The 1,138,905-nt window shown below is 53.1% G+C and overlaps 6 protein-coding genes, 7 long non-coding RNA genes, 2 other non-coding genes and 1 pseudogene across 49 annotated transcripts; 8 read left to right on the top strand and 8 right to left on the bottom strand.

Moving 5' to 3' along the window:
• Positions 1-10,544: 10,544 nt before the first annotated feature.
• On the bottom strand, positions 10,545-58,173 carry DYNC2I1 (dynein 2 intermediate chain 1). Of its 9 annotated transcripts, none has more exons than XR_009494316.1 (27): positions 58,084-58,167; positions 55,549-55,602; positions 54,938-55,109; positions 54,009-54,417; positions 51,711-51,802; positions 49,943-50,251; positions 49,076-49,131; positions 47,726-47,780; positions 43,243-43,308; positions 42,365-42,442; positions 41,581-41,800; positions 40,477-40,579; positions 39,377-39,506; positions 36,993-37,104; positions 28,868-28,956; positions 28,060-28,189; positions 26,294-26,466; positions 25,374-25,536; positions 22,856-22,969; positions 22,702-22,763; positions 22,286-22,337; positions 20,369-20,480; positions 19,014-19,113; positions 18,719-18,850; positions 15,320-15,543; positions 12,440-13,621; positions 10,545-11,434 (listed from the first exon to the last, which is right to left on the bottom strand). XR_009494316.1 is itself a non-coding variant. In XM_059886017.1 (26 exons), exons 2-26 carry the CDS (start codon positions 55,587-55,589, stop codon positions 13,447-13,449), a joined length of 3,369 nt encoding a protein of 1,122 aa, XP_059742000.1. In that variant the 5' UTR covers positions 55,590-55,602; positions 58,084-58,167; the 3' UTR covers positions 10,545-13,446. The 9 variants fall into 9 exon arrangements, 6 of the variants coding, with proteins under 6 accessions (XP_059742000.1, XP_059742001.1, XP_059742003.1 ...); XR_009494317.1 differs by having other exon boundaries at positions 10,545-11,410; XM_059886017.1 differs by having other exon boundaries at positions 10,545-13,621.
• A 238-nt stretch (positions 58,174-58,411) lies between these two features.
• Positions 58,412-60,712, top strand: LOC112446466 (uncharacterized). The gene is made up of 2 exons (XR_003034481.2): positions 58,412-58,777; positions 60,421-60,712. It is a non-coding gene; the product is annotated as an uncharacterized lncRNA (long non-coding RNA).
• Positions 60,713-71,376: 10,664 nt separating this feature from the next.
• On the bottom strand, positions 71,377-77,961 carry LOC132345163 (uncharacterized). Its single transcript, XR_009494315.1, has 2 exons — positions 77,161-77,961; positions 71,377-72,500 (listed from the first exon to the last, which is right to left on the bottom strand). It is a non-coding gene; the product is annotated as an uncharacterized lncRNA (long non-coding RNA).
• Positions 77,962-78,052: 91 nt separating this feature from the next.
• ESYT2 (extended synaptotagmin 2) lies at positions 78,053-156,136 on the top strand. 5 transcript variants are annotated; one of them, XM_059886013.1, is made up of 24 exons: positions 78,053-78,433; positions 109,235-109,276; positions 110,504-110,638; positions 112,907-112,983; positions 117,266-117,338; positions 117,557-117,646; positions 125,627-125,682; positions 129,386-129,506; positions 131,694-131,870; positions 132,849-132,931; positions 134,350-134,398; positions 135,443-135,532; positions 135,933-136,028; positions 137,466-137,567; positions 140,790-140,852; positions 144,440-144,514; positions 145,313-145,399; positions 147,140-147,289; positions 148,397-148,782; positions 149,704-149,802; positions 151,177-151,308; positions 152,566-152,671; positions 152,989-153,038; positions 153,130-156,136. In XM_059886013.1, the coding sequence occupies exons 1-24, from the start codon at positions 78,122-78,124 to the stop codon at positions 153,173-153,175; spliced, it is 2,697 nt and encodes an 898-aa protein (XP_059741996.1). In that variant the 5' UTR covers positions 78,053-78,121; the 3' UTR covers positions 153,176-156,136. The 5 variants fall into 5 exon arrangements, with proteins under 5 accessions (XP_059741996.1, XP_059741997.1, XP_024847072.1 ...); XM_059886014.1 differs by lacking the exon at positions 137,466-137,567; XM_024991304.2 differs by lacking the exon at positions 140,790-140,852.
• A 20,896-nt stretch (positions 156,137-177,032) lies between these two features.
• Positions 177,033-251,061, top strand: NCAPG2 (non-SMC condensin II complex subunit G2). Of its 3 annotated transcripts, none has more exons than NM_001192449.1 (28): positions 177,033-177,127; positions 179,756-179,875; positions 183,241-183,429; positions 183,922-184,036; positions 185,415-185,569; positions 186,927-187,061; positions 190,858-190,952; positions 192,173-192,242; positions 194,561-194,647; positions 197,284-197,379; positions 197,986-198,111; positions 212,373-212,552; positions 214,202-214,354; positions 217,949-218,171; positions 218,497-218,600; positions 224,491-224,664; positions 226,410-226,480; positions 227,328-227,481; positions 227,567-227,740; positions 228,403-228,519; positions 228,602-228,742; positions 229,148-229,247; positions 233,230-233,417; positions 234,305-234,445; positions 235,703-235,806; positions 239,652-239,752; positions 241,495-241,594; positions 250,657-251,060. In NM_001192449.1, exons 2-28 carry the CDS (start codon positions 179,798-179,800, stop codon positions 250,706-250,708), a joined length of 3,423 nt encoding a protein of 1,140 aa, NP_001179378.1. In that variant the 5' UTR covers positions 177,033-177,127; positions 179,756-179,797; the 3' UTR covers positions 250,709-251,060. The 3 variants fall into 3 exon arrangements, with proteins under 3 accessions (NP_001179378.1, XP_059741548.1, XP_024846433.1); XM_059885565.1 differs by having other exon boundaries at positions 177,095-178,286; positions 250,657-251,061; XM_024990665.2 differs by lacking the exon at positions 194,561-194,647 and having other exon boundaries at positions 177,095-177,127; positions 250,657-251,061.
• On the bottom strand, positions 245,911-246,029 carry LOC112446508 (uncharacterized; annotated as a pseudogene).
• A 4,716-nt stretch (positions 251,062-255,777) lies between the features above and the next one.
• PTPRN2 (protein tyrosine phosphatase receptor type N2) lies at positions 255,778-853,814 on the top strand. Of its 5 annotated transcripts, none has more exons than XM_010804706.4 (23): positions 255,778-255,968; positions 327,944-327,994; positions 402,202-402,315; positions 452,477-452,579; positions 459,721-459,883; positions 470,935-471,292; positions 487,516-487,731; positions 489,113-489,153; positions 490,229-490,578; positions 501,017-501,103; positions 504,353-504,432; positions 614,024-614,088; positions 744,785-744,997; positions 766,699-766,893; positions 793,662-793,809; positions 807,932-808,005; positions 816,943-817,020; positions 829,117-829,236; positions 830,225-830,391; positions 834,999-835,052; positions 837,572-837,636; positions 848,966-849,039; positions 852,111-853,814. In XM_010804706.4, exons 1-23 carry the CDS (start codon positions 255,860-255,862, stop codon positions 852,180-852,182), a joined length of 2,997 nt encoding a protein of 998 aa, XP_010803008.1. In that variant the 5' UTR covers positions 255,778-255,859; the 3' UTR covers positions 852,183-853,814. The 5 variants fall into 5 exon arrangements, with proteins under 5 accessions (XP_010803008.1, XP_059741991.1, XP_059741992.1 ...); XM_059886010.1 differs by lacking the exons at positions 255,778-255,968; positions 327,944-327,994 and adding exons at positions 381,657-382,024; positions 382,345-382,664; XM_059886008.1 differs by lacking the exons at positions 848,966-849,039; positions 852,111-853,814 and adding an exon at positions 840,403-845,960 and having other exon boundaries at positions 255,794-255,968.
• On the top strand, positions 256,642-293,240 carry LOC112446465 (uncharacterized). The gene is made up of 2 exons (XR_003034480.2): positions 256,642-256,729; positions 292,914-293,240. It is a non-coding gene; the product is annotated as an uncharacterized lncRNA (long non-coding RNA).
• Positions 393,133-397,032, top strand: LOC132345162 (uncharacterized). Its single transcript, XR_009494314.1, has 2 exons — positions 393,133-394,299; positions 394,823-397,032. It is a non-coding gene; the product is annotated as an uncharacterized lncRNA (long non-coding RNA).
• MIR153-2 (microRNA mir-153-2) lies at positions 832,193-832,279 on the top strand. Its single transcript, NR_031027.1, has one exon. It is a non-coding gene; the product is annotated as a microRNA mir-153-2 (primary transcript).
• Positions 853,815-864,154: 10,340 nt separating the features above from the next.
• On the bottom strand, positions 864,155-872,136 carry LOC104972306 (uncharacterized). 7 transcript variants are annotated; one of them, XR_009494311.1, is made up of 6 exons: positions 871,478-872,126; positions 870,279-871,336; positions 869,667-869,950; positions 867,363-869,328; positions 866,627-866,794; positions 864,155-866,240 (listed from the first exon to the last, which is right to left on the bottom strand). It is a non-coding gene; the product is annotated as an uncharacterized lncRNA (long non-coding RNA). The 7 variants fall into 7 exon arrangements; XR_806450.3 differs by having other exon boundaries at positions 864,155-868,817; positions 868,922-869,328; positions 871,478-872,134; XR_009494310.1 differs by having other exon boundaries at positions 866,627-869,328; positions 871,478-872,131.
• Positions 872,137-904,836: 32,700 nt separating this feature from the next.
• Positions 904,837-957,367, bottom strand: DNAJB6 (DnaJ heat shock protein family (Hsp40) member B6). Of its 5 annotated transcripts, XM_024990472.2 has the most exons (11): positions 957,232-957,367; positions 956,383-956,551; positions 938,012-938,102; positions 937,032-937,141; positions 935,360-935,419; positions 934,525-934,635; positions 925,739-925,870; positions 924,291-924,435; positions 923,824-923,894; positions 908,982-909,161; positions 904,837-905,875 (listed from the first exon to the last, which is right to left on the bottom strand). In XM_024990472.2, the coding sequence occupies exons 3-11, from the start codon at positions 938,074-938,076 to the stop codon at positions 905,793-905,795; spliced, it is 957 nt and encodes a 318-aa protein (XP_024846240.1). In that variant the 5' UTR covers positions 938,077-938,102; positions 956,383-956,551; positions 957,232-957,367; the 3' UTR covers positions 904,837-905,792. The 5 variants fall into 5 exon arrangements, with proteins under 5 accessions (XP_024846240.1, XP_024846239.1, XP_024846241.1 ...); XM_024990471.2 differs by lacking the exon at positions 956,383-956,551; XM_024990473.2 differs by lacking the exon at positions 956,383-956,551 and having other exon boundaries at positions 925,739-925,867.
• A 3,194-nt stretch (positions 957,368-960,561) lies between these two features.
• LOC107131328 (uncharacterized) lies at positions 960,562-982,443 on the bottom strand. Of its 3 annotated transcripts, none has more exons than XR_009494309.1 (4): positions 982,121-982,443; positions 978,321-978,575; positions 976,251-977,700; positions 960,562-976,046 (listed from the first exon to the last, which is right to left on the bottom strand). It is a non-coding gene; the product is annotated as an uncharacterized lncRNA (long non-coding RNA). The 3 variants fall into 3 exon arrangements; XR_806444.4 differs by having other exon boundaries at positions 960,562-976,465; positions 977,403-977,700; positions 982,121-982,442; XR_009494308.1 differs by having other exon boundaries at positions 960,562-977,700; positions 982,121-982,441.
• LOC112446505 (U6atac minor spliceosomal RNA) lies at positions 964,194-964,319 on the top strand. The gene has a single exon (XR_003034515.1). It is a non-coding gene; the product is annotated as a U6atac minor spliceosomal RNA (small nuclear RNA).
• A 4-nt stretch (positions 982,444-982,447) lies between the features above and the next one.
• LOC132345161 (uncharacterized) lies at positions 982,448-1,001,501 on the bottom strand. 4 transcript variants are annotated; one of them, XR_009494306.1, is made up of 5 exons: positions 993,179-1,001,501; positions 988,927-991,558; positions 985,757-988,145; positions 985,456-985,639; positions 982,448-983,977 (listed from the first exon to the last, which is right to left on the bottom strand). It is a non-coding gene; the product is annotated as an uncharacterized lncRNA (long non-coding RNA). The 4 variants fall into 4 exon arrangements; XR_009494307.1 differs by having other exon boundaries at positions 985,456-988,145; positions 988,927-990,972; positions 991,384-991,558; positions 993,179-1,001,500; XR_009494305.1 differs by having other exon boundaries at positions 982,450-983,977; positions 985,456-988,145; positions 988,927-989,028; positions 990,868-991,558; positions 993,179-1,001,492.
• Positions 1,001,502-1,004,952: 3,451 nt separating this feature from the next.
• UBE3C (ubiquitin protein ligase E3C) lies at positions 1,004,953-1,120,433 on the bottom strand. Of its 2 annotated transcripts, NM_001192188.3 has the most exons (23): positions 1,120,079-1,120,144; positions 1,096,537-1,096,590; positions 1,093,690-1,093,764; positions 1,093,055-1,093,201; positions 1,088,087-1,088,202; positions 1,082,930-1,083,087; positions 1,079,808-1,079,961; positions 1,079,164-1,079,384; positions 1,078,520-1,078,677; positions 1,074,959-1,075,146; positions 1,066,746-1,066,832; positions 1,062,310-1,062,467; positions 1,061,927-1,062,159; positions 1,051,757-1,051,861; positions 1,050,616-1,050,703; positions 1,050,225-1,050,322; positions 1,049,242-1,049,374; positions 1,038,990-1,039,237; positions 1,025,105-1,025,317; positions 1,018,503-1,018,691; positions 1,018,341-1,018,407; positions 1,012,629-1,012,759; positions 1,004,953-1,006,555 (listed from the first exon to the last, which is right to left on the bottom strand). In NM_001192188.3, the coding sequence occupies exons 1-23, from the start codon at positions 1,120,142-1,120,144 to the stop codon at positions 1,006,385-1,006,387; spliced, it is 3,258 nt and encodes a 1,085-aa protein (NP_001179117.2). In that variant the 3' UTR covers positions 1,004,953-1,006,384. The 2 variants fall into 2 exon arrangements, with proteins under 2 accessions (NP_001179117.2, XP_005205857.2); XM_005205800.3 differs by lacking the exons at positions 1,004,953-1,006,555; positions 1,012,629-1,012,759; positions 1,018,341-1,018,407; positions 1,018,503-1,018,691 and having other exon boundaries at positions 1,024,264-1,025,317; positions 1,050,225-1,050,319; positions 1,120,079-1,120,433.
• Between the last annotated feature and the right edge of the window lie 18,472 nt (positions 1,120,434-1,138,905).

Below are 1,138,905 nucleotides of genomic sequence, written 5' to 3'. Positions count from 1 at the left end.
ACAATTTCTAATCAATCTTTTAACTGCTCAAAGGAATCTGTATTTAGACGGTTTAGAACATCTCATGCCTCTCACGGTTGGGAGGCTCTGAGCAATCACATGTGGCCGGAAGAACTTATTCAGGCAGGCTGGAGGACTTCCAAAAGAGTTTGTAGGTTGAAACACTATCACACCCAGGAACTTTATTAACTGGAGCTGTAAGTTAACTCTTTTTTTCAGAGAGAGGTAGTGGGAGACAGTCCCCCGTAAAGTCAGAGGTGTAGGTGAGAGCACAAAGCAGAAAGTAGGCAGACTCTGGTTTTGGGGGTAGATGCTTGAGAATTTCCAGGGGGGACTCCTGAGGCTCGATCCCGCCTTTGCGTATGCCCAGCCTCCTTCCTCATGACCTTTGCCAGGGGCGGAGCTCCTGCTCCCGGCACCTGGGTTCCCTTACCCTCCTGCTCTCCCCCTGGGCGCCCCTTCCCAATAAAGTCTCTGACTTTGTCAGCACATGTGTCTCCTTGGGCAATTGATTTCTGAGTGTCAGACTAGAGTCCAGTTTCGGGCCCTGGAAAGGATCCCCCTTCCTGCAACGGGGAGGGATGGGGCAGGTCCTGTGGTTCAAGGACTTCTCCCTTGTTTCTTATTAACGGACCCTTCACACACGTGTCCCACATGCTGGCGTACATACAGCTACGTGTTGCTTCATTATTTATTCCTTGACTCCCTGCTGGAGACTCACCCTCCACAGTCCCTCTGGGGAAGTCCGCAGTCAACGAGCACTTTGTTTTAAGCCCAGTTTTTTCAAATGCACTGTATTCTGTTGACTCTTAGTAGCCATTGATTGAAAACATAATATGTTTGTGTACTAAGGAAGTACAAGAGAAGTAAGTGCTGTTAAGTAAACTACGCACCGTGGCTCTGCGTTATAAGACACTGTTGCTGTTGTCGTGTTGTTCAGGCACCAAGTTGTGTCCGGTTCTTTACCACCCTACAGCCTTCAGCAGCCCAGGCCTCCCCGTCCTTCACCATCTCCCAGAGTTTGCTCAAATCCCTTGTGACTCAGCTGGTAAAGAATCCGCCCACAATGCGGGAGACCTGGGTTCAATCCCTGGGTTGGGAAGATACACTGGAGAGGGGAAAGGCTACCTATTCCAGTATTCTGGCCTAGAGAATTCCAGGGACTATACAGTCCATGGGGTCACAAAGAGTCGGACGTGACTCAGCGACTTTCACTGTCTCGTGTCCAGGAGACATTGTGACTCTAAAAATGTTACGATGCTCTAATGACCATATAAGGGTCTGGTGACCTCTGTTCCCTCTCCAGGCACATTGGTTACCTGCTGCCAGCAGGCACACCCCCAAAAGTCAGTGGTGTGAACGGTCCTCTTATTTGCTCAGACTCCATAGCCTGCATTGTGGGCCGGGGTGGGGGGGAGTTCCCCGCCCACTCCAGGGCCCTTCTCTCAGCCACCAACACAGGCAGCCCATGAAGACCGTGCTCCCTGTGCGTCGCTGCGCTGCCTGGGGGAGGTGCACTCAGGGCCCTTCCCTGTGGTCTCAGGTCTCTGAGCCGTCAGATGATGGAGGCCTGGCCGTGCCATGAGAGCCAGAATGAAAGGCACCACGTCTGAAGGATGTCCGGGGCCACTAGAGGTCAGGGCCCTGGAGGGAGAGCAGCTTGAGGAGTCCCCAGACCTGAGTCCAGCTCCTCAGCCCCTTGGTCACCCCTGAACTGCACTGAACTCCCCTGGAGGAGTCCAAGCGCAGGGGAGGAGGGATCCTGGAGACTGAAGGGCTGAGTGGACGGCCTCTGCCCTGGACCCTGGAGCATAGTGCCTGAGTCTCTCCAGGCTCAAGGCTGGGCTGACTCCCCACTGAGATACTGGCAGAAACATGACTCACAGCCAAGAGCCAAGGGGAAACTGAAACAGATCCATCCTAACCGGCAGTGAAGTCAGCCCCCACGAGCTCAAGACCCTCCAGCACACAGCCCAGCCCTTCTGAGGGCATTGGGGGAAGCCAGCTCCAGGAGGTGTCCGTCACAAGGCCAGGGACACAAGCAGAAACAGGAACACTGACTCACAGCTAAAGGTCAGTCAATAGGAGGAGACCCACCAATGAGTCAGAGCCTAACCAGTAAAGGGGCGTTAGAATAGCTATGAAATACGTGTTAAAGAGTCTGCAGGTAAAGGATATACACAAGGAGCAGGAACTTTCAGAAGAGATTTAGAAACTTTTCTAGAAAGATATTCTAGACATGAAAAATATAGTATTTAAAGTAAAAAAAGTCATTGATTGAGATCAACATTAGATTAAACACATCAAACTAAAATATTTGTGAATTTGAGAACAGGTTAATGAAAAAAAAGATTTATTAAAAAGTGAAGAAAACCCAAATGACCTATGGACAATATCACATGGTTTACAGATGTGCAGTTAGAGTCCCAGAAAGAGACACAGCGAGAGAAGGGTGGTACATAAAAATTACTTAAAACAAGTGGTGAAAAAAAGGATGTTTAATGAAACTTGCTAAAGATGGTGAGGGTCTGCCCAGAGGAGCAAAACAGGACCCTCTTCAACGGACAGCTCCCCCTGCCCAGGAGGCCAGCAAAGGAGCCTTTAAAGGGCATCTTTATCTTAGACTTTCCCCCATTTCTGGGTCACTCTTTGCTATTCTGCTGCTGTGACAACACCCAAACTCTGGATTCCTTTTGTCTAATAAGCAGATCTCTCATGCACAACCCCGAGTCATGACACACCAGTGGATCCCCTCTCCCATTTTCCCACAGTAAGTCACTGTACTTGGCCATCACTTACCTGTGTTACTCACCTGCCACTCACTCATGCACACAGCTGTCCTTCAGAACTGACTCAGAACAAGGCTCACATGTATTCAGCTCTTACCCTGTGCCAGGAACTGTGCTAAATGCTCCACATGGAAGATGAATAAATTCATTAAACCTGCCGGCCCTCCATGCACGGGTGTCATCACAGCCTCTGTGCCAAGTGGAAGGAGCCCAACCAGGCCAGGAGGGGCCCCTGGTCTAAACACCGTCTAAATCCATCCTTCCTGCAACATCCAAGTGCTGGAGCAAGACAGAAAACAGGCCAAAGCATCCGTGCCCCTAACTCCCCCAGGCCTGCTTCCCTTTAGGAAGGTGACAGGAGCGGGTTGTGTGTCCAGTGGTGTCAGAAAGACAGAAACATGGGACGGGGTCAGGGGCCACTGCACGAGGTGTTCTGTGGGGAGTCGTGTGAGACGCCCCATCACAGAGGCACAACTGTGCACCCCGACCAGCAGCTGACCTTGGAGAAGAGGCTTGAGGAGCCCCTCGGGGCCTTCTAGGAACCTGCTCCCCCGGCTTCCTGTCTCTTTTCCATTCCTTCTGTGTTTCAGACTGTTTCTAAAACTCAAATAAATAAACAAAACTTCCAGGGTCTGAGAGTGTGAGGAAGGGCTCTGTGCCCACCCCTCCTGTGGTGAGTGGACCTGGGAGATGCCTCCCCTGGGGGACAAAGAGGGCCCCGTGGAAAGCAGTGAAGGGTCAGTGGCTGAAATCAGGAGGAAAGGTGGCTTCAGAGATCAACACGCCAGAGAGGCCACGGGGGACGAACTCGGGGCAAGTCGGTTCCAATAAACCCTCCCCCCCCCCTCCCCCCAGCTGCCGCCACCAAGCTCTTCCTCCCACATCCTGGTTTCTGCAGGCGACTGCTCCACCCAAGCCCCACTGGAGTCTCACGGGAACCTCTCTGTGAGGTGGTTGCTTCTCCATCCTTTACATAATAGGAGGGGCTGGATTAAAAGTAAAATAATCGCCCCTTACAGGGCTGAAGAAGGATTTGACTCCCAAACAAGTGTAAAGGAAGTTTGGAATAATATCCGCTCATAAATCCCGGATTACTTACATATAAATAAATGCACAATTAATTCAGAAGGAAAGAGGTTCTAATATTGATAGATAAAGAAAACTTCAGTCATCCAATTATTTATAACAGAACAGACGAGGTAGAAGGCCCTTTCAGAAGACATGGAAGCCGAGCCTGTGATGAGCCTGTGATGAGAGGAGGTTGTCCTATAACACTAAGAAGGAAAATGAGGAAGACCGGCTTCTGATAAACAGTCATTAATACAGCCGAGTGACCTCAGAGATCACTCTCCCAGAGAAACTCTCACTGTCACCCAGACTTTGGGGAATTCCCAGGATGGCCCCCTAAGAGCCCGTGGAGCAGAGACCAGCGCCTCTATAAATCCTGCAAGGGAGAGAGAATGCACTCCCACACTCGTTACTGCAAAACAGCGGGGAGAGGGGGCTGCCTAAGCGGAAAGAGGGCAGCAGGGACGCCCTTGAGCCTGACTCCCACGGTCAGCGGGAAAGGAGGCGTTTTCCCTCCCTGCGCCCCCTTCCCACCCTCAAAAGTGCTGGGCGGGAGGGTGAGGTCATCACAGATTCGACGCTGAGGACCCTGCAGTCAGTTTGGGACTGCTTTGCACCTAAATTGAGGCAATCTGGGCACAGAAGTTTCCGCCTGGCCTGAGGGGCTGGTGAACGGGATTTGGGGAAAAAGCCTGCTGATCAGGTTCGACCCTTTCCCGGAGGCACCCTCCTCTAACTTTTGCTTTTCCTCTGACGCCCTCTTCAGGGTGTTTGTGAAAAGTGCCCCGAATCTAAGGCCTCTGGGTGAGCCGTGCTCAATCTCTGGGCTATTGACACAAAGCTGGGGCAGCTGCCAGACCTGGGGTGACTGGGGAGACGTGCGCTGGCCGCCTCAGCCGGCCCGGAGCTGGGTCTCGGGGGACCAGGGCCACCCCAGGGGACAGACAGGTCCTAGCGGGAGCCTGCGTCACCTGTGTGGTTTGCCTCCGTGGGGCACCACTGTGGGTGAGCTTGCCGGAGCCCCTCCTTTAGGTTACAGGAAGGAAAGAGCCACCGTGTGTGTGCAGGTCCAGTGAGAGGCCCCTTGTGAGGCCCAGGGCTCCGTGCTCATTCCAGGAGAGGCCTGGGTTCCCGCCTTGCGGGACTGGTCAGTCACTGAGGGGCCCCCAGCCTCTGCCCAGGGCGGCCTGTGGTCCTGCGTGGGGAAGCCTGGCTGGACTTCCCTCGGGGGAAAGGGTTGAGCTCACCTTTCAGCAAGTCTCCCTCAAATCTCCGAGTGCCACCCAGCACTCTGCTTGTCCTGGAGCCACAGGACGCTGGTCTTGTGAGTCATCTAAGCAGTCACAAACACAGGCTTTCAGAGTCACAAGGAAGCTCGGCTCCTCTGCACTGCGTTCAGTGTCTCAGATTTCATACGGGGACAGTCGCTGAAGGCCAGGCCCACAGGACTCAGCAGGAAAGTCTCCGATGACCAGGACCAGCCCAGAGGAAGCGGGAGTAGTCCTCAGTGTGGCAAGAGCTGCCACACTTTACACACTTTATGTGTAAATGTTTGTATACTTACACATTTTATGGGTAAACATTTGTATGCTTACACATTTTATGGGTAAACATTTGTATGTTTGCACATCTTATGGGTAAACGTTTTCACAAGAAGCAAGGGGACCTGTGGGGCTGGAAGTGGTTCCTGAACAGGTTTTGGGGGCTGGCATTTGGGTATGTACATGTCACCCAGCCCAGATTATCCTGCACTTTCTGGGCAGGTTGACCAAGGAACTGATGGGAGCAGACAAGCCACATGGCTGTGTCTAGCAACACGGTGCTCTGAGTGGGTGTCCTGGCCTTGCTCTCCAGACACCAGCAGCCACTGGAGGCAGGAGCCAGATTCTGACCGGGGGTCCTGGAGCCCCGGTGAGCAGGGAAGAATGGCTGTCTCTGGGTCTCCAGTTGGCAAGGGGTGAGGTGATGCCACTGAGTTCTCAGATGACAGGCACAGACGTGCCCCTGAGCTGCGGTGCTTGCTGTGCGCTGATGTTTCCGGAATCAAGGTGCATCTCAGAACCAACACCAGAGGAAATGAAGCAGACGTGTGCTCACACTCCTAGCCCAGCCCTGTAGCCTGGTGGGCTACAGCTCCCTGCCTCTGTCATACCACACACCGCGAAACCATAACTTCAGTTTCAGTCCCTAATTATGACTTCAAATAGTTTCAAAACCTCTTCAGTCTGAAGCATTAAAATAAAAAGTTAGCGGGCATACCACTGACTGTGAGCTGATGGCCAAATAGCAGGGAAACCTGGAGCCCAGGTCTTCCCAGCCCACCATTCCCCTTCCCACCCCCTCATCTGCTCTGCGTACAAAGGCTGAGGAAGAAGATGGGACGTGTGCTTCTCTTGATGCTGAGAGCCTGATACTGGCTGGGCTGACGGTTTCAGGTAGGGCCGTGTCTCCCTGCACAGGGACAGGCCGTCCCTGACCTGCAGCAGGCACACTTCTGGCTTCCTCATGGGTACAGCACACTTCTGAATGTAAGTGGATTGTAGGGTGTGCCCTACCAGTACAGATGGCACAGATGCTCCTGTGAGAACTAAGGGAACATTGCCCTGCATCTGGACAGATTAGCCAGTTGTTAGTGGTTCTGTTTCTTGGCTGCAGACTGAAATCTTAGCAAAGGGCCAGCTGGCCTCCAAAGCACAGGATGGATCAGGGCAAACAGATTTGTGCAACCCACCAGAGCTTCTGAAAAACAGCTCAAAGGGCAGATAGTGCAGAGAACAGGCCATGGGTTTCTTTTGTACATGATAGGGTTGAGCATTACGGGATGGGTCATATTCTTGATTTTATTTAAGAATAATTATGCTTCATTAAGCCTTAAAGCTACCTCTAGATTATCTGATGCTCTATTTCTAATGAAAATAAGAGAAGTGCAATTTCAATATACCCCTTATGTGACTCATTTAAAAACCCAGACATTTGGAAACATCTTCAAATTTTACTTTGCATCCTCAAAGTTACCTCCTAAAATCACCCCAAAAAAACACACCAAGAAGAACTCAGTGTCCACTAGAATGGAGCCCTTGGTGCAGAATGTCCCACTAGAATGGAGCCTTTGGGTAGAATATCCCACTAGAATGGAGCCCTTGGGTAGAATGTCCCACTAGAATGGAGCCTGTTGGGTAGAATGTCCCACTAGAATGGAGCCCTTGAAGTAGAATGTCTCCCTAGACTGGAGCCCTTCAGTAGAATGTCCATTAGAATGGAGCCTTTGGGTAGAATATCCCACTAGAACAGAGTCTTTGGCTAGATCTCCCAGTAAAATGGAGTTTTTGGGTAGAATGTCCAAAAGAATGGAGCCCTTGAGTAGAATGTACCACTAGAATGGAGCCCTTGGATAGGATGTCCCATAAGAATGGAGCACTTGGAGCAGCATGTCCCACTAGAATGGAGCCCGTGGAGTAGCGTGTCCCACTAGAATGGAGCCCTTGGGTAGAGTGTCCCACTATAATGTAGCCCTGGGATAGAATGTCCCACTAGAATGGAGCTCTTGGGGTAGAATGTCCCACTAGAATGGAGCCCGTGGAGTAGCGTGTCCCACTATAATGGAGCCCTTGGGTAGAATGTCCCACTATAATGTAGCCCTGGGATAGAATGTCCCACTAGAATGGAGTCCTTGGAGTAGACTATCCCCCTTGAATGGAAGCCCTTGGAACAGAATGTCCCACTAGAATGGAGCCCGTGGGGTAAAATGTGCCACTAGATGGAGCTCTTGGGGTAGAAAATCACACTAGGAAGAGCCCTTGGGGTAGAATTCCCCACTAGAATGGAGCTCTTGGTGTAAAATGTCTCACTAGAATGGAGCCCTTGTGGTAGAATATCCCACAACAATGGATCCCTTGTGTAGAATGTCCCACTAGAATGGAGCCCTTGGGTACAATGTCCCACTAGAATGAGATTTTGGGGTAGAATGTCCCACTGGAATGAAGCCCTTGAGGTAGAATGTCCCACTAGAATGGAGTCCTTGGAGTAGACTATCCCCCTTGAATGGAAGCCCTTGGAACAGAATGTCCCACTAGAATGGAGCCTTTGGGGTAGAATATCCCACAACAGTGGATCCTTGTGTAGAATGTCCCACTAGAATGAAGCCCTTGGGGTAGAATGTCCCACTAGAATGAAGCCCCTGTGTTAGAATATCCCACTAAAATGGAGCTCTTGGTGAAGAATGTCCCACTATAATGGAGCCCTTGGGATAGAATGTCCCACTAGAATGGAGCTCTTGAAGTAGAATGTCCCATTAGAATGGAGTCCTTGGAGCAGAATGTCCCACTAAGATGGAGCCCTGGGAGCAGAATATCCCACTAGAATGGAGCCCATGGAGCAGAATGTCCCACTAGAACGGAGCCCTTGTAGTAGAGTGTCCCACTAGAATGGAGCCTTTGAGGTAGAATGTCCCACTAGAATGGAACCCTTGGGTAGAATGTCACACTAGAATGAGATTTTGGGGTAGAACGTCCCACTAGAATGGAGCCCTTCGAGAGAATGTCTCACTAGAAATGGAGCCCTTGGAGTAGAATGTCCACTAGAATGGTGATCTTGGAACAGAACATTCAGCTAGAATGGAGCCCTTGGTTAGAATGTACCACTAGAAGGAAGCCCTTTGGGTTAGACTGTCACACTAGAATGGAGCCCTTAGGTTAGAATATCCCACTACAATGGAGCCCTTTGGTAGAATGTCCCACTAGAATGGAAACTTTGCATTAGAATGCCCCACTAAAATGAAGCTCTTGGAGTAGAATGTCCCACTAGAATGAAGCCCTTGGGGTAGAATATCCCCCTAGAATGGTGCCCTTGGGGTTGATTGTCCCACTAGAATGGAGCCCTTGGGTTAGAATGTCCCACTAGAAGGAAGCCTTGGGGTAGAATATCCCACTAGAATTGAAGCCCTTGGATCAGAAAGTCCCAGTAGAATGGAGCCCTTTGGTAGAATGTCCCACTAGAATGGAATCCTCACGTAGAATGTCCCACTAGAATGGAGCCCTTGGGTAGAATGTCCCACTAGAATGGAGGCCTTTGTGCAGCAACACAGAGCTAGTAACCTAGTTGTTAGTTCTTGCAGAGCAGGGTGCGGGCCTAAAACGTGGCAGGAAGGCAGGCACTGTCTCTGGGTCTTGCAGGAAAGGTTGGCCAGGCTCGGCGCTACTGAGGAGGCTGACCCTCTCCATGGATAGACCAAACATGTCTTTAGGACAAGGAAGCATAGCAAGGGGCAGAATTTTCATCCTGACTGCGTATAAATATCTCATAAAAAAGACAATGGTACAGTCACATGCAAAAGAATGATACTGGGACCCTATCTACTTCACACTATGTACAAAAATTAGCCCAGAATGGATCAAAGAACCAAAGTTAGGAGCTAAAACTAGAATATGCTTAAAGAAGCATACAGTAAGTCTTTGCAATTTCTTGTTAGGCAAAGCCTCTTAGACGTAACACCAAAAGCAGGAGCAACAGAAGGAAACAAGTTGGGCATCATCAGGATTAGAAAATTGCGTTACAAAGTGAACCGTCGGGAAAGTGAAAAGACAACCAACAAAATTAGAGGGAGTATTTGTAAATCGTGTATTTGATAAGAGACATATCTAAAAATATGAAAAACACTAGTCAACAATTTCAAAGATAAATTGCCCAATTTAAAAATGGTGAAACAATCTGCATAAACTTTTCTGTGAAGGGCTGATATGTATGAACGGCTGAAAAGCACGTGAGAAAACGCTCAGCATCACTGGTCTTTCAGTTCAGTTCAGTCACGCAGTCGTGTCCGACTCTGTGACCCCACGAACTGCAGCACGCCAGGCCTCCCTGTCCATCACCAACTCCCACACTGAGACACCAATGCACACACGGGTTATAATCAGAACGTCAGATGGTGAGTGTTGGCAAGGATTCCACTCCAAGATGTGTACCCAAGTAAAATGAAAACACACAAAAACTAGTACACAAATACTCCCAGTAGCCAACAGCCCCAAACTGGAAACAATTCGAATGTCCAGATGATGAACAAAGAAAATGTGGTAGATCCATATAATTGAATAAAAAGAAATGGAGTACTGATACACGGAAGAATCTTGTGAACATCATCATGTAAGTGAAAGAATCCAGTCATAAAAGGCCACATATTATATGTGATTCCACTTGTATGAAATATCCAGAATGGACAAATCTAGAGAGACATGAAGTAGTTCAGTGTCCATCCTGGGCTGGTGGGACTAGGGACCATGGGGAGAGACTGCTATTGGACAACTGGGCACGAGATTTCTTTCTGCAGATACAGAAATGTTCTAAAGCTGGGTTTACTCACACACTGGGTTTACAGCACACTCACCATGTGCTGTGTTGGGTCTGTGGCACAGGGGATCTTCACTGTGGTGCACGGACTCTCTACTTGTGGAGGGTGGCCTCAGTAGCTCTGGGGCATGTGGGGTCTCAGTTCTCGGGTGGGGGATGCTACCCTCCTCCCCTGCACTGGAAGGTGGAGTTTTAACACTGGACCACCAGGCAAGTCCCAACCCTGTGGTTTTAATACCAAAGCCATTGAACTGCACACTGTAAATGGGTGAATTGTATGTGAATTGCATCTCAGTAAAGTTGCTTAAAAAGTGAGGGGAAAAAAGACACAGGAAAGAAATCCAGTAATATTGAAGGTATTTGCCTCTGGATGGTCCAAATACAATTACCTTTTTCTTACTTTAGTTTATTTGTAAATCTTTATTATTTTTTTAACTACAGAACAGTGTGAGATTATTTGTTGAAAAACTGGATATACATCTCCAGCTCTTGGTGAGTCCTTGATGTGTGATAGTTTATATCTTCATCCAAGTAAAACTGTGAGCAAGAACCAGTAATACTCTACTGTGTTGAGTCCAAGCTCACTCTGTTCACTGCACGACAGGCCCATGAATCCAACAGATGAGGTGTTGAGGCAGGGAGGAGACTTTAGTCAGGAAGCTGGGAGACCAACAGGATAGCAGGCTAGAGCCTCAAAATAACCATCTTATCGGGGTCTGGATGCCAGGTTCTTTTATAGATGAGAGAGAAAAGAGCAATGAGAAACTAAAGGCAAAAGGCAGAACAGAGAGGGAGATGCAGTGGGGAAGTAAAGTAAAGGGTCTCTCAGTTCAGTTCGGTTGCTCAGTCGTGTCTGACTCCTTGTGACCATAGACTGCAGCACGCCAGGCCTCCCTGTCCATCACCAGCTCCTGGAGTTTACTCAAACTCATGTCCATTGAGTCGATGATGCCATCCAACCATCTCATCCTCTGTTGTCCCCTTCTCTTCCTGCCTTCAATCTTTCCCAGCATCAGGGTTTTTTCAAATGAGTCAGTTCTTCGCATCAGGTGGCCAAAGGGTCTTTAGTCTTGCAAAACGTCTCCAAGGGAATGTCCAGCCTTTGGAAGGGGTCTGTTAACCTCTTCTATTCACAGGTGGGCAGGGATGAACTCTCTCTCCTTGAGCTGAACAAGGCACTTTAGTTTACAGTCGAACAGGGGGGCAGGGTCCTGCAGGCAAGCCATTGAGTATGACTGTAATAACAAAAACAAGCCAAAGAAACAGTTTCCAACATGGAGTCAGAATTGGCTTCCTCCTTGCAACAACTATGATACCACCATATTTAAGAGAATTCTTCTCTTCTAACCACTGTAAACAAATTAAAGAATCCTGACAGATTTAGAGCTTCAGCTCGGCCCTGCTCACACAGCCCTGAGGACCTGGCTCTGCTGGGAGGCGGCTGCTGACCCAGCGGGTGGAGCCACTCCAGGGCTTAGGGAGGTGCAAGGGGCGGTTCCACAAACATTTGCAAATGTTGGGTGTAGGGTGAGGGGCAGACACGGGGCTCAGAGCAGCTCTCCGCTCTGCTCTGCTCTGTCATTCCAGACCTGTCACTTCCTGGGTATTGACACCACACCACACAACACGCTGTTTCCCCAGACCGATCACACGGAAGGAGCAAAACCCTCAGCAGGCGCAGGCGACTGTCTAGAGGACAGAACCCAAACCCGCAGGCCAGGCCCTGGACCAGTCTTGTTTACTGTTTCCTATCTTGATTGCTTTTCCTCAAATCTCTTAAATGTAAAAAAGCAACACAAGATTACAAATAGCTAGATATTGAAGCCAAATTATGTTCAGGTACGTTAGTCCATTCAGGAAAAAAAGATGAATGGAGGGCTGAACACTTTCAAAGTGAAGTTTTCGCACTGAAGCAGTGATGCTGATAAAGTTCTTTCTGCATCAGATTCCTTCAGCGGCTCCTCCAGGAAACCCTCACGGAGCTGGGCTAAGCCAGACACTGGGGCTCTGACCACCAATGAGACAAGCATGCTCCCACTCCCTGGAGCTCATCCACAAGTGGGCAGAGACCCTGAGGCTGACACTTATGGAGCAGCCAGAGGGCAACGGAGGCTGACGCTCCAATACTGTGGCCACCTGATGCGAAGAGCCAACTCACTGGAAAAGACCCTGATGCCGGGAAAGATTGAAGGTGGGAGAAGAAGGGGACAACAGAGGATCAAATGGTTGGATAGCATTACCGACTCGATGGACCTGAGTTTGAGCACGCTCCAGGAGCTGGTGAAGGACAGGGAAACCTGGCATGCTGCAGTCCATGGGGTTGCAGAGAGTTAGAGACGACTGAGTGACTGAACAGCAGCAGGAGACTTCCAGAGGCAGGACCAGGGGAGGCCTTGGAGAGAAAGTGGCTCTGAGCTAGCCACAGCAAGGGCCACACCAGCAGATGCAGCAGGGCACAGGGCTCTAAGAGGACCATGGGCAGCTGAGGATTTACGAGGAACTCAGAGAACATCGGCCAGGGGGCCCTGGGAGCCTGTGTTCTCCGCCAGCTCCCGGTTCTGGGTTTAACCCTCCTGTCACTGGCACACAGCAGCAGCTGCTTGTGGTCCAGAGAGAACAAACCCCTCCCCACGCTGACCACTCACCTGTCGCCATGTCGGTGATACCGGGTGTGAGCAGAGACCATCAGCCCAGGGTTCTCCCGCCCCTAAACTGCTATGATAACTATATAGATAAGAGAACTTATACACTCATGTCATATTTACTCAAAGCTAATACACTAAAGTGTAAAGCAAACGTGCCGAAGCAGACATTCCAACGTCTCCCGTAGAAGCAGCCCAAGAAAGTCCAGGAGCACACAGTGGGAGGTCATTCCACTGGAATCAGGTCTTTAATTTAAACCAGTGAATATATCATTTTATGTAAGACTAAGAAAACTGTTCATTAAAATAAATTTTCATTTGGAGTGTTTAAAAATCTAATAATAAATTTTACAAAGCTGTTTTGAAAACAAGTAGAAATATCCTTGGAAAACAGTGTCTATATGGCTGTCTGTTGCCTTTGGAGTTTAGTATACACTAAAAGGTTTGCTGTTTCCATTCAAAAATAGTGATTTATTTATGGCATATTAAAGCAATAATTTTGAAAATTAATTCTGTACAGACACACGCTTTCTAGCTATACAAATGTACATGCATCTGATGTAAGCTTGGAGCCACCGCACAACTTCATCTCGGGGTCTCGCCACCTACAGGGCTTCCCGAAGCAGCAGCCGCAGCCTTTGCAGCTCGTCACTGGCCGGGGTTGCCCACTCCCGCCGCAGGTACTGGACGTCTATGCTGCCAGAGGCTCTGGCCAGCACCAGAGCCAGGAAGCTGCCACGGGTTTTCTCTGCTTCCCCCACAATGGTCATGGCCACCAACCTGAAATGAAGAAACACATGCTGTGTGATGCTGAGTCACCTGATTACCCACCTCCCCCAGGGGGAGCAGGAGGAACAGAAATGCTGAAAACACAGCGGGCAGCTCCCTGACATCAGTCTGGGGATGGTTTTCTGGATCTGACTCCAAAAGCAAACAGGTGGGATGACTAAGAGGGTAGAAGAAGCCAAAAACAAACAGGAAGGGCCACCTAGAGATGGAGAAGACATCTGCCAATCCTATGTCTGTTAAACAGTTAATATCTAAAATATATAAAGACTCATACAACTAAATAGCAAAAAAAAAACAAACCCACAAGTAATCCAATTACAAAGTGGGCAGAAGACCTCAACAGACATGTTTCTAAAAAAGACACACAGATGGCAGACATGTGAAAAGATGCTGAACATCAGTAATCAACAGGGAAATGCAAATAAAAACCACACTGAGATATCAACATCAGAATGGCCACCATCAAAAAGATACGAAATAACAAATGTTGGTGAGGACAGAGAGAGGGACGCCCTTGGTCACTGTAGATGGGAACGTAAATTGGTGAAGACACAATGAAAAACAGCATGGAGGCTTCTCAAGATTTAAAAATAGAACTAACATAGATCCAGCAATTCCACTCCTGGGTATTTATCCAAAGAAAATGAAGTCAGTATCTCAAAGAGGTGCACGTCGCCATCCCACGTGGGGATGGGGTTCCACGTCCCCACGTCCACTGCTGCACTGCTCACACCAGCCGGGCGTGGGAACAACCCGAGTGTTGGGGCAACCCCAGGGGCACAGGAGGGTTCATACTGGGAAAAGTCTCCCTCACGTGGGCCACAGCATCCTCAGCACCAACTCTAGGCCCCAAACCAACAAGGCGCAGCTGTGAGTCAGCGTGCAGCCACGGGAGGGGCCCGGCTCGCACGGCCTCCGTCAGCCACTGGTGACAGCATGGACGGACCGAGGCACCACTCGAAGTGACACCAGGCAGAGGACAGGTGCTGTGTGGCCTCACTCACACGTGAGCCCCCGTCGAAAACAAGCTCAGCTCACAGAGAACTGACTGGCGGCCAAACGAAGGGGTGGGGTCGGGCCAAACAGGTGAAGGCATACGAGTTCTAGTCATTAAACAGCAAGTCACGGGAAGCAGTGCACATGAAAAACGTACTTCATAACACTATTGCAAATCTGAACGTTGCTAAGAGAATAAACATTAAAAGTTCTCATCACAAGAAAAAAATTCTGGGACTATGTGAGGTGACAGATGTAATCCTTTGATAATATATGCAAATATCAAATCATTATACTGTACACTTGAAACTAGCATATTTTATATCAATTATACCTCAATATAAATGAAAAACAATAGATAATAATTCTTTAATCCTGAGACTATTTTGGGCTATTATGAAATGAACCCATTTTAAAGTGGCTTTTTCAGAACTTAAATATAAAAGTGATATTTAAATTTAAATATCTAAGTAAATATAAAGTTGGAGAAGGAAACAGCAGCCTACTCCAGAATTCTTGCCTGGAGAATCCCATAGACAGAGAAGCCTGGTGGGCTACAGTCCATGGGGTCGCAGAGTCAGACACGACTGAGAGATTAGCACAACCACCAGAGTAAAGTACGCTGGCCCTTTACATAAATCAGGATGGAAGACCAGCAGGGACGCGTCTGAAGAAGTCACTGTGGCGTCTCACCTGTCTGGACAGATGGGCTGCCTGGCCACAGGCCCCAGATCGCTCTCCAGGAGGTCCCACACGTACACACAGGATGTATCATCCTGCACCAGAAACACGGCCGGCCTCGTCAGGGACCACTGCAGGCCAGTGACGGCGCGGCCGCAGGTGCTGTGGTCCCACTGCAGGAGCGGGCACTCTGCCGTCAGCCGGTGCAGCCTGATGCTGCCGTCAGAACAGCCGGCCTGGGGGAGGCAGGGAAAGCGCATCACAGTTCTCTCTCGTTCACTCAAACCGAGCAGCCAAGGAAAATTCTCAGAACATTAGCTTTCACACTTACACAGCAAAAACATCTGGTTTATTCTTTTGTTTCCCCAAACATAAAATTGTAACATTCCATCTTGTTCTCACAAATTACAAAGGTGGGCATTTGGAGATCCTGACACACTCTGTACCTCCTCCCCTCCAAAGAGGGCTAATAATCAGTGAATTCAGTGAATATATAAATAGGTGTTTATTTTTGAACAAAGCTGAATATCATTGATTCAAACATAGGACATTAAGACTGGAAAGACTGACTTAAAAATAAAAACCCACATACATTTGTACCAATAATATGGTTTTATATTCCTTTTCAACTGAATTTCCCATAAAACAAAACTTAGCTGGTCTAGTAAAAGAATAAATTTTAGCCTACTAAAATTAACTCCTTTTTACTCAATATATTTAATTTTTCACATATTTAATTTTTCCAAAAAAGCAGAGGCAACAGACAGCAATCACAAAAGGTTCTGTGAGTCCCGAAATGGAGGAAGTAGACTTAGTACAGATAACAGGAACCGGGTTTGCACTGTGGGAGGGCGGGGGCCCCGAGGCCAGCCTGCACCTGGGGCGCGGGGTAAGAGGACACCGTGACAATGTCCTTACAACGACACTCTGACTGCCCAGCCTGCTATCCAGGTGTCCTTCTCCCAGCAGGAGCCAAGACTCCTTGGAGGAACGGCTGACCCCAAGGGTTCCTGTACCGGAAAGCAAGAGGCGCTCACAGACCCAGTGCCCTTGCCCCAGGGGCACCATGTGAGAGCAGAGTAAACAGAGGCAGTGACTCTGAACCCACTGAGGACACTGAAAAGCCCTGTGTCCACGTTAAGAAAGAAAAATACACAAAGAGGAAAGGAAGTTTTCCAACCAGGGAGGCTCACATGGAGTAAACAACAGGGTGACACAACCTCCCTGGGACAGAACTGCCCTGGGACAGAACCACTCTGGGGACAGAACCGCCCTGGGACAGAAGCACTCTGGGGACAGAACCGCCCTGGGGACAGAACCTCCCTGGGACAGAACCGCCCTGGGGACAGAACCTCCCTGGGACAGAACCGCCCTGGGGACAGAACCTCCCTGGGACAGAACCGCCCTGGGGACAGAACCTCCCTGGGACAGAACCGCCCTGGGGACAGAACCGCCCTGGGACAGAACCTCCCTGGGGACGGAACCGCCCTGGGGACAGAACCGCCCTGGGACAGAACCTCCCTGGGGACGGAACCGCCCTGGGACAGAACCGCCCTGGGGACAGAACCGCCCTGGGGACAGAACCGCCCTGGGGACAGAACCTCCTTGGGACAGAACTTCCCTGGGACAGAATCGCCCTGGGGACAGATCCGCCCTGGGGACAGAACCTCCTTGGGACAGAACTTCCCTGGGACAGATCCACCCTGGGACAGATCCGCCCTGGGGACAGATCTGCCCTGGGGACAGAACCGCCCTGGGGACAGAACCTCCCTGGGGACAGAACTGCCCTGGGACAGATCTGCCCTGGGGACAGAAACTCCCTGGGACAGATCTGCCCTGGGACAGAACCACCCTGGGGACAGATCCGCCCTGGGACAGATCCGCCCTGGGACAGATCCGCCCTGGGGACAGATCTGCCCTGGGGACAGAACCTCCCTGGGCACAGAACTGCCTGGGGACAGAACCTCCCTGGAGACAGATCCGCCCTGGGACAGATCCGCCCTGGGGACAGATCCACCCTGGGGACAGAACCTCCCTGGGACAGAACCTCCCTGGGGACGGAACCTCCCTGGGACAGAACCGCCCTGGGACAGAACCGCCCTGGGGACAGAACCGCCCTGGGGACAGAACCTCCTTGGGACAGAACTTCCCTGGGACAGAATCGCCCTGGGGACAGATCCGCCCTGGGGACAGAACCTCCTTGGGACAGAACTTCCCTGGGACAGAACCACCCTGGGAACAGAACATCCCTGGGGACAGAACCTCCCTGGGGACCGAACCGCCCTGGGGACAGAACTGCCCTGGGAACAGATCCACCCTGGGTACAGAACCTCCCTGGAGACAGATCCGCCCTGGGACAGATCCACCCTGGGACAGATCCGCCCTGGGGACAGATCTGCCCTGGGGACAGAACCGCCCTGGGGACAGAACCTCCCTGGGGACAGAACTGCCCTGGGACAGATCTGCCCTGGGGACAGAAACTCCCTGGGACAGATCTGCCCTGGGACAGAACCACCCTGGGGACAGAACCTCCCTGGAGACAGATCCGCCCTGGGACAGATCCACCCTGGGACAGATCCGCCCTGGGGACAGATCCACCCTGGGGACAGAACCTCCCTGGGGACAGAACAGCCCTGGGGAGAGAACCTCCCTGGGGACAGATCTGCCCTGGGGACAGAACCACCCTGGGGACAGAACCTCCCTGGGGACAGAACTGCCCTGGGACAGATCTGCCCTGGGGACAGAAACTCCCTGGGACAGATCTGCCCTGGGACAGAACCACCCTGGGGACAGAACCTCCCTGGGGACAGATCTGCCCTGGGAGCAGCAGGAGCTCAGTCCACACATCTCCCCGCCCGGCCCTGGCTGATCAGACTGGGAAAGAGGAGCCCACAGTCAGGACAAGGCCTGCCTCTAACCACGAGGAGACACCCCCAGCCTCAGGGTGTCAGGTACCCAGGCCCTCTATGAGGTGCTGAGCCTGTTCCCAGGTGAAGGCAGTGAGGATGAGACACAGTAGGTGGACAGAACTCCTGACTGGGGCCACAATCCCACTCACAAAGGACACTGGTGGGGCAGTCACGGGGCAGGCCTGACAGACTGACCTGTGACCACAGGAGATGAACACGCAGACCCTGGGGTGGAGCACCCTGGCCACACACAGGCCACTGCATGTGGAGTGCTCTGCGCCAGCCTTGTAACTTCTCTACAAACTTACATTAGGTCAGAATAAAAAGTGTAAAGAAGATCCACACAACAGTGCAGTGGAACAAACTGTACTGACCACGCAGATGAGTACTGACCATGCAGACGGGACTTCAGGAAGCCAGGAGGCAACGCATACAGACCCAAGTGCTGGAAACTTCAGCAGGTGCTGCCAAGACGTCAGTGCCTACAAACAGGTGTCCTTACCAGGAACACAGGCTCCTCAAATGGTGAGAAGTCAATCACGGTCACTTTCACAGGCCTCGGGCCCTGCTGCTGGGGCCGGAACAGCCTGGGAGACACTCTGACGTCCCGTCTGCTGCCGTGGCTGACGAGGCCCTGGATGCGGGGTGAGGGGGGGGTGGGAACCAGGCGGGGTGAGGCTTGTATTCTCGGAACTATTTAAACAACATTCTGATTAGAGCAAACAGGAAGCTAAGCTCCAATGAAGATACTTATTAAGCCACTGTAGTTATAGGAAAAGGTCTAGACGGTTACTCACCACGTCTGTGCCAACAACAAAGTGATTAGGGTCTGAAGGCAGAAATTTAACATTCAGTGTCTGCACGGACCCCCAGGATTCATAATCTTTATGAGAAAGGCTGGAAAAAAACAGCAAAGATTAATAGATGGGCAGTCTTGAAACCGTCAGGGCAGAGGTGCCACCAGCACCACCTGCCATCTGCCACTCGACGCATCTCCAGTTCAGTTTTCTAGGCTCCAGACGGTCCCTTCACCCGTCCCGTCGCTTGCTCGCTCACCTACACTCCGTGTGTGCCATCCATGGGGACAATGGGACAGGCCACCAGGACCCCTCAGCAGAGGCCCTGCAGCCCAGGGTTGCCCCCACCCCAGGGATGCTCACGTTCAGGGACTGATGGAGGGGGCTGAGGCTGGCACTGTGGCTCTGAGCTCCAGGGCTGGGCAGCTCCCTGTCCCCCTCCTACCAGATGCCAACCCTGTGGGCCACAGTGGCCAAGGGTCGCTGGTCTGCACTTAGGGGCCCCTAAGGGAAGAGGCAGCATGAAGCAGCTGACAGAGCACACTCCATGCGGCCCGTGTGTGGACGAGCTCTGAGTGGCTGTTTGCTGCATCCGGACAGGGGGTGTGTGTCCTGCAGGGGAGACCCAACATCAGCTCCAGGTGACACTTTCTTTAAAGCAGGTGAAGATCAATGCAATTCAAGGCTCAAAGTGACAAGGCCGTAACGGAAACGAGAACAGTCTCACAGAAATTCCATGAGGGCCTGGGATTGGAGTCTGCAGTTTATCAGGTGGGTTTTTGTAAATGTTAACAGATTCCTTGTTATACTGAAAGCAATGGCAGGTAATGTCTAACCACAAAGCATGTATGGAATCATTAACACAACCCAGGGGTGCTCCAACTGACAAACAGCAGGGAGGATAACATCAGGACTCTCCTGGTCAATTGCAGGCTGGGAGCCAGCCCAGCTGCAGTGACTGATGGGAAGAGACAGCTTTGGGAAGTAAGTTAACATGAGATACATAAATACACACAATATTCATATAGCCAGAAGGTTTTTACATCACAGGAAGTTATTTGAGTAAAAACAGAAAATTAATTTCTGAATAAAACTTTCATGTCAGTGTTTCTAGTTTCTGAACCTCATCTATTTAATTTCAGGGTTGTATTAAAACTGGATGAAAAACAGTCAAATAGTACCAATTCATAAGACAGAAAATATTTTAATTCAAGAAAAAATGTTAGCTGTAACACCTGGCAATTACATTTGTTACACTGACTCATTAATAGCAAACTAGTTAGCAAATAAACTAAGCAAAAATACAATGTGGGAAGCCAGGATTCTCTAGTGCCAGTCTGGCCATGATTTATTACCTAAGGCTGTTTCCTCCTGTGGGAAACAGGGCTTTGTGGGTACAGACCCACCTGTCACTCAGCTGGATCGCAGCACTGTGTACCAGTTTTATCCGTCCTCCAGGAATTAAACCTACAAAGTAATCAGGGATAAAGGCACCTCTTAGTACAAGTTACACCAAAACCCAAGCATTCTGGAATTCCTTTTCACCGTTTAAGGCCTGTGCAGGGAGGAACATCAAAGGCAGGGCGGTGAGCACTGTAGGGGAGGGCCCTGCAGATGCCTCAGATGAATTGGGAGCTGGCAGCTGAGGGCCTGGCGGGAAGAGGGCTGCTGGAATCAAAAAGCCTTTCCATTTTTAGATTTGATTTTAAAAGGGAAATATACTTCTAAAAGCAAAAGGTCAATATTCAACAATCTTCCAGTTCCCCACGGAAACCCTCCTCTGGAAATCTCCTCCCACAGGTCTGGGTTACCTGTGCTGGCGGGGATGTCCCTCAAGCCCCATCCCGCCCTGATGTCCCCCTCACGCAGCCCCGCTCACATGGCCCTGCTCACGGCCCAGGGAACAGAGTGGACTGGACGAGAGGTGGAAAAAATGGCCCCTTGGGAGTGAAAGGTTGTTGCTGAGTCATGAAAGACACCAGGATTCTTGGCCGCCAGAGATGAGGCTTGATCGCTCAGAGCTTCTGTGTGATAAAGATTTATTAAAGTATAAAAGGGACAGAGACAGCTTCTGACACAGACATCAGAAGGGGGCAGAAAGAGTGACCCCCACCAACCTGCTGGCCTTCAGCAGTATGTTATATTCCTATCAGCAGGCTGCTAAGTAGAGAAAGGAAATGTCTCAAAACTCAGAGTGGCACCAGGCCCCTCACCCACAGCATGCATTTTGAGATAACATTGGCGCCAGGTAAGTAGTCCCACGCCATAAAACCAGTGACATGAATCTTGAAGAAAGGCAGGTTTCCAAGCAAATACATAGTCTCCTTAAAACATAGCTTAGGAGAACATCTGCATGAGTAAAACATACTGGTTTGTCAAGTCAGTTCTGAGTCTCAGGCAGAACTGACTTGAAGAAAGACAGAGTCTAGGGTAAATACATAGACATTAACATAGCTTAAGACAAACATTTCCGTAAGAAAAATGCACCGGGTAGCTCAAAGTTTGAGGAAAGTTAAGTTCGGGTGGAACCAGGTGTCATTATGGCAACACAGAATTTTAACAGAAACCTCTTTTTAAATGTGTATAGGAAGGGGAAAAATATAACACTAGTTCCTCCTGCTACTTAAGAGAGAGATGAAAACGTCTGCCATCTGCAGCCTGTTTCCTCCGTCTGGAGACCCCTGGCCTCCCTGCCTGTTACCCTCTCAGGAGGGACCCCCGCAAGGCCCCGCAGCAGCACCAGGCTCCTAGCATGGGCCCTGCTTGCAGGAGACACCCCTCCTTCATTTCTAGAAGTCAGGGACAGTCAGAGTGGCTCTGGTCCTATTTTTTGGCCGGATCTATGGCAGCGTCTGCAGCCTGGTCACTAAACAATCAATCGGGGCTCTGAGAAGTGCAGGCTGGGGCTCCTCAGTGCCCGAGCCCTGGGCATCAGGACAGCAAACTGCCAGCCAATCCCCTCACCACCACCTAGGGGTGGGGCTGCGGTCTCAGAGACCTCGGGGGTCATACCAAGGGCTCCTCAGACACTGGAGTCACAGGGACGCCCTGGGGGATGAGAAGCAGATGCCACACAGGCACAAAGAGGACACGTGTCCTCCTGCAATAAGGGCGTCAGGCCTGTGCGACAGCCGGCAGGCTATAAAATACACGACTTAATCTCCATTTTCCAGGCAGCTAGTTACTGATTCTTCAAAGTGATTCTGGGTATCCCTAATCTTTATTGATTCTAGCAAACATTGACTAAAATTAGTTCTTTTATTTTTAGTTACCTAAATCACTTATTGAACCTGCAACATCCGCCTTCTGTAATTCAACCACCACCTGAAACAGACCATCAGAGACGAGGGTCAGCACACAGGATGACCGGGAAGCAGTCCAAGCAAAGCACAGCTCTGACCAGGAGAGCACGTCACACAACACGCTGAGGACACAGTCGCTCCAGAAGGAAGACTGACGTTTAAATGTTATAAATCCCTGACTTTGATCTTCTTCTTTCCACCCGTGACAGGCCCTGAAGCTGCCCCCTTCCATTCCTCGTTCCCTCGTGAGTTCCCTGCAAGCTGCCTTGTCCTGGTTCCCTGGCTGAGAGCTCGGCCACCTCTCGCATACACGTTGCCTCCTGCCCTTCCCCACCCCCGCACACATCACCTCCCGTCCCCCTCCACTGACCACGCGCCTGACTCACCCACACATTGAGAAGCCCGCTTTCATCCAAGGAAGCGATGTGGAAGGACAGGCCTGCCGTCTCTGGTGAGGGCACAAGTGGGTTAGGACTGGCTCGCAACCAGAAACCACGTCTCACCAGCGGAGCTCAGATTCACGGAGTGAAGGTCACGTACCTTCTTGAGTAGAAAAGGGTGAGAGCACACAGCTCTGCCTCTTGCAGACAGACCCTGTGACGGGCTCTATTGCCTGGAGGGGGCTGCAGTGGTTCACGGACGTCAGGACGCCGTCTGGGGGCAGAGCACAGGCAGTGTGTGCATGCGGTGAGTCACGGAGCACAGCTGCCCGTGCGGGGCACACGCGTGTCCCTAGGCGCCCAGCCACACGCATCACCGTGGAAGGGCACGTGCCATGGCTCTCAGCACGGCCGAGGAGCAGAGACCACAGACCACATCCACCTGGAGGAGGAGGCGAGCGGAGTCCCTCGAGCCCCGTGTCTGCACAGCTGCAGGTGCGAGGACAGACTGGGGGCCAAGGGCACTCTCCACAGGAGGAGGGGTCCCAGAGCCAGCGGAAACTGCTTCCCAGGTCAGGGCCCCAGGAGCCCTGCAGCTTCGGGAGGAGACGGAGGCTCGCAGCCAGACCAGAAGCACCTTCACAGCCCAACAGAACACAGCTCCTCTGGCCTGGCAAACCCACCTACAAAATGCCCCTAGCAGAGAAAGACAAACTGCACACAGCGCTACCACAGAAACAGATAGAAAACGCGGATGAAAGCATTTCAACCCACGAAGGTTCTTGCTCCAAAAACGAGCGTGAAACAGAAGGCCAAAATCCAGCACCCAAACGACATCACGTGTCACCAAAAAGCACTCGGAAATACATTTAACAAACAAAGAAAAACATTTGGAGTCAGAAACCTAGAACAAAAATGGATTTAAAAACATCAGAAAGAAAATAAGAGTTAGAAACTGAAGAAAAGACAAAGTGCTCTTGGGAATGGAGAATGACAGGCTTCAGACTCAATGAACTGGAGGCCCACTGAGGAGGGGTGTTCTCCAACTCAGTTACTAGAACTTTGAAGGTTTAGAGACAATGTTTAGATAGCAAAAAAAAAAAAAAAAATGAAAGAAGCCTTTTAATGAAATATTAAGTTTCAAATCCTAAGCGTTTCGGTGTCTTAAACATAGTGGTGAATTCAAAGGTTAATTAGTAATAGCAGCAGCAGTTAAAAAATATAAGTTCTTAAAAGATACCTTTTCCAATGGCATCAGATCCATAGTGAAGTGAAGTCACTCAGTTGTGTCTGATTCTTTGCAACCCTGTGGACTGTAGCCCACCAGGCTTCTCCATCCATGGGATTCTCCAGGCAAGAATACTGGAGTGGGTTGCCATTTCCTTCTCCAGGGGACCTTCCCGACCCAGGGATTGAACCCAGGTCCCCGCATTGTGGGCAGATGCTTTAACCTCTGAGCCACCAGGGAAGCCCTTATCAGATCCATAAGGTGCCTATAAACACACACGTTCTCAACAGTGGCAATTTCACCCCCAAAGGGGCAAAGATCAAGTTGCTGGGACACAAAAGAAACCTTGCCCTTTTACGCATAAAACACAGACAAACTCAGTACGTAAACAGGCGTGCAGTATATGCATGGAGTTCCCCAGAGCAGGGTCAGGAATGGAAAGTTGAGGGCTGGCCTCGTTGAGGGCTGGAGACAACCCAGACAAGTCTACACAGGATGGTACTGAGAACACAAGGACTCTTAAAGCACAGCAGTCAGAAGCAGCTTGTGTGCGGAAGGCCCGCACAGACACCCCGTTGAAGACAGACACCCGGCACCCTGCATCCTCAGGGACGCCTGCTGGAGCAGAGAGGCTGCCGGCCGGCAGTGAGGACCTGCGGCTGTGGTGCCTGAGGTGCAGACGCCCGTCCTGACTGCTGACAGAGGAAACTGACCAGAAGCAGCTGACCGCTGCTGGGCGGGTAAAGCCCCGCGGCACCCATGGGGGCCTGCCCAGTAGAGGAGTGACGTCCTGACTCCGCACACCTGCAGGCACTTGTGAGAGAAGGAAAGCAGACTCCAAGGTCTGAACACCACAGAGTCTGGACACCAGAGTCTCACCCTCACCATGGGAGAAGACAGAGACAAAACCTCGTGGGGACGGAGAGGGCGGGGGATGCAGTCAGCTGGGGCGGGGTAGTGGGGGAGAGTGCCATTCTGGGCAGGAACGTGAAAGTACTGGAGACGATCTGGGTGCTGGCCCCCTGCGTGGCCAGTGTGACCACGGATAAGCCTCCCATCTCCCTGAGCACCGGGAGGGACCCAGACGGGCCTGCGTGGGACACGTCCACACAACACGGGGAAAAAACCCCAGAACACAGTGCCTAGCAGGGGCGGGGGTGGGGGGTCACGCTTGTCCTTGTTTGAGGTTGTGGTTTCAGCTGTGATTGCAACCGTGGTTGGGCTTAGGTTGCAATCGGCTGTGGTTGTAACTGGGGTTGTGTCTGTGACCTGGAGCCCCAGAGCTGACAGGACAAGCACCCCACCACTGCCCAGAAAGATGCTGCTCCCTGGCTGGCACAGGCGTCTTGTGCCTTTAGGTCAGGGCGTCCTCTGGGGCCACCTGCATGGAGGACGCAAAGGGGCCTCACAGCTGCTCCAGGGACCCGCACCGGTGGGCCGCGTCACTGACCGGTGGAGAAGGTGGGGGTCCTGAACGTCCAGGAGCACCCGCTCAGCGTCACACGGAGATGGATCCTGGGGTCCTCCCTCAGGTCCCACACGACCACCGAGCCATGCACGGTCCCCGCAAACAGCAGGCAGGCTTTCACAGGGCTGAAGCAGCAGCACGTGACCTAGACAGCCGCACAGAGAGCAGGGCTGGGGGTGGGGGGCGGTCAGGAGCCAGGGCGAGTGGAGGGGGCGGGCTGGGAGGCGGGGCCGGGTGGGGGCGGGGCTAAGTGGGGGGGGCAGGGCCGGGTGGGCGGCGGGGCCGGGGAGCACTGGCCCCGTGGACTCTCCATCCAGACACAGCGCGGGTACCGCAGCAAGCGGCTGGCGCCTCTAAGGGTGCCCTCCTCGGGACACGGGGGTGGTGGCCGCAGGGTGTCTGGCACAGCGGAGCCGCCCGTCATTCATAGTAAGCTATTTTCAAGCCCACAGCACCAAGAAGCAGTGGAATGGAAATCAAATGGTTCTGAAGTCAAGAACCACAAGACCAGAAACAGCTCTCCCCCGCACCCGTGCGGTCACCACACCACAGCCCCACTCACCAGGGGCCAGGAAACACACGCGCTAAGGACTCAGAAAATCCCAGGCACTGGAAGAAACCTCTAAAGCACCCGTGACCCGACCAAGCAAGCTGGGAAGCTCGCTTCCACGACCCCAAGGACGCCAGGCTGGTGCTTCCACTAACCCACAGCGGGATGACGCCCACCCTCGGGGCCCTGGGGCCTATGGCCACGTGACCCCTCGGTCGACCTGGTCCTTCCTATAAAGAGCTCCTGCCCCTGTCACCCTGCACATGGCGGCCGGGATGGGAAACTGTGACCCTGGACTCCCCTCCCTGGGGCCCACCCTCTCAAGTCACACCCACGGCCCCCCAAGCTGTACCTTCGACTCACACACCAGGACCTTCTGGGGCTCCGAGGGCTGCCGGACATCCCACACGCAGAGCACGTATCTGTGCTCCAGCAGCGGCGCCGAGGCCTTCCCCGGCAGCCCGTGCACGGACACCACAGTGCGCCTCTGAGCCCGACACGCGTGCAGGCACGACACTCTCCGGTCTGAGGACAAGACAAGAAAAATGCTGCAGAACCCACGCTGCATTAACACACAGGACTACTCCAGTAGGTTTCAGCTTAGTGACGAAGACATGGTCTTTCAAAGATACGCCTGCCCGAAATCGGGGTTTTGACGAGTGGCCAAGCTCAACTCGAAAGCGTCCGGGTGGCCTCACTTGCAAGAAGCCACCCTCCCCCACAGGCGGCACAGCACGGCCCAGGACCCCACCATCCACCATCTACTCCCGCGGGCCGGGGGTGCGGAGGGGACCTGGGGGCGCAGGGGGCGGGGGTCATCACATCCGCCCCATCAGCTGCCCCTTTTCCCCCTGCAGCGGGCCCCAGCCGGCCTCCTCCCAACACCTGCCCTCGGACGCACCATCCAGTGCCCCCATTCGTCCTGTGACGCGCGCTTTCTGTCCGTCCACTGGGCTCCAAGGCCCGGGACCTGCCTGTGTGCCTAAGTATCTGCGGGGCCCACAGAAGGACAAGCGGGCGGCTGGTGCTGGACAGCCCGCTGACACTGAGAGGGCCCACTACTCCCTCCAAGCTCAGGTCCAGGATGGGACCCAGGCTCAGGTCAAGGGCACCTGTGTCCCAACTTCCCTCTTAACCTCAAAACTCACTTTACTAAAACAGACACAAGAAAAACCTCCGCTCTGCACACAGGTGGAACTAAGGGGCGAGTCCCGGACAACACACCTGCATCGTCCTTCTCTGAGGAAGTGTTCTGGGGGGTGTGGCCTCCCCACCCCTCCCCCACCACCACCCCCTTTCCCCACCTCCCACCCCCCACACCACGCCCCCACCAATCCCTGCCCCAGTCCAGGGCTCTTTGATCCCTCCTCAGCTGAGGAAAGCACCTCTTAAACTCCTGCTTCCTGGGGTGCAGAGGGAGGTGGGTTTGTGGGCTTCTGTGTTTTCAATGCTACAATCTATTGCTTTTCTAATAGGATAACACAACTTTAAAAAAAAAACATGCTCAAATAATACGTGCTTGTTAACTTCATGCCATTGGTGCTAATGGTCAGTGCAGAGGGCTGGACGTCAATCTGAATCTCCATAGAAACTTCTGGAACAAGTGGCAGCCACACACCAGGTCCCACTGGCCCAGAGGCGCCCTGGAATGCCGACAGCAGGGCCAAGCACTGCCCGCCCTCCTGCACTCAGACCAGGACCCTGGCCCCACCCAGGCCCTCAGCAGCCGGGAAGGCAGAGACTCACTGAAGAACTGAACACACAAAGTTTGTTCAGCTTATAGTCACAGGCAGCTACACACCGTATGTGAAGACACAGCTTTACTGGGGTAGCGTTTGTGCTGTGACCACGGATCAGCTCACATCTCACCACATGACTCCCACCTGGACTGCCTGTGGCTCCCACCACTCCTCTACCAAGAAACCAAAAGAAATTAAGAGATGCAGGACTGAAAACAAATGTTCCCTTAAATCACTGCATATCCCTCTTGTGAGGACAGTGACACACACGCTCGAGGCTACAGAAGCCAAACCTCTGCTCCGTTCAACAAACCCCTCCCAGGATGCATCCGTGAGGATCACCGTCTTGGGGTCCACGCCCACCCTGAGGGCCGCTTACCCTGCAGGAAGGGCAGGCTGGTGCCCAGCCGTGCACAGCTGTCGCTGAAAGGCAGGGTGCAGTCCTGCGCCTGGGATGCCCAGCCCGGCTCTGCGGCCGCCCGGTCCTCTTCAAGCAGAACTGCCATCACCTGCAGCAGACACGCGGGCAGGCCTCCATCAACACTCTCAGATGGGCTCATTCTCAAAGAAAAAGCAAAAACCGCAAAGCACTACCTAAATTCACCCATCCCTTAAGTTAACCAAGTCCCAGACTCATAGAAACGAACAGAAGGAAGTTATACTGTCCCTTCTGCACAGCAGTAGAGACTACCAAGTAAAGCCCCCCTCTGTAAACCCCAGAGCCACGATGTAACACCAATGCTGTTTTTCACAGTAGACATACAGGAGGGGGGATGGGGCCCTCCACCTCCTCTAGAAGAAACGGGGGCACAAACACGTCACCCACAGCAACACGGCCTGCCCGCTGGGCTGCAGTGAGGACCAGCCAAGTCCTGCCACTGCCTTTGTGGGTGGTGGGTCACACTCAGGACGACCACGGGGAGGGAAGGTGGTGGACACTGGGACCCTGAAGTACACAGGACCACGTGCGCCCTCTGACCTTTGTATGGACTTTGAAAATTCCCATAACCAGTCTTCAAAGTCACGAGTTTACTAGTTTTAAAAACCCTAGACCTGTGCTCGCCTTGCCGATTTAGTTATGTCTGTTCTTCTGTCTATATTTATTCTAAAATGCAAGCAATCAGTATTATTGTTCAGAATCCAAACAGCATGTGCAGCACTGGGGTCCCTGCCCCAATGGAGCGCACCTGGCAGGCCGCCCGCAGGAAGCCAGACAGACGGGGCGTGTCGACCTTCGGGACGATGGCAGTATCTCCGGGGCCGCTCCGCTCACTCCCTGAAAAACAGGTCACATCAACCCCTGCTGAGGGGATACTCACCAGGTGGGCGGGCTCCCAGTCAAGGCCGCACACCAGGAAGGGCGTGCCTGAGAACCAAGACCCCTAGAAGGAGAAGCCAGGTCATGTCTCTTTCTCCAGAGCTCAGCTCCTCCTCATTCCTCACAGGAAACTGTTCACAGAAAGTCTGTAAGCAGAGTCCTACACAAAGCATCATTTTACTGTGGATGTGTTACATTTAGGATCTTGGTTCATTCCCAAGGCAAACCATTCAATGTCACAGTAATCCAAGTCAATGCCCCATCCACCAATGCCACACTGACCAGTTCTATGACCTACAACACCTTCTAGAAACAACACCAAAAAAAAGATGTCCTTTTCATCATAGGGGACTGGAATGCAAAAGCAGGAAGTCAAGAGATACCCAGAATAACAGGTAACTTTGGCCTTGCAGTACAGAATGAAGCAGGGCAAAAACTAGTTCTGCCAAGTTCTGCCAAGAGAACACACTGGTCATAACAAACAGCCTCTTCCAACAACAAAAGAGAAGATTCTACACATGGACATCACCAGATGATCAATACTGAAATCAGATTATACTCTTTGCAGCCAAAGATGAAGAAGCTCTATTAACAAAGATAGAGAAGCTCTATACAGTCAGCAAACAAGACCTGGAACTAACTGTGGCTCAGATAATGAACTCCTTATTACAAAATTCAGACTTACATTGAAGTACGGAAAACCACTAGGCCATTCAGGTATGACCTAAATCAAATCCCATACGATTATACAGTGGAGGTGACAAATAGATTCAAGGGATTGGATCCAGTAGACAGAGTGTCTGAAGAACTATGGACAGAGGTTTTTAACGCTGTACAGGAGGCAGTGACCAAAACCACCCCAAAGAAAAAGAAATGCAAGAGGGGAAAATGGTTGTCTGAGGAGGCCTTACAAATAGTTGAGAAAAGAGAAGAAGCAAAAGGCAAACGAGAAAAGGAAAGATATACCCATTTGAATGCAGAGTTCCAGAGAATAGCAAAAATAGATAAGAAGGCCTTCTTGAGTGAACAATGCAAAGAAATAGAGGAAAACAATTCAGCACCACCAAACCAGCTCTTCAACAAATGCTAAAGGATCTTCTCTAGACAGGAAACACAGAAAAGGTTTATAAACTTGAACCCAAAACAACAAAGTAAATGGCAGTGGGATCATACTTATCAATAATTTCCTTAAATGTAAATGGGTTGAATGCCCCAAACAAAAGACAAAGACTGGCTGAATGGATACAAAAACAAGACCCCTACATATGTTGTCCACAAGAGACCCACGTCAAAACAAGGGACACATACAGACTGAAAGTGAAGGGCTGGAAAAAGATTTCACACAAATGGAGACCAAAAGAAAGCAGGAGTAGCAGTACTCGTATCAGACAAAACAGACTTTGAAATAAAGGCTGTGAAAAGAGACAAAGAAGGACACTACATAATGATCAAAGCATCAATCCAAGAAGAAGATATCACAATTATAAATATATATGCACCCAACATAGGAGCACTGCAATATGTAAGGCAAATGCTAACAAGTATGAAAGGGGAAATTAACAATAACACAATAATAGTGGGAGACTTTAATACCCCACTCACACCTATGGATAGATCAACTACACAGAAAATTAGCAAGGAAGCACAAGCTCTAAATGATACAATGGACCAGTTAGACCTAACTGATGTCTATAGGACATTTCACCCCAAAACAATGAATTTCACCTTTTTCTCAAGTGCACATGGAACATTCTCCAGGATAGATCACATCCTGGGCCATAAATCTAGCCTTAGTAAATTCAATAAAATTGAAATCATTTCAAGCATCTTTTCTGATCACAATGCAGTAAGATTAGATGTCAACTACAGGAAAAAAAACTATTAAAAATATAAACATATAGAGGCTAAACAACATGCTTCTGAATAAACAACAAATCCCAGAAGAAATAAAAAAAGAAATCAAAATATGCATAAAAATGAATGAAAACACAATAACCCAAAACCTATGGGATTCAGTAAAAGTAGTGCTAAAGGGAAGGTTCATAGCAATACAAGCTTACCTCAAGAAACAAGAGAAAAATCAAATAAATAACCTAACTTTACACCTAAAGCAACTAGAAAAAGAAGAAATGAAGAACCCCAGGGTTAGTAGAAGAAAAGAAATCTTAAAAATTAGGGCAGAAATAAATGAAAAAGAAACAACAGAGACCATAGCAAAAATCAACAAAGCTAAAAGCTGGTTCTTTGAGAAGATAAATAAAAGAGGCAAACCATTAGCCAGACTCATCAAGAAAAAAAGGGAGAAGAATCAAATCAACAAAATTAGAAATGAAAATGGAGAAATCACAACAGACAACACAGAAATACAAAGTCATAAGAGACACTATCAGCAACTATATGCCAATAAAATGGACAACTTGGAAGAAATGGACAAATTCTTAGAAAAGTATAACCTTCCAAAACTGAACCAGGAAGAAACAGAAAATCTTAATGGAAATCAAAACTGTAATCAAAAATCTTCCAAAAAACAAAAGCCCAGGACCAGATGGCTTCACAGGTGAATTCTACCAAAAATTTAGAGAAGAGCTAACACCTATCCTACTCAAACTCTTCCAGAAAATTGCAGAGGAAGGTAAACTTCCACACTCACTCCATGAGGCCACCATCACCCTAATACCAAAACCTGACAAAGATGCCACAAAAAAAGAAAACTACAGGCCAATATCACTGATGAACATAGATGCAAAAATCCGTAACAAAATTCTAGCAAACAGAATCCTACAACATACTAAAAAGATCATACATCATGACCAAGTGGGCTTTATCCCAGGGATGCAAGGATTCTTCAATATTCACAAATCAATCAATGTGATACACCACATTAACAAATTGAAAGATAAAAACCATATGATTATCTGAATAGATGCAGAGAAAGCCTTTGACAAAATTCAACATCCATTTATGATAAAAACCCTCCAGAAAGCAGGCATAGAAGGAACATACCTCAACATAATAAAAGCCATATATGACAAACCCACAGCAAACATTATCCTCAATGGTGAAAAATTGAAAGCATTTCCTTTAAAGTCAGGAACAAGACAAGGGTGCCCACTTTCACCATTACTATTCAACACAGTTTTGGAAGTTTTAGCCACAGCAATCAGTGAAGAAAAAGAAATAAAAGGAACCCAATTGGAAAAGAAGATGTAAAACTCTCACTATTTGCAGATGACATGATCCTCTACATAGAAAACCCTAAAGACACCACAAGAAAATTACTAAAGCTAATCAATGAATATAGTAAAGTGGCAAGATATAAAATTAACACGCAGAAATTCCTTGCATTCCTATCACTAACAATGAGAAAACAGAAAGAGAAATTAAGGAAACAATTCCATTCACCATTGCAACAAAAAGAATAAAATACTTAGGAATAAATATACCTAAAGAAACAAAAGACCTATATATAGAAAACTATAAAACACTGATGAAAGAAATCAAAGATGACACAAATAGATGGAGAAATATACCACATTCATGGATCGGAAGAATCAAAATAGCAAAAATGAGTATATGCCAAAGCAACCTATAGATTCAGTGCAATCCCTATCAAACTGCCAACGGTATTTTTCAGAGAACTAGAACAAATAATGTCACAATTTGTATGGAAATACAAAAAAACCTCGAATAGCCAAAGCAATCTTGAGAAAGAAGAATGAAACTGGAGGAATCAACCTGCTTGACCTCAGACAATACTACAAATCTACAGTCATCAAAACAGTATGGTACTGGCACAAAGATAGAAATATAGATCAATGGAACAATATAGAAAGCCCAGACATATATCCACGCACCTATTTCAGAGAAGGCAATGGCACCCCACTCCAGTACTCTTGCCTGGAAAATCCCACGGACCGAGGAGCCTGGTAGACTGCAGTCCATGGGGTCGCTGAGGGTCGGACACGACTGAGCGACTTCACTTTCACTTTTCACTTTCATGCATTGGAGAAGGAAATGGCAACCCACTCCAGTGTTCTTGCCTGGAGAATCCCAGGGACGGGGGAGCCTGGTGGGCTGCCGTCTATGGAATCGCAAAGAGTTGGACACGACTGAAGCAACTTAGCAGCAGCAGCAGCAGCAGCATGGACACTTTATCTTTGACAAAGGAGGCAAGGATATACAATGGAGAAAAAACAATCTCTTTAACAAGTGGTGCTGGGAAAACTGGTCAACCACTTATAAAAGAATGAAACTAGAACACTTTCTAACACCATACACAAAAATAAACTCAAAATGGATTAAAGATCTAAACGTAAGAACACAAACTATAAAACCCCTAGAGGAGAACATAGGCAAAACACTCTCCGACATACATCACAGCGAGATCCTCTATGACCCACCTCCCAGAGTAACGGAAATAAAAACAAAAATAAACAAATGGGACCTAATTAAAATTAAAAGCTTTTGCACAATGAAGAAAACTGTAAGCAAGGTGAAAAGACAGCCTTCAGAATGGGAGAAAATAATAGCAAATGAAGCAACTGACAAAGAATTAATCTCAAAAATATACAAGCAGCTCATGCAGCTCAATTGCAGAAAAATGAACGACCCAATCAAAAAATGGGCCAAAGAACTAAACAGACATTTCTCCAAAGAAGACATATAAATGGCTAACAAACACATGAAAAGATGCTCAACATCACTCATTATCAGAGAAATGCAAATCAAAACCACAATGAGGTAACCATCTCACACCAGTCAGAATGGCTACTATCAAAAAGTCTACAAACAATAAATGCTGGAGAGGGTGTGGAGAAAAGGGAGCCCTCTTACACTGTTGGTGGGAATGCAAACTAGTACAGCCACTATGGAGAACTGTGTGGAGATTCCTTTAAAAACTGGAAATAGAACTGCCTTATGACCCAGCAATCCCGATGCTGGGCATACACACCGAGGAAACAGAACTGAAAGAGACACGTGTACCCCAGTGTTCATTGCAGCTGTTTATAATAGCCAGGACATGGAAGCAACCTAGATGTCCATCAGCAGACGAATGGATAAGAAACCTGTGGTACATATACACAATGGAATGTTACTCAGCCATTAAAAAGAATGCATTTGAATCAGTTCTAAGGAGGTGGATGAAACTGAAGCCTATTACACAGAGTGAAGTAAGTCAGAAAGAAAAACACCAATATAGTATATTTACGCATATATATGGAATTTAGAAAGATGGTGACGATGACCCTATATGCGAGACAGCAAAAGAGACACAGATGTATAGAACAGTCTTTTGGACTCTGTGGGAGAAGGCAAGGGTGGGATGATTTGAGAGAATAGCATGAAACATGTATATTATTATATGTGAAACAGATCGCCAGTCCAGGTTCAATGTATGAGACAGGGTGCTTAGGGCTGGTGCACTGGGATGATCCTGAGGGATGGGATGAGGAGGGTGGAGGGAGGGGGGTTCAAGATTGGGACACATGTATACACATGGATGATTCATGTCAATGTATGGAAAAACCACTACAATATTGTAAAGTAATTAGCCTCCAATTTAAAAAAAAATTTTTAATAAAAAAATGATAAAACTTTTAAAATACTAAAAAAAAATCTTGGAAACATCTCAAATAAAAACAATAAATCTTATGGTGTAAGAATATATATAAAAAAAGATAGATTCCTCTCAGCCTTCCACCTATTAACATATATAAACTTTCCTTATTATGTAGCCTGTTTTTAAATTACTAGCATATTTTCCCTATGCAATAATTTTGTCATTTTCTACTTTTTTGACCAATAAACAGTTTTAAACCAAAATAAAAAAGAAATAGAGGAAAACAATAGAACGGGAAAGACCAGAGATCACTTCAAGAAAATTGGAGATACTCAAGGGAACATTTCACGCAAGGACGGGCATGATAAAAAACAGAAACAGTAAGGACCTAACAAAAGCAGAAGACAATAAGAAGAGATGGAATGAATACACAGAAAAGCTATACAAAAAAGCTATTAATGACCAGAAGAACCATGATGGTGTGATCACTCACCTAGAGCCAGACATCTGGGAGTGTGAAGTCAAGTGGGCTTTGGGAAGCATCACTACGAACAAAGCTAGTGGAAGTAACAGAATTGCAGCTGAAATAAAATCGTAAAAGATACTGCTGCTACAGTGCTACATTCAATATGCCGGCAAATCTGGAAAACTAAGCAGTGGCCACAGGACTGGAAAAGGTCAGTTTTCATTCCAATCCCTAAGAAAGGCAATGCAAGGAATGTTCAAACTGCTAGCAAGATTATGGTCAGAATTCTTCAAGCTAGGCTTCAGCAGTACGTGAACCGAGAACTTCCAGATGTACAAGCTGGATTTAGAAAAGGCAGAGGAACCAGAGATCATATTACAGACATTCACTGGATCAGAGAGAAAGCAAGGAAGTTCCAGAAAAACATGTTTCACTGACTACACTAAAGTCTTTGACTGTGTGGATCACAGCAAACTGTGGAAAATTCTTAAAGAGATGGGAATACCAGACCACTTTACCTGTCTCCTGAGAAACCTGTATACAGGACAAAAAGCAACAGTTAAAACCGGACATGGAACAACAGCCTGGGTACAAACTGGAAAAGGAGCACGTCAAGGCTGCATATTGTCACACTGCTTATTTAACTTACACACAGAGTACATCACGTGAAATGCCAGGCTGGATGAATCACAAACTGGAATAAAGATTGCTGGAGGAAATAACAATCTCAGATATGCAGATGATACCACTCTAATGGTAGAAAGTGAGGAGGAACAAAAGAGCCTCTTGATAAGTGTGAAAGAGGACAGTGAAAAAGCTGGCTTAAAACTCAATATTCAAAAAACTGAGATCATGACATCCAGGCAAATCACTTCGTGGCAAAGAGAAGGGGAACAGTGACAGATTTTATTTTTTGGGGCTCCAAAATCACTGTGGATGGTGACTTTAGTCATGAAAATAAAAGACACTTGCTCCTTGGTAGGAAAGCTATGACAACCTAGATAGTGTATTACAAAGCAAAGATATCACTTCGCTGACAAGGATCTGTATAGTCAAACCCATGGTTTTTCCAGTGGTCATGTATGGATGTGAGAGTTGGACCATAAAGAAGGCTAAGCACCAAAGAACTGAGGCTTCTGAATGGTGGTGTTGGAGAAGACTCTTGAGAGTCCCTTGGACTGCAAGGAGATCACACCAGTCAATCCTAAAGGAAATCAATCCTGAATATTCACTGGAAGGACTGATGCTGAAGCTGAAACTCCAATACTTTGGCCACCTGATGTGAAGAACTGACTCATTTGAAAAGACCCTGATGCTGACAAAGATTGAAGGTGGGAGAAGGGGACAACAGAGGATGAGATGGTTGGATGGCATCACCGACTCAACGGACATGGGTTTGAGCACACGCCAGGAGATAATGAAGGACAGGGAGGCCTGGCGTGCTGCAGTCCACAGGGTCACAAAGAGCTGGACGTGACTGAGCAACTGAACAGCAATGTTTAGGTTTGTTACTTCTTAGGATCAGGCTTCCCTGAGGAACGGGAGTGACAGAGGTCATTCCTCAGAGCAAACAATCATCCAGTAAAGTAACATTTAGCACGTAAGCAACTGATAAGAACCAGCGGGAGCAGAACTCGGCATCATCCAGGGCCTTCCACCTGTCTCGATGAGACACACCTGGAGAACGTACTTAGAGCAGAAAATTCTCTAAGAACGTGAGCCGCTGAAGAGCACGGAGTCTCTGAACAGCACCTCCGCAGGTGTGTCTGGAGTTGGGCTCTTTCCTCTGTTCAGGAACGAGTGTCACGAGCCCCGATCAGGGCCCAGACCAGGCCTCCAGGCCGGGGTGGCATCTGCCAACTCACTGGTATTTCCGTAGTCAGCTCACATGCAAGCACACACGAGAGCGAGGAAAGAACAAGAGAGGGGACGAACACAGCCACCAAGGCCGAGAGCAGAGGCCGTTACCCCCGGACACGGCGGTGCCTTCCCCCGGGTGCTGGGTCCACACTTCCCGCGTCTCTACTTCCTCGGTCTGGATGTCCCGGTCCACGCTGTCTTCATTACACTGAATGTAGGCCTGAGAAGGAAGGCAGGCTGAGTTAGCCATGGGTCTCCACCTCAGACCTGTTTCTCATCAGTGAAAAGAAAACAACTAAATTTTTTAAGTTAAGGATGACACTGTTCTTGCTTCCGTCAAAATTAAGTATCGTGGCATAAATAACAATCATGCAAAGACTACTTATGTCTTAAACGTTTGAAAAACATGGGCCTAAATTTCAAAAGTGTTCTCAAAAGTCACAGCAAACAGTTCAGCTACAGTTTGAAAATACTATGACCTAGAGACTTCCCTCACAGTTCAGAGGTTCCTTCCAGTGCAAGGGACATGGGTTCCATCCCTGGTCAAGGAGCTACGATCCCACCTGCCTCAGGACAACCAAGCCTGCACACTGCATCTGCTGGGCCCAACTACTGAGCCCAGGCGCCCTGGAGCCCGTGCACCACAACTAGAGAGGAGCCCACAGACCACAGCTAGGACCCGGTGCAGCCAAAAGCAAATAAATAAACAAAACCTTTACAAGTTTAAAAACTCTTATGACCCAGTCTGCCAATACCCTAGTCTCTAACAACACAGCAGCTCTGCAAAACCAGACACACATTTGTTTCAAAAAGGTACATGCTTCAGTTTTGATACTAACAGCTTTGCAAAATTGATGCTTTTGAACTGTGGTGTTGGAGAAGACTCTTGAGAGTCCCTTGGACAGCAAGGAGATCCTAAAGGAAATCAGTCCTGAATATTCATTAGAAGGACTGATGCTGAAGCTGAAGCTCCAATCCTTTGGCCACCTGATGTGAAGAACTGACTCATTGGAAAAGACCCTGATGCTGGGAAAGATTGAAGGCAGGAGGAGAAGGGGACAACAGAGGATGAGATGGTTGGATGGCATCACTGACTTGATGGACATGAGTTTGAGCAAACTTCAGGAGATGCTGAAAGACACGGAAGCCTGGGTGTGCTGCAATCCATGGGGTAACAAAGAGTCAGACACGACTGAGTGACTGAACAATAACAACAAAAAGGTTTGAGATGAGGAAAATAAGCAAAGAAGTTAAAGAGTCTACTCAAGGTCAGAGTGGGTCAGCTGCAAAGCCAGGGTTAATCTGTCAGCTTAAATGTCTGGCTGTGACCCTCTTCCTGTTAAAAGATTATTGACAGACACACCCAAGAGCATGTTGAGGGATGGCTCCACGGGGACAGGAGAGAAACACTGGAGGGACTGCTGACTTCAGGACCTCACCACCCTGGAAGGCCAGCCAGCTCACAGTCAGTGGCAGGAAGTGAGACGGGGAAGGGCAGAGTTGTGTGGGGCGGACCGAGCAACGCTGGGGTCAGAGGGCATGCAGGGATGATCACCTAGTTCACCTGGAAGACAGGCGGTGAACACAGAGAGACAGGCAGACAGATAAGGGACGAGGTGTGGACAGCATAGGCCAGGTAACGGAGAAAGCCAGGCAGATGACCAAGGGGCCTGCAAGGGGGTGCATGGGGAGATGAGGGGGTCCGGGGATGGGTAGGGGGCAACTGGTCAGGTGGGGGGTCCAGGGGCAGGTGGGGGAAGCCTGGTCAGGTGGGGGGGTCCAGGGGCAGGTGATGGAGGAGCCTGATAAGGTGAGGGGGATCCAGGGGCAGGTGGGAGGGGGCCTGGTCACATGAGCGGGTCCAGGGGCAGGTGATGGGGGAGACTGGTCAGGTGGGGGGTCCAGGGGCAGGTGGGGGGAGCCTGGTCAGGTGAGAGGGTACAGGGGCAGGTGATGGAGGAGCCTGATAAGGTGAGGGGGATGCAGGGGCAGGTGGGGGAAGCCTGGGCAGGTGGGGGGAGCCTGGGCAGGTGGGGGGGTCCAGGGGCAGGTGGGGGGGTCCAAGGGCATTTACCAGAGGGCCTGGCCAGGGCTGCCTTTTCCCAAGTAAGGGCAAGTAGAATGGAACAGGCAGGAGGGACCCTGAGGCGAGTCCAGAAGCTTGGGACCTCAGGGAGAGGTGGGCAGGGGGGCACTCCAGCCCAAATCTTGGAGCCTCTGCACCTAGGGTCACACATACAAGATGCTGCAGCCCCGTGAGGACGGGAGCAGGTGACCCCAGGTGACACCCGGTGACTTTCAATAAAGCCGCCCTTCCCAGGTTGCCCTCAGAGCCTGCGAGTGAGCCATGTCCGCGGCCAGGTGCCCCCAGAGCACAGGCTCCAGGTGATGAGAGTGCCCTGGCCACCCCCACTCTGATATCGGGAACGCATGTGTCACACCTCAGGTTGCCACCGCACTGGACGGGCCCCTGGCGGGCGCGCGGCACTGACCTGCTTGGTGTTCTTCTTCCCGAAGTTCCGGATGTACATGTCGTACTCGTTCACGGGCGGGAGGTCGAGGAGGGAGAAGGTGAAGGAGAAGTCCATGTCGATGAGCCGGAGCAACTTTGCGCTGCGCATCCTGGAGGGAAGAGCACAGACGTGAACTGGGGGCGGGGCGGGGGGGGTGGGGGGCAGGACAGAGGCTGGGGGCAGCAGGCCATCCACATTCAGTCACCACACTGGGACCCCCTGTGGACACCGAGGCTGCAGGGCCAAACCCCCACCTCCCACTGCTGTCGGTCCCCCCCCACCCCGCTCCGGAGGTGCTCCAGCGGGGTGAGCCCCCACCAACCTCACCCTGGCTCCCTCTGCTACAGAGGGCAGGTACTCTTGGGGGAGGTGGGGTGGGGGAAGGCTGCTTCCTGCCAGCACAGCTCTCTGGCTGACCAGATACTCTCCTAAGTCCACTGCGTCCAGGACTCCGACATCTATCCCCAGACTGCACTGGGCTCGGTACCACAGACGTGGGCTGAGAGTCTGTCCTTCGCTTTCACGAGCTTCTGGGTTCATAGCTGTCAAGCCCGGACTCTGACCCCGCTGATCCTGGCTCTTCACCCTCATCTCCACCCTTGCTGGGCTGACCCGGGCCTGCACAGGCGGCCTGCAGCCCACGGAGGACGCTGACACAGGGGCTCAGTGCCTGGGACACAGGACGGCTGGCCGACGTGAGGCTCCCTCGCTGAGACGAGGGGCGCCAGCTGCGAGAGCGCGGCCCACACGGCAGGAGGCAGGGGGCGTGGGCGGACCTGGCCCGCTGTCTGCTATAGCTCCCGCTGCCCGCCTCCAGCCTCCAGAGCGCCTGTGACACTGCCTGGCTGTGAAGGCGGGGCTCCCGGGGCCCCCAGAACTGACACAGATGCCGGGCCAAGCTCGCCTACGGCACTGCACTCCTGCACCAGGAGCACGAGCCGGGACCTGGGAACGCAGCACAAACATGACCACGGCCTGAGCACAGCACTGACAACAAAATAAACACTAATATTCACAGGTCCGTTGCAGGTAAGTACAGAAACTCCTAATTCCTTCTGCAATTTTTCCAGTACACCTACTTTTGCTTAAGGGCCTGAGTCCGATTCTTTTGACGGTGTGAAGCTGTGGCAAAATCCACGAAAATTCCACACAGTGGGGTTTTGGAAAGGGAGCTGTTTGCATCTGCACGTAAAAAAAAAAAAAAAGCTACTTTTGTGAAACTGAAATATTTCTTTCAAGCAAAAGAAATCAAGAGTAAACCAATTAGACACATATAAACCAATTATGTTCACTCAACTAATGACAAATGTCTTCTATGTGCACTTAGGAACCACTTCTGCTCATTTCACCTAAAACCTGCAACAAAGCAAAATTTCCTCCATCTGTGCCACACTACTTCCAGAAATACATAACACATATAAGCGGGGTCAGTCCTCCGCTCCCACCCCACGCTCTCCTGCCCGCTCCAAAACCCGTCTTCTCAGGTAAGGGAGTTGAGGTGTGAATACACAGAGCAGCTGGAAAACAGACAGAGGCTGGTGCATGCCGGACAAGCCACTCACTGCAGCAGAAGACAGAAGATGGGCGGACACGGGCGGGGCTTCGGCAGCTCACAGGGTGCAGGCTGGTCGGCCTGGTGGCGGCCGCGGCCGCCAGAAGCCCCCACAGGACAGACCGCTCCACCCGCTCCCTCTGCGGGGTCCACCTCCGTGGCCTCGGCCGCAGGGCCCCCGCGCTTCGCGTGCAGACAGACCCGCGTATTTCTCTATGCACTTATTCTCACTCTGTCTTCTCGTTCCCCTTGGACCCAGGCAAAGAGCGCACCGTGTCCTGTCAGAGGCCGTGAGAAGGTGCTGACCAAGCACCTCCTGTTTCTCCTGCTTCAGAACACCATCACTCGGGGCTGTCAGGAGCGTTCATGGAGAGCACTCTCCTGCCCTGACAAGTAACCTTCGCACACCCAGGTGCCAAGAGCTTTGGAGCAAAACACATTCCCAGTTTCATAGAGAAAGTCGCCAAGGCTGCCCCACCACGTGGTGCCGGCCTCCTGACGATGCAGTCACTTTGTCTGAAGAAACGCAGCCGGGGCCTTGGACGCCGACTGAGCTCAGGGCACGGGGCTGGCCCGCCCCGCCACAGCGCCCTCCCCAAGGAGGGCCTCAACCCGCACTCCCGTCACGTACCCGGGCCCGGCCCCCCAGCGCGCTCCGGGCAGCTGTGCTTCTCCAGAAGCTTCGAGGACAGCTCGCCGACCCGCTGGTTCTCCGCAAGGATGGCCTTCTGGATTTCCTGGATCTCCCTCCTCCTGGCCGGAGGCAGCTCCTCCGCCGCCTCTCCCTCTTTGGGCTCGTCCGCCCCGCAGTCGTCAGCCCCGTCAAAGACCTCGAAGTCGTCCTCATAGTCCTGCGCGCAGAGCAGACATGTTCGCAGGCAGAGCACGCACAGAGCAGACACGCGTGAGCACGCACAGAGCTGGGAGCACGCAGCCAGCAGGATACACAGACAGGGCCCCGTGTGCTTGGGCGCCCTGGAGCTCACAGGTTTCTGTGCAAACTGCTGTGCTTGTTCCTCCGCGTCCGCACACACCCTACAGAACTGTGCACTCTGAGAGCTCTGAATGAACAATAAAGTGCAAACGTACCTGTGCCGAGAATGGGCGCGTGAGCACACGGAGACCTGTGTACCCATGTGTACTTCATGTAGACACACACACACATGCACGCACATAATGCACACACATGTGCGCACACACACGTTTGACTGCAGTGCACTATCAACAGGCTAAATTGAAAATTTTAATTCCACCATACTGGTCAGCAATGATAGACATATGGCAAACTTTTTATAGGTACCAGATCTAAATCAAGTAGATAAGGAGTACTGAGAGCAGTAAGAGGAGATGAAAAAACAATTGTTCCTGGTTTGAGAACAAACTATCTTTAAGACAAGAAAATTTTAAATACCTACTTCAAAATCATCTTCAAAAATGGCTGTATACTCATCCGTTCCAGCATTTTCTAAATCAAGGTCTTCCTTTTCAATTTCCTACGGGCAGAAATCAAACATATAATTAAAATATTCAATCTCAGGTTGATTCTTGCAAATAGGCTGGAAAATACATGTTTTCTGAGATTCACTTCAGGTTGTTAATTTAGAAATTCAAATGTTTATAAAATTAACATAACCTAATCGCAACTCTTAAAGAAATACTCTGACTTATAAGTATGACCAGAAAGAGAAAACAGTTAACAATCATATCCTTTTTGAGAAAACTATAAATTCTGATGGCCAAAGAAAAAAGTGGGTCTCTGGTTACTGAACAAATAAACCAGAGACCCAGCATCGCAGGCTCACCACATCCCAACAATTTATTGCTCGGCAAACACACCATGAGCCCCCCAGCTACCCAGGGTGCCTGCCAGGGACAGGAGGGAGGAAGGGGACAGGAGAGTGTCTCTGGCTTGCTGGGCCTGAGCTCAGGGCCCCCCGCTCCGCCCCGGATTGGAAAGAACACCCCAGCACCACCAGCGGCTCCTGCAGGAGCTGGCTGCTCCTCCACCACTGGCTCGGCATTTATTTCTGCAAACTTTCTGCTCCCTGGACCGTTCCTCACTGACAACACCCGAATCGTGTCTTTGTGAGGTCTCTGTTTACTTTCTTGCATTCTCCCCAAAGCTACTGACTTTCAAGGCAGAGAAACGGCAAGAAGGCTGGGGGCGCGTCCAGTCCGAGTTCCTGGGAGCGTACACGGAGGGTGCAGGGCAAACGCACGGCAGCCCCTGCGACCCAGCGTCCTCAGGGCCCCAGGCAGACAGACAGCGCAGACGGACGCGTCCTCTCCTCACCATGGCCTCTTCATTTCCCTGCCTCTGCTCCAGCTTCCACATCGAGGGGCCCTCCTCGCGGCCATGCTGGGGGACAGAGCACAGCGGGTCAGCCGGAGGGCAGAGGCGAGGCCCACCCTCCTCCTGCGGGGACCAGGGGCTGGCGTGGAGTGGCACCGGCCGAGCAACGCCTCACAGGGAACTCTACCTCTCCGGGCCTCAGGGTCCTCCTCTGAGAAACGGAGAGACTGTGAGCCTTCCTCCAGGTGCCGGTGAGGCGGGGCACCTGGCTGTCCCACTGGGGCCATGGCCCCAGGGAGGCACGGCTCTCAGACACCACCGATGCAAAGGCGTGGGGATGGCATGGCGCCCCCAAGAGGAGGGGAACCCCTTTCCGCCTAAAAACTTAATCTGGCCAAGTGGGCTCTCCGTGTAAGTGCTGAGCAACCACACCAAGGTAACTCAGGGCTGATGCTATGAAACACGTGGCCAGTCATAAGCCAAACAGGCTGCCAGCTATCTTCAAGATCACTTCCGGGCTCTCTCAGGGGAAAAACACCTCTCATATTTTTCTCCCTTAGTGAAAAAAGAATGTAAAATGTCTAATTTTGTATATTGGCTACATGTTGAAAGACTATTTCAGAAATGTTGGATTATATGTTATTAAAATTAATTTTATGTTTCTTTTTTAAGGTGACCACCAAAAAAATTAAAATTACAAATGTGGCTCACATTGTAATTCTAGTGAACAGTGCTAACCCTTACCAAAAAAATTGAGAGACAGAAAGAAAGTATTAAAAACTGTATATTTTCATTCAATAATTCCAGTTTAAGAAACTTACTCATGAGCAGTAGGAGGGAGATCTGAATCATTACAGCTAGAGGGGCTTCCACAGAGTCAGGGCAAGCAGCACACGCTGCAGGTGTGAGCAAGACACAAAGAGCGCCAACCACCCGCCCCCAACACAGACGCCAGAACAGCAGAGTGAAAGGCTACACAGAAAAAAGACTACGTGGGAAGAATCACCTATAAGGCTCACTTTTTACTAAGGACTGGCTATACCTAGACAGGGGGAATCCAACCACTGCCCAGACTGAACACAACATGCTCACATCAACCAGCACAGCTGCCCCACCTGACTTATCTGAAAACACTGTGCTCCTGGGTGTGTGCGTGGAATACAGACCCAGAAAAACACGGCATCAGATGCTAAAGACACGGCTCTCATAGTCCACTGTTTCAGATAACTATCAGAGAAAGAAAAAGATCCTTCTTCCCGGGAAACAAAAGAAAGTAGGTTAAACCATTAGGCCATTTAGCTATGACCTAAATCAAATCCTTTATAATTATACAAATTATAAAGGTGACAAATAGATTCAAGGGACTAGATCAGATCTGGTAAACAGAAAGACTGAAGAACTATGGACGGAGGTTTATAACATGGTACAGGAGGTGTGACCAAAACCATCCCAAAGAAACGCAAGAAGGCAAAGTGGTTGTCTGAGGAGGCCTTACAAATAGCTGAGAAAAGAAGAGAAGCAAAAGGCAAAGGAGAAAGGGAAAGATACACCCAACTGAATGCACAGCTCCAGAGAACAGCTAGGAGAGATAAGAAAGCCTTCTTAAGTGACCAATGCAAAGAAATAGAGGAAAACAAAAGAACGGGAAAGACTAGAGATCTCTTTAAGAAAATTGGAGATACCAAGGGAACATTTCAAGCAAAGATGGGCACAATAAAGGACAAAAACGGTGTGGATCTAACTGAAGCAAAAGATATTAAGAAGAGGTGGCAGGAATACACAGATCTATACAGAAAAGCTCTTCATGACCCAGATAACCACGATGGTGTGATCACTCACCTAGAGCCAGACATCCTGGAATGCAAAGTCAAGTGGGCCTGAGGAAGCATTACTATGAACAAGCTAGTGGAGGTGATGGAATTCCAGTTGAGCTCTTTCAAATCCTGAAAGATGACGCTGTGACAGTGCTGCACTCAATACGCCAGCAAATCTGGGAAACTCAGCAGGGGCCACAGGACTGGAAAAGGTCAGTTTTCATTCCAATCCCAAAGAAAGGCAATGCCAAAGAATGTTCAAATTACGGTACAATTGCACTCATTTCACATGCCGGCAAGATTATGCTCAAAATCCTTCAAGCTAAGCTTCAGCAGTATGTGAACCAAGAACTTCCAGATGTACAAGCTGGATTTAAAAAGGCAGAGGAACCAGAGATAAAATTGCCAACATATACTAGATCATAGAAAAAGTAAGGGAATTCCAAAAAAAGTCTACTTTTGCTTCATTGACTACACTAAAGCCTTTGTGTGGATCACAACAAACTGTGGAAAATTCTTAATGAGATAGCAATACCAGATCACATTACCTGCCTCCTGAGAAACTTGTACGCAGGACAAAAGGCTACAGTTAGAACTGGACATGGAACTGGTTCCAAATTGAGCAAGGAGTACATCAAGGCTAGGTATTGTCACCCAACTTATTTAACATACATGCAGAGTACATCAGGTGAAATGCAGGGCTGCATGAAGCACAAGCTGGAATCAAGACTGCCAGGAGAAATATCAATAACCTCAGACATGTAGATGATACCACTTTAATGGCAGAGAGTGAAGAGGAACTAAAGCACCTCTTGATAAGTATGAAACATTTAAACATTCAAAAAATGAAGATAATGGCGTCCAGTTCCATCACTTCGCGGAAAGTGGAAGGGGGAAAAGTGGAAACAGTGTGGGATTTCATTTTCTTGGGCTCTGAGATCACTGCAGACAGTGACTGCAGCCACGAAATTAAAAGACGCTTGCTCCTTGGAAGAACAGCCGTGACAAACCTAGACAGTGTATTACAAAGCAGAGATATCACGCTGCTGACACAGGTCCGTCTAGTCAAGGCTATGGTTTTTCCAGTGGTCATGAATGGATGTGAGAGTTGGACTGTGAAGAAAGCTGAGCGCCGAAGAATTGATGCTTTTGAACTGTGGTGTTGGAGAAGACTCTTGAGAGTCCCTTGGATAGCAAACCAGTCCATCCCAAAGGAAATCAACCCTGATTACTGACTGTAAGGACTGGTGCTGAAGCTGAAGCTCCAATACTGCGGCCACCTGATGCCAAGAGCCGACTCACTGGAAAAGACCCTGATGCTGGGAAAGATCGAAGGCAGGAGGAGAAGGGGACGACAGAGCATGAGATGGCTGGATGGCATCACCGACTCAACTGACATGAGTTTAAGCAAGCTCTGGGAGTTGGTGATGGGTCAGGGAGGCCAGGGGTGCTGCAGTGCACGGGGTCTCAAAGAGTCAGACACAACTTAACTACTGAACAACAACAACAGGAGCCAAAACCTGCTTGCCACATTACCGATAACAGAACAAAACCTAGGAAATGGGAGGATAACAATTTTAACACCACAGTATACAATTCTAAAGATATTACATAATCATTATGAAGGTTCTTCTGGTGATAATGATGAAGATGGCATAAAAATGAAGCCTAGGATTGTGGTGTCTGAATGATACCATATCACTGACCTGTGCTTCTCACGTGTACACACGCATGCATAACCCAGAACGTAAAACAACTATTACACTTTATGACTTGCGTGTGCTTCTCATGTACACATACACACGAGTGCACACACTTAATCCAGGATATGAAGTAACTGTGAAATGAGTGAAGCCATGAGGGCATCAGTGTTAATAACAAACGCCTGATAGACTTTGCCAGTCACCCAAGCCTGCGCTGCTTTGTGGAAAGATTTTCAACACTAATGCAACTTTTTTACTAAGTCGGTCACTCAGTCGGTAAAGACTCTGCCTGCAATGCAGGAGATCTGAGTTGGATCCCTGGGTTGGGTAGATCTCCTGGAGAAGGAAATGCCTACCCACTCCAGGACTCTTGCCTGGAGAATTCTATGAATGGGGGAGCCTCGTGGGCTGTAGTCCACGGGGTTGCAAAGAGTAGGACACAACTGAGTGACAGTTGTATATACACACCCTCAGACTTCCTATTTCTTCTCGAGGCAACGTCACTAACGTCGATATTCCAGGAATTTCCCTTCTATCTAAATCGTCTAATCTGTTAGCAGGAAATGCTGTCAATCCTATTTGTGAAAATGGGAGCTGAAGTCCCAGTCTCTACTGACTTTTCTGTTTCTCCCTCTAATTCTGCCCGCCTCTACTTCTTGTATTCTGGATCTCTTCTGAGCAGCATGTTCATTTACACTTGTCATGTCTTCCTTGCAAGAGACCTGTCTTATTCCTGTGATGTGTTCTCGGGCCTCTGGTCCAGCCACCCAAGCTCTGGTACAACTGTTGTTTGGTGGCCACCGTGTCCATCTTTTCACTTTAATCCATTTGAGTCTTTTAATCTAAAATGTATCTCTTATGTGCCTCGTGGAATCACCACTCAAGTAAACCCATGAAAAAAGGCCTGCCAGGCTCTGCTCTCTGAGTCTCAGGACCACACCACAGAATCCCCAGGAAGGGTCTCACCTTCCTTCTTGAGTCTCTGTCCTTCCCGTTAGTCCTCACTAAGTTCTCTGAATGCCTAGAAAGCAAATATGATCAAGGTCAAATTAATTTTAAACAAAGACTTGAAAATTAAAGCATTTTCGTCTCAGTGAAGGCTGCTGTCAGCTTTTGATATGATTAAGAATGGCTACAGGTTGGCATATTTGCAAAGCATGCTTTATTAGGACTATTATTAGAACTTTATTAGAACTAAGGCCTCTTTAAAACTATTTTTTAAACTATAGGTTAAACCTTTTTAAACTATTTTTACTGTCTCAGCAGTAGTACAGGATAGGAAATATCTTCAGTAGAGAGAAGAAATTGTGTTTTAACAAATTTGTGTTTAGGTATAAACCCATATCCTTTAAGAGTTCTAGAAAATTCCTATAATTTTATTAGAGAATCCATCCGAAATGTTTTAGGTTTAATATAATATTTATATTTCCAAAAGATTTATCTTGAACTATGTTCTATTTTTATAGAACATATTTTGTATGTTTACTTTGGACCTAAAATTAAGGTTTTCAAAATTACAACCTGATTCTCAATATTTGGAACTTAACATTCATACCAATTCAACACAGTGTATGTTTAAAATCATACAGAACCAAGCAAAAGCTTCACTGCCTTTCTAGCAGATCTGCAATACAAAATCTAGGAATCTGCACCCCAGGCTTAAGCATAACCTTGTACAAACTTGTAAGATTTAGGGCAAGGTGTTTAACCTGAATCTCCCTAATCTGTGAAAAAGAATCACCAAATATCGCTGCTGTAAAGAATAAATTATAATCTGGAGCTCACATTCAAAAGGAGGATTTACAGGCAAACTATAACCTTAGCCTTCACAAAACCCACAAAATTGGCCTCATCCAAGCTTCACCAGTAAAGACAGGCTCTGAAAGGCCAGCCACCCCCAGGAAGGGCGGACGCAGCGGGTGCCTGACCTGCAGACATGGGGCAGCCGGTCTGCGGGGCACGTCTGTGCTCAGCGTCCAGGGGTCGTGAACCGGAAGCCCAGAGCCACTGCAGGTGCCCTCCCCCGCAGAGTGGAGACTCCCGGAGACCGGTGCCCGGGGAGGGCTGGCGTCCTGAGGCCACAGCAGCAAGTGTGTACAAGGCCAAGCAGGACTTACAACCCATAACAAGCTCCCAGCCCCTGGAGGACCCCGAAGACACAACTTGGAGGGTTCGTGTCTGGAGAACCTGAAGTCTAGCTGTAGTGTGCTCTCATCTCCTGGCCGTAATCAGGCCCAAGAGGAAAAGTCCATTTTGACGCTTTCTGGGAGAACTCAGCTATAAACACAGCCATCGCCGAAGGACACATTCACTCACCGGCTGCCCGTGCCGTCTCTCCTCAGACTTGTTCCTCGATGTCTGTGCTCCCCATCCTGTCAGGAAGTCCCACACCCGTTAATGAGTACAGCATAACGAATTCACCATTACTAGGCTCTGAAAAAGGGGTCACGGGCTCAAAATCTAACAACCGCATCTATGCTACAGGCACCTCTTAAAATGACTGTTTTTACCACCTGTCTTAGTAAATAAGGTGTTTGACGTAAGGGAGATGAATAAGGTACACTAAAAGGTGGTTATCCATCGTCTCAGTAATATTACCTAAGTAAAAGAAACTTATACTTACCAAGTCTACATAATTTTCAGAAAATCTGACTAGATCCTTACACTGTTTAAAACGATAAAACTTTCAAACATATGGAATATGGCTGTTTCACAAATCTGCACACCTATGGAAAAAATTTAAACGCTCTTCTCTTAAATTAAGTGAATTTTAAAAACAGAATGTAAATCAACACATGAAGGCAGGCTGTTTAAAGGAGAGCCATCTGTTGAGTGGGCACTGCCCGGAAGCACGTGGGAAAGGAGGGGCAGTAGGCTGTTCCCTGAGGAGGGCCTGGGCCAGAGGGGCTCCAGACCTGGGGGCCGGAGGGGAGGGGGAGTCAGGGGGAGAGAGCCAGAAAAAGCACAGAGCGGAAGGAAGCTTGGCGTGCAGGGCAATACACAGCAAGTAGCAAACGCCTAATAAAAGTTAGCATTATTCAGACACTGTCTCTGACCAATAAATTCTACCGACCTGTGTGTCCAATATTAGGTCACTTGTAAACAAATGAGGTTAGGACCATGACAGAATACCAGGCAGCTAGGGGAGGGGGGGAGGGGGGAGGGGGGGAGGAGGGGCGGTACCTTCGGCTCCCTCCTCCTGTGCTCCTCCCTGCGAGACCGCTCTTTCCTCTCCGCGTGGCCCCGCGGCCTCTCCTCGCCGGCGGGCAAGCCCTCTTTATGGCGCCTCTCTTTATGTCTCTCTTCCCCTTCCTTGTCGGAGAACGAACTGCCTTTTTCTTTTGAATTCTTCTCTCTCTTCTCCCTCGTGCTGCTCTTTTCCCGGTGCTTCTTTTCCCGGTCTGGTTCCTTCTGCTTCCTGTGTCGCCTTTCGCCCTCTTCTTTGTACAGCCAGTATTTGAGCGGGTTGTCCTTGCTGTCACCATACTGCAGCTGTGAATGTACCGGTGACAGACACGTAAGCGTGTGTAAGCGGCACGCGCCGTCACGTGTTCACACCCCGCAGAGGTGGGAGGCGCAGGCCTCCGGCGCGGCCGCCCTCCCAGATGCGCGTGACAGCCAAGGCAGGAGACGGCAGGGACGCCCCGCCAGCACGCACACTCACGCAGCCTGGCCCTCGCCCCCGTTCTTCCGCGGGGCGAACCCCCCTGACCCTGCTGCTGTCCCCTCCCCGGCTCCCCGCGTCCCGAGCACCCGGCCCGCCAGGCCCCCCGACAGCGCCGTGTGAGGCGTCCCGGGACAGCACACGGCGCCTCTCCTCCCAGCACGGGTCTGCCCCCACCCGCAGGGAGACCGCTCCTCACCCCTGGGTCCCTCAAGACCCCAGGGGTGCCCGGTGACCCCGGGGGCGGGCACCACAAGGCAGTGAGCGGCTGCAAACTAATATGGCGGATCGTGAGCGTTACCACGACGTCTTAATGGAACACAAACCATCCTTTCCCTTCACTCAGGGCCTCCTCCGTCTCTGCACCCTGAGGGTCCATCTCCACCACCCCTCTGGGGACAATCCCACTGCCCCATCCACTCTGCTCACAGCACTGACATATATAACTATCAGACAGTTCCCCTTCAAAAGCACCCAGACGAGTAGGCAGACATGCACAAGTAGTAACAAGTTAAAGGGCAACAGACCCTTGCACAGAACGTGTCTGAGTCGAATGAGCAGACATTACAAACTGGGATAATGCCCAGGCGCTGCTTAGGACGGGGGACTCACACCCGGACAATGGGAACAACTACGCTGGGTGTGAAGTGAGCAGGTGAGGCGGCACAATGTAATGCAGCAAGTCCACTTTCAGAAACTGATCATTAGGAAACACTTAGGAGTAAACGCAAGAAGTCTACACCTCGGATGTCCTCACAATAAAAAGATTTAGAATCAAAGTAAATATCCAAGGAAGCAGATGTGTCAAGAAAACTATGACGTGTCCATATGACTGAATAATGTATTATGCAGCCATTAAAATACTACAGACAGGTGTGATAGCTTAGAAAAAATGCTCAAAATGTATTCAGTTTAAGCGGCTATAAAACAGCAAAGATCCAACTTAAAACGAACTTTCTGTGTACATATCCAAACACATACATATATATGAATATATGGACATAAACCTACAGGACATATATACTTAAACATTACCAATGATTATCTCTAGGTGGGCACCCACCTTTAATTTTCTTCTTATTATTTATTTGTATTTTGTAAATTTTCCAGAATAGTCAATATTGACTCTGGGAATTGGAGAAACACATTTGCCTAAAGGATCTCAGTGCCTGACAAGAGTCTCAAGTCTTGGACTCTGTTTTACGCTCTTCACCAGAAAAGCTCCCACAGTGCCCGCCTGGGCGTCCTGGGCCCTGCAGCCGAGGCCCAGGGCCGAGCCCTGCATACCTTTCTCTCTCGGTACCTTCTCTCCCGATCCTCATCTCCTCGTTCAGAGTCTTCATCTCTCTGCTCCCTCTCTTCAATTCTTGCTTTACTTCCTACAAAAATAAAACATATTTTTAACATGCCCAAACTTTAACGTCCTGCAGCAGTCTCTACAGTACATGTCACACAGTATCACATATGTAAACATGTTCTTTAATTAAGAAACATTCTCCAATCTCAAGAATAGAAAGTTCTAGAATCTAAACTTAAAATGGAATAAAGAAGGAGAAAACCTGGAAAGTGTGTCAGAGGAGCCCCAGACAGGCACCAGCCCAAACACAGGCCTTCAGAGCTCCAGTCGCTGGCAGAGACTCAGGGAAGCAAAGTCCAGTCCAGCTGGGCAGGCATTCCCTCCCCACGCTCAGCCACGGGGAAAAGCCGCCTCGGACAAACTGGGGGACTGCCCCCTCCTGCCCCCAGGCCACCTGGAGCCCTGCCACCGAGGGCACACGAGTGCAGGAGGCCCTGTGATGCAGGGGGCAAGGACGGCCCACTCCACTGGCTCCGGGTGGAGGCTCTACCCTGTGATCTCTCCCTGCCATGGGGACCCAATACAACCACCTCAATCACCGGTGACGCCCACAGCCCAGTCCAGGATCGAAAAACCAGACTTTTGCTTTTGAATCTGCACAATACTTATTAGCCTTAAAACTACCAAAGCCCACATTTTTAAAGGTGAGGACAAAACTCAACATACAGAGACCACTGAAAACAAAGTTCATTCACCACAAAAGTATTCACCAAACCTGACCACTTTCTAAAAGTCTTGGACAAATGAGAACAGGGGCTTCCCTGGTGGCTCAGATGGGAAAGAATCTGCCTGCAACATGGGAGACCTGGGTTTGATTCCTGGGCTGGGAAGATCCCCTAGAGTAGGGCATGGCAACCCACTGGAGTATTCTTGCCTGGAGAACTCCATGGACAGAGAAGCCTGGCAGGCCACAGTCCACGCGGTCACAGTCAGACACGACTGAGCGACTAAGCATGCCCATAAGAGATCAAAACACACAGTGGGTCCCCTGGTGCGGGCCACAGGAGTGCAGAGAAGGGCTAGGCTCTGAGAGAGAGTGGTGATCAGGGTGGTTCCCAGGGTTTGTGATGTAAGGAAGGAAGGGAGGGAGGGTCTGGGGACCCAAGGGAGACATGGAGGAGACAAGGGAAGGGGTAAGAAAATGGCCAGGGGGAGGAGGAAGGCCCATCAGAGTCAGGTTGCACAGACTCTGCACAGACTCCTGAACAACCAGAGCAACGCTGCACTGAGAAAACAAGACCATGTAGCAACCAGAGCAACCGGAAAACAAAAAAGACTTCATTACTAAAAACATACCAAGAACATCAAAATGATAATCCTGAAAAGAGGCAATAGATGGTAAGGGAGTCATTGTTAAACTTGAGTAGAGATAGCCTACTTAACCTCACCCTGCCCAAACCTCGGGTCCTGGGGCCCAAGCCCCTACACAGGGCAACACATGACACCAGACCATGAACTGAGGTCCTGCTTCCATCACGATCACAGCCTGAGGACACTGGAGCCATGATACGCTCTTCTAACATATTCCTTTTTAGTTTATGTTGGCTAGTTTGAATTTTTATAGGAAGATACCATTTGTATAATAAAAAACAATGAAGATACTTAATTCCATTTGGGAAGAAAAAAGTACTTACCTCTACCTTTAGAATCTCTAGGAATTTGAAATATTTAAATATGGCTAAAATAAATCTGATACTTTTGAGGAATTCTTTTTATCAAAGAGCATTATTTTTTTATTTAAAACAGGGGCTGTGAATTATGGAGGGAATAAATCTAAAGTATATTTCAATAGTAAAACTCCAGCCAATAATTAAGCTGCTACTCTTTCTGTTCACTGCTGCTGCTGCTGCTGCTGCTAAGTTGCTTCAGTCGTGTCAGACTCTGTGCGACCCCATAGACGGCAGCCCACCAGGCTCCCCCGTCCCTGGGATTCTCCAGGCAAGAACACTGGAGTGGGTTGCCACTGCCTTCTCCAATGCGTGAAAGTGAAAAGGGAATGGGGAGTCGCTCAGTTGTGTTAGACTCTTCCCGACCCCATGGACTGCAGCCTACCAGGCTCCTCCGCCCTCGGGATTTTCCAGGCAAGAGGACTGGAGTGGATTGCCAAAAGAAAACAGTGCCAAGTGCGCACACAGGCGCACCGCAGGGGCTCTGACCCCACAGTCAGCCTTTAGAAAACCACACAGGAGAAGACCAGGGGGCGGGGTCGCCTCCAGGGACACACAGACCTGCCCGCCTGCGCTCCGGCCTGTCCTGGTCCCGGTTCCGGTCGCGGTCTCGGTCCCGGTCGCGGTCGCGGTCCCGGGCCAGCAGGTTGTGGTGCGCGGCCGTCTGCCTCAGCTCCTCGCGGCGCGCCCGGTGCTCCTGGTCCCTCTCACGCTCCTTCCCCCGGCCGTGCGGCCTCTCCGCGTCCAGCTCCCGGCGCCTCTCCTTCCGCCGGTCCCGCTCCCTGTCCCCGCGGGGATGCTCCCGCGCGGCGTGGCCGTCCCGCTCGGCGGCCCGCTCTCTGTGCTTGGCCTCGCGATCGGGGTCCCTGGATCGGTGCTCTTTGCCGTCTGCCAGGTCCGCTTCCGACTCTCGCAGTGGTTTCCGGTCTCTGTGCTGCTTCTCCTCCTTGGGACCAGAGGACTGAGCCGCCTACACGAGGGAAGAAGAGCGGGGGTCTGCACCCCGGGGTCACACCCACCGAAGGGCCCTAGGCAGCACTGGCTTAAACGGTCGTGGCTCCCTGCACGCCTGCAGTCAGCTCTGCAGCCCCTTGACCTGCCAGGTGCTCACCTCCAGGGACATCAGAGGGTGCCGGCCAGTCAAACCTGCATGGCCCCGTGAATCCGAAAGAAAGGAAGGGAGCTTGAGGCCGTGCCCGAAAGCCTCAGGACACTGGCCGCTGGGGTCCCCCTCAGAGAACAAGGACCATCGCCATAAACTCTCAGGAGGTGTTTTGTGTGTGTGACCTCGGAGATCCAACCAGTCCATTCTAAAGGAGATCAGTCCTGGGAGTTCATTGGAAGGAATGATGCTAAAGCTGAAGCTCCAGCACTTTGGCCACCTCATGCAAAGAGTTGACTCACTGGAAAAGACTCTGATGCTGGGAGGGATTGGGGGCAGGAGGAGAAGGGGACGACAGAGGATAAGATGGCTGGATGGCATCACCGACCTGATGGACATGAATTTGGGTGAACTCTGGGAGTTGGTGATGGACAGGGAGGCCTGGAATGCTGCAATTCATGGGGTTGCAGAGAGTCGGACACGACTGAGCGATTGAACTGACTGACTGACCTCGCAGCATCGAGATCTCAGTTTCCGACCAGCGATGGAACACATGCCCCCTGCAGTGGAAGCGTGGAGTCTTAACCGCTGGACCACCAGGAAGTCCCTTCTCAGGAGGTCTTGATTGCAACCCTTCAGCTCCCCACATATACATATACACACACAGACCACACACACACACACACAGACCACACACACACACCACACACACACACACACACACACACACACACAAGGCCCCAGTTATGAACCCCAACAGGAACCCCACTGGGGTTCTGGGATGCTGGGCTGAAATAGGCCAGAAAACTGCAGCCAGGACGGTTCCTGAGCAACTAACCACGTGGCTTTATCTCTGCGTCAAAACGCCTCTGAAATGAGCCACATGTAAGCAAAGCCATGCAGAGCTGAGAACCAGGTAACACTATCCAAGATTACCATCCAGGGTCCACACAGACCCAACCTCAAAATTTTTTTCCCCAAATCTTTAAAATATACTACCCAAAGGTGTTTTCGGAGGTCATCTGCTTTCCAAGTATCATCTTTGGTTCTTCTCTAAAAAGAAAAGTATAGAGTTAGAATTTAATTTTAGAGTTTAAAACATCTAATTTTTTATGCTCCAGTGAGCTGCTTTTTCATTAGACCATTTTAGTCAATGGCAATCCTTGATATGCCAGACATTATTGTCTGTCTGTAAGAATAAAAGATATCATAAACAGATTTTTTTTAAGTTACCCATAAACAATCACAGGCTACCCTGTATTCCTGCTGCTCCAAGGCTCAGGCCCAGTGCAGACACCCAGCCCCACCTCCCCAGGCAGACCCACAGTGGGCCCCTCAGTGGGAGGTTTGCTGGGCAGATGCCTCTTCAGGTGCTGACAGCAACAAGTCCACAACACAGGGCCCAGCTGTGAGCCCTGGGTGACGACAGATACGAGTCAAGGATGGTTTCCTATAGAGAACAAGATAAACCTATCCCAACTACATCATTTGCCTTTGAGAAACTCTGCCTTAAGAGCATAAATACAGGAGGACCTGGTGTGTTTCGAATTTAAAGCAAATGGAGTGCAAATAAAAAACAAAAACACATTCATGGACCAGCCACCAAAAATCATCCTGGTGATGTGTAAATGAAGAAAGCAGGGGGAAAATTCACAACAGCTCATAACACTCTAAGGAGAAATAAATGAAAAGCAACAAGGTCAAGAATCTGCCAGAGTACTAAGCAGAAAGGGCATCATTCTCTGCTCTCAGTGGAACACGCACTCTTTTCTGATAAATTGGTCGATTTTACAAAAGGAGTGCACAGTAAGACATGGTAAGGATGGTGAGCAACAGTTAGCATTGCTACAACCTGCAGCTGCTAAACTGTAAAACATTCTCTCTCAAGTTAACTGCTCTTAAGAGAGGCTTAACACATGCTCGTTTCCAAACAAATGGCCCAAAGCCGCCAGTGTGCTGCTGGTGGAGCAGGCAGTGGAGTCCAAGACCCCTACCCACGGAGGCATCCGCAGGAATGTGATCCAATGTGGGAAACCCACTGGATCAGGGCTCTTAATGGTTGTAATTATATTACGTACGCCAATAAAATTTAAAAAAAGAAAAAAAAGAACAAGGCAACAGATCAACAGGGACCCCAGGATTTTCTAGCTGCCTCTTACATCTTCACCAACAAAAACCTGGCTTCGGGCCTTACTTCATCCTGAAGCTTTTCTTCCTTTCCTTTTTAAATTTCTCCTTTAAATTCTTTAAACTGTAAAATGATACAGAGCTCCTCATGCCCATCACAACCCCAGGCATCACCCTACATAGGCTTGGCCACTGTGCTTCAGACCAGGAGCCCCTGCCTCCTGCCCTCTGCTCCGCCAGGGTCCCATCCTGTGAGGCAGATAAAGGCAAATAAATTAAAACTGAGGCTCCAGGTAGGGAGGCAGTGTTTTCCCCCTTGAGAGGAATAAATCGCAGCCTGAGGACAAAGGAAAACTCCAGAAGAAATGCCTAAACAGCAGAACCTCCAACCTCCTTACGCAAATGTAACTTATACAAACCAACCCGTGCTACTTACATATATTTAGGTATATACATGCCCACATGGCTCTTTGAGCAGCACGACTGCACTCTCTCCCTTGGTCCAAGCACACAACTTAGCTCTGCAGTGAACTCTGCGTGAACTCTGCTTATATGACAACTGACGACAAACAGATGTTATAATGAAGTGACCCCAGTTCAGGCAAACAAAAAGGGTAAGCACTGAGGATCCGGTCTCAGACACTACCCCACAGCACTGAGAAATTGAACTGTCTCTGAACAGCACCACACCCAAGATCACCACCAGCGATCAGAACAGCACCTAGCAGCTGCAAGGACCCCAAGCAAGCCCTGATCTCCTCCCAGCTCCAGTGACAATTCTTGACAAACAACTCAAGCAGCTAAAAGTAACATTGTAAATTCTTGCCTTTATAAGCCTCCCCCATTGTGCAACCGGGGAACACAGTTCAAGAGTTTGCATCTGTGTCTCCCAAGCTGCAGTCGTAACATACGCCAAATAAACACCTTTTAACCTCAATCAAGTCTCCTTTTCTACAATTTTGGTTAACACAACTTTTAAAACTTCCTATAAACAAATCAGAGAAAACAAGTGACAGAATAACTTATTAAAATGTAAAGAACCGGTGCAGAAGACGACAGAAGTCAGGAAGTTGATGCTCTAACTCCTAATCGATATTACTAACATTATAAAAGTGAATGACAGAAGACAAAAAAGGGGAGGCAAATGCGTGCAAAGGAAGTCCTCATCTTTTACGGGAATCCACAGGCAAGCAGAACGAGACAGCTCAGTTACTCGTTAGTTACTGAGCACTTTAACGTTTAGAACCTCATCCAGCCCTACTCGTACTGCCCCGATGTATCCGTTGGGAAGTAAGACACGTCGGTAGGTTTCCTAAGGTCCCACAGCGCGGCCCCGGGGCGCCTCCCGCCCCGAGGAGGAGGCGGCCCCGACGAACACGGGCTTGCCCGCTTGGCGTCCGCACCCACCTTCCCGGGCTCCATCGCTGCGCGCAGGCCCCGGAGGCCGCGTTGCCCTCCGGCCGGTCAGGCCAGAGAAGAGACGCTCGGCCTCCCGCGCCCCCAACCGGCGTCCCGCCTCCTAGCAACCTGCAGGCGGAGTAGCCGAGCACCGAGCGACCGCCGGCCCGGCCTGCCCCTCGGCCGCCCCCAGCGCGCCTGCGCTTCTCCTCCTCCTAGCAACTGGTAGACGGCGCCGCGGCGCGGCCTCTCCTAACGCGCTTGCGCCACCCTTCCTCCTAGCAACCGACAGCCTGGGCAGTAGAGCACCGAGCGACCGCCGGCCCGGCGTGCCCCGCGGCCGCCCCAGCGCGCCTGCGCCCTCCTATCTCCTAGCAACCGACTGGCAGGCCCGCGAAGCCCAGAGCTACTGCTGGGCCGGGATTCCCGTGGGGCCGAGGGGAAAAGGGTGCGGAGCAGGGCAGAGCGCGGCCGGAGCTCGGCCCGGCGGCTCTCTGGGCGGGGAAGCAGCCGGGCAGAACGGGAGCTGCTGCAGGGAAACGGGCAAACCGCCTTTTGAAGCGGAGCGGAACCCAGCCTCTGTCCGGGCGGGCGGCGGAGGGCGCTCTCCTTCCGCGGAGGCGCGCACTGCTCGAGTTCCTCTGCCCGTGGTTGCCGTTTGACTCCGTGCGGGATTGGTAGGAATCACGAAGTGTCTGAAAAAGTAATTGTTGAAAATTTCAACTTTTACACAAAACGGGAGAGAAGGGGACTGAGATATTAAGGCACTAGTCTGCATCTCACGTTTATAATATTTTATCACAACTATTTTAAGGTTAACACAAAAGCCAACCTTAAGCATGCAAGACTAGAGAGGGATGGGTCCTACTCCCGTGATGCGCATTGTAACTGACATTTAGCTCTGATTCTGCCGAGTGTTTCGCGTCAATTTAGCCTGCCAGTGTTACTTAGAAAAGATTTAACTTACCGGTAGAGAGAGAGAGAGGGCTCAAATCTTGTGCTAAGGAGCGCATCCGTGAGCGTGTTATTAGGGGGTCTGTACTTTTGATGTCTTTTTTCCTTTGCACACTGTTCATGGGGTTCTCAGGACGAGAATACTGGAGCGGTTTGCCATTCCCTCCTCCGGTGGACCGTGTCTTGTGTTGTTAGAACCTTTTACTATGGCCCATCCATCTTGGGTGGCCTTGCACAGCATGGCTTATAATTTCGTTGAATTGTCTAAGCCCCTTGCCCAGGACAAGGCTGTGGTCCATGAAGGGACCATAAAGAAGGCTGAACACCAAATAATTGATGTTTTTGAACTGTGGTGTCGGAGAAGACTCTTGAGGGTCCCTTGGACTTCAAGGAGATCAAACCAGTCAATCTTAAAGAAATCAACCCTGACTACATTGAAAGGACTGAAGCTGAAGCTCCAGTACTTTGGCCACCTGATGGGAAGAGCCAGCTCACTGGAAAAGACCCTGATGCTGGGAAAGATTGAAGGCAAAAGAAGAGTGTGGCAGAGGATGAGATGGCTGGATGGCAACACCGACTCCATGGACTTGAATTTGAGCGAACTCTGAGAGAGAGTGAGGGACAGGAAGGCCTGGTGTGCTCGTCTTTGGATTATAAAGAATTGGACGTGACTTAGCAACTGAACAACTTTTGATGTCATGGTTTTGCTGTAGATATGCAATTTTGCAGACGTTGTGTTTTGAGTCACAAACTGTTATGGTTTATGGATCTACTTCCCTCCAGATATAAAAGCCATTTTCTTGGCTGCTTGCCTCAGAGGAGTTAGTATCATCAGATCCAATCGGCCTTTTATATTTAATTCTTCTCTGGTTTTGAACTTTGCAGTACTACCTTTTTCATTTTCACTACAGCATTTAGGAAGAACCAAACAGGAAACAAGAATAGGAAAGGTAATTTCAGTGACAGCTATGATTTACTTAGGGACTGCTCCAAGGGAGGCAGCAAACTGAAATTTTTCCCTTGGTAATTCATTTAATTCTCCTACTGTTCCTGTGAGACAGGCATGTTACTGTTTTTCAGGGGATGAGCCTGAGGGCCAGAAAGATTAATTTAGTTGCCTGAGCTCAAAGCTAGGCTGGTGGATGATCTGACAGCAGTTAATTCTCTTAACCACTGGGTCAGTCTTTGTCAGCTGGGGAAACAGCTGATACTGGAAAGGCTTCAGCCTTGAGGATAAGGCGGTCAGCTACAGTGTTAGATGAAGTCATGGACACAGCAACTGCATGAATGCCCTGGGCCTGGCCCTGGAACTCCTCTCTCCCCTCCTGAGAGTAGCCATACACTCCTGTCAGGACCATTGTGTCTTAACTTCTCCGTCTTTTCCCTCTCCAGCCTGACCAATCCATCGTCCACTGCAGCCAGCAATCCAACAAGTGACACACTTCAACGCCCTGCTTCCGACTCCATCTGGCTCTCACCCACTTGCACTCTTTGTCACCAAGCAGACTGACTTAGGGTTCCCCAGATGCACCATATTCACAGGTCTTTGCAAGTGCTATCTCCCCTCTCTCACCGTCCCCACCATATGTGCCAAATAAATATCCATAGAGGAAGTTAAAACAGTTTTTCTCTCCTTGGACCTCTTAGAAGAATTCTTTTCTAAACAATTCATTTGCCAATCACATTTTATCTTGTGATAGTTCTTCTATCACTTTATTCACTAGATGACTCTCTAGTTTATTTGATGACGTGGGAACTCAATGCTGAAGACAGATGAATAAAACACTGCCTGGGAGACATCCCTGGTGGTCCAGAGGCTAAGACTGCACTCCCAGTGCAGGGGGCCTGGTTTCCCCCAGGGACCCAGACCCCACGTGGAACACCAAGATCAAAGATCCTGCACACCACCATTCAGACCTGGCGAACCAAGTAAATAAGTGTTTCTAAGAAACGCCGCCTGGACCTCCAGCTTCTCATAACTGCAAACAGTAATTAAACAACATGAAAGCGTAAGAGCGACTCATAAAAATGCAGTGACTGAGGAGGTGACAAAGTCTGCCTGCAGGAAAGGAACGAGTTTGGGAAGGGCCTCCTTTCAGGTGGACCCTGAAGCACAAACAACCTACAGGCAGAGACGCACAGAGAACATCTTAGGCAAGAACAAACGTGGGGCAAGTGCACAGGAAGGGAGGGAAGGGTCTGGAGGGTTTAGGAAATGTAATAACTTGTCTATAGCAGAGCTGCCCAATAGAAATATAATACGAGCCACAGAGTCATTATAAATTATCTAGTAGCCACATTTTACAAAGTGAAAAACAGATGAAATCAAATATAGTATTTAACCAAGTATATACCAATGTTATCATTTTGTCACAGAAAATATGTTTCAAATATTGTGTTGTTTTATACTTTTTTTATACTGTCTTTGAAGTCCAGAGTGTTTTTTATACTGACAGCACACCTCGGTTCAGACTGGCCCCTTTTCCTGGGCTCACAGCCCCAGGTGGCCAGTGGCTTTCACTCCGGGCAGTGCAGGTCTGGAGCATAGGGTGTGTGAGTGGGGGCAGGGGACATGCCATGGGTGGATGGCAGGAGATGAGACTGGGGGGGAGGGGAACAATTTGTCCAGGGCCTTGGAAGGTTTGATATAAAGATAAAGCATTAGATTAGGCAGTGATCAGTCCTTAACATGGGAAGAGAAAGCTGCAGCTGAAGACTGGGCCGGTGGAGAACTCCTGACACCCAGAAACTGGGTGGTAGCTTGGCGGCCTTCATACAGGCTGCTTCTCTGCCTGGATCTGCAACACCTCTGCTTCCCCCAGCGCCTCCTCTGCTCCATCTCTCTCTGATTCTTCTGCCTCAGTCCCCCATATCCTCGTCCCTGTAATTTAAAAATGTATGTTCTGGGCTCCTCTGGCAGCCCATTGGTTAAGGCTCAGAGCTTCAACTGTAGGGGGTATGGGAGCTAAGATCCTTCCTGCCACTCAGAGCAGCCAAAACATATATAAAAATAGGGATGTATGTTCACTCTGGCAGGTTGTGGTAAAAACAAAAAAATTTTTCCCACATTAATAACTTTGTTACAGAAGTCACATCACAATACTGTCACTGAGGTGTGTGAATGTGAAACTTGCCTGCAGTGTTAACTAAGGGCTGGTCAGAAGTCTGAGCTCAGGTCACCAGCAGGGTGTTTTACCACCTGCGTCGAAGCGGGATCACAGGGCACCTACTCTGCAGGGATCACGAGGGCTGAATGAGTAATTCTATAAAGTACTGAGCATCTGTACCTGCAAAGCTGAGCAGTCAATAAATGTAAGTTATTGACATTTTTATTATTGTTGCTCTTTTTTTTTTTGGTTCAATCTAGTTTATTTGACTGGAAATTTTGATTTCATTTTTTTTTTCCAACCTGGAAATTAATGAGAGAGGCAGCCTCACTGCAGGAAGGAAAGTTGTTGTTCAGTCGCCAAGTCAAGTCCAACCCTTTGCAATCCCGTGGACTGCAGCATGCCAGGAAGCAGAGTGGCCAGCAGCAAAAGTCAAACCCCACAGGCTGAGGATCAGGGCTGAGGCTATGCAAGGATTATCAGAGCAGTTTGGACATCCCTGACTGCTGTCTCCCAATTCACGTTTTGCACTCTGGGCTCTGTAAACTGCATCCTTCCACCTACTAATTCTTACCTACCTCTCTGAGCCCCGGAGACTTAGTGATGGCAGCACTTGTGTCTTGGACAAGAAAGAAGGCTTGTAGCCTTTCCATCCATCTTTGTCACTGTGTTGGACTTTTGTAATTGCAAGGTCAAATACCCTGGAGAATGAGCACCACGAGCATCATCGACTCAATGGACACTCAAACTCGATGGAGTTTGAGCAAGCTACGGGAGCTGGTGATGGACAGGGAAGCCTGGTGTGCTGCAGTCCATGGGATCACAAAGAGTCGGACATGACTGAGTGACTGAACTGAACTGAGGCTCTGTTATTGTTGTTTAGTTGCTAAGTCCTGTGATTCTTTTGCGACCCCATGGACTGTAGCCCGCCAGGCACCTCTGTCCATGGGATTTTCCAGGCAAAAATATTGGAGTGGGTTGCCATTTCCTTTTGCAGGGTACTATTGCTCTTACAGACTAGTGCTTAAACTATAAGCATTTAGAAATAAAAATGGGTGCAGTACCAAAATTATAGCCTTCCTTTGTAAATTCATAAATCATCTGCCACCATGGGAAACCAGGCTGCCATGCTGCTCAGTGGTTAAAGATCTGCCTGCCAATCCAGGAGACCCAGGTCCTATCCATTGTTTGGGAAGATCCCTGGAGAAGGAAATGGCAAACCACTCCAGCATTCTTGCCTGGACAAGCCCATGGAGAAAGGAGCCTGGCGGGCTGCAGTCCGAGGACTCACAGAGAGTTGGCACAACTGAACAGCAGCAACGATCTGAAACCATAATTGCAGCCCCTTTTGCAATTTCAGATGGCCCATCAGCACCCCTTTCTTCTCTCAGTCCACAAAGAGACCATAGTGGCAGAACCCTAAATGTACCCCAACTCCACAGTCCCTTCTCCTTGAGAATGTGATGGGATTTCACACCGAGGACTAGCTTACTAATCAGTTCAGTTCAGTTCAGTCGCTCAGTCGTGTCCGACTCTTTGCGACCCCATGACTTGCAGCACGCCAGGCCTCCCTGTCTAGCACCAACTCCCGGAGTTCACCCAGACTCACGTCCATCGCGTTAGTGATGCCATCCAGCCATCTCATCCTCTGTCGTCCCCTTCTCCTCCTGCCCCCAATCCCTCCCAGCATCAGAGTCTTTTCCAATGAGTCAACACTTCGCATGAGGTGGCCAAAGTACTGGAGTTTCAGCTTTAGCATTATTCCTTCCAAAGAAATCCCAGGGCTGATCTCCTTCAGAATGGACTGTTTGGATCTCCTTGCAGTCCAAGGGACTCTCAAGAGTCTTCTCCAACACCACAGATCAAAAGCATCAATTCTTCGGCGCTCAGCCTTCTTCACAGTCCAACTCTCACATCCATACATGGCCACAGGAAAAACCATAGCCTTGACTAGACGAACCTTTGTTGGCAAAGTAGTGTCTCTGCTTTTGAATATGCTATCTAGGTTGGTCATAACTTTTCTTCCAAGGAGTAAGCGTCTTTCAATTTCATGGCTGCAGTCACCATCTGCAGTGATTTTGGAGCCCCAAAAAATAAACTCTGACACTGTTTCCACTCTTTCCCCATCTATTTCCCATGAAATGATGGGACCATATGCCATGATCTTCGTTTTCTGAATGTTGAGCTTTAAGCCAACTTTTTCACTCTCCTCTTTCACTTTCATCAAGAGGCTTTTGAGTTCCTCTTCACTTTCTGCCATAAGGGTGGTGTCATCTGCATATCTGAAGTTATTGATATTTCTCCAGAAATCTTGATTCCAGCTGGTGTTCCTTCCAGTCCAGCGTTTCTCATGATGTACTCTGCATATAAGTTAAATAAGCAGGGTGACAATACACAGCCTTGATGTACTCCTTTTCCTATTTGGAACCAGGCTGTTGTTCCATGTCCAGTTCTAACTGTTGCTTCCTGACCTGCATACAAATTTCTCAAGAGGCAGGTCAGGTGGCCTGGTATTCCCATCTCTTTCAGAATTTTCCACAGTTTATTGTGATCCAAACAGTCAAAAGCTTGGGCATAGTCAATAAAGCAGAAATAGATGTTTTTCTGGAACTCTCTTGCTTTTTCCATGATCCAGCAGATGTTGGCAATTTGATCTCTGGTTCCTCTGCCTTTTCTAAAACCAGCTTGAACATTAGGAAGTTCACGGTTCACATATTGCTGAAGCCTGGCTTGGAGAATTTTGAGCATTAGTTTACTAGCATGTGAGATGAGTGCAATTGTGCAGTAGTTTGAGCATTCTTTGACATTGCCTTTCTTTGGGATTGGAATGAAAACTGACCTTTTCCATTCCTGTGGCCACTGCTGAGTTTTCCAAATTTGTTGGCATATTGAGTGCAGCACTTTCACAGCGTCATCTTTCAGGATTTGAAAGAGCTCAACTGGAATTCCATCACCTCCACTAGCTTTGTTCGTAGTGATGTTTTCTAAGGCCCACTTGACTTCACATTCCAGGATGTCTGGCTCTAGGTGAGTGATCACACCATCGTGATTAACTTGGTCATGAAGATCTTTTTTGTACAGTTCTTCTGTGTATTCTTGCCATCTCTTCTTAATATATTCTGCTTCTGTTAGGTCCATACCATTTCTGTCCTTTATCGAGCCCATCTTTGCATGAAATGTTCCCTTGGTATCTCTAATTTTCTTGAAGAAATCTCTAGTCTTTCCCATTCTGTTGTTTTCCTCTATTTCTTTGCATTGATCGCTGAAGAAGACTTTCTTGTCTCTTCTTGCTATTCTTTGGAACTCTGCATTCAGATGCTTATCTCTTTCCTTTGCTCCTTTGCTTTTCACTTCTCTTCTTTTCGCAGCTATTTGTAAGGCCTCCCCAGACAGCCATTTTGCTTTTTTGCATTTCTTTTCCACGGGGATGGTCTTGATCCCTGTCTCCTGTACAATGTCACGAACCTCAGTCTATAGTCCATCAGGCACTCTACCTATCAGATCTAGGCCCTTAAATCTATTTCTCACTTCCACTGTATAATCATAAGGGATTTGATTTAGGTCATACCTGTATGGCCTAGTGGTTTTCCCTACTTTCTTCAATTTAAGTCTGAATTTGGCAATAAGGAGTTCATGGTCTGAGCCACAGTCAGCTCCCGGTCTTGTTTTTGCTGACTGTATAGAGCTTCTCCATCTTTGGCTGCAAAGAATATAATCAATCTGATTTCAGTGTTGACCATCTGGTGATGTCCATGTGTAGAGTCTTCTCTTGTGTTGTTGGAAGAGGGTGTTTGTTATGATCAGTGCATTTTCTTGGCAAAACTCTATTAGTCTTTGCCCTGCTTCATTCCATATTCCAAGGCCAAATTTGCCTCTTACTCCAGGTGTTTCTTGACTTCCTACTTTTGCATTCCAGTCCCCTATAATGAAAAGGACATCTTTTTTGGGTGTTGGTTCTAAAAGGTCTTGTAGGTCTTCATAGAACCATTCAACTTCAGCTTCTTCAGCATTACTGGTTGGGGCATAGACTTGGATTACTGTGATATTGAATGGTTTGCCTTGGAAACGAACAGAGATCATTCTGTCGTTTTTGAGATTGCATCCAAGTACTGCATTTCGGACTCTTGTTGACCATGATGGCTACTCCATTTCTTCTGAGGGATTCCTGCCCGCAGTAGTAGATATAATGGTCATCTGAGTTAAATTCACCCAGTCCAGTCCATTTTAGTTTGCTGGTTCCTAGAATGTCGACGTTCACTCTTGCCATCTCTTGTTTGACCACTTCCAATTTGCCTTGATTCATGGACCTGACATTCCAGGTTCCTATGCGATATTGCTCTTTACAGCATCGGACCTTGCTTCTATCACCAGTCACATCCACAGCTGGGTAATGTTTTTGCTTTGGTCCATCCCTTCATTCTTTCTGGAGTTATTTCTCCACTTGATCTCCAGTAGCATACTGGGCACTTACTGACCTGGGGAGTTCCTCTTTAAGTATCCTATCATTTTGCCTTTTCGTACTGTTCGTGGGGTTCTCAAGGCAAGAATACTGAAGTGTTTTGCCACTCCCTTCTCCAGTGGACCACATTCTGTCAGATCTCTCCACCATGACCTGCCCATCTTGGGTTGCCCCATGGGCATGGCTTAGTTTCATTGAGTTAGACAAGGCTGTGGTCCTAGTGTGATTAGATTGACTAGTTTTCTGTGAGTATGGTTTCAGTGTGTCTGCCCTCTCTTACCTTGGACATGGGGAATCTCTTCACGGCTGCTCCAGCAAAATGCAGCCATTGCTCCTTACCTTGGACGAGGGTTATCTCCTCACCGCCTCCCGTCCTGACCTTCAACGTGGGATAGCTCCTCTAGGCCCTCCTGTGCCCACACAGCCACGGCTCCTTAATCAAGTAAGTCAAAAAGGAGATTGCCCTGAGTGGACATAACAGCAAAGGAGGTGACACTTCAGAGAGACACTTCTGCTGTCCTGAGAAGATAAAGTGAGCTGTGACAGGGGGAGGGGCAACATGGAGGGAGCCCAGGGAGAGCCCTGACTGTCAGCCCCACAAATCAGGACCTGCGTCCTAGAGCCTCAGTGAACTTGGAGAGGATCTCAGGTGAGGCCCTCCAAGAGGACTCAGCTAGCACTTCACTTGCCTTCCTGGACCTGAGCAGAGGGCCCAGAGAGGTCATGCAAGCACATCTTCATTACTGGTAAACACTGAAAGATGGCTGTGACTTGATACATGGCTTCAGTTGGGGGTTCTCAAGTGTACTGCCTAATTCAGACTTCCCCATGAACACCAGGGCTCCCCTCACAGGCACAGAGCTTCCTCAGGGCTCCTGAGGGTTGAGCTGTATTCGGTGGATAAGTTTCATCATGGAGACAAGCGTAAAGTATAGACAAGATTAACTCACTACAACAAAAGGCTTCTCAGAAGTGGAGACATACAAATCGGGTTTTGAAAGATGCATGGGAGTTTTGCATAAAGACAGAAGGAAAAAGTCCAGACACAGAGAACAGTGGTGCAGGTGCAAAGGCTTGGAGAGACAGACAACAGTGAGGTCTGGCGAGAGCAAGTGGGGAGCAATGTGACGGTGCAGGGAGCAGACCCTGGGTGAGGCGAGACACAGGTCAGACTGTGAAGAGCTCTGCTTGCTTGCAGAAGGTCTTTAACTTCACAGGAGAAGAAAAGGGAACAGTTTATAAGCAGGGGAGAGATTCAATCAAACTTGCACTTTAAATTGGCCATTTGATAGAAAAAGGGACTTTCAAAAATAATTTTTGAACTAACTTCAAATTTGGAGAAAACATTTGAACACAAAAGTCTCCACCACCAGATCCCCACTGTGAGCCTCAACAGCATGTGCTCCCCTCGCCTGACCCCATCTCTCATTTAGCAAGCATCTCTCTACACACACACACACACACACACACACACACACACACACACACACGCTTGTGCTTAGTCGCTTAGTCACGTCTGACTCTTTGCGACGCCATGGACTGTAGCCCAACAGGCTCCTCTGTCCATGGGGATTCTCCAGGCAAGAATACTGGAGTGGGTTGCCATGCCCTCCTCCAGGGGGTCTTCTCGACTCAGGGATAGAACCCAGGTCTCCCGCATTGCGGGGGGATTCTTTACCATCTGAGCCACAAGGGAAGCCCAAGAGTTCTGAAATGGATAGCCTATCCAATCTCCAGGGGAACTTCCAAACCCAGGAATCGAACCAGGGTCTCCTTAATTGCAGGCAGATTCTTTACCAGCTGGGCTACCAGCTGAGCTTACCTATTATTATTAGTCTTTTTCTGAGTTATCTAACAAAGGCTTTCAGATATGATTACTCATCACCCTGAAATACTCCAGTACCTATTTCCCCAAAATAAGGACAGCCTCTCCTCTACAGCACTCTCACTCAAGAAGTAAAGACTGAAACAACTCTATCTAATCCACAGACTGTCCCCAGGGTATTTCCTTTGTGGCCCAGATCCCACTCTGGAGCATACGCTGCAAGGAGTTGTGTCTCTTCAGTCTCCTGGGATCTGAGATAATTACAGTTTCTCAGTAGAAAAAAGGGCATCTGAACACCCCATCTGTCTGATGAGCTCCCAGGCCACACTTGGACCAAGCTTTCTGGCAGAAATGCCCCAGGCATGCTGCTCTGCTCCTCTCCACTTGTGGAGTCAGGACGCAAAATTCCACCCCGGCCCCCAACCCCAACTAGGTCACATCTGCCAGTTTTTCCCTTTGAGATTGAAGAGTACCTTGTGACAGGTATTAAGGCCTCCACCTACCATCCTTAGCCTACACTAATAACTGACTACAGCCCCATGATGCCTGCTAAATGGTGATGTTTTCCGTTTCCATCACTCCCAATTATTTATTTCTACATATTCAACACTCACTTGTCTACCTACGTTGGTATGGACTCATGGGTTCCTGTTTTACTCACTGGATGGTAATCTGTCAACATCATTCTTGACTTTGCTGCTCAAATTCAGTTCAGTTCAGTCACTCAGTCATGTCCAAGTCTTTGCGATGCCATGGACTGCAGCATGCCAGGCCTCCCTGTCCATCACCAACTCCCAGAGTTTATTCAAACTCATGTCCATCGAGTCAGGGATGACATCCAATCATCTCACCCTCTGTCAGCCCCTTCTCCTCCCGCCTTCAATCTTTCCCAGCATCAGGGTCTCTTCAAATGAGTCAGTTTCTCATATCAGGTGGCTAGCGTTTTGGAGTTTCAGCTTCAGCATCGGTGCTTGCAATGAACATTCAGTACTGATTTCCTTTAGGATGGACTGGTTGGATCTCCTTGCAATCCAAGGGACTCTCACGAGTCTTCTCCAACACCACTGTTCAAAAACATCAATTCTTCTGCACTCAGCTTTCTTTATAGTCCAACTCTCATATCCATATATGACTACTGGAAAAACCATAGCTTTGACTAGACAGGCCTTTGTTGGCCTTTGTCTCTGCTTTTTAATAAGCTATCTATGTTGGTCATAACTTTTCTTCCAAGGAGTAACCAACTTTTAATTTCATGACTGCAGTCACCATCTGCAGTGATTTTGAAGCCCCCAAAATAAAGTCTCTCACTGTCTCCACTGTTTCCCCGTCTGTTTGCTAAATTACCCAGATTTCGTCAGGGGCACCCTTCCCATTGCCTCCCATATGTCCTTTGACATCACTTGATTCTTTGATAATTTTCTTACTTTTTGGCACAACAAAGTATTTCAGGCTCAATGGAAGTACTTTCACTTCTTCAGCCCTGAAGTCAACTGTTTCTCAAAAGATCCCTAGTTCCTTTTACTGGAGAATGGTATTTACGAGCAAGATCTGGGAACTATGCATATGATCTGTACACTTACATCATACTCCCTCCAATGCCAATCCAACACCTCAGGGCTCTTTCCAGCCTCCCCTTTTTCCATGGTTATAAGATCTCCAACAGCAAGAAACCTGGCTTGCAATATCCAGTGTATGTGTCTCTTCGCCAGTATATCCAGGCTGACTAGTCACTAGTGCTAGGTCTACCACTGTCCCTTCTGTGCTGGGGAGCAGAGGCCTCTAGAGAGCTTTAAAAGAGAGAAAGGTTAAAGGGATATCAATCAGTTAAGACACTACTGTAATAATCTAGGTGAGCCAACGAGGACCAAGCTTTCTCTGATTCCTCTAGTTGCACAGCAAAGAGATCCACTTGGTAACTTGGTGACGTCACTCTTGGTGATGTGATTTTGTCACCATCTCAGAGACACAGGAATAGCAGTCTTCAATGGTTAGGGTAAAACGAGTCTGGATGGTAGAGTCAGCTAACAATTGTCGTCCGCTATCTGCCTCTACAAGGATGAGGTCACCGGCCACTGCAGTAGCTACCCTTCCACACCCCTGAAAGGAGATCAGGGCAGAGACCAGGAATGAGGGAGGCCCTCTGTGCTCTGGGAAAACTGGCAGAACAGGCTTTAGGCAGTTTGATATGTTCAGGAGAAGATTTTATGAGCTCAATTTCTTGCATCCCGTCATAGCTTAGAAAATCACTATAATCATTAACAAAGATGTCTGCCCTTGTGACCAGTAGCAACCTTCTGCCAAAATGTGTCCGATTTCATGCACCTCCTTCACCAAAATCACACATATACTACCCCCCCCCCCACCCCGACCCCGACAAGCTCTTTGGAACAGTTCCTCAGAACTATCTGACAGGCTGTCTTCTGAACTATGGTCCTCATTTTGCCCCAAATAAAACTTCACTCACAAGTCTCATTTTGTGTATTTATTCTGTCGACAGCATGAAAGGGAGGCCGACTGTGCCCCTCCTCTCTGCATGAAGCTAGTGTAGAGGTGCAGGGAATGAGCTAGGACACAAAGCTGGGAAAGGTTCATTAAAGCCCAGCCCCTCCACCAGAGGGGAATCTAAAACAAAGCAGAACGGATTGAACTTACAGAGAAGGCAGCACTTTGCTCTGAAACTAGACAGGATGAATGCAGAGGCTGAACTTCTAAAGTTCTGCACTGGAACACTCATGATCATGCTCGTCTTTCCTCTGAAAAATGTCTGCCCCGAAGATAAGGAAAGAGGCACCATGAAGAGGTTACAGGAGTCCAGGGTGTAGAGTAACATGCTATCAAAGACCTAAGAGCTGGGGTGTATTTGCCGACAGGCTCAGTGTAGAAGGAGATGGTTCCACCTTGCTGGGAAGGAGCCAGAATTTCAGTGGGGTCACAAAGGCAGCAGAGAGGCTGGAGACTGATTGGTGCACAGAGTATTTTATTAGATTGGTGCAAACATAATTTCAGTTTCAGGCCATGAATTTTAAATCATAACTAAGCTCAAACACATCTTTATTAATCAAAATAGGAACCATTATAATCAACACATCTTTCCCAATGAGAAATAAGTTTGCTTATTCTTCTAGCATAAAAATCCATGCTTTGGGATTCGACGAACTCTTGGAAAGCATTTCCTGCCTCTTCTGGTTGTGGAAGCATTTTCCCTGCAAAAAGTTGTCAAGATGCTTCAAGAAGTGGTAGTTGGTTGGCAAGAGTCAGGTGAATATGGCAGATGAGGCAGAACTTCGTAGCCCAATTCATTCAACTTTGGTTGGTTGTACATGTGGTTGGGCATTGTTGCAGAGAATTGGGCCCTTTCTGTTGACCGATGCCAGTGCTGCAGTTTTCAGTGCATCTCATCCATTTGTTGAGCATTCTTCTCAGGTGTAATGGTTTCATGGGGATTCACAAAGCTGTAGTGGATCAGAGGGGCAGCAGAGCACCAAACAGTGACCATGACCCTTTATTGGTGCAAGTTTGGCTTTGGAATATTGCATCAGTTCAGTTCAGTTCACTCAGTCGTGTCTAACTCTTTGCGACCCCAGGCCTCCTTGTCCATCACCAACTCCCGGAGTTCACCCAAACCCATGTCCATTGAGTCGGTGATGCCATCCAACCATCTCATCCTCTGTCATCCCCTTCTCCTCCTGCCCTCAATCTTTCCCAGCATCAGGGTCTTTTCAAATGAGTCAGCTCTCTGCATCAGGTGGCCAAAGTATTGGAGTTTCAGCTTCAACATCAGTCCCTCCAATGAACACCCAGGACTGATCTCCTTTAGGATGGACTGGTTGGATCTCTTTGCAATTCAAGGGACTCTCAAGAGTCTTCTCCAACACCACAGTTCAAAAGCAGCAATTTTTTGGCACACAGCTTTCTTTATAGTCCAACTCTCACATCCATACATGACCAATGGAAAAACCATAGCCTTGACTAGACAAACCTTTGTTCACAAAGTAATGTCTCTGCTTTTTAATGTGCTGTGGGTCAAGGTGGAGAGGTCTGACAGAATGTGGTCCACTGGAGAATAATATTGCATAGGAACCTGGAATGGTACGACCATGAATCAACGTAAATTGGAAGTGGTCAAACAGGAGATGGCAAGAGTGAACATTGAAATTTTAGGAATTAGTGGATCTAAAATAGACTGGAACGGGCAAATTTATTCAGATGATCATTATATCTACTACTGTGGGCAAGAATCCCTTAGAAGAAATGGAGTAGCTCTCAGTCAACAAAACCGTCTGAAATGCAGTAGTTGGGTGCAATCTCAAAAATGACAGAATGATTTCTGTTCATTTCCAAGGCAAATCATTCAGTATCACAGTAGTCCAAGACTATGCCCCGATTGCTGATGCTAAAGAAGCTGAAGTTGAAAAGCTCTATGAAGACCTACAAGACCTTCTAGAACTAACACCCAAAAAAGATATTCTTTTCATCATATGGGAATGGAATGCAAATGTGGAAGTCAAGAGATACCTGGAGTAGTGGGCAAGTTTGGCCTTGGAGTACAAAATGAAGTAGGGTAAAGGCTTAGAGAAGACACTGGTCATAGCAAACACCCTCTTCCAACAACACAAGAGACAACTCTACACATGGACATCACCAGATGGAAAATACCAAAATCTGATTATATTCTTTGCAGCTGAAGATGGAGAAGCTCTATACAGACTGAAAAAACAAGACCAGGAGCTGACTATGGCTCAGATCATGAACTCCTTATTGCCAAATTCAGGGCTTAAATTGAAGAAACTAGGGAAAACCACTACACCATCCAGGTATGACCTAAATCAAATCCCTTACAATTATACAGTGGAAGTGACAAACAGATTCAAGGGACTAGATCTGATAGCCAGAGTGCCTGAAGAACTATGGACGGAGGTTTGTGACAGAAGGCACTGCTCAAGACCATAATCAAGAAAAAGAAATGCAAAAAGGCAAAATGGTTGTCTGAGGAGGCCTTACAAACAGCTGAGAAGAGAGGCAAAAGGCAAAGGAGAAAAGGAAAAATATCCCCATCTGAATGCAGAGTTCCAAAGAATAGCAAGGAGAGATGAGAAACCCTTCCTAAGTGATCAATGCAAATAGAGGAAAACAATAGAACGGGAAAGACTAGAGATTTCTTCAAGTAATACACAACCTTGACAAACTCCTTTCCCAATTTGGAATCAGTCCATTGTCCCTCATCCAGTTCTAACTGTTCCTTCTTGACCTGTATACAGGTTTCTCACAAGGCAGGTAAGGTGGTCTGGTATTCCCATGTCTTTAAGAATTTTCCAGTTTGTTGTGATGCATGGTAAGGATAACAACAAATTTTCTCTTCAAGAAAATTAGAGACATGAAGGGAACATTTCATGCAAAAATGAGGACAATAAATGACAGAAATAGTATGGCCCTAACAAAAGCAGATGATATTAAGAAGAGGTGGCAAGAATACACAGAAGAACTCTACAAAAAAGATCTTCATGACAAAGATAACCACCATGGTATAATCACTCACCCTAGAGCCAGACATCCTGGAGTGTGAAGTCAAGTCGGCCTTAGGAAGCATTACTACGAACAAAGCTAGTGGAGGTGATGAAATTCCCATTGAGCTATCTCAAATCCTAAAAGATGATGCTGTGAAAGAGCTGCACTCAATATGCCAGCAAATTTGGAAAGTTCAGAAGTGGCCACAGGACTGGAAAAGGTCAGTTTTCATTCTAATCTCAAAGAAAGGCAGTGCCAAAGAAGGTACACCTTAGCGTGGATCACAACAAACTGCAGAAAATTCTTAAAGACATGGGAATACCAGACCACCTTACTTACCTCCTGAGAAACCTGTATACAGGTCAAGAAGCAGCAGTTAGAACTGGACATGGAACAATAGACTGGTTCCAAATCAGGAAAGGAGTACGTCAAGGCTGTATATTGTCACCCTGCTTATTTATCTTGTGTGCAGAGTACATCAAGAAAAATGCTGAGCTAGCTGAATTAGAAGCTGGAATCAGGAATGCCAAGAGAAATACCAATAACCTCAGATATGCAAATGACACCACCCTTAGGGCAGAAAGTGCAGAGAAACTAAAGAGCCTCTTGATGAAAGAGGAGAGTGAAAAAGCTGGCTTAAAACTCAGCATTCAAAAAGCTAAGATCATACCATCCGGTCCCAACACTAAATGGCAAGTAGATGAGGAAACAATGGAAACAGTGACAGATTTTATTTTCTTGGGCTCCAGAATCATTGCAGATGGTGACCGCAAACCATTAAGTAAAAAGATGCTTGCTCCTTGAATAAAACGTATGACAAACCTAGACAGCATATTAAAAAGCAGCGACGTTACTTTGTAACACAGGTTCGTATGGTCAAAGCTATGGTTTTTCCAGTAGTTATGTATGGATGTGAGAGTTGAACCAAAAAGAAGGCTGAGCACCAAGGAATTGATGCTTTTGAATTGTGCTGTTGGAGAAGACTCTTGAGAGTCCCTTGGAGAGCAAGGAGATCAAACCAATCAACCCTAAAGGAAATCAGTCCTGAATACTCATTGGAAGGACTGATGTGTAGTCCAATACTTTGGCTGCCTGTTTTGAAGAGTCGACTCATCAGAAAAGACTGATGCTGGGAAAGACTGAAGGCAGGAGGAGAAGGGGATGACAGAGGACGAGATGGTTGGATGGCATCATCGACTCAACAGACATGAGTTTGAGCAAGCTCCAGGAGATGGTGAAGGACAGGGAAGCCTGGTGTGCTGCAGTTCATGGGGTCACAAAGAGTCAGACACAACTGAGGGACTAAACAACAAGGCCGCCAAGTCAAAGTCTTTATCACAGGCATTCAGGATTTCTCATATGGATCATGTTCATCCAAATTTTTATCTATAGGATGTGCTGCTGCTGCTGCTGCTGCTGCTAAGTTGCTTCAGTCGTGTCCGACTCTGTGCGACCCCATAGATGGCAGCCCACCAGGCTCCGCCGTCCCTGGGATGCCATTTCCTTCTCCAATGCATGAAACTGAAAAGCGAAAGTGAAGTTGCTCAGTCGTGTCCGACTCCTAGCGACTGCATGGACTGCAGCCTTCCAGGCCCCTCTGTCCATGGGATTTTCCAGGCAAGAGTACTGGAGTGGGTTGCCATTGCCTTCTCTGATAGGATATGATTCTACAGCTTTTTAGAGGAAATACCACAAGACAGAAAGGCTCATGCTTCTTCCTAGGTTAACACAGCAATTACTTGTTTTGAGGTTGTAAATTGGCCTTGAGTGACAGGTGGCCTTCCAGCTTTAAGCTGCTGCCTAGCAAAAGGGATGAGACTCACCCTTTCACGTATCTGTAACTCACATGATGTAATTTGGGGAAGAGAAAGAAAAAAACACTCCTTCCCTTGCTTCTGGTTTAGTGTCCTTGCTTCATGTTGTGTGTTTAAGACCCTAGAGCAAAGTTATGAGATTATATATTTACGTATCTCTCCATAGCCACACACACACACACACACACTTATGTATACCTATTACATACAGACTCACAGATGAGGGGAGGGGGTATCCTTTATTCACTCAGGACCTGCTGTGACACGTACTGTGCTAGCCTGAAGAGATGATAATCAACATAATAAATATGGTTCCTGTCCTTACCAACTTAAAGCCTCAGTTCAGCTCAGTTCACTCAGTTGTGTCTGACTCTCTGTGACCCCATGGACTGCAGCACACCAGGCTTCCCTGTCCATCATCAACTCCCGGAGTTTATTCAAACTCATGTCCATTGAGTCGGTGATGCCATCCAATCACCTCATCCTCTCTCAGCCCCTTCTCCTCCCACCTTCAATCTTTCCCAGCATCAGTCTTTTCAAATGAGTCAGTTCTTCACATCAGGTGGTCAAAGTATAGGAGTTTCAGCTTCGGCATCAGTCCTTCCAATGAATATTCCTTTAGGATGTGGACTGGTTGGATCTCCTTGCTCTCCAAGGGACTCTCAAGAGTCTTCTCCAACACCACAGTTCAAAAGCATCGATTCCTTGGTGCTCATTCTTCTTTATGGTTCAACTCTCATATCCATACATAACTACTGGAAAAACCATAGCTTTGACCATACGAACCTGTGTTACAAAGTAATGTCGGGGCTTTTTAATATGCTGTCTAGGTTTGTCATACGTTTTATTCAAGGAGCAAGCATCTTTTAACTTCATGGTTTGCGGTCACCATCTGCAATGATTCTGGAGCCCAAGAAAACAAAATCTGTCACTGTTTCCATTGTTTCCTCATCTACTTGCCACTTAGTGTTGGGACCGGATGGTATGATCTTAGCTTTTTGAATGCTGAGTTTTAAGCCAGCTTTTTCACTCTCCTCTTTCATCAAGAGGCTCTTTAGTTTCTCTGCACTTTCTGCCCTAAGGGTGGTGTCATTTGCATATCTGAGATTATTGGTATTTCTCTTGGCATTCCTGATTCCAGCTTCTAATTCAGCCAGCCCAGCATTTTTCATGATGTACTCTGTACATAAGTTAAATAAGCAGGGTGACAATATACAGCCTTGACGTACTCCTTTCCTGATTTGGAACCAGTCTGTTGTTCCATGTCCAATAGGCTCTGTCCCTCCTAAAGGTGATCATTCAAGGCTGCCAGAAATTGAATTAAAATATCCTTCGAAACCACTTGATATGCTTTAAAAACTTACTTAGGCTGTCCTCTGCAACTGTTTGGCTTTAAGGAGACTAGAGTGCAAATATAATTACCCTGATTGAGTTTAAGGGGAAACAGAGCGATCAAGAGCGGTTTGTCCTGCTAGCGAAGGTATTCAGGAAACACGGGCGCTCGTCGGAAATCCGGCTGAGGGCGGCTGTCGGGTCCCCGCGATCCCGCGGGCGAGAAGAAGTCCCGCCTTCGCGCACAAAGCGGCCTATCCAAGCTCCCTCGTCTCCAGGGCCGCGGAGAGAATTCCGTCAGGAAATCGTCCGTCGGCTGTGGGCGGTCAGGACCCGCAAACTCAGGAGCGTGGGCTTCTCCTTCCGCAGTATCCCGGCGCGAAGCGCGGCCCAGGTGACTGGGAGAACGGAGCCCCTTCGGCGAACACGGAAGCCGGCTGGCTGATCGTTCCGCGCCGCAACTTTCACGCAAAACCCGCCCGCCACGCCTCAAGGGCGCCCCGCCCATCCGTGATGGCGTCACAAAGCACCGCCCACTCCGCTTCAGGCGCGCCGTCTCAAGCCTGTGAGGCGACACCCACGCCGAGCCCAGCTCCCCCCAGTGTCAGAGGCGCCCCGCCGGTCCGTGATGACGTCACAAAGCACCGCCCACCTCGCCTCAGGGGCGCTCTCTCAAGCCTGTGAGGCGACACCCACGCCGGGCCCGGCCCCCCCAGCGTCAGAGGCGCCCCGCCCACCCGCGCCAAGAAGCCACACACCAGCCAGCCCCGCCCAACCTCCCGCCACCGCGGCGCTGGCGGGCCTTGTGGGATGACGTCCCTCGCGGGCCGGGCCCACCCCGCGTTGGGCCGCACCCAGGCCTGGGGCCACACCCGGCTGCCGCAGTGGAACACCTCCGCTCCTCTCCGCCACCGCCACCGCCCTGCGCGCTGACGTCACACGGCGCCGCGGGCGGAAGCGCGGGCGGCTACGCCGTCCCCTCAGAGGGGCGCTGCAGCGCGGGCTGAGGCGCCTCGGCCGGGAACCGAGGGGAGCGGTACGCGGCGGGGCCATGAGCGGCTCCAGGGCTCCGGGCCCCGAGGTGGGCGCCTCCGGGGCAGAGCCCCCCGGCGCGGCGCTGAGCGTGGACGTGGCAGGGCTGCTGGCACAGCTGGCGCGCAGCTTCGCGCTGTTGTTGCCGGTGTACGCGCTGGGCTACCTGGGCCTGAGCTTCAGCTGGGTGCTGCTGGCGCTCGGGCTGCTCGTGTGGTGCCGCAGGAGCCGCGGCCTTAAGGCCACCCGCCTGTGCCGCGCGCTGGCGTTACTGGAGGACGAGGAGCGCGCCGTGCGCCTAGGGGTGCGCGCCTGCGACTTGCCGGCCTGGGTGAGTGGGCGCCGCGGACCCCGGCCCGCCCCCGGACCTGACCAGCCCTGCCGGCCTCCGCTGGTCAGGGTCAGGGGCCCCGGGCCCGCTCTGACCCCGCCTTCCCACTCGGTCTGGGAGGTCCTCGCCTACCTTTACTCTGGCTCAGGTCAGACCAGGGATGCCCGCCCGCCACGGTCCCGGCCCTGACCCCGCCTGCCCGCCCGGCCGGGAAAGCCCGTCGGGAGTCCCGACCCACCACTACCCGGCCCGGGTCGGGTCCCCACCCGCCCTGACCCCGCCTGCCCGCTGGGTCAGGGGTCTCCGCCCGCCACTACTCCGCCTGGTCGGGGTTCCCACCCGCCCCGTCAGGGGTTCCTGCGTGTCCTCGCCCCACCCGACCGGACCCCGCCCGAGTCAGGGTCCCTGCCCGCCGCGACCCGGGTCCTGGCGCTGGCCGCCCGCCCGGTCGGAAGTCCGGGCTCGTCCCCGCCCCTCCCGGGTCTGGGGTCCCCTCATTCCTCGACCCCTCCCACCTGGGGCGTTCTGAGCCCCGGGCGCTGGCGTCTGTCCGAGCCGGGTAAATCGGGGGTCGCCGCCGCTGTCGCCGGGCCCCCACCCCGGCCCGCAGACCCCGCGGGTGGGCGCCTTCCCCTCTCCGCGCGGGCGGGTCCCGAGCGCAGGTGAGGCGCGCCCCGCGCGCTCCTCCCGCGGCCACGTCGCCGGGCCTCCCCGCGCGGTGCCGCGACTCCCGCCGCTGGAATGTGAGCTCGGGGCGCCTGGTGCGCTCCGCGGGCCTGGACGCCGCTCGCTTCTCTGCTGCGGAGAAGGCGGCCAGCGGTGAGCGGGGAAGGGCGGTTTCCTCCTCCGCTGAGACGCCTCAGCCATTTCTCGGTTGTTTCTGACACAGTTGAGCAGTGGGGGGTCCGCCAAAAGGTCCTCTGATGTTACGATAATTGGAGGTTTGTTTTCACATCTTTGGAAGTAACGTTATGAGCTGAGTAGCTTTTATGTAGGGTAGACTTGAATCCGAGGTGAATTTTAGGTGGGTGGGGGCAGGAAGTTTTGGAAGAGTTGCACTAATGGAAAGAGTCCTGGTATTGATTATGTTTACACCCAGCAATTCTCATAATTTATTTATGCAATGTGGAAACCAATCGAGTTGGCTTCCTCGTGCTTTCTTAACCATAAGTTGGTGTCGCAGTTTCAGGCAACAGGAAATAGTGCTTATTTTAAGATAAATGATGCTCATGTTAGGCTTGATGTAAACTTCATGGGGAAATGGCCAGCCAGTGACTTTCAGAAGGGTCGTTTTCTGTTAGCGGAGAAAAGGACTTGGCGTGTGATCCCTGTTTCCAGTCATAAGACATTTGTCATGGAGTACATGACACAGGCAGACAGGTTGCAAAGCTGGAGTGCCCAGGGTCAGGAGGAACCTAACCTAGTGGCTACTACCTGTGAGGACAAATAGCAATTGTAGTAAGAATCTCACAGTCAGGGACTTTGGGAATTTAAAATTCTATCAATACATGGTGGATGTGTGCACAGTAGTATTTGGAAGAATCAGAATAAGTAGTGTGGTGTAGCTTTTCGCCAGTAGCAGCAAAGAGGAGTGACGTGTAGAAACCCAGGTGTGAAAAGCCAAGAACAGAGATGCACTTTTTGGAAAGGCAGAAGGACTTTAAAGTGGCATCTTGTGTCTTATGTTACACCAAATTAAATGATTACAGAAAGTAACCAAAAACAGTGAGTAGGAACATTAATGGCACCCCACTCCAGTACTCTTGCTTGGAAAATCCCATGGACGGAGGAGCCTGTTAGGCTGCAATCCATGGGGTCGCTAAGAGTCGGACACGACTGAGCGACTTCACTTTCACTTTTCACTTTCATGCATTGGAGAAGGCAATGGCAACCCACTCCAGTGTTCTTGCCTGGAGAATCCAAGGGACGGGGGAGCCTGGTGGGCTGCCGTCTATGGGGTCGCACAGAGTCGGACACAACTGAAGTGACTTAGCATAGCATAGCATAGCATAGCATAGCATAGGGACATTACCCAAACAGTAGACATAATCAGGGTCGAGAGTCACAGGAATTGGGGCTGTTGACATTCATAGATAGTTGGTTATGGAGCAGTTGGCTAACATCAGTGCTTGTGAAAGTTGTGAAATGCATGCTGTTTTAACAATAAATTAACAGGTATGTTTGTTACCATATTGAAGGACATGACAAATTGTTATTATTTTATTAACAGAAGAAAAGGGTGATTAGCCAAAGATTCCTTTCTTGGATTTTCCTCAGTGTGACTTAAACTGATGAACCTTGGTGTTCATCTCGTAAAGTATGGAATTTCTATTTTTCACACAGCTTTTCACTTGTTCATCAAATTTGTATTTGCGCTCACATTACATGTATATACACTTAAACACGCCTGTATTGCTTAGAAAACTGCTGTGAGAATTCACACAAAATTTGATTGTGATCATATCCAAGAAAAGCCTAGGAGTCTGAGGTTTGAGGAAGATGTTTTAATACCTTTTTTATTGTGATACCCATGTGTTATTTTCCTAATAAAGCCAGTAAATTACACTGCCTAGAAGTGGACCTGCTGTTCTGTTATAGCTAGGGAATAAATCAGCAATAGAAACCGTTCATATATAAGAAGAGTTAAGATTTCTGTATTAGTAGTTTGATTTTTACTGTACAAACTTAGGTTCTTCTGGTTGGTATTTTGCTTTGAACAAGATGTGTTTGTGCAGATTTCATAGTGGATCATTGACAGCTGTGATTCACAGCAGGGTAGAAGCAGAGGAAAACATGAAGTAATGTGGTACTCACTTCCTAGCTTCACTTTTGAATATGTTTACTCACAATTTTTCTTCTTTTTATTTAGTAAAGTAAAAATTTATGTTAGCTGATAAACAAATATGAATACTTTGAGAAAAGTGTATATACTATTTCAAATCAAGGCTATTAGGAGGATATGAAAAACGGCTCTCATTTAACATGTGACAATTCTGTAAGACTTTGATCTTACAGCTTTAATGAACCACAGTACTATTCATTTCTTTACTCTCTTTTTTCATCAACAGGGAAATCACCTGGTAAGTCTGAGTTGACAGATTGAGGACTGGCCTTTTTGTTGTCCCTGTGGTTGTCCCTTGTCAATTGAGCCCTGTAAAATTAGAGTATGGTTGAAGAAAATTCTTGAAGAGTTTTTCATAGAGATGCGTAAAGATGGTTTTCCACTACGATTTTTGTTTATTTGAAAAAGTAGAACTTGATGTGAAGTCTGCCCTTTTTCCGTTTTCACTGGTGCCAATTAATGTTGATTCTATGGCAGCAAATAATTAGAAACCCAAACCTGCTGTAAATGACTATTGGTCTTCTATGCTTCTTACACCTTGATGATTGAGATTTAAAGCACCGTCAGCTTATGTGTTCTGCTGTTTTTACTGTTATGCACTAGCTTTTCTTTAGGGAGAGCTTTCTTCCTGTGGTTCTTCTGGGAAGTTCAGGAGAATTTTAAGTCTAGCCAAAATTTATTATGTGTACAAAGTTTGGTCTTATGTAAAGGAACGGCAAATACTTTTATTCTCAGTGTTAATCATTGACTTATCCTATTAAAAAGTTTTGTGAAGACTCGTTAACAGACTTGTAACTACATCAGGTCCCAGAGTTTAGCTATTTTAAACTGCAGTTGCAACTTTAGACCCTAGACCAATTAAGTGCTTGGAGAAAATGTTGGAACCTCCTCAAAGCTATGAAAGAGATGTGGATACTCTTCGGGTTTCCTTTCTGCACCCGCTACTGCTGTAGTCACCGGCAGCTCACTGTTGTGCCAAGTGCTTCATGAAGTTAGAGCAGAAGGCCCCACGGTGCCGGACGTAAAGCAGTAAATACCTTTTCACATTCAGGATCTATGCATACATCAGGTTGTGTGCTCTGGGTTTTCTGCTTCAGGTGAATATATTAGCCTCACTTTATATTTCAAGACCGGAGAATGTAGAGCTAGGACTAAACTGTAAATAATTAAACAGATACAGGAATTGAAAATATATGTAATTATATTAAGTTATATTTAGTTAATATATGTTGTATTAAGTTATATTAAATATTTGTGTAAAATATAGATCTTGGTCCTGTGAAGAAACAATTATCAACAACTGACTAGTCACTTAGTGTTCTCCTTAGGCCTGGTGAACTTCTTACTATATTCTTTGTGAGTTTTCATGATTTCTATACTAGTTGCGACATTTAACCTTGAATGATATCACAGATGTTGAAAATAGATTAAAAACAACTGAATTGTAGACGTTAAATGAGTGAATTTTATGGTATGTGAATTACTTGTCAATAGTGCTATTGAAAAATATTATAGACATTAAATTTCTTTTAAAAATAAGTGAAACAGGTGATTAGTTATAGTACAGAGTAAGCCACACAAACCACCTTGCTTATGGAATTCCAACTAAAGCTGTTATACCTTTTTAAAATTATTGTTTCAATGTAAATTTGGAGTAATTTATAAAGAATATTTAATGAACGAGGAGGGCTTATGAATGAAAAAAGTAACTCCATAAATATTTTTACCTTAAACCTAATGTTACTTTCTACTTCCCTATGGTTCAGTGGTAAAGAATCCACCTGGTAAAGAATATAGGGATGTGGGTTTGATCCCTGGTTCTTGAAGATCCCCTGGAGAAGGAAATGGCAACCCACTCCAGTATTCTTGCCCACGGACAGAGAATCTGACACAACTTAGTGACTAAACAACAACAGATGTTACTTTAAGCATTGCTGCTACATTGGCTAAATGAACAAATAGAGATTTTACTTCAAAGATGTAAATATCCTAAATGTGTGTGTGTGTAGGGAGTTGTGTGTGAGTTATTCTAAACTCTTAACTTTAATTCAAGGTAATGATACGTAATTACAGTGTGTATTTGAGAAATCTAGCTGGTAAATTGGTTTGTTTTTTATAAGATATATTCTATCATAGGGCTTCCCTGGTGACTCAGACTGTAAGGAATTTGTCTGCAGTGCAGGAGACCCAGGTTTGATCCCTGGGTTGGGAAGATTCCCTGGGAAAGGAGATAGCAACCCACTGCAGTATTCTTGCCTGGGAAGTCCCATGGATGGAGGAGCCTGGCGGGGTACAGCCCATGGGATCGCAAAGAGTCAGACATGTCTGAGCAACTAACACTGACATTATCATAGCATGATTTTATTTTTTTAAGGCCCACTATTTTTTTTAAATTTTAATTAATTTATTTGTTTATTTGGGCCACCAGCATGTGGCATGCAGTATCTTCGTTTCTCTACCAGGGCTAGAACCTGTACTTCCTGGAGTGGAAGTGAGAAGTTTTTATATAGATGTAATTTTTTATATTTATGTAATTTATTGTTTGGCTGTGTTGGGTCTTCAGTATTGCATGGGCTTTTCTCCTGTGGCAGCAAGCGAGGACTACCCTCCAGTTGCGGTGCTCTGCCTTCTTATCGTGGTGGCTTCTCTTGCGGATCGTGTGTTCTAGGGCACTTGGGCTTTAGTAGTTGGCGGCGTGAGGGCTCAGTAGTTGTGGTTCGCGGGCTCTAGAGCACAGGCTCAATAGTTGGGGTACAGGGGCTTAGTTGCGCCACAGCATGTGGGATCTTCCTGGACCAGGGATCTAACCCCTGTGTCCTACATTGGCAGGTGGATTCTTCACTACTGAGCCGCCAGTGAAGTCCTGGAAATGTGGAGTCTTAACCATTGGACCACCAGGGAATTCTTCATAGCATGATTTTAGAATGAATGTACTGTTTGTAGACTCTTGAATTTTGTTATGTTTTGTTAATTTATTATCTTTTTTGGTTTCCATGCCAACACTGTCGGATTAATTTTCCTTCTTCGTTTAAAGATCTAAGGACCCACTACCTACAGTCGTGTTAGAGATCACCTTCCCTTCCTGTGTGTACTTACTCCAGGCAGCTACGAGGTGGGGTGTGATGGCTGAAGAGTGCCCTCATGGTCAGAAAGTGGTTTGTGGGGGAAGGTGTGCATATAGACACCCTAAAGGACAGAAGAATAAGTGGGAACAGCAAAATCAGGCGTGTCTCAGGGTGGAGGTGTCAAGTGTCAGAGCCCAGTAGGACAGCACAGTGGATCCCTGGGCTTTTCCTTGGTGGGGGTTCGGGCGGGGGAGGGTTGTAAGTAAGGTGGGAACTGTCATCCGGGCCCAGGGGTGAGGAGCGGAGGTGCTCAAACTGGGGACTGGGCCACCCGTCAGGCAGCACCCCCGTGTCTCAGGGGGGCTGGGCGATGTGTTCAGAACCAGGCTCGTGAGGTCAGAACACGGGAACCCTGCGCAGTGCGGGAGATCTCCTGCCCTGGCTCCGGAACACTTAGCGCCACGCTGCCGCTGGGTCGCTCAGCCTGGAGGGGCTGCTGGAGGTGCCCGCCCGCCTTCCCTCAAGCTCTACTCGCTTTCACTCCTAAGGACCTTATTGTGCTGTAAACACTGAGTCACCTTGTGTTCTTTTGGAACTGGGTGGGGCACAGTTCTTGTATAAATAGTGTCTGTAGTTGTCTTGCATGGCATTTTTCCATTTAACATGTTTAATTCACAAGTTTTCTCATGGTCTTTCTCCCTGTCAGTGGTTTTGCTTCATTTTTTCCCCTGCTTAACTGTTTTTTTTAAAAAAAAAGTCTTGTAAGTTTTTTTTAAAAGGAAACTATTCTATTTTGGTGAATTTTTCCTAGAGTAGATGATATTTTAAGTAACAAGCCTAGCTTAAGTGCAGGAATCAAAAATGAGCTTTTATTGATTCATCTGTTCACTGAGCCAGAATTTATTAAACCTTTGCTATGTTCCATGCACTGTGCTAGGTAATAAGTAAGACAAGGCCTTAAACTCAGAAGTTTATAGCTAATAATAACATAAATCCAGGAATAATCCTAATTTTAGTGTGCACTAGCAGTTTTTTCTTTTTTAAAAAATAAAAATAATACTCATTTTTCTTAAATCAAAAAAGTGTATTAAAACATTATTCATGTGGAAAAAGAAAGGCAAACCTTTATTAGATCTTTCAGTTGGTGAAATGATATGTTCATTTTTTTAAAAGAGTCTGCCTTTTAGAGCATTTTGTGCATTTAAGTAATAGCTCATCTCTTTAAAGGAGAAGGCAATGGCAACCCACTCCAGTACTCTTGCCTGGAAAATCCCATGGACAGAGGAGCCTGGTAGGCTACAGTCCCTGGGGTCCCGAAGAGTTGGACACGACTGAGCGACTTCACTTTCATGCATGGGAGAAGGAAATGGCAACCCACTCCAGTGTTCTCCAGAGCCTAGAGAATCCCAGGGATGGGGGAGCCTGGTGGGCTGCTATCTACGGTGTTGCACAGAGTCGGACACGACTGAAGCGACTTAGCAGCAGCAGCAGCATTTCTTTAAATCAGTGTATTGTAAAAGATTTTATTGATAAGGATTAAACCCTTTCTTCTAGGGTTTGTAGATATAGCTAGCTGTGCATATAACTTCAATGTTATGTTGTCCTGTCTATGCCTATTTTGGGAAAGGCAGTCTTGTGATCACTCATAGTGGATGCCTCTGAGACCCGTAGTTCAATCTCTGTGTCTATTAAGTGGATTACAGCAGGATGTGCAGAGGAGAACATCAGAGTGATGGCACTGTCAGCAGCGGTGACTCTGTTTTTTAAAGGACGTCGTCGTCGTACCTGGTGACTATACTTGAGAATTAGTGATAACCGCACAAATGGCAGATGTGGAAATACTAATATGAAAGTGTTTATTATTCTTTCTTTTTTTATTATTTCCAAAAATGTCATTGAAGTTGAGCTTGAAGTTCTTTTCTTTGTTCAGTCATGTAGTGAACTTTATCTTTCTACTTTCAATGAATATGTTGTCTTGTATGTCTTTTATTATGGCTGTGTGCTCAGTGGCTCAGTCATGTCTGACTCTTGGCAACCCCATGGACTAACTGTGGCTTGCCAGGTTCCTCTGTCCATGGATTTCCCAGGCAAGAATACTGAAGTGGGCTGCCCTTTCCTCCTCCAGGAGATCTTCCTGACCCAGGGATCAAACCTGTGTCTCTTGAGTCTCTTGCATTGGCAGGCAGATTCAGGGAAGCCCTTTATATTATGGCTAGACAAGTTTTAAAAACATGTTTTTCTGGTATGAGAATACATACTCATTGTAGAACATTTCAAGCTTTGCAGAAGAATAAAAGGAAAACAGTTACCTACTGTCCTCCTAACCAGTGGTAGCCATTATTAATGTTTTGGTGATTTTCTGAGTCTTTAGTATTGACATGATTGGAGGTCATGGGTGTATGTGTGTGTTGTATTTGCCTTCACTAAGCATTATGGTGTGAACATTACGTCATTATTCTTCAGAAACATGGCTGGTTTTTGCAGTAGTGTCTTGTTTATGGGAGTGCCATGCTTTATTTAAGTTGTCTCATGTACAGATTCCAAAAATGAGATTGTTAGTTACTGAAGGTTAAGAAAAGGTAAAACTAGAGTTTGAGATATTTAATTTTTTACCTTTTCACGTTACAAAAGATGGTTCGTGTGAGCCATTCATGTAATCTGTCCAGGATATATGAACTATTTTTGAACTCCTAAGAGTAGCATAGTAATTTTATAAGCAGAAGTCTAGCTTTAGAGGGCAGTGTTTGTTTTTGAATAGTGTGATGTTAAAATAAGCACAGTAGATTTATCCAGATCCCCTCTTATGTAAATAACCTTTAGAAGAAGAGAGTGCTCCCACGCAGTCACTCTTTGAAGGGCTTTTCTTCCTCTGTGCTGTGTTGGCAAGTGAGAGTTGGGTAAGCCAAGTCATTGCTTTTTGTAGCACGGTATAGGGATGGTTGTTTGGAAATGGCTGAGAGGGCTCACTGCATTGTCCTTGATCTTGTCTGAAAATAGCCAGCTGTGTGACTGGCGTCGTCAGTGTTACCTGGCAGTCCTTGGGCACTGAGTGTTGTGGGTCACCCTCAGGGACCTGTGTCACACGTGACGGTGTTGCCGCTGGGGCACACACTCGAGAAGCAGGCTTGGTCTGACCCACGTGGGTCCCTGTCTGAGGCCCACCCACTCCCAGCTCTGTGCTCTCTGACAGGTCAGCACTGCTTTCAGAACCTTAGTGCCCTTATCATTAGGTGGGCACTGACAGGAGCCTCGGCTTGTGTGTTGTGGTCTTGAGGCTGGAATAAGGAAGGCCCAGGGCTAAATGGCAACCCACTCCAGTGTTCCTGCCTGGAGAATCCCAGGGACGAGGGAGCCTGGTGGGCTGCCGTCTATGGGGTCGCACAGAGTCGGACACGACTGAAGCGACTTAGCAGCAGCGGCAGGGCTGGCAGGGCAGCTGGGGGTCCCTTAGGGTTAGGAATCCCGTGCTCATGCCTCCTTTTAACTGTCGGCTGTTAACCTCCCGCTTCCTGCTGCCTGAGGGCGTCTCTCACCTTGCCACTGCCTCCCCCACTTCAGCTGGAGCAGGCAGATGACAGAGCTTCTGTTAGTTTCTGTTTCACTGGGGTTGTTTGTTTTGTTGCTAGGAGTTTATCTACCATAATGCTTTGTTATGAGTTGCACTTGAAAATACTCCTTGTATTTTCTTTCTCTTTTGTCTCTGAACATCCTAAAGTAATATCCAAGGAGCCAGTGTTGTTACCCCTCATCCTCGCTGCCTCTTCCTTAAATTCTGTCCTGCTGCTGTTCAGTCCCTCAGTCGTGTCCAACTCTTTGTGACCCCATGAACGCTGCAGAATGCCAGGCTTCCCTGCCCTTCACCATCTCCTGGAGCTTGCTCAGACTCAGTCCACGGAGCTGCCTGTCCTCTGTCCCCGTGTCGTCCTCTGTCCCCGTCTCCTGCCTGAGGCTGTGGTTGCTCTTGCTCTGCTGTAGCAGCCGCCCTGACACAGCAGATGGCTGTGGCTCGTTCCATTAGGAGACTGTCACGCAAAACCTTTAAATTCATGTGCTCATTTCCTTCCTCTTGTGAGTAAGTGTTGGTTGGGGACTAAAGTGGGGGTTTGAAACTGTATATCAATAACCTCAGATACGCAGATGACACCACCCTAATGGCAGAAAGTGAAGAGGAACTTGGTGAAGATGAAAGAGGAGAGTGATAAAACTGGCTTAAAACTCAACATTCAAAAAACTAAGATCATGACATCTGGTCCTGTCAGTTAGTGGCGAATAGAGGGGGGGGGGGGGAATGAAGACAGTGACAGACTTTATTTTCTTGTGTTCCAAAATCACTATGGACAGTGACTGCAGCCATGAAATTAAAAGGCGCTTGCTGCTTGGAAGAGAAACTCTGACAAACCTAGACAGTGTATTGAAAAGCAAAGAGATGTCTTTGAGACCTTTGCTGACAAAGGTCCATCTAGTCAAAGCTATGGTTTTTCCAGTAGTCGTGTGTGGAGGTGAGAGTTTGACCATGAAGAAGGCTGAGTGCTGAAGAATTGATGCTTTTGAACTGTGGTGTTGGAGAACACTCTTGAGGGTCCCTTGGACAGCAAGGAGATCCAACCAGTCCATCCTAAAGGAAATCAGTCCTGAATATTCATTCATTGGAAGGCCTGACGCTGAAGCTGAAACTCCAATACTTTGGCCACCTGATGCGAAGAACTGACTTATTGTAAAAGACCCTGATGCTGGGAAAGATTGAAGGCAGGAGGAGAAGAAGATGACAGAGGATGGGATGGTTGGATGGCATCACTGACTCAATGAATGAGTTTGAGCAAGCTCCAGGAGATGGTGAAAGACAGGCAAGCCTGGCGTGTTGCAGTCCATGGGGTCGCAGAGTCGGACATGACTGAGCTGAACAACAACAACAAAATTTTGGGTCAACTATGATAGTTTAATTTAACTGATATTAGATGTAGAGTTGTTTCCTTCTGTTTCCATCCAGTGGGTTATGTTCTGGGTTTCTTAGAGTACGGTGGATCTGCAGAAGATAAACCCAGTGATGTGGAAAGACAACATCCTCCAGCTTGCTTTGTGCCGTAAATTCTACCCTGGAGTGCGTGTGAAATGCTGGGTTTTGAGTCTGCCACTCATGTTCTGAGGTACCAGCATCAGATGAAAGTTCCTCATCTGGGCGATGCTCTTCTTGTTTTCTCACAGAACTGCTTCATATCAATCATTCAGTTAAGTGTGCTTAGTCTTGTAATTGTGGATCAAGAGTTTTAAGACAGGGACTTTTTATGTCTGCTGTAGCATCTAACAGTTTGCAAGGAGTCTGCACAGAAAACCTAGTGAGTGGTTGAAACAGTGAACTACTAATTGCTTGTTTTACGAGGACTCTACACTCAATTATAAATTGTCGTGTAATGCCTATGATGCCAATATATGTATTTGAGGTGAGCTGCCTACTGAGATCATCAATTTATTTCATTTGTGCTATAAATACTTGCATGCATAGCAAGTGAACACAGAAGATCTATTAATGCTAAATTAATGTTTTTTCATATACATAGATTTTGAAATCTATTCGGAGCTGTTAGAAAGTGTTGATTTTACTTAGTAGCTTGAATCTGATTGTGGTTTTACACTGGGGAAGTGAAAGCATGAACACTGCTGTGTGTGTGAGGGACAGTCTTAGCAGGACTTACCTGAGGGCTGTTTCATCATGGATGGGCAAGAGGGGAAGGGAGCAGCCCCCTTAGCTTGCTCCCCGGACTGGGGCCACCAGAAGAAAGCTCTGCAAACTGGTGGCTTAAAACAGCACAGATTTATCATTTACAGTTCTGGGGGCCAAAAGTCTGGAAGCAGTTCCCAAGGGCTGAAACCAGGGGATTGACAGGCCCTTCCCAGCTTCTGGAGCTGCGCTCCTGGGTGCGTGGCTCCTCACCCTCACTGCCGGCAGCTGCTCCAGTCATCACATACTTTCTGTTTTCTGTCTGTGTCTGTTCTGCCTCTGCTCCCACCTGAGAGGACGTGTGTGATTGCATCACAGCCCACACAGGACGCAGGACAGCTCCTCAACTCAAGAGCTTATCAACTCATCACATCTGCTAAGTCCTTTTTTTTTTTTGTCTCGTAAGGAAACACGAGTCCTAAGGAGTGAAACGTGGCCATCTCCTGAAGAGCCACGAGCGCCCCTCCATCTTGGATACTCAGGAGGAGGGTAGCTGAGCACAGTGGCGGTGGCTCAGCTTTGTCTCATCTGCTCTGGAAGGCCTTTCCCTCCACTGGACCTCTGGGCTCAGATTCATGTTGTGTCTTGAGTTCAGTACTGTGACTATTCCCCTTCACTGCCGTTCTCCTGGTGCCTGAGAATTACGTGTGGCCTTGTGGGTGCAGGCGGGGGAGAGGAGCTGGGCTACAGTGTTTGCGTCGGGAGCTGAGGAGTGGAGCAGGGCCTCTCGCTGCTGGCATTTGGGCCAGATCTGAACGACGCCAGGAAAACACCGAAACATTTAAAGCAATGGCATGTCCCAATTTGAAAACTGGACGTGTAGCAAGATAAATCTGGCAGTGATGGCCAAGGAGACTGAGGGGACAGAGTGGGGACCGGCTCCGAGCCTGAGGAAGGAAGCAGCGCCTGGCCCTGACGGCTCACTGGAGGGAGGGATACAGGGCTGGGCTCGTGGAGGGAAGGCGGCTCCAGCTGAGCCCCTGGGGGAGGACGCCTGATGGCCTTCGCCAGTAACCATTCAGTAGGAACAGGAGTTTGGAGGCCTAGGGATAAGGCTGGGAGATGGTTAATCTTGTCTTATAAACGTTGAGTTTAAGAACCCTAAAGGAGTTCTTAGAGGAGTTGTCCAACAGCCGCCAGTGGCTGGTAAGGGAGACCTGGGAGCATAGCCGGATACCTCAGTTCACAGGCGATGGGTGCTTGAGATCATGCTTGAAGTGGAGAAATGGAGGAAGTGAGTGTAGACAGTGTAGAAAGACCAGAGCACCCAGGACAGGCCTTTGCTCCCCGGAGGAAATCAGGAGGTGGAAAATGAGGAAAGGGAATTCCCTGGCCATCCAGTCGTTGTGAGTCCATGCTTTCACTGCCATGGCCTGGGCTCAGGCCCTGGTCAGGGAACTAAGATAGCACAAGCCACACAGCATGGCCAAAAAAAAGGGGACATGGTCCATCCATTAGTGCTCACTGTGTGCAGCTTCTCTTCCAAGTTCTGCGTAGAGGAAGTCAGTAAGGCCCGCAGCGTGCCTGTTACCCTGTCCTAAGGGCGAGGGGACAGACCACACTGGCACGCACTTTGGGTCTGCGACAGACTTTGAACTGGGAAGTCTGTGAGTTCTCAGCCCTCTCTTGATGGTGGTGAGGAAGAAACTGGGGATTAGACATCATTTCATCTAGTCATTTACTAATGTGGGCAAGAATCCCTTAGAAGAAATGGAGTAGCCTTCATAGTCAACAAGAGAGTCAAAAATGCAGTACTTGGGTGCAGTCTCAAAAACAGCAGAATGATCATGGTTCATTTCCAAGACAAGCCACTCAGCATCACAGTGATCCAAGTCTGCGCCCCAACCACCGCTGCCAAAGAAGCTGAAATTGATCAGTTCTAAGACCTTCTAGAACTAACAACAAAAAAAGATGTCCTTTTCATCGTAGGGGATTGGAATGCAAAGTAGGAAGTCAAGAGATACCTGGAATAACAGGTTAAGTTTTGCCTTGGAGTACACAATGAACCAGGGCAAAGGTAACAAAGTTTTGTCAAGAGAACACACTGGTCAGAGCAAACACCGTTTTGCAGCAACACAAGATACGACTCTACATGTGGACATCACCAGATGGTCAATACCGAAATCAGCCTGTATTCTTTGCAGCCGAAGATGGAGAAGCTCTATACAGTCAGCAAGACTTGGCACTGACTGTGGCTCAGATCACGAACTCCTTATTGCCAAATTCAGGCTACGATTGAAGACAGTAGGGAAAACCACTAGACCTAAATCAAATCCCTTGGAGTGGGTGGTGACAGTGGAGGTGACAAATAGATTCAAGGGATTAGATCTGGCAGACAAGAGTGCCTGAAGAACCATGGACAGAGGTTCATAACATTGTATAGGAGTCAGTGACCAAAACCATCCTTTTACTGAGTCCAAGCTCACTCTGCTCAGTGCACGACAGGCCAGTGAATCTAAGAGACAAGGGGTTGAGGCAAGAAAGAGACTTTATTCAAGGAGCCTGCTGAAGAAGATGACAGGCTAGTGCCTCAAAATAACCATCTCATCGGGTCTGGATGCCAGGTTCTGTTACAGATCAGAGATGGGGAAGGTCAGTCAGTTAGTTCAGTTGCTCAGTCGTGTCTGACTCTTTGCGACCCCATGAATCACAGCACACCAGGCCTCCCTGTCCATCACCAACTCCTGGAGTTCACTCAAGCTCGTGTCCATCGAGTCGGTGATGCCTTTCAGCCGTCTCATCCTCTGTCATCCTCTTCTCCTCCTGTCCCCAATCCCTCCCAGCATCAGAGTCTTTTCCAGTGAGTCAACTCTTTGCATCAGGTGGCCAAAGTATTGGAATTTCAGCTTCAGCATCAGTCCTTCCAATGAACACCCAGGACTGATCTCCCTTAGGATGGACTGGTTGGATCTCCTTGCAGTCCAAGGGACTCTCAAGAGTCTTCTCCAACACCACAGTTGAAAAGCATCAATTCTTCGCCCTCAGCTTTCTTCACAGTCCAACTCTCACAACCATACATGACCACTGGAAAAACCATAGCCTTGACTAGATGGACCTTTATTGGCAAAGTAATGTCTCTGCTTTTTAATATGCTGTCTAGGTTGGTCATAACTTTCCTTCCAAGGCATTTTTTGTCTCTATAATTGTGACAGGACCTTCTTCCATTTCCACGTTTTTGTGTGGGATCATTTTCTTTCTACCTGAAAAGGTCACATTAATACTTACTTTAATGCAAGTTGGACAGCAACAGGTTTTCTCTACTTGGTTTACAGAAAAGTCAAGCAGATACAGTTCCCATATCCCCCTTGCAGGCAGTTTCTTGAGTTGGCATCTTGTATTAGTGTGCTACATTTGTTGCAGTTATTGAAACAGTGTGATACATGATTAAGTAAAGTCCCTGGGTTTACATGAGGAGGCTCTAGCTAGTCTTCCTTCCTCCCCATCCCTGACCTTCTTGGTGGCCACTTACCTTTTTACCGTTTCCAGTACCTCAGGGAGTTGGAATCATACAGTGTAGTGTTTTCAGGTTGGCTTCTGTCTCTCTTCGCAACATATGTTTTAAGATTTATTCTTATTTTTTCCTGGCATGATAGTTCATTTCTTTTATTCTTACTGCAGAAGGTTTCAAGTAACAAAATTATTCAGGGTCATTTAGTACCTTCATAGTGTTGTGCAGCCATCGCCTCTATCTGGTCCCCCAAGTTTTCATCACCCAAAAGAAAGCCTGTACTAGCAATCATGATGCATTTCACCCTCCCCGTGGTTGTGCCATCACATATGTTTCTGTCTTTCTAATTTTACCTTTTCTTAATGTTTCATATAGATGGAATCATACAATATGTGAACTTTTGTGTCTTTCACTTAGCGTAACATTTTTAAGATCTTGCTGCTGCTGCTGCTCAGTTGCTTCAGTCGTCTCCGACTCTGTGCGACCCCATAGACGGCAGCGCACGAGGCTCCCCCGTCCCTGGGATTCTCCAGGCAAGAACACTGGAGTGGGTTGCCATTGCCTTCTCCAATGCATGAAAGTGAAAAGTGAAAGGGAAGTCGCTGAGTCTTGTCTGACTCTTGGCGATCCCGTGGACTGCGGCCCACCAGGCTCCTCCGTCCATGGGATTTTCCAGGCAAGAGTACTGGAGTGGGGTGCCATTGCCTTCTCCGTTTTAAGATCTTACCCTATAGCATACCTCTTATTTTATGGCTGAATAACGTTCCGTTTTACAGGTATGCTCCGCTTTGTTTATCCTTTCATCCTTTGAAGAACTTTTTGGGTTGTTTCTGTCTTTTGGCTATTAAGAGTTGTGTTCTGAACATTGATGTTCACATTTTTGTTTGAATACTTGTGTTCAGTTTTGGAGGGTATATACCTAGAAGTGAAATTGATGAGTTTAACTTTTGGAGGAGCTGCTAAACTGCTTTCCATAATGGTGGGAATACTTTATAGACTCACCAGCAATGCAAAAAGGTTCTAATTCCTGCACCTGCCTGCAAACACATATTATTTTCTGTTTTTTTGATTGCAAGTCATCATAGAGTGTGTGAACTGGGATGTCACTGTGGATAATTCTGCATTCTCCAGTGACTAATGTCACCTTCCCACATGCACTTCCTCCCAGCTTCACAGGGTGAGATTGTCTCGTAGCGTGAAACGACCGTGGTGGGACAGTGTACCCTGGCAGTCGGCAGTCCTGGGAACTGGCTGTGAACCCGTGCTGGCTCTGCCACTGCCCCAAGCCATCTTCGTTCCCCTCCTCCGGAGATCTGCACCCCAACCGCTAAAGGCAGAGGGAACAGACGCCTTAGCCCAGCAGGTTTGAGTTGGCCTGAGGGCGGGTTGGTAGGGAGGAGTGCTCTCTGATCTGGACCCAACTGTGCTCCGGGTTCCGTACAGTGGAGGCTGTACCGGAGCCCGTAACAGAAGAGGACCTGCCCTGTTGACCGGGTCCCTTCCAGCCTCTCTCAGAGTCCAGGCTGTGCTTTCTCAGTGCAGGACACCTGCCAAAAGCTCTAGTTTGCTTTTTATAGACTAGCTTCTTGCCCTCGGTAGTTCAGGAATTTGGCAGATGCCTGAAGGGAAGCTTAGTTGGCCTCTCCTCCCAACCCCAACACCCTCCCCACCCAGGGTCTGGGCGCTCAGAGTGTCGCTCAGCTGACCTGAACTCCAGTTCCTGTCTCCCTGGTCTGGTGAGGTTTCTGTCAGCTCATCTGGCTTCTCAGCTGCATTCCTCCGGGTTTCTCAACCTCTGGTACCACAGCGCTGGGGGAGAGGCACCGCAGAGTGCCTCCTCACTGCCCTGCGCGCCTTCTGCCCTGTGTCCTCGTCCTTCGCGCCTTGAGTGCCCTGTGACCTCAGGTAGACATGCACTTGGGTCTCTTCTGGGTTTCTCATGTTCTCAGCAGATGGGCTGCTGCAAGGTGCTCTGATCATCATATCTGGAAGCCAGTGTTATTTTTAGGGAAAAAATAGATTTGAACTCTAGTATATTTCCATGTGAAAGTTGGAAGAACCGATAGTTTCTGTTGGGAGATAGGTTTAGAAGACAGAGGGCGGAGGTTGAGTTTTAGGTGTGTAATTTGTTTCAAAATATTTCTCTGGGTAAATATTTTAAATTTAGGTGGGTTTCATGGTTTTGGGGGTTTGTTGTAATTGTTGTTTTCAGGAAAATACTGCCCAAGGTGTGAGGTAAATTTTAAGCAGTGAGGCTTGACGTAAACAGCTGTAGAAAAACTCCAGTCAGGGCTTCACTTATTTTACCTGTGAAACGCCACCCAGCAGGTCTGGTAAACTCTTGGAAATACCTGTTTAGCTTGACCACTTAGTCGACTCATATCTTTATGAGTGGTGAGCACTGTTTCTTGGATTTTATGCTTTGTAGCTTCAGGACGAAGACAGCCTGAAAACACTGGGAGTGTTACAAATAGCAGAGAAAAGAGTTTTGAAAAATGGATTTTAGAACTTTTCACTAGAGCCCCTCCTGTGTAAGGAGGGGCCGGGAACCTGGCCCCTGGAACAGTTTGGCCCGGCACTGTCTCAGGGACCTCAGGACCCGGCCTGGTGCCAGAGTTGCATTGGAGGCCAGCCTCGGCGTGCCCGCCTGTGCTCCGTGGCTTCTGGCTAGCACCCGCTTTCTGGTACTCGGATTCTTCGCCTGCCGAGTAGGGAGGAAGCACAGTGGTTCACCTGTCAGGTTCCTGCACAGCCTTAGAGACAAAACAGGAAACGAGCCAGGAGTCGGGCCTTCAGGGAGGGGCAGCGGTGAGCAGGGCAGTGCAGACAAGGGGAGAGGCTGCTTTCAGGTGGGCAGCGGGCATTAGTGCGCTGAGGAGGAAGCTAGAGGGGGTGAGGGAAGGAGCAGCTGGCTGTCAGGAAGGACAAGCGTTTGTTGTTGTATACACTGTGGATCGTATGACAACGCAGTTTATCCTCCTAGTTTTATGGCCTCAGGAAGTACTTTGGTTCTGGTGTATAAACAGCTTTTAACTTCAGGAATCATCTGGGGGCCCCAGTGGTGTGACTGCTCTTCCTTCACCAGTGAGTGGACCAGGGTCCTTTAAGGCTGAAACATCACCAGTGTGTCCTCACTTGCTGGCTAATCTACTGACAGCTCTGAGTCAAGCTACTGGTTTGCCTTGGGACTCTGCAGTCACTTATTTGGTGGTGGTGTTATTTGGGGAAATATTGATCCACATGAGGACACAATACTACATGATCCATGGTCAGTTGGAACTGAGGATTCGGAGGACTGACTGTAAATTATATGCAGATTTTTGGCTGTGCAGAGGGTCAGCTCCTCTAACCCCTAAACTGTTCAGGAGTCAGCTATATATGGTTCAGATTTTTGTTACATTCACAAGATTGTGTCAGTTCAGTTCAGTTCAGTCACTCAGTCCTGTCCAACTCTTTGCGACCCCATGAATTGCAGCACACCAGGCCTCCCTGTCCATCACCAACTCCCAGACTTCACTCAAACTCACGTCCATCAAATCGGTGATGCCATCCAGCCATCTCATCCTCTGTCATCCCCTTTTCCTCTTGCCCCCAATCCCTCCCAGCATCAGAGTCTTTTCCAATGAGTCACCTCTTTGCATGAGGTGGCCAAAGTACTGGAGTTTCAACTTAAGCGTCATTCCTTCCAAAGAACACCCAGGACTGATCTCCTTTAGAATGGACTGGTTGGATCTCCTTGCAGTCCAAGGGACTCTCAAGAGTCTTCTCCAACAGCGCAGTTCAAAGCATCAATTCTTCGCCCTCAGCTTTCTTCACAGTCCACCTCTCACATCCATACATGACCACTGGAAAAACCATAGCCTTGACTAGACGGACCTTTATTGGCAAAGTAATGTCTCTGCTTTTTAATATGCTGTCTAGGTTGGTCATCGGAGAAGGCGATGGCACCCGACTCCAGTACTCTTGGCTAGAAAATCCCATGGACGGAGGAGCCTGGTAGGCTACAGTCCATGGGGTCACTAAGGGTCGGACGCGACTGAAATGACTTCACTTTCACTTTTCACTTTCATGCATTGGAGAAGGAAATGGCAGCCCACTCCAGTGTTCTTGCCTGGAGAATCCCAGGGACAGGGGAGCCTGGTTGGATGCCGTCTATGGGGTTGCACAGAGTCGGACACGACTGAAGTGACTTAGCAGCAGCAGCAGCAGGTTGGTCATAACTTTCCTTCCAAGGAGTAAGTGTCTTTTAATTCCATGGCTGCAATCACCATCTACAGTGATTTTGGAGCCCCCCAAAATAAAGTCTGTCACTGTTTCCACTGTTTCCCCATCTATTTTCTATGAAGTGATGGGACCAGATGCCATGATCTTCGTTTTCTGAATGTTGAGCTTTAAGCCAACTTTTTCAAATCTCCTCTTTCACTTTCATCAAGAGGCTTTTTAGTTCCTCTTCACTTTCTGCCATAAGGGTGGTGTCATCTGCATATGTGAGGTTATTGACATTTCTCCCGGCAATCTTGATTCCAGCTTGTGCTTCTTCCAGCCCAATGTTTCTCATGATGTACAGTGCGTATAAGTTAAATAAGTAGGGTGACAGTATACAGCTTTGATGTTCTCCTTTTCATTGTGTAACCATCATCAAAATCTAATTTTAGAATGTTTTTGTCCATAAGCACTGGCACTCACTCTCCACTCCCTCCGCCTTCCTTATGCCAGCCTCAGGCAACTGCTAGTCTCCCTTCTGTATCAAGGCTTCCCTTTTCTGGGTGTGCATGCCTGTGGAATCAGACACTGTGCAGTCCTTGTGGCTTGGACAACCCATGTGATAGATGATAGAGGTCTGTAGATAGGTGATAGAAAATGAGAGAGGTGATGTGATTGATAGATACAATGGTGATACGTTGATGATTGATAGATGCAATGCTGATGGGTTGATAGATAAACGGCGATAAACAGAGATACCCGTCCATTCCCTCTTGAGGTGATGTACTCTAGTTGTATAATATATAACCACTGGGGAAGTCTGGGTGAAGTGCACACAGGGGCTTTCTTCTGTAATATTGCTCTTTTGCAATATTTGTAATTATTTCAAAAGAAAAAAAATGAGAGTGATCTTATGATCTAGTTACTGGTTTCTATATAATTTGCATTTATAGTGAATAAACTAGTGGGTTTTTCTAGGAAAAATTGGACAGAGTTTGGGATTTGATCAAGAGATTATGAAAATTTTTGTAGTTTTTTTCCCCCTGAGATTCTTGTATGGAAAACAAAGAATGATAAGGTAAGCTATGGTATTTCTCCCTGGGTTATCACTGTAACACCAAAACTGAAGGGTTTCTTTTTAATTTTTGTTTTTAGTTATTTCTGTATTCCGTGGTCACAGTTAATTACAGACAAGCACTGAGGGATGTGCTGGAACGTTGGTCTCAAACATCCAATAAAGATAAATGATTATATTCAGGGAAAAGTCTCAGTGCTTTCAGGTGCTGGAGTCTCTGTTGTTTCTCTGTTGCATACAAATAGAGGAATGAAAGGAGAAAACAATAAGGTTTTAGGTTCATAAATTTCTCTGACTTCATTCTCATAACTTTTGAGATATTTGTGTCAGTGTGAGAGAATGAAATTAAGCTTTTAGAAATACCATATATTTCTTTACTGTAAATCAAAAGATTTATTCATGGCTTTTCTGAATTTGCATTTGAAAAAACAAAACCGAAACAAATACCTCTCCCCACAAAAAAACTCCCATACATTTTTCCAGTATAATTTCTCAGAGCTCTAAGATTTTGCTGCACTTATTACAATGGTAGTTTTCCCCCAGGATAATTGTGTAGATATCTACAGAAGTGAAATACTGCCGGAAGTCACTCTGTGTTAATGTTTAATTACATACAGAGTTGCTTTTTCTCCTTAGAAGAGTATTTAAAATTTTAATAAATATTGCATGGTACTAAGCTTATTCCTTGAAAATGAAAAATTTATAGTAAAATTTCAAACATAAGGTGACTTCTGATTCCGTGTAGATGTTTGGTATACCTGTCCGTTCTGTAATCTGTAAATTTAACCCCAGCATCACAACATCATAGTCTCATAGGTTCTTTCTTCCCTTCCTCCTTCCCTCCCTTCTTTCCCTTTTCCTTTCCTTTTCATTTTTATAACAGAACAAAGCTGGGTTGATTCCACTTAGTACAAAGAATGTGTCCAGTTAATTCAGCGCAATAATTACTTCTCTATCTTCTTGTCCATTCCAATCAAGATGTAAGCTTGTAAATTTGAATGGTAGCTTTCGATTTGAATTTAAAATAAAAAACAACCATATTGTCTTATGTGTTTAGCAAAGAAGATGAGAAGACATGTTTCCTGTTGTTGGACTCATTTTAATTTGTGAGATATGTCTCATGCCAAAACTTCAACTTTAAACCAAGCTTGTCAAGCAATTTCCTTGTGTAAGTTTTTTTTTTCTTTTTAGCATTTACGGAAAGAATATGTCAATGACTTTAGAATTTTATTAAAATATGCTTCAAGTCTTTGAAAAATATCACAGACATGCATCTATATGTAAGGCATTAAACCTCTTGGCATTAGTATTTTGATGAAGGGGGATGTCTGATTGTTCTCCTGGGTGGAAGTCATGATGCATCCCTGTTGGTTTTTTTTTTTTTGCTTTTGCTTGTTTTCTTGTATCCCTGTTTTGACCCAGCCATTGATTCTGAGTCCTGGCTTAAATCCCCTTAATCATTCTATGCATGCACTGAAATTTAAGCCCCCTTCAAAATTAAATGGATAGATAAATAGTGTGTCTAACACAGCAATGTATGAGATTATAGGAGCCTCACAGTGACATTCTCTTTAGTGAATTAGAAGTAAGTTTGTTCTCACATAATTTGGACAGCTTTCTTAATTATAGAAATCATGCTGGGATAGACCTAGCTTTGTTTTTCTTTTGGCCATGCCATGTGGCACACGAGATTTTAGTTACCTGACAGGGATTGAACCCATGGCCCCTGCAGCGGAAGCACAGAGTCCTAACCACTGGACCACTGAGAAATTCCCCAAGCCAAGCTTTTTAATTTTTATTTTACTGTTTCCTGATCTGCAAAAATAGGTAGTGGAAAGTAATCAAAGTCTACATAAAGCTGATCAAACCAACCAAGAAAATAGTAATTGTGGATGTTGAAAAATATTAATTGCTGTATTTACTGTGTGACTGTGGATTGATTGCCTACTTTTTTGTGCACTAGACATAGATGAACCAAGTTGTTTTTTTACCCTCCAAAGGAGTAATTTGGCCCTGCTGCTACCATTTGACAGAGATTCTGAGAGACATTCCTCCCCCACGTTTTTAGCCTTGAATACTTTATTCTTTATAGAAGTAGCTATTAGGAGAAAGTGTCCCGGTATTTAGAAAAAAATATCATTAAGATTTCTTGGCCCTATTTTTCCAATTTCCATGCACGCTGAATCTCTGGAGAAGATGGGAGGCAGCAGATTGAAACTGGGAATTGTGAGGCTTTAAAGACAGAGATGGTTTAATAACCCATGTGCGAAATGGATAAAGAAGTTTTAATATAAAAAAATTAGAGGCCATACATTTAGCTGATGCCACTTTGCGTTTGAGTCATTTTCTCCTAACATGCTCCCCAGCCAGTCTTGAGGATGCTCAGAGTCCCCCTCTGCGGTACTGGAAAGAGCTGGCATGGGCCTGCAAGATGCTGGTGCCGTTTAAACTTTGTTTAGACCCTCTTATTTGAAAGTTCTCTCCAGTGTCAGTATTTGTTAGTGTCTCTGATACTTTTTTCCCATCATAATTACATAGCATAAAGAGATTTTGAGGGACTTTCCTCCAGGCCACATACAGATGCTCCCAGGGCCCCGGTTCATCACAGCAGGCCAGTCACACGTGGTTTTCTGAAAGCACTGGTATAGAGACCTGTAGGTATCTGATTGACCCAGGGTCCACAGAGGGAGAACGGTTTCTGGCCTTCTCTTGGACTGGTGTCCATCTTTCTCCATCATTGACAGCATCTCCCAGATCCTGGCTTCTCCAGGCAGTCCTGGCTTGATTGGCCAGTTTACTGTTTGAAGTTTAATGACATTTCATTTCTAAATTGCTCATTTTATCCATTATCTTTTGTATTTTACTTAAAGATGTTAAATCAGTAATGCTTCCGGTGTAGTAGATAGGCCGTCTTTACTTGGATTTCCCAGACCTTGACTAATTCTTTTAGATGTTTAAATAAAGGAGTGAGTTACTTTCCACCGCAGTTTCAGTGCTAATGGTGCTCGCAGGCTTCATCGGGGTTCTCTGCAGCCCCAGGAGGCGCCCGCTGCACTGTGTGTGGTTGTCTTGGGCTGAACAGAGATGTCTGCACGAGTGCTGACCATCAGCAGGGTCTCCCAGAAGAGAGTCCTCTGTTTAGCTTCAGTTCCAAACATTACTTCATGTTCAGAAGTGGGGGAAATAGGATTTAAGTAGAAGATGTCAGCTGTGTGTAAATTGGTTCCATCCTTTATGCTTCAGGGAGGACTTACAGTCATGGGGTCTGGGCCTCTTCCCTCTAACTCACTTGTTCCCTTGGGACTTTGAACAGATTATCCGTGGAGAGACTGTGTTTCCATATCTGTTAGGTGGTGCATGGACTGCTGACAAGGTTGTTGTGAAGATTAAAAAAAGGCACTGTTTGCAGGGTTCTGGCATACAGTCAGCGTTGTGTCTTGGGTTTATTTTTCCTAAGCAAGCAGCTTTGATAATATCAACATCATATTAGAATCAAAAATATGCCTTTGTTCTTTTTGAAGAAAAGATTAAAGAGATTTCTTAGTTTCAACTCTTAAGTCAAAATTTCGGTGCTCCTACAATGGTTATTTCTAGTTTGTAAAGATACTATGAATAATAAATATGAAAACATGTTTCATAATTAGACGTATAGAGATTTGAGTGGATTTTCTTCTTCTTTGGATTTTTGAAAATGATTTACAACCAAATGACATGTGTTCATTATTCCTCTATGCTTTGGGGACACATTTTCTATTTTCCCTGTACATCTTTACCTCTCTCTCTGAGGTTTTTGCTACTTTAAATTGTTTTGTGGAACATAAACAAATGTCTGTGAGTATGTATTAGTGAGAAGCAGTAAACAGAATTAAAATGTGGTAACAGGTTTATTTTATTGCATTTTGAAATATTCTTTTTCTTTGGCACTTTGAAACAATCTCTTATAAATTAAAAACCACAGAATTGTTGAATGTCTTGGGATTCTCTACCAAGAGATGGCTTGATTTTCAAATTCTTCTTATATAAACTTTAGTGATGTAAGCCCGTTCTCTTCCCTTGAAAGCTTACTTGTGCAGATGGTTTCTCTGCCCTCTCCTCTGGTAGTTACAGGATAGAGTTCCTCAAATATTAATCTTATGTAATTTTTCTTCTGAAAACCCTCAGGTTGACCCGTTGCCAGTAGAACAAAATCCGTGCTCCTCTATGTGTGGCACAGAAGGCACATCGGGCTGGTCCTGACCTGATTTTCCAGCTTCAGCACCTACCATTCTTCCGTTGTCTTGGTCCAGCCAGAGTAAATTACATGCTCCATTTTTTTGCTTAGAATGTACTGTTTCTTTGCATGGCAGACCCCAGCTAATCTCATCAAACCCATGTCACATGCTATCTTCCTAAATCTCTCATGGACTCTTAGAGGCAGCATCAGGCCCTCCCCAGCCTGTACTGTCCTTCCCTCCTAGGCTGGTGGCCACACCTGTCCTTGCCAGTGTGAGCCTCCCAAGGACATGACCACACCCAGTTCTGCATTATGTCCCTGGCCCTGGGCACAGCGCCAGACCCAACTAACTGAAAAGTGACTTCTTCAACCTGTTTTTCTAAAAGAACAGCCTGTATATTTGCGGTAGATTAAGGAATAGCACAGTGATGAAAATGCAGTAACAGAATCAGAATTTACACCAGGTGAACTGTACTCTTTCCTGGTGCATGGTGGTGAGTAGCTGCTGCTAAGTCGCTTCAGTCATGTCTGACTCTGTGCGACCCCATAGATGGCAGCCCACGAGGCTCCCGTCCCTGGGATTCTCCAGGCAAGAACATTGGAGTGGGTTGCCATTGGTGGTGAGTAGAGAAGTTCTCTTATTAGGTGTAGGTGACTCAAGGGACTGGTGTGTTTTGCCTGAGGTGTGTGACAGGATACATAGGAGTTGATGGTTTGTTAGCAGGAATGGCTTGAGGAATATCAGTGAACTTGAAGAAATCACGTTATGTTAGAGAAAGCAGATATTATATTTTTGAATAGTTTTGCAGGAGTTATTGTATTTGGTCATTAAGATGTTTGTTTCAACGTAGTTATATTTTAGCTTTAAAACTTGAGGATTCAGAAAAAAAATTTTTTTCAAATCAGATTTAGAGTAGGTTACTTGTATTATAAGAAAATCTTGTTTCCAAGTATTCTTGCTGATATAATCAATATGTTCAAAATCAATTTTGTGAAAACTCTTGTTACACAGTTTGAGTTACTTATTATATAAAACACTACTTCCTGTGTTAGAAAATTCTTGGTTTTAATCTTAAGTTAGACTAATAACTGGAAAAGTAGTTTATGCTTCTTACACATAGTTCAAATGTATAGAAATAGAGGAAAAAGTAAAATCCTCACTCCGGTCCTTGTTACACTAGTTTGATGTGTGTTTTTGCAGTTTTTCTGTACACTCATAAGCATGTATAACGTATATAAAAGTATGTTTATATGTACACAGAGAAATATACCAGTGTTTTTAAGAATATGTGACCTCTATTTAGTACATTTTCATTAATTGGAAAGTTTGGCAGTACTTTATTACCAAACATAGTAATTTCTTGAAATGCTTTCACTGAAAGTAGAAGTTCATTGAATGATATTTGCACAGGTGAATTTGGTCCGCTGTACTGACTTGCTCCTTGGAAGAAAAACTGTGACAAACCTAGTTCAGTTCAGTTCAGTCGCTCAGTCGTGTCCGACTCTTTGAGACCCCATGAATTGCAGCACACAGGCCTCCCTGTCCATCACCAACTCCCAGAGTTCACCCAGACTCACGTCCATCGAGTTGGTGATGCCATCCAGCCAGCTCATCCTTTGTCGTCCCCTTCTCCTCCTGCCCCCAATCTCTCCCAGCATCAGAGTCTTTTCCAGTGAGTCAACTCTTCGCATGAGGTGGCCAAAGTACTGGAGTTTCAGTTTTAGCATCATTCTTTCCAAAGAAATCCCAGGGCTGATCTCCTTCAGAATGGACTGTTTGGATTTCCTTGCAGTCCAAGGGACTCTTCAAGAGTCTTCTCCAACACCACAGTTCAAAAGTATCAGTTCTTCGGCACTCAGCCTTCTTCACAGTCCAACTCTCACATCCATACATGACCACAGGAAAAACCATAGCCTTGACTAGACGGACCTTTGTTGGCAAAGTAATGTCTCTGCTTTTGAATATGCTATCTAGGTTGGTCATAACTTTCCTTCCAAGGAGTAAGCGTCTTTTAATTTCATGGCTGCAGTCACCATCTGCAGGGATTTTGGAGCCCCCAAAAATAAAGTATGACACTGTTTCCACTGTTTCCCTATCTATTTCCCACGAAGTGATGGGACTGGATGCCATGTGTATTAAAAAGCAGAGACATTTCTTTACTGACAAAGGTCCGTCTAGTCAAAGCTATGCTTTTTCCAGTAGTCATGTATGGATGTGAGAGTTGGACTATAAAGAAAGCTGAGTGCCGAAGAATTGATGGTTTTGAACTGTGGTGTTGGAGAAGACTTGAGAGTCTCTTGGACATCAAGGAGATCCAACCAGTCCATCCTAAAGGAGATCAATCCTGGGTGTTCATTGGAAGGACTGATGTTGAAGCTGAAACTCCAGTACTTTGGCCACCTGATGCGAAGAGCTGCTGAATGGAAAAGACCCTGATGCTGGGAAAGATTGAAGGCAGGAGGAGAAGGGGACAACAGAGGATGAGATGGTTGGATGGCATCACCAACTTGATAGACATGAGTTTGAGCAGGCTCCGGGAGTTGGTGATGGACAGGGAGGTGGTTCATGGGGTTGCAAAGAGTTGGACATGAATGAGCGACTGAACTGAACTGACTGGAAGACAGAGGGACCGACAAGGGCCCAGTTGGTAAATGAAGTCCCTCGTTTGGTCAGTGAAGGAGTTCTCTGACGCTGGGAAAGTAGAAAGGAGCCATGTAAGTGTCTTAAGGATTTGAAGAGTTGGACGGGGAGGCGGGAGCTGAGGATGTGCCCTGCCCCTGCTGGTGAACCTCAAGGCCTGTCTGTGCGGTGACTGTGGGACAGCTGTTCCCACAGGGAACAGGGCCGGGTGGGCGCGGACGGGGGAGCTCACTTCCACCTTGGGCCCTTCTCCTGTTCTCATCTCTCCTCTCTTGTCCCCTTCCTTGGGAACCATGTTTTTAAGTTTTTAAGTTAATTTTTATTTTAAAACTTTATTATATACACCTTCTCCCTCCACCCCACTCCCCTGAATGAATGGTAGCCAGTTGTAGCTGCTTTTCTCTGTATTTTCACTGAAAACAAATCTTGGGAGTTACTCCACAGAAGTATTCCAGCAGCTCTGGCAGCCCCCGCCCTGGACCACTCCTCCCTCCTGTAGCTGTGCAGCCCTCACGTGTGGGCACGTCTGTCCCACCCTGCCGCTCAGGGCAGTGGTGGCCGCTCCCGGCATGCCGCACATGCATCGTTCTCCTAGGCCAGATTCTGAGAAATGGGATTGCTGGTTCACAGGGTGGATGGATGCACATGGAATTTTGTCATTACTACTTCATCATTATTTCGTGTTCTTGGACACTAGCTCTTTGCCGTGGCAAGTGTGAATGTTAAGTAAAACCAGTCTTAAATTGCTCTGTTGTGAGTCTTGGGTGGAATACTAGGTCTGCTAATAGTGTTTTATTGTGAAGTGCTGTCTGGTTTTCTGAACTTCGCCATCAGCTGTTTCAGGATTTGTACAACCTCTGGAGCGTAGATTCTTGTTGTTCAGTTACTCAGTCATGTCTGACTCTGCGACCCCATGGACTGCAGCATGCCAGACTTTCCTGTCCTTCACCATCTCCTGGAGCTTGCTCAAACTCATGTCCATGGAGTCAGTAATGCCATCCAACCATCGCATCTTTTCCAGCCTCTTCTCCCGCCTTCAGTCTTTCCCAGTGTCAAGGTCTTTTCCAATGAGTCAGCTCTTTGCATCAGGTGGCCACAATATTGAAGCTTCAGCTTCAGCATCAGTCCTTCCAGTGAACACCCAGGACTGATCTCCTTTAGGATGGACTGGTTGGATCTCCTTGCAGTCCGAGGGACTCTTCAAGAGTCTTCTCCAACACCACGGTTTGAAAGCATCAGTTCTTCAGCGTTCAGCCTTTATGGTCCACCTCTAGATAAATCACCGTTAAACACACATTTTCTACTTCTGGCTACCACTCAGGATCTCGTACATTTTAAGACATGAAATCAGACTTGCAGGTTCTGCTCTTTAAGGGGGTGTGTTCTCGTGAGGGTTCAGCGTGCTCTACGAATGGTGATCTCCATGCACTTGCCACTTCCCTTCGTAGCAGAGTGGCCAAGAGCACAGGCAGACAATCTGGTTTTTCATCCTCATTGTGTCACTAGTAGCTGTCCTGTAAATTTGGGATAGTAATAGTCCCAATTTGTAGATTTGTTGTAAGAATTAACTCAGGGAATGTGTCTGACTAACTTAGCGCAGCACCTGCTACATACATAGCAGTTTATACTCAGTAAACGGTAGTTCAGTCCGGTGCTCAGTAGCTCAGCCATGTCCATCTCTTTGTGACCCCGTAGACTGTAGCCCACAAGGCTTCTATGTCCGTGGGATTCTCCAGGCAACAATCCTGGACTGGGTTGCCATGCCCTCCTCCAGGGGACCTTCCCGACCCGGGATCAAACCCCCAACTCTTGGATCACCTGCACTGGCAGGCAGATTCTTTACCACTAGCACCACTTGGGGAACCCAAATGGTAGTTACTCATATAATTTTATACAAGAATGGTTGGATGGCATCACTGACTCCATGGACATGAGTTTGAGCAAACCCTGGGAGATGGTGAAGGATAGGGAAGCCTGGATTTCTGCCGCAGCCTGTGGGGTCACAAAGAGTTGGACACGACTGAGCGACTAAACAACAACACACAAAAATAGTTTATAGTTTAGTCGTATTGTCCACCTTGATCTCCAGAAACCTAGTTCAGGGGAGATTTATGATATGTCTATCGGCCAGCCCTCAGCGTCTGCCTTTCCTCACTTTCTGCTCCTCCAAATCGTTCACCTGAAAGACCTTGAAGAGACCTTGCCCTCATCGCCCCCCAACCCCCGACCCCTCATGCCAGATCTAAATCTCTTGCAACCTAGTCTGGCTGGTCTGGAGAGCCCTCAGCTTTCTCCAGCACCGCAGCCTCCTGCCTCTGGGGGAACTGCAGTCCTTTCTGTGCTCCGGTTCCCCTCAGGTAGAAATGGCTCCTCTGCAGCGACGTGACCTCCAGACAGGAGCAGCATCGCCAGCATCCTTTCCTAAATCTCTGCTGCTTAAGCATCATCTTTCTCAACTCTTGAGCCTTTTCCTTAATTCTGGAAGGTTGCCATCTATTTGGTTTTGTTCCAGAATGGGTTCAAGCTAAAACTTAATTTAGAAAAATTTGTTGCAGGCATACCAGCCCACCCCTGGGATTCATGCAGATTAAGGGCTTCCCATCCTGCGGCATGAAGGGGCAAGTCTTAGGCATGTGGGCTCGAGGAAGGTGGAGCTGTGCGGCCGTGACAGACGTGGAGACAGTGGTCTCACCAGCCAGGACCTGGCTGTCCTGGTTTGTGCTCGGGGACCAAGGCTCAGAGGTGGAATTGGTCCTCAAGGAAGCATCTTCTTGGGCACGTACCCTAGAATAACGTTTCCTGAGCAGCTGCTCTCAGCCGGAGGCTGGGATGGGGCTTGGCTCTCGCTGGCCGCAGCGTGCATGTTACTGAGAGGAGTCGGTGTGGTCACGTTGGGCCCTGCCCTCCCCCTCCACCCCAGTCCCCAGGACAGAACTGCCGCGCTCCAGTCTGTGCTCCCGGCTGTCGTTGGGCCCCAGAGCAATTTTCAGAATGTTCGTGTGGCCATTGTGTTCTTATTCTTGGAAGGGAATGGGAGCATTTCTTAGACAACTCCCTGCTCAAAACTGCTTTAGCCTTTTTTCTGCAGGGATTGTTTTAATGACAAAAAGAGCACTTTCTCAGCTATTTCTAAGTAGGGTTGTTTTTTTTTTTTTCCCTACCTCTCCACTTATTTTCTCCAGTATACAGGCCCCATCATGGAGAACTGTAATTATAATCCTCGTTTGGGAGACTCTGTGGAGAGGGGCCAATTAAGGAACATTGTGTGCCGTCTCCTTTGGGCCAAAAGGGGAAGAGAAAGGTGGGCTTCTGAGGCTCTGAGCCTGGAGGCCTACGGAGGGTGGGGGTGCTAAGGGATGAGCTCGAGGTTTCGGGCTCTGTGGGTGCTCTTCAGGCCAGCGGGGAGGTGGGCAGGGGTTTCAGAGTGTCCTCACAACATGAGGGCCTGGGCCACACGCTTCTGTGGAAGGTTTCCCAGCACGGGGTGAAAGAGCCGCAGACATAGAGTAGATATACAGTAAGAATACTAACTGGCCTGTGTGACATTTTACTTAGAGTTGTCAGGAGTTGCTAAGTCGTGTGTATGTTTTTCTCTTAGGTTCATTTTCCAGACACTGAGAGAGCAGAATGGCTAAATAAGGTAAGAGAAGAGTACACGAAACACCAGATATCAGTGGGAATTAGAGGGTGAGATGCCACCTTTCCATATTTGGGGATTTGGATGTTGACAATATGTGAACTCATTTGGACTTAGCGGGTTGGCTTCTGCTCTCAAAATAACTGAGACGTTACTTTGCTTTTCTAAGCAGTGCAAACTGTGTCTTTGACATGGAAAGCTAATAATACTCTCATAGTTGGACATTTGGCCCTGTGTCTCCTCACTTTGATGATAGTCGTGAGTGAAAATTTTAGAACATTCTTATGAAGAGGGGGATAACTCCCAAGAAATCTAGCCTTTTTAAAAAGGTTATGTTTTTAAATCATTATACTTTGAAATACATCTCTTTTATCTCTGTATTTTATATATCCTTAGAATTGTAGTAAAAACTAATGTAGGTAATGATTACCCGTAACGTAATCACTGGAAGTTAGTCCGTCCTTAAAGAGAACTCATTAATGTTTGTTAAGAACAACACAGTTTTAGAAAGTTTTTAGCACTGAGTTGAAATTACAGGATTATCTGACTGTTTGTGCATACCAAGTTGCTTCAGTCATATCCAGCTCTTTGACCCCATTGATTATAACCCACCAGGCTCTTCTATCCACGGGATTCTCCAGGCAAGAATATTTGAGTGAGTCGCCATGCACTACTAAAGGGGATCTTCCCGACCCAAGGATCGAACCCTTGTCTCCTGTGGCTCCTGCATTGCAGGCAGATTGTTTACTGATGAGCCACTGGGGAAGCCCCTTTCTGACTTTTTAGTAATGATTAAATGTGCTGATATGCATAAACAAAATATTTAACTCAAATAACTAATTCCTGCAATATACAGGTTGGTTAATCAATAGTTTATTGTTATAATACATTTTTAAATTTTAGATGCTGTTTTTGCATAACAAAAAAGGACGCCCCCTGCTTTTGCCTTTCAAAAATTCTGGTAAACTGTACGAGCGTGATTTTTCATGATGGCTTAGATACTGTACTGTTTGTTTGACTGAGTGAAAGTCTCTCAGTCATGTCCAAGTCTTTGTGACCCCACAGACTATACAGTCCATGGAATTCTCCAGGCCAGAACACTGGAGTGGGGAGCCTTTCCCTTCTGCAGGGGATCTTCCCAACCCAGGGATTGGACCCAGGTCTCCCTCATTGCAGGTGGGTTCTTTACCAGCTGAGCCATGTTTAACCTGAACTCCTTCTCTTTTCCAGACTGTAAAACACATGTGGCCTTTTATTTGCCAGTTTATAGAGAAGTTGTTTCGAGAAACCATAGAGCCGGCCGTGCGGGGCGCACACACCCACCTCAGCACCTTCAGCTTCACGAGGGTGGACCTGGGGCAGCAGGTTTGTCTCCTCTCGGGCTTTCTTACCTGTGCACCACTGGAGAGAAGGCTAAGCCACTTCACATTGCTTTCTAGAGCGAGCTGTTTTCTGGAAGGCTGGCTGTGTGCACAGGCCCTCCCTGGGTCTCCTGTCTCGGGGTCTCTCCTCTGTCGGGACTCGCCTCCTTTGTGCGCGGGGCTGCCTCTGTCAGTCCAGGTCCACCTGCGGGCCCCTCAGCCGCACGTTCTCCCATCACAGTTACCTTTGTACTGTCCTGCAGGAGACAGGGTTTCTGTGGAAACTCACTAATGGTTGACACAAGCTGGAAGGAGCCCCCAGTCCCACCCCCATGTTTCAAAACAGCAACTCGGGGCTCCAGTGCTGGGCTCGTAGCACCGCTTTAGTGACACAGGGGAAGGGGAAGGTGGACTTTGTTCTTGGAATCGAGTCATATACAGAGGATGGTCACTGATTCCAACACTGCTGGAAGCCTCGGGACCACCATAACAGCAAGTTTCCTTTTTTATTTTTTTAAGTCAGTGTTCACAGTAACTAGCAACTGCTGAAGGTAGCATTTTTTCTATCGAGGCATAATTGACACATAATGTTTTATTAATTTCAAGGTAACATTGTTTTTATGCCTAATAAGAGTTCAGAGTTCAACAGTACTTTTTTTTAGTTTATTTTTTGGCCACACTGCGACCCTGCAGGACCCTAACTCGACAGCCAGGGGTCAGCGGCTGCAGAGCCCCACGAGCACCTTCCCCGTGCTGCGTCCTGTTGCGGATGCTCCAGGGGGCGGGGCAGAGGACCGTGACCCCAGCTGTGTCCCTGCCCCAGGCTCCCTCCCAGCCCACACTCCCAGGCGTCAGTCGCCTTTCCTTGTCGAGGTCCATCTGTGTGCAGAGACAGGCGTGTGTGTCCTGCCCAGCTGGGTCGTGCAGGCTGTGGCCCTCCTGGCTGAGTCTGCAGCGTGCTGCCGTTTTGGACGTGGTCCCTGTTCAGCTCACGGGGCCAGCGCAGGACTCCTGGGGGACACTGCCTCTCGCTTCCACTTCACCTCAGTCCCTTAAAGGGACCACGACAAGTGGGAATGCACAGTTAGAAACCGGAATGCCACATGAATGTGAAATGGGGGTTGCAAGGTTTTCTGTAAAGGGCGGGTGGTGAATAGCGTGCGTTTTGATGGTTACAGACGGTTTCAGAGGCGTGTCCTCCTCCTGCCCTGCCCCCTTCTTTTCCTTTAAAATAACACTCAGGCTGTGTCTTACAGTCAGGCACACTCATGTTCATGCAGATTTGGAATTCTTGCTCCAACTGAGTTTGTCTCAGAAAGAATTACATTCATGTTTGTGTGTGTACTTTCAACTTAATGCTGACAAAAGGTAGGAATGTTGAGAGTAGTGCAGGTTTGGTCAGAGAGCTCAGTGTCACAGGGTGCTTGGACTTCTCGTAGGAATAGAGGACCCAGGCGTCTGATGCAGGGACCGGAGGGGGCACGGGAGCCTGAGCGGAGACCCTGCGACCTGGGGTGGTGGCAGCGTGGGCCTGGAGTCTGCTCCTGCGGCCGACTGGGCAATCAGACTTCAGGACACCCTCACTGTCAGAGTGAGCGTGGGCACCCGGTGGTTCTTCAGCTTGAGTTTTTCATGTCCAGCTGTCATGTTTCGAACTTTCTTAGAAGGGGGTCTCAAATCAGTAAATTGGGAAAAGATTCTGAAATGATGTTGAAATATAAAATTTATTATTGTCTGCCTTTTCTTTTTATAGTCATTTGATTCTCACCTTATTGCCTGTATTATCTGTTGAAAATATAGTTAATCTTTTTGATTCACTCAAAAAGTTCCATTTTTATAAAAATATTAAAAAATAGAAAGTTATGACATAAAGATAAAATGAGAAGAACTTCTGTTTTAGACAGGGTATTAAGGGTGGACTAGAGGGAATGGGTCAGAGTCCCCTGGAGGAGGCAAGGACTGAGGGTCCTGGGGCGGCAGTGAAGCCGGGTCACGGCCCCGAGCGCCTGCTGAGCTAGGCAGCGCTCTATGGCCTGCTGGTCCCACATCCTGTGGGCCGCTCTCAGTCTGCAGGACCCTCCTGAGTGTCTTACAGACGAGGGTGCTCAGGGCCAGAGGCCCCCGGCGTCCTGGGGGTGAGACGACAGCATCATGAAGCAGAGTGTTCCCGCCTGGGCCTGGGACCCAGGCTCGTCTTCTCAGCTCTGCTGGGTCACAGAGTTTGGTGTTCTTTACCCTTCCTATGTTTTAAAGAAGCCAATTTTTGTTTCAGCCCCTCAGGATCAATGGTGTTAAGGTGTATACTGAGAATGTGGATAAAAGGCAGATTATTCTGGACCTTCAGATCAGGTAAGTTTGTGTGTCTGTCGTAGTTACTGGTGTGTGATGTCACTTAGCTGTGCCCATAAAGTAGAGAATAGAATGAGCACATATCTTACTGCTATTTGTTGGAATTGGACTAGCTTCTTGTTGAGGACCTAAACTTAGCTTTTCTGGTTTTAGTCCCTGATAGGAGAAGGCAATGGCAACCCATTCCAGTACTCTTGCCTGGAAAATCCCATGGACGGAGGAGCCTGGTAGGCTGCAGTCCATGGGGTCTCGAAGAGTCGGACACGACTGAGCGACTTCACTTTCACTTTTCACTTGCATACATTGGAGAAGGACATGGCAACCCACTCCATTGTTTTTGCCTGGAGAATCCCAGGGACGGGAGAGCCTGGTGGGCTGCCGTCTATGGGGTCGCACAGAGTCGGACACGATTGAAATGACTTAGCAGCAGCAGCTTAGATAACTGCCATTCGTAGAACATGTTAAAATAAAAGAAATTAAAGGCACTGCAAGAAAACTACAGGCCCATATCCCTTGTGAACATTGATGCCATAATCGTCAAGAAAATGCTCACAAACTGAATTCAGCAACATAGTGAAAGGATTATACACCATGAATAAGTGAGATTTATTTCCAGAATGTAAGGATGGTTCATCGTAAGTGATCAATGTAATACTCCACAGTATTAAGAGTGAAGGGGAAAACCACCTCATCATCTCAGTTGATGCAGAAAAAGCATTTGTTGAAATTCAACACTCTGATGATAAAAACACCTAGGGCACAGACAGAAACAGTGTTAGCTTGCTGGGCTTGTTTATTGCACTTGGAGCACTCGGCATGTGTCCCCAGCAAGCAGCATGCTCAGTGGTGAGAAACTGAGACGACTCCTCTGAGCTCGGGAGCTCTGCAAGGACCCCGTCACCACTGTTGTCCAGCATGGCACTGGAAGCTCTTCCAGAGCAACTAGGTGTGAAGAAAACAAAATGCAGACATTGTTGGAAAGGAAGCAGTAGTAAAGTAGAAGGATACAAAATCCGTGCAAAAAAATGTATAGTTGCATTCTATACATTAACAATAAACAAGTCCAGAAAGGAAGTTAAGAAAATTTCATTTACGGTAGAAACAAGAATAAAATACTTAGAAATTAACTGAAGCGGTGAAAGACTTGTACAATGAATACTACAAAACACTGATGTGAAAAATTAAAGACGACATGAATACATAGAGATACAGCTCATGTTTGTGGTTTGGAAGACTTAATATTGTTAAAAGCCAACACTCAAAGTTATCTATAGAATCAGTGCAATCAGATGTACGCATATAATCAAACATATAATAAAGGATTGAGATCCAGAATATATAAAGAACTGCTACAACTCAACAACAACAACAAAAAAACAATTAACGTGATTCAGAAAGGAGCAAGGGACTGGAATGGACGTTTCTCCAAAGCAGATAGACTAGTGTTCACAGGCGCGTGAGAGGGTGCAGACGCCACTGCTAACACCCGAGAGGCGGCGCCTCACACCCATCAGACAGCAGCTGTCAACCCAGAATGGTGGGTGAGAGTGTGCAGAGATGGGAGCCCCTGCACGTTGGTGGTGGGAATACAAAGGGCACGGTTGCTGTAGAAACAGTGGTGTCTCCTTAAAACAAGGAACAATGACTATATGACCCAGCACTTCCCCTTCTGGGTGTGTACCCAGAAGGGTGGAAAACAAAATCCCAGAGGGGTGATTGTATACTTCAGTTCATAGCAGCTTTGTTCACCACAGCTAAAACCTGGAAGCAACCCAGGTGTTCGCTGACTGTTGGATGGGTAAGAAGGCGTGTTGTGTGCATACAGGAGAGCATCGTTCAGGCTGTTCAGAGAAGGAGTGGCACAGTGCCACAGTGGGCAGTGTCCATCCAGCTACAGTGCGATGGGCAGACCTTGGGGACATCATGCTAAATGAAGCAGGACAGTCACAAAGAGATTGTGTGTGATTCCCGCTGTGGGAGACCTCTCGAGGAGCACACCCACAGAGACAGAGCAGGATGCAGGCTGCCGGTGACGGGGGGAGGATGTAAGTCACTGAGTGAGGGGCATAGAGTCTCAGTTTTGCAGGATGAAGAGAGTTCTGGAAATGATGGTGGTGGTGGTTGCACAGCAGTCTGAATGTGCTTAATGCCACGCCTTGCACTTCAGAATGAGTGAGATGGTAATGCTATGTATATTTTACCACGATAAAAAGTAATAGGGAAAAATTGATTAGGGGTCTGCCAACTGCCTTTCCTGGTGGTAGAGGGCTTCTCTGGCTCTTGTCTTTGTCCTTCAAGAACCTGCTTATGGCTTTGTGAGGCCCCTGCCCAGCTGTGTGCCAACTACTGACTGACATGGCTCAGCAGGGTTGGTTTTGTTTTGATTAAGGGTCATTTTTTTTATCGTGTCATCTTTGAGTTTCTAAAGTGTATTAATGTAGTAAATGAACAGAGTCCATACCAATTGCCTTTATTTTAGAAAGAAGCGTAGAGTGTTATGATGATGTAATATGGGAAAACTCTGCGTCTTCAACACATTTGGCACCACTGCAAATACTGCTGTCATGAGTGGAGTAAAAGACGTAGCCCCGTGTTTGTCTTGGGGTCAGCTGTACCTGGCAAGGCTGTCCACAGGCTGAGGGTGAGCTTCAGGGGGTGGGAACCCTGTTCTCTTATTCCATCACTGAGGGAGCCCTTGATACATGTTTGTTAAACAAACACTGAAATGAGTCTGTTACCTGATGCCATTTTGAAGACTGCAGTCTGGCTTTTGTGGTTTCAGCAGACATAGCAGCATATGCAAGTTATGCAGCTCAGACATTTATGTCTCTGAAGCAGTCTGCATTCTACTTTTTCCTATGTTCCAGACAAGAACCGTAACTAGATCACTGCCTGTAGAGTTGGGGAAGTAGTAATTGAGAGATAATAGAACATAAAATGATCACGTCTTAGGGTATGTGGAGAAAACTTGTCATTCGCCATCTGCCTCTACAAGGATGAGGTCACCCAGCCACTGTGGTCACTGCCCTTCCACACCCCTGAAAGGAGTTCAGAGCAGAGACCAGGAATGAGGCCCTCTGTGCTCTCAGAAGACTGGCAGAACTGACTTTCAAGCAGTTCGATATTTTCAAGAGAAGATTTTATGAGCCCAGTTTCTTTCATCTTCTCATAGCTAGAAAAACTCTACAATCATTAACGAAGACATCTGCTTCTTGTGACTGCTAGCAGCCTTCTACCAAAATGTGTCCTTGATCGCGTGCACCTTCTTCACCAAAAGAATCTATACACACACACACACAAAATGCTTCAGTTGTGTCTGACTCTGTGCGACCCCATAGACGGCAGCCCATCAGGCTCCCCCGTCCCTGGGACTCTCCAGGCAAGAACACTGGAGTGGGTTGCCATTTCCTTCTCCAATGCATGAAAGTGAAAAGTGAAAGGGAAGTCGCTCAGTCGTGTCCAACCCTCAGAGACCCCATGGACTGCAGCCTTCCTGGCTCCTCTGTTCATGGGATTTTCCAGGCAAGAGTACTGGAGTGGGGTGCCATTGCCAGTGACTTTTAAGGCAGGAATGTGACTGTTGGCAGACTTTCATCCCAGATGCCTTCTGTTGATATTTTGCTCATGTGCTTAGACACTGTCTGTTGTGATTATCAGATTCCTCCCGATGCTCCAGGGCAGGAGCAAGATGATCTGCTTCTAGAATCAAGGGTGGGCATCAAACCATTCAGGTTCCACAAAAATATTATGGGCCTGTCACGTTTTTATAAAGACAGGTGAAGCCTTCCATGCAGCGTCACACAGTGTTCATGGGTGTTCACATTAACGATTGAAGGGACAGTTGCTGAGTAAAACTGATGCCTCGAACAGGTGTAATGTCTCTGAGGGCCTGAGCACTGCTGGTTTCTCACGGTGGGGGAGCATGGGCACATTGTTTGTGATGAAATATGATCTAAGCTTTGTATATGTTTTAAACAGAGTTATTTATGAGACAAATGAAAACTATACTCCATCAAGAGACTGCTCCAGAAGCTGCCCTTTGAGAAGTGACATTTGTTCCAAGACCTCTGGCCAGGCAGCCGGCCTCGCCCTCCGTGTGGCCGTGCTGACTCTGGGGGCTGTGGCTGCCGCAGCCCAGGTGCTGGGACTCTGGCCCAGCTGGCCTGCAGGTTACAGCTTGCCTACAGTCCAGTTTTGGTGGCTTTACTAGCACTGTATTCAGATTCTGTAGCTTGGGTCTGTGATGATGAAGAGAATGTAATCAGAACTTTGTCTTTGCTAGTTTTGTAGGGAATTGTGAGATCGATCTGGAGATCAAGCGATATTTTTGTAGAGCTGGTGTGCAGAGTATACAGGTAAGGCTTTTTTAAGTTTCATTTTCTTATCAGATTCTCTGCGCTCTATTCAGAAAGAAAATTGTGAAGTTTTTATTAACTCAGAATTTCTTTGAAGTTAGAGAAGCCTGAAGTCATATGCTCAGGAATCACTGTCAGGATCTTGCACCCTCCTTTTGAGTCAGTAAGGGCCTGTGAAATTATTTCCATTAATGCTTTGTTTTCCCATTTAAATTTAGATTCATGGTACAATGCGGGTGATCCTGGAACCATTGATTGGAGACATGCCCTTAGTAGGAGCTTTGTCTATCTTCTTCCTTAGGAAGCCAGTAAGTCAAGGTTTATTTCATTCTCTTCTTCCCATTCACTGACAAGAATGTGTGTATACCAAAGAACAGAGTGAAGAAAAAGAGCTTATCTCACTTTATTCCCTTTGAGGCATGAATCCTGTATGTTTTCATCTCTTTATGCTTTAACATCTCTTGATAGACAACTTTTTCCTCATTATAAAACTAATACGTTTGGGAATTTGCTGGTGGTCCAGTGGTTGAGACTCAATACTTCCACTGCAGGGGGTGGGGATTCTATCCTGTTCAGGGAGCTAGATCCTGCACGCCGCACAGCCAAAAAGTAAAAATAACGTTATAATACGAATTTCCAAATGAAATGTTAGCACTCAGAAAAGCAGGATGTGGCTGTGAGAGGTTGAGAATCACTGGTACCTTTATATGGTGAATTACAGCCCCTAAGCACAATCTTCACAGAAAAGGGACTTTTTCGGTCACTTTCATCTGGAAAATATCAGAGCACAGTTCCCTGCCGTCTGCCAAGTCCTTCCCCACCACAGTGAAAAACAAAGATTTTGGGATTTTGACTGGATGATTTAGACATATGGAAATCTTTGAATGTGAAACTTTTGTACACTGTTTTGCTTGTTGATTTGTTTAGTTTTGGTAATGTGCTACTTGCTTTATAAAAAACAAAACTGCAAGTTTCTGAAATGCTGCCCTCGTGGAGCGCATGGATGGATGTGCTGCCCCATTTCAGGCTCAGTGATGGAAGCAGGCCTCCCAGCCTCACTTCCCACTCTCGGTTCCTCCTGTTCTTTGATCAGACTGCCGTCTCCCGCCACCGGTCTCCACAGGGGATGGCCCCAGGACTCCCACAACCACGGTCCACAGATGCTCAGGTTCCTTAGTAAATGGCAGTGTTTGCTCATAACCTCTGCACAGCCTCTTGCATCCTTTACATCATCTCCAGATCAGTAGTAACACCTAATACAGTGTAACTTCTGTGTAAATAGTTGAAATGTAAATGCTATGTAAATGGTTGCCTTAGTGCAGCAGATTCAAGTTTTGCTTTTTGGAACTTTCTGGAATATTTTTTCTTTCTGAACACTTTTGATCCATTATTGGTTAAATCTGAGGAGATGGAGCTGGGATCCTTGGACACTGAGGCCCAACTGTTTTTGATTTCTGTAAGCCTCAGTTTCCCCATCAGTAACATGGAGAGTACAATAATACCTCCGGTAAAAGATTAGATTTGACAACTAAATGTCAGTGGGTAAAAATACTCAGTATAGTACCTGGCATACAGAAGTCTTCAAGTATTTAAGAAATAAAATATTTTCCTATACGTAGGTTTAGCATTCTGGTGGGTCCTGACAGCAGAGGTCAAGGTTTGGTAAGTTTGGATGAAGGTTCTGGGAAAAGCCAGGGAGACCCACTGTCTGCCATTGGACATGTCCCAGAAATTGGTGGCCACCCACTCATGCTGACTTGACATTATTGGCATTGCCTCTGGGGTATGCTCTTGAGGGTGTTTCAGAATCCTTAGGTCACATTTAGGTTCATCTCAGGAGTGTGGATTAGACTAGACTGAATTGGGAGGCCTTTTCTAGAACTTCTCCAGGAGGTGGTCTGGGCTCACTCTGAATGTGTTTATCCGAGGGGTCCTCCCTGGTAGCAAAGCACATGTCTTCTGAGTCTGTGATCCGCAGATTGAGTTTCTTCATCTATAAAATGGAATTAATATCTTCCTTTAAGAGTGATTGTGAAAAGAAATTGAATCCATCTAGCTAGGACTCCAGTAATTGACGTTGTTATTGTTCAGTCGCTCAGCCGTGTCCGACTCTTTGTGACCCCATGGACTGCAGCACGCCAGGCCTCCCTGTCCATCACCAACTCCCAGAGTTTACTCAAACTCATGGCCATTGAGCTGGTGATGCCATCCAACCATCTCATTCTCTGCCGGCCGCTTCTCCTCCCGCCTTCAATCCTTCCCAGCATCAGGGTCTTTTCAGATGAGTCAGCTGTTCACATCAGGGGCTAAAGTACTGGAGCTTCAGCTTCAGCATCAGTCCTTCCAATGAATATTTAGGACTAATTTCCTTTAGGAGTGACTGGTTTGATCTTCTTGCAATCCAAGGGACTCTCAAGAGTCTTCTCCAACACCACAGTTCAAAAGCTTCGGCTCTCTGCCTTCTTTATGGTCCAACTCACATCCATTCGTGACCACTGGAAAAACCGTAGCTTTGACTAGATGGACCGTTGTCAGCAAAGTGATGTCTCAGTTTTTTAGTACGCTGTCTACATTTGTCATAGCTTTTCTTCCAAGGAGCAAGCAGTTGATGTACATTAAGCAAAGAAGGAGGATGAAGGGGGGACTTTAAAAACAGAATGAGCATGTCCTGCTGTCTCATGGAATCCACGCAGGGGCTGCAGCCGAGCATCAGGAACAGGATGACTGGTGCGTGGCCACTGTGGCTGCCGTCCTTTCTCAGGCCTGTTCTGCCTGCTTCGCTCTCTCTCCCCGAGACCATGGCCTCTGGTCCTCCAGGCCACAGGCCAGAGTACCAGCTGCCATGGTCCCGAGGAGGAGCCAGCCTCCCCTCTCCGTCTGTCCTGGCCTGCCCCCTTCCAGCTGCGCCAGGCACAGGTCCTTGGCCCTGAGACCAGGAGTGCGGAGGACACAGCGTTTGAAGAGGGTCCCGGAGGCTGATCCTGCCACCCTCTGTGGGAGGCAGCAGTGAGGTGATGAGGCAGAAACTGGCAGGGGGGTCCTTGGAGCCCACTGCGCTGAGGAGGGCCCAGAATGGGGCCACTGGGGAGTTTGAGGGTATTTATCCTGCCAGATGTTCTCTGAGTTTCTTGGAGCAGGGGTTGATATCCTGCCCTATTTTGGAGCTTCTTGCCACACCGCCAGGGTGCTGGTGCTCTCAGCGGCCCCTCCCCATGCCCTGGGAGGGCCTGACGCGCTCTCAGCACCCTGCACCTGTGTGGTGCAGAGGGAGTTCTGTCCTGGCCTCTGAGCAGCCGGCCTGTCTTTCTTTTTCTGTCTCTGGCTCTCATAGGGCTTGCTCTGGCTCTCCTGCCCAGGGTGGCTCTGTCACCTCAGCTGTCTGTGCATTCAGGAGTGACACTCTTCCCAGTTTGCTGCATCCCAAGTGGAAGCTGGAAGTCCCAGGGCTGTTAAAACATAAGAAAAACATTCTTGACCTTTATCACCAGCCCAGACCAGCAAATTCAAGAGCTCTGGGGAAGGGCGGAGCCACAGTATATCTGCAGCAAACTTCCTGTGTAGGAGGCTGGCGTGCAGTCCGCGCTGAAACGAGCAGTGTCTGTGGGTTCGGATTCTGTTGGGCCCACAGGCCCTCAGCGGGCACTCGGGAGGCATGGCTAAGGCTGCCCTTGCTCCTGTACTGCTCAGGCTGCTGGGGCTCCAGGTGCAGGGGGTCTCCGCCCCGCCCTGCCCCGCCCCTGCCCTCACTGCTGCTTCTCAGCCCTCAGAAAGAGGTAATTTCCTCTCCTTTGGGAACGCTTCCCACTGGCTCTTCAGTTTCCCAAAGGGAGATCCATCCAGACTGAGGGCTGATGGGGAGGGCACTAATTTTCTTTGCTTTTCCTCGATCTGCCCCTAGGGCTGGGTGGACTTTTCTCTCTCACATATCTGGACACCTGTTCAGTCACACACTCTCAGTCTCATCCTCAAACCCAGAGTCACTCACACTCCTCTCCCTCCACAGCCCTCCAGCTTGGCTCTTGTGTGCTCTGGCCTCCCTTGTGCTCAGGGACAGGCCAGCTCCCCCTTCAGGGCGTGCCTGGAGCCTTCCTTGCATTCGTATCTCTTCAAACTCAGCTGAGTCTGTCCTTCTGTGAATTCTTTCCCCATCCCCCTAGTATTATTCTTTTTCTCTGAACTCGGGTAGCATTCAGGTACATCTCATCGTTTTGACAAGTGTCCTGCAAGTAGGTGCTCTGTTACCCGAGCTTATAATCTAGTTTTAGTGCCTCGACGTGATCGCCCTTTGGGAGGGCCATTGAGAGTTTCTTTGACCTTCTGATTCAGCAGGATGCCCCAGGTTCATGTTAGCAGTTTTTGCCCCAGACCCAGAATCAGCCGTTTCTTCAGAGTCTCCTGTTCCCTTTAGTGGCAGATGCATCTAGAGATCGCCGTCATGGTCTAGGGCGTCCATGGGCTTCCCTCTTAGCTCAGTCGGTAAAGAATCTGCTTGCAAGACAGGAGACCTGGGTTTGCGTCCTGGGTTGGAAAGATCCCCTGGAGGAGGGCATGGCTACCCCCTCCAGTATTCTTGCCTGGAGAATCCCATGGACAGAGGAGCCTGGCAGGCTACAGTCTATGGTGTCGCAAGAGTTGGACACAATTTAGCAACTAAACCACCAGGGAGTGCTATGGAGGTTAGTTTCTCAGGACTTTATTAAAGTTGTTGCTTTTGCGTTTGGGTTTGTCCAAAGGAATCTTGACCCTTCAGTGCATACTTAGAGCTGCTTACTGCCCAGCTCTGTCACTCCGGTGTGTGTAAGTGACAGAGGCCATACAGTTTCGCTGAGCGTCTTCTGCGTGTAAAGCAGAAGTGGCTGCATTACGTGCAGGACCCACCTTGACAGGAGAAGCCGTGTTTTCATCAGTACTTCTTACCTGTCCACATCTGTTTAATGGAATCTCAGCCAACTATATAGAAATTATTCTAAGATAAATACCCACTAGCTGCTGCTGCTGCTGCTGCTAAGTTGCTTCAGTCGTGTCCGACTCTGTGTGACCCCATAGATGGCAGCCCACCAGGCTCCGCTGTCCCTGGGATTCTCCAGGCAAGAACACTGAAGTGGGCTGCCATTTCCTTCTCAAGTGCATGAAAGTGAAAAGTGAAAGTGAAGGTGCTCAGTCGTGTCCTACTCTTTGCGACCCCGTGGACTGCAGCCTACCAGGCTCCTCCATCCATGGGATTTTCCAGGCAAGAGTACTGGAGTGGGGTGCCATTGCCTTCTCTGAAATACCCACTAGAAAACTGAGCAAAAAAAAATACAAGAGTTGACTAAATGAATGGAACATATCCCACTAATATCAGGAAAAAAGTGAAAGTGAAAGTCACTTACTCGTGTCCAACTGTTTGCGACCCCATGGACTGTCCAGTCCAGGGAATGCTCCAGGCCAGAATACTGGAGTGGGTAGCTGGTCCCTTCTCCAAATATCAGGAAAATGCTGTTTGAAATAGTGATGGAGTAACCATTCTTTAACTGCCAAATAGACTGATTTTTAACATCTGTGTTTGGTGTGGCTGTAAAGAAAGTACATTTCATACAATTTTGATGGAAATGTAAATCGGTACAATATTAGAGCAATTAGGCAGTGACATGCCTTAGCAACTGAACAACAAGGTAGTGTATATCAGCATAAAAATGAACATGTATCTCTGACCAGAGCTTCAACTTTTTGAATGCTGGTCCCTGTAAGAACACGTGTGTAAAAAGATATTCACTGAACCATTTTGTTGTTGTTCTTCTTCAGTTGCTAAGTCATGTCTGACTCTTTGCAGCACATGAACTGCAGCACAGCAGGCTTCCCTGTCCTTCGCTATCTCCCTGAGCTTGCTCAAACTCATGTCCATTGAGTCAGTGATGCCATCCAGCCATCTCATCCTGTCACTCCCTTCTCCTCTTGCCCTCAAACTTTTCCAGCATCAGGATCTTTTTCAGTGAATCAGCTCTTCACATCAGGTGGCCGAAGTATCAGAGCTTCTGCTTCAGCATCAGTCCTTCCAATTAATATTCAGAGTTGATTTCCTTTAGGATGGACTAGTTGGATCTCCTTGCAGTCCAAGGGACTCTCAAGAGTCTTCTCCAACACCACAGTCCAAAAGCAGCAATTCTTTGGCCTTCAGCCTTCTTTATGATCCAACTCTCACATCCATACACGACTACTGAAAAAACCGTAGCTTTGTGTATACAGACCTTGTCAGCAAAGTGATGTCTCTGCTTTTTAATACGCTGGCTAGTTTTTTCATAGCTATTCTTCCAAGGAGCAAGTGTCTTTTAATTTCATGGCTGCAGTCACCATCCACATTGATTTTGGAGCCCAGGAAAATGAAATCTGGCCCTGTTTCCACTTTTTCCCCATCTATTTGCCATGAAGTGATGGGACCGGATGCCATGATCTTAGTTTTTGATTGTTGAATTTTAAGCCAGTTTTTTCACTCTCCTCTTTCATCTTCATCAAGAGGCTCCTTAGTTCCTCCTCACGTTCTGCCATTAAGGTGGTATCATCTGCATATCTGAGATTGTTGATATTTCTCCTTGCAATCTTGATTCTAGCTTGTGATTCATCCAGCCTGGCATTTCCCATGCTGTACTCTGCATATAAGTTAGATAAGCAGGGTGACAATATACAGCTTTGACATACTCCTATACAGGTTTCTCGCGAGGCAGGTCAGGTGGTCTGGTATTCCCATCTAAGAATATTCCACAGTTTGTTGTGATCCACACAGCCAAAGGCTTTAGCATAGTCAGTGAAACAGAAGTAGATGTTTTTTTAGAATTCCTTTGCTTTTTCTATGATCCAGCATATGTTGGCAATTTGATCTCTGGTTCCTCTCCCTTTTCTAAATCCAGCTTGTACATCTGGAAGTTCTCGGTTCATGTACTGCTGAAGCCTAGCTTGAAGGATTTTGAGCATAATCTTGCTAGCATGTGAAATGAATGCAGTTGTAGAGTAATTTGAACATTCTTTGGCATTGCCTTTCTTTGGGGTTGGAGTGACAACTGACCTTTTCGAGTCCTGTGGCCACTGCTGAGTTTTCCAAATTTGCTGGTATAATGAGTGTAGCACTTTAACAGCATCATCTTTTAGGATTTGAAATAGCTCAGCTGGAATTCCATCACCTCCAGTAGCTTTGTTCATAGTAATGCTTCCTAAGGCCCCCTCAGAATGTCTGGCTCTAGGTGAGTGATCACACCATCGTGGTTATCCGAGTCATTAAGAGCTGTTTGTGTAGTTCTTCTGTGTGCTCTTGCCACCTCTTCTTAATCTCTTCTGCTTCTGTTCGATCCTTGCCATTTTTGTCCTTTGTTGTGCCTGTCTTCGCATGAAATGTTCCCTTGGTATCTCCAATTTTATAAAGAGATCTCTAGTCTTTTCCTTTCTTTTGTTTCCCTCTAATTCTTTGCATTGTTCACTTAAGAGAACTTTCTTATCTCTCCTAGCTGTTCTCTGGAACTGTGCATTCAGTTGGGTATATCTTTCCCTTTCTCCTTTGCCTTTTGCTTCTCTTCTTTTCTCAGCTATTTGTAAGGCCTCCTCAGACAACCACTTTTACTTCTTGCGTTTCTTTTTCTTGGGGGTGGTTTTGGTCACACCTCCTGTACCATGTTATGAACCTCCGTCCATAGTTCTTCAGGCACTGTCTCTACCAGGTCTAGTCCCTTGAATCTATTTCTCACTTCCACTGTATAATCATAAGGGATTTGATTTATGTCATACCTGAATGGCCTAGTGGTTTTCCCTACTTTCTTCAGTTTGAGCCTGAATTTTGCAATAAGGAGTTCACGATCTGAGCCACAGTCAGCTCCCGGTCTTGTTTTTGCTGACAGTTTAGAGCTGCTCCATCTTTGGCTGCAAAGAATATAATCAGTCTGATTTTGGTATTGACCATCTGGTTATGTAGATGTGTAGAGTCATCTCTTGTGTTGTTGGAAGAGGGTATTTGCTATGACCATTACTTACAAAAAGGATAAACTGCAAATATTCTAAGTGCTCATCAATAGGAGGGTGGGTATATAAATAATTATGATTTTACTGGAGAAAATTATGATATCAAAAAACATAAGAACAGGCAAGCTATCAGTACCAATAAGGGACAACAGCTTTGATATTTTATAAAGTGAAAATCAAGGTATAGGACAGCATTATGTACTGAGTAGCCCATTTCATTTATAAAGAAAAGACTTGTATAATTTGATAATGATAATTAGAAGTAGTTTGCATACTTACTATATTTGCCGTTTTTTTAAAAACAGCTTTTAGAAATTAACTGGACAGGACTGACTAATCTTCTCGACATTCCTGGATTGAAGTAAGTACTCTGTCGTGCCCTGTGGCCAGCTTGCTGATGGCATGTGCGTTGGCGGCGTCATGAGACAGCCCAGCGGCTGAGCGCCGTCTCCCAGCCAGCGTCCGTGCCTTTCAGGCAGGGCGCTCAGGCTCCGGAACTCGAGTTGCATCTCAGGCTCTGGGTTGCAGCTGCACTCGAGCCCTGTTGGGGCTCATTGGAGCCATTTCATTTGTCATGAGGTGTCTTTCCAGTTTTGGTGTTTTAATATACCAGAAAAATAAAGAAAAGTTTAAAAAGTTTTTAAGCCCTTTCTGGCTACGTTGAAGCTGTGCTGCCCCATCCCTTCCTGCCTTCTCTGCCTTGATGCACTCCTCCTGGGCGGGGAGGAGTCAGCCCGGACATGCGGCTGCGGGGTGCGCTGGGAGTCTTTGCTCTTCCGTGTGCTCTAGTGTCTGAACCGTGAGGATTCCTTCCAGACGAGCTGTGAAGCCTTCGGGGCACGTCCCTCCTGTGAGGACGGTGAGGCTTCCTAGTCAGGCTGCAGGTCGTCTGTCCTCCAAGATGGAAGGCGACAGCGGCAGACTGTCAGTCAGCACCAAGCAGGAACCCGCTTCTTCTGGTCTTACCGTGCGTTTGAAGGTTAAAGTGCGTTTGAAGGTTAAAGCGAGTGAAGTGTTGGTTACAGGTGCATGTGTTCCTGGTGGACACTTTGTTAATCTGTGCTGTTCTTTTCCCTATTTTGCTTAGAAAATTGAATTATGAAAGCCTTGGTTCAGTCTGCTTTTTTTTCTATTCCTTTGTATTTATTATCTCCTTGAAGTGGCCATTAGAAAGAATTTTATTTTGTTTCATTATCAGGAAAAAATGACTTTAATAAGCTGAGGCATAGTTGTAATAATAAAACTTTTTTAGGTACTGTGATTTATTGGATATAGAAAAGTACCGTTATCTTTAAAAGATTCTTGGAAAGGACAGCTTTAAAAGAATTTTGTAAAAGGGTTGGTTAGCATTCTTGCTTTCAAGAACAAACCCAGCTCACTTGGTCTTCATTAAGCGAGAAAAGGTTTTGACAGACAGTCTGTTCTTCCATCCACCATGCAGGCGGGGAGTGCCTGCTCTGGGTGCTGGGTGTGGCCTGCGGCCCTGTCAGGTGGCCAGACGGGGCTGGACGCTAATGTCCACAGGACGCCTCCTGACCCCCGTTTTCTCTGTGTGGCTTTGTTGCCAGGCAGGCTCTTGCTGTGAAGTAGCAGCTTCTGGCTTCTATTCTGTGGCATGCTTAGCAACCTCAGGAGAAGATTCCAGCAAATGTCCCTCTAGTTCCAGCAAAAGTTTCAGAGTTGACCTCTGTTTGTCCGCCTTTCCTTGGACAAATTTTCCTGGTTCTGATGATCAGGTCTGGGTCTCATGCCCACCCTGAGAGGAGGCAGAGAGTGGCTTGAAAAAGTTGCAGTGAAGGACAGGAAGTCCCCCAAAGGAAGGACTCCCGGAGTTGGAGGAAAGGGTGCTGGTCAGTGGCCAAAGCAGCAAATCCCTGCTGTCCTTTAGTGCAGAAAAGAACGTGGATCCTGCTTGCCTCCCCGCAGCACCGCGACCCATGCTCGTCAGGCGTCTCCTCTGCAGGTCGCGCTGTGGCGCAGAGAGCCGGTGGGTGGCTCCTGGCCGTGAGCCCGCAGCTCTGGAGTCAGTCCCAAACCAGTGGAAAGGGAGAAACACACGTACACAAGGACACACAGATACACACGTGCAGATACAGCTTCGGTTCATTTCGTGGATTTATATGAAGACAGACTCAGTGTGGCATACCTTCTAGCTGTTATTCTATATGTAGATTTTTATACACATATAAAACATATTCTTACATATTAGGTATATATAGGATTGCATATATTGTTAAGAATATATATGCATATATATTAGAAATACAGGTGGAAACAGACACACACCATGCAAAAATGAGACCATGGTATAAAAGAAATATAGTAAAATACTCCTTTAAAATTACATATATTTATATATGACATCACTTATATATAATTATGTAAATTTCATGCGATAAAATATATGCATGTGTACTTAACGTAAAACTTGGGCCACTATTTTGTGAAGATTTTATCAGGTAACAGCTGTGGCAGACCTTATCTTGTAAAAGTAAATATTTAATAACTTTGAACCTAACACAATGAAATCTTGCCCCAAGCTTTACTAAATGAACGTCTGCCTGCTCCCTTCATTGACTGCAGAACAGAAGCCGAGGGGTGAGGAGGCGGCAGGATGCCCTGAGTCACTTCACGTCACCATGCGTGTTCGAGCTCCCCGCCACTGTTGCGTGAGGAGCCCTAACCCGAGTGTGAGGGGTGAAGGCTGTAGGTGATGCAGGGCCGGGTCAGGAAGACCGGGAGGGCGGAAGGCGTGAGGAAGCCGTGCTGTGTGCTGGGCCCTGCGGCGACTCGGGGGGTGTGCAGCCTGCTAGGGAGCCGTCGGTGGAGGTGCCATCTGGGCCTTCTGCTGGCGGCACAGGCGTCAGCGGGAGGTGAGGCGCAGCCCACCCCCAGGGCAGCGAGCAGGTCCTGAAGCACTTGCGTCAGCAGTGAGGGGCCTTCTGTCTCAGTAGATTTTTCGAAATAAACAGAACTCATGCTTCTGCAGGGAGATTGCCTGGACTGAGGGTGCTGGGTGCTAAGCTCTGAGGGACCCCTCCGTCGTCAGCTTGGTGAGCACCGATCCAGTGTCTGCCAGCTTACGCCCTCCGAGTCCCTCTGGAGTGTAGACGCTGGTTTACTGGCCTCTTCACAGAGCAGAGCTGTCTGGGGAGCGTGGTTCCCACGTTGAACTGAGAGGGCTGGCGCTGAGCCTCCACGCCTTGGTTGGCGTTTGGACCCCAGCCTGCAGTGAGGCTCGGTCATCTCTCAGGGCGCGATAGGACTGTCAGTGTGTCCCAGGGGATGTTCCAGCTGTGGTTGCTTTACATCTGCCATGTCCGTAATGCTGACATCTGAGAAGTACTGGCAAGAAGTAAGTTTCTTCTAGGACTCTGCTGTTCTGGCTAAAGGTGCTCTCGCACAGCTATGCGGTTCAGGTTCTGGGCCCTCAGGAGTGGTGTTGCAGAGACCCCTGACTCTCCACTCACACACATTTACAAGGAACAGACAAAAAGGATATTGAAAGTACATCAGTTTCTTTAGCCCCCACAACTCTATTCCTACTACTGAATTCTCTGTGCAGTGGTGTATACTGTTTCAAACTGATTACAGTATTCAGTACCTAATAAAGTGTAAAGAAGAATGAACTGTAAATTCTTGTACTTCATTAGGAGCTCCACATATATGACAAGAAAGATGAATTTAATGTAATAAATGTGAAATGAGTAAATGTTTGTTTTCATATTCTCTGCACTTTTATGTATGTTTGAAATATTTTATGTTAAAATAAGAAATTTAATTAAATGTATATTCAGTGTTAAATCAATGATAAAGTTATATGGAAACAAATGTATGAGTGTGATTTAGGACATTGAGAAATGTAGCCAGAAGATTACCTCATGTTCCCAGAATAAATCCCACATAATTGTCACCAGAGCAGCATGAACACTGTGTTAGGGGAACTAGCTCTGACCTGTTGGTGGGATATTGTATCATGTTTATGCCAAGTTCGCTGTTACGGGTGGTAACTAACATGAAATGTCTGATCATTGTTGTTTTTTTTTTAACCTCCCACCTAACAGTGGTTTATCAGATACTATCATTTTGGATATAATATCAAACTATCTGGTGCTTCCCAATCGAATCACGGTCCCTCTTGTCAGCGAAGTTCAAATAGCTCAGCTGCGATTTCCTGTACCAAAGGTAAGCATGTGTTCATTAACACTTAAAATAGACTGAAGGAACTTTTCACGTACATGGGTGCTGAGTCTTCTTGTATTTCTTCTAACAATGACCTTGCCATGTAGATCTTGATGCTGTAAAAGTGGTCTGTCCTGCTCGTCCTTAGGAGGTTGGCTAAGGGCCATTTGGCCTAAAGCTTTCGGAGACTTACGGGCAGTTCTTAAACCTCAGAGGTACTCACAGGAATTTAATTCTGCAGATGTCACTGCAAATTGTAAAGGACAGCTGTGACAACTTATTTACTGCCTCAGAAAGCACTTTCTGCTTGTGTGTAAGATGTACGTTTTAGCCTGAGCTGGGAACCTTGTGCCAGGCTCCTGCCAGGCGTGAGGAGCGGTCGTCTGTGGAGTCCTTCAGGGCGGACGTGCCGTGGGTATTAAGCCCCCTAGACGGAGTGAGTGGGCAGGGCTGGGCTGAGTCACGGCCTGGGGCTTGGCGGCAGCTTCACTCTGGGATCACATCCCTCAGAGTGTCTTCATCTGCAGGTTGGGGTGGTGCCTCACACAGGTGACCACACATCTTGGAGGCACCTTCATTTGAGTAAACTAAACAACCTCAGCCCGAGACCACGTGAGCCCGCCAGCCATGGTGTGGAATCCTGTCTGAGGCCCAGAGCACGTTCTCGGAGGGCTGCTCCTAATGGTTTGCGTCCCACCCGTGTGATCTCACTGACCGTGGGCTCCAGAGGTGGAGTAGGCAGCCTGTCACATGGTGTCTGGGCTCAGTTCAGAGTTTGTTTCATGAAGTAGAAGTAGCCAGCCTTTCCCCCTGTCTGTTACCCTTCTAGTAAGCTCGATCTTAGTAACAGTGCACAGACCAACAAACATTCATGAGCAGTCCTACTTTTTTCAAAGTAACAGTACCCCAGTCCTCACATCCCAGTTAGTCATATTGCTGGCACTCAGCAGGTGTGATGGGACACGGGTGAGGTGGGGATGTCTTTCTTCCTTCACTTAGCATCCTCAGCTCGGGGAACGCAGGCCTGCCTTCCAGTGAACACCCAGGACTGATCTCCTTTAGGATGGACTGGTTGGATCTCCTTGCAGTCCAAGGGACTCTCAAGAGTCTTCTCCAACACCACAGTTCAAAAGCATCAATTCTTTGGCACTCAGCTTTCTTAATAGGCCAACTCTCACATCCATACATGACCACTGGAAAAACCATAGCCTTGACTAGACAGACCTTTGTTGGCAAAGTAATGTCTCTGCTTTTGAATATGCTATCTAGGTTGGTCATAACTTTCCTTCCAAGGAGTAAGCGTCTTTTAATTTCATGGCTGCAGTCACCATCTGCAGTGATTTTGGAGCCCCCAAAAATAAAATCTGATACTGTTTCCACTGTTTCTCCATCTATTTCCCATGAAGTGATGGGACCAGATGCCATGATCTTCGTTTTCTGAATGTTGAGCTTTAAGCCAACTTTTTCACTCTCCTCTTTCACTTTCATCAAGAGGCTTTTCAGTTCCTCTTCACTTTCTGCCATAAGGGTGGTGTCATCTGCATATATTTATCTATAAAATATGTGTCATCCTATGCTGATTGGTTCATGAACAGTACCTGGTAACTTAAAGTGTTGATGGTATAGAACGCTACCCCCTCTAAAGATAACTTTACCACTTGTGTTTACCTTGGACACAGGTGAACACAAGGTAAAGGGTGGGTATTTTATCAATTAAGCAACATCTTAGGGAAAGAGAACCATGTTGTCTGTGAGTGTATGTATCTCAGAGTTTCAGTTTCCTATCCATAAAATAGGTTTAATGACAGTATTTCATAGGATTATTCTAAAAACGCAGCACAGTGATCGGTGGGTATGAAGGCCTTAGGAAGAGTCTACTGCATCCTGGGGTGCTGGTCTCCACTGCAGTTACCGCCCATGGGATCCCTACCAGGACACTGCACTGTTCCGGGCCCACGGGGCCCTGTGTCGCCTGCCTCGCTCCTGCCGTCGGCCCTGCCCAGCCGGGGCCCCTCCCAGGAGGGTCTCCGTCTCTGGCCTCTGGTCAGAGCCTTGGGCCCTGGTCTTGCACCCGAGGCGCTCGTGTTTGCCTTGTCTGCTCAGGGGACAGGCTCTGTCTTGTCCCCAAGCCAGCCTCTGCTCCAGGTGTGTGGGTGAACCGGTGAATAGTCTGCTCTGTCTTCTTTCCAGGGTGTCCTGAGGATACATTTTATTGAAGCTCAGGATCTTCAAGGAAAAGACACTTACCTTAAGGGACTTGTCAAGGGGAAGTCAGACCCCTACGGAGTGATTCGAGTTGGCAACCAGATCTTCCAAAGCAAAGTCATCAAGGAGAACCTCAGTCCGAAGTGGAACGAGGTGTATGAGGTGAGGGAGTGGCGAGTGCTTGGTTCGAGGTGAGAGGTGGGTGCCGTGAGCCCTTCCCTGGGTCCGCTCCCGCCCTTCCCCAGAGTCTACTCACGCCCTTCCCCGGGGTCTGCTCCCGCCCTTCCCCAGAGTCTGCTCCCGCCCTTCCCCAGGGTGCACTCACGCCCTTCCCCGGGGTCTGCTCCCACCCTTCCCCAGAGTCCGCTCCCGCCCTTCCTGGGGTCCGTGTGGTGGTGGTGTGCTTGTTCAGTGCGCAATTCTCTTTGCTTTGATTTTCAGTCTTTAAACGTGCTTCACCTTGTATCCCTGCCTCACACACAATTTTAAACCTTAATTACATTAAGCTATCTCAGTAAATAACTGGCCACTAACACACAGAGTACTCCACGATGAGGTTAGTTATGTACTGCTGTGTAAGTTTGCAGTTAGTGCATCTGGACATCTGTTCATGTCCCAGGCACAGCCACTCACGTGAGAGGACGCCCTCATGTCTTTACACGAGGGATCTGGCCTTTGGGCTCAGCACTGTAACCAGTGCCTTTTGGGTGCCATGGGGCTGCATGTGGTGCACTTGGCCAAGTTGCCTCCAGAGAGTGCCTCTCGGAGTGAACTGCTGCATCCCAGGGCATGCGGCTTGGAAAGAACTGGAAGAGGGTACACTTTTTACCCCACCAGCTTCTGGTCCTCCCTGCCCTGTCTGTTGCTGGACCTCCCAACTTCTGTGTGGTGGTGAGGGGCCAGCCCTGCCTGGGGCTGCTGCAGGAGTGGAGAGAGGTCCGAGCCCGTAGCCCCGATAAGTGGGAGCAAGCGCAGTGCCATATGCGAGGGGAGTTCCCAGGGGCTTCTGCCATCAACCATGTCTCAGGTCTGATAGTGGGGCCTGAGCGCGGAGCAGCTGCTGGCGCCGATGTCAGCTGCGGTTACAACTCAGAACAGACGCTCGTAAGGGTGAGACAGCCATGCACTGGTACCTTCCAGGCTCTGGTCTATGAACATCCCGGACAGGAATTGGAGATCGAGCTCTTTGACGAAGACCCAGACAAGGATGACTTCCTCGGAAGGTAAGTCCTCCGTGACCGAGGGTGTGGACTCTTCCTCTTTGATAGTCACTCTTAAACTTGTAACATCAGAGCAGGTTTATTACATGTTACATGTGTGTTAAAATAGCTTTTTGATGCTAGGTTTGTTTCACCTTAGACCTCTTAAAACATGTTTTTTGTTCCTAAAACAAGTTTTACATTTAAGTAAGAAAAGGAAAGCTAAGTTAAACAAAACTTGAAATTCACTTTCTTGGCTGTGCTGCTCCATTTAAGTGCTCAGCCACCAGCTGCGGCCCCGCACGCAGCCCAGCTCCCCAGCCTTGCACCCAGCAGGCCGCTGGGCTCCAGGCTCTAGAAACAGGTTTGTGAACTTCTGATTTGTTATTGGCCTATGGAGGTGGGGATAGATAGTAATTTACATTGTGCCTATATATTGGTAAAATAAATACTGACTTGTTTACTTAAATTGAACATGTACAGCTGAAAAAATATGAACTATCAAAAAACACACTTTAGCCTATATAACTGAATTTCTTGTGGCAAAAAAGATAGAAGGGTAAATGGTTTCATCAAGGATGGCCTGTGTGTTAGGCTGTGACCTCAGAATTCATTTGTGAGACCCTTTATCGAAGAACAACCAAAAGGTTGTACGCAAGGCAACGAACAGATGAGATTTGCAGTAACGCCTCTGTTAGATTCCGACGTCAGGGGCTGAGACCGGGGGCTGGCTGGGCCCCTGGCGTCTGTAGTGGAGCAGGGGACCCAGGGCCGTGCGGGGCAGCGCGCAGGGACAGAGAGGAGAGGCTGCAGAAGACAGGCGTGCGATCGTCCCGCCCTGCTCAGCTCTGGCTCCTGCCGCCTCACTCTTCCCAGCAGAGCAGGACTATTGAGGGAAGTGGGACGGGCTGTCGGGGTCGCCTTCGCGGCCCTAGAGGTGCCGGTCAGAGCTGAGGAATCAGGGCTAGAAAGGTGGTCAGCGCCTGATTCAGCGCACCGCTACGGAGTCCGATCCGGAGCAGCGGGTGTGGCTCAGAGAGAGGACGTCCCACCCACCCTGGTCGAATGCGTCTGCCCCGCACACCCTGGGCTCCCCTGTAGACCTGCCCGCCCCGCCCCGGAGCTCCCCTGTAGACTAGCACGCCCCAGGCTCACCTGTAGACATGCTCACATGCCCGGGGCGCCTCCAGACCACTCACTGCCTGTGGGGAGGACCAGCGTTCCCAGCCCTGACCTCAGCCGTGCCGCGCTGCGTGTTCCCTGCTCACTTCACACCCGGGTGGAAGCTTGAGGAAGCTTGGAGGATGAAGCTTGTTTCTTGATAAACTGTAGCATTCTGTTGCTTTTCTGGAGTACTTTTTCATAGAGTAATGCTTAAGTTTATTTCAGTTTTCAGAAGTGGTTTTCTGTGTTCTAAAGTTGTTGTATTGTTATTTCTATAGTCTTATGATTGATCTTATTGAAGTTGAAAAGGAGCGCCTTTTAGATGAAGTAAGTTTCCTTTGAGTATTGTTCTATTTCGTGAGTGTTGATGGAGAGTACCCACTGCCACCATCCCTGGTGGTCTGAGAACAGCCGCTCACAGACGTTGAGAACTTAGGCCTTCCAGTACCAGCGAAGTGAAAATAAATCAGCACCTGCCAGAAACAAAATCCTCAAGGATCCAAACACACACCCACTTTGTTTCAGGCAGTCATGGTCTGCTTTGGAGTCAGGGCAGAGTCTGGTAGAAGCTCCCAAGAATCGGGCCTTAAAAGGTAGTTGGGAGTCATAGCAGAGCAGCACAGTGCAGTTGATGAGACATTGTCCCAGGAAAGACACCCACAGACGCATCATGAACTGACAGCCACAGACGCTGCTTCAAGCAAGATGCTGCTATCAGAATAAAAAGGATAAGGAAGGAAGTTTGTGATGGCTGCTAAAAGATGGGTAAGACTTGGATAAGTAAGGCGCAGTTAAGCAAATCTCTGTTGAGAACTCTTCTCAGCTGCACACAGCACACCCTAGACAGGCGTCTGCAGTTTGTCCTGCCATCGCGTGTGCTGTGTGCTGCGTTGGGCCCACCAAACACGCCCTGCACTCGGACGTCTCTCCTAACGCCGAGTGTTTGAGCGCCGTCCTCAGTTAACAGCCTGATAGCTTTTAAGCTGAAACGAGTGTGAACCAATTATTGTTATACAGTCATAAGGAAAAGCACACTTGTTAGCATGTCTGATTCTGAAATTCAGTACTTGGGATCAACGTTATATTTTTTCTTGGCCCCTAAATTCTATGGATGTCCATACGTAGAATCCTGGTAGTGCTGGGTAGTACGAGAGGACGTTTGAGTCCTTGCATGTCAGACAGGGATGGCATTGGGAGTCAGTGAGTTAACACACAGAGCGGCCCCTGCTGTCAGTTTCTGGGGCCAGCAGCTCCTTCTCAGGCCTGGAGCTAAAAATGGCAGGACTCGGGCCTTCTGGGTTTGTAAAGACTGCTCAGCTCATGTGTCTGATCCAGGAGGGCTTTGGCTGACCGGTCTCACTTTCTCTGCAGTGGTTCACCCTGGACGAGGTGCCCAGAGGGAAGCTGCACTTGAAGCTGGAGTGGCTCACGCTCATGCCTGACGCGTCGAACCTTGAGCAGGTGCTGGAGGGGCCCCACGGCAGCCTGCAGTCCTGGGCACTAAGATTAGTGCCTGAAACTGCTGCTGCTCACTTACAAACTTGGAGCGGTAACGCGACTCTCATGCTGTGAGTCACCGCGGTGGCATCGGCACAGATTAGAGCCAGCGGGAGTTTGCAGGCATCTGCAGGCTCTCGGAGGTCTCAGGGCTCGTGCTTGGGTGCCCTGCAGGGACTGGGGGAGCCTCAGGTCACCTGAGCACTTTGATCTGAGTGGAACCTTGTCATGTTCATTCTCTGTACTGCGTGTATGGGATGCTTATTTCTCCATCTCCCTTGTTTTCTTGAGCAGTGTAGGCATAATTAGATAGAAACAGGAAGCTTGGAAACCCACCTGCTAAGGCTTTTCCCTTTCTCTGTAGGTGCTGACAGATATCAGAGCTGACAAAGACCAAGCCAATGACGGGCTGTCCTCCTCGCTGCTCATCTTGTACTTGGACTCGGCCCGGAACCTTCCGGTAGGTGCTGGTTTCTGGCAGGGGCTCCTGCTGGGTTTAGCCGTGTGCTCTGTCTGCGTTGCTGTGCTTTCCCTACCCTGCAGCCAGGAGGGCAGCGGTGGAGAGGGACACAGGTGCACTCCCTTCATGGATGTAGTGTTACGACTCCACCTTACTGGCTTACCCAGGGTGATCAGAACTAGCTGACGTGTTTTAGTACACAGGAAAAGAAGGACTTAGTAGTTAGGAAAGAAAATACCCTGTGGAGAAGTGCTAATTACTGAAATTCATGCCCGAAGATGAAAATCGAATCCCTTTGGCATCCCCCCGGCCGTGGCATGGCGGGGTGAGGGGCCACATGGGGGCAAGGATGCCCTGCACACAGCGTCCAGCCCCAGGCTCGCACCGAGGAGGACAGTCTCACAGGTGGCGGCAGCGCCTGGAGACGAGGCGGCGAGCCAGCCCTGCTGTGGCGCCCCTCCACGCTGAGGGCACTGGCTTGTCATCAGAGTTCACCGTTGCGACAGCATGTTTTAGAGCCCGTCTACCTGTTCAACAGATGGCCTGTCTGCTCCATTTCATCGTGTTGGAGGCCAGTTTTGTTAAAGACTGCTGTCTCCAGAGGCAGGGTGTTTCCTCCTGAGATGACGGGATGGTCAGTGCCCAGTCACCTGAGTGCCCCGTGTGTGCCCCCCGGGTGCATCCTTGTTGTGGGTGGGTGCCTAGGTGTCCCACCTGACCGTGGTCACACCACCCTGTCCCTTTACCTCATGAAATGCACACCCTAATTCTGTTCAGCACCTCTCCAGGGTTTAAATGGTACATTACTTGGGCTTTGCTTAAAAGCAAACTCGGTGTATTTTGTGCATCTGTTTTATTTAAAATTTTTAACAATTAAAATCTGATTGATAACCTGTTTTTTTCATTTTGCAAAGATGTTACCTGAACTGTGTTTATGAGTGTGTATAATTGTGCCCTTTCTTTCAGTGAAGATTTAATCTTTCTGCAGAATGACTTGTACGGTAGAACTTTTTGTTTTTAACCACAGTTTAAGTTTTAAAGTCTTTTATCATGCCTGATGGGAGTGAGTTTGTTGTATATTTTAGAACAGAGGAAAGTGGTGGTGAATTGGCTTCTCTTGAGAGCTGTGTGTTTTGTCACATTAAATTAAATTAAAATGGAATGATGTCACGTAAGCAAGGGACAGAAAGAAAAGTGAGCGTACTAACCTGCTATGGAAAGGGCACTTTGTGCATGAAGTGTGCTCTGGCCGTCAGAGACAGAGGACCCTGAGCAGACCCCCAGCCCGGGGCCTGCTGGGACGGGCGTGTGCGGCGCCCCCGCGTCTCCGTGCGGCTCTCTGACTCTGCCTGCTGCATCCTGGGTCAGTGCTTCCGTGCCTCCATTGACCACAATCCACCATTCTTTGCTTTCTCCTCCCATTTCCACTTTCCCAAGAGTATCTACGAGGGAAACTTTGGGTGTGGCTACTTAAAAGAGAGGCGAGCGTCGGGACTAGTGTTTTGTGAGAATACTGCCTCAGTCTGTAGAGCACTATTTGTGAGTTCTCCGTGTTCCTCCTTCTTGTGTTTGGTGGGGACTGCTAGAATGTGGACTGGAGACTAATGCCGTCTGTCAGTGCCGGAATGACGTGCATGCCTTCGGTTTCGCATGACTTCAGTTCCTGTGAGTGTTGCTTTCGTGCCTGCTTTGTGAGACGTAACTCTGCTTTAACTAACATTGGTGACTGCATCTGATACCGAGGTGGACCAGCCCGATGAGCCATGGAGGAGCCTTGGGCTCTGACACTGCTCCTGGCCCTGAAAATTAAAAAAAAAAAAAATCATCTGAGGAAACAGTGAAACCATAATGATTAAAATGGATTTTCTTATGGTTCATCTCAATGTGAGATGTAAATATTTCTTTGCAAGCTTTCAGAAATCTTCCTTAAATCTGCTTTCTCCTCCTGACCAGACACAAGGGGTATCAGAGCCTGGCTTTCCATAAAGTCCCCGAGGCCCCGGGAACAGTGGGTGAGACAGAAACTCACTGCTGCCTGAAGATGTGCCTTCTCCCCTGTGTACCCGGAGCTCCTGGGGGGAAGAAGTGTATGTTGACTTTGCGATTCGCTGCTTTTAAGGAGCTTCAGGAATTCCTGGGGTGGGTAGTTCCTGGCCTGTATCTGGGAAGTGGTTTTCATGCCTGTGTTTCCTGAGTCCGTGCTCTGGAGCTTGATTCCTGGCACCGTTCTGGTCCTTTTAGCAGAGTTATTTTCACTTGCTTCGGGCTCAGAGGAAGCCAATGGCTTAGTCCTTAGTCTAGAAACTAATTATTGATTTAATTCAATAACTAGTGAGATTCTTAAAGCTCATTTGTTTCATTTTCACTTGTTTTCATTTTTATTTCAGCATGCATACTCAGTTTATTCTTATTTTTAAAACTAAGGGGCGGGGAGCAAAACTTAAAGAAGCGGCATTTTGTCCCATTTGATGGATGAAGACAGTCAAGCCAAACAAGGGGCAGGTGGGTTGCTGTCTCCTGCAGCGCCCGCCCCCGAGCAGCTGTTGGGGGGTCAGGAGGAGGCAGTTGTGCCTCTGGCTGCTGCTTCTGGTCACTCCCAGGAGTGTCCCAGTGGGGCCTGTGCTGGAAGCTGCTGCCTGTGCCAGCCACGCTGGCTGTATAGTTACTGTTTTCTGTGACTGCTCCTTTTATAGGAAATGCTTCTGCCCTTGTGTCGGGATTTTTTTAATTGCTTTGTTACATATATCTAAGGTGTTGATTGATCCAAACTACCTTTCCTCCTGAGTTATCAAAACCACATACTCTGCTTGGATTCAAATATAGGTGTCACCAAAAAGTCCTGCAAAACGAATCTGGATAGATTGATCACTTCCCCCCTCTGGTTTTCAGTATGTTGTGGATCTGTCCCTTTGTCAGCTGTCCCCAAAGGCTGAGCCTGTTGCTATTTCCAGCGGAGGTTTTGGGCAGCTGCCAGCCCCACACTCTGGTACCTTCTGCTGCTCGAAACACTCCTCCTGTCCAGCCCCTCCTGTCCAGTCCCGTGAGTGTGCTCTCACCCCCGGTCCCGTCTGGAAACCTCAGCACACGGTCCTTGCTCCCTAGCTGGAAAGGGCCTCTTTATCCTGTGGCCTCAGCACTTGGACCTCCTCCTCTGGCCAGAGGAACAAGAGGGTGTTTTCTGACCCCCAGAGGCCTCTGTGACCACATGCATCTTCTGAGCACTTTCCAAGGGCTCTGCGTGCAGAGCTCATTGCGTCTCGGGCCAGCGGAATCGCTTTTTAGATGAGGTGCTGAGATTAGAGACCTCTAGGAAGGCGCAGAGCCAGGATGATCTGAACTCAGCCGTGTGACCCAGAGCCCAGTTTTCCACCTTCCTGTCTAGTCCATCCTCGTATAAAGTGAACTTGTTACCACTTCAGTAAGTCTGTGAGTTCATAGTGCTGTCTATGGAGTCCTCATCTGAGAGGAGTGCTGTTCGCACTGACGCCCCCTCCATCCGTAGAGATCCTGGCTGTGACGTGGAGCCCTTGGGCGAGGTGCTCCTCCACACTCTGTTAAAAGTAATTTCAGCTCTCGCTTGGAAACAGCGCAGGTGACTATTGGTGGTGAGTCGCCCCAGTGCCGGCAGTGCAGTGATGTCCAGAGGCTTCACGCTGGGCCCTCACCGAGCTCTGTCCACCTGCTCTGTCACACCCCTGGCCTGGGCAGCTTCCCACGCCCTCACATGGCTCCTCTTGCTCACTCAGCCCACACCAGAGCCTCTCTCCTTGCATCACGTCTGCTGGTGCACGCTGGAATAACACGCATGCAGCAAGGTCACGTCTGTAGAGAGGGAGCTAGCTGTAGGGAGGGTTCTCAATATCTACACTCAGCTCTCCTCAACCTCAGGAGTGCAGTTCCCAGCCCGGCCCAGCCCCGCCCCAAGGGCATCTGCTGGACTCAGTGTTCCAGGGTGCTCCATAAAGAATAACACTCAATTTGACGTTAATTCCAACTCGGGTGATAAAGTCTTTCATCTTAAATGTTAATCCTCAAAGGATCTTGCAAAACAACTCTTGACTTTTTGAGGGCAATAAAGTAATGAGTTTTTAAAATCAAAAAAAGTAGGACATAAAACCCGTAATAATAATAATAGAATAGTACAACTTTAAAGCGAGGGGGAGCTTTTGAGATGATCTGATCCGCTTCTGCATTGTATGCTTGTAGAAGAGTGGGGGATGAGGTAGATCAGGTCCCATCTTTGCTGTGATTTTTTTCATGAGAAGATAAAGTTCAGAAGGAAGAAAGGTAGCATTTGCTCTTCCAGGATATGATTGGCTTGAGAGCAGTTGGGACGTCTCTAGCCCATTGATTTGTACTTTAGATGAAACCTTCAGCTTAATTATGGTTGAAACTTTACGATTTTTTTCAAGGGACAGATCCTAGGGTTTGTTCAAGCTAAGGATAGCAAACAGAACCCTTTCCTCGGGTGTCATTTTTGGATTTTTCAAATCCCAAAGACAAGAGGGATGGGAGGAAAAGAACAGTGATGTAAAGGCTGATCTGCTTTGATATTTACAGATTAAAGGTTTAGTCTAAGAAAATCTTGGGCATAAAGAATACTTTTACAGCTAGTATTTACTGTTTCTTTGTGTAATTCTTGGTGGGTTTTGTTTAAAAATTTTTTTGTTCTCATAAGTTTTCATGTCATTAACCTTAACATAAACTCCTCATTGCATGTTTATTAACCCTTGGTATATTCATTTTCTTCTGACTTAAAAGAGTAACCCATTAGAATTTAACCCTGATGTCTTGAAGAAGGCTGCAATTCAGAAAGCTTTAAAGGTAAACTAATAGTTTTCCCTTCGAAAGTTGATGAAACGTATTGAAAGAGATGATGCTTTAACCCATATAGGTTTATTGACAGATTCTTCACAAAGTAATAGAGTCATAATTACTTGTTTAGTTGAAGAGAGGCTACTTTTATTGTTAAAGAATTTAGTAGTTAGAAGAATTTAGATCAACTTTGATGATAAATTTGTGAGATATCAATGTGGTAAATTAAATTAGACTTTTGTCCTGTTGGCCTTAGGCAGCAGTATCTAAGGTGCTTTTAAATCATCTGTACTTTAATTGGATGTGAGTTTGTGAAAATGGTGATAGAGAAGTTCTGTTTAAAATCATAACCAATTTTTAGACTATGATTAAAATGTGTGCCCAGTGCACCGTGACTTCCCATTAAAAAATCACCTCTTCCAATATGCTGCATCAGGGCCATCTCTGAGTCGGTGACCTGGGGCTTTTGGTGCTGCTCGTTTGGGTGACAGATCTTTCAAGAAGCTTTACATTTCATTAAATGAGGTATATTGAAAACTAAGCTCCACTTCTTAAAACGACATGAGCATGTATTTTCTGGCTAAATTAAAAAAATTTTTTTTTTTTTTTTTCTGATTTCTTTGAGGCCTTATTTTAAGCTTAAATATTTAGGGGAATGAGTGAGGAGTTCAGTGTAGTTCTTTTAATTCTATGCAAAGGAATCGACAGTGGGTTTTGATCAGTTTCATCCAGAAGAATCAGTTAAACTTCAAAAGAGGAAGACTAGCATTCTGCTCTGATACGGGATTTAGAAAGCCCGTAGCACACCCCACTAGGGAGGAGGGGTGGCTTTCCTGTGGAGTATTAGTTGGTTAGCAGGGTAGTTCCTCACCAGAACGCCGGGAGGGAACGTCTCCGCAGCCTTGGCTCACCGCTTCTTTGGTAAGGGAAGATTATTGACCCGCAGAGCGTGATGGCTAGAATAAAGGCTCTCCAGTTAGACTAGACTGTCTGGGCTTGAACCCCTGCACAGCCAGCGCTCACCAGTGGGCCCTGCAGCAGGCAGCAGAGGCCTCCCTGCTTTGTTCCTCAGTGGAGGTGATGTTCTCACCCCTGTGGGGGTGCTGAGTCTGTTACTGAGATCATGCATTTAAAATGCCCAGTGTAGCTAGCAGAATACGTGTATTTTTAATTGTTATTGTGTTATCTTATTTAAGCCTAACAACTCGGTTCTGGAAATGGTTTTACACCCATGAAAGCTGAGGTTCAAATAAATAAAATACACGTAGATCTTAGTAATCAAGTAGAGAAAAGCTAAGATTTAAATTCAAGACAGTCTGACTTTAAAAGTTCCTATTTTCATTATACCCTGTGTGTCTGTCTTGTGCTGAAGCATTTTGAATATTGCGTCCTGATAGAAGACTTAGTCACTGATTTAACCTTGTTTCATAGCATCCAGAATATCATCCATTTCAGGACAGTCAGCCCTTGGTATCCGCGGATTTTGTATCCACGAGTTCAGTCTAGGATCGAAAATACCTTGGAAAAATCTACAGAAAGCTCCAAATAGCAGCATTTACATTGTGTTCACAGCTATTTACATAGCATTTACACACTTTATTAGGTATTACATATAATCTGGAGATGACGTAAATTATACAGAGGATAATACTAGGTCGTTTTATAAGTGAAATTTGAGCATTGTTGGATTTGGCATCCTGACGGGGTCTTGGAACCAACCCCGCAGCAGATACCGAGGGATGACTGTACACCATTATTTTATATACGACTGAGAAATAAAGCATGGGCTTCCTTGCTGGCACAGTGGTAAAAACTCACTTGCCAACACAGGAGACTGTAGTTTGATTCCCTGGGTCAGGAAGATCCCCTGGAGAAGGAAATGGCAACCCATTCCAGTATTCCTGCCTGGAAAATCCCATGGACAGAGGAGCCTGGCAGGCTACAGTCCATGGGACTGCAAATGAGTCTGACACGACTTGGTAACTAAATAACAAAAACAACAAAGAAAGAAAATAAGGTGCCAGTTAAGGTTTGATAGCATTTATTTTACACTTACTGAAAGAATTTTAATAGTCAGGGTAAACATTTTTAGGATGCCATTCACACACACACATAAAAGGAAAATATAAGCAAAATTAATTGGGGAAGGCAGAGATAGCTACCACTCTGCTATAGTCTGCCCCAAAGCAGGCACTTAAAGTCATCCATTATAAATTTCATTTTGTTTTCAGAGATGTTAGAAAGTTTAGACAAGGGGCTGGGGGAATGTATTTAAATAGATAAGCTACAGTAAATAGGAATGAATGGCTACTTTTTCAGAGATTAATTAAATGTATAAAGTTAGCTTCTGTATCAGAGACGCAAAAGTAGCAGTAGCTTAAGTGAGACAGAAGTGTAGTTCCCTTGGATGCCCCCGAATGCTGACCTGTGGTTTGTGGTGCTCCATGCCTCCAGCCAGAAGGGGCGCACAACAGAGGCAAGACCCCTAGATCGTTCTGGGGCCACACCTACCACGAGGGAGACTCAGAAACAGAATCCGTGTCACCCAGGGTGTGTGCTCAGCCACAGCCCCCGGGCTCTCACGTTAAGGGAAGAAGGAGAAGTGGATTTAGGGGGAAATTAGTATTCTCCCGCAGTACTCTGTAGCCTTGGGTTTTTTTTTTAACAGTGTTTATTTCATTTTGCAGAATTAATTCACATCAAAAAGATGAACCAGAAACTAGATTATCACAGTAGGTTTGGGCTAGAAATATTTTATTCCAATAATCATAAATTTGACACCTCTGTCATTGCTGCAGTGTTGAGGATTGACTTTAAAATTATTTAACTTAAAAACATTTTGTGACTTTCTTCTAATTAATTTCCACTAACACAAATATTTAACTGCATCTTCTTGTGGGGCTAAGTTATAAATAAACCTCATATATGTTGCATTTTACTGTGTTTTCTTCTATCAGCTATCTGTACTAAAGTATGCTGCTTACCATTTTAACTTATTCCTAAATTTTTCTCATTGCATTTTATCTGCTTAAATGCAATTTAGATTGATGTCTATTCTTCCAGTCAAAATTACTTAGCAGCTGGTAAGCAAGATTTGATGATTGCTACATGTTCAAGCAGAAGATACTAAATTAAAAATGTAAAAACATGCCTCTGACACGTTAGTATTTTTAAGATTCCAACCAGAAAAACTGTTCTGAATCACAGGCTCTCACATTTGTCCTTCCTGTGCTTTTCTCTTTCCATTTGTTTCACTTTATTCAGTTTGTTACCTGAGTTTTCAGAGCTGGAATTAACATGAAAGATTTTCAGAAGATTCCATTTTTCCAGGGTTGCTTTCTTTAAACGTAAAAGACCTTAATGTTTTAAAATTGTTTGCAAATACAAGTTTCATTGATTTATGTAGATACAATTATGGCTTTGGGGTGTGCTTAGCAATTAATTGTTTTCCACTGAAACTGTGTCTAGATACTCCCTGTAGCTGAAGTATCAGAAATAAATAGAAATGACTGTTAAGATAAGCAGTGATTCCATTTCTAGTAATCCCCATTTCAAGGCATGTTTATTGATTTTATCTATTTTTTCTTTTTGGATAGTCTGGGAAGAAAATAAACAGCAATCCAAATCCTCTTGTCCAAATGTCAGTTGGTCACAAGGCCCAGGAGAGCAAGGTAAGGTGGTGACGCTCTGACTGGCCCCTGTGACCTAGCTGCCACAGGCACCCCTGGAGGAGGGGGAGGGGGCAGGTATTGAGACTGTTGACTTCCATGTCTTTGTTTTGTATTCTCAAATCAATCATTTGATAATGAGCTACTTAATTTGGAATAAAATATATTCACTTAAAAATAACATGAAAAAGACATGAATTTGTTAATTATGCTTTTGCTTGATTTCATGGGTAGATGACATGGGACAAATTTCTAAGTTTCCTTTGAATGCACTATTAATATTTTGTTTAAAAGACAACAGTGTGCTTAAAATTCAAGAAATGCGAATTGAATAGAAGACATTGCTGTTGCTATAACATGTGGTACTTTCAGGAAACATTTTGGGAATTCCTCCCTTTTTTTTGACTGCTAACCATTAATTTAAGAAACTTCTGACGAGCAGCACTCCACAGGCCAGGGGAGTAGGGGCTGTCCATGCAGATGACATGCTGTGGCGGGGCCGGGACCTGGGCTGGGAGCTGCTGGCAGTCATCCCCCTGCCACACGGCAGCTCACATAGTTGATGCCTAGCAGCACAGCCCAGCTGGAGAAGGGGTAGGCTACCCACTCCATTGTTCTTGCCTGAAGAATCCCCAAGGACAGAGGAGACTGGCAGGCTACAGTCCATGGGGTCGCAAAGAGTCAGACATGGCTAAGCACAGGACAGCCCAGAAAACAGGTGTCATCTCGGCTTCCATGCACGGTGCTGGAGCAGTTGTCTGCAGAAAACACGCTAGAGCTGATTCAGGACATTTTTTTCAGATTCGGTACAAAACCAACGAACCTGTGTGGGAGGAAAATTTCACCTTCTTCATTCACAACCCCAAGCGCCAGGAGCTCGAAGTGGAGGTAATTCATTTGCATGTTTACATAGATGTGTTTATATCTCCCCATCACACAGCACGCAGAGAACTGCCACCATGGGCCCACGAGACATGTTCCTGCGGTGAGTGTTAGCAGCAGGGCAGGAGGGGGTCGATTTTCATGCTCACCTTTGGCTGATTGTTCCTGGCGTCTAGAACTGCAGCTGGCGTGTGTATGTTGGCATCACCGTCAGCCTTGCTGTGCGTGCTTGCTCTGCAGCTTCTGTGCGGACGCCCCGGGCGCTGCTGTGTGCTGTCTGCTTCCAGTCAGGGCACTTCCCTTCCTCCCTTGCCTCACTGCCCGCCCAGCCTCGGCCTGAGTAGACACCTTTGCCTCCTTCAGGTCCTGAGGCACAGCCTTGATGTTTCCCTGTTGCTAAGTCTGATGTTGGAGGAAGTTTCTTTCTACTTCTGCTGGTTTGCTGTAGGTTTTTGTCATGAGTGGATACTGAATATTGTCAAAGACTTTTCTGTGGTGTTTGAGATGATCATGTGGTTTTTCCTTTTGAAATTCGTAAATATGGTGAAATGCAGTACTGATTTTCAAATCTTAAAATTTGTAAACCTCTATTGATTTTCAAGATTTAACATTAGAAAGCCTTGCAAGCAAACTTTTTTTGGGGAATAACCCCGCTTACTTGTGATGTAGTATCCTTTTTACATACTCAATTTGCTAAAATTGTATTAAGAATTTTTGCATCATAAATAAGAATAAAGGTGTGTTGTGCAACACAGACAAACAGAGCCATTATTTTGTAATAACTTTAATGGAGTCTAGTCTATAAAATTATTGAATCACTTTTGTACACCTAAAACTAATGTTATAAACTGTACTTCAATTTTAAGAAAATAATAAGACAGGATAATAATTTTAAAATATAATTTTTACACTACAACCCAGGGATTGAACCCGTGTCTCCTGCATTCCAGGCAGATTCTTTACCTACTGAGCCACCTGGGAAGCCCACTCATAAAATAATTTATAGTAACTGGACCTTGAATTTACAATAACTTTTAAAGTTCTGTAAACTTAGTTATTTCATTTAAAAATGCTTTTGTGTTTGCAGTTTAAAAAATGAGCAATGAGGCTTTTAGGTTTTCATGTGCAGTTAAATTATTTGATTATTTTTATATAGTCTGTGAAGCCATCAAAGTTCTTACTCTTTTTGTTTAAACAATCTGTAGCATGACAATCTAACAGGAATAATTCCTGTTGTAGAGGTAAAGCTGAAAGTTATTATTCAGTAGCCAGATATTGCCATGCCTTTAAAGCAGGTTATTGTAGATTTTGAATAGAAAGCTTAAAAGAAATTTAGAAATGTGTCCTCTCCATAAGTGTTTATGTTTCTCCAGTAGAAACTCGGCACAACACCAGGAATGTGTGTTGTCACCATTTTCACAGGATTTAAGACATTCCTTTCTAGTTTTCAGATTTGTGTGGACTGCTGCCTCTGGCTCAGGGTTCTTGTAGTGGATTCTTTGGACAAGACTTTCCATCTTTTATTTTCATTTTGCCTGTGAGGAGGAGATGGCCGGCCCTGTGACACGGATACCCTGTAGCACCACTGGATATGGTGCTGTGTTTCCCTGAGGAGCTCTCCTCCTGCCTCATTTATGGACACGTGACTGAGAAGGGGAAGGCGACGTGTGTTTTTGACACCCCAGGTTTGGGCCGCCTGCATTTCCTGTCCCCGTCTCCATGCTGAGCGCTCTGTGTGTTTGGCAGGTGAGAGATGAGCAGCACCAGTGTTCGCTGGGGAACCTCAGGATCCCTCTCAGCCAGCTGCTCGCCCGCGAGGACATGACCCTGAACCAGCGGTTCCAGCTCAGCAACTCAGGTCCCAACAGCTCTCTGAAGATGAAGCTCGCCCTCAGGGTACTGAGTGTCAGGAGTGGTTGGGGGAAGGGTCCTGGGTGGACACAGTCTCAGTGCCGGACGCAGGGCTGTGTAGCTCAGGGGAGCGATGACCAAGGCTTGTGCTCAGACGCCGATGGCAGCGGTGATCCCGGCTGTTGAGCAGGCCGGAGCCGTTCCTCACACTTTCAGATGAGTCCAGCCAGTCTTTTTTTTGATCCTTTGGTCCAGAAAGTATTGCTATCTGGATCAGTAAAGTTTTTTGCTATTGTTAAATTTTCAAAAGTCGTTCAGAAGGGAGAATTTAATAAAACTCTGCAAGATGGTAGAGATTACAGGAAAAATAAATTCTGTCCAAAAGAGACAATGATTCATTTTTAAGTACCTAAGGAAATGCTGAAAATAAAACTGGCAAACATATGGGAAAGTGCTAAAACTCTAATTTTTAAAATGCAAATTAAAACGAAGAACCAGCTTCTTAAAAAATTCAGTAGTCTGTGGAGGGTGTGGTAGAAACAATCTCTTTGGGCGTGGTCACAGCCTTTCCAGGTGGGACCACAGTGTCTCCAGTGGTAAATCATAGAGCTTTTTGTCTGGAAGCCCGACTCCTGGAGCCAGCATAGCCCTGGGGGTGTTGGCTGCAACTTTACTTGGGGAGAGGCTTCAGGCTGTCGAGATGACCCCCGATGCCAGGGGTTCACGTGTAGGCTGCTCGGGGGACGTGTGCACACGCAGAGCAGGTGTGGCAGGAGCTCGCAGGGTGGGGCTGCTTCCACATCGACTCTCAGAGTCCGGCAGCCTCTCCTTCCGTGATCACTGGTAAGACGGCGGGATAGGGGTCTGTGGAGGAGGAGTTTATGACCTGGGCTCTTCCTCCACAAAGCTGCCACCCTGTGCCAAGAGTGGCTGCTGGCAGAGGCCAGAGCGCGTTGTGCTGTTGAGTGGCCTGCACACTCCTGTTTTACACTTTCTTTGATGTGTGGTACGATAGCCAAATAGGTAGACTGCTTTGAATGTTTTGTGCCAGGTTTTGAAGAAACTTTGCAGATGCGGATCCCTAGAGCTGCTCACGTGTGCACCTGTGACCAGCATCAGCGGTTTTCATCCTGTGTCTGTTTTCACCCCGAGGTGCTCCACCTGGAGAAGCAGGAGAGGCCTCCAGACCACCAGCACTCGGCTCAAGTGAAACGGCCTTCTGTGTCCAAGGAAGGCAGGAAAGTCTCTGTCAGGCCTCAGATGTCTGCATCGCCGGGCTCGGGTGACGGTGGCACAGCCCCGTCCACACCAGTCGCCGGGGGCGATGAGAGGCCTGGTGTGGAGGAGCGAGGCTTGCCCGTGGAGGCCGGCCTGCAGGGCCCAAGGGACCTCGGCCGGAGCTCCTCCAGCCTCCAGGCGGGCCCCACCGGCTCCCCCAGCCACGTCTCCGTCAAGGAACCCACCCCAAGCATCGCCTCGGACATCTCGCTGCCCATTGCCACACAGGAGCTGCGGCAGAGGCTGCGGCAGCTTGAGAAGTAACTAGACGTGCCCTCGCTCTTGCGGAATCGGCGCGGGCCCCATGGGCTGCCGGGGGGGAACGCAGTCTTAACCAGACGGTTTCAGGCAGGGTGGCCCTTGTGCTCCCTGAGCCTCTGGCTTTCAGAGTAAACCTGCTGTTTTCTGGTGCCTAGTGTTTGGCTCACTTAAAGCTTAAGAACAGTGGGGTGACCCTCAGGCCAGGAAGGCAGTGTCTGAAGCGGGCCTGTTGGACCTTAGCTCGGGTCAGGGAAAGGCCTGGTGGCAGTGGGGCGTGTTTGTTGTTTGAGGACAGCCCTGCTCTTCCATGCTGGGTTCACACCTGCCACACCGCCCAGTGCTTTGTCTGGGGATGTTTGTATGGATTTCTCACTCACGCCCATTCGTCACAGGTGTGTCCATGGCTCCCTTAGATAAGGACAGAGTCTGTGGTTACCCAGAGCCTCAGATGTTAGCCTTTTCCTCTCGGTGGGGGGAGCTGCCATTTGAAACAGCTTCCTCTGCTGCCCTGCCGCGCTCAGTGTGAGGCGGGGGAGGTGGTGCAGAGAGAGCGCCCCTCTGTCCATGAGCTCCGTGCTTCAGCCTGAGACAGGCCAGGGCTGTGACCTCATCCCTGCGAGGCTGGGGCCGGGGGCTCCGAGAAAGGAGCACAGATTCGGGCAGTGCCCGGGTAGACAGAGCCTCAGGAAGACAGAGTTCATGTCTGTAAGGAGAGCCTCTGTCTTGATCTTACTTTGGGCCCCAGTTTTAGGAAGTGGGCTGTACTGAGCCCTTGAGTGGATGTGCACCCTGCTGGTCCATCTGTGCCCAGTTTGACAGGGTTCCCGTTCGTGGGTTTGCCTCCTCCTCATGTGAGGGAAGGAATGTGCTCGCAGCCTCTGAGCCGTCTGCACAGCTCACTCTCTGCTGTGTTTCCCTAGCGGAACCACCCTGGGACAGTCCCCCTTGGGGCAGATCCAGCTGACCATCCGGCACAGCTCGCAGAGGAACAAGCTGGTGGTGGTTGTGCACTCCTGCAGGTGAGCGTCCTTACAGAGCAGAGCAGGCAGGCGGGGCTCTGAGTGGGACTGTGATCCTGGTTTCCATGACATTTTCTGTTCACAGCCATTTTGTTTGCTTTTAATACTCCCTTAAACTGCCATGTTGTAGTCTATAAGACGTTCCCTGTTACTGAGCCTTTAGAACACAATAACGGGTGTATTTTTCTGTCTTTGAAGTGTCTTTGGGGATTCAGTTTCCAGAGTAGCTAACAGTTCAGGCAGGTCTGTGGGATCGTGACAGGAGCAGCTAACAGTTCAGAAGATGCAGGCAGATCTCTGGCATTGTGACAGGAGCAGCTGAAGTCTCTCAGGAGGAGCGTGCCAGGGCAGGGCGGTGTGTGCCCGCTCAGTGAGCGCAGCGGGAGGCAGCAGTGCCGATGCGGCTCGTGCTTGGTTGTCAGTGATGACGGTGCAGGGCTGACTGGCTATTTTTCTTTATGTGACTTGTCGGTCTCACTAGTAGCTCTGATGTAAATAGGTGATATAAAAATTTGGATGTTCTAAAAAAGTGTTGAAAACAGGGAAGGAAAATTAGTAACGTTTAGAAACATGATTATGTGAGCACGTAGGTCAGTTCAACACATGCTTGTTTACTGAGCACCTCCTGTGTTCCTGCTGCTGAGGTGCTTCCTCGGAGAGCTTCCAGAGCAGCAGGCTGGCCAGACGCCCCTCCTCTGGGCTTTCGGGCTCCTCGAGATGAGTGAGCAGGTGGAAGTGGCTGCAGGGACAGTTGAGCCTGGGACACCGTGGGTTTGAGCAGTGTGGCTACACCAACAGGAAGATTTTTTTTCAGTCCTAAATGTCACCACTCGACACCACTTGCCGTTGGCTGACTCCGTGGATACAGAACCACATAGGTCCTTAAAGATCAGCTGTAGTTCAATACTAGGTGTGTTTGGCCCAGTTGTTGGGACAAGAGCAGTGAGGAGGAGGTGGGCATGTGTCTGTGACGGAAGGGTTCAGGGGGACAGAGGGCGGAGGAGGGCATCCTCGGCCTGAGCAGAGGCCAGGGAGCGGTCCTGAGGACTGCGGCTGCACGGCCTCTGGGGCCTCCCAGGAGGCTGGCCGCGCCCCTCTCTCGGAGGGCCAGTGAAGCAGTGTGGAGGGTGATGCTGTGGTTTCCCTGTTGGCAGCAGAGCAGGGAGTCAGAGCGTCCCCCAGACTCTGGGCTGAGGAGACGGGGCCGAGGCCACCTCCGCGGCTGCTGGAAGCCCGTGAGCACAGGAGAGGACAGTCGCCTCCCTGAGTTCTTAGCGCCGGGATAAATGCAAAAGTCGGGGTAGGTTCTCGTGTGGTGCTCACTGGCATTTTTCTAGACCCTAACACCCAGTGTTCTCCGGTCTGTGTCACAAGAAATCTCATCGCCTTCTCTGAGGATGGCTCTGATCCCTACGTCCGCCTGTATTTGTTACCAGACAAGAGGAGGTCGGGAAGGAGGAAAACACACGTGTCGAAGAAGACACTGAACCCCGTGTTTGATCAGAGGTATGGTCCACGCTGTGGGGCGGACGGTCTACGCCGCCCTTTGAGGAAGGCCAGGTGGTGCCTATGGGGAGGCTGAGCGAAAAACACCCCCTGTGAGCAGTCGGGGGCTTGTTGATAGATATGAGTACCACATGGATCCTCAGACCACACCCCAGCAGCCTTGGCCTGCGCACATGTGGCTGGACCCCAGTCCTCATGGCTCAAACACCACCGACATCCGGGGAAATGACAAGTTGAATGATGTCGATGTCCACTGATTGATTCAGTTGACATTCCATTGCTGAAGGTACTAGTTGCTCACCATGCTTTCTGACCGGTGACTTCATCTAAACTGAGGCCAGAAACCAACGAGCAGGAGCTGGTCTTGGTCAGCCACAGCTACTACAAGTTTGGGGACTCACCTGCAAACCTGGGGGTCAGGCTGCTCACTCTGGGAAGACCAGCGCATCCACGTGTCCTGCGAAGCCTCCGACCTCGTCCTCTGCTTTGCCAGCCTGGCTGCTGGAGGCTTGTCCGGCAGCCTCTGGCCTCAGCCGCCAGGAGCTGCCTGCAGATGCCTCTTCTACGAGGCTGCTTTGAGGGTGCTGATCTTCCTTCATGCAGGGCTCTGAGCTCTCACCCCTTGGTCTGCAGGGGAGGGACTGGCCTGGACTGCCCAGGTGTCTCACACCACAGCCCAGGTTTTTCCCCAGGATTCAGGCACTGTGTCCACACCAGGGGGCCACAGGGTCAGCTTCGCACGTTTAGGGTTCCAATCTCCTGTTGTGTTTGGGAAATAATTGGTGGGGCAGGGGGGCGGAGCGGGAAACTGAGTCTTCCTGAAGGGCCAGGTCTAAACATCTAGCCAAAGAGATCACTTCTACAATAAAGAAACAAAGATCATGTTTGGAGTGGACTCAAACAGAAGGCAATGGCAACCCACTCTAGTACTCCTGCCTGGAAAATCCCATGGACAGAGGAGCCTGGGCTGCAGTCCATGGGGTCGCTACGAGTCGGACATGACTGAGCGACTTCACTTTCACTTTTCACTTTCATGCATTGGAGAAGGAAATGGCAACCCACTCCAGTGTTCTTGCCTGGAGAATCCCAGGGACGGGGGAGCCTGGTGGGCTGCTGTCTCTGGGGTCGCACAGAGTCGGACACGACTGAAGTGACTTAGCAGCAGCAGCAGCATAAACAGAAATGTCAGTTTTTAGTTATAATAAAACAGAGCAAAATTCTGGAGAAGTGTACGATGATCCTCTTTTTCTGCTTCAGCTTTGATTTTAGCGTCTCACTGCCAGACGTGCAGAGGAGAACCTTGGATGTGGCCGTGAAGAACAGCGGTGGCTTCCTGTCCAAAGACAAAGGGCTTCTTGGCAAAGTAGGTTTAAAAAGTTCTGCATGTTGTAAAAATTAAACACTTGACCCAAAGTGTGCATTTTGGACTGGATTTATGTGCATGGATAATCCACGTCAGCTAAGCTGCCGTGAGTGGTTTGTGAGTCAGTATTGATATGAATTATCTCCACTGACACTGCATGATAACCTGCCATCAAGGCCGTTGGCTACAGGAAGGGCCTCTTGGGTATAATCAACCATAGGTCATGGGTAGATCTTAAGGGCAGAAAAATTGAAAAGCGAGACACCCAAAGTGCAAGTTGCCAGAACCCACTTCTATAGGTGTTTTCTAACCCACAGGTGCTGGTTGGTCTAGCATCTGAAGAGCTCGCCAAAGGCTGGACCCAGTGGTGAGTGTCCCCCCGACAGACACGGAGCCCGTGAGTCCACTCAGGAGCATGGCCCCTGTGACCGCGTGTCTGCTGTCTTCCTATGTCTCAGGTACGACCTCACAGAAGACGGGACGAGGCCCCACGTGGTGACGTAGGCCGCCGCCAAGAAGCCCCCGCTGCACCTGCCCACCCTGCACCAACAACCCTCACACACACCCCCCGCAGACACACCCACGCTGCCCTGCACCGACACACCCTTCTCCCCCGGCCCCCGCAGACACACCCATGCTCTTTTTATAATTTCACGTACTTGGTTACTAGCCCCGTGACGGTTTTATAAAATGTTGATACTTTAGGCGTATTTGGCCAATATTAGCATTAAGTTTTGTATGTTTAAATTTCCTCTAGTATTTCAGCAGTTGTCACGGTGTGCGTAGCATAGCGGCCAGCTGTTGTGTGTGTAAAGCTACATGTCGGCTGTCTCCTAGGAAGCCGATGTATGGACCTGCTTATTATTGCCTTGTTTTGTATATCACTGAGGTGTACTATGCCGTATGAATAGACTATTTTTTATTATCTCTACATGCTGGTTTGAAATTCAGAGAAAATGGATCAAGGAAATATATATATTTTTTTCTTCTGAAACTTATTAAATTCTTATTACAAATAATCATTTTTGTCTTTGCAGGAAAAAGTTCTCAGTGACCTATTTTGTGGTGTTTCTTTTTAAAAAGAAAAGCTGAAAGATTAGTAAATGCTAGTATATTTCTGCTCATTATGAATGGTAAAAGAATGTATGCAAAATATTTACACTTTCATAAATATAAAGATGTATTATAAGGAGTCAGTTGTAGCGCTTATAAGGAAAAATGTATAGCTGAGCAATATAAAATATCACAAGAATTGTCACGGTTCACAGCGCACTAATCTGAAATTTCTCACATAAAATAGAACGTCTTAAGTTTATTTTTAGTTGCTTGTTATAACTTATTCATGAAACAGTACAGATACATAATCCTTTCCCTGAAATACAATACTTCAGTGTTAGCGGTTAGTCTGTTGTGGAATTTTCGGTGTTTTCTCAGCTGTAAAAGAAAGACTAACTCAGGTTGTCTCTGCAGAGGCTGTGAGACAGGTCGGGGTGAGCAGATAGGACATGATGTGGGAAGCCGCCACTGGCGCACGCGTGTTGGTGTGGTGTGCACGGGGCGGGGCTGGCTCACGCGTGTCGGTGTGACATGCATGGGGAGGAGCTGGCACACGTGTGTTGGTGTGACACGCACGGGGCAGAGCTGGTGCATGTGTGCCGGTGTGACGCGCACGGGGCGGAGCCGGCACCTCCACCGTGGGGACCCAGGGGTCTTGGCACGGCAGCCGCAGGCTGTCAGTAACTACTGGGTTTCCTCACCTCATGCCGTGACTGACCTCAGTGTTGGGATGTTGTTATACAACTTTTATTTCGGAGTATTTTTTCTTCTTAGATTAGGAAAAGCACGTTTTATATCCAAGTATATAAAGGTCCCAAGCCTCTTGGGAGGTGAGATTCCGTAGCCTGTGGCAGCTGTGCGTGCCCTAAACACGGTGCACGTGTGCAGAAAGCTTTAACTATTCTAAGCTGCGGGATGCAGATGACCCTGAGCCATGAGGACATCCTCCAGCCCTGTGTAAATACCGGGGGAAATGCGGCTCTGAGCTTAGCGACCTCACCGTTCATCCCGCGTGACTCCTGGACGCTCGCGGGGCCTGACTGCCCAAGTGCCTGTGGACGCTGCCTCTGCACTGCCTCTCCTGCCCTTGGGGCTCAGCTCTGGCCCTTCACACTCTGACCCCAGGGGGTGGTGGAGCCCGGAGCCTCGCAGCACGTTTCACGCAGCCGTGCAGACCCGGTGCCCTTGCAGCTTCCTGGGCCATAAAGCTTCTCCGAAGCCCCAGCAGAGACCAACTCCTCCGTCAGCGCGGGAGGCACTGCAAGCCTGATGACACACACAGGAAACGCCTAACTCTGGTGTTTTAGCAGCAGGAGGAAAACAGGTCATTACTAAATCCAGTGGCCTGCCCATGGTTTTAGATTTATTGGAGACTTTTTAAAAATTGGGTTTGTTGTGGGAATTCCCTGGCGGTCCAGTGCTAAGAACTGGATGCTTTCACTACCAGGGACCTGGATTTAACCCCTGGTCAGGAACTGAGATCCCACAAGCCATGAGGTACCTGCTGCTCCCCCAAAAAATCAGGTTTTTTGAAGGGCTTCTGGCATAATTTCTAAAAGAAGGGAAACACTCACTGAAATTTAGCACACCCATGATTTCTGCCAACATCCCCAGTATTTGGGTTTTGTAGCCATGCACTTCATCTGTTCAACATGTTCTGCTGCATGTGCTACATGGAATGCTTTACTTAAGCAATTAGGCAAAGTAAATGCCACGAAAGGTTCAAAACCCAAACAAAGCCAGTTAGCTGCACGATGCCCACCCTTTGTGTGGACGGTTGGGTCTGGACAGACCCAGCAGCCAGCGCCATTCTCTGTAAAGGGAAGGGATGACTCTTAGGCTGGGACTCTGCCTTTATGGCTGACGTGTGTTCAGAGGAAAGCTCTTGTGTCCAGTGGGGCAGCTGAGACTCGGCTTTAGGCCAGACCCTGGGCTCCGTGATCCTGGCGATGGACAGTCACTTCTCAGAACCTTCATCACCAGTTCTGACTAACTGCTTCATCTGGGAAAAGGGAACTTCAACTTTTCTACCTTGACCCAAACCAATGGAGGGAAAATTAACGTTGGTTAATTTGAATTGTTACCTTATTGCTTATCCTGTGCCTTAAAGTGTGAAGTGTGAGGCATTGCTTCAGGTTAGAACAGAAGACGCCTCACAGCAGAGTTCACCACAGTTTATTCCTCGTCAAGGGTCAGCCCTCCTCTGTCAGGAACTGTTGAAGCCAAATGCAAACACTGGTTGTTTGTACGCGGTTGTTGCTTTAACGCCATTCTAGCTGGACCACCCCCTGCAGATGTAACACAGCAGAGGGGTTTTTTTGTTTTTGTTTTTTATTGTAAAATGCCCTTTTTGCTCAACTAATTTTACATGACAGTGCATGTATTTATTCAATAAAACTTTTTGTGTTACCTCGCTTGTGATTTATTCTTCCTTTGTCTTTTGAAGTAAAATGTTTAGTGTGGAACCAGGCAATTTGAAAAGTGTGTGTAGTATAGCACTTGTATATGTTACTTGTGAATTCTTTTGTTTTCAGAACTGTATCAGATCACTGATATTACTCCTTGGAGTTTCCATCTTAATTTGATTCTTCTCTGCCTCTCTCAGACTCTGAGTTTTGAAAACAGCTCTTCTGAAAGATAATCATGAATAGAAAAAACAAGTCTTTAAAGCCAGAGCTCTGCGAAGTTGCTAAGAGGGTCTGGTCTGAACAGGAGGAGGGAAAGCCCTGGAGGCAGTGTCACTGAGTACAGGCCCACCTGCTCGCCTGGAGGGGCCGGTAAGCGCGCTGAGGCGAGGGGTGCGGCATCATCGACTGTACTCGGAGAGCTGGCGGACCTAGAGGGATGGCAGGCTCCTGTCTGAAAATAATCATCTGGACCAGGCCTGGATGCCAGGTTCTTTTATGTGTCAGACATGGTGGGAGGTGAGAAAACAAAGTAAAAAGACTTAACTTTTGCGAATGGCTCCTAGAGTGGCAAGCCTCAGGCGGGGGGATGTGCTAGTTTCATATTCTTACAGCCATTTCACAGGTCGCGTGAAAAAAGAATATTTCCTGCCGCATCAGTAAACAAGGATGGGCTAACAAGGGTTAGCAGTCTGTCATTTCAGACCCCAAATATGAATTCTGAGCAGGTACCACTCCCCACGCAAGAATCTCCAGAATGTCACAGTCATTCACAGGTGGGGGTGGGGGACAGGTTATCTTCCAGTTAGCTAAACAAAGTCACTTTAGCCCTGTTCCTGGCACACAGTTGATGAAAAGGTATCTGTTGAATAAATGATGTATAAACTGCAGTTCAGTCGCTCAGTCGTGTCTGACTCTTTGCAACCCATGAACCGCAGCATGCCAGGCCTCCCTGTCCATCACCAACTCCCGGAGTTTACCCAAACTCATGTCCATCGAGTCGGTGATGCCGTCCAGCCATCTCATCCTCTGTCGACCCCTTCTCCTGCCTTCAGTCTTTCCCAGCATCAGGGTCTTTTCAAATGAGTCAGCTCTTCGCATCAGGTGGCCAAAGTATTGGAGTTTCAGCTTCAGAATCAGTCCTTCCAAAGAACACCCAGGACTGATCTCCTTTAGGATGGACTGGTTGGATTTCCTTGCAATCCAAGGGACTCTCAAGAGTCTCCTCCAACACCACAGCTCAAAAGCATCAATTCTTCGGCGCTCAGCTTTCTTCACAGTCCAGCTCTCACATCCATACATGACCACTGGGAAAACCATAGCCTTGACTAGACGGACCTTTGTTAAACTTGGCAGACCTTAAGTAACAATAACATGAATTTGTCCTAACAAGTTTCCATTTAAAGAAAGAGAGACACCAATTGACAGTTCTTAGTTATGGCTAAAGAGAAAGATACTGATGAACACCCACCGTAAAGAATACTGTTGAGACAAAAGCCAATAGTATAATTGAGAAGTAATTGGACCAGGAAGTCTGTCTGTCTTTGTGTTAACCTGGAAACCCTGGGCAATACAACAAGGACAGAAACAGGTTATAAATTTTGTCTTGGGAAAGAAGGTCATTTTCAAATACGAGATTGTCAACATGAAAAACCTAAGCAAGTCATGAAAACTCTTGAACAAGTATTTCATAAAGGACCAGTTATAAAAACAAATTTCTGTGTCTTATCCAAGAATAGCTATTAGAAAGCAGCATGGAAAACATCCTACAGAGGCCTGGCGCCACACTGGCAGTGAGACCTGCAGCCGATCAGGAGGGGGCGCAGAACCCGTTCCCCAGAACCCGTCCCGGAGCACTGGCGCTCTGGGTCCTGGGGAGACCGTGTCGAAAACAGTTAGTGGTGGTTCTCTCATGCTGCAGCTCCCTGGGGTGGTGAGGCCAGTTGGGACTAACAGGAGACTGACCAAAAAATGTTAAAAAGGAAAACCTGGGAAATAGATGTCAAAGAGGGCTTGGGAAACCTCTCCCATCCCTGGGCGTCTAGGAAGGTGTACTCATGCACAGGCACGTGAGTGAGTCTTGGCCGATCACCTCCAGCTGTGCTGAGGCTCCGTCAGCGGGGGTGAGGGCTGAGCAGGACCACGTGATGGGGCACAACACCCCCCCCCCCCCCCCCCCCCCCCACACACACACCAGCTCTCACCAAGTACCAGGAAAGTGAGTCACTCGGTCGTGCCTCTGCGACCCCACGGGCTACACAGTCTATGGAATTCTCCAGGCCAGAACACTGGAGTGGGTAGCCGTTCCCTTCTCCAGGGAATCTTCCCAAGGTAGGGATTAAACCCAGGTCTCCTGCATTGCAGGCGGATTCTTTACCAGCTGAGCTATCAGGGAAGCCCAAGAATACTGGGAGAGGAGTCCAAAGTATTAAAGAAACCTCTGACTGGTCACTAGCTGACCAAATTGGGTAACTGAGTGGAGACTTCAGAGGCAGCATGTGACAGAGAATATGGCTTCTAGAGAATTTATCCAAGAAGTTACTAAGTGAAAAACATCTGAGTCAAGGCAAGTATGTTCAAAGAAAACTAGCCAAAGAATTCACATAAAGTAAAGAGTGATTTTCAGGGAAACAAATTATCGAAAGAATGAAGTAAGAATTCTGGAGTATAAAATACAGTACATGAAAGGTAAATGCCACTGAGGTTCAGTGATAGACTTGAGTTGAAAAGAGAGTCAGAAACTTGAAGCGGAGTCACAGACCATCTCCTCTCCTTTGAGCACAAAGAGCAGGCTGCAGCGTGAACAAGGCCACTCAGTGAAGCCCCAGAGGGGAGGGAGGAACGGGACCAGATGACGCGGAAACACACCGGGTTTGCTGGAAACATCACACAATAAAGCAGCTCAGCAGATCTCCCGCAGGAGAAAGTCAGAGGCCCCAGCAGGCGCGGCTCAGCCGTAAGGAGGGAAGGCAGGCTCAGGCGTCTTCCACAAGGAGGCGCTGAGGTCCTGCCAGTGGCTTACCGCAACCACTGAGGCCAGGACGCGGGTGACCGTGCCCAGCGCTGGAAGAGCCCGTCTCCAGCAAGACTCTCCTACGGAAGGAAGGGCGGCGTGTCCCCAGATTCTCTTCTCACCGTTACACCTGCCCTGCAAGGGCCACCCGAGGACGGACGTCTGCTTCCGGCCGTCCCCTTGGGACTCAGTCATCTGTTTCTACCGGGAGTGGCCGGGCCAAGAGCGGAGCCCCAGTCAGACCGGCCCGCGCGCCCCGCACGCGTCTCGCCCTCGGCTGAGCGGGCCCAGGGGGCCGGAGCGGCTGCAGCCGTGCCTGGCAAGCGAGCAGGACGCAGGGGCCGTGGGAAGGCGCCTGGCGAAGGCGCCTGGCGTGCGCGGGGGTGGGGGGCAGCCTCCGCGTCCCCAGCTCTGCGCCGCTGCAGGCCCCGAGCAGCGGCCCCACGGGCGCCATCTGCTGCCCGCGGCCTGCCTAGGCCTGTGGGCCGGGGCCTCTGAAGGCCACTCCCCACGGCACAAACAGGCCAGTTTGTAACTACTGCTTTCATTCATCGCGGCATAAGATAGAGATATGTGCAGAAGCCCTAATCGTTCTGCCCTGAAGTTTCCCAAACGGGCTGCCGTGTGCCCCACATGCGGTGACCAATAGCACCCAGGTGCCCCCCCCACCCAGGTGCCCTTCAGTTCCCCCCCCCCCACCCCACCCAGGTGCCCTTCAGGATACCTGGCCTGGCCCACAGGCCTTCCGCCAGCTCGCTGCACACCCTGGGCCGTATGCACCCCGGGCAGTGCCTGCCTTCTGAGGCCTGGTGGATTCTACTTGAAGTAACTGCACAGGAGGGCCCAGGGGCCAGGCTGGGCAGCACCATGGCAACCCCAGGAGGGTTTCCTGCTCCAGCCACAAGGACCCAGTCATGGGCTACACATCGCCGCACTCAGGCTCCAGGCTGGTCCCCGTCCCCAGTCCCAAACGGGACAGTCACACACAAGACACATCCTTTTCTAGAAGCTTCTCTAGAATCCGACAGTGTGGGGAAGGCTGATCTTCAGGTTCTGGGTCATTTCACTGCTACCAGCTTCAGGGCTGGATTTGTCCCCAAGGTGAAAGGCAAGCTGTTCATGGCAGTTTTCTAAATAAGTAAAAAAGTAAAGGCACAACCCTCTGTTCTTGTGCAAGCCCACCTCCATGTGATGGAGACGGGTTTTTCTGTCGGACTTTGCTTTCATTTTCACGCTAATATTTCATATCAAATAACCCAAGATTTCCTTTCACTTGTCTGCAATCTTGCAAGCTGCTTTAACTCAAGAAGCTGAGCTCTTTATTGGTGAACATGTTCAGTTCAGTTCAGTCGGTCAGTCGTGTCCGACTCTTTGTGACCCCATGAATCACAGCATGCCAGGCCTCCCTGTCCATCACCAACTCCCAGAGTTCACTCAGACTCACGTCCATCGAGTCAGTGATGCCATCCAGCCATCTCATCCTCTGTCGTCCCCTTCTCCTCCTGCCCCCAATCCCTCCCAGCATCAGGGTCTTTTCCAATGAGTCAACTCTTTGCATGAGGTGCCCAAAGTATTGGAGTTTCAGCTTCAAAATCAGTCCTTCCAAAGAACACCCAGGACTGATCTCCTTTAACTGGTTGGATCTCCTTGCAATCCAAGGGATTCTCAAGAGTATTCTCCAACACCACAGCTCAAAAGCATCAATTCTTCAGCGCTCAGCTTTCTTCACAGTCCAACTCTCACATCCATACGTGACTACTGGAAAAACCATAGCCTTGACCAGACGGACCTTTGTTGGCAAAGTAATATCTCTGCTTTTTAATATGCTGTCTGGGTTGGTCATAACTTTCCTTCCAGGGAGTAAGCGTCTTTTAATTTCATGGCTGCAATCACCATCTGCAGTGATTTTGGAGCCCCCCAAAATAAAGTCTGACACTGTTTCCACTGTTTCCCTGTCTATTTCCCATGAAGTAATGGGACCAGATGCCATGATCTTAGTTTTCTGAATGTTGAGCTTTAAGCCAACTTTTTCACTCTCCTCTTTCACCTTCATCAAGAGGCTTTTTAGTTCCTCTTCACTTTCTACCGTAAGGGTGGTGTCATCTGCGTATCTGAGGTTTTTGATATTTCTTCCGGCAATCTTGATTCCAGCTTGTGCTTCTTCGAGCCCAGCGTTTCTCATGATATACTCTGCATATAAGTTAAATAAGCAGGGTGACAACATACAGCCTTGACGTACTCCTTTTCCTATTTGGAACCAGGCTGTTGTTCCATGTCCAGTTCTAACTGTTGCTTCCTGACCTGCATACAGGTTTCTCAAGAGGCAGGTCAGGTGGTCTGGTATTCTCATCTCTTTCAGAATTTTCCACAGTTTATTGTGATCCACACAGTCAAAGGCTTTGGCATAGTCAAACACGTTAGCATAACTTAAATGAAACATAACACCAAGAGCTTCTTAGATCATTTTTTATGCAACAGTTTTTCCAAAACCTTGCCCGGATTGTCCCTCACGCCCCTCCAAGTGTGTGAGTGCCCCCAACATGAGGAACCAGGTCTACCTGTTCTTTATAAAGAGTGCAGAAATAGCTTTGGGGAAATTTGGTTGTATACACGTTACCCTTCTTTGAAAGTGTAAACCTCTGAAATATCTTGTTGACTTTTCCCAACTGCTTACGATGCTACCCATCGCTTGGTAAAGTTGAGTCGCAGTCCACTGCACACAAGCAGCATGCGAGGCCGCGAGGGGAGGCCTGTCTTCAGGAGCCAGGTGTGCACATGTGCCTGTGTCTGCATGCACGAGCACGTGGGAATCGCCAGTGCATGCACGAGTGGACGCGTGTGTGTTGTGCATGATGTTGACTATGTACACACCTGCCCTGTGTGTTTACATGTGTGTGCACGCAAGTGTATGGATATGTGCTTGTTGTGTTGTACATGTGTATGGTGTGTGCGTATGTATGCACTTTGTGTGCGTGTGTATAAGTATGCATGAGCATGTTTGGCTTTTCCAAGATGTTCTTCTCAAACCCAGGGTTTCAGTCTGGATCGCCTTGAGAGCAGAGCCTAAGGCAAGACCTGTGTACGTATGGTTGTTTGGTAATGTGGGGCTGAGAGCGAGACTTCCCTTCTCTTTTGGTCTCTGAAAAGATAAGTTCGCATGAGAGAGTGATCACCTGTTTCTTAACACTTTGGTGAAATTTGCCTATAAAAACTTCTGAGCCTGATGCCTTTCAGGAAGAATTGGATTGCCATTCATTTTAACATTTGGTATTAGTTTATTTTCAATTTCTCATCAAATCAGTTTTGCAGACTATCTACTTCATGCTTTCCAATTTTTTGGAAAACAATTTCTTATCAATCTCTATTATATTTGTAGTTGCAGCTCCTTTTAATTTCGCAACATTGTTTCTGTGTACCTTCTACTTTTTTCTTGATTAGAATTGTGAGAAATCCATATATCTTAGTAGTTTTGTGAAGAAGAAAAAAAGAAAGTGAAAGTGTTAGTCACTCAATTGTGTCTGACCCTTTGCAACCCCACGGACTGTAGCCTACCTACCCAGGCTCCTCGGTTCATGGGATTCTCCAGGCCAGGATACTGGAGTGGGTAGCATTCCTTTCTCCATGGGTCTTAGTGACCCAGGGATCGAGCCTGGGTCTCCTGCATTACAGATGGATTCTTTACCATCTGAGCCACCCAGGAAGCAGATTAGTTTTGTAAAGATATTATTTTATTATGTCAATTGTTTTCTTTATATTAAATTCTGCTCTTGCCTCCCTTCTGTCTACCTTGGTTTACAGAGTTGAACATCAAACTTATTTTCCATCCTTCTTTTAAGACAATTAAATTCATCTAATGCTAGAAGTTTTACCCTTCACACTGCTCTGCTTCCCCTCCCGATTTTGGCTAAGCACGTGCTTTCATCTAATCTAGATGTTTTATAACTTCCATTGAGATTTACTCTTTATTCCCGGAGTTACATAGAAGATGTTTTAACTTTCCAAGCATGCTCCCCCACCTTCTGGTGTTGGTTATGAAGTTAACTGCACTGATGTCAGAGAAGATCCTCTTCGTGAATCTGGCTTGTTGTGGTAAAGGGGCTTGGGTGACTCAGTGAAGCTATGAGCCATGCCATGCAGGCCACCCAAGACGGACGGGTCGTATGAAGAGTTCTGACAGAAACGTGCTCCACTGGAGGAGGGAACGGCAAACCACTCCAGCATTCTTGCCTTAAGAACCCCGTGAACAGCATGAAAAGACCAAAAGACGTAACACCAGAAGATAAGCCCCTCAGGTTGGAAGCTGTCCAATATGCTACTGAGGAAGAGTGGAAGGCAATTGCTAATAGCTCCAGAAAGAATGAACAGGCTGGGCCAAATCGGAAATGATGCCCAACTGTGGATGTGTCTGGTGGTGAAAGTACAGTCCGATGCTGTAAAGAACAATATCGCATAGGAACCTGGAATTGTAGGTCCATGAATCAAGGTAAATAGGACATGGTCAAGCAGAAGATGGCAAGAGTGAATGAACATCGACATCTTAGGAATCAGTGACCTAAGATAGACAGGAATGGGCAATTTTAATTGGGATGACCATCGTAACTACTGCTATGGGCAGTAAATAATCCTTAGAAGAAATGAAGCAGCCTTCATAGTCAACAAAAGAGTCTGAAATCCAGTACCTGGCCGCGGTCCCAAAAACGACAGAACGATCTTGGTTCATTTCCAACGCAAACCATTCAGCATCACAGAAACTCAAGTCTATGCCCCAACCACTAATACTGAAGAAGCTGAAGTTGACCAGTTCTATGAAGATCTATAAGACCTTCATAGAACTGACACCCAAAAAAGATGTCCTTTTCATCACAGGGGACTGGAATGCAAAAGAAGGAAGTCAAGAGATACCGGAAATAACAGACAAGTTTGGTCTTGGAATACAAAATATAACAGGGCAGAGGCTCACAGTTTTGTCAAGAGAACACACCAGTCATGGCAAACACCCATTTCCAGCGACACAAGAGACGACTCTACGCATGGACATCACCAGATGGTCAATACCAAAGTCAGATTGATGATATTCTTTGCAATCAGTGATGGAGAAACTCTATATAGTCAGCAGAAATAAGACCTGGAGCTGACTCTGACTCAGATTATCAGCTCCTTATTGCAAAATTCAAGCTTAAATTGAAGAAAGTGGGGAAAATCCCTAGACCGTTCACATACGAGCTAAATCAAATCCTTATGACTATACAATGGAGGTAACAAATATTTTCAGGGGATCAGATCTGGTAGACAGAGTGCTTGAGGAACTGTGGACAGAGGTTTGTAACATTGTACAGGGGGTGGTGACCAAAGCCATCCCAAAGAAAAACAAATTCAAGAAGGCAGAGTGGTTGTCTGAGGAGGCCTTACAAATAGCTGAGGAGGGAAGAGAAGCAAAAGGCAAAGGAGAAAAGGAAAGATATACCCATCTAAAGGCAGAGTTCCAAAGAATAGCAAGGAGAGATAAGAAGGCCTTCTTAAGTGAACAATGCAAAGAAATAGAAGAAAACAATACAATGGGAAAAACTAGAGATCTCTTCAAGAAAATTGGAGATATCAAAGGAACGTTTCATGTAAGGATGGGCACGATATAATAAACAGTATGGACATAACAGAAGTAGAAGAGATTAAGAAAAGATGGCAAGAATACACAGAAGAACTGTACGAAAAAGGTCTTAATGATCCAGATAACCATGATGGTGTGGTCACTCACCTAGATCCAGACAGCCTGGAGTGTGAAGTCAAGTGGCCCTTAGGAAGCATCAGTATGAACAAAGCTAGTGGAGGTGATGAAGTTCCAGCTGAGCTATTTAAATTCCTAAAAGATGATGCTATGAAAGTGCTGCACTCAATATGCCAGCAAATTTGGAAAAGTGAGCAGTGGCCACAGGAGTGGAAAAGGTCAGTTTTCATTCCAGTCCCAAAGAAAGGCAATGCCAAAGAATTTTCAGACTACTGGACAATTGTACTCATTTTACACGCTAGGAAGGAAATGCTCAAAATCCTTCAAGTCAGGTTTCAACAGTAGGTGAGCCAAGAACTTTCAGATGTACTAGCTAGATTTAGAAAAGACAGGGGAACCAAGGATCAAATTGCCAACATTTGTTGGATTTTAGAGAAAGCAAAGGAATTTCAGAAATACATCTACTTCTGCTTCATTGACTACACTAAAGCATTTGACTCTGTGGATCACAACAAACTGTGGGAAATTCTTGAAGAGATGGGAATACCAGGCCACCTGACCTGCCTCCTGAGAAACCTGTATGCGGCTCAAGAAGCAACGGTTAGAATCTTACATGAAACAACTGATTGGTTCACAATTTGGAAAGAAATACAACAAGGCTGTACATTGTCACCCTTTCTACTTAACGTATATGCAGATAACATGATGGGAAATGCCAGACTGGCTGAATCACAAGCTGGAGTCAAGATTGCCTGGGGAAATAGCAACAGTCTCAGGTATGCAGATGTTACCATTCTAATGGCAGAAAGTGAAGAGGAACTGAAGAGCATCTTGATGAGGGTGAAAAAGCTGGCTTGAAACTCAACGTTCAAAACCCTAAGATCATGGCATCTGGTCCCATCACTTCAAGGCAAGTAGGAGGGGAAAAAGTGGAAACAGTGACAGAGTTTATTTCTTGGGCTCCACAGTTACTGCAAATGGTCACTATAGCCATGAAATTAAAAGATTCTTGCTCCTTGGAAGAAAAGCTATGACAAACCTGGACAGCATATTCAAAAGCAGAGACATAACTTTGCCAACAAAGGTCCGTCTAGTCAAGGCTATGGTTTTTCCAGTGGTCATGTATGGATGTGAGAGTTGGACTGTGAAGAAAGCTGAGCGTCAAAGAATTGATGCTTTTGAACTGTGGTGTTGGAGAAGACTTTGGAGAGTCTCTTGGACTGCAAGGAGATCCAACCAGTCCATCCTAAAGGAGATCAGTCCTGGGTGTTCATTGGAAGGACTGATGCTGAAGCTGACACTCCAATACTTTGGCCACCTGATGCGGAGAGCTGACTCATTGGAAAAGACCCTGATGCTGGGAAAGATTGAAGGCAGGAGGAGAGGGGGACGACAGAGGATGAGATGGTTGGATGGCATCATTGACTCAGTGGACGTGAATCTGAGCAAACTCCGGGAGCTGGTGGAGGACGTACTGTGCTGCAGTCCATGGGTCACAAAGGGACGTGGCTTGGTGACTGAACGACTACAACATAGATGTCTCCACAACGTTGATGCTTCAGGGGGAGTCGAGCTCGTCCCCCATCCTTGTCTTTGCCTCCTGGCCCTTGGTCCAGAGCAGATCTTAAAGGAGATTCCGAGACCCACTCCTTGAGAGCTGGAATCTTGGGATAGCAGCTCCTGCGACCAAGTGAGAGGGGCCTTGATGTGGCTACTGGTCAGGGTCTGGGTCTGGGGCTGCTGCGCCAGAAGCACCAGTTTTTGAACCTTTCAGCTTCTTTTGCTGGGCAGGTGGGTCTGCCTGGCACTTGGCTGCAAGCAGAGAGCCCAGACCTGGCACTGGTCCTCCATGGGGCACGCCCAGCCCACTTGATGGCAGACAGAAGGGGAAGAAAGTGCAAAGAGTGACGGGTTTATTTTCTTGGCCTCCAAAATGGCTGCGGACGGTGACTGCAGCCGTGAAATTAAGACGCTCGCTCCTTGGAAGGAAAGCTGTGACCAACCTAGACAGCATATGAAAAAGGAGGCCCCACACTCCAGCTGTAGCTGCCTGTCCGCTGCTTGCAACCCGTGGCCCCAGGACCTCATTCTGCATTCCTGTTCCAATTTTGCTCCACGGGTGCAGCGATGCAGTTTTTGTTTTCTCCATTTATATCCTGTCTCCTGCAGCTGCTGGGGCCCAGGAGAAGTGAGCAGAGCACTGAAGTGAGCACTCACGTCACCCTGACCCAGAGTCCTCACGTCTGTGTCATCCTGAGACAGTCGGGCTGCTGATGACGGACACCTCCTCACCGTCAGGAGCCGTGGTCCCACCAGGTGGCGCTGTGGTCAGGGCGATACCTTGCGGCTTTCGAAGGTTCAGGAATGAGCTGCTGCTGCTAAGTCACTTCAGTCGTGTCCGACTCTGTGCGACCCCAGAGACGGCAGCCCACCAGGCTCCCCCGTCCCTGGGATTCTCCAGGCAAAAACACTGGAGTGGGTTGCCATTTCCTTCTCCAATGCCTGAAAGTGAAAAGTGAAAGTTAAGTTGTTCAGTTGTGTCCGACTCTTAGCGACCCCATGGGCTGCAGCCTACCAGGCTCCTCCGCCCATGGGATTTCCCAGGCAAGAGTACTGGAGTGAGGTGCCATCGCCTTCTCCGCAGGAAGGAGCTATTTCATTCATTTCTGCATGTGTTTTAGAGCCAGAAGGAGCCACTAATTGTGACAGCTCTGCCTTCCATTTTCCAAGTGAGGAGATAGGCTGTCAAAGAAAATGATTTGCCCAAGATCTTGTTAACTGCAAGAACCAGGTGCGTCCCACCAGCATGTTTTACAGCTGTCTCAGGATGGCAAACTTGCCTACCAAGGAATCTCCTTCTAAAGTAGAGATACTGCTCAATCTAAATACAACAAAATACTTCCAATGAAGTCACTCTTATGAGATTAGATGAGTTGATGGTCAGTTATTATTTTACTAAACTATCTCAATATCACAAAAACCTTTAAGCCATCTCTTGAATTTAATTATTTAGTAACAGCCAATAATTACAGTTTCCTTACTCTTTCACGAATGGACTTCTAGGAAAATACCCACCACATGTAAGATAAAGTTGATGGTGTAAAGTGATTTAACATGATAGACAGTTGATGTTAATTTGGACAAGACATGACTGTGTGCTGTAGGTACTCAACATGTATGTTCCTGGAAAAGGCTGTGAAAGGCAAGCCTCACTTACCTGCACACAGAACAGTGTTAGGGCTCTGCTCCTCACTAGGAGGTCCAGACCACATATCTCATAGACATTGCTGGCCCTGTGTGAATGACAGCAGGAAGGAGTCCCTGCAGGGACAGCTGTGCACAGGGGCCCCTTTCCTATCCTGGGAACCGCCACCTGCTCTGTCTGCTGCTCCATGCGAGGAGCAGACACAAAGGCTGCATTGCATTGAAAGGTTCAGAACAGACAGATCCACAGCGGTGCTGTGCCAGCTCCCGTTCCTGTCTTCCCAACAGGCTCCCCTGGGACCATGCGCACACAGGGCCCCCAAGAGACCCATTCCCACCTCCAGAGAGCCTGACCAGGTCGGTCTGAGGAGGCCCAAGCTGGGCCATAAAGACTCCCGGGTGATCCTCGTGTGTCTTGAGGTGAGAGCTCCTGTTGCTGAGTACGGCCGCCTTCTGAAAGCTTCCTGCACATCCCACTGCCTGTGAGCACTGCCCAGGAGTGTGGGCCCGGTAGAGGTTTCCACACCAGCTCTGCTTTCCCACTCCACTAACTCGATTTCAAATCCCTAGCTAGGTACGTCTGTGTTGGTACTCAGCCTGCTGAGATTTGTTTATAACAGCTTTATTAACATATAATCCATATGCTATAAAATTTAGCCTTTTAAAGTATACAATTCAGTGGTTTTTAGTATGTTCACAAGGCTGTGAACACATTACAGTCAATTCCAGATGGTTTTCATCACACGAAAGGCACCCTGCACCCATTAGCAGTCATTGTCAGCCTCTGCCATCTCCTAAGCTACCTTTGCCTGTGGATCTGCCTGTTGCGGACATTTCCTATTAGTGGAATCACACACGGTGTCTCTTTTGTGTCTGCTTCTCTCACTGGGCATCGTGTCTTCGGGCTCATCGACATTACAGCCTGAGTTAGAGCCCTGTTCCCTCTAAGGCTGAAGAGTATGCCACCGTGTGGGTGGGCCCACCTTGTTTGCCCACTTGTCTGTTGGTGGACGTTGGGTTGTGTCCAGTTTCATCGTGCTGGTGCTGTTTGAGAGGACGGTGATCATGACAGGGGTTGGAAGTCTGGCTTGGAAGGATTCAGACGGGGGCAGCATCCCCCAGGTGATGCTTGCTTACGGTGGGCTCAGCACTACAGGTTCTACGCTTGTGCCACTCAAATTTCCTCTTTCCCCATTTTTTCTGACTTCCCTGGTGGCTCAGATGGTAAAGTGTCTGCCTGCAATGTGGGAGACCTGAGTTCAATCCCTCCGTTGGGAAGATCTCCTGGAGAAGGAAATGGCAACCGACTCTGGTAGTCTTGCCTGGATAATCCCATGGACGGAGGAACCTGGTAGGCCATAGTCCATGGGGTCACAAAAAGTCAGACACGACTGAGCGACGTCACTTTCACTTTTCCATCTTTTCTGCCAGCAACTTCTGCCCATTAGGATCACCTGGGGATTCTGATACTAGTTAAACACATGAGTGCTCACTGGGCCTCCCTCCCATTGTCTGAGTTCATTGGTCTGCCCAGGTATAGGTTCATGTTCTCATTAGCAGCTCAGGAAATTCTAATCTGCAGCATGGCTAAAGGTGATTTGCTCTGGGCATATATCACATACTCCTCAGAGTTACCTACCCAAGAGACCCCCACCTAGCTCAGTGGGGCTCTCCTGGGAGGAGCTGCCTCGGCTCCAGGAGCCCTGAGGAAGATGAAGGCAGATCGCTCCCCTTTCCCATCTTGTTCCAAGGTCATTGTAGAAGGTTCAGTTCAGTTCAATTACTCAGTCGTGTCCGACTCTTTTCTACCCCATGGACTGCAACATGCCAGGCTACCCTATCCACCACCACCTCCTGGACCTTGCTCAAACTCATGTCCATCGAGTTGATGATGCCATCCAACCATCTCATCCTCTGTCATCCCCTTCTCCTCCTGCCTTCAATCTTTCCCAGCATCAGGGTGTTTTCTAACGTGTCAGTTCTTCCCATCAAGTGGCCAAAGTATTGGACCTTCAGCTTCAGCATCATTTCTTCCAATAAATATTCAGGACTGATTTTCTTTAATAAGAAAAGATCTCTTTGCAGTCCAAGGGACTCTCAAGAATTTTCTTCAACACCACAGCTGAAAAGTATCAACTCTTCGGTGCTCAGCTTTCTTTATGGTCCAACTCTCAACATCCATACATGACTACTGGAAAAACCATAGCTTTGACTACACAGACATTTGTCGGCAACTAATGTCTCTGCTTTTCAATATGCTGTCTAGGTTGGTCATAGCTTTTCTTCCAAGGAGTAAGCGTCTTAATTTCATGGCTGCAGTCACCATCTGCATTGATTTTGGAGCCCAAGAAAATAAAGTCTGTCACTGTTTCCATTGTTTCCCCATCTATTTGCCTTGAAGTGATGGGATCAGACGCCATGATCTTAGTTTTCTGAACGTTGAGTTTTAAGCCAGCTTTTTCACTCTCCTCTTTCACTTTCAAGAGGCTCTTTAGTTCCTCTTCACTTTCTGCCATAAGGGTGGTGTCATCTGCATATCTGAGGTTACTGATATTTCTTCCAGCCACCTTGATTCCAGCTTGTGCTTCATTCAGCCCAGCATTTTGCATGATGTACTCTGAATATAAGTTAAATAAGCAAGGTGACAATATACAGCTTATTGACATACTCCTTTCCCAATCTGTAAAAATTCTGTTGTTCCATGTCCGGTGCTAACTGTTGCTTCTTGACCTGCATACAGATTTCTCAGGAGGCAGGTCAGTTCAGTTCAGTCGCTCAGTCGTGTGCGACCCCATGAACTGCAGCACGCCAGACCTCCCTGTCCATTACCAACTCCTGGAGTTTACCCAGACTTATGTCCATTGAGTCGGTGATGCCATCTAACCATCTCATCCTCTGTCGTCCCCTTCTCCTCCTGCCTTCAGTCTTTCCCAACATCAGGGTCTTTTCAAATGAGTCAGCTCTTCGCATCAGGTGGCCAAAATATAGGAGTTTCAGCTTCAACTTCAGTCCTTCCAATGAACATCCAGGACTGATCTCCTTTAGGATGGACTGGTTGGATCTCCTTGCAGTCCAAGAGACTCTCAAGAGTCTTCTCCAACACCACAGTTCAAAAGCATCAATTCTTTGGCGCTCAGCTTTCTTTATAGTCCAACTCTCACATCCATACATGACCACTGGAAAAACCATAGCCTTGACTAGACGGACCTTTGCTGGCAAAGTAATGTCTTTGCTTTTTAAGTCGACAAAGTAATGTCTCTGCTTTTGAATATGCTATCTAGGTTGGTCATAACTTTCCTTCCAAGGAGGCAGGTCAGTGGTCTGGTATTCCCATCTCTTGAAGAATTCTCCACAGTTTGTTGTGATCCACACAGTCAAAGGCTTTAGTGTAGTCAATGAGGCAGAAGTAGATGTTTTTCTGGAATTCGCTTGCTTTTCTATGATCCAGCATATGTGGCAATTTGGTCTCTTGTTCCTCTGCCTTTTGTAAATCCAGCTTGAAAGTTCTCAGTTCATGTACTGTTGAAGCCTAGCTTGGAGAATTTTGAGCATTACTTTACAGCGTGACAGGAGTGCAATTGTACGGCAGTTTGAGCATTCTTTGGCATTGCCTTTCTTTGGGATTGGAATGAAAACTGACCTTTTCCAGTCCTATGGCCACTGCTGAGTTTTTCAAATTTGCTGGCATATTAAGTGCAGCACTTTCCCAGCATCATCTTTTAGGACTTGAAATAGCTTAGCTGGAATTTCACCACCTCCACTAGCTTTGTTTGTAGTGATGCTTCCTAAGACCCTCTTGACTTTGCACTCCAGGATGTCTGGCTCTAGGTGAATGATCACACCATCGTGATTATCTGGGTCATGAAGATCTTTTTTTGTATAGTTCTTCTGTGTATTCTTGCCACCTCTTCTTAACTTCTGCTTCTGTTGGGTCCATACCATTTCTGTCCTTTATTATGTCCATCTTTGCATGAAATGTTCCCTTGGTATCTCTAATTTTCTTGAAAAGATCTCTAATCTTTCCCATTCTACTGTTTTCCTCTATTTCTTTGCACTGATCACTGAGAAAGGCTCTCTTATCTCTCTTTGCTATTCTCTGGAACTCTACCTTCAGGTGCCCAAAGTATCGGAGTTTCAGCTTCAGCATCAGTCCTTCCAGTGAACATTCTGGACCAATTTCCTTTAGGATGGACTGGTTGGATCCCCTTAGAGTCCAAGAAACTCTCAAGAGTCTTCTCTAACACCACAGTTAAAAAGCATCAATTCTTTGGCACTCAGCTTTCTTTATAGTTCAACTCTCACATCCATACATGACTACTGGAAGAACCATAGGTTTGACTAGATGGACCTTTGTCAGCAAAGTAATGTCTCTGCTTTTTAATATGCTGTCTAGGTTGGTCATAGCTTTTCTTCCAAAGAGCAAGCGTCTTTTAATTTCATGGTTGCAGTCACCATCTGCAGTGATTTTGGAGCCCCAAGGATATAAAGTCTGTCACTGTTTCCATTGTTTCCCCATTTATTTACCATGAAGTGATGGGACCGGATGCCATGATCTTAGTTTTTTGAATGCTGAGTTTTAAGCTAACTTTTTCACTCTCCTCCATCACTTTACTCAAGAGGCTCTTCAGTTCCTCTTCGCTTTCTGCCACATGCGTGGGTGATGTCATCTACCTCTCTGAGGTTATTGATATTTATCTGAGGTTTGTTTCTAAACATGATTTTGCTCCTCTTACTGTCTTATTGGGGCTTCTCCTTTGCCCTTGACAGGGGTATCTTTTTTTGGTGGGATCCAATATTCTCCTGTCAATGGTTGTTCAGCGGTTAGTTTCAAGTTTGGAGTTCTCACAGGAGAAGATGAGCCCACATCCTTCTATTTCTGCCATCTTGAGAGGCAGATGTGTGTGCAGATTCCTTTGGGGACCATGTGGAAGAGTCTTATGTCTAGGAGTGGTGGCACCTGCAGAGGGGTCTTCACACCACCTGTCTTCACACCCCCCTCCTGGGTGTTGCCCTGAGATCCTCCAGTCTTGGGTGAAGTCCCCAGGCAGAGCAAGGGTGGCCCTTGAGCTTCCAGTGACTTCTGCTTTACCTTTCATTGTTGTTGAATCCACTCCATGCACGTTTCCCAAGTTCAGACTTTTACTGCAGAGAAGGTAGAGTATCAAACCACAAAAAGAAGGACAGGTTTCTGCAGGGCCTCCTCCCAGCCCTGTATGGCTCCAGAACCACCTGCTTTGATCACTTTCTGCCCCAGGGACTGAACACCCCCAACCTGGAGAGTGGACTGGGATGGAAAGAGGGAGGAAGTGGAGCAGGGTTCCGCGTGGGGCAGCGAGGCGGGTATGGGGTGTGTGGGACTTCTGGGTGTGTGTGGGTATGTGTGTGGGGTTGGGTATCTGGGTGTGGGGATGTGGAGTGTGTAGGGGTGTGTGTGCTGTGTGTGGGTGTGTGGTGTGTGGGGTTTGGGGGATATGGGGTGTGCATGTGTGTGTGAGGTGTGGGTTTGTGTGGGTTGTGTATGTGTGTGTGTATGTGTTGTGTGTGGGGGGGTGTGTAGGGTGTGTGGGTGTGTGTGGGGATGTGTGGGGCTTGGGGGCTGGGTATGTGGGTGTGGAGTGTATGGGTGTGTGTGGGGATGTGTGGGTTTAGGGGGTGGGGGTGGGTATGTGGGTGTGTGTGGAGGGGTGTGAGGTGTGTGGGTGTGTGTGGGGTATAGGGGCTGTGTGGGGGTGTGTGTGGGGATGTGAGGGGTGTGTAGGGTATGTGTGTGGGGGGTGTGTGTGTGTGTGGAGGTGTGTGTGACATGAGGGGTGTGTAGGTGTGGGGTGTCTGGGTGGGTGTGGGGGGTGTGTGAGGTGTGTGGGGTGTGAGGTGTGTGGATGTGGGGTATGTAGGGTGTATGTTGGTGTTTGGGGTGTGTGGGGATGTGGAGTATGTGGGTGTGGGTGTGGGGGAGTGTGTGATGTGTGTGCGGGTATTGTGTGGGGGTGTGTGGGTGTGAGGTGTGTGGGGGAGTGTGGGGTGTGTGGGTGTCGGGTATGTGGGGGTTGTGTGTGTGCGGTGTTGTGTGTGGGGTGAAGGATGTGAGGTGTGTGGGCGTGGGGGGTTATCTGTGTGTGTTGTGTGGATGTGTAGGGGAATGTGGGGTGTGTGTGGTGTGGGATGTGAGGTGTGTGGGGTTGTGTATGTGCGGGTGTGGGGGAGTGTGGGGTGTATAGGTGTGGAGTATGAGGTGTGTGTGGGTGTCAGGTTTGTGGGTGCCGGGTGTGTGGGGGTTGTGTGTGTGTGGGTGCGGGCATGGGTGGGGTATGTGTGGGGTGAGGTGTGTGAAGTCTGTGTGTGTGTGTGGTGTGTGGGGGGTGTGTGGGTGTGGGGGGTTGTGTGTGTGCGGGTGTGGGTGTGGGTGGGGTGTGTGTGGGGTGAGGGGTGTGAGGTCTGTGTGTGCGTGGGGTGTGTGGGTGTGGGGGTTGTGTGTGTGCGGGTGTTGTGTGGACATGTGGGGTGTGTGTGGTGTGAGGTGTGTGGGGGGGGTGTGGTGTGTGGGGGTTGTGTGGGTGTTGTGTGGGAGTGGGGGATGTGGGCGTGGGTGGGGTGTGGACATGTGGAGGCTGTGGGGGTGTGTGGCGTGTGTGGGCGTCGGGTGTTTGTGGGGATGTAGGGGAGTGTGGGGTATGTGGGGTGTGGGGGCAGCGGGGGAGCGGGGCCACCGGGAGCGCCCACAGCCCCAAGGTTACTGTGGTAGGAGGTGGGCGTGGCCGCCCGGCGGGTGAGGAGCAGGGTGACGGGGCGTGGCGTCCGGGGACTTCAGGGGCGGGGGCTGAGCGGAAGGCGGGGGCTGGGGCTGCTCCCGAGGAGAAGTGGGCGGGGCCGCGCAGACCCCTGGGGACCGCCCGGATGCCCCGGGCCTCCAGTGAGCTCCTCTGGCCTCGCTGTCACAAGCTTCTTGTCAGACCAGGACCACCCGCTACCTCCCCAGATGGCCAGTTAGTCCAGGGTCCGCTCCGGACGGTTCAGCCTGAGGAGTGGCAGCTGCAGGCCTGTCCTCACAGGCACAGTGAAAGGGCTTCAGACGTTGGGGTGGGTGCGAGAAGGGCTAGTCCAGGGCCTCGCGGGACAGGGCCTGGGGTTTGGGGTGCTGCTTTGTGTGGTGACTACTGGAACTGGGCAGGGGGCGCAGGAGGCTCAGAGCACCTACACCACAGATGAGCCCTCAAAGCAACACCCAAAGCCTCAGGACACAAAGGGTGGGCTCATGCTGGAGCCCTGGGGATGGTCCTCCTCCAGGTCTTGATTCCAGGTGGAGGACACGCCTGGGGTGAGTCCAGGGGGACTTTGTTCCTTTGTCCTGGTGATCTCAGTGGGCCCACGGCCAGAATCTTAGAGATACATTCTTTGTTCCTCAGCAGTTTGTGAACAGTTCCTTAGACGGTTCAATCTGATCTGGCTGAGGAATGGATGAGTGAAATCTGCAGATCCCCAAGGTGTGAGAAAAACATATAAAGCGAGCAAAAAAAGCTTTTATCTAAAAAACCTGTATTGGCAAAAGTGCCTTCAAATAGTAGCTGATATAATTAATAGTAATTCAATGTATCTGGGTTAAGGTTTTTCGGAAACTGAGAAAAATTATTTCAAGTGACTGGGTTCAAATTCTTTTGAAATTCAGATGGTTTCCAAGTCTTTGGTTCCAACGAAAATTGAAGGAAAGTCCAATCAAATTGTTAGCTGATACAAGTTAAATTAAAAGAAATTGATGATAGATCAATATCTGATTTTTGGCATTTAAGTAAAATATGTTCATTGCTAGTATGAACATATTTTAGTTAAATGCTATTGTATTTAGCTAGGAAAAGACTCTGATGCTGGGAGGGATTGGGGGCAGGAGGAGAAGGAGACGACAGAGGATGAGATGGCTGGATGGCATCACCAACTCGATGGACGTGAGTCTGAGTGAACTCCGGGAGTTGGCGATGGACAGGAAGGCCTGGCCTGCTGCAATTCATGGGGTCGCAAAGAGTCGGACACGACTGAGCGACTGAACTGAACTGAACATTGCTATCAATTGTTTTTTCATTTGTCTGCTTTTTTTTTTTAGTGTAAAGTTTTCTCAGTATTTACAGCAATAAACATAAATCAGAATATACAACTTATTAGAAAACAGTCTTAAACATAGTATTAAGAAGTGTGTTTCAACAAGTTTAATTTTATATGTAATATTTACGACATTTACAGTCAATTTATATATGACTTTGATATATTTGTACGCTTCCCTGGTGGCTCAGATGATAAAGAATCTGCCTACAATTCAGGAGACCCAGGTTCCATCCGTGGGTAGGGAAGACACCCTGGAGAAGGGATTGGCTACCCACTGCAGTATTCTTGCCTGAAGAATCCCACGGACAGAGGAGCCTGGCGGGCTACAGTCCATGGGGTCACAGAGAGTCGGACACGACTGAACCACTAACACTTTCACTTTCATTCTGATATATTTGTATCCCAATTAATATGTTTGTAAATCTAGAGAATTTTGATGACAAGATAGTAAGTATATGTGTCTACATTTATTTATAAATATATTTTGCTGGGCACATGGTCCATAGAAATTGCATGGCAGAAACAGATACTGCATTAAGGACACAATTATGTGGGAAACGTAGAGTTCACCCAGACCGGAGTTCAGCTGCTAGTGTTCAGACGTCACTGGATGCATATAAAGGGTGATGTCACAGTTTTATTCTGAGTCAGTCTTTATAATTATGTCAGAGGTTGTATCTGTTTCAATCACTTAAGCCACGACAAATTTTGATGTCAAGCTAAAAAATGTCACGATCCGAGCTCGCGTGGAGAGGCGCGGCCCGCGCAGCGGCTCTGGCGGCCTCGGAGGCGGGGCCTGAGGCGGGCGGGGCGGGGCGGGCGTGCGCCCTCCGGCGGCCTCGCCCACGCCCAGTTATCGCGAGAGCGGCGCGTGTGACGCGCGGGCGGGCGGGGTGCGTTGGGGGAGCCGGCGGGCGGTTTTGAATCTGGTCAGAACGCGGGAAACTGCGTGTCCCGGGGACAAGGTGAGCGCCGCGGGTTTGGCCGGCGGAAGGCTGGGGGCGGGGGACCGGGAGACGGGGGCTCGGTCCGCTCGGTTCCCTAACACCGCAGCCTCCGCGTGGGCCGCGATCTGAGCCCGCGGCCCGGCCGGGGCTCTGAGGCGGCCGGGAAGGCGGGCGCCGGGCCGGGAGCGCGCCACACTCCGCGCCTGTTCCCCCGGGACTGAGTTCAGAGGCCCCGCAGCCTGGGCTGGGCTGACCCCGGGCAGGATCGCCTGAGCCCCGGACCGGGGGCTGAGCCCAGGCAGGGTCCCCTGAGCCCAGGACCGGGGACTGACACCGGGCAGGGTCCCCTGAGCCCGGACCAGGGGCTGATCCCGGGCAGGGTCCCCTGAGCCCAGGACCGGGGACTGACACCGGGCAGGATCCCCTGAGCCCGGACCGGGGACTGATCCCGGGCAGGGTCCCCTGAGCCCAGGACCGGGGACTGACACCGGGCAGGGTCCCCTGAGCCCCGGACCGGGGGCTGATCCCGGGCAGGGTCCCCTGAGCCCAGGACCGGGGACTGACACCGGGCAGGGTCCCCTGAGCCCCGGACCGGGGGCTGATCCCGGGCAGGGTCCCCTGAGCCCAGGACCGGGGACTGACACCGGGCAGGGTCCCCTGAGCCCGGACCGGGGACTGACACCGGGCAGGGTCCCCTGAGCCCTGGACCAGAGACTGATCTCAGAGATCAGTTCTCTGAGCGCTTGTGCCCTGGGAAAACTGTCCTCAGGTGTCTCTCCTAGTTCTGAGATGAATGGTTGGCTCCAGGTGACAGGGGTTTTCTGCGGTAACAACGTGACAAAAGTCTCTTTTAAATACTCATCTTAGTACAGAGCACCCTGCCATTGGGATGGCAGTTGCCTGGCGAGGTGATCTCTCCTAGAAGGTAGCTCTGCTTGGAGGGGCGGGGCCTTATGCACACAGTAGTGGTCACTCTAGTGAAGTGGTCACTTCACTAGAGAGATTTAGTGAAGTTGGAAAATTAATTATCCTTAAAGAACTACAATCACCAGAGAGAAAATGGGGGCTATGGCAGTGAATCTGGTCGTCTATTGGATTACTGTGGGAATTACACTTGGAAATAGAGCAAACCAGAAAAGCTACCAGAATCACAAACAAGCAAGGTCCCCATTTTAAGGTAAAAGGTTCTGTGTGGTTGGCTGCACCTTTTTTGGAATACTGTTCATTTAAACTCTTGAACTCAAACTAGCCATAATCATGCATCAGGCTTAGTGCTGGTGACCCTCCTGCCTGCTTGGCAGGTCAGAAGTCATGCCTGTCTCTCGGCCATCTGAGTTGAGGGTTGAGGCGGCCATACTTTAGTGTTACCTATGTGGAGAAGTTATTTTCTGTTCTTGTTGTTTGATTTAAATGCTAAGATCTTGGGGTTCTGCATTTAAGATGACTCTGTCCTGGTAATTGTTGCCATTGGTACCAGTAATTTTCCATGTTGCTCTGCTTGTGACTGCAGGAGGTTTTCATTTATTTTTAAGGTAAGTGTCCTGCTACACCTATGTTCTTTGCAGTTGCTTCATGATCTCTTTCGAATCAGGCACTGCAAGCACTAGGCGGTGTAAATGGAAAATAGGATTTTTTCCGGGAGACACAATCCCTGAGCTCTGTCCCACGGGGCCAGGGAGGAGTGCACCTGATGCGCACACTAACAAGCTCCCAGGCGGCCCCGAGGCCACACATTGCCTGGCAAGGCCACCGGCAGGGTTTTCCTGGTGCAGGAATGCCCTTGAGGAAGGAGAGTCTTCAGGTGTTAGCAGCTCGGCCCAGTCTGTTCTTTGCTGAGCTGCCTCAGACCTGAAGGAGCATCTTGTGAAGGTCCTAGAAAGGGAGAGAGGTGAGCCTCCTAGAGCTGTTGGATTTCTCTGTCCTTAGTTGGTAACTTCATTAACAATCGATAAAAACATGATGTTTTGTTGATACTGTTCTCAGTGAAGAAAAGAAGGAAGTTATTTTTATTTATTTTTAATTATTTTTTATCGATATAGTTGATTCACAATGTTGTGTTAGTTTCTGCTGCACAGAATCAATTGTATACTTATCCACTCTCTTTTAGATTCTTTCTTTCCCATATATGTCATTACAGAGTGTTGAGTAGAGCCCCCAGTGCTGTAATTAGGCTCTTACTGCTGCTGCTGCTAAGTCGCTTCAGTCGTGTCCGACTCTGTGAGACCCCAGAGACAGCAGCCCACCAGGCTCCCCCGTCCCTGGGATTCTCCAGGCAAGAACACTGGAGTGGGTTGCCATTTCCTTCTCCAATGCAGGAAAGTGAAAAGTGAAAGTGAAGTCGCTCAGTCGTGTCCGACTCCTAGCGACCCCATGGACTGCAGCCTACCAGGCTCCTCCGTCCATAGGATTTTCCAGGCAAGAGTACTGGAGTGGGGTGCCATTGCCTTCTCCGAGGCTCTTACTAGTTACCTCTTTATATACAGTAGAGTGTATATGTCAATCCCTTTCCTCCTTGGTAACAAAGTTTTTTTTTTAGATGTTATAGCTTGTTTAGGTCAGAATATTGTTAGAAACTGTCTATCACAGGTAGTGTAGGGATTTCCTTGCAGTTTTGGATACTAACTATGATTGTGTTTTTTTTACTAGTGTTGCAGAATAAATGCCATATGAAAAACAGTTTGATCTGCTATGGAAAAACGTGAGACATTCATACAAGCAGTGTCTAAGGAGCTAATTGGAAAATTTTTGCAATTCATTCAACTTGATGTAAGTTTTATATTTAGCTTTATTGTGATTTTGACTGTTAATATATAGACGTTTTGCTAAAATCATTATATCCACAAGTGAAATATAATCATTTCAGTGAATCCGTACAGACCAAGGTGTATTTAAAGAAGTAAGGCAGAACTAAACACAATTAGATCTGCCGATGGGAGTGTTTCCCATTTGCTTTAAGAGGGTTGTTGTGAGCATGCTAAGTGGCGTAACACAAGATATTTCGAATCACCTACTTAAACGTTTATTGATCTCTTGTTCTGTGCGTGGCATTGTGAGGAAGACATCCTTTTTTGTCCTTAGGTTATTTACTGTGTTGTGGTGAATCCAGGTGTGTAAACACACCAGGGTAAGGGCTAAACTGGGGCAGAGGTGTGGAGGGACCCAGATTTAGACATGAAATGTTTCCCATCCTGATAAAAAGGCTGTGGAACCAAAGATCTAAAAAGTGAAATAAGTTAACCAGTCAGAGGGGTATGGAGAAGGACTGCGCTAACCAACAGGGTTAACTCTGAAGACTGGAGAAGTACCTTGTGTTTGAACTTAGAGATGTTTAGTGTAAAAACACCAGCTGAGGAAGAAGGAAAGAGGTGACATCGGGAATGAGACCTTGACCATTCTGAGGAATTGAGACTGTCCTGAGAGGAACAGGGACTTTTAAGCAGAGAGTGACCTGTGTGCAAAAGGGTGAAAGAGAGAGAAAGACAGAAAGAGAAGACTCACCTTTTGGGAATATTCCTTTGAACACAAAGAAAAGGACCTCATTCATTCAGCGAGGTCCTAAGTGGGAAGAGGGCAGGCTTGAGGGAGGAGATGGCTCACGTGGGATGTGCTGAGAGGCTCCAGGACGCATGTGTGAGAAGCGTGCAGGTGGATGTGGAGAGGCAGGCCTGGAGCCAGGAGCAGCTCGTCTGGAGGCAGGCTCGGGGGTGTCAGCTCCTGTGGGATGCGTTGGGTCATCCACGCAGTGTAGTAGGAGCAGGGCCTAGGACCGACTCTGGAGGACCCCAGCTTTAGGGCCCCGACTCTAAAATCTGTGACCTTGGGGCACATGACACATACCTCACTTGTTCTGATCATGCAGTGAAAGTCAAAGTAGTGACAGCTAAGAACTGGATGGAGATTGCGGGAGAGAATTCCAGACAAAAGTAGTGGGAAAGATGAAGAGCCCTGGACCACTCCGATGGGTCCCGCGGAGAGGAGGCTGCTGGGACTGGGATGGAGAGGTGGCTTTGCTCCGCTGTCCTGCCTTGCTAGTCTCTTTACTCCAGAGTGCCACGGCCCGCCCCCCGTGACTGACAGTCTGGAAGCGTGCAGGCAGCTGCTCTGAGGCTGCCCTTCCCCTGCCCTCATTTGCTCGTTTATGCATATGGAGGGGCTGCGTGTGTAAGTGGTGTCACGGCCTCCTTGGTGAGGCACATGGTGTCGATTTGTGTCATTGCTGGTGCGTTAGTATTCCCACTTTTGTAATTAACAAGTGATCTGTGGGTGGCACAGTGGTAAAAAAATCCACCTGCCAGTGCAGGAGACACAGGAGACATGGGCTTGATCCCTGGGTCGGGAAGATCCCCTGGAGGAGGAAATGACAACCCACTCCAGCATTCTTGCCTGGGAAATCCCATGGACAGAGGAGCCTGGTGGGCTGCTGTCTATGGAGTCCCAAACACTAAGCGACTGACCACGCACGCATGCTGTGGGGAAGTAAATTGAGACTAGGTAAATTCTTTTCTCCTCATCCAACTTCTGCCCTTTGGAAGAAAACGAAAAGATAAAATACCACTGTCTCCCACCAGACTGAAAATACTACTTGTTGGGGAGATGTGGAATATTTGAAAATTTCATCACTGCTGGGGATAGGGAAACTGCTACAACATTTAGAGTAGTAAATATATATTCAACTGATAGTGTTGAATGTATACAGACTCTTCAATTGACAATCCATTTTTTATTTAGTCCTTAAATAAGAGCCATGTAAAACAATGTTCTTTGCAGTGTTTTTCTGAAATACCCCAAACCCAGAAACAACTAAATAGTGATCAACAGAAGAATGGATAAATATATTTTGTTATGTTTATGCAATGGAAAACTCTACAAAAGTAAAAGCAAAACTATAATGGAAATGAAATGAAACTAAATGAACTGTAATGACATGCAGTGTATGGATGAGCGTCACTAAATAATGTTGAGCAAGAGAAGCAAGATATGAAAGAACAGAGACCTTGTGACCCAGTTCTCTACCAAGTGGAAAATAGACCTATTTACAGGACATGGTTTAGGGATGCAAATGGTGGTGAAGTTATCAAGAAAAGCAAGGCAGTAATTACCATAAATGCTAAAAAAACTGGGGAGGGGAGGGCGGCAGCCCTGGAGGGGTGGTGGAGACACGAGGCTTTATTTATTTACCTACAGTCACACTTAGTACACCTTTCCATATGTGTATTTCACAATACCTTTAAAATATATTGATAGTTGGGGTTTCTTGCCTGAATCAGTTATTACAATGATCACTACAAAATTGTGATTTTCCAATCCCAAATTGCTGCTGTATTTATTTATTGCTATTAATAGCATGCCAATGCCATTAGTTAATTATTGATAAGTTATTGGCTGTGTGTGCATGCTCAGTCACTTCAGTTGTGTCTGACTTTTTGTGATGCTGTGGACTACAGCCCGCCAATCTCCGCTGTCCATGGGATTCTCCAGGTGAGAATACTGGAGTGGGTTGTAATGCCCTCCTCCAGGAAATCTTCCTGACCCAGGGATCGAACCTATGTCGCCTGCATCTCCTGCACTGTAGGCGGATTCTTTACTGCTGAGCCATTGGGGAAGCCCAATTATTGGCTACTATTTATTATCAATATGGCCTCATTGGTTTTTATTTTATTCAAGGAGTTATAATCCCTTACTGTGGCTGTTGTGGTGCTCAGGTTGTACCAGATTGGATACAGGGACAAAGTCAGGGCCCAAGACTGGTTGGAGACCAGAAAACCTGCTTGCAGTCCTTTGCATGGCTGTATTATTACTGTTGTGGCTCTTACTGTTACTTGAGCTCTGGTGTCCACTTGTAACCAGATTTCAGGCCTGGAGACGGAGGACGTCTGGGTGGATTGATGTCAGGGGCAGTTTTGCTAAGGGGGTGAAGAGGAGTATACCAGGACTGACTAGGCATGGAGGCATCTGCTGCTTTCTGTCTGATCACTCCTGTTGCCCTTTTAGGACTGGATTTCAGACACTACAGCCTGACTCTCAAATTTCAAACTTAGTTATTAACACATAAACTTCTTTTGATGCCATTATAAAGAAGATAGAACTGTTTTCTTGTATTTGAAATGTAACAGTTGCTATTTATTTTGCAGAATGATACTTGTGACCCGTTCAACCTAAATGAGTTGATAGATGAATTATCAAGGAAGCAGAAAGAAGAACTGTGGCAAAGGCTCAAGAATTTGCTAGTGGACATGTTGTTGGAGAGCCCGGTGGAGGGGTGGCAGACAGCAGAAGCCCCCAGTGAGGACAGTGTGAGAGCGGAGCAGGATTCAAAAATGGTAACCCTCATCCTTCAAAGATAAATTTTCTTTTTCTTGTTAAAAAAGTAATTATTTATTGTATATAATTGAATTTTACATTGTTAAAATTAAAGTTAGAAGACGCGGGTACCAGAAGTCTATTTAATGTGGTTACACCTTTTTGAGCCTACCGTTATTTACCCAGGATTCAGGGCTGCTCTTTTCAAACTGCTGATCTGTGTCCAGCTTTAACTCACTGTTTATTTTATTTTTTAATACTTATTTATAAACTTAGTTGCAGTATCTGGGATATAGCCCCTGCCCAGGGATTGACCCTGGGCCCCCTGCACTGGGAGCCGGGGTCCCAGCCACTGGACCACCAGGGAAGCCCTAACTCGCTGTTTAGAAGAAGTGTCAAGTGTGGCTTTATTTTCATAAATTTAGTAAGTTTTACATTTAAAAGTAAATTTTAAGTTGATTTTTAACTTACTTGTGCTTTGATTTTTTTTTTTTTTTTTTTTTTACTTATAGCATAGAAACATAGAAATAATCCATGCAGTTACATCTGTGATTCTTGCTTCTGTGTCAGTCATAAATGAAAGAGAGAACTGTGAACCCTTACTGGAGTGTGCTGTTATATTAAATGGTAAGTTGACTTTGCAGTAACGTGGGGTGTGAATGAGTGCTGTGTCTGTGATACCAGTAAAAGGAAGCCCCCAGCAGTGGAGAAACAGGGCTCTTGTACTTCAGCTGGAAAAAACGAGCAAAGGAGCATTCCTTTAGGGGCTGTCCTGAGTAATTATTTCATTTGAGCCACATATAAGTGTTTCAGATGGTGAACATGTGCATTACTGGACGACAGGCTATATTTGAACCTTCAAGACCAATAAGAGCTGATAAGGGGAACCAGCCGTTGCAAGCTCCTCAGCTGGGGATTCACTGCCCAGCAGCTCAGGGGAGCCCAGTACCTGTGGCACTGCCTCTTTTTCTTTAATTGCGTCATGAATATGACCTGGGAAACAGTTGTTGACTCCTACTCGAATATTCCTAAGTTGGTACTCTAAATTTTAACTAAACTGTGAAGTGATAGTTATTAATTTAGTAGGAACACTAGTATGAATTTATGAGATGATCTGATCATATAATATTTGAATGAAATTATAGCTATAAAAGATGCAAAGGTAACTTTGTTGTTTTTTTTTTTAAAGAAAAATCTCACAGGTACCCTCACCTCCCACTGTGTGAATCTGATTAGTTCCCTAATCAGATTTTGTCATCAATTCTTACTGGCATTTTCATTTCACACATAAACCAGAGCCACTTGGCTTATGCATCTGTTTAGTATGCTCTTTTATTCAGAATTCTTGTGTGGAATTAATGTGTCTTACTAAGATTACCCCGGTCAGTATGAAAGGAGCTCCCAGATGCTTGTGGGTGTTACCACAGTTCATCCTCAGTCTCCAAACATGGTTTATAAAATTCCCCGTTAATTCAGGAATTTTACTTTAAAGGAATGGCTTTCAGATGTCTGGATTCCAATTACGAGCACAGTGTCAGCATTTTCATTTAGTTCTTGAGCTCTTTTGTTATTAACAGCACTACAGCTTTTCTATTCATTATAATAGTTGCTTTTACTATTTTTCACCAGTGAGCCAGAACTTGAGGCCAACAAGCTGAGGGGTAGCTGTGGGGTAACTGGTCACTCGGCCTGCCCTGGCTCAGCTGTTGAGTGTTGCCATGGGTGTCCCTGCACTCGGGTTTGGAGCCTCTCGTCGTTAGGAGTTTGGGCAATGGGACCTCTTGGTCTTCTAAAATTTCCTGTTCTGTTGGGTCTGCTTTTACAGCAGTGGTGGAACAGGTTTTAGTTAGCATTGTTTGTACGCTATAAATAATGTGTAGAAGTCTTGGTGAGTTAAACTGATGTCTGCTGGGCACACTTGTGAGTCACATGCTCTTCTGGGTTGGATCTGGACGAGCCCCGGTTCACTGCATGCACTCACTGTGCAGCGCCTACTCTGTTGCAGGAATTTTGTACGCGCTGCCAGAGGGTGAGCGAGCGCTGCAGGGCTCCATCCAGGACCTGTGCGTGAAGTGGTGGGAGAGAGGCCTGCCCGCCAAGGAGAACATGGGCAAGACCGCCTTCATCATGCTGCTGAGGAGGAGTCTCAGGACGAAGACAGTGCGTTCCCTGTCTAAAGCACACGCTGTGCTTTGCTGAGAAGTGCACGTGTTTACACCAGTTAGGAGTTACGTCTGCTTGTGCGAGGCCTGGCCCAGTGGCTCCCGGGCGGGGTTTTTCACTGGGTGATGCTCAGAGGTGGGCGGTCAAGGACGGACAGAGCTCCACGTGCGTGCATTGTGCATAGACTATCTCCCCGTCTTCCTCAGTGTGTGGCCTATGGAAAGCTGTCCCCTCGATGGGAACTGGTCCAGGGAGAACTGAGGGCGGCAGGGGGGAGGGTGTCAGGGAGAGCCTGCTGACCTGAGTGAGTGGGCAGGAGGGCGGCCGGGGCGGGGCTGTAGACTGCAGCCCAGGCCTGTAGAAGCTTTGGCAGGCCCACAGGAAGCATGGTGAGAACAGGATATAACGCATCCTTCAGTCTTTGGCATGCAACTCAGAGATCCAGAAAAAGAGCGGTTTTCTCCCCTGATCAAACAACAGCAGATACTTGTGTTCATCTTAGAAACCTGGGCAAATGAAGAAGAGGGAAAATGAAAGAAAAACAAAAATCATCAGTAATTCCACTGCCAAGGTGACCCTTGTCATTGAGGGATCTTTGGGGGTTTCTCTTTGCCCTCCTTCTACATCTTTGCTCACTTGTCACAGATTCCTCCAAGTGAAATTTGTAGGTCAGCGGGTTTGAACTTGGAGCTCTTGGTACACATTGCCAGCAGGTTTCTATGTACCTTGCAGCTGATCCTTTTCTTATCTCCTGTGGGACAGACTGTCCCAGGGTGGCCTCCAAGGAGCAGTCAATTTCACGACAGAAAAGAATCTTTTTGACTGCATCCTCAGCTCGCACTCTGACCATGGGAGTGATTGAAAACTCGTTGTTTGTGTCAGAATTTATCCATAAGCCATCCTTGGTTTGCCTTTTTAAAATCCATTTTCCCTGCCATTCTTGTTCACCTTTAAAATCAAACGTCTGTACCTGTGCCGTTTACCACAGTAGCCACCAGCCACACGGGCTGATTACATTTCCAGTTAAGAACGTTCAGGTCTGTTTCCTGGCGGCGCAGTCCTTCGGCAGTCGCTCCTAGCCTGGCGTGGCTCAGGCCCCGCACACTCAGCGCAGGCTCGCCTCCTCGTTGGTACATAAAACGGTGTGCAGTGCTGGCTGGCAGCATCTCTGCTTGCTTTTGCCTGAGTTTTAGGAAAATGTTCTCTGGAGCTTTGTTTGCAAATTTTAAAATGTTTTCTCTTGTCATTTTTTCTTTTTGATGACATAAAATAGTCTCATAGTTAATTTGAAATGTGGCCTTACCCATTATTAAAAAAGAAAAATTAGTTGATTTTCTTTTCCTGTCATCCCCAGGGTGCAGACATATGTCGGCTGTGGCGTATCCATCAGGCTTTATATTGCTTTGATTATCATTTGGAAGAAAGTAGAGAAATTAAAGACATGCTGCTTGAGTGCTTCATAAATGTCAATTACATCAAAAAAGAAGAGGCAAGTGGTTTTTCATCTTGGTGTGTTTGTGAACTGCTTTTTAAAAAATTAATTTGTTTCTGACTGCGCTGAGTCGTCTTTGCTGCATGCAGGGGCTGTTCTTCGTTGCAATGTGTGGGCTTCTCAGAGCTTCTCTTATTGTGACGCGTGGTCTAAGCATGTGGGGTTTTCCTGGACCAGGGAGCACATCCATGTTCCCTGCGTTGGCAGGCGGATTCTTGACCACTGGAGCGCCAGGAAAGTCCTGTGAACTGCTTTGTGATGGAAGTTTTTCCTGAGTTCGTGAGTTTGCTGTTTGCATCATGCTCAGTGTTTTAATAAAAGAGCCAGCTTAACTGTCCAAAACTATTATATTTGTTGCAATTCATATTTACTGCGTGACAGTGTTAAGCAAACATTTTACAAGTCATTGCGTATTTCATCATTAAAGGAGATGGGAACAGGTGGCTGTGTGAATCCTGGGGGAACCATGATTGCGTTTTAAATTAAAAATGACTAAAAATAAGGTTGAGAAGGCACTTCCCCATGGATCAGATCTGACCCTCTGCCCTAATTCCAGGTTAATTGGCATATAACTCAAAGCTATTATCGTAAGATTCTTGTTTTCTTTCATACCTATCCAGTAAATCCAAAGCGAGGTTCCTGGCCCAGTGCTCCACTGTCCACCAGTGGTCACTCCCACACTTGGCTACTGAGCACATGAAATATGGCCAATCCAGCTGTGGCCTTAAATGTAAAATATATGGGGATTTGAAACTTGATATGGAAAAAGAATGTTAAATATCACATTAATAATTTTTGTGTATTTATTACATATTTAAATGACACTTTGGATATATTAGATTACATAAATACATTAATAAAGTTAATTTGATCTTTTTTACTTTTATTAATGTGGCTATTAGAGAATTAAAATTACAGAGTGGCTTGCCTAGCTCTCTTGGACATGCTCATCTGTTATCTTTAGAGTTTTCTGTACTTGTTTTATTTTATTTATTTATTTTTCTAAGAAGCGCTGGGAACATGAGCCTCTTGATAATTTGTTGTAATTTGGGCAGTGTTTTAGATTTAAAAACGGTATTGTCTGTCTGTTGTGGCCCCCTGGGCCCCTCTCGCTGCTCGGCTCTCTGTGGCCGCAGCGGCGGGGCAGCTGTCCAGTGTCACTTGCAGGGCCGTTGCTGCGCTGGCATCTCTCACTGCAGAGCGTGGCTCCAGAGCACGGGCTCAGCACTTGTGGTGTGCAGGCTTGGTTGCCTCGTGGCGTGGGGTCTTCCTGGACCGGGGATCAAGCTTGTGTCTCCTGCCCTGGCAGTCGGATTCGTTACAACTGAGCCCCCAGGGAAGCCCCTCTAGTCTTTTTGTTCATTGTTTCGTCACTCAGTCATGTCTGACCCCTTGCGACCCCATGGACTACAGCACACCAGGCTTCCGTGTCCTTCATTGTCTTCCAGAGTTTGCTCAAACTTATGTCCATTGAGTCAGTGATACCATCTACCCATCTTATCTCATCCTCTGTCACCCCCTTCTCCTCCTGCCCTCAATCTTTCCCAGCATCAGGGTCTTTTCCCGTGAGTGGGCTGTTCACATCAGGTGGCCAAAGTATTGGAGCTTCAGCATCAGTCCTTCCAATGAATATTCAGGGTTATTCCTTTAAGATTGACTGGTAGTCTTTTTAGATTGACTGTATTTCCATGTTGGGATGCAAAGCATGTTGTTTTTAATATAGAATATAGCCCTGACTCTGACTGCTTGTGGCCTGGCAGACACGATTTGAGGCAAAAGGGGGCAGCAGTCACCCATCCCCAAAGGAGGTGGGGAGGACCTCCCAGAGGGGGAGGGCCCTGAGGAACTTGCTCAGGCCTCACAATCATGGCGGGGCAGGGCAGGGTTTGACCCCAGTGTGCCTTCTTCCCACGCACCCTCTCACTGGTGACACAGAAGGGCTGGACCTGACGGCGGCCCACACTGGCCAAAACCTTCAGCCCTGGGGGTCAGAAAGGCCGTGTTCAGACCCCTGGTGCCCACTGAACAGGTGGTAGGTCGCCTCGATCAAACACCGCTCAGTCCCAGTGTTCCTTCTGTGCTGTAGGGACAGCAGCCACCGTCTCCCAGGGTGCCCTTGGGGCACACTCAGCCTTTCACAGGGCCCTCGGTGCCCACGTGACAGGAGATACGCTGACTGCTGCTGCTGCTCTGATGTCGTCATTATTGGAGAGATGCTGGGCCTCTGCCCTGGGCATCCAGGGTAGTTGTGAAGTTTGGGAGAGTAAAGTATAGAGTGGATTCAGACACACTTTATATTGACTTACACATGTGTGTGTGTTAGTCGCTCAGTTGTGTCCAACTCTTTGCAACCCCATGGACTGTAGCCCACTGGGCTCCTCTGTCCATGGAATTATACATCAGATCAGATCAGTCACTCAGTCGTGTCCAGCCCTTTGCGACCCCATAAATCGCAGCACACCAGGCCTCCCTGTCCATCACCAACTCCCAGAGTTCACTCAGACTCACGTCCATCGAGTCAGTGATGCCATCCAGCCATCTCATCCTCTGTCATCCCCTTCTCCGCCTGCCCCCAATCCCTCCCAGCATCAGAGTCTTTTCCAATGAGTCAGCTCTTCGCATGAGGTGGCTAAAATACTGGAGTTTCAGCTTTAGCAGCATTCCTTCCAAAGAAATCCCAGGGCTGATCTCCTTCAGAATGGACTGGTTGGATCTCCTTGCAGTCCAAGGGACTCTCAAGAGTCTTCTCCAACAGCACAGTTCAAAAGCATCAATTCTTCGGCACTCAGCCTTCTTCACAGTCTTAACTCTCACAACCATACATGACCACTGGAAAAACCATAGCCTTGACTAGACGAGCCTTTGTTGGCAAAGTTATGTCTCTGCTTTTGAATATGCTATCTAGGTTGGTCATAACTTTCCTTCCAAGGAGTAAGGGTGTTTTAATTTCATGGCTGCAGTCACCATCTGCAGTGATTTTGGAGCCCCGAAAAATAAAGTCTGACACTGTTTCCACTGTTTCCCCATCTATTTCCCATGAAGTGATACATAGCAGTGGGTAAACTGCACTGTTTCACACAGACGCGCACACATATGTGAAATACAGGTGTAAATGGTCCAGATGGCTCACGTGGTGAGGAGTCTGCCTGCTAGTGCAAGAGATGTGGGTTCGATCCCTGGGATGGAAAGATCCCTTGGAGGAGGAAATGGCAGCCATTCCAGTATTTTCCCATGGGAAATCCCATGGACAGAGTAGCCTGGTGGGCTATGGTCTATGGAGTTGCAAAGACTTGGACATGATATAGCAAATGAGCACTTAGACATAAATATATGTGTGTGTGTTAAAAGTCTCTCTTTTTAAAATTTGTGTTCTCTTTTGAATTTAAGATAGCTGAACTAGTTTCCTGATCAGTTATTAATTTGTTCAGGTCAGTTTCCAGTCATTCTAGGTAAATGATAAACTTCTTCTGGACTCTACTGGCAACTTACTTCCAGTAAATACTTGTTAAAAAAGCTGCCTGTCAAAGCCTGATGGCCCTGCTGCTCGCACCAGTGTGCGGCCCCCACCTGCCGTGCTCCCAGCTTGGGCCCCCACCGCTCCGGCGTGCAGGCTCCACGTTAGAGCACGGGAGCCTCCTTCGTCGGGAGTAGCACCTCAGTACTGGTTGCTGCGCTTTCGGGAGTAGCACCTCAGTACTGGCTGCTGCACTTTCAAAGAGCTGTTTGTTGTTGGTTACTGGGGACTTTTTATTTGGTTGCAATTTTAACGTTACATCCTATTTTTAATTCATAGGGAAGAAGATTTCTTAGTTCTCTCTTCAATTGGAATATAAATTTCATTAAAATGATTCATGGGACCATTAAAAACCAGTTACAGGGATTACCAAAGTAAGTATTAAAAACAATTCATATTTTGTGCTTAGTCTGGTTTTGAAAGTTTCTATTGGACCTGACTTTGGTCAGGTCAACTTTTAGGGGCTTCCCTGGTAGCTCAGCTGGTAAAGAATCCGCCTGCTGTGCAGGAGACCTGGGTTCAATCCCTGGGTCGGGAAGATCCCCTGGAGAAAGGAGTGACTACCCACTCCAGTATTCTTGCCTGCAGAGTCCCATGGACAGAGGAGCCTGCTGGGCTATAGTCTATGGGATCACAGAGTGAGACACGACTGAGAGACTGACATGACAATGATGATGATTAGAAGCTTTAGAAATTATCTCTTATTATTTATTATGTACTGTTGTATTACTGAATAGTTATTTTCCTTGCTATAGGAAACCATTCTTCAGTAGTGACATTGAAATTAAGACTTTACTTTGTGGTAGTCGTTTACATAGATTATTCACCGGTTCGATCTCAGCCTCGGCCGTAGTAAAGTTCATGTGGCTAGCACGTCTGGTCCTTTGGGTCTGTGTGCACACTGCGATCTCCCTAGGGCGGAGCCGTGTGGGTGGTGGAGGAGCCCTTGAGGAGGGGCTCTCTACTGATTCCCCAGCCTCTGGGCCCTGGCAGCACTGGGAGCTATTTGCCGCATTCGAGGTCAAGTCCTTAACCTGCTCTGGAATTTTCAAATCCTCTATCCCATCAGGTGGCTGTGTGAGAACTGAGTTGGGACTCGATGCTGGATCTCTGATTGTTCACTGGAATGCTGCCTCCTCTCCCCTCATTTGCACAATATTTGGGTTGAATCAGCAGATTTTCCTCATTATGAGTCTAAGTCAACCCTGGTATTTTAGGATTCCCTGTACCTGAGCTAATTAGTCTAGAATGACTCCAAGTTAAAGTGTATTTATATTTAAACTTTTTGTGTTTATAGTTTTTATTAGAAATTTATCTTTAAAGTTTTTTACTTAAGAATTTGGTTCTGGGCGTACGTGTCATAGTTTCGCAGAAAGTAGTGAAGTTCTGGGGAAGCAGCGACTGAGAGGGAAGAAGCTGACGTTTCAGTCCTTCTCCAGACTGGTTTCTGCTTCCTGCTCCAGGCAGACAGCCTGTCTCTACTTCGCAGAGCACTAGTGTAAAACCGTGTCTTCTTCCCTGGGAGAGGAGACTGCCTGAAATGATACATGTGAAAATATAATTCTTCAAACTTGCATTAAATTTTTTTTTCCAGATCTTTGATGGTACACATTGCGGAAATTTATTTCAGAGCTTGGAAAAAGGCTTCAGGGAAAATACTGGAGGTATGTCCTTTCGTTTATGAAGTGTTAGCGCAGCCACAGTGGGGCCGTTTGAACCTTGTTTGTGCCCGTCAAGCCAAAGCTCACAGTGAGCGTCCACACGGCGGGGGCGGTGCCGTCCACACCGAGCCCGCCTCAGATGTCCCTCCCTCACCACGACGCGCAGTGTGAGTGGAACCGAGGCTTTTGCGCATTTTGGCAGCTCTGGACCTGCAGTGTCCGACCACGTATATCTGCCGGGCCTTTGAAACGTGGCCAGTCCAAGCTGAGATGGGCTGTAAATGTAAGGAACTCACCAGATTTGCAAGACAGTCTGGAAAAAGAAGAATATAAAGTATCTCATGGATTTTTAAAAAGAATATTGACTGATGTTGAAATGATAGTGTGTTGGATAATTGGGCTAAACAAAATATATTATTAAAGTAAATTTACTTTTTTTTTTTTCCTGTTTTTAGTGTGACCACTGGAAAGTTTAAAATTGCATTTGTGGTTGCTGTTGTATTTCTGTTGGCCAGTGCTCCTTGGGAGACTCAGGCCATCTCTTCAGCAACATAATTTGAGAATTTAAAGATGTTTGTTTGAATCAGGCTTATAACCTTTAATGACTATAACACGTACATACTGGCTGTGTAATTCACAATTAAACATTCATAGGCTCTTTTGGAAAAAAATCGAAAATGTCTGATATCCCTTACATTTTTCTCATACTAGGTTCTTAGATGTGTTTTTTTCCTTCTGAGAGTAAAATTTTTACTCTAAGTCATCAAGGGGTCTTTTCTCCTGGGAGAGCAGGCCCTGGAGCAGTGTCGGGGGCAGAGGGGAGGCTAACCACCCATGTTTATTTCTGTACATTCTCCTCTCTTGCCCAGCTTGTGCTTCAGTTACACACGCTGTCAGTTATCACTGATGTCTGCTTCTAGGAAACAAGAACTCACCTTTCCCGTTGCCCTGTAGACAACTTCTACAGTAGTTTCTCAGTGTATAGTTTTTTGGGGAAGTGGCAGAACCAGGATGTTCTTATGCATTTTTTGCATTGGTCTATACTCCATGAAACTTCACAGGAAGGAGTATTTGTTCCCCTTTTCTCTAGCAGTGATTTAAAAATAGGACTTTGTGATTTAAAGGTAATTGTTTAGGTCTGCACCAAATTAGTATCAGAAGTGTGTGCTTCTCAGTTTCACTCCCTTCCCTGTGTCCCTTCAAGTTTTTAAAGCAAACTCCAGATGTGGCACCTTACTCCTGTGCACTTCAGGATGCATCATCTCTAAAAGGTCCGTGCTTACTTTGTGACCCCTATGGGCCAATAGTCCACCAGGCTCCTCTGTCCATGGGATTCTCCAGGCAAGAGTACTGGAGTGGGTTGGCATTTCCTTCTCCAGGGGATCTTCCCGACCCAGGGAGTGAACCCGGGTCTTCTGCATTGTGGGCAGATTCTTTACCATCTGAGCCCCCAGGGAAGCCCCATACTAATATTTAAACATCTCTGCTTTGTTTTAATAATGTCTTCATTTTGAAGCCAGGATCCAACAGGTCTCCCAATGGCATTTGCTTGTTACGTCATTTAAAGCCTTCTTCTCTTTGAAAAAATCTCTGCCATTGACATGTTAGCAAACCTGGTCAGTTGTAGAATGCCCGTGTTCTGGTGGTTAGCTCTCAAGGGTCAACTTCTATGGCCCAGATGCCCGGCTGGTGGTGCCATGGACCTCCTGTGTGATCACAGGTCGGGCAGCCCGGTCCCCACGGGAGTCTCGTTGAGCCGAGGGGCGGCTTCAGGGGGGCATCCTCACTTAGTGGAGACGAGTAGATGTTAGTGGCGAGTCTCCCTCGATCCTTCCCTACTGCCGTGGAGTCCTGGGGACTGCCTGTTCCGCCTCTCACTGGGGTGCCTCCCAGACATCTGTTTCTGTCAGTTTGGAATCCTGGCCCCCACCTTAGCGGTACGGTGTGAGTTCTTGGGCGGGGGGTGAGGTAAGCTCTTGGAACAGATCCAGTTTTCTGAGATTATCAGATGAGTCAGGAGGGGTGCTCCTAGGCCCACCTTTGTCTCTGGGCCCTGTCTGGCTTGATCCAGGCTCGAGTGCCATGCAATTTGGTACAAATGTGGTATTTCTTCAAATAAGATAAAAGAAAAGTTCTCTCTGGTATGTGCGTTCTAAGAAGTGTAGACAAAGTGGAGAAGCCCTGATGACGGGACCCAGGCCTTTCCCCTCGTGAGCGGGAAGGTGAGCCAGTTAGACTGTCCCCTTGTGCCGAGGCTCCTCCCGCGCCTGCCCTGCTCTCTGCGGGGCGCACTCACCCGTGCTCCCCGCCGGCTGTTCCAGGCCATCGAGAACGACTGCATCCAGGACCTCATGCACCACGGCGTCCACCTTCCTCGGAGGTCTCCAGTGCACCCCAGGGTGCGCAAGGTGAGCACGCTCCTGCAGCACTTTTGAAAATTGTCTCAAATTTTTTGTTTTTAGAGAGTTGTTTTTGTGAAATTTTGTTAAGCTTCCACAGGCATCAGTTAAAGGAATTTTTCAGAATCTTGACATTTGGAATTCTGGGAGATCTACCTTGATGCCAAAGTTTTGATTAGGAAAGCAAACATCTGTTGTTAAGACATCGGAACTGTGTTCAGACAGCCTTTAACTATGTTCTTGGACATAACAATGTCTAGAACCATCACTTTCTCACTGCCACTACTGCTGCTTTCAAAGAAGAGACTGTTTGGGATTATTTTTATTGTTGACTTTCATATATTACATTTCCACTTTGTAGTCTGCAAACCGTATTGAATAAATGTTTTGATAGTTTCTCTTGATACAATTTTGTTTTTAAAACGTAGTCTCAGAATTCGGGTATGGTTTTATCCTCATGTTGTACATGATCTGACTGATCAAGTCTCTGCTGTTGGTGTGGCTGTTGTTCTGATGGAGTCTGATAAGCAGGGCTCCTGCAGGAGGACCTGGAGGCTCTGGTCGGCTGTGTGGGGCCGTGTCTACCCCGGGCGAGGCCCCTGTGCTCGCTGCTGGTTTGGGCAACTGTGTGTCAGGAAGCTAGGGGAATAAAGATGAGGTGCCTGCTACTGTTTGTGTAGTGGAGTCATTATTTGTAGGCGTAAACTATATTAAAAAACATTTCTTATTATTGATGATTTAGTTTGTATTATCCAAAGATAAAGACCCAGAGATGAAAATATATCCATGTGCCTTCCCCACCACCCGCCCCACCCAGCACACACGGTCCCTGGCACTTCGTAAGTGGTAGATAGTTTGGATCATTTACTTCACATGTATGATTTAATGTTCAGATTCTGCCTAACTGTAAGGAGTGGTATTTTATTAAATCATACATATTTGTGATGTGGTTACTTTACTGCTGCTACCAAATAACTGAAGACTTTTTCATACCTGATTTTCTGTTGTGGTAGTAAGAAATGAAGATGAGTACAGGTATCATTGTTTGTTAGATTTATGGCAAAATGCACAGCCAGAATGAAAGGCAGAATATTAGATTTCACTTCTCAAGTGAAATGTATTCTTGGACTCCAAGTCATTGTTCTTACTGCTTATAACATATCATAGCTTCTTGCTTGAATCCTTTTTTTGATAAATACCAAATTTACTTGATAAGTCATTTTATTGATATGTTGAAAGAAGCTTCAGAAAATACCTTAGAAGTCACTTGAAAGTAAGAAATCCCTATTGTAGATGAAGATCTTCTAAAATTAGATAGTAGTAATGGTTGCACAACTCTATGTATACTAAACCCCACTGAATTACACACTTCATGAGTGACTTATGGTTTATGAATTGTACCTCATATAGTTGTTTAAAAGCTCTCTGTGAAGCAAGTACCATTAATACCAAATTAACATTGCTCACAGAAAGCAAATGACAGACTGAAATCTCCTAAATGAAAAGTTCACAGCCAGAAGAAGGGAATCCCAGATTGCAGTGCTTTTGCTGCTGTTGCTCAGTCACTGAGTCACGTCTGACTCTGCAGCTCCATGGACTCCAGCTCTCTAGGCTTCTCAGTCCTTTACTATCTCCCGGAGTTTGCTCAAACTCATGTCTATTGAGTTGGCGATTTGTAGTTCTTTTAGGGCAAAGTTGGTTGACATTCACTTAAAGTCTATTGTTTTATAACCTAATTATAAAAAATTTCTATTTTTCACTAATATAACTTTGGCTGCAAGAGTTGTGAATTAAGGACAAAAGGCAACACTGATTGTTGTTGGGGACAAGAATCTGAAGAGTCGCAGGAAGGTCCTGGCTGGTTAAAGCAGTATGTTTTCTGATTGTCTGTGACTTCAGGGAGGGACCTGACATCCAGGTTTCTCCTGGGAAGGATCACTGGGCAGTGACACCCCTTTGAGATACAGTCGCCCCTGGAGTCTGCGGGCTCCAGTGCCTTCCTGAACACTTTTCATCATCTCTGGATCACTTATACCCAGTGCAGTGTAAGTGCTTGTAATAGGCTGTGAATCTGATGTGATTACTACATAAACAGTTGCCAGCAAGTGACAGTTTCAAGCTTTGCTTTGAACTTTTCTGGAATTTTTTCCCCTCAAATATTTTCTATCCACGCTTGGTGGAATCTGCAGATGCAGAGCCCATGGATGTGAAGGGCTGACTCTTCGCGCCATTCTGAATGCCTGAAAGAGGTTCTCAGAACAAGACAGTCGTAGCCAGTGCACTTTGAAGGCAGAATGCGCTGTAGGAACAATCAGGCTGCTCCTTTTCCATTTGACCCTGAAGATCAGAGGTGTGTCTTTTTATGAGGTTTTGGGGCTATTGGTAGAAGAGTAGAAGTTGGAACCCGAACCTTTGTACAGCCCAAGGCTGTAGGTCTCTCTTCCGCCGTCGGTGCCTTTGTGAGATCGCCGTGTTCCGAGCTGGCAGCATGGTTTCTTGTCGTGGTTCCTGATAGAAAGAACTGTGCGTCCAAGACTTGTGAATGCAGGGGCAGCCTGTGCTCCCTGTTTGCTCAAAGTGGGATCTTAAGTGCTCTTTTGAAAACACCAATATTACTGTTCTTTTCTTCTTTTCTTGGCTCATAGGTGCTGAGTTATTTTCACCATCAAAAGGAAGTTCGGCAGGGGGTGGAAGAGATGCTTTACAAGCTATACAAGCCCATCCTTTGGAGAGGATTAAAGGTATGCCTCTTAACTGTCCATGTTTAGGATGCTGAGTATGCTGTGGGGTTTAGCATCTTCTGATTCAGGCACTAAAAGTAAGACTTGAGGCTGGGCATGTGTGAGATTCTGAATGAATACTTTATGCTTTTACTAAAAGCATTTCTTAAGCTGGGAACCTGAATGGAGTCAGTGCTGGATGCACAGCTGGAAGCAGGGTCGTCATGCTCGGCAGGGGTGGTGTGTGCAGAGCTGGGCTGAGCCTTCCTGGCCCTTCGGGCCTCCTGCCGGTGACTGGGGACACAGTGACAGCACGTGAGGAGGGGTCAGACGAGCATGCGGGTCATTTTAACGCAGGTGACTCTGGTCTGGGGGCAGGACATGACTGATTCTTCCTGACACAGTGGACTTTGAGGTAGGGAAACGTCTCTGTCGACATGGAGCTGGGAGTTTGGCTTCATTTAAGGAAGGTCTCACAAGCTTGGTTAGTTTAAATGTTACGGTTGTCTTTAATATGTAAATAGGAACATGCCTGTGTTGAGACACTAGAAGCATTGCTTGAGGGCTTCTGCGCTGACGCCTTTGCCTGTCAGCTCTTTGATTCTGAAACTCCTCTCACCATTCCAGGCCAGAAACTCGGAAGTCCGGTCCAATGCTGCACTGCTGTTCGTTGAGGCGTTTCCGATTCGGCATCCAGGGTTTAACGCCATTGAGATGGACAGCGAGATTCAGAAACAGTTTGAAGAACTCTACGTATGTATTCATGTGGCTGGGCTCCCAGCCTGCAGCGGTCTGGGCCTGGATGTCCCTGGGGCTGCCCCGGGCGGCCTCCAGAGGGCAATCTTTCCAGATCCTGACGTTCTTCCAGGAACCCGGCCTCTCCCGGTGCCTTCTGTGGCAGCGAGGACTCGCAGGGTCTGTTTCCTCTTCCTCTCGGTCTCTTTTGGACCCTCTCGTCATTTATTGTGTGTAGTTTGAAGTGCCTTATGTGTTCCCCCAGCAGAGAGGCTGTGTCACAGTGGTCAGGACAGAGCCCGGGGCTGGTCCCTCTGTCTGATAGCTGTGTGCCTTGGGGCAAGGTGGGCACTGACTTTTCTGTCTTTATCTGTGTGGTGGGCGTGGTGGTAGCACCTGTGTAAGGTGGGGCAGTGTCGTGAACACACACGCAACTAGTTAGCTTTTAAGGCCAGTAATGCCTGTTGCGGTGGTTTTTTCCCAATGACTGATTTTCCTAGTGAGTCGTTAGGACATCAGGATGTGACATTTATTCCTAAGTGATAATCTCCAATCTTTCACCTGGTAGGACAGTGTGAGCCTCTGCTGATTTCTCTACAGCCCCTGCCATTTGCAGGGTCTCCTGACACAAGCTAAGAGAAACTATTTATTGTCCTAGTTAGTAGAATAACATTTTAGGACGGGATAGCACACACGCCGTGACAGTGACGGTTGCCCTTGGCTGTCCTAAAACACTCCCTTTGGTTTCTGTGTTTTCTGGCCCACTATAAACAAATATCAGACATGCAAAAAGTTGAAATAGTAGTATAATTAGTATCTCCTGCTTAACCTCTTCACATTTCCTCACCTGTGCATTCCCATCTCACCCCCGGATGCCACCCGCACATGCAGAGACACGCACCCCCTGAAGTGAACCGGCGTCAGTGTTTCACCAGGTGTGCCGCATCCACACGTGTGTTTATTTAAAAGCCCCTTTGGGGTTCGTGGTTAATTTTGTGGACAAATGTTGCTGGGCAAACCACAACTAGATTTTGGAAGGTTTTAGCCATAAGACCATGAAAAACTTACACTCTTTTTAGCTCAGGTGTCCAGTCGGTGAAGCACTTGTGTTTTTGCCTGAAGCGCTGAAGACTCTGCCCTTGAATGCAGAGGTGGAGGGTGTGCTGGACGTCTAGCACGACCCCCTTTACGTGGGATCTGCCGCAGGCGCTTGGCCCTGGCGATGGGCCTGACCGGCGATGAGGAGGGTACCATCCCAGCCCACGGATGGGGAGGCAGGTTGCATGGTGGTTTAGAGTGTGGAGTCAGGCAATTTGAATCCCAGTTCCCAGTTAATGTCTGATTTTTCTCAAATTAACCTCTTTCAACTCCTGTTTCTTCTTTAAAACTGGAGAAAATATTTTATCAGATTGTGATAAGTTTCCAATGAAAAACTGTATATAAAGCATTTAGTTCAGCCCCTAGCACTAAGGTGACAGTGGTTATAACTGTCCAAAACGACATCACAATCTGTAAAGTGATGTAACCGTCCCACAGAGTCCGCTCTAACATCAGTTCAGTTCAGTTGCTCAGCAGTATCTGACTCTTTCTGACCCCGTGGACTGCAGCACGCCGGGTTTTCCTGTCCATCACCAACTCCCAGACCTTAACATGGTGCCCCTGTATCACAGACAGTCTGTACTCAGCTTAATCATTGTGAGTTTTGTATTTGCTTTATTAACTATTTAAAAAACAAAAATTAATATTTCCTATTTTGTTTGAATTTAAGGAAGGAAAAACACTAAACGAATTTCAAGTCAATTAAATTTTTTTTCAGAACTATAAGTATTAAATTCTAAATAACTCTTTTAAGTTAAAAAAAAAAAACCTAGATTGTGGAGAACACTGATTTTACATTTTTTTCTTTCAGTTCAGTTCAGTTACTCAGTTGTGTCCAAATTTTACGACCCCATGGACTGCAGCACACCAGGCTACCCTGTCTGTCAACATGTCCCAGAGCTTGCTCAGGGTGGATGGCTGAGGTCAGTGGTCAACACCATTGAGTCAGTGATGCCATCAGCCATCTCATCCTCTGTCGTCCCCTTCTCCTGCCTTCAATCTTTCCCAGCATCAGGTTCTTTTCCATTAAGTCAGTTTTTCCCATGAGGTGGCCAAAGTATTGGAGCTTCAGCTTCAGAATCAGTCTTTCCAATGAATGTTCAGGACTGATTTCCTTTAGGATGGACTGGTTGGATCTCCTTGCAGTCCAAGGGACGCTCAAGAGTCTTCTCCAGCATCACAGTTCAAAAGCATCAGCTCTTCAGTGCTCAGCTTTCTTTATGGTCCAACTCTTACATCCATACATGACTACTGGAAAAACCATAGCTTTGACTACGTGGGCCTTTATCAGCAAAGTAATGTCTCTGTTTTTTAATATGCTGTCTAGGTTGATCATAGCTTTTCTTCCAAGGAGGAAGCACCTTTTTTTGACTTTCTTGGCTGCAGTCTCCATCTGCAGTGATGTTGGAGCCCAAGAAAATAAAGTCTGTCACTATTTCCCTTGTTCCCCATCCATGTGCCATTAAGTGATGGGATTGAATGCCATGATCTTAATTTCTTGAATGTTGAGTTTTAAGCCAGCTTTTTCACTCTCTTCTTTCACTTTTATCAAGAGACTCTTTAGTTCTTCACTTTCTGCCATAGGGTAGTATCATCTGCATACCTGAGGTTATTGATATTTCTCCCAGCAATCTAGATTCCAGCTTGTGCTTCAACCAGCCTGGCATTTCACATGACATACTCTGCATGTAAATTAAATAAACAGGGAGACAATATATAGCCTTGAAGTACTCCTTTCCCACTTTGGAACCAGTCTGTTATTCCATGTCTGGTTCTAACTGTTGCTTCTTTGCCTGCATACAGATTTCTCAGGAGGCAGGTAAGGTGGTCTGGTATTCCCATTCCTGAAGAATTTTCAACAGTTTGTTCTGATCCACAGAGTCAAAGGCTTTAGTGTTGTCAGTAAGGCAGAAGTAGATGTTTTTCTGGAATTTGCTTGCTTTTCTATGATCCAGCATATGTTGGCAATTTGGTCTCTTGTTCCTCTGCCTTTTCTAAATCCAGCTTGAACATCTATCTGGAAGTTCTCGGTTCATGTACTGTTGAAGCCTGGCTTGGAGAATTTTGAGCATTACTTTACAGCGTGTGACAGGAGTGCAATTGTACGGCAGTTTGAGCATTCTTTGGCATTGCCTTTCTTTGGGATTGGAATGAAAATATCATTTTCCAGTCCTGTGACCACTGCTGAGTTTTTCAAATTTGCTGGCATACTGAGTGCAGCACTTTCCCAGCATCATCTTTTAGGATTTGAAATAGCTCAACTGGAATTCTATCACCTCCACATGCTTTGTTGGTAGTGATGCTTCCTAAGGCCCACTTGACTTTGCACTTCAGGATGTCTGGTTCTAGGTGAGTGATCATACCATTGTGATTATCTGGGTCATGAAGATCTTTTTTTATAGAGTTCTTCTGTGTATTCTTGCAACATCTTCTTAATATCTTCTGTCCTTCATTGTGCTCATCTTTGCATTAAGTGTTCCCTTCGTATCTCTAATTTTCTTGAAGAGATCTCTATTCATTCCCATTCTATTGTTTTCCTCTATTTCTTTGCATTGTTCACTTAGGAAGGCTTTCTTATCTCTCCTTGCTATACTCTGGAACTCTACATTCAGATGGATATATGTTTCCTCTGCTCCTTCACCTTTTGCTTCTCTTCTTTTCTCAGCTATTTATAAGGCCTCCTCAGATAACCATTTTGCCTTTTTGCATTTCTTTTTCTTGGGGATGGTTTTGATCACAGCCTTTGTACAATGTCGCGAACCTCTGTCCATAGTTCTTCAGACACTCTATCAGATCGAATCCCTTGAATCTATTTGTCACTTCCACTGTAAAATCATAAGGGATTTGATTTAGGTCATACCTGAATGGTCTAGTGGTTTTTCCCTACTTTCTTCAATTTAAGTCTGAATTTGCAATAAGGAGTTCATGATCTGAGCCACAGGCAGCTCCAGGTCTTGTTTTTGCTGTCTGTATAGAGTTCTCCATCTTCCGCTGCAAAGAATATAATCAATGTGATTTTGGTATTGACTATCTGGTGATGTCCATGTGTAGAGTCATCTCTTATGTTGTTGGAAGAGGGTGTTTGCTATGACTAGTGCATTCTCTTGGCAAAACTCTGTTAGCCTTTGCCCTGCTTCATTTTGTACTCCAACACCAAACTTGCCTGTTATTCCAGGTATCTCTTGACTTCCTACTTTTGCATTCCAGTCACCTGTGATGAAAAGGACATCTTTTTTGGGTGTTAGTTCTAAAAGGTCTTGTAGGTCTTCATAGAACCATTCAACTTCAGCTCCTTCAGCATTAGTGGTTGGGATAGACTTGGATTACTGTGATATTGAATGTTTTGCCTTGGAAATGAACAGAGATCGTTCTGTCGATTTTGAGTCTGCACCCAAGTACTGCATTTCGGACTCTTTTGTCGACCATGATGGCTACTCCATTTCTTCTAAGGGATTCCTGCCCACAGTAGTAGATGTAATGCTCATCTGAGTTAAATTCACCCATTCCAGTCCATTTCAGTTCGCTGATTCCTAGAATGTGGACGTTCACTCTTGCCATCTCTTGTTTGACCACTTCCAATTTGCCTTGATTCATGGACCTGACATTCCAGGTTCCTATGCAATATTGCTCTTTACAGCATCAAACTTTATTCCATCACCAGTCACATCCACAACTGGGTGTTGGTTTTGCTTTGGCTCCATCCCTTCATTCTTTCTGGAGTTATTTCTCCACTGATCTCCAGTAGCATATTGGGCACCTACCGACCTGGGGAGTTCATCTTTCAGTGTTCTCTCTTTTTGCCTTTTCATACTGTTCATGGAGTTCTCAAGGCAGGAATGCTGAAGTGGTATGCCATTCTCTTCTCCAGTGGACCACGTTTTGTCAGAACTCTCCACCATAAGCTGTCCATCTTGGGTGGCCCTACCTGGCATGGCTCATAGTTTCATTGAGTTAGACAAGGCTGTGGTCCATGTGATCAGTTTGGTTAGTTTTCTGTGATTGTGTTTTTCGTTTTGTCTGCCCTTTAATGGATAAGAGTAAGAGGCTTGTGAAAGCTTCCTGATGGGAGGGACTGGCTGTGGGCAATTGGGTCTTACTCTGATGGGAGGGCCATGCTCAGTAAGTTGATGGGTGGGGCTGTGTTCCCTCCCTGTAGTTTGTCCTGATGCCAAAATATGGTAGGGGTAATGGTTCAGTTAGTTCAGTTCAGTCGCTCAGTCGTGTCCGACTCTTTGTGACCCCATGAATCGCAGCACGCCAGGCCTCCCTGTCCATCACCAACTCTCGGAGTTCACTCAGACTCATGTCCATCGAGTCAGTGATGCCATCCAGCCATCTCATCCTCTGTCGTCCCCTTCTCCTCCTGCCCCCAATCCCTCCCAGCATCAGTCTTTTCCAATGAGTCAGCTCTTCGCATGAGGTGGCCAAACTACTGGAGTTTCAGCTTTAGCAGCATTCCTTCCAAAGAAATCCCAGGACTGATCTCCTTCAGAATGGACTGGTTGGATTTCCTTGCAGCCCAAGGGACTCTCAAGAGTCTTCTCCAACGCCACAGTTCAAAAGCATCAATTCTTTGACTCTCAGCTTTCTTCACAGTCCAACTCTCACATCCATACATGACTACTGGAAAAACCATAGCCTCGACTAGACGGACCTTTGTTGGCAAAGTAGTGTCTCTGCTTTTGAATATGCTATCTAGGTTGGTCATAACTTTGTTCCAAGGAGTAAGCGTCTTTTAATTTCATGGCTGCAGTCACCACCTGCAGTGATTTTGGAGGCCCAAGAAATGAAGTCTGACACTGTGTCCACCGTTTCCCCATCTATTTGCCATGAAATGATGGGACCAGATGCCATGATCTTCATTTTCTGAATGTTGTACTTTAAGCCAACTTTTTCACTCTCCTCTTTCACTTTCATCAAGAGACTTTTTAGTTCCTCTTCACTTTCTGCCACAAGGCTGGAGTCATCTGCATATCTGAGGTTACTGATATTTCTCCCGGCAATCTTGATTCCAGCTTGTGCTTCTTCCAGCCCAGCGTTTCTCATGATGTACTCTGCATATAAGTTAAATAAGCAGGGTGACAACATACAGCCTTGACGTACTCCTTTTCCTATTTGGAACCAGTCTGTTGTTCCATGTCCAGTTCTAACCGTTGCTTCCTGACCTGCATATAGATTTCTCAAGAGGCAGATCAGGTGGTCTGGTATTCTCATCTCTTTCAGAATTTTCCAGAGTTTATTGTGATCCACACAGTCAAAAGCTTTGGCATAGTCAATAAAGCAGAAATAGATGTTTTTCTGAAACTCTCTTGCTTTTCCCATGATCCAACGGATGTTGGCAATTTGATCTCTGGTTCCTCTGCCTTTTCTAAAACCAGCTTGAACATCTGGAAGTTCACAGTTCACATATTGCTGAAGCCTGGCTTGGAGAATTTTGAGCATTACTTTACTAGCATGTGAGATGAGTACAATTGTGTGGTAGTTTGAGCATTCTTTGGCATTGCCTTTCTTTGGGATTGGATTGAAAACTGACCTTTTCCAGTCCTGTGGCCACTGCTGAGTTTTCCAAATTTGCTGGCATATTGAGTGCAGCACTTTCACAGCATCATCTTTCAGGATTTGAAAGAGCTCAACTGGAATTCCATCCCCTCCACTAGCTTTGTTCGTAGTGCTGCTTTCTAAGGCCCACTTGACTTCACATTCCAGGATGTCTGGCTCTAGGTCAGTGATCACACCATCATGATTATCTTGGTCGTGAAGATCTTTTTGGTACAGTTCTTCTGTGTATTCTTGCCACCTCTTCTTAATATCTTCTATTTCTGTTAGGTCCATACCATATCTGTCCTTTATCGAGCCCATCTTTGCATGAAATGTTCCCTCGGTATCTCTAATTTTCTTGACAAGATCTCTAGTCTTTCCCATTCTGTTGTTTTCCTCTATTTCTTTGCATTGATTGCTGAGGAAGGCTTTCTTATCTCTTTTTGCTATTCTTTGGAATTCTGCATTCAGATGCTTATCTCTTTCCTTTTCTCCTTTGCTTTTCGCTTCTCTTCTTTTCACAGCTATTTGTAAGGCCTCCCCAGACAGCCATTTTAATGGTGACCTCCTTCAGGAGGACTTACGCCAGCATGTCCTGGGGCTTCCAGGACTGTTGTGTTCAGTGCCCCTGTGGTGTTGGAAAAGACTCTTGAGAGTCCCTTGAACTGCAAGGAGATCAAACCAGCCAGTCCTAAAGAAAACCAGTCCTGAATATTTGTTGGAAGGACTGTTGCTGGAGCTGAAGCTCTAAAACTATGGCCACCTGATGGGCAGAACTGACTCATTGGAAAAGACCCCGATCCTGGGAAAGATCGAAGGCGGGAGGAAAAGGGGACGACAGAAGATGAGATGGATGGCATTCCCGGCTCAATGGACATGAGTTAATGCAAGCTCTGGGAGTTGGTGATGGACAGGGAAGCCTGGCGTGCTGCAGTCCATGAGGTTGCAAAGAGTCAGGAGTCAGACACGACTAAGTGACCCAACTGAACTGACCCTATGGCAGGCCACTGTTGACCCACGCCTCCGCTGGAGACTCCTGGACACTCACAGCCAAGTCTGGCTCCGTCTCTTGTGGGGTCACCGCTCCTTTCTCTGGGTCCTTGTGTGCACAGGGTTTTGTTTGTGCCCTCCAAGAGTCTGTTCCCCAGTCCTGCGGAAGTTCTGTAATCAAATCCCACTGGCTCTCAAAGTCAGATTCCCTGGGGGTTGTCCGTCCCTTTGCCTGATCCCCAGGGTGGGGAGTCTGTTGCGGCCCTGGGACTTTTGTAGCAGTGCAAGGACTTCTTTGATGCCATTGTTCTCCAGTCTGTGGGTCGCCCGCCCCCTGGCTCTGGTGGGGCTAGTGGCGACCTCCTGCATGTGGATTTGTGCCACACGCTGCGCCAGAGACACTGACTCCTCAGCAGACCACTGCAGACCCGTGCCTCTGCAAGAAACACTCAAACACTCAAAGGCAGGTCTGGCTTCATGGAAGCCCACAAATGCTGGAGTGGGTAGCGTATCCCTTCTTCAGTGGATCTTCCTGACCCAGGAATCAAACTGGGGTCTCCTGCATTGCAGGCAGATTCTTTACCAGCTGAGCTACCAGGGAAGTCCTCCGGTTTTTTCTTAGTGGAGACAGGTTTATGTTTTTCAAGTAGCAAAACTTGGTCAACAGTCTTATAGAAATGAGATGTCACTGTCAAAACAGATATTTTAAAGACCTTTTAAAATTAAAACTGCCAATAACAGAATCTTGTTTGGGATGAAAATGGATAGGGAGAGGCTTTTGTGTGAGCAGAGCATGCTGTGACGGCCTCAGATCCCTTTTGGGAGTGTAGTGAGCGCATCTGGGGAGGTGGTTGTGTACAGCAGCTGTGAGAGCTGAGTTGCCATGGGCCTTGCTTTGCTGTGGATGTCCTTGGGGAGGCAGGTGCCTCTGACTGAAGCCTAAAATGTCCTTTATTTTTCTGTGACAGTTTATAGTTCAGCCAGGTAGAAATTTTGTATTCAAAATCATTTTATTCCAGGACTGCCAAAATATTTTGTATGTTTTCTAGCATTGAGGTGCTTCTGAAATTTTAAGGATGATTTTCTTTATCTTTTGATTTTTTTTTCTTCCGCTATAACATGAAATTCAGTGTGTTGGTTGCATATTAGACAAAGGAAATTTTCTTAATAATCTTTTTCTTTTCTTCTTTCCAATGTCCATTTGTTCCTAACTCCTTTTAGGGAGCAGTGCAGTGTCATGGTTAAGTTAGTAACAGAGCTGGTTAAGAGCAGGAGTTGTTTCTGTGGAGGGCGAGACAATAGTGGTTTTAGGCTGTGGCCACGTGGTCCAGCCACTCACCCGCTGCTCGGCAGGAAGGCAGCCCAGTGGTTTATTCCAGTGAAACTGACCTACAGATATGGATCTGTGAATTCCATGTGATATTTACATGTTTCAGAATATTATTCATTTTTTCCAACTACTTGGAAGCAAAAAACCATTCTCATGTCCTGTGGGCCACACAGACACAGGCATGGGCCTCTCTGGCCTGTGGGTTGGTGGCGAGCTCATGACCCTCTGGGTCAGGGCCTGAGTAGGGGGTTTGGGGGATCCAGGAGGTGAGGGAGGGCTTGATGAAGATGACAGAGGAGGCCCCGTGCGTGCCTGTGGTCCCTGAAGGGCAGTGGGTCTCTGTGTGGAAACCGCGTGAAGTGCCTTGTCCTGGTGGTTGGCGAGTCCCTGATGTGGGCTGTGTGCCATAAGGTGATCATCTGGAATTAACGTTGAAGAATAATGTTGTAAGTAATCCATACAAAACAAAAGCTATAAAACTTGTGAGTTCCTTCTGTTCCTTTCTGTTTTTTATTTTGTCTCTCTTCCTTGCTTTTTGTTTTTCTCAAGTGACCTGTCGTCTTCACTTTCCATCCCTGTTGTGCAGAGAGTGTTGGCTGGAGGCGGCGGCCGGCTCGGGGTTTTGCTGGCGGTGTGGCGCTGTCCTCCGTGGGCGTCTTCCCTGCCTGCTGCGCTGGTCATGGCTTTGCGTCAGTGGGTGGGCTGGGCGCCGGCATACTCCCCGCGGCCTGGGCGTGGGCAGCAGGCGGGCCGGCCCCTGGGTTAGGCACGGAGGTGTCCTGTGCGTGTGCTCCGCTCTCTCTGCCTGTGCAGCTCGCAGGGCTTCTGCCTGCTCTCGGGTGTGCCTGGCCCCTCAGCATCTGTCTCAGCTCTTCCCAGTGGCTTGTGCACTCCCACGCTGCCAGTCCCCGCCCCAGCCCTCCCCGACAGTGTCTGCCAAGGCCTGGCCCCGGCTCGGCTGGTCTGAGCTCTGTGGGCACAGTGCTGCCCACTCCCCCCTCTGGGGGAGCGGAGCCCCCCGGTGTTTGCAGCACCGCCTGCTCTCGTCACCCGGGAGGAGAGCAGGAAGGAAGTGCTTACTCATCTGAGTTCAGCCTTCTTCTGGTCTAATTATGGAGTGAGGACTATTTTTGCTTTTAAACTCTGGATTGGAAAGTTCCGCACATAGCAGTAGAGGGCCTTGTGTGGGGGATCCCTGCGCCCTCAGACAGTCCTGGTAGTGCTGACCCGGCCCACTTGGCTCCTCCTCCCTGATTTTAAGCAGATCTAAGCCACAAAGTATTCCAACTCTTAATTACTTCAGTGAATGTGTTTGTTGCTCAGTAATGTCCAACTGTTTGCGACTGTAGTAGCTTCTGGTGAATGATGTCGATTCGTGATCTCCAAAGATTTAACTTTGTGAACAGGGAGCAGACTTGATCACTCGAGAGTGTTTGTGTAGCAGAATTGAGAGTGAAAAAGGGCAGAGAACGCTTCTGACACAAACCTTAGAAGGGGACAAAGTGCCCCCGACCCTGTGCTGGTCTAACAGAGGCCGCATATACTCTAACCAGACCCACTCCCATAGCTACATCTTAAATGAACAAGATTAGAATTGACAATAGAAAGCTCTTACCAGATCCACTCCCACAAGTCTTAAGATAACAAGATTCAGAAGGTTTTTGTTAAAAAGGAGAAGCATGTCCTCAAGCAAGATACATTGTTGTTATATAATCCTTAGTGTATAAGGTCCCATCACTTGATGGCAAATAGATGGGGAAACAATGGAAACAGTGGCAGACTTTATTTTCTTGGGCTCCAAAATCACTGCAGATATGAAAGTAAAAGACACTTGCTCCTTGGAAGAAAAGCTATGACCAACCTAGACAGCGTATGCAGAGACATTACTTTGCCAACAAAAGTCTGTCTAGTCAGAACTATGTTTTTTCCAGTGGTCATGTATGGATGTGAGAGTTGGACTATAAGAAAGCTGAGTGCCGAAGAATTGATGCTTTTGAACTGTGGTGTTAGAGAAGACTCTTGAGAGTCCCTTGAACTGCAAGGAGATCCAAGCAGTCCATCCTAAAGGAGATCAGTCCTGAATATTCACTGGAAGGACTGATGCTGAAGCTGAAACTCCAATACTTTGGCCACCTGATGTGAAGAACTGACTGATTGGAAAAGACCCTGATGCTGGGAAAGACTGAAGGCAGAAGGAGAAGGGGACGACACAGGATGAGATGGTTGGGTGGCATCACCGACTCAATGTACATGAATTTGAGCAAGCTCTGGGAGACAGTGAAGGACAGGGAAGCCTGGTATGCTGCAGTCCATGGGATCACAAAGAGTCAGACACAACTGAACGACTGAACTGACTGAATCCTTAGTACAGAGCTTAAGATGAATTGTTTTGTTGTGTGATCATTAGCTCTGGTCCTAAAGAAAGTGAGATGTTAGTTTTAGTCTTCTCTTAGGAGAAGGTGATGGCAACCCACTCCAGTACTCTTGCCTGGCAAATCCCATGGACAGAGGAGCCTGGTAGGCTGCAGTCCATGGGGTCGCTAAGTTGGACTCGACTGAGCAACTTCACTTTCACTTTTCACTTTCATGCATTGGAGAAGGAAATGGCAACCCACTCCAGTGTTCTTGCCTGGAGAATCCCAGGGATGGGGGAGTCTGGTGGGCTGCCATCTATGGCGTCTCACAGAGTCGGACACGACTGAAGCGACTTAGCAGCAGCAGTCTTACGTGACAGAGACAAAGCACAAAGACAAAAGTTTGTCCTTTTCTCCTCCTTGAGAGCCCCAGACCCCTTTCTCCTCCTGGAGGGCCCTGGACCCCTTCCTCCTTGAGGGCCCCGGATTCCTTATCAGCCTACCTAAGATTAGCTCTCTCGACCCCATGGACTGTAGCCCACTAGTCTCCTCTGTCCATGGGACTCTCCAGGCAAGAATACTGGAGTGGGTAGCCATTCCCTTCTCCAGGGGATCTTCCTAACTCAGGGACTGAACCCAGGCCTCCTACACTGCAGGCACATTCTTTACCATCTGAGCTACTTGGGAAGCCCCTTTACTTCAGTAGGTGTCCTTAAAAGACAGGGTCCCTCTTTTTTAAACATAATCCTACCATTGGCACAACTCAAGTAAGATGAATCGTGATTCTTTGATTTGATCAAATATTCAGTCATTGTTCTTCAGTGACGTTTCAGTGATCCTTTTTTTCCAGTTTTGTTTGAATCTGTGTCCGGGCGAGACCTACGTTGTGTGTTCATCTCTTGGGCAACCAGCTTCTGCTCCAGCAGGCACACCGTCTCCCTCTCTCTTTGTTTTTCTTCTTTTATGCTGGCTTCTGTTGTTGAGGAAGCACAGCGATTTTCTCGTTTCCCATAGAACCTGTCCTACTTGTCATTCGTATGTTCCTCTGCCCTTTAAATTTCCTGTAAGTTGGTTAAACATGCAGTAGGTTAGGGTCACGTGTCCTCTGTTAGGTGCTCAGGGAGATCCATGTATGTGGATCAGGGGTGTGTAACCTCCTGTCCCCACCTGTGTTGTCGGCCGCCCCTTGGCCCACTGCTTGGACAGTTGATCACAGTGGGCTCGCTGTATCCTGGGCTTAGTGTGTTATGGCGTTTTGGAAGTTCATGAGCGTGGCTAACACTCCGTTTCAAGGAATAACCAAAGTCCCTGTGTGTCCCTCTGTGTGGCAGGGTGGTGTTGGAGACCCTGCAGTCAGCAGTCACAGGCAGGGTTGGCAGGCAAGGAACCATGAGTGTCTAGATCAGTTCAGTTCAGTCACTCGGTTGTGTCCGACTGTCTGCCACCCCATGGACTGCAGCACGCCAGGCTTCCCAGTCCATCACCAAATCCTGGCCCTTGCTCAAACTCACGTCCATCAAGTTGGTGATGCTGTCCAACCACCTCATCCTCTGTTCTCCCCTTCTCCTCCTGCCTTCAATCTTTCCCAGCATCAGGGTCTTTTCCAGTGAATCAGTTCTTTGCATCAGGTGGCCACAGTATTGGAGCTTCAGCTTCAGCATCAGTCCTTCCAATGAATATTCAGGACTGATTTCCTTTAGGATGGACTGGTTGGATCTCCTTGCAGTCCAAGGGACTCTCAAAGAGTCTCCTCCGACACCACAGTTCAAAAGCATCAATTCTTTGGCGCTCAGCTTTTTTTATGGTCCAACTCTCACATCCATACATGACTACTTGAAAAACTATAGCTTTGACTAGATGGAACCTTGTTGGTAAAGTAATGTCTCTGCTTTTTAATATGCTGTCTAGGTTTGTCATAGCTTTTCTTCCAAGGAGCAAGCATCTTTTAATTTCATGGCTGCAGTCACCATCTGCCATGATTTTGGAGCCCAAGAAAATAAAGTCTGTCACTGTTTCCATTGTTTCCCCATCTATTCGCTGTGAAGTGATGGGACCAGATACCATGATCTTAGTTTTTGGATGTTGAGTTTTGAGCCAGCTTTTTCACTCTCCTGTTTCACTTTCACCTTCATCAAGAGGCTCTTTTGTTCCTTTTCACTTTCGGCCATAATGGTTGTGTCATTTATATATCTGAGTTTATTGATATTTCTCCTGCCAATCCTGATTCCAGCTTATGCTTCATCCAGCCCAGCGTTTCTCATGATGTACTCTGCATATAAGTTAAATAAGCAGGGTGACAATATATAGCCTTGATGTACTCCTGTCTAGATGGTTTCCTGTAAACACTCGACTACAGGAAGCACATGTGACTGGAGGTCCCCAGGTGTGTGTGTGTGACTGTGTGGGAACGACATTTGACTGGAGGTCCCCGAGTCTGTGTGTCTGACTGTGTGGGAACGACATGTGACTGGAGGTCACTGGGTCTGCATGTGTGACTGTGGGGAACGACACGTGACTGGAGGTCACCAGGTCTGCACGTGTGACTGTGCGGGAACGACACGTGACTGGAGGTCCCCGGGTCTATGTGTGTGACTGTGACTGTGTGGGAACAACACGTGACTGGAGGTCCCCGGGTCTGCATGTGTGACTGTGCAGGAACAACATTTGACTGGAGGTCCCCGGGTCTATGTGTGTGACTGTGACTGTGTGGGAACAACACGTGACTGGAGGTCCCCGGGTCTGCGTGTGTGACTGTGACTGTGCGGGAACGACACGTGACTGGAGGTCCCTGGGTCTGCGTGCGTGACTGTGCAGGAATGACGTGTGACTCCAGGTCCCCGGGTTTGCTTATTTGTGGACTTGAAATGGCTATTGGGTTGTGACTGCCGTTGTGCCCACGAGTAAAGCCAATGTGGAAAAAAGTGAACTAATTTAAGATAATTCAGCCTTGTTCTCTTTTGTACTTATAGAGCCTTTTAGAAGATCCTTACCCGATGGTCCGTTCTGCAGGGATCCTCGGTGTTTGTAAAATAACCTCCAAGTACTGGGAGATGATGCCTCCGACCATTCTTATTGACCTCCTCAAGAAGGTAACCGAGGAGCTAGCATTTGATTTGAGCTCCGCTGATGTGCGCTGTTCGGTCTTTAAGGTAAGCTTTTAAATTATAAAAGGAATACCTGTTTATTGTAGAATAGTTCTAAATTATAGAGAAAGAAGGAGAAGACAATGGCACCTCACTCCAGTACGCTTGCCTGGAAAATCCCATGGGCGGAGGAGCCTGTTAGGCTGCAGTCCATGGGGTCGATAAGAGTCGGGCACGACTGAGCGACTTCATTTTCACTTTTCAGTTTCATGCATTGGAGAAGGAAATGGCCACCCACTCCAGTGTTCTTGCCTGGAGAATCCCAGGGACAGAGGAGCCTAGTGGGCTGCCATCTATGGGGTCGCACGGAGTCGAACACGACTGAAGCAGCTCAGCAGCAGCAGCATAGAGAAAGAAAAATTTAAAAATCACCCCAGCCCTACTCCATAAGTATAGCATTATTCACATTTTTGTTGAATATCCAAAGTCACTTGTGAAGAAAACAGAATAAAAGTGTTACCCAAAATAGAAAAAGTCTACTTGAAATACTAGTTTGTCATGTATGTTAGTGGAGGGGGCATAGTGTTTTAGAACAGGACCTGCATGTATTTAAAATTTTTTACTGTTATTATATATCAGAATGAACTTTTTTGTGTACTGTATGTACTTTGCACAAGAACCAACAGGAACATCCCTTGTCCATCACCCATTTCAGCAGTTCCCAGGACACATCCACACTTGTTGCGTTATAGCTACTTCTCTCATCTCTCACACACAGTTACTTTGAAGCAAATCCAGGACATTTATCAGCTCATCTGTAATCATTTCAGTGTGATGTTTAAAATACATAGTCTTTTAGCGATGTCCTTGGTAGGTTCTCCTGGAGAAGGAAATAGCAACCCACTCCAGTACTCTTGCCTGGAAAATCCCATGGACAGAGGAGCCTGGCAGGCTACAGTCCATGGGGTCGCACAGAGTTGGACATGACTGAGTGACTTCACTTTCACTTTGGTAGGTCCTGTGCTTAAGACTTGGTGCTTTCACTGCAGGGGGTGCGGGTTTCATCCCGGGTCCGGGAAGTAAGATCCCACACGCTGTGCGAACAGCCAAAAAAATAAATAAAAAATAAGGTCTCTTAAAAATACGTATCTTTTTCCTAATAACTGGAAAGAGAGCGTGGTGCAGCGCGTCAGCTCTCCAGACTTGCGTGTCTGGTCTGAGCCCAGGCCGCTCTGTCCGATGCCCACCTAGGTGCGGGGACGGCCGTGGGGGCGCATGGGTCTGAGACGTGGGGGGTGCTGTGCCCCTGTTTCCGTGCAGGATCGAGTCAGGACATACAGGGGTGCAGTAGGCTGTGAGGAGGACTGGAAGGACTCGGACTCTGGCTTTGGGACCTCCCCACCAGAGCCTCCTGTTTCTTTCAATTCCAGTAAAACCCTTTAACGTTTAGCTCGGAAAGCTCTGAAGATTATTTCATAACTGCTTCAGTCTTGGTTGAATGAAGCAGTGGATGCATTGACTATCAAGCACTGAAACCAGATTAATGCATTCAGTGACTGCTTTTCTATGAAATTGTGTTGGCAAAAGTATTATTTTCTGTGGGTATATTTATTTTACTGATAATTTTAGTAAAGATAGAACTGAATTTTTCTTACCTGAACTTTTCCTTGTTTATGTTCCAATTTTGAACTGTTTGTCTTTCTTGTTTCTCGTAGTGTCTGCCGATAATTTTGGATAATAAATTAAGCCACCCGTTATTAGAACAGCTTCTGCCAGCATTAAAATACTGTCTCCATGACAATTCGGAGAAAGTGAGGGTGGCTTTTGTTGATATGCTGCTGAAAGTTAAGGCTGTGAGGGCTGCTAAGGTAAGGTGACTAGAGGTTTCTTATTTAGTACGTGAAATAAATAAGTTTATTTATTTTCATCAACAAAAGGACAAAGCAGTTCTAGCCCCACGAGCTTCTGTGACCACACTGTGAACTGCCTGAGGCCTGCGTCCTCACCGGTTGTGTCATAAAGTGTAATTGTTTCGTCAGCGTGTGCTTTCTGTTTAAAGACACTAATGTAAGCAGTCCCACCCTAAATTATAGTTTTACCATATACCTGAAAGTTGTTGTTGCAATATTTAAATGCTTGGCACACAGTAAGCACTTAAAATATTACTTGAACATATGGAATATAAGATCCTCATCCTCCAACATCTTACAGAAGGAAGCAAGGAGGTGTTGGTTGATTTGTGTGCATTTTGGTGTAAACCACTGACATGAGAGTGTTAAGTCTAATTCTGTTCAGCTTTTGGCCACCAATGTCACTTACGAGGTTGCTAACTGCATTATTATTGGTAACAGGGTTTTGTTTCCCTACACAAGAGTCCTCTGAAGTTTACTTTAGAGTAGTCTTCTGTCGAGGCTCGGGGTGGGAACAAGCTGACACTCTTGTCCATGTGGAATCAGTGCCCAGCCCTGGCGTGTGTTCATGCCGTGAAATGCTGCCGCGTGGCCATGGGGAGGGGCGCACTTGCGTGGAAAGACCACTAAGTTAGACAGAGGGAATGCAGGTGGGCTGTGGGGCGCCGCCAGCTCTGAGAACGGGGACACAGCTGTGTGTTCGCTCAGAGCCGCCTCGCACATCCCTGGAGGCAAACAGAAAGTGGACAGCAGTTTCTGTGGCCGGGGCGGGTACTAGAGGTCTGGAGACGGGCTGCGGGGAAGACTTGCCCCTCCTGAGCATGTACATTGGTTTATGCTTTTCAAATTTTGAACTGGATTTTTTTAATGAGAAAGGGATATTTTACGTGGCTTCCGTGGTCTCACTGCCTTGGTGTGTGGTCTGCTTCCGGACTGTGGCTGTCCATCCTTGGCCAGGCCACAGCCCGAGCTCCCTGCAGCTCTGCGGACGCCCTGGTGTGTGTGCCCTCCGGCTCTTCCTTCAGAGTTCCTGGTGGTCTGGGCCTTTGTATTTCTGTATGGAGTCTAGGATCAGCTTGTCAGTTCAACAGAAAGACTGGCTGCAGCGTTGACTGGATTGTTGTAACGGCCTGTTGAAAGTGTGGTTATGAGTCTGAAGCGGGAGTTGTGTAGTTTTGTTTGAAGTGCACATCCGTTTGCAAAGGACCACTGGGGACGGCTGGTGAGACGGCAGAGAGACCAGATGTCCTGAGACCTGTGGGTCTCCCCAGGAGAGCAGGGGAGGGGCCAGATAAGACCTGGACAATGTCTGTGACCAGAGAGTCTGGGATCTGGAGGAGGAGGAGGAGGAGGAGCAGAGGAGGAAGCGAAACGTTTAGTGAGACACTTCTTCTATCTTAATGCTTAGCTTGCCCAAGCAAGGTGGAGAGTGATTTAGCTATAAGATCTCGGAAGGTTTTGTTACGGGCACACAAGCCAGTTCTCTGAAAATCAAGATCACAGATGGACAGGCCGGTGGAGAGGCAGCTAGGAGGAGCGGGTGGGTGTCGCTCGCCCCTAGGTTGGAGCGCGCGCGCATGGGTGGCACGGGCAGGGCCCTGCTGTCAGCGTGCCGTCCTGGCCTCTGTGCACAGTGGGGGGCGTCCTGCCCTCAAGTCCCGGTGAGCTCTGGAGGGGCTGCCCCGGAGGGCCAGGCAGAGGCTCTGGGCACAGACACTGAAAGGTGGTGGATAATCCGCGCTGATTATACAGTCAGGTCCTGAGGCCCGGGGCCGTCAGCGCTTGGTTAATTAAGCTTCTGTTTATGCTTTCCATCCTCAGTGCTGGTGATTGCAAGTTGTTTACTGTTTGTTTTGAAATTCTGTAGTTTTTATACTGTATAGCTGAGATTTAGGCCAAATCAACAGTATACTAATATTTTTTTTTTAACAGTATACTAATATTGAGATATCTTTATTAAAAAACCAATTTGGGATTTCTTAATATGCAATTATTTTTAACTTTAGAAATGAAACACCGGTTAGCAGTTTTGTTTATGGTCTTGTCTGCTGTTAATGTCACCTGTGGGTAATATGTTTGGATAAAAATAAAACCTCAGGTAAGTGAAGAACCCTGAATTAATCCAAATTGTTCTGTTTTATTTCAGGAAAAGTAAATAAAAGAAAAATAGGTTAATGTGGGGCTTTTCTGGAAAGGCAGACTTGCAGGAAATGTTCACTGCATCGCCCACCTCTGGAGCCTTGGCATTCGGTGTTGGTGCCAATCACTTCTTTCCATTCAAGGTGGTCTGGTCTCCATGAGTGCTCAGGAACCAACCCTTTCAGTGTGAAGACCCTCTCTTTTTGGTGCTGTCCCTTGGTCAGGGTTTCCTGGGTATCTTGGTTGGTTTCAGCAACTTTGGATGAACTCTGGGGTCTTGAGGCTGAAGGGCCCTGCTCTCCCGAGCACCTGGCTTCCCTCTTTACATCTGGTGCTGTGCCAGCTGCTCTGGGTTGACAGTCTGCTGATGGTATGGCTGTCGGGCGGGTCCTGTCTTTCCTGCAGTAACTTTCAGAAATACCAGGCGTGTCTATGGAAGTGTCCCAGGGGCGTGTGGGCAGTGGTGTAGGGCTGATGCTCAGACGTTCCCGCCAGGGGAGTGTGTGCGTCTGAAAGTGCAAGGTCCTCGGACCTGCAGGGCGCACTGAGGTGTTGTGGGAGTGTGGAAGGCACTGGGCAGGCAGCTCACGGAAGCTGGTCCCCGGGAGGGGCCTTTGTGTTTATGGCTTGGAAACAACCTGAAGATACATGCTGATGAGAAGGATCCACCGAAAGTCCTGGAAAGGGGACTGTTGTGGGAGTCAGGTCCTTGAGAAACGTCCGTGTCGCTGTGCTGCTCCCGTTACACAGATGACAGGCTCTGACCCCCCATGACCACTTCCCATCGAAGTCTGTCTTAATGTCTGTTATTCTGTGGTGGTTCCCGTTGTTTTAAACTGCTTGTCAAGGAGTTTGGCCCTTTTCTATGGGTGGTTGGTGGACAACTTGGACGTTTCTGAGCTGAGGGCAGCAGGCAGTTCTATGTGCACGTGTGTGTGGCAGCTGGGGGTGGCAGAGGAGGCACGTGGCCACCCAGTCAGCACTCGGGAGATGGCAGGAGGGGTGCCCACCAGGGAGGCCTGTGTCTGAGGCGGGAGACCAGGTGCTCGCTTTAGCTTTCTGTGCCAAACCTGTTGCACATGTTTAAATCCACTTTTCACGTTAATGGCCCAAAAGTTGTGTTGTTTCAGGAAACTTTAAAATTATTAGGCTGATAATCATAACTCATTTGGGAGTCCACTTGCTGCCCTGATGGATTGTAATTAACACCGGCAGCCTCCTGCTTAGCTGCCATGCGTGTCAGTCTCCTTCAAATATGGGCTTGATTTCTCTGCAGAAGAGTCCCACGTCCTGGTGGAGTCATTTGAAATGAGTTTTCTTGAATATAAAAATTAGCTCCTTTTTGATTGTGATCTTGAAATTTTGCTTAAAATGTTCTCATGGTTTTCTTTTGCACATGTGCCACGTTCACAGTTTTGGAAAATATGCCCCATGGAGCACATTCTGGCCCGTCTGGAGTCAGACTCGCGGCCGGTGTGCCGGCGCCTGGTGGGGCTCATCTTCAACTCCTTCCTGCCGGTGAACCAGCCGGAGGCCGTGTGGTGCGAGCGCTGCGTGGCGCTGCTGCAGATGAACCACGCGGCCGCGCGCAGGTTCTACCAGCACGCGCACGAGCACACGGCGTGCACCAACATAGGTACGCGCGGCCCTGGGCCCGCCCCGCGCTGCGCCCCCACACCCTGCACCCCCTGCCCCTATGCCCCCAGGCCCCCGCACCCCACGGCCCCGTGCTCCCACACCCCCAGGCCCGGCCCTTCACCCCAGCGCCTCGTCCCGCTCCCCGCCAGCCCCGTGTTCGCCTCGTGCACAGCACAGCTTGGGACACGATTACAGGCAGTGTACACACACCAGTGCAGTTTTAATGAGGTCCCTTAACATAACGCTTTAATTATTTGGGGTTATAATTTCACTGTTAGAAAATTTTGTTAAAGAAACACGTTTGATTGTCTTACACGCTTTAGCAAAGCTGATCCACGTGATCCGCCATTGCCTGAACGCCTGCATCCGGAGGGCCCTGAGCGCCTGCAGGGAGGACGCGGAGGAGCCAGGGAAGGAGAATGCGAGCGTGAGTCCGGCACCTGCTGAGGGTGGGGCCGGGCGGGCAGTGCTTAGAGAGGGCGGGGTGGCAAGGCAGAGGCGCTGCTTCCACGAGCTGTTACCTTGGCAGTCTTTTATTTTTCATTTATTCCTTTAGTTCTGATACACCAACTAATTATTTTGGAGAATCATAAGTAATTTTTTGGAGCAACTTCCTGTGTATTCTTTGTAGTTCACTGTGGAGTCTGAGTAGGATCTAATACAAAGGAATTATTATTGGTGACACCCTTTCCCCAGTTTTCTTTACCTTAAGCGTCTGTGTTTTAATGAGATGGGGGTGGCACACCTGGATGGGCCTGTTGATCACCGTGTTTTACAGCTAGATGGTGGTGGGGCCCTAAGGATTTGTTCACTGCTCCTGCTCTAAGATCCTACTAGAAACATCATCGGGTTGAATTTCAGGATACAAGCTTCATTGAGAATAGTTTAAAATAATTTATCGAGGAGACTATGTAGCCGATACTTATTCAGAATCTGAAGTGATCAATTATATCATTAAAAAAGGAGCATTTAAGACTTAGATGCTTGTTACTTACAAACAGGATCCTAAGCTTATAAACAAACTGTCATGCTTATGTGCCTCTAAAGCAGGGTCCCCAGGCCAGACTGGCCTGTCTGTGGCGTGTAAGGAGCCAGGCTGCACAGCGGGCGTTCACAGATGCTCCCCATCGCTGGCAGTACCACCTGGGCGCCCACTCCTGCTGCTCATCAGTGGCACTAGACTCTTCGGAGTGTGAGCCCTATGGTGAACTGTGCCTGTGAGGGCTCCAGATTGCTCACCCCTCATGAGACTCTTAACGCCTGATGAGCTGGAGCTGAGGCAGTGATGCTAACGCTGGGGGACAGCTGCAAATACAGAGCGTCAATAGGTGAGGGGTTTGACTGCACAAGGGCCGCAGTGAGCAACTGCTTGCAGCCCCATATCAAAACCCTATCAAGTGAGTGGCAAGTGACAGTTAAGCTGCATCTGGTAGCAGGCTTTAAGTCAAAATCCCACACGTATTTTAGTCCATGCGTGGCCTGCTCATTGTTTTATTTACCACTTCTGTCCGTGCCTCTTTCTTATTGTGCCCAGTTTTGGTAAGCCCATAAGCTTACCCTAGCCAAAATGATCACAAGGCAAAATGTCACTGAGCTGCTGTGAAAATGGGGGAGACGCCATGGTGAGAGAGCAGAAGACTCTAACACTGCCGACAAAAAGAAGTGTGCATTGAAAAGAACACACCGAGTCCTACTTAAATTATGAGTTCACAGCAACAGGTGATTCACATTCTCCAAGCCTGCTTTGTAAAGTATGTGGCAACCAGCTATCCAGTGAAGCCAGGAAACCATCAAAACTGCTTCACCACGTGGAGACCAAGCACCCTGCGTTAAAAGACAAGCCAGTGTAGTTTTTCAAAAGGAAAAAACATGCACGTGAAGAACAGAGCAAGTACTGAAGGGCCACCACTTGATCAACTGCGTCTGCACCGAGAGTGTCATTCCTCCTGGCTAACTGCACTGCTAAACCGAAGGTGCCGTTTACTGTTGGGGACGAGTTGGTCTTGCCTGCTGCTGAGGACGTTTGTTGTGAACTTTTAGGAGACCCTGTAGTTCAAAAGGTGGCACGTGGTCCTCTTTTGGCTAGCACCGTAACTAGATGAATTGATGAAACAGAGGATAGTGAGGCACAGCTGTTGGACAGGATTGAATCACCGTGGATGCAGTCTGGCTTGATGAGCCTGCTGATGTTAGTGAGGCAGCAGTGCCTGGTGGTAACGTTTTCAGGAGGATGTGCACGAGGCGGTGTGCACTTTTGTTGCCAGCCAGCACCACAGCTGCAGAACTGTTCAAGTCTGCATGACTGCGTGCCAGGGAGACTGAACTGGGCATTTTGTGTCGGCATATACCGTGTTGCCGTGTACACGGATGGAGCAGCTGCCAAGACTGGGCGGCTTCTGGTTTCACTGCTCGGGTCAGAGAGGTCGCTTCTGAGTGTGTCTGTGCACGGTGTCATTCGTGGGGAAATGCTGGCCAGCTGAGAAGTGGCACCTGAGCTTCACGTTGCAGGGCGTGATTAAAGTTACCAGCCACATTTAAGTCCATGCCTTGAACGCACAGCTGTCTGCACAACTTTGTGAGGAAATGGATGCCGAGCGCACATGTCTTCTCTTACACACAGAAGTGAGATGGCTTTCGAAAGGTAGATTGCTGGCTAGGGTTTTTGAGTTACAAGAGCTGCTCCAGAGATTTCTTTTAGAAAAATAGTCATGGCTGGCAGCACATTTTAGTGACACAGAATGGGTTGCAAAACTTGCTTCCTTGTGTGACGTAGTCAGCCTGCTCCATGAACTCAATCGGTTGCTTCAGGTAGGATGACAGCTTGCTCCAGTCGGAAGGTAAAGTGGCTGTATTCAAAGGCAAATGAACTGTGAGGGCTGAGTGAGCACTGGGATTCTTGACATGTTTCAGACATAAGCAGAGGTTCTGAAAGAGACTGAGGAGGGCCATCCTTCTTGGTTCATGCACTGTTGAAGCCTCACTTGGAAAGTTTTGAGCATTACTTTGCTAGTGTGTGAGAGGAGTGCAATTGTACAGTAGATTGAAAATGTCCAGTCTACTCCATAATCCCATTTTGGTTGCTGTCACTGTGGAAAACCCTGCTTCATAAAGATAGGATGTTGGAAATGGAAGTGGGCCTTAGGAAGCATCACTTCGAACAAAACTACTGGAGGTGATGGAATTCCAGTTGAGCTATTTCAGTTCATAAAATATGATGCTGTGAAAGTGCTGCACTCAGTATGCCAGCAAATTTGTAAAACTCAGCAGTGGCCACAGGGCTGGATAAGGTCAGTTTTCGTTCCAATCCCAAAGAAAGGCAATGCCAAAGGATGTTCAAAGTACCGTACAGTTGTAGTCATCTCACACGCTAGCAAAGTAATGCTCAAAATTCTCCAGGCGAGGCTTCACCAGTACATGAACTTCCAGATGTTCAAGGTGGATTTAGAAAAGTCAGAGGAACCAGAGATCAAATTACCAACATTGTTGGGTCATAGAAAAAGCAAGAGAGTTCAAGAAAAACAGCTACTTCTGCTTTATTGACTACACCAAAGCTTTTGACTCTGTGGATCACAGCAAACTGTGGAAAATTTTTAAAGAGATGGGAATACCAGACCACCTGACCTGCCTCCTGAGAAATCTGTATCCAGGTCAAGAAGCAGAGTTAGAACCGAACACGAAACAACAGACTGCTTCCAAATTGGGAAAAGGAGTACATCAAGGCTGTATATTGTCACCCTGCTTATTTAACTAATATACAGAGTATATCATGTGAAATGCTGGGCTGGATGAAGCACAAGCTGGAATCAAGGTTGCTGAGAGAAATATCAATAACCTCAAATACACAGATAACACCACCCTATGGCAGAAAGCGAAGGAGAACTAAAGAGCCTCTTGATGAAAGTGAAAGAGGAGAGTGAAAAGCTGGCTTAAAACTCAACATTCAGAAAACTAAGATCATGGCGTCCAGTCCCATCACTTCATGGCAAATAGATGGTGAAACAATGGAAACAGTGGCAGACTTTATTTTCTTGGGCTCCAAAATCACTGCAGATGGTGACTGCAGTCATGAAATTAAAAGGTGCTTGCTCTTGGAAGCAAAGCTATGACCAACCTAGTTCAGTTCAGTTCAGTTCAGTCGCTCAGTCGTGTCCGATTCTTTGCGACCCCGTGAATTGGCAGCACGCCAGGCCTCCCCTGTCCATCACCAACTCCTGGAGTTCACTCAAACTCATGTCCATCAAGTTGGTGATGCCACCCAGCCATCTCATCCTCTGTCGTCCCCTTTTCCTCCTGCCCCCAATCCCTCCCAGCATCAGAGTCTTTTCCAATGAGTCAGACCAACCTAGACATCATATTAAAAAGCAGAAACATTACTTTGCCAGCAAAGGTCCATCTAAGTTAAAGCTGTCTATGGTTTTTCCAGTCGTCATGTATGGATGTGAGAGTTGGACCATAAAGAAAGCTGAGATACCATAAAGTGCTGAAAAACTAATGCTTTTGAACTGTGGTGTTGGAGAAAACTTTTGAGAGTCCCTTGGAGAGTAAGGAGATCCAGCTAGTCCCTCCTAAAGGAAATCAGTCCTGAATATTCATTGGAACGACTGATGCTGAAGATGAAACTCCAATCCTTTGACCACTTAATGTGAAGAACTGACTCATTGGAAAAGACCCTGATGCTGGGAAAGATTGAAGGCAGGAGGAGAAGGGGACAACAGAGGATGAGATGGTTGGATGGTTGGACTCGATGGCTATGAGTTTGAGCAAGCTTCGGGAGTTGGTGATGGACAGGGAGGCCTGGCATGCTGCAGTCCATGGGGTTGCAAAGAGTTGGACCCCACTGAGCGACTGAACTGAACTGAACTGATTATAACTGGTAGTAGAAAAGAAATACAAATTGGTATCTGGATGTTGTCATTCTAAGAACATACAATGGCTAAAAGCAAAACTTTCTGAGTTTATTCTTTTACTTTTTCCCATTGCTATCTACTAAAAATCTCTGCTTTAATGAAATCTTTGGAACTTAGCATATTTTTGTAAAGGAAAAGTGGTGCCTTTCTTGGGGACTTTAATGATAAGATTGCTATGTCTAATGTTAGAATGTAAAAACTAAAATCCACATTGAAATTTTGTTATTTTTGTCATTCACATAGTATTTTCTAACCCTTTAATAGTTTTACTGTTTTTAAATTTAGCCATAAGTCGTTCCAAGTTTTAAGAGCCTATTGAAAAACCTACCTTTGCATGGCAACTGTTCTTGTGTTTTCTGTACACCCTCTTTTGTTATTCAGTCACTCAGTCATGTCTGACTCTTTGTGACACCACGGACTGCAGCACGCCAGGCTTCCCTGTTCTTCACCATCTCCCAGAGCTTACTCAGACTCATTTGAGTCAGTGATGCCATCCAACCATCTCATCGTCTTCCACCCCCTTCTCTTCCTGCTTTCAATCTCTCCCAGCATCAGGAGGATCTTTTCCAGTGAGTCAGTTCTTCATATCAGGTGGCCAAAGTATTGGAGCTTCAGCTTCAGTATCAGTCCTTCCAATGAATATTCAGGACTGGTTTCCTTTAGGATTGACTGACTTGATCTCCTTGCAGTCCAAGGGACTCTCAAGAGTCTTCTCCAACACCACAGTTTGAAAGTGTCAGTTCTTCGGTGCTCAGCCTTCTTTGTAGTCCAACTCTCGCATCCTTATATGACTAGTGGGAAAACCGTGGCTTTAACTAGATGGACCTTTTTTGGCAAAGTAATGTCTCTGCTTTTTAATATCCTGACAAGGTTTGTCATAGCCTTTCTTCCAAGGAGCAATTTAATTTCACGGCTGACAAAGCATGGTCCACTGAAGAAGGGAGTAGCAATATTCTTGCCTTGAGAAGCCCGTGAATGGTAGTGAAAAGGCACCCTCTTTAGTTCAGTTCATTTGCTCCCTGTGTCTTTTCCCATTCCATTTGAGTAGCACAGAAATCCCAGCACTTGAAACGAATCATCCTTTGCACTTGGAGGTGGTGATGGGGTGTGGGCTTCCACCCCACAAACACGGAGGAGTCCCCAGAAGCCCTCAGGACACAGCGCTGCTGTTGTCCCCTGCCAGCCGGGCTTGGAAGGCGCGTGTAGGCCTGCGACTTGAAACCAAGCTGGAGCAGCCCTGGGTTGGGGACGGTGGACCCCTCAGACACCACACCGCACCCTTGGGGGTTCTGCCTGCCTGTCCTTTGCATTGCTGCCTCAGGGCTGGAATTCTGAGACGTGCTGTTAAAGACAGTGCTGTTCCCTTAGCAGTCGCGGTGCTTCGTTCTTTCACAGTGATTTTTGTCTTAGGCTCTGGACCAGACGCTGTCGGTGAGCGATGCCGCGTCTATGGCAGGGCTGCTGGAGACCGTGGTGATTCTCTGGAGGAGCATTCACAGGAGCCTGGAGAATAACAAGGAGGCCCGAGTGTACACCGTCGACAAGTTTGCTTCGGTGCTGCCGCAGTACATGCGAGTGTTCACGGTAAGACGGCCGCCAGGAGCAGCGGGGCAGCCCCCCTGCGCAGGGCTGAGCCAGCTGCCGCCGGGACCCGCGGCGCTCGCCCTGCATGGTGGGGCCGGGCAGCCTCCAGCCTCTGCCCCAGCGCGTGTCCAGGCGGCTCTGGTCTTCCGTTGCTAATGGCCTGCGACCCGGTTTTAGAATCTAGTTTGATGTGCTGGGAGTTGAGAGAGAGGAGGCTGAACATCCAGGACGCACCACGCCCGGGCGTGGGGCCTCGGGCGGCACCGGTGCGCGCCTGTCTCTGAGGCCTTCGAGTCGTGTCTGTGTTACTGGGGCAGACACACCGTGTGTGTATCTTCTGCTTAAGTGAAGGAGACCTCCTCTCTGAACAAAGGCCGTACTTCAGAACTAATGGAGATAAAACTGCTATGTAAAAGTCAGGTTTGTTTCCAATTACAAAGAAAGCGTGGCTTAAATATAGAACGGTCACAGGTCTTAGGAATCAGTCTTCTCTTGGGAAGGTTTACTTCTGGTTCTTCTACAACTGCTTGTGTGACCTTAGGCCTTTTAGCTTTTGCAGCTGTATTTCTGTGACTGTTAGGTCTCCACGCTCCATTCTGCCGCTGAAATGCCAACGTGACCTGTTTGTGAAGGTGAAGGGTGAAGGCTGCCCCATCACTGGGACGTTTACAGGCTCAGACAGTCACACTAGGCTGAGAAGTAGATAAAACGCGGAGGAGGTCGGGTCCTGGATGACAGGACAGAAGAACAGTGTGCCCTGGGAGTGTCTGTGGAAAGGCAGGCGGTTCATTAAGTGTTTTAATCCGGAGCGATCCTGACCAGAGAGCCTTTCTGCCTTCAGTCCATCCGAGAACCCTGTGGTCTTCCTGTCAGTGGGTAAACCGTCTGTGAGCCACGCTTAGAGCAGAATCGGGAGTAGCGATCAACTGTCTGTTGTGACATTAAGAAAACGTTTTGTGTATTGGGAGTTGAGGGTGAGGGTGGGTTCACTCTGCCTGAATGCAGATTATTTACAGAACTGTGAGTTTGCTCCTGTTTATATTTCAGGAAAATTGTTGTTTCTCTTCCTTTTAGGACCCATTTTCTCTGGTTGTGTCGCCATCTGAGGGTATTTCTTATTAGTGATCTGGGTGACATCTGGCCTGTCGGCCATATTACGGCGACAGGGACGGTTGTGGTGAGGTGGCTGCCATGTGCGAAGTGCCGCCGGGGGCCCGTGTGCTGTCCTCACAGGTCCCTGCCAGCCCCACCCGGAGAGCAGCCCTTCTCCCTGCTGGTCCCTGCTGGCTGGGTTGTGGGCTCTGCTGGGACCTGGGCTTGGCCAGGTAGCTCCGTTGCACTGCTCTGTCTTCCGAAGGTGTTCTGATTACTTTAAGAACTTTTCTGATTAGCTTCATTTTCTTGAGTTTTATACTGAGGACACACCAGGTACAGAGGATTGTTGTTTTTTTTCTTTCACAAGTCAGTGCCTTCACAGCAAGGACTTTCGTCTGTTCTGGCCACTGCTGTGTCCCCAGGGTCTCGTGGTACACAGTGGGTGTTTAATAAGTATTTGCACAAACGACACATCACAGAAAGTAGGGAAGCGTCCTGCGAAAGCCTGAGAAGACCCAGCACACCTGGCGCCTCGCAGGGGTCGGGTCCTGTGGTGTGCTGTTCCTCCCAGCGGCCCTGAGGTGGGTCCTGAGGGCGGGGCCCGTGGGCCGCAGCGCTCACGCCCCATCTCTGTCTTTTCCTGCCCCCAGGACGAGCGCTGCAGGGCCCCTCTGTGCGTGCTGGCGTCCCTGATGCCTGCCCCGGCCGTGCCCACCTTCAGGTGCCTGCTCCCCGCCCTCTGGTCTCCCCAGCGATGCCCGCGCGGCCTGCAGGCGGGAGGGCAGGGCAGCGGCTTCCAGGGCCCGGGGCGCTGAGCGCCGGGACTCGTCCAAATGCAGGTGGGGACGCGCAGTCTGAGTTGAGCTGCCGCGGAGCTGCAGCCACACGTGGCTCTGAGCGCCTGGGACGCGGGTTGAGCAGGGATGAGCTGCGAGCGTAGACTCCAGGTCTGGTGTGGGAAGAGGGCTGTGACGTGCTGCATCGTGGATTTCTACGGTGACTGCGTCTTAGTGTTGCGGGTGGGCTGGGCTGATGTATTACTGAAGTCAGTCTTCCTTTCTAGATAAGGTTACTAGAACCTTTAAAATGATACACTGGCCTGTTTTTGTGGCTCATGTTATATTTTATTGGGCAGTGTTGCTTTAGAGTGTTGATTATTAACTCAGTAAAGTTACTTATTTTTATTCATATGTATTTAAAAATAAATGTTTTGATGCTAAACAAATTATTTCCCCAAAATGAAGCATCTTTACAGTCTGACAGAGGCAGCACAGAAGCAAAGGACTAGGGTCTGTATGTGCCTGCAGGTGCCTGGCACCTCACGTTCAGGCTGCGCGGGCTTGGGTCCCCGACTCTGCCTGCAGAGTCACCGTGTGTCCTGGAACTTACCCCGCCAGTGACTGTGGAAAACGGTGCATTTTTCCTGCAGTGGAGGGTGTCTGCATGCTCCCATGATAGGAAGGGTTTGTGTCCCTCAGCTTTTAGCTTCTCCATTTTCCCCACCTTTTAGGAAAATGAGTAGTTGTTATCGAGATACAGACGTGATTGTGTATGTGTGGCCCTTTCAGCTGCGGTGTGATTTCCACACTGAGGAACCAGGAGGAGGGGACCGCCGACAGGACCTACTGCATCCTGCTCGACTGCCTCTGCTCCTGGGGCCACGTGGGGCACGTCCTGGAGCTCGTCTTCGACTGGCTGCCCGAGGAGCCGCCTCAGAGCAAGGTAGGGGTCTTCCTGCTGCGCTCCGCCGGGGGCGGCGTGCCAGGGCTCACGGCTCTCCTCCTGCCGGTCTCTCCCTGCCCCTCAGGGTAACTCAGCCTCCAAGCGGAAAGTACGGGTCCAGGACCCGTGTCCAGTCAAACCTGGGCTGGCGCTGGTCTTCGTGGAGTATTTGCTGACCCACCCCAAGAACCGCGAGTGCCTCCTCTCTGCACCCCAGAAGAAGCTGAACTGTCTTTTGAAAGCACTTGAAACATCCAAGGTAGTTTTGTAGAACAGACACAGGCTCCGTGGACGTTGACTGATGAAGTCAGAGCCGAGTTTTCCGTGTTGTAGTGTCGTTTTTCACCCGGGGGCGGGAGGGGACCGGGTGCACATTTCTGGGCCCGACTCTTTCTACCAGGTCTCTTCAGAGCTCAGTGTCCTGTCCTGCCTGGCTCCGCGGGTGAGCCTGCCTGCCGGAACTGGCTGTGGGCAGGAGGCTGCCCACCACCCAGGCCCCTCGCTCTCCTCCTCGCATGGCTGTGGGGGCTCCAGCCCCCCGAGTTTGGGGCGGGCCACCCCGGGCTCTTTGTGTGCAGTCCTGTGGGTTCATCCCCTTTCTCTGCGGCTGTCTCTGCAGGCCCGCCCTGGCTGCTGCTGCCCGATTCTATCGTGCCGGAGGCCCCCACGCACTAGCAGCGGGTGGGGCGGGCGGGGGTATGGGAGGCATGAGCCAGCAGAGCTCAGTCCTGGGCCCCGGGGGAAGCGCCCGTGAAGAGCTGTGGTTTTGCCACTCTGCGGGAGGCCTGGCGGAGGGAGGAGGCGCGGGCTTCTCAGGGCGCCCCACGGTGCTGTACCTGCCCGGCACTCCAGGCCACGGTGTCCTCGCCTCCCGTGCGGGCTGCTCGGCCAGAGCCCGGCCTGAGGAGTCCTGTTCTGCAGGGGAATCTGGAGTCCATTCTGCAGACGCCAGATGGCAGTCCTCCGCGCCTGAGTGAGGGCACCGCGCTGCGGGCCTTCAGCCTGTACTGTCGGCTGAGCATCCATCTTCAGCACAAGGTGTGTCTGTGGCTCGGGGTGGGGTGTGGGCTGAGTGGGCCCGGGGTTCCACGCTGACCTGTCTGCTCTTGTTTTTGGGCAGTTCTGCTCAGAAGGCAAAGTGTACCTGTCCACTTTGGAAGACACCGGGTCTTGGTTAGAAAGCAAAGTTTTATCTTTCATTCGCGATCAAGACGAAGAATACCTGAAGCTTCACAGGGTGGTTTATCAGCAGATTATCCAGGTTAGGAGTCTTGGGACATGGAAACCCTGCTCCATTGTGATGGGCTTCCGGGTCTCATTTCCAATCTGAACTGTGACTTCAGTCAGTAATGCTGCTTTCTTGAGTACCTACGCTAGCCTCTGAGTGTCCAGAGTTTATCTTTTGCAAAGCACAAACTGTGTAATTTTAATGCAATTTTACACAGTACAGGTAACAGGTGCTGTTTTTGGAATTACAGAACATGTGTTTCTAGATTTCCTATGGAAAGAAAAATGAGAATTGATGTGTCTTTATGGAAACCACTCTGTGAACACCTTCTCTGTGATTCACCTGGCAGCCCCTTAGGTATTAGGAGCTGTGCCAGCTGCGTGCGGCCCCTCTGGCCTCTGTGAGGAGGTCACAGCAGCGTGTCTGTCTCTCTTCCAGACCTACCTGACCGTGTGTAAGGATGTCATCATGGTTGGCCTTGGCGACTGCAAGTTTCAGACGCATCTTCTACAGTGGAGCCTTGGAATCATGCAAACAGGTACCTAGTTTGTTAAAGGACTAGTTAAGAGCGACTCACAGTAAGAAGCAGTGCCTCCCTCTGCGGGGCTCTCCCTTTTGAGTGACAGACATATAACAAACTACTCCTACTACTAAGTCACTCAGTCGTGTCCGACTCTGCGTGGCCCCACACACGGCAGCCAGCAGGCGCCCTGTCCCCGGGACTCTCCAGGCAAGAACACTGTTGCCGGGGACCAGCCCCGGCTGATCCAGGGTATTCGAAGGAGAGATGGCATAGGCGAGGATCAGGATACGATAGCTTCAATTAGATATTAATTAAAGATATAAAGAGTAATAGAATAAGGATAGCTCAGTAGGAAAATTCAGTGGAGAAAAGAGGCTGAGTAGCTTGGTTTACGCGGGAGACCAATAAAACTTCAAGACAAGAAGTTTGCACCACTTACGTAGGCCGCAGGCGTCCTTCCGTTCTCCCGAAGGAGAGGAGACACTGAGGCCTCCCCGGTCGGATCTTAGAAGCCCAGGCATAATTAGTAAGCATGGTGGGTTCCGCGCTCCAGATGGAGACTCAGCCAGAGTGGGAGAGAGAGCGACATGGGGAGACCAGTATTTCGAGAAACTGATCCCCATTCTTTATTTTCCATGGTCTACTTTTATACACTGAGATGTTATGCAAAAGTCACGCGGGGTCAGCAGTCCTGACTTTTATCAAAGTCAGGTGCTTCATACAAATGTATACAGAGGTCTTAGGGGTGTTACATCATCTTCTGGCCAGGGGGGCCTGCTGACAATTTACGACCCTCTCCTTGTGACAGCGGTCAGTCAATCAGGACACTTATTTCTCCAGGGCTGATTATTCTCAAAACAGACGCCACCCAAATAAAGTTACATCCCTACAGGGTGAGGGTGTAGTGGGTTTTAGTTAAGGAAAGAATTTACTTAGCCTAAGGTCTAACGTGATTAATATCAAAGGTTAATACTTATTCCTTCTATATATTCATTAATGTGTGTAAGGGCAGGGGATATGGAGCAACAAACATTGATTGGCTCAACAAATGAAAAACCCTTCACCAACGCAATTTCTAATTAGCCCACTATACTTATACTTATAGTTTTCTAACTTTTCTAAGGAACCTGTTTTTAGAGGGTTTAAAGCATCTCGTGCCTCTCACGGTTGGGAGGCTGTGAGCGATCACATGTGGCCGGACAAGCCTGTCAGGCAGGCTAGAGAAACTTCAGAGGAGTTTGTAGGTTAAAACACTCTTATCACGCCCAGGAATTATTAGTAACTGGAGCTCTAAGTTAACTCCTTCTCCAAAAGAGGTGGTGGGGGACAGCCCCCCGTAAAGTCAGAGGTGTAGGTGAGCACAAAGTAGTAAAGTAGGCAGGCTCTGGTTATGGGGGTAGACGCTCGAGGAGTTCCAGGGGGACTCCTGAGGCTCGATCCCGCCTTTGCGTATGTCGAGCCTCCTTCCTCATGACCTTTGCCATGGGCGGAGTACCTCACTCTGGCCCCCAACACACTGTGACCCCACAGACGGCAGCCCACCAGGCTCCCCGTCCCCGGATTCTCCAGGCAAGAACACTGGAGTGGGTTGCCATTTCCTTCTCCAATGCATGAGAGTGAAAAGTGAAAGTGAAGTCGCTCAGTCGTGTCCGACTCTGTGCGACCCCATAGACGGCAGCCCACCAGGCTCCCCGTCCCCGGATTCTCCAGGCAAGAACACTGGAATGGGTTGCCATTTCCTTCTCCAATGCATGAAAGTGAAAAGTGAAAGGGAAGTCGCTCGGTCGTGTCCGACTCTTAGTGACCCCATGGACTGCAGCCTACCAGGCTCCTCTGTCCATGGGATTTTCCAGGCAAGAGTACTGGAGTGGGCTGCCACTGCCTTCTCCGGTATGACAAACTGGTTTACATCAAAAAAGGAATTAACAGGCTGAGGCAGCCAGGAAGTTCATGGTACTTTTGGTACTGGCCTGACAAGTGCAGCATTTCTGGCGGGGTCTTAGGCTTCTCCTCTGGGGGCTGTGTGGTTGTGGACGACTGCGCTGCGTGGTCACCTGTCTGCTGCTCCCATCGGGTGTCCGTGGGCAGAGCTCACAAAAGAGTGCTCGCCGTCTGCCTGTGAGTCAGGAGTTGTTTAATGGCCCCCCACCCTGGGACCCCTGGGAGGTTGTTGTCACCCTGAGGATGGGGTGACAGTGTGGCCCTGGTGACTGACACCGTTGTGTCTACACCTGCCTTGGGGGAGGTGCCAGGTGGTACGTGCTGAGAGAGTGCCTGGGAAGTTGGCTGCCCTCAGGCCATCTGGGCTGAGGGTTATCTGGAGCCCCCCAGGATCGGGCAGGTTCTTGCAGCCCCTCGCCCAATGGCAGGAGGAGTGTGGGGCCCAGGCTGTCCCCTTGGCCTCAGGCCAGGCTCTGGCTGAGAGCCTGCTGCCGTGAGCCCTGCCCCGCGGCCTCCCCAGCCGCTGCCACGTAGGCACGCTCCACAGCTGGAGCTGTGCGTGCTCCTCTGAGAGCCGCAGAGGCTTGGGAAGGAGGGGTTCAAATGGCTCTAACTCAGACACTTGCTAGAAGAGACTGAAAATGGTATGACCATTGAGCAAATCCAACAGTAAGTTTGCATTAGTCTCCTGGGGTCTTGTGTGGTCTTGAGCATCATTGTGCAGACCTCAGACATGGCTTGGCCTCAGACCCCACAGCAGCTTCCTCCCTGTGCTGCTGTCCCTGGGGTGGTGGCTGGCCTGCACCCGAGCTGGGTGCCAGTTGCCTTGCTCTGCTGTCCTGATTATATGTTTCCTTATCTGTAACTAAGGGGCTTCAGTAGGATTAATACATTATTTGTTTAAAATACCCACAGGGGCTAAATATTAAATAGAAGAATTTTTTTTTGTTTTAAGATCTGACTTTTTGCTTTGTTTAATTCATTATAAGTCTCACTTTCATCTTAAATTTAGGGTCTTCCCTGGTGGTCCAGTGGCTGACTACTCCCTGCTGCCGGTGTAGGGAGCCCAGGTTCAGTCCCTGGTCAGGGAACTAGATACCACATGCCACAACGAAGACCAGCACAGCCAAATAAACAAACAAATACTCTAAAATAAATAAATCTAAGCCTAATTGTTGAAACATTAAAAATGATTTGCGTTTGGGTAACTCAATTTGTCATCTAGTAATTATTTCCCCTAAGGATTGAATCTGGGTTTCCCAGGTGGCACTGGTGGCAAAGAACCCGCCTGCCAGTGCCGGAGACGCGAGGGATGCGGGCTCGACCCCGGGTTTGGAAGACCCCCTGGAGGAGGGCATGGCGACCCACTCCAGGATTCTTGCCCAAAGAATCCCATGGACAAAGAAGCCTGTGGGCTGCACTTCAGGGGGTCACAAAGTCAGACACAACTGACGTGACTTAGCAGCACACAAGGATTGAATCTATTTTTAACACTTCTAAAATTCTAATTAGCTCCTTGGAAATTTTTATATCTCCGATGTAGGCGGATTTATTGCATAGAATTGTCTGTTCCCCTCAAGTATAAGGCCCTAAGCTTCTAAACTTACCTTGGACCAAGCTGAAATGATCTTTGTATTTAGATATTTTAATAATCAGCACTTCCCGGGAGAGAATCTGCTATGAGCTCATTCTTTTAGAGTTTTGTTGCAAACAGAAACAGGTCTTTGGTCATGAGGCTCTCAGGCCTTTCCTCTCAGACTCGCCGGCAGTGTTGCCGTCACGTGGGGAGCAGACACGCCCCGCACCAGGGGCCGCGGGAGCCGCGCTGTCCACACGAGCTGCGTCCGTCCGCGCTGTTTGTGAGGACAGTGGCTTTGTGTCTGATCAAAGGAGCCAGTTGTGTGGATGTCAGATTTTATATTAATCTGCTCAACTTGGTACTGGCTCACCAGAAACACTCCTCTAAGTTACCATGATATATGTGTTAAGTGAAAAATGTAATAATTTCAACTAAATTGTGTGATTAAACAACAGATTTTCCCAACTTTGTTTCCAGTGAAGGGATTCTTTTATGTTTCATTGCTTCTCGGCATTCTGAAAGAGATAACTGGAAGTTCCTTGACGTGGAAAACAGACTCGGAGGAAGAGGTCGCCGTGGTGTTTGACATGGTCCAGAAAGTATTTCAGCAGATGCTGGAGTGCATGGCGTGGAGCTTCAAGAAGCAGCCAGAAGAGGGTTTGCAGGTGTGGGCTTCTCCACCAGCAGGTTCAGAACTAGAGAGGCAGCGCCCAGCTGGCGGCCCAGGGCGTGGAGCCAGGCCTGCAGGCCCCGGAGCCCATGGGTGCTGTCGGCGTTGCGGGGAGGTGCCATGCAGCAGGAGGCGGCTGCCCAGTGCCCCTTTCCACTGGTGCTGCCCCCTCTCCCTGGGGAAGTGTGCTCTTGAGGGGAGGCTGGGGGGCCAGGAGCCCACCTCTGAGTGCTGGTCTGGGGACCGTGTTGGCAGTTCGGGTCAGCAGGCCATTGGCCCAAGAGCTCTTCTGCTCGGCCGGACAGAAGCAGAGAGCTACTTGCAGTAGCTTGTGAGTACTCAGCTGCTAGGAGCGCAGATTTAAAAAATGCTTCAGTGGGAGGATGTTTATGAGTTATTGAAACTTTCCATTTCATTCTGCCTTTAGCTTGTAGAGGGAATTGAAGGTCATTGGCCATATTTTCTGTTAGTTTGAAGAAGTCCTGTTTTTGATGAGTTGGTTCAGGTGTCTGTGATCTGTTCATGTAATTTGTGCCAGAATTTTTTTTTCTCACTATTGGCTGTGCAGCTTTGTTCAGAACACATGGCCTTATAGTGGGTGTCTTCCCTTAATGTCAGTGATATTTCTTCCTCTTTCGTTTTGAGAACTTTATTAATGTTGCTGATGCTCCTGTTCTCGGAGTTTTTCTCTGCTCTGGGGTAGAGTGTGTTCAAGTTACTGCCCAGGGCCTTCGGGCTGTGTGTCGTCTCCAGCACCAGAGAGGAGGGCGTGGGCAGCAGGGTCGTCAGGTGGGACGGGCCTCGGCCCCGCGGAGACCCGAGGAGGCTGCATCCCTGACGGTGACTGTTAAGGACTAACGGTGACTGATGTGTTTCTTGTAGCTCCTTTACTCTGTTCAGACTCCTCTGCATGAATTCATCAGCACCGTGCAGTCCTGGCATGTGGACAAGCCTGTTCACCGGGGCGTGTTCTCCACCCTGATCGCTGCGTCTGTGGTTGAGATAAGCCACTGGCTCCGGAAGGTGTGTTGTCCTGAAGCTGCTGTGTCTCGTTTTGGCTACTGAAGAGGCTGTTTTCTGCTGGCAGCACGTCTTTGTCTTTCTCTAGGTGTTTTTCAGAGCTCAGGTACCGCGGGAGGTCCGCTTCTTACATGGCTGCACCTCACGGTTCCACGGCTGGTTTGTGTTCACGGCCGTGCTCAGCGGTGAGCAGGGTGTGAGAGTGCCCTGGTGCTGTTTCTGGAGCAGCTCACATCTCTGACTGCCGTGCGATACATAAACCTTACTTTTTCTTTTAAGCACAGGAAGTTTGAATCTGTAATATCAGTTTAGACAGATAGTTTGCTCCTAGTCCATAAAGGACTGGTCAGTTCCTGGCAGGAGCCTGTTTCATATGATTAGCCTGCTTGGTTCAAGGCTGACATAATCAGGACGATAATTCAGCTCACAATAAAGCGTGCTCTGTCATGGCCTGGAGTCCTGATGCTAGTGTGTGAGGGCATGAGCAATGCCGCAAGACAGTAAATAGCAGTGTTTTCTCTCAGTATGGAAAGGAGAAATCTGACAGGAAATACCATCGAAATATATAAATGCAAACATATAATTGGTACAAATTTTGTATTATGAAATCACAAATATAAAAGACGTTGACAAAATTGTAGGACATTAACAGTTTCAGGCCCTCCTGAAAGCTTGAAGGGAGATCATTTTGGTTTAGGAGCGTGCTTCCTGGCCTACACACAGCCTACTAACTGGAGGCTACTCGGGCCTGTGAGGGGCACAGCTGACAGCTGAGGCCACCAGTGGCACTGTGGCCCATTCGTTTACATTTTTTCCCTATGGCTGCTTTGTGCTATGACAGCAGAATTGAGTAGTTGTGGCTGAGATCATTTTGCCAAAAAGTTTAAAATGTTTACTATTTAATATTTACTGTTTTACTGCTTTATAGAAAAAGTTTGAGTTGAGAAAACCTGATCTGGGCTAATAAGAATAACAATTAAATTTGCTTACTGTAGAAACACATTGTTGACAAAAGAAGATAATCAAAGAGTGTTTGACAGAGGGCTTGTCAAGTGACATGTGTCTTTTTTCTTCTATCCAATTGATTGACACCACTGCAAATCATGATTATGATAGCCATTGCAAAAGTTAACAAAAATAGTTATTTTGAGTTTCTGGAAAGCCTTTCTCAAGTTTGTAAGAAAGTTCAGAGAAGTATAAAATGAGTGATTAGCCCAGTCTCAGTCTTGATTCATGTTACTAACTTGACTTTTTTTTTAGGTTTCTGATACGGAAGAGCTTACCCCGCCAGAGGGTCTTTCAGCCCTTCCACCATTTTCAAGGTGTTTAATAGGAATAATAATAAAATCTCCAAATTTAGTCAGGTAATCCTTTTCTCTTTACTGTCTTCTTACTCCTGTGGCTGTAAGCTCTCAGTAACTTTAGCTTTGTTCCTTTTACTCTCAAGATATTAGCATTATACTTATACAAAGAGAAATTATAACTTTCTGAAAGAAACGTTCATCCACATAGTCTCTGGTTATGCTTATCGTAACTCCAGTTCATTTAGAGGGAAACATTTACAGCGTTACTGTGCACTGCAGCTTCTGACAGGGATGCTTGGTTAAGCGCCGTGTAGTTTTCCCGGGCACGTGCTCATCTCTCCACGTGGTGTCACCTGACCTGATGCCAGGTGTCTTGTGGCACATGCAGCACTGACGGGCCACACGAGGGCAAGTCCTGCAGATAGCTGGTACCTGTGGACCTTCAGTAGTGGATATGTTTGCTGCAGACTTAAAAAGCATCATTTCAACAGCTGTGAATTATCTTTCAATAGCACATTAAATCTTTCTTATGATATTATAAGTATGCAGAGGGCTTCATTCACTTGCCAGAACATCGCTGTTCTCTTTCTAGCAGCAGCATCTGATTTTAGTGTCTCACCTGTGTGATTTGTCATGCTTACAGTGAAGAGTGTGGAAAGACTTTAATCACTTTCCCATGTTACTGACACGTGGTATTTCCCATTCTCTGAAAACTGGCATTCATGGTGCTTGATGAATCTGACAGAATCTGGTCCACTGGAGAAGGGAATGGCAAACCACTTCAGTATTCTTGCCTTGAGAACCCCATGAACAGTATGAAAAGGCAAAATGATAGCATACTGAAAGAGGAACTCCCCGGTTGGTAGGTGCTCAATATGCTACTGGAGATCAGTGCAGAAATAACTCCAAAAAGAATGAAGGCATGGAGCCAAAGCAAAAACAATACACAGTTGTGGGTGCGACTGGTGATAGAAGCAAGGTCCGATGCTGTAAACAGGAATACTGCATAGGAAACTGGAATGTCAGGTCCATGAATCAAGGCAAATTGGAAGTGGTCAAACAGGAGACGGCAAGAGTGAACGTCGACATTCTAGGAATCAGCGAACTGAAATGGACTGGAATGGGTGAATTTAACTCAGATGACCATTATATCTACTACTGCAGGCAGGAATCCCTCAGAAGAAATGGAGTAGCCATCATAGTCAACAAAAGAGTCTGAAATGCAGTACTTGGATGCAATCTCAAAAACGACAGAATGATCTCTGTTCGTTTCCAAGGCAAACCATTCAATATCACAGTAATCCAAGCCTATGCCCCAACCAGTAATGCTGAAGAAGCTGAAGTTGAACGGTTCTATGAAGACCTACAAGACCTTTAAGAACTAACACCCAAAAAAGATGTCCTTGTCGTTATAGGGGACTGGAATGCAAAAGTAGGAAGTCAAGAAACACCTGGAGTAACAGGCAAATTTGGCCTTGGAGTACAGAATGAAGCAGGGCATAGGCTAATAGAGTTTTGCCAAGAGAATGCACTGGTCATAGCAAATACCCTCTTCCAACAACACAAGAGAAGACTCTACACATGGACATCACCAGATGGTCAACACCAAAATCAGATTGATTATAGTCTTTGCAGCCAAAGATGGAGAAGCTCTATACAGTCAACAAAAACAAGACCAGGAGCTGACTGTGGCTCAGATCCTGAACTCCTTATTGCCAAATTCAGACTTAAATTGAAGAAAGTAGGGAAAACCACTAGGCCATTCAGGTATGACCTAAATCACATCCCTTATGATTATACAGTGGAAGTGAGAAATAAGGGACTAGATCTGATAGAGTGCCTGATGAACTATGGATGGAGGTTCGTGACATTGTACAGGAGACAGGGATCAAGACCATCCCCATGGAAAAGAAATGCAAAAAAGCAAAATGGCTGTCTGGGGGAGGCCTTACAAATAGCTGTGAAAAGAAGAGAAGCGAAAAGCAAAGGAGAAAAGGAAAGAGATAAGCATCTGAATGCAGAGTTCCAAAGAATAGCGAGAAGAGATAAGAAAGCCTTCCTCAGCGATCAATGCAAAGAAATAGAGGACAACAACAGAATGGGAAAGACCAGAGATCTCTTCAAGAAAATTAGAGATACCGAGGGAACATTTCATGCAAAGATGGGCTCAATAAAGGACAGAAATGGTATGGACCTAACAGAAATAGAAGATATTAAGAAGACATGGCAAGAATACACAGAAGAACTGTACAAAAAAGATCTTCATGACCAAGATAATCATGATGGTGTGATCACTGACCTAGAGCCAAACATCCTGGAATGTGAAGTCAAGTGGGCCTTAGAAAGCATCACTATGAACAAAGCTACTGGAGGTGATGGAATTCCAGTTGAGCTATTTCAAATCCTGAAAGATGATGCTGTGAAAGTGCTGCACTCAATATGTCAGCAAATTTGGAAAACTCAGCAGTGGTCACAGAACTGGAAAAGGTCAGTTTTCACTCCAATCCCCAAAAAAGGCAATGCCAAAGAATGCCCAAACTACCGCACAATTGCACTCATTTCACACACTAGTAAAGTCATGTTCAAAATTCTCCAAGCCAAGCTTCAGCAATATGTGAACTGTAAACTTCCTGATGTTCAAGCTGGTTTTAGAAAAGGCAGAGGAACCAGAGATCAAATTGCCAACATCCGCTGGATCATCAAAAAAGCAAGAGAGTTCCAGAAAAACATCTATTTCTGCTTCATTGACTATGCCAAAGCCTTTGACTGTGTGGACCACAATAAACTCTGGAAAATTCTGAAAGAGATGGGAATACCAGGCCACCTGACCTGCCTCTTGAGAAACCTATATGCAGGTCAGGAAGCAACAGTTAGAACTGGACATGGAACAAGAGCCTGGTTACAAATAGGAAAAGGAGTATGTCAAGGCTGTATATTGTCACCCTGCTTATTTAACTTATATGCAGAGTACATCATGAGAAACGCTGGACTGGAAGGAACACCAGCTGGAATCAAGATTTTCGGGAGAAATATCAGTAACCTCAGATATGCAGATGACACCACCCTTATGGCAGAAAATGAAGAAGAACTAGAAAGCCTCTTGATGAAGGTGAAAGTGGAGAGTGAAAAAGTTAGTTTAAAGTTCAAGATTCAGAAAACTAAAGATCATGGCATCTGGTCCCATCATTTCATGGCAAATAGATGGGGAAACAGTGTCAGACTTTATTTTTGGGGGCTCCAAAATCACTGCAGATGGTGATTGCAGCCATGAAATTAAAACACCCTTACTCCTTGGAAGGAAAGTTATGACCAACCTAGATAGCATATTCAAAAGCAGAGACAGTACTTTGCCGACAGAGGTCCATCTACTCAAGGCTATGGGTTTTTCCAGTAGTCATGTATGGATGTGAGAGTTGGACTGTGAAGACAGCTGAGCGCCGAAGAATTGATGCCTTTGAACTGTGGTGTTGGAGAAGACTCTTGAGAGTCCCTTGGACTGCAAGGAGATCCAACCAGTCCCTTCTGAAGGAGATCAGCCCTGGGATTTCTTTGGAAGGAATGCTAAAGCTGAAACTCCAGTACTTTGGCCACCTCATGTGAAGAGTTGATTCATTAGAAAAGACTCTGATGCTAGGAGGGATTGAGGGCAGGAGGAGAAGGGGACAACAGAGGATGAGATGACTGGATGGCATCACTGACTCGATGGACATAAGTTTGAGTGAACTCTGGGAGTTGGTGATGGACAGGGAGGCCTGGCGTGCTGTGATTCATGGAGTCGCAAAGAGTCGGACACGACTGAGCGACTGAACTGAACTGAACTGATGAATCTTGGCTATTATTTGTTTTTCTATAAAGTATTAAGATATACTATAGAGTAATTGCAATTGTTTTTTACTTTTTTGCAGGTCATTTTTAGATGAATTGAAGGCATGTGTCATTTCTGAGGATATTGAAGGCATAGTATGTCTCACAGCTGTTGTGCACATTATTTTGGTAATTAATAAAGGTTGGTTGAGTCTCCTCTTGTATTGTTTGGGATACTGCTGAGTGTGTCTTACATAGATCCTCTTTAGAATGTTTGGGAACGAGTACCCTGCCAGTCAGGCTCCCAAGGCGCTTTCTCCCAGCTTTCCATGTCCCACACGTGTGCTGTCTGCCTGGGCGTCTGCTGTGCAGCTGCCCTGTACCAGCATGAATCACAGTACTTCCCTAACGCAGCTCCTGTCCACTCTTCCCAGGACCCATTATGTCTCCTTCTCTGTACCTCAGACCAAATTTCTGTTGATACATCATTTATTGCCTTTGCCGTGTATGTTTAAAAGTCAGAATCATTTTTGCCAATGATAGCGTGTTTTGGTATTAATATTTTAGGTATCTGTGTTTCGCTTTAACTGTGTGTACTCTGAGTATCCTAGCCAGTTGAAATACTATTGGAAAAATGATCAGAGATACCTCTGAGATACTTACCAAAGTGTAAAATAGAGTAATAACCCTGCAAGTGACTACGGTTGGGTTTCTATATTTTTTGACAAGTTTTAGTAACGTTGAAATTATTTTCTAGGTATTATGCATAGGGGGCTCTTTGCAAAACAAGTTATTCCTATAAGCATGAATGCATAGTATGGCTATAGATTCATGACAGGAATTTGTAGCTAGTGTGACCCCAGCCGGGAATCTGGAAAGACTTGCCTGAGGGCATGTCTACTGGGCGCCAATCGACAAGGTGAGGGATGTTCTCCACATAGAGGGTGTGAGGTGACTGAGCAGAGTCTGCACATGGGGGACGTTCTCTACGTGGAGGGTGTGAGGTGACTGAGCAGAGTCTGCGGGTGAGGGACGTTCTCCACGTGGAGGGTGTGAGGTGACAGGAGAATCTGTGCTTGAGGGACGTTCTCCACACGGAGGGTGTGAGGTGACTGAGCAGAGTCTGTGGGTGAGGGACGTTCTCCACACGGAGGGTGTGAGGTGACTGAGCAGAGTGTGCGGGTGAGGGACGTTCTCCACACGGAGGGTGTGAGGTGACTGAGCAGAGTCTGCAGGTGAAGGACGTTCTCCACGTGGAGCATGTGAGGTGACAGGAGAATCTGTGCTTGAGGGACGTTCTCCACACGGAGGGTGTCAGGTGACTGAGCAGAGTCTGCGGGTGAGGAACGTTCTCCACGTGGAGGGTGTGAGGTGACTGAGCAGAGTCTGCGGGTGAGGGACGTTCTCCACGTGGAGGGTGTGAGGTGACTGAGCAGAGTCTGCGGGTGAGGGACGTTCTCCACGTGGAGGGTGTGAGGTGACAGGAGAATCTGTGCTTGAGGGACATTCTCCACACGGAGGGTGTGAGGTGACTGAGCAGAGTCTGCGGGTGCAGGACGTTCTTCTCATGGATGTGTGAATGGAGATTGAGGAGTGAATGAGCACCTAGTACTTAATAAGTACTTAGACGTTAGCCAAGCAGGAGATGATTCTGAAATGTGTTAGTTTCATTACTGTTGAAGATGGTGATGATCAAGTCTGATGGCACGGGCAGCAGAATGGGATCATGCCTTTGAAAACTACCTCAGATGTGAGAAGTGTTTTTGTAATCCCTTACTGGATCTTCTAGCATCCCTTTAAAGGAATTATTTCTGTTCCACAGGTCAATGATGCACTAACTTAGGTGAGGATAGGAGGCTTTGTCTTAACTAAAATTGTACCTGCACTGAAAAAGTACGTGTACTTTTTGATTGGTTGTGTTCAAAATTTTTCTGTCTTTAACAGGTAAACATAAGACTTCAAAAGTGAAGGATGTTGCAGCTAGTATTGAGAGAAAACTAAAGACATTCATGGAAATTACTCTGGAGGAGGATAGCCTGGAAAGGTAAAGCAGCAGCTACACACCAGCTGTGATTGTCTGGACTCTCCCAGGTGCTCCTTCATATATATTAGGTCTCGCTTCCATTTCTGCTAGTTGCAAGCAGGTAGAGAACTGGGGATTGAAGGGACAGAAATGTTTCTATTGGCGAGACCCCTTGGGCATGTTTTAATTGCGTCCCCATTCTGTCTTTAAAAACAAAACCAAAACTGTTACTGGTGAGATTCTGCCCTGGAAAAGTGAGGGCGTACAACTCACTTTATATGACTTTAAATCTAAGCAGGTTATATTTGGTGGTTTGCTATATTTTTGAAACCATGGATATTCATAGGATATAATTATCTGTTTACAAGTATACATGATGGGAATGGGAAGATCGCTCCAGAGACTGAAGAAACATGCATTGTTTTCCACTTTCTGGGTGGCCAGTTGCTGCCACATGGACTACTAAGAATGTGTTCATTGCTCTGTTTTTCCCAAGTATTTCTGTTGCTATGTACAGTTTTTGACATGCTGTGCAATGTCCTGTGGACTCTTCTGAATTGTGTCTGACTCTCAGACCAGCCATAGAAGCAGTGCTTTCCTTCTGTTTTCTGAACACCGTATGGTTAGGTATTACAGGGCTTTGAACCAGGTAATTAGTTTTATATAAGCCTGGGAAATAAACCACTTTTCAGATCTACTTTCTCCTTAGAAGAAAGGCTTTCAAAATCCTAAATTGCTGACTTTTAACAAAGACAGTCTTTTCTTCTTGCCAATCTGTAGACCTGTCTTTACTTTTCTCACCTTACTGCATTAGCTAGGGCTTCCAGTACAATACTGAAAGGGACTGGTGAAAGGACCCACTTGTCTTATACAAGATTTTAGTGGGAACGCTTCCTGTTTCTCACCATTAAGCACAATGTTAGCTGTAGACGTTCTTTATCAAGTTGAGGATGTTCCCGACTACTCCCAATTTACAAATAGTTCTTATCATAGTGGGTGTTGGATCTTGTCAAAAACCTTTTCTGCATCTACTTACCAGATCATATCATTTTTCTTTTTGAGCCTGTTGATGTGATAGGTTACAGTAGTTGATTTCCAGATACTAACCCAGCTTTGCATACCTGGGATAAATCCCAGTCGGTCATGGTATGTAATTTTTTAATATACTGTTGAGTTTATGTTTTATTGAGTGTTTTTGCATCTGTGGGATTTCCCTGATAGCTCAGTTGGTAAAGAATCTGCCTGCAATGCAGGAGGCCCCAGTTCGATTTCTGGGTGGGGAAGATCCACTGGAGAAGGGATAGGCTACCCACTCCGGTATTCTTGGGCTTCCCTTGTGGGTCACTTGGTAAAGAATCCACCTGCAATGCGGGAGACCTGGGTTTGATCCTTGAGTTGGGATGATCTCCTGGAGAAGGGAAAGGCTACCCACTCCAGTATTCTGGCCTGGAGAATTCCATGGACTGTATAGTTTGTGGGGTTGCAAAGAGTCGGATATGACTGAGTGACTCTCATGAGGGAGATCATTTTGTATTTATCTTTCCTTGTAATGTTTTTGTCTGGCTTTGCTACTAGGGAAATGCTAGCCTCATAGAATGAGTTAGAAAGTATTCCTTCCCTTCTTTCTTCTGAAAGAGACTGTAAATAATTGGTAAACTTCTTCCTCAAACATTTGGCACAATTAATTCATCAGTGAATCCATCTGGGTCTGTTGCTTTGGAAGGTTATTAATCATTTATTCAATTTTTTGAGATCTTGGTCCCATTCCTGGGTCAAGAAGATCCACTGGAGAAGGGATTGGCTACCCACTCCAGTATTCTTGGGGTTCCCTGATGGCTCAGCTGGTAAAGAATCTGCCTGCAATGTGGGAGACCTGGGTTCAATCCCTGGGCTGGGAAGATCCCCTGGAAAAGGGAACGTCTACCCGCTCAAGTATGCTGGCCTGGAGAATTCCATGGACCGTACAGTCCATGGGGTCGCAAAGAATTGGACACGACTGAGTGACTTTCACTTGCTGTTCAGATTGTCTATTTTGTCTTGAAATAGTTTTGGCAGACTGTGTCTTTCAGGAATTTGGTCCATCTCATCTAGGTTGTCAACTTTGTGGGCATAGTATTCCTTAATTATCTTTTATAATGTCCATGGGATCTGTAGTCATGTCCCCTCTTTCATTTCTGATATTAGTAATTTGTATCCTCTTTTTTTTTCCAGTCTGACTAGAAGCTTGTTGGGCTTTCCTAGTGCCTCAGTGGTAGAGAATCTGCCTGCCAAGCAGGAGACCTGGGTTCCTTCCCTGGGTGGGGAAGATCCCCTGTCGAAGGGAATGGCAGTCCACTCTAGTATTCTTGCCTGGGAAATCCCATGGACAGAGGAGCCTGGTGGGCTTCAGACCACGGGGTCACAAAGGAGTCGGCACAACCTAGCCACTAAACAACAAAGAGGCTTATTGGTTTTATTGATCTTCAAAAGAACCAGATTTTAGTTTCTTTGATTTCGTCTATTGATTTCTTTTTTTAAATTTTTTTGCTTTCTGTCCTAATTTTTATTATTTTTTGTCTTTTACCTGCTTTGGATTTAATTTAGTCTTTTTTTTTTTTTTTCTGGCTTCCTAAGGTAGAAGCCTAATTACTGATTTTGGATGTTCTTTCTTTTCTAATATATTCAGTTGGTGCCTTAAATTATTATTACCCATTAAGCATTGCTTTTGCTGCATGGCACAAATTTCTGTGTTACATTTTCACTTAGTTAAAAATATTTTAAAATCTCTCTTGAAGTTTCCTCTTTGCCCATGTGCTCTTTAGAAGTGTATCATTTAATCTCTCAGTTCTCCAGTTGTGTTTCTGTAATGGATCTCTAGTTTAGTTCCACGTTATCTGAGAGAAGACACTGTGTGGCCTTCCGTGCTTTTCAATTCATTCCGGTGTGCTCCATGGCCTGATGCGTGGCCTGTCTCGGTGGGCGTCCCGTGGGAGCTTGAGAAGAGCGCGGTGTGCTCCATGGCCTGATGCGTGGCCTGTCTTGGTGGGCGTCCCGTGGGAGCTTGAGAAGAGCGCGGGTTTTACTGTTGGTGGGTGAAGGCGTGTCTGAATGGCAGTTATGCCCTGTTGGCGGTGTGAGTGCATCTCTGTCTTTACTGACATTCTGCTTGCTGGATCTGTCTGTCTGTTTTTGATAGAGGGGTTTTACTTTATGTATTTTGTTATCCTGATATTAGGAGCATGTGAATTTAGAACTACTATATCTTCTTGATGAATTGACCCTTTCACTTGTACGAGAGGTCCATCTTTTTCTCTAGCATGCTTTTCTCTAGCTATTTCTCATGCTTTTTCTCTAGCATGCTTTTCTCCATAGAATCCATTCTGTTAGCTATTAAGACGGCTCCCCAGCCTCGTCTGGTGAACATGTTCAGAGTGCTAGTGGTGTTTTAAGGAGGTAGAAACCCCACAGTGACAGGACAGCCTGAGCACCAAGTCGGGTTCCTGTCAGGGTGTCGGTGTGATGGGTTGGAGCTGGTGAGGGTTATAGTGAACGCTGAAGCATGGAGGAGCTATGCTCCCACTGGGGAGGACTTGCAGCCCGAGGCTGACCCTCACTCCCGGGAGGGAGAAGCCCTGAGGCCTCCTGGGGGCACGCTGCCCATCTGGTCCCTGGGAGCTCAGGGGGCTCGTGCACACAGCGGTGCTGAGAGCTGCTGGGCCAAGCGAGCCTCACTGCGCCCACGCGCTACCCCAGCCAGCAGGCACCGTGGAGGGCCCGGAGGGCCGGGGCTGCAGTGCCACCTCTGCGGTCCGGCCTCCCGGTGAAGGCAGGGCCTTGTGGGGAGCCCTCCAGTGGCCCTGCTGACCTGCTTGGTGCCATGCCTCGGTGACAGGCAGCCAGGCACTGGAGGAGGGGGCTGGAGTGTCCTTGGTCTTGCACCAAGCACACGCGTTGAGCTACATGCTTTATTCTGGAGACTGTTGACTGTTTCCTGTGCAGTTTAAGAAGGATCTTTGAGGGAGAAACCAGCAGACTCTAGGTTTTATGAACCTGTTTTATTTCTGCGTCTGTGGGGAAGAGGAATGTGAGCTTCTGATTTGGAGGAAACTGAAGAGTGTGTGTGTGTTTCTGAAAACACTGTCACCATTTACTTGCTCAGTCGTGTCTGACTCCTTTACGACCCCATGGACTGTAGCCCACCAGGCTCCTCTGTCCATGGGATTTCCCGGGCAAGAATTGGTTGTCGTTTCCTTCTCCAGGGGATCTTCCTGACTCAGGGTTCAAACCTGTGTCTCTTGCATTGACAGGCAGATTCTTTACCACTGAGCCGCCTGGGAAGTCAGGAGAGGGAGGCAAAAAGCCTACAGCACCCGGTATTCCCAGGTGATCCCCTATCCAAGTACCAACCAGGCCTGACCCTGCTTAGCTTCCGAGATCAGACAAGATCGGGCACGTTGCGGGTGGTATGGCTGTCGACAACTGGGCAGTGCAGATATTCAATAAGGCTGTGAGAATTACAAACCAGATAATGACAAGTAATTGTCATAGGACATAGTCATAACCTCAGAAATGTGAGCCTCTTACAGGATTTCTTTGTTAGAAATACCTTCTGTAAGGACAGGTTTTTGAATAATATGGTATGAACGGCTCTGCGGGACATTTGCACTTGCACAGGCATTCAAGGCTAGTACTTGGATTGTGTTATTAGTTAACGTTGACAGAAAAAAGGCCCTAGAAGTTCAGAACTTACTCTATGGAAAAGAAAAGAATATTCATAGAATTTAAAAACAGGCATGTAATATTTAGAGGGCTAATGGCTGAGCCCTTGACAAGAGTCATGAGTCAGTTGGAGTCAGTGACTAAACAACAAAATGTCATGTTTTGTTTATTCATTGTTTCTAGAACTACATGCAGTTTTCTCTGCTGAGCTGATACACAGATGGCAAGAAAGAATTCTTCCCTTTAAGGCGGAAATGTCCTAAAAAAGCAAATAGGTAGAGGCTGAAATACTGGCTTCCTTCTTAAATATTCAAGAAGCACACTGTAGAAAAACCAGTGTTTGAGGGAAAAGAAGAACCTAAAAACCAAAACATAAAGATCAATGTAATGGAAGATATGCAATTAAGATTTAAGACTATATTTTTAAATATTATTTATTTTTGTCAACATAGAGACGTTAAGGCAGGTTTGCCTTCAAGGCTCTAGGAGCCCTTTGGTCCAGTTAGAGCTTAAGGCAGTGGGGCGTTAATGGGGAAGTGAGTGCTTTCTAAGCAGACACACCAGCCGTCTCTGCAGGGGGGTCAGTGTTTTGTTGACTGGTCCGTTGGGTGCTGTCCTGTTGCACTTTCAGAGCCTCACCTGCCGGGAGAGCCAGGCGGGAGGGAGCAGACGCCTGTGCGCTGCTGTGCTGGCGGTTTCCGCGGGCTCCATGCTGCCCACTGCCTGCTGTCTCCACACCCCATGGCGTCCCGGGGCGCAGACACACGTGACGGCACGTGTGCAGTGGCGGAGAGTGAGAGAGACAGGCAGGCAGCCATCGGTGAGGCAGCAGGGCTGGGCCAGCCAGACACCGATAGGAGTCTTTAAAGAAAAGACCAGCTGCAGCCCAAACTAAAAGCCCTTCATTGGAAACACAGCTGATGAACCAGAGCCTCAGCTCCTCGGGGGTCCAAACGGCCTCCATGCAGGGCAACCCGGAGCAGGACAGACACCGCTGCAGAGGCGGGTCCTAGGGGAGGCAGCCGTGCAGCCACCGTGGGGAGAGAGTTTCATGGCTAAAGACACACGTACTTGTAAAGGTTCTTTTTTGCTGTTGTTTCTGTAACTAAGCTTTAGACGGGACTGGAGAAAAAAATGACCGTAACACAAGTCCACGTGCCCATGCACAGTGCGGCCGAGCCGTACCGAAGCGTCGGCGTGGAGGGCAGAGAAAGGATTACTGCGGGGCCACACAAGGAGGTGCGTGGCTCGTGCCTTAGAAACACCAGACTCCCCAAAACCTGTCAGCAAAGCCCTTTTCTAGGCAAGCTGAGGCGGGGTGTGGTTGGTTGTGGCAGCCTTCTTGGTGTCAGATCCTTTGTCCTTGAGGTCGGGTCATGGTCAGGTAACAAGGTTCCTGTAAATCTCCACCTCACGAATGTTCTTCTCTGTTCTGACAAGAAAAGGCATGGTCCCAGGACACACATGTCACCCTCTGAGGGCACAGTCCTGGCTGAGGAGCAGGGCTCAGCTGGCGGCTCTGTCAGGGCTGGGCCATCCCCAGACCCTGCTCAGCTCTCATCCCCGAGACAGCCAGGCACTCGGGACCCAACTGACACTCGACTCCTCAGGTGGCTGAAACGGGGGGCGATGGGGGGCAGTTCCTGCAGACTGCATCCATGCAGACCACTGCCGCTGTGAGGGTGCAGACACAGGCGTGGGGCGAGGCTCACCACTGCCCTGAGGTCTGGGCCACGGCCGGCGGGGGTCCTTGGCGAGGGCTCTGGAGCCCCAGATAACCTGCTGGTCCAAGGTGGGGTGAGCCGGGGCACCAGGGACAAGGCCGGGGCCCACCTCTTGCCTCGCTTGCCACCCAACAGCCACCATCGACAGCTGGTTGAATCGGCTCTAATAGTCACTCACGGACAGGTGGTGCCTTAAGGGAATCACCGTGGTGCCAACCCGTGGCTGAGCAGGACGGCTCACCATTGGTCATTGGCAGGTGATTGCTGTGGGCAGAGCCGCTGCGGCACTGCCCAGTGGCTGAGTGGGACCGCCAGTGGTGGCATGCCCACTTGCTGGGTGATGCGGGTGGTGACGGCACGCAGCAGTGACCATGTGCGAGGGCGGCGCTCTGCCACAACGTCACACCTGAGTCTGAACCAAATCCCTGAATTTTGAGACAAAAAAACGTCTTAAAAACTTTTATGTTGGCCTCTACGTGGCCCCTTGTGAAAACTGGGACACGTGAGTCTTACTCGAGATGTGGCCCTGCTGTGGAAACGCACAGGCTCCGCTGCTGGTGTGCAGGGGCCCTGAGCTGCGTCGGCGACGCTGTGTTGATTACAGGTCGACTTCCTTCGGTGTATGGAGTCAGGTAAAATACACTGCTGGCTGTTGGACAGCACAGGTCCTCACTGTGTGAGCCCACTTGTATGCAGGCAGCTCCAGGGGTAAACTTTTACTCTGGGACTACCCTGCCCTGGCTGGCTGAATCTGTGCATGTGGGAGCCGTGTTCTCAGAGAGCTAAGTTATATTCAGATTTTCCACTTCGCAGAGGGTTGGCATCCCAAACCCCTGTGTTGTTCACGGGCCACCTGTATTTCTCGAATTTCACCTGATTTCTCCTAATCTCTCTGAATGTGGCTACTAGAAAATGCCCAGTTACTCTGAGCCTGTCTTGATACTGTTCGAGGCAAGACTCGGGCAGGCCCGAGTGCCTGTGACAGCTCCAGGCTGAAGAGGGAATAAGCTGAGGCCATTTGGGGCCCAGACCGTGCCTCATCTCAGCAGGGAAGCAGAGGTTGGCTGGCCCACACCCTCTGAAGGAGCTCAGGGAAGGGAGAAGCAAGGTGAGGGGCTGACAAGCTGCCTCGCATCTATGAGCCCCCAGCATCACCGGGGACGGGGGTGCAGGGCTGGGAGGTGAGGGGTGTGCGGGTCGCGGGCGATAGAGGAAATGGTGCGTGTCATGGGCTGTTGGGGAAGTGGGGCTTGTCCACTGGTGCTCAGCGGGCCGCTGACTGGGTGTGGGAGGGGCGCCCAGGCCGCACCGCTCGCCTGAGCGTGTCAGCACCCTGAGCGGGGCCTCCTGGGGCCAGGGCGCGGCCTTGTGCCGGACGGAGGCAGCGCACCGGCGAGCGCGGGCCCTGTGAGGTGCTCTGCCTGTCCGTCTGTCCTGGGGTGAGCACGGGCCCTGTGAGGTGCTCTGTCTATCTGTCCTGTGGCAAGCGCGGGTGCTGTGAGGTGCTCCGTCTATCCTGGGGCGAGCACGGGCCCTGTGAGGGTGCTCTGTCTGCCTGTCCGTCTGTCCTGGGGCGAGCACGGGCCCTGTGAGGTGCTCTGTCTGCCTGTCCATCTGTCCTGGGGTGAGCACGGGCCCTGTGAGGGTGCTCTGTCTGTCTGTCTGTCCTGGGGCAAGTATGGGCCCTGTGAGGTGCTCTGTTTGCCTGTCCGTCTGTCCTGGGTTAAGCATGGACCCTGTGAGGGTGCTCTGTCTGTCCGTCTGTCCTGGGGCGAGCACGGGCCCTGTGAGGTGCTCTGTCTGCCTGTCCGTCTGTCCTGGGGTGAGCACGGGCCCTGTGAGGGTGCTCTGTCTGTCCTGGGGCGAGTATGGGCCCTGTGAGGGTGCTCTGTCCGTTTGTCTGTCCTGGGTTGAGCACGGGCCCTGTGAGGGTGCTCTGTCTGTCCTGGGGCGAGTATGGGCCCTGTGAGGGTGCTCTGTCCGTTTGTCTGTCCTGGGTTGAGCACGGGCCCTGTGAGGGTGCTCTGTCCGTCTGTCTGTCCTGGGGCGAGTATGGGCCCTGTGAGGGTGCTCTGTCCGTTTGTCTGTCCTGGGTTGAGCACAGGCCCTGTGAGGGTGCTCTGTCCGTCTGTCTGTCCTGGGTTGAGTGCGGGCCCTGTGAGGATGCTCTGTCTGTCCATCTGTCCTGGGGCGAGCACGGGCCCTGTGAGGGTGCTCTGTCTGTCTGTCTGTCCTGGGGCGAGTATGGACCCTGTGAGGTGCTCTGTCCTCCGTCTGTCCTGGGGCGAGCGTGGGCCCTGTGAGGTGCTCTGTCTTCCGTCTGTCCTGGGGCGAGCATGGGCCCTGTGAGGTGTTCTGTCTGTCTGTCCTGGGGCAAGCGCGGGCCCTGTGAGGGTGCTCTGTCTGTCTGTCTGTCCTGGGGCGAGTATGGACCCTGTGAGGTGCTGTGTCCTCTGTCTGTCCTGGGGCGAGCACGGGCCCTGTGAGGTGCTCCGTCTGTCCCGGCGCCTGGCCGCCCCGCGTCTGTGAGGCGGGTCTTACTCCGCCTGCTGCGGGGCCCTGGCCGCTCCCGTCCCCTTTGTGTGCTGCAGACTGTCGGGCACCCGCCTGGCGAACGTGAGGCCGCGTTTCCATCGCTGACTCTCTCTTTCTGTGTTTCAGGTTTCTCTACGAATCCTCATCAAGGACTTTGGGAGCACTTTTGAATTCATAACCAAGCCAATGTCTTGGTCATGTAAAAATAGAGAAAAAGGACTCTACAGAAAGTGAGATGACTGTATTTTTCTAGTTTTTTAACGTTAACAACCCACATAATAGAGAAGAGGCAGGGCTGCTTTGGGGTGGGTGTGAGTGGAGACCTCAAAGGTCTTGACATTTGTGTGGAGCGCCTGCACGAAGGATACGTTTCATTTAACAGGTCTAGGTGTCTCTGGTGCAGAACCCCCATTGCATGAAGAAAAGACAATTTTCTAGCAAGCCCGATTGTTGTAAAAATGACTTTCATGTATCATATTGCTTGCAGACTCTGAGTAATAAAGTGGTGGCAACACCTGTTTGTGTACTTGATTGATGAACACTAGTGCGTGTCTTCCCTCCAGGGACCAGGGCTGCGCTCTGGGCCGGGCCTGGCCCTCTGCCAGGGGCAGCGGTGAGACCCATGGCGGGGCCGGGTGCGTGTGGGGAGGAGGCCACCCCGGGGCCTGACGCAGCCGCCCCCTGCCCCCGGGCATGGACGAGGCCCTGAGGCTGTGCGCACGGCACATGGACCCAGTCATCCAGCCTGACTGCTGAGCCAAGAGCCGCCCTGGCTGCATCCCGCTGACTTCGTCTCTGCGCCCCCGTTACTGGGGTCTCCACGTTCAGATCCCGATAGCCCTGGCTCGGTCCAAGGCCAGCAGCCTGCATCCTGGGCGCTGCGTTGAACGCACGCACGTTCGCTCTCAGCCCCAGGAGGAAGGCGGGCAGTTCCGATGGCACAGGGCCTCTGCCCCTCCAAGAACGGCCTGTGCAGCGATGGCGCTGAGGGGAGGCCTCCCTGCGGGGCGTCTGCAGGCTGAGGCGGGCAGCTTGTCGCAGCTAACTCTGAACATGAGACCCTGAACACCTTTGCTGCTTAACTAAGCCATGGTTTATATTGATGAATGGCCTTTCTTTTCTTTTTCGCCCTTGATTTAGTTTCTAGAAGAGTCAAGCCTCATAAAGTGAACTGAGGAGTGTTCTGTCTTTATTCCTGGGAGAGTTTGTGCAAGATGAGAAGTAGTTCCTGGGATTTTTGTAGCACTGAACTCTAAAAGGGACCTTGGTGTTTGTTTTCTTAGTGGGAAGAGGTTAATTTGCTTTTTAATTCACATGTAAGCCTTCAGTCAGGTTTTCTTTTGTGTGAAACAATGTGTGAAGTAATGCAATTTGTGGAAAAATATAATTCAGTTTTTATTGGGTCAAAATAGTTCAGAAAATTCTGATGTAGGCATACGCCCTAGAGAAATTGCTATATGTGTGCATGGAAGACAGGGAGGGTCTCAGATAGGGAGCGTGAGGCTTCACGAGAGGAGCGGGTTTAACACTCACAACACTGAACACTGTTCACTCACGCACACATGTGACAACAGTATGTGGGTGAGCAGGATTTGAACGCTGAACACTACGCTCACGCGTGTGACCACAGTATGTGGGTGAGCAGGACGGGATGAAGACACTTCCTGCCAGTCCACCCCGCTCATTTCCTGCCCACCCACTCACAGAAGGCCTCCCACCCATCATCACACATGGAGTAAAGGCAGGTCCCTTCACTGGGGCTTCGTCTCTCCCAGCTGGAGGCCCTTCTTGCTGCATCCACCTCCGGGGCTCCAGAATCTTCTAAGTGCCCAGCCCTCTCGTGCTCACCCCGATTGCTCTGAGCTTTGGGGTGCAGGTCCTGTCTCCCACTCTGGGCTGTGCCCTGGAGCCGGCAGGACTCCGTGGGACAGAGCTGTCCCCTGGGCAGGATGAGAGCGCACTCGGGAGCAGGCAGTGGTGGCCCATCCTGAGCTGAGCTGGGCAGCCTCTGCAGCAGCAGGATGGGGAGTGCTCCCCCCGCCTCATGGGGCTCTAAGGGGGTCACGGGCTGGCAGCTGCGGGCCCGTTAGAGGCGTATCTCCTGGGGGTCTGGCAGCCCAACTTCTCTCCTGCTGGAACCAGGACCATCTGATGACTCACACTGGGTTCGCGGTTCAGACAGACCCGGGCTGTGTTTGTGCAATAAAGACCTGCCAGCTGGAAATGGCCAATGGCAGTTTGGACCGAATCAGTCAACAGTTCAAGTTCCATCACGGCTGACCAGAGTGGCGGCCAAACTAAGACAAGTAACTTGGGGTTGTCTGTCAGTCCTGTTTCAGGCGCCCACCAACACGTGGGTTGTCTGCTTCCTGGAAGCCCACCCCATAGCTGTTGCTTTGGAGACGGGTCCTGGCTGAGTAGCAACCCAGTGGGCATCCCAGCCTAGCATGCCGGGCACCTGCCGATGCAAGGGAAGACCCCGTCGGTGCTGCTGACCTGGCTGAGGGCCTGGGCTCCACGAAGGAGCCCGCCTCCCAGAGGCTCCCATGCTACCGTCCTGGTGGATCCCCCACAGCTGGGCCATGTTCTCCACACAGAGAACAAGAGGCCCAGCTCCCCATCCTGACAGCTTTCTGGAGCCAATAAGACATCATGGTTAGGCTGGTCGGCTCCGAGCAAGTCCAGAGCGCTGGCTGACGGGTTTCCCAGCCGTCTCCTCTGTCTCCACTCGGCAGTGCCAAGGCTGCAGGGCCAGGGTCTGAGCCCCCCTCGTGGGGGGAGTCCCCCTCTGCTTCCTCCTCGGGTGGGCAGAAGACCTGAAGGGACATGTGCCTCAGGGGCCTTGAAAATGTTGGGAGAGTCATTCCTTGACCTGTGACCGCAACTGTGTTCTTACTGTGCACCTTGGACCGGGTCATACACAGGCCCCGGCCGGTGTGTCAGCGGGAAAGGCACAAAGCGTGAGTGCACGTGGAAGACACCCACCCTGCCCAAGGGGCTCAGGAAGCAAGCACGCGTGTGGGTGTGTGCCGCACACACAGTGGACAGATCCGCGCGTGTGCACCGTTGACAGCACTGACGTGTGCTCACACACCATATCCTCGGCTGTACCCACACGCATCCGTGCTCCTGTGTGCACACTCGCCCCTACGTGTCAGGGCCCGGCACGGGCTTCCTCTCGTGACCACCTCCCCAGTGGCATCCCAGAAAGGGCTGTGCACAGCTGTGCCGCCCGCGGGAAGTCAGGCTGCCTGGGGGCCGGCCCTGTTTCCACGCGAGGTTTCCTTCCCCCCTCCTGCCTCAGGTCCCCTCCTGCCCCGGGAGCTTCCTCTGTCCTGCTCCCAGTGGAAGAGTGCAGCTGATGCCAGGTGAGGCAGGGCCTGGCACCGTCTGCCTCCTTAGATCCCCGCCGTCTGGCGGGTCCACGCCTCTGTCCGTGGGCTGTGACTGCAGCTTCCCTGCGGTCCCCCCTGTGGGTCCGGTCCCCACGCTCCATTTCGGGGGCCTTGCCCTCTGACTGTTGCTGGGACTGCCATTCCTGGAGCTTGGCACAGCTGACCCAGGCCAAGCCAGGGAGCCAAGGATGCCGGGGGCCGAGCGGGCAGGGTGTGAGGACAGTCAGCCACACGCACGCACAACACACCTCACTGAGTACACATGCAGACACGCATGCACACACCTCACTGCTGACACACACAGACACACGCATGCACACACCTTAGTACACACAGACATGCACACACCTCACTTCTGACATACACAGACACGCATGTACACACACACCTCGCTTCTGACACAGACACACACGTACGCACACACCTCACTTCTGACATACACACACGCACTCACCTCACTGCTGACACACACAGATACGCACACAGCCCATCTCTCTCTCACACAGATACACACACATACACGTACACACCTCACTTCTCTCTGACACACACACATATGCACTCACACAGCCCACCTCTCTCTCTCACACACACACACACACGCATGCATACAGCCCACCTCTCTCACACACACACACGTGCACGCACAAAGCCAACCTCTCTAACACACACATAGACACACATGCACAGCCCACCTCTCGCACATACACACACAAACATGCATGCACACAGCCCACCTCACACACACACATGCGTGCACACACCTCACTTCTCTCTGACACACACGTACACAGCCCACCTCTCTCTCTCTCACACACACACACACACGCATGCATACAGCCCACCTCTCTCACACACACACACACACATGCATGCACAAAGCCAACATCTCTAACAGAGACACACACGCATAGCCGACCTCTCTCACACACACACACGCATGCACACAGTCCACCTCTCTCACACACATGCATGCACACACCTCACTTCTGTCTGACACGCACACACACGTACACAGCCCACCTCTCTCACACAGACACACACACATACACACACCCTACCTCTCACACACACACTCACTTCTCTCTGACACACAGACACATACACACACACACAGCCCACCTCTGTCTCACACACACAGGCACACACTCACACAACTCACTTGTCTCTGCCACACAGACACAAACACACTCACGCACACACCTCACTTCTCTGTGACACACACACAGAGCCCCCATCCGCTGAAGGAACCCCCACACGCGGTGCCCAGGTCTTTAGAGAGAAAAAGTCTCCTGGGGAGGAACACACGGTCCCCAGCGCCCCCTCCGGACCCCGACAGCGGCCAGTGGCGGCAGGGTGCAGGGAGGAGGGAAGAGCCTCCGGAGACTCCACCTCGGGCCGGGTTCCTGCTGTGGAATCCCGACCTGGCGGACGGGCGCGGCTTCCGGGGCCGCGGGCCCGTCCCCGCTGACCCCCAGGTTAGGCTCCCATGGCCTCTCAGTCCCAGGCTGAGGACCCCCACAACCCCTACACGGCGCCCCTCCTCATGAACCCCGGCCCCCTTCCGGGCAGGCCCGCGCTGCCCGTGCTGCAGGCGCTCCGACTCAGGCCCCATCGTGGGGTATGAGGGGGACGGGGTCCCTGCAGGCCGGGAGACGCAGCGAGGAGGCGCAGGCGGCCCGGAGCTCGGAGCTCGTCTCAGGCACCCCTTCTCGAGCCAGGGTCCGGGAGCGCGGGCAGCTGGAGGGCCCGGGGCGGGGCGGGGCGGGGCCGGGCGTGTTGGGGCGGGACCAAGCATCGAGGGGCGGGACCAAGCATCGAGGGGCGGGGCCGGGCGTGCCGGGGGCGGGGCCGGCGGCGCTGTCCGGTGCTGAAGCCACGGCAGCGCCGGGAGCGCGGGGAGGAGCGGCCGCCATGGACTGAGTGCCGCCGACATGGGGCCGCCGCTCGCGCTCCTGCTGCTGCTGCTGCTGCCGCGCGCCCCGCCCGTCGCCCCCGCGCCCGCGCCCGCGCCCCGCACCCGGCCGCTCCCGGGGCTGCTCGGTGAGTGGGGTCGGGGTCGGGGTCGCGGTGGGGGAGGGGCGCCGTGTGGCTGAGGGGAGCGGGGAAGGGGCGCCTGACTGGGCGCGGGCGCGCTTCTGGGGGAGGGGTGGGGAGGGCTGGGGAAGAGGTGTGGGGGCGGGGGAGCGCCCAGCGAGCGGCGCGGGGTCGCGGGCGCAGCGGCGGGCGCGCGCTCTGCGGGGGCGCCCGCGCGTGTCCGCGCCGCGTGTCCCCCCCGCGCGGCCTCCCCCGCGCCTCGCGGTCGCGCGGGCGTCCCCCCGAGGGGAGTGGGGGGCAGCGGGGCGCGGGGAGGGCCAGGCCGCCGCCTCGCGGCCTGCGACGCGCGCCCGCCTTGCTGTTGAGGAGGGTCGGTAGAGGAGGGTCGGTTGAGGAGGGTCAGCTGAGGTGGGTCCGCGGGCGCCGGCCCCGGGCCCCTGAGGTGAGAGGAGCGCTTGTCGCGGGGCTGCGGGCAGAGCCGGCCCGGGCCTCGCCCCGCCGCCCCCCGGGCGCCGCCGTCCCAGAGACCGGGGACGGCCGACACAGGTGGGCACGGCCGCCGCAGGTCCCGGGCCCCCAGCGCCGCCCTGGCTTTCCTGGCGCACACGCAGCCCCGGCCTGCGGACAGCGAGCACGGGGAAGGCCAGCGCCACCCGGGAAGAGGTCCTCGCCCGCCCGGGGAGGTCCTGAGGGGAACAACGCGTCTGGTCCTCGCACCTGGCGTCCCCGTCGTCCAGCCACTTCCCCCGGAGCCACCGCGCGCCCAGGTGAGCCTGCCCCGCTGAGCCCCGCCCGGCAGGCTCGGCCCCCCCGCCCCCACTCTGCCTTGACCTCCAGGACCTTGCCTCAGAGCAGCCACAGAGGCCTGGCTGTGTGCTGGTCAGCCTTAGCTGGGCTGTGCTCCTTCCTTCATCTGGCCGGAACTGGCATGTCACCTCCTGTGAGAGCTGTTTGCTTAGCTCTCCCGACGCCGCCCTCCACACACACACGATCAGGGAGAACCAGGGTCAGCTGACACTGGCCACTCGGTGTTCCAGGGAGGGCAGTTTCCATGGGATGAAGGCGAGGTTGGTCCTCGACTATTCTGTTTCCATTGTAACTGCCCATTCATCGCAAGCTGAAAATCTCTACCACTTTCAGAAATGGTAGAGAAAGGAGGAAGGAGGGGGTGGCTCAGGGAGCGAGCAAAGGAAAACCCAAAGGCAGACATAAGTGAACAGAAGAGAATCGCTAAGCTGCCTGGGACAGCGCGGCCCGACACAGCAGTGGTGTTCTGGCTACCAGCAAAGTTGACTTGTATCATTAAGGAGAGCCTTATTCCCCCTCTGTTTTTGATGTGCTTCTAGGGAGCCTCCTGAATGCAGTCTTGGTGTGGGTCAACCTTAGGGGCCCAGACCTTTTTGAACTGTCTCAGGGACTCCAGCTGATTGGTGTAGCCTGCTGGATCCCGGAATGATTGGACATTACCATGGCGGGGTGCACGGATAGCCAGATGGAAGTGTCGTCTCCCTACTGGGGGACCCAGCCTGGGGCTGCATGTGGCCACGCCTACCCACATACACTCGCAACGTCCTGTGCACTCAGCCTTCTATCCCTGCGCCATCCTCACCCAGGGGATGCTGCTGTGTCCTCAAGGCTTACATGCACAGTCTGCAGATGGTGCAGGGGGGCCATGGTCACCCATGAAAGGCACATGCTGCCGTGTTTCTCTTTCTCAACTGTCTGGATCTTGTAAATAATGGTCACAGCAACTGCAGTGTTCCAAATAACGACAGACAAGGAAAGATGTACCCAGAGACCATAGATCTGGTCCCAGCCATGTCACTTATGCCTATTTATTTATTTAACTGTTAACACTCAACTTCAGGTTAAGGTCTATAGAACACATGGTTCAAGGCGATACACATTTTGCCTCCTCAGTTGAGTCCTAGAGTTGCAGGTTAGAATCAGGGGTCAAATGTCACCAAGACCCGAGGCCAGCTTTTTCTGCAGAGGATGCCTTGCCTTGAATTAGGGGACAGTGAAGGAGCTCTTGTTGAAACCCTGGATTGACAAAACTACCGCGTCCGAGTGTATGTTCACTGCTCTGAGCCACGTGCCACAGTCCACAGCAACTGTTGGCAGCATCTCAGTGACCGTGGACATCTCACCGCTCCCTTTCCTCAAGGGCGCCCTCTCCCCCTTAATGACGTTAGCCTCCTGACCTTCAGCACCTATTCTGCCCGTGTCTTTCTGGTGCAGAAGGCTCCCTTATGGCAGATGGTGGCCTGTTATTTATGACACGGTGATGAGAGGTGCGTGGGGCAGGAATAAGGCACCCTTCTCAAGGACCCGACTCAGCTCTGCTTGTGGCCAGAACACCATTGCTGTCAGGTAGTGCTGTCCTGGGCAGCTTAGCGATTCTCTTCTGTCTTCGGGTTTTCTTTCTTCCTCGCTCTGCCCTTCTCTGTGATTTTAGGACATCCTTTTGTTCGGGTGCTCAGTACTTTTTCCATTATGCTGCTGTGAACTTGAGCCTTTTGTCTTTAAATCATTCTTCAGTTATAGGGAGGCTAGTTTGTGAACCTGCTCTGGCAGCCCCCACATTTAAAGGCAGTCATACATATTAAAGATCTTCCTTTTTTGCTAAAGAAACACGCATTTCATTTGCTAAAGGACAGAATCCACCTTTTGTGCAAATTCAGCTTGGAGAATCCCAAGTTAGACCTACCTGGCTTTGAAGATGGGCGCCTGTTTCTTTTTCTCCTTTGTTTTTGCCTCTCGATTTGCCCACATGTATTTTTCATTCACCAGTGAGCCCACACAGGACTGAGGAGAGCGCTGCCAGGAGCAGTCGGCGTGCTTTGTCACCTAGATGGCATGATGTTTATTTTTAAATCAAAGTATTCTTCCTGCCACAAGAGCACAATCCATCCTTGCTTCTTGGGGTCCGGAGCTGTTGGTTTTGCCTCTTGTATGGTGGTGAGCAGCCTGCCCCTCCCCCGAGCGAGAGCCCCGCTGCCTGCTGCCTTCTCTCCAGCTGTGAGCCTTTTCTCTGCCGGTGGTTTCCTCCTCCTCCTGCTCTGGCCCTGCAGCCCCAGGTGCTGATTGGTGTCCCAGTGCGGCGGGACTGGGGCACAAGGAGAACCCCAGGCTTCCGGGAGAGAGAGGTACCGACAGTGGGCGCCCCCACAGGTGCAGGGGCTTTGGGTTGGGTGGTGGTGTGGCTGTCTCCCGTGTCCAGAGATGGCAGTTAAATGTATCAGGCTCAGGAGGAACGTGCAGGGAATGAACGCGGTTCTCAGATGGCTTCCTCTCTGTGCTAAGCTCAGCTGTGCATCTCGGCGTCTCGCATCTCTCCTTTTAAACGCTCATCTGGTTTCGCACCTGGTTACCAAGATCATCAGCTGTGTGTGTTCCGGGGAGGTGCGGGGGTGTGCTCAATTTGTCATAGTCCTCTTTCTCTTTTCCTCGGTGGTGGTGCTGGTCCCCACTGACAATTTCTGAATGCCGTGAAATGTGCAGGCTTAGCTGGAGCCCTGGCTTCCCCTGAAGAAGGGCAGCAGGGTGTCTACAGCTCAGGCAGGGTGCAGCCCCAGGCTCATTGTCCTGGAGCACGTGGTTTGATGAGTTCTGTGGCAATCATTGGTTCTTTTACATGATAATAATTTCTACATTCTGAGTTTATTTTGTTCTATGTTTTACATGTAGTACTACCTAACTTGCAAATGCAGTTATTCACCCCTTTCCTTAGGATTTTTGGAAGTTAGGAATATGGAGTGAGGTGGTGAAGTATGAAGAAATGGGGTCAGCTGAGCTGTTATTACACACGGTCTTATTAAGAAGGGTTTCCATTGCCACAACCTCTTTGAGCAATACCTTAGAATTTCAAGATTTTTAAATGAAAACATGTTTGTAATTGAATGGGACCCAAACTGAAAAGAACCCTCAGGCTTTGGGTGGCAGATATTTAAGATATGCCTGTGTATATGCAAATATTGCTAGTTGAAGGATGTTTTATGGGTAGAGAGGCGGAAAAAAGCTTAAGGAGTGGGCGAGGCTTTCATCTAGATGTGTGTCGGTAGATGCAGGCCTGGCGAGGCTCAGCTAGCTAGAACCTATCTTATCTCTTCTGACTAGATGTTCTGTTTCCTGAGAAAGCAAACAGTTGAATTCATGGCAGATAACCCTCTGTGCCATATAACAGCACCTGGCAGCTGTTTTCACATTAGTCTAAATTGACCTTCATAAATGTAGACCCAGCTGGAATTATTTTTCACATCTTGGTTGATAGGAGGCCAGAAAACCGGAGAAGCAGAAAACAGTCAATGCTCTTTGCAGCTGGCTGGAAACAGAGCTTGTAGGAGGACGAGGAAATTTTCTCTTTTAAAGACTCCTGCCTTCTCTAACAGCTTGGCCACAACCACTGTTTAAGTATCTAGGGCAGGAAGTGAAAAGAGGTGCGGTTCTCCTGGAAACATTTATGTTCACATATTAAGTAACATTTTTGTTTGTTAGTCAGCTTCCAAGCTGATAAGTGAGTGACTCCCACATTAGTCTAAGAAACTGGACGTTGGACTTGGAAGTGCTGACGTGTGAAACATCAGGGTCCATCTGTCTTTAAAATGGCCTTCACGTGAGGTGTGAAGAAAGGAGGAGAGCGTTGAGGGTTTTCAGAGATCGCTTGGTGTTGACTCTCCTGTGTGGGGGTGGATAAGGGAGCGTTTGGTTCACTTATTTTGCCAGAGTATCGGCTGTAATTCAGAAAACTCAAGGACGTGCCCTCTTAACGTCATGTGACTAGTAATGGTTCCCATGAGGGCAGTTCAAGAGTGTGATGGGCTGGAGGAAATGAGCTAATAGTTATAAAACAGATTGGGGTGATTTCTCTCTTTATTCAATTAAAAATGATCACACATGAAATCAAGTTTCTCTTTTGGTGTGTGTTCTGTGTACAGACTCCAGTGACAGGTGGCAGGACAGTCCTGTAACCCCAGCTCTGCCCCACGCGTTCCCCCAGCAGCCCCTGAGTGCCCTGTATGTGCCTACGTGCTGGCCCCAGAAGAGCCCTGGTGGACGCATGTTTCTGTCTGCGTTCCACAGGTGGGAAGCCTGAGGCCCAGAGCGGCTGAGGAGCACACTGTGGGACGCCCGCTGCTGGGGCTGGGTCCTGGGCTCTGGCCTCCTCCAGCGGCTAACCCAGGATGGGGTGGCGCCAGCCCCGAGTGTGCAGGTCCTGGCAGATGATCTGTATGCCCTCAGAGCCTGCCCCTCCAGTTCCCAAGAACAGGACGTCTGTAGGAGGGCGGTGATGTTCCAAACTGGAGTTTGTTCTGGCTGTCAGATTCAAGTATCTAGTTGGCCTTTCAGAGGGAATTTTGATGTTTAGAAACGGACGACTTGTTTTTGGACACCTAGCCTTCCCAAGATGGCAGGAGTGCAGTGCCACCATAGCATTCACAGATTCCTGTGTTCATGCCCTCTGCTCAGATGCCTCTCTGCTTCCATCAGATTTTTTGAATGTAGCAATACAAACACCAAAGAAGCTAGCTTTCACTTCAGACTCGTCATAGCAAATAGTCTAATTCAGAGTAAGGGAGGAAGGAAGGGTTACTTTCATAGGAAAAGGTAGAGTGGTTCCATCTAGCTTGACATTTATTTATTTATTTTTTTTTTTAGCTTGACATTTAGAGTAACAGACAGGTAAGGGAGGGTGCCTTCTGATCATTCCTTATTCTTGCCTGAGGAGGTGAAAGAATGAAGCTTCCCTTGTGTGATGTGGGCAGTCTTTGTCCCAGGTGATTCTCAAAGCCCGTTTTGCAGTCTCCTAATGTACAGTACAAAGGATGTGTTTGGAAGTTTGTTTGGGGGAAGGAATTTTCAGAAGAAAAACTGACCTGGTTTCCAAAGGGGAAAGGACTTTACATTAATGGCGCAAGTCAATTCTGACTCCAACAGTGAAATATAGTCAACTCATAAATGGACGGAGCAGCCCCTGAAGTTGGCCCTGGGAGGTTGATGCCTTTTCCATCTGGGGCTGTGGCTTTAATCCAGCTCAGAGCAGTAATTAACCTGAGGTGCGGCTGGAAGCCAGTTCAGCGATGTGTATGTTCTCTGAAGTAGCTGGTATTTTAGTGGCACCAGCTGAAGCAGACTGGTGAGAGGAAGCACAGTCTCTCCGTGGCAGGTGGGAATGGGGACGTGGGTGAAGAAGCAGCCTGAGCCGTGGTCCACCCGCCTTCCCGCCTCGAACTGTCTTCCATCCCGGAAAGGCACATTTGCTTTGTCAGTATTTCGGGTCTTCTTGAATCTCCTTTTCTGGTTTTGCCTGAAAATAGGCCAAGGTTCAGATCACCATACTTGCATCTGAGTTAAGTGCTGTCTGAACAAAACATGAGGAAGTACCAGGGTCAGTTCTGGGCGACCGGGGCCCACCCTTGTGACTGAGCGCACCCCTCGCCCTCCCCGCCCCTGCCTGGTAGCTGCCTCCCTGGGGTGTTCTGGTCCTTGATCCAGGACACGGTCAGCGTGGGGACCAGAGAGGATTCTAACAGCTTCCAAACACGTGTGGGGGCTGAGTGCATATGGGTCCAGGACACAGATCACGTGAGAAAGCTCATCATTTCGGGGTGGGGTGGGCATGTGGATAGACTAAGAAGCTGCCTCGTCTTTCTGTCTGCACTCACAGTGAGAGTCAGGAAAAATGGAGGGCTTCACCTGAATCTCTCTGAATTTATACCACGAGCAAAATGCCAGTTTGGGTGTGTGTGTTTGAGAGAATTTTATGAGATAGTGGGAGAATTCTTGACAAGGGCAGTCCTAGTTGTAACCCTACTTGTTTTTAGAAGCTGTAGTTTTCTCCAGCTTGGTGGCCTGGCACGGTGGAATACTGTTATTATTGAAAACAGTGTTACTTTGCTGAGTCCAAGTCTCAGCTGAATTGACTACTGAGGTTTTTTTTTTAAAAAATTAACATTTAAAATAGTAATATCAGAAATTCCCTGGTGGTCCAGTGGTTAGGATTCTGTACATTTGTTTCTAAGGGCCTGGGTTTGATCCCTGGTTGGGGAACTAAGATCCCACAAGCCACGTGGTACAGGCAAGAAAAAAAAAAAAAAGGTCAATATTATTTATGTTTTCTAATAAACATATTTAAAAAACTGTCACTAGTTCAACTAAGTAGAATGCAGGCCCGATTGTGTTGTAACAGTGAGAACAAGCAGTGGTGATAACACGTCTGTAGCTTATGCCATCCCTCAAAAGAGCATAAGGCCCCTGAGTAAAAGAAAGAGGGCTTAGATAATAGTCATACAGATTTTACACATTTGAGTGTAAAGTGTACTAAAAAGAGGTAGTACATTCCTTTTTCAAATGGTCAACACTTTCTTTTAAATAATATTTAACTATTTGACTGACATTTGACAAATTCAAAAATCAGAGCACCTTTGAGGGTATATTTGACATGTCTAGTTTGCACTGTTTCAAAAACACTCAAAGTGTCTATATTTTGGTCTTATCTCCAAAGTGTAAACAGTATTTGATGATAGAGACCAAAGCCCTCGCGTGTCTTGTGGAAGCACTGGAGGGGTCACACCAGCACTTGGCACCCACGCAGGGCTCCCGAGGCCACTGCTGTCCGCACCGCTCGCCTGGGCAGGTGTGAGGATGCCCCCATCCCGCTGGTGAAGATGGCCGTGATGGGGGGAGCAGGGTGCGGAGGCTCCCTGCCCCCAGGTCTGAGGACCACAGCATCTCTCTGCGGGACCTGGGCTCAGACCTTGATTTCCAACTGAGGGTGTGTGGGTCAGGTGCCAGGCCCACTCTGGGTCCGCTGGGCACTGCAGTCTGTCCCTCGGGCGTGTCTGTGTGGCTGCAGGAGGGAGCTAGTGAGCCTGGACGGTTGCCTGCCCCTTACCTACAGTTTGAGGGGTGATTCGTGCCCTGTGTTGGCAGGCCTGCCCCCACCCTAGGCTCTGGGTTCCTGCTGGGAGCCCCGCTGGGCTCTGGTCGGTGCCCCTTCCCTGTGGCGCACACCCGGAGTTCACCCCTCCTTCCCTGCAGCCTTCCTTGTGGAGAAGGGCTTCAGGCAGAGTGCGGGTGGGAGGGAGAGACGGCAGCGTCAGAAGCCGAGGCACCCATTCCTCGCAGCGCCAGAGGTGGGCTGGATGCCTCTCTGGCAGGGTGGCCTGGTGCCTGGCTGTGCATGGTCTGTCTCCCTGGAAGTGGCCGCTGCAGGCTGGGGTCTCCCATTGGCTTGTGTCTTGTTTGGGGCGAGCACTCCAAAGGGTGCATCAGGGGCAGATGCTGAAACCCCAGAGGTTGCTCTCCTACATGAGTTTGTCATTGCTGGGAGTTTAAGCAGAAGGAAGTATTTGACAATTTGAGTAAAGAAACCTTCTTTAAATGAAAAGAATATTTTTCAGAATAAAGATTAGATTCTCAGTCTGTTAAGAAGCAGTATCACTTACTTCCTGATATCTGTGATCATTTCTAATGGTTCTGTATTCCTAACATATCATAATGAACTTAAACTTTAATTTACCCTCATCATAGAGAATACTGGTGCATACACACAGATCTATAACCAGGCCATGTAGAGGATATTGCCAGTGTGCTGAAAACCATCGTGCGAAATTCATCAGACAACTACGTGTCTAGAGAAACAAACTGGTGTGGTATCAAAGGAGCAGCCTGGGAAGGGAGGCTCTATTAGTAGAGAATGCTGCACGTGGGTATGGGGTAAAGAGCGTCAGTGCGTCAGAGCTCAGCGGTGAGCTAGGTTCTGCTTAGTTACATCTGTTCTATCTGAGGAGAAGCAGTTCTCAAAGAGTATCTTGATTTAGCACTATCCTGAGAAGATAAAAACGCGCAATCTGTTAAAGGCAGAAACTTGGGTATTCATATACATATGCCTGCTCTTCTTCGCTTGTGTTCAGACATGCGTTTATTCACTGGGCTGCCTTGGGTCAGCCGTGGGCCCCCACTGCAGCAGGCCGGGCCCTCTGTTGCAGCGCGGATGCTCACTGCGCCTCCAGGCCCAGAGTTGCAGCACGTGGGCTTGTTAGTTGCTCCACACCACGGGGATCCCAGTTCCCGGACCAGGGATCGAACCCACGTCCCCTGCATTGCAAGGTGGGTTCTTAACCACAGGACCACCAGGGAAATCCTTCTGAAGATTCTGAGGGAGAGAAATACAGATGTGAAACTAATTTTAGTGTTCCAGGAGACTACATTATTGACATATTAGTAAGTTAACTAAGAAGTCAGTTGGTGATGTAAAAAAGTGATATATTCGATCTGAATTGATACTGTTGAAGGATATGTTGCATTTGTTTAATGATTAAATGTTTTCCTTAGGAACTCTGAAAGAACATCAGATATCCACAGTACATTTAAAGTCAAACACTAGGAAAAAAGAGTGATCCAGATTGTTAGAGGAGATCTTACAGGAAATAAGATGTTTCACAATGATTGTAGGAGATTGAATGTTTCAGTTCAGTCAGTTCAGTTCAGTCGCTCAGTCGTGTCCAACTCTTTGCAGCCCCATGAATCACAGCATGCCAGGCCTCCCTGTCCATCACCAACTCCTGGAGTTCACTCAGACTCACGTCCATTGAGTCAGTGATGCCATCCAGCCATCCCATCCTCTGTCATTCCCTTCTCCTCCTGCCCCCAATCCCTCCCAGTATCAGAGTCAACTCTTCGTATGAGGTGGCCAAAGTATCGGAATTCAGCTTTAGCATCAGTCCTTCCAAAGAAATCCCAAGGCTGATCTCCTTCAGAATGGACTGGTTGGACCTCCTTGCAGTCCAAGGGACTCTGAAGAGTCTTCTCCAACACCACAGTTCAAAAGCATCAATTCTTCGGCGCTCAGCTTTCTTCACAGTCTAACTCTCACATCCATACATGACCACTGGAAAAACCATAGCCTTGAGTAGACGGACCTTTGTTGGCAAAGTAATGTCTCTGCTTTTCAATATGCTGTCTAGGTTGACCATAACTTTTCTTACAAGGAGTAAGTGTCTTTTAATTTCATGGCTGCAGTCACCATCTGCAGTGATTTTGGAGCCCAAAAAAATAAAGTCTGACACTGTTTCCACTGTTTCCCCATCTATTTCCCATGAAGTGATGGGACCAGATGCCATGATCTTTGTTTTCTGAATGTTGAGCTTTAAGCCAGCTTTTTCACTCTCCACTTTCACTTTCATCAAGAGGATTGAATGGTTACTAACTCCCAAATCAAAGCCTTAACTTGAACGTTTCTATGTGGGTATGGGTATATGTGTTTCAAGTGCTGTAATAGTTCCTCCAGGATATCATAAGATGCCTCTTTGCTGTGTAAAATAAATGAATAATGGAGGAAGAGTATGTTCTCTGCAGACAAGATAGAGGGTTGCTTTAAGTGTCCCCTTGAGAAAGAGGTGTTGAGCTCCTTTACCAGCCCAGTGGTCCTCCACTGGGGTCTCGGCTGCCGTGGGGACATTTCCGGTTGTCTCAGCTCAGGTGGGAGGTGTGCTGCTAGGGTCTCCAGAGAAGGGGTTGGGATGTTGGACAGCCTACAGTGCACTGGGTGCCCCCACCTCAGAGGACTGGCCAGACCCCCTGAGGAGCCCTGCTGCAGGTGGGGCTTGGGAGGAGCTGCTGGCTGTGTGCTCACATGCGGGGGGAGAGGCGGGCTGATAGGGCGGCAGGACAGCTGTAACAGAAAGAAGCTTGCCTTCTCCCCACGGCCCTCCGGTTCTGGTGGGGTGACCATGGACCACCCTCGAATCTGAACTGTAACTGTTCTGTGAGAAACCTCACCTCGTGGACATGACCTGCACCACGTGTGTGTGCACGCATCAGTGTACATATGTGTGTCCACAGATTTGCAAATCACATATGCTTTACTGAACTAATGCTTATTATAAAACTAAACACAAATTTAGAAAGAATGAGATAACATTGTTGTTGTTCAGTCACTAAGCTGTGTCCAACTCTTTGTGACTGTATGGACTGCAGCACGTCCGGCTTCCCTGTCCATCACCATATCCTGGAGCTTGCTCAAACTCACGTCCATTGACTCGGTGATGCCATCCAACCATCTCATCCTCTGTCATCGTCATCTCCTCCTGCCTTCTATCTTCCCCAGCATCAGGGTCTTTTCTAATGAGTCAACTCTTTGCATCAGCTGGCCAAAGTACTGGAGCTTCAGCTTCAGCATCAGTCCTTCCAATGAATATTCAGAGTTGATTTCCTTTAGAATTGACTGGTTTGATCTCCTTGCAGTCTAAGGGACTCTCAAGAGTCTTCGCCAACACCACAGTTCAACAATATTAGTTTTCTGGCACTCGGCCTTCTTAATGGTCCAACTCTCACATCCGTACATGACTACTGGAAAAACCGTAGATTTGACTATATTAACCTGTGTTGTCAAAGTGACGTCTCTGATTTTTAATATGCTATCTAGGCTTGTCATAACTTTTCTTCCAAGGAGCAAGCATCTTTTAATTTAATGGCTGCAGTCACCATCTGAAGTGATTTTGGAGTCCAAGTAAAAAAGTCTGTCACTGTTCCCATTGTTTCCCCATCTATTTGCCATGAAGTGATGGGACCAGATGCCATGATCTTAGTTTTTTGAATGTTGAGTTTTGAGCCAGTTTTTTCACTGTCCTCTTTAACCTTCTTCTAAAGGTTCCTCTTCACTTTCTGCCATAAGGGTGGTGTCATCTGCATATCTGAAGTTATTGATATTTCTCCTGGTGATCTTGATTCCCACTTGTTCTTCATGCAGCCTGACATTTCACGTGATGTACTCTGCATATAAGTTAAATAAGCAGGGTAACAACATACAGGCTTGATGTACTCCTTTCCCAATTTGAACCAGTTCATTGTTCCATGTCTAGTTCTAACTTTTGCTTCTTGACCTAGATACAGGTTTCTCAGGAGGCAGGTAAGGTGGTCTGGTATTCCTTTATCTTTAAGAATTTCCCCCAGTAGTTTGTGATCCACACAGTCAAAGGCTTTAGCATACTCAATGAAGCAGAAGTAGATGTTTTTCTGGAACTCTCTTGCTTTTTCTATGATCTAGTGGATGTTGGCAATTTGATCTCTGGTTCCTTTGCCTTTTCTAAATCTACCTTGAACATCTGGAAGTTCTCGGTTCATGTACTGTTGAAGCCTGGCTTGGAGAATTTTGAGCATTACTTTACTAGCATGTGAGATGAGTACAATTGTACAGTAGTTTGAACATCCTTTGGCATTGCCTTTCTTTGGGATTGGAATGAAAACTGACCTTTTCCAGTCCTGTGGCCACTGCTGAGTTTTCCAAATTTGCTGGCATATTGAGTGTAGCACTTTCACAGCATCGTCTTTTAGGATTTGAAATAGCTCAGCTGAAATTCCATCAGCTCCCCTAGCTTTGTTTGTAGTGATGCTTCCTAAGGCCCGCTTGACTTCGCACTCCAAAATGTCTGGTTCTAGGTGAGTGATCACACCATTGTGCTTATCTGGGTCACTAAGATCTTTTCTATAGAGTTCTTCTGTTTATTCTTGCCACCTCTTCTTAATATCTTCTGCTTCTGTTAGGTCCATACCATTTCTGTCCTTTATTGTGCCCATCTTTGCATGAAATGTTCCCTTGGTATCTCTAATTTTCTTGAAGAGATCTCTAGTCTTTCCCATCCTATTGTTTTCCTCTATTTCTTTGCATTGATCACTGAGGAAGGCTTTCTTATCTCTCCTTGCTATTCTCTGGAACTCTGCATTCAGATGGATATATCTTTCCTTTTCTCCTATGCGTTTCGCTTCTCTTCTTTTTTCAGCTATCTGTAAGACCTCCTCAGACAACCATTTTTCCTTTTTGCATTTCTTTTCCTTGGAGATAGTTTTGGTCACTGCCTCTTGCACAGTGTCATGAACTTCCGTTCATAGTTCTTCGGGCACTCTGTCTATCAAATCTAATCCCTTGAATCTATTTGTCACTTCCACTGTATAATTGTAAGGGATTTGATTTGGGTCATCCCTGAATGGGGTGGTGTCACCCAGCAGTCTTGCCTCCAGCTTGTGGTTTATCCAGCCCAGCACCTCATATGATGTATCGGAATGATGTTCACTGCTTCCCAGGTGGTGGTAGTGGTAAAGAACCCTCTTGCCAATACAGGAGACATAAGAAATGTGGGTTCAGTCCTTGGGTTGGGATGATCCCCTGGAGGAGGGCATTGCAACCAGCTGCAATATTCTTGCCTGGAGAATCCCAAGGCAGAGGAGCCTGGCAGGCTATGGCCCATAGGGTCACGAAGAGTTGGCTATGACTGAAGCAATTTAGCACATACAGCACTCACTGCATATAAGTTAAATAAGCAGGGTGACAATATACGGCCTTGACGTACTCCCTTCCCAATTTTGAACCAGTCCGTTGTTCCATCTTCAGTTCTAACTGTTGCTTCTTGACCTGCATATAGATTTCTCAGGAGGCAAGTAAGGTGGTCTAGTAATTCTATATCTTTAAGATAACATTGCCAATGATTAATTATTGTTTTTGAAAGTAAAAAAACTTTTGTACTCATTAATATTAATATTGTTTCAGATGCTTAGTTTTTATGTATTTATTTTTTTGCTTAGTTTTTAAATGTTTTTTCAATCTCAGTGGTTTCAGGGTATAATTATCTACTGTATCGAGGCATAATATGCAGTTAGAACAATGTCTACTATTAATGATAATATATAGAAATCCATATTTGAAAAATTCTGAAGGATGATTTTTAATCTTGACTGCTTTCTTGTTGGGTCTGATTAAATTGCAATTCCTTTGACCTCGTGTCTGAATAGTTCCCACTAGGACAGGTATCAGCTCATGCCATTTTCTATGTTAGTGTCATCATTAACAGTCTATGATTTCTTTGCAAAAGTCCTTCAAATCTGACTCATTGTGTTTAGTTACAATTGGTTGTAACCCGCGTCACCGGGCACGCGTGAGCGACGGCACATCGAGAGGACTAGTTACAATTGGTTGTAACCCGCGTCACCGGGCACGCGTGAGCGACGGCACATCGAGAGGACTAGTTACAGTTGGTTGTAACCCGCGTCACCGGGCACGCATGAGCGACGGCACATCGAGGGGACTAGTTACAATTGGTTGTAACCCGCGTCACTGGGCACGCGTGAGCGACGGCACATCGAGGGCACCGGTGCAGGTGGGGGGAGGTCTACCCTTGCGCCTCCTTCACCTGGACTCAGGGCCCATTTGCCACAGACTGGTAAGGCTGCAGAGTGAGCCCTGACTTGGTGTAATGGTGAGTGGACAGAGGAGCCTGGCAGGCTACACTCCATGGGCTTGGAAAGAGTTGGATATGACTTAGCAACTAAACTAAACAGTATATGCACTCAGTTGTTTTTGCTGATAAATGGATGAGCCAAATGTAGACTTTCAGAGGTGGAAGATTCCCTGGTCCAGTTTCATCAATTTTTGTTAGTGTTAGTCTCTCAGTTGTGTCTGACTCTTTGCAACCCCATGGGCCTGCCAGGCTCCTTTGTCCATGAGATTCTTTAGACAGGAATACTGGGGTGGCTTGCCATGCCCTCCTCCAGGGTATCTTCCCAACCTGGGGATTGAACCCAGGTCTCCCTTATTGCAGGCAGATTCTTTACTGTCTGAATCACCAGGGAAGCCCAGTTTATAACTTCTAAGTGAGGAGATTGAGACATGAGGACGTGGTGATCACAAAGCCTCCCAGAGTGACCCAGAGAGACACTGAGGAGAGATACAGGGGTCCTCTTGGTCTGAAAGTCTCCAAGGAAGTTAATAAACATGGCCATGAAGTGTGGGCGGGCCTTGCTCAAGTTGACTCCGGATGCGGGCCCAGTTATTCTTCCAGAATCCTTCCAGTTATTCTGGATTTGGACTCTTTATTTTCAAAAGTGATAGTAAAGGATTATATTTTCCCACAAATATACATTGTCTTCTTTTGAACATTTCTTGACTATCTGAACATCTCTTCTGGCCTCATCAGCATCCAAAGCTGATGTTTTGTGTGTTTCTAGGAAGCAGAGTCCCTTTCTTGTTCCCTGCCTCGTTTCTCTGGCTTGGTATAAAATGTCAGTGAATTACAGAGGACTACTGATGATCAGATGATTAATTCCTATCAAGTATTTTTATAAAAGTGGGATGAGGGAAGAGAATATCTGATCTCAATCAGATTTTCTTGCTACTGTTCTTCATGCATCACTGTCTCCTCCAGAACACTTAATAAAATCTAGATTCTTGTTCTAAGAACATTTCAAAATGAGTGAATGGCTCGTCTTTACCTTAGAAAATGTCAGGAAGTGAGATTTACGTATTCACTTGGAATAAAATGTAAGCATTCAGAAAGTATACACTCTTATTTGGACCTTACTCTATTGGCACCTGCCAGTGGGCTGAGTGACCCATATCACGGTCTCATTTTCATTTAGAAACCATTTTTATGTCAGCTTAATCGCTTTCTACTAAATGACAAAATCTAAAGCTATTTCAATGCCAAAGATCCCAGAGGCAGTTCCGTTCCCATTAGTGGTGGACGGAGGCATTTGACTAACCCACTAGAACACGAGAGAGTCTGGACCAGGGTGGGAGATAGAAGAAGAATCAGAGTGAAGAGTTGGAGGGAATTCTAGGAGAAGGTAGATCAGAGCATCAGCCAGCTCTGGGGAGGGCTCCCCACTTCCCAGGCAGGGCTCCTGGTAGTGTCTCTGAGGTGCTGTTTGGGACCCGAGTGGGTTGTGGATGAGAAGTGGTTCAGGGGAGAGAGGACAGGCCTCGCAGGGTCAGAGACCAGCGTGAGCCGTCTCACCTTCTCCAGATAAGGTGTCGGGGGCTTTGCCTTTGCCTTCAGCCGGAAGCAGGAGCCAGGCTTCTCTGGGGAAGGTGACATCCCCAGAGATTACAGGGGGCTCCAAGTTCACGTCTGTGCCTAGGACACAGACAGCAATCCACCTGTGAATGGCACAGGTTTGAACTGCACAAATCCACTTACGCATCAGTGTTTTTCCATTAATACGTTACACTGCAGTCTGAGGGTTAAATCCATGGATAAAGAACCAGATACAGATATGGGACTGTAGCGTCCATGGATCTGGTGTCCATGGTGGGTCCTGGGACTAACCCCGTGTATACCAATGGAAAACTGTATGTCTTGAGGAAAATTCAGATATTTATCCTTCGTCAGGTTTCTCTAATATCATTATGAACAAAGTGTCAATTTTCCCTTGAGCTATACAATAGTCATATAATGCGCTGAGCACTTAGTGCCAGGCCCTGTACCAGCACTGGACATGCAAACACGTCAGTGTCCTTGCCCCCCCCGACCCTCCCTTGCCTCTGAGAACCTTCCTTGCCTGCAGAACCTTCCCTGCCCTCCAGAACTTTCCATGCCCTCCAGAACTTCCCCTGCCCTCCAGAACTTTCCATGACCTCCAGAACTGTCCTTGCTTTTGAGAACCTTCTAGAACTTTCCATGCCCTCCAGAACTTTCCATGCCCTCCAGAACTCTCCTTGCTTTTGAGAACTTTCCACAACTTTCCATGCCCTCTAGAACTTCTCATGATCTCCAGAACTTTCCATGACCTCCAGAACCTTCCCTGCCCTCCAGAACTTTCCCTGCCCTCTAGAACTTTCCGTGATCTCCAGAACTTTCCTTGCCTTTGAGAACCTTCTAGAACTTTCTATGACCTCCAGAACCTTCTTCCCTGCCCTCCAGAAGTTCACCAGGGCCCCTCTCCTGTGTATTCCTAGTGCTTGTCATACAATGAAATTTTCCCACGTGAGAACACCTTCCTGTGTAAGTACTGTGTTCTTCCTTCTGTGGATAGTTATTTTGTTGTGCTTCCTAATTCTTGCCAGGAAATCCAGGTAACACTTGTGAAGTTGACTTTTACCTTTTGGGACCCTGAAGGAATAGATGTTTCTCATTAGCTGTGCTGATGAACATAGGCTTTATTAAAAAATAATAGCATGCCAAAAGAAACAAAAATCCCAAACCTTGGAACAGGCAGAATAAAATAAATGAAATATGGCCCCAGTTTGAACTTGGAGACTCAGCAGGCAGAGCTTCAGGTCCAGCTTGAAAACACACTTTTGAAACGCTTCTGTGTGAATGTGATGGCCCTGGGGAAGCAGGCATTTGGGGAGGGAGGACTTGCCCCCCTACCTCCTCCTCCATAGCCTTAGTTATTTGTTGTTTGGGTCCTTTGGGGCTTGGCGTGGGGTAGCTGCTGGGCTGAGAGAAGAAAGCCCTTCTGTGAACCCCTAATTGATGAGCTGTCCCTAAAAAGATAGAAAGGTCACAGCTGTGCTGTGAATTGTTTCCTTAGGCACGGACCACCATTGGCCTTGATCTGGCGGTTTGTGGTGCTCCGTGTGTCAACCCTGAGTGGCTGAGACGGGGCCCACAGTCTGCAGGTGCCTTGCTGGCCGCTCCAGGGCCTGTGAGGGTGCTCTCTGTTTCTCTGCTCTGGGCTCTGTGTGGCTTGTGTTTGGAGTTGACCTTCGGCGGCTTCTCTGGCCTGTGTCCTAAATTAACAACTAGAAGAAACTGGAAGTGAGGTGTTTGTGGAAAGGATGCGAGAGTGAGGAGGAAGGACTCTTGCCTAGATTTACACACTTTGTGCTGCAGGCAGGGGCGTGAGCATGCAGACTGTGTGTGATGCTCGGCCAGTTGTGGCCTTCCAGGCCCATGGCCCAGGCTGTGAGTGGACAGCACCTGAGTCTTCGGTCGGTTTGTGGTCAGAGCTGCGAGACTGCTCTCTCTGGCAGCTCCAGTTTGGCTCAGAGCTCACATGTTCGTCGCCTCAGAGGCTCCTGTGTTTCTGTATTGGGGTTCCAGGGTTCGGGGCAGCACCCCTGTAGTAAGACCTGGCAGAGCTGTGCTGGGTCTTCGTTGTGTGGGCTTTTTCTAGCTGTGGTGAGTGGGAGCTGCTACTCATTGCAGTGCTGGGGCCTCTGCTTCTGGTGGCTTCTTGTCATGCATCGTGGGCTGCAGGCTCCAGGTTGTGGGGCGTGCGGGCCTCGGTGCTCTGCGCCTGTGGAGTCTTGCTGGATCAGGGCTCGAACCCATGTTTCCTGCATTGACGGGCAGATTCTCTACTACTGAGCCAAAAGGGAAGTCTTCTCTCTTTTTTTGATGCTTGTGATTTTTCTAAGACGTGATTGTGGTAGCAGCTGGTAGGGTTTTTTTTTCTTTAAGCATTTTAAATTGGAAATGTAAAGATTTGGCAACTTTGTATTGGTTCTCCCAATCTGAAAAAAAATGGTTACTCGTTTGTGGGATTAAAAAAATGCAGACTGCTATTTTAAGGAATGCTGCTGCTGGTAAGTCGCTTCAGTCGTCTCTGACTCTGTGCGACCCCATAGACGGCAGTCCACCAGGCTCCCCCGTCCCTGGGATTCTCCAGGCAAGAACACTGGAGTGGGTTGCCATTTCCTTCTCCAGTGCATGAAAGTGAAAAGTGAAAGTGAAGTCGCTCAGTCCTGTCTGACTCTTAGCGACCCCATGGACTGCAGCCTACCAGGCTCCTCCGCCCCTGGGATTTTCCAGGCAAGAGTACTGGAGTGGGGTGCCACTGCCTTCTCCGATTTTAAGGAATAGTTATGTTTTAAATTTCAGTTTTATTGTATACAGCTGACATACTGCACTGTGTAAGTTCGAGGTGTACAGCATTATGACTTGACTTCCATTGATCATGAAGTGATTACAGTAAGTTTAGTTAACATCCATCATATAGATAACAAAAAAAAAGGAAGCAAAGCTTTTCCCCTTGGGATGAGAGCTTTGAAGCTCTGCTCTCGGCGCCTTCCGAGGCACTGCGCGAAGCACCCCTGCACTGCTGATGCAGCGTTTCTGTGCGTGTGGCGGGTGGATGGTCTGCCCCCGGAAATTTTCTGGGTGTCTGAGGTAAGTATCACAGTGGGTGCCGCGTGTACATCAGACGTGTGACTGACAGCAATATTTGAAGACCTCCTTTCCCTGCAGATTCCCTTGTATGTCAGAAAAAGGAAATCTAGTCTAAAAGTTGTTGTTTTTCCTCCGAGACCAAGGACCCCAGAAGGAAGGATTTAATGCCTCTATCATGTCTGTGAGTAACAGAAAAAAAGGAAGAGGTTTCGTGATATTATGAGTGACTGAATTCTCTACTCTCTGGGGACCTCAGCTTCCCTGTCTGTCTAATAAGAAAGTTTAACTAGATGTATTCATAGGTATACAGTTTGTAAACACTTGTTCAGTTGCCCAGTTGTGTCCGACCATTTGTGCCCCAGATTGCAGCGCGCCAGGCCTCCCAGACCTCGCCATCTCCTGGAGTTTGCCCAAGTTCGTGTCTATTGCATCAGTAATGCCATCCAGCCGTCTCATCCTCTAACGCCCTCTTCTGCTCTCAGTTTTTCCCAGCATCAGGGACTTTTCCAACGAGTTGGCTCTTCACATCAGATGACCAAAATACTAGAGTTTCAGCTTGAGCATTCCAATGAGTATCAGGGTGATTCCCCTTAACACTGACTGCTCTGACCTCCTTGCTGTCAAGGGCTCTCAGGAGTCCTCTCCAGCACCACAGTTGAAGGCATCAATTCTTTGGAGCTCTGCCTTTACGGTCCAGCTCTCCCAACTGTACGTGACCACTGGGAAGACCATAGCCTTGACTAAACAGACCTTTGTTGGCAGAGTAATGTTTCTGCTTTTCAATACACCGTCTAGGTTTGTCGTAGCTTTCCTGCCAAGAAGCAGTTGTCTTCTGACTTCATACCACTGCGGTAATTTTGGAGCCCAAGAAGAGGAAATCTGTCACTACTTCCACCTTTTTCCCTCTACTTGCCATGAAGTAATGAGGCCGGATGCCATGATCTTAGTTTCTTTAATATTTAGTTTTAAACTGGCTCTTTCACTGTCCTTCTTCACCCTCAGCAAGAGGCTCTTTAGTTTCCCTTCACTTTCTGCCATTGGAATGGTATCGTCCACATATCTGAGGTCGTTGATGTTTCCCCTGCCTGTCTTGGTTCCTGCTTGAATGCATCCAGCCTGGCATTTCCCATGGCATGCTCAGCGTACAAACAGGATGACAGCAAGCAGCCCTGTCATACCCTTCTCAATCTTGAACCAATCAGTTGTTCTTTATGCAGTTTTAACTGTTGCTTCTTGACCTGCGTACAGGTTTCTCAGGAGACAGGTAAGAGGGTCTGGTATTCCCATCTCTTTAAGGGCTTTCCACAGTTTGTTATGATTCACAGTCAAAGGCTTTAATGTAGTTAGTAAAATAGAGGTAGAAAATTTTCTGGAATTCTCTTGCTTTCTCTATGATCCAGTGAATGCTGGCAATTTGGTCTCTGGTTCCTCTGCCTTTTCTAAACCCATGTGAACATCTGGAAGTTCTTGGTTTGCATAATGCCGAGCATGCAAGATTTTAAGCATGACCAAACTAGCATGGGAGATGGGTGCAATTGTCCAACGGTTAGAACATTCTTTAGTAGTACCCTTCTTGGGAATTGGGATGAGGATTAACCTTTTCCAGTCCTATAGCCACTTCTGGGTCTTCCAGATTTGCTGACATAGTGAATGCAACACCTTGACAGCTTCATCCTTTAGCGCTTTTGGTGTCTCTACTGGAATTCCATCACATCCACGAGCTTTATTAATAGCAGTGCTTCCTAAGGCCTACTTAACATCACAGTCCAGAATGTCTGGCTCTGGGTGGCTGACCACACCTTTGTAGTAATCCAGTTCATTAAGCTCTTTTTTGTACAGTGCTTCTGTGTATTCTTTCCATCTTTCCATTCTTGATCTCTTTAGCGTCTAATGGATCTCTACCATTTCTGTCCTTTATTATGCCCATCTTTGGGTGAAATGCTCCCTTGATATTTCCTCCCATTTTCCTGAAGAGGTCTCTAGTCTTTCCTCTTTTGCTGTTGTTTTTTTTCTTCTTCTAGTTTTATGCAGTGTTCACTGAAGAAGGCCTTCTTGTCTCTCCTTTTTATTCTCTGGAAATCTGCGTTTATTTGGATGTACTTTTCTCTTTCTCCCTTGCTTTTCACTTCTTTTCATTCTTCAGCTATTTTTCAGTTGAGTTCAGTTCAGTTGCTCAGTCGTGTCTGACTCTTTGTGACCCCATGAACCGCAGCACACCAGGCCTCCCTGTCCATCACCAACTCCTGGAGTCTATTCAAACTCATGTCCATGGAGTTGATGATGCCATCCAACCATCTCATCCTCTGTCATCCCCTTCTCCTGCCTTCAGTCTTTCCCAGCATCAGGATCTTTTCCAATGAGTCAGTTCTTTATATCAGGTGGCCAAAGTATTGGAGTTTCAGTTTCAGCATCAGTCCTTCCAGTGAACACCCAGGACTGATGTCCTTTAGGATGGACTGGTTGGATCTCCTTGCAGTCCAAGGGACTCTCAAGAGTCTTCTCCAACACCACAGTTCAAAAGCATCAATTCTTCGGCACTCAGCTTTCTTCACAGTGCAACTCTCACATCCATACATGACAACTGGAAAAACCATAGCTTTGACTAGACTGACCTTTGTTGGCCAAGTAATGTCTCTGCTTTTTAATATGCTGTCTAAGTTGGTCAACTGTTTTTAAGTCTCCTCAGATAACCACTTTGCCTTCTTGTTTTTCTTTTTCTTTGGGACGGTTTTGTTTGCTGCCTCCTGTACAATATTATAGACTTCCATCCGTGGTTCTTCAGGCATCCTGTTTACTAGATATAATCCCTTGAATCTATTCATTACCTCCAGTGCATATTCACAGGGGATTTGATTTAAGTCGTTGCTGGCTGGCCTAGTGGTTTTCCCTGCTTTCTTTAGTTTAAGCCTGAATTTTGCCATGAGAAGCTGATGAGCTGAGCCACAGTCAGCTCCAGGTCTTGTTTTTGCTGACTGTATACAGCTTTTCCATCTTTGGCTACAAAGAACGTAATCAATTTGATTTTGGTGTTGGCCATTCGGTGATGTCCATGTGTAAGCACCAGTTTTCATACATAAAGGAGTCACCTCCCTTTGCTCTGTGTCAGCTGGTGTAGCTGGCGGAATGCTGGTCATCTCTGCGCCTGGGACAACCTGCTATCCATCCTGCACCTTGGGGCTGGGCATGTCCCCTCGCTGAGAGTCCTTCATCTCTGCTCCTCCTCCCCGGGCACTCGCCGCAGGAGGTGCCTGCCTCCCCGTCTGTCCTGGACGCCTTCCTTCCTCCAGCATTTCCAACCTTTAATTAACTTGGACATTGGGTTGCCTGCTTTCAGGGGTGGGCCAGGCCACCCAGCACAGGTCAGGAACGTGTGTGTGTCAGATAACGAGTGAGCCTGGAGGTCTGGAGGGAGCCCACGGAGTCAGCCTTGACATTTTGCATCGCCATAATGAAAAGCCTTCCTAAAATACACGCTGCCTGGGTAATGTCTGATGGTTTCTGCTCGGAGGGTGGAAGTGCAATCGCAGGCAGCGCGGCCTCAGCCAGCCTGGTTGCCACAGTGACAGGACAGGCTATCGGAAGCACAGAGAAGCTGGGAAGCAACCCCACATGTATCCAGAGACGTGCAGCGGAAGCTGCGTTTCATTCGTTCAGCTGATGAAGGCCTTTCGGCCTCCATTACCGCTGGGTCACTTCCAGGGCTTTAGTCCTTGCTCACGGACCCGCCATGGACAGCGCTGTCGTCACCTGCAAGGACCTGGGAGCCATGCCCCACGCACCGTGAGGATGAAAATCCTTTTCTCCTCTGGAGACGTTCGAAGGGGGAGAGCCTGGGAGCTCAGAGAGGACCCCGATTGTGCCAGTCCAGGGCCCCCCACCTTTGAGGTCGCAAGCACAGGGACGTCAGCACCCTGGGTTGAACGTGGGCTGCCCTGTGGGTGAGCCCAGGCGCGGGCAGGGAGGCAGGCCCTGGGGTCGTGTGCGGGCCTGGAGGGCTCTGCAGTGGGTGCTGAGCCTCCGTCTGATGGGTTTGGTGCGCTGTGTTCAGGAGCTAACAGGACTTTTTCCCCCGCTGTGGTTGGGCTTCAGTGTCTTCAGACCAGTTTGTAATCTCGGGGAGAGGTTTTCAGGAGGAGGAGATGGCTCGGACAAAGCCCTCCTGGGGTGCTGCTGTGGCCGATGAGTGGGCTTGGGCTCAGATGAGGGAGGCAGGCCCCTCTGTGCCTCCCCCTGTGGTCCTGGAAGGCGGGCTTTGCACAAACGCTGCAGTCGGATTGTTCCTGTTGGTTGTGCGGAGTCATGACGCGGCAGAGCGAGTCTGCTCCGGGGGCTCCACCTGGACGCTTGGCTGAGGCTGGGTGAGTCGCATGTGCAGTTACGGGCCCTCACCATGCTGGGTTTCCCAGGGAAGCTGCACGCCTGTGGGCACAGCCACTTAATGCTGGGCTGGACGGAGCCTGGTGGGCCCTGGGTGGAGGTGACCGGCCGGTGGAGGTGGCTCCATCTCCTCCTCCAGGTGGGACTCTGTCTACTGCAAAGCTCCCCTTTCGGATAGCAGTACTGCTAAGGTGCTTATTTAGCTCTGTTTTGACTGACTGTGTCTTGTCACAAATACTGCCTGCATGAGCCGCATGTTTGCAGTTAAAAGGTAACTCTGCTGCAAGTACAGTCAGATCCCATTGCGTGGCCCCCAGGCAGCGTGGGGCACCTTCGCTCGTGGGACCCTAACGGGTTTTTTTTTTTTTTGACCCTAACGGTTTAGAAGGGGGAAGCCTCCTGCCTGTTTGGTCTGACCTCGCCTCTCTCCCTCCGTATGGCACGTCCTGGGGCTGCTGTCTGTCCCAGGGCCTGGACCTGGTCTCCGGTGGCTTCTCCCAGATGCAGACCCTGTGGAGAAGCAAGAGGTGGCATGAGGGACAGCGTGGCCCTCTGGCCACAGCACAGTTCTTCTCAGGCTCGCGTGTGCTTCTCTCTGCTCAGCAAGATGCTCACCCGTCCTCCTTTGTGTTCCGGCTGACTGAGGTCCCGGAGCCTGTTCTGGGGTGAGGGACTGGGCTGCTGGCTGGGCTGGGCCTCAGCTGCCCTGTAAGTAAACACGTGCAGGTGAAGGCAAAGCAGAATGGACCTAAACGGAGGTGGGGACACAGTTGGGGTAAGGGGATTGGGGAGGTGCCCCCAGGGCGTCCGTCGATGTGATGGGGCAGCCACTCCCTGGCTGGCTCTCTGCTCACGTGTCACCCTGGGCACGGGGGCTGCTCACGTTCTTGTTCGGTCTCCACGCCTCGCAGAACATGGGGTGACCCGCGGGGGTGTGAGGGCACCCCTGCCTCTTTACTCCTGGTGGGAGTGGGGTCGCCTCAGCTTTTGCACAGATCTTCACGTGCACAGATCTTCACTTGCACAGATCCTCATGTGCACAGATCCTCGCGTGCACAGATCTTTGCGGCTGCATTTTTCTGTTACAAAATGGTCCTGGGAACAACTTCCTTTTTGGAAGGACGTTGAATGCGTGCTGTATTCATACCACAGAATCTGCAGCTGTTGGAAAGAATGGGGTGGACTAGTCTTTGGTGGTGCAGTGAACGATCCTCGGAGGAAAGTTGGCCCCTGGAGAGCTTGCCGTGGGCCTGCGCCGCCCTGCCCTCTGTCCTTGCAGTCTGTTGTAATCCTTGCCACTGCCCTGTGCTGGGGGGCTCCTCTGACGGGTGTTCCGTAGATGCATTCAGGCTTCAGCTCTCAACTGAGCTAGTGAATGTCAGGTATGAAGAAGCACCCCACTCCAGGTTCTAAACATATATACGTGCTGCCTGTAAGTAGAAAAGACTGCTCATTAAAAGATGGGAATCTTTTCAAAATTCACTGGGGAATGGAATGAAGGGAGGTGAGGCGGGCCTGTGGAGCCCCGTGGGGTCTCGGGCCCCCTTCCCCTTTTCCTGCCAAGCTGGACCTGTTTCAGGCTGTGGGGCTCGCTGAAGGCTGCAGGCCCACGCTGACAAGGATGCCCAGATGCCAGAGGCAGGAGCGCACGTCCGGCGCTCCTATTCAAGCGGCCGGGCGCAGCTGAATGTGGCGTGATTAGCTCGTCTGGGAGAGGCGCTCATTGCCATCGAGTCGTGTTCCTGAGGTTTTGCAGCGCAGTTGTTTCTCCAGCCTGCACCAGCTGGGTGTCGGCACTGCCTCCCCCAGATTTCAAATTAGGGAACATCAGGCCAATTTGCACACTGCTGCATGAATGTGGATTGCATTCATTATGCTTCTGGTTCTTCCTGAGCATCCTGTGTCCATTACATTTGAATCCTTCCGGTGTCACACTTCAAGAAAAGGGCATTGGTGAGTAGTTAATGCTGGATGATCCATCAGTGATTCAGCCTTTTCCAAGAAGCCACTTCAGGAAACATCACCCCCCACCCCAAGACTTCAGCTGTGAGTCTGTGCTCCTGCCCCCGCCCCACCAGGACTTCAGCTGTGAGTTTGTGGTCTTCCCCCCAACCAGATTTCAGCTGTGGGTCTGTGGTCCTGCTCCCCCACCCCCCAAGACTTCAGCTGTGGGTCTGTGGTCCTGTCCCCCTCCGCAGACTTCAGCTGTGAGTCTGTGGTCCTACTCCCCGCCCCCCAAGACTTCAGCTGTGAGTCTGTGGTCCTGTCCCCCCTAGACTTCAGCTGTGAGTCTGTGGTCCTGCCCCCCACCTCCAGACTTCAGCTGTGAGTCTGTGGTCCTACCCCCCGCGCCCCAAGACTTCAGCTGTGGGTCTGTGGTCCTGTCCCCCCTAGACTTCAGCTGTGAGTCTGTGGTCCTGCCCCCCACCTCCAGACTTCAGCTGTGAGTCTGTGGTCCTACCCCCCGCCCCCCAAGACTTCAGCTGTGGGTCTGTGGTCCTGTCCCCCCTAGACTTCAGCTGTGAGTCTGTGGTGCTGCCCCCCACCTCCAGACTTCAGCTGTGAGTCTGTGGTCCTACCCCCCGCCCCCCAAGACTTCAGCTGTGAGTCTGTGGTCCTGTCCCCGCTAGACTTCAGCTGTGAGTCTGTGGTCCTGCCCCGTCCCTCCCTCCCCCAGACTTCAGCTGTGAGTCTGTGGTCCTGCCCCCCGCCCCCCAAGACTTCAGCTGTGAGTCTGTGGTCCTGTCCCTGCCCCCCAAGACTTCAGCTGTGAGTCTGTGGTCCTGTCCCCACCCCCCAAGACTTCAGCTGTGAGTCTGTGGTCCTGTCCCCGCCCCCCAAGACTTCAGCTGTGAGTCTGTGGTCCTGTCCCCGCCCCCCAAGACTTCAGCTGTGAGTCTGTGGTCCTGTCCCCGCCCCCCAAGACTTCAGCTGTGAGTCTGTGGTCCTGTCCCCGCCCCCCAAGACTTCAGCTGTGAGTCTGTGGTCCTGTCCCCGCCCCCCAAGACTTCAGCTGTGAGTCTGTGGTCCTGCCTCGTTGGCAGAGGTTATGGCTCTCATGTCGCTCCATCCCAGGTACTGTCCTTACTGCATGAGGCAGTGGATGGTCCGTGCATGAGGGTTTGGCCATGGCGGGCAGTTTCTCTGCAGCCAGGAGGACCACTGTCTGCCTCAGAGAACAATTGCTGTAGGACACACAGAACTGCCAGCATTTCTAAACCTGGACCCACTCACCGGATGCACAGCAGAGCAGTCTTGTGGCACAAGGTTGTGGTGAGGGGAAGTTCAGTGTTTACTGCAGGGCCAAGCATGGAGAGCGGGCAGCTCGGGCTCAAAAGACCCGAAGTCCCTGATGGCTCTCAGGGGAGGGGCTTTAAATACAAGGTGAGGGAGATGGTCCCAGGGTGTGTGATCAGCCTGTGCACACTCTCTGACTGTTATTGGTGAGGGAGAGGGTCCCAGGGTGTGTGATCAGCCTGTGCACACTTCTCTGACTGTTGGTGGTGAGGGAGAGGGTCCTGGGGTTGTGATCACCATGTGCACACACTATGACTGTTGGTGGTGAGGCAGAGGGTCCCAGGGTTGTCATCAGCCTGTGCACACTCTCTTGACTGTTGGTAGTGAGGGAGAGGGTCCCAGGGTCATGATCAGCCTGTGCACACTTCTCTGACTGTTGGTGGTGAGGGACAAGGTCCCAGGGTTTGTGATCAGCCTATGCACACTTCTCTGACTGTTGGTGGTGAGGGAGAGAGTCCCAGGGTTGTCATCAGCCTGTGCACACTTCTCTGTTGGTGGTGAGGTATCAGGGCGATATTTTGGGGACCTCAATCACCAGCGTCTGGTTCCAGCCGGCCCAGGCTCTGTGTGCTGGTATCAGCATTAGCTCCTTCCCCTGGTGGGCTTGCCATCTTTGCAGAATAGCTCCTATGGTTCAGGATATTATCTATGGCCTTTGAGGTCCTTGACTTTGTTATATGTCTCAACTCTTTACTGTTTTGTCTTTCTTGATTGTTTTTGTTTTTACATTTTCTCATTTTTCTGATTAAATTTGCTCTTTGCAACTTGGGGAAGACCTAGGAGGCTAAACCTTCTTTTAGAAACAAAAGGTTGGGGCATAAGGGGGCTCTGTCCCCAGGAAGGCCCTCCCAGCGTCCTGCTCGGTGTCACAGCCTCAGAGCGGGGAGATACTGCATGCCTTTGAAGGAGACAGTGCTCAGAGTGAGGAAGGCGTGTACATCTCTGGTTGGCACTAACCTGCTCCGTCCACAGAGCTGGCTTCTGTCACATCCTGGTGTGGCCCTGCGCCCCCTCACATGCTCCAGCCTGGATTCCTGCTGCAGGCCTTCCAGCCCCGAGGAAGAGGGGGTGGCGGCACACCAGAGGACAGGCTCTGTGAACTACTGAGCCGCTGGGGACTGAAGTGCCTCCTGCTCACCGTGTTGCTCAGCCGTCGTGGTCTCCCCCCAGCCTCCCGGGCCAGCTCCAGCACGTGCTGTCAGCCCTGAACGCCCGAGGGTGACGGGAAATGTCCCTCGAGCGCTGGCTCTGACTGTGGAAGGCAGAGGAGGCCCTCACACAGGCTCTGGGTGCGGCCGTGTGGGCTTGGTTCACTGGTCCCTTTTGGGTGAAGGTAGGTGGAGACAGGGCTCAAGCCCCTCTCCATCTCAGAAAACGGGGGCGGGGGTCAGGTGGTCTCAGGAGGACTCATGTCCGTTGGCCTCCGTGCTGGCTCCCATGGCCCCAGACCTATGCTCGCAGGTCTCACTGTTGAGGTGTCCAGAGACCTCCGTCTGTGCACAGCCTTCAGGTTGCTTTCCCATTGCCCACACTCACCCAGACCGTGGAGTCCCCGCTGAAGAATCCCGTGTGATCTCAGGAGTGGCACATTCGCCACAGGGACGCCTGCCTGGCAAGCAGCCTCTGTCTCCACAGAGATTCTCCACCTGAGAGGTGATGGAGTCACTGGGGGACGCCTCAGAATGCGGCTGCAGGTTTGGAGCCATGATTCCGCATTTCTAGGGCCGCACCTGGAGAGGAGGAGTTTGTGCTTGTCAGCTCTGTCCTAGGCGGGAGGAGCCACATCCTGCTTCTGGTGGCGTGTTGGGGGTTTCCTTGTCTGATGGTGGGGCGGGCGGCTGGACTGCACCCACAGTCTCTCGGGACTCCGTGCGGCGCCTGGTCCCGGGTGTGCAGAGGGCGCCCTGCTGTCCCCACTCACTGAGCTCCCAGAGCTCGGCCCCTATTTGTTACTCAGTAAATACCAGTTCCACTTTCCCCTGACGACAAACTAAAGGCAAGGCTGTGTGTTTCCCCTTACTGGGTCAGAACGTTTACTTATCATTCTGTCACCTCAGTAGAAATCATGTAATGTAAACATGAACATATGCCCCCTTCTTATATCCAGAATAGCTGAAAGCAGGGCTTCAGAGAGGTCCTTGACGTTCACACCAGTGTTATTCACCAGAGCCAGACTGGGGAAGTGAGCCAAGTACCCATCGAGGGATGAGTGGTCCTTCCACACGGTGGAATATTAGTCAGCCTTGATCTGAACTTAGAGGACATTATGCGCGGGGAAATGAGCCAGTCCCCCGGGGACAAGCGCTATGATTCACTTGTATGAGGCCCCTGGAGCCATCAGCCTTGTGGACAGAAAGCAGAATGGTGGGGCCAGGGACTGGGGTGGAGAGTTTGTGTTCCGTGGGGACAGAGTTTCAGATTTGTAAGATGGGAAAGCTGGAGAGGTCTGTTGCACAAAATGTGCAAATACTTAACACTTAAAAATGATCATGGTGGTAAATTTTGTGAAATGTGCTTTTTATCACATTGAAAATGTTAAAGTGGATAAATGGGAAGAGAAGAGCAGGGAGGATTCGGTTTTGAAGCGGCGTCCGCGCGTGGTGTCCTGTGGAGCCCTGCACCCCCAGGCCTGAGCCGCGGCCCTGTGCAGTGGCTGCCTGCGCCCCTCCCTGCCGTCCCGGGCTGGGGAGGCGGGGGGCCTGCTCTGACCGGGTCGCCGTGAGAAACTGCCCTCACCCCTTCACCGGGGCCACAGCCACCGCGTCACCCGCGCAGTGTGCTGAGGCTGTTTTCCTCCTCCGCGTGACAGAACAGCCATCTTCACGAACCTTCACGGGCGGTGACTGTGGGGCCCGAAGCCTGGGTGCCAGGCCGTCCGTGCAGCAGGCGCTCTCCTTGCTGCCGGGGCTCCCAGGAGTACTCCGGTCCTCTGCGTCTTCCTCCCAAGTTCCGTTCTCACCTACAAGACCGAGGCTTCTAGGCTTCCTCCTGGTGCCGACACACGGGGATGTTCCTGCCGGCTCTGCGGCGGCCGTCAGGGTGCAGGGCCGCCTCAGGGGGTTGGCAGACCGTGGGCAGCCTGGGCGGGCGCGTCGGGTGATAGCCCACCCCAGCCAGCGCCAAGCAGAGCAGCTCCACTTCTGCCCTGTGTGTCCTTGAAAGGACTCAACCTCCACTTTACAGACAGCAGGTGAGGGCTGGGGCCCAGGGACAAGCCCCCTTCCCAAAGCCCATGCCCAGGTGCGGGTCTCTGAGCAGTGTGTCTTCCTAATCAAACGCTCTTGGGTGCGAGGCACCGGCAGCAGGGATCTCAGCGTGGTTGCACAGCTCCGCCCCGAGGGCAGGTCCGCTGCAGGCCGGCACAGGCGCCAGCTGCGGTCGAGCACTTTCTAGGCAAGAGCAGCGTCCTGGGAGCAACCCCAGGGACGTCCCGGCTCCTGCAAGAGGCCACGCAGGCCCGAGAGGTAGGGCCGGCACGCCTTCTGGGGTCGGGTGGGGGGGTCAGGTCCACGGCTGCCAGAGGGGCCTCTGGGGGATCCCTGGGTGCAGAGGGGAGCGGGGGGAGGGGCCGTGTTTGCAACGTTAGGACGATGCTTCCTTCACCACTGTGGCCTGTGCACTTATGGGAACCCCGCAGCCGAGCTCCCTGTGGCTTTGGGGGCACGGTGGCAGGCCCCCTCGGGCCTGTACGGGGGCGTCCAGCAGGGCCGCTTTGTGGGGCTGGCGGGACGGAGCTGCCCGGCCCACCCCAGACCTGCGTTTGGCTCAGTGCTGCATCGTAACTGACACCAGGCCGTGTCTTGCGCCCTCTGGGCTCCTGCCCTGGACTCCAGCTCTGCCGGCCTCTGTGGGTCCACTGCCCTTGCATTATTCAAGGAGGAACTGGATCCACACAGGAAACCCCAGGGGAGGAGCACAGCGGTGGTTATCTCTGCCTTCTGAGGGCACACACAAGGCAAAATGAGGCTTGTAGTCAGGGACCACAGCTTTCCTGGGGGCTCGGTGAGCCTTTAGGTTTGTTCTGTAAACTGGTGCATGGAGCCCAGTGCAGCCCTGGCAAGTGTCCTCAAAGCACCATGGGCGGGGCGGGGCTGCGGGTGGTCTTAGGTTGGCAGCTGTGAAGGCACTCAGGGAATGCTGGCTGCCGCCGTGAACTCAGCGCTTCCAGGACTCTGCAGTAAAGGTCCTCCACTTCCAAGGGAAATAGGCTGTCTGACCTACCTGAAGACCATTCTGAGGGGGTTTGGGTCTTCCAGAAGAGGAAGCAAGAATAAAACAACTTGGAAAAAGTCAGCTCTCCCTGCAGAGAAGTCAGTGCCATGGGGTTGCTGGTGTGCGCTAAGCGGGACAGTGGACAGAGGTCTGCAGAGAGGAGTGCAGGCCAGAGGGCAGCTCTGTGAATCTCCGGCTGCTCAACAGCCTGCCCGTTGCACCTGCTCCATGGCCTCGCTCTGGGGGAAGGGGGCACTGGACGCAGCTGCCCTCCTGCCCAGCAGGTAGCCACTCAGCGTGCAAGCGCCCTGGGGAGACGTGTGACCTGTGACCACTGTGCACGCCCTGGGGAGAGAAGGTGTGACCCCTGACCACTGTGCACGCCCTGGCGAGGGAAGGTGTGAGCTGTAACCACTGAACTCCCTGGGGAGGGAAGGTGTGACCCCTGACCACTGTGCACTCCCTGGGGAGGGAAGGTGTGAGCTGTAACCACTGTGCACTCCCTGGGGAGGGAAGGTATGACCTCTGACCACTGTGCACACCCTGGAGAGGGAAGGTGTGAGCTGTAACCACTGAACTCCCTGGGGAAGGAAGGTGTAAGCTGTGACCACCGTGCACGCCCTGGTGAGGGAAGGTGTGAGCACTGTGCATGCCCTGGGGAGGGAATGTGTGACCCCTGACCACTGTACACACCCTGGGGAGAGAAGGTGTGACCTGTGACCACTGTGCACGCCCTGGCGAGGGAAAGTGTGAGCACTGTGCACGCCCTGGGGAGAGAAGGTGTGACCCATGACCACTGTGCACGCCTTGGGGAGAGAAGGTGTGAGCACTGTGCATGCCCTGTGGAGGGAAGGTGTGACCTGTGACCACCTGTCATGCACGTGCCCTGGGGAGGGCAGGTGTGACCTCTGACTTGATGGTTGCAGACACAGGCGCCCTTCTCAGCCCGTGCCCTCCTGGCTGCTGGCACAGGCAGCACCCGGTGGGGTGACAGCGGGGCTCCCATGGAAGGTCATGCTGGCCAGTCTCCTTCCTCCGCATTGGCCCTCTGATCACCTCAGACATATTTCACTTATTTCTCAGGGGACAGAGGCTGCTTCTGTCCAGCGAGCACGTGCTTTCAGAGAGTGACCTTGGAGAGCAGCCAGTGGACGCCTCCAGGCTGCATGCACGTTGCCAGCAGCGACTTGTGAACGGTCCAAAGCTGTGCTCAGAGACTGTGGCACAGGAACCCCCGTCTCCAGGGCGAGTGGGACTCTCAAGATGCTGGCACGTTCTCATCCATGGAGCTGAAGCTGAGTCCTCTGTGCCCCTGAGCCAGGAGAGTGTGTCCATGGCCGTGATTCCTGCTGCTTTCTTGCTTGCTCCCAGGACACAGCCCGACCCCAGACTCCTCACTTACTGTCACCATGCCCTGTTGGCATCTCAGAGTCCCCTAGAACGTGACACAGGCCGGACTGAGCCTCTGAGCGTGTTGCTGTCCAGTTTATTGAGGGCTCTCCCGGGGTGATGGTGAGGGGTCAGGCCTGGCTCTCCTGAGATATTCCTCCGAGAGTGAGAAGGTGACATGCCCCTTGTACGTCTGCATTTCTGCATCTCGGTTTCCTCAAGTGTAAAGTGGGCCCTGCAATCCCTGCCCCAAGGGTTGGGAGGAGTGACTGAAACGCAGTGGAGCACATCCAAGTTAGGAGGCGCTCAGTGGGCTGGACCATCACTGGCCTCTCCCTTGGCAGTGGCCAGCTGCTCGGGGCCAGACATTTTGGTAGAGGCCCAGCGTGCAGATGTTGCAGTGAAAATGTAAATGCTTTGCTAACAGACGTGACACGGTTATGTCTTAATAGTGAGGTGAGCTCTGAGCTTCCCGGCAGCCAAAGCAAAAACAAAAACTCATCAGACCCCACAGCTTATATTCACAGATCAAAGGAAGCATCGCAAAGGAGCTGTGCACCTTTGTTTCAGCAAAGGCCCCACCTGGGCACGGAATCACCTTTAGCTTCTCATGGGAGAGTTCAGAACTGGGCCCTGAGTGGGAGGCGTGTTTCCGGTTGGACAGGGGAGGACAGCGAGGGTGCCGGAGGCCAGGTCCAGCCTCACATCCTGCTCCTGCTTCTGGCGGAGCTTGCTGGCTCAGCGGGTGCGGAGTCTCCCTGGCGTGGTCTCCAGCTGTAATTGCTCCTCAGTTACATCTTGTAACATTTGGGAGTCTTGAAGGAAGAGGGGGCATGAAGCGATCCCGGGGGACAGCAGTTTAGAGCAGAGTGCCCGGTCACCTGCTGCTTGCCTGGGGGCCCTTGCTTCCCCTCCACGAGGTCTCTCCAGGGCCCGTGTTGCATCTGTGCGGCTCCAGTAGCTGGTGCAGGGCTCAGGAAGCAGCTCCGTGGTGCTGTTTTGAGAGGGCGCTAATTCGAGGCCCTGCAGATGTCTGTCTGGGCTGAAAGTGACTGTCTCTGTGCTGGGAAGGGAGCGGGAAGCGAAGGGACTGGCACGTGCGTGTCACTGGAGGGAGGCTGGAGGCTACGTAGGAACTAGAGGGCTTCCGGGCTTTGTGTGCCCTGACAGTTGTTCTAGAAGATAGGGAGGGCTCGATGGAACACTGACGTGGCCAAGCTGTGCCCCACCCGCCCCCTTTTGGGGGCAAGCTGTGCCCCCCTTCATTGGCTCCCTGGCATTGCCGTGGTGTTGCCAAGAGGCCGGAAGGGCTGGCACTGGAGCGATGTGCAGGCTCCACATGCTGCAGCCCCTTTGGAAGAATCCTCTTGCGGATGGCTGCGGTGAGACAAGGGCCAGGCAGGATGCGGGACGGTGGTGAGACTGTGATGGAGGGGATCGTGGGGTTGAGCGTCGAGCTGAAAGATAGGGGCTGGCGCTGCCCTTCCTCGTGGGCACCTTCCTGCTCCGCGCATCCTCGCCAGAGGGCAGGGACCACGCTCAACTGAGCGTGTGGTTCTTTGATGTTCCAGACCAGGCTGAGAAGTCAGTAAGAAACTAAGAAAAGTAAGGGAGCTGATGAAAAATCTAGAAAACAGATCCAGTTCAATTATTATAAAGAATGGAACTAAGGCCAGACAGACACATTTTTGCATCTGCTCTTCCTTAGGGCTCTTATTTGATGTGTGTGTGTGTATATATGCATGTTAGTAGTTAGCACGTCAATGGGTAGTTGAAGATGGATGCTTGTAATACAGCAGTGTCTGTGGTCACAAGTAGGTTAAACCAGTTTGCTGCATAAATCAATGTAACAAACCACAGTGTAGTGACCATCCTAAGTTCCGTGCAGGTGCCGTGCAGGGGTGAAGCCTGGCTCCTCCTTTGCCTTCTTTAGTCTCAGTTTCTCCATGTTGGCCCCTCTTCCTTCCAGCAGAGTCTCCTTTCGTAGCACTGCAGCCGTTTTCATTCTCAACCGTGGCAAGCGTTAGCGAGGATTTCGATTTTCTTCGACTCACTTGCTGAGCCTTAAAACACTACCTACTGTCCTACCTACTGTCCTTGGCAGAGTCACAGCCAGAGTCTGCAGAGCTCAGGGAATGGCAGCCCGGCGGCCGCAGAGTCAGGCTCATCTGGGCGGCAGCACGTTTCCTGGCTTGACGACGTGCTGTGTGCAAGCTCACCTGGCTCAGCCCATCGCCCATCTCTGTGGTGGTGACGCTCGGTTGCTCAGCATGATGGGAGGAGGGGGCACCTGACCCTGGGGTGCAGCAGGGCTGGGCGAATAACTGCTGCTTGTCTGGTGTTTTGACTTGAATTTTAAAAACAAGTTCCATTTGCCATGGGTTTCCCCTGTGGCTTAGCTGGTAAAGAATCTGTGCAATGCAGGAGACCTGGGTTTGATTCCTGGGTTGGGAAGATACCCTGGAGAAGGAAAAAGGCTGCCCACCCCAGTATTCTGGCCTGCAGAATCCCATGGACTGTGTAGTTGATGGGGTCACAGAGTCAGACACGACTGAGTGACTTTCACTCCATGCGCCGTGCTTCCTGGCAGATCACACCCGTGGTTCCCTGCCATTGCAGCCCTGATTCTTGGCACTTCAGGTGGCACATGGCGATGCAAAGTCCTCCGGAAGTCCCGGAGTGTCGCCCCGACATTTGCAACCAAATTTGCAATGACATTTGCAACCTCCATCTTCCAGAGGAGAGGCCAGTGGATGCAGGCTGGGAGGGCTGTGCACTCTGAGAGCAGGTTTGCTCGGGGGTTTGTGGCCGTACAGTCTCAAGCAGGCCTGGATTCCAGCCCCAGCCCTGCTGCTGGATGAGCAGCCTCTGATCATTCAACGTCTCAGAACCTCTGTGTCCTCATCTGCAAAATGGGAACTTCTGTCTCACAGGTTGTCGTGAGGATTAAATGAGGTCATTACGGACAGCACTCTGTGGATGGGACTCAAGAAGTACTTGATAAATGTGACATATTCTCACTAGACATCAGATGACCAGAACTGAAGGCATAACCCTGTAGACAGATGTGGGCACAGAATACTGTTTGGTTGATCCAAGTGGAAGGAAAAGCTGGTGAGATTTTGAGGGTGGACAAGGCTCCAGCGGTGGGGAGCTGTGTGAGCACCCCCAGGGGTGCAGAAAGGCCTGGGGCCATCTCCCGCAACCTGCCCCAGGTCTGCAGTGCTGGAGGAGGGCGGGAGCTGTGCTCGACGTCCCCAGGCATGGGGGAGGCCACCTCAGAGACCCCACTCCTCACCATTTCCGGGAGATGGGGGTCACACAGCCTGGCCCCCTCGCCCATGGGGCCCCCCGGCCTCCATGGCCTGTGTTGTAGACTCGGGTGGGGAGCCAGTGGCCTGTGCAGCCCCAGGAAAGTGACTCAACGCTGGAGTCTTCTGTTTGGGGCCGAGGGCAGTGACTTAGGTGTCAGAGGCCCTCTGTAGGGAGATGGCAGTGACCCTGGAGTGGACCCCGCAGCGTAAGGAGGCAGGAAACATAAACCCGGGCAGCGGGAGTGACGTGCGGCAACAGCCAGGGCCAAGCGCCTTCCTGACAGTGGGCACAGCACTGTGGGTGCAGCTCCATGCGGTGAGGTCTGGCGCGCCGGCTCCAGCGGATGCTGCACGGCCCAGAGCCCAGAGCCCAGGTCCGGAGCAGACGGTGCGGAGACGGCCCCTCAGAGGGCGGCGGAGCAGGCCCGCCCTGGCCAGCGCTGCAGGCGTGTTCTCTGCAGGCCTCTGGGCCCCTCCTCCGCCCAGCAGCGGCCCTTCGGACACCTTCTCCTCCCTGCCCAGAGGTGGGGGCCCAGTGCCCTCGGCTGTCAGGGTTTCCTCTGTGGACTCGCGTGGGGGCTGGGTCGGCCAGGTTCTGCGTTCCCACCTGCGGTGCTGAGCGGCTCAGGGTGACTTCTCACTGGAAATGAAACACCTCTTTTAAAGGAGCAGCCCCTAGGCTGTTTACAAGACAAGCACCTTGCCAATTTGGGGTAAATTTGTAAGTTAAATGCAGACAACCAATATTACTATTAGTTGTGGCTTAAAGCACAGAAAACGTGAATAAGATAAATAGTAAATCCACATCTCAGTATATTTGAATATAAATTTCAAAAGATTCTCAGGCTCATTTGAATTCATAGTCATATTTTTAGATGCAATTTGGAGAAATATTTCGTGGAAAAATGTGCCAGTTTTCTAGTTTGTTATCAGTGTAAATCTTTTCAGCATCTAACTGTGGAGAATTACAGCTAACACCCAGGAGCGTGGTTTTCCTTGGATTTGCTTTCGTTCCCTCCAGAGCTTTTGGAAGCTAATGGGCGATCACCCCCCTGGGTTTGGAAAGAGTGAGGGCGTGGGCTTGGGGGTGAGACCTCAGGGTGCAGGGCAGCCAGCCTGCCGCCCTCTGTCTCACCTCTAAGATGAGAGTGGGCGCCGAGTCTGCGTGACTGAATTTCCAGGTGAGAGGGTGGAGCGCTGGGCCTGGTGTCCACACGCGGCCTGTGTCCACGGACAACAGCAGCCGTCCCTCCCAGGCCCAGCCAGCCTCTCCCCGCACCCTTCTGCTTGGACCACGCAACACACGCTCCTTTCTGGAGCACAGCGTGCCAGCGGGTTCAGAGCCGCAGAGGGCCCAGCCCCACCTCTGCTGCCGGGGTAGGGCCCTGCTCCTGTCCACGCAGGGACCGCGAGACCCACCCCTGGGGCCCAGGCACCGCGGAGCTCAGGGGTCATCCCATCTCTTCCTGAAGCAGGTGTGTGAGCCGCGTTGGACGCCTGGGACACGCACGTCTTCTGGGAACTCGAGGTGTGCCCTGGCTGGTGTGGGCACGCGGGAACTCAGATGTGAGGCGTCCACTAGTGGGATTCCACAGATGCCTTCAGCACCAGAGCAGATGAGTGGCTCAGAGGGAAATCACGGAAAATAAAGGCCTATAAATGTGCTCATTAACGACGCGGCAAACAGAAGGAGAGCCTTGAAGACTGTTCCAGAGTGAGAGTCGGGGCCCAGCCGTGGCTGCTTGCTCTGTGACGCGTGAAAATAAAGCAGCCCACGGGGCTCCCTAAAAGCCTGACACCGATCCAGAGCCGCCTGTGCGTGGTGTTTAGTCACTGTCCAGAGCAGAGTTCCTCCAACCCCCAGGGGGAGCATGAAATTCCCTGGTGTTTTACTCACTGCAGCACTTGGAAAGCCAGCATTTTGCTTCCAGAACTAGAAGAAATAAATTATGAGCAAACCCAGTGTTTCTGTCCTCAGCTCTAAAGTGATGGCTTTCCGGCATTTTAAAAAGCAATTCTGCTGCTAGAATTTGAAACAACAAATTAAATTTATGAGGTTGAGGTGAAACTAGCAAATATAACAAGGAAACAAACATTCATAAATAAAAATGGAGAAGAGACAGTCATTTATTAAAGAGCTAAATAAGAAAGAAGCCGAGAGTGCTATCAAGCGAAACTGTTCGTATAAGGGTAACTTAGCCCAACATTCAGATTTTTATGCAAGAAATAAGAGTTTGGCAGAGGAGCCCAGGGCAGGCTGTTTGCTCTGCTGGCAGGATGTGGCGGGGTGTGCTTTTTCCCTCTGGGGTGCTCCCCTCTCCTGTCCACTTGAGTCCATCTGGGGTGCTCCCCTCTCCTATCCCCTCGAGCCCCTCTGGAGTGCTCCCCTCTCCTGTCCACTTGAGCCCCTCTGGGGTGCTCCCCTCTCCTGTCCCCTCGAGCCCCTCTCGGGTGCCCCCCTCTCCTGTCCCCTCGAGCCCCTCTGGGGTGCTCCCCTCTCCTATCCACTCAAGCCCTGGCTGGGGTGCGGTCCTGGTGACTCTGTTGCTGGCGGCCCCGGGTCCCCGGGCAGCGGGACCCTGGCAGGCGCTGAGAAGAGCAGGGATGTCTGGGGTCTCCGTCTCAGAGCCCTCCTAGTCGGCCCTGTCCTGGGCCTCAGGTCACTGCCCGCACAGCGTCTTCCTCCCCGGGTGCCAGCCTGGAGCTCCCACAGAGCCCTCCCCGCACCCCTGTACGTGGTCCCTCTGTTAAGCGCTCTCCCTGTGACCGTAACCTGGCTGGGCCCTCTGTCTTGGTCCCTCTGGACTCCTGCCGTAAGATAGCCGGGACTCGGCAGCTCACGCAGCAGACGTTTGTTCCTCGCGGCTCTGCAGGCTGGAAGTCCATGGCCAGGGTGCAGTGCTGCGGAGCCTTGTGTGCTGAGCGCTCTCCCCCCGGCCCGCAGACGGCTGCCTTCCTGCTGTGTCGTCGTGAGGTGGACAGAGAGGCAGGAAGCGCACCGCTCCCCCCACAAGGCCCTGCCCCGGGGACCCGCCCGCAGCGTCACCTTAGGGCCCAGGGTCTCAGCAAGAACTTGGGGAGGCAGCCATACCGCGCACAGCCGGGCCTCCTCACCGCCTCCCTGACTCAGAGGACGGCCTCTCCAGCCTCTCCCGAGTGCTGGCTCAGCCGTGGTGGAGCCGCACGCCCACCAGCCCAGCCCAGCCCAGCGGGTCTCTTATGTACCGGGCACAGAATTTAGGCGTCGCTCAGGCAGGCTCACTTACTTAGTTACTGCTTATTGTTTGTTTTTCTCGAAAGTGTCATCAACCCGTAAAGTCGTAAGCGTAAAATCTTCAGTTTCATTCGGCAAGGTGTCCCATCCCTATCTGGACCCTGGACGGGAGTGAAGATGCAGCCAACCTGAAAGAGCATTTCAGACCTTCCTGTTTTAATTTTCATGTTGTCAAATGTATTATTTTAATGGGTTGATGAATGACATTTGGGCACTGTGTCACCAACAACCACAATAAAAACTGATTGGGGACTGGACGGGGTGTACAGTTGCTTTAGGAGGTCTTCACCAAAATCTTTTTTTCCCTGTGCATCTTATCTAGGACTTGGCCTTTTAGATGATTCATTTGTGAAGTATTTTTCTGAACTAAAAATGATACACGCTCATGGTAGAAAATTTAGATATTCTATAAAGAATGAAGAGAAAACCGATACCACCAAGTACAGCCCCTGTATTAAGATTCGCTATACTTCTTTCCATCTTTTTTTAAATGAGTGGTTGAAAAAAAATTCATGGTTGTGGACATACTTGATGTACAATTAGTACCCTGTTTTTTGACTTTGCATTGTGTGAGCGAGTTACCGAGTAACTGAAAACCTCTTTATTACCTCCTTTTCAGTGGTTGCCTCATGAGCGTTTTCCTGTGTTTTGAATGAGGAACCACCTGAATGCTGTGAGAGGGAGTCGCCTATGCCATGATCTGGCCCCCAGGGAAGACCTAACGACCCCTCTGGCTTCTTCTCTGTCTCTTTTTTCAAATGTGCGTTTGACAGCAGTTCAGGCGCTGAAGGCAGGACTGCAGATGCAGCCATGTACAGGGAGAGCGAAGCCGGCACTGCCCACAGGCTCCCATCCCCCGGTGCCCACGGGGTGGGGACCATCCGGCTCTCATTGCACAGAAAGGAAGGCGGAGGCACGGGTACCAGAAACACTGCCCGAGCCTCTCAGCTGGAAGGGATGAGGTGGGGACTGAAGTCAGGTGCATCTGGCCGAAGCCCCTGGCTCCCCACTGCCCTGTGTTGCCAAGAGTATGGGAGACCAAAGCTGCTGTTTTCTTTGATGAGATTGTGGAAGGAACATAGATTGCCTTTTCTAGAGGGTAACTTGGAGAGTATACCCTTCCTCAGATTAGGTGAGAGCCCCAGCCCCCTGGAGACTTGGCCTTCCCGGCCTGGGACTCGTCGAGGTGGTCGTGCAGGACCCGTCTGAGGCTCCGGCCCTGGGCTGGTGTGTGGGGTGGGGCTTTGGGGCGGCTCCAGGTCCAGGCTGACGAGCCGCTTGCCGGCGCTGTCGCCTTCCGTGGCTGCCACGCAGGCGTGCCCAAGTCGCGCCCGTCTGCCTCAGTGGTGCAGAGAAGGGGAGCCGGGCGTGGCCCCCGTGGCCCAGCAGTGCATCTTGGTTAAGCTTCCTGGGAGGGCCACGTCCTGGGAGGGCCTCACTGTCTTCAGAGCCAAGGTCAGACACTGCTGCGATGGCAACAGTGAGTGACATCACTTAGCATCAGCCAGCACGGTGAGGGCCAGCTCGGCAGAGGCGGCTGTGCAGGGAGGCGCTGGGTGGCCAGCCTGAGCTGCGACTCCCTGGGCCTCTAGGGTGCCAGGAGCACTGGGGAGGCAGGACGGGCCAAGCCCCCTTTCAGAAGTCCAGTGGCGGGTCCGGGGTGCTCCGCGGAGCACAGTGCTGTCCCTGACCACAACCGGGGCTGGGACAGCTATGACCTCACACCAGGCACTGGGCACTTTGGCCGGGCTGGGCCAGGCTACAGCCTGCAGGCGTCTCTGGGTGAGGTGTCCCTCCAGCAAGGCCGCCGTCCAGACGGGCGAGGGCAGGCCGGTCCGCAGCCAGGGGGTGAGCATCACCGTGGGTGCTCACGCTCTGCTGTGTTTTCTCCACGCAGGGGTCTTGAGAGGGGGTCCCTGGGACGCTGTGGAGAGCCCACCAGGGCCCCTTGGAGGGCTTGGTCAGGCTTTGTGTGGGGAAAACAGCCCCTGCTCTAGCTGGGAGCGTTTGTGACCCATGGGTATTGGCTGGTTCCTCGTGCCTCAAAGCCTTGTGAACCTCGGTGCCCCTGTGTGTCTGCAGGGTGGGGAGCAGCTGGGCTGGGGTGAGCACATCCCTTCTTCTCTCTGCTTCTGTTGTTTGCAGTTTTAATGCAGAAAACCCCATTCTAAGAGCAACACAAGCATGATTTGTTATCGGTGGAAGAGCACGCAGACTGGCTCTTGGCGCCCGTGTTCCTGTGGACAGCTGGCCCGGGCACCTGGGCCCTCACCCCCGGCTGAGAGGACACGCAGCGGGCTTACACGGAGCTCAGGCTTCCAGGTGGCTCTGCAGGGGTGGGGCTGGCGTTGCTTGGCGGCCCGAGTGTGAGTGGGCGTGTGCTGTAGAAGGCTGGTGGGAGGTGTACGGCCAGACGGTCTCTCTCTCCTCTCTACCCAGGGGCTAGGCGCCAGAGCAGGGGGCCTGGGGTGGGTGTCTGAGCATCGTTTTCGTCCTTAAGTTATTTCTCCATGGGTGGTGTTTAACAGCTCTTTGGTTTTATTCTTTGCTGAACTCTCTGTAGGCTGTGCCCCTCTTGGCCAGGACAGGTCACTTTCACCTGCTCTTTCTAGGAGGCTGTCTGTGAAGCACGTGAGTCTGCTCACCCACTGCAGTGCCCCGGGCCTTGGTGAGAGCCATGGGCAGGCCCGTCACTGTTCCCGTGCCGAGCTTTGGCCTCGGTTCACGACCTGCGTCTGGACGGCCTCACGCCTGCTCCTGGCCCCCACGAGCATTCAGAGTGGTCACAGCCCGTGGGTGCGACGCAGCCACTGGCTGTGAGATGAGACTCAACGGGGTGACGTGGGGAAGGCTGGCATCCCTGGGCCGGGCGGCGGGCAGCCTGGGGCGGGCAGGACCCGGGGCTGCTGCCTTGCTTGCTCCCACCAGGGGCCCTGAGGGTCCGCGGGGCCCGCGCCGCCCTGTCCCCGGCCACGCCGCTGCCCGGCGTCTCTGGCTCGGGACAGCCCATTTTGGTTTCGTTTTAGTTTGTTGCTGGCCTTCTGGTGCTGACCAGCCTTCACGGGAGTTCCGTCAGTGGGCTTTGATCAGGCGGTAATGCTGACTTCTCTTTGAGGAAAAATAAGCTCTGTCTGCAACTCTAAAGTTGCTTGTAGGTTTTTCCTTGATTTTTTTCCTTTTTAAGTAAAAAAATATCCTGAAACATAGAAAGTTCTTCCCCTCCTGGGCTCTGCCTGTGTCACTCACGGAAGCAGCGGTGGTTAAGCCGGAGACGCGGGTGTGCCTGCGTGTGCAGCTTCCCCTCCGCCCGCACCGTGGGCGATTCCAGCCCCAGCCCGCGCACACACCCTCCGCACAGCGCTCGCACACATTCACACTCACAGCGTGCACACACTCACTGCACACGCGCCTGTGGCTGTGTCCCTGTCTTTCACTCCTAGTGGCCCACGGCGGCTCTGCGCCCCCTGCTCACACCTGTGTCTCACACCCCCCACACCACATGGCGCTCCTCACGGCCAGGAACCGTGCGAGTGGTCCTGAGGGCAGGCAGTTAGACGGGAGGGGTGAGGGCAGGGGATGAGCCGGAGCTGTGCCCGGAAGGCCCCCGGGACCCCCGAGTCCCCTCCCGGTCCGCGGCCTGCGCTCGCCCGGCTGGCCCCCTCAGGCCGTTGCATCGGCACTCAGGATAAAAATTTACTGGGACTTACTTCAGTTCGATTGTTTTTGGTTAAATATTGTTACATAGAGCGTGTTTCCCATTACTTTTTATTACACATATGTAGTACTTAAAGCGTATTTTGTAGTAAAAAGGCTTTGTGGGCTGGCCCGGCCACCAAACCACTGGTTCCAAGTTCCGAATATCTGACTTGACTTGACTGGGGAGTCTGTTCTGAGAGTGAAGCTCAGTATGTCTCTGTGTTCTGCTTCTGTCTTGGTTGTAACAGAAACCCAGGGCTGGAGTGTGAGCCAGGGGTGTGCATGCATGTGTGCACGAGTGTGCACATGTCTATGAAGGGGGTGGGGGAACGACAGAGCTCATTCCATGTTTCTGCTCAACTCCTTACCTGCCCCCTTGGTCCCCCCACGGCCCCATCTCCTCACACTGTTCCCCTGAGCACCCTGAGTGGGCAGAGGGGGTGAGTCGGAGGCCCCCCACGGCCCTGTCTCCTCACACTGTTCCCTGAGCACCCCGAGTGGGCAGAGGGGGTGAGTCAGGGGCCCCCACAGCCCCGTCTCCTCACACTGTTCCCTGAGCACCCCGAGTGGGCAGAGGGGTGAGTTGGGGGCCCCCATGTTCCCATCTCCTCACACTGTTCCCTGAGCACCCCGAGTGGGCAGAGGGGGTGAGTCAGGGGCCTCCCACGGCCCCGTCTCCTCACACTGTTCCCTGAGCACCCCAAGTGGGCAGAGGGGGTGAGTCGGGGGCCCCCCCACGGCCCTGATCCTCACACTGCCCGCTGTGCGGCTTCCCACTCTCCTTCCGACCGTCTGTTCTCTTTCATCCAAAATACACACAATCCTGACCTGGAGGACTCAGGTCGTTCCAGAGGACCGTTGTCCCTTAGGAGACGGGAATTTGCAGCTGTATCGAGTGCGGTCCTGGGAACATCCATGCCCACCCCAGCGTCTTCTGTCTGACCCGTCCGTGGAGTACCCATGCTGGGGCCGTGTCCGGGCCGGGCTTGCTCTGCTCGCCTGCTGTGGGTGGGCCAGGTGTGCACAGGGTGGGCTCCCCTGAGGCCCGTGTCCTCACAAGGTTCCCCTGTGTGTCTGTGTCCTAGTCTCGTGAGGACGCCGGTCACACGGGATCAGGACCTGCCCGTGACTCGTGGCTCTAACTTCACCACCTCTTCACAGCTCCCCATCTCCAAATGCACTCACACCCCAAGGTCCTGGGTCAGGACTTCCGTATGTGAATTTGGGGTGACCCAGCCCAGCCCGCTGCACCTACACACAGGTAACGAGGTCCGCAGTGCAGGATGATGGAGTCAGCTTTCTGAGCCCTGGCGGGCCCTCTGGAGGTGGAGAGCTGGGAGGCAGGGAGAGGTGAGGCCAGAGCCAGGGTTCACAGCCATTCCGCAGCAGGACAGGGATTCTTGTCCGGGGCCTGCAGGTGGGTTCAGGAGCATGGGTCTCACGGTTCACACCTGGGTGTCTCACAGGAAAGCCCTCTGGGTCCCGTGAGTGCTGCCCGGGTCCCCCAACCCCCCACACACAGCAGATCCTGGGCCCCTGGGCTGGCAGGGCAAGTCACGTCTCTGTGCCATGTGTCTGGGGCCCCTTTCAGAAGTTTCTGGAAGTTGTGACCCCCTCAGGGGCTCAAGGACACGCTCGTTTCTGCAGAATCCCGTGGCAGCTGGATGCCAAGGGCAGCCCTATGCATTTGCAGGGTGGTGGGTCCTGAGCGGGCTGGGTGGGGGCCTGCGGTTTACATGGGGGGCCTTGGGGGCTCCTGCTGCTCCAGGCACTGTGGCCATGGCTTTCGCACTGGAGGGCTGTGCCCTGGCATGAGCCCGGGTGTTGGGCTGGGCTCTTAGGGCACTGTGGCTCTGCCAGGCTCCCAGGAGGCCTTTGATGAGCCGTGGCCTCTCCCTCTCCAGACAGGGAGGCAGCAGCTAGCACTCGGGCCTGGCTGGAGCGGTCAGCTGGGGTCCTCCTGGGACAGCGTGGGGAGGAGGGCCAGCCTGCCTCCGGGGCACCTCAGGTGAATCCGTGCTCATGAGCAAGAGGAGCACTGAAATTCATGTCATATGTTTTAATTACACCAAATAATAATTAAGTGATTCACCTGTTACTCTCATGTCCCTGGGGACCTGTAGCTGAGGCTCCTCTCAGGAAGGACAGGGGACCGGGAAGCGTCACTTCCAGAGAACATCGGCGTGGGCCCAGGAAGCGGCCTGGAGGTGGCCCCCGGCTGCTTCTGCAGAGACGCCCCCACCCCCGGCCCAGTGGCTACAGAGCAGCACAGCTTGGCCTGGAGGAGGTTCAGCCTGCGTGTCTGAGATTCCTCTTCCTCTTTCTTTTCCAAACCCACAAGGGGCTCAGGGGCCAAGCACGCTGGGAGAGGGTGAGTGAGCTGAGGTCTAGAGTGGGAGCTTTCCTTCCGGTCCAGTGGGAAGAGGACCATCCCAGACCCCGGAATATCGTGCGCAAAAGCAGGGAGGCGGCAGATGCCCAGAGCTCAGGGAGGGGCCAGGACCCACAAAGGGCCCCATAGCTTTTACAGAAGAGACTGGCCCCTGTAGTCGGATGCAGTTCATCTGGTGTCGCAGGAAGTCCTAGTTCAGAGAATGGCTGGAAGGGAGGTGGCCTGAAGCCTAGGACTACTGAGAGGGCTGCTGAGGCGGGAGAAGGAGGGAGGAAAGGCACGTGGGGGCAGGCGGAAGCTTTGGGAGGCGCAGCCACGTGGGCGCATGGAGCCACTTAGGAAGAGGGCACGCACCGTAGGGTGACTGTCCGGAGAGGCTGGATTCCACACTGGGGCTCTCAGAAGAGCCTGGAAATGTATTCAGGACGCATTACTAAAGAAGGCCATCCACGTGGAGAGCGACCTAGGAAAGCGTGTAGAATGTAAGACGGGAGAGGGAACGTTGAAAGTGGTCGCCGTGGACATGTGATGTGAGGATGGGAACTGGCAGGGAGGCGAGGGGTGGCTGGAGAAACGGGGAGCCAGGAGGGTGGCTTTTGGCCGTCTGCTCAGCGTGTCCGGTGCCTGACGGAGGTTCCGGAAGGCGCGGGGGCCTGCCTGCAAGGGCCGTGGGCCCCTGGGGCAGCTGAACTGAGAGGGAGGGGATCCTCTTCACAAGACGCCGTGAGGGGCGAGATCGGCACGCGAGTGCTGCCCCCAACCACCGCTCACCCCTGCGGTCGGCTCTTCTGCTGCTTACACGTCCCGGCCGTCTTCAGTGTTCTATGCTTTGACGTTCATTGAAAGTCACTTGGGCAAGAAATAGTGTAAAGTGATGCCGGTGGCTTGTTTCCTTTGTGTTGCCTGCTCTTTCCTTCACTGGCTCCTCTGAGGTGTGTGACGAGAGCACACGGGTCCGGCTGGCCGCAGCGGGCGTCACTCAGACGCTTGGTTTCCTGAGAGGGGTCAGCCATGTGGTTACATCTGTGAGCTCTACTTTCAGTCCCTGTTTTCTTTTCTCTCTTTTTAAAGAGTACTGGAACAACTTTGAAAGGCAGTTTTCAGAGGGAAATATCTTTTGATCTTGAAATTCTACAGAAACTATCTCTCTTTTCTTTTTGATGGAACAGACTGGGGCAGATTCATCCTCCAATGTTTTCTTTTCATAAATATTTTCCAAATCTTTCATTAGCTCTGAGTAATGAAGAAGCAAACTCAGGAAGCTAGCTGCTTATACGTTGGTGGCTGCTGTGTTTGTGTATTGGTGGTGTGTGTGTGTTGGTGTGTGTGTATGTTGGTGTGTTTGTGTGTTCGTATGTGTGCATGTTGGTGATGTGTTTGCATGTTGGTATGTTTGTGTTTTGGTGGTGTGTGTCCATGTTGTGTGGTGGTGTGTGCATTGGTGTTGTGTTTGCATGTTGGTGTGTTTGTTTGTTGGTGGTATGTGTGTGTGTCTTGGTGTGTTTGTTGGTGGTGTGTTTATGTGTTGGTGTGTGTGTGTGTGGTGTGTATGCATGTTGGTGTGTTTGTATGTTGGTGATGTGTGTGTGTTGGTGGTGTGTGTGTGTGTTGGTGTGTGTGTGTGTGTTGGTGTGTATCTGTATTGGTGGTGTGTGTTGGTGGCGTGTGTTGCTGGTGTGTGTGTGTGTACATGTTGGTGGTGTGTGTGTGTTGGTGGTGTGTGTGTGTTGGTGGTGCGTGTGTGCGTGTTGGTGTGTATGTGTGTTGGTGGTGTGTGTTGGTGGGATGTGTGTGTGTGTGTGTGCATGTTGGGGTGTGTGTTGGGGGTGTGTGTGTGTTGGTGGGGTGTATGTGTTGGTGGTGTGTATGTGTGTGTATGTGTGCTGGTGTGTGTGTGTGTGTGTGTGTTGGTGTGTATGTGTGTTGGTGGCGTGTGTTGGTGTGTGTGTGTGTGTGCATGTTGGGGTGTGTGTTGGTGATGTGTATGTGTGTGTGTGTGTGTTGGTGGTGTGTGTGTGTGTTGGTGTGTATGTGTGGTGGTGTGTTTGCATGTTGGTGGGTGATATGTTTGGAAAGCGTGTCTGGTTCTTACCTGTTGCCTTGACCGTGCCCCGGGCACAGAGGAGGCGTGCTCATACGCAGTGTGAGCTCTTGCCGCGGAAACGATGACTCCTCTGCCAGGGGGAGCCATCTTCCTGGCCTGGACTGTGGGGTGTGTTATGTTCCTCGGGGACACCCGGAGCTCCAGCACACCCAGAGCTGAGACTGTCTCGTCTTGGCCACATGGGCTGAATGATTTCACTGGCTGTGAGCGTCGCCTCTGACTGGCTCCTGCCTGTCATCACGGGCTCGTCCCCACCAACTGTGCGCCTTCCCAGGTTGTTGGCGTGTGGACAAGAGGTCTTAGCCCAGAACCCCTGACATTCCTGGGTGTGATGAGGAAACCCTCGAAGACAAAGGCAAGGCTGAGGCCTGCTGAGTTGCCCTTCTTGGAATCAGTCTTGGATGGAGCGTCAGGAAGGTCCTGTGGTTACGCTTCTCAGTTTGGGATCTGCTTTGCTCAGCTCAGGATTTGTTGATACAGGGTGCTGGGCATTTTAAACATGAAGCAGACCTCTTGGTTTTCTTGTGGTGATGGGCTGAGCAAGTGAACAGTCAAAACCACTTTCAAGCTGTGAAGAAATCAAGACCCTGTCCTCAGCTTCTTTGATCCAATGAGTTATCGATCCAGTAACTGATAACCTGTAGACTTTTTCCTGCTACAAAGACAATAGTGTGTTTAAAAACACACATTCACGAAAGAGGAAGAAAATGAAATGGCAGCATATTCCTACGGCTCAATATAGAACGCCGCTACAGATTTCAGTGCAGCTTTTTATAGTCTTGGGATTTTTAGCAAGTTTTTCAGAACTTAATGTAGCATAAGCTTAAACTGAAGAAAGCAGGGAAGACCACTAGCCCATTCAGGTATGACCTAAATCAAATCCCTTATGATTATACAGTGGAAGTGAGAAATAGATTTAAGGGCCTAGATCTGATAGATGGAGTGCCTGATGAACTATGGACAGAGGTTCGTGACATTGGACAGGAGACAGGGATCAAGACCATCCCCATGGAAAAGAAATGCAAAAAAATAAAATGGCTGTCTGACGGGGCCTTACAAATAGCTGTGAAAAGAAGAGAAGGGAAAAGTGAAGGAGAAAAGGAAAGATATAAGCATCTGAATGCAGAGTTCCAAAGAATAGCAAGAAGAGATAAGAAAGCCTTCCTCAGCAATCAATGCAAGGAAATAGAGGAAAACAACAGAATGGGAAAGACTAGAGATTTCTTCAAGAAAATTAGAGATACCAAGGGAACATTTCATGCAAAGATGGGCTCGATACAGGACAGAAATGGTATGGACCTAACAGAAGCAGAAGATATTAAGAAGAGGTGGCAAGAATACACAGAAGAACTATACAAAAAAAGATCTTCGTGACCCAGATAATCACGATGGTGTGATCACTCACCTAGAGCCAGACATCCTGGAATGTGAAGTCAAGTGGGCCTTAGAAAGCATCACTACAAACAAAGCTAGTGGAGGTGATGGAATTCCAGTTGAGCTATTTCAAATCCTGAAAGATGATGCTATGAAAGTGCTGCACTCAATATGCCAGCAAATTTGGAAAACTCAGCAGTGGCCACAGGACTGGAAAAGGTCAGTTTTCATTCTAATCCCAAAGAAAGGCAATGCCAAAGAATGCTCAAACTACTGCACAATTGCACTCATCTCACACACTAGTAGAGTAATGCTCAAAATTCTCCAAGCCAGGCTTCAGCAATACATGAACTGTGAACTTCCAGATGTTCAAGCTGGTTTTAGAAAAGGCAGAGGGACCAGAGATCAAATTACCAGCATCTGCTGGATCATCAAAAAAGCAAGAGAGTTCCAGAAAAACATCTATTTCTGCTTTATTGACTATGCCAAAGCCTTTGACTGTGTGGATCACAATAAACTGTGGAAAATTCTAAAAGAGATGGGAATACCAGACCACCTGACCTGCCTCTTGAGAAATATAGGAGGTCAATGACCTATATTGACCTATAGGAGGTCAGGAAGCAACAGTTAGAACTGGACATGGAACAACAGACTGGTTCCAAATAGGAAAAGGAGTTCGTCAAGGCTGTATATTGTCACTCTGCTTATTTAACTTATATGCAGAGTACATCATGAGAAATGCTGAGCTGGAGGAAGCACAAGCTGGAATCAAGATTGCCAGGAGAAATATCAATAACCTCAGATATGCAGATGACACCACCCTTATGGCAGAAAGTGAAGAAGAACTAAAGAGCCTCTTGATGAAAGTGAAAGAGGAGAGTGAAAAAGTTGGCTTAAAGCTCAACATTCAGAAAACGAAGATCATGGCATCCGGTCCCATCACTTCATGGGAAATAGATGGGGAAACAGTGGAAGCAGTGTCAGACTTTATTTTTGGGGGCTCCAAAATCACTGCAGATGGTGACTGCAGCCATGAAATTAAAAGATGCTTACTCCTTGGAAGGAAACTTATGACCAACCTAGATAGCGTATTCACAAGCAGAGACATTACTTTGCCAACAAAGATCCGTTTAGTCAAGGCTATGGTTTTTCCAGTAGTCATGTATGGATGTGAGAGTTAGACTGTGAAGAAAGCTGAGTGCCGAAGAATTGATGCTTTTCAGCTGTGGTGTTGGAGAAGACTCTTGAGCATCCCTTGGACTGCAAGGAGATCCAACCAGTCCATTCTAAAGGAGATCGGTCCTGGGTATTCATTGGAAGGACTGATGCTGAAGCTGAAACTCCAGTACTTTGGCCACCTCATGTGAAGAGTTGACTCATTGGAAAAGACTCTGATGCTGAGAGGGATTGGGGGCAGGAGGAGAAGGGGACGACAGAGGATGAGATGGCTGAATGGTATCACTGACTCGATGGACGTGAGTCTGAGTGAACTCCGGGAGTTGGTGCTGGACAGGGAGGCCTGGCGTGCTGCGATTCATGGGGTCACTAAGAGTCGGACACGACTGAGCGACTGAACTGAACTGAACTGATGAATCTTGGCTATTATTTATGTACTTATTAATTTCTGGCTGTGTGGGTCTCTGTTACTGTGCTCGGGCCTTTTCTAGTTGCGGCAGGCAGGCTACGTGCTCGTGGTTTGCAGGCTCACGCTGCGGCTGCTCCTGCTGCAGATCAGGGGCTCTGGGCTCACAGCTTCAGTCGCTGCTGTGTGTGGGCCCACCAGCTGTGGTGCATGGGCTTAGTTTCCCCGAGCCACGTGGAATCAAATCCGACCAGGGAGCAAAGCTGTGTCCCCTGCGTTGGCAGGTGAATTCTTATCCGGTGGACCTCAGTGGACTTTAACAGGCCATGTAGAGTCAGCTGCGCACGATTTCACAATATACAGAGAAGTCTGAGCGCTCTAAAATTACTCCGTGCTTCACCTAGTCAGCCCTTTCTCCCTGGGCCCCTAGCAACCACTGATTTTTTTCCTGTCTCTGTAGTTTTGCCTTCTCCAGAGGCCCCAGACTGGCTTCTTTCACTTAGGATGATTTCTCTGTAAATGCTGCACTAACGACCCTGGTCTGCGCAGGGGCGCGGTGCGGGGCTCCTGCCCACATGCTCGTGCTGACGCTCTGGGGCCACAGGGATGCGATGCTTGAGCAGAAACGCTCAGGGGAATCCGTGTGTTCCCCGCAGGGCAGGGCTGCAGAAGTTTTCCCTTCTCTTCAGCAAGGCCTGTGGGCTGTCTGCTGGGGCACGTCCAGGGGACGAGGGTCCCCACCTGTCTGGTCTTTCACGCGGCTCCAAGGTGCGCACAGTCTAGAAGAACCGGAGGGAGAAACGGCTCTGTGGTCCGTGGGTCTCTCCTACTTCTGGCTGCTGCGTCAAAAATTGATGTAATCGCCACGTACGTGCCTCAGTGGTCGCCTGCGTCCAGTCGCTTCAGTGGAATCACAAAAGCAGCGCTGCTCTCTGTGGACACGGCAAGGCTGGGGACGCCAGCCCTGGGGGTGGGCCCCGCACGGTCTTGCCAGTCCAGACACGTCCGTTCTCCCCACTGCCTCTCTGTTGAGGGAGCGGGAGAAGGAGGAGAAGACGTGGAGGGGGGCAGGAGGGAGGCGGTTCCACGGCGATTTGCCCCTTGGAAGAGAGTGGAGAGTTGTAGCCTTCAGGAGGAAAGTTAACCTGGCATTTTTCCTGGCCCCGAGTCCCAGCCAACTCTTCTCAACCTTTTGATTCCAGAAAAAAAAAACCCTGAAAATCGTGCATCAGTTGCAGACGTTGCACTGGTGAGATGCTCTGCGAGCCCCAGATGGTCGCGCATCTGAGAGGCGAGGCTGTGGGAGGGGCCGTCAGATGGCAGAGCCCGGTTCTCAAGGTGCCGCCCTCAGCGTCTCTGGGGTCGAGCTCCCGCTCCGAGCCGTCTTCGTGCCCTTTCTGAAGGCCTTTCTCACTCACCTCCTGACCTCCTCGCAGCTGCCTCTCCTTCTCCTCTCTCCTCCTCAGTTTCCTAAGAACGTGGTTGCTTCTCCCACAGGGAATTCTAGTTTTTCGTCAAGTGGGAGAATTTCTGATGTCTGTGAACTGCTTTACAGTTACAATAGGAAAGAGAGAGCCTGGGTTAGAAGAGGGTGACAGTGAATGTGAAGAGGGGCAGAGCTTCCTTTTTGTGATGAAATCTTTGAAAAGATAAAATAGGCTTCTGCACTTGCGAGGATGAGAGAGGGGGTTGAGGGAGTGAGGTTTTCACCGGGTGAGAATTTGAGAAGTGGCTGCCTCGCATTCACACGTGCGGTTATTACTCGCTGCTGAACCTCTGCTGTGGGTTAAGTGGGCACCTGGGACGTCGAAGTTATTCTCTGTCTTGCGGCCACGAGGACCAAACAAGCGAGGCCAAGATGCAGGGTCATAACGCTGGGAGCATCAAGTGTTCCCTCTGAGAACCAGGCCCAGAGGGATGTCCCCAAGCGTTCACAAGACACGGTGCTTTTCCAGCCTGTCCTTGACACTGGGGACGGAGGCCCTGAAACATTCCCGGGGGGTCACCATCCCCGAAGCAAGGTTCGCAGCACGCTTCTCGCAGCAGCTTCTGGGGACAAGCGTCTGTATCTCACTCGTGTTTGTCTGTATTTTTTAATTTAAGGCCTGTAAAGGACCTCGAATGAACGCTTGCTGAGTGGAACTGCAATTTGAGAGGGCTGAGCTGCTCACAGCCCTCCGCGAGGCGTGGAGCACAGCGGTCGTCCCGTTGCCCCGGCTTCTCCCGTGCATACCTACGGGCAGAGTTGTTCTCCCGCCTGTGCCCAGCAGGGCCTCCGGACAGAGGCCAGGCTCAGCACCCTGTCCCCGCTGTGCAGTCCGTGAGCTCGTGCCTGGGGGATGCCGGTTGGCGGCTTGCCCTCTCCTAGAGCATGTTGTCAGCAGAACCCGTAACAGAGATGTCAGCAAGGCCGTGGAGACTGAAACGGGGTGGGAAGTCTCCAGAGTTGATTCCTCCTGATTCCGTGCGGGAACGTGCGCAGTTCTGGTCCTGCTCTCTGCGGTGACGCTCAACTTTGGTTCTGCGTCACCTCGACTTTTTTTGGCTGTGCCACGCAGCATGTGGGTTCTTCCCTGATGAGGGATCAAACCTGTGTCCCCTGCGATGGGAGCGTGCAGGCTTAACCACTGCACTTCCGGGGAAGCCCCATCTTGACCTGTTAACTCTGGTCGGTAGAAGGGGAAATGGCGAGGATGCCAGGTCCCTGACCTGAATCACAGCACGGACGCGCAGTTCCTGCGCCTCCCGTGGGGCAGAGTTTGGGGGCCCGTGGCTCGCTGACTGTGGTCTCCCCCTCCTCTGGAGGAAGAGTCCGCGGTCCTGCTCTCGGGGTCAAAGAGCTGCAGCAAGCGCAGAAGGCTCGTGTGGGCATTTGGGGCAGTTTTTTCACCACAGACACTGGTGGTTAGGCCGCTCTGGACATGGCCCTGCATCCAGGGCAGGACCTGGCTCGACCCTGCTGGTCTAAGACGTAGATATGGCTGGGACGGCCTGACCTGCTTATTACATCTGTGTAGGATTCCCAGCTGGGAGGGCTGCAGAGAGGATGGAATTGCATGGGTAGGCTCCAGATTCAGGCTGCGGCTTCAGCAAGACTGAGTTTCCATGAGAATGGGGGCAGAGTCGGTTCTTGGGGTCCAGAGGCCAGTGCTGGGAACAGTACAGGATGGGCTAGCTGGGTGGCTCAGCTGCGAATGTGAAAAGAAAAAGGATTGTGTGCTAAGTGAGCTTGGAGTCCATGGTGTCAGGGCCCCCGGAACGGCCCACGGGTTGCTGGGCAACGGCATCCAGGCTTGGGGGCATGGGGCTGCCCCGTGTGAGCTGTGCTGGGGACACAAGGCCGCTTGGCTGAGGCGAGGCCAGCTGGTGCCCCCTGCCACCCTGAGCAGCTCTCTGGGTTAGCTGCATCCCTGGGTGGGTCTTGGAGGTGTCTTGTCTTGGTTCCTGCCCGTCTTTTAAGCCTGATTTCTAACCTCCTTCTGGTCCTAGAGCAGCCTGCTTCCCTTTTAAGGGACTCAGCCACCTAAGTTTTCTGTAAATAATGGCATAGCTCAGTTAGTAAAGAATCCGCCTGCAATGCAGGAGACCTGAGTTCAATCCCTGGGTTGGGAAGATTCTCTGGAGAGGGATAGGCTACCCACTCCAGTACTCTTGGGCTTCCCTTGTGGCTCAGCTGGTAAAGAATCTGCCCACAATGCGGGAGACCTGGGTTGGATCCCTGGGTTGGGAAGATCCCCTGGAGAAGGGAAAGGCTACCCACTCCAGTATTCCAGCCTGGAGAATTCCACAGACTGTATAGTCTTGGGGTCGCAAAGTTGGACACGACTGAGCAACTTTCACACATTCAGGCCACAGCATCTGTCACAGGTGTGCTTAGCTGCTGTGGGGTGGCACGGCCACAGGAGGCGGGAGCAGGTGGGTGGGCTGGTCCCAAGAGCATCTGGCCTGCAGCGGCCTGTGGCCATGGCCTGCATGCCCCAGGGAGCCTGCAGCGCCCCTCTCGGACCCCGGGCGCTGACGGGTGCAGGCGACAGGACGGGCGGGTTGGAACCAGGGCCTGTGGCAGCCTGTTGCACAGTTGTCTTGTTTCAAGAGAGAAGCTTTGCTCTGCATGATGCTCAGAATCGCAAGGTCAGTAAAGGAAGTACCCAGCAGATAAAATCACACTCCGCAGAATAGAATGCTGAAATACTCGGAGCTGTCCCGACATGGGGCTCCACCTCATCACGGATGACGTCTGCTGGGCTGGCTCTGGCCTGGGCTGGGGGCCTTGTCCAGTGACGAGGCTTGTTTGGGAGGCTGTGGCTGCTCCAGCATGAGACCCTCTCTGTGGGCATCGTTTGGGTCGTCTCTTTCCAGCGCTCAGCTTTGCTGCCTCCTGAGACGCAGAGCAGGTGTGTGCTCGAGCCGCTCCTTTACGTTGTTGGGGCAAGAAAGCCAGCAGTGCCCGGCAGACCTGTTCTCCAGGACTCCTGCCTCCCAGACTTGGCAGGAGGGTTTGGAAGAGCCAGCGCCAGCCTCTTGGACGTCACTTGTGATAAGGAGGCACCTGTGTGGCGGGGCCGGGTTCCCGGCCGAGGGTGCTGTGCTCACGCCTGCAGTGGGCCCAGACATCTCGCGCGGGGCTGGGGGCACCACGTGTGGGCCTGAGCTGAGGGAGCGTCTGCTGGCCCCGCGGCAGGCACAGTGCTCAGATAGGCAGGCATTCGGCTGATTGCAGCATAGCCAGGAAAGGATTGGAGAGGAAGTTAACTAAACTGAAGAGAGGAGACAGGAAACACTTTCTCTCAGCTCGCAGCCCTGTCTGAACGAGGCCCTGCCACACCGTGGCCTGCGCCCTGCCCGCGTCTCAGCGAGCTGGACACTGCACGCTCGTCTCACTGCGACACCATCTTCAGTTGCTGTTCTTTGTTCCGCCGTGTCAGCTGGACCTGCGCTGGACAGCAGGCTGCAGGAGACGCAGGGCGGAAATGCAACGTCAGGAGCACGGAAGCCACCCCGCAGACACCCTTCCTCGACCCCAGCCCGTCCTCCTGGTGTGTCTGTCCCCAGCGTGGTGGCGTCCGTGTGGGAAGGACCTGCAGTGACAGCCGTGTCATCCGGGTTTCCGCGTTTGGCATGAAGACCACGCTCAGCGCCCCGTGTCCCTCCTGGACAAGCACTCATATGTAGCAAACTTTTTTTTTTTAGTGTTTAATTCTTTGACTGTCGGATCTCTGTTGCAGCTCGTAGGACCCTCACTGTGGCATGCAGGACCTTTTGTGGAGGCCCGAGGGCTCAGTTCCCCTGGGGCATGTGGGCTCTTACCTCCCCGACCTGGGATCAGACCTGTGTCCCCTGCATTGTAAGGCACATTCTTAACCACTCACCCATCAGGGAAATGCCAAACGTTCTTGCTTATCTCATCATTTAAAAACTGAATAAAAAAATTATCTGAAATAGACATCTGATGTTTTTGAGTTCATAGTGTGAGAATTCTAAACATCAGGCCATAGGATCGGTTCTTGCCTTTTTAATCCTGATTAAATTAAAATATATGTTTAAATATACATCTGTCTTAAAATTGAACTTAGTTCAGTTCAGTTCAGTCGCTCAGTCATGTCTGACTCTTTGCGACCCCACAAATCGCAGCACACCAGGCCTCCCTGTCCATAACCAACTCCCGGAGTTCACTCAGACTCACGTCCATCAAGTAGGTGATGCCATCCAGCCATCTCATCCTCTGTCATCCCCTCTCCTCCTGCCCCCAATCCCTCCCAGCATCAGAGTCTTTTCCAATGACTCAACTCTTCCCATGAGGTGGCCAAAGTACTGGAGTTTCAGCTTTAGCATCATTCCTTCCAAAGAACACCCAGGGCTGATCTCCTTCACAGTGGACTGGTTGGATCTCCTTGCAGTCCAAGAGACTCTCAAGAGTCTTCTCCAACACCACAGTCCAAAAGCATCAATTCTTCGGCGCTCAGACTTCTTCACCATCCAACTCTCACATCCATACATGACCACAGGAAAAACCATAGCCTTGACTAGACGGACCTTTGTTGGCAAAGTAATGTCTCTGCTTTTGAATATGCTGTCTAGGTTGGTCATAAGTTTCCTTCCAAGGAGTAAGCATCTTTTAATTTCATGGCTGCAGTCACCATCTGCAGTGATTTTGGAGCCCAAAAAAATAAAGTCTGACACTGTTTCCCCATCTATTTCCCATGAAGTGATGGGACCAGATGCCATGATCTTAGTTTTCTGAATGTTGAGTTTTAAGCCAACTTTTTCACTCTCCTCTTTCACCTTCTTCAAGAGGCTCTTTACTTCCTCTTCCCTTTCTGCCATAAGGGTGGTGTCATCTGCATATCTGACGTTATTGATATTTCTCCCGGCAATCTTGATTCCAGCTCGTGCTTCCTCCAGCCCAGCATTTCTCATGATGTACTCTGCATATAAGTTAAATAAGCAGGGTGACAACATACAGCTTTGATGTACTCCTTTTCCTATTTGGAACCAGTCTGTTGTTCCATGTCCAGTTCTAACTGTTGCTTCCTGACCTGCATATAGGTTTCTCAAGAGGCAGGTCAGGTGGTCTGGTATTCCCATCTCTTTCAGAATTTTCCACAGTTTATTGTGATCCACACAGTCAAAGTCTTTGGCATAGTCAATGAAGCAGAAATAGATGTTTTTCTGGAACTCTCTTGCTTTTTCGATGATCCAGAGGATGTTGGCAATTTGATCTCCAGTTCCTCTGCCTTTTCTAAAACTAGCTTGGACATCTGGAAGTTCACGGTTCACGTATTGCCGAAGCCTGGCTTGAACAATTTTAAGCATGACTTTACTAGCATTTGAGATGAGTGCAATTGTGTGGTAGTTTGAGCATTCTTTGGCATTGCCTTTCTTTGGGATTGGAATAAAAACTGACCTTTTCCAGTCCTGTGGCCCCTGCTGAGTTTTCTAAATTTGCTGGCATATTGAGTGCAGCACTTTCATAGCATCATCTTTCAGGATTTGAAATAGCTCAACTGGAATTCCATCACCTCCACTAGCTTTGTTCATAGTGATGCTTTCTAAGGCCCACTTGACTTCATATTCCAGGATGTCTGGCTCTAGGTGAGTGATCACACCATCATGATTATCTGGGTCACGAAGATCTTTTTTGTACAGTTCTTCTGTGTATTCTTGCCACCTCTTCTTAATATCTTCTGCTTCTGTTAGGTCCATACCATTTCTGTCCTGTATCGAGCCCATCTTTGCATGAAATGTTCCCTTGGTATCTCTAATTTTCTTGAAGAGATCTCTAGTCTTTCCCATTCTGCATAGGAACCTGGAATGTCAGGTCCATGAATCAAGGCAAATTGGAAGTGTTGTAACAAGAGATGGCAAGAGTGAACGTCAACATTCTAGGAATCAGCGAACTGAAATGGACTGGACTGGGTGAATTTAACTCAGATGACCATTATATCTACTACTGCGGGCAGGAATCCCTCAGAAGAAATGGAGTAGCCATCACGGTCAACAAAAGAGTTCGAAATGCAGTACTTGAATGCAATCTCAAAAACAACAGAATGATCTCTGTTCGTTTCCAAGGCAAACCATTCAATATCACAGTAATCCAAGTCTGCCCCAACCAGTAACACTGAAGAAGCTGAAGTTGAACGGTTCTATGAAGACCTACAAGACCTTTTAGAACTAACACCCAAAAAAGATGTCCTTTTCATTATAGGGGACTGGAATGCAAAAGTAGGAAGTTAAGAAACACCTGGAGTAACAGGCAAATTTGGCTTTGGAGTACAGAATGAACCAGGGCAAAGACTAATAGAGTTTTGCCAAGAAAATGCACTGGTCATAGCAAAACCCACTTCCAACAACACAAGAGAAGACTCTACACATGGACATCACCAGATGGTCAACACCGAAATCAGATTGATTATATTCTTTGCAGCCAAAAATGGAGAAGCTCTATACAGTCAACAAAAAACAAGACCAGGAGCTGACTGGGGCTCAGATCATGAACTCCTTATTGCCAAATTCAGACTTAAATTGAAGAAAGTAGGGAAAACCACTAGACCATTCAGGTATGACCTAAATCAAATCCCTTATGATTATACAGTGGAAGTGAGAAATAGATTTAAGAGACTAGATCTGATAGATAGAGTGCCTGATGAACTATGGACTGAGGTTCGTGACATTGTACAGGAGACAGGGATCAAGACCATCCCCATGGAAAAGAAATGCAAAAAAGCAAAATGGCTGTCTGGGGAGGCCTTACAAATAGCTGTGAAAAGAAGAGAAGTGAAAAGTGAAGGAGAAAAGGAAAGATATAAGCATCTGAATGCAGAGTTCCAAAGAACAGCAAGGAGAGATAAGAAAGCCTTCCTCAGCGATCAATGCAAAGAAATAGAGGAAAACAACAGAATGGGAAAATTGAACTTAAGATACTCATAAACAATAATTGATGCATGACTTTCCTTTCATAGCTCATACATGGTAATTTGAATAAGGCGTATCCCTTGGCGTATGGGAAAATACAGAATTTGGATCCAAAGAATACACCATAGTTTGTTACATTCACGCTATAATACAATTAACAGGATATTCATTGAAAGCATCCATCACCAGTGTATGTAGTATAGCTAGCTGATGGGAAGTTGCTGTGTGGTCCAGGGGGCTCAGTGGGTGCTCTGTGAGGAGCCTGGGGCTCTGGAAGGTGGGGCGGGGTGCGGGGGGCGGGAAGGGGGAGGGCGCGGGGGTAGGCGGGGCTTCAGGGGCGGGAACATGTAATGCCTGTGGCTGATTCATGTTGACGTAAGGCAGAGACCAGCACAATACTGTAAAGCCATTATTCTCGGATTCAAAATAGATAAAAGTATAGTAGGCTGATTCAAAATTTTAAATTAAAATCATTTCTACATGCGATGCCATTGCTTCTTGTTGGAAATGAAGAAACCTGGAATCCGCACCTGGCCTCTGGAGTCAGCGTGGCATTTTACCAGGACCCTGGATGATTCACAGGCTCTGAGGCTTGAGAACCGTGTGTTCTACCATGTGGTGATGGCAAAGTGAGATAGATTTCCTGAGGAGGGTCCCGGGGTTTCATACGACTGCGCGGGCCCGGTACGTGAGGAATCGCTGCATCACTGGCCTGGTCTTCCCTCTCTCTCTCGGAGCCGGAGCGCAGCAGCAGCACCCCGCAGCCCTGCGGGCCGGCCCTGCGCCTGCGTGACGTCCCACCCGCTGCGTCTGTCTCTAACAGCTGCTCTCCCCTCCACGCCGCTCCTTCACATGGAGCTGCTGCACTTGGCCTGGCTCATGACTGCGAGCCCGGGGTCTCTGGGTTCCAGTTATTCCTCCTAACGCAGCGGCTATTTGTACCCCCGGTATCTGACATTCAAGGCTCCTTCTTATTTTTTTTTCAAAGCTTTGCTTTACTTTTGTGTCTATGGAAACAAGCTTAGAAATGCTTTCTAAATCCAAAAGAATAATTCAGCAAATATTCATTTTTTGGAAGATACTGTTGCGTTTCAGAAAACCTGTCTGGGGACAGAAAGCTAGGAGAGACTCAGTACCACTCAGAAACCACCTCGTCCTGGTGAAGCGGGCGTGTGGGGCTGAGTTACTGCCCTAGGTGTGCTTTGCCCGCGGCGCAGCCGGCCACCCAGGTCTGCCACAGGAAGAGGCCCTCGAGGGAGGGCCTGGCCTGACCGCCTGGGAAGGGAAGGAGCTGGTGGACGGGTAGGGGGAGGGGGCGTGCAGGCCGTGGGAGCAGGTCTGCCTCGGCGGCTCCTCCCAGCCGTCGTGGGCGGCTGTCTCCCCTTCCCCTCGCTCTCCCCCTGGCCTCTGAAGCCTCCGTTCTGGCTTTGATCTGAGGTCTGGGTGCCCTCGCCGCCCAAGTGAGCACCATTTTCGGCTGTGCGCTCTGGGCTGCAGCTCTTTATCTCTTGCTTGTTTTCCAGAGTCTTGTTCCAAGAGAAGGGGGTTCTTACGTGGAAGTGGTTTTCTGCTCCTGCCTGGATACCCTGCCCTGAAACATGTTTTTGCTTTTGATCTGATGGAAACATCGAGAAGCAGCACAGTGGGTGCAGGGGCGCCTGTGTGGGGTCTGCGCCTGGGGTTGAGATGGGGAGAAGATGGGGCGGAGCCGGCCTTGCGCTTCCCCTTGGAATATTACGGATGAAGATGGCTTTCGAGAGGGCATCTCTTCAGCCTCACACCTTCTCTGCCGATGGAGTTCCTAGAAAAGGATGCAGGGCGATTCACAGAACTTCAGGGCTTCAAGCCCTTAGTGTTTCCACGAGAGACATTTCGAGAAAGTGGCGTTTAGGCTCTGGCATTGAAGGCACGTTGATAAGGGGAGGCTGCTACCCAGGGTGTGTGGATTCCTGAGGGTTAGCGGGCAGACACAGCATCGCTGCCAGGGTGTGGCCGTGTGCCAGGGGGCGTGGCTGTGTGCTGGGGATGTGGCCGTGCCCTGAGGGCGGGGCTGTGGGCAGGGGGCTGGGACTGTGTTGGAGCAGGATCACTGTGTCGGGGGCGTGGTCGTGTGCCCGGGGGCGTGGCCGTGCCCTGAGGGCGGGGCTGTGGACAGGGGGCGTGGCCATGCTGGGGGCGTGGTCGTGTGCCCGGGGGCGTGGCCGTGCCCTGAGGGCGGGGCTGTGGGCAGGGGGCTGGGACTGTGTTGGAGCAGGGTCACTGTGCCAGCGGCGTCTGCAAGTGAGGGACAGGCAAGTTTCTGTCCTGCCGTTTTAGAGTGTGTAGGCTGTCATGTGTGCCGCATTCCCCCGCCAGCGCCGCTACAGCTGTGGTGAAAACACCTCTTTAGACACTGTGACTGAGAGGGGTTGAGTGTCTGTCCTGAGAGGCCGGCGTTCGCGCTCACAGGACTGTGCCCCCCGTGTGAGCACCGGGGCTGCACCGGGTACCGCCCTCCACCTGGGGGCCGGGGGTAACTGCTCAGCGGAGAGGGCGGGCGCGTGAGTGCAGGTAGCTGCCACGGGCCTCAGGACGACAGGCCTGGGCCTGTGTCCAGGGGACAGCTCTCATCCCGCCCGGCTGACGGCCGCTTCCTGTTGCGAGCTTTGTTCTGCCGGGCTTGACAGGCATTCTACGAGGTGGGTTAGCGCTGGTCCACACGCTCCTGTGGTCCCTGCGGCCTGGGGCGGGACTGAGGCTGGACCTCCCCTGCAGCCGTGGAGGACGCGCCCACCACGCAGGCCCAGTGCATCTGCCTCTCCGCTCTCCAGGGTGGTCCCCCACCACGAGCCTGGCAGCCACGGAGAGAGAGGGGACCATCGGCGCCTGGCCCACCAGGCCCTGCCCTGGACCTCTGCCCTCAGCAAGGGCCCCTCACGCTGCCCAGTGGCTGGTCAGACACATGGGCGTCCAGCCTCCGGAGGAGGGTGGACAGTCATGGGGTGAGGGGGAATGTGCTACACTGAATGCCTCCTGCCGCTGTGTCGGTGCCCCAGCTCTGAATAAGGGGAGCGAATGGGCCGGCTGAGCCTCGGGCTGAGCGTAGACGCCTCAGGTCCAGGAGGGAGGCCTTGGAGAGTTCTTGTCCAGCTCCTTCATGAGCTGGGGAGCACTCCTCACAGCCAGCTCAGCTGGTTTACCCAGCGCCTATCCTGCCCCTGGGAAGGCCTGGACTGCCTGCCACCTGTGCAGGCATCATGAGGGCCCGGGGACCTGTGCCCAGCTCTGCTCCGACAGGCCCCAGAACCCATCCTGAGAGTCCCCCAGCCTGTGAACACGGGGCTGGGGGCGCCTGCCTGCTCCCCGCTGGGGTTCAGCTGCTCACAGTTTGGTTCAGGCATGAAGCATCGTATACAGAGGCCACACGTGTGTACAGCTTCTAGGCTGCTGCTGTTTTGATGTTTACAGGCAAGGAGTAGCTCCTGGAAAAGAAAAATGGCCCAGATGAGTGGAGAACAAGTGAAAGATTTGCCAGTCAACATCAACACCCAAACCTGAAAAACACCAACAAAACCCACAGCCCAAACAGCTGTCTGCCCACCGGCCAGGTCTCCGCGCCCTGGGCGGGCCTGCTCCTGGCTGGCTGCCTCTTGATCCCTGTGGTTCCCCAGTGTCCGCTGTCCGACGTGCCTCAGCCTGGCCTCCTGGTACCTGGTGCATTGGTGGGCTTTGCCGTGCCCTCCCTGGTCTGCAGGACTCTGATGGCCCCGAGTCCAGGCACACCAGCGGCTCTCCCCTCCTCCCTGCTGGATCAGGAGCTGCTCCCCAGGCGCTGGGCTGGGGGCAGAGCCACTGCAGGGGTGTCGCCATGGGGGTGCGGCAGAGGGCCCCCGAGGGTGTCAGTGCCCGCCCTCTGCGTCCCTCCCTCCGGCCCTCTGCACCCCCGGCTGGCTGGTCACCAGTGGAATAACGCGCAGACCGCTCTCCTCCCCTAGGTCTGCCCCCTGCACAGGGGAAAGAAGGGCCGCAGGGTGGGGGCGGCTTGAGGGGGGGTGGCCTGAGGAGCCCGGCTGAGGTCTGGACCTGCCTCCACCAGTGAAAGTCCCGTGGCCTTGCTTGCTCCAGGAGCTGTGGTGAGCACACACCCTCTTCCCCGGAAAGGCATGGGGTTGTGGGGAAGAGCATGTTTGGGACAGAGACAGACTGGGCTTCTGGACACGGGTGATTATTCCTTTTGAGTCCTGGTTTCCTCATCTGTGAAACGGGAGCAGCGCAGCGCAGTGTTGTCCTAGGACCGCCAGGTCGCGGCACTCGCCCGACACGGGGCTGGCTGCTCATCCGACGTGGGGCCGGGTCGCAGCGCTCATCGGACGGCAGCTGGGAACAAACTATACGGGGTATTGAGAGGGCTGCACAATATCATTCACCCAGGGGAAGGGACAGGCGATGGAGAAATGGAAGACGCACGTGTGAGGAGACGTTCTGGGGAGAACTGCTGCTGGGAAACCGCGACGTACTTGTTATCCGCACGCCCCACGTTGCCCTGTGCCAGGCGATGTCACTGCAGTTTTCTTTGGCTGCGATAGAAACCGTTCTTGGCTGAGGAGCGTGATCAGTTCTCAGCTTAACAAAACTGGGTGTGAATATCTTGCTTTCTGAGACTCTTCCTGTTGCCTTATAGATGATGCATTACCACTGCTCCCATTCTTGTTCTGTGTGAGAGGGAAACTGTTTTCCTTCTGGTGAGATGATTTGCTTTGCATTCATTTTTTTCTTACATTTTTCAGTCATAAAGCCTCTGTGTTATGTCAGTGTGTGTTTATGCCCATCTCGGCACTTTTAGAAGCCCTGGGGGAGGGGAGCGAGCTGTTTTGATTCAGGCTGGGTGAGAAGGCCAGGCCCGGAGGTGACAGGCTGGAGCAGAGGGGCTGGGGTTTGGGGGCTGGGCTTGGGGGCTCCCTTAGCAGGGCCCGCTGGGGTGGGGGCACTGCAGTGGAGAGGACAGGCCAGGGCAGGTGGGAGTGAGTCTCCAGCCAGCAGTGCGATGGGGTCCAGCTCACATGGACTGCTTCCATCACACACAGGACAAAACCCTTCCCAAATGCCTGTGGGAGTGAGGGGTGTGAGAGGCAGGGCGGCCCGCCTGGGAGAACAGGTGGATTGCAGCTCTGACGAGAGCGGGAGAAGGCACTGCAGGATGGTCATGAGACCCTGCTCAGAGCTCAGAGGGGGCGGAGGAAGATGTCACACTGAAGCTCAGTGTGTGTCGCGTGTGTGTGTGTCTGTTGTTTGTGAGTGTGTCTCCTGCATGCTCACGTGCATGTGCTCTGAAGCCAAGGGAAATCTGTGGATGTCAGGAGTCAGGGGACTGTGCTCACACTGCCTTCATGGACAGGGGGGAGTCAGAGGACTGTGCTCACACCGCCTTCATGGACAAGGGGTGTCAGAGGACTGTGCTTACACTGCCTACATGGACAGGGGTGGTCAGGGGACTGTGCTCACACTGCCTTCATGGACGGGGGGGTCAGGGGACTGTGCTCACACTGCCTTCAGGGACGGGGGGGTCAGGGGACTGTGCTCACACTGCCTTCAGGGACAGGGGGGGTCAGGGGACTGTGTTCACACCACCCAACCTTCTGGGACAGGGTGGCGCACGTCCTTACAGTGAGTCACCCTGGGCTTTCTTTCCAGATTTAACTCTGCTTTCAGAGTGACCCCTGGCCCCGAGGCCATCCTTGCACTTGACCTGAGGCTGCGGCTTCAGCAATGGTGAGTGGGGGTCGGGGGGTATGCGGACCTCGGCCAGGAGTGTGTCTGAAACAAGCTCTGGCAGACAAACCTCTCTTTTTCTCCTGGTGATTTATGGCTTATATTTAAAATGAAGTATGGTCTTTCTTAATTTTAGCACAAGTAGCAACACAAGTAAATTAGCGGTCAAATCAGCGAGTGTCCTGGCTGGGAGAGATGTGCTCTGGCTGTTGAGAACCAAGAAACTTCGAGGTCTCTGCCACGTGTCTTCTCCAGCCCCCGGGATGGACCAAGCCGGGTGAACGCTGAGCAGGTCTTTGTTGCGGGGCTGGTGATCAGGAGTGAATTGTGCGGCACGTGCTCTTCAGACCCCACCTGGCTGTCAGCAGGCGGCGAGCGGGCTGGGGAGTGAATAACGCATCTCCTGCTGCCTGTCCTGGCAGTGTCGCCGCCACTCGCAAGTGACTCGCTCAGTTCTCACCGTGAGCGAGCCTCTGGTCCCAGCGGGCGCCTGCCCTCGCCCCTGCACCCTGCCTTCCTTGAGGTCTTCTGTGGGCACAGGAAACGCACTGCCATCCTCCTAGGCAGTAACGGAGAGGGGCCGCCCCGAGGGCCCGGCAGCGGGCACGACGGCCTGAGCCCTGGGAACCTCCAAGGCCCTCGGCAGCGGCTCCTGGTGGTCAGCCGAGGCATTCTCCCTCTGGTCATTGAGCAGCCTGCGCTGTCGTTCAGTCGTTCAGTCGTTCAGTCGTGTCCGACTCTGCAACCCCCCGGACTGCAGCATGCCAGGCCTCACTGTCCATCACCAACTCCCAGATTTTGCTCAAATTCATGTCCATTGAGTTGGTGATGCCATCCAACCATCTCATCCCCTGTTTCCCCCTTCTCCTCCTGCCCTCAGTCTTGCCCAGCATGAGGGTCTTTTTCTAATGAGTCAGCTCTTTACATTAGGTGGCCAGAGGATTGGAGTTTCAGCCTCAACATCAGTCCTTCCAAAGAACATCCAGGACTGATCTCCTTTAGGATGGACTGGTTTGATCTCTTTGCAGTCCAAGGGACTCTTGAGTCTTCTCCAGCACCACAGTTCAAAAGCATCAACTCTTCAGCACTCAGCCTTATAGTCCAGCTCTCACATTCATATATGACTACTGGAAAAAAAATAGCTTTGACTCTATGGACCTTTGTTGGCAAAGTAATGTCTCTGCTTTTTAATATGCTCTCTTCCCTGGTGGCTCAAAGGTTAAAGGGTCTGCCTGCAATGCAGGAGACCTGGGTTCAATCCCTGGGTTGGGAAGATCCCCTGGAGAAGGAAATGGCAACCCACTCCAGTATTCTTGCCTGGAGAATCCCATGGACAGAGGAGCCTTGTGGGCTACAGTGCCCAGAGTCGCAAAGAGTCGGACACGACTGAGCTAGTTCACTCACTAGGTTGGTCATAGCCTTCCTTCCAAGTAGCAAGCGTCTTTTAATTTCATGGCAGCAGTCACCATCCACCGTGATTTTGGAGCCGAAGAAAAGAAAATCTGTCACTGTTTTGACTTTTCCCCCATCTATTTACCATGAAATGATGGGACTGGATGCCATGATCTTAGTTTTTTGAATGTTGAGTTTTAAGTTAGCTTTCTCACTCTCCTTTTTCGCGCTCTTCAAGGGCTCTTTAGTTCCTCTTCACTTTCTGCCTTTAGTGTGGTATCATCTGCATATCTGAGATTGTTGATATTGCTCCTGGCAATCTTGATTACAGCTTGTGATTCATCCAGCACAGGGTTTTGCATGATGTTCTCTGCATATAAGTTAAATAAAGCCGGGTGACAATATACAGCCTTGTCTTGCTGTGCTAAGTCACTTCAGTCCAACTCTTTGCGACACTTTGAGCGTAGCCCGCCAGGCTCCTCTGTCCATGGGACTCTCAAGGCAAGAATACTGGAGTGGGTTGCTGTGCCCTCCTCCAGAGGATCTTCCTGACCCAGTGATCAAACCCATGTCTCCTGTGGCTTCCACATTGTAGGCAGATTCTTTACTGCTGAGCCACTGGAGAAGCCCACAGCCTCATCATATTCCTTTGCCAGTTATGAACCAGTCCGTTGTTCCATGTCTGGTTCTAGCTGTTGCTTCTTGACCTGTATACAGGTTTCTCAGGAGGCAGGTGAGGTGGTCTGGTATTTGCATCTTTTTAAAAATTTCCCACTGTTTGTGGTGATCCGCATAGTCAAAGGGTTTAGCATATCAGTGAAGCAGGGTGGATGCTTTGTTGGAATTCCCTTGATTTTTATCTGATCCAACGGATGTTGGCAATTTGGTCTCCGGTTGCTCTGCCTTTTCTAAATCCAACTTGAACATCTGGAAGTTCACGGTTCATGTACTGTTAAAGCCTTGCTTGAGAATTTTCAGCATTACTTTGCTAGCATGTGAGATGAGTGCAATTGTGCAGTAGTTTGAACACTCTTTGACATTGCCTTTCTTTGGGATTGGAATAAAAACTGACCTTTTCCAGTCCTGTGGCCACTGCCGAGTTTTTCAAATTTGTTGGCATATTGAGTGCAGCACTTTCACAGCATCATCTTTTAGGATTTGAAAAGGCTCAACTGGAATTCCATCACCTTCACTAGCTTTGTTTGTAGTGATGATTCCTAAGGCCCACTTGACTTCACACTCCAGGATGTCTGGCTCTAGGTGAGTGATCACAGCGTCATGATTATCTGGGTCATTGGGACCTTTTTTATATCGTTCTCCTGTGTATTTTTGCCACGTCTTCTTAATATCTTCTACGTCTGTTAATTCTTGCCATTTCTGTCCTTTATTGAGCCCATCTTTGCATGAAATATTCCCTTGGTGCCGGGGACCAGCCCCGGCTGATCCAGGGTATTCGAAGCGGGGACGGCGTCGGCGAGGATCAGGAAACAATTGCTTAATTAAACGTTAATTAAGGATATAAAGAGTAATAGAATGAGGATAGCTCAGTGAGGAAATTCAGTGGAGAAAAGAGGCTGAAATAAGGATAGCTCAGTGAGGAAATTCAGTGGAGAAAAGAGGCTGAATAATTCAGCCAGAAGGTAAGAGAAAGAACGACATGGTGAGACCAAGTTTCGGTGAACAAGGCCCGCACTTTATTTTCCAAAGTAGTTTTTATACCTTAAGTTATGCATAGAGGATAATGGGGGAAGGGGTAGAGTCCTGCAGTAAGCCAGGCTTTCTTCCTGCAAACTTATCATATGCAAAAGTTTAGGTGATTTGCATCATCTTCTGGCCCGGAGGCCTTTTTCTCTAAAGGTGATTATTCTCAAGTCAGGCGCCAGCCTCCAAAAAGCATTAGATAAAGTTGCATTCCTACAGAGCAAAGGTGTGGTGGGCTATAACAAGAAAAAGAATTAACTCAAGGGTCCCAGGTTACAAACATTAAAGCTACTACTTACACCAATTATATTAATCAATACACTGCCAGGGACACAGCAGGTAAGGGATATGGAGACTTAGCAGCAAACATTGGCCCAACAAGTGAAAATCCCTTCACCAATACAATTTCTAATCAATCTTTAGACTGCTCAAAGGAATCCGTATTTAGACAGTTTAGAACATCTCATGCCTCTCACAGTTTGGAGGCTCTGAGCAATCACATGTGGCCGGAAAAACCTATTCAGGCAGGCTAGAGGACTTCCAAGGGAGTTTGTAGGTTGAAACACTGTCACACCCAGGAATTATTAACTGGAGCTATAAGCTAACTCTTTTTTCAGAGAGGTAGTGGGGGACAGCCCCCCGTAAAGTCAGAGGTGTAGGTGAAAGCACAAAGCAGAAAGTAGGCAGACTCTGGTTTTGGGGGTAGATTGCTCGAGAATTTCCAGGGAGACTCCTGAGGCTTGATCCCGCCTTTGCGTATGCCAAGCCTCCTTCCTCATGACCTTTGCCAGAGGCGGAGCTCGCTCCCCGCACCTTGGTATCTCTAATTTTCTTGAAAAGATCTCTAATCTTTCCCATTCTAATATTTTCTATTTCTTTGCATTGTTCACTTGAGAAGACTTTCTTATGTCTCCTTGATATTCTCTGGAACTCTGCATTCAGTTGAGTGTATGTTTCCTTTTCTCCTTTGCCTTTTGCTTCTCTTCTTTTCTCAGCTATTTGTAAGCCCTCCTCAGACCACCACTTTGCCTTCTTGCGTCTTTTTCCCTTTGTAATGGTTTTGGTTGCTGCTTCCTGCAGTGTGTTATGAACCTCTGCCCATACTTCCTCAGGCACCTGGTCTACCAGATCTCACCCCCAAGTCTCTTTGTCACCTCCACTGTATAATCAGGGATTTGATTCAGGTCATGCCAGAATGGCCTAGTGCTTTTCCCTACTTTTTCGATTTGAGTCTGAATTTTGCACTAAGGAGCTGATTATCTGAACCACAGTCAGCTCCCAGTCTTGTTATTACTGACCGGATAGAGCTTCTACATCTTGGGCTGCAAAGAATATAATCAATCTGATTTCGGTGTTGACCATCTGGTGATGTCCATGTGTAGAGTCGTCTCTTGTGTTGTTGGAAGAGGGTGTTTGCTATGACCAGTGCATTCTCCTTGCAAAGCCTTTGCCCTGCTTTATTTTGTATTCCAAGGCCAAACGTGTCTGTTATTCCAGGTATCTCTTGACTTCCTACTTTTGCCTTCCAGTCCCCTATGATGAAAAGGACATCTTTTTTGTTAGTTTTAGAAAATGTTGTAAGTCTTCATAAAACCAGTCCACTTCAGCTTCTTTGACATCAGTGATTGCGGCATAGACGTGGATTGCCATGATCTGAATGCTTTGCCTTGGAAACAAACAGAGATCATTCTGTTGTTTTTGAGATTACACCCAAATACTGTGTTTTGGACTCTTCTGTTGACTGTGCGGACCACTCCATTTCTTCTAAGGGATTCTTGCCCACAGTAGTAGATACAATTGTTATCTGAATTAAAATCGCCCATTTCCATTGATTTTAGTTCACTGATTCCTAAGATGTCCATGTTCACTCTTGTCATCTGCTGGACCGTGTCCGATTTAAATGACTCATGACCCTAACATTCCAGGTTCCTGTGCAATATTGTTCTTTATAGCATTGGGCTTTAACCACCAGCCAACTGAGCATCGTTTCTGCTTTGCGCCAGCCTCTTCATTCTTTCTAGAGCTATTTCTCTGCTCTCCCCACCAGTATTTTGCACACCTATTGACCTGAGGGGCTCACTTCTGGTGTCCTATCTTTTTGCCTTTTCATACTGTTCATGGGGTTCTGGAGGCAAGAACACTGGAGTGGTTTGCCATCCCCTCCTCCAGAGGACTGTGTTTTATCAGAAACTCTCCACCATGGCCCGTGTGTCCTGGGCGTCCCTACACAGCATGGCCACAACTTCATTGAGCTGCGCAAGGCCGTGATCCACGTGATCATTTTGGTTAGCTCTCTGACTGTGGCTTTCATTCTGGAGCCTGTGGGATTATAGTTCTTGCTTCTTCTGTCTGCCCTCTGATGGATGAGGATTAATAGCTTATGCACGTTCCCTGATGGGACGGTCTGGCTGTGGGGAAAACTCGATCTTGTTCTGGTTGGCAGGGCCGTGCTCAGTAAATCTTTATTCCACGTGTCTGCTGATTGGTGGGGCTATCCCTGTTAGTTGTTTGGCTCGAGGCAACCCAGTCCTGGAGTCCACAGCTCTGTGGTAGGGCTCAGTGGCAGCCTCCTAAAGGACTTATGTCAACACACACCTCCCAGGACTGATGCCGCCAGTGCCCGTGACCTGTGGCAGGCACCATTGACCTGTGCCTGCGCAGGGACCCGCACACTCGCAGGCGGGCCTGGCTCAGTCCCTTGCGGGGTCAGTGTTCCTCTCCCCTGGGTCCTGGTGTGCATTTGGTTTTGTTTGTACCCTCTGTTTCTCCCAGTCCTGTGCAAGTTCTGTAATCAAATGCCACTGTTCCTCCAAGTCAGATTCCCGGGGATCCCCAGTCCCTTGGCTGGATCCCCAGCTTGAGAAGTCTGCTGTGGGGTGTAGAGCATTTGCAACAGTTTGAGAACTTCCTTGATATTACTGTTCTTCAGTTTGTGGGTCACCCACACGGCGGGTATGGGATTTGACTTTTAACGTGATTGTGCCCCTCCTACCGTCTCTTTGAGGCTCCTCCGGTGTCCTTGGACGTGGGGTGGAGGTCAGCTACCCTGGCCTGATTTCACTGCTCACAGTGCCAAGACCAGAGGAGCTGGGGGACCTCCTCAAGGTCGCTACTTTGGGGGAAAGCAGAGCAGAGTCAGTCTCCCTAGGCTTCCCCATGCCTGGCTGTCTCTGGGCGGGTGGGGGTGTTCGCTGGCTTCCCCCCAGGTGTTATCCTCTCCTCCGCTTGGCTGGGCTCTGCGGGGAGAGCAGAGTGAGCAGGGAGCGGAGCTCTGAGAAGAGGGAGCAGGGCATGGGGGTCTGTGCACGGATGAGGGAGGCGGTGAAGGCGTGCGCTGAGACTGGACTGAGAAGGAATGCTGTTCTCACGAGGTTTGTTACTTCAGGAGGATGGAGCTCTGCTTGGAGCTGGGGCCCCGGGCAGCATCCGGCTCACGGCGCGTCTGTGCCTGGGGTCTCCCTCCGAGGGCTTCTCCTCTGGGGCAAAGGGGCTGTAAGAGCGGGTGTGTAAAGCTGTCACAGGGCGGGGGAGACTCCTTTATTCTTGTGAGTGTGGGCAGTTCCGCCCTCTGTGAGGCTCGTGCCCTTGGTCCTGGCACCGTGCTTGCCTCCTCTGCAGAGCTGGGCCTTCCTCAGGCCATGCCTGCCCAGGGGAATGAGCTCTCCAGCTGTGGGACTTCAGAGAGGTTCCCTGTGAGGAGCGCCCCCGGGTGAGTCTCCCGTAACTGGCAGCTCCCTTCCGCTTGTCCTCCTCTGCCGCTCTTCTACTGACTCTCGAGCATCTACCGTCGGCCGGACACAGGCAGCCACTCGGGCGACGGTGGAGGACAAGAAGCTACATTTCTGTGGGCCCTCACCTCGAGAGTCTCCGGTTCAGGGAGGTTTGCCCTCGGGTTGACATCACAACTCAGTGTGGAGAGTTCTGCCATGGACGCCTGCACCGAGGCAGCGGACCGGCCTAGTGAAGGGCGGCTCCCTGGGCGACTGTGGACTTGGGCCTCAGTGGCCGAGCAGGAGTGTCAGCTGGAGACACAGGAGCACAGGCTCGGTGCTCTTAAACGAACGTGTACGTTCCAGAACCGTCTGGCTTCAGCTGCTCCTGAGCACAGGCTCTGTGCTCTTAAACGAACGTGTACGTTCCGGAACCGTCTGGCTTCAGCTGCTCCTGCCGCAGCAGGTGTGGCTATGCCGGGGGCACCCTAAGCGGCGCTCTGAGTGTTGTTCCCGTTATTCACACCCTCCTGACTGGCCTCAGCAGGCCCCGGGGCTGCATTTCAGACGACCCTGGACGCGGGGCAGCAAGTCCCCCTCTGTGCGCTTCCCCTGCCCCGCTTGTGGGTGAGCGCTTTCCTCACCTCCCGTCTGGTCTCCTCACGGAGCACACGGGCCTCCGTCCATCTGCCTCTGCCGTCCGTGTGCCCTGGTGACACCTTGGTGCACGCCATGAGCATGAAGAACAGGGGCTTTGACAGAGGCCCAGAGATGCTGCCTGAGTGGTGTTGCGCTCAGAGCACGGTGGGCCTGGCCCCATGGGGAACTTGCCATGCAGGTGCCCCCAACGGGCTCACCACTGCCTCCCAGCAGGAGGGGGACGGCCCTCCTGGTGACAGAGGAACAGGATGACTGATCGTCCTCCCGGGGGGAGCCAGCCCTGCTTCATTCCCTCCCCCCGACCTGAGCCAGGGGCGTATGGCCTGGCTTCCAATGCCCAGCGTCCTCTCAGCGAAGCAGGCCCCCAGCGCCATGCGGCCCCCTGGACGCCAGGCCCAGTAGGGCCGTGGCCCACGGCGCACTGAGGCTCTGACTCTCTCTCCTCTGTTTTTCCTCCCAGGCTGCCTGTTTGAAGATGGCCTCTGCAGACCTGCTGAGACCTGTGTGAACGGTAAGTGCCAGCCCATGGTGACTCCAAGGCTGGCTTCACTACACGCAGGGGGGTCCTGGGTGGGCTCATGTTTGATTCTTCCGAGCGCGTGCAGACATTGGCCTCGGCACCTCAGGCACTGACGGGGGTCAGGCCAGAGCGCCCACCAGGCCCTCTGCACGCAGGGCCCCAGGCGTGCTGTGAGGCCCAGTGTGAGACGGGGTCGCCTCTCCCCAGCAGTGAGTGTTTGCAAGGTGGGCTCTGTCCCTGCCTGCCTCCAGCTGCATCCTCCCCGCCTGCGTGGGTGCCCCAGATGCACCCAGCTCTCTGTGCCAACCAGGGGCCTGCGGGCAGAGCCCATGAGTGGGATGTGCCCCTGGGACCCTTTGGTCCAGTGCAGCCTCTGCCCCACCACCTCCGAGCTGGCTTGTCTGCCAGGCCCCCAGGCACGCTGTCAAGGGCCTGAAGGCCAAGACCCAGGGGCAGTTAGGCCAGCGTCCTGGTGAGAAAGTCCCACTCGGAGCCCGTGGACGGGGGGCTGAGACAGCTGTGTGTGCGTCCTCACGGCGAACGTGCCCTGGGTACCACGCCGATGGGCTGGACGGCTCTGTTTTGTGTTCGTTCTTTGTGGGGAGAACTCTGCAGATTGTGGCGAGTACTGACCTGGGCTGGAGGCTGCAGCAGCTGTGTGAAGGGAGCCCACCCAGGTCGGGCCGTTGCACACTGGCCGACCTGAGCACCTCCTCACCACAGCTGCACGGGTGGGCCTCTCGCTGGGCCCCAGCACGGCTCCTCCTGCTTACACCTCGTGAAGCTTTTATCTGGAGGCAGCTTTTGAAAAAATAATTTATTAAAAAAAAAGCATCGTCTGCCCTGACTTGGTGAAGTTGGATTCTAAAAGAAACAGGTGTGTGTTTAGTGTGAGTGCAGGCTCGGGTGGATCGGCAGCGTGAACGCTGCAGCTCGGAGCCTCCCCTGTCCCCAGCGGGGAGCAGGCCCGCAGCTGCCACGGCTCCCGCGGGCCCTCCTTCCCCCGAGCCTCCACTTGCCTCCCTGGCATGGAGGGTGCTGACGTTATGTAACAGAGTAGCTCTGAGTTATGTGGAAACAGAAGGCAATTTAAGTGTAAACAGAAACACGTGGGCCTTGACTTATGGAGACAGCCGGTGTTCGATATTCCTCCGGTCCAGCTGAGGGCCCACTGTGGCCTGACCAAACGAGGGGACAGCAGCGAGCAGGGATGGAAGGTGCTGGCCCGGCTCGTGACCCCGGGCGAGGCTGCGGGGCTCAGCCTGGCCGGGGGTGTGGGGGGCATTAACAGACATTGAAGTCCCTTTGCATCCCTTCGTTTATTAAAGTGGTCCTGTGTTACTTTTACAATAAGACTCATCTAATAAAGATGTTGCAGCATCTGCTGAGCTGACTCTGAGAGGCAGGTCTGGCTCGGGCCTGCCGCCGTGGGTGCTGACTGAGTGGGCACAGCCCCCAGCTGCCGCCCAGAGCAGCCCTGGGGAGCCACGGACCCTGTTCTGGCCGCAGGGGGGAGCTTCTCGGCAGAAACGTGCTGGGTGTTTGAGGTGGGTGGGCAGAAGGACAGACTGCGTTCAGTTAGGGCTGGCACTGTGGGTGGTAACGGGGCGAGAACCTGGGCAGGGAACAGCTCCCCAAGTCCAGTGATGAACTGCAGGAGGCCCGGAGAGGAGGAGCAGAGGCTGGGGCTGGGAAGGGCCTCCAGGACAGCACCCGGCTCACGGAACGGCGTCTGTCCCACGGCAGCCGCTCACGGGGCTGGCAGGCAGGGCCTCCGAGCTGGGAGGAGCCTAGGTCAGCTCTCAGGGCAGCCCACCTTCTTCTCGAGCTGGCCTTTCTGGGGTCTCGAACACGCGGCCTCTGGTCCTCAGGGCACGGACCCCCAGGCTTGTAAACGACCGCTCTCCCTCCCTCCCTCTTCTTCTTTCCTTCTGAAGCTTTCTCGAAAGAAGCAGACCAAATCAGTAACTTTGTCGGAAGCTCTCGGAACACTTTTCTCCATGTTAATGTTTGGTGACCACAGGTGGAGTTTGCCAGCTGCTGCTGTGAGCTGCTGTGCACCCAGTATGTCTTGGCAAGTTTGATAAACGGGGCTATTCTGTTCTATTGCACTGGAAAGACAAAGAATAGGAAGGAGCTTTAATTTAACAACCTGGAGACTATGAAAAAGTACAGCCAGTCTGAAAAACAGATTAGGTCGGAGCAATAGAATTGATGTGGTCTGAATCATGGGCCTTGAACCGAGAGCCTGGCGAGGCCTTGTGGTCCGGACACCCCAGGCCGCAGGCGGAGGTTCCGGGCTCAGCGCTGGTGGCTGCTGGCTCTGGGAGGAGCAGCATGTGGAGGGGTGCTCGGTGTTCCCCACCACCAGCTCTGAAGGCTGACTTTGAAGCTTGATGGGGTTCCCATGGAATGGCTTCACAAAGCCCGCTTTGTGAGAGCCGTTCCCACCTTGTTTCAGGAAGGTCACGCTCCCGTTTTGGCCTCTGCTGTTGAGGTGATAAAAGCAGTGCTGAGAAATGGTCGGCTTCCCTGGATGATAATATCCTGACTGGGCTTCTAGACGCCAAGGAGGTAGAGTTGGTGATGAGTTGTCTGGATGCATCTCAGGCTCACGGCGCTTGGTTAGGGATGCTAAGGCTGTGGCCTTCCCAGCGCTGTTCTGTCAGCAGGATACAGAGGCCAGCCGGTGGGTCTGGCCCTCACCAGTGGACCCTCCTCACGGTCTGCTCCGGCGAGTCCGCCCTGCAGCAGCTCTTCAGGGTTAGGCTGCAGCCTTTGCGAGACGCTGGGGCATATCTGAGGAGACCCTGTGCTGGGAGACAACGGCTGGGGGCCAGCCCCCTCCTCCGCCCACCTCCCCACAAAGCGCTCGCTGACCTTACTGTGGAGACAGCAGATGAGACCAGTCATGTGCCCCCAGGACCGGGAGGAGGTGCAGGGTTTGAATATTCTGAAGTCTGTCAGTTCGGGGCAGCCCGGCTGCTGTCCTGATCCATGCTGCTCATGTCCTCTGAGAGGGGTTTTCCTTGAAAAGTTCCTGAATCATGGGAGAGAAGTTGTGTCCATCTGTCTGCAGTTTGCCCAGATGGAGGGGTGGCATCTGTAACCTGGGGGTGTTTTCAACTGTCCCTCGAGTCCACTTGTTTGCACCAGAGAAGCGACTCCTCTAAGGAAGCACATTCTCGAGCCGTGTCCTCGGCCTTTCAGGCTCATCTCCTCCCTTCCCTGTGTCCTGGGTCCTTGATGGTGCCCTGCTCTTTCTGCAGAGGAGGGGCTTGGGGAAGAGGCTGTGTCCCGGCCCAGGAAAGCATCAGGTGGACAAGTGCCTGGGGGCATGAGCCCTGAGTAGTGATGCGAGTGCTTTGGCCTCAGCCGCCCGGGCCCAGAGGGAGGGCTCGTCCCCGCCACTGGTCTGCAGACAGCCTGAGCTGGCCTGGGGCACTGAGTTGTGGGAATGTTTTCACAGCAGCCAGGCGTTTCCTCACGAGAAAGATCTAGCAGGGAGCGCACGGAAGGGCCTCACCTGTCTCGTCCCGGGACGCCGTGGGTCCACGGCTCTGCGGGCAGGACCTGGCTCCAGCCACAGCTGCCCAGAGGTGTGCGGCTGGGAGGCTTGTTCCCCTCCCAGATCCCAGTTAATCACAACTCAGGGGAATGAATGGGGATTAATTACTGAGTTAAACGGTGCGAAGCAGAGTTTAATTTGACATGTTAACAGGAAAAAAATGCCATTTCGAGCCTCACATGAATGACTGGAGATGAGTTGCAATTGATGCGGCTCCATTTGAGCGGCTGCCACGCACAGGAACACACACGTGTCCGCACGCGCACGCAGCTGGCGTGCCCGCAGGCGCCCTGGGCTCCGAGGGTCCCTTTGCTGCTGTCCCTCAGGCTCGGCTCCTGCAGGACCGGTCTTCTCACTCCTCGTTACCTGGCTACCCTTGCATCGCAGCTCAGGAGCCAGGAAGCTGCCCCGGGAAGTGCCCTGCTTTCCTCCGTCTCCGCCTCTGGGGTGGCTGTTGGGCCACCTTGCAGGAGGCAAGTTCTCGTTCCCCTCCCCTCAGCGGCTCCGGGCCCTGAATTCCCAGGGAGCCCCTGGGCCGCCTCTTCCTGCTCCTGGGCGGGCGTTTCTGGGGGACTAGAGATGCCCCTGTGTCGGAGGTTGATGACTCGCTTCTTTGCGTCTCATGGGTGGCTCCCAGCACGGCTGGTGTGACCCTCGTGTTCGGATCTGGTGTGTTTTGTCACCACAGTAACCAGTCCTGGAGGGGACCGGGGTGTTTTATTGTTCTGAGTAAACAAGAGAGGACACTCCCCTTGCGTAAAAGTGTAGCTCCAGACCTTGCTGTCTGTGGCCTTCCCTGGGGTCAGGGGCTAAGGAGGCAAGCTCCTGAGGGTCCACTCTGCATAGGGCGGGGGTGAGTGCCCTGATCCCAGACGCTCCAGCAGACTGCCGAGCAGCCTCACCTAGCCTGTGCTGCCGCCACTGCGGGACTCGGTCTGCCCCACAGAGTGCATCCGTGTGCTTCGGGTTTTGGGGTGCTGTCCGAGGTCCCTGCTGCGTCCCCTGCTCCCAGGGCACACAGGCGGCTGCAGCAGCCGCTCCCGGCTCTCCATCAGTGCTCGTCCCAGGGGGCAGTTAGACGGTCCCTCTGGGGCCTTCGCCTCCCCAGGCCTCTCGAGGAATTCCTTCCGCGGGACACGCCTTCTATCAGGACACGCCCCTGATGGGACACGCCCTCTATCAGGACACGCCTTCTGTCTGGACACGCCCCCTGTTGGGACACACCCTCCAGCCAAGCAGCCCATTCTTTCCCAGCGCCCACTGCCCCCCTGCCTACCCATCCCCCACCCGGGAGTCCCCCTCCCCACGGAAGAACGAGGGGAGATGGGAGGTGGCGTTGCCATTTCCCAGTGGAATGCCACCTCTGAGGGGAGCACCCTGTTGGGGTGCGTGTGTGTCTTAAGATGCTTTTGAAATGTTATTTCTTCCTTCTGCACCAGTTTCCAGACTGACTTACCAGTTAGCCCAATTAACTCTTCACGGTCTTTAATTATAAACACAGGAGAGGATAATGAACTGTCTAGCAGATGAAACCTGCTTGCACGTTTTCCATTGTATCCCAACCAGGACTGTTTAGGGCGTTCTGCGGGGAAAGTTAACTTGAGGCGCCAGTTATGGACAGCGTCTTCTGTGAGGCCCAGGGTCCTGGGTCCGCCCGTGATCTCAGCGCGTGACGGCTTCTTGGTGGATGTGCAGTCTGTGCGGACTCCCGAGGCGCTGTGGCTCCTTCCCTTGGGTCAGGGTTTGCCATGGTGATGTCCAGTGGGCCACACTGCTGGGCTCCGTGCAGGCGGGTGAGGGCATGAGAACCACCCCCCCCCATGCCCACCAGGGCTTCCTTTCTGGCCTGAGTCTCTGCTCATCGATCCTCTGGTTTCGGTTTTGGTCTTATAAGTACTAGGTCTTAGTGTCTACTTAAGAGCATCACCGACGTAAAGAAGAGAGCTGTTGGGCAGGTGCGTCGGGGGCCTGGGTGGAGCAAGTTAAGCCAAGTAGACTTTGTCAGGGCCAAGATGCTTCCCTGTTTGAGCTGTTTATTGAAGTGGTACCTGCCTTGCAGTTTTTTTTCTTTTCCTTTCAAATGCTTAAAAATGTGGTTTTTAAGATACTTATGGCAACCTGGTTTTTTCCTGCATTAATATTTAAAATAACATTTTTTCCCCCAGTTTGTCATTGTCAACTGTTAGATGGTTGGATAATCTGAGCTGTCTCTCAAAGCCAAAATTGGAGTTCTAATTAGCTCATTTCAAATGAATCTGGATTTTCTGAGGCTATGACCATGTCTTCCTTGAGAGCCTTGTGTCTGCATTTCTGTGCTTTAGGAAGCGTCCACTGCTCAGAGTGGGCATCCTTTCCTCTCCCAGCCCCTGCCCCATCCAGTTGCCATGGTGATTGTAGCATGTCGCGTTGGGTGCAGGACTGCGGTGTGGCCCCGTCTGCAGATGCGCCTTCTCCCCTGCTGAGTACAGATGACGTGGGCACGTGCCCTCTCTGCTCTGCGTGACGTCGGCCTGCCCCTCTTGGAGCTGTCCCAGGCGTGGGCTTCTGCTTACCCACCCTGCCCACACTCACACCCTGAAGCGGCTCCTTATGGAGACAGTTGCTTGTCGCTCTTGAGGACGGCTGTGGGTTTGCAGCAGGGAGGGTGTTAAAGTTTTAACATATTTTCATGGCTGCTCCTTCTCTGCTTGTAGGACCTTGAGCCTAGAATTGCCGCAATCTTGAGAGAAATGTGCTAAATCCTCCTTCAGTTTTGGTTCGTTTCGCCGGAGGTGTTGGAGGAACCTGGGAGCTGACACTGGGGCTCTTGATGTTTTTAGCCGTGACCAGAGGCTGGGTGAGCAGTGTGCACGGTGTGACCAGAGGCTGGGTGAGCAGTGTGCACGGTGTGACCAGAGGCTGGGTGAGCAGTGTGCACGGTGTGACCAGAGACTGGAATGCGCCCATAGTCATGCCACTGTGAAAAGCACAAAAGTCTGTATTTTTAAAGCAAAATTTTATACTAAACTTGAGTCCTAGAGATTATATGTTTGTATTTTTAAAAAGCTTTTATTTTTGGTCTATGGGTAACCGTGCGGGGCCTCGTTTCAGTGGTTCGGCCAGTGCTCTGTTGGTCAGTGGTCAGCAGCTAGCTCTGGGCGAGCTGTGTTGACTTGCAGTCAGTTTCTGTGGCCTAAGCTTGGCCACTGGGCTGATTTCCAGCCAGTGCGGCTCCACCCTGGGGCAGCTGGGGAAACGCCGTCAGGAGCCGTGGCCACCCCCGGGAGCGTCTGCCTGCCTGGGACACTGGATGCACAGGTTTCACAGGGCAGGTCTGCAGAGGGTCAGCTGGCGGCTGGGTAACAGCAGAGGTCTCTGCCGCCCCCGACTCAGGAGTGACCCCACAGTTGAGCCGGGTGGGGCTGTTTTGGAACGCGCCCTGAGCCTGGGAGGGGGCCTGAGTGGACCCACGCCCCATGTCTGTCCTGGACCTGAAACAGTGTTACTGGCACCGGTGTGCTTGCAGGAGGCTTTGTGCTTTTCTGAGTGTTTTACGCACAGACCTCCCTGGACTATCTCAGCATCCCTGAAAGAGTCTTTCCTCCTGAGAGAACTTCGTCCTCATTTAGTGGATGGCAGACCTGACCTCTTGAAGTTGGGTGAAGGGGTCAGAATCAAATCTAGAACCAGGGCCGACCCACCGTCCCCCAGCTGAGCTCAGTGTTTGCTTCTCACGACGGCACAGCGGGTGTTGGGGTCAGCATTGTGGGTTTGCCACTTAGGGATCTGCAGATGCTGCTGCGGCAAGGAAATGGCCATCTGTGGTGAGTGGGTGTTGCAGCGAGAATGACCGCGTTGCAAGCACCTTCACAAGGGCCTGGGGCCTGGCTGGAAGCACCAGCCGGGCGAGCTGCCAACTGGTGTCATCTTGTTCCCTGAAGGCAGATTCCGATGACGGAATGAGCTGGGAGCCCCACGCTCACCCAAACCCCAGAGAGATCCTGGGCCGGGGCACGCGTCACCCGGGTCTCGGTTGCTTCCGCTCTCATAAATATTAATCAGAGGAAACCGCCTGTGGAAGGGCCTCCCGTTTATTCATTTGGCTTGAAATCGGTTTTGTTAATGGGTTTAAACTTGTTCTCAGAATTGGAAGAAATCGCAGAGACTGGAAGCCAGGTGATACTGTGGGTGGGAGAGACCCTGTGGGCACAGCCTGTGGCCAGCCTGGGGCTTTGTCAGGAGGCCGGCTCCGTGCGGACCTCCCCCGTCCTCTAGGAAACGCTCAGTGGCTCCGTCATCTTCCAGGGAGGAGGCGCTTCCTCAGCTGCCCGCGGTGGGGTCCGACGGGGGCCAGTGTACTTTCCTGTTGTTTCTCCTTTTTGGAAAAAAGCATCAGCTCCGATTTTTGCTTAGAGTAGAACTGATCCCCTGGGAGTACTTGGAGAGAAAGAGGGGGAAGCATGATGGCCTGAAGGCCTCTTGGTGGTGGGGCCGGTCCACACAGACCCCAGGCTCCCCAGATCCGCATCCCCCCCCACTCCACCCTGCTGCTCTGGGTCCGTGGAAGTTAGGCCAGCTCAAGGTCAAGTGTCCAGGTTTTTAAACATTGTGATGCGGTGAAGAGATTGGAAGTAGTACAAGATTAATGGATGCATTAAAATAGCGATTACCCAGGCTGTGGTCCAGACGTGGACTGGCTTTATCAAGACTGATGACCAGGGTTTTATGTCCTGGAGCAGCCAGTCCAACAGAACGTGGGCAGTCTGGACACCCCGCGGGTCCAGGCCCCTTCCCACAGTGCTGCCCGGTCTTCAGGGAGTCCCTGGCTGCCCGGGTGGGCTCACCTGGGATGGAGCAGGCCCTTCCCACCCCCGCGCCTACTCTGCTCACCCAGCAGCAGGCACCCCACACCTTCCTACAGTTCTGTGTGATGTAAAAATCCATGGAGACTCATGCTTAGGGTTAGTGTCTGTACGTGACCCTCTCCCAGTGACGGGGGTCCTGAGCTTCCTCCCCGCCTGGTCATCAGCACCGGCCGTCACCTGGCCCTCCCCGGCCTGTGCCTCCTGCTCTGTTGCTGAGCCCTGTTCTGTTGGGGGTCTTGAGCTTCCTCCTGTAGTGATGGGGGTCCTGAGCTTCCTCCCCTCCTGGTCATTGGCACCAGCTGTCACCTGGCCCTCCCCGGCCCGCGCCTCCTGTTCTGATGCTGAGCCCTGGTCTGTCAGTGCATGGGCCATTTCCGGTGGTTTTCAGTGTTTGGCTGTGGTAGGAGGGCCCCTGGGAACACCCTGCATGGGCCTTTGGGGGCTTGCTGATGCCCTTCTGGAGGAGGAGGCGGGGCTTGTCTTGGGGTACCTACCTGGGAAGTTCCCTTGAGTCAGGTTACTGGAGATTCTGGTAAGATGCAGAAATGTAAGAAATAAAAGACAGATTATCCCACAGGCCACTAGGAAATCATGCAGTTGGGAAAACCCACCATAGGATTGCGTTTTGGACAGTCTTAGTTCTTCAGCAAAACAGAATAAATTGTATGTTCCCAGCTGTTGGAATAGAACACTGTGATCTTATTCGATTATAACCTGTGTCCAAATGGAATTCTTCCACGTCTACTTTACATTTTCCAGCATCAGACCTTGTTCCGATGGGAGGAAACCCCCCACGCCTTTGCTTACCACTGGCCAGGGCCTCTCCCTCACTTGCCCAGTGGACTGAACAAGTGCTCTGAAGGCAGTCTGATGGCTCGCAGGATGCAGCTGTTCTCATCTGCTTTGGGGAACAGAAACGCGCTCCAGCGTTGCCCAGAGCACTGAGGGTCCTGGGGACGGGGAGGGTGTCAGTTCACGCGCCCAAGCCCAGGTCGCCAGCCCCACCTCTGGTCTGACCGACTGGCCTCGGGGCCATCAGCCTCCACGTCACGTGTCTCCTTCTGCCCAGTGGCTGGGGTTGGGGGCCCGGGCTGCCGACGGCGGTGTCCGCAGGCTGGCCGGCTCTTCCCTGCCACAGACAGAGGTGCGTCAGCAGCTTGCATTTGGTTTCTCTACTCTTTAGAAGGAATCGCAAACAAAACAACTAGACCCAAACTTTGAAAACACTTTTTACTTTGTATAGGGGTGCAGCGACTGGGCACATGCGCAGGCAGCACGCGCCAACTGACAGCGTAGTGACAGCTTCAGCTGCACAGCGAAGGGGTCAGCCACAGACACACAGGCGCGCCTCTCCCGGGCCGCGCGCCAGTCCCGGGCCCCAGTCTTCACATTTTGCGTCTGTTCAGTGTGGATTGATGTTTTTATCTTCTTAATCTGAAGGCTGATGCCATTGATTGGTGTGTGTGTGTGCGTAAGGACTTAAGCGCACACACGGTTGTCCTGATTTCTGAGGCACAGACAGAATGGACTGAGAGTCAGGACACTCAGGGCCAGTCTAGGCTCTGCCGCCAGCCTTTCCTTGGCTTGCTATTTAAGTGAATTCTTCATGGAAGGAGCTTTCTCCTCCTTGGAAAGAGCCCGTTTCCTTACCTGTAAAATGAGGTTTGACTACGTCATGGTGTGTAGCTCCATCAGGAGTTGCCAACCATGGCTGTGCAGTGAGGCTTTTACACAACTGATGGCCAGGCATTGCCAGGGCTGGGGAGAGGGGATTGGCATCAGCTCTTCCTTTCCTGTTTTAAAACTCCCTGAAGCGGTTCTAGCGCACAGCATAGCTGAGAAGCACTGGGCCAGATGATTCCTAAGAAACCTTCCAACCCTGAAAATTCCTTGACATCTGCACTGAAATGCCAGCTGTGCTCTGTGCAACACAGCCATGTATGTGGAGGGCAGTTCAGTCTCCTCAGTATTACTTGTACGGTTTGCTCGAAAGAGCATCATTAGCATAGAAGATAGTTCTCTTGTGGACGTGCAAATCAGTGCACACGACGAGTCTGCCATTTAAGAAATTGCAGATTCCAACGCAAGACCGTCTTAGGTAAATAACCCTAGTCCAAGGAGTTGACAGTATTCTACACTTCGTTATTTAGGATATTTGCCCAAAACACAGAAGACTGTAAATAGCTGTAAGTACTATTAACACCTGCACAGTGTTTTATAATTTATGGGCGATTTTGTACACTTTATTTCACTTAGGCCTCAGTTGCACCGTAGACGGGCTGCTTGTCCGGCTCTTTGCTCAGGTAGAGACAGGATAGGGTGCCTGGCAGAGCAGGGATGTAAACAGTTGGCACGACTCAGTGTAACCCGACCCCCAACAACGCCAGACCTGGTGCGGGGCTGCCAGGTCTTTGGCAGTAGAGTTACCTACATTCTGGAGGCCGGTGACTCAAACGTGTGCTGTGGGAAGCGAGGGAGGGAGTGCCGTGCTGAGTGTGTGTCCTTCCTGTCGCTGCACGAAGCACCATCCAACAGAGACCCTCGGGGAGGGCAGGGACCGGGTCAGGGTCTGAAACATCGTCCAACAGAGAGACCCCAGGGGAGAGAGCAGGGCACCTGGGTCAGGGTCTGAAACATTGTCCAACGGAGAGAGCCCGGGGGAGAGGGCAGGGCACCTGGGTCAGCATCTGAAACATCATGCAACAGAGAGACCCCAGGGGAGAGGGCAGGGCGCCCGGGTCAGGGTCTGAAAGTAGGGCCCCAAGCGAGCAGCCTCAGTGTGACCTGGGAGCTCTACGCAGGAGCCTCGGGAGGTCAGAGGCCCTCTGCCCAATCCCCCTGGTGCCCACGTGCAGCACCTGTGGGCCAGCCCTCAGCGGGCATCTGCTGGAGACAACATACTCAGGGCCGTGTCTGGTGCATGGGATCTGTCACCAGTCTGGGCTCGCTGTGTGTGTGGCTTCCGGTCTGTCTGCCCCTAGAGCGTGAGCCGCACGGCGGGGCCTTGACTGTCCGGCTCATTGACGTTCCTGGGCATCTACGGCAGTGCCCGTGGCAGAGCTGGTCACGGCAGATGTCAGTTTATTTTGTGTTCATGGGACGTGGCGCTTTAAACTTTCCCTCAGTTAACTTTATCAAAGTGATGCATGTGCATGGTTTAAGCAGTCAGTTACATGAGGTTCTAATAGAGCCAGAACACTCTGCCGGCCTGCCCAGGCCGCCCATCCGCGCGCACCGCCTGGCGGTCTAGCCTGGTGACCACTGTGTATTCACGGTGTGCGCTTCCGCCCTGGTCACCGGGGTCGCTGGTCCTCCTCTTGCTCCTGTTGTAACAGAGCAGGACCCTGTGGGGCCTTCCCAGAACAGACTCTGCACCCTCGCCCCAGTCTTCTGTTTGCATTTTGTCTGTAGAAAAGCTTTGAAGAATAAATTTAATCAGAAAAGTCAGAAAATGCAGAAACAAAGAGAAACAGTCAAAATGAAATAATAATGTTGTTCAGTTGCTCAGTCGTATCTGACTTTTTGCAACCCCATAGACTACAGAACGCCAGGCTTCCCTGTCTTTCACTATCTCCCAGAGCTTGCTCAAACTCATGTCCATTGAGTCGGTGATGCCATCCAACCACTTCATCCTCTGTCGTCCCCTTCTCCTTTTGCCCTCAATCTTTCCCAGCATTAGGGTTTTTTCCAATAAGTCAGCTGTTCCCATCAGTTGGTAAGTATTGGAGTTTCAGCTTCAGCATCAGTCCTTCCAGTGAACACTCAGGAGTGATCTCCTTTAGGATGGACTGCTTGGATCTCCTTACAGTTCAAGGGACTCTCAAGAGTCTTCTCCAACACCACAGTTCAAAAGCATCAATTCTTCGGTGCTCAGCTTTCTTCACAGTCCAACTCTCACATCCATACATGACCACTGGAAAAACCACAGCCTTGACTAGACGGACCTTTGTTGGCAAAGTGATGTCTGGTTTTTCATAGGCTGTCTAGGTTTGTCATAGCTTTGTCATAGCTTTGATTTCCTTTAGGATTGACTACTTGGTCTCCTTGCAGTCCAAGGGACTCTCAAGAGTTTTTCCTAGCACCACAATTCGAAAGCATCCATTTTTCCATGCTCAGCCTTCCTTATGGTCCAACTCTCACATCCATACATATCTACTGGGAAAACCATACCTTTGACTATATGGACCTTTGTCAGCAAAGTGATGTCTGGTTTTTAATATGTTGTCTAGGTTGGTCATAGCTTTTCTTTCAAGGAGCAAGAGTCCTTTAATTTCCTGGTTGCAGTCACTGTTCGCAATGGTTTTAGAGCCCAAGAAAATAACGTCTGTCACTGTTTCCATTGTTTCCCCATCTATTTGCTATGAAGTGATGGTACCAGGTGCCATGATCTTGGGTTTTTGAATGTTGAATTTTTTGAACACTGAAATAGTAATAGTTTAGCTGCTAAAGAGTCAAGGAGCTTTAGTCTCCGTAAGGACTACAGGTAGTATTCTGAGCCATGTCCTTTGGGCTGATTTGTACATGCCAAAACCCCCACCGGGCGGAAGAAGTTAACTACATGATGAGCAGACTGCAGCCATGATGTAAGCTGGCAGTTTGGAGAACTGGCCTCAAGGAAACAGGAACAAACCAGCCCTGGACCTGGAGACCAACCGTACTTAAAACAAGATGATGCTGGTCAGACGACCACCAATTTCAAGACAACTGTCAGAGCTGCCTATTTCCCAGCTGAGGTGTTGGGGTGGCGAGAGGGTTCTCGGGAGCATGGGGTGCAGACAGGCTGCAGGTGGTCCAGTTAGGTGGGGAGGAGCCGCAGAACTGTCTCCCCTTGAGAAGGAGGGAGGCTCCTTTTTAGCTCTTTCCTGGTTCCTAGAGGGCTGTGGGTGGGGCTTCCCGACATTAGGCTAAGCACTGTCGCGCTCAGGCTGCGAGGGAGCCTCCAGTGGTGCTGTGCCCACTGCAGACTCCTGCCTCGGGGCTCCCCGCATCCAGAGCACCAGGCCAGGCTGGACACATGTGGGCTCCTTGCTCTGCTCCTGGTTTGTACCCAGCATGTGGTGGGAAGTGCCTGGGGTCTGACAGTCTGCGAAGTGTTTCTTGGGGTCCGAGGCAGGCAAGGGGCCTCATGCCCGCTTTGCCCGCTTCCCGAGTTCCAGACAGCAGAGGGTCCCCCAGCCCCACAGCCTGTCCCAGGGCTGGGTCTGAGTTACTCCTCCGGGGGTGGGCGGGGGGCAAGTACCGACCTCCATGGAGAAGGCCAGCTGCTGCGGGGCACCGCTCGTGGGCGCCCTGAGCATGACAGGGTGACGCTGCCTGCCCAGTGCGCTGAGAGGCGTGAGGTGCCCCGCTCTGGACTGCGAGTGTCCCGGGGAGACACACGGAGCTGAGCGCCCTCACATCCATGTGCTACTGCACCTATCTGGGTGTGGGGGACCCTGCATGGGGCACAGCGTCATCTGAGGTCTGAGCGCCTACCGCTCCTCACTGTCTTCCAAATGTCGTCATCGACAGGGAGGGCCACGTGGAAGAAGCCTGGGTGCTTGAGTGGAGATGAGATCCAATCAAACTATTAAAAATCTCCACAGATACTCCTTTGGGCAGAAGTAGGTAAAAAAAGCATACTGCAGATTAATAATTATTAAAAGTCATTCAAGAGTGATCTTTTTTCCTATTCAATTCTGTCCCAATTTTATCTGATTCCCTTAAGATCAAAGTTTTTAAACACTGTACTTTGCTTTTCTCATTTATTTCCTCTGTCCTGAGACAGGCTCCTCTCCAGTCGTGGGAAGCGGTGGTCAGTCTGTCCTGTGGGATAAGAGGCCTTGCTCCCTGGGCTCGAGCGGGCTGGGCGGGAGGCATGCTGAGCCCCAGTGGCCTGCGCGTGCTCCGTCATTCAGTCCTGTCCGATTCTTGGCAACCCCATGGACTGTAGCCCACCAGGCTCCTCTGTCCATGGGATTCTCCAGGCAAGGATACTGGGGTCGGTTGCTGTGCCCTCCTCCAGGGGTCTTCCTGACCCAGGGACCCAACCTGCTTTTCTTTAGTCTCCTGCATTGGCAAGGGGGCTCTTTACCACTAGTGCCGTGTGGGAAGCCCCGCGGCCTGAAGGCAGTGCGTCTTGTAAGCAAAAGGTGCTGACTGGCGTGGCCCGAAGTGCAGAGTTTTATGGAGGCTTTATTCTCCATTCTAAAAGCAGTTCATCATTAAAGAAAAGTTAGCACATGCAGGAGAGCAGGGAAAAGGTGAGCCCGTGGGCCAGTCACTGGAGACAGCTTCGTTTTGATCTCTTTTTTTATGTGTCCTTCTTGCAGCTGAACATGTTTTATGCGTTTATAAACATATCATTATTTTAATTCTCTTTTGAACTTATATAATACATATTTTCCTATCTAATTCACTCTCTTCTTAAATATAACCTTTAAAAGAATAATAGTTCGGGATCATAAAATTGTCAAGATCACAATCCCTCTTTCTTGCCTGAAAAATCCATTCGTTCTTTGTTCATTCAATAACTCATTTTGTGAAGAGACTTACGGTTGAGTGTCAGTGGCAGGGACTGGTTGGAGCTGGGGATTAGCACCCCCACCCAGGAAGGACGCAGGCGTGTGGGGAGGTAGACTGCTGAATCATGGTAATGGGTGATGCCCCACCCAGCGATGGCACCTCTAACCCCACCCACTGTGGGGAGGGGGTGGCCAAGGCCCGGAGATTTTCTACAGTCTGTAGAGAAGAACCACATGGACACGGTAGCCCTGTAACATGCACATGTTGAATTTAGAAATGAGCCGACGGGTCTAGTAGCAGTTGAGACATGGTGTAAGTGGGGGTGAGTGGCATAGGTCAGTAGACTGTATCAGGTGAGACGTGGTGTAAGTGGGGGCGAGTGGCATAGGTCAGTAGACTGTATCAGGTGAGACGTGGTGTAAGTGGGGGCGAGTGGCATAGGTCAGTAGACTGTATCAGGTGAGACGTGGTGTAGGTGGGGGTGAGTGGCATAGGTCAGTAGACTGTATCCAGGGACTTCCCTGGGGGCCCAGTGCTGAAGACTTCACTTTCCAGGGCAGGGCTTGCAGGTCTGGCCCCCGGTCAGGGAGCTCAGATCCCTCGAGCCTCAGGGCCAAACACCAAACGTGAAACAGAAGCGACAGTGTAACAAAGTCAATAAAGGCTTTAAAATGGTTCACATAAAAAAATCTTAAACAGAAGACACCATCCAGAGAGAAAAAAGGATGGAAAATACAAAGAGAGGGAGAGACCCATGAGCAGGGAGGGAGCTTACAGTCCCTCCTGAGTCCCTTACTGAGCCACAGTCCACAGGGGAGGGGACGGAGAAGGGGCAGAGCGTTTGAAGAGATGAAGACTAGCAGGTTTCCCAAACAGGGGAGAGACATCACGCAAAAGCTCAAGAAGTACCACGAATCCCAAGAACAGGCGTGCGTGCATGCACACACACACACACCCGGGAGCAGTATAGTGAAATTGTTGAAAATACAAATTTTAAAAAGCCATCACAGCCAGAGAAAACACGTATAACCTCAAAGGTTCTAAGAAGACCACGGGCAAGATGGCAGCAAGCCCCAGGTCTTCCCTCTTCCTGCACGCATGCCCTCTGCCAGGCAAGCCTGGGTCTCAGGGGGAGCTTCCGCCCCGCTGCCTGGTTCTGGCCTCGGCTACGACTTGCTTGACCATCAGACGAGGTCAGAAGGATGAGGTCCTGATGCTGCTGCCCTGACGTTGTTACAGCCAGACCCCCAGGAGGAGAGTCGCGGGAGCACAGCCCCGCAGCTGGCCCCCGCTCCCCGCAGACTCGTGCAGAATTGCATCGCTTGTTGTTTTCAGCCGTGGGTTTCAGGGGTGGTTTCTTATGCCACTGACAGCAGCTTCCGCGGAGTTGGAGGTGGCTAGAAAATAATGGAATGATGTCTTTAAAGAACTGAAAGAAAACAGCCACCAAAGTGAACGTCCATCCCAGAGAAAGGATCTTTCTAAACGGAAAGGGAAATTATGACATTTTCAGGCCATCAAAAAAACAAAATTTATTGCTAGTGCCCTGACTAGGAACAACCAGCAGAGGTCTTCAGGCAGAAAGCTTTGACCCCACACTGCACCTGTGGGAGACGGGCCTGGAGAGGATGGGAAGGCGTGCACACGCACACACACACACAGACACACATGCACATACACGTGTGCACACAGACACACATGCACACAGAGACACACACACAGACACAAATGCACACACATGTGTGCACACACACATGCACACAGAGACACACATAGACATGCATGCATGCACACACACAGACACACAGAGACAGACACACAGACACGCGTGCACGCACAGACACAGAGACAGACACACATACACGCACACACACACGTGCACACACACAGACACACATGCGCACACACAGAGACACATGCACACACATGTGTGCACACACACATGCACACAGACACACAGAAACACACAGACACACGTGCACACAGACACACAGAGACAGATACACACACATGCACACATGTGCACACACACATGCACACAGAGACACACACAGACATGCATGCACGCACACGCACAGACACACAGAGACAGACACACACATGCACACACACATGTGCACACAGACAGACACACATACGCGCACACACGCGTGCATGCACACACATGTGCACACACATGTGCACGCAGACACACGCACACAGACACACGTGCATGCACACACATGTGCACACACAGAGACACGCACACGCGCACACACACATGTGCATGTACATACAGACACACACGCACACATACAGACACACAGAGACACACAAAGACATGCATGCACACACACAGACATGTGCACGCACACACACACACGTGTGCACACAGAGACACACGTGCCCGCACACAGAGACACACACAGACACGCTTGCACGCACACAGACACACACACACATGCACATACAGATGTGTGCACACACACAGATGTGCACGCACACACACACACACACATGGCAAGACAGGACCTGCGCTCAGACTGCGTTTCCGGGCAGGAAGCTCCCACACTGTGGTGTATCAGTGCTCTCTGAGTTAACCTCAGTGTTTCAGTGAGCACAACAAAACATTCACAGAATTTCTTTTGAAACCTAGCAGGCTACTTTTAAAGTTCACACTGAGACATAATGGGAAGGTCGTGAAGCAGGGAGGCTGTGTGGGGGCCGCTGACTGCCCCGTGCCTGGTGCTCCGAGACGATGGGGTCCTTACACTCGAGCGGCTGCGACCACGAACAGACAGACGGATTGAAGTGAGGGGACAGAAAGCCCTGAAACAGCCCCCCGCGCTGCAAGCATTTAGCATATGCTAATGACGACATTTAAATCAGCGGGGAAAGATGCATTATTCAATAATGATTTGGGGACAACTGGCCAGACATTCGGAAAATATATAGCTGGATCCCTCCCAAACTTCTCACCCCAAAATAAAATCCAGATGGCTCAAAGACTTAAGAGTATAACGGGACTTCATAAACACTAAAAGAAAACTTAGGGGGAATTTTAATAATTTTGACAGAGAATTAAATTTTTAAAGCAAGACAGAAAACCCAATATCTAAGAAAATATAAAATGCCTTTGCTTTTAACTCCCTAGGCCTATGCCTGTGAAGTCCATGATGAATAGGCGTAAATATGTGTGTAAAGAATCAAATGTAAAATGAGCCTTTGAAACACTGGAATAGGAAACCACATGAATATCCTAATTACTCTTCAAATTATGATTTATCCTCAGGATGGAACTGTGTATGTGCAGATACAGAAAGATCTCAGGATATTTTGAATGAAAAAATGAATCTGTAGAACAGCTGGGATCCAGGTTAGAAAAAATGAAACTGGACCGAATTTCTTCATATAGATCAACTCCTATATGAGAACATACATTTTCATGACCTCAGAGTAGACAGAGATTTTTGAAATAGGACTTAAAAAGCACTAACCACAAAGTTGTTCAGTTGCTTAGTTGTGTCCATGAAGTAAAAGATTGGTAATTTCAGCTATCAAGAACATCGTTTAAAATCAAGAACGTCTCTTAATAAAGACAGTGCTAAGACAAGGGACAGGCGTGGGAGAAGGTGAACAATGTGCACCCAGGAAAGGCCTCATGACCAGTGACATAGAGACGCCCCATAAATCTTTAAGGAAAAGACAGACATCCAAGAAAAAATCGGTTAAACAGCTGCACAGGAATTTCTGAGGTGGAAGCACGAGTGACTGAAACGAGTAGGATGGTGTTCAGCCTCGTTACTGAAGCAGAGACGTGAGACGGGAGCCACGTGACACATGGCAGCCACTACTAGACGGGTGGGTACTGCAAGCCCGCCAGGTCCGGGTGCTGCTGAGAATGCAGAGCAGGAGCGTGTGGGCCGGTGGTGGAGTAAAGTCTGCCCGAGCCCAGCCGGCCGTGGACGGCAGCTGCAGTGCCCTGCGTGCCCAGGACACCCCCAAACGACTCTCACAAGTAGCCTTGTTCCTAAGCTTGCCAGTCAGGACATCCCCAAACGCACTTAAGTGGCAGAAGACACAAAATGAATATTTCATATGATGGGATTTATGTATTTTGTATGTTGTATGAATATTCTTCACATTTATGAGTATAAACTGAATATATCGTGCATCCCTTACGTTCACACAGTAGAGACATTCCATGCAGTGAAACGGAACAAACCACGATGACTCGGATCATGTATCAAGTCGAGTGAGAGAAGGAAGACTCACGGGAGTCCAGGCCACGTGAGTCCAGATCTGCGAGGGGAGGCTGGAGAACCGGAGCACACAGCGGCGGCCTGACGGCTGTGCCTGGCCCAGGGGCTTCTGGCTGGATTGTATTTCTTGACTGGGGCAGTGATTCTACGAACAGTTCTGTGTTATACTTGATAACTGTGTGTTATACTGTGAAGTTTTGTGCACACTTATCTGTGTTCATTACCTTTCACAAGAAGACTCAAAGAATGCAAGAATGAAGACTTATTGAGTTTAGCCAATGTGGTTCTATACAGTCGGCAAAAACAAGACCGGGAGCTGACTGTGGCTCAGATCATGAGCTCCTTATTACCAAATTCAGACTTAAATTGAAAAAAGTAGGGAAAACCACTAGACCATTCAGGTATGACCTAAATCAAATCCCTTATGATTATACAGTGGAAGTGAGAAATACATTTAAGGGCCTAGATATGATAGACAGAGTGCCTGATGCACTATGGAGTGAGGTTCATGACACTGTATAGGAGACAGGGATCAAGACCATCCCCATGGAAAAGAAATGCAAAAAAGCAAAATGGCTGTCTGGGGAGGCCTTACAAATAGCTGTGAAAAGAAGAGAAGTGAAAAGCAAGGGACAAAAGTAAAGATATAAGCATCTGAATGCAGAGTTCCAAAGAATAGCAAGAAGACATAAGAAAGCCTTCCTCAGCGATCAATACAAAGAAATAGAGGAAAACAACAGAATGGGAAAGACTGGAGATCTCTTCAAGAAAATTAGAGATACCAAGGGAACATTTCATGCAAAGATGGGCTCTATAAAGGACAGAAATGGTATGGACCTAACAGAAGCAGATGATATTAAGAAGAGGTGGCAAGAATACACAGAAGAATTGTACAAAAAAGAGCTTCACAATCAAGATAATCACGATGGTACGATCACTCACCTAGAGCCAGACATCCTGGAATGTGAAGTCAAGTGGGCCTTAGAAAGCATCACTACAAACAAAGCTAGTGGAGGTGATGGAATTCCAGTTGAGCTCTTTCAAATCCTGAAATATGATGCTGTGAAAGTGCTGCACTCAATATGCCAGCAAATTTGGAAAACTCAGCAGGGGCCACAGGACTGGAAAAGGTCAGTTTTCATTCCAGTCCCAAAGAAAGGCAATGCCAAAGAATGCTCAAACTACCACACAATTGCACTCATCTCACATGCTAGTAAAGTAATGCTCAAAATTGTCCAAGCCAAGCTTCAGCAATATGTGAACCATGAACTTCCAGATGTTCAAGCTGGTTTTAGAAAAGGCAGAGGAACCAGAGATCAAATTGCCAACATCCGCTGGATCATGGAAAGCATGAGAGTTCCAGAAAAACATCTACTTCTTAATTGACTATGCCAAAGCCTTTGACCGTGTGGATCACAATAAACTGTGGAAAATTCTGAAAGAGATGGGAATACCAGAGCACCTGACCTGCCTCTTGAGAAATTCGTATACAGGTCAGGAAGCAACAGTTAGAACTGGACATGGAACAACAGACTGGTTCCAAATAAGAAAAGGAGTACGTCAAGGCTGTATATTGTTACTCTGCTTATTTAACTTCCATGCAGAGTACATCATGAGAAACACTGGGCTGGAAGAAGCACAAGCTGGAATCAAGATTGCCAGGAGAAATATCAATAACCTCAGATATGCAGATGACACCACCCTTATGGCAGAAAGTGAAGAGGAACTAAAAAGCCTCTTGATGAAAGTGAAAGAGGAGAGTGAAAAGGTTGGCTTAAGGCTCAACATTTAGAAAACGAAGATCATGGCATCCGGTCCCATCACTTCATGGGAAATAGATGGGGAAACAGTGGAAACAGTGTCAGACTTTATTTTTCTGGGCTCCAAAATCACTGCAGATGGGGATTGCAGCCATGAAATTAAAAGACGCTTACTCCTTGGACGGAAAGTTATGACCAACCCAGATAGCATATTCAAAAGCAGAGACATTACTTTGCCAACAAAGGTCCATCTAGTCAAGGCTATGGTTTTTCCTGTGGTCATGTATGGATGTGAGAGTTGGACTGTGAAGAAAGCTGAGCGCCGAAGAATTGATGCTTTTGAACTGTGGTGTTGGAGAAGATTCTTGAGAGTCCCTTGGACTGCAAGGAGATCCAACCAGTCCATTATAAAGGAGATCAGCCCTGGGTGTTCTTTGGAAGGGATGATGCTAAGGCTGAAACTCCTGTACTTTGGCATCTCATGGGAAGAGTTGACTCCTTGGAAAAGACTCTGATGCTGGGAGGGACTGGGGGCAGGAGGAGAAGGGGACGACAGAGGATGAGATGGCTGGATGACATCACCGACTCGATGGATGCGAGTTTGAGTGAACTTCGGGAGTTGGTGATGGACAGGGAGGCCTGGCATGCTGTGATTCATGGGGTCACAAACAGTCGGACATGACTGAGCAACTGAACTGAACTGAACTGAACAGGAGGCAGTGAACAAGACCATCCCCAAGAAAAAGAAATGCAAAAGGCAAAATGGTTGTCTCAGGAGGCCTTACAAATAGCTGAGAAAAGAAGAGAAAGACAAAGGAGAAAATGAAAGATGTACTCATCCGAATGCAGAGTTCCAAAGAATAGCAAGAAGAGAAAGCCTTCCTCAGTGATCAATGCAAAGAAATAGAGGAAAACAACAGAGTGGGAAAGACTAGAGATCTCTTTGAGAAATTTAGAGATACCAAGGGAACATTTCATGCAAAGATGGGCACAATAAAGGACAGAAACAGTTTGAACCTAGAGAAGCAGAAGAAATTAAGAAGTGGCAAGAATACACAGAAGAACTATACAAAAAAGATCTTATTGACCTGGATAACCACAATGGTGTGATCACTCACCTAAAGCCAGACATCCTGGAGTGTGAAGAAAAGAGGGTCTTAGGAAGCATCACTACAAACAAAACTAGTGGAGGTGATGGAATTCCAGTTGAGCTATTTCAAATCCTAAAGATGATGCTGTGAAAGTGCTGCACTCAATATGCCAGGAAATTTGGAAAATTCAACAGTGGCCACAGGACAGGAAAAGGTCAGTTTTCATTCCAGTCCCAAAGAAAGGCAATGCCAAAGAATGCTCAAACTACCGCACAATTGCACTCATCTCACATGCTAGTAAAGTCATGCTCAAAATTCTCCAAGCCAGGCTTCAACAGTCCGTGAACTGAGAACTTTCTGATGTTCAAGCTGGATTTAGAAAAGGCAGAGGAACCAGAGATCAAATTGCCAACATCTGTTGGATAATGGAAAGAGAAAGCAAGAGAGTTCTAGAAAAACAGCTGCTTCTGCTTTATTTACTATGCCAAAGCCTTTCACTGTGTGGATCAGAACAAACTGGAAAATTCTTAGAGATGGGACTACCAGACCACCTGACCTGCCTCCTGAGAAATCTGTATGCAGGTCAGGAAGCAACAGTTAGAGCTGGACATGGAACAAGGGACTGGTTCCAAATTGGGAAAGGAGTATGTCAAGGCTGTAGATTGTCACCCTGCTTATTTAACTTATATGCAGAGTTCATTATGCGAAATGCTGGGCTGGATGAAACACAGGCTGGAATCAAGATTGCCGGGAGAAATATCAATAACCTCAGATATGCAGATAACACCACCCTTATAGCAGACAGTGAAAAAGAACTAAAGAGCCTCTTGATGAAAGTGAAAGAGGAGAGTGAAAAAGTTGGCTTAAAGCTCAACATTCAGAAAACTAAGATCATGGCATCTGGTCCCATCACTTCATGGCAAATAGATGGGAAAGAATGGAAACAGCAACAGACTTTATTTTATTTTCCTGGGTTCCAAAATCACTGCAGATGGTGACGGAAGCCATGAAATTAAAAGGCACTTGCTCCTTGGAAGAAAAGCTATGACCAACCTAGACAGCATATTAAAAAGCAGAGACATGACTTCGCTGACAAAGGCCCATCTATTCAAAACTATGCTTTTTCAATAGTCATGTATAGATGTGAGAGTTGGACTATAAAGAAAGCTGAGCACCAAAGAATTGATGCTTTTGAACTCTGCTGCTGGAGAAGACTTGAGAGTCCCTTGGACTGCAAGAAGATCCAACCAGTCAATCCTAAAGGAAATCAGTCCTGAATATTGATTGGAAGAACTGATGTTCAAGTTGAAGCTCCAATACTTTGGCTACCTGATGCAAAGAACTGACTCATGGAAAAAGACCCTGATGCTGGGAACAATTGAAGGTGGCAGGAAAAGGGGGTGACAGAGGATGAGATGGTTGGATGGCATCACAGACTCGATGGACATGAGTTTGGGTAAACTCCAGGAGTTTGTGATGGACAGGAAGGCCTGGCATGCTGTAGTCCATGGGGTCGCAAAGAGGTGGACAAGACTGAGCGACTGAACTGAACTGAACGTGGTTCTGTCCTTGTGTGTGGGAGAACATTCTATAGAGGATGCCAAGAATCTGCTGGCAGCTGGAGGTTGGGAGACTGGACTAGAAGACAATTTATATTCTATTGTAGATTCCTTTTTATTAATTTTTTAAACGAAAAAACATTCATTTTTAGACTTATACAGTGCATATGAAAACCCTTCAGCTTAAAAAGATTAAACAACATTCAGCTTTTTCAAGACCGTATCAGCTTTGTTCAGTGGAGTCCTGTGCTCTGTGTGTGGAAGGGAAGATGGTGCAGGGACCTGTGCCCGGCGGGCCTGCCCCTGGTGACCCTTCTGCTGCTCCAGGACTGCTGCTGCTGAGGTTGCCCATGAAGATTAAGGCAAGGTTTTGGCACATGTCCTGTAGGTAGTATTGTTGTTGAGTTGCTCAGTCATGTCTGACTCTTTTGAGACTCCATGGACTGCAGCCCACCAGGCTCCTCTGTCCATGGGATTCTCCAGGCAGGAATACTGGAGTGGGTTGCATTTCCTCCTCCAGGGGGTCTTCCCAACCCAGGGATTGAACCTGGGTCTCCTGCATTATCAGGGGCATTCTTTGGCACTGAGCCATGTGGGAAGCTTGTGAAGGCTGTACTGTACAGGTCTGATAATACTGCCCTGCAGACAAGTGTGTGCCCGATGTGGGCAAAGTCCCTGAGCCCCTGGCAGGAGGCCTTACCCACCGTGCGTCTCCTGTGCCCATTTCGGTTTCAGCGTCTCCTGAGCGGCTGCACCTACAGCTGTGACTCCTGCAGAGATCGGACTTGTCTGTCTTCCTGTGTTTTAGCCAAATGAAACCGTGTATTTAGAAACCCTCCTGGGCGTTCCCTGGTGGTCCAGTGGCTTAGACTCCTCCCTCCCAAGGCAGGGGGCCCGGGCTGGACCCCTGGGCAAGGAAATTAGATTCCACACGTGCAGCGAAGGATTGGAGAGCCCACTTCCCCCAACAAAGACCCGGCACAGCCAAAGATATCCATATGTATAAAACCCCTACTCCTTCAACGTGTTCAGTAGACAGTAATGAATATTTTTACAATTAAGAGATTGTATTGATACCTGTTTCCCTTCATGAGGAAGAAAAAATTAAGTTCAGGGACATGCTTGTGATTTAAAGTGGTAACAAATGAAGGATGGATTCATTCTCACCATGAATGTTCTTCAAGGGCTGCCTCCAAATTGACTGGGGATCAAATGATGAGTTAGCCTTTTAAAAAGTAACAAATTCTGGAAGTGCAGAATGTCATGGATGCGGGGTCCCCCATGGGGTGTCCCCCCGTGACCCACGCTCCACCCTGTGACTCCAGTGCAGTGGTGAGGACCAGGCCTGCAGGCTCCTCTCTCTGCTGCCTGCCTGGCTGCCAGCCCGCACCCATGTCACCACCAGGACTTGGGGCATCTGGGTGACCCCAGGAGGTGGCCGCGAGCATTTGAAAGCATGGTGAAGAGACAGACAGGCATCCTCCGTTCCTGCTCCATTCTTTAGCGCCTAAGTCACAGACAGCAAGAGACCCACATGCTGATCATATTAGCAGTTCCAGAGCCTACAGAAGGCCATAAAGAAAGCTGAGCACCAAAGAACTGATGCCTTCAAACTGTGCTGTTGGAGAAGACTCTTGAGAGTCCCTTGGACTGCAAGGAGCTCCAACCAGTCCATCCTAAAGGAAATCAGTCCTGAATATTCATTGGAAGGACTGATGCTGAAGCTGAAACTCCAGTACTTTGGCCACCTGATGTGAAGAACTGACTCATTAGAAAAGACTCTGATGCTGGGAAAGATTGAAGGCAGGAGGAGAAGGGGGAGACAGAGGATGAGATGGTTGGATGGCATCACCGACTCAATGGACATGAGTTTGAGCAAAGTCTGGGAGTTGGTGATGGACAGGGAAGCCTGGCATGCTGCAGTCCATGGGGTCGCAAAGAGTCAGACAGGACAGAGTGACTGAATAGCAATAACAAGAACAACGGAAGGCCAGGAAGGGTAGGTGCTCTGGAAGCGGGTGCAACGTGAATGAATCGGCTCAAGTTTTCCTCTCACGCCCCTGAAGTCTATTGCAAGTGGAACCACGAGGCTGGCTTTCTGGTGCCACTGTCTCTTCAACCCTCTAGAGAAAACTTGCTCAGGTGTGAACTGCCCTTTCGGGTGATTATGTGGACAACGCACCCCCTCCACCCCCACCCGAGTCTGACTACTGACAAATGTGTATCCAGTAGTCTGGATACACTCTCCCCAGAGCCCAGCTCCAGGACTCTCCATGGGGCATAACCACCCAAGGATGGCTCCCAGGGTGGGGCACCCTGTGCCTTCTGCGGCCTCCCAGCCTCCACCTAGATATGTGAGTGTGTTTAAGACCAGGGCATGTAGCAGCCAGCATCACTTCATCACACGGTGTCCTTCCTGTAGCAAGATGTGTGGGTCCAGTGCTGGGTGGGGGAGACGGGGAGAGGAGACTGGAGTCCTGGGGATCGGCCGCTCCCTCAGACCAGCAGCAGGCCCACCGGGTGAGCTCTTTCCTGGATGAGGTCAGGCCGGATCTTCCCCGCTGTGTGAGCAGCGACTCTGCCTAAAAAACGCTGAGTTTGTCCAGAGTGGCTTGCATGAAGCTGATGAACGGGCCTGCGGTGAGTGACTGGAAGGAGGGAGTGCAGGCACTGGCTGTGGTCTCCGTGGCGGCGCCGGGAGAGCGTCCATCTGTCTGTGCGTCTGGAGGGGTAGCCAGGGCGCGGGGTGTGCATGTGAGCTCGGTGTCTGCGCCCATTTCCTATCTCTATTAAAGCAAGGTTTGAGGTTGGACCTGGCTCTGCTGGATTCATTTTAATACCGATTATAATGTGATTTTGAGAAGCAAATACTTTAGGAATAAAAAGAGGTTTAGGATTGATATTTCTGTTTGAGGGAAAATCAGAAAGGGTTACTTGATTACAGAAATCAGTGAAAGGCCACAACCAGTTACGTGGCTGCTGAAAACAGCACGACTGGTTAACAGTTTCATTAAGATGCTGCAGCTGCAGCCCTCAGGCTGCTGAACGCAGGGGACAGAGCTTTCAGCTCCATCCTGGTCTCCTTTACCATGGAGCCAGTGATGTGGGTGACCTCAGGAAGGACCCAGCAAACGCCTAAGCGCTCAGCGCTTTCACCGCTACCACCTGAAACCCTCAGTTCAGTCCTGCTCGACGGGCGGGGCCCCTGCCAGCCTCTGTCAGTAGGTACCGGCTCTGTGTGTGCGTCCCTGCTTCACGACCGAGGCAGCCTCCCATCCCCAGGGCCAGGGAAGCTGGGGGCGGCTTTCTGTCCGAGGCACAGGTGGCAGCGGTCAGCAGGCGCGCTGACGTTTGTCCAGGGCGCGCAGCTGTCACGTGAGGCCCCGCGCAGCGGTCACACCTCCCGCGGGCCGGCTCTGGTCAGAGGAGGTCCCGTGCGGCGATCACACCTCCCGCGGGCCGGCTCGGGTCAGAGGAGGCCCCATGCGGCGATCACACCTCCCGCGGGGCCGGCTCGGGTCAGAGGAGGCCCCGTGCGGCGGTCAGACCTCCCGCGGGCCAGCTCGGGTCAGAGGAGGCCCTGCGCAGCGGTCACACCTCCCGCGGGCCGGCTCGGGTCAGAGGAGATCCCGTGCGGCGATCACACCTCCCGCGGGCCAGCTCGGGTCAGAGGAGGTCCCGTGCAGCGGTCAGACCTCCAAGGGGGCCGGCTCAGGTCAGAGGAGGTCCCGTGCGGTGGTCAGACCTCCAGGGGGGCCGGCTCGTGGAGAGGGGGGGCAACCGCAGCCTGGGTCTCTCTAGGGAAGGGACGGCTGGTTAAAGGGGCAGGAGAGGCCCAGCGCGTCCGGCAGAGCTGCTGTGAAGCTTGCCTGCAGGCCCCCTGCACGGCGTCCCTGGCCCTCGCGCCCAGGGCCTCTGCCAGGCAGGGATGGGGGAGCCCCTTCCGTAGACTGCTGTCTGGCCCTGTTACATCGTGCCTGTCCATGTCAGCCCAGCGTGCACACCCGCACCCCGCACGCGGCAGCCCTCTCCTTATTACTGCAGGCACCGTTACCTTTCTCCCTCATATTCTGTGAGAGAGCCTCACCCGGCTGGGAGTCTGAGGAGCTCTCCATGGTCCTGGCCGCAGTGATGGGGCAGGAGTGGTCACGTGACCCCACTACCCAATCGCGGTGAGCCATAGGACATCCTGCGAGTGCTCAGGTGGACAGACCATAAGTGTGAGCGTGCAGCCATCATAACCCAGAGGCGGGAGCCCGCAGGTGAGCCCCGAGCCAGGGGCAGAGGGGGGCGATGAGAGAGGGGCACAGGGTGGCCAGGCGTGCAGCTCCCAAGACCGGTGCTTTAGTCATGTGAACCGAGACAGTCCCTGATTTTAAGCCGGTTTCAGTTATATTTGCTCTGAATTGCAATGAAAATGTCTTAATTGATACCGAGATGGAAGTTTTAATTGCTTCTGATTTCTTCCAAATTTGTTCTGCTAACAAATTGTTGTTTTTCAGTCTCTCAGTCGTGTCTGACTCTTTGTGACCCTGTGGACTGCAGCACACCAGGCCTCCCTGTCCATCACCAACTCCCAGAGTTCACTCAAACTCATGTCCATGGAGTTGGTGATGCCATCCAACCATCTCATCCTCTGTCGTCCCCTTCTCCTCCCGCCTTCAATCTTTCCCAGCATCAGGGTCTTTTCCAATGAGTCAGCTCTTCACATCAGGAGCTAAAGTATTGGAGCTTCAGTATCAGTCCTTCCAATGAAGATTCAGGACTGATTTCCTTTGGGATTGACTCATTTGATCAATCCTAATTGATCAAATTGATCATGGTTTCCCATAATAGTTTTTTTTATTTCTTACTGTAAATTCCCATTGCTATAAAAAATAGCTGTCTTTATTGGAAATAATTCTGGAAGAAGTGACTGAATAAAATATAAATATACGGTGGAACTTCCTGAGCAGAGTCTGGGGTGAAGCTGTGATCAAAGTGTAACTCCCTGCCCGCTGTATCGTGTGTGCTGCTCGGCCCTGGGAACCCGCCACCGTCCACTCAGAGGACGTGTGCTGACCGGAAATGACCTTCCTATGCAGAAGGGGCACTAGTGCTGAGAACCCGCCCGTCAGTGCAGGAGACCCACGAGATGCAGGTTCGATCCCTGGGTTGGGAAGACCCCCTGGAGGAGGGCATGGCCACCCACTCCAGGATCCTTGCCTGGAGAATCCCATGGCCAGAGGAGCCCCGAGGGCTACAGTCCGTGGGGCCACAGAGAGTCAGACACAACTGAGCAGTCACAGCACACACACGTGCAGAAGAGAAGCATGGCAGAGTAGCTATGAACAGATGACCGGTGCTTTGTGCCTTAAAATGAAAAGAAATGAACACTTTCTAAGGACAAAAGCTTCCTGAGGCCCAGCGTTAAGTTTGTGCAAGTATTGCCTCCTCCACTGTGTGCAGACAGCCTGAATGGGAAGAGGAGGAGCTGCCCAGACACTGACCGCAGTCCCTCAGATTGCTGGGGTGGGGAGTGCTTTTGGTTTTCTTCTATACTTTTCTGTGTGGGAACAAACATTCTTTAAAAGGGCAGGCTCTGACAGGACTTTTAGAAAAGTCCCTGAAGGCTGTCAGCGCCCGCCTCCTTCTGAGCCGTAGGGAACAGCCGTGTTGGGTGCTCTGTGAATTACCCTGAACCCCGTATGCGCTCCCCATGTACGCTGCCTGTTGGGAAGATGACTTTCTCTCCTTCCAGCCTGAGCGCATGCTCAGTGCTGCGCTCCTCTCATAGGAGCCCAGGTTAGAGACGGGTTTGTTGGGTTTCATGACACCTTCTTTTAACACTTGGCTATAGGTTAAGAGAACCACTGTACTTTGGAGACTAAGCAGAATCTCAGGTCTGGGCGGAATGAGATATGAGGCATCAGCCTCTCTCCTGGCAGTGAATCAGGCAGCACTTCCAGTGTATCATTCCGGGCTCTTGGCTGCACGTTCCGTCGGATGGGAGCTGCCCTCCACAGCGCTTTCCCCGCTGCTTCCAGCAGCACGGCAGCATGCCCCCAACCCCCTCCTGGGCATGGTCTCTGCCTGCACCTGCTCTGTGTGGACCTGCACCCCCTCCCCCGTGTGTGCTTGGTCACCTATTCAGGTGAAGGTCCAGCCCACCTCCCATGAGCATCTCTGACCCAGGTTCACACTGACCAAGCCTGGCGCGTCTCCCCTGCCCCCCGCGTGCTTGTGCAAACCTGTGGGTCGATGCCTGTCTCACGATGTGCCATTGTAAGGACGTGTTTGCACATTTCTCTCCCTCCTCACCCCCGACCCTGCCCCAATTGCTGTATTATCGGGGTTTCCAGAGATGCAGAACCGACAGGGTGTGTGTGTGTATGTGTGTGTGTGTGTGTGCAGGGTTTATCTGCAGGGGTTGGCACCTGTGATCGTGGGGTGGGCCTGAGGTTGCAAACTCAGGCAGGAGGTGACGCCGCGGTCTTGGGCAGAGCTCCTTCTCCGAGGGGAGCCTCACTCTTTGCTCCTCAGGCCTTCAGGTGAGTGGCTGAGGCCGAGCCCGTGGAGGGCAGTGCCCTTTACCTACAGTCACCAATGACAGCCGGTAGTCCCACCACAGGGCACGTCACAGCCACGCGGGGACCCGTGTTTGTTTGAACAGCAGGGAGACCACCTGTCCATGCACAGAGCAGCGTGGAGCCCCTCTGGCGCCCAGCTCTTCCCTGACCGAACAGGCAGGTGCCCACCCTGCTCTGAGGACGGCTTCTGCTGGAGGCCTCCCCTGACGTCAGCCAAGCCGGAGGACATGTGCAGTCTGCTCCGTGTGTTCAGAAGGTGCTTACACTTGGCCAGAGGCCTGTGGAGAAAGGAGCCGGGAGGGTCACCACGTCCCTGCTCTTGTGAAGGGTCTGCCCCCGGGCACTGGGAGCCGAGTTCTCATCACAGACTCGGGCAGAACGTGCCCCCGCCTACCCCAGACCGCGTCCTTTACAGCCAAGCGGGGTCAGTGCAGCGGGGTTCACTCCTGCCTCCCTTCGGCTTCACTGAGCCCAGCAGAGAATGGCCCCCGTGAGGAGGTGGGCAGGGCCGCTCACCCTGCTGCCCAGGCCACAGGCTTCATGTGTGCGGGGACCCCTGTGGGGCGCGAGCTCTGCGGGCCACACGCGCGTGCGCGCCTCCCCCGGGAACGCGCTCGGCCCGCGGGCCACACGCGCGTGCGCGCCTCCCCCGGGAACGCGCTCGGCCCGCGGGCCACACGCGCGTGCGCGCCTCCCCCGGGAACGCGCTCGGCCAAAGGGCTGGCAGGGCTGCGCAGGGCTGGTCGGACACCGGACGCAGGCTCCACGCCCCCGCTGCCGTCTGCCGAAGGTCCCGTTGGCCCTGCTCCTCCGCCGGCTCTCTGCTTCCCTTTGTCTGCATCTGGAAGAGGAGGAACCGGTCAGGCCCGTCATAGGAGCCCGGGACGTCCTGGTCTCAGTGAAGACAGGCTGTATGGGGGCCACAGCTGGATGACCCGGCCGTGGGAGTGCAGGGAGGCCCCCAAGGACCGGGCTGCCTGATGCCGGCCGCCTGCGCTTTGCCGAGGCCCTGCCAGCCTGAAGCCCGGCCGAGGAGGGTGGCCGAGGCTCGCCTGCCTTCAGCCCTGGGCCTCTCACCTGAGTGTTTTCCCAAAGGCTCACTTCATCCGCCCGACGCCGCTCAGCCTGCCCTTTGTTACCTTAAAAATGGAGGGCTTTGAGACACGTTTTCACATGGTGGGTGCTCGCCTACGGTCTCTGCTCCTTGCTGCTTTGGGTGGATGAGCAGAACTGGAGCCTGCGGCCTCAGATTCGGGCGGGATCGTCCCCACCCGGGGGCGTGGCCTCGCTGACCTGTCCCATCTCCGTTGCTCGTCAGCCGGCTGATCTCTGGAGCCCAGTGCCCAGCCGTTAGCGTCACCCGGAGCGCAAGTCTCCGCCCGTCATGGCCTTTCACGGGGTGTCTGCTGCTTTGGGTGCAGCGGGAGGCCGTTTTTCTTCTTTTTTCTTATTTCCATCTTACCTTTGAGACGTGCTAGAGTGCGTGTGTGTCTGTGACTCGGGAACTGGTGGCACTGGGAGTGTGCCTGTTCACACCCGCATCCATATCTGTGTCTCAGGAAACGGGGGGTGCCCCCTGCATGTGCCCTGAGTCTCCCCGAGCCCAGGGGCCCCCATCTCCACTTCAGGGTTGTCTGTGCAGCCCCAGAGCCCACCTGGTCCTGGGCCCCTTCATGTTTAAATGTCGTGATTGGGTTTCTGTGGAACCCTAACCTCAGCCCTGCCAGCTCCATCACAGTTTCCGTCTTGGAGGTGGATTCAGTAACTTGTGAAATAGGGATTCCAGGAAATTTGCATTTTCATGACAGGTTTTTGTAGGTATTCTTTGAATGGTGGATTTTCCTGAAGTACCTGTGTGATGAAGCTCAACTGCTAACAACAAACCTCCGCTTCAACAGCAGCGTGGCCTCCATCTCAGCCTCTCTGGAGAGGCTGCACAGATCTTACAGTGCAGGAAAGAGATGTAGCTGTTTAGAGCGAAGACAAACTTTATTTTTTATCCCCAATAGTAATTCTTTATTCCCTCACAGCTACTGCTGAATATGTGACATAAATGTTTGATCACTACTTCTAAATGTAAAAGGTTTAAATTTCAGCTATAGCCCATTTATATCAAACAGACCATATGGCTCTCAAAGCCGCACGGAGCATACTGGAGAGAAAACCAGCGACTTGCTCCACATTCAGCTTCATTTTTCTTTCACTTTCATGGAAACCATAGACTGTTTCTGTGTTTCAGATCAAACATGTTGTTGAGCAAAGAGTACATTACCCAGCTGTCCTAAAAGTCATTACTCGTTGCTGTTCAGATTTAATCCAAGCCATCTGGTGTGCTTCTTTCTCTGCATTTATTTTTGAGGCACATCGTAGGAAAGCTGCTTCTCGACATATCTCACTTGGAAAAGTTACAAAAAGGAAAATATGTCAGAAACTTTAGGTATCGTTTTATCAATGCATTTTTGCATAAATAATTCAGCTATAGTCTAGTTAGGGTTCAAAACCTCAGTGCTATTACCTCAACTTAGAAATAAATTTGAAGACTCCAGAAAACAAACAAATCTTATATTTATGCTTCTAAATGGGGTGGGTCTCAATAACGTGCAACAGGTTAAGTTCTCCCTTTTAAATGTGGTTCTGTTGAAATTGCTGTCTTAGGACTTGAGAGTCCATGGGAGTTGGTGTGTAATGCCTAAGCTAGTGTATTTGTAATTGGTCCTGTACCTGGTAAACAGGCAGAACTGGACTATTTTTATTCTGAAGCCTGAAAAGAAGATCTGGGCCCAGGGGCTTCAGGAAGTGTAAGAGTCGTCTCTCCAGAAATGGGCTTGAGACACGACCGTGGTGAGACGGGGCCCAGGCTGCTTTCTGAAAAGCCTTAGAAACCACGGGGGGCGAGGGTGGGCTTCTCTGCCTGGCTCTGCTGGAACCTGGGGCGTCTTGTTCCCCCAGCTGCAGCCCCCGCTGTTTCCCCTCCGTGACTCACTGAAAAGGGCAGGGAGGACGGGACTCTGGCCACAGTGTCCATGTGGTGTTCCAGGTTTTAGAACAGGAAGCGGGCCAAGCGACAGAATAGGTTTTTCTGGAAGCCATTTGGTTTAGAGCGAAGACACTGCTTTCCCGATCCACATCCGTGACAGCCCCGTCTTTGCGGGAAGGAGAGCTCAGCAGTAACGCCTCCGTACATGGATGGTTGCGTCACGCTGACGACACCTCCTCTTCCCGGAAACGCCTCCTGAACTGGGAGCGGACGCCGGCCTTGCAGCTGTGCTGCTCTCCTTTGCCATGCAGGGGCTTGCGGGCCCCTCTCCTGGGGGTGGTCCTGGGCTGCATCCTGGGGAGGGCGGCCCGAGGGCTGTGCCCTGAAAGGAGGTGGGGAGGTCTGGGCTGCTGTGGGAGGCATGGTCCTGCTCCAAGCCCTTCCGGAGGCCTCAGTCGGCCTTGGCTCCTCTGGTGTCTGCCTCCGAGCCCCAGCCCAGGCTGTGGCTGTGGCATGCATCACGGGCCTGCTCTGAAAAGGAAGGTGGACAGTAGTTTGTTGGGAGAGAGGCAGCTCTCGATGTCCTCTGCTGTCTTACCAAGTGCAGGACCCCACCTAGCAGAAACCACTGCCGTGTGGCTTGTTCCCACTTGGGCTTGGCCGGGACGGGTGAAATCGTGTGCACAGAGCCTGACAGCCCCTGCCTCCCGAGTGGATGACGGAGGTGGGCTTCTGGCTCAGCGCTGGCGGCCTCCTCAGGCGCAGCTTCGGGACAGAGACCTCCACCTGCCTCTGCACTTAGAGGTGGGGAAGGACGGAATGCTGAGTGTCCCAAAACGGTGAAGCATACTTCCAGCAGCTTGGAGATCTGAACACACTGAAGTGTTCCTTCTCAGCAGCTGAGAGATCTGAGGATGTTGAAGCATATCTCTCAGCAGCTTGGAGATCTGAAGACATTGAAGCATCCTTCTCAGCAGCTTGGAGATCTGAAGACATTGAAGCATCCTTCTCAGCAGCTTGGAGATCTGAAGACGTTGAGCATACTTCTCAGCAGCTCGGAGATATCCTGGTGGTGAGCATTGGCACAGGAAGGGAACCTGGGCTTGTTAATCAGGCTCTTTACCCTCATTCGTTATTTTAATTCCAGCCGGCGGCGCACTGCTGACTGGCCTGCTGGCGTGAAGCGGAAGAGGAAGGTCTGCACAGATCGGTGTCAACACTAGAGGACTCATGATTGGGAAGCAAAGAGCCGACCCTCGTCTGACTTTCCATTTTAGCAGTGTTTTTGTGACGCTGTGCTCCCCAATGCACTTGAAGCAGACTCCCTGAGTCTACGCTGAGTAGCTAAGGCAGCAAAGTGACCCTGTTGTTCTGTGTGTAATGTCTGGCAAAACAGCCATTTCCTAAACAGGGACCTTCTTGGCCAAAAGGACATCGTGTTCAGAAAAGCCTCGCAGGCCCGTGCCGTCCTCCCAGAGTATTCTGGGGAGACGGAGGTGCTCGTGCGGCCAGCCACGAGCACGTCTCCTCTCAATGCTTGGCGTGCAGCTGTGTGCCGAACGAGGCATTTGAACACGGAGGGCGTTCACGGGGCCGGTGCCCGAGGCCCTCGCCCTGCGCAGGCGCAGGACCGGGCTGAGGCCTGGCCCAGCCACCCCCAGACTCTGTGAGCCTCAACCATCAGTGGGGAAATTGTGGTAATCCCAGGGCCTTTAAAATAGTTTCTAAAAAAATTTAAAAGTCTCTTAATGCTGGTTATGTGTGTACAAGTGGAAATGGAAACCCTGATGTTGATTTAGTGCCTGTAAACTAAGGCGCCAGACGCCCTGAGGGCGGGTCATCTAAGTCGGCCGGCAACGCCCACCCTCTCGGGCCACAGCCTGCGTGGAGCACCTTCCCTGTGCTCTGCGTGCTGTCCTCACAGCCTGCGGGGGGAGCACCTTCCCTGTGCTCCGCGTGCTGTCCTCACAGCCTGCGGGGGAGCACCTTCCCTGTGGCTCCGCGTGCCGTCCTCACAGCCTGCGGGGGAGCACCTTCCCTGTGGCTCCGCGTGCTGTCCTCACAGCCTGCGGGGAGCACCTTCCCTGTGCTCTGCGTGCTGTCCTCACAGCCTGCGGGGAGCACCTTCCCTGTGCTCTGCGTGCTGTCCTCACAGCCTGCGGGGGAGCACCTTCCCTGTGGCTCCGCGTGCCGTCCTCACAGCCTGCGGGAAGCACCTTCCCTGTGCTCTGCGTGCTGTCCTCACAGCCTGCGGGGGAGCACCTTCCCTGTGCTCCGCGTGCTGTCCTCCCTGTGCTCCGCGTGCTGTCCTCCCTGTGCCCCGCGTGCCGTCCTGCACCTTCTGCCTCTGGCCCAGCCGCCACCGTTCTTCCTCCGCACGTTCTGTGTCCAGAGTTCCCAGCACGTGTTTCTGCTGACATCACCTCCTCTGCTTCACCTCCTTCTTTGAAACCACATCCCTTGTTGACATGGTGAGTCGTCTTCACGGCCTTCCTGGGGCCGCGTGTCTAGAGTGTCTCGGGGGGTGGCCGTGTGCACGCTCCCCTGGTCAGCAGTCTGCCCCACCACTCAGGTTTCCCTGCGGCCTTCTCAGCTTTCCTGTCTGCTGCGCTCCCGTCCTCCAGGGTTTGCCTCTGTTCCGATGACTCGCTTCTGGGAGCTGTTCTGTGGTTTGTCCGGGCGTCGGCACGCACCCCGCTTCTCTGACGGGCCCTGGAGAGGAGCTGTGCGTGGCACCCAGCACCGTGAGATCTGCGGTAGACGCGGTGACTCGTGGGCGGAGGACTGGCAGCAGACTGTCCTTCGGGCACCGTGATCGTCACGGGAACCAGATGCGGATGTGTGCCCAGGGCTGCGCCATGTAACTAGCTGCCCGCCCGGGGTGGGCGGGGCTGGGCGGGGCTGGGCCGCCACCGTCATCACGGACAGCAGGGCCGGACCCAAAGACCTGAGTGGAACCTGACCCCAGGTCCTGCAACGCGCATAGATGCTGTCAGGGCGGCTCCGACATAGGGCCGGGTGGGGTGCCGACTGGTGGGGTCACTGCAGTCAGGTGTGGCCAGACGCAGGCCAGGCTCACTTGGGGGTGCCGCGGTGTGACCTCACGGATAGGGAGCAGGGATCGGGTGCAGGGGAGGCCCGGGGCAGCCCCGGGGCCCCGCCTCACAGCTGCACGGCTTCCGAGGGGAACACCCAGCCCCGCAATGCGCTCCCACAAAAGATGCCGGCAGCCGTGACTTCAGGAAGTGCTCTGGAGTCCGTCCTGGGGACTGAGTCTAGATATGTCATCCTGAGTCATGGACTCTTCCTTGAGAGACTTTCCGTTTATCACGCACCAGGCAGACCAAGGAGCCTTGAAGGGGGTCTTTGCTGACGGTCTCCTTGTGTGTGTGATGAGTCACTGCAGGAGGGCGGCCGGGGGTGGGGGAATCGGCAGACACCCTTCTGAGGGTGGTGCCACGGCGTCGGGTTTGGGGCTGTGGACTCCGTGCGGGGTGCTAACGCTCGTAGAGTCCCCGGGGCATCCGTGCAGGAGTCTGTGAGGCTGTCCGGCCCCCCAGTCCCAGCAGAGCCAGGCCCAGGCCTTGCATCCCCAGGGCCCAGGCGCCTGCGTGGTGCTGCCTGGGTGCAGAGTTTGGTGGGGCAGTGGGCAGGCCCAGGGACCGCGGGCCGGGAGGGGCCGGCCTCTGGCTGGCTCGAGCAGCTGGTGGAGGGGCCGCTTCGCCCAGTGCAGACGAGCGGTGTCCGAGCAGAGGCTGGAGAGGAGAGTGTGAGTCTGGAGACGAGAAGCCGCAGGTGCAGCCTGTGGCCTGCCCGTCAGTCAGGAAGGTGGGCACCTGGGCTGCTGTTACGGAGCCTTGTGCGGGAGCAGCCGGTTCCTGTCCCGTGCAGCGGGGGTGTCTTCCCTACCCCGGAGGGTGGGTAGCTCATACCACCTCCTTCCAGCTCCGCAGCCTGGCCGCTAGGGTAAGGGGGTTTGCAGAGCGTGGGGGCCCGCAGCCCGTGTCCACGGCCCCAGGCGTGAGTGGGGACGGGGGTTTGCAGAGCGTGGGGGCCCGCAGCCCGTGTCCACGGCCCCGGGCGTGAGTGGGGACGGGGGTTTGCAGAGTGTGGGGGCCCGCAGCCCGTGTCCACGGCCCCGGGCGTGAGTGGGGACGGGGGTTTGCAGAGCGTGGGGGCCCGCAGCCCGTGTCCACGGCCCCGGGCGTGAGTGGGGACGGTGAAGCATCAGCCATGTTGGTGTGGACCCCGAAGCGGCTGCGTCCGTGGGCTCGCTGCCTGGGAGCCGCCTCTGGTGGGTCTCTGGGTGGGTGGCTCTGATACGTTGCTCGCCACTGAGCCCGAGATGCCCACTGACCCCGAGCCGGAGACGCCCGCTCCCCGCCAAGCCTGAGGCACCCGCTCCCCCACTGAGCCCGAGACGCCCGCTCCCCCCCAAGCCCGAGACGCCCGCTCCCCCACTGAGCCTGAGGCGCCCAGTCCCTGCCTCCCCGTGCCCGAGGTGCCTGCTCCCCCCATGCCCATGGTGCCTGCTCCCCCACTACCGAGCCCGAGGCGCCCGCTCCCCCCTGTGCCCCCCCTCTCACAGATGGCTCGGGAGGATGTGGTGAGCTTCTGTCTGGGGGGCATCTTCCCTCCGGAGGGAAGCCTCTCAGCCGTGGCTGACACCCGCTGCCCCCCGGGCCGTCCTCGGGGCCCAGCGCCCCAGCTCTTGAGTCTGCCCTCAGCCGTCCCAGCTGCTACTCTGGTCAGCGCCCCGTCTCAGTCCCTGCTTCAGTGGACCCCCTCCTCTGGGTGGGCTGGGAGCCCGCCTCCCTCGGGGTGGGATGAGGGGTGACCACACCGGCCTGGGCGGCAGGGAGCTCTCCGGTCCAGTCTGCTGGACTCATGGGTCTCTGGCTCCCCCTGCCTGACTGGACCCGCCAGCAGGCCTGACCTCATTCAGGCTTGATGGGTCAGGAGTGGATGTCCCCATGTGCCGGATGCCCCCAGAGCCTGCCAGCCACACAGGAGGACCCCCAACCTTAGTGCCCCCCAGAGCCCGCACAGGAGGACCCCCGAGCTCTGTGTGGGGGGTTGTGACTCAGGCTCAGGGTCCGCAGGTGGTGCCTGGGCCGTGACTCGCCCCTGACCTGAGGTTTGCCTCCCCAGGGGCTTTCTCTGAGAAGACGGCCGTCACTGCGGGGCAGCTGGGAGCCGCCCGCTGTGCTGTCTGGGCTGGGCCCTGGATAGACGGCAGGAAGGGCCGGTCCTGGGCCCCACTGCCTGACAGCCTCGGGTTGGGAAGGTGGGTGGGAGGGGCGGGGTGGCCGACACAGGCCCGGTGGTGCTTGCTGAAGGGAGCGTCTGACGCATCCTATCTGTGCCTCCGCCTGGGTTCAGGCACCACGTAGACCGCACAGGAAACGTACACATACGGTAGAAATTGGATTTTTTCATGACTTCCTACAACTGGTTGCGAATCCAATACAGAGGGTTACTTTGCTCCTGAACTGAACCTGAGTTCAGATTTTGTTGTCGTGGGCCTTTAGCCTGCACACCTCTGTTAGGTTGGAATTGGAAGGCTGAGGCCTGCACTGTAGGTGAAGGAACTGGGGGGTCGTGGAGGGGAGGCGTGTGGGGCATCGGCTGGGCCCCCCTGTGCTTGCAGGATGGGGATGGGGTCCACCCAGGTCACAGGCAGAGCCCGAGGGGGCAGCTCCCGGCTGCCCAGGATCCACAGCCCTCCGGTGGGGAGGTCTCACCTTGGGGGATGTCCGCTTACCTTGGGTTGGGGGCTGCGACTCCAGGGAGCCCTGACTTACACGGGGGCTCCTGGCTGAGAACCCAAGTGGGCAACGTGAGCCTGGTGGTGGGGTCCCTGCCCCGTGGACTCCAGTGGATCCACTGGTGGCCACACATCCCAGCTGAACAGAAGATGCCTCGTGGGGAGGGGCCTCAGTGCTGAGGCCTCTGACGGCCTCCGCCACGCACAGTGGACTTGCCGCTCAGGGACCAGAGGGGCGCATGGGGCACTTCCCCACGCACGGTGGCCCCTTCCCGGGACAGACTGAGGGTGATGGTGCGGCTTCTGATGCCCGACAGGGACAGTGGGAAGCTGCCGGGTGCTGTGAGCCGGGGCTCCGCGCCCAGCGGGCAGACGAGCAGAGCGCTGCCTCGTGTGGGGCTGCCTCTGCCCACTGTCCACCAGCCTGGGAGAGAAACAGACGCTGCCACCAACGAAGCGGCGAGCTTCCTGACCCTGCACAGGAGACCTTATATGGGTGGACACTAGTGAGTGCCGAGCTCTCGGCTGAAGGCAGGACTCGGTCTCAGAGGTGCTGGGCGGCCGCAGCGCGGGCTTCGGGCACCTCTCCTGCTGGTGCCTCCTGAGGCTCAGCACAGGTCAGAGGTCTCCTGGTGCAGGTCTGCTGGGAAGTGCCGACAGATGCTCAGCCTGAGGCCGGGGGCGAGGGGGCAGGGAGCCAGTTCCTCCAAGGCAGTGGCTGAGCTGCATCCCTCCTCGTCTGGGGAGACTGAGGACGTGTGACCCTTGAGCCCCAGCCTGGAGGGGCTCTGAAGGACCCCTCGGCAAACTCAGCTAGTTTCTGCAGACACTGAGGACTGTGGCATGAAGTCTGCCCCCGACCCCCTGATGGCAGGACCAGCTGCCGGGATGCAGAACTTCCCGTGGCCCCATGAGCTGTGTGGGACGGTGTGGGGACCCTGGTGGGATGAGTCAGGTGGAAGGAGGAGCCGGGAGACCAGTGAGAAGCACTCGGGGCAGAGGCCCGGGGCTGCGCACACCCACCCGTGGGGTCGGAAGGTCCAGGCCCACGGGCACGCTCGAGGATGCAGGGGCTCGATCCCTGGGGCCTGCTGTGCGCCCGCCCAGTACCTTCTCCGTGGGAGGCTGAGCCCCAGGTGGGGACAGCATCTCGTCTGGAGAAGCCCGCCCCGAGGGGGAGACGGTGTCCCGAGACGCCCCACCCTGGCCTCCCCATGTTCCGTGTGCCTTCTTCTGGAAGGACCCAGTGGGTTCCAGGCCCAGCCTAAACCTAGGATGGCCTCATCTTGAGGTCCTCAGCCCTGCAGAGACCCCATTTCCAGGTGTGGTTGCATCCCAGGTGGGCGTGAATCTTGTGAGGACTCCAGCCATTGCAGGACCCTGTCCTCAAAGGGCTGAAGAGCCTCAGACATGTTTGCTGTCTCAGGCCCAGGAAACAGACGCTCGCAGAGTCTGGTCTCGCTCAAAGGTTTCAGCTGGTTTGGGACACCCTGGGAGCCTCTGCTGCCTGGTGCCCAGAGGGCCTCAGAGTCACTGGCTGTAGCAGGAAGGGGCACTGGCTGGGGCTGGAGGTCAGCTGAGAGAGTGCCCACTCCATGTCCTTCCTCCTGCAGAAGTTTGGGGTCAGCTGTGTAGCCTGGCAGGACAGCAGTGGACCCTGCCATCCTGACCATCGGCTCTCCTCCCAAGCTGCCGTGTGCCCATTGCCCCTGATGAGGCTGCCGCTCTGGGGAGGGGAGGGGCTGCAGAAAGAACGGGCCTTGGTGTGCATGTGCCTGGAGGTGGGCGTGTGCCCAGAGGTGGGTGTGTGCCAGGAGGTGGGTGTGTGCCCATTGCCCCTGATGAGGCTGCCGCTCTGGGGAGGGGAGGGGCTGCAGAAAGAACGGGCCCTGGTGTGCATGTGCCTGGAGGTGGGTGTGTGCCCAGAGGTGGGCGTGTGCCAGGAGGTGGGTGTGTGCCCAGAGGTGGGCGTGTGCCGGGAGGCGGGCGCTGTGGACGTGGGCTGCCTATTTCTTAAGCAGCTGCATGGGGCGTCCACTCTGGGAGGCATCAGCTTGCTCTCTGCTGCTGCTTCTCTGCGTGGGCGGTATCAGTGCCCGTGTCTGAGCTCCGCACCTTGGTCTTGGAAGGCTCCTCAGCTCCTGCAGGAAGTGTTGTGAATGTCGGCACTTTGCAAGAACGGCCCTCCCCAGCCTCAGCAGCTGAGGCTGGAGCCAGCCAGCAGCTCCATGCCCTCGGGACCTCCAGGGACACCCTTGCCATCGTCAGCCGCTCGGGGTTCGCTCCCCGAGCCTCCTCGGGGCCTGAGCCGCTGTCTGCCCCAGGCATGTCCCGCATGTGATGGTGGTCCACTCGCTGGTGGACGAGCCTGGGTCCCGAGGAGGAGGGCTCCCTGTCTGGTCAGCGTGCCAGCAGCGGCTGCAGCACAGAGGCCGAGGGGATGCGCTGACCAGCCTCGCCCTGTCCCCCCCACCAGCCCCTCCTCTTCAGAGGGGTGTGGCTGCCCGGCCGGCGGCTGAGTCTTGGTGGAGCCAGCTCAGAAGCAGAGCCCCACAGGTGGGGAGCAGGCAGGACCCCCCTGCAGACCTGTGACAGGCTCTATCCTGACCACCCACGGCGGGCAGGCCCGGGCCCCTCCTCAGACCTCACCACTATCCGGGTCGCAGTCTCTCCCTTATCACCATGTGGTCTGCTCGTCTCTTTAGAAGCCGGTGCAGCTCAAATGTCCAGGGCCTGGCTGCAGCCGCAGGGTGTCCGCCCAGCCCAGCGGCTGGGGGGTGGGTGGGAGAAAGGCCTGCTGTGTGCCTGTTCTCCGGCCCAGTGGGGTTCCTCCCTGTGGGGCTCCTCCCTGGTGGGGCTCCTCCCTGTGGGGCTCCCACCCTGTGGGGCTCCTCCTTGGTGGGACTCCTCCCTGGTGGGACTCCTCCCTGGTGGGGCTCCTCCCTGGTGGGGTTCCTGCCTGGTGGGGCTCCTCCCTGCTGGGAGTGGGTGTTGCCCGGGAGGAGGAGCATAGGGAGGGTGGGCAGGAGACACGTGGGCCAGACCCCAGGCCACCGTGCACATCTGGGGAGCTGAGAATGTCCCGAGGCTGGAATGTAAGCCCATGGTGGGTGCCGTCCACACCTGGAGACGCCGCTGGTTCATCTGTGAGCCAGGAGTCGTGCCTAAGAAGGGGTCACTCCTGAGTGCAACGAGCATTAGATGAGATCCTGCTTGTTGAGGAAGGCATGGGTGGTCAGCCTTTGATGCTTTTTTTTTTAATTAAAGAGGGTGAAGCAATTGCTCGAATGGGTGGCAAATGTGAGGGTTAACTTTACATCTTTTAAAGTAACATTCGCAGTAGCAGACAAGCGAACAAACACGAACACGACTGGAGACGTCCAGCGTCTGCGGTATTTTGCAGAGACTGGCTTGGCCTTCGATCAAAGTTGGAATTTTGATCCAACCTCTCGTCATCTCTGTGGTTCACAGTCACCACCGCAGTCAGACTGAGAGGGTGCATGAGTGTTTGAATGTGTTTCCACAAACTCAGGGGAGACACATATACCACGAAAGCACCTCTTCCCATGATTTGGGCTCTTCTGGGCCCTTTGCATTACCCATTTCATTAGTTTGCTCTCGACACACACAGTAATCAAGGCAACTTATGCAGAAATCAGTGGTGAGTGTTCCCTTTCTCCTAATTTTGCAACAGAAGACTGTCAGGCACTCCCTGTGAGGTGCTCCTGGGTGCTCCGCGTCTGTGTTTGCAGCTGCCCCAGAGGAGAGGCCTCCTGGCTGCGCCCGCGGGGCTGGCTCCCTCCTCTGCATCGTCTTGTTCAATTCTGGTTGAAAACGTCCCCTGAGCACAGAGCTACTCCAGTTTGGCTGTTAGACTGTGACCCTGGAACAGGTTTATTCAAATAAAAACGGTATAAAGGTGGGTTCTTGGTAATTTCTTCTTGTTTTGTGAACATCCTCCTCTGCCTCTGGTGGTGGTTTTCCGTCGCAGAGCAGGGGTGAAGCTGCGCTTGGCTCACGTGTGTGTTTAGGTTACAGAGTGAGACCGCCGCCCTGGGCTTCTGTCGGGGCGCCTCCACTGGCCTGAGACCGGGCAGCTGTGAGGACCGTGCGTGCGGCCCCGCAAGGGCGACGTGAGTCGGGGAGCACTGCTGTCGCCCCCGAAGTTTCCGGTTGGTCTGCTTTGTCTCAGCTGCGCGGCTTTCCCGGCCACGAGAGGGCTCCGCCTCAGGCCGGGGTGGTTCAATCTGGGTCTGGAGGTCTGTGTCTGAACTTCAACCTCGGCAGAGGGGACCCCCCCTCCAGGAGTTCTCACTCCAGGGCCCTCACTCACAGCCGCAGGGTGTGCACCTGTGGGGGTGTGTCCTGCGGGGCCAGCGGCTGAGCGTTTGCTGTGCGTGAGCCTCTGTGCGGTGGGTGCTTTGTCCGCCACATATTTATACCTTTCCACGTTGCACAGTCACGGGAGTGAAGTAATTTGCCTGAAGGCACTGGTCTGTCTGGTTCGGAACTTGGCTCCATTTGATGTCAGGCTAGAGAAACAAAACTAGCTGAAACACACACCTCACAGAGACCCCAGGGCAGGGGCGTCCAGAAGGTTCTCACGGAAGCCGAGTGTGGGAGGTGGCGGCTGCTCATTCAGCAGGATGGCGGGTGAGACTGGGCTTGTGACGCCGCGGCGGGACGGGAGCTGGGCGACGAGTCCAGGCTCCCGCAGGAGGCCATCAGGTGAGCGAGGCGTTCAGAGCGGGGTGCCAGCCTGGCCTCCATGGAGGCCGCCCTGGGGCCGCAGGGGGCATCCAGCCCTCAGGGTACCAGCCTCCCCCTGTCAGAGGCCGCTGTCCCGTTTCCACTTCAGTCGAACATCTCAGAGCCTTGGCATCTTCGGCCGGAGGACACGGCCTCCCCGCTTTGCTACTGGAAAGGGTTCCAGGCTCTCCAGGGTGAGGCCCCACAGAGGAGTTTCACTTTTTCAGGCATGGACAGAGTACAAACTAGGTGGAGTTCAGAAAAGTGAATTCTGCACATTCAGAAAATACTGGCACTGCACAGCTGGGCCAGTCACACTCTGCAGTGGGGAGAATTGTGCAGGTAAACCCTCGTCATTAGAGATCCCTGCAGTTTGTGGGTTGTTACCTGCCGATTCCCGCGGGTCACATGCCTGCAGCTCCTTTTGTGTCCCTGTTGAACAAGCACTGACCAAGCGTTTCCTCCAGAGGCCTGTGCTGGACAGGCCAGCTCTGCGGAGGTTTTCATTAGGACCTCAGGCTCAGGACCAAGCCGTGGTTCACAGTCAAAGCCTGCGAAACCTCCACGGCCACACCCGGCCTTGGCTCTGGCATCTAACACTTGATGCCCACCGCCCTCCTTGCCGAGCATTGGGCACCACATTTATAGTCACTAAAGCTGACGTTAAAACTTTGGGGGCGGGGCAGTGCATTCTGAGTAAGTAATTTTTATAGAATTAATTTTTCTTATTGTCACGGTGATGCCTTTTAACTTAGAAAGTTCAGAGGGCACAGGTGATCAGCAAGAAGGTCTGGGTCACTCCAGTGTTCTGTCCCTGCGTCTGTGTGTCCTGTCTTCCCTGTGGGAGGTGCCTGAGTGTTCCTAGAGATGAAGTCATAGTGTAATTAGTGCCTTTAAACCTGCCTTGAAAATTGGCTTCCCTCATAGCTCAGTTGGTAAAGAATCCGCCTGCAATGCAGGAGACCCTAGTTTGATCTCTAGCTTGGGAAGATCCCCTGGAGAAGGGATAGGCTACCCACTGCAGTATTCTGGCCTGGAGAATCCCATGGACTGTGTCGTCTGTGGGGTCGCAAAGAGTTGGACACGACTGAGCGACTTTCCCTGAGCACTGACCATTGAAAACGTTATTACCTTGATTGGGTGAACTTTTATATTAACCTAAGAGGTAAAGCAAATATCCACTTCCTCTCTTCCCACAGCTGTTGATTTTTCCAGTGTGTTATCCTATAACCAGCTTTCGAACTCTGGGGAATCCAGTGGAGTCAGATCGCAGGACTGGTGGGTGGGTCTCCTCTGAGCAGTGCTGGCCCGTCTGACCCCCGGCCTGCCGCGGCGCCCCCACCCAGCTGGTCCACGTAGGTGGACTCTTGGTGCCACATGGATCCCCCTCTGGAGTCGGGGCCTCACGTGCACTGTTTTTACTATTAGCCCCTGCTTCTCAAACCTGCTGCCCAGGGAACTGCCTGGCAGCCTGGGTTCGGCACCCAGGGCCTCGTCTAACCAGCCTGTACATCCTTACGAACATTCTTGGTGGATTCCCACGCCCAGTCAGGATGGAGGAGGACTGCTCTAGGTCACACCCCGTGATTATTTTTTTTAATTGCACACGAAAGGAAATCCCTGCTTTTGTGTCATTGGCTTGTTTAGCTAAGAGGCCCTTCGCTGGATTTCTGTGATTGGAGCCCTGTGAGCCCCAGTTCTAACATCTGAGCCTTTGCTGGGGCAGGTCTGTCCCGTTGCAGAGCTGAACATGCTCTGCCTCCTGTGGGCACATCGAGAAACGCACCGTGATAGCTTCCTGGGCGTCTTGCCCAAACTCCTGAGCCGTCTTACCAAGGACATCCATCCCGCGAGGTGGGGGTGTGTGGGGACAGAGGGCGGGAGGTCTCCGGGGTCCCCCAAGCTTGGGGGGAAGCGTGGGGCCAGGAGACACTGGAGACGCCCCTGCTGCGGTCCCGTCCCAGCTGAGCTGTGCCCGAGTTGCCTGTTGGTGCCCTAACCCTGGGCCCTGCAGAACGTGACTGACACTTGGAAGCAGGGTTGTGGCAAGTGTGACGTGTTGAGGCGAGTCCCTGGAGTGGCCGTCCTCCCGTGTGACAGGGTGTGTGAGAGGAGGGCTGGCCGTGTGAGGACAGGGGAGGAGACAGCCCAGGGCCGAGGCCCCTGGGGGCCGGCCTCCCGGAGTGAGGACCTGCGACTCTGCTCTCTGAGCCGCCTGGTCTGTGGACTTGGCTGGGGCCGCCCCCCTGCCTCCTTATCTGGGACTCGGGCCCGTCCTGTTCTGGGGTGTCATCTGGCTTCTCCAGGACACGTAAGCTGCCCCAGCGGCCTTCACGTCTCTGACTCTGGATGCGCGTGCATCTTTTCCTCTCGCTCAGCTCTCAGCCTTCCTGCCCCTGAAACCAAAAATCTCAACTTCCCATTTGTGCGCCAGATGGAAAAAAATGCTCATTTGGTCTTTGCCCAAAAGTAGCCTCTTTTTTTTCCCTGAAAGTCAGTTCAGCCTCTCTTGAGTGACAGGAACAGGGAGAGCCTGTGAACTTTTCTTGGGAGTAAAAATAATGTCTTGACAAGGTTGCCATATCCATTCTGGTTTGATGGGAGCTGGTTTTCAGTCCAACCTCAGAGTATTTTTAAACACATGCAGATAGAGTCACGTGCTTTGGGAGGAAGGGCAAGCAGCAGACGAGGCAGCTGACTGGCCCTGGAGTCTCCATGGCATGAGGTTTTGTGGCCTCGAGAAGACCGGGTGGGGAAGGCTGGCTCCTATCTCAAGAGACACCAGGACGAGCGGCTGCCACTGTGTCCTCAGTCACCCTCCGGTCTGTCCGGTAAAGGACTGAAGCCCCCACTGTGGGCGCTGGGGAGGGCCAGGGACGACCCCTGCAAGGCTGGGCCTTGGGAACTGCTCCGTCCCCGTGGCTGCTTCCTGTTTGGCGCAGGTTTCCAACTCTCTTCTGCTCAACTGCTGCAAACCCTGAAATTAGCCCAGGATGGGACATGACTGAGCGACTTCACTTTCACTTTTCACTTTCATGCATTGGAGAAGGAAATGGCAACCCACTCCAGTGTTCTTGCCTGGAGAATCCCAGGGACGGGGGAGCCTGGTGGGCTGCCGTCTATGGGGTCGCACAGAGTCGGACACAACTGAGGTGACTTAGCAGCAGCAGCAGTGCCGCCATCAAGAGGAGATGCGGTGGCCCATGGCACCCATGATAGAGCCCTTCCAGCTGCACGTGTCCAGGGGCCCGGGGTGCAGGCGGTGGTTGCGACAGCGTTCCAAGATCCCTGGAGCTGTCTTTCCATGTTGGATGGCGCCCTGTGCCAGTCCTGCACGTGTGAGGCATTTGGAGGGCTGAGGTGGACGGAAATGAAAGGACACAGTCACATAACCTCCCGGGAGGGCCAGTGGGGTGGAGGCCACGGCCCGGTGACCAGGTGGTGGAGGAGGGTCCGGTCCCTGCTTGTCTGATGGGAGAGGATGTGGAGGTGTAGACCTGCTCCCATGTGTGGAGTGGAGGGAGGAAGACGGGGACTCAGTGCCCGTCCGCACAGACAGCCTCCGGGTCGCTGGCCGGGCGTCGGGCAGAGGCCATCAGCTGGCTGTGCCTCGGGAGAGGCTTCAGGAGGGAAGCTTCTCTTCTGTTTTGCACAGGTTACCAGCTAACCTGACTTTGGCCCCAGGGCCTAAGGCGTGTTGTAGGGAACGGCGCTCATGGCAGCAGGCTTTTGGAAAGGGCGGCTGCGTGCTATCTCAGGAAGTACCCTGTGCTTTAATTACGTCTGCCATCACGAGAGGTGAAAATTTTGAGAATGTTCGTGGACCTGTTTGCAAAATGTCGATGCAAAGGCCCAAGTACAGGCAAGCTCAGGCACGCTGCTATTTCCTGGGAGCCCCTCGGTCGTGCCGAGGGAGCCGTGGTTCAGCCACAGTAGAGAGATCAGAGTCGTTACAGGACTGCCTGGGAGGTGCTAATGTGATGTCTCTCCACAGAAGACCCAGATAGAGGCTACTTAATCACATGCAGACTGTCTAGGGCAGTAACTCAGGTCTGGAATCTGCGGAGAGCAGCAAGTTCAACTGAGGGATGCGTTTCCCTGAGAAAGAAAAAAAGCTGGAGGACTCTGAGGAAGTGGTGAAGCAGGAAGCAGCCGAGCCCGTCTCCCGCCTGGACCAGCGCCGAGCTGGCAGAGCCTCCCGGACGGCACTGTCCCGTGAGGCTCACGACTTCCGGGAGAAGCCTGGACGAACGGCACAGTAGCAGTTACCTGCTCCCTGCCAGCTGCACGGCGGCCCCTGTGCGTGTTCCCAGGGCCGCCCGCAGGACTGCAGCAGGGAAGCTGGGGCGCGTCCTCCACATGCAGGGGCCCTGGGCGCTGCTCTGACCGCACAGGTGCCTGCATGGTTGCACCTCCTCCATTGTCACACGGCCCTCGCCCTTTGGCTGAAACGACTTCCAGAGCATTTAAAGGGCCAGCATCCTTTTATTCACCCCTTCGTTGTTCATTTCCCCCTTTTGGGAGCTAAATGTTAAAGACTAGGACATTAAAAACAACCACATATATGGGAAAATTCAGTGCAGTTCAGTTCAGTCGCTCAGTCATGTTTGACTGAGTTTGTGACCCCATGAATCGCAGCACGCAAGGCCTCCCTGTCCATCACCAACTCCCGGAGTTCACTCAGACTCACGTCCATCGAGTCAGTGATGCCATCCAGCCATCTCATCCTCTGTCGTCCCCTTCTCCTCCTGCCCCCAATTAATTTATTTTAATTGGAGTCTAATTACTTTACAATATTGTAGTGGTTTTTGCCATACAGTGACATGAATCAGCCATGGGTGAACATGTGTCCCCCAATTCTTTCATCCTCAAATACATCAAGGTGTTTGACTATACCTTTTACACGAGAATCTACTGTTGTCTGTTTTTATTTCTTTTCCACTGCTGAGCTGAGCCTTCATGGCCGCACGTGGGCTTTCTCTAGTTGCAGTGACCGGGGCTCCTCTCCACTGGCGGTGCGTGGGCCTCTCATTGCAGAGCTGGCTCTGGGCACGCAAGCTCCAGCCATAGCCCTCAGGCTTAGTTGCCCCGCAGCATGTGGGGTCTTCCTGGACCAGGGATCAGGCCTGCGTCCCCTGCACTTAGGGGGTCCTTACCACTGAGGCACCAGGGAAGCCGCACGGCTGGCTATGAAGCCTGCCCTTCTCCCCCTACTCACGACCTTCCAGCGGAGTGCCCGGCCCCAGGGACCCCCTGCTTTATGCCCAGGCTGCAGCCCCTCCCGTCGTTGCCTTAGCTCCGGTTGTGCGGTCCCACTGCCTGCGTTGCGGGTGCAGGGCAGGGAAGGAGCTCCTGGCTTGTCTGCTGCTCTGTGGCAGCTCTGAGGGACTTTTCTGGAAGAGCGCGGAGCAGCACAGTGAAACCACAGAGGAGGAGCCGAGTCCCAGGTCCCAGGTCCCAGGCCTCCTGCCACTGAGCAGGGAAGGGGCCTGCCCGCCCATCCTTGCTCCACGTTTCTGAACAACCGTCAGAGCCTCGGGCGTCTCAGCAACCCTGGGGCCCCTGCTGCACCCCCGTCCCCAGAGACAGTTTCCGGCCCTCCCGTTTTATTCCCCGTCTCTCAGCGATGCAAAGAGCGCCGTCACAGTGATGGGTCTGCAGGTCGGCAAGGGGCTGGAGGAGCACCCAGGCCAGGTTGGCGGAAAGCCAGGCTTCCTGCTTCCTCAGCTCTTCCCCACGAAGGGAGAAGACCCCAGATCCTTGGTACTTTTCACGGGATCCGGGGAGGGAAGGTGAGGGATGGGGTCGTTGGCCGGTGTTTGAGGCGCCCCCCAGAGCCAGACTGCCTGGACACCCACCCTGGCCGGCGCAGCTCAGGCCCTGCCTGTGTGCCGGGCGCTGTGGTGAGAAGCTCCGAGCTTCTGGTCGGGCCGCGGGGTTACGGACACAGGCGTCCCACCTGCACTCGTGGCCGGAGGGCCGGCCGCCGAGTCTCCTGCTCGCTCGTGGGTCTCAGTGCTGCCCACGGTTCAGGCCCGGGGTTCACGGGGGCCATTCCTCACTCTGGTCTTAACGGAAGCCAGAGGCTCTTTCTATGGGGTTTGCGGCGGGCTCTGCGGCATTGCGACGTCAAGATGGCTTGGGTTCCAGAGACGTGGACTTGAGTGATGGCAGAGCAGCCCCATTGATTTCTGTGGCTGCTGTTTTGTTGTGATATGAAGAGGCTTCTCTGTCAGGTTTCTGAGGGGCTGTATATCTGATAAAACACACGGCAAGACCGCGAGGCCTCTTTTCCCTCCGCAGCGCTTGGCCTCGGCTTTGCTGAGTGGCCGCCCCGGGCCCCGCCCCCGTGGGCACCACGAGCACGCGCATCACGCTCGCGGGCACGCGCCCCTCCGGGTTTCCGACGGCGTGGGCTGCGGTTTGCCTCCGAGGGCGCTCATTCGGTCTGCTTCGCGCGTCTGTACTCAAGTAGCTGCTGTGACTCTGCGGTTAGGCTTCTGATCTGTTTGTTTCTTGTTTCTTTTTGGTTGCAAACACCTCACGAGACCTCGAGGAGCAGCCCGAGCAGAGCCTCGGAGGGACGGCGACTGGTCCCAGTGGCAGGACCGGGCCCCCGGGGAGTCCAGGGCCAGCATCGGGAGTTCCGGATGTCTCTTCCTCCTCCCGGGAGCCCCAGCGAATCGCCAGGACGTGCGGGGCTGGGGTGGAGTGGTCCTGGCCCCCAGCTCCCCAGGGCCGGTCTGCTTCCGTCCAATCCGAGGCGGGGACACCAGGAACTGTTTCTCTGGGAGGGCGGGCGTGGTCCCGGGACGCGAGAGACCTGGGCACTGGCCCTCGCGTCCAGCCTGGCTGCCCCAGCCATGCTCCGGGGGCAGGTCCGCGGAGGCGTCCAGGCCCCCGTCAGCAGGATCGGTCAGATTGGGCTGTGCTGCCCACCTCCATGGAGGGCCCACGCCCCTGGCCAGCGGTGCAGGCGGCAGGTCCCCCAGAATCTTGCTGGGTTTGAGAATGATTCAGGGCAGGGGGATGAGCAGAAGTCCGAGCTCACGCGTGTTGGAAGAGTGGGGCAGGGGGCGCCTACAGCAGGAGGCTCTTCTGGGTCAGAGGACCATGGCCCCCAGCCTCAGGGCCAGGGCGCCCCTTCCTGGCCGGGGGCTGGAGCGCAAGGCGGGGGCAGCACCCCCTTTCTGTGCCCGCTTCCAGGGGACTTCTGGTTTCAGGCCATTCTGCATATTTGAAAGTGAAAGTTTACACAGTGCCGTTAGCGGGGAAGAACCTGCTGAGATGTAGGAGCCGCGAGAGGAACCGGTTTGATCCCTGGGTCAGGAAGATCCCCAGGAGAAGAAATAAAACCCACTACTTTAAGAAACTGCCCGCCAACACAGGAGACGTAAGAGATGTGCGTTTGAGCCCTGGGTTGGGAAGATCCCTTGGAGGAGGGCACAGCAACCCACTCCCGTGTTCTTGCCTGGAGAATCCCACGGACAGAGAAGCCTGGCAGGCCACAGTCCATGGGGTCCCAAAGAGTCGGACACGACTGAAGCAGCTGAGCACACATGAACACACCATTACCCTCACACGATATTTTTATTCTGTTTCAAATAGCTGCTGCTGCTTTTTTTTTTTTTTTTAGTAGAAATGTTCAAAAGTTATTTGATACTGAAAGTGAGAGAAATGGTCTTAGTGGGAAACAGTGTCTGCACTGGAAGTGGGGCCCTCGGTTCCATGACCCGTGGCCCTGAGCAGCATCCCCAGGCTGTCCCCAGAGCAGTCCGGGATCCGAATCCAGCCTCCTCTTCTGCCTGAGAACTGGGGCAGCTTGGTCACCGTGCAAGGAGGCTGGGGCCAGCCTGAGCGTGAAACACGCTTGGGAGGGGGTGGCCCACCCCCTTGCTCACCATGGACTTGCTGGACCCACCCGGGGAGCTTGAAACTGCCCTGTCCTGGGCCCTTCTGCAGGGGGTCTGGGTGGTCCTGTGAGCCCTGCCTTCGCCCTGTGAAAGCCGGTAGGGAGGAGCTGAATCCCCCTCTCCCTGCAGCCCTGGGAAGCAGCTCCTGCCTCGGGAGGGAGGGCGCTGACGGGCAGGTTCCCCTAGCCCGTGAGGCCCCGCAACGCCTCCTGTAGGCGGCTGTGCCCGGGATTCGGGGAAGGCCTCTTCTGGGCGCCATCTTGTGGCCTCTTTCTAGTATTGCAACCCTCTTTCCCAAGCCGGGCACCCGTGCTAAGCCACTCAGCCGTGTCCAACTGTGTGACCCCGGGGACTACAGCCTGCCAGGATCCTCTGTCGTGGGATTTTCCATGCAAGAATACTGGAGTGGGTTGCCATGCGCTCCTCCAGGAGATCTTCCTGACCCCGGGATTGAACCCGAGTCTCTTATATCTCCTGCATTGGCAGGTGGGTTCTTTCCCACTAGCACCACCTGACCAAGCCAGAATCCCACAGGTGGGTGGAATTAATTCCACGCTAGCGGCCTCCCTGGGGGCTCAGATGGTAAAGAATCCGCCCGCAGTGTGGGAGCCCTGGTGGCCGGGAAAGGTGGCAGGGGGCTGCAGGCAGGCGTCTGATGTGCCGTTAGGGGCGTCAGGCTGCCCCCAGGGTCCCAGCTGCATCCCCAGGTCTGTGCACCTGCCCGTGGGCTGCACTTGCTGCCGAAGCTCCCCCAGCGCCTTCCATCTGTCTGCTCGCTACAGTCTTTGTTGCCCCACCCCACTCCAGTCCTCTTGATTGGAAAATCCCATGGGCGGAGGAACCTGGTGGGCTGCAGTCCATGGGGTCTCGAAGAGTCGGACACGACTGAGTGACTTCATTTTCACTTTTCATTTTCATGCATTGGAGAAGGAAATGGCAACCCACTCCAGTGTTCTTGCCTGGAGAATCCCAGGGACAGGGAAGCGTGGTGGGCTGCCGTCTATGGGGTCGTACAGAGTCGGACATGACTGAAGCGACTTTGCCAGAGATTTAGAAGCCCTGACTTTTATTTTTCTTCCGCCAGAAGGGAAATTTCTCTGTCCGCTCACTTCACCTTGTCTTGCCTCCTCCCCTTGCTTTGGGGGCCCTGCGGTGGTGCTCAGCGGTGCCTGAGGGGGGGCGCAGGGGGCTCACGGGTCCTGAGCAGGGGGCTCAGGGGGCTCACGGGTCCTGAGCAGCTGTGCTCCCAGCCCAGCCTGTCCTGCAGGCAGCGGCCGCCACATCACCCCGCACACCAGCGCCTCTGCCTGCTGGACCCTCCTGCCCCCTGCACCGGGAAGATTCTGGAAGATTCTGGAATCCTGGGAGATTGCTCCAGGCCTTCTCTCACCTGCCCCTGCCTTTCTCTTGTGAATCCTGTGTCCCCGGGACTCCCTCACTTTACCACCCAGGCCCCGGGCACAGGCCACAGTGGTGTCTGACTGTGTTGAGTGGTAGGCGGGGGAGCAGGCAGGCTGTGGCGGGCACCTCATGCCTTTTCCGAGAAGCCGGTAAATGATATTCTGTTGTGAGGAGCTTCATTGCTGCGCGTTGCAATTACACTTCATAATTCCACCGTTTTCAGTGTTAGGTAATTAGGTTATAATGAACACCATTAGAGTAATTACACCGTTTGGAAGGCTCACCCAGTAAGCCATGAGAATTGCTTTGAAAAACAAGAAACTTTATCTGATGAAAATTACATTTGAAGAATTTCAATTCTAAGGTGCCAATTCACCAAAGTAAGAAATCCAGAGTGACGTTTACCCCAGCAGGCCCCAGACAGGGCCCTCGTGTTCTCTAGAGAAACGCTTCAGCCCCGGGTTTCGCCCTGTTTCCCGCCGCGCCGTCCCCGCGGGGCCGAGCGCAGACCTAGCCCGGTGCTCGTGCTCGGGGCTGGGTTCCCCCGGGCGCCCCGGTGGGTGTGTCCGAGAAGCCGGGCTGCCCCGCGGTCTCCCAGGTGGGAGTTGGGGCGCGCGCGCCGTTCTGAGTTTATAGCCAGTTAGGTGTCTCGAGTGCCTGCAGGGTTTTCGAAGTCGGGTGTTCGGGCTGAAAGCAGACCCGGTGAGGGAGGCGGGCATGGCTGCGGTCAGTCTTGTGCGCAGCCTCTGCCGCACGCCGGCCCTGCGCCCGCCTGCCCCTCGCTGCTTTCTAGGCAAAATCAGAGTACCCACGGCTCCTCTGGGTACAGGGGCCCATCTTTTCAGGGAGTCCTGGGGTGGAGAGAGGGAGGCAGTACTGTGGACGCTGCCTGGTGACCCCTCCCTCCTGGAGGACAGGGGCGTCCGCCCCACGTCAGGGAACAAAGGACGGTCAGAAAGGTGGACAGGCTGCCCACTGTGCCCTGATCACCGCCCCCCTCAACAAAGGAGTTACTTCCCAGTTGCACGCAGGGGCTGCATGGGGGCGACCTGGGCCCAAGACGAGGCCTGGGAACTTGGTGGGAGACACGTGTGGAGGCCAGCGTGCGGGTTCCTGCTGGAGGCGGTGGGCGGGCAGGGAGGGGTTGGTTGGGGGCGCGGCGGGGCTCAGGGCTCAGCCTGCGTCCTGCAGGAACCCTCCGTTTCCGCGTCATGGCCACGTGGTGGCGTCTGGTGTCTGGGTTGGCTTGCCCACAGGGCACGAGCACCCGGGCTGCCGGGTGGGCACTGGGGCAGCCCCAGCCCACGTAGGCTGCGCCCTGGGTCTCTGACCGGCTGGGGGTGTCCGTCCCTGACCCGGTCAGCAGTGAGGGTTCGATTCCTCCCTTTCTTATTTTAGGTTGAGTTATGTAGGTTCTTCACATGGGCCTGAGGCCCTCCTCACGTCGGGGCTGCACGTGGGGTCAGGGCCAGCGGCCAGTGAGTTGACCACAGTCACGCCTTTGTGATGGAACCTCCAGAAACCACATAAAGGACTATGACTCAGAGAGCTTTGGGCCGCAAGTGCGAGAGGGCTGGGAGCGGGGCGCCCCGAGGGTGCGGAGCTCTGCCCCTCGCACACCTGGTGCGTCTCCCTCCCCCGGTGGTTCCCGAGTTGTGTCCTTTACGATAAACTACTAACGTCCGTGAGCAGTGTTCCTGAGTCCATGGGTCGTGCGGGTGAGTTACCAGCCCTGTGGTGGCAGGGGTGGGGGTCAGAGGGAGTTGTGGGGACCCCGGTTTGCAGCTGGGACTAGGCTGGTGTCTGAAGCCGGGCAGCCTCGTGGGACAGAGCCGTGACCTGGGGGTCTGCCCTAACTCCAGTGTGAGTGTCAGACACGGGTTAAGTCCCAGGACATCTAGTCTGTGTCGAGTGTCGGGGGGCTGGGTGTTGGGGGGGCCTCAGGTTGTGCTTGCTGCCAGGAATGAAGACTTGGACTTGCTTGTGTGCGTTAAGTGCAGATTGCTCACCAGTGGACACGATCCTCACCTACTTGGTTTGGGAGAGTATGACAGACACGTGGGAGCTGCTTTCTCGGTGCCCGCGGGTCGACACCAACACCGGGGAGGAGGGCAGGGCCAGGGTGCAGGTGAGCATCCCGGAGGAACCCATTATTGGATTTTAGTACTAGACATTGTTGTACTAGATAAACACACTCATGAAACCGTAATGAAGTGTTAGCTGGCTGGGGGAAGTAGGAACTGCGGGTGAGGGGGCCCAGAACAGCACGTTGCGCGCGTCTGGTCTCCAGGCCGGCCTCCGGCTCTAGCGTTTGCGGGAGGGTAATGCCCCTGAAGCACATCCCCCTGAAGCAGATCCTACTGTGGAGACATGCCAGCAGCTGCACGTGTGGCTCCCACCACGTGAGGCTCAGCCCCCGGGCTGGACGGGCACCACCTCCCCTGGGCAGAAGGTGATGGTAAGTCCTGAGCCTGAGTGAGCATTTGCTCCAGGGCCCAGGCTGGATTGCATCTCAAGGACACATCTGAGCGGACTCTGGGCAGCAGACCCTGATGGTGTCTGAGGGGCCCCGGGTGGTCATCCCACCAGATGGGAAAGGATAAGCTGGAAGGAGGGGCTGCCCTGGGAACAGAGAGCCGTGCAGGCCCAGACTCCCTGGAGCAGGGCCCACCGCCCCACCCGGCAAGTGCAGGCAGAGCCGCTGTCCAGTCTGGGGACAGAGGCTCACGGTCCGCACCACTCAAAGCGCACTTGATTTTGGGAACAGGCTGTGACAGGAACAATTGATTCTGGTTTTCAGGAGACCGGCCTCAAGTTTCCTTCAGTTCAGAGGAGGTGTAACCCTGCGCCTGCCTGTCTTGGGCACGAGGACGAGGAAGGCGGGACAGGGTGAGAGGCCTCCTGGGGAGCGGGGGAACTCAGCGTCTCCCCAGCACGGCGGGGACCACTCTCGGTTTGGCCAGTGTGGCTGAATTAAAAAGAATGTTTTCCTAAACTTGGAATTTAAAGAGGAAGTGACTGGCATTCTAATCACTGAGAAAAATGATGGTACGGCCTCAATTACCTGATTTTCAGTTGACCAGGACATTGTATGTCTTGCCCAGGTGAATCTGGGTCTTTGAATTTGATTACCGCCGAACAGCTCTTGTTGGTTGTAACGCCACAAGAAATAAAAGCAGACGTCAATGCTACTGTGGTAGTTTTGTGTTAGCTTTTAAATCCCTTCAAAGCTGAACTTCCATCAGAGCACATTTTCATGACTGCAATTAAGAAAATTTCCCTGGGCCTGATGCTTTAATGATAATGGATGAAACAGAATTGGCTGGAGTTCCGGTCTCCTGAGCTGCTCCCAGGACCTCATATCAAAGCAACTTCTGGTACACGGGACTCAAAGAGTGGAGGCCTCTGAAGAGGGAGTTCAGGTTCTTGTCCACGTTGCCAGAAGGGATGAGTCATCTGCTCTTTATCAGCATCTTTATCAACGTCCCCAGGGCATTGGGACTGGGGATAGAAAGCTTGGAGGAGGTTCACCCACGCGGGAAGTTGAGTCCGGTGGGACTTTCCCGTGAGCTCTGCTCAGGCCTGCATGGCTTGTCCCCTGAGGACCGTCGCTTCAGGGCTGTGCCTCTGGGGCCTTGTGCATGCAGGCACACTCCAGAGTTGAATATCATCATTTTCCCTTAAATGAAATGTATTTTAAACCTACAGAGTTTGTGGTGATTTTGGACGAGGTGAAGGTTGTTCTCCTTGCCCAGGAGCCCTCGGGGGCTGACGGCCCCTCAGGGGTGGCCTCCGAGACCTGTGGGTGTGCTCCTCGGTCTCGGGGCAGAAACCTCGGCATGCCGGAGCCCCTCCACCCCGCAGACTACGGCGAGGGGGCGGCCTTGAGGCGGCACTGCTGCTGCTGCTTCCGGAGTAGCGGTCTCTGCTGCCCGTGGCCCCTGCAGCTGGGTCCCTTCCAGTGCCGTCTCCAGTGTGTGCGGCCGGAGGCCCTTACTGGTCCCCGGGGGCCTCGGGCCCTCTGAAGCCTCGGACTGCTCGCTGTGGAAGGCGTGATGGTGCAGACCCCAGTGGTCTTCCTCCTCCGCCTCCCACGCCGCCCTCGGGGCTGTCAGTGGACACAGGTGTGTCCAGCGAGGGTGGATGAGGAGGGCAGGAGGCGAGGCAGGCAGCTCCAGCGTTCACTGTGCAGGACCCTTGAGGCTGGTCAGTGCTGGGGACACAGGGTCCTGAGAGGGAGTCTTCAGAGCGCACTGTCTGCCATGGTCTCTTTCTTATCTGTAAGGGTGCTGCTGCTGCTCCTAAGTCGCTTCAGTCGTGTCCGACTCTGTGCAGCCCCATGTACTGCAACCTTCCAGGCTTCTCCGTCCATGGGATTTGCCAGGCAAGAGTACTGGAGTGGGTTGCCATTGCCTTCCCCCTGTAAGAGCACAGGCGTTCTCATTTTAAAACGTTCATTTCTCCCATAGTGTTCAAAGTCCTCGACGAAAAGGCACAGCACAAAGTAGGGAGCCTTTGCAGACGAGGGCTTCTGGCCAGGATGGTTCCTTCTGTGTGCTCAGACCTTCTGGATCGTAGTATTTCTCCTACGTCAAAGCACTGAAGAAGCGCTACCGCCCACGCTCATCAGTGCCTCTGCACGTTCCCGGCAGAGGGGACCCGGGCTGGGTGAGCCCTGTGCCCACCTCGGCCTGCCCTGCCGCCCAGGCCCCTCGCTGCCCCATCCCCAGGCTCAGGCTCTGACTCCCGACTGTCAATTCTGTCTTCCCTGCCACATAAGCGCCTTCTCTTGCCTTCTGTCTTGATGACTCTGTTTAGAGTGTTACCTTGACTTTTGAACTTCAAATTGCATTTCTGACACTCTGACAGGTTTAAAATCGTCTCTTGGATCTCCCGCAGGATAGTCAGTGTCTGCAAGTCTGTGTAATTAGGAAGAACTGGAGCACACGTTGGGCCCAGACTCCCTGTGTCGTCCTGGCAGCTCTGGAGGCCAGGAGTGGGCTTCGAAAGATGCTTGTATTTAAACCCCAGGGTGCTCAGGTTTCTGTTTTGTTGGTAGGAGTGTGTTATTTACATGGCTGCTGTGTCATAGCTTTTCTTCCAAGGAGCAAGCGCTTTTAATTCATGGCTGCAGTCACCATCCACACTGATTTTGGAGCCCAAGAAAATAAAATCTGTCAGGGTTTCCACTTTTTACCCATCTATTTGGCATGAAGTGATGGGACCAGTGGCCATGATCTTAGTTTTTTGAATATTGTTTTAAGCCAGCTTTTTCACTCTCCTCTTTTACTTTCATCAAGAGGCTCTTTAGTTCCTCTTCACTTTCTGCCAATAAAGTGGTATCATCTGCATATCTGAGGTTGTTGATATTTTCCCCAGCAATCTTGATTCCAGCTTGTGATTCACCCAGCCCAGTGTTTCTCATCATGTACTCTGCATATAAGTTAAATAAACCAGCAGCCTTGACGTGCTCCTTTCCCAGTTTTGAACCAGACAGTTGTTTCATGTCTGGTTCTAACTGTTGCTTCTTGACCTGCATATAGATTTCTCAGAGACAGGTACAATATTTCCATATCTTGAAGAATTTTCCACAGTTCATTTTGATCCACACAGCCAATGGCTTTTGTGTGTGTTACTCAGTCGTGTCCGACTCTTTGTAATCCTGTGGACTGTAGCCCTCTGTCCATGGGATTCTCCAGGCAAGAATACTGGAGTGGGTAGCCATTACCTCCTCCAGGGAATCTTCCCGACCCAGGGAATGAACCCAGTTCTCCTGCATTGCAGGTGGATTCTTTACCATCTGAGCCACCGGGGTGTAGGAATCAGAAGTAGATGTTTTTCTGGAATTCCCTTGCTTTTTTGTGTGATCCAATGGATGTTGGCAATTTGGTCTCTGGTTCCTCTGCCTTTTCTAAATCCAGCTGTTCATTTTTTCCATGACATTTCCTAAATGGTAATTCCTTGTTTATTTTTAATTAAAAAAAATTTCTTCCATGCTTATATGTAAATTCAGGAATTTTTCAACTGGTTTCTGAGTCAAATCTGGTATTTGTTTCCCAAGAAAATAACGATTTGCCCAGATTTTCATTAAGCATAGTTGTATATAGTGTATATTTTTAACTTTTGTCTTACAATGGGCTGCTTTACCAAGACTCTTTCATTTTAATAGTTCATTTGATTCTTTGTAATTCAAAGAAGTCAGATGTAAGGACTGTAATGTGGTTTTTGGGAAACGCTTCCATCTTCAGACTAGAGCTTTGGTCCTGGAAGCTTCCCTGGCCCATGCCTTGGTTCTGCTTCCTTCCCTCCTCCTTCTCCCCTCCCCTTCCTTCTCTGCGTGTCTGTCCTGACGCTGGCTCTCATTCTCAGTCTTGTCTGGGTGTCGTCTCCTCCACCACAGCTCCCAGCTCTGTGGTTTGCATGTTAACCAAGCTTTTCATGTTTCCAGGTCTGGCCTCCCTGTGGCCGCCTGGGTTCTCCGTGGGGATGGCTCTGTCCTATGAGTCTGTGGTCCAGACTCCATCATCACTCTTCCCTCTTTTTCTAATCAAACCTCCTGTTTTCTATGAGTCTTCACTCAGCTAGCTTTACATCTGGCCTGTTGTCCTGTTATCTCCTTTTCTGTAGTTGGCATTTCCCTAAATTTTACTGAGAACAAAAATCAGATGCTTTTTAGAGTGTATGGGTTTCTGATAGTAATTGTTAAAAGCACGTTTCTCGCACCAGCCACGCAGGTTTGCCTTTCATGTCACAGAAGCATTTTTCACCCTCACGCTCTTGTTTTGGTGTCTGATGTCGACTGTAGCTGTTCTTTATCCTCACGACGAGGAAGCATGTATTCAGGCTGATCCTGCCCAGGGCAGGACATGTGGGTGTCTTGGATCTCGGGGGAGAGTGGTGTCGTCATGGTTGGGCAGCACCCCCCAACCACGAATGCCCACCCTGGCCTGTTTCTTTCATGGCCTCGCCAGGCAGGGGCACCCTGCTCCTGCCCACTGGCTGCTGGCCGGGTGTTGAGGGCTTGGTCCTTGGACACTGGGTGGTAATGTAGCGCTCACAACCCACCTCCTCTTTCTTCACCTTTGTCCCACGCGTTTTTGTCCTAAAATCATCATTCTCACATGGACCCTGGGGCAGAGAAACCAGACCTGAGGTTCCCCACGGGCTCATCCCCACCTTCTGGGTGAACTTGCCTTTCCGAGCTGAGCCAGTTCCCCGACCCTTGTGTGAACCTGTTCAAGTCCGAGGGGAAGAGGACAGGTCTTTGCAGCTTTGGTGGGTTTGCACCGCTGCAGCAGGAGCACCCACCAGAAGCTGGGAGAGGGATGACTTCACCCTCCTCTCCGTGCACGTCCTTATTTATCTTCAAGGATTTTTTCCACCCGCAAACCTGGATGCAGAAATTAGTTATGTGGCAGCTGGTTCGGATCTGGGCGACCAGAGGTAAAGGGAAAAGCCTCGGAGCCGGCCGCCAGCCCAGTTGGGAGTGAAGATTGATTTAGCAGGAGCATTCCTTGAGCCAGGCCCCCAAACATGGCGAGAGACCTGCCCATAACCGTGTGGCCTCCCGTCCTTCAAACGGCATTGAGTGCCAGTCGCCAAGCCGCTGCTCTGGCTCTGGTGCGGTGGGGAACGCTGGAGGGGCCCCTGCTGTTCAGGTTGCCATGGCGACCTCTCATTACCGCAGACCTGTCGGGAGAGCGAGCACTCTCGGTGGTTCACGTGTGTCCTGCTGCGTCCTGTTTCGCTTGTGTTCATGTGCATGTGTGGTGCACACTGGCGCACACGCCAGGGCCCTGGATGGGCACAGGCTTCTGGCGCCGCCCGCCCCCACCCCTGCACACTTCAGTCTGCACCCCTGCCCTGGAGAGTAAATACCACGCGGCTTGTGGTTGGAGGAAGGAAGAGAAGTCCATGCACAAAAAACTGTGTAGACCCAAGCTATGGAAATTTATTCCTTTCATTTCTGTGAACCTTTTAAAAAATATAAACACTTTCTGTAGAAAATTAGGGCAGGCATGCAAAAACATCTCACATTTTGCAAATGGGTATTAATTTTCTATAGAATTAAAAGGACTTTTTCTTAACTAACTGAATATTCTCTATCCACTGAGCCCCTAAATATCTCATACAGTCATAATATGATAATTTAAATGTAATGGCTTGTTCTTGGGACCTCAGGAGTTTAGAAGATTGATCAAAAGTACCAGTCCTCACCCTGTTGCTTTTGCCACGACCTGGTGACACGCAGGGGCAAAGCTGGGCTTGAGTTGCTGACCCTCCCGCGGGTTAACTGCGAGCCTGGCTATGGCTGCACTGCCCTGCAGTCAGCAGGGGCCCCAAGACAGCAGGTGCCTGCGGGTGTTTGTCAAGGTCAGCTCTCTGCGGATGCCAGGCGCCTTAGAGGGTGCTGCCAATAGTTTATAACTTTTTGACAAAATTGTAATTCAAAAAGGGTGTGGCCCACTTACACGCTTCCAAGATTATTTAGTTTTGAAATGGACAAACCTGTCACACTCACCACATGCCAGCAGCCAGACTGTCAGCCCCCAGAGCCGTTGCCAGCCCTTTGGGCAGAGCCTCGCTTTGCTGTCGCTCGTGCCTCCTTCATTACCGGGCAAGAAAAAGTTTCTGTGTGTGTGCAAGTGTGTGTGTGTGTGTGTGTGTATGTATATGCGTGTGTGTATGTGTGAGTGTATGCGTGTATGTATATGTGTGTGTGGGTGTACATGTGTGTATGCATGTGTGAGTCTGTGTGTGAGTGAGTGTATATGTTTGTGTGTGTGAGTCTGTGTGTGCATGTGTGTCTGCGTGTGCTCTCTGTGCCAGCCTTCCTGTGGCCGTCTGGCTCCGCTGCCCGGCCGCACGGTGTTCTGACGTTTGGTGACGGCAGGTGGAGGCGTCCTCAGCTCTCCACTCTGGGGCTGGGTCTTGGTTGCATCAGAGGAAAGGTCAGGATCAGACAGTGCACAGGAAGGGCAACGACACCAGACAGCGAGGAGAGAGACCAGACGTGGGCGAGGGGAGCAGGGACCGAGGCCGGCATTCAGAGAGAAGTGAGGCTGACCGCAGGGGGATGGTCCGCAGGCCGCGCAAGCACCGGGAGCGCTCTGCACCTCCGCCCCTGGCACACCGTGCACCGCCGTCGAGACACCCGGAGGCCTGAGCCGCCCAGAGCCCCGGGTGACTGACCGTGGGCAGGGCGGGCCTGGGCGCTGCCTTCCCAAGGCCCGCGTGGGCTCATCCGTGGGGCCGCTGAGGACACAGGTCCTTCATGTCCACACCTCCGTGGGCCCCACCTGGAAGGTCAGCTGGTCGACTGCCCCGGCCGGCGCCGGCTGGCTGCAGAGCCTGTGCTCAGACCCCGTGGCTCCATGTGCAGCATCTCGAGAACCTGCTGTGTGTCCCCCGTGGTCTCTGAGGCTGAAAATTAAGCTCAGACTTGGTGAAGCCTCGGTCAGCGGTGCCCAGGGCGTGCTGGGTGTGGTGGGCGCTGGGGCCCAGGCCCCCGTCTGGGGGACTGTTAGTGAGGCCCTGCTTCTGCTTGTGCCCCAGCTCTCGGTTCCGAGAGGACACCCGTCTGTGAGTGCAGGGCCTGGTACTAAAGCTGTCAGAGAGGACAGTGGCTTCCTGCGGCCCTGAGCTAATGAGGCTGGCTGCACACCCCTCTCCTCAGGCACCTGGGCTCTTGCAGGGACTGCCATTCTTAATCTTATTTTAATTTTCAGATAAATTACTTTCATTATCCTCCCATTTACCGTACCACGTGTGCACCCCTGCCTATTAACGTCTGCCAGCTCCTCTGTGAGCTCGGTGTTCAGTGGCCGTGGCGGCAGTGCAGTCATGAAGGACCATGCGTATTGGTTTACAGGGATTATTATTTTTTACTCTTTGAGAAAACATCGTAGAGAGTTGCTAAAACTGGTACTTCTGCTGGACACCATGACGTGTGAGGACAGTGACTATTAGTGATTGTCGGGATGAGGCCCCTACATCTGGCTGGCTCTCCATCAGGTCCGTCCAGGGGCTGCCAGGGGCCAGACCGGTGGTCAGCCTCGCTGGATGTCTCTTTGCCATCAGGAAACCAAATGAAGTTGTTTTTCAAAATTTACGATTTAAACACGCACCCCCGCCCCCCGTCCCCGCCCCCCAGAAGCCACTTTTGTCCAAACTGAAACCATGGCAGCTCCGAGCTGCGTCCTGGGCTGCTGCACTGTTTTCTTGTCTCTATGAGGTCTTGGGTTTAGATGACAAGCCCCGACCCACACATGGACAGCTCTGGACCGTGGGTTCTGGCTCCTTGGCCTTGGGTCAGCGAGGCTACTTCCTCACCTCCAGGCAGCTCTCCAGCCGTCACTTCTTGCCATCTGGAATTCACAGCCTGGTGAGTCTGCAGGCCTGTCCGCATCACTCGTCTCCACGTGGAGAGCTTCTCTGTCCATCATCCCTCATTCTTTGGTCAAGTATTTATCACTCTTTAAGAATCATTGTGAAATACACATGGCATTAAGTTTACCAGGATTCCCTCTTAGTAAGACTGCATTTCCAGTGGTTCCAGGGAGGGGGGCATGTGTTCAGTTCTCTGGTTGGGGAGCTAAGATCCCACGTGCCATGCAGCGCGGCCAAAAGATTAAAAAAGAAAGCAGAATGTTTAGTGACAAAAATGAGATGCACAGCACAATACCATTAACATAGCAAGAACCCACGCATGTAAATAACACACGCCCTTGAAGCTTACATTTAACCTGGACGCACGGTTCTGTGGCTCTCAGCACGTTCGCACTGTCGTGCAGCCATCACCACCGTCACCTCCGGATGCTTCACCTTCCCAAACAGAGCCTTTCTCTTCATCACACGAGAGCCCCCACCCCAGCCGCCGGGACCCACATCTACATTCCGCGTGTGTGAGCCTGATCATTGTGGGTGCTTCTCAGATGGCATAGTGGTAAAGAATCCGCCTGCCAACGCAGGAGGTGCAGGAGACGAGGGGAATGAGTCTGTGCTAACTCCGGGAAGTAGTGGAGGGCAGAGGAGCCTGGCGTGCTGCAGGCTGTGGGGTCACAGAGAGCCAGACATGACCTAGCGACCGAGCCGCAGCAAGCTGCTGGCGGAAGAGGAGTCACGCAGTGCTCGTCCCTCTGCGTGGGGCTCATGCCAGTCAGCCTGACGACCTCAGGGTTCTTTCCTGTTGTAGCGGGGTCGAGGTGTCTGTCCTTCCTTTCTCCGGCTGGATCGTGGGCGGACATTTGGTTCACATGTTCAGCCATCAGTGGACCCTTGCGTGGCCTCCTGGCTGCTGTGCCCTCCTGGCTGCTGTGCCCATGCAGGTACAAATATCTCCCTAAGGCCGTGCGTTAGGCTTCGGTGCGTTATTCTTAAGTAACTTCCACGGGCCAAGCATTCTGGTGAGCGGGGCGCACCTTCCGTACTGCAGGGGGACAGACGGGTAAGCATGGTTCCCGAGTGTAGGACTCACTGGGCCCCGGGGGCGGCAGGAGAGGGGGTCGTGGGAGAGAGATCCGGGGGCCCAGACTGGGCTCGGGGTGGGGAGGCCCTGGACTGCTGGGCGGACACGAGAAGGGGTGAGGCCTCCCACACGGCTGAGCACGCGGAGCGCGGGGGCGGGCCGGAGCAGAGGGCAGCAGAGCGGTCATCGGCAGCTGCGCGGCCGTTGCTCGGCGCTCAGCTGGTCCGCCTGGGCTCGAAGGCACAGCTGTGGGTGACTCAACGGGTGGGACCCTCCATTCTGAGGAGCTGCCCTCACCCTGTGAGAGTGGAGGGGCCGGGAGGGGGAGAAGAGAAGCGGGGAGGGCTGGGGCCTGACGCTAAGGCTGGTGTGGACGAGTCCCCGCCCCTCCCCTCCCCCTCCCCCTCCCCCCTCCCTTCCCCACGCCCTGGGAGGTGGAACAGGAGTGGGTGCAGGGCAGGTGATGGACGGCTGTTTCTGAGTGACTGTCAGCGTCCCGATAAGATGAGGCCGACAGCTGCTGCTCCCGGGATCCCACATGACGCGCCGTTCTCCTTCACCGCTGCTGACGGCCCGCAGCGCCAGGCCTTTCTATTCTCCTCGGAATAGTCAACGGAACGGTCCAGGCTGATAAGAGGAGCGGCCCCGTTACCTGGCAACGGGCTGGAGCGGAGGGCTGCTGATGGGAAGATCAGCTGCGGCGATAAACCGCCTTCCTTCCCCGCTGCTTCTCTGTGGACCACAGCAGACAGCCGCAGCAGCCCCAGAGACTTGGGCGGAGTCTGAGCTCCCAAAGGAAGCTTACTGCGTGCCCTTGAGTCAGCCTTGGGCAGGTGCCCCCGCCAGGAGGAGCCTGGCTTCCTGGAACCTGCAGCGGAGGTCTTTAAGGAAGCAGGGGAAAGAAGGAAAGAAAGAAAGAAAGCAAGCGAAGTCGCTCAGTCATGTCTGACTCTTTGTGATTCCATGGACTGTAGCCCACCAGGTTCCTCCATCCATGGAATTTTCTAGGCAAGAGTACTGGAGTGGGTTGCCATTTCCTTCTCCAAGGAAGCAGGGGAAGCACCATTGAAATCCCGCAGCCTGGCCGGCATGTCAGCCAGGCCAGGCAGAGACAGCAGCAGGGTGGGCTGGCCTGGGGGCAGAGTCAGCCCCATTGGGACCCTGAGAGCTGGCAGCGAGGCTTGACCATCGGGTGCTGTTGGTGGTTTGGTTCCTGCTTCTTCATGGTCTTTCTTCCAGTAAATGCCTTTCGTGTGGATGAGACCTGCTGGCCACCGCATCAGGACGCTGCCTCCCTGCCCGCAGGCCCGTGTCCACTCCACTCTCCTCTGCCCTTGAATCTTGCCTTTTGTCTGCTGGTCATTCATACAAGATCGTGGAATTTTAGAACTGGGAAAGGTTCAGATCATTTGGTTCTCTTCCGTTATTTTCAGAAACAAACAAAATCCAAACCCCAGACCCCTGAGGACCTGAGAGGTGGCAGCTACACTGGCTGTGTGGGCTCCTCCAGGCCAGGCCCCTGGCTGGCACTGCAAGGCTGAATGACCACCTCACGTTTCCGCTGGTCCACGGGAACGTTCTGTCCTGGTCATTTCATCGGATTTCACGTAGAAAAGGCAAAGGCAATTTGGCCGCTAGAAACTATAGCGTTTTTACTATGATACTCGGCTGCTCAGATACAAGGTGAGCTCCGTCTCCATCACTGCATTTCCTTCTGTGCACAGCTGGTGCAGGTCCAGAGTCTGGCTCCTGACTCTGCTTCCTCTGAGGCCTGCCTGCCGGAACTGGAACTCTGGTTGCCTTTCAGACGGGAGTTTGCTGTGACGGTGTTTGATCATGTTCTGCTTTCCTCTGACGACAGCAGTGAAGGGAGCTGTGGGAGCCTGGTGCGTCTGAGCTGAAACATGATGTCCTCGCTGAGGAGCAGAGGGAAGCAGGCGGCCTGCCGGCGGCTGGAGGGCAACCCCCATGGGCCCCGCTGTGCTGCCTTCGGCTCTCTGTGGGACGAAAGGCCCGGTGCAGGATGAGGGGGTGCTGGCAGGGCGAGCTGCTGCTCAGAAGGGGTGAAGCGGGGCAGGTCCTGCTCTCAGAACAGCTGGAGGCTCACCTGTGCCCAGGGGTTTGCACTCGAGCCCAGAGTCCTCCAGCTGAAGAGACCTTAAGAAAGGTCTGATTTGGTAGTTGTATTTCAGGAACTGGCATGCAGAGAAGGGAGGCCGTGCGCCCGGGCTGCACAGCAGGTTGGGGAAGCACCAGGACGGGGGCCTGGGTCCTGCTGCTGCCTCCTCGCCCTTTAGTGGGGCTCAGGACACGGCGTAGGTGGGGCAGGCACGGTTGTGCCACCTGGGGAGGGGGCCGCAGCTCCAGTCAAAAATGCAGCAAAAAATTATCGATGTTTTCCCTTTCCAGAGGAAGAGATCAGCCTCCCATTCTAGACCCGTGCTAGACTGACTCCACACGAGCCCCTCTGAACTGCTGGCAGCATGCTTGGTCGCCTGGGAGGCAGCCGTCTCGTCCCTGGGGCCTCAGCGTCCCTCCGGTCCTGTCTTGGCACCCACCCGCTCTCCGTCCCAGTCTTCTGCCCTGCAGATAAAGGGGGCTGTGGGTGTGGCCCCAGAATTCCGCTGAGCTCATCAAGCTTTGGGGTCTTCAGTCCTTGTCCGCACCTGTGGCTGCTGTGGTCACTCTGCAGGGAGGTCTGGGGGACTTCCAGACCGTGCTCCCCTGGAGGCCCGTGGGCAGTGCCCACGTTCTGTGCTCTGTGACACCTCCTCCCAGAACACACCCTGGACCCCAGAGCCCCTCTGGGCCGCACGCCCCCCCCGTACATGCATGCTCACCTCTGACGAGGCCGTGGGTCTGTCCAGCTCTTCCATCTGCACTGCCCCACCCTCGCCGAGGCCCCCACCCCCCACGGGCAGCTCCCTGCAGCCCCGCGGCTCCCTGCGTGGAATCGCCCCAGCTCAGCGCCTCCTGCGCTCCTGGAGGACGGCCGCCTCTCCGCCCAGACTCCACCCTCGCCCTCGCGTCCGCCGGACCCACCGCTTACTCTAGCCTCGGAGCTCTGCCCTCTTGGCCCTGGTGACCGTCCATCCCGCTGCCCAGCCTGCATGGCCCTGGCAGCCCCCTGCGGCCGTCCCCTGGGTCCTCCACCTCCTGTGGGTGGAGCAGCTGATGCCCTTCTGCTGTCCTCGAGGCCCGTCCCCTGTTGCCCACATCACAGTTAGAGGTGGATGCTGCTCGTGGGAGGGGTGCCCCTGAGCCCAGAGGCCCCGAGAGCAGAGCCTGTGTCGTCCATTTGCCCCGAGCGCCTGTCCTGTGGCTCTTCTGCCTGCTTGTCCCGCGGGGCGTTAGGGCAGGGCCGTGTCCCGGGGTCGGGGCAGCACAGGGCAGCGTGAATGGAGACGAGTCCACTGTGAGAGCAGGAAGGGCCTCACAGACTCGCCGTGGACACGGGCCGGACGTGCGCGGCTGTGCTGAGCAGAGTGCAGCCTGCCCGTCTGTGGAGGTGGACAAGAGAGCGCTGAAGCTCTTTGTTGAGGAACAGGTGGGGCGGGGGGTCAGGTTTCTGGGATGAGTGTGGAGGTTGGAAAAGCAGCTTCCTTGTTCTATTGCTGAGTTTGACAGATAAAAAAACGTAGGAGCCTGTGTGTGTGTGTGTATACACACACACACATTCACGTGGACTCACGCGCACACACATTATATTGCTGTTCAGTCACCAGGTCAAGTCTGACTCTGTGACCCCCTGGACTGCAGCACGCCAGGCTTCTCTGTCCCTCAGCATCTCCCGGAGTTTGTACAAGTTAGTGTCCATTGACTTCGTGATGCCAACCATCTCATCCTCTGCTGCCCTCTTCTTCTGCCCTCAGTCTTTCCCAGCACCAGTGCCTTTTCCAGTGAGTCAGCTCTTCACATCAGGTGCCAAAGGACTGGAGCTTCAGCTACATCATCAGTGCTTCCAGTGAATATTCAGCGTTGATCTCCTTTAGGATGGACTGGTTTGACCTCCTTGCAGTCCAAGGGACTCTCAAGAGAACTCTCCAGCACCACAGTTCAAAGGCATCAATTCTTCAGTGCTCTGCCTTTTTTATGGTCCAACTCTCACATCTGCACATGACTACTGGAAAAAGCATAGCCCTGACTAGACGGACCTTTGTCAGAAAAGGGACACCTTTGGTTTTTTTTTTTAATATTTATTTAGCTGTACCAGGTCTTATTTGTGACATGCGAGACCTAGTTCCCTGACCAGGGATCGAGCCCAGGCCCCCTGCACTGGGCACACAGAGTCTTAGCCACTAGACCACCAGGGAAGTCCCGACACCTTTGGTTTTTAATACACTGTGTGGGTTTGTCATAGCTTTCCTTGCAAGAAGCTATCATCTCTAATTTCATGGCTGCAGTCACCATTCGTAGTGATTTCAGAGCCAAGAAGAGGAAATCTGTCACTGTTTCCACTGTTTCCCCATCTATTTGCCATGAAGTGATGGGACTGGATGCCACGATCTCAGTTTTTTAATATTGTCTTTTAAGCTGGCTTTCTCACTGTCCTCTTTGACACTTACAAGAGGCTCCTTGGTTCCTCTTCACTTTCTGCCATTAAAGTGTTGTCATCTGCGTGTCTGAGGTTGTTGACATTTCTCCTGGCAATCTTGATTCCACCCTATAACTCATCCAGCCCAGCACTTTGCATGATGTGCTCCACATATAAGTTAGATAAACAGGTTGACAGTAAACAGACGTGTCATGCTGTGCAGGGCCACCCGAGATGAACAGGCCACAGTGGAGAGTTCTGACAAAACGTGACCCGCTGGAGGGGGAGTGGCAGCCGCTCCAGAGCTCTTGCCGTGGGAACCCACGAACTGTTTAAAAGACACGCATTATCAGTTCAGTTCATTCATTCAGTTTCCAACTCTTTGTGACCCCGTGAATCACAGCACGCCAGGCCTCCCTGTCCATCACCAACTCCCGGAGTTCACTCAGACTCACGTCCATCGAGTCAGTGATGCCATCCAGCCATCTCATCCTCTGTCATCCCCTTCTCCTCCTGCCCCCAATCCCTCCCAGCATCAGAGTCTTTTCCAATGAGTCAACTCTTCGCATGAGGTGGCCAAAGTACTGGAGTTTCAGCTTCAGCATCATTCCCTCCAAAGAAATCCCAGGGCTGATCTCCTTCAGAATGGACTGGTTGGATCTCCTTGCAGTCCAAGGGACTGGCAAGAGTCTTCTCCAACACCACAGTTCAAAAGCATCAGTTCTTCAGTGCTCAGCTTTCTTCACAGTCCAACTCTCACATCCATACATGACCACAGGAAAAACCATAGCCTTGACTAGACGGACCTTTGTTGGCAAAGTACTGTCTCTGCTTTTGAATATGTTATCTAGGTTGGTCATAACTTTCCTTCCAAGGAGTAAGCGTCTTTTAATTTCATGGCTGCAATCACCATCTGCAGTGATCCCCCAAAAATAAAAGTCTGACACTGTTTCCACTGTTTCCCCATCTATTTCCCATGAAGTGATGGGACCAGATGCCATGATCTTAGTTTTCTGAATGTTGAGCTTTAAGCCAACTTTTTCACTCTCCTCTTTCACTTTCATCAAGACGCTTTTTAGTTCCTCTTCACTTTCTGCCATAAGGGTGGTGTCATCTGCATATCTGAGGTTATTGATATTTCTTCCGGCAATCTTGATTCCAGCTTGTGCTTCTTCCAGCCCAGTGTTTCTCATGATGTACTCTGCATATAAGTTAAATAAGCAGGGTGACAATATACAGCCTTGACGTACTCCTTTTCCTATTTGGAACCAGGCTGTTGTTCCATGTCCAGTTCTAACTGTTGCTTCCTGACCTGCATATAGGTTTCTCAAGAGGCAGGTCAGGTGGTCTGGTATTCCCATCTCTTTCAGAATTTTCCACAGTTGATTGTGATCCACACAGTCAAAGGCTTTGGCATAGTCAATAAAGCAGAAATAGATGTATTTCTGGAACTCTCTTGCTTTTTCCATGATCCAGCGGATGTTGGCAATTTGATCCCTGGTTCCTCTGCCTTTTCTAAAACCAGCTTGAACATCTGGAAGTTCATGGTTCATGTATTGCTGAAGCCTGGCTTGGAGAATTTTGAGTATGACTTTATTAGCGTGTGAGATGAGTGCAATTGTGCGGTAGTTTGAGCATTCTTTGGCATTGCCTTTCTTTGGGATTGGAATGAAAACTGACCTTTTCTAGTCCTGGGGCCACTGCTGAGTTTTGCAAATTTGCTGGCATATTGAGTGCAGCACTTTCACAGCATCATCTTTCAGGATTTGAAAGAGCTCAACTGGAATTCCATCACCTCCACTAGCTTTGTTCGTAGTGATGCTTTCTAAGGCACACTTAACTTCACATTCCAGGATGTCTGGCTGTAGGTGAGTGATCACACCATCGTGATTAACTTGGTCATGAAGATCTTTTTTGTACAGTTCTTCTGTGTATTCTTGCCATCTCTTCTTAATATCTTCTGCTTCTGTTAGGTCCATACCATTTCTGTCCTGTATCGAGCCCATCTTTGCATGAAATGTCCCCTTTGTATCTCTAATTTTCTTGACGAGATCCCTAGTCTTTCCCATTCTGTTGTTTTCCTCTATTTCTTTGCATTGATCACTGAGGAAGGCTTTCTTATCTCTTCTTGCTATTCTTTGGAACTCTGCATTCAGATGCTTATATCTTTCCTTTTCTCCTTTGCTTTTCACTTCTCTTTTCACAGCTATTTGTAAGGCCTCCCCAGACAGCCATTTTTCTTTTTTGCATTTCTTTTCCATGGGGATGGTCTTGATCCCTGTCTCCTGTGCAATGTCACGAACCTCATTCCATAGTCCATCAGGCACTCTATCTATCAGATCTAGGCCCTTAAATCTATTTCTCACTTCCACTGTATAATCATAAGGGATTTGATTTAGGTCATACCTGAATGGTCTAGTGGTTTTCCCTACTTTCTTCAATTTCAGTCTGAATTTGGCAATAAGGAGTTCATGGTCTGAGCCACAGTCAGCTCCTGGTCTTGTTTTTGCTGACTGTATAGAGCTTCTCCATCTTTGGCTGCAAAGAATATAATCAATCTGATTTCGGTGTTGACCATCTGGTGATGTCCATGTATAGAGTCTTCTCCTGTGTTATTGGAAGTGGTGTTTGCTATGACCAGTGCGTTCTCTTGGCAAACTCTATTAGTCTTTGCCCTGCTTCATTCCATATTCAAAGGCCAAATTTTCGTGTTATTCCAGGTTTTTCTTGACTTCCTACTTTTGCATTCCAGTCCCCTATAATGAAAAGGACATCTTTTTTGGGTGTTAGTTCTAAAAGGTCTTGTAGGTCTTCATAGAACCGTTCGACTTCAGCTTCTTCAGCGTTACTGGTTGGGGCATAGACTTGGATTACTGTGATATTGAATGGTTTGCCTTGGAAACCAACAGAGATCATTCTGTCGTTTTTGAGAGTGCATCCAAGTACTGCATTTCAGACTGTTTTGTTGACCATGATGGCTACTCCATTTCTTTTGAGGGATTCCCGCCCCCAGTAGTAGACATAATGGTCATCGGAGTTAAATTCACCCATTCCAGTCCATTTTAGTTCGCCCCTCCTGACCTTGAACGTGAAATAGCTCCTCTAGGCCCTCCTGTGCCCGCGCAGCCACGGCTCCTTGGACATGGGGTTGCTCCTCCTGGCCGCCACCCCTGGCCTCGGGCATGGGGTAGTTCCTCTCAGCTGCTCCTGTGCTGTCGCAGCCTGGCACTCTCGCTGCCGCCCCTGACCTTGGACGTGGGGTAGCTCCTCTTGGCCTCCGCCCCTCGGGCATGGGGTCCTCCTGGCTTCTGCCCCTGACCTCGGACGTGGGGTAGCTCCTCTCAGCCACGCTATGTGCGCTTTTGCAGCCGCCTGCGCTCTGTGTATGTATATATATATATATATATAAATTTAAAAGAAAGGTTTCAAGAAAATCTAATTGATGTTTCTCTTAGAATATATTTACAATGCTATCCACCACAAACCAAATTTAAAAATGATTCCATTATACTGCAGACCGGAAGTGACTTACAAGGGGTGTTCCAAAACACATAGGAAATGTCTCTGCGTGTTTCCCTCCATGCCAGCCTGCGTGTGGGGTGTTTCCTGTGGGTCTCAGGTGGGTCCTGGAGGCCTGGGGCCCCGGGTGGCTCAGCTGCTGGCGGCTGACCTGCTGACCCCTGCCTGCACTCAGCTTTCTCGTCTGTAAGGTGTGGGGCCGATGCATCCCAGTGCTGCTTCAGGTCCCTGCTTTCAGGGTATTTGGGGTCAGAGCGTGACGTGGAAGCTCCGTGTGTTCTGAAGAACATGCTATCTCGTTTCTCCTCCCCGACGCCACCCACAGCACTGACTGGGGTTCCAGAACCCCACGCACTGTCTGAGTCCCGGCCGTGCAGACTGTCCACCCTGCCGGCGACGGTGGAGACCCTCCCTCAGGGACAGCAGGGCCCCAGCCCCTGGTGGCAGGCAGGTTGGTTTTAGCAGCGCTCAGAGGAGGGGCAGTGGGCTGGTCCGAGAGGGAGGCAGAAGGTTGAGCTCCACAGCCAGTCGGGCACCTGGGCAGGTCGCTGCCTGGATCCTCCGGGCTTGGCAGAGGCCCCAGAAATCCAGGAGACGCTTGCAATACTTGAGATGACTTTCTGCCGCTCCAGTGGGGCATCTCGGCGTAAGCACGTGTAGTGCCCGACCGGCAATTGCCCACCAGCCCGGCCCGGCAACGTGCTCCTGATAATTAAACGGGCTGCATGTGAAAGGCTCTCCTCTGCTGCGTCCCTGCAGTGAGACCATGTGAACAACGGAGGCGCCTTCGCCTGCAGCCGGCAGATGAACCGTGTGAGGCCCTGGGCCCTGAATTAGCCTTTTGTACCCAAGGCAGTGATTTGAATGCTTGAACCTCCACAGGAAGCTTGTCTCAAAGGGAACAATTCCCAAATAAGGGCTAATTAGGGCCTAAATTAATTAGAAGGTGCGGTTTGAAAAGAGGTTGAGGAGCAGAGTCTGTCATTTCAGACAAATGGGACAGAGCGGGATAAATGGGGCCCCACTAATATCTCACTCTTCCCAGAGCCCCCCTTCCCCGCCGTGTTCTCAGGAGGCCCCCGGAAGCAGCCCCACTGGCCTGGTGGCCCCACCGCCAGCACCTCCGGCAAACCAGCGCATCTGCCCCTGGCGGTCCCGTCTCTCCCCTGGAAACCAGCCCTGAGTGCTGAACACTGAATGGTCACCGGACCGTCAGAAGCAAAGCTTCACATCACAAGTGTGACGGTCTCAGGCTGAAAAGGACAGAAAGGCGGGGGGTGGGGATGTGAGGGCGAGATGGAAGGCAGCCTGGAAGCCACGCTGCACTGGGCTCACCTTTGCGTTTGTGGTTTTCACGATGAGCTGCTTTTTGTTTAAAACCATTCCTTTCCATTAGGCTTCCCTGGTGGCTCAGATGGTAAAGAATCTGCCTGCAATGCAGGAGACCCGGGTTTGATCCCTGGGCCGGGAAGATCCCCTGGAGAAAGGAATGGCAACCCACTGCAGTATTCTTGCCTGGAAGGTCCCATGGACAGAGGAGCCTAGCAGGCAACACCCCATGGGGTCACAAACAGTCAGACACGACTGAGTGGCTAACACACCACACACTCATTCCTTTCCGAGGGTTTCTGATCCTGGCAGCTGCTCGGAGCTGTGCCTTGGGCTCGGCCAGGGCTGTCCGCCCATCTGTCTGTCACCCCCTCACGGTCTCTCTTCTCTGCCTCCCTTCTCGCAGACGGAGTGTTCGGACGGTGTCAGGAGTTTCCGGCTGTGGACGCGCTCCGCTATGAAGTGTCGCCGGGGGTCCTGCAGCACCTGACAGCCACCCTGCAGAAGCTCTCCCGCACAGGTGGGTGGGCCCGGCCCATCCGCGTCCTCCCGGTGCCGAGGCCTTAGACAAAGAGCGGGTCAGCCAGCCAGCGGCGGGCAGGGAGAGGCGGCCTGGGTCCCTCCCGGCAGCTGTGGCCGATGCTGTGGGTCAGTGGCAGTGGAGGGCTGGCCACGTGCCCAAGAAGATGACCACACTTCTGAAGCCCCAGTCCCAGTGTCTCAGCCCCGCCGCCTGGCTCCTCAGGGCCAGTGGTCAGGTGCTCATGGCCTTGGCTGAGGCCCAGGATCAGGCGAGAGCAGCTCCTACAGAGGAGGGGAGTCTTCTCCAAAAGATGTCATGCATTCACGCCCAGACCCCAGGGGTCTGCACTGTAGGTTTAGCTGCCGCGGCCGCCCAGGCTCCACGGCGTCCTGTCTGCTGCCGACCCTCAGCACAGGCTCCTTACCTGTAGATGTGGGCCCAGGCTATGGAGCGTGCATGTGAGCCCATGGCGGCCTCCAGCCCCGTGTCCTCGGTGGCCCCATGTCCCCTGCATAAGTCTCAAGGGAACAAAGCTGATGAGACCCCGAGCCCCAGAGGATGCTGGGGCCTGGAGTGCTGGCAGGAGGCAGTCGCTGGGCTGGCAAGCAGAGAGCAGGTCGCCTCTGGTCTCCACCACTCTTAGCAGCAGCAGCCAGGCCCAAGGTGGGTCCCGTCCTGGAGCTGCAGCCGCTGACCCCAGGGCCCGCTGTCTGCAGACAGCGTGTGTGTTGGGGGCCATCAGCCCTCCATGATGGCAGCCCCAGCCCCTGCCAACCCCCTTTGGATTGGCTGCTGCCTTTGGTCTGCGAGCTTGTCAGTGGAAGTCATGGCAGGTGGTGTTGAGTGGAGCAGTTTGGTGCCCTTCCACCTCGACGACCCTCACCCCACAGGTCAGGGAATAGGGGGCGTCCTGTTGCTACCGAGCTAGCTACCGAGTTCATGCATTCCAGACCAGGGAGCAAGCCCAGGACGGCTTTGATCACTGGCCTTTAAGCCCCAGGGTGTCTGGTGGACGCTGTGAAGTTCGGGGTCTTCTGGTGTTAGTATCAGCTGAGGGCCGGTCCAGTGGTCACTGGAGAGTCTGCTGATGTCCTTTCCTGGTCAGAGGCGTCCCTTTAGCGGGGCCTAGGGGCAGACGGAAGGATGAACATTGGCTTGTGTAGCAGGGCCTTTCCTCCAGGGCCCCTACCCCCACCCCGCCATTCCCGGGCTCTGATCTGTGAGGTGAAATTCCTCCGTCTGGAAAGTACAGGAGGGGCCGTGACTGTCCTGCTGCCTCGGTGGACGCAGGGCTCTCCTGCCAGGCAGGCCCTGGGTGCTGGCGGAAGGCCGTCCGGTCCACTCTGGGAAGACTGTAGTGGCTACGAAGCCCCAGGTCTCTGCAGTCCCTCTCTCATGGTCAGCGCTCCGTGGTGGCCCCATGCCTTCCCCTCAGTGCTGAGTGCCCCCGCCTGGGCCATGCCTCCCCCAAGCGGTGCCCCCAGCAGTCCCGGTTGGAGGCACACAGCGCCCAGTGCATTCCTGATGTGCAGGGCCTCTCCTGAGCTCTCAGAGGAGGCCGGGCCCATGGACTTATTCCTCGTGACTCCAGGCCTTCTGGAGCATTGGCATAGTGTGAGCCTGTCGTGGGACGAGGAGGCTGCGGTGTGTCCAGCTCACTTCACAGAGGCCCCGTGTCCCTGTGTGTGTGGGCCAGCGGCAGAGAGCCATGCTCTGGGCCCGGGTCGGCAGGCCCGTCTGGCCCATTTCCATCCGTCCCCCTTGTCTCACGCCCTGGCTCCAGGCCCACAGGTGTTCCTGCTGCTGCAGAGCGGCCCACACACAATTCTTCCGCGTGCTCTGCTCTCACGGCCGGGCCTCACCGTCTGGGCCCGCCGCAGCCATCCAGATGCGGGCGAGACGCTGTGTCCTGGGAAGGTCTGTGGGCCGCAGGACCACCACCTGGGGGTCAAGGTTCCTCAGGAGAGGGCGGGTGCCCTCCCCTGCAGAGCAGGCTGCGGGGCCCCGTGTCTCAGCTGCGTCGGGATGGTCCACACCTGGGTGCCCTCCCCTGCAGAGCAGGCTGCGGGGCCCCGTGTCTCAGCTGGGTCGGGATGGTCCACACCCGGGTGCCCTCCCCTGCAGAGCAGGCTGCGGGGCCCCGTGTCTCAGCTGGGTCGGGATGGTCCACACCCGGGTGCCCTCCCCTGCAGAGCAGGCTGCGGGGCCCCGTGTCTCAGCTGCGTCGGGATTGTCCACACCCGCATCCGGCACCCTTCCCGTCGCAGCCTGATTGCGGGCTCAGACTCTGGGCTCCTTCCAGAGGGAATTCGAGACACACGGAGGGTGCTTCATGGAGGAGGCAAAACAGAAAGGAAGTACGTTTTTAAATGCGTAGATGTCCTTGTTGAGAGCAGTTTTAGATTTACAGAAAGGTTGAGCAGAACGAGTAGGGCTTGCATACCTGCCCCCCGAAAGGCTCTCTGACCTTGGGGTGGCACCTGGATTGGCACTGGGCGTCGGTATTTATGATCAGTGCATGCCCATGGCTCACTCTAGGGTTAACTTTGTCCTGCACATTCTGTGGGTTTGACAGGCATGTGATGTCACGCAGTGCCGTTCCGGGTCTGGGTGGGGAAAGCTCGCTGCCCTAACGGCCCCGTGTGCGCCTGGTCATCTCCCCCACTCCCCGAGTCCTGACAGCCACTCCCCTTCCCACTGCTGTTTCCAGAATGTCAGTTAGCTGGGATTGAGCAGTGTGTAACCTTTTCAGACTGGCTTGTTTCACCTAGGCCTGTGCTTTGAAGTTCCTTCCATGACTTTCGATGGCTTAATAGCTCACTTATTTCTAGCGCTGAATGACAGTCAGCTGTCTGAATGGACCAGTTTTTCAGTTGACCCACTGAACGACGTCTTGATTGCTCCCAACCACTGGCAGTGGAGAAGAGAACTTCTATAAACGTCCATGTGCAGGGTTTTGTGTGGACAGGACTTTTGAACTCCTTTGGGTAAATACCAGATCTTACCGTAAGAGCACATTTCGTTTTGTAATTGACTGTCTCCAAGCAGCAGTGTGGCCGGTGAGGGGGCGGGGGCGGTGGGGGACTTACCAAAGCTCTTAGAGGTGCAGTTTCTTCATCGAGTGAATGTGGACGTCAAAACAGGGCCATCGTGAAGGTCAAACGATGACATCAAGTAAAGTACTCTAAACGTGTTATAAAAGTACTTCCAAATGTTGGCTATTATTCATTTGATGCTCTGTCCCGATTTATGGAGCTTTTACCCAGTTCACCGGAGAAGGCAATGGCACCCCACTCCAGTACTCTTGCCAGGCTCCTCTGTCCATTGAATTCTCCAGGCAAGAATACTGCAGTGGGTCTGTTCCTTTCTCCATGGGATCTTCCCAACCTAGGGATCAAACCCAGGTCTCCGCATTGCAGGCAGATTCTTTACCGTCACCAGGGAAGCCCAAGAATACTGGAGTGGGTAGCCTATCCTTTCTCCAGGGGATCCCCACCTGCCAATGTAGGAGACGCAGGTTCGATCCCTGGGTCAGGAAGATCCCCTGGAGGAGGGCATGCCAACCCACTCCAGTGTTCTTGCCTGGAAAGTTCCATGGACAGAGGAGCCTGCTGGGCTATAGTCCATGGGGTCACAGAGTTGAACACGACTGAAGTGACTTGGCATGCATGAATCAACCAGTTCATACCCACCTATTTCTTTTCCAGTGGGAATTATTGCAGAGTTTCTGCTGAGGTGGTTAGCTCTGTGCATTGACTCTAATGCCAGAAGGGCAGCCATTTCTCACAGGACACAGGTATGCTCTAGCTCTTTCCTCACATCAGTGGTGGTGACCATGATGATTCAGGTCGACTCACTGACAGGTGAGGGTGGCCGTGCCTCAGGGGAGCCTGTCTAGACCGCCAGCAACGGGACAGGCAGGATGTGCCCCCAGGCCTGGAACAGAACCCACGTCCTTCCCTGAGCCCAACTCAGCCATCCTTGGACACCCATTCCCTCTGTGGAACTCCTCCCCCTCCCCCAGAACACACCTGTTTTTTTAAGCTTTATATTTTCTTGGGCTCCAAAATCACTGCAGATGGTGACTGCAGCCATGAAATTAAAAGATGCTTGCTCCTTGGAAGAAAAGCTATGACCAACCTAGATAGCATATTAAAAAGTAAAGACATCACTTTGCTGACAAAGGTCTGTCTAGTCAAGCTATGGTTTTTCCAGTGGTCATGTATGGATGTGAGAGTTGGACTATAAAGAAAGCTGAGCACCAAAGAATTGATGCTTTTGAACTGTGGTATTAGAGAAGACTCTTGAGAGTCCCTTGGACTGCAGGGACATCAAACCAGTCAGTCCTAAATGAAATCAATCCTGAATAGTCTTTGGAGGGACTGATGTTCAAACTGAAGCTCCAATACTTTGGCCATCTGATGCGAAGAGCTGACTCATTGGAAAAGACCCTGGGAAAGATTGAAGGCAGGAGAAGGGGGACGACAGAGGATGAGATGGTTGGATGGTATCACCAGCTCAGTGGACATGAGTCTGAACAAACTCTGGAGATAATGAAGGACAAGGAAGCCTGGTGTGCTGCAGTCAATGGGGTCACAAAGAGTCAGGCACGACTGAGCAACTGAACAACAATTTTGTGTTGAGGTGTAGCCGATTACCAATATTGTAACAATTTCAGGTAAACAGCAAAGGGATTCAGCCAGACATATACATGATCCATTCTCCGTGAAACCCTCCTTCCATCCAGACTGACACTTAACACTGAGCAGAGTTCCCTGTGCTTTATAGTAGGTCCTTGTTGGTTATGCATCTTAAATAAAGCAGAGAGCACCTTGTTATTAAGTTATCTTCCACCAGCCAGTCCCAAGCAGGTTACGCTCAGTGTCTTGGGACCCACATGGGTGCCTCCCACAGAAGCTGGAGCAGTTCTGCTGGGCTTGGAGTCCTGGCGGGGACAGCATTTTGGCTTCTGCTGCTGGGCCACCAGAGGGCGTGTTGGAGTGCCTGGATGGGCCCAGCTGCTGTACCTGGTGGCAAATTGCATTTCCTTGTGTCTCCAAGGCACTGGGGGCTTCCCCGGTGAGCCAGGAGATGTAGACGTGAAATAAAGTTTCATAGGCTTGGTTGAAAAGCAACATCGTGGGGACACTTGTGGTCTCCTGAACTGCATATCCTAGCACTTTCCGGAAACGATCTTGTGTTTCTCTCTGGACCCGTCTGCCCGCTAACGCTGTAGCTCTCTGCCCTCCATGCCTCTCCCCTCCTGGGCCAGCCCACTGGAGGTGGCGGCCCCAGGCCTTAGGGGTAGACTCCTGTCCAGACTCCCATCTCCCTTGGGTGTGAGGCTCAGCTTCTGCAGGTCAGACCTGCAGTTCTTGTACGGTGTGATGCTGGTTCCTGGGGAAACTCATCCTTCTCTTTGTCGGGGGTTGGTGGTGTCCTGTTTTTACCCTCTCGCGTGGAAGACCTCAGGATGCAAACTCCCTGCCATCCCGTGGGCTCGGCCGCGTCAGGCAGAGTGGGCATGCGTCTCCCCTGCCCCGCTTCTTCACGGCCACACCCAGAAACACAGGCCTGGTCCCAGCGAAGGCGGCTGCTGGCAGGGCTGTCAGGAGCCTTCCTTTTGAAGAAGGGAAATGGGGCTTAATTGTGCAACATAAATACACACATGAGAGAACAGAAGATGTTCACGTTTATTCACTACTCTTGTCTCCTGCTGGCAACATTGTTTCGTGAGTGGATACATTGTTCTCTCATGTATTAAAGTTTTAAAAAACGCATTTCACTTCTGACACTTCATTAAAATTCAGCATGTAGATGTCACTCGTTGGCACGTAATTTGCTGTCATAAAAACAACTTTGGATTTACTTCCTGGCAAGAATCTCCTGATATATTGAGCTGTATGTCAAAAGCAAGAAACAAAAACGCAAAAAGTAAGAATCTAACACAATGTCACATTTCCTTAAAAGAGAATGAGAAGAAATCCCCTAATGAAACGGAGCAGAACGCAGGAAGCCAGCGCGGGCGGCAGAGGAGGCCCGACGCGAGTGCGGCCCGCAGTGCCGGGGCTGCGCGGGGCGGGGTGGGCGGCTCCCGCCGGCAGCGGGCTGAACTTTGACCCCTGCTTGGCAGCTCCCCAGCTGCTGGTGCTGAGAGCCGTCGCCCTTGCCTGTGTCGCGCCCTCTGCGCTTGCGCACTTGGCATCCCACCTGGGTGCCGGGTCTCTCGGTGAGTCTGAGCTGCAGTCTCCCCGGGACCCGCGTTGACTCCCGAGCCCACAGGAGCCGAGTCACTGCCCTCTGTCGCTCCGTGCGGCCTGCTTTCCCGTTGCTGGCAGTCCTGCTACTGCTCCTTCTTTTCTTTCTTGCCTCCTGGCAACTTGTTACGGGATTTGATGCCTATAGTCTTTCTTTTTTTGCCCTTTTAAAAAATGTGAACTTAGTTTCCCTGAACATTTAGAAAGAGGCTGGGTTCCTAAAGCTTTTCTAACTCTGTGGAGCTCACCCTTCTGCGTGTGTGTGTGTGTGTGTGTGTGTGTGTTTTGGTGCAGTGTCAAAAACACGTGGCAGGTCACTTTTTTATCATCGTGATAGAATTTCATTATCGTGATAGAACTGACAGGCCACACATGAACCCTTTGGAGGTGTATAGCTTAGTTTTTAGTATGTTCAGATATTCATCACCACTGTCCAATGTCAGAAACTAAACCTCAGCGATGACTCAGTCCTCACTCCATCTCCCTGCCCCGCTGCTCCTGGCTACCCTGATCTAGTTTCTCTCTTAATGGATTTGACTGTCTTAGAGATTTCATACAGATGAGTTCATGCAAATATGACCGTTTTGTCTCTGGCTTCTTCCCCTTGGCATAACGTTTTCAAGCTGTGTTCATTCTGTGGCATGTATCAGTTCTGTGCTCACTTTTAAGGCTGAACAATATTCTTTTGCCTGGATACACTGTATTTTGTTTCTCCATTCGTCAGCTGTGAAAGTGCTGCACTCAATGTGCCAATAAATCTGGAAAACTCAGCAGTGGCCACAAGACTAGAAAAGGTCAGTTTTCATTCCAATCCCAAAGAAAGGCAATGCCAAAGAAGGTTCAAACTACTGCACAATTGCATTCATCTCACATGCTAGCAAAAGTAATGCTCAAAATTCTCCAAATGAGGCTTCAACAGTACATGAACTAAGAACTTCCAGATGTACAAGTTGGATTTAGAAAAGGCAGAGGAACCAAAGATCAATTAGCCAACATCCTTTGGATCATGGAAAAAGCAAGAGAATTCTAGAAAAACATCTGCTTCTGCTTTATTGACTACACCAAAGCCTTTGACTGTGTGGATCACAACAAACCATGGAAAATTCTTAAAGAGACAGGAATACTAGATCACCTTACCTGCCTCCTCAGAAATCTGTATGCTAGTCAAGAAGCAACAGTTCGAACCAGAGATGGAACAATGAACTGGTTCCAAACTGAGAAAGGAGTACATTAAGGCTGTATATTGTCACCTTGCTTATTTAACTTATATGCAGAGTAGATCATGTGAAATGCTGGGCTGGATGAAGCACAAGCTAGAATCAAGACTGCTGGGAGAAATACCAATAACCTCAGATATGCAGATAACACCACCCTTATGGCAGAAACAAGGAAGAACTAAAGAGCCTCTTGATGAAAGTAAAAGGTGAGAGTGAAAAAGTTGGCTTAAAACTCAGCATTCAGAAAACTAAGATCATGGCACCCAGTCCCATCACTTTATGGCAAACAGATGGGGAAACAATGGAAACAGTGACAGACTTTATTTTCTTGGGCTCCAAAATCACTGAAGATAGTGACTGCAGCCATGAAATTAAAAGACCCTTGCTCCTTGGAAGAAAAGCTATGACCAACCTAGACAGCATATTAAAAAGCAGAGACATTACTTTGCCAACAAAGGTCTGTCTAGACAAAGCTATGGTTTTTCCAGTAGTCATGTATGGATGTGAGAGTTGGACTATAAAGAAAGCTGAGCGCTGAAGAATTGATGCTTTTGAACTGTGGTGTTAGAGAAGACTCTTAGAGTCCCTTGGACTGCAAGGAGATCTAACCAGTCCATCCTGAAGGACATCAGTCCTGAATATTCATTATTGGAAGCACTGATGCTGAAGCTGAAGCTCCAGTACTTTGGCCACTTGATGTGAAGAACTGACTCATTGGAAAAGACCCTGATGCTGGGCAAGATTGAAGGCAGGAGGAGAAGGGGGTGACGGAGGATGAGATGGTTGGATGGCATCACCGACTCAATGGACATGAGTTTGAGCAAGATTTGGGAGCTGGTGATGGACAGGGAGGCCTGGAGTGCTGCAGTCCATGTGGTTGCAGAGTCGGACACGACTGAGCAGCTGAACTGAACAGAACTGATCTATCATTTGTGGACTTTTGATTGTTCCATTTTTGGCCATGATGAATAATATTGTTGTGAATCCTCAGTACACATCTTTGTGACAACATATGTTTTCAATTCTTTTGGGTTCACCTGGAGTGGGATTTCTGGGTCATATTTAGTAGCTTTATACTCGTTTTATGGCCTAAAATTTGTCTGTGAGACCCTTCCTGGGCATTTGTAAAGAAAGTGTGATCTGCTCTGTGGTGTGGAATGTTCTGTTAGGTCTGTTGGGTGGAATATTTCCCAAGTCCTCTGTTTTCTTGTTCATCTTTTCTTTAGTTTCTCTATCCATTATTGAAAGCACAGTATTGAAATGTTCAGCTATCGTTGTCTATTCTTCCCTTCAATTCTGATGGTCCTTCTTTTTGTATACAGGAGCTTCATTTTTAGGTGTATATATATTTGTAACATGAGAAACGCTGGGCTGGAAGAAGCACAAGCTGGAATCAAGATTGCCGGAAGAAATATCAATAACCTCAGATATGCAGATGACACCACCCTTATGGCAGAAAGTGAAGAGGAACTCAAAAGCCTCTTGATGAAAGTGAAAGAGGAGAGTGAAAAAGTTGGCTTAAAGCTCAACATTCAGAAAACTAAGATCATGGCATCTGGTCCCATCACTTCATGGGAAATAGATGGGGAAACAGTGGAAACAGTGTCAGACTTTTATTTTTGGGAGCTCCAAAATCACTACAGATGGTGACTGCAGCCATGAAATTAAAAGATGCTTACTCCTTGGAAGGAAAGTTATGACCAACCTAGATAGCATATTAAAAACCAGAGACAGTACTTTGCCAACAAAAGTCTGTCTAGTCAAGGCTATGGTTTTTCCTGTGGTCATGTATGGATGTGAGAGTTGGACTGTGAAGAAAGCTGAGCACCAAAGAATTGATGCTTTTGACCTGTGGTGTTGGAGAATACTCTTGCCAGTCCCTTGGACTGCAAGGAGATCTGACCAGTCCATTCTGAAGGAGATCAGCCCTGGGATTTCTTTGGAAGGAATGATGCTAAAGCTTAAACTCCAGTACTTTGGCCACCTCATGCGAAGAGTTGACTCATTGGAAAAGGCTGATGCTGGGAGGGATTGGGGGCAGGAGGAGAAGGGGACGACAGAGGATGAGATGGCTGGATGGCATCACCGACTCGATGGACATGAATATGAGTGAACTCCAGGAGTTGGTGATGGACAGGGAGGACTGGCGTGCTGCGGTTCATGGGGTCGCAAAGAGTCGGACACAACTGAGCGACTGGACTGAACTGAACTGAACTGATATCTGTAACTGTTGCACATTCTTGGTAGCTTGCCCACTGGTCTCTAGTAACAGCTGTTGTCTTAAAGGTGATTGCATCTAATGTTAGTTACACATTCCTATTCTTTTTTTTTGTTTGTTTGTTTGTTTGTTTTCGTTACTATTTAATGAGATTTCTTTATATAATCCTTTTAATTTCAGCTGTTTTTGTCTTTAGAGATAAACCATGTTTCCCATAGCATATTTTTGAATAATGCTTTTTAAATCTATTCTAAGAAGCTCTGACTTATACTTGGAATATTTAGCCCATTAACATTAATGCAGTTACTGATTAGATAGGATATATGTCTTCTATCTCCAGTTCCAAAGAAGGGCAATGTCAAAGAATGTTCAAAATATACAACTGCACTCATTTCACATGCTAGCAAAGTAATGCTCAAAGTTCCCCAGGCTAGGCTTCAACAGTATGTGAACCAAGAACTCACAGATGTTCAAGCTGAATTTTAAAAGGCAGAGGAACTAGAGATCAAATTGCCAACATCCATTGATTCATAGAAAAAGCAAGAGAATTCCAGAAAAACATCTACTTCTGCTTCATTGACTATGCTAAAGCCTTTGACTGTGTGGATCACAACAAACCATGAAAAATTCTTAAAGAGACAGGAATACTAGACCACCTTACCTGCCTCCTCAGAAATCTGTATGCTAGTCAAGAAGCAACAGTTCGAACTGGACATGGAACAACAGACTGGTTCCAGACTAGAAAAGGAGTACTTCAAGTCTCTATATTGTCAGCCTGCTTATCTAACTTATATGCACAGTACATCATGTGAAATGCCAACCTAGATGAAGCACAAGCTGAAATCGAGATTGCCAGGAGAAATATCAATAGCTTCAGATATGCAGATGATACCACCCTTGTGGCGGAAAGTGAAGAGGAATTAAAGAGCCTCTTGATGAAAGTGAAAGATGAGAGTGAAAAAGCTGGCTTAAAGCTCAACATTCAATAAACTAAGATCATGGCATCTGGTCCCATCACTTCGTGGTAAATAAATGAGGAAACAATGGAAACAGTGATGGAATTTATCTTCTTGGGCTCCAAAACCACTGCAGATGGTGACTGCAGCCATGAAATTAAAAGACTGCTGCTGCTTGAAGAAAAGCTATGACCAACCTAGACAGCCTATTAAAAAGCAGAAACATTACTTTGCCAACAAAGGTCCATCTAGCCAAAGCTTTGGTTTTTCCAGTATTCATGTATGGATATGAGAGTTGGACCATAAAGAAGGCTGAGCACCAAAGAATTGATGCTTTTGAACTGTGGTGTTTGAGAGGACTCTTGAAAGTCCCTTGGACTGCAAGGAGATCAAACCAGTCAATCCTAAAGGAAATCAATCCTAAATATTCTTTGGAAGGACTGATTGTCACACAAATTATATTTTTATACAACGTCTATCTTTCAAAACAGGTTCATAATTATTGCCTTGTGTAGTTCCTTTTAATTTGGGAGCAAAAAAGTTAGATACACAAAATATACATGTTCTGTCATTTACATTGCTCACAGTTATCTTTTACTGTGCTCGTGATTTCTTCATTGGGATGACTTATTGTCTAGTTTCCTTTTGTTTTTGTCTGACGCACTCCCTTTAATATCTATTTTAGGGAACATCTACGAGCAGTGGATTCTCTGTTTTGTTTGCCTTAATTTTGAAAGATAGCTTTGCTGGGTATAGCATTCTTGACTGACAGTCTTTCCTTCAGGATTTTGAATATGTCATCTCACTGCCTGTGGTCTCCACAGTTTCTGATGAAAATTAGCTGTTGACATTGTTGAGGATCCCTTGTATGGGAGGAACTGCTTCTCTTGTGCTTCCAGGATCCTCACTTCGGCTTTTGTCAGTTTGATGCTGACGAGGTTCTCTTTGAGTTTGTCCTACTTGGAATTTCTCAAGCTTATGGATGTCTAGATTTATAGTTTTTTATCAAATTTGGGGGGTTTGGGTCATTATTTGTTTAAGTATTCTTTCTGCCCCTCTCTTTCTCCTCCATCTGAGACATCTGTTACGTGTATATTGGCACATTTGATGATGCCTCACCAGCTCCGTTCATTTTTCATCATTCTCTTTTTCTTTCTGCTCCTCAAGCTGGATAATCTCAACTGACTGTCTGCAGTTCAGTTCAGTTCAGTTGCTCAGTCATGTCTGACTCTTTGCGACCCCATGAACTGCAGCCCGCCAGGCCTCCCAGTCCCTCACCAACTCCTGGGGTTTATCCAAACTCATGTCCATTGAGTCGGTGATGCCATCCGACCATCTCATCCTCTGTCGTCCCCTTCTCCTCCTGCCCTCAATCTTTCCCAGCATGGGGTCTTTTCAAATGAGTCAGCTCTTTGCATTAGGTGGCCAAAGTATTGGAGTTTCAGCTTCAACATCAGTCCTTCCAATGACTATACTCAGGATCACTGATTCTTACTCTGCCTGCTCTGACACTGTTGAGCTCTTCTGGAGAACTTTTCATTTCATTTTTTATAAATTTTAACTGAAGACTTTCTATTGTTTTTTAATATTATTCTTATCTCTTTATTGATATTTTCTATTTGGTGACTCATTTTCATGAATTATTTAGACATGGCACCTTTTGGGTTTTTGAACATCTTTAAAATAACTCCTTTAAGCTCTCTGTCTAGTAACCTCAGCATCCAGTTCCTTAGGGACAGTTTTTATTATTGTTTTTCCCCTCTATGTGTGAAATGTACTTCCTTATTTCTTTGCATGTCCCCAAAATTTTCATTAAAAACTGGATATTTTAAATAATACAGCCTGGCAACCCTTGAGATCAGATATTCCCCCCACTCAAGGTTTGTCGTTGTTCCCATTTGTTTAGTGACTCTAGTAAACCAATGCTCTAAAGCCTGTACTCTGTGTCACGTGTGGCCACTGAAGTCTCTGCCCAGCTAGCTTAGTGGTCAGAAATGATGGGACCAGGTCCCTTGAACACCTGAAACCAAGTCTCTAGGCCTTGCACTTCTGTGTGTGCTGGGCAGGCCTGCATTGTTCAGCCAGGCAGTTGGGAGCTCTGCCTTGGCCTTGCTTCCTACCACCTCAGAGCCTGAAGGTCACACAGAGGTGAGCTTCTCGTGGCTTTCCTGAGCACGTGCCCCATCCTGCACATGCTGGTGGCCATGCTGAGTCCCAGGACTACAGAGAGCTCTACAAAGCCCTGTGTGTGTCTCGTTTCCGCATTTCTCCTTTACAGCTTCTGCTTAGTCTGCTGTTTGCCCCAGAGTTACCCCTGCCCTCAGCTGCTGAGCAGCTTGGTACACCTCTAAGTATTTTCAACAGCTGCCCTGGGGATGAGGCTTTCACACACGGTGAGCTGTGAGTAGACTTAATAAAGACACGACGGCTCATCTAGGGAACCACAGGCAGGTCAAGTAGCGAGGCTGAGAAGGAGCTCCAGCCCACCCCGCCCTGTCCCACGGCTGCCAGCCTTCCGTTTCTGCTGCGGCTGCTCAGTTCCAGGCTATGGCAGAGCTGGAGAGGCTGGTGGGAACAGGGCAGGTTACAAAGCCGGTCAGTTGAGGACTTGTACTGAGAATCAGCCATATTTCTTGAGTAACTGCTGCCTCCCCACCGATTCATGCCAGCCTTTGATTGCCAGAGTTTTGAAAAGGCTGATTCTGACCATTTTTGATGGTTTTCTCATCATTTTATTTTATGAAGAACTGACTTTTTTACTATGTCCAGAGCTGGCTTCTTGAGGTTTCTCATCTCCAGTCCTTTTTCTGGACATCGTCTTGGGGTTACCTGTCCTTGGAGATGACTTCACTTAGATTTGATTTAAATATGCTCCTGGATTTTGCTCACTACCTAGTCCCTATCTCTACTTTTATGTGGCAGTTGGGGATTATCTAAAACATTGCTGCCATCGCCACATCCATCTTCCCAGGATCAACTGATCACTGAACTGATTTATATCCCCCCCCACCATGTATATGACAGGATATGTGTCCTCCCTCAGTTGCCCAACATGGACATGAATGCCTGTTTAATGCATGGCCCTTTCCTTGGTGGGAGTACCCACTGCATCACTCTGCATGCAGGAAGTGAGCCATTCTGTCTCCAGAGCATGTCTCAGCCTTGACCTCACACAGCATAACTCAGGAGGCCTCAAAAAAGAGGATGTCTGAGCCTTACTCCAAAGAGCCTAACCTAAATACTTTCATAGCAGGCCTGCCTTCAGCAGCTCTTAAAAATTCCCCTGGTGATTCTGATGTCTTAATATCTCTCTCTCTCTCTTTTTTTTTTCATATAAAATGGGACTAACAGTCTCTGAATTACCTAGAACTTATTTAAATACAAACATACAAATCACTTTTTCCCTATTCATGTCTTACATTTTTTATCTGAATGTTCTAAGATTTTCAAGTTGCACGTTTAATGGCATTTTACTCCTATAAGGTACATTAATATGGTATATTGTTATAATTTTCAAAGAATAATGGAGACTAGCAATACTTGGTATAGTACAGTATAATTTTTAGATAGTTACAACTTCAGTATTCAGCACAAGCTTTCTTTTTGCTGTAAGAAGAATATACCTTTTTATTTAGAAGATTAAAAAAAAAAAAAAAAACAGAGTGATTGAAGGATATTCCCAGTGCCATGTCGTTGGAGTATTGTTGGTGCTAGAACTCCCAACAGCAGAGTGTAGAACAAGACTTCTCAGAATTCTGACCTCAGGACATCTTCATACTATTAAAAATTATTGAAGACCCTAAAGAGCTTGTGTTTTTTGTGGGTTAGTGCTATCTGCATTTACTGTCTTAGAAATTTAAAAATTGAGAAAAATTAAAAAGCTACATTTTAATCCATTTTAAAATTAAAACAGTCATAATAAACTTGATACATAATAACCACAGAAGCTCTGTCTTCCAAAGTATTAAAGTGGTGTGATGCTTTGTTAGGCATTTTTGCATATTTCCTTATGGTTTGTCTTCAGAGGAAACAGCTGGGTCCTCCTGTCTGTTTCTGCACTCATGCCAGGCAGTCTTGGCCCACAGAGCCCTGGAAAACTCCAGTGTAATTGAAAATACAATGAAGAGGAAAGCAGAGCCTTAGTATTTTATGAAAATAATGTTGACCTGTTTCCCACTTAGAGCCCCAGGGACCCAACGGAGGCCCTCAGGTCGCACTTTGAGAACAGCTGTAGAGAAGAGAGTGTGGGTCCGGAGTCGGGAGCTAGCGTCCGCTCCAGCTGTGCCCTCAGTGGGTCCTGTCGGCTCGGCGCACACATCCTGACAGCACGCAAGCTCTCCCGGTTTCTCTGCCTGTGAAACGGGCAGCCCTGCTCGGGGCATCACACCTGTGCAGGTGGCAGGAGTCAGACCGGGCAGAGGGGAAAGAGACAGGCGTGCCCTGCAAGAGCTCCAGGTCTGGAGGCACCCCGTGAGGGCATGGGGCTGGGCCTCTGTGCCCCAAGGGGCATCTGGACTGGACACGCTCTGCCCAGGAGGAGGTGCAGGGTGGGGCCTTGGGAAGGGGCAGTTCCCGAGGCCCAGGCGGAGAGCTGCCGGCCGCCGGTGTCAGAGCCGGGTTTGGGGCGGGGGGAGGCCTGTGCAGCACGAGCCCCGTAGCCACCACAAGGTGATCACTCCTTTCTCAGAAGCACTTTGTGTTCACACGTTAACACCCCTGAAATCAGCAGCATGCATCTTATATCAATGGCGCATCGTCGTTTAACTTGCAGTATCTTGGCTTTTTCTTAGTAAGACTTAAATCGACGATTTCTTATCTTGGATGAAATGTAGTAATAGCATCTCATCGGGTTGCTCCTTAGATGAAGTCAGGCGGTGCTATTCTCTAAACACTCAGGAAACGCCCTTCCACGAGGGCGTGAGCGGGGCGGCCTGGGCAACAATGACCGTCCTCAGCTGGCTGAGGTGACCATCTCGTGGGCCAGTTAATGAATCTAGAGCGTTTTGCTAAGTGTCTCAGGAGCTAAAACGAAAAACCAGAATTGGGAATTCTGGTTAGCTGCTTGTGACTCTGAATGAATATATTTGTTCAGCTTTTTACAACTGGGCGCAAACTAGCACAAGCAGATCGTTAAAGGAAGGCAAAGGTGCAGGGCGTCTCCGCGCAGAGCATCTCCACGCAGAGCGTCTCAACACCCAGCCCAGAAGCAGCGCTGGGCAGGGCTAACGTCTGAGCATGCTCGGCCTGCGCCTCCGAAGGCCCCGCGCCGGGGAAGGGTAGGGGAGTCTGCGCATGCTCTGTCGGCTCCAGCTCCGAAGGCCCTGCGCCCAGGAAGGGCAGGGGAGTCTGCGCATGCTCGGCCTGCGCTTCCGAAGGCCCCGCGTAGAGGGCAAGCAGGGGAGTCTGCGTAGGCTCTGTCTGCGCCTCCAAAGGCCCCACGCCGGGGAAGGGCAGGGGGGTCTGCGCATGCTCGGCCTGCGCTTCAGAAGGCCGGACGCCAGGGCAGGCGGGGGAGGGACCCCGCAGAACGGGGTCATGTGTCCCCTCCACCTGCTCTGGTGTTAATACTTGCTGTTCAGCGTCATTCTGAGTCAAGAAAAATTATTAGCATAGACTTTTATCATTCATCTTCATATTGTGCAATTCTGGTTTTAAATGCAAGTGGGTGGCACACTGGTTAAGAATCTGCCTGCAGTGCAGGAGACAAAGTTTTGATCCCTGAGTCCGAAGACCCCCCTGGAGGAGGGCATGGCAGCCCACTCCAGCATTCTTGCCTGGAGAGTCCCATGGGCAGAGGAGCCTGGCGGGTTACAGTCCATGGGGTCGCAGAGTCGGACAGGATTAAGCGAATGAGTACAAACATAAGAGCATATCATTCACACCCAAAACCACCACAATTATCCAACTCCACTTGACGGCTCGGACGTGCGTGCAGCTCGGAGATGTTAGATGGTGGAGAAGCTCTGCATCACTTCCGGATCCGCCTGATCCGCACCCTGGGCTCCCGATGGGCGCGAGGGCGTGGGGACTGTGGGCCCTACTGGCCCCTCCTTACAGGTCCTCACTCAGCATCAAGGCCGGGAATCTGGGAAGTCGCAGGAATCTAAGATGGAGCCCCGGGTGGTTTGTGTTTCTCAGAACACCGCTGCTTGCTTTATGCGTGGGAAGCGGTTATGGGCGCTACAGAGCTGGTCTCTGGGAGCCCCCTGGGTTCTGAGTTGGGGGTGTCTCCGAGTCCACAGTGTGAGCGGACCAAGAAGGGCAGTGGGCACAGAGATGGGGCACCCCCCCCCCAAACAGTCACTGAGCATGTGTCTCTAGGAATGCTTGCTTCTGCCAGGGCCCACCTCCTAATTTCAGAGGCAGCATCTGTGGCTCAGAGGGACATCAGTTGTTTGCTGCGAAAGCGGCCCAGGTTTCACTTAGAACATAGATCCCTTGACTCTCTGATTCTGGGAGGATGTACTTCCTGGAGGAATGGGGGCTTGTGCCGTCCACCTGACCCCACGAGCCCCTGGAGGCTGACTCTGGGAAAGGCGTCTGGAGGTCTCGGGGCGGTTCTAACTGGAGGAGGGGGCGTGAGACGGGGGAGAGGACGCGCATCCCCTGGTGGGCTCACCAGGAGCTCCATGCGGGCGGGGTGGGGGTGGGGTGCACCGCTGGGGCTGAGCGCAGGCAGCGTGGGGGACAGGTGGGGTGTGTGGGGCAGAACGCAGGGCTGAGGGTGTGTGGTGGGGGGCATGGGTGGGCGTGGCCATGGGGCCAGAAGGGCCTTCTTATCAGGGCTTTGCCCCTTGCCTATAAGAGCACCCTGGTCTGGAGCAGGTCAAGTATGTGGGAAGGAGACTAAGTTCCCTGCTGAGGCCACTGCCGGAGGATGGGAGTGGGCACAGGCCCACTCCTCTGAGCTGGAAAGAGGTCCCGGCTTTGTGAGTTTTTACACATGTGGCCAGCAGGAGTGGGCAGCCATTGGAGAAGGCCCCCACGTGTAGGTGATGGGGGCCCTGCCAGACGGGCTGGTGGTTGACCTGCCCCTGACACATTTGTTCCTGACCCTGACTCTCTCCGGCATGGCTGAGAGCTTGGCCCAGAGCCACTGTGCATGGCTTGAAATCACACGCATGCCAGGGAAGCATTTCAAACATTAGCCAGTGGTCTATCAGGTATCCTTAGATTACATGGTTCACTCTAGATTAATGTGAGTTCTCTTGAAAAGTTAATTTTCTATTAAATGAGTCAAGACAGAGCAGAACAATTCTGTGTTTTAGTCTGGCTTCTTCTGGAGATGGTGGTGAGCATTAGTTTCCTCTATTAATGAGCCTTCCCACTTTGGTTTCAAAACCAGTGATGCCCTCGGACTGATCCAGGCGTTGAACGCTGGAGAGTGGTCAACTCCAGGGCGGTTCCTGAGAGGCTATCGCATGCTTATTCCCAGCTGAGCTACCTCTGTTAATGGCACTGTGGAGGCTGTGCTTGAAAATGTGACCAGAGATCAATCTGCCTATTTAAATGTTCACTGAAGGAGAACAGTTTATGTGTGGAAAAATATACGGCAATTTTAAGACATCTCAATGTGCCTTGGAGTTAAGTAAAACAATCAGGAAGCCTTTCAGTGAGAAGCAGCATTATACAATAAAGAATATGCACTATTTACAGACAATTATAAAGGCAGCTCCTGAAGAAAGCCTCTGGAGTTACTCTGAAGGTTGGCATTTCTGCACGCGTGATTGTGCTGTCCTCCTCAGAGGACTGTGTTTATTGGATAGTTTTTCAACTGCTGAGGTCTCAGAGGCCAGTGGAGGCCACGCCTTCCTGACTTTGGATCTGGGGTGAGCTGGAAATCCTGATTTAAATGATCAAGAAATAAAGATCACAGGAAGAAATAACCCAACAGGATGAGCCAGAAGCAGCAGCAGATAAAAGAATCAGATAGAACAGAAATCATGGAGTAGGGTGAACACTGCCTATTCAGTGTTTGAAATAATTAAGGAAAATGCAGCAGAATGAAAATGGAATGAGAGGTTAAAACAAAATTACCAGAACTTATGGAAACAGAAAATGTGGGCCTGGAAGCTAGAAACTCTGTGGATGGATCAGATGGCTGGTCAGGTGCCCATAAAGTGGGGGTTATTGAGGTGCAGCGTGGCTCTGGAGAGATGATCCCAAGTGCGGCATCCAGAGCAACAGGGGTGGAAACGTGCGGGGCTGGGGAAGGATGGACAGTCCAGGTGGCGTGATGTGTGAGTTCCCGAAGGGGTGGAGATAGGAATGGCGGCAGAGACCCCAGAAGGGCAAGAAGGTGCCAGGCTGTGTGTTGCTGGAAGTCACAGGTTCCCAGCAGGATGTTCCAAACCGGACAGTCAAGGTGGGATACATCGCAGTGGGCCAGCAGGACCCCAAGGTCCGAGAGATGAGACAAACTGCGTGGGGAAGGGTGACGTTCAGGCCGCGCCTAAGCATCAGCGGCGAGGGCAGTGGGAACAGCAGGGAGTCCTTCCAGACTCCGAGAGCTGACTGTCGCCAGGAACTGTATGTCCCCTGAAGCTGTAGCGAAGAGCAAAGGGAGAAATGACAAATGGAAACCGAACTCCCCACTAACAAACCAGAGGCACGTCTAAAGCGTTTATCTCAGGAGCAGCGCAGGCCCCAGAAAAGATTCTGAGGTACAAGCCGAGGAGGAGCGGGGCGAGAAGGGACTGGAGCATCGAGACAGAGAGCTTTTGTGGGGCACCGCAGGAGGGGAGCGTGGAGAAGGGTGTGGGCGGACGGGGATCCCATGACGTGCACCCGGCCCCGAGGAATGCACGCCAGCCAGGAGGAAACGGAGGCTGCTCAGGCTCACCAGAGATCCCAGAAGGTGAGGCTGAAATCACAAGATACTATTTCATTAACTATTCAGACCGGCAAAGGGAAAGACTGACAGCCTCAAGTGTGGGCCAGAATCCGGGGCCAATTGGAAATTCTTAGACGCCGCTGATATAACCCTTTCAATGCTGTTTTGGCAACAACAAAATGCAGTGATTGTGTGCAAGCCCTCCCTGAAGCTCCATGTGCAGGTGTTCCTGGCTGTGTTCTGGGCTCTAGGACAAGCCCATCCCTAACGGTCAGTGCCTCGTCCCTCCTGACAGCAGTCAAACGGGAGTGCCCGCAACTGCCCTCAGCCAGAGAGGAATTCAGCACCACAGCCGCTGGGAGACACTGGTGCCCGCATGTCTTGTCGCAGGGCTGGGGAGACGCTGAAGCACAAAGCGGGAGTGTACGAGGTCAAGAGCAGCCACTCTGCGTGCTGTTTAGGAGAGCTCGTGCACGCAGGCACAGTCCCAGGGCATGGGGGGCATGGAGTGTGGGAGCTGGGCAGCGGCAGCTCTGGGGGAGGAGAAGAGAGGGGCACCCTCGGCAATGGTTCACTTCCTCCACAGGTCAGTGATGTCCTTGGGCTCTTCCGTAGGTTACTTTATTCCTCGGTGACCCCCTGAAACAGTTCATAATACAGAGGTAAAAAGCCAAATGAGCAAGCAAAAGACATTAGAAAGAGGGACATGAAGAGAAGAGCAGAAAATGAGAAATAGATGGAAAGGCAAGCATCAAGGAAACAGACAAACAGAAAGCCCGGTTCTTTGAAGAAGCACCTAAAACAGACCTCTGACCAACAGTAGTAATAAAGGGCACACACGCACTTATCAGGGGAGAGGGGGCGTCGCTCTCGGTGGGCTCAAGAGGAAACTGTGAAGACTTGTTCTGAGAAATGTGAAAAAGCGACTTAAAAACTGTAAGCCAATAAAAGTGACTCCAAAAGGTCACTTTTGAATAGGCTTATAATTCTTAAAAAATCAGTAACCTAAATTTTCAGAAAGTTGTTTTTGAGGATTCCATGAGCGCAGTCTGCGTGTGCAGTGGGAAATGCATGTGGTCCCCAAACTGCGCTGTTGTAATGACTCCCCAGACCTGGGACTGGCTCCCAGCGGTGAGGCGCATGGCCGCTGCAGGTCGTTCCAGCCCAGCCACGGGACACGTGGAAACCTGGATTCTGCAGGAGTCCTCGTGAAACTGAGCAGTGGCCATCATCTCCTGTTTGGCAAGAAAGCCCTGAACCTTATGTTCTTCTAGGTCCCTGTTCTCTTGTAACATCTCCTTTTTGGCTCTAAAGGACCTCTCCTTATTGGTGGGTTTTGCAACAAGAGCCTTAATTCAGTGAAGACCCTTCTAAGACAAATGCCTCTGTGTCTCTAAAGAAGTAGAAAGAATGGTCGAAGGAGCTCACTGTGTCCTGGGCTGAGGGTTGCTGAACCGAAAGGAAAGACAGTGTCCCAGCCGAACACCTTGGCGACCTCATCGACGTTGCAGAGGGGCGTCTCAACACATTCTCTGCAGGTTCCCTTTGAGTGACGCGCCCTTGGAACATTTCAGATCCTGACCCCAGGGCAGACATGTGAACACCAGAGAGCTCACAGCTAAATGTTACCAGCCTGAAAAGAAGAGAGAGCTGCCCTGTGGTTACAACAGAAAACTCGATGGGCTCCTAAAGCTCCCTGCCCAGCCCTTAGAGCCGTGATTCCAGAAGCGGTGCGCGCTGCACCCCAGGTCCTCTGGGGCGCGGTTCTGAGAGAAGGTTTGCTTTGCACATTGCATTCTCAGTGTTTCCCCTGAAGGAGCAGAGCAGCCAGGAGGCCCTGTGTCTGTGGGGTGGGCAGTGAGAGTTTCCTGTGACATTTGAGGACTCCCAGTGTGTTGCTGTCTGCGAGGCCCTCACCAGGCCCCCAGCCTGGCTTCTGGGGGACTCAGCAGCATGTCTGTCAGGGTGGGGGGCCCCAGGCAGGGGCACAGGGGCCACAGACCACAGGTTCTGCCCCATCAGATGCCGTGGAAAGACAGACAGTGAGCGTGAGGGGAGGGACTGAGGGGGCTCGGGGTCATCAGCACAGACTCACCCTCCAACCACCTTGGTCCTGTGTCTGAGAGTCGACGGTGAGACTTGTAGGTGGCACCAGCTGTCTGCGAACGAGCCGGTTACCGTGGAAACACAGGAAGGTGCTGACAAGGCCAGTGGGGGACACTCCACCTCGGGTCTCAGCCAGAGGGCGCCCTGCGGACGTGTGCCCTGGGGCCCCCCCAGGGTCCTCGTCACCCTCCTCACCAGGCTCTCTGCTCTGGCTCGCCCCCGTCCTGTCCTGCCACGGGCCCGGGGGGGTCCCTGCAACCACTGGGGATGACGCAGACGCATTTCTGAGGCCGCAGTGCGTCTCTCTGGGGTGGATGGCTGGGATCGCATGACATACCGTCATGGTGAAAGGGCGCCCTGCCACCCGAGGTGACCCCTGGGTGAAGCTCGAGGCCACACGACAGACCCGGAAATGCAGACAAAAGTCTCCCAGAAGTGTCACTGCTCTGGGGGCAAACCAAAGCCATTCTTATTTATTAATATACGTATTTGAGAGGCAAGTTTTTATCTCTTAGGAGATGCCGAGGTATCCCGATAGGTTCAAGAAACATTGACAAATGGTATACTGTTCTTATAATTAAAGCTAGATTTCTTAACTTTGAACACTTTAAAAGTTTGCATTTTCTTCTGAGGCAAGTTAGGGATTTTTGCTTTTAATTCGGTCATATGAGGTCAGGTAGACTTCATCTGCACTGAAATTTAACAAGCGGAGTGAAGGCTTGGTTCAGGGTGTGGCTGAGCATTAATGGAAGCGATGAACAGGGAGGCAGGCAGGCGGCCATCTACCTTTGAACACCCTGGAGTGGGGTCTTTCTGTCCAACACGACAGGGTCTTCACCCTCAAGAGAACTGGATGTCACAGCAGAGGCGGAAGCGGAGACCCCCGGAAACCCGGACACTTGCCAGACGGTGCCGCAAACCCCGCATTTCTGAGAGCGGTGACCCATTTATGGGCTGTATGGAATGTAATCTTGTCTTAAGCCTCACTGAAAGCAATATGGGTCATGGAGACAATCAGGCTTTTATTCTTTGAAATAATTTACATCACAGGCTTGCGTGTTACTTGCCTTATCAAGTGAGAGCCTTCAGACTTGCGTGGGCGGATGATCGCAGATGATGTCTGGGCCTCTTGTTTGCCCCCCTCCCCTTCTTCCTCTCCCTCTCATATCCCTCTCCTCCCCAGTTAAACTCTGTGGTCACCATAGGGTTCTGGGGCTGTTAGCTGGCCATATGAATGAATGGTAAAGCTATATGAAATCAATTGTATTTGAACCCGGGAACTGAATTACAAAGCGCAGGAACATGGGTGCAGGCAGAGACTTTCTTCTAACACTGGGTTCAGCCTCTGAAGGATCCTTACAGGCCGGAAGCAGTAAGCCCAGCCCCAGAGGTGCTGGCAGCGCCTGTCACAGTGGTTCCGGGCTGCGTTCTTGACACAGGACTTTTTCTTACTCACCCCATCAAATCTCAGGTTTCAAGACAAAAAGAGGTGGACAAACACCTTTTGTAAAACACTAGAAACCAACCAAAATCTAGTTTATTCACCAAAGCAAAGTGGGATCAATCCTGGGTGTTCACTGGAAGGACTGATGATGAAGCGGAAACTCAGTACTTTGGCCACCTGATGAGAAGAGCTGACTCATTTGAAAAGACCCTGATGCTGGGAAAGATTGAAGGTGAGAGGAGAAGGGGGTGACAGAGGATGAGATGGTTGGATGGCATCACTGACTCAATGGACATAAGTTTGAGCAAGCTCTGGGAGTTGGTGATGGACAGGGAGGCCTGGCGTGCTGCAGTCCACGGGGTTGCAGAGTCGGACACGACTGAGCGACTTCACTTTCACTTTTCACTTTAATGCATTGGAGAAGGAAATGGCAACCCACTCCAGTGTTCTTGCCTGGGGAATCCCAGGGACGGGGGAGCCTGGTGGGCTGCCGTCTGTGGGGTTGCACAGAGTCGGACATGACTGAAGCGACTTGGCAGCAGCAGCAGCAGCAGCCCTCAGACTGAAAAACAAAATGAAACAGAATGAAAGTAAGCACTCACGTGAACGAAGGCTCCATTGTCTCCCAGACCCACAAACATGTCCAGTTCTGTCCCACGACTCTGTCTAGAACCCTCAGACGCGTTCGGATGGTCAGACGTGGTCAACAGTGCAGAGTAACATGGCCGGACCCACAGCAGAGAGTTGTGAGGACCCACGGGTGGGAGTGGGTGCGTGCCCTAGGAGCAGCACGGGGCAGGGGTGGCCCTGTGGGGGCAGTGGAGACCCCTCCCCAGCCGGGCTCTGCAGCGCTTGTGCTGGGTGGTTGCTGCGTCCTGCTCGCCCTGAAGAGGCACACTCTGTTCCAGGGCCATCTGCCTCACCTCAGGCTTCAGAAGCAAAGTGCGCTTTCCCCTCTGCTTGTGATCAGTCACTTCCCCAGACAACAGAAAGAGGCAGGTGACTCAGGCGTCGTTTCTAGGATTATCTGCAGCTCACGCTGGTAGGAGTCTGTGCAGAAACAGCAGAAAGGTGTCCGAAGCTTTCCCAGGCAGGCACCTACTGCGGTCTGATTCACTGCTGCAAGAAGGAGCCATGCAGGGGCAGCCGGATTGTGAACCACAGGCTCTCTGTCAACAGGAGCAACTTGACCGCATGAAAACCTTTCAGGGCAGGCTCTGGGGCCCCCACGAGGCCGAGGCCGGGGCCCGCTCACAGAAGGCAGCATCCGCTCACCCTGGACGGCTGAGCATTTCCACCAGGCCACGGAGCCTGGGAGGCGGTGGCTGGGAGGCAGTGTCCAGGCCTTGTGTTCCATTAGCCGCGATGCACTGTGTGGGGTCGGGCACCTGAGACCCTCGAACCTCAGGAGAACGATCAGGATTTCTCCTGGTTTATCTGTTACTGACTCACCAGCCTGCAAGGAGGGCTGTCTTTGCCAGGAGCGCGGATGGGGGGCAGTGGCCCCGAAGGGCTTGGATTCCCGGGCAGGTTCCTGTGACCTCAGGGGGCGAGTGGGGAGGAGAGCCAGTCCTCTGGGTCCAGCACCCAGCTCCAGTTCGGCTGCCCCCACTCCACCCGCGTGTGTCTGATCAGGGGCTCGGTCTCCCGTCTCATTTGGCAGGATGGTGCTTTGTGGTGACAGCCCCTGCCAGCCTCAGGGTCGGCTGGTGACCCCGTTCTCTGGGGGAGGACAGTGAGCTGGAGCACGTGCACTCAGGTGGGAGCTGCGTGCCGCTCCAGTGTCGGGACCCCACGTGGCCGGTGGCTCTGGGGCTCCTCCTGCCGCTGACCCCCCACTTCATGCCCCTCCTCTCAGGCTTGGCTTTTCATTTCTTAAACTCTCTCTGCAGAAAACACTCCCATTGTTCCGCGTTTGGGAAAATTTTTAAATTGATAATATGGCCCTTGAAGGAAAGAGGTCTGCACTGTCCTCTGGTTGAGTTAACGAAGCGGCTCTGAGATCGGGGCTGGAGAGCCCAGGGCCGTGTCTGGCCCGCACGCGTCCTCATGGGCCTGCTTTTGTTGTCCGTTCCTCCTTTCATCTCCTGCTTCTCATTTTATCTGCTCTTTCCTCTCGTGATAAACCCCTGCTCTTTCAAGCTTTATCTCAACACCACAATGAAAGATCTTCAAAGAGCTAGTTTCAAAAACATCCCCCAGAGAGAGCCAATTAAATACATGAAAATGGTTTGTGGTGGAGGCTGGAGTCTTTGGGATCATAAGAGTGTCTGGAATTTGCAGGTGAAGCATGGAAGCTGGGGGCATCCCCCCACTCCCCTGCCTTCCCCAGCAGAGAGCTAGAGCCCTGCAGGCCCGGGGGACCGGTCCTGTCCTGCACATGGCCTCCCTGGCTGGGCAAGGTGTCTTCAGCTGCCAGTTGGCACATTGAGGAGAAAGCACGGCTTCTCTGAGCTTCACCTTCTGCTCAGGCCGCTGGCTGGGAAGGCTGCAAACCAGGGCCTATGGATTCAGGGCCCGTGGACCCAGGGCCTATGGATTCAGGGCCCATGGACCCAGGGCCCGTGGACCCAGGGCCCGTGGATTCAGGGCCCGTGGACCCAGGGCCTGTGGATTCAGGGCCCGTGGATTCAGGGCCCGTGGACCCAGGGCTGTGGACCCAGGGCCCGTGGACCCAGGGCCTGTGGACCCAGGGCATGTGAACTCAGGACTGTGGATCAGGAGTGGAAGAACCCAGAGGCCACGTCTGCACAGACACATCAGAGCCTCCTGTTCCCTGGGCTGGAATTCCACCAGCCCCTCCCGGCTTCGTGTACTCAGGGTGGCCCCGCTGGCTTGGGTTTAGTCAGATTGGGAGGTGGTGGTCTCCTTAATCACAGTGACTGATTCAGTGGTGACCCTTGACCTTGAATTCCTTTCTTCTTGGGGGAGGCAACCTGTGGGAGGCAGCCGGTTCCTGCTGCTTCACCCATGAGCAGTTGCATCTGGGAAGGAGTGCCGTCCTGCTGGGAGCATCCATGGTGAGGCTGGAGGAGCAGGCTGACTGCCCCAGGAGCTCTGAATCCCACACGTTTTTCTGGACAGACAGCACCCTCATCGAGGGAAGGCGGTGGCCACCTGGCCCTGCCGGCTGCCTTCTCTCCTGGGAGACCCGGCCCGGGGGCACCGCCCACGGAGGTGCCTCGAGGGAGGCCCAGCCTGGCCAGGCAGCAGAACACAGCACCTTGCCTCTCACCGAAGATCAAAAATTACTCCCAATTACATGCAATTAGCTATTTTAAATTATTAATGGTGGTGAAAGAATGTGTCTATTCAACAAGTAATTTGTGATAATTTTTAGTAATTGAAAGTGATTTCTAGCAATTAAGTCCTAATTTAGTGCATTTTCGGGTGATGCTTTTTTCCAGGGGTGCCTCTGAGTTGCATTGCTGGGGCTTTTCTCTAGGTACTTTGTTCAGTAAATTTGCCAGCTTGGGTATTTGGGGGAGCCCAGTAACCGTGGTCTGGGAGAGGAAGAAGGAACAAAGGGTTGACCCTGGCTAACACAGAGCAACAAAGGTCCGTCTAGTCGAGGAACCGAACCCCCTGCTCAGTGGTGTGGGGAGAGCTGGGCTAGTGAGGGCAGGAGGCTCCTGTCTCACTAAGTCAGCCTCCTTGAGGTGGTCTGCACATGGACAGCAGGCAGGAGACCACCTCTGTCGACCGAGAGGGGACCCTGTCCCCAGGGAACTCTGCCCTCCTTTGTCTGTGGCAGGTAAACATTCCGAGTAGTTTTCAGAAATGAAATGGCTATGGTTTTGCCAGTAGTCATGTACGGATGTGAGAGTTGGACTGTAAAGAAAGCTGAACATCAAATAATTGATGCTTTTGAACTGTGGTGTTGGAGAAGACTCTTGAGAGTCCCTTGGGCTGCAAGGACATCCAAGAAGTCCATCCTAAGGGAAATCAATCTTGAATACTCATTGGAAGGACTGATGTTGAAGCTGAAACTCCAATACTTTGGTCACCTGATAGGAAGAGCTGACTCATTTGAAAAGACCCTGATGCTGGGAAAGATTAAAGGTGGGAGGAGAAGGAGAAGACAGAGGATGTGATGGTTGGATGGCATCACTGACTCAATGGACATGAGTTTGGGTAAACTCTGGGATTTGCTGATGGACATCACGTCTGGCATGCTGCAGTCCATGGGGTCACAGAGTCAGACACGACTGAGCGACTGAACTGAACTGAACACAGGGTCCCCCATGGAGCACCCCCTCTTGGTGTGTGCAGAGTCACCTACGGAGCTTGGTCTACTGAGAAGCCCCAGAGCCAAGCTGGCCCTTGGAGCACCTGCTCGCCAGGTCCCAGGATGCAGGCCAGGGCGGCCGCTGGCCCTCTGGATGGCAGACTGGAGCCGGGCGGCCCAAGGGGCCAGGTCTCCTTGCCATCTTCTGCCTTGACTTCCAGAACTACCCCTGCTCAGTGGTGTGGGGAGAGCTGGGCCAGTGAGGGCAGGAGGCTCCTGTCTCACTAAGTCAGCCTCCTTGAGGTGGTCTGCACATGGATGGCAGGCAGGAGACCACCTTTGTGGACCGAGAGGGGACCCTGTCCCCAGGGAACTCTGCCCTCCTTTGTCTGGCAGGTAAACATTCCGAGTAAAATCTTCAGAAATGAAATGACTTGGGTTCCTCTGGAAACCTTGCAAACTGATCATTTTAACCAAGACGACGCCTGCGCCTGGGTGGAGGTTGAAACGTGAGTGTGGTTCCTGCCCGCCCGGGTTTATTTTCTGTTAAGATAGGTGGGAGCAGCCTCCAGAGACCAGAAATGAAGGGCACCCACGGTTACACATGTTTCTTTCTCCCAAGCAAACCCAGGGCCAGGGTGACCCCTCCTCTCCTGGACGGCCACCCTGTTCACAGGACCAGCGGTGCCCTGGGCTCGGGGCCGCTGCCCACCCCCCCACAGATGCCGGCGTCCCCGCCATCCCAGCGTGTCCTTTGCAGAACCCACAAGCCCCCCTCCCTGGAGCCCCTCAAGTCCAAGCCCACAGCCACTGCAGGAAGTCACGGTGGGTCTCGTGTGGCTCAAACGGTGAGGCTCAAGCTTCACCCAGATCCCGGCCCTCTTTATAACAAGTATTTTGTAAGCCCCTTTTACTACCCTGAAATAATAATAGCACCACATCACACAAGAAGTTACAACAGTGAAACACGGTGATATAGAGGACAGGCAGGGGAAACGAGTGACGATGAAGCGTCACGGGTCTGGATCTGTGCACACCTGCGCCCGGCGGGCCCGGGGTGGGAGACGGCACCTGGGCAGGTCTCTGGGCCAGCGTGCCCCTCTGGGCGCTGGGGGTGCAGCCCCGAGTCTGAGTTGTGACAGGGCCCCAAAGTGACGCGCAGAGATTGACGCTGCATCCTGCCCGAATCTGCAGAGGGTGACCGGGACCCCGAGGAGCAGGCGGGGTGGGTCCTCTCGGGTCCTCCGTCCCGGCGGCTCAGGGAAGCCTGAGAGCTGAGGCGGGGGTGTCTTGGGAGGGCCTCGGGGAGGCCGAGCTCCCCGTGTGATGGAGGCCAGACACCAGGTCTTCTCCCACCGGCCGTCTGCCCTCGGACCCAACGCTGGAGACGCAGAGCCTGGCAGCATGAGCTGCTCCCCGAAGGCTGGCAGGGGCTGGGTTCACCAGCACGAGGGCCTCCAGGACGCGGAGAGGCCTGGCGGCCACCTGTTCCCTGGGTGGCTGGGTGGGGAGCTGGGCCTGGCCTTTTCCGCTCGTGTCAGCCTGTCTTTCCCAGGGGACACCTGCCGGCATCGCCTCAGGCAGAGCGGCTGGCGTGAAGGAAACAAGAGCGGTGGGATCCCTGCAGATGCCCCTAGAGGGGGGAGGGGAGGGCTGCAGGTGACAGAGGGTGACCCTCAGGGGTGACCAGCGGGGAGGCCGGTGGAGTGACCAGCGGCGATGCCTCAGGTCCTCTGTCGGTCGTCCTGACTCTGCTCCACCCCTTTCCAGTTAGCGCTCGCCATCACGCCCACAGGCGCCCAGGACAGCCTCCCTGGGCGCTTGTGAGCATCACGTTGCAGCTCATGAAGACAGGTCTCATTGCAAAGGGCTCCCTGGCCCGCAGCAGCTGCTTCAGATTCCCAGCTCCCGGCACTCAGAGCTTGGGTTCCACCCCTGGTGTTGCTGTGCAAGCCTCATGTGCCGTGTGTCCTGTGCCCTGGATTGTGCCCTGGAGGTGGGACCACGTACTGGAGTCGGGGGGCAGGGTGAGGGTGGGGAGGACGGCCTGACCTGGGGAGCGGAGCTCTGTCTTCCAGCAAACCTGTTGAGTGTCTTGGTGACCAGGCCCGTGAGCAGGACCTGTGACTCGGGGTCCCTCCCCGCTTCTGCCAAGTGACACTTCCAAAGTCAAAATTGGATGCACTTGGTGTCCTGCCCCTAGATGTTTAAGGGTCTGGATGGTGGAGTCTGTTGTACCAGCTTCCCTGTGACTTTGCAGCAGAGGAGGCAGCAGGACCAGGGACCAGTGTCCTGCCCCGACCAGGGGCCAGAGTCCCTTGTTCCAGCTTTCCTGTGACTTTTCGGCAGAGGAGGCAGCGGCCAGGAGAAGGAAGTAGTTCCGGCAGCAGGGGCCCCTCCAGCAGCTTGAACCAGAGCCCAAGGCTTGCTGCGAAGAAGTCAGGCGCCTCGCCGGGCTTCCCTTGCTGCCCTGGGTCGTGTGCAGTGCTGAGCACCGAGAAGTGCGTGTGATGAAGTCGTTCAAGCAGTGACGTGAGTGCGACCTTAACTTTTGGAAGGAGGACAGACAGATGCAAGGGAAGGGGGAAAGGACCGTGGGACTGGGTGTCTGCGTCCAGAGAGGGCAGTTAGGGCCGCGCTCTGCCTCGAGCTGCCCCAGTGCGCCGTCATCCGCTCTCCGAGACAGGCCGCCTTCGGGTTCCGGCCTCTCGCATTTAGCCTGAGCGGTCCCCACGGACCCCCACCTCCTCTCAGCGTCTCTGCGTCAGAGGGTGGGGTGCTCCTGACACCTGGCGCTCTGTGGCCCGGAGGCCGTGGCCTCTGCACACACTCGCCGGCCGGCCTGAAGACACGTGGCCGGGAGGCCGTGGCCCCTGTGCACACACTCGCCGGCCGGCCTGAAGACACGGGGAGCGCGACGTCCTGCCTCCGCGCGCCTCTGCCTCAGTGGGTCCCGGAGCTCTGCGGTCCGGCCTGGCCAGAGGCCAGCGCCGCCCTCCCGGGTGCCCGTGGTGAGGCGCCGGCTTTTCTGAAGCTCGTCAGTTAAGGGGCTTCCCGGGCGAGGGCTGGTGGAGGCTGCGCGGGTGGGCTGTGTGCCGGGTGAACCGTCGGGAAGGAAGCGTGGGAGCCAGCGAGGCAGCTCTGCTGCTGCACGTCCACCGTCAGCAGCCGGGAGACGGGAGGACGCGGGGCGCGGGCGGGCCCGCGGAGGCGAGGCGGCCCACTCCTGGTTCACAGAGGCTTGCGGCCGCCGCTCGTTTTGACAGTTGGGGCCTGTTTTCCTTCCCTTTGGTGCGGCCGATGAATGAGTACTTCTAAAATCTGACATCTTTGGCTCCACCTTTGAATGTCGCCATGTACGATGACTCTTAGAGCCCCTGCGCCGTGAGTTCCACCTTCACAGATAGAGCTTCACCCCCGCTCTGACGGCGAGTGCGCCGTCCCTGGCGGAACCTGCGAGGCCCCCCTCAGAGCCCTTAACTGTGCAGAGTCAGGCGCCGCCCACGGTCCCCCACCCCCGACACCTGGTTCCCTCTTGCCAGACGCTGCCGCTGAGCCAGGAAGGTGCCTGAGGCCCGGGACGCGTAGGCTGCGTGCCTCCTGGAGACGTGTCTGAACCACCATCCGCTGTCCCTTCCCCTGACCGCCAGAGCTCCTGACACCTGCCGTGTGGGAGCGCCTGCCCGAGGCTGCCTGTGTCGCCTGTCCAGGGCCACGTGTGCCCGTGTGACACCACCCGCCCAACCGCCATGCCTGGCAGGACCCCAGGCCGCCCCGGGGGTGGGAAGCCTCAGCCAAGGCGGGTAGACAGTGCTCCACGCCGGCCCGGGGCTGCTCAGGGGTCCCCTGCAGAACAGCCCGTGGGGCCTGGAGCCAGGGCCCCTGCGGTCAGAGGCAGCGCTCTGGGTGGGGGGTGCTCCGCTGGGAGGAGTGGCCTTGGGCGAGGGGCGCCCCGGGCAGAGAGCCCGAGGTTTGTCAGGGGGGCTGAAGCAGAGGCAGCCTCTCGTCTGCCCATGGTGAGAGGGTGGGGGACGGGGCTGTGCACACAGGGAGAAGCAGCATGGAAGCAGGCATGGGACCCGCCGGGCCCCCAGCGCTGTGAGGGAAGTGCCCAGAGTGGACGGGGCCCTGGTCAGGCGGAGGTCAGGCTGTACAGAGGGAGCTGGGCACCATTCGAGGGCTTCCTACCAGAAAGGCATGTGGCACAGGCCACCTTCAGAAATTGGCAGTCTGCAGCCGAAGAAGGGTTTGGAGCTCTGGTGCGGGCAGGGGTCCTGGGGAGAGGCCTTTCCTGCCAGCCCCCGCCTGTCCCTGCGGGATTTGTAACTGTGTCAAGGCTCCATCCAGAGGCAGCCTCTCGTCTGGACTGTCGCCCCTGAAGTCACCTCCTGCCGCCCTCACCTGCCGGAGCCTGCACAGGACGTGCTGGGCAGCCTTCCTGCCCTGAGCGTGCCCGGGGAGGCCGTGGCGTCCTGGGGATCATGAGCGTCCAGCGCCAGGAGTGGACTCTGCGTGCGCCATGTGCAGTAAGAGCCCAACAAGCATCACACCTGGAGTGTGACGCGACTTCACACGCGAGTGTTGGCAGCTCTCGCAGTGCCCGCGCATCTGGCTTGTGCACCGTGTGCGTTCATCTCCATCAGAGTGCACATAAAATGCGACGTGCGTGTTCACGTCTCTGCTGCGCTGGGTGGTTTTATTCCCCGCGTGGGAGCTGGTGCCCTCTGAGAAGATGACTGTGCATGTAGTGGTCACACGTTATCGACGGGGGCAGCGACGGCAGGGCCTCAGAAGTTGGGACAGAGTCACCTCTTCAGCGTCCAGCCTCCTTCCGCTTCGCCCTCCCCAGGATGTAAAACATTGGGGTCGGAGGGCAAGTGTGGGGAGGCCAGACCTGGTCTGACTTCAGGGAGGGAAGCCAGCATCAGTCAGCTGGTCAGTGGGTTGCCAGTCCCCGTTAGCTGAGTGGACAGCTCTAGGACGTGCTGGGGAGCCTTGGCATCGGGTCAGCTGTACTCACACGTTTCTGAGCATTTGTGGAATCAGTGTGACCGCACCTGGTGCAGGAGAGGCTCCCAGCTGGGGCAGGGGAGGCACGTGTGCTGTGCCGTGTGCACCTGTGTGTTTGGGTGTGCACCTGTGCATGTGCACAGGTGTGTGTACCCGTGTGTGCACAGGTGTGTGTAGCCCGTGTGTGCACAGGTGTGTGTAACCTGTGTTTGTGTGTGCACAGGGGTGTGTGCACACATATGAATGTGTCTGTAGGTCAGGGTCGGGGGGTGAAAGCCCCGAGGCCCTGGGGTGGTCACTTCAGCTGTCAGGCCTGAGGAGACAGCGCCTGCCCCGTCAGCCTGCAGGTCTCGGGCTCTGAGATGCTGGGCCCTCAGTGCCGCGTGCCTGAGAGCAGGGAGCCCAGGACTCCTGGGGGTCGGGGGTGAACTGCGGTGGTTTTGGGTTTGAGGTAGTGTGTGCTCCGAAAGTCCTGAGTGCTGTGTGTGGAACTGGATTTCCCCGAAATAGTGGAAAACCCACAGAATATTGAAAAGGCAGAGGACACAGCCTAGAGGCCAGGTCTGAAACGTTTCCTGTGTCCTTGTCCGAGGGAGCACTGGCGCTGGGCTCCCGGGGAACAGCCTGAGTCCGGCCCGTTCTGCCACTCTGTCTATCCCTATCTCGGGCTCTGCCGGGCCAGGCTGCAGGGCCCCAGCCTCTCCGCACTCCACCCCTCGTCCCTGGGCTTGGCCCAGCGCTGCTCGAGTGTGCCCGGGCCTCCGCAGGAACTCACTGCGGGGTGGGAGGTGTCTCTCAGTTCTACACACTGCTCCTCTTTGCTGGGTGACCTCTTCCTAGTTGCAGGGGCTCCCTCAGGCCCTGCGTGGGGACCCCTGCAGCCAGCCTTCGTCCGCAGCTTGCTCACCAGCCCTGGTCTCGCCTCCTGTCCTCGGGGCCACTTGGCCCCTTGCACTGCGTCCTCCAGGCAGGGCCCACCCGTCCCTCTCGGCCACCCTCTCCGTGGCTTACAGAAGCATGAGCTGTCTAGCTTGACTGGTGGCTCCCTGCTCAGATGCCCAGATTCCCGCTGGAAAGAAGCGGCTCAGTGGACTCACTCCCGTTCACCCCAAGGGCGCTGGACCGCGGAGCTGACCCGGAGGAGCTGCGGTCGTGGCTCCCTGTCCCCTGCCTGAGCGTCCTGGCCTGTGGACTTCCCAGACTGCTCCTCCTCCTCTGCGGAGGAGCACAAACGTGGCCGGTCGGAGGCCTTGCTGTCGACAGGCCCTCCGGCAGCACAGCAGCAGCTGCTTTGTGCCCGTGGGTGAGAGCGCTTCTGGGCCATAGGACGCCAGTCGCGGTGTGGTGTCCCGGAGCCTGTGGGAGCACACCCTCTGGAGTTACCGCCCTTCTGGGCTCTGTCCATCCAGACGCTGGTCTCTCTGGTCCTCAGGAGAAGCCACACCCGGCTGGGCGCACGGTTTCTCTACCACAGTGTACAAGCGCTCACATCACCATGCGTCACTGACAAAATATTTATAAAACAAAGTTTTGTGTATAAAACCTTGTTCCCTGTGGAATTATTAAATGAAACCTGAGCAGCGCTGAGGAGGCAGTCTTGCAGGTGGTGATACGATGGACAGCAGAAGGCAGCATCCTGGCCCCTTTGGTATTTGCTCGACTTTGCTGGGTTTAGAATGTCTGGTGGATGCACACGTGTGCGCCTCCAAGCCTCATGGATGGACAGCAGGCCTCTTGTCCATCAAGGCGTATAGGTGTTCTGTTTCCACCTGCAGACTCTAATCCCCAGCACATGTGTGCTCATGCACACACACACATACACAAGCACAAGTGTGCACACATGCTCAGATGTGCATACACACACACGAAGGCACACACACATATACACATGCACACAAATACACACACGTGCAAACACACGTGCAGACACTCCCGCACAGCTGTGTCTGCTCCCTGGCAGAAGTTGCAGGGGTGCATCCCGCTCCCCCCAGCGAGGATCCCCCACCGTCTGCGTGCGGAGGAGGGGCCGTGGGGGGGGGGCGCCACACTGGGGGTGGGGCTGCTGGGTGGCGTTTCTGGAAGTCTGGGCTCTGGTGGGTTTGGGACCAGGCACTAAGGCAGAGAGAGTGGAGAAGATGCTGGGTGGGGCGTCTGGCAGAGTCACACAAGGAACATCAATTGAGAAAGAATCAGGGCCAGTTCTTGATGAACCTACTTGAAGGCGAGTTATATGTGGGGTCTCTCAACAAGTGGCTGGTTTCTTGAAGTGGGGTTACTGCTCCACCTCGAAAGTAAAAGCTTCCACATAAATGACCTGGATGGGAAAGAATGACTGGAAAGCAGCCATAATAGAAATGCATGATGCTCAGACTGCTGGGGTGTGGCTAAGGCAGCACTCAGAGGAAGAGTCGTAGCCCTCACCACCCACATTGCTTTTGCAGGCAGGAGCACTTCTAGGTAAGTGGAAGGAAATCGAGTGGTGGGCTGCAGTGCAGGAAGTTCTGGTCTCCCCTCACAAGGAGGCTGGGAGTAAACGTCTGTTTACTGGGCCACGACATTGGTTCCGACCCAGACTCCTCATTCAGAACTCCTCCAGGGTCCTCAGCATGCCAGCTCTCCTCTCTCCCCCTTCTCGCCCTATCCTTGTTGCCTAATGGCCCCAAGTGCCTCCCGCAGTCCAGCCATGACATCTGCGATGAAAGAGGGAGGAAACAGACAAAAGGAGTTTCCTTGAGTGGCTCCTTCCTTTCACAGCCAAGGAACTAATTTCCACCCCAGCCCAGCACACCCTCCCTGGGTGGACTCCCGTCTTTTCCAGTGGTCAGAGCTGGTCCTGTGTGACCCAGAGGTGCCTGGTCAGTTCTTCTGGCCTTGGTGGGAGCAGTGATGACCCGGGCCGGCTGAGCACGAGAGTCCTCACGATGCCGGCAGCAGAAAGGCCGGGAAGATGAGCGAGGCATTTGTGGAGAAGTTAGAAAAAGGAGACACACTCGGGAAGATACAAAGTAAACAGAAATGAAGACGACAAAGCAGAAATTAGTGGGTTAAATACGGAAAGCCAGGAAAAGTTGACGAATAACGTTAAGAGCCAGTTCTTTGGGGAAAAAGAACAAGAAAATAAAGGCTGGCTAATCAGGAAAAAAGAGAGAGAACACAGACATACAGAATTAGATGCAAAAAGACAGATGATTAGAACAAACAGCGAGTGCTTTGTAGAAGCATACAAGTACATTTAACATCAGAGCAAAATAAAAACGGTATGAAACCTGATCACAGAAGTTGGGGGCTACCTAAGCAGGTCCCCGGTAGTGGGAGACCAACCAGTTACACACAGCCCCGCCCACCTCCACCAAGGGCCAGACTAGTTGGATTCACAGGTAAACTACTTCAGGTCTTCAAGAAATGGACAGTTTCAGTGCTATGTGAACTAGTCCAGAGTACCTTCTTAGAGAAGCAGAGGAGAGTCCAGAAATACACTAAAATACGTATGGAGTTTGAGTCTGATGAAGACAGGGTTTTAAAACAACAGTCAGTTCAGTTCATTTCAGTCTCTCAGTCGAGTCCAACTCTCTGTGACCCCATGGACCGCAGCACACCAGGCCTCCCTGTCCTTCACCAACTCCCACAGTTTACCCAAACTCATGTCCATGGAGTTGGTGATGCCATCCAACCGTCTCATCCTCTGTCATCCCCTTCTCCTCCTGCCTTCAGTGTTACCCAGCATCAGGGTCTTTTCCAATGAGTCAGTTCTTTGCATCAGGTGGACAAAGTATTGGATAAAGATAGGCTTTAAAATCAACAGATAGATTGGACAAAGATAGATTTTTAAATCAACAAGAAGACAAATTGTTCAATAAAATGTGTTCTAATTTTTTGGGAAAAAGTATTTGAATTCTTATTTCTTTCAATAAAAACAAATTTGCAAAGGATCAATAACTTAAATGAAAGTGATAAAAAATGCCATAGAAGAAAGCATGGTGAACTTGATTTGTATCATAAAGCCCCTTTTAAATTGTGATGCAAATTTTAAGAAGCCGTAAATGGAAAGAGTAATAAATTTGACTACATAAAACTTTAAAAAATTTGGGTGGAAAAAATATCATAAAAAAAGTCTCAAGACACATGTGAGCAGCAGAAGCTAGACTTCTGTGTCGGTCACACGTCGCACACACGGGTGCGGAGAGCACAGACCAGCTGACCAAGAACGGCCCGGGCCACGAGCAGGAGGCTCGCAGACGCAGGCGTGCGAGTCGGCGGCAGACGTGAGCCCCAGCCTCACCGCCGTAGAGGAATGGACGACGCGACGCCTGGAGCCCCCACTCAGTGAGGCTCTTGCTGGTGCCCTATGCCCGGAGAGGTGGGACGAGGCGCCCTCACACATGGCCGATGGGGACTTAAACCACACGCTTTCTGGGAGGAGAGGCTGTCGTCTCTTCTTTACAAGCTCACGTGCCTTTAGACCAGCGTCCCTGCCGCGGGGATCGACCTCTGTGTCCCTGCAGTGGGCCCGCGGGCGTGCGGTTCCGGATGCACTTCTGGCCGGAGCCGAGACGAGCCAAGGGTTTGTGGCAGCTGGGGCTCCTGCTGGAGTGCTGTTCAGAGGACCGCTGTGCCCCGCAGCAGGCTTCTCGTCCCTCCTGCCCCCAGCAGGCTGGCGAGGCCCCCTTTGCCCCCCTGCCCACCCCTCCTCTGCAGGCGGCAGGCAGCCACGCTGGGCCCGTTTCCCCTCACTCGGCCTCTGACAGCCTAACCCACGCGTTTCCTTTAGGCTCATCCAAAGTACTTCTTCTGACCCCGAGTCCGGGCTGGGCAGTGGGGGCAGCCGTGTGTGTGCCAGCGTGCTCACGCACCACTCTCTGCTGGAAGCAGGGCCCACCCTCAGCTGTGACACATGCCTCTGTTCCGCCCTGGTCTCCACCACAAACTCCCGGGTTCAGGGCTGGTGGAGCCACAACGGACAGTCATGGTTCAGATCCCAGACAGCTGTGCCAGGCGTTACTGGAGGAGGCGTGGGGCTGGCGTTTCTCCCAGCAGGCGGTTCTCTGCGCACCCTGAGCAGGAGGGCGGGCTTGGCGGGGCTTGTTCTGAAGGGTCAGCAGCACCATAGCCCCCCAGCCAGAGGCTCCTGCACCCAGGGGGCAGCTCGGCCATGGGTCCAGCGGGGCAGCCTGGGGACCCTGCAGTCGTGGAGGGGGACAGCCTGGTGACTGTGTCGGGGGGGCAGCCTGGTGACCGTGTGTGTGGGGGAACAGCCTGATGATCGTGTGGGGGGCAGCCTGGTGACATGTGTGGGGGGTCAGCCTGGTGATGTGTGGGGGCAGCCTGGTGACCCTGTGGGGGGGCATCCTGATGATATGTGGGGCAGCCTGGTGACCATGTGTGTGTGGGGGATCAGCCTGGTGATGTGTGGGGGCAGCCTGGTGACCATGGGGTGGGGGTAGAGCGTGCCTCGGGTGGCCGTGGCCTCTGGGAGGCAGGGAGGCTCTGCAGGACTCGCAGAGCTCGGTGCTCGGGACCGCAAGCTGGCTCATCAGTGTCTGTGAGCAGAAGGTCCCGGAGGCCAGTTGCAGGGCATGAGGCAGGGGGCTCCAGGGGCGCAGCCTGCCCCCTCCTCTGTGGGGCTCCCCAGCAGCCCCTGCCCCATAGCCCTCCCCAGCAGTCCCTGCCCCGTCACCCTGCCCTCACCCCACCCCCCCAGAGTGGCTCAGGGGCCAGGCCCCTGGGTGAGAGGAGACACAGCCGTTGGGCCGCTCAGGATGGCCCTGCCGCAGCTGGTCCAGGCGTCTGAGTCCAGGGGGTGACGTGAGGCGGTGACTCTGAGGACTGCCTGAGGAGGAAACCTGAGGCGGGGCTCCTCTCGAGGCTGCCCTGAGTGTGGACCCTCTTTTTCTCCAGGAGCTTGGCCCCCCCAGGCGCTGAGTGCTGTCAGTCAGGGCAGGTCCATGCGTCTGTGTTTCTTCTGTGCTGTGACCTGCAGGACGCTGGTGGGGAGGGTCAGACAGGCCCCGGTGTTCCTCCAAACATGCTCCGCTGGAACCCATTCTTGGCGTTCTTCTGGGGGGAGATCACAGCTTTGGGCGCCCTCTGTGTGCGTGTGGGCATGTATGTGTGTTCATGTATGCTGCGTGTGCACACTATGCCTGCACGTATGTTGTGTGTGTCACACGGTCACGCATGCTGTGTATATGCACGTGTGCATGCTTTGCACACGTGTGTGCGTGTGGTCCGTGTGCACGCGTGTTTCACGTGTGTGTGTGCACGTACGTGTGTGACACGTGTGTCATGTCAGGCATGCCTGGGCTCCCGTGTGAGGCGCGGGGCGCTCTGACACTGGGCGTCAGGAATGGACAGGGCCCCGTGGAAGGAGGGGCTGGAGGGTGGTGAGGAGGGGCACGCAGGTAACAGCCTGAGCGTTGGGTTTACGTCCTCCACAGGTTTTCCTGGCACAAGCGCACATCTCAGGGGTTTCCCTGTCACTCGGCAATTCCTGTTCCTTGTTTTGGGGTCTGTTTTGCTAGACAAAGTATGTTTGTCTGTGAAATAAATGTTGGGGCTCAATGAAGTTGAAGTACTTGGTTTTCCAGGAGCAAAGGTGACTGAGGTCGCCCCCTCTGCCCTTTGGGGAGCTAAACCCACGCCCTCTCCTTCCCTAACGTGGGGTCAGGGCCATCCGTGCCCTCGGGCAGCGGCGAGTCTTCGCTCCTCTCAAGCCCCCTGCGGTGCTGGGCGTTGTGCCGAGTCCTCCCTGGCAGGCGGGTGGGGTGTGAACCCCTGCGGTGGCGTGTTTGGAGCTGGCCCAGCCCTCTCTGAGCTGTTTTCTCGGTGTCTGCCTCCTTTCGAAGCACCTTCAGCACTGGCCCGGGGAGGTCCCAGATCCTAGCCTTGGACCTGCCAGCCGCTGTGGGCAGGAGCAGGGTCAGCAGGCAAGCTGTGCTGTGCTGACCGGGCCGGCGCCATGTGCGGGGGGCAGCCCACCCGGGGGGCAGTCTCAGGACATCCTGGTCTGTGCAGGCTTCTTTGTAGAAGCAACACATGTGCCTGGAATCATGGGACCCGCCAGGGAGTCGGGTGGGCGCTGTTTGCGGCTCTTCCCTCCCTCCTTTCCAAGAGTCCTGTGAAGGGACAGCCTAACAACTGACCAGCTAGCTAGCTCACTGGTGACCGGTGACCGATCCCCTCTGGTTACTGGCTCAGCCTGGGCGCCTGTGTATGCCCAGGTTCAGGTGACTAGACGTGACACGGCCTGACCGAGGAGGTCAGTTAATGGGAGCAAAGATGGTGAGTTTACGTTAAACTCTCCCGGCATTAGCGCCGACGCGTATCTGAAGGGCTTGGAATAAGGGGTAGGACACTTCTGCACAGTTCACATGGTGCGGGGGAGCCGTGCCCTCACCTCCTCTCTGGTTCTTGGGTCGTGAGGGGGAGGTGAGGGACCCCGGGTCAAATGGACCCCTCCACAGCGAGCCTCAGTTGCAGGAAGAAAGGCAGGCCTCCCTGAGTGGGCGGGGTCCATCCGGCAGCGGGTGTGTCTGTCTCCTCTCTGGGCAGCATGGTGGGAGGGCAGGGTTGGGGCAGGCAGAGGCCCACCTTGGGTCTGCACATCACATCACCCACCTTGTTTACGGAGCTTGTGCTGTTTCCCGGCCAACACTTCTCTGGATCAACTGCCCAGCATCCCTCTATTTCCACACTCAGCTGTGACCACGCACTGATCCCTCCTGTCCTCTGTAGCCTGCCCAGGGCCCATGGCTGGGGCTGGGCGCGGGGCTTGTGGCCCTCGAGATGGTTGGGGAACGCGAGCGTTGTTCACTGCCTTAACCAGAGGGGAGGTGCGGGGGCGGGGGGCAGCTCTGCTCTGCGGGCACCAGGAACTGCGTGCAAGTAACCGAGGAGCAACAAACGCCAGTCCACCCGCGCAGAGCTGTTTGTTCCCACCGCCTGGCCCACCCAGAGGCGTGGGGGCGGGGGGTCATTGGTGCCAGGGAGCCAGCTCGGCCCCTGCCCCGGCCCAGACTCTGCGGTGGACGTGGCCGTGAGGCGGATGTGCTGGAGCTGGCGAGCTGTGGAGTCCAGGCTGCAGACCCCACCCTCCACCCGCCCCAGGGGCTAAGGTGCTGGGGTTGCCATGGCAACGGAGATCCTGGTGACAGGATCTTGGACTCAGGCCTCCTCTCATGTGGAGCGCGGGTGTCCTGCGAGGTGCCCGGGAGCCCAGACCTTGGAGTCGTGGCCCTGGCGTGGCTGTGACCCTCGGGGCCCCTGCCCCGGACCAGCGTCCGCAGCTCACACCATCCTCGGGACCCACACGCTCACCGTGCTCACTGAACATATTCCGCCTCCTTCCTCTCTGAGTGGAGCCCCAGATGGCGCGGAAGCTGCGCACAGTCTGGGGGCCAGAGGTCCAAGGTCAGGGCGCCCCGCTTTGTCGCTGACGCGGACGCACGTTTTGTCTTGCAGACGGCGCCTTCCCTCCGTCCTGATAAGCCGGCAGGGGGCGTGGTCCTCTTCTGCTAAGGGCTCTGGTCCCACCAGGTGGCATCCCCCAGGGCCCTCATTCCCGCCCCCAGGCCCCGCCCCCCGGGGACGCCCCACGGGGCTAGGCTTTAGCACGTGGATTTGGGGGACGCAAGCCCGCAGCCCACGACACCTCCTGTTTCTCTTCATCGCTCACCCCAAGGAAGCTGCCTCCAGGTCACAGGAGCCCCCCACCACACTGGGCCTCCACACACGGTCATCCGCAGAGCCCAGTCACACTCTAGTCTCCGCACGCTGGTGCCTAACCCCTTCCCGTAGGCGCAGACTTTAACTTCTGTGGCCATCTGTATTGTGCTCCATGTACCAGTGCGCGAGCCCTGGGTTCGAACCCTGGGTTGGGAAGTTCCCCTGGAGAAGGGAACGGCTACCCACTCCAGTATTCTTGCCTGGAGAATTCCATGGATTGTGTGATCCGTGGGGTCGCAAAGAGTTGGACACGACTGAGCAACTTTCACTCACTCTCTCACTCCATGTACCAGAGGCAGGAGGAAGTGTGTCTTGCTGCTGCTGCTGCTGCTAAGTCGCTTCAGTCGTGTCCGACTCTGTGCGACCCCATAGACGGCAGCCCATCAGCCTCCCCCGTCCCTGGGATTCTCCAGGCAAGAACACTGGAGTGGGTTGCCATTTCCTTCTCCAATGCATGAAAGTGAAAAGTGAAAGGGAAGTCGCTCAGTCGTGTCCGACTCTTCACGACCCCATGGACTGCAGCCCACCAGGCTCCTCCGTCCGTGGGATTTTCCAGGCAAGAGTACTGGAGTGTGGTGCCATTGCCTTCTCCGAAAGTGTGTCTTAAACAAGTCTAATAAATAAAGCCGCTATCTGTGCCCGAGCCTCACCCACATTGTCCGCTTGTGCGGTGTCCTGACCCGGCACCATCTGTGCACCACGGAGGCAGCGTCTTGCACACTTAGGGCTCGGGGAGGTGGCGCCCCAACCTCTGCGTCCCTGCCTCTGTCGCTGAGCCTCGACGTGGCCGAGGTTGTGTTTCCCAGGCGGGCTCTCTGGGGGCGTCGGGTGGGGGCACTGCTCAGGGGGTGCTCGCGGTGCCGAGCGGGTGGTAACGGGGACCCTGTCAGGACCGCGAGTCCTGCGCCCGCCCCTCCTGTGCGGCCTCCGGGTCCTGCCCACAGCCGGGTGGCTCCATCGAGGTCTCAGGAGAACTGGCGCTGCCGCTGTGCCCTCGGTGTACCCGCCAAGCAGGTCAGTGTGGGGCTCCTTCAGGGGGAGCCGTTCTGTGTTGAGGGACCTGCTGGATCAGGCTTCTCGGATGAGGCTTCTCTGCTGGGGCTCAGGCTGGGGCTCTGACCCCCCGAGGAGGACGTCACCAGCACCCCTCGGGCCACACGCCCAACCCGTGACCGAGCGCAGCCTGGAATCTTGCGCCTGCTGGGAGCTGCCTGTGGGTGCCCGAGATGCGGGGGCTGGGGCCTCAGCCGCTTTGAAGAGGTCAGACTCCCCCACATGGGTACCCTCCACCTGCCGTTGCCATGGGTACCTCAGTTACAAGGCGGCCACATGCCGGTGTGAATGAAACACATTTGGTCTGATATCTCACTTATGGCAAATGTGAGATGGTCCTTTTACACCTGAGGGAGCTGGTCACCAGAAGGGTGATGTCCCTGCCTGGAGCCTACAGCCTGAGGCGTGGGCCTCCCCCTGCTCCTCCCCCTCTCCCTCCTGGTCTCACCCCTCCTCCTCCTCCTCTTGGTCTCACTCCTCCCTCCCCTACCCCATCCTCTCACTCCTCCCGCCCCTCCCCCTGCCGCCCCTCCCCCTCCTCCTGCTCCTCCCCCCTCCTCCCCTCCTGATCTCACTCCTCCTCCCTCCCCTCCACCTCCTAATCTCACTCCTCCCCCCCCCACCTTCTGGTCTCACTCCTCCCCACCCCCTCCCCCCTCCTGGTCTCACTCCTCCCCCCTCCCCTCCCCCTCCTGATCTCACTCCTCCCCGCCCCCTCCCCCTCCTGGTCTCACTTCTCCCCTGCACACAGAACCGTCCTGCTCAGAATACTGTTACGGCTCTGTGCTGCATGCAGAGACTGCCAGCTGTCCTGGTGTGGCGTCCAGGCCTGTGTGGCCTCACACCAACCCCCCAGCCCCTTCTCTGCCCCGGCTGGAGTTACATCCTTGCCGACGGCATCCCGCCCTGGCCGCGCTCTTGCATTTCTGCTCAGCCCCTCTCCGTCCCTCAGAATTCTACGTATCCTTCCAACGTGGCTCGAATACCGCTTTTCTCTGTGCAGTTTCTCCCAGTTCCCCATCCCAGTGAGTCTCTCCTCTCTATTTTCCACAGATGTTTGCTGATAACTTTATTATACAGTCATGACAGTTCAGCTTGGATCCTAGCTGACTGTAAGGGCTCGGGTCAGGCGTCTGGCTGGCCTCTGGAGTGCCTGTCTGCGGTGGAGCAGAGCAGGCCACGTATGTTGTGCGAGTGAAGCCGCGCAGCGTGTGGCTGTTTTGGCTTTTTTCACTCGGCACGATGTTGTGGCTGGTCTGTGGTTCCTCCCTTTTGCTCACTGGGTTGTTGTTATTGCTGAGAACTAACTAATCCACAGGATGGACAGACCTGCTTGGTTCCCCCTCACTCGTTGGGCAGCATCTGAGCTATTTCCGGTTTGTTGTTCAGTCGCTCAGTAGTGTCCAGCTCTTTGCGACCCCGTGGACCGCAGCATGCCTAGCTCCCCTGTCCATCGCCAGCTCCCGGAGCTCGCTTTCAGTCGCTCAGTAGTGTCCAGCTCTCTGCGACCCCGTGGACGGCAGCATGCCTAGCTCCCTGTCCATCGCCAGCTCCCGGAGCTCGCTTTCAGTCACTCAGTAGTGTCCAGCTCTCTGCAACCCCGTGGACCGCAGCATGCCTAGCTCCCCTGTCCATCGCCAGCTCCCGGAGCTCGCTTTCAGTCGCTCAGTAGTGTCCAGCTCTCTGCGACCCCGTGGACCACAGCATGCCTAGCTCCCCCGTCCATCGCCAGCTCCCGGAGCTCACACTCATGTCCGTTGTCAATGATGCCCTCCAGCCACCTCACCCTCTGTCTCCCCCTCTCCTCCCACCTTCAGTCTTTCCCAGCATCAGGTTCTTTTCCAACAAGTTGGCTCTTCACATCAGGTGACCTAAGTATTGGAGTTTCAGCTTCACCATCAGTCATTCTTTCCAATGAATATTCAGGACTGATTTCCTTTAGGATGGACTGGTTGGATCTCCTTGCTGTCCAAGGGACTCTCAAGAGTCTTCTCCAGCACCACAGCTTGAAAGCATCAATTCTTCTAGGAGTTTTTGGTAGATTCATTGGAATTTTCCATGTGGAAAATTATGTTATCTGGAAATAGGCACAGTTTTGTTTCTTTTTCATGTGTGTGCCTTGTATTTCCTTGACTTGCCCCATTGCCCTGCTGAGAACCTTTAGCTCTGCTGTGATCAGTGCTGAGAGAGGACGTCCTCGCCTCGTTCCTGATCCGAGTGGGAAGGGGTCTAGTTTCTCACCATTAGGTACAATGGCAGCTGAGGGCCTGAGTGGATGGATGTTCAGTATCAAGTGGATGAATATTCATCATAAAAAGGTGCTGAAGTAACTGATTTACTTCGTATTAAACCAGTCTTGCACCCCTTTAATAAACTCCATGCTGTGTAATGGAGTTGCATGTTAATATTGCTGGATCTTGCATGTTAATCTTATCTTATGGATCTTTATATCAATATTCACGAAGGATGTTAGTCTGCAGGTTTCTTTTTTTGTGTGATACAGTGTTTGTCTGCTTTTGGTTCAGGTTAATATTAGCTATTGCTGCTGCTGCTGCTAAGTCACTTTAGTCGTGTCCGACTCTGTGCAACCCCATAGACAGCAGCACACCAGGCTCCCCCGTCCCTGGGATTCTCCAGGCAAGAACACTGGAGTGGGTTGCCATTTCCTTCTCCAATGCATGAAAGTGAAAAGTGAAAGGGAAGTCGCTCAGTCGTGTCCAACTCCTAGTGACCCCATGGACTACAGCCCACCAGGTTCCTCCATCCATGGGATTTGCCAGGCAAGAGGACTGGAGTGGGGTGCCATCACCTTCTCCTAATATTAGCTACATAAAGTTAAATGGAAACTTTTTCCTCCTTTTCTATTTTCCAGAAGGGATTCTGTAGAATTCATACTGATTCTTCCTTAGATGTTTGGTAGAATTATCCAGGGAAATCATCTGGGTTAGGAGATTTCTTTTGGGAAGGTCTTAAATTAAGAATTCAATTTTTCTAGTAATTATAGGGCTATCAAATGATCTGCTTCATACTGGGTGAGTTGTGGTGGTTTGTGTTTCCAAGGGATGGGTCCGTTTGATCTCAGTTGCTGTGTGTGTGTGTGGGGGGGTCCGTTTGATCTCAGTTGCTCTGTGTGTGGGGGGGGGCTTGTCTGTTGCCTTGGAGGTCAGCAGGGTCTGTACTGCTGTCCCTGTTTCACTGCTGATGTTCATCGTGACTGCTCTCCCTTTTTCGTTGTCAGTCTTGCTAGAGGTTTGCCAATTTCACTGATCTTTTCAGGGAAGCAGCTTTTGTTTTCACTGACTTCTCTATTTTTATATTGCAGTTTTATTGATACCTTCTCTTTCCTTCTTTGGGTTTATTTTGCTCTCCTTTTTCTAGCTTCTTCATGTGGGGATTTATATGATTGATTTGAGTCTTTTTAATCTAGGTATTTAGTGCTTAAACTTTCCCTCAGTGCAGCTTCAAGCACAGATTTTGGTATGCTGTGTTTCCGTGTTCACTCAGTTCAGTGTATTTTCCCCTCGGATTCTTTTTGACCTGTGGCTTAGTTAGAAGTGTTGTTTAAGTTGCAAGTGTTTGGAGACTTTTCTTGTTATGTTTATGTTTTTGATTTCCAGTTTGACTCCATTGTGACTGGAGAACATACTCTGAATGATTCTGGTTCTTTTCGTCTTGCTGAGTTTTATTTGTGTTCCAGGACATGGTCCGCCTTAGTTGGATGAAGACGCACATGTTTAGGAGGGTAATTGAGATGATGAGAGTTTCTGCTTCTCCTATTTGCAGCTCTGGTGTTCGGTGTGTATACACTTAGAATCGATGTATCTTCTTGGCAAATGTACCCTTTCATCATTATATTATGTCTGGGTCCCTGGTAAGTTTGTTTGTTTTGAAGACTAATTCATGTGCTATTACAATAACTGCTGCTATTTTTCTTTGATTAATGATATATGTTTTTTTATCCTTTTACTTCCACTCAAATATTGGAGTGAGTTTCTTATAAACAGAATATAGTTGGGTCATGCGTTTTTAATCCACTCAGTGTCTATCTTCATTGGTTTGCTTAACCTATTTATTTATATTTAATGTAATTATTGATTTATTAAGACTTAAAGTCCTATTTTTTGTTTTCTATGTGTTCTCTTTTATCTGTATTCTTTTCCTACATTACTTCAGGCTAACAGTCTTTACAAATCCATTTTAATGTATCTGTAGATCTGCCTCTTGTTAACCTTTTTAGTGGCTGGTACAGATAGTACATTATATATACAAAAGTCTCACCGTTTACTGGTGTCATAATTTTACCATTTTGAGTGGGGTATAGAACCCTTACCTCCCTTTATGATTCGTTCCCTTGTTTTTTATAATTATTTTAAATATTTCCTCTGCATATACTGAGGAGCGCATCATAGTGTTGCTTCAACTGTCCAACATACCTTAGGAAGCTCAGAAGAGGGACGCTCATCACAGTTCCTCGTGTCTTTCCTTTCCATGCTTTTCCCCCTGGATGTTCCAAGGTTCCTTCTGCCATCACCTTATTCAGGGAAGTTCCTTCAGCAGTACTTTTGGGGCAGGTCTGCTGGTAAAGTCGGCTCTCATTTTCACTTATCTGAGAATGTCTTCTTTGCCCCGTCATTCCTGAACCGCACTTTTGCCAGGCATCTGGATTGGCCGTCTGTCAGGATTCTGGACTGACAGCTTCTTCTTTTAGCTCTTGAAAAATGTCATGTGATTTGACGTGGCCTGCCTGGTTTCGGGGTGAGCCTGGTGGGCTGCCGTCTATGGGGTCACACAGAGTTGGACACGACTGAAGCAACTTAGCAGCAGCAGCAGCAGCAGCAGCAGCAGCCTGGTTTCTAATGAGAAATCCTCTGTCATTTGAATTATGTTCCCCTTGTAGCTAAGGCATCATTTCTCTGACTATGTTCAATATTTTTTTCTTTGCATTCAGGTCTCAGAAGTTTAATTATCAGTGTCTTGGAGGCGACTGGGGCTCATCCTGCCTGGGGTGCTCAGCTTCTGGGCTCTTTTGGTTTATGTTGCTGTTCGGTCCCTGAGTCGGGTCCAACTCCCTCCGACCCCATGGACTGCAGCACGCCAGGCTTCCTTGTCCTTCAGTGTCTCCCAGAACTTGCTCAAACTCATGTCCACTGAGTCGGTGATGCCATCCAACCATCTCACCCTCCGTCGTCCCCTTTTCCTTCTGCCTTCAATCTTTCCCAGCATCAGGGCCTTTTCAAATGACTGGCCCTTTCCATCAGGTGGCCAAGATATTGGAGCTTCAAGTTTATCTCTTGCCAAAACTGAGAAATTTTCAGCCATTATTATTCTGTTTTGAGTAGATTTTCAGCCCTGCCTTCTTTCTCCTCTTCTCCTAGGACTCCTATATTAGCTTAGTTCTTTTGTTATAGCCCCACAACCAGAGGCTCTGTCCTTGTTTTTCAGACTGTCTTCTCTCTGTTGCTGGCATTGGGTGGTTTTTATTGTCCTCTCTTCCAGGTCCCTGATTCGTCTCTCTGTCCCCTCCATCCTTCAATGAAGTGCGTCCACTGAGCTGTATATTTTGGTTGTTGTATTCTTAGTTACAACATTTTCACTTGGTCCTTTTTATATTCATTTCTTTACTGAGAATTCCCACTTTTCACTTGTTTTCCAGAGTGTTCGTGATTGTTCCCTGAAGCATTTGTATCGTGGCTGTGTTACATCTTTGTCAGATAAGGCCAACATCTCAGTGTTGGTGTCTGCGGACTGTCTTTTTTTCAGTTTGACTTTTCCTTGGTTTTGGCGAGAGTGGTTTTCTGTGGAAGCCTGAGCGTTTGGGATTATATTATGAGACTCCGCATTTCATTGAAACTTGTGCAGTAGCTGCGTTTTCCTGGCACTGCTCTGCTGAGGTGGGGTGGGGCCTCTGTTGCTGCCGGTGGAGGTGGAAGCCCAGGTGCCCCCCGGAGCTCTGCGGACCCCTGAGGGCCAGCTCCTGTCCTCACTGCTGGGCAGTGGGGTCGGTGGGAGTCTGAGCCCCCGCTTGGTCTCCACTGGGGCCCGCGGAGCTGTGACCCCCCAGTGGGGAGGAAAGACCCCTCCCCGTCAGCTGCTCTGCCGACACTGGCAGGGGCCCTGGCCGCAGGAGGAGGACGCCCAGGCCCCCTGTGGGCCTCTGTGGTGCTTGATGGGAGTGGAGCTGTTCTGTCTGCAGCTGCTCAGTGGCTCCTCTCCTGACCCTCTCATGGGAGCGAGGTGGCTTCACTGGGGCCTGGCCGGCACCCGGGCTGCTGGTGACTCAGCTCTAAGCCTGAGATCACAAGCCAGGGAGGCCCCGGGGGCCCAGCACCTGCTTCTTGGCCCCTGGCCGTCTGCTTTCTGTGCTCTCAGCTGCCCATGTGTGCTTTCCAGGGACCGGCTGTGCTGCAGGGGCGAGCGCGGCCCACGTGTCTCATTGTCTTCCAGACGGGGACGGTCTCTCCCGGGGACGCCCAGCCCCCGGAGCTGCGCCTTCCTCTGACTCTCTACCCAAGCGCCCCGTTTCTGCCCGCGCCAGGACAGCTGAGTGGTCTGGGCTAGGGGTTCAGCGCTCTTCTCTGGCCCATACAGACCCCAAAGTTGGCATGACTCAGGCTGCTGCGCTCTTCAGATAAAAATATTATCAAAGCTCTGTTATTTAAATTTTAACTTCAACTTTTTTCCACCAAAAGTTCTTTCTGTGCTCTTGACTCTTTCTGTTCCTGGTGGACGTCAACGCGGAGACCAGACTTTGGGGAATAAGACCAGGCCTGTTTTCCGGGTCCGAGGTGCTAGATACTACGCTTGTGTTGCAAATGTGCTCTCACTTGTGGGTCTTCGGGGAACGGGCCAGTGACAGCCACACGAGCACGTTCCATGTGGGGTGCTTTCTCGCCGTGCCTGTCGCGTGGAGCATGCTTGCTGACAGTAAGCGTATGTAATCCTGAAGCAAGGGTGGCTGTGCCTCTGGGGCTGGTCTCCCTGCAGCGACCTCCCCCGAGTTGTCAGGGCAGAAGCTGAGCTGCCCACGGCTGCACTTCCTGCAGCTCCCGCTCAGGATAAGGCCATGGGCTTCTGAGACTTAGAAGTGATCCAGCTGTTTGAATCTTGCCGTTCGTAAATTTTAAAAAATGTTAGGTTTGCATTTGAAAATTACTGAAGTGTGTTCATGAAGGCAGCTTATGTGCGAGACGTTCTTCTAATTCTGCCCAGAATAAGTGTTCTCAGCGAGCTGTGGACCTGCTTGCTCCCCGCTCACACACACACGCAAACAAGCACAGCCGTCCTGTTGCGAAGGTTTTTGGTAATGTGTTTTTGTACAGGGCATAAAAATATATCTCTGTAATTACATGATATTTAGTGATTAGATAATTATGGATAATTGCACGGGGTAGTTCTAAGTGCTAAAGTGTTACCATAAGATCTAAAATGTACAAATTGCATAATAATTATTCTTGGGAGTTATTTGGTAATTCTGAGCATAATTATCATGTGATCTGCAGTGCATGTAATTAATGCATAGGCACATGGATTTTGCCTTCATAACTACTTCGCCCTTGTTATAAAGCTCTTTGTCATAACATTTGAGTATTAAATATAACGTAATTGGCTCCCAGATACAGTACATTAAGCCCCATGATAATTGCTTTCATAGTAACAATAACCCTTATTTCATTTCCAACATGTGGCTCTTAAGCAGGTCAGGGTTGTGAGGAGCAAACAGCCAGGACGTGGCAGCCGCGAGCAGGTGGAGCGGTGCGGAGCACTGGCCACTGGCTCACTGTTGGGTGAGGAGCACCTCCTGTGGCCAGGCCTCCCCAGGCAGAAGGGTCGCGTCTTCCCCGTGAACAGAGTCTGTCTGCTGACCGTGGCGCTCACCTCCTGTCCAGCCCGGCCCCGCCCCGCCTGTGTTGTTCATATAGCAAAGCACCCACCACGTTTCTGGTCTAGGCGGAGGGCTGGGGTTTGATAAGGAGAAGAGCTCATAAGAAACCGCAGAGAGGGGCCTTGGCTGATTGGTGAGATTGCGGGAGAGCACCCCAGCAGTGGCTCGGGGACCGCAGCAGGGCCTCCGGCTCAGCCTCCACACTAACACGGTGCCTGCCACTCTCTCCCCAGGTCTCACGTGGCAGGATGACTCCACCCAGCGTGTGATGGCCCGGGAGCTCGCCAGCCTTCCCCAGACCCACCCGCGCCACCCCGAGGCGTCCAGCCCCGCCAGGTAAAGCGGACCTGTTCGTGTCTCTTCCCTGGCCCGTGTCCACCAGCCCTCTCCTTGTTTCATGGAGCGAAGAGCCCCGTCTCTCTGGTGTAGATGCTCCGGAAGTTGGGATGTGGGGAAGGGGAAGATGGGACTCCCCCCACCACAGGGTCGTGGCCCCCGGGGAGGGTGTGAGGGGGACCCTCCCATAAGGGATTGGTCTCAACAACGGACGTGCCCAAGGGTCTATCTCCCTTCCCGGGACCCTTGGAGAGTCTGCGTCTCCAGAGCCTTGGTTAAAAGCAGGAGGGTCAAGAATTCTCATTTCCCAGTAAGAATTTATGCTCAGTTTAGTACAAAAAGCAAATTAAGCCATGGAAGCCGCGTTCGGGCCCCCAGCACAGCAGCCTGTGAGAGCCGGATTGTTCCACCTCGTCGTCTCCGCACACGTGCGGAGGGTGTGGAAGCTTTGCCCACTTGTGCAGGAGGACACCGGCCTGGGGAGGGGAGGGGCGGCCCATGGACAGCGTGCGGGAGCTGGCTGCCGTCCCCAAGCTGACGGGCGGCTGCTCCTCAAGGTCAGACAGCAGGGAAGGGACCGCCCCTTCGGCTTAGCGGGGAAGCCCACCGTCTGCCCACAGCCTCGGGTAGAGAAATCCCAGTGCAGAAGCATCGGCCTCCTCCTTCCTGCTCAGTCCGTCCAGCAGAGGGGCAGCCAGGCCGCCGGGTCCCACAGAGTCAACGCGCCAGACGTGAGAGCACGTGCACCGGCAGCCCTCCCCGGCCAGGCTGTGCGCGTCTTGAGGGGAGGTGGGAGCTCTGCCTTGTCATCCTCACTGGTCTGTTGAGCTTCATCAATGAGAACCTGCCTCGGGAGTCTGTTCTGCAAAAATAACACTCAAAAAGCAGTCAGGCTGTCCATTTTCATCTGGGCGGGTTCACACTCTTCGCGCTGGTCTTTGAGCGACACGTGGGCGCTTCACACAGCCCACGGCGCCTTCCTGCTGGCGCCGAGACTCCTGAGCGGGCTGCACTGTCCCAGGCAACCTCGGACGCCACGGAGGAGGCCACGGCGCAGGGGGTCGGGAGCTCCAGGAGGCAGAGCAGAACAGCTGCCCGGCTGGACAGGTGCCGAGCGCGGGGAAGGCCAGGTCGCCTCACAGAAAGAGAGTTTCCAGAGAGAACGCCCGAGAAGTCAGACGAGGGCCACATCCAGGTAGCCACGTTCTTACCACTGGTGATGCTGTCGTTTAAAACAGTTGCCCGTTTGCTGTGAAAAATAACGTGGCTTTTTAGATTACAAGTGAGATTAAAAGTTTAAAAATACACATGTGAAGAGGTTGGAGTTTTCTATATGAACTTCCTGTGCACAATCTGTGTCTGTATAGAAGTGTTTCTGTATGTTCCTGGGCTGTTTCTCTCCATATGGAGTCTTCTGTGTGAGGCTGGTAGCTCTTCATGTGCCCCGTTCTGGAGAAGCAGATTTGTGGTCTGTTCCGCCCGTGAACGAGGTGTGGTCGCCAGTGGAACTGGGCTCATAGCCTCCTGGGCTGGACGGATCATGTCTTTCTCGAGGGTGTTGAACCCGAATAAACCAACCGTCTGGCTCTAAAGGCAGAGCCTTGTGCCGGGGGTGGCACTCTGGGATGCTCCCCAGTAGCCGCCCCACCATACTCCACCCCAGGAGACGTTGGCCTCCAGCAGGCAACCAGCAGGCGTTGGCCTCAGGCTCGGCGGGTTGGGGTAGACTCACCCCCAGCTGGCAGGCAGGGCTGGCAGCACAGCCACCTTTCTGCCAAGGCCACAGCCACTCGGACCCCCACTCTGCCTCTTCAAGCCCTCCCTCCCTAGACCCAGCCATTCTCCGCCGTGAGCTTGTGGTTCTCCTGGTCCTGCGGTGTCTCTGCAAGCGGCTCCCTTACTGGAGATGCTGCGCGTCCCGTCGGGCATCTGCTGGTGACTCAGCAGCCAGCACGGGAATCCTGGCCGCCCAGGCTATCCCTCGGTGTTTGTCAGGAAACATACACGCGGAATGATGCACGTGGATATGCATGGAATAATGTTCCTTCTTTTCGAAAATCTCCTGCTAAATTTTCTTCAGTGTTGAATTGTCTGCTGCCCAGTATATATTTTAAACGATCTTTCTGTGTGGTTAAATCCCGTACCACTCCCACTATCTTCTCAGATCATTGGTGAAATATGCTCACAGGTCTCACTGTGTGAATTTGGAGCCTTCACATTTCTGCAGAGCACTCTCATCCTTTCCACAGGGATTCCCAGTTGTGTTGACTTCGTGTGATCACAGTGCTGTGTTATCACTTAAAACTTGCTCATTGCACGCGTGGTTATTACACTTTGCCATCCACGTCTATCTTTACCCTTTAACACAGTTTATAAAAAGAGTTATCTCCTGGATTTTCCTCTTTCTACTATCATTAGACGTATTTACTGTTTTGTTTTTTTTTAATGAAGCTCTTGAGCTGAAAGTTTTGTCCTTATCTTTTCATCACTTGCGGCTGTGCGTTCGCCTGCGAGCGTGGTTCTGGCGTCGTCCTGCGATGTCGACAGGCCCGTTTGCCTGTGTTCTCGATTATCTGCCACTGTAGCTGTGCACCCTGTGGGAGCAGTAAGTGCAGGCTCGCATTTCGTCCTACTCATGTCTTCTTTAGACTTTAAATTACTGTCTACTTTTACTGCATTTTCATCAGAGAATGTGACATGTTCAGCTTTTTCTTTTTAGAAATTTGGGATTTCTTTGTGGCCTAGTTTATACCACATGTTTATTAATTTTCAGTGGATACTTAAAAACCTTGTATCCACTATTAAAGAGCACTTTTTTATAGATGGTTAGACATAAAATTTATAACTATGTATAAATTACTCAGAGTCAAATTCTTTATTTATATTTTGATTTATTGAAATGTCTCAAACAAAAGCCTTATTTCCATTTGTATTTTGCTTCACACGCGTGGGGGTCTGGCACCCAGCCCAGCTCCCGGCATCTCCTCCTCACTGTGGGCGTCACACCTGCTGTGGTTAGATGGAGCCTTGCCGTCTTTATTGCTCTTTGTCTTGACCCCACTTTTCTATGATTGGTGTTGCCGTTCCTGTGTCCTCTGGGTTCTGCTGCCTCACTCACCCTCTGAAAGCCTGCCCTTTGGATGCTCTGACTGGCAGGTGGCTTTTACAAACAGTGTCACGTGGCATTTTGGAGCCCCTGGGCATCTCCGTGAGACCCCTGACTCCTCTGCCCTTCTTCCCCCCTGACCGTGACTCTGCTTCCACCACCTCTGGCGTTTGTAGCCGAGCCTCTCACTTTACACTCAGTCTGCGGCCGTCGTCCCTAGGCTCTCCAGGGAGGTTTTGAAGTGACAGGTCTGAGCCCCACCTCCATCCCGGCCCGGCCCTGGCAGCTGGCATGGACCGTGCCCGGGGGGCGTCCAGCCCAGAGCTGTTGACTAAAGAAGGAAGGAGCAGGTGAAAGACCTCGTGGCACTTGGTGACTACAGGAGTCATCGCAGTGACCAGAATCCTGCCGGCCCTTCATTCCTCAGAGGACGTGACTGAGCTGTGAGCCCTGCTTCCGTGAAAAATAAAATGGTTAGAAATAACCATTTCCAAAAGTAAATGATGGTTAGATGGGTTAGGCTTGTGGACAAAGGGAGTGAGAGCCAGGCTGTGGCGTGCTCTTTGCAACGATTCTACTTATAATTCGGAGTCTTTCCTGTAGCAAACTGGGGGACACCGTAAAGCAGCTTGTGTTATTGGAGCCTGAAGGTCAGTGCAGGGGGTGGGAAAGTGACCAGTGGAAACGACACGCTTGGTCTTCCGAGGTAGAGAATGGACGCTTACAAAGCTTTGATCTGCTTCAAGAGAATGACAGGGCAGAAGTCAGGCTGCAAGCTAATTCCTGCGACGTCTCAGCGTGGTGACGGCTGTGCCCGTCGCTGTTACGTGTTAGAGTGTCGCAAACAGTCCTCCAGCACAGACCCCCGGGAAGATGAATAAGACCATTTAAAGGCACATTTATGAGGCGGTTCTATTTGCATTGATCAGCAATTAGTGAGAGAAATAGACAAAGGACCAGAAACGTAAACTGACGTCAGTTAAATCACGCTGACAACACGGAGCATGAAATCTCATCCATTAAAAGTGGTCAGGTAAGCGATAGCCATGATTTGAGACGCAAAGAACCGTGTGGCTCCTGATCGTTTACATCCTATTAAGTCTGAGCCAATGTAACTTGAAAAGGCTTCAGAAATAATAACAGGACAGTTTTGTTAATTGTGATAATTAAGCTCAAATGTGGAGATTTTCTGTAGGTCCTAGTTCGTATGAAATACACATGGGTATCGAGCCCCTCACATCAGTGGCCTGTTCTTAAGAACCAGACTTTCCCTGTGAAAACAGTGGCCAGGAGCCTGTTCTCCGTGACCCCAAGTGGGAAGTCACACCCATCTGCACCCCGTGCACTGCTAGAGTGTCAGTCGCTCAGTCTGTGTGTGACTCTTGCGAGCCTATGGACTATAGCCCACCAGGCCCCTCTGTCCATGGGACTTCCAAGGCAAGAAGACTGCAGTGGGGAGCCATCCCTTTCTCCAGGGGATCTTCCCGACCCAGGGATGGAACCCAGGTCTCCTGCACTTCAGGCAGATTCTGTATCATCTCAGACACCAGGGAACATTCCTTGACTGTGTCTAAACCACAGTAAAGACCCACATGTAGGTAACAGATGTTTGTTACCATGTGTAGGTAACAGTCACACTTGGAGTAAAGTACTTAAAACATTGTTCCCTGGTCACTGCAAGTGGATATGGTTGTTAGTAACACAGCCTTACCCAACACCTGCAAAACACACAGACACACACACATGGCTACATACATGTACACACTTATGAACACAGACACACACGCAGATACACACACACAGAGTTACACAGGTACACACACTTAGATACACATTTGGGAACACAGATACACACACACAGACACACACACAGACACATAGACACAAAGGCACACACACTTAGGTACACATTTGGGAACACAGATACACACACACACACAGACACACACACACACAGACACATAGACACACAGGCACACACACTTAGATACATACACACACTTAGGAACACAGACACACAGATACACACACACCTAGACACCCACACGAGACGCGCTCATAGAAGCAGCTCGGCTCTGCCCGCGGCTTCCAGGCACAACCAGAGCTGGCGTCGTCGTGAGACCCAGCAACGTGCCAGGCCTCGCCCTCTCACCTGGATGACGGCCAGATCCCTCCTCTTCAGGTTGCTGTCTGAGAAGACACCAGGCCGGGGGGCAGGGGGCTGGGCCCTTGAGCCCAGCGAGATCCTGCCCGGGTGCCCAGGAAGCTCCCCTCGGTCGGGCCTGAGCTGTGCAGGCTCTGGTCCCGGGGAGTTCGGAGAAGGGGCGGTGGTGATGACAGGCTCCAGAGCCCTGACCCTCGGGGCTCCGGGGCTGGCGCGGGTCTCCCACAGGAGACCCAGGCAGCGGGCAGTCTCTTCTGCACACAGGCTGCAGGCCGCCTTCTGGCTGCAGAGCGAGGCCAGCCCTGCTCTCAGCTCCGGGCGCACAGAGGCAGCCCGTTCTCTGTCCCTCGCCGTGTCCACGGCCTTCCCGCATGACGGCCGCCCACCGCGCCTGGCTGGGAGCGCCGCAGGCCCATTTCTGCCCACCCTTTCCTGCAGGTATCACGACTTTTACCGTACTTGATGCATTTGTAAGTAAACATGAAAATCCAGCTGTTCCTGAAAACCCACGTCTCTGCAAACACAAACACCAGGGGAAGGACGGGAGAAATGAGGCAGTCAGCAGACAGGCACTCACCCTCGGCCCGGGCTGGGAGTGCTGCCTCTGCTGGGGGCCGGGCTAGCCTCCTCCAATCTCTGGGGCACTTCCGGCAGTTAATGCGAAACAAACACAGGTGAAACCCAGCGTTTAGTTGTGTGAGCGGCAAGCGCACGTGGCAGCTGCGAGGACGCCGGGGCCTCCGGCCGCAGTCTGTGGCTCTCGGTTGCCGCCCGGCTGCCGAGCTCCCGCAGAGCACACTGTGAGCCGTGTGCGGCTCCCTCGGAGCCTGCCCACTCCTGTGCCCACAGACGGCGTCTGCAGTTGTCCGAGTCCAACGGGGGCTGAGTACTGTGTTTTACATGATTTTAAAATGCATTGTCATTAAAGAAAAAGGAAACAGGACATTTTTTTTCCCAAGTTCATGACCTGCATCACTGCCATTCACCGCAGGCAACCACTGGTTGTCCTGAACTCACCCCCAGTGACAGCAGAGTCTGGTCACAGGGCTGCCCTTCCTGGTGCTGGAGAGGCGCCCTCTGCGAGGTCAGCGGTGGGGACACAGGTTCTGCGCTAACTCGGCGTCACCTGAGCCTACCACCTGTTTCCAAGCTCATTTGTTCAGCGGACACCGTTGCCAGTGCTGACTGTGGCCGAGGCCCCATGCAGGTTCTCAGGAGAGCAAAGAGCAAGAAAACCCACGAGAACAAGGTCCCTTCCTCCAGGCAGCTTCCCAGGATTGCTGCCTGCCTTTTGTGGTCACACTGGGGCGCCAGGAGGGCCCGGGGTCATCTCCCCGTCAGCTGACTAGCAAGCCAATGCCCTGCGGACCCCTGTGTTCCCCTCTTCCGGGAGGTGGGTGAGCACGACCTTCTCACCCTCTGTGCCTGCTCCTTGGCACCCGGCGGGGAGTGGAGGGGAGGCCGCTGACGGAGACAGGCCCAGAGCAGGGGGTGGCGGGCCCAGCGCTCGCCAGTCTCCCCTCCCTGCCCGGGAAGCCTCTCTGCCGCTGAGGTTCTCCCTGCACTTAGTAAGTCCTGGCCGACTCCCCATTCCGGCTTGTCTCTGCCCCCAGTGGTGGGGCGGCTGTTGAGAAAGTAAGTCAGGGTTCGCTCACCAGGTTCACCTGTGTCCCAGCACCAGGCTTGGGTGCAGACAGGGCACCACCGTGGGCGGTGTGAGCGGCGGGTCGGGCCCTCGCTGCCAGCCCTCGCCGCCTGGCCTGGTGCCTGAGTGCCTGCACAGCCCTGCTGCCCCCCTGCCCGCTGTGGGCCCTGAGGGCAGAGCCAGCACTGTGCCTGAGGACCGCCTGACGCCTCCCTCTCCTTCCCAGGAGCTCGAAGCAGAGCGTCCCAGACGAGCGGAGCCTCAGCCTGGAGGGTGGCGTGCTGGCCGAGGCCCTGCAGCGCTACCTGCCCTACCTGGAGGCCCTGTCCCAGGCAGCCGCCGCCGCCGATGCCCTCCCAGGGCCGGAGCTGGACAGGCCACCTGCCCAGGTGAGCCTCGCAGCCCTTGGGTCGGGGCGGTGACCCTCGCGGCCCTGTTCTCGGGGTGTTTCGTTGTCCAGGCGCACACAGGGGATGTTTCCCGTGCCTGCGGCCCCTCTGGGCTCTCCCCACCATGTCCCGGGCGAGTGGTGGGCGGGGTGGAAGGACGGGGGTCCTCCCCGCCCCCTGGAGGGCCTGTGTGCACCCCTGTCTTCCTGCGCCCCCTGACAGCTGTCCGTGGGCACCGCTCCTTCGGGGCATCCTGTGTGCCAGCTGTCAGGCCCTCGGGTGGGAGTTCCTTCTGCAGCGGGGCCAGTCTGCTCTGGAGACCTCTGGGACTCGAAGCCCATGGAAAAGAACAGTTTACAAATGCATCGAGCAGTCTCGTAACCTTCTGGATGGGAAAGGAGGTGTGCTTTCATGACAGCCGGTTAAAGCGGCACTGCCAGCTGTTCACTTGCCTGGGGGAGCAGGGCCTAGAGGTGGCGTCCGGGGCCCTCACGCATGCCGAGGAGGGGCTCTGGGGGCAGCACCCAGGTCCGCGTGCTCGGGAGGGCGGGGTATGTGACAGCCGCACTCCTGCCGCCTGCAGAACTCGGCCTTGGGTCTGACCCAGAGGCTGCCCGGAAGGCGGATGAACACCCCCAGGTTTGGTCAGGTCACTCCCCAGCCCCACCCCAGCCCTGCCCCAGGCCGCGCGCCGGAACCCCGGGGCGGGTTGGGTTGCTCCGCCAAGCTGTGTCCCTCTGCCACGCTGTGCCCTGGGTGTTGGTGGCAAACACGCCCCTTTCCGCAGCCTGCTCGTAGCTCCTGGAGAAGGGGCGCTGACTCGGTTCCCCAGGTTCTGCAGCCCGAGCGGCCCGCGTCAGCCCGGTTCTCAGCCCGGTTCTCAGACCCCTCCCGGCTTTGGGCTCTGGGGCCCGTGCAGGGCGGCCGTGTGGAGCACGGGGCGGCCGAGCGCAGGCCCCGGAGGGGAATCGCACAAAGAGGGAGGGTCTGCATCCCCACTCCAGCCCTTGGCCCCCTGCTCCAGGGAGCCGCCTGAGCGGGGCAGGGTGGGGGGTTTGAAAGCTCTCCTGTGAGCCTTCTGCAAGCTCCTCAGCGCAGGCCGTATCCCTGCTGACCCGGCTGCACTGACGCTGTTTATTTGGTGGATGTGGCAGCCCACTCCAGCATTCTTGCCTGGAGAATCCCGTGGACAGCGGAGCCTGAAGGGCTGCTGTCCATAGGGTCGCACAGAGCCAGACATGACTGAAGGGATGTAGCACGCATGCGGCGCTGCTGAGGCGAGCACCACACTGTGTATTTTAATGTTAAACTTGGGTTTTCCACCTTGCACTTTCTGTGAAGCAGACACCGAGCTGGGTACCATGGGGCTGCATCGATGCCAGGACCCTGTCCTGGCGGCCGGCAGAGGGCAGCGCAAGAGATGCCCGGGGTTCCGACGCTGCGGCTCCTCCGCTGGTGCTGTGCTGCCTTGGGAGGCCGCTCCCTTTCTCTGTCCTCCCGGGTCCTGCCGTTGGGCAGTGATGGTCTGGACATCAGTGGGAGGATGAAGCTCTCAGCCCAGGGCTCAGTTCATTGTAGTTTCTAGAAGTAGTCATCCCTGTTTTAGAGGCAAAACGAAAACCAGGTCAAGTCTGAAAGCCATCTGCTGGATGCTCAAAGGTGTGCTTGGCTCCATGAGAGACTCACAGGGGCGCGGCCTGCTCACGAAGAAAATCTGATTTGTGCCCCCGCCCGCCCAGCACCCAGGGGCGAGGCCGCTTCCCGGCACACCGCCGGCAGGACGGACTCCGTCTCCTCTCACAGCAGAAAGCCAGCCTCGCTCCTCGCTCTCTCGATGCTGGGGATTTGAGAATGTAAAACAGAAATCGTCTGGGGCTCCCTCCAGTGGCCCGGCGAGTCTTTACCAGCCCGGCCTCGGCTCCGGCCGTGGGCATCCCGACTCCGTCGTGGGGACCCCGGGGCGGGTGCCTGGGCAGCGGGCATGAGCAGTCGGTAACGAGCGACCCGCGTGGAGTGCACGCGGCGAGAAGGCGGGGACGAGGCGCTCGGTCAGCGACAGGCGAGGGAGAAGTCTGAGCGGAAGGCGTTCCGGTGAAGTCTCCCCGTGAAGCAGTTGGACGGGCCTTCCTGATGAGATGTTGGTGGCGCCGAATGAAGCCTTGAGCCCAGGTCCCAGGCGGGCCGGCGGCTGCTCAGCTGGGCGGCGATGGCCGCCCGTGGTGGTCAGTCCTAAGCCCGCCGGCCCATTTCTCATTCAGGTTTGGGCACTCTATGGCGTGAGCTCTGTCTGGCACCAGACTTGGAAACACACGTGGGGCAGCCTTGCCCCCTGGGCCCCGGGTGGCTGTCAGCGCCCAGGAGACTGGGGTTAGGGGTGATGGTGGCCCGGTGGGGAATGGGAGGTGGGGCCTTGGTCCTCTGGGAGGGGCCCTGGCGATGCCCAGGAGTGCGGGCTCAGCTCTGCCCACCTCTCGGGGCCCAGGCTCTGACCCTGGGATGCCCGCAGAGCCTCAGTGCCCACCCCAGCTCAGAGGGCCCAGAGCCGGGCGGGCTGTCTGGCACCTGCCCCATCGAGGGGGAGCCACTGCTCTCTGCTGGCACCAGTCATTCCTCCAAAGGCTGCGCCCTGCTGCCCTGGGCTGCCCACGAGACGACGCCTGTGCCCCAGGCCTCTCTCTGTCTCAGGACACACGGCTGCCGACACACCGCGGTCCTGTCCAGCCGCCTTCAGCAGCTGCCACCTGCCAGCAGGTCTGGCTTCTGTGGTCTTTGAGAGTCCCAGCCGGGAATGAGGCCCTGGGGCCCTGCCGGGGCCGGGCTTTGAGAGTCCCAGCCGAAAATGAGGCCCTGGGGTCCTGCCTGGGCCGGGCTGGGTGTGCTGCTGCTCCTTGCAATCCAGCGAGCCCTTTGCCTCTCAGAAGCGCCCAGTTTGAAGAACGGATTCTGTGCTCGTCTCACCGTGCGGCTGTTTGAGCATGATGGTCACAAGGATGGTTCAGAAAAGGAGCACTCGGCAGCTTAGGGCTCAGGTATTTTTATGCTGTGTTGAGATAGCGGCTTCTCAACATTGGCTTCTGGCTCAGGCGTTTTTATTCTGTGTGAGATAGATGCTTCTCATTATGTTAAAAAAGGTGCAAAAGTCTAGAAATTATCTTCTGTGTCCAGGGTTTAACTGAGGAGAAAGCCCTGGTCATCTCTCCGATGAGCTGACATGGACTCGGGTGTGAGAAGCGTTTGTGCAGACCCAGCCAGGGCTTTGGGCAGCGCTGGCCGATCTCCCCACCCATCAGCTGATGACATGTCTCAGTTGGAAGCGTAAGCTTTCGACACTGGTGATGCAACCAGTTTCCGGTGGATTACTTTAGGAATCACCTTTTCCGTGTATGTCATCAAGCATGTAGCTGTCATGATCGTCAGAGAAGAGCTCTGAATTTATGGTGCCGAACTGTGTTGTTTAGTACTAATGACTGGCTGAACTTGAGCCAGAAGGGCACATGGGGTCAGGGGCTTCCCAGAGGATGGGTGTTGGACAAACACCCAGAAGTCAGCAGTTGAAGATGTTTGGATCATCTCAAAGGGCAGAACGTCAAGAGGCCACCCCAGTCCACTCTGACAATAGGAACAGGCCAGGTGAGCTGCTAAACCATAGCCTTAAAGGAAAAAGCCCACAGAGCTAATACAAAGAGCCCTGAATGAACTAAATTCAGAAAGGGAGGAGATCCTTCTAGGGAAGAAGAGACCACAGAGACTTCCCTGGAGGCAGGAACCATGGTGGGAAGCGGGGGAGAATGCAGCTGAGGTTTTTAAGGAGCCGTTTTCAGTGGAGACTAGTATGAGGGTAGAGCCCAGAGTCAGGCTGCACAGAGCGCCGAGTGCCCGAGACGGGAGCTGGGAGACGTCCTTCCAAGGGGCGCCAAGCTCTGCTGAGCACACCTCACCCCTTGAAAGTTTTGGACGAGGCAACGTGGTGGAGAAAGATTGATGTGTAGAGTGCAGAAAGCCAGGAAAAGAAGTGTCTTGCACATGTCATGTGGGGCTGTGAATCAGAGAGAGCTCCAGGTTCAGAAAGCTGGCGGCTGACTGCAAAGCGCGAGGCAGCGCTCGAGGCTGACTCCAGCTTGGACCTGAGCCTGAGCCTACCCTCAGCATTACTGTGGGCAGGAGTGACCGAATCTGACCGACTCGGCTACAAAGTCCACACCATTTCAGTGACAGATTCCACGGACTCGGACGGAGAGAAGACGGGTTAAATATGATTTGCTTTGGTCTCCATTGCTCATTCATGCAATAATCAAACGTACAATCCCAATTATGTATGACTGATCCAACATGCAATCAAAAGTCGGGAGACCCATGAAGGACAGCAAAATGCCACTCTGGTCGAGAGAGTAAAGAGTGGATAGGAGGAGACCCAGATATGACTCAGGTGCTGGAATTATTAGAAAAGGACATCTTAATAAGTAAGATAAATATGTTAAAGGATTGAGTGGGAAAGGTGAAAAAACATAAATGAACAAATGGGAAATTGCAGCAGAGAGATGGGAACAGTAAAAAAAACCAAATGGAAATGCTAGAAATTAAAGGAAGCTCAGAGGTGAAGGACTCATTTGAGAAGCTTAATGATAGACTAGCCACGTGGAGAGAAGAATCAGTGAATTTCAAGTCAGGTCAGTAGACATGGTCAAAAATAAAAGAAAAAATACAGAAAAAGAGTGTGAAATGGAACAAAGCACCCAGACACGGGGCACAACGCCAAGTACTCTAACCTGCACGGTTGGAATCCTACATGGGAGAGAGGAAGCAGAAGAAATGGTTAAAGAAGTAGTAGTGGCTGGTGTTTTTCCAAAAACTGATAAAGCTAATCAAAACATAGATGCAGGAGACTGGCTGAGCCTCAGGCAGGATAAATACAGAGAAAACAAAATCTAGGCATATCATAAGCAATTGGGGGAAAACCAAAGATAAAGAGAAAATCTTAGCGGTATCCTCAGGTAAACAGATGCCTTACATCCGGGGGCTGTTGATAAGGACGATGTCTCACATCTCGTTAGCAGACCAGACAACAGTGGAACCAACAGAAAGGGCACAAAACCCCGTCGCCTTGGATTCTGCACTGTTCACAACTGTAGGGGAGCGGGAAGCACTCGAGTCTGCAACACTCGTGCCTCGGATGCGCTGAAAGACATTCCTCAGCTTAAAGAAAGTTGACGCAGAGACGCCAGTATCTGCTAAGGGGAAGAAAAGAACCAGAAATAGTAAATTGGCAAGTAGCCAGGAATGAGAAACCCACATAATATTTGTAAATTTCTGGACAAAAACAATTGGATGTTTAAGGCAAAATAATTAACACAGACTGTGAGGTTTTTAGCTTACGTGGAAGGAAAATACATGATGGCCAGAGCACAAACCTCGGAGGAAAACTGCAATTAGGTGGGAAGCACAGGAACTCGGGCCTGGAGCTGTTGTCCAGCTTTCACATGTTAATTTTTTAAGCCAAAGCGAGGTCCCCAAGTTGCCTCCTCCAGACCCAGCTGAGAGCAGTTCTGCATTTTCCAGCAGGCAGCCTGCCGGTGGGGCCACTTCCCTGGGGCCCCGCCTGAAGCCAGGCCTGGGACCAGATCCCAGCTGGGCCCCTCCTCCCAGGAGAGCTTGTCTCCTAATCCAGGAAATGAGGCTAGTGGTGTCTCTAAGGTCCGTCTAGTCAAGGCTATGGTTTTTCCTGTGGTCGTGTGTGGATGTGAGAGTTGGACTGTGAAGAAGGCTGAGCGCCAAAAAATTGATGCTTTTGAACTGTGGTGTTGGAGAAGACTCTTAAGAGTCCCTTGGACTGCAAGGAGATCCAACCAGTCCATTCTGAAGGAGATCAGTCCTGGGTGTTCTTTGGAAGGAATGATGCTAAAGCTGAAACTCCTGTACTTTGGCATCTCATGGGAAGAGTTGACTCCTTGGAAAAGACTCTGATGCTGGGAGGGATTGGGGGCAGGAGGAGAAGGGGATGACAGAGGATGAGATGGCTGGATGGCATCAGTGACTCGATGGACGTGAGTCTGAGTGAACTCCGGGAGTTGGTGATGGACAGGGAGGCCTGGCGTGCTGCGATTCATGGGGTCACAGAGAATTAGACACGACTGAGCGACTGAACTGAACTGTGTCTCTACACAAGGGTGGCTGAGAAGGTCAGAAAGAAGGGAAACACGTCAAGTCAAAGCCCAGCCTGGCCCTGGCAGTTGGAAAATGCCACCCATGCTGCAACCTTCGTAGTCCTCCGGGCGGAGCACGCATGCCACCCGCCTCGGGCTGACCCGGGCGCACAGGAGCCGGCGACTGCCTGCTTTGGAGCATCCCCTGGGCCTTCTGACCACAGGCGTGAGGCCGTGGGTGCAGCTGCGGAGGACAGAGCGGGAGGAGAGTGTGCTGGAGCAGAGGTGAGGGAGGGCTGGGGTCGGGGGGACACCACACATGCTTCCTGTCATAAGTGGTCTTCGAGACCAGTTCCAAGCTACTTAATGTGACATCATGGCCAGATGTTCGGAACTGAACACCCAGGCTTCGCATTGCTGTAAGCCTCCTGCGGAAATCGTCACCCCTGTGGTTTGGAACTTAACACCCCTTCAACCTCAGATTTTGTGAGCTCTAGAAGCTGATAGCAGAGACAGCACAGGCACCATGGTCAGACAGGGGCCAGCGTGAGGCTCTGGACGGAGGGATGTCTGCCCTGGTCACAGCGCTGCCATGGTCAGAGAGGGGCCAGTGTGAAGGCTCCAGACGGAGGACGCCTGCCCTGGTGACAGCACTGCCGTGGTCAGAGAGGGGCCAGCGTGAGGCTCTGGACGGGGGGACGCCTGCCCTGGTCACAGTGCTGCCGTGGTCAGAGAGGGGCCAGTGTGAAGGCTCCAGACGGAGGACGCCTGCCCTGGTGACAGCACTGCCATGGTCAGAGAGGGGCCAGCGTGAGGCTCTGGACGGGGGGACGCCTGCCCTGGTGACAGCGCTGTCAGTAGGAATAACATCTTCCGGCTGCCAGCGTGGGGAATGGGCAGGGCAACTGGAGCCTGCAGTGTGGGGCGCTGCAGCCCCTCCCCTGTGCTGAGAGACCAGGAGCGCCTGGCCAGCACTGCCCTCTGTGGCCTAAGCGCAAGCAGGCAGGGCAGGCACCCCGTTCCTGCTCAGCCCCCAGACTTGCCGCCGCCAGTGGCACTGTGGGGCCCTCGTTAGGCAGCCTGTGGACACCGCCACCGCTCCTTGCTTTGTCACGCCTGCAGCAAATGTGTCTTGATCAGCGTGCTTGTCAATGCTGCCTTCAGGCTGTGAGACAAACTGGAGGAAATGTTTGTTATGCGGTCAAAAGATGGCCCAATTTGGGCTTCCTAATTTGTTTTGGATGCTTGGCACAAGAGAATATCTGAAGAGCGTGAGTGACCAGTGTATACATGAAAATCTCCTTCACTCAGCGTCAGCTGGCATGTGGCACCCGAGAGCCTGCAGGCTCTGGCAGGCTGAACTCGTAATTGAGTGATCTGGGACTGGGGCCGGCGGACTTCCGTGGGAGGAAGTAGCCCGACGTTCGGCTCCAGGACCCCGGCGCCAGCACGGCTCGGGGCAAGGGGAGACGTCCAGGCAGGGAAGCAACGCGGACTGTGGCTCCAGGAAGCGGCCGTGGTTTCCCCAGCTCAGGATGACTACTGCCTTCCAAACTGCCTGTCACCAAACCTCTTTGATACTCTTTCCACTACCAAGTCTGTGACTTGACTCCATTTCAGTCGGCAAGCTGTTTGAAGACAGGCCCATGTTTGAGGCGTTCCACCCCCCACCACCCCCCACCCCAGAATGTAGAACGTGGTCCAGAGCTCAGCACACAGCAGCAGTGGTGGCTGTGATGGTGGTGATGCTGCTGATGCTGCTGATGGTGGCTGGAGCCTGGCCAGTTCTCCTGCTTTTCAGTTGCTAATCTCCTGATTTGGGCAACTGCTGTCTTAACGATTACTCAGTGTTATCTTAGGAAACCTGAGGTCATAGGTCTGTTGAATTGAAGTTTAAAACACCTTCAAAACAGGGCTTTGAGAACTGTCCCAGAATCTTATTGACTCAGAGGTGCGAGTGCACAGAGCCCACCAGATCGCTGCCCCAGGGCTTGTGCCCGGGTCCCCGAGTCTTACAGGAGGCGCAGGTGTGAGATGGTAAAGAGAGCGACATCACTGGTGTGAGCAGGCCAGGGGCTAGCCGTGAGGAAGCGGGAGCCCCTCCACGTCTGTGCTGGGTGCCACGGCCACCCCCACTGCACTTGGAGTTAGACGACCCATTAGGGCAAAGGCCACTGAGAGCAGAAGCGGGATCCGAGCCAGGGGCCAGCGCCCTCTGCTCGCTCGCTCAGTCAGGATGTGAAGCTGCAGGCGGGGGGTGACCGTGAGGACGCTCCCTGTCCCCAGCCCGTGCTGGCCTGGGCACCCGGCGGCAGGGTGCACAGTCCCCGACACCAGGGCCCCCGCTGTCCCTCACGGGACCCGGTGTGACTTGGGAGAGCTGGCGTTTCTATTATTTCAGTCTGCCTGCTAAAACCCTCTCTCCCTCTTCACCTTAACTTGGCTGAGAGCACACAGGACCCCACAGGCTGTTCATCGCAGTCAGTCCCAGAGCTCACTGGCTTGACGGTCACTCACCCGGAGGGCCTGCGGGGCCTCCACCCGCCTCTCCACCGACCGTAACAGAAGGCCCTTCGAGCAGAAGCTGCCTTCGCACATAGGGAGCCGGTGCTTCTGGCAGGTTGATGAGCCTCTCAGAGGCTGTCCAGCCCCGCGCTGGGACCCCAGGCGTTCCGAGGCAGCCTGCTCAGCGGGAGTTCAGCTGAACTTGAGATTGAGCCTCGCGCCCAGTTTGTGCAGAAGTGCTAGAGGGCCGTTTGCTGTGGAGGCGTCTTGTCTCCTCCCCTCCTTCTCTCCCTTGTGAATCTTTTCTTCCTCTAAAGGAAAAGCAGTTGATTTCAGCCAGCTGGATGGAATTAAACATTTTGATGACAACTACAGTTACATCCCTGGTGGCTCAGCTGGTAAAGAATCCGCCTGCAACGAGGGAGACCTGGGCTCGATCCCTGAGTCGGGAAGCGCCCCTGGAGAAGGGCAGCCCACTCCAGTATTGCCTGGTGAATCCCCATGGACAGAGGAGCCTGGTGGGCTGCAGTCCATGGACTTGCAAAGAGTTGCACACGACTGAGTGACTAAGCACAGCACAGTTACATCATTTTAGAAATAAACGCAATGTGACAGATAGTGGTCAATCTCCTGTAACAGAGGAAAACCAACTGTCAAAACGTCAAGTGATTGGCCGAGCTTCCTACGTGAGAAAGGAGAGCAGCATGCAGAGCAGCGGGTTTCGGATCCAGGCTCGCTGCCCCCAGATCTGTGCTGTAGGCTGAGCCCCAGCATCATCATTGGTAGAAACAGACAGCAGCCTTGGGAGTCTGAACCACCGTCGTAGGTTCAGTGGTAGCTGCACGTCTTAGCTGGGTCCCCAGGCACGTACCCCTGGCCCGATACTGTGCCCCGAGGGAGGGGCACGTGGAGAACGGGAAGCCCGAGATTCTGAGAGCTTGCGGCCCCGCACCCCACCCGGAGCGCACAGTGAAAGCCGCGCCGAGTCAGACCCTCGTGGGAAATTACTGTTTGTCCGTGAAATTTTGATGACGTGTCAGAGGCAGGACACTGAGACTTCTAACGTTTGTACAGCTGCCCTCGAGGTGAGGAAGCTGGGCCTTGTTCTGTGGGCAAATCAGAATGTGACGAGACCACATGCTCCTGGGAGAGTCCTGAGTGAGGAGGGAAGGCAGGGGAGGCCAGGGAAAGGCCTGGATCCACGCTGTGTGTGAAACCAGGCGCCGCGGCAGCGTCAAAAGGATCAGATTCAAAAGGGGTTTCAGTGACCAGCGAAAAAGGGAGCTGCAGGGAAACTGACGTCAGACACGGGGTGCAGCCCTGGGGAGCCCCTCTGCGGAGCCACAGCAAACCCCCGGGGCAGGGAGAGGCCTAGGCGGACCTTCCCCGCCGAACACACAGCCCGGGAGAAGGGGTCGGCGTAGCTCCGCGGCAGGAAACGCAGACCCGACCGGCAGGAACCTCCTCACGGTGCAGGGCGGCCGAAGGCAGACAGCGCTCATTGCGGTAGAAGACGGTGAGCGCGGACACCAAGCCGGCCGGCGGGGACACGGTCCGCGGCTCCTGCACAGTTAGCGCAGGGCCACCCACCGGTCAGCCAGGAGGAAGAACCCATGTTCACACGCAGGCTTGTACACGGCTGTTCACAGCAGCGTTCCTCACATCGGCCCCAAAGCGGAAAGAACCCGAAGGTTCCCCAGCTGATGAATGAAAGCGCAAGCGCGTTCCCTGTCCTTAGAGCAGACTTCAGGGGTACCAGGGAGCGCGGCACCTACCGCTGCCTGCTGGCGCGCCTGGGGTGGGCATGCTCGGGGCGAGAAGGGCGGCAAAAAGTGACAGTCGCCCAGTCGTGTGGGACTCTTTGCGACCTCACGGACTACACAGCCCACGGGATTCTCCAGGCCAGAACACTGGAGTGGGTAGCCTTTGCCTTCTCCAGGGGATCTTCCCAACCCAGGGGTGGAACCCAGGTCTCCCGCGTTGCAGGCGGATTCTTTACCAGCTGAGCCACAAGGGAAGCCCGCTCCTTGCAAGAAGCAGACACCAGAGGCTGCGCGGGGCTGCCCTACAGGAAGCGTCGGCACGGGACACGCGGGAGAAGGACGCAGGACGCGGATGAGCCGCTGCCTGCGGGAGGGGAGCCCGGAAGGGGTGCGGGTGTCCGGGCGGCAGACAGGTGGTGTCCGCGCCGCTCGGTGGAGGCGCTGAGCACACGGATGGGTCGAGGCTCGCGGCGCGCGGGCTGCGCTTCAGTAAAGCCGCTGTGGAAAGACTGCGGGAGGACCGCAGACGCGCCCGCCCATCGGTGGAGGCGAACCTGGGCGCGCCTGCGGCCCGGACCCGGGGCCACTGCGGGGCGTGGCTGGCGATGGGCGCTCACCCGCTGTTTGTCCCCCGCCCCTGCAGGGTGAGGACCCCCTGGCCGACAGCGTGCTGACCTTCGTGGCTCAGACGTCCGCTCTGACCTACGCTCCCGCGGCGCGCGCGGACCTCGCAGGGGGCCGCCCCCTGCGCACGCTCCGCCGGCTCCAGCCGGACGAGCTCAGCCCCAAAGTGGCCGGCGGGGTGGACAGGCAGCGTCTGGTGGCTGCGCTGGGCGCCTACGCGGCCCGAAAGGCCCCCGCGCCCGCCAGGGACGGCGACCCCGCGCCCCGCGGCCTTGTGCGCGCGCCTTGGAGAGCGCCTCGGGTCCTGTCGGCGCCGGCGGCCCCCCAGAGATGGCCTTCGCCTACGGACCCCAGGGATGCCCCGATCACAGACGATGGTAAGCACCCTGCGCCTTTTCGGGGGCTCCAGTCTTTCTCTGGCGCCTGCCTAGGCTGGACCTTCGAGGGTCTCTTCCCCTTCCCGAGGCTCCCCCTTAGAGAGGGGCGGGGTGTGGGGAGGTGGCCAGGCTGGTCCTGTGGGGAAGGGGTGTCAGACTCAGGGGGCTCAGTGTAGGTCTCCTGCCCCGGCAGCCTCGCTGTTCCCTGGCCTTGTTGATGAAGATGCTGGGGGGAGGGTCACAGGCCCATCGGGCCCACGTGGTGTCTGCAGGGTTGACTATGAAGGGGCGTCACTGTTTCTCAGGCCTCCCCACTCCCGTGGGCAAGCTCACGCTCAGCTGCTTACTCTGTGGGTATCACGGGTCCCCAGGAGACCCCAGCCTAAAATGAGTGCTGTCCCAGTTGCTGGAGGGAACTTGGGCCTGTGAAGTGACTGACCCCCAAGCCACACCCCAGCACCCTGATGTGAGTCAGCCCCGCAGTGGTCATCGCTGGGGGACAGATGACCGCTGGCCTGGCCTGGTCTCTACGACGCCCGGGGCCCTCATCTCTTCTAGCAGCCTTTCCCTGAGACCGTAAAATGTAAAGTGAGATTGCGATCAAGTCTGACTTCTCCTTTGAAGATATGCAAATCATAACATCAAGCAGGTAGCAAATTAAAAAAAACAGGGACTGCGAACCTGTTCTGGTTAGCGCTCCCCCTGTGAGCAGAGGCGTCACTGAAGCCACCGTGAGTCCCCTGTTGCCCACATTGTGCCCTTCAGCTGGTGGCTCTCTCCTCAGCCCCCCCTTTGTCCAGACGGCCGCTGTGGTGCTGCAGCTGGAGGGGGTGCAGAGCTGTGACTGCGGGCAAGGGTAGGTGGTCATCGGCCACTCCTGTCTCGGGGAAGAAGGCACACTGGGCTCAGGTGGCCCTGGCGGGCGGCCTGCGGGCAGCGGCTCCTTTGCTCCCCACGTTCCCCTCCCTGGGCTGTGCCCGCTCTAAACCGCAGGCTCCCCGGGAACCCCTCTCACTGGCCTTGCCGCCTCCCGCTGCCCGTCATTCCCCAGCGCTGTGCTTCCTGATCTGGCCCCGCTCAGCACCCATCACCACTGTCCACACGCTGCCGACGGCCAGCCCTGCCCTCGATGGGCAGGCAGAGGCCTATGTGTGGACCCCTGCCCCTCTCCATGGTGCTGACGCCAACGCCCCTGCTGCGTGTGCCCACCCAGCCGAGCGTATAAAGTCTGAGCGCCCCTTCTCTGGCTCCGTCCTCATCGCCCCCAGCTTAACACAAGCCCCGTTTGTCGACTGCCTCTGCCCCGGATGTTGGAACCGGGAAGAGAGAAATACCGTCTCAGGCGGCAGGTGGTCGGCTCCGTGTGTCTGTTGTGCCCCCCGCCCCGGGGTCAGCTCCACCCCCCATCACTGGCCCCTCCTCGGTCCGCACACCCCGAGGTTCGGGGCTTCCGGAACACCCGCCGAAGATGCTTCTCCTCTCTCCCGTGACTCACTACTGGCGTCTTTGGGTTGTGGTTTTTCCTGTGCTAAGCTGCAGTGTCGGTTATCTTTCTATATATGTTGTCTTCCCGGCCGCACCGTGTGCTTTAAAGGGAGTCATGTAAGATGTCAGTCATGGAACAAGCAGAGAGCCTTGTAGGACGGATGCTCACACACGCCTCGCTGGGCTCCGACAAGCAGCTCCTGGCTCCTCTCGTTGCTTCTGTGACCCTCCCCTCCCCTGCACGCCCCCATCAGATTTCATCTGTCACGCATGGCACTGCATTGCCCAAAGATGCGGCTCTCGAATAGACCTCACCGAGTAGCTTTATCACGTGCTAGAGTTGATGCTGATGTCTTCATATCACCAAACAGCTAATCCGTGCTTAAATTTTTCAGTTGAAAATTTTCTTTACAGTTGGTTCTTTGAAGTCAGATATGAAGAAGGCTCACTGAATAGGTGGATGTACCTGTTAAGCCCCTTTTAAACTACAGAAGCTTCCTCCTCCCTCCTTTCTCCCCTTCCATCATTTTTTTTTTTAATATCTGAAAGTTTCAAGTGCACAACATTTTAGTAGGAAACCTGTGTGCACTGCAGAGTGATTGCCACCAGAGGTCCGATTGCACCCCTCCCCATGCAGCTCACCTCTGCACTCATCTCGGGCCCCCCACCGCTTCTTCTCTGGTAGGCACTGATCTGTTCTTTGTATCTATGAGTTTCTGTTTGATTTTGTTTGTTTGGGATTCCACATATGAGTGAAATCCTGTGGTTTTTGTCTCTTTCCGCCTGACTTGTTTTACTACCTTAATACCCTCTAGGTCCATCCATGTTGGGGCAAATGGCATGATTCCATTCTTTTTCGTGACTGCATAGTATTCCACTATATAGATAATGGATAAAGATGCGGCGTGACACACACACCCCACCTGATCTTTATCCATTCATCTGTTGATAGACACTTTGGTTGCTTCCGTATCTCAGCTGTAGTAAACAATGCTGAACATGGGCTGCATGTTATACATATTTTTTGAATTAGTGTTTTTGCTTGCTTTGGGATGAATACCCAGGCGTGGGATTGCTGGATTATATGGTGCTCTTTTTCCTTAGTTTCTTGAGGCGCCTCCATGCTCTTCACTAAAGCGGCGGCACTGGCTGCGTTTCCACCAGTGGCCACGAGCGTTTCCTGTTCTCCACATTCTGTGCAGCGTTTATGTTTCTTTCTTTTCAACAACAGCTGCTCTGACAGGCGGGAGGTGATAGCGCAGCCTGCTTTTGATTTTCTTTTCTCCGATGATTAGTGATGCCGAGCGTCTCTGTACATCTTCCGTGGAAAAATGACTCTTCAGATCCTCAACCCATTTTTAAAATTCAGGATGTTTGGCATTTCTTGTCGTTGTTGAGTGTATTAGTTCTCTTTGTATTTGGGGGATTAAACCCTTATTGTTATATGCTTTTAAGATCTCTTTTCCCTTTCAGGAGGGTGCATTCGGATTTTCATAATGGTATTCTTTGTTCTGTAGAAGCTTTCTTTTTATCTAGGAATCAGCGAACTAAAATGGACTGGAATGGGTGAATTTAACTCAGATGACCATTATATCTACTACTGAGGGCAGGAATCCCTTAGAAGAAATGGAGTAGCCATGATGGTCAACAAAAGAGTTCGAAATGCAGTACTTGGATGCAATCTCAAAAACGACAGAATGATCTCTGTTCATTTCCAAGGCAAACCATTCAGTATCACGGTAATCCAAGCCTATGCCCCAACCAGTAATGCTGAAGAAGCTGAAGTTGAACGGTTCTATGAAGACCTGTAAGACTTTTTAGAACTAACACCCAAAAAAGATGTCCTTTTCATTATAGGGGACTGGAATGCAAAAGTAGGAAGTCAAGAAACACCTAGAGTAACAGGAAAATTTGGCCTTGGAGTATGGAATGAAGCAGGGCAAAGACTAATAGAGTTTTGCCAAGAGAATGCACTGGTCATAGCAGACACCCTCTTTCAACAACACAAGAGAAGACTCTACACATGGACATCACCAGATGGTCAACACTGAATTCAGATTGATTATATTCTTTGCAACCAAAGATGGAGAAGCTCTATACAGTCAGCAAAAACAAGACCGGGAGCTGACTGTGGCTCAGATCATGAACTCCTTATTGCCAAATTCAGACTTAAATTGGAGAAAGTAGGGAAAACCACTAGATCATTCGGGAATGACCTAAATCAAATCCCTTATGATTATACAGTGGAAGTGAGAAATAGATTTAAGGGACTAGATCTGATAGATAGAGTGCCTGATGAACTATGGATTGCGGTTCGTGACACTGTACAGGAGACAGGGATCAAGACCATCCCCGTGGAAAAGAAATGCAAAAAACCAAAATGGCTGTTTCAGGAGGCCTTACAAATAGATGTGAAAAGAAGAGAAGCGAAAAGCAAAGGAGAAAAGGAAAGATATAAGCATCTGAATGCAGAGTTCCAAAGAATAGCAAGAAGACATAAGAAAGCCTTCCTCAGCGATCAATGCAAAGAAATAGAGGAAAACAACAGAATAGGAAAGACTAGAGATCTCTTCAAGAAAATTAGAGATACAAAGGGAACATTTCATGCAAAGATGGGCTCGATAAAGGACAGAAATGGTATGGACCTAACAGAAGCAGAAGATATTAAGAAGACATGGCAAGAATACACAGAAGAACTGTACAAAAAAGATCTTCACGACCCAGATAATCACAATGGTGTGATCACTCACCTAGAGCCAGACATCCTGGAATGTGAAGTCAAGTGGGCCTTAGAAAGCATCACTACAAACAAAGCTAGTGGAGGTGATGGAATTCCAGTTGAGCTCTTTCAAATCCTGAAAGATGATGCTGTGAAAGTGCTGCACTCAATATGCCAGCAAATTTGGAAAACTCAGCAGTGGTCACAGGACTGGAAAAGGTCAGTTTTCATTCCAATCCCAAAGAAAGGCAATGCCAAAGAATGCTCAAACTACCGCACAATTGCACTCATCTCACATGCTAGTAAAGTAATGCTCAAAATTCTCCAAGCCAGGCTTCAGCAATATGTGAACCGTGAACTTCCAGATGTTCAAGCTGGTTTTAGAAAAGGCAGAGGAACCAGAGATCAAATGGCCAACATCCGCTGGATCATGGAAAAAGCAAGAGAGTTCCAGAAAAACATCTATTTCTGCTTTATTGACTATGCCAAAGCCTTTGACTGTGTGGATCACAATAAACTGTGGAAAATTCTGAAAGAGATGGGAATACCAGACCACCTGACCTGCCTCTTGAGATACCTATATGCAGGTCAGGAAGCAACAGTTAGAACTGGACATGGAACAACAGCCTGGTTCCAAATAGGAAAAGGAGTATGTCAAGGCTGTATATTGTCACCCTGCTTATTTAAATTATATGCAGAGTACATCAGAGAAAGGCTGGGCTGGAAGAAGCACAAGCTGGAATTAAGATTGCCAGGAGAAATATCAGTAACCTCAGATATGCAGATGATACCACCCTTATGGCAGAAAGTGAAGAGGAACTAAAAAGCCTCTTGATGAAAGTGAAAGAGGAGAGTGAAAAAGTTGTCTTAAAGCTCAACATTCAGACAACGAAGATCATGGCATCTGGCCCCATCACTGCATGGGAAATAGATGGGGAAACAGTGTCAGACTTTATTTTTTGAGGCTCCAAAATCACTGCAGATGGTGATTGCAGCCATGAAATTAAAAGACACTTACTCCTTGGAAGAAAAGCTATGACCAATCTAGACAGCATATTAAAAAGCAGAGACATTACTTTGCCAAGAAAGGTCTGTCTAGTCAAGGCTATGGTTTTTCCTGTGGTCATGTATGGATGTGAGAGTTGGACTGTGAAGAAGGCTGAGCACCGAAGAATTGATGCTTTTGAACTGTGGTGTTGGAAAAGACTCTTGAGAGTCCCTTGGACTGCAAGGAGATCCAACCAGTCCATTCTGAAGGAGACCAGCCCTGGGATTTCTTTGGAGGGAATGATGCTGAAGCTGAAACTCCAGTGCTTTGGCCACCTCATGCGAAGAGTTGACTCATTGGAAAAGACTCTGATGCTGGGAGGGATTGGGGGCAGGAGGAGAAGGGGACGACAGAGGAGGAGATGGCTGGATGGCATCACTGACTCGATGGATGTGAGTCTGGGTGAACTCCGGAAGTTGGTGATGGACAGGGAGGCCTGGCGTGCTGCGATTCATGGGGTCACAAAGAGTTGGACACGACTAAGCGACTGAACTGACTGACTCTTCGTTGTGCAGAAGCTTTTCAGTTTGACATTGTTCCATTTGTTTAGTTTTCCATTTGTTTCCCTTGCCTTTGGTGTCAGATCCACGAAAATGTCTCTAGGATGTCATGAAGTTACTGTGTATGTTTTCTTCTCGGACTTTCAGGCTTTCGGGTCGTACCTTCAAGTCTTTGGTGCGTTTGAAGTTGATTTCTGTGTGTGGCGTAAGGTTGCAGCATAGTTTCACTCCTTTACATGTGGCTGTTCCGTTTTCCTGACACCATTTACTGAAGAGGCTGTCTTTTCTCCATTATATATTTTTAGCTCCTTTATTGTGGATTAATTGACCGTACAAGCTCTCGGTTTTGTCCCATTAATCTGTGTGTCTGTTTTTGTGCCAGGAGAAATACCACGCTGTTTTATAACTGTGCCTGCATGAGTGGTCAGTGGTGTCCAATTCTTTGCAACCCTGTGGAGTGGGGCCCAAGGCTCCTCTGTCCATGGAATTCTCTAGGCAAGAATCCTGGAGTGGGTTGCCATTTCCTCCTCCAGGGGATCTTCCCATCCCAGGGATCGAATTGACATCTCCTGAGCCTCCTGCATTGGCAGGCAGCTTCTTTAACCACTAAGCCACCTTGGAAACCCCTTGGGGTAGTATGAACAGTTAGCAATGTTAATTCTTCTGACCCATGCACAAGGAATGATAACCTTGCCCACTAGAGAATTCTTGGTCGGAAGTGGTTTCCGTTCAGCACTTTGAACATGTCATGCCACTCCGTTATGGCCTGCAAAGTTTCTGCCAAAAAACCTGCTGACAGCCTCGTGGGGGTTCCCTTGCGAATAACAAGTTGTTTTTCTCTTGCTGCTTTTAGGATTCTCTCATTATCCTTAACTTTTACTGTTTTCGTTATAATATGTGTTGGTGTTAGTGGAGGTGATGGAACAACGGACTGGTTCCAAATTGGGAAAGGAGTACGTCAAGGCTGTATATTGTCACCCTGCTTATTTAACTTATATGCAGAGTACATCATGAGAAATGACCAGCTGGATGAAGCACAAGCTGGAATCAAGACTGCCGGCAGAAATTTCAGTAACCTCAGATATGCAGATGACACCACCGTTATGGCAGAAAGTGAAGAAGAACTAGAGAGCCTCTTGATGAAAGTGAAAGAGGAGAGTGAAAAAGTTGGCTTAAAGCTCAACGTTCAAAAAACTAGGATCGTGGCATCTGGTCCCATCACTTCATGGCAAATAGATAGGGAAACAGTGGAAACAGTGAGACACTTTATTTTCTTGGACTCCAAAATCACTGCAGATGGTGACTGCAGCCATGAAATTAAAAAGACGCTTGCTCCTTGGAAGAAAAGCTATGACCAACCTAGACAGCATATTAAAAAGCAGAGACATTATTTTGCCAACAAAGATCCATCTAGTCAAGGCTATGGTTTTTCCAGTAGTCATGTATGGATGTGAGAGTTGGACTATGAAGAAAGCTGAACGCCAAAGAATTGATGTTTTTGAGCTGTGGTGTTGGAGAAGACTCTTGCGAGTCCCTTGGACTGCGAGGAGATCCAACCAGTCCATCCTAAAGGAGATCAGGCCTGGGTGTTCATTGGAAAGACTGATGCTAAAGCTGAAGCTCCAATATTTTGGCCACCTCATACGAAGAACTGACTTCTTAGAAAAGACTCTGATGCTGGGAAAGATTGAAGGCAGGAAGAGAAGGGGACAACAGAGGATGAGATGGTTGGATGGCATCACCGACTCAATGGACATGAGTTTGAGTAAGCTCTGGGACTTGGTGATGGACAGGGAAGCCTGGTGTGCTGTAGTCCATGGGGTCTCAAAGAGTCAGACAGGACTTAGCAACTGAACTGATGTGCTGGTGTGTCTCTTTGGGTTCATCTTCTCCAGAATTCTGTGCGCTTCCAGGACCTGCATATCATGTCCAGTTCTTTGCCATCCTGTGGACTGGGGCCCTCCAGGCTCATCTGTCCATGGAACTCTCCAGGCAAGAATCCTGGCGTAGGTTGCCATTTCCTACTCCAGGGCATCCTCCCAACCAAGGCATTGAACTGACATCTCCTGAGCTCCTGCATTGGCAGGCAGCCTGGATATCTGTTTCCTTCCCCAGATTGGGGAAGTTTTTATCACTATTTCTTCTAGTAATCTTTCTGGCCCTTTCTCTCTGTCTCGTATCCTTCTGGAGTCCCCATAAAGCAGACGTCATTTCACTGGATGTTGTCCCAGAGGCCCTCTGGGGTGTCTTCACGTGCTAGGACCCCTTTCGTTTTGCTGCTCTGTCCGGGCGAGCTCCGCTGCTTGTCTCCAGCGGCTGACTCCTGTTCTGCCTCATCCAGTCTGCAGTTGGAGCCTTCCAGCAGATCTTTCTGTTCCGTTATAGCTTCTGTTTGGCACTTTCTTGCAGTTCCTACTCCTTTGTCAATCCCTGGTTGTATTCCTCCGTTCTCCTGACTTCAGTGAGCGTCTTTATTGTTTCACACCCTTCCAGGCAAGTTGCTTCTCTCTGTTTCCTTGAGTTCTTTTTCAGAGGTTTCGTCTTGTTCTTTTCATTGGAACGTAGTCCTCCGTGTCTTCATTTTTTGGCCTGTATCAACCACCTCCCCAGTCTTGAAGGAGCGGCTGTTTGTCAGAGGCGTCTTGGGGGCTCACACATACAGCCCTACTGGCCACCAGAGCCAGGGCTCAAGGGGTGTTGCATTGGGGTCAGGGTTATGATGGGACACTGGTGGGCAGCATTATCACCCGACTGGCTGAGACCCCCGGAGGTGCTAGGGTGACCCTACTCTCGGCACGCTGCTAAGGGTTTAGGTGGCAGATTTCCACTCTGGCGCCCGCAGTGTCTCAGTCCCTGGGGAGCAGCCCAAGTGGTCTTGTCCCTCCAGCAGGTGCTTCAAGGTCAGTGAGTGGGTGCCCTTCCTCTGTGGCTGTGCTGCGCACCCAGAGGGCTGAAGCGCAGATGAGAGATGTGGGTGACTCAGAGCAGACACCCTCCTGCAGGACGGCCGAGTCCGATTCGTGGCTGTCATGGCTCAGGAGAACCCATCCCTGCTCCAAATACAGCAGTCTGACCACAGATTTCATGTGTGTGGGGAATGGGCATTTGATAAAAACTTAGACAAGAGACCCTCTTCCTTTGTTTATTCACTATTTACACCTTGTCCCTGTGAAAAAGCTTGAATTCACATAACATTAAAAGCCCCGCGTGCAGGACCCTGGGGAAGGGCGCGTGCTGGGGCATGGGGTGGGCTGCAGCCACCGGGCCTGCATCTGCTGTCAGGATGGAGCCCTGGTCGGCAGCCGGGAACGCAGCTCACCGAACGCTGCTCTCGGGTTCTGTCCTCGGCTCGCCACAGGAACCGGAGCCTGTGAAGACTGTTTGCTGTGCTTTTAACCAGTTGTGAAAGTAGTGAAGGTTACGGGGAGACCCAGAGTTCTCCACGTGCAGAGAGCCCCGGCTCAGCGCCGTGCACGCTGCTGTGTCCTCCGGTGCCCGGGCGTGTTTGCGAGGCCTCACCCGCCCCCCAGCCCACCCGGGGCACGGCCCACTGCTCCCCACCCTTCCCCAGTCCCTCCAGCTCATCTGCCGGGCCTTGCTCTTCCTCCAGCTCTAGGTGAAAATTCAGGCGAGGCTCATGAACCCCGGGCACCCTTAGGTGATGAAAACTGCCCCGTCCACTTTTTGTCTGTAAAAGCTGAGGTGTATGCACACTGGCTCTGGTCCAGATGCAGCTCTCAGCTGCAGAAGTGCAGTGTGGAGCTGCACCCCTGGACGCCTGCCATCCAGCCTTCGCTCGGAGAGGGTTCACAGCTCTCACACCCAGAGCGGATCCTGTGAGTGGGATCCAGGCCCCTTGTGGGCTCAGCCCACTGAGCTGACAGACAGGTTACCGGGGCTGGTCCTGGGCAGCCCTTCCCGTGGCGTTTTCTGCTCCAGGCTGCATTTGCCCCCCAGCACGTGTCTAGGATGCTCGCCTGAGGGTTCAGCCTCATGTGGATCTAAACGAGGCATCCCTTGGCAACACTTGGACTCCAGCCCCACTACCAAGTGAATCACGTGAGTAAGGCCGAAGCTGATCTGATTTTTTGTGCTGCGACTCAATATTACGTGTTTAGAGAGAGGCTGGTGCCTGCGGTCTGCGAGTATGACACCGTGGCCTGTGTGGGTGCTGGGCGCTTTATCCCAGCTGCGGGCCGGGGTTTTCATTCAGCCTGAGTGATGCGTGCCACCTGGCTGGGACACCACAGGCCCCAGGTTGGGAGGAAAACACAATTTACTTGTGCTGCTTTCAGTGAAAATAGATAGGAAGCCAACGCGTGATGATTATGCCCAAATCTCCTGGGTGGAGGCCCAGGTGAGGTCAGGATAAAATAATAATCTCTCGTGGAATTTGTCTAAACCCATCGCAAAATACCGGAGATGGACTCTAGCAATTAAATGAATTGTATACTTTCTAAACAAAAGGAACGCAGGAAATTCCCCCTGATGATGGTGGTGGTAGTGATGGTGATTATGAGGGTGATGGTCTTTACGGTGATGATGGTGGTGGTGATGGTGGTGATGGGGATGGGGATGAAGGTCATGGTGGTGGTGGTGATGAAGGTGATGAAGGTGATGGTCATGGTGATGGGGGTCGTGGTGATGATGGTGGTGATGGTGGTGGTGGTGATGAAGGTGATGGTCATGGTGATGGTGATGATGGTGGTGATGGTGGTGATGAAGGTGATGGTCATGGTGATGGTCATGGTCATGGTGATGGTGATGATGGTGGTGATGGTGGTGGTGATGAAGGTGATGGTCATGGTGATGGTCATGGTGATGGGGGTCATGGTGATGGTCATGGTCATGGTGGTGGTGATGATGGTGGTGATGGTGGTGATGGTGATGAAGGTGATGGTCATGGTGACGGTGGTGGTGATGATGGTGGTGATGGTGGTGATGGTGATGAAGGTGATGGTCATGGTGATGGGGGTCATGGTGATGGTCATGGTCGTGGTGGTGATGATGGTGGTGATGGTGGTGGTGGTGATGAAGGTGATGGTCATGGTGACGGTGGTGGTGATGATGGTGGTGATGGTGGTGATGGTGATGAAGGTGATGGTCATGGTGACGGTGGTGGTGATGACGTGTGTGTGTGGACCTGCCTGAACGGTGTACTCTCGTGAACACGTGCTGACAGAGGCACTTAGGAGTAGGTCTGGCTGCCTGAGTTGCACCCTCTGTTTGTGGCTTTGTGGTAAGGCCAGCTGCTCGCCGCTGCGTCTCCTCTGGAGCTGCGGCGTGTGTCGGGGGCCCTATTCAGACGTGTGCTTCCCGTGGGTCGGGCCCGTGGGAGCTGTGCAGGGAGCTGGTCTCCTGCTCCAGGCCCCCCATATTTGATGTCCTGACATTTCATGTAATTGCTCTGCTAGAGCCCACTTGGCACACTGAAAGCTACTTACAATGTCATGATAAGCCAGCCGGATCTCGGAATTACCTGGTGCGGCTGACGGAACACAGTGTTCCGCTTTGATGCGTGTGGCGTTTGACTGTGCTGCGGTTCCTCCTCAGGCCACGGGGCCGGCTGGACTCTTTAAAGAGGGTCTCCTCACCCTGCTCATCTTCAGAGGCTGACAGCAGACACCTCTGTGCTGACTCAGCGTGGGTGGCGCACTCCCTTGGTGGGTGATCCCTAACTCCCGTTGATCACTCTCCTCCTAAATGGCCAGCCGCTCAGCTTCTCGAACTGCACACCTAAGGGTTTCCTGGTTATTTTTCACTTGTTATCTGAAAAGTCTCCCTTTTGCATGAGAAGAGACAGTGTTAGCGATTTATTTTATTATTCCACTTTGAAGGTGGGTGTTTCTTACTGTAGTCACAGAGGCCCGTGGAAAGTCCCTCCCGTTCATTAGTCTTTAACTTAATGAACACGAGCTTTTTCATGCTGCGCTTCCCTCCAGATAAGGAGACGAGAGCTGAGGGACGTCAAAGGGAAGACGTGTGGTGACCTTAGGGAGGCTTTCCTTAGCTGTTACACATCAGGACAGGCCGTTGGAGGAGTGCACAGCTTCCGCCTTCGCTCTGCTTGTTGGATATGGTCGACAGTCTGCACATTTGATTCCGTTTTCTCTGTAACCCCTTCCAGTGGGAATCCCTGCCTCGTCTACACAGGCAGGGCGGAGACCGGAGGGGTCTCTGCAGGGCACTCTGTATCCTTACACGATCATGGCCCTCGTCTGTGGTGGGTCTTCTAGGCTTTGTGGCCTCACTTGCCCTGCGTGGATTGCATAAAACATCCCACCACTCGGTGGGATGCTTTGAGGGGCTGTCGAGGGCCCCAGGTTCCCAGATGTCGGGAGCTGACCTCACAAGCTCCAGCCTCGCCATCAGTCACTGTCTGCTGGGCTCGGCGCCAACTCCTGCACCCACGTCCAGCGCGCCCAGCCCTGCCACAGAAGCCCACTTGGACCCCAGCAGCTCCGCCTGCCCCACGCCATCCTGCTGGGTTCCTGCAGGAGCCCCATGCGGCCACCCTGTCTACCCTGTCTCAAGCCTGCAAGCCTCGTATGTTGTAAGTCAGTTGACGGCTCACTGCTCAGACCCGGCAGGGGCTTCTCATCCCGCTCAGCAGAATCCCGGGGTCTTGCTGTGGTTTGAGAACCTGTGAGCCCCCTGCGCTGCCGCTCCACTGCTCCGGGTCACCCTCTGGCCCTCCTCCGTCCTTCCAGCCCCGCTGTTCAGGGCTTTGCACTCGTCTCCTCTGCCCGCAGAGCGTGTCCTCTGGGCAGTCCCTGGGCTCAGGACCCCCTCTCTGGGTCTCTGTGAGCTTTTCTCTGACAGTCCTGTCAGAGCATCTGCCCTTCCCACTGCCCTGGCCTCCAACTCTGGGTTATCATTTCCACAGCCCCATCAGCACCAGGCCCTTCCCTGGTGGCTCAGACGGTAAAGAAATCCACCTGCAGTGCGGGAGACCTGGGTTGGATCCCTGGGTTGGGAAGATCCCCTGGAGGAGGGCATGGCAACCCACTCTAGTATTCTTGCCTGGAGAATCCCATGGACGGAGGAGCCTGGCGGGCTGCAGTCCACGGGGTCGCAGAGTTGGGCACAGCTGAGTGACGGGGCACGTGCAGCACATCACCGCCAGGTGTGTGTCCTGCTTCGTCTGCTTTGTCTCTCCCACGATGGGCGAGCACTCTGTGGTAGCAGGGGCTTTGCTGACTGCTTTGCTCCTGCTTCCTGACAGACCCCTGGGCACAGAAAATGCACAGAAGCATTTGAGGAGGGAAGGAGAAGAGGGCAGGGCAGGGGGCGCCCTGCTCCTGAGCACCACGGTTTAGCTTGAGCCCCTGGGAGGCCTGGGTCTCGTGCTCACAAGCCTCCCTTGTGACCTGGCCTCTGGCAGCCTGAGAGCCCAGTGAAGGGATGCGTGCGGGCAGAAAGGATGGAGAGTCTGCTGCACAGGGAGCTGAGACCCCGGCCGCCTCCAGGGGGTGGGCACCAGGGAGGCAGGGGACGTGGACACTGCCACCCGCCAGCCGGACGTGCCCGCTAGACTGCAATGCCTCAACTTCTCAGCTTTGTCCGTGGCCAGTTTGCTGCAGCCCAGGGTCTGAGCTGTTGCCCTGACCCTCTTGTGCTCCGTTCTCATTACGGTTCTGACATGGTCACCCACCCGGCCGTGGTCCAGGTCTGGAGGTGGGGCCGTGGACGGGTGCTGGCCCACAGTCTGTCAGGAGCCAGGCCCACAGCAGGAGGGGAGTGGCGGGCAGCGGGCCCAGCTCCATCTGCAGCTCCCCTCGCTCCCTGTCACTCACATCACCGCTTGAGCCATGCCCCCGCCCCATCCATGGAAAACCTGCAGGAAACTGGCCCTTGGTGCCAAACTGGCTGGGGATTGCTGCGGGTGGGAGGGGCTGGAGAGGAAGATCTGAGAAGGGAGGCCGGCCATCAGCACGGCTCGGGGGCGTCACTGGGTCGTGAGACGTCCTCGCAGGGCACAGTTGGGGCAGGGCTCCGCCTTTTGTGCCCTCACTGGGATGGGCGCCACCCTGTGCCAACCTGGAGTAGATCCCCAGTGAGCCCGGGGCCTCAGCAACACAGCATCATCCTGGGCCGCCTTTCCGGGTTAAGTGTGCATCCAGCAGAAACGCACGTTGGATCCAACACTTGTCAAGACCTCTCGTTTGTGGACTGATCCATTTCCTGCCGGGGTCAGTGTCCAGGATGCCGTGGTGGGTCCGGCACGCTCTGGCCCCTGGGGGGATGGCGCCTGAAGGGCCTGTCCTGTCCTCTGACCCCAGGCCGTGTGTCTCCTCCCCTCTTCACCCTGGCCGTGACCAGACTGAAAGGTGACGTGTTTGTGAGGTAGGAGGCTTAAGAAACCGCTGAGCGTTGTTCCTCTCGCTTTTCACTGTGCCTTAGTTTTTCTCTTGTCTGTAAAACAGCACGGGCCCTTGTCAGTCCAGAAGAGCGGGACTCCTGAGCCTGCCGTGCGTGGTGGGCGGGGTGGTGCTCACCTGGAGCCCCCATGCCGCTCTGTGCCAGGCGCACTTCTCTGTGTTTCACAGTGTTTGTGGGAAATGGGATGTGTTCTCCCCGTTCACCCCTGGAGGTTATTTCTGAGCAAGCGTTTGGTCCCTGAACGTTCGGGGGCGTCTGTGGGGCTGCAGGTAGGGCTGTAGGGGCAGGGCCTCCCCAGGGTCTGGGGCGTGGCCCCTGGGGCAGCAGCACCGGGAAGGCGTCCAGCTCACTTCCTTCCAGGGGGAGCTGTCTCGAAGCACAGGCTTTATTACTGTCCCAGCCTGGTGAGACCAGCAGGTCGGGAGAGGGTTCTGATGGAAGGTGCTGGCGGGGTGGAGGCAGGGAGCCGCGGCGGGGTCTAGCGGTGGTTTTGCAGGAAGTGGGTGAGGCGGGCAGGGTTCGGGGGCGCAGGTCCGGCAGGTGAGAGTGAGCCCGGGGCTCTGGGGCACAGGGCGGCCCCAGCTGCTGGGACCTGGGCTGGGGCGGTCAGAAGGGCCGGCGGCCCAGGGGGGTGGGGCCTAAGTCTCTTTTTCAATAATGTGAAAATGAATGTCTTTCTTCCACTCTGGCGTTTGAAGAATATTTTTGCTGGGTAACTAGACTTCTGAATTTAGACATCTTCCCTTTCAGTGGTTCAAATGCGTCCCTCATGTATAAATGGCCCAGTGTGTAAGTGTGCATCACGTCACGTGTGTCAGTTAACACGTGTGTAAGTGTGCGTTCCCTGTCACGTGTCACAGTTACGTGTAATTCTGCATCATGTCACGTGTCACAGTTACGCGTGATTGTGCATCCCGTCACATGTGTCACAGTTACGTGCGTGTGTGTCCCATCACGTGTGTCACAGTTATGCATGTGTAAGTGTGCATCATGTCACGTGTCACAGTTACACATGTGTAAGTGTGCGTCCCATCACGTGTGTCACAGTTACGCGTGTGTAAGTGTGCATCTGGTCACATGTGTCAGTTAACACGTGTGTAAGTGTGCATCATGTCACATGTGTCACACTTACGCGTGTGTAAGCATGCGTTCCCTGTCACATGTCACAGTTACGCGTGATTGTGCATCCCGTCACATGTGTCACAGTTACACGCGTGTGTGTCCCATCACACGTGTCACAGTTATGCGTGTGTAAGTGTGCATCATGTCACATGTGTCACAGTTACGCGTGTGTAAGTGTGCGTTCCCTGCCACATGTCACAGTTATGCATGATTGTGCATCCCGTCACATGTGTCACAGTTACGCACGTGTGTGTCCCATCACGTGTGTCACAGTTATGCGTGTGTAAGTGTGCATCATGTCATGTGTGTCAGTTAACACGTGTGTAAGTGTGCATCATGTCACATGTGTCACAGTTACGCGTGTGTAAGTGTGCGTCCGGTCACGTGTGTCCTGCTTCCAGGGCAGGGACATGTCCTGGCCCCTGGGCGGTGTAACGTCTCGTCCACCTGGTTTTCTGGGGGGAGCCTGGCCGTGTGCTGCTCTTTGTTCCTCTTCCTGGAGCTGACTGAGGGCCTTGAGCCTCGGACTTGATGCTGGTCGTTGGTTCTGGGGGTGTGTGGGGTTGGTGCTGGTCCTGGGGGTGTGTGGGGTTGGTGCTGGTCGCTGGTCCTGGGGGTTTGTGGGGTTTCCCTTCCTCTGCCCCTCCCTCTCAGGTCCTGTCTCACCTCTGCTACCCACTGCCGTGCCCAGGCGCCAGGGTTCTCTCTGTCCTGCTGATCCCGGTCCTTCCTGCGGTCTGCCACAGACTCACTGGCCCTTGTTCCCCATCAGTCTGCCGGCGGCCTGTCCAGGGAGCTCTAGGCTTCAGACGCCCTGCTCCGCCCCCACAGAACTTCCGCTTGGGGGTCCCTGCTCCCACTCCATGGCTGTGCGCATCGTCCACCCGCCTGCTCCTCCGCCGGCCTCGCCTCCTTGTCCTAACGCTGCCCTTGCCTCTGTGTGTCTCCCTTTTGCGTGTCTGTTTAGAAGCTCGTGTTCAGATGCTGCTGAAGGACCTGCAGAAGCGCCCGGCCGGCGTGGACGGTCTGAGTGCCCTGGACGTAGATGAGGTGGTCCGCGCCCTTGCGATCGCGGTGCCGAGTGGGGGTGTGGCTGGGGCGCCGGGCGCGGCCGGGAGAGCTGGCAGACGCGGAGCGGAGGTGAACGGTGCAGGGGCCGCGCTGCACAGAGACCGCGTGCCAGGTGAGCTCACATGCGCGTGCATCTGGGCATGCGGCCGCAGGCTTGCCGCATGGTGCTGCCTGCTTGCTGCTGGGAGGTGGGTCTGCAGTGACGACTTTGGTCTGTGTGACTCTGCCTCTGGACGCTCTCCTAACGGGCTGAGCTTGCAGGGCAGGCGTGTTGGAGGGTGGGCTGCGCTCTGGTGAGGGAGGGGAGGTGCCTCCGTGCAGGGGCAGGGCGGATGGAAGCACTTTGTGTGGGGTTTGTGAGTTAAAGTTAGAGTCAGATACTCCAATGGTCAAGTAAAAGGGTCTGTGCGAGGCTCACACCCTCCTCCGAGGGGCTCCAGTGAGAACGCAGAGACCCTCACACCACAGCACACACACATCCTTCTCACACACTCACACAACCCATATCACATACACAAACTCACCCACACAGTCTCACACACTTACAGATACCCCCCACCATATACACAGTCACACAACCCACATCACCCACACGCACAGACACACTCACCCACATACAGTCGCACACTCACAGAAACTAACCCACCATACACACACGCATACAACCCACATCACACACTCATACACAGGTACACTCACACACATATAGACACACACAGAGACACACAAACTCACACAGTCTCACACACTCACACACACGCACACACACGCACACACAGGGACACTCCCTCACACCCCCAGCACACACACACGTACACAAACACCCGGCAGCTCACGCACATGCACACTCATGCCCACTCACACACACTCACAGACAGCGGCCCGGCCCTTGGGGGTGGAGGGCTGACCCGGGCAGGCTCGTCTCCCCGTCTGGTCTGTTCCCAGGGTCAGGCAGTGATCCTGACCCCTGGGCGGTGCCCTGCACACAGTGAGCCCCAGGAGGAGCTGGGGAGGGCGCAGGCCCCCCTCTCGTGGGGGGACGGGCTCAGCTGGTGCAGGAGAGGATGCCCGTCGCTGTCTGGAGGAGGTGGTCTCGGGCGACGGTCCCTGTGCTGGGCTGGGGGTCTCGAGGGCAGCCGCCCGGAGGAGCCACGCACCAGCTGCTGCTGTGTCTTTGGAGAAACGGCCACCGCAGAGAAGTAACGCGGCTGAAGGCGCCTCCAGCTGACGCGGCTGGGCCCGCACTCCGTCTCCCTCCTGTGACTGCTCTCTGCCCCACCCGGCTGCTCTCCCCACTCCGAGCGGACGTGAAGGAGCACCGTGACTCCCTGGCTCTTGTGTCCCGGCCCCTCAGCCGCCACCCCTGTGCCATGGCGCTTACGGAGGGCGCGCCGTCCCTGGTCTGTCGGGGGCGTCGGCGGTGGTCCTCACGCCGCAGCAGGACCCTGGCGTCCACCCCGGTGTGCAGTGACCTTGTGCTGTGTCTTCCACAGAGAGCAGACTGCGAGACAGCGACGAGGGACTCTACCGGGAGGTGAGGCCCGCCCGGGAGCTCGGGCCCCGTGCAGCGCGAGCTGCGTCGCCTGCGGTTCAGGAACATGGGGGAAATATGAGAACTCTTTTAGGAAAAAGATAGAAAAACCCTCATAATCTCAAAATTGAGAGAAATCATGAAGAGTACACACAAAATTGTATGTATTTTAATATATGCCGTTGTCTGTCTTCAGATGAGATGCTAATATATATCCATTGTAGGAGTGTGGAAAAGGGTCAATACAGGCAGCACGTTAATTCCCTTAGAACTTCCCACCCAGGGAGACGGGGGTGACGTCATGCGACAGCACCCCACGCCCGCCTTGTCGTCAAGGCCGCCCTGCGTGTGCCGGTCACCGGGGTCCCTTTAATGGACATTAGCAGCCTCTGGATCCTTCAGACCTGTGCTGTCCACATGGCAGCCACCAGGCACGTGGGGCTGCGTGGACTCGAATCCACTAAAATTAAGTAAATAGAAACTCAGTTCCCCAGCAGGGCAGCTCCTGGTAGACGGGGGGTTGGGGGTGGCTTCCATCGTGTCCAGGTTTCCACAGCAGCGCTGGTCAGGATGGTCTGGAAAAGGCTGGACGTGGATGACACCTATGCACCGTGGGGCCTCTCCTCCTGCTGAAGAGCCTTTGCTGGCCTGTCGTCGTCTTATGGACGCAGGAAATCTGTTCATAGCCAAGGGCAGTGCTGTGGCTCTAGACGCTCTGTTCTGTGGGTTGGAAAGAAGACCGTCTGGGTAGCGCTTCTCCACAGGTTGTGTTAGCGGATCCTAGCTCAGTGCCTGAGCATGAGTGGGGAAGAAAACACCCACGATTGTTCTAAATGTCCATCAGAAACACACCGTGGAGGGAGGTGTGGGGTCTGGGGACACGGTTCCTAATTCCAGTCACAGGGGACTAGGCCAGCGGAGCTCGGGGTCTCCAGACGAGATGCACACGGCCAGACCCTAATTCTGCCCCCTGTGGCCCTCAGGCCCACATACACGGCACCCCATCCCCTGAGCATCCAGGACAGACGGTCTTTCTGCCGCTCAGGGCATGTTCCCATGCTGGTTTCCTTTCCACCAGGTGAACCGTCTGGGTGTCCAACTGGGGGACCTCCTGCAGGGCCCTGGGTCTCCGTTCCTGCCTGCAGCCCCCCATCTCACAGAGCCCTTCAAGACGGAGAGCAAGAAGGGGGATGACGCCGAGGCCTCCCTGTCTTCGGAGGAGGAGCACGCGGGCGTGGAGAACGTGCGGAGCCAGACCTACTCCAAGGAGCTGCTGCAGAGGCCGCCGCAGGCGAGGCCCGGGCCGGGCAGGGCCCCGCAGGAGGCCCTGCGCCTCGGGGCCGGCGCACAGGTACCCCCCGGCCCAGGCCTGCGGCTGCAAGTCCAGCCCCCCGAGGAGGAGTATGGCTACATCCTGATGGAAAATGAGTGAGTGGGCGGTTCCATCTCTTGTGGGCGTGATCTGGCGCTGCAGGCCAGGGACATGCCCTCGCTTTTCCATGCTCACCTGGAGGCGGCCCCGCTCCTGCAGTGTGGGATGACGGTCAGCAGTCAGTCTGTCCCCTGGGTCCATGTTCTGGGCGGGGACCCCAAGCCTGAGGTCAGTCCTCCACTAACAGCCCAGACAAAGCCCTGCAGCTCCCTGGCCCTGCCCACCCCCCCACCCCGCCGTAGCTCAGGGCGTGGGGCGCCTGTGGGGCCGGAAGCCCAGCAGGGTGGATGGGCCCGGGGTGCCCAGGGCAGTGGGCAGGGTGGGGGCTGTGCCGAACGCTGGCTCCACACCCAGGAAGCTCCAGAAGCTTTACACCAACCGCATCCCAGGGTATGCGGCGCCCTTCAGGGGAAAGACGTGCCTCACGGCATTGATGTCCTGGCCTCGCCTTAGTTCTGACGGGAGCTTGACGCGGGGCAGGGTGCAGCATCGCGTGCACAGCGAGCAGCGGGGTCGGGCTGTCCCCAGCCCTGTCGCTGATGAGTCTGACGTGGACGCCGTGCTGTGCAACCGTGTGCTTTCTTCAAGGGACGGGGGCAGTGTGTCCAAGGGGAAGCGTGTCTGTCTGTCTGCGTGCACAGGCGTGTGTACAGGAGCGTGTTGAGGGGTGTGCAGGTGTGTGTACAGGTGTGCGTGCAGGTGTGCACACAGCCCCACCTCGCATTGGGTCAGGGGTCGAGCGTCCTTCCGGGCTGACCCCCATGGAAGGGGCTGTGTTGGAGCCGGGACCCTCTCTGCTGACCCCGCCGTGGCCTCTGCACTCTTGCCTCCATGCGTGTTTGCTCTCGCTGCACCGCATGCAGCAGACCCAGCCCGGGTCAGAGCCAAACGGAGCTGAAGGTGCCGTTCTCGCCTGGGTTGGGCGTCGTCCTCGGGCTGGCATCTCTCCAGGCCTTTTCTGAAGACCCGCCTTCCCATTCCGGCCTCGTCACCTCCAGACAGAGACTGCACTCTCTCTGCCTCCACTCTCTTTGCTCAGAACTGTTAGCTCCTGCTGCGTGTGTGAGAATCACGTGTGACACAGACACCCGGGGCCTGGACGGTGGTCCTGCCGAGGGCGCAGCTCCAGTTGTTGAGTCAGACCCTTCCGGCTGCCCGGTCAGACCTGTGCTGGGGGTTTCCGTTTCGTGGCAAACCCTGCTGCCGTGTGCATGTGTGTGCTCTGTGTGTGTCCCTGTGTCTGTATGTTGTATGCATGTTTCCATGTCTGTATGTTGTACGTGTTTACGCGTGTATGTGGACACATACGTTGTGTGTGCTGTGTGTGTCCCTGTGTGTGCCGTATGTATGTTTCCATGTCTATGTGTGTGCGTACATGTGTGTGTACACGGGTACATGTGTGTGGCCCCGTGTTTGTGTGTCGTGTGCGTGTTTCCGTGTCTGTATCTGTGTATGTGTGTGCGTACACGTGTGTGTACACGAGTACATGTGTGTGGCCCCGTGTTTGTGTGTCGTGTGCGTGTTTCCGTGTCTGTATCTGTGTATGTGTGTGCGTACACGTGTGTGTCCATGGGTACATGTGTGTGGCCCCGTGTTTGTGTGTCATGTGCGTGTTTCCGTGTCTGTATCTGTGTATGTGTGTGCGTACACGTGTGTGTACACGAGTACATGTGTGTGGCCCCGTGTTTGTGTGTCGTGTGCGTGTTTCCGTGTCTGTATCTGTGTATGTGTGTGCGTACATGTGTGTGTACACGAGTACATGTGTGTGGCCCCGTGTTTGTGTGTCATGTGCGTGTTTCCGTGTCTGTATCTGTGTACGTGTGTGAGTACACGTGTGTGTCCATGGGTACATGTGTGTGTCCCCGTGTTTGTGTGTCGTGTGCGTGTTTCCATGTCTGTATCTGTGTGTGTGTCTGTATCTGTGTGTGTGTGAGTACACATGTGTGTCCATGGGTACATGTGTGTGTCCCCGTGTTTGTGTGTCGTATGCGTGTTTCCGTGTCTGTATCTGTGTACGTGTGTGAGTACACGTGTGTGTCCACAGGTACATGTGTGTGTCCCCGTGTTTGTGTGTCGTGTGCGTGTTTCCGTGTCTGTATCTGTGTACGTGTGTGAGTACACGTGTGTGTCCATGGGTACGTGTGTGTGTCCCCGTGTTTGTGTGTCGTGTGCGTGTTTCCGTGTCTGTATCTGTGTACATGTGTGAGTACACGTGTGTGTCCATGGGTACATGTGTGTGTCCCTGTGTTTGTGTGTCGTGTGCATGTTTCCGTGTCTGTATCTGTGTGTGTGTGAGTACACGTGTGTGTCCATGGGTATATGTGTGTGTCCCCGTGTTTGTGTGTCATGTGTGTGTTTCCGTGTCTGTGTCTGTGTACGTGTGTGAGTACACGTGTCTGTGTACGTGGTTACCTGTGTGTGTGTGTACCTGGGTGCGTATGTGTAGTGTGTGTGTGTCCCTGTGTCTCCATGTGTCGTGCGTGTGCACGGCCGCTGGTGGAGCCACCGCCCGCTGCTCTGCGTGCTTTTCCTCCCGCCAGCATGTCCTGATGCTGGAGGACTGGTCCCAGCGTGGGTGCAGGGTTGCTGCTCTCTGGGGCATGAGTGTGAGTCGTGAAAGTGCTGGAGGGGCTCCCGACCTCGGGAAGACTCTGAGTCTCCATGAACCACGGAGGACGGGACGGTGGGCTTCAGGGTGGGACCCTCCAGGCCAAGCGTCCTCTGCATCACAGGACGTCCAGAGTGAGCGGCTGGCACCTGGACACAGGGGGACCCTCACATCGGGCTCGCCGCTTGCTCTCACTGACTTTTGTGTAAGAGGGAACTGCTGTCAGAGGGTCTGTTCTCTGCATCACGAGTCCATTTCCTTGGCTGCACCTCTGGGCCTGAGCACTTACCTGCTCTGAGCGGCCAAAGTAAAAGACCATTGTTTTATCGTGGCTTCTTCTGCCAGGTGGAAGGTCTTTGGTGCAGACGAGAGCTCTGTGTCCTTAACTCGGTCTGCCCCGAGTGGGATGCTCACAGACACACGGAGTCTCCCCTCTGTTGTCAGATTATTGGGGATTTGAGGTTCTCTGGGGCGGGATTTCACCAGGTCTCAGCTTAAGCCTTAATGGATCAGCTATTAACTGACAAGAATCCGACACCATTCTTTTTTTTTTTTTTTAATAGAAAAGGACTTTGTATGTTTGGTTGTTCACAAAAGGAGGAGCGTGGTGGGGAGCTTGCATTCTCTCTGAGGCTCACGAGGACCATGCCACTGACCTCACTGCCTGCCTTGCCCTCACTCGTACGTTTCCGGATGGGCGGGCAGGAGTCTGATCCTCCCCGTTTACGTTTTCACACTTGTCACAAACTGGGTGGATTCAAGACGTGTGAGGGGCAGGGTAGCCATCCCTGGTCCTCCCACGGTGATTTGAGAGTTATTTCAAGTCAGGCTGACGGCAGAAGACCACGGTGGACAGTGTGTGTAAGACAGAGAAGAGCCCGCATGCACGGCGGCTGAGCAGGTGCTGGGGCCCCCGATTCTGAACGGTGGCGACGCAGGTGCTGGAGCGCTGGCCAGCACGAGTCCTTCAGGGACCCCCGATCCTGCACAGGGGTCATCCCAGCTGTGGAGCCTGAGTTTGGGGAAGTGAACCCGTGGCCAGGAGCATGTGCAGAGGTCCTGCCCACCTCGAGTGGTTTGTGGATGAGGAAACCGAGGCATGGACCCTGCGAGCCCAGCAGCCTTCCTGTGGCTGCACTCCAGGGGCCCGGGAGGCGTCCCCACAGCCTGGGCTCAAGGACTCGGGAGCCCCGGTAACAGGACAGAGTCGCGGGTCCCTGTCCGACTGGCTAGATGGGGGAGCAGGTTTGTGTTCCTCTTCCTCGTGCAGAGTTGAAACGCACACGAACAGGATGCTGACCCAGGCCCAGAGGCCTGGCCAGTCACCCACCCACTCCCCACTCTCCTGCTGCTCTGACACAAACCCCAGCTATGGTGTCTCAGAGGCGTGTGGTGAAGTACCTCTAAAATAGCAGGATTCTTTCTTTCCAGCATACCGTGATGCCACGTCACACCTGGAAAGGAGCCCAGATCCCTTACTATCATCACACATGGAGCCCGTTCCCATGTCTGTGTCCAGAACTTGTGTGTCTGCTGGGTGACCTGGGAGGCAGAGGAGGTGCCCCTTGTCGGTGGCTCTTTGCTCTGCGGTGGCCCAGGAGCCATGGGCTCATGTTCAGAGGGTTCTAGAGCTGGGCTGGGCCTTGCAGGCTGCTGTCGGCTGGAATTCTAGAAAGAACTGAAGGATATTTCACGTTGTCTGGGCTCTAACCATGGTGGTCGGGAAAGTGAGAAAACGCCATTAAAGTGCAGTTATGACAGTGTTCCTTGGGCCCCAAACTTTCCAGGTCAGCGTGGCCACATCTGGCTGCCAGAAGGTGCCAGGAGGAACAGTGGTGTCAGGGGCTCTTGTGGTCTCTGACCGTGAGCCCCCTGCCCCCATTGGATCCTTCTGCTGCAGCAAAGGTCTGTCACTGGGGTGGGGTGGGCAGGGGACGGAAGCCCGGCCCGGCCCGCCAACCGGGCCTGAGCCTGGCCTCACCCTCTCTCTGTGCGTGGTCCCCACGCTGACTCCTGCCGGCGGCTCTGCAGCTCAGACTGGCAGCGTGAGATGGAGCAGGCTCTTAGAGGGTTCTGGCGAAGTGGAAACCCTGTTCTCCTCTCGCTGAGCTGACATGGTGGCAGGAGGGAGGTCGCCGTAGACACGTACGCCTGTGTGTGTCCCCAGCACGCCGCGCTGGCTCCTGTGTCTGTCCACCCGCACCTGTCGTCTGCTTATCTGGATCACCTGTACCTGTGTGTCTACAGCACGGGTCTGTCTGTGCTGACACGTCCGCGTCTACATCTGCACCCCCACTCATACCTGTTCCTGCGTCTACACCCGCACCTGTATGTCTGCACGCACACCTGTATGTCCACACGCACATATGTTTACACGCACACCTGTATGTTTATATGCATCTTTATGTCTCCACACACACCTGTGTGTCTGCACGCACACCTGTATGTCCACACGCACATCTGTATCATCTCTATCTGTATATACACCTGCACCTCAGTCTGTCTGTGTACATGCACACCTGTATGTCTGCACGCACATCTGTCTGCATGCACATTTGTATGTCTACACACACGTTATGTCTACACACATACCTGTGTGTCTGCATGCACATCTGCATCGTCTCTGTCTACCTGCACCCACACCTGCGTGTATCCACACCTACCCGTGTCACCGACATCCATATCCACACCTGTATCCACCCAGCCATCGGCTTTGCTGTTGGATTTCCATAATCATCGGGAAAGTTTAGCTTTTCATCTTCAGTGGTGCCCTGAGCATCCACGGTAATCCCCACAGGCCCTCACCCTCTCACCCCTGCAATTGATTTTTTGCAAAGTGTGGTCTGTGTTATAAATGGGCTGAGACTAAATCTGCAAAGTTAAGAAGTTTAAATTCCACTTCTACATACAAAAGAGTAGGAAAGAGGGAGAAAATATGAAAAGATGAGATTTTCTTTGCTGTCAAAATAGTAGTAAGTCTGCAAACGAATAATGAAGCCAGAGGGAAAAGGGAAAACGGAAAACACTCTGTCCTGAGATGGCAAGTGTCCATTGGAAGTGCTGGCCCGTGATCACATCAGGGTCGGTTTCAAGCTTCCGATGCTGGACGATCCCCCTTGGGGTCGGGAGGCACAGGCGGGTGCAGAGGTGTACAAAGGCCCCGCGTGACCCTCTCTGGGCAGGAGGAGGCTGGGGAGGGCGGTGCTCCCCGACACGCACTCCGCAGTCTGGGACACATGGTGTATCTGGATCGCATCGTGTCGTGGAAGCAGGTGAGAGTGACCCTCTCAAGAAGAAAAAGGTCAATTTCCTTTAGCGGTACAAACTCCTAACAAAGCAGGTGTAGAGGGAACATCCTCAGCACAGTAAGGGCTGCAGCCACAAACCCCGGTAGCACCACACTCAACGGGGAAAGGCTGAAAGCTTTCTAAGATTGCACTACTGCTGACTGGCTCTGCGGTTACCATGAGGCTTACATAGAGCGTCTTACATTCACAGGTCTGTGTAGGTTGATAGCAACTTAACTCTGAATGCATACAAAAGCTTTACATTTTTACATTACTCCCTTTTATGTTTTTGATTTCCATGCACTTTTTATAAAGATGACTCTAAGACATTTTGTACTTAGATTTGTATTAAGCATTTGGCAGATTTTTTCCCCTGGAGAGTAAAATTGTTATGGAGACTATATTTGTGGAGAATATGTTTATTCAAATGTCCTATGGAGAAGATATTTACTAAAATTTTGAATATATTTATGTTGAGAAGCACAGTCTCATCTTGATGTTAAAAAATGATGTTGGAAAATAGCAGTTTTTTTCTTACAATTTTTTTTTTTTTTTTACCTCTGAAGAGTTGATGGTTGTTAGCAGTCTTTTAGGAGAAGGCAATGGCAGCCCAATCCAGTACTCTTGCCTGGGAAATCCCATGGATGGAGGAGCTTGGTAGGCTACAGTCCGTGGGGTCTCAAAGAGTCGGTCATGACTGAGTGACTTCACTTTCACTTTTCACTTTCATGCACTGGAGAAGGAAATGGCAACCCACTCCATATTCTTGCCTGGAGAATCCCAGGAATGGGAGCCTGGTGGGCTGCCGTCTATGGGGTTGCACAGAGTCGGACACGACTGAAGTGACTTAGCAGCAGCAGCAGTCTTTTAAGGCTAATTTACTGAGTCGTTCAGGACTGTTAGAGACTCAGGTGAGTCTGCCTGTGTTCGGCCCTCATGGGAGTTCAGTTTGGCCCACAGGTTATCATGGGCTCACTCACCCCTGCTCTGAGAAGTGGGTCTTTGTTAGACTTCTGCAGGGAAGGAAGGTGGTGCACCCTGGAGCTGGAATTCTGAATTATCACCGTGCCCTCCACCTACATCCCTGTCCTTGTCAGAAGCATCACTCGTCTGCACTAGAGAGAATTCTTGTGGGTTAACGAAAATGCTAGCTACCTTGGAAGATGATTTTAAAAGATAAACATCATAATTTTTATAGACCAATCGGTGAATCCCATGAAAGTCTCATTTTATTGACTGATTTCAAGTATCTCAGCAAAAACGTTGGTATCGAGGCCGACTTGTTTTCGTGTTTTGTGATCCATCACTCAGTTAGTTTCCGACCTTTGGAGAATTTTTTAATAAACCGTGACATGTTCACAGTTGGGAAGTGAAGCAGCCGAAGCCCCGCCAGCCCTGGGATGCAGCACCCCCCGAGGTGGACGTCTGTGGGCGGGAGGGACAGACCGCTTGGAGGTGGATCTCATCTGTCTCAGAAGAGGCGGTGACTCTAGGAAAAGAAGACCTGAGGGACTGCGGGAGCGGACGCGGTTCCGTCTGCTTGGGGTGGGGGAGCCTTGGGGTGGGGGGCGTGGTCTGGTGAGGGCGTGGTCAGTGGAGGGCGTGGTCAGGGTGAGGGTGTGGTCAGAGGGCGTGGTCTGGTGAGAGCATGGTCAGAGTGAGGGCGTGGCCGGGTGAGGGCGTGGTCAGAGGGCGTGGCCTGGTGAGGGCGTGGCCTGGTGAGGGCGTGCGGGCAAGATGCGTGTCTGCCCCACAGTCCCGAAGCTGACACACCAGGGTGCACTTGACCCTTTCAGTTTGTGTCTTTCTTTGAGGATTTACTGGTAGTGTGATCTTCGGCACTGAATTTAATTTCTGGAGTCTCAGTTTCCACCTCTTTCAAGGGAGGTTAATACAGGCCCTTCCTTCCAGGTTTGTTGTGAGCAATGAATGAGATAATTTCCATAGAATCCCTTGTAGTTGAGGGCGGAGAGTTGCTTTTAAGTTCTCACTGGTCTTAATGTTTCTGAAAAGACCCTGATGCTGGGAAAGACTGAAGGCAGGAGGAGAAGGGGATGGCAGAGGATGAGATGGTGGGATGGCAGAGGATGAGATGGTTGGATGGCATCACTGACTCGATGGGCATGAGTTTGAGTAAACTCTGGGAGTTGGTGATGGACAGGGAGGCCTGGCGTGCTGCAGTCCATGGGGTCACAGAGTCGGACACTACCGAGCGACTGAACTGAATGTTTCTGATCCTCAGGTCATGGTCCCTAGTCTTTGTTTTGAGAATGGCCTCAACACTCCCCTGACAGACTTGGATTTCCTCATTTTGACCCAGTAGTGATCTAGGCTGTGCAGGGGTGGGGCGGCTGCCATGAGAATGGGGTGTGGCAGCCTCTCGCATGCTTCCTGTACGGGATTACGGGGCCCTTTCCCCGTTTTGCTGATGTACAGGCTCCCCAGCACACGCCTCGCTTAACGAGCAGGCTGTCTCAGGAAGGAAGAGGGGCCTTAGAAGGGAGGCCCCACCAGCTCTTGACGGTGACCCTTCCTGCCCTGACGGCGTGGCAGGCGGAGCACCCGCCGCCACTCCCGCTCCGACCTCTGACCTCCGGCTGCTAGAAGCACGCCGTCTCTGTTCCAGGCGGCAGGCGTCCAGGAGACCCCGCGGCAGGTGTCACAGTCGGGCCCTGGAAATTACAAGTGTCCGTCCAGTGATTTTTGAGATTGACTACAACTACTTTCTAAGGAAGTTCAGACCATGAAGTGACAGATGATGGCCACGTAGTTTAAAAACAAAAGAGAAATAATTGCGCGCTGGGTTTGAGTACAGTCGACAGCCTCTCATTTGTCTGACTTGAACAAGAATGGGGCCACCGTTGTCACGAGCCATTTGCCCTGCTTGCCCTGACAGTGCAGCAGGAGGGGCTGAGGTGTCCCCCTGCAGCTCCTGGGAGGTGTCTGTGTCTACAGGTGTGTGTGTGCACAGCTGGGGAGTGGCCATGTCCGCAGGGGTATGTGTGCACACCTCGGGAGTGACTTCAGGGGTGTGTCTGTGTGTGCACACTGGGGGATGTCCTTGTCTACAGGGGTGTGTGTGTGCACACCTTGGGAGTGACTGCAGGGGTGTGTCTGTGTGTGCACACCTGGGGGATGTCCTTGTCTACAGGGGTGTGTGTGTGCACACCTCGGGAGTGACTGCAGGGGTGTGTCTGTGTGTGCACACCTGGGGAGTGTCCTTGTCTACAGGAGTGTGTGTGCATACCTTGGGAGTGTCTGCAGGGTCGTGTCTGTTTTTGCATACCTGGGGAATGTCCTTGTCTACAGGGGGGTGTGTGTGCACACCTTGGGACACACACCCGGGGAGTGTCTGTGTCCTCACGCATGTGTGTGCACACCCGGGGAGTGTCTGTGTCCACAGGGGCGTGTGTGCACACCCGGGGAATGTCTGTGTCCGTAGGGGCGTGTGTGCACACCCAGGGGGTGTCTGTGTCTGCAGGGGTGTGTGTGCACACCCGGGGAGTGTCTGTGTCCGCAGGGGTGTGTGTGCACACCCAGGGAGTGTCTGTGTCCGCAGGGGTGTGTGTGCACACCCAGGGAGTGTCTGTGTCCGCAGGGGCGTGTGTACACACCCAGGGAGTGTCTGTGTCCTCGGGTGTGTGTGCACACCCAGGGAGTGTCTGTGTCCGCAGGGGTGTATGTGCACACCTGGGGAGTGTCTGTGTCCGCAGGGGTGTGTGTGCACACCCGGGGAGTGTCTGTGTCCGCAGGGGTGTGTGTGCACACCCGGGGAGTGTCTGTGTCCGTAGGGGCGTGTGTGCACACCCAGGGAGTGTCTGTGTCCGCAGGGATCCGTGTGCACACCTGGTGCATCCGTGGCTGTCCTCAGTTGCCGCCTTCTGGGCTCAGCCCCACCACAGAGCCAGGGCTGCAGCTGTGGTTCTGTTCAGGGCAGCCGGTGGGAGGACTGTAGGGTAGCCACACATGCAGATGCACCACTTTTAAAACATTCTTATTTAAAACCTGGTGACATAAAAGCCTGTGGAGAGTGTGTCTGGGAGGTTTGGGGGTGTCATCCATCCTTGTTGCGTGGGTTCCCAGCCCTGAGGGTTACTCACTGTCTCAGGAAGCAGGATGGTGGGGGTGGGGGGGCAGTCCCCCATCGCAGAGGGACCAACCTGCTGCTCCCTGGGCCCATCTCACTCCGCAACACACCCATTCGCACTGTGTTGCTCCTCTTACTGGTTTAAAGTGCGGTGATTCATCCCGGCTGGAGAGACACTTGCTCCCAGCTGCCCCCTGCCCCACCCCAGGCCGAATAATGGAAATACAGGCAGGGCGGCTCTTGGATCAGCACGGGGTTGGGGCGCGGAGTCCCAGGGGGTGCGGGGTCGGGTTCCTCAGAGTGAGGGGGCGGGAGGGGGCGGGGCCCCATTCCTCGCAGTGAGGGGCTGGGGTTCGGGGTCCCCGTTCCTCGCAGTGAGGGGGTGTGGGGGTCATGGAGCCCTGTTCCTCGAAGTGAGAAGCCCACCGGGTAACCCTGCCGTCTCCCCACAGCTCCCTGAGCCTGGACGAGGGCACGCAGGCGCTGGAGGGCGTGGCGCGGCTCCTGGAGGTGCCAGCGGGCGTCTTCACGGACGTTGAGTGAGTGCGGGTGGGGCTCGGGTGGCTCCTCCTTCTGAGTGTCCCTCCAGCAGGTTACCAGTGGGGTGTGTTCACTGTGCCACAGAGGCTGGTGCTGGAGGAAGAGAGGGGAGCATCTGGGGGGTCCGGTTAGCTCTGTAAGCGCAGCAGAAACCCGAGTGTCAGCAGGAGGGCGATCCCGAGAGGGCCCCGCTGACCCGGAACCCCCGGGGGCTCTGGATGGTGGGGCGGGCCCACCGCAGGTGTGCCAGGGCCTGGGGAACCACTGGGGCTCTGGATGGTAGGGGCGGCCCCACGGCAGGTGAGCCAGGGCCTGGGGCTGGCACCTGCAGTGTGCAGGCCCCAAGGAGTGGGCCCTGAAGTCCCCGAGTGCCCCAGCCCGCCTCGCCCTCAGTGGGCTGGGTTTTAGAACGAGCTGGTGACATGGAGGCCAGGGCTGGCACGTGACAGGTGCGTGGGTCTGGGGCCCAGCCCTGTTTTCTGATGGAACCGAGGCTGGGAAGAGCGTGAGGGGCCGTCGGAAGTGCACTGGGGCCCGGGGCTCCGGTGGGAGGGGCGGGGTCTGGGGGATCCAGGGGGAGGGGGGGCCCTGAGGGCTCCGGTGGGAGGGGCGGGGTCTGGGGGATCCAGGGGGCGGGGTGGGGCCCGGGGGCTCCGGTGGGAGGGGAGGGGTCTGGGGGATCCAGGGGGAGGGGGGCCCTGGGGCTCTGGTGGGAGGGGAGAGGCAGGGCCACAAGGGCTCGAGGGGAAGGGGCGGGGTCTGGGGTCTCCAGTGGGAGGGGAGAGGCGGGCCCCAGCGCTTCAGGAGGTGCAGTTTTGACCTGGTGCCTCCTCTCCGGCCCCTCACCTTGCTCTGCTCCTCACTTCTTGGCTCAGTCCCTCCCAGACACACCACCTCCAAGTCTGGGGGTATTGGGAGTTTTCCCGCCTTCAGAGGTGGGCTGGTTATCAGCTCAGTTCTTTTGTAAATACCACTTGCTGGGGTCTCTTTCTTGCTTGGTGAACGCAGGCCTCCTGCGTCCCCTGGGGGCCACAACGACGCCACTGCCCTCTTTCAGCCTCTGTCAGTCTTGGCCACAGCTCAAGGTCCTACCCCGAGGCCTCACCCTGCCCTGGAGCCCCGAGCCAGCCCGCACATCTGTGCCTCAGGAGCCCGGGTCCTGCCCAGTTGATGCGGGACCGGCACCTCTGGGTCTTTAATGCTGCACGCATGTGGGGTGCATGTGGCATCCCAACGAGTCCTGTATGTCGCCCCCAGGACACAGCACGTGTGGGTCCACAGCACCTGCAGGGGTGACCGGGCAGGGCCCTGGAGGGGACGACCGCACGGCCGCAGGGGTCTCTGCGTCGCGTTGCTGGCGCGGCAGATCGTGGCTCCTGGAGAGGCGTGGAGGGCGCCGCTTGGAGTGCTCTTTCAGGGCTGTGTTTCTGTGGAAGGACTAGTTATGCTTAATATGTTTTGTTAATGGCTCTGTAGCTGTCAAGTAAATTCCATTATATCTTACTACATCATTAGAGGCCATTAAGACGCCAACGGCATGCCGCTGTAATTACGCCGGCAGATGCCCGGCCACCGCTCTTATGGTTTTATAATCGAGGCCCGGCTGTCGGTGGTGCCGATGGATGCGCTGCTCTGGGCTCTCGCCGGGCGGGCGGTCAGGAGGCCGTCTGCTTACTGGATCCCCAGCCCGGGCCTTCAGCTGAGCCCGAGGCCAGCCCGGGCAGCCGGCGCTGCCTCAGCCTGACCGCTCCCCGAGTTTGCAGCAGGCCAGCAGGATGCAGTCTACTGTCTGTGTGGTGTCCTGCGTGGTAGGAGGGCAGTTCCTGAAGACAGAGCGGGAATTCACCACCGGACTCGTCGGGAGGTCTCCTGTGTGCAGGCCCAAGGCTCCCTCCTGCAGGGGCCCGGCCCCCACCCCGCCCCTCCCTCCACGTGAGGACCCCTGGGGGAGGGAGGGTCCCCGAAGTCGAGTTTCAGTTTCCCGCTGCGGGGTCTGTGCTTATTTGCCCCGTATTGTCTCCCTGGCGACTTGAACCACCTCCCGTTTTACAGCCTAGCCTCCGGAGGCCTCGGAGCTTAAAAGGCTCAGCGGGGTGACAGGTGGTGACCTGGGACACAGACATGCAGATATTTCTGTGCAGAGACTCCATGTGCCCACCCAGAAGAGCAGGTGCGGGGAGAGAGCCCTGAACTCATGCCGAGGCCAGCCGGGAGGTCGGATCTGCCTGGCACGGCTGGTCATCTTTCCTTCCTTTGCTGACGCCAGGGCAGAGCTCGGCCACATGGGGCTGGGCGGTCAGAGACGCGGAACCTCCCTTCACGGCATGCTGGGCTTTCCACGCTGGGCGGTCCCAGGGTCACTGTGTGCATGTCCTAAGGCCAAGTGTGCAGCATCCCAGGGTCACGTGTGTGCACGTCCCAGGGGCTTGCACATGGTGTCCTGGAAGGAAGGAAGGAAGGAGGGTGGGCCGTGGTGCTGCAGGTGAGGACAGGTGAATGAACCGCATGCTCTGTCTTTCGGGAACTAGGAGCGCCCACTGGATCTTCAGAGAGCACTCTCAGCACCCAAGGGAAGCTTAGGTTTGGGGGCCTACTTACCTGGGACTCTCCAGATGTAGGTTAGAGTAGAAATGTCACCTCACTGGTCACCAGAAGAGCAGCTATCCTGCGGGCCCTCCTGGTGGCAAGGGCCACTGGTGCGGTTCCCGCTCCTGGCACACCAGACCCTGGGGCATGTCCAGGGGGTGACGGGCCAGGAGACGCGGAGCTTGGGGAGTCCTGATGGAAACAGCCTCCTGCCCCCCCAGACAGATCAGTTGTTTAAAAACGGACTCACTTTTCAAAGTCGTGTTCAACAAAGTATTTAAAATGCTTTGAACAGTCTTGATAACTCCTGGCAAGCAGTCCCCTGCCAGTTATTTTTATACTGAGTAGTTCTTAAAGATTTCAATAAGTTTTCAAGAGAATTTTAAAAATACTTGTCTCTTTCTTGTCTGTTCTTGGCTTCTGTGGCTCCCTGGGGAACTGACTACTAAAACCTGTTTCCATAACAATTTTCTTTTTCCACACAGGAGTGTCTGCTGGTTACTGTTGGTTTATTGGGGTTGATTTGAATTTTTTTTAAGAGCCCTGCCACATGTATTTCTAGAGTAGCAGAGCCTGTGGGCAGAGCCCCTAGGACCCAGGGTGGCCCTGGGATGTGTGGGGTGCCTGAGCAGTCCTGACGCCTCCTCAACGGTCTCTTCCAGGGTCGAGGGGCCAGCAGTGACCTTCAGGGTACGCGCCAACGCCCAGAATGTGACTGCAGCGGCGGCGGCGAAGGCGGCAGGTAAGGCTTCTGCGAGCGCTGTGCTGGGCACAGGATGCCCAGGTGTAGCACAGAGTGACTGTTTCAGCCAGCCTCAGCCAGTCCTGTGCGTCGCTAAGCATATAAACTACTTTAACGGAATTGACACTTCCTCCCAGGGTGCAATGCAGCGCGGGTCCTGGGTGACTGAGGGACAGTTCCTGGCAGTTGAGGTGTCGTCATATTGTGTCTGTTAACTTAAAGTTTCTTTATCCACTGACAGTAAACAGGCATAAAAACAGTGGTTATGCCCCCTTTAGAGGAACAAACCCCAGGCCGTCTTGATCTCGGTTGCTGCTGGCTTGTACTTGCAGGGATTCTGGGGCCCTTGGTGGCACTTGTTTGTTCAGAGTGATGATTGGGGGCCTCCCAGGTGGCGTTGGTGGCACACATCCCACCTGCCAATGCAGGAGACACAAGAGATGTGGGTTCCATCCCTGGGTGAGGATGCTCCCTGGAGGAGGAAATGGCAGCCCGCACCAGTATTCTTGCTGGAGAATCCCACAGACAGAGGAGCCTTGCAGGCTACAGCCCATGGAGCTGCAAAGAGTCGGACAAGACTGAAGCAACTTAGCACAATGATTCTGGGGACAAGAATTGTCGGTTAAATAATTCCTTGCACAGTTGTACCAGTTCCCATAAATCTGACAGATCTGCCTGTGGAGACTGAGCCTGCTCCCAGGCTTCATTCCACTGCGGGGGTGGAGCTCAGGGTGGACCGACCCGGCCGGGCAGTCTCCCCGTCCAGCAGAGCGGCCAAGCGGTCCCTGGGGAGCGGGCAGCAGACTCTGGTCTGAAGTCTCTGCGCCCAAGTGGCCACGGACCCCCTCGCTGCATAGACTGGCTTCATGCCCCTCCTTCCTCAGTACAAGAGGTTACTGAATATGCGTGAGACTGAAACAAGCATCAGTGTTTTACCCAGATATGCGCTAATCGTTCCGTGAGTGGCAATTCACCCCAGTACTGGGAAATGATACTTTCAGAACTGGATTTGTTGGAACCTAACGACAATATGAATGGAACAAAATGGAATGAAATCTTTTTATCTTTTTAGATTTGTGACCATGTACTTGTGACAATGGCCTTTCATTATTTTGTCACTCTCTGGGGGAAGTGAGGTTGACTGTTTGAAACCTGGCGTCTTGGTTTTGTCTCATGTGTCCGTGTCAGTCGTGGAGAGGGAACGGCACCTGCGGCTTGAGCGTTGTCATGGCCTCTAAACTCAGATGTCTACATCACACCAGCGTGCCCGTGAGCCAGCGTGGGGCGCCGGCTGCCATGTGTCCTGCAGGCCCTGCAGGCTGGGCAATGACACCCGTAGTTTTAAAAACGTGGTTCCTTTTTATATTTTAAGTACTTTCATGATGTTCTGAACGTACTTGATGCTATAAGGGAAGGACTACAGAGAATTAGCCTGTGACCACAGGATCATAGTATTTGGTGCTGAAATACCAAACTGCACAGTCAGCTTGACCCCCTCCGACTTGCGGGCATGTCTATGGTCACCGGCAGACGAGGCCTCCCACCGGTACAGAGTCCACACGGGGGTGGACTTGATCCCGTGCTATCAGGGAGGTGAGAGCCCTGCTCGGGAGGTTCCTGATATAAGTGGATTGATCCCATGCTGTGAGGGAGGTTAGAGCCCCGCTCGGGAGGTTCCTGTGATGACATGTGGGGCTGCTCCCTCTTCATACTTATATGATGATGAAATTGCTTCTGTTTTGAAAGACTTGAAGGCGCTTCTGTAATGAGGCTCCTCTCTCATCCTCAGCCCCAGGCAGGTATTGGGGCTCCTTGTTCATGTCTTCACCACTGCTGGAGCCCCCGCGGAGCGGATGGGGGGACGGGGGCCACTGCTGGAGCCCCCACGGAGCAGATGGGAGGGGGACAGGGGACCTTCAGGGCTGGGGCTTCACTTTCCTCCTGGAATCCTGGTCAGGTGTTGGATGCCGTCAGGGCCGAGGGCTGTCCATGGGCCCCATGCTGACACAGGTGACCCTGTGGAGGGGGAGGTGGAGTCGGGGACGGCAGTGGGGACCAGCTCAGGGCTCCTGGAGGTCAGGCCTGTGCAGGTCCTGGGCGCTGCAGCCCTGCCGGGGCTGGGCACATGGACCCTGGCTGGCACGCCTCGGGCCCAGTCACATGTGGGTGCGGAACTGGGGCATGGGGAGGGGCTGGCGTAGCTTCAGGGTGTCCACGCCAAGGATGCTGAGCCTTGCTGTCTCTGAGGGCCCAGGCGTCTCCTGGAGATGCCTTCAGTCGAGGCCAGTCCCCCCCTTAGGGATCGTTCGTCGGTACCAATGTGGTTCGGTCGCGCCAGGCCCTGTGCGGGCCGGGGTGTGCTGCGGTCTGACCGAACAGAGACTCGGCCCTGGTGAGGGTGCAGCCCCGCGGGGGAGGCGAGGAGAGGGCAATGTGGAGCATAAAGCGACACCGTGTGGCTGGGGACGCAGCGTGCGCCGTGTGTGATCGGCGAGGTATCAGTTATGCGAGGGAGCCTCACACGTAACATCACATAATGTAGTGATGCTGTTCCGTGACTGCACAGCGTTGCCCGACGTGCTGTATATAACACGTGGAGAGCGTGGCACGGGGCGTGGCGTGGCGTGGCGAGCGGCAGCGTGCGGTGGTGAAGCGCGGGGCCCTGTGCTGTCGTGTGGCGCCCATCGCATCGTGTCAGGACACAGAGAGGGTTCTGAAAAGACACCAGGCCACAGTGGGCCTGGACAGATGCTGGCCAGCCGAGGCCGGGGCTGCCAGGCACCGGGGGGCTGGGGCTGCGCTTCTCGGGGAGACGGCGGGGAGGCCAGGTCAGGAGACTCGGGGAGACGGTGGGGAGGCCGGGTCAGGAGGCCGGGGAGACGGCGGGGAGGCCGGGTCAGGAGGCTCGGGGAGACGGCGGGGAGGCCGGGTCGGGCGGCCGGGGACTCGCCATGCTGGGCTTGGGCCCCCGGGGACGAGCAGCCGGGTGTCTGCGTGGGTGGCCAGGCCTGACTGGGAGCCGGCAGCGTGGCGCCCAGCCCATCCTGGAGCCATCTGTGGTGTCCAGGCGGGTTTTGTAGTCTCGCCTTCATTGGCCCCTCACCTTCCTTCTCTTTCTGGCTCTGTGCTGAGTGCCACGGGCCACAGAGAACCAGACAGAACCACCCTTGTCTTCACTGGGCCTGCAAAGAGACGTTTGGGCCCAGACATCCTGAAGAGGCAGGGAAGGCGTCCTGGAGGAGGCAGCCTGAGGAGAGAACACTGGGGCTTCACGGGCGACGGTGGGGTGGGACCTGCAGTGTTAACTGTGATACCCGAGACTTCGGACAGCTCCCGGCTTCCGCGTGAGGGACATCCGGTGGGTGGGGTGGCCTGGCGGGGAGACGGGAAACACTCTCGAGGCATCTGGGTGATGGGGCCTCGCGTCACGGGTGGGACATGGTGGCATCATGGATGAGCTCGGTGCCGAGGAGCTGGCTGCGGGCCCTGGAGACACGGTTGGCATATGCTGGCATGCGGGAAGTGCCCAGGCCGAGGGCCCCTTCTCCGGCTGGGCCTGCTGGAGGGGAGCTTGTCAGGGAGGCAGGAGGCGCCGTGCGGACGGGCGCGTGCAGTCTGGCCGTGTTCTCTGGGGCCTCGAGTCTCTGAGATGAGACATGCCCATGTGGCTGGAGAAAGGCGGCCCCTGTGGGTGAGCAGGTGCCCAGCGGGGTCTGCGTTGAGGCTCGCAGCCTAGCCCTGCCAGGCTCCACTGGCGCCGGGCAGGGGAGCCTGGGCCCATGTGGGAGTGGGGCTTCCTTCCTGACACGAGGTGATGCTCAGCTCTTTGATTCTCAAATCATTCCGATGCGGTAACTTCAGAAGCCCTGTGACGCCCAGCTAGTAACATCTAACAGAGTCTTCCCACGGGCGTGTCGGCGTCAGCAGTCCACCCGCTTTCTCCTGGTCTTACCCGCAGCGCTCAGCCCGCCTGGTCACCTGGCTGGCCGGGGCAGGGCCTGCGGATGTTGACCCCCTTTCTCCTGGCCTTACCCGCAGCGCTCAGCCCGCCTGGTCACCTGGCTGGCCGGGGCAGGGCCTGCGGATGTTGGGACGAGCGACAGGGAGAAGCGCCGCCTGCTGAAGGCCTGCGGGGAGGGGGCCGGGGCCCTGGCCTTGGGGGCCAGCCTGAGTCTGTGGCGCTCAGCAGGAGGCCCTGGGGAGCTGGTGGGGATGGTGGGCACAGGCGGGTCTCGCTGTCAGGCTGCTGCGGCCAAGGCTGCCTCCCGGGGCTGGCTCCCGCCACTCGCTCATTTCCTCCCACATAGCGGCCCTGATGCTCCGACAGCCATTCCTGAAAGTGAACTTCTAATTGACAAGGCACGCCGTACCCCAGGTTCACAGGTCACGCTGGTACCCCAAGTCCGCACAGTTCACAAGACACACTGCACCCCAAGTCCATGTATCTCACAGGGCATTCTGGTACCCCAGTCCATCTAACTCACAGGGGACGTTGACACCCCCAAATCCATCTAACTCACAGGGGACGTTGGAACCCCCGTCATCTGGCCCTGAGACACAACTCTGTGACAACTCAGCGTGTGCCTCGGGGCATGAGGGTGACACTGTGCGTGGCCGTGCTATGGGACCACACTCTCGGGGTGACGCTGAATGTGTGAGACGCAGATCAGTCAGCAAACGAGTCGCCCGTGGTCCGCAGGGTGAGGGCGGCCGCCCACGGAAGAGCCGGGAAGCAGGCCCACAGGGTCGGAGCCCTGGGGCTGATCCAGGTGCTTGTACGGCGGTTCCTTTCTCCTCTGAAGACGGTTTGCTCTTGGTCAACACCTCACATTATTACAATTGCACAGTCAGAAAAAGCCAACTCAAAATGAAAAGTCTTCAGCAAAAGCAGCGATAGGCTTCCCTCCCGCGGGATGAAGCAGCATAGGTAGTCTCTCAGCGTCGCAAGCAGCCCCACGTCCTCGGGGAGGCAGCTCGAGCTTGCCAGGGGAGACCCGGCGGTGGTGAGCCAGCGCAGCCGTCCCCGCCCGCGACAGCAGCCTCGTCCTGCGGGGCTCACCCGGCGCCATGACCCCCGGACCTGTGCCTGGGCGTGGGCAGCGGCGCCGTCTGCGAGCCTTCCCACGGGGCGCCAGCTCCTTCTCCTGGCTGCCGAGCCTGGAGCAGGGCGCGGGTGTGCGCCCTCTGTGACCTTAGGGCCCTCGGCAGGGGGGGCAGACCGCGGGGCTGACACGCACAGCCAGTTTTCCCCCGCCTCCTTGTTGCCTTCCCTTGAATGTCCCGGGGTGAAAGTGAGGGTCGGGCGGGGCCCAGTGCCCCTGCTGGGGTCGGGGGGGGCCTGCTCTTGGGCTCTGCCCAGCCAGGCACCCACTGTCCTGCCCACCATCCACTGGGAGGCCGCCAGCCCTCCCTGCCCCTGCCAGCTCTTCCCCCAGCCCCCCCGGAGCCACTCGACCATGTCTGCAGCCCATCCTCCCCAGGGCAGCCAGACAGGGGGTGGGCAGTGCGGAGCGGGCCCATGCAGAGACAGGGCCCCGGCCACAGGGGCCCGCAGAGCCGGGTGCCCGAAACGAGGCTGCCGGGCAGGCAGAGCTGGACAGGGCCTCCCTCCTCGGGTCGGTTACAAGCATCCCCCCGACCACCGACCACCGTGGGGCCGCTGAGCAGACGTAGGAGTGGACCTCAGGCCTCTGCCTGGACCGGCACCCGGACTCGGAGCACAGACGCAGGCAGCTGGTGAGGCCTGGGGGCTGGCAGGCTGGACGGAGGGGCAGAAACGCCGGGCGAACGGCGCACAGGCTCCCAGGTTTGTCAGCAGGCACATCCGGGGGGGTGTCAGTCCAGGGTGCTGCCTGCCATGGGGCCCCCATGGTCTCTGGCTGCTGGAGAGCTGTGCTGCCCAACAGGCCTCTCCCACCAGCCACGGGAGGTGTTCAGAAACGTCAGTCAGCTCAAGACTGCATCTCAGAGTGATTCCACATCTAAGACTAGACGCAGGGGGCGGTGCAGACGTGAGCCCCGCACAGCCCGACGGAGGGTCCACTCCCCCGAGCCGCCCCGGAGCGGGGCACCCACCGCCGTCGTCCTTCCTTGAGTGGTGGGTTTCCTCCTGGTTCTCAGGGTGCGGACTGGCCGCAGCAGCCCTGAGTGGAACAGGTGGCACTGTGGGGCAGGCGGGCCCCGTGGGGCAGGGGGCTCCCTGTGGGGCGGGAGGCCGTGTGGGGCAGGGGTCCCATGGGGCAGGGGCTCCTCCCCAGGTGCTCCCCATCCAAGGACCCCATCCAAGCCCCCTTCCAGCTGGCATCCTCCCCACAGGGCCGCATGCTCGCGCTGGGGGTTCCTCATATCCTCCGCTGGGCTCACACACCCTTTCCATGAAAAAAAGCTTCCTTACGGCGGCCTCCGGAATGCGCCTCTGCTCTGTATGAATGCTCTTCTTTGACCACATTAAACACGTTTAGCCCCTTTGGTGGCGGTTTAGTTGCTAAGTCGTGTTCAACTCTCGAAATCCCGTGGACTGTAGCCTGCCAGGCTCCTCTGTCCATGGGATTCTCTAGGCAAGAATCCTGGAGTGGGTTGCCTGCCCTCCCCCAGGGGCTGTTCCCGACCCAGGGATCAGGCCTGGGTCCCTGCACTGCGGGCGGGTTCTTGGCCACTGAGCCCCCGGGGAGGCCCTGCTCCAGTCTGTAATGCAGCTCACCGGGCAGCATGTCTGCATCTGGGCGCGGTGCTTCTCTCTCCGGAAAGCCCACTGGGGCAGAAGATGCGTCTTTCTCTCTTCCTTTGGAATTCTCTCTTCTCCTCTGTCCCACTCGCTAGCGACCCTCCCCCAGAGCCACCCAGCGTCACAGGCCCCCTGCTGCCCTCTCCTGTGGGGACTCCCAGAGCTGCCGCAGTGCTGGCCCTGAGCCCACGGGCACCGCTCTGTCAGGTCCTGAGTGGGTAGGAACGGAGCAGGGTTAACAGCCACCCACAACGTCTGTCCCCGTCCAGGAATAGCCAGGACCCTGGACTTAGCGGGAGGACTGGGCCGCCAGCTGGCCGTGCCTCTGTGGCAGGTCCCCAACAGAGATCAGAGACCCCGGGGGTGAGGACACCCGCTCCCAGTGGGCAGGACCAGCTGTCCCCCAGGTCTGGTGGTGAAGGAATGGCTGAACCATTTCATCAGTTTAAGAATCTCCCCCAAATCACTCGCAGACCCCTTAGTCACTGATTTTGGAGGAATCTAGCGAGGGCTGTCCGTTCTTCCTTAACTTTCAAAGCCCAATTTCCAGACTCCGTTTTTGCTCCCTTCTGAAGAGAAAGTCGGAAACCAGGGGACAAGCGACCAGGAGGTCAGAGATCACTTACGTTAGAAGATGCTGCCCGTGATAAGCATTAGCACCTGCTCGGCAGGGAAACCTGCTCCTTGGCATCGTTCCCACGTTCATGCCGCTGTCTGCGAGAACGTCCTTCCTCTGAACCAGCCCCTCTATTTCTCTGCCCGGGACTCTCTGATCAGAGGTCGAGCGTCCACCCCCAACAGGCCCGTCCAAGGCAGCTTCTGATGCAGGTGGGGACCCTTCTGCCAGAGATGGAGAGAGGCTTGCACATGTCTTCATGCCTGCCCTTTGCACGAGTGATGCCCGCTCCAGGACCTTGCTCCCTCGCGCCAGGCACTCACAGCAGAAGCAAACTTCAGCCTTTGTGTTTGGAGCTGGCTGTGCCCGCGAGCTGTTTAGGGAGGCCTGGAAGCCGTGTCCAAGTTCAGTGTGTTTTGACATGTAAATTCACACGAGGCATATTTAATCAGTCACAGTGATACACTAATTGGATTCATCTGTGGACTGAACGAGACACACATTTGAAGAAAAATGAAGAGAACACATTGCCAGCTGAGACAGTTTGTAACCAGTGCTCTGCATCATCAAAGTGCGAGAGGGCCAAGGCGCCAGGTACATGTGGGGCCTCAGCCGCGTGTCCTGCCTCACGACGCGCAGTGGGGCTGTGACGCTGTCCGCGGTGCTGAATTTAGGAGCCCTGGGGCGCCTGACACCCCGGAGACCCAGGAGTCCATGATGGAGTGTGTGTGTGAGCACAGCCGGAGACACCGCACAGAGCATGGGCATGAGCGTGCAAACCCAAGTGCGGGCATGTGCGAGTGTGCAAGCACCAGTGTGCAGGCCCACAGAAGTGGAGAGGAGGGGGTGTCGCCGCCTGTCCCAGCATCTCCCTGGCTCAGATGGGGCTCCTGCCCTCCACATACGTGTAGCGTGTTCAGAGGGGCCTGGGGTCCCCCTCAGGGAGGTGCACGGGGGCCGCGGGTGGTCTGCCTGCATCTGGCTCGGGGGTGACAGTGACTGCCCTTGCCCCTCCCAGCACGCCCTCCTGTGCCACCGTGGGCACCCTGCTTACCATCACGTCTGCCTCGTGTCCTTTCGCACAGGCAGAGGGAGGCTGGAGCTCTCAGGCATGAGGGCCCCTGGGCCCGGGTGCCCCATGGGGGCAGCATCTCCGGGTCCCACCCTCCCGTCCTTACCAGCCCCCCGCACACGACTGCAGGTGGGGGCTTACCGCGCTTTCCCCTGCAGCAGAGGGCAGGGCGAAACTTACCCCGCGAAGCCGTGGTGCACAGGGAGGGTCAGTGCAGCCGGTTGGAGCCGGGTTGGCGGGGCCTGTGCTATGTTGAGTGTCTTTTTGCAGGAACAGGGGTGCATGAGCGATGAGTAGGCTTTCCCTTTCTGGTGGGCAGGCACTCAGCAAACAGACTCACCCAGCCAGGAGCAGGCAAGCAGGGTGGTGGGGGGTCAGGGTGGGGCAGGGTCTGGGCCATTCTCCACAGGGGACGCCTCTGAACCCTGTGGAGGAAGGAGCCCAGCCTGGCTGCAGAGACCAGGAGGGTGTGCGGGGGGGGGGGGGGGGGGCCTTAGGGGTGGGAAGCAAGAGGCCAAGAAGCAGGTGCACAGCCTGTGGGTGGTGGGGATGCCCGGGGAGAGGGCCTTGGGCCGGTTCTCCATCCCCAGAGGACCCGGAGCAGCAGGAGCTTCTGGAGTGGTCGGCTCCGGGCCCGCGGGGTGAGTCATGCAGGCAGGTCAGGGTTGCTGCCCGATTCCTTTCTCTGGTTGAGCCAGAGGGCACGTGTGGGCGTGGTGCCCCGGGTAGTGACCATGGGGTGTGGGGCAGGGCTTTTACTTCCATTCAGAGAGGACAGGAATAGAAGCATGATTGCTGCAAAACACGCGTGATTCATGAAAACCTGCGTTCTGGGTGGTTCTACTCTTCAGAATGATTCTGTGCGGTTTTCACCGTGACTCCTCTCAGGCGATTTAAGCCGTGGTTTGCGGGGACAGTCTTCCCAGGGATGCGCTTGCTCCAGGTCTGGGCACCCGCTGGGGCGTTCGCAGGGGTTCCGTGTCCTCGGCGCACTAACTCCTGGGCCCGGGAGGTGGCCGGGCACCAAGAGTCTGCCCGGAAGCGAGGAGTCGCCCGGCTGTGCGGGTAAGCCTGAGCCGGGCGCTCAGGGCTCAGCCGCAGGTTGAGCCCCAGGCCTGCTGGGGCGGCCGTTTGAGGGTCTCCGTGAGCAGGCGCAGACGGGGCAGCGACCGCCAGGGAAGCTGAGGGCCACGGGAGCTGAGACAGTGGCCGGGAGGCGGCGGGGGCGGCCGGCTGAGGGCGAGGAGGTGGGCAGGCGGCAGTCCCGGGAGCGGCCGGGCCCCGCGTGGGCCGGCAAGACGTTGGGGCCTGGGCCGCTGGCAAGAGGGCACCTGCCCTGCCTGCTTCACCCACCCCGGCCCCCAGCGCAGCCTCCTTTGTCCCCTGTGGCTCAGGGGCGTCTAGGCGGCCCGGTGTCCTGCGGAGTCCCGCCGTCCGTAGCTCCGCCCCTCGTCCCGGCTCCCCTTCCGGCTCCGCCTCTATTCCCGGGCCCTCCCGGTGCTGCTCTCGGTGGGATCACTGTGCTGGGCGCAGGCAGGCGGGATGCTCCAGCCCCTCCCGGGCTCCCCGCGCACCTCGGACCTCTCTCTCTTTCTCGTGAGCGTCCGCACGGCTGACCCGGGCCGGCCCCACGGGTGATTCGGGGTGCCTCCCCAGCGTTTGCGTGCACGGTCTTTACCGCTGGAAGGTGGAAAAGTGGAAATCCGAAGAATGCAAACATCTTTCCAGTTTTCTTTATTAAAAATAAAAGCAATTATTTCTGCAGCCACTTGGAGCCGCCTGACACGGAGGCTGGCTCAGCTTCCCTTGTTCTCCGCGTCTTCGCCAGAAATAGACGCTGGTGCTGCAGTCCAGGTTTCTGAAAAGCCTCAGCTCTTGCGAGGCGGGTCCACACCCTGAGCTGTGCGTTCGGGTGGTTTCAGCGTGAGCCGCTGGTGGATGTTGGGGTCGGTGCGCGGGTGTGGGCCCGGCACCGGGCATTCGACAGGAGGCCCCTTTGGTTCTGAACGCGGGAGGTGTGGTCGGAAGTCGCCCTACAGGGCTCATCTCCTGTGGTCCTGCTTCTCCTCTCGGCTCCTGCCCGCCCCACTGAGAGGGAAGGGCGGCCCCGGTCTCCTCCTCAGGGCTTCCTCTATTTAAGCCGAACGTCTGGAGGCTTGTGTGCGGCACAGGAAACCTTCCCTGGGCATCCGACACCCCACCTCCAGCGCCCAGGCCAACCCCCTCGTCTGGGTTGGGGTGAGGATTAGGGTCATCTCAGCTTCTCCCCTGTGCCTTGCACTCCACTGATGAGTCTGATTTAATAGGCATCTTTGCAGTGATAGCTCAGCTGGTAAAGAATCCACCTGCAATGCAGGAGACCCCAGTTCGATTCCTGGGTTGGGAAGATCCCCTAGAGAAGGGATAGGCTACCGACTCCAGTATTCTGAGGATTCCCTAGTGGCTCAGCTGGTAAAGAATCCGTCTGCAATGTGGGAGACCTGGGTTCAATCCCTGGGTGCGATCCCTGGGTTGGGAAGATCCCCTGGAGGAGGGAACAGCTACCCACTCCAGTATTCTGGGCTGGAGAATTCCCTGGACTGTACAGTCCGTGGGGCCGCAGAGTCGGACAGGACCCAGCGACTCTCACTCACTCGGCCCCAAGTCCTCACGCAGGGTCATCCTCTGCACTGGCTGAGCCCTCCTCCCAGCCCCTGATGTCTGTTCTCCCCCTGGGGCTGCGAGTGATTTAAACCCGGGAGCCGGAGAGACCTACAGGTGGGGCGCTCTTTGCTTTGCGTTTTCCGGTTCCTGCAGAGGGGCGGCGCCTGGGGGCGGGGCGAGGGCAGACGCGGATGGAAGGGTCAGTGGCGCTCGCAGCCCCGCCCCCTTCCTGTTCGGCACGCTTCATCCTGCGAAGTGCTCCTGACGCGTCGGCGTCATGACTCCTCTCGTTTCCCGTGCCACTCGATCACTTTTTATTTAACCAAAGACTGCTTTGGGCATTTCATGGGCTGTTGGTTTGTCAAACCTTGTAACTCAGATGAAGTGTTTTGAAGATTTTCTGATCTTAAGGATCCTATGGGGTGCTTTGGGGGTTAGTTAACTGTATGGAAAGTGTGTGCCTGGTGGTGCAGGACAGCAGTGTGAGGCGCGGTGCTGGCGGCCGGTCTGTCCTCTTCCCAGAGTCCTCCCCCTCCCCCCACCCCTGCCCCTGTCCCTCCCCCTCCGGTGCGCAGCGAACCCTTCTGTGAAAGAAGCAAGTTAACCTCATAGGTTCCACGGAGACTGCGCTGGCCTGCCATGGGTCCTGGTGGGGGCAAGTGTCTTCTCAGGTCGCGTGTCCAGCTTCAGGATCTCTTGGCGTCTTTAATTGCATGTTCCTTTCAGTTCAGTCTAGTCGCTTAGTTGTGTTCAACTCTTTGCGACCCCATGGACTGCAGCACGCCAGGCCTCCCTGTCCATCACCAACTCCCGGAGCCTGCTCAAACTCATGTCCATCAAGTCGGTGATGCCATCCAACCATCTCATCCTCTGTCGTCCCCTTCTCCTCCTGCCTCCAATCTTTCACAGCATCAGGGTCTTTTCCAGTGAGTCAACTCTTCCCATCAGGTGGCCAAAGTATTGGAGTTCAGTTTCAGCATCAGTCCTTCCAATGAATATTCAGGACTGATCTCCTTTAGACTTGCTTCTGTTGACTTTGCTTTCCAGGAGGCTTCTAACAAATGCTATGTATACAGGAAGCCCCCAAACCGTGTGATGAGTAAGAGCTTTGCAAAATGGAAGCATTAATAAAGGAGCTAGTAGTAGCCTGTTAGTCGCTCAGTCGTGTCTGACTCTGTGCGACCCCATGGACTGTAGCCCACCAGGCTCCTCTGTCCATGGAATTCTCCAGGCAAGAGTACTGGCATGGGTTGCCATTTCCTTCTCCAGGGGATCTTCCCAACCCAGGGATCGAGTACCTGTCTCCTGCACTGCGGGCATATTCTTTACTGTCTGAGCTACCTCCTCAAACACGAGCTTAGTCATTGGCAGGAAAGGGTGTCACTGGGAAAAGTCTCGTGACAAAGACTTAGGAAGGGCTGAGAGCTGACCTTACAAGAGCCAAATCCACAGAAACTTGATTCCTTTTTCTGGACCTAAGTACTCAGGTGTCTCTCTGGCCAGAGGTTTTCCCAGAGAATAAATATTGACTATTTGTAGCTTTCAATTGTTTCTTTATATTAATGGTATTAAGAACCACTTCAGGGGAAAGCAGGCAAGACATTTTAGGGGATAATGTACTTTTATCCTTGCTTTCCTCGGCCCTTAATAACAAGCAGGTGCATCTCAGCTTCCGGGTCCTCCTCAGACGCTCCTGGCAGGCTCCCTCGGGCCCTGCAGGCGCCTCCCTGACACTTGCATTTCTTTACATGGATTCAAGTTTCTCACCGACTTCACAGAGCAATGGGCTTCCCTGGTGGCTCAGATGGTACCGTGCCTGCAACGCCGAAGACCTGGGTTCAATCCCTGGGTCGGGAAGATCCCCTGGAGAAGGAAATGGCAACCCACTGCAGTATCCTTGCCTGGAGAATCCCATGGACGGAGGAGCCTGGTGGGCCACAGTCCGTGGGGTGGCACAGAGTTGGACGCGACTGAGCGACTTCACTTTAAGTTTCTCGCCCACGTCGCTTCCCTTTTCTCTAAGGAGCTTCTTTCAACGTTTCTTTCAAGAGGCTCAGCTGTTGGCAAGTTCGCTGCTTTCTCACGTCTGAGTCTTCGTTTCTGCTTTACTTCTGAAGGACGCAGAGCTGCGCGGATGGTGCGGGTGCCTTCTCTCCGGCTCACTAAATGCTTAGCTCCGTTCTCTGCTTGCTCACGTGGGGCAGGTCTCTCCTTGTGCCCCGGAAGCTGCTCTTTTCTGTCTTGGATGTTGTGCAGTTTGCGCTGCCGTGTGACTTTGAGGGCGCGCGCCCTGCTGGGTGCTCCCTGAGCTCCCTGGGTGTGTCCCGTGACGCGCTCACTCGGAACCTCTCCAGCTGTCCCGTCTGCAGTGGCATCCTCTCCCTTTCGGAGGTGCGCCTGTGCAGCCGCCCCTGGCTTGCCTCTCCTGTCTCTCTCTCTCTCTCTCTCTCTCTCTCTGCAGAGCAGCTTCGAGGCGTCCCCCTCAGCCCTGTCCCGCCCAGGCGTTCGACATCTCCACTGCAGTGCTCCAGCTTCCAGCATTTCTTTTTGGTTCTTCTTGAGCATCTGCATTTCTCTACTTTGCCCAGCGGTTGTTACACGCTATCCCTTTTTCCATTAGCGACCTTAGCAAATTGATGACAGTGATTGAAACCTGTGGCCTGGTCGTCCCAGTCTGTTCTGCCTGAGTCTCGTTCTGATCTCACTGTGTCTTTTCAAACTGTGATGTTTCTTTCTGTTTTGCTTTGTTTGCCGTGTAATGTGCTTTGTAATTTATTTGTTGTTGTTGGAAGCCAGCTGTGTGTGCGTGCGTGCATGCTCAGGCCTTCAGGCGTGACTGACTCTGTGCGCCCCCGTGGACTGCAGCCCGCCAGGCCCCTCTGGCTTCTCCAGGCAAGAACACCGGAGTGGGTTGCCATGCCCTCCTCCAGGGGATCTTCCCGACCCAGGGATCGAACCTGTGTCTCTTACATCTCCTGCATTGGCCACCAGGTTCTTCACCGCTGGAGATGGGGCAAAATGGCCCAGGGTGCATAAGCCTTCAGCATGAGGCCTTTGCCCCTCTGCGTGGGTGTCAGGTGGGGTGCGCTGTCGACGCAGCCGCGGCCGCCAGAGCTGATGGTTTTCCAGGGTCTTTGTTTTGTCTCTGTTTCCTTTGGGTCTCCCTCGGGGATCCTCCTTCTCAGGGGAGTCTGAGGTGCACACTGGCTTACCTGCGATTCCCTGCGATGTGGGGGGTGGGCAGCCCAGGCCCTGGCCTGAGGGTGAGTCTCGGTCTTCAGTGAGCCTGGGCTGTGCGCCCCACTCAGCTGCTCCGTGTTTCTGTCCCTGAAGGGAGGCACGAAGGCTGCAGGGGCTGGAGTCGGGAGCACGTGGGCACACTTGGTGTCTTATCTGTGGTGCACACATGGGATTTGCAGCGTCCTGTATATTACACGACGTGTGCATTATCAGTGCTAGACACGTTTTACATAAGCACACGAGCTCACCCTTGAGCCACGTGCGAATCATGGTGCCAGTGCTCCCACAGGCGAAGCTCTGCAGGTGACTGAATAGTTGCTCCATCGTGTCTGCGGATCCACTTCTATGGCTGAGCCAGCCACCACCCTCTGGTATTCACCACCGAAAACCCTGCAGTTCAAGCCTGTGCTGTTCAAGGGTCAGCTGTATTTTATTAAAATACGTAAGTTTGACTTACGTACAAATGTCATATACTTTTACACATACTGTATATTGTATATAGTGTAATACTGTTAGATAATCATACAAAGTATCACATATGACTACTAATTCTTTTCAGTTCACTCTATATGTTACAAAGACAAACATATAGCTTAATTTTTACCTATTTATATGGTATCTTCTTACTGGATAGAATTTAAAAATTAATCTCATCAAGCCTATCAGTATTTTTCTCTATGACGTTTCATTTTATGTATATGCATGGATTATTATTCAGCCATAAAAATAAGGAAGCCCTGCCACTGGCAACAGTATAATGAAGTTTGAGGGTATTACGGGAAGTGAAATAGTCGGGCAGAAAAACACAAAATACAGCGACTGTATGATCAATCGCTCCTCCTCGTCGTTTCCGGAACACCAAACCTGGAGAAACAGTAGACTGCCGTTTACCAGGGTGGGTGGGGGCAACAGGGAGATAGGCAGAGGCTGAAGTTTGCAGCTGGAAGATGAGTAACTGCTGGAGACCTCGAGTCAGCCTGGTGAGCACGGTTGCAGCGTGTGTTACAGACGCGTGTGCTGACAGCAGGGCTCATGTGCTCCACCACACACGCACGCACGCACGCACGGTAACAGTGTGAGGTGGTCACGCATGCACGCACGCATGGTAACAGTGTGAGGTGGTCACGCACGCATGCACGGTAACAATGTGAGGTGGTCACGTACGCACGCACGGTAACAGTGTGAGGTGGTCACGCACGCACGCACGCACGGTAACTGTGAGGTGGTCACGCACGCACGCACGCACGGTAACAGTGTGAGGTGGTCACGCACGCACGCACGCACGGTAACTGTGAGGTGGTCACGCACGCACGCACGCACGGTAACAGTGTGAGGTGGTCACGCACGCACGCATGCTAACAGTGTGAGGTGGTGGCGTGTTAACTAATATTATTGTGGTCACCATTTCACAGTGTGATTGTACATCACATCACCACGTTGTACACCTCAAACTGAGACAATGTTGCTTGCCAATTATGTCTTAATAAAGCTGGGAAAATAGTAAACATTCAGTTCAGTTCAGTCGCTCAGTCGTGTCCAACTCTTTGCGACCCCATGAAGCGCAGCACGCCAGGCCTCCCTGTCCATCACCAACTCCCGGACTTCACTGAGACTCACGCCCATCGCGTCGGTGATGCCATCCCGCCGTCTCGTCCTCTCCGTCCCCTTCTCCTCCTGCCCCTAGTCTCTCCCGCATGATACCCAGTAGCTCACCTGAGAGCAGGATGCAGTTATTTCTGTCTGGTTGTTGCTGGTGTGCAGGCGCGTGGTTTTGTATTTTGACCTCGTGTCTTTCATCCTTGAAAAAGGCCTCTTAGTAGTTATTATACTTGTTTGATTACAGATCCTCTTAGTGTTTTCCAGACAAACATATCATCTACAGCTAAGAATATTGGTTTTCTTCCTTTCTAATCCTACATATCTTGTTATTGTTGTTCAGTCGCTCAGTTGTGTCCGACTCTTCGACCCCATGGACTGCAGCACGCCAGGCCTCCCTGTCCATCACCAACTCCCAGAGTTCACTCAAATTCATGTCCATCGAGTCGGTGATGCCATCCAACCATCTCATCCTCTGTCACCCCCTTCTCTTCTTGCTTTCAATCTTTCCCAGCATCAGGGTCTTTTCAGATGAGTCAGCTCTTCGCATCAGGTGACCAAAGTACTGGGGCTTCAACTTCAGCATCAGTCCTTCCAAAGAGTATTCAAGATTGATTTCCTTTAGGATCGACTGGTTTGATCTTGTAATTCTTCTTACTTTAAGTCTTGTTGGATCCTCTGTTAAATAAAAGGACTCTACTCACCCATCACTTTTTCAGTGTTTCATTTTCCAAAGGAATGAGGTTTGCTGAACGATTTTTAGCCGAAAACCTTTATTCAATTAAGGAAGTTGTATTCCTAGTTTCTTAAAATTTTTAAAATTCTGAATGGATGAAGTGCTTATTCTTGACCTCTGGAGTGTTGCTGGATCTTTCCCCTCTTTATCTCTTGGTAAAACAAACGGCATGGACACACTTCCTGCTGCAGGAGCATTTTTGCAAGTCTGCGTTAGACGCTTTGGTTATGAACTTTTGTTGAATTCAGTTGCTACTATTTTTTGAGGAGTGAGATTCACTTATTTTTCTTTCTCATGTTTTTGTTGTCCAGTTTTACTATCCAGGTGTCTCCCGACTGTGGGAAAACCCGAGTAAGACAGGGAACAGATGGTACTGGGGTGCCGGCCCCCCGGGAGCCGTTGGGTGTTGTGACAGCAGTCAGGTTCTAGTCTCCTCAGTTCAGCTTTGGAACTTTGCATTTTTTCCTGAAAATGATTCATCTCCTTTATGTTTTCCAATTATGTTTATTTTGCATTATTTACAGTGTCCTCTCATGATTTTGAATCTCTGCTGTGTCTGCTGCCACGTCCTTTCTTTGTTCCTGACGGTGCTTATTTCTGCTTTCTCTTCTCTCCTGATAATCCTGATTGGATGTCTTCTGAGTTTACTGTTCTGTCGACCAGCCCTGGGTTTCTGTCAGCGTCCTCTATTGTTCACATTTTCATTAATTTCTACTGTCTGAGTCTCTTTCAGATGATGACACTGTCTCAGTTCTATGGTGTTAATTGTCCTGTTTGCCTTTTCTTTTGAATCTTGCTGACATCTCCTCTTTATGGTTCATGTTCCGTGTGGCTTATAATTTTCACTGTAAACTTACCTTCAGTGTTTCCCTTCTTGGGAGAATCATCTGGGAGACCCCAAACCCCTCACTGTTGGAAACGTTCCTCCAAGTGGTTTTAAGGAGAGTGATTCCAGCTGGAGTGTTAAGTACACGAGAGTCCTACTGTGTGAGGACGTGATTGCCTGTGTGGTGCACATACTGGGGCTCTTTCCCACCAGAGAGATTCCTGCTTCCATCCAGAGCCTGAAGACAAGGGGCCCCCAGCCCAGCGAGGGCAGGCCTTTCTGACCCACTTGTGGGTGGAGGCAGTGGTTCCTCCCTTGCCTGGCATCCCCGAGGCCATTGCCCACCTTCGTGTAGGTGTCAGGACCCACGTCTGCACCCCCTGCCTGTCAGCGCCCCGCCGTCCGGGGCCTGGAGCCCCTCGTGCTGACTAAGTCGCTCCAGTGTTTGGCTGCATTTCGGGTGCTTCCGGGAGCAGGGCCACAAGCTTGGCACTATCGTGAAGGGCAGGACAGGCCCTGCTTGTCCGAGACCCTTGTGTCTTGCTGTGTGATTATTCTGGTGAATACTTAAACCACAGACACTCGAGGACTTGTTTAGAAAACACACTTTGGGGTGATTGATTCGTAGAGCTGTATTCTGTGTGCATTAAGTGGATGGTAACCTCAAGCATCTGCCTGGCACTGTGTCCTCCTGGGGCCGAGCTAGCCGCCTGTTCTGTGGCCTCGTCATTTAATTGTAGGTAAGCTGGGACCTTGTGCCTGAGTTTGGGGCATGTCTAGTGCAGCTGGCGGAGAGCAGGGTGGTGGCTGCACACATGTCCTGGGCTTCCTCCGGGTCCCTCTCAGCCCAGGAGGATGTGTCCTCTCGGACATCACTCCACACTCCTGCCAGGACTCTCTCAGGGGCCATGGACCTATATCAGAGCCCCCACCACTGGCCTCTGCCCTCCCGAACCAAGGGCATCTCACGCCCCAGGAGAGGCAGTGATTACAGAAAACAGAGACACCCGCCGGCTCAGATGCTCCAGAACTCGAAGCGGAGGAAACCGAGGAACCTGAAGGGTGTCTGTGGGTGGCGCCCCCAGCCCTCGGGCCCTCCTCGTCTGTGGTTTCACCGGGACGTGCCTGACAGGGTCAGTGTCCTGCTGCGTGGAGACAGCCCGCCCACACGTGCCAGCCCCTTCTCCACACGGTATATGTAGCTCCTGTCGTGTTATTTAGTGACTCCTGACCTTGCTTCCTTTCCCTTTTTAAAAAAATGTGAATAGTAACAAGCATTTCTATGTGACTCAACCATTACTATGAGGACTCAAGCACCTTTTGAAGGTGTGAGGACGCTGTTCCTACAAATAGCTTCTGCCTCCCCTTCAGTTATTTTATCTGAAGTCAGAAAAAACATCAATTTACCAATTCCTGAATGTGCATTGCTAGTGTAACTTTTCATTTAAAAAATAAAGCAGCTTTTACACACTCTCATTTGTGGACAACATTTTATCTCAGAGCAATGGTATTTCATGCAAACACACTGCTTATAGGTGAATATCTTATTATAATTAAGGACATTTCTGTGGCTTTACTGTCTGCTGTTGTACCCTTGGCAAGACCCATCCTTCCTTGTAAACAAAGTATTAATAGACCTCAGATGTCAGACATGGGAACCTCTGAGTGCAGAAATCAAGAAAGCTCAGAAAGGTGTGATAGAAGATTTATTGCGCTGGCGTTGCTGTTTGTGTCACTGCAGGATCAAGGCTCCTGTCAGATCACAGTCTTCCAGAACAGATGTTTGGCTTTGCTTCTGAATTTTAGCAAAGCCAGGCAGACAAGGGAAATATTAAAGAAAGCAGCGGTTCAGTAAGCAAGCCATGTTGTTTTCCATTCTCCACCCACGGCTGGCTGATTAAATGCATTACCTCAGATCTTGGGCGTATATTGTGAAATACTCAATGGCATTATTTAATGTAATTCTGCTTCCAGCTTGGAATTTTCCAGGCAAGAACACTGGAGTGGGTTACCATTTCCTTCTCCGGGGATCTTCCTGAGTCTACCCGGGGATTGAACCTGGGTCTCCTGCATTTCAGGTGGTCTTCTGCATTGCAGGCCGATTCCTTACCAGCTGAGCCACGGGGAAATCCCTGACCACCACAGGGTGGAAAGTAAGGCGAGACCGTGGAAGGGAGCAGCTGTGGGCCAGGAGGCGGCCCCGGGTGTGGGTGGGGTGGCCGAGTTGGCCCTTCCGCCTCTGTGTCTGTGGTTATATTTGAAATTGGTTCCTGAAGGGTGGTTTACGCACATCACGTCCTCCCAGGCATCTGACTGCTGATCTGGGGGTTGTGCCCGGCGGGCCGAGGCACCCAGCGCTCCCCGCACGTGTGGTCGGAGCTCATGGCCGGCCGGGCTGTGCTGGAGGCGGGTGTCGGTGCCTCACACAGGCCGTGTGCTTGGTCCCCTTCTCTTCTTGGGCCGACTGAGCTTCGCCCCCATTATATTCCACGTTCTAAAGGACACAACTCGGGGAAATGCAGACGGAGGGGCGGGGACGGGCAGGGGACGGGGCTCCAGCCCCCATCCGCACCGCCCACCAGCCCGGCCAGCCCTGCGGTTGGGGGTGTCCTGGACTCCTGTGCTGGGTCTGTGACTGACTGGCTGTGTGACGACCGGACCCCTGCTGTTGGTGCTGAGCTCAGTGTCCACCCTCTGCCCCACCCCCAGACGTGGACGCTGCAGCTGAGAGTTCAGGCTTCCGATCGAGGTTTACTCTCTCTGGTGACCAGCCTGTCCTGAAGCCCCCAGAGACCCCGAGAGCCACCGCGTTAGAGCAGAGGTGCCGTCGTCCTTGTCCCTCAGGAAATGTGGGGGTATTAGGAGCTTGTGTCTGGAAACGGGGGCATGGACCAATATCCTCCCCTGAAGCAGCTTCAGGCTTCAGGAGGGCTGGTGCTGAGATGCACGCAAGGCTGCTTCCCCCTGGGGTCGGGGGCGGTGCTGGGGGAGGAGGGCCACAGGAGCGCCTCTCTGTTGAGGGAGGCACCGAGCAGACAGGACGGGGCCAGGGACTTGCCCTCCTAGAGGCGGAGGGAGGGCTGTGGGCAGTCTGGAGCAGTTTGGCCTTTCCACCCAGTTGCTGGGGCATTTGCTCCCAGTGGATGACTGGTCGGAGCCACAGCGGGATGTTCTGATGGGGTGTTAGACAGCTGGTTTCCCAGGGTTGATGGATCTTTGGCCAGGTGGGCCTTGTGTGGTCCTCACTGCTTCAGGGTCCTTTCCCCTGCTCGGGAAGGGGGTCTGGCCCCCTCCATGCTGCTGTGTGCTGCTCCCCTTCCGTGGATCGTGATTCCTTCCTGAGGGGCTGGTTTAGTCCATGATCCCTGCTGCCCACCCGTCCCTCGAAGGTGGTGACCCTGGGGCAGGACGCACAGGTCTGAGGGGAGAACAGCCTATGGGTCAGTGTTTCAAAAAATGCAGGGCATTCTTCCTAAGCTTGCAGTTCAAAACTGTTTTTTTCTTCCAAAACTTTACTTGAAGCCGACCCCAATTCCTTTTAAAGTTCACATGAAAACTTAGCCACCACCTGGGAAAAGGATGTGAAACTTGTAACCTCTGCCTGGGACTGGTGTTTGAACACAGAAGCTGAGGCAGCTCACCAGAGTTAGAAGTCTGTCCCCTGAGACATGCGTGCTGAACATGTTGGTGTAAAACCTCCAAAGACCCAGCGCTGTACCACTGCGGGCAGGATCCGTGTTCCCTGTTCAGTTACCGGTATTTGTCTTCCTGTGTTTTCCGTAAAGACTTCCTGTATTCTCTTTCTTAACATGCAGTTGTCTTGGGCCACATCACGGATTCTCTTGTCATCTTGTTCTGAATTAGGAAAGTTGTCGTCTGTTGGTCATTATTGTGATTTTTCTTCCTCTCCCTTTTCCTTGGTTTCATTCAAGGCTTTTGAACTTGGTTTCCTATGATTACTGTGGCTTGAATCTCATCCAACTTCTTTCTGATACCTGCTGTGTCCTAACAAGTAAATACAAGCATTTAAAACCTGAGACGCCAAAAAGGATGTCGGCGAATTGGAGGAAATTCAGAGCAAACCACAGAAATGATTAAGAGGTTGGAAGGTCGACTTGTGAGGAAGCTGTAGAGGAGTTGAGTGTGTCTGCCTTGGCAAAGCCGCAGCCGCGGCAACAGAAATGCCGCGGGGGGGTGTTGAGTGTGATGACACAGAGAGAGACAGCTCTTGGGGCTGCAGAGGGCATTTTGTGATGGAGAGAGACGTGTGGAGGGAGGTCTTCTGCGAAAGTGGGCCCAGCAGAGGGGAGGGGGCATGGGGTGGGCCCGGATGTGGCGGGAAGTGAAGTCGGGTCGGGGGTGACGGCCTTACTGAGTGTGCCCACCTGCCCCTGCTCCTCGGGGCAGAGGAGCCCTCTGCCTTCACCTCCTGCAGAGCACACTCCTCGCCACCCCCCACCCCCAGGCATGGCTTCTTCCTGCTCTGCCCTCATTCCCTGTGAGGATCATTTTTGCCGTGGTCTTGGGAGCGCTGGCAAGGCGGGTTTGGTGCCCTCAGCACACCACGCTGACGTTGGGCACGCCATGCTGACATCCCCTTAGAAGGACCCTGTGCCAGCCTCTCAGCTGCCGACCCAATACCGCGTGCAAAGACATACCCCCCCCCCAGTCTTGGCCAGCTCTTCGCAGATCAGAGCCCGCCGGGGGCCGCTGGACGCAGATGGAGCCCCAGGGTCCCCACTCCTTCCCGGGTCCCTTCCCGGGTCCCTTCCCGGGTCCCTTCCCAGGCTCCCAGCAGCCTCACGTGCTACGTCGCTCCTCCAGGCTTCGACCCTGGGGGTCTCCTGCCTGGAATCCGCCCCCTACTCTACCCTACCCTCCCTGAGGGAGCCACTGCTGGTGTCGGAAGCTCAGTGTGGGCAGGGCAGGAAGACTTCCCAGGACCCCGGGGCACATCAGAGGTGGCTGCCGTGGGCCCCTCGCTCTGCGGCGTTGCCCCCAAGGAGGAGTCGCACTGGCCCGTAGTGGAAACAGCACAATGTCACGGGCAGGAGAGGGCGGCGCTGGACACTCAGGGACACCACTCGGTCCACACAGCACAGAGCAAGCGTGGGGCCCAGCCCCGCCCTCTGGGCGGAGGACTGTGACACAGAAGTGCCCGGTCAGCACAGCGCTGGAATTCCCAGCGACCCTGGGCCATGGCCTGGACGTGAGGGTCAGGGTCCGGCCTGCACAGCGTGGTCTGGGGAGGCCAAAGGGACGGTGGGAGCAGCGGAGGTCCTGCACCGGACCGGCCTGACTCCCGGAGGCTCCTCGTCCGCCGTCAGCCTTTGCCGCCGACCCGGCCGGCGAAGGTGTTTAATGGGCCTGTGGGCGGAGCCGATGAGACCCCCTTCCGTCAAATGTGTGTCACACACTCCCCAGGTGGTCCGCGGAATTCGAGTCTTCTGCATGCGAGGCTTTCGGGAAATTCTAGTTTCTCTGCTAATGTTATGTAAGCTCCCCATCTCGTCCTTGGAATTCTTTAGAGAAAAGAGACCAAGGAAGAAAAGAAGCCTCATAAACACGATCACTCTGCCGGTGGGTCCCGCAGGCTCACTGCTCTCCGGCATCCTAACCTTCAGCGGGGGCCCGACCACCGGGACCCTCCCATCCCCAGAGTATCTTCACCCATCTTCTGTGCCCACTCCCAGAGGAGGGGGGCTTCAAACACTCACCGTCTCCCCGCTGCCCTTACATATGTCCAGTCCCTTTGCTGTTTATTTACAGTGCTCATTCATTTATAAATATTTGTACATGGAAAACACGGACACAAAATAAGCATTGTTACAACCACAGACTCAGTCCTGGAATCAAGAAGGCGTCCCCTGCGTCTGGAATGCGTGTGGGCTCTTGTGTGCAGGTCAGGATGACCTTTGCCCTTGAGGTCCTTTCTGGGAACAACTCGGTGGGTGGACAGTGGCCCGAGGCCCTCTCTGTGTTTCTCCCCGCAGCTCAGAAGGATCTAGACCACTTCCATCACCCTGTTACAGATGATCACACTCAGGTTGTAACATGTTATGCTTCCTAATTTTAGTAAAGTAATTTAACTGGATTTATTCATTTCTTATATTCTTTAAAATATTTTTTAAAAATTTTATATAACTTTATGAATTGAGGTATAGTTGATGTACAGTGTTTCAGATACAACATAGCGTTTCACGACTTTTAAAGATTACACTCCATGTACAGTTATCATCAAGTAGAGGCTGTGTTCCCTGTCCTGTATGATGTGTCCTCACAGCTTACTCACACATAGTGGTCTGGGCCTCCCGTCTCCTGCTCCTGCCTGGTCCCTGCCCCTCCCACCCCCACTGCTACCCACTGGTTTGATCTCTACGTCTGTGAGTCGGCTCTGCCTTGTTAGAGTCAGTTCAGTTCAGTCGCTCACTCATGTCTGACTCTTTGTGACCCGTGGACTGCAGCACGCCAGGCCTCCCTGTCCATCACCAGCTCCCAGAGCTTGCTCAAACTCATGTCCATGGAGTCGGTGATGCCATCCAACCATCTCATTCTCTGCCATCCCCTTCTCCTCCTGCCTTCAATCTTTCCCAGCATCAGGGTCTTTTCCAATGAGTCAGCTCTTCGCGTGAGGTGGCCAAAGTATTGGAGTTTCAGCTTCAACATCAGTCCTTCCAATGAACACTCAGGACTGATTTCCTTTCAGATGGACTGGTTGGATCTCCTTGCAGTCCAAGGGACTCTCAAGAGTCTTCTCCAACACCACAGTTCAAAAGCATCAATTCTTTGGTGCTCAACTTTCTTTACAGTCCAACTCTCACATCCATACAGAACTATTGGAAAAACCATAGCATTAACTAGATGGACATTGGTGGGTAATGTCTCTGCTTTTTAATATGCTGTCTAGGTTGGTCATAGCTTTTCTTCCAAGGAGCAAGTGTCTTTTAATTTCATGGCTGCAGTCACCATCTGCAGTGATTTTGGAGCCCAAGAAAATAAAGTTTCTCACTGTTTCCACTGTTTCCCCATCTGTTTGCCATGAAGTGCTGGGACTGGATGCCATGATCTTAGTTTTTGAATGTTGAGTTTTAAGCCAACTTTTTTACTCTCCTCTTTCATTTTCATCAAGAGGCTCAGTAGTTCTTCTTCACTTTCTGCCATAAGGGTGGTGTCATCTGCATATCTGAGGTTATTGATATTTCTCCTGGCAATCTTGATTCCAGCTTGTGTGTCCTCCAGCCTGGCATTTCGCATGATATACTCTGCATAGAAGTTAAATAAGCAGGGTGACAATATACAGTCTTGACATACTCCTTTCCCAATTTGGAACCAGTCTGTTGTTCCATGTCCAGTTCTAACTGTTGCTTCTTGACTTGCATACAGATTTCTCAGGAGGCAGATAAGGTGGTCTGGTATTCTCATCTCTTTAAGAATTTTCCAGTTTGTTGTGATCCACACGGTCAAAGGCTTTGGCATAGTCAATAAAGCATAAATAGCTGCTTTTCTTGAACTCTCTTGCTTTTTCTGTGATCCAGTAGATGTTGGCAATTTGATCTCTGGTTCTTCTGCCTTTTCGAAATCCAGCTTGAACATCTGGAAATTCACAGTTCACACAATGTTGAAGCCTGGCTTGGAGAATTTTGAGCATTACTTTGCTAGCATGTGAGATGAGTACAAATGTGTGGTACTTTGAGCATTCTTTGGCATTGCCTTTCTTTGGGATTAGAATGAAAACTGACCTTTTCCAGTCCTGTGGCCCCTGCTGGGGTTTCCAAATTTGCTGGCATATTGAGTGCAGCACTTAAACAGCATCATCTTGTAGGACCTGAAATAACTCATCTGGAGTTCCATCACCTCCACTAGCTTTGTTCATAGTGATGCTTCCTAAGGCTCACTTGACTTAGGACTCCAGGATGTCTGGCTCTAGGTGAGTGATCACAGCATCATGGTTATCCAGGTCATTAAGATCTTTTTTGTACATTTCTTCTGTATATTCTTTCCACCTCTTCTTAATATCTTCTGCTTCTGTTAGGTCCATACCATTTCTGTCCTTTATTGTGCCCATCTTTGCATGAAATATTCCCCTTGGTATCTCTAATTTCCTTAGAGAGATCTCTAGTCTTTCCCATTCTATTGTTTTCCTCTGTTTCTTTGCATTGATCACTGAGGAAGGCTTTCTTATCTCTCCTTGCTATTCTTTGAGACCCTGCATTCAAATGGGTATATCTTTCCTTTTCTCCTTTGCCTTTCGCTTCTCTTCTTTTCTCAGCTATCTGTAAGGCCTCCTGAGACAACCATTTGCCTTTTCGCATTTCTTTTTCTTGGGGATGTTCTTGACCACTGCCTCCTGTACAGTGTCACAAACCTCTGTCCGTACTTCTTCAGGCACTCTGTCTATCAGATCTAATCCCTTGAATCTATTTGTTACTTCCACAGTATAATTGTAAGGGATTTGATTTAGGTCATACCTGAATGGTCTAGTGGTTTTCCCTACTTTCTTCAATTTAAGTCTGAAGTTTGCAACAAGGAGTTCATGATCTGAGCTATAGTCAGCTCCTGGTCTTGTTTTTGCTGACTGTGTAGAGCTTCTCCATCTTTTGCTGCAAAGAATATAGTCAGTCTGATTTCAGTATTGACAATCTGGTGATGTCCATGTATAGAGTCTTCTCTTGTGTTGTTGGAAGAGGGTGTTTTCTATGACCAGTGTGTTCTCTTGGCAAAACTCTGTTAGCCTTTGCCCTGCTTCATTTTGTACTCCAAGGCCAAACTTTACTCCAGATGTCTCTTGAATTTCTACTTTTGCATTCCAATCCCCTGTGATGAAAAGGAAATCTTTTTCTGGTGTTAGTTCTAGAAGGTCTTGTAGATCATCATAGAACCATTCAACTTCAGCTTCTTTGACATTAGTGATTGGGGCATAGACTTAGATTATTGTGATATTAAATGGTTTGCCTTGCAAATGAACAGAGATCATTCTGTCATTTTTGAGGTTGCACCCAAGTACTGCATTTCCGACTCTTTTGTTGACTGTGAGAGCTACTCCATTTCTTCTAAGGGATTCTTACCCACAGTAGTAGATATAATGGTCAACTGAATTAAATTTGCCCATTTCAGTCCATTTTAATTCACTGACTCCTAGATGTTCATTCCTAAGTGTCAGTGTTCACTCTTTTCATCTCCTGTTTGACCACTTCCAATTCACCTTGTTCCATGGACCTAACATCCCAGGTTCCCATACAATATTGTGCTTTACAGCGTCGGACTTTACTTCCATCATCAGTCACATCCACAACTGGGCGTTGTTTTCACTTTGGCTCCATCTCCCACAGGTTTGTTTTACTTCTTAGGTTTCATGTGTAAGGGACACCATATGGTGGTTGTCTTCTCTGTCTGATTTATTTCACCAAGGATTATGTTCCCCAAGTCCATCCATGCTGTTGCAAATGGCAGAATTTTTCCCTTTTAGTATCTGGGTACTATTCCATTCTTTATGTTGTACACACCCCACATCTTTATCCATTTATCTGTCTGTGACACTTCAGATGCTCCCGTGTCTTGGCAGTTGTAAATGATGTTGCAGTGAATGCTGGGGTGCATGTGTCTTTTATAAGTAGTGTTTTCATTTTCTTCAGGCAGATACCCAGAAGTAAAATTGCTGAATCATGTATTAACTCTATTTTCATTTGTTTGAGGAACGTCTGTACTGTTTTCCACAGTGGCTGCACCAACTTCCATTCCCACCAGCAGTGTAGGAGGGTTCCTTCTCCACGCTCTCTCCCACATTTGGTATTTGTAGGCTTTTTTTTTTTTTCAGACTGCCATTCTGACAAGGATAAGGTTGTACCTCATTGTGGTTTTGAACTGTTTTCCTCTGAATCTGTTGGACACCTTTTCATGTGCTTGTTGTTAATCTGTGTGGCTTCTTTGGAAAAATGGCTGTTCAGATCATCTGCTCATTAACTGAGTTGCTTGCTGTTTTGATACTAAGTTATGTGATCTGTTTATATACTGGGGATATTAACCCGTTATGGGTTATCTCATTTGCAAATGTTTTCTCCCATTGAGCAGGTTGTCTTTTGTTTTGTTAATGGCTGACTTTGCTGCACAAAAGCTTCTACGTTTCATTGGATCCCATTTGTTTATTTTCGCTTTTATTTCCTTTGCCTTTGGAGACAGATCCAAAAAACACTGCCATGATTCATGTCAAAGGGTGTTGTGCCTGTTTTCTTCTGTGGTTTCGTGATTTCTGGTCTCACACCTAAGTATTTAATCCATTTTGAGTTTCTTCTGCATGTGGTATTAGAAAATGTTCTACTTTCATTCTTTCACATGAAGCTGTCCAGTGTTCCCAGCACCACTTGCTGAAGACACTGTCGTTTCTCCATGGTGTATTCTTCCCTCCTTTGTCATAGATTAACGGACCATAAGTATCTGAGTTTACTTCTGGGCTTTCTCCCCTGTTCCACTGATCTGTGTGTCTGGGTTGTGCCATACCATGCTGCTTTGGTTACTGTAGCTTTGTAGTATAGTCTGAAGCTAGGGAGCATGATGCTACCAACTCTGTTCTTCCTTATCAAGGTTGCTTTGGCTATTCATGGTCTTTTGTGTTTCTATATACATTTTAGAATTTTTTGTTGTAGTTTTGTGAAAAATACTATTGGTATTTTGCTAGGGATTGCATTGAATGTGTAGATTATCTTGGGTATTATGGTCATTTTAACAGTATTAATTCTTCCAATTCATGAGCACAGCGTATCTTTCCATCTGCCTCTCTTGTCTTCAGCTTCTTTCATAAGTGTCTTAAAAGTTTTCTGGGTAAGATCTTTTATATCCTTAGGTAAGTTTTTCCCCGGGTGATTTATTTTTTGGATGTGGTCGTAAACGGGATGTTTCCTTGATTTCTCTTTCTGATAGTTCATTGTTTGTGTATGGAAATGGAGCCGATTTCTGTGTATTAGTTTTGTATCCTGCAGCCTTCCTGAATTCATTGATGAGCCCTAGTATTTTTTTTTTTTTTTTTTGGTGGCATCTTTAGAATTGTCTGTGTACAGTATCATGTTATCTGCAAACACTGACAGTTTTATACCTTCCTTGCCAATTTGGATTTTTTGATTTGTCAATGTTGTCTGATTGCTATGGCTAGGACTTCCAAAACTGTGTTGAATGAAAGTGGTGAGAGTGGGCATCCTTGTCTTATTCCTGATCTTAGAGGAAATGCTTGGTTTCTCATCCTTGAGTGTGATGTTAGTGATTATCTTCAATGGCCTTGATTATGTGAGATATATTCCCTTTATGCTCACACTTGGGAAAGTTTTTTTAATCATAAATAGATGTAAATATTGAATTTTGTCAGAAGCTTTTTCTACATCTATTGAGATTATTGTATGGTTTTTATCCTTCAGTTTGTTAACATGGATTGATTTGAAGATACTGAAAAATCCCTATATTTCTAGTATAAATCCCACTTGACTGTGGTGTATGATTCTTTAAATGTATTGTTGGATTTGGTTTGCTGAGATTTTGTTGATGATATTCACCTCTGAATTCATCGTTGATATGGGCCTGTGATTTTCTTTTTTGAATATCTTTGTCTGGTTTTGATATCAGGGTGATGCTTGTCCCAGAATGAGTTTGGAAACATTCTTCCCCTCTTAATTTTGTAGAATAGTTTAAGGAGAGGCATTAACTCATCTATTGGGTAGAATTCACCTATGAAACTATCTGGTCTTGGATTTTTGTTTGTTGGGAGTTTTTTTTAAATAACTGATTCAGTTTCATTACTGGTAATTTGGTCTGTTCATACTTTCTGCTCTTCCTGGTTCAGTCTTGGAAGATTCTCTGTTTCTCAGGATTTTTCCGTTTCTTCTAGGCTGTTCCTTTTCTTGGCATATAGTGCTTGTAGTGGTGTCTTATGATCCTCTGTGTATCTATGGCATGGATTGTAACTTCTGCTTTTCTATTTATGATTTTACTATTCATTCTTCTTTTCCTAGTTCCTTTAGGTATAATGCTGTGTTGTTTATTTGAGATTTTTATTGTATGCTGAGACCAGCTTTATCGCCCTAAACTTCCCTTTTAGAATTGCTTTTACTGTATCTCATAGATTTTGGATCACTGTTTTTGTTTTCATTTGTCTCTAGGTATTTTTTATTTTCTCTGTGATTTCTTCAGTGACTCATTGGTTGTCTTGTAGCACATTACTTAGTCTCTGTGTGTTTGGGTTTTTTTGAAGTTTTTTTCTTATAGTTGATTTCTAGTCTCATAGCATAGTGGTCATAAAAGATGTCAGAGATGATTTTAATCTTTTTAACTTTATGGAGACTTGTTCTATGGCCTAGCATGTTATCTATCCTGGAGAATGCTTCATATGCTGTTGAAAAGAATATGGATTTGGCCGCTTTGGGATATGGTGTTCTTTATATATCAGTTAATCTCATTTGGTCTAATGTGTCACTTAGAGCCTGTGATTACTGATTTTTTGTCTGGGTGGTCTGTCCTTAGATGTAAGTGGGTGATGAAGTCCCCTCCTGTTATGGAGTTACTGTCAGTTTTTGCCTTTATGTCAGCGAATCTTCCCTTTATGTAGTTAGGGGCTCCTATGCTGGTTGCACATATGCTTACAGTTGTTATATCTTCTTGGATTGATCATTTGATCATTCTGTAGTGTACTTCTTTGTCTCTTGGAACAGCCTTTGGTTTAAAGACCATTTTGTCAGATATAAATATTGTCAACCTGGTTTTCTTTTGATTTCTATTTGCATGGAGTATCTTTCCCATCCCCTGACTTTGAGTCTCTGTGTGTCTATAAATTTGAAGTGGTCTCTTGTTGACAGCTTATATGTGGGTCTTGCTTTTATAGCCATTCAGCCAGTCTGTGCTTTTGGTTGGAGCATTTAGTCCATTCTCATTTAAAGTAATTGTTAATATGTTATGTTTTTATTGCCATGTTGATAATTGTTTTGGGGTGGTGTTGTAGTTCATTTTGGTTCCTTTCTTCTTCAGTTCTCTTGTGATTTGATGATGATTTTAGTATTATGTTTGGATTCCTTTCTCTTTTTGTATAAATGTATCTATTACAGATTTTTGGTTTGCAGTTACCATGAGGTTTATATATAGCCAGCTATTTACATATGTGATTGTTTCAAGTTGCTACTTCTTAATTTCAAATACATTTAACAATCCTGCATTTGTGCTCCCTTCCCCTCATAATGACTGTTTGTATCATATTTTTCATCTGTTTTGTTTATCCCTTAACTACTTGTTGTGGATATAAATGATTTTGCTACTTTTGTCTGTAACCTTCCTACCAGCTTTCTGTGTGCATGATTTATTACCTTTACTGTGTATTTGTCGTAATCAATGAACTTTTCCTTCATAATTATTGTATTTCTAGTTGTAACCTTTTCTTTTTCATTTAGAGAAGTCCCTTTATCATTTGTTATAAAGCTGGTTTAGTGATGCTGAATATTTTAGCTTTTTCTTGTCTATAAAACTTTTACTCTGTCCATCAAATCTGAATGAGAACCTTGCCAAGTAGAGTGTTGTTGGTTGTAGATTTTTCCTTTCATCATTTTAAATGTATGTGCCACATGCTTCTGGTCTGCAGAGTTTCAGCTCACAGGCAGCTGATAGTTGACTACAAGGCAGTTCCCTTGCACGTTATTTGTTGCTTTTCTCTTGCTCCTTTTTATCTGTAGCTTTTGTCATTTAAAATACAGTGTTTCATGGTGTATTCCTGTTTGGTCTAATCCTGTTTGGGACTCTGTCTGCTTCCTGGACTTGGGTGACTGTTTCCTTCCCCAGGTTAGGGAAGTTTTGCAGCTATTATGTCTTCAAATATGTTCTCAGCCCTTTTCTCTCTGTCTTTCCCTTCTGGGACCGCTATAATGTGAATATTAGTATGTATGATGTTACCCCAAAGTCTCTTAAGTTGTCCTCGTTTCTTTTCATTCTTTTTCTTTTTTTCTCTTCAGCAGCACTGATTTCCACTGCTCTGTCTTCCAGTTCACTAACCCTTCTTCTAAAAACTTGGTCTGCTACCGACCCCTTCTAGCGTGCTTTCCATTTCGGCTATTTTGCTCTTCACCACTGCTCTTCGTATTTTCTTTTCTTCGTTAAGAACTTCTCACTTCTCACTTTGTGTACCCATTCTTCTCCTGAGTTCCTTGACCATCTCAGGTAGGAGGCCTATCCCCACTTCACTTAGTCCTTTTTTCTGTGTACATGGCAGGTCGTTTATGTTTCTGACCTTTTGTCTTCACCACCTGCTGTGAAAGTCTGCAAAGCATTGTCCATCTTGACCAGATGATCAGAACTCTGCAGGAGCCCTCCAAGGCCTCTGGGGCAGTGATGGCCACACCTCACACGGGCACCCAGGAGCCCACGTTGTAGGGATGCTGGGGAGGATGCACCATCACTTGGGCTTAAAACCACTTACCTCCTGTCTTCACAGTGATGTTTCTGCAGTGAGAGAAAACAAAGAGAGGAAAGCAGTTTACTGAGAGGCAGTTTGTTGGCACAAATGAGTCACGTTTGTCTCCCATCTCTGTGTCAGGTTGCCTGGCCAACTGGTTGCTTGCGTGTGAGTTAGAAAAGATGGTATGTTCATACATGGGGCGGACATGGTGCATATGGGCTTCAGAGACCTTCTGTGTGAGGTCAGATTGCTGACACTTGAGTTGGAGGGACCATGGGGCTGTGTCCCTCCCGCCTTGCTTCCCCATCCATCTCCATGGCCTGCTTTTTTCTTGGCTTTATTAGGAAATCATTGACAAACAACATTAAAATATATGATGGTTTGACATATGTATACATTGTGAAACTGTTCTCCAAGTTAATTAGCACTTCCATCACCTCACACCATTGCCTCCTACACTTTTCTTGGTGAGAATGATTGCAGGCTGCTCTCTTGTTAGCCCATTTCAAGGACATGACTCAGTGCGGTTAACCAGTCTGCGCTGCATCTGCAGAACACCCAGCCACTCAGTCCTGGGACGGGGCCCCAGTGACCCCTGGGAGGGCCTTCCGCAAGGACCTGGCATCCAGATGAGGAGTGAGGGCAACTGCCTGCACCCTGCCCTTTTCTTGGTTCCTGGCTTGTTCCTCAATCACTGCCCATATACTGTAACATGAACTTAGGCAGAAGTGGGGCAGGTAATTTGAGAAATGAGAAAAAGAGCATAAATCCTTCTGAGGCACTTTAAAACCAAGCCTAACCCAGATGTGGCCACCCCCCCAGGACGGCTTCTCCTCAGACCTGGACTCGCCATTCGAAAGCCCTGAAGCAGCGCCAGTGTGGCCAGGAGACCTCTCTGTGTCCTGGGTCTGGGTCCAGAGGTCCACCCGTCCCCAGCCTGGCTGCTGGGCGCTGACTCAGCTGGCTCCCAGGACCTTCCTTCTCCCTGACTCGAGGATGGCCTCTCTGTCTGATGTTTCTCGTTGGGAAAATCAACAGTGGATAATTATCACAACCTTTCTTCTCTAACAAGTTTAAGCCACACTTGTCAGGAGGCGCTGGCGTTCATCTGCAAATGCACCTTTCTGTAATTCTGAGGCGGAAAATGCGTTTCAAGAGACACCATCCCGCCCTTTGCCTTGGTGTTTGTTAACATTATTAATCTGATTTAAGTGAAGATTATCCTTTATATTGCTTCCCACATATGCACATTTTTCCCTTTAAAATTGGGAGGTTATGCCAAATGCTATGTTGTCCTTTCCTGCGAGGATGTACGGGGCTGTTTTAACACAGATTAGTCCGAGTGCAATAGCAAAGCTCTGTAGGTGGTGAAACTCACTTATCATTTGTATGATTAGTTTCACCTTGTAGCTGTGTCTCCGAAAATGCAATTAACAGTTTCATATTCAGCTTAGCCAGCTTTTATTTCTGCTGCGTGCTGTGCAACATTTGCATCATAAAAAAAAAACTAATTGGTAAACACAGTCTTGCCAGCTTCTCTGCAATCCACCCAATTCTCTTCACGTTAATTGGCTCAGCTTCAACACACACTGGATGGAATTTCAAAGGCTGCTGCAGATGAGAGAGCTCGGCGAGCACTTGTGTTTCACAGAACCGACTCCAAGGAGACTGGGGGAAAGTATTTTAAATTAATGCCGAATACAGGCAACTCTTGTCCAGCCGTTGCTATGGAAACCATTTTGTCTGCTAATCTGATGGGGGTGTGTGTGTTTACTGGGATTGGTCCCCAATGACCTTCAGAGAGGAAGTGGGCTCCGAGGGCCCCCTGCCCTTGGCTGCTGAGGGGGGACCCTGGACCCCTGTGTGTCTCTCAGAGGCGTCCTCTCTGCCCCAGCTCAGCCCGGGAGTGCACGGCCAGTCTGCCCGCGCGTGACCCCAGGTCGCAGCACTGCAGTGGAGACACGTCCATCCACATGGAGACGCGGTTCCCCGGACAGCACCATCGCCCGCTGTCCCCTCCTCTCCATGGCCCTCCTGCGAGCTTTCATGGCACCATTTGGCACCGTAGAGATATGCTTGTGTTTTCTTTCTCGCAGAGAAATGCTGATGGTTGGCCAGAATGGGCCAGGTCTTGAAAGCAGTTCTCAGTCCTTGAGTGGGGGCCGGCCTGCGGGACGTGTGCTGTGTCTTCCGCGGAGCTTCACAGAGCCTGAGCGGCTGTGGCGAATGTCCACTCAGGGTCATTCCCTGCAGCCCCGAGGCATTCAGCAGTGCCTGATGATGGGAGAATCCGCTGGCCTTAAAGTTAGACTCTTGTCTGCTGTCCTGCCCTCCTTCCCGCCCCATCCCTCCCCGTGGCTCCTCCCGCTCCTGCCTCGTAGACCCTAGACTCTGTGCTGCTCTGTCTTAATTGCCAGGATCTAAGGAATAGATGTTTTCCCTGACGGTTTACCATGAGGACTGTCAGCCAATTTTAATAGATGTATTTGTTGTCTGCTTTAAATTCATATACATAGCTTTTTTGCTTCATTGCAGAAAAAAAGGAAGAAAGACCCCATATATTCAGCTTCCTTTGAAAGTGGATTCTGACATGTAGATAGGGGGTGGGGGTGGGGGTGGCAGAAGCGGATGCTGTCCCTGCTGTGGGCAGGTGAGAGTGGAAGGAAGTGTGAGATGGGGTCACAGTGCCAGGGTGCAGAACCAGGAAGGATCCAGACCGAGCACACGGGGTCTCCAGCATCCATGCTCCCCATCATCGGTCGAAGGTCGTGCCCCACCCCATCTCTTCCAGAGACGTGGCTCATGCTCCAGGCCTGTGAGGACAAATGGAGAAAAGGTAACTGAAGCTGTTATGGTTGAGAGGAGCTCGAAGATAGACAGGCCAGTCACTGGATCCAACGCGAGGGCAGATGGGGCCGGGCTGGTACTGGGCCCTGCTTGTGCGGAGAGTTCAGCTATGTGCCGGGCTCCCTGGGCATTTGGAGCTAGAATATTTTTTTTTGCTCTGTCCAAGCCTCCAATTTCAGCTACCTACTTTTCTCTGTGGAATTTGCAAGATAAAAGGGAAGAAAAAAAGAATAGAAGGGGAAAAATCTGAAAAGTTTTATTACATTAAATATTAGGAAATGAAAGTAAGTTTTTTAATTTAAAAAAGAGTTTTCATGAAAAACAGTAGGCTTAGCTTATTTTTTTCAGAACAAAGGGAAAGATAGATGAATATCATAGAAGTATACAATGGATGGATGGAAAGATGGATGATGGGTGAATGGATGAGTGGGTGGGTGGATGGATGGATTGATGAATGGATAGATGATGGATGGGTAGGTGAATGGATGGATGGTGGATGGGTGGATGGATGATGGATGGATGGGTGAGTGGGTGGATGGATGGATTGATGAATAGGTAGATGATGGATGGATGATGAATGGATGGTGGATGGGTGGATGGTGGATGGGTGGATGGATGATGGGTGGATGATGGGTAGATGGATGGATGATGGATGGGTGGATGGATGATGGGTGGATGGGTGAGTGGGTGGATGGATGGATTGATGAAGGGATAGATGATGGGTGGATGGGTAGGTTGATGGATAAGTGATGGATGGATGGATGATGGATGGATGGTGGATGGATGGATGGATGGATGAAGGATGGATAGATGGAAGAATGGATGAGTGAAGGGATGGTAGGTGGATAGATGAATGGATGGAAGATGGCGGATGGAAGGAGGATATTCAACAGCGGCTAATCCCCATAGAACTGTGCCTAATGGATTGGTAGTTTGGCAACTTGCCTAATCTGCTCAGGAGCTGCCTGGCTGAGAGAGAGGGCACTGGGCTGTGATTCTGAAGTGGAATTCAGGGAAGACGTTTTCTTCTAGAAGCATGCCGTTAGGGCGATGGGAACCTTAGTGAGCTGGAGCCTGAGTGGTAATGTGAATTTTCCTCTTTGGTTACATCTTTGGCAACCCCGTGCATTTCCTCCCGTCCAGCAGAGCAGCTGTCCATCAAGCGAGGACAGACCAGGTCTCCATTGTGAGCATCGTGGGCTGAGCGTGCAGGTGGTTGTGAGCAGTGTGCCCTCCAGACGCGCGTCTCCTTCAGATCATTGCAGGCGGGCCACTTGCCTAAGTCCTGCCCAGTAGGTGTCAGCCAGAGTGTTCTGCGCACATTCTCTGTTCCTCCCTCATTTCCTCTGTCTCATTCCCGCTTCCAAAGTATAGATGTGATGGCCGGAACTGCTGCCACACCATGGTCCATGAGGTGACTTGGGAGTTGAGGCCACACACCTGAGAGCAAGAGAGGGAAAGGAGGACTCATGATGTCAAGTCCCAGTCTTAGCCCTGAATTACCAAGTTCCAAGTTTACATGAGAGACAAATCTGCCGTATTGCTCCCTGGGCCGTCACTGTCAACACGCAGCCAAAGTCAACAACAGCAGACACTGATGCACATGGAACTCCACCCACCCCACCCCACACCAATAGCTTGATCCACCTTTAAAATCTCCCTTCTGCTCGTTGTGAATTCTGGTTTCTCTTCCATGGAGATTTGTTATCCTTCACTTCAGAATTTTTCCACTCTGGTTTACCAAACACCATAGGGTTTCTTCTTTGAAAGGCTGCTGTCTAAACTCTGTGGCTTGCTTACAGCTGCTTCACCATGACTCACTTTACGTCCTCTGGATATGACACTCAGTCCAGGCCTTTCTCTCCTCTCCCGTCACTCATCCACTCACACCAGGCAGATATGTTCAGATGTCCTCTCGGTAAACAGTGTGTATCAAGCACCATGAAAAATCCACAGACGGATGGGCTGTGGGCCCTGCCCTCTGGGCTCCTACAACCTGTTAGGAAAGATTCTAAAGGAAACAGATATCTAATAATTATACAATAAACAACTTCTACAAAGCAGAAATGAGAGTGACTTTCATAACAACCTTGAAGCCACCCACATGCATCAGTTCAGTTCAGTTCAGTTGCTCAGTCGTGTCCGACTCTTTGCGACCCCATGAATCGCAGCACGCCAGGCCTCCCTGTCCATCACCAACTCCCGGAGTTCACTCAGGCTCACATCCATCGAGTCAGTGATGCCATCCAGCCATCTCATCTTCTGTCATCCCCTTCTCCTCCTGCCCCCAATCCCTCCCAGCATCAGAGTCTTTTCTAATGAGTCAACTCTTCGCATGAGGTGGCCAAAGTACTGGAGTTTCAGCTTTAGCATCATTCCTTCCAAAGAAATCCCAGGACTGATCTCCTTCAGAATGGACTGGTTGGATCTCCTTGCAGTCCAAGGGACTCTCAAGAGTCTTCTCCAACACCACAGTTCAAAAGCATCAATTCTTTGGCGCTCAGCCTTCTTCACAGTCCAACTCTCACATCCATACATGACCACTGGAAAAACCATAGCCTTGACTAGACAGATCTTTGTTGGTAAAGTAATGTCTCTGCTTTTGAATATGCTATCTAGGTTGGTCATAACTTTCCTTCCAAGGAGTAAGCGTCTTTTAATTTCATGGCTGCAGTCACCATCTGCAGTGATTTTGGAGCCCAAAAAAATAAAGTCTGACACTGTTTCCACTGTTTCCCCATCTATTTCCCATGATGGGACCGGATGCCATGATCTTTGTTTTCTGAATGTTGAGCTTTAAGCCAACTTTTTCACTCTCCACTTTCACTTTCATCAAGAGGCTTTTGAGTTCCTCTTCACTTTCTGCCATAAGGGTGGTGTCATCTGCATATCTGAGGTTATTGATATTTCTCCTGGCAATCTTGATTCCAGCTTGTGTTTCTTCCAGTCCAGCATTTCTCATGATGTACTCTGCCTATAAGTTAAATAAGCAGGGTGATAATATACAGCCTTGACGTATTCCTTTTCCTATTTGGAACCAATCTGTTGTTCCACATCCAGTTCTAACTGTTGCTTCCTGATCTGCATATAGGTTTCTCAAGAGGCAGGTCAGGTGGTCTGGTATTGCCATCTCTTTCAGAATTTTCCACAGTTTATTGTGATCCACACAGTCAAAGGCTTTGGCATAGTCAATAAAGCAGAAATAGATGTTTTTCTGGAACTCTCTTGCTTTTTTGATGATCCAGCGGATGTTGGCAATTTGATATCTGGTTCCTCAGCCTTTTCTAAAACCAGCTTGAACATCAGGAAGTTCACGGTTCACGTATTGCTGAAGCCTGGCTTGGAGAATTTTGAGCATTACTTTACTAAAGGCTTCTATTCTCTGTCCTAGGTCGAGTCTGAAGTTCTTTCCAAGTTATGAAATGGTTATTTTGATATATTATTGTTATAGTTTTGTGAAGAGAATGAAAGAAAGGAGGAAAATGAAAGAAAAAGAATTTACACCATGACTGGACTGAGGAAGAGCTGGAAAACGTGCCTTGTTATAAAATATTACTAATTACCTATGACCAACGAAACCAACTAGACTTAAAAACTAATAATATTATTCTTTCACTTAGTGCTGTGCCCTCCAGGTCCATCATGGCAGAATTTCTTCCTTTTTAAAGGCTGAATACTATTCCACTATATGCAGATGTAATTTCTTTATCCGTTCATCCGTTGACATACAGTTAGGTAGCCTGCACATCTTAGCTATTATGAATAACGCTGTGCTGAGCGGGGGTGCAGAAGTCCCCTACAGACGTGATTGTGTTTCCTTAGGACTTTGACCCGGAAGTAGAATTGCTGGCACTTCCGTTTTTAATTGTCTGAGGAACCTCCGCACTGTTCTCCCCAGGACTGCTCCGACTTACATTTCTTTCAGTAGTGCACAGCAGTTGCTTTCTCTCCACGTCCTTCTCACAATAAAACAAAAGATAAGATTATTCTTGCTCGCTTGTTAAAAAGTAAGACGGGTCTTGCACACATCGTCTTTCAGCTGTTCAGCGTGTTGTCTCTGCGGGGCACTGGTCAGCTTGCACCACTAGGCCCTGACCCCCCTTGTGTCATGGTCACTCGTCTGTACCCCAGTGTCTGCAAACAGCAGAATGGACAGAATACAAGGCTGGGCTCCTACTTTCATCTTGTTTATGGCTGAGTAGCAGTCCACTGTGTAAATGCATCACATCTTCTCTATCTGCTCGTCTGTCCACGGCCATGAAGGTTGTGTCCAATTCCTGGCTATTGTAAATCGCACTGCAATGAACATAGGAGTGCATGTATTTTTTCAGATTAAAGTTTTCTCTGGATATATGCCCAAGAGTGGGATTGCTGGATCATATGAGAATTCTATTTTTAGCTTTTTAAGAAACCTCCATATGCTTCTTCACATTGTTGCACCAATTTACATTCCCACCAATAGTACTGGAAGGTTCTCCTTTCTCCACACTCTCTTCAGCATCTGGTATTTACAGATTTTTTTGATAATGGCCATTCTGACCCATGTGAAGTTGTAGTTTTGATTTGCCTTCTCTACTAATTAGTACCCCTTCATGGATCACAGCTTTGTCATGGGAATAGGACTTGTGTAACTCAGTGAAGCTATGAACCAAGCCGTGCAGGGTTACCCAAGATAGATGGGTCACAGTGAAGAGTTCTGACAAAGTGCTGCTCACTGGAGGAGGGAATAGCAAACCACTCCAGTATTGCCGTGAGAACCCCAAGAACAGTATGAAAAGGCAAAAAGATATGACACCAGAAGATGAGCCCCCAAGTCGGGAGGTGTCCAACATGCTCCTGGGGAAGAGCAGAGAGCAATTATTAATAGCTCCAGGAAGAAAGCAGCAGCTGGGCCGAAGTGGAAGTGATGCTCAGTTGTGGATGTTTCTCATGGTGAAAGTAAAGTCTGATGCTGTAAAGAACAACACTGCATAGGAACCTGGAATGGTAGGTCCATGAATCAAGGGAAATTGGATGTGGTTAAGCAGGAGATGGAAAGATTGAACATCAGCATCTTAGGAATCAGTGGACTCAGATGGACGGGAATGGGTGAATTTAATTCAGATGGCCATTATATCTACTACCTGGGCAAGAATCCCTTAGAGGAAATAGAGCAGCCCTCACAGTCAACAAGAGTCTGAAATGCAGTTGCTGTTGGTCAGTCACTAAGTTCCGTCTCCCTCTTTGCGACTCTGTGGACTACAGCATGCCAGGCTTCCCTGTCCTTCACTATCTCCTGGAGTTTGCTGAAATTCAGTTCTTGGGTGCAGTCTCATAAACGACAATGATCTCAGTTCGTTTCCAAGGCAAACCACTCAACATCACAGTAATCCAAGTCTGTGCTGCAACCACTGATGTCAAACAAGCTGAAGTTGATCAGTTCTATGAAGACCTACAAGACCTTCTAGAACTAACACCAAAAAAAGATGTCCTTTTCATCATATGGGATTGGAATGCAAAAGTAGGAAGTCAAGACATACCCAGAATAACAGGCAAGTTTGGCCTTGGAGTACAAAAGGAAGCAAGGGAAAGGCTAGCAGAGTTTTGTCAAGAGAATGCACTGCTCATAGCAAACACCCTTTTCCAGCAACACAAGAGATGACTCTACACATGGACATCACCAGATGGTCAATACTGAAAGCAGATTGGTTATGTTCTTTGCAGCCAAAGATGGAGAAGCTCTATACAGTTTGCAAGAACAAGACCTGGAGCTAACTGTGGCTCAGATCATGAGCTCCTTATTGAAAATTCAGGCTTAAATTGGAGGAAGTAGGGAAAACCACTAAGCCATTCAGGTCTGACCTAAATCAAATCCCTTATGATTATACAGCGGAGGTGACAAATAGATTCAAGGAATTAGATCTGATAGGCAGAGTGCGTGAAGAACTATGGACAGAAATTCATAGCATTGTGCATGAGGCACTGACCAAAACCATCCCAAAGAAAAAGAAATGCAGGAAGGCAAGATGGCTGCCTGAGGAGGGCTTACAAACAGCTGAGAAAAGAAGAAGCGGAAGGAGAAAGGGAAAGGAAACCCTGACAATGCCGAGTTCCGAAGCATAGCAAGGAGAGATGGGAAGGCCTTCTTCAGTGAACAATGCAAAGAAGTAGAGGAAAGCAACAGAATGGGAAAGACTGGAGATCTCAAGAAAGATTGGCAAGATCAAGGGAACATTTCATGCAGGGATGGGCACGATAAAGGACAGAAGTGGTAAGGACCTAACAGAAGCAGAAGAGATTAAGAAGAGGTGGCAAGACATGGATGGGCCTAGAGAGTGTCAGACTGAGTGAAGTAAGTCAGAGAAGGTAAAATATGGTATGACATCCCTAATATGTGGACTCTACAAAGAAATGATACAATTGAACTTACTTGCAAAACAGACGGGACTCAACAGACTTAGAAAACAAATATATGGTTGCCAGGGGGAAGGGACAGTGAGGGAGTCTGGGGAAGTCATGTACAAACTACTGTATTTACACTGGATAACCACAGGACCTAATGCACAGCACGTGGAGCTCGCTCAGTGTCGTGTGCCGGCCTCGGTGGGAGTGGGGCGTGGGGGGATGGGCACGTGTGTGGCTGACTCCTTCACTGTTCAGCTGAAACTCCCGCAGCGTTGGTGATAGGTTATATCCAATACAAAGTAAGACGCTTAAAGTTTAAATAAAGAAGAGGTGACAAGGATACAGAAGAACTACACAAAAAAGGTCTTAATGGCCCAGATAACGACAGTGGTGTGGTCACTCACCTAGAGACAGACATCCTGGAGTGTGAAGTCAAGTGGGCCTTAGGAAGCCTTAGTACAAACAGTGCTAGTGGGTGTGACAGAATTCCAGATGAGCTATTTCACATCCTAAAAGACGATGCTATTCAAGTGCTCATTCAGTGTGTCAGCAAATTTGGAAAACTCAGCAGTGGCCACAGACTGGAAAAGGTCAGTTTTTATTCCAACCCCAAATAAGGGCAATGCCCAATAATGTTCAAACTACTGTACAATTATGCTCATTTCACATGCTAGCAAGGCAATGCTCAAAATCCTTCCAGCTCAGCTTCAGCAGTGTATGAACTGAGAATTTCCAGAAGAACCAGAGGTCAGATTGCCAACATTCACTGGATCGTGGAGAAAGCAAAGGAATTCCAGAAAAACATCTGCTTCTGCTTCATTGACTATGCTAAAGCCTTTGACTCTGTGGATTACAACAAACTGGAAAATTCGTAAAGAGATGGGAATACCAGACCACCTTACCTGTCTCCTGAGAAACCTGTATGCAGGTCAAGAAGCAACAGAACTGAATATGGAACAACTGACTGCTTCAAAATTGGGAAAGGAGTACAAGGCTGTATATTGTCACCCTGCTTATTTAACTTCTGTGCAGACCACCCTAATGGCAGAAGGTAAAGAGGAACTAAAGAGCCTCTTGATGAAAGTGAAAGAGGAGAGTGAAAAAGCTGGCTTAAATCTCAACATTCAGAAAACTAAGATCATGGCATCTGGTCCCATCATTTCATGGCAAATAGGTGGGGAAATGAAACAGTGTCAGACTTTATTTTTCTGGGCTTCAAAATCACTGAGGATGGTGACTGCAGTCATGAAATTAAAAGATGCTTACTCCTTGGAAGGAAGGTTATGACCAACCTAGACAGTGTATTAATAAGCAGAGACATCACTTTGCCGACAAAGGTCCATACAATCAAAGCTATGGTTTTTTCATTAGTCATGTACAGATGTGAGAGTTGGACTATAAAGAAGGCTGAGTGCTGAAGAATTCATGCTATCAAACTGTGAGGCTGGAGAAGACTCTTGAGAGCCCCTTGGACTTCAAGGAGATCAAACCAGTCAGTCGTAAAGGAAATCAACCCTGAATGGTAACTCAGCTGGTAAAGAATCTGCCTGTAATTCAGAATACCGTGGTTTCATTCCTGAGTTGGGAAGATCCCCTGGAGAAGGGATGGGCTACCCACTCCAGTATTCTTGGGCTTCCCTGGTGGCTCAGATGATAAAGAAACCACCTGCAATGCGGGAAACCTGGGTTCCATCCCTGGGTTGGAAAGATGCCCTGGAGGAGGGCATGGCAACCCACTCCAGAGTTCTTGCCAAGAGTATCCCCATGGACAGAGGATCCTGGCAGGCTACCGTTTATGGGGTCGCAGAGAGTCAGACACAACTGAGCAACTAAGGAGAGCACATTCATCGGAAGGACTGAAGCTGAAGCTCCAACACTTGGGCCACCTGATGTGAGGAGCTGACTTATTGGAAAAGACCCTGATGCTGAGAAAGAATGAAGGCAGGAGGAGAAGGGGACAATGGAGAATGAGATGGTTGGATGGCTTCACCAGCTCAATGGACTTGAGTTTGAGCAAACTCTGGGAGATAGTGGAGGACAGAAGCCTGGCAGTCCACCGGGGTCACAAAGAGTCAGACACGTCTTAGAAACTGAGCAGTAACGACAACAATTAGTGATGTTGAGCATCTTTACTTGTGTCTGCTGGCCATCTGTTTGACTTCTTTGGAGAAACATCTCTTCAGGTCTTCTGCCCATTTTTTAAATTGGATTGTTTGTTTCATTGTTGCTGATGTGCATATCCTGTTTGTATATTTTGGAAATTAAGCCCTTGTTGGGCACATCATTTGCAAGTATTTTCTGCTAGTCTGTGCGTGGACTGCTGGTTTTGTTTCTGGTTTCCTTCACTGTGCAGAAGCTTATAAGTTTGATCGAGTGCCCCTTGTTTATCTTTGCTTTTATTTCTGTTGCCTTGATAAACTGACCTAAGAAAACGCTGGTACAATTTCTGTCAGAGAATGTCTGCCTACGTTCTTGTCTAGGAGTTTCCTAGTGTCCCGTCTTCTGTGTAAGCACTTAGGCCATTCTGAGTTTATCCCTGTGGATGGTGTGAGGCAGTGGCCCAGCTTCATTAGTTCACGTGCAGCCGTCCAGTTTCCCCAGAACCACTTGCTGAAGAGACTGCTTTTTCTCTATTGTGTGTTCTTGTCGCCTTTACTGAAGATTAATTGGCCATCGATGTGTGGGTTCATTTCTAGGCTCTCTGTTCTGTTTCATTGATCCACGTGTCTGTTTTTTTGCCAATACCAGGCTGTTTTGATCACTGTAGCTTTGTAATATTGTTTGAAGTCTGGGATGGTTATGCCTCTAGCTTTGTTCTTTTCCTTCAGGATTGCTTTGGCAGTTCTGAGTCTTTTGTGGTTGCATATAAATTTTAGGATTATTTGTTCTATTGGTGAAAAATGTCATGGGTAATTTGATAGTTGTTGTTTGTTGATATTATTTAGTTGCCAAGTCATATCTCTATTGTGACCTCATGGACTGTAGCCCCCCAGGCTTCTCTGTCCATGGAATTCTCTAGGCAAAAGACTGGAGTGGGTTGCCATTTCTTTCTCCAGGGGAATCTTCCCAACTTAGAGATTGAATCCATATCTGCTATGTTGGCAGGTGGATTCTTTACTCCTGAGCCACCAGGGAAGCCCTATGTGATGGGATAATACTACATCTGTATATTGCTTTAGTAGTATGGCCATTTTGACAGGATTAATTCTTCTAATCCAAGAGCATGGGATGTTTTCCATTCTTTGAAACATCTTCAATTTCCTTTATCAGTGTTTCATACTTCTCAGCATATGAGTCCGTACCTCCTTGGTCAGGTTTATTCATAAGTATTTTGTTATTTTTTTGATGCAGTTTTAAAAGGGATTGTTCTTCTACTTTCCCTTTGTTATATTTCTTTGTTAGTATAAAGAAATGCAGCCGGTTTCTGCATGTTGGTCTTGTGTCCTGCTACCTTACAGAATTCATTTATTAGTTCTAATGGTATTTGTGTGCAGTCTTTAAGGTTCTCTATATATAGTATCATGTTGTCTACATATAATGACAATCTTACCTCTTCTCTTCCAATTTGGATAGTGTTTATTTCTTTTTCTTACCTGATTGCTGTGGCTAGGATTTCCAGTAGCATGGGGAATAGAAATGGGCATCCTTGTCTTGTTTCAGATTTAGTGACAAGGCTTTCAGCTTTTCACTGTTACATATTATATTGGCTGTAGGTTTGTCATAAATAGCTTTTATTATGTTGAACTCTGTTTCTTTTACACCCACTTTGGTAAGTGTTCTTATCATGAATGGATGTTGAATTTTATCAGATGCTTTCTTCTGCGTCTATTGAAGTGATCATGTGACTTCAGTCTTCTCTTTTGTTCACGTGGTGCACCGCATTGACTGATTTGCGTACGTTGAACCATCCTTGTGACTGTGGAATGAATCCAGCTTGATCATGGCGTATGATCTTTTATTGGATTTGGTTGGCTAATATTTTGTTGAGAACTTTTGCATATATATTCATCAAAGATATTGGCCCGTAATTTTCTTTATTGGTAGTGTCTTTGTCTGATTTTGGTGTCAGCATGATGGTGGCTTTATTGAACGGCTTTGGCAGTGATCCTTCCTCTTCAGTCTCTTGGAAGAGTCCAAAAAGGCTCTGTATGAATTCTGTGTATGTTTTGTAGAATTCACCTGTGAAGCCGTCTCGTCCTGGACGTCTACATTCAGAGAGTTGTTGTTTTCCTTTAGTTACAGGTTGCGTTTCACTTCTAGTGACCAGTCTGTTCAAAGTGTCTATTTTTTTCTTGATTCAGTTTTGGTGGGTTATATGTTTCTAGAAACTTTTATATTTCTTCTAGGTTGTCCAGTTTGTTGGCATATAATTGTCCATATATTTTTTTTTTTTGGTATTTCTGCAGCACAAGTGTGATTTCTCCTCTTTTACTCATTATTTTATTTATTTTGCTGATCTCCCTTTGCTTCTTAGGGAGCCTGGCCAGAAGTTTGTCAGTTTTGTTTACCTTCTCAATGAGCTAGCTCTTGGTTTTATTGACTTTTACTTCTGTTTCTTAATCTCTGTTTATTTCATCTCTGATCTTTATTATTTCCTTTCTTCTACTGCCTTTAGCTTTTGTTTGTTCTTTTTTTTCTGCTAATTCTTTTAGATCTTAGGTTAGGTTGTTTACTTCAGATTTTTCTTATTTGTTTGAAGAAGACCTGTATTCCTGTGCACTTTCCTCTAAACACTGCTTGTGTTAATCCTGTAGGCTCTGTGTGCTTTTGTTTGTTTTGTGTTGTTATTGTATTTCTCTTGGCCCACATCTTCTTGTGAACCCAAGCACATAATGTGTGCTCAGCCTGGTCTGCAGTTCTGTGTTACCAGATGCTGTTATTCTGGTTGTGATGACTGGTTGTTCAGGGCTCTTGTGAGCACGTGCTCCCTCTTCCGGCTGGATGGATGCTTTGAACTGGGGTGGAACCAAGCACGTGTGCCCGCGACTGAGGGTGATGGCGCTTTTAGAACCGTTCCAGTAAAGGGTTTCAAAGACGAAGGTAACAGAGAAGAGCTTCTACCAGCCCTTAATGCTAATTGGGAGATACGGACAATGGTGCTGTTCTTTTAAAAGCCATCTGTAGGCCTCCCAAGGAAGCAGAGGACACTGAGAGAGTCATTTTCAGTGTCACAGAGGCCCATTCTGTCTTCTTTAGCAATGGCATGCAGACAGGATCTTGTGTTGGTGAAGACACCATGGAGACCCCATGATGAACATCTTCAGTCATTTTCAAAGACGACTTGACTGTCACATTCCATGAGCCCATCTGTGTTCATAAATTGGTGAACTTCTAAAATCTTCTGTGTGTAGAGGTGGGCTTTATTCAAAGCAGAAAGATGCTATTAAAGTAGGGATGGGCTTCCCTTCCACACCAATAGGACCATTGGAATGGGGGCAGCAACCTCCTGTCCCACAGCATCTCAGGCCTTGGGTGTGACCAAAAGCCCTGTGCTGATATGTGAAATGAGGCCTCTGGTCGTCAAGCGTGAATGAGTGTCTATTTATTCTGCCAGGCTCAAGGCATCAGAGAAATAAGCAATCCTTTTACAAAAGACTTTAATTTAAAGCCTCTCAAATGGGCTCTTAGTATGTATGTTTAAGTTACCCTGGAAATACATTTTTTTGGAATAACTTTTACCTACTTTATGCTAAATGAATTTATGCTAAATGAATGAGATGCTACTGCACCATCTCTAAAACTGAACTTTTCTCTGAAAATGAAAGTTGCTCAGTTGTGTCTGACTCTTTGCGACCCCATGACTATACAGTCCATGGAATTGTCCAGGCCAGAATACTGGAGTGGGTAGCCTTTCCCTCTTCCAGGGGATCTTCCCAACCCAGAGAGTGAACCCAGATCTCCTGCATTGCAGGCGGATTGTTTACCAGCTGAGCCACCAGGGAAGCCCAAGAATACTGGAGTGGGTAGCCTATCCCTTCTCCAGGGGATCTTCCCGACCCAGGAGTCAAACCAGGGTCTCCAGCATCGCAGGAGGATTCTCTACCAGCCGAGCCACCGGCTGGGACTTCTCTCTAGTTGTCAGCATTTGCAGGACTCCTCCGTTGCTTGTTAACTGCACGCGTGGGGTCAGCGTGGAGTGGAGCTGGTTTCACTCCCCACTGGAAGCACTGATCTTGGGGTTCTTACTTTTTCAAGTGCAGAAGAGATGTGCGTGTGCCTGACTGGATCTGCCGATGATGCCGCTCAGGCGGCCCTGTCAGCAGCTCCAGGTTTCTGTCAGTGCTGGATCGGTGGGTTCCAGACAAGGCTTGGTGACCTTTCTCTCCTCTGCATTTTCTAGAAGAAATCAACAGAGACAACTATGGTAACCTTTCCATGCTCATTACCGTAAGCTGTAGTGCCCTTAAGAAGAGGCCTGGCACTCACAGTGGCCTGGACGATGGCCGCCTCTCCTCACCTCTCGAGCAGGCCATCCTGCAGCTTCCAGGCAGAAGGGAAATTGATTGTCGCACATCTTGTTTACGAGGCTATTAGCATTTCTGCAGCATGCCTTACGCTTCTAGAGGCTCTAAAATCATCATCGTGGGTATCTCTATTGTGTGAAAAACAGAAATAAGCATTTTAGACATAAAATTTGGCGAAGTGGATGTAACACTTCTCAAGCCATTCTTTGAAAATGAACTCAGAGTCAGAGTGAAATTTACATTTATTTGCTTGAAGGACATGGTTTATAAAACCTCCAGGAATAATATATTGTCACAAATTTTTAAAAATGGAAACAAAATTTAGGGAGCACAGAAAGCAAGGGGATAAACATTCTCACACACGCATGTCGTGTTACACAGTCCTGAAATTAAACTGTCGGCAGATGATATGATTTGTCCGATTCTATTACCTCAGAGAAATATAACGTAAACAAGCAGCAAAACAGGCTCGATTTTTAACCCCTTCCTGTGTGAAAGGTGAGGCATCGACGACAGCAGAGGGACGCGTCCAGTCCATTTGGAGCACCTTGGTTAACGTGACATTTGCCGGTACGAGCAGCGGCCCTGTGGTGGAGGCTGAGGCGGGTCAGGGAAGGGTGGGATGGAGGTCTCTTGGTTGCGATCAGAGCTTGTCTCAAGGGTATGAGAGTTCTCCTGGGGCGGGATGGGGCGAGTGGACGTGTCCAGGAGACACGCAGCAGTAGCTGAAACCCATGTGCTTTTCTCAGGCTGACATCACATTGGTCTCTTTCAGGTGATAATATTCATTCTTTTCCCCAAAACTGGACACTGGAAGCATTAACAGAGCGATTGTGTGCCTTTTCCACATCTCCGGGGCACAAAGCATTTTACGTGAGGAGCTAAAACACAGCTTCCACTTGGACCAGTTTATTTTAGCTCAGTATAAATTTTCTGGAACTCGGGGAAATGAGAAACATCAAATGGGGAACAAGGTGCTGACAAGTTGGCCATAATGCATGACAGTAGGTAGCAAATGAGTTTTGCAGTTTATAAAATTGTAAATGAAGTTTCTGATTAAGTCAGCAGCAGTGATGAAATTAATAGATACACTTGAAGTAATTAGACAAGCAGGCTATTCTTTAAACAGGAGAGAACCTGGGAAACTTTATTCCATTTTGTCAGGGACCTCAGACACCAGGGGAGGGAAGGGCTAATGAGCCCAGAGGGGAGGCCGCTGCCTCCTGCGAGGGTTCTGAGCCATGGTCTGCCGCAAAGACCGAGGAGCCTGTGCTGTGCTGGTCAGCTTCCCGACGGAGCCCACAGTCCCAAGAGGGCGGCACGCTGTTCCCAGGCACCTTCAGGCTGCTGCCTCCATCCATGACCAGTGAAGGGAGGGTGCCCCGGCCTGGCCCCACACCTGGGTGGAGCAGCTGCGGCCCAGCATCTGTTGGAGGCCTTCCGGGCCCTGACCCAGCCAGCGCTGTCCCTCCCCACCCCTTCCTCTCGCTCCCTGCAGGCTGGACCCCACGGCCCAGAGGTGTTTCTGTGAATGACCACCGGGCCTTGAGCGCCTGGCCCTCTGCTCAACAGGCCGTGTGCTCCTGGAGGGGCTGGGCAAGGAGATTCCCTTCCTACATCCTCCTCGGCTGTGCGCTTGGTCTAGGCCTCACGTGCTGTGTGGGGATTTCAGGGGCTCTTCGTCCACCTCATTCCTTTGGCATCCTTAAGCTTTCTGGGTGCAGTCTGCTGTGCAAAAGCATCAGGCCCAGAGTGGTCATCCAGCGAGAGGCTGCAGCATCCAGCATTCTCCTCCTCACTACCTAACACAGCCTCTTAACCAGGCACAGGGGTCCTGGTGCCCTCCCCCTCCCCAGGGGCTGAGTCCTGCACCTTCTGTCCTCAACTGAGCTAGCACTGAGGACAGCTGAGTGAGTGAGTGAATGAATGAATAAGTGAATGGGTGAGTGAATGAGTGACCAGGTTAGTGAATGAGTAATGAATGAGTAAGTGAATGAGTGAGTGAGTGAATGAATAAGTGAATGAGTGAATGCATGCATGAGTGAGTATGAATGAATGCATGAATGAATGAGGGAATGAGTGAGTGAGTGATGAGTGAGTCAGCAAGTGAGAGTGAGTGAGTAATGAATGAGTGAGTGAGTGAACGGTGACAGCACCCGCAGGGGGCTTGCAGGAGCCGGGCGCCGCGTCCCTGAATGGAGCCTCCCCGTGGTCAGTGCTGGCCACTCCTGCTTGGGTGGCCGGCAGCCCGGCCAGTTTGCAGGCTGTCTCTCACAAGGGCGTGTGGGAAGGACGAGGCTCCCACCTCACCCCGAGGTGCTGGGGGGCCGCCGCGTGTACTCTGGGGCTGCTGATCTTACTCCGAGAGAAACGGCATCGGATGTTTCTTGGTGTCAGTCTCGCAGCCCATGTCTTTACTTACAACCCCTGTCCTGGTCGTGGAGATAGTCTGTCTCGTTTACGGTGCTCCTCTGTTTTCTGACTCTGAGGGGCAGGGCGTTTGTGTCCGGACTGTCTCAGAAATGTTGCCTTAACCCAGTGGTCTCCTTCAGACAGATCTGGTTCTGGGTGAGACGCCGCAGTGAACACGGCAGATCAGCTCTCTAGACATGTGAACAGTCTTATTGTGTTTTAAGAGGCTGTGCACCTTTAGAATCGCTTGAGAATTGCGTCACGGAAGTGGCTGGACTCCCGCTGGCGCTTTCACAGCTCGTACCCCACCGGTTACAACGCTGCCTACGTGTCTGCACGTCCAGCCCCCAGTAGGTGTGGGGGTCTGCTCTGCCGCCCTCTGGCCCCTAGGAAAAGCCCTGGCTTCGCTGCCAGGATTCCAAATTCTGGCTCTGGTTGTAGCGAGAGCTGAGGCAAGTCCTGTAGGTGTCTGAGCTTCACGCGCATCACTGGCCGAGCGCAGACCCCCTTCCAGCCCACCCCTGCCATCGCCCCCGTGGCGGTGGAGGCCCCGGGCACCTGCTGGTCCAGAGTCTCCACTGCGGCTCCTCTGCGCCTGGTGGCCTTGAAGTTGTTGAGAAACCAGGGAGCCAGCACTTGACAGGTCCATTTGGGAGACAAGCTATGAAGATGGCTTGCTGTTTATCTGAAGGAGGACGAAGATGGACAGACAGACTAAACCCCAAAGGCTGGAGCAACGTTGACTCGGGCGGATGGAGACCTCTGCCAGCAGTTGGAGCCTGGGAGATCCGACCCGCAGAGCCGGTGCTGCCATTCTAAGACAACCCCGAGGTCCCTTCCCGTCCTGAAGAGGAGCACGGATGGACTGCGGGGCCAGCAGGGGAAATGGAGGCGACGCGCGCAAGGAGCCCCGCCCCCACAGCGGGCACGCCTGCGGAGCTCAGTGCGTGCATCACGCACTCCCTCCCACCTGCCCCACCTTCCACCCCAGTCGTCTAATGGTGCCTGCGTCTCAAATCCCCACCGCCTGCACAGCCGACCTTCCCGCTGACCAGGGGCGTCCTGGGCGCTGTCCCGGAGAACTTCTGGGGGTGGCACCCCAGTGGACGCCTCTCGCCACAGGTTGTCCGAGGCACTGGCCCTGTGGGTGGTCGAGTCAAGGGACTGAATTTTTACTTTACATTTAAATAGCCACGTGGGGGTTGTCGCTCCCGATCGAATAGGACAGGCCCCGCATCTCTGGCTGTATGGGCTCAGTTTGATAAAGTGCAGTGTTTGGAGCCAAGACCGTGGACAGAAAGCGTTAGAGCTTCACCGTCCACCACCCTGCAGCCACGGGCCCGTCGACTTCACTGTCTCCTCTCCCCATCCTGCGGAAGGGGTGAGGGGAGGAGGGGGCCCCGCACCAGGCCCCGTGCGGTGTGGACGTCACGGCAGGCGCTCAGGGAGTGAGTGGCCCGCCAGGGAGTGAGTGGCCCGCAGAGCCCAGCATGGACTCACCAGGACCTCCTTGTCTCCATTGTTGTTGTTACTGTTCAGACGTTTGATGGTGAAGCCTGCATGTCTTCCGAGGTCCAAAGGGAAAACCCTCATCTCAGAACTGGAAGCAGATCCCCAGCTCCTAAAAGGCCGTTTTCCCGGAGGTTTCACCCAAGAAGAAGACGGGTTTTCTGAATGTTGGGATCCTTTTTGGCAGATTCATCACCAGGCTCTCCATCAGATGAACAAATGATGAATCAAAACAGAAGCTGAAGTAGCCACTCCCCAGCCCCCACGGGTCATTCATCACCCTGAGCAGCACAGACTCGGATCATTTCCATCAGAACCCCTCATCCACTCGTGGGAGTGGAGCCTCAAAGATGCTGGGTCCTCGGGGTCGGGGCACATTGTAGAAGCAGGTCAATGACTTTTGAGAGAAAAGATGTAATCGTTTTTCTCTCCCAGTGGCCCCTACTTTAACAATGTTGTCCGGTCAGTCCCTGTTGGGCACCCAGGTGACCCTGCCCTCAGCAGCGCTCAGCTTCTCCTGAGACCAAGGACGAAGCGTCTGGAGGAAACGCCGGCTGCCTCGCTTGGGGATGGAAGCTGAGCGCCCTGCCTCCCCACGTGCAAGGCAGAGCACCAAGCCGCATGACTGCTCTGTGAGCTGGAGCCCCGATCCCTCGGATAAGGAGCCCACGGCGTGCTCTGACTGACCAGAGCCGTGTGAGTGCCATGCAGGCTCTGACGCCTTCCCTTCATCGGAGCCTCTGCTCAGGCTGGGAAGCCGGTTGGAGTTCGTGACCAGCCCCCAGCACGCCAGCACCCAGGCTGGCCTGGGATCACGGGGATTCCAGGCTGGGCTATGGGAAGCTGTGACGTGGAAGAGGGAGCCCACGGGCCTGCCAGCCCCTCCTTTGGCAGGGGAGGCAAGGGCCTCTCATGCCCGCTCACCACCACCCTCACCCCACTGACCGGCTGGCCCTCCTTCCAGCCTTCCTTGAGGGGGGCCCCAGCTCCAGACAGCTCCTGACCGCCTGCCTCCCCTCTAAATAGTAGCTGCCTGGGGCGAGGGGGAAGTCTGCCCCCTCTGGTCACTAATTATTGAGACATGATGGTCAAGAGGGAGAGGCAGACACGTGGACGCTTCCCAGGGCTGCCGGCCGATCCTCATAGTGAGGACAAAAGCCGTGACTGCTGAGGCTGGTCCCTGAGACGCTGGGGCTGAGAAGACCACAGTCAGGGCCCTCACGCAGACTGCAGGTCCCTGTGGAGAGGCTGAGGTTCTTGTTTGGGGCTGGACGCTCCACTGACAGCCTTTCCCCTTGAATCTGATGGAAATGACTGAGGCTGACAGCCAGGCAGAGCCGCTCGCCCAGAAGAGGGGCTGGAAGGCATGGATGTTTGGAACCACCCCCACCCCCCAAGCTGTGAGACTGTGTTTTGTGAGGAAAGAGCCTGGTCTGGACCACGGAAGTCCCTCCTCAGAGCGGGAGGAGCCACAGGGGCCTCCACTGGCCCTTGGGCCTGAGCTGCGGACCATTCAGGGTAGCAGGGTGAGCCCCGGGGAGCGGGCTGAGTCGAGGGGCAGGTCCCTCCCAGGGACATGGGGGCCAGTGGGGCATCGAGGCTGCTGCAGGACTGGGGACCTGGCATGGAGCCCGAGGGCATGGCGGGCACTGGAAGGTCAGGCCTCTCCTGTGGTTCTGTCTGGGGTTCAGCATGGCCAGGGAAGGGGAGGACCCAGGCACAATGAGGTCACACATCTGTGCACACACAACAGTATATGCGTCAGGAATAGGGGACCCTCACCAAAGCCATCCGATGGGGTCGTTACTAATCCTAACCATAAATGGGAGACTCTGACTCCGGGCCCCCAGGGTTGAGCAGGCAGAACCCTCCTCCTGTCAGGAGTGGAGCCCTGTGCAGGGCGGACCCAAAGCCCGCAGTCAGGGTCAGATCATGCTTCTGGACTCCTGAAACTTTGGAGTCCTTGCCCTATGGGGGTCATGATTCCAGGCTGTTGGGTGTGTTTAATAACTGCTAGTTGAGTTGAGATGGACAATTATCACTTTCCAGACTTGTGCCTTTATCTTCCAGATGCGGCTGGACTGGCCAAATAGTCTCCGAGTGACAGGCAGGCCCCAGGACAGTCAGACGGGAATGAAACGGGACCGAAACCGCAGAGCATGACTAGGCGTTTCTAAGTGGGGAGGCTGACCTTTGGGGTTCGTGACCACTGTGTGCAGAGAGGCCGGGCTGGCTCCCATGCCCCGATCCCCCTCCTGGGCCTGGATGCTGTCTTCTGTTGGCTTGTTTATGTTTCGTCAGTTTTAAGGACAGAGATCTTGGAAAACTCCATGATTTTTACTGAAGTAAATGAAAAGGAAAAGCTGGGGAGGATGTCACTGCCCGCAGTGACGCCGGCTGTGAGTGTCTCCTCAGGCCCCGCCTCCCAAGACGCCCTGGAGCCTCCGCAGGCCCCGCCTCCCAGGACTCCCTGGGGTCTCTCAGGCCCCGCCTCCCAGGACGCCCTCGGGTCTCTCAGGCCCCGCCTCCCAGGGCGCCCTCGGGTCTCTCAGGCCCCGCCTCCCAGGACGCCCTGGAGCCTCTGCAGGCCCCGCCTCCCAGGACTCCCTGGGGTCTCTCAGGCCCCGCCTCCCAGGACTCCCCGGAGTCTCCTCAGGCCCCACCCCCATGATTCCCTGGCGCCTCCCCAGGCCCCGCCCCCAGGGCTCTCTGGGGTCTCCCTGGCCCCTCTCTCAGGACGCCCTGGCCCCGCCCCCTCATGTGTGCGGGTTGGGCTGGGAAGGGAGGGCTATTCTTGGCTGGAAGCGGTGGTCCTCTAGGCGGGCAGGTGATTGAAATGGCATCTGCCCTCTTTGTTGAGCGTTTCCGGAGCCTGGAGGTTTCCTGCTGCGCTGTCTCTTTAGCAGTCCCCAGTCCTGCGTGGGTACAACATGGAGATTACTTTTCTGAAAGGAAAAGAAAATTGACACCCGCAGTGAGCATGTCAGCTCTGCCAGAGCGTCGGGCCGGGCTTGTGGGTCTGGTGGCTGCTCAGATGCTAATATTTTTTAATGTCAAGTCGTACCACCTGGAAAAAAATCTATTTTCCTCTACGTCCTTGGACTTAACCTGGACTGCTGCACTGATATGGGAAACCTGCTCTTCAGAGAAATCTGCATCTATTTAAGTGTGATGGAAAATCTTGCGAGCCGCCTGTAATACATTGTGGGAAAATGAGTGCGCTGGCCGTCGGAAAGTGGTCCCTGTGATACGCGGCCCGTTGGAAGCACATGGCGACGATCAATGATCGGGGTCAGAGCCGAGAGCAGGGGGAGGAGGGGCCGAGAGTCAGCCCCGCGGCCCGTGGCAGGGCGCCCTGCCCTCCTGGGCGCTGCGGCTCCTCCACCGGGAGCTGCTGACTCCTTGTCTGTTTATCTCCTTCAAGGAGCCTGTGTGGCAGATACAGGGCTTTCCAGTGCTTCCTAAGTGAAGACGTCCCGGGGTCGTTTTACTTGGTGTTCATTCCTAACACTTAGGTGTTTGCAGTGATCAAGCCTAGACTCTGGAGACACCTGCACGATTGTTTGGAAACCATAGGGCCCTGATCAGCCGTGACCCCCGGGTCCCCAGGCTCCTGGTGTGGCTTGGCCTCCGTCTCGCCTCCCGCCTGAGCCCGGCTGGGATGAGAACTGAGCCTGCCTCCACAGGTGTCTTCCAGGGGAAGTCGAGTCTGGCTTTTATTTTAGCTTCTCTGTGTTAATGCGTGTGGAGAACCTCACACTGTGAACCACGACTTCACCAGGACTGAGTGGACACGGGGCTGTGAGGTTCTGCTGGTGGACCTGGATCCTGCCTCTGCTGGACAGCTCAGCATCCCACCCAAACTGCCCCTGCAACTCCTGCCTCCACACCCCACATGGGCCAGCACTCAGGATCAGCTGCAGACCCTGCTTACTCCTTAGCACAGCCCGCCCTCTTCTTGTTGAAAGAGGGTCCTCCCCCAGTACTTTACTGTTTTTTTAGTGTAACGTAACACTGTGTTTTATTTTCATTGCTCTCCTCTTTAGAATCGCTTTCTTGCGGCAGTGATGCTGGTTTTCATTAGCAACAGTGGTATGCGCTTTTCCTACAGTCCTAATGTGTTCAATTAAAGAGAAGCCATCGTGCACGCGGTAGCTCAGGGGGCGGGTGAGAGGCCTGAGGAGCAGGGTCCACAGGTTTATTCTGTTTATTCTCAACACCCACCTGGAGGCTCCTGTGTGCCCGGTCAGTGTGCCGTGACCACAGGCACCTCTGTGGGCTTCCGTCTCTGCGTTCATAGAATGAAGGGATTGGATGCGTGGGCCGCTTGGGCCTTTATCTGCTCCAGAGTCCCATGATTTTAAAGACTCTAAAGCTAGAGATGTTCCAGTTCTGCCCGAGGCCTCGTGGTAGAAACTGCAAGCTGCTCAACAGGTGATAACGAGTCAAATGGTTCAGCCTCCCCAGCTCAGTGGCTCCTGGCTGTGGATGAGGTCGTCTCATGGCTCCTCATGTGCTCGTCTCCCATGCAGGTACGCTCACCCCTCCTGTCGGTGCTGGAGTCCGTGGTCACATTTCCAGGAGGGGCCTCATCCACGGGGGCTCAGGAGTCGCCCTCACTGAGGGACCTGGTGGGATGGCTGGCTGGCTCTTCTGCTCCCAGTATCTGGGCTCAGGGCTTGTTACTTACATGTCTCCCAGGACTTTGCTCAGGAGGGAAGCTGGCTTGCAACACGTAGAAGACACACTTGCTGTGTCCCACACAGAAGGAATAATTAAAAAGAGCAGAAGAAGGATGGAGCCTTCGAGACCACAGTGATGGATCTGAGGGTGGTTGAGTCTTCAGTACTATACATATTCCTCTCCGGCCAAGGCCTTGCATAGCATCACGGCATTTCTTGTCTCTAATCACTAGTGCTATATGTCAGTATCCTTTCTTTCTTTCCCATTTTGAGTGACACAGTGTGATATGTCTAATGACAACTAGAACAAATTCTGGTAATGAGGTCACCTTGGGCCTGTATGACTGTCTGACTGCTGTTTTCCATAGAAATTATTTGTGAAAGCACCCCACGTGCTCAGAATAACTTCCTCTACATAAGTGTGGGTGTCGACAGGCAGATACGGTAAAACTCGCAAGATACAAATGGCTTGCTTTGGCCTCTCCAGTTTAGAGTGTAAATTGGTCTGTAATGAGACAGCTTCTGCTTTCATCGAAAGGAAAGAGTGATTGGTTGTGATTAAGTTATTTAGTGTCCTTTAGATGCAGGCTTCTTATGCAGGATGTACTGAGTGGTTTAAATGTCAATTGGGCCCAGAACATCTTATTAATTTTTTAAGAGGGAGTTTTTAGTGAGCACATGCCATGCTTCCAGAATTCTGGCAAGAACTGTAGTCTCAATGAGGGTCTGGTGGGGACAGAAGGAGGCCGTGGGGACCTGGGGAGAGGGGCAGGACTTGGGGAAGGAGGGGGGTGCGCGCAGAGGGTGCTGTGGGCCAGGACCGAGCAGAACACAGGCTGGGGGATGGGCACTGTGAGGAGCCACGGCAGGTCCCAAGGCTCGAGCTGGGAAGGTGGAGTGTGCCTGGGGCCGGGCGTTGCCCCGCAGACACGAGTACTGTAGTTGCCACATTGTGCGGCAGGTACGTGGGGCGCGTGGCACCACTCGAGGCGGGGGGGACTGGCCTGTAGAGCGGCTGCTTGGAGGCCAGAGTCACGGCGAAGGTGTCAGGAGGACCCCGCTGCTCCCTCCCCAAGCTGGACGCCGCGTGCAGGGTGACGAGGGAGCAGCAGGCTGTGCCGGACGCCACTGCTGACGCCGCGTGCAGGGTGACGAGGGAGCGCAGGCTGTGCACGGACGCCACTGCTGACGCCGCGTGCAGGGTGACGAGGGAGCGCAGGCTGTGCACGGACGCCACTGCTGACGCCGGCTCCACAGCGCCCTTTGTGCTGGGCCACGCAGGTGCCTGCAAACCAGCTGAGTTCTAATCCCGAGGGCCAGGCAGCACCTGCTGAGCTCCCGACCGCTCTCACAGCCCGGGACACGTCTCATCCTCACCGTGTAAATCGCCCGTCAGGGCCCAGGGCCACACGGAGGTGATCAGGGCAGCGGTCAGCCAGGTCTGCCTGCAGACACTCACAAATATGGGCATCTCGCCCCTGCACACACACGTGTGCAGCACGGACACACGTATGCCCACCATGGACACATGCACATGCACACACGTGCACATGCTGGCTGCCGTCCCTGCTGTACGCAGGCCCACCGGGGACTGTGAGGCCGTGGCTGGAGGCCCTCTGCGCGGTGGAAGGTGGAGCGTGCATGAACGGGCACATCCTTTGAAATCACGTTTCAGTCTCTCCTGTGTCAGGCTCGTGAGAACACCGCTTGCTCTCCAGTCTCCCGAGTGTGACTCGCAGGTCTGGGTGAGGCGGCAGTTTGCATTTCTAACTGATCCCAGGTGATGCCTGTTGGGAGGCTATACTCGGATTACCTCTGGCTCCCAACAGGCATCACTTGTGAAACCTGTGAAGAACCGCTTCAGTTGATCAGGGAGCTTGAGGTCTTCAGATCGTAACTGTGCCATTCCGAAAGTGTTGTCCATTAATCAGCTTGGTCTCGGGCCACTTGTAACAGCCAAGGCGGTTCTGGAGCAAGCCCTGCTGATGCAACAGACATAGGTGCTGAGAAGTTACGAGCCAGAAGGACTTTAGAACATTGGATCGTTAAGTCACTTAGTGTACTGATTTTGTTTAATTTTAAAACTGAATTATTAAAAAATAAAGAAATAGAAAGACTTCCTGGTTAAGTCAAAGGGAAAAACTCCTTTTAACACAGAAAATTATTATTTTTAGAAAAAAATTATTGTTTTTTTAAAATCTTCTCCTTTATCCATGATTGGAGTCAGATTTCTTTCTGTGTTAAAGTTTGCAAGCTGAGTTTATTCCAGTGAGTTCCGTCTGTGCTGGAGTAGAGTTCCACCACCCACTTTCCACCAGCACAGGGCGGCCTTGGAGGCGCCCTGCCACACCTCTGTCTGCAGGGCCTCCTTGGAATCTCTGTGGGGCTCTTGCAGGACGTGAGGTCACTCCTTGGGTAAAGTCTGTTTATCCAGTGGATGTTGGCGTGTGTTTTCTGCGTGTTCCTGATCCATACATTTTGCCTGAGGACTGTGCCATGGGGAGGCTGGGGGTCAGGGGCGTGCATGGGGGCCTGGGATTAAGTGGCTTTCCATAACCCCGAGGATGTTAGCATATCTTTTCCCACCTCTTGAGCCAACTCTAGTCGTTCAAACATCTTCATCTGTGTTATTTGTACAGATTCAGAAGAGAACGCCTTCACTCTCCCTTTTCAACCCAAAAGCCCAGGGTAGAAGTTACTGTTTTTAAAACACCTTCTATTTTATCTATGACTAGAGTCAGAACTTTGTGTGTTTAAAATGGCTTAGCTGATTTGTTGACCTCAGGAGGGCAGATGCTGGCTGCTTGTGCCATTGCCTTGCTCTCAGCTCCTCCATGGAAGGGAACCTCCCCGACACCTGGGGCCACTGCAGGCTAAGTGCTGACCCTGCATGGGACCGAAGATCTGCTAAGCCGGATGGTTCTGGCTCAGAGTTGCTTGGGAGTCTAGCTGTGCCTGAGGGCTTGACTAGGGCCACTTCTGAAGTGACCCCTTCACACACCTGTCGGCTGAAGGCCTCAGTTCCTCACTGCACAAACCTCTCAGAGGCATGTCCATGGCAGAGCGCTGGCTGCCCCCGGGGCAAGTGATCCCGGGTGTAGAGAGCCAGCAGGCAGTCACAGCACCTTGGAGACCGAGTCTTGTCCATTTTATTCTATTTGCTGGACATGGATTTTTAGATCCAGGTCACCTTCCACAAGAGGGGAGTTTGGCTTTTCCTCTTGAAGGTTGCAGCATTGAGCAGTTTGCGGACATCACAGAAACACCATACATACTGATAATAAATCAAGGAACTAAAAACAGTGCTCCTCTGCAGCCAGTTACCTGGGATAAGATGCTGGCTTTTCTGTCTGGTGAGCGAGTAATCTTAGACAAGCTTCCTCAGTTTCTCCACCTACAGAACAGTTAAAATAGCACCTCCTTCACAGGATTCTGATGAGTGAAATATGATGTGAACACTTAAGGTAATAACTGGTACATAGCAAACACTCCGCAGGACAGTGTTGCTGCTGACATCGTCATCACCACCATCACCACGATCACATCAGCGTCGCCATCCCACCATCACTATCGTAACCACCATCTCGATCAACACACCATCCCCACCACCACCACCATTAATATCATCACCTCACCAGCATCAATCACTGTCGTCACCCCCACCACTCTCACCAGCATCAGCAGTACTATATCCTTTGTTATTACTGCTTCAGCCACAGTCACGCAAAGAGTGTTTTCTCTGATGTTTGAAATTCTAGAGTGGTGGTTTTTCCAGAGAAAACCATGGAATAAGGATAGTATTTTTTAAACTATACTATATAGTTAACATGTCTTTCTATTGGGAATTTTTTCCCTGCTAAATTAAATAATGGACATCCCTGGTGGCTCAGATGGTAAAGCATCTGTCTACAATGCAGGGGACCCGGGTTCGATCCCTGGGTTGGGAAGATCCAGCCCTTCATTCTTTGAGTATTTCAAATATTTAATTTTTTTCCTTTTTCTTTGTTATCCATTCAACACACATTCATTAACCACCTACTGTGTACGGAGTCCTCTGGTAGATTCTGAGTGTGCAAAGAGAAATGGTTTCTTCTGCCCGGGTGCTCCCAGGGCCATGGGGTGATAAACACGAAAGCCGGGCAGTGGGGCTGCACTAGGGGGTTGGGGTGGGGTGGCCCCAGGCACACGTGGTCCATTTTCCGGCTGTACCAGCATCCTGGCTGAGTAAGCTTGAGGAAGCCGCTGTGCCTCCCCAACGACCAAGCCCCCTGCCTGTAACAGAGCCAAAGCTTCCAGCTTCACGGGGCACTCGTGAAGATCGGGCCGTGGCCCAGGGCGCAGGGTCAGGCCCTGCTGGGCTCTGTCCATGGTGGCCAGGTGGCAGGGGCCTGAGGAAGCACGCCGGCACCCCGAGGACGAAACGCTGCCTCACGCCCCGAGAGAAGCAGGAGGGAAGGACAGGAGGGCACAGCTGAAGAAAGGCTCAAGCCGTGCCTGGTTCCGGAGGGGATCTGGGGAGGCTGAAGAACCCTCTCTGGCCCCGTAAAGTGTCAGTCCTTGAAAAAGTGGACGGTGTGGTCAGCGCTCAGCCTCGAGACGTTTAGCTCTGGTTTCTGTCTTCCTGGCTTTGTGACTTTGAGGGGTTGGTTCAAGTTGCCAAAATTGATACCTTTCTGTTAGTCCCACAAACGCTATCACGGTGGGCCCGAAGGGACGGCTGCCTGGCCGGAAACTCAGACGTGCTGGCACGCGGAGCTGTCTCGGGAGCGTGGTCCGAAGTCCCCATGGGCCTGACTCCTCTTTGCTTGGGGGGGGGAGCGGATTTTGATCTGCATTGGCTGGGGGGAAAGGCTTGGCCCTGAAAAGGAGGATCAAGCAAACGCGATGAGTATGACAAGTCATTGTATCGTGCACCCCTGACACGGACTGACCCTGCCAGCCTGTCCCAGCGGAGCTGCTTGAGGAACAGGAGGGAGAGGCGTGGAGCCCCTGGCAGGGAGCCCCCGGGGCAGCCCACCCGTCCCATCATCCTCAACAGTGCGAGCAGTGAAGACTCACCCGACCATCACCACCTCTGTTTAAAAATCTGTCTGGAACTGAACCTGTGGGTGACCACGTGGGCCTCCCCTTGCCTGAGTCGCCCTGCCGGCCCCCTCCTCACCACAGCTGCATCAGTGCTTCCGTGGATGGCTGTTTCTGCTGCCCCGTGGCCACCGTGCCCCACGAGATGCCCCACACCTGCCTGCCCCTCCCCTCCGCCCTCTTGTGCCCCCCAGGGCCCCGAGCCAGGTCACTGATGGCTCAGCCACAGAGCCCCTCAGCTGGCCTGTCCTGGTTCCTGCGTCTCAAGCACACCTGCTCGTCAGCACTCTTACTTATCTCAGAACCATGTCACTATCAGAAATAATCTTGTTCCATTATTGGTCTGCTCCCTGGCGTCCGGAGACGCCGCAGGTGGGGAGGTCCGTGCCACCTGCCTCAGGGTCCATGCTTGGACCCAGCACCCAGAGCAGCTCCTCCCTCCTGGGCTGTGCTTTAATCCATGTGGCTGCGTTAATTAGTTCACTGATTAATTAGACGCCAGGGCTGCTGCCTCTGGTTCACGTCCGGGAGTCCATTTCATTTTCCGTAACCACTGACAGTTTTGATTGAAACTGTTACTGTTACTCATCACATTTACCTTTGAAATTTGGTGAAATCTGTAACAGTTTATGGCATGTCGGTGACCTTTGTCAATGACCTCTAATATGGGTCAACTCACTTTTCTTATCTGAAATCTGGTTCTGGTGATTCTGGGGCTTCAACAAACGCATTTATGTTGCCTAGTGACTTTGAGAAACGCTCCCACCACCACACAATATAACGAGGTAAAGTGAGCGTGGATACCTCTGAAACAAAATACTCAGAGCGATTATGAATTACGTCTGAGACCCGCTGTCTGTTATCTGGTTTAAGGGTATTTGGTTCAACTGAACACACACTTATGAGGGGCTTGAGTCAATTTGGGCTCCCCAGGTGGCGCTCGTGTGAAGAACCCGCCTGACACGTTCAGGGCTTCTCCCAGATGATCTGGAAGACGCGGCGAGGAGGCAGCTGCCTGGGGACAGGGCTCCTCGGGCTCTGTCGGAGGTGACCATGCATGGCAGAGCCAGGAGAGGGCAGGGTTTGTAGCGTCGCCAGGAGGGGGGGCCCCAGCACTGGACACAGACTCCCGGCCGGGACTCTCAGAGATCTGGGAGGAGGGGGAAGCCGATGGGGAGGTCAGAGTGCGGAGGCCTGAGTGTGGAGATGCAGGGCGAGGGAGGAGACGGCGGGCTCAGGGACTGGAGGCCTCCGCCGGGGCGGGGCGGGGGCAAGGGTGTGCGGGAAAGCGCGGCACGCGCCGGCCTGCGGCTTTGTCCGTCGGCTCCGGGCTCAGCCTCGAAGAGCTGAGGCATGCTTGGCTTGTCCCCGGCGCCTCCAAGCGTACCTGTCGACACTAGAAAGACAGCCACGTGAACCCGCAGGGAGAGTGGGAGATGGGCTGACTTCTTGTGAGGGCGGAGGTGTCCGTTTGTGCGACCCTCCCCCAACCACACCTTTGCACCCGGCCTCGGCCGTGCGCGCCCCTCCCACCACCCGGAGGGCCAGACGCCCATCACGGTGGAGAACGCGGTGTTCCCGCATGCGGCGGCTGCACTTTATCCCCTGGAAATTGAAAACTTAACCTTAAGTGGCAAAGAAGGTTTTTTCCTGTACCTCGCTCTAAGTTTGCGTGTGAATCTCTGCCTTTCCCATATGTCACGCACGTATACCGTGTCTCTTTGCGAATCAGACTCTTGTATTTGACTGGAGTATTTAACGCACATTTTAAAACCGCATCTGTGCCTCGTAGGCAGTTAAAACGTAAGAGTCCAGGAAGAGATGTTTCGGTCTGCAGCCCCCGCCCCCTGGGAGTTCGGTCCAGGGTCAGTGTGGCTGCGGTGGTGAAGGTGAGGGGAGGGCTGTGCTTCTTTGCTCCCCGATTTCCTTCTCCACTGGCTCAGGATCTGCGTCTCAACCAGCGTGAGCAGGCAGCGCGCTCGCTCTGGAGGCACCGTGACACTGACTACCCGCTCCGGTTAATTGACGCGGGGTGGCGGGGGACGTGCAGGAGTGCCTGCGAGCTTCCATTTGCACCAGGCGAGTCTGCTGTGATTAATGTTATCGTAGGAAATATCAAAGGAATTAATAATGATTAGGCCATTACTTCCAAGTGGTGCTGGAAACTCAGAGATCTTTACTCATTACCACAAGAGCTTTCGGAAGATCCACCAGCTCAGTGTCCTCACTGAGCACCCTGAGCTGGAGTGGAGCCAGCCCCCAGACCTGCCCGCCAGCGTTTGCTGTTCCTTTTTCTTCCAGAAGTATTCAAATTTGAGGTTGTGATGGGTCAGAAGAAGGACTTGAAGTGTTTTGAAGGGTTAATGCTTCAAAAATTCACTTATTCATTTCCAAACATATTAAGTACCAATACAAGCCTTTACTGTGCACGAGGCGAGGCCCACATTAGGTATTCGGGGGGAGGCAGAATTGAACGTGACGTGGCCCCTTTTCTTGGGGACCAGGGAGGAAACACTGCACACACGGATAAGGGAGGACTGCGTGGTGCAGAAGCCGAGATGGATACGCCCAGGAAGGTGGGCCACAGTGACCCGCGGGAGGGGGCTGGGGTGAGCCGTGGGAGGGGGCCAGGGTGACCCCTGGGGAGGTGGGCCACACTGACCCCTGGGGAGGGGGCCGGGGTGACCCCTGGGGGGGACCAGGGTGACCCCCGGGGAGGGGGACCAGGGTGACCCCTGGGGCCGTCTCCAGGGCCTCCAGGACAGAAGAAACTCCTTCAGACCCCAGGTGGAGGGGTCACCAGGCAGAGGAGCCCGGGGGCCTGCAGTCTGGTGCCTTCAGACAGGAGAACTGGGTGAGGCGTGGGAAGGCCCTGGCATAGCAGAGCAGCCGGGACGGACAGGGGGTCCTGCTCTGTGGAGGCGGCGGGGCCGCCATGGGCACCGAGCCACAGGCCCTGTGAGTCGGGGTGGAATCCGCGGGGCCAGTGCTGGGGGCATCGCGCGGTGCCTCACCATGCAGGGCCACCCAGCCAGGCTCCAAGGGGCTGTGCCAGGGCCATAGGGCTGCTGTCCCGGGCCGGCCTGGGGCACGAGCAGCATCTGAACCTGCTGGGCGGGCTGGGGCAGGGCAGCCTGGCCCCGACCTGGGTGACAAGGCGCTGCCCGGGAACTGGGGGGCCGCAGGCCAATGTGACTCCACCCGCTTGCTGGCCCAGCCCTCCTGGCGCTTGGCCCTCCTCCTCCTCCTCCTGACATCACGGCCTTGGACAGGACTGGAGACGGGACCCGCCAGCCCGGGTGCCCTTCTCCTCTGGGTGGTTGGGTGGGACGCTGGCCCGACGGTCCGGAGCTGGCCTGACGTGTGTCCCTGTAATGCTGTTCCCGAGTATGGTCAGCCGTCAGAGGCGGAGGGAGGAGGGGGTGAGCGCGCTGGAGCCTTCCACCTGGAAACTAGATCCCCACTGAGCATTCCTGCGTTGCCGTGCTGCCTGGGCCCCGCCCGCCCCGTCTCCTGCCCGTGTCCTCCTCCTTGGCCTCTCCTGTGTCCCTTCCGGGCCCGCTCCCTCCGGCCCCCACCCCTCCCAGGGCCGCAGTCACTGCCCTCCAGACCTGGTCCTCCAGCCCCTCGCTGCCTTCGAGCTCTGGGCCGTTTGTGACCCGTTCCCTTGGGGCCTTCTTGCTGTCTGCTCCACCAGCCTGGACCCAGACCACCTGGGGGCCGCTCCCGAACCCCCCCTACCCCTCCCGTCGGCGCCCAGGATTCAGCCCACATTCTCAAAGCTTCCTTCCAGGCCTTGCCTCTATTCATACTCCCTTGTTTCCATGGTGATCACCAGGTCCCTGGGGTCCCTCTGATGAAGCTGTGGTCCCGTCCGCCCTGCTCAGGCAGGCCTTCCTGCTGAGACTCTGCTTCGGTCCCAAACAGGCCCAGGCTACAGAGTGGGACCTGGCAGGGTTGGGGGGGTACAGCCCCCATGCACCTCTTCTTGGGGGAGGGGGGAGACTCATCATTTAGCCTGGATTAAAAGATTAAACAAGAGCAGATTTAAAAGGGAAATTGTTGTGTGACTTGTGGGAGCGGGTGGCCTCTTGCTCTTCTCTGCAGCTTCCTCAAGCCCGGGAGGGCAGCCGTCTGCACAGGGCAGCCCTGCGGGGTGTGGGGGCAGGGGTGCAGGGGTGCCCCCACCACTGGCTGCAGCCCTGGGGTGTGACGGGCGTGCGCTGGGGGCCCTCCTCCCACTTTGCATGCTCCTTCTTCACAATAGGCGTGGAAGCAAAATGAGTAAGGTCACATCAGAAATTCCCTTTCACAAACAAAGCAATGCCTGGCTACACCCCGCGGCCCAGGTCCTCCGTACGCAGAGCTGAGAGCCTGCTGCAGGGCCTGGGCCAGCCTCCATCCTCCAGGAAAGGAGAAACGGAGGTGGAGAAAGTTGACCCCGCTTTCTGAGCATGGGACGCCTCCCAGGGCGCTGACTGCCTAACCCCCAAATCACGGTCAGCTTGGACAATACCTGGCTCGCGGCCCGGGGACACCCCCAGAAATGCAATGAGCTGGCCCCCGCCCCAGCCCCCCGTGCAGCCGCCCTCCTGCTCGTAGACCCCAGAAGCCCCGGGGAGCCACGCGTTTTCTCAGGGCCCTCCTGGCAGCAAGCGCCCTGAACTGCTGTGAGTTCCGTGCTGACCATGGCCCCCTGCTGGGTCCGTTCCTCTGCTGGACAGTGGGTGCCAGCCTTTGGGGTGTGGCCGGCCCCTGCCACCCGCCCGGCCTGATCATGGGCGGAACCATGCATCTCAGGACCCTCTGAGTCCCAGACAGTGTCAGGGGCTGTCGGGATGGGGCTGGGCCTGGAATGCCAGCCTCTCATGGCTAATTTGAGATGAATAGTGAGTGAGGGGCTTCCCGGGGGCTCTGATGATAAAGAATCTGCTTGCAGTGCAGGAGACTGAGATCTGATCCCTGGGTCGGGAAGACCCCCCTGGAGAAGGGAGAGGTGCTTGGGGAACCACGGACGGTCAGGCAGCTGCTGTCCATCCACCCTTAACGGCACCAAATGGCCCGGCCGGCAGCTCAGGCCCTGGCCCCAGGCGTCCGAGAGCCCCCCTCAGTTCCCGGGCCCCACCCTCCTCCCCCTCAATCTCACTCCGCAGCTCTGAGTCTTCTGGTGCCCTGGTGGCTCCTGTTTGCGGGAACTTGAAGAAGAGGCGAGTCTGAAGGTCAGTGCTCCCGTGGAGAAGGCAGCGTGCGCGCTTTCCCATTTATGTTTACCTTTATCTTTCCTGAGGATTCACCCCAAGGTGAGCCTGTCTTCCCCACAGGAGGCCGCCCGGTGCTGTTCTCTGCTTCTGTCCCCCTCCTTTCTGCTCGCTTCCTCTTTGCACCCAGCAGCATTGAGGCCGTAACTGACGCAGTACGTGGCGGGTGCCCGCCTGGACCGTCTGCTCGGCTGGGAGCGGCCAGCACCCTGCCCCCCGTCCACCTCCGGTGCCTCGGCACCCCTGCCCAGCGTCCAGTTCCAGCTACTCCTCTGCCCTGTAAGGGTGTAAGCGACAGGAGTGACTCAGACACCACCGCGGTTCAGTCCCCAGAGAGCGTTGCCCCTGCCCCGTCCTGGGGTGGCTGTCAAGCCCCCTGTGGCCCTGAAGGTGCACGGCACGTTTGGTGATCATGCGGGAGAGAGCGCAGGCTCCTGGGGGTCGTCACCCCCGTGGGGCTGTGAGAGCCTAACCCCGTACTGTCTCACACCTGGAGGAGCCACCGTCCACGCAGGAGCAAGCACCATGTCCGGTGACAGGCCACCAGGGGCTGCTGGGGTTGGGCAGCTGAAGAGGGGTGGGACAGGGGTCTCGAGGAGGAAAGGGCTGTGGGGTCCAGCCAGCCTGGTGACCGAGTCTCAGGCTGGTGGGAACAGAAGCAGGTTCCCATGGGGAGGGCGGTCAGCTCTGGACTTGGAGGGTGGGAGATGTCCCCAACGCCTTTGGTAACCATAAGTTTGCTTTCTATATCTGTGAGCCTGTTTTTACTTTGTAAGTAAGTTCATTTGTATCTTTTCTTTCGGATTTCACACGTAAGAGGTATCATAATGACATTTGTCTGACTTCCTCCACTTAGTATGATGATCTCTATGTCCACCCATGCACGTGGCATCACTCCATCCTTTTTCAGGGCTGAGTAATATTCCACTGCGTGTACATGCCACAGCTTTACCACTCATCTATTGGTAGACGTGCACGTTGCTTCCATGTCTTGGCTATTGTGACTAGTGCCACAGTGAAGATAGGGGTGCGTGTATTTCTTCAAATTAGAGCTTTCTCTGGATATATGCTGAGGAGAGGGATTGCGGGATCATATGGTGGTTCTGTTTTCAGTATTTTAAGGAGCTCCCATACATTCTCTATAGAGGCTGCACCAACTTACCTTCCCACTAACAGTGCAGGAGGTTCCCTCTCCTCCACACCCTCTCCAGCATTTATTACTTGTTGACTTTTTAAAACACGATGGCCATTCTCCCCAATGTGCAGTGACGCCTCCTTATGTTTTGTGACTGCGTTTCCCTGATAATGAGCGATGTTGAGCATCTTCTCGTGTGTCGATGTTGATGTTTTCATGTGAACATCTATTGGCCATCTGTGTGCTTTCTTTGGAGAAGTGTCTCCTTAGGTCTTCTGCCCCGCCCTTTTTTTTGGACTGGGTTGTTTGTTGTTGTTGTTTTGGCTTGTTTTTCAGTTGTATGAGCTGTTTGTATATTTTGGCCATTAACCCCTTGTTGGTCACATTTTTTGCAAGTATTTTCTCCCAGTCTATAGGTCATCTTTCCATTTTGTTTATGGTTTCCTTTGCTGTGCAAAATCTTACCAGTGATTACGTCCCATGTGTTTATTTTTTACTTTTATTTCGACCACTTTGGGAGACTGACCTATGAAGACACCGGTACAGGTGATGTCAAAGAACGTTTTGCCCGTGTTCTCTTTGAGGAGTTCTGTGGTGTCGTGCCTCACGTTTAGGTCTTTAAACCAGTCTGAGTTTGTTCTCCTGTCTGGTGTCAGGGAGTGTTCTAACTTCGTAGACTTACGTGTGCTGTCCAGCTGGGGAAGATTGTTTAAATGCTGACGTCCAGACCCCAGACTCGTGAATCAGCTGCAGGCAGTGGGGCCCAACGTCTGCACCCCAGATTCCCCATGAGATCCCCTGTGCGCACAGGCCAGAGCCCGGGCTGGTCTGTGTCCTCACAGACTGAGGGTGCAGAGGACACTGGCTCTGGGTCCGGGGTGGGGGGGACCCAGCACAGCACTGGGTGCTCCCCGCCCAGTGCTGGGGGCAAGGTGAGGGAAGGCCAGGCGAGGGTGGATCGCCCACAAATGACGGTTCCCTGACTGCACCTTACAGACGCAGAGCAAAATTTATTGAGAATAGTCCTCAAAAAAGTATATAGTGTTTGAACTTAACCAGGACAAACAGCATATAAATAGGATTCAGTCATAGAAATCACAGGTCATCGATGTAGCCGTCCCCGCTGTCAAGTTGGAAAGGAACACGGAGTCCCCGAGGGACTAGTATTGGTGCCCGTCTGTCCTCCTCGTGGACTTTCTCTGCTGGTGCTGAGTGAGCTCAGCTGTCAAAGGCTTCGGTTGTGAGCGTGAGATCCTGATCAAAGATCAGGCACCGGGACTCGCGCCCCAGGACGGAGCTGTTCGCAGGCGAGGTTGGGAGGAGATTCTTTATGTTTGTGGAGCACATTCCCAGAGAAAATGTGAAGTAATTAAATCCAAGCTAATGGGCTATTTAGCAACTGAACTGATGTCTTTAACACGCATCCCATGTAATTCTTTTTAAGAACTGAATCTTAACCACAGCCACAGTGCTTAAAGAGAAATAATAAAGCTGAATCAATTCTTAATTATTTTAGCCCGAGACCAGGAGGATGCTTTCAGTAAGTGAGGTGCACAGGTCGCTCGGAGCCTCACATCTGAGGGAGGTGGGTTCTGTGTCTCGCGTCCACTTTTCTGGATGTAGATCCGCCTGCTTCTGCTCTTATCTGCTGCCCCCGGCCCCCGGCCGCAGGGGAGACCACGTTCCCGTCTGTCATCTTGGGACGGCATATCACTTTCACTTTGCAGACGGAGGCTGGAACCTGCCTGCCCGTCCTCACACCTCACACTCAGGTGGTGGTGGGTCGCCGTTACGCGTGGTTCACCGGCCCCATGATCCACGCAGCAGGTGGGCCCCAGGCCGGACAATAACAACTCTCCTGAAATAGGGAGCCTCAGATGACCTCCATGAGTCCCCAGAGGCTGACGCTGGGACAGCTGAACTTGCCCCATGGCTCTGTAGCATTCGTTGGAAGGACTGATGCTGAATATGAAGCTCCAATTCTCTGGCCACCTGAGGTGAAGAGCTGACTCATTGGAAAAGCCCCTGATGCTGGAAAAGATTGAAAGTGGGAGGAGAAGGGAATGACACAGGATGAGATGGTTGGATGGCATCACCGACCCAACGGACGTGAGTTTGAGCAAGCTCCGGGAGTTGGCGATGGACAGGAAGCCTGGCATGCTGCAGTCCACAGGTCGCAGAGAGTCAGACACGAGTGAGCGGCTGAACAACAACTGTCACAGGAGCAGGGCTCAGGAACCGTGCTCCTCCAGAGGCTGACTCCCACTCCTCCCGGAGGGTCCTCCTCCTATCACGGATATCATCGAGCTCCCGCCCTGGGCTGGACTCCAGAGAGCACAGATGACAGAGAGCTTTCAGTTCTGCAGGTGCACACTCAAAACTGCAAACACTGGGTCTTACAGTGACTCACAAACAGTGTTCATGTGGTGATTCAGTCATTTCAACTATTTCAGTAATTTTTTGAGGAACTATTTTACATCATGGCGTGTGAATTTATGTTCCCATCAGCAAGGGCTTTAATTTTTCCACATCTTTCCCCACTCTGGGCTTCCCAGGTGGTAAAGAATCCACCTGCCCTGTGGGAGACCCTGGTTCAATCCCTGGGTTAGGAAGATCTCCCAGAGAAGGGAATGGCAACCCACTCCAGTATTCTTGTCTGGGTAACCCCATGGACAGAGGAGCCTGGCGGGCTACAACTCATGGGGCCACAAAGTCAGGCACGACTGGGTGACTAACACTTTCCCTTTCCCAACTTTTTATTGTTTTCTGGGCTTTTGGGGTCATAGTTGTTGTGAGGGGGTGTCAGGTGACATCTCCTTGTGGTTTTGACTTGCATTTTGCTAATGATTGGTGATTGGGCTTCCCTGGTGGCTCAGAAGGTAAAGAATCTGTCTCCTGCAATGCAGGAGACCCGGGTTTGATCCCTGGGTTGGGAAGATGCCTAGAGAAAGGAACGGCAACCCACTCCAGTATTCTGGCCTGGAGAATTCCATGGACTACAGTCCATGAGGTTGCAAAGAGTCGGACACGACGGAGCGACTTTCACTTTTCAGTGGTTGGTGACGCTGAGCTTCTCTTCAAGTTTAATGACTTTGTTTTTTTTTTTCAGAAAGACCATGAGGCATGTGGGATCTAATTTCCCTGACCAAGGCTTGAAACCACTCCCCTTGCAGCGAAAGCGATGACCACTTTTTATATTTTCTTGGTAGAAATATCTATTCAAATCTTTTTTCCATTTTTAAATTATTTGGTTTACTTTTAATTGGAGGATAATTGGTTTATAAGATTGTGCTGGTTTCTACTGGAGAGGATGTGGAGAAAAGGGAAAGTGCTTGCAGTGTTGGTGGGAATGGAAATTGATACAGCCGCTAAGGAGAGCACTCTGGAGATTCCTTTAAAAAAACACTAGGAATAAAACCACCGTATGACCAAACAGTCCCACTACTGGGCACACACCCTGAGAAAAGCAAGACTGAGAAGACACACGCACCCCAGTGCTCATCGAAACACTTTACAATAGCTAGGACAGGGAAGCCACCTAGATGTCCATTACAGATGAATGGATAGAGAAGGTGTGGTACCTATGTACAATGGAATATTACTCAGCTACAAAAAGGAATGCATGGGACTCAGTTCGAATAAGGTGGGTGAACCTAGAGCCTATTGTACAGAGTGAAGTAAGTCAGAAAAAGGAAAATAAATATATTAGCACATATATATGGAACCTAGAAAGATGGCACTGGTGACTCTATCAGCAGGGCAGCCGTGGAGACGCAGACGATAGAGGAGAGCCTTGTGGACACGGGGGAGGAAGGGGAGGGCAGGGCGAACTGAGAAAGGCGCTGAAGCATAGACAGTTACCACGTGTCGACTGGACAGCCAGCGGGAATTTGCTGTACAGTTCAGGGAGCTCAAACCTGGTGCTTTGTGACAAGCTAGAGGGGTGGGAAGGGGTGGGAGATGGGAGGGAGGTTCAAGAGAGAGGGAACATATGTGTACCTGTGGACAATTCATGTAGGTATATAGAGATTATTTGTTTTTTTAAATTATTCTGTATTGAGGCTGAGAGTTCTCTGTATATTCCATAGGATTAATCCTTTACAAAATAGGTGATTTGGAAGTAGTTCTCCCATTCTGTGGGTTGCCTTTTCACTTTCTGGATGGTGTCCTTTGATGCACGAAAGTTTTAATTTTGGTGAAGTCCAGTTTACTCTTTTCTTCCTTTGTTGCCTGTGCTTTTGATGCATATCCAAGAAACCACTGCAGAGTCCCGTGTCAAGAAGATCTCCTCCTGTTTCCTTCTAAGCTTTGCGGATTTACCTCTTGTAGCTGGGTCTTTGGCCCGTTGTGCTCCGCTTTGTAGATTATGCGAGACACAGGTTCAGCTTTCTCCTTCTGCGTGGTGGATATCAAGTTGTCCCAGCACCATCTGTTGAAAAGACTGTCCTTTCTCCAGTGAATGGTCTTGGCACACTTGTCAAAGTTGTTTGATCCTACATGAGAGAGAGAAATTCCGGGCTCTCTACTTTATCCCATTGTTCCGTGTTTCTGTCTTTACTTCAGGGTCACGTCGCTTTGATTACTGGCTTTTGAAGCCAGGAAGTCTGAGTCCTCCAGTTTTGTTATCCTCTTCCAGGTTAGTTTTGGCTATCTGAGAGTTTTGAGAGTCCATATAAACCTTGGGATGGACTTTTCCTAAATGGAGCACTGCAAAACGTGGGTGCGCTGGAGAGACTGGGTTCCCACAGGGCATACTCTTGCTTTGGGGAGTACTGACATCTTAACACCATTAAGTATCACAGCCCCAGAACATGGAATGGCTTTCCATTTATTTGTGTTTTTTAAAATTTCTCTCAGCAATGTTTTATAGTTTTCACTGTACAATCTTTCACCTCTTTGATTAAGTTTATTCCTAAGTATTTTATTTTTTGTTGCTGGAATCATTTTTTAAATTAACTTTTCAATTTTTTTTTTAGTGTATAGAAACAACTGGCTTTTGTATGTTGATTTTGTATCCTTCAGCTTTGTCAAGTTCGTGTATTAGTTCTAAGAACCTTAGTGGCGTTTTAAGGTTTCTCTATATAGAGGGTCCTATCACCTGCAAACACAGCTAATCTTATTTAATGCTTGTGGATTTACACGCCTTTGACTTCTTTTTCTTACTGGATTGCTCTGCCCAGAACATCCAACACTGTATTGACCAGAAGTGGTGGAACACGGGTTCGTGTCTTCTTCCTGGTCCTGGGGAGAAGCTTTCAGTCTTTATCATTGAGTGTGGTGCCTGCTGCGGGTTTTCGTGTTGAGCTTTTATTTTGTCGCTGTAGTTTACTTCTAGTTTGCTGAGTGTTTGTTAATCACGAAAAGATGTTGAATTTTGTCAAATGCTTTTTTTTTTTTTTTTTTGCATTAACTGAGATAATCGTGATTTTTTTTCCCCTTTTCATTTTCTCAAAGTGTATAACACCACTCTATTTTTGTGTGTAGAATCATCCTTGCATTCCAGGAATAAATCCCTCTTGGTCACAGTGTATAATTCGTTTAATATCCTGCTAAATTATGTTTGCTAGCATGTTGCTGAGGATTTGTACATCAATATTTCTAAGGGTCTATATTTTTTTCTTGCAGTGGCATTATTTGGCTTTGGTATCAGAATAATGTTGCTCTCGTAGAATGAGTTAGAGAATGTTCCTTCCTTTCTAGTGTTTTGGAAGAGTTTGAAAGACTTTGCCGTTAATTCTTTTTTGGATGTTTATCTGATCGAGGGCTTTTTTTGTTGAGAGGTTTCTGATGACTGGTTCCTTATTTTGACTGGCTGTATCTGCTCATATTTTCTGTCCCTTCATGACTTCGTCTTGGTAGGCTGTCTGCCCAGGCATGTGTGCACTTCATCATCCCATCTGTCGGCAAATACTTATTTGTAGCCGTCTCTTGTAATACTGTATATTTCAGAGCATGCTTTGAAAGTGTCAAATGTTACTGTATGAAAGCATGACTTGACGTTTTCATTTTTTATCCATTTGTATTATAAATATTTTTCTCTAGAGATCGTTTCACCACGCTCTGATTCTTACTTTGTTCTGTAAATATATTTCCTTCCCGGTCTCTTACCTTGATGAGTCTTTAGGGTGTGGGGATCCTTCATACGGCCTAATGCTCAAGCCCCAAAGTGGGACACAGACATGCCACGTGTGCAAGCTGTGATGCGGTTATGCTGTGTGGAGGGAACAGGCCCTGGTGTGTGGGCACCGCCACCCCGGGAGGGGTCGGGACTGAGCGTGGGCACCACCACCCCCGGAGGGGACAGGCGAGAGTGTGGGCACCTGGGGCTGCTGCAAGCTGGGAGCAGAGAGAGGCGGAAGCCCTGCCCTCTCGCCACCTTGGCCAGCCTCCCTGCCTCCCTGCCACAGGGTCAGACGCGCGTGTTCTGGGGGGGCTGCCCTCCTCTCCCCTCGGGTCGGGTGCCCCCATCATCGTCTACCCCATTCCTCTTGAGGGGCCTTCGTGAAAACCAGAAGGTGCTCAGGTGCAGGCGTTAATGGCTCTGATCAGGAGTTCTAGCCAGGATGCAAATTGAAGTCCTCCCTTTTCTTTGTGACAATAAGCAAACTCTTCTTGTGAATTTCTAGTGAATAAGTCCCTCAGATTAATTCCAACTGCCAGACCTAGCACCCAAAAGACAGCAGGCTCTGTATAAAAAAAAAAAAAAAAAAAAGAACATATCCTCTGGGAAAGTAAGATTTTTATGAAGAACTAAAGGAGTGAGCGGGACCCTGGGCCACCTCTGTGGGCCGCGTCCGTGGGGTCTCCGCCCCGTGTGGGCGTTCCGGGCTCCGAGCTGCAGCGTCTCCTACTTTATTTACTCCTTTGTTTCCTGAAGGCTGGCGCCCAGGACGGCAGGGCCCGACGGTCCAGTGTTCTCACGGTCCTGCCTCACAGCTCCCCAGTTCAGCAGTTGCCCGAGGATTGCCCCGTGCGTCTCAAGCCAGGGCCCGTCTGTCCCAGCCCTGCTGACCGACATGGAGGATCAGCGTGTCTCTGCGGCTCACGCACAGTCTCTCGTGGGCACCGCGCTGACCCTCTGTGAGCCAGGCTGTGCTCGGAGCCATCGCTGCCCCCCGCCCGCCGCGCCTCTTCCCGGTCACCTGTGCCCACGGCGGGGGCCCCGGATCCGCTGCTCTGACTCCGCGCTGCCCCGAGTGGCCGTCCGTGGCCACGTGCCAGGTGCCAGCGTGCGGGAGGGATCGGGCGTCGTATAAAGGGCACCGGCGCTTCGTGGTGTCGGGCGCGCGGCGCCCCCGCGGCTGACCCAGGGATGAACCCGAGGACGCGCTCGGCACCATTCGCGTGTTTCCTCCCTGTCTTCCCGGGTCCCTGCTGACCGGAGTCTCCTTAGAGATACGCAGAGGCCGCTTTTCGTTGGCCCACAGCGGCACTGGTTCGGGGGCTTTCTCGGAGGTGATGCTTGGGAGCCTCTGGCCTGCGTCTCGGGAGCCGAGAGGCAGCCACATGCTGCGTGCTGACGCCCCGGACGCGCGGGGGCGGGGCGGCGCCGCCCTAGGGCCTTGGTCAGCCCCTGCGCCGCAGGGCTAGGGTTAGGCCGACCTTACGCTTCCTGTCCCCTCCTCTGAGTTGCACCCTGACCCTTAAAAACAGGACGGGGAGTGTCCGAAGCAGGGATGCGAGCCGGGGACCCTGTCTCCCTAACTGGGGTGCCGAGACGCAGCCGCGGGTGCAGAACCCGGCGGCGGTCAGGGAGGGGGAGCTGCCTTCCTGAGGGACCAGAGACGGCTGCGATGCTTTCCAGGCTTTGCCTTCAGAGAAGTTGTGGTTTGAAGATTGCTGGCAGGGCCTCCCTGTCCACTGATTAGATCTAGAAATAGCCCCCCGCAGGGAGGGCGTGAGCCTGTCTCGCCTCCGTGACGGGTTTCCAGCAGCAGGGAATTTCAGCTATCACAAACATGACGGTTCCTTTGGCTACAGCACTTAGAATTGCTTTTCTCCCCCAAAGTACTTATGATCTGGCGTAAATTCAAGATATTTATTGCCCTAATCGGCAGAGAAGGCCTACATTGAGACAGAAAATTCCAGGCTTCACTTGAAACTCAGGTATGCGTGTGCTGTTCCAGGGCCCAGGAGTGGCCTCGGAGAATCGATACTCCTGGAATATAGGTCGGAGGAGTGTTCCTCTCACAGAAAAAAGAGACTTATTTACGCCCACCCAGCGGCACTCAGCTCCATCCCTGGGCAGAGTGTGAAAGGAACAAAAGAAGCCGAGCTTTGTCAAGTTCAAGGAGAATGCCAGAAGCACCCGTTTTTATATTTTACATCTATTATTTTGATGTATTATTCTTATTTATTTTGAAAGACGGATTATTGGGAATGGACATAATTACTGTGGAAGCATATGGGATACTTAACCCCATCACCTGACTTGGTTCCAGAGATTCAGGAGGAAGTGGCCGAGTCTCCACGGGGACTCAGAGAGTGACCCCCACCCCCATGGGGTGACCTACCAGCCCCTGGGGACACCAACAGCCCCCCTGCCCTCCCCAGGGCTCCTCACCTTCTGAGTCTAGCACCACTGGCCTCCCTCTGCCCCCCACCATCTAAAGGTCCTTCAGGCAATTAGGAGCGAAATAACAATTTAAGATCAAATGCGTAGCATTCACTTTTTAGCGCAGAACCTGAAACTGGTTCGCCGTTGCTGGAACCTCCACTAATGTGACATTTTGAAAAACTACGAGCTCTTTGAACTGCCTTTTAAGCTCGTCCTCTGGGCCAAGCTGCTCCCGCGAGCAGGCATCTTCAAAGGGGAGCGTGTTTGGCTCAGAGAGAGGAGGAGACATCCGCACGTGCTTTCTCCTCCCTGACGCTCGCGTTTCCCAGCGTCGCTGCTGGTCACCCCCTCACGGTGTGCCCAGGCCCCTCTCCCTCTGTCCCTCTGCGGGTCTCCTCTCTGGGGATGCCCTGCGTCCGCGAGCCCCGTTCCCGCCTGGCCCCCGACCACGGCGTGGCGTGCAGCAGCCCTCAGACCTCCCGAGGGCCGGGTGTGGACAGGGGCCGGACCACTCGCTCCTGCGGGCCTGGAATGGGTCAGGGCTGGCGGGGGAGAGCCGGAGCTCGGGCGCAGGTGGGCGAGTGCCGCCTGCGAGGAAGACGTGGCAGCGCCGGGTGGTGTCACGGGGGAGCTGCGGCTTCAGACACTCTGATGCTCCTTTTGCTCGCGCCCGCGCCCCGTCGAGGGGGAGGCCCAGGACGGATCCCCGGCCCCACAGCAGGGCCTGGGGCACCCAGAAGGGTCAGTTGGCGATGGTGATGGCGGACCCCACGGAGGGGCTGGACCTCGAGATCTGGGCTGCCCCAGGCGCTGCTCTGAGGCCGCCGCCTGAGGGGAGGGGCCTGCCACACGTCCGTCACGTCCGTGCAGAGCCTCCGCGCGTCCTCTCGGACCCTCTCTACCTCCCCAGTTGCTGTGGAAACAGCCAGCCCAGCGCCCTCCTTAGGCTCGCCTGCTGGCCCCTCCCCTGGTGACCACATGTTTGTGGGCTCCCCCACCCCAGGGCCCACGTGGCCCGTGCCTCACGGTCTCAGCCGGGCCTCCCCGGACGCCCGACCCGGGGTGGCGCCCCCTCCCCTGACCACTTCCCTCACATCCATCGCGAATTTGTCGTTGATATTATTGTCGGCCTCCCATGCTAGGATGGCACCTCCGTGAGATCAGAGCTTTTGCCTGTTTCTCCTCTGCAGCCGGCGGCTGAGGGTGGTGCGGGGGCATGGACCTCGGGCAGTGGGCTCCGGGAGTGTGGACATGGGCCCCATCTCGGCAGAAACCCGTCGAACGTGCCACACGCCCCACGTAGCTGTAGGAAGCGGGCCAGTCATCGTCCTGTGCTCACATGTAGGACTTCACAGGCTGTCAGGAAACATCTTTAGGAGAGAAACCGATTATTTTGCACATAACCCTCTTCCCCCGTCTCTAGCTTCCAAGTATGTTGACTCCTAGTGAAGAAAACTGGTCAAAGGAACATGATTTGCAGGAACTGGAGAAATAGGACTTGGCCTCCAGGTTTCCCGAGCCCCCCCTGGCATGAGGGTGCATTTCTGAGAAGGGCCTGCGTGTCTTTGGGGGCGGCAGAGCCAGTGATCTTTCACCAGCAGTGACGGTCCCGAGGGCAGGAGATCCAGCGACTGCCGCTTGGGGACGGGTGTGTGAACGGGGCTGCCCAGCACCTCTGTCCCTCGGCCCTGCCGCAGGCGTCACGGGGAGCCTGAGGCCTGGCCCGTCCTGGGACGGTGCCGGCAGCAAAGCTTGTCCGGGGGGCGGGGCGTGTGTGAGGACGGCCCTTCCAGAACCTCCTCACACAGTGAATGAACCGGTTCAGAGACGGGGAGGGGCTGCTGCTCTCTGAGCTGGAGGGGCGGCTGGAGGGCATGGCGTGGCCCTGCCTGGGCCACCAGTGTGGTCACTCTGCATGGCCACTCAGGGAGGTCACTGCTCGTGGTCACTCTGTGAGGTCACTCCTCGTGGTCACTCTGTAAGGTAACTCCTAGTGGTCACTCTGAGGTCACTCTGTGAGGTCACTCCTTCTGGTCACTCTGAGGTCACTCCTCGTACTCTGAGGTCACTCCTCATGGTCACTCATTGAGGTCACTCAGTGTGGTCACTCTGTGTGGTCACTCTGTGAGGTCAATCCTTGTGGTCACCCTGAGGTCCCTCTGTGAGGTCACTCCGCATGATCACCCAGTGTGGTCACTCTGTGAGGACACTCCTTATGGTCACTCTGAGGTCACTCCTCATGGTCACTCAGTGAGGTCACTCAGTGTGGTCATTCTGTGAGGTCACTCTGAGGTCACTCTGTGGTCACTCCTTGTACTTACTCTGAAATCACTCAGTGAGGTCACTCTGAGGTCACTCGGTGCGGTCACCACGCTGGCTAGTGCTGCCAGAAGGCCTGCAGCTGGCGGGACCGTAGACTAGAGCCCAGCGCCGTGCACGCTCTCAACACACCCGGAAGCCACAGCTGTGAATAAATGGGAAGCAAATAAGGACGACACCGCTAAACTGATGGCACCTTAAAACCTGAGATTCTATTCACACGGCATAAACCAGCCCCTTCAAAGGGAACAGTTGGGTGGTGCCTGGTGGTACTCTCTCCTCTCTCACAGCCACCCACCTCTGGGCATGGCATGTTCGTCAGCCAGGCCCCCCTGCATCCCTGCCCACCCCCCACCCCCGGGACCCCCCTGCAGCCCTGCCGGATCCCCCTGCCCCCCAGGGCCCCCAGGCAGCCCCTATCTGTCTGCGGGCAGCGTGGGGCCCTAAGCCCTGCCTCCCTCCAGCGGAACAAGCACGTTTGGTCCAAGTCCACGGTGGGTCAAGGCTGCTCGGAGACTATTCCTTGGAGACCTTCAGGGGTGAGGGTGGACCTGATGGATCCATACCTGCTTCACATTCCACGTCCCCCAGACCCTCCCCTTCCGGGCACTCACTCACCTTCACCGCCCTCCTCCCCTCCTGGTCTCACCGTCTCAGCTCTTTCCTGGAATCACCTCCCAGACAGTTACACATTCCCACGTCCTTATTCAGGGTCTGTTTTTGTGAAAGCAACAAACTTTCAAGTGTTTAATGCACGGCCGTGCCCGCAGCTCATGGTCAGGCTTGGTGTCCGCTCAGCAGCAGGAACCAGCGCTGGTGGGGCGGGGGGCGCTGTGCCCGGGGAGACCATGTCCACTCCTCATGGGCACGCCCTCCGCTGCTGGCTGTGCATCTGGGTCACACGTTAGGACTTAGAAGCTTTTCATTTGTGTACAGACGTGTCACTGTGGTGACGTGCAGCATCCTGGCCTTGGGACAGGGATAGGCACATGTGAAGCAGTGTGGAAAAAGTGATTTACAGTGTTTCTGGCCCCTGTGACCTCACTCAGCGCACAAGCGAGGTGTCCCAGCTGAATTTCCCAGACATGGAAACCTTTCTCTCCAAGGACTAGCAGGATCTTACTTTTTTTTGTTTAGTGTCTTCTTAGCAGAAAGATCTATAAAAGCTCTCATGAGGCATTAGCCGGCCGATGAGACTTCAGAAAGCTGGTTTGGTTATTTTACAAGAGCAAAAATTTGACGATTTTTTCTCCACTTTTCCTCAAGTGAGGTTGGGAGGAGCTAACCCTTCGGTCTCTGGTTCTGAGAAACGGCTGAGCGACTTCTCTCATCTTCCCCTGGCTCCATCCCCGGGCTCAGAAGACCATGGCCAGCTCCAGCGGGGAGCGTGTCCTGGTTCTCCTCGCCCTGGGGGCTGCACCCCGCCCTGGGCCCTGTTAGCTTGTGCCCCGGGAGCAGGGGACGGCGGGTGTGGTCAGGGCCGAGGTCAGGAGGGGACACAGCCTGTCTGCAGTCATAGCCTTTTCTGGTTGCTCTTCCTAACTGCGGACGCAGTGACCACAACACACAGATCACATGGAATGGTGCCTGCCGATGTGCCAGGTTGACCTGGGGCAGAACAGGGGGCTCAACCCACTCAGGGGCCCCGGGGATCAGCCCCCACCTCGCTCTCTACTCTGCTGACAGGCATCCTGCGCCACACTCGCCACAGCCTCGGTCACAGCCCTGGGCTGTGGGGAGCCCTCTGAAGCCTGGTTCTGGCTGGTTCTTCCCCAGCAGCTCAGGGCCGGGCAGCTCAGCCACCATATGACAGAGGCCGGTGGCTTGGCAATGTATCTTCTTGACGGGAGCACCCAAGAGCTCAGAGATCACGGTGGCGCCTCCAAGAGCGTGGAGGTCGCTGGGCAGCCCCTGAGAGCTCTGTCCACGCGCCGGGTCCAGGCAGGAGGCGGCAGGTGGTGATGGCACCAGGGGTCCTCCAACCTGTCCTCCTCCCGTCCCTGCTCGGCCGTCTGGGGCCACAGGCGAGGTGGGCAGGGCAGGCTGACATCAGGAGCGGCTCCATTTGCAGGAAGCAGGTTAGGAAGCTTACTCTCAATAAAGCAGCCCTCCAGAGTGCTGCACTCAATATGTCAGCAATTTTGGAAAACTCAGCAGTGGCTACAGGACTGGAAAAGGTCAGTTTTCATTCCAATCCCAAAGAAAGGCCGTGCCAAGGATGTTCAAACTACTGCACAGTTCCACTCCTCTCACACAGCAGAAAGGTGATGCTCAGGATCCTTCAACTGAGGCTTCAACAGTGCGTGAACTGAGAACTTTCAGATGTACAAGCTGGATTTAGAAAAGGCAGAGAAACCAGAGATCAAATTGCCAACATCTGCTGGATCATAGAGAAAATAAAAGAATTCCAGAAAAAAATCTGCTTCATTGACTATGCTAAAGCCTTTGACTGTGTGGATCACAACAAATTGTGGAAAATTCTTAAAGAGATGAGACTACCAGACCACCTTACCTGCCTCCTGAGAAATCTGTATGCAGGTCAGGAAGCAACAGTTAGAACTGGACATGGAACAACAGACTGGTTCCAAATAGGAAAAGGAATATGTCAAGGCTGTATATTGTCACCCTGCTTATTTAACTTATAGGCAGAGTACGTCATGCAAAATGTTGGGCTGAATGAAGCACAAGCTGGAATCAAGATTGCCAGGAGAAATATCAGTAACCTCAGATATGCAGATGACACCACCCTAATGACAGAAGTGAAGAGGAACTAAAGAGCCTCTTGATGAAAGTGAAAGAGGAGAGTGAAAAAGCTGGCTTAAAACTCAACATTCAAAAAACTAAAATCATGGCATCCCATCACTTTATGAGAAATAGATGGGGAAACAATGAAAACAGTGGCAGACTTTATTTTCTTAGGCTCCAAAGTCACTGCAGATGGTGACTGCAGCCATGAAATTAAAAGACGCATACTCCTTGGAAGGAAAGCTATGACCAACCTAGACAGCATATTAAAAAGCAGAGATTTGCTGACAAAGGTCCATCTAGTTATAACTGGTTTTTCCAGGAGCCATGTATGCATGTGAGAGTTGGACTATAAAGAAAGCTAAGCACTGAAGAATTGATGCTTTTGAACTATGGTGTTGGAGAAGATTCTTGAGAGTCCCTTGGGCTGCAAGGAGATCCAACCAGTCCATCCTAAAAGAAATCAGTCCTGAATATTCATTGGAAGGACTGATGCTGAAGCTGAAACCCTAATACTTTGGTCGCCTGCTGGGAAGAACTGACTCCTTTGATGCTGGGAAAGATTGAAGGCAGAAGAAGAGGGTGACAGAGGATGAGATGGTTGGATGGCAGCATGGAATCAATGGACACGAGCTTGAGCAAACTCCGGGAGATAGTGAAGGACAGGGAGGGCTGGCATTCTGCATTCCGTGGGGTCGCATAGAGCCGGACACGACTTAGCAACTGAATACCAACAACCAGGCTCACACTGGAACTTACACACAGAATGGACCTCTGAAACAGGAATTCAGAACCTTCTAGAACCAATGAGGCTCTTCTGCATCCTGGGCCCTCGGTCGGTGGCTGTTCAGGCTGCTCTGAGCCTGGTCTGGGGGCCAGTCCCGGTGTCCCTGCAGTTCTGGGCCCTGGGGGCCAGCGTGCCAGACACTGCCTCTCATTGAGCTTTCTGGGTCTGGGTCGAGAGAAGCCTCGTAGATCACTGACGCTCACGCACTTGTGGGACGTTCTGGGTAAAGGAGACACGTCCCTTCAGGGAGACAGCCCCCTGAAGGGCATGTGCTGGAGGTCTTCAGCACAGGCTGGCTCGATTCACTCCCCTGGGAAGAGCTCCCCAGCCGGTCTCGCAGGTTTCTTCCTGTTTAAAGCTTCTCGCCTTCCTGCCAGGCCTGCACAGCTGGGCAGAGGGGCCGCCTCCTCCCTGCCCACTCACCCCACCGTGGGCTGACCCTGGCTTCACAAGTTCCCCCGCCTGCCTGGTCACAGCCGACCTCGTCTGTGGTCCCTGCTGTGTGAGCGTGAGTGGTGGGCGTGTGCGCATGTGTCAGCCACAGAAAACTCTGCTTATAAAGAGTGTAGTTCCAGCAGCGGGACTCACCTGCTGTGGCCGCCGGGTCAGTGGATGTCTCCTGACCTCACAGATCTGGGGCTGTATACACGGTAGCCAGTCCACACTTCCCTGAGGTCAGGGGGCTGATGACCCATGGAGCCCCAGAGGTTTGGGGCCCCACCTTGGGTCTTGCTCAGGCCATCCCGTGGGTTCAGAGGGAGCCAGGCAGCAGGACCCATGAGGCCATGAGCTCTCCCTTCTAACGACAGGCACAGAGGCCAGGCCGGGGGCTGGTTCTGCCGGCGTGACCTCCCCTCAGAGAGGCGTCTACCTGTTGGCAAGCTCCGCCCAGACTCACGCACTTGCAAGACTCAGTGGCCGGTCCCCAGGCAGTCCCAGGATGACGGGGACGTGGATTTGCTGTCGAGGAGGCGGTGTCGGTGAGGCGGCTGAGCACGTGGGGGTGCTGCCGGTGTGACTGAGGACTTTAACTGCGTCTCTTGATCCCAGGTGATTTAGTGTGCAGCCTGTGGCTCCTGGCTGTGCAGGGGGTCTCTTGTGGGCCTGTGGACCCGGCTCATTTGCTTTAGTGCCCGGGTGACCATCATGACAGGGATGTTGCTCCTTGTGGGCCAAACCAGTAGGTTTTAAAACTCTCAGTCTCACTATTAGACGTCAGGTTGTTCTGCATAAGTGCTGAGGCCCCCAGGGTGCGGTTGTCTTCATGACACAGTGACCGTGTTCAGTGGATCGGGAAGGTGTTGCGCCTTTGGTCTTGAATAGCACGTGAATATTTGACTTGGACGAGACCTAGACCTGTGCCGTTCCGGGTGCTGCAGTGGGGAGCCTCACACCAGCCACGCCGACGTGTGGTGCTGCGGTGGGAAGCCTCACACCGGCCACGCCGACGTGTGGTGCTGCGGTGGGGAGCCTCACACCGGCCACGCCGATGTGTGGTGCGGGCCAGACGGGGTCCGGGCCGTGCCTCGCCTCGGTGTGTGGCGAGCGGCCTCCCAGGTCCCCCTCCTGGTCTATCGGGAAGGGGCAGCCCTGGCTCGTGGTGGGCTGATGGGAGGGCAGGATCACGGTGGGGATGAGCCTGCGAGGCTCGTCCATCAGGAAAGCGCTTCTGATGCTCCCGAGGACTCGGGAATTCTCAGAAGGGAGTGGGAGGCCTTTGATGAGCCATGTGCAGGGTCTTGTGTGATCAGACCTGTGACTTAGGGCTCCCACTCTGGCTTCAGAGCAGAAGAGGTGCTGGGAGTGAGAACCGCTGATGTTGGGGCAGTAAGGAGTCTGTGTGACGATCCAGGAAGGCAGGGCACCTTCCTGGTGACCAGAAGGCGGGAGGAGAAGGGGGGCCACCAGAGAGTGATTAGCAGAAGCTCAGCAGGATCTGGTGGAGTGAGCGGGTGTGCAGGGCAGGGCCAGGGCCCAGCTCCAGAGGCTGCAGCTGGGTCGACATGTGCAGGCGGCTGTGGCCACAGAGCCTAGGATCTCGGTGTGATCTCCCCAGCAGCACAAGAGAGCTCAGCCCAGTGAATCGCAGGCTCTCTTTGTTTTTAAATAACTTGAGGCAAAACACCTTCTCAGACTTCCCCGTAACAGTGTCATGGTAGTAGTAACACTCAGTGTAGTATCAAGCATCCTCGAACAAGAATTTGTGGTCATAAGTTAAAGTGAATGTGTTTGTATTCACTGTAGTAATAGATACATGATTAGTTCACTTCGGGATTGCAAAGTGTACATGTCAGAACACCGCTGGTGCATGTTCCGGGGATCACTAAACAGCTCTGCAGAGAGGAAACCTCTACTAACAGATGTGACACAGTAACTCACAGTTATTTCCAAAGCGGCTCATGAGGTGTAACTACAGTCCCATGATGTCTGTCCAGTGTCCAGCGTGCAATCAGTAATTACTAAACTGCGGCAAAGCAGGACGTGACCGGTGATGAGAGAAGAGCGTGGTCAGTAGACACAAACCTGAGGTGGACAGGCAGGGGCTTTAAAGCAACCATCACAAATACGCACAAAAACTTAAACCAAAATTTGCTTATGGTGACTGGAGACGTGGAGAAACTCAGCAGAAACCGGAGGCCCGTACAGAACACCACACAGCAATTTCAGAAAACTACATGAAAAAGTCTAAACAGTGACTGGATGGGCTGACCTGCGGATCTGAGACCAGAATAAAGGACTGGCAAGCGTGAAGATAGACCAATGGAAAACGTGCGCTCTGAAGAGCAGAGGGGCACGGTGAAAACAGTGCCCAGAGCCGAGGTGACGTGTAGGACATCAAGTCGTCTAACACGCCCGTAGGAGGAATCCCGGAAGAAGAAGAGCCGGAACAGCACACAGAGAAAGAGCAATACGCACGCCCCCCAGACCTGTGAAAAAGCAGCTCCGTGAACTCCGCGAAGAATCGGTGAAAACAGAGCCAAGCTAAGAACGGCACACTCCAACTGCTCAGATGTCAAAGCCAGAAAATCTTAAAAACCAGGAACAGAGGCACGTTGCTTTCTGAAGAGGGTGACAAGGCTGACAGGTGACTTCACTCTGGAAACAGTAGACGCCAGGAGACAGCTTAACATCTTAAAAGTTCTGCGAGGGGGATAAAAAGTCAGCCTGAGTTCCACATCCATCAAAAACATCCTCCCAAGTAGGGCGACATAAAGGCATTTTCGCTTCAGCTCAGCACGAGAGAATCTGCACGCTTGGACTCTGACTCTCCAAATGCCGCAGGATGCTCTTCCACCAAGGGCGGCATCAGCAGGTGGAGACCCACCTCTGCAGGAATGGGCAGCAGGAAGTGGCGGGTTCTCAGTGACCCAGGGGCAGAGCGGGGCTCGGGACGAGGGGGCAGGAGAGCGATATGACCCTACAGTGCAGCCGGAGGGGTCCTGCGCTCATCTGCTCTCCCGGGAAGAGGCCATGGACCAAGGGAGGCTGTGTGGTGGGGCGGAGGACAGGGGGAGGGAAGCCTGCGGAGATGGCAGGCAGACGTCTGTCCATCTGTCCCGTGCCGACGACGGCAGCGAAGACTGAGGTGCAGACGGCTTGTCTGCTCAGACCCTCCTCCCTCGTTATTCCATGGAAGGAACGATCCCACATTCACCCTCGATCACATTAATGCTTAAAATCTCCTTTGGTGCTTAAAAATTGATATTCTTTACAGTAAAATCAAATACATCTTGATGGTATATGATTCAGACCAGTATCATCGATGCCTGTGAAGATGACTGGGTACCATTCTGAGGGATAACAGGATGGACTCATCACAGGAATTAGCTGCAGCGGGAATGTGGTGACGTTTCCATGGGGACATCTGGCTGACAAGACCCTAGCACGGCACCCAAAGTGCTGGGGGGCATGCAACACCCCTGCCCCTTGACGCATGCCCTTCCACAGTGCTCTTGCTGAAATGCAAAGCCTGCCTCTCACACAAACCTGAATCGCGGGACACAGTGTAAAGTAGCTGACGAGCACACGGTAAAAACGCTAACGTTGTGAGAGACGAGGAAACCCGGAGAACTTGTTCTTAATTGGGGGTGGTTAAAGAGACAGGACCACCTGATGTGATGCGTGATCTAGGCTTTATCTCGTCATAAAAAATGTTACTGGGATAGCTGGACAAACCCGAATAAATTCTATTGATTAGCTATTGGTACCGTATCAATTTCCTGATCTTGATAACTGTGCTGTGATTATGTGGGAGAATGCCTTTGCTTTTGGAAAATACACACCCAAGTTTTTAGGCTGAAGGGATATCGTGTCTGCCTCTCAGTTGGCTGAGGATAGTAAAATATAAATGTAGAGTTGGCAAGAGGGATACAGTGGGATAAAATATTGGAGGGATCTGGGTGAAGGGCTTTCAGCATTCTAGCATGATATGCTTACAACTTTTCTGTAAATCTGACACGTATCAAATAGCAAGAAGCAGCAGAGAACCAGGGCCGTCTAACCAGTGTCCGGCAGTGGCGCTGGTGGCGTTCCTCACGTAGGCACCATTTCTACAGGTGGCCGTCGGCATCCCGGGGGGCTGGTTCCACCCCTGGCTGATTCCACAGTCCACAGGTCCCACATGCCTGGTATAGATGGGGTAGTGCTTGTGAACAACCTAGGCGTGTCCTCACACACACCTGAAATCCCCTCCAGCTCACTTGTAACACCTAATACAGTGTAAGCCCTAGGTCACTAGCTACTCATGCACAGCAAATTCAAGTTAGCTTTTTGGAAATTTCTGGAATTTTTTTTTTCAGGCATTTTTGATCCTCGGTTGGTTAAATCTGCAAATGTGGAACCCACAGGTACAGAGGGCAGGCTGTATACAGTAGAAGCCCTGGCGGGTTGCCAAGCACAGACTCAGAGTCAGTGGTAAAAGTCCAGTCATCCACTGAGGTTAGTTCACCAAGGCTAACCTAACAACAGCCTGTAAAGAGCCCTTAGTCATATGTAGAAGGGAGATTATGTGGAATTAGCCATACACATTTTGAAAACTATTTGCGTTTTTGGTTCATTGATGACCATTGAGATGCCCGTGAAGTTGCCCCCGGGCGGCGGGTTCAGTGTTAGAGTAGGTGCTTTCACCCCGGCAGACGCCCAGGCCCCTGTGAACAGGGGCACGAGCCGTGTGCTGCTGCTGCTGCTGCTGCTGCTAAGTCGCTCCAGTCGTGTCCGACTCTGTGCGACCCCAGAGACAGCAGCCCACCAGGCTCCGCCGTCCCTGGGATTCTCCAGGCAAGAACACTGGAGTGGGTTGCCATTTCCTTCTCCGGACGAGCAGTGTAGCCCCTGTTTAACTGCGGTTCTCTAAGTGTCTGTTGCTTGTGTATCTGGGAGACTGGGAGCGGAGAAGAGTCACCTGACCCCTGCTGCTTCCGCTCAGGCCCCAAGCTTGCACGCCCTCCTCAGCATCTCGGTTTCTCTCCTGGACCCGCCTTTTTGTTGCGCGTCACCCTCTGGAGAACTCCAGGAGACGGTGGAGGGCGAGGGAGCCGGGCGGGCTGCAGTCCACAGGCTCACGAAGGGTCGGACACGACTTAGCAACGGAACAGCAACAACCCTCTGGAGACCCTGTCCTTCGAGCGCCCCCAGCATCTTGCAGCATTCAGAATTCTTGCAATCGGCAGAAGAGCCTGGTGTGAGTCGCCGAGTCCATTCTGAAAAGTATCGGTCAGCCCAGAGACCCACCTGGAGAGCTGGAACCAGGCCCACCGCCTGGAGGCACTTGGGGCCGTGTCCTGGTGCTGTAGGCGCTGATGTTCTCACCTCAGAGTCTAGAGAGCCCCTCTTGCAGCAGGCCACTCAGCCCCCCAGAGTCCTGGTTCCTCCGCTCCTGGCCCTGGTCCAGCAGGAGAGAGGGCAGGGCTGTGCCTGCACCTCCCGGGGAGAGGGTCAGCATCCCGACTTGTGGGCAGGGAGCTGGTCTGCCTTTTGTCCAAAGAAGCCTCTAAACACAGGGAGGCAGCAGGGATGTGGGCGACAGAGCCTTCACGTTCCCACAAGCGCAGACATTGCATCCACAGGAGCCCAGTCGGCGTGCAGTCCCAGGAGACACACGCACCTTCTCCATCTCGCTCACTTCCGAGGACCTGGCCTCCCTGTGGACACTCCCGCCCCGGGGAGGTCTGGCTGTGAGGCGGCGGCCGAGCAGAGCCCCTGCGGGAAAGCAACGACGTCCCGAGAGCCTCTGCGGCCCTGGGCACTGCCGCCTTCGTGACCAAATATTGATACGTCAGACCCGTGTAGCTGCTGCCGGTTGACACACTGCAGACCACGAGTGTTTTAGAGCTGTGGTCACGTGGGGCTTACGCAAGTGTTTTCAAGGAAATGCAGCCCCACCACATGGGCCAGGGCCAGGCTGTCATCCCTCTGCAGTCCCCAGGGCTCCCCCCACAGGGCCCCAAGGCTCCCTCTGCGGGGCCATCTGGGTTCACCCGGGGTCAACCAGCAGCTCCAGTGTGAGTCCCTGATTCTCCGCCGAGGCTCCTGGAGGCGCGGGGCGTGGGAGCTGTGCACATTAGCCCTGGGCTGAGCCTCTGAGCCTGGACTCGGGCCTGGCCTCACGGGTGGGTGTGCTCTTCACCCGCCCAGGTGGACATGGGGGTGACGGTGGGTCCCTAGGACATGGGTCCGGGGCACGCCTGCACCCAGGCCCTCTGAGGAAGCTTGTGTCTGGGGCAGGGACAGCTCCTTGGGAAGAGAGGTCCAAGGGTTGTGAATAAATGTGTTTAATGAGGGTGGGGGACTACAAATGGGGGATGGGGGAAGGGGCGTGCCGGGGTCCAGCCCCGGCTGATCCAGGGTATTCGAAGGAGAGATGGCATAGGTGACCTATTTATTTAAATATTTATCAAAGATATAAAGAGTAATAGAATAAGGATAACTCAGTAGGAAAATTCAGTGAACAAAAGAGGCTGAAATAAGGATAGCTCAGTGAGGAAATTCAGTGGAGAAAAGAGGCTGAATAATTCAGCCAGAAGGTGAGAGAAAGAACGACATGGGGAGACCAAGTTTCCGTGAACAAGGCCCGCACTTTATTTTCCGAAGTAGTTTTTATACCTTAAGTTGTGCATAGAGGATAATGGGGGCAGGGGTGGAGTCATGCAAGGACAGCAGCTCCTGGTCCTAATCAAAGCCAGGCTTTTAAACTTATCATATGCAAAGGTTCAGGTGAATTACATCATCTTCTGGCCAGGAGGCCTGTTAACATTTTAAGGAACTTATATTTCTCTAAAGGTGATTATTCTAAAGTCAGGCGCCAGCCTCCAAAAAGCACTGGACAAAGCTGCATTGCTATAGGGCAAAGGTGAGGTGGGCTCAATCAAGAAAAGAATTAACTCAAGGGTCCAAGGTTACAAACATTGAGGCAACTGCTTACATTTCTATACACCCATTATATCAATCAATACACTGCCAGAGACACAGTAGGTAAGGAGTATGGAGACTTAGCAGCAAACATTGGCCCAATAAGTGAAAAAACCCTTCACCAATACAATTTCTAATCAATCTTTTAACTACTCAAAGGAATCTGTGTTTAGACAGTTTAGAACATCTCCTGCCTCTCACAGTTGGGAGGCTCTGAACAACCACATGTGGCTGGAAAAACCTATTCAGGCAGGCTAGAGGATTTCCAAAGGAGTGTGTAGGTTGAAACACTGTTACACCCAGGAATTATTAACTGGAGCTGTAAGCTAACTCTTTTTTCAGACAGAGGTAGTGGGGGACAGCCCCCCGTAAAGTCAGAGGTGTAGGTGAAAGCACAAAGCAGAAAGTAGGCAGACTCTGGTTTTGGGGGTAGATGCTCGAGAATTTCCAGGGGGACTCCTGAGGCTCGATCCCGCCTTTGCGTATGCCGAGCCTCCTTCCTCATGACCTTTGTCATGGGCGGAGTTCCTCACACTTGCTCCCGGCAGTGATAGAATTCCAGTTGAGCTATTCCAGATGCTGAAAGATGATGCTGTGTAAAGTGCTGCACTCAATATGTAATATGCAATATGCACTCAATATGCAATATGCCGGCTCCCGGCAGGGGCGTTCCAGGGGAAAAGTGACCGGCCTCGTGCCGGCAGTGGCAGTTCCTTGCGTTTGAGCTCAAGAAACCCTCCAGGGCCTCGACATCAGAGGAGCTGGTGAGGCGCAGAGCCGTCAGGACATTTGTCCTCAGGGATTGGGGGTCCCCTCGGATTGGCCTTCGGGTCTCCTGAACCCATCCAGGGTCCCTCCATGAGGGGGTCCCCGTCAGAGAGGCAGGAGGGAGTGGAACAGGGGTGCCTGGCTGTGGGTTGTCGGGGTGCAGGGGGAGGCCTGGGCTGAAGAAGGCTCTTCCTCGCTTGGGATCTTCAGCCAGCCACCGCGCCCCGGGTCTCGGTTCTCCGGCCTCTAGGTGGCTGTGGGGCGCCACTTCCTCCTGCTTCACACGCTGGGGCACTCTGGGGACCCGCGAACACGGAGCAGTGTCTTCCTCTGGCCATGAAGATGGGCAGGCCGGTGGAGGGAGGGGTGCCGGGTAAATGGGCCGTAGATGGTAACAGTGGTCAAGTAAGGGCAAAGACAGATACAGGAAATAAATATGTATCAAATCCACTCGTGTGTGTCACAGATGTACTCAAGGGCTTAGCAGAGTCTATCTTGATATGCCTTAATTGTTGTACATATATTGAAAATTATGACAAAAGTGGAAAGTATGTTTTGTAGGGAAATAACCCTCTCATCCCTGGGAGAACGGGTTTATAATTACTCAGAATAAGGGAAATCTGATGAAGAACGCTTCAAATCGCTGCCCATGTTCTTCCCCTTTTTAAAAACATGACTTCATTTTGTCCTGATTGTTTTAGGTTCGGGTGGGGCGATTAGGCACTCGTTTCCCGAGGCCTCAACCTGGAGCTGCCGGGAATTCAGGCTCTCCTGTGTCAGAGTCTGCGTTCTGACAAGATTGCAGGTGACCCCTGCATGCCCACAGCTCGAGAAGCCCCGTCCAGGGTGACCCGCGGTCCCCACATCCCCCCAGGGGGCAGCCACAGAGACGGGTCCGTGCGGCAGCTCCGAGCAGAGCCTGGGCGGGCCCGGGTGGTGCAGGGACCACCAGGAGCCGATGTCACGGGGCTCTTGACAGCAGACACGGGCGTCTAGACTTAGCGGATCTGGAAGGTTCTGGAGGAGATCTAACCAGCGCAGTGAGCTCTGGCCCCCGATGGCTCATGAGCGTTAGCGCGTGCCCTTTCGAGCCTCAGCTGCAGTGTTCTCATCACCCGGAGCGTGTGAGGCCCGTGCATCCTCGTTCATCGCAGCTGGACGAGCTGGAGGGTGGGGAGTGCAGCTCGGCATCCTGACGCGGGGCTTCTTACCCTGGTGGCACCCAGTACAGCCGGGGCGCCTCTCCAGGCCTGGGGAGCCCACACTCGTCTCCCTTTGGGCTCAAGAACGGAAATGGCCATCGTGGGGCAGGGACACCTCTGTTGGCTGTGACTCAGGACCACACCGGGGCCTCCACAAGCAGGCCCCATGAGTGGAGCCGGGGGGCCCTCCTGGGACAGGGGTCCCGGGGTGGGAGCCACAGTCATGGAGGAGCCGCTGCCCCTGCGGGGGTCGCTCGCCTCACAGCTTCATTGGAAGAGGACGCCTCCGCTCCAAACCCAGATTCTTCCTTATGATGCTTCATCTGAGAGCTCCTCTGTTGGTGAAAAGGACGAGGAATGGGAGGGTGTCCCCCGCAGGAAGCCCCCCAGCTTCCCCGACCCTCTCTGTGCTCTGGTCCTGCCCCTGGTGAGGAGGGCCCCTGCCAAGACTGGGGACGCTCTGAGCCCCCCACCCCTTCTTTCCAACCTTTATGGCCTTTATGACAGGGATCCCCCCATGGGCCACAGGGCCTGAAGAGGTGCCACTGGAACCACAGCCGTGTTCAGACGGTTCGCCTTAACCGAGAGGCAGTGGTCTCGCCTGTCCTCTGACTTCCCTTCTCACTGGCCTGGAGCCCAGCATGTCCGCATGTCAGGGCCCTTTGCAGAAGTGACTGCCTCTCCAGGTTCCTGCACTTCGTCCGTGGTTGAGGGGCTGAGAGTCAGGCCCTCCGAGGTCTGGCTGTGCCCCAGACACTGAGCTCAGATGCTTCAGAGCTTGGTCCTGGCCTCGGTCTGGACCACAGGGACGATGTGATGCTGTTCTCGGCGGTTCCAGCCGTGTGGGGGTCAGGTCCCGCACCCCCACCCTCTGCAGAACCGCTGGCCTCCCCCGGGTCCAGCCCTCATCTTGGCTCGCCCACCCCCCAGCCCCGCCGGCTCCCAGCCCGGACACACCCTGCTGCTCTTTCCTCGGTCTCAGGCAGTAACGAAGCGCCAGCTGCTCCCGCTACACCCACGCTGGCTCGTAGGAAGGTTCCCGGTGGCTTATCTGATTTTTATAGCTTGGGGTTAAAGAATTTCCCAGTGGAACTGCTCTGATATTGAGCTCTGCGGCGTGTTGGAATAAAGATAAAAAACCCAGAATGATGTTTTATTTATAGACCCGCATTGAAACACACACCATTTAGGCTGCATTTCACGTGAGGCCCTGGTGACAAATACGCGTGTCCATCTGAGTCAACAGTCTCCGGGGTCTTTATTAGCATCGCTTTGTGGAGAGGGGTTTTAACCGCCAGTGATGGGAGAGCAGGGGTCAGCTGGGCCCAGGGCGCCGGTTCTGGTGGCACCACTCATAATGGGTATTTTCACTGTGCTCTGAAGCAGAGCAGACAGATGTTTGTGAGCGAGGGACCCGCGGATGAGCCGTGTTGTTGGGACTCGGGGACGCAGTCAGCTGAAATATTGAAAATGTTTCCCACTCAGCTGATGCCAGCACGGCTCACACAGGACACCAGCCCCCTCCCACGGCCTCCAAGGCTTGGAGGGAAGGACGTGGCCTAACCCTGATGCTGCTCCCTGTCCAGAGCGGGGTCCCCCGAGCAGGCATCCGGGCAACCGTCTTCAGCAAGAGAAGAGGGTCGCGTCGAAGCCAGCACCTGGCCATGCGCGAGGGTCTTCTCGGGCTCTGCTGGTAATTTCCTCTGCAACCTCAATGTCCCAGGGGTGACTGGATGCTGCCTGCCTCTGGCCTCTTGTGCGGCAGGACTGTGGCCCAGAGGTCTGTTTTCATCTTTGCTGCAGGTTAGCATGCGCAAGGGCCCCAGGGCATGGGGCGAGGAGTCGGCCAGAACTCAGCCTCTGCGGGGAGCACCCCCACTGCCCCGTCACCTGGTTTTAAAAAATTAAAAATCCCGTATTTGAGATGTTAAGACATCGAACGGCAGTCAGTTGGGGTGGAAAAATAATAATCGCTCTTCAAGATTCCCCCAAACTTTCCTCTGCGGTGAGCATCTTTTTCTGAGAGGACGCCCTTTTCCTGAAGTCCTTAAGATGTTTGAGTGTCTGCCCAGGGCTGTCTGCACTTCACACACCAACAGCTGACCCCACGTTGGGCTTTCAGGCTGGTTGTCCCCGCTCCCTCAGCGTCCCTGTCGTGAACACCCAGCTCTGGCTGGCACACGGGTCGCCCCTGAGGAGCCACTGTTGACGCCTGATCATCGATTGAAGCCAGCTTGCAGCAGGGGTCACTCCTCGTGCCGCGTGCTCTGGGGGTTTGAGAAGTGTCCAATGCCGTGTCTCCCCTTTCCGGCGCCCTGTAGGGTGATTTCCCTGCCCTGTGGAGCCTCTGTGCTCTGCGGTTCACCCCCCACCCCAGCCCGACAGCCACTGGTCTTTCCGCTCCGTAGTTTTGTCTGTGGTCTCCATAGTTCTGTTTTTCCCAGAATGTCATATAGTTGGGATCTGTGTAGCTTTTTCAGACTGGTTTCTTTCACTTAATGATAGGCATTTAAGTTTCCTCCACATCTTTTCATGGCTTGACAGCTTATTAGAGTTTAGCGCTGAATAATACTCCGTTGTCTGGATGGACCACAGTTCGTTCGTCCCTTCACCTTCGGAAGCACATCTTGGTTGCTTCCAAGTTTTAGCATCAGTTGTGAATAAAGCCGCCGTCGACATCCACGTGCAGGCCCTGCGTGGATATGGTGTTCCGCTCCTTTGGGTGGATATCAAGGAGTGGGATTGTTGGATTGTCTGAGAAGATTATGTTCAGTTTTGCAGTTGACTGAAAAACTGTCTTCCAAAGTGGCTGTGCGTTCGTGCCAAGTCACTTCAGGCATGTCCGACTCTTTGCAAAACCATGGACTTCAGCCCACCGGGCTCCTCTGTCCATGGATTCTCCAGGCAGGAATACTGGAGTGGTTGCCATCTTCTTCAGAGTGGCCGTCCCGTTTTGCGTTTGCACCAGCAGTGGGGGCTTCTGTTACTCCACGTCCTTGTCGGCGTTTGGTGTTGGAGGTTCACATGTGGCCTTTCTGGTGGGTGTGTGGTGGGCCTCGCCGCTGTAGTTCCCATTTCCCTGATGACATGCGACGCGGAGCATCCTTTCATAGGTGCTTACTTAGATCTAGCTGCTTTGTTGAGGTGTCTGTTCAGGTCATTTGTACACTTTTAATTAGGTTGTCTCCTCACTATTGAGTTTTGAGAGTTCTCTGCTTACATTTTTAAGGCGCTTGTATGTGTTTTGTATATACATACATCCTTTGTCAGATATGACTTTTGAAATGTCTTCTAGCTTTTCTTTCCTTTCTCTTCCATGTCTCTTGCAGAAGTTCCTGATTGTAATGAAGTCCCGTTTGTAGATTATGCTGTTCATGTCGTGTCTAAAAAGTCATCACTGAGCCCCAGGTCAGCTAGGTCTTCTCCTCTGTCACCCTCTAGAGTTATTTAGTTTTATAATTTGCATTTTCTTCTATCATTGGATTGATTTTCTAAGAGGTGTGGTCTCTGCCCAGACCCACCCTGTGCACGTGGTCGATGGTGGCCCCTGCACCCCCAGTTAGGGGCCGGCCCTCTGCCATGAGCTGCCCTGGCCCCTTTGTCCGATGTCGGCCGCCCCCTCCTGTGCAGCTCTGTAAGTGCAGAGATGAGGTGGGCAGCCGGAGTGGCCCCACTTGCCCTGTCTGTCTGCAGTGTCACGCTGAAACCAGAAAAGATCAGCCGGGCTGTGGGGCCGTGAGGCCAGTCCCCAGGCTGCCCTTGGCCGGCAGAGGCTCCAGCCCCGACCTCTTGCTCCGCGGGCTCCCATGCCAGCTGCAGCCCTGAGAGGAGCTGAGCAGGGTCATTCACTCCACGGTGTTCAGAGCTGTTACTGACCCAAACTTGGGTCTGCTCGCCCAGCCCGGTAAAGCCGGCCCACTGCCCCCGAGTGATGGTGGAGGAAAGGCGGAGTCATTGCAGGGCCGGCAAGGAGAATGGGCAGCTCGTGCTTAAAAGGCCTGCAGGCTCTGGGGAAAGATTCTTAAACGCAAGGTGCGGGAGAGGCTGCAGGGCGTGTGACGGGCTGTGGGCACCCTTCTGGTTGTTTGGTGGTGACGTAATTGGGTTCAGCGTAGCCAAACCTCTGCTTCCACCGCGTCTGAGGTCTAGTGCTTGTGGGCAGCACGTCGTTGACTTCTTCCACCTGGTGGCGGTGTCGGTCGCTGCAAAACAGCTCAAAGGACACAGCTCAGAATATCGTCTACAGCCCTTGAGGAGGAACTAAAGGTCCTTGGCTTTGCTCAGTGGCTAAACTCCTATTATTTTGTCTTGTTTGACTCTTTTCCTTTCTTTCTGCCTTTTCTCACTTCTCTTAAGTTTATTCTTTGACTAAAGTCTTTCTGCAGACAAAAGGCAGATGGAGCACATGGGGTGGGTCGTCCGTCCCGGGAAGACCTGCTCAGTTTCAGAGCCGCTCTGCTTCCTCAGTCTGGGCCTCAGGCTTATCCTGGAGGAAGTTTCTTTGACAGTCTTTTCTATTTCTTCATAGTTTCTCTCTTCATACTTTACCAATCTAGTCATTTATACTTTCTTTCTTCATAGTTCGATTCCTTATGAGCTCCGATTTTTCATACACTAAGTGGTGTCATTAGCTTACGACTCTCAAGTTTCCACTTATCTGCGGTTACGTTTTGTTTTCATCATCAATTGTTAGTAATTTTGAATTAGGGATATCTTACTCTGCCATGTTAGACTTCTAGTGAGGGTTTTTGTGTCTTCCCCCTAAAAGCAAATTCTTAGACTCATTCATCAGTCCTGTTTCCTTGTATGATTTATTAATTTATAATTTTATTACTTGTTTCTGTTTCTTCCCTCAAGTTTCAGCGGTTTCACTTTGGACTCCTTAATTCGGATGCCTGGTTTCTGTGCTCTTCATTTCCTATGTGACAGTGAGAGCGGGGGTGGCCCACCCACTGCGGCACCTCCACGGGTCACGCTTGCAGGGACCTCACCATCGTGGTTTATGTGTGTGTCCAGTAACCACAGCTCTGATTTATTCTCCAACCTGCGAGCTTGAAGAGCGTACTTTTCTGTGCCCAGCTGATTAGAGAGTTTATTTCCTGTTGTTGTTCATTTCTAATTTTATTAGGTTATGGTTAGAGATGCAAGTTGTATAATTTTTACTCTGGGGGTACCATGAGGGCCTTCGCTGAGACCCAATATCTTTTCAGTTATGCCTTTGATTTTATTCCAGGGAGTCTTCCCAACTGCTCCTGAGCTATCTTTATTAACTGGGTTATTAAGACTCTCTGTGCCCGCCGTGGGTTGGAGAGACCAGTTTCGAGTCTGGCTGCTCTTTGCCCAGGGCCAGCGGATGGCGCCTGCCCCAGGGGCTGCCCCCGGGGAGTGCTGTGCGAGCAGAGCACTGGGCTCCATCCCAGGCCTCGTGAACCGTCAGTCAGAGCCTCCGTCTCTGAGTCTGAGCGGCGAGTCTGTTCTTTATTATTTCAGCCTTTTGTTTTATTTCTTGGCACATGCTGGGTCATGAATACTATACCTTCATTCTGGACTTGTTGGGACATTAATATGCAACTACCTTGTTTATTTCACTGAAAAAAGTATACATGACCTTGATGTTAATGCCATGACCACACCTTCATTTCTTTATATTTACCTCATTTTTCTTGCTCTTTCTGAACTGCTGTGTTGTAGATGGGTTTTCTGTAGATAACATATAGTTAGGCCTGAGTGAGAGAATTTGTCCTTGTGTAATTTAACCTATTCACAGTGACTGTCATAATGAGATATATATATATAATTTTGTTTTATGCTTTCTACTTTCCATGCTTCCTTCCCATCTCTTATTGTGTTCTGCCACGTAGATTGGATTGGTTTCGTATCGTTCTCAAGTGAGTTGGAGATGATAGTCACTCTTTTGTTTTTTAGACTTTTCAAAAACCATCTTGATCTGCATATTTCTAATTATCAACTTCAGGAATTTAGCTACTTCTCTCCTCTTAGGAAGGCACTTGAGGACCTCTGACTCCACGTTTTGTGATGTGGAGGCCCGATTCAACTTCACGCTCACCTTATCAAAGGCGTGTCTTTAGTAGTGTCTGTGTAGCAAACAAAAATCCAATGGGAAGCATAAGGAGGCTCCAACGGTGGGGGGAAGGCTCCTGTGGGGGCAGGTTAAAGGCCTGATGGCTGAGAATCGATCAGAACGACGTGTTGATGAGGGAATGTGGCTGTTTGGATACCTTTCAATAAAAATACCTTTGTCAGATTTCACTGAAATTTGCTTTGGGAAAGCCAATTACACAGTGAAATTGGTGGAAAATCTTATTATTATGAGCTCCTAGCCCTTGCTCCACCTCCTTTAATGTCTAGAGATGAACGGCAAGAAGGCACACGTCCATCCCTCCTGAACGCCAGGGCCCTCCTCCCTCAACACTTTTATTGGACTCGCAGTTTGCCGGGACCCACGCATGGAAAATTGCTGAAGATAAACATTGTATTTTAAATTACTGCAGGCAACCAGGCAGACTGGAAAAAATCACTTGAACAAATTGAAAACTGAAATGTTGATATCAGATATTAAATTAATGTAAGTGAGATTGAAACAATATCTAATTAAAATAATTTGAAAAATGAGTTAGAAATTGAAGCTGACATAGCTTTTACCAGCTTGTCATTGTCGTCCCCGTGCGATGAAGCTCCGTCCCCACCAAAGCCCAGCCTCTCCTGGGAGACCTCACGGGACACCCAGCAAATAAGAGCCTTTTATTTACTCAGTCGGGGCTGGAAGGTGAGGCCAGGAGGACCTTCCCTGGGACCCCATGGCAGAGGCTGACATCAGGCTCTCGTTTCCAAGGGAGGATGGCTCTTGGAGGTGCACTTTGCATTTGAGACTGAATGTGTTCAGCGCTCCGCTTCACACAGGGCGGTAGGCAGAGGAGGGCGGGTCTGCACTGCGGACTCGAGGCCCGAGCTCCGAGACGCAGGGGCCCTGCGAGCAGGCTCGGGTGCGTCGGCGCTGTGCTCCGGGAGCTGGCAGCGCCCCCTGGTCGGGGTGCCAGGGCCACTCTCTGCGTGAGGACAGGGCAGTGCCTGTGCTCTTCAGGCCCCTCGAACAGCTGCTTGGGACTGTCTGCATTCCTCTGCTTGTGAACAAAAGGTGACGGGAAGGGAGCCATTTGCAGCGCGGGAGCACGTGCTTCTTTCTGATCTCAGTCATCCGGAGGCCAGAGATGACCAGGAGTTGGAATGGCCTGGCTGAGTCTCACGGCCTCACTGAGAGCCTGGAGGGGGTAAGGGTGATGTCCAGGGGTCAGGACGGCCTGGCTGAGTGCCCTCAGCCTCACTGAGGGCCTGGAGGGGTGATGTTAGGGGTCAGGAAGGCCTGGCTGAGTGCCCACAACCTCACTGAGGGCCTGGAGGGGTGACGTCCAGGGGTCAGGATGGCCTGGCTGAGTGCCCGCAGCCTCACTGGGAGCCTGGAAGGGTGACGTCAGGGGTCAGGACGGCCTGTGTGAGTGCCCGCAGCCTCACTGAGAGCCTGGAGGGGTGACATCCAGGGGTCAAGACGGCCTGGCTGAGTGCCCACAACCTCACTGAGAGCCTGGAGGGGTGACATCAGGGGCTAGGACGGCCTGGCTGAGTGCCCATAGCCTCACTGAGGGCTGGAGGGGTGACGTCAGGGGTCAGGACGGCCTGGGTGAGTGCCCGCAGCCTCACTGAGGGCTGGAGGGGTGACATCAGGGGTCAGGACGGCCTGGCTGAGTGCCCATAGCCTCACTGAGGGCTGGAGGGGTGATGTCAGGGGTCAGTACGGCCTGGCTGAGTGCCTGCGACCTCACTGAGAGCCTGGAACGACTCCGGCTGTCTCTGAGCCAGCAGCTCTGGGGTTGGTCAGGCCCAGGCTGCTCTCCAAGTTGTAGATGACAGAGACTCTGGAACCTGCAGGCTGGGAAGGGCCTTTCTAGACTCTGCACGTGACATGCAGCGCAGTGGCTACTGACGTCCCGGCTCACAGTCCACACAGGCGTTCCTGCAGCAGGCCACACCCGACATTGAAGAATCCGACCATCCAACATGCGTTTACCTGTAGCTATGTTTAGTATAACAAAACCTGGGTCGGGATGGTCCCCTGGAGGAAGAGAAGGCAGCCTGCTCCGGTGTTCTTACCTGGAAACTGCCATGGACAGAGGAGTCTGGCGGGCCAGAGTCCATGGGGTCGCAGAGTCAGACGCAGCTGAGTGAGCCCATCCGCCCCATCGCCCGTTCCCTGCAGTGGCACGCCTCGTGTCTGTCATTCCCGCCACTTTGCTCAAAGCCTGCTAACCGGAAGCTGTCAGTGCTGGGTGGCGGCCTCCCGGGGGTGGCTTGAGTTTGTCCACTTCATCGTTGCACCGAGAAAGCCAGGTACTAGGACTGATCCTCATTCAGAAAGCAACCAGAAGTGCCAACGATCTGGCAGACTGAGGGAAAGCAGGAGCCTGAGGCATGAGGGACACTGACGTTGGCCTTCGTCTTCAGAGGATGCGCCTGAACTTTAACACCCATGACCCTGGAGACTGTGGAGGGCAGGAGCAAGACCCAGGGTGGGACTAACCCAGAGGGCGGCGAGGACCCACACAGGCCGCCGGGGCCACCCCAGAGCCACGGGGCGACGCGGCCCCCATCCACTCGGTCTGAGCCCGCGTGGTCACCAGGTGTGAGGGTGGCGCGGAGCACGCCCAGCCCCGAGGGAGCCTCCGTCCGCCTGCACGCCACCTGCTGGCCGCAAACCCAAAGCACGCATCTCATTTTAAACTGGAGCCCCAACTGGGTGGGCTTCCAGAAGCCTGGAAGAAGGAAGTGCAAATCCCTGGAGGAACGCTGCTGTTTCTCTGTCCTCAAAGCAGTCCCATAGTTAAAACCTCCAGAAATAGGAATTTCAGAACATGCTGGAAAATAAGACACCACGAGAAAGGTTGCCTGCAAGCACGGTCAGAATGAAACCTCGGACGCTGACTAGGAGAATTCTTAGTGAGCCCAAGAATCTTAGTCCGTTTAGAGGAATACAAAAGGAAGTTAATACAACCTGAAGATCAAGAGTCTTAATAATGACCAAAGATACTTCTTAAAATGAAAAATACAATTATAGAAATTTTAAACACAGGAGGTGAGTTTAACAACCGATTAAATCTAATTGAAGAGGGGATTAGGAAACTAAAAGATAGAACTGACTGAATTATCCAGAATGCAGCCTAGAGAGAGGGAAAGAAATGGAAAACATGTAAAGAAAAGGAAAAGGTAAGTATTCTTGGCAGAAAGTCTTTTATGTACTTACTAGGAGTTCCAGAAGAGAGGAGAAAGTGATCAAGCTTTACTGTTTGAAGATATAACGGCTAAAGAATCCCGTCACTGATGGAAGACTCGCGTCCTCAGATTCAAGAAGTCTAGCGGAGTGAAGACAATTCCACGTGCAGATTCGTAACAGAGAAACTGCAGGACATCCGAGACAAAGAGCAGATCTGAACAGTAGCCAAGGAGAAAGGAAAGCAAGGCAGGGAGGAGAGAGAATTCAATCTGCGGCTGATCTCTCAGCAGCTGAAAGGAGACTGGATGCCAGAAGTGTAATGTCTATATTGCTGGAGGGAAATCGCTGTCCACCTAGAACTGTACCGGACTTCCCTCGTGACTCAGACGGTAAAGAATCCGCCTGCAATGCGGGAGACCTGGGTTCGATCCCTGGGTTGGGAAGGTCCCCTGGGGAAGGGAACAGCTACCCACTCCAGTATTCTAGCCTGGAGAATCCCATGGACAGAGGAGCCTGGTGAGCCATGGGCTGGCAAAGAGTCGGACACCACTGAGCAACTTTCACTTTCACTTTAGAACTGTACCAAGAGGAAGTGTCTTTCAAAAATGAGGGCTTACAAGAAAATGTGCTGAACAAAGATACTTTTTTTTAAAAAAAAGACTATGTCACCGAGATTCTCATTTAAGTTAATTCTAAAAGATTTCCACAAGCAAAAGAAGATAACTGCATGAGGAAGACTTCAGGGGCAGAAGGGCTGATGAGCAAAGGAAACAGTGGATGTGGGAAGGCAGCTAAATGAAGAACGCCCTCTGGAATCACAGAGGAGCGGAATCGCGGGCGTGAGAGCAGCAGTGTCTGAGCTGCGTGAGGGCGCCTGGGTAGACTGCTCTAGGGCCTTTGTCAAGTTCAGGGAGCGCACAGGCCTTTCGGGGCAGGAGCATTTGCTCCTGTGGGCAACAGTCTCTGCGAAACCACTGAAGGATGGAGACAGGGAGTAGGGCCCTCAAACAGAAAGACACCAGAGGGTGCTGGGGTAAAGTCAGACGCGTCAGCAATCACAATAAAGGTGAGCAAGCCAGAGTTCAGTGAAAGAGATAGAAGAGGCAGAGGCCTACAGACTGGGAAGGTAGATATAAATTAAATATATATATATATATATATATATATATATATATAGAAGCAGAGGTCTACAGACTGGAAAGAAACTCAGACGCGTCAGCAATCACAATAAAGGTGAGCAAGCCAGAGTTCAGTGAAAGAGATAGAAGAAGCAGAGGCCTACAGACTGGGAAGGTAGATATAAATTAAATATATATACATATATATATGCATGTTGTTTGGAAGCATAGGTAAAAATACACAAAAGATACATACATACATACGTATGCACGCGCGCACACACACACACACACACACACACACCCCTTTGGGGGTTCCCGGGAGACTCAGCAGTAAAGAACCTGCCTGCCAGTGCAGGGACAGGGAGATGCGGCTTCAGTCCCTGGGTAGGGAAGATCCCCTGGAGAAGGAAACAGCAACCCTCTCCAGGATTCCTACCTCGGAAACTCCATGGGCAGAAGAGCCTGCTGGGCTACACAGTCCATGGGGTTGCAAAGAGTCAGACACGTCTTAGCAACTAAATAATAAATACAACAAGAAAGAGAGAGAAATAATATATATCAACATACAAATTTTAAAGCTATAATGCTTAATAATGCATAATAGAAATACCAAAGTATATTTTAATACCTGGGAGTTTGCATTTAAATCTGCAAGTTGAGGGAAATTTACTGTTTTAACTGTGTTAGAAAAGAAAGAAGAATTAAATAACTGAGTTTTTAATTTAAGAAGTTAGAAAAAAGAACAACAGAATAAACCCAAGTAAAGTGGAAGGAATGAAATAATAAAGATAGAAGCAGAAATGACTGAAATAGAGAACAAATATAAAACGGAGATATAAAATATAAAAAAATTTTTATAAAAAGCAGAAGTATTTCTTTTGGGGGAAAAACTGATAAAATCTCCATTGTAGATGGTCAATATGAAAGAAAGCAAAAACTATACTGGGAGGCTTCCCTTGTGGCTCAGCTGGTAAAGAATCTGCCTGCAATCTGGGAGACCTGGGTTCGATCCCTGGGTTGGGAAGATCCCCTGGAGAAGGGAAAGGCTACCCACTCCGGTATTCTGGCCTGGAGAATCCCACGGACTGTTTAGTCCATGGGGTCACAAAGAGTCAGACATGACTGAGCGACTGTCACTTCCAACTTCATATTGGGAGTCAAAAGTGGAACGTAGCTACAGACGCTTTACTGTATGAAAGGTGAGCAAGAGGGTGAACAGGGTTGTGACTGTTTATTCGAAAATTCAGATACCATGACCAAAATGAAGAAATAGAAAGGCTGTGTGCTGTCACCCTGCTTATTTAACTTAATATACAGAGTACACCATGCGAAATGCCTGTCTGGGTGAATCACAAGCTGGAATCAAGATGTTTACCTACTAACTTAATTTCTTCTTTGGTTATAGGATTGTTCTTGTTCAGTCGCTAAGTCGTGTCTGACTCTTAGAAACCCCATGGACTGCAGCATGCCAGGCTCCTCTGTCCTTCACTATCTCCTGAAGTTTGCTCAAATTAATGTTCATTGAGTCAGTGATGCCATCCAACCCTCTCATCCTCTGCTGTCCCCTTCTCCTCCTGCCTTCAATCTTTCCCAGCATCAGGGTCTTTTCCAGTGAGTCAGTTCTTCACATCAGGTGGCCAAAGTATTGGAGCTTCCGCATCAGCATCCTTCCAATGTATATTCAGGACTGATCTCCTTTAGGATAGACTGGTTTGTTCTTCCTGATGTCCAAGGGACTCTCAAGAGTCTTCTCCAGCACCACAATTACAAGCATCAATTCTTTGGTGCTCAGCCTTCTTTATGGTTCAAATCTCACATATATACATGGCTACTGGAAAAGCCATAGGTTTGATTAGACAGACCTTTGTTGGCAGTGTGATGTCTCTGCCTTTTAATATGCTGTCTAGGTTTGTCATAGCTTTCCTTCCAAGGAGTCTTAATTTCATGACTGCGGTCACCATCCATAGTAATTTTGGAGACCAAGCACAGAAAATCTGTCACCAGTTTTTCCCTTTCCATTTGCCATGAAGTGATAGGACCGGATGCCATGATCTTACTTTTTTGAATGTTCAGTTTCAAGCCAGCTTTTCCACTCTCCTCTTTCACCCTCATCAAGAGGCTCTTTAGTTCCTCTTTGATTTCTGCCATTAGGGTGGTATCATCTGCATATCTGAGGTTGATGTTTCTCCCAGCAATCTTGATTCCTCTGTCATTCCACTATCTCCTGGAGTTTGCTCAAACTCATGTCCATTGAGTCTGTGATGCCATCTTATCATCTCATCCTCTGTCATCCCCTTCTCCTCCTGCCTTCAGTCTTTCCCAGCATCAGGGTCTCTTCCAGTGAGTCAGCTCTTCACATCAGGTGGCCAAAGTATTGGAGTTTCAGCTTCAGCATCAGTCCTTCCAATGAATATTCAGGGTTGATTTCCTTTAGGATTGACTGGTTTGATCTTCCTGCAGTCCAAGGGACTCTCAAGAGTCTTCTCCAGCATCACAGTTGGAAAACATCAGTTCTTTGTCGCTCAGCCTTCTTTATGATCCAACTCTCACGTTGGTACTTGGCTACTGGAAAAACCATAGCTTCGACTATACAGACCTTTGTGTAATAATTTAAAGACATACACTTCCTAAATTGTAGCATATTTATTTATAAATGTATTTTCTTCCCTTTGTTTTGCAAAATCACTGATAACATTGTTTAAAAAAGATTTTCACAAAATCTATGCACTTCCCAGGCGGTCCAGCGGCTGACTCCACGCTCCCAGTGCAGGGGCCCTGAGTTCAACCCCTGCTCAGGGAACCAGACCGCGTGCGCCACAACTAAAGGGCTTGCATGTCACAAGACCCGTTGCAGCCAAATAAGTGAGAAACAGCAAAAATCATTTTCAAAAAGTCTGTGCGTTTCAACAGAAATAATCCAGCTGTAATTGCACACATTGTATAAAATGTGAAACTGTTTTCATCAAAAATATAAGATACATGTGAAATTGCAAATTAAAATTATATCCCTTCAAGAAGACATTTTAAAAAGTTAAAATGAACTATTAGAGTTATAAAATAAAATGAATTAATAAGTAACAAAGCTTTAAATCTAAAGTGTTTAAATAAAGCTGAAGTTTTATCTTGTTTTTGAAACTGTAATCAAATTATAGTCATTTTTTATAAAAATAAAGTGTGTGCAGTTCAACTTCAATATCCATCTAGTTGCCAGTATGATGAGCCAGGGACATGATGTGTGACGTTCCACCCAGACGGACAAACAGAGAAATCGATAGATGTCCTTCTGGTTGCAAAACGCTTCTCAGCCGCGCAGACTACGTGATGGTCCGAAGGGACCTGCAGAACTTGCAGAACTGCAAACCAAGATGCTGGGAAACGGGAGAGTGGGCTCAGCCCCACAGGCAGGAAGCCTTTGCTTTCTGGCTGAGGGCAGGATGGACAAGTTAATTAATGTGTGTCTTCTCCACCTGGCTCTCTTTCTTGACATGCAGACCCTCCCCAGCTCGAAGGCTTGTGGGGTTGGGATGAGCAGACCGGACAAGCAGGGTGTGGCCCCTCCCCAGGCCTGCAGCTTGGCCAGATGGCCCCTGCTGACTGCCGAACCTGTGCTCGTGCCCTGCGGGGGGACCCCCCTGACAGGGCCGGGCCTCCGCGCGTCCTCAGGCAGGCGACTCGCAGCTCCCCGGGGCCTGGGGGGACTGCTGCTCACCTGGGCCCCCTGCTCAGAGCCGAGGGGGAGGCCAGGCTCCCAGAACTGTGGCATCAACTTTCCTACCAATCCGCCCCCTTCCCAGGCCTGCTTTGCCCAGCAAGTTCTGAGCAGCTGGCATCTCTAAGGAAAGGTCCAGTCCCTCCCTGGGCTGCTGACCAGAGGCCGTGCCGATTTCAGCAAGGCTGGTCCCGGGGCGATGGGTCCGGTCAGTGTCCCAGATGCTCTGGGCTGTTCACTTCTGCAGAGGTTGCTGGCGGGAGCCGGTGCAGAGGGACGAGTGTCTCCTCGGGCAGATGAGCACAGGCGTGTGGATCCGCACCCTAGGAGCAGCACCTCTGTCTCTGCCAGAAGCCGGCTCCACGCCTTCCTGCAGTGGTGGGTCCCCCATGTCCGTCCGCCGCCCAGCCCCGCTCCCCGCCTCCCGCTTTCTAATGGGCACGGCCATTAAGTTGTCCCTGTAGCAATTCAGATCACAGAAGAGACTTCTGCACATCCTTTCAGGTTAGAATCACGAGGATAAAGAAGGAGGCAAAATTATTCCACTGTAGCTACGGGCTTAATTATATGGAATGCTGCATAAATTGTCAAGTACGAAGAATTATTCTGATAAATTAAAATACTAATTAAATAGGCTATTGCGGAGTTTTGAGAACATTGTGGGGTTCTGCTCCTCCAGGTAATTTGCATATCCTTCATCTAGCGAATTTAATTTTAAAGGACTTCTTTTTGTGTTTGGAAACCCTTTTTGTCTCCTGTGAAGATAAGAATGGGCTTTATGCATTGTTCTCGCCTTTATTAAAGCAGCGTCTCCTGGAGTCTCTGCATCCTGGCCTGCTGGCGCTCACGCCCACCAGCTCAGGGTCCACGTTTGGGCATAAAAATAACCCGGAGCCGACAGCCAGCAGGAAATCCAGGCCCAGCAGGGCTCCTCTGTCCCCTTGAAAGGTTCCAGCCCTGCCTGGGAGTGGAGATGAGCTCCACGTCCCGTGGAGGGTGAAAGTCGTCTCCCTTGTGTCTCCAGGGGGTGCTGGGCAGGGGGCACACAGGGGTCGGTGCCCGGGAGCCAGGTCTGGACGCCTGACGGAGCTCAGGGCACACGTCTGGGTGAGGGACACGATGCATGAACATGCGAGGTCCCCTCCACTCGGCAGAAGGGACGCATGAGGTGAAGTCCACGCAGCTGGGCCAGGGAGCCTTGGAGCAAATGGACACAGCGGTGGCTGTCTAAGAACAGCGTGGGGAGGACTCGGGATGGCTGAGACTTGCAGAGCATGCTGAAGACCCGCAGACCACTGGTCCTTTCAGATCAGCGTGAGCTACAATAAATGGATGTAAATAAACAACCACAAAAGGGCTCAGCCTAGTACAAACTGTACCGTTCACACAGGCTGGAATAAAGGGACCATCCCAGAGTGTGTGTGTGCGGCTGCCATCCCCACCGGTGAGAAATTTTAAAAGGGAGACAGGCTTTGTTGAAAAGGAGTTGATGCCCAAGACTGAGAAGGTCACACAAGAGCCTGAGACTTGGAGAAGAGCGTTTAGGTCCCATAGACGCATACGTTCCAGCCGCCGAGGGGACACACGTGTGCCCGGAAACCGCACTGACTGTCTCCTGGGAGGTTTCTCGGCTGAGAGCGGGAAGGCAGGGACCCTGGGGGGCTCTCGGAAGACGCCCACTCCAGGCGGCGCCTTGGGGCACTGCTGCTCTCTGGCTGAGGATGGAGGTGGGCTGGAGGTGGACCCGGAGTCGAACTCAAGGCAGCATGATTTGGGACTCTAGCTCAAGTCGTTCGGAGAAGGTGCCCGTGGCCTCCGGAGGCCCCCGTGAGCATCCCAGCAAAGGCTCCACATGTTCTTCGAGAAAGAGCCTGTCGGGGAGCGGGGTGGGCAGCCTCAGGAGGACACTGGCGGCTCGTGCTGTTCTTGGACAACGTGACAGTAGTGGATGGTGTGGGGTGTTAGGGGCAGACTCACCACGTGCTGAACCACGGCTGCCACAGAGCAGAGTCTGTGGGTCACGTGAAGCTGAGCGAAGGTGGCTGGTCCTCCCGCAGGGTGCGCCTGGTCCTGCGTGCACGTGCGTACCCGTGTGTGTGTGCTGTGCATGCACACGTGCGGTGATTGGGACGAGGCCCGCTTACGGAGGGCTGTTAACACCCCGCGGCACCTGAGGACCACAGCAGACTCGAAGGGCGGAGCAGACTCTGCAAATCGGAGGAGAACAGGGGCAGACGTGCGTCCTGACCCGGGAGGCAGGGACGGGCCCCTGTGCTGCCGACCCGTCTCCCCTGCAGAGCAGGGGGCACTCCTGGGGCTTCTCTGGGTGGTAATGGAATGTCTGGGGAGGCGGGGATCCCTCCGGCCGATGCTGGAGGGACTAGGCCGTGTCCAGCCCCTCCCAGCAGACCCTGGATGTTCCGACTGCCTGCAGGACGCACCGGCCCCAGCATTTTGTCTGTCCCACCTGTTTGGTTTTTCAGGGACAGCCCCCATGAGTGCTGTGTCAGTTCCCAGTGAAAATCCTTTAGCAGACCCAGCCCCTTGTCAGCACGAGGCTGAGTCCCCAGGCTCCCTGGCTGGCCCCCTGAGAGGCGGGCAGCTGGGGGAGCCCTCCGCGGGCACACTTGAGGATGGCGAGTGATCCTTGGCGGCTGAGCCTCAGGAGTCCCTCCGGCAGGTGTGCGGACGCCTGGCTGGGTGCTCGCAGCCTCCCTGCTCGCTGGCTGTTCACCTTGCGCCTGGAATGCCTGTCCGTCCTCTGCAGCCATGGTGGAGCACATTTAATTCCATCTTTAGTGCTTTGTGTCCTCAGCCTATTGAAGACTCACTATTATCCCCCCAAAGTAGCCTGTCATTCAGTAAAATGCCTCCTTTGTTCGCAGGAGAACATTAAAATCAATTGCTTTATACCCTATCTCTTAAAGAATATCCTCCATTCAAGGCTTACCTTTGAGCCGCTGCCCCCTCACCACCCTGCCACCCTCTCCCCAGCTTAGAGCTTCTTCAAGTGCTGCTGCGGTAACCCCTGGGTTTGTGTCTGCCTCCCCCAGGGCTCCCATAATTACCTAAATGTAAGAAATAACATTCATTTGTTCAAAGGAAAACTTTCTGCCAGACAAGGAGAGGGCCCCGGAGGCTGGGGAGGTGGCTGTGGCAGGCTCTGTGTGTATCCCTCTGAAAGATATAATTCCATCACCTAAGATGCACGGAGGTGTTTCACAGTAAGAGTGAAAGTGATGGTTGTTTTGCTCTCTCATTCTGCATTAATCACAACTGCAATGCACTCTTCCTTCTTAGGCTTTGCGATAAAATTCTATTCCTCCTGGTTTTCATTTCCAAAATGACATGGGCTTTATCCGAAAGAGTATTCCCGCAGAATCGTAAGCCAAGGTCAATTGCCTTGTGACACCCTCCCTCTCCAGGAGGTGGGGACCGCGCGCCTGCCGGGCTGGCGTCGGGATTAACTGGGCTTCATCTCCGGCAGCTAATTGTTTCCAGGACCCATTCCACTTGGTCTGATATGGAGGGTAATTCATTCTCTGAGAGTCTTGCTCATTCTAAGTCAGGAGCAAAGTAGGACGAGGGTAGTGCTGGAGGTGGGTCCTCACAGGATGTTCTGCCAGGGGTAGGAGCCAGAGGGGGTAGACAGCTCCGGGAGCGGGTGAGGAAGGCTCAGTCGGGCCCCCCGGCTGGTAAGTCTGTCTGTGAACACAAGCCTTGGGACCAGAACCTACTTCCCAGTACACATATGCAACCCGCCTGTCGTTCAAACCAAGACTCCGGGCGGCACGCCTGCCTCCCGTCTCTCGCCCAGGCTCCATAAGGATGCTGTGAATTTCCTAAGATGATGGTTTGTGGGAGGGACCCACATCCTGCCCTGGGTGGGGAGCCCCCTGCCCGGGTCTCCACACCAGGCTCCTCCACAGCTAACCGTCCACAGCTAACCAGGCAGGCAGTGACCACGGGGCTGGGTGGTAGGGGGTGCTCAGGTGTCTGGAGAACGCGCTTCTCTCCTCGCTGACCTCTTGCCTCTCCATCTCTCCCGCAGCTGACAACAGAGACAAACTGCAGACCATGTCTGGGCTGAGAGTTCTTCAGGCCGGAGTCGGCTCGGTGAGTGACTGCGCGGCCGGGGGCCTGGCAGGCCCTGGCCGGGGCCGGAGCGGGGGCGGGCTGGTACTCCGGTGGCGGGGGCGGTGCTCATGCGTGGTGCCCGGCTTGTGTGACGACGCTGTTTGGTTGCCTTTGAAACTGTGCTCGGTGTCTCCCTCGAGAAAATGCTGGAGCCTCTGGGAGCGCGATCTCCCTTCTTCCAGTGACACAGGTGTGAGGTCTGCAGCGGGAAAGTTGTTCTCTTCTTCCCGCGGGAGGGGCCCTTCCATCTCCCTAGTTACAGACCCCGTGGGGCGGGGCGGAGAGAGCAGGGCGCCTGCGCGTAGACGTGACACCCTCGGAGGCGTCGAGTCCCAGCATCGCCGCGCCGGCCACATAAGTAGGCACTCGACTGAGTCCTCCATCAGCAATTAGAGCCGAAGGCACTCAGCCCCGGAGCCCTGGCGCGGGCCGAGCGGATCGCGGGCAGTTAATGAAACGTGCGCTGTGCGCCGCGGATGCACCGCCCTGGGGTGCTTGTCCCCATCGTGAGTCAGCGGGCCCGGAGCCAGTCTGTGCGCGCGCATCTGAAATCCCTGATTTCACGCCCGCCGTGACAGTAATTAACCGTTAAGGGCGCTTATTTACCCGCTCCTGGCTCAGGGCGAGATGCCTCCACGTGGCCACTCCAAGGCCCACCGGAGCCCTGGCTCTTGAAATAAGAACGTATTTAGCAGCTGCTTCGGCACAGAGGCAGGCTCTGTGCTCCACAGACACCAGGCAGGGCACCTTGCGGGGGGCCTGCGTCGAAGCCCCTGTGTCCCCAACCTTGGCAATTGGTGACGGGGAGGGGACGCCCGGGGTCTGTGGGCCCCCAAAACCATCTATAACCCTCGGGGGTGCAGTGACCACTGGCCGGAAGGCAGAGGGTTCGGAGGATCCAGGCACAGATGGAAGGTTCTGGTCCGCGGCTCCCAGCCTCTGCAGGGTGTCCTTCCTGCAGGAGGTGCCTGGTGCCCAGTGGTGGAGCGGACCCAGACCAACTCTGGCGAGGGCCCTGAGCATCAGGGGTCAGAGGCGGCTCAGGCCCTGGGCCCCTCCCTCCTGTGCGGTGGCAGAGCGTGTTCCTTGGAGATGGCAGACCGCCCTGGACAGGGGAGGGGAGGAAGTACCCAGGTCGGGGTGCGGAGCTGGGGGCTGCTGTGGTTCTGGGCGGTGGGGAGTTGGGGGTGGGGGTGTTGCGACTTTGCGGACTCCTCTGACTAGAGGTCGTAGGGACAGGTCTCGGAGGAGGGCGCTGACCACTGCCCCCTGCTCCTAGCCTGGCCGGGCACACATCCAGCTTGCACGCAGGGCCCCCTGTCTGTGATCTGACGCCTGTGTCACAGCTCGGAGACCTGCCCTGCCCCCTGGCCCCCGCCGCCCATGAACCCTGGGCCCCCCACGCCCCACCCTGCCGTCACGCTCCCCCGCATGGTCACTGCTCCCTGGCTCATCCTGTTGGACAAACACGTGCACCGGCGTGTCCAGCTCATACAGTGAAAGCTCCCTGGACATGTCTCTCGGCACACTGGCCTTCTCGCCTCCCTGCCGCTCGCTGCCTCCTTCTTCCCAAAACCACCCCCAAATCTGCAAAGGCGTCTGGATTCCTAGCACCAGAAGGTCAGCATCTGCTCACTCCTGACACCCGGCCCAGCCCAGCCCCTAGCGTCCCCTGGATGGTTCACGTCTGCGGCCTCGGAGCTCAGTGGTCAGCAGCAGTGGTCACTGTCCTGAGCGTGGCCTCTGGTCCTCCTGGCCTGCCTGCCTGGCCTCCTTCTGAAGCCAGCTGCACTGAGGGGTCTTCGTGTGGGGTCTGTATGTCCCCGGGGATCTCCCTGAGGCCACGACCCTTACGTCATCCTGTGACGATGACCCCACCTGGCCCGTTCTCCACGCTCCAGGCATGCACAGACACCAGCCCTAACTTTCTGTCCTTGGAGACCAGCAAGGGGTCCCCGAGGCTGGGCGAAGCAAGGACCCTAAACCTCTCCCCACACACACACCTGGCCCTGCCCCGGACCCCAGCTCACGGCAGAAATTGGTGACGCGCTTTCTGGGGACTGGGGGACCCCACAAGGGGAGCCTGAGTCTCTGGCGGCTTGTCTGCAGAGATGACAACCTACACTCAGAGGGGAGCCCCTGCCCACTTCTGGGTGCCCTTCCACTATCTGGCAGGGCTCCGGCCTGGACAGTGGGGGTGCAGGGCAGAGCAGACCCCAGCCCACAGCACTGCTCCTGCGTCTTCGTCCTTGCTTGCTTCCTCTGTGCTCCTCAAGCGGCCAGAAGCCTGACCTCACCCTCCCCAGGGGCAGGAAACAGCCACATCCCAGACCGCGTACTCCGTCCCAGGCTGAAGCGTGGCCGCGGGCGGCTCTCCTCCCCAGGGTCTCCCCGAGTCGCCCGTGTCTTCCCGGGGCGCCGGGTCTCCGCGGCCACGGGGTGCTCTGAGCCCGGGTCTCAGGCCCCGTCCTTTTTCATCCTCAGAGGCAGTGCCGCCATCGCCTTTGCGGTTGTCCGGCCCCGAACCCAGGTCCCATAGTGGGAAGGGGGTGTGTGTGCGTGGGGTGGGCCCTGGATCTGGAAACGGGCGCAGGAGGGGCAAGTGGAGATATGTGTAAGAAGCTAGTCTTTCTTTTTCTAATTTTAATTGCCTTGTGCAGTGTTGAGCCTGATTTTGATGCTTCTGATTTTCCTTGAAATGTATTTGATATGAATGTCTCTGCTAATTCCTGACTCTGGAAAGTGGAGCAGAGTCTTGATTCCTAGAAATCTGCCATCATTTACGGGATGTCTCCCCAGTGCTGCTGATTCAACATGCGATGACAGATAGCGGAATTAACGCCTTTTAAGCTAAATGGAAATATCTCAAAACAAAATTTAAAGGCAATGAACAGATTAGAGGGGACGCACGCATTCCTGATAGACTGGTGGTGTTTTGACATTTTTCAAAATCTAGTTTCTGATGTCTTGAATGTCTTCATATTTTTTCCAGTGAATAAAGTCATGTTTTTTTCCAAGGGAAAATTATGATATTACCAAGAAAAATAAACTCAAACATTTGGAAGAAAAACCATCTAGATGACTGTCCCCAGGCCAGCATTTCCGTGAGAGTGGCTTGCGTGGTGTATCTGAAATAAACCGGGGCTTCCTAGTTCTCTAGAGTGTCGTAAATGCAACACGATTAGCAATGTACCTGCCTGCGTTTCAGCGGGGCCCCGGTGCAGATGCCCTGGCATAGCTCTGGATGGCGGCCTTGGGGCAGAGCCAGGCAGGAGGGAGAGCTGCCTCCTCGCAGGTTGTGGGAAAAGGAGGGGTTCTCCCGCACCCCCTGAGGGCCCCTGCACTGAAAGTTAAACTGACGAAGACGGGCACGCAGGAGCAGAGCGGCACATTCACTTGATCTGTGTTTCCCAGGACACGTGGGGAGAGAAGCCCACATTCGTGGGTAGACCAGCTGCCTCCTGCTGAGTCGGGGGGCATGGGTGCGGACACCATGTGGGTCTCTGCAGAGGGCGTCTCTCCCAGAGGGACTGGGCCTGCCTCAGGGAGAAGGCTGTGCACGCGGCTGGAGCCGCCCTCGGCCACGGGGGCGTGTCGGGGGGCGTGTCCTGGTCCCCAACTCGTCGGTGAGAGGTCGCACGTGGTTTTGGGGGTGTCTCAGAGCCTGGGCTCGGGGAGCTCTGTGGGGCGGGGCAGGCGGCCATCTACCCCCCGGTTCAGCCCAGCTGCACTTTGCCCCCATCGGTCACCGTTCCGGCTCGTGGGTAAGATTTTTGTCCAGAGAAAGGATTCTGCGGCCAAGCGTGTATCGGTCCCCGCAGACCCTGAGAGGCTGTGAAGCTGTGGTCGCACTCCTCCCCCGATGCCTTAACGTGGCTCAGCTGTGTGCTGCCTGTGCTGGCGGGTGTGTGCGGTTGCCCACAGTCATCACGGGAGGCCGAGCGGGTGGCACGGGGACACTCCACGGTCACTTGAGGGACGGTGTCGTTTCCCCCAGAAGCGCCCCCAGCCTTGCCCGTCTGTGGAAGCATGTGGCTGTTTCAGCAGCTGTTGGGAAAGCTCAGGGTGCGGGGAGCCTCTGAGAAGAACTGAGTGGTGCTCAGCGGCCAGAGAACGGCAGCCCGGGCAGCCCGGGGCACGGGGACCCTCGGGGTTGGGGGGTAGTGTTGAGCCGAGTCCCCAGGGACCCTGCGGCCAGTCCACTTGGACTTGGGGATGGATTGATGTTGACAGCCTTGCCAAGATGGGAAGAAGGCATGTGGGGCCAACCCCCTGCCCTGAGGGGACGGTGGGGACAGAGCCCCGTGTGGGCCTCAGGCCATGGGGAAGCTGTCACCCCCAGGGGTCACTTTTCACGTGTGGATGGAGTGGCACTTCATCATGCTTAGTAAATACCCGCAGGTATGCAGTCAGTACCCACAGGAGCATGGTCGGTACCCATAGGTGCATGGTCAGTACCCAAAGGTGCATGGTCAGTACCCACAGGTGTACAGTTGATACCCACAGGTGCATGGTCAGTACCCACAGGTGATGGTCAGTACCCACAGGTGTGCAGTTGATACCCACAGGTGATGGTCAGTACCCACAGGTGCGTGGTCAGTACCCATAGGCGTGCAGTCGGTACCCACAGGTGCATGGTCGGTACTCACAGTGACAAGGTACTCGTGACAGAAATGTCTCATGGCTGTGCTGCCCGGGGACCGGCTCTCCAGGGGATAAATTCATGGTGATGCAGGAAGCCCCGTGGCAGCTGTGGGGGGTGGGGGACGTGGCAGAGGACCCTGGAGTGCAGAGCCTGCAGACACGCTGGGGACGTCCCAGCGCTGATCTGTAGCCTCATCCTTGGACATGGCTTCAGAGGTGGCTGGCGGGTAATAGTCTCAGATCTTTAATAGAAATCATAAGTGCTAACAGTTCCACTTGACTCAGGAAGCTGCAGGACAGTGCGGATCTGACGCTTTAAGAAGGGCCTCACTCTCGGTGAGTCCTCACACCCCAGAAACTTATCTTATGAGGATAATGCACCAGGCAAGAAAATGAAGGGCTTCCCTTGTGGCTCAGCTGGTAAAGGATCCGCCTGCAACACGGGAGGCCTGGGTTCAGTCCCTGGGTCGGGAAGATCCCCTGGAGAAGGGATAGGCTACCCACTCCAGTATTCTGGCCTGGAGAATTCCATGGACTGTATAGGCCATGGAGTCACAAACAGTAGGACACGACTGAACATCTTTTGCTAAGAAAATGAAAACGCAGAGCTTTGGAAATACCAAAACTGTCCTAAGTGTAAAACCCCAGGAAGGTCATTAATTATGTCATATTATTTCATGAAGATTGTCACGACAGCTCTGAACCTGAGCGCAGCTGTGGAAACTGTGCCATGGACTTGGGCTGGGGCAGCACGTGCAGATGTGAGGTCACCCCTAGAATGGTGGGATCACAAGCCAGTTCTCTCCTTTTCCAAAATCTCGGTCAGTATCATTTGTAGCTTTTTGTTTTGACATCGTTGTAAACTCACAAGAAGTTGCAAGGAGGGCCCAGTGGTGCCATGGACTTGGGCTGGGGCAGCACGTGCAGACATGAGGTCACCCCTAGAATGGTGGGATCACAAGCCAGTTCTCTCCTTTTCCAAAATCTCGGTCAGTATCATTTGTAGCTTTTATTTTGGGCCCAGTGAGGCCATGTATATGTACTCACCGAGCCCCCACCCCGCGGGCTGCACCCACGTCGCTGTAGGCTGAGAGTCAAACCAGGAGATGGGTATCAGTTCAACGTGTGTGTCTGGAGAAGGAAATGGCAACCCACTCCAGTAATCTTGCCTGGAGAATTACATGGACGGAGGAGCCTGGCGGGCTACAGTCCATGGGGTTGCAGAGTCGGGCATAACTGAGCAACTATCACTCAATGTGTGTGTAGGTATTCGTCATTTTATCTTTGATACCATTTCTTATAGTTCTAGTAAAGAAAAAGCTTGCAACCAAAGTAACTGAGAACATGTTTGCTTTTAAATAAGTGAGGACGCGAGAGGAAATGCCACCACGTGTGTGCTGAGTGCGGCTCCCAGCTTGCTGTGGAGGACATTCCAGGTAACTCGAGTCCTCACACACTCACATCTGTGGTGCTGTGTTAATACAGACACGTAGGCAGGACGCGGTAAGTGGTCACACGTGTCCCGGGTTTAGACCGAGGCCCGTGTTTGGAAACCCAAGGGGAAGCACCCTGGGGGTGTGTGGACGCAGAGGGCGGGAGCAGCCTGCAGGGACCGCAGCTGGGCCTGGGCAGGTGGGGCGCTGACAGGTGGCGCTGGGGGGTGGGTCTTGTGAGACGGGAGGAGCTGCAGGCTCCAGAGTGTGTGAAGCAGGAGCGGTCGCTTTGAGGATGAATGCTGACACAGATCAGACGGACACGCCGGAGCCGGCAGGCTGTCCCGCGTAGACTGTGAGCTGACTGAGGCGGCGCTGGCTGTTGGACCCTAAAGACGTGAGGGCTGCTTGGCAGGGCCGCTCTCGCCCCCGCGGCTCCCCCTCCCTGTCCGGCTGCGACCAGAGGATGGAGGGTGGGCCCTGGCAGCCACCTGGGGCTCGGGCGTCCTGGGCTGCTGGGGGCCCTGCCCTGTGCCCGTCCTCGAGGGCTCTGGTTCCTCAGGTTATATTCTTGTGCCTGTCACTTAATTTTTATTCTAATCTGTGTTTCCAGACAGAGAAAGTTGATTTTTTTTCTTCAAGGTGTAAAATGTGCGTCATCCCAAGAAAGGCTTCTTGAGCCTTGTAAATATTCCTATTTATGTTTGAAAATCTGCATAAAATTGCGTTAGAACATTTGCCGCGGTCTCTCCAGGCTGCCTTGAGAATTCCAGTGCTAGGCTGAGGGGGCGGTGTCAGAGGTCAGAGTTCGGGGTTGGCCATGTGGTCCCTTCCACGAGGACAGGTCCCCAGCTCTGCTGGCCGGGCCCCTCAGAGCTCAGCACAGCGTCCCCCACACAGCCTTAACCAGGGTTTCTCATACTGTTTTCTTATTTCTCAAAAGTGAAGAGACTCAGACAAAAATATGTTCAATATAATTAACGCACTTGACATGGTGGCAAACGTGAGTTCAGTGTGAGGCGGCGTCCTTTCCCTCCGCGGTGCTGTATACAGTCGCCGTCACGTGGGCCCGCAGGGTCTTTTGAGTGCTTTCCGTGGTTTAAAGCAGGCGAGGTGCCTGTGATGAGGCAGTTGCCATGGTGACACACTCAGCTTTGATGCAGCGTCAGGGTAAACAGTCATGTAAGATGGAGTGCGTGTGGTCTGCCTGTGGCATCCCCCACCATCCCGGGCTGACATGTCAGCTGCGTTGCTATAGAAAGTGCCTGGTGTGTGTCTCCCTGCCAGGCCGCACTGTGGTCCAGCTGGGGCCGGGCGACCATCCCGCTGGGATGCGGGAGCAGGCACGTCTCATGGTCTGTGAGCTGGTTCAGGGTCCTCCTCCCCGGAGCCGGGCAGCCTGGATCAGAAGGCAGTGTTGATGTCAAGCCGAGCTTTGCAGACGCTCGGAAGAGCCCCCGGAACGCGGTGTTCCAGAAGCCCGCTTCCTGTCCTCAGCCCTACGACTTGGAATTGCCGAGAAGGCGCAAAGACCGCTGGAGGGGTCGTGCAGAGCACCCCAGCCTCGTTCAGGGCAGCGGCCGTGTGGCCAGGGGCAGCCCGCGAGAGACGAATGTCCCTGGCGCCCACGCGCCCACCCTGCCAGGCAGAGGCAGATGACCCTCCGGGTGGGGAGCCGGGTGCGGGAGATTGAGGTCGGAAGCGCCCTCCAGGCATCACCTCCAGAGGCTGAGCTTCGGTCCCTGAATCCAGCCTTGCCTTGAAATTAGAAATGTCCTGAGCTCTGCCTTTTAGCTGAAGAGCCCCTGAGGCTCCCGTCACTTGGAAATGTGTCCACTAGAGGGTCAGCCCCAGGCCTGGCTTCCGGTCTCCTGCCCACAGATGCGGGTCCTCCAGGGGCCTCCACACCCGCTGCCCCCCGAGTCCCCGCCCGAAATGCCGTGGGGGGGATGAGTCGTGGGGGCATCACTTGGTGGGGAACCTGGGCTCAGGCCAACCCCAGTGACCTCCCTGAACTGCACTCCTCTGTAAAGGTTGTGTCCTGAAGTCCTGGGAGTCAGGATCCCGCTCTGTCCATCATGGGGGGACATGGGTCCCCCCGAGGCAGGCTTGTGGTGCTTGCCTCCTGCTGCCCACCCCCCCAGATCGGCGCTTTCACAGTCTCCCTCCCTCCCCGGGGATCACAGGGTTGGGGGTGGTGGGGAGCTGCTCTGAGTGGATGGCTGCTCTGCCATGGGGGACCCGTCCCCTGCCTCTGACCCGCCCCCTCCAGGGTGCTCCCCAGGCTGTGCTGGGTCACGTGAGCTGAAGCCGGTCCCTCCTCTTCTGTGTGCTCTGGAGCGAAGCCGCCTGCGTCGCTACCACCGGTGCCTCCAGCTTGTGGTCTGACGCTCCGCGGCTGCTCAGTCACCCCTGGTTGGGGCAGAGTGACCGCGAGCCCAGGGCAGCAGGTGGACACCCGCCTGGGCACGTTCAGTCTTTAACTGTGACCATCCCAGGCCGCGTCTCCATGGCAACAGGTGTGCAGCCCTTAATTGCTGATTTGAATACTTCCCCTCTGCTTTATCCATGAGTTCAAAAAAAAATAAAAAGCTGTGTTCACCCATATGAAGTTCACCCATATAATGTAATTAATAATTACATTAATTAGTAATCAGTGTAACACTACATATAATCAAACACCAAATTTAAAACAATCTCACATCAAAACAGACACTCAGCCAGTGCCACGCTGGCGACTGCAGTGTGGGCCTACTCTGTCGAGATGGCCCGCGGCTCCCCTGCAGTGAGGAGCGGACCCCACACAGGCGTCCACCCAGGACGGGGCCCCTTCCTCAGTGTGTCCAGGCCCAGCCAGGCTGTGCTTCGCCGGCCATCACGTGCAAACCCGCATCTGAGCAGAAGGGCAGCTGGTGCTGGAGCTGCTGCCCCGGGCCGGGACTTGGTCCTGAAAGCATCCAGGGAGGTCAGAGGTCCTGTGGGCCCAGCGGAACCGCCCTCTCTTTACCTGGACCCCCAGACCCCTGGGCGCAGAGCCGCTCCGTGTGTGGCTCCACCCAGGCCCTGAGGTGGTCCAAAGACTCTGCCCTCACTGGGGCCACCGGTCCTCTGACGTCCCTGAGACACCACGTGGGACCCGTTAACAGGCCCTGGGGCCCGCGTCCCATGTCATCCCTCTGCAGGACTGGCCTCCCGACCTGCCTCCTCTGGGGCCTCCCCGGTTGGCGGGCACCTCCTGCTGGCTGCGGTCTCTCTCCCAGACCGTGGGCACCTCTGACCCGGCGTTGGGTCCCAGGGCTGACAGTGGTGACCAAGCGCCATAGACCAGGGCTGCAGACTCCGGCGTGTCCCCCCTCAGCTCTGAGGCCAGAGTGCAGAGCCCAGACGGTGCGGGGCTGCGTGCCCTGGGGGCTCCCAGGGAGGGTGCGTCCGCCTTGTCCCGCGCCTGGGGCTGCCCTGTCCTCGCCGGCCTCCTTCAGCCTCTGCCCCGCCGCCTCACGGCCTCCCCGGGTGTCTCCTCTTAGGAGGACTAGGGCCGCCCTGCCCCCCAGTGACCTCGCTTCCCTGGATCACCCCCGCCAAGACCCCATGGCCAGGGAGGCTCCTTCCCAGGACTGGGGCTGAGGAGGTGCACAGCTTTCGGGGAGACGGTTTGCCCTCAACACCCACAAATCACAGACACCATCCAAGCACCAGGCGCGCCTGTCCGCTGACCCACAACCAAATTTCTCTCCTTTCGGGGTTAAGGTGCCTTGCTCACCTGGTTGGTTAGCGGGGTTCACCTCTCCAGCTGATTAAGAGTCAAGTTTGAGTGAATGGACCTTGGGCTACATTGGGTCCCCTGCTCCCCAGGCCCCTGTGCACTCACACACATGCACACACATGTACACACAGGCACACACATGGTCCCCAGCTCCCTGCCGCCCATCTGACAGGTGTGAACTATGGTGGAGGAATCAGGGCTGGAGAACTGGACCGAACCACTGTCTGTGCCCGTCCTGAGAAATGCACGGAAGTGTTCCCTGATAGACCTTCCTGACAATTGCACACTTCAAAGACAACATGAAACGTAGAGTCTAATTTGTTACTTGTCATTAAATTAGTTAATTCTCGCCATCTTGTTGTTCATCTTTTTCTCGAGATTCGTGAAAGTTGAAACCCCGTAGGCACTTCTTGAGACATGTGACACCAGCTGCACTCCGTGAGTAGGGTGTATTTCAAAGCGAGGTTAACTGCACACGTGAAGGTGTTAGCAGCAAAGGTCGTGAGACACGTTGCTTCGTTGTTCAGTCACTGAGTCATGTCTGACTCTGCGATCCCATGGACGGCAGCACAGCAGGATTCCCTGTCCTTCACCATCTCCCGGAATTTGCTCAGATTCATGTCCATCAAGTCGGTGATGCCATCCAACCATCTCATCCTCTGTCGTCCCCTTCTCCTACCTTCAATCTTTCCCATCATCAGGGTCTTTTTCAATGAGTCAGCTCTTCACATCAGGGGCTAAAGTACTGGAACTTCAGCTTCAGCATCAGTCTTTCCAGTGAATATTCAGGGTTGATTTCCTTTAGGATTGATGGGTTTGATCTCCTTGCTGTCCAAGGGAGACAAGTGTAAAACCTGAACTTCCCAACTTCTGGATAAGCTGCAAGGTGGGGGTGGGCAAGTGAGTGAGCTTGGCTCCTAGAATGAGGCAGTGGTCCTGCCACGCGCAGGGCCCCCCGGATGCACCTGGACCAGAGCCTGGGGCTGTCCTGCTGACACAGGGACGGCCCTTCCTGCCTGCATCTTACTCATGGTCACTCTTCGGGGGGCCCCAGGACAGCAGGTGTAGGGAGAGCGCCTCCCTGGGGTGATGGCGCCCAGCCCCTTGGGGGAGGGGGGCACCAGACTCACAATCGGCGTGTCTGCACAGACTCCACCTCTTGTTCCTGAGGAAGGAAGATGTTTTCAGAGGTGAGTCAGGCCTCTGCGAGTGTAAACTCTGAGCCACAGCTCTGGTTTTGAGCGAGAGCGTAAAGCAAAAATAAATTTTATAAGAGGTCTCCTTCCCTTGACAAGCACTCGACTTCACCCAGCAGTAAAGACGTCTAACTCTTTGCTGTTCCTTGTGGCGACACTGCCTTCAGTGGAGGGGAAGGGCGGCCAGGGTGAGCGTCTGCACGCTGATGCTCTGGTTTCCTGGGGCCGCCTCGGGGGCCCTGTGCTTGGGCGTCCTGGGAGCTGGGATCTGACATCCGGGCATCCTTCCCAAGGCCTCTCTCCTTGGCCCGTGGACACTGCTCCTCCATATCCTCACGTGGTCACCCCCCATGCGTGGCCGTGTCCTGATCATGTCCTCTTATAAGGACCCCAGTCACACTAGATCATAACCCACCATAGGACCTCATTTTACCTTAATTCTCTCCTTAAAGGCTCATCTCCAAATACGGACAGACCCTCGGGTCCTGGGGTCCTGGCTCAGCCCCCAGCACTGAGCCGTAGTCAACTCTGTCCTGTTGGTGTCTCATTAGACTCAGTATCGCCTGGACGAGTCGGCTTCCAAGAAATGTCCCTGTCCTATGCGCTACACCGTGCCAGACAATAAATGAAAATGTGAACAATTCTACATGCCGGTCACAGAGATAAGCGCAAACAAATACAAGGTACTGTGGACGCCTAGAAGCCTGTGGGATGGTCTTGCCCAGAGCTCCAGCAGATCCATGGTTTGATCTGGGACCCCAGTTGTAGCAATAAGGTAACAGCAGGCTACCTTGCAAGGCAGCTTGCAAGCTTTAGTTGCTCAGTCCTATACAACTCTTGGCGAACCCATGGAGTGTAACCCGCCAGGCTCCTCTGTCCATGGGATTCTCCAGGCAATAATACTGGAGTGGGTTGCCATGCCTCCTCTAGGGGATCTTCCTGGCCCAGGGATTGAACCTGGGTCTTCTGCATTGTAGGCAGATTCTTTACCTTCTGAGCCACAGGGAAGCCCAACAGCTACCTCATTGGAGTACAAAATGAAGCAGAGCAAAGACTAACAGAGTTTTGCCAAGAGACCTCACTGCTGCTGCTGCTAAGTCGCTTCAGTCGTGTCCGACTCTATGCGACCCCATAGACGGCAGCCCACCAGGCTCCCCCGTCACAAACACCATCTTCCAACAACACAAGAGACGACTCTACACATGGACTTCACCAGATGGTCAATACCAAAATCAGATTGATTATAGTCTTTGCAGCCACAGATGGAGAAGCTCTGTACAGTCAGCAAAAAATAAGACCAGGAGTTGACTGTGGCTCAGATCATGAACTCCATATTGCAAAACTCAGACTTAAATTGAGAAAGTAGGGAAAAGCACTAGACCATTCAGGTATGACCTAAATCAAATCCGTTACAATTATACAGTGGAAGTGACAAATAGATTCAAGGGATTAGATCTGGTAGACAGATGCCTGAAGAACTGTGGACGGAGGTTTGCAACATTGTACAGGAGGTGGTGATCAAAACCGTCCCCAAGAAAGAGAAACACAAAAAGGCAAAATGGCTGTCTGGGGAGGCCTTACAAATAGCTGAGAAAAGAGAAGCTAAAGGCAAAGGAGGAAAGAAAAGATATTTATCTGAATGCAGAGTTCCAGAGAATAGCAAGGAGAGATAAGAAAGCCTTCCTCAGTGATCAATGCAAAGAAATAGAGGAAAACAATAGAAGGGGAAAGACTAGAGATCTCTTCAAGAAAATTAGAGACACAAAGGGGACATTTCATGCAAAGATGGGCACAATAAAGGACAGAAATGGTATGGACCTAACAGAAGCAGAAGATATTAAGAAGAGGTGGCAAGAATACACAGAAGAACTCTATAAAAAAGATCTTAATGACCTGGGTAACCACGATGCTGTGATCACTCACCTAGAGCCAGACATCCTGGAGTTCAAAATCAAGTGGGCCTTAGGAAGCATCACTACAAACAAAGCTAGTGGAGGTGATGGAATTCCAGCTGAGCTATTTCAAATCCTAAAATATGATGCTGTTAAAGTGCTGCACTCAATATGCCAGCCAATTTTGAAATCAGCAGTGGCCACAGGACTGGAAAAGGTTAGTTTTCATTCCAGTCCCAAGGAAAGCCAATGCCAAAGAATGCTCAAACTACCACACACTTGTACTCATCTCACACACTAGCAAAGTAATGCTCAAAATTCTCCAAGCCAGGCTTCAACAGTACGTGAACTGAAAACTTCCAGATATTCAAGCTGGATTTAGAAAAGTCAGAGGAACCAGAGATCAAATTGCCAACATCTGTTGGATCATAGAAAAAGCAAGAAAATTCCAGAAAAACATCTTCTTCTGCTTTATTGACTACACCAAAGCCTTTGACTGTATGGATCACAACAAACGGGAAAATTCTGAAAGAGATGGGAATACCAGACCACCTGACCTGCCTCTTGAGAAATCTGTATGCAGGTCAAGAAGCAACAGTTAGAACCCGACATGGAACAACAGACTGGTTCCAAATTGGAAAAGGAGTACATCAAGGCTGTGTATTATCGCCCTGCTTATTTAACTTATATGCAGAGTACATCATGCAAAATGCCAGGCTGGATGAAGCACAAGCTGGAATCAAGTTTGCTGGGAGAAATATCATGAAAGTGAAAGAGGAGAGTGAAAAAGCTGGCTTAAAACTCAACATTCAGAAAATGAAGATCATGGCATCTGGTCCCATCACTTCATGGCAAATAGATGGGGAAACAATGGGAACGGTGACAAACTTTATTTTCTTGGGCTCCAAAATCACTGCATATGGTGACTGCAGCCATGAAATTAAAACGATGCTTGCTCCTTGAAAGAAAAGTTATGACAAACCTAGACAGCATATTAAAAAGCAGAGACGTTACTTTATTGACAAAGGTCCATATAGTCAGAGCTATGGTTTTTCCAGTGGTCATGTATGGATGTGAGAGTTGGACTATAAAGAAAGCAGAGCAGTGAAAAATTGATGCTTTTGAAGTGTGGTGTTGGAGAAGACTCTTGAGAGTCCCTTGGTCTGCAAGGAGATCCAATCAGTCCATCCTAAAGAAAATCAGTCCTGAATGTTCATTGGAAGGATTGATGCTGAAGCTGAAACTCCAATACTTTGGCCACCTGATGTGAAGAACTGACTGATTTGAAAAGACCCTGATGCTGGGAAAGATTGAAGGCAGGAGAAGGGGATGGATGACAGAGGATGAGATGGTTGGACGGCATCACCGACTCGATGGACCTAGGTTTGTGCAAGCTCCGGGAGTTGGTGAGGGACAGGGAGGCCTGGCGTGCTGCAGTCCATGGCGTTGCAAAGAATCAGACACGGCTGAGTGATGAACTGACTGAATCACCTGGTTCAGATGCACAATCTTCCCCGGTGCCCACAGCCGCTCACTGGGGAGGACTGGCGTGCTCCCCACCCACCGGGCCCTGTCAGCGATTGTGCAGGGCAGGCCTGTCTCAGGATGTGAGGACCAGGGCGTGATGAAGACACAGTGCTCCCTGGGGAGAGGAGGGAGGCTGAGTGATCCCCGACACTGGAGCACTTTCTGTTGTGTTGCCATTGTGTTTCTTTGGTGAAGGCCGTCTTTCTGTGGCTTGCTTTCCTCTGGGTGTACAGCAGGTAGACGACAACTTATTTTAGGATTTACTTAGAAATGTCCGTCGTGTTGCCTCTGGCAGCAACATTAAAGGGCCTGCTTGTTAAACTGCTAATTTATGGATCTTCTCTAAGTAAATGCAAACAAAGCCCTGCTAATGTACAATGTTCAATTTTTAATTTCCAGTCCATCTTAGATTATAGGACTAAAAACAATATTTAATCCCTCGTTAACACATGAATAAGCGGAAGCTGTCATTTTCAACCAGACGATAACGGGATTATCTCAAGAACTGTCAGTTTATGTGAAAACATTATGTTGCCCAAATTTTCATAAAAATTAGTGGTGGATAATATTCAAGAACAGAGCAATGGAAGGAGGAAAGTCTGCATCCAAGGTAATAAATATTCATATTTGTCTGCTCAGGAGATGAAAATCTAATCAAGGGACTATTGATGCACTGGCTTTTTTTTTTTTAAACCAAGACTTTTCATCTAAATTGGGTTTGATATGGAAATTCCTCTCACTGGAGTCTCCCAGGCCATGAGCACTCGGGGCTCGGGGACGGGGTGTCCGCCGGGTCAGGTGTGGCCGCTGGAGACCAGCTGCACCCGCGCGGCGGGCCTTAGCGACGGGCCAGCTCACTGCCCCCAGCATCCTCTGCATTGTGTGTGGGGGTGTGTGGGTGTGGGGTGTGGGTGTGTGTGGGTGTGTGTGGGTGTGTGGGGGTGTGTGTGTGGCACACTGGGCCCTCCCTCGTTTTTTTTTTTTTTAAGGAAAAACTACATAGTCTCGTGCCGGTTAACTCCAAGCTTCTGCAGGGTTAAAATTGTGTCTTTGTTGACAATTACCATAAATCAGAAGCCACTCTGCCTGAAGCTTAATGAAACATGTATGATTTTAAAGAGAAAAGATGGCGACCGCAGGACACGGTGCGTGTGTCCCCGTGACTGCCCCGGCCCGTCGCAGCTGTGAGGACAGCGCACAGACCCCTGGCCTGTGAGCTCTGACGCGGTGGGCCACACACGGCCGCTGGCCCCTCGACGTACCTGGCCTTCCCGCATAGGGGCGTCCGGGCCCCTCAGACCCCCGTGCTTGGGACCCCCTTAGACTTGGGCCTCCAGGGAAGCAGAGCCTTCGCTAGTTCACGCTCGTAAGCCCGAGCAGGCCGGACACGAGCTGGTGGCTTCAGCCCCAGCCAAGTAGCAGACGCGGCCCTCAGCCGGCGATGGGACGGCCCCCACCCCCTGGACGGGACTCGCTCTGCGTCACGACTGATCTCTGTCGAATCAGGATGTTGACAGATGTGTATGTTAAATTATGACCCAACGTGCCCTTCCCGTTCACTTTAACCCGACTCAAGTAGAGCAGTCTCGGGGTGGTCTGGTCATCTGGAGAACACGTGGACATGTGACCCCTGAAGGGGTCCCCCCAAGCTCTCCCCGTAGGGGCCGGCTGGGGGCTGCGGTCTCTGCACTCAGATTGTGTGACTCTGACACCCTGTCTATTTTCCTGTCCTGCCCCCCACACACACCATCAGGACCTCACGTTTCCGGCTCAGGGACATCTCAGTCCCCAGCACGGGGTGGGGGGCTGTATACTGAGAGGAGAAGAGCGTGACCCCAGGTCGGGGGTCTCACAGGCTCAGGTCTCTCAGCTGAGCCTCGACCCCCAGCCCCCGCCCGGCGCCCCATGCACCGCTCCTGTGCAGATGGAGTCGGTCAATCTCAGTGTTTTCAGGAGACCCTCCTCCCAGAAGTCGGGTTTGGGGGCATCCCCGTGGGCCACTAGCCTCCTCTGGGGCCCCGGGGCCCCCCAACATCACCCGACTCCTCCTGACACGTCTCCACTGGTGGCCCTGTGCCGTGCGCCTCAGCCTCCCCTCACCTGCCGGGGGGAGCTGCTGCCAGCACCGCGGCAGAGCCTCATCGTGTACGTCTGTGCGCGTGGTGGGTGAGCCATGAGCACCACCCCCAATTGTCAGCCAGGGCTCCCAAGGGCAACAGAACCACCACGGTAAAGAGAGACAACTCGTGACGAGCAACTGGCCGTCCATCCTGAGGCTGCAGTCTGCTGCCTGCAGGCCAGAGGCACAGGGCAGCCAGTGTTGCAAGTTCCGGGTCCATCCCGAAGGCCTGGGACCTGGGGGATCCACGGCGCACATCCCAACCCATGTCTGAGCCAAGACCCCAGAGCACCAGTGTCCTTCTTACAGAAGGGAGAAAGTGGTCTCCACCCAGGCAGCCGGCAAAGTCGCCTTCCTCCACCCCCTGGCTTCTCCTGCAGGACTTGGAGTTCAGGGGGCAGGGTTTGTATAGCGTCTCACACTGAGCTTCCTCCAGGCTGGGTTCTGCTGCCGTGACCTGGAGCGTCGTCCTCATGGATTTGGGGGGACAGTGTCCTGTGACTTCTGGGCTCATTCTTCCCTGGAGGTGAAGACTCACCATCGCAGGTGCCCCATGTCCCTGCTCCTGGTGGGCGAGCAGGTCCTCACCGCCTGGGGGCCTGGACCCAGAGGAGCAGCGGCAGGAGGGGGCAGGGGGAGAGGGGAAGCTCCAGGGACTGTGTCCGCCAACAGGGGCTTGTCCGCAACTAGGGTTGTTTGTGGCGGTGCCAGTGTCGAGTCTGTTCTTTCAAGGGGGTGCATTTACCTAGTACGTGTGAGGTGTGTACATGTGTGTGTGTGTGATGTGTATGCACGTGTACATGCGTGGTGTGTGTACACATGTGTTGCGTGTTTAAGTATATGTGTGCACTGTGACATGTGCATGTGCAAGCATTGTGTGCACATGTGTGGTATGTGTGTGTACATGTGTGTGCTTGGGTATGCACGTGTGTGTACACGCATGTGTGCGTGTGTACATGTATGAGAGTGTGCTGGGGCATGCACATGTGTGTACATGTGTGGTGTGTGCGTATTGTGTACACGTGTGTGTGTGCATGTGTGAGAGTGCTGGGGTATGTACGTATGTATGTGTGTACATGTGTGGTGTGTGTGCACATTGTGTACCTATGTGATGTGTGTATACGTGTGTGTGCGTGTGTACATGTGTGAGAGTGTGCTTGGATATGCACGTGTGTGTGTACATGTGTGGTGTGTGTGCGCATTGTGTACCTATGTGATGTGTGTACACGTGTGTGTGCGTGTGTACATGTGTGAGAGTGTGCTTGGGTATGCACGTGTGTATGTGTGTGTACATGTGTGGTGTGTGTGCGCATTGTGTACCTATGTGATGTGTGTACACATGTGTGTGTGTACATGTGTGAGAGTGTGCTTGGATATGCGCGTGTGTGTGGACGTGTGTGGTGTGTGTGCACATTGTGTACCCATGTGGTGTGTGGACGTGTGTGTGTGTGTGTGTGCATGTACGTGGGTGTTTATGGTGTGTGAGAGGGATCATTTGCCACAGCAAGAGCTATAAACACAGCATTAGGGTTTAGGCGCACTCTGGTGGCCCAGTCCACCCGAGACTGCTGCTCCTCAGCTCCTTCTCCGCGGCGCTGAGATACCTACGGGATGATGGCCCAGAAGACGTGCTGCAGCAGAGTCAGTCCCGGAGCCAGGGTGGGAGGGGGTGCAGAATAGTTAGCAAGTGGTCTCCCGCGACAGCAGGGACCACAGGACTTCCTGGTGAAGTCACAGCACTCGCTTACCGGTTCAGTCGTCCAGACTCCCTGTGAAGGAAGCTGGCCCGGCATGGGGCGCACACAAGAGGCAAGTCGGTGAGCACACAGGAGTCAGATCTCGACCCTGACCTTGTGGGAAGCAGCCCTCGCAGACGTCTCCCCAGACGAGGACCAGCTTCCTTCCCTGCAGCCGTGGCCACGGCCCCGTCCTTGGGAGGAGCAGGACTGGCCTCCCCTGGCCTCCACTCGTGTGTCAGAGTCACAGGCCTGAGGGGAGGGTGGCTCCAGGTGCCGAGCTGACACCGCAGCATCTTGGAGCAGGTAGGCGGGGGTCGAGGTGGGGCAGCAGGCACAGGCAGGTGGACCCGTCCACGCTCTGGTCTTGGGGAGCGCCCAGTGTCCAGGACTAGGCTCCCTGTGGTCCAGTCTGTGGGGGCGGGGCTGTGGGACTCAGCCCTCGTGCTGGCGTCCGGATGGAAGGTCTATGGTTGTCAGAAGTGGGCTGGAAGGCAGGGGCCTTGGGTTCCAGGTGAGGGGCTGGTGTGTTGGCAACAGGGGAGGTGAGAGCTGGGTGGGCAGCAGCCCATCCAGTTGGCCTGGAGGGGGCAGAGGAACAGGAAGCCCGGGGGCATCTCAGGGGCTGGGTGGTGCAGTGCAGGGCGGCCCCGACCCCACCTGGCCAGACGTGCATGTAGTGGGTTCCTCCCAGCACCTCAGGGCTGGACCCAGGCTGCCAAGGACTCTCGGGTTCTGTGGAAGTCCAGATTGTGAGGTGGTGGGCGGCCGGGTGAGGAGGAGGAGAAATGTGGTGTGAAGTGGGGAAGAATTTAGAAGCCAGGGAGAAGAGGCGGGAAGGCAGCCCTGTGGCCAGAAGGGCCTCCCTCTCACTGGCTTTCCGGCTCCATCTGAGCCTCCTGTAGAAACCAGAATCACAGAGAAGGTCAAGGCTGGGAGCACGTGGCCCTTCCGGGGGGCTCACTGGGTGCTGGGCACAGGAAAGGGGCAGCGACGCCTCCCACCCGCCCCCCCGGCTGCCTTCCCCCTCCCCGGCCACCAGCGGGGGAGCCGGCAGGACGCAGCTGGCATGGTTTGCTGAGTGCACTTGTCCCGTCCTCAAGCCGACGGTCAGCCTGGCGGTGGGCCGTGTCTCACCCCGTCCAGCCTGGGACACGTCGCAGGCAGGACAGCGCAGTCCTCGTGTGTGCGTGCGTGCATGCATGTACACGAGTGCAGGCGTGTGTTTGCAGGAACTTTAACCCTGTGCCAGCCTCACTCCCTAGGAAGCCTTCCCTCGGTAAATAGCAGAGGAGCTGAGGGCTTAGTAGCCGTGAGGGGTGGGCAGGGCCTGCAGGTGAAGTGGGGCTGCTGGCTGTGGGCTGGAGCAGACACTCCGGGCGCCTCCCGGCCGAGTGCCCCGGGGCCCCCAGAGGTGGTGCTCACTGTCAGGAGCGCTGACTCAGGACGCTCACGTCCACCTTGGGCCTGGGGTTCAGGGGTCGGGGCCGGGCCCCCGGGAGTGTGCTCCTCCGAAGGCTGAAGTTCAGGAAGCAGCGCACCCCAGGGGCCCAGGTCTCGGCAGGCGAGGCGAGAGGGGCATCGGGCCCTAACAGTGACCCTGGGGCCTGGGAGCCCGGCTTTCTCCCGAGGCACTGTGCGGCCGTGCTGTGCTGTGGCAGCTGGCATGTAAGAGCCCCACCCCACTCCATGCACGCTGGGAGGGCCCAGGCTGGGGGCGTTCTGGGCACCGTGGAGCCCAGCTGAGCTGTCCCCATCGGTGACCTTTGCAGCCCTCCTGGATGTCCATGGGCCGCCTCAGTGCCCAGCAGGCCCACAAAGCGCTCATTCTGGCCCTGGCAAACTGGAAGCCCTGGAAGCATCTGTAGAAACAACCAATGTTTCAGTAAAACATCTGAATGTTTTGGCATCAAGGTGGGACTCGCCGTGCTGACCTCTTTGCTCTCGTCCTGAAGCTCTCATCCTGCGTGTGGTGTGACTCCGAGGGTGCAGGGAAGTCTGTGACTTTGACTTCAGAGCCGTTGTGAATCCTGAGTCAGTACCCCCAGAGCATGGCCTGGAAGCAGCCAGGTGGTGGCGAGCCTGGTGGCCAGGCCTCCCCTCGACGTCCCAGAACCCGGGAATTGCAGACCCCCAGCCGCCCCCTGGCCACAGGGGCAGGAAGTGGGGAGACGGCCCTGGAGAGGCCACCGTCCGGTGGACCAGCTCTGTGCTCTGCCCACGGGGAGGGCCCGTCTGTCTCCCGGGCCGCGGTGACCAGCCCTCAGCTCCCTCCCAGCAGCTCCCAGCTGTTGTCCCAGCTGGTCTCAGGAGCCGGTAGCCTTGGTGGGCTTGGACTCTGCCCCCTCGGAGACTGGCCGCCAGTCGGCTCCGGCCCTCACAGCCCTTGGCTCTGGGCCACTGAGCTTCACACTGAGACATGTACAGCACGGGGGCCCAGGCATGAAGAGGGGGACGGGGCTCCCGGGGGTCTGGGCAGTGCACAGGCCTGGCCAGCCTTTCCTCCGCTTGTCTCTGAAGCCCACTAAGGCTCATGGATGGGAATCCGTCCAGCCTTCTGGCCCCGGCGTCGGGCTCCAGTTTAAACTCTGCTGCTGCTGCTGCTGCTAAGTCGCTTCAGTCGTGTCCGACTCTGTGCGACCCCATAGACGGCAGCCCACCAGGCTCCGCCGTCCCTGGGATTCTCCAGGCAAGAACACTGGAGTGGGTTGCCATTTCCTTCTCCAATGCATGAAAGTGAAAAGTGAAAGTGAAGTCGCTCAGTCGTGTCCGACTCTTCACGACCCCGTGGACTGCAGCCCACCAGGCTCCTCCGTCCGTGGGAGTTTCCAGGCAGGAGCACTGGAGGGGGTGCCGTCGGCTTCTCCAAGTTTAAACTCTAGTCTCGGTTTATCCGTCCACCCCGAGGACGGTCCAGCTGTCCCTCTGCATCTGAACAGCGCACGTTCCACATGCCAGCTGTGTGGGTCCTTCTTACACAGCATCTTATGTTGGATAAGAGGCCCTGGGTGTGTGTTTATGTGTATTAAAGGTTCCTTGTTTCATTCCATAAGCACTTTGTTAACCTCAGGGTCCACACTCGGCTCTGGAACCACACACTCCGGAGGCTTCATTCTCAAGGCTTTCCAAGGCTTTCCAATTTCAGTGCTGAAATAGAGGTGAATTTAAAGATAAAAAGTCACAGATCCTGCCCTCCATTGCCTTAAAATCTAGTGAGAGAAATGTGAAGACAAGTCAGCAGTGTGTGATGAATTAGCATATGGAAATAAACGAGAAACTCCTTGTATTCCGAAGAGACTCTGGTGGCCGAAGGCTCCAGTCCCCGGGTTACGTGGGACAAGAAGAAGAAGGTGCTTAGGCTGCTGTGGACGTCCAGTCCTGTCCAGGGCCCTGAACGGACCCTTGTTTGGAGCCAGGGTGGCTCTGTGTCACTACTTTAGTTGAGATGAGGCCTTGCAGGGGCAGGTGGGCCATTAACCCTGTGCAGCCGTGTCCTTAGAGAGGGGGCAGCATGGGACAGAGCAGAGGCCGCAGCGGGGCTGGGTGCCGAAGGCAAGGCACCCGTCCGTGGAGACCTGGGTGGGGGCCCCCACACCCTGACCTCAGGCCTCGGCCTCTAGACTCTGGGAGACTAAGTGTCTGCTGTTCTGGGCGCTCAGGGTACGGTGACAAGTTCTGGCCACCTAGGGGGCTCAGGCAGCTGGACATCCATACGATGCAAGCTGTCTGGGCAGAGACCGGGCGGGCAGCGGCCGGGGCTCGGAGAGGACGAGGTCCCGGGGGCTGGTGGGGAGGCCAGTCAGGAGCCACGCGCTGGTCCGGCGGGGAGGCGGGGTTGGGCTGCTCTGATGGGGTGGTGCCGGGCTGGATGCACGCGGGTAGAGAGGCTGGGTCCCCGACGGCCACCAGCGTATCTGTGCCGTGCCAGGCCGGGTGCTGGGCTCCTGGCTGCCTGCGGGCCCCCCACCACACCAGATGGCATCCAGACCGTAGGCTAGTTTTACACGTTTCCCACTTAACACAGGAACAGCACTCGGCCTCACAGGGACGAACTGTCCACCAGGAAAACCGCCTGCTTCCCGTGGCGGCTGCTCTCGGGCCCCTTTAAGAGAGAAGAGATGCCCCCCTCCGCCTCCAGGCTCCCTCGAAGGAGCCGCGTTTCATTTATCCTGCTCTTGATTTTTAATTAACTTTAGGCTGGTCCAGCTGTGCCTGTTCTGGACTCCAATTTTGACAACTATTGACTGAATTGCCTGGTCAGTCCCATGAAAAAATAAAAATAAAAATGAACCCAGCCAGCCAGTTGCTGATTGAATCGACCGTGCGATCAAACGGTTTCTCAAGTCGCCCGCTTTAGACGGGTCTCCAAATGCATTCAGTTGTTTTATTTAAAGCTAGTGCATTTATATAAATGTAAGGGATGGTCTCCTCTCTGCCCACTGAGTAATTGTCTGGCTCTATCACTTAATTATCTCCACACAGTTAGTGACCAAGATATTAGAGCAGAAGATTAGATATTAAAAGCATGGTTAAAACACAGAAATGAGATTTGCATAGATGTCTAATTCCAAACCAGAAATGTGCTGGGGATGCAGTTAGATACTGAGCCCCGTTCTGGAAAATCCACGCGGGAGAACAAATGAAAATTCATGACTGTATCCAGAAGATTGAACTCTGCCATTAAAAATTTTTTATTCTTTTATTTTTATTTTATTAATACAAGACTGTCGTACAACCTTTGTCATAAATTTTGTACAAAAATAGGGACAAACCAGAAAATGTCTGCCACACACAGGGGTTGGCTGGTTATGTGGTGGAATATTTCAAAAGAACTGAAGGGCTGTATGGACCCATGTTCACAGCGTCCGGATGGATGGACGGACGGATGGATTGGAGGCTTCCCAGAAAATATTTGCAGATAAAATGAACCTTCAGAGCAAAGGAGACATTTGGAGATATTTCTCTTTCTATGTGAGACCTTTTAGGATTTGAAATAGCTCAGTGAAAGTGCTACACTCAATATGCCAGCAAATTTGGAAAACTCAGCAGTGGCCACAGGACTGTAAAAGGTCAGTTTTCATTCCAATCCCAAAGAAAGGCAATGCCAAAGAATGCTCAAACTACTGCACAATTGCACTCATCTCACATGCTAGCAAAGTAATTCTCAAAATTCTTCAAGCTAGGCTCCAACAGTATGTGAACCAAGAGCTTCCAGATGTTCAAGCTGGACTTAGAAAAGGCAGAAGGACCAGATATCAAATTGCTAACATCCATTGGATCACAGAAAAAGCAACAGAGTTTCAGAAAACATCTACTTCTGCTTCACCAACTCTGCTAAAGCCTTTGAGATGGGAATACTAGACCCCCTTACCTGCTCCTGAGAAATCTGTATGCAGGTCAAGAAGTAACAGTTAGAACCAGACAGGGAACAACTGACTGGTTCCAAATTGAGAAAGGAGTACATCAAGCTTGTATATTGTCACCTTGCTTATTTAACTTCTGTGCAGAGTACATCATGCAAAATGCCAGGCTGGCTGAAGCACAAGCTGGAATGAAGATTGCTGGGAGAAATATCAATAACCTCAGATGCACAGATGACAGCACCCTGATGGCAGAAAGTGAAGAAGAACTAAAGAGCCTCTTGATGAAAGTGAAAGAGGAGAGTGAAAAAGCTGGCTTATAATTCAACATTCAAAAAACAAAGATCATGGCATCTGGTCCCATCACTTCATGGCAAATAGTTGGGGAAACAATGGGAACAGTGAGAGACTTTATTTTCTTGGGCTCCAAAATCACTGCAGATGGTGACTGCAGCCATGAAATTAAAAAGACGCTTGCTCCTTAGAAAAAAAGCTATGAACCAACTCAGACAGCATATTAAAAAGCAGAAACATTACTTTGCCAACAAAGGTCCATCTAGTCAAAGCTATGGTTTTTCCAGTATTTATGGATGGATGTGAGTTGGACCATAAAGAAGGCTGAGTGCTGAAGAATTGATGCTTTTGAATGGTGGTGTTGGAGAAGACTCTTGAGAGTCCCTTGGACTGCAAGGAGAGCAAACTAGTCAATCCTAAAGGAAATCAATCCTGAATATTCTTTGGAAGGACTGAGGTTGAAGCTGAAGCTTCAATACTTTGGCCACCTGATGTGAAGAGCCAACTCATTTGAAAAGACTCTGAAGCTGGGCAAGATTGAAGGCGGGAGGAGAAGGGGGCAACAGAGGTGAAATGGTTGGGTGGCATCACCTATTCAGTGGACATGAGTTTGAGTGAACTCCGGGAGTTGGTGATGGACAGGGAGGCCTGGCGTGCTGCAGTCCATGGGATCGCAGAGAGTCGGACACGACTGAGCGACTAAACTGAATAGCTGAATAGTGTGAGACCTTACAGCTTCAAGAGCCATTAGAACAAGGATCAAAATAATACACTGTTAGTATCAGACCTTCAGATGTCTTTAGGACAAGGTATAAATCCAATCTTACAAAAAATAATGAAGCCTAGTCTATAGAGTCGCAAAGAGTCAGACGTGACTGAGCAACTGAACTGAACTGAACTGATGCAACCATATGTTTGAAACTGGTTATCACTGAAGTATATTTGAGAGCAAAATGATCTTTATGTGATCATGTAATATAGGGAGTTACTTTTAAATGCTGTTTATTTCATCTTTTTCTCGTGCTTTAGAAGTTATTTCATAGACGCTCTACAGAATACGGCTTCCCAGGTGTTCCTAGTGGTAAAGAACCCGCCTGCCAATGCAGGTAGACGTAAGAGACCCAGGTTCAATCCCTGGGTCCGGAAGATCCCCTGGAGAAGGAAATGGCAACCCTCTCTAGTATTCTTGCCTGGAGTCCCACGCACAGAAGGGCCTGAAGGGCTGCAGTCCACAGGATCGCGCAGAGGCGGAGACGACCGAAGCGACTCAGCACACACCACAGAATCGCCTGTGTATCAGGACAGCGGTGGACAGACACACTGCCATGAATCAGTAACTGCCGCCAGGCGCCCGAAGCTGCAGGACAAGGACATTTTGGAGTCATTTTTTCTCCCTCATGTCTGTATCTGTGCTGTTTCTCCCAAAACGCTGACCTTTGTGATCCTTATCTCCGACCTAAGTCCCCAAGGATAAAGCTCAGCTTCCTGCCGTGCTTCCGCCGGCCGGTCCCTCTGGCCGAGCGCCCCAAGTTGGGGGCCCTCCTTCTCAGTGTGGCCCCAGGGGCCATCTGCATGGCGTCCTGCGTCCCCAGCAGGGCCTCTCCTGTCCCCCTGGGCTGGACCCTGGACAGACCATATCCCTCAGTCCAGGTAGAGGGGCTTCGGGTCAAGCGCATGTGCACAGCAGAGCCCTGGCCCGCAGGCCCACGGCTCAGACCTGGAAGCGGCCAGGCCAGACCCTGGAGCCTGGCCAGGACCTGCCCGCCTGCCCTCGGGCACTGGCTGTCCTGGTGGCAGCCTGGGAGACCCTCTGTGCTCCCGCAGGACCCGAGGCTCAGGAGAACCCCCCGCCCCGCCCTCCCACAGGGCCCGAGGCTCAGGAGACCTTCCGTGCTCCCGCAGGGCCCAAGGCTCAGGACACAGAGCAGGAGCGTGGCTGTGGCCGTGGTCTGGCTGAGGCGGGCATGGGGCACGGGTTCCCGGTTCTCTCCAGCTCAGACGTGTGTCTCGCATCCGGACGCTAGAACCCCAGATCCAGGTGCCTGCAGGCCTGGGTCCTCCTGAGGCCCATCTCCTCAGGCGTAGATGCTGTCGTCCCCCCGAGTCCTCACACGGTCATCCCTGTGTGCATGTCTGTGTCCTGATCCCTTCTTACAGGACACAGTCCTATGGGGTCAGGGTTAGGGTCACCCCCTTGCCTCTACAGACCTGCCCCAGGTGCCTCCCAGGGACCTGGGGTTGGCACTCGGCATGTGAGTTGGGAGCACAGCTCAGCCCTAACCTGCAAGAAGCAGTGTCTCCTCTCCAAGCCCGACTTCCCGCACACACCAGAGGATGGAACCCTCACCCTGTCGATGGAAACGCCCGCTGGTCCCCTCGGGAAGAACTTGCTGGCAGAGGTCCGGCTCCGCCTCCTCTGTCTGATCTTCCAGGCCTTTCTGCTGAGGCGTCACCAAGGAGACGCAGCCGTGACAAAGGGCCGCCTGCCCCCTGGGAGGAAGGGCTTAGGGTGTTGACCGCGAGGATTTCCACTTCACATTTACACAGAGTCAGACACAAAGGAGCTGAGCGAGGTGCCGGGTGGAGGGGCACAGACAAAGCACCGGCCCTGGATTAGGGGGTCCCCGCGCCCCTGCCTTCCTCACGAATCTTAAAGAAAATGCGCCTCCTTCCCTCCCGTGCTCGGCACCGGGGCTGCTGGGACCGGGTCTGCGCCCACCCTGCCGCTCGCTCGCTAGGGAATTAATTACCCCCAGGAGAGCCGGGCTCCCCTCCCCGGTCAGCCCTCGTCTCGATCTTTCGGACAAGCCCCTCTGGGAGAGCCCAGCAGGTGGGTGACGGTCCATGGGTGGACCCTGGGCAGGAAGCCTGCTGCCCCCAGGAGGCCCCCAACCAGGGGGACCCCTTGCTTCCAATATAAGTGCCCGCCAGAACTGTGGGCTAGTGGGAGCCACTCTGAGCCTCACGCTCGGATGGTTTGCTGGGTCACTAACAACATCCACGTCCCTCCCCGAGATCTGAAAAGTCCGCCCATCCTTCGTGAGCTCTGACCCCCCACCACAGGCAGACCATATTTTCTAAGATGAAGTTTTTTAGGCACCTAACTTTAAAACACAGAGAAGGCAATGGCACCCCACTCCAATACTCTTGCCTGGAAAATCCCATGGATGGAGGAGCCTGGCGGGCTACAGTCCATGGGGTCGCTGAGAGTCGGACATGACTGAGCAACTTCACTTTCACTTTTCACTTTCATGCATTGGAGAAGGAAATGGCAACCCACTCCAGTGTTCTTGCCTTGAGAATCCCAGGGATGGGGGAGCCTGGTGGGCTGCCGTCTATGGGGTCACACAGAGTCGGACACGACTGAAGCGACTTAGCAGCAGCAGCAGCAGCAACTTTAAAACAACCATTTTGGGGGGAAGGTGACCTGGTGTGGCAGTCATGAGATTAACGTGTCTTGTTGTGGCCTCGTCACCTGGACTTTGTTAAGAAATTTATCTGGGTGTGAGCGGACCTCCCTGCACTTTGTAATGAGTTGCTTAATAATTGTTTTCCTAATTGTTTTGAACAGAGATGTGCAAATTAACTTTTTAAAGAAAGACATTGGTGTCTCTTATTGAAAGCATGTTTAATTGGGCAAAGAGTGTGCTAACATTTGAACTTTTAAAACAAAATAATCTCAATAGAAATCGTTTTCCTTGGTTCTATCACTGTGACCCTGGATTGTTTTTAGCATATTTAAAAAATCTAGACACAAAGGTGGGCATCATTTTAAGCAAACTTGACCCTGAAGCCTGGCAACACTGTGGTATCATTTTTAGGAGAAAAAACTCCGCGTGGAGGTGACGGTTCTTGTCGTGTTGTCCTGCTTGTCTTTACCAGGCGGGGAAGCGTCACGTGTAGAATGGAATTCTGACTGTGCGTGCCTTCCAGTCTCGGGGGATGTGTGCTGTGGCTGAGGCCGTGGGCAGGTGTGAGTTGTCTCGAGCGAGTCGGGGCAGGTGTGTGCTGCATGAGCACCTGGAGAGAAGACTTTGCTCAAACACACACACAGGCCATGGGGCTTGCACACACATGTCGTGCTTCTTGTATGAAAGAGAATTGCATGTGTCAGAGGATCTGAGGACATGGGTGCTTCCTGAGAGGTCCCGTGTGTCCCCAGGGCCTGACTGCCCCCCACTTCTGGTCTGGTCCTTGTGGAGAGTGGCTGTGATGGCCGGCACCCTGGCTTGCAGGGTGGCAGCTCCCGCTGCCCACAGTGGGCAGGAAGGTGCGTGCTGCCCGGTGTGACCCCGTGGGCCGGCCTGGCCTCGTGTGCTTGGCCCAGCCTGGCTGGAGCGACTCTAGTTGGGAAGCCCCTGGACAGAGGAACTAGAAGAGCTGCTCTCAGGATCAGAGCCGAGGATGCCCAGAGCAGGGTGTCACAGAACTCCTGTTCGTGCAGATCTGTCGTTAGAAAACAGAAGCACGTGGACCCGGACACTGGGAAAGACTGAGAGCAGAAGGAGACGGGGATGACAGAGGAGGAGATGGCTGGATGGCATCACCGACTCCATGGACATGAGTCTGAGTGAACTCTGGGAGTTGGTGAAGGACAGGGAGGCCTGGCATGCTGCAGTCCCTGGGGTCGCAAAGAGTTGAACACAACTGAGCCACTGAACGACAACGTCAAGGGCGTCTGAGTAGAAGCCAGTATAAACTAAAACAGCAGAGTTTAGACTCGTCAGTTCCTGGAGGGCAGTCCGAGGTGCAGGTGGACTCTGTGTCCACCGCACAGCCTACCCTCCCGCCGTGACGGACCCTGGGCTCATCCCGGCCCAGCACCACGGCCGCAGGCGCGCACCCCTGCCTCCCGGGCCGGCACAGGCTCCGCCGTGAGAGAGGGGACTGCAGGGGGGCCTGAGAAATGCCACCTCCTGCCGTTTGGAGCTCCTGGAGGGTCAGGGCTATCTCCTCACCTGGACGTGGGTGGTCGGGTCTCACTCTCGGGGCGGGGCCCCAGTCACTGAAGTAACAGGAGACCTGTGAACATCCCATCAGGGTGCTGATCTGTGGTGTCATTATGGTGACCATCTCGGCAGTGCTGGCCCAGGCTGGCTCCTGCATCTCACTGATCCGGGGTGGGGCTCCCCCACTGTTGGGGCCCCACCTGCTCGCCCTGCCATCAGGGGGAGCCGAGGGCCTTGTGTCTTGGGAGCCCCCTGCTCTCTGCCCCTCAGCTTTCTCTTCGAGGCCCCCAGACTGCCTTCTGCGCCCCTCCGAAGGAGACATGGGTGTTTAGGGTCCATAAGAACCCAGCTGTCCTCACGGTCAAATGGAGCGGCTCTCAGTTTTCAGGGTCAGTTTCCTGGTTTGTGTTTCTGTTTGTCTGGCTGTGCTGGGGCTTGGTGTGGCACGCGGGATCCTTCTGTGCAGTGCACCGGCTCTGGTTGTGCGTGGGCCAGAGCGCCAGCCCGGTAGGTGCAGCGTCACGTGGGATCTTAGTTCTCCGACCAGGGATCAAACCTGTGCCCCCTGTGTTGCAAGGCGATCCTTAACCCTCAGTTCAGTCACAGTCCTGTCCAACTCTGCGACCCATGGACCACAGCACGCCAGGCCTCCCTGTCCGTCACCAGCTCCTGGAGTTTGCTCAAACTCATGTCCATCGAGTTGGTGACGCCATCCAACTATCTCACCCTGTCGTCCCCTTCTCCTCCCACCTTCAGTCTTTCCCAGCATCAGGGTCTTTTCCAATGAGTCAGTTCTTTGCATCAGGTGGCCACAGCTTCAACGTCAGTCCTTCCAATGAACACCCAGGACTGATCTCCTTTGGGATGGACTGGTTGGATCTCCTTGCAGTCCAAGGGACTCTCCAGAGTCTTCTCCAACACCACAGTTCAAAAGCATCAATTCTTCGGCGCTCACCTTTCTTTATAGTCCAACTCTCTTAACCCCTGGACAACCAGGAAGTCCCTAGGTCAGTGTCCACTTTTCTAATTTCCTCGGATGTCACAGCTGGAGTCACAGCTGGGAGCTTCTAAAGACCCAATTCTGTGATTTCCGCCTTGTCTTCTGAAAACACCAGCAGCTCCTCCTCTACAGGCCCTCGCTGCCCAGGCACAGGTGGCAGGACTGCCCACTCTGCCTTGGCACCCCAGGTTTCCAGCCGCCCTGTCCCTGCTGACCAGCAAGTCCCGAGAGGCCCAGAAAACTCTCCTTTGAGTCTGACCACATTTTCTCCTCTTTCCCTTGGTGATTCGCGCCCCCCTGCATTCAGAGTGGTGTTTGGATATTTTCCTTCGAAGCGTTTACAGTTCCGTGTCTGTCTACCCAGGGCTGGCTCTCACGTGTTGAGGAACACGGGTCCAGCCGAGCCTCCTTCCTCCCCGAGTGGCCCTGGTGCCACCGCGGCATCCTCGCGTGTCTGGGGCCCTCCTCTGCCCCTCCCCTAGGCGCCCACGCGGGGTCCTGTTGCTGGACGCCGAGTCCCCGGGCAGTAGGGCAGGCCCCTGCCTCAGCCAGCAGGCTGTCTCTGTGTCCGTGGCCTGTGACTGAGAGCACATGTGTCGCACGGCTGCACGCGTGTGGGGAGAAAAGCCTCAGAGACAGGGGCTTCAGCAGCATCCGTACCAGAGCGGCCGTCGGCGGGGTGTGGGCCGTGGGAGCCGCAGGCCGGGCCCCGCGCGTCTGCCTCCTTACCCTGCTGGCCAAGCACCCTCTCCAGGTGGAGCAGTGTCCGCCTGTGAGAGCGGAGAGAGAATCTCTGGGTCCTTCTCTGTCTTTCTTGATGGAGATGCCCTGGGGTCCGGCCCCGCCTCTCGCCTGTCTGTCTGATCCCGTGGGCTCCCCAGCCTGGGGGCCTGAGCTCGGCATCTGCATGTGGGATCAAGGCCCTCCCTTTACCCCCCACTCCCTCCCTCCACCCTTTGGCCGCCAGACCTGCCAAGGGCATCAAAGGGACCCGAAGCAGAGACGCTGTGACCCAGGTCTGCGGGTGCTGCACTGTCCGCCTCCCCGGCGCCTCCCCTCCTCATCTGAAAACACACGTCGCGTCCTCATGCAGACCTAGCAGTGGTTGAGCAGCACAGAGGCAGGAAGTGAGGAGCTGGGTGCGAACCTGTCGGGCGCATTTAGGGACAAGCCTGAAGGCTCCCACTGCGTTAATACTCACCCAGCGACCAGCCTCCGACACCTCGCTGTTCTCGGCCTGGCCTCTCCCGCCCGTGGGGACTCAGCCTCCAGTGCCCGGGGAAGGTGGTGCTGCAGGAAGGTGACCCAGGTAGAGGCAGGTGGGCACAAACCCAGGAGGCGGTGCCTGAACCGGAGCGGCACACCGACCCCTGGGGACGATTAATTCATTAGCGCCCGAGCCAGCCTGGATTGTTTCCTTGTAATTACACCCACCTCACACACTTGCTTTTGAAGACATTAATTGCATGATTAGTTTTATGATTTCTTCTGATTACCAATTAAGTTACCTTTTTTTTGTATTTCATACATGCCATTAGGGTTTATAGTGCAGCTTTTTTAATTTCTCACCTAGCGGGGGATCTCACACTTTGGAAGGCTACATTATCCACTCAATAAACAGGCAGAGTTTAATTTTCTGTACAAAGTATTGGTGCGGACTTGGAAAGATGGTGTTTCAGGCATTGCGCTATCGGGAGTGACATTTAATTTTTCAGGGGAGAAATCTTGTTTTTCACTGTCACAGCGATGTTCACAGAGCGTGATTCAGGGCCGTGCAGGGACCCAGCGCGAAGCTCCCACGCCTGCCACCGCGCCCCTTCCCTGACCGAGGCTGCGGTCACTGTTCCCCTGCCTCCTGCACCCACACGGCTGGCTCCGCTGCTCCCAAAGGCCCTGGAGCCACATGGTGGGCCGCCCCTGTCAGCACTGGGCGCCCGACCCGCACCAGGCAGGACCAGGAGGCCACACCAGACAGGGACCCTGCAGAGGCACCCAGAGCCTGTTCCCACGACGTCAAGGAGAAAGCAGACTGGCCAGGCTCCTGCAGCTGCTCACAAGGTGGCCTTCGACCATCCATTCCGCTCCAAACTCTCCCCCTTCCCACAGGAAAATAAGTGCAAATAGATCTGTAATCAACAGCCAGTCACGGGAAGAGCCGCCTAATTGGACGCACTGAAATGACTCCTAGAGCGGGCGTGCGGGAGGGAGCCCAGCCCTGTGATTGAGCAGCATCGATTCACAGCCCAGCACAAAGGGCTGATGAATCCCGCCCTTTACACCGCGTGTGGGCTGGGGGCCTGTGTGGTTCCCGCCTCTGACAGCCAGGCCGCCCGGCAGGGAGGCTGCTGGAGGTACAGGGACTTTTAATTGGATGTGGCTGCAGAGAGAGAAAGTTCCAATTTTGATGTTGATCCTTGAAGCATTAGCTGACAAAGCCCTGCACCGGTGGGGGAAGGGAGGGACCCCCACCCAGGGCCTCAAGCCCACCAAGAAAGTGCAGGATGGAAGACGCCGGTGGAAAGGGAGGCACCCGGGCCCCCAGGCTGCAGTCCTCCAGAGTAGGGGAAATAGCGCGATTTCTTGAGTAACATTTATTTACTTCCCGCTTCCCTTTTAAACCAAACTTTCTCCCTTTTGAACGCCAGCTTCACGTACGGTCCTGAATAATGTATGAGCCAGGCTTGGTCAGCCCCCGAGCCATAGAGGTCCCCTGGGGGCGGGGTTCACGGCGCATGCCCCCTCCCCAGGGGCTTCCCCTGTATCTCGAGTCTCTCTCTAAGGCTAATTCGGGGTTTCTTTAGGGCTTGAAGAAGCTTCCGTGCGGAGCCTTCCCCCGGGTTTCATTGAAACGCAAATACAATATTACATTACACATTTATATACAGAATTATAAGTCAAAGAAAACCTATCAGGAAAGAGGACCATCCTGTGGGCTGGCCATGAGCGGGGCCATGTCCTGTGGTGGCACCTGCCTGGGCTTTGTCCTGAGTGGGCAGCTGTCTGCCCGGCTCCCCCAGGCCATGGGGATCGTGGGAAGGGTGAATGTGGCAGATAAAAATGGTCCAGACCAGTTCATTGCATCAGGATGGGGCTCGTAGGCAGCTTTCTACCTTTTCAAAGACAGGAAACGATATGCTTGTTAAAACTCGTTTTATTTTATTAACTACTTGATGACTACTTCTCTTGTAGCTCAGTCAGTAAAGAATCTGCCTGCAACGCAGGAGACCTGGGTTCAATTCCTGGGTTGGAAAGATTTCCTGGACAAGGAAATGGCAACCCGCTCCAGTATTCTTGCTTGGAGAATCCTATGGACAGATGAGACTAGTGGGCTACAGTCCATGGAGTTGCAAGAGTCAGACATGACTTAGCAACTAAACCACCACCGCCACTTGATGGAAAACTTAAAAAATGCAATTTGTTGTTCAGTTGCTCAGTCATGTCCAACGCTTTGTGACCTCATGGACTTCAGCACGACAGGCTTCACTGTCCTTCACTATCTCCCGGAGTTTGCTCAAACTCATGTCCATTGAGTTGGTGATGCCATCCACCATCTCATCCTCTGTCGTCCCCTTCTTCTCCTGCCTTCAATCTTTCCCAGCATCAGAGTCTTTTCCAATCAGTCAGCTCTTCGCATCAGATGGCCAAAGTATTGGAGCTTCAGCTTCAGCATTGGTCCTTCCAATGAATATTCAGGACTGATTTCCTTTAGGATTGACTGTTCTGCTCTTCTTGCAGTCCAAGGGACTCTCAAGAGTCTTCTCCAGCACCACAGTTCAAAAGCATCAGTTCTTCAGCACTCAGCCTTCTTTATGGTCCAACTCTCACATCCATCCATGACCACTGGAAAAAACATAGCTTTGACTAGACGGACCTTTGTTGGCAAAGTAATGTCTCTGCTTTTTAATATGCTGTCTAGGTTGGTCATAGATTTTCTTCCAAGGAGCAAGCATCTTTTAATTTCATGGCTTCAGTCACCATCTGCAGTGATTTTGGAGCCCAAGAAAATAAAGTCAGTCACTGTTTCCATTGTTTCCCCATCTATTTGCCATGAAGTGATGGGACCAGATGCCATGATCCTAGTTTTCTGAATGTTGAGATTTAAGCCAACCTTTTCACTCTCCTCTTGCACTTTCATCAAGAGGCTCTTCAGTTCCTCTTTGCTTTCTGCCATAAGGGTGGTATCATCTGCATATCTGAGGTTATTGATATTTCTCCTGCAAACTTGATTCCAGCTTGTGAGTTATCCAGCCTGGCATTTTGCATGATGTACTCTGCATATAAGTTAAATAAGCAGGGTGACAATATACAGTCTTGACGAACACCTTTCCCAATTTTGAACCAGAAAATGCAGTAAAACAGTAAAATCAGTAGTGATTCTGCACTCGCGTGTTCCCGCCCACCGGTATTGCTTGTAGAGCCTGTGCACGGCACACGCTATACTGACTCCGTGGATGATGCGCACCTCACAGAGTTCGTCCAGCTTTTTACTCTGTGTGATCGGCCTTGCCAGATGGTCTTTAGAATGTTACTCTATTGTGGTTTGTTGTTCAGTCGCTGAGTCGTGTCTGACTCTTTGTGACCCCATGGACTGCAGCACCCCAGGCTTCCCTGTCCTTCAGCATCTCCCAGAGTTTGCTCAGATTCGCATCCATTGAGTTGGGGATGCTATGTAACCATCTTATCCTCTGTTGTCCCCTTCTCTTCCCGCCCTCAATCTTTCCCAGAATTAAGGTATTTTCCAATGAGGCTCTTTGCATCTGGTGTTAGTTTAAGGAACCATAATTTGTCTATTATTAAATAACCAATCTGCTAATGCTGAATATTTAGGCTGTTCCAAGGTCTTCACTTTTACAAACCTTGCTGCAATTAATGTCCATATATGTGGGTTTGGTCTCTGTGACTTTCTTCTCTAGGACACATCCCTAGAAGTATAACTCCTATGTCAAAAGGTGCAGACTCTTCTTGGTCTCTTGGTTCTTATTACCCAGTGGAGCCATTGACTCCCCAGATCCCAGAAGGTTCGTGAAGCGGGGGTGCATCTGACAGGCTCTCGGCAACAAGGAGATGTCCGCCCGGCTTGTGTTTCGGCGTTCTTTTTAAATATGCAGTTGTATTAATTCATTTATGGCTGTGCTGGGTCTCCCTTGCTGTGCAGGCTTGCTCTGGGTGTGGGGAGCAGGGGCTACTCTCCAGCTGAGGGGCACGGGCTTCTGGCTGCGGTGGCTTCTGTCACTGTGGGCCACAGGCCTCCGAGCACGCAGACTCCGTAGCTGTGGCTCCTGGGCTCCAGGGCACAGGCTCAGTCACTGTGACCCGGGGGCTTAGTCGCCCTTGGCATGCAGGATCCTCCCAGGCCAGGGATTGAACCCATGTCCCCTCTTTGGCAGGCAAGTTCTTTACCCCTGAGCCACTAGGGAAGCCCTGTTTGGGGCATTCTTTAAGGCAAATTATGGCATCTTTTCATTGCATCACTCTGTGGGTTTGAAGTCTCGTAAAGCGGAGGTAGTCTCTGAGGCGTGGTCGTGAGTCGCTCCGTTTCTGGGCGCGCCCTGCTCAGGAACCTTTGCGTCTCTCTTCCCGCCTCTCATCTCCCGTCCTGCAGCCTCTGCACTGCAGTGTCTCTGCCGGAGGAGTTTGAACTCCAGGGTGTATGCGGTGCGTCAAGCACACTGTCGTCTCCCTTCCGGTTTCACCAGCTGCTCTCACACTTAGAGGACCCCTGATCATTCTGTGGCCAGTTCAGTAGCAGCTTTCCTCTTTAGCTTTTCTTTGGTTCGTGTTGTCCGACTTACTCTTTGAGTTTATCCGGATCATTCTGGGCTACTGTTGTCCCGTGCTATGCAGCGAGGCAGAGCGTGGGCTCGCCCCAGGCAGCGCCCTCGTTTGTTGGCTGGCGTGGGCAGTGGCTCCCTCAGCCCCGAGGCTGCACGTGGACAGACCTGCATCGACTCCCCCTGAGAGTCCTGATCCTCACCCCAGCGTCCTCCCAGTCCCGCGGGCTCTTCCTCAAGTGCGAGTCTGCTCTTGTTCCCACCGGCGACCCTGGCCGCCCCTCTGGTCACGTCCAGGCGGAAGTCCCCCGCTTCCAAGGCAGGTCTGGTCAGCTTTCCTGGGTGTGATTTACTTACGATAAAACCCACCAGCCTGATGAGTTCTGGCAGCTGTACAGCAGAACCTCCCCCAGCCCCTCCAGACTCTCTCCCCCACCCCCAGGCCCTCCTCGCCCCTCACCCTGTCCCCCACTCCCCAGGCTCTCCCCAGCCTCCCCATAAGCCTAGGCCCATCCCGCCCTACCCCCCTCACCCTGACTCTGGCCAACACCCATTTGCTTTCTTTCACTCTGTCCCCACCTGTTCTGGAATTTCGTAAAGACAGGAGAGTGTGGATCCTATCTTTGTTTCTCGAGTTTTGCACGGGGCAGGTGCTAGCCGCTCTCCTATGACAGAGGCATTGGCCAGCGGGGAGGCCCGGGCCCTCCCCTCCATGCTCTTCCGGCAGGGAGGAGGAGGTGAGGGGGCAGGGCCACCCACCCGGGTCCTCCGAGAGCAGGCCCCTCTCCCCGTGGGGCCAACTGACCTGCTCCCGGGCTGGGCTTCCGAGTCTAGGCCAGAGGAACATGCAGGAACCTCTCTCCAGCCCGGCTTCCACACAACACCCCAAGGCCCCAGCTCCCCCAGCCCAGGGAGACGCGACCCTGAATCCCCAGGGGCCAGCCAGCCCTTGGCTGGGGGCAGCCAGCGAGGTCACGAGGTCACATCTACACAGGACTCTGTGTCCGCGCCCCTCCTGGGCTGTTAGCCAGGTTTGTGACGTGTTTACAAGTCGCCCTGGAACAGGAGGACCGGCCGGGCTCGTCTCAGCAGCTCTTTCCTCCCAGACCGGTCCTCGCCGTCAGCGAGGGTCTCGTCTGCAGCTTCCCCGCACGTCCTCCGGGGCATCTACCTCCTCAACCCCGTCCCTCCACACCTGCCTGCCCGCAGGGGCTCAGCGCGGGCCCAGCCCACCGTCAGCCCAGCAACTGACCGGCGTGCGCATGGAGGACTGGGAGGCCGAGGCCCTGGGCGGGAGCGGACCTCTGCCACTAGGGCTCCGGGCGGGGCGGCCACGTCCACGTCACGGCCCCAGGCGTCCCAGGGCCCCGCTGTCCACCTGCCTCCACCCCAACACGGCTCGTGATGGCCCACTGCTTGATGGGGCTGGCGACTCCTTAGTCCTGCCGTTTCCTTAAGGAAGAATTTGACTGGGAAAATGCAAAGTGCTGGTTTCTCTCTGGAAGGAGGCCCAGGTGGGTCAGCTGAGAGTGCCTGCGGCTGGCGGGCTTCAGCCCGCACCCAGATCCCAAGCACCGCCACGTCCAGGCCTCAGGACAGCGTCTCCGTCCGCCTTCCTCCTCGGGACTCTGGGAGCACTGCGGTAAATTTGCTCGCTGCCACCTCTGGATTCAACCCTGCTCTCCTTGGTTGCTTTCACCAGAAGAAGGAGGGGGGAGGCTGGAGGAGCAGAAATACTGGGCCGGGCCTCCAGCGATGGAAGAGCCTCCTAAACAGCCCAGATTCCTGCTCAGGACACGCCTCTGAAAACTGCCGGAGACAGCGCATGCTTCCTTCTCCCTGCTCCGTCCTCCACGCTGTTCCTCTCCTTCGTGTTTGGAGGCTTCTTTGTTCCTTTTTCAGTGATGACTTGTGCCGTCGGGAGACAAGCACAGGGATCTCTGGGTCTTGGGGGAGCTTGGGTGCATCCACCCGCCGGGCACAGTTCAGGATCAGACTGATCGGGGCACGTCTGTCCCCCTAGCTGAGCCGCTGAACTGTCCTGCCTCCCACCTGCTCCTCAGATTCATATTTAAAACAAAAGCAACAGTCTCCCGTCTCCAGTTTACACAAACGCAGCCATCCTTAACAGCCCAAATGGATTAGAGCCGCTGCCTCTGCGGAGCCCACTTAGCAAAGTGTGAGACAGTCACCGCACAAGGTAATTTGCAAAAGGCAGTCGCCTCTGATCAATCTGAAATAATCCTCCTGTTTATAAAACAGAACATAGGATGCGGCACTGAGCCCGACGCCAATTACACTGGAAATGCGGTTTTCAAGTGGCGCCCGAGCCGGGGCGCCTGTGGGCTGGCTAGGCACCGTGTCTCCTGGCAGCCTAGGCTGTTCCCTTTCTGGGGTGACTGGAGTGTTAATCCCGTAGCAGTGGGAGCGGTTTCCATGCTCAGAAATTAACTGCAGCACCAGCCACCGCGCGCCACTGACGTCCTGCTGGCCCACGAGGCCCCCACAGACGGGAGCAGGATGGGGAACTGCTGCCCCTTGTCAGCAGGCCCAGCCATCCAGAGGGCACACATCCACACCCCTTCAGGGCTCCGTGGCATCGAACCTCCAACCCGTGCTGTATTTCAGGTTCGATGCCCACTCTGCAAAGGGCTCCCTTCAAGGAGCATCAGCAGCTGCCTCGTGGGACACCTGTGTGGGAACAGTAGCCCAGGGGCCGCCCGCGAGCCTTCCCAGCCTCAGTCCCAGCCCCGAAGCCCAGAGGAACTCAGGAGAGCACGTCTGTGCAGTGGCTTCCGGGGGGCCAAGTGTCCTCCCACGCTTGGCTGTTGATGGCGGCTCTGACCCTCGGGGCCCCAGGAAGAGGGCTGGGCCTGCAGAGGAGGCCAGATGAGGAAGCAGGGGTTCCGAGGTGGGGGAATCCAGCTGTCCTCCCCGTGGTGGCTTCGGTCCCAAGCTTGTCCCCGTGGTCATAGGATGCAAGTCCGTGCCCAGCACCTCCTCTCCCCACAGCCGAGCTCATGGCAGAAAGGAGACTTTCTTCATGTTTCTCTTCTTATTTTCTTTTGCAAATTTCAAACTTGCAAGTAAGCTGGAAGAACAGTCAAGTCAACACCCACAGCCTTTCATCTGGATTCAGCAACGGTCAGCAGTGGCCCCTGCCACTCATCCACCGCCTGATAAAGCTGTTGAAAGTAAGCTGCAGACGTGAAACTCCACGTGAAGTGTGTTTTTAAACGTGTGTGTTCTCTGACACCATCCCCCGAGCACAGCTTGGACGTCATTTATCACAACTTGTGCTCAGATTTCCCCCTCGTCCCAGTAACGCTCTTCACAGCTGCTATTTCATTTTTGATCCAGACTGCAGTCAGGGAGCACTTCTGCTCTTGTGGTCACGTCTCCTTAACTGTCTTTATGCTGGAACACTCTTCCTGTCTTTTGACTCTGTTTTATTATTGGCCTTTCCTAATATCGCAGTTTCTACAGACACTGGGCCACTCGTCCCGTGGAGTACGTCTCGATCTAGGTTTGTCTGTTGTTCCCACGAGGTCGGGTTCAGACGAAAGGTTTGGCGAGGGATGCCGCACATGTGGGTCTGCGTGCACCTCCTGGGCATCATGTCAGGAGCTGGACGGCCACCTGCTGAGGGTGAGGCCCCTGCTGAGAATGGGGCCCAGCTAGTGACTCCTCTAGGAAGGGACCCTCTCTCCTGGCTGTTGTTCAGTCACTCAGTCGTGTCTGACTCTTTGTGACCCCATGGACTGCAGCATGCCAGGCCTCCCTGTCCATCACCATCTCCCAGAGTTTGCTCAAACTCATGGCCATCGAGCCGGTGATGTCCTCCAACCATCTCATCCTCTGTCTCCCTCTTCTCCTCTTGCCTTCAACCTTTCCCAGGGTCTTTCCAACGAGTGTGCTCTTCGCATCAGCTGGCCAAAGTATTGGAGCTTCAGCATCAGTCCTTCCAATGAATATTCAGGACTGATTTCCTTTAGGATGGACAGGTTTGATCTCCTTGCAGTCCAGGGAACTCTCAACAGTCTTCAACACCACAGTTCAAAAGCATCAGTTCTTCAGCACTCAGCCTTCTTTATGGTCCAACTCACATCCATCCATGACTACTGGAAAAACCATAGCTTTGACTAGATGGACCTTTGTCAGCAAAGTAATGTCTCTGCTTTTTAATATGTTGTCTAGGTTGGTCATAGCTTTTCTTCCAAGGAGCAAGTGTCTTTTAATTTCATGGCTGCAGTCACCCTCTGCAACAATTTTGGAGCCCAAGAAAATAAAGTCTGTCACTGTTTCCACTGTTTCCCCATCTATTTGCCATGAAGTGATGGGACCAGATGCCATGATCTTAGTTTTTTAATGTTGAGTTTTAAGCCAATTTTTCCACTCTTCTTTTTCACCTTCATCTATCTCTCCTAGGTGGTTAACCAATAATCTGGGACATACTTTGAGATGGTTAGATGCCCTGATCCCCTGAAGAGCTACCTTCCCCAGGCGCCCCTTGTTTCAGGCTGAGTGGGGGAGCCGGGTGGGTCTTTACCCAGGGAGGAGCCTCTTGCCCACCTGCGTGGCCCCAAGGCTCTCAGCGGTGCCCCACAGCCATGCAGACAGTGATACAGCACCTCGTCCTGTCTCATCGAGGTGGGAGCTTATCCTGGGGCCAGTAAGCAGGACGGTGCGGGACCAGCTCGGGAGACGGGGAAGAGGGGAGCATGCTATGCAGGTGGGGCTCTGGGGGTCGGGAGGCCCGAGGTTTGGAGCCGGAGGACGGAGAGTGTCCCCAAGACAGGCTGTCCCCCCAGAGTGAGAGCTCGCTGGTGTCTCGGGAGAGGGGGCAACTCTGAGGGGCAGAGGGGACGGTCTTGCTGCGGAAGGGGATGCTGTCCGCCCAGGGCTGGGTGTGGGCCCCTGAGTCTGTATCTATGGCCAGGCACTCGGGGAGGACCACGCCCCCCAGGGGAACCCTCGAGATGGACAGTCCCCACACCGTCCCTCGGGGCCTGGGCAGAGCCGCACAGCCTCCCTGGAGCGGTGGCCATCTAGACACGGCTCGGCTCAGAGCTGCGGTCCTTCTCACGGTTTTGAATGCGGCCTCTGCACACGTCCCAGCCGAGCTCCCCTCAGTCCTGCAGGAGCCTCGGAACAGTGGAGCTCCCCTGCCATTTGACAGACCTCCTGTGGGGACGCCCCGGGGGGGCACAGCCCCACCAGCAGGGGCCCTCAGGCCTGGGTCACACGAGGTCTACACAGGTACTCGTGGTCACGTGTGGCCTTAGAGCAGGGCGACCCCAGAAGGGCCCCAGATCATGGCCTGGTTGATGCGGAAGAGCTCTGTCATTTTTACAGACGTCTGCTAACCAACTGACTTTGCAAATCGCCGTAGAATCTGGTGTCTCTGTAGTGTGCCGACAAGTTTGGCTTGTGGGCAGCACCTCTCCGGACAGTTGCTTTGGGAACAAGGCTTTGGATGTCTGCCTTTGACTTTAAATAGTTTGTCTTTAGAGATGGCAGTTTAAAATGCACTTGGAAGGTGACGGATTTAGCCGTCCTCTCTAAAAATGTATTGCGTTATTTCAAAACTAAGCAGCTCCCTGGGATGCCGGGCGTGGTTGCGCCTCACGCATCAGCAGAGCGTGAGAGGAAGTGCTCCAAACTCGTGCGAAATTAAAATAGTGTTTACTTTTAAGGTGGGGACATAATCAGTTTTCCTTAGAAAATTACAGAAACTGAGATGCAGAGAGAAGCGTGGTTTGAAGAAACGGTGACACCGTCTTGTCTGGATTCACGAGTCCAGACGCCTGCCCCAGAAATAACGTTCACAGCGGCCACGGGAGCCACGTCCAGCCGCGGGTGCTCTTCCAGCTGCCATCCACCCTTCGGCCGCATCAGAGACCCGGGAGCGTCCCCCACCCCTGCCGGCTGTTCTGCAGGAAGCAGCACTGGCTATCGATTGGAGTTTGCCTGGTTTTCTTTGAGTTCCCGTCGGCACACTGTTGACTTAGGTTTCACGTCTGCAATGACCAGAGGCCCCGTCCAGCCTCCCCCGACTGGCCCGTGTCTGCCCACTTCCCTCCCCTCCACCCTCTGGGTGCTGCCGGGGCTGCCAGCTTGGGGGCGAAGGGCATAGACATCTCCTACCCAATGGCTCCCTCGCTTCACACACCAGCTCCTTGATCGGCTCGACCTCTGATGTGCAGCACTGAAACACGGATCGTGTCCACATGCAGACACAGTCCAAGGCAGAGAGAAGACCCCCAGGATCCAGACAGGTCGGGAAGGGAGGCTGGCATGGAGAGGGGTCTGTTAAGAGGCCTCAGCCTGGGGGAGTCAACACTGGGGTCCAGGGAAGCCGCGGTGGTGCCCACGGTCCGTCCAGGGTTCACAGCGTGTCCCCTAGATGGCAGCTGCCCGGGTCAGGGCCCGGCCGCCTGGTCTGCACAGGGGGCCCTGAGATCAGAGCTTGAAGTGCGGCTGAGGAAGGAGAGCAAGGAGGGCGGATGCAGTGGCCCTTCATGACGGCTTTGTGTGCGGGGAAGCCATAAACAGGTTATCGACTCGTCCCAAGGTGCACCGTCGGCCCCGACACGGTGGGGAGCAGCACATCTTCTGGGTCCTCGTCCTGCCCTCCCTCTGCTGGGATTCTCCACGACTCTCCCCCGCAGAGCCGGCCGTTGGCACCGCTAGGATCCAGGCGTGTGGCTGATCCGGGCGTCAGGAAACTCGCCAAAATCCTCTGGATGAGGCAGCTGACCCCTGATCCTCCACCTCCGTCTCTGACACCAAGGTCTCTGGCTCCGACCAGCTGCTGCTGCTCTCAGAGGAGCTCGCCCCGGGGGGACCCTTGGCGGCGCTGGAGTAGACAGTGAGGTCCCTGAGCCTGTGCCCGTCTCTCGGACATGGAGTCCTGGCTTAGAGAAGCCGGCTGCCGCTCCAGGTCCCTCAGTAGGGGAACGCTTCCGCCACCTTCACCCAGGGGTTCCTAGTGGCAGGAGCCGACCGGATCTGGTTTCCTTCGGCTGGATTACACCCCTGTGAGGCTGGCCGTCTCTGCCATCAGCTCCGAGTGAGGCTGCAGGACCGCGCCCAGGGCAGGCGGCCCCTTCTCTCCTCCGCCCCCAGCGCTGGGGCTGGCGCTGAGCAGCACCGCACCGGGAAGGATGGCCGGCACCTCGGCCTGTGTGAGGCTCTGTGGTTAGTTGCTAAGTTTTTTTCTGACTCCGAAAACCAGGCTGGTCCCAGCTCTTGTCTGAATATGGGGAAATTAACCCAGGGAGGGGGGACACCAGCCCCTGTCCTTGGAGGGGGCGCCTGGCTGCGAGGAATCGCCCAATCTGATTTTACTTCCCTGGCGGTTTCTTTTCTCGCTTTCTCTTTGAATAATGCGAGTAGGGTCCCGACATGGTCCCAAGTCTTACCTGAAACGGGCTCAGCAGGAGAAGAAGCAAGGTGGCGGGAAACACCCGAGGAGCACGGAACCAGCTTCTAGATGCTTCCTGGCCCAAAGAGCGACTGTCAGCTCAACCCAGACGGTCTCCGCTGGGTTTCTCCCAGAGTGTCTTATCCCTTCTTATCCCTGGGGCTGTTGGCATCACGCTAAGTGGGTTCCTGAGCCATCCGAGCATGGGGTGTCTCCCCCAGGGCCGTCTGAACATGGTGTTCTTCTGGAGTCATCCTGAGGAAGCAGTTACCCAGACCACAGTGGCAGGATGTGTGGCCGTGGCCTGGGTCCCACGTGTCAGGAGGAAGACCAGTGAAAGTGAGACGCTTTGCTGTCCCATGGACTGTAGCCCGCCAGGCTCCTCTGTGCGTGGAATTCTCCAGGCAAGAATACTGCAGTGGGTTGCCTTGCCCTCCTCCAGGGCAATCTCCCTGACCCAGGGATTGAACCCACATCTCCTGCATTGCAGGCAGATTCTTTACCAGCTGAGCCCCCATGTCAGGGGGGAGTCCTTGGGAAAGTTGCCCTGGGATGCAGCATCATTCCCACCCTATGAGTCCCAAGGACAACCTGACCTCTGTGGGGAAGGACTCGACCCCAGGCCTCGTCGGAGCCCCAGGCCCCGCCTGTGCTCGGCCCAGATCTGAGCTCCTTCCTGGTCGTGTGGAAAGTGAGCCCGGTTTCTCCTACTTCATCTGTGGGGAGGCCCAGTCCCTCGACACTGGAAGGCAGAATCAGGTTTAGGCAAGCACACGAGGGCATTCCTGACAGTCTCCTGGGAAAGGTGATTCCAGAAACCCGTGGGCTCCCTGAGCGCTGCTGAGGGCAGGGGGGTTTTATATTTTAGAAATGTTGGTACAGGGTTGTTGTTTACAGATGAAAACTCACAGCCAGCCTGCCTGCTTAGACGGCACCCTCAGACTGAGGGCAGCGCCACTTACAGACTGTGCCGTCCATCTGGGGAGATGCCCGTTGGCAGAATCACTGAGACATGCATGTCTCTCTCAGACACTCGCGGGTCCCATGCACAGAGCTGCCTGGGGGTAACGCAGGTTCTAGAACAGGTGCAGTGACCTGTCGGCAGGGCGTCAGGGCTGCCAGGCTCCCTAAACACTGGCCTTTGCTCCGTGGTCCCACCACATCCGGGGTGCTCCCACCGGGCTGGATACCCCATCACTGCCTGGCCGAGATCAGGCTCCGTCCCCACGGCTCCTGGCTCCCCGCAGGGCCTTCGGCCTGGGGTCCTCACTTGGAAAAGGGGACAAAAAAGGCCTCCCCGTGTGGAAGGTGCCCGGCTCCAGACTCATCACACTCACCTGCCAGGGTGTCCTCGCCCCTACCCTGTGCCCCTGAGGCAGGACCACGCTCACCCTCGAACACACAGGCGAGGAAGTGGAAAATGGACAAGGGGCACTGAGCTCCTCCAGAGGAGGCTGTGGGCCGAGTGCCCAGATGAGCCCCCAGCGCCCGGTGTCCACTCCTGCCCAGCGCTCGGCCAGGAGCTCTGCCGGGAAGCCCCTTCTGCACTCAGGGAGCAGGAGGGGCAGAAGGACCAGGGCACAGCTTTGCCTCCCCAGGTCCTGCCCCGGGGTCTTCCCCACGGCCTGGGCCCCAGCTGTACACTGAGCTGTGGGGGCACAGGGGGGCCCAGGGTGCTGTCAGCCTGCCCTTGCAGCCTTCCCTTGGCCTCCCAGGCTGGATGTGAAGCCTCCCTCATCCAGAAGTGTGATTCAGAGGCTGACTTGGTGTTCTCACACGTTTGAGGGGATAATCCGTTTACTGGCAAACGCATGTGCATTACTCAGGATTAGTGTGACTGACTGTGACAGAAAATCCAAAATAATAGCAGCTTAAACAACTAGAAATTTATTTTCATTTCTTGGAGAAGAAAAAGTCCAGAGTCAGGCAATCCAGGAACCACCTGACATCTGAGGTGGCAGAGGCCCTTCCCCTGTGTGGCTCCCACACCCTCAGCACAGGGCTCCCTCCTCACGGCCCAAGGTGGCTGCCCAGTTCCTACCATCAGCCCACATCCCAGCATCAGGGACTGCGGAAAGCACACACCAGGGGCACCACAGGGAGGAAGCACTGGCCTCACCGCGGGAGTGGCCGGCAGGCAGAAGCTGTATTCTGGCAGTTGTGGTCCAGCTTTAAAGGCCAGGGGTTCCAGGAAATCAAGGAGGAGTAGCAGGCATAGCATGAAAATCTGGCTTCAGTGGTGCTCTGGTGACCCTGCCCAGGCCCCTCGTGGTCCCGGGCCATGTTACCTATGGCCGGTCACCTGCTGCTTTTCTGAGGCCTGGAATCTGCTCACTCAGGAGAAAACTTTTCAGCCAGTCCACCCTCCCATCCCTGGGGAGACAGGAAATGCACTGGTTTCTCCATAGGGCCAGCGAGCTGCCCACCCAGCGCCTCCTCCAGGCTCCAGGCCCCACCCAGGTTCTGCTGAGGCCCCGCCCATCCCCGCCCGCCCGGCCCCACCCCCGCCAGGCTCCGCCCAGGCCCACCTCCAGGCCCTGCCCAGACTGCCCAGGCCCCCTGCATGCCCCAGGCTCTGCCGAGGCCCCGCCCAGGCCCCCTCCAGGCCCCAGGCTCTGCGAAGCCCCCGCCCATATCTACCTCCAGGCCCCGCCCTGGAGGAGCTGAGGCGCACAGCGGGCGCCCAAACCCACTGGGAGCCACGCCCACCAGGTTTCTGAGTTCTTGGGGCATCTTCATCCTCAAGGAAGAGCTTGACATGATGGGAATCAAGCCGCAGGACCTGAGCTCGGCCGTTTAAGGGGGCTGGACAGCAGGGCCCTGAACAGTTCACAGGAAGCCCGCCAGTGAGTGAAAGGAAACCTGACCACCCTCCCTGACCTTGGATGATGGCGCCTCGAAGACGGTGTCCCGGGCGATGGAGACACCAGGCTGCCGGGGGTCCAGCTCCAGACGGGTCTCCTGTCAGGAGCGAAGGTGGGTGCAGCCCCGGCACAAGGGAGCCCCTGACCCGTAGCAGGGGCTGGCGGGCCCAGCACCGGAACCGCGCTCCATGTCAGGAGCCCGGACTCTGCGCCTGAGACGGGGGTCTCTCAAGGCCGACAGTAACCTTGTGAATGTTAATTAAGAGTTTTCCATTTCATTCTGCTAATAATTTATTTCTCCAGGCTTTTATATTCTAAGTAGTCATAATATTTTAGGTTTTATTAAGTATTTTATATAAAATATTAAAAAGCAGTGACATTACTTTGCTGATCATGTAGTCAAAGCTATGATTTTTCCAGTAGTCATGTATGGATATGAGAGTTGGACTATAAAGAAAGCTGAGTGCTGAAGAATTGATACTTTTGAACTGTGGTGCTGGAGAAGGTTCTTGAGAGTCCCGTGGACTGCAAGGAGATCCAACCAGTCCATCCTAAAGGAGATCAGTCCTGGGTGTTCATTGGAAGGACTGATGTTGAAGCTGAAGCTCCAATCCTTTGGCCGCCTGATGTGAAGAGCCGACTCATTTGAAAAGACCCTGATGCTGGGAAAGATTGAAGGCGGGAGGAAAAGGGGATGACAGAGGATGAGATGGTTGGATGGCATCACCAACTCGATGAACATGAATCTGAATAAGCTCCGGGAGTTGATGATGGACCAGAAAGGCTGGCGTGCTGCGGTCATGGAATCGCAGAGTCAGACACGACTGAGCGACTGAACTGACTGAACTGATACAGATACTAGCTCTCTTTTGTGCAACATGTGTTCATAGCAGTTCAGAGGTGTGCATGCATGGGAAGGACGGATGGAAGGACAGATGGATGCTGGGTGGAGATGGACAGATGGACGGATGAAGAGGTCCATGGATAACTAGGTTGGTGGGTGCATGAAATGGAGGGGATGAGGGTCCCTGGTATGGCTTTCCCAAGTAGAAAGAAAGGACAGAAGGACAAGCGGGAAGGGGCGAGGTATGCAGCGGAGGAGGGGCGTCAGGGGCTGACCAGCCAGGGGCTGGAATCTACCCTGGCAGCTGCAGCCCCGGAAGGAGGTGGCCGCCGTGTGGGCAGCTGGCCCCCAGAAGCGCATGGTGGGTGGGGGAGCCTCACGGTGAGCAGGGTTGTGAAAGAACACGTGTGTGTCATACATGTGCACGTTGGCGATGCCACCCCCCGTGTGTCACACCGTGTCCCCTGGCGTGGCCGTCTCTCTCCAGACTCTCTCGTAACAAGGACTCTCGTGACACTGGATGGGGCCCCCCAGGTGAGCCCGTCGTGACCCCATCGTCTGCAGAGGCCCCCCTTCCCACAGTCACTGAGGTCACGGTCACTGCGGGTTACAACAGCCGCGTCTCTCGAAGGGACACGGTTGAACCCACGACACCCACTGGTGATGCCTTTGCACCCTGCTGACAGGTTTTCTCCAGGTTGTTCCACGAACACTAAGACAGCAATGGCGCCATCGGGCTGCGCCCTTCGATTTCCACAGACAGAGCTCACGTCCCTGCCCAGGTCACAGCGGGTGATGGGCCAGGAGAACCGCGGCCTGAGGGTGGAAAGGGCCGGGCCCGGACCCACCCCGCATCCAGGACCTCAGAGCCCAGCCTCGCCCTGAACACGCCTGTGGGCGACCTCAGAGCAGAAGGGCTGGGGGTGAAACCAGGCTGCCAGACGCACAGGAGCCAGAGCCGGGGGTCTCATCTCCACCTTCCAAATCAGGAAGAGGGGCTCACCACCCCCTCCAGTTCTCCAGGGTCTGAGGGCACGCCGAGTGTAGACGCTAATAGTGAAGATTTGCGTGTGATCATTGATTTGCATGTGAACATTCGGGTCGAGTGAAAGGGATGTTTAAAGTTCAGGAGAGAGCTTTCTTCCTGCCAGTTCTGCTGGGAGTTAAGTGCCGACTCTCGCACTGTTTCATGACCCAAAGGCAGTTCAAAGACTGAAGGATGTTTGCACTCTTCTCATTCCTCAGTTTTCAGTAATGGAATTCCTGCTGGCGTGGGGCTGGGGGTCCTGGGGTGACGATGGTGATGGAGGCAGGGCCGCTGGAGCAAGACCTGGACTCGGTCCGAGCCCCTGACCCTCCCCTCGCTGCCGGGGTCCCTTCTGCACCGTCACCCCTCCGTCCTCCGGTCAAACCTCACGGGGTTACCACAGAGTGTCCTGTGAGCTTGGTATTAATTCAGGGCCATCAGCACCCCGACTTCTTCCCTTGGACGAATGCAATCTGAGCTGCATCCGGGGTCGCTCTGGGAGTGAGCAGAGAGCGAGGGGAGGGACAGAGTTCGGCTGGAAGGCGGGGAAGCCTGGGGTGGGGTTCCTGAGAAGGTCGCCGGGGCAGCTCTCCAGCCGTAGCTTCCGGGGCCGAGCCAATCCTGGGAGCCCGCCGGCTGTGTGCAGGGCCTCGCCTGGGGACACAGGTGTGGCTGGCGGTCAGCCCCCCTCGCCAGGCAGGACAGAGGAGCGGCCTCTGGATGCTGTGGTCCATGGCAGTGCATCTCCAAGGGGGTCCCCGGAGAAGCAGGAACCTGGGAAATGCTGAGTGTCAGGCCCACACCAGACCCAGGGACTCAGCACCTCTGAAAGCAGGAGGGGGGCAAGTCTCCAGTGATTCTCACTCGTGATCAGGTTTGAAAACCACCGGACGAAGGGATGCCTGCCATGTAGACAGCCACCCAGGAGACAGCTCCAGGGTACGGGGTGGCCAGCAGGGAGTGCGGGAGGGGCTCGAGGGGACTGTAAGACGCTGAGCCCAGCGTGGCCCTGGGGACTGGCCCCCCTGCGAGGGAGCTGAGTTCTGCCCCCAGAGCTGGTGCCCCCTCCCACCTGCCGCCCAGGTGCCCCCCCCACTTCCTCCAGACCCCCTCAGCTGTCCTGCCCCCAGGAGCCACTTCTGTGGAGTCTCCCGGCTCAGCCTCCAGCCCCCGGGTGGTTTCTCTGTCACTGCGGGTGTGGTAGGAATGCCCTTGGCTCTGCGCAGCGTCAGTTCTCTCCCTTGAGAGGGGAGCTGGGCCTGAGCCACACGCTCCATCCTACTCTGCACCCTGAGTGTGTGATGTCGCACCCACAGCCCCGAGGCGCATCCCCACCCGGCTCCCTGTGTGTCTGGAGACCACGGCCTGGCCCAAAGCCTGGCCACGGGGCCCCGTGCACCTCGATTCTGAGCTGTGGCTCCTTGCTGCACTGTCCCTTCTTCACTGGAGTGAACGGGGGTTTGCTTTTGTAGCCGTCGGTGCTGAGCTCGCTATGGGGCTCCTCTCTTTGCAAACAAACGTAGTGGACTTGTCCCACAGAGCGAGGACCAGCGCCTTTTAAAGCTGAGTCTGACTGTGGGCCGCTGATTTGCACGTGTTGATCGTAATTGCTCCAGAGTTGCTCCCGGAAGCTCTGCTCTCCACACTCCCATGACGGAGGGGCCCCTGGAAATTCAGAGACGTTTGGTTGGAATTTTCACAAGACCGCTTAGTAGTTACTAAGGTGCTGTTCCCAGCCCACCCCAAAGTGCCTGCTGCTCGGCCCGATGGTCTCGGGTTCCCACTGCCTGTTGTTACAGCTCGCTCGGCAGTGCCCGGGGGGGACAGACGGCGTGCGGCCTGTGCGGTGTGGGTGGAGGGGATGGGCCAAGCCACGGGCACCATCGCATGCGAGGGGCACCTCAGAGAAAGGCCGTGTGGTCCTCAGGTGAGAGCAGAGCCCCTGTGCCCTGCGCTGACGTGTGGCAGGTCCGGAGCCCGTCTGCTTTGTCCCAGCCTGTGTTCGGGGCCCCTGAGTGGGCTTCCTGGTGGGAAGCCGCCGTCTCCAGGCTCCTACAGAGAATGGCCTGCAGAGGCTGCTTGCCTGAGCTGAGCTTTTCCCAAAGAAGGAAATAAAACAGATGTCCATGCAGGACTGCCAGGTGAATGTGCTGAGCTGACCACTCCCGGGGGGCCCCAAAGCCAGTGCCGAGATGGGGTGCAGCCACATGGAGAATGCGGACCCCTCGTCCACCTCCTCACTCCTGGGCGCCCTACCTGCCCCACCTGCCCCCCCGCCAGGGCTGCGATCTAACCGTGTCTGACCAGTAAGTAATGCAGGATCCTCATGGGACATTCAGAAAGTCCTGCGGGCCACAGAGAACAAGGAAAGCCCCCTGGCCCCTGCCTCCTTCCCGGGGCGTCTCGCTGGGCTTTTTTCCTACAAGATTGAGCTTCCTTTTGTGCAGAAGTGGGACCGGCAGGTTTTGTGTCTGAACTCTTAGATGTAGCAGACCGTTCCCACGTCCCGAGCTGTTACACGGACCTGCTCTCAGACCCTCAGATTGTGCCCTCTGCTGGGCCCAGGCCACACCCCCGCCTTGGTCTCCCCGGCAGGAGCCCCGCTTCCTTCCAGCCAGTGAGAGCCCAGGACCCATCCCGCGCTGTGGAGACCCCTGGGGACCAAAGCACGTTTCCACAGGGTTGCTGCCTAGCGGGAGGGTTCCTATCCCGTATGTTATCTACATTATATGCGTGTGTGTCACACATGGCGTGTGTGTGTGTAGACCATGTATGTGGCATGTCAACGAGGACCTCGGCATGTGCCCGGCACACGGTGGTGCCCGAGATGCTGCTGAAATTCCTCACGTCCCCTTCGGGCCCCAGTTCTCTCTGAAGCCACAGACGCCTGTTTAGAGGCGAGCCTGATTCACATGGTCAGCCAGAGGAGGCTGGGACGTGAACAAGAAGGTGCGACTCCTGAGCAAGAGATAAAGGTCTGCTGGACAGGGGGTGGGGGCAGGTCTTCCACATCTTGCTGCCAGTTTGCACAATATTGGTCCCTGACTGGCGTCTCAGCACAGGGAGACGATGACAGTAAAGCCTTGGGTCCCTTCTCCACGAACTCAATCTCTGTTCCCACGGACCCCTGTCTCGCTCCGGTTGTAGGTCAGATGGATGAGATTACAGGCTTCTCTGGCTATAAATTAAATGGAAATTGGCTGAATACCTGGTCACCGTGGGGTGACCGTGAAGGACTGCAGGCATCTCTCATCTCTTCTTGGGCCAGTTTCCCAGCAACACACAGCCCATGTGCTCTGGCCGTTTCTCCTCTTAGAATTGGGAAGACGCCCTTCGTTTCCGTCGGCCAAGCATCAGTGCCGTGTGCGCAAGCACAGGGAAGGCGCTCTTCCCGCTGCTCGGGGTGCGCGAGGCCCCTGGACCAGGACTCCTGTCTTGCTGGCATCTGCTCCCCCTACACGGCTGCCTTGTGTGTAAGGACCCCTGGGGGTGCGTGCTGCTGCTCCAGGAGCCGGGGAAGGTGCCGGGGTCTTCCTCCTTCACAGAGAGGCGTAGTGAGGCTGCCTGGCATCTGCCGGGGATCGGGGACAGGAGATGTTGGGGGGAATGTCAGTTCACATCCTTCAGCACAGACCCCCACGTGTCCGCCTCCCGTGCCTGGGCCTCCCCGGGCCCCCATCCAGGCTCCGCTCCCCCATCTGGGAGCCCACGGCCCCGCCCACCTGGGCTCTTGAGCAAAGCGTGGGCTCAGCTCTGACAAGTGCTGCGCCCAGGGCACCTGGCTCGCCAGGCGCCTCTGGATGCCCAAGGGCACCGCGGCCAGCAGACCCTCTAGATGAACTGCTGTTGAAAATCCCCGCCGCTTCAGGCTGTAGAATCGCAGCCCTGGAGACCCTGCCCGCCCCAGGCGTGGGCGCTTCTGAGCACAGGGGCCAAGCTTAGCCAGACGTGCACGTCCGACGGCAAAGAAGCTCTGTTCCCAGCAAACTGAGGGGAAGGACAGCCCACCTGTCAGGGTCCCAGAGCAGTGTGGGGATGAGGGCACGGGTCTCCATGGTGACTGGGAACCACCCCTGCTTCCGTGGCTCTGCGATGGGACCTGGATGAGCGGAGGGAGGGTCTGGGGACCAAGACCGGGGAACAGGCTGGGCCAGCAGCAGAGGCTCAGCTAGGCTGACCCTGAGACGTGGGTCAGCATCCATGGGGACCTGGTGTCCAGGCAGAGAGCCGGCCAGGAGGCCTGGGGACAGGCCAACGAGGAGACAGAGCCCCGAGGGGAAGAGCAGGCTCTGAGACCCGAGACCCAGGGTCTAAGGGCGCTGAAGCCTGGGCTGAGGGTGGGGGACGAGGTCTCAGGACGGGACTGCTGGCGCCTGATGAGGGTTGTTCTCTGAGTCTGCACTCAACAGGGTAACGATAGCATTGCCCTAGCATCCTGTCCCCACGCCATCCTTCTGGGCCTGTGTCCTGATCACCTCCTCTTACAAGGACGGGTTACACTGGATCACGGCCCACCCTCTACCTCATCTTACCCTAATCACCTCTTCAAAGACCCACCTCCAAGTGCATCACGTCCCGGGATCGCCGCTAACCATCGCTGTTTCCCTTTTCATTCCGTTGCTCCTGTTCCATTTTGCAAAATGTGGTTCTTTTACTAAAGTTACATTGTCAAGCTAATTATTTAAGATTTTCTTCTTCCTTAAATACTAGCCAAGTCCTGCCCTGGCCCCTGCCCCGTGAGTGAGGCCAGGAGCCACCCGTTGACCATGTTAATCGTGTGTCGGATGCACGTTGCCTGCCTCCGATTTTCCTTCCTGCTGCCCATTGAAATTCTTCACAGGTTTTAAAATCTTATTTCTTCTTTTCCTGTCTCCCGGAATTTTACACTCGCCTAATTTATAAGAAAAATGTGCTTTGAACTTTTAACTAGGATGTTGGAGCAGAAGTCAGCTTTCCTTCTTAATAAGCTGACGTCCTTTCCCTTCTCTTTAAGCCTTCAATTGCTGCTGTTTTATATATTTTCTCTCCCTTTCTCAAGAAAACAACTAGTCTTTAAAAGATCATCCACAAGTGGGAAGGAAGTTAATCATCATCATTAGAGGAGAGAGCTGGTCCTGAATCCTTGCTGGGATTGGCAGTTTCTGGTTTTCTGGAGAAGGCATCTGAGCGTATCGGCGCGCTGGGGACGGGAGCCTGTGGTTTTGTGGTTGTTTTCAAGAGCTGAAGGGGGGTCTTTTTCGACAGCGCTGCACGAGCCGCCTGCACTGCGGTAAAAGTGAGGACAGACCGCACAAACCACGATCACAGCAGGAGGAGGACACGAGCCCCCGCCTGGGCGAGGCGCCCACGTGAGGCTGCAGGTGTGACTGGGAGGGAAGTGACTTCAGAGCTCTTGACAAAATCACCACCACAAGGGGTCAGGTCTCAGGTTCTGTCTGGAGGACGGGCTGGTGGTCTCCTTAATCACCTGGTGGTGACCTGCTAGGGTCAGGAGGGCCAGAGGGAGGCAGAGGGAGGGGAGTGTGTGTGTGCATGCTTGTGTACACGCCTGGGTTCTCACCTGTACGTGCCGTGGTCCCATCAATAGCTGTTTAGCTGGAAACAAAACCTCTCTCTCAGAGCAACTCCCAAGCAAGTCTGCTTGTTTCGTGAACTAGGAAATTCATCTTCCCAGCCTGGGTAGCCGGGCACGACCAAGCTATGACATCGAAGCACCTTCCAGGGGAGCCATTCCATGCATGAGGGACATCTGTGTGCTGCTGGAGACGGAGGGCTTGAGCCTGCTTCTTAGGGAATCCTGGATGGTGCGATTTCTAGATTCCGCAGGATGAGGTCTTTTACTTCAACTCTTGGCCAGTTAAGGGTCCATCACTATTACTCACTCTTCACCTGTTTATTCCAGGTGTTTTCAGTGGCTCCTCTGAAGGGGCTCTTAGAAAATGTTTATTTCATTGTCAAAGGAAAATGAGAGCTGGCAATGAAAAAAATATACCAAACGAGCAGTTGGCATGCTGTGCTGTCATGATAAACCTGCCCAGAAGGCAATCAAAGATCCTGCAACAGCCCCTGGTCTCGGAACACGTCGCAGAGCTCTGGCCATTTGAACAGTGTAGCACTGGCTCCAGAACAGACCCATAGGTCAACAGGCCATGAAATTACAAGACACCTGCTCCTTGGAAAGAAAACTATGACAAACCTAGACAGTGTGTTCAAAAAGCAGAGCCATCGCTTTGCCAACAGAGGTCCATCTAGTCAAAGCTATGGTTTTTCCAGTCGTCATGTATGGATGTGAGAGTTGGATTATAAAGAAAGCTGAGCACCAAAGAATCAATGCTTTTGAACTGTGGTTTGGAGAAGACTCTTGAGAGTCCCTTGGGCTGCAAGGAGAGCAAGCCAGTCAACCCTAAAGGAAATCAATCCTGAATATTCATTGGAAGGACTGATGCTGAAGCTCGAGTACTTTGGCCACGGGATGCAAAGAGCCAACTGGTTAGAAAAGATCCTGATGCTGGGAAAGATTGAAGGCAGGAGGAGAAGGGGGCCACAGAGGATGAGGTGGCTGGATGGCATCACCGACTCGATGGACATGAATTTGAGCAAATTCTGGGAGAGAGTGGAGGACAGGGAGGCCTGGCGTGCTGCAGTCCACAGGGTCACAAAGAGTCGGACACGGCTAAGCGACTGAACAACAACAACCGCGTAGGTCAGTGGGACAGAATAGAGAGCCTGACAGTGAACCCACGTGTGCACGGGCGGCTCAGCTGCTACAAGATCATAAGAAGGCACTATGGGGAAAGGACAGTCTCTTCAATAAATGCTGTTGGGAAAACTGGACAATCACATGCGAAAGGATGAAACTGGACCTTCATACCACACATGAACATCAACTCCAGACAGGCTAAAGATTTCAGCGTAAGACATAAAACTGCGAAACTCCTAGAAGAAAGCAGAGAGAGCTTCGTGACATTTGGGTTGACAGTGATGTCCTGGAGATGACACAGAAAGCTCAAGAAACAAAAGTAAAAGTAGATGGGACCGCATCAAACTAAAAGCTTCTGCACGGCAAAGGAACGGTCAGCAGATTGAAAAGGCAACCTGCTGAGTGGGAGAAAACATTATTTGTTTGATAAGCGGTTAATATCCAAATATGTGAGGAACTCCTATAATTCAATAGCAAAATAGTAACATTAATCTGATTCTGAGATGAGCAAAGGACTTGAATAGATATTTCTCCAAAGAAAACATAGAAATAACCAACAGGTATGTGAAAAGATGCTCAACATTACTAATCATTAGGAAATGCAAATTAAAATCACAATGAGGTATCCCCTCACACCTATTAGGGTGGCTGTCTTCAAAATGACAAGAGATGACAAGTGTTGGCAAGAATATGGAGGAACTGGAACTCTTGTGCACTGTAGGTGGGAATGCAAAATGCTGTAAAATGTTGCAAAATGTGTAGCTTCCTCAAAAAGCTAAAAAGAACTGCCATAAGATGTGGAGAAGGCAATGGCAACTCACTCCAGTACTCTTGCCTGGAAAATCCCATGGATGGAGGAGCCTGGTAGGCTGCAGTCCATGGGGTCGCTGGGAGTCAGACACTACTGAGCGACTTCACTCTCACTTTTCACTTTCACGCATTGGAGAAGGAAATGGCAACCCACGCCAGTGTTCTTGCCTGGAGAATCCCAGGGACGGCGGAGCCTGGTGGGCTGCCATCTCTGGGGTCGCACAGAGACGGACACCGTAAGATGGAGCAGTCCCACGTCTGGGTATTTATCCAGGAATTAAAATCTGGATCTTGTAGAGACGTCTGCACCCCATCACAGCATTGTTCACAAAAGCCCATCTGTGGGAACAATCCCAGTGACCATCGCAGATGAGCAGGAAGGGGAGCCTGGTTTGCCCGCAGTGCTTCAGCCTCCGCAAGCAGGCCGTCCTGGGATGGGCGGACCTGGTGGGCGAGATGCTGAGTGAGAGAGGCAGTCGCGGGACAGACACTGCTGATGCGCTCCATGAAAAACCCGAGTGGGCCAGACTCGCCGGAGCAGAGGGCGGACTGGCCGGGCTGGAGCCACAGTTCCCAGCAGTTCCCAGTCCGCGCCGTGAAGCCTCAGTTGTGGAGACCCGCCCTCCCACCTGCGCCTGCGGCCAGCGGCCCTTGAGAGGTGCCAAGTGGGCAGAGGCCAGCCTCCGTGCCCTGTCTGCCCTGGAGAGGTGCCGGAAGGGGGCAGAGTCGGAGGACAGCCAGCTGCTGGCTTTGAGGGGCCGAGGGGCAGGGAACGCAGAAACTGAGACAAGGAGACCAGCCCACGATCCCAACCCCACGGAGCCATTTGGGACGTCTGGCCTCCAAAGCAAGTGAGGGCAGAGAGTGAGAAAGTGTGCGAGTTTCCCAGAAGGCTGGGGGCTTTGGGGGAGACCGTGGGGCCAAGGATGAGGCTGCAGCCTGTGTGCCCTTCCTGTCTGGGTGACAGTGACGCCCCCCTGCCCCAAGGCATCACCAGCCATTCCTCCTCCTGTGCATCTTCCTCAGAAGACCGTCTGGCAGTAATAGCACCACGCCCACCCATCCTCCCTAGAGCACCCTCAGAGCATTGGCTCCTTCCTTCTTCCAAGATAATATTTGCTTTCAAGCAGACTGAAAACTATGGTTTTTTTATGCCATGTGTCACCCACAGCCTTCTCAGCCCGGTGGGGCAGAAATGGGGATCTGTGCTGTTTGCGTGTGCGGTGTGGCATGAAAGCCCGGTGCGACTGCCCCCCACCGCCAACCCCGCCCCGGGAGGCTGGCCTCGCCCTCCGGCGGGTTCATGAGTCACGCTCTGGACCCGCTCATCCCAGGAGCCTGATGAGTGAGTCACCGCAGCCAGCCATGCTGACTCAGTGGCGGCGTTTATTCTGCTTTACTGTTGTTGTTCCAAATGGAGGACCCGGGAGGCCGATGCCGGGAGGGCTATGGGGGGCGGGGGGGCTGGCGGAACCGTGATGCTCTGTGCCCCTTCAGTTCCTGGTTCGGAGTCACCGCCGCCTGCACCAGACGCGATGCACAAAACCCACCGAGAGCCCAGCACGGTTCAGGGTGAACTGTGAGTCGGACATTCACATTTTAAAGTTTTCACAGCTCCTCTTTTTAACAAGGCCTCGATTCAATTGCAAGTGAGCCCAGGAAGCAGGGACATGGTTCTGCTTCAGTGAGGACCACGCTGCCCGCCGGGCACCAGCACCTTCGAGGGTCGGCGGGGACACACCTGGAGAGGCCGCCGTGCCCTGGAGCCCAGGTTCTAAACCCGCAGGCACACGGGGTTATCTCAGATGACGAGAGACTCGAAGAAGACAGACGAGGGAGGAGACCCTGAGCGGGGTGATGAGAAGCGGCCCCCGGTTCCAAAGGAGAGCGAGGATGGGACGTGTGGAGACCACGTGCCTCTGACCAGACACAGTGGGGACCCGGAAGGCAGGCAGCCCGGGGGGACGGGCAACTACAGTCTCCAGGCTTGCCCGGCACCAGCAGGCATCCTGGTTGAGCTCTGTCCCAACAGGGTGAGAGCCAGGAGGTGGTCAGTTAGCACAGGGACGTGGTTTAAATCTTACAGTTTCAAAAGGTCGGTGTGATTCCCCCTTGGGGATGGGATGTAGGACATGCAGGGTCGCGGGCTGTGGCCCTGTGACCAGCCTGGAGGGCGGGGGCGGCGCGGCGGGTGGGCCGGGCGACCACGCAGCAGGAGGGAGCGGCAGTGACCGTCTCGGAGGCCGGCACTGAAATGGAAAGGTGCTCAAGGGGCCGTGTGGAGCCCGGGCCCCCCGCCACCCCCTCACTGGGCCTGTAAGAGCCAAGCAGAGAAGCGTCTGTCGTACCTCACAGCCTCAGGTTCTTCAGATCAACAGGCAGAGAGAAGTAATTAATAAAACGAACACGAAGTCCTGATTACAGGGTGTAAATCTCTCTCATCAGCATCATTAAGACGAGAGACGGGCTTGTGATAAGTAGGCGAAGGAAGTGACTTATTCGAGGGGTGGAAAGGGGGCAGAGGCCCTCAAACGGAATTGATGAACGTGTGTGCACACGTGTGTGCGTGACTGTGCACATGTGTGCAGGAGATACCACAAGGCCCACACAGGCACACGGAAGCCGCAGCTGCCCTGAACCCCGTGGGGACAGGGGTCCAGCCTGGTAGTGAGACAGCCAGGCTGGGGGACGACGGGAAGCCACCCTGGCAGCTCGTGTGGTGACAGTCCCCAGGTCTGTCTCAGAGGCCCTGTCCCACCCAGGAGGCAAGGTCGCTCTTGAGCAAGGCAGGAGGCAGACTTCGGGCCCCCCAGTGTGGACGCCGAGGTGGCCCTGAAGGTCTGGCTGGTCTCGGAGCCGTGGCCTGAACAGGAAAGCACGTAGGAAGTCAGTGCCGCGGGGAGCACGCGGCACCTGCAGAGAGACGCGGGCGTGGTCGAACGTTCTGGGCAGGCTTGCTGAGCCAGGCTGGTCGGCGCAGCCCCTCGGCCATGGTCTCAGCAGCCGGAACACAGCCAAGTCCTCAGGCCTCCAGGCTCGGGCATTTGGGATGCAGTGTCATTGAAACCCAGGCCTTTCCGCTCACGTGTCGGCCCCAGACACCAGGTCCGGCGCTGTCGGTTGGGCACGTCTACCTGAACCAGGAGGTGGACCCACTTTGGGTCCCGTCTTCCTGTTGTCAGTCTCTGGAGCCGGGCAGGTGGGCCTCACCCGAAGCAGGTGAGCCTCTTCCTCCTGCCCAAGAGCCCTGCAGAGATGCCCCAGCACCCATTTCTTGTGGAAACTCCTCTCAGCTGGGCACCGTGTGGGAGGAGCTGGGAGGTGAGCCCTGGGTGCCAGCCGGGCAATGGTGGGGGGGAGCTGGGGCCATGTGGCTCAGGAGAAGAGGGGACCGTGTCCAGCCCCGGCCCCTGGACGGTCTCCGCACGGTTTGCAGGGAACCTGGCCCCGAGTGTGGCGGAGCTTCACCCGTGGGCCCGTTGCAGCCTGTGGCCCCCCGCCCCCCCCCCCCCCCGGTTCCATGCAGCAAGGGCGCGGCTGAGGAATCAATGGAAGCAGGCCAGCTGGCCCCTCTGCAGCGGGGCGGGCGGCCTGCGTCCTCCCCCAGCAGGGAGGGAGGGGAGACGAGGGACTGGAACCCCTCCCCCCACGGCAGGGCTTCACGGTGGTGCCCTCTGCCCTCCCTGCCGCTCTGCAAATAGGTCCTGCCAACCTCAGATCCAGGTGAGGACGCCCAGGGCCCAGAGATTACATAGGTTTCTAGAGATTAAATGGGGGGAATGTGCCGACACCAGCTCTGTCCGACCCCGATGTCAGCCTCCAGCCCCTCTGCCCAAGGCCGTCGTGGGCCTTCAGGGACCAAGCCGTTCCCAAAGCCCTGCCCTCCACAGCCCAGCTCGGTGGACAGGGCAGCACCCTCATCCCTGCCCCTCACGATGCTCCTGGCCCACCGGGGCCCTTCAGGGGTCCGGAATGAACAACACACAAATTCACAAAGAGCGCGGAGGAGCCAGCAGGGCTGAGCATGCCCGGCACAGTGGGCAAGGGCGCCTGGGGTCCTGTGTCCTCAGACACCTGGGTGGGCTCAGGCATCCCACGGAGGCCGCCTTGCGGGGAGGTGAGTGTTTGGCCTCCATAGGAAGCCTCAGTGGGAGGCCCACCTGCCGGCCAGGACAAAGCATCAGACACACCACTGGGCTCAGACGCCAGGGCCTTGCAACCCCTTGGTGTGGGCATGTCCTCCAGGCTGGGGCGGCTGACGGCACGTGTCGCCCCTCGGGAGCCCCAGTTCAGGCTCTGAGCGGGACAGCAGTCCCTTGCTCCTCTCAGCTGGGCGGGGGGACTCGAGGTGGACCCAACTCCACATGCATCCCTCATCCCCCTCGAGAAACAGGACGCTGAGGTATCAGACGACTCCAAGCCCTTCCTGCCCCAGTCCCTGTGATTTTGTGATAGTCACCCATTTTGTGATTTGGTGATAGTCTGAACAATTCGAGCGTGAAATTCTACCCCTGGACACACAAGTGTCTGCAGGGCCAGTGCCACGGGGAGCCCCCACATTAGAGCTTCACCCCATCGCCTCTAAGTGGACGCTGAGGTCTGTAGTGTCACATAAAGCACCAATTAAACGTCTCCAGCAAGCCTTGCGTTTTATCAATGTGTGACATTCACTTTCAGTAAACACAGCGCTTTGCTGGTGCAAATGTACCGGCAGGCGTGCCGCTGGGCGCCGTCCCCCGGCCCTGGAGGACGCTCCCGGGCGCCCCACCCCCACCCTCTCAGCACACAGGGGCTCCATGAATTTGGGCAAAAGAAACCCTGCAAGATATATAGAAAATTCATCTCGTTTATTTAAGCTCATCACTGTTGATTAATCCCAAACCGAAGTCCCGAGGCTCCACTTTAGAGAGAAGCAATGGGCTTTAAACCCGAGTCGGTGGCCGCGCGAGCATGACAGAGAAATTGATCCGCCCGGCGAGCTGTGCGGTCAAAGCGGAGTGCGCATTGATTTCTCGTGTTAAATCACCAGCGCCGCTTTCAAATGTAAAGCCCACGGATAAGAAGTGCCGGAGCTCCTGCAGTCCCTGAGAAGCGCGGGCTCCCCAGGCCCCGGCCCGGCCCCGGGTGAGAGTCTGACCCCTGCTCCCCACATCCTGGGAGGTCGCACCCCACCCGGGGCCCGCGCATCGGAGGCCTCACATCCCTGGGCCAGAGCAGCAAGGGCGCCTGGTGGCCGGGCGGGCAGAGGAGCGGGTTCTTTGTTCACTGAAGCCCGGCTCTGCGAGCGCCTGGCATTCCTGGGTCCTCCCAGCGGGCTGGGGGGTCCGGAGGAGCTCAGTGACTGCACAGACCCTCTGCATGTGCTGGGCACCGTGCCCCGGCCAGACACTTCTCCAGACCCCGGAAACCCTGGGCTGAAGTTCAGGCCTGCCGGGCACTGGGCTCGAGGTCTGCTCCTGGTCAGCCTGCAGCCCTCTGTCCCTCTCCACCCACAGACACCCAGTAGAGGGGACAGTCTATAGGGGAGGTCAGGAGACACCTTTAAAATAGGTCAGGGGACAGTCTATAGGGAGGTTAGGGGACACCTCTAAAGTAGGTCAGGGGACACTCTATAGGGGAGGTCAGGGGACACTCTATAGGGAGATCAGGGGACACTCAGGGGGTCAGGGGACACTCTAGGAGGTCGGGGGACAGTCTATAGGGAGGTCAGGGGACAGTCTATGGGGAGGTCAGGGGACAGTCTATAGGGACGTCAGGGGACTGGCTGGGGGCTGGCCTGGGACCGCGACCCAGGCCCCCTGCGAAGTACCCTGGAGCCTTTCACTCCAAGTGTGTGCTCTGCAGTGAACCTCGGGAAACAGCGGATGTGGGTCTTCTCCTGGTTGTGGAGGCAGATGGGAGGGGCTGGGGCTGTGGCGTCGGGCGGGGGGCCTGCAGGAGCCCCTCCCGCTGGAGCCTGGTGCGGGGGCGGCTGGGAGCGCTTGCCTGCTTTGACCGTAGAGCATGGAGTGAGGCGGGGGGCGGCCGGGGAGGGGGACTCGGGGGCCCAGTCTGTTTCAAAGGTCAGGTCTCTGGGAAAGACAACCTGGCCACAGAAAGCTCCGAGACTAACAATCTGGGCGTTCAGCAAAAGCAGGGATCCTTGAGGTTCTAAGCAGGGATACAGCTGGGACTCTGTTGCCAAATTAACCTAAAAGCCAGAAGGTCTTGGCTGAAAGACTGCTGTAGGAAAGTAAATAAAGCCCGGAGGCTGTGAGCTGGGGCTGGTTTGAGAATCAGATTTAGAGGGAGGAGAAAGCGGTGTCCATGGAGACTCAGGCCCTGAGCCCAGGTGGAGGCCTGGGACCCGAGGGCGGGTCTGTCCCACGACGGACCCAGCGCGCGATTGGAGCCAGCCCCGCAGGCCACGCGTCCGTCCACGTGAAGCCTGGCCTCAAAGCCACGCTCGGTGCCACCTGGGGTCTTCCGTGAAGGTGGGCTGTGCTTCTGCACACATTGCCACAGAACGACCCGCCGTCAACACTGTCCCGGCTACCCATTTGCCTGGGCTGGGCGGGCAGTCGTCCCTGTAGGCTTTTCCCTCACCCAAAAAATACCCAAAGGCACAAACACAGGAGAAAACGCACACAGCCTCCACCCGCCTCAGGGTCACGCCCAAGGAGTGTGTGAGCACAGAGGGCCTCAGCTCCCGCCCCGCCCGCCGCAGCCCCCAGAAACGAGCCCCTTGAGGAGCCCGGGTTCCCCCAGGCACACAGCACTCAGACACGCAGGCTAGGGTCACTGTTTCTTGTTAGCTTTTTATTGTTTTATTTTCAAAAGTAAAATTGGATGTTGGCTATTGTTCATGATTTGCTTCAAACACGTAACAGCGAACTATGGCTCTTTCCCAGGCAGAACCTAGAGGTACATTCTTTTTAAAAACGAAATAGTCAAAGATCCTCAGTGATGGCTCGTCTCCTGTTTGTTTATCTGCTATTGCAGGCGATGCTAGAGTTACTATTCTTGTACAAGTATATGCATTTATGCTATAATTTTTGTAAATCAGATTACAAGAAATGGGATTTTTTTTGCTCATAGAGTATGTGCATTTTTATTGCCAAATTACCCTCCAAAAGGGCTTTACCAATTTATACGTATAATAGAAATATACGGGGAAAAGATATTATCAAGCTTTTTAACTTTTGCCAGTGCAATAGGCAAAATATGGTTTAGTTTTTATTTTGTAATCATTACAAAGGTGAACATCCCCTTCGTGTCCTCTGCAGCTTACCTGATCATGGTCTATGCTTGTTTTCTTCTCATTGTTTTCTATACTGGTTCGTAGGAGCCATTTATACATTAGAAATATAAATCTTTTAAGATGCACGGATTTTTAAAAACAGCTTAGGGTTTGTGACAATCGAGTATTTTACACTGTGTTTCTAATTGCTTTGAAGTTTTGTTTTTTTTTTTTTAATGTGTGGATTTAAGCCATCTAATTTTCCGTGTGGAATGTGGTAGGAATCTCATGTGATGCTCTTACAAATGGGTGTATTTCTTGGATAGCTCCTTCATTGCCCTCGGTGTGAAATGCTACTTCCTCACTAGACTCCCAGGTGTCACCTGCTCTGCTTCCAGACGATCCACTTTATTCCAGATGCCGGTTCCCATGCCAGCACGATGCCGCCTCGGTGTTTGATGATGTATCTTAATGTCTGCAGAGCCAGCTGTTTATTCTCTGCCCCGGTTTCTTGGCTGCTCCTGGCCATTTATTCTTCTGGGACGTGAATCCCAGTGACCTTCAGAGCCAGGTCATCAAGTCACACTCAACCCGCGAGACTCACCTGGTTGGAGTTCTCATGAGGAATGTGTGCACATCACACGTTGCTTTGTAAGGACTGGCTCCTCCCCTCTGAGGGCCTCGCCATCCAGAAGCGTAATTAATTTCCCCGTTTCTGAAGGACTTGCCTCAAGTGTTTGGACCGCGCTCTGTCTCCTCCACAGACCCCCCACCTCTGTGGTCAAGCGCACTCACGGCTGTCACTGCTCCGAGGCCTTTCCGTGGCTCGGTTTCCTGCAGAGCAGAGCAGAGATGCTCTGGACTGTACGTCCCCCCGCACGCCTGCCCTTCCGGTTCCCATCAGCACTGTCAGGGCCTTTGGGGCTCACTGGTTGCACAGTGGGGCTCCCCTGGTGGCTCCACGGTGGAGAATCCGCCTGCAAAGCAGGAGATGCACAGGAGATGCGGCTTCCTTCCCTGGGTCGGGAACATCCCCTGGAGGAGGAACTGGCAACCCACTCCAGTATTCTTGCCTGGGGCGCACAGTCTCCCCAGATAGTCACTTAGCCTTCAATGTTGGCGTGTCGCCACACAGCAGGGGCCGGACGCGTGAGGGGCCCGGTCCTGCTGGCCCCGAGGTCTCCACTTCACTCTGTCATCCGAGAGTCCGGGTCCCGGATTCTGCCACCAGCGCTCCAGCCGTCTTGACGGCAGAAGGCAGCCCAGATGGCACAGTCGCCTCGTCCACCCTCCTTGGGCCAAGGCGGGGGCCAGAGAAGCAGACCCTCCCGCCTCAGCGCTGTCCGCCGGCCTCCCTCCCGCTGCCAGCGGAGCCTGGTGGCCGTGGGCTTGGACTTTGGTGGCTCCTCTCCCAGGAGAGCAGCCGTGCCTAGAGCTGTGGACAGGTTGGCCTGGTGGCCGCTCCTGTCATCGTAAAGGGGTCATTTGGAGGTGATAACATTAGTCCTGGGACATCTGACTTCATGATGTCACCAAAGAGAATCAGTTAGCCAGAAAATGGTGGGGTTTTTCCCCCTCATCAAATGTCAGCATTATTAGAAGATGCTGACCTAGAATTTTTATCACACTCGGCAGGTTCAACAGTTTCCCTAAATCCCACGATTTCCACACGTGTGTTGGCTCTTGCCATGACTCCTTTGGGTGAGAAAGCTGGGGAAACGCGGGAATGCAGCAGGCCTCACCTGACATGGGTCGCCGTCGGCTGTGCATCTCTGAGAAGGGAGGGGGTTCTTCTCTTGTGAGTGAGGGCAGGCACAGCAGCAGCCCCTGTGCGGCTGTGTGCAGACACCCGACAAGCCTTCGGCCTTGCCCTCCACCCGGAGGGGCCTGTGGGCCACTGGCCGGGCTTCCTGCATTGACACTGTGCTGGGGTATCCTCCTGGCTGCGGCTACTTGAGCTCCATGCGGGACCTTCAGAGCCTCAGCAGCTCCGGGACCAAGCCCGCTCGGCTCCTTTCTGAACCAGAGCCAGTTCTGGAGGACGAAGTGGACGGAGCCTTCATCCAGGCCGGGTGCTGGGAGGTTACAGCGCCAGCCCGCCTCTGCGTCTCCTTTCTGCTCCTGCCTGAACTTGGTTTGCATTTGGAGACTGAGATGTGGCAGGGAGGAAGGGGCTCGGGGCGCCCACGGCAGTCCCATCCCCAGGCCCATCAGAGAAACCTGGACGCCTCCTGTGTCCACCGCCGGGACAGGCAGGGGCTGCCCCCAGGACTGCAGGACCCCAGCGCAGCTCCTTCAGGCTGCTGTTGGTGACGGGCCACCAGAGAGATGAGTCCCCCAGGGGGGTGCTGCCCTCTCCGCACCTGCTGTGGGGCCAGAAGGGTTGACAGTCAGGTCAGGGTTCAGGGCGCAAGGGGTCAGGAGGTAATTCAAAACTGGCAGTGAGGAAGAGCCGTGTCAAGACTCGGCCGGATTTCGGATCAATCGGATGCCTGCATGCAGAGGAGATGGCTCAGGCGCTGGAAGCGGGGCTGAGATGTGGGGGCGGCTGGAGGCCTGGACGCAGCTGGCGTCACAGCTTCTGACCGGGGTTGTGTGTGCAGAGTTGCTCTAACAACACGGAACTGGGGCCGTTCCTGGTGCCAAGGTGTTCCCCTGCTCTTGGGTCGTGCTCTGAGGTGGCCAGCATCATCCCAACAGGGCTCCCACGGCAGTGTCCCCACACACCAGCGTCCCCCTACGCCAGCCCCCGAGTGCTGGTATCTCTGGGCCGTGGGTTGCGTCCTGCCGTCTCACCCGGCCTCACCCGTCGGGCCCTCCTGGGGCTCCGGTTGTGGCCTCGCGGGCTGGAGCCGGGCCTGAGGGAGGGAGGTGCGCGCTGGGGGCCGCGCCCACTGACCACAGGGTCTGGAGCCGGACGCGGCCCTGCAACCTGCTGTCTGAGCCGCTCACATTCCCGCTTCCCCTCCTCGGGTGGTCAGGGTGCTGGGTCCCGGCCCATGCCCACCTCACAGGTGTGCAGTTTGGCTCCTGGAAGAGAAGCAGCCCCTCACGTGGGGTAACCACTGTCCCCAGAGCTCTCCCACCCTAGTAGAGCTTCCTTATTAAAGTTATATTGTCCTATTAAAAACAACAAAATGAAACCCAGTGGGCACCTGGGCGTGTATCTCTTAGGCTCTGAGGAAGGAGAGGGTTCTCACACGTCTGGACCTGCCCCCCAACCCCAGACCCGGGGGCTGCTCTGTCCACACCTCCCGGGAAGGCAGCCTCATGCCAGGCCAGCCGCAGGACGCCTCTCATCCACGACAATGTGGAGGATTCTCTTCACCTCCAGAGGCAGGACTCCCCGACGGAGGTGCTGAGGCTCCGCCTCTGCTCGGGAAGGGCCCCCACGCACCGAGGATGTGCCTGGGGCAGGGAGGGAGGGACGACGGGCCTGCAGCTCAGCCCGACGGCTGCTCTGTGCGAGCCTGAACGCCCTGCTGTCACCTCGAAACTCATGAAAGGACCCAGCGGCACCGGCAGGGACCCCAGCGGGCTGCTGGATAGGGCAGCCCACACATCAGGGGCCAGGCGTCCGGGAGTGACACCGCCTCCCCCAGCCCCACGCAGTGGACGGCAGACGGCAGGCAGGACGCGGCAGCCACCTCAGCTCCTCGGGGGAGCTGACGGCAGTTCCCAGGGAAACCGGTGGCCCCTCCGGCCCTCAGGTTAGCCATCACCCCAGGGTGATGTTCCCCTTTAATAATGAGCGTCAGGGCCGTTCTGCCCGGGGACTAGGGCAGGGAATAACTGTGGGGGTGGGCGCTGTCATGAGTGGGGTGCCGGTGAGGCGGGGGGCCCAGAGAGCGACAGAGCAGCCGCCCCAGCTGCTTGACCACACGCCTGCCCGCGGCCCCTCCGAGAGACGCTTCTCTCCTCGCCTCCCATTCTTGCTCTGGGCCTGGAGTCAGGATCAGATGTCAACAGACCCCAACGACCATCGTCCGAAAGCGGAACCTCCCAGGGTCATCCAGGAACTGCGGGAAAGCTGGTCCAGGTGGGAGGTGGGGTGGAACCCGCGGTCTGAGCCACAGCCACATTTGCAGTGAGCGTCGGGCCACGAGGCCATCCTGCTTGTCCTGGAATCTCACTGAGGACAGTGGCTCGTCACGGGTCGGGCCAGTCGGCTCCGGTGCGGACCTGGTGGATTCCGAAATCTGAATGAGTGCAGTTCCTGCTCACAAGACCACTCTATTCAGAGTTGAAACACCCAGCTTGGAGGCACGTGGCCATCCTTCTCGTGGAGGGTACTGGGAGGGTTTCCCAGGTCTTGTTGGAGCTCCCATCGCAGCTCGTCATAGCAACCTGTTCAGGGAACCACACGCTCCCACGGCCCCATTGCAGGCGGACAGCGCCGGACACAGAGCCGTCCCTCAGGGCTGGAGTCGGCCGGTTCCCCAGCTCGATGCCTCTTCTCTTTAAGGACAGGAGACAAGCCTGTCATCCGCTCTCCTGATTCCCTGCTCTGCACCAGACACGTGTGTGCTGGACGCTGAGGGAAGTTGTGTGGTCATCATCGTCCACATCATCTTCGAGGGCACACGATGGTCTTCCTCTGGGAGGGACCCTGGAGCAGGGGGGCCCTGCACACACACGAGTGTGTAGCTGGTCTTTGCTGCTTCTGTCGAGACCGCAGACAACAGCCCTGGACGGGGCGGCCCCGGCAGACCCGCGCCTGAGTGACCGCGTTCCCGCAGAGCACGTCAGCCCTGGACGGGGCGGCCCCGGCAGACCCGCGCCTGAGTGACCGCGTTCCCGCAGAGCACGTCAGCCCTGGACGGGGCGGCCCCGGCAGACCCGCGCGTGGATGACCGCGTTCCCGCAGAACACGTCAGCCCTGGACCGGGCGGCCCCGGCAGACCCGCGTGTGGATGACCGCGTTCCCACAGAGCACGTGCTGCGGCTGTTTCCGCTTCCTCCTGATTCACTCCGTCTTTCCCAGTCCAGGCTCCAGACGTGCCCAGGGCTGCGTCCTGTGCTCAGCAGCTCACCAATGAGCCTACAAACCCAGCTCCCCGCGGGCATCATGAGCCACTGGCCTCTGACGCACACGGCAGCCAAAGAACAACTTTGTCCCTTGAAAGCTACCATTAGGCGTGATATTGATCATTTTAATTAATAATAATTTCAGCAAAGCTGCTCTTCACTTATCACCCGGCCTCCCTCTGTTCTCAGCGGGCAAGAGGCGCGGTGACTATTAATAGCATTTGCCTGAGGAGAATTTCTGGGACTAGGGAACCCAGATCTGTCTGCTGCATCTGCCCCACACCTCTCCTCTCACTGCAAAGCTCAGGAAGCAGATGCAGAGCCCAGTCCCTGACTCAGCACCCACAGCCTCCGCAGCAGTTGGGGCCCAGAGTGACTGGAGCCGGGCCCCCCATCTCCTGGGCGCACACTCCTGCTCCTGCCCCCAGGCCCTTCGCTGGAGCGGGTCAGAGAGACCATGTCAGGGGGCGTACCAGTGACCTTCAAGAGCCTCGCTTAAGAGACACACTGCTGACTTCTAGCAACCACAGAGAATTAGAGCATCAGGTTAATGACCCACAGGCTGGTCCATCTCAGACGTGCATTCAGGCGGCCCAGTGGCTCGGACGGTGCGGCCGAGGCCGTCATCTGCTGCGACCCAGGAAATACTGCGTGTCAGGACCCCTTATGGTGCCCTGCAGTCAGGACATACACCTGGCCAGCTTCCTGACCCCCAGCTCCTCCTGTTCAGTGTCGAGAGCTCGTCTTTGGACCTTGAGACCCAGGCGCAGAGCCGGGAACATGTGAGGGCTGTTGGAGGAGCAGGCTTCCGGACAGTCTCCTGCCCACCCCACCTGCCGCCGGACCCGGGGAAGCAGACACCCAGGACAGTCTTATGCTCCCCACCCCCCGGGCCTGAGGGAGCAGACCCCCGGGACGTCTTGTGCCCCCGACCCCAGCCTAATGGCAGGGAAGGTGGGTCCTCGTCAGGGTGGTTCCCGTTCCTGGTGGGAGGGGGACGTGCCAGGGCACGTGGCAGGGCCATGAGGAGGGTTGTTCAGGCAGCCTGCAGGCCCCCAAGGACAGCCAGCCTCCTGGGCTGGTCCAGTGAGGACCGGTGCTCCGTGCGGACACTAAGGCTGCCCCCGTGGGGCACGGACCTGCTGAATGCCCCGCAGGCCCTGGTCAGCAGGTTCCAGGCCCCAGGGCGCAACTTCCTGCATCACCAATCCCCTGAGAACAGTATTCTGGCATTTTTGACATAGCGTTGCCACCTAAACTCGAGAGGTGTCCTACTCAAGTTGGAGCCATGGTTATATTTAAGGCTTGCCTCCTGGTGACCAGGAAAAGTGTTCAATTCAAGTGCCATTTGCTTGAGGGGCCCCAGACCCCAGGGAGGGATCGTCCGAGGCCCCAGCAAGGCCGATGGAGGTTTTCCTTGAGCATCACTTGAGCCAGTGCTTTGTGAGAGCAATTCTGTCTGTTTCTGGCGAAGTGGAAGTTGTGTGGAGCAGGCTGAATGGAAGCTGGTCCAGTGGTTGCTTTTGTGATGATGGTTTAGAGACAGGCAGCGGTAGAAGGATACAGGCCTGAACGCTGGCTCTGGGGGGCGTCTGAGCCCATGTTCCAGCCCAGGATGCAGGCCTGAGCGCTGGTTCCAGGGGGTGTCTGAGCCCCTTCCAGCCCAGGATGGAGGCCTGAGCGCTGGCTTCGGGGGGTGTCTGAGCCCATGTTCCAGCCCAGGATGCAGGCCTGAGCGTTGGTTCCAGGGGGTGTCTGAGCCCCTTCCAGCGCAGGATGCAGGCCTGAGCCCTGGTTCCCGGGGGCGTCTGAGCCCCTTCCAGCCCAGGTCCTGACCGCCATCCTTGAGCCGCATCCTCCACAGGGTCCTCAGGACACAGCCACCCCTGGACGCTCCGGTTTTCACCAGTCTGCTCTGTTCACTTGAAGCTTCCGTTCTGTGACGTAATGCCTTTGGGGGTTCTTGTCTGAGCTGATTTTTACTCTAATTTGCTTTGAATTTGGGCATTTTGTGTTGTGCTGATTCGTCTAAAGGTGCTTTAACACTGTCATCAATCGTGTATCAATATTATTGACCAAAGCATTTTCCTTGGTGGTTGAAAAGAACTGACTCTCAGGCAGACGTTTTGTCCTGTTTTTCCTTTACATCCACGGTTAAAGGGAAAGTGAAGAACGATAAGCGTATTTCCACGTGTGTTTCAAGGTCTGATTCTGGGTGTCGTGCCCAGATTATCAGAGATTGCCGTCCCTTGTCCGCACTGGCTGCAAAGCTCAGGCGGTCGTGTCCTGGGAAGAGAGAGACTGGCCGCTCGCTGGGCGGGAACGCAGGTCAGGATGCTGTTTTCAGTCCGGAGGTGTGGGCCATGGCCTGGTCGCTGAGGGAGGCACCTGCCAGGCTTCCTAAGGGCAGGGCCAGCTGGGCGCCCGGCCTCACTGCCCCGAAGCGTCTGTTTGTGGTGGGACTTCCCTGGGAGCCCTGAGAAGGAAACCCCAGGCTCCCTGCATGTCTGTGACGCACTGTCTCCAGAGAGGACCCATGTATCTGTTTGCTCCTGGAAGAAGGCAGACGGCGGGTCCTCTGGGCGCCAGGAGGGAGGTGGCCCTCGAACTTCCTCTCGCATCCCAGGAGCAGACTGTCGGGTCCCCAGGGAGCCGCACACCCCCGCCCCCGCTTCCGCCCTGGGCCTGAGAGTGCCCTCAAAGTCCCACCACACAGCCGCTCTCTCTCCCTTCTCTTGAGCATTTTTGGTGATAAGGAAACACGTAGGCAAACCCTAGTGAATGTTCTCACAGGACAGTGTATGGAGACTTTCCTAAGTGCCCTGGGGCAGAGGGCAGAGGTGGGGTGGGGGTCCTAAGCCCCTTCCAGCTTCCTTTCCGTAGGACAAGAAGGACCAGCTCAGGAAGCTCATAGAAAGTTCTAGAAGCAGGAGAGTGAGGACTCCAAATGACCACTAACAATCTTCACAAACACCCCTGAAGTGGTCCCCCTCCATTCGGGGGGATGTATGTGTGTGTAAAAAGGAAAAAAAAACCTAGAAAGAAATACACAAAAATATCCACAGTGATCAGTTTATTTTCCTTATATCTTTCTGTATTTTTTCAGTTTTTCTTTTTCAATCAGAAAGAAAGAGCTGATTTTTAGAGCCGTGTTCAGTTCTCCCTTCCTTGTGTGCGGATCCCAGCGGCTGGGATGGACCACCCTTCCCCCGAGGGCATGCGGCTGGAACCCGTGTTGGGCAGGGGCTCAGCGCTCGGCCCTGCGAGTGTGCACACAGACCCCAGGGACGAGGGACACACCTGCCGATTGCAGGACCAGGACGCGCACGGGAAGCTTCTCGACTGTCAGTCCCGAGAACGGGGTTGCGGAGCCCGAGAGCCCAAGGTCCCAGGCAGACTTGCCCCAGTGAGTGCCCAGCGGGCGGCTGAGCGCAGGTCCACATGCTGAGCCCGTGGGCGGGTCCTCCCGCGTCCCGCCTCCTCCCCTCGTGGTTGCCCCTTCCTGGGAAAGCGCTGCCTTTGTTCAGGCTCTTCCAGCAAAACCGTCCCCAGGCCCTCCGTCCCTCCACGCGCCAGCAAGGTCAGCACTCGGCTGGTGGAGAGGCGTCTGTGCTCACACACTGCGGGAGCCTCGGGCTGAGCAAACGTGCAAGCTTACACGCTGTAGGCGTTGACCAGGTCGGTCCTGTGTCCTGAACGGGAAGAGACGGGAGGGAACTGCCGCTGAGATGCTCAGGGGTGGTTGCTAAATGGTAGCTGCTCAGCTGACCTAGACGGGGATGGATGCTTCGTGGTAAGAACTGAAGGAAATGGGCTTTGTCTGAAATAAAGTTCGAGCCAAACTACACGGAGGCCTGCCCGCCTGTGACCCTGATCTGGCGGGGTCTCCCACGCTGCCCCCCACTCAGCTCTGAGACCTCCACCCGCCACCACTACGCACGGGTCTGTCTCCAGCTACGCGTGGGAGGCTGGGCCCTCTCGGGGTGGGGGTGCCCAGGAAGACAGGTCCCTGTGTGACCCGCAAGCCCAAGCTGTCCCCCCCAACCAGGAGCTGCCCTGCCAACAGTCCCGGGGGCTCCCTTGCGGGCCTGGAGAAGTAGTAGTAAGACGAACCCCCTACCCCCTTGCTTGCAATTAGTCCCTGCAGCCTGCAGTGTGCAGAGGGCAGGGTGCTGGTGGTGGTGGCGGGCATCCTCGGTGACGCTGGAGAAGCACCTCGATCAGGGCAGAGCCGTGGGGGGTGCGGCCAGCCTCCTGCCTGCCGACCCGCACTTAGATCCTGGGAGGCAGGCGGCCTCTGTCTCGTTTCAGTAAAGGGAGCTGATGCCAGGAGACTCAGAATTCTGGGCCACAAGGCTGTCCTGGAGCGGGACCCTGTGTGCAGAGAGGCCCCGCTCAGGGGCTGGGTCCCGGGGGGCTCAGAGACGTGGCATTTCATCGCCCCCCTCGCACCCGCTCCCATGGAGGGTGTGCCGCGGACGGGGCCGTGCCAGATAGACCAGGCGGCCTGGCCTCCGGGGCTCCCTCCCCGGCAGTGCGGGGCCAGCAGGCTGGACACTGCATGCCAGGGGGCCATTTCCCAGAGCACTTCAGGAGCGAGCCTTGACCCTGGGCAGACTGTGCAAAAGCAGGGCTCGCGCTCCAAAATCGTGACCCTCCCCGACCACCGTCCCCACTTCTGTCTGCCTTCTTCTGTGGGGAGTTTTTGTGAGCATGCAGTTTAAATGTGGGGAGGGTCTCCCACGGTTAGCATCACACTGCCCTGACCTGCCGACCCTGACAGAAAGGCCCTCTCAGTCCTCTCGAAGCCCTACAAGCAGGCTCCACTGACCACAGCGCCTCCCGACTGAGGCCGCCGGGACAGTGTCCTAACTGAGACGGCAGGGCCTTGGGCAGAAAGGGCTGGCTTGGGATAGGAGATGGGGGTCCCACGGGGGAGCCCAGAGCGAGAGGGGCCTCAGCCCCTCTCTGCAGAGAGGGGGCTGGGCCCAGGAAACACCTGCCAAGAACACCAGCCTCTCTTCATTGTAGAAGTCTGTTTAGTCCGAAGAGCAGGCTCCGCTGCAGATGAGACCCGGGATTGGAGACCTGGTGCTGGTGCTTTAGCTGCTCAATCGTGTGTGTCTCTTTGCGACCCCGTGGACTGTAGCCCACCAGGCTCCTCTGTCCATGGGATTCTCCAGGCAAGAACCCTGGAGTGGGTAGCCATTTCCTTCTCCAAGGGATCTTCCCAACCTGGGCATCGAACCTGGGTCTCCTGCATTGCAGGCAGATTCGTTACCGACTGAACTGAGGGAAGGCCTTCGTTGCAGACTAGGCCTGGAATTGGAAACCTAGCTGTCAGCTAAGAAAGCAGAATAAACCTTTGTTAAGGACCACAGCAGTAGGAGAGGGGTGGCGAGGTGGGCAGTGGCCGCCCCACCTGACAGCTGGGCGCCCAGGACCGAGGCTTGGCCCAGCCGGACTCTCAGGGCACCAGGCTCTGTGTCCCCGGGACCCACCCTGACCTTTGGTTTCACCCCTGGGAAGTGGCATTGACATTCTCCCTTGCAACTCCTTTCGCAGGCAAGGATGAGCCGGGCCCTGATGGCCATGGGGGACGGGCCCTGTGGGAAGACCGGAGGCCTCACATGGCCCACGTTCCAGCCAGTAGAAGAGACATCCCCCCACTGAGAGCCACGCAGGGGCAAGTCCTGATGGCTGTCCCTGGGGGGGTGGGTTTGGGGGTTCGGGACTGCAGAGAGAATCCGGCCTCAGCTGCCCCAGCCGTCAGGTCCGTGAGAATTCTGCTTAAACCCAAGGAGGCTTCGCCACCCTCGGGTGGAGCGGAGGGCGCCCAGGCTGGCCTCTGGGGAGCCTGCCTCTGGGGTCACATCCTGGCGTTGGGTCCCCTTCAGTCCACAGCTCAGCCGCCCTGTTGAGGGCAGGGAACCAGGAAGCCACCCGTCCATGGCCGTGGTCTTGGCCCCCAGCCTCATTGCCCTCCCGACCCAGGCACCCTAGCCCCTGCGCCTCTGGAGTTCATCGGGGCGGTCACCTCGCCTCCGCGGGGCAGGCCATGGAGGGCAGCAGCTGCGACAGGTTATAAACTGGAACGGCTTGAACATCCAGGACATGCAGCTCAGTGACCTCGGGCTGGCCCGGGAGCGGAGTGCCATGGGGAAGTACAGCCTGGGGGGCCGGTGCACCTGCCAGAGACCTGTGGGAGGGACAGCAGGCCCCCCGGCCCAGCCCAGGACCCACAGCCTGTGTTCCCTGCTGTGGAGGTGGGGGCTGGCAGTCAGCCAGGAGCAATACCAGGCCGCCGTCCACTGGTCTCAGATCCTCCCCAGGGGGCCTGGGCTTCCCCCAAAACGGTGGAAAGGGTGCCCGGGGACAGGCCTCAAGCCTGGGCGGGGAGGCCAGACACTAGGGTCACTGCTGCCGCGTCTGCCGGAGCCACGGGTGCAGGGCCGCTGGGGGTGCACAGAGGCCTCTCTGCCGGGTCGGGTGTCAAAGTTCGGGCCACCTTCGTCCCCCAGCGAGTGCCTGCGGCTGTGCCCGGACTGAGGTGGCCCAGCACCTGTGCCCTGAGGAGTAGCTCGGTGTACGAGTGTCCAAGAGAACATAGGGGGCTCTCTTGGGTCCACCCCACCCCCGCCTCCCACCCCGACAGCAGCAGAGCATTCCTGGAGCACCCCCACCCCGGGAGAAAGCGCCTGGGAAGGCGCACAGACCCCCGAAGGGAAGGGAACACAACCAGCCTGGTGGCCACGGGGGCCCCGCATGAAGCGTGAAGACAGGAAGGCTGCTCCGGCCTCCTACACGAAAGTGCCTCATTGAAAACTCGGTTCCTCTCCGGGCCCTGTTAAGAATACTTAATTAGCGTCATCATGAAGCAGGGTCATGAAGCAGGATGACATCACGGGCTCTGTGACAGACGCGTTTAAACCAGTTACGCTCTGTCTCCATGAACCCTGCTCTGGAGCTGAGCTCCATTCTGATGCGTTGCAGAAATTAAATTACTGGATTAAAGAGCGCAAGTGAGGGCACCAGGGTTTTGTGTCTGATGCGCACCTCGTGTGGGGAAGCTAACGAGAGGCCTCATTCCTGGGTGGCTGCGCCCGCCCCCCAGATGGAGCTGTGTGCTGCATGGCACCGTCGGTGGCAGCAGGGTCTTCTCTGGGGAGCTCCGAGGGGTGCCAGGCTCTGGTCGGGGTCAGCACGCGAGCCTCCCCCCGGCCGTCCTGGCGTCTCATCTCCTTGGCATTTTTTGAGGGACCTTCAGAATCAACCTACAGAGCTTGCCTGTGTCACCAGCGACGGCCTTGGCCATAGAGCCACCTCTCTTGGGGCGGGGGGGTGGTGTCCTTGCAGATGCTGCAGAGCACAGGGTTGACTCTCTACGGTTTCGCTCTGGCCTCTGAGAAACTCAGACGTCGAGTCCGTGGCTCAGAGTGGGCGTGCCGCCTGGAGGCCTGATACGCAGCCTGACACCAGGATTTGCTCTTTTCTTGTTCCCGTCAGTGTTTGCCCTGGACCTGACTTCTGTTTTACTGTTTGCTCATTTATTTGCTGCACAGGGCCCTAGCTGAGGCACGTGAAGTCTTAGTTGCAGCGAGTGGGATAGTTCCCTGATCAGGGATGGAACCCAGGCCCCTTGCTTCGGAAGTGCGGGGTCTGAAATGCTGGACCACCAATTGTTTTTATTCACGTATTTTCCATTTTATTGGATGTATTTTTGTCTTTTGTGGAATAAGGAGAGATATAAATAAATTTTAGTGCACAAATAGATAAATAAGTAAAAATATAAAATGTTGGTATATCAGATACACATTTTAGTGAAGTCAAAATCATTCAGTCACGTCTGACTCTTTTTTACCCCGTGGACTACACAGTCCATGGAATTCTCCAGGCCTTTCCCTTCTCCAGGGGATCTTCCCAACCCAGGGATCGAACTGAGGTCTCCCACATTGCAGGTGGATTCTTTACAGCTGAGCCACAAGGGAAGCCCAAGAACACTGGAGTAGGTTAGCCTATCGCTTCGCTAGAGGATCTTCCCCACATAGGAATCAAACCAGGGTCTCCTGCATTGCAGGCGGATTCTTACCAACTGAGCTATGAGATATACATTATACCTTTAGTACTCTGTTATGCGGAGGTGAAATGAATGCCGTGTGCAGAGCATACTTTCTGCTTACTCATTCAACAAATAATTACTGTGTCAACGCCACGTGGGTGACGGTGGCCTGGGCCCAGCTCAGCATCTAGCGGAGGGGACAGTCTTCACTGTGGGACCAGGTGCCCCACCTAGACGCGTGGAGAGCAGGGGCGTAACGAGGGGTGAGGAGGGGGCACGGGGCGGGGAGATGGCAGACGCCTGGCGGAGGGACACAAGCCCTTCCCCGGTGCAGGGCCAGACACAGTGGGGAGCGGAGCCACGAGGGTCCTGGCAGGCCCAGTGTGGACTCTGCAGGGCGTGAGGAGGACTCCCGGGTCTGCACCTATAAGCAGCAGTCAGCCTCTGAAAGCTTAATCCAGAGGGACAGGCAGTGCGATCTGGGCTGGGTCGTGGGAAGAACAGACTCGGGTGGATGGAGGGCCGTGGGGTTCCCCGCGGGACAGCTGGGTTGTCGGGGGGCTCCGTGTTTAGGACATGGTCGGCAAGCCCCGGGGGGTGCGGGGGAGGGTTGGGAGGGGCTGGCGTTGGGGGCGCTGGGAGATCCTGGGGGGGCCCCACGTGGAGGCCACTCTCAGCTCCGCTCTGCTGGTCGGAATCTGAGGCCCATGTGGAGTGTCAGGGTGAGCACTCAGACCCCAGGGACCCCAGGACGCAGCGAGCCCAAGTCCTCGAAGCCCAGGGTCGGGCAGGGACCCCGTGCCGCCTGCGGGGGCGCGGCCCCCAGGCGTGTGCCGCTCGCTTGGGGTGGCCGGAGCGCCCAGCTCCGCAGCCTCCGTGGTTGTCCACCTGGACGCCGAGCGCTCAGGGCGCACAGGGGCGGGGGCCGCGGGCCGCCAGCAGCTCGTTAGCACGCCCCCCTCAGATTAGCAGTAATTAAACTGTGAAATCAGCCCCGGCCGCGAGCCCAGACACCATGCCAGGCTGTCAAGAGCGGCCGCGGGAATAAATCAGCGGCGCGCGCCGCGTCCCCCGGCACGGGCGGGGCGGCGTAATGAGGACATTGAGCGGCTCCCCTCGAGTGGACGCCGCGCGGGACTCGCCAGGCGTTGCCATGACGATGGCGGCGGCTGCCTCCCGCTCGCAGGGCCTGGGGGAGCGGGCGGGCCGTCCGGCCAGCAGGGCCGCTGCACCCACGGCCCCCGGACCCCGGGGAGGGGCTGAGCACCCTCCCTCCCGGAGCCCGCCTTCTTCTCAGACCCTCCCGTCGTGGCCTTGGCCTCCGAAAACGCCTCTAATTACTTTCCGTTGTTTACGAAAGAAAAGGCAGAGTGATTAAAGCGAAAACTGCCCCCCTCAGCAGAACCCAGGAGGCCAAGATAAATTAAAATGTTTTGAAAAAATTTTTAAGAAAATCAGTATTATTTTCAAATTACTTTTCCTGTGGGGTGATGTTGTTTTTTTGTTTTTATTAAACTGCTTTTCTCTGGATGTCAGCCTTTGGGCTGGACTGCTGCAGGCTGGGGCAGTGATGCCACCCTGCATCCTCATCCCCACCAACCGGCCATGCTCTGCCCCGGGCGGGGGTCGCTTCCTGCCCTGCACTGCTGGGCCTCCTGGACGGGCTCAGAGGGCGCAAATGTGCCACTGAGCCCCTGAGAGGAGCGGCTGGTCATTCACCCACTGTGAGGTGGGCCTGCAGTACGGTGCTCTGAGCGTCTCCTGGGGGGACCGGAAGTCCTGCCCATGTAGGGATTTCCCAGGGTGGGGGGCTGGCGTCTGCTGTGGGAGTATCTGGGGGCCCCCAGGGGTGGTGGGGTAGCGTCTGCTGTGGGAGTATCTGGGGGCCCCCAGGGGTGGTGGGGTAGTGTCTGCTGTGGGAGTATCTGGGGGCCCCCGGGGGGGCATCTGCTGTGGGAGTATCTGGGGGGCCCCAGGGGTGGCGGGGAGGCATCTGCTCTGGGAGTATCTTGGGGGGCCCCCAGGGGTGGCGGGTGGCATCTGCTATGGGAGTATCTGGGGGGCCCCCGGGGGTGGTGGGGTAGCGTCTGCTGTGGGAGTATCTGGGGGCCCCCAGGGGAGGCGTCTGCTGTGGGAGTGTCTGGGCGCCCCTGGGGGAGGCTTCTGTTGTGGGAGTGTCTGGGGGCACGGTGCCCGGCCAGCACTGGCATATGTGACTCCGGGGAGCTCCTCTCCGTCCACAGCTCACCTTCAGCGGCGGGGCTGGAGGGAGGCCAGGCTCCCGTCACGGCCTCCTAGAGTCCTAGATGTCCCAGCCAAGCCCCCTCGGGTCCTCCTCCTCTCCTCCTGCGGCCCTCGCTGCGTCTGGCAGTGCCAAGTCCTGAGTGCTGGTCGCTTCCCGGCCGTGTTTATAAACGTGTGAAAACCGCCATCGACTCCAGGGCTGCACATCTGGCCTGGGTGCCATGGACAGTCAGGCTAACAATCACAAAGAAAACTCCAGGAAGAGGGCGGGGCCGCTCCCTGCTTGCTCTGCCCTCGGTGTCCCTGTGGTGCGTGTGAAGTCAGAGGGTGCGCGTGTGGCAGAGACGTGTAAGCTGACGGTGGGGATGCTCGCTGTGCCGCCTCGGGCTGCTGGCCTTGGAACAGCCGAGCAGGCGGAGCCCCGCGTCCCTGTCTTGTAGACGAGGGAGGTGCACCCTGGACCTGAAGCGCCTCGTCTCCCGGGGAAGCGGGGCTCTCACCACCCACGTCGCCCTGCGCTTCACCGTGCCCCCCAGAACCACAGGTCTGCACTCAGGCCGGGGCTGCCACCCAGGGGAGCCCCGAGAAGCCGGGGGAGGGGCTCTCATGCTGCGAAGCCTGAGCAGATTGAGAGGTGAGTCGGCGGCCCAGACTGACTGCTGCGCCACTGTGGCGACCGGGGAGGGCCCTTGCTGAAGAGACGGAGGAGGCTGGGGGGTCTGGGGGTGTTGGGAGCAGGCCCCCAGTGGCCAAATGCTGTGCATCACTGAGCCCCGAGCACGCAGGGCTCAGCTCCGCCTGCCCGTGGACTGGGGCGGGAGCAGAGCAGGGTCTCAGCGAGGGGCCCCAGGTGCCCAGGGTGCCCTCGAGACAGAGCCCGGCACTCAAGTTCCGGGAACAGCAAGTCCCCAGAGCAGACGCTGCCCTGGGCACAGGCTTTGTTCTGCTCTCGTATGTGCGGTGGATGTTTGCTGACTGGATGGATGGGCAGTTGAACCGACGGAAGGGTACACAGAGGCTAAGTAACCCCTCTGTGCCAAATGGTGCTGCCTCTCCGGGGCGTTGCCCGGCGGCCTGGACTGCAGACCCGCAGCCTGGGGTGGGCTTTCCAAGCCCAGGAGCCTGTAGACGGCCTCCCCCTCCTACACTGGTTCAGAACAGCCTACCTTCTCCCCCGTGGCTAAGGGAACCCTGGGGGCCTGTGTCCACTCCTTGGTGAGGAGGGGGCTGTCCAGACCCTGTTCTGAGAGCAGGGAGGCCCAGGGGCAGCCTGAGCCCCGGGGAGGGCAGGGGGCCAGGGCCGCCAGACCAGCCTGCCCACGCACAGCACCGGAGGCCCCAGGGCTGGGCCGGCCGGGTGCCCTGGCGCCACTCCTGGGTGCTCCAGGCCCCGCGAGGCTGACCCAGCCGTGATCCCGGATGCGGCCCCTGTCCCAGCCCCCGTCTGTGAGGCTGGCTCCTCCGGGGGCGCTCGCAGCCGTGGGGTCACACGGGTGTCATCCTTTGGTGCCCCCCCCTCAGCACGACACCCCAGGGTCCACCCACAGTGTAACTGTGTCAGGGTCTCCTTCCTTGGAAGGCTGGATCGCGGCCGGACCACGTTGTGTTTGTCGGTTTATCCATCCATCAGGGGACGTCGGGACCGTGTCGGCCTCCTTCTTGGGAATAACGTTGCTAAGAAGGTGGGTGCTCACAGACCTCCGGGCCCCTGATTTCAGTTCTCCTGGATAAACACCTGCAGGGCATTGCTGGGTCGCACGCAGCTCTGATCTGAGCTGTCTGAGGACGCTCCTCAGCATTCTCCCCGGTGGCTGCTCCACTTTCCACGCCCACCCAGAGGCACAAGGACTCCTTCTCCTCCATGTCTCCGCCGACACCTATTTCCCGGTTGGTTTGTTTTTTAATTGCACCTTCCTGGTGGGCGAGCACACAGCCTCTCGACCTGCGCTGCGTCTTCCTGGGGTGGTGGCTCAGGCCGGCCCAGGCTCAGGGCACCAGGGAGGCCCTCTGAGTGTGACGGAGCGCGGGGGCGGGGGCTGCAGCTCGGGTGGGAAGGCAGGAGCTGTGGTTTCTCCGAGTCGGGATGCTGGCGTGAGCCGGGCTATACCAGGTGCAATCAGCCCCCGGCAAGCAGCCGGGGAGAGAGACCCCCGGCACAGCAGGGAGACGGGGTGCAGCCCGCCCCGGCCCCCCACGGCCCCCCACTACCCAGCGCCTCTGTCCTGCCCCAAGGAGACGCAAACACCCGCCCGGGCTGGGCGCTGGGGCCAAGTCCCTCCCTGGCTGGCAGTGTGTCCCGACGCCAGTCTGTCTGTTCCTGGGGTGCTCCCCACCTCCCCGCCCTGCACGGCTCCGTGTGTCAGGAGAGGACGCGCCACCAGCCAGCGCCATCCGAGTGAGAAATTAATGCCTGATGAGGGCGGAATCATCGGTGAAGCGCTCAGCCCTGAAGTGGGCTTTGATCTGCGGCACAGCGCCTTCACGGAGGGGCGGGTGCTGGTCTGAGGGCCAGGCTGCGGGGGCCACTGCCCGCACTCAGGGCAGCCTGCCAGTCCTGCAGGGAGGCCTGGGGCCGCGGGAAGGGCTGCCACCCAGGCTGCCAGCCCAGCCAACCCATGCGCTCCGGGGTCACCGCTGTGAGGACTGGCCCCTGGCCACCTCCTCTCCAGCCATGAGAGCCCAGCTCCGGGTATCACAGTGGCTCTGTGCCCATGGTGGGTGCCCCTTTATTGGGAAACAGGAGGGAGAGACGGATGAGGAAAGGCAGGCCCCCCAGCTCCACCCCTGACACCCCCTCCACTGTGCCCCATGCCCGTGGGCCCCGAGGAGGGGCGGGCACCCCCCCCACTGTGCTCCGTGCCCGTGGGCCCCAAGGAGGGGCGGGCACCCCCCCCACTGTGCTCAATGCCCTGGGCCCCGAGGAGGGCTGGCCCCAGAGCAGCAGGACAGCGTGGGGTCCCCCCTTCAGAGGGGCTCCGCCCTGTCCCTTCTGTCCACTTCCTGGCCCTCACCCCTCACTTTGGCTCTTAAGTTTTTCCCCAGTTCCAGATGCCTTGATAAATGGCTGGTATCCCAGGATGCCCTGGGGCCAGACTGCCTGCCAGAGCGGCCATGGGGGGAGGCCAGCCAGTGTCTGAGGAGGACGGGGCAGGCCAGTCACTCATTCTTCCCCTTCGCAGTTGTATCACGAGTCTGCCCAGGGCTGGATGATGGTCAGTTCAGAGCCAGCCTTGCGGTGACTTTACCTGCATCCTGAGCATTTGGGTAGTTTGGGTCATGTGTGTTGAGTAGGATGTGAGGCCCAGGGATCGCAGCTGGTAAGGCCACCCTCTGGCCGTGCAGAGTCCGTTCCATGCAGACACTGACCACCTGCTCCGTGTGGGCCAGGCAGGGGCACCCTGTGCGGGAAGGCCCCCAGCACCCAGGGCTGTGCTGTGGTTCTCGCCAGCATCACGAGTCTGCTCCCTGTGTCGGGCAGGCGCGGCCAGGTTTGGGGGTCTGTTGTGTCTGGGCTGCTTTCTTAAAGGACTGGAATCGGGTCTCCACCAAAAGCTGAATGTGTCCACGAACGAAAGAGACAGCTGCAGAAGGCAGTCTCCTCTGACCTAGGTTCACCCAGAACAGGCGCTGCCCCAGCGTCTGAGAGGCGGACAGGAGCGTGCAGGCCGCGCCGAAGTGCAGGGAACACGTAGTGTCCACACCCGGCCCGGGACCCCGTCTACTCCAGAGGTTCTCAGAGGCTTCCGGGTGCCGGATTTGTTCAGACCCAAGGGGGAGGTTCTCAAAGGCTTCCGGGTGCTGGATTTGTTCAGACCCAAGGGGGATGTCAAAATCAGTCCAGGTGTGACTTAGGTAACTTTGAACGTGCGACGTGAATTCTAAGTGCAGAAATTCCAGAACAATTCCTTCCTTCACTTTCTCCACCAGGACCTCCGTCTGTGAGTCAGGGGAGCCTGGAGGGAAGCAAGAAGCTTAGGGCCGCCGGCTGGAGCAGAAACGCTGACCGGCCGTCAGGGACCAGGCGGGGCAGGCAGCTGCTGCGGCCCGGGGGTCTCGAGCCCCTGCGGGCCCACAGGGCAGGTGGCCAGCGGGAAGCGCTGGAGGCTGGGCTGGCCCTGGCCTCCTCTCCCTGTCTGACCTGAGGACAGTGACTGAGGCGGGCGTCCTGGAGAGGCGGGGCTCGGAGGGCTGACGGAGGGTCTCTGCTGTGTCTGGGGCAAGGCTGCCTGTCCGTGCCCTCTCTTTGAGGGTCTCTGCAGCAGTCTGTTCTTAGAGCAGAGGGGTCTTTGGGCAACTATTCCTCAAAATATGTTTTGCAAGTTTAGTTTTTTTTCAGTTCAGTTCAGTCGCTCAGTCGTGTCCCATGAACTGCAGCACACCAGGCTTCCCTGTCCATCACCAACTCCCGGAGCTTACTCAAACTCATGTCGCGATTTTTTTATATATAACATAATACAGAGATGAGGGAGGTTCTTTAAAAAAGAAAACACACAAGCAAACATGTATTTAGGAAACAGTCTAATGAGTGAGTGAAATACCCGGCGTCTGGACTTTCCTCAGTGGACAAATGCAGGCTAAGTCGCTTGCTCGTCTACGACTCTTTGTGATCCCGTGTCCACCAGGCTCCTTCATGGGCTTCCCCAGGCAAGAATGCTGGGGTGGCTTGCCGTTTCCTCCTCCAGGGGATCTTCCCGTCCCAGGGATGGACCCCTCATCCCTTACATCTCCCGCATTGGCAGGCGGGTTCTTCACACTAACTAGGGGACAAATGAAACTGGCTCAATAAGGCATGGACGACACCCGCCCTGAAGCAGGACGGGTCCCACACCCAGCCAGCACCCAGAAGTCGCAGCTCCGTGTCTGCCCATCCTGCTCCCGGTTGCCAGTTGGCCTGGAGCTTGTGGGGAGCTCAGCCTGCCCCCTGCCGGCCTGACCCTCATTGATGCCAGCGGTCATTGGGGACGCCGAGCGCTCCTGCTGGGGCCTGGGGGGAGTGGGGGTCCCTCGTAGCAAGGCTGCTTCTGTGTGGGTGCCTGCATGGCCCGAGCGGGGTCGGGAGGAAGCTTGCATCTAGCCACCCTTGGGGTCTCTTGCCTGCGCTCCACTGGCGTCTCCCCATTTCCCACTGGGAGCCCACGGCCTGCCTGCCTGCTGGGGCCCTGCCCTGTCCCGCCCTGGACCGTCAGATGGCCTTGGAGCGGCGTTGCCCACGCGGGCTCCCAGGCCTCTCAGAGGCTGCCTCCTCCTTCCGGATTATCGACTGGCGGCTCAATCCATTCTGCATTGGCAGGAGAATAATGGAGTGGAAAAGCTATTTCTCCTTTCTCTTGAGCGGGTTCTCATCCGTCAGGAGAAGGCTGGTCTCCCTCCCTTCTCCTGACCCCCTCCCCGCGCCTGCTGTAAACCGAAAGGGCCGGCTGTGCTCGCCGCTTCCCGGGCTCTTCTGGCCTCACTGCTGAGGGGGCTTTGCAGTCCTCACGCGACAGTGATGTTCTCACTGTTCCTGCCTCCCCCACAAATGGGACAGAACAAGAAGACCCCAACCAGAGCCCAGCCAGCCACCAAGGCCAACATTGTACCCATCAACAGAAACTCCTTTCTGGAAATACCACTTTTCCAGGGAAATCCACCTCCACACATGCACACACACACACACACACACACACACACACACACACACACACACGAAACCACATATAGAAACACATGTGCACATACATATACACACATGTATACACATGCATGCATATGCATATACCCACACACGAACACTCAACGTGTGCACACATGTGCGCACAGAGACACACACATACACAAAAACCCACCTATATGCACACACGTGCACACACATAAACACGCACATACACATATACACATATATGCACATATGCATACATACACACACACACACAACACACATACACACACACCCAAAAAACCACATACACACACACACATACACACACATACACAGAGACACACATACACAAAAAACACATACACACATGCATATCAGATCAAATCAGTCGCTCAGTCGTGTCCGACTCTTTGAGACCCCACGAATCGCAGCACGCCAGGCCTCCCTGTCCATCACCAACTCCCGGAGTTCACTCAGACTCACGTCCATCGAGTCAGTGATGCCATCCAGCCATCTCATCCTCTGTCGTCCCCTTCTCCTCCTGCCCCCAATCCCTCCCAGCATCAGGGTCTTTTCCAATGAGTCAACTCTTCACATGAGGTGGCCAAAGTACTGGAGTTTCAGCTGCAGCATCAGTCCTTCCAATGAACACCCAGGACTGATCTCCTTCAGAATGGACTGGTTGGATCTCCCTGCAGTCCAAGGGACTCTCAAGAGTCTTCTCCAACACCACAGTTCAAAAGCATCAGTTCTTCAGCGCTCAGCCTTTTTCACAGTCCAACGCTCACATCCATACATGACCACAGGAAAAAGCATAGCCTTGACTAGACGGACCTTTGTTGGCAAGGTAATGTCTCTGCTTTTGAATATGCTGTCTAGGTTGGTCATAACTTTCCTTCCAAGGAGTAAGCGTCTTTTAATTTCATGGCTGCAGTCACCATCTGCAGTGATTTTTGGAGCCCAGAAAAATAAAGTCTGACACTGTTTCCACTGTTTCCCCATCTATTTCCCATGAAGTGATGGGACCGGACACATGCATATACACGCACACAAACACACAACACACATACACACACACCCAAAAAACCACATACACGCACACGCATCCACACACACACACAGAGACACGCATACACAAAACACACACACACACACACACACATATACACACGCACACATCTACAACCACAAACACACGTGGATACATATAGACAGGCATATACACACGCATACATACACTTACGCACACACGCACCCAACATAACGCACATACATGCACACACACATACACACACACACACGCCTGCGTGCACGCACACACACACACACACACACACACTACTGTATGATTATGACCTATCCTGTCACTACATTTCATACCGTTTTTCACGTGTATTTCACTTGGAACTGCTCTGTGGTTGCACAAATCCTGCCTGTAAACTGTCAGAACAGTCGGCCACCAAGCGCCGCTCGGCTTCCTGCCCGCGATGCTCACGCCTGTGCTGTCCTGGGGTCCATGACACGGCCGTGGGAAGAACATTTGACAATAGAAAATTGTCCCATTTTGTACGCCAAATGGAGATGATTCAACTGTACAAAACTCACCCACGAACCCAAAGACATAAATACCAGGCTCTCAAGTTTGGTGCACTTCTGAAAGAAATATCCTCTGTAATCCCCGTGGGCACCCTAGTACCACGTGGTCATTTAAAAATAACAAAATTCATTAGAAGCCCATGCTTTAAATCACAGTGTCTCTGGTTTTCTCAACGTTTGGAAGGTATCCGTTTCTGGGTGTCTGTCCAGCTTGCTTAATCTAAAGTTTCCATGTTCGTGTTTTCCACAAAGAGTAACTCAAAGCAAAACTTCATGCTAAAGCTAACCTGCACCGAAGCAGCCCATGCCACAGCCTTTCCATCGCAGACCTTGACTTCAGCGCAGCCCCAGCATTGCCTCGTTTTTCTCTGCAGTAGTCCGTGTTTGCGGCTGCTTCCCGCCTCCCACAACCGGGCAGGGGTCCTCAGGCAGACAGCAGCGACGTGTCCGGGACAGGCCTGAGCTCGGGGGGCTGCAGAACGGGCTGCCCACCAGGCTCCGCTCTTCCCTCCTGGAGGGTGTCGGCCGAGTGGGCCTCTGTGGTCCTCCCCGTCTGCCCGACTCGGATGTTGGCTCCTCACGGCGTGGCCATCATCCCCTCACCCAGCACCCACTCACAGACGTGGCGGGTGTCGGGCCTGCAGGACAGGACTTTCCGAGGGTTGGGGTTAACTGCTGATGAACCCTCGGGTGGGGGCCCAGCTGGCTGGAGCAAGTGCTCGGCCACAGTGGACACGTGAGTGTGGGGGGCCCAGTCAAGGCCTGACCGCTGGCTGGGGCCGTTCCCGGCCCCCAAGGAGCCGATGGTGTGAGCAGGGGGTGAGCAGAGGTGAACATCCACATCAGCAAGTGGAAATCAGTGAAGCAGGAGGGGGCAGCCGAGAGGTGGACACTCCCCACGGTGGGGATGGGGCGGCCGGGGAGGGCAGAGCCACGTGCCCACAGGTGACATCCACCTGACTTCTGGTGGAGCAGGGTGAGCTGGGGCGCTGGCCACATCTGCAGGGGCATCTTCTGGGGCCACGTGCTGATGGCCCGGCGGGACGCGGGCAGAGAAACAAACAGCTGTGCAGTGAGCAGTGTTTCACGGTCATCTGCGGGAGCGTCCCTGAGCACAGGGCCTCTGAAGATGCATCTGCAGCGCTTTTACCACGAGGGTCCACGCAGCATCAGCTCACTTGAAGGTTGTGGCTGCAGCTCCCGTGGTGGTGCCCCAGGGAGCCTGGTGCCCCGAGGGCCCCGCGTGTCTCTGTCGGCCTGGCTGGGCCTCCGTGGGGTTAGGGTCAGGTCAGCCTCGCCCTGACCGGCCCGTCTCCTCCTGGAACCAGAGAACCACACCGCAGCCGGCACCCTGCCTGGGCCGCCTCTGTTTCCAACCCCGCCGACCCCTCGGAAGCCGTCTGGGACCATGTCCCCAGCTGGACTTCCTCCACGATGATCAGGCCTGAGTGACGGCCGGCCCTCTCCCCAGCCGGGCCTGGAGGGGCAGGAACGGCTGGGCTGCAGGGTTAGACTTGCCGGAGCCCCCGCGGTGCTGCAGCAGGGCCCAGGGTCCCTCCAGCACCGCCCCCCTCTGGGGACACCCAGCCTCTCCTTGGCCCTCTGGACCCGCCGCTTTGGGGTGTCTGCCCCAGAAATGAGGTGGCCTCGCAGAGCAGGTGCTTCATAGAAGCCGTGCAGGGACCCAGGCTCTGAGGCTCAGGCCCCAGAAGCCGGACGTGGTCCGGCACCTCTGGCCCTCGAGGGTCAGGAAACCGCCCAGGCACATTCTCCAAGTCAGGTTCAGGCCCCGTGGCTGCCCAGGCTGAGGCCGTCCACATCAAGAAGCAGAGGCTCCCTTCACCTGGACCCCCAGCCCCTCCTCCCTGCTCCTTTTGGTTCTCTCTCCCTCCCCCTCCTCCTGCCTCCTTCAGGGGCAGGAAGCTGTTAGAGGGGCGTCTTCCCCACAGGAAAGGGTCCCCTCGTTTTTTGGAGGTACAGAGAACAGAGGGTCATTATTGTGAGACTCAGCTCCACCCTCCTTGACGGCTGCGCCCCCCAGGGCGGTGGGACAGAAGGAGGGCAGGGCTCTCCAGACCCGGCCTCACCTGTTCCAGCGGCTGCAGCCCCTCTGCACCTTGGCAGAGACCCTCCCCCGAAAGGAGATGGAAAGCTTGCCCCAACCTGAGGTCTCAGAGAGGGCGCGAGAGGAGGCGCAGCAATTAACCACTCAGGAGAGCTGTCGGCCCGCGCAGGTCCGCAGCCGGTGATGCCTCCCTGCGAAATTATATCTGACATTTAATTTAAATGCACGGAGCTCTCATTCAGAAGTAAAGCCCGCTGCCGAAGGCGGGCTACTCCTGGGATGGATTCCTTTCTCTCCGCCGCTCTCCTCGCTGACCCAGCCTCACTGTGACGGGCGTGCACACCACATTCAGCCGTCTCTCGACTCTGGACATGGCCCCCGCGCCCCCGCGCCCCCGGGCTTCCCTTCACCTGGCAGGATGTCTCCATTTGCAATTTGTAACCGAGAAAGAAATCAATTCCCCAGATGGCCCCTGTGTGTAACCCCCGGGCCATTAGTGGGTGTTTGGAAGGCCGTCCCCCTCGCACCTTCACGATCAGACCGCCGCAGCCAGAGTGACACAGGAGGGGGAGGGCGCTCACGGGTGAGTCGTGTCTGCAGGGAGATCCGGCCCAGTAACCCTTTCCATGCAGACGCTGAGGTCCAGGGCTCTCCTGCAGCAGGACAAGCCGATGCCCACACCTCCAGAGCCCATGCCCCAGCCACCGGCAGAGTCTCTGCAGGTCGGTCCCTGCTTGGTCTGGTCATCTCAGGATCCTGGCATCCTGGCTGCTTCTAAGCTGACTGAGAAACCCATCCCCCGCACCCCAGCACAGTTATGTAGGCCCCTCTTAGCAGGTGGGGAGGGTCTCAGCCACGGAGCCTGGGAGGGCACACGCTAGACGCCAGAGACGTTTGTTTGGCTGCCAAGACCTGTTTTCAAAAGAACTGGAGACACACTCCAGTCATTGCCGGGGAGAGAGGACGGGCCCCAGGGCCTGCCCCTGCTTCCTCTTGGCCCCTCGCCCTCCCCTTGCTGGGGGGGTGGAGGGGGCAGGGCTCGAGGAGACAGTGGTCAGCAGCTGTGAGGTGCCTGTACCCGGGAGCTGGGCTCCTGAGGCAGGCCCAGGATTGCCTGGACAAGAGGCTGGGGGCAGCGTGGCCCACGGTGTGTCCTTGGGGACCAGACGCATGGGGAGTCCCCACAGGGATGATGTGGCCTGAGTGGGGGCGGGGCTCAGCCAGGTTCATCCCAGGACCCCACTGGCCGCCGCGTCGCCTCTCTCCTGGACACGTTCTCAGGTGCTTCACACATCGAACATGCAGAGAGCAGACGTCAGTATTTCCTGAGGTTCAAAAGCAGACCAGCCTTGTATCCCAACTGAGGTGGCTGCAGTTTCACAGGTCTGCTTGTTTTAAATGAAGAGTAGCTTGTAACCTTTAATACTAAATGGGGTTCTGGGCGTGTTTCCAGAAGAGCCGTTCACTATCCCTGGGGTGGGCCCTACTGCTGCCATAGCCCCCTGCCAGGGCCTGGATGCGAAGAGTGGGGGTCAGGTGCGGTGAAACACCAGACCAGGGGCCCTGTCGCCTGCATTTAGGTGGATGTTCCAATGCCTTCCATTTCTTTGAATTCTAAACTTTTTAATTCAACTCGGTGTCTAGGAATCCCCATGCTGGGGGAGGTTCATGAGCCCCCACGCCAGGGGACGCCCCGCTCCACCCTCCGTCACCTCGCCCTGGCTGCCCCCTCCGCCTGGGGATGCCCCGCCGCACCCTCCATCACCTCGCCCTGGCTGCCCCCTCTGCCTGGACCCTCCGTCTCCCAGGCACTCGTGGGTGCTTGTCCCTTCACCACAGTCACTAACATGTGGCAGCTGTGCAGCAAATACATGTTGAATTAAAGACTCTGCACAAGACAGAAAGTTTCCAGACAGCGCCAGACACGAGCTCTCCCAGCGGTCGAGTCGTAGCACAGAAAACAGCCCAGTGGTGCCCTTGCCTGACTTGCCGATCGATGGTCCTCCGGGGGCACGTGGACACGCAGTGTGGCCAGAGCTCACCGTGTCCGCGGGTGCAGCAAGGCGGGTTAGCATCTCCGTAGCATCCTTGGCGGGGCCTTGCTGGAAACGCGCCCGGCCGACCAGGAAACAGTCATTTCGTCTCAGCGTGAGAAAGGCGGATGATGGAGGTGGAGCAGTGTGGACCGTCCCCTCCCGTGCCCCGGCGGGTGGGAGGCATGGGGCTCCATCAGCCTCTCTGGAGACAGCACCTCCTCAGCAGAACAGAATGCGGGTGAGATTTGGGTTGACTTGCATTTTTCATTTTCCCCGGGCATTCCTAACCACCCCCTACTTGGTGGCCACAGGGCAGATTGCTGGGCTGAGATCCCCACCGTGTTGTGGGCAGCACCCCACAACAGGACGTCGCTGGGAACCCTGCAGTCTCTGGCTGGAGCCTGCCGGCGGGCACCCCTCCCCCATGGGCACCGCCCCAGACCCGGGTGCAGAGACGGGCCGTGTGTGAACACGCTCAGACCCCATGTCCGCACCTCTGAGCTGCCCCCTGCCCTCCAGCGACACAGAGCTCAGCGCGCACAGAGGCCTGCGGTGCCTCTGGGGAGGGCCGGCAGAGAGGCTGGAGTGAGCCTTCTCGCTGTTCGCCGTCAGACTCGACGGCGGCCATGTGGGTGGGCACGCAGAGGAGAGGCCGCGCCAGCCGAGGCCCGGGGTGTGCACTGAGCCCGCTGCGGCAACGGTGGGATGCGGAGGGGCCGTCACAGCGTTGAATGTGCCCCGAAGCTTCCAGCCGCTGGAGTCTCCCCCTCTACGGAGAGAGGGGGGCAGGGTGCAGGCCCCCTGGGGTAACGTGAGGACCACCCTCCCCAGATGAAGGACTCGGTGTGGACCCGATCCCAGAGGCCTCCAGGGCTCAGGAGGCAGGAACTCCGGACGGACGGGCCAGGAGGTGACGCCTGACACCGCACGCACACGCTGTGACCACCCCTATGGCCGCCCTGGCCCCATGCTATGACCACCCCTGAGCTGTCCTGGCCCCATGCTATGACCACCCCTGGGCTGCCCCTGGCCCCACGCTGTGACCCCTGGGGCTGCGGGCGGCGTCCCAGCCGCTGTGATTCTGCTGGGGGAGGGGAGGGAGGCCAGGCTGACCCCAGGATCGCAGGTCCCCTGTGACCACAGCAGGTCGCGTCCCTCACTGGGCTTCACGGCTTCTTCTCCACCGAGCTCTGTGAAGGGAGACGTTCCCCCGCGTCACAGGGACCTGGGGACAAGAAGTAAACACTGGCGTTCAGCGTGCTCGGCGCTCCTGGAAGGACTCTGTCTTAGTTGGAGGCTCCAATGAGAGATAATACAGGATTAATCTCGCGCTCAAACGGTGAAGGGCGCCCTTTCCTCTGCTCCTAACTCCTAGTGACCGTCCTCCAGCCCCAGTCGGCTGGAGCTGCGTCCGGCGGTGGACCGGCCTGTTTTGACTTGGGAACATCTAAAAGTCTGGCCCCCCTTGCCCTTCGTGTTGCTAAAATGACAGCACAGAACCATGAGACCGGGTCTAGAAGCGGGAAAGGGCTGTCTTTCCTGTGATGACGGCTCTCTTAAAGCATCGGCTACCAGGTGACTTCACTTGAAATGGCCACGTGGTGCTGGACGGGGCTGCCTGGGGGAGGGGACGGCGGCAGCGGGAACAAGCCGTCCCCCTCCCCCGCTCTGCGCGTCACTTGGGTTGGACTCAGGAGAGGCCGTACCCTCTGGGGGCCCCGCGGGCTTCCAGACCACAGAGCGTCGGGCCCCAGGCCTGCATCTGCGCTGCCTCCACCAGCAAACCTGCAGCCACCCCCGCTCCTGCTCCGGGTGGTCCCTTCCCACCTGAGGGGCCGCAGGCGGTGACCGTGCGGCGTCTGCCCCCCGGGGGGGTCACTCGTTCCTGGCTAGCTGCGTGTGACAGACTTCTCCTAATCAATCCAATAAACAATCAATAAATGGGTATTTTAAAGAAATACAGTGCCGAGAGGGCCTGCTGCTGTTCACTAAGTCGTGCCCGACTCTCTGTGACCCCGTGGACTGCAGCGCGCCAGGCCTCCCTGTCCATCACCAACTCCCGGAGCTTACGCAAACTCATGTCCATCGAGTCGGCGATGCCGTCTAACCCTCTCATCCTCTACCTGCCTCTTGACCCATGGACTGTAGCCCTCCAGGCCCTTGGGATTCTGCAGGCAAGAATACTGGAGTGGGTTGCCATGCCCTATCCAGGGGCTCTTCCCCACCCAGGGATGGAACCCGGGTCTCCTTCACTGTTAGGCAGGTTCTTTGCTACTAACGTGCCCTGGGAAGCCCCCAGGAGGGCTTACTGTTGTTTAACAGTGAAAGTGCTCAGGATAAGTGCAAGCTCTAAACGGCAGTCCAGAGCAGGGAGGCCCTCTGGGGCCTTGGGAGGAAAGGCAGAGACGGGGCCTCCTCAGCCGCCGCCCTGAGGCCCCGTGAGCAGGCCCGGTGGCCTGGGGAGGACGGTGCTAGCAGAGCCTCTCCTCTGGCCGGCGTGTCCACCTGAGCCCCGGCCCTGAGCCCCGGCCACCGTGAGCCTCCACCTCACTAGCCTTGGACGCAGCTGCTCCCCGTCGGTCGGAGTGCGTGTGCTGTAACACGCAGTGTCTGAGTCACGAGTGGGTCTCGCCAGACTTTGCAGCAGGCGACTCGGGGCCCGTGTGCTCTGTCCTGCAGATTGCGGGCAGTCCTTCAGCCAGGACGCTGCGCCTAAAGACGAGCACTCCGGCCTTGCTGGGGAGGCACTGGCTCCTTCCCGCCAGCTCTGACCCGGGGCCACAGAACCAGAATGGGAGCACCGACCCTGGGGGAGACCAGGGGCCCTGGGACCTCCCCTTGGGGCTCCTGCTTCACAGGAGCTGACGGCCCAGGGCCCCTGGAGCCAGAGCCTTTCGGGGACAGGGCCTGGGGTCCAGAGCATCCTCCATGGGCAGGTGCCGGGGCATGCGTGCTGAGTGCAGGAGCAGTGGCCACTGGCTCACAGGCTGATCCCATGGGGACCCTGGCCCAGCTGCAGTTGGGAGAAGCCTTTTCCAGCTTCTGGCGAAGGGCAGACAGGCCACAGTGAAACTGCGGGCTGCTTCAGAGTATGCCAAGGCTGCACGAGGTACCTGTGCAGTTACCCTGTAACGAGAGTGGTTCACACACATCTGGACCCGGGCCCCGGCCAAGCGTGTGGCTCCACGTGCCTGTGGGCATCCTCGGGGCTCCCCCTCACGAGGACACGCATCCCCCAGGGGCTCCGGCACCTCTGGAAAGGGCAGCCAAAGCTGGAGCAAATTTATTCTCCCCTTTAGAAATGTCACACACACACACGCGCGCGCACACACAACCCACCAGCACGGAGCAGGCTGTTTGCAGAGGGCAGAGCTGCCCCTCAGCTCCAAGGCCAGTATGTGTCCAGCCTGGCCCGGGAGGAACTGTGTCCTTTTTGATCTTTGTCTCTTAAAGTGGCAGCAGCTGCACAGAACCTGGGTGAATGGCACGCCCTGCAAAAAAGCGGGGAACAGGAGGTGCTGCGCGGCGAGGCTCTGGTGGCCCCCGGGGAGATGCCGGACGCCCGTTTCACCCGGAGACGGGCCCTGCCTTCCCAGGGCTGCCCAAGGCCTCGCGCCCTCGGTCTGCATCGGCCTGGGCTGCCAAGTACCGACTACCACAATGCGGGCCGTCTTGCAGTCCTCAGGCTGGATGTCTCAGATCCAGGGGTGCGCTCCTTGTATTCGAGCACCCGCTGCTCCTGCGCTTTGAGCTCACTTCCGAGGGGCGGGTCCGAACTTCTTCTCAGAGCCAGTCCACAGGCCCCGTGCCTTGGACTCCTGCTAGGGTGGGAGAGGCACAGGTAGGAGGCAGGTCGCCGGCAAAGGTGGATCCACTCCGACTCCGACCTCTCGGACGCCCGAGGCCCTGGACCAGCGGCACGAAGAGCCTGCCTGCCCTCCACCGAACGGCCAAAGGGATGCTCTTACCCATCGACTCGGCCGCCCATAGCCGCAGCTCCAGGGGGTCTCCGCCAAACCAACTCAAGGCTTGTCCAGCTCATCTGTTTGGTCAAAGCTGCCCATCCAGGTGTGCGGGTGAACGCGATTGGTGAGAAAGTCTGTAATATGGAAATGCGCATTCCACGGAGGCCCCTGAAAAGTGCTGCAGCCCAGGAGCCCGTCACAGCTCAGCGGCCACCAGCGGCCCCCATGCCCCGGGCCGCTGTGCACACAGCTCCATCCCAGCCGTGAGGAGGACTCACCTGAGACACGGCGGGCCCGCCCACAGTGTTGGGACCACTGCTGGTCAGGGGACAGCAGCCCCCACAGCGGCTGTCAGTGGCCGATCCAGGGTCTCACAGGCACGTCTCCTGAGAGCAGCCGAAGCGGCCGCCGTGGAGGCAGCCCTGGTCAGAGCCCTGGGGGCCTGGTGTGACTTTGCCTCGCCCTGGCCAACCCCACCTCCTGTGTCTCCATCCGTGACGTGTGGGTGGGACTGAGTGACTGGCGGGGTGGCCGTGGTGGTTCCCAGCGATCGAAACGCTCCGCCGTGTCACTGCCAAGCTACGTGAGAGCGGCCATGTCCAGGTGTAAGCCCGGTGATGGTGGGGGGTGGTGCAGAGGAGAACAGAGAGCTGCTCACTCAGGCCGCGTTGGCTGAGTCACGGTTCAGTCGTCGGATGTTGCTAAAACATTTGCACGTCTCTGGGCCTGGAGGATGCTGAAATGTCGTCTCTGCCTCCCTCTTTGCTGCAAGCCCGAGGAGCCGAGAGTCGCTGTAAAGGGAACCACTCTCCCTGCAGCACCTGTTTCCGGCCGTGGATCCTCGTTAAGGACTGTGCTGTGTTTTCCTGGAACAAACGTTTACGGTGCGCTCCCTGTACACCCGCGGCATGCCGAGCTGAGTGCCTGAGACACAGAGGTGAGCGGCAGCGCCCCTGTGCCCAGGGAGCTGACTCGCTGCTCCCCAGGGGGTCTTCCCGAGCTTCTGTTCCGGGCCGGATGCCGCCCGGCAGCTGCACGGCTCACAGTGCGGACAAGCCTGGGGGTCCGACCTTGGCGTGGCGGGCCGGCATCCCCCTCTGGGCAGCGCTGGCTTCCAGATGGGGTTGAGCACACACACTCGGACTCAGAGACCCTGATCATGTCCCCACCCCTCAGGGGCACACCATTCACCCTGGAGTGACCTCAGCGTCTCAGTGAAGGTGGCAAGGGGCTGAAGCCCCAGGAAGGGGATCACTGTGGGTGGGCGGGGTGTCTTCAGTGTTCCCAGCTCGTGGCCTCGCTGTCCCCAGGACACAGCATGGCTCCGGCCAGGCTCAACCTGGCCGGGTCACGCTCGCCGCGTGTGGCCAGTTCAGCTCACCATCTGCGACAGTCATCACACTTCACAGGAGCTGTCCCGAGCTGGGTCTGTGAGAGGCGGTCAGCCCTGCTGCAGTGACGATGTGGGTGACCGGGGCCCGGGGTGAGGCCTCCGCGGGGGGAGGCAGGCAGGCAGGGGTGCAGGGCAGGACTCGGGCCGGAGGAGGTTGTAGACAAGGACTCAGGCCTGCGGGACGCTGCCCCTGCCTGGCATGGGTGCCGTGTGCACTGAGCGCTCCCTGCACGCTGGGGCCTCTCTGGCTGGTCATGTGAAAATAACCTGAAAGGCAAAGGGAGAGAGATGGAGACAGAGGGGAGGGAGCCTGGGGCCCCTGAGCCCTCAGCCCTCCTGGCACGTCCCCCGGGGCCCCCAGACCCCCTGTGGGGCTGGCTGAGCTCGGGGAGGGCCTGGCCGCCCTCCTGGGGCGGTCCCACCCCGCTGTCGCAGCCCAGGGGCCGAAGGCGCCACGTCCATCCTGACCCATCGTGGTCCCTGGGGACCTGGGTGACAAGGTTGCGTCTGCTCTCGTGTCTCCCATATCCGCCCTTTAAGCCAACAGCAGTGTTCACACAAGTTTCAGCAGCAGAAACCTTTCTTCAGAGAGACGTTTTCTAGGAATCCCAGTACACGACAGACCTCAAGGCGGAGCGAGGGTCCAGGCAGGCATCCAGCCACCGATCCCTGGGCTGGGTGCACTCTGCAGCCATGGATCCAGTACACCTAAACCAGTCTGCACCAGCAGCCTCGCACCTTCAGCTTCTCCTTCCTGCAATGCATGGAAGTTCAAAGATGGATAGAGGGGAAGATGAAAAATACAATACTCTATATTACGTATCTGAAGTTGGAACAATGACTTTTTATACTACTTTTAAATCATTTTGGTAGTACAGGTAAATCAGGAACCCATTCTACTTAAAACTCATTAGGAAAGACTCTGATGCTGGGAGGGACTGGGGGCAGGAGGAGACAGAGGATGAGATGGCTGGATGGCATCACTGACTCCATGGACATGAGTTCGAGCAAGCTCTGGGAGATGGTGAAGGACGGGGAGCCCTGGCGTGCTGCAGTGCATGGGGTCGTAGAGTCGGACACGACTGAGCAACTGAACAGCAACAACAAATACTGTGTTTAGTGAAGCTTCCTCCGAAAGCCGCGTGAATCCAGGTGGTTACTGACCTCCCACCTTTGAAGCCGCCTCCTCCTTGTTTATTTTCATTTCCCAGCGTTGATGCCTGGCTCTCCAAGGCTGGGGACCACGCAGACTCTATGCCCGTGCACCGGGGCAGCCTCCGGGCTCGGCGCCCGTGTTAGGGCCCGGACCCCAGTGGGGGCCGTGCTGGGTGCCCAGCCCCCACCAGCGGGGCCCCCGCCAGGCCGAGCCGACCTCCTGAGGACCTCCCCAGGGCAGAGCAGCAACCCAGACACCAGCGCTCCCGGCTCCATGGGAAGGAGGTCTCTGGGCTGGGGTCCCGGGCTTTGGGAATTCATCCCCCTTTGTTCGCATTTCATTAACCGCATATGAGAAGCAGGTGAAAGCAATTTATGCAAATCCTCTTTTCAATAGTGTCAGACTTTTTACCTTTTGATAACAGGCAGCCCGCAGGGGGTTGGGGGGGGCGGGCCGCAGACCAGCACATTTTGAGGCCCAGTTTAAAATTTGAGCTCCCTCCCCCCACCACTTCTTCAAAGGCTTCTCTGAGGATAAGATAAGAGTGTAATCCCTTGGTTTGGTACAAATGTTTAAGACTCTGTGTTTCTAAAATCCAATTTGCGTTAGCCTCGAACTTTAAGGCCCTTTCATCGGCTGAACCGAGAGACACCCTGTGGCATGTTTAATGGGCAGCACAGCGCGGCCCCTGCCCCCCGCTGACCCCGCCAGGATGCGGGGGAGACGGGCCAGAGGCAGGCACCATGGCTCCAGAAAGTGGCAGCCCGTCTCTTTCCAGCAGAGACTTGGCTAAGCTCCCTCCCTGGGGCTTGAGGACCCTGACAACGTCAGAGCCGCCCGGCTCTCAGACACGCCTGGCCCGACCTTGGCGTCGTCAGAAGGTCACTGGACATAGGCGAGTGCAGACCCGCACCCTCGCTCCTCGGGGAGGTTGGCTCAGCCCATCCTCGCCTGGGCCCCAGGGCCCCAGCGAACCGCGCCTCACAGGACTTCACCACGGTTCACTCCCTGGGCGCCCGCGGGGTCCCAGGCACCTCACGGGAGCCAGTGTGCAGCTCAGGTGTAGACAGTGAGGCCCACAGGGCAGGATGGGCCGGAGCTCCGCTGGGCAGAGGCCCCATACCGGCAGGAGGACGGCCCTACAGGCACAGCCGCTCCCAGAGACCCAGGACACAGCCCCGAGGCTCGGGGCCCGAGCCAGGGCTTTGCCGGACGGACCGAGGCAGAGGCCGGGCACCGAGCCTGCCCTGGGGGCCCCAGCCCAGCACCCCAGCTTCACTCTTGTCCGTCCGCCTCTCGAGACATCGTCAGGAGCGTAGCATTCCTAGCAGCTCTGTGGGTTAGATTTTGTTCCCCACCATCATGTCCTTTTTGTCTAAGTTACAATGAAATATACACAGCCTAAAGTTTACCGTTTTCACCGTCTTCAGCTACAGCTCAGGGGTGTCAGGTACACTCGCACTGCTGGGCCAGCATCACCTCCAGAACCCTCCACCTTGCAGAACTGTAGCTGTGTTCCACGGATCACTACTCTCCGTGACCTCCCCAGCCCCTGGCCCCCACCCTCCCAGAGCTCCTCTATGAGTAGAATCATTCAAGATTTGTCCTTCTGTGACGGGCTCATTTCACTGAGCATAATGTCCTCAATGTTCATCCATGGTGTGGCGGGTGACAGAATTTCCTTTATTTTTAAGACTCAGTAGTATTCCATGGAGCTGACTCATTGGAAGAGACCCTGATGCTGGGAAAGATTGAAGGCAAAAGGAGAAGAGGGCAGCAGAGGATGAGATGGTTGGATGGCATCACTGACTCAATGGACATGAATCTGAGCAAACTCCAAGAGATGGTGAAGGACAGGGAAGCCTAGCATGCTGCAGTCCACGGGGTCAAATGCAGTCAGACACGACCTAATGACTGAACCGCAGTAACAACACACATCCCACGGTCTGTATGTATCCATGCTCTGTAGATGGCCCCTAGACCTGCTTCCGTCTTCCCGCTGCTGTGGGCACAGGTCCTGGGGTCTGTCTGGGCCCTGGTTTTCAGTTGTCCATGGTATATAATGAGGGTGGGATCACTGGAGGGCTTCGCTGGTGGCTCAGATGGTAAAGAATCTGCCTGCAATACAGGAGACTCAGTTTCGATCCCTGGGTCGGGATGGTCCCCTGGAGAAGGGAAAGACTACCCACTCCAGCATTCTTGCCTGGAGAATCCCATGGACAGAGGAGCCTGGCGGGCCACAGTCTGCGGGGTTGCATAGAGTCGGGCACGACGAGCGACTGACACACACACACGGTAACCCCGTGTTTGGCTTTCTGGAGAATCACCAAACTTTTCCACAGTGGTTGCACCAGTTTGCGTTTCGACTAGTAACGTGTGGAGATTCTGATTTCTGCACATCCTCCCTGCGTTTTTCCATTTTCTGTGTTGCTTCTAGTAGCCCTTCTGACAGGTGAGACGGTGTCTCCCTGTGGCTTGGGTCTGCGTTTTCCTGAGGATCCCGGATCACGAGCATCTGTGTGTGTGCTCGTTGGCCATCTGTGTGTCTTTCTGGAGAAGGGCCTCCTGAGCGCTGTCTACTCAGAAATGCGGTTGTCTGTTTTACATTGTAGTTCTTCATTCTGGACACTAACCCCTGTTAAACGCCCGTTCCCTGGGGTGTCTTCACTTTTGTAAGGGTGTTCTTTGAGGCACTAAAGTTTTTGTTTGATGAAGTCAGATTTATCTGTTTTTATCCTTGGTTGCCTCGGCTTTTGGTGTCATAGGCAGGAGATCCAGTGTCATGAACACTCTTCCTCAGGTTTTCTTCTGTTTTATAGTTTTTCCTCTTACCTTAGTCAATGTTTGTATCTGGTACAACATGAGGGTCCATCCTGGTTCTTCTGCATGTGGGTGTCCAGCTTTCCAACACAATTTCTAGACAAGACTATTTTTCCCCTCAAAGGACTTTAATGGAGAAGGAAATGGCAACCTACTCCAGTCTGTTGCCAGGAAAGTCCCGTGGACCAAGGAGCCTGGCAGGCTACAGTCCATGGGGTCACAAAGAGTTGGACATGACTAGCGGCTAAACAACAGAAACAGCAATAAAACCTTATTTTCTTTGGAATCGTAACTCTGTAATTGGGCTTTCCTGATAGCTCAGTGGTAAAGAATCTGACTGCAATGCCGGAGACTCAGGTTCAATCTCTAGGTCAAGAATATCTCCTGGAGAAGGAAATGGCAACCCACACCAGTATTATTGCCTGGGAAATCCCATGGACAGAGGAGACGGGCAGGCTACAACCCATGAGGTCACAAAGAGTCAGACATCAGTTAGTGATGAAACAGCAATAAAACCTTCTTTTCTTTGGAATCCTAAAAAAAAAAAAAAAAGATTTTTTTAAAAGTCAGTTTGTTTCTGTATAATATACGGGAAAAGAGGCAACTGTTCAGGTAAAAGAGTTTGTCACAGCTCAGGCTGGTGTCTCAGTTCAGTTCAATCGCTCAGTCGTGTCCGACTCTTCGCGACCCCATGAATCGCAGCACGCCAGGCCTCCCTGTCCATCACCAACTCTCGGAGTTCACTCAGACTCACGCCCATCAAGTCAGTGATGCCATCCAGCCATCTCATCCTCTGTCGTCCCCTTCTCCTCCTGCCCCCAATCCCTCCCAGCATCAGAGTCTTTTCCAATGAGTCAACTCTTCACATGAGGTGGCCAAAGTACTGGAGTTTCAGCTGCAGCATCATTCCTTCCAAAGAAATCCCAGGGCTGATCTCCTTCAGAATGGACTGGTTGGATCTCCCTGCAGTCCAAGGGACTCTCAAGAGTCTTCTCCAACACCACGGTTCAAAAGCATCAATTCTTTGGCGCTCAGCCTTCTTCACAGTCCAACTCTCACATACATACATGACCACAGGAAAAACCACAGCCTTGACTAGACAAACCTTTGTTGGCAAAGTAATGTCTCTGCTTTTGAATATGCTATCTAGGTTGGTCATCACTTTCCTTCCAAGGAGGAAGCCTCTTTTAATTTCATGGCTGCAGTCACCACGTGCAGTGATTTTGGAGCCCAGAAAAATAAAGTCTGACACTGTTTCCACTGTTTCCCCATCTATTTCCCATGAAGTGATGGGACCAGATGGCATGATCTTTGTTTTCTGAATGTTGAGCTTTAAGCCAACTTTTTCACTCTCCACTTTCACTTTCATCAAGAGGCTTTTGAGTTCCTCTTCACTTTCTGCCATAAGGGTGGTGTCATCTGCATATCTGAGGTTATTGATATTTCTCCCGGCAATCTTGATTCCAGCTTGTGTTTCTTCCAGCCCAGCGTTTCTCATGATGTGCTCTGCATATAAGTTAAATAAGCAGGGTGACAATATACAGCCTTGATGAACTCCTTTTCCTATTTGGAACCAGTCTGTTGTTCCATGTCCAGTTCTAACTGTTGCTTCCTGACCTGCATACAAATTTCTCAAGAGGCAGATCAGGTGGTCTGGTATTCCCATCTCTTGAAGAATTTTCCACAGTTTATTGTGATCCACACAGTCAAAGGCTTTGGCATAGTCAATAAAGCAGAAATAGATGTTTTTCTGGAACTCTCTTGCTTTTTCCATGATCCAGCAGATGTTGGCAATTTGATCTCTGGTTCCTCTGCCTTTTCTAAAACCAGCTTGAACATCAGGAAGCTCACGGTTCACATATTGCTGAAGCCTGGCTTGGAGAATTTTGAGCATTACTTTACTAGCGTGTGAGATGAGTGCAATTGTGCGGTAGTTTGAGCATTCTTTGGCATTGCCTTTCTTTGGGATTGGAATGGAAACTGACCTTTTCCAGTCCTGTTTGTGAAAGTAAACTTAACAATAATATATCATGCTTAGTTTGGGAACCAAATTTAAATAGGTGTTATGATGATAATAGACCAAAAACATGCTTTAATGACCAGACATTTGAACATTCTTTTTCAATTAAAAATGGTTTATTTTTATAATTTCAGTTTTTAAAATGAAATTTCAGGCCACTATTCGTAAGCAAGCCTCTGTAAATAAACACATTTCTGTTGTGAGTGGTCTAAATTCTTTCCAGGTTGGACACCCTCCCTGGGAGCCTCAGCTCTGACCTTGACTCTGGAGTGCGGGGTATGACGGGAGGGAGCCCTCGGGAGCTGGCCACCCCCAGCTGGCGACTCCCCAGGGCCCACCCTCAGCCAGCCCTGCAGACCCCTCAGTAGCAAGCTGGAAGTTTAGAGCACGCGTCACATGGAACTTCCACGCTGCTGCAGCGGTCAAGGCCGAGATGGGCTGTCTGAGCCAGAATGCCTGGGGCAGGGTGGCGTCTGCTGGGGCCAGAGCCAGGGAGCTGGGCAGCAGCACCAGAGGGATGGAGGGTTTGGGCACATGAGTGGCAGGATGGATGCAGATTAGGAGGGCAGAGTCAGGGTGCCGTCGGTACTCGTGCCACAGACCGAGAGGGGCTGGGCGGGGGCGCCTGAGCTCCGTGGGGCCAGGCCCAGGACTCCAGGGGAGACCGAGGCCAGAGCTGGAGGCAGAGCTCCGGGCACTCAGGCGCTGGAGGTCAGGGACGGAGCCCAGGGTCTGCCCACTAATGGGGGCCCAGTCTAGGCACCGCGTGGCGACCCCTCCCCAGATGGATCCAGTGAGCCCTCCGTCAGGGAGGGTTCCTGAGCCCTGCCCACTCCCTCTTGAACTTCTCCCCCCGTAAACCATGACTCAGGGACTGTCTGCCTCACAGAGAAGCTCGAGGCAGCTCTCCCTGCGGTGTAGACATTGTCTGGCGATGCGGCTGACAGGTGGGATGTGGACAGCGTGCGTGTTTGTGGCTGCTTCCCGAGCACTGGCCCCGCACAGGAGCCCCTGCCCTCTGCCTGTTCCTGCCTCTCCTCGTGGGACAAGCCCATGGACTCCCGGCAGGGGACCCCCAGCAGAAGCAGCCGACCCCAAAGGCCCCCTCAGAGGGTCACAGGCATACGTCCTGCAAAAAGCCCAGACCCAGCAACCCTCACAACTGGCGATGGGGCAGACCTGCCCCCGGGGTCGCCTCTCAGCCCCCGGGGTCCCCTCTCAGCCCCCGGGGTCCCCTCCCAGCCCCCGGGGTCCCCTCCCAGCCCCTGGCATCCCCTCTCAGACCCCAGGGTCCCCTCTCGGCCCCCAGCATTCCCTCTCAGCCCCCGGCGTCCTCTCTCAGCCCCCAGGGTCCCCTCTCAGCCCCCAGCATTCCCTCTCAGTCCCCGGGGTCCCCTCTCAGCCCCCGGGGTCCCCTCTCAGCCCCCAGGGTCCCCTCTCAGCCCCTGGTGTCCCCTCTCAGCCCCCAGGGTCCCCTCTCAGCCCCCGGCATCCCCTCTCAGCCCCCGGGGGTCCCCCTGCGCCCCCTCCCACAGAGCCAGCGTCCGTGTCTCTGCTCCCACGTCTCGTCCATTCTGACCCAACCCCTCCCATGGCCGTGTCCTGAGCCCCCAGATGCCAGCGGCCGGGGGCTCCACACACTAGCTCCCCGGACCCCCCTGGTGATCCTGCTGAGGGCCCAGCCAGGGGTCACTCTGAGCTCGGAGGTCACAGCCGCTGCCCGTCTCAGCCTTCTCAAGGACCCCGCACTGGCAGCCCCCCAAGAACAGGCAGAGCGGGGCCCTGGTGCCCAGAGCCACTCACCTCACGACCTCCCTGAACCGAACCTCCCTAGACTTCGGGAAGAAGGAGCTTGGTGTGCCCTCGTGTGACCCAGGAGGAGTGGCCGCAGGCGGGTCCTCTAGGACCGACGAGCCCGCAAGCAGGATGGTGCCCTCCACGGTGGGAGCGAAGCTGAGGATGGGGCTGACCCTGCGGTGGGGGGCCTCCTGCCCGGGGTCTTCCTCTGGTCTTGGGGCTCAACTGTGCTACGTGTGTGTGGACTTGATGGGGGTGAGGGCCCCCAGAGACCTCCCTGTGGCCGTGGGGCCTGAGATGCTCATCCGGGGCTGTGGCTGGTGGAGACCAGCTCAGGGGGGACCCTGATGGGCATGGGGGGGCCTGTGACACAAGCCCCCAGCATGGGTCGGCCTCTCGAGAGACACCAGGGCTGCAGGGGCCGGCCCAGCCTCAGGAGGGTGCAGCTGGCCACGGTCCCGGGCATCTGCTCCAGAAAGCTTGTCCTCGCCTGGGACATGGTCCCTGGGGGTGGGGGTGGGGGGCCCGGGTGGGACCCGGACCCCAGCAGATGGCTGTGCCCCGAGGGCCTCGGGGGGGTCCTGGCGCGTCGCCCCCTGAAGCTGAGTCTTGGCCGCCTTCACCCATGTTCTCTGACCCCAGCGTCTTGCCCCGAGGGTCACACTGGGTTCGTGCACCGTGAGTCACGGGAGCTGATGTTCTGGAAAATGTCCAGCAGAATAGTTCCCGGTTTTGGTCACCTTTTCTTACTTAATTTTCTTCTGTGGGCTTTTCAAACCAAGGACGCTTCTTGGGTGAGAGGGAGTTTCACATTAGAAGGTTTAAGTTTTAAATAACTAAGTAAACCATTTTCATTTAGGAATCCCAGCACTAACGTTCCTTTAGGAATTCCGGCTGACTCTGACTGTGACTTTTCAGCTGGCTGTGTGCATCACAAAATCGCTCAGTGAACAGCCATGTGCTGCAGAGGTTTCTTTCTCTGCCTGTTTCCCAGAGATCCCGTAACGATGTGCACAGACCGGGTGGCTTAAACAAAGAGGAGCCTGCTTCTCTCACGGTCCTGGGGGTGGTTTGCAGGGCAGGTGTCAGCCGGGCCAGGCTCGCTCTGAAAGCTCTAGAAGATGACCATCTGGGGCTGTTTGTTTTCGTGGTGAGAACGCTTAAGGCCTCCTCTCTTGGCAAATTTCAGGTTTTTAATACAGTGTTTATTAACATTTCCATGCTGTACGTCAGATCTCAGAACTCAATCACCTGCCAACTCAAATTCGTCCCTATCGACAGGCAGGTGCCTCTCCTCACCCCCACCCTCAACAGCCTCCGTACTCTGTTTCTCTGAGGTTTTTTCAGATTCTGCTCATAAAAGCGATCCTGTGGTAGCTGTCTTTGCCTTATTTCTCTTCCGATAATGCCCTCAAAGTGCATCTGTGCTGCTGCAAATGGCATTGTTTCATTATTTTTCACGGCTGAGTAATATTCCATCGTGTATGTATATGTGCATCTTCTGGACCCACTCCTCTTCACCGGACACTTCAGGTGCCTCCATATCCTGGCTGTGGTGACTACTGCTGCAGTGAACATAGGGATGCGCGCGCACGCGTGTGTGTGTGTGTGTGTGTGTGTGTGTGTGTGCACGTGTGTGTGTGTGCACGCGCACGCGCGAGCGAGCGAGCTCAGTCCCTTCAATCGTGCCCGACTTGTGACCCTATGGACCATAGTCCTCCGGGTTCCTCTGTCCATGGGATTCTCCAGGCAAGACTACTGGAGTGGGTTCTCATGCCCTCCTTCAGGGGATCTTCCCGACCCAGAGATGGAACGTGCCTCTCCTGTATTGCAGGCACTTTCTTTACCGCTGAGCCCTCGGAAGCCCAGGGATGAGTGCATCTTTGCAAATTGGTTTTTTTTGTTTTCCTCGGTTGTGTACCCAGGAGTGGAATTGCTGGCTCATGTGTGGCCCTATTTCTTGCTCTTTAAGGAATCTATCCTGTCCTCCACAGAGGCTGCGCCTCCTCACGTCCCCACAGCAGTGCAGGAGGCTCCCCCTTCTCCACGTCCTGGCCGGCACTTGCTACTTCATATCATTACTTGCTACTTCACATCATTAGGATAGCAGCCATTCTGACAGGCGGAGGCACTTCCTCGTGGCGGCTTGATCTGCATTTCCCTGGTGACTGGCGGTGGTGAGCACCCCGTGGGCCATCCTTGCGTCTCCTCTGCGGCCGTGTCTGTTCAGCAGGCTCCTCCCTCATCCCTCCGGCTTTAGGTGCCCCTGACCTTCCTTGGTGCTCCCCTCCGTCCTCTGCTTCCGTCAACACTGTGTCTGTCTTCAAACAGTGCACCTTCTTGTAAGAACAGCAGTCATATTGGATCAGGGCCACCCTTTGACCTGACCCTAACTGGGTACATTTGCAACAGTCTCATTTCCCAAAAGGCCACATTCTAAGGCGCTGGCAGGTCTTGGACCATCAGGTTGCTGCAACAGCAGCAGCAAAACAGACTACGTGGTTTAAACACCAAACGTTCGTTTCTCATGGTTCTGGAGGCCGGAAGTCTGAGACCTAGCTGCTAGCAGATTGTCTGATCGGGGCCAGCTTCCTGGTTCACAGCCGGCTGTCTTCTCGCCGTGTCCTCCGGGGGGCGGGGGGAGAAGAATGAGGGAACTCTCAGGGGTCTCCTCCTTCAGAGCACTGACCCCATCGCCTCCCAAAGGCACCACCTCCAAACACCTTCACAGAGGTGGGGATTTCACCAGACGCGTCGGGGGGACACAGACTCAGTCCATAACTCGAGGCTGGGGTGCCAGCGTTTCTTGTTCTGGAGGCGAAAGAGCTGAGCCCTGACTCTGCCTGGGGTGCCGTGTGCTTCCCCACGAGACAGACCTTCACTCGTACACGCTGATATTTGTGCATTGTTAGACGGATGGGAAGGGGAGCTGCCAGCCGCTCACCAGCCCTGCCCTCCCCACACCCCGAACCTCACTCTGGACCAAGGACACCCAGCTGGGAGGTAGCCAAGGACGCAGGAAGGTGAGGTGCGTGGCCCACTGGATGGTGGCCGCGTCTGGAGCCGGTCATGACAGGAAAGGCCCCTGCAGCTGTGAGGGGCTGGTGAGGAAGCAGTCCTGGGAATGAATCTGAGCCGAGGCACCGTGCTCGCCGCTAAGCCCCAGGAGCCCAGTTCACCTGTTACAGCACTGCCTGCGTGTTCCACTTGCTGCGGCCATTCGTGTGGATGGCTGCCTGCCTGCTTCCCTTAAAAAGGGAACCACGTCTCTCGTGTTCACAGCCCCGCAGCTCGACGGAGCACATTGGACTCAAAGACACAAAAGCACTTGATGAACAGACACCAGTGGGTTAATTGGCTGACGTGCGACCTCCTTAGTAGCAGGTCTAATGTATCTCTTGGTCCGGTTACAGTAGATTAGCGAGGCCTCTGAGACGTGGGGGATGGATGGGAGATTCCAGGCGGCAAGAGGTTGAAGAAGAATCCCTCGGAGAGGAGGCTCTGGAGCAGGCTCCCCGGCTCCCTGCCCCTGCCACCAACGCGTGAAGCCCTACCAGCAGAGGAGCCGCGAGGAGGCTGCCCCCCATGTCAGCACACACTCACACCTCGGCGCGTTTGCCTCTCAGACTGGAGGAGAGGTTCGTGCCGGCGGTCCCACCGCTGTCCAGCATGACAGAGAGGGACAAAAATAGAGAATAAGCCTGAATAGTTGATGAGCGTCCTGAATTCTCATTCTGAAGACGCCCTCGCTAACCCTCCAGGAGCTCTGCTGGCCCTGGCCCCACGCAGACGGCCAGCTCCGTCTGTGCCCGGCCCGGCCTGTGGTCTCACCCTGCTCTCCTGGGGGAGACTCATCCCTGCAGCCCCCAGGCCGTCCGTGTGCTCTGGGTTCCGCATCATTTCCATGACTCTCCCCAACACTGAGAAGCCCATGGGAAGGGAGCTCTGAGCCCACGTCCGAGGCCAGGGCAGGTCGGCGCCCGGGGGGCTTGCAGGGGGTGGTCAGGGCGTGGGGGCTGCGGGAGACAGGGAAGCCCCTTTCCGGGGCCCAGGGAGGGAGGGGCCGGCATTTTCCTTCCACTCCACTGGCGAGGCTCCCCATCCCCAAACCTAAAGGGGGCTCTGAGGTCCCCCGGAGGGCCTGGCCCGCAGGCTGGAGTGGAGACTGGGAGACACAGCCCTGCAGAGAACTGGCCTGGACCACCCAGAGCCAGTGGGCAAGGAGTCAGAGCACTCCCACGACCCCAGGGGACCCAGGACCCAGATCTACTGGGGTCCACTTGGTGGAGGGGGTTCCTGCTTGAGGGGCACCTCCATCAGAAAGGATTTGGGGCTTGGACTTGGCTGCAGAACCAAGTGGGTGGGTGGAGAGGTGGACAGCCATCAGGGGAGAGGAGCCACATAAGCACCCTGGGGACCCCTCCTTGGGACCCTGAGTCAGGACATCCCACGGGAGGCCCAGGGAGCTCCACCAGGGCTCAGAACCAGCAGAGGAAGGAGGGGTGCCTGCCTGGAGGAGGAAGTCGGAGGGCTGGGTGGGCATGGAGAGCACATGTCGGGGACCGCTGACCACACTGAGACAGGACAGACCGCGTCTCACTGTCCCTGAGGACTGCGGAGGTGTTGTGCCACCCAGGAGGCACCCAGGATGGAGCAACAGAGCCCCCGAGGAGGCCCCGAGGCATGGGGAAAGCAACAGAGCCCCCGAGGAGGCCCCGAGGCGCGGGGAAAGCTCGCGCCCTGCACAGTGCCTTGGCTGACTGTGTGGTTTCCGGCCAGCCTGTCCCCTCGCCCAGGGAGGTCAGCGCAGGAGGTGTGCTCTCAGCCCCGCTGTCCGCAGTGCATGTGAAGGCAGAGATGCCAAGTTGTTTGTAAAAATAGCCTCCTTTACTCATGAGCTGATAGTTCAAAACCCTACGGTTGTCTGCTGCGTTCATTCAGATTATCCTGATCTTCGCCGTTGGCCCCACACCCCGTTTATTGCAGGTCTATTTCCTCTTTGCTGCCGGTCCTTCTGCACGACAGCTCGGGGGCGATTGCAGAGGTCGTTTATTAGGGGTTAAGAAAGAGTGGTCACCCCACAAGTGTCAGGCAGGGAGGCCTCTCGCCAGAGGCAGGCGTGGGTGTGGGGAGGCGAGTGAGGACGGGGAGATGGAAGGGCCTGGCGTGTGTGTCTCGGTCACTGACGGATGTGTCGCGTCAGCTCGTTGAAGCCACACGAGGGTCAGGGCCCCCGGTTCTCCTCCACCCCTTTGGCTCTGGGGGGCTCCTTGCCGGCGTCACATGAGAGATGCGGGTGAGGGTGAGGGGCCAGGGTGGCGCCCGCGGGAAGGCCAGGCTGCTCGGAGCATGTGGAGTGAGTGGGTCCTCCAGGGCTGAGCCGAGAGGCCGAGGTGCCAGTCCCCACGGACACTCACGGCCAAGGACCCAGGACAGGCCACCCCAGCTCCGCGGCCCCCAAGGCCACGATGGGGGTGCGGCTATGCCCACGCAGGTGACTCCCCAGGAGCAGCTCAGCACTGCAGACGGGCGGGGACCCTGACGGTTGTGCTCCCACACACACAGACACACACACACACGTGCACACACAAATACACATCTATGCGTACACTTGTGCGCACACGTCATTTCTGCCGACGCTGAGGGGGACCTGGGCTCCAGCTGGGTGGGTGAGTGGTGTTCAGAGCTGGGCGGGGTGGCCCACGCCTCCTCCATCAAGTGCTTTCTCGTGAGGGATCTCAGGGTACCCCCTCGGGGTCTCTGCTGGTCACCCCAGCCCGGGGACTCCACCTTAGGTTGTGGTCTTTGTCCCTCGTCTTGTGGACAGTTGTGTCAGATAGGTTTGGGTTGAACCAAAAAAACTTAGCTAATCTGACACCTGACCCCAGAATCCTCAGAGCCTCTGCATGTCACCATGTGTCACTCGCAGCTTCACCCACGGGGGTCCCTACACACAACCCCCTTGGTCCAGGAGCTGCTGCGAGGGTAGGGCCCCCCGCCCAAGATGGCACGCCCTCCGAGCCCACGCTCCCCTCGGCGGCTCCAGCTCCTGGTGGATTTCCTCGGAGTCTCTGTTGTCAGTGTCCTGGGCTGATGACTCCTGGAGTGGCTGAAAGTCAGGAGGGCCAAGAGGAAGTGTGGGTCAGCGTTCAGGCCACACGTGGGGTCAGCAGAGCCCAGAACCAACGAGAAGAAGGCTGCACGTCCCCGAATCCTGGGCCCCCGCCCCATCCCTTCTCCCATCCTGACCCCTCCTCGGCCCGTCTGGGGCCACCACAGGAAGACTCGTGTCCCAAGGGCCTCGAGGCTCATCTGGGTGCCCCTGTCCTTACTAGGCTCCAGCCCTGACCCGCCCCAGCGCCCACAGGCGTCCACGTCCCCGCGGGCCTGCCACCCCGCCTCTGGCATCACCAGGTGTGTCTCCCAACCTGCGGGAGACGGCTCTTGGCAGAGACTCTCATGAGCACGCTCACTCGTAAGGACAAAGGCAACACAAAAGGCCCCGGACGCGCATTTGGAAGCGGGAGCTGTAGTGTTTCCCGGGCTGGGTGACATGTTCCCATGGGACGTGGGTTCCACGTGTCACCCCCCAACCGCCTGACCCCATGACGGCCAACGCTGGCTCTCCTGAGGCGTCAGCATGCTGATGTTCTGAGGAAGACGTTAGTTTGAACACTGTACGCGTAGCGCTCAGTCAGTTCAGTTCAGTCGTGTCCAACTCTGCGGCCTCGTGGACCGAATTCTTAGTTTTCACAGCGTTAAGTGTCCCTTGTGAAATGACAGGGGCAGCCAAGCTCACCTCAGACCAGCCACCACCTGCTGGTCAAGAATGAAACACGGGAGGGACGCCCGAGAGCAGACTGCACAGCTTTCAGTTAGTTCAGTCACTCAGTCGTGTCCGACTCTTTGTGACCCCATGAACCACAGCACGCCAGGCCTCCCTGTCCATCACCAACTCCCGGAGTCCATCCAAATCCATGTCCATCAAGTCGGTGATGCCATCCAGCCATCTCATCCTCTGTCGTCCCCTTTTCCTCCTGACCTCAATCTTTCCCAAAATGAGTCAGCTCTTCACATCAGGTGGCCAAAGTATTGGAGTTTCAGCTTCAACATCAGTCCTTCCAATGAACACCCAGGACTGATCTCCTTTAGGATGGACTGGTTTGATCTCCTTGAAGTCCAAGGGACTCTCAAGAGTCTTCAACACCACAGTTCAAAAGCATCAATTCTTCGGTGCTCAGGTTTCTTTATAGTCCAACCCTCACATCCATACATGACCACTGGAAAAACCATAGCCTTGACTAGACAGACCTTTGCTGGCAAAGTAACGTCTCTGCTTTTTAATATGCCGTCTAGGTTGGTCATGATTACTCATGGAATCTTCTCGCTAAGACACAGTCACCACGCTGGTAGCCAGGGGTGACGATGCATCTTCACAGTGATGAGTGCAGGGCACCTCCTTCATGGGGACAGAGCCCCCGTGGCCTGGGGGACTCGCCCTCTCCGTCCTGGTCTGCATCTCACTGAGTGAGTCCTGTCTCGGGGATCAAAGGAAGCTGGGTCAGGCCTCGAGTTGGCCGTGACAGGGCCGCAGGGAGCAGGGCTGGTGGGTGGCAGAATCTGGTGAGTGGTCACTGAGGGCTCAGGGCAGGCTCAGGGAACACTGGCCAAGGAGCCCACCTTGGTCGTGTAAAATCCTGGACCTACTGCGAACAGGTGGCTCCTGGCACTTAGGGGGGTCAGGCGTTGCTGGTCTCTTCCTTGAAGGTGTCTATCTGGGGAATCAAGGAACTGCTATTGACCAAGAATATAGATGCCAGCGATTTCTTTTAAACAGAATCTTCAAAAGCAAACCTAGGGAAGTGGAATGAAGGCGCCTTCAGATAAATGTCTCGCTGAGTAAACCAGCCTCTTCTCACAGGCTGTTGGGTGAACAACCAGCCAGGAGAGCTGGACATACAAGAGGGGCCCCCTGGGGTGGGCCGTGTGGGGTGTAACCTGAGCTCCGTCCAGCAGCTTTGTCTGGAGCCTAGCTGAAGGACATCTGTGTGTGCGTGCCCCGTCACTCAGGCGTGTCCGACTCTCTGCGGCCCCATGGACTGTAGCCTGCCCACCAGACTCCTCTGTCCATGGGATTCTCCAGGCAAGAAGACTGGAGTGGGCTGCCCTGCCCTCCTCCAGGGAATCTTCCCGACCCAGGGATCAAACCCACATCTCTCACGTCTCCTGCACTCGCAGGCAGGCTCTTTACCACTGCACCCCTGGGAAGCCTGATGATGTCCAGTTGGGTTTATTAAAGGTGTGAATGACCCGGGCCACGAAGGCAGTAGGAACAAAGAAGGTGAGTGGGGGTCGGTCTCACGCTGGAACCTGAGGTGTGGACCCCCTCTCTCCAGCGAGCCGGGGGCACCTCCCCTCCCACTGTGCAGCCAAAACTTCCCCCACACGCGGCAGATGCCACAGCCCTGGACAGAGGTGCGTGAATCACACACGCGATCACACATGTGCACACACGACCCACAGCTCTGCCTGTGCTGGCTTGAGAGGACCCAGCCTGCCCAGGGAAGTCCAGCGCTGGGATCCAGATGAAAGGACTTGGGGACCCGGGGGTCATGCCGGGCCATGTTCGGACCCCAGGCCCTGCCCGCGAGCAGGCAGGCCCGTGGCCTCACCGGGGTGTCCGTCCCAGGGCACCCGCCTTTCACTGGACAGAGACAAATGGGAAGCGCTCAGCGCTGCCACTGCTGAGTGTGCCCAAGACACCTGGGCGTTTTTCTTGCCCGAGACAAACGCTGAAGAAAGTGTCAGCGCACAGCTCGGACTCGACGGCGGGCAGAGCAGCATAGAGCACCTCGGGTCTGCCTGCTGGGGGCCGTGGACAGACCGCCTCACTGCTCCTGAAGCAGGCTTCACCTTGAGATCCATCTCGCCAGCTGCTGAGATGCCAGAGATCCATCTCTGGCATCTCATCATGCTGCTGGAAATGGGAGCCCCTTCCTGCCCTGCTCTCAGAAATGGGCCTCCTCCCTGCCCCCAAGCTAAGTTCAGCCGCAGGGCAGGGCTTGGTTCCCCTAGAGGGATCAGCAGCCATCTCCTCTTTGCTGGGAACCTGACTTCCCAGCGGCTTGGGTGTGTCTGCTGGAGGCTCAGGCTCTGGGCCTGACTGGGCCTGACGTGGGCTCCTCCCAGGGCTGGACTCTGTGCTCATCGCCAGGCCTCCTCCTCGTGTGTTTGTGTCTTCTGCCCAGACTATCTTCCCCTCCTCTCGGGCCCCCTAGACCGCACACCTCCCAGGCTCCATGACCCACCTCTCATGGAGGAAGTGATCTTCCCAACTGCTGTGCGTGTGTGTGCATGTGTGTGCGTGTGCATGTGTGTATTAGTCGCTCAGTCATGTCCGACTTTTTTCGACTCCATGGACCATAGTCCGCCAGGCTCCTCTCTGTCCATGGGATTCTCCAGGCCAGAATACTGCAGTAGGTGGCCATTCCCTCCTCCAGGGGATCTTCCCCACCCAGGGATCGAACTTGGGTCTTCCACACTGCAGGCGGATTCTTTACCATCTGAGCCATCAGGGAAGCCCCAAAGAAATGAGCGTGCTGTCCCGTGATGGACCCCAAAGGTCTCCTCATGGTTTGGCCAGCGGCTAGAAAGGGACTGGAGGAGGATACTGAGGCCCCGTGCGGCTGTGGAGTCAAGAAACTGAAGGAAGCCTCCTGAGGGCGTGGCCGTGCAGGCAGGGACACCCCACCACCCGCGTGCCCCTGAGACCGCCGGGAGGAAGCAAGTCTTCCTGGGCCGAGTGCAGAGGCCCGACGTTGCTGCCCAGCTCATCTCCTTACACTAGTGTCTCTCTCAAACTGGAAACTGGAACCGTCTCGCCTCTTACATGTCATTTCTATAACAGGTCTATTGGGTGCCTAAATCTGTTTCTTCTCTTCCTCACTGTCCCTTTTGCCACTGCCTTAATTCAGGTGCTCATAATCTGGCATCAGAATTTTTGGGAAAAGTGTTTTGATGAGCACATAACCATGTCTTCACATTTGAAAGGCCAGACAGGGAGAGGGGGGTTACGTTTGTTCCGAACGTTCCAGAAAGCATGGCTAGAACTGATGGCTGGGGAGGTCAGGGGGAGGGCTTCTCACCCAGCCTCCTTTCGCCAGGGGTTCAGCCTGGACTCCCCGCTGGAGAGGTCGCCTGGAGCCCTGGCCCGTGGCCTCGCCTCCTGGTGAGCAGGCCCCACCGGGCATCTTTCTGTTCACTTCGCGTGGTTTTCTCTTCTGGGTTTTCGTGGCCCCTTCTTGAACGCTTAACTCCCAGGAGGCCCCCACCTAATCAGGGGCCCGCCTGTGTTCTGCCGCCTGAGACCTCTGGAGCCCGAGCAGTCAGGGGGCATCTGAGCAAAGGGGGTGCCACTTAGCTCCCAGAGCAGGTTGTGAACCCCCAAGCTCCATATCCTTGCAGCTGCCCCACCGTGGATGAGACCCCTGAGGAGGCAGAGGCTGGACGCTGGGAGAGAGATGGCCTCTCTGGAGGGTCCGGGCCTCCTGCCCCCATGTCTCCTAGACCTAGGAAATCCAGCTGTCGAGTCTGTGCGAGGGTTTTCACACACAGCACACTTGCCTTCCACGCCTCACACCCGCTTTCAGTTCCTTGAAGAAAGGAGCTAAAACAATAGTCAGAGGTCAAAACCATCGCCGTCATCTTCTGGGAAATAAAATTCAGCAGCTCCGTCCAGACCTGAGGGGTTAGGAGCTTCTGGACAGGACCTGTGCTTTTGTACAGAAATGTGCCCACTGCTCCCACGTGGAGCCCCGGGTCGCGTCGGGCAGCCCCACAAACAGGCCTGGCTCCGTCCACAGTGGGACTGCCCCTGGCAGCGTCTCCCTGAGGCCCGTGGCCTCCCTCCGCCGGAAGACGGGGGGCTGCAGGGACCCTCCCAGGCTCACTCAGCACCGGCCCGGGCAGCCTCTCTTCACCCCGGAAGCAGTGCCCACTCTGGTGACGGTTTCTCTCTGCTCAGGACCCTGTGCGAGAGCCAGACTCGGCAGAGAAAGTTAACGGAAGAACGTTTCCAGCTCTTCGTGATAATTTCTACCGAGCCCCACTTGATTTGTTATTAAACTGTGCCTATGACCCATAGTATATCTGAGAGAAAGGATAAACGTGTTATGTACCTCTGGGTGGTTACATCGCACTCGTTGGTTTATGAACCTCTCAGTCCCATGGAGAGAATTCCCCATCACAAGGCACCTTCGCGGCTAACGTGAAGCGTCAAGTCGGACATGGCTTTAGAGTTTGTACAGGCAGGGCGCTCACTTCCGCCCATGCTGCCGAGGTCTCGCGGGCGAGGCCCCCCGAGGACTGAAGCAGAGACAGCGACTGTCTGGGCCCCGTCGGGAGCGCCTCCCGGGGCTCAAGGGCCGGCCCTGATGAGCTGTCCTGATGACTCTCGTGGGCAGGTGGGAGGGACACGGCGAGCGTGGACAGGCGCTCAGCACCTAGACGGCGTTCTCAACGGGAAGGGCAGGGAGTCCCGCAGGATGCAGAAAGGAGGCGTGAGCGGAAGGGAAGCCACGGCGATGACAGAGCGCAGCCCCGCGGAGGAAGGCCTGGCTCTCGGGGACGAGCGCGCGTGGACGACCGCGGCCCCACGCCCAGCCGCAGAGCCCCAGGACCGGTCACCCGGCTTTCCCCTCGGCGTCTACAGCGTGAACGTCAGAGCGCTCGGGACTGCGAAACCCCCGCGGTTTTGGCGGTGTTTGCTGAAATCGGATAACCACGGGGATTTTCCTTGGAGGATGAAAACCGGAAGCAGTAGATCGCTCCGGGCACTCTGGTCCTGAAGTCGGGTGAGCAGCGCTGGGTCGCGTGATGTTGGAAGGAAGACCCCTGCGGCCTTCACCGACACGGAGGGGCTGGGCGCCTCGGGGATTCTGTTCAACCACGGCTGTTAACCATCATCGCTGCCACCGCAGGGGGCCCAGCGGGGCAGGTCAGACGTGCTCCCGCCGTGACCTGCCTTGGGCCTGCAGCCCGGCCCGGATCTGGGCAGACCCGAGTTCCTGCTCAAGGTCCCGCCTCCAGACCCCGAGAAGCCCCACCCTCCCTCTGACGGCCCTTGGGAGAAGCTGCAGGCCAGGGGTGCAGGGAGCAGGGGCGGAACTGGGGGCCTGCTCTCAGACGCGCGGGGCCTCCCGCCTCTGTTGCAGACACCTCTTCCTCTCTGCACTTCTGCTGCTGAGCTGCGTCACCTTAAATCACAGCGTCAGCGTTTGTCTGCACTCAGGACCTCCATGTGCCTCAGTGGAAATGATGGCGGCGCCCACAGGCGGAGAAAACGCTAACAATGGGCAGCAAGAGCCCCAGCACGGACCTCCACCCTGCTCCGAGGCCAGCCCTCTGTTGTGACCCTTCCAACACGCCCAACGGGCCACCCTCCTCATCTCCATTTCCAGAGCCACCAAGAACTGGAGCTCCTCACTCAGGCCAGAGCCAGGAAGCGGCAGCAGTTGGGTGGGAGTCCTTTCTCTAAACCACCTCACTGGGTTGCCTGTGTGTGGGTGTGCTAAGTCACCTCAGTCGTGTCTGACTTTCTTCAACCCCATAGACGTAACCCTCCAGGCTCCTCTGTCCATAGGGTTCTCCAGGCGAGAATACTGGAATGGGTCGCCATTGCCTTCTTCAGAGGATCTTCCTGACCCAGGGATCAAACCTGGGTCTTTGGCATTGCAGGCAGATTCTTTACCAACTGAGTTACCAGGGCAGCCCAAAGAAGGTAGATCAGGCTCCAAAAGTGGGGGGAAGATCCCAGTTTCCTACCAGGCATCTCCATGATTGTCTTTGTCTGTTTGACGTAAGTGTTGTCTTCCCAACCCAGGGCTTGAACCTGGGTCTCTTAAGTCTCTGCATTGGCAGGTGGATTCTTTACCCCTAGCACCACCTGGAAGTCTGGGTGGCCCCTGGGCCCCCCAGTAATGTGAGCAGAGCGGGAGTTTCTCAGCAGGCGCCTTAATCCCAAGCAGGAAGTCTGATTGGAAAGTAACCGCAGCTGTTTAGCTGGACACCAGGTGAGAACTTCAGAGGAACTTGGCCCCGTCGTGATGCTGAGTAGGAAACAGTTGCTCCACTCAACAGTACCAGCATTACAGAGTGTATGAGACGATGCATGTTCACATGGGAAGTCATGTGTGCACATGTGTGTGAGAGGGTTGTACACGTGTGACATGGCTGACGCATGTTGTAGGTGGTGTGTGACCTGGTGAGGAGGTATGTGTGCCTGTAGCTTGGATGGTGGGAGGAGAGGGTCCCATGACCTGGGGAATGAGCTGGCACAGGTCACAGCAAGAAGGGAAGGGGTCAGATGGAGGGGTGGACCCTGAGGGCTGAGGGCAGTGCCCCTGCGGACACGGGACGTGGCCGACCTGTGCTGGCTCGGGCAGGGACCACAGTAGGAGGTCAGAGCCCACTGTGGTCTGCAGGAAGGGACACACCTGACCGCAGGGGGACAGAGGATGAGAAAGCCTCAAGCCTTACCCTCAGAAGGACGTTGAGGACAGAGGGGCCGTTGTCATGGAAACCAGGACACCCACCAGAACAGAAGGAACCACATCTGCTCTGACCACACTGAGCCCACAGGGGCCTTAGCCAGGAAGCCCCACGCCCCAGCACACCACATTTGGGCACTGCCCATGTAAATGGCCTTTTAAAAAGTATTCTTAACGGTCGAAAGTAATCTTTCTTTAAAGGTTTATTTTTAAAAATACTCAAGAAGCCATTTGGCAATAGGACAGTGAACTAGACAGCCATCAGGGTAAATAATAGCGTCTTCGGGGAATGAGAAATCCAAAATGTTTCGAAAACATAAAACCAGATTCCGAGTTTTGTTTGAGCACATCCCCAGGTAATTCTGAACGAGAATTTCAAATGTGACGGAGAAAGGTCGAAGGAAGTGTGTAATTTCCTAAAGGGTTTGAATCGAAAGATCTCGGGGGATTGTATGTATGTGCGTACATGGGGTGGGTGTCTCGGTCCACCAGGGCGCCCTGTGTGCGGAGCACGCTGGTTGCACGCTGCTTGACTGTGTCCCCGACTCCCTGAGTGCGAACGTGCATGGTGCTGCATCCACAGAGGAGACCCCACTGTTCTTTATTCACTCGGCTACTTGGCAGCTATGGGTAAATTCGTTCGGAATCCTGAAGGGCCATTACTGGATTTCTCAGAGTGACAGCTAACCCTGAGTTCTCTGGGACTGCTCCATGCGGTGTCAGATGCCACGCCGCTGGCTGCTTCCAGGAGCTCTGTGCCCATTAGATCTCAACACTTGTGCAATGTTTGCAATGTAAAACCAGAAAAGACCACTTTATACCCAGTGCTCTTCTGCGGACTCCAGGTACTAAACCCACTGTCAGGCTGTGATGGTTTTACAGTTAACATGATCACACAAAAGCATCGTCTTCATACACCCGGGAACCTATCTCCATACACCCGTCCGTGTTTTCCTAAAAAAGTATATGTGGACAGTAGGAAGCTGAAATGCATAATTATGAAGCAAACACTGATGTGAGTTACTGTTCTTCTAATTCCCAAGCAATTTCAGGGAAAAAATAAACTATTTCCAAACAACGGTAGTGGACGTGCATATGTAATGTTCGTGTGACACGTATGACAAAGCGTGTGGAGGCACATCCAGCCGCAAAGGAGAGAGAAGCCACGCAGGCTTCACAGCGCTCCTGTGCTTCCTCTGAGCCTAATGGCCTGATGCACACATTCTCAACAAAGTCAGGTGCTTGGTCGATGGTAATGAGTCTTTCTTGCCAGTATTCGCCACACTTTACAGAATTTCAGGTCAGTTTTGTGAAGAATAAAATCTAGTTTAAACATACAGTATATTTACTATACTGGATGTCAATTATTAAATATGTATTTTACAGCATTGTTTTGTAAATAATAAAGATCTTTACAAAGAGGTAGATTGAAAATAATATATCTTCTAGGCTAGCATCTAGAGAATAAAAACCAGATCAACCTGTAGCGAGACTGCTGTTTCTCAACCTCTGTCCCCAGGAAGTTTTCAGAATGCTACTTTTAATGGACAGACTAATAATAACAATAGTCAGGCTTCAAAACTTTTCCTGTCCTTACAGGAACTGTGATTTCAAAGTTTGAAAAAGTCTAAAATTCCTACATATTTGTTAATCAACCCTTCAAGCACAGACTCTAGCTGAAATCCATTTTTTTGGTTTTAATATGATGCTTTTGTGTGATCATGTTAAGCCATTGGAGGGAATTGAAACTCTGTTTCATAACAGAGTTCCTATTTTTGGATTTCAAAAATTCTAGATCAATCTGTGTATGTGTGTGCGTGCCCATGCGCACGCAGTCACATCTGACTCTTTGCGACCCCGTGGACTGTAGCTCGCTAGGCTCCTCTGTCCATGGGATTCTCCAGGCAAGAGCACTGCAGTGGGTTTCCATTTTCTCCTCCAGGGGATCTTCCCGACCCAGGGATCAAACCCAAGTCTCCTGCATTGGCAGGCAGGTTCTTTACCACTGAGCCCCCAGGGAAGCTCTAGATCAATCTGAACATGAGCCAAATGAGAATTAATAATAAAAGCTGAATTATGTTGGCAATTTTTTAAAAACCAAAAGACTTTCTTTGAGTAAAGAATTTACATTTTTCTTGAAATAAAGTAAAATATCTGAACCAATAATTTTATTATTTTTCCATTCCTCTCAGTTTTAAAGGTTTTGCAGCGACGTGTTAAAGTTGCTAAAGAATCGCCCCTCTTTGTAAATCTGATAGTCCTTCTCTGGTGTGCAAGGGAGCCTGGTGAGAACTGTACTCAGACATGCAAGAGACTTGTCCTCTGTCTCCAAGAGGAAGGACTTGACATTAGTGTCTAAAGCTCTTCCAAATGTTGCCCCTGAAAATACTGCCATTTACAACTAATGCCGTTCAATTCTGAGTCGTCTATACTGACCTGTACAAGCATCCTTTTTAGAAAATTATCTGTGCCAGTTACTGTTTCACTAGGAGGCTGACCAATTAAAGCATCCTACTTCCCAAAGTTCATTCACTGATATAAAATGTTACGTTATTTAAAATTACATATGTATGAAAATACAACATATACATAGCTACAATATTCAAAAGGATCAAATTTCATTTTTATAATTTAAAGTCATCTGTATGGATTTACAAATCAAAAGCGTTTTAAATATAATTCATGTGCCATTCTATATTTTTAACAAAACTGAGTCAGATTTTGTGAAATCAGGCAAGTATTTCAGAGGGTGTTTTTGCCATTTTCTATCTTATCATAATATTGAAATTTTCTGAAATAGGTATTGTTTTGCCTTATAATAATGTTTCCCATGATTGTCTTTCTCTATGTTGTTTTAAAATACATTTTCTTTGATAATTTAGTTCATTGGAACTTTATTCTAATCAGTTAAGTATGCGATCTATAACAGTTTGGTGTTCCCTAAATTGAAAATGAGATTTTTAACATAGAACATTAGGTTTTACACATAACAAATGTGAACTTCACTTTAAAAGAAGTCTTAGCAAAATCAACATGTCATTTTAAACTATTTATATTGTTCAGATACTTTGTAGAATTTCACATATGCTATTCTTTTTATTCATCAGCCAGACAATCCTAACTTTTATATGAATAATATACTCATCATATATAAATAATGTCAGTCAACATGCCTCTCAGAAACACTCTGCATCACATGTAAAGCCTTTCTCTGAAAATGTCATTGAAATCGTAAATTGGAATTTATTATTAAATGAAGTCTAAGCTCTGAGGACAAAAACCAAAATCCTAACATTCTCCAAGTTATAAGCTGAACTTGGTCTTACATTATTGTCAAAACACTTTCCTACTAAAGTATTTTCAAGAATTAAAAGATAGATACATTTTTCCTTGCCCTGGATATAAGAAAGGATTTTAAAATAAAGGGAAATAGAATGAAAATCTGGTGGATTAATTTATCAGTTTCTGAAAAGGATCAGAACCTAAAATACAAATACCTTCTTTAATGAATTCCCTAGGCAATCCGTTTATCTTTAAGCTCTGAGAGGGAGTGTTGGAGTCCGGGTGGTGTCCTGGGGTGGGGTTGGGGGTGTCGGAGAGGAAAGGGTAGGGGAACTTGGCAAGTCAGGACCCCACAAAGAACATACCATGTGGTGTGGGGTGAGAGAAGACTTTTCTGCTTATGAAAACCGCATTCAGAGTTTAAGGCCCCTCTAACTCTACACTAAAGTGACCCGAGCAAACCTACTGTGCCTCCACGGCGCCTCCCACCCTTTCTGAAAGCACTAGAAAGACTCGGCTTTCAAATTCAGACGAAACCCGGAACGTGCGGCTTTGATGTCGGAACTGAAACCCTTTGGGACAATGGGAGAACTAGCAGAATAAAATGGATGTATCGAGCACTGTTTACTTATTTAACATGTCCTATGGTGTCTGTGGAAAGCAGGACAGTATCTGGCTCTGAGCTGCACGTCCCCTCTGGGGTCGCCGACCCTCTGACCCCCACCCCACCCCAGGGGCTCTAGATCACGCGGCAGCGGTCCTGCTCGCGCAGCCGTAGGGCCGGGAGGCGCATGGGGGCCGCGCCACCTTGGTGACCGAGGCAAGGGACCGGGCCTCCCCGGGCCACTCCCCAGCCCGCCCGAGGGGGTCCTCACACCTGGTGGTGGCTCCCGGCCATCGAGTGGAGCGCGAGGAAAGCCAGAGGGATGTACCGCGGCGCCGGCGGGGAGGGTGCAGCCGAGCCCCTCGCGCGTCGCTGGGGGCCCGGGCAAGGTCCCCTCCGTGCGCTTCCCGGCCACGCGAGCCCCGCCGCCCCGCGCGCCGACCGCAGGTGCGCCCGGCGGACCCCGCGCGGGCCGGGAGGCAGGCGCGGCTACCGCGGCCGCGGGGCCTCCGCCCTCCCCGCCGCACCCCGCGCCGCACCGCGTTGGGTCTAGGTGAGGACCACCGCCCGCGCTCAGCCCGCCAAGCCCCAGGTCCCCGTGACCGCGGCAGGCGGCCGAACAGCCGGGACCGGGCGCCTCGGTGCCCCTACGGCCCAGTGCGGGGCCCGGGCTCATCCCCCCTGCTCGGCCGGTGCCTGCCGCCGCGTGCCCAGATCCCAGAGTCCCCAGCACCTTCGAAAAGGCCGGCCCCCCTGTTCCGGAGAGAACTTCCCTGTCCCCCGTCCCCAGGGCTCGAGATCCCCCCACCCGGGCCAAGGAGGCCCGCGAGCCCACTCCTCCGCACACAAACGAGCGCGCACACAGACATGCGCGCGCGCGCACAGGCGGTTGCTATGGAGAGGCCGCTTCCCAGCCAGGCTGAGGGCCGCAGGTCCCCTCCCGCAGGCCTCCCCGGCTCTCGGGGGCCCTCCCGCCTCCTCCCTTTCACCTCCTCTTTCCAGGAGGTACCTGGGCCCCGCGGAGGGCGGCCGGGAGGGGGTCTGCACCCTGTACCCCCGCGCGGGGACGCGAGGTTCGGGGTGGCTCCCACCTGTCCTGCCGGCTGTGTGGGGCTGGGGTGCGCAGCTGGAGAGGAGCCTGGTTCCCCTTTGCCCCCCACCCCAGAACCGAGTTTCCGCTCGCGCTTCTGGCAGCCGGGCATAGCGGCTCGCAGACCTCCAGCCCCCACGAGCTCGGGCCCTCCCAGGCCTAGCGAGCCCGGGTTCGCTGAAGCGCTCCACTCGCGGCCCCTCAAGTGTTAGTCGCTCAGTCCTGTCTGACGCTTTGCGACCCCATGGACTGTAGCCCACCAGGCTCCTCTGTCCACAAAACTCTCCAGGCGAGAATACTGGAGCGGGTTGCTATTCTGGTTCTCCAGGGGATCTTCCCGACCCAGGGATCGAACCCGAATCTCCTGCACTGCGGGCAGATTTTTTACCGTCTAAGCCATCAGGGAAGCACCAAACACAGGTAGTTCTCTGCTTCGGTCAGAGGAAGGAGTCCTTGGGACACTTTAGCTGGAGACGAGCCCTTCGCAGGCCCTCGTGTCCTGAGCACTGGGCGGAGGGTTTAGGCATTTCTGTGGCCCTGAGGGGGCCTCGGCGCGCGGCTGGTCTTGGGGCAGCGAGCCAGGGGCCTGGGGGTGGGGAGGGGCTGGGGGGCTGGCCAGCGAGGAGCGTAGGGGCTTCGGCCGGGCCGCCGGGAGCGGGCAGGAGGGGCGTCGGTGTGGAGGGGCCGCCCTGCTGGCGCGGGCCGCCGTCTCCAGCTGTCCTGAGCGCGGGAACAATGGGGAGGCGGCGGGAGAGGAGGCCGAGGAGTAGGGCGCCGGGGTCTCCAGAAAAGGAGGCACGAAAGAGCCCTCCGCAGACTGTCATCGCCGGTGACAGGGTCTCCCCCTCCTCCCTGCCTTTCTTCCCCCTGTGCCTGCAGCTGTGGGCCCGAGAGCGCATTGTACACACAGATGTTGGGTTTCTTCTCTCGCTCCCGGCTGCTCGGCGGGGGCGCCGCGCACCGGGCGGCCCCGACCTGTGGCTGCGACCAGGCGTCCACGGCGCAGAGGCGGAGAATGTGGGAGAGGGGTCTGGGGAGCCCTGGAGAGGCCGCTTGCGGGCCCCAGCGGGTCTGGCCGCCCCCCACCACCCCCACCCCGGCCCCTGTTTGACCTGGGGCGCCGACGGCCTGGCTGACTCGCTCCCTGAGCCGTGTGACCGCTCTGCCCTTCCCGCAGGCCGGTGGGCCAGGCCGAGCCTGCGACCTGGGCGGCTCGACGCCTTCGTCTCCCCGTCATCTCAGTCCGACGTCTTGGGCAGACGGCCCCGCGGCCAGCCTGGACCAAACGATGGCAAAAGTTCTCGGTAGTTCCTGCGTCCGCCCAGGCGAAGGCGGGAGTCGGCGGTGGGGGCGGGGGCGGTATTTACGCGCCGATTGGCAGGTGGTCCTGAGCCTGCTTCTATTCGGAAAGGGAGTGGAAGGCCCCCAGGGCAAAAGTGTTCAAACCACTTCGGAAGAAGGATTTGTCCTGAGATTTTCTCCTGCCAAGAGTTTGGACGCCCGCCTCCCCCCCCCCCCCCCCCCCCGCCAATAACAGAGGTCACGGTAGAGCCGCGCAGGTTGACATTTCTTGCCGAGTGCCCTCTCCCCCGGGTGCCACCCTGAACTTGCCCAGTCTGAAGTGCAACTCGGCCGATGAAAGGGAGAAAGGCTGAAAAGAAAGAAAAGGCGAGGGCCCGGGCTGCCGCGCTGTACAAATGACTGACAAAGCCGATGTCCATTCATAGTCTCGGGCGGGAGAGGGTGCGCGGAGAGCCGCGGCCCCTTAGCCAATTGCTGTCAGCAACATGTGGGGGGTGGGGGGGACATCGCTATAGCAACCGGTGGCTGGGCCGCGAGCCGCGCCGCCGCCGGCCGGGTGCGCGCCGGGCCGGATATAAAGCGGGGCGCGGCGGCCGCGCTGGATGGAGCTGCGCGCGCGGCCGGGGGCCCTGAGGGGACCGTCCCGCGCCCAACCGGGCGCCCGCCCTCGCCGTACCCTGACCCGAGCGCCTTGCCCCGGGCCCGGGCCCTGGCGGAGCCCACAGAGCCCGGCTGAGCGACAGAGCGGAGCGGCGGGCTCCCGCGGGCTCCGAGCCGGTACCGCCGCCGCCGCCGCGGCCGGGGGAGCTGCGGCGCGCGGCACCTTTGTCTCCGCCGGCTGCCCGAGAAGTTTGTGGTCAGGAGCAGGATGGCCCCGCTTGTCTGTGGCTCCGGCGCCGGGAAAAGGCTGGCAGTGGTGATGGCGCCGCCGCTGCTCGCGGCCGCCGCACCCCGAAGCTGTTTGGCCGGGCACACGTCCCCCTTCTCCTCCGGCTTGGGCACCCGCGCCCGCCCCGCTGCAGGTAACCAGGGACGCCGGGCCGGGGCGTGGGCACTGGTGGGGCCATCGGAGAAAGGACAGGGGCTGGGTCGGGGGCGGGAGGGAGCGGACGAGTCCCACTGAAGGAGGCACCTGCCAGGCATGTAGGTGGCGCGGAGAGGAACCCGAGCCGGGGAAGGATGGAGGCTGCACGCGGCGGGGGAGGAGGGGGTCGGGGGGGCGACCCGAGCTTTGGAGAGAGCCCAGTCCAGGGACTAGCTCTGACTCGCAGCAGGCTGCCTGCCAAAGGCTCTGTTTGGCTGAGGAGGTCTGCGTCTGAGGTCATCCTCCTAGTGGGTCAGGGGTGGACATCCCCTGGTGACCCGGCTGGTGGCAGCTCGTCCTGAGCGCGAAGACTGAGAGGCGGTGGCCGCCGTCCCGCCGCACGGCACCGGCGGAGACCCCCGGGCCGGGCTGTGGCCACTGCCTCTTGGACTCTCCCTTCGCAACGCCAGCCCCTCCGGGCAGTTCCGACCCGCAGCAGAGCGAGGGGCGCGGGGCGCAGACAGGCAGGGTGGTGGGAAAAGGTGAAGGACATGATGAGCAGCCAGGGTGGAAGGAACCAGCGTGGGGGCATTTTCCTCCCAGCCCATTTTGGGGGCGCTCTTCGCCCTCCTCATTGGGGCCGGAGCGCGCCTCTGAGCCGTCCAGAGCCGGAGAGGAGAGCGCGGGGGCCGGGGTGGGGCGGGGGGCGCCTGAGAGAGGGCAGGGGCCCCTGGACCTCCCGGCCCGGTGGAGAATCGCCTCGGCGCGGCCGCCTCCCCTCCCCCGAAAGGAACCTGCGCCTTCTCGGCCCCCTCCCCGGCGGGGCGGGCGCGCGCTTGCCAGAGAAACTTCTGACGCGGAGCTGTTTGAATGAGGAACTTGATTTCCTTCCTTCAGCACTCCCTGCGTGGTTCTGAGCTGAGACTTGCTTCGGGTTTTCCAGCAGCCTCGCTCGGGGCCGTCGGGCAGACCCCGACCTAGGGGTGGGAACCTCAGCCGAAGAGGCCTTTTCGAGCCGGAGATGGACTCCCGCCTTTTGGCGCTATCAGTGCTCGGAGGCTGCTCCGCGTTGGACGGCTGTGGCTGTCGTCTCCGTCACCTCTGCCCGTCCACCACCCAAACACACAGCCGGAGAGTGAGGGGCCGGGAGCCGCCGCCGCTTGGGCCGCAGTGCTCACCGCGCTCCGCCCGGCTGCCCAGCTTCAAGGGCCGGCCCTGGCCCCGCGCGCTCCGGCCCTGCGGCCCGGTGGCTGAGCGAAGTGCGCAGACAGCGGCCCCAGGCCTGCACCGGGGAGCCTCCCCACCTGGGGTCAAGCGCGCTGCAAGGCAAACCCACCTTCTCTGAATTTAACTCGAACCGAAGTGTGAGAAGGTGGAGGCCTGTGTGCAGGAAGCATCGGAACCCCCGTCTCTTTATCACCCCCTCGCACCCCACGAGCCCCATGCTTGGCTCTCTCGAGAGGGGTGGCGAGGCGAGGCGGGGGGGCCTGCCGGGCTCCTCCCTCCCCGGGCCCTGGGGTGGGCATCGATCCGTGCTCCGCGGCCCGCGCGCTTTGTGGCAGGGGAGGTTATGCCCCCCCCCCCCCCATTGTCCCCGGGAAACGAGCTGAGGCCGCCTGGGAACCCCTCGGTGCCATGAATACCGGCGGCGCCCAGGAACCCTGAACCCTTTGTGTCCAGCACTGCGGTCTGATCTTTCTGACCTCGGTGCGGATCGCGTAAATAGGAAGGGGGGAGGGACTGGGAAGGAGGAGGGAGAAAGACCGGGCCTGTCGAAAGGGGAGGGGCCGAAAACGGCCGTGCGCCCCCGGGAACCCCGCTCCGAGCGGCGCCGCAGCCGGGGCCTCACTCGCGCGATTCCAGGCGATTCCAGGCGGCGGCTTCTCAGACTCCGCGAAGGAGACGAAGCGGAAAGTTCAGTGCTGAGAAGGGCTGGGTCCTTGCCGAGGGAAGCTCCTTGGAAAGCAGGGGCGAGCCAGTGGACCGCCGACCCTGGGGGCGCGCCCGGGTCCAGGCAGGCCGCCGACCGACGGTGCGCGCCGGCCGCGCTCCGAGTCGATTGGCGGAGCCCGAGTTCGGGTGCAGTAAACCTGCCGCGGAGTCTGAGCGATGGCCCGGCCGAGGCGCGCCCGCCCCTTCGCGGAGCGCTGCCGTCCATGAGCCCCCTCCCCGGACCCCACTCCGCCCCCCCACCCAGCTCAAGACAATTTGGTGCTTATGAAGCTCTGCTAAAAATTAGTTCACAGGGGAGTGTTTTTCCCACTTTAAACATAAATGTCGTAAATCTTCCCTGACACCGGAAAACAGAGTGTCTCCCCAAAACTGACCTTCCAGGAGTGCTTAAAGATGCAAATAGACAGTTCATCACCTTTTATGTATTTCTTTTTCTGCCTATGCCTGGAAAACACCTCACAAATAGCCTATTTTAAAACAGCGTATCCCCAGTTTATTTCCATTAAAGTTTATATTTAACAATAATTGTTTCTTGGAGATTGTTTTCTTTTGCCCTTATAGACCTTTTTTTTTTTTTTTTGGCTACTTGAATGGCAGATTTGCAAGTACAATTTCATCTGCACAGACGAACAATAGCCTTCAGCTGCACAAAGGATTTCTCCCACCCTGAATTCAGACCGCAATGCCTCTTGCTCTGATAATAGCTTCTGAAAAGATTTTGTAATGCAGAGAATTAATACATGATTATTTCCGCCTGACTTCTCTCATTTATTAGAATTCTGTGGCAGGGTCCAAATTAAAAATAGTTCAGTTAACAGCTTTTAAAAATACTTTTAAAATATTTTAAGACACCTCCCCCCTCTATATGTTTAAGTTTGGTCATTCCCATGGCCTGAAAAATGTTAAAATTTTTTGATCAGCTTTAAGGTGATACTTACTGTATCTTAGCAAATATATTTTAGTAAATTTAGCATGAAATTCCCAAGTAATTCTAAGATGATTCATCTGGGAAACCAAAGACAGACTTGTTTTAGCAGCTCATTAGTAGTCCCTAAAATTAATTTTTAAATTTTACAGAGAAAAATATCTTTACCATTATAGTAACATCCACAGTATAAGAACTTTAGTATCAATGAAATTGCTATATGCCAGTGCCCATATAAGTTTTTGGGTGCAAGTGTGTTTTAAAACTGAAGTCAATGACTTAGGTAATGAATTACTCTTGCTAACTGGTTACATAGCACAGTCTTAGAAAAATATTAAATTTTTCTACCTGTCAACAAATATTTTTACCATAAAGTTTTATATTTGTGTGGCTGCCTCAATTCTCAGTCAAGCTTGGGTATAGAGTGTTCTTTTTTCTCCTCTCTTCTTTTATTTTAAGATTACCACATGGACTCCTAAAAAAAACGTTCTGAAGATATTTTGCCAGAAATGGCTCAGAAGATAACAGAAAGGAAGCCCCATGCACCTCCACTTGTAAGCACAGATCAAAATAGTCTAACTAGGTCAGGATAATGTCTGTGGGTCCTAAGGGCAGTTCTACTGATTGACTCTGTGGTCACACGTGTATTTCAAACCACAGCTTCTGAAATATTTATATTATAAATTCAAGGAGCTGCAGGTGGAGATGGTTGAGTGGGAAAAATATGTACTACTGTACTTCAGTTTACTCTCAAGATGCATCTCACCTGATATAAAGTTGACTTAACTCTTCCTGAACTATTTTTAAAAAGCACACTTTTCCTACTTCTGAAACTCAGTTATGGGTGCCAGTTGTATATGTGTCCCCTACGTCCTAGGGTACATGACACCCCACGCTCCCTGTGTGCCCAGGCTGCTGGGACTGCTTCCTCCAACCCCCCTCCTTCCTGCTCCAAACTTTCCGGAGGGAAGCGAGCTGCCACTATACAGAAGGAGGCGGTCCGCTTTTAAAAGACGCCTGACTGTAAATGTCAAAGTCATAAATATTTAAGCATTATTTTCTTTCAATTCCAAGTCAAGACTGACAAGATGCCTCTAATTAGTGGAGGGCTCTCTGCAGGGCTCAGCCCCAGGTTGCGATGGCAGGAAAGCACCTGTGTGGCAGGCGCTCCGCAGGGGGCCCCGGGGACCCGGTTACGCCCGGAAGGACGGAGGGTCAGACTCGCCTTTAAGCGAAAGCACACGTGTCCTTCTCTCACCTCTCCTGGTTAGCAGGGATCCTGAGATTTTTTTAACTCTACAAAAAAGAAAGGAGATAAAATAATCCTAAATTATTTCAACACAATCACTGTGACAAGGAGGGAGTTTATGCTCTTTAATTTTAAAAACATGAATATAAATTTTTGTTTCTTCCAAGATTCCTAAGACCGGACTTGCAGTCGACAGTCCCCGCCTCCGCACCCTCCCGGCGGCTCTCTGTAGAGTCACTGAGGGGCCCGCCAGGAGCGGGACTTGTCAGGGTCCGGCTGAAGTGCCCCGGCGCCAGCGGCAGGCAGGCCGCCCAGCCGGCCGCTAAGCTCCTGCGGCCTCACACCACAGTGGTCAGAACCGGGTCTCCGGCCTCTCCGAGCCCCGCATCCCTGCAGCCGCGTCAGATCCTTCCTCTCCCCACCTGCTCCAGCCGCCCCGCCCGCCATCCTCAGCCTCGCCACACCTCTCCCAGTCCGCCCTGCCTGCCGACCCCGGCCATCCCTTCCCTGGGGGGCAGCTCCGGCCCGGGGAAGCGGGGAGCCGGGCAGGAGCGTAGAAGAGGGGGCTCCGTGGGCGTGGGTCCAGTCCTACACCCTCCGGAGGCAGCTGGAACCCCGCGGGGACTGGGCAACGGGCCCGGGAGGAGGGACCCGCAGTCCCCCTCCTGGACGCTCTCCTTTGACCTCTGAGCCAATTCTAAACGCGGCGCGGGGGGCAGCAGGCAGGCTCCTTTCCGCTCCCCAGGCCAAGCACACTGCTGGTCACGGCATCCGTTGGGTTCTGGCATCAAGGACGCTGAGGCCGCCTGGCCTCCCCTGGAAGAGCCTCCGGGGTGGGGGTGCGCGCCCCGCCGGGACCTCTCCTGCCGCCACAGGCCTGGGCCAGGGTAACGTGTAGGCCGCGGCCGGCCTCCTTCGGGGGCTCCTGCGCGCTCACGGCCTCCCGCCTGGAACCGAAGGGCCAGCGGGCGGTGTTTGTGCCCCTTACGTCCGGCCGCCAGGCGTGCACCGCTCGGGAGGAGCCCCGTGCAGGCCTCTGTCCCCAGCGCGCTGCGACCGCCCGTCGGTGCGCACTGAGCTGTGGGCCACCCACCGAGGCGCCGCGCGTCCCCGCGGAGCCAGGCTGGTCACCGCGCGCGTGTGCGCGCCCTGTCGCGGGCCGAGAAGCTTCTGGAAGCCTCCGTTCTGGGGCGCGGTCAGTCACGTGAGCGCGGGGTCTTCCCGAGGCCCGGGCGGGACCCCCTAGATGGGGCGCGGGGACCGCCTGTCGTCTGTGCCTGGGCGGGGTGGGGATGCCGTGATGGCCGGGAGCGCCGAGGCGGGGGCAGCGGGACGCCCCTCGGCCAGCCGCGCCCCCTTTGTTGCCGTCCCGGCTGGTCTGCGAAGACTCGGAGCTGGTGTGGAGGACCCGGGCCTCTCCGGGAGCAGGGGGGCGGCACTTGCGGGGGCAGGGGCGCAGCGGCCGAGCGGGAATCCGCGCGGCCGAGCCTCGCCGGCCTCTAGGAGGAGCGTCCCAGGCCGGAGCTCGTGGAGAGGGGCGTGCCTCCGAGTTAACCGGCCGCGGCCCGACGGGCGCCAACCACGGGCACCGCGTGCGGGCGAGGAACTGGGAGCAGGGTGGGAGGCGCAGGGGTGTCGGGCGCCCTCCGGGTCAGCCCGGGGGTCGAGCACCGCGGATGGGACTCCCCCCCGACCCGGGTCTGTTTCTGGGCGCGGGGCGGGGGGAGCGGGGGAGACAGCCAGCGGCCTCGGGGGTGACTGTTCTGGAAGCAGCAGGGTGGGCCGGGGGAGGAGCGAGGGGAGGGGCTGGAGGGGCGGGGAGGATCTCCTGCCCGGCGCTCGGTCCACCCGGAGGGCCCGGCTGGCCGGCCGCCCCAGCCGGGGGCCCCACGCTGGCTCCCCGCGCCCGGGTCCCTCCCCCTCCCCCTCCCTCCGCGTTCCGCACACCCCCCCCCCCCACCGCCGCGTACTCGCGCCTCCGTCCCTCCCGCCGCGGGCGGACCTGCCGTCCTCCTCGGATCCGAGCATCCAGGCAAGAAAATCCGGCGTCTTTTCTCATTTCGCCCGCGTTTCCATTAACCCAGTCCTGGCATCAACTAATCCGCCGCACGGAAGGCAAAGGAGGCTAATTAATGACCAGCTTTTCCAGTCAAGACCGGCGATAATTGCTTTGGTGGCCTTTATGATTACAAGATAAAAACGGCCCGGCCTGACATAAGAGGCCCTGTGTACATTGGGAGCCGGAGGAAGTGAGGAGCTGGAGGCCGAACGCGGCGCAGAAAATCACTAATAGAAGGGAGATAATGAATAGGCCGGCCAGGCATTCATGGGGAAAAATCCATTTTGTTACCACGCGAAATTAGGTGGTGGAAAGGAGTTTGCTAATTGTGCTCATCCCGTAGCGACCCGCACTGAGGCTGGCGCGTCTCTATTCATTTCCCGGGTAATTGCGGACGGCGTGCTGGCCGGAGCCGGTCCATCGTCCCCCTGGCGTTTTTTAATTGTTGCTAATATTCCTTATAATGAAGCTAATGAGGGCGAGCACTGTGCAGCTTTGGGCGCACGGAGACGGTGAGACGCACCGAAAGGGTGTTCTGACCCCCACCCCCCACCCTCATCAAGCCTGAGAAGCTGATGGACCTGGGCTCTCTTACCTCTCACCCACCGAGAAGTGCACTCCTGGACCATCGCGAGCCCCTGTCTTTCCTTGAAAGCCCCTGCTTTCAAAGAAAATTGCCCCAGTGCGTGATGTGGGGGTCTGTGTGGGTGCAAGCGCCCCCGCCCCGCCCCGCCCCGCCCCGCCACGCCGTCGGTGGTCTGTACGGCGGAGGGGGGCGGGGTGCGCCTCCGAAGGAGAGCAGGACTTCTGAACTGGCCTCCCGGTGCAGTGTAGCCAGGAGTAGTCGCCTGCCTTCGCAGCTCAGCCCCTGGTCTGACCTGTGCTGCGGCTTCTACCCCCCCACCCCACCGGTCTCTCCACCCCAGATGCCTCGGTGGTGGCCCTAAATGCCCCTCTTACCCGTTGAGAAGGGAGAAAGGCTTTGTTTTCCTTAAGGCAGTGAGTTAGGGCCCAGATACTTCCTGTCGTTGAGTTGAGCGATGCCGCTGCTGACCTTCCTGGTGAAAGCCCTGCTGACCCAGGCGCCCTATGTCCAGAGGACCCTGGACCTGGGCCGGGGGCTGCACGGCTGGACGCCCTCGGGTCGGTCCGGTGCCAGCCCAGAGCTTTACCCCTGTGGGTGTCTTTGGAAAGGACTGTCTTCAGGAGCTGGGTACTCACCTCTCACTGCCCCCTCTCCTGTTTGCAGAGAAGCAGAATCAAGCTTCTGCCTCACCAGGCTGCGCGGGAGGACTCCACCAAGTTCGTGGTGCTCACCCTGGTCTCCATCGTGGTCATCGTGGGGGTCTTGCTGGCGTCCGGCGTCATCTATTGCCTGCGACACAACTCTCACTACAGGCTGAAGGAGAAGCTCTCCGGACTGGTGGGTGACCCGGGCCCAGATGCCACCGACGCCTACCAGGTAAAGAGACACTTTTCTCGGTGCCATGGCCATTCCGTTCACCCTTAGAACAGGCCTCCCCCATGCCCGGCAGTTGTTCATAGTTTGGGTTCTTGTGTGATGACGACTTGAAACTTCTCATTAGCATTCATGTAAATGCCTTGCAACCCCGGTTTTCCTTCTCTAAGTTAATCTTAGGCTGTTCTGGGATGGTCTCACGTTAGCTGTGAAAGCAGGCTGCTAATTAGAAATGTGGAGAATGTACAATACATGAATTATGTATTATCTGTTATCTTTCTTAGTTTGGCCACTAGTAATAAAAAAAAAACACCAGAGTTGCAAGATAAATTGGTTGTATAGATGTACGAAGATGTCTCTTACATCATTGACTTCCTCAGGGTCTTAGATGAAAAGACCCTCCGACCCTGTCTGTTGCCACCTTTGCTGTGTCTTGGATGACGTGGAATCTCAGGCTGATGGCTGGAAAGCAAACCAAGGTGTCTTTAGGAGAGCCATGGTGGGGGAGCGTGTGTGGGCAGGGGGCTACAGGAACAGTCCCAACATACCTGGAAACAAATGGGGACCAATGAGAGTGAGGGGAGGCAGCTTCAGACCAAAGTGGACAGGAGAAAAGTCCACCCCCAAAGAATGTTTGGGGGTTCTGGAGCACACACTCCAGGTGTAATAGTGCTCTCTGAGGAAAACAGTCTTCCAGTTCTAACAGCCGTGCAGGCCCGGAATATATGCCAGTCAGGGCGTTTGATTGCTTTTAACAGAAAATATAATGTAACTCTAAGTGTATTTTCCACCTGGGAAAGTAATTTACTCAATCATCTTCTTTAAAATTCAGTCGTCTATTTTGTAAAAGACTCTCTCCCATTGGATTGGAGCGGAGTCGTTGTTTCCTCGGGTCATGTGACTGTGGTATGGCGTATGTCATGTAGATAGTGCGTCCTGTTTCGCAGTCACATCTATAAATATTTCCATTCTGTCATCACAGTTGCACTGTTGGAGGCTGCTCAAGCCCTTTCCAGAGCCACCCGCCCCCGGGAGCTTGTCTGAGAGACACCCTGACCCTATCTCGCATAAGCCACTGGGATGAGTTTATAAAATCACTCTGCTCAAAAGAGACCAGAAGACAGCCTTCTTCCCCGTTTCAAAACTCTTGGTGGTGGTGTTGAATGAAGAGAACCTCTGGTTTTCTGGAGGGGGTCAGAAGCCTGGTCGGTGCAGTCTTTTCTTATTAAAGAAACAGCAACTTCAGATGTGTGGGAGATGGCATTTCAAGAGCAGAGCTAGCTTTGCTTCAAAGCAAAAGAAAAAGCACGTTTGAAGGAGAAGCTTGGGGAAAAATGTCACACCAACTAGTAAGACTTTATCCAGAAATTCTATTGAGCAAGGCCAGTATAGGCAGCCGGGTCTGCTGGGCCAGGCCTGTGCCAGGACATAAATAAATTATCACACCGGTTCTGTTCCGTGTGTGAGAGATGGGAGATCACACGGGCGGAGGGTTTTAGAAAGCATGGCATCCTTTGATACGCTTTGAAATTCAAATATGAAATATTGATAGAATGGAAAGGTTGGGCTTGCATGCAGAAGTGACTCGTTCTGGCAAAAGTGCAGGTTGCGAATGCATACTTAGGACCGCGTTTGTGATAATTAACAGGAAAAAAAGCGTCCCAGCGACAGCTCTAATTAATAGTATCTGTAATTAAAATCATGCCCTTCCAGCAGGAAAATTGTTTGAATTTCTTGGAGTGACCTTTATGTGGCTCCTCCTGGGGGCATGGTGGCTAAGTTGATATTGATTTTATAATGAGCTCTGGTTTGTTTAATAAGAATCTGTAATCCAGACAATAAATGAAATGTGTGCTTTTCTTCAATCCAGATTAATAAAAAAAAAAAAAAAAAAAGGAAAGAACACAGAAAAAAACTTTAAAAATAGGGTCTAGGAAAATTTGGAAATGAAAGTATTGTAGAGATTTTCTGGTGGGCTTGGTTTTGAGATTACTACAGAACACCCTTGTGGGAGCTACTTTGATGAAATGTGGAGGTTTGCTCCTCCGAAGTGGACTGCTCACTGCTCAGAACATGCTGGCACTGGGCTGTCATCTTGTTTGGGCTTGTTTTTAGCAGAGCACACTCAGCAAATGGGGTGAGGCTGTCCTGATTCTTGGCTCTGCATTTGCTGAGTCATGTGTTAAGGGCTGGTGGGGGTGCAGTTGCACACAGAGGAGTCTGCCTCTGTAAACAGGGCGGGTACTCATCCATTCACGGATCCCTCCTTCATTAGGGTTTTCTATAACTGCCATGGAGACCCCTTCGAGTTTAAAAATCTGCCTGAAAAAGTTTTTTTTAAGTATTTCGAACCCCAAACAGCCATTTGCAGACGGTGTCTTGCTGGCTTCCGTGCTTCGTTTTCAAATCACTAGACTTCGGCACTTTGCCAATTCTCCCCTGTGCTCGAGCTTACGGGTACCGTCCGGTTAGTGACCCTCATCCCGGGGTTACAAGGAAGACGGAATGACTTAATATGGAGCTTTCTTTCATGGGGCGTCTGGGAACGTCCCATTCATTTTATGAAGTTTCTGAAGGAGAAGATAGATGAGCACTCTGCACGTTCGGGGAGGAGCGAGTGGCCCGGGAGTGGTAGGTGGCAGTGTCGTAGCTTTACTGACCTCAGAGCAGGAGGAGGTCAGCCTTTACAGGAGAGCGGCCTTGGGGGCGGGCAGTGGAGGCTCGAGGCTGGTGGTCTGCAGGCGGGCCTGGTGCACCTGGGCGTCCGCCTGCTCCCCGAGCGGAGAGCCCACGGACAGTAGGGGCGCGGCCGCCAGGCTCTTCCAGCGGGGCAGCCCTCGGGTGGTCGGCCCTCCATGCACACCTGGACTGCTCTGCTAAAACCCGTCCCTGCACGTCCCTGGTCCTCTGGGCCAGCCCCTGCCTGCTCGTCTAATCCACGGTTTGGGGTTCGGGGTTCCTGTGGGCTCGCGGAGTGTCCCTGAGTGCTCGGCGGGTTTTTTTTTTTTAAACTTGTTTCCAAACAGCGAGTAATTTGCATTATTAGCTTCCAGTGCAAATACGTTTAAACATTTTTTTCTCTTGTCCCTTAAAATAGAACTATTTTATGGACAAGAGTCAGCATTTTAAAGACTCTTACGTATGTGTGAGAGTGTGGTATTTTCATTTGCTTTTCCTATTGGAAAAATCACATCTTTCTCAACAGACTCATATTTTAACAAGTAACAAGATATCAATTTCACCAGGTAATCTATTGAAGTTTAATTTGCTTGGACTTGGAAGAACTGGGTGTATTAACTTTTAGAAGAACTGAAATCCATCTTTAAAGGTCATGTTTTAATGGGATTCTGCAATTAAACTTTCTCCATTGTTTTAGTAAATGTTATTTTTGTTCTCTAAGTAGATAAGCATAAGATACTTAGATTAAATCGGTGTTTTTGGTCTAAAAGGCCAATGTCTTTGCCTTTATTCCTATTTCCCCCCAGTTGGCACATCACGTGATGCGCACGTATGTGCATGCGTGAGCGTGTATTTACACACGCGTGCTCGCTGAGGGCAGCCCTGGGGCTGCGGGACGAAGTCACAGCCCACAAGTGAGTTTTGTCACGTCAGTGCCCTACTTCCGTGGAAGGGGATTGGGCAAGACTGGGCAGAAACAAGCCCCTGGATGCTCAGAGGTGTCCCCGCCTGTCCCCCGCCCCGCCCCGAGTTTCTTTGAAGGCGGCTCTGTTTCCAGGCTTTGATCATCTCAGAGCAGCGGCTGCTCCCCTTCCCCTTGCCAGGGCGCAGCTCTGCAGACTCTCTGGCGAGGAGGCCTCCTCTGATGGTCTGCCTCTGGTGCCCACAGGCCCCAGGGTGTTTGGGGCCTTTGGAGCCAGACCCAGAGGAGAGGGCGGGGTCGGGCTGGGGGTGCCCATGAACCGCGGTCCCAGGAGCCCAGAGGCCCCCGACCTCCGCGCTGGGGCGAGGAGAGCCTGGCTCAGGGGGAGGGAGGCCCCAGGCTGCCTCTGCTCCTGGCCTGGCTCAGGGGCCTCCTCCTCGGTGACTCTCCTCTTCTCACTTGCTGTGGCTCTCAACACAGAAACCCTCCCCCCTCGACGTGGAAAGCAGGGAATTCCTGGGGTTTACCTGATCCAGGTTCTAAACCAGCCCTTCCCACCTCAGTCCACTGCGAATCTTTTAGCAGCTTGGCGTGGCTTTATGTTTAGATTCTCATGTTGAAATAATTCTGTGTGCAAATTCCAATAAGCAAAATCTATCCTGCTTCAAAACTGGAAGGGTGCCCTGAAATACTATTAAAGAACATTTCTTTCTGTGATGACCTAGTCAGGCCTGAGGACTGGAGTCTTTCGGGTTTTGCCTCTGCAGAAGTGGCCATCAGTACCAACCACCGCAGGCAGAATTCCCTCGAAACGTCCTGAATTCTGGTCATGTGGCAGGGGTGTGGGCTGCCGGGCAGCAGGAGGCTGCTGAGGGCACAGCCTGGTGACCCCCGGGCAGGCCTGGGCCCCCTGTGAGTCCGTTCAGCTTCCCTGCCTGCAGCCTTGTGAGAACCCCAGGAAAACATGCTCACTTTCTGGGTGGTGAGAGTAAGGGGGCCTGTTTGCGGGACCTGCTTTTTGCCTGTGTTTTCCGTGTCAGGGGACCCGGCTCAGGGCCGACGGGCTCTGACCTGCATGCTCAGTCAGACCTTCCCGATACCTCTCCACTCCGGGTCTGAATGTGCCTCTGGAAACCTGAAGTGGTAGCGTGTTTTTCTCATAAATCTTAAACTTTCAAACGTGCCGTTTCCAAAAGCAGCGACTGCATGCGCGTTCCCTGGCTTCTGTGCAACGCGTTCTCTCGGAAATAGCCCCGAGATCGGGGAACGTCTTCTAGGGGAGGCTGGAGTCTAGAAAGATGGCCAAAGAGACACCTATGCACACCCAGAAAACACACCGCCTTCCCGATGGAGCAGCTGCTGCCCCAGTCAGACAGTGGCAGTCGGACCAGACTTATTAAACACCGGAGACCCCTCAGTGAGGTGTCTGGGAACTGAACGATCGGGACGTCTAACGCGAAGGACACTGCGGCCTGGCCTCTGCGGCTCCCCGGGATCCCGTGTTACATGCCGTGGTCAGCTCTCCTCTTGGCGATGTGTCCATGGATCTGGGCTTTACCCCAGGCGGGCCCAGGGCATGGGGGCCGGAGAGGGCTCACCTGCCTCCTCCGGGTCAGGCTGCTTTCCCGGGTCTCGTGTTGTCCCGTGACAGCCGAGGGCAGAGAGTGTACCTGAGAGGCAGGTCCAGGCGGCACGGTTTGGGGCAGCTGGGGAGGGAAGGTGCGTCACTTGAATTGACTCTGATTCTGGCGAGGGTGGGTGGAATGTTCGCGTCCGCCTGCCCCTCTCTGTTAGCATGGGCGTCCACTTCCACCTCCCTGAGGCCCAAGCAGCGCGCCATAGGAGCCCGGGGCCTGGAAGACCCTCTGAGAGCCCCGCCTCTGCCCCCAGCCTCCGGCTCTCATGAGCGGTGCCCGTAGACATGCTGGGAAAGCCTGCTCTGACCCTGGTCCATGCCGCGGGGCCACTCCAGGCGGCAGGGCCTGTCATACGCGTGCGGGAAGCAGGCGTGGGGTGGGCATGACTTGTCCCGGGCCCCAGGTGGCAGGCAGCAGAGCTGAACTGGCCACGGGACAGGCAGGCGGCAGGATGCTCGCTGGACAGGGTTCCCTGCCCCAGGTCTGATGGCCCCTGTGCCACCTTCCTCCTCGAGGGGAGGGGAGCCAGGGAGACACTGGAGAGGCGGACGTCGCGCCCTGCCGGCTGGGGACTCCTCGCAGACACAGCGTCGGCTGTAAACCCACCCCAGGCCTGGGCACCGCACCACCCAGATGACCAAGGGGTCGTTGGCCTGATGGGGACCTCCCACACTGGGCCACAGGAGGGGCACAGAGCCCGCTGGAGGGCGGGGCGGCATGCTGGAGCCTGAGTGTGGACCCTTGGGCGGATGTGCGGGCAGGAGTACGCGCCGAGGCGCCGTGTCCCCTGCGCTGTGGAGCAGGGACAGGGTCCAGGGCCACGGGGCCAGTGACCCTCCCTACCCTTGAGCAAGGGCCATGCTGCCCCCGCGGGTAGCTGGCTTCTCCTGCATGAGGGCGACTGTGGGCCAGGCCCGTCGCCCCGTCCAGCTGGCCTTCTCTTGTCTTCCCACTGCGCTTCCCAGTCTCTCTCCATTCCTTTCCCTCCCTCCCAGTGTTTGACCTCGTGGACGGCCCTGCCCCCCCGCCTGGCGGCAGCAGCCAACCATGTCCCTGGGCCCCACGCTCCTCACCCACGGGACGGGAAGGGAAGCGCATCGGGCTGGTCCCTGGGCTCTAGAAGGTCCGAGAAGGTCACGGAGGCGCCCGGCACCTCATCTCTATGTGCTGTTCAGGGAGCGGCTGTGTGTGCTGACCACGGCATGTGTGCTGACCGCGGCGTGTGTGCTGACCGCGGCATGTGTGCTGACCGCGGCGTGTGTGTGCTGACCGCGGCGTGTGTGCTGACCGCGGCGTGTGTGCTGACCGCGGCGTGTGTGTGCTGACCGCGGCGTGTGTGTGCTGACCGCGGCGTGTGTGCTGACCGCGGCGTGTGTGTGCTGACCGCGGCATGTGTGCTGACCGCGGAGTGTGTGCTGACCGCGGTGTGTGTGCTGACCATGGCACTCGGGTGTTGGTGGGTGTGGCTTCCTCTGGAGGCGCGGCTCGGGCCCCCCCAGCTCAGGTGAACGTCTCTGACTTCTCGCCCTGCAAGGGCTGTTCTCTCTGCTTTAGACCCTGATCCAGAGATGCAGGCACGTTTCCTGGACCGCAGCTGAGCACATACGTTCTGCAAGAATAGCAGTGTGCTCCTGGGGAAAGCCAGAGAAACCCGAGGCCTGACTGTCCTGGGGAGTCCAGGACGTTGTGGGGAGGGCGCTGATCGAGGCGGGCTGTGGGGACAGTGGCCGTGGTGTCCGTGGGGCGCTGCTCCCCGTCTGTCTGTGGAGGTCAGTCCCGCCGTCCTCCACCGTCTGCAGGAAGGTGGACTCGTGTGTGTGTGTCCAGGGCCTCCTGAGTCCAGCGCGTCTGTTCCCCTCGCCCGGCCGCGGGCGCCCCTCAGCAGGCGGCGGAGCCCGTGTGCGGCCTGGTGTCCTGGGAGACCCCCTGTGGGCTTCTCGGCGATGCCAAGCTCTGCTGAAAGGTGGGTGCTGGGAGGAGAAGCCTGCGAGAGTGCAGGGAAGTGTGAAAATGGATTCAACGGGGATTTAGACCCAGACAGCAGGAGGGCGGGAGGGAATGCTAAAAGGCAGGTAATCAGAGGCCGGGGTCCCGTGAGTGAGCCAGGCGGTCCCGCGAAGCCCAGCGACAGGCCCACAACCCGCCTCCCCTTCCGGGGTCTGCCTCCCGCTCCCCAGCTCCTGCTGGCCCGGCCCCGGGGAGTGCACGTCCCCGTGAAGGTGAGGGGGCTCCACAGAGGCCTGTGCCTGCAGAGCCCGCTGTCTGTCCACCAGGCCTCCAGGATGGGCCTGGCGCGGGCGGCCATGGGCAGAGCCCCACAGCGCTGCCCGGTCAGCTCCTGAGCCCCTGCTGGCCCGATGGCACCTGTGCCCCCGGGGACCCCCCGTGCCACGCACAGTGACGTGCACCCCCCCATCAAAGGCGGCCAAGCCCAGCTCTTAACTCAACATGGGCCTGGCACAACCGAGGGCAGAGCTCACTGAGGGGAAAGCCGAGGGCTGTTGGCTCCGACCGTCGGAGGCCACAGAAGTGTGTGTTTACGAGGGGAGAACGCTTCGGAAAGAGCAGCTGCACAGCCCAACCCAGGGGAGTCAGGCAGGGCACAGCGGTTTCCAAACGTCAGAGGGGACCGTGCGGGGACGTGGCGCGGGGGACGGCCACCTGTGAGCCCCCAACGCAGGGCGGCGCACTCACCCGCCCGGGCAGGCCCAGCGTCCACACCGCTGTCTCCTGAGGCCCCTTTGGCGTGGAGTCTGTATGCCTGTCAGTCCCCACCCCTGGCCAGCAGCTGCACGGCCTGTGTGTCTGGGCCCCTGCTGGCCTGCAGCTCACCCTGGGGGAGGGACGCCTTGGGGAGCCTCGGGAAGACCACGTGCCTCGAGAGAAGTACGCCTCTTCCAGAAAGTCTTTTCCAGAATCCACTTCTTCCAGTGATGACATCATGGTTTCTAAAGCGGCAGGGGCGGAAGAGAACTCTGTTTCAAAGCAGTTTACAGGGAGGACCGGTTCACGCTGGGTTAGGCACGTGCCTGAGACGAGCAGCTCTGAGAGGGGCCCCTGGGAGCCTGCGGTGGTCAGGGAGGACTTCCCAGAGGAGGTGAGCGAGGGGGCTCAGATGGAGAGACAAGAGGCAGGGTGCCTGGGAGAGGAGGGGGCCGGGGTCTGGGCCGTGGACAGAGGCGTCTCCTTGGAGCTGACGCTTACACTGAGGAGAGAGAGGCCTTTGGAGGCGGTCGAGCCCAGATCCGAGAGCATCTTGGACAGATGGAGGTGGGAGTTCCAGGAGCCGGGGGGCGTGTCTGTGCTGCACGCGAGTCACCTCTTCGGGAGACGTCACCGGAGGGATGCCCGTGACAGGGGAGAAGCTCCATAACAGTGTTTCTCTTCTCCATCTAATTAACAGCTCTTAAACTTTGTGGCTCAAAACATTTGAGTCTCCGTTGGGGTTTTCTATTTTGGAAGTGAAAGTTGCTCAGTTGTGTCTGACTCTTTGTGACCCCATGAATGGAATTCTCCAGGCCAGAATACTGGAGTGGGTAGCCTTTCCCTTCTCCAGGGGATCCCAGGGGTCGAATCTAGGTCTCCTGCATTGCAGGAGGATTCTTTACCAGCTGAGCCACCAGGGAAGCCCAAGAATACTGGAGTGGGTAATCTATCCCTTCTCCAGCAGATCTTCCTGACCCAGGAATTGAACCAGGGTCTTCTGCATTGTAGGCAGATTCTTTACCAACTGAGCTATGAGGGAAGCCCACCAAAGCACTCCTGCTTTGAAAGACTTGCTGATAATTAAGAATGGAATTGTGGTGGGTTATTTATTAGCAAGGGCAAGGTATTCATACAGGTGACTTCCTATTAGGAAGGCGACAGTCGTGAAAAAGTAGTGTTTTAAGGTTCTTTAATGTAAAAAATAATGCAGCCAGCAAAGTTCGGTATCTGGGTGTGTGTTTGCATGCGTCTGTGACTATTTGGAGAATGAAAAAAGGAAGGCTCACAAGTGATTGCATCAGCAGGAAAGGCCAGATGCTTTAAGATGCTTGGCTGTGTAAGGTGTGTGAGGGTTATGGACAGGAAGCACAGGTTAGTGATGTTTCATCGCAGATGAGCTAGAAGAGTCTGTGTGACGGACGCTGGGGCTCTAACACTGCCCAGGGCGCCAGTGTCAGTATGGAACTAGACGTATATCCTCTAGAGTTAGGAGTTGTGATTTGTTTTATACGTAAGCATTTTATCGTTTTCTTGTTTTATAGACAGTGAAGCAGAAGAATAACAAGTGAGAGGAATGTTCTTTAGATTACATCCTTCGTAATCCCGAACACCGTGCTCTTTAAGTAGAGTCCACGGTGGTCTTGGGTGGGAGGAAAGCGTTGCTTGTGCAGCAGCCGTCAGCTGGGAGGGCAGTCTCAGCTGTTTACCTGCCCCCAGTCATCCCCACCCCGGCTTCCCCTTCCTCTCCCACATCCAGGGAGAAGGGAAGTACTGAGTTCAGCGACCGCAGAACTTGACATTGAAACGCCAAGGGGAAAAAAACCTCAGTTCCCCTGTTGTTTGCTTTCGAACTTTCTTTTCTGACTTCAGACCCTGTGTTTCCCAAATGGTGGTCGTTAAGTGGTGCGTTTTAACTCTGGTCCCCCATCCTGTGGCCCCCCGCTTCCTGAGACAGATTCCTGGGGCGCGTCTTGGGTGCACAGACCTCACGCTGGCTCCAGCAACCTGCGACTCATGGCCCCGGGCCCTGGCCAGCAGTGCCCCACGTGTCTGCTTGCTCTCGGGGCCTCTCCTGGGATGCCCCTTCTGGGGCTTTCCTCCAGGGCCGCGGCCAGCTTGGACCTGCTGTGGAAGCTGGGCGCCTGTGCCTTCCTGGCGGTGACAGCCTGAGACGTTCCTGCTGGCCTCAGAGGTCAGCGCCCTCACCTCACAGCTGGGAGAACCGAGATCAAACGGACTGACGGTGACTTGCCCCCATCACCCTGCGCGTCAGTGTTGGGGGGCCGCGTCGCCATTCACAGCAGCTTCGGTGGCGTAACTGGTCCCCGAAGGATGCTGTGAGTTTGTCTCTGAGGCGGAGGCAGCTGCCTCCCGGCCCGCGTCCCCCGCGGCCCTGCCTCTGCCTTAACAAGGCTGCAGGTGGGACGGGGAGCTGGGAAGCCCTTTTGTGCCTGGCTCTGTATTGGCCTTGGGCCCGCCCTTGAGCTCCTCTGTCCTGGAACCTTTGTGCAGGCTGCAGCCCTCACTCGGAAAGCCGTCCCCCAGCTCTGCTCCCTCGAGCGTCCCATCTGTCCCCTGGCCGGACCCCACACCCGCCGCCCGCCCAGCGTGGCCCCTCCTGAGGGACCCCTCCCGGCACCTTGGACCGCCCTTCACTTCTGGAGGGGCTTTCGCCCCGGGCTGAGCCAGACCAGAACTTGGCTTGTTCCTTCCCCTGCGTGTCCTCTGAAAAGAAGGTGAGGATCTGTGGAATGAACGCTCAGCCTCAGCAGGGACCGCTCAGAGCCCGGGAAAGCCTGGTTGGCAGGTGGGTCTAAGGTATCGTCATGAGAGGAGCCGGTCGGGGGGCGTGTTTAGAACTCTCGTGAAGACATCACCCTTAACCTCCAGCGTTGAGAGCAGTGCCCAGCACGCAGCACGGGGTGTGTGTTGAGCTCCACATGTGGATGAACGAGACGACGGTGATGACAGACCTTGGGGCTTCAGTATCTGCTGAGCAAGGAGAAAATAAGGGAGGTGCAAACGTTGCTGGTAGGAGACGGCTGCTCGTCCGCGTCCGCGTCAGGACCAGGGCTCCCTGAAGAGGTGCGCAGTTTGTTTCCACTTGACGTGGCCGTTTTTTATTGTCTGAATATTAAATATGAACCTGAAACGCCCCTGCACACAGTGGAGCCACTCCAGACTGCCTTTGCCCTCAGAGGCCGAGTCGAATGTGAGCTATGAGGCGTCTCTGACATTCAGGACCCAGGGAGCTGTCAGCTGCAGGAGTCCAGGAAGTTCGGGCTTTGTGTTTGCTGTTTTATTTGTCTTAACGACGGTGGCCCTGCTGGGGGCTTCTAGCTGGACGGGAATCCTCCTGTGGACGGGAACCCTCCTGTGAGGGCTTCTGGGTCTTGCCGAGGTTGTGGGTCAGACACACTCTCTCCTGCATCTCCATGAATTCCGGCTTTCAGCTGAAGCATCAGAGATCATTGCGGAAACCATGGTAACTGTGGGTTAGGAGAGAAGATACTCGTGGAGTTACGTGTTTCCTTCCTGTGTTCTCCTCGTCACAGCTCTTCCCCGGTTTCACCCTGATGGTGATCAGAAACAGAGCCGACGGCGTGTGTCCCAGGTCTGAAAGGACACTCAGGCTCGGGGCGGGGCCTTGTGGACGTGGACGAGTCAGACACACCGGGGAGGAACTTAGTAACGTGTCTTCTGGGCCCATCTTTAGGCAGCAGGCCAGCCGTAATTTGGTGATTTCATCTCTTGCACTAGAGAGCTATGGAAAATGAGACCGGTCTCGAGCTTTCACCTAAGGCTCACCAGTGATGTCCCAGCCCCACCCGAGGACCTGAGTCCAGCCCCCAGGCAGCCCCACCGCCCGCAGCCTCTCGTAGGGGCGGCCCTGCCCTCAGCGTCTCGGCCACTGCCCAGCGTGGGGGGCCTGGGCCCTAGGGGCTCCTGGCTGCAGGCAGTACCCACTGATGAGCGGGCATCGGGAGAGCCTCATTGATCTGTGCTGGACACCGAGGGGGACAGAGAACAAGAAAGTGACCGCTGCCCTCGGTTTGGCAGGCGAGGACTGTCCACGTGGCGGTAACTGGACAGCAGGCAGGGTCACTGTCACGGCCGCGCATCTCTGACCGTGGACTGCTCCAGACGGGGAAGCGAGCGGGACGCCCTTCTCACCTCTGTCAGCAGAGATGAGTCTGTGTCCTTACCTCTCATTTACAGAAAGCGTTTACAAGGCGGGAGCCGTGACTCACTGTTGCTCCGTAAACACTGCTGCCCGGGGGCTGTCCTCACAGTTGACTGGTGCCACGGGAGCCGGCACCGAAGGCGGCTGCGGTCCCGCCAGAGGAGCCCGGGTCTGCAGCCACAGCTGTTCTCAGGGTGTCGGGGTGCTGGTGGGGCACAGGTTAAAGGTCAGAATGAGGACCGGCTTGTGGAGACTCTCAGGCCAGCTCAGGATTCACTCTGGAGACGGGCTTCTCCCCTGCATGGGCACATGCGTGGATGTGTGTGTGTGTGCATGTGTGTACACACAATGCATTCACGTGTGCATGCATGTGTGTGTACACGTGTGTGCATGGTGTGTGTTCGTGTGTGCACATACACGCATTCGTGTGTGCATGGTGTGTGCGCTGTGTACATGTGTGCGTGCATGTGTGTGCACATGCATGCACATGGTCTGTGCTCGGGTGAGCATGCTGTTCTGCCAGGGGAATGTAAACGTGATCTGGGCATCACTGAGCAGCTGGTGGATGCAGTGAAGAGGGTCCAGGACGAGTGGTGGGGACCCCGTGACACACGCCAGGGCTGGAGAGACAGGCTGAGCGCCAGCTCTCGTCCAGAGAGCAGAAGGCGGCCTGGATCGGGGACCCCGCCCACTGCCCCTGCTGCGCCTCTAACCCCCCCGGGTCCTCTGCTTCCTACCCAGAAACAGCCGGGGCACCCGATCCCTTACGAGGCCACTGGGGAGAGCTGTCCTGGGGTGCACAGAGCACACATCTGTGTCCACGTCCCAGGGCAACGCCGAGCAGATGAGCTGCTTTCAGTGGGAGGGGCCCCGTGAAACCCCACCCTCACCCAGCGTGAGTCTGTGCTCGCGGCCTGCTCGAGGCTGTTCCTCCCGGTCACACTTGTCACGCGTCACAGCTGCTGGGGGCGAGCCCGGCTCACCAGGCGAGGCTCCACTTTTCTTCCTGTGCTTTTTCTCGATGGACATTCCTGGACCCGGAGTGTCCGGGTCAGACATTTCACTCGTTCATTCATTTTCCACGTAGAAGTTGCCGTGTGTTAGACATACCTCGTGTGGGGTTTTATTGGGAAAGTGAAGCCTGATCAGTCAACTACAAACCAGCAAACTGAGCGGGAAGAGGAGGCGTGCCTGGGCCTCACCCTGAGGGCCCGACCCAGGGCTCCCCTGCTGCCCGCGGGCCTTTTGCCGTTGCGCTTGTGGTCACGCCACCTCCGAGCATGTTCGTGGCGCCCTCCGTCATGGCGTCTCCGTGGCCTCTTGCATGTGACCCCCCGAACGCCACTCTGGGGTCGCCTGTGCCCCTTGCTCTCACCGTGTTGTGGGGTCCGCAGTGCCTTTGGAGCTGGGCTGAGGCCTCCCAGGGCAGCCGCTCCTTTTCAGCATTTTTATCCGCCCGGAGAGTAATTGCCCCCCCACCCCCACCCCCCGGGGCACGTAATGAACCCCTTTCGCTCTCTCCCAGCTTTGCGCGTCCCTCCCCAGCTTTGCGCTGCTGCACTAATTACGATCCCAAATAGCCCCACAAACCCGGGGCCTTTGTGTGCACACTCGGCGTCCGCTGCTTTGTTCCCGCTGCTCCGTGAAAGGTACAAAGAGGCTGTTCTGAAGCCCGGGGAGTCCTGTTTTTCCTCGGGCGCAGTCTGGGGACGGCAGGCCTTGTCTCTCAGAGCAAGCCTCACTCGGTCCAGGTTCCCCGTCAGATAAGATTCCACGTGTGAGGGTGGCCTTCTGCCGCCAGAGTCCTGTTCGACTCACTTTGCAGATTGTGCTACAGCGTAGGGACGGTGGACACTGCAGACGCATCCCAGGGCCGCGGCCGGAGGTAGCGGGGGAAGCTGGTGGCTTCACAGACAACGATCTGCACACACTGTGCACGCCTGGCTCCTGAGCCCACATCCCTGCACCCCCTCCTGCCCCCCACACCCCCGCACGCCCGTGCCCTGAGGACCCCTGGAGTGGGAGGCTTCAGAGCTTCAGCGGATGCTGTGCTGACTCTGTTCTCTGGACCTGCCCGCTTGGGTGGCTGGCGGGGCTGGATGGACTGAGGGGGCGCCCTGCACGGTGACAGGAGGGGGGCCCCGCGTTGGCTTCATGGGAGGTTCACGCCCCGTCTCACCTCTCTTGACCAACGAGGATGCGTTCAGGACACGTGCGTCACATGTTTGATGATCCTGTGATGGAGTACTGGATTTTAGGGGGACTGAAGTGCTATTCTTTTCTCTTTAGAGACTTCTGAACCCTGGTTTCCCCAAGAAGGGAGGGGAGAGATCCTTCCCACTGTAGACAGTGGCCGGTCGGCAAACTGGGTTCCGCATGGCCCGTGCCCTCCCCAGCAGGGGGACAGTGCGCGTGGAACCCCGCCTTTCAGCTGTGGTGTCCTGGGAGGAGGACCTGACCGGGCATCCTGACTGCTCCCGCACACCCATGCGTGATCCAGGAAGCTGGTCGGGGAGCCCGTGTCCAGCAGAAGGAAGGCGTGGTCGGCGGCTGCACGCTCGCCTCACGCCCCAGCCCTGTGTTGGCTCTTTGCCCATTCGCTCTTGGAATGCCCCCTACGGCCCTGTGCAGCCCTTCTGCCACCATCCCCACCTCCACAGGTCAGGAGGCTGACGTCCAGACACAGGCGGCTTGTCCAAAGCCTCGCAGCTGCTGAGCGGCCAAGCTGGGACTCAGGCCCGGGGCTTCTGGGTGGGAGTCGTTGCCTGGACACCCTCGACCCGAAATGCCTGGCGTGGACGGGGTGTGTCTCCAGCCGAGCTCTGTCCCTGGACCCCCTTGACCCGAGATGCTTGGTGGGGCAGGGTCTGTCTCGGGCCAAGCTCTGTCCCCCAACCCCCTTGACCCAAGGATGGGGTCTGTCTCGGGCCAAGCTATCTGTCCCACTGGGTCCATCTTCTCCCTGGGCTGGCTCCTGAGATGCTCATGGCACAGGAACCCCTGCTCCCCAAGAGGAGAGGCCCCATCGACGCTGCTGATGCTGCTGTGGGCTTGCCGGCCAAAGGGCCCCATCTCCGCGTGATTGCGTGCGTACCGCCCCCCACAGGAGCTCGGGACACTGCATCTGTCCTCTCCATGACCGTCCCCAGACCTGAGAGAGTCCAGAAGCTGAAGACACACAGCCGCGCAGAGAAGCATCAGCTCCCCAGAGACCGGCGTCCTTGAAACCACAGCAGCGTGGCCCCAAACAGGCGGTTTCCTCTTCACTGTCGGAAAAGTACTTCTTTTCCTTCACACTCGCCGTCTTCTCTCCTGCTAAAGCGCAGGCACTGTGAGGAGAAGCAGATCCGGCCAGACTCCTAGTGGGAGTGTTCCCTGAGCTCCGGTCACAGCCGCAGAGAGTGCTCGGGGGTAAGGGAGCCCCACGTCTGCGGGTACAGCCCCGGGGCTCCAGCTCTGTGCTGGCGCCCACTCTGCAGGGATGGACGAGGGGCACCCCGAGCCAAGAGACGTTTGAAGGGAAGCCACACATGGCTGGTCGACCCTGCATGTAGGTCTGCGAGCAGAAGGCGCCTGTGGCTGAGTCTGCCCATCTTCCTCTTCGTAATGGATTGCCCTTGGTTGTTGAGTCACGTGAATCAGGACCTGAGGATGGTAATTGCCTTTATCCACTCAAGGGCATCATGCTAAATGCTCAGGATCATTCTTATGAGAGTAACGTGTCCTAGATCATGAGCAGAGTCCGTTTTTAATCAAGAGAGAGTTAGTCTGGATCTTTAAACTCCTTAAAGATTTTTTGTTCAGTGGAGGGGCTGGAAGGTGCTGTCCAGCCGAGCAAAGGCTATTTGCCAGACTCTTGTCTGTGCTCTGGACGTGGCCACGTCTGCAAAGTTGAAGGGGACTGATTTCAGTGAGGCTGCGCTGTGGTCCGCGGGCTTCCCTGGGGCTCAGTGGTGAAGAACGCCAGCGCAGGAGACACGAGTTCCCTGCGTCGGGAAGATCCCCTGGAGAAGAAGACAGAGCCCACTGCAGTATTCCTGCCTGGGAAATCCCACGGACAGAGGAGCCTGATGGGCTATAGTCAATGGAGTCAGAAAGAGTTGGACGCGACCAAGTGACTCACATACACACACACACTAGTTCGTACCTCGATGGGCTGTGTCCCATAGTTTTCATTCGGGGTTCCCGTGACCTCACCCAGGGAGTGAGCGCTCGGCGTGGACTCTGCCCTGTCTGCTGGCTGCCAGGGTTATGAATGAGGAAAAGTCCCAAACGTGAATGGGCTTGTCTCTGGGTTTCTCTCAGAGCCGGCTGTGGAGTTCATTCAGCGTGATCAGTGTCCTTTCGCTCAAGTGGGCCACCTTCCCTGGATGATCACAGCTCATAGCTCTGCACTCTCACCCCCCGTCACAGGCTATCACCTACAGGAGATTGGTCTTGGCGACTGCAGCGTTTATCACGCGACGATGCCGCGTGGTCCTTCCTGGTCGTAAATGCAGGCAGTGAACTCAGGGAAGCGCGTTGGCCTGGTCGCAGCTCCGTGTGATGGGAACTCACGTTGTGAACTGCACGTTACATTTAAATAAGTGGTTAAGCCCAGCTGGTGCGCTCTCTTGTCGCCTGAGGGGTCAGCGGGTTCATGCCTTCGCTGTCGCCATGGGGACTGCGGATGCCTTTTTCGGGAGACGTGGTTCTTTTGAATGAAGAATGAGGCTCTGTCTGCAGGTTCCCCATCTGGTCAAGGGGCGGGCAGCCTGGTGAACCCACCGCACTAGGCGGCCTCGCTGCGAGACCCACAGACTGGGACCTTGCCACAAGACCATACACCTGGGCAGTGAAAATCCACCCAGTCAGTCTCCTTGCCAGACCATTACTAGGGCAGGTATGTTCTAAAAAGTTCATTTTTCCTTTGAAAATTTTAATTTTCAAGCATTGCTCAGAGCATGGACAAAATATAGAATTTCTATTATTAACTTACAAGCTGTAATCAACATAAAGGACTAACTTAAAAGGCTGCACAGTGACCCCCGGGATTTCCACATCTTTCTATGACCGTCTGCCTCTCTGGGTTCACCCAGAGCATCCTGCGACCATGTAGGGGGTGACGTGGCCGCCGGTCGGGGAGGTGGCTGCAGTGACCGTGAGGGACTCTGCCCGGTACTGGATGGAAGGAGCCAGGACCGAAGGTTCACTCGAGCCCTTTCCTCAAACACAGGGACCTGCGTGTCCCCTCCAGGGGGGTGTGCTCATCGTCAGACTGGGGCGGGTCAGACTGAACCACTGTGGGGTGAGCCCTGTTTTTTGGCTGTGGACGGACCGGTCTGGTGCTCTTGGGTTAGGTCAGGAGCTGCGGCGGGGGTGGGACTTGCCTGCTTGCGGGCACGGCATGGCACTCAGCTCTGTGGTCCCGCAGCAAGCACAGACAAGCCCCACAGCTTCTGACAGTGCCACGGCCTACTAATCCGAGCCAGAGGCAGCTCATCCCCATGTCTCGGGTCCAGAGGGCAGGGTTGGGACCCCAGCCTCGAGGACTGCAGCAGGCAAACCCCCGGGGAGCCGAGCTGCAGGTTGGGGGGACCAGGGAGCGCGGCTCTGACCCTCACTGCCGCAGCCACGCAGGTGCAGAGACCACACTTGTTGCTTCCGGACCCAGGTCCCCCAGGGGGGGCCAAGCGAAGGTGTGTGGTGGGAGCCCGGCATTGCTCCCCAAGGGGTGACACGGCAGTCCTGGCCCCCTGCTTCCCCACCTGCAGCCACCCTCCTGGGGGTTCTTCCAGCCACGTGGGCCTCCTGCCCTCTTGCCCTCACTGCCCACCTCCTGGCCTCCACATCAGCCTTCGTCCGCCCATGGGGCTCCCGTCCTGACCCCTCGAGGCCCCAGCGTCCAGTGTCGGGTGGGAGCCTTGCTGAGAAAGTTCGTGACGACACTGATGGTCACCTGGGAGCTCAGGCCTGTTCCTGAACGCTCCACCTGAGCCTGGTCTCCCACGCGGGCCTCCAGAGGGCTTTGCCTGTGTCCCCATTTCAGAGTAGGAGGTGGGGGCACAGAGAGGCTCGCCGGTTTGCTCAAGGTCACACAGCCGACAACTGCCATCCCCAGGACTCAGCGTCAGCATCGCACTCCGGATGTGAGTGGATGGACGCTTCCAGGAGCCAGGAGAGAATCAGTGTGGGGGATGCTGCTGTTCCCATAGCAGCCTCTGGAGCAGCAGGTGCAGGGCGCTGGGCTCCAGGGGGCCTGCGTTCAGCCAGGGCGGCCTGGTGTGCTGTCCAGAGGGGTGGCTTTGCGGAGGCAGGGCTGCCCAGTGTCTGCTCGGGGCCCTCGGAACTCACCTCTGCTGGTGACTTGCGGGAGCTGGGGCGAGGCGGCTGCTGGGCCCCGGGCGTATCACCTCCCCCCGGCCCATCCACTGGCGCCAGGCCGGGCCCTCCCAGGCCCCCAGGAGCAGTGGCTCCAGCCCCCGGGTGTCTCATCTCTGCTTGACCCTCCCCTGGTTCCACCATCTCTCAGCTCATCCCACCTCATCATTTATCATGTAGAGGCTGGACTGTGGTCAGTTTGAGGTCAAGCGTCCCCCCCTTAGCGGTTGCACCCACTTTTATATGCAGGTGAAAGAGGCCTGACCCTGCGTGGGCCCCCCCGGCAGTGGGCCTGCGCGGCCCGGAGCCCCGCTCTGGGCAGGCGAGGGGCCTCCTCTGCAGCCTGGGGCCCCTGTGGTCAGTGTTGGTGCTCTTGGATGCGGGGGTGACAGCTTCTCTTGGATTGTTGCTGCAACTTTTATTTAAAACACAGAGACCCACAAGGAGAATCCACTCTCAGTAGCGGCCTGGAGAATGCTGGGCCTGAGTTGCAGGGCCAGTCCTGGGGGGCCACGGGCACCTGTGTGGGCTGGGCTGGCTCTCCAAGTCGGTCCTAATCACCAGTGACTCGTGAGGAGGCCGTGGGGTGATCTGGGGCACCCCCACCTCTAAAACTCCTGCTTCCAGAAAAGTGTCTCTAACTCGCCAGGCCACCGAGAGCTGATCTGGTTTAGAGAACGGTTCTGTCTTAATTGCACCAACACCCACTCCCGCGCTGGTCAGTGAGGGACCCCCTCCACTCCTGCACTGGTCAGTGAGGGGAGCCCCTCCACTCCTATACTGGTCAGTGAGGGGAGCCCCCCCACTCCCGCACTGGTCGGTGATGGAGCCCCTCCACTCCTGCACTGGTCAATGAGGGACCCCCTCCATTCCCGCACTGGTCAGTGAGGGGAGCCCCTCCACTCCCATACTGGTCAGTGAGGGGAGCCCCCCCACTCGCGCACTGGTCAGTGACAGGAATGGTGACAGGGTCTGTGATGGACCTCACTCGGGGCCTCGCTGGCGTTCCGCATACTGGAACCCTTGAGTCTTCTGCGCTCTCCGGTTCCTTCCGTCTCAGGGTGAAAGCACTCAGGCCGAGCCCTGAATGCCTCGCCCAAGGTCACACAGGGAGTCTGGCCAGGCAGGGGCCCCGCCAGGGCGCGCCCTCTCCATGGGGACCGAGGAGGGATGGAACCCGGGGTGCCCGTCGCCCTTCATCCCAGCACCTCCAGGGCAGACAGCAGCTGCCCTGATGTTCTACTGTTTCGGGGGTGAACTGCCAGCTTCTCAGATCCTCTTCCCCAGAGGAGCCGTTCTTGGAGGGCATTTTCTGTTCTTCTGGGTGAATGACATGAAACCTCGCAAGTTACTGCAGAAAGTTCTCGGTGTGCTTTTCTCAAAGTCAGGTGACATCCACCGTGCCTAAGTGGGAAGCGGTGGGAGGTGGACTTGGCCCTGGAGGCATGTGCCTCCATATCGGCACAGTCGCCTGCTGTGCAGCTTCCTGGTGGCTCGGTGGTGAAGAGCCCGCCTGCGGTGCAGGAGACGCAGCAGATGCGGGTTCGATCCCTGAGTCGGGACTATGCCCTGGAGGAGGGCGTGGCAACCCACTCCGGCATTCGTGCCTGGAGACTCCCACGGACAGAGGAGCCCTGGCCAGCAGTCCATAGGTGGCCTGTGGATGCGACTGAGCACACCCGCTGTGTTGGGCTCCTTGTTGCTTCTAAGATTCTGTGAAGCCGAGGGGGAAGTCTCAAGCAGACTGGTTGTCTGGGAGCCATGGGTAACTCCTGAGCCCTGGGGGAGAGAGGCAGGGCCCCCCTCACCACCGCCCTTCCTTCCCTTTGGTCTCTTGCACTGGCTTCTGCAGTGCCCACCCCGCCCCCTGCAGATGCTCGGACGGGGCTGGGGGCTCTCGGCCAGGTGGCCCACCTCACAGCGCACCTGAGCCATCCTCTGACCCGGGGAAGGGTCAGCACAGTGTCCCCGGGGAGAGCGAGCCCTCAGCGGCCTCAGGACGAGCTTTAGTCCCAGAAACAGGCGGCCAGGTGAGAGGACACAGAGCGGAGACCTCCTTGCCCGCAGGACCTTGAGGCCAGGACAGCAGCCGGGTGTGCAGGGTGCGGCCCCCGAGGGCACCAGGGAAGAGGAGGAGCCTCGGGTCTCCACACCGCCTCTTTGCCCCGAGCAGTCTTCAACTCGTGGGCCAAGATTCTCTTGTAGACTTTCTCTTCACGTCCTTCTGCTGGATGGCTCTGCTGACAGCGTTCGCTGGGCAGGGCTGGGAGTCACCACAGCGTGACTGATGGGATCCCCCCAAAGGCATTTCTGTGGGTCAGAAGGGGGGAGCGTCCAGCCAGATCTCCTGGGGGCCGGGTGACCACCGAGCCCTGAGTCTGGCGGCCGCGGGCACAGCCAGGCCTCCCCCGCCAGGCTGGTCACACACCCCTGTGCCGGGGCCCTGAGGCCCCACGGTGATCCAGCCAAGCTCCGTCAGCCCCAGGGAGCTCGTCCGGCAGGCCCGTCCCTGTCCACCCTGCACGGTCCCCCGTGTGCGCTTCTGCTGATTCTCTCCTGCGCGGCCTCACCGCTGCAAGCGAGGCTTTGGGAACAAGAAGAACCAAAAAGAGGGTTTTTTCCTAATGCTGTGACGAAAGTACAAGTGTCTGTATTTCAGTATAACCCCTGCCCCCACCAGAGCCCACGTTCTGAGGAGGGAGGAGGCGCTTGAAGTCTGTCCACACAGCACCCGGGCCAGGGCGGCCACGGTGGGCCTGGCAGCCCCGCCTGAGCCTGTGCGCGTCTGTGTGCGTGTCTCTGTGTGTCTTTGCGTGTGTGTGTGTGACTCTGTGTGTCTGTGTGTCTGTGTGTGCGTGTCTGTGTGTGTGACTCTGTGTGTGTGCGTGCATGTCTATGTGTGTGTCTGTGTGTGTGACTGTGTGTCTGTGTGTGTCTGTGTGTGCGTGTCTGTGTGTGTGACTCTGTGTGTGTGTCTCTGTGTGTGTGTGTGCGTGTCTCTGTGTGTCTATGCATGTGTGTGTCTGTGTGTGTGACTCTATGTGTCTGTGTGTCTGTGTGTGTGACTGTGTCTGTGTCCATATGCCTGTCTCTGGAGTATGCCTACCCTTGTGTGTGTCTGTGCGCATATCTGTAGGGTGCGCATGGTCTCGGGTCAGCCCTGTCCCGCGGCCCCGGGACTCAGGTGGGAGGCTCTGACCGGCCCGCTGTCTTGCAGGAGCTGTGCCGTCAGCGCATGGCGGTGCGCACGACCGAGCGCCCCGAGGCCGCGCACACGTCCCGCGTCAGCAGTGTGTCCTCCCAGTTCAGCGACGGGCCCATGCCCAGCCCCTCCGCGCGGAGCAGCACCTCGTCCTGGTCAGAGGAGCCCGTGCAGCCCAACATGGACATCTCCACCGGCCACATGGTCCTGGTAAGGCCCCGGGCCCTGCCACGCGGAGTGGCCGGGAGAGGCTGGGGGGGCGGTCCCTGACTGCCCAGCCTGCGCCCCGCCCACCGGGGGAGCGGCTGGGAGAGGTGGGGTTGGTGGGGGAGGGTCCCCAACTGCCCAGCACACTAGCGAGGCAGTAAGGGGAGGGCACCCTGATATCCAGCCTTCCCCCGAGGCCTCCCCAAGGGAGGGTTGTCCCCACTCTACACAGAACACTGGCCCCAGTGAACAGCTGTGGGGTTTGCCCTGGGAACGCACACAGGTGAGCGCCAACTCAATGTACACAGTTGAGTGCCGACTGTGTGCGAGGCTTTCTGAGCAGCAGCGTCTTGGTGAATAAATGTCCCCCCCACCCCATGCTGCTTCTTGTGGGAAGGGTCAGCTGCCCGCTCAGCACAGAAGCCTCCCCATAGGAAGCCCCCCGCCCTTCCAGCAGGTGGTACTTGGTGCATAATTGCCATCCAGGTTTTATAAGAGGCACGCGTTCATAACTCAGCCCCTTGCACCGTGTGGACAGGTCCTGACAGCCGTGGTCCCCACCCTCTCCCTGGTCAGGACCGTCTCTCTGGCCACAGTCCCTCCTGCTGGGGGCGGGCTGCAGGTGACCCTGGGCAGAGCCTGGGCTGCTGCCCCCAGAGCAGCTGGGCCCTCGTGATCGGGGAGGAGTGTCCACCATACTTAGGGTCCAGAGACCCGCCCTGGGGTGGGTCCCACATGCCGCCCTTGTGTTAAACGTTTGCTCTTCGTGGGGACTTTCCTAGGTGTTTATCTGCTAACAGCATGCGTGCTAGGGTGCAGCCACAGGAAGCCAGTGTCTGGGTTCCCCCGGCAGGAGACCAGCACAGACGGGTGGCTTAGCAGACGCTCAAGTCCCTCGGTCTGGAAGCGGGGGCTGAGACAAGGCCGGCAGATGTGGGGTTCGGTGGGAGTGCGTGTCCTGGCTCTCAGATGGCAGCCTCTCGGCGTGTCCTCTGTGGGGAGGGGGCAGGGAGCTCTGGGGTCTCGTGTGGGCCCTGATCTCGGCGCGAGGGCCCCACCTCTGCCCTCGTCACCTTGGCGGCCAGGATTCCAGGGAATGTGGGAGACACAGACGTTCGCTCCAGAGCAGCTGGGAGACCACGTGTTCGCTAAAGAGCTTCGGTGGGCAGCTGGAGGTGAGGCCTCGGGTCACCCACGGTGACCTCGGTGGGCAGAGGCCTCACTACCGGATGTGCAAGTCCCAGGGCAGGAGATATAGGTGCCTCACAGACTGACGGACACATCTGAGACCACAGGACAGGAGGAAGCCGAAATCCAGGAGCTCAGCTCTGCTCCCGCCCCTGCAGGCGGAGGGCCCAGGGCTCAGGCCGCATGACACTCCCAGGGCTCCGCGTGGACGTGGGGGCATCCTGAGTCCCGGGTCTGCAGTTTCCTGGGGAGACAGCTCACCCTCGGGTCTCAGATGTGCTGCCCTGCTGCGCCCACAGCCAGCAACCCAGGAAGAGCCTCTCCTGTGGATTGTGGCTCAATCGCTCAGTCGTCTCTGACTCTGTGACCCCGCAGACTGCACCCCCAGGCAAGGATACTGGAGTGGGTTGCCATTCGCTTCTCCAGGGGATCTTCCCCACCCAGGGATTGAACCCAGGTCACCTGCATTGCAGGCGGATTCTTTACAGACCGAGTCACCAGGGAACTTCTCTGTGGATAAGTAACTGTGGTCATATTACTTTAGAGCTGATTTTTTTAGAGAACACATCCCTTTTAGAAAAGGAAATGTATCCAAAAGTTCAGATTTCTGATGAGATTCCGTGCTGGGGCCAACACGTCAGCGAGGGCCATTTATCTGGCAGGTTCCCTCCGGGAGACGTGTGTTGAGAGTCTTTGTCGTGGATGTTTCCATATTTCCAGACCTTCAAGTTGCAACCTGATGTATCTCACCTCCAAACGGGAGGTGATAGTATTATGTTTTCCATAGGAAATTGTGTCTCTCGGTTCCCGTGTGTGACGGCAGATGTGAGAGGGAGCCTGGTGGTAGTCTCTGGGTGAGTCCCGACCCACAGAGCTGACCCACCATCCCCCAGCCACCCGCAGCCCCGCTAACATGGGGCAAGCCCCCGCAACGGCAGCGACCCCCACCCACCACCATCCCACACAGACACCTGCATGCCCTGGGCCGGCCCGTGGACTCAAAGCTCCCTCTCATTAACCGACTTCGTCTGAACGGGGGTCACCAGCTGCTCTTCCCGACTCGGAGTGGGGAGCAAACCCCGTGGAGACAGGCCAAGGGGGCCACGAGGACCCCACTGGGCACGGCCCGAGCCGCCGCCCCCTGACCCGGGCACAGAGGGGCCTCTCAGCCCGCCGTGGTCGTCACCCCCGCACGGGGCGCCAAGACGAGGAGACGGGCAGAAGCGAGTCCCCGCGGCCTTTTACACTGTCTCCCCACAACGGCAGGTGGTGTGGCTCGTCTCTTAGGCTCAGGAACCGCGGCCTTTCTCACGGGGCCACCTCCCTGGGCCGGGCGGTCTTGTCAGCGGTACATGGACGCTGGGCCCGCGTCCGCGTGGGCTGCGGAGCACCTAAACCTCGGGACCTGACCCCCCGACCTGCTGACCCATCAAGGCCTCCGGGACACGGGCGTGCCATGCCTGGGCCTCCCGGCCCTCCGTCAGGACCGCTCCCGGCATCAGACAGCCGGCCCCCGGGATCACTCGCGACAGTGCGGGGGCACGGGTGCCCAAGTCCAAGCAGACCCCAGGAGCCAACCGGGAACCTGCTGGGAGGCGCCCTCACCCCCAAGGTGCAGGACGGAACGTGCCCCTTGGCAGAGCCTGGAGCCTCTGAGGGACTGAGGAGCAGACCGCTGCTGAGCCAGGCCACTGTAGCCGGAGGGCGGCAAGGAGCCAACCTTGGGGGAGCCCTCGGCCCTGAGCGCCCTCGCCCCACACCCCGGCCACCCCATCCACGCGGCGTGTCGTCGGGTTCTGCGCTGAGGCCCCACGCTGGGAGCTGCCGTACAGAGCTCTCGACACACCAGTCCTCCTGCGGGTGAGAAGGAGCCGGCAGCCCTCCCCCCAGAGGAGGCAGGCGGCCCCGCGAGGCCTTCGCGGGAGAAGTGCACGCAGTCACAGGCTGCGGTGCTGACGATGAAGTCACTGACGGCAGCCCACCCGACCAGGGCCACCTCCCGCCACGGGGTCCGGCACAGCCTCAGGGCTGCCGAGCCCGGGGCTAGACTGCAGACGGACGTCCTGCTGGCAGCGAGGGCTCCAGGCCCCCACAACTGGCAGAAGCGAGGAAGCATGGCCGTATCCCGGCCCCGAGTCCCTGATGAACCCTCTGACCTCGGCTTTCTCATCCGCAACACAGGCTCAGTGGTAGCACCCCGCGAGTTCCCCGTGAGGGCTAACCCAGGGAGGGTGAGATGCCGGGCCTGTGGACCTGCAGCTGTGACGAGTAAACCGGGAAGCATTGGGGCCAAAATGAGAATAATTTTCCTCCGACGAAGCTGAGGAGCAAGGGCCTGCCCTGCGGGGAGACGTCCGGACGCCGCAGCCCTGGGTGCACGTAGCGGTGCTTCGGGGGGTGTTGCGAGCCCAGGAGGGGGGCCACGAGGCGGGGCCTGACCACACAGCACACAGGCCTGGGGCGAGGTGGGGGCCCCAGCGTCACCACGAGGGGAGATGGGGCGGTGAACCAGGCTGGCTTCTGAAGACGCGTTTCCAAGGCAACGTGACCAGGTCTGATGCAGCTCAGGACAGCGCTCCGGAGACGGAGGCCTCGGGTCAGGGACTGCATGGAGCTGCGGTCAGCATCATCGTTTACACCCGTGACGGGCACGGCTTCTTCAGACCCCCATCCACCCTTTGGAAAGCTAAAGGGTCACCTTTGAATTTACCTTTTCAAAAGGCCTGTTTCTAGACTACGCTCGTCTTCAGAGGCCGACTGTCAGGTCTCTGGGCCTGGAGGCTGGAAGCCCGAGGTCGGGGTGTGGGAAGATTTCGTTTGCCTGGGCCTCTCTCTGCCACCTGGACATGGTCTTCCCCCGAGTCCTCACGCGGCCGTCCCTCTGTGTGCGTGACCTCATCTCTTCTTACAAGGACCCCAGTCAGGGTGGCCCACGGCCCACCCACCACTTGATCACCTCTTTCGAGGCTCCACCTCCAGGCAAACTCGCACCCGAGGTCTTGGGGGCCAAACTTCCTCCTATGGGTTTGGGGGACACAGTTAGCATGTGACGGGGCCTGAGGCCTGAACCGCGTGCGTCTGCTGCTCATGTGAAGGCAGGGAGAGGCCTGACTCCTTTCTGCCCGAGCCCTCCACCACACACTGTGCTGGAGGTGATGGCTTACACTGCTGGGAGGCGGCCAGCTCCCCAGGCTCCCGGGGGCGTCTGTTGTGCAGCCCCCACCTACGGCGAGTGGGCTGGAGGGGAGGCTGGTGGACACAGGCTGTCTCCTCCCCCTCTGGGCGCAGCGACCCCACCCCTCCCCCTCTGGGTGTGGTGACCCCCACGTCCCTGGTGCAGTGACCCCCGAGTGCAGTGACCCCACCCCTCCCCCTCTGGGCACAGTGACCCCCACCCCTCCCCCTCTGGGTGTGGTGACCCTCACGTCCCTGGTGCAGTGACCCCCGAGTGCAGTGACCCCACCCCTCCCCCTCTGGGCACAGTGACCCCCACCCCTCCCCACTCTGGGTGCAGTGACCCCCATACCCTCCTCCTCTGGGAGAAGGCGCGTCTCCAGGAGGGTGCTCAGGAAAGGAAGGTGTTAGCACAGGAAGCAACAGCACATGGCAGGAACCGTGTAGGGGCCGTCAGCTTCTCACCAGGAGCTGGGGTGGGGACCACTGCTCAGCGGGGAATAGAAGGTGGGGAGGCAGAGCAACATTCAGACCCACGGGCCTGGCCCTGGGCTTCTGCAGAGCCGACCCGGGGCCCCTGCTGACCGTGCCGCCCACGCGGCCAGCCCTCCGCATGGGGCTGCTCTGGAGCTTCAAGGTCAGTGCCTTTTATTTTGGCCCCACCTTGAAGCATGCGGAACCTTAGTTCCCCAAGCAGGAAGTGCAGCTGCACCCCTGCGCTGGAAGCACTGAGTCTTAGCCACTGGGCCGCCAGGGAGGCCCCGGTGGCGTCGGTGGCTCCTCACTGTTTGGTCCTGAGGGAGTGCCGTCTCCCCTGCCCAGTCCTGGGGGCACAGAACCATCGTTACATTTTTGGTGGGAGGTGTGACCCGTCTTGTGATTATTAAACAGCTGATTTGTCGTTTAAAGTGCTAGGATGAGGCCGGAACGACTTCTTGCTTGTCACACCTTCTTGTTGAGAGTGAGCTGTGTAAGATGGAGTGGGGCCCAGCACTCAGTTAGGGTTTATTGAATTAGATTGAATGCTCAGACACAATGTGTAAGTTTGTGAGTTAACGTTTCCAAGGGGGAAAAATGGAAACTGGTGTCCAGATAGCACTTGGGAAGTGTCCGTTCACACGCACAGACATGAAACACTCCCCGTGTGCCTGACTGCCTTCCTCAGCGAAACCTGACGTGTCGCCCAGAAAACAGGCCACGTTCTTCCAGCCCAAAGGGCTCTTCTGGGGTCTGGCAGATTTAGAAACACTCGGGAAACGGAGTGACCACAGCGTGAGCCCAGGCCCAGGGCGGAACTGTGTAAAATCAGTAGTATATAACGTGTCGTTCTTGTTGAGTCTCCAAGGCGTGTCTGACTCTTTGTGACCCCATGGACTACAGCACACCAGGCTTCCTGTACTTCACTACCTCCTGGAGCTTGCTCAAACCCATGTCCATCGAGTCGGTGACGCCATCCAACCTTCTCATCCTCTGTCGTCCCCTTCTCCTCCTGCCTTCAGTCTTCCCCAGCATCCATATCTTTTCCAATCAGTCAGCTCTTGGCATCAGGTGGCCAAAGTATCGGAGTTTCAGCTTCAACATCAGTCCTTCCAATGAACACCCAGGACTGATCTCCTTCAGAATGGACTGGTTGCATCTCCTTGCAGTCCAAGGGACTCTCAAGAGTCTTCTCCAACACCACAGTTCAAAAGCATCAATTCTTCAGCGCTCAGCCTTCTTCACAGTCCAACTCTCACGTCCATACATGACCACTGGAAAAACCATAGCCTTGACTAAACAGACCTTTGTGGGGAAAGAGCTGTCTCTGCTTCTTAATATGCTGTCTAGGCTTGTCGTAGCTTCTCTGTATAACATGTAGCTTCTGAAATTGCACTTCACCAGTAGTTCACCAGGGAACGCTGTTGCTCATCCTTCCGTCCCTGCCACGTGGCACAGCTCCGGGGCACAGCATGTGCTCCTGAGTGTCCGAGTGGAGTAGTCGGTCAGTGAGCTGTCCCGAGAAGGTTTCAGTCTGTTTGCGGTGAGGAGGAGGGCGCAGCTGGAGCAGGCTGGATGCAGCCAAGTGCCGGGTCCTTTGCTGGGAGACCCTCTGTCCTGGGGGGCCTGGGCAGGGAGGGGCCGCTGTCCGGGTGGGCAGGAGACGGCAGGAAAGGTTGCAGCCCCTCCGGGAACCCCAATCCTGCTCCCAGGGTGAGAGTGCTCGGGAGAAGCGGGGCGTTCACACAGCCTTGAACGGCCGTGACCCTGGCCAGAGTGAGGGGCTGCACTCTGTCCGCATGTGGCCCCTGCGGCTCCCTGAGCAGGGAGAGTCCAGCTCTCCCTTTGCTCAGTTGAGTGCGTCTGCTGGAGGTGAAGGCGTGACCCACAAGCCGGACCCCAGGGATCACGACCTCTGTCCTCTGACGGTTTCTGTTCCGGAGTCAGAGGGGAGAGGCGCTGACGAAAGGTGGTCCCAAACCCAAAGGCTGCCTCCCAGGGCGGCCCCTGGGGCCCCTCAAGACCATCGGCTTGGTCTCCCCAGCCGAGGAACAGGGCGGCTCACGAAGCCCCGTGAGGGTGCCCGAGCCGCCTGTGCAGGGCCGCCCAGGACTCCTTGTGCCAGAGGTGTGGGGCGGGCCGCCGGCGTGCCGTGGTGTCGCCCCCTCGCTTCCTCTGCTAGTCCAGCTGACTGCCCCCCACAGGCTCGGCCGTTGTAATTTAATTATTATCCGGGTGATTTTACCAAGCACATCTCTGCCCCCGCCCAGATAACCTCAGGGACGCTGACGCTGACCCTGGTCTCTCCCTCTGAGACAAGTTTTGTCATTTTCCAGTATTTTAGTTTCACTGTATGTTTATGCCCTTAAACTAACCGTTTCTTAATTACTGATTTTCATACTCAGCCCTTATTCAGGTTGACTCATTTTCTTCCACATCAGCATCACTTTTCTCAGTTCTTTGGGGTACAATTTCCTCTTGTCCTAAAACATATTCTTCTTGCGGTCCTTTAGTAGGAAAGTCTTCCCTTTCTTGTCTGAAAATGTCTTTAATTAGTCCTCACACTTGCATGATAGATGAGACGAGGGTCAGATTCTAGCCGCTTTTAAGCCTTGTTTTCTTGCCCTGGAGGCTGTTGACAGGCTGTTGTTCGTGCGGAGGCTGTACCTTCGTGAGCATCTGACTTTCTTCCTGAAGTCCGCAGCTCCGTCGTTAAGGAACTTCCCTGTGCCGTCTTCGTGGGGACCTAGTTCACGATATATTTTTCTTTGCTCCAGACTTACTACGATTCCTGAAGTCAGAATTCCTATCTTCCGCCAATTCTAGAAGGTGGAGCGCCATTCACAGCTCCCCTCTGACTGTAGGCTGTCACTCTCCCTGTGCATATTCCCTGTCGGCCCCTCTGCCCTGCATTCCGGGGCGTGTCCCCAGCCCTGCTGCCCAGCGTGCCTCGCCTCCCTTTAGCAGCGTCTGGTCCACCACATGACATGTGCTCTGTGTCTGGTCTCCAGGAGTGCATTTTTCGTTTGCAGTTGTTCTGCTACTCTTTCCAAGTCTGCCTGCTGCGTTCTACTTGTCTTAAATTGTTGAACCTCCTCTGACAGTTATAAACATAGCGTTTGACTGTTTCCATGTAATAGTGATATTTCTATTATCTAGGTTCCTATGGGCTGAAACTCACACTTGGGTAGGTTTGCCATCTGTTGGATTCTGGAATTTCGGGTTATAAGCTCCTCATCAGTGGGGCTTTATCTCTCAGAATTTTGTGTAGGCCATGCTGACAGTGTTGACCCCAAAGGAGAGGTTTTGAGATGGATATTCCTGCCACTCCTGGCTTTCATGAAGCCACGACCATCTTTACATCAGCTCCCCACCCAGAGATTCCCAGGTGACGTACGTATCGTGAGTTTGACCCTCAACCCTAGATGAGGCCCCAGGTCCGAATGTTTTCCCATTTTGAGTCTGTAGGAGACAGGTAAGCTCCTCGTGGAGCTTATGCTTTCGGCAAATGCTTTCACTGGCGTGTGGTTTCTGGGCGTCCTGGTTTGGGGAGGAGGTGGCTCACACCCAGCACCCTGCCTCCTACATGTCTGGTTGCCCACAGTCTCGTGTGGACAGTGGAAGCCCAGCACCCGGGACTTCCCTTTGTGTTGTGACAGGCAGGCCGTGCCGTCCACCCAGCATCTCCAGGTTCTCACAGAGGAAGCCTTGCCGGTTACTTGTTCTCGTCTCCAGGAACACGAGACTCATTGCAGGTTAAATGCAGTGTGGATGGCCACTGCCAGTTGATTTCACGTCACCTTCAGAATCACATCTAAGGCCCAGCTTCACGTTCTGCATAATAAATGAGACACCTCAAGGTGCTCCCGTATTCTGAGAGTGACCAGCCACCTCATCCAGGACAGTTCCCACACTTCCCTTTTGTACATGGGCAAAGGGGTCATGAGTCCCAAAGAAGGGCAAGGCCGAAGAATGCTCAAGCTACCGCACAGTTGCACTCACCTCACACACTAGCAAAGTAACGCTCAGAATTCTCCAAGCCAGGCTTCGACAATACGTGAACTGTGAACTTCCAGATGTTCAAGCTGCATTTAGAAAAGGCAGAGGAACCAGAGATCAAATTGCCAACATCCACTGGATCATAGAAAAAACAACAAAATTCCAGAAAAACATCTCCTTCTGTTTTATTGACTATGCCAAAGCCTTTGACTATGTGGATCACAAAAAACTGTGGAAAATTCTTCAAGAGATGAGAATACCAGACCACCTGACCTGCTTCCTGAGAAATATGTATGCAGGTCAAGAAGCAACAGTTAGAACCAGACATGGAACAACAGACTGATTACAAATTGGGAAAAGAATACGTCAGAGCTGTATATTGTCACCCTGCAGTGTGAAATGCCAGGCTGGATGATGCACAAGCTGGAGTCAAGATTGCCATGAGGAATATCAATAACCTCAGATACACAGATGACACCACCCTAATGGCAGAAAGTGAAGAGGAACTGAAGAGCCTCTTGATGAAAGTGAAAGAGGAGAGTGAAAAGGCTGGCTTAAAACTCAATATTCAGAAAACTAAGATCATGGCATCTGGTCCCATCACTTCATGGCAAATAGATGGGGAAACAGTGGAAACAGTGAGAGACTTAATTTTGGGGGGCTCCAAAATCACTGCAGATGGTGACTGCAGCCATGAAGTTAAAAGACATTTGCTCCTTGGAAGAAAAGCTATGACCAACCTAGACAGCATTTTAAAAAGCAAAGACGTTACTTTGCCGACAAAGGTCCGTCTAGTCAAAGGTATGGTTTTTCCAGTAGTCATGTATGGATGTGAGAGTTGGACTACAAAGAAAGCTGAGTGCCGAAGAATTGATGCTTTTGAACTGTGGCGTTGGAGAAGACTCTTGAGAGTTCCTTGGACTGCAAGGAGATCCAGCCAGTCCATCCTAAAGGAAATCAGGAAATTCATTGGAAGGACCAATGCTGAAGCTGAAGCTCCAATAATTTGGCCACCTGATGCAAAGAACTGACTCCTTGGAAAAGACCCTGATGCTGGGAAAGACAGAAGGCAGGAGGAGAAGGGGACGACAGAGGATGGCATCACTGACGCGATGGACATGAGTTTGAGCAAGCTCCTGGAGTTGGTGATGGACAGGGAGGCCTGGCGTGCTGCAGTCCACGGGGTCGCAAAGAGTCAGACACAACTGAGGGACTGCACTGAAAAGGGTCACCTCGCCTCAGGAAGTGCCTGCACAGCTGTGTGCAGCATAGGCTGTCTGTGGACGCGCGTGGACAGGCGCCTTGGTCAGCAGCAGCTGGGCAGGTGAGTGGACCCTGGATGCGCACGTCTGGTGGCCACGGGGAATGCCAGTGACGTGTGTGTTGCCGTGACAGTCGAGGCAGCTGTTGGGAGGGGCCCTGCTGGTTCCCAGTTGGGTTGTGCTGGAGGAGCAGGAAGACTGACATCTGATAATCCTCTGCTTCACCCATCAAACCTTGAGAGCGCGTGGGCGTGTCATTGGGGCAGCTCACGGTATGATTGGCAGCTGAACTGAGGAGAGATGAAAAGTGCGTTTGGTAGTCTTATCTCCAACTTTTCACCCTAAAAAGTGAAAATAATGTCTGATAGATCAACTCTCTTCTCTCTTCCACCTTGAACTCCCCATTTGAAAGCAACTGAACAAAGAACGCTTGTCAACCAACTCCTGGTTATTGTGCTGACGATTAAAGCCTCATCTTTCCCTCTTTCTTTGCTGTATTTTAGCGGCTTCGCCGCTGGTTGGAAGGTCTTGGGGAGGACAGGAGACCGACGTCTGGGCTTCATACCCTCTCGGCAAGTTTGGTTGGGGAGAAGATGCGGGTAAATGCGTGTGTCTTATATTAGCTTTTCCTGTCTTGGTGTCACTTCTGTTCCCCGCTCTCATATTATTGCCGACGAGCGTGTGGCCTGTTGGCTTCAGAAAATTAAAATCCAGACATCGTACTTCCAAATAGACTTTTAGATCGTCTGCAAATACCCCCTAATACTATTCTATAGAGTCCAGCCTTTCCCGTCTGGATATGGGAGAGGAAATTCATGTGTATGTTGCTCTCCTAGCTAACCTTTACTGCACCCACTGGAATTCTTTCTTCCTAAAAACTCCATCAGAAAATTGTAATGAGTACATCACTGGTACAGAACAGAAAAGACTGCTGCTAAGAAAAGCCCTGCTGCTTGGCGATGCGCGAGATGCTGTCTCTGTGTTGCTAGGCAACCCCCCCCTTCCTCTTCCTGAGAGGTTTCCCTGTTAAGCGGTTGCCGTCATCTTTCGAGTGAAAATTGCCTCCTCTCAGCTTTTTCATGTCAGCTAGGTGATGGTGAAGGTGTTGGGTCTCAGAATCTGCTCTTACCATTGTGATTTGAGATTGGCCACTTGAATTTTATAGGTGACCATCTGGTTGGGGAGGTGTGGGCGGATGGCCCTTTAAACATATGGACCTGCTGGTACCCACACAGAAACGTTACTTGCAACTGCTTTTCACGACGATCTTGAGGCAGCACTGCCTGAGTCGCCGAATGACAGTGAAAATGCAGTGATTTCTTCATCGCTCACCTTCTTGTCTGACGTCACCCGTCAGGCCCCCCACCTCATGCTAGAGATGGCAGGGATGTTCTTTGGGAGAATGTTGTCTCCCAGAATTAGTTTCTTCATTGGAAGATCTTTGAGAGTTTGTTATCTTAAAACTGCATTGTCATGATTCTTTTTTTTCCTCTTATTGCCTATCAGCTCTGGAATCCAAGGTTGGTTTCCAACACATTTTGAACATTAATGGAATTTCTGAATAACTCATGGTTGAAAGTATTTTTCATATATCAAAAAGACATGATTGAGGCTGGAATCAAATGCTTATTATCTCATTTAATAAAGACTTAATCTATATTAATAAAAATTTGTTTAAAACTAATATTTGCAGATGCTTTCTTTCCTATTGTCCAAGTAATTTATAAAAAGCGGACAGAGAGGTAGCTACAGCTGGACAGTTTACTTTTCTCGTTAAACTGTTCTGCTCTCTCTTCCCCATCAAAGCCTCAGACATTAACTGTCTGTAAGGGTTACCATTGGCTTCTGCACTAAACCATCTATAGACAAACTCCAACTATCCAAGGAATGAGAGGATTTAATGATTGTTAAAAACGGGGGTTTGCAGTGGATGAGAAACGACTTAGGAGAGTTTAATCTATTCAGAATGATTGGGGCTTCTGCATCTTTCTTGCAGCTTCTCCTAGTTTTCCAGGGCTTTCCATTTATCTATGAAGATGAGTGTATTGTTGGTAGAAATAAGACAGCTTAATAGTAATTTTTTGTTTGATAAACAGCTGTTTCAGGCATTTAAAATGCCATGGGTAGACATCTTAAGCTTTTAAAAGGCAGAAATTAGTAGAAATATAATAAACTTGAATTAATTTTTCTTTAGACTTGTGTTAATGGAAGTAGCTGCAGCCTGGGAGACTGATGTTTAAAATCACCACATTGTCAATTGTGAGGTCTTTTTTTTTTTTTTTTTTTACTGTCTGTAGACCAAAAGTACAAAAAAGAAGAGAAGCTTACAAAAGATACTTGGTGAAGGCAGGTGGTCTGGATGAATAATGTTTCTTTCATTAACATATTTCCCTTATTAACTGTATAATTAATTGTACATAGCCAAGGGAAGCTATGGAAATTGCATTTTGAGATGTATCAAAGCCGCCTTATGCTTCAGACTTCCATGCAATTTACCATTAATGAATCCAGAGATGGGAGCCTCCAGTCTATAATTATTACTTACTATTTGAATGACAAGCAAAGAATTTTATCAGCAGAGTTTTAAATGAAAGGGGATTAGCCGCTAATGTTGAAATTGTTCATCTTATGAAAATAATTTTGAAGAAAATGTTTTAGTGGAGAGGTTTGAGGAAAGCATTTGCCATTAAAATAGCCATTTTCCGATACTCTGTATGAATCTGTCCACGTTTGACAGCAGGGTGCGAATACTTTTGAAAGTGAATGAATATTTTATAAGCTGCAGAGCTGCTCATGCATCCCAGGAATAGATTATGCAATATTCCCAAATATCCCAATGAAGGTGAGAGCGTTGGTAAGCTAGGCAGAGAAAAAAGCAAGGCGGAAAAAAATGAAATTTATGAGAATATTCTGCAAGAAATTGAAATTTGTTTCATAGCATAGAAGTCTGTCCTTCCCTCTGCTGAGTGCTCATTTAAGATAGTCAATATTGTGGAGAACACTGAAAAATGAAGCGCTGAGACCCATTCTTCCCAATGGCTTTCACTGTCGAGGCCGCACGGCTCAGTGTCTCTCGGGGTGACCCCCGTATCCACCGGATGGCTCTGGCCTTGGTGCTGAGGCTGCGTCAGAGGCCGTGGAGCTGGGGCCCCTTCTCCAGGTGGGGCTAGGTGGGTGGGTGCACCCCCCTCGTTCATCAAGTGTTTACTGACCACCTAGGCTGTGCTGGGCTCCACGCCAGGCACTGGGGTGGTGAGGAGTAGAGTGATCAGCCTGAAAACTCATCTTTCATTTCTCTGCGCCGGTTCCTCCCACTGAATCGATAGCCAGTTTATGGCATCACCTGGTTAGAGCCTGGTGTCCTGCGAACAGGAGAACGGCCACACTGGGATTTCCCGAAGCGTGGGAAGGTTGATCTGGGGGGTGGGGCGTGGCTTCTAGGGCCTGTGGCAGACCCCACAAGTGTTCTGGGCGCTCAGGGGTGGTCCTGGAGCCCCGCGGGCTGGAGGAGGCAGCTGGGCCCGGGCGCTGGGTGGTTCCCTGGGAGCCCTGGACCCCTTCCCACGTGGGCCCCGAAGATGGCGAGCCAGCGAGGACAGCTGGTGCAGATGTGTGCTCCAGGCCTTTCTTAGATGTTCTCGTTTTCTCAAAGCCTGGGATCATCTTGGTTTCACTCAAGTGTGTTCGAGTGCACTGGGCCTGTTGGCTACTCCAGGGTGCGCATCTCTTAGAGGAGGCTTTCGTGTCGTCTGGGAACCAGTCCACAATCGGCATGCGGACGGTACTCCTGGACCCATGTGACCTGAAGAGCTGAGCAGTACTTCTGTGCCACCAGGAGAATTTGCTCCCTGGGACGGTGGCCAGTCACCACGTGCTTCCTCAGGGCTGTTCTTGTGTTTGGAGATGCACGCGTGCTCACACACCCTTGTGTGCATTTCAGGAGTTGCCTTATTTGTGTAAGTATATCGACGTATCCCATGGACAGAGGAGCCTGGCAGGCCACAGTTCCTAGGAGCACACGGAGCTGGACCTGACTGAAGCAACTTAGCACAGCACAGCACATCCAAGAATACCAAGTTGGTTTAGTTGTTAGGTTGATTTTGCATATTAAGTTTGGGTTAAGTATTGACTGTTTTCTGTTGGGCAAACTGATCTTCCATGAGATGTTGTAGAACAAAGCTAAGATAAAAATTAGTGTCATCAAATATCTGAGGATTTTGTCTGGGTAACAAAGCATAAAGGCTATTAGAAGTGTCAGGGTTGTTGAGCATTCCGATTTCTACCCAGGTGTTTGACTTCAAGTGGATGTAGACCGAAGTTTTGGTTCTGAGACCAGACCTGTCCTCACTGGTTGAGTGAGGGATCCGGGTTTGCAGACATTTGGGAGGGTGAGGAAGAGCAGGCAGGAGAATGAAATATGCAGAATCTGTATTAACTCGGCCCGAAGCCTCTAGTTAGTTCTGTTAGGGAACCCCCCTAGACCAGCCCCTGAGCCCCTCTCGGAACGCCTGGCTGGTGTCCTCGGTCCTGCCCGGGGCTGGCACGGAACGGGGCATCTTTGTCATCGTGTGCCTCTGCGTGAAGCTCCCGGCTGGCCCTCGCCACTCTCGAATAAGCATCATCTCCCGCTCCCCACCCTCAGCTTTCAAGCTCCCGGCCCTGGCCCCTGGTGCCCCCTCCTGGGCCCCGCCACCCCAGCCTCCTCTCTGGTTCTGGAACCACAGGGCCCATTCCCATCCGGAACGTTCTCCCTCCAGTGACGCCCCGCCGTCCCCGGCAGCCTCGCCTCCCCATCTTTCAGGAGGGACCTGCCTTCCTGGGCTGCTCACCCCCCAGTTGCCTGTTTTAGTCCCCTCACCCCCTGCCGTTGTCTGAAGCTATCTTCTAAATGGTGCTGACCTACTGTGTGTGGTCTTTCTCCAGCTAAAACCCCAGCACCCGAGGACAGAGTCTTTGACCTGCTGGGTCCCCGGAACATACAACACCCCAGCTCCTACGATGCTTTTAATAAAGCTAGTTGAATGAACAAATAAATGGCTAAATCTACCAACACATGAACAAGATTCTGAAATAATACTGCAATTCTCAGCTTCCTCTTCCACAAGTAGAGGCAGAATCCACGTTTCACTCATAATGCCAGGCAAAGCTTTTTTGCCTTCGGTTTAGTTATAAATAGCTGTACATTTATGGAAATATGGTATAATTCTGTTAATATTTTCCACTGCTTATAAGTATTCACCTTTGTATTTTGCCTACGTTCATATAACCTTAATTGTTAAGATGTTAAATAAGATCTTAAGGTTCATACAATTGTTAATTTAAAATTCTTTGAGCTTCTTGAACACGTCAGCCCTGAAAGGCAGGTGAAGTTACTGTTGTTGTTGCTATTACCGCATGGCTCTCGCTCAGCCTCACTGCAGAAGACCTTTGTCACTCTCTCCTACGCACACACCCAAAATTACATGGCTCTAAAGCGCCCAGCGTGAAACAAACTTGGTTGTGTAAAGAGACGTTCTCCTGTTTAGTCAGAAGAGGTGGTGAGGACGAAATATTTATTCTTTAAAGCTTACTGATTAGAACGCTTCTGGAACAGAGCGCGTCTCTTATTAACATTTTCCACCAGGGTTTCAGTTTAAGTCTTCATAAAATTGTGGTTTTCCTTTTCCATAAACCTGTAAAGCAAGGTGAGTGCAGGTCACAGCAGGTTTGACAGGCGCATCGGTTAGTGTGGGAGAGTCTCTCAGGGCATCTCCCACCCGCTCAGCCCTCCGTGGGGACGACCCAGCTGTGAAGCTGGAGGCTTCCTGAGCCTGACCCTGCAGAATTCAGGAAATTCTTGTTATCAGTAAGTGAAAGTGAAGGTCGCTCAGTCGTGTCCGACTCTTTGCGACACCCCGGGCTATAAAGTCCATGGAATTCTCTAGGCCAGAACACTGGAGTGGGTAGCCTATCCCTTCTCCAGGGCATCTTCCCACCCCAGAGATCTAACCCAGATCTCCACATTGCAGGCAGATTCTTTACCAGCTGAGCCCCAAGGGAAGCCCATTATCAGTAAAGAAAGTGAAAAGTGAAAATCGCTCAGTCGTGTCCAACTCTTTGCAACCCTATGGACTATACAGTCCATGGAATTCTCCAGATCAGAATACTGTAGTGGGTAGCCTATCCCTTCTCCAGGGAATCTTCCCACCCCAGAGATCTAACTCAGGTCTCCCACATTGCAGGCAGATTCTTTACCAGCTGAGCCCCAGGGGAAGCCCATTATCAGTAAAGAAAGTGAAAAGTGAAAGTCGCTCAGTTGTGTCCAACTCTTTGTGACACCATGGGCTGTAAAGTCCATGCAGTTCTCCAGGCCAGAACACTGGAGTGGGCAGCCTATCCCTTCTCCAGGGAATCTTCCCACCCCAGAGATCTAACCCAGATCTCCACATTTCAGGGGGATTCTTTACCAGCTGAGCCCCAAGGGAAGCCCATTATCAGTAAAGAAAGTGAAAAGTGAAAGTCGCTCAGTCGTGTCCAACTCTTTGCAACCCCATGCACTATACAGTCCATGGAATTTTCCAGACCAGAATACTGTAGTGGGTAGCCTATCTCTTCTCCAGGGGATCTTCCTGACCCAGGAATAGAACCAGGGTCTCCTGCATTGCAGGTGGGTTCTTTACTAGCTGAGCTATGAGGGAATCCTATGTTATCAGTAAGCCTCCCCGCAATTAAGGACTCTTCTAGATTTAGAATACCAAAACTCAGAATTATAATAAAAATATATTAATTAAACCTTCCAATAAGTGAAGCTCTACAAAATCGAAATTGAACTAAATTCGTGCGCTCTCAACGCTCTGCTTTGCGAGCAGTTGCCTTTTCCTTCTCTTCCAAAAGCACAGCCCTTCTCAGCGCCACACAGGGGCAAAGAACTCATCCTGGGGAGGCTTTCCTGGCAGTACTTTGAAAAAGCACATGGTTTTCTTCAAAGCTTTTGTTTCTTTGTTTTCTTGGTTCCTCAATGTAGTTTATTTTTTCAAGTACAGAAGGAACTTTAGACCAAACAGATAACCCAGGACTCACAGCCCCCAGCCCAGCCCAGCGTCTTCCGTTTCTCCTTTGCTGCCTCTCTGTCCCGGGCTGTTACTTGCTCACCGTCTCGCCTGTATGAGCGTCCGTTGGGGACTTCCTCTTAAAGGTTTTGCATTTGGAACCATGTGAACTTTTCAGCACTGTTTTAACAATTTAACATCCCTACCATCGCAGTCAGGTTGGTCACCACATCAGAACGGGGAGCTCGGTTCTAACTCTCGCTGAGACAGCCTGAGAACAGCTTTCGGGGTCACTGGACCTGCTGAGATTCCATTCCATCTTCACAACAGCTCGGCCTGAGAAACAGAGCTTTCAGGGGGGGACTGGGGGAAACGGCCTTGATTCACATGCATTGGTGAAGCCACCTCTGCTGCACGTGCCTGATGCTTTTCCTGGTCAGCGTCAGGCTTTCGTCCTCTTCCCAACTCGCCAGGATAAGGGAGGCAGACTGCCCCCTGTGAGCTCACGTGCGAATGTCCCCTCCTCAAAAATGCCTCCTCCTCAGCGGTGATACTGAAAGTGTGATAAAAAGAGGAAAGGCCGCAGGAATGGGCTTTCATTCCTCCTTCCTAATTCCTCTCTCCCGATGGGGCTCCCTCAGGCTTTGCACACGCAGCCCAGGGGCTGGATTCCAGGTCATGCTGGCCTTTGCCGAGTGAGCCCCCGCTGCCCGCACAGGGCCACACGCTGAGCCGCCCGGTCTGGGTGCCTGCGTGTCCCTTTTCTCTAGTATGGTGCGTGTGTAGCTGCGCTGCACTTAAAGTTCCCGGTTTGAAGGAGATAAAACGGTGCGTGTGTAACTGTCCGCTGAGACCCTTCGTCCCTCGCCAGGCGAGACTGGGCGGGCGGGGCAGGTGTGAGGACTTGCTGGGGGGAGGGTGCCGGCCGTGTCCGGAGGTTCCAGTGTGGTTATTGTCACTGGAGTCAGATGGCAGTTTGAATACACTTGATTGTATGGTTTGTGATTCCCATTTCAAGCAAACCTTTGCTAAGCTAAGAAACAGCAAAACTACCCTCTGATCACCTAACCATATCTGCCCTTCCTTGAGTTTGAACAGACTACTTTGAATTTCTAATTCCAAATGTCTTAGCCTGCCTGATGCATAATATTAACAAATACCATTTGAAATATGCCAGATGCAGCAGTCTATGCAGACAGGATGCCCGCCTAACCCAGCCGTTTTCTGTGCCCGCATCTGTGTGCATAACCCAGCCGTTCACTGTGCCCGCATCTGTGTGATGTGGGCTGAGCCCAGACAGTTGACCCCACCTCCTTTCTCCTTTCATCTTTCCATGTTCTTTGCTCATGACTTAAACGTCTTCCTTTTAGAGTTCAGATGCTCAGCACACACATCTTCCTTCCGTGCATTAATAGACAGGTGACCCTGTTTATTTTTAAGGGAGAAACGTCATCATCTCCCCAAATGGCAGCAGAAGCAGCTCCGTCCTTGCTGTTAAAAGCCTGCATCTGATTCCATCTGATTTTAAAGCACCAGCCTTCGGGTCCTCTCACAAGGAAAGAAAACGTAAACGATGTAATCTTATTGTAACAAACGGTCTTATTGCTATCATGGGCACCCATACCAGCTTCCCAGGTGGCCCAGTGGGAAAGAGTCCGCCTGACAATGCAGGAGATGTGGGTTTGATCCCTGGGTCGGGAAGATCCCCTGAAGAAGGAGATGGCAGCCCACTCCAGTCTCCTTGCCCAGAGAATCCCATGGAGAGATGAGCCTGGCGGGCTACAGTCCAGGGGGTCACAGAGTCGGGCATGACTGAGCACACATGCAGAACAGCATAGGCACCCATGTAGAGTAGAGAACAGAGACAAAGCTTTCCGAGTAATAACTGGATCTTCCAAAACCTGCACCTCCTTTATGACACCCTCTCCTCAGTGGCAGAAGCTTGTTCCCGGCAGTGTCACTGTGAAATGGACTTTCACTGGGACAGCCTCTACTGGTTTCATGTCTGAAGAGCCACAGAGGTCTCCAGAGATCTGTGCAGACGTGGTTTTGTGCTGACGTGAGTGGTTTCTGTGTGTCCTGATCCAGTGAACCGGATCTTAGAGTTTGCTAGATTTTAGCAATGGTCCGCCCTCCTTATGAGTTCCAGTTTTTTGTGTTAAAAGCTTATTTTCATTTTTATCTTTAGTAAGTCCCCTTTCCCCTCTCAGGGTGTCACCCTCTCGTTGCTAGTGGTACATGCGTGCGTGCTCGGTCGCTCAGTCGTGTCTGACTCTTTGCAACCCCAGGGACTGTCACCCGCCAGGCTCCTCCGTGCATGGGATTCTCCAGGCAAGAATACTGGAGAGGGTTGCCACTCCCTTCTCCAGGGGATCTTCGCCAACCCAGGATCAAACCCATGAATCCTGCAACCTCTGCATTGGTAAATGGATTCTTTACCACTGAACCACCTGGGAAACCCCTTTGGTAGTGGTCAGAAATGCCAGAGTAACATCATTTCTGTGACTTCACAGAACTCAAACTGCACTGTTCACCCAGGCTCTCGTGACCACTCCACGTGAGTTTGGTCGAGCACCTTGGCAGCCAGTATCTGCCAGGATCCCAGCTCTGTGGGCTGGATTCAGACCAACTCGCACAGATCTCCAGCCTGGTCCTCCCAGCATTCAGAGGTGGGCAGCAACACTCCTGCAGCACAGAGGACGGCCTGGGGGCCAGGGAGCCGGGTGCCCGTGGCTCTCCTTGGAGCAGTCACAGTCCAAAGCCCTTGAGACCACAGATGCTGGCTTGTTTTGTTCTTGTTCAATTGCTAAGTCACGCCCAACTCTTTGTGACCCTCATGGACAGAAGCACACCAGGCTTCTCTGTCCTTCACTCTCCCAGAGTCTGCTCAAACTCATGTCCATTGCATCAGCGATGCCATCCAACCATCTCATCCTCTGTCATCTTCTTCTTCTCCTACCCTCAGTCTTTCCCAGCACCAGGGTCTTTTCCAATGAGTTGGCTCTTTGCATCAGGTGGTCAAAATAGTGCAGCTTCAGCATCAGTCCTTCCGATGGATATTCTGTTTCATGAGGAAAGTGCTGGTTTGTTGCTGTTTGACGAAGACAAATCGAGCTAGTCATGTGGTGGTGAAGTAGATGATTTCAGTGACTGGGATTCTTTCCTTGTGACCCTGGAGATGACCCTTGATGCCAGCACTGGTAAAACAGTGCTGGTGAAACAGTCCAGATCCCGACACGATCCGAGGTGCCAGGTCACAGTCCCACTTGGCATCACCAGCTCTTTCCACCCAGAGGTCGGCAGCTCAGCTTCACATCTCTACACTGGCATTTCCAGTGGCGCCTCAAGGCTGGCTCACGACACCTCCATCTGAACCCAGGGATAAGAAGCATGCAGTGGGGAGGAGCTTGAGGGTCCTGCCTGATCCGTGCTGTGAGGAGGCGGTGGGCTTGTTAGAGGGACCACCATCCCTGGTGAATTGGAAGCAGCATCGAAACCATGACCAACGAGCTTGGTGATGCTGCTGCTCGCCTCTTTAGTAGCGTCAGGAGGCTGACCACAGACAAGGCGGCTTCACAGCAACAACTCTACTGTGATCCCGCCTCCTGTGCTCAGGCCGCAGTTGGCAGCTGCTGTCCGTGGAGACTTAACATACTGTATTTCATTAGAGGATGGTACTGTCCCCAGAACACTGTAGTCACAGAATATGGAAGAGACATGAGATATTCTCTCATGAGAAACACCATCTTTTCCATCTGTATATAGTTTATAGTCACAAAGTATAATTCATATATTAACTCACTCAAGCCCCAGCACTACCTTAGAAATATGTACTAGAATTCCCGTTTTTGCATAGCAGTATATGAAGGGTAAGTAAAATTAGATGGTTTGCCCAAAAAGTCTGTGTGGGGACCAAACCCTTTTGTTTATTACATTATTAAGAAGTTTTCTGAAATCAAGCTCACTGCCTTCTCTGTTTTATTGAAGTTGCCTTCCTATTGGAAAACTCCCTTAGGCATTCACAAAGGCTCTGAGAGTGATGGTAAAATTAACTTCCCAAAGATACAAAAATGTGCCTGTGATTATTTTCTTAATATGTTCCTGTGATTATTAACAAAACTCTTTTATACTCCAGAGCATCCCAAAGCTCCATATTCCTAGGAATCACTTTCTTGACCTGAAGTAGTTGACAATTTGATCAGAAAACCATGCAAAAAACCCTGGGGTGATATTAACAAGTTAAGGACATACGTCTCCACATTATAATGCAGTAATTTTTGTCCCAAAGGTTCGGGATTCTGAGTAAATTGATTCTATTAAATGTGGAAGCCAGCTGGTTCGTCCAACATATGGAGAGTGTGTCCTGAAAAGTCATCTCGTGGCACGTGGTCCTCATGGCCCAGAAACTGTTGGTCGTTTTCCTACCCAAGCAGTCTAATCATGTGGGCCAGAAAAGGGCACGCGAGCTCGGGAACTGGAAGGTTAAAGTCAGAAATACAAGGAAGTTAAAGAGGAACGCCTTAGATTGAGTCAGTATCTCATGAACTGGGTCCTGTGAAAGCCGTCCCCATGGTAGCATCATGTGGTCAAGGCTCAAGAGGTCATTGTCAGCTGGGTTGACTGCAAATGTAGAAAACCCGTATTCTGAAAGCTCAAGACTTTTTTCCATGAATGGTTTGATCTGGGGATTATCTTCTATGCAAGTGCTTCAAACCTAGGCTCTTGGAAAGTACAATTCAAGAAGATTTTAGAAACCTTCGCACTCGGGACTTACCTGAACTCAGCCGGAGTGACGTTCCCGATAGACCCAGGCTTTTGGGAACACAATTCCCGTAAGCCCAGAGCCCGCCAGAACCCATGTCCAGGGGAGAGTACTGAGCAATTCTTCAGGATTAAAGACTTGCTTCCAAAGGTCCCTTACGAACTACGTAGCTGTCTTAACTCAACTATCTAAGCTCTTCAAGTTGAGCCAACGGGTGCTGAGCCCTGACTGTGCACTTGACTGGGGTCTTCCAAGTGGTGGGGGATCTCCCTCACTTGACCAGCCCTGCTCCAGTGCTGGTGACTCATGCTCTGCTCTGCTCTGTGTACCCAGAGCTTCCTCTGTGGGGGCGATGGTGTTGGTGTAGGACAGGTCCCTACGCCCCAGGAGCTCACAACCCATGGGGAAGACAGGCTCCTTACACTGGGACTGCGCACAGCACATCCCGAACGAGGCTGCTCACCCAGGGCACGAGGTCCACAGAAGTGACCCACAGAGACACCACAGACCTGGATGCTGAAGGGGGTTAAGATCAAACAGTGGGGGAGACTGGGAGAAGACCTTTCTGAACTCTGGCCATGCCTGAAAACCTGTGAGACCTTGAGATTGTCACAGGAACATTCGACATGAATTGTATGGATGTTCCTTGGGTAACTCAGAAAGGAAGAAGGCAGCAGGAAATATTTAATGAAACATTCCAAATTCCTTATGGTACTTTGGGGGGCGGTTCTTCCAAGTTTTAGATTTGATGGCAAAAATTTTGGATTGCCAGTTATCAATATACAATATACAACTTAAGTAATACAAATTACTTCAATTTGTGATGCTGGAGAAGACTCTTGAGAGTCCCTTGCACCAGTCCTTGGATTGGTGCAGAGAGATCAAACCAATCAATCCTAAAGGAAAGCAATTCATTGGAAGGACTGATGCTGAAGCTGAAGCTCCAATACTCTGGCCACCTGATGGGAGGAGCCAACTCGTTGGAAAAGACCCTGATGCTGGGAAAGATTGAAGGCGGGAGGAGAAGAGGGAGGCAGGAGATGAGACGGTTAGATAGTATCACTGACCCAATGGACGTGAATGAGCAAACTCTGGGAGATGGTGGTGCAGGAGGAAGCCTGACGTGCTGCAGTCCACGGGGCTGCAAAGAGCTGGACGTGACTTAGCAACTGAAAAACAGCATCCAGGTTTCCAGATTATGTCAGTCACTCAACAAATACTGACTCTGTGCTAAGTGCATGCAGCATTGGCCCCAGCCTGGAACAGGCGATCTCACAAGAGGATGGAGGGTCTGGCACCCACAAAGCAGAAGGGATTCACATCACAGAGACTCAGGTTTTGCAATAGTGAGTATCTGATGTGGGGAGCGGGTTGTGGGAAAGGAAGATCAGGGCGGGGACGGGCCTGAAGGAGAAGGTGGCGTCTGCACAGACCTGGACGTCTGGGTGGATTCGTGGCAGAATCGGCGTGAAGTGTTGAGAATGACCGTGACGGGGGACGAGTTCAAGTAGGGAAGTGTTCTTGCTGGGCTGGCGTGGCAGGTTGGTAGCATGAAGTCTGGACAGAGCACATGCTGTCGGGGCACCGGTGGCGGCATTTGGAGCAGGTGGTATTGTGACCACAGTCCCGCCTGTGCAGGAACCGGAAGGAGGCCTGAGGCGGGAAGCGGAGGAGGCGGCAGGATGGTGCGTCTGGAAGACCCTCGTCTCAGCATCGTTTCAGCTCAAGTGAGAAAACCCCGTAGTACTGATGTCGTCCAAGGCCTAGGCAGCAGCTATCAGGACAGAGAAGCAATAGCAACATGAAAAAGCAGCTCACGCACGTGCCAAGGACGGTGGCAGTTACCGCAGCCTTGCAGCTTCGCTCTGGGCGGGGGGCCATCAGCGGCTTCTGTTTCACTCTGCTTCCCTCACTTTCTGTCCTGTCCTACTTGTGCTGTTTATGGAATAAAAAGGTACCGCTTTTTTTAAACTAGGCCATCCTGCCATACCCATTACCCCACACACACACATACAGGCACGCACACGTTAAATGAAAGTATTTTAAACGTCAGCTTTTGGAACACCTACGGTCTGGGGGAGGAGCACGCGGAGTGTTTAAATTTCCCGTTCACTTACCTAGTTATTCCAGGAGGCAACTGTGTCCGGGGAGGCACCCCTCCACCTGTTATCACACCCTTGAAAAGAAGGGCCCTCGTGGTATTAAGTCACGGTGGCAGGTTTTGTTTTTGTGTAAAACTCATTCTTTTGCGACCAAAGCCTAGCTTCCCCACAGACAACGTGAAACTCACTCCCATGTCTCAGAAGAAAAGCATCTAATCCACAAGCGTAGGGAGCGACGGCTCCTCAGACGCGGATGGGAATTATGTCCATTTATCACGGTGACCGACGCTCTGTAAAGGTGTAACAGAGAAGCACCGCTGCTCGGAACAGATCAACTGAGACGACCGGAGCAGGACGAGCACAGCTGACCGCGGCAGTGCACGCCGAGAGGAGGAAAGCTTTGTCTCGGTGTTTGCGTTTCTTTTACTCATTTTTCTTTCTGGCTGTGCTCAGGCTCTCCCAGTTGCAGGAGCCAGGGCCCCTCACCGCGGTCGCTTCTGTGGCAGAGCGCGGGCTCTGGGGCGCACCGGGGCAGTAGTTGGGGTTCGTGGGCTCGAGTGTGAGGCCCCTTTTGCAGACAACATTTGAGATTGGATTAAACCTTCCAAGGCTCATCAGTTTAGAATCCATCATGTTTTATTGAAAGAAGCTCATTTGGGGCTTCCCTGATTGCTCAAGCAGTGAAGAATCTGCCTGCAATGCAGGAGAGCCTGGTTGAATCCCTGGGTCAGGAAGATGCCCTGGAGAAGGAAATGCAACCCATTCCACTATTATCACCTGGAGAACCCCATGGACAGAGGAGCCTGGTGGGCCACGTACAGTCCATGGGGTCACAAAGTCAGACACAACGGAGACTTACTGTTAGAGGAGAGAACCAGCAAGTCTCCGTATAGCTTACTGCTAGAAAACAACAGTTCTCAGAAAGAAGCTCATTCTTCCCTGATGGGCTTCATGAACAGCATTTTCCAAAGAAAAGTGAGGATCCCGGATCATTTTGCCAGGAACCATTTTATGCCCACAAGTAAGACTGTACGTTAACCAGTCTTGGGAAAAGTAACCCCAGAAGCACTGAGACCATACACTTACCCAGAACTACCCTCCTTCCTGGGAACCTCCACACACACCGTGTTTAAGGCTAGGTAATAAGCTGGTCAGTATTTACACAGATTTAAGTACGGTGTCGTGCAAAAATGCCATCCTTTTTAGAGTAACTGGTACAAAAAATATGTATGTGATGTTCCATGATGATTGTCCCCAAAGAAAGCAGTGTGTGGTTTACATTTTCTGGACTGTGCCCTAAAGTTGCTGCTTTAAAGATGTTTCATTTTGCTGTGTGGTCATATTTGAAAACCCAGAAGCAAGACGTTAGAAGATGAGACTTTCCTTTGGGCCCAATCAGACCACCTGGGTCAGTCCTTTGAAATTCCTGAAACCCAAGGGCCGTGTCGGGGAGTGGGCTTAGAACTGCTGTGGTGTTTCTTTTCCTCACGAGGGTGAGCTACGGAGGTTCACGGTCTGTCCCTGAAAAGGGTTCATGGTCACAGTTCTTTGTCATCTGCACGAAAGGCCATCTGCTGGTCCCCTAAGCGGCTGTAGCAGGGGATCGAGGGACATGTGATAATCACCCAGGGCCCGTTACTGGCCCTCCCGGAGCCACAGGCCAGGGGCACCTCAGCTGGGCCAGGCAACCGGGAGCGTGACCCCTCCCCTGGAGCAGCACCCTCGGGCACCCAGCCTCCACACCCCGCTTCAGCGTGCACTCACTGATACACCCACCAGTCGGACCAGCATGGACAGGGTCGGTGTTTGTTAAGTGAATAATACAAAGCCGTTCAGGCCAGCTGTACTCCGCATTTTACTGAGAGGTGTGAGGTCTCAGCCCGACCGTCTGGTGGGCTTCCTTCCTTTGCACGTGCCCGTCTGTCCCCTGGGGTGGGTGCCGATAAGGCGGGGCAGTCAAGGGCAGTGATGGTCACTGGAGTGGTGGTTGCTGGACTGAGCAGACGAAGGGGCCGACAGAGGGGTCAGGGTGGGCGTGGAAGAGGTGTAAATCTTGGCCGGACATTGGAGTGCCTGACCAGGGACCTGGCTCCGTGTGTGCATGTGTGCACGTGTGTGTGTGCACATGTGTATGTGTTTCACTTTGCTGTGTGGACATATTTGAAAACCACAAGCAAGACGTTAGAAGATGAGACTTTCCTTTGGGCCCAATAAAACCACCTGGGTCGGTCCTTTGAGATTCTTTTCCTTAAAACCGCGGTCATCTCTGGACTAAACAGATCAGTAAGGCGAGTGAACAGACCAGCTCCGGAGTCTGTGGAGGGAATGTTCAGGAGGCCAGTTTGCCTGTCCACCTGTCCTGTGTCCCTGCCCACAGGCAGGTGCCTGGAAAAATTAAGATCAGAGCAGATGAAGGTCAGACATTTGGTTTGTGTTTGGGGTTTTGTTTTTTAACACTGACGGCCACGTAACACTGTGCCGATCAGAGCAAACTGCATCCCCCTGGTGGGTTCAGAGAAGCCGGCCTGTCGTAAGGAAAACGACTTCTGTGCAGAGGCGGGAGCAAGGTCAGCAGCCCCAGCGAGGATTTGGCGCGGGCTCCCTGCCCTGCGACGCGAAACACACGCCCCCCAACGTCTGCTTCGCGCTCCGCCCCTTCCCCGCAGCGGTGCCAGCCCGCCCCGCCCGGTCCACGCAGCTGGAGCGTGGGCTCTGCCCAGGGCCGCCCCGGGGCCCACGCCCCGCAGGTGGACCTGCTGACGCTTGCTCTCTGTTCCAGGCCTACATGGAGGACCACCTGAAGAACAAGAACCGCTTGGAGAAGGAGTGGGAGGCGCTGTGTGCCTACCAGGCCGAGCCCAGCAGCTCGCTCGTGGCCCAGAGGGAAGAGAACCTGCCGAAGAACCGCTGCCCTGCGGTGCTGACCTGTACGTACCGCCCGGCTCCGGGGGGCGGGGGCGGCCCGGCGGTGCTCTCCTGTACACACCGCCCGCTCTGGGGGCGGCGGGGAGGGGCTGCGCCCGCCCCGCTCCAGGGTCTCCTCTAGGGCTCGTGGGGCTCCAGAGCCCTCCCTCCTCCGTATCTACCCGCTCTGCCGACATCGGTCGTTTCACTTTTTTATTTTTTTGGCGTAGAGTTGATTTACAACGTTGCGTTCGTTTCAGGTGTACAGCAGAGTGATTCAGTGACGCACACACCTCTGTTCTTTTTCAGATTCTTTTCACTTACAGGTCATTACCGAATATTGAGTATAGTTCCCCGTGCTGCACAGTAGGAGCTTGTTGAGTATCTGTTTTATATATTGAAGTGTGTGTGTGTTGATCCCAAACTCCTGTCATCCCTTCCCCGCCTCCCCTTTGGTACCAACCATCAGTTTGTTTTCTGTGTCCCTGTGTCCCTTCCTGTTTTGTAAATAAGTTCATTTGTGTTGAATTTTGGATTCCGTGCCTGGCGCCCTGCGAGCCCCACCCGGTCCTGGAGGCACGGCGGTGGGGGTGGGCACAGGTAGATGCCAGCAAGCTCAGGCTGTGCTGCTGCTGTTGCTGTGGACTCGGGGCTTGGTTCCAAACGCCTGGAGCCTCGTCCTCCCCTCTCCTGGGGATCACATCATCGCCCTTGGACTCTCAGGGCTATGGGGTCAGTGAGGCAGTCTCGCAGGCCGGGCAGGCTGTGCAAGGAACAGACAGGTCTCCCCAGCATTGCTGGGCACCTGCTGCCTGGCAGGAGTCGCTGCCAAGAGAGGGGACACGGGGAGATGCCAGCCCTCCGTCTCCCTGACATTGTGTGAGCTGACAGGCGACTGCAGGGGCAGAGGCCCCCAGGGGCGTGAAGGGATATGCGGTGAGGGCTGAATGTGTGTCTCCCCACCCGGCCATTCCTGCCTTCCGTCACTATCTGGAGATGCTCCAGCCTCCCATGTTCCAGCAGGTTCCAGGCTGGGGCTGGTGGCGGGGGTGGGGGGGGGGCTCTGTTATTAATACACACCCCCTGTGGGGGTGGGAGTCCGACGTGTGTTGTGAGCAGTGTCTGATGTAAGTGCCAGCTTCACGTGATGAGTGACTTGTGCGCGTGGAGTGACTTTGTGGCGGAGGGCAGGAGGGATTCAGGCAGACTTCAGACGTGACAGCACGTACTTTGTGGGCTGACGTGTCCCAGGGCTCAGCAAAGCCCCTCAGGTCTCAGAGGGAAGACCAGCACCCTCGCGAGGACACAGCCTGCATCCTGCGCTGGGAGCCAGGGGGCCAGGCGGTGTCACCCAAAGGCAGGAGCCCAGCTCCTGCTGCCCATCTGCCTGGGGGATGCCGTGGCCGACACTCTGGCTTGTGGGCAACGGCAGCGACTCACTCCCGGCTCACAGGACAGGAGGAGCCAAGACACGCACCTGTGTGGCTTTGGACCCGAGCCCGGAATGACACCCTCCTGTGAAAATCTTAACACGCTTCTAGGTGTAAGGTTTTTCTAACACTTTAGTTGGTGTTCAGACCAGTTCTGTGATGTCTGAAGGGCTTTTCCCTAAAGAGCTCTAAAAATAGGGGCCATTGCAATTTGTGTTTTATATTTAGAAGGAAAGCCAATAACAAACAGATATTTAAGTACCTGCTGTGCACCAAGAAATATCAACATATCAGTAACCTCAGATAATGCAGATGACACCACCCTTATGGCAGAAAGCAAAGAAGAACTAAAGAGTCTCTTGATGAAAGTGAAAGAGGAGAGTGAAAAAGTTGGCTTAAAGCTCAACATTTATGGCATCTGGCTAAGATCATGGCATCCAGTCCCATCACCTCATGGCAAATAGATGGGGAAACAGTGGAAACAGTTACAGATTTTATCTTTTTGGGCTCCAAAATCACTGCAGATGGTGACTGCAGCCATGAAATTAAAAGACGCTTACTCCTTGGAAGAGAAGTTATGACCAACCTAGACAGCATATTAAAAAGGAGAGACATTACTCCAGGAGTTGGTGATGGACAGGGAGGCCTGGCGTGCTGAAGTACGTGGGGTCACAAAGAGTCAGACATGACTGAGCGACTGAACTGCATTGAGCACCGAGGACTGCTGGCCAACAGCGATGTCCGGTCAACCACGCTCAGCCCTTGTCCTCAGGGAGGATCTGGGTGGGGGATTCCAATTGCACCCCAGATGAGTAGCCGTGTGGGGCAGATGGTCAGCCTGTGTGGAAGCCTCTGGTTTCCTTGGTTGTTGGGGCTGCAAGATAAACACTCAAGTTCAAAGGCTCTTCCCCAAGCGCCCTCCTGCAGCGCCAGCCAGAAGGAGACAGGTTCCGGGCCATACGCCCTGCAGCCGGAGGGTCCACAGGCCGGGGCCTCAGGGACGCAGGACAGCCTGTTTTCAGCCTCCAGCGGGGGTGGGGGGCCAACCCCAAGGGGACCAGGGCCCTAGAAGCCCTCGGACCAGAGCCTCGGGCCTGCCGCCTGCACGTGGGCTGGAGCCAGGGCTCCACAAGGACGTGCTTTCTTGGCCGGACTCCGGCATGGGGCGCGAGCCAGAAGCCACCGTTCCTGACCATGTGGCCATCACAGAGCCTGGTCTCAGAGACAGGCGGGTGGACAGAGCCTCCCCAGACGCGTGGGTCTCGTCCCGCACATGCGTCCCTGGCTCGGTCCTCCACGCTCCCGCCTTCTCAGCTTTCAGAAGGAGACCCGGTGGTCAGGTCTCGGCCTGCAGCCTCCCCGAGCAGGACCCCAGGGCGATGGCGTGCATTAAACTCCTGGTGGTCTCACCAGACTCCACCAAGGAGAACGGCTGCTTCTTGAGATCTGCTTCGTGTTGTCCGACTGTTCCCTCCACACGTGCAGCGATGTCCGTGGTGGAGCAGAGCGTGTAGACAGGGTGGGCCTCCACGCACCCTGGCGCCTGAAGCCAATGTTGACACCACGTGGGTGTCAGGGTGCTCATTACAGCGTCATGTGTCAGACACCCTCCCCAACAACCACATCCACCCTCCGCCCAGGAGACAGGAGTGCTTCTGGGCTTCCGCCATGCTCCCCGATGGGCACGGCTAGGGCACCCACCTGGACCCGCCCAGGGCCGTGTGCGGGCCCCACCCTTCCACCCCATCCATGTCTCTTGGTCGCCTGCCCGCCTGATACCTCCCCGCCCCCCACGCCCCGCCCACACTGGCTCCGGTCCAGCTGAGGCTGGGGCACCCGCTGCGTCCCCATCAGCAGGCTGGTGGGAAGTTCAAAGTGGCCGGACCAGCAACTTTCCCATCCCTGACAGCCCGAAGGTTCTAGCTGCAAACAAATTGTCTTTCAAAGAAGAAGGCAGATTTACAAGATGTTGGCTGGTGCTGTGCTGGGTCCTGTTATATAGTTCAGAAGTTTAAAGAATTTAAAATGCTTTAAAGTGCCTTTTTTTTTGCATTTTTAAAAGAATTATGCAATATTCCCTCATATTCCTGTTCTTTACAAGCTAAGGACAAGAATATGATGCTATGGTGGTATGCCATCTTAAAGTCTGTGATTCTGACTCATAATAGCAAGAGAGAGACATGGAGGTCCGGGGGTACTTAGCGATGAAACCGGAGAGGTCAAGTTGAGGACGCAGACACGGAGGATGGACAGAAGGTCCATGAAGCCGTGTCTCGAGCTGTGGCCTTTAGGGTGTTGCTGCTGACGGGCTCACAGCTGCGTCCACGGCCTTACCTGGCAGACGGGGCAGGGGAGGGTCTGAGCGACTCCCTCCTGGCTCTTTCTGGGAGCCGCATCACACGTGGCACCAGCTTCAGCCGTGTGTGACGAAAAGGACGGTGGCCGGCTGATCATGTCGCGTGCCATCCCCGAGCTCCCGGACCTGCCCCCAATGCCTCCCCAGCCTGCCCCCCACCCCTCCCAGGCCTGCCCCTGACACCACCCAGGCCTGCCCCCCACCCCGCCTGGGCCTCCTCCATCCCTCCCCGGCCTGCCTCCCACCCCTCCCTGGCCTGCCCCCCACACCGCCCGGGCCTGCCCCCCGCCCTGCCTGGGCCTCCTCCACCCCTCCCCGGCCTGCCTCCCACCCCACCCGGGCCTGCCCCCAACCCTTCCCCGGCCTGCCCCCCACCCCTCCCCAGCCTGCCCCCCACTCCTCCCAGGCCTCCTCCACCCCTCCCCGGCCTGACTCCCACCCTGCCTGGGCCTGCCCCCACCCCTCCCGGGCCTGCCCCCGACCCCGCCCGGCCTCCCCCACCTGACAGATGAAGGGGCTGGGATTCGAGTCTGTCTGTGTGCCCTGTGATGACGAACACCCTGCATGTTTCTGTGGACTCATCTGAGACTCTCGTGTCAGGAAAGTGAGCAAGACTTCACACTTCCATGGACTGAACATCTAAAATACACCCACAGCCGCCGTCCTGACAAAGCACCACTTCCCTCAAAACACACAGAAAATTTCTTTCCAAGCAAACCTTGGGCTGACGCTTTTCCCCACTCTGAGCAGGATCTCCGCGGTGAACATCCTGGTGTGGTCACGTTGGAGTGACCGGCTTTGCCTGTAGTGATCAGTCGTGGGAAATTCTCCTGAATCTGACAGCAAGCTGGATTTCTTCTCGTGTGAGGAAGCTGCCCAAGAAAGCAGCGCGTCCAGAGAAATTCCTGACCCACTGTCTTTTCTTCACCCCCCCTTTTATGGCCTCAGAACGAGCTGAGTAACTGCCTCCAGACGGGGGAGGCCGTGGATACGTTGGTGCCGAAAAGGAAATCCCGCAGCAGTGTGTGGGCTTCTTCCTTCGCAGAGGCTGGGCTGCCTGGGACTGAACAGTTTCTAAGGGAAGCAGAGGAGAGGCTAAGGCCGTGTTCCAGACGCTACCAGACCTCCTCGTGGAGCTAAGCCCTGCAGGGCCAGAGCCTCTGGAGTCAGGGCCCGGGGCTGAGGGCACAACACTCCAGAGCCCTCCAGAGCAGAGGGGCTGCTTGGCGGGCTGGGGCCCATGCTGACCGTCTGCACAGTTCAGCCACCCAGGTCCAGCTTCTGCCTCCTGTTCACTCCCTTCCTGGAAGCTGGACCACTGGACATGTGAGACGTCCAACCTCCTGTGGCCTGGTGTCTGCACGTCTCACCTCTCACAACCGAGGCTGCACAGAGTCTCAGCTTCAGGGGGACTCGGGGGCTCGGAGAGACCCGGGACCTCGGGGAGCGCCAGACCTGGGCCCTCTCCTGGATGCGTGCTGGTTCCCTCACCCCGAGCAGCCAATCACAGCCTTCAGAGGGCCACGCCGGGCTGTGTTTCCTCCACCGAGATGTTCCCAGTGTCCGTTCAGCGTGTGATGGGCTCCTCACAGGGCCCAGCCCTCATCTGTCCATCCTGACTCAGCACTGAACTCTGCATTCACTTCCGATAAACGCACCCTTGTTCAAAGCCTAGGGGAGCTCGACACCCGCTCATCACGGTGCCTCCTTGTCGGTGTTTGCTCTCCATGTGGTTTATAAGCATGTTTCAGATTATTTCGAGTCACTGATGATATCATATTCAAGGAGATGAATGCAGAGCGCTGCCTCCCAAGGCACGGACCCGGAAGGACCATGCCCATGGCTGCTCCCCGCGTGACCCCGGCCCGCCTGCCGCCGCCCTGCAGCCCTGACACACCTGCACAGCAGAAAGGCCACGTGTGCAACGTCCCCTTCACACTGCCACCCGAGAACCTGGAGCCAGAGGTGAGCCAGGGCGTCAGGGGCGACAAGGGTTGTCCCCCGTCCTCCTGACCCCAGGGGGCTCCTGGCCACCCAGTCCCGCGGGTGCTTTGCAAAGAACGCCGGCTTGGCATCATTTTCCCCACCCTTTTTATTACAAAAGTTTTCAGATCCTCAGGTTGAAGTGATAATTTGATGATCGCCTACATCCCCACGGGCCAGACTCCACATGGCTGCCACTCAGTTTTGTGATCTGGCTGTTTTACTTCATTGTTGGCTGAACTATTTCAAAGTGGGTTTTATGTGTCTAAATGGTTTAGCCTGTGTCTCCTAAAGTAAAGACCTTCTCCTACGTAACTATGACCCCATCGTTATAGCTGACAACAGTGGTTACCTGCAGATGGTGACTGCAGCCACGAAATAAAAAGACGCTTGCTCCTTGAAAGAAGAGTTATGCCCAACCTAGACAGCATATTAAAAAGCAGAGACATCACTTTGCCAACAAAGGTCCGTCTAGTCAAAGCTATGGTTTTTCCAGTAATCAGGTATGGATGTGAGAGTTGGACTATAAAGAAAGCTGAGCACCGAAGAATTGATGCTTTTGAACTGTGGTGTTGGAGAAGACACTTGAGAGTCCCTTGGACTGCAAGGAGGTCCAACCAGTCCCTTCTAAAGGAGATCAGTCCTGGGTGTTCATTGGAAGGACTGATGCTAAAGCTGAAACTCCAATACTTTGGCCACCTGATGTAAAGAACTGACTCCTTGGAAAAGACCCTGATGCTGGGAAAGACTGAAGGTAGGAGGAGAAGGGGACAACAGAGGATGAGATGGTTGCATGGCATCACCGATTCAATGAACATGAGTTTGAGTAAACTCCAGGAGTTGGTGATGGACAGGGAAGCCTGGCGTGCTGCAGTCCATGGGGTCGCAAAGAGGCGGCCACGACTGAGCGACTGAACTGAACTGAGTGGTTACCTGCTTAGACTTCCAGGAGGTCAGCGTTTAGCAGGAGGGTCAGACTGCCAGCTGTACTCCCGTTTCTGACCCTCCTCCCCTCCCCTCCCCTCCCCTCCCTCCTCCTCCTTCTTACCCCCTCTTCTCGCTGCTCACTTCAGTTAGAGTTCTTAGCGGACTGAGGTGTCAGGAGCCATCAGGTTGACGGCCGTCTCCGTCAGCCTCGGGCCTGATCTCGGCCCTGGGTGAGGGGCATGCCACCCGCACCGCCCCGGGCCTGTGACAGGCAGCAGACACCCCAGATCGCAGAGTCACTTTGCTCTTGAGAGGGAGCCTGAGTCTGACGGGTCCCGCTCGGTCCCCCTGCCCGTGCGGCAGCAGACCACCAGCCCCAGGACCCACGTCCTGCCCCCGGGGCCCATGCGGGTGCCGCCTTCGCGACAACGTGAAGGGGGAGTTGCAGATGAGCCTGAGGTTTGCTCATCAGCTGACCTTAACTTAGGGAGAGGGGCCTGGGTTTTCCAGACAGGCCCAGGGTCATCACCAGGGTCCTTGGCGTGGAGGAGGGAAGCCAGGCTGGTTGGGGTGATGCGGTGAAGAGGGACGGTCCTGGCCAGGATCCTGGGAGCAGCTGGAGGCTGGAACCCGGAGAACTACCTTGATTCAGACTCACCCCAGGCTTCTGGGCAGAAGGACAAGCATAAACGGGCAGTGTTGAAGGGCTAGGTCTGTGGACACGGGTTCTGCTGGTCCTGCCCCCTCGCTTAGCTGGGCTCTGCCCCCGACCCCGCCCTCTGCCGCAGCTCTCCCAGAGCATCGTGAACATGTTTCTGTGTGAAAAGCCACACCGTCGATACAGCCAGCCGCCTTTCTGGTGGAGATGAAGACGCGGAGAAGCACAGTCGCCTCCTCACTGCTCAGGCCCATGTTGGTGGACCTCCTGGCCTAAAAGAACAAGTAACCGGACTGTTTGTTTAGGCTTCAGCATCTGCTGGGGTCGGGAAGATCCCCTGAGAAGGAAATGCAACCCACTCCAGTGTTCTTGCCTGGAGAATCCCATGGATGGAGGAACCTGGAGGGCTACAGTCCACGGGGTCGCAAAAAGTCGGACACGACTGAGTGACTTGCACACCAGGAGGACCAATTATCTGCTGCAGCTGCGTCAAGCACCGGGGGCCTCGGGGGCTTCTGGGCCATGTCCCCTCATGCCCGATCTCCTTCAGGTGTCAACCTAAACTGCAGCCCTGTGCTCCCCCAGCTCAGCTGCGCTGAGCACCCCTCCCGAGGGCTCTCCTTTCCTGGAGGATCCACCCTCCCATGCTGCACACAGAGGCCCAGGACCCTGAGGCGGGCTTCCGTGCGGGGCGGGGGTGCGGGCGGCCGCCCCCTGCGGGGTCACAGGTGCAGCGGAGCCAGACACGCTGCTCCACCTCGTGTCCCGGTGACTCCGTCCCCAGACCCCCGCGGGTCTCCCCGCCCCGGCCCCTTTCCGCCACGTCAGCCTCGGTCGGAGTGTCCTCTGGGCCCCTCTCCCACCTGCCGTCACAGGTGCGTCTCTGTTAAGGCGACTCAGTTCCTGCCAAACTTGCTCCCCTTCCTTCCCCAGGCGTCCTCATTGGCAGGGCCTGGGAGCAGGGGGTTTCATCTTGTTCTCAGACCCCGTCCCAAAGGCTCAGGTCGCACATCCGCCCTGGTCCCTGTAGATGCTGAGACTGTCAGCTGGAGGTGACGCGGGTGTCACCCTCCATCGACCCTCAGTCAGCCCAGAGGAGGCCGCTGGTTCCCGCTGACAGCCCTGTGCTCAGCAGACCAGGGCCCTCAGTCAGCCCAGAGGAGGCCGCTGGTTCCCGCTGACAGCCCTGTGCTCAGCAGACCAGGGCCCTCAGTCAGCCCAGAGGAGGCTGCTGGTTCCCGCTGACAGCCCTGTGCTCAGCAGACCAGGGCCCTCAGTCAGCCCAGAGGAGGCCGCTTGCTCCCGCTGACAGCCCTGTGCTCAGCAGACCAGGCTTGCCCATTTCATGTAAGCATGGCTGAGCTGCCCCCTACCCGGGCCCTCGGAGGCCGCGCCCCTCGCTGTCTGTCCGCAGCCCTCCGCTCAGCCCGGGGCAGGTGCCTCGCTCAGAGAAGCGGGTGGCTGGGGTGTGCCGGCTGACGGTCTCTGGGTGGGACGGTGCGACGGCGTGGTTTCGCTTGGTCGGTGTCTGAGCTCTTGTTTCTGCAGAGTCGTTCTTGCGTGTGCCACACGACCACTGTGGCAAACACGGGCACACCGCGCTCCCCGCCACCCTGCGGCGCCCTGGTGTCTGCACTGCACCCACCGAGGGCCAGCCTGGAGCCTCCCGCAGGCCCCAGTGCCTCTGGGGCCTCTGAGCAGAGCTCCCCGCCCCTTCCTCCAGGCTCGTGAGGGCCCACCTCGCGCCTGTTCCCTGCTTTCCTCATAGAAAACTCACTTTTTTAGGCTGGTAGGAAAGTCCTGCTCTCGGTCATTGAAGGTGTGGGACCTGGAAGAGCTGAGATGCAGGAGCAGGGCACACAGGTCGGTGCGTCCTAAGGGAGCCAGGCCCAGACACAGGCCAGCCCTGGGGGCAGGCGCGCCCGGGCCGCAGAGCTGTGTCCTCACGGGCTGGAGGCCGGGCCCAGGACGAGGCTGGCCTGCCGGGGCTCTGAGGGGTGTCCGTCCCAGGCCGTCTCCTCGGCCTTCACGTCTGCATGCTCCCTTCTGTGTGCCTGGGTCTGAGTCCAAACCTCCCCACTTCTCTCCAGGCCCCAGACACGTGGGGTGAGGCCCACCCGTGCCTGTGAGCTTGCTGTGCCCATCCCCTCTGCACAGACCCAGCTCCGCGTCAAGGCCACAGCCCGAGGTCCTGGGGGGCACAGTTCAACCTTTGACCCCAGGAGCCCCAGGACAGCCTGGGCCATGACCTGAAGCCTGTGGGGTCCTTTCCTGCCGGGCACACAGGCCGAGCCCCGAGAGGCCTTCCCCCTGTAGACGCTGAGTGCAAGGTCTGTGCGTAGTTAGAACAGGGGGTCCCACTGAGCTCCAGCCGCTGTGACCCACCTTCAGGGCCACTCACGTGCCGAGCTGGGCGGCCACCCTGCAGGAAGCCCCCATGATGCTCGCGCTTTGCTCACCCATCGGGAGACCCACAAAATTCAGGAAGGAGCTGGTGACCACTGGGTCATTCCCGAGCGCGGCCCGACGTGGGGTCTCTGTGGAGGACTTGCAGCCCTCTGGACAGTGCTGGCCCATCTCAGACGCCCCTGGCACGCCTTCCAAGTGGAGAAACTGCTGTCAGCCAGCGAGCGTGATGGTCCCATCTCAGTCATAACAGCAAATTGAGAAGCTCAAGGGCCCTGAGGCAACACTGGCAGACCATCCGGAGGCAGAAGCTCCCTCGGCTGGAGCTGCTTGCTGTCAACCAGCGGGTTCTACAGACTCCCGGCTTGCGTTGCCGTCAGCAGCATCGATGAGTCACGTCCTCGAGGGAGGTGAAGTCTGTTGACTCGCCCACGGATCGGCACACTCGGCAGGGTGAGTGATGCGACCGGGGAGCCCAGGAAAGCCCCATCCTGAGGGGCCCGTGTGGGAGATCACAGTGGAGGCGGCCTCCGCACTGTCCGGAGCTGGGTTCCGGCAGTGTGGGGAGGGTCCACACCATGGCCCAGGCTGGAAGGAAGCCTGGGTGGTGACGCTCAGTCACCTCCAGAGTCTGCCGCTTCAAGGCTCCTCTGCCCTCGTCATAGCCAAGCAGTTCTAAAACCTGTTCCTCACTGGCATTTGTGAAAACCATCCTGAGGTTGCTGACGACTCGTCGGAGCCATGCAGCGAGCTTCGCCAGCCCAGCAGACCCTTCATCAGTCAGGTGTGCGTCTGTCTGTGGTCTCGACCTTGCTTCTAAGTCCCTTCCGTCTGCCAGGCCTCACGTGGCACCTGACGGGAGCCGTTCACACAACGGCCCTGTGAGTCGGACTGCAGCGTCCTAGGCTCCGCATGATGAATCTGACACTTTAAGATACTGAGCCGTTTACTCAGCTATCACGTGGCTAGCAGGAGGCAGGGCTGCTTGAGCCCTCAGTGCTGTGGCCTTTGCCAGGCCAGTTACTTGGTCTTTTGGAGCCTCAGTTTCTTCAGCCTAAAATGGGAAAATGGCCCCTGCTCTGTCTGGCACAGTATTCCAGGAAGAAGGAGGTGATGAGTTTGAAACACCAGGACAGGTACTGGATAGACCATGAGAGGAATTCAAGACATCGTTTTTAAACATGGGAATAACACCAGTAATTCTATAGGGGTTCAGAAAGGTTACTCACAGAGGGCTGGTTCATCAAGCTTCTTCTTGAGAGGAGTTCTTCTCCTTCCCTTCTTGGCTGAAGTTACTACTGAGGATCTCGTGAGAGGAGAATCTCGTGATGGAGCCAGGTGCCGCGGGGAGACGCGACCTGCATTTCCTCGTGTCCTGGCTTCCGAGGGCGTCTCAGACGAAGACCTTGAGGACACACCCGCCTCTTCGTTCAGACACCAGCGCTGCGGGTGTGAAATATCTTGCTCTGTGGCTGGAGTCATCATGTTGAGTTTGATCCCCAAAAAGATGTATGTGTTTGTCCGAGGAAGACGAAGGAATCATTCGGGGGAGGGGCGGGGACTTGCTCACCCCGGCCCTGGCGTCAGCTCCACCGCACCTGCTGACCGGGAGCGAATCGGTGATCCTGCCAGGCACTCTCTGTGCCTTTCACATCGTGAAGAATCAGCTCCACCACACCTGCTGACCGGGAGCGAATCGGTGATCCTGCCAGGCACTCTCTGTGCCTTTCACATCATGAGGAAAACTTGCAGCCGCCCTCAAAACAGGAACTGCGAGCCACAAAATATAAGACATGCCCAGCCGAGTGACGTGCCCACTGGAGCATCCCTGCTACACGCAACCGCCCTTCACTGGACCCTGGCCCTTCCAGGGTGGCGCTCAGTGTCTCCGAGGGAGGTAAAGACGGTGCCACGCTAAAAAAATCAACTTCACTGTCAATTCTAATATGAGGATGTTGCCACCAAGTCAGATATGTGATGGGAAGGAAGCGGAACTCTGAGCTTTGGAAGCCTTTGCCCCAGACTCAGGGGCGTCTCAGAAAGGGTGCCTTGCAGGGACGAAGGTGGCTGGGCCGGCACCCGCAGGGTGCAGGAGGCTGCGTGCTGTCCTCACAGGCATGCTCACGCTCCAGCCCTGCTCATTCTGTCCCGTCAGCGATCAGAGAGCCGAGCTCACCGGGATGTCCGAACTTAGGACCCGCTTTCTCGATTCTCCTGCTAGAAAACCCAGCTGGTCCTTGGTTTGCTGGGCCTGGCTGCTCGTGGGGCTCTGTGGAGATGCGGGGACCCGACAGCCCCCAAGGCTGTGTCAGTTCAGTGCTACTCGGGGGCCACCCTGCCCGGGTGGGCGGGGCCCTCTGAAGCTCCGAGCCCCACCCTTGCGATCACCAGCAGCCCTGCCCTGGGACCTGGGTTCTCAGACCCTGGGAGCAGCTGACTGCTGCTGTCAGCAGAGCCCACAGCGGGCTCATGGAAGGAGTGTGCAGTGAGGCCCTCAGGAACCGTCTGGAAGCCCTGCCCTGTGCATCCAGACCCCTGCGTGGCTGCAGCAAGCGCAGCCTCCATTCAGAGAGAGGCCCGGCTTCTGAGCGGCTCATCCCCCTCCCCCAACACACCGAGAAACTGGGCTCTTGAAGTGCGTTTAAGGGTTAGTGTTTGTAGCACATTGGAATGCCAGAGTTGACAGGCTTTTCTTGTAAATTCTTTGCAACTTCCTGCTGCAGTCATTTCTCAGTCTCTCAAGAACATAAATCTGTGCAGGACCCAAAGTCATTGGGTCCAGGGGACTTTGGAATCGGTGGCATCTTAGCAGGAGGCTTGGCAGCTGCCATCGTAAACACCTTCAGAACATTCCACAGGGTGCGTTCCATGTCACCTCTGCTCAGGTAAACGTGCCAAGTGTGAACTCCTTCCTGATATCTAGATGGTTCTTACCTGTCTTATCTCTGCTTGGAAACGGCCAATGTTAATACCTTAATAAGACGCACAGGAGGGTAGACGGTAACTTCCGGGTTCAGTCAGCTATAGGCCTTGCCAAGTTTCCTGACTCCCAGAACCATCTAAAACAAAAAATAAGTGAATAAAGTCTCCCAGAGAAATGAAAGAAGCCACCAGAGCAAAGCCCCCGAGCTCTCCTGCCCCCACTCCCCGACCTGTTCCCAGGGGCGGGGGCAGGAAGTGGGGAGACCCGGCTGAAGGGCCAGGAATCCAGACTCGGACTTGGGGTGACATGCTCGCTGCCGCAGAAACGCAGGCCTCTGCGGCTGCAGCGGGGCTCTATCTTCTCGGCAGAAGCAGGTGGGGTGGGGCCCTCAGGCCCCGCTGTAGCACGGGCTGACAGCAGAGCTCAGCACTTCCCATTTTCAAGGTCGCACCTTGCTGAGGGAGAGGAGGAAAGCAGGAGACTCGGGACCCCTCGGGGTGCCCTGCTCACTGCAAAGTCCCTGCAAATAGGCAGAGAGAGTTATCACTGAAGGCAGGGGAGTGCTTGTTCCAGAACCAAAATTAGGGATGATTCACAGATCAGACACATCAAGCTATGATGGAGCATGCCCTTACTCCCCACCAAAGTGTCTGATTTCAGCATCGGTCAAGTTATTGTGCCCATTGAAAGCACATTTTCATGTCGATGAGTCCCCACGTGGCTCCTGGCTCCCTCTTCAACCTCATTTTCTTTTGCCCTTATTCCCCTTTTAAATCTACATTCTTCTAAACATGAGTATCTTGTCATTTCTAGACCACAAAACTGGGTGTATTGAATGGTGGGCTAATAGCTTAATATCTATGTTGGTGTTTATTTTCTCTATGTTACTGAATATGTGTCATTTAAAAGCAAACATTGCATGAGCTATTGCCATGGAGTTGATTATCTTTAGCTCAGAAAGTAAAGAATCTGCCTGCAATGCAGGAGACCCAGGTTCAATCCCTGGGCCAGGAAGATTCCGTAGAGAAGGAAATGGCAACCCATTCCTGTATTCTTGCCTGGAAGATTCCATGAATAGAGGATCCTGGTGGGCTACAACCCACGGGGTCGCAAAGAGTCAGACACAACTGAGTGATAGCCAGCTTTGGCATTGAACTTGACGCAAGAGCAACACTGGGTGCCCACACACCTGACGCTCTGCTGGTGGACCGAAGGACCCCAGTGGGGGTGACGGGAGGAGGCACGGGCTGGGAGCAGTTACTGGGTGCCCACACACCTAACGCTCTGCTGGTGGACCGAAGGACCCCAGTGGGGGATGACGGGAGGAGGCACGGGCTGGGAGACCGAAGGACCCCAGTGGGGGATGATGGGAGGAGGCACGGGCTGGGAGCAGTTCGGGGGGGCGAGCGGTGGCCCTTGAAGACACACCACATGGGTTAACGCTTTGCCCTTGGGCTTGCAGATGACCACTCCCGGATCCGGCTGAAATCGGAGAACAGCCACAGCAGCTCCGACTACATCAACGCCAGCCCCATCGTGAGTACCAACCCTGCCACCCATCAAGCCTGGGGGAAGGAGTAGGCCAGCCCCGCCCTGGGTCAAGAGCTGAGCCAATCTCCACCTGGTAACTAGTCTCCACCAGGTAACTACTTTCATCTGGTAATCAGTCTCCACCAGGTAACTCTCCACCCAGTAACTAGCCTCCACCCAGGAACTAGTCTCCCCCCCGGGGTAAATAGCCTCCAGTCTGTAATTAGTTTCCATCTGGTAACTAGCCTCCTCCAGGTTACTAGCCTCCACAATAAAACTAGCCTCCACCTGGTAACTAACATCCACTCTGTAACTAGTCTCCATCCACCTTATAACTAGCCTCCTCCAGGTTACCAGCCCCCACACTGTAACTAGTCTCCACCTGATAAATAACATCCACCCTGTAACTAGTCTCCACCAGGTAACTAGCCCCCACCCCATAACTAGCCTCCACCAGGTAACTAGTCTCCACACTGTAACTAGCCTCCACCCAGAAACTAGCCTCCACCCAGAAACTAGCATCCACCCTGTAACTAGTCTCTACTTGGCAACTAACATCCACCCTGAAACTAGCCTCCACCTGGTAACTAGTCTCCACCTGGTAACTAGCCTCCACCAGGTAACTAGCCCCCACCAGGTAACTAACCTCCACCTGGTAACTAACATTCACCTTGTAACTAGCCTTCACCCTGCAACTAGCCTCCACCATGTTACCAGCCTCCACACTGTAACTAGTCTCCATCTGGTAACTAGCATCCACCCTGTAACTAGTCTCTACCTGGTAACTAGCCTCTATTAGGTAACTAGTCTCCCTCTGGTAACTAGCCTCCACCAAGTTACCAGACTCCACACTATAACTAGCCTCCACCTGGTAACTAGCACCCACCCTGTAACTAGTCTTTACCTGGTATCTAGCCTCTACTAGGTAACTAGCCTCCACCCTGAAACTAACCTCTACCTGATAACTAGCCTCCACATGGTAACTAGCATCCACCTTGAAACTAGTCTCTACCTGATAACTAGCCTCTGCTGGTAACTAGTCTCCACCTGGTAACTAGCCTCCACCCTGTAACTCGCCTCCTCCAGGTTACTAGCCCCTGTCAGGTGCCAGGGCTGGTGCACCACCCCGGCCTGCTCTCGACGGCCCTTGTCCCCAGAATCCGGGGCAGAGGGGACACGGTGCAGGGCACAGGGCCTGGTCAGCCTGTAGCAACAGCGTCCTGCGAAGTTGCTGCTGGAACCCATGACTTGGGGGAATCCTTATTCCCTACTTGGGGGAAACAGAAAAAAAACAGACCCAAACCTGGTGCGTGTTGAATGAGGGAGGGCCTGGCGGTGGTGGAAACTAGGTTGGTTTCCTCTGGTTTTCCCAGCGGCAGGGTCTTCACTTCCTGGGGTGGGCGGGCCGCAGCCACACCTCCCTGGGCAGCTGGTATCAGATGGGGGCTTGGGGAGGTCTCTGTCCTGCACATTCCTGGCTTCTGGAGAGCCCCCCCACCCCTAGCCTCAGCCGCTATTCCCCCTGCTTCCTGCCCTGCATCCAGCGGTGGGTGGGGCGGGGGGGGCACTTAGGAGGAAACTCTGGAGCGCCCCCCAACACAGGGGGAAGAGGGGCTGGAAGGTGGGCCTGAGGGCTGGAGTGAGAGTAGGTGGCAGGTGGTGAGCTGAGCCTGCTGTCTCCACTCAGAGTGCCGCGTTGGCACCACCTGGACCCGCAGCAGAGTGTGAGGAGTGGGTGTGGGTGTGGGCTGTGTCCCTTGGTCCCCTTGGTCTCGGCGCTGGTCTTCAGGGAGGGCCAGGCCACCTCATTAAGTTCTCAAGTTGGCTTCACAGACAGGCGTGCCGGATGCAGCACGTCCTGGGGCTCTGACGACTGAGGCTCTGGGAGTGTCGGTGGCCGAGCGGGCGGAGCTGTCTCTGATTCCTGAGAGAGCCTTGTGCGAGCCACCAGCCACAGTCCCTGCTGTCCTCGGGGGTGACCCTGCTGCGACAGCTCCCTGTCTGCCACGCGCAGGACCGCCGAGCGCAGACCGCTGTCATCGTGGTGGCTTATTTCAGCGCTTCTGTCGCATGAACCCTATTATCGTGATGCCGGTGCACCGTGGGTCAGTCCCACTTCCTGACACTTCACAACCACACGGTGGGAGCTCCATGTAACACACGCGCTGTGAGAAGGGGATTCACAGTGAGCACCCCGTCTACACCCGCCCAAGCCCCAGCCAGTGTTTCTGGGACTGTTTTAAGGAGTCACGCCTTCCTTTCTGGCAGCATAGACATCAAATGTTGGCTCCATGTGTGCAGAGGCCTCACTGGAGCCCTTCAGTCTTCTCAGTAAACACTCTTGGTGAGTTTGGTATTTTTTCATCAATTCTAATTCAAAAAGCCAAGTGAAAGCCCCCTTGATTTCCCCATGTTTCCTCCGATGAGGCTGGGGTTTGTGGCTGCAGAAGGGGGAGCAGCCTTTGTCCTGTTGGGCCCCTTCCCTGGAACGAACATGTGACAGGCCAGAGAAATTCCTTCAAGTCTGAGAGACGGGAGTTCAGTGTGGGGGTGCCTGCCTCTCCCCCTTGAATGGCTTCCGGCTTTCAGACGTCTGGGCCACTTCAGGCTAGTTAGGACCAGCGGAGGATAAGGGGCTGAAGGCCACATCACCGCCCCCTCCTCTCCGAGCTGCCCAGCCCCCCACTCCTACACCTTCCCCGTCTCTCTCCTGTTGGCGGAGATTTAGAACAGCCTCCCAGGCCCAACGACGGGGCAGGAGCATGGGTCAGAAGGTGAGGCCAGGAGAGAGACATGACCTTTCAGTGTCTTTTTATGTTTTCCTTTTATTTTGCCCCACAATTCTTTCTGTTCAAATTTGGGGTCTAAGTATGAATTAGAAGAACTCCTCAACTCCTCTTCTCCCTGAAATGACTGATGGTCCCGTGACAACAAGCTTCCTGGCAGAGCTGAATGAGAAGCTTACGATTAGAGCCCAAGAAGCCCCAGCTGCGCAGAACAATACTACAGTAATTACACCCGTCATATTCGTACTTGGTCCTCATTAAAGTTCAGGGAAGCCATGAGTGCTAAATAATGTGCCATCTCTGCTTTGAAATCAGAGGTCACCAGAGTCTGTGGGAATTCTGTGAGAGAAACCGTCAGCCACGCAGGAGCTTGGTTGCCAGAGTCTGTGGGAATTCTGTGAGAGAAACCGTCAGCCACGTGGGAGCTTGGTCACCAGAGTCTGTGGGAATTCTGTGAGAGAAACTGTCAGCCACGTGGGAGCTTGGTCACCAGTTTGTAGGAATTCTGTGAGAGAAACTGTCAGCCACGCGGGCGCTTGGTCACCAGAGTCTGTGGGAATTCTGTGAGAGAAACCATCAGCCACGCAGGAGCTTGGTCACCAGAGTCTGTGGGAATTCTGTGAGAGAAACCGTCAGCCACACAGGAGCTTGGTCACCAGAGTCTGTGGGAATTCTGTGAGAGAAACTGTCAGCCATGTGGGAGCTTGGTCACCAGTTTGTAGGAATTCTGTGAGAGAAACCGTCAGCCACGCAAGAGCTTGGTCACCAGAGTCTGTGGGAGTTCTGTGAGAGAAACTGTCAGCCACGCGGGCGCTTGGTCACCAGTTTGTAGGAATTCTGTGAGAGAAACTGTCAGCCACGCGGGCGCTTGGTCACCAGAGTCTGTGGGAATTCTGTGAGAGAAACCATCAGCCACGCAGGAGCTTGGTCACCAGAGTCTGTGGGAATTCTGTGAGAGAAACCGTCAGCCACACAGGAGCTTGGTCACCAGAGTCTGTGGGAATTCTGTGAGAGAAACCGTCAGCCACGCGGGAGCTTGGTCACCAGAGTCTGTGGGAATTCTGTGAGAGAAACCATCAGCCACGCAGGAGCTTGGTCACCAGAGTCTGTGGAAATTCTGTGAGAGAAACCGTCAGCCACACAGGAGCTTGGTCACCAGGGTCTGTGGAAATTCTGTGAGAGAAACCGTCAGCCACACAGGAGCTTGGTCACCAGGGTCTGTGGAAATTCTGTGAGAGAAACTGTCAGCCACGCGGGCGCTTGGTCACCAGAGTCTGTGGGAATTCTGTGAGAGAAACCATCAGCCACGCAGGAGCTTGGTCACCAGAGTCTGTGGAAATTCTGTGAGAGAAACTGTCAGCCACGCGGGAGCTTGGTCACCAGGGTCTGTGGAAATTCTGTGAGAGAAACCGTCAGCCACGCCGGAGCTTGGTCACCAGGGTCTGTGGAAATTCTGTGAGAGAAACTGTCAGCCACGCGGGCACTTGGTCACCAGAGTCTGTGGGAGTTCTGTGAGAGAAACCGTCAGCCACGCGGGAGCTTGGTCACCAGGGTCTGTGGGAGTTCTGTGAGAGAAACCGTCAGCCACGCGGGAGCTTGGTCACTGTTGGGCGTGGACTAGGGATAGTGTTACCACTAGTGTGACAGCACACACATTCCTCACCAGGGGCAAGTCTGAACACCTCAGTGACACTTGGAATTAAACTTACTCATCACTCCTCTGTTTATTAATAAAGGGGGAGAATTGTTTAATTTTTAAACTCAGTTCATTTAACAAATTTAAGTAGTACAAATTGACTCTTCAGAAAATAACTGCTCAGATGCACTGAACATCACAAGAAATTGTCCAAATGGGGGAACAATTCCTTGGTTTTCAGATTTATAAGCGAACATCCATGTATTTATAATTATAGTTGGCATGCGTACATACTAAGTTACTTCAGTCGTGTCTGAGTCTTTGCGGCCCCATGGACTATTGCCCAGCAGGCTCCTCTGTCCATGGGATTCTCCAGGCAAGAATACTGGAGCGGGTTGCCATGCCCTCCTTCAGGGGCTTCCCAACCCAGGGATCACACCCTCATCTCTTACATCTCCTGCATTGGCAGGTGGGTTCTTTACCACTAGTACCACTTGGGAAGCCCAATTATAGTTTATATCGATTATTTTTCTTAAATCTCAACTTGTATGAATACGAAAATAATTCAAGTTCATAAGCCACACTCTCTCCCACTGATTTGACTACTGTTTCCCAGCAAACTCTCACCATAAGACTTGGTATCTGGAAAAGCAGTTTGAAAACTCTGCCTGATAGGGTCTTGTTTTTAGAAACCATGTGTGAAATTTGTTTTGCATATTATGAAAAGCAAGTATAAGTGGTCTGGGGGCAGAACCAACCTTGCCCTCACCTGCACACCAGCCCGCAGCCTCCCCCAAGCCACCCTTCAAGGCTTCAGAACATGGGTGCCCTGGTCTTAACACGCTGACGGCTTAACTTTCAAGATGAGTTTTGTTTGGAACATCAGGGAAATATTGGTGCGTTTTCTGATGCAGATTAGAGCTAGTCGCTCTATTATAACTCTCCTTCTACAGATTGAACCAAATCTCTAGGGACACACCTTGCAGGCACCCTGGTTCAGGTTATGTCTTTTTTTCATACTGGTGAATAGTTGATTAATAATGCTGTCTTAGTTTAAGGTGTATGGCAAAGTGATTCAGTTAAGCATATACATGTATCTTAGTTCAGTCGCTCAGTCGTGTCCGACTCTTTGCAACCCCAGAGACTGCAGCATGCCAGGCTTCCTTGTCCATCACCAGCTCCAGGAGCCTACTCAAAGTCATGTCCGTCACATTGGTGATGCCATCCAACCATCTCATCCTCTGTTGTCCCCTTCTCCCACCTTCAATCTTTCCCAGCATCAGGCTCTTTTCCAATGAGTCAGCTTTTCGCATCAGGTGGCCAAAGTATTGAAGTTTCAGCTTCAGCATCAGTCCTTCCAATGAATATTCAGGACTGATTTCCCTTAGGATTGACTGGTTGGACCTCCTTGCAGTCCAAGGGACTCTCAAGAGTCTTCTCCACACCACAGGTCAAAAGCATGAATTCTTCGGCGCTCAGCTTTCTTTCGAGTCCAACTCTCTCATCCATACATGACTACTGGAAAAACCACAGCCTTGACTAGACGGACCTTGTTGGTAAAGTAATGTCTCTATCTATTCTTTTTCAAGTTCTTTTCCCATTTAGGTTATTACAGAGTACTGAGCAGAGTTCCTTGTGCTACACAGTAGGTCCTTGTTGGTTATCCAGGTGGCGTCTTCATGAGACTCAACGCAAACTTTGGGGGTCTACTTTTTCTGAAAAAAATCCCAGAATCCCAGAGCTAAAGGACCCGTAGAGCCAAGTCGCACTTCTCCAGCCCCTCCCACCCCAGTTTACAGACACTGAGATGGGACCAGAGAGCCTGACCTTGCCCATGGCCCTGGCGCACTGTGTGACCACAGCAACCATACAGAAGGAAGTCGCTACAAAGGAGTGAGGAAGAAGGGGGGCCATCAGCCTTGACCTCAGCGGAAGCCAGCGCTCATCCCCACCAGGAGTGCCAGTGCAGACACCCTCACCCACCCACCGGGGCAGCAGCCAGCGTGCCTGCACGAGGAGTCGTGTTCCCGGAAACTGACAATTCCCTCCAACCACCACACCTATCCTGCCCCGCAAGTCTTAAGTGTGCTGAGACGCCTGCTGTTCAGTTAAATGTTTGCTTTACTTTCGTTCAGTAACAGACGCACAAAACTGGACAGAGGCTGCTGTGTGTGAGCAAGGCCTCCTCTTTGCTACACACAGAGAACGTGCGAGGGATGAGGTGATGGTGCTTGTCTTCCGAGCGACTGCTGAGCTGGTGGCACAGGTCGCTGCTCTGTGATCATTTACTGCCGTCCAAGCGGCAGCCACGTGATACAGTCAAGGGGGAGGGGAGTGACATGGGCCATCGCGCACCCTCTGCCCCCAACCCCACGTCCTCCCATCTCCAGCTCGGGTTGATGGCAACAGAGTGACATGGAGACCTCTCCCCACAGGGGGCCTTATTTACCTCCCGAAACCCTGATCCGATTTTTGCTTTCAATCACATATTTTCTCACTGTGAAAGCAGCTAAATGTGCTGGGTTGTACATACGAAGGATTTTAAAATGCGTTGCTCTCTGAATTGCTTTGGGCAAAAAAGCACATTTGAAAAGGAGGTGGGGTTATACTTTTCATGCAGAACTATTTGCAAGGAAGAGACAGGGTCCCTGTAAATAGCTGTCACCCCCAACAAATGCATATTTTAAACATCAAAACTCCTTATTTCTGCCAAGCACGTTCCCACTGAAACATTTTAATTGGGGCTTTCAGCAAGAGTAACGTAATTTTACCTGTATTGTGTGTTGTTGTGAATTTCCAGTTTTAATTACGAATCACTAAACTAGATGCACAGAAAGCGTTTTTTTCCTGCCCCCTCCCTTAGCCAGCGTCACGTTGCTGTGCTGATGGAGCGACTTACATCTGTTCTCCTGTGCTCTTTCCCGCTCTCATGGTGCACGTAATTATAAGGTGCACTGGGGGCGTCCTTTCAGACTGACAGCCGTGGGCTCTGAAAGTGCTGACGGGCAGGCTACACCGCACGCATGTTAAAGGGCACACGAGCCCTTCTCAGACCCAGACTCGGAGGGGCTTCCGGTGAGCGGGGCTTCCAGCCGGCATCCCCACGCGTCTCCACTGAATCGCGCCTCCACTGAATCGCACCTCCACTGAATCGCGCCTCCACTGAATCGCGTCTCCACTGAATCACGCGTGGTTGCACCTTTCTTGTTTTTCGCCATGTTCGGAAATGAGTTCTTAACAAGTACCTTTAAATTCGGAGTGTTTTAAATCTTTCATCAAACCCTGGTGTCAAAAGAGTAGAAACCAGTGCTGGATGGAAAGAATAAAGGAGGCTGTATGTCTGATGAGTGAGTGGTCACCTGACACCCAGGGGAGACCCGCCTGCTCTCTTCTGGGGGGTGTCTCTGTGGTCCCCAAGGGGGGACAGTGAGGACGTCCTGCTGACACCTCGCCTGGCCCCTCCCTTGTCCTCTTGGGACACCAGCGTGAGAGGGAGAACGCCGTCTGATTTAATCCAATTTGCTGCTCCAGGCTTTGTTCTCATGTTTTTTTCCTGCTTAGTCAGTCTTGGAATTAACTGTTCTAATGAAGGTCTTTTAAGCCAGACTTCCTCTCTCGGAGCCAGCAGGCCGCGTTCGGGCGGATCGACAGCCAGGAAGCTCGCCACTGCGTTCTCCTTTGCTTGTTTGTTTTTGGTCCTTGTCTGGCAAGGTGGAAAAAGAATATGAAACGAGCTGCTAGAAGCCTGGGCCCGTCCCTGGCCAGCGCCTGCTGGGCTGGCTCTCGGACCCTTTCAGGGTGCAGAGCAGCACAGCAGCACGGGAGGGGGTTTGCCTCACCCTGGGAGGCAGGAAGCGCTGTTGCTGGGCCCCTCCAGGTCTGAGAGATGCCCGCCCTCTGCCCAGCCCAGCGCCCGCAGTGCCAACCTTGGCCGCTTTACTTTTGAGCCCTGTGTGTGGCCAGTGGTGGCCATGGAGGCCACCCACACCAGCGGAACACCTCTGCGGTCACAGTCGTCCATGGACCTGTCACCACGTGGGTGACCCGGGCACCTTCCCTGCCTCCCCACGGCCCCGCTTCACGTGGCCCCTACGTGGCTGATGCTCTGGCATCTGGTCTGTGGTTGACTGGCCTCCATTCTACTGATGCTGCTCAGTTAGTGCCATTTCAGGTGTCAGAAGCACATCCAGCCCCATCGCCAGGCTCCAGGCACAGGGTCCCTAGGCCCCCCTAAAATCCAGGCACAAGGGCCCCCCTAAACTCCAGGCACCAGGTCCCTAGGCCCCCCCTAAACTCCAGGCACCAAGCCTCCCCTAAACTCCAGGCACCAGGCCCCCAGGCCCCCCTAGAATCTTGGGGGGGTAGGTCAGGAGGGGTCTGGCAGGAGCCAGGGGCTTTCCTGCTTCCACAGAGGTGGTGTGTGTCAGGCCTGGGGGCTGTCAGCACAGGACTCAGGGCCCCGAGCCTCCCCGGCCCTGCCCTTCCCCAGCTCATCTTCCTCCTGTGCTCTTGTCTCCGCAGATGGACCACGACCCCAGGAAGCCCGCGTACATCGCCACCCAAGGACCCCTGCCCTCGACTGTGGCTGACTTCTGGCAGGTGACTCTTTTTAAATTAAATTTTGTTCTGAGTCTAACAGCTTAATGAATTGATCATGAGTAATGCCTTGGATCCAGTTAAGCCAATCCAGATTTGTTTACAGGTGTTCATCAGGTGTTCCTTGGTTTCAGAATTTATATGAGCTCGTTCATATTTCTTATGATCAACCTTCTTTTCCAAAACTTGAGTATAAATTCCCTTTGAGATATTAAACCTTTAAAGACTTTTACTTGTTAAGCTGCTTCGGTCACTTTATCTTATGAAATGTAATGAAATAATGCATGCGTAAATTATTGCATTTTAGTCAGATGTGTCTCGTATCGATAGTTTTAATCTTATGAAGTTTAAAAAATGGTGCTCAGATTATAGTCTCTCCTTGTGGATTCTTTGTAATAATGCATTTGAGAAGCCAGGCTGGTCTCTTTTCATCCAGCAAATACTGCACACTCGGATTAGGCTTGGGCTCTGGGGACACTGGCCAGTAAGAGGAGAGCCAGGGGGCCAGCGAGGCCTCGCCTCCACGCTCCGGTCTCCCTGCCCACTGTCCAGCAGGCGGCAGAGCTCCGGGAGCGCAGTCTTGAGAAGGTGGCACCGAGGGGTGTGCACACAGGGTCCCGCCACTCCTTGGCAGTTGAAACAGAGCCCTACTGTGAGTCGGGCCCACGGGCGTCCCAGGACTGGCAAAGTGCACCCTGAGGATGAGATCAGGGACGCGTGGCCTCTGGGTCCGCAGCTGATGGGCGGGAGCAGTGTGAGGGCCACAGGGCCAGGCCGTCAGGGTCCAGTGGCTGCACCATATCTAACCCAGAGGGACCCGCTGAAGTTGGCAGAGTCCACGTTCCCTGCCCCCTGTGCCCCGTCCCCAACTCTCCAGCCAGCCCTGTCCTGGCTCCACCCCAGGAGGCCTGTGCTCCTGCCCACCCTTGAGTCTCTGCGGGCTTCTGGGAGTCAGGAAGGGACCCGGGCTCCGCTCTTGCCTTGTATGCGCGTTCACAAACTGGCATCATCTTGGTTCTTCATGGGCCACACGAGTGCGCGTCAGTGAGACGACGTGGCTCGGCCCAACCTGCATGTAGGAACCCAGATGGACACTTCTGCATGGCCCTGCCCTTCCGTGCTGCTTCACACTCTCGGAAGGAAAGACCAGGCTGAGCCCCGTGATCGCTGCCTCGAGCCATCAGGCTGGACCAGTGGGTCCCGCCGCCCTGAGGGCTGTCTCCTCCTCATTACACCTGCCGAGAGGTCGTGCAGCCCGGGAGGACCAGGCGGCCGGCTCCAGCCTGGACCCAAGGGGCCTCCTCACCCCACGCAGAGCTGTCCGCCTGAGCCATGAGCCCACCCATCCCAGCTTGCCTATGGAGTGCTGCTGGAATTCCATGGCGGGTTTGCTCGGTTACCTTCCTGCTGCTGCCCAGGCTCCGCGCTCAGACAGAAAGAACACAGAAAACCCCAAGTCGTGTGGCAGAATAAGGACCATCAGAATTCCACGGTCACCGCGTCTTCCATTCGGCCTCAGCCCGCCATCCCAGCATGCACGTTTGTGTAGGTGTGCCTGAGAGGGGTGGTTTCATTTTTACCAGCTTCAGGCCCCGGTCGCAACTGCCTGTAGGCAAAGCTTCTCTTGCCAACAGAAGCACAAGATCCTGAGGTTGTGTCGACACTCACACAGTCACCGCTTACATCCATGGAGCGCTTCCCTGTGGCAGGCCGCGCGTCGGGGTTCGTGTATTTTGACCCCTATACTTGGCGTTCTACGAGACTCGCGGTCATACTCTGCCCCGGTTCTTGTGGTTAGTACACGGGGCCGCTGGTATATTTTTCTTACTGCTTGTTCTGAGCAATTGCCATTGTTGGGGGCCATTCATTGTGCCAGCATTTGTAAACCATAGGATGTCCTAGAGCATTTATGGAGGTCTGATATCAAGGAGCATTCTTGAAAGGAAACATCTCTAAATGAGGCAACTGGAGAAAAATATTCAAGTGAGATGAAGTGCAAGATACTATGAGGACACCTCGGTCAGCACTTACCGAACCTCCGGGAAACACTGGCGTCCCTCGAGGCGGGAGTGGACACTCTGGCCACTAGGCCGCCCTCCCAGGCCGTCTCAGGCTCGTCAGCTCATCACAGCCTCTGAGACAGCCTGCAGCAAAAAGACCTCCCTGACTGTGTCTCCCCAGGTGCCCTTGAGCCAGATGCGTGGTCTCCACACCAAGCCTCCGGGTCCAGTTGCAGGAAGAACATAAAGCAGAGACACCCGAGGCCATCAGCAGGGGGCACACGAGGTGGGCCCCACAGGCTCAGGATGAGGGGCGACACCCAGAGGAGGGGCTGGGGGAGGCTCTGTCTTCACGCAAGCGTGGCGCTTCCAGAACATTACATCGTGGGTGTGACCCAGTGACAGCCCACACTGCAGTCACCTCAAGGCGGGGTCTCCCACCCCAGCCAGGCCCCTCCCTCCCGACCCTGCAGCCCTTGGGGCTCTGCCAGGATGCAGCGCCCAGCCAGGCCCCTCCCTCCCGACCCTGCAGCCCTTGGGGCTCTGCCAGGATGCAGCGCCCAGCCAGGCCCCTCCCTCCCGACCCTGCAGCCCTTGGGGCTCTGCCAGGATGCAGCGCCCAGCCAGGCCCCTCCCTCCCGACCCTGCAGCCCTTGGGGCTCTGCCAGGATGCAGCGCCCAGCCAGGCCCCTCCCTCCCGACCCTGCAGCCCTTGGGGCTCTGCCAGGATGCAGCGCCACTCGCCCTCCAGCGATTAGAATTCTTTCTCTGAATTCACACCTCACGTTCTAAGAATCTGATTCTAAACCCAAATGCATGTAAGGCCCACCGCCTTCCTGTAGACATGTGTTCTGACCTGTGAGGACAGCCCGGGTATTCCTGGGCCTGAAGTGCCTGCTCTGAGAGAAGTCAGCCGGCATCCAAGTCCACGGAGGGGAGGCAACAGTTATTGAGCACTTACTGTATGCTGGACCCTGGGCAGGCACGGGGGGACGTGACCTCACCTGACGACCTGGGGTGAAGCTATCACGAGTGCGTGATCCCCAGAGGCAGTTCTGCAAGACGGGAGGTGGCTAGCGGTCGGGGGGTCAGGGAGCTGGTGTTTGATGGTGCAGAGGCTCAGTCTGGGGAGATGGGAAGGTTCTGGGGGTGGTGGTGAATGTCCTGAATGCCCTAGAACTGTATACTCAAAACCCATCAGGAAGGCATTTTTACATTAAGTATACTTTACTAGAATAAAAGAAAGTCAGAATCCCAATCCAGTAGAGCACTGAGGCCCAGGGCTCCGCACGACCCCCCAATCTCCACAGCAGCTGCACAGGTGTCAGACCTGACCCCATGATCAGACCCAACTCCTGTGATCAGGCCTGACCCTGTGATCAGACCTGACTCCTGAGATCAGGCCTGACCCCCAAGATCAGACCCGACCCCCGAGATCAGGCCCAACTCCCATGATCAAAGCCGATCCTTGAGGTCAGACCCCACCCCCGAGATCACACCCAACCCCTGTGATCAGACTTGACCCCATGATCAGACCCAACTCCTGTGATCAGGCCTGACCCTGTGGTCCACAGCACTTCTTGCTGCCCCACGGGCTGTGAAGTAAGGGGGGCGGTGAGTGGGCAGGCGAGTCTCTGTAAAGAGGAGAGAGAGGCCATCGGTGATGGGGACATTGTGCTCAGGCCAGCCCCCTTCTGTGAGGACCTCAGGGTGCGTCCTCTCCAGGCACAGAGGTCGTGTACCACACTCTCCAGCTGTGCATGTGCGTGCAAGTGTGCAAGGCTAGAGCCAGGCTAGATCGGGGTGAAGACTTCTCAGGAGGCCGTGGCTTCCACACGGGGAGGGGGGCAGGTCTGTCACCTGCCGGGGCCAGGCTCACACGTGACCACCAGGCAACTGGGGGCCCCGCAGCCAGCTTTCTCAGAGAACAGCGCCTCGGGGCTGTGAGCAGGGAGGACAAGTCCCCGGCACAGGCTGCCGGCACTGAGCTGTCCGGTTGGGCATCACCCACCCGTCCTAGAGCTGCTCCAGCCCCCAGTCCACCAGCCCCCTCGCCACCGTCCAAGGAGCCCTCATATTTTGGCTGCCGTTCCCCCATATTTTCGGACCAAGCAGAAGTGCAGGCAGCACGGTCAGCTGGTTCAGGCATGTGAGCACTGTCCACGCACGTGGACCATGCAGTCGGCCGAGCGGTGCCTGAGCTCAGCCCAGGGCCTCTCCAGGGCTGGGACTGGCGGCCGGCCCTGCTCACTGGAAGCTGAGGGGCAGGGAAGACAGTCTAGAATTTCCAGCCTTGCCCTCCCTGCTTGACAGACTTTGGTGACTTTCAGATGATGCAATCAGGGGCTGAGGAGCTGGGCCCCGACCCCCAGGTACAGGCGCTGAAAGCAGCTGGAATTCAGCTGGTGCCCAATTAGTACGGACACTTATTAACATTTTACCAAGAAAAAAGTCCACCTATTGCTTTCTATTTCCCACTTTCTGAAAGTATATTCTACTATGAAGTCTTCACTGGGGCAGTGTACTTTCTTTTCCAAGCAGTGGGGCTTGATTTAACTGAAGAACTTAAGCTCCTCAGCACCCATCAGTCACCGCTCTTAGGATGGACAAGGAGGGACCCGAGGGGAGGGCTGTGGGAGGTCCGAGGGACCGAACGGTTTTCCTCCAGGAACTTGTGATGAGCTCCACAACTGACCAGTGCACCCGGGCGGTGATGGGCCCAGCAGACAGGGAGCCGGAAGGCGGCAGCCCCCACCCCCACCTCTGGCCGGTCAGCTAAGGGTGACCCCGTTATAGCTAGTACCACCAAGCCCCCAGCAGCCTAGCCTGGAGCAGCCAGAGGTGACCCTTGCAGACACCCAGCACCCCCAGTCTGCAGGACGCCCAGTCAAATCATACCCACTGGCTCAAAGACCACGTCACATCGGGGCTCGTGGCTTCTGGTGGTCCTAAGAGGCGGGACACAGAGCGGGAGGAGGTCCCCAGTCCCCGTCCCTGTGATGCCCACGCAGTCACTTCCTCTGTTCATCTTACACGAGCCCTGGGCAGCGAGTGATGGGCGAGGAGGGCTTGCAGAGGTACCGTTCTGATGTCGAGAGGCTGTGGATGGAGCAGTGCACTCGGGGGCTGTTAACGTGCAGACTGACTGATTCTAGAGCACGGTATCTAATTGGTTTTCCAGTCGCTCAGTCGTGTCCGACTCTGCGACCCCATGGACTACAGCACGCCAGGCTTCCCTGTCCTTCACCATCTCCCAGGGTTCGTTCAAACTCAGGTCCATTGAGTCGGTGATGCCATCCAACCATCTCATCCTCTGTCGTCTCCTTCTCTTCCTGCCTTCAGTCTTTCCCAGCATCAGGGTCTTTTCTAATTAGTTGGCTCTTTGCATCAGGTGGCCAAAGTATTGGAGCTTCAGCTTTAACTTCAGTCCGTCCAACGAATATTCAGGCCTGATTTCCTTTAGGATTGACTGGTTGGATCTCCTTGTAGTCCAAGGGACTCTCAAGAGTCTTCTCCAGCAACACAGTTTGAAAGCATCCATTCTTCGGGTCCCAACCTTCTTTATGGTCCAGGTTTTACATCCATACACAAAAACCATAGCTATACAGACTTTTGTCAGCAAAGTAATGTCTCTGCTTTTTAATATGCTATTTAGGTTGGTCATAGCTTTTCTTCCGAGCAAGCATCTTTTAATTTCATGGCTGCAGTCACTATCTGCAGTGATTTTGGAGCCCCAAAAATAAAGTCTGTCACTGTTTCCATTGTTTCCCCATCTATTTCCCATGAAGTGATGGGACCAGATGCCATGATCTTTGTTTTCTGAATGTTGAGTTTTAAGCCAGCTTTTTCACTCTCCTCTTTCACTTTCATCAAGAGGCTCTTTAGTTCTTCTTCACTTTCTGCCATAAGGGTGGTGTCATCTGCATATCTGAGGTTATTGATATTTCTCCCGGCAATCTTGATTGCAGCTTGTGCTTCATCCAGCCTGGCATTTCGAATGATGTACTCTGCATGTAAGTTAAATAAGCAGGATTATCTGATTAAGTTAAAGGACTACAGGAATTGAGGACCATGAGTTTCCTAAGAAAAACCTGATCTTTGTTTCTGTGTTTCAGAAGCATTTTAACCACAGGCCCTAGATTTTCTAGGACGTTTTTCTTCAAACATTTATTCTGATTGAATTTTCTGCACATGAATTCACAGACCTTTATAGATAAAAGAAAACTTTTGTCTGATCATCTTACGTCGAGGTGGGACTTGGGAAACGTGCCGTGTGTGTGGTCGGGCGTGGTGTGCCTGGCACCTGGATATATGTGTGTCCTCCCACCAGGCGTGTGGGTCAGAGCTCAGGCTGGCGTGAAAAACACAGCCTGGGTTCCCTTCTTAACTGATTCTTACGGCCCTCGGCAGAAAACACCCTGCTTTCGTGTGTGGTGTCAGCTCCCTCATCTGTCTTTCCCTCCTTCTTTCTTTCATTCTTTTTCATTCAGTCTTTGACTTTGTCCCCTCTTCTCTCCTCCTTCTTCCCTTGGTTCACAAGTGGATCTGATTCATCTACGTCAGGTCCTGGTTTTGAAATGATGACAGCCTGAGTGGTGCTTTTGCTTAAGACGTCAACATGTGTATTAAACGTGAAACGTGCACACAGCCCAGGGGCTGTAAGTGCTCCTAAGTGACAGCACGCCCGGGCTCAGGCGGCTTCCCACACAGTCGAGTACCTGGCAGAAACACCTCTGCGGCAGCTGCATGAAGCTCAGGGGAACAGGCAGCTTGGTCTGCACGTGGCCTCGCTGTGGAAGTGCTTGAGTGGCACACACGAGCCACCTCGCCTCTGCTCAGAGAGAAGCGGGCCGTTCTGTCTTTGCGAAAGGACGCTTGCTGGATTCCAGTGAACGGGCAAGTGTTTCTAGTTGATGGCTCTCCTTCCTGCCTGGGCACAAACACGGCTGGTGGGAAAGCAGCCAGGGGGGCCTGCTACAGTTTATCAGCATCGGGACTGACTTGAGCTCAGGTCAGGTTTTTCTTTTAAGATTCATTTATTTGCTTATTTATTTCTGGATGCTCTGGGTCTTCGTTGGCTCACTCAGGCTTTCTCTGGTTGTGACGAACAAGGACTGCTCTCTAGTTTTGGGGCACAGGCTTGTCACTGTGGCGCCTTCCCTTGTTGCAGAGCACGGGCTCAGTAGCGGTGGTGCACGAGCTTAGTGGCTCCGTGGTATGTGGGATTGTCTGGACCAGGGATTGAACCCGTGTCCCCTGGATTGGCAGGCCGACTATTAACCACTGGACCACCAGGGAAGCCCTGGGTCCGATCTTAGTATCTGCAAGACTCCTTCCTCCCTGCTCAGCCCTTCCTGAGGGTCAGGATTAAGTATTGGCTTTGTTCCCGTTACTTCGGGGTTTTACCTGCGAAGGAGGCCCATGCTGACGGCTTTGTTCACAGAGGAACCAGGTGGGTTTGTGTTATGAGTCCTGCATCGAGACACAGTGAAGATTTCATCACCTTCATTCACGTTTAGCCAGATCGCCAGCTGCCTCACTCACAGCTTGACACAGGGCCGGTGACTGTGTGGCTGAAACAGACCAGAGGCTGGGAAGACTTCAGGGCAGGCTTCTTACGACCGTCCTCTGGACAGGGCGGGAGCAGGACTGGGGGTCTGCTCTGCAGAAGGTGCTCAGACACTGCTGTTTTCTCTTCTTTAATCGATTTCAGAGTGTGTGGTTCCAGCCGATTGACATAAAATGTGTTCTCAGACCTCTTTGTCAGCATGCTCACTGCCAGGCTTAAGCTGATCTCTCCACCTGAAAAGAAGTTGGCAGCGGAAACAAATCATGCGTCAGGGATGGAGGGGCACGCTCGGCCTGCTCTGGAGAAAAGCTGTCTCCACTTCACGTAGCGGCCGCTGTAGCGGGCGTGCAAACAGCACATGGGGTTTCAAGAGGCACGTGTCTGCACCGAACAGGTCCTGGGAGGACTCTGCCAGGCGAGCCTTTGATAGCGTTTTCTTTGAGTTCTCTTTTCAGAGAGGCAGTCAAATGGTCTCTTTTTTAAAATATGTATTGTTTTCAACTAAGCATCAACTATAATAAAGCCTGGTGCCAGATGCCTTGGAGGTAGAGCTGGCAGCCAGACGGGCTGCCGTCTTCAAGGAGCTGACAGTCTGGTGGAAGAAAGCTGTGCCCACACAGATGAGAGCAGAACAAGGTGGAGGGGGTTTCACAGGACGTGAGGGGAAGGGGAGGGGATGCGTGCCCCCGGAGGGACCAGAGCTCCTTGCAGAGCAGGCGGCCCCGGACTTGAGCGTCCACGCAGACCGCCTGCCTTAGATCAGGCCTCGGTGCACTCCGAAGGAGGTTTTTTTTTTTGCTATACACTTGGTACTCAAGAAAGACTTCGGGTGAAGAGAATCTACAGTTTCCTTCCGTCTGGTGTAATTCGATGAATAAAAGAAGGTTCGAACGGACGTGTCCCGAGTCCTGCGGACGATTCGGGGCCTGGCATAGAGGCCGGGCCTCGGTGAGTGTGTTCGTTTCCTGCGCTGCCGTGACAGGCTTCCACAAACGGAGCGGCCGAAAGCTGCAGAAGCATGCTCCCTCTCAGTTCCAGAGGCCGAGTCCAGCCCAGGTGCCAGCAGGGCTATTCTCCCGGCCCTGAAGCAGCAAGACAAGGCTCCGTCCTGCTCGCAGGGCCCGCGTGTTCCGGCAGCGTCTCTGCAGCACCGTCGTTCACCCGGCATCTCCCTCCTCTGTGCTCAGTTAGGCCCCACCCTGATGCATCGGAACCTCGCCTTCGTATCCCGGTGATATCTGCAGAGACCCTCTTTGCAAATCAGGCCGCAGTCATCGGTGGCAGGGGTTAAGACGTCAGCGTGTCATTTCAGGGACAAAGTCCAGCCCACAGCCAAGAGCAGCACGGCGTTTCTTTTTTAACCGACTGTTGGTGAACTTGCTGTGGTTTAGTCGCTCAGTCGGGTCTGCCTCTGTGACCCCGTGGACTGTGGCTCACAAGGCCCCTCTGTCCATGGGCGTCTCCAGGCCAGAATACTGGAGTGGGTCACCATTTCCTCCTCCAGGGGACCTTCCAGACCCAGGGATCCAACGCACCTGTCCTGTCCAATGTCTCCTGCACTGCAGGCAGACTCTTTACCACTGATCCGCCTGGGAAGCTTACTCATTTGGATGAAACAGCCGCCAAAGTGCGTGTTCCGCGTCACGCACGCCCGTGGTCTGAATTGCTGCATGTTAGCCCTTCTGTGCGCCCGGGACTGATGGCCGTGAACGGGCTCCCGTGCTCGGCCGTGTCAGCTGTGTTATCATCACGTGTCCCTTCCCTGGGTGGCCTCTGAGTGCCACAGACGGGCTGGGGTGTAGGTTGTTGCCAGTGTTTTACGACAGCCCAGGACCCCTGAGGCTGAGCTACTGGTTAAGAACCCGCCTGCCAGTGCAGGAGACATAAGAGATGTGGGTTCAGTCCCTGGGTTGGGAAGGATCCCCTGGGGAAGGGAATGGCAACCTACTCCGGTATTCTTGCCTGGAGAATCCCATGGACAGAGGGGCCTGGTGGGCTACAGTCCATGGAGTCGCACAGAGTTGGACACGACTGAGCATCTGAGCGCAGCCCAGGACCCCTGAGCCGCCGCCCCGACTCCCATGACACGCCCACTGGTGAAGCAGTGACTGTCGCCACCGGGGCCCCATTGCTCCCCGCCACCTCGTGCCAGGTGATAGTGAGCATTCAGGGTGGCCTTTCACGGCTGGTGCCTTGCGTCTGAGGAGACACTCAGGAGAAGGGGGCATTTCTGGTTGTTCTCCAAGCACAGTCCCGGGACCTGTCCTTGGGATCCCCGCCCGAGATCATGTTTCATCCGACCAAGGACCGGCAGTGCCTGCCTCCTGTTTGGGAGAAGGCACCCACTTTTTGCCACCAAAAGACGTTACGGCCCGATCCCTTTCCCCCTGCCGTGGCCTGTGGTGTCCTGACCTGTGTTAGGTGCCCAGTAACCGTGCCGCGTGCCCCACGGCACTGTGCTGTCTGAGCCCTAACCAAACGGGAAGTGTAGAAAGTGCTGTTTCTGGTATCAACCATCCGCTCTTCAGCTCAGCAAAGCCGCTGCTTCAGGGGACCACAGCAGGATCAGGGAGGACTCCAGGCTGCTGCCTGCTTCCTTGAAGAGAGCACAGGAGGTATCGCAAAGACAGGGCATAGAAGTCGTGCCTTTCTCTTGCCGGGCACGACCCTGTGAAACTGACCCGGAAAGAGTGCGATCTCCCGTCCAGAAACGGACCCTACGTGACCGGGACTTTCAGCAGACCCTGCGTTCTCTCCAAAACCCACCGTGGATTCCCTGGTGTGCCCTGAAGTCCAGCCCTGCGAGCAGGGCACCGCGGTGGGAGGTGGGCAGGGAGTGGGTGCCCGAGCGGGTGAGACAGCTTCAATTTAGTCAGTCCCTCTCTGCTTCCACACAGTGACCTAAAAAGAAGTATTATCCCCTGGGGTGCTTTTGGAGTTGTTGGTCTAAATTGTTTCATTTGGATTCACTCTCAACCACACCTTCAGAGAGCCCCGAGCGTCCCTGGACAGAAGGAACCTCGGCGGGGAGGGCTTCCTGATTCCACACTCGGGGGTACAGCAGAGCCTCGGTGATTAGTTTATGGCCCGGATCATTGTATTTTTATTACACTCATAAAACCTGTGTTTCTGCTCATTTTCCTAATGGCTTCAATGAGCTTCTGTACCTTCTCCAGGCACATTAAACCACGGCGTGCGAGAAGGGCCGATTAGGGCCAGTCTGGGAGCCGGCAAAGCTTAGAGCAGACGTCCGCCTTGAGTTGTTGGATTTGCACTGAAGAAGAGGGAAGCGCGTGGGCTCGAGTGCAATTCATATTTGTGTGGGCTTTTCTGTAAACATCGCAGCAAGTCCCATTAAATTCCACCGCAGATGATACACCACGAGGGGCCTTAAGAATATTAGCTGTTTCCATCACGGGGGTGGGGGTGAACCAATATTAAAAGCGACGATATCGTGCACACATCTGACTTTCAGAATATAATTTAAAGGGGAACTTAGTAACAAGAGCATGACGGGAAAGCATTTTATACCCGAGTTATGTGGATTTTATAAACTACAAGATCTTCATCAGATTGTTAAATCTATGTTTTCAAGAAATGGAAGCTCGGATACAAACTTCACGTCTAGACGCAGTTGTTTATAAAGACTTCTGAGAAGTTAGCGTAACCCAGCACAGGGAATGCGGAGACTTCGTCACTGCATTCAACGTGCCAGCAGGGCCTCAGGCTGCTCGGGGATCCCTTAGAATCAGTGAGGTGAGCGACTGAGCAGCAAGTCCATGGCCGCCCGCTGTGACACGCGTCTGAAAAGGAGTCGGGTTCAAGGGCCTCTGTGTCCTCACCAGGCCTGGTGTTCAAATGTGGGTCCGTTTGCGCGTCCCGGAGCTGGTGTAGGGGCTGCGGTGGACGACTGTCAGTTCAGGGTGCCCTCTCCTTTGGGCAGAGCTGCTGTATTTTGGTAGAAGTGGGCATGCACTCTCTGTAACGCACGTGGGCAGGAATCTTCCAGAGTCGGCTTCAGGTGGGATGGCAGCTCCACAAAGCAGACCGCTTCTCTGGTCCCACGGTGGTGACGAGCACACACACGTGCCCGTGATTTTCCCCCGTGTCCCTCGGAACAGTGGCGTGTCCGAGCCGGCAGGCTGCCCGCCTGGGGCCCAGCACCCGATGCCCAGTGGCCTGTTTGTGGCACGTCAGAGACCAGCAGGGAGGACCCGTGGCTGAGCAGAGCAGGGAACCCAGGGGGTGTAAGGCGTGGAACAGGTTTACTGCATCCCGTTTGCAATGTCTCCTGGAACGTGCAGACTGTGGGCCTGTGTGCTCAGCTGCAAAGGCAGAGCGCACCGCCTGCGGAACCAGTTTCCTGGGGACGGAGGCCGCGTGCGCCGTGCGTCTGGGGCGCTGACTCCGCGAGTCACGGGGCTCGGCAACTGACCGGTTTCCCGGGGACAGGCCCGCGTGCGCCGTGCGTCCGGGGCGCTGACTCCGCACTGGCGGGGCTCGGCGCCTCACCCGCCTCTTGGTCCGCAGATGGTGTGGGAGAGCGGCTGCGTGGTCGTCGTCATGCTGACGCCCCTCGCGGAGAACGGCGTCCGGCAGTGCTACCGCTACTGGCCGGACGAGGGCTCCAGCCTCTACCACATCTACGAGGTACTCTCAGGGCGCCCGCCGGGCCGTGGGCAGGGGGTGTGGCAGCTGTGGGCGGTCCCATCCTGGGCAGACACCGGGCGCCGTCCCTGGAAGCCCCAGGAGGTTTGCCCAGCCCTGCGGTCAGCAGACCCTGCAGACAGCCGTGCCACGGGAACTCTGCCAGAAATGGTGTGGTTTCCATTTTTAAATTCCATGAATCCAAATTCGGCCAGAAAGCAACCAAGAAAGGACCTCGCGGGGGCCTGTTTTCAGGAAGCAGCCCTGTTGACCCTGGTTCTTCGCGGCCCACATGCACCCCGGCTCCCGCTGCTTCCCGGGCCCTGTGTCCGTAGCGCCCACTCGGCCTTTTGATTCGCGGGTCCCCTGCTGGGCAGCTCGGTTCCTCGGCTGGCTTCTTGCCCACATCAAGAAGGAAATGAATGACCTTGGGCAGTTACACCAACACCAGGGTGTGCCTTCGACTTTGCTTCCCATTGAAATTCGTCAGAACACCAGAGTCCCTCAGGAGGGCTCGCCTCGGACGTCCGGATGTTCCCCTCTGAGCTGGTCATGGTTTTGGGGTCCCCGCCCTGGGCTCCCAGCGCTCACGGCCTGGCAGCGTCTATACGAACCTTTCGGTTTCGTCTTTCTGCAGCTGGGTGGGGCCTCTCTTATGAAAGGCCACTGAGAATAGAACCCCGTTTGAGTTTTTGTCCGAAAGTATAATTTTTTTCTGGTGAATTTTCTTGGAGGTTTATATGGCTTAGAAAAGACAGAAAGTGGACTCATTTCGATTGTAACGCATTTTTTCCCAATAATTTGACTATTTTGCCCCTGACTGACATGTAAACAAAAGAAGCACAAAGTGACCTTTTGTGTAAACCGTGTTGAACTTGGCAGGCTGGACGGGCCCCCCGCCTGCCCCACAAAGTGGCTCCGCGCCGGGAGCCGGGCCCCCAGCCGACGTGCTCTCTGCCCCGCCCCCGCCCTGTCCGCTCCCCCCACACAGGTGCATCTGGTCTCTGAGCACATCTGGTGCGAGGATTTCCTCGTGAGGAGCTTCTACCTGAAGAACCTGCAGACCAGCGAGACTCGCACAGTGACACAGTTCCACTTCCTGAGCTGGTATGACCAGGGGGTGCCCTCCTCCACCAGGTCCCTCCTGGATTTCCGCAGGTAAGACCCGCGGCCCGCCAGCGGGGTAACGCGCTCGGGTTGCCCCCAGAGGGAGGGGACATCTGGGTCTGAGGGGCTGTTCGCTGTGAGACATGCCGTCTGTCTTATGCTTGTGCGTCACAGGTACATCCGTGTTATCTGCAGAGGAGAGGAGGGAGGTTGTGGTAACTCACATGTTGGTTGTGAGGCGTCTGTAGCTTTAGAGGTGTTAGACGCTAGGGGGGCTGGGTATCTTAGAATTCTGGAAATGTGGCCATGGTTATCAGTAAGATTCTTCAGCGGGGCAGAATTCCTGGGGTTCATATTTCACAAGGTATGGATGAATACAGCCCAGAGTTTTGGCTACTCAGCTGCTTAGACATGGTGGTGAGAATGAGGCCCAGATGACTAGCTAATGGGTGACCTTGGATAAACGCCTGGCCTGGGGTCACACGTAACTCTGTATCTGTGGTGCAGTTTTGAAACTGACGGTTTTAAACATCTAGAAAGAAAATGAAGATGTTGAGGGCTACACAGAGCCATACTCTACGCTCCCTGGAACCTCCCTTACATGTTACTGATTGGAAGTAGGCTTCCAGTAAATCTTCAAAACAGGAAATTGGAGAGTCAAGACAAAACACACTTTAACGCACTTGAATTGCGCGTGATCAGGAACTGACTTGTGTCTGAACAGTTCACAGACACGTAACCCCTGGGTGTGGCAAGTGCTGCTGTCGTCAAGGTGGGGTTTCCAGCGTAAAGCTGGGTGTCTTGAATTTGGGGCAGATCCTGAAGGTTACTTTGATACCACTTCTCTCCTTTTAGTCCACTTTGGAAAAACAAAACAGGGTTTGTTTTCTCTTTTTTACTGGATAATCCTTTGTATCAAATAGCACGTGAAACAGCTCCCGGAGAGACACTTGCTTGGCGTCACACCCGTCACCCTCAGTCCGTCCCCAGGGAGGCAGGGGCGCATGACACACACCCAGACGTGCCCCCCGCCCCCACCCATCCCGATCGCCTAGTCATTTTTTACATTTTCTTAATACAAATTTATTTCTAAAAACCTCGCTTAGAGCCCGTTTCCTGACAGAATCTTCAAAAAGCGGTCAGTACCGGCAGAACGGGCGCAGCTGCGCAGACGGCCCCCCGCTTCGGCCGGTGTACTTGCTCACATGTGCAGATGGCGTGTTTCTAACTCCACATCCGTGTGTGGAACCGGACAATCCACAACCCACCCTCTGTGTGTGCAGTCCGTCGGAAGACAGATTGGATTCCCCCGCTTCCCTCTCTCCAGAGTCCCAGGAGACAGGGCCCGAGAAGGTTTCGGGAAATGAGATGCTTACAGGCCCGCGGGCCCATCTCGCTGGGGAAGGCCAGCCCGCCCTCAGCAACGGTCGGGGCTGCTCACGTGGCCCCAGGCCTTGGTCTCGTCACATCCTCAGGGCGCGTGGCGCTCACACACAATCGCTGCTCTGTGACTCTCTGTCCGGCAGAGGAGACGGCTGGGAAGACGCTGGTCACTGCAGGGCAGTGGGCTGCGGGGCCCCCTCTGAACAATAGACCCAGCTCGTTCCCTCTCTGGCCGAGCGTGTTCATCAGGGACCGAGATGTGTAATTAAATATTTCTGGCGCCCAGAGGGAGCACATTTACACTTTAAAGAGAAACTGCTAAGCTAAGAGATAATTAGCATCACATGCGAGGGCTTTGCTCTAGAAGAACTCTCTCCGTCTCTGTCTCTCTCTCTCGTGGCTGTGTGCACTGACATTCACTAATGCTGCTCTCTGTAAAAACGGACAACCCTTACTTTGCCAGCTAATTAGCGGTGGCCAGTGTCATTTTTGTGATGTTGCAGCTAGTAATATGAGCCCAGTTGCATAGTCACAAAAGTGATCATTGGAAACTGTGACTGTACTGCAGGGACAGTGTGGGAAGCCCCCTTTCTGAGCCTCTCACGCCCTCTGGCCTTTGCTTGCTGGTGGTTGCATGGCGGTTCCCTCTCACGCAGTGACCCACGGGTCGGTTTGTATCACTAACCGTTCTCTCTCGGCGAATTCCTCCTGTTGCAGTATACGCCGTCGCCACTTTTCTCAATGTTTGGCCTCTTGCTGACTGACAATTTGTTCCAGTAAAGTAAACCAGACAGCTGTGCGTTGCTCTTCTCCATGAATAACCCGCGTCTCTGTCTCGGGTCGACCAGATGGACGCTGTGTGGACTCTGTGCTGCTTCTGCTTTGCCTTTTGTGATGCTCTGTGTGGTAACAACACAAGTGTCTGGTTCTCTGTGATAAACTTCTCCACCACAGCAGCACCCAGGACCTCACTGCTCGCCTCCTTGGTTGCTCATGGCTGTCGACAAGTAGGGTTAGCACAGGGCGGGGCTGGCGTGGATGTCAAAGTGCAGTGAGACCTCCCTGGGGGCCCCCGAGGCAGCCGGTCACAACACACGTGCAAAAATAACACTTTAAACAGGTGCCACAGGAGAGGCCGGGGCTGCAGGCACGGGGAAGCCAGTGCAGCCAGGAACCCGCGTCTCAGCAGCGATTCTTAGCCAGGGAGGTGATGCTCACTGCGTTCTGACACAGAGCAGCCTGACCAGCTGTACAGGAAGCTCCGCTGGTCCGCCGACTCCCTGTGTTGTTCTTGGCCAAACCAGCACAGTTTAAAGAAGACCGTCTTCTTGTTCTGTTTATTTCTTTTTTAATGGACCCATTTGTGCTTGGTCCCATCAGAAAAAAAAATGAGCAAAACTGGGTGACTGACCAAAAGTTGGAGTTAGCCTTTAGAAACACGGGCAGGACCTTCAGGCAGGAAATAGAACTGGAGGAGCCCAGCTGAGGTGGTCCACACATTAAGGATGTGGCCACTGAGAAGGGTCCAGGATGACTTGCCCTCTGAAGGCACCGGGCCTGTTGCGGCAAGCCGCCCCAGCTCCCGGCTCCACACATACACACACAGTGCATGCATCACGCCTGACACATGCCTGTGCACGCGCACACACATGACCTGTATGGGGCTGGCGGGCTCCCCGCCGCTCACACTGGAGGCACGTCCTCGGGGTCTGGCATCTGTTTTGTCGGAGCTGAAGCTCCCGTTGCCTTGACAACCTGAGTCGGGGAAAGGGAGGTTTAGAAGGAGGAGCAGGCGGGTCTGTTTTCCAATACCTTTCATCCTCAGAGGGCAGAGCACTTTCTAGGGACCCCATGCCCGTGCGCCCTCAGCTCTGAGCCATCCGCATTCCCTCTGCCCAAAGCCTTGGCCCAGCTGCCAGCCCGAGCAGGGAGCCGCTGCTGCAGTGGCGATGACACGGCCTCAGGGAGCAGCATGTGGGCCTGGGTCCTCACCTCCAGCTGGAGGGCTGGGCCCAGGCGTGGTCACCTCCAGGCCCGTCTTACCGGAATTGCACAGCCAGGCCCGCCAGCCCTGCTGCTGGTCAGGAGGGTGGAGCCTCCCTTAGAGGCACCTGTTCTGTTCAGGCCACAGCGTAAGTGGGAGCTCAGCCCAGCTCCGAGGTCTGGGCATTAGCGTCATTTTACCTGATGCTGGAATACCCCTCAGCTCCTCTGTCAGATACCACCCTGGGCTTCCTCCCAGCCCCACACCCTCTCAGGCTTCCATGGCAAAAGGACCCGCTGATTGAAAGTCCACGTTCAGCTGTCTCCGTGCTGAGCAGACAGGCCTTAGCAGAGAAATGACATTTTCCCATTTCCAGCATGAAGTAAGAGGTTTTTCTCCACCATCATCCTTTTCAAAATTTTATTTTCCGTCTTACATTGTGTAAATTCACACTCACAGCCCGTCTTACACACCCACTCACACACTTTTCCTTCCAATTAACCAAAGCTCAGTGTTTGCTTTTCTTCATTTAGGAAGATTTTCCTAAGAACTTGGATGTACTTTGTAAACATGTTTATGTCTTTCATTGAATTACAAGAAATTTCGAGCTTACACAGTGAATATTAAACTGTGCTCTGTTTTGATTTAGGACTTGGGTACAAAACCCTAATCTGTGCTTCTTGTTAATTTGCATAAACGCTGATCTAAAACCTGCACAACAGGGTTGTTTTACATAAAATCAGGTTTATAAAAGTGGAAAAATTTGTCTTGTACACAGTTGAGGTTTCTCCAAAATTTAGATGTCCTTACAAAACTGACAGGTCAAGAAATGTCTTGAAGATGCTGTTCTGAGATGTCATGGTAAGAGTACATTTAGTGTGGTGTCTAGACTGTGAGAAATTCAGTGTGTAAATTGCTAAACTCAAAAATTTCCGTGAGGAGTCTAGACATGCCGCAACGACGAAAGTCAAACGAACTAGAGCAACAGGAGGGGACGGGGGGTGGGGGGCCCAAGCCGATGGGCCGGTCGACTGGAGGCCAGAGTTCACGCTTATTAAGGGAAAAAGCAACCTGCGCAAATGTAAGAATTGTTTTCAAGGCTCTGTCTAATAATGTAATATTGGAAAGAAAAATAAGCCTTGGAAAATGTGTGTGTCATTTTGATTTTCTTTGTCAGAACAGGCCACTAGAGGACCATGCCCACAGGACGGCCTGTCTGCTTTGGCTGCGGCCGTTGGTGACTGCTGCGGGCCTAGCGCATCGCCGTGACTTCTGTGTCTCTTTGTTTCAGAAAAGTGAACAAGTGCTTCAGGGGCCGCTCTTGTCCGATCATTGTCCACTGCAGGCAAGTACAGCCGCACCCTGATAACGTGTGTTAATAATCGTCCACTGCAGGCAAGTACAGCTGCGCCCTGATAACGTGTGTCCGCTGCCTCAAAAGTAAACACTGTTGGATATAGAAGCTCAGCTTCCTAATTGCTTAATAACATATCTAACTGGTGCTTCTTAAGGAAACAGAGGATAATAGCTTACTTTATGTTAAACCTCCTGGGGCCGCTACACAAGCACCTTGAGATGGTGTATGTGTGGTGTGGTGGGGTCTCAGCCCAACACCCTCTGCAGACCTGTGGAACCTGTGCCAAGCACTCGGGGCCACTGGTGGACGGGACAGAACCTGGAATCAAAGGAGTGGCCTTTGGGTGGAAGTTCAGCGGCTCATGTCCTTGAGAAGGTTACACCAAGCCTGGAAGAGAGAATCCCTGGAAGAGAGCTCCCTCTGAGGGTGGGCCCTGCACCTGTCTGCACCAGTGAAGAAGTGTGCTCTATCTTCCAGAACATCTCACAGGCTGTTCCCTCTGTCTGGGATAAAGAAGAACTAGGTCTCCAAAGACCAAACACCAAGTCTGCCCATTCCGTCAAGAGTGTGTGCATGCGTGTGTGTACGTGCACTAGTCTGAGTGTGTGTCTGTGCATGTGTCTGGGTGTGCATTTCTGAGTGTGTGCATCCATCTGAGTGTGTGTGCGTGTGTGTGCATGCATCTGAGTGTGTGTCTCAGTGTGTCTATGCATCTGCATGTGTGTGAGAATGTGTCTGAGTGTGTATGTGAGTGCATGCACACATCTGAGTGTATCTGTGTGGGTGTGTATGTGAGTGTGTGTGTCTGAGTGTGTGTTTGAGTGTGTATGTGAGTGCATGTGCCTGTCTGTGTGCACCTGTGTGGGTGTGTATGTAAGTGTGTGTGTCTGTGTGGGGGTGTGTGTGTGAGTGTGTATGTGAGTGTGTCTGAGTGTATGTGAGTGCATGCACACATCTGAGTGTATCTGTGTGGGTATGTATGTGAGTGTGTCTGAGTGTGTGTGTATATGAGCGCATGCACACATCTGAGTGTATCTGTGTGGGTATGTTTGTGAGTGTGTATGTCTGAGTGTGTGAGTGTGTATGTGAGTGCATGCACACATCTGAGTGCACCTGTGTGGTGTGTATGTGTGTGTGTCTGAGTGTGTGTTTGAGTGTGTTGTGTGTGTCCGTGAGGGAGGAGGAGTACAGAGTGGTTTGGGTCCCTGGGAAGTGAACCAGAACACCCTTGACCCGCCCAAGGTGCAGCTCCGGTTGGCGTTGGTTCCGAGGCTGGTCTGGGAGGAGCCTTGGGCAGCTGGCATGTCACTGGGGCACCAGTGACCCCGGCGTGGCTGTGTCCCCACTCAGTAGTGCTATGCGGAGTGGTTCTCTTTCTACCTGAGTCTTTTTCTGCTCTTTGAGAAATACATTGACACCAAACCCAGTGACTCTTTGCTGTGAAAGGACAACCGACAGGCTTCCGGGCTACCAGCTGGCTGGCAGGTCTGAGACAGAGCAGACGCGGTGGCCATGCAGGCCCCCGGGTCCTGAAACGGAGACGCTTCCCTGCCAAGTCAGCGGGTTCCGCCAGGGGTGCCCATGGGCGGGGGACAGCCTGCTGGGCCGACAGCCCTCTCAAGGCACTGCACAAGAGAGCAGAGACGCCGGCCGCCGCCTGAAAGGCCGCCTTCCTTTCCTCTTGCCGCCTGCTGCTGAGCCACGGCTTGGAACACTCTCACAACCCTCGTCCAGAGGAGGACTTTCCACTGGGGCCGAGGGAGGCTGCAGGGAGGCTGGAGGAGGTGATGGGGGCCCGGACGCGCCCCCCGCGGTGGAGCAGATGAATGGGTGGAGGACCGGCCTCCATGGGGTGGGCCTGCCGAGGCCTGCATCCAGCCTTCGTCCCCCGCAGCCAGCCCCCTGCAGGCTCCGAAAACAAGTGCCATCAGCGCCAACACTGCAAGCCAGTTCTTTATTTCCTTTTTTCCTGACACAATTTGCTGAATCTTTGACCAAGAGGGGAGAAAAAGGGAAGAAAGGAACAAATCAACACAGGCACAATAGCTAATCCGTAGCACAGCCCAGAAGAAAGCTTCATCTCCTCCCTCCCCTCCCTCCTCTTCCTCCCCTCCTCCTCCTCCCCTCCTCCTCCCTCCTCTTCCTCCCCTCTCCCCTCCTCCCTTCCCTTCCTTTCCTCCCCCTCCCTCCATTCCCTCCTCACCTTCCTCCCCTCCTTTTCCTCCCTCCCCCTCCCCTCCCTCGCCTCCATTCCCTCCTCCCTCCCCCCTCCTCCCTCCTCCCCTCCATCCCTTCCTCCCTCCCCCTCCTCCCTCCCCCCTCCATTCCCTCCTCCCCGTCCCACCCTGACCCCCCATGCCCAGCTCTGTGTCTCTTCCTCTCCAGGTCCCCGCCCTCCCCTCCTCCCATGGGCCCCCTGGACCGCGAGGGCACACGCTGTCGTGGGCATGTGGGGCGTGGGGGCAGCACGGCCTGTCGCGTCCTCACCTCTCTCCTTCTGTTGACAGTGACGGCGCTGGCAGGAGTGGCACCTACGTCCTGATCGACATGGTTCTCAATAAGATGGCCAAAGGTAAGAGTCGGAAGGGGCTGCTCTGTGAGGCTCCAGCCGGATGGTGTTGCCATGGCAACCTCGGTGCAGCAGTCACAGAAAGCCATGGGGAAATTAGCCTGTTGTCCCTTTTCTGAATCGCAGGGAAGCTGTTTGCAGCAAGCATGTTCATTTCTGAGGGTCCTCCTTTGTCACCACCTCCGCCCGGGGTCGCATGCCAGGCTCAGGGCACAGTGGGCGATCGGCATCCTGTGTTAACATCACAAGTGGGGAGAGGGCCATCTTGATCTTCCAGGGCTGTGGTGGCTCAGAAGAGCCTTAAACAAACCCTCCCTGTTGTTAGAACTATATTTGCAAAATTCAGAGCCTAGACTCTCTGGTGGAGACTGTCTCTGCAGGAGCCCCCCTTTATCTCTGGTGGAGACTGTCTCTGAAGTAGCCCCACTTCAGACACCCTGCGTGTAACAGCATCTGGGTGCTTGGGCTCAGAGGACTATGACCTGAGCACAGACCCTGGGTGAGCTTGTGGCTTGGGTGGGATTTAGCCCCCGAGAGTGCGGGGACTGAGGGGGCTGGCGGCTCCCCAGTGTGCTCCACACGCCAGACCTGTGAGGTGTCCCCTGCGAGGCCAGCACACCCCAGAGCCAAGTGGGAGATCCCCTTGGACCCGCCTCTGGGGGAACCAGGCACATGTCAGCGGGGAGACCCCAGCCTGACCTGCGGGGCCCCTCCTTGTCCTCAGCCTCTGGGGACTTGGGAAGGGAGCCCTGGGATGGGCGCCATCTCCCGGTCTCCTTCCCGCCTGAGAAAACCCCATCTCCTCTACGTGGGCACACACCCATGCACACACTCACACGTGTGTCCTTAGTGGGGGCACCTGGCTTCCAGGAACCCACCCTTCACCCTTTGCCTGGCAATAAGAGCAGACACCAGTTGTAGAAATGGGTTTCTATACATCGTCAGACAAGTGCCAGCAACTCTGAACCAGGCATCTTTCTTACTCCATCTTCTCCTGGTTAAAAGAAAAGCAGAAAAGCAGAACACACTTCTAGCCCAAGGATATATGGTTGCATGAAGATGAAACGATGGCCGTCGCGTTACGCCCAGGACTACAGAGCACGGTCAGGTTCCGAGACGCCAGGGCCCAGGCAGCCCCCACCCCGTGGGTGCCGCAGGCTCCCTGCCGGCTTCAGGGTCCAGGGGACAGTGGGCCTGGCTTGTACACCAGAGGGTGTTTCTCACACCCTGAGGCAGTGCTGAGGCATGCAGACAAAGAACCAGCAAACCGGATGCAAACAACGGCTCTTGATAACGTGGCTTGGTCTTAGAGCCGCAAAGCTAACTCCAGTGGGAAGGTCGTTTGTGCCTCTCCATCTCATCAACTGGGTCTGTCTCTTCATTTGCAAGCGCACGGTTTCTGCAAACCCGGAGTCTCCGTGGGTCTCCTGCCTCCTCCCACCCTTGCCCCCCAACCCCCGCCACCAGGCCCAGAGTGCTTCCACCTGATAAACCAAACACCTTCCGAGACTGTGGATCGTCTCGCACGTTTGAGGAGACATCTGTGTGTGCAGGCAGGTGACACGCAGCCTCACGGGCACACACTGCCACGTGGAGTCCAGCTCCCCCCGAGGAGCGGGCCCCAGCAGTGCTGGAGGGGGTCGGTGTCCAGCTTGCTGGTGTGACAGCACGGGGCGCTGAGCAGAGCCACAGCCCAGGGCAGGCGGCGGCGACTCCCCATCCCAGCTGGGCCCCCTCATTCAGCGGCCCGTCCGCCTGCCGCGTCCTGTCAGATTCCACTGGAAGTGCAGGCTGGCGGCAACAATGTGAGCCCAGCCGTGTGGAACCGGCCCGGGAGGGCGGGTGCTGAGCCCTTTCTGAAATCGGTCACCCCTCACTCTGCCCCTGACCTGCTCCCCTCTGCCCGAGGGGCCCACACTGAGCCATCCCCTGACCCGGGGCCCAGCCGCGGTCTCGGGGCAGATCAAAGGGCAGGGTGGCCCCTCGGCCAGCGAGGGGCCCTTTCCCGGGCCTTCCCAGCGAGCAACCACCAGGGTTTTGTCCTGGGCCCGGCCGCGCGGCCCCGGGCGGTGGGGGTGCCTTTGTCTGGCCTGAGAAGCCGGAGGCCCGACTGCCCGCCTGTGCTCATCAAATGATCAAAGGCCGCGGGCCTAGACACGAAAGCTTTCTTCCCGTCTCCTTCTCTTAAAAGGAATGAATTGCAGAAGGACCTGAGAAGGCCTCTCCTGCAGCCGGGCCCATCAGCCCTGGCCCCCAGGGCCGCGGGGACGCTCCGCAGCCGTCAGGACCCCGCCCGGGGCCTGGTGTGTTAGCAGTGCTGCTCTGCCAGCCGGAGGGAAAGCAGGAAACCCCAGGAAATCCTTCTGCGTGTTTTTCCTGTGGCCCCAAACACGTTTCTAACTCAGGGTTAACGTCTTGGGTAGAATCAGGGTTTGATAGCGTTCCCCTCTCGCGGAGGAAAGTGCAGCAACTCTGGCTTTGCAGCCAAGGTACTTTCCAATCTGTGCCTTTTACATTGTCCAAGACGTCTCTTCGCCCAGGGTTTTTCATATTTTGCCACAATTTTTTAAATGAATGGAGAGTGCCAGACAAATGGGGGGGCTTCCCAAGGATCACGTTGGCTGGGTTATCGGGAGGCGGCAGCTTCGCTGGCTGAGGGCCACTCAGCAGGAGCCCCACCGGCTGTGCCACCTGAGCCCCAGCCACTGGGGTGTCCGCGGGCCCGGGCCAGCCTGGGAGCCTGTTCCTTTTGTTTGGCGGGAGCTGCAGGACTGGGATTTCATCGCATGACGCAGAGCGTGGGCCCGAGTCCACAGGTGCGCCTGGAGACGCCCAGGAAGCTCGCATCAGCTGGGAGCTGCTTCTAAATGGTCTCAGCACGGAGCGTGAGCAGATGTCCGGCGCCTGTGTGGCCGTCTGTCCAGCCCCTGGTCTCTGTCTTCGGCAAGCTCACCCATTTCCCGTTTCCCCGTCACATGGTGGCATCGGTGAACATCTCCTCTTCCACGGGGGCGTATTCTCCAGGGACCTCGAGTGGGTGGAAGCACACGGGTGTGCCCCTCCGTGTCTGGCTTCTCTCTGAGCGTCACGTCCTGGGGCTGACCGTGCTGTAGCAGGTGTCGGGACCGCCTCCCTGGTTGAGGCGGAGTAACATCCCCCCGGGACGGACCACGCTTACCTTGTTCACCGTCCGTCCGGGCACACGGGTTCCCTGCATCTTTCAGCTACTGAATCACGACTACTCCAATCATGCTATGCAAATATCTGTCTGGTTTCTGCTTTCAGTTCTTTGGGGTGAAATACCCAGAGTGGAATTGCTGGGTCGTGTGGTCTTGTTCTGATTTCTCGAGGAGCTCGCGTTACTGTTTTCCACGGCAGCTGCACCGTTTTCCGCCCCCAACAGCAGCGCACGGGCCAAGGCTGTGGCTGGCGTCCCCACACCAGCTCGCACACCGTCGTTCCCTGGGGCTTTGGCAGTAGCCACCCTGGTGGCCGTGAGGTCTTGCTGCGGTTTTGCTTTGCATTTTCCTGAAGACTAGAAATGTCGAGTGTCTTTTCATGTGTCTGTTGACCCTTTGTATATTTTCTTTGGGGAAATGCCTATTCGAGTTCTTTTCTTCCATCTTTTAACTGGGCTGTTGGTTTGGTTGCTCTTGTGTTGTGGGCGTTCTTTATATGTTGAGGATATCAGCCCCTTATCAGATATGTGGTGGTGCAAGTACTTCCTCCCATCCTGGGAGAAATAACATTTCTCCTTGAACCTTTAAAACCCAGCGCTCCTCCAGAGCTGTGCTGCTCAGTCAGCAGCCGCCAGTCACAGGCGGCAGCTTCGTGGTGAGGTGAAAACGCTGGCCACGTGCTGAGCGCCCAGTAGCACAGGTGCCCAGGGCCTGCCACGCACACGGTGCGGAGAAGGCCTCCCGGCAGGACGCCCCGTGCAACAGCTCTGCTCCGGGGAATGTGCCGAGGGGCTCATGCGTGTGTGTCCAGACCACTGTCTCTCTGTCTCCCTGGGCCCCTCGCCCTGCGCCTCCTCTTCTGTAACCCCTTGACTGGTCTCTTCTGCTCATGGCAGCCAGTGAGATGTGAGAGTGGCCCCAGGAGACCCCTCTCTCGGGGCCACACTGGCTCTTTCCTGCAGGACCCGGGTCCCGGCCCGGACTGTGGGGTAGGCGCCCCTCCCCAGCCCTTTCCCCTCTCACAGGTCCTTCTGCTCCTCTCGGCCACCACCACCGTCCTGTTCCTCCCTTCAGCAAATACTGGGCTGAACCACAGAAGTGCCATTCCACCCTGCTATTAACTGAGCACCAGGTCTACACGACGAGCAAGACGGGAGGCGAGCCCACCCTCCTGGGGCCTGCACTCCGTGGAGAGAAACAGGCGGTGTCCACAGCTCAGTGGGCTGCTGAGCACCATCGAGGCCCTGGGGTGCAGGGCTGGGGTCTACTTTGCCCCCATTGCAGAGCCTCGTGTGCATCTGTACCCCATCCTCACAGCACCAAGGGCCCTCAGGGCTCACCGATTCTGACACCTGGTTGCAAACTGAGAAAGCAGATCTCCAAGGTTTGGGGACTTGTTGGGAAGCACCCAGCTGGCCAGGCAGTGCAGAGCCCTGGTCTTGCTGCAAAGTGGCCGAGCCCCAGTGGCTGGCGGGGGGGTCAGCACAGCAGAGATGCCACCAGGCTGCATGGTCCAGGGCCAGGCTGGAGCAGGCAGCGGGTCTGTCACAGCCGCAGCGGAAACTCCGCCAGGGAGGGGAGACAGAGATTGGACGACAGGGCCCTGGAACCGCCGGCTCGCTGATTCGGGTCTGCCTGGCGCCAGGGGGAAGGAACACATAGAGCTGGTCCCGGCAGGGCTGATTTGGCACCTCTGGACAAGAGGGCTGGGGGGGCAGGACCCCAGGGGTCTGTGCCCACGGGGCTCTGCAGGCAGGGCTGAGCTGACCCCAGCCATGGACGACCCTTCCACGGGCCTGACTGATTGGGAGAGGCAGGCTGCAAAGAGCAGGGTACGTCGGGAAAAACATCTCACTTTTTATGTTTGGCTGAAGCACGAAGACCCAGCAGAAAATGGATTCTATAGACCGGTCTGCCTTCTGCGTGGCTTCAAGGTGGTAAGACCCCGTCTCCAGCTTGTTGGAGTTTCAGGCTGAGAGAAGCGTTCAGAACCAGGGAGAAGAGAGTCTTCCTTTTGCGTGGAGAACTCGTGTCCCATGAGGTGACAGGCGCCCACCTCTTCCCTCGTCTGTCTCTCCACTTGGAGCTGAGACTCAGGTCAGGGGGGGCGGGGGTAGGGGCCCAGGAGCAGGCCGGGGTGTGACCCAGGCCTGGGTGACATGATGCACAAAGTGAATTTAATCGGAGAGGAATGAGACGAAACGGAACCAGCTGCTCCTGGAAAACTTCCCGACAAGCCCGTCGTCTGATCCGGATAGTTTTGTGAACCGTATCCTGCAGGTTGCCTCCGAAATGGTCTCCAGCCTGTGGCTCGGGCCTGGGCAGGTACAGCTGACGGTTCTTCCCTCTCTCCCACCTGCTGACAGGTGGGCAGGGGCCCCGTGCGCCTCGGACCACAGCTGGGGCTCCTGGCCGGTGTGGCCGTCCGCCCCCTGTGCCTCTCAGGGGTCAGACCCGCCCACACGGCCCCCAGGCTCCTCCTCCCTCCTCACTCACCCGATGAGAAGCCAGGAACCTGCTGGACCCCCTCTGCTGCCGGTTCCGGGCCGTCACTCTCCTCCTCCCCTGGACAGGCAGCGGCCAACCTGTCCACTCGTCCCCAAACCCAGACTGTCCCTGTCCCCATGAGTGTCGTCCCCATCTGTCCTGCTGGCCCTGGCAGGCCTGGCTCTCCGTGTTCAGTGGCATCACTTCAGCTCAGAGGCCCAGAGAGTCCTCCTGCCACACAGGTGCCCTGCAGAGCCGTGTGGCCACTCTGATCCTGGCTGCCTCCCCAACCCCACGCACCGTCTCCCTGGAGGCCTCTGAGGCCCAGGAAGACTGCCATGCCCCAGCCTCTTTCAGCAATAGTTCACAGCTCCTCACCAGGCAGTGAGGGTCTGTCTCTGCTCCTGCCAAGAACCGCTCATCCCTTGCGGGTGGTGGGCAGTCGCAGAGCACAGCCACCCAGTCGCTGGACAGTGGCGGGCCAAACACCGTGTTAAGAAGGACTCAGGCGTGCGCTCTGAGCAGGCAGCGGGGTCGGGAACCAGGTCACTTTGCATCAGTGACCCCCCAAAAACCTCCCGTAGAATGTTCTATGACAAGTGCTGATGTCCGTGCTGCCCTCAGGAGCTCACAGATCCCCTGGGCCTCCCTGGGCCCCTGCGTCTCCTTTCACCAGGAGAGGAGGCCCGAGGAGTCCTTAGAACAGGGTCTGGAGCTGCCATCCGCTGAGAAACTGAATGGTCCGGCCCCCAGCCAGGCCGCGAGCAGGCCACACACTCAGCTTCTAAACCGGAAATAGACTTGGGGCCGAGGGGCCCGGGGGGCAAGGAGGGCCTGCGATGGGGTTTGGGGGGCCGCTTGGCATCCAGCTCCCCTGGAGCACTTGTCCCGCAGTCCACGGGAAACAAGGGTCTCCCTGCCCAGGGCAGCCGTTGGTCTGTGAGGCCTGGCCGCCAGCACTTCTGCCCTCATGCTGTGACCCTGCAGGGACTCGGGAGCGTGTCCAGGGCCCCACGTGCAGGTCCTGGGGGAGATGGGGCCGGTGGAGTCGGGGGAGGGTGCCCTCAGAGACCCCTGCTCCTGAAGCCTCCGTGTCACTGAGGACTCAGTGGGTCCCCCGCCTCTTCTCTGCAGCCACAGACATCGCCCAGATGACCACTCGCTGTCCCCTCGGAACTCTGACTTGTCCACTGGGGACCCGAGTGTGTCCCGCACGGCTCCCTGTGTCACTCAGGCCATGGTGCTGGGAGGTAGTGAGGTCCCCGTGGTGGAGATCTCTGCCTCTGTGTGGCCCAACTGTGACTGCGGGGCGGGGTGTGGGGGGCGGGGATCAGGGGGCGGGGTTAGGGGTGATCAAGGAGCAGGGCAGGGCTAGGGGTGGTCAGGGGGCAGGGTTGGGGGTGACCAGGGGGCAGGGTTCGGGTGATCTAAACAGGGAGCGAGTGTCTGGCGACTCAGGCCTCTCAGCTTCTCCTGGCCTTCCCACCCACTCTTCCTCTACGAGTTTAACAGTTGCTCCTTCCCAATGGCCTGCGTCTACAGTGGCCAAGATTTGGAGGTATCCCAGTTTCTCCTGAAAAAATGTTTTCGAGTTAGCTTCTAAAAGCTTGAGAAGTACCTGGGCTGTTTGGGTTCTGAGGTCCCCAGTTATCAGTGAACAAGATGCTCATTTGTCTCCTTCATCCCAGCGAAACCTCATGAAAGGGAGGTTACAGTTAATCTAGAGAGCCTGCAAAAAATCGTCCTAGTTGTAATTTTGACAGCTCTTCCATCGATTCAGAGCATCCAGAAACATGAAGTAGAAACTGCTTGGCACGAAAGACCCAGGACAGAGCATGCGTGTGTGTGTGTGTGTGTGTGTGTGTGTGTGTGTGTGTGCGTGTGCGTGCGCACCCCTGGGAGGCGTGTGGGAGCTGCCTCCTGTGTGCACAGTGTGAGCATGCGTGCATGTGTGTGTGCGTCAGCGTGGGGCTGAGGTCTGGAGGGGGGACCCCCACCTGGAGGCACCCGGAGTGGGAGGAAGGCTGCCCTCTGGCTGCGGTGACAGCCACTCGGGCCGACCGCCGGTGAGGACTCGCACAGCCCCTGCCCGTCACTGCCCAGCCCTTCCTTCCAAAATGGAGCTCAGCCAAAGAGCACAGACCCTGGGGCCCAGCTCAGCACACGGACAGCTCCGCCCCGGCCCTGGTCCCTTCAGGTGTATTTAGCATTTCCTGGGTCCCCCCAGAGGGTGGAGTTGAGACAGTTTCCTCCCGCAAAATTCAGACCTTTCTGTCTTGTGCACTCGACACGTGGTGTCTTTTATGCTGCAGAGAAAAGGATGCATTGCATCCCTGCGGTGTGGTTCGCGAAGCCTTCTGGGTTAAAGTCTGACCAGAAGGTATTTCTGTTTCTGACATGACGTCACCGAGGACACCGTGGACGTGCTGCAGAAGGGAGAGACGAGGCTGGCTCCTGCCCACGCGCCGCGGCCCCTGGGTCACATGGGAGGAGGCGACGCGGCCAAGACCGCGAGTCCCACGCCTCCCTCTGCCCGCTGGCCAGCCCCGGGAGAAATCAGCGCAGGCCTGGGGACGAGGCGCCGGTGGCCTATTTGCTTGGTTTTCTCCCACTTTGAATTGATTCTCTCATCATAAAAAAAAGCAGTTTTAATATCTTTAATATTAGTGCTCTTTTAATGTTTCTCATTTAATGGTTACTACTTCTATCTAAAGCTTAAAAAACCTCTGTTGTCCTAAAAACGCATTTAACCAATATATGAACTCCAGAGCCGATGGCCCCTGAGTGCCTCAGGAAGCCAAAGCCCCAGCTATCCCTATGTACAGAGTGGTGCCTGGGATGGCAGCAGGCCAGGCTCTCTCAGGACCCAGCCGGCCAGCCCGTGTGCCTGGAGTCTGCAGCATGCCCATGGGGTCGTGGGCACCGGGAGAGATGGGTCAGGCTGGACGCTCACCTCGTATGTTGCTGGGTCCACACCCACAGGCTGCATCCACCTCGGTTGCACATTCGTGGAGTCACCAGCTTAAACTGACCACGGAACCACTTACATACATTCGTCTCACGTCTGAACAGTGGTGACTCTCTCCAGTAGAAGATGCTGGAAGCCTGTCCTCCGAACCACACTGTGCACTCCCCTATATTGGTAAAAACCCATCTTCTATCTGAGTTTTATTTGCATCTGTGAAGACTGAGCACTGAAGAATTGATGCTTTCAAACTGTGGTGCTGAAAAAGACTCTTGAGAATCCCTTGGACTGCAAGGAGATCAAACCAGTGAATACTAAAGGAAATCAGCCTTAATATTCATTGGAAGGACTCTTGCTGAAGCTCCAATACTTTGGCCACCTCGTGCGAAGAGCTGACTCATTGGAAAAGATTTTGATGCTGGGAAAGATTGAAGACAGAAGAAGGCGACGACAGGGGATGAAATGGTTGGATGGCATCACTGAGTCAATGGATATGAGTTTGAGCAAGCTCCAGGAGATGGAGAAGGACAGAGGAGTCTGGCTTGCTGCAGTCCATGGGGTCGCAAAGAGTCACTATTCACATGCCTGTCGACCTGGGCAGCGCACCACGTGTATCTGTTCGCCTGGACTCTAATGTGTGGTCAGTAGACTGGGATTTGTAGAAAGGACTCCAGCTGAATGTGCTCAAGGGAGCTTCCTATGTGCTTGAGGGATTTAAGTAAATCCTTTTACCTTCGGTGAAGCCTGTTAGAAGGACACACGCCGCCCACCCCGCCCGCCCCGAGGTGGCCCGTCCACTCCTGCACCACGAGGTCACTGGATGCTCAGGGTCACTGAACGAGGTGCAGGGTCACACCTCCCCACCCCCCAGAAGAGCTCCTGCATGGGCGTGCTCTTAAGACGTCTCCCTGCACGCCTCAGGTGACTAATTACTCCAGTCCTAACGTGCAGGGAGACGGTAGCCGTGACCCACCTGATAAACCCATTCTGTCTGTTTCCAGCTACCCACTTTTAAGCATTCCTTTAATTTCCTCCACTGCAGAGTTTTGGGTTCGGGCTAAGCTTGATTCTGAGACATCGTGCCCTGGCATTTCATATTTTAAAGACCCCGTCCAGGGAAAACCTAATGACACCTTCTCTGTCCTCTTTGTCGCTTCCTCGCCCGGCATCGCTGCAGTACTGGTGCAGCTGACTGGAGGGTCGTCCCGACACTGCCCGGGGAGGGGACCTCCCGTGGCCCCACCTGGAGCCCTGCAGGGAGTGGCCTCAGGGCGACCAAGTAACGGGGGTCCAGCACCGCACGCCGGCTCTCCTGCTCAGACTGGCCTTCCGGGGACAAACGGCTGTTGGAAGAGTCTTTCAAACCAGTTTCAAGGCACAAGGATGCACCTGAGCAAACTTAAGAGAGAAGACAGAGGGGTTAGGTCCAGGGCCCCGGACCCCTGAGGCTTTCACTGTAAAGGACTAGGCTCGTCTCCGTCTGATGAGAGGGGTTAGGTCCAGGGCCCCGGACCCCTGAGGCTTTCACTGTAAAGGACTAGGCTCGTCTCCGTCTGATGAATCCGCTCCACACACACGCAGGTATGCCGGAGGTGGGGGCCAGAGCTGCCCCAGGTGGCGGCCGGCCCAGGGTCTCTTCCACGTCTGGGTCTGATGATCACGGCTCTGAGACCTGGACAAGCCTTGATTTCCTCTGAAGGGGTTTGGTGACGGCCTGATGCGTGAGAGGAAGTGTTGGCAGGACACCTATCCTTGGGGGGCTGGGGGTGGGTCCCGGCCAGCCCCACTGTGCCGCCCACCCAGCCGCGCGTCTGCCAAGATGCACTGCAGACGCTCACCTCTGACCTGTAAGAGGCTCGGGCGCTGGGGACCCGGTCCTGTTCACTGTTCACCTACCAGAACTCCTGGCAAGACAGGAAAACGGGAGTATATGTGGAGTTCATAATTCATGAGATCGCATTTTTAGCTCGAATAGTATTTTTTCCGCGGCCCCCAAGGCCCCTGGAGTCCTGCGGGCGCGTCTGAGGGGCGCTGGGCCACAGCACCGACCTGCCCGTGAGCACGCGGGGCGCCCCAGCCTTCCTTAGCGTTGGGAACACTCGCTTCTAACAGAAGGCAGCAGCTCTTTAGAAGCCGGCGTTAGGGGTCTAAGGTGGACGAGGTTAGTCTGCCTTTTCATTCCTCTTAAGTGAAAACCCTACGCAGGAGAAGCTAGAGCTTACCTGCTCCGTTCTCTGAAAACTTCCTGGGGACTTCCTGGGGGCCTCGTGGTTGGCACAGTGCCTTCACTGCCCTGGCCGGGGTTGAGTCCCTGATCGGGGAACAGAGATCTTCCAAGTCTCACAGCCAAAAAAATAAAAATCTTGAAACACCACCAAATAAAGCCAAGTAAAGGCCTAGTCTGTCCTGGCCTCAGCTTGCCGTGGTGTGTGTATCTGCCTCTGATAGCAAGCTTCTGTCCAGCTTTCTTGAGCCAACACAAACAAAAGCCGCCTTGCCCTGTGTTCCTGTATGAACCCCGAAATGCCCCTCCCGGCCAGGCAGCTGAAGAATGACGGTCACCATCATTTGGCTGCTGAGCCTGGGGGCCCCAGCAGCGGGTGAGGGGCACCGCTCTGCGCCACGCCTGTCTGAGCCCGGCGTGTGTCTATCGGCCCTATGTGCACTGCTCCCGTCTGAGCCTGGCGTGTGTCTGTTGCAGGCGCCAAGGAGATCGACATCGCCGCCACCCTGGAGCATCTGCGGGACCAGCGACCGGGCATGGTCCAGACCAAGGTAAGGCGGCCGGGCCTGGGGCTCGGGGTCGGGGCTCATGAGGGCGGTTTTCTCAAAAGGAGTGAGGGGCAAGCCGGCCGGCTGCCTCCCACACCCGCTCCACTCAGGAGGTCGGGGCAACTCTGGCTGCAGCCCCAACGTTCCAGCCTGAGTAGATGTGGTCGGACCTCAGGGCCCGGGACCCTCCGTGTGCCGATGGGGGGAGCGGGGGAACAGTGAGATCTCCACGTCAGAGGCCAGCGATGTGTGTGGCGTGTTCCGCCGGAGCCCACAGCCACAGCCCCGCTGCAAGGTTATCAGGACGGCAGTCACCAGAATGTCCCTGGGCCATGCTGGGCCCCTGAGCACCCTGAGTAGCTTACTGAAAAGGCTAAGTTTGCAGCAAAAGGAGCAGAGCCTAAAGATCCCTGGACAGCCTTGGGTTCACTGAAGCCGGAACCAACGTCCACATGATGGCCTATTCCCTTAGCATTGCAGGAGTGTCCATGTCCAGCCACAGACACCCCACACGCACATCCTACAGTCGTAAGCACAGGATCCTCTCCTTCCTGGTGTGGCCCGGACTCTCCGGATGCCATCGGCGCCTCCACTGAAGCCACCCTTGCAGAGGACTTCAGTTATAAAAGTCGTAAAAGCCCTCCCGGGAGACCAGGCTACTCTGTGCTCCGGTGCCGAGTGGTGAGGGTCTGGGACCCCCGTCGTCCCAGCTCGGGCTCTTACTGTCCCCTCAGGGTGTCAGCAGCTCCTGGGCCCAGCTCCGTGCCGCAGACGGGACAGGGCAGCGTCTGAGCCTCGAGGGAGGGAGCACAGGCTTCACCCCGCCCGCTCTGTTGGGCGGGAAGGAGCCCAGCGTCTAGTAAGCATGGCGAGCACACTTTGACCCTGAAGGTCGTTTCTCAGAACAGCTTCATGGGCCCCTATGGCTGGTTCCACGTGGTCAAAGTCAGCCCCGAGCACGGAGGCAAAACCAACTCAGCTCCTTCGTGCAGAGCCAGGAAACTGTTCCGGGTGGAGCCAGAGGACGTGCCTAGCGGCCGGGTCTCGGCGGCCACCGCCGTTCCCTGGTGCTCGCTCTTCCTCCACTGGCAATTGATGGGGCCCTGGGAGAGCTGGACCCTGCCCACGCCTGCCTGCCATCCTGGTGATGGGCAGCCCACGGGTCCAGTGGCCCTGGCAGGGCCGTCCTGCCAGAAATCCAGGGTTGGCTCACCATCCGGGAGGGTCTGGCCCCATGTCCACCAGCAGCCTCACGCAGCCCAGAACCGGGGCTGAGGGCAGGGGCGGCTCTTGCCCAGGAAGGAGAAGTCAGGTCCTGTCTCTGGCCGACGTGCTCCCTCATGGCACCGCCTCCCGGTCCCATGAGCCCCGGGCTGTGGGGCCCGCTGCCCACCCTCCCGGCCGGCCGGCACCTCAACAGTGCTGTGAATGGCCCTGCTTGGCCCCAGGCCCGTGCCCCATGTGGGTCAGTGAGCGGTCGGGGCACAGGGCAGGTCTGCCCCGCCTTTGTCGCCTCACAAACCAGCGGGACTCCCAGAGCCGCCCTGCGTCCTGTCCCATTTCCGCGTCATTGCGAGACCGCAGTCTGCCGTCAGCAGGCCGCCGTTCCGGAGGAGGCGTCCAGGGAGGCTGTGCCCGTGTCTGGGGCAGTGTCCTGCACACACCATGCCCCTGGCTGACCGCTGGCTTGAGAGACAGTGGCGGGAGGTGGCTTCCCCGGGGCCTGGCAGTCCGGGTGGCAGCGGGCCTGAGCCCAGGCCTCGAGGGGAGGAGAGGTCCGTCCAGGTGGGCACACAGGGTGGGGAGGTGCAGGTGGACGGGCCTCCTGCTGACCCTGCATGTGGGCCTGGAGGCTTGTTCCCCGGGAGAGCCCACTGTGCTTCGGGAGGATCGTGGCCGCCAGCAGAGGCTCTGAGCTAGAACCTGGCAGGTCATCCCTGGGGGCTCCGACGGTAAAGAATCTGCCTGCAGTGCAGGAGACCCGGCTTTGATTCCTGGATCAGGAAGATCCCCTGGAGAAGGGAATGTTCACCCACTCCAGTATCCTTGCCTGGAGAATCCCATGGACAGAGGAGCCTGGCGGGCTCCCATCCCTGAAGTCACAAAGACACAACTGAGCGGCTAAGCACAGAACAGCACATACGCGTCTGTGCCAGTCACTCAGAGTGGAAATGTGTCAGTCTTTCTGGCACTGGACTCGTCTATCGATGACTGGAGTTTTCGAGTATCTAAGCCATTGATAGGGCTCTCCTCCATCAAAAATCCCTATCTGCTGTTAAGGGAGTGTTTGCATAGTTTATTCTTTTGTGATTTCTTTGGTGTGATGGGGAAGTACTGGGTACACTGCTCCGAGTGTTTCATGCCGAGCTGGGAGCAGGTTGTGGACCCGGGAAAGCTGCCGGACAGGTGGGCTTGTCCTCTGTCTGCCGAGCCCCCACTTCTGGAGGAGCAGACGGTCCCGACGCCCGGGACTCGCCCCTAGTGTATAGTCAGCAGCCCTGCGGGTTCCGCCGGCACGAGAAGCGTGCCCCGTCCTGGGAGCACTGGTGTCCGTGGGCACACGTATGCCTAAGCTGGCACGGTTGAGGGTGAGACGAGGTTTCTTGGCAAACAGAAGTGAGTCGGATTGAGCCGGGTGGTGGGTGGATTTTCAAAGAGCGCGAGTACGACCCTTTCCATTCTGAGGCCAGGGAACCCCGAGGTGTCATGACTGTGACCGTTTCCGGTGAGTCTCAGAAGGACGGGAGGCTGCGCCCAGCCCCGCCCCTGGGGGCCATGCTGGGGCTGGAGTCAGAAGGAGCTGGGGGAGGGGGCGCACGGAGCCTGCGGCAGCTGCTGTCGCGCTCACACGTCCACCCCAGCTTCTCCAGTGACAGAAGCGGAGATGAACACGAGACATGCAGCCCGTCTGCTCCGGGTCTCCTCCCGCAAACCTGCACCCTGCTCACCTCCCACGGAAGTCTGCAGCTCTTCCCTGTCCTCCGTAAACAGCTTCTCCCTGCAGGATGGCACGCGGGAGCCCACAGCTGGAGCAGAAGGGGCCCTGCTCATGTCTCCCTCCTCTGTCCCTCCAGGAGCAGTTCGAGTTTGCCCTGACGGCCGTGGCCGAGGAGGTAAACGCCATCCTCAAGGCCTTTCCCCAGTGAGGCCGGAGGCGCCCACGACCGGGGCCCCGTCAGCAACCACAGACGTCGTGACCGCGCCTCTGCTGCAACCGCCTAGAGCTCTAGTCCTCAGGAGTCTACAGTCAGTGCAGCTTAGCAGTTACATGTGTGTGTGTTCAGCCAAATAATGATAAAGGGAGATCTATGGGCAGATGCAATGATGGGGGGCAATCAGTTCTTCTATTTTCGATTTCTTGAAAAAAACTTTATTTTTCCTTAAAACACATATCCATGTTCTTAATTGCCAATCATGTCATACGGACGGCACCATCAGTGTGGTCCCCAGAAGAGGGCTGGTTTGTGACTTGTCCCTCTCTGGAGGGTCAGCCATGCAGGGCGGGGCCCAGAGGGGCCAGCGGGCCACCTCAGTAGAAGACACTCTTGGCCTTTGTCCTTACGACTGTGTACCACCGGGAGAAACCGCAGGCTTCTTCAGGAGTTAGGCGGGCGTGACGGGGACATTCTGCAGCTTTGGGGTAGATCATAAAACACAATCGTGCCAGCTCCTCATCCGATCTGGGCTGCTGCACACCCTCCCCCAAGCACTGTTGGGGGACAGTGACAGCCCCGCCCAAACTTCCACTCCCCCAGGACAGCCAGGGGCCCCGGGGGCAAACGCTTTCCCACCCAGAGTGCCTCCTCCCAGGCCAGTAGACAGGGACACTTGGCAAGGCCCTGGCGGAGCCCCAACCTCCAGACACGGCTTTTAGCTACAAATAGGGGTTTACACGCGTGTGCTGTCACTTCAGCCGTGTCTGACTCTTTGCAACCCCGTGGACTGTAGCCCGCCAGGCTCCTCTGTCCACGGGCTTGCCCAGGCGAGAATACTGGACTTCACCCAGATGCCGCTCAACGCTTCCCTGAGGGGTAATGAGAATGGGGCCAGGCCTGTGTGGTCCCCTCCCCAGGAAGGCTCAGGCCCTGCTGGCGTCCGGAGAGGACCGGGAATGCCCTCACCATGGGGGAAGTGCAGGGAGGCCCGCTGTTTTTTGCTTCTTGCCAGCATGGGATCCAGGCATCTGGGACGCAGCGGTGGCCAGGCCCCTCCCGGGGCTCAGGCTCCTGGCCTCTCAGGCAGATCCCCATCTGATGTCATACAGACACGCGTCTAGCGATCCTTCAGATTTGCCAAAATAGCACCTGGGCGCCCCCACCCCAAAACAGAGGAATGCGCTTCACTGGACTGAGGACAGTTCGACGCCGAGGGGGCTGTGCGGGCTGCTCTGTGTGTCGCTGGCCTCGCTTTAGGGAGTAGACGCTCCAGCGGCCCTGGGCCCTCTGCTTCCCGTGCGGCATGCCATCCTCTCATCTTAAACAGACGCCGCGTCTCAAAAAGCGGGACAGGGAAGGTGGCCGACCGAATGGGGAGAAAGCTGCCAAAATACTGTTTGTGTCTCTAAATGGTGTTGTCGTGTGTATCTGCTTTAATATATGGATCATTTCCTTCCCAAAGCTGTTTCTCTACCTGGAATCTAAACAATTAATGGAAACTAGTTTATCTGAACGTAGGACGCATATACCCACTTGTAATTTCTAACATTTCATGTTTCTTCAGTGTGAGATACACAAATATATTTAATTGTGTCTGATTAAACTTCTGATTTCACATTTGAATGGTCTGTATTTGGATGAGAGAGCAGTTTTTTGGGTTTGTTTGGTTTTTTTTTGTCCCATCCATCCTGTTTCCTGAAGCTGTGGGCGTTTAGACGCCAGAACAAACTGTGTACATCCCAGGAGCTCCATGCTGAGTTCTAGTTTTATTTGCAGAGCTGGGTGTGTACAGGGGCCAGAGTGTCGCGTGTGGCTGCGAGTCTATTCATTAAAAAGAGATGACACAGTCTCAGGCGTACGTTGGGGCGTGCTCCGCCTCTGGTGTCCCTGCCACCTCTTCGCTGCATGTGTCTGCCCAGGGAGCGTCCGGGAGCGGTGGCCCGTCCTTGCTGCCCACAGGGGAGGGGGGCTCCCCATCTCACAGAGACACGAGCCACCCCGGGAGCCTCTCAGCCCAGGGACCCGCTGGGAGCACTGAGACCCGGCCAAGACGGCCCTGCTGCCGTGACTCACTGCCCCGCTCTCGCCTGTGCGGTCTCCGTGGGTGGTGGTGAGACGCGGGGGTCTGAGCAGATGCAGGTGTTGGTTTCTCAGGAAATCAGCCCCCCGTCTCAGCTGCGGGCATCCAACTCTGCTCCGTTGGCTCCACCCCTGCGGGCCCCTCCTTCCCTGAGCCTGCTTCTCATCAGGGTCCTGCCCCAGGTCCAGCGCGCTTCTGCTGTCTGTGTGCTGGGAGTCGATGTCATTCATACACACACATTGGACAACGGGTGACTCGTCTCGAGACACACACATGTGAGTCTGCGTGGGGCCTAAAGGGGCCCTTCCATCCAGGGTGCCCAGGGATGCTGAGCAGAATGGACTTTGAAAATGTCGTGCAGAGCCAGCCCTGAATAGACGGGATGAGGACAGAGGGCGCGCCCTTGGGCTGGGGGACCACATCCACGTGTCCACGCGGGGCCAGCGCAGGGGACCCGGAGCTGCACACAGCCAGCCGCCCTGCCGTCGGCACCCCTAGCTGACGGGCCCACAGGAGCCGGCTTCAGTGCCCTGGGAGTCCTGTGTCGGCAGCTCCCCCATGCCCACTGGCGGCCGCTGTCACCCGGCCCAGCAAGGCGGCGGGGACGTGCTCATCCGGGGGCCGGTGACTCCTCTGTGGAGCTGGGTTGTGGTCTCGGGGCCTGGAGGACCATGTCCACGTGTCTGAGTGCTCTTCAGATTCTCACTTGCAGACGCCACACGCATTTAAGTTTGATCCGCATTCGCAGTGTCTTCCCCAGCCCGTGCTTAAGGTCTAGGCAATCCCCCAGACAACAGTAAAGCCTTGATTGGCCAGACTTGCTGATTTCTGGGCCATAAACACACCCGCCAGGAATGGTGTTAGTGCTGGCTCACTCGGTGAGCTGCGGAGATAGCTGCTAGAGTCATGAGAGGGAAGTGCCGTCCAAACAGTAAGGGATGCGTTCTGAGTGTTTATCACCTACGTCTTCGTCTAATGTGTCCGTTAACATAATTTGATTTTAATCGTGGCTATATTTAACAACTAGATTGTAACACTCCCAAAAATTTAAGTCTGCTTCTGCAAGTCCTCAGGAGCCAGCTGTGGTACACCTCTGCCTCGAAATCATGGAGAAGTCTGGAGAAAGGCCGGCCCCACCATCCAGCCCAAAGAAGGTGGGCGCCCAGTCTGAGAGGCTGGGGCTTGTTCCCCATGCCCACGGAACACAGGGAGTCCTCAATGTGAACAGGATGAAAATCTAATGAGACGCGGATGAAGCCCTGAGGTCTCCACCTCATGGAGGCCAAACGACTCAGATGGACCACATGCAAGCCCCAGAGGAGACGTCCCCGTGGTGCTCAGCTCCGGATGAACCATCACCGAGCCCAGGAGGCCAAGGTCACCACTGTGATGATGCGCGGTGACGCAACTCGGGAAGACAGTCATAGATTTAAACACTGTAAATGCCAGTGAGGAAGAACAGAACAAAACAAGAGCAAGGGGCTCTGAAAAAGAACCAGCGAACAACGAGGCAGGAGCAGCGCCCTAGAGACAGAGGCCAGGCTGCCAGAGGGGGAGAGCGAGACGGGCACAGGAGCCTGGGGGCACCAGCTGCCGGGCACAAAGGCAGGGTCTTGGGCTGAGATGAAGTCAGGAGATACCTACCGGCTTCGCACGGTGACAGCGGTAGCCAGACCTCCCAGCCACGGTTCTGAACTGCGCAGAAATATTGAACGACCATGTTGTGTGATAAGAACTTACATAGCGTTGAAGGTAAACATTACTTCAAAAACCAACAAACTTGTGGGAAAAGAGATGAGATTTGTGGTTACCAGAGGCGGGAGGTGGGAGGAAGCAGAATTGGATGAAGGCTGTCAAAGGTACAAGCTTCCAGTTATAAGTACCAGCGATGTGATTTGCACCGTGATAGATATAATTAACACTGTGTTATATAGGGAAGTTCTTAGAGTAAATCCTAAGAGTTCTCATCACAAGGAAAAAATTCTATTTCTCTAATTTTGTATCTGTTTGAAATGATGGGTGTTTACCATGATTATTGTAGTCATCATTTCATGATGTGTGTGTCCGGTCCTTCTGTACATGCCTTGCTCACCCGTGTGTATGTAAATTATCACTTATAAGACTGGAAGGAGAGGGGAAAAGAACCCAACAAAGCTTCTGGAAGGAAACCCAAGGGGAGCAGTTGTTCAGAAAGCAGAGAAGGCCGGCGCTCATTTTACAGGCAGGCCAGATGAGACAGAAGGGAGGCAGCAGCGGAAGCCCGAGCTGTGGATGGAGGAAGGGGTGGAGACATGCAGTGAGCGTGCGCAGCGGGCAGGAAGCACGCCCTGACCCAGGGACAGAAGAGGATGCCGAGGCTCGCAGGAGTGGCGGGCTCCTGCAGGGCGGATGCCGAGGCTGCAGCCGGGATCCACATTCTGTCCCGTCTCAGCTGGGAGAGCCAGGCCCTCTGCACCCTGCCCACACCCGGCTCCAGCTCAGAGCCGGCAGCAGGCCCGGTGTAAGTTCTATCATCAAGGTGGAGAAGACTCTTGAGAGTCCCTTGGACTGCAAGGAGATCCAACCAGTCCATCCTAAAGGAAATCAGTCCTGAATATTCACTGGAAGGACTGATGCTGAAGCTGAAACTCCAATACTTTGGCCACCTGATGTGAAGAAGTGACTCATTTGAAAAGCCCCTGATGCTGGGAAAGACTGAAGGCAGGAGGAGAAGGGGACAACAGAGGATGAGGTGGTTGGATGGCATCACCGACTTGATGGACATGAGTTTGAGTAAACTTTGGGAGTTGGTGATGGACAGGGAGGCCTGGCGTGCTGCAGTCCACGGGGTCGCAAAGAGTTGGACACGACTGAGCGACGGAACTGAACTGAGCCTTCCTTGTCTGTTGGCGCCAGGGACCCAGGCTATGAGTCTCCCAACCACAAGGAGGGCGTTCTCCCCCGACAATACCCAGCAATTAGTGTGCGCCACATGTGTACCCTGCTGGAGGTGGGAGGTTCAGTCCCTGGTCTTCAAGATCCACCAGGAAACACGGGCCCCTGGGGGCCACAGAGCAGTGTGCAAGTCCTCCCTAGGGGCCCGTGAGGAGGGATCTGGGGCGTGAGCCACCCCCCCTTCACGGGCTCAGCAGCTCTCACAGCACACCTGGGGTGACACAGGCTCCGAATCCGTCCTGACTCTCGCCAGTGCCCCCACGCCTCCCTGGGCACGGCGCGTGCTGGGGTGGGCGTCTCACCGCTCACCTTCACGACGCCTCGGGGCTGAACCGTCACTGCAGCTGAGATGACGGTGATCTGGCAAAGAGAACGCGAAGGGCCCACCTACTGAGTGCTGTAAACTAGGCCACCCACGGCGTGCCCAGCGCTTCTCCAGACGGCGACCCGGCGTCTGTGTCAGGGGCGGGGGTGAGCTCGCTGGAATTCCGCGAAGATGCATGGGGTGGGGAGAGACAGCCTCACATCAGCTGGCAGATCCAGCGTTGTTAAAAACGCCCGCCTCCCCCGGGAGTCCTAAGCCCTGGCGTGAGGACGTGGGGTCCCTGGAGCGGCCCACAGCCTGACTCTAAGAGTCTGCCCCTCCCCCGATGTCATTCTCCAGCCCTGCCCCCCAAAAAACTAACCGCAGTGTCTTCAGGCACCCCAGCCTGCCCTCGGGGGGTCGGTGCTTGTAGAGAATTCCCCATCCTCCCCTGAGACACCCAGGTCACAGGTCAGCACCCCCCTCTCCGCCCACACCAAGTCCGTTCGCCACCTTGGCCTGGCACCACTGAGATCCTGCAGCTGGGTCACCCAGCTCCACCCCATGACCACGCTGCTCTGTCTCTGTGGCTGGGAGCAGCGTCTCCTCTGCAGGGTCGTGGGTGAAAACACTCCCCACAGACCTCTGCCCCACCCTGGCCCACCTGGGCCTCCCTGGCCAGGACGAGCCACCTCCAGTCGATGCTGTTGGTCTGACTTATTGGGTGGTGCAGGCGGAGAGGGCACATTCAGGAAGCTTTAGTTTTTTCTTACAAAATTGACGCCCGTGCTTTTAAAAGCCGGTCTGCTCACCTCTGCTCCCAGCCGTTTCCTGCTCTCTCACTCCGGCCTTCAAATTTGAGCAGGAAGCCCCACCGTCATCCCGCAGGGAACCGACAGCAGTATTCTGTGTCTGTCTGTGTGTTTATTAATCAAGTAGAACGCTAATAAAAACCTTCATAATTAGCAGAACAGGCATCGATTCAAAGATGTTTATTGGAATAGAAAATTAGAATTTGATTACACCTTTGTTGCTAAGCAATGGCTGGCTTTCATTTTGTTCGGGGTGTTTGTTTAGAGACTGGTCTTCGCCGTCCAGGCCGCTCCGTTTCTTAGCCGAGCCGCGTGGCGCGTGTCCGCCGTCTCCGTGGCTGAGCGACGCTGGTGGCTGCCGCGGTCGGCTCGGACGGCGCTCCCAGGAGCCGGGCCTGTGCGCCTCCGCCGGGCCGTGACCGCCGGCCCGGGCCGAGCCCGGCGCAGTGGAGACTTGGTCCGGGGCGGGCGTGGGGACGCGTGGGGACCCCCGTGGACACCGCCCCCTCTTGTCCAGAACCCGGGCTTCCAGAGTCCGTCCCGCGCACGTCGAGGCGCTGGGGCTGGTGGGTTTGCTTCCGCCTCTGAGGGAAGCCGAGTCCCCAGAGAGGCCGCCAGAGAGGGGGCCGGTTCTCGGAGGAAAGGAAGCGAGAGGCACCTCCACGCCGCCCTGGGCTCGCCCTGCCCTGCTTGCCCTGGCCGGGGGCAGCCTCAGGTCCAGCCCCTCTGCCCGTCTCTCTCCGCTTGTCTGTCCTCTGCCTGTCCGTCTGTCTCTCTCTCCTCCCTCCTGGGGCATCTGCTTTGAAAGAGCAGCTTACACACAAGTCTCGGTGGTTGGACTGGATGTCTAATTCAAACCCATCTTTCTTGAACATTTCCTCCCGTCTCTGCTTCATTTCCTGACCCAATCATAGTTACAATATAGTGATAATTTATCAAGTCACTGAAAATAGCTTCTCCCATCCACAGATGCTGTTTCATCAGGCCCCGAGCCCGTCAGACCGACTCTGTCATGTGCCTGGTGGCAGGGTGCTTGAGGCTCTTTCTCTTCACTCCTGTAAACTATCCCGGGAGAAGAAGCACCCTCGCGAGGCCACAGCCTCTGGTGTCCTCACGCCCAGCCTCCGCCCTGAGCCCTGAGCCCTCGGTTTGTCCCCAGGTTTAGAAGAGGGACATGGTCACCGCCCCCAGCATGGGCCGGCCCAGCCCTGGGCAGGCCAGCCCTCACCCGCCTCGGCCACTAGAGCTTGGGGTCAGCCCCGGCTGCTTCCTCTGGGGCCACTGGGCCCTCCCTGCCACACAGCCACCTGGCGAAGCCCCCGTCTGCTTATCTGCAGCCAGACTGCTTCCTTCTGGTCCTCTGAGGGCCTCACACACTCTTATTTTCTTTCGCTTTTCACGGAAATCAGAAAAATCAATCCATGAGCAGTCAGACTGGTCAGTCCCTGCAGAGGAGGAACAGGCCACCCCTGAGCAGGGTCCCCAGGGGCCTTTCCAGGGGCTCCCCAGGCCCCCCCACCTCCTGCAGGCAGACAGTGCCCCCACCACGCCCACTGTGTGCCAGGCCCCGAGTGGGGGCCGCAGCCAGGAGGGCGGGTGGCAGGCGTGGGGTCCCCTCCCTTCTCACCACGTCGGCAGCCAATGCCTTGTTTAATCGCATTTGATAATTGTGTTTTGTGAGTTCAAATGTGTATTTATTATCAGAACACATTCTCACTAAGAAACAATGAAAATTTTCAGAATACTGAGAAATGAGGCTGTTTTAGTCAACTCCAAAATCCTAAAGTCAAGATTTACAGAGAATTCCCACAGTCTCATAGCAAATGGGACCCAGTGGAAGGTCGAGGATCCTGGCCCCTCCAGGCTTGGGGGGCTCAGCATCTGGAAGGCCCAGGACTGAGGGCTGGCTCTGCAGGTGTGGGGACACCCCAAGAGGGCTGCTGGAGGGGCTACAAGACCCCTGTTAAGAGGCTGACCTCACAGAAGACCTTCTGCTGGGGACAGAGGGTCACAGACAGACAGTGTTGGCAGCTGGGAGGGGGAGGGCATGTGTGTGCATGTATGTGCTTGAGTGTGTGCACACATGTGTGTACATATGTGTGCTTCTGTGTGTGCTCGTGTCTGTGTGCATTCTGTGATTGCTTGCGTGTGTACACATGTGCACGTGTGTGTGTGCTCATATACATGTGCGTGTGTGCATGTGTGCTCGAGTCTGTGCGTGTGTACTCGTGTGTATGCCCATGCGACAGTGTGAGCAGGTGGAGAAGCAGCAGGAGAGGTGGGTGGAAGGGCCCTGGGGCAGCGTCGGGGAGGGCGGGGGAGGCGCCAGAGAAAGTCGGGGCACAGAGCTAGGGATGAGTCACAGAGCAGGTGGGACTGGCCCGTGTGGACCCCAGCTGGGGCTGACTGGCTGTCGTGGTCAGTCAAGCTGCTTAGCACTGGAGGAGGTGTCACTGAGGCCTGGAGGCTCATGGGCACCAGAGCAGCTGCTGACCCTGCAGCCACATGTGCTGCTTTGGCCCACAGGCCAGGGCTGGGTTCCAGCCCCTGTTTGTCCCTCAGCCGAGGGCCCTTGTGCAGTGCACAACATACCCAACTGCACTCGGGTGGTGGAAAGCCAAGGCACCTGGCCTGCCGCTCACAAGGCTGAGCTGCAGCTGGTCAGGCACAGGAAGGCGGCCGAGAGCTGGTGGCACCCAGTCCCGCCAGCTGCCCAGGCTCAGGACACGGGGTCCCATCTAGCCATGAGGGCCGAGGGGAAGCCAAGGGCAGAGTCCACGGTCCAGCTCACTGAGAGAAGCTGGGCATCTGGGTTTGTAACAAGCATCGCAAGAGAGTCAATGTACACGTCCAGAGAGACATCCGACCTCAGGCTTGGTGGGAACACGGGCAGAGAGCGAGAGAGACGGGGCACGCCCCTGGGAACACGGGGCAGAGGGCGAGAGAGACGGGGCACGCCCCTGGGAACACGGGCAGAGGGCGAGAGAGACGGGGCACGCCCCTGGGAACACGGGCAGAGGGCGAGAGAGACGGGGCACGCCCCTGGGAACACGGGCAGAGGGCGAGAGAGACGGGGCACGCCCCCGGGTTGCACTCTGCCCCCGTCACCCCCTCCATGCGGCCACCTTTGCAAACCACTCCCAGTTCTATTGTGGAACAAGATAAAAGACAGAAATAACACTTAGAGGCAACGCCCGTCACCCAGAGAGGTTCTGTCCAGAGACCACCTGGTCTGCCCGCCCCACGCCAAGTCCGCTGATCGTCCTTGAGTGGCTTCTTTGCCCAGAGTCGACCCTGCATCCCGGTCCTGTCCCCAAACCAGAAAGGGCTGAGAAGTGGAGGGTAAATGTCATCCAGGCGAAGGTCTTTTTAAATTCAGTTCAGTTCGGTCATTCAGTCACGTCTGACTCTTTGCGACCCGATGGACTGCAGCACGCCAGGCCTCCCTGTCCATCACCAACTCCTGGAGTTCACCCAAACCCATGTCCATCGAGTTGGTGATGCCATCCAACCATCACATCCTCTGTCATCCCCTTCTCCTCCCGCCTTCAATCTTTCCCAGCATCAGGGTCTTTTCCAATGAGTCAGTTTTTCACATCAGGTGGCCAAAGTAGGGTTTCCAGGCTCCCATAAACATGGGGAAGCCGTGATCAGGGGCTCTGAAAGACTTATAAGCCAACCAAATGGAAATCAGGTTTGGCGGTAAGAGAAGCTTTGCCTGCCTAGCGAGTGTTCGGCCAAAGCCAGAAACGACTGCGTCCTTCTGCACAGCTTACTAAACTTCAATTTCAGCAACAGCATATTTTCAGCAGGAGACAGAACTAGCTTCAAATTCAGTTTTACCAAAAATATGAAATCAGAGGTGTATTCTTTGATCTGAAGTAAAGGCTGAGTCCACAAGCCTTTCCGCCGACTGCCCCAGCCTCCGGGTCCGCACACCCGTCCCGCCCAGGGAGATGAGGTCACAACTCAGCCACCACGGGGGAGGAGCCGGTGGGGATCCGGACCCACCCGCCAGCATGGGCCAGCGCCGCGGCTGCTGCGGACGGTCAGAGGGGTGGGGGAACTTCACGGAGGTGTCACAATTCGGGGGTCAAAAATACACACACGAGTGTGACTGGCAGCCTGAGACATAAAACCTGAGACCGCGCTGTGTCCTGTTTACAATCTGTATAAAACTGCTCTGTGTGCATAAAATGCAACAAATGATGCTCGAGAATCTTCAGTGATTTGCCGACACTTAGAAAGTCAAGAACAATTCCAACTTGAGAATACTTTTCAGCTTTTGAGAATGAACGAAAGGCAGAATGTTAACTTTGCAGTTTCACAAATAGGAAAAAGTCCACATGGACATCCACTTATTTCACAAATAGGAAGATGTCCATCCATGGACACGTCAACTTTGGTTCAAGTGTGAAAAATAGAGCGTGTGTGAGGACAAGAAGAGCGTGTGAGGGACCCAACGGGTCCTGCATCCCACCGACCGGGTCCGAGGCTTCCCCTCATCCACGCGATGCGGGGCGGGGGCAGCCACTGGCGTGCTGAGAAGTCCACGTTCTGCTACACGAACTCCTTAAACTTTAATGCTGACTGTTTGCTTTCTGATAATAAAATTGTGACTGTGCAGTTACTGGTCCGAAGCACCTCCTGTGGTGGAGGTGCCCGGTTTCTGCCTCAGAGTGGACTGGCTTTGATTTTAGCGTTTGGTCAGAAGCCATTTGGCCATGAGGCCGTTTCTGTGCACCCGTGGTCAGAGCCTTGCTGGACGAGACAGTGACCAGCTCCACCCTGCCCTCCTCCCTTGGTGCCTCCCAGCCCCGGGGTGACCCAGGTCCCAGCAGGTCCTGGGCACGCTCAGCCGGGCGCCGAGACACACACACACCACACCTGTGGCTACAACGCCGCGTGTGCAGCCTGCAGCAGGGCCCTGGGCCCGGAGCCGGCCACGGAGGGTGTGGGGATGACGGGGACGGGAGGGAGGGCCCATGTGTGTGAAGACACTCAGGTATGCAGCCCCTACCCTGAGGCTTGCCCTGGCCTCGCCAGGAGGGAGAGGGGCCCTGCGGGTGGTCCTGGAGTCTGGGGTCCAGACAGAGTAGCAAGAGGGCTCCCCAGCTGGGCCGGGAGGCCTGGGAGGGACTGTGAGCAGAGGAAGGTGGAGTGGCCAGGCTCTGTGCCAAGCCCCACCTCCCAGACCTGCCTGTGAGCTTCTTCCCACCAGCACCTCTGCATCCATCAGCTATCACTGCTTAACAAGCATCCCAGGCTCCCTGGCTTCAGACGACTGCACTTGACTATTTCTCACGATTCTGGTGCTGAGCAGACTCAACTACAGATATCACTGCGGTCTCTCGTGGGGTCGCAGTCAGGTGACTGCTGTGCTGGGATGCACACGATGCCTGTGCCACCCGCCAGAGCCCCACGGGGGCACAGACCAGGGCCTCTCTGTGTGTCTCTGTCTCACACACGCACACGCGCACACACACTTCTGGTTTTCTCCCCAGAACTCCCAGTGGCCCGTGTGCCCCAGGGCCCTGCGGGCAGCAACCTGAAGCATTGGTGGGACGGATGGTGAAGGGCACTGGCCGCCCTCCTGGGCCTCAGCGCCCCGCCTGGCCTGGGGACGCGTGGGGACGCTGCTGGTGAACCTCCGGCCAGGAGGCGGTTGGCTCTGGAACCATCAGTCCAGGGCAATCTCCCTTTTTATCTGAAAGGGAGGGTGTCCTCTTGGCTTAGGAACAAGTTGCCTTTCGTAAGTGGTTTAGAATTGTTGGCTAAAATTACACCCTGCTCAGCAGACATTTTTGGACTCGGGAGTCTACCACGCGGGCTGTGCCATAGGTATTCCACTTTATTAGAAGAAAACGCCTGTCCTGATCATGCACAGGTTATACGAGGCTTCGTCTGTGTGCCGCCAGCTCTCGGGGACATGTGGGAAGGGCCTCTGTGTGTCCAGGCTGGGCCCTGAGACAGCATCGGGAGGTCCAGCTCCATCCCTGACCCCAGGCCCCTCAAGGGCATGGACAGTAAGCGGCCCGGGGCCCTGGGCAGGGCTTCCAGCTCCCATCCTCCTTGGTTGGGCTAGGGCGGCCGCAGGCCCTGGATGCATGGAGGCTGTGTAGGGGGAGGCCTGGCTCCCAGGAGGGTAATGGCAGGGGGCGCCCAGGGGAGGAGAATAGGCGGGAACAGGAGCTGTGGACGCCGGGCACAGGCGGCGGGGCGCTGCTGTGCGGGGTGGCCCTACATGACCGGCCCCCAGGGCAGGTCAGCCCCCTAGACAGGGGGCCTGCCCGAGGCACACGGCCAGCTGGTGGGGCAGGTGTGGAGGCCGCCTGGCTCAGGACGCGTGCTCCTGCCCCTGGGTGGCCAGATACCGAGCACTTCTAGAGGAGCAAGGATGGGGTGGGGGGGTTAAAGCCACATGAAAGGCCCCAGCCCGGAAGTGGGGATGGATGAGATCCCCAACAGGCCAAAGGTCGGTGTCAGCCTCAGGGGGAAGGGGGCAGGAGGGAGCATAGGGCAGGGCCGCCCAGACGGCGGTGCGTGTCATGCACTGCACAATCCCTGGCACGGCTGCGTCGACGCGCCCCCGAGCGGGGCAGCCCCACGTGTGACCAGGCTTCGGGACTCGGGACAGCAGGGAGCCGCAGCTGCGAGGGGACCTGGGGTGGAAGCCAGGGCTCCAGGGGCCTCGTCTTCACATGAAGACGCTGGACTCTGCTTCTCTTGAGGCCACGTGAGTCCCCACCACGTGGACGCTTCTGTAGACATGACTGCAAACTCTGGGGGCGATGAAATCTACCCCACGGCAGGGAGAGTGAAGCGCAGCAGGCAGAACCCTGGAGGGGCCAGCCCCGAACAGGAGCGCAGCACGGGGGAGCACCTGCTGTACCCTCGGGGCGGCCTGGAGCTGGGGCCGCAAGGCAGCCAACGCTACGAAAGGGCAGGCCCCAGCATCCAGGGCAACCACAGCCTCTGAGCAGCGCGGGAGGAACCCGAACGGGGGCCTTCAACCTCTGCCCCAACCCCCGCCAGCCCTGCAGAAGCAAGCCCAGGGCTCCAAGAATAAGCACCTAAACGAGGGCGGAGCCCCCACCCCCGAGAATGAACCCGAACTGGGGCGGAGCGCCCTCCCCGAGGATGAACCTGAACTGGGGTGGAGGCCACGCCCCCGAGGATGAACCTGAACTGGGGCGGAGGCCGTCCCCGAGGAGGATCCTGAACTGAGGTGGAGCCCCCACCCCCGAGGATGATCCTGAGCTGGGATGGAGGCCACGCCCCCGAGGATGAGCCTGAACTGGGGCGGAGCCCCCACCCGGAAGATGAACCTGAGCTGGGGTGGAGCCCCCACCCGGAGGATGAACCTGAGCTGGGGCGGAGGCCACGCCCCCGAGGATGAACCTGAGCTGGGGCGGAGGCCACGCCCCCGAGGATGAGCCTGAACTGGGTGGAGCCGTCACTGGAGGACAGTTTGCAGTCTGAGGTCGGCCCTGAGCTGCTATGGAAACAATGACACGGGAATATGCCCTCTGGAGTCTCGTCTGGACCAGCAGGTCCCTCACCAAGAGGAAGCCGCAGGGCTCACACTGCACGACCTCTGGGGCGGGGTCATCAGAGCCCAGGGTCTTCCACCGCCTCACGTGCTCACACGCAGACCCGGCCGCCCTGTGCAGGCCGCGGGAGCCCGTGTCTGCTTCCACCGCCTCACGTGCTCACACGCAGACCTGGCCGCCGTGTGCAGGCCGCGGGAGCCCGTGTGCGCGTGACCTGCCAATCTCCCCGCTGGGCCCCGGCCCGCAGCCATCACTGCCGGCCAGACGTGTGGGGAAGGCATCTCAGGATCCTCCTGCCTAAGCGCCAGACACCACGAGAGAGGCAAGGCTTCCCCGCCTGCCTGGGGTAAACAGCTCACCCAGACTCTGTAGGAACAATAGCTCACTATTATTATTGTGGTTTTCTAAGTTGTATAGTTGATTTAGGGCTTCCCTGGTGACTGAGAGGTAAAGAATCTGCCTGTAATGCTGGAGACATGGGTGGGATCCCTGGGTCAGGAAGATCCCCTGGAGGAGGGCATGGCAACCCACTCCAGTATTCCTGCCTGGAGAATCCCAGGACAGAGGAGCCTGGGGGGCTACAGTCCATGGGGTCGCAAAGCATCGGACACGACTGAGCAACTGAGCAGTGAGCATACGCAGGCACACCCACACACACACCATGGTGCCTGTGCACACACACATCACACGCACACGAGGACACAGGGCCCAGAGGGACGGGCCTGACTCCTGAGTTAAAATACGGGCGGCACCTGGGCAGAGAGGGAGAAAGGTTCCAGAAACACATCAGAACCCATACGAGGGGACTGCGTGTGACGACTTCCCACTTGTCCTGGGGCCCCTTTCCCAGAGCAGAAGCTCCCCGGGGGGAGGGCTGGCCTGTCGATGATGCGGCCACAGAGAAGAGTCAGCTGCCGACCCTGCAGTGAGAGCAGCCACGTGGGTGGGCTGGCGGGGGAGACCCAACCCTGCGGCTTCCCCGTCCACGGTCCCCCGATGGCCCCAGGGCCGGCCGTGCTCGGGAGAGGCCAGGCCGTCCACCAGACTCCAGGGGGGCCACCCTAGTCCGCGCACATGGGGCCCGCCACGCAGCGGGACCTGCACTTCTCCCGGGACCCGCCAGGTTGGGGCTCAGACAGGTGGGCGGACACTTGCCCCGTCACGGAGGCGGCCAAGCACAGCCCCCCAGCCGGGCCCAGACGCGCCCGCGCCAGAGCCTGAGCCGGCCGCCCTTGGGTGCCCTGATGCCGGAGGGGCCTGGGCACTGAGGAGGGCAGAGACCCGGTGGCTCGCCGGCCACCCCAGCACATCTGCACCAGCTGCACTCACGGCTGGCCCCACACACGTGTGCTGGCGCGGCAGAATTGGCCTTACCCAGCTCACCCATCTCCCAGGCCTTGCGGACACAGCCGAAGACGAGGCTGCACAGACCCACCTGGGCAGGCCGCGGCCCTGGCCCCGCTCAGGGCACTGGGCCCGGGGCCCTACCTTCGGGGAAGTTCACCCCTGCTCCTGTCCTCATGGCCGGGTCTGCTCTTGTGCAGAATCAAACTTCCGAGGGCCTGAGTCTTCTGCTGTCCCGGGACACAGAAGTCTGACTGGCAGCCTGACCACAACTGCTCCTCTGCTGAAAAGAAAACTAGGAACCCCAGCACCATGAACTGCGCCTCCGTTTCGAGGTGCACCAAGGCCGATGTACTCCGTCCTGCAGAGCCTCACCGCTGCGAGGGCGCCCGTGGACTCTTGGGGTCCCTTCCAGCGGAGGGGGTTGTTTGCGTTCCTGCTACAGTTTTGCTTGGGTGTTGGTCAGGGCAGGGCCGGGGGCCGAGCCGGGGTGGGTGCGGCTGCAAGGATGGCCTGTGCATTCCCTGGCTCTGACTCCCACAGAGGGGATGGGGTTCAGAGGTTGCTGCTCTGTCCCGTCTCACTGCTCTGTCCGGTCTCACGGGTCTGTCCCCGTCTCACCGGTCTGTCCCCATCTCAGTGATCTGTCCCGTCTCAGTGATCTGTCCCATCTCAGTGGTCTGTCCCCATCTCACAGGATGTCTCAGGGTCACATGGGCACTGACCACTCACACATCAAGTTGTGAGTCGATACCTGATGAGGGCTACCCCCTTCTCCACTCCAGCCACCCCCACCCCCTGCTGGACACCCCTGGATTTCTGCAAGAGTGTAAAGAGAGCCTTGGTAGGATTAATCGTGAGCGGGGACCGTTCTGAGCTGCAAAGGTGCTTTCCAAGGAGGAGCCTGGAAGCTGGGTCTCTGGAGAGGCAGGAACCCGGTGGCTCGCTCAGGCTGGACTGAGAGGTACAGACGGTGGGGGGAGCTCTCCCAGCTGGAGGACTCCCTCCCCAGCCCCGCCCCCGCCCTCTGGGAGCCTCCAGCCAGCACTCATTAGCCCTCGCATCTCTCACCCAGCTTCTGGGTGTGATCAAGAATTAGGTTTAGCAAATTAGGTGAGGAGAGGGCGCTTGGAAATGACACCTCGGTGATTGATGCTGCTAATAAGCCTTCAGCCAGGAGTTCCCGCCCCACGCCCGCCCCCGCCCCCACCCCCCAGGGCTCACCCCCCGGGGCTCCCTCCCCAGCGCCAGGAGGGGGCACCCAGCCCAGCCTGTGTCCTGAGCGCGCCCTGCGTCTCCCGGGGTGGTGTGGGCCTGCCTTCCCAGACCGGGTCCTTCTCCTTCCATCCTCCTCTCCTCCCACGGCCCCTCAGATACTCACACCTCCCTAACCCGAAGGAAAGGGCGCACTGGCCCCTCACGCGTCGCCCTCGAGCTCGGCCCGTCTGCCTCTGTCTGGGGGGTCTCGCTCCATTTTCCTCCCCTCTGGGAGCCACAGGAGGTGCACCTACCAGCCACACCCCACTGACCACAGCCCACTGAGGACACTCCAGCAGCCCCACTGCCGGTGACTGTCCGTGTTCCGCCCGGTAAGACCGTCTGTAGAAGCAAGCCCGCCCTCAGGCGGGTTCCTCTGAAGACACATCTCATTCTAGCAGAGAAAAGCGTCCAAGCAACTAAAGGGTCTTTTCTTTTCAACTCACGGTAGGCGAGAACCTTCTCGGAGCAGCGCGTTGTCCTGGGTACAGTGGAATGCACAGCGCCTGCCCTTCAGCAGGTGACAGCAGAGGCCAGAGGTGTCCTAAAAACTAAGGCAGGGGGTTGGCAGGAGATTACCAGAGGCGCAGGAGTCCAGCCGCAGGGGTGTTCCCTGGGCAGAGAGACCTGTGCTGCTGTTCCAACAGCGGGGATCCCGGGAACATGGGCAGACCCGCGGGGCAGGGCAGGGCGCCAGCTCCACAGGCGACAGGCTCGGATGGGAGCTTGAACCCTCACGCGGGGTTCGCATCAGGCCACAGCTTAGAAACTCTCCTGGAGGTATCAGGAGCTGTTAAGGGGTCTAACCAGAGACCACCGACACAGCAAACAGGCCTCACTGGGCTGAGCCATCCTGCAAAAAAGAGGCAACATGGGTGTCCACAGCAGAAAGGCTGGTGTGTCCCTCCCGAGAGCCAGAGCCCCCCACCCAGGCAGGGCGATCCCCCCCTCGCTGTCTTCCTTCTGACCCACTGATGTCCCAAGGCTGTTGCACATCCCACCTCGTCTGGGAACCCTTGATGGCTACTGAGTCAGCCCCTCCGCCGCAGTATTGTCCTGGCCAGCACGGATTAAATTACTTCACCGACAAATGCTGCTCCCAGACGCACAGCAGAGTGTTCGTTCACCCCGGCTCCCGGAAGGGTGGCCCCGTCTTGGGAAAGCTCCTGGGAGTCGGGTAGGGAGACCCACCTTCCTCTTTCTCGTGAGGAGTCTTGTCGAGCACGGTCCTTTGACAGCAGAGGGGCTGGTGGGAGGTGGACGGATCCCACTCTGGGAAAGACACCTAACACCTGCTGATCGCATCACCAGGACGAATAAAACACTGCAGGAGCCCGTGAGGCTGAACGGGGGTACCCGCGGGCGGGGTGCTGGGACGCAGATGGAGGTTCTGAGAATGGCGGCAGGCATCCCCCGCGGCCCCGTTTCCAAATTGACCGTGTTTCCCAGGAAGGAGTCCTCGTGAGCTGCCGACCCTGCACACACGAGGTCTAAGTCTGTCCACACCCCACCTGCAGCTACACATGGCTTCTCCCCCGGAAACCACACCCCGGATCTGCGTGGCAAAACTGAGCTCCTCCCCCAAGCCTCCACCCCACGTGCCTCCAAAGCACCCCCAAGCCCAGGGAAGGTCTTCCTGGAGTTTCTTCTCTGTCTCTCCTCCCCCATTCCTCCAGACCCTTCCCTCCATCTGCACCGTCCCTGGGGGCCAGGCTCTTGCTGCTTTTCCCATGTCTGCAAGACCCCTGCCCACCCCCACCCCGCCACTGTCTCCCTCTGGGCTGGCTCCTAACCCACTCCCACCTCCAGGGCTCCATCCTCCTGACGGCAAATCTGATGGCGTCACTCCAGACGTCAGCAGCTCTCCGTCCCGGGATAAGATGCCTCCAAGACCTTTCACAACCTCCCCCTCGGCCCCAGTGTACACTGGGCTCTGGTCACGCTGCACTCCTGCAGCCCAGGTTCCCACCTTCTTCCAGGGCCGTACCCATGACAGCAGCAGCCTCTCTGGTCCCTCCAGGAAACCCTTGCTGGTCCTTAAAGATGGGCCAGGTTTGGGGACATCACAGCCGAGGGGCTGTGACAACCCCCCAGCAGACCACTCGTGCCTCCCTCACCGCAGCGCTGTCCCGGGGTCTCCTTACGCTGCCAACCCCTCAAGCCCTCCTGGAAGGGCTCTTTGTTCTTCCTGGCACCCTCAGAGCCTTGCACAGGTCAGGCAGCCAGTGGACGTCTGCTGGACACGGAAACCACAAGCTCCTTCCCTCCCCCAGCGCCGACATCCATCATCTTCGCAGGTATTATTTCTGTCCCGCCTTGTTCCAAAGGGATTGAAGGATGCTTTGATCAAAACTTCACAAAGACTGGTTTACTGGGATCGTAATGATAAATCTATTCATTTGACCAAGAAATAACGTGTTCAGCTCAAAGTGCAGCAATGATTGAGTCCCAGGTCCAAGTCCACCCTGGACGTTCTCGGAAGCCAGACTTTCCTCTTGATTCTGGAGGTTTGGTTACAAACAAAATCCACCCGTGGTTTTACATGATCCCGGGGGAAGGCAGTGAGAAGTCACTCATCCACTCTTTGAAAAAGAGCTGCAGAGGACGTTGTTCTGGGCACCCCCACCTCGAATATGAGCACGTTTTCCGAGGAGCTAGTCCACCCAGGCGGCTGGCTTCCACAGAGGGGTCAGGAACGCCAGTTGGGCAGGAGGGATGCAGGGTCCTGGGAACCATCCCCAGCTGGCATCCAGGCTCAGATTCACCCCAGTAAAGGGGAGAGCTAGACGGGGGCCCTCAGAGCCCTTTCCGTGTCACGAACTCTGAGGTTCTGATTCTCTGCTCCACCGGAGGGGGGCTGTCTGAAAGAAAACCCACTAAGGGTGAGGGGCACGGCCTCTGCAAAGAGATCCCCGTGTGGGGGGCTCCAGGGCGGGGGCCTGAGGGAGGCCGCTAGCAAACTTTGCTCCGTCCACTCATTCAGCGCAGATCGGAACACTCACCTGCAAGGTGCCGTCTGCACCGAGGGTGGGCAGCCCTGAGCAAGGCGAGCAAAGTCCCGTCCCGCCACGTCACTCCCAGGGTGGGCGGTGGACACCCACGGCGCGGCTCCGGCGACGCCAAGGGGGCACGCAGCCCGCGGGCAGGTCGGAGCCACGGAGGGCGAGGAAGGCTGCTGCCCAGCCCGCCTGGGAACGGCCAGCCGTGCGGACCGAGGACGAGCGCGTGCGCGCACCGGCGGTGCGACGGGGACGGCGCCTGAGGGCGCGGCGCGGGACCGGGAGCCGGGAGCACGCTGCCCGAAGAGCTGCCGGCGGGCGGGAGGCGCGCTAGCCCGAGGCCCCGCCCAGAGCAGCCCGGAGGCCGCTCTTCTCAGAGGCGGAGGGCCTCCCGGGCTCTTTGTCCCACTGCCGAAGGCTCGGCCCATGTTCCCCATTTCTCTGCTTTGTGCAGGACCGGCCCTGGAGAAGAAATCAGGGAACAGTGGCGCTGGGTGGCCGCATCCTCCCACTGCGGCCGGTGAGCAAAGCACAGGGGGCAGCGGATGGGACGCCAAGGTCAGGCTGGGACCAGTAGGCCAGGCCTGCCCGCCCCCATCCGAGGTCAGGGGCGACCAGCCGGGCCTGCCTGCCCCCATCCGAGTTCGAGGGGACCAGCCGGCTTTGTCCCCACTCCCGCAGCTCCTTCTCCTCTGCCATCAGGACCCCTGAGGCTCTGAGCCCGAGTGTCTATGCAGCCACTCCGTCTCCTCTGAACTGTGATGAGGTGGCATCTGGAAGGGAACCCACGTGGGACCAGCCCTGACGGGACAGAAACGGGATCTGTGGACATGAGCCCCATGGGGGACAGCACCCACCCCCGCGGGCCCAGGGCCAACCCAAGAGCAGAGGTGAGGAGGGGCCCACGGGCCAGTGAGATGCCAGCTGAGTGGTGTCTAACACACCTCAAGGGCACATCCTGGTGCATCTCCTGCCCCTGGTCCCAGGACTGGAGATTCAGCAATAGCGATACCAGCAAATGTCACGTCGACCGTTAGCAAAATCCTAAAGCACTTTGTACCTCAGCCACCTGATGCAAAGAGCCGACTCATTAGAAAATACTCTGATGTTGGGAAGGATTGAAGGCAGGAGGAGAAGGGGACGACAGAGGATGAGATGGGTGGATGGCATCACTGACTCGATGGCCGTGAGTTTGAGCAAGCTCTGGGAGTTGGTGATGGACAAGGAGGCCTGATGTGCTGCAGTCCATGGGGTCGCAAAGAGTCGGACACGACTGAGCGACTGAACTGAAACCCTGAACAAACCCCTGCAGACTGAATCCAACAACGTGCAAGAGTTATACATGAGGACCAGGTGGGATTTATCCCAGGAACACAAGTCATTTAAATCTGAAGATCAATAAAGGGATATATCAAATTGATCGAATAAAAAAAAAAAAAAAAGCACATAACCGTTTCAACACACACAGAAAGAAGCCTTTGACAAACCCATGATCTTTTCATGATAACAACACTCAGCAAGCTAGGAAAAGAAGGGAAATTTCTCAACCTGACAAAGGGCATCTGAAGGAAAACCCACAGCCAATGTCACACTTCACCGTGAAAGTCTGATGACTTATTTCCCTGTAGGATCGTGAGGACAGATGTCCAGTCTCACCCAGCCATTCGTAAACCTGCTGGGGGCTCTCCCCTGGGCAGCAAGGCAGGAACAGGAAATAACAGACATCCCAGTGGGAAGGGAATAAGCAGAACTGTCCTCGGTTACAGGTGACGTGATGCAGAGTGTGCCAAACCCTAAGGGAGCCACTGAAAAACTGTCACAGCTGATAAACCAGTTCAGCAAAATAGTATGATCAGGTCAGTATATAAAAGCAATTATATTTCTATCCTCTTGCAATGAACAAACTAAAACATGAAATTATGGAACCAGTTACATTCAAGATAATATCAAAAAGAATGAATGGCTTAGGAATAAACTTAACAAGTGAAATGTAAAATGTACGCTCTGAAAACTGCAAAGTGTTGTTGTGAGAAATGAATTTCTGAAAGAACGGAAGGACATCCCATGTTCATGGAAGACGGAGCATTCCCCAGGCTGAGGGCAGATTCACCTTGGTTCATATCAGAATACCAGCCGTCTTCCTCGTAGAAGCTGGGAAACTGCTGTAAGAAGGGTCGTATTGGGGTGCGCTGAACCCCACACAGCTCTGGAGCCCAGAAGTCTGCTGCCGGTTGGGTGGGCTGGGCTCCCTCTGTGGCCCCCAGAGGGGAGGTTCTCACCCGTTCAGCCCACGTGGTTATGGCGCCGCGGGTCTCCCAGGCTCACAAAGCATCAGCCTGGCCCCTGTCTCCGTCGTCCGGGCCTTCCCTGCGTGACTGCACCTCCCCCTCCACTGTGAATGCCTGTGCTGGGCCGGCCGCCTCCTCCAGGGCGCCCTCCTCTCAATGATAACTGCAAAGACCCAACTCCAGGTACGGGGTCAGGACTTAATATATCCTAGTGGGGGGAGGCACAGCATCCTACCCTCAGCTGGCCACAGGGACTTGCCTTCAGCGCATGCTTTATTGACCTCTCCTCCTTGGGCCCCAGGGGACCCCAGAGGGAAGCACCCGTCCATCCACCAGCCTGTGGTCCTGCTGTGTCCTGGCTCATTCGCTTTGCCTGCGTGGATTTCTTTGTGTTTGACTTTGTGAGTTTTTCTCTTTTTGTTAAACAGTGTTCACTGTACAAGCATCGAGCCTCACACACAGTCTTGAAGGATCTACTCCCTGCTTTCTGTCATCAGAACTTGGGCCTGGAATGCACCCTAGGAAAGGCATTTCAAGACTTAAGCACCATCCTAAGATCCAACCAGTCCATCCTAAAGGAAATCAACCCTGAATATTCATTGAAAGGACTGATGCTGAAGCTGAAGCCCCAACACTTTGGCCACCTGATGTGAAGAGCATCAGGAAAAAAGAGCATCACTGGAAAAGACCCTGATGCTGGGAAAGACTGAGAGCAGGAGAAGGGGACGACAGAGGATGAGATGGTTGGATGGCATCACCAACTCAATGGGCATGAATTTGAGCAAGCTCCAGGAGATGGTGAAGGACAGGGAGGCCTGGTGTGCTGCAGTCCATGGGGTCGTAGAGTCGGACACGACTGAGCGACTGGTCAGCAACAAATGTGGAGGGAAGACGCCGTTCCTCCCGCAGCGGCCGGAGCCGCATGACATCAGGTCTCCGGTGTTTGGACAGGAGCAGGTCAGAGCAAAAGGAGGCGGCCCCGCCCCGCCCCGCGCCGCTCCTCCAACGCTCCGGGAGGGGCTTCAGGCGGCGGCGCCCCCCAAGCCCCCACCTTGTTTTGCTGCCTTCGTTGCTCCACGTGTGCTGTCCTGGAGGGGGCGGGGCGTGCCGCCGGACTCATCTTCACCTTTGGCCCCCAGCACACACTGGGAACGTTTTTAGAGGCTCCTCCGTCAGGGTATCTGTAGACTGAAAGCTCACAAGCGTGGAGTGATGATAACAGAGCGCCTGGCCTGTAACCACGGAGACGCTCTGATTGACAGCTCCCACCGGCTTCCCTCCCCCAGGAACCCTGCTTCTCCAGCCCCGGCCCTCTGGGTGGTCACCTTGCCCAGGCAGCTGCCTGCTCGATGTTGCCCCCGGGAGACTCCAGGGTGGGCCTCCCTTCCATGGTGTCCCAAGGCGCCCAGAGAGCAGCTGGCCCCAGGAGACAGGAGGAGACGCCGCTGGGGCCATCCACCCTGGAGCCCAGGCGGGAGAGTGCGGTTGGGAATATGGGGAAGAGGGACTCGTGACAAAGGGTAGGACGTCGGCCCAAACGCGAGGGGAAGACAGACCCCAGCTCAGTCCAGAGTCGCAAACAACAGGGGCTTTAACGGTGAAAGGGCTTTAAAGGTCATTATGCATTTATCAGTAAAAAAGCAATAGGAATTTCTAACAGCGACAGCTGGAAGGAGCAGAAGACACCCTCCTTCAATCACCATGGAAATCTCTGCTCATCACGCACAATCATATTTAGTTATTAATAGACGTCGGCGAGACTGACATTTTGCACATTTCATCCCAAGACGCGTCGGGGACACTTCTGGCATTTAGTTTATCATTTTCATCAGTGTCTTCCACGGATTGACCGGCCCGACCCCAGAATCTCACACTGTCACTCACCATAAGTGAATTTATCAACATGTACGGAATCGGAATACACATGAGAGTTTTAACTGTTTGCATACGAAATTACTTCATTCTCCACGCTTCAAAAAAATTCAATTTTGCATAATAAATGATGATAAGGGCCAGTTGACAATTATATAGGTGGGAAGAGTGGGAGGGAGTGATTGGAATTTCAATAGGCCTGTGAGTGTGTCTGGGGGTTGCCTAAGTAATCAGCGTGCGGGCTGATTCGCTCCATTGTTGGGGGTTAATACAAAGCCCTTCAGCTCCTATTAGAGGCGGCCCTACTTCAGCTGCAAATTGGCACATTCCTATTAGTATTTTCCTCCTGTGACACATCCTGCAACTGACTTAGATGCACAGTCAGGCGAATATTAAAATTAATTAGGCTATTATTTGAATTCAGAGAAACAGCAGCCTGCCTCAAAAAAATCTTATGGGGGGACACACACGCACACACACACACCACAGCCAGCCTCGCGCAAAACACAAAAGCCTGCCGTCACCTGCCGACAGACCCACCCAGAAGGCCCCGAGTGCCTCGGGTGTGGAACCATCTCTTCAAAGAAGAGGGAGCAGAGCTCGCTCTGGCTTCTCTGCCAGCGGCCGCTCTCCCACCGACGAGGCTGTGCGCGGACAGGAGTGTGATTTTACATCCGATCGCACCGGTTTCCTGCCAGGGCTGTGGTTCGCTTCATCAGGCAGCTGTGTCCCCCGTGTTCTAACCCCGTTATCGCATCCGCTGTCCTCCTGCCGCTCTGCACCCGCTCCGACCACGTCAGGCTGAGGCACGAACACGGCTGCCGGAGGCGCCCATCCTGACCGCAACGGCCGCCTTCTGGTCGCTCGGACCTCGGGGCACGCGCGACACCCACAGCTGTTGCACAGAGAGGGCTTTGGGGAACACTAACTTCACTTGTGATTAACAGGCGAATCCACACACCCGCGTCAGCCTAAGCTCTCCTTCCTTTTGAAGGTGTGTGCTCCGTGCTCAGTCGCTTCCGTTCTGGCTGACTCTCTGTGACCCCATGGACTGCAGCCCACCAGGCTCCTCTGTCCATGAAATTCCCCAGGCAAGAATACTGGAGTGGATTGCCATTTCCTCCTCCAGGGGATTCTTGACCGAGGATCGAACCCAGGCCTCCTGCACTGCAGGCGGATTTTTTGACACCTGAGCCACCAGGGAGGCCCAAGGTGTCTTGTCTGCAAAACTGAGTTGTACATTTTCACCTAAAAAATTCCTATTTTTTTTCCATGGTGTGTCTGCACATTGCAGCCCCTGAAACCGTGTGGGACTCTCTCAGCTGTGATGTTGCAGAGTGCTGGGGTCCACACCGTGCGTGACCTCGACCCCCACCCCCATCAGAGGGGCTGCGCACTCTGGGCTCCGTGTTTGGCGCCTGCCCTCCTGACTCCTCCCAGACCCAGTGTGGGGTGGTGGCCACAGTCAGTCTCCGAGGAGGGAAGTGGGAGATGAGAAGCCGAGGAGAGGAGGCCCCTGTGGTGGCCCCTGACGGTGACTCTGCCGCCCAGGCCCGCGGGGGACTCCGTCCCAAAGGCACCCACCTCGGACACCTGCAACCTTGGCTTAAAAGGGGGTAAAGTCGGGTCCACTCGCATCTCCTAGGATGTGGGCCGAGCATCCATCACCAGACTCGCCTGATCTGAAAATCTGCCCAGAGAAGGGGGCGGGGGACACGCCAGCCTTCCGGACTTGGCTCTAGATTCATGAAAAAGAAAATACTGCCATTTAAACCCTAAAGAACGGGACAGAATTTAGTGGAAACATGGATACCTTCTTAACAGCTGACCGCTAAGTCCAAGAGCGTGAGACACGGTGGGATGGTGCACACGTGAGGGCTCGGGTCTGGTCCGGCCGAGGAAGGGGTCACGGCCCCGACACCTCAAATCCAGGCTGACGTGGTCCTGCAGCAGCAGCCGCCCCGCCCGCATGCATACCAGCCTGCGGAAGGGCAGGCCTGCCTCCACTGCTGGCGGCAGAGGGTCCAGGTGAGTCCAGGTTCCAGCTCCGGGTGGGCCATCCAGAGACTCTGGACCCCACGGCCCCCTGTGACCCCCCACAACCCACGTAACCCCTCCCCGTGACCCCCTCCCTGGGACTCCACCGTGACCCCATGTGAGCCCTTCCCCTCGACCCCCTCACGTGGCCCCTCCCCACCCCCTCCTCAGGCATAAGCCCGGATCTGCCGCTGTGTCTCCAGGGTGGCAGCCACTGTTCCTCTCCCGTCAAGGCTCAGCTGTACTGTGCTGTGCTTAGTCGCTCAGCCGTGTCCAACTGGTTGTGACCCCATGGACTGTATCTGGCCAGGCTCCTCTGTCCATGGGATTCTCCAGGCCAGGATACTGGACCTGGTTGCCAGCCCCTCCTCCAGGGGGTTTTCCTGACCCAGGGATCAAACCCAGCCCTCCCACATTGCAGGTGGATTCTTTACCAGCTGAGCCACCAGGGAAGCCCTAGAACACTGGAGTGGGTAACCTATCCCTTCTCCAGGGGATCTTCCTGACCCAGGAGTCGAACAGGGGTCTCCCGCATTGCAGGTGGATTCTTTACCAGCGGAGCCACAAGGGAAGCCCCCATGTTTGTCACACACCGAACACCACGGCAGCCATGGAGTCTCCCCATGCCCGTGGCGCTGCCCCCGGCTTTGTGCCCGTGTGTCCCAGGGTGCTGCACCCCTAGGTCCCAAACCTCACGTCCCTCAACGTAACCCAGGGTGAATTCTGGAGAAACATGTGCATGGACTCCAAGCCGCACTGGAACAACCACGAGGGCTCTTTTAAGGGTTTAATCCATGAGGAGTGGTGAACAGTGGACACAGGGGAAGGAGAAACTTCTGGAAGCCAGAAAGTTGATCTGCTTATCCAGACTGACTCATTAGAGCACTGACTGCAGATGCTGACTCCTCAGTGGGGCAGTGGGTACAGAGGGGTATGGCGGATGCCATGGTCTATAGTGGGGTGACATGGTTCTATAGTGGGATGCTGTGGTCTATAGTGGGGTGTCATGGTCTATAGTGGGGTGCTGTGGTCTATGGTGGGGTGCTGTGGTCTCTAGGGGAGTGCCGTGGCCTATAGTGGGGTGTCTGGTCTATAGTGGGGTGTCATGGTTTTTAGTGGGGTGTTGTGGTCGATAGTGGGTGTTGTCTATAGTGAGGTGTTGTGTCTACAAGGGGTGCTGTGGTCTATACTGGGGCGCCAAGGTCTACAGTGGGTGCAGGGGTGTGGTGGGTGCAGTGTGGCTGTTTTCAAACCACAGGCCCTGGACGTCTCGAGCTGGAAGGCTGGGGGAAGGGCTGGATAGCAGGGGTGGAAGCATGGGAGAGCTGCCCACTGGATTCGCCCAGGGAGCCGACTCCGAGATGGAGCTGAGCCGGCAGGACATGCATTGGGGTGACTGTGGGACCCGGGACTCTGGGGGTAAGGGGGTGGCCACACGTGGTCTCACTGGAGCCCCTGCCAGCCCAGCAGTGCACGGTGGAGCCAGAGGGCCCTTCAGAACCTACAGGCTGAGCCCGAGGGTGGGGCCGTATACCTGTGTACTCACACACGTGCACATGCAGACACACACATGCACACGCAGACATGCACACGCACAGCTGTGGCCCTGAGGAGCCCCCTGGGACCATTCCAGAGGGCCTGTTAGAGGCCTGCCCCCACCAGCCCGTCTAACCACTCAAGCAGGCCCTCCACTCGGGAGGGGGGCCCCGGCACCCCCCACCCCTGCTGCCCAGCTAAGAGGCCACCCTCCCCGACCCAGCTCAAGACAGCCGCACCCTAGGGAGGGCTACAGGGGAGGTCTCTGGACTGAGACCCCAGGACCAACTGAGGGCAGGGGCCAGCCTCACTAAAGGGGGCCACCTGCCAAAGTCTGCACATGCGGATACCCAGACAGCGGGCACACGGGGACATCCCAACACTGGGTACACGGGGATACCCAGAGAGTGGGCGGTCGGGGAGACCCAGACACCGGGCACGTGGGGACACCCAGGCACCAGCAGGAAGGCTCACATGCTGAGCAGGCCATGGCCTCCCGAGGAGGCAGCAGTGGACGGGCCCCATGGGGAGACGGCCAGAGCCGCTGAGCCAGCTGCGAGAGCCTGACTCAGATCCCTGCACACCCGAGACGCCCACGCCCGAGGGCTTTATTTATGGAACAAAAGCTACAGGCAGAGGAAAGCTTCATGGAAAATATAATTAGAATGTTCAGGGAGATGAGAGAAGATATTGCAGCCACGGGGGCGGGGGTGGGGGAGCAAGATGCTATTTAAAACAGAACAGAACAAAGAATCAAAAAGAACTCCTATGACAGGAGAAATAAAAATTTTAAGAGAATGTTTGGAAGAAACAGCTGAGGGAAGGGCCCTAAAAGTGAAACTAAGTCTGAACCACAGGGAAAGGGGCACGCGGAGCACAGTCTCCGTCTGGGGGCCTGGCGTGAGGCGGGAAGGGCTGCAGAGAGCGAGCCCGGGGAGGCCGCTGTGGACCGAGGCCCTGGGCCTACGCGGGGCCCACGCTGCCCCCTCGGGGCTGACGCCGGCTGCTCCAAGCACCACCTGCAGAGGGAAGGGGTGGGGGCCCTGAGCACGACCCGGGACGAATTCCTGCCAGAGCCTCCCTTCAAGACGGCAGGGGTGTGCTAGTCTCGGAGGAAGTTTCCAGCAGACCCACAGTCTTGCTCTTGCCCTCTCTGCTCCGGTTTGCGGTTGCAGAGGGCGTGACATACGAACCCTGAGCTGGTTGTATGCAGCGGTTGTGTGCAGCCGCTGAGGACGCGTGTGACACTAACGCTCAACTTTGCACGTGTACAGCTCTGGACCTACTGCATGTGAACTGCCAGACCCCTCGCACTCGTAAGCAGGTGGCAGTCAGGCAGGAACCAAGAGTACCTGAGTCTCTCCAACACGTGAGGGCGTCCCTGCTTCCCAGGTGGCACTTGGGGTAAAGAATCTGCCTGAAATGCAGGAGAGGCAGCAAGTGTGGGTTCGATCCCTGGGTTGGAAAGATCCCCTGGAGGAGGGCATGGCAACCCACTCCAGTATTCTGGCCTGGAGAATCCCACAGACAGAGGAGCCTGGCAGGCTACAGTCCATGGGATCGCACAGAATCGGACACGACTGAGTAACTAGTAACTGGTTCACTTCGCTGTACAGCAGAAACTAACACATTTTAATCAACTATACTCCAATAAAAAATTTTAAAAATAAAGACAAATGAGAGTTGAGCATAAAAGTAATAAAGTGCCTCATTTACAATGTTTAAAAAACTGTGCCCCTGTGAGTCAACACACACACTAGGAAGAGAGAGGACAGAGACACGTGAAACCAAAGGAGTGGGTCAGGGGGAGGTCACGCGGGCACCGTCCCGGGTGGTGTTTCCAGACTTAAAAACGGAATGAAAGAAGACAAGCAAAATAAGCACAATCTGACGTGGGGGAAACACAAAGGAAAGATGCATGTTGGCAGGAGACGGTGAAAAGCCGAAGCAGAAGCCATGGGAACCGTCGTAAGGGCCTGAGTGCGTCTCAGAGAGGCTTGGCTATAAGAAAAGATGATCGCAGTAACTCGTCTGGGGGACTTCTCTGGTAGTCCAGTGGCTGAGAATTGCCTGCCAAGGCAGGAAACATGGTTCAATTCCTGGTCCAGGAAGATTCCACATGCCTCAGGCAATGAAGCCCGTGCTCCATGGCAAAGAGAAGCCACTGCAGTGAGAAGCCCGCGGACAGCAGCTAGAGAAAGCCCACGCACAGCTACAGAGACCCAGCACGGCCAAAAATAAGTAAATAATTTTTAAAAAACAGCTAATTTTTAGGGTAGGCTTGTAAACAAAATGGAATTAAAATGCCAGGTGGAAATTGCATAGGAGAAGGTGAAGCCACCCAAGGTCTGTGTGTTCAGAAGACGCCTGCTAGTGTGGGGATGGGGCGTCCTATTTCTGTGAAGGTGGTTCCACAAGAACGGGATCCTGGAGGGATAAAGACCCTGACGGATCCAACAGCAAATCATGCGGGAGGGGGAGGAGCAACAGCAGAAACCCGAGAAATAACACAAAATGGGATTACAGCGAGAAATCCCAAGTCATCCACTTTCACCAGAAATGCAACTGAATTTAATTATCGGTTAAAATAGACTCTCCAGTTGGAGCTTAAAAAATATACACAGTTTAGAAGAACGTGTCTAAAATGAAACGGTTTGAAAAAACAAAAAGAAATGCAAAACCTAAACCAGGCGCGTGCTGAACAGCGAAGACCGGCGTAAGAACCCCGAGTTCAGGACACGTGCTGTCCAGTCCCCAGAAAAGTGCAAAAGCAGAGGGGGACCAGGGAGGTTCCCAGGAGAGAGAGTCATTGACACACGGAGACCAGAGACAGGGGAGCGGGTCTTAAAGAGGCAGGAGAGACCCTGTCTGCCCAGACACGCGCTCTCACCCCTCCGTCCGAACCGCACCCCTCCGCTGGCTTGTGCACCGCGGGGACCGCAGGCTGGGCGCCCTGGCCTGCTCCAGCAGCAGGGCCGCCCCTGCCCCCCGCGGCACCAGCAGGGGCCTGTCTTCAGCACTGGACCCCCACGCTTCCTGTGATCCTGACCCGTATCTCGGGGCCCATACCCCCAGGGCACTGGGCTGGGCCCACCTCGGTCAGACAGCGGCCCACATCCTGCAGGACGCCCACAGCTTCTTGGCACCTTCAACCACCAGGTCGGCCGCGGGCTCCTGAAACCACGCGCAGAGGTGTTGGCCCCCTGTGGGCGCTCGGGCAGAACCGCCCTCCCCCGTCTCCGGCCTGGAGCCCGTGCTCTACACAACCGGAGGCAGCCAGGCGAGCATCTTCTCCAGGTACAAAGGCACCCCACCTGGTCTCCGTGGTCAAGACCCACCCGCTTCTCAGGCACCATGACCTCACCCCGACCCCCTCCACCCTCAGAGACCCCCTTCCTCTATGTGAAACACCCGCAGAGGCTCGGGCCCCGAGGGTCCCCGGGTGTGCAGGGTCCCCGTGAACCGCGTGGGGGTAGCTGGCAAGGCTCTGGGTCGTCACCAGGAGGCTTAGCTTCATCAGTTCAACCAGGAGCGGCCGGGACGCAGGCTCCCCTGGGCCAGCCAGCACCACCTCCCTTTCTGACCCGCGTCTCATCCGCTCTCATCCGCTAAAGCGACACTCGGCCATTGGGTCCACAGGCCCAAGCCTGCCGTTCCCAGCCTGTCCTCACGCTCTGCGCATCTCCCGCGGGTGGTGACGTGGGACGCGATGCTCGTCCTGACCCGTCTAGGCTGAATCCTGGGTGGATTCTCCTCGGTGTTGGCTTGTCTCACTGTTTTCATGACAAGAACCTGGGTAACACCAAACATCCCTTTTCAGACACCATTCTCCTACGAGCCTGTCTGCACCGGCGTCTGTGCTCAGCCGCCCCAGGCGTGTCTGACCCTTTGTGACCCTGCCTCAGACGCTCCCAAATGGAGCCCTTCGTGGGCCTCCAGCGCGGGTGCCATCAACCCATCACCCCAGTTCCACCAGTTGCAGGAGCCCCAGCAACTCTGTCCATTGCCCCATCTCCACCTCCCCATGGGGCACCCAGGCCGGCCGCACACGCGCCGCGAAGGGACGAGACCGCAGGCCTCGGGCAGGAAGGACCAAGCCACTTGCTCGCTTGCATCCAGCACCCGGACTCTGCCGCCTTCTTCCAACTGAGCGCCTTTGTCTTTCCGCCATCTCTGCGGGTGGACGCAGGAGAGAGCCAGGGACTCCCAGCTTTTCTGTTTCGCTGCTTTTAAATTCTTACACAATTGATGTTACTAGTGACTGTCTCCAGGTGACCCTGGAAAGAGCGAGTGACCCATGGCTCTTCATGAAAACCGTCCCCGCGATTCTGAAAACAACACACCCCCACCATCCCCGCAACAAAAAGATGGAAAGGCTCAGACTTCAGACGCAGACTCCACGTTCTGGAAGGAAGTTCGGTCGATTGTTCCTCTCATCTTTGGGGTCTTGCGATGGTTAGCAATTCCTGGGCTGAACCGGGCCTCGCTCAATAAACGCTGTGATGCAGGGGTGACAATGTAATTTTCACCTAAACCGCTTCTCCGTCCCTCTGGAATAAAGCCTCTGCCTCTTTGAAATAAAGTTCTCTCTCTCCTCTTTCTTCCGCGTAATAGTCGCAGGGCTCCGGGTGGTGAGAGACGGCCTGCTGGTCCAGGCAGGTAATGACAGGTATTTTCGCGGCTTTTCCAGAGAATTGGCTTCTTGTGTTGAGTGCTGGGCATAGGTCACCTCCTCCCTCGCGGAGGCCACGTCTGTGAGTCCGTCTGTCCTCAGGAGCCTCATGTCCTGCCTCCAGAGCAGGGTCTGGGGTTAGGGGAGCCACGGGAACAGGGGTGGAACGTGGGAGCCCACAGCGAGGGGCACACAGCCAACTCCCCTCCCTGGGCAGGACGGGCCCTGAAGAGGAGCTCTAACCCCCAGGCGTTTACTGCAGAACGAGCTCCTGGGTTGTTAACCAAGCTCTGGGCCCTCAGACACTGCCCAGCCCGGCTGCTCGGAGGCCAGTGCTGGGGGAGGCGATAAGGTTGGGGGGGTGCCTGGCCCTCTGTCCCCTCTGTACCCCTCTGCCCCTCCATGCCCCTCTAGAGGCCTGCCATGGGCCGGGCAGTGGGGCAGCAGACACCACCGTGTGGAGACCAGCCCAGAAACACATGCCGCTGTGGACAGGAGGGCCCCGGAAAGGGGGCCAGGCCGCTCCCCCCATTAGGGAGGGAGGGCCCCGGGACCGAGGCCACGCTGGTCCACGCTCCGGGGAAGGAAGAAAGGCCCGGGAGCCTGTCGGTAAATGTTTCTTTGCCTCTGGGGTGGAGGCTGAGGGATCCGAAGCGGGAAGTGGGAGAGGGGTCCTCGGTGATCTGCCAGCCAAGGACCCGACCCCGCCCGGCTCCCGGCCCTGCGGGCCCGGAGGAAAAGCGTCTCAAATTCAGAAAATGCCACTTCTAGTGTTTCTATCCCATTTTGTCTCTGATCACACACACACAAAAAAAGGATGCCCCCAAAGGGTCACAGGGTTCAGTGAAAAATCCTACGAGCTTTTCCAGAACAAATAACAGACACTGACCCCTGGCCCTCTCTTTGCATAAGAATTAACGCCGGCGGCCCAGCCCCTCTAGTGACAACTGGGACTTCGTAAATGCCAGCTTCTGATTTAAAACTCTGATTTTTTTCCCCCCTTAAGAAGCCAGAAGAAAAGGGGTAACTCGGAGCTCATCTGCATCACAGATCAGGCCTCTCCGAGAAAATCAAGCATCCATAATTCATGGCATGTTTCCTGCCGGGGCTGGAGGCAGCGAGATCCTAGCAACAGAGTCCTGGCAACGCGGCGCAGCCAATGGGGCGGGCTCGCCGCCCGCGGGAGGAGGGGACGCGTGCCTGTGGCGGCCTCACGCCTGCATCCGCTTCAGGGACTCTTGCTCGGGAGCGAGCGGCTCGGCTCGGCTCGGCTCGGCTCGGCTCGGCGCAACTCGACTCGGCTCGGCTCGGCTCTACTCGATTCGACTCGGCTCAGCTCGGCTGGGTTCGGCTCGGCTCGACTCGACTCGGCTCGGCTCGGCTCGGCTTGGGCGGGAGGACTAGGGCCGCTTAAAATCCGGCAGGGCCTGGTTTTCTGAACCCGCGGTAGCTGCCATGCCCGCTGGCAGACGCGAGAGCACGCGTTACTAAATTTAAAACAACACCTTCCCTCAGCAGCCAGCAGTCTTCACAAAAATAAAGCGGCACAGGCCCCGACTGCCGGTCTGAGAGGAGCCCCGCTGGCGCTCGAGGGAACGTCGTGTGAGAACAGCTCCGTCGGACCTCCCGTTTCTTTTCCAGTCCCGGGCTGGGCTCGCGTTCCTCCGAGACCTGCTCTGGGCACCTCAGCTGCCGGAAACCACGGCCAAGCCAGAGCCCTCGCCCCGCAGCAGGCCGTGAGGGTGCGGCTCTTCCCGGCTCCGGGGCCCCCACCGCCCGGGACCGGCGGCCGAGGAGCCCCAGCAGACCGCGGAGGGTCTGCCCGCCGACCAGGCCGCGGGCGCGGGTGTCTCTCGGGCCGACGCCCTCACGGCAGCCGCGACTGCCTCACCCCGAGCCGCCTCTCCACGGAGTCACAGCGAAGCTCACACCGCGTAGCCCGCCGGCTCTCTGGAAGGATTCCGTTCAAGTCACCCCACCGCCGGCGAACCCCTCACCCGCCAGCAGCACAGGCCCAGCCGGGTGCCCGCTCAGGGCCCTGCAGCGGAATCTGGGCGTCGGGCGCTGCGAATCTCAGCTTCCGCTTCGCACACACAGACACCCTCTCTTTCTACTCGGAGGTGTTACCGTGCGGTGTTGTCTATGCGGGCAGAGCCTTCAGCGTGCCCGTCCCACGAGGAGACGCCAGAGAAGCCTCGGGTGCTGGCAGCAACGAAAACATTTCTTATGGCTGCTCCAAGCCGTATCTGGGGACTCGCTGCCCTGCATTGAACTCCGGTGAATTGAATAAATTAGCAAGAGTCTGGGCAAGCTGCCAAGAGCAAAGCGGAACCGCAGGATCCCCACCGAGCCCAGGTCCAGCCCGGAAGCCCCTCCAGAAAGCGGGAGGGGCTCACCTTCAAAACCGCTCTGGAAGGAGAGCTCGGGAGAGGTGGTGATTCCCGGCTCAGTTCATACTGATGGCTCTTCAAGCGTTACTGCAAAAAATATTCATCTCTGAAAAATCAGTGGGTTTTGTCCTTGTTGAAATGGGTGTTTTCCATCAAGTCAGATGAGAACGTCACCTTTACCAATGGTTTAGATTTAAACCACACTGACATCTCTGCAGACTCAAACGGGCTCTGCAAAGCTCATCGCACTTTAAGGAAGAAATGCACGGGTCTTCCCTGGTGGTCGAGGGGTTTAGGACTCAGCACTTCCAATTCAGGGTGTGCCGGTCCAATCTCTGGTCAGGGAACTAGTCGCTCAGTTGTGTCTTTGTGACCCTGTGGACTGTAGCCCACCAGGCTCCTCTTTCCATGGGATTCCCCAGGCAAGAATACTGGAGTGGGTAGCCTTTCCTTTCTCCAGAGGATCTTCCCCACCCAGAGACTGAACCCAGGTCTCCCACATTGCAGGCAGTTTCTTTACAGACTGCGCTACCAGGGAAGCCCCAGATCCCACATGCCACGGGACCAAAAAAAAAATTCTTTTTAATCTGAAAAAGAAAATGCAGACAAACACACCCAGAGGCAGTCACAGCAATGGAAATACGAGAAGCTGCGGGGGTGTCAATAATGGGACACATCACTATCTTTTCTGCCCTGCGTTTAGTCACAGGAAGGAAGACTGTGTGCAGCAGATCTGACCTTTTATTAAAATCACCCCAGGATCCTCTGGTGCGTGCAGCTGAGAGACACACCCGCTAGGGAGGGTGCTCCTGGCCACCCCTGCTTCCTTCAGGGGCACACACTCCCCTAGACATCCTCTGAGGAAAGCAAGCTTTTAGAGCCGCTGGGAGCACAGAATTCCAGTGAAGACATTTCTTTTCCTCTCATACTGGTAAAAGCTTGCAATAGGAATCAAAAAAGATGCCTGCTATTTTAAATACCTTTGCACACTCTCCTTTATCACAATGTATTCCCTAAAAAAGAAAAAAGACCCTGGTGATCGGGCAGCAACCTGACTGCCTGGTGGCCCCCCGTCATCATCAGAGGCCCGTGGGGAGCAGAGAGCCTGCACACGCTCGGTAGTGACAGATGTGGGGAAGGCCTGGCTCCTGGAAGAGCAAGCCTCTCCCTGAGAATGGCTCATGGCCAATGTCACCACTGCCTCCTCCCACCAGGTGACACCACATGGTAACCCACCGGGCGCCCATGGCACAGTTTATGGTCCTCATCCACAGTCTTCAGGCCCGACGACCACAGCACGGCCCCGCCTGGCTACACCCGCACCCAGTGGCCCCACCCAAGAGGACTCTGGGTCCCACTTGGGTCACCTCTGTGGGCTTTGTGTGACTGTGACATATGGTGATGTCAGGGTTCCCGGACCCTCCACCCCAAGAGAGGAGCAGGCAAAGGCCTCCGTGTCGCCAGCCTGGGTCTGATCTCAGGCACACACGTGTGCACCCATGCGTGCATACACACATTCACATGCGGGTTTACTTCTCTCCCTGCTGGCTTTCTCGCACCTCAGGTGGGCAACCCCTGGGCTGGCGAGCGAGCAGCAGGGCGTGTGTCCACTGCTCAGCTCCTGTCTTGGAAGTGCTGTCTACGAGAGCCAGCCGGATTCAGAAGTGTTTCCATGTTGAGCTTTAACAAGAACCAAGCACAAGTGAACTCACACACAAAACAGAAACAGACTCAGACACGAACAGACCAGTGGTCACCAAAGCGAAAGGGTGGAGGTAAACCAGGAGTGTGGGGTTAACACACACACACCACTGCGCATAAAACGGGCAGCCGACGAGGAGCCGCTGTACAGCACACGGAAGTCTGCTCCACAGTTTTTAATAACTTGTAAGGGAAAGGAATCTGAAAAAATAAATACGGTAGTAGTAACTGAGTCACGACGCTGTATACCAGAAACCAACACAACGTCGTAAATCAAGAGTGCGTGTGTCTGTGTGTCTGTGTGTGTTAGTCTGTCAGTCGTGTCCAACTCTGTGCGACCCCATGGACCATAGCCCATCAGGCTCCTCTGTCCGTGGAATTCTCCAGGCAAGAAGACTGGAGTGGGTAGCCATCCCTTTCTCCAGGGGACCTTCCCAACCCAGGGATCAAATCTGGGCCTCCCAATTAAAAAATAAAATTAAAAAAGAAACAAGAACAAGCACGCTGCAGCAGCTCGAAGGGTGTTGCTCCATAGCTATTTCAGTGATGTCCTGGAAAGGGCTGATGCCGTGAGAAATGTCCAGGACACGCACTGTTAAGTGGGATGGCAGGACTCACAACTGTGTCTACTGAGGATGCACTTTGTTTGTAACGAAACAAGTACACAAATCTGCTCCCTAGCAGGAAGGAGTGTTCTGACACAACAGCACTCTCCATGATGGGCTATTAACATTGCTCACGGCCTTCGTCCACTTCCCTTGCTCTCCGGCTTCTAGCGAGCCAGGGTCTTTGTGACAGGGGCGTGCCGTTAGCCGAGGGTTCTGGAGCCTGTGGCCTGGTGGCGGGGCCGACGGCTGCCTCTGGCGCTGCTGGGACTTTTCGAAGGACCGGGAAGCAGCGAGGGCCGAAGAGGGGGGGCTACCACGAGGGTGGGAGATGGGGCTGCAGCAGGAGTCCCGCGGCCCGAGGGCAGGACAGGGAAGGACACAGGCTCGCGAGGACCTTCAGCCTCAGCACAGGCCCCTCGCGCCCCACACGGCCTTCCATCCCCTTGGCTTCCACTTTCTGAGGAGCAAGAGGTTGGTGGTGACCCCCCAGGTCCTCCCGCAGGAGTGGGGGGGAGGATGTCACACGGCGCAGTCCCCGCTCCTGGACGGGACGTGCCCTCGCTGACCCCGCTCACGGGCCGCGGTGTGTCCGGTGATGCAGACTCTGATCTCCTCCTCCAAAGGCACATGCCGCCCAGAACGGGCCTGGGTCTTGTCCTGCCGGGGACCAGCCCCGGCTGAACCAGGGTATTCGAAGGAGAGACGGCGTAGGCGAAGATCAGGAAACAATTGCTTAATTAAATGTTAATTAAGGATATAAAGAGTAATAGAATGAGGATAGCTCAGTAGGAAAATTCAGTGAAGAAAAGAGGCTGAAATAAGGATAGCTCAGTGAGGAAATTCAGTGGAGAAAAGAGGCTGAAATAAGGATAGCTCAGTGAGGAAATTTAGTGGAGAAAAGCTGTTGAAATAAGGATAGCTCAGTGAGGAAATTCAGTGGAGAAAATAGGCTGAATAATTCAGCCAGAAGGTAAGAGAAAGAACGACATGGTGAGACCAAGTTTCGGTGAACAAGGCCCGCACTTTATTTTTCAAAGTAGTTTTTATACCTTAAGTTATGCACAGAGGATAATGGGGGAAGGGGTAGAGTCTTGCAGCAAACCAGGCTTTCTTCCTGCAAACTTATCATATGCAAAAGCTTAGGTGATTTGCATCATCTTCTGGCCCGGAGGCCTGTTAACATTTTAAGACCTTTTCTTCAGAAAACTTATTTTTCTCTAAAGGTGATTGGTCAGGAGCCACCCTCCAAAAGCATTAGATAAAGTTGCATTCGTACAGCGCAAAGGTGTGGTGGGCTACAAAAAGAATTAACTCAAGGGTCCCAGGTTACAAACATTAAAGCTACTATTTACACCAATTATATTAACCAATACACTGCCAGGGACACAGCAGGTAAGGGATATGGAAACTTAGCAGCAAACATTGGCCCAACAAGTGAAAATCCCTTCACTAATACAATTTCTAATCAATCTTTTAACTACTCAAAAGAATCTGTGTTTAGACAGTTTAGAACATCTCCTGCCTCTCACAGTTGGGAGGCTCTGAACAATCACATGTGGCCGGAAAAACCTATTCAGGCAGGCTAGAGGATTTCCAAAGGAGTTTGTAGGTTAAACACTGTCACACCCAGGAATTATTAACTGGAGCTGTAAGCTAACTTTTTTCAGAGAGGTAGTGGGGGACAGCCCCCCGTAAAGTCAGAGGTGTAGGTGAAAGCACAAAGCAGAAAGTAGGCAGACTCTGGTTTTGGGGGTATATGCTCGAGAATTTCCAGGGGGACTCCTGAAGCTCGATCCCGCCTTTGCGTATGCCGAGCCTCCTTCCTCATGACCTTTGTCATGGGCGGAGTTCCTCACGCTGGCTACCGGCAGTGATAGAATTTCCAGTTGAGCTATTCCAGATCCTGAAAAGTGCTGCACTCAATATGCAATATGCACTCAATATGCAATATGCCGGCTCCCGGCATTGTCCTCCCTCTTCCCCTTTCTCAGCGCCCACCCTGGGCGTGGGGGGAGCCTCCTGCATCAAGATCCGGGGCCCCAGAGCCTGTCCTCCCGAGACAAGCCGATGCTCGGAGCCTGGGCCCGCTTCCCACGACTACCCAGGACAGCCTCTCCGGGGTGAGCCCAGCCAGGTAAGTTTAGAACGTGACCTTTAGCCCTTGGCTCAGCAGGGATTAGGGTTCAAGAGAGGTCAAGGATGATGGTGATCAGGCCCCTCGCCGCACTGTGGGGGCCCCAACTGCCCCTCTGGACTCCCCATTCCTCACGCCGGGCGGAAGCTCCGAGCCCATCTGAAGCAAGAATGAGTCTCAAAGTCTCTGACCCAGAAATCAGAAGAGTGGGAAAAAATTAAATAAAAAATCAGGGACAAGGCAGGGAGTCAGGGGGCCCCTGCCAGAGGGACCTAATCAAGAGAGTCACAAGTTGTGATGTTTTGATTAAAGAACAAGTTGCCAAGGAGGCCTAAGATATGTCCATGCCTCTTCTTTCTCCTGCAGGCGCGGAGCCCCGAGCAGGGCAGGTGCACACCAGGGGCAGCTTCGGGCCAGACCTGGTCAAGTGTGGACAGTCGAGCAGCTCACCCAACGGCTCGTCTGTAAAACAAAGGTGGTGAAAGTGCCCCCCACGGAGGTTTTTGTGAAGATCAAACGAGGCCCCACAAGCGGGAGGCTTACAGACAGCGAGTGCTTAGTCACCACGGGGCATTAGCGACAGCACTAGCCGCGTGAAAAACAGGCATGGAATTTCAGTTCGGGAGAAGTCTCCAAAAGGTGAGGGGGTGAACAGAGTTCTGACCACCCTGGAATTTGCAAAAGAGGGGGAGGGGATAATTAGGAATCTGTTTAACCAAAAAAAGCAAAACATCCTGAAGCCTATAGAACACTGTTGAAGGAAATTAAAGGTCTAAATAAATGAAAAGTATCCCAGGATCACAGGTCAGAAGACACGGTGTTGCTACGATGACGATTCTCCCCAAACTCAGCTACAGATCTGGTTCAGTTCTGGTCAGAATCCAGCTGATTGATAGAGTTTAAAACATGAGAAACTGATTTAATATTCACATGAAACTTCAAGGGACCCAAAAAGAGCCAAGGCAGTGTCGTTCCTGCCTCTAGAATGCACGCTGCAGGGGACAAGCTTTCCCTGCACGCCCAGTGAGGGGCATGTCCGAACCAGCGGGGACCAGGCCCCGGCCACACAGCCGGGAGCCCTCGGGCTTAGCAGGACTCACTGCTGCCTTCCTGCAGGTGGTGCCCGCTGGGATTGATGGGTTTACGGGCAGGGACAACATGCCATGCCGCTGACATCCTGCTCACCTACAGTCAGGGGCGTGGAAGTAGGAAGGAGGTGTGCAGACGCGGACAGACAAGGCCCCAGTGGGACAGAGGGCGGCTCAGCACAAAGGCTGGGCACCGGGACTGAGAGGCCGGCCTCCGCCTGGACGCACCAAGGTTGGACCGAGTGGCCGTCAAGATTCCATCTGCTTTTGCCTCCAGTGTGAACACAGTGGCAGGTCCCTGGTGCCAAATACTCGATGAAACCCCTGTCTGGGCTGGACTCTGAAATGAATGGTCAGCCGTCAGCAGGGCCCTGCCTGCCTAGGAGCAGCCAGTACCCCCCTCCACCAGGGGGGACTTCTTCTGTTTTCCCAAGGGGCCCCCACCCAGCTGGAGCCCCTCGAGCCAAGATCTGGGTGTGAAGGCAAAAGATCCAGGCGGTGCGGCCAGGACAGAGCGTGTCCAGGGCAGGTGCCCACCCTCCTGGATGCATGGGGACCCGGGGCTGGGACGCGATGGGGAAGCCTGACACCTGGATGGGGCTCACTGGACTGAGTCACTGAAAATTCACTGTTGCTGAATTTGCTTTCTTTCCAACACTTCCCTTGGCCTCTAAGTTTCTGTGTAGGAAACAGCAGGATCTAGAGGAAATTATTGAACAGCATCCGCTTTTAAAAAGAAAATTTTAAATAATTAAAAAATACTCAGATCTCTCCTTCCAACTCCCCCCCCTTTCCCGGGAGCGGAGGCCTCAGCATAAGAAGCAGGAGAACCCAGTTGAGCAGAGCTTGAAGTGGGTGCTCCCCACACCACGTGCCCCGGCCCTCAGCCGCAGCCCACGGTCCTGGCTCAGCCGGCGAGGAGCCCACGCCCTCCGCAGGCAGACAGCTGGGAGGACAGGCCCCGCAGCTCCCAGGCCAGGGTGCTCATGTGCTCGCAGACCCCCAGGCCTCTGCCCCAGCCGGCCGGCCCTCCCAGCCCCACCTCGTTGCCCGCCCCTGCATGCCCTGGAATCTCTCTCCCCTCGAGAGGATGCTAATCTTGTAGGCCCAGACCCCATCCCACCCATGACTCCTCTTCACCTTCATCACCTCCCTGCAGGCCCAGTGGGGGGTCAGGGCCCCGACACAGGGAGCAGGGGGCCCTCCAGGCCCCTGTCTTCGAACCTGCCCAGGGGATGGCCGTGCCTGCCAGTGTCCTCAGGAAGCTCTGGTTCTGCTATCGCCACAGACCCACCCTGCGGCCCCGGGTCACCTGCATCTGATGCTTAGGACACCCCCCTTCTAGCTCTGCCCCTGTGTACAGGGTCAGGGGGCCCAGGTGGGGGATAGCACCCAAGGAAAGGGGGCGGCAGGCGGGCGGGGGCAGGGGAGGCAAGGGGACAGGCCCTCCAGGACTGGAAGTCCCTGCTGGCTGGTGACACCCCTCCTGGAAAGAAATCTGCCCGAGCAGGCCTCTCTGCCCTGGGGATGCCAGGAACCCACACTCGAGCTCCGAGCACGGGCACCCTGTCCACGCAGGGAGGGCACAGGTGCTGCCCTCGAGGAGACGTCCACAGTCCATCAGCAAAGCGGGGAGCAGAGGCTTCTTCCGGCTCCGTCTGGCTCTCCTATGTCTCATTGCCATGAACTCCATCACCTGTTGCATTGGGGGTCCCCTGTCCGACTTGTTGGCTCAGCTGCACCCCCAGGCACTCACACTTCTGTCGGCCGTGCCCCCGTCATGAGGTGACCCCACAACTGCCCTTGGGGGGACGGCTCATGCGCGCGGAGTCAGGGCCAGCCCCGCCCACCGTCTGCCCATCAGGGTCTCTGCACCTGAGCCTCTGGGCAGGCCCCTGACCAGGGTCCCTCTCTCCACTTCTCAGTCTCTCTCTCGTCATGATCTCTAAGCCAGCAGAAGGCGAGCGCTCCCAGCCCGACAACCACAGCAGGGCCAGGGCTGCTGGGCCAGCGGTAACGTTGCCCCACCCAGCTGATGGTGGCCACACTTGGTTCCCTGGGAACCGGAGGGGCCGGAATGGTGGTCGTGCAGGGCGGAGGCCAGCCTCCTCTGCCCCCTTCCCCTCCGGGCCCCCCGCTTCCCCACAGAGTGACGGCCCAGGGCAGGGGGCACCTAGCCTGCCTGGCTCCCAGCAGCTCCGCAAAGCTCAGCACTCACCTCCCCAGAGCTGGGTGCCTGCACCAGGCAATGCCCAGGGTCCATCTCCCCCAAGTGACCCCTGGAGACGTTTGCAGCTGCCTGCTGGCAGTGGCTGAACATGGGAAAACAGTGGTGGAGATGGAATAACACTCCCAGAGATGTCCAGCACTGACCACTGGAGCCGGGGGCACCCTCGGCAGTGGGCAAAGGGGCTCGGCAGACAGCAGGGGCTACGGCTGCGCCCCGCTGACCGCAGGTCCCCTCAAAGGCCAAGGGGATCCTGGGACAGGCGTTGGGGAGCGGATGCAGGAGGAGAGGTCAGGCGGTGGGGGCCACTTGCTGGGCCCAGTAGGGCCCCAGGAGGAGCCGGCAGCCTGGAGGGAAAAGATGTCGCCATCGAGGAGGAAGTGACCCTCGTGCTACGCCCCCAGACTGGGACCACACAACCCTGTGGTCTCCTCCCGCAGCCCGCGGCCCAGCCCCAGCCCCGACACCTCTCTCAGCCACAGGCCTGTGAGGGCACCAGACACGTGAGTGTGAGCACATGCTCACACAACAGAGGATGTGGGCAGATGTCATCGCGATGGGGAAAGGCCACATCACTTCATGAGAGCAAGATGCCACTTAAGTAAGGACAGAGAGCTGGTGAGACAGACACATGCTGCCCTCGTCAGGATGGCAGTTCCACGGGAGCCGGGCATGGTGGCCAGGCGCCGGCTGGGCGGCTGGAACGGCCCCACCATGCCCTTGGTGAGTGCGTCCCTCCTCAGGGAAAAGCTTTTTAAACCCACCCCAAGGCCAGGACCCGCCCCAAGGCCAGCCGGTGGCCCCTGGGTTCCCAGCCGCAAGCCCAGGGTGCCCAGGGCGCTGGGCGCTGGCCACAGCACCTCTCCTGTTCCACCTGCTGGGTACAGAGACCTGGCCAGAGCCAGCCCTGCAGGCATGCCCTGGGGGCCCTGCCAGGGGCTCTCCTCGCCCGTTCTGGCCCTGACTTTCACGAAGGTAACCAAGGATTTAGGAAGGCTGGAGTGCGCAGGGTTGCGCTGGTCTCCGGGTGGGATGACGGATGGGGGCTGGTTTTCTGTGCACACACGTGTGGCAGAACGTCTGAGCCACAACCGGGACATGTGGAGCTAACGTCTCACTCCTCCTGCACAAGCGGCCCGGTGTGGAGGCTGGTATGACACTGGGTGCCCCCTCGGGGACCGCTCGGAGAGAGCCCAGTCATGGTGTGACCAGCTCGGGTTAAATCTCTTCTTCCCTCTCACCGAACGCCCCAGCGCACCCCCACAGGGCCCCCCCACCAGGCCCCACCGCGCCCCCACCACAGTCCCAGCACGCCCCCACCGCGCCCCCCCAGCGCCCCCCAGCGCCCCACCACGCCCCCCCAGCGCCCCACCACCACACCCCCCGCAACCCCACCACATCCCCCACCATGCCCACCACGCCCCCCCAGCGCCCCACCACCACACCCCCCGCAACCCCACCACATCCCCCACCATGCCCACCACGCCCCCCCAGCGCCCCACCACCACACCCCCCGCAACCCCACCACATCCCCCACCATGCCCACCACGCCCCCCCAGCGCCCCACCACCACACCCCCCGCAACCCCACCACATCCCCCACCATGCCCACCACGCCCCCCCAGCGCCCCACCACCACACCCCCCGCAACCCCACCACATCCCCCACCATGCCCACCACGCCCCCCCAGCGCCCCACCACCACACCCCCCGCAACCCCACCACATCCCCCACCATGCCCACCACGCCCCCCCAGCGCCCCACCACCACGCCCCACCGCGCCCCCACCACAGTCCCCAGCACGCCCCCACCGCCCCCCACCGCGCCGGGCTGCCCACCCTGTGGTGCCCTTCCCTCCACTCGCCAGGCACCCTGGTGAGCCCCTGGCTGCTCCCAGGATCAAACGCTCTCAGCCGAGCACAGAGAGTCCTCCAGCCCGCTGTCCGCCCAGGTGGCTACCGCGCGGCCGCGCAGCTGGACGCGTCACGCGCCGTGACTGTGTTTCGCCACGTGGCACCTCAGGGCCTGCAGGGGGCTGCGAGTGCCTCTCATCCCGGCCACGGTGCCGCGAAAGATGTCGCGGAAAACCCAGGCCTGTGGGTCAGCGAGTCCCGCCGCTTCGTCTCGAGAGGCCCTCCAGGACCGTCCAGCAGGGACCGCACTTCCCCGCGACGACGGCGCGTCGTCTGCGGAGAGCTTCCCTTGACCGCTCACCCCACGCAGCCACGCGGCTGGATTCCGGTCCCCACTGAGGAGCGCGAGGACTTCAGACAAACCTGGACCCTGCTCCGATTCCAGCCGCTGCCATCGGCTCGGGCCCACCAGACAGGCCTGATCACAAACGCGCCTGCAAGCCGGGGCTTCACCGTCTCCACGGAGCCGCGGGAACAGAGCCCCCCTCCCCGACCAGGAGGGCGTTCGGCAGCAGCCTCCTCCGCGTTTCTCTGCAAAGGCTCCAGGCACCTGCCGCCCGAGACTGTGTGCACCGTCCAGCAAACGTTCTCATCCTGGCTCCGGGCTTCGAGACCAGCAAGGCTTCTCCAGACATTCCCTGCTTAGACCGCCCTACCAGTTCCTTCCACCCTGAAAAAGAAGGGTTTCAACAAAAACCACAGAAAAAAAGAAAGGAAAAATTGTGAGTGCTCCCCACAGACTCGGTTGTCAGTTTGTTTGCTGTGATCAACATCAACGCATCGAAAGAGAAAATGTTTCTGTGTGATCAAAGCCACATTTAGAAACAAAGCCACATTTAGGAAGGAGACAGGATGCTCAATTCTGGGAGATCTCCGGAGTTACTGGCGCCCACTGTGACAGAGGTGAGGCCGCCGGCACCCAGGCTGCGTCCCCGCCACTGGCCGCCCCGGGTCAGCTCGCCTAAGTATGTACGTGTACGCGTTAGTCACTCAGTCGTGTCTGACTCTGCGACCCCATGGACTGTAGCCCGCCAGGCTCCTCTGTCCATGGGATTCTCCAGGCAAGAATGCTGGAGTGGGTAGCCATTCCCTGTATTTACTTCAGCTTTCAGTATTTTCCACATTATCTATCATTCTGAACGCTTCATAAATGGTTTTTAAAATGTGATGAACACCTGGGAGGCGCCACACACACCCTTAACCACACACACACACATACACACACACACCCTTAACCACACACACACATACACACACCCTTAACCACACACACACACACACACACACCCTTAACCACACACACACACACACACACCCACCCTTAACTACACCACATTTTGACTAACGACCACATTTTGATGACTACTCCATCTCTGGTGATGTCTCAGACATGAAATTCCTTGGGGAATTTCCTGGGGCAGCTATAATAACCACTATTTCTATCAAATTTAGAACTTATAGATTGTTAATCCATGTCCCTGAAAGTAGTAATAAAAGTATATATTTCAGAGCAATGACCATTTCATCCCAGGGATCTTATTTTATGAAATGGTTGCTTGCCAAAGACCACAATTTACTTTTTACAGTTTCATTGAATGACTGACATTTGAGACATTCCCTAATTAATTCCAGCTCTTTCTAAGCCGGCTGTGATAAACATAACCTGTGCCAAGATCAGAGCGTCAGTTCTGGCAAGTCCACAGCCAGGATGAAGGGGAGACACACGTGCAGAGAGTTTGGTTCTGCCAGGGAACCCACTGTGGGGGCGGAGCCTGGGCTTCTGATTGGACGACAGACATTGCATCAAAGTCTGTAAACCATAGAGACTGTATATAAGGAAGAGAACTCCAGAGATGTGCAAACAGCCTCTGAACCCGAAACGAAGCTAGCCGCCTGGCTCTAATGACATGTATTTAGCTGGCAGTTAAGACTGTATTTATAGTCTCGCGAGACGGCTGGGACTCACAGAGAAGGACCCGTCAATGAAGCTGAAGATTAGAAAAAAGTAGATTTAAGAGCACAGGGGCGGAGGGAAGACGTTTCCAGCCCACCCTCTATCTCCTCATCTGGAATCTGGACGACAGGGCGCTGTGACTGCCGGCCCCCTCCTGCCAACCCGCTGGGATCAGAAAGGTCTGGTTGGAATCTCAGCAGGGAGGGTGGTGTCAGGAGACTCTCGAGCCTCCAGATGAAGCAAAGCTGCCACCATGATCCAGGAGGCTGCTTGAATCCCATCCTCACTGCCACAAGCTGTGCTTTCAAGGCAGACAGTAAGCCCTCTGCGCGTCAGACTGAAGTTCACAGGGGAGTGTGATGTTTTTAACAACCGATGCCATAAATCAGTCGACTGGCATCGGAACGGAAGCCTAGAGACCTCGCTGGTGGTCCAGGGGTTAAGAATCCGCCTTCCAACGCAGGGTGCTGGCCTCGCCCGCGCCGCAGAGCAGTCGAGCCACGCGCTGCAAGAGAAGGCTGAGCACCGCAGCGAAGACCCCGCACAGCCGTCAGCACAAAACCGGAAGCCCATCTCACAGAAGGATGTGTTTCCCTGGATTGACTGGTGACCCCGGAGGGTCTTCTCCATCTGAGTTTGGATCAGGAGGTTGTTTTGAGGACGAGGCCGCGGCAGGCCAGGCAGAGCGCCGCACAGATTTCCCAGTCCTCCCAGGCGTTTACGTGGGACTGCGTGGCGCGGTGGGGGTGGGGGGTCCTAGTTAGGACTGGGGCAGCTCGGGCCTGGCCTCTGCCTGTTTCTCCTTTGCTTTATTTCTTCCGCAGCTTGAATTTTTCATCTCGGTGTCAAGAACAGCCTGGCAGGGAGCCAAGGACGGGGCCACCAGGTGTCACCCTCTCTGACGTCACAGTGTCAGGAGCGAGACACGTCATGTGCTGAGGTGACAAGACACACAAAACCAAGGGGTTCGGTATGAGGATGTTATACCCCACCCTGGAGAAACAGCTAATCATTCGTAAAAGTTCGGATTAATGAAACAGCTGCATGTTTGCACCAAAGGCTTCAGAAACAGTTCAAGACAGCTTTTGTCAAGGGCAGAGACACATGCTTCCTGTTTGCTCCCAGCCGGTAGGCATGCTGGGGGCCTGGTCACGTGAACAGCCCCGGCAGCCGCGACGACCATGCTCTGCTGAAGGTTTGGGCAGACTCGGCGTTTTCTCCTTGTTGCCCCCTAGTCGGGGACAGGTGTGGGGTGCAGAGGGTCACAGGATTATTTTAGCTAGAAGGTGATAGAAATATTAACAACCGATTTTTTTTCCCATTATCCCAGAAAACTAGAAATTACCATTTTTCAGATGTTATTTGAGTAAAAGATGTAGAAATGTTCTTGGCGTGTGAGTGTAGGAAAAAATCTAGGACTTTCGGTAGAGCCAAATTTTACCTTTGGAAGTGATGAGCCCTTTGATGTGTTATTTATAACACGATGAGACTAGATGGTAAGTGTTGAATGAGAAAGCTCCCTGCTCTCCAGTAAAACAATTACATTCCACCAGGGGACAGGAAACCCTGTGGCCCCCACTTGGACTCACTTTAGCTTTAACTTCAACATTATTAAAGTCTGATTCACTGCTTTACTCTATGGTGTGTGCCCGTGCTCGTGTCTGTTATATGTGTGCATGTGCATGTGTGCAGGCATGTGTGTGCATGTCTAGGTCTGCACGTGTGCATGTGTGAAGGAGTGTCTGCATGTGTGCACACCTGTGTGTGTGTAGGTGTGTGCGTGCATGCCTGTGTGTGCGTGTGTGCATGTCTAGGTATGCATGTGTGTGCGTGCATGTGTCTGCGCATGTATTCATACCTGTGTGCATGTGTGTGTGTGTGCAAGTATGCATGTGTGTGGATATCTGTGTGCATGTGTGCGTGTTGTGCAGGTGTGTGTGCATGCATGTGCAAGTGTGTGCAGGCTCCGCTGGTTGGGGCAGAGGTGGGAGGCGGGGGCTCCTGCCAGTCGTTTTCCTTTATGGAGGCGCCCTCTCGTGGCCACAGGAAATATTACGCCATAGCCGTCTTCTCTGCGATGACCTTGGATAAGGAAAAATTCCCTCTAAGCTACATAGACACATGGGAACTTCCAGGAAATACTTGATGTTTTTTAAGTGGAGATGTTGAAGTGCTATGGCACGGGAACCGCATTCTAAGCTAGGATCTCCCAGATGAGGGCCCTCAGGCAATGGATTGACGGATGATGGACTGACCAGGATGATGGGGCCAGGGTGTGACCCAGGGCATGGCAGCCATGCCCCCGCTCCCCCGGGCTCCCCCCAGTGTCCCCCTCCTCCCTCAGAACACCAGTCACCGCTCTGGGGCTACCCTCACTCACACCGCCAGGCCCTTTGCTGGTTGGACAGTGTCTACAAAGATCGATTTTCCTCACGGTTCGGGGCTGGGACATGGACCCCTTTCCAGGGCCATCGTTGACTCCTGCAGAGGACATGGGGCCTGGGGGCGTGGCGGGCGGGCAGCTGTGGCCCACGGGCAGCAGGATGCTTGTGGCCGGCCTGGCCCTGCGCCCAGGCTGCTCGGCCCGGCAGGCATTCTTGGTGCTGCCCCTCACCCCGAGCCCCGCTCCAGGCTCCTCTCCCATCAGGCATCCACCAGGCCTGTGTGGTGCTGCCCAAGGGTGGAGGAGACGGTGGGGGAGCAGCCCCTCACGGGCTCCTCAGGGATGAGCACCCAGGAGGAGGGGACAGAAGCCATGACGCGGCAGGTGACGGGACCTCAAGGCCACCGGAAGACGCAGCGGGTGTTCACGGTGAGAGCGAGTGGGCAGAGGAACCACCCCGTCGCCCCCAGCCCCACCCCGACCTGGCTCCCTCTGTCCAGCTTGGGCCTGAGCTCAGGGGGCAGCTCTGACACGGGGAGGGGCGGGAGCCAGGTGAGGCCGTGGGGCCTGCTTGTCCCACCCGAACAGCCGTGAGCGCGTCCCGACGGCTGCAGCATCGGCCAGCACAGACACGCGCCCCTCTGCTCACAGGCCACAGCCTCCTGCTCCGCGTCCTGGGAGGACCCCGGCTAGAAGCACGCCTCCCTGGTCACCCAGAGCGCCCTGGGGCGTCCGGGTATTTGAGACTAAACAGAGAAAGGGACTCCAGTTTTTAGCCGTCACCTTGGGTGTCCTTGGCGGAAGCCAGGAAACAAGCAGTATTCTGAGCACTGATGTTAACACGTCGGAAAACACACAGCGTGCCAGGCCTTTGCTGCGCGCTGGACCTCAGGGAAAACCCGCCTCTGCAGAACCAGCTGAAGACACGGAAGGAGAACACGGCGGACACATCTCAGCCGGAGGATCTGGCGGGCAGACCGTGTCCTTCTCCACGGCCCCCAGTCCTGGGGGGCACAGAACACAGGCAGGGCCCCAGCTGGCCGCCCCCGGGGACGGGCTGCGTTTTGGAGGCCTGGCAGGTGGACGCAGGGTCTCCCCGGGGCCCGCCCTCTCCCGCCTGGGCCCCATCGTGCAGCAAGGAGCCCTCCGCCCAGAGCCCTCTGGGCCAGCGGCACGGCCAGCGCTCCGGCCAGCCCCGGCCCTTCCTCCAGAGCCCGCAGCCCGGCCGGACCCACACATCACGCACCCTTTCCTGGGAACAGAAGATCCATCGCCCTGTCGTCCGGGGCCACCCGGTCACTGTGTGAACGGCTACTCGGCCAGAGAAAGTCATTTCTGTGCCATAAAACGGAATACTGCTTCTTCACTAAAAAGGAATGCTGTTGATCAAGTGAAACATATGAAACCCCGGACATAGAGGTGAAAAGTTGCCTGACGCACTGGGGCCCTGGGGAGCCGCGTCCCCGGGGCTGCTGAGGGAACACAGCCGCGCCGTCAACCCGCCCCCGCTCCGGGCCGCGGTCAGAGCTGCTGGGCCCGGGCATGGGCGGAGTCTGTCCGCTTCTCCTGGGAAAGAAGCCAGCGGTGCTGATGAACAGCTGAGCCATGTTCTGACGAGCATCAGTGGGGGGGTCCACCTGAGACCTGGGCGCCCGTCAGCAGCAGGTCCAGGGCTGGCGCCCACCCGCTGATCGGCCCTCGTGACCTCTGCCGAGGGTGGCCTTGAGCCAGGCGGAAACCCCAATCGTGAGACGGCACTTCCACACGCGACCCTGACCCCCACCCCAACACGGGGCAGCTCCTGACCACCGTCCTCACCCCGCAGACTCAGCCGTGACCCCCGTGGATGTGGCAGTCAGGGGTGCGGCCAAGTGCCCTGGGCACAGGGAGAGTGAACAGAAAACCTGGGGCATCCCAGCATGGCAGCGGGGTCTGGCCAAGCCGTGGGGGCAGCGGAAGTGGGGGACCTGCTCTGAGGGCCGGCGGCGTGTGGGAGGAGGGCAGCCGGACAGGCCGGGTCAGGACCCCTGATGCCCAGACGGCAGGACAGCCCTGCCAGCTGCCACTTGAGGCCAGAGTGGACCCAGCGCTGCCCCGGGAGGAGGGACGCCCTGCTGCTCAGACGTCAGGACGCAGGCGGCTCGCAGCTCAGCGACAGCAACCCAGGCATCCAGCCCTCCTGGGGCCGATGGATAGGAAGGCATGGTCCCCTGACACGGACACTCCTCAGCCCCCGGGATGGGCCTGCTCGGGGCCACGAGCCAGTCGCAGGAGCACAGACCATGTGGGCCTCTCCTCACAGGAGGCCCTGGAGCCCCTGACTCAGAGACAGGAAGGAGGACGGGGCAGGGTCGTGCTGACGGGGACACTTTGGGAAGATGAGAATGTCTGGGAACTATGGTGTGATGTTTGCCCAACTGTGTGAAGGTGCTGAACGCCCTGAGCTACACAGTGAAAACTGCTTAATACGGTAAATTCACGTTATCAGTGCTGCAAGGGCTGATGCTAAGAAGCTCCAGTACTTCAGCTACCTGATGGGAAGAGCCGACTCATTGGAAAAGACCCTGATGCTGGGAAAGATTGAAGGCGGGAGAAGAAGGGGACGCCAGAGATGAGATGGTTGGATGGCATCACCGACTCGATGGACATGAGTTTGAGGACACTCCGGGAGTTGGTGATGGACAGGGAGGCCTGGCGTGCTGCAGTCCATGGGGTGGCAGAGTCAGACACGACTGAGCGACTGAACATCAGTATTTCACCGGGACTAAAAAAACAAAACTTCAAGCAGCTCAAGGCCCGTGGTCAGCTCCTCTGCAGGCAAGGAGCCGGGCTCCTCAGCCTGACCACGCAAATGCAGCCATTCATCCATTCACTCATTCAGTTCGTCAAGATACACAGATTGAGCAGCCCCCTGCGAAGCCCTGGGCTGGACGCTGGTGGTCTGGCAGGGTCCCAGGCCAGGCCCCTCTGATTCTGCGGTAGAGGCAGGGCTGTCAGGGTCTCTGGTTGTTGGCCGAGGCCTCTGGCTCCGTCACTGCCGGCCCAGTGAGAGGGGCAGGCCAGCGGCTCACATGCGTCCATTGGGGCAGCCCCGGGGTGGTGGGACATCGGCTGTCTGGGGGTGCACGGCCTCTGGGCAGGGTCTGTGGGCCAGGGGATGATAGCCCAGACCTCCAGGTGGGACGCGGGCCCCCTGCTCTCGACGGGGTGACAGGCCTGCACGTCTCGGAAGAGTGGGGACCTCAGGCCTGGCTGAGAAGGCAGCAAGGGTACCTGGCTGCCTCACAGGACAGCCCGCACTCCCAGGGGCCTGTCCCCAGGTCGACCCCCCACGGCCAGGCGGGCACAGCAGAGGGCCAGCGGGGGGCCCGCCCGGGGAAGCTCCAAGGGGGCTCTTTAGGGAGGGGGGCGGCGTGGGGCAAGGGAAGGACCCGGCCCCCAGCACGCCCCCGGCCTCTGCTGGCTCGGTGGGGGCCGTCCACTCCTGTCCGCGAGGATGGGAAGGGGGGACACAGTGGGCACTTTTCATGCTCTGAGGGCCCCGCCTGCTCCCCCCACACCTGGGCTGGGAGACCCCCAGGGGTCCTCGCCCACTCTGGTCCCAGGCCGTCCTCAGGCCCTCCAGACGACACCCACGGGGGCCGGACGCGCTTCAGACTGGGACGTGCCAGGTGGGCCCCCAGGCAGGCAGAGACGTGGTCTGGACCCTAAGTCTGGGGGTCCTAGATCCCCCTGCTGATCTACAAAATAAAACCTCATTCTGGCAAAACATCAGGCATGACTGTTAATGTCACTGGGGCCCACATCTTTAAGGCTCCGGCGGTAGTCTGGAAGTTTCCCCAGGAACGGGTCCTGGTTCCATGCTGCCCCGACAGACAGGACGGGACACAGGGGCCGATGATGCCTCTCCTGGGAAAGCGCACTGCTTTCAAAACGAACGTTTCCAAGCGTCTGCTGTGGTGAGGTCCTCAGCCCAATACCGGAGAAGGGGTGGTGCCTGGAGGGCCTCCTGGGGCTGGGCCCAGACCCCTCCCGTGGCCCTGCCTCCCCGGGATGGGGGCCCACCAGGCCCAGGACGGACGCCGCCCTCCTCCACCTGGCCCTCCTGGCCTCTGGGCGCCGCCCTGCTCGCTCAGGAGCCGCCCACACATCAGGGCCTCGTGGAGACAGACGTGGAGGCGCGGCGGCCGGCTGAGGCCTCCAGATGACCGCCCTGTCCTGGGTCCCCACAGCAGGATGCTCGGGGGTGTGGCCCGCTGACCTGGACCCCAGCCAGAGGCCGTGAGGGGGGCTGGTCCTCACGGGGGCGACTCTGAGCCGTGTCCGCCTCCTACGGCCTGGGGTGCAACCGCGGTCCGCCAGGACGGACTCCTACCGCCCGCGCCTTCCCGCACGTCGGCAAGGCCGCTGTCTCACCGTCCCGTGCTCGGTGGGGATGCCTCCCCCTGCGGTCGCACATTTCAGGGTCTAGACCCCAAAACCTCACTGGATCCCTCATGATGATGGAGAAGAGCTGCTCTGTTTAATGACTAGTACTGGGGTTCACAAACGATGCCAAGTGTCAGTCAATAACGCTTACAGTTTATTCAAGTGGGTAGCACTTAAAATCCGTTATGCTTTCATGGTTACATTTTCCACACTAAGCATCAAACACTGTCCACTCTACCCCCCAAGGGCCCCGCACAACCTCCCCCCACGGTCACCCGAAAACCACACACATCACGCTTGCTCCAGGTGCCCACGCTCACGGAGCCACCCCGCACGCCCGGGCCCCTGGGAAAGGGCCACTGGCCTGTGAAAACCCCGCGGAAGCTTCTCACGTAGCCCTCGGTGCCCAGCCAGGGCGGCTGCAAAAAGCTGGGGACCCCTGCCCGAGGCGGGGAGCTCCCCTAAGCTCTAGTTTTCAGCTCAGCGCACGTGCTCAGGACCCAATGAGCCCAGACCCACACTAAGAGCCGGAGGTGGCCCCGCGGGGCAGAAGCTTGTAGACTCCCACCTTCCTGCCAGGAGAACAGCTCCGGGTCCAGGAGGAGATGGGCGAGCCGAGGTGGAACGCGGACTGCGTGCAGAGGACGGGGATGAAAACCGTCAATGTGAGGGCGACTCCAGCCCTCGAGCGGCCAGGTCGCCTGGGGAAGGTCTGGCTCCCTGAAGGTCCGGGAGGGGTCACCCGGGGTCGGAGGTCACCTTCACACAGCCCTGAGCTTAAATGGAGCCTAGATTCACACACGCAGCGGCAGAAGGAGAGGGCGTGTCAGAGCATGCACACGCACCCGGGCCGCGGACGGCCAAGGCGGCAGGACCCCGCGTGTGCGCCGGAGAGCGGGGGGCCGCGGCCGACCGAGGGGACGCGGGCGCGGCGGGAGGGCCAGGGGCGGCCGGCGGCTCCGCCCCCCGGCCCCCGTGCGCCCCCAGTGCTCCCCCCGCGCGGCTCCGCCCCCCGCCCCCCGGCCCCAGGGCGCCCCAGACAGGACGCGGGCCGCACGCGCGTGCACACGGCTGCTCCGCCGCGGCCGTCTAGAGGGGGCCCTTGGTCGGCTTCTTCTTCTTCGACTCCTCTCTGTGCTTCGGCTTCTTCCTCTTGCCGCCTTCTTTGAATCCTAAGGAGACAGGCGTGTGAGACCCTGCAGGGCGGCAGCGCGTGTCTCTAAACGTCCCCTCCCCGGCTGACGAGACACACCACACGGCAAACTCCGCCTGCTCCGTATCGGAGGCCCAACGGAGACATGAGCTGACTCGATACCTGGCGATGAGCGCCTCTCACACCAGCACCCCGGGTCCCGGAGGCCGAGTGCCCGCCCGCCGCCGGGAGCCCCCCGCCCCACGCCCGGCCCCACACCCCGCCCCGAGGCACCGGGGGCCCCTCTGCAGGCAGAAGCCCAGCGGTGACCACGTCCCGCCTTCCTGCCTGCCCGAGGCTGGGGGGGACGAGGGCCCAATCCGCTCGCCTTCTGGGGTTCTACCTGGAACCAGGCGCCCAGGGCCGCTCTGCACAAACAGCTCAGGGCGTGTGCGCGTCCACATGGACGCAAGGGGTGGGACGCTGAGTTTGGGGGAGAACAGACCACTGTGAAAATCCTGCCCAGAACCAGACCAGCGTCACTGCGGGTCTGTGAGCCGGCACACGTGGGCCCCTAAGCCTGAGGAGGCCACCTAAGCGTCCTTGGGTTTCATATTACGCAGCAGGTGCGGCTCAGAGTGAAACCACTGGGGCCCCAGTCTGTTCACAGGCCCTGCACCCACTCGGGGACCCCTTCTCAGAACCAACACCCGGTGGGCGGGCCCACTCGGGGACCCCCTTCTCAGAACCAACAGCCGGTGGGCGGGCCCGCAACGCCCGGGCCAGGTCTGGGAAGGTAAAGGACCGGTGCTGCTCTTAACTCAGGAGTTTCTGTTTCATGCTGAATAATGTCAATTCTCGTTTCTAACAGCTCCACATTCTGGACAGACCCCCGGTGTGTGTGGAATCCATAAATCGAGAACACTAATCCTTTCTCCACGTCTCGCTGTCCGGTTTACGGGTCCCGAGAGGCGTGCGATGCACCCTCTGAATAAAGCTGGGTTGGCCACCGCACTTGACAGGAGCGCCAGCAAGAAGGGGCCATCAGGGTGAACAGAGCTGCCCCATGCCCCCCGCAGACCGGCCCAACCCTGAACCACACGACACGGGCCAGGCCATCCACACAGGAGGCCCTCCTGGGACCCACAAGTCCAGCCCTGAGGGCTGAGCACACGCCCACGATCAGAACCCGCCCACGATCAGAACCCGCCCACCAGCCCCTCACACACCTCATGGGGGGTGGGGCACCAGACACACTGTGGGGGCCGCGCTCCTCCCCACACACTCCCAAGAAAACGAGGCAGAACACGGAAACCTGGCCGAAGTCACCGTGGGACCCTCCCCACCACACGGGAGCATGCCCCCCGGGAGCAGCTTATCTCGGGGATGGGGGCGCCCAGCAGGTTCCATCACTGCGCCAGAGGCTGCTGACCTGCTGGGGACCTGGCTTGCCCTGCGACCCAGCAACCTTTTCCACTGTCTGTTTCTGGAACCTTCCTTTGGAGCAAGCAGCTCTGTCATCTCCCAGTAAGATGTCAAAGAGCTCACTCCGGTCACACCAGTCACACAGACGTCCTATCTTGAACCCTTTGGTGGCTTCACGCTGGCACGCTGCTGCAGGCCTCGGGGCTCACTACGGGAGGCGGGCATGAACAGCAGGAGGCGGCCCTGCAGCGCCAGCGTCCGCCAGGCCCCCCGGCCGCCCCAGGACACAGGCGGGAGCAGCACCTGGCAGAGACGGAGCCCCCCTGCGTGCCGCATGTGTGAGGACGTGGTGTCAACAGCCTCCCACCTGCAGGCACCTGGGCGGGACCTGGCCAAGCGTGAGAGCCCAGTCACTTTGCTTTTCCTGCCGAATCCTCCTCTCCCGAGACCCCCTGCAGCAGCCACTGCCCTCCCCTGCACAGGCCTGGCCTCTGCTACCCACAGGCTGCACAGGCCTCACCGTGGGCCCCGGTTCCACCTCCTGACCAGACATCTAGACAAGCGCCCCGAGGCAGGCCTGGGCCCCACGCGGGAGGCAGGTCCTTCCAAACAGAGGGACCCCTTCCAGCCACAAGACCCCTATCAAGTCCTGTGTGTCCGGGAAGCTGGACTCATGGCGCTGTCCCCCACCACGTCCAGCCTGCGTGCCATCGGGGCCAGGAGGTGGCAATGAACCCAGGGAGGACGCCCGCAGGCCCATGCGAGGCACAGCAAGCCTGTTCTGAACTCACCCAGCCCTTCCATCCGCCTGTATTTTTCACTCGACCACCCAGGAGAAAGGTGTCTGCCATCCTTGGGGCTCTGCAGACCTGGCTCGGGGCCCAGCACACCCACAGTCCAGCGGGCGGACAGGACAAGCCCTGTCCTCAGGGGCAGACCTGGACCTGTTCCACATGAGGGGGGTGCCAGGGGGGCTACAGGCACTGAGCGCCCAGCAGGAAGTTCCAGAAGAAAGCAGCGGACCCTGTCCTCCCGGGTCCCTGCCTTGCCCCAGGTGCAGAGCCAACCTCACTGAGACGTCATTCTGACCCCGCGGATGAGGGGCCACCTGCCCTCCATCTCATGGCCAGCTGTGGTCAACCTGGCGACTTCTGGCCCTGAGAACCAAAACGATCGCTCAGAACTGAGGAGCGACCCCAACTACAGATTCCCGACGCCTGGCTCCAGACTCAGCCAGGTCCAGCCTGCACACAGCTGTGCCCTCAGACGTGATCCAGAATCTTCTATGGGGACCGCAGTTCACAGATCCTCCCCCCACCCCGGACCCCAAGATAACGTCGGGTCCAGAAGCTGAAATAGGGAGGAGCAGGGCCCGTGTGATCCCGGGCAGGACCCCTCCCCTGGGATAGGGGGGGCCAAGTCAGCACCCGGCACGCGGCAAGAGGGCCCCCGGGGGCAGGGGGCCCCAAGGCCGCGCCCGTGATCAGCACGAGGGCGGGCAGCGGGGCTCAGTCCGCAGACGGAGGGCTCCTGGGGGCAGGCCGTGCCCGCGGGCTCTGCCGAGACAACACACACATGCGGTGCTGGGAGCCTGGCGCCCGTTTAATGTGGCCGCGCCCAGCCGCCCCCACCCACCCGTCAGGCCAGCACGCAGCAGCACAGGAGGCGTCTTGGTCCTCGGGGGCCCCGCGGCGGCCGGGGGGCGGGGTCCCGGTGCACACCTGCGCAGAAGGCGCCCGGCGCGTCCTCGTCCTCCCCCGCGGCGTGCGCCGCTGGCCGGGGAGGGGGCGCGGGCCGCGGCGGCCGCAGCGAGCGGGCGCTGGAGCTGGCGGGCTGGGCGGGCAGCGCGCTCTGGCCTCGTCGTAGGCACTCCTCCGCGAAGGCGTCCTCGTCGGCCACACCTGAAAGCAAAGGACGAGACGCGCGTGAGCCGGGCCGGGGCCGCGTCCTCGCGCCAGCGGGGCCGGAGCTGAGCCTCGCGGAGAGAAAGGGGGAACCAGGCTGGGCCTCGCCGTGCTCAAGGATCCCAAAAGCCCCCCGCCGGCCCCGGGGCGACAGCGGGGCCATGCTGCGTGGGCATCGCCCCGGGGAGAGGGCAGGGCCGTCCGTGGGCCCTGCCGCGATGGAGGCGGCAGACTCCCCGCGTCCCCCGCTCAGGCCAGAGCGCCGCTGGAGCTCTGAGCCAAGGACCCCCGCACACGGTCACTTGTCACGGCAGACACACGGCCGAGCGCGTGCCTCCGCGCTCAGGGGCTGTGTTTCTATCAGTCTTTTCAAAAACAGGAGGAAGTTCTGCATGTGATCGGAACACCAGGAACACCGGAAGAAAACAAGTGGCAGCCGCCACCGAGCAAGTTCCGGCTTCCTTCTCTGCAGTCACAGAGCCCTACCTGAGGGCATGGCTGCAGCAGCCCAGTGACAGTGGGAAACGGGGACCCGGGTGGTGGTGGCACCCCCTGCCCCCCAGGGGTGAGCGCGCAGCCCCTGCAGGCCCGCGAACCCCACGGGGTCATCCACGCCAGCGCCCCTTGACTGCCCCGCCCACCGCAGACCCCACTCCAGTCCCCCTGCCCCGGGGGAGGACAAGACGACCACGATGCTCCCGAAATGAAAGCCCTGCTCTTTCGACGGGGCTGCGAGCACAGCTGCTGCTGCCCTGGTAACCGGTCCCCAGGCCCTGGGCTCGGTGCTGGGCAGGGGCGCGGGGCCTTGCCTCTGTCTTCTCCAGACGCGCCTCCTCCCCAAACCCCACACCTGCCCCGGCCGAGGAATCCTCCTCCCGCAGCACAGATGCTCACCCTCCAGACACAGGCCGACGCTGGGGAGCCCAGACCCGGGGCCTGTGCTTCCAGGGCTCCTGAGCGGACGCTGCGCCCTGCAAAGCCTCTGCCCACCCTGCAGGCCTGGTGGGCCCCTGTGGCGGGCCTCCACCAGCCTCACGATCCCCTCCAGCAACACACACACAGGCCTGGTGGCAGGGAGGGGCGCCTGGCAGTCAGCATGGGGCCCTGGCCACTCTCACAGCAGACGTCCACCCCAAGGGGCGCTGGCTGAGGAAGCAGGCCTGGCCGTGGCCCTCACCCCCGCCCCTTGCCTGCGCAGGGCTGCCTCACCACCCCCAAGGGGTCACCAGCGCCTCGAGGACATGGGCTGTGTGCATGAACAGAGCGGCTCTGGGACACGACCGTCTGCAGGAGGAAAGCGCCTGAGTGCAGGGGCCCGGGGCAGAGCAGGGCTGGGAGCTCCCAGGGGCCTGGGGCTGCGGTGTCCAGCACACACACAGGCATGACCCCCAAATACGCGGAGCACTCCGGGGGAGGGGCCCAGAGCCACAGCTAATACACGACCATCACAGTGACGTGACCTCCAATCCAGGCGGGACGCAAGTTGGGGAAGGTAGGTGGCCCGACCCTGCAGCTAAGGGTCACCCCCAAGCCCACGCAGGGCTCCAGTCCACCAGGCAGGAAGCGGCCGGCCGACCACTCGTGGGGGCTTCAACGTGCTTTTGCAGGGACATGTGCTGCCAGGTGGGGCCCAAGTGCCCAGGTGCTGGACAGGCTCATGCTGGGCAGCTGCGTGCCCGCAACGGCCTGGATGTAGCGGGGTGGGCATCCTGGGGGCCAGCCTGCTGCCGGTACCCACCTCGGACCCCCAGGGCCCGTCAGCTGTGCAGGAAGAGGCGGGGCTCCCCCAGCCCCGTCCTGCTCAGGGAATCCCACCGTGTGTCTGAGTGAGGGCGAGGCCAGCCTGCCAGGCCGTGCGCGGGATGCCTGTCTGCTCTGGACGGACTCCAGGGGCGCCAGTGCTCAGGCAGGGGGGCCCCGCAGGAGCCGCAGATCCCCTCCCGGCCCCAGCACCTCCTCAGGGCTGCACCTGCCGTTTGTCTGGGCACGAAGCTGTCTGGACACACCAGGCCCGACGAGCAGAGCACACAGGGCGCCCCCCGTCCCGTGGTCAGGACGCCAGCCTTTCACTCCACTGCGGGGGAGAGGGTTCAGTCTCCAGTCAGGGAACTAAGATCCCGTGTGCCCCGTGGCATATAAATAAGATGAAAAACATGTTTAAATTCGACAGCTGCTCTTATTTTTACAAAGGCACACGGTGCAGAACACACTCCAGGGCTCAGGGTCTGGCGAGCCCCCCAAAGACCGGGACCCCCTGTGGGCGAAGGGAGGACCCTCCTGGGCCCCAGGGTCCTCTCGGCATCCAGACGGCCATCTGACCCCCACCAGGGCACACACGCACCCTCAGGGCTGGAGCCCAGGGCAGCTCGTGCACTCACTAGCGCGGGGTGGGCGCCCTCCCGCACCCCAGGGGCACACCCAGCTCGGCGAGGGGCTCATGCTGTGCTGACCAGGAACCCCCCAGGCTCACACACGACTCCTGGCACCCTCCCGCCTGCCACCATGAAGCCCTCTCTCTCACAAGCACCAGGCCACAGGGTCTCTGAACTGGGCACCGTGCAGGGACAACGGAGGGGGCGTGGCCTATGGGAGCCCCTGATAAGCGGTGGTACCTGCACGGCTGGGCTCCTCACGGTCCCACGGGCTGGCCACCCACAGCGTCAGGAGCCCCAAGGCCCTGGGTCTGGAGCAGGGCGATCACGTCGCTGACCCCACAAGGTTCCCCTAAAATCCCACCTGTGTCACGCGCCAGGAGAGGGTCCTCGGCGGGGCGGGGTTGGGGGGCGCTGGAGAGAAAGAAACATGTGTACTGAGAACCTCTTCCCAGTAGTTCCGCCGGGTACTTTCTGAGAGAGACCCTTCCATGTGCGTCCACGCAAGCGCCCATTATGAGCCCACCATTACACGCAGAGTAACACTGGGCATTAACAGGTTTACAAACACGAGGCCACCATCCTCTTAGATGCAGAGGACATCATGCGAAACGCCCGGCGGCAGGAGGCTCAAGCTGAAATCAAGATTGCCGGCTGTGTGCTTAGTCGCTCAGCCGTGTCCGACTCTTTCTGACTCCATGGACTGTAGCCCACCAGGGTCCTCTGACCATGGGGATTCTCCAGGCCAGAATACTGGAGAGGGTTGCCATGCCCTCCTCCAGGGGATCTTCCCAACTCAGGGATCGAACCCAGGTCTCCTGCATTGCAAGTGATTCTTTACCAGCTGATGCCAGGGAATAACCTCAGATACGCAGATGACACCACCCTGATGGCAGAAAGTGAAGAGGAACTAAAGAGCCTCTTGATGAAAGTGAAAGGGGAGAGTGAAAAAGCTGGCTTAAAATTCAACATTCAGAAAACTAAGATCATGGCTTCCGGTCCCATCACTTCATGGCAAATAGATGGGGAAACAGTGGAAACAGTGAGAGACTATTTTCTTGACCTCCAAAATCACTACAGACAGTGAATGCAGCCATGAAATTAAAAGATGCTGCTCCTTGGAAGAAAAGCTATGACAAACCTAGACAGTATATTAAACAGCAGAGACATCACTTTGCTGATAAAGGTCCAAATAACCAAACGATGGTTTTTCCATGTGAGAGTTGGACTATCAAGAAAGCTGAGAGCCCAAGAATTGATGCTTTTGAACTGTGGTGTTGGAGAAGACTCTCGAGAGGCCCTTGGACTGCAAGGAATCCAACCGATCCATCCTAAAGGAGGTCAGTTCTGAATATTCAACAGAAGGACTAATGCTGAAGCTCCAATACTTTGGCCACTTGATGTGAAGAGCTGACTCACTGAAGACTCTGATGCTGGGAAGATTGAGGGCAGGAGAAGGGGACTGATAGAGAATGAGATGGGTTGTATGGCATCATGGATCTGACGGACATGAGTTTGAGCAAACTCCAGAGACGGTGAAGGAAAGGGAGGCCTGGCGTGCTGCAGTCCACGGGCTTGCAGAGTCGGACAGAACTGAGCGACTGAACCACCACCATCCTCAAAACCGTGCTCAGCGGCAGGTGACAGAGACCGCTCCAGAACATGGGGCTCCCCGGAGTGAGCTCACTGCACACCCTGGGCACTGGCAAGCCCACCTCGCGAGGCCCAGGCTGTGACCGCAGCTGGGACCAGGCCCGGGTGAAGAGGGCTCGTGCCTCACACGGCTTCTGAGCCGGAGAAACAAGCCCCCAGGGACAGCAGCACCGGCGGACATGGGCCCAGCTGGCGTCTCAGAGCCAAGGCCAGCCTCTGCCGGGTCTCCACGTGCCGCAGCCAGGCCCAGCCCGGGAGCTGCCCTACGGCCACGAACACGCATGGCAGGGGTCTGCAAGGTCCCCAACAACGGGCGTGTGCGCCCCCAACCCAGGCTCCGAGCCGATGCCCCAGACGTCTCCAGACTCTCCCAGGGCAGCGGCGTCCAGAGCAGAGACGGCTCTGCCCTCAGGGTGGCCGGGGCCGTGGTTGCCAGTGGCCCCCTCCCTGCCCGGGAGCCAGACACCCCACCCCAAGGGGGCACAGGACACTCCTGGCAGAGGCAGGGCCAGTGCTGGACACAGAGGCACCGCAGACAGCTGGGGCGGCCTCGCCCGCGTCGGCTCTGGGGCTCCCCGGTCACGCTGCCCTGGCCTCGTGCCCACAGCCTCCCCGGCACCCATGTCCTCCTGCAAGACCTGCCCCCGTTCCCAGGGCTGCGTGCATCCCCGTCAGGGTGGGAGGCCCAGGGCCCCAGCCACTCGCCCCTGGACAGGACCCGCAGGTCTCTGCTCAAAGGCTCTCTGCTCAAAGGCGGAGCAGGTCCGGGGCCAGCCAGCCCGCAGGCGTGGCCACAGGCCCAGCCCCCAACCCCTTCGGACCCAGGGCTAGGACAGACATGGCTCCTTCCTAGGAAAACCCAGGGCAACAGAGGTGCCCCAAGCCGCGAGGGGACGAGCCTCTGCGAGGCCTGGGAAGACCGTTCACCTCCCCGCATTCAGCCCACGGGGGCTGGCGCCTGGAGACAGACTCCGGGGTGTGCCTGCACTGCTGAGACGCCAGATCTGCGGGACCGTCACTGAGTCTCGCGTTCGCCACGCCGCGGGTCTCTGAGCCCATCCTCGGTTTTGGGCTGAAGGGCCTGTTTCTCACAGGGGCAACCGGTCCTCAGAGGCTTGGTCGCTCCAGGGAAGCACTTAGGGTCCTGATTTCAGGTGGCAGAAGGGCGGAACACACGCACCAGCCATGAGTCCAGTGCGAGAGGAGACATGCTGCCCGAGACCCCCGCCACCATTACGCTGCCTGGGCTGCAGGTCCCGATGGCAGACGCTGCCCAGGAGGCCGACAGAGGCTCTTCCCTAAGGACAGGGTGGCCCCAAACCCCCAGACCTGTCCCCACCCCCAGGAAACGCCTGCAGCCAGGAGTCTTGCACTTTGAGTCACAGCATTGGGCCCCACGATGCTCAACTGCTACACTCAGGGCCAGGGCCCCACACAGTGGGCATCCATCTCTCCTTCCCTGGGGTTCCCTCCGCACCCACGACCCCGGCCCCGGGACGACCCCCAGGCCTGCTGTGGACAATTCAACGATGGCCCAGGGCTGCTCCTCACCGAACAGAAACCTCCTCCAGAAAAAGCATGCTGTCCACCAAGGGTCACAGAACAGAGTGCCCCCACTGCAGGCTCCCACTGCAGGCCACCCAGCACCTGCAGGGGACGGCCCCCACCAACCCACCCACCACGGCACGGCACCAACATCCTCACGAATCCACACACCGCCCCTGTGGTACAACCTAAAATTCCACGAGTTTAAACCAGCAAGTGATGACGGCCACTGCCATCCCACCCCCACACCTAACGTCACACCTGCTGAAAACCAACCACACCTTGGCTTCTTTCTACAGCTTCTTCTGCGCTTTCCATACAACACCATCAATTACAAGACACTCCTCTCCTGTGATATTCACCGTGCTTTTTGTTTCAACAACTTGCTACGTAAACGCAAAGCAAGTCACTTGAAGGAAAGTCAGTCACGTCCAATTCAACCACCCAGAGTGGACTATTTTGGTGTCCCTTCTGCTAGCCTTTTCCCTGTGCAGGAGCTAACGGCTAATGCGCAGGAACTGCAGCCCGTGGATCATCCGTCCTGCATCCTCTTCACTTGGGAAACTAAACACACACCAGAAAACACCTGCCCCGTGGCACCAAGGGAGATAACATTTCAACACAAACCGCGACCGGCCGGCCCCTGTGCAGAAGCTCGGTGAAGTCAGCGAGCAGCTATGAGGGGAATGTCCCAGCAGCAGCCACACGCACACAGCCAGGACCCCAAACGCTCCGCTTCTTTCCTCAAATGGAGCCCCAACACAGGCAGGAATCTGGCTGATAACATGCAAATAAAAGCAAACCTCCTCATGTAAAAACAGAGTCACTTTTTCCTAATATGTACAACCCCCCAGGCCTCGGGGGTGGCTGCTTTTTGCTCTTCTGTGTTGAGGGGGTGGGGCAGGGTTAATCCCATGCTTCCCCACATCAGGAATCCCACTGACACACACTGGATTACTCAAACACCCAAAAATGCACCAGCGGCCTGAGAGGGGACCCCAGGGTGCAGGGCCTGGTATGTGCCGTTCTCATGGGCTCAGCGCTGGCCCCGCAGCATGGGCTCACACACAGCCCCGGGCAGGGATGCAGACCCACGGGGGCGGGGAGGGAGCCGGCCCCAGGAGACTGGGGCCAGGAGACACGGGGCACAGGCCTCAACCACAGGCAGACCGGGAAGGCAGGCGGCGGCAGGGAGGAGTCGGGAGGGCGCCCATGCTGGGGCAGGAGGGACGCGGCTCGGTGTGGAGGCCAAGGCCACAGCAAGAGCCTCCCATCCTGCCATTCCAACCCAAGTGCTGCAGGGCATCCACGCCTCCGACACCCCAGGGGGCCGGCCGCCCCGGCAGCGCTGAGCTCAGGAGAGACCCTGTGCCCTTGCACCCTGCCCTGAGGCAGCCCCCCACGTGCACCCCCCTCTCCCGAGAGCCTGTGGGGCTCATCACAAGAGGCATCCGTGCGCCGCGGGCTACTCCAGGCACGGGCCCACCGCTCACACACCTTGGGTGGACTGCTGGAGGCCCGCGGGACGGCCACCAGGAAGGCCGAGGCCAGCCTGCCCCACTAGGTCTGCCCGAGGGCGCCCGGCCCCGGTCCAGGCCCCCGCACACCCGGCAAGAGGGGACACGGCCCGGGCGGGAGCCCAGAGGCTCGCCCAGAGCCCCCTCCCACCCCCTGCAGAGACCCTCCCCTCCCTCCAGAGAGCCCCCAGCCCACACAGCCCCCTCCCCTCTCCCACAGGGCCCCTCCCCTCCCCCACGGAGCCCCAGCCTGCAGAGCCCCCAACCCACAGAGCCCCCTCCTCTCTCCCACGGAGCCCCCTCCTCTCCCCCCATGGAACCCCCTCCCCTCTCCCACAGGGCCCCCTCCCCTCCCCCATGGAGCCCCAGCCCACAGAGCTCCCTCCCCTCTCCCACAGGGCCCCCTCCCCTCCCCCACAGAGCCCCCAGCCCACACAGCCCCCTCCCCTCTGCCACAGGGCCCCCTCCCCTCCCCCACGGAGCCCCAGCCTGCAGAGCCCCCAACCCAGAGCCCCCTCCTCTCTCCCACGGAGCCCCCTCCTCTCCCCCACGGAGCCCCCTCCCCTCCCCCACAGAGCCCCCAGCCCACACAGCCCCCTCCCCTTTCCCACAGGGCCCCCTACCCTCCCCCATGGAGCCCCAGCCTGCAGAGCCCCCAACCCACAGAGCCCCCTCCTCTCCCCCACACAGCCCCCTCCCCTCTCCCACAGGGCCCCCTCCCCTCCCCCACGGAACCTCAGCCCACAGAGCCCCCTCCCCTCTCCCACAGGGCCCCCTCCCCTCCCCCACGGAGCCCCAGCCCGCACAGCCCCTCCCCTCCCCCGCAGAGCCCCTCCCCCACAAAGGCCCTCCCCACAGAGCCCCTCCCCTCCCCCACAGAGCCCCTTCCCCTCCCCTGCAGACCCCCAGGCCTCAAAGGCCCTCCCCTGCCCATAGAGCTCCCAGCCCACAGAGCCCCAGGCCTGAGGCCCTCCCCCGCCCACCCCACTAGCAGAGTCCCCTCCCCTCACCTGCAGAGCCCCAGGCCCCCAGGCCCACACCGCCTCCCACAAAGATGGCTGGCTGGCGCCTGGGGCCACACGGCTGGAAGAGGCCCCAAGAGAAGCTGGGTCAGGGCCAGGCAGGACTGGGAAGGTGGTAGGTGGGACCCCCTCTCTGGTGTGAACGGCCAGGGGCCCTAAGCACCTGAGAGGGCGGCCTGGGCCCTCCCCAGCTCAGTCTGCACTCAGGCGGAAGCGGGGCTCTCCACAGGATGACCAAAGGCTGTCCCCACAGACACTGACCAACATAAACCATCAGAGGACGGACTGATTGCCGCAGGGCCCCATGGTCACAAAATCTGACTTTTCTCGAGACACCATTTAAACCACATAAAAATCTCAGGATGAGTGAATCTAGTTTAATATTGATATCCATTAAATACATTTTTTAAAAACCTGTATTACATAGACTAGCAGATACGTGCCAAGGAACTCGCAGGCATTTCATCAGAACACCCCACCAGCAGGCACCACAGTGACAGTGCAACCCGGGTGGAAAGAAGACCCAGAGGACAAGACGACGCAAGAATCCCCAACGGGGGGCACACCACACAAGACTTCAGGGACACCAACACTGGCAAGAAATCTGGGAGCAAGCTGGGTGACTTCAACACATACCAACGTTCCAAATAATCAAAGCCACACACGGACAAATACAAGTGAAAATACACGAAGAAGAAACAAAACGTTCAGATGCGCAGCGTGTACGCTGTTCAAGCAAAGGCTACCCCCAGACACAACACAGTCCAGTCAAGTGAACATGTGACAACTAAAAAGGGACAGGGCTTTGTCAGGGCAGGCCGACAGCGAACGCTGATGAACAGGCGCCTCTGAGATCCGAGGACTGCAGGAAAACGGGCGCCTGATACTCACCCTCCAGCAGAGGCTCCGTGTCATCCCACCATGAACCATCCCACCACGAACCGCGCACAGACGGGGTTCGCGCGTGTGAGGAACCCCCGCTCCCTGTGGGAGGTAACTATAACGATCACCACCTTTCAACACACACGCGTCCACGCCCGGATTATTCCACACTGACTAGGCGCCGAGTTCAGCAGGACCTCTCCTACGGGAACACCACCCCACGCAGACACCCGGACGGTCACAGAACAAGCGAACGTCCACGCTTCACCGGGCAGCACGAGTCCTGGGGCGGGGGCCACGATGGGTGCCCACGGCCACCAGCAGACCACGGCTGGACAGCTGCCCCAGCCGCCACAGCCGTTCCAGAAGCAACCAGAACCCGGACCCCATGTGGCAGGATGCCAGCAGCCAGGCCCCGGATTCCATAGGAGCCTTCCCTGACCTCCTCAGACTCGAGCCCATGTCAGCTGCACTCGGGCCCCTCACGCAGCCCCCAGAGAAGGGACGCAGAGACAGGACTCGGAAAGACCACCTCTCCTCCCACCCAGCTCTGGGCTCCGCGTCGCCTCCACACGCAGCAGGGCCTCGGGCTGCCAGCTCCAGGGAGGGGAAAGCTCGTCAGTGTGGGAAGACAGTAGCAGCAAAGGCCGGCAGGGCCTGCCTGCACTGGCCTGCAAGAGGCACAGCCACGCCGACGGGAGGGCCTGTCTCCCTCTCAGGCAACCTTGGGATGTGCTGTCAACCCTGGGTAAACGCATCATCCTTCTAGGAGCTCCAGGAGCATCTTTAGTTAGAAGGCAAGTCCACTCCACTCCACTTTAAAGTGTGAATGCTCTTCAAGAGGTCAAATCACATGGGGTGTTTTTTTGGTGCAAACAGAAAAGAGTGCTTTTGAATGTCAGCAAACATTTCAAAGGTGGTGGGATCAGCCCGCCAGGCTCCACTGTCCATGGAACTCCCTTCCAGGCAAGAATACTGGCGTGGGTGGCCACTGCCTTCTCCAGGGGATCTTCCCCACCCAGGGATGGAACTCCCGTCTCCTGCGGCCCATGAGTCGGCAGGGGGATCCTTAACCGCTGAGCCGCGTATCACACACCACACAGCTCCCGGGTGGACTATTTTAAGTAACTTCTACCCCCACCTCCCGCCCGCACCTCAGTGCTAACCTCCACCCCACGGTGCTGGGCTGTCCATCCAGGGGTCGACCAACATGTACACGTGACTAGCAGAGCGCGTGTGGAGTACACTGGGCAGCCGCTGGACTCAGGCCGCAACAGTCTGGCCACTTCTCAAGGTGCTGGTACCTGACATCCTCTTAAGGAAATTATGACTCCCAATTTTAAGCTGGAAAGTCACTTGCTATTACTGCTTAAAAAAGAATCACAGGTACGTGACTCTTTAGACTTCCCATATACAGGAGCAACTGCGTGCGAACTAAAACGTCCTGTGCACTGATCCTTAAAACCACAGATACACCTCAATCACTGGAACAAAGAACAGGAGAAGCCTGATGCGAAGATGCCTCTCCAGCCCGGGGGCTCTGGCTGGAGGGGCAGCCGCAGGACGAGGAAGGCCCAGAAGGCCGAGGGCTGAGCACCCTCCACCGAGGCAGGCCGCCCCGGGGCTCGTGGGCGCCCGCCGCTGAGCGCCCGCCAGAGTGGGGCTCCGCGGGGGCAGGGCGCCCCACATCCCCAGGAGGCAGCACAGTCCCCGCAGGGCAGGGAGAGGCGAGGCCACGCTGCGCCTGCTCTCGCACTCCCGGGCCCGGCGGCCTGCAGCCTGGGCTCACGCCCCTGCTCCTGGGCCTCCCGCGACACCAGGCCGGAGGGAGAGGGCGGGGAGGGTGCAGGACACCATGGGCCGGGCGCCCCTCCAGGGGCAGAAGAGCCCTCTGTGGGGAGAGACGGCCGATGCGTAATCCGCTGCGGTACCTGCTGTGAGACCAACCCACCAGCAACCACGATGCCGTGGTCCAAAGAATCCGGCCTCCCACGCTGGACACTGGGGTCACGGGGCAGGAGGCCTGGGGGACAAGGCGGCCAGCTCACGGGCAGCACTGCCAGGCTGCAGGAGTGAGCCCTGCGGGGGGCAGGCACCATGCTGACCACAACAGACCCCTCGGGCAGGCCCAGCGCCCACGCGGGGAGGCAGAGCAGGAACGGCTGGCCCGCCCTCATGGGGTCTGTCCTCCCACGGCGGCTGGGACGCATTAGACGACTCTGAGAACTGCATCAGAGGCAAAGGGGAAGACGTCCAGCCACGGTTTCCACGAGGCGCACACCTTGCCCAGTTGAAACCTCAGTCAAGGCCCAGGGGGGCAGTCTGGTGAGACGGGCGGACAGAGTGCGAGCAGAGAGCAAGCAACAGGCGTTCTGAGGCCCAGTCCCCCCGTTCACCAACAGGACAACGATGCAGAGTCCCAGAGAGGCCTAGTCCTGCACACCCCTCATCACCGTGATGCCGAGATTCCTGCTCTCAGAGAAAGAGCTGCCGGGACCTCCCTTCCTCTGACCTTGATAGGTAGCAAAACAATATGACTAGTCACCAAAACACAGGAAAAAAAAATGTCTTACCACATTTTCATTGCTGGTCACACTCAGTACTAAATCTCCATCTAGCTAACTCAATTCATCACAACTGCAAGGACTAGCAGATTCAGAGGTGTGAGACAAGGATGAAAAGTCACCACATGAGCAGTTCTAGAAACAGAAGCCTCAGACTTAAAGGATGCAGCCAAGGAGAACAGAGAAAGAAACCGATGATTTAGGCTTGTGCCTTTACACCTGTGTCACTAAACCACCCACTCTGAAAGCAGCAACCACCTCGAGAATCACTCAAGGCAGGCAGGATCTGGGGTTTAAAGTAAAAGGCCATGGGTCACAAACATGCAGTCCAACCCCAACCAGACCACACAGCAACAAGGGAGCAAATTCACTCAACAATCTTGGCTCCAAAGCCCCCTGAAACTGTAGTGGTCACCTCTGTCTTGTCTGTGAACTTCCTGATGACTAACCACTGAGAAACAAAACCAGACCACACAGCAACAAGGGAGCAAATTCACTCAACAATCTTGGCTCCAAAGCCCCCTGAAACTGTAGTGGTCACCTCTGTCTTGTCTGTGAACTTCCTGATGACTAACCACTGAGAAACAAGACCAGAGACAACGGATTAGAAAACTGCTGCTGGGTTCTCTGCTGGATTCTGGCGACAAGACCACCCTGCAGAGCCAAGGACAGCTGGTGGGTGACCAGGCAGGAAGGGCGAGGCTTCCGCAGACAAGGGAGTGAGAACCGAGAGGAACGATGCGGCCCCACGAACAGTGGCCGAGACCCCGGCAGACCAGACGTGGGGCACAGGGGCTAGCTGCGGGGAGTCTACAGCTGTCTCCGCAGACCTCCACAATGTGCCCTGCATGGACCGTCGGGAGAAGAAAGGGGAGCAGGCGTGAACGCCGGGATGGTCCGTATCACACAGAAACCCCGACTGGGCTTCGGAACCTTTGGAGCCCGGGAACGACAGGGAGGAGGCACCCACCGTCACTGAACAACCCCCAGCGGGCGAGGGGGTGGAGACAAGGAAAGGAGAAACAGCGTGAGCGAGTGCGGGAACAGCGGCACCGCAGTCCCCTCAAGACTGGGCTCCAAGGGCTCCACGAAGACCTCCACCCCGCACGGCAGGGGTTTCTCCCGAACGTGGGCACAGTGCACAGGCGACGAGACAGTCGAGCTCGGCCACCAGCAGCCTTGGGGGGAGCAGGGCCCAGTCTCCTCCTGCAAAGACCCCCGGGGCTCCAGGAAGACCTTTAACCGTGAGTACAGGGACCGGCCGACGAGCAGCCCTGAGAAGACAGAAGCCGCTGCTCGCGGGGCTGTGGCCACTGGCGGCACCGCACCCAGCAGCCTGCCCTGTGCACAGCCTCGCCCAGCACAGGGCCCAAGGCTGCAGACACCAACCCGCCCGCGTCCCGGGCTCCGGGAAGAAGGCCGAGCTCTCCGCCCGCGTCACCGACGGGCCTGTCCACGGTGATGCCAACACTGGCGACTCCCCGAGCGGGGACGGTGGCCGTGTGACGGTGGCGCCCCCAGAGCACCGTCGCCAGCAGACGGCCCTCTTCTGCGCACCCGGCCAGCCCAGGGATGTGCTCTCAGGCACCCGGACCGCTGAGGGGCGCACCAGACTCCTCTTAACTGCCCTGGTGTCCCCAGGCGGCCTTGAGCCTATTCTCCTCAGCAGTTCATCCCACCCGTCAGACACCAATTTCAAGTGCCGGGACCCTCTCCCTGAGTGACTGAGGCCAGCCACGTCTGGGCTGAAGCACAGACGCAGCACGCCCCCCGGGCCAGGCCGTCGGCCGGGCGGACCTCACAGCACGGCTTTCCAGCATGACCGCCCACAGCCGCCTCCTCGCAGCCCCGGGTGCTAAGACGGAGCCGCACGGCCGCCCCTTCCTTGTCTTCCTAGCTCCAGCTGTCTTCCCATACTTACATTCAAGTATGCAATGCTTCTTTAAATAGCTTCTTCTAGCAGTTTGACACTGTTTAGATTCAAAACAAACTTGAGTAGGGTAGTTAAAAAGACCAGCTAGCTCTTGTGTAATACCCCTCTGGCTGGAATTCCAGTTATCAGTGGTCATCATGACGGGTCACACTGATGGAAAATGCGAAAGAAAACACCTTCATGTCTGCCTGTGCCAGCACCATCGCGAGACTCCCAGGCACGCTACCTTTCAGCGAGCTGGCATCAAACACAGCCTAGAGAACTGGGAAGGGCGGGAGGGTGGGCAGCTGGTTCTGCCCTCCCTGAAGAAATGGTCAATGAATTGCTAATCATTACTCCACATCAACAGGGAATTTTCATACACTCTCCAAATACATCAAAGAACAGACGTCAATAAGGTCCAGGGTCAGCCTCAGCGTCCAGACGCAGAACGAAGGACTCCAGGAGCACAGGCACGGAGTCACACACACACAGGAGGGCAGGCCCCACTCGGGAAAGAATGCACCGAACACATTTGCATTTATTTTCTTTTTTTTTTTTAAAAGCAAATGACAAAGACCCAGTTTACCAGCTTAACTTTTTTAAACCTAAGCTTAACATTACATATTTAAACAATTGTCAAAACTTACTAAGTTGCCAGCATTCATGCACAACTGGAAAACATCCTCAATGCACATTAAACCAGAAATGTATTACCATTAATGTATTAATATCGTCACTACTAAATACTGAAAAAAACTGAGATTATTTTGTGGAAGAGTCATCCTGGCAATGTTAACTTCACAGCAGGCTGAGACTACTCGGCTCACGTTTCAAACACAATGGAAAAGCAGTCCGTGCTGGTGTTAGTGTACGAAAGAGTCACGGCCACCTTGGATTACGTTTAATAAAAAGCAAAGTGCATACAGAGATTTACAACAATTTTAAAGACAAATAAAATGGTCCTATTACGTGGTCCCAACAGTAAACTCAAAAGTCTATGACAAACAGGGCTCCGACGAGCTGTGTATAAATACTTTAGATTAGGTACAGTTATACTGAAAGTCGAGTTCGTTTGAAATCTTCAAAAAAATGTTCCTGTTAATCCTCGCATGGCGCGTGCCAGAGTTAGGGTTCTGCTACGCGCGTGCGGCCAGCTACTTGTTATCCAAGCGCAGCAGCTGCTCCTTACCATTTATTGTCAAGGACTTTAACTGGCCGTCTTCTTCAACTTCCACCCTTTCTTGACCATTCTCGACAATCCTGCGGGAGGGGAGGCAAGGGGGATAAAACACATCTTAGAATCGTCGTATGAAATAAGTAGACGTGTGTGTGAGCCTGAATGCGCATCTCTAGAGGACTTGCCACGGATACACCTGAAGCCACTAATGCTGTGGCTGAAGCCAACATCCTGACAGATGACTCTGAACACAGGCGCCAGCCATCCAAACGCTCCAGGTGCTACAGTGGCTGCGTTTCCAACACACCACTCACTGCACACCACAGGGGCGGTGTCTACTGTGTCACGCGAAGCAAACATTTCCAAGGAGAAGCTCTGATCGGGGGCTGGACAGACGGCCCAGACACCCTGCCCTTCCCGGGGGTGGCACTGGTGGTGCCCCACACCTATGCGTGAGGACACAGACGCCAGGCCCGCACCTCTTGGTGGTGATCTTCCTGCCGTTCACCACTTTCGTCGACGTCGATATGGACTTGTAGTTGCCCATCCCACTCCCGCCGAAGGCCGAGGAGGAGGAGAACGCTGTGAGGCCCCCGTGGCCTAGCGAGCCAAAGGAAGAGAACCCTGTAAGAGACAGCAGAGGGGTCAGGGATGAGCGCAGCACGCGCGGCCAGCCCGGGGAAGCAGATGCGTGCCCCCATGGAGCCGGGCCCTGCACAGCCTGCGGGGCCGCCCAGGCACCTCCCCTACCCACGGGCCAGCACCCTGCCCCCACGCATCTCACAGGATGGCGCGGACGCCACCACAGACTGGCACACCCAACAAGCTCCTGCTGGCTCCTGTGAGTGTGACCACAGGGGATACAAACCTGAATTGCCAGGAAGCTGAAGTAACTTTAGCAAGAATACCACAATTACCAGGAGAAGTATGGGTCTGGAGTTCATGGACTAATTCTCAGCTGTGAGGTGCCACCTAGGACACGAAACCCTGACTCTCGGAGTCGCAACAGAGCGAGTCCACTCTGGGCAGGGCTGAGGCTGCTCTGCCTGTTGGAGAGCCTGCTGCTTGCCCCGCCCTGAACGCCCCTTACAGCAGAAACACGCCCTCCCCACGGCTCCTTAAAGGGGAGGACTGCATGCCACACACACGCCTTAAGTGAAATACTCTTTGACAGGTTTGCCCAGCTTTCTCTGACTCTCCCTAAGTCCTTGCATACTACGTGGCATCTGAGGAGGGGGCCTGCTGGAGGAAAGCACAGCTGCACCTGCCGTGGGTGACATAGCCCCCTGGCTTCAGGAGGCAGGGTCTGGGAGCTGCATGCCCTGTGCTGCCCACAGAGCACGGGACCCTCACACAAGGGAGGCCCAGGACAGACAGAGGACCTGGGCGACATCAGAGGAGAGCTGAGAGTCCAACTCTCCAGTGAAACGCGGCTGCGCCAGGCTGCGTGCCTGACTCTAGCTGATGAATGGCCTCCAGTCGCAAGCCAGTGCCACGCACCAAACCTCACCAGTAGACTCTGCATGGCACACACAGGCCCTCCTACAGCCTTAGCTCCTGATCCCATCAACTTGGACTCTCCTAGGACACCTTTATTTTTTTTCTTAAACTGCTGAGGTTAGACTAAAAAGGATTTAATGAGATTATCTAAGTTATTTCAGTCATTTATCCCAAAACCTCACTCTTTTTAGCCAAGAATTTCATTAAATACTGGCCTTTAATAGTTAAGATTTGAAGTAGGTTCTCAAGTATAACATTCTTTGGAAAATTAGGGGAAATGTGGGTTACTAAGCAAAGGTGTGTATACACATGCACTGCAGCTCTGAGCTGCCCCACGACAGGCATGTGCACACGGCAAGCGCCCCGGATGAAAGGGGCCTGCACTGGCGTCTGCTCAGACACCAGGCTGAGTCTGAGGGTGTAGTACCTGCATCAAAGGAAGGAAACGCCCCTCCAAAGGAGGGAAATCCGCTGAAAGTAGAGAAGAACGAGCCCGTGCCTCGGCTCCGGCTTCCGCGGGGGCCCCTTCGATGTCCAAAGAAGTCCTCAAACGGGTCTTCTAAAAAGAAACAGAAGTGCTTAGTGAAACCTTGACCCAGGGTGCTTCTCCACAGGAGAGCTGAAAGGGAATGTGAGCAATGCCTCCCGACACTGTTGCAGCAGGAGCAAAGCTCCTCCACAGCGCAGCTCACCCTCAGAGACCACAGTCCATCCAACCTGCGGCTTTACTGCTGTTTCCGAGACTCATCTAAGAACACATCAGAGCTTTGTGTGTCCCAACACAAAGCTCAAGGTCATCAATACGCACCACAGACCCGGGCAGAGAGCTGCGAGCAGAGCTCTTCACACGGAGCTCTTTCTGATGGTTGTTACCAGTCAGTGAGCACTTACTGAAAACATGAATTATACAAACTTTTAAAATTCACTGAGGTTCCCTCTTAAATTCACTATGAAATCAATCAGTGCTGTATTTTTCCTAGGAAATGGGAATTCTTTGAGAAATAAAAGCAAGGACTCCTGACAGATGGTTAAGAGAAAAGCACCCATGACACAGAAGCAAGAGAACCGGCATGGCCTGTTTCTAAACCAAGGCAAGCGTGATCAAAGCAGCAAATCCATGCATCTAAGTGGCGAAAGGAACAGAACAGTGAGCAGGACAAGGCCGTGAGCACGAGGCCAAGTGGGACTGCGGCTCACAGGGCACCGGCGTGCACGGGCAACCATGCCTGGGAAGCCCCCAGGTAGCTGGCAATGACCGGAGGCAGACCCGAGCTGAAGGAACGCTCAGAGTGGGGACGGGGAAGCAGGTGGAAAAACTACAAGCCTTTCTTAAGAGAGCAGTTAACAGAGCAGGAAAGCAGGCCTGAAGAAGCAGGCGTTAGGAAGCACGGTCACTGGCGCCCTCCTCAGAGACCCAGAAAGAAGGCAGGAGAGGGAGGAGGACCCAACAGGAACCAGCCCAAGGCAGACACTGCTCCACCAGCCCCATGGGGAGCCGAGACCCGGGCAGCGCTGGGAGGCAGGTGCTGCCGTCGACAGGACGGAGCCCAGGGGCTGCTGCTTCTGAACCGCAGGTCCCGCGTTCCACAGTAAGTGCCGCCATGTGAGACTCAACCTGCAGAAAGTCACTTCTATCAGCTACTTTGTGAACATGGCCCCCAGTGCCGTTATTACCATATTTAGAAGTATAAATACAAAGTTTAATCATAAACTTTAAAGTTAAAACGTTTTAGAAATCTCTAGAGAGACTTCATCCTGTTCACAGAAAATCCAAGTGTTCTATTAAGTTGCTTTTCACCTCATCCTCATCAGGGGTCTACACGGCGACACGGACACGCTTTCCGTCCGTCCGTCCAATCACAAGACATCAGGTAATTACACTCCTGTTACAGCCCCAGGTCAGGGCACAGACATGGCGAGTGCAGTCTGAACTCGTGATCGCACTCTCAACAAGAGCCACGTGGGCAGCCTCAGACACTCACTGCCCTTGCGAGAGCTCCTGAGCCACTGTCTCCGCGGCTCCCCAGTTTACAACGATCACAGTCCGCGTCCTCCTGCAGCGCTCCTTTCATCACTGCCCTAACCATTCGTTTAGTTACAATTTAAGGCTCATACAGCAACTGAAACCTTCAAAGACGCTTCACAAAACTCCTGGGACCAACTTAAACCAGTGTCCGTTTTATACCACCATTAAATGGTTTTAATTTGTTTACATGAAGCTAAATGAACTTTTGTAATTATAAAATCACCTTGTTCAGAAGCTACTTCAAAAGATAGTTAAGTAACATTATAAGAATAAGGCCAGTTGGGTTTTCAGTTATGGTTTTTTGTTTTCTTGTATTCTTTCATTTTTGAAGTCTTTTACCTTGCACACGTTTCTATTATACAGCCTAAATATGGATTTTTACAATTCCAGTAGTCACCGAATTTGAACGTGTAATTTCAGATATTAAGGTCAAAACAGTTAACCCGAAAAATGAAAAGGCTCATCTGTAAGTCATGGCAACACTAAAAACAAGTTTTTTTAAAAAGCCGTGATGATGATGTGTGAGCGGGAGCCACGCTGAGGCCAGCACTCCAGGTGTGGAGAACAGGTGGCACCGAGCTTGTGGGCTTCCCAGGCGACTCAGTGGTGAAGAATCCGCCTGCCAGCGCAGGAGATGTGGGTTTGATCCCTGGGTCAGGAAGATCCTCTGGAGGAGAAAATGGAAACCCACTCCAGTATTCTTCTCCATGGGAATTCCCATGGACAGAGGAGCCTGGCGGACTACAGTTCATGGGGTCACTCAAGAATCGGACGTGACTGAGCACGTCATAAGCCTTCACAACCTTCAGCCTCCAAGCTAAAGACAATAGTTAATTAATAGGCCCTCTCATCCAACAATTCAATCTACTTCATGGACATCAACTCATCAGACACGGAAATAACTTACTAAAGGGCCCCCAAGCTTTTATAGTGAAAACTGAAAATTACCTAATTACGTAATTTTCCCATATACAAATGGAGAACATGTTAAATGAAGGTTTCTGAAGGGTCATCAGGTTTAAGCTTTAGAAAAAGCACACATTGCAACTCTCACATCTGAAAAGTGCTCACAGCGGGCTTTCAACTGGTGACGAGACACAGGCTGGTTCCCGCTCCGTCCTTTTACCCCGTTTAGGTTTTCCCAATTCTCATGTTCAGTCTGTATGGTTATTATTTTTGAGGGTAAAAGGGGTAAAAACTGCATGTATCTTGTAAGTAAATTTGAATCAGACACAACATAACTGAACACGCTGCCAAGGACCTGTTCGACGTCACTCCCCGTGGCGCCCAGAACCGGCCCGCCAGCCGCGACACTGCAGCGGGTGAGGGCACAGTCCTGTCGGGAGCTGCAGCCTGCCGCTGCGATCTGGGCCGCTGCGTGTGTGCTCATACTACGCACACAGCTGTGTCTTCCTGCCCGCTTACACCCTGCCACAGCACAGCAAACGCAGCTCTGTCAGAGTCTCAGCAGGGCCCCGCCAGAAGAGGTTGGTGCCCGACCTCACCTCCTACTTGGGAAAATCAGCGTGTTCTCCACGACACGCACGCTCCTTATCAAGTTTGGCTCAATTACGATCTTACTACGGTCTGCTGGAGATGAATTATGGTTGAAGGAGATGGCGCATGTAGATGTCAAGGAGTTAACAAATTCTGTGTCCAGTGAAGGGGCCGCCTCGAAGGTGTTCTCAGATGAGAGGAACGTGTGGATCAGCCAGCCGCGTGGAGCAGACTGCCATCCCAGTGTGAATGGGCCCCTCCCATCACGCGTGGGCTGAACAGACCGCAAGGCCAACGCTTCCCACAAACATGAGCGCCTGCTCCCAGCCGCCGCCTCTGACCGGGGGCGCTGCTGGCTCTTCAGCCTGATGGCCTCCAGAGTCAGACTGGGACATGGGCCCACAGATCTGGCAGGTGCGTGTCCATGATCAAACAGGCCCATGATCACTTCTGACAGAGAGAGGGAGGCACACCCTGCTGGGTCTGTCTCTCGGGAGACCCTAAACGCAGAATTTACAAGTCTGTCAGAGCCACCTCCCTGGTCACGGCGCACCTGTGTTCAGCCAGGTCCTTTCCCGCAACAACGCTGCATCACGGGATACACATACACGGAAACAGGCCCATGTCCAGCCTGTTAAGTTAACAAGGACTTAACTCTTTCGGGTCCCTGTTCCAGGTGTCCTGGATAAACACTCCTCTGCAATCTTACATGGTTCTGCTCTTCTCAGAAACACCAAGCCAAATCCACTAAGGTGATGCTTGCAAAACACCTAAGTAATAATGTCACACTTATGACAAAAAATACATTAACCAAATGCTATGAAAAAATAACACAAAATGTGTTCCAAATGTTTACACAGGTACATACATGTAAGAAGACTTAAGGAAAAAACTCAAAGATGTTTAGAGCCATACATGCCCCCAGGAGCAGAGCTAAGGGCCTGACCGAGAGCACTCAGTGAAGGCTCACAGGTCCTGTCCTCACGGAGCTCACCACGCAGTCCCCAGGACACACACACACACACACACACACACACCACTGCACAACAAAGGAAAACACCACAAACTCTTAACAAGCACCCTGAGCATTTCAAACAGAGAAAACAGGCCACTCCACTAGTCTCAATGCTGAGCCACAGCAACCCTGAGTAAAGAGCGACACGTGAAACGCAAAGGCCAAAACAGCAGACAGACTCCAGTGCGATCACCCCACCTGCACTAACCCCAACGCCACAAACCAAGATCAGAACACTCCTTCGCAACAACTCAAAGTTCATAACGTTTTCTTCTCACATATTCCGAAGCAGAACACAACATATTTGAAAAGAATCTGAAATAAACCTAAGTGACTCAGAAACAGCCATGGGTGACCCACGGCTGGGACCCTGGGCAGGAGGGCTTTGGGGCGCTTCTCCACAGCTGACCCGGCATCGGGGTGGTGCCTGGCAGTGCACGGCAACCCCGGAATTAACACTCCCCAAATGAACATCATGCTTTCAGCTGTGCACACAACTTATTACAAAACCTAGTTTCTAGTTACACTACAGGTCTAGTTGGAACACTGTATTTTCTAACAGTTACAAAAACCCATCCAAGCCAAGGATGCCAAGCACACACTAGGGATCCAAACACCCTACTTCAGTCGCATCGGAGGCCGGGGCACCTGCAACTCTACCCTCGCCAAGGACCTGTGAGGGAGCCAACGGGCAGGACAGCCCACCGCCCTCAGCCACAGGGACCACCGTGCCAGGAGGGAGGAGTCCTGCCTGGACTCCTGCGTGGACTCGGGAAGCTCCGCCGTGGGGGAGCCGGAAAGGCCATTAAAGTCTCAAAACCAACTCTGGATTCCCAGGGAGATCATACAAAGCCTGGGGCCCAGACACTGCTCTCATGACCCAGAAAACAACTCTGAGAGTGGCCTTTTCGGAAGCCTTTCCTCTCCCTGTCGAGGGCGGAGGTGGCAGGACCACAAAGCTCATCTGCCCAGCACCCACCCGCACAGAACTGTCCTGAAACGGCAGCTCCACCCCCAGGAGGTCCCAGCCACTGATGGGCCGGGCCAGGCCAGCACCCCTCCCCCGAGGAAAGAGGGGCTCAGCAGGGCCTTCGCAGTCACTGAGCCACAGGGGAGTGCCCCCCAGGAGGGGTCATCACACCTGCCCTGCCTCCACAGTCACAGGCTACGCTTTCCGACTTGTGGCTTCTCTCAGCAGCACAACTTCACCAGTGCCTGCTTCCAAACCACGCTGCCTCCAAGCTGAGCAGACGACTGTCTACACACCACAGGATGCACAGGGCCCCCAAAGATGGCCCTCGACCCTGACCTCGGGCAGGAGGCAGGGCCACTGAAGACAAGCAGGCCCCCGTCCCACGTCACTCCTGTCCACATAAGGAGGGACACGCGGACGTGCAGAGAAGACCCCATGCGAAGACACAGCGGCCGTCTGAAGCGGCCACAGCAGCGGGAGTCCGCCGGCCTCGGGTGCGCTGCCCCTCCCAAGCCCCCAGTGCCCTCGGGGCCGCAGGGAGCCGTCAGGCGCGGGTGGTACAAACTCTTTATTCTAGAGGCTCTGCTCAGCAGGCCGCCCACGGGGCAGCGGCAGGGCCTCGGGCTCAGGCCCACTGTCCTCACTGAGCAGCTCCTCACACTCCTCGAGGAGCTCCTCTGGGTCCCCCGGGCTGGCCTCGTCCTCACTGGAGATGAACTCCAAGTCCTCACTGGGGGGCTCGCCCCCGCCCAGGCTAGCGCCCTCGCTGGGCTCGTCGTCACTAAAGAGGTCGAGCTCCTCGCTGGACACCACGTCCAGTGCCTCACTGTCCTCCTCGCTTGCACTCTCCGCCACCGCCTCCTCTTCAGGCTCCAACTCCTCGCTGGCCGCCTCCTCGAACCCTGGGGGGAGAACGACCGGCTCACTACCCTCCAGCGCGGCGCCGGGCGCTGGGTGGGCCTGCCTGGCTCGTCCCTTCCCCTCCCGTCACCCCAGCACCGGCCAGACTCGAGGGGCCGCCGGCCAGTGTGAACGTGCTCCCGGGGAAGCTCCCGGCTTCAGAGCTGGGTAACAGAAATGCCTCCCACACGGAGGCTCCTGCTAGGGTTCTAGGGCTCAGTGGCTCTTCCGTCTGAGAACATCATTTTACTAACACCATCCTTTAATGATAAACCAAAGAAGGGATCACCGTAATTTAAAGTAACATGATCCCTACACTTGAATGTTTTCAAAGGAGGTTCTCCAACGGCTAGGGGGAAGTCAGCTCACCCCACAACCCCGCCAGCACCCCTCCGTCTGAGAGCCAGGCTGCAGTGCGCATCTCAGATTTGGCTTCTCCCCCTAGTCCTGGGCCCGCGGCCTCTGCCCACAGGGGGCAGGCCTCACAACGAACGTGGGCCCCAGGCACAGGACTCCGTCCTTCCCACCAGCTCTCCACTTCTTCAAGGTCCCTCCCCTTTCATCTGGGCCGTCTGAAATCAGACACGGGGTTTTCCATTCCGATAAATGCAAAGTGAACCTCAGAATGTCTTTTAACAGACTTTGAGCTACTTTTTCTGGGAAAACGGGAGAGGAAAAAAGTTGGTCGTGTGGAAAATTAAGACAAGAAATAACACACTCCTCTAAATGGACACCATGACAGGGCTGATGTGGCTGCTGGGAAACATCAACTCCACGCCTGCTGAGGCAGCACGCCCTCAGCCCCACGGCCACTCAGCCCTGCTCTGAACGTACCGCCAGCAGGCTGCATTGTCACTTCATACATGTAGTAGCCATGGAGCAGCTTCTTTTCCCGTGTGTAAATCCTGAGAGCCTGAAAATGGAAGTCGCCTAGAACACCTACAAGAACGGATTGGAGAAGAATCACTGCCACAGGGACCACGAGAGACGGGGGAGCTGCCAGTGCAGAGCACGCGCATCTCTGAGTCCCAGGCAGAGGCCAAGAGGCTCGTCCCCCAGCGGACTCTGAACCCAGCAGAAGAAATCTCCACCCCGCATCCCGCAAACCGTAACTCTTCTGACTCAAGTTCACATGCACATCAAGACTTCCTCATGTGCACAAATCCCAACTCAGAAGACGTGAAGGTCGGTGCTCACAGGGTAAAACCACATTACTCACGCTCCCAGCCCCAGTCACCCTCGCCCCTCTTCACTCCAGAAAGAGCTGCTCAAGGAAAACCATTCTTACCGAGAAAGCTTAACCCATCAGATTTTTTCCCCCAAGAAAAACACAATCTGGCTACCATTACACACTGAGGACTCTTTCCTGACACTTTTTTTAAAAAAACCACGCTGTGCCAGAGCTAGTGTGAGCAGGCCGGCCTCTGGCCTGGTGAGGCGGCCTGCCCTGTGCTCCTCAGCCTGAGGGACCCTCCATCCCCAGCTCAAGGGGGCAGACCCCTGGCCAGTTTCCCCGGACACGACCCTGCTCCCCCAAAACACATTGGGAGCTTGCTAAAGGCTGTGACGAGACACCAAGGTGATTTTACGGCCGAAGAGTCATTACAACTCTTCTGTGTCTTTCTTACAGTAATATTTCTTACAATCATAAAGGACAATTAATAAAAAATGTAATTAATTTCATATGATACAGGGAGCTTTCCCAATATGTGTTTACTGCAGCAGTAATTAATGCAAAAAAAGCTTTCAAAACAGATGAGTCTCTTCCCCCACCCCTAACACTCCCCTGCTTAGCTCTCATTGTTATATTTTGTATGCTACATATATACACATCTCTCCTCCACAAGCCACTCTCTCAAAACGTAAGCGGTACCACAGTAAACAGTAAGCAGGGTCTCTCTGAACCCCCACGGAGTAACGGAAGGACTGCACCCTGTGAAGGGCCCACACCTCCGGGACACAGCAGCGCCTCACTCCTCGCCATGCCTGCGATGAGCAGGGTCCACGGCTCCCCTGTGTTATCTGCAGACAAAACTGCCCTTCCTGTCACCCTCCTGAGGGGTTGCAGCAGGTGTCTTGTCTTTTCAACCAGGCTCCGGGCAGTGAAGGAGCAGACACAGGGTGCTGTCTCCCCACCCAAGTACGGAGACAACAGGCGTCACGGTGCACACGGCGAGCACCCCAGCTCACCACCACTGCCAACACCAGACCCTGACACGCACCCCTGCCACGGTGCCTCACGCCGGGCACCAGGACCCGGAGGCCAGCGGCTGGGAGCCCTCTCCCACGGTGAAGAGCAGCCAAAGCAGCAAGGTCTCCCAGCAAAGCTATTCTCAAAGACGAATGCTTGTGATGCCTTGCTCTAGAGGTGTCCCTTCTTTCCAAGGGCTGCAAACTCAACAGTCCTAACACCACATCAGAAAAACAAAGACAAGTTTATGAATCAAATGTCTTCTGAGCAACATCTGCCTTGATGCTTAGTGTTTCAATGAGACTCCTACACGGGAAATCCGGAGAATTCACTGTCCAACCAGGAGGAGCCCCCCCTCCTTCCCACTGCAGAGGAAGCCAATGAGAGCGAAGCACACAGCCGAGGAAGCGACGCACTCAGACCTCTATTACGTTCACACGCAAGGCGTAAATTCCGAAACATCTTCCAAAGGAAGAAGGCAAGAGGGTTTAGTTAAACTCGTGCACTGCTCAAATAGCAAGTTTAAGAACAAGCTACAACAGTGCTGAAACAGAAAGTCTCCATGAGTCATGAACACGTTATGCAAACGCCGACCCAGATGATGAACTTACCGAAGAAGTCGAATGAAAATGGGTCCCTTCCACCAAAAAATTCCCTGAAGACGTCCTCTGGGTTTCGGAATGTGAAGCCAAACTCAAACGGACTGTCGAAGTGACTTCCACCTACGAAGCAAGCACAGCTCAGTCAGGGACTCCCGCGCGGCGGGCACCACAAACAGTCTACACATTACTACACGCGTCCTGACCCCAGAAGGAAAGAGTTCCATAAGCCCGAAGCTCGCCAAGTCCTGCTGAGAGCAAAGCCTCCTGCGCCAGGAGCTGAGAAACGCGTGCAGGTCCACGTCCCTGAGCCACGCGCGTGCCGAGGACCCCCACCCACTCTGGATGTGTCACCAACACACAGCATTTCCGGCTGTGAAACAGCTGCTCAGGCGTGTGTACAGGAGGTCTGAAGCGTGCGTGTCCAAACGCCCACCATGGAGCTCGCAGGACAGCAGGCTGCTGCATAACTTTTCATCAAAAGCACACACATCTAAGCCTCACCACCAGAGGCAGTTACTTTGGTGGTTATTTAGTTTTTTGATAGAACATCCAGTAAGGATGTTTTTGACACAACATCCAGTATTGATCTCAGGGTACACTCAGTGTTATAGTAAGGTTTTACGTCATTTCCTATCTACAAAAGGCACACCAGTATGTGCCTTCTAGTTCAACAGGATTTTTAATAGGCCTTTTCCAGCCTATCAATTTCTCCTTCCTCTCCCCAGTTCAGCCTACTCTCCAAACTGCATTCATATTTACGGACAGACTGAATCACCATCAGACTGTATCGGACCACCTCCTTTCATCACAAGGCCAGGAGAAAGACCAGTGTGCACACACGTACCTCCACCGCCACCGTTTAATCCTTCTTTGCCATATCTGTCATAGATGTCCCGTTTCTTAGCTACAAATTTAAAAAGACAAGTCAGTAAAGACCAATTTCTCTTCCCTCAAATTCAATAAAGCATTTCTGAAGCTGTAAACCAAAGGCCCCCCACAGCTCTCAATGTCCACACTTGGTTTTGAAGAGCTAGGAACCCCTTACTGTGACACTTGAGGGCATCAAAGTCTGGCGGCTGCAGCCCCCAGGGTCGCAAAGAGTCTGGCTGCAACTCAGGGACTCAACAACTCCCTTAAAAACACCCCAGAATATTTTTAAGTAAAGCTTAAAAGACTTACTTCAAAAAAAAAAAAAACTTATTTCACTCTATTGCTCAACGTGTGCCATGCACTACATCAAAACCCCACTACAAAGTTGCAAAGAGACTCCACCCCTAGACAAGCACCTGACTACTAAGTGCAGCTCAGGGAGAAGACCCATGGCACAAGGAGCAGGACACGGCCTTGGCGAGGGCAGAAATGGGCCACACTGAGCCAACCCCCAGCCTGGCCTGACCCCCAGCGAGGCAGCGGCCCGCCCGAGCCCGGGCGGTGGTTCTCGAACAAGCGCGGTGACAGCGCAGCCCTGCTCAGACACACAGGCTCCGCAGACGCCGCGTGTGCCAAGTGACGGGGCAACGGGGAAACAAGTGTGCAGGCACGCTGTCCGCAGCCAGGGTGGGCACCAGAGCCTTAGGAACAGTGACTGTGCATCTGAGCCGCCAGCTCCTGGAACTGAAGGCTTCCTAAGGAAGGATGAAGAACAGACTCCCCCTTACAAAAACACACGAAAGCAGCATTTTCATGGGAGCTCTAAAGGTTCTGCTGCTGCCAAAAATCACATTTGACGTTTGAATTTACTTCTCAAATTTTCTAGTGTTCTTGGTCTGTGAATCCACACATCTGGGCGTGCTGGATCAGGCACACAAACAGGACAATGGCAGTCAATGACAGACAAACTCATGAAGTAAAATGACAAGGCCTTCTTTTAAAATAAAGCAGGCGTCCACTTCCTCTGGTCTAGTCTTTTAAATGCCTCAGCTGCGATTGACACCAGTCATTAAGGACTGCTTCCTGCCAAGGTGCTGTCAGTACTTCTCCAGTTTTCTCACCAAGTTCCACAGTCCGCTCCCTGCCCCAAGGCTTCTCTTACCAAGAACCCAAGGTTTGGCTAACACCCTTTGCATGACCCATGACACTAAACCAACAGACCTGAGCTTCCAGTGCCGTTCAATTCCTAACTCTAACGGGGCAGGGAAACCCACAAGCTGTGGAGTCCGAACCTCCATGTGCGCAACACCTGACTTCCCAAAATCCAGGAGGGCCTTCCAAGGAAGCGGCCAGCACCTCAGCACAGGGTGCTCAGGAGGGTGACGGGGACGAAAGGCCACGACACCCCAGCCCCGGTGGCCCCCAGCGCCAGGCAGAGACCCGGCCTGGATGTCTCCTTACAGAGCCACCCAGGAGACTCCTAGAAGCCAGGGCGCCCGCAGCAATCACAGGGGCCTTATCGGGAGGCTGGTGGGGACAGGACACCCAGTCTGCTCAGAAAACCCCCCTCACAGCCCCAAAGCCCCTCGGCCAGGCCTTCCTCTGCAGGCCCCGCCCAGGGGCACAGCCCCACGCTCCCCACTCACCATCTGACAACACCTCATACGCCTCAGCTACTTGCTTGAATTTTCTCTCCGCTTCTTCTTTGTTCTCAGGATTTTTATCTGGATGCCACTTCAGTGCCAGTTTCCGATATCTTAAAAACAAGTTAAAGGTACTTACTGATCACATCCCACTTCGAGGGTGGTGTCTATTGTGTCACACGAAGCAAACATTTCAAAGCAAAAGCTCTAGGCGGAGACTAGACAGGCGTGGCACACAGCCTGCCCTTCCCCAGGGACAGCACCAGTGACGCCCCCCACCACACCCACAGGTGAGAACACAGACGCCAGGCCCGCCCCTCTTGGTGCTGATCTTCACGCCATTCACACCTTATTTAAGAAGAGCACAATCACTGCACCACGCCGATCCTGGATGTGGCCAGGCGCAGTGTGAGAAATCCCACGGCCCCCCGTGACACAGCTAAAACACCATCCATGTCCTGCTATACATTAACACCAAGTGAACTAACAGACCTCAGTGCACCCTGGGAGCTGCCTGGGAGCGGAGACTGGCCTCACGTGCGGCCACAGAGCCGAGCAAGGACACAGCGGTACAGGGCTCAAACCCCAGCATGGACCCGAGCCGGCCACACGACAGGGGCTGGGAGCAACCCACTGAGGATGGAACAGTGACACCCACGAGCACCAAGGCTGCTCCACTGCTAAGTCCAACATCAAAGCTCTTTGGGCCAATTTCATATACTCAGTGAGCTTATGATCTAATTCCAGCAGAAATGGAATCCATGTCCCAAGATAAAGTACCAGAGGAAACCAAGTGGCCTTCTCCCTGAGTGACAGGTGGGCCTAGGTCTCAAGAGGCACGAGCTAACTTGCTAAGCGCTACCTAACATTCCAACTAGTGCGCAGCAAACTCACAGCACGCAAACTGCCATTCGGTTTCCACAGGCCGTGCAAACTCACACCGCAGGTGCCCAGATGCACTCTTTCAGAATACAATTACTTACGCCTTTTTAATATCCTCGGCCGAGGCGTGTCTCTGCACACCTAGAACTTCATAGTAATCCACCATGTTTTAACAGGCTGCTGGAACAAGTCCTGCAATCAAAAATCCATGGTCAGTGACGAGACGGCCCAGGCTGGGCTGGTAGCGGGGGTACGGGGTGGGGGGGCGGAGCAGGGGGTGGGAGATGTCACCTTGCCTGGGCATTAACCACCAGCCTGTCGGGCCAGAGCCTCGTCTGGGAGCCGCTTCCAAGTCTCACACCCTAAGACCCTTCCTGATGTAGGAAAAAACGCTTTGAAATAAGCTAAGAATAGCCTCAACTAAATAAAACCGACAGGTGACTCTGCAGCAGCCTTGGGGCCCGCTGCCCACCAGCTGCCAGGTCCCTGGTCCAGACCGACGGGAGTGTCGTCCCCTCCTCACACCCTGTGCCAGGCGCTGGGCAAGACTGCAGCCACCTGATGAACACCTTGTGCCCGGCCTGGGGACGCCACAACGAACCACGGACACCTTCCACGGCAGGCTGCCCACGGCAGGCTGCCCCCGCCGGCTCGGACTCGGGGCTGCTCCTGTGACTGCCTCCCGGGCCTCCAGCATCTGACGTGGAAACAAACGCAGCACCGCCCTGCTGGCAGCACAGGGAGAGGGCAGCCTCAGAGCGGGCCTGCAGGGGCTCCCAGGGTAGGGACCTGCCCCGCCTGCTCTACGAAGATGCGGCCTCGAGTCACATGCCAATCACGCCCGACACACCTGCCACCTCTCAAGATGTGAAGTCCAGCGAGCGTTCGCCTTTACTCTGACTGCTAAGTCACCTCACTAAACCAACGACCAACAACTGACATGAAACAGGCCTACACCACACAAGCCTGCAAAATAATTTCAGCCAATAAATCAAGTTTTTCTGTCAGGCAACTGAGCGCTAAACTGAAGCCAGGCTTTCAGTAGCCTTTCCCCAAATTCTAGGACCAGATTTTGAGAAGAAACGTTCTGACTGTAAACAAATCTATGAGGCCACACCCTCCCTGAGACCATTCTGCTGAGGTTAGATATAAACACTGCCACAACGGGACACAGTGTGTCTCTCAACACAGAGCGCACAGCTGTATTGTGTTCCCACTGTTCCACACTGGGGAGCAGCTCATGGTAAAAACACAATTCCCCGCACCGTGACTCAGCACGCAGGCATGCACACCCGCCCGCACGGCCCTCCTTGACTCTACAGAAGGCAGGCTGCGTCTATCTGAGGGTCAGAAAGACACAGGGAAAAGCCCTTCTTACCAGTCCAAGGACTTCATGCAGAATAGATATCAAAGCAGAATCAAATGTAGAAACCCCTCTGACCAACTCAAAATCCCTAGAAATGTTAGGTAAAAACCCAACACACACATCTGAAGAGCCAGCTGGGCGCCCAGGAAAGCAGGAGCTCAAGGGCCAGAAACAGAATTAATTACACCAAGAACAGTGACCCCGAGATGGGGGGGGGGGGGGCGCGCGGTGCTGCTGCGTCTTCAGGATGGGACTTGTTTTAGGGGACAGGAAACTAACGGCTGCGATGAGGACTCACAAAATACAGGTCCCCTAAAGGCTGTAACACTCCTTGGCACTGCCTTTGGGACTGGAGTGAAAACTGACCTTTTCCAGTCCTGTGGCCACTGCTGAGTTTTCCAAATTTGCTGGCATATTGAGTGCAGCACTTTCCCAGCATCATCTTTTAGGGCTTGAAAGAGCGCAACTGGAATTCCATCACCTCCACTAGCTTTGTTCATAGTGATGCTTCCTAAGGCCCACTTGACTTCACATTCCAGGATGTCTGGCTCTAAGTGAGTGATCACACCATCGTGATTAACTAGGTCATAAAGATCTTTATTATATAGCTCTGTTTATTCTTGCCACCTCTTCCTAATATCTTCTGCTTCTGTTAGGTTCATACCATTTCTGTCCTTTATTGAGCCTGTCTTTGCATGAAATGTTCCCTTGCTATCTCTCATTTTCTTGAAGAGATCTCTAGCCTTTCCCATTCTATTGCTTTCCTCTGTTTCTTTTGCACTGATAACTGAGGAAGGCTTTCTTACCTCTCCTTGCTATTCTTTGGACTCTGCATTCAAATGGGTATATCCTTCCTTTTCTCCTTTGTCTTTCGCTTCCCTTCTTTTGTAAGGCCTCCTCAGACAGCCATTTTGCTTTTTTTGCATTTCTTTTTCTTGGGGATGGTCTTGCTCTCTGCCTCCTGTACAATGTCCAACCTCTTCAGGCACTCTATCAGATCTAATACCATGAATTTATTTGTCACTTCCAGTGTATAATCGTAAAGGATTTGATTTAGGTCATACCTGAATGGTCTAGTGGTTTTCCTTACTTTCTTCAATTAGTCTGAATTTGGCAACAAGGAGTTCATGATCTGAGCCTCAGTCAGCTCCCAGTCTTGTTTTTGCTGACTGTATAGAGCTTCTCCATTCTATGGCTGCAAAGAATATGATCAATCTGATTTCAGTGTTGACCATCTGGTGATGTCCATGTGTAGAGTCTCCTCTTGTGTTGTAGGAAGAGGGTGTTTGCTATGACCAGTGCGTTCTCTTGGCAAAACTGTTAGCCTTTGCCCGGCTTCATTCGGTAGTCCAAGGCCAAATCTGCCTGTTACTCCAGGTGTCTCCTGCCTTCCTACTTTTGCATTCCAGTCCCTACGATGAAAAGGACGTCTTTGGGGGTGTTAGTTCTAGCACTCATCTCACACACTAGCAAAGTCATGCTCAAAATTCTCCAAGCCGGGCTTCAACAGTATGTGAACCATGAGCTTCCCCATGTTCAAGCTGGTTTTAGAAAAGGCAGAGGAACCAGAGATCAAATTGCCAACATCAGTTGGATCATTGAAGAAGCAAGAGAATTCGAGAGAAGCATCTCCTTTTGCTTTACTGACTACGCAAAAGCCTTTTGACTGTTTGGATCACAACAAACTGTGGGAAATTCTTCAAGAGATGGGAATACCAGACCACCTGACCTGCCTCCTAAGAAATCTATATGCCAGTCAAAAAGCAACAGTTAGAACTGGACATGGAACAACAGACTGGTTCCAAACTGGGAAAGGAGTTATGTCAAGACTGGAATTTGTCATCATGTTTATTTAACTTATATGCAGAGTACATCATGTGAAATGCTGGGCTGGATGAAGCACAAGCTGGAATCAAGATTGCCAGGAGAAATAATAACCTCAGACATGCAGATAACACCACCATTATGACAGAAAGTGAAGAGGAACTCAAAAGCCTCTTGACGAAAGTGAAAGAAGAGAGTGAAAAAGTTGGCTTAAAGCTCAACATTCAGAAAACTAAGATCATGGCATCTGGTCCCATCACTTCATGGCAAACAGATGGGGAAACAGTGGAAACAGTGGCAGACTATCTTTTTAGGTTCCAAAATCATTGCAGACGGTTGACTGCAGCCATGAAATTAAAAGACACTTGCTCCTTGGAAGAAAACCTATGACAAACCTAGACAGCATATTAAAAAGCAGAGACATTACTTTGACAACAAATGTCCGGATAGTCAAAGCTATGGTTTTTCCAGTAGTCATGGATGTGAGAGTTGGACTACAAAGAAAGCTGAGTGCTGAAAAATTGATTTGAACTGTGGTGTTGGAGAAGACTCTTGAGAGTCCCTTGGACTGCAAGGAGATCCAACCAGTCCATCCTAAAGGAAATCAGACCTCAATATTCATTGGAAGGACTGATGCTGAAGCGCCAATACTTTGGCCACCTGATGCAAAGAACTGACTCCCAGACCCTGATGCTGAGAAAGACTGAATGCGGGAGAAGGGGTTGACAGAGGACGAGAGGGTTGGATGACATCACCAACGCGACGTTCATGAATTTGAGTAGCTCTAGGAGTCGGTGATGGACAGGGAAGCCTGGTGTGCTGCAGTCCATGGGGTTGCAAAGAGTCAGACATGACTGAGCGACTGAAATGAAAGGCTGTAACTGCAGGAAAAGGGGACGAGAAAAACTCCCCCCAAACTGGACAACAGCACCACTGAGAATCGATGCACTGAGCCTGGGGACCGTGGAGGCAAAACCACCACCTCCACTAACCCACAATGCTCCCAGCACCCCAAAGCCACCAAGTACAATCCCAGGATGGGGAGACAAAGAAAGCTGTGCTGGAGAAGTTTGTTGCTTAGCTGCTCAGTCATGTCCGACTCTGTGCGACCCCATGGACTGCAGCCCGCCAGGCTCCTCTGTCCCTGGGATTCTCCAGGCAAGAACACTGGAGTGGGGTGCTGTTTCCTCCTCCAGAGGATCTTCTGACCAGGGATGGAACCCGCACCTCCCGCACTGCGGGCACGCACTTTGCCACTGAGCCCAGGAGAGCAGGTGACACCACCACCAGGTCGTGCACACCGGACGGTGTGGGGCGTCTCAGTGAGCAACGGAGACCTAATACCCACACGGCCACTGCTGCCAACAGGACTGTCATTCATGCAGAGTCACTAAGGAACCAGGTCTTAGATGTCATCCCTCCAAAGAAACGATTAATTTCATAATGAAAGGGGTGTCAGCTAACTCAGGTGGCAATCACAGCGATATATAAACGATTCAAATAAACATGCCTCCAGTCAATTATACCTCATTTTTAAAAAATAAGATGTAACCTTATCGATGAGAGGAAGGCACACACAGGAAACTTTGTGAAAAATCACAAGGCAGGACTTTAATATTTTTTATTTTAACAAAACACGTTTAGTGGGAATAATTCTACCTGTTCTGTAAACATTAACTCATGTAATTCAAACAGTAACAAAATTAAGATCAATGACTTCCTAAAATTGTTTTAGGAAATTTTTCTAGCTTTATCCAGATACAATTGACACAAGGTTACTTGTGTAAGTTTACGGTGTGCGTTGTGTACCGTAATTTCATCAAAACTTAATTTTTAAAAAACCTACAAATGACCTTTGAATAAGGCGGGTTTGACTGCACAGGTCTACTTGCGTGCACATTTTTCTCAATAAACATATTAGTAAAAAATTTTTGGAGACTTACAACAACTTGAAAAAGCTCACAGAAGAACCATGTAGCCTAGAAATACTGAAAAAAAAAATTTTTAAGTGTGTCAAGAATGCAAAGGCATAAGGGAGTGACATTTAATACAAAATGATTGATTGAACAGCAACATTTTAGTTTTCTGTTCTGTAACTTTGCTTTCAAAGGATTACATACCCCCAGTATCAGTTGATCATCATAGGTAGGTGGTTTAAAAAAAAAAAAAAAGTGTTTCCAATACCGTATTATGAATGAGTGCAATGCTGTATGTCACAATGGATTCACTAATGTATAGGCTAGGCTACTGTGAACAATCATCGATTACACTAGGTGGCCATAAAGCAACCATACTGCTCCCACTTCGTTATAATGGATGGATTATACTTATAAACAACAGTGAATTTCTTCTTTACATTATCTTTTCATTTTTCTTGGCCTGTGTTACTAACACATCTACAGGATTTGGTATCATGTAAGACAATATTGATGTAGATACTAACAGACAATCCATCTTGTAAAAATATAAACTTATGGTATCAATAAGTAAATATAGTTAATACAATTTCTCTTTAAAAATTTTTTTAATATTTTCTCTAGCTTACTTTAGGAATACAGCAACATAACACACAAAGTATGTGCTAATCAATGTTCGTTATTGGTAAGGCTCCAGTCAGCAGTAGGCTATTAGGTAAGTTTTGGGGGAGTCAAGAGTCATGCACAGCTTTTCAACTGTGGGGGGTCTGCACCTCTAAGTCCCACATTGTTCAAGGGTCAACTGTACACTCAAGAGACAGAAAAAAATCCAAAGTTATGGCGTAGGAAAGACAGGAAAGATGCACGAGGCAACACCAAGGAAGCTGTGTCCGCAACAGGAGTCTATGGAAGGAAGCGGTGGAACACGGCCCACTGAGGAACCACAGATTCTCGCGGATAAACTCACAGGGCCTCGACAACTTCCAATCAGGACGCGTGTTACAAGGGGGAAAAGGAAACATCCCTGCAGGCCTGGATGGGAGGGGGAGGGGGAGTGACCATTTAGTGGGCACAGAGTTTCAAAGTGGGAGCACAGAAACATTCTGGAGATGACGGTGCTGATAAGACAGACAACAATGTGAAGGTGATGCCCTGAAGCTTTCACTTAGAACAGGGTGCATTTTCTGTCAAGTAAAAAATAAGCTATGTTGAAATTCATAAATAAAAACATTTTTAAAAAGCACACCCACAATCATATCAGACAGAGTTAACTTGTAAGATTTGAGCACATTTAACAGACCTGATGTAATGGGACATAAAACAGGGACCTGAAGCTAACTACTATAAAACACCAAGCACACACCCACGAGGTGGAGTAAACTTAACCACCACCTGAGACCACAAAGAAACAGCTGTGGTAACAAACGTTTTTTAAGAACGCCTTTGGGTCAAAAAAATTATAAGGATGTTAGGATATTCAGACGTACATGGACTACATATCAATTTCATCAACTGGCCAAAGTGAAATTAAGGACCTCAAATACATTAATAAAAGCTACAGACATTAGAAAGTTAAGAACTCCAAACAGACAACATTTGCCAGTATTTAGAATATAAAAATATTAATAAATAGATATCTTCATCAAATAAAATCCCAGAGTTTTTTTTAAATTACAAAATAGAAAAAAAAAATATTTTCTTGTACTTATCCACTTTAACGTTAAAATCAGCTGTGATAGACACATAACAAGATTAACAAAACACTAACTGGAGGCGTACCTTTTTCAATGTCCAGTTTTTTTCGACTGTGTCTGCATATGCTCAACATAAAATACTGGGGATCTCGTTTTAAATGCAATCAGACATGGGAGTGAGCACCCAATTATTAGACAGAAGTGCTCCTCACTGGTAGTTCCACAATCCAAAGCACACTGCTCAGAAGCCATGGCTGGTAGGCGCCATGAAAGGTAGCAACCGCACGCCTTCGGGGATGAGACACCTGCCCAGGGCCAAGGGCAGCTGGAGCGCAGCAGGAGCCAGCAGGCGGCACCTGTGCTTCAGTCTGCTAACAACGGACTCTCAGCCAACAGGAGACTCGCCTAACCGACCCTCTGCCGACGAGTGACTCCCTCGGCGGTTACTCTGACTTCTGAGCTTCAGCTGCTGCAGCTACGAGGGGACATCTCAGCACCCGGCAGAAACAAGGCATGTGGAGAGACACCACCAGACCACAGTCACCAAAGGGACGTGGGGAGAGGCCTCAGGACGGAGCTTCCCTCTCCTAACAGTAAGCCACTGCCTGACCACATGTGACCAGGTCACCAGTGTACCGGATGCCACCACTTAAGACACTTCAGAACCTCCTGAAGGGGGAAACAGACTCCTGCAGACAACAGCAGCAAACAACAGCCTGTGTGCACCAGGACAGGGGGGAAAGGAGCAGTGACCCCACAGGAGACTGCACCAGACGTGCCTGTGAGTGTGCGAGGGTCTCCACCAGAGCAAGGCTCATTTTTCCCCACAGCCAGTCCCTCCCATCAGGAAACCTGCATAAGCCATTAATCCTCATCCGTCAGAGGGTAGACAGAAGCAGCAAGAACTACAATCCCACAGCCTCCAGAACCAAAAACACAATCACAGAAAGCTAACCAAAGTGATCACATGGATCACAGTCAGGTTTAACTCAAAGCTATGAACCACGTCATGCCCAGCCACCCAAGACGGGCGTTTCAAGGTGGATAGTTCTAACAAAAAATGCTCCACTGGAGGGGAGAATGGCAAACCACTCCAATATTCTTGCCCCAAGAACCCCATTAACTGTATGAAAAGGCAAAAAGATATGACGCCAGAGATGAGTAACCCCGGGTCAGTAAGTGTCTAAAATGCTACTGGCAAAGAGCAGAGAAATAGTCCCAGAAAGAATGAAGAGGCTGGGCCAAAGCTGAAGTGATGCTGAGTTTTGGATGTGTCTGGTGGTGAAAGTAAAGTTTAACGCTGTAAAGAATATTGTATATAAACCTGTAATGTTAGGTCCATGAATCAGGTAAACTTGACATGGTCAAGATGGCAAGAATGAACACTGACACTTTTAGGAATCAGTGAACTAAAATGGATGGGAATGGGTGAATTTAACTCAGATGACAATTAAAACTACTAATGCGGGCAAGAATCCCTTAGAAGAAATGGAGTACCCCTCACGTCAACAAAAAGGTCCAAAATGCAGTACTGGGGTGCAATCTAAAAACGACACAACCATCTCGGCTCACTCCCAAGGCACACCACTCAACACCCTGGTAATCCAAGCCTATGCCCAACCACTAATGTCGAATAAGCTACAGCTGAACGGTTCTGTGAAGCCCCAGGAGACTTTTTGGAACACCAAAAAAAAAAAAAAAAAGATGTCTTTTTCATCATTGGGGATTGGAATGCGAAAAGTAGCAAGTCGAGAGATACCTGGAGTAACAGGCAAGTCTGGCTTTGGAGTATAAAATGAAGCAGGGCAAAGGCTCTGTCAAGAGAATTCACGGGTCATAGCAAACACCTTCTTTCAGCAACACAAGAGACAACTCTACACACGGACATCACCAGATGGCCAACATCAAAATCTTTGCAGTCAAAGATGGAGAAGCTCTATACAGTCAGCAAAACAAGACCTGGAGTCAACTGACTGACACTAAAGCTGAAGCTCCAATACTCTGGCCACCTGGTGTGAAGAGCTGACTCACGGAAAAGACCCTGATGCTGGGAGAGACTGAGGGCAGGAGGAGAAGGGGGCGACAGGATGAGATGGCTGGATGGCACCACTGACTCAACGGACGTGAGTCTGAGCCCACTTCAGCAGACAGAGAAGGTCAGGGAAGCTTGGCGTGTTGCAGTCCGTGGGGTCACAAACAGTCCGTGGGGACACAACTTAGCGGGTGAACAAGAACACACCTTTGTTCCTAGTACAAAGCTCACCGTGTCCTAAGTCCAATTGCGTTGCCCTGCATTGGCAACAAGGTGCCAGTGTCTGTGCTGACCATGGTGGGAAGAGCAAGACCCTTGAGGCAGGCAGCACAGATGCGGCAGGATGGGCCTCAACTCGGGCCATGTCCACCAGAGGTGACCACTGCTGGCACCTACAGCACCCCCTGGGATGAGCCGTCCACCCCCAGGACCAGCCCTGGGCTGGGGGGCACACAAGCTTCACAGGCACCAGCCCCGGGAACAGAGGCACTCGGCCATGGGGGCTCGCTCTTTCTTAGTGGAGACTGCCCCAGAAGGAAGTGCCTCCACCACAGTCCTGGCCAGCACCCGGCCGGCCCACCGCTTGAACTTTACTCTGATTTACGGTCACGAGGAAGCGCTTCCCCCGTTAACACCCAGGGCACATTTTCAGGGCTCAGGCTGGTGGGCTTGGCAAACCCGAGCACACACGGGCTTTCTTCTCGGAGGCCCCCAGTTTGCCTTCTACCTGCCCGCCTGCTCCCCTTAGTCAGCTGTGGGAACGCCGGGGACTCAGAGCCCTCTCACCCTACTCCCGCGCTTTCATCTGCTCTGTTATTGAAATACCGTTTATGGAGCAATGATTCCCTCCTGTTAGCCCCAACCACAGGCCTCACTTGGCATTTCAGACACAAATAGACAGATGGCTCTCAACACAGCCACTTGGACGTCTAACAAGACACTCCAAATAGAACATGACCACATCTCACGCTCTGTCCTCCCCACTCCCACCTGGCCTTTTTCTATAATTCTACTCCCCGGCTGGAAAGCCTCGCCTCGCTCCACACCGCTCCACCCACACACAACAAACCAACCCACAGTTTTGTGTGGCTCACTGCAGACCCCTCAAACCCCTTCACTTTTCTCCATCTTTGGTGGCACCAGATACCCTTTCTGAAATCCTGTGGGAGCCTCTTTTCTCACAGCCAAGATGAGCTATAAATGTGCAAACGGTATCACAACAGATACAACATGCTGTCCAGACCAGAAAGAACCAGCTCTAAAGGACACGGTCGGCTCCACTGGGGATTCCTGGAATGGCGCTTTACTGCCCTAGCTAACGCTAGGTCTGGAACAGAAAAGGTACAACACGAGCCTAGGAGATGTTGTCAGTCAACAAAGTAAAGATGCTACTAGCAAAAACTACAGGCCTGGTCAGGAAAAAAACAAGGAAAGACTGGCGGAACAGTGCAAGCTTGGAAGTGACTAAGAGTAAATGATAACCAAGTGCTGTCTGAGCTCCTGGACTGGTATCTGGGGCAGCAAGAGAATGTTGGGGGGTGGGGGTGGGGCAGGAAACTGGTGTGATGTGAATGCAGTCTGTAGTTAACAGTACTATACCAACCTAATTGTTTATTTTTCATAAACACACCATGGTTACACGTTATACTAAGGAAAGCTGGGTAAGAGGCATACAGGAAAACTCTTGTATTAGGTCCGCAACTCTTCTATAAATACACAGTGGTTCCAAAATAAAAAGTTAAAAATAAGTCAAAAAGAGAAAAAAGTACAACGACGTCAAAATGACACCAGAACAAAACTGATGAAACATCCACAGATCAGAAGGGATTCTGAACATCAAAAGAATGGCTGGCGTGTATTTTCTTCTTCCAGTTTCATTGAGACATAACTGGCATACACCACTATGCACATTTAAGGTGTACCGAATCACAACCTGACTTGCATCATGACAGGATTACTGCGATCAGTTTAGTGAACGTCTGTCATCTCATATGGGGCTTCCCTGGGGGCTCAGCGGTAAAGAACCTGCCCGCCAGTGCAGGAGACTTGGGTTTGATCCCTGGGTCAGGAAGATCTCCTAAAGAAGGAACTAGCAACCCACTCCAGTATTCTTGCCTGGGAAATCCCATGGACAGAGGAGCCTGTAGCCTGGCAGGCTACAGTTCATGAGGTCACAAAAGAGTCAGACATGACTTAGCAACTAAACAATGACAACCATCTCATATAAATACAAAATAAAAAAAATAGAAAAGTATTTTTTCCTTGTGATGAGAACTCGTAGGATTTACTCTTAACTCTTTACCATCTGAGCCATCGGGGAAGCTCATGCAACGCATAGCAGTGTTAACTGTATTTCTTATGCTATACCTTAAATCCCTAGCATTTCTCTCTCTGGTACCTTGAGTGACTGTCATGCATTTCAAGCACAGACACCAGGGATGTTCTGGTGGTCCAGGCGCCCACACTCCGCCCTCCCACTGCAGGAGGCACAGTGGACCCCACTACTGTTTTCCCTTCTCAACTCAAGTTGTCAGCGCTGTGTCAGCTCTCCTGGGAAACCTTGGAACTCTATGGTCAACACACCTGGGCTAAGCCTCAGCCTTTCCAGGCCTGCGACCGCGCCCTCTCCCCTGAGGTTCCCTTTGTGCGACTGTGGCTCTCCAGGTAAGTGAAGTCCAAGGTTCGCCCGATACACTCCACCTTGGTATCTTGGCTCACTGACTCAACAGATCAAAACCTTCTGGGTACCAATTATACCATCAACACACTCATTCTCAGTAAAAACTAAAGTAATTCTGAGCAGATTTATGTATATTTACTACGCAAAAACAATCGTGACACTTCTGGGACCAAGTTACCAAGTTCAGAAGACAGACATGTAAAAAAAAACTTAGGCATACACAATTAAGAAAGTATGAACAGTATTGGGGAAAGGTTACAGACACAGTGGGGCAAAGAAATAAGTTTACGGAGCCAGCCTATGCCACCAGGCCATGCCGTGACTGTAGCCAGCCTATGCCATCTTTCAAACTTCTTTCAAAATTGGACTCAATCCTCAAATACTGCCACTGCTTTTTCAACTAAGTTTATGTAATATTCTCAATCTGCTGTTAGGTCAACAATCTTCACCAGTAGATTCCATCTCAAGAAACCACTTTCTTTGCGCATTCTTTTAAAGAAGCAACTCCTCATCCACTCACACGTTCCTATAAGACTTCAGCAGTTCAGTCCCATCTTCAGGCTCCACTTCTAATTCTAGTTCTCCAGCTGTCTCCACCACATCTGCCGTTACTTCCCCCACTGAGTCTTGAACTCAAGTCATCCATGAGGATCAGAACCAACTTATCCCCAACTCCTGTTAATTATAATTAGTTGGTGTTTTGACCTCTTCCCATGAATTGCAAATGTTCTTAAGGGCATCTAGAACAGTGAGTCCTTCCCAGAGAGTTTTCAACTGACTTTGCCCAGATCATCAGAGGAATCACTGTCTATGGCACCAATAGCCTTACAAAGTGTATTTCTTAAATAACAAGACTGGAAAGTCTAAAATTACTCCTTGACCCATGGGCGGCAAAATGGAGATTGTGCTAGCTGGAATGAAAAGAACACGAATTTCACTATATATCTCCAGAGTTCTCGGGTCATTGTCAATGAGCAGTAATTTTTAAATAATTTTTTAATCTGAGCAGTAGGTCTCAACAGTGGGTGTAAAATATTCAGGAAACCGCGCTGTCGACAGATGTGCCACCATCCAGGCCTTGTTCCGTTTACAGAGCACAGGCAGAGCAGAGTTAGCGTAGTTCACAAGGGCCCCAGGGTTCCCAGATGGTCGAGCACTGGCTTCAGCTCCAAGTCCCCCACCACATTAGCCTCTCAGAGAGCCTGCCTGTCCTCAGATGCTGATAGGTGCTGACTTCTCTCTAGTGTGAACATCCCGACAGTGTCTTCTTCCAACGTCAGGCTGACTCATCCTCACTGAAAACCTGCTGCTCGGTGCAGCCGCCTTCTCCGATGCTCTGCGCTCGATCTTCTGGATAACCTGCTGCAGCTTCCACATCAGCGCTTGCTGCTTCACCTGCGCTTGATGTCACAGAGACAGCTTCTTTCCTCAAACTCCATGAACCAGCTTCTGCCAGCTTCAGACTTTCCCCGGCAGCTTCCTCATCTCTGTCAGCCTTCACAGAACTCAAGAGTTAGGGCTGTGCCTGGGCTTTCTCCACAACAGCAGAAAGGCGATTCTGCTTTCTCACCACTCACGTGTTCACTGGAGTAGCACTTTCCTTCAAGCATCTTTTCTTTGCATTCAGAAGCTGGCTGTTCAGCACAAGAGGCCTAGCTCCAGCTTTCCACAGGCCTTCGTCAGTAAACATCTCCATTCCTGGCTTCTAATTTAAAATGAGAGGGGAGACTCTTCCTTTCACTTGAAGAGCCCACTGCAGAGATATAACTGGCCTAATTTCAGTATTGTTGTGTCTCAGAGAACAGGGAGGCCTGAGGAGGGGGAGAAAGACAGTGGGTCGGTGAAGCAGTCAGAACACAGGGTCTAAGATGGTCTTAGATGGACCTAGAACAATTACAAGAGTAACATCAGAGATCACAGATCATTAACGTAATAATGAAAAACCTTGAAATACCATGAGAATTACCAAACTGGCAGTCACAAAGTGAGCAAATGCTGTGAGAAAAACGGGGCCAATAGACTTGATCGACGCAAGGTTGTCACAAACCATCAATTTGTTCAGGGAAAAAAAAAAGGCAACACCTGCACTCAAGTGACCCGCTATAAAACGGGGTCTGCCTGGGCCTGAACTACCACTACACACATCAAAACCAAAATTATAAATGCTCAAACAAGGAGTACTTGTTTGTACTTACCACCAAACATGGTTTCACACGGTATTTAGCTACTATCTCAAGGCACCCTGGAAGGAGAGACGCACAGCTGACAAAGAGGGGGTCAGGGGGTCGTCAGTATGAACATCCAGCTGTTGCAGTCTTTCACCCCTTGACCAGTTCAGTAACACAGATGTCCCCTGCTTTTCCAGAGCTCTCGTCACAATACTTCACCTTTAAGAAAGACCCACATGGAACTTCCCTGGTGGTCCAGTGGCTGGGACTCCATGCTCCCAATGCAGGGCCCGGGCTGGGGAACTGGATCCCATGGTCACAGCTGGGAGTTGGCGTGCCACCACTAAAGATCCCTCATGCCACAGCTGAGACCTGGTGCAGCCAAGTATATAATTAAAAAAAAAAAAAAAAACACCCACATTTAGTACCTGTTTTTGACAATCACAAGAAATTTGAAGAGGATTTTCACTTTTATAAGAAAAAGAAACGTTGGCAGCAGTGCCCACTCCAGCAGTGAGCGGCACCTTCCCAGGGACCACACACAGCTCCTCAGCCTCGAGGAGCAACAGCTGTGAACTGCCTGTGAGCACCTGGGCTTCCCCTCCATTTATTTTGTGCATCGGTGGGCAAGATGGGTCCTCAGCTAACTGCTTCTTCCCTTCAGACCTTTGCGGCTCAGAAAGGGTTTCCCAGGACGCCCCTCCTTCTGAGAGTGAGAGTGACTGTACAGGTCTCAAGGGGCACACACCACAACGCCTGCAAACTCATGAGACACATTTGTAAACCTTCCAAGGCTCATCTCAATGGTTAAGGGGGGGGGTTCGAGGATGGATGTGTAGAATTTAACTTACAATGGCCCATTCAGAGAAGCATTTCCTTTCCCTCTAACTCAACTATTCACATGCAAGATGAATATCAAGGTGCTAAACAAGTACCTCAGGTGACAGTCACAAATGTCCATCCAGAAGAGGTGCCCTGAGAGAGAGCTCTGAAAGGCCAAGTTTCTTCAACAGCTTAACTAGTCCCTTTTAAGTTACAACCCTGTCTCTATTGAATTTCTAAAGGAGAATTGCCAAGTCATTACACAGGCCCCATGGTCTCATCGACACTAAAGAACTTTTGTGCCCAACGCGACTGCTACCAACACGTCGGTCTTCCTGCCTCTACACGATGACCCCGAGTCATGTTCCTCAAGCTCGGGGTATGACAAAGACATCTCTGCACTGAGTCCTTTGGCTATGTCGTCCCAAATCTTGCCTGTCCGCACAAATTAAAAGTGTGTAACTGGGCTAACCTGACAACTTTGAGAATTCCCTGGCAGCCCAGTAGACTGGGCTCCTCAATCCCCCTGCAGGAGACACAGGTCTGATCCCTGGATGGGGAACTAAGATCCCACATGCCACACAGCACAGCAAAAAAAATTTTTAAATAACCATCTTTCCACCCAAGAGACTGTTCTCAGATATCTCTCCATCTAAATCTAAAAAACCTTGCTCTGCGTGCAATAAAAATGCTCCTTATTCCCTTCCAATCCAAGAGACTCCATGTTGAAAATGGAGCCGAAGGGAGAAAATCAACATTCGTCCTTCCAGATAGTTTTGCCCCCACAGATTGCTACACATTACACAATGTTTTACATAATGCAATTTGTCTCTTGAAGACATTCTCTATTCCTCAGCTTAAGAAATCAGCAAATCAAAATACTTGTTACTTCTAACTTACGAGTGGAGAAACTTAAAACCTTGTTTAAATGTTGAATTCATGTTGTGACACGGAACTAATTTTGTGCAATACTATTGCTTAATAGAAAGGAAAGGGGCAAGTTTAAAAAGAAATAGATGGCGAACGTGGACAAGTTCCTCCACATCATCTCATTATCTGATGAACGAGATGTACCAGAGAGTAGGGGGCAAAGACAGAAGTCAACTGTCATTCCTTATCACAAATCATCTTCTTCCGTATCTTGTTCTTACTCAACATGCCTTAAAGTATTCCAGAAACAAACAAGGGAATTTATTTCCTCTGTAACTCAAGATCCAAGACCATTCTCTCATCTGGCAATCATCACCCATTAGACACTTACAGGTATGACTAACTTCCTTTCATTAAAATAATACATGGCAAGTATTGGTATTTCATCAGTCCTGGTACTTGTGAACTCAATCTGTATGCTAGCTATATTGTTCTCTAAACTCCCCTAAGCTCTGGATTCCATTATTAACCACAGAAGGGGCACAGATAAACCAGGAAAAAAGGATCCAATTCAACCGATATTTTCTGAGCACTCTGAGTCCAGGACAACACTACAGTCACAGAAACACACGATGGAAAACTCCAGGTCTGCCCAAAGGCCCTCACAGGAGGGCCCAGTGCGCCAGCACACAAACGGTGAAAGAGTGAGTGAGAGTCACTCGGCCGTGTCCGACTCCGCGACCCCACGGACTGTAGCCTGCCAGGCTCTGCTCTCCGAGGGATTCTCCAGACACGAACACTGGAGTGGGCCACCTTTTCCCCACCTCTCGGGGAAAAGGGTAGGATGAAAATTTCAAAAGACACAAAGTCACAGCTGCCGTAAGAAATCACCATTCCAAAGACGTGTGATCTTTGCACCTGAGTTTAAGAAACCTAAAATACCTGGAGTATTCTGACACACAAATAGAGCCACTGCCTCACGGCCAAATGCGATGACTACTGCCTTTTATTTAGAATAGTCAAGAAGTCCTTACAAATAGGTTAATAATTTTCAGAGAAAACCAAACTATGCCTAAATAAGGTATAGCTTTTGAAGTAAGGTTTAGAATATAAATTAGACGGAACCTTCTCTACTTTGATATATACTGCAACACTTAGAAATTTAACCTTTTAGTCTTTTTTCCAGAAACTCCCCTCACTTTAAAAATGAAGTATTTTTAAAATTTACCTTTTTTCAGTTTAGAAATAAAGTAAAAATTTTACTCTAATAAAAGAATGGATAGGTGCAAGGTTGCCCTCTAAAGCACTCTCCAACATTTATTTCTTAAGTAGGATATTGAAACAAAAGGAGTCGACTGTTTTTTGTATGTTTCCCTAAAAATAAAAGTTTGAAAAACACCTTATAATCTATAACAGAAGCACCAACTTTTTTTCTTGTTGACAAATCCAGTAAGCCTGATTTCTTCAGTCAGGCTTTAAAATTGTCTTTCTATGCACTATTCTTACCTTCACTAACTTCTCTTTTCTTCATTTCACTTTTTTTAAGCTTGAAATTCTCTTAAATTTTATTCACGAAGAGAAACCACAGCACTTCTTAAACCTTGCCACTGATCCCATCTTAATTCACAAATAAGCCCGCAGTTAACCTGCTCTTGCCACTGGGTGGCGTCCTGGACGAATTTTAGGCAAACCAGGTTTATAACACAGAACACAGGCCTACATTCTAGATCATTTCCAAGGAAGTGAAAAAGCAAAAACAAAACACACACTTTCTAAAAATTCTGTTAAGATATCAAAAGACTGACTACGTTCACTTACTTCTTACCAACAGACACCAAGAGTGACATTTAATCATCTTTAAGCATTAACCAAGGTAGCAGCAGCTGACCTTGAAAGAGCATACGACTGCACCCCAGTGGAAGGTAGGTGACCTCTACATCACTAAGCTGACATGCTGAGGATTACACTGCGATGCTGAAAAACCGAACTGAAAATAACTGTGTCTTCTTTAAAACTATGAAAGGTACAGACGCATTTCAACCCAAACCTGAGTCCAGGTGGAAAAGGTGGGGAGTACAATTCTCTTGTTTGGAGCTGTTCAAAAGAGAGTCAATACAAGGGAAAATGGTTCTCCCCTGAGATCAAACACCTAAAATTCAATGGGTTTACCTGAAGAGTAAGGCTATTGTTTGCCACTCGCTGCAGGTAGTCACACCACAACTCCCTATCCTCCACTTAGTATCCAGAGTATTACTCAAACCATAGTCTCCACCCAGCCCTCCAGGTAAGTCTCTCTCCTGCAGCCAAATCTATCACTTTCAGGTCAAGAAAAACGAATTTAAAACAATGATATTTTTAAGAGGGTGCTGAACACAAGTCAAATTTTTGGAAAAACCCCTAAATTCCCAACTTTCTCCAATTGTACAGCACTACACACCAAGCCTGCTTAAGCCAATCTGTAAAACCAACATCTCATCCCCTTTTGTTCTCCTCCCACTTCAAGTCATCCACACCCACAAACGACTAACCGAGCCAATTTACTCCCCAAGTTCATACTCTGCATAACCCCCCAAATTCCACAGCTCCTTAGACAGCACGCACAAAGGACACTGATAATGGCTCAGAGGGCAAAGAATCCGCCTGCAATGCAGGAGACTTGGGTTCGATCCCTGGGTTGGGAAGATCCCCTGGAAAAGGGAACGGCTACCCACTCCAGTATTCTGGCCTGGAGAATCCCATGACAGAAAAGGCAAGCGGACTCGAGTCCATAGCGTAGCAGAGCCGGACAGGAATGAGGGACTAACGCACACAAACACACCCACAGGAGCTGAGGCCTCTGACTGGAAACAAGAGAAGTGTGAATTAAACTTCCCAGAAACAATCAGGGGAGCGGTGGTCTAGAAACAGGTTGGGGAAAGAAATACAAAATGCCTTTCACAAATCAAGAGAACACTGATTCGCTTAACTACTAGAAAAAAAGCGACTGAAACATGAGCGAGTTCAAATGATAAGAGTTTCTCTTTCCTTTTTTGGTCATTCGGCCTAACTTTTCCACTAAATCAATTAGTCGCCTTAGAAGATTCCAGCCATAAAGTCTTACCACGATTCCACAACTGCGATAAAACGTTGAGAACACAGAGGGCGCCGCCCCGCCCACGCGTGCCAGGCAGCCCCCGGGCGGTGCGGAGACCTGTCCACAAAGGCCGTGTCCTTCCCGTGGTCCGTGGGTTGGCAGTGAGACTGAAACGTCCTGACTGGCGACACACACTCTGAAAACATTTCGCGAGACAACCCAAGTTTGCAATTTTCACTTCTTGCGTCAATTCTTTCCTTACTTGGGCAAAACTTGACAGAAACTTCAGTTATATAAACTGCCATACACCCTGAACAGAAACCAAGCGAACCGTTTTGGTGAGCTGAAAGCCAAACACTTCGTTTCGACCGACCATCCACACGCTTCGGAGGAGCCGGCGGGGAGTTCCGCACACGCGGCCCCCCACTCCTCCCGCAAACCCGCCTCCCTCCTGGGCTCAGGGACGTCCCCGCGGGGCCTTCAAACACTCAGACCCTCAGCCTCCCACGCGACAGATCCCTCGCCCCCTTCCCCGAGCCCGCCGCCCGGTCCCGGCACCCGCCCGGCCCCAACCGCCGGCGCGGGGCCCCCAGGGCGCCGGGAGGAGGGGGCCGCCGGGTCAGGCGGCGGCCGAGGCGGGGGGAGGCGCGCTGAAGGAGGCGAGGGGACGGCCGGAGCCCGCCCCGACGCGCGACCCCCAGCCCGGCCCGCGGCCTGCCGCCGGCCCCGGCGCGCCCGGCCCCGGCCCCACACCAAACCCGTCTCCAGCCCTCAGGCCCCTTCCCCGAGTCCTCGGCCCCCGGCCCCACAAGCCGCAGCCGAGGCCCGGGTCAGCTGGGCCGCCGGGCCCTCGCCCCGGCCGCTGGCGGCCCTCACCGAGGACGCGGGAGCCAGCGGCGGAAGGCGCGCTGGGGCTACGGCCGGGACTCCTCGGCTCCGGCGCGGTGGCGGAGGCGGCGACGGTCCTCGCGCTTTCCTTTCTCTCCTTTCTCCAACAACAAACAGGAAGTGCGTCAGGCGGCGGCGGCGCGGCGACGACACTTCCGCCCGGCCCTGAGGCCGCGCGTGCGCAAAGCCCCGACCGCCCCGACCCCCTCCTCCCCTGCCTTCCCGAAGATTCTGCGCGGCCCGGGCCGCGGCAGACAGCGCGCATGCGCAGGCGAGGCCCGCCGCGTGCCGGTTCCTGGCGCGGCGTCCGTGTCCTTCAGGGCCTGAGGCGTGGGCGCTGTCGGTTTTGGTCTTCGCGCCCTGGATTCTGTGGAGTCATTTCTTGTGTTTCTTCAGCCCTCCCTGTCTTACTTACCTGGCTCTGGGCAGGTGACCAGTTAGCAAAAGAAAATGTGTTTACTCTGAGTCAATTCTCGATCCCTTCCTTTGGAAGGTTACAGAAGCCTCCCCGGGCGAGGCGGCGAGGCGGCGAGGCGGTGTTGGGTTTTCGCGTCTCCTGACGAAGAGGAGATGACCTCGGCGGGGCTGGAATTTCCCGCAGTACCGGCGCCGCACGCAACCCTATCTGTCTGCAGGCCCCCAGGCTTTCCCTCCGCGAAGACAGTGCTATCGGGCGACGAGCGACGTCTCATATTTAATGAGACCCCACCTGAGGCGAGCGGGAGCTAACCTGGACATGCAAGCAGCGAGAGACGTGGAGTCTAGTGGGCTAGCCACAAATAACTTGGTCTTCCTCCAAAAAATACGTATTAAAACGTCTGTCCATGCAGTGAACTGTGTCGGAAGGAAACCAAACGGTACCAACAAAGTGCCTGCCGGCATTCCAGGGGGCCAAACACCCTGAACGTTAGCCAATACTCCATCTGTAAAGAGCGGTCTGTGAAACAACAGGGAAGATCTTCAGCGATGAAAGACATTGTACAATAAGTGTTAGCTCCGATGGCGGTGCTGCCGGACGGTACTTCAGTGGAAGAAGATTCCAAAAGGGAACCGCAAGCATTTGCATTTGCAGAGGCGTGGGGGGAAGGGCCTCGGGCTGGTAACCTGGTAGGAAGGGAAGCCCGGCCAGGACTAACTTGCAGTTTGCAGGTTGGAAGGAAGAGCAGGGAGACCGACTTTGGCTCCCCATCTGTAAAATGGGGATATGGACTTCCTGGGAAGGGTCACTGTCTGCGCTGGGCTCTGTGCCTATCACATAATGATACTCAGGAAATCATAGCTCTTCTTTGTCGAGAAACTTCTGCCTCTTTGAGAAACTGATAAAAAGGCATGGACTTCTTCCCAGCCAAACGTGCAAGTGATAGGAGAAAATTTGTGGACCCGGCACACGCACACAGGCACCCTGCCCGAGCCCAGGAACCAAAGATGAAGGTCCTCAATGACAGCTTGGCAATTTTCACTATCCTGAAAAATTAATCTCTGATAGAAGAATAACATTTGTAAATAATTTGCCCTGAGGTAATAAATTCAAGAACAGAAAATGAAAGAAAAAAGAACGTACAAGGTTACTGATATCGACTCTGGAGATAATCTGTTCCTCATCAGGAATACTTTGCAAGCCATAAAAATAATAATGTAATTATGCTTACTAACATCGAATGGATCCAGCTTGCATTATTGAGACAGTGGGTATAGTGCTCTCCTTCTAGTAAAATTGTATTTGCGGGGAGGGAGAGGTGGATGGGACCGTACACATGTAATTTTCTGTCTTTGCTTTTCAGTTCTTGGTTATGATGAAACTCCCTATAATGAAATACAAAAGAGAAAAATAAATACAGGTTTTATTAACATGTATATTCTCAGTTGTGTCCCTCTCTTTGCGACCCCATGGACTGTAGCCTGCCAGTCTCCCCTGTCCATGAGATTCCAGGCAAGAATAACTGCAGTGGGTTGCCATTTCCGCCTGCAGGGATCTTCCTAACCCTGAGATGGAACTGGAGTCTCCAGCATTGCTGGCAGATTCTGTACCACTGCCACCTGGGAAGCCCCTCAGAGGGAGGAAGATGCAGATACAAACGGAGATTTCTCTTATAAATGCAAATTTCCCCCACAAAAGGGTAAAGTTTGATTCTGTTCTCAGTTTCTCCTGCTCCTGCAGTTTCTCAAAAATAAAGGAAGTTGCCAAATAATCTTTATGCCCAAGAGTCATACCTAGGATGGCATATTCTACAGTTGAACACGCTCATGGAGAACTGGGAGAATGTTCAGCAAACAGTATTTCACATAATTCTCACTTTTTTCTTTTCTTTTTTAAAAAATATTTATTTGGCTGTGCCAGGCCCTAGTTGTCACAGCCAGATCTTTAGTTGCAGCACGTGGGGTCTCGTTCCTCGACCAGGGATCGAACCCGGGCCCTGTGCACCGGGAGCTTGGAGTCTTAGCCACTGAACCACCAGGGAAGTCCCCTCACTTTCTTTTTCATGATTTGAAGTATTGTTTGAACTTTTGTGTGTGAAATATTTTTATTTTACTATTACTTTTCAAAACTAATAAAATCATGTTTATGAAGTTGAAATCACGAGTCTTCCATAACTCCAGTGGTGTGAAGTGAGAGACTGAATATAGCTGTGGATAAACATGAGTATGTTTTCATTTATCCATCTGGTGAGCAGACATTGAGCATCTACTGTACACCAGGGCTCAAAGAAGGCAGGACTCTTCCCCTCGAGGACCTCTGCCTCCGTTGAGGAAGACAGGTCCATAAGCCAGAGCTTCCAGTGCTGTCGGCCAGAGCTTTGGGGATCTAAGCTTACAGGCTCCAGGACCCAGAAGGGAGACATTCAAACCAGGATGGGGGTGGGGGGCGCAGGGCACAGATGGAGAAAAACTCCTCAGAAGAAGCCAATCTTTTTTTGTTTGCTTTGTATTTTTAATTTTTACAGTGCTGTGTTGGTTTCTGCCATACAAAAATGCAAAGCTGCACTCCCCCTCTGCGATGGCCCACACTCTATGGAGAGTGCTTCTCTCTGAATCTGAATAAATCTACTTCTTACCTATCCAAACAAAAAAAAAGCAAAAGGAAAGTGAAAAGTCTTCATCGTTCAGTCGTGTCCGACTCTTTGTGACTCCAAGGACTGTAACCCCCCAGGCTCCTCTGTCCATGGAGTTCTCCAGGCAAGAATACTGGAGTGGGTAGCTGTGCCCTCCTCCAGGGGATCTTCCCCACCTGGGGATGGAACCCAGGTCTCCTGCATCGCAGGCAGATTCTAATCAGCCATAATTACACACATAGCCCCTCCCTCTTGAGCCCCCCTGCCTTCCCCCCACCCCACCCCTCTGGGTCATCACAGAGCACCAGAGTGGGCTCCCTGGGTTACACGGCAACTTCTCTCGACGATCCACTTTACACAGGCTAGTGTATATATGCTGATGCTACCTGCTCCGTTTGCCTGCTCTCCCCCTCCCCCACTGCATCCACAGGTCAGCTCTCTACATCTGCGTCTCCATTCAGAAGCGGCCATCTTGAGTGAGTTCTGGAAGACCAGGAAGAGTTAATGTTTGAAGCCCTGTGTGGGTGGAGAGAACTCCAAACAGAGGAAATCCATCCAAGGGTCACCAAGAAGCTGATTGAATGACTGATTAGTACTCTGTAAAACTAAAGCTGTCCCACACCGTAGGCATGGCGACAGGCCTCTCATTTCAGAAGGAAACCTCCTTTTTGGCTCTGCAAGGTACGGGTGTCAACGAAGTCTAGCGGAGAGAGGCCGACTGGAGAGCTGTGTGACGTGGTGACACTGTGGAGAAGAGCATCTTTGCAAAAGTTGTGCCTGTTTTAACTGCAGAAGGTGGACAGGAAAGGAGGGCTCGGGGTGGGGGGTAGAGGCCTGGCTGGGAGGATGGTTGGAAGGGCCACCTTGGAGGAAGGACACAGCAGGGAGCCCGGGGACCTGTGATCACTGATGTCGGATCATGAGCTGTTTCCAAGCGTTTTCATTCCTTCTGTGACATCTCAGGGCTGCAGAAATGGGGATCAGCCTTTCCAGCCTGGTGTTATCTTTTTGTATGTGAAAGGTCAACTTGAGGAATGAAGCGGGGGCCGGGCCTGTGTTCCAAAGACAGTGACCACGGGGCGGATCCCAGCCCGGAGACCCTAGAAGAGGAGCCCAGGGAGGGGACAGGTTCTGGATTTCTTGCAGTCATGTTATTATTATTATTTTTTAATAGATGTACTCTCTTTTTTTAACCTTTTTTTTTAATGATTGATTGAATGTAGCCAGCCTGGGTCTCTGTTGCTGCTCGGGGGCTTTCTCTAGTTCCTGTGAGCGGGGGCTCCTCTCCAGTTGTGATGCGAGGGCCTTGCACTGCGGTGGCCTCTTGTCGAGGGGCACCAGCCGGTGGTGGCTTCTCGTCGCGGGGCACCGGCTCTAGGCCTGCAGGCTCAGTAGTCGAGGCCCTTGGGCTTTGTTGTGGGATCTTCCTGGACCAGCCACCGAACCCGAGTCCCCTGCATTAGCAGGTGGATTCTTACCCACTGGACCACCAGGGAATCCTTGCAGTCACTTCAGAAGGAGACTCAAATTATTTCACTGGACAATGAAAGGAAACGGTGACCGTGAAACCTTGGAAACATTTTTGGGTTATAGAAGAAAAAGAAAAATCTCGAGCACCTGTGCCTGACAAGGTGTGGGGGTGAAGGAAAGGAAGACTCGATTCCACACTGTGAAGTTCTGACCAGGAGGAAGAGCTGGTGTGGGTGAAGACAGTGCAGATGTTGGCTGTGGGGAAAAGGGACCATGGGGGTCTGCTGGAAACACCCAGCAGGTGGTGTCACCGGGACCCAGCCCTCCCAAGGCCTGTCAGAGCTGCTCACCAAGGCTTCAGAGCCTCATTGCCATGGGAAGAGAGGGAGCAGCTGAGCGAAAAGCTGGCGGTAGGGGTGAGCCCAGGAAATAGTTAACATCGTCAAGTAAGAAAAGACGGAGGGGAGCTGAGAACCGTTCATGGTTCGCAGGTCGGTGGCCTTTTCTGGAGTGATTCCAGGAGACTGGATTATAGCCTGGTGCTTGTTGGGAAACCCTGGCAGGACTTAGACAGGTTTGTCCCCAAAAGAGAAGGAAGGAAAGAAGATACGGAGAAAGAGAAGGTCACGGGAAGGCCTGGTGTTTACCTGGCTTTGCTGTGTTTGTTTCTGCAAAGACAGACATTCCTGCATGTTTCTAACTAAAGAGGCCGTGGACAGAAAAGGAACAGAAGATGCTGGAGAGAAAGCAAAGCTTAAAGTCATTCTCAAGGAGTCTGGATGCTTGGAACCCGGCGTAAAAGTCGAGAAACTCACGTTCCTTTAAAACAGATGGGAAGTCGAGGGTGTAGTGAGAGAGGGGTCAGAGGTGGGACCCCCCCATCTGACACAGGACGCCCCAGGGGAGGGGGCAAGGAGGACACAGATGGATTGCAGAGAGCTGTAAGGAGCTTTGGGATTCCAGAACATGTTCAGCATGCGAAAAGGGCAAGCACTAGAGAAGGTCCTTCATCTCGACAGACAATGACCAGGGAGGAGCTTGTATCTGAAAACGGTCGTGCTTCCGGACCTCTGGACAGTGTGGTCTTGGCTGAGCGGGAAGGGGACAGAGTGCCAGCACCGGGGCCGAGAAGGAGAAAGGCTGCTTTTCCGTTGGGACCACCAGCACTTGAGGCACGAGCTTAGCTTTGTGCCCGGCTGTGACGTTGACTCTGCCAGGAGCCTCGGTTCCCTGTCAGTGAGATAGGAATGACTGCTGTGCCGTGTATGCGCGCTGGACTCTGAAGATTAGAGTCGCAGATAAAGGGTATGGTGAAACCTCCAGGTGTTGAGTGAGACATGGGCAGTTTCACATATATATATTTAGCGTATATGTTTCTCTACTCAGAACACTGCCTTAAACGGCCGACAGGAACATGTCAATCAAAAGTCTCCACACAGGTCAGAACACTCAAAAAGTCTACAAACAAGGGCTGGAGAGGGTATGGGGAAATTTACACTCCTACACTGTCAGTGGGAGTGTAAATTGGTGCAGCCACTATGGAGAACAGTATGGAGGGTCCTTAAAAAACTAAAAATAGGGACTTGTCTGGTGGTCCAGCGGTTAAAACTCCATGCTTCCACTGCAGGGAGTTCAATCCCTGGTAAGGGAACTAAGATCCCATATGCCCCCCAGCCTACACACACACCAGAAGCACCATATGACCCAGCAATCCAGTTCCTAGGAATGTCCGACTCTTTGTGACCTGGTGGACTGCAGCCCGCCAGGCTCCTCTGTCCACGGGATTCTCCAGGCAGGAACACGGGAGTGGGTCGCCGTGCCCTCCTCCAGGGGATCTTCCCGACGCGGGATCACACCCTCGTCTCTTGCGTCTCTGCGTTTGGCAGGCGGGCTCTTTACCTCGAGGGCCACCTGTCACTAGTCCCCTGTTGTTCCCAAGGAAAGACGTGTTCAATATCTTGTGATAAACTATAATGGAAATACCTGTTAAAGGAATACAGTTAATACCTGTATGTATGTGTGCAACCAAACCGCTTGCTGTGCGCCTGAAACACTGTAAGCTAACTGTGCTTCAGTTTTTTAAAAAGATAAAGGAAAACAGTGGCTTTTCCTTGATGCCCAACTGGCTGGCCAGTATCATGGCAGTGAAAATGACGCATCGGTGTGATTTAAGTGATGAAAAAGCTAGAGAGTAGTCTGCTCTCTGCAACTAGAGGAAGCTTGCACAGCAATGGAGACTTAGTTCAGCCAAAAATAAATTAATTTTCAAAAGGATATCATAGGCCCAAATGTCGATCTAAAACTATAAAACTTCTAGAAGAAAACACAGGTGAAAATATTTGTACAGGCACAAAAAGCATTTACTATAAAAGAAAAAAATGAAAACCTGGACTCATTAAAAGCAAAAACTTTTGTTCATCAAAAAGCACAGCATTGTATGAAAGGAGAGAAGGCTAGCACTCTCCTTGACAAGGATGGAAGGGACTCTCGGGCCTGACAGCATGCATATGGCTGAGGCATTGCCACTTACCTCATGGCATCAAACCACTGTTTTTAGAAGACACACAGACGGCTAACAAACACATGAAAAGATGCCCAACATCACTCATTATTAGAGAAATGCAATCAAAACTACGATGAGATATCACCTCACACTGGTCAGGATGGCCATCATCAAAAAGTCTATAAACAATAAATGCTGGAGGGTGTGGAGAGAAGGGAACACTCTCGCACTGTTGGTGGGAATGTAAATTGATAGAGCCACTATGGAATACGGTATGGAGATTCCTTAAAAAACTAGGAATAAAACCACCGTATGACCCAGCAATCCCATTCCTGAGCATATACCCTGCTGCTGCTGCTAAGTCACTTCAATCGTGTCTGACTCTGTGTGACCCCATAGACAGCAGCCCACCAGGCTCCCCCGTCCATGGGATTCTCCAGGCAAGAACACTGGAGTGGGTTGCCATTTCCCTCTCCAATGAGTGAAAGTGAAAAGTGAAAGGGAAGTCACTCAGTCAGGTCTGACTCTTCGCGACCCCATGGACTGCAGCCTACCAGGCTCCTCTGTCCATGGGATTTTCCAGGCAAGAGTACTGAGGAAACCAAAATTGAAAGAGACACATGTATCCCACTGTTCATTGCAGCACTATTTACAACAGCTAGGACATGGAAGCACCTAGATGTCCGTTGACAGATGAAGAGATAAAGAAGTGGTGGTACATGTGCACAATGGAGTGTTCAGTTCAGTTCAGCCGCTCAGTCGTGTCCGACTCTTTGCGACCCCATGAATCGCAGCACGCCAGGCCTCCCTGCCCATCACCAATTCCCGGAGTTCACTCAAACTCACATTCATCGAGTCAGTGATGCCATCCAGCCATCTCATCCTCTGTCGTCCCCTTCTCCTCCTGCCCCCAATCCCTCCCAGCATCAGAGTCTTTTCCAATGACTCAACTCTTCACATGAGGTGCCCAAAGTACTGGAGTTTCAGCTTTAGCATCATTCCTTCCAAAGAACATCCAGGATTGGTCTCCTTTAGAATGGACTGGTTGGATCTCCTTGCAGTCCAAGGGACTCTCAAGAGTCTTCTCCAACACCACACTTCAAAAGCATCAATTCTTTGGCACTCAGCTTTCTTCACAGTCCAACTCTCACATCCATACGTGACCACTGGAAAAACCATAGCCTTGACTAGACGGACCTTTGTTGGCAAAGTAAGGTCTCTGCTTTTCAATATGCTGTCTAGGTTGGTCATAACTTTCCTTCCAAGGAGTAAGCGTCTTTTAATTTCATGGCTGTGATCACCATCTGCAGTGATTTTGGAGCCCAGAAAAAAAAAGTTAGCCACTGTTTCCACTGTTTCCCCATCTATTTCCCATGAAGTGATGGGACCAGATGCCATGATCTTCATTTTCTGAATGTTGAGCTTTAAGCCAACTTTTTCACTCTCCTCTTTCACTTTCATCAAGAGACTTTTTAGTTCCTCTTACTCAGCCATAAAAAGGAACACATTTGAGTCAGCTCTAATGAGGTGGATGAACCTAGAACCTATTATTCAGAGTGAAGTCAGAAAGAGAAAGATAAATATCATATTCTAATGCACATATACAGAATCTAGAAAATGGTACTGAAGACTTTATTTGCAGGGCAGCAATGGAGAAACAGACATAGAGAACAGACTTATGGACCTGGGGAGAGGGGACGAGAGGGTGAGCTGCATGGAAAGAGTAACGTGGAAACTCACACTACCATATGTAACATAGATAGCCAACGGGAATTTGCCGTATGGCTCAGGAAACTCAAACAGGGGCTCGGAATCAACCTAGAGGGGTGGGATGGGGTGGGAGATGGGAGGGAGGTTCAAAAGGGAGGGGATATATGAATACCTATGGCTGATTTATGTTGAGGTTTGACACAAAACAGCAAAATTCTGTAAAGCAATTATCCTTCAATAAAAAATAAATTAATTTAAAAAAAAAAAAAGCACAATTAGGAAAGTGAAAACATAAGCCAGAGTCAGAGGAGTCCGACTCGGACAAAAATCTCCCGTTCACTGTTTATGACTTCACCACACCCACTGGGATAGCCGAGCAGCTGCTGGGGAAAGTGGTATTCTAGTTCCTCAAAAAATTAAAAATAGAAGCATTTTCCTGGCAGTCCTATAGTTAAGACTCCCGGCTTCCACTGCAGGAGACACACGTTCAATCCCTGGTTGGGGAACCAAGATGCCACATACCCGCACAGTGGGGCTAATAAAATAAAATAATTTAAGTTAAAAATAGGACTAGCATGTGACCCAGCAGTTCTAACTCCTGAGTAGACACATGAAAGAATGGAAGCAGGGTCTCAAGGAGGCATTTGCACAGCATGTTCATCAGCATTATTCGCACTAGCCCAGAGGTAGAGCAGCCCAGTGTGCCTTCATGGATGACGGATAAACGAAACATGGTCCACCCACGCAACGGCACGCGGCTCAGCCTTAAACAGGAAGGACAGCCTGCCCCCTGCCCCAACAGGGATGACCTTGAGCAGATGAGCCAGTCCCCAAAGAATAAACACCGTTAAGACTCCATCTACTGAGGTCCCTATGTGTGCGTGCTCAGTCGCTTCAGTCGTGTCCGACTCTGTGTGACCCCATGGACTGTCGCCCCCCAGGCTCCTCTGTCCACGGGATTCTCCAGGCAAGAACACTGAATCGGGGTGCCATGCCCTCCTCCAGGGGGTCTTCCCAACCCAGGGATCGAACCCACGTCTCTCGAGTCTCCTGCACTGCAGGTGGATTTTTTTTTTTACCACTGAACCACCACTAGGGAAGCCCATGAGGTCCCTAAGGTCGTCAAATTCACAGAAAGTAGACGGGGGGGAGCCAAGAGCTGGTTGGGGCGGGGTGGGGGGGTCAGCGTTTACTGAGGACGGAGTGTCAGTTTTACAAGGTGAGTGATGGAGATGATGGTGGTTAAGTGTGTCCCACCAGCCTTAGAGATGGTCCACACGGTGAAGTTCATGCTGAGTGTCTTTTATCACAGTGAAAAGATGGGAGGGAAGCCCAAGGTGGAGCTCTCAGGCGGTCATATGCGAGCACAGGCTTTGTCCGAAGCTCAGCCCCACCCCCTGTCCCTCTCACTAGACTTCAACACTTGCTCCGGAACAGTCACCGCCAGCCACTCGCCAATCCCTGCCAGCCCCTGGGCAGCATGGACTAGACTTGGGCAGCCGGCGGTGAGCCTGAAACAAAGCCATTAGAGCTTTCCCCAGGGGACTGGGCTCCTGCAGGGTAACCAGACCGTGATCCTGGAGGCACTCAGACTGCAAACCAATACTATCAGGCTGTCTGGGAGGAGTGCACGTGATGAGGTTTCTCTGGAGGAGGATCGGGCACCTGGGAGAGTCAGAACTCTGGGCGACAGGACCGAGGCGGGGGTCCCACGGCCCACTGTGTGCAGCCTGTCGGGTCCCTTTTCCTCTCAGTCACGTGGCCTCTTCTTTATGTAACCAGTGCATACAGAACGTTTATTATTTCCCATGTGAGCCAAGAAATGCAGAGCGGATGACCCTCAGGCCAGCCAGGTGCCAGGACGTGCCCAGAGTTCATTCCCCCCACGGCTTCTGGAAAGCGGCCTCTGGCTTTGGTTCATGGAGAATCTCAGGGTTCGGACTGAGTGCCTGGCTAAGCTTGAGGACTACCTCTGCGGGGAGCGAGCTCCGCCCCTGGCAAAGGTCATGAGGAAGGAGGCTTGGCATACGCAAAGGCGGGATCAAGCCTCAGGAGTCTCCCTGGAAATTCTCGAGCATCTACCCCCAAAACTAGAGTCTGCCTACTTTCTGCTTTGTGCTTTCACCTACACCTCTGACTTTACGGGGGGCTGTCCCCCACTACCTCTCTCTGAAAAAAGAGTTAGCTCACAGCTCCAGTTAATAATTCCTGGGTGTGACAGTGTTTAACCTACAAACTCCTTTGGAAGTCCTCTAGCCTGCCTGAATAGGTTTTTCCGGCCACATGTGATTGTTCAGAGCCTCCCAACTGTGAGAGGCAGGAGATGTTCTAAACTGTCTAAACACAGATTCTTTTGAGTAGTTAAAAGATTGATTAGAAATTGTATTGGTGAAGGGATTTTCACTTGTTGGGCCAATGTTTGCTGCTAAGTCTCCATATCCCTTACCTGCTGTGTCCCTGGCAGTGTATTGATATTAATTGGTGTAAGTAGTAGCTTTAATGTTTGTAACCTGGGACCCTTGAGTTAATTCTTTTTCTTGTTATAGCCCACCACACCTTTGCTCTGTAGGAATGCAACTTTATCTAATGCTTTTGGAGGGTGGCTCCTGACCAATCACCTTTAGAGAAAAATAAGTTTTCTGAAGAAAAGGTCTTAAAATGTTAACAGGCCTCCGGGCCAGAAGATGATGCAAATCACCTAAACTTTTGCATATGGTAAGTTTGCAGGAAGAAAGCCTGGCTTGCTGCATGACTCTACCCCTTCCCCCATTATCCTCTATGCATAACTTAAGGTATAAAAACTAGTTTGGAAAATAAAGTGCGGGCCTTGTTCACCGAAACTTGGCCTCACCATGTCGTTCTTTCTCTACCCTTCTGGCTGAATTATTCAGCCTCTTTTCTCCACTGAATTTCCTCACTGAGCTATCCTTATTCTACTACTCTTTATATCCTTGATTAACGTTTAATTAAGCAGTTGTTTCCTGATCCTCGCCGACGCCGTCCCCGCTTCGAATACCCTGGATCAGCCGGGGCTGGACCCCGGCATACCTCCATCACCACGGAAGTGTTCCAAGTTCTGGCCGCTGGGTTGGGTTGCATCACCACTTTTGAAGACTCTGCTGGAGGAAATCTGAAGCAACAAACCAGATGCGCTTGGGCAGCTGGCTTCACACCAGTGTTCGAAGCAGGCAAAGCCCCTGCTCGCCCTTCCCCTTTCCTCTCCACGGCTGCTCTGCCCAGAACCAGGACCCTCAGATCTCCAGAGGAGGAAACTGAGGCTCAGAGACGAGGCAGAGGGGTGCCCGAGGCAGCCTCGGGGGCCTGGGAACAGGAAAGAACTGGCGGCGAGGCCTCCTCCAGCGGACCACCACTTGCTCTGCAAAGGAGTGAGAGCAGCTTGGCGCCCTCCCGTAGAGCTCAGACCCACTGCCTGGACACAGAGCGCCCAGCTGAGAAGAGGAGAAAGCGGGAACCTGCCGGTCCCGCAGATCCGCCGCCCATCAGGGCGCTTCCTACACTCTGAGAAGGACAAGCGGAGAGAAGGAGCGCGGGTTCTGTAACTGAAGCCACATGGGTCCTTGCTTACTCTTTGAAAGCTTCTCCAACGGACGGCCTCTCCTCTCCAGCAGCATCCCTGCAGGATGAGCGTGTCCCGGTTCCCAGTAAGCTGGTGTATTCCCCTCACCACCCGCCCCCTCCGCTACTTTTTTACTTTATCTCTTAACATATTTGACTTTTTAAAAAAGTCATTTACTTTTAATTGAAGGATAATTGCTTTGCAGGATTGTGTTGGTTTCTGCCAAACATCCACATGAATCAGCCGTAGGTAGACCCATGTCCCCCCTCCTGAGCCTCCCTCACACACCCTCCTGTTCTGAAGCCCAGAGGAACCCGGAAAGGGCTGTCTGGGGTTGAAATGGAACCTATGGTCACAGGACAGGGCTTCCCCGGCACGTAGCCACCAGCAAATGGACCACCCCCCCAGATGGAGCCAGGGCTCCCAGGTCTGCCACAGTTCAGGCAGACAAGCCAGGGCAGCCCCCTGACCCCCCAGCCCTAACGGACTGTCCCTTCAACACAGACCCTGCCCCCCTACTCTGAGTTCTTAATTTCTCAGAACTCCGGGAAAATTGAAAAACCAGTCGAATGAACAGATATCTTCACCTCGATTCGCCAACTGCTGCCGCCTCCTCACAGCTCAGTCTCTCTTCCTTTTCCACTTTTTGCTGAGCCATCTGAACGCAGGTTACAGGCCTCCTGACATTTTGCCTCGAGCTGTCTTAGCACGTATGATCTCATAAGTAAAGCTTCCTATGTAGCCTCATGTAACTGTCATCACTGGTAAGAAAAGAGACATTCATGCAAGAACATGATCTAATGTGTAACCGAAGGGGGCCAGAGTCACCCTGGGCTTCCAGGCAGCGCTAGTGATAAAGATCCCACCTGTCAATGCTGCGGGTGAAGAGTAAGAAGAATCAGAGTCAGAGGTTCAGTCCCTGGGTCAGGAAGATCCCCGGGAGGAGGACATGGCAGCCCACTCCAGTATTCTTGCCAGGAGACTCCCCAGGACAGAGGAGCCTGGAGGGCTACAGTCCACGGGGTTGCACGAGTCCAAGAGTCAGACACAACGGAGCACGCATGTATCTAGAGTCAGTTCAGCTTTTGTGGGACCCCCGCAGGGATGGAAGTTGCTTTTTTCCTGTTAATCTGTCTTATGTCAGTTTAACTGTTAGATTGGCCAAAGAATCTAGAAGAGCAAGGAAAGATTTTTCTCCCCAGTAGAATCCCCAGCTGTGTCCACAGCGTGTCCACTTTGTTCTGACGTCCAGGAGGAGGAAGATACTCCCAGCCTGTCCTAGGAGGCTTGGTGCGGAGTGGAGCAGACGTGGGGGAGGAGGGGCATCCCAGGGCCGGTGCCCACACGGGGGTCACCTAGGGTCTGCTCCCCAGCTTGGAAAGAAGGCCTGCTCCCTCTTGTTCCCGAGTCCCCTAGCTGCGAGGGGACCGCTCTCTGCAGCTGCGCCCAGCACCTGTGTCTTCTGTACCCCGTGCCCTGGAAATCAGGCCCTTTGGAAGTAGACCCTGCCAGGCCTCTCCTCGCTGGGGACGTCCATCAGAATCGCTGTGGCCTGAACCCTCCCAGTGCTGGCTACCCCTCCAGCCAGCACCCACAGCCCCGTGCCCAACCCCCAGTGCCTTCCAGGGTCTGAAGCACGGAGTAGGTCTCCGCAAACTTTCATGGACTAGATGGGTAAATGCGTGCTGACACCTTCCTGCAACCAGAGGCTGGAGATGGTGGTCCAGGAGAACCTTGGCCCAGACGGCTCGTTCCAGCCGGAAGGATGCTGATGGCCAGCCCAGGGCCCAAAGAGCAACCTAGGGGGCCAGGGGCAATTCTGTGGCCAGAGGGCGGCCTCCCAACCGGAGTCGGGGAGCTCCCTCGGTGCAGGCCCCAGGCTCACAGTCCTGCCAGCCATGGGGGCGTCAGGCTCAGGGGGCTGAGCCCCTCTGAGGAACGCAGGCGCTGGGGGGCGGGCTGCCTTCCCGTGACCCTGCGCCCCAGCAGCCCCCTGTGCTGTGCAGGCAGAAGAGGGCCACACAGACGTGCCCCAGTGCCCAGTCCCTGGCCAGCTCCTGTCCTGTGTCCGGTTCACCCTCTGATGGACTCAGGGGACACTGGCTCAGCAGCCGGCTAGGCCAGCGGTCACCCTCCAGGAAGGAGAGGCCTCCCTGTGCTCCGGGGCGGGGAGGAGAGGATGCAGGCAGACCACCAGCCGCTGAGAGGTGCTTAGAGATGAAGCTTCTCGGGCTGGCATCGCAGGAGCCCCCAGGGCTCTGAGAGCTGGGGCCCAAAGGCCCAGCACAGGGACCCCAACAGGGGCACGTCTGCACGCCTGACGACATCTTACACACCCGCTGAGCATCAGCGGCGTCAGCCATCGACGCACGCCTGTGTTTTCCAGAAAGAAGGCAGGCCTGGGAGCCCGCCAGCCACCCTCATGTAGACACTGTGAGGCTCTCAGACCCACGGCCATTACCAGGATGACCCCAGGAAACCTCACACCGCTCAGCAGATGACAGGGACGACTTGGGACGGCCACACGCGAGGGCTGAAAGTAAGGTTGGCTCTTGTCTGTCTTAACTGCACCTTTTTATCCAGAGTGAAAGCAGGTATGAAGCTGGAAAACCAGGACGCCTGCGTGGTCTGCCCGCTGGAGTCCCACTGCTCCCACAGTGGTTTCCCGGGGGAACAGGCGGCTCACTGCCCAGCTCCGGGCCCCTTTCTCTCGGCATCAGGTGACGGAAGTCTCGCTTACCTGACCTGACAGGCGAGCAAGCCCGTGTCCGCACCCAGCTCTCCGGTTGCCTGGCGCCCGCTGGCCATGGCCCACATTCCTTTCCTTTCTGTCTGCACCCACGTGGCTCTCAGTGCCCTTACAGCAGCTGGACGCCCCTCGTCTTTCTAGCCCCTCATCACTTGGCAAAAAGTCATGGTATTAGCAGGATTTGTGGGTCAGAACGATAGAGGCAGAGGAACCAGATCCAACTGGACGGGATTTAAATCCTCTCAGAGCTGCAGCTGAATCTGGAGGGGGCTGTTGGCCAGCGTCCCTGTGGGGCACGGCCACGATCCAGCCACCCCGGGAGAGCCAAGGTCCTCTGCCAGCTGGTGGGCCCCCTGTCCTGACGGCGGGGGAGGTGGTTCCTGGTCGTTAGGGAACTCAGGGCTCTGGGGTGATGGGGACGTAGGGGGGCATGTTTCCTGGTCCTTAGGGAGCTCAGGGCTCCGGGGTGATGGGGGGGCAGGGGGTGGTTCCTGGTCCTTAGGGAGCGCAGGGGTCCGGGGTGGAAGCCTCAGTCCCACTGGGTCAGCAGATGAGTCCAGGGAGGATGTGGTAGAAACTGCCGTGCCTGCCTGTACTTTCCCCACTCTGATCTCTAGAATTCAGCCTCAGCGCTAGGTTCTTGGCCATTTAGAACTGTACGCTGATTACAACAAAGTAAAATAAATGTAACTTCTTATGTCTATTAAGATCAGAGAAGATTTTGGAGTGATGGGAAATTTGTTTTAATTATACTACTCATTTGAAGAGACCCTGATGCTGGGAAAGATTGAAGGCAGGAGGAGAAGGGGACGACAGAGGATGAGAAGGTTGGATGGCATCACCGACGCAATGGACATGGGTTTGGGTAAACTCCAGGAGTTGGTGATGGACAGGGAGGCCTGGCGTGCTGCGGTCCATGGGATCGCAAAGACTCGGACACGACTGAGCGACTGGACTGAACTGAACTGAGAATGAAGACAGCCTCCCAGTTCAGCTCTGGCCAATGGGGCGAAGTGAAGGGTAACGGGGCAGATTTCCAGCGCTTTCTTTAAGATGCCCCAGGCCTCCTGCGGCAGGCCTGGACTCCCCTCTGCCCGGTCGCCCAGCCTGCCCCGGCCTGGACTCCCCCCCCTGCCCTCCCCCCCGGGCCGCATCCTGGGCCGGCACCGGTCTCTCCTTTCTGCCCGCTCGTCCTGATGAACACAGCGGGAAGTACTCTGGAATCCCAAGAAAGTTAGGGTCGGGACCTCCTTGGCGGTGCAGTGGTTAAGAGTCCATGCCTTCAGTGCCCGAACGAGGGTTCGATTCGGTCAAGGAGCCGATAGCCCACGTGCTGTGCGGCCGAAAGGAAAGTTAGGACCAAGCTTAGAAATGGCAGAGGGACATCGGCCCTGCCGGTCAGCCGGCCCAGTGCCAAGTGGGGACTTAACACACATGTGTGCACGGTCTTCCTCTACAGGCACAGGCCGCTCAGACCCTGGGGACTTCCTGAGCCATAATTCGAGATTCGTAAGAAGCCCCTTTCAACCACACCAGGGCTCCTGTGAACGGGGTGACTTTTGTGAACCCCCTGAGGAGCATCGCCAGGGGAACCAACCCCATGATTAGGAGTTGGACTGTCAGCCCCACCCTGGTGACCTCTGGGCAGGGGACAGGCTGGAGCGTGAGCTCATCTCTGATATCAACAGAGCAAAGGGGAACAGCAGGTGATCAAACAGCTCATCCCACTAGGGGACTGTAAGCAGGAAAATACGGCAGACCCTGTGAGTTGATGATCACTCGAGAAAGCAGGTTTGCTTAACCACAAAACCAAGCAGGCTAGCTTAGCAACAAAACCAGGCAACGTGAACACGAGACCTGCCCCCAGACAGTGAAACAATGGGGCAGGAGACCCGCCGCTGCCCAGGGAGCTCAGGGAGTTAATGATCCCTAGGACATGTCCTCTGCGCATGGGAAGAGCAATGATTTGTGGGCCTAGCTTGACCATGCAGGGCCCAGAAAACTCCCCTGCTCAACCTGGAGGAGGAACGGATGATGGGAGCATGCCATCCACTCAGGAAAGACAGAGGTCTCTCCCTGCCCAGTTCTTTGATTATAAAGCTGGAGCCCAGTAGTTCTTGGGGCGCCACACCCCCTCACCAGCCTGCTTGTGAGCCTCACTAGCATCCTTTTCTAGTAAATCACTTTCTCTCTTGCTGAATTCTTTTCTACATCAAGACATAAAGGACTGTGGTATGGGATCTCTTCTGAGCCCCCTGAAATGACACCAGTTTCATCACCAGCAGGCACTCATTTAATCCAGCATGCCCGTAGCGCAAAGCTATACATACATGAAAGCCACCACCTGAAGGGATTCCGAGAGCTTCCGGGTCAGTGGCCACGTGGGGGCTCTGGGAGGGTGGGGCACCCCGGGAGGAAAGGAGGTTCAGTGCCCCCAAAACCTGGCCTGGGGGTCTCTCCCCGCTGGCTGGCCCTGACCTGCATCCTTCATGGGAGGCAGGCCATCCAGTGAATGAACTGCTGCCCAGCTGCTCTGGAAGGGGCTGGACTGGAGGAGGGGGTCCTGGGCTCTGCTGTGGAGTGGGCTGGGCAGAGGCACAGGTGATGGCCTGGGCTTGGGGCTGGCTTCTGGGAGGGGCCGAGGTAGATCCTCACGTCAGAGCTGAGCTAAACTGCAGGACCCCAGCTGGGCTCCCCGGGTAGCTTGGTGAGTGCAGTTCCCCCCTCACATTTGGAGAGAGCGACTTCACTTTCACTTTTCACTTTCATGTATTGGAGAGGGAAATGGCAACCCACTCCAGTGTTCTTGCCTGGAGAATCCCAGGGATGGAGGAGCCTGGTGGGCTTCTGTCTATGGGGTCGCACAGAGTCGGACACGACTGACGCGACTTAGCAGCAGCAGCAGCGAGTGCGTGGAGGAGGGCACGGCAGCCACTCCAGTGTCCGTGCCTGGAGAACTCCGTAGGCAGAGGAGCCTGGTGGAGGAGGGCACGGCAGCCACTCCAGTGTCCGTGCCTGGAGAATGCCACGGACAGAGGAGCCTGGTGGGCTAGTCCATGTGGTCGCAGAGAGTCGGGCACGACTGACTGACCAACAGTGTTGCACAGCGCAGTAATGAGAAGGACCAATGTGATGTGAATGGAGATGATGGCTTTTCTCCATTTTCACTCCCAACACTAGTCACTGGGCTTGGGGTCCCTGCCCACATCCCATAAGGCCTCACCTTCACTCAGGACACCTGCAGAGACGCTTCTCCATATCAGGCCCCATCCTGAGGCCCTGGGTGGACATGAAAACCAGGGACGCTGTTCAGTCCAGTGCCACGTCGCGTGAAGCCAGCATCCGGCCGGACCCGTGCAGACGGAGTGCTCTGGGCAGGTCGCTTCCAGCCTCTCGGAGCCCAGCATCCGGCCGGACCCGTGCAGACGGAGTGCTCTGGGCAGGTCGCTTCCAGCCTCTCGGAGCCCAGCATCCGGCCGGACCCGTGCAGACGGAGTGCTCTGGGCAGGTCGCTTCCAGCCTCTCGGAGCCCAGCATCCGGCCGGACCCGTGCAGACGGAGAGCTCTAGGCAGGTCGTTTCCAGTCTCTCAGAGCCTCAAGTGCCACACCTGTTACTCGAGATGCATACAGGTGGGTCGGCAAGCCCTTCTGAAAAACTCCTGGGGCCAAACATGCTTCGGACTTCTGAATTCTCCCTGACTTGGAGGGGTAATTCAGTGCGAGGACTGCATAGTCCCTCGTATCTGTGGACAGAAGCGTGTGACCCACCATCCAGCCATCAACCACCGTGGCCCCCCCACCCCATCCGCAGACAGTGCATGCTGAATTTAGGATGTAGAGAAATAGCTTGCAGGCCCTCCGCAGCCGAGACACATGTGTAGGGTTAATTTGAATGACCCCAGACTCTTGCATCTCCCCACACACAGCAGAGCACTAAAGCCACTAACCTGAGTGGCTGGTTTATGTGACCAGCAGTAATGTTTTGATGTTCAACTTTGTTTTCCACCAGAACTCCTGGCTCCTCCCTGGCCTCTTTGGAGCAGTTCCCCAGAGCCATCGGAGAAGACGGTTTCCCGGCTATAGTCCTCAGTAAGGTCCCTCAACAAAGCCAAACTCAAAACGTGTGTGTGTGTTTTCAGTTGCCACGTTCTGGAATTCCTGGCTGTAAAACGGATGAATGTTCACACTGACAATTACAAACGGCCTCAGGTCAGCGTACATCAGGTTTCACACCCAATGACCTGTCGGGGGAAAATGTGCCTTGTGGAGACTTTTGTGTTTCCAAATTGTGAATCCAGGGTCTTGGAGAGAGATACACGCGCAGACTGAACTCAAAGGATGCTTAGGTGGTGGAGCCCGCCCTGCCCGCCCTGGAAGGAACACGGGCGTTACTGTGCCGTCATCCGTGGTCAAGGGACTGCCTTCAATCAACAGCTTCTTGCTGATGGACATATCAGTTCTTTCTAAGCTTCCCCCCTTATAATCTATTCTGTATCCATCTTTCTAAATTTGTGAGATCCTAGCTGTCAGAAAGGGGCTTCTCTGGTGGCTCAGCAGTAAAGTATCCACCTACCAATGCAGGAGACGCAGGTACAGTCTGTGGGTCAGAAAGATCCCCTGGAGAAGGAAATGACAAGCCACCCCAGTATTCTTGCCTGGGGAATCCCATGGACAGAGGGACCTTTCAGGCTACAGTCCACGGGGTCTTGAAAGAATAGGACACAACTCATTGACTTAAACCACGACAACAAGCTGTCAGAAAATACAGTACAGAATTTCTACATGAGTGAAAAAGAGACTAAGGGTATGCTGTGTACACTAGCTTACCCATCGGTTATTTACACCTTTCATTGTCCTGGAGATATTTTATGACTCTGTAATCGTAGAAAACGTGATACAAGTGTTCTGTGTCCATGGAGGTGAAAGTGTAAAGTAAAAGTGTTGGTCGCTCAGTCACGTCCGACTCTTTGCAAAACTAATAACTACTTTTGGTGCTGGTGTTATGATTATTTTACTGTTAAAAATAAAGAATATTTTCTTGGCCTCAGGCACCAGGCCTTTTTCCCACATTCTGCAACTCCAACACCAGTAGGAATTACCTGGAGAGTTGTGAGCACCCAGCTTTGCAGGCCTCTCCCTCGGAGTTTGCTCAAGCAGGTCTGGGTGGGGCCTGAGAACACAGGTGTCTGGCACATTTCCAGGAACCCCACTTTGAGAACCACTGCTTAAAGCACTCTGCAGGATGAGTAACTGTGAGGTGCGGTGGCCTCCGCAGAGGTGAGTCAGCAGGCCCGCCAGGCCCAGGGTTGGTTAGGATCGCGGCGGAGACTGGAGGGGACAGAGGTGTGCCAGGACAGTCGGCAGAGAGACCGTCGGACGCTCGGGACACCGGAGAGTCTGCAGAGGAGGAGCCAGGCCTGCCCGTCACCTTCTTATCTGACTGAGAGAGTGGCTGCCGGGAATTGAGGCCACCAGGATCTCCCTTCTGAGCAGAAGGGAGAAGAAAACCCACCCAGCTCCTTTCCCAGGGCAGATGCGTGGCCTTGAAGGAGATGGGAAGACTGCTCACCTCCTTTCGCAGGGAAACATCATCCCCAACTTTATCTCCTGTCTGCTCTCCTGAAAACCATTTATCTTCCCCCAAAGTCATCTGTTTTCCCACGAGTGCCTTCCCTTCCACCTCACGCATTAACGTGGCATTTAAACCCCAGTTTGAACCACCCCTTTGAGTTACTCATCACTGAGTTCTCCTGTGTCTAAGTGTGTTACATGTGGAAATAAACTCTGGGTTTTCCCCTCCTGTTAGTCTGGCTCTTTGTCAGTTTGATTTGCAGTGCCTCATGGACAGAACATAAGGGGGTAGAGAAAGAAGTTTTTCCTCCCCTACAAGATCAACTTGAACTCATGGACTTCATTTTCATATTCACGAATGCCAGTGTAAACCATACCCAGAAAAGAGCTGACATGCCAACAGGAAGCGTCACAGTGCCTGCCCTTAGGGAGCTGACGTCTAGTACCTCGGTGAAATGCGGTTCACGGTGGAAGGTCCGTCCAAAGAGTGCACTGGCAACACCTTTAGAGGGAGCTGTTCGCGCCAGACCACCCACTGGGGAAAACGGCTTTCGGCTTCTAGATGTTAACCCCTGTAGAGACTTGACCACGGTCACGCTGGGCCCAGCATTTCCGGGCTCTGTGGAGGACGGGAGACCCGGACGTGGAGCTGCCGGAAGCACCAAGGACTCTCGGGGAGCTGCAGCGCAGTCAGTCTGAGCCTGTGGACGAAGGACCTCAGGGTGACATTCTCGCCCGCTTTATGAAGGCCAAGCAGCTCTGTAGCGATTCTGCAGCTTGAGCAGCCTGCCCTCCAGCCAGAGGGGGGGACCTGACTCACAGCAGCAGCAGCCTTTGCGTGGTTTTGCAGAAGGCCAGAGGGCAGGCAGCCTCGGGGCAGGGACTGAGGGCCCTGGTCGCTGCCCTGCACTGTTGGGCGCAAGGCAGGGGCGACCCCGGCACGGCTGACCTGCTCTGACACCTTCAGCCTGGCGCCAGGGGCTCCCGGAAGGAACTGGCAGCGCCCTGCTCTGCCCGAGGACGGCCTGCCCTCTCACACCCCGGCCTGCAGAGGCGGCGCCTGTCAGCTCCCACCGGCCCAGAGGGCTGCAGACATCCACCCCGTGGCCACGCCCTCCTGCCCTCAGTCTTCACTCGCCCCTCCGAATTCCATGTTACCAATATTAAATCTTTTCCAGAAGTCTCACAACTGAAATGATTTCTATTTTTACACATCATTGCAAAGAATAACTGTTAGCATTCTGTGAAAGTCTGAAGCTCTTTTTTGAAAAGTCTCTTCTTGTACAGAATGGCTTGAAGACACTCAAATGCATTCTGGAACACACCAGAACAAGTTGAGGGGGTCCAAGGAAATCCTCAAACCAGTGAACGCTGTTACAGCCTCGTCTTCCAGGGCCGGGGGCATCTCAGGAAAGTAGGCCTGGGAACAAGGTGGGTTCCAGCCACGGGATGAAGGGCAGGAGCCTGGGGGAGTGCCCGCTGGTGAGGCGGCCGGAGCAGGACGCTGGCGCCGGGCGGTGGAAGCCAGGCTCCCCACCGGAGCCCCACGGGCAAGGACCCAGTGAGTCACAGAAGAAATGCAAGTGACTGGAAATGACAGCTCACGGGAATGGTGTCGGATTCGCAATGTCAGAAGAGGAAGATTTAGCTGCAGGACCGGGGACCAGGCTTGGTCACTCAAGAGCTTTTGTGTAGCCAAGTTTTATTAAGGTATAAAAAGGGACTGGGAAGCTTCTGACACAGACATCAAAGGGGGGACGGAGTGAGCCCCCGAGCTGGTTTTAGCGCACTGTTTTATGTGTGTTAGAAAGCTCCTAGTCAGATAAGAGAGGCACCTCAAGGCTGGCAGGGTTTCCCCAGGCCCCTCTCCCACAAAATGCATTTTTGAGATAGGATGGCGCGAGCTGTGTCATCATCCCCCAGGCATAAAACAACCGACATGAATATGTTGAGCTATTATCAGTCAAAAGGTAGTCTTTGGTGGAACCGTTTTTTGAAGAAAGGCAAGTTTCAAAGCAAACACATCGTTTCATTAACATAGCTTAAGGAGAACACTTCCATAAAAAAACACGTTGGTTAGCTCAAGGTGTGAGAAAAGTTAAGTTCAGGTGGAACCAGGTGTTGTCAAAGCAACACAGAACTTGAAGAGACACTTGCAGCCGATTTCCTCTGTTTGGAGACCCCTGGCCCTCCTGCCTGTGACCCTCTCATAAACATAAGCATGAACCTCCTCTAGTGCTCAGAGGCGGGCCACCACCCCCAGGAGCAAGACACAGCCGCTGAGCACAGGGGCAGCGGTGGTGAATTCTGCGGGCACTTGGGTTCCAAGCGCTCTGGGGACCGCTGCAACCTTGCTGGGGGAACAGTATCTGGAGGTTGAACACACATCACCTTCTCAAGTTCAGTTCAGTTTTAGATTTTCCATCGAGACCAGTTCACATACATAAAATTCACCCTCTTCACAGTCTCTGAACATTCTCTGGCTGTATGACTTTCTGGCACCGACTCCAGGACATCTGCATCGCTCTCAACCCAGAAAGCTCTGCTTTCTGTCTCTGTCTCTGCCAATTCGGGTTGATCCATGTAAAAGGGGTCTCTTCCTTCCTTTTCTTTTAAACTAACAGATGTTTCCAGAAAAAATCTATTTCTGCTTTATTGACTATGCCAAAGCCTTTGACTGTGTCGATCACAATAAACTGTGGAAAATTCTGAAAGAGATGGGAATACCAGACCATCTGACCTGCCTCTTGAGAAACCTGTATGCAGGTCAGGAAGCAACATTTAGAACTGGACATGGAACAACAGACTGGTTCCAAATAGGAAAAGGAGTACGTCAAGGCTGTGTATTGTCACCCTGCTTATTTAACTTCTATGCAGAGTACATCATGAGAAACGCTGGGCTGGATGAAGCACAAGCTGGAATCAAGATTGCCGGGAGAAATATCAATAACCTCAGATATGCAGATGACACCACCCTTATGGCAGAAAGTGAAGAGGAACTAAAAAGCCTCTTGATGAAAGTGAAAGAGGAGAGTGAAAAAGTTGGCTTAAAGCTCAACATTCAGAAAACGAAGATCATGGCATCCGGTCTCATCACTTCATGGGAAATAGATGGGGAAACAGTGGAAACAGTGGCTGACTTTTTTTTTCTGGGCTCCAAAATCACTGCAGATGGTGATTGCAACCATGAAATTAAAAGACGCTTACTCCTTGGAAGGAAAGTTATGACCAACCTAGACAGCATATTGAAAAGCAGAGACATTACTTTGCCAACAAAGGTCCGTCTAGTCAAGGCTATGATTTTTCCAGTGGTCATGTATGGATGTGAGAGTTGGACTATAAAGAAAGCTGAGCACCGAAGAATTGATACTTTTGAACTGTGGTGTTGGAGAAGACTCTTGAGAGTCCCTTGGACTGCAAGGAGATCCAACCAGTCCATCCTAAAGGAGATCAGCCCTGGGTGTTCTTTGGAAGGACTGATGCTGAAGCTGAAACTTCAGTACTCTGGCCACCTCATGCGAAGAGTTGATTCATTGGAAAAGACCCTGATGCTGGGAGGGATTGGGGGCAGGAGAAGGGAACGACAGAGGATGAGATGGCTGGATGGCATCACTGATTCGATGGACATGGGTTTGGGTGGACTCCGGAAGTTGGTGATGGACAGGGAGGCCTGGCGTGCTGCAGTTCATGGGGTCGCAGAGAGTCGGACACGACTGAGCGACTGATCTGATCTGAATCTGGCTTTTACTCAACACAGCAGCACCTAAGTGTTAGAATCAGTAGCCCTGCAGTGTGCGCTCACTGCCTAGCCAGGATCAGAGAAGATGTACACGACCTTTGCCCCCAGCTCTGCTAAGAGGGCACGTTGTACAGGTCAGGCACATGCTGGTGCTGTCGGAGCAGCAGAAACGGGATTAGCCCCGACACTCACTGCTTGAGCACGAAACCCCCGTCTTCACGTGAGCTAGCCATGTCCTGGCCTGGAGCAGGAGGTCGTCCATTTTTTATACTGAACGTGCATTTCTGTATTATAGGAAATAGATTAAAATCCAGAAATACAGATCAAAGTCGGGACTTCCCCAGGGGTCCGGGGGTTAGGGCTCCATGCTTCCACAGAGGTGGCCGGGAACTGAGACCCCACAAGCTGTGCGTGCAGTGTGGCCAGAAAAAAAAAAGAAATCAAAGTCAACAGGAGAAGACAAAACCCAGCAACCAGGCGAGTCAGGAAACCACTCAGGACGCTCACCCGAGCACACCAGGCGCCCACGTGGTCAGCGGAGCGGGCCCGGGTACCAGGCTTCTGAGAACCCAACCTTGTCATCCCCGTTGCTGGGTGAGCACACCCCAAGCAAACAGAAGTGTGTGGTCCGTTGGTCGGTTGTTACGCTTGAGTTTGTTTGGTTTCCAGAACAGCAGTTATTTCTCCAGGCTGCGGGGGAGGCTAGTATACCGGGTGGGGGAGGGGCGAAGGAGGCAGGGATGTTGGGGGGTTGGGGTTAGGGGGTGGGGAGGGCAGGGAAGTTGGGGGGTTGGGGTTATGGGGCGTGGGGGGCAGGGAAGTTGGGGGGTTGGGGTTAGGGGGCGGGGGGCAGGGAAGTTGGGGGTTGGGGTAAGGGGGCATGGGGCGGGTCAGGGAAGATGGGGTTTGGGGTAACGAGGAGCGGGCACCCCGCCCTTCATCCTCTCCTCCATCCCCACCCCTCTAACCCCCCTCCATCCCGGCACCCCACCAGGGGACCAGCCAGCCCGGCCTCCTCAGATGCAGGCCCATCAGCGCCCACTAAGCTGCTTTCTCTGATTTCCCCTTTCCTGGCCGAAAGGGGATCTCCCCAAAGATCTCCCCACTTTTCCTCAGAGGCAAAGACCGCGCGTTTCCACTGAGGCTGTGTGTTAGGGCTGAACTGCGTCCCCAGGGGTCACACGCTGGAGTCCTGGCCCCAGTCCCTTTGGGGACCGTATCTGGAGACAGGTCTTCATGGGGTGATCAGGGGTCCTGAGCCCTTAGGGTGCTCAGGTCTGTGGTTTGTCAGTGGCCAAGTCAAGTCTGACTCTTTGCAACCCCTTTGCACCTCTGTAGCCCTCCAGGCTCCCCTGTCTGTGGGATTCTCCAGGCAAGAACACTGCAGTGGGCTGCCATTCCCTTCTCCAGGGGATCTTCCTGACCCGGGGATTGAACCTATGTCTCCCGCACTGCAGGCGGGGGCCTAACTGCTGAGCCCCCAGGGAAGCTCCCCTCAGGTCTTGGGTGACCCTACCCGGCATGGCGGTGTCCCTTCACAGACAGGAAACTTGAACACAGGCCCAGGGAGGGTGAGGAGGCCGCAGGGAGGAGACGGCCACACACACACCGAGGAGAGGGCGCAGAGCGGCCCTTCAAGCCTCGGCTGGAAGCAGCCCTGCTGAGCCAGGGTCTGGGCTTCGGGGGACAATCGCCCTCGTGGTGTTCGCGGCCAGGCGCGGGGGAGGCGCTCACAGCAGCCCTGTTCCGTCAGCAAAGGGGACAGAGGCTTCCGGCCGGCGCTCACCTGGCCTGGGCTCGGCCCCTCCAGCTCTGGGGTTTCCAGGGAATCTCTCACCAGCCTGACTTCTCACCGTTTGCCCTGAGCTTCTGCTCACCCCTCAGGACATCTCCCCGAGCTGTCTTTGTTTCAGACACACATCTCTCGTTACTGCCTCCCTTTCTAGAATGTGGGCGTATCCACCTCAGCTGATTCCAGCCCTCCTCAGGCACCCGTCCTTGCTGGTCTGTGGTCTAAGGGACCACCCGTGTCTCCACGGCAGAGACAGTGTCCTGCCCCTCGGGCAGGAGACGGGGGTCCACCCCGGGGCGTCCGGGAAGGGGGTCCACCCCGGGGCGTCGGTGAAGGGGGTCCACCCCGGGGCGTCCGGGAAGGGGGTCCACCCCAGTGTCCCAGGAAGGGCCAGACGGCAGTGTAGCCTCTGGGCCCACAGGCGGTCTCCGTTGTCTGCCGTCCTTGCTTCTTCACAATCCCTTACGCTGTCGTTGTTGCTCAGTCGCTCTGTTGTGTCCGACTCTCTGCAACCCTGTGGACTGCAGCGTGCCAGGCTTCCCTGTTCTCAGGACCTCCTGGAGTTTGCAACCCTTTATAAAAGGAAAATAGAAAAGCCACCGCTGGCTCCAGGACCGTGTGAAATCTGACTGCATTTGGTTCCAGGGTTGTAGCCACTGTCCCCGCAGGAGGCAGGGCCGTGGGGTCTCAGTTTCCGAAGGACCTGCAGGGATGATGCTGAGCAAACAGTCAGAGGAGCACCCAGTCGAGGCAGTGTGAGCGACAGGGAGCAGCTGAGGAGCTGGGGTCCCTGGCCGACATCCTTCCCAGCGCCGGGAGGCAGGCAGGAGGCAGCCAAGCTCTAGTTCTCCACAGGTGGAGGCCGGGGGTGCACAGGGAGGGCTGTGTAAAGAATGAATGAGCCACATTCTAGCTGCTCTGCTGAGGACTCTACCAGGCAGAGCCTGTGTGGTTTCCCTCTTCTCACTCAGTTTGTCTGAGTTCTAAGCAGCTCCTGATTCGCCCCCAGCAGCCCCAGCCTCTGACAGGGCCAGGGGTCCATCCACACGACGGCCAAAGCGGGGTAAAGCAGAGAACGCAGAGGACAGCAGGGCCCATACACGCAGCAGGGGCGGTTGGCATGGCGTCTGTATTTATAACAGCCCATCACTGAGTGATTTCCTATTTCTCTAAGAAATAAATAAATACCGATGCTCTCGGTGATTACAAAACCAAGCTGTCCTGGAGGTTGTTTGAGAGAAGGGCTAACTGTTCACTGGGAAACCTGTACACAGAGGCTCCCGGCACCTTGACTCATCAGAAATAAATGCAGTGAACTGGAGCAGCCCAGCCCTTTAGCAGGTCACTGGCACACGAGCCCTGGGCACCGCCCGGCAGTAAAAAGAAACAAGCCATGATCCCACAGCACCCGGCTGACTCCGGGGAGGTGGGCTGAGGGCCCATGGCTCCCGAGCCCTTGGGGTTTCCTGAGGGATGGGATAATGTCTGTCTCTTGTCTTCAATTCTGGACAACGTACCGGGCAAGGGAACTTTCGGATGCCAACCAGGGGTGGGGGCTGGTTCCCGGGAGAAGCCACTCAGTGGTTACAGGGTTGGAACTTTCCACCCCGTCCCGGCCACTGGAGCTCAGAGTGCGTGAGGGCGAATCCATCAGAGGCTGAGGAGCCAGTCAGTCATCCTGGGAGGCAAGGCTCCGTAAAACCCAGAAGTCCCGGGCAGGGGCAGGCCGGCTGGCGAGCCAGGGGGCTGGGAGCGTGCGTCTCGGGAGCAGGAAAGCCTGTGCCCAAGCCCCATCAGGGGGTCTTCACCTGACTGTATCCTTTATAGTAAGCTGGGAATCCAGGAAGTTAAGCAAGTCTTCCTCAGCTCTGTGAGCCGACCTAGCAGACAAACTGAATCCAAGGAGGGCACCTTGGAGACCCTCCATCTATAGCCAGTTGGACAACCACCATGGAGGTTCCTTAAAATTAAATAGAGCTAAAAATGATCCAGCAATCCCACTCCTGGGCATATATCCAGAGAAAACCATGAATCAAAAAGGTACACATACCCCAGTGCTCATTGCAGCAGTGTTTACAACAGCTAGGACGTAGAAGCCGCCGAGAGGTCCGTCAGCCGAGGGCTGGATAAGGAATATGTGGTGCGTACACACAATGGAGTATTACTCAGCCATTAACAGAATGAAACGATGCCATTTGCAGCAACGTGGATAGACCTAGAGAGGGTCATACTGACTGAAGTCAGATAGAGGAGGAGAAATACCGTATGACATCCCTTAGATGTGGAGTCAAAAAAAAAGCGATACATATGAACTTGGGCTTCCCAGATGGTGCCAGGGGTAAAGAACTCACCTGCCAATGCAGGAGACAAAAGAGACTTGGGTTCGATCCCTGGGTCGGGAAGATCCCCTGGAGAGGGGCATGGCACCCCACTCCAGCATTCTTGTCTAGGAAATCCAATGGACAGAGGAGCCTGGTGGGCTACAGTCCATGGGGTCGAAAAAGGCCAGACACGACTGAAGCATGCGTGCACACACTCACAAATGAACTTACTTATAAAAGAAAAACAGACTCACAGGCTGAGAGAACTAAGTTACGGTTGCTGGGGGAAGGATGGGGAGATGGGATGAACAGGTACACACTGCTGTATTTAAAATGGATAACCAACAAGGACCTACTATGGGCTTCCCTGGTGGCTCAGAGGATAAAGCGTCTGCCTGCAATGCAGGAGACCCGGGTTCGATCCCTGGGTTGGGAAGATCCCCTGGAGAAGGAAATGGCAACCCACTCCAGTACTCTTGCCTGGAGAACCCCATGGACAGAGGAGCCTGGCGGGCTACAGTCCACGGGGTCGCACAGAGTCGGACACGACTGAGAGACTTCACTTCACTTCACCCCAAGGACCTACTGTAACACACAGGAAACTCTGCTCAATGTTATGTGGCAGCTTATTTACCTTCTATGCAGAGTACATCATGAGAAATGCTGGGCTGGATGAAGCACAAGCTGGAATCAAGATTGCCGGGAGAAATATCAATGACCTCAGATATGCAGATGACACCACCCTTATGGCAGAAAGTGAAGAAGAACTAAAAAGCCTCTTGATGAAAGTGAAAGTGGAGAGTGAAAAGGTTGGCTTAAAGCTCAACATTCAGGAAACGAAGATCATGGCATCCGGTCCCATCACTTCATGGCAAATAGATGGGGAAACAGTGGAAACAGTGGCTGACTTTTTTTTTCTGGGCTCCAAAATCACTGCAGATGGTGATTGCAGCCATGATATTAAAAGACGCTTCCTCCTTGGAAGGAAAGTTATGACCAACCTAGACAGCATATTGAAAAGCAGAGACATTACTTTGCCAACAAAGGTCCGTCTAGTCAAGGCTATGGTTTTTCCAGTAGTCATGTATGGATGTGAGAGTTGGACTGTGAAGAAAGCTGAGTGCCAAAGAATTGATGCTTTTGAACTGTGGTGTTGGAGAAGACTCTTGAGAGTCCCTTGGACTGCGAGGAGATCCAACCAGTCCGTTCTGAAGGAGATCAGTCCTGGGTGTTCATGGGAAGGACTGATGTTGAAGCTGAAACTCCAGTACTTTGTCCACCTCATGCGAAGAGGTGACCCATTTGAAAAGACCCGGATGGTGGGAAAGATTGAAGGCGGGAGGAGAAGGGGACGACAGAGGATGAGATGGTTGGATGGCATCACTGACTCGATGGACATGAAGACCATGTCCAACTCTGGGAGATGGTGAAGGACAGGGAAGTCTGGTGTGCTGCAGTCCACGGGGTCGCAAAGAGTCATATATGACTTAGCAGCTAAACAACAACATCAACAAATGGGGAAGCCACACACGCGCGTGCGCACACACACGCACACACACGCACACACACACGCACACAGACTGGAGAACCTAAGGGAAGGAAGAGGTGCTTCCTGCCGTCCTCTGGCTTCTGGATGGCTGGCCATCCTTGCGGTCTCCGGCTCTCTCGGGGCTTTCTTGCTGTGGCTCTAAATCCCCCTCCTTACAAGGCCACCCTGTTCTAGCACGACCTCACCTTGATCACGTCTGCAAGGATTCACAGCCCGGGGCCATCGGCACGTCTTTCTGGAGACACAGTTCGATTCCCCCGAACGCAGAGGCTGCACCCCCCAGGTCGGGGCTCCTCCTGGTGGGCTGCCACCCCAGGCATCATGCACACAGCAGGCCCGGACGTCAATGGGCAGCATGGCTGCTAGAAAAGCGAGACAAAACGCACGTGTGCAACTGACTAACACTAAAACCCATGGTAAGTGCTCCCGAATTTCCTCCTGTCGATAAATAAGCAAATTATAACTGCTGCTGCTGGAGGGGCCCCGTCAGGTTTTGAGTCAAACGTGGTCCCCACCCTCAGAAAATGGAAGGCCCACACCTGTTGTGTTCTTCAAAGATAAATGTTGTTAAAACACCTATTGTTCGACCCAGTACATTTGAAGATCTTTTTTTTTGCGGAGCTCGGGGGTGTCCTCTTTGGAGGGGGGTCCTAGTTCCCTGACCAGGGATGGAGCCTGGGCCCCCAGCAGTGGAAGCGTGGAGTCCTAACCACTGGAGCACCAAGGAAGTCCTGGAAGTTTCCAGATCTAATGGGCTCTGTGAAGCGCTTCACGGATAGGCCACATCCCATCTGGTGAACAGGAGGTTCTGCGGGAGGCTGCACAAAGTGGATCGTTTTCTTCGGCAGAAGGAAGGCAGAGCAAGGAGTCCTGAGGGAGAGAAAGGCAGGACCGTCTTCCTCGGGGACAGAGCGGCCTCAGGACAGATGACCCCGCTGGGCAGCCGGGATTACAGGCTGGTGGACGCGGGGACGTCCCTGGGGAGGCCGAGCCTCCGGTGAGGTCAGGTGCCCTGGGCCTGAGCGCGGGTGACAGCTTGGGGCCTGGTTTTTGCTGTGAGGAGATGCTCCCCTGTGACCGCCTTAGCAGGATGACAAGGCTTTGCTATAGGTCCCAGGGGCCCGAGACATGACCAAGGGCAGACCCCGAGTGGCCCTTGCTCAGCAGGAGGTGGCTCCCAGGTCGTGAGGGGTGAGGGAGTCTCTCCCTCCCGGGGTGCCGGCCTGGGCGAAGGACCTCCGCCCGGGAGCACGGCAGTCCCGCTGGAGCTTCCTTTTCAGTTTTGCTTTCTGCTCTCACAGAAACTGCCTCTGCAATCTCTGGGGAATTCCCGGTTCGCCAACAGCGGGGGATGAAGCAATAGTGCCCTCAGGGACTTCCCTGGCGGTCCTGCGGTTAAGACTCAGCACTCCCGTACTGGGGGCGCAGGTGGAGCCCTGGTCAGGGAGCTTAGCGGCCACACGCAGCCAGAACGAAACAACGCCCTCAGCGCGGATGTCGACGGCTCCCACCGCGGGCGATTAGGCAGCTCCATCAGTGGGAACTGCACGGTGCGCTGTTGGGAGACTCGGGTGGAAGGGACGAGAGAAAGGCAGGGCTGGGGGCGGGGGCGGGGCAGGGGCACAGGCTCGGGCCCACCGACTCTGCACACCTGTGCTGCCTGTGAACGCAGAGAGGCGTCCCCCTCGCATGCCCGCCTGGACTCTGGTCAGGGACGAGCCCCTCAAGGACGCTGGGAGCGCTCTTCTGGGATCTAGGGAGTTAAAGCGAGTGAACACCCTTGCAGGCCCCGGGGCCATCGACTGCTTTAAACGGGGATTTAATGATCTCTCCTGGGGCGGGTGGGCCCGGCTGTCCTCTGAGGGCTCGGCGGGCCGAACGTCACGCTGGGTCAGATCCCAGGGCCTCCCCATGTGATGTGGACTCTCCCAGCCTGGCAGCCATGCCCCGAGCAGGGGGACAGGTCAGCTGGGCCCCGGGCGGGGCTGAGGGAGGGTCAGCGCAACTCAGCACCCGATGCCCAAGTCCATTCTGCCAGCAGGCCCTGCTCACCACCAGGCTCCCCCGAGGTCAAGGTCCGGCCGGGCCAGGGAGCAGCGCCCGGCGTCCTGTCCCGGTCTTGCCCCTCCCCTGAGCGGCTCCCTGGGCCTGCAGCCGTCCTCCCTGCCCCTCCTCCCACTCCGTGGCCAGCTCCTCACTTCCCAGAGTCCAAATTGCCAGCACTTCCACAGGCTTCTACGAAGCCAGGACCCCCTGAAAATGAGTTCCTCTGCTGCAGTCGAAAGTGCCCTCCCACCCTTTATCCCCTGTGCCCCTCAGGGTTCAGGGAGCATCAGGGAAAAGCAGGCCCTGAAACCAAGCAGGACCCTCTGGGGCCCTCCTGGGTGCAGAAGCCCCTCGGGTCCTGTTTGTCCTGTTTCTTGTTTGTGGAGAAAGGCTTTGGGCTCCGAAGCCCTCCCTGAGTTCCAGAGAGTGGATTCATGCAGTGACCAATCAGGGGCGTGAGGGAACGGAACGGGGACAAAGGAAAGACAGTCAAGCAAGGAAAGCAAGGACGGTTCAGCACAGAGTCCTAGGTCCTCCTCAGGGAGCCTGCGCGACAGACTGAGGCACGCCTCTGACCGTGACCACCGCTGACCACAAGCACGGGACCCCAGATGGTTGATGCCCGAGGTTCCTGGAGCACCAACCTGTCCCCTCACCCCAGCCAGGCAGAAGGAAGTGTGTGAGCTACAACCCTCACCCTAGACGATGCCTTCAAAACCCCTCCCCTGAGGGCCTTCTAGGAGTTTGCGTCTTCTGGATCCCCGGCTCCTCGGTGGGCCCTGCACCAAACACTGCAGCCTTCTGCACTGCACCCGGGGTCAGGGGGTGGGCTCGGCCTCTGTCCAGCTGGGCTGGGACCGTGGGCATCCTTCGCGGCACTGTTCAGAGCTCTCACTGAAACCCTGCTTGTGGAACGTGGACTCAGGGCCCACGCTGAGGTCAGGGCTTCGTCTGCCCCGTGTCCTGCAGCCGGTGTGGGCCGCCTGCACCCAGACGCCCAAGAGGCGGCCTTCGAATGGACAGGTGATGAATAAGCCTGGGACGCGACGATGGGGGCTGGGTGGAGGGGAGGGCTGACGGACTCACACGGCACCGGAGACAGTTTTTAGGCTGGTGATTGGGTGGGAGAGGGCTTCCCTGGTGGCTCAGACGGTAAAGAATCTGCCTGCCATGCAGGAGACCCGGGTTCGATCGCTGGGTTGGGAAGATCCCCTGGAGGAGGGCATGGCACCCCACTCCAGTACTCTGGCCTGGAGAGTCCCACGGACAGCGGGGCCTGGTGGGCCACAGTCCACGGGGGCGGGCCACAGTCCACAGCGACTGACAGTTTCAGTTTCCGGTGGGGTGCTTGCATTGGGATGCATGACTCAGCTTTGCTTCTCTGACATTTTTGCCTTTTGCACCGAAACACCTGCACCCCTAAAAGAGGGGGCTGGACGGACACCCCTCAGGAGATGGACTCCTATCACTTCTGCATCCGGGGTATGAAGGTCCTGCCCCGGGAAGGGCTCGCGCACCCTCAGAGCCCAGGCAGCAGTGCGCTCACCTGGCCCAGCTCCACCGCGGATCAGAACGTTTCCAGAAGGTTCCGGCAGGCTTTCTAGTGGAGGTCACAGCCGACTGTGCCCAGATGGTCCTGGGGGCACTTGGCCTGAGACAGGCGCAGGGGAGGCTGGGCCAGGCAGTCCTGATAAGATAGGCACCCCTTCCTGCCTTCCTTCAGGTTCACTTGCTGACGGCTGGCACGGCCACGCTGCGGGCACATGCTGACCCTCCCGCTTGTGGGGACGCAGGCCCGGGGCTTTCCGGGGCCTGCCATGGGGTTGGCCATTGGGCAGCCCCACCCTGCCATCTGCACCCAGGGCTGAGCCTGCAGATCCCAGCCTCTCCCAGCGCTCACTGGGGCCGGAGCTGCGGCCTGGTCTCCGTTGCCTTGACCACGGGCCTCCCAGCCCCTCCTGCCCGTGGCCCGGTGCCCCTTGGCTGAGGCCCAGCCCCCTGCAGAGCTGGCATGGAGGGTCCAGGCTCTGGGGCCACAGCGAGGGGAAGTTGCCCAACTTACAGGCGTGTGAGTGTCCCATGCCCCGTGGATGGTTCTCCAGGCCTGCTGGGGCCAGTGGTGCCACAGGCACACACACACTGGCACACAGGTGTGCACACTCCCATTCCTGTACACGCATGCTCCCTGCACGCTCACACGGGGTCATGGTGAGCTCCCGTCACCCTTCACTGAAGGTCTGGGGACAAAGAAGACGTTTGAGCTGTAACAACCGGCACCTTAACCTTTACCCTTAGGTGTGTCTTCGGTTTGAAAGTGAAAGTGGAAGTGTTAGTCGCTCAGTCGTGTCTGACTCTGTGACCCCACAGACTGTAGCCCACCAGGCTCCTCTGTCCATGGGATTCTCCAGGCAAGAATACTGGAGTGGGTAGCCATGTCCTCCTCCAGGGGATCTTTCCAACCCAGGGACTGAACCCAGGTCTCCTGCTTTGCAGGCTGATTCTTTACCAGCTGAGCCACTAGGGAAACCCTCTTTTTTACTTAGCTGCATGGAATGTGACTTGTTAGCTCCCTGACCAGGGGCCAAACCTGCGTCCCCTACCTCGGCAGTGAGGTGTCGTAGCCTCTGGGCCACCTGGGGATGCTCTAAGTCCCTTTAAAACCAGCGTTTTAAATCGCAGTGTGAACGCTGGCCCACGGTAAATATTCAAGCAGCATGAATGAGTCCTCCACCCCGAGGCAGTCACTGTCTGACCCTTATCTACGGGCCACGCCAACCTCAGACGCCTGCCCAGGGAGCCTCCGGGAGGCCAGCTGGGAGAGGCAGACCTGCTCCAGCAGGTTCCCCGGAGCTGCTTCCTGCTTCCTGCCCTTCTCTTCTCTTGCCTGCTGATGTGTCTTTACCTTCACTTTGGGATTCCTTTTCTTTTGTGGATTGTAGCAAAAATATGCCGTGAAGTCCACCGCTGGCACCAGTCTTGGGTGCACAGTTCAGGGTCACGTCATTTATTGTCCTGGGTCTTTGTTGTGTCATGTGGGGTCTAGCTCCCTGACCAGGGATCGAACCCGGGGCCCCCTGCCCTGGGGGCATGGAGTCTCAGCCACTGGACCCCCAGGGAAGGCCCTGGGTCACGTGGCTGTGCAACCACGGTCGCTGCAGAATTTCTGAAACTGTCCGCATCAAGCGTGACACCCCTGCCGCCCGCACCCGCATCCCCAGGCCCCGCCTTCTGTCTGTCTCTAGGAATCTGCCGACCCCAGGACCACGTACAACTGGAACCAGACTATTTTTGTTTGCCTCTGGCTTCTCTCACTGAGCGTCTGTCCCCAGGGTTCACCTCGAGGCAGAGTCAGGATTCCCTCCCCCGCTGAGGCTGAACACCCCGGGAATCTGCTTAGACTGTCCCCCTGGGGCTCTCTCCGCCCAGGACAGGCCCTGCTGGCTCCCCTTCTCCTCCAGCCGGGCACCCGAGGAGGAGGCCTCCCCCAGACGCTGCAGAGATTGCACTGCTGGGCTCCAAGCATATGCGAGGTGACCACGAGGGACGACACAGCAGGTGACTGTCACTCAGCCGCTCTGAGCGCCTGGCAGTGGCACCCACGGCCCCTCTCCCATCCCCATCCCAGAGCAGAAGGAAGGGTGGACAGACGGACGCGTGGACAGGCCGACAAACTGACAGACAGACAGATGTGCAGACGGTCCTCAGGGCTAAGGCCCTGCTGCCAGGGCCCTGCGCCCACTGGGAGGCCGGAGGTCGGGCCTGGCCTTTCCACCGCACCTCCCGGGCCGCTCCTCATTCAGGGGCGCCCAGGGCGCGCCTGACCCTGTCCTCGTCCGCCCTCCAGGCCGCAAGCGTACCAGGTGACCGGCTGCGCTGGATGCTCGCCTTGGTTCCGGGAATATTTGCATTTCCTCTGGGAGGCTTGGAGGCCTCAGGTGGGTGAGGGCTGTGGGCAGGGAGCCCGGTCAGGCTGTGGTGGACTCAAGGCCGGTTCTGCAGGGGGCACGCCCCGAACCTCCCTGGCCTGCCCGGCTGTGCGCCCGCCCGCCTCCCGCCCCAACTCCGGGACGCCTGGGGCCCCGCCCGGCCCTGCTCCCGCCCCGCGGGCAGATGGCCCCTCACTTTTCTCAGCCCCCTTCCGTCCCGCTGGCCCGGCCCGCCCCTCCTCCAGACCCCGCCCCACACTCCTCCAGGCCCCGCCCACCACCCTTCACGCCCCTCCAGGCCCCGCCCACCACCCTTCCCGCCCCTCCAGGCCCCGCCCACCACCCTTCCCGCCCCTCCGGCCCGGCTGCTGTCCAGGCGCCGTCTCTGCCTCAGGCAGACAGAGCGGCCATTCAGGGCCGGGGCAGGTCTGGGAGCGGCAGGAGCGGCTCTCCCCCAGCCAGCGGGGCGGGAGTGGCCTGGCAGGAGGCCCCTGAGAGAGAAAGGCCTGCGTGTGAGGAGCCTCAGGCAGGACAAGCGGGCCTCTCAAGATGCCTGTCCCGCGCTCTGGGGCTGGGACGGGCCTGCTTCCTCGGGTGGCATCCGGGGCCGTCCTGGGACCCGGGACCGCGTCCTCTCTGGGTCTCTGTGCGGCCGGCACTGACCGCTCCATGGGCCGGGCTCCCGGCCGTCCCCTCCAGGCGGTGGCCCAGCAAAAATCTACAATTCTCCTCAGTGTACCGCTTAACCCTCGGGGGCGTCGGGGGCGGGCTCCGGCCTGGGGTTTCCGTCTTCTGAGGAGGGACGCGGGTGCTGGGACAGCCCCCGCCTTGGTAACAGATAGGGACTCGCTGGGGGCAAAGCTCAGACGAGACCTCAGGCCCCACCGCCAGCCCGAGCGCCTGCCCTGGTCACTTGGGTGAGCTCTGTCCTCTCCTCCTACAAGGGGCGTGTGGGGGAGGAGGCCGCAAACAAGAAGCCCTTTCTCCGCCTCAGGGAAATGAACTCCCTCTGACGCTGGGGTCTCACGGCAAGCTTCCTTCCTCTTTGTCAGCCCTGCCTGAGCCCCTGCCTGCCTCAGTTGGTGACCCCACCCTGGGAGACGTTGATGGACAGGGAGGCCTGGCGGGCTGCAGTCCACAGGGTGGCCATGAGTCGGACATAACTGAACGACTGAACAGCAGCCTGGGGACCCCACACCAGAGCCGGCCAGGGCCAGGCACAGGGACCGGGCCCCAGCCCCGGCTCTCTCAGGGACCTGTGGGTGACAGGCTCTGCTGCTCCTGGTCTGGGCCGTGGACTTCAGGCCTCTACGACTGGACACCCCGATGGACAAATGTGTGTGTGCACAGTGATGTGTGTCTGTAAAACCTCCGCCTCGTGAGGCCCCATCAAGCTTGGAACAGGTCGGCCTCCCTTGCTGTCAACTTTGAAAGTTAAGTGTTGTCCCCAAATTAAGACCTAACATTCTGGACACCCCTGGTCCAGTGGTTGAGAATCTGCCTTCCAGGACAGGGACTCAGGTTTGATCCTTGACCTGGGAACTAGATCCCACATGCAGAGGGGCTCTGGAGCCCTGGTGTCTCAACGAGAAAAAAAAAAAAAAGACTTAAGGTGCTAAGGAAAGGCCTTACAAATGGCTGAGAAAAGAAGAAAAGCAAAAGGCAAGGGAGAAAGGGAAAAATATACCCAACTGAATGCAGAGTTCGAGAATAAAAAGGAGAGATAGGAAAGCCTTCCTCAGTGATCAGTGCAAAGAAATAGAGGAAAACAATAAAACGGGGAAGACTAGAGATCTCTTCAAGAATATTGGAGATACCATGCAAGTTTGGGTACAATAAAGGAGAAATGGCAAGGACCTAACAGAAGCAGAAGAGATTAAGAAGAGGTGGCAAGAATACACAGAAAAACTACAAAAAAGGTCTTAATGACCCGGATAACCATGATGGTGTGATCACTCACCTAGAGCCAGACATCCTGGACTGCGAAGTCAAGTGGGCCTTAGGAAGCATCACTAAGAACGAAGGTAGTGGAGGTGATGGGATTCCATCTGAGCCATTTCAAATCCTGAAAGATGCTGCTGTTACAGTGCTGCACTCAGTACAGCAGCAGATTAGGAGAACTCAGCAGTGGCCACAGGACTGGCCACAGCTTTTATTCCAATACCAAAGACGGACAAGGCCAAAGAATGTTCAAATTATCACACAATTGCACTCATTTCATATGCTAACAAAGTAATGCTCAAAATCCTTCAACCTAGGCTTCAACAGTACATGAACTGAGAAATTCCAGATCTACAAGTTGGATTTAGAAAAGGCAGAGGAACCAGAGGTCAAATTCCCAACATCCATTGGATCACAGAAAAAGCAAGAGAATTTCAGAAAAAATCTACTTCTGCTTCACTGAGTGCACTAAAGCTTTTTGACTGTGTGGATCACAACAAACTGTGAAAAATTCTTAAAGAGATGGGAATACCAGACCACCTTACTTGCCTCCTAAGAAATCTGTATGTAGGTCAAGAAGCAACAGAACCGAACATGGAACAATTGACCAGTTCAAAATTGTGAAAAGAGTATGTCAAGGCTGTATATTGTCACCCTGCTTATTTAACTTATATGTAGAACACATCATGCAAAATGCTGGGCTGAATCACAAGCTGGAATCAAGATTGCTAGGAGAAATATCAACAACCTCAGATGGCAAATGATACTACTCTAATGGCAAAAAGTGAAGAGGAGCTAAAGAGCCTCTTGATGAAGGTGAAAGAGAAGAGTGAAAAAGTTGGCTTAAAACTCAACATTCAAAAAACGAAGATCATGGCATCTGGTCCCATCACTTCATGGCAAATAGATGGGGAGACAATCAAAGCAGTGACAGTGTTTTCTTGGGCTCTGAAAGTCACCGCAGATGGTGAGTGCAGCCACGAAATAAGACTTTTGCTCCTTGGAAGAAAAGCTATGACCAACCTAGACCGTATATTAAAAAGCAGAGACGTCACTTTGCTGACAAAGGTCCATATAGTCAAAGCTACGGTTTTTCCAGGAGTCATGAACAGATGTGAGAGTTGAACCATAAAGAAAGCTGAGTGCCAAAGAATTGATGCTTTTGAACTGTGGCGTTGGAGAAGACTCTTGTGAGTCCCTTGGACTTCAAGGAGATCCAACCAGTCCCATCCTAAAGGAGATTAGTCCTGAATATTTATTGGAAGGACTGTTGCTGAAGCTGAAGCTCCAGTACTTTGGCCACCTGATGTGAAGAACTGACTCACTGGAAGAGACCCTGATGCTGGAAAAGATTGAAGGCAGGAGGAGAAGGGGACGACAGAGGATGAGATGGTTGGATGGCATCACCGACTCAATGGACATGAGTTTGAGCAAGCTCTGGGAGATGGTGATGGACAGGGAGGCCTGGCGTGCTGCAACCCATGGCGTCGCAGAGTCAGATACAATTTAGTGACTGAGTAACAACAATGAAAAGCCAAATTTCTTTTTTTTAAGTGAATCTATATATGAAATATCAATAAAGCCTAAATTTTTTGTTTTTTAACAAAAATTAAATCTGAATAGAACCTCTCTTTTCTCCGTGTGCCAAATAGATGTCTCAATGCCCACTTGTTTGATTACTTCTGAGAGAAGTACTGTTAGCCCCTGGCCAGGAGGGACCTAGAGGCCAGTCTAGAGTCATTTGCAGCCCCCACCCCTCCCCCTGCAGCCCCTGGGCTGTGCCCAAGCTGCTCCGCCTGCAGGGTGCTGGCCTGAGACCTGCTCACTGACTTGGGCAGGCCAGCCAGTGGCCAAGCCTGACTGAGTCCTGTTTCCCCACAGGACTTCCTTCCAGGACTTCTCAGGAAATTCATTTGTATTTTTGAATCCCAAGAGAAATCGGTAAGACAGGAAAACAGATGATCATTCTCCTGGAAGAATTAGAGCTTACTAATCAACACAGAGACGCTGCCAGCTGGGGAAGCCCCTGGAGTCATGTCAGAGCTGGGAAAGGGGATGGCGGTGTGGGCAGGTTCTGGAACCGGGCTGCATCACGTAGGCGAGGTCCACACAGCCTCCCTGCGAGCCGCTGGCAGGGCGGAAGATGCCCGAAGGCCCGTGAGTCATTCCTGCCCACAAACTCCAGCCCAGCGCTCCTTTCAAACCCTGTGGGACATGCTGAGGAGCAGCGTCCTCAGGGCGGGGGGTCCAGGTCTTCATCACGTTGTCCCAGACTTAATTTTCCTCCTTAAACAGAACTCTCTAAACATCCATGGTGATGAAGAGGGTCTGAGAAGTGTTGCCAGTATTTTAAGAACAATAAAGGGAGTCTACCAAGTCATGGCCAGAGCTGTTTTAACTCACAGAGAACGGTGCATTTATTATCATATCTTTTTAAAATAGCAAAGGGAACTTCCCGGTGCTTTCACTGCTGAGGGCCCGGGTTCAATCCCTGGTTGGGGAACTCAGATTCCACAAGGCACCTGCTGTTGCTACTGCTGCTGCTGCTAAGTCGCTTCAGTCGTGTCCAACTCTGTGCGACCCCATAGGTGGCAGCCCAGGGCAGCCAAAACAGTAAATACATAAAGGAAACAGAAAAGCCAGCAAACTTTTTTTTGGGGGAGGGGGGGGCGCGGGCATTGAGTGCCATGTGGGATCTTAGTCCCCTGACCAGGGATGGAACGCCGAGCCCCCTGCCTTTGAAGCCCAGAGCCTTAACTAACCACCAGCCCACTGGTAAGTCCCAGGCCCTCAACCTTTCAACACAACCTATCATAGGAAAATGATTCAGTCATTTTAAGCAATCAACATTAAAGACATGGAAATTCTCAGGTGTTCTGACTTCCCGCCCTGGACTCTTGGGAATGAAGACCTGTCAGGAATTCGGGATGCTGGACACCCCGCCCAGGGATGGTCCTTTCCCTGTGGTCATTGCTCCCCGCCCTCCGCAGCTGTATCAGGACTTGTTCATCCGACAACGCTTCAAGAACTCTGACCACACCCAGGGCGAGGCTCTGGGATGCAGAGTGACTGGCTGAGGGCCCTACCCGCTAGGAGGTCATCAGGGAGACTGGGGCGGCCATGAACAGGTAGCTCGAACTCCAGGCCCGGGGGGCCGGCAGCCAACAGTCTGGGAACAACAGCCCCCACCTCCCGGGCTGGGCGGGGCTCCGATGCCCACCTGTGTGCCCAGCAGACCTGCAGCCACAATTAGAGACAACGCCATTAGGTCATGGAGTCTGCAGCCCCACCCAGCCAGGCAGCCCTGATTCACATGGGGTGTGGCCACCAGGATTCCGAAGGGTGCTCAGGGAGTGAGCCTCCCAGGGCGGCCGCCACGGGGGTGCCCACGCAGGGGCCTCGGCCCGGAGCACTGAGGGCAGGCCCGAGTGCAGCAACCCCCACCCTGGGGCCTGCTCTTCCCTTCGCCCAGTCCCCCCAGCACACGTTTATCCCCCAGACGCGCAGATCGCGAGGGCAGCGACCCTGAGCAGGCCTGCTCCCAATGGACCAGAGCAGACTGGCCCCGCACCCCTCAGGAGGGCCAGGAAAACAGCTGGTGGACGGACGGTGGGCGCCGCCCACAGCGGTCTCCCGTGTTCACACGGGGTGGGTGCAAGTGTGAATTCACATCACCAAGTAGGGAAGCCTGGGGTGACATCTGAGGAGCGCTCACAGGCCGGGCATCAGGACGCCGGTTGGGGCGGGATGAGGATTGCTCTGGGCGAGTGGCCCCAGACGTCACGGCTGCCCCGGAGCGGGCACAGTGTGCTCTGGGGCGGGGAAGGCTGCCCGGGCACCCCGAGGCATCTCAGAGGGCGGCGTTTGGCTCCCACCGGGGTCCCCGGGGCAACGGGGTGCACCACGGCTGGGTGAGCCCAGCTGGTGGCCCCCATGCTACTGAGGGTGACGAGCGGCCGACCCTTCCCTGGGACCACCCCGTCCTTGGTGCTGTGTCCACCCCGCTTCTTGTCTGTAGACTCTCTGGCCCTTTGCCCCCAGGGCTGGGCTGGGCAGAGGGCAGAGTCCACCTGACCTGAATGCTCTGTCCTGACCCCCAACCTTGGGCTCGGGCTGTTCCAGCGTCTGGACCTGGATCCAGCTGCCCTCTGCCCTCTGCCCCAGAAGGCCCACCTCCTTCCCCCAGGCCCCGGAGCGACGGGAAGAGGTCCTGAGTATGCCCAGTGACCTGGAGAAGCTGGCAGTGGAGCTGGTCACCCTGGCTGCACCTCTGCCCACTGTCTGCCCGTGCCAACCTGTGGCCCCACTGTGCTCCCTGGGCAGGCTGCCAGAGCACACTCAGGAGGCCCAGGAGGGGGAATCCCACCCGTGCTGTGGGCCACAGTCCACTGTCGGCCTGAGACCCCTTCCGGCTGGACGTCAGCTCGCAGGCCTGGGGACGGCTGTGACCTCCCTCGGGGGCCATGACCTCTGGGGGCAGCTGTGACCTCCCTGGGTGGCCGTGACCTCTGGGGGCGGCTGTGACCTCCCTGGGGGGCCATGATCTCTCTGGGGGGCCGTGACCTGCCTGTGGTAGCCATGACCTCTCTGGGGGGCCGTGACTTCCCTGGGTGGCCGTGACCTCTGGGGGCGGCTGTGACCTCTCTGGGGAGCCATGACCTCTCTGGGGGCAGCTGTGACCTCTGGGGGCAGCTGTGACCTCCCTGGGGGGGCTGTGATCTCTGAGAGCAGCTGTGATCTACCTGGGGGGCCATGACCTCTGGGGGCAGCTGTGACTCTCTGGAGGGGCTGTGACCTCTCTGGGGGGCCATGACCTTTCTGGGGGGCTGTGACCTTTCTGGGGTAGCCATGACCTCTCTGGGGGGCCGTGACCTCCCTGGGGGGCTGTGACCTCTGGGGGCAGCTGTGACCTCCCTGGGGGGGCTGTGATCTCTGAGAGCAGCTGTGATCTACCTGGGGGGCCATGACATCTCTGGGGGGCTGTGACATCTCTAGGGTAGCCATGACCTCTCTGGGGGGCCGTGACCTCCCTGGGGGGCTGTGACATCTCTGGGGTAGCCATGACCTCTCTGGGGGGCCGTGACCTCCCTGGGGGTGGCATGACCTCTCTTGGGGGCTGTGACTTCTGGAGGCGCTGTGACCTCCCTGGAGGGCCATGACCTCTGGGGGCTCTGTGACCTCTCTGGGGGTCATGACCTCACTGGGGGGCCGTGACCTCTGGGGGCGGCTGTGACCTCCCCATGTGGCTGGTGCCCGGGGAACCGGCACCCAGGTGCTCCATGCTGCCCGCTCACCCGTGGTCAGTGTCCTGGTAGCTGAGCCCTGGAAGGTGGCGCCGGGCACTGCATGGCCTGGAAGCCCCTGCAGAGGGTGCGAGAAGCCACGTTCTTCCCCACCCTGCAGGCCACCTGCACCTCCATGCGGGTTGGGCGTTTGTAGAGATGGCAGCACCTCATGCAACCGATGCTTCTGCCGATGGTGTGAATAATTGAAGCTACATCTTCAGTTACTTGAGACTGAGTGTACTCTGCAAATCCCGCAGCCCAGCCTGGCGCCTCCCGCTCATGGAAACTGAGCGTGGATGCCTCTGGGGAGGGTGTGGGCTGGCGGATGAGAGCAGAGGCCCAAGATCAGGTGTCCCGGAACCACGGACTCGCTCGGCCACCCGCTCCTCACAGAGGCCTGGGCCAAGCAGGGTCTGGGCTCAGCAGGCGGGGCACAGCCATTGGGCCTCCCAGCCACCTCGTGCCAGGGTCTCCCTGCCCCCACCAACCGTGACGCCCCAGAATGTGCCCAGAGGGTGGCTGACGTCCCCTGGGGGCACACAGAGCCATGGGTGCAGCGGGAGAGATGGGGAGGGGCCAGCAGGTTGTGATGCAAGGCTCTCAGTGCCCGAAATGGCAGAGACCCCGCGGCCAGCGGGGGTCTGGGGAGGCCCCTTCAGCTGGGCCTTGAAGAAGCACCGCCTCCAGTCACCTCCCCCAGGGCAGCTGGGCTGGAAACGTGTTCTTCCAGCCCCTCAGCACTGAGGAGGCCCAGTCACCAGGCTGGCACGGGTGTCGCCTGAGTGACCCAGGTAGCTGCCCCAGGCCAGGGTCGACAGGCCTGCTGACCTCAGTGTCCCTGCCCAGCGTGTCACCAAATGGCTCCATGCCCCAGGGAGACCCTGGACGGCCAGAGGCCGCTCTCCGTGCTGGCTTTGCCCCTACCCTGCAGACGTGTGGCACGCTCAGAACAGCTGCCCCCAGACGCCCCCTCCCCCGGAAGTCTCTGCACAGCTGCCTCCTGACCCTCGGGTTTCACGCTTCAGCCTAGCTGACCCCGGGAAGCTTCCCGACCCAAGAGGAGCCCGGGTCTCCTCCTCCCTCCACACCCGCCACGCGGTCCTTCAGGGGACCTGCCCGCCACGATGACGGTGGGATGCAGATGCCCCAGGAGTCCGGAGCGGCTTGGGAGGAAGGCCCCTGGCTGAGACGGGCGACAAGGCCTTCCGGGCCGGTGTGGCCCGCAGTCTCGAATGGCACTTGTCCTTCTAGCTGCTCAGCTGGCGTCAGACCTAAGCGAGTCCTGCACGTCCACCTGTGCCAGGCAGCGTGCAGAGTGGGGTTCAGGCGGCCGTGGGTGGGGTCGGGGAGCTCTCTTCGTATTTTTATCAAATTAAAGAATCAACAGACTCTTCGTACTGCGTGCACGTGCAACGCTGAACAAAAGCAGCAGCTAAAATCGCCAGGGACGACGAGGGAGGGGACGTGGCGTTGGGTGGGAAGGCGGGGTCCCTGAGGAGCCCGCCCTGAGTGCTGGGCCCTGGGCCACCCGGAAAACACGCCCAGCAGAGGGAGGGGCTGAGAAAAGACTTAAACCCGAAAACCACCTGCCGGCAGAGCAGGAAGGACACCAGAGCACAGCAGGGCGGGGCCTCCCGGGGACCCAGTGGCTGACACTGCACCCCTCCTGCAGGGGGCTGGGCTGCCTGTGGTGGGCTGGGCGGCCCCAGAGGGCATCGTGTCCCAAATGGGGTGAAGTGGCAGCCAGGGCAGGGCCAGCGCGCGCAGGGGGGCCCGTCCACAGGGCATGGAGGCGCGGGTGCGGGGAGGCCAGGCTGCCCTGGTCTGTCCCCTGGTGTGACTGCCCCCCTCACCCGTCCCCTGGTCTGTCCCATCAGTCCTGCGTGCTTACATGCTGGGCTGAGGGTCCCCTCACCTCAGGAACCCTCCCCGTGTGTGTGTGTGTGTGTGTGTGTGTGTGTGTGTGTGTGTGTGTGTGTGTGTACAAGTGTGCACATACACAGGTCTGGGTCTGGGTGTGCTGTGTGCAGCCCCAGCGCCCCCTGCCGGCTGCACGGGGAGAGGGCTCAGCGGGTGTGGGGTCCCAGGGCAAGGCGGGCCGAAGGGTGGAGAGGCAGCCGGGCAGGCCTGTGCCCGCCAGGCACCACAGTGCCGCCTCCACGTCCTGGGTGCCTGGCATCATCCCCAAAGCGCAGCATGTGTGAGGCTCCTACCCTGGCACTCAGCAGCCGCAGCTCTGGCCCGGCCCCGCCCAGGCTGTGGGCTCCGCTCTCCCGGGGCGACAGGTACAATGTCTGTGCACGCGCGCCAGGCGGCTCCGCCGCGGCCGACTCTGTGACCCCATGGACTGTAGCCCCCGGGATTCTCCAGACAAGAAGACTGGAGTGAGCAGCCATCTCCTCCTCCAGGAGAGCTTCCCGACCCAGGGATCAAACACATCTCTCGTCTCCTGCACTGGGAAGTGGACTCTTTACCACTGGTGCCACCCCCGACCTTGGGCACTGGGCCCCGGGAGGCAGGCTCAAGCTGCACAGCCCCGGGCAGGGACCCTGAAAGGACCCCATCCTGCCGCATGCCGCCCCCCACCCGCAGGCGCTAACCTGTACCCTTCCCACAATGGCCCAGCCCCCTGAGGGTTCAGGGGGTCAAGCCTGGGGGGCCCCGGGGAGGGGGACGGGCCCACGAGGTCTGTCTGGATGTGGGGCTTCAGATCCTCATGTCGGGACAGGCCAGCTTCTTCTCCATGTGACACGTCATGACGAATGACCTTCCATCTGATCCATGAAAGGTAATAAAGCATCAATGTCTCGGCACACTCAGTTCACAGGCGCCGGCCCCCGTGTCCCCGCCTCCCGCCCCTCGCCTCTCCTGCCTGCCTGCACAGTGCCCAGGGCTGGGGCCCAGCCAACCGCCTTTCTGAGGGCGCTGGCGGGACGCAGACACCAGCCCCATGTGCTCCCAGAGATGGGGTCACCTGGAGAAACGAGGCGCTGAAGGCTGACTTTTCTGCTTGTCACCGCAGAGGAAAAGGGAATGGTGTTGCCTAAGGGCGACGGTGTTACAATCAAGGCACAAACGTCACAATGTGACGTCTGCTACCTGTGACATCAAACTGCTTACGTTAAACAAGGTTCTATAATTGTGTTTATAAACGTTGACATCACAAGCTTATTTACAGCCCTCATCAAAGCTGTGTAACCCTCCTGTGAAAACAAAGTCCAGGGTCCCCCGCTCTCCAACAGAGACCCTTCCTGAGTCGCAGAGGCCTAAAGGGAAGCAGCAGTCACCGGAGGAGCCGTCTTGCTCATAGACGCACAAGATAAACCGATGAAGCCCGACGCTCACAGACTCGGTTCACAGCGTGGCGGCTCAACGCTGAGATGCTGCGTGTGGCCCCAGGGAGGAAGGAGCTGGGCGGGGCCGCGCCCTGTGGGGTGGACGCGCCTCTGAAATGCTCCCTGCAAGATAGGCTGAGCAAACTCAAGCTTCACCTTGCGCCTTTTTTCTTGGTAAAAGCTCAAATCCTTGTTGGATTTCTTTTGGTTACCAAAAACAGGTGCTGAAGTGGGTCTGTCTTAGTGGGGGGAGACCGGTCTTTAATTGTCCCCATTTCACAGATAGGTAAGCTGAGGTGCAAAGCACTCAGGCCTAAGAGCTCGGCGAGTTTTCTGGAAGCAGAGGCCTCCGGCAGTCCGTGGCTCTCTGGGGCGCCAGGGGGTCCTGGCCAGCCCTGCCTCCTTCCTCTCAGCCCTCTCCCGACAGCCCACCTGCGCCTGCTGGTCACCGGCCTCGGTTGTCCACTCTGGCCACCACCGCGACGCTGGGAAGGAGCCTTTGGAAGCCCACAGCGGGCTCAGCGACTCACCGTTTGGGGAGTGGACGTTAACTCCTCCCAGGACAAACTCCAGGGACGTCTGCTGTTGTGTGTGGCAGACGAGGCTGTGTGATCCGGGACACCCTTCACTTCGCTACTGAAAGCCTTTCAGACCTGAAGCGGAGGGACTCGGGACAGGTGACTGAGACACCAGCGGAACACTAGCCTCAGCTTCTATCTTTCTGCATCACGGTAAGCCTTCAGCTGTTCTCCCGGGCACGAGCACAGACACACCAGCACGAAGCAGGAAGCCAGGACGACCAGGAAACGGCAGACAGGATGATGGACAAGGGCGAACCTTACTCGAGCGCTTCTTCTCAGTAATGTAACGCTAAGCCCTCGGGGACCCGGCAAGGTGGCAGCTGTCCCTGGCGAGCCTGGCTCTCCCAGGGCCTTAGCTGGAGGGGCTGCTGCAGGTCAGCCTTCTCGAAGCCTCGCTTGGGACATTTCAGACGCCAGGCGTCACCGTCTGGTGTATCAGATTCTGAACCACAGCCTGTTATTACCCTGTCTCCACTGATGACATTTAAACAATGCGATAAAGTGATGTTTAGAAGCCGTGGCTTTACTAGGGCAGAACAGAACCAATCACAATGATGTGGGGTATGAGTCGAACACAAACTTGGGAAAAAAATTTAATGTAAGTATTTAGCCATTGGAACATACAAATAAATAAATAAGCTCAGATTAGCCGAAGAAGAAAATCCAAGGAAGAGTAACTGCCCATTTCTCTTCAGTCCCAGATATTCCATTTCCGAAATACTGATAATATACAAGTCAATTAATACGTAAAGAAGACATAGAACATCCAACATAATACGACCTAAAATAAAAAAATAAAACCAAGGACAAACCCTAATTATTTATTTCTGCATATCAAGGCTACAAATAGCATTTAAACACTTAATTTATTCTTCAAATTAAGAAATTATACATTTTGTTTTGATAATGGTCATTGTCTTAAAAGTGTCATTCGGCTCCCCCACATTTAAAAGGATATTGCTAATTGTGGCCCGTCCCCCACGCCAGCCCAGAGCTCCAGTGACAGCGAACACCGGCCAGCACCCGCGTCCTCCGGCGACGCTCTCAGGCGCTCCTCTCGCCAGGTCCTGATAAAGTGCCAAATCCCGAGAGGACCGCCCCGCCCCGCCCCGCCGCGGCGCGCGCCCCGCCCGGCAGCACCCGGAAGGAGGGGGCGGGGCCGGGCCGCAGTGCAAAGGCGCAGCGCCACTTTGGTTCAAGTGACTCGGGAGGGGCTGCGGGCCTCCTCCCAAAGCATCGCTCACGCGGGTCGCACACGCACAGGAGCAGGACAGAGCCCCCCCCCCCCCAACACCCCGAAAGCTCTCCAGGCACGAGGTGGAGACAGAAAGGAAGAGAGTGAAGGACCCGCCTCACACACACCCACACACAGGAATGTCCAAACCATTACGATGCAGGTCAGCGGCAGATTGGAAACAAGCATGCTAGTCCCGTTCTGGGGAGATGGCTTAAAAAACACAAATAAAATATTACCATTGTTATCTATTTTCCAACCTAACCACTTTGGGAAAAGGCAGCAGGAAAAAAAAAAAAGCCTGTAGTTTTAACAATGAGGCTTGTAAACAATTCAACCACACGAGAAGCAGTGGCCCACGTCTCCCCAGAGGCCCGAGTCTCTGCAGATGGGAGCTGGGTCGGAGCAGTGGCCCCCCTCCCCAGGCGCCGGGTCGCCAGCTTGGGGGGCTCATCTGCAGCAGAGCCAAAACTTCATCTTTGGTTAATTTCACTGAGTTGCCACCAGTCTTAAAACTGTGCTCTTCTTGGCAAAATTACTATGTTAGCCACGTGGCATGTAACATTTGTTATTTTAAGTTATTTGAAAAGCAACGTCCATCTCAATACGTGAGCACAACTTAATAAATCACTTAAAAATGCAGGAAGGGGTGGCGGGGAGGGACCCGGGAGAGCTAGGAGTCCAGCGCGAGCGCCCTGCTGGCTGGGGGCGCACGGAGGCCAGGCCATCTCCGCAGAGGGTGGGCCACGGCCACCCTGGGGTCAGCTCAGCTCGAAGCCCGCGGCACACTCGATGGCGTAGAGGAGCTTGCTCCGCAGCAGCGCCTCGTCCTGGAACTCGGGGAGCTTCAGCAGGTTCATGCAGGTGCTGGCTGTGGGCAGCCGCTCCAGGTCGGAGCCCCCGTTGTGGATGCAGAACGCGGGGTACAGCTCCTGCAAGACAGCGGGCACACGGCGGTCACCAGGCACGGCCTGCAGGGAGCCTTTCAGACTCGGGCAGATGCGGCGGCTGTTCTCACCTGTCCCCACGGGGACACCCACTCTTTCACTGCCCTCAAACCTGCTCCAAATTTCTACCCGATACTGTGTCTGGGCTTCAGGCATCAAAAAGGACAGAACAGCGTGAGCACATGGGGCACAGAGTCCTTCTGGTGGAAAGGCCTCTAAAGCTTTTGTTTTTTTGCCTTTTAAAAATTAGTTTAAAATTTTAAAAGGTACAGGGTGAAGAGCTGAATGCATAAATAAGCCTCTTTGCTGAAAACATGGGAAGGGCCCTCTCCAAGTGAACCACAAAGGGACCCGGGAGCAGGGCGAGGCGGCAGTGTCAGTCAAGGAGAAAGGGCGGCCCCTCTCAACACGGGACGCTGGGTGCTGGGGGCACACTCACAGAGGGCGGTGCTCCCAGTGTCTTAGAACCACGGGGAGTGTCCTGGTGGGCCAGTGGTTAAGGCACGAGCTCCCAATGAAGGGGACGGGGGTTCAAACTCTAGGTGGGGAATCAAGATCCCATGTGGCGTGGCCAGAAAAAAAAGGCAGGGGGAGAAATCTTAAATGGTTTTCAGAAATGTCACAGTAAATTACTGGTGCTGTTGTGCTAGAATCGCTGTAGTGTTACATGTAACTACTACATGAGAATTACATATAACTTACTGTAAGATCCTAGAATTTACCAGAGCAAGCAAATGAACTATTAATAATAAGAGCCAAGATTAATCACTGGTAAAAAGAGATCCAAACATAAAATCAAAGAAATAAAAACCTCACACACCTGAATGTCAGTTGGAAAAAGTAGTGTGAGCATTGATGAATTTTTCTCTCAAGAAGACAGCGCCCATGTCCCAGCTCTGTGCACTGGCAAGGCCTGGACACACTGACCTCTGGCGACGAGCAGCCCGAGGGCCCAGCCCTGCCCTCTACCAACCTGGCCTCCAGGACAGGAACCAGGGCCTCTTGGAAAACATGTGATCCAGACACTGGCCAGGAGATGTCAAGCAAGAGTCACCATCCTTTCACAGCAGGAAGCAAGAAGCCACCCACAGCGGCTTGGGTCCTATTTACAGACCCAGAGCCCACTGCCCACTCGCAGGTGGGACACGGAAGATCAAAGGGAGGGGGTGCCATGGACTGAAACACAGCAAACGCTAGAGGTTGAGAATGACAGGAAAACGGAAATGTACTAGCTGTCCTTAGAACGCAAGCTATCCCCCTCAATAACTGGTAAATGAGGAACAGTCAAGATTTACTCCATCTTTTCTGTAACAGCAGTCCTCAGGGCAACCTAAGAGCTGATGAGAAAAAATAGTTTTTTTTTAATAGAGAAATCAGCTAAGAAAGGAAGAAAGGATACATCGGAACACGGGCGTTTTAAGGCCAGTGAAGGATGGTCTGGGCGGGGACCGTGCACAGGGGCGGTGCAGCTCCTTGGCGCCAGGACGCCCACGGCGGGGCCAGGCAGAGCAGTCACAGGGATTGTTTTCTCTCATAACTAACCACAACTCTCAACTTTCTATAATGAAAACATTAATTTTGTTACAAGGAAAAACATGACTAGCATAAAAAATAATTACCTACTAACCACTGTCGAGGAAAACAGAACAAGACTGGAGTGCCGCTCCTGCCCAGACGGGGACTCAGAGCACCGGTCACACCGCGGGCGCCTGAGCAGCCGAGAGCATGCCTCACCTGGGCTCTGTCACCTGCATGCCGAGTGCAGCACACACTTGACGACGTGGGCAGCGCTGAGCGTGAGCGCGGCCCACACACTGCTCTGCTCCATCTCTGTGTGCTGCTCCGCTGGCAAACAGAAACCGCATCTCAGCGAGCTCCGTAGCAGGCAACGGGTGCTAGAACCACTGTCTTTCCCCTAATTATAATTCATGTGCCACTTTAAATGCCGCTTAAGATGTTTCAATAGAAACCAAAAGAGGAACAGAAAGAATATTTGTTACATTTATTACTTAGCACTCTGAAGATGTTGAGGGAAACAATTTTCTCAAATGCTTGAATGTATTAAAAACACATTTCTGAAACAGAAGGATCGCTGTACACACAGTGTTCAATGTAAAGTCTGAAATACGTTTTGCAGACACATGCCACATTTTACTGTTTCTTTCATAATGCTAATTAAATTTCCTACTTGGAGTCTCAGAACCTAAAAAATGAAGTTCTTCATTGAAATCTGAGTCAAGGGCACCATTCTGTGCATAATTAAGCAGAGTACAACGGGAATTTGCATTAATTCAGAGTGAGAAAAATCATCAATTTATTATGAGGCCTGATGGCAACTGAACAATTTTCTACAGCACTTTAATGATTTCTGTGTCTGTAACAGTCACATTCATTAAGCATATTAAGCTTTAATTAGCTTCAGCAGATTCTGCTCTTCTTCCAGGTCACGTGCGGCCACCCGGGCTGCTGAGGGCGCCTCAGCCAGGATGCATCCTCTGCTTTCGAGTCTGAGTCCGCCGCCCCGCCAGCAGGCACCCTGAGCCAACCGGAGCACATGCCTCACAGCGCTTTCCCCAGATCGGAGTCTAAGGATGATGTCAGAAGCGCCGGAAAACGCTTGAATTAACCTCACACTGAAAAAACCCCTGAAATAGGACGACTATTTCATGGCTTTCAAAAAATCACTTTTCATGGTATAATGATAACTCAGTTATGATTATACGGGATCATCAACAGGTGACCAGAGAATTTTAACCGCAATTCTACTCGGGACTTGAAATGCTAATGCAAGTCCCTCAGCTTTCCCACCCCCAAACCTGCGACACGCCAACCGGCTCCTCCACTGGCCAGACCATCCAGACTCTTCAAGCCAGACTCCCCATTTCTACCGAAGCGAAGGCCTTCCACTCAGCTCTCTGATGCAGCAGGTCCTCCAAACCTCCCTTCCTGAAACCACACTCAGTTTTCTTCCAGGTTTAGTGTGGTTTTTGAAACTGGAAGACTATAAGCTTTGTCTAAAACTATAAGCTTTGTCTTTCCTTATAAATGTTACTCACAAAATTATCTAATCATACTAAAATCTTAATACATAAGAATTTAACTCATGTGACTGTATCACTAGACAATAAAAACTTCTGATCGATGGAAAGCTTTTTATATTAACTCCATTTATATGAGCCACTGGGCACATTTCATCTGCATTCTTCCTGCTCTTTAAATCCCTCCTACACAGCAAGATTTCCAGACTTCACTACAAGCATGCGGCTGCTGCTGCTAAGTCGCTTCAGTGGTGTCTGACTCTGTGCAACCCCATGCACAGCAGCCCACCAGGCTCCTCTGTCCCTGGGATTCTCCAGGCAACAAGACTTCTCCAATGCATGAAAGTGAAAAGTGAAAGTGAAGTCGCTCAGTCGTGTCTGACTCTTGGTGACCCCATGGACTGCAGGTAGGCTCCTCCGTCCATGGGGTTTTCCAGGCAAGCACACTGGAGTGGGTGCCATCGCCTTCTCCACACCACAAGCCTGAGATGAACCAAAAGGCACAGATGTGCTTCTTTCAGGTTGCTGCCCGCTTTTCACATCTGGTTCTGCAGATCAGGGCTCAAACCCATCAAGTCGGTCCATCCGTTTCTTTGGAGAAGAGGGCGGCGTATATCCCAAGCCAGAAGCATCACTAAGTCTCCCTGCAATTCTACTTGAGACTTCAAACGCTGATACAGGTCCCTCAGCTTTCCCATCCCCCAAACCTGTGACCCCTGTCTGGTGTCTGGCTTGGACACAGCAGTTTTCCTCCAACTCAGCCCGAGTGCTTTCCTTCTAACACCTGCGTTTCCTCTTTGCGTGTTCACTGCTCTGGCACTTCAGCCTGCTCTCACTGCTATGCTTTATGACTGTCCACATTAACTTTGTGTTCTATTATCTGCTAAACACAGTTGGTTCTGGCTGTCCTGTTTTGCAGGCTTTATTTTCTCCCTCTGAGAATTTGGAAGACAGAGAAGGGATTTCAGTTCTGCTAGTATCACTGAGCAATATTATTCACTAATTGCTTACACTTGTGTCTTTATTATTCACTGCTCCCCCACCTCCTGTGGAAACAGAATCACTGCACCTGTGCCACAGCTCGCGCCCATGTCTCTACTTCCCTGTTCCGGTTCTTTATTTTATCTGGCTTCAACGGGTCTTAAGCGTTAGCAGCACACGGGAGCCTTTGTTGCGGCACATGGGCTTAGCTGCCTTCGGACATGTGGGGTCTTAGCTCCCCAACCAGGGATCGAACGCTTGGCCCCTGCATTGCAAGGCGGATTCCCAAGCACTGGACAACCAGGGATGTTCCCGCTTCTCTTGTTCTGGGACACTCTTTGGGACACTGTATTAAGCTATTAATGTCAATTAAAAAAATTTTTTAAGTGTAATTCACATACTATAACATTTACTCATTTAAATGTAGTTTAAATTCTACTTCAGAATGCTGCCAGTTCTCCCCCAAAGTTCTCCATTTCCAGCCCCTTTAAAGATGTTTTGTGTAAAAGGAACCACACAACCTCCTGTGTCTCACTCCTTCACTGACCACGTTCTCAATGCTCACACACAGGGCATCTGCATCAGCAATCCATCCCGTTTAATTTTTGAATATACCCCACTGCCTCGACAGACCACATTCTCTTTCTCCATGAGCAGCTGTGGGCTGCTGCAGTTCTGTGAGTGCTGTGTGAACACGTGAGGGTGTCTGTCTTGAGCACACATGTCCTGAGGTGGAACTGCTCCCACTGCACAGAGGGACATTCTCGGATGATGTGACTGGACCGCTGAAGACAGCACAGACTCAGCGAACCGGCCCCGAAACACAACGTGTGGCCTCAGCCTGGAGTCCAGACGGGGGAGCGCGAGGTCCACGGAGGCCGCCGCAGGCTGGAGCCATTGCAGGCGCCCTCGATGCCTGAGGGGGGTGCAAACAGGCGGCCGGCCCCCTCCCCGAGCTGATTTGGGGTCTGGGTGAGCCCTGCCAATGTGTATGTGTGACAAGTTCTCGGGTGGTGCTGAAGCTGCTGGTCTCAGGATCATACTTGTGAACCAGATGATTAGATAATCTCAATCTATCACTGCACACTCCTTATCTTTGATAATTTAACTGTGATTATTAAGAAAGATTGGTGTTGCAATTAAAATGTGCAGAAACATGGTATTTTCAACTTCCTCCCAAATGATTCCGAAAAGAAATACATGAATACAGAATGAGGAAACAAATGTGACACAATGTTAACAACTGGTCCATGTGGGCTGGTGCAGCCCTTCTACACACTGTAAGCAATTTCAAAGTGAAATAACTGACGTGTAACTCATCAATGAAAGGTTACTAGCAGGCGAATGTCAACCTGTGAGCTTCACAAGCACACCCATGTACCTGCTCCCCTAACTCGGCATCACGTCACGTTATACACAACCGCTGTCTTTCTCTTTGTTAAACCTAGCTTCGTTTCTTTTACTATAAATAACGAAAACCCAAGCTGTCCCATGACCAATTTCAAGTGATAAGAATACTCAGTTTACGAGATCAACGTGAACTACCAGAAACGACAGTGAGGCCAAGTAACGTGAAGTGAAGTAACCGAGAAGCAGTGAGGAAGGTCAGCTTCCGCTCTCCTGCCACTCCTGCAACAGACCTGCGAGCACGCGGAGCCCGCGTCCTCTTCAGCTGGGAAGGGAGAGCAGCCTGCGCCGCACAGACCCCAGGACGGGTGACGGGCATCAGGGTCAGCCCGCCCACTGCAGTGTCTGCTCACGCTTAAGCCTCGTCACAGTGGCACCCCAGCAATGTGTCAGGACTGTGAACGCAGGAAAAACCCAAATAAGACCAGCTCCAGGTACACAGATAACAGCCAATCCTTCAGTGACCAAGTCGAAACACTGGGTTAATGAGGCTACAGACACAGGGAAAAGTAACAGCCTGGGCACTCTGACCGCTGCAGTAAACACTGTTCCCTGAAAACGACGTGTGGCCCTGGCTCACTCGGCCCCTACTGCCCCTCCCCACCCCACCGCTGGGCCCCGAGCCTGGGTACCTTAAACCCCAAGAGGGGGGGCCGGGAGCAGCTGGTCACAAACTTGAGCAGTTTGCGCTTCTCCTCGTCCGTGAAGCCCTCCACGACTCTCCAGAAGACCTTGATCACGGGGTGCTCGGCAGAGTAGCCTCCTAGGACAAAGAGGAAGACATCTTCAGGAAAAACAAGGTCAGTGCAGAATCGGGGCTCTCCCAAAGGCACTGGAGCAGCTCCGCTCCGTCGTGCCGGGCCAGGGAGGGGCAGAGGCTTGTGGCTCAAAGCCAACCCTGTCCTGGGGGACGATGGGCAAGGATGCAGGGGACAGAAGGATAAAGCACTGGAGGCCAGAGTGAGGAACAAACAAGATGCACTCTGGCAGCAAGACGTGCTGCCAAGGACCTGAGCTTCCAGAGCTCTGCGAGGAGCTGAGCTTCGGCTTCGGCTGGGGAGCAAACCCTACGTAACCCAGGACTTGCCTGACAATCACGCACCTAGAAACGAAGACTCACTGGGATCTTTAACACAGCGAGTTATTTCACCAACACATCTTAGCATGTAAATTTATCACCCGTCCTTCTGACAACAAGGTACAGACCATGGATACCAACCAACCCCGGCACTCGATTAGACCAATGCTCTGAAGAGTAATACCTGCTACTTACAACTTTTAATCTAGTTAAGTGCTTCCTAAAACTAAAATAATTGCTATATATTGTTCCCTCACTGTTAATATACTACAGAAATATCATCAATGAAGTATCTTAAGTGTATTAATTGGCACCAAAATGAATATGGTGATATTTTAAACCTATTTACTGGAATAGGAACAGTTAAGATCGTTAAAGGTAAATGCTATCAGTGCAGACAGGATAACGCAAACAGGCCAAGACCACTTCTGGGCAAGGAAAGGCTGGACTGGTGGGGAGGACAATGTGACCTTAGGTATTATCTCCCTGGACATAAACATCAGAGTTCCAATTTAGAGAAATACAAACGAGTAATTACCGAAAGGTGGATATAGGCACATGTTTACATACATATCCGTTTCCAAAGCCTTCTCAAAAGTGACCCTGGAGGAACGGTGGGGCGATGGCCCTCAACAGAACAGAGGGCTCCGGGTAGATGAGCCTGGACAGGTTTTGTTAGTTGTGGTACAAGACACACCATAGCATCCACCATTTAAGCTCCTTTCAGGTGTGTGAGTCCACGCAGGCTGCGGGACTGCCAGCGCCCTCTCCCGCCCAACACTCCCATCCTCCCAGGCAGACACGCCCACGACCACGGGGCAGGACTGCCCATGCTCTTCCCAGCCCCTGGTGACTCCAGTCCAGTGTCTAGGAACCTGACTCTTCTAGGTATTTCATGTGAGTCCTACAACATACATCCTCTGTGTCTGTCATTATTCCACTTATCATAATGCTTTCAAGAGTTCACCCACACTGAAGCCTGTACTTGAACGTCATTCCTTTAAGACTTAATGAAAGTCCCACCCTATGTCTATAGCACACTTCCTTATCTATCATCTCGGTGGATACTGGGGTTATTTCCAGCTTCTGGCTCTTGTGACAATGTCTTGTGAACACTGGTGTTTTGGCCCCTGCCACCATACAGGACTTAGGAGCAGAATTGTTGGTTTACAGAGTAATTCTACACTGAGCTTTCTGGGAACCACCGTCTTCCACAGCTGCTACTTCATGCGCCCACCAGCAATGAATGAGGGCTCCAGTTTCACCACTTGCTCACCAGCACTTGTCTTCAGCCTGTGCGCCTCTCCCCTGGGCTCTGGTTTTCATTTCCCTAGTGGTTGGTCCGCTGAACATCTTCTGGAGCATACTGGCCTCTGGGACTATCTTCTTTGGCAAAGGTCTACTCATGCCCTTTGCCCACTGTTGAATCAGCCTGTCTGCCTATTGAGCTGTAAGGGTTCTTTACGCATTGTAGGTGCCAGACCTCACCAGATACATGATTTCCAAGGGTTTTCTCCCATTCCAAAGGCTGTCTTTTCACTTTCTTAATAATGTTCTCTGATGCATAAGTCTAATTTTGATGAAGTTCCATTTATTTACCTGTCCTTTTTCTGGTCATGCTTTCGGTGTCATATCTAAGAACTTACTGCCAAATCCAAGGTCACGAGGAGTTATCCCTATGTTCTTCTAAGACTTTTATGGTTTTAGGTACTAAGGTTCTTGAGTCATTTTGAGTTAATTTTTGTATATGGTGTGACTTGTGGGTACAGCATCATTCTTATGCAAAAATCCAGTTGTTCTACAATTTTTATATAACCTGGAAACTTTTCCAAAGAAATTCTACATTTTACATTGCTACCAGTCAAGCGAGTTCAAATTTCTTCACATATTAACACTGAGTATTGCTATCTTTTTGATAAATCATTCTAGTGGATATGTAGTAGTATTGCACTACAATTTAATTTGCATTTCTTTAATGATTAATAGTGTTCATGTGCTTATTTGCTTACCAAATACTTGTATATATCTTAAGTGAAACACTTTTATTTTTTTCCCATGTTTTAAAAACCAATTATTTATCGTACTATTAAGTTGCAGAAGTTCTTGATATATAATGTGTACAAAGGAACAGAAGCCATTATTAGATACATTACTTGAAAATATTTTCTCTTAACCTGTGGCTTGCTTTTTCACTTTTTTGATGGTATTTTTTGAAGCACAAAATCTTTAATTTTGAGGATGTCCAAATTTCTACCCATTTCTTTTTTCTAGACCATGCTCTTCGTGTACAACTAAAAACTCTGCCTAGTCCAAAAGTCATGAGAACTTTCTCCTATGTTCTTCCAGAAGTGTTACAGTTCTAGCTTTTAACTGCAGGCCTCATCCTGTTGAACTCACCTCTGCACACTGTGTGAGGTCAAGGTCTAAGCACTTCTTTTTCAAGTGCACACTATTCCAGCACTGCTGAGCTGCTGAAAGTCACTGGCTGTAAATCTAAGGATTTGTTTCTGTTTCCCCATTACTTTCCATCAACCAGTATGCCTATCCTTGTGACAATTCCATGATGTCTTTTTTAAAAATTACTATTACATATTTTTGTCTGTGCTGGGTCTCTGCTGCTGCACACAGGCTTTCTCTGACCACAGAGTGGGGCCTCCTCTCTAGTTGCAGAGCATGGGGTCTAGGGTGTGTAGGCTTCAGCAGTTGTGCACAGGCTCAGTCGCTGCATGGCATGTGAAATCTTCCTGGACCAGGGACTGAACTGGATGTCTGCTGTATTGGCAGGCAGATTGTTTACTACTGAGCCACCAAGGAAGCCCCTATCAGTTCAGTTCAGTCGCTCAGTTGTGTCCGACTCTTTGCGACCTCATGAACTGCAGCCCGCCAGGCCTCCCTGTCCATCACCAACTCCTGGAATTCACCCAAACTCATGTCCACTGAGTCGGTGATGCCATCCAACCATCTCATCCTGTTGTCCCCTTCTCCTCCTGCCTTTAATCTTTCCCAGCATAAGGGTCTTTTCCAATGAGTCAGTTCTTTGCATCAGGTGGCCAGAGTACTGGAGTTTCAGCTTCAGCATCAGTCCTTCCAATGAATATTCAGAACTGATCTCCTTCAGAATGGACTGGTTGGACCTCCTTGCAGTCCAAGGGACTCTCAAGAGTCTGGAGAAGACAGAAGACACCGCAGTTCAAAAGCATCAATTCTTCAGCACTTTCTTTATAGTCCAGCTCTCACATTCATACATGACTACTGGAAAATCATAGCCTTGACTAGATGGACCTGTGTTCGCAAAGTAATGTCTCTGCTTTTTAATATGCTGTCTAGGTTGGTCATAGCTTTTCTTTCAAGGAGCAAAAGTCTTTTAATTTCATGCCTGCAGTCACCATCTGCAGTAATTTTGGAGCCCAAAAAGATAAAAGACTCTCACTGTTTCCATTGTTTCCCCACCTATTTGCCATGAAGTGATGGGACTGGATGCCATGATTTTAGTTTTCTGAATGCTGAGTTTTAAGCCAAACTTTTCACTCTCCTCTTTCACTTTCATTAAGATGATCTTTAGTTCTTTGCTTTCTGCCATAAGGGTGGTGTCATCTGCGTATCTGAGATTATTGATATTTCTTCCAGCAATCTGGATTCCAGCTTGTGTTTCATCCAGCCCGGCATTTCGCATGATGTACTCTGCATGTAAGTTAAATAAGCAGGGTGACAATATACAGCCTAGATGTACTCTTTTCCTGACTTGGAACCCGTCTGCTGTTCCACGTCCAGTTCTAACTGGTGCTTCTTGACCTGCGTACAGTTTTCTTAGGAGGCAGGCAAGGTGGTCTGGTATTCCCATCTCTTTAAGAATTTCCCAGTTTGTTGTGATCCACACAGTCAAAGGCTTTGGCGTAGTGAATAAAGCAGAAACAGATGTTTTTCTGGAACTCTCTCGCTTTTTCTATGATCCAACAAGTGTTGGCAATTTGATCTCTGTCTTTTCTAAATCCAGCTTGAACATCTGGAAGTTCACGTACTGTTGAAGCCTGGCTTGGAGAATTTTGAGCGTGACTTTGCTAGTGTGTGAGATGAGTGCAATTGTGTGGTAGTGTGAACATTCTTTGGAAGCCCCTATAGTAAGTTTTAAATCAGTGTTAGTCCTTCAACTTTGTTCCTACAAAACGTTTTGACTATTTTAGGTCCTTAACATTTTCATTTAAATTTAAAAATCAGTCCGTTGACGTTTACCAAAAAAACCCTTAAAATGCTAGAATAACAGACTATGATTAAGGAAAAGACACCAAAATAATGGTAGTTGTTTGAAGAAGAATTTTTTTCTTTTTCTTTTTCATTGCCCTCAAGTATGTGAAGTGCAGGTAATGGGGCTTCCTGGTGCTCCAGCGGCTATGCCTCCTGGCGCCCACTGCAGCCACACCACTCTGCGCTCACCTCTGGTCAGCGAGGGCTGCTCTCTGTCGTGCTGCATGGGCTTCTCACTGCTGTGGCTTCTCTGGTTGTGACACAGGGACCTCAGCAGTTGTGGAGCACGGGCTAAGTTGCTCCACAGCATATAGGACCTTCCCAGCTCAGGGACTGAACCCATGTCCCCTGCAATGGCAGGCAGATTCTTATCCACCTCACCACCAGGGAAGTTAAACTTTTGCTAATGGTCTCTTTTTTTGGGGGGTGGGGGGGAGGTTTAGCACTGTTTTTCAAAGCAGAAGACTGGACACAACCCAATGGCCACAAGGAGAGGCTTAAGAGGGCTTCCCACGCGGCACTAGTGGTAAAGAACCCGCCTGCCAGGGCAGGAGACATTAAGAAAATGAGGTTTGATCCCTGGGTCGCGAAGATCTCCTAGAGGAGGAAATGGCATACTCCACTATTCTTGCCTGGAGAATCCCATGGACAGAGGAGCCTTGTGGACTATGGTGCACACTGTCACAAAGAGGTAAGACTGAAGTGACTTAGCACAGCACGCAGTGGCGTAACAGGATACGCTATGAGAGAAAAAACGAAGGATGCAGCATCGTATGCACAAAGAAAACAAGAATGGAGTTTGCACTTGTGTGTAAACATGTAAAGATGCCAAGCACAGTGGTTATTCATAGTGGGCACGGGCAGGGGAGGAAATAGGAACAGGAAGTGGATTTCACTGTATCCTCATATTGCCTGGGTGTTAAACCATGTGAACTGCCCATATAAAGAAGAACATTAGAATTACTTTGGAAATGTGACCATGGATAACATATTCAGGAATAATAAACAAGTAGTGATAACATACCTGAATAGTTTGTAAAGGATTTTAGGTCCTCCAGACTTATGGGAACTTGTGCACCAGAAATCAATACCTAAAAAAAAAGTTCACGTTATAAAACTTGAGATGGATTTTAAGAAAGATTTTCATGTCAGGAAACAACTGTGTCCCCAAACACAAGAAGTGGACCTGGATCTCCTGCTGGTCGAACATCCGCAGCCACTCCAGGCTCACCACGTTGGCCAGGCCCTGCCGGAACGCCAGGCAGTGCGGGCGGATCTGCCGGTTCAGCCGGTAGTCGGCCACCAGGTGGATGTACGCAATGCGATTGGCACTGGTCACCGGGATGTCCTTCCCACCAGATTTCAGTTCAACTACCTGTGGATTTAAAACAGGAGTTGGAAACGTCTCTTGAGTATAGCCACAGGGCAAAACAAGAGCAAGAAACGCTTGCTTCAAGGGAATTTGACTCTGTTGTTCCACACATGAACATTTTAGTGAAAAGTGTGTAACCAGCGCACGTGGCCTCACAGACAGGAAGAGTCCTCTGACGGGGCTCTCCAGAGCTCAGCATCCTACTCTGTGTCTAGGCTCACAAACCATCCCCACTTTCTGCAAAGTCCTGAGGCTCAATGTTACAATGCAACCATGGCATTTCATTACAAAAGAAATTAGAGATCACAAAGGGCAAAGATATGAACCAAACGATCAGCAAAGGTCAGAAGGGCTTCACTGTGGAGAAAAGGCAATGTAAGGAATTAATGCCGTAGAGACGGGGACTCGTGTGTACAGGCAGCAGACACCTACTCTGGATCTCTATGACTACTGCTCAGTTGTGTGCGACTCTTTGTGACCCCATGAACCGCAGCACGCCAGGTCTCCCTGTCCATCACCAACTCCTGGAGTTCATCCAAACTCATGCATGGCCTTTGAGTCTGTGATACCATCCAACCATCTCATCCTCTGTTGTCCCCTTCTCCTGCCCTCAATCTTTCCCAGCATAAGGGTCTTTTCAACTAAGTCGGCTCTTCCCATCAGGTGGCTGTACAGTACTGCAGATATGATACAGAGGGCAGTGATCATCATCAGGCACACTGGTTAGTCCATTTCTGATGCACCTGCAGGCATCTTACACAACTTGTGCATCGCTGCACAGGGACACACGTTCTCCGGTGGAGGGCAGGGTCAGGACCCCGCGGGGCGTCCCTGGGGTACAGCAGGGAGGAGCCGGACTTGGGCGCCCTGCCCCTATTTCAGTATGTGCCACCGAGGTGTCCCTCGGCCCCCAAAGCACGCTGTCATCAATGAGGTGGTGACACGTGCCTTGTCCATCCTGGGGCTGGGACTACGTGAATTCACACAAGTAAAGCTGACTGACGAAACTCCACAGATGACCAGAGACACGTCCGCCTGACTTACAACGGCAGACTTGTAGAACCCTGGTCTGCTGTTGCTCACTCTCAGGGACAGGGCACGGGGGCCGCTGCCAGCGCGGTACGGCGAGCGGCGGGGTGGGGGTGGGGGGGCGGCGCGCGCCTGCGGGAGGGCGGAGGAGCGCTCGACCCTGCCCGCACCACGGCCGGAGCCGGAGCCGTTGTATTCCAGGGGCAGTGCAAACACGCCAACTCCCTCTGACCACCTCCCCTTTAAAAAAAATTATCGCTTTACAGAAAAGGTACTTTAGAAGCTGCTGAAAGCTCTACCTAAACGCTCCTGTGGGAAGGTTACACAGCCCTGTGTGGTCAAAGCCGCCCGCAGGGTCTGACGACACTTCAAGGTTCCAGATTCGCGCTCTCAGCACCCGAAGTGCGAGGTCTGACAAGGCGCAGGGTGGGGGCAGGGGGCCGCCTCCGACAGCCCGCTGTCACCCGAGCCGCGGCGCTGGCTGCTCTGGGTCACCGCTGAGACAGCCTGGATCACAGGCAGGCAGGTACTAAACGGGGTGGTGCCCGTGGTCTGGAACACAGACGCCCCTCCAGCCCCGTCACCAGCAGCATTTCCTGCAACTTTAAAGTGGTGACTCTGATGATTCAAACTCGCCTCTCATGCTGCACCTGAAAGGCATCATGTTACAGCTATCCTTGGGTGCTCCATTCTGAGGAGCACTTGCAGCCTGGGATGTCTGCACACCGCTTCCTTCAAGACGCGCAGGCGCCGTCACGCACGCACAGGGGCCATCGCGTATGCACCGTCGCCGCCGGTGCTTGCCCCACCCTCCGGGCGGCCGGTCCGCTGCTGGAGGAGCTCCGGTCAACGACTCGCCCAAGGGCATAGAGCAAAGCAGCAAAACCTGGGCTTTAACCAAGGTCTCGTGACTCGAGTTTGATGCTTTTCTACAGAACAGATGATTATTTATGGATCCATCTTAAACCCTGAGCATTCTCCTCAAGGGAGATACGTGTATAAATCAGTGATCTGAAATTTCATGTTCGTTTTTAAGTAGGCTAACAAGCAGCCATATTGATTAAAGAAAAAAAATTTGAGAGCAACATCATTATTCTAAAAGGGAAGACTCATTAACATAAGCTGCTAACATAATGAAGTATTTGCATACTACCAATCTTTAAATCACGACATTTTATAAACCTAAACCTCTATCAGAGAACTAGGTTTTTATATATGTTTCTACAGAAATCCATATGATCTCTCCCCAAATTAAGTACTTTACCAATGACTCTAATTTTTCCAATTAGACTCTTTAGTATAACTATTCTTATGCATTATCATCTATAATCTCTCTCAGTGGGAATTTCTATGAATAATCGGCACATCTTCACACTTTAACAGAGTACAGTATTATCAGTGGCACTTTAATGGAACGCTTACATATGCGACATTCCACCATTACCATCTATTTCAGAAGGGAAATGGGAAACACCCCATTAGCAAAGGCCTCAGACAGGTCCTTACAGAGCCCAGGGCCCAGAGCTTTCATTTCGTGCCCAAGACACCCACTAGGTGGGGCCAGGGGGCAGCAACACTGCATGCTGACATTTCCTTCTGACGATGATCAACCCTGTCTTCAAAAACCTTTCACTTTGCAGTGCTGAGATTTCAGCTCCATGAGAGGGAAGAAGATGAGCAACCAAAGGACAGCCGGCTCTGAGCCCCCACCCTGCGTCTCAAAGCATTCCTGCCAGCTCGTGGAGACGCCTGGACCTCAGCAGGCAGGAGGAAGCATTACTTTCTTGTCACTGAAACAGAGAGCTTTACAGACTAAGAGAGATGGAAAACTCAAAACCACAAAGACAGTCATTTAAAAATATCAAGAAGGTTTAGACAGGAGGACATATGACTCTTTGTGTATGCTTTTTGCTTTGCTTTTTAGAAGACTTCACGATGGTGCATAAGCTACAGAACACTTCTGAGTCTAGGGAGGAAGAAATAAAAAGACACAAAACCTCTCTCATTCTCCTGAGGGGCTCTTGGTACCACACACAGCACTGTATACTGCGTGTTAACACCCCAGTGAGACAGCACTTCACACCTGCTACGAGGGCTACAGTTTAAGAAACAGAGGGAAAGAAAGCAGAAAATAACAAGTGTAGAAGAGCATGTGGAAAAGTCGGAACCTTTGTATGACCCAATGACTCCACTTTTAGGTACACACCCAAAATACCTGAAAACAGGGCCCCCAAAGGTATTTATACAGCGATGTAGGTCGTGTCCATTAACAGCTGGATAAACAAGCGTAACATGTCCAACAACGGCAGACTCATCAGCTTGAGGAGCTCTGACGCCTGCCGTGCATCACGGTGGCCCTGGAGGACGGTGCTCAGTGAGGTGAGCCAGTCACTGAGGGACAAGTGAGCCTGCCTCCACTCACAGGAGGGGCTGAGGCCGCCTGTCCTAGAGACAGACAGCAGAGAGGTGGGGGCCAGCAGCTGCTGGAGGGCAGTTTAGAACCAGAATGTCCCACCCAGCACACCCCTTCTCCAACTCAAATAAAATCTTAATTCCAGACACTGATCTACAGAATGTAATTTGAAAGATGAACATTACAGTTGAACTCCTCTCATGAGAACTTTCATTGCTTAACCAAATTGTAGTTTCTCTGAATTCTGGAACTGCCTGACCCAGAGATACCCGGGCTCACAGAACCAGAACCTCCACTTCTGCTGACAGCAGACCCAGATGCTTTCTCATCTTTCCCTTTCCTGAAAGTCAAAGTGTCAGCCGCTCAGTAGTGTCCGACTCTTTGGGGCCCCACAGACTGTAAAGCCCACCAGCCTCTTTTGTCTGTGGGATTCTCCAGCAAGTATACTGGAGTGGCTTGCCATTTCATTCTCCAGGGGATCTTCCCGACCTAGGGATTGAACCCAGGTCCCCCGCACTGCAGATAGATCCTTTACCATCTGAGCCACAGGGAAGCCCTATCCTAGCAGCTCTGAAACACACCTGTTAGGCTCTTACCCTAACAGGTGTAGGTCCAGTGTTCCTGAAGCCTGAGGCCTTGAAAGGTTCTCCACAGCATGTCCATCTACCCTCCTCCACGACTGCTAAACTTCAACCTCGTCCAAATCTGTTCACTGACCTGGTGACCCCTTATCACCCGTAACGGGCCTCCTTCAGTCAGCCCTCCAGGAGCGCTCCTTCTGAGTTTCCATTGTGCTAAACAGCAGATCTCACATCACAGACCATATCTGCCTCTTGTGAGAACTAGTGTGCTCTTACAGTTAAAACACACCTCCTCTGCCGAGCTTAAGGCCAATGCACAGTCACCAGTATCTCCTGAGTGACGAAGGAAGAAAGAGCAGTGTGGAGGTAAGCAGGGAAGGATAGAGAAAAACGTCCAGGTGGGCTCAGTGTATGTGTTCGCCACAGTCAACGGCCAGTGCGGTGCCCTGGGGGTCAGGCACCGTGGGTGAGCTTACGTTCAGTGCCGCCTGGGCTGAATACTAGGACCTATTTCACATGCACTTACTTTTACGCTGGCAAAGCTGGTAACTTTTGAAGGCCTGGACTAGAAATCAAGTAATAACAAAAAGTTAGAGAAGCAATTATGAAGTCTAAAGCTAACACTATTTTCACAGTTAAAATCCAACCACGAGTTGCAAAAAAGACTATCAGTCTCATCAATCTGTGGAAGGACAGCAGGAAAAACACAGTTTCCCTGCAAAAGAGGTGCGTTTGTCCGGAACCAGATGTGAATGAGAAACACACAGCTGGGTACTTTCGAAGAGTTAGCATTCTTTAAATCTGACTGAAAATATATCACAAGTATAAACACACTGAGATAATTTTAGAATTCCAAATAGACACTGAATCACAGCGACTTCCAAACATCTGCCTTTCATTCTGTCATTTCTCCTAGTATGCTGCTGTACAGTTACATTCATCACAGTCCATCCTCGTTACAATGTTAACTGAAGCTATAATGCAATTATGTTTTAAGTACACAGTTCGCTTCAACTCTTGCCAGATAAAGTGTTAATATTAAATGGAAGAATGGGGAAAACATTTCTGAAAATGAGAATACTGGTGATGGAGTATAACAAATAGGAAAAGAGAAACTGATACTGAGAAAACGCTAAATGAAATTATTTTAATCGGGGAGAAAAAATTATGTTTTATGCTACAGTTAGTTGAATTTGCTCTGTAGTCTTAAATTTGAAGTGAATAACACTTGTCCTCCAGAGTCGCTTGTTATCTTCCCTATTCTCTCCAGAATTAACTGCATATTGCACAGGGAAGCAAGGGGCACTTAAAAACAACTAGAAACAAAGTGATCCGATGAGGATCATCGTACAAACTGGTTACTTCAAAAATCCAACGAGATATTACCAAACAATCCGACTTGCCGGTATGCACTTTGAGAAGTTCTGCGAATCACGGGAACATGACGGAGCAGCACGAAAAGCCCCTCTCCCGCCCCCACCTTCTGCGAGTGTCTCCGTGCGGCCCACCTAGGCCCCCCGTGCCTCTGCGCACTGCCCCTGTTCTCATGGACTAGAACAGTTCAGTGTGTGTGTAGCACATGAACATACATGGCAGTATTATTCATAAGAACCAAAAAACAGAAATAACTCAGACGTCCGTCAACTGGTGAAGAAAAGGTGGTCTACCCAAACGCCATTTCTGGACGTCACTCGGCTGGAGAAGGGTTCGGGGAAGCACCAGCACTTGCAGCCCTCAGCAAGCCAAACGCCACAGGCCGCGCGTCCTGAGACCCCAGGTGTGAAAACTGTCCAGAGGACAGGACCCAGGGACGGGAGGAGCAGGGTGTGGCTGAACCAGGGGCAGGTGTGACCTGCTAACGGGCACACAGTCTCCTCCGTGTGGCCAAAGTGTCCTAAAATTTGGATGTTGGGGCTGGCTGCACTAACCCTCATTGCACACGGTACAGGGTGGAATTTATGGTACATGGATTATACCTCAGTAAAGCACCTATTCCAAAATTTAGTTTGAATTTCTAGTATGTTTTTTTTTTAAGGATAAAAATAGCGAGAGCACCTAGATGGACAGGTTCAGCAGCTGAGGGCCACTCTGCAGGGGGAGAAGCCAAGAAGCACCACCGAGGCTGCAGAAACGAGACAGAAAGGCAAGGTGCCTCCCAGTTGCACGCAGAAAGGGGAGCTGAGGCGTCACTCGGCCGGCTCCCTGAGCTCTGGCTCTGCCCTGCGAGTCTCTAACTGAAATGTGCACAAGCTCCCACAGCATGAAGCCCACGTGTGCACGCAGAAGGGGACGCCCAGGTGTGACGGCTCCACCTGCCTGGGCCTCTCCGAGGGCCTGTCGGCGTGCGCACGCAGCAGGACACGCGCAGGTGCGGGAGCCCCAGCCCCACTTGCCTGGGCCTCTCCGAGGTCGTTGTTCACCACCGTGAAGTTCAGCCCCAGCTCCTCCACGTCGCCCTCATAGCTCTTGAGGAAGAGCAGGTTCCTGTACACCTCGGGGTCTAAGGACGCCAGGTGGTGGATGTCCACGTCCGCGCTGGTCCCCAGCAGCTTGGACAGGAAGAAGCCGGCGAAGGGCAGCTCCACCAGCATGTTTTCATAGAGGGCCTGTGAGCGAGAGCAGGGGCCACTGGTTAGCACTCCACAGGGCCGCCTCTTACCCCGCCTGAGAGCGAGAGACCGCATGCCCAGCCTGGTCTCCACGGACCCGAGACAGCTGACTCCTCTCCCCCACGTGGACGTGACGGCAAGGTCACCACGTGCCAGCCCACAGCGCAGGCATTCACACACACACGCACCATGCAGAGAGCCCCACAACAGACGGCGGGGGACCTGAGGGCTTAAGTGTGGCGGGGGTCTTCGAGGGCCACCTCCTCATGTGACAAGACTCTGCCAAGTTTTTCTGTGAAGCCTCTGCAGGTGGATCAGTCTTCGGGGCTGCTGTAGTAAGTGCGCCAACCAGTGGCTTCACACAACACAGTCTGGAAAGGTCTGAACCCAGGTGTCAGTAGGCCACGCTCTCTGGGAAGGTCCTGCCAGCTACGGGGCTGATGGCCCCCCAGTCTCTGCGGGGCTGCTCCCCCTCAATCTGCTCTGTGCCTCCACCCCGCCCTCCTGCCTCTGATGCAGACGCTGGTCACTGGATCCTGGGACCCATTCCACCCAGGATGACCTCCGCTGAGCTTGCTTACATATGCAAAGACGTCTTTCCAAATAAGGTCACACTCACAGGGACCGGGCTTCCCTGGTGGCTCAGCAGTAAAGAATCTGCTTGCGATGCAGGAGACCTGGGTTCAATCCCTGGGAGGAGGCAACAGCTGCCCACTCCAGTATTCTTACCAGGGGAATTCCACAGAGAAGCCAGGCGGGCTACAGTCCATAGTGTCACAGAGAGTGACTATCACTTTCACTTTCTCTCATAGGTACAGGATATTAGGATTTGAGTGAATCTTCCTGGGGGTCACAGTTCTACCCACAGTGGCAGGCAGGCCAGAGCTCCTCGGTGACCAGCCCTTTCCTCTGGGTGGAGCACAGTGAGCGCAGGCATGGGCACTACGTGCCAAAGCTGGGTTTCGTGTAATTTTTGATGTCAAGGAAGACGATTATTCTTTAGATTTCTTTTTCAATCGTCAAATGGGGAGAAAGCAGCATTCTCAGCTCAGCGACCACAGCCGCTCTTCCTGCAGAGAGGTCGCCGTCTGGCCACATCCACATCCACCAAATGCTAAGCACAGGGTTCCTGAGACAGACGTGTGTGATGTCACTTCCGCCCTGCCCCACCTCCCCACGTGAGATGGCAGGCTCGTGCCACGGCCCACCCTGGAGGGGCCGTTCCCTGAGCACTCGGCCAGCACTGCTGCGCCCTGGACAACCATCTCACACATGGGCAGTCTACAACCATGACCCTTACATGCACCAACCTTACACGCTGACATTAGGCTCAGACACCCTCTGAGACCCACATTTTAACTCTCACCCACTGATGTGACTGGAGCAGACTACAAAACAGCCATGGATTGCAGCCACAGAACATCCCCCAGAAGAGAATGTCCTCCCATAGGCAAACACCCTCCCAGAGGCGAACGTCCAGAGGGCACTGTGTGGGCTCCCGGACACCGCCTCCCCGAGGGTGGTCACTGCACTTGGAGTTCAGGCTCACCCTCTGCCCCTCCAGCTATGTCCCTGCACTTCTCTTTCTGATTTGAAGACTGATGATTACTCAATTAGTTCTGAAAAGAAGGCAAAAAAGGCTTTCTTAATGAGAGAACGGGCAATAAAATGGCAACTGGCACTTAGGTCCTCTCCTGACGATGTAAAGAAGGGCTGTTTTGAGAAGCCAGGCTTTGCCTCAAGTTAAGGATGGCCAATACTATTAACCTGGCCCACTTAGGAACCCCATTACTTCTAATGAATGATGCCGTCAAAGCTAAGGAGCATTCTGCAGAGACGACAAGACTGATCCCAGGTGTCGAGAAAAGCCTCATTTGTACGGCAGTCTGTGAGTAAACTCAGAGAGTAAATCATCGGGTGTTGAGCACGGAAGGTCATTGTCTGCCATTCCTGCATTAGTAACAATAAACCTGTGAAGTCCACTCAATCCATCAGAGCTACCTGAATTTTAAACAGAAACTCCACTGTGACTCATAAAATGTAAATGCACAGGTGTAATTTTTTACACGAGGCAGGTTTGAACCTTTAGAGCATTTAATATACAAGCACTAATAAACGATGGCACTAAAAACCGCGACTGCATCAGCTAAATGGATTATAAATTAAATTTCCATAATGCATGCAACTGGGACACAAATGTAAGCATCAATCAGGGTATTTCCTAAACACAGGTTAATTATACAACTTCAAAAACTGCCAATTTTTTATGCAAAATAATCCACTTAGCATTTTTCATATTGGCCTCAATCCTCAGCCCGCTGCACACTTGTTCCTAGAAGCGTATCAATAACCACTTGTCATGAAAACACAGCAATAGGTATATGGAGAAAACCTGTAACGTATTTTTCAACTGTCTGTCTTTTATGAGTGTTTATAGCTAGAAATTGTGCCAAAATGATCTGAAATAAAAAGGATTAATTACAGTAGAAGCCTTTTAATATAAGTGAGTGCAGTCGCCATGCAATTAATGCAAACCGTGGCCGTGCCCAGACGGGCGGTGTGAGCTGCATCTGAGGCTGGTTCTGTTTGCTGCCAAATAACTTCAGTAATTTACTACATTAAGAATCAATAAAAAAATAATGCTTTTCAAATGCACCTCTATCAATCTTCAGGTAGTTCTAAAGTGAACATTTATAACTTAATCTAAAAACTATATTAGAGATGTCCTGTTTTAAGGCCACTCTAATTGAACAAGGAGATAATAATTTCAATTATTTCAGATCATGCTAACCTTGGAGTCTACAAAATTAAAGATATGTAAAATAAGGATGTAAGCTGATACTAATATGCTATTTAATTTAGCAGTTGTGTCTCAAAAGAAATGATGGCGAGTTGAACACCATGCTCTGACTGGGCTACTGAGGACTCTCATGCTGAGGCTCCTGCAGGGCGGGGGCGCTCCTGGTTGTTAGCGCACCGATGGTGCCCAGTCACGGGGCGCAGCGAGGGAGTGCCCGCTGTGTGCGGGGACCTCTATCGGCAGGATGGAATTCTGCATTCACAAACTGGTTTGCAAAAAACCATTTATTCTCTTTTGAGACATTTCAGGTTGTCAAAATTACACACATGGAGATTCGCTTCGAATCCTAACTGCTTACTCCTTTAGCTCTGTCCACATGGCTGCCTGACCCTCAGTGACGAGGGCATGCTGTGTGTTGGGTTTGACCTGCTCCCTCACCACCTAGGGGGATGAGGCATCCCACCAGCCCTGGAAGCCAAGAAGAGACACTTACTCCATCATTGCAACTGGTAATCTGCACCAAGGGTTTGACAACTTTATTTCTGAAAACAGCCCATTCACTTCTGAAAACCTCTGAGGATGCTGGGTGGGTGGGAGACAAAAGGTCACGCCTCCAAGCCGTTCTCCTCACTGGGCATCGGGAAATCCACCCGGGCGCACAGCCACTGCCCAGCGACTGCCCACTCCCGGCCGCTCCTCCCGGCTCAGGCTCCTCCGCCCACCAAGTGATGGAAAAGTCATGTCCCATTTCTCCCCAACGAGAAGTCAGTACTGGTATATTCCCAGAGCTGTGCAGCCATCACCCTCCATCTGAGTTTTGAACATTTTACCCCCTACAGCAGAAACCTTGAGCCCTGGGCTGTCACGCCCTCACTCCTGCACTCCTAGCACAGAACTCTTGGAGGCCTTTTCTGTAGCCACACGCACTTTTGGGTGAGCTGCCTAGCCCTCGGGCACCTCTGACGGTGCCCTGCCTGAGTTCCTGCTGCCCATGGCCATCTACACCAGCAGAGGCCAGGAGGCCTGCTGACCTCGTTTCTGACCCCCTGGGGTGGCAGGAGCCCCTGCCTGGTCTGTCTCACTCACGGAGGAGCTCAATAGCCCCCAGCTGCCTCCCAGAGAAGTTACCCCGATGTGAGGAACAAGAGCAGCAGTACACGTCTTCACCTGGCTTGCTTTTCACAGTGACTATTCATTTATCTTTAAAGTGTATTTATTTGGCTGGGTCTTCACTGTGGCATGGGGGGTCTAGTTCCCTGAACAGGGATCGAACCCAGGCCCCCTGCATTGGGAACAGGGAGTCTTAACACACTGGACCACCAGGGAAGTCCCCAAGTGGCTACATGCAGTGCACTCTAACAGCACCAGCAAAGGCTGTCTTCCTAACTTTCCAGGTGAGCATCTAACATGGCTTAGAAAAAGAAAAACAGCCCTAGTGTAACAGTGACCCATGTTAAGCTAGTGTGTGGGAGGGCTTAAAAATGTGAGAAGAGAGCCCACACACTGCAACCACTGAGCCTGTGCTCCAGAGCCAGGACACTACTGAAGCCCTGGAGCCTGAGTCCACAGCCAGAGAAGCTGCTGCAGGGAGAAGCCCGCACACTGCAACCGGAGAGCAGTGCCGCCGCTCCCCCGCCCCCCCTGCCCCCCACACAACTGGGCAAAGTCCTTGCAGACCAGCACAGCCCCCCCAAAATTTTTTTTAATAAAGAAAAATTAGAAAAAAATGTGACAAGGGATATCTCAATGGAAAGCAAGATCTACTTATGCAGGGGCAGAAAGAATTCTAGTGAATATCTCAGAATAGCTAAAACTTCAATGATAGTTTTAGGTACTGAAATCAACTGAATTCTGGCATACACTTGCCATTTTTACTGTTCAGTAAGCTGCGACCGGCGCACTAAAGCGCGGGCGCCTGCGACCGGCGCACTAAAGCGTGGCCGAGAGGAGCTACCCCACGTCCGAGGTCAGGGTCGGCAGCCGAGAGGAGCTACCCCACGCCCCCACGCCCGAGGCAAGGGGTGGCGGTGGGAGGACCTACCCCATGCCCGAGGCCAGGGGCTGCGGCCAGGACGACCAACCCCACGTCCAAAGAGCGGTGGCTGTGCAGGCACAGGAGGGCCTAGAGGAGCTATCCCAGGTGGAAGGTCAGGAAGGGCGGCAGTGAAGAGATACCCTTCGTCCAAGGTAAGGAACAACAGCTGTGCTTTGCTGGAGCAGCCCTGAACAGATACCCCATGCCCAAGGTAAGAGAAACCCAAGTAAGACAGTAGGTGTTGCGAGAGGGCATCAGAGGGCAGACACACTGAAACCATACTCACAGAAAACTAGTCAATCTAATCACACTAGGACCACAGCCTTGTCTAACTCAATGAAACCAAACCATGCCCATGGGTTGCCCCAAGACGGGCGGGTCATGGTGGAGAGATCTGACAGAACGTGCTCCACTGGAGAAGGGAATGGCAAACCACTTCAGTATTCTCGCCTTGAGAACCCCAGGAACAGTATGAAAAGGCAAAATGATAGGATACTGAAAGAGGAAATCCCCAGGTCAGTAGGTGCCCAATATACTACTGGAGATCAGTATAGAAATAACTCCAGAAAGAATGAAGGTATGGAGCCAAAGCAAAAACAATACCCAGCTGTGGATGTGACTGGTGATAGAAGCAAGGTCCGATGCTGTAAAGAGCAATATTGCATAGGAACCTGGAAAGTCAGGTCCATGAATCAAGGCAAATTGGAAGTGGTCAAACGAGATGGCAAGAGTGAACGTCGACATTCTAGGAATCAGCGAACTGAAATGGACTGGAATGGGTGAATTTAACTCAGATGACCATTATATCTACTACTGCAGGCAGGAATCCCTCAGAAGAAATGGAGTAGCCATCATGGTCAACAAGAGTCCGAAATGCAGTACTTGGATGCAATCTCAAAAACGACAGAATGATCTCTGTTCATTTCCAAGGCAAACCATTCAATATTACAGTAATCCAAGTCTACGCCCCAACCATTAACACTGAAGAAGCTGAAGTTGAACGGTTCTATGAAGACCTACAAGACCTTTTAGAACTAACACCCAAAAAAGATGTCCTTTTCATTATAGGGGACTGGAATGCAAAAGTGGGAAGTCAAGAAACACCTGGAATAACAGGCAAATTTGGCCTTGGAATACGGAATGAAGCAGAGCAAAGACTAATAGAGTTTTGCCAAGAGAACGCACTGGTCATAGCAAACACCCTCTTCCAACAACACAAGAGAAGACTCTACACATGGACATCACCAGATGGTCAACACCGAAATCAGATTGATTGTATTCTTTGCAGCCAAAGATGGAGAAGCTCTATACAGTCAGCAAAAACAAGACCGGGAGCTGACTGTGGCTCAGATAATAAACTCCTTATTGCCAAATTCAGACTGAAATTGAAGAAAGTAGGGAAAACCACTAGACCATTCAGGTATGACCTAAATCAAATCCCTTATGATTATACAGTGGAAGTGAGAAATAGATTTAAGGGCCTAGATCTGATAAGAGTGCCTGATGAACTATGGAATGAGGTTTGTGACACTGTACAGGAGACAGGGATCAAGACTATCCCCATGGAAAAGAAATGCAAAAAAGCAAAATGGCTGTCTGGGGAGGCCTTACAAATAGCTGTGAAAAGAAGAGAAGCAAAAAGCAAAGGAGAAAAGGAGAGATATAAGCATCTGAATGCAGAGTTCCAAAGAATAGCAAGGAGAGATAAGAAAGCCTTCCTCAGCAATCAATGCAAAGAAATAGAGGAAAACAACAGAATGGGAAAGACTAGAGATCTCTTCAAGAAAATTAGAGATACCAAGGGAACATTTCATGCAAAGATGGGCTCGATCAAGGACAGAAATAGTATGGGCCTAATAGAAGCAGAAGATATTAAGAAGACGTGGCAAGAATACACAGAAGAACTGTACAAAAAAGATCTTTACAACCCAGATAATCACGATGGTGTGATCACTGACCTAGAGCCAGACATCCTGAAATGTGAAGTCAAATGGGCCTTAGAAAGCAGCACTACGAACAAAGCTAGTGGAGGTAATGGAATTCCAGTTGAGCTATTTCAAATCCTGAAAGATGATGCTGTGAAAGTGCTGCACTCAATATGCCAGCAAATTTGGAAAACTCAGCAGTGGCCACAGGACTGGAAAAGGTCAGTTTTCATTCCAATCCCAAAGAAAGGCAATGCTAAAGAATGCTCAAACTACCACACAATTGCACTCATCTCACACACTGGTAAAGTAATGCTCAAAATTCTCCAAGCCAGGCTTCAGCAATATGTGAACCGTAAACTTCCTGATGTTCAAGCTGGTTTTAGAAAAGGCAGTGGAACCAGAGATCAAATTGCCAACATCCGCTGGATCATGGAAAAAGCAAGAGAGTTCCAGAAAAACATCTATTTCTGTTTTATTGAGTAAGCCAAAGCCTTTGCCTGTGTGGATCACAATAAATTGTGGGAAATTCTGAGAGATGGGAATACCAGACCACCTGACCTGCCTCTTGAGAAATCTGTATGCAGGTCAGGAAGCAACAGTTAGAATGGACATGGAACAACAGACTGCTTCCAAATAGGAAAAGGAGTACGTCAAGGCTGTATATTGTCACCCTGCTTATTTAACTTCTATGCAAAGTACATCATAAGAAACGCTGAACTGGAAGAAACACAAGGTGGAATCAAGATTGCCAGGAGAAATATCAATAACCTCAGATATGCAGATGACACCACCCTTATGGCAGAAAGTGAAGAGGAACTAAAAAGCCTCTTGATGAAAGTGAAAGTGGAGAGTGAAAAAGTTGGCTTAAAGCTCAACATTCAGGAAATGAAGATCATGGCGTCCAGTCCCATCACTTCATGGCAAATAGATGGGGAAACAGTGGAAACAGTGCCAGACTTTATTTTTCTGGGCTCCAAAATCACTGCAGATGGTGACTGCAGCCATGAAATTAAAAGACGCTTCCTCCTTGGAAGGAAAGTTATGACCAACCTAGATAGCATATTCAAAAGCAGAGACATTACTTTGCCAACAAAGGTCCAGCTAGTCAAGGCTATGGTTTTTCCAGTGGTCATGTATGGATGTGAGAGTCGGACTGTGAAGAAGGCTGAGCGCCGAAGAATTGATGCTTTTGAACTGTGGTGTTGGAGAAGACTCTTGAGAGTCCCTTGGACTGCAAGGAGATCCAACCAGTGCATTCTGAAGGAGATCAGCCCTGGGATTTCTTTGGAAGGAATGATGCTAAAGCTGAAACTCCAGTACTTTGGCCACCTCATGCGAAGAGCTGACTCACTGGAAAAGACTCTGATGCTGGGAGGGATTGGGGGCAGGAGGAGAAGGGGATGACAGAGGATGAGATGGCTGGATGGCATCACTGACTCGATGGACGTGAGTCTGAGTGAACTCCGGGAGTCGGTGATGGACAGGGAGGCCTGGAGTGCTGTGATTCATGGGGTCGCAAAGAGTCGGACACAACTGAGCGACTGAACTGAATCGAACTGAAGACCATTTTAACTTCATGTTTAATTTTGAAGAAACAAACTTATATAGAAAACTATGACTTTAGGAAGAAGAAGAAATCTCCAGATTTGGGAACGCGTTGCTTTTAATGGAAAAGAATATAAATTGTGATTAGAATGCTATAAAAGCAGTACAATTCTCCGAAGGGATAAGCGTCAAATAAGTAATCACTTATAAATTATAAGTTTTACATATTTGTTAATTATGATCTTTGATTTTTCTGTTTCTCAAAAAAACGGAAGGTCAACAAGAGGAAACTCATGGTGAATCATCCCTGTGGCTAATTAACTGGGAGATTCAGAAAGCCAATACTGCTGCTTCTGAAATCCGCTGACCTCTAAATAAAAAGAGTCTTAACATTAGTCTCAACATGCAAGTCATGACTGGCAGACTTGTGCTTAGCACAGAATGATCAACTATTAGCTGAATGATATGTTTAAAAAAACCTAAAGGAAAGATACAATAACTTCAGAGCTCAATCAGATGAAGCAGCTCAACTATGCTGACCCTTAATGAGTTGGTGAGTTCAAAATAAGATGTTATACAACAGAAGCTTTGTCATTTAAGGACCAAAGTAACTTAAATCACTAGTATTCACCTCAGTCGACAGTTTCAAAGCCTCAGCAAATTCAGTGAGCATTCTATAAAAGGATTCTAATGAATACAAAAATAAATTTTCCCAACTCTCAAAAATCTCAGGATAAACTGTTAACTGTCAATACTACGTCTATGATTCATTAAGTGTAGACTGAATTCCACTCAAATACAAAATTATAAAGTATGCTGAAGTTTTACCATCTGTTAATTAAAAATCTGAAATATATGACCAGGATATTATCAAACAACCTGATTTATAGGCATTCTGTTCCAATTAAATCAATATTCCAAAGCAAGGGGAAAAAAAATTTCCAAGTAGAATTCAAATATGATAAAAGATTTCCTCCAATAAATATTCTGAACTTAATTGGCTTAAATGGACATAGGTGTTTCTATCTGTTTAAAAAAAAAGTTCAAGATGACATTACCACATCCTTGAACTGTTTATTTATTCCCTGTCCAGAGTCTGATTTACAGGCGATAAAATGCAATCACAACCCACACCAGAGCAGGAATCATCTGCTAATGGAACTTTTAGCGAGAAGTGACCAGTGACATGAGGTAATTCTTCCTATACAGGAGTGCTCCTGAGGACCTCGCTGCACTTCATCACAGTAAACAATCACTAACATATGCATTAAAGAAAATTTAAATACATTATGACCCAATAAATATCATAATCAATCAATAGACAATTTTCTTCTCTTAAAGATTTAATGTTCGGATACCACACTATTAGTGCTATACTACTACACTCACTTAGATCTGGACAGTTTCTAACATGTTGGTACAAAGTTTAACCATTTATAGTCAGATATGTTTTAGAAACTAGTGCTCCCTTAAGAATTCCCTTGCAGAAAATTATACAAGTAAAACCTTTAAAATAAGGAACTAAATTAAGTGCCATTCTCAAACAACTATAGTTTTGTTGGTGCTTTTGTCTAAACTTTATTTAATTTCAAGATCTTTATTAAGACCGCATTTATACATACTCCATTTTTAGGACCTGGAATCTGGTTTACAGAGCTGATACATTCCAGAACGAAGGATTAAGAGGGTCTGCTCCCCTCTGGATCTGCAGCTTCACAGCAGATGTGTTCTCAGGGAAGCTCCCACACGAGCAGCATGACTATGCAGACACACACCCACACACACACACAGATACACACACACACACGTGAGCAGCGTCACTACGCACATACACCCACACTATCACAACAGGGTCACCCTGGCAGAAGGCTGGACACAGAGAGGAGTGGAACAGAGGAGAAACCACCCGCACGTGTGTGGCCAACTCAGCACGAGTGCCAGGACGGCCAGACACCCACACGCAACAGAACACGCAAACACAGTGTCCACACAAAACCCGTACATAAGTGTTCACAGCAGAATTACTCATAAGAGCCAAACCTGAACCTCCATGAAATAATGAACCGATAAACTGTGGTCGTTACTCGCATGATGACATACTAGACAAGAAAGGAAACAAGCATGGATAACACGCACCACGTGGAGGAACCCTGAAAGCGCTACGCCAAGGCAAGGAAGCCAGTCGTGGATGGCCGTGTGCCGCGCGACTCGGCTCACAGGAAAAGTCCAGAACAGGCAAACTGCAGAGACAGAAAGGAGGTCAGTGGTGGCCCAGGACAGCAGGACTGGAGCAAAAGGGGAGTAACTGTTAATGAACATGAGGTTTCCTTTTTTACTATTTCCTTCTGAAATCTTACTGGTGATGGCTGCACAGCTCAGGGAACATACTAAAAATCACTGAACTAAACCCCTTAAAAAGGCAGAATTTCACGGAATGTGAACTTCAAATAAGTCACAAGAGCATCGTCTGCTCTGCAGGCCCCGATTTTTAATTAGGGTGCTTCTCTAACGGGCCACTGAGTCCACGGAGCTCCAGGGGGAGAGAGGAGGTCTGCTGAAGACAGCATGGACTGCATGGAACAGACCGCAAACGCGCTGCATAAAGGAATACAATGATAAAGTTGAACTTTACTGTAGTTCTGACTAACTTTTATAGAAAATTACACCGCAACACTAGTCTCTAAATTACTTCAGGATGACAGAGCTCCTGGGCCGCCCACCTGGACATGCATCCTTGTGCGGAGCTCCTGTTCGGTCTGCCCCCCTGGGCTGTGTGTCCGCCGCCAGGAGAACCGTACCCTCCCTGCGCCCACCTCCCTGACCCCACAGCTGCCTTGCACGCACTGCTCAGCTTCCTCCAGGCTACGCTCTCCTTCAGACGGAGACCCCTCCTCTGTGGCCTTCCCCGCTGTGCTCAGTCAGGACGCCCCAGTGCGCCCCACCGCACTGCCGGAACGACCCCATGGGGCAGAGCTCGGCCCAGCCCAGGGCAGCTCGCCGCATGTCCCTGGAGGGCGCGGCACTTGCTCGTCAGCTCTCTGCAGAGTCTCCCAGGATCCCAAGCCACCCACCGTCTGGTTCTGCATCCATGGTCACTTCACCAAAGACGGCCACCCCCCCTGGGAATGCCAACCCGCCCGTCCACTGTCCTTCTCCAGAACCTCTCTCGTCCCTTGGGGGCCAGGCCTGCTGAGAGGCCGACACAATCCACCTGTAACCCTCCCACCCCCTCCCCCGTAAGCACCCGAAGAACTCATTTCTATCATGCTGCCCCCTAAAACATCACCCAGAACAACCCTGAGGTCCACGACTGAGGGACGGTTCCATAACGCAGTTGTCACAGGACCGAGGACCACTTGGCAATAACAGGAACACAGTCCTGACACCTCAAACCTGAACGGCCCTTGAAAACGGGCTGAGGGAAACGAGCCAACTGCAGAGGCCGCCACTCCAGAGGCCACATGCAGAAGCACACACAGGAGACACACGGCACACCTGCAGAAAAAGGCAGAGAGTCGGCCGGCGTCTGCCTCGTCTCTTTTTGGAGGGGGAGGAGTTAACCTGGGCGATGGAAATGCCCTACGCTCACGGCGGTGACTGTGCAACTCTGTGAATGCACTGAAGCCGCTCATCTGTGCTTTTCAACTGGGTGAACTGCATGGCTGGCAAATTCTATCTCAATAAAACCAGGACAAGAAAAAAAAAAAAAAACCAAGAAAAACACCCAGGACACAAAAACGTGCTCACGAGTCCAGTGTCACTTTTCTGTCCTCACACGCGTCTCCAGGAACCCGGGCACCAGCGCCGGGGCTGGGCTGCTGTCCCCGCCACTGGAGACCGCTGTCTTCATGCTTCCACAGGGCCTCCCTAAAACCAGCACACCCGTCACCCCAGCACTTGCTGAGAACAGAGGCTTCATGGTCAGGGCACGGGGAGCCCGCTCCCGCCACGGAGACCCCAGCCTCTGTGTCCCCACTGAGGGAAAGGGCCCAAGAGCACAGAGCCCAGCTGCACCCACCTGCTCCACCACAGGGAAAGCCGCCGGCTCGGCCACATCGCAGGAGAGCCTAGTTCACTTCTTAAACAGTGAAAGAGGAGGACACTTGGTCAGGGGCTGCAGTCCGCTGCCCTGAGTTTCCGAGTTGCCTCCGGTCATTCCTTTGACCTTCGGAAGATGAACTGACTCCTGTCCCTGTGTTACAATCCAGTCTCTAAAAATGTGGTGGATGGCAGTTAAGCCTCAGGCATTCCTCTCCACCATCTCAAATGGGAAGGAAAAGAACCAGACAGAAGCTGTGCACCTGTGGGCTCTGCCTGGCACATCCGCGGGCCACGCCACGGTCTGATTTCCCCAGCCCCACCACGTGACGGTGCTGGGAGATGCGGCCCCTGGTGCTTAGGTCATGAGGGTGTGGCTCGCATGAACAGCGTTAGCACCCTTACAGAGAAGCCCCACGGAGCTCCCCGGGCCCTTGCGCCATGTGGGGACACAGGAGTTATGTGAAGACACAGGCACCAGTCACGGCCCAGGACGGGGGCTGCACCAAACAGGACACGTGGTGCCCTGAGCCAGAGGCCGGCCCCGGGCTGTGAGAAGTCAGCCTGCGCGGGGGGGTAAGCTGCCCGGACTGCGGCACCGTGCTACAGCAGCCTGCAGACGGGCCAGGGCCGGTCTACTTCAGTGACGACGACCGTCCTGCTCCTGACTTCAATGGGAACATGTGCTTTCAAAGTTGCTTCGCTAAATACGAAGTCTCCACCAGGTTATATAATTAAACTTTCCTTTCATCTACAACAAAGGGTAAGCTCTGTTTGCCAAGACGGTGCACACCATCCGGTGCTACACTCTGGTCACTGCAGCGCTACCGCAGTATCCTCAAGGGACCACACGTCCAAAGAAACGGCACACGGCCACGGCCCTGCCTCACAGCACTTTCAACACTTCGCAGAACCTTAAAGAATCACTGTCAATGCTAGTTATCAGCAAGAGCAACTGTGACAAGACTTAACATATTTACACCACCTATGCAAGCAGGTCATAACGGTAAGACTTGTATGAGCAGAATTTTGTAACTATGTTCTCTATTTTCTACGCATGTAAGTTTTTAAAAATTTTTCACCACTGCCACTGTAGCTGCCCAGGTTAACCTCCTCCAGTCCTCTCCCCCTTCTCCTACACCGATAATTTTTAATGTATGTATGCACGTAATATAGCAATAAAAGAAAACACTATTCAGGGGTTCGTCAAAATTACGTAAGCAACTCTGAATAGAGGTCCTGAAGGAAGCAGACAGCAGCCACACAGGAGCACACACGTCACCACCCGCGTCGGGACCCACGTTCACACCGAATGTACGTTACCTTTCCGAGCATCCTGCCCAGGAAGTAGTAATGTCTGGCAAAGGCATCGCCCACAAGCATCTGAGCGGCTGGGTTGGGGTACAGAAGCCCTTCGTTAGTGGTCTTAAAGAACCCCTGGTTGGGGTTAAACCCTGACTTCAGTAGTTCGTTTAGAAACTCTCTGAAAATACCACCACCGTCAATGCCGGCTTCGTCCAGGCCGTGCGCATTCAGTAAGTGCACACGGATCCGCTTTTTCAAGTCAGGCTCTGTTAAAAAAGGGGGGTGGGGTGAGGAGAAAATATCTTTTTAAAAAGCAATAAAACAAGTTGGTATTACAGGAAGTTAGGAAAGGGGAGCAAGAATGTTAAAACTATTTTAACGCAAGGCTTAAAAAAACCCAACATTAAGAGGAGACAATGAGCTAGGCTGAGCCGGTCTTCCCGGGACTCCTCCACTCTGCTCAAGAATGGAGCGGGCAGGGGCAGCAGGCGGGTGTTCAGGGGAAAATACGAACCCCGCCCCTCACTGTAACAGACTCAAACACTAGCAGGGGAGCGGGCAGAGTTAGGACCTGAGGAGAATACGGGCCCACAAAGTCGCCAAGGAAGACAAAGAGACAAACAAAGAAGTCGCTGACGCTAACGTCACACAGACATTCTAAAGAAGTGAATGACATGAGAGAGCGCCAGGGGCTGCATCGTCATTTAAAACAACATTTGGCTGAAAAACAGGTAAAGATTTTGGTTATATAATATGCCACAAGATTAAATTAAAAAAAAAAACAACAACACCGCAAAGCTGAAGCCTGCCTGACACGCAAGACACATCTGCACACGGTCCTCGTAAGGACAGCGCGCGGAAGCAGGACCCCAGGCCCCAGACGCACTTGCAGTGAACGCGGCAGTTTCCAGTGTGGGCTTCCAGACACAGGCCATGAAAGACAACTCCGCAAGCCAGAGAGGCCCTGCCTGGCTCAATCCCCGAGCAGGCGTGTCTGACCGCGTAACCCGCGTCCTGCATCGCTTCCCGCTGCACCTGCACCCTTCAGGTACCCGGCACGGAACCCACCGCAGGTCTGCGCCGCGGCCACTGCTCAGGCAGTGTGCAGTCACTCAACACATGTCCGACCCAAAGCATCTCAAGGCACCAGGGGACCTCCAGGAAATAGCCTGGAAAGCGGTTTTGCCAGCGCAGGTTCCACTGAACCTCAACACCACGATATGCAAGAGTCAGCGTTAAGGTCCCAGGACCTGGGGTGTGAGCCTGTGTCCCCTGACCGCCCCTGCACGGAGGCCCGCCCACCCCACCAGGGAGGACAAATGCTGTGCCTGCTGAGCACACAGCCACCTCTGATTCCTACCCCGGGCAGGAACCCACGCCAGGAACCGCACACACACACACCAACCACTTCCAACACTCCAACAATCTCTGGGTAAGAACAGCCCATTCCCTCGTGATGAAGCCAAGGACAGGGACGGTGAACTACTTATCCAAGGACACGCAGCAAGCAGTGTCAGGGCAGGGCTGTAGTTTAACACACACTATTTAAAATCTAACTATACTTAAATGAAGGGCTTTTCACTGATGGCTGAATTCCACAGACATGCTATTTCCATCTATTTTGATCAATTACCAAACATGTTCATTCTCAGAATTCTAAGCAGGTAACTATGGCTGCAACACCACCTGTACATCCATCCTCTCAATACTCAGCTTTAAGGACAACTATAACCATTCATCACATACAGTATTTCTCAAACTGAATGTCAGCAGTTAGCAGCATTATATTTTGAAAGTTCTAAGTGTAAATAAACGTTTTTTAACTGGGAAATGCTCAACCAAGGCACACTCGTTAACTGCTGGCTCGAATCTTGGCACTGACACTCCAGGCAGGGGAGGAGGGGTCTATCTCAGAGACTTCACAGAAGCCGCCTCTCAGTTCTGGCTGGAGCTGAGGGTCTGTGGCTCCCCAGATCTCACTTCTATAAACAACAGGACACAGCAACACAGTATTTTTTAGAATCAAATCTAGTCTTCTTGCCACTGGATTCAAAAGACAAATTAAAAGCACCCACTTATGGAGGTAAGACTGGCGGGGGGGCGGCTAAGTAAATTGACCCTTGAACAATTCAGGAGTCGGGTCCACACAGTTGAGAATCCACGTGTAACTTTTGCCTCTCTTACTGATAACATAAACAGTCAATTAGCACATTTCATATGGTATGCAAGCTACATACTGTACTCTTACGATGAAGTAAGCGAGAAAAAGGAAACACGTTATTACAAAAGTCAAAAGCAAGAGAGAATATGTTCACAGCACTGTGCTCATTCGCTGCCAGCTCAAGTGTACATCATCTGCTTCCAAGAGCCGCTACCGGGCTGTCAGCACCTGCGGCAGCACCGTCTACCCGGCACACAGCCCTGCAGACGCTGTGCTACTAACACCTGACATCACGCAATGCACCAACGGGAGGTGTTAGCCGCTCAGTTGTGTCCAACTCTTTGCGACCCTATGGACTGTGGCCTCCTAGGCTCCTTGTCCATGGAATTCTCCAGGCAAGGACTGGAGTGGGTTGCCCTCCTCCAGGGGATAGTCCCGACCCAGGCATCAAACACTGGGTAAAAAACCACTGCAGGCAGATTCTTTATCATCTGAGCCACCAGTTCAGTTCAGTCGCTCAGTCATGTCCGACTCTTCGCGACCCCATGAATCACAGCACGCCAGGCCTCCCTGTCTATCACCAACTCCCAGAATCCACTCAGACTCATGTCCATCTAGTCAGTGACGCCATCCAGCCATCTCATCCTCTGTCATCCCCTTCTCCTCCTGCCCTCAATCCCTCCCAGCAACAGAGTCTTTTCCAATAAGTCAACTCTTCACATGAGGTGGCCAGAGTACTGGAGTTTCAGCTTCAGCATCATTCCCTCCAAAGAAATCCCAGGGCTGATCTCCTTCAGAATGGACTGGTTGCATCTCCTTGCAGTCCAAGGGACTCTTAAGAGTCTTCTCCAACACCACAGTTCAAAAGCATCAATTCTTCGGTGCTCAGCTTTCTTCACAGTCCAACTCTCACATCCATACATGACTACTGGAAAAACCATAGCCTTGACTAGACGGACCTTTGTTGGCAAAGTAATGTCTCTGCTTTTCAATATGCTATTTAGGTTGGTCATAACTTTCCTTCCAAGGAGGAAGCGTCTTTTAATTTCATGGCTGCAGTCACCATCTGCAGTGATTTTGGAGCCCAGAAAAATAAAGTCAGCCACTGTTTCCACCCACTGTTTCCCCATCTATCTGCCATGAAGTGATGGGACCGGATGCCATGATCTTCGTTTCCTGAATGTTGAGCTTTAAGCCAACTTTTTCACTCTCCACTTTCACTTTCATCAAGAGGCTTTTTAGTTCCTCTTCACTTTCTGCCATAAGGGTGGTGTCATCTGCATATCTGAGGTTATTGATATTTCTCCCGGCAATCTTGATTCCAGCTTGTGTTTCTTCCAGTTCAGCGTTTCTTATGATGTACTTTGCATAGAAGTTAAATAAGCAGGGTGACAATATACAGCCTTGACGTACTCCTTTTCCTATTTGGAACCAGTCTGTTGTTCCATGTCCAGTTCTAACTGTTGCTTCCTGACCTGCACACAGATTTCTCAAGAGGTAGATCAGCTGGTCTGGTATTCCCATCTCTTTCAGAATTTTCCAGTTTATTATGATCCACAGAGTCAAAGGCTTTGGCATAGTCAATAAAGCAGAAATAGATGTTTTTCTGGAACTCTCTTGCTTTTTCCATGATCCAGCGGATGTTGGCAATTTGATCTCTGGTTCCTCTGCCTTTTCTAAAACCAGCTTGAACATCTGGAAGTTCATGGTTCACATATTGCTGAAGCCTGGCTTGGAGGATTTTGAGCATTACTTTACTAGCGTGTGAGATGAGTGCAATTGTGCGGTAGTTTGAGCATTCTTTGGCATTGCCTTTCTTTGGGATTGGAATGAAAACTGACCTTTTCCAGTCCTGTGGCCACTGCTGAGTTTTCCAAATTTGCTGGCATATTGAGTGCAGCACTTTCACAGCATCATCTTTCAGGATTTGAAAGAGTTCAACTGGAATTCCATCACCTCCACTAGCTTTGGAAAACCACTAGACCATTCAGGTATGACCTAAATCAAATCCCTTATGATTATACAGTGGAAGTGAGAAATAGATTTAAGGGAATGATAGATAGAGTGCCTGATGAACTATGGACGGAGGTTCGTGACACTGTACAGGAGACAGGGATCACGACCATCCCCATGGAAAAGAAATGCAAAAAAGCGAAACGGCTGTCTGAGGAGGCCTTACAAATAGCTGTGAAAAGAAGAGAAGCAAAAAGCAAAGGAAAAAAAGAAAGATATAAGCATCTGAATGCAGAGTTCCAAAGAATAGCAAGAAGAGATAAGAAAGCCTTCCTCAGCAATCAATGCAAATAGAGGAAAACAACAGAATGGGAAAGACCAGAGATCTCTTCAAGAAAATTACAGATACCAAGGGAACATTTCATGCAAAGATGGGCTCGATAAAGGACAAAAATGGTATGGACCTAACAGAAGCAGAAGATATTAAGAAGAGGTGGCAAGAATACACAGAAGAACTATACAAAAAAGATCTTCACGACCAAGATAATCACGATGGTGTGATCACTCACCTAGAGCCAAACATCCTGGAATGTGAAGTCAAGTGGGCCTTAGAAAGCATCTGAGCCACCAGGGAAGAGCAAATTCTAGGAGACAGTGAGGGACAGGGAAGCCTGGCGTGCTGCAGTCCATGGGATCACAGAGTCAGACGTGACTTAGTGACTGAACAACAATGTGAAAAAGAAATCCCCGTTTGTTTGGGGGTATAATGACTCAGGCGTGATGAAGAAGCATCAGGAACACGCTGTACAGTAGTCTAGCCTGTGCACTAAGGAACGAACGTCGAGGAGTGTTTACAGTGTACACTGTTACGGTCCTGCTCATCGTTCAGGGCTGGTACCACTGTTCCATGTTTTAAAAACCCCTTACCTGTGGTGATAAGGTGATTAGCAGTTTCCTCAATCATGAGAAAGAGACGCAGAGTGTTTGGTAATATAGCTCTTTGAAGGCCAAGTCAAAACAGGAAGAAAGCTAACACGGTATTAATTTTATGGTCAGCATCACTCACTCTATGCTTCTGAAAGCACAGGCTGCCCACTTCACTGCAAGTCCTGCCCAGGACGGTCTGCAGGATGAACACTCGGGTGACAAGGACAACAATGAAGACACTGCAGTCTCTTATACAGACACCGGGTTTTCACAGGAAGGCGCTCACATACACAGCAGCTAACGTGTTACTGGGCGGCGTGACGGATTCTTTACTATGAAGTGGAAATGGCTCATTACAGAAGCCTGCCCCCTCCCGTCTTCAGGCTCATTTAGGCTGGGTGGGGGTGGGGGGAGGAGCAGGAAAAGGGGTGGTCTTGCTGCCCGGGATGGCAGAGGCAGGTGGTGGAGGGCACAGGAGGGGCAGGCCCATTTGGCCTAACTTGACGGAGACACTTCACAGCTTCTGCCCCGACGTTTCTGCTCTTCTCTGAACCCGTCTGTACAGCACCGACCCCGCTCCCACTGTTCGCTGTAGTCTAGGCGCCCGTATCCCAGAAGACCCAGGGCGTGACACAAGTCAGAAGCCGTCCTCAACGAGCAGAAGGCCCTGCTCGGGCGTCTGCCGTGCGTCTCCCGGCTCCACTGCCTCTCTGGCGTCTCTTCCTCATCGTCGGGCCTGGGCTGGAGGCAGTCGTTGCCCAGTCGCTCCCCTCACATGGAGTCCTCTGGCTGCCCAGAGCCTGCTCCGAGGCCCCCCCACGCCTGTCACCACCCCCATCCCTCTCATGCCTTCCCCCACCGGCTCAGCCGGAAGTCCTGTGAAGTCACGTGACGCATCCGGACGCCTCTCCAGCAGGAATGTGTTGCCCCGCTTGGGGGCGTTCTTGGCTCTCTCTCCAGCAAGGATGGCATCTTCCAGGGTATGGTCCTCCCAAGCTCACGTGATGCTCTCTCTGCCGGGTTCTGCTGACGAGCCTCTCCTTGGAGAACCATGTGCACGGAGCCTGGAAGGTCCCCATGGCCCCAGCCTAGAGGTTCTATTAGAGACGTGCTCTGTGAGCCAGCAGACCCTCCTGTACTTTCACGGGGTCTGGCGGCCACGGGCACCGCCCGAGGTCAAAACTCCCGTGAAGGCCGTTCTGAACCACCAGGTGCTTCCTGACGGTAAGGACCAGGCATCGACAGAACAATCCAGAAAAAGGGCCCTCGGGTCCTGGCCCTCCCACCATCCCACCGAAGGATGGACTGCTGGGGGTGAGTGAGCACAGGCGCACAGGCCCTGCCTCAACACTGGTGCTCTCCTGCCCTCCTTTCTACTAACTGTCCTTTGGGGCGGTCTTTCCCAGAACAGGCACCGCTGTCTGGCTGGAGCCCTGTTCAGGCAGCTGTCCCTTCTTCTCAGTGACCGTCCCGATGGCGCGGGGAGCGCTCTGCTGCCCGTGGGGGCCAGGTGCTGCTTCTCCTGTCCTCATGGCACCTTTAAACCCAGACTGCTTTCTACACTCATAAAGCCATCCTGAATTTTATAAAAATAAATATGTAAACTTAAAATATTATGAAAATAACATATCACAATTGCTTAGTAATTTTTAATTACATCAACGTCACTGGAAATTAAACAGAGTTAGTAAAAGCATGCATAGAAGAAAAAACGTTATTATACATCTGGACTTCGCTTTTTCTCAAATCGTGTCTGCAGGAATGCCTTTCTTATGGTGTCCTGAGCACGCCTTCAATACGAGATAAGGGATGTCACAAGAAGTGCCAAGCTCTTGTGCCTGCATGTAGCTGCTGCCACATCTTCACACATTTCCTTTCCTTTGTCTCCCTTTCCCTGACAGTGGTCCTCACGCTGGATTCCTTGCCTTGCAGGGGTGGTACCCACAGCTGCGGACACAGACCAGACAGCTGGACATCTCCCAGGAGCGTCCCGCCTCTTCCCTGCGCCCAGGGAGTGCACCCAGCGCCATGAGCAGCACTCTCTGGGGCTCATGGGACTGCGCTTGCCATGAGGGAGACACAGGGACGTGCAAGCGGGCACTTTCCACTGGACTCCGTTTGGCACGGGGCGTGCTCAGGCGGAGGTGGGGCTCAGCTTCCGGCTACACTGGGCTCGGGCAGCAGCAAGCAGAGGCGGCCCTGATCGTCCGGGTGGACTGCATGCAGACAGGCGGCTCCCACAGCTCCGACTCCCCCCAGCACCTGGTGCCTGTTTCCATCCCTCCCAGCTTCGGGGGCCCTACAGATGTCCTCTGTCTCCATAAGTTTTGATACACTTTAATTTCTTATAATAGATTTGTGCATATTTTTGGCAACAAGTGATAAAACAGACTAGCATCTACATATATTTCATGCATTCATGACAAATTTTTCTTAATATTTTCAGTATTCTAGGTTGAGTAGTTCATCTGCTGGGAGAAGGCAATGGCACCCCACTCCAGTACTGTTGCCCGGAAAATCCCATGGATGGAGGAGCCTGGTAGGCTGCAGTCCCTGGGGTCGCTAAGAGTTGGGCACGACTGAGCGACTTCACTCTCACTTTTCACTTTCATGCACTGGAGAAGGAAATGGCAACCCACTCCAGTGTTCTTGCCTGGAGAATCCCATGGATGGAGAAGCCTGGTGGGCTGCAGTCCATGGGGCTGCACAGAGTCAGACAGGACTGAAGCGACTTAGTAGTAGTAGTAGTAGTTCATCTGCCAGTGTTTTGAAATTGTCACAAATCTCCAAAAAGTTTGCCAATGTATTTCTTGGGAAAAAAAAAAGAATCTGCCTAAGTGGACCTGCACAGTTCAAACCTGCATTGTTCAAGGGTCAACTGGACATTGATTTTACCCTGTTATCATTTCTTCTTCAGAAAAACAAGGTAACAAATCTTGCCCATTAAACAAAACCAAACCACCACGCAGGAGCAGAGCGTGCTCTCAGGAACGGAGCCCAGCATGGCTCCAGCCACCACCCCACACAGTGGGCCACACGGAGAGCGCCGTGGTGGGAGGCGCCCGCTCCACTCTCTCAGAGCCACGGGCTCCGAGGGCAGGCGCGCTCCCTGCCCACAGTCCACATGGAGAAACACACGTCACCCTGCTCGCCGAGCTCCCAACTGTGAGAGAGACCACCCAGCTGCTCTGAGCTCCACCACGTCAGCTCGCATGTCAAAGGAGGCGAAACCCACAACTCAGAAGACTGTTCTGAGACGACAATGAGATACGAGAGCCCATAAGGAATGGCCACTATTTGCTTCTGTGACTAGATGATATATGGAAAAACCATATTAATTGATTACATGTAAATGACTAGGCAACAAAGCACTTCAAACCAATTTTCCGTAAGTAAATTAAACATACTAAGATGATATTTAATTTTACAATCTGCATAGCAAAATATCAAATATATGGTTTAAAACTTAATTGATAAGGTCAGACTTAAAGAACACTTTAAAGATTTAAAGCACTGTAATATAGATATTATATGATTTTTCCAAATTCTTTAAACTCGGTGAGGCTATCAGCATGCACGACTGAAGAGCTGGCGTGTGGCCAACTTCTGAGTAACTCTCAAGCTTAAGCAGTCATTAGGAATCTGGGGCTTGTGTCTAGGAATCTGGGGCTTGTGTCATTGAGCAGTAACGGCATACTCTCCATGAAACAGTTTTAGAGTTAATTGAAAACTGTTGCTAACACACAGTCTCACTTTGGCTGAAGAGCTCAGACATATTCGAGCCCCTGCCGGAAGCCCTGATTTACCAGCACAGAAGCGGGTCTGCCGTGGACAGCCACACCCTCCCCCGTGACCCCTCACGCGGCACTGGGCTCCTGGTTCCCAAGTCCTGCCTCACGTCCTGCGTCTCAGGAAGCCTCCAGCATCAAGCACACCTCGGCTCCTCCCTGAACACTCTGCCAATCGTGGCCAATTTAACACCCTGTTACAGCTCGTTTTTCTTGTTTTCAAACACAAGTTCAACAAACATCTACTGAGCGCTAGCTGTGGGGACCCTGGCTTAGACCACGAGGCCCTCAGTGAAGCGGGACACACAGACAGAGGACTGCCAGCACAGCAACACGGACACAGCACAACTACTGTGGCTCGCCTCTAAGGAGCTGCAGGTCCCAAAGGAGGTCGAGCTTTTGCTCTTCCCCAAAATGTGTTAGACTAGGAATCAGGGTATCTGGTTTTTGCCTCGCTTATACAAAAAGCTTTGAAAACATGACGTCCCAGGTGAGAGTACCCTGCACAGTGGAGCACTCAGTCTGCAGTCAGACTGGAGCTCAAAGTCTGCCTCAGTTTGCGATACTTGATGTTAGCGGGCTACAGCATAGATTATGTAACAAAACTAAGTTATGCGAAAAACAAAAATTCTGCACACAAAATCGAGAACAGAGTAAGGGAACAAGTGATTGATGTCAGCCTTCCTCTGCCATTCCTACAAAATGACAAAAACAGCTCTTTATCTGAGAAGAGAGAACATATTCAAAATGAGAGGCTCTGCTTTTCTGGAAGAAACTTAAATTGCTGCCCTAGAACAGGCAACTGCTACCCCACATCTGACAGCCTCGCACCACCTGCACCGATGTAACACTCATTTCAGGTGACAGCACGGACACCAAATTCTGAAGCTGAACCATCAGCAAACACATCGGTGACACTAAGACTGTTAAGCTGAGTGCCAGAGATTAACAAAGACAAGAATGTGTCCTTCACCTCTAAGCGCCGTCCAAAGTAACGTCACGATGTACTTCTCTTTTATCTAATACAAGTGTCACTGAAGCACACTTACCTTTTTATCAAGAAATGTGGACTGCAATGGTGTTGAGTATATTTAACTTGGCTTACATTTTATGATATTTACATAGACTGTTATAAACAAAATACAGTCTGTATATGCCTCTCCACCAACATTTTTATAATTAAAGCTTGTCAACTAAATTTTAAAGACATTTTTGGGGGCAGGAAGAGTTTCTTATCTTAAACAAAAACAAAAACAGTATCTCAAAGGCTTCTGTAGCAATAAGTACTTGCCAATCTTAGAATTATTATTTGATAATAGATATGCATTCCCCCAAATCTGACGTAATTTACGATCAACACTAATTTTTGTAATGATCACCCTTTCCTATACCCCCTCCGCCTCCCCCTGCCATATGAACACATACAGAGAATGATATATACCATTTTCAGGGGAAAGTTTGTCATAAGCATCTTCATAAATATAATTCCTTCTTATTGTGACATTAATTCCATCCAGAAATGGACCATCTCCTTGAACTTCTTGCTTATCTGCATAAATCAATCTCTGAAAGATCTAACAGAGGAGAAATTATAAGCTTACTTGAAAACAACATTTTGTTACAAACACAAGCAGCCAGAAGAAGAAACTGTTAAATAAACCTTAACTCTTTTAATAAATTTTGAGGCATAAATTCTGAGGCAAGTTTTAAAGGCCAAGATACCAAATATTGATGTTATGCCTTATCAATAAAGGTGCAGTACTTATGTAATATTGCTCCTTTTCCCCACTTCACAACAAACTTTTAAAATCTCATGCTGTGGCACATTTTCGGTACTTCCTTCTGGAGACTTCTATAAAACTCCAGGTGGAGCAGGAAGAAGAGCAGCTGAGAGAAGCAGTGCATCGATGCTGGTATCAGTAGGGCGAGCCCCCGGGTGAGAAAAACCCAGTAGCTGGTTTTACGCTAGAAGTCCAGCAGAGGGCGGTCAGGAGCCATGTGACGCCATGTGTGTACGAGTGTGCGAGTGTGTGTGAGGTTTCCTTTTTTACTTTTTACCGGTATAGTTGATTTACAATGTTGTGTTAATGTACGTGTTTTAATGAAGAAATGTCAATAGTGTCAAATGTTCTGTGAGAAGAGTGGGCAGGCCTAAAAACACCCTCTTGAAGCTGTTTTGTAAGTAGTGAAGTGTGGCAGTTTTCAGAAATTCGCTAAGTAAGTTGGTGAATACAAACAAAACATCTTTCAAGAGGTATTTGGTTGGGTTATGCTTTCATAAACCATGGTCAACTATTACAATCTAGTAAGAAAATACATTATTCAATCACAGGCACCAGCCGGCTTTAGAAAATCTCCCACTGGTGTTACTTTTTCACACTGAACTGGCTGAGTCGATCTGCAAAGAACCAACCGGAAGCATACCTTTACCCGCTCCTCAAACGGAACCACAAAGGGCAGCTGGGTCAGGATGGCGAGCTGCCTCTCCTCAGACACGGACAGCGGCGGAGACTCCAGACCTACTGCAACCAGAGAATGCCCTGTGAGCCCGCCTGTCCCCTCCAGACTCGGGGCTGCGCTCTGCTAGGCCGCACTCACAGACACCCTGGCACAGGGGGCGCTACTGGGGTTGCCAGGGGGGGGGGCGGTGGGGGCTGGCTACCCAGGCACGAGGCGCTTTCCGGCGATGACACTCCTGACCCGGATGACTAAAGTCAGAGACCACAGGCCAGGAGCCCGGAGGGCGCACGCGGCAGCACACAGCCCATGCTCGGCCAGCTCGGGGCACGGGGGTGCGCGGGCGCAGGGCACTCACCGTCCAGCGTGGACCGCAGGGGCCCAATCCTCCCCATCCGCCGGAACCGCCACGCGTTCCTGGACGCCGGGACGTAGAGCTGGGTGACCTGCGGGGCGACAGCCTGCTCAGCGCGCGGTCCTGGCTTCAGACCCGCCCGCTCCCTCCCAGGAGACCTTCTCACACTCTCCCCGATGCGGGCCACGCTTTCACACTGTCACACTGCAGTTATTTTTCCTAAACACACTCCAGGGAAATCGCTACTTGCTCTAGTCAACAACATGTAATATCTGGACATAGTAAGTCACCACAAAATGACTGCTTTACAAAGAAACCAGATCACCTTAAAATCTAGCAATTTATTACCATTACCAAATATTCACGTTCTCATGACTAAAACAAGTTGTGTGAATGAGTAGCCAAATAAGGCTGTTAAGTACTGACCCACTGTCTCTCAGGTCCCCTCATCCGACCCGTCAGAAAGGCCCACGACCCCAAGGCCCTCACCACTACAGGACCGGCCGCAGCTCTTCAGCCTGGGCGCCAGCCACAAGCTTAATGCAAAGATGCAGCGTGTGTGCGGACAGAGCCATGCTCCTGAGACGCTCCTGATGTGTCTCTTCTCTAACACTTCTGTAGTCGTGCTTCTTACATACCCAGTCACTCTCTGCCCCCAGCCCCGAGATTCTGAGATGAATCCAGTCATGTGTTTAAAAACACCCTGAGTCCTTTGGTAATGTTATTTCCATTATTTCAGAACAGGTTACACTACTGAATTTACTTTACATCTAGATCTTAGTAATATTCACATTTGTCTCTGTCCCTTTAGAAAGTCACAAATAACTTCCATCTCTTTTAAGTATTAATACCAAAAATATATTGATACAATAAAAGCAAAAGTTTTTCAACTTCCCCCAAAAAACCATTACACGTCAATACACTTTGTGGTTTAAAGCAAATTAGGATTAACAACAAATGCAGGATGCATGTGTCAGCCAGTAATATTGTTATGTGTTCTGTGATCTAAGAGTCAGCAACAAAAGTTTACTCCTAATTGTTAATTACATGATAAATAACCTTAAAAGATTTATTCTTCTCAGAAAAGATACAAACTGAAAAAATAAGTTTAATGAAAAATATGTAAAAGATCTTCCAGGAATACCTTATCTGCTTTAATATCCTCCTGCTCTGACAGCCAGTGATTGGGGGGGCAGAAGTTCCTCCGCGTGTCCCTGGACTTCAGCATCTTCACCAGGTTGGTGATGACCTGAGAGGGGAGCAGGACCAGGTGAGGCAGGCAGCCCGGGGACGCCCGCACAGCTTGGAGGCAGAAGCACGCATGGCTGCCCTCAGCGCCCGGGACGGGGGTCCTCCCTGAGGGGCTGCTCCCAACAGCAAACCCGCTCACGGAGGAGGGTCTCGCTCTGTGACCACAGGAGGAAGCTTCTGTACAAAGACAGAAAATGACGCAAACGTGCAAGGGCTGACTTTTAAAAGCTACGAGGGAGGCGGCAATTTTTCAAACACAACGTGGCAATGTATAAGCTCACCTGAGCGGCTTTCCTGAGGTTAAAGCACGCTAACTCTCCTGAAAAGCGCTCTACCTGAGGTGCGGGGGAGGGGGGCAGCATCCTACACGCGCCTTCTGCACCTTCCAGAGGTGCTTCCAGTGTCCCTGGACGGAAGCCTCTGCTGTTCGTCTGCACCCCCCGAATCCTACACAAGCCCAGCCGACCCTCCTCCAGAAAGCCTTCCCGCACGCTCTGGTTGCCCAATGCCACGCCACGCGCTATCCCAGCCCAGACCACACTGCTGCCCCCTCAGGGGACATCAGCCCCTCCATAAACAGAGCCCTGCCGTGAGCCCCCCGACACGGAATACGACCGCCTGCCTAGAAGCGCAGTCGGCACCCCCGACTGACAGTGCTAAACCCTGTGATGTGCGATTAAAGACCCTAACAGTACTGTCGGGCTTCAGAAGACACCAAGTTACACACGGAACAGAAATGCGTGTGTAGTAAACAAAGATAAACCAACATAAAACAGGGAGACCAAAGGGTCTTCACAAGACCAAGGCCTTTGTAAGCAGGAGAGGATCCTGCAAGCACTCTGTACTTAGTGACTCTGACCGTGTTTTCTGATAGTCAGCCAAGCTTCTGTACACACTGCTTCCAATTCAGTAAAATACAATTTGAACTAAGCATTAGGAAATGTCATTCTGTGTCCAACCAAAGTGGGAGAGAAGGGGTCCCTGGTTGCTATCTCAGGCCTCCCCGACACAGACTCCAGCTGGATCATATAACCAGGAAAGAGAAAAAGTAACACCTGAGGAGCTCGGCCACCTGGTCAAAACGACACCAGTAAAAACCACTCAAGATCTAGAACACAGCTTTCACACTGGTGGGCATATGCTGCCAACTCTGCTGTGACGTCCACTGCACGGCATCTTAAAGCCTACTGTGATGCTACGGCATGTCCTTTTTGAATCAGCAAGAAACCAGCACAGGTAAGCAGTGAGAGCGTGTGACCTTCCACCCTCAGCGGCGGCGCCTGCTCGGGGGTTAGGCCACACACAGGCGGTGCTTGATGACGACTGAGCAAGCGCAGTGGAAGTGGCCTGCGAGTCCAGTTCCACCTGGCTAACTGCTGGTCACAGCAGGGCGTGGCCGATGACCTATCACACGGACTCCCGGGTGTCTCCCAGTTTTGCTCCCCAGGAGGAAGGATACCTCGGTGAGCTACATTCTGCGTGCTCTCTTGGCTCGGGACAAACTCGGCGGGGTTCACACGGAGCGCAGCAGCAGGCACTCGTCCAACAGTGGGGACAGAAGCAGGATCCCTGGGCACGATGAACAGCATCTCTCCTTTCATACACCCACACTGGTACTCTAAGTGAATTCAGGTGTAACAGCTACTGTGCTGAAATTTATCCACCACCCACAACTGCTGACAAAAGCCGCGCCTTCTGACAGTTAATGTGTTTATTTAAAGGCACCCGTTCGCCTGTGGCCCTCACCATCGCCCCCACACCCCCTCCGAGTCCTGACACTTCCGCACAGCACAGCTGAGGAGATGGCGCTCTGCAGAGCAGTCATCTGCTCACGTCCACAGCTGCCTGACCCCAGGAGACACGCTGTCCTCCACCTCCTGGCGTTCAACACCGGCCAACCTCTCCTGCCGAGGACGTTCTGTTCCAGAGGTGGCAAACATGATCCAACTCTTCAGAAGTAATTAATGCCATAATTTACTTTAAATTACTGTGAAACCGAACATACACTTTCAATATAGGCATTCCCTTCCATACTCTGATATTCTACAGATGAAAAAGAAGTAACATAAAATGTCCTATCCTGGTATCACTGTATCCTCTTTCAAAAATAAAGGAAAGAAGGCTTGCCTGGACGCTCAGTGGTCAAGAATCCAATGGCCAGTGCAGGAGACCCGGGTTTGATCCCTCATACAGGAAGAACCCACATGCTACGGAGCAGCTAACTCTGGGAGCCACAGCCCCGGAGCCCGCATGCCCGAGAACCCGCGCTGCACAGGAGAAGCCGCCGCCACCAGAAGCGTGTCATGGCCACTGGAGAGCAGCCCCTGCTCCCAAGGCCCTGCAGCAATGAAGACTAGCACAGCCCGAAGGAAATACATACATAAAACCTTATAAAAACAAAAGGAAAGAGAAAGATGGGTGTGGGGGAGGGGAGGAAGGAGGCAAGGACAAGGCACAGGGTGAGCCGGGCCTGAGCGCCAGCAAGGAAGGGCTGGCAGCAGAAGCCACTGCGGAAAAGCGCCTCTGAAAGCGGACAGGAAACCAGACTTGAAGACGCAGGGAGAGCACGGCTCAGCCAGTGAAGCTGACTCGCAGACAAGCAGCAAACAGAACTCTTAGTGTGACTATCTTCAAATATTGCTTTATTCAAAGCGTATCTCAAATACAGGGTTTTAAAAAGTATAAATGTGCCCCAAATATCACACAAGATATACTTGTATCTAAAATGCACTTGCTGTGTATCTGAAATCCAAATTTAACTGGGTGACACATATTCTTATATGTTATATTTGGCAATATGAGCCATGACGAATTTCCAAAATATTTTAGAAATGTCATATCTCCTAAGAACATTTTTGTCCTTTATTTAAACTATTTTTTCTAACTTGTAGAGAAAAATACAAATTTTAAGAAACCATGAAAATTTAACTGGATCTAGAGGATCATTACCAAAATCAGATTCATTATAGTCTTCACAGACGAAAATAGAGACACTCTATACAGTCAGCAAAAACAAGACCTGGAGCTGGCTCTGGCTCAGATCATCAGCTCCTTATGGCAAAATTCAGACTTAAACTGAAAAAGTAGGGAAAACCACTAGATCATTCTGGTATGACCTAAATTCAATCCCCTATGATTATACAGAGGAGGTGACGAAGAGATTCAAGGTACTAGATCTGGTGGACAGAGTGCCTGAAGAACTATGAACGGAGGTTTGTACCACTGTACAGGAAGCAGTGACCAAAACCACCCCCAAGAAAAACAAACACAAGAAGGCAAACTGGTTGTCTGAGGAGGCCTTACAAAAACAGCTGAGAAAAGAGCAGTGAAAGGCAAAGGAGAAAGAGAAAGAAAAACCCATATGAATGCAGAGTTCCAAACAGCAAGGAGAGTTAAGAAAGCCGTCTTAAGTTAACAATGCAAAGAAATAGAGAAAAACAATAGAATGGTAAAGACTAGAGATCTCTTCAAGAAAATCAGAGATACCAAGGGAACATTTCATGCAAAGATGGGTACAATAAAGGACAGAAACAGTATGGACCTAACAGAAGCAGAAGATATTAAGAAGAAGTGGTAGGAATACACAGAAGAACTATACAAAAAAAGATCTTATTGACCTGGTAACCACGATGGTATGATCACTTACCTAGAGCCACACATCCTGGAGTGTGAAGTCAAGAGGGCCTTAGGAGCATCACTATGAACAAAGCTAGTGGAGGTGATGGAACTCAAGCTGAGCTATTTCAAATCCTAAAAGATGATGCTCTGAAAGTGCTGCACTCAATATGCCAGCAAATTTGGAAAACACTGCAGTGGCCACAGGACAGGAAAAGGTCAGTTTTCATTCCAATCCCAAAGAAAGGCAATGCCAAAGAATGCTCAAACTACCGCACAATTGCACTCATCTCACATGAGAACAAAGTGTTAGTCACTCAGTACTGTCTGACTCTTTGTGACCCCATGGACTGTAGCCTGCTAGGCTCTTCTGTCCATGGAACTCCCCAGGCAAGAATACTGGAGTGGGTTACCATTCCCTTCTCCAGGAGATCCTTCCAACCCAGGGACTGAATTCAGGTCTCCTGCATTGCAGGCAGATTCTTTACTGCTGAGCCACCAAGGAAACCCATATGCTAGCAAAGTAATGCTCAAAATCCTTCAAACTAGGCCTCAACAGTACATGAACCGAGAGCTTCCAGATGTACAAGCTGGATTTTAAAAAGGCAGAGGAACTAGAGATCAAATTGCCAACATCCGTTGGATCAGAGAAAGAGAATCCAGAAAAACATCTATGTCTGCTTCACTGAGTACGCTAAAGCCTCTGACTGTGTGGATCACAACTGTAGAATATTCTTAAGAGACGAGGATACCAGACCACCTGACCTGCCTTGTAAGAAACCTGTATGCAGCTCAAGAAGCAACGCTTAGAACTGAACATGGAACAATGGACTTGTTCAAAATTGGGAAAGGAGTACATTAAGGCTGTATATTGTTACCCTGCTTATTTAACTTATATGCAGAGCACATCATGTGAAATGCCGGGCTGGATGAAGCACAAGCTGGAATCAAGACTGCTGGGAAAAATAACAACTACAATAGGCAGATGATACCACTCTAATGACAAAAAGTGAAGAGGAACTAAAGAGCCCCTTGATGATGGAGAAAGGAGAGAGGAAAAGCTGGCTTAAAACTCAACATTCAAAAACAAAGATCATGGCATCTGGTCCCATCACTTCATGGCAAATAGATGGGGGATAAAGTGGAAACAGTGGTACATTTTATTTTCCTGGGCTCCAAAACCACTGTGGATGGTGACTGCAGCCATGAAATTAAAAGATGCTTGCTCCTTGGAAGAAAAACTATGACAAACCTAGACAGCATATTAAAAAGCAGAGACATTACTTTGCCAACAAAGCCATGCAGTCAAAGCTATGGTTTTTCTAGTAGTCATGCATGGATGTGAGAGCTGGACCATAAAGAAGGCTGAGGGCTGAAGAACTAATGCTTCTGAACTGTGGTGTTGGAGAAGACTCTTGAGAGTCCCTTGGACTGCAAGGAGACCCAACCAGTACACCCTAAAAGAAACCAACCCTGAATATTCATTGGAAGGACTGATGCTAAAGCTGAAGCTCCAATACTTTGGCCACCTGATGCGAACAGCCAACTCACCGGAAAAGACCCTGCCTGATGCTGGTAAAGATTGAGGGCAAGAGAAGGGGGCAACAGAGGATGAGACGGTTGGATGGCATCACCGACTCAATGGACATGAGTTCGAGCAGGCTCTGGGAGACGGTGATGGACAGGGAAGCCTGCCGTGATGCAGTCCATGGGTCACAAAGAGTCAGACAAAACTCAAATTCTGTGATTTCAAAACACCTTTAAACACATTCCCTTTCTGTACATTCATTTTTAGTACCACCAGCTGCTAGAAATATTTAGTGCTGAAAAACCAAAGCTCACAGAAGTAACCATTAAAAAACCACATGAAGTGACGCGAGATGTCAAAGGCAATGAAAACTGGAGTAACAAGTTTAAACTGGATCAACAGACACCCAGTGTTGAGATCAAAAAGACAGTTTTCCTCTCAGTAAATTTTATCAAATTTCCCGGCGCAGATATGCCTGCTACAGAAGACAGTACGGACACAGAAAGACTGGCAGGTTTAGACGTGAACAGGCCTCCAGTCACGGGGTGCAAGTCCGCACACTGAGACAGGAGCCACCACGCCTGCCCCGCGGGACTGACTGCGCCCGGGCCTGCAGCCTCCGCTGACAAGCACCCGCAAAGGGCACCAGCAGCAGCAGCGCTAACTCCAGGCAGCAGCTGTCAACCGGCCCTGAGGAGACCCTGAGACAGTGAGACCCGAGAACCAGTGAGTAAGAAACATGAACAGAGGCAGCCAACAAGTGAACACCAGGGTGACTGAGATGCGCCAGCGCAACACACAGCTTTAGGAGACTGTCACAGTATAAATGCGCCCTTTCACATTTATGCATGCGTTTCACTCGGCTCCCGTATCACGCTCTTCCATGCTGGAGCTAAACCTTAGATAAATACTTGAGAACTAACAAGATTGTTTAAGCAAATATTCAGAAATGCACTAAACTGTTACGTCTGACTGATTATATGCCACTACAGTGAAAAACAAAGGAATTCCCTGGTGGTCTGGTGGCCAGGACTCCGGGCTGTCACTGCTGAGGGCCCTGGGGTCACTCTCTTGTTAGGGAGCTGGGGTCCAGGCAGCCACACAGCTGGAAACCAAGCAGTGACACCCACGAGCAGGTGTCCCTTAAACCCAATGTTCAAAGACCAAGCAGACAACTGGTTAGAAACACACAGATGTCTCATGAAAGTCACACCTGACAACTGTCCCAGCTCAAGGTTTTAAATTAACATGCACTGTTTCACAAGATTACTGTATGTTTTAAAGTCCACTGGCTATCAAGATGGCAAGAAAATCTTGACCTTAGGGAAATAGTCTTAAGCAATACACATTTTACATCATAAAATAAATTTACACACATAAATAATATATCTGATGAGGACTTAAAGCTATGAACACTCAACTATGACATTTCTAAGAGGAGATCACTGATATTTAGCTTTATTAGTGCAACCAAAGAAAAGCATATATACTCCACAATTGGAAAGGCGCCTGTAATAATCTTCTGATCTTAAATGCAGTGGGCAAAATCAAACATCTTAGGTAATTACCTTAAAACTTTAAAACAAAGCATAGGACAAGGCACATGATTTACGGGTATCTAACTGGGTAAATGTGTGATGTGATCAATATATAATAAAGAGTTTTTTAGATTTTGATTTCCTAGTGAAGAATATGTAAAAACAAAATACAAGAAAAACCAGTGAAGTACCAGCTCTAAGATTATTCTCTTACAGAAGGCCAGAATGGTTTTCCCCATGTGACCGTCAGCTCAGAATGACTTCAGCGGTTGTGTGTCTATCCTGCGTGCTCTCAGCTCTCCTGCCGAGTCTCTTTCCTTATGTAGTGATGCTCGAAGAACAGGGACTGCCCGATTTCATTTATGGCTCCCCAGCACAGCGCAGAGCCAGGGTTCTGGGGATAAACACTGTGTGTGTTTAAAATAATTGACAGTAATGACACCCCAGCCCATAAAAGTCATTAAGTATCTGATACGGATTCCTGTTGTCGATGGCTAACCTAGTCTTATAGAGCCTTTAGTTATTAGTATTCTCCAGCATGTTTAAAACACTACAAAATTACTTCTTAAGGTATCCACTTTATTGAGTAGGCAAAACCAAAGCCAAAAAAAACTTTCAAAGACAAAGACATGGCAGGCAGCTCGGCCACTTTAGAGGAAGCCTGGATCTGCCTCACTGGTCACACTGACAGTCAATGATAGCACGGTTCAATCACAGCTAGGGCACTGCTGTGGTTTTCTGTTTTCACTTTTTAAACAGTCTTTTTGACACTGAAAAATCCAAATCAACCACCAGGTAGGAGAAAGCCCCTCCTCTCCGAGTCCCTCTGCGCACAGATGAGCGCAGTAAGCAGGCAGGTTCCCGCACAACTTCCCCCCTCGGGGTAACTCCAGGGCAGCCTGGCAGCTGCTCACAAAAGCACATCAAACAGGAGTTCCTGTCTCCTGCCAGGGCTAACGCAGTCACAGCTGTAAATTACATGCGGAGAGAAGCTGATAAATTTGATAAACGTACAAACTGTTTTAGCAGTGTCAGTGTGGGGCTCAGAACGGACCTCGGTTCCTACAGTGACAAAGAAGGATGCCTCCATCCACTCAGAGGTCTGCTCCGTGACCAGCCCCAGAGCCCCTCTAGGAGACCAGTCTGGGAGGACCATCGGGAGCTAAAAATGAAAATGGCTGGCGGCTGCAGGAGCCAGGTCTCCTCACGCGCAGCTCTGTCAAAATCAGCAGAATGCAGGCAGTTACTGCAAAACGCTACTGCTTTCTTTGGTGGATTCGATTCCTTGAATTCTTCACCTCAAATGTGACACTGAAACATACAGAAATGCTAAACTTTCGTCGTCACACTTCCCAGGGGCGGTGGAGAGGAGCAGCACAGTCCACACGCTGGCTACGCCACCCCGGGCTGAGTGTCCCCATCTGTAAAACGAGGGCGCCTGCCGCACCCTCCTCACAGAACTACCGCTCGCGTGGACTGGTCCCTGTGAAGTCCTCAGAACACCATCTGAGACAGCAACCACTGAGAGTTAAATTCTACTTCATATTAAAGACAATTTTTTCTGAAAAGAAAATAACTAATATCAGCTGACTCTGTTCAGAGACCGTGCCTTGATTTTTTTCTTTTTTTTTTTTGGTGGGGGGTGGGCTTAGCTCAACAGCAGGCAGAACGATAACAACAAAATCTTTACAAAGAGGAGGAATCTTATTCAAAAACTTGTCTTCAAACAAGTCTGCTCTAAATTCAGATCTTCATAACTCAATTTGAAACCTAAAGACAATCCTGTTTCAGAAAAGGTGAATGCTCACGCTAATTTTTAAAACAAACAAAACCCCTGCAATCCTTAATAAACTAGTAGTGAATCATTTTGAGGCCTAAATACAAATTCACTACAGAATTTTCACTTAATGCTTATGCAAAATAAAGCAGGACTGGGGAAAAACATCTTAATACAGCATGATTAAATTCAGAAGGTTCTGGGTGCTAAAGATAAGGCCCGGTATTTGAAAATTACAAGACTGTGAACAGGTGCTATAAAATAATGAAAGTATCTGATACTGTACACGAAACCTGATAACATGCATAGTGGAAAGTTTTACTAACAAACATCCCAGAGTTTAATTAGATTGTTAAAAGAAAAACATATGCTACCATTAACAGCCACGTCCAGGAAAAGCTTACACAAGAATTACAAGTTTAAATGGGTGACATAGCTTATTTTAACTTAGAAAAGATGCAAAAGTGTTAGTCTTTAAGCAAGGACATATTAAGGGCTCAACATGTGACCTTAAGAGTTTACTTAGGAATACAGAGACAGGTAATTAAAATAAATTGTGCAAATATATATTACATCAATCCGCACATATTATAAATTCAATGATGCATTAGTACTGTATTCAGTGCAATCAAAACATTATCAGTTACTCTCACTGCTACTAATGCTGGTGCTCAGAAGTGAAATGTGTTGTAAAACCAGGCAGAACGGGCCGCACAGAGCCCATCGTGGGCTCGCAGGATGAATAAGCAGCCCTTAATTAGCCCATCAGGTTAAGTGCAAGCATTAATGGGCCTTTCCTAAAGTCTAGCTTGACATCTTTCTCCAAACATGGCCAAGAAGAAAGTTCCATTAGCAATATTAATACAAGCTTAGTTGATCATTTTCATTCAATTAACTTCTTTCAATTAAATAGATAGCTTGACAAAGCAGTGATAAAAGACCCAAAGGGACAGCTGACGACTCCAGCTGAGCACAGTGTGCAGAGGTCGCCGGCGCTAAGCGGGCTGTAAATCTAGCGCTCAATTTGGGAAATGCATTTCTTCTGCTCTTGCTCCTTTAATGAGCGATTTTAGCTGACGGGTGTGTTTGCTGCAGAAATTTCACGGGAAGTCAAGCACCCTTTTCTTTTCTTTTTTCCACCCCAGTAGTTGTATTCTCTCAGTGGTGGTGGTTTCCTGCCAACATTTCAGCCACAGTAACTCATAACTTCTCTTTCTGCACAGTTAAAAATGAAGGTATTTTAAAATAATTTATATTCAACTTGCAGTAAGTTAATGATCTTATTCCACCTTTGTTAATCAATTTCTTAAGATTAAATAAATAAAACTCATAAGAGATCTTTTACTGAAAAATAAAAAAAATTTTAATTATACATCACCTTGTCACTGAAAGTACTTGGGGCAAGTTATAACAGATATATTTAAGAATGTCAAAACAAGGCTTTAAAAGGAGGCAAACATAAAATGAAAAAGACTTTTCTTACAAGTTTTGCAAATTATCAAGCCGGAAACAAACCCGTATCTCTAGTCTTCTAAAATGAGTCATCCAAAAAAAAACCTGTACGTTATTTGACCTCAGTAAACAAAATATTCATACACTCATCACCTTAAATAACTGAATCCATCGTTTCTGCTCCATCTGTATACACTGCTGCATTTCAGAACTGGTAGTTACTCCAATACTTTGAAAGGCGGTGATATATTCTTCTCGAACTTCTGGCTTTGTTTCTGGATATGCCAGTTTGATGATCCCTAAGCACGCGTCGCGAAGGCATCGAGACAACACTACCAGTTCTTCTAAAGTAAAAGGCATCATTGACGATTGTCTTTGACCTACAACTGAAAAACATAATCCAATTTTCTATTATATTTGGGCTCCCCCTCCCATTTCTTACACACTCAAAGACTTAAAAGGCTTAAAACTCTTCTATCATCTACGAAAATTTGTTGCATGAGGTCATCAACAAATGGATTGCTCAGAATTCTCACCTTCTATGGGGTCTCCGAAGAACTCGTTATCATGTATGGAAATCAGTGAGTGACTGAACAAGGAGCTAAACAGGTAGAAGAGTGGGATGATTCTACTAGAATCTTCAAAAGACATAGGCGAGCCCCTTGATATCACCTGAAGCAATGGTACCATAGACCTTGAAATTGGGAGAAAGGAGAGAAAAACACAATGGCTGAGTTTGGGAACAAATTAAGACATGACATCAGACAAATGTAAGCAGGGAAAATAACATTTACATTAGCAATTCAAAGACCTAGAGGGCAGGCAAAGTCACTCGAACAACACAGGTTAATAAATAACGTACATTAAAGAACAGGACACCAAGCCACCGGTCTTTATTAACATCCCTGCTGCGATTCTCCACCAGATAAAGCTGGTTGTTTATCTGAGGCCCCAAGGGTCCCTGAAGGGCAGTCAGGGTCTGCGGCAGCACTCCTCAGGACACACACTCTGCTTCTTACGCTGAACCCCATCCCCGTCCCCGTCCCCTCTACAAAGGCAGACAGTTCTGGTCTCAGGAAAGGTTTGTCCAGGGGCGTAAACTGAGGAACACTGGAGGCAGTTCACTACTGAGCCCAGAGACGCAGCAGCAGATCATCACGGCTTCAGTCCTGGGCCGCGCCTCCACTCACCAGACCCACAGCTGCGCTCCCTGGTAGGAGACCCGCGGGCCTGGGGCAGTTCTAGGTGGGCTGGCCCCCTTCCCTCCCAAGAGCTGGGGCCCACAGCCTACACCCCCACCGAACACGGGCTCACACAGCTTCCCCAGTTTCCAGCGCACACCCATCCAGTCCCGGGCCGGCAGCCCGCAGGCCAGCCGGCTCTCACCTGCCCCATCCCTCCTCCTCTCGGTCCTCAGTCCCAGGCAGCCACTCCCGTCTAGGAGGCAAGGCGCGCGCTCCAGGGGCTGGCCCTCCAGCGCTGCCACCGTCCCCCGGGAGGCAGGGCTGGAGCTGAGGCCGCCGAGGCGCCGCTCTCGCTGTGGGCGAGGGGGAGCCACCTGGTGCCAGGTGTCCAGCAGCCCCGCTCAGGGGTCAGCAGGCCAGCTCCAGCGCTCACACAGGGGCCCGGCTGGGCGGAAACACAGCCCAGACACGCAGCAGCACTCAGCACAGAGCACCCCGCCGAGGGAAGCCACCCACCCCCAATAAAAGTGCAGCGAGAGCACACACACAGAGAACAAGCACGACCGCCCTGTCACCTCCCTCATCACCCACAGGGGCCAAGAGCAAAAGGCTGTGCGCCCAGAGCAAGGCCAAGCCCTGAGAGACAGGAGCCCCCGCCACTCACTGCCAAGTAACCCCATCAAGCCCAGTCCTGTGCCATCTGCACAGTAGAAGAAAAAAGGCGCAACGCCATTTGCTTTGCTAACGGTTTGTATCTTTCAGCTCCCTCGTCACTCACTGCAGAAGCACAAAAACTGGAAATGCTGCCAAACAACACTGAGGAGAACACGGGACAAGCCGGGCTGACCAGCTGCCGTGTGGAGGGAGTGTTTCCTGAATCTAGGTGCACGATTGAACTGCTTAGCTGTGGCCCTGTTGACAACACTCGCACTTGAAATCCTCATCGCCCGCCATGCACGTATGTGCCAGGATGCACAAAACTCTTAAACTGCTTCCCAAAAACGAGATGGGGGCAAGCACTCAACGTTAGCTCACTTGTTCTCTTTAACCCCCATGAAGTCAGTTACAGAACAACAGAAAAGTGACTGGCAACAAGGGTCAGTTATGTGCCTGTGGTCTTAACCAACCAGGATGGACACGAATAATGTCTCTCGACTCTCTGCTGATGATTCTTTCTGCCATTAACACCAACTGAAATATTTCTCTGAAAACAGACCCATCTCAAAGACTTGTTGCTCAGTCGTGTCCAACTCTTTTTGACCCCATTGACTGCAGCACACCAGGCTTCGCTGTCCTTCACTATCTCCTGGAGCTTGGCAAACTCATGTCCATTGAGTTGGGGATGCCATCCAATCATCTCATCCTCTGTCATCCCCTTCTGCTCCTGCCCTCAAATGTTCCCAGTATCAGGGTCTATTACAATGAGTTGGCTCTTCGCATCAGGTGGCCAAAGAATTGGAGCTTCAGCTTTAGCATCAGTTTCTCCAATGAATATTCAAGATTGACTTCTAGGATTGACTGGTTTGAACTCTTCGTGCAAATAAAAAGTCCATAATTTACTACAATGAAAGGAAAAGATACTGACTTGTGACTGGGAGAGCTGGCTGGACCAGTAGCATCAACGAGACGTCAAACAAGCCCTCCCTTCTGCATGCCCCCTCAGAACAAGGGTCTTCAGAGCGGAAGCTCTTATGGCAACTGCACTCGCCCCTGAACTGGCGGAGCTTCTCGTCTTCTCCAGAAGCTCTCAGAGAATGCACTCCTGTCTACTGTAGCACCACCAGCCATTGCAGTCAATGTGAAAAGACACAGGCAGGGTGAGAACAGTCCCCGCTGAGTTAAAGACAAGGATGAAGCAGGCCAGCCTCGCCGCACAGGCCCGCGACAGGCTAGGTTCTGGCCCCCTCAGCTGCACCTGCACCCCAATCACCGAGGAGCCGGTGCGCCCCGAGACCAAGGGCGGTGGGGGCCGGAGTCCACACCCCGACACGCGCCCCATTAGCCTCATGCGTGCCAAAGCTCAGGAGTCCCAGCTGGGTAAGCCCTGCTGCCAAACTACTTTCAAAATACCCTTCGTGCTGTTTTCAGGGGAGTCGGGCACTTCACCTGCATTTATTGTGATATAAACGTGATGAGCCACACAGCAGGAAGGTGTTAGCACACACTGTGAGTTCCCTGTGGGACCTGAGTAAACTATACGCGCAAAAGACACATGTCCTCAAATGGGCTAAGAAGTGATGAGTTTTTAAAAATGTGTGTCATTTCACTGACTTATAACGCTAATAACTTAATACGATCACCACCGCCGTGACAGAACACGTGCACACGCTGTGCTCCCTCCCCCGCGGGACACCAAGGCCAGGAACAAACAGGCCGTCAGCAGGCGGGGCCGGGATGGGACCCTGTTGCTAAGCTAAGACACCTGCAGGGCGACAATAACCTCCTGCCCCAGTGACCCCCAGGCTCTCTTGCCTAAACAAACCTGTTGCTCACCAACGCAAAGGTGGGCACAGCCACCAGAGGCTGAAATACACTCACACAAAGAAACCAGAAACCTCTGGCTTTACTTTGAAAATGAAAGGATACAGAAGATACGCTCTGGACCGGAAGCCACTTCTCCCACGTCTCTACTGCTGCTGTCGTGAGGTACAGGACCTCGCCGCTCTGAGTTCCATCAGCTGCAGCGCAGGCACTCAGAACCCCCTCACTCACAAACATGTGTTAAAATCACACGAAAGCACCTCAGCCTGTACTACGAGCGCCTGCCAGTCCCTCTCTGAGGCTTCCTGGCACAGGGCCGGTGGGGGCCCACCCACAGGCGCTCTTCCACCCTCCACCCCGACGAGCTCCAACCCAGAGAGCATGGCGCGGGCGGCGGCCGCAGAGCAGGGGAGGAGGGCAGTGGGTGGTACCGAACGCAGCGCCGGGCGCCCAGACTCCAATGCGGCTTCCTGTCTCGGGTCCCTCCTGCCAGAGGCTGTCCTGCGGGGAGGCGGGCTGGCGGCTGCAGGTGGGACCTCCGGCGGTGACCACCGCAGGCAAGTGCGTGTGGGAAGCCGTGTCTCCGAGAACTGAGCTCACATTCTCACACTACCGCACAGAGGACGGAGCCCTCACAGAGAAACTCAGCATGGCAACGGCCTCCACCTGCTTACCATGCAGGGTTTCTGAGTATCGAATGAATTCTTGATATATTACACACAGTCAATAAATATGTACTTTAAAGATTCTAGCCTGCAAGTTACACAAGACTTCATATAAAAAATCAAATTATTTCAACAAAGAGGTTTAGAAACCAATTTTTACAATATCTTGTATGTTTTAATGTTTGTAATGGTGGTAGACTTGCTTCAAGTCTGTATCTTCACTATCAAAAGCACAGAAAAGACACGGAGCAAAGAAATGTCAAGTTTCTGGTTTCCACAACATGACTAGGAGTGTGTGTGTGTGTGGCCACACCGTGCAGCGTCAGGGCCTTGGCTCCCTGACCAGGGCTCCCACCTGCACCACCTGCAGCGGTGGCTCCGAGTCTCGACCCCAGACCTCAGGGAGGGCCCGACCATGATTTATAAAACAAATTTACCCTCAGATAGAGCCATACACTTAATACTATACATAGATTAGGCATCAATTTTTTCATTTTGTGAAACTGAGACATCTAGACTTTTTTCCCTAATGAAATAAGCTCGGTATAAGCAGTACTTAAAAATACCTCCCTACAATGCTTTTTATTTGGCGGCCACTTGTCACGTCCTTAAGCTTAATGTGTCCGTCTCTGTAACACCTACCCTGTGATCATCCGCGTTGTCATTGAAGATATGAGAAACCAGAGATGTCTCAGAAACCTGGCATTGAAGGCTAAACTGTAGAGAAGCCTAAAAAGGAACGGGGAAAATAAGTAAGAGTTAGCAAATCGTCATCCAATATATTTCTCCAAAAAGAGAAAAGTGACAGACGGAAGATAACGTACAACTGAGAAGATATCTGTCCTGACGCCTCCCACGGTGGCTGCTCCCCACAGCTGAGGACACTCCGGGAACCCCGAATGCTGGGGGCCTGTTCTCACTGCTACGGCACTAAGCCGGCCCCGAGCTGCGCCTGTGAGACCGACCCCAAAGAGAGCTGGGCGTGCCCTTCACACGCGCACCCACGTGTGCCGCCCTCAGGACACAGCACAGGACAGCGATGTGTTACAGTGCTGTGCGTCACCAATATCACTCACACACAGTAACATTTTCCAACTGATTGTAATGCCCTACCTTTAAAACACACACACACCAATGTGTAAATCGTTTTTTAATGCTAACACGTCAAAATTAATTTAAATCTAAAAATATATTTTAAAGGCTTAAAAAACCCCTCCTGTATAAAATCAGAAGACTAAGGAGCTTTGTGGATACCTAAGTTTAATTTTAAATTAGCTTTACTTACTATACTGCGTTTTTGTAATAGGACTTAATTTCTAGTCACATTTTTAGACAGGCAGGACTCAGAAATTAAATTTCAAACTTAAGAGACTGATCACACTAAGAAAAGGTTTAGGACAGTAGGGAAACGTGGTTTTAAGAAAGGGATGTGATCTGCCTTTACAATCATCTCAGAAGAACCATGAAGTCAAAGAGCGAAGACTAAGCTTGCTCAGTGAGCAGCACTAATGAGGATAGGGCTTTCCTGGTGGAGTCAGAGAGCGCACGAGCAGTGAGCCTGGCACCAAAACTTAAGGATGAAAACAGAACGCTGCATTCTGAAGACCTACATACCATCTAGTCTTACCCACCTTTTGTGTGATGCTGAACTTAACACGGAATCACTGTATTTTCAGGGTGGAAAAGACCTCTGGGATGCTGTTGGACCCGAGTTGTCAAGCGAGCTCATGACGGAGCAAGCAGCACCCCAAAGGCTCCTGAGGAGCCAGCAGAGGTTGCCCCACCTCCTCAACAGTGAGGCCACCAGCCTTGGGGTCTCCTCAGGTCAGCCATTAACAGTAATGGGATGATCTAAGTTAAAGCAGCATGTAACGTGCATCCAGAATTCTCTACAGTTAGTAACCAGTTGCCATAAATATTGTTCTGAGTATAATAAAAAGTATTTTAACAGACCAAACTTTGCCAAAAGTGCATTAATTTAAATGCCCGTAGTGGAAGAGAAACGAATGGGGCTTAGATAAATCAATCACTCTTCAAGTCTTAAGTTGGTTATTTTCCTGCATTCAGTCAAAAACATCAGATATATTCCTCAGCACCAGCAGTTTCTAAGTATACAATAGGGGTTACAGAGTCCTGGTTTTAAAAAGTCCAATCGTGTCTTAGCGTGGTGCATTTTGAGATGTCCAAATGACATTAAAAGCACATCACTGAGCCTCCCTGGTGGCCCAGTGGGTAAGAATCCACCCGCCAACGCAGGGGACGCGGGTTCAATCCCTGGTCCGGGAAGATCCCGTAACACAGCCCGAGGGTCACAAGCCCTGAGCCTAGGGGCCTAGAGCCTGTGCTCCTCCACGAGAGAAGCCAGCACAGTGAGAAGCCAGGCGCCACAGCGAAGACCCACAGAGGACGCCCTCTCGCAGCAGCGGAGACCCAGCGCTGCTGAAAGTGGGTGCGTCTAAAAACAGAGAACCATTTAAAACTCCGGAAAGCACGAAGGACGATGTGAAACGTGCCCGAGCCATGAGTCCCGGGCTGGGAGACTCTAGGCGACCGCTCGGCCCGCCACTCTTCAGGTGCCACGTGGCCCCGAGCAGCGTCTGCATCAGAGAACGAGGGGACCCTCCCGCACCGAGGCTATGGTCTCTTCCAGCTTAAAAACAGGAAGAGTCTGCAGGAGTGAGTTACATCTGCCCTGAGCACACACTTACGCATGGTATGGGCACCACACTAATTCGTTCAGTTGAGAAATTAAAAAATAAGAATGACTGGAATAATGAAAAAACAGTAAGAAGACAATAGATCAATTAAACAAACCATGGAAAACAATAAAAACAAAGCTATGAAAACCATGACCTTTCAACAGAAAAGAATTCAAGAAGGTTCTGCTTGCCTTATTTGTCCTTAATCAAGAAACCACGGCCTCTGTGAAAGAATGTACCATCTAGTATAACTTCACTGACGTGATGTCTTAACTTGGTGTTAGTGTAAATCCTGACACTTAGCTCCTCAGAGATCCGAGGAACGACTGCTCTAAGGAGGCACGTCCTCTATTCTTTTTTCTTAACGGCAGCAGCACGAGAGACAAGGTCTTCCGCAGCACTTCACCCATCTTCCCAGAAGTAATCAGTTAGTATCTTGGAGTAAATCACCCAGACACACCAGACAGAAGTAAACAAAAGTGGGTTCTCCCAACACATCCTCCTCTAACACAGCCTTTCATCCAAGGTTGTAACTAACATCTTTCCACATGAATATACATACGCATTTCAAAAGTTATACTTCAAGTCAACATTCTGAAACTGTGTAAATTAATCACTCAACAGGCAATAAAAACACAAATTATTAAACCATTTTCTACACGTTAATGTTATTTGGGCTTGACCGCTAAAAGGCGAGGAAGTGACGTATGCTTTACATACACTGGGATATAGTTAAAACTACCCATGAAGCTTTATTTAGCTGAGACAACACTATGAGTTAATTAGTAAAGGGCAACATTTCCAACCCAGGTCATAAATTCAGAGCAGTCTGTCTGCAAGGACGACTTAAGTTATTAAAGAGGACACAGTGGGAGACTCCTGCTCACACACAGGCAGTGAAGGTCACGACAGCAAGGCATTCTCAGAGACCTCCTCTGTGTGTAAAGGGTCACAGGTAAGAGAAATACGACAGGTCAGCCACCCAAGGACCAGTCCACTCCTGCAGCCACAGGCGCAAATGTGATCTTTGTGTTTTCCTGCTCAAAGGATCACTCTTTTTGCCAAGTCAATACGAAAATACATATATAAATTTCATCTGTGAGATAGTGCAAGATAAAAAATTAACTCCAATTTCCTTAATGATAATAAAAGTTTTAAGATGAATTTCAGTTTGAGGCAACCTGCTAAAACATCATTCCTTCACAGACAAACCGGGGACTAAGGACAGAAGATCAGCTTCGACACACTGCTGTGCTCTGTCAACGTCCCAGCACCAAAACCACAACAGTTTAGACACACAGCTCCCTCCCCTGATGACGAGGCTTCTCTCCAGTTTCCGTTCAAGAGGAAACAGACACTATTATACAGAGTGAAGTAAGCCAGAAAGAAAAACACCAATATAATATACTAACGCATATATATGGAATTTAGAAAGATGGTAACAATAACCCTGTGTACGAGACAGCAAGAGACACTGATGTATAGATCAGTCTTATGGACTCTGTGGGAGGGGGAGAGGGTGGGGAGATTTGGGAGAATGGCATTGAAACATATATGGTATCGTGTATGGAGCGAGTCGCCAGTCCAGGTTCGATGCACGATACTGGATGCTTGGGGCTGGTGCACTGGGACGACCCAGAAGGAGGGTATGGGGAGGGAGGAGGGAGGAGGGTTCAGAATGGGGAACACAGGTATACCTGTGGCGGATTCATTTCGATATTTGGCAAAACTAATACAATATTGTAAAGTTTACAAATAAAATAAAATTTAAAAAAAATTAATACTCAAAAAAAAAAAAGAAAAGAAAAGAAGGGCGCCTTCACTCCTACTGCAGTTTACACGAAGACAGCAGAGGCACCGCTGGGACCTTATGTGACTTCTTGGATAACCCCTTCCCTTGCTTTTTTTACAAGAAAACTTAAAAAACTTTTAAATAAGCTTTGTGTATGCTTTTCCAAGTTTACTTGTATTTCCTGTGAAGTGTCAGTCAAAAATGTTTAGAAAATTATAAGATGTTCAAAACCCACTATAAATTATATTCCTAAATTTGACTAAAGCAGGCCTAGTTTATTAGTTTGATATCTCCAACAATAACCGCTGCCAATTCATTTATAAATATGAGTTCAAGATAGACAATAAAATCATTGTGTACTGAAAATATTAAAAAGCTCACAAATTTTATGTGATCTTTGTAACAATACAAATTATAACAATAATCAAACAGCTCCTTAAATCTATCACTTATATTGAAAATATCATTGATAATAAAAGTAAACATGAAATCACAGCGCCCACCCCCCCGCCAAAAATTGTTTCTCTCTGTAGGTACATTCTCGGTATTGGTTCTAAAATCCTCTAAAATTTGTTTACAAAAACATGAACAGTGACGACTACTTCTGGAACGTACACGAAACATGAATTTATATTCTTTTCCTCTGAAGTCATTTGCATAATCAATCTCAAATTATTAAAACTATGATTCTATAATCAAGAGCTAAGGAGTGCCCACGACCACATTAGTGGTATTTAGAGAGCAGACAAGGAAACAGCGCTCACGACTGCCCAAACCAGGGATGAGTGACGTGAGGCACAGTCAGGCTGGCTCGTTCTAGTTTCTGGTAAAAACAACTGAGCACAGGATGTAATAAAACTAATCCTAATGGCTTCTGATTTGATATATGAACAAGAAAACTAGAGAAATGGTCACATCAACCTTTCTGATCCTTAAAGTGTTAGTCGCTCAGTCGTGTCTGACTCTTTGGACCCCATGGACTATAGCCCATCCATCCATCCATGGGATTCTCCCCATTTCCTTCTCCAGGGGATCTTCCCGACCCAGGGATCAAACCCAGGTCTCCCAAATTGCAGGCATACTCTTTACCATCTGAGTTACCAGGGAGGCCATGATCCTTAAAACATTATCTTTAAAATGCCATTTCAAAGTCTTTACATGTTAATGAAACAAAAGAGCCCCCAAGAATATGCTTTTCTGCCCACCTTAAGTATAAATCCAAACTCCTTAAAATCAGCTCTCTAAAAGGGAGACCCTACAGTAAAATGAAAGTTTCCCTGGGAGCTGTAGTCACAGGTGAAATCTCAGGATATAATAAACCAGGGGGGTTTCTGAAAGGTGACAGCCTCTGCAGGGCTCTGACGGACACGGCAGCCAGGGGGAGGCAGGGAGGCGGCAGCTGTCTTTGGACAGACACTAGCGCAGGCGGAGGGGAGCGGTGTGAAACGCCTGGAGGCACAGAGGAACGCGACGATGCGAAAGGGACGAAGCTGGCTGAGGCAGGGACAGCCTTCCACAGCGAGAAACAGAGGAGAGGCAAGCGACGCTGGCTTAGGGGAGGACACCGCACCACAGTCAGCAAAGGAAGGGGAAGACTTCCCGAACAAAAGGATTCACTGGGAGATGTTTAAGCAAGACAACGAAATAGTGAGGGTCGTACTTTGACAGTTTAGTCTGGGAACACGTGACACGAAGTTCCCAGCACTCACACACCATGGGGACTGAACGCACACAGGGAATCCCTGAGACAGGCGCGAATCTCATCACACAGCATGGGGACTGAATGCACACAGGGAATCCCTGAGACGGGCGCGAAGCTCATCACACAGCATGGGGACTGAACGCACACGGGGAATCCCTGAGACGGGCGCAAAGCTCATCACACACCATGGGGACTGAACGCACACGGGGAATCCCTGAGACGGGCGCGAAGCTCATCACACACCATGGGGACTGAACGCACACGGGGAATCCCTGAGACGGGCGCGAATCCCAGCCTAGACTCCCGGCAGCACTGCTCCGCATGACCGTCTGTGCTGAGCAGCCGGTCCACGTGGGGCTGCCCGTGCCACACAACCAGTGAGTGCCTGCGATGCGGCTGGTGTGCCCGGGGAAGCGGAGGGGCCACGCTTCACTAGCGGCTGCCCTCAGGACACCGCAGCCCCAGCATGACGCCCAGGTTTTGGGGAAGATGCTGAGCTCCACCGCAGGCACTGTGAAAGGAGAGGACGCCCTGCAAAAGGGCTGAAGTCGAAGCTGGGGCTCAGGAAAGCCGTCCGCGTGGACAAGACCCCAGAGGATCTACCAAGCAGAAAGGAAAAAAGAAACTGAACACGAAGAGAGGGCAAAGGTTAAGAAACACTGAAACAGAGACCACGGAGAACCTGCAGAAGGCAGTGAGGAGGAGGAGCCCAGGAGGAAAGGGAACTCAGGCGAGCCCTGCATCTGTCAGGCAACATGCAAACCGGCTCCCAGGACAGGGACACGGCAGAGGGGGAGACCGGGCTCAGGGTCCTGCCACCGCGCGGGGCGCCAGGGAGACGGGTGGCCGCGAGCGGGCCCTGCTGCACCATGGACACCCCCCAGCAGCACAAACCCACCAGTAAAACACCAGACTCCTGCCCACGAAGCAAGAGGAGAGTCGGCCAGGGGCAAAGCTGAGCACCTGCGAGCCGCTGTCCTCAGTGGCTGCGAAGTATCCATGTGCGAGGCTCAGTTCTCGAGACACTGGGAGAGAGCCGGCCTTCTCCTGCCCCCGGCAAAACCAGTGAATGCCTGCTCACATTCAAAGTTAGTGAATATGTTTTCCGAAAGAAGAACAATTTTTAAATTCAGAAATGTATTCAGATTTCCAAGTTCAATGGTAAGATCTACAGACTTTCATAAAAGGAGATGGAGGTTCATTAACTACTTAATCTTTAAAAATTAAAATAATTCACATAATTCAAAACCCAAAACCCTGTTAAAAAGTATACAGTTCCAAGTCCACTCTCTCCGCCTCCCTCGACCCGCCCCCACCCCCCGACCCCCCCGAAACCAGACGTGATGAATCGCGCCCATGAATCCTTGTGAATGCTCCCAGGATTCTTTATGCAAATACACATTCTACCTTTCCCACCTTTAAGACACAAAACATTACTCATTGTTCTGAAACTTCTTTTTTTCACTTAAACACGTATCTTAGAAACCTTTCCATGTCAATGTAGAAAGGGCCTCCAAATTCCTTCAGAGTTCCTGACGATCAACGTTAAACAGAAGCTAAAGCCACAAATCCCAGCCCTGAAAATAAGAGGGATTGCTATGAGCCTGGGAGGAGCTGAGAAAGAGTTATCAGCCTAGACTTTACTAATCATCTTTTAAATACCTTCTTAAAAGCTGAAAGCAGTTAACATCTACAACAGCGAAAATAAGCCTATTTGCTCTTTTACGAGCTATGAAAAACACTCTAAATACTCAGAACCTAATATATTTAAACCATAAATAAAATTCCTAGAGTACTTTCTTAGAGGAAACAGGTGCTGTACTCATAAAACCCAGGCTACGTATAAAGCTCCTCTCTCATTAAACACCTTTTGGAAGCAGTTCTGTAGTAAACCTCAGGCCAGGGCAGTGGTACATCAAGTCCAGTCATTACTGCCCAGAGCAATGGACTTTGAGCTCCAATAAAATCAGCGGCCTGCTTGGGCTGCAGGTCCTCAGATCTCACATCCTGCTCTGATGCAATTAGCCCACAGTGAGCTAATCAACTCACCCAGGGCTCACTGCCTCACGACGCCTCACTTCCTCAGACAGTAATAAACACCAGCGAGCCAAGACAGCACCTCATTAGCTGGCTGCACGACTGTTTACAAGGCAGCTGCGGCCGAGTGCTCCCTGCACACAGTTTGTGTCAAAGCATGCTTTCCTAGCCAAAGAAACAGCTCTTCACAAGAGGGGGCTCTGCCAGGCCACCGGGGACGCAGGCCCCCACACGCCCGCAGCGGGAGGACCTCAGCCCCCGGTGGACCCGCCACGTCCGCTCTCACGTCCTGCCTGCCCTGAGCACGTGTCTGTTGAAGTCTAGGAACCTGCTTGGCTATCACTCAAAGCACAGGGAAAGGGGAGCTCAAAGTTACTGTCACACCCACCGGCCACAGTTAAACTTCCATGTTTTGTCCTTCAAACGTTCACTTCACTGCTTTGAAAAACAAAAGGATTCTTCAGGTACCAAAGTAAACTATCACGGCAATCTGACAGAACGAGCCATGACACAGCCCGCAGAGAAAAGCCCCCACTGGCTCCCTCACACGGCCCCGGGCAGGCCCGAGCCCCCAACCAGGGCAGCAAACCCAGGGCACCCCCTCGGCAGGGGGCGCAGCACTCGCCTGGCCCGTGGCACCAAGACGCGGTGCTGCACCATGAGCGTGTGGCAGATGGCCGCCATCAGCGTGAAGGCCTCCTCGCTGGCCGAGTCCCTCCACACCAGGCTCAGCAGCGTGTTGGTCTGCTGCTTCGTGTCCAGCTTCTTCAGACACTCCTCGGCGATGTACAGCACAGACAGCCGCCCATCCTCCTGAAAGGCAGAGGGACCGGTCGGTCAGCCACGTCCTGTCAGAGCTCAGCGCGACTCACACGTGAGAGAGGCAGTATGTTAAAGGTTATCCGCATCACGAAGAACAACCTCAGCGTCTCTGCTAAGTCGTGCCTCGAAGGGCCCCCACGTCCCCTGCAGACGCCTGCGGAGCAGGGCCGCGGGCACGCAGCTGCTGGGGGACTCACGGAGCTCTAGTCCTCACACTGAGAGCAGGGCTCACTCCACAGTGTTCAGACCGCTCTAGACGAAATACACCTGTGTGAAAACGGATTCTCATCTGGCAAAATTTCCACTTTAAATGACTTGAGATATCACAGTTTAAGCAAGTATTTAAAAACTTAAGAAAAAAAAATCTAAAGAAATACACAAACCTGTCATTTTGTATCTTAACTTCTCTAGAATATCTGATACACTGACTAAAATCTGAGCTAATACTCAATGAAGTTTACCTATCTGGTGTATTAATGAAACGTGTACTTTCCTCATGTGTGTATACACATATATACATATGAGTAAATAAAATATGACTATATATGCAGTCTTGGGTATTGCTGACTGTACTGTTCGGAAACCTGGATGAATGTAACTTCTGTAATCTGTAACAATCTACTAAATAAACACTGTATGAGAGATGCGTCTCATACATATGTATCTTCACTTCGTTGTTGCTGTTCAGTCACTCGGGCATGTCTGACTCTTTGCGACCCCATGGACTGCAGCCACGTCAGGCTTCCCTGTCCTTCATCACCTCCCAGAGTTTGCTCAAACTCATGCCCATTCAGTCGGTGATGGCATCCAGCCATCTCATCCTCTGTCGTCCCCTTCTCCTTTTGCCCTCAATCTTTCCCAGCATCAGGGTCTTTTCCAATGAGTCGGCTCTTCCAAAGTATTGGAGCTTCAGCTTCAGCATCAGTCCTTCCAATGAATATTCAGGACTGATCTCCTTTAGGATGGACTGATTTGAATTTCTTGTAGTCTAAGGGACTCTCAAGAGTCTTCTCCAGCACCACAGTTCAAAAGCATCAATTCTTTAGCACTCAGCCTTCTTTATGGTCTAACTCTCACATCTGTATATGACTACTTGAAAAACCAAGTAGCTTTGACTAGCAGACCCTTGTCAACAAACTGGTGTCTCTGCTCTTCAATATGCTGTCTCTGTTTGTCATAGCTTTTCTTCCAAGGAGCAAGCATCTTAATTTCATGGCTGCAGTCACTGTCTGCAGTGACGTCGGAGCCCAAGAAAATAAAGTCTGTCACTGTTTCCACTTTTTCCCCATCTATTTGCTATGAAGTGATGGGACCGGGTGCCATGATGTTCGTTTTTTGAATGTTAAGTTTTAAGCCAGCTTTCTCACTCTCCTCTCTCACCACTTAGGTACCAATTATACTGTGTAGTGGCACACGGTGGAGACAGCACAGGCGTGGCTCCAGATCACCACAACAAAGCCAACATCGAAAGAGAGTGAGTCACACGGACTTCCTAGTTTACCAGTGCATGTGAAAACTGTGTTTATTCTCTACTGTAGTCTATTAAGTGCATAATGTGATGGCAATGTCTAATAAAACAATGCACCTATCTTAATTTAAAAATGTTGTATTGCTAAAAATGCTCACCATCATCTGACAACACAGAACTGCCAAAAACCTTTAACGTATAAAAAACAGTAGCTGAGAAGTATAATAAAATGAGGTATGCATACACAGATAATATTTAAATGTCACAGAGTCTCTAGAAGGTAAGTATGAACAAACTGTCTTCTGAAAACAGAAGTTTTATCTACTTTTCATTTATCAGATCTTACTTTTTTTTCACCATACATTTCACACATTTTTGCATCTGACTTGTGACAAGATGTATCAAGAGTTCCAGCACCCACCAAAACCCTCTGTTTTGCCCTTTGTAACGAGCCCTGCCCTGGCCACACTGGCTGTCCCCCATCCTCCTCCTGCTGGGCTGGCTTCCTCTCTGCTAAGGGAGCCTCTGAGCCCTTCCACTCCACCCCCCGATCCCTTTCCCCCCAGCATATTCTCAAGTGTATTTTCCTGGGACTAGACTTGGCACCAACCAGAGAGACATATTCTAAACACAAAAAACCAACCAAAAAACAAAAACCTTAAATCTAGTACAGCCACACCTCAAGGCACTGCAATTGTGTAATTAAGAGAAGAAGACATCAGTGGCAGACTATACCACTTAGGTAAGACAAACAGCCTGTGTGTGACATAAAGCTTTTTATTCCTTGAAAGCACACAGGAAACACTGCTAGGTAAGAAGAGGGAGAACGGGAACTTGGAGATAAAATGTGACAATGTACATAAAATGAAATTTAAAGTAAGTCATAATGTTTATCATCTATAAAATCTGTGAAAATAGACAAAAGATGTTCTGCAGTGGTCAAGAGATAGTTAAGAGGAAACGACCTTGCTTTTCTTTTAGGGGTTGGGGAGGACAAGGAGGAAAGGGCCTGGCTGGGGCTTCTCTGTGGAGTGATGAAGACGTTCTAGACTCAGTGGCAACAGATGCCTAGCTATGTTCATACACTGAGAAGTCCCTGAATAGTGTATCACTTTAAATGGGCTCATTCTGGGACTTTCCTGGTGGTCCAGTGGTTAGGACTTTGGACTTCCACTGCAGAAGGCACAGATTCAATTCCTGGGCAGGGAACTAAGATCTCACAAGATCCACATGCCGTGAGGCCAAAAAAACCCAAATAAACAAAAAAACCCCCAAACAGATAGATAAGAATTTATTTAAAAAAATAAAAATAAAAGGGTAAATTTTATGGTAAAATGTATGTCAATCAAGCTGTTATTTTTAAAAATTCTTAAAAATAAAAAAGAGTACAATAGTGCCTGACACACAGTAAGTGCTCCTCCTGCAAACAGGAGCTTAACCTTCTAACCCAATAGCTTCACTCAAAGAGTGGTGTCCTGAGTAATAACTAAAGTGATACACAGAGCAGCCCTACTTTGCACTGAAAGACCAAACATTAAACCGCATGTCTCTATGTTGGAAAAGACTTTGATTCTGGGAAAGACTGGAGGCAAAGGGGGAAGGGGGTGACAGAGGATGAAGTGGTTAGATATCACCACCGACTCAATGGACATGAATCTGAGCAAACTCCAGGAGATGGTGAAGGACAGGGAATCCTGGCCTGCTACAGTCCATGAGGTCGCAAAGAGTTGGACACAACTGAGCAAAAAACTAAACTGATAGACTGTGATCCTATTTCACACTGAAAAGGCAAACGCACATCTAAGTGTGCCCACATATCTGTGCATGCGTGTAAGGAAGAGGCATGGAGACCGCAGGGCGGCGCAGGCGAGGGCGCACGCACAGCTGGGGGCTCACCGGAGTGCTGGCCGGCCTGTCGGCCTCCTCCCCCTCCTCTTCATCCGAGTCGCTGGCTGCATCCTGGCCGCTGGCGCGGGCGGGCGAGACGGGCAGCTGGGACAGGAGGGCCTGGAGGACTCGCAGGTGCGCCAGCAGCCCGTCCTCGGAGAGCGCGCCTTGGTGAGACAGCCACATCGTTAGTTAGGGGGGGTGAGAAACTGGAGGACACGGGTGACCACTTCTCCTAAACTCCGAGAGGCATTTCTGACCAGGACACACACTACATTTCTAATATTTCACGTGCAGATGTGTACACTCAAATATATTATGCTACGATACCAAAACGCTACGACAGGCAACCCAGCAGCTTAGCGTAAACGGGGAAAAACAGCCCCACACGCACAGAAATTGGCCCATTCAACTCTAAAATTCTTTTTAATCTGTGTGGCCCTGTTAAATCAGACTTCTTATCCTGCCTTATGACACTATGCCCGGGGACACCAGCCAGGCCACGGCCTTAAGCAAACGCGCTCTTCTGAGGAGCTCCTCCCCCAGAGGCCGTGCTGACAAGGGGACACCCGGCCGTGCACCCCACCCCGCCCGCTCCTATCTACGCATGCTGCCTCTACGTGAGCTCAGCAGTACGCCCTAACGTTTCATACCCAAATAATTGTCACCAACAGTTAAAACAAAGTAGAAGAGCCATGGTGCGCCCCCACTGGTGGCGGGCCGTCTGCCCTCGAGGGACAGCAGTGCAGTCAGGAAGGGCTCGTAGGGGAAGACGGTCCGCGCGTCCGCCAGGGCAGGGATGACGAAGTGGAAGATCTGCTCCGTGAAGGGGGCCGCCAGGACCTCCTTCGTGAAGGCTGTAAAAACCTGTTGCCTAATGAAGAAAAACGGAAGCTCGTAATAAAATCAAAATACACTGTTCACAAAATCATTGATTAAAATCACTGTTCACAAAATAACCTTTTCATCAGACATGTTAAGTTTTTCAGATTAACTAGAGCACCCTAAACTTAATGCTCTATCATTCCTATTAAAAAAAAAACAAAACAAAACCTTGCTATGTTTTTCTATATTCTGATAGCTACTAGAAAGCAAGAAAATAACCAGGTCACCAGAATTATAAATTTATGTTGGGTGCAGGCCAGACAGAAAAAGTACATTTTTCTTTAAACTGAGTCACACTAATAAAGCAAAAATGACTTGCAAGTCTATATTTCAGACAGCATCCTGTGCCAAAGTTATTGTTAGATACAGATCTTGTGAAATTACAAAATCAATAAACTGATTTCATTCTCACCTTGCACCTTCTGGACAGGAGTTGTACGTAAAGTGCAATGGTTTTAAAACATTCTCTAGCAAAATTTTTGCTATAGGAACTCGAGATAAATCAGAATATTCAATACTTGATGGAAGCTTGCTGTTAATTAACAAATAGAGAGATCTATAATACCCTAAAAGAAAAGAAAAACATATTTATAAGTTGTATCAATTTGTATTAAAATATCAATACCCCTCTCTCTTTTTTTTTTTTACAACAAGGGGAAAAAAAACTTGGCAATTTTTAACTGCTCTTTATAAATCTCCATAGGTCCAAATTAAAGTTAGTTTTTCCTGCAAGTTTTTATCAAGTAAATCTTTTGGTTCCCAAGTAGCTTGAAGTGATGTGTAAAGTTGAGAAACCCACTGCTCAGCACCAACAATGATCAACTACATCCAATCACCTACACCGCCTCTCATCTGGGACCAGCCAAGATACAGTTATTTCAGCACGTCATCAAAGAACTCTATTTTCTTAAAATAAATTAATAACAACTTCTTAATACCACAAATACCTATGAGTGATCAGGTCTCCAACTGTCTTTAAACTTTTTTTTAACTAGTTTGCCTGAATCAGGAGCCAAGTAAAAAGCTCACAGTGGGATTTTCAAAAGCTGTCTCCTAGGCATCCTCCAAGTAACCATGCCACTGTGTGGCTGTAGAGACCATCAAGCTGACCCAGGACCGCAGGCCCTGAGCAGACTCCGTCCACAGCTCTGTGCTCCTGGCTGTCACCTCGCGCCCGGACTCTGGCCAGCGGGCTCACTTGTCTGCCTTCTGACGGGACAAGATGTCCAAGTCCCACCTGCTCATCTCCCAGCCATTCCTCCCGGAACTCAAGTTCCCTTTAAAGAAACGGCTCCCTCTGGAGACCACAGTGTGGACACCGAGGGGCTCACGTGTTTTACAGGCGACCTGCATGAAGCAGACACACGGGCATGGCCCGCCTAAGCTGTGGGAGGGGTCCTCTGCCACCTCTAACATCCCAGGCCACCAGCCCTGCGGGGCCGCGCCCTCTCCTGAGGCAGGACGCACATCTCCAGCTGTAGTCTTGAGCACCTCGCCATTCTAAGCACACACGGACACACTCCCCACTTGTTGGGGGCTCCCCACTCTGCACCCAAGGTTCAGCCGCTGAACAGGGCTTCCCTGCAGGGGACCCCTAGACCTGCTCCGCGACCACCCCAACCCTAACCTCACAGACACTGCTTAACCAGCAACACTCGTCAAGACAGGGAAAGCTCTTCTGCTATAAAACTGAAAATACAGGGCGCTCTCTGGCGGTCCAGTGGTTAAGGACCCACCTGCCAATGCAGGAGACACAGGTTTGATCCCTGGCCCACAGACCCCACATGCCAGGGAGCAACCGAGCCCGTGAGCCACAACTATCAAGCCTGTGCTCTAGAACCCGGGAGCCGTAACCAAAGAAGCCCCTGCAATGAGAGGCCCAAGGACCCAAGTAACTGGAGAGCAGCCCCACCTTGCTGCGGCCAGAGAAAGCCGCTCAGCAATGAAAGCCCACAATAGTAAAAAAAAAATACTTAAAATTTTTTTTTAAAAATCTGAAAAAACAAATACATCAAGAAATTTTTAAACATATCAAGAAGAATTTTGAAGTGTCACATTATTCTATCAACGTCACATCTGTGTATACTGAACAGACTGGCAGCAGGAACAGCATATAAGGAACAGCTTGGTCGCAGCTCTGAAGAGCTTCAGGCTAAGGCAACCTGGTACACGGTAACACAAACTTATGAAGAGAAAGACACTAAAATGTGGGAGACTAGTGATGTCAGGAAGTGACTTATCAAAAAAGACGAAACACAGCTATGCCACAGAAGATGCTGGCAGCAGCACTTTCTGTGTAAGATTTCAAAGTGTTGCCTAGTGCAAGACACATTCAAAAATAATGCATATTCTTTAGTTATCTCCTTCACACTTTTAGAAAGCAGAAGTAAAAACTTTTTATGAAATGCTTAGCCTTAACATCAATATATACAATAATAGAGCAATACAGTGGACTTTAAAATTTCTTCTTTAAAGATCAAATTCTGTAATTTTCAATTTACTTTTAATTAACTCAGTAATTTCCCAAATTTTTCAACAAACTAAGTAGGGTTTCATTTTTTTTTTAACTAGCCAATCAGTAAGGCTGGATGTATAAGAATTTAGTTTATACAATTTTAATCTTGAGGATTAAATTAGCTAGATTTAACCTAGAGTAGTCCATCAAGAAAACAAAAGCAAAATTATGTTTTTATCAGTAACTGTTCCGTCCTGGAATGTCTTTTGATAGCTCCTTTTACGACCAGTAACACATCCATTTTAACGTTAACGCTCCTGGAGTCCAGGAGCCCTGCAGCTCCGATACCCAACCTGTGATAACAAGTCAGAGTTTTGCTGCTGTTGCTGACCACATGGTGTGGTCCGTGGGATCTCAGTTCCCCAGCGAGGGGCTGAAGCAGGGCCCCTGGCACTGAAAGCGCCGAGTCCTAACCACAAGGCCACCAGGGACTCCCTGGAGTAAACTCTTGAAAAGGTTTATTTCACGGTACTCAGCTGTCAGGGAAGTCTTAAGCGCCATGTGCACATCCTCATCTCCCTGCCAGCGTCACTAAGGCGTCCTCAGAGGATTTTCAGACGGAGCTTCTTACACCCAACAGCGCGGCCGCTTGAAGACGGGTGTCACCCACTTAATGAGAAATGTCAGACAAACTGAGCATCTTCCTCTTCTCTACTGAACCACTTGATTCCCGGGACAGGCTCTCTCCAGGTGGGTCAGCATGTCACTGTGCTGGAGGCGGCCTGCGCCCAGCACCCAGGCTGCCAAGTTTAGCCATGGCAACCCGGCCCAGCACAGCAGGCCCCGGTATCTGCACTTCGGATGACTAGTTTCCTTCACTTTCAAGCAACAGGGAAGGTTAGAGATTAGATGCATTTCCCAATTCTGAGGAGGGTAGAGAAGAGGAGAGATGCTAGAGTCTGTGACCCACAAAGGTCCCATCCCAGCCGCAGACTCGCGGTCCCTGCCCTGAAAAGTGCCCTGGCCACTGCCAACTGCTCACAACAGCGCCACCCTCAGTTCTGACACCACCAACTCACCATTCTGAATCATGTAGTGCAAAATTTGTTCAATGACGGACACCACGTAGCTAGCATCTTGTAAAACAGGCAAGTAAGTGTCCTCAGAGGAGAACACCTCCAGCATCCTCATGGGAAGCGCAACATTCAGACTGTCATCATTACAGCTCTGCAGCAACCTGTAAAAGTGGAAAAGGTGTCCCAGAGGCAGTAGACGGCAAGTGCCACCAAGAGGTCCTCACACTCCTCACTCGGGCATGGGACGCTCCTGGGCCCCTCTGCTCTAGTCCTACAACTTCCCCGAAAACAGACGGGCCTCAGGAAACAGCCAAGCACCATGTCACTCGCACTTTGAGTCCTCATTACGAGCCACACAGGATGCTGGCTCCGGGTTGAGAGAGGAACATGCAGTCAAGGAGGGAGGGAGAAGCAGGCAAGGAAAATCACTGTGGGGAGGGTCTCACCGCGCAGCGCCCCTAACCCACCCGTGCTCCATCTAACCCAACTCAGCTAGGGGGGCTCCTTAAAAGTGCCCACCAGCTCCTTCAAACATGCCTCCTTCAAGATTCCCCATGCCCAAAACATCCCCCAAGAAGACAGCTTAATCTACTTCTGGGCCTAAGTCACCCAGCACTTTAAGTAAAGACTCTCATCTCACCATGAGAATTATAGGCAGAAAGGAAGGCTCAGCTGTTACAAAACTAAGTTTTATTTTCAGAGAGAGCATTTTTTAAAAATCAACTTTATGGAGACATAATTTATGTGTGACAATTTGTACTCATCTAAAGCAGGCAATACAGAGAGTTCATTAAAAAAAACTAAGATCATGGCATCCAGTCCCATCACTTTGAGGCAAATAGGAGAAAAGTGGAAACAGAGGCAAATTTTATTTTCTTAGGCTCAAAAATCACCACAGATAGCGACTATGGCCACAAAATTAAGATACTTGCTCCTTGGAAGGAAAGTTGTAACAAACCTAGAGTATTAAAAAGTAGAGACGTTACTTTGCCGACAAAGTTCCATAGAATCAGAACTATGGTTTTTCCAGTAGTCACGTACAGATGTGAGAACTAGACCATAAAGAAGGCTGAGCACCAAAGAACTGATGCTTTCGAACTGTGGTGCTGGAGAAGACTCCTGAGAGTCCCTTGGAATGCCAGGAGATCAAACCAGTCCATCCTAAATTAAATCAACCTTGAATATTCCTTGGAAGGACTGATGCAGAAGCTGAAGCTCCAATACTTTGGCCACCTGATGGGAAGAGCTGATTCATTAGAAATGACTCTGATGCTGGGAAAGATTGAAGAGAGGGGGACAAGAGAGGATGAGATGGCTGGATGGCATCACCGACTCGATGGACATGAGTGTGAGCAAGCTCTGGGAGACAGTGAAGGACAGGGAAGCCTGGCATGCTGCAGTCCTTGGGGCTGCAAAGACTGGGACACGACTGAGGAACTGAACAACAACAGCTGTGAGTTCTGACATCACACCAACAGACACCGAACACGTCTCTGCTCCGCCACTCGGCCCTCTAGTAAGTTCTCCCTCCACTCTCCCCCCAGCTGTGCTGTCACTAGACTTGTCTGCACTTTCCACGGTTTTACGCAGTGGGACTCACACAGAACGTGCACATCAACGTCCACAGTCTTCCCTGAGCGGCTCTCCGAGACCCAGCCGGCACCCGCGAACAGCTGGCTAGCACTGCTCCACAGCATGGAAACACCACGTTCCGGTCACCTGTTCACGTGCTGGGGACCTGGGTCGTTTCCAGTCTTTTCTTGTTATAAATAAAGCTGTCTGAACATTCAAAGCAGCCTTGTGGACCTGCCTCACTTCTGGGTAAGCTCCTGGGCGAGGAACTACAAGTCATATGGCAGCCGGACATCACAAGGAACCATCAACGTGAGAGGCGGGGCTGAGAGCCCGCTGCTCGTCCCCACCTCACATGGTCCTGACACTTTGAAGGTGTAGCCATTCTAGCAGCCAGACCAGCGTGCTTTACTGTGGTCTGAGACACGATTTCCGTGAACACCTTTCCAGGTGCTCATTGGTCATTCACCTGTCTCCTTTGCCGTGGGCTGTTTCTTGAGAAAATGAATAACCCATCCTGGGCGCACCCAGGCCCGACCCCAGGCCCTCCAGCTGCACAGCCTCTGCCCATTTCAGGCCGGGCTCCCCAGGCCCGTCTTCCTGCCCCAGGATCCTCACTAAGCAGGCTGTCAGCTTCCCCATGTCACTCTCCAGACACCACCACCTCTCCCATCCGGGCCCGCGTCTGTACCTGTGCAGAGCTCTTCTCCCTTCTCAATTCCTCTTACAGCCAAGCCAACAAGACCCCCGTGCCCATCCTCCATCACAGCTCTCATCACAGGGACCCATGGGCTTACTGCAGGGAAAAATCGCCAGACTGTGAAACAGGGGGGAGGAGAGGAGAGGGGGACTGGTGGCCGGCTCAGCTCAGTCACTGGGTTCCCTCCACCCCCGCCTTCCACAGGCTCACCCCCAACTCTGCAGACGTGAGCCTGGAGAAAACTAACAGCAATGCAAATGTTTCCCACACAGAGCCACACAAATTATTCCTGTTCCTGGCAATGCAAAGGGCTCTGTCAGACAGAGAATACAAATTCCCTGAGGCAGGTTCATCTGAATCAGCTGGAACATCTTACTGGTTCCCTCTTTGAGTAACCAGTTAAGTGAAGTCACTGACACATGCTCGCACGCGAGTCCTGGCTTTACTTAACAGTGAGCATTACCCATTCAACGATCAATTCCGACTGCACTCCCCATGCTGTGCCTGGACTCCCCTGCTCCACCCCAGGCTCCACCTCTCTCGCAGCAGACACCAGCCTCTGGTTCTCGGTCTACACTTCGCTTGCTCCAGACAATGCACCTGAATTCCCACGGGGACTTAAAGAGGCGGCGGCACACACCCCTTCTCTGGTAACTTGCCTGCACTCCCAAAATTCAGCACCCTGCACGTGGCAGGCAACATGAAACAACTGACGCTCCTAACAGATCACTGCTTTCACTTTACTTTCGTAAAATTTCATTCCTCATCTAAGAGAACCAGCTTCCCCAGAGAAAACAGTCCCAGGCTCGGGCTTGCAGGGGAGGTATTAAGTGAGCCCAAAGTACCGTGGTCCCAGGAGACACGGAGGCTTGAAAGGCGGGGTGGGGGGCTTCTGAGAAGAGCTCCCTCCATCAAGCGCTGAAAGCCAACACGAGCCGGAATGAGCCTGAAGGGAAGGAGGCAGGGTCCTTTTCACAAACAAGCCAACAAGCCAGCACTGAAGAAACAAGACCATTAGAAAAGTCAGCACTGAATGAGCCGTGGGTGGACACAACAACAGCATCAAGCACAGATCATCAAATGCGAAAACCCCCAGGTGGAAAGCGGCGCCCTAAGAGAGGAGAGCCTGGGCAACGCGGAGAGGAGTCTTCAGCCGCACTTGGCCTCGCTGAGCACAGACACGCTAGGTCTCTCACACGCCCTGCTCCGAGGCAGTCTGTTTATACACATTTAAACTGAATCGAGTGTGCCCCATGCCAGCAACTCTCATGGGGCGCCACTGGGCAGTGTCTGGAGACCTGCAGGGTCAAGTGGCTGCAGGCCAGGATCCTGGTGGCAAACAGCGCACAACACAGGACCACGCCCACCACACGGGGCCACGCCCACCACACGGGGCCACGCCCACCACACGGGGCCACGCCCACCACACGGTGCCACGCCCACCAGAGGCTGCATCAGCCCCAACGGGACAAGGGGAGACCTGACACCCCGTTGAAAGGAAACAGAGGAGATGAAGGAACCAAAGGGATGCTAGGGCCACCAAAACAGAGAAGATAAAGCTTTTGAGATAACTGAGGAAATGTGAATAGGGAGTAGATCACGACGGCAGAGAATTACCATTTGTTCTCTCAGGAGAAAACAGCACTGCCGTCACCAGAACGCGCCTTCCCAGGACAAGCACGGGGAGCAGTGAGCGCCATGCTGTCTGCAGCCCCTTCCACACGCGCCAGAAAAACAGCGCGCTGCGTGTGTGCGGACGGACAGCGAGCAAATGAGCAAATGGAACTTGAATCCAGGAGCACGATATACGGTGGTGTTGCCACTTCTCTCGTGTCAGAAATTTTCCAAGACAGAAAGTTGGGGAAAACAAGCAGAAACTGCATTTGGATCTATCATCTATTAAAATTACTTGCTGGATGAATACCTTCAAAAGCACATTAAGTGCCACAAACTCTAAGCCCAGGTCAAGAGAGCCCCAGACTGTGCTGCTCTGGGGGAGGGCATGCCTGACACCTCTGAGGGCTTGTGAGGAAAAGCCGTGTGTGTGACAGAGGCCACGGCGCCCAGGCCCCACTGTGTGGTGCAGGCGTCTACAGAGAAGGTCCACGGACCCCTGCTCCAGAGAACCAACGCACACAGTGTGTTTTTCAAAGGACGGTTTTCGAGAAATAAAAGGGGTCTGGGGAAAAAAAAAGATTTCCTGGGACTCTCGATCATCCACATTCTCTCTTTGGGGGTTTTCCACTTTGCCTCTAGTGCAGCTCAGGATCTGGAAAAGTCAGCTAACAGGCCTCATTCTGACATGAACCCTAAATAAACCTGACTACACGCAACTTCCAGAAAATTAGCTGAAAGTGTATTAAAGGCTCAGAATCATTTGAAAGTTGGCTACGGTGCAGACATCATCAAATTTTAGAAAAATGGTAAAGATGTTAATTTGCTTTTTCATTCAAGTGCTACTGCTCACATCACCTCAATGTGCTCTGTACTGAGTCCAGGACACAGGTCAGGAAAGCCTGATGAAAGGCCTGACCCTTCACCCGCAGGCAGTGACCCTGCGGCCTGGGATCAGTGACCATTGGCACAGAGACGGGCCTTTCAGCTGGCCTGTCCACTTGCCAAGCAACCAGATGCCTGACGTCCCACAGAGCAATTCCAGGCCACACCGGGAAGAAAACATCCCCTGGAAGGTATGCTTCACTACATTTTACTTTCTAAAGAGAGGATCACGGGAGTAAAAACTAATACACATAACATTTCAGTCTCAAAAAAAAAAAAAAAAAAAAAAATCCAACAACAACAGGAAATCTACTATGACACTGAAACACAAACGGTGTTTTTCTAGACGAGACCACCACGCCACCCATGCTGGGGCAACATGGGTTTACCTGCAACAGAGGCTCATCAGCCTCTTTATTTGAAACAAGCATGTGAGTCTTTCAGATCCTTCCAACTGCTGGACAAACAGAGCGCTGTGTTTAATCAGATTCTGATACATCCATATCTGAAAGAGCAAAACATACAACTGGTTAGTCTGTAAAAAGTTAACTGTTTTCTAATTACGTAACATGCCAAATGTCCTTAATTGGCAGACACAACCAAAATAATCAAAACGTGGTTAACAAGTTAATCTTCTAAGTCAAGGTTTTACTAGCAGGATACACACATCCTGACTTTTCCATCCTACAAAAGCACATCAGCATGAAGTTAAATTACTAAACACTAACAGTACTTGAAAACTCACATACACGTGAAACAGAAACAGTTCATTTGCAAAATTTAGCAGTCCACAATAAAAACACTGAGAGTCCCAGTTTTAATCCTAAATCACAAAGGACAGCGGTTCCCTCTCACGCGTCTTCTCTACCTTCCAGCACTGTTTCTGTGGATGCTCTCCTCCCCGACCCCGTGAAATGCTGGTGGAAAAGGCGATCTTACAGCCCCACCACCTCCGATAAAAGGCCAGGCGTGCAACACGTCAGGTGAGAGGTACGTCACAGCTAGATGGAGGAATTCCATCACAATGTTTACACAACCATTACAGTGTGCACTGAAATATTACAGCTTTATTTGTCAATTATACTGCACTATGCTTGAGGGGAGAAAAGGTCAGAGCTATGGGGGGATGGCCTGAATCCCCACCGTCCTGGACACGACCAGTGATGGGGGCACAAGCTCAGCAAGCGTGGACTCAGACTTCCATCCAGCTCCACCCAGGAGCCTCTCTAGTGTGGCCGCCGCTGCCATGAGTGACTGAGACACCACACCTAACAAGGAACCTCCTGGACTCGCTTTCTCCACGATATGTTGGTTGCTACCTGTTCATTTAACAACAGAAACAGCTACAATTAAGAGAGCCTCTCACGTGTGCCTGTCACATTCAGTCTCCCCTTTGATAGTAAAACTTACTTAATATGAGATGTTATCAAAGTCTGAGCACAAGTGTTCTGCCTGGTAAATCCCCAGTGGGTCCAAAGTTGGTGGGAAGGAACTCCGAGACCCTGCCCAATTGTTCATCTGCCTACACAGAAGCTGTTGGAGCCGCTTGTCCGTATTTCCTCAGGAACCAACGTGACACAAGTGTTGACTGCACTATCTGACACGCAGTGCATTCTAAAATTCATACTACCCACGCAGTCCAGTTTGTTCAGTCACTCAGTCATGTCCAACTCTTTGCGACCCTATGGACTGCAGCACGCCAGGCTTCCCTGTCCGTCACCAACTCCTGGGGCTTGCTCAAACTCACGTTCATCAAGTCAGTGATGCCATCCAACCATCTCATCCTCTGTCACCCCCTTCTCTTCCCACCGTTAATCTTTCCCAGCATCAGGGTCTTTTCAAATCAGTCAGTTCTTCGCATCAGGGTGCCAAAGGGCTGGTGCTTCAGCTTCAGCAGCAGTCCTTTCGATGAATATTCAGGACTGATTTCCTTCAGGATGGACTGGCTGGATCTTCTTGCCGTCCAAGGGACTCTCAAGTCTTCTCCAACACCACAGTTCAAAAGCATAATTCTTACGCACTCAGCTTTCTTTATGGTCCAACTCTCACATCCATACATGACTACTGGAAAAACCATAGCCTTGACTAGACGGACCTTTGTTGGAAAAGTCTCAATATGCGTTTCAATATGCTGTCTAGGTTGGTCATAGCTTTTCTCCCAAGGAACAAGCGTCTTTTAATTTTATGGCTGCAATCATCATCTGCAGTGATTTTCAGTTCAGTTCAGTTGCTCAGTCGTGTCTGACTCTTTTCGACCCCATGAATTGCAGCACACCAGGCCTCCCTGTCCATCACCAACTCCCGGAGTTCACTCAAACTCACGTCCATTGAGTCGGTGATGCCATCCAGCCATCTCATCCTCTGTCATCACCTTCTCCTCCTGCCCCCAATCCCTCCCAGCATCAGAGTCTTCTCCAATGAGTCAACTCTTCACATCAGATGGCCAAAGTACTGGAGTTTCAACTTTAGCATCATTCCTTCCAAAGAAATCCCAGGGCTGATCTCCTTCAGGATGGACTGGTTGGATCTGCTTGCAGTCCAAAGGACTCTCAAGAGTCTTCTCCAACACCACAGTTCAAAAGCATCAATTCTTCGGTGGTGCTCAGCTTTCTTCAGTCCAACTCTCACATCCATACATGACCACAGGAAAAAAACACAGCTTTGATTTTAGAGCCCCCAAAAATAAAGTCTCTCACTGTTTCCACTGTTTCCCCACGTATTTGCCATGAAGTGATGGGACCAGATGCCATGATCTTAGTTTTCTGAATGCTGAGTTTTAAGCCAACTTTTTCACTCTTCTCTTTCACTTTCATCAAGAGGCTCTTTAGTTCTTTGCTTTCTGTCATAAGGGTGGTGTCATCTGGTATCAATATCTGAGGTTACTGATATTTCTCCCGGGCAATCCTGATTCCACCTTGTGCTTCATCCAGCCTAGCATTTTTCATGATGTACTCTGCATATAAGTTAAATAAGCAGGGTGACAATATACAGCCTTGACGAACTCCTTTCCCAATTTGGAACCAGTCTGTTGTTCCATGTCTGGTTCTAAGTGTTGCTTCCTGACCTGCATACAGGTTTCTGAGGTCAGGTGGTCTGGTATTCCCATCTCTTAACCCATTAACAGCTAACAGTAGAAGGTCTAGTAAACACTGTGACCATCTCACGGGCACCTGTGGGAACTGTAAGAATAAGGTTGTAAATACACTAGTCAAGTAATTATGGTTCAACAACATAAAGAAACCCTCAAAGTGCTTTCTTTAACACTTCTTGGACTGCGTTTGTTTGTCTTAATTAAGGTACAATTGATGTTCCTGGAGGAGGAAATGGCAACTCCCTCCAGTATCCTTGCCTGGAACATCGCACAGGCAGAGGTGCCTGGAGGGCTGCGGTCCACGGGGTCTGGAAGAGTCAGACATGGCTGAGCACACGTGCACACGGAAGTGATGGTCGATGTTACTTAAGTTTCACGGGCACAACGTAACGATTCAAGTTGTTTAACACTACACTCCACTTATAGTTATCATAAAACACTGGCTTTATTCCCTGCGCTGTGTGATGTATCTCTGGAGTGGACTGGCCTTTGATATTGTTTTTAAATTTCTCTAGAAATGCACCAACATCATCATTCGCAAAGTTCTAAGGACATTAAATACCTGCTTTGCTTCACTTTTTTTTTCTGCTTAACTCTTTTGTTGTTTTTTTCTTTACTAAATTCAGATATATAAACTTTCCTTATGCATCCTTTCTCAGGAAGTCAACTGAAAGTGTGTATGAATAAAACGAGAGAGTACACCAAGCAGGCGAACAGGAGTGCAATCAGGAGAGAGGCTCTGAAACTGAAGAGAAGCGAAGCGAGTGTTCCCAGGGCGACTGCACCACGGCCGCAGCGCAGCAGGCTCCCGGGCGCACAGGACGCCCGGGGGGCGAGCGCCAGCCGCCTGACCAAGCGGAAGCTGGAGGAGGACCCGACCCTCAGAGACCAAAGATGAGGAGACAGAAGTGACACGATACTTAACTCCAGAGTAATTCAGGAAAGCTACACAAAAGAAAACACTGTTTTAGCAGAGAGCATATTTAGTCACGATAATAAAAAATGAGTCAAGGGAGTAGGGAGAGCCACATATGCTGTTTTGTACGCGGCACCTCAGATAAACAAACTCCCAATAGCGGTGTCACACCTGCTCTTAAGACAGGAATCAGGGAACCTGAAGATGGGGCAGGAGACCTACCCTCCACGTATTATGTGACTGGTTTATTGTTCTTGCATTTTTGTTTGCAAACTGAATAAAGCATCTGGTTCGTTTTTGTCCTATGAACCAGGTTTGAGGGGCTGGCGAATTCTGACTCTATGTAGGGCCGTGGGGCCGGGCACTGCACACCTAGGAAGCACGCAGGACTGCTGAGCGGGCCTCGGGGCGGCCGGGCCGCGCTGCACAGGCAAGGGCGCGCTCGAGACGCCTGCGCCTCCCGGCCGTCCCGCCCACACGCCCGTCCCGCCCACACGCCCGCGGCTGTGCCCCACGGCTGACCGCAGCCTGCGAGCGCGGGGAGGAGGGGCAGTCTGCGCCCACAGAGCGCCGAGGCCCTGCTGCTGTGCACTTCTCATGCCTCTCCTCGTTGGCCTCAGAGCCGAGAAAAGGTGCGTCTAAGGCAGCCACCTTCACCGCTCTCGAGACCCACAGGATGTTCCTCCCATGGCCCATCCCGGTTCGGAACAGGAAGCAGTGTGGGTGTTGGAACCAGAGCCCACCCCGGCAGTGAAGCGCCCTCCCTCTCCTATACTTGAGTTTCACACAAGGGGGCTGCTGCCAGTCGCACGGCTGGACCACGGAAGGCTGACCTTTCACTGTAGACTCATCCTTCAAACAAGAATAAGTATGTATTTAACCTAATGATCACACAGGAATCTCTACTTCCTGGGAAACTGGACTCAGTGACAAGTTCTACTTTTTAAAAAGACTGAGCCGGTCGTGGATGTCCCCCATTAATACGCACCACTGCTCATCACTGGTGGCCTCACAACCTGTAAAATGTTTTAAGTTATACGGTTACGTTCTGGGCGGCGGGCTCCGCGCTGGACCCGGTGCGGACCGTGCACTCCGGACCATGGTGCACAGCGCATGCACGGCACGGCACCCCCGTTTCTTGTATCTAAAATTCCATAATTAAAAAAAATGAAAAAGCCTACAGAAAATCTGTATCAACTTTAAGAGGAAAAACACATGATCACAAAGACAACCCATCACCACTGACCGTGGAGGTTCACAAGGAGAGCCGTGCTGGAGGGGCGTCTGCCAGTGAACCAAAAGCTGGAGAACACGCACACAAGGGTTAGAGAAAGCAGAGTCGACACTCACCAAGCGTTTCGAGTCTTCACTCTGTCTGTAAAAAAACAGGAGCTGCCGCACCAGGAGGGTAAGGTTGGGACCACTGGCAAGGGGAAAAGCGCCACCGGACTGGGACAGGCTGGCACAGCGGTCGAATGCGCTCCTCTGGATAGAACACTGGAGACAGACCGAGACAGAGGGCGGCGTCAGTGCTTGTGCGGCCCGAGGTCTCCAGGCCTCGGGTCGCTGGGAGCGCAGATGAGCGCGAGGGCTACGCCACGTGGAGGCCACAGCTGGTCGCCTGGGGTGCAGCTGCTCCACACCCTCTACAGGGGTCACCACCACCGCCATCTACTGTCATCTGTAGCCGTGGTTTGGCCTAGGCTTGTATTTCATAATTTGAAACCACCAAAAAACTCACCTAAACTAGTAAAATCACTTGTTGGGGAAAATACTATTATCCACATTAACTTTCTTTTTTCTTTTTAATTTTTTTATTGAAGGATAATTGCTTTACAGAATTGTTGTTTTCTGCACATTAACTTTCATTAAACAAGTACACACAAAAATGCACATAAAATGAATTCCACCTCTAAGAATCCAATGCTATATTCAAAATAAGTTTTCTCATGCCTAATTCCTTCTCAGTTTAAAAGCAAACTTACTTGCTGTTTTCTGTCTCTATAGCCTCGAATAAATGACTGGATAATTATTGCATTTTTCAATCTTCGCCTTTCTTCCTGAATAACATAGGGAGGAAGAACAATTGATCAGAATCAGTGCAAATGACATACACTAGTTAAGACTACACACCACAAAATTCACTCTTTGAAACATACCATTCACCAATTTCTAATATATTCAAAGTTGTACAGTCATAACCACTGTCTACTTTCAGAACATTTTCATCACTCGGCCCCATAAAACCCCTGAACTGCTGGCCGTCAGTCACCCCTCACTCTGTCCCACCCCACCCCTCCACCCTGCCCTGCTGCTGCTAAATCGCTTCAGTCGTGTCCGACTCTGTGCGACCCCAGAGACGGCAGCCCACCAGGATTCCTCGTCCCTGGGATTCTCCAGACAAGAACCCTGGAGTGGGTTGCCATTTCCTTCTCCAGTGCATGAAAGTGAAAAGTGAAAGTGAAGTCGCTCAGTCGGGTCCGACTCTAGCGACCCCTGGACCGCAGCCTACCAGGCTCCTCTGTCCACGGGATTTTCTAGGCAAGAGTACTGGAGTGGGGTGCCATTGCCTTCTCCGCCACCCTGCCCTGGCAACCACTAATCAACTTTCTACCTCCATGGAACTCTACTCTGGACGCTACACACAAGGGAGCCATAATATGCAGCCCCTGAACCTGCACGTGGGCCCCCCATGTGCCCGCACTCGGAGACAGTCCACGGGTATCACACAGCAACCTGCCAGGCGAGCGCCACTCCTGTTTCAAAGACACAGAGACTCAACTCTCCATAGAGACTAGGGATGCCGAAAGATATGCGTCAGAAAGCAAACGCAGGTGTGACAGGAAAACCGGTGCTCTGTCTTAGCACGCAACGCCACTTCACAGCCTCCCTGAATGGCGCCTACAGGCGTGAATAGCACACACACACTCATACAGTCACACCGTCAGGCCACAAAAGTGCACTTTCTGAGCTTGAGATGGTTATGAGGGAACCCCTGAGCTTGAACCAAGTTTGGGCATCAATTCATAACTATGATTCTAAGGGTACTTGATGATAAACTCATAAATCATCCCAGGCATTTTCAACACATTCATTTTTGTTCATTCAGTTGTTAACTAGGGAGGAAGCCTCAGTAACACTCTAGTTCTCTGGCAGGTGTACCGGAAATAGATCAGCCCTCACAAGGCCTCAAGGTCAGCCTGCAACCAGCTTATCCCCCCTCAGTTAAAGGGGGTTTACTGTCCCACTCCCTACTGCCTGCCAGAAACAAATGCAACGCTCTCCGAAAAGAAGAAGAGGTCACATTCTAGAACCTGAACACATCATTCTGGTTAGAACATACGATGCCCAGTATTCAACCAAAATAACCAGGCAAAAGACAAGAATTTAAAATCAAGAGGACAAACAACACAAACAAACCCACAGGAATTCCAAATACTGGAGTTTAAACATTATCTTTAAAAACCTAAAATTATGTTCAAGAAATTAAAAGACAAGAGAACTGGTAAATAAAAGAATCAAAGACAGTTCTAGAACTGAAATAAAAACTGGAATTCAGAACTCAGTGGATGTATTTAATAATCAGACATCACTAAAAGAGGTAATTTGTAAATTAGAAGTTGAGAAAAGACTAGCCAAATCAAAGGATAAACATACAGAGAAGAGGACACAGCATGAAGGTCACATTACACCTGTAATGTGAGCCCAAGGGGAGGAGGAGGAGAGGGGAGCTGGAGCAGAAGCACCACAGGGAGCAAGGGCTGCCTGAGAGCGCTCCAGAGAAGAGCAGACGCAGCAACCAGTGCACCGGCTTCCCTGGTGGCTCAGTGGGTAAAGAACCCACCTGCAGAGCAGGAGACCCAGGTTTGAACCCTGGGTCACAGGGATTCTCGGGAGGAGGGAATGGCTACCCACTAGGTGTCATTTTCTTGTTTTTCAGTATACTTTTCTTGTTTGGGCAGTGACCCTCAAGGGAGGGCAATTTCACCACCAAGGAAGCATTCAGTGATTTCTGGAGACATCTGCAGTTGTCCCAGTTGTTCCAGCTGCCTACAACGTTCCTGCTCCGTCCTCCAGGAATTCACTCAGCTCTGACGAGCTCAGAGACACCATCCCTCGACACAGACAGCAGGCCCTCCGGGTGCCCTGCAGGACCCTGCCTCACCCCTGCGGTCCACGCCAGCAGGAACACTGTCTTGTCTTATCTCACCCACACACCCAGCCGGCAGAATACTACCCGGGACACGAGCTCTCAATATGTATGTGTTAAAGGAATGCATGACTTATTAAAAACAAAACAAGAAACTACGCAGAAAAGCAGGCCGTAAGACACCACACTGCTGATGAGTCAACAAGGCAAAGCCACTTTAAGAAACTGTCTCCGATGACAAAATGTAAAATAGACTGGAACAAAAGGGGTCCCTAGCCCCTTTCGTGTACTCAGCTTCTTCACAAACACACAAACAGTGCACACAACCTGTATTCACAGGGAGTCTTCTCCTACTTGGTAAAGCACGAACATACTCCAAGACTTTCTACCGCTTCTGGAAGCCACACCACAAGCAACCACATGAACCGGAAGTCTATGTCCTCCCCACTCTGGAAACTCCTCCTTTAAGCCCATCTTTTCTACATTCTTTTAGCCCATCTACATTAGATGACTCACCATAAAATCAACAAATCCAGAATGGTTTCAGAAGTTTAACATACATACAAATACGCGTTATGTCACGTATACATACACTTATCTATGTATATCAAACAGTAAAAGCAGGGCTTAGCTAAATGCTCTGGAAACGGCTTGTCGACAGGGACTGTCACACACTGCTTACCTCCCTCTTTCTTCTTTCTTCCTGAGTACGATGTAAAAGAGAAGCCTTTTCTTCCTAAACACAAAGAGAGAAAAGACAAAGGGTGTAATTTCAAATTCTAAAATGCTCTCATACAAAAATTACAGAATACTGTGACCCAAAAGAATTCGAGAGACCATCCAATCCAACTGTCTGGGATAAGAAATCCCAGGCACAGGGGTTAAATGGCCCCTCCCCCAGGCCACATATCAAGTCAATGTTATAACGCTAGTCGTTTTCTAAGAATAGGATCTTATTTCTTCACACACACACACACGTTAGTTCAAGTAAAACTGGGGAGGTCTGAGTAAGATCAGCGCACCGTCAGCATCCTGCCTGTGAGCTCACACCACGGCTCTGCAAGAGCGCCACAGACAAGGCCAGGCCAACACAAGACCTCGCGTGGTGTTCCCAACAGCTCTGCATGTGACTGTGCAGTTATCTAGTGAAAATGTCAATGAAAAACTCAACTTTTCACTGTTACCAGAGTTTTAAAAAATTATTTTCATCATAAGTAAAACTGCATTCTAACCAAAATTAGTTGATATGCAGAAGGAACTGAAATAACAAATGGGAAAGTTAAATGTTTCAAAGAAAAACACTTACAGGCAACCCGCCCCAGAACAGTTTCCGTCCTTACTGCAAGGGCGTTTGATTTCTGTGAATTTAATCCAAAATTAAAGGTCCAAGATCTTAACATACAAATCATTAGAAAAATTAATAAACTTAAATTTGTTAACACATACAGCTCATCAGAATAGTGTCAGTAAGCAAGCAATGAGCCAAATTAAAATCAACTTTGATATGTGAAGGAATACACAATGTGTAGAACAAAAGTTTCTCACTGACAAAATTCACAGCCAAAGAAAGAAATCCTCCAGATATTTTCCACTATAGAAAATTTCATTTCTTGGATTCAAATAAAAAAACCTTTAAAGCTACCACACGTCAAAGGTCAGAAAAATATTTTATTTTTAACGGATTAACTAAAAAGAGGAGGGGGAATAAAAAAACCTAAAGCAAAAAGTAGAAAGTTACAATGCTCAGAATTATGGAAAGGCTCTAGATAAAAATACAACCATACTTCTAGTTATTCTCTTTATTTGTGAATAGGAGTGGTAAGTATACACCTGTAATTTCTCTTCTTCTCCCTTCGCCCAGATTTAATGTATATTCATTACTTGGGTACAACTAAAGAGCCAAGATTTCTTAAAATGCTGTTACAACTACGAGAAAATATACTTAAAGCCATGTTTTACCTTTTAAAAAAGGTACATGTCAGCAAAACAGTCACCAAATTGACTTCACATGTAAGCTGCAGCATCATTAACCTAAATGCCCCGGGGGTGAGGGTCTGAGGGCTAGGCCTGTCTCTCACCACCAGTTCACCTCCACTGGCTTCAACGTCCAGCACGTGCAGGGATTTAATAAATCCCTACAAAATGAATGAACAAACATTTCTTTAGGTAAAGCAAAGACGTCTAAAGAGAGGAGTAACCTTTAACAGCTGAAAAGCACTTCTAAGCACCTGCAGCACTGCACGGAGGCTGCAGTATCCTCAAAGTCGCAACAGGTACCAGTCATCAAAAAGCGTACCTGGGTGCTGACTGAACACTAGCATTTCTTAGAAATTCCCTTAGGTCTGAAGCACGGATACGAGAGGGTGCAGAGGCATGCCGAGAGCGAGTGTCCTTCCCTCCGAAGACCTGCACGTGAAAACCGCTGGACACAGGGCACTGTACAGGCGGGAAGGGCACGTCCTCACGCCCGTGCTCAAGAGCTACGGAGTGAAGTGAGACTCGCACAGGCGCGCCTGGCCCTTTGGGATCTCATGGACTGCGGGTAGCCAGGCTTCTGTCCCTGGAATTCTCCAGGCAAGAATGCTGGAGTGGGTTGGCATTTCCTTCTCCAAGAGCTACAAAGATTCCTACTTAAAACAGCTCATTTCAAACACTGTAAAATAAGCACAGCCAGCAAACCCACAGTCCTGGACACACATACACAGACCCTGACGTGTGATCTCAACCATAAAATTGTAGTTTAAAAAACGTGAGGCCTTTCAAAGAGCACTCATGCTCCCTCAATGCTTTACAGAGGAGAGAGCGGCCTGCCAAGCCCACAGGACACACCAGCCGCACGGGATGCGCCAGCCGCCACCAACACCGAGCCCTCTGCCCGCGCACGGGCCCCACGCGCAGAAGAGAGCCACGGGCGCTCCACACCCTGGACCTGGTCAGCCCAGGTGTCCCTCAGAACAACCAATGAGCTTCAAGAACTGTTATTTTCCCTGTTTATGGACGACAAAAGTGAGGTTCAGAGAGGCAGAGCCAAGATCTGGACTCAGGAAGGGTCTGGAGCCTCAGCCATTCAGCTGTGGACTATTTACTCTGAAAAAGAACATTAAATATGATCATATTATTTTACATTTTGAGAAAAATTTAAAAATCTTTTGTCTTTGTAAGACATACATAATTTGGAAGATCAATCAGAAAGGAGCCAGAGGAGGAGGAGGCCACAGAAAAAAACTAGAGTCGCCAAAACTGGGCCTGAGTTCAGAAGGGACGGGGTGGGAGGGCAGGAGGGCTCGAGAAAGGTCCAGAGAAGGGGAGACAGGCAGTGGAAGGCCGGGAGGAAGGCTGCCCTGAGCGCAGTCAGCTCACAGAGAGAGAGAAGCGAAACACAGCAGGGAGGCGACGCCCAGAAAGCAGGCCACCGCCAGACTGCACACCTCAGCGGGTACCGAGCTCGCAGGGGAACCGGAGCTGCCTCGTGCCAGCTCAGACACAGTCCGTGTTCAAAAGACATTCAAATGAGGCACGTAAGAGGAATCTGCTCACTTAACAGATACTCGCCGAGTCCCGTGTCACGCGAGGCAGTGGCTATTTTAAAGTGATACAGGAGCGCACAGTTTGCTGGACGCAGAAGTGGCCTGTCCACTGCGACCCACTGTGGCCGGACTTGCTTCTGGACAACAGCGATAAAGACAGCAGACGCTGGCTCCCCCGGGGCACACGTCTCAACACACGTGGGTGCCACTGACGGCTCAGAGACCGTGCACGAGAAAAGGCGGATTCCGGAGCTGCCTTGGAAGGATGTGCTCCGGAGGGTAACGAGATGGACCGTGTCACAGCAGAAGCGGTGTGGTCAAACAGCGGCTGCTCTTCCCCCACGTCCCCCGACCATCTCTGGGGGCCGCCTCCCGCAGAGCGAGCCCCTCAAGCCTCCGTCGCCCTGCCCTCCTCCCACCTGGCCTTCCCCCTTGACACCGACGCGCACACGTGACAAGCGCCCTCTCGCCTCAGGTGAGGCTCGGCTTAAACGCCACCTCTCCCAGGAGGGCAGACCAGCGCCTCCCCTGCCCTGCCGCCCATCAACGGGGAGACCGCGGGCACGCAACACTCACAGACTCGCTCCAGCGCACAGGCGTGCTAGACAGCACGCAGACCACAGCTGTATCTGCAGTCAGGACCCCGAGGCCACACGGGCAGCACCCTCAAAGGTGTGGCCGCCAGATGGCGAGGATGCTCGCCCTTCAGCAGCTGGAGCCACACAGGGCCAGCGGAGGGGTGGGGGGTGGGGGGTGGCCTCTCCAGAGAGGAGCAGAAAGTAAGAAAACAAGACGAGTCCTATCGCTTGAGAAGGCAGCAAGGAATGGCCACAGTGCGCCAAGGGGCTTCCCTGCTGGCTCAGCTGGCAAACAATCTGCCTGCAACGCAGGAGACCCTGCTTCGATCCCTGGGTTGGGATGATCCCCTGGAGAAGGGAAAGGCTACCCACTCCAGTATCCTTGGGCTTCCCTTGTCTCAGCTGGTAAAGAATCCACCTGCAATGCAGGAGACCTGGGTTCAATCCCTGGGTTGGGAACATCCCCTAGAGAAGGGAACAGCTACCCACTCCAGTATTCTGGCCTGGAGAATTCCATGGACTGTACAGTCCATGGGGTTGCAAAGAGTCAGACACGACCACACGACTTTCACTTTCACAGTATGCCAGGCCCAGTGGTCAGGCAGGGAAAAATAAAGGCACAAGCCAGACGCTAACTCACAATTCTGAGTGCCTGCACGTGGCCTGGAACAGTAAATAACCATCAGCTTGTGAAAGTGAAATTTCACCACACTGCTAAGAAAGTAAACCAGCAAGCCTGCTACCATGCACAGGCGAATTAGGGTCCAGGACCCACACCAGCGACCTGGGCCTCAGCTGGAGCAGCAGTCCACCCCCGGCACACGCTCTGGGGGGGGGCCTGCCTACCACACCTGAACAGACAGCCTAGCTCAACTTCTCTATTGGGTGCTGAATAAACACGATCATGTTTTTAAACATTCTCTCATGTTCCACCGGGAACATCGCACTCCACACCCCGGGGCAAACTCTGAGCTGCCCCGACAGGCTCCCGCAGGGGCAGGCAAGGCACAGGGACAGGGCCTCCAGGGGGACAGAAAGCACAGCAGGGATTCGGCCTTCCAGGAAGCACAGCGCATTAGTCAGTGAACAGCATGCAACAGCTGAGAAGCCCAAGTAAATGACATTATATCCCTACGTCTTCACATCAAGACAGACTCCTGATGGGCCTGAGATTTGCACACATACAGAGCACTGTAAAAATACATGAGGATGACACGAGCATTGTTCTTAAATGCTCGATGTGAAGGAAGACCTTCTCTAAGGAAGAAACGCCACTCCACACGCTAAATCTATGGTACTGTTTGTCATTAACTTATTTAAGAATTATAAGTTTGATCCCATAAAAATTAAAACTTTATACACAGAAAAACATTATATCCAAGGTTTAAGAAGGTGACAGTGGAAATATCTGTAACACTGCAAAACCAGCTATTTGTAAAAGCTCTCAAAAATAATTTTAAAATATCAACAATCAAATAGAATAACTAGGAAATAAAAACATATTTTAAACATAACTTCATTTTTACTCATTTTTAGGGAAAAAAAGCAATACAAAAGCAATGGCAGGTTTTAACCTGACTGGCAAATCTACCCTCAGGTAACAGGCTGAGGTGAGGACGGGTAGCAGCTGCCTTCATGCACTGGTGTGCTCTCCTCAGAGGGCGGTTTGCAAATCACTATAAAAATTCACAGTGTACACGAACTTTGATCAACCCTCCTAGCAATTTAACCTGCAAACGTTACTGGCACACATGTAAGTATACGCACCCAATGCTGCTTCAATTACCAAAAAAAGTCGAAAACAACCTACATGGCCATTAAACTACATGACAGCGAAGTAACTTCAGGACACTCATCACAGGGAGGATCACAGAGAACTGCTTTAAAGTGCAGGAGACCCATCTGTACTGACTGAACTGCCTCCACACAGTGCTCGGCGCGGCGGGAGCGCCGCAGGGGTTCAGCACGCTCCAGAACGCGTGCAAACAAGAAGAGGGCACACCTCTGTGACTCACGCACAGAGCAGGGCTCTGCAAGGCCACTGAGAAGAGTCAGACCGGGCGGTGAGCAGCAGGCGGAAAGGCCACAGACGCTGCTTTTACTTGAATCTTTATCTTCTCCTGTTTGAATTATTATCCAAGTACAACAAATAACCTCTCACTCTTTTAGACTAAGACACTAACGAAGCTACTCCACAACATAAGTTTTTAAATACAGCTCAACAAAGCCAAGAATAAGTTCATGACACGTGTGACTGGGAGGAAGACAGCAGTAAGTGCCAGCCAAAAAGCACAGGCAGACTTTGATTTTTACAGGTTGCTGGTTTCAACTTACTGCACTGGAAAGTATCTTTTCCCTTTCAGCATCTACGGGCCTGGACAAGTCAGGGATTCCCAGCAGCAGTTACACACTAGATTTACAAAAGGCACTCAAACAGACAGTGACTAACCCTCCTGTCCTAACGCAGACCTGCTGCTCTCAGCGCCACTCTCTCACCTCCACAGCGGGGACACTAACCCTTGCATCGATAAGTAAACTAGAGCAAACCTCAGCAGACTTCTCTATTTGACCTTTGACCTTCAGGCACATTATCTTATCTGCTCTGAAGATTAAATATGGCCAAACTTCACAAATACCATTAATGAAGATTTTTTTCAAGGGGGAAAAAAATGCCTTCTTCATGCAAATGAATTTAGTGGTAACAAAATGAACTTTAAAAAAAAAGTCATATAGAGTTTAAAGTAGATTTCATTAACCATCAGAATTTTTTTTAAATGCATAGTCAAAAATTTGACTATAGATTAAACTAAGTTTACATAACATGACAATTTACATAAAGACAAACACTCAAACTGACTGCTAACCACTTAAAAAGAACTTCAGCATGTTTATTAATACCTTTATTTTAAAAAATAACGTGAGATTTTCTGTTTTATCTATATGGGCTATTTTCTACTAGAAATTTACCCCACTTACTAATATAAACAGACTCAGTCTTACATCTGTTTCAAGTTATGCACAAACAATACTAATACTTTGACATAATTTGAAGAATATTCAAGTAAAATACTTTGAGTTAACTAAAATTAACAGAAGTTTTGTGAATAATGTACAACCTATGATCTCTGGATTTTTCCTTCTTTTATAGACCTATAAGAAAAAACTTTTATGAAAGATACAATGGCGACCAGCTTCACACACAGGCAAACACAATCAAAGGGGCAAAAAACACAGTCGTAGGTGCTCACTCTGGCAGCACGTATCTTAAAACTGGGGGCTTCCCTGGGGGCTCAGATGGTAAAGAATCTGCCTGCAACGCAGGAGATTGGGTTCCATCCCTGGGTCAGGGAGAGCCCCTGGAGAAGGAAACGGTAACCCACTCCAGTACTCTTGCCTGGAGAATTCCATGGACAGAGGAGCCTGGCGGGCTACAGTCCATGGGGTCGCAGAGAGTCGGGCACAATTGAGCAACTAACACTTTCACATCCTAAAACTGGAACAAAATAGAGTGACAAATTACGAAAATCACATTTATAAAACAATGCACTATGAGCCGCCCCAATTCAAAATCTACATAGAAAAAAGGCATTTATGCTGACTTAAAAATAAAATTTATGCTCATTTAAAGTACCACAATAAAATGTAACAGTGTATATTCCGTTACAGTAAATTCCAAAAGACCTGCTGTTCTTACACCAGAACTGTGTGGTAGTTACGGCAGTTGCACTAGCAAAATCCTAGAAACAAACTGCACAAGTCCATCTAAGCAACAGAAAAGTGGCCGTGGGATATCACGCATCCATGAAGAGAAGCCACACGTCAAGGTGCTGGCGTGGAGTCGCCACTGAGACACGTGCTGAGGAGAAGAGCAGCTTTCCTGGTGGTTTAAAATGTCAGGGGGACGCGTTTATCTATATTTACTCTAGTTTTGGAAACCCTGAGGAAGCTGGTAATAATTTTGGAAAGCTTGAGGAAGCTGGTAACAGTGGGGAAGTTTGGGATCTTAGTGAGAGGAATGCTTCATTATATATGCCCATTAGAATAATCTGTTTTAAAAACTTTCTCCAATTTAAAAAAAGAAACTTTTTCAGGGCCACTGACTGGAGATTAGAGACGGAAACATCATCAGACTTAAGGAAGGTGAGTGATAATCTAAACACCTCATTGGCAAGAATTATAACTTTCTCATTACGAAGTTTCAGAAACAGAAGCCCAGAAAAGATGAGGGACTATGCTGCAGACAGCTGGTTACAGATGAGCATTTTGTCAAGTCCCCATTATACTTTTACAGCTCCACCTTTCACAGTAAAGACGGGCTACAAGCTGTGCTGCCTGCTAACCCACCAGGGTTGCCAACACTCCTTCTAAAGTTAAAGGGAACATTTCTTACAACTGCCGTAAGAAAATCAACTCAAAAAGACACAGGACTGCTAAAGCCACCCTTCCAGTGCCTGCAAGACAGGGTCCTCACCTTGCCCAACGGTGGAATGAGAGCTTACGCAAAGCTTTAGAAACAACACAAGACGTGTGGGCTACACAACATCCAGACCAGGGCTCACATACTTGAGCTTCGTGCTTTACGCTAAATGACCCGAGTCTCTGAGCCCTGATTCCTACCTCCGCAGGCTGCTAGCGTCTCTGCCTCACAGAGCGGGAGTCAGGAAGAAGCAAGAGCACACAGCAAGCAGGCAGACAGACAACGAGATACGGCCCGGCTTACGGCCACGAACAAGCAGAAAAGCAGAAACCCCTGGAAAGCGCCCTCGGAGGCCGAGGCTGCCTGCCGCAGCCCTCTGTGACCTGCGCACGCAGCTGCTTAGGCAGCAGGGCTGCGCAGCCCAGGGGACACGCCAAAGTCGACGTGCACAGGGTGACCGAGCAATCCAGCTTCTTTCTGAAATCTATCCTAAAAATAATTATAAACCACTGGCTAAGAAGATGTTCACAACAGGAGAGAAATAAACTACTGCTGCTGCTGCTGCTAAGTCGCTTCAGTCGTGTCCGACCCTGTGCGACCCCATAGACGGCAGGCCACGAGGCTCCCCCATCCCTGGGATTCTCCAGGCAAGAACACTGGAGTGGGTTGCCATTTCCTTCTCCAATGCATGAAAGTGAAAAGTGAAAGTGAAGCCGCTCAGTCGTGTCCGACTCTTTGCGACCCCATGGACTGCAGCCTACCAGGCTCCTCCATCCATGGGATTTTCCAGGCAATAGTACTGGAATGGGGTGCCATTGCCTTCTCCGGAAATAATCTACAAGCCCCAAAATAAAGCATGAACACAAACACTTCATACACAGCTCATACAGAGCCTACCAGGCTCCTCCATCCATGGGATTTTCCAGGCAAGAGTACTGGAATGGGGTGCCATTGCCTTCTCCGGAAATAATCTACAAGCCCCAAAATAAAGCATGAACACAAACACTTCATACACAGCTCAAACAGAGAAGGATGAGGGACTATGGTAATTATGCACGGTAACTTTTTTTTATAGGAGTCTGTTTTATAATTAAAAAAAAAAAAACAAAAAAACCTCTTAATTCATGTTTGGCTGTGCGGGCCCTTCGTTACCACACGGGCTCTTCTCTAGTTGCGCTGCGCAGGCTTCAGCAGTTGCGGCTCCCAGGCCCAGGGCAGAGGCTCAGGCGCTGGGGCACGTGGGCTTAGTCACTCTGCAGCATGTAATTTCAGAAAACAGACTGAACAACTGGACCCTCGGCTTTGGGGGAGTATATATGAATGCCTCGTGGTCAGTCCACAGGAGAGAGTCTCAGCTACAGCAAATAAAACCACAAAACCAGTACCAAAGGTCCGAGGTCCTCCAACAAGCCCCAGTTCTCCAGGGAGCTCTGCTCTGCTACCGCCTCTGGGTCAGAACGACTGTCTGCACTCGAAGACACGCAGACGCGTATTCTGGCTGGCCACGCCACTCTGTTGCTCCTCTGAACGCCGGCGTCCCTTGGAGTTCTGTCCTGAGCCCACGCGTCTTCTCAGCAGAACACTTGCCAGCACGTTGTGCAATTTCAACTACCTACTGATGGGCCAGCGGAGCGGACTCCCAGCCTCTCCCTGAAGCTGCTCCTGCCGACTGCACATCCCCAGCATTTCACAGAGCACGTCCTAGGGACTCCTCAGCGCCTCGGATCATGTCCACTCCTGTCGTCCCGGACTGACACCTGATGTGCCTGCCGAGGGTCCCCGCAGATCTCATCAACTCTAGCTCCTCACCAGCGCTGGAGCCCTCCCCTCGGGGCCGGCCACCTGCCTCAGGCCCCCACTACTCTGCGCAACTACAGCAGCTTCTCACCTGGGGTCTGGCCCTGCACCGCCCCTGAGGGACGAGCTCCTCACAGGCCCCCTTTGTGAGCTGGCCCGACTGCCGTCCCCCCAGCCTCGTCTCTGTAAGTGACAGCCACTTTCTCATGGTCGGACAACTCTGCCCATGGCTTCTTACTGGTGGCAACAATGTTCAATCAGAAACCTGTCAGGAACCCAGCCCAGCACACAGAGCCGAGGGCACCAACACGCGGCTCGAGGGCAGGCTGCAGGGCAGGCACTAGAGGAGGAGGAGGACTGGCTTCCGCCTGCGTCCTCGCACAGACTGCCCAAGGCAGAAATACACTTTCTGTCCTCTCCTACTTCACCCTCTCCCCCAGCCTGCCCTGTGACCGTCAAGATTCCCAAATCACCCACTCCCCAGTATATTCCCCGCTGTGCTCCAAAGGTGGCTGGATTAAAAAGGTAAATGATCTAAGTGAATTCAAACTGCTGCAAATAAATGACAGCCCTTCCTGTTTCTAAGGCTTTTTTGAGGAAGATGGCTAACTCCTAACGATTCAGGTCAGACTCTGCAGGTACGCCTGTTTTCGAGCAGCATAAGGTAACAGCTCAGTCAGGAAGCCTTGCCTGGCGGAAGGGAATTTTAAGTCCGTTCCCTAGTTCGCCAGTTTGCTCTGCTGTTCCCAGTTCACCAGTTTCTTTCCTTCTTACAGCTCCACACTGGTGGGCTACACCTAAAGCTCGGACTGGACCATCAAACAGGGCAGAAGGGACAACGCCTGATGCTCAGACGGTCAACAGGCACTGCATGTTCTCCCTGCTCTCCTGTGCCACTAGCTATGGGGAAGCCAGCTGCCGTGTCAGGAGCACGCTCAAGCAGCCCTGAAGACGTCCAAGGGGCAGGGAACGGACACCTCCCACCAAGACCCAGCTCCAACCTCCAGGCACAGACACGAGCCAGCCCCAGAACAGAGCCCTCAGCACCAAACAATGGTTTCCTGGTTTCCAACACCTAGGCCTCCGAGAGACTGCCGCACCAGCCCTCAGGTATCTGGCCCCACAGAGAGTGAAACTGCACTGCTTTAAGCCACTAGATGCAGAAATAGACAACTAGACCTTCATTCATTGGAAATTAAGAGACTGGTGAAGCAAGAGATCATGACCATTCAGATGAACACAATTTAAATGGAGTAATGTTTTGCAACCTAGTTTCCATTAAAAATGACATTCTGATACAGATGATGAACAGACATCAGTCAGTAATGAGTATGAAAACACACAGATCATGACCGCTTTAAACAGCTGTACAGTACCCCACTGTACGGTTACATCACCATTTGTTTAACAGATCTTCTACTGTTAAACACTCAGGCTGTTTCAAATTTTTCAATAACACAAGCAATGCCACAACCGTCAGCTCTTCTTTCCCAGGCATCTATGCCAGACACCTGTTACATCGGTTTATTAGAATACATCTCTAAAAACAGAACTGCTGGATTTAGCAGGGCCGCGCCTGTTTGTGACTCTGGGTACTTGCCGTTAAACTGCGCCCCAGGTAGACCGTGCCAATTCATGATGCCACCCACACCCCCACAGGTATTTCCATCTTTAGCTCGGTCAGCACTGAAGGTGATGGACTCTGGGACACTGGACAGAAGTGCCTGCTCCTGCCCTCGTGCTCACAGGTGGCAGAGGAGACGGAACGCGTGAAGAGGCCGTGGTCGGAGAACAAGTCGTGGGCAAAGAACAACACACTTAACTTCCAAACTCCTAGGTGCCCGCATTCTTTGAAGTTATAAGAAAAAGGGAAAATCACAGAGGAAAACTCTTCACTGCTTTTGCAATAATCTCTTTTGAGGGCTCTTCTACAGTCCTATGAGATGACTAGTTTATTACCTCAGTTAAGAGACCTAGTTGGCAACTAACTCTGTAACTCCAGAAAATCAGGGCACACAAGTGTGCAAAGTCAGACAGGACAAGGGAAGGCAAGCGAGGCAGGTGCCGGACACGCTGAAGGAGGCGCTCACTCTCAGGACCAGGCAGCCCCTGGAGTCCGCCTTAAGCCCTGCGCCTGCGTCCCCAGTCAGCGCCTCCTTGATGCTGTGCCCCAAGTCTGCTGGTCGCCTCAGCCTTTGAGGCCCAAGGACAACTGCAAAGTCTCAGCCCTTCCATTCTGCTTACTGTCCCTGAGAACTAGACCAAGACCTTCTGACTTTATCTGCGACAGGGAACTCAGATTTCTGGTCTCATACGTGAAAGCTACAGATAATCACATTCAAGAGGACAGACTGGGGCCAGTGGGAAAAACGGTAAGGTAATAATATCAGTCCTGACAGTAAATTGTAACATCTGATCTTGGAAAACATTCTGCTTCCCTTGAGTCAGGCCTGTAAGAGACAGCTTACGCTGCAATGCAATGTACACAGAGTACAGAACAACACAGTGTCAGCTTTTCAAAGTGAAACAGCACATGTTCTTAAGTTAAAATATTTACGGTAAGACCTTCAATTATACAACAGAGGGCAGCTGTATAAAGCTAACCAGTCAGAGGGCTTGCAGTCTTAAGAGCAGTCTAGATTTAGGCACAGAGAAGGCAATGGCACCCCACTCCAGTACTCCTGCCTGGAAAATCCCAAGGATGGAGGAGCCTGGCAGGCTGCAGTCCATGGGGTCGCTAAGAGTCAGACACGACTGAGCAACTTCACTTTCACTTTCCACTTTCAATCACTGGAGAAGGAAATGGCACCCCACTCCAGTGTTCTTGCCTGGAGAATCCCAGGGACGGGGGAGCCTGGTGGGCTGCCGTCTATGGGGTCGCACGGAGTCGGAGACGACTGAAGCGACTTAGCAGCAGCAGCAGCAGACTTAGGCAAAGGCAAAATTAAAATTCCAGCAGTGGGCTTCGGGAAGCTCTACAGTAAAACCTGCTCTGTGAACCAGTGGCACCCTAACACCCAAACCAGAAAAAGGTATCACAGGAGGTGAAACCTACAGACAATTCTCCCCTGAACACAGGCCAAGAACCCCCAAATAAAACACTATAAACTGAATGCAACAATGTATAAAAAGAATTATATATCACAACCAAGTGGGACTTATGCTGGGTATGCAGGGTGGGTTCAGCATTTATCAGGTTGGTGAAAAGTAACTGCTGTTTCGGGCTATACATTTTAAATTGTTATAACTAGGCTCAACCACATCTTTATTAATCAAAACAGGAACCATTACAATAACACATTTTTGCCAAAAATAAATAACTCTGTTTTCCACGGCAAAAAAATCCACGCTTGGGGATTCGACGAACTCTTGGAAGGCGTTTTCTGCATCCTGCTGGTTGTGGAAGCATTTTCGCTGCCAACAGGTGTTGAGACGTTTGAAGAAGCGGTAGCAGGTGAGCGAGAGGTTGAGCGAATGTGGAGGACGAGGCAAAACTTTGCAGCTCAATTTGGTCAACGTCTGATGTGTTGCTTGTGCGATGGGCGGCCGGGCACTGCTGGGGAGAAGAGGCGGGCCCTTTCTGTTGACCATTGCCGGCTGCGGTGTTCAGTGCACCTCATCCACCTGCTGAGCGTACTTCTCAGATGTGATGGTTTCGCCAGGATTCGGATTCCAGCAAATCCATTACAGGTGCAGTCAATCAGACAGGCAGCAGACCACCAAACAGTGACCATGACCTTTTTTTTGGTGCAAGTTTGGCTTTGGGAAGTGTTTTGGAGCTTCTTCTTGGTCCAAATACTGAGCTGGTCATCGCTAGTTAGTTGTATAAAATCCACTTTTCATGGCAAGCCAAAATCCAATCAAGAAATGGTTACTTGTTGCACAGAATAAGAGAAGATGACATTTCAAAACAACAATTTTTTTGATTTGCAGTCGGCTCATGAGGGGCTTCCCTGGTGGCTCAGACAGTAAAGAATCCGCCTGCAATGCAGGAGACCTGGGTTCGATCCCTGGGTTGGAAAGATCCCCTGGAGGAGGGCATGACAACCCACTCCAGTATTCTTGCCTGGAGAATCCCGTGGACAGAGGAGCCTGGAGGGACTGCAGTCCATGGGGTCGAAAAGAGTCAGACACGACTGAACGACTAAGCACACATACGGCGTGTGAGGCCTCACTTATCGAGCTTTTTCAACTTCAAGGATCCTCTCAACCAGTCACTGTCAACTTCTGATGAGTGGCCACTGCGCTCCTCGTCTACAAGGCTCTGGGCAGCTTCTGGTTCTTTTGCAGAAAGCACTGTACATTTGTTAGCAGTTCCTCGGCCAAATGCATTGTTGATGTTGTGAGTTGTCTCTGCAGCTTTATGAAGCATTTGGAACTCTAATTAAAAGAAATTCACTCAAATTTGCTTTTTGTCTAACATCATTTCCCTAGTCTAAAATAAATATAAACCTGCAAGTAATGAGTTGTTAGTGAAAAAACATAAGACTTAAATGATGCATAACACAGACACATTTAAGAATGCATTCCAATACCAAATGGCAAAGTTCAACAATGCAAAACTGCAATTACTTTTGCACCAACCTAATAAAACACTTGGTATAATCCATTATAACAACAGACTAAAGAAAAAGCATATAATCACACCAGTGCTCAGCTCCTCAGTCACACCCAACTCTGCGACCCCACGGGCGGTAGCCCGCCAGGCCTCTGTCCGTGGTATTCCCTAAGCAAGACACTGGGGCAGGGTGCCGTCTCCTACTTCAGGGGCCTCCCTGATGCAGGGGTTGAACCCACGTCTTCTGTCTCCTGCACCGACAGGCAGATTCTTTCCCACTAGCATCTTGTGGGAAGCAACCCCTCCAGGGGCTGCTCTTTTGATTTACACATTCAACGCAATCCCAGTCAAAACCAGTAAATCCATACAACACAAGAGAACACAGCCAATACTGCAGGTAACCATGGTATCGGTGTTAGTTGCTAAGTCGTATCTGACTCTCGAGACCCCATGGACTACAGCCCGCCAGGCTCCTCTGTCCATGGGATTCTCCAGGCAAGAATACTGGAGTGGGCTGCCATTTCCTTCTCCAATAACAACCATAAATGGAGCATAACCTTGAATAACTGTGAATTACTACACATCTGCAATTTATGTAATATTGTTCATTTAACTATACTTAAAAAAACCTGATGTAACAAATACACTTAAAACACAATGGTTTTTTTTAAAGAAAGGAAAAGCACAGTACGTTACTTTGTGATTATCAACAAAGTGACTCTAAGGTTGCTATGAAAGGGCACAAGACTCAAAAAAGCCAACACGATGCTGAAGAAAAATATGAACAAAGTCAGAGGACTGACACTACCCAACTCTGAGACTTACTCTAAAGCCCCAGAAATGAATACAATGTGGCACTGGCAAAAACAGCGCCAAACAAACCAAAAACCCCAAATAGACACAGAGATCCATGAACCAGGATACCAAGCCCAGAAACAGACACACGACTGAGCCGACTGACCTTTGACGAGAGCAAAGACAATCCAATGGGGAAAGAACAGCTTTTCAACAAACGTGCTGAAACTGGACACTCCCATGCCAAAACAGAAAAAATGGCACCCCATTCCAGTACTCCTGCCTGGAAAATCCCGTGGACGGAGGAGCCCGGTAGGCTGCAGTCCATGGGGTCACTGAGGGTCGGGCACAACTGAGCGACTTCAGTTTCATGCACTGGAGAAGGAAATGGCAACCCACTCCAGTGTTCTTGCCTGGAGAATCCCATGGACGGGGGAGCCTGGTGGGCTGCCGTCTCTGGGGTCGCACAGAGTCGGACACATCTGAAGCGACTTAAAAGCAGCAGCAGCAGACACAGACCTTAACACAGTTCACAAAAATTACCCCAAAATAGACCATAGACGAAAAGGTAAAATACAGAATTATAAAACTACTAGAAGTTAACACAGGAGAAAAGCCAGGTGACATCCTGTTTGGCATGACTTTTTTTAAAAAAGAATTTGATTTATTTTTTGGCTATGCTGGCTCTGTGCTGCTTCACAAGCTTTTCTCTAGTTTTGGCAAGTGGGGGCTACTCTCTAGTCGCCCTGCGTGGGCCGCTCACTGCAGCGGCTTCTCCTGTCGTGGAGCACGGGCTCTAGGGTGCTCAGGCTTCAGCAGCTGCAGCGTGAAGGCGCAGCAGTTGTGGTTCCCGGGCCACAGAGCACAGGCTCAGCACTCGTGGGTCATGGGCTTAGTCGCGCCGAGGCATGTGGGATCCTCGCAGACCAGGGATCGAACTCATGTCTCCTCCATCAGCAGGCAGGTTCTTTACCTCTGAGCCACCAGGGAAGCCCTGGCATGACTTTTTAGATGCAACACAAGACAATTCATGCAAGAAAAAAAACTGATAAAACTGGACTTCACTACAATTAAGAACTTCTGCTCTGCAAAAGACAGTATTAAGAAAATGAGAAGTTATAAACTGAGGCAAGATATATGCAAAAAACATATCTGAAAAAGGAGTTCACATATACAAAATATATAAAAGTACATTAAAAATGTATGTAAGGAACTGTTGAAACTTAACAGTAAGAAAACAACCTGATTAAAATATAGAATAAAGACCTGAACAGACACCTCAACAAAGCAGCTAGATCTAAGTAAGCACCTATGAAAAGATGCTCCGCGTCACATGTCATCAGGGAAATGGGAACTACAGCGGCGAGGCCCACCACACACCCACCAGAAAGGCCACATGTGAACCTCCAACACCAAACGCCGACAAGGACGTGGAGTAACAGAAGCCCCCACTGCTGGTGCAAACGCAAAACGGGACGGCCACTCTGAAGAAGATGGCAACCACTCCAGTATTCCTGCCTGGAGAATCCATGGACAGAGGAGCCCGGTGGGCTGAAGTCCATGGTTTTGCAAAGAGTCGGACATGCCTGAAGTGACTTGGCACGAACGCACAGCCACTTTGGAAGACAGTTTTTCAGTCAACTGCAAAACTGAACATAGTCTTCTCAGACAATCCAGCAATCCCACTCCTTGATATCCACCCAAAGGAGCGGAACACCATATCCACGCAGGGCCTGCACGTGGATGTCGACGGCGGCTTTATTCACAACTGATGCTAAAACTTGGAAGCAACCAAGATGTGCTTCCGAAGGTGAAGGGACGAACGAACTGTGGTCCATCCAGACAACGGAGTATTATTCAGCAACTGGAGGCGGGGAGAAGCTATGAGGCCACAAAAGGGACTTCCCTAGTGGCCCAGTGGTTAAGCCTCTGCCTTCCAATGCAGGTGCGAGGGTTTGATCCCTGGTTGGGGGACTAAGGTCCCACATGATGTGGGGTGCATCCAGAAAAAAAAATTAGACCACAAAAGACATGGAACAACCTTAGAAGAAAATTCCTAAATTCAAGGAACCAGTTTCAAAAGATCAAAACCCACAGAATGTGCAACACCTGCAGTGAGCTCTGATATAAGCTGACTTAACAATAATGTATCAACATCAATCCATCAATTGTAGTAAATGTACTACATAACAGCAAGATGGAGGAGATGAGACAGGAAACAAAGGCGCTGCAGAGAGGGAGTGTGCTTCCCAGCAGTTTTTTCTGCAAGCGTACAACTGCTCTAATAAAATAGTTTGCTAATAGAAAATAAGGTTTAAAAAAAATCAAGCTATCAAAGCTTACAAAAAGGCAAGGAAGACCCCTGCATACATTTAAGCACGCTGCTAAGTGAGAGAAGCCAGCTGAAAAGACTACACTGTGTGATTCCAACGACACACGACATCCTGGAAGCGCAACCTAACCTACAGGCAGGAACAAGGCTGCTGGAGGCCAGAGATGGGGCTGGGGCGGGGGGAGCGGCGGCGGGGAAAGCGCGGGATAAGGGAGATGAACAGGGAAAGCACAGGGCAACACACTACGCTCTACGACACTGCACTGGAGGATGCAAGTCATTACACACGTCAGAACCCACTCAATGCAACACAAAGAATGAACTTTAATGTACTGATATTGGTTTATCAATGCAACAAATGAACTGCACTAGGGCAAGATGTAGTGAACTTTCAGATGTACAAGGTGGATTTAGAAAAGGTAAAGGAACCAGATATCAAGTTGCCAACATCCATTGGATCATATAGAAGGCTAGGGCATTCCAGAACAACATCTACGTCTGCTTCATTAGCTGAACTAAGGCCTTTGACTGTGTGGATCACCACAAACTGTGGAAAATTGTTAAAGAGATGGGAATACCAGACCACCTGACCTGCCTCCTGAGAAATCTGTATGCAGGTCAAGAAGCAACAGTGAGAACCAGAAACAGAACAGACTGGTCCAAAATTGAGAAAGGAGTTTTTGTCAAGGCTGCAGTATTGTCACCCTGCTTATTTAACTTCTATGCAGACTACATCATGTGAAATCCTGGGCTGGATGAATCACAAGCAGGAACTGAGATTACGAGGAGAAACATCAACAACCTCAGATATGCAGATGATATCTGCAGAAAGTGAAGAGGAACTAAAGAGCCTCTTTTATCAAGAAGGTAAAAGAGGAGTGTGAAAAACCTGGCCTGAAACTCAACATTCAAAAAACTAAGATAATGGCATCTGGTCCCATCACTTCATGGCAAATAAAAGGGGGAAAAGTGGAAACAGTGACAGATTTTATTTTCTGGGCTCCAAAATCACTACAGGCAGTCAGTGCAGCCATGAAAGTAAAGACACTTGCTCCTTGGAGGAAAAGCTATGACCAACCTAGACAGTATGTTAAAAAGCAGAGACATCACTTTGCTGACAAAGGTCTATCTAGCCAAAGCCATGGTTCTTCCATTAGTCATGTACAGATGTGAGAATTGGACCATAAAGGCTGAGCGCCAAAGAACTGATGCTTTTGAACTGTGGTGTTGGAGAAGATCTGAGAGTCCCTTGGACTGCAAGATCCAACCAGTCCATCCTAAAGGAGATCAACCCTGAATATTCACTGGGAGGACTGATGCTGAAGCTCCAATACTCTGGCCATCTGATGGCAAGACCCAACTCACTGGAAAAGACCCTGATGCTGGGAAAGACTTGACGGCAGGAGAAGGGGAAGACAGAGGATGAGATGGTTAGATGGCATCACAGACTCAATAGACATGAGTTTGAGCAAACTCTGGGAGATGATGAAGGACAGGGAAGCCTGGTATGCTACAGTCCATGGGGTGGCTAAGAGTTGGACATGACTGAGCGACTGAATAACAAGGCAAGATGCTAATAACAGCAGATTTCTAAACCTGTAATCAAATGACCTCTAAGATATTCTTCTATGCACTACTGAGAAAAGAAAAAAATACTGCCAAAAACTGTGTCATGTTATCAAGATGTACTCTGACTTCAGAAATACTAAGTGGAAACTGTAGTGACTTAGCACCAGAGGAATCCAGTATACACTGACACACGCAAATCCTCCCACCCACCTGGAATACTTGCTTCCCACCCACCCTCGTTCGACCCTTCAAGACCAAGCCCACCAACTCTGTCCTTTCCTGAGTCAGCTCCAAGGGAAATCTAGAATGTGGTACTTACTCTCTCTATGGTTATTTAAGGTTTAATTACATAAGTCTTATCTCCCCAACAAGATTACAAGGAGGGCATGAACTTTTCCTTACAATGTTTCAGATCTTTCAAAGAACCTTCACAAATAAATATATTAAATATTCATTTAATTTGAAGGAAAAATTTACATTCACTCAAAAAGTGGCAACCATTCAGTTTCCACTAAGCTTAAGAAAGAAGAGAAAGGACTTAAGTTGCAGAGAAAGAGAATTAAAGAAAATAAGCAAATTTGGGTGCTCAAATATCATTTAGCTGTTAGGAAACAAAATCAAAACAATGAAACTACATACCCACCCGAACAACAGAAGAATTTTCTTATTAAAAGGACTGACAATACTAAGTGCTGGCAATAAGTGGAGCCCCTGAAACCCTCAGACGCTGCAGGTCTGCCTTCGAGGGGACGGGGCAGAGCGCACTAGAGCTAAACCCATGTGCAATGTGTGGCCAGCACGTGAGAGCAGGTGTCCACCCAGAGACTCACACAGCAAACGTGGGCCAACTGTGCTACGTTCAGACAATGCATCAAAATAAGACAATGGGCTCCACCTCTCAGAGCACTGAGCCACAAGAAGCCAGCTCCAAAAAGAGGGGATTCCAAGCACAGGAAGCTCAACAGGCAGAATTACTCTGTGGTAATAAAGGTGAAAACAGGAGATATCTCTGGGTTGTTGTTCAGTCACTAAGTCATTTCAACTCTTTTCAACCCCATGGACTGCAGCACGCCAGGCTTTCCTGTTTTTTACTATCTTCCAGAGTTTGGTCAAACTCATGTCCATTGAGTCAGCGATGCCATCCAACCATCTCATCCTCTGTCGTCCCCTTCTCCTCCTGTCTTCAATCTTTCCCAGCATCAGGGTCTTTTCCAATGAGTTGGCTCTTGGCATCAGGTGGCCAAAGTACTGGAGTTTCAGCTTCAGCATCAGTCCTCCCAGTGAATGTTCAGGGTTGATTTCCTTTAGGGTTGACTGGTTTGACCTCCTTGATGTCCAAGGGACTCTCAAGAGTCTTCTCCAACACCACAGTTCAAAAGCATCAATTCTTTGGCGCTCAGCCTTCTTTACAGTCCAATTCTCACATCTGTAGATGACTACTGGAAAAACCATAGCTTTGGCTAGATGAACATTTATCAGCAAAGTGAAGTTTCTGCTTTTTAACATGCTGTCTAGGTTTGTCATAGCTTTTCCTCTAAGGAGCAAGCATCTTTTAATTTCATGGCTGTACTGACCATCCACAGTGATTCTGGAGCCTAGAAAATAAAATCTGTCACTGTTTCTACTTTTTCCCCTTGTATTTGCCATGAAATGATGGGACCAGATGCCATGATCTTAGTTTTTTGAATGCTGAGTTTCAAGCCAGCTTTTTCATTCTCCTCTTTTACCCTCTTGATAACAGAGGCTCTTTAGTTCCTCTTCACTTTCTGCCATTACAGTGGTATCATTTGCATATCTGAGGCTGTTGATGTTTCTTCTGCTAATCTTGATTCCAACTTGTAGCTCATTTAGTCCATTTCACATGATGTACTCTGCATACAAGCTAAATAAGGAGGGTGACAATATACAGCCTTGAGGAACGCCTTTCTCAATTTTTGAAGCAGTCCATTGTTCCATGTCTGGTTCTCACTGTTGCTTCCTGACCTGCACACTGGTTTCTCAGGAAGCAGGTAAGAACGTCTGGTATTCCCATCTCTTTAAGAATTTTCCAGTTTGTTGTGATCCACACAGTCAAAGGCTTTAGCTTAGTCAGTGAAGGAGCAGATGTTTTTCTGGAACTTGCTTGCTTTTTATATGATGCAACGGATGTTGGCAGTTTGATCTCTGGTTCCTCTGCCTTTTCTAAATCTAACTTGTACATCTGGAGTTTCTTGGTTCACATATTGTTGTGCCCATCCTTGAATGAAACGTTCCCTATCTCTGGACAGGAGGGCTCAGAATGGAAGGGTGCAGAAGGCAGCCTCTTGAATGCTGGGCACGTGATCTGATGGGAATGGTGGGCCCCAAGGTGTGTTCACGTGTAAAAATCCTTCAAGCAGAACGTACAGTTAATTCCCCACCCAGATTCCATCACCCAACCACTTGACAGTAACTGATACCTCTCAGAAGAACTGCACTCTCACCCACGCCAGGGGCAGCCTGCAGACAATGCATAAGTGATACAAGAAGGGGCAAGTCTGTGATGCCAGCCGCACTCCAAAGCTACCGGCGGGATTGGCTAAAGCTGGACTGCAACCCTGGTCCCCTGACCTCTCCTCTTCCTTCAACTCCACTCGTACAAGGATTTCCTCCTCAGGCTTCTAGTGGATGGGGCCTAAGATACAGACACTTAATGTTTGTGCCTTGACTGTATGTTAAGTCTAAACCTCAATGAAAAGGGGGATAAAAGGGGAAAGGAAAAAAAAAAAAAAACTGTTTCACACATTTGAAACGCCATATACACAATCTCCTCTTGAGATTCTGATTTTCCTCAGAGACAAAATGTGTTACCTGGTGAGAGAACAGGATCAGCACCCAACAGGACCTGCGGGGTACTCGTCGGTACTGAAGTCACAAGGTCGTACAGAACTGAAGGGACATGGATTCTCAGGCGGTGACCTACAGCCAGGCCACATGGCCGTGCAGTCACCCAGTGGCTCTTTATCCCATCTGAAAACTAACTCTGGCCCACAGGGTCTTCAAGGCCCCTTCGAAGGGCAGAAATCCTTTGGTCTCACCTGGAATTTTCATGAATAGCCAAGCCCGAATATGGCCCACGCCAGCCCTGCCACACTTCAACACGTACCCTGTTCTGCAGCCAGCTACATTCAACCAATCACCATCTTGCAAAACCCAAAGCCTGAAAACTATCAACACGCTTCTCTCCCAACTCGCTGCTGGGATCCCATCCTCCACCCTCAGAAACGAGCACATACATACCCCAATGTGTGCTCAGTCTTGTCTGACTCTTTTGTGACTCCATGGGTTGAAGCCCACCAGGCTTCCTCTGTGGAATTTTCTAGGCAAGAATACCGGAGTGTGTAGCCATTCCCTTTTCCAGGGGATCTTCTTGACCCAGAGACTGAATCCAAGTCTCTTGTATCTTCTGCATTAGCAGGCAGATTCTTTACCACTATGCCACCTGGGAAACCCACATACACTCGCAGTACCATTTAAACAGGTATCTCTACACCGAGCAATCACGTTAGAGTCCCAAGTCAGCCCAGTCGCAAAGGTAACAAACAATACGTTAGTATAGAAGACAAAATACACGAAGCATTTAAAGACCATTTTAGAAAACTATTTAGTAAACAGCTAATTATACTCACGTGAACTTCCCAAACACTTTAAGTAGGGAGGACCACACTTTATTTTCAGCCTGATAAAACTAAAACAGGCAGAAAAGGGATTCAGTGAAGTAGTGGAAAGCAAGCAAATGAAACAACGCTGACGCTGAGCTGCTTACCAGCAATTCCAGCCAATCAGCAGATGCCAGTCATCAGAGAAGACAGCAGAGTAGTCTGTCCACTCTTACTCTCAACTGTTATCCCAAGAATAACTGTCAATCCTAAAAGAAATCAACCCTGGATGCTCACTGGAAGGACTGATGCTGAAGCTGAACCTCAATACTTTGGCCACCTGATGGGAAGAGCTGACTCATTAGAAAAGACCCTGATGCTGGGAAAGACTGAAGGCGGGAGAAAGGGACGACAGAGGATGTGATGGTTGGATGGCATCACCGACTCAGATGGACACAAATCTGAGCAAACTCGGGGAGACAGTGAAGGACAGGGAAGCCTGGCGTGTGGCAGTCCATCGGGTCACAAAGGGCTGGACAAGACGAACAACAAAAACAACTATCATAACAGAAAAAAAGTTCCAGAGTCTCTCCAGAAATGTTTCCAAAGGGTTGCTGAAGAATAATTTTCATGCTCTTGGATTCAAACACACGGCCAAAGACGAGGAGTACGCCTCAATTTCAGAGACTGTCGTCAAGAACGAATACATCCTGCTCACCTCCTACAACAGAGGAGAACTCCATAAAAGCAGTCACCACCAGACGTCAAGGCTGACAAAGTATCCAAAGCTCATTTCGGAAAGAAACACTGTGTCCCTGGCCCCGAGTTTTTCACCATCTAAATGTGAAGGGCCGTCCACCCTCAGCATCCTCGCAGCTCCTGGGCGATCCCGGTGCACGCGGCCCCGGCAACCATCAGCCTTCCTCCCGGACCCGGTGTGACCCTGGGGGGTGACCCCGCCGCCCGGCCGGAGGGACGCACGCGCCCCGCCCCCGCCCGGCCCCGAGGCGCCGCCGCTCGCAGGCCGCTCTTACCTTCCGGCTCGCGCCTCCCAGGGACACCTTGGGCCTGGTTTTGAAGTCCCCCTCAAAACTAAACATCTTTACAGCCTATCCCATCTGGGGGACCCGACCCAGAGAGCGCGGGCGGCCAGCGGGCGCCGGGGGAGTGCCCCGGCCGGGACGAGGCCGCGCCGGGCAGGGACCCCGCGCCCGCCGGCGGGCTGCCCGCTCGGCCTGCCCTGGGTGGGGGGGTGGCGACACAGAGGGCGGCCCTCGGCCACCGCCGCTCCCCTCATCCACGCCTCGCCGCCACTCCGGCCGAGCCCGAGCGCCAGCGGGGGCCGCGGATCCCTCACTCACACCCAGAGCGGCCGCTGTGAGGAAAGATGGCCGCCGCCGCCGCCGCCGCCGGCGCCGCTGCTGCTGTGCGCCGCCCCGTCGGCGTGCGCGCGCCCGGCACGGACGCCGCCGCGCCGCTCCCGGCGCCCGGCTCGCGTGCGCGCGCCCGTGTTGACGGCGCAGCGGACCGTGGGAAGAACCCGCGGGGCCCTGCGCTTTGGCGGGAGGGGCGAAGGGCGGGGCCGGGGCCTTGAGGGGCGGGAGCTGGTGAGGGGCGGGGCCAGGGGCGGGCCGGGGGCGGGGCCGGAGCGCGTCGCTGCAGCGCAGGTGCGGGGGCAGGGAGCGCCCCCAGCAGGTGCTGCGAGGCAGAGGGCGCTGTCCGAGGGGTGCTGAAGCGTCCCGCGTGCACAGTGCTCCGGGGCCGGCTTCGTGGGCGCCTGCGTCCCGAAGCTGGACTCGGATTCCGTGTGTGCACTTTTCTGGGAAGCCGGCTCCAGGCTTTCTGTAAGATACCAGGCTTGACTGATACGAGAGGGAAAGATCAGCTTTATTACTTAACGCCCTTAGAGAGCGCATCACTAAACGTTGTGACCTAGTTATGCGCGAACTTAGTACACACATATACACGTATATATCATACACACACAGATAGAAGCATGTAGCACATACACAGCATAAAAGTATATCATGTACACATACATACTCTTACATAAATGTCAAAAGCACGTCAATATATACACAAGTACATATGTACATATATAAACATATACATACAAACGTATAATATATTCAGAGAAATAGATATCGCATACACACATATATACCAGATACATATATACATTTCATATACACGCGAGTAAAATCAAAATCGTAAAATCTAATACTTCCATTTCTATGCGAGATGCCTTGTTTTCTTTTATTCTGTTCTCTTTTTTTAATACTAGCTGCAAACCACTAAGTACATTTCACAACCCTCTAATGGGTTTCAATCTTCGTTTGAAAAATTCTGCTATGTACATAGACAGACAGACACACAAACATATATATATATAATGAGAATTAGGTCACAATAGGATCAAAAAACTTTGAAAGTCAATGATAGCGTGGCTTCTCAGTTAACGTATAAACTACTCTGATATGTCAAGAAATCCTTGATTCATCAAATATGTCCAAATTGTATCAATTTTTAAATTGTACAGATTTTATAAGTAAACTGTCACTTTTTTTGAACCTGTCAGAGGACAAAGATTTAAAATATTGATAATATCCATTCTGTGTCCTCAGTGAGTCTGCTCTGAGGTCTCAGGTTCTGCCCCAAATGAACTCTTCCAAGGTCCAGGCCACACAAGGAGCAGGGGACCATTTCACCAGCACACCAAACTTAGTTCTCCACTTCAGCTTTGTTGATAATTAAGGGTATTTTTCAAATTTTCTGAATTGTCTATCTTAGCTTCCTGTCATTGTTGTAACAAATTACCATAAACGTAGTGGCCTAAACAGCATGAACATATTGTCTTATGGTTCTGGTGGTCCGAAGTCTCTCTGGGCTAAAATCAAGGGGTCTACAGGGTTGCGCCCCTCCTGGGGATGGGACGGGCTATAATTTATTATCTCACCATTTCCCTGTAGTTTGGCACTTAGGCTAACTCCATTTTGTTGTTGTTAAAATTATACTTCAGGAACATGCTTGCATACAGGAATGAGTTCTTTCTGCGGGAAAGACACCCTAAAGCGTTGCGGCTGGGTTGTAGGGCCGCAGGCCTACCTCTGATGGGGTCTGTTCCCTGCTGTCCCCAGAGGATACACAGCCTCTCCTGCAGCTATGTAGGTGCTGGCTCCAGAGACCCTGGGGCGGGTCCAGGAGAACATGTGTTAAATTAACACCAAGGCCACTGTAGGCCCGAGGCTGGAGATTCCCCCCTTTTACCATCCCACGCTGTCCAGTGCAGCTCCTCACATCTCGTGCAATGAGGCCAAGTGATCACAATCAGAGTTTCTGATGATAAAATACCAAGGTAATTCCAATGAATACAGCAACGAAGAAATACGCAGAAAATTTTGTCCCAAAGTGGAGATGGTAGTTACTGATGGGAGGAGACCTGACGTGGAAGGAGGTGACTGGCAACGTTGTTTCGCAATCTGCATAGTCTTTCCAGGCTTGTCTTTAAAGTGTTGATAGATGTTTAATATGCTTTCTATGTGTATAATAATTTTAATGATGAATTTCTTTCAGAAAAAGAAGTTTCATTATCTTTGTTCAGGCTGCTTTGATAGAATACCACAGACTGGGTGGCTTATAAAAAATGGAAATTTATCTCCCACAGTCTGGAGGCTGGAAGTCCCCAATCAGGCCTGGCAGATTCGGTGTCACGGGAGGACTCACTTCCTGGCTGATCACTAGTGCCTTCCCTCTGTGTCTTCATGTCGGGGAGGGGACAGGGAGTTCTGGGGTGGGGACGTTGCTTTTACAAGGACCCTCATCCCCATTCAGGAGGGCTCTACCTTTGTGACCTCATCACCGCTCGACACCATCACACTGGAGGTTACGATTCAACACGTGAATTTAGGGTGAGGGGGACGCAGTCCGTAACATTCATTAACACAGCGGCAACAGTAAAATACCCTAAATTTAAACACATACTCCTCTTCCATTATCATATTTCAGGCAACATTAGAGGACAAAAATTCAATCTCTCTGCAAGATTAAATCCAGAGGTGAAAACGTCCAAAAGAATCAAAGTGTGAAAAAACGGACAGAAATGAAGGGAGAAATGGACGATTTGAGAATATCAGTTGTAGGCTTCAGACACCCACTTTGAATGCTGGCCAGAACATCTAGACAAAAGATCAACAAGGAATGAAGATTCTAAAGCCACTCTTAGCAACTTGACCCCCAGACTGTGGGGCACGCCCGCTTCCCGCAGCAGAGCACCTGCTCCGCCCAGGGGTACCCGGAGCATACGCTGGGCCCTTCGGCAAAAAGTCAGAACTACAAACAGTGTCCTCCGACCAGAGTGGGATGAAATCAGAGATTCTAGACAGGAAAAAACCAGGACTCTCACCAATGTGGAAATTAGCTTCTTAGTAGCCCCAGCATCAAAGAAGAAATCAGAAGGGAAACCAGAAGCGAGTGCAAATTGTCATGAGAGACATGGCCCAGAGCAGGGGCTCAAGGGCATTTAAGAGGTGGGTGGAAAATTCTTGAAGTTCACAGATCTGCCGCGTCCAGAGTCGACGCAGCGAGCTCTCAGTTCCTGAGGCGTGTAATCATTGTACCATCCGGAGCAATGGGTCGCTTGCTCAAACACCTGGGCAAACGCTGCTTTTCACAAAGTGGTACCCACACACCGCTGCGTTCTGCCTGTCACACTTTGCCATGACCAGGCTGGCTGGAGGGCCTTTCTCTCCCAGTCCATGGATGCAAGACCCCAAATCTCTCCATGCTTCCCCAAGCCCCGTATCCCTGGTGCTGGATGCCCAGCTCTGCCTGTGACATTGGCTGACGGGGGTTCCAAAGCTATTCCAAGACGTGGTGGCCCTCTGCCTGTGGCCCCCCACTGCAGAGGATTCCTGCTCCCCCACTATGGATCCAGCTGAGAGTCCCGAGCTAAAGCCTCTATGGGAGTTGCCGTGGGGTACCCAGGAACTCTTCCCTCTGTCTGTCCTCCACCCAACACAGTCCACACAGTGAGTTGAAGCCAGGCCAGCTGCCGGCTGGCCCTCTACCAAGAGCCCTGGTGGGGTGGCTAAGATGCCCTTCCAGCCGGGCCAGAGTGAAGAGTCTCACGTATTAAAGGCCCAGACACATGGCATTCACCTGTGGGCAAACCCACCATCATCGGCAGCCACCCACATGGGCCAACACTTTGTGTGGCCCCCAGTGAGCACTCTCTCCCCCCAGGGAGTGAAGAGCCAGCTGATGTGCAGTGTGAGCAATGCCATCCTGGTGGGCCTGGCTCAGCGTGGTGCCCCAAACCCCGGGGGGCCCATGCCCTGCCAGGGCCCCACACAGGCAGGGCCCTGTAGTCAAGGCCTAAGTCATGCTCCCAGGCCTCAGAGGTGCATTACAGCCTGATGTAGAGACCAGGGGCTCCTGGAGATAGGAGTCCAGGCCAGTGGTGGACGTGGAGGGACAGGGTGTGGGTCAAGCCAAGGCCGGCAGGGGTCATGGGGTTGGAGGCAAGAGTTGGGTAGAGAGAGCTCAGGAAGGCTGATTCCACACTCTCAGACTGGCATCGTCAGCAGTGACCCTTTTTCTTTTTATCATGAAGCTCCTTTTAAAAATACATATATTTCTTTATGTATTTCCAGCCACAGGACTGGAAAAGGTCAGTTTTCATTCCAATCCCAAAGAAAGACAATGCCAAAGAATGCTCAAACTACCACACAATTGCATTCATCTCACACGAGGTTAAAGCGTCTACCTGCAATGCGGGAGACCTGGGTTCAATCCCTGGGTCGGGAAGATCCCCTGGAGAAGGAAATGGCAACCCGCTCCAGTATTCTTGCCTGGAGAATCCCATGGACGGAGGAGCCTGGTGGGCTACAGTCCACGGGGTCGCAAAGAGTCGGACACGACTGAGCGACTTTACTCACTCACTCACTCACTCACTCACTCACACGCTAGTAAAGTAATGCTCAAAATTCTCCAAGCCAGCCTTCAACAGTACAAGAAACATGAACTTCCAGATGTTCAAGCTGGATTTAGAAAAGGCAGAGGAACCAGAGATCAAATTGCCAATATCCATTAGATCATCGAAAAAGCAAGAGAGTTTCAGAAAAGCATCTACTTCTGGCTTATTGACTATGCCAAAGCCTTTGACTGTGTGGATCACAATAAACTGTGGAAAATTCTGAAACAGGTGGGAATACCAGACCACCTGACTTGCCTCTTGGAAAGTCTGTATGCAGGTCAGGAAGCAACAGTTAGAACTGGACTTGAAACAACAGACTGGTTCCAAATAGGAAAAGGAGTACATCAAGGCTGTATATTGTCACCCTGCTTATTTAACTTATATGTGGAGTACATCATGAGAAATGCTAGGCTGGATGAAGCACAAGCTGGAATCAAGATTGCAGGGAGAAATATCAACAACCTCAGATATGCAGATGACACAACCCTTATGGCAGAAAATGAAGAACTAAAGAGCTTCTTGATGAAAGTGAAAGAGGAGAGTAAAAAAGTTGGCTTAAAGCTCAACATTCAGAAAACTAAGATCATGGCATCCAGTGCCATCACTTCATGGGAAATAGATGAGGAAACAGTGACAGACTTTATTTTTTGGGGCTGCAAAATCACTGCAGATGGTGACTGCAGCCATGAAATTAAAAGACGCTTGCTCCTTGGAAGAAAAGTTATGACCAACCTAGACAGCATATTCAAAAGCAAAGACATTACTTTGCCAACAAAGGTCCATCTAGTCCAACTTCTGGTTTTTCCAGTAGTCCTGTATGGATGTGAGAGTTGGACTATAAAGAAAGTTGAGCGCTGAAGAACTGATGCTTTTGAACTGTGGTGTTGGAGAAGACTCTTGAGAGTCCCTTGGCCTGCAAGGAGATCCAACCAGTCCATCCTAAAGGAAATCAGTCCTGAATGTTCATTGGAAGGACTAATGCTGAAGCTGAAATGCCAATACTTTGGCCACCTGATGGGAAGAATTGACTCATTAAAAAAGACCCTGATGCTGGGAAAGACTGAAGGCAGGAGGAGAAGGGGACGACAGAGGATGAGATGGCTGGATGGCATCACCGACTCAATGGACATGAGTTGGAGTAAACTCCAGGAGCTGGTGATGGACAGGGAGGCCTGGCGTGCTGTGATTCACGGGGTCGCAAAGAGTCGGACCCGACCGAGCGACTGAACTGAACTGATACTTATTTATTTCGCTGTGCTGGGTCTTCGTTGCTGCGCAAGCGCTTTCTCCAGTTGTGGCGAGCGGGGGCCGCTCTTCCTTGTGGCGCACACGCGTCTCACTGCAGGGGCTCCTCCCCTCGTGGAGCCCAGGCTCTAGGCACACGGACGTCAGCAGCTGCGGCGCTCGGGCTTGGTAGTTGCAGCCCGTGGGCCTGGTAGTTAGATGTGGCACAGAGGTTTCGTTGCCCCACGGCATGGGGAATCTTCCCAGACAAGCTGAATAATTCTGATTTTTTTCTTTACCAAAAACTAGACGGTGTCCAAAACAAAATGGCCCGTGCCCTCATCATTTCCAGGTTCACTGCAGAGGTGCTATGTTATTCTGGAGCGAAACCGTGTTCACACTGTCCACGACAGGTTACGCAGTGTTCATGACTATCCATGCTTGCTGTCAACGCACAAAGGAAGTTTAAGATATGTGCCCGTGGAAGACAAATACCACATGATGTCACTAACGGGTGGAGTCTAAAATGCGACACAAGTGAATAGATTCGCAGACGCAGAGAACAGACTCGCGGCTGCCGGGGGAGGGGAGGGAAGACTGGGAGGCTGGGATTAGCAGATGCAGACTAACTCATAGTGGGTAGGTAAGCAACAGGGGCCCAGGGTACAGCACAGGGAACCACGTTCGATATCCTGTGATAAACCGTCGTGGAAAAGAATACGAAAAAGATAGCGCGTGTGTGTACATGCATCGCTGAACGTTTGCCATACAGCAGAAATTAACACAACCTTGTAAATCGCCCATACTTCAATAAAAAAAAATTTTTTTAAGGTGTTTTTTTTCGTGGTCAAGCAGGGCTGAGGCACAGGTCTGAGCCCTGCCCTCTCCAACTGCATGACTTTGGGTCAGCCAGTGACCCCCATTGGCCACAGGGACCAAATGCCCCCTGGGTTGACGGCAAGGCGTGGTCCCCGTGGCTCCAGGCCTGTACTCGGTGACAACTGGATAAAGCCAAGTTATTTCCAACTATTGTCATTAGCCTGAAGCATCAGTAGCACTTCCCTAAGTTCATAGGCCAAAAAAAAATTTTTTTAACAACAAACAACATTGAAAGAGCAAGTATTAATATGCTGTTAACATTCTACTGATACTATTTTTATGCATTATCATCATCATCATTTTAATCATTTAAAAAGGTTAGACAATTAAGAGTGTGCTTGGCAGTCAGTCCGCATGCGGAAAGCGGGAAGCCAAATTGCAAAAGCTCCAGACGGCCTTACACAGACACGAGCTGCCAGCGTCACCAAGGAGAGGGCCTCTTCCCGAAGCTCAGCTCAAGTATTAAATCTCCAAGTGAACCGGGGTTTGGAAAGCTAGCTAGATTTACACTTCTGTTCAAAGTCACCTAAAATAATCGAGTGCAGGAATATATCAACACAGCAGTGGAAAATAAAGCTGCTATTTATTGGGCATTCACTCTCTATCAGACGTTACACTCCATGCTACATAGACTCTTACTCAGTTGCTTCTCACAGCAGCCCTGTGACCTAAATGTCATTCTCCACATTTGACCAGTGCAGAGACTGGACACGGGAGGGGGTTAGCAATTTGACAGCCGGTCCGCGCACAGCTGATGTTCCAAAGCCTTTGTTGCTGTTCAGTCGCTCAGTCGTGTCCAACTCTTTGCAACCCCACAGACTGCAGCACACCAGGCCTCCCTGTCCTTCACCGTCTCCCAGAGTTTGCTCAAACTCATGTCCATCGAGTCAGTGATGCCATCCAAACATCTCAACCTCTGTCGTCCCCTTCTCCTCCTGCCTTCAATCTTTCCCAGCATCAGGGTCTTTTCCAATGAGTCAGCTCTTCGCATCAGGTGGCCAACGTATTGGAGCTTCAGCTTCAGCATCAGTCCTCCCAGTGAATATTCAGGGTTGAGTAATTTGACAGTCAGTGCACAGCTGATGCTCCAAAATCTGGTGTTTCCCTTCAAACATATCACCTTATAATCTACAGTCAGCCTGGGTTCAATATCTAGCAACATAATTGAGGCTTTGCCTCAAAGATTTCCATAGAACTTTTTTTGTTTACTCTGAGCGGGAAAAAAAGTGCTGTGAAACAAGCCAGTGTTGTAAAGACAATATTGTAGAGAGCACTCCACTTAAGTACCTCCGACAGTTAAACATCAGGGCCGTGTGTGCTGCCAAAGAATGAAGACATTTTATTTAAAATTACACTGGCGCAAGACCATCAAAGTATCCTTAACATTTTCATTAAATTGAGATACAGATATACTTAGGGTAGTAAATCTCTTGTGATACAAAGAGCTTATTTGAGAGCCAAGCTTCTGGGCAGCAATGAGCCTGGAAGGAACCCGGAGACGACAACACCTTGTTCAGAGCTCTCCCCGTGGCGCCCGGCCGCACGCTCCACTGTCCCCCACAAGGTCCCAGAGGGGCGGCCTCCCACGACGCCTTCGCCCAGGTCTGCAACGGCACTGGGTCGGGGTCTTCGAGGGATGCAGAGAGCCCAGCTGCTACTCACAGATCCTGGGAGGGGGACGAGCCACAGCGCCGGGGGCGCAGTGCGAGTCAGGAGGGGAGGCGTGCACGGCCAGAGCAGCAGCCCCAGCCTTTTCGGCACCAGGCACGGTTGACGGGGGCGAGGGTGGGCCTGGTTCCGGAATGATTCAAGAGCAGTACATTTCCCGTGCACTTTATTTCTATTATTTTTCCATCAGCTCCGCGTCAGATCATCGGGCATTAGATCCCAGAGGTCGGAGACCCGTGGGCTAGAGCATTTACTGTGGTTTCTGCAGGAAGAGACGGGTGGGGCCGCAGACACCGGACTGGCTGGTATGGATAGTTCAGGTGAGTCTGGGGCAGAGGGGTGGCTCCTCGTTGTTGGGTCTGGCCCCGAAGGACGGAGGCCCAGCCTGGGAGAGCCTGATGGAGAGGGTGGTGACGGGGTGCAGGCACCATCAGCTGGTTTGCTTTCGTGAAGCACACTCACCGGTGGCCACGTGGCTACGTTCTCCAGGAACTGGCTGACCCTGGGGCAGGCAGTTCCTCCAGGGTCGCCAAGGCCCCCATGGCCGAGCAGCAGGTTACAGAGGACCGACGCCTCCCGCGGATAAGCAGGCCGGGCGCCGTCTTGAAGGCGGAGTTTTGGATGAGGCTGCCTCACCTTTTCACTCCCCACAACTATATTCTCTAACTGAAGTAGGCCTGATTTACAATGCTGTGTTCATTGCTGCTGCACAGCGAGGTGATTCAGTCACACGCACACACACATACTCTTTACACTTCTTGGGCTGCCTCGGTCTTGGTAGCAGCAGCTGGGCTCTCTCATCACGGCACACGGGCTTCTCTCTCGTTGTGGCCCTTGGGTCCTGGAGCACGCAGGCTCAGCAGCTATGGCCTGAGGCTTGGTTGCTCTGCAGCATGTGGGATCTTAGTTTCCTGACCAGGATTGAACCCACATCCCTGCACTGGAAGGCGCAGTCTTAACCACTGGACCACCAGGGACGTCCCCGCATTCTTTCCTGTTGATGGTTTATCACAGGATATCGAGTACAGTTCACTGTGCCGTAGAGTGGGGCCTTGTGGTCTATCCATCCCGTGTATCTCCTAAACTAACATGCCCAGTCCTTCCCTCCCCCAACCCCATCTTGAGTCCGATCTCCCAAGAGTATATTTGTCCTTTAGTGTCTGACTCATTTCACTGAGCATAATGTCCCCAAGGTTCATCCATGTGGTAGCAGGGGTCAGGGTTTCTTTCCTTTTTAAGGCTGATGTTCTTCTGTATGGATGGACTTCACTGTGTTTGTTCACTCATCTGTTGGTGGACACTTGGGTTGGTTCCATGTTCCGGATACTGTGAATAATGCTCTGATCGCTGGTGTACAAGCATGCTTGAGTCCCTATTTTCAATTCCTGTGGGCACACAGCTAGATTCCAAATTGGTCAAGGAGTCATTTATTTATACTTACTGAACTTATATGCAGAGTACATCCTGCGAAATGCCAAACTGGATGAAGCACACGTTGGAATCAAGATTGCTGGGAGAAATATTATAACCTCAGATATGCAGATGACACCACCCTTATGGCAGAAAGTGAAGAAGAACTAAAGAGCCTCTTGATGAAAATGAAACAGGAGAGTGAAAAGTTGACTTAAAACTCAACATTCAAACAACAAAAACCATGGCATCCAGTCCCATCTCTTCATGGCAAATAGATGGGGAAACAGTGGAAACAGTGACAGACTTTATATTCTTGGGCTCCAAAATCACTGAAGATGGTGACTGCAGCCATGAAATTAAAAGACGCTTGCTCCTTGGAAGAAAAGTTATGACAAACCTTGACAGCATATTAAAAACAGAGACATTACTTTACTGACAAAGGTCCACCTAGTCAAAGCTATTGTTTTTCCAGTAGTCGTGTATGGATGTGAGAGTTGGACAATAAATAAAGCTGCGTGCCAAAGAATTGATGCTTTTGAACTATGGTGTTGGAGAAGACTTGAGAGTCCTTTGGACTGCAAGGAAATCCAACCACTCCATCCTAAAGGAAATCGGTCCTGAATATTCATTGGAAGGAGTGATGCTGAAGCTGAAACTCCAATACTTTGGTCACCTGATGTGAAGAACTGACTCATTGGAAAAGATCTTGATGCTGGGAAAGATTGAAGGCCGGAGAAGACGGGGACGACAGAGGATAAGATGGTTGGATGGCATCACCGACTCAGTGGACATGAGTTTGAGTAAGCTCTGGGAGTTGGAGATGGACAAGGAGGCCTGGCGTGCTGCAGTCCATGGGGTCGCAAAGAGTCAGGCTCGACTGAGCAACTGAGCTGAACTGAACTGAACTGACACAGCTAGGTGCTGAAAAATCCTGAAATGTGAAGGCAAACTTCTCCCTTATGGAAAAATCAGAGCAGCAAAAAGAAAACATGAAATCTGGTATGCATGAGAAAGGGGCTTCCTAGGTGGCGCTAATGGTAAAGAAACCGCTTGCCAATGCAGGAGGTCTGGGTTCAGTTCCTGGGTTGGGAAGATCCCCTGGAGGAGGGAACGGCAGCCCACTCCAGGATTCTTGCCTGGAGAATCCCATGAGCAGAGGAGCTGCGCAGGCTACAATCCATAGGATTGCACAGAGTCTGACATGCCTGAAGTCACTTAGCACACGCGGGCATGAGAAAGCAAAGCATGACTCAGATGCTTTTCCACCCAAGACAGTTTCTCTGAGAGCAGCTGCAAGGCTGTGATTCAGTGGAGAAGCACGATGCCAGGCCTCAGAGGCACAGAGGTTTTCCTCTTGAGACTGAAAATGTGACTGATTCAGTCTATTGAAGAGCCTAAGTCCTGAGACTTTGTAAAAAGAAATATACATAGAATTGATGTGAAATAGAGATTTGAAATTAAAAATTTGTGACAACAAGTTAGTCGTATTCTGGTATCTGGGTTTTACAGTCACTTCTACACAAAATACAGACTATACTAATACAGAACGCAGAGCCATAAATACCGCACTGGAAAGCAAGCAAGAGCCTGCTGCTCGTCTTTCAAATTAAATTTGGTAAGTAGGTTTATGATTGTATTTTTCCTGGGGAAATGTGATTACTTTAAAATAGTTTATGTTTTTTTGAGGTGCAAAGACTGACATACAGATATTAAATAGATCAATATTAAATAGAACAGAGATTGATAGTCATGGATCTTGTCCAACCCCCTCATTTTACAGATTAGAAAATTTGAACTCTGAGAAATCAAGAAAATTACCCAAATGGATGCAAATTCCAACTCCCATTCTTTATATTAATATCACGATGTCTTTGCTTATTATTCTAAAATTATCTCCACCATGTTTCAAAGCGAGCCTTTTTCCTTGCATTTCAGGACTGAGAGGACGTTTAGCAAAGCTCACTGAGGACTAGCTGAGCAGGCTGCCCGGCCAGGGCCCCAGACTGCATCGCCCTGGCCAGGGATCTGCTTCTCTGCAGACACTAAGGGTAAGTCTTCTTGATCAAGGGTATCTGTCCTGTATCCTGATTTCCTAGATCCCGAGTCTCAGCTACTGACCTGTAAAGAGGTGGCAATGATGTTGTTGTTGAGTTGCTCAGTTGTCTCCAACTCTTTGCGACCCCATGGACTGCAGCACGCCAGGCTCCTCTGTGACCCAATACAGTGAACATGGGAAAGGAGGGCAAATGCTCGATTGGTTTTTCCCTTTCTCCACCAGCTCTGAAGATTTTACACTGGTTCCTGGGTACTCTCCATGTTTGCCAGCTGTGGCAGTAGGAGCTTGGCTGGTCTTTCCAGTCCCTTGGAGGACTCTAGGCCCTCCTGAGTGATGGAGGGTACTCATTAAGTACCCGGACCACCCCGCCTGCTTATGCTAATGAGGGGCCGGGCCCCAGGAAAGGCCCAAACATCCTCAAGGGGTGAGGATCAGTGAGCAGAGGGCTGGGGATCCAGGAGGAGTCCTCTGGGAGCTCTGTCACACGTGGGTACTGGGAGGTCACGTGGCCCTGAAGAGCGGGACACGCCCGTCCCTACCCTCTGCCTCTCCCTGCGGCTGATTCTGATCTGTATCCTCTGTTACAATGAAACTGGAATCATCAGTGCTTGCAGAGGTGTTTGTTTTTTTTTTTAAATACATTTTTACTTATTTATTTATTAGGTTACTCTGGGTCTTAGGTGCAGCACTCAGGATCCAGTTCCCTGAACATGGATTGAACTCGGGCCCACTGCACTGGAAGCTCACGGTCGTGGCCACTGGACCACCAGGAAATTTCTTTAAGAATAAGAAAAAACCCCATAGATTGTATGTCTTCGCCCACTGTAATTAGTATTCTTACTGGGCTTTTATCACCCCATCTTTGGCTGGGGGAGACTGGTAGACTCAGCTCCCTGGCCCGTCGGGCAGGACTCTTGCCATCTTTGATAGCTTTCTTGATGTGGGATGACGAGATATACCAGGCTCCACGTACACGATTCTGGTTCCATTTTTGGTGGAAGCCATCGTGATGCTTTCTGGCAGAAACACAGCGGATCACAATGCCGTGTGTAGACAAGCCATTGTCATGGGGGAGTTCTCACTCACTTTCTCATGAAATGTTTCAAAGACAAGTAGAAAGGTGTAGCAAATATGCCCTCTGCCCTCGTCACCTAGATTGGGATTACTGCCCACGTTTGCTTCACACCTCTTTCCTTTTCTGGCGGGGGTGGGAGGCTTGCTGCACCATGCACCACGTGGCACTTCCCCGACTGGGGACTGACCCGCAGCCCCTGCAGTGGGAGCACAGGGTCTTAACCTCCAGGTGGCTAGGGGAGCCACACATTGTTTTTCCTTAAAGAAACAGAATGTCAGCAATTGTTGGAGCCCTCAGGTTGCCTCCCAGGTACGCTGCCCGCCCCCGACCCCGAGGTGCTTTGCTCAGGAAGCTGTGCATCCCCCAGCCACGTCATTCCGCTCCACCACCTGTCCTGTGCATCCACACGAGTCCGGCTTGCAGTGTTCTTAGATTTAATCTTTATCAAAGTAACACACAGACATCGTTTTCAAAATCAAGCAGTACTACATGGCTCTAAACAAAAGTAGGTCTCTCTAATAACAACTCAATAACAAACAAGCAAATAATTCAATTGAAAAATAGGCAAAGGAACTGAATACTCATTTCTCCAAAGACATATAAATGGCCTACAGATGCATGGAAAGGTGCTCGATGTCACTTCATCACCAGGGAAATGCAAATCAAAACCACAATGAGATCTAATCTCATACCTGTTAAACCCACTATTACCAAAACAAACACCGAAAAAAGATGACAGGTGCGGGTAAGGATGTAGAGAAAAGGGACCCCTTGTGCACTGTCGGTAGGAATGTAAATCGGTGCAGCCTCTATGGAAAGCAGTAAGGAGGTTCCTCAGAAAATTACAAATAGAACTACCAGATGGTTCAGCAAGTCTACATCTGCATATTAACAGTCATCCAAAGGTCGTGAAACGAGGACCTCCAGGAGCTGTCTGCACTCCCAAGTTCATTGAGGCATTATTCACATTCCTTTTTTTTTTTAAGTAAACACTTATTCTGGTTGATTTCTCAATGTATAGTTGAATATAAAGGCCAGTTTTCAATGGCAGAGATTTGGTTCCACTCAAACTGTTTGGAGAAACACACTGACTGAAACCACCCGCCCTGGACAGGTACCATGGTAACCATTTCCGTGACTTGTTTTATGACAGGAGGTCCTGGTAAGGAACACGGAACAAAGAACTCACCACCAACAGGAAGAGTTCGGGAAAGGTCAAAAGGAGATGCCACGTGTCTGACCGCTTCCCAGAATCCTTCTCTCTGGCATCCATCTTGGCTGAACAAGGCGCCCACCACCAGGAAGCACTCTGAGTCAGAATGATGGGCCAAAGACAATCCGGAAACCACTCCCATCACCGTAAAACCCAAGACTGCGAGCCACGCAGCAGAGCAGTTCTCCTGGGTTCCCTTATCCTCCTGCTCTCTGCCCGGGGGGCCCCTTCCCAGTAAAACCTCTGACTTTGTCAGCATGTGTGTGTCTCCTCGGACAATTCATTTCTGAGTGTTAGACGAGAGCCTGCTCTTGGGCCCTGGAAGGGGTCCCATTTCCTGCAACAAAATTTCATGATGCTACAGAGAACTACGACTTTTTCCAGGAAGTAAGTGAACAGCTTTTTCATACTGTTCATGAACATGGTCAGTACCAAATCAGACTGACTAAATTCTTTAGAGCCAAAGATGGAAAAGCTCTATACAGTCCCCAAAAATACGACGTGGAGCTGACTGTGGCTCAGATCATCAGCTCCTTATTGCACAATTCAGGCTCAAATTGAAGAAAGTAGGGAAAACCGCTAGTCCATTCAGTTCAGTTCAGTTCAGTCGCTCAGTGTTGTCCAACTCTTTGTGACCCCATGATTCGCAGCACGCCAGGCCTCCCTGTCCATCACCAACTCCCGGAATTCACTCAAACTCATGTCCATTGAGTCGGTGATGCCATCCAGCCATCTCATCCTTTGTCGTCCCTTTCTCCTCCTGCCCCCAATCCCTCCCAGCATCAGGGTCTTTTCCAGTAAGTCAACACTTCACACGAGGTGGCCAAAGTATTGGCGTTTCAGCTTCAACATCATTCCTTCCAATGAACACCTAGGACTGATCTCCTTTAGGATGGACTGGTTGGATCTCCTTGCAGTCCAAGGGACTCTCAAGAGTCTTCTCCAGCACCACAGTTCAAAAGCATCAATTCTTCGGTGCTCAGCTTTCTTCACAGTCCAATTCTCACATCCATACATGACCACTGGAAAAACCATAGCCTTGACTAGACGGAACCTTTGTTGGCAAAGTAATGTCTCTGCTTTTGAATATGCTATCTAGGTTGGCCATAACTTTCCTTCCAAGGAGCAAGCCTCTTTTAATTTCATGGCTGCAATCACCATCTGCAGTGATTTTGGAGCCCCCCAAAATAAAGTCTGACACTGTTTCCACTGTTTCCCCATCTATTTGCCATGAGTGATGGGACCAGATGCCATGATCTTCGTTTTCTGAATGTTGAGCTTTAAGCCAACTTTTTCACTCCCCTCTTTCACTGTCATCAAGAGGGCCTTTAGTGCCTCTTCACTTTCTGCCAGAAGGGTGGTGTCATCTGCATATCTGAGGTTGTTGATATTTCTCCCGGCAATCTGGATTCCAGCTTGTGCTTCTTCCAGCCCAGCGTTTCTCATGATATACTCTGCATGGAAGTTAAACAAGCAGGGTGACAATATACAGCCTTGACGTACTCCTTTTCCTATTTGGAACCAGTCTGTTGTTCCATGTCCAGTTCTAACTGTTGCTTCCTGATCTGCATATAGGTTTCTCAAGAGGCAGGTCAGGTGGCCTGGTATTCCCATATCTTTCAGAATTTTCCACAGTTTATTGTGATCCACGCAGTCAAAGGCTTTGGCATAGTCAATAAAGCAGAAATAGATGTTTTTCTGGAACTCTCTTGCTTTTTCCATGATCCAGCGGATGTTGGAAATTTGATCTCTGGTTCCTCTGCCTTTTCTAAAACCAGGTTGAACATCTGGAAGTTCACAGTTCATGTATTGCTGAAGCCTGGCTTGGAGAATTTTGAGCATTACTTTACTAGCGTGTGAGATGAGTACAATTGTGTGGTAGTTTGAGCAATCTTTGGCATTGCCTTTCTTTGGGATTGGAATGAAAACCGACCTTTTCCAGTCCTGTGGCCACTGCTGAGTTTTCCAAATTTGCTGGCATATTGAGTGCAGCACTTACACAGCATCATCTTTCAGGATTTGAAATAGCTCAACTGGAATTCCATCACCTCCACTAGCTTTGTTCGTAGTGATGCTTTCTAAGGCCCACTTGACTTCACATTCCAGGATGTCTGGCTCTAGGTCAGTGATCACACCATCATGGTTATCTGGGTCATGAAGATCTTTTTTGTACAGTTCTTCTGTGTATTCTTGCCACCTCTTCTTAATATCTTCTGCTTCTGTTAGGTCCATAACATTTCTGTCCTTTATCAAGCTCATCTTTGCATAAAATGTTCCCTTGGTATCTCTAATTTTCTTGAAGAGATCTCTAGTCTTTCCCATTCTGTTGTTTTCCTCTATTTCTTTGCATTGACCGCTGAGGAAGGCTTTCTTATCTCTTCTTGCTATTCTTTGGAACTCTGCATTCAGATGCTTATATCTTTCCTTTTCTCCTTTGCTTTTCACTCCTCTTCTCTTCACAGCTATTTGTAAAGCCTCATCAGACAGCCATTTTGCTTTTTTGCATTTCTTTTCCATGGGGAAAAGACCATAATCACAGAAAACTAGCCAATCTGATCACACTAGGACCACAGCCTTGTCTAACTCAACGAGACTAAGCCATGCCATGTGGGCCCATCCAGGACGGGCGGGTCATGGTGGAGAGATCTGACAGAATGTGGTCCACTGGAGAAGGGAATGGCAAACCACTTCAGTATTCTTGCCTTGAGAACCCCAGGAACAGTATGAAAAGGCAAAATGATAGGATACTGAAAGAGGAACTCCCCAGGTCGATAGGTGCCCAATATGCTACTGGAGATCAGTGGAGAAATAACTCCAGAAAGAATGAAGGGATGGAGCCAAAGCAAAAACAATACCCAGTTGTGGATGTGACTGGTGATAGAAGCAAGGTCTGATGCTGTAAAGAGCAATATTGCATAGGAACCTGGAATGTCAGGTCCATGAATCAAGGCAAATTGGAAGTGGTCAGACAGGAGATGGCAAGAGTGAATGTCGACATTCTAGGAATCAGCAAACTGAGATGGACTGGAATGGGTGAATTTAACTCAGATGACCATTATATCTACTAGTGTGGGCAGGAATCCCTTAGAAGAAATGGAGTAGCCATCAAGGTCAACAAGAGAGTCCGAAATGCAGTACTTGGATGCAATCTCAAAAACGACAGAATGATCTCTGTTCATTTCCAAGGCAAACCGTTCAATATCACAGTAATCCAAGCCTATGCCCCAACCAGTAATGCTGAAGAAGCTGAAGTTGAAGGTTCTGTGAAGACCTACAAGACCTTTTAGAACTAACACCCCCAAAAGATGCCCTTTTCATTATAGGGGACTGGAATGCAAAAGTAGGAAGTCAAGAAACACCTGGAGTAACAGGCAAATTTTGCCTTGGAATACGGAATGAAGCAGGGCAAAGGCTAATAGGGTTTTGCCAAGAGAACACACTGGTCATAGCAAACACCCTCTTCCAACAACACAAGAGAAGACTCTACACATGGACATCACCAGATGGTCAACACCGAAATCAGACTGATTATATTCTTTGCAGCCAAAGATGGAGAAGCTCTATACAGTCAGCAAAAACAAGACTGGGAGCTGACTATGGCTCAGATCATGAACTCCTTATTGCCAAATTCAGACAAATTGAAGAAAGTAGGGAAAACCACTAGACCATTCAGGTATGACCTAAATCAAATCCCTTATGATTATACAGTGGAAGTGAGAAATAGATTCAAGGGACTAGATCTGGTTGACAGAGTGGCTGAGGAACTATGGACGGAGGTTCATAACACTACAGGAGGCCGTGACCATAACCATCCCCAAGCAAAGGGAATGCAGAAAGGCAAAGTGGCTGTCTGAGGAGGCCTTACCAACAGCTGAGAAAAGAAGAGAAGTGAAAGGCAAGGGAGAAAGGGAAGGATATACCCAACTGTTTGCAGACTTCTCGAGAAAAGCAAGGAGAGATAAGGAAGCCTTCCTCAGCGATCAATGCAAAGAAATAGAAGAAAACAACAGAATGGGGAAGACTAGAGATTTCGTCAAGAAAATTAGAGATACCAAGGGAGCATTTCATGCAAAGATGGGCTCAATAAAGGACGGAAATCATAGGGACCTAACAGAAGCAGGAGATATTAAGAAGAGGTGGCAAGAATACACAGAACAACTATACAAAAAAGATCTTCATGACCCAGATAACCATGACGGTGTGATCACTCACCTAGAGCCAGACATCCTGGAATGTGAAGTCAAGTGGGCCTTAGGAAGAATCATTACAAACAAAGCTAGTGGAGGTGATAGAATTCCCTTTGACTATTTCAAACCCTAAAAGATGATGCTGTTAAAGTGCTGCACTCAATATGCCAGC

Source organism: Bos taurus, chromosome 4, assembly GCF_002263795.3.
Source record: "Bos taurus isolate L1 Dominette 01449 registration number 42190680 breed Hereford chromosome 4, ARS-UCD2.0, whole genome shotgun sequence".
Lineage (NCBI taxonomy): Eukaryota > Metazoa > Chordata > Mammalia > Artiodactyla > Bovidae > Bos > Bos taurus.
This window is presented reverse-complemented; position numbering and strand designations above follow the sequence as displayed.

Coding starts and splice junctions, on each gene's coding strand:
- DYNC2I1 (XM_059886017.1), bottom strand. CDS start 55,589: ATGATACTTGGAAAGCAGATGACCTCCGAAAACACCTTTGG. Junction 55,110..55,548: donor ACCTCCGAAAACACCTTTGG/GTAGTATATTTT, acceptor CTTCCACTGCAG/GGGGCATGTGTTCCATCGCT. Junction 42,443..43,242: donor AGGGAAATGAAGAGGCCATG/GTGAGGAGAGGA, acceptor TTCTGCCCGTAG/GAAATTGAAAAGGAAGACCT.
- ESYT2 (XM_059886013.1), top strand. CDS start 78,122: ATGAGCGGCTCCAGGGCTCCGGGCCCCGAGGTGGGCGCCTCCGGGGCA. Junction 148,783..149,703: donor AGGCTGCGGCAGCTTGAGAA/GTAACTAGACGT, acceptor GTGTTTCCCTAG/CGGAACCACCCTGGGACAGT. Junction 153,039..153,129: donor GCCAAAGGCTGGACCCAGTG/GTGAGTGTCCCC, acceptor CCTATGTCTCAG/GTACGACCTCACAGAAGACG.
- NCAPG2 (XM_059885565.1), top strand. CDS start 179,798: ATGGAAAAACGTGAGACATTCATACAAGCAGTGTCTAAGGAGCTAATT. Junction 184,037..185,414: donor GTGTGCTGTTATATTAAATG/GTAAGTTGACTT, acceptor ACTCTGTTGCAG/GAATTTTGTACGCGCTGCCA. Junction 239,753..241,494: donor TATTTTGGTAATTAATAAAG/GTTGGTTGAGTC, acceptor TGTCTTTAACAG/GTAAACATAAGACTTCAAAA.
- PTPRN2 (XM_010804706.4), top strand. CDS start 255,860: ATGGGGCCGCCGCTCGCGCTCCTGCTGCTGCTGCTGCTGCCGCGCGCC. Junction 459,884..470,934: donor TGGACAGGCCACCTGCCCAG/GTGAGCCTCGCA, acceptor CCGCCCCTGCAG/GGTGAGGACCCCCTGGCCGA. Junction 808,006..816,942: donor ACATCAACGCCAGCCCCATC/GTGAGTACCAAC, acceptor TTGTCTCCGCAG/ATGGACCACGACCCCAGGAA.
- DNAJB6 (XM_024990472.2), bottom strand. CDS start 938,076: ATGGTGGATTACTATGAAGTTCTAGGTGTGCAGAGACACGCCTCGGCC. Junction 937,142..938,011: donor GCCGAGGATATTAAAAAGGC/GTAAGTAATTGT, acceptor CTTGTTTTTAAG/ATATCGGAAACTGGCACTGA. Junction 935,420..937,031: donor GTATGAGGTGTTGTCAGATG/GTGAGTGGGGAG, acceptor TTAAATTTGTAG/CTAAGAAACGGGACATCTAT.
- UBE3C (NM_001192188.3), bottom strand. CDS start 1,120,144: ATGTTTAGTTTTGAGGGGGACTTCAAAACCAGGCCCAAGGTGTCCCTG. Junction 1,079,385..1,079,807: donor TCCTGTCCAGAAGGTGCAAG/GTGAGAATGAAA, acceptor TTTCTTCATTAG/GCAACAGGTTTTTACAGCCT. Junction 1,039,238..1,049,241: donor CAAACTTTCCCCTGAAAATG/GTATATATCATT, acceptor CTTTTTTAACAG/AGCCTGACTTGAAAAAGCGG.